The sequence below is a fragment of the Mixophyes fleayi genome, chromosome 1 (genome assembly GCF_038048845.1).
Source record: "Mixophyes fleayi isolate aMixFle1 chromosome 1, aMixFle1.hap1, whole genome shotgun sequence".
NCBI classification, from domain to species: Eukaryota; Metazoa; Chordata; class Amphibia; order Anura; family Limnodynastidae; genus Mixophyes; species Mixophyes fleayi.
This window is the reverse complement of record NC_134402.1, coordinates 417198107-418351539: the sequence shown is the minus strand read 5'-3', so window position 1 is coordinate 418351539 and position 1153433 is coordinate 417198107. Positions and strand designations below refer to the sequence as shown.

The 1153433-nt window shown below is 41.5% G+C and overlaps 2 protein-coding genes and 3 long non-coding RNA genes across 9 annotated transcripts in view; 3 read left to right on the top strand and 2 right to left on the bottom strand.

The window, feature by feature from the left end:
• Window positions 1-386714, bottom strand: part of LOC142099587 (3',5'-cyclic-AMP phosphodiesterase 4D) — a 548136-nt gene extending 161422 nt beyond the window's left edge. Inside the window, exons 1-5 of one of the 4 annotated variants that reach the window (XM_075183172.1) lie at window positions 385966-386714; window positions 31901-32092; window positions 10655-10691; window positions 5861-5934; window positions 2453-2502 (exon numbers count right to left, since the gene is read on the bottom strand). In XM_075183172.1, the coding sequence (XP_075039273.1) occupies window positions 2453-2502; window positions 5861-5934; window positions 10655-10691; window positions 31901-32092; window positions 385966-386249 (637 nt within the window). In that variant the 5' untranslated portion in view covers window positions 386250-386714. Of the gene's footprint in view, window positions 1-2452; window positions 2503-5860; window positions 5935-10654; window positions 10692-31900; window positions 32093-76217; window positions 76863-113518; window positions 113837-273214; window positions 274324-385965 lie in introns of those variants that run through there. The other 3 variants (XM_075183201.1, XM_075183182.1, XM_075183191.1) reach the window with 3 other exon arrangements.
• LOC142109425 (uncharacterized) lies at window positions 281844-284233 on the top strand. Its single transcript, XR_012680370.1, has 2 exons — window positions 281844-282387; window positions 283536-284233. It is a non-coding gene; the product is annotated as an uncharacterized LOC142109425 (long non-coding RNA).
• LOC142109420 (uncharacterized) lies at window positions 289853-291116 on the top strand. Its single transcript, XR_012680369.1, has 2 exons — window positions 289853-290807; window positions 290897-291116. It is a non-coding gene; the product is annotated as an uncharacterized LOC142109420 (long non-coding RNA).
• A 23145-nt stretch (window positions 386715-409859) lies between the features above and the next one.
• On the bottom strand, window positions 409860-1019415 carry LOC142099605 (3',5'-cyclic-AMP phosphodiesterase 4D-like). Of its 2 annotated transcripts, none has more exons than XM_075183223.1 (4): window positions 1019222-1019415; window positions 764092-764192; window positions 647472-647707; window positions 409860-410845 (listed from the first exon to the last, which is right to left on the bottom strand). In XM_075183223.1, exons 2-4 carry the CDS (start codon window positions 764131-764133, stop codon window positions 410755-410757), a joined length of 369 nt encoding a protein of 122 aa, XP_075039324.1. In that variant the 5' UTR covers window positions 764134-764192; window positions 1019222-1019415; the 3' UTR covers window positions 409860-410754. The 2 variants fall into 2 exon arrangements, with proteins under 2 accessions (XP_075039324.1, XP_075039335.1); XM_075183234.1 differs by lacking the exon at window positions 1019222-1019415 and adding an exon at window positions 892676-892821.
• On the top strand, window positions 597119-603035 carry LOC142099581 (uncharacterized). Its single transcript, XR_012678577.1, has 2 exons — window positions 597119-599024; window positions 599735-603035. It is a non-coding gene; the product is annotated as an uncharacterized LOC142099581 (long non-coding RNA).
• Window positions 1019416-1153433: the final 134018 nt, after the last annotated feature.

Genomic DNA, 1153433 nt, shown 5'->3' with positions numbered 1-1153433 from the left:
GGCCGGATGCGAGCGATGTTGCGGAGCTGGAAGCGGCAGGATTTAGCAAGAGAGAGGATGTGGGGGCCAAAGGAGAGAGAGGAGTCGAGGATGACACCAAGGCAGCGAAGTTGGGGGACAGGGGAGATAGAGGTGTTGTCGACAGTGATGGAGAGGTCAGAAGGGGATGGGGTATGAGAGGGAGGAAAAACTATGAGCTCAGTTTTGGCAAGGTTAAGTTTGAGGAATCGAGAGGACATCCAGGAGGAGATGGCAGAGAGGCAGGCGGACACCCTAGAGAGGAGGGAGGGAGAGAGATCAGGAGAGGAGAGGTATAGTTGGGTGTCGTCAGCGTAAAGGTGGTAGCTGAAGCCGAAGGAGCTGATGAGTTCACCCAGGGAGGAGGTGTATAGAGAGAAGAGTAAGGGTCCCAGAACAGAGCCCTGAGGGACCCCGACTGGAAGGGTGGATGGGGGGGAGAGAGACCCAGAGGTGGTGACAGAGAAGGTGATCTTTGGTGAGAGCATGCCTATTAAACAGTGTTATGTTCTGGAGGCCATATCTCCAGAAGGACATAAATAAATTAGAAATTGTGAAAAATAAGGGCATCTAAAATGGGGCACTGGGCACATCACAAATCTGTAAAAGGTAAAGTAGGAATACAATCTACAGAGGTACTGAAGTATTAAAGGAAGAGAGCATGCCCTAACACTGGAGGGTAGCAGTTTTAAGGGAAATATGAGGAAGTATTACTCCCCAAATGGGTAGTAGATAGGTGGAGTAGACTTCCAACAGAGGTTGTAGAGGCTAACACAGGAATTTAATTAAATACTTGACTTTAAAGGTGTCCTTTACCATCCGGTAAGTTAATGTTTATTACATTTGGAACTTCTGACCATGGGTCACACAGCATGGTGAGCAAATCCAGGTCTCCAGGATACTTGTATGGATTACAGAAAGTTATGTACATATTACTTTTATTCTTTATCTTTACTGGTTGGTTTATGTACTGCATCATGACACCATTCTACAATATCAGTCACATCACCAGTGGCGTTGTGGCCCCTGAGCTTGTGGACTTGAAGAAGCATCAGTGTGGTCTGTTTAGTAGAGATTAGAGATTTGCTCGATCTGAATAGTCGCAGGAATGCTGTGTAGTCATGTCTCCCCATACGAAGCCTCCCATCTGATAGACAGTCCACTCTGGTGGGTCTGCAGTCCTGGCCACGTAGCCACTATATGCCACAAATGTGGGAGGAAACTGTTTTTTGATTACAGATTAATAGAAGAGCCAGTTACGCATCACATGTGGATATCTGGTTCGAAGGTGGACTTACAATGTTCCACTCTCATTTCTATGTGTAAAACAGTAAATATCGCAGTGACCAGAATGGAAATAACAGACATTCCGCAGAAGTGGAGAAGAGATCTCCCTTAGCGAAATACAAGAGCAAACGCAACATGGTCCGAAGAGCAATGTCTAACCCAATAACAGTCAGTTTTATATATTAATGAAAAAGCAAAACAAATGATACAATTATAAACTTACTGATATAATGAAATGCTCTATACAATAAGTGATTGTTATTTATCACCAACGGTAATATTATAAGAGGTCAGTAGTTCAAACATGTGAATTATATTTTACTGACCGCTCTTGTGGAAACATGTAGTAAGTAACAAAGACACAACGTGCGTGGTGTAAGGACTTGTATTAATTAGCTGCAAAGCTATATATCAGCACCGACAACAAACATAAAACTCAAATCTTATATCCTATAATATCTAATAAAAGAACTTTGAATTAGAATGTACCTGTCACTATAGACTGAACTGCACATGAACATGCAGCCTATCAGGCCTCAGTGATGTCACTACTTTCTAGAGCATTGATAGGCTGCATGCACATGACTATAGGGTCAGTCCATAACCCTGTGTAGTGACAGATACACGATACCTCACAGGTATTATACCTGTGCACCATCTGTCTGTAGGTACAAGCTGCACTTTAAAGCTTTGTATCAGGTTGTATTGTAAATAAAATACCTATCAAATAACTTAAAAGTAAAATAAAAATATATGCTTTATGCTAGCTTTCTGTATTTGTACAACATAAAGATTCTCCACAAAATGTGCATATCACCCTCTCCAAGGCTCTAACTGCTCAGTCACATGGTTGTGCACACATCAGTAACATGCTATACCGCAGACCTAAACTTATAGTCACAAGAAAATGTCAAAATCTGTTTATAAATCTGTGTTGTACCTTAAAAAAGCCACATTCTAAAATTCTGTATAAGAAATGTACTGTGTAGCATGTCTTAATGTCTTTCTGGCAGAAAATGGGCGGGACTCAAATCACAGTCACTGCTGAGACATCAGAAGTGGTAAATATGGCAGATATCATTATCTATTTTTTTTTTAACTTTTGATTTGTAAAACAGCGAATGCAGCAGAAGAGGCCTTGTCTTACCTGGTATACTTGCTTTGTTGATGGATGGTTGGTTACACATTGTTGATCTTCTGTAAAAAAAAAAAATATAGAAAATAATGTTTTAGGAATGATAAATATCAGCTGTATATAACTAAAGACCAAAGAGGATATTTACTAAACTGCGTGTTTGATAAAGTGGAGATCTTGCCTATTGCAACCAATCAGATTCTAGTTATCATTTATTTAGCACATTCTACGAAATGACAGCTAGAATCTGATTGGTTGCTATAGGCAACATCTCCACTTCTTCAAAACTGCAGTTTAGTAAATATACCCCCAAGAGTTGATAACTAAAATCCATCATAAATGGTAGTGCTGACCTTGTCTAAGTAACTGAGTAACAGCGCCATCTAGTGCCCATATCGCTTGGCTGCTGCCATGGTCTGCACAGGATCATCTATACATTTAGCTTCCCATTCTGTCAGTCAGTCTTTCTCTGTTTAGTCATCTACCTATTGCCACGTACAAAAGGATAGAGGTGCTACACGAAAAACCTTAATAATAATAATAATAATAATAATAATGTTTTGGCACCAAGGCACATGAAACATTTACTGTGTATCCACAGCCAAGACTGTCATCTAATAGAACTACAATATGACTGTTGCACAATTCTATATTCTGGCCCAAATTAACTTGTGGATATTTAATAGAATTTAATAGACGCATAGGGCAGACAGAACTCCCTACCTGGCTCACAGTGTTTGTTAGATTCGCTCTACTAGAGGGTGTATCTAACAGTACCTCATTCTGTTAAATACAAAGAGACTTCTCTCTTCACAGGGTAGACATAGTATAATATTACAATGTATACAGTATGTAACCAATGCTGCAAGATTGGTAGGGAGTTGTATTTGGAAAATACACCCTATGGGTATGTTACATTTAATTACAAAAATGAAATCTCCAGAGGTGGAGACTCTTTCTTTAGTTAAAAATTCATTTAGTGCTGGGCAGACAAAACATGTTCATCCTTTTATTTACATAGCATTAATTTATACCCTGTGTCTAAGTTTTAAAAGGAAGAGCATCAAATAGGAAGAGCTTTTCTGTGATTACTAATACACTATAAAGATGCAGCACAGTGGTTAGCATTGCTGCCTCACAGGGCTGTGGTCATGGGTTTGATTCCAACCAGGGACAGTGGCGCACGCAGGGGGGGTTCCCCTCCCCTCCGTGAAGAACGGGGACTAAACAGTGCCCATACATAGCGGCACTTTAATGTACAGCAGCCGCGGCGCTGTCAAAGAAGCGTCCGCAGACGCTTTTTTGACAGCGCCGCGGCTGCTGTACAATACAGTGGTTGCATGGGCTTCTTCTGGGTGCTCAGGTTTCCTCCCACAGTCCAAAATACTGGCAGGTTAATTGGCTTCTGTCAAATATGGACCCTAGTATGGATGTGTGTGCGGTAGGGAATTAATATTGTAAGCTGCAATGGGGCAGGGACTGATGTGAGTGATTATACATCCTCTGTACTGTGTAATATGATTGGCGCTGTATAAATAAACATTAATAATAATACTATAGGCTCCTGCACACAGATAGAAAATACAACTCCGGTATAACAGAACAATCTAAGCAGTTGTAATAGAGAATAGGGGGCTGTGACATATACATGGAATTGTCATCTGGTGGCAAATTTGACACTGATCCTATTGTTCGGGACTTGTCCCTGAGCGGTAGGATCGTACTGTGTGTGGCAGCCAAAAGGGTTGATAGGTTCTTGCACTAATACATAAATCAACCACAAGGGGGCACTACAGACTATTAGAGGTTATGACATTGGACAATTGAAGAAAAAAAGACAAAGATTATTATTATTATCTATGACTTATAAGGCGCCACAAAGGGTCCGCAGCGCCGTACATTACATATACAGAAAACAGAACCAAAACACAACATGATACACAAATATATGCAAACACAGGTGACAGGGTAAAGCAAATCAGATTATATCTGCCAGATAGTGAAAGGGATGGTAGAAATCAGCAAGAAGAAGGCCGAAGCTTAATAAAACAGGGAAAACAGGGCTAGCGAAGCAGGCCAAGAGGTACAGAGGTACAGAGATGTAAAGGAAACTGTCCTAAAATAAACACAGGTGCCGGCCAACATAATATGGAGCAAATGCCCAAAGGGAAGGTCCCTCTGACTCTATGGAATAAGGCTGAGCTAAAATAAGAAATCTGATTAAGCCTGTACAATGACTAGTTTAAACATAACAGGTACAAGTAGTTTTTTGCAGGACCTGAACACAGGCTACAAGCAGAACGGCATATTTTAGGCTGTAGTTGTTGAAGGACTAGACGCACGGTCAACAGAGGTGAACTATGTATTCCTTCATAGTTTTAATTTTCAATAAAAATCATTTAAGACAATGTTTGGAGACAGTAACTTGGTTCTTCAGCACTAATGACCTTACATTTCATTATTTAACTCGTCAGCCTAGTCATTTGCATAACATTGCACTGTTTCAGCACACCAAATTAAAACACTTAGCAGAACATCTCATACTTAAGACAAAAGCAGTTATAGTCCCAAACCTTATTTTATTGTGAATATTGCTGAAAATCTGATTTCCTTAAAGGGATTGTGAACTTTTGAACAACCCCACATCCAGGGCCGTAACTAGGGCTGTGCGACAGGGGCGACCGCCCAGGGTGCAGCGCTGAAGAGGGGCGCAATTTAGAAATATTTTAGGTTCATTTGGTTAAAAATGAGGGCTAGGGGGGCGGCATTTGTCTTTCTCGCCCCAGGCGCTAGAATTCTAAGTTACGGCTCTGCCACCTCTCATTCTAGTAGGTGCAGGTCTGTGATGTGTCTAACACCAGGGATAATGCCAGGGGGTTCGAGATTTCAATCCTAGAAGATGATGAACCAGGAGATGCAAACCGCTGAGGGCAGATGTGAGTGCACATAACACATGGTGTTGGAGGTACCGCTTGTTCAGATGTGGCAAATCAATTCCCTGTGCACACCTCCTGTCCCCAGGTGTCCTCCGCTGCTAGAATCTGCAGTCCTCCAGCATTCTCCCCAGTGTTAGACTTGGAGCATCCGACAGCTAATGTGAGATAACAGTGGAGAACTTAGTAAATGGACCCCCACCAATATACTACTTGTGGGTGGAGGAGCCCGTAACCATCAAGGATAGTGGGTCTAAAGTGAACAACCCCTTTAGGTGAACTCCAATTCTTCCGGCCAATGATCCTGTCACTTCCTCCTTGACAATTGTGATTTAAATTGGTGTAAAAGATCCAGAAACTAAGTGTGGGGAGACAGACTGACATCTGTTAGATGCAGGAAAGAAAGTGAATAGTTGGATAGTTCATGGAATCATTGTGTCAAGTGACTATTGGTCGGAATTGTAAGTTTGAAAGTATTTTTACTTACTTGCTGGGCGCTCGATCTTGCAAGTTGGTTATTGCAGCAAAATTATTCCTTACAGTACGCAGACTGGCCAGTACCTAAACGTAAACACATGTAAGTGTCAGAGATGCGACTCGGAATTACACAGAAATCGGGTGAATACATCATTTTACTGTTTCTTTATTTTTCAATTAACTCCACTTAAACTTTTACATTTACTATTGGGTGGAGTTCATTGTGTTGAGGTTACAGCCAATGTTCGCATGCAATGGGGAGGGGCATTGACAACACATTTGGTTGTCAGATACAGGTGACCAGTGGGGGAGCAGCACTGGACTCTTGGAGGCTTTGGTGACAATGATGGATCAGGTGAACGGGGCACCCCAGACATGTAAAAAACAGCATTTTATTACAACATACAGAATACCACCTAACACTACAGTTTGGTTGGATTTCATTAAATCATATAATAGGGTGTTTAAGTTCTGGTATTATATTTCTACCATAAGGAACACCAAGGGGCTCACATTACGTTTTTATCTGCCTGAAGTTTGACATGATGATATATGGCTGCATTCACCCTAAGGAATAATATAAATTGTCTATTAGAAGAAATAATAGCTATAAATAAAGTTTGGTTTATTTGTAGGATGAAGTTTTACTTCAAAGAAATCCAGTTCTGTGACCTGCATTAAAGTATCATATATTTTGCAGCAAACATATAGCCTTAGAACATGGAGTTATATTATCTCCACATTACCACTAGGTGGCGCTGAATTACAAAGACAGAAAAATAACTAATATTTACTTTGCATAGTTTGCAACTATGTAGCAGAGAACACATGGGCCTCACTATTTGTGTGATAAATGAAAAGCAGACAGTATGAGCCTGATTGATCAAGGCACGCATTCTCAGCGCAGCCCTCTCCCACTCCACTGTCCCATATACCTCCAACCTCCTCTCCATTCACACTCTCTCCTGATCCCTTTGATTGGACAATGACCATCACCTCTGCTCCACTCTGATCACCTCATCCCACTCCAGAATCCAAGATTTCTCCCAGGCTGTCCCCCTACACTGGAACAACCTCCCTCTCTCCATCCCACTGTCCCCTAATTTGTGCACCTTCAAACGAGCACTTAAAACTCATCTGTTCCTCAAAGCATACCACCCTTACTCCTGATCTCCTCCCCTCTCTTCCCCTGTCCAGCTACTCGCTCCTCATTGTGCCTCCTGTCTGCCCTCCCTTTAGTATGTAAGCTCTTACGAGCAAGCCCCTCTTCCTTCCAGTCTCGGTACCTATTCTTCTGCCCCAACTCCGCTGTACTAGCTATACTTGGAGCTTTTGGAGTACTGGTATTATTCATTTATTGCTCTGTACTGTTTTACCCTGTATGGTCTACGCACAGGAAAAACAAATTATTAAATATAGGCATTAATGATAAAACAGGTAAAAAAAAGTGTTTTCCCCCATGAAATACAATTACTTGTGATCAGGGGCAGGCTGGGCGGGTCCCATATTGGGCTACCGTGGGCTGTGTCACAGGGCCAGCTGCATTTTTTTACCTTTTAAAATGTGCCTAATAGGCTGTTGAGTCTTGTTCCCCGGGCTAAATTTGCCAGCCCTCCCCTGCTTGTGATTGCAAACACATGTTATAGCATGCATACGAGACTGTCATATCACTACTGATGAAGACTAGTCCTGTAGCAGAAGCAAGAGACCTGGCAGAAAAACAAGTAACTGCGAGACACTCAGCAATTGAATGGCTGCGTGTGCTTGGGTTTGGCCCCTGCTGTACACTGACTTCAGCAAAACGCCCCTTCCTCGCCCACTTCACACACCCTGAAATTGTAGGCTGAAGTAAGTGTCCTTTGAGTCTGAAGATGGAGCAGACGTGGCTGAGTTCACAGACCTGTCTCCCAGTTCTGGACATGCACAGAGTGATTTTGCATACGATGCACTCGAAATAGTCAGATATGTGCCTTGATGAATCAGGCCCTATATGTAAGCTGCCCTTTGCACCCTTTGCTGGGATTTGCCCCAACCTCTAAATAAAAACTGTTTTACTATTGGAATGTATGGTAACTTCTTGGCAATGATTCGGGCTTGTGCTTGTGTAACACTCTGTAATCACAAGTAAACGCGTAATCATCTGTTTACTTCTACCAAAGTTACAATTATCTTTATGTCTGGATACTGTTTATCTTCATTGTCTCTTACGTAATAAGGATGTTGCCATTATGCACTCTGACACACAGTAATGGTATATGTTTATGTATTAGTGCTGTGTAGGGAGATCTACATAAACACTGATAACGTATAGATCACTGCTGTTCAGCTATGAACAGGATGACACTGATGTGATAACTATATGTTTGCAGGACAACTACTGCAAAAACATAGAGGCCGTGCAGGATGTTGGGGAAGGTGGGGAGCCACCAAAAAGCTTTGAATGGCCGCACCTGGCCCACAGCCTGCAGCTGGACAGCCTAGATTTACACAACTGTTTTCTATGACTATCTCCATTAAAAGAGCTAGAGGTACACATTATTAGATGTGTCCACAAAGCATAGCTGTCTACTCTCCTGGAATGACCAGGAGACTCTTGAATTAGAGGGAGATATCCGGGACCCCCCTGACAGAGCAAGTAATTCTCCTGCAGAGCACTGTGCTGCAAGATGGGGCGGCGACATGACACCAATCGCATCTTCAAGCTCCACCCACATCAGTAAACACACAGAGGCAGGGGTGTGATGATGTGAATTGAGTCATCCTATACCTGCCACCAAGTGTTGACTGAGGAGGTTGGAGCTTGACCATGCGATTTCCAAGCCCATTTAATGACATGAACTGTGCACTCAAGCCCCGCCCACTTCCTTTTTTTTCTGCCTCACATCCCCAGAAGTGAGGCATGTATGTCACATAGTTGTATAATGCCCCCTAAAGCCCCCCAATATGATATTTACAGTCGGTAGAAATCATTCTTTCTGTGCCTGACAATGTTTAAAGGACCACTAAAACCCAAAATGTAAAATTACAGATATGAGCCATGGAGGCAAATTACACTGTTCAGTATTACCCTGATATTCCACTGCAGCTCTGACAACACAACAGACAACTGCAGCTCCTCCCACAGGGTCTTGATGGGTTCTCATACAGGTCCAAAGGCTGATTCATTAGGCATTTGATTTATTATGACATGACTGTCCCTGTGTATTAATCCACTAATCCATACAGTGCACAGTACAAGTCTGCAAAGCTGTCACTCAAACTCTGCTTACTATGGGGACTGCGATGTTCTGCAATGCATCAAGCTTTGATAAGCTTTGTGTTGCGCAGACAGGTAACGCCATCTCAGGATGCATAGGGGTAATCTTGCAGCATAGGGGTAACATCGCCAGGGCTCCCAGAGTAGCCTCGGCATGGTGCATCTTAGTAGTGCATAAATATGCATCACTAAGATGTGCAGCGATGCATATTTAAGAGCACCACATGTTATTGATGCATAGACCACAGTATGTGAAATAGTGTCATTGCTTGTTCTTGTAACTCAGTGATTAAACATTAGAGAATCTCGGGATGATGGAATAAAATGGAATGAGCTCACCTAGCAATAAGTGTCAGGACAGCAGTTATAAAAAGTATATTGTGCATATATGGTGTAAGCTCTGTTTCCTGCTTTATACATACATTAATAGACTGTATTATATGCTGGGTGGAATTTGTGTGTACAGACAGTGGCAGACACAACACAGCCATAACGTCTTCTCTGGAGAACATTAAGATAATGTCTCCGGACCAGATGCAGACTCTCTGATTCACAGATATAGGAACTGTCGTCTGCACACACACACACACACACACACACACACACACACACACACACACACACACACACACACACACACACACACACGTGTATGTATATATATATATATATATATATATATATATATATATATATATATATATATATATATATATTTATTCTATATTGAAGTCCATGAACTATTAGGGGTAAAACCAGCAAGAATATTTGTATAGTTATGCTAAATGTTGTTTTTATGTACATTTAAGCTCTACATAGTTTTCATCTATTTGCAGCCGTTTCTGTGTGTCACCGTGTCTATCTATGTACTCCTCTGTTTATTTTAATTGAAAGGTCCTGTGTACATGAATGGAGATAAACATTTTGATATTTATTCCAAGGCGAGTGTTTTATTTATTTTACTTTAAAAGAATATTTACAGAAGAAGTAAGGGTTTTTTTGTTTCCATCTCTTCCTTTTCACCTGCTAGGACACTGGCAGGGATGACTGTTGTGACACGTAGGCACCAGAGATCCGAAAGTCCGAGGTATCCCTGGCAAGACCCTAGATTCTCAGCCTGTGCTACATGTATGCCAAGGGGTACTTAAGATAAATACAAAGGCTACTTCAGAATAATTTACAAAGCTAACCAGAAAGTGCATTTTAAAACATTTAGATGCATATTGCATTAGGGGTTCTTAGTAAAAGGCCCATGGCCATGTACTTATCTAATCATCTGGATGGGACCAGGAACTGAAGCTCACAAGGGAGGGGAGCTGTGTTTGGGGGCCCAGGAGTGAGCAATGCGCAGCTCTAAGCCATTTACATTGCTATATCTCAAGTACATTATATTATAAATAAGTCAAATACATAACTACCCCGGTAATATGTCCAAGTGAAATTTTGGGATTAAAGGGCACCATAAGAACGACCCTTTCCATTCAGCTAGTTGAGGAAGGTGACCTTTACAATTTACAGTCATATAATATATATATCGCCACTACATACCTGAGCAAATGGTGTTACAATCAAGTCATCTCCATGTCTGTAAAATACAATATAATAAGAATAATTAGAAGAGCATACAAATACGTAAAAATGCAAAAGATAGAAATATGTAACTAAAATCAGACTATGGGGTCTATTTATTACCACTGCGTCATATTCACAATTTACCATTAAGAGATCGACGGGGGAGTTGAGCGATATCACTGCTATCCAATCAGACTGGGGTCAATACATTGGCTGGAAGCCCGATAAAATTGTTTTGTTCTTAAATATATTTTATAAAGTTTTGACAGAGTTTTGCAACAATACAAAGAGAAACAATAACGTAAAAGAACAATATAGAGGAGGAGAGAGGGCAACAGAGAGGGGGAGGGGCATGTGGGGGTAAAAAGGCAGGGGCGGAGATAACAGTAATCGTTCAAAAACATCTGACGTGCTCCAATCGGAGAACAGTAAATGAGCATCGATAATGTAATCACAGATATTGTGGAAGAGGCGCAAATACGGTTACGAACATGAGGACAGGAGAGAAAGTGAGGAAATGGCTGGTGAAGATGTTAGTAAAGGAAGACGGGGGAAGGAGTGAAAGCATCTCAGAATATATATACACACATATATCTGCATGTTTAGAGGGTGATTACAGGTGCTTGAAGTATTACACAATAAACATTGTCTAAAAGTTTTAATTCTGTACTCCCCTTATTCATGAGACTTTCATCTACATACATGCTCTGGTTTGCTCCTGTTGTCCAAAAACAAAGTGGTGGGTTAGGTTTCTGACTAACTTACGTACACTGGGTTAGGTACCAATATGAATGAATAAACACTTTTTGATTATACAACGCAGTGTACAATACTCAATATAATATCCGCAACAGCCAGCATGGATTTATGACATATCAATCTTGTCTAACAGATCCACTTCAATTTCGACACAATGCCCCAATGTAAGTATGCCTGACATAAACCTGTGCTGCTACTGGTGCAGAGCTGGAGGCATCCTGAGATACTTACATCTTAGTATATCTGAGTGTAAGTATGTCTGACATAAACCTTTGCTGCTACTGGTGCAGAGCTGAAGACATCCTGAGATACCTACAACTTAGTATATCTGAGTGTAAGTATGTCTGACATAAACCTGTGCTGCTACTGGTGCAGAGCTGAAGGCAGACTAAGATACCTACAACTTAGTATATCTGAGTGTAAGTATGTCTGACATAAACCTGTGCTGCTACTGGTGCAGAGCTGAAGGCATCTTGAGATACCTACAACTTAGTATATCTGAGTGTAAGTATGCCTGACATAAACCTGTGCTGCTACTGGTGCAGAGCTGAAGGCATCCTGAGATACTTACATCTTAGTATATCTGAGTGTAAGTATGTCTGACATAAACCTGTGCTGCTACTGGTGCAGAGCTGAAGGCAGACTAAGATACCTACAACTTAGTATATCTGGGTGTAAGTATGTCTGACATAAACCTGTGCTGCTACTGGTGCAGAGCTGGAGGCATCCTGAGATACTTACATCTTAGTATATCTGAGTGTAAGTATGTCTGACATAAACCTGTGCTGCTACTGGTGCAGAGCTGGAGGCATCCTGAGATACCTACAACTTAGTATATCTGGGTGTAAGTATGTCTGACATAAACCTGTGCTGCTACTGGTGCAGAGCTGGAGGCATCCTGAGATACCTACAACTTAGTATATCTGGGTGTAAGTGTGGGGGTGTCTCCGGTGAAGACCCCCGCCAGCGATGTGTCCCTGGAGGGACAGAAGATGCTGGAGCCGGTGCCCGTGAAGAGGGCGAAGATGTCCGCCAGCGCTGTGCCCCTGGAGGGGCTGAAGAGGTCCCCGATGGTGCCCAGCAGGAAGAAAGAAGAGAAGAAGTACTCACCCGTCCAGCGATCCAGCGGTGAGTATCGTGGCTTCTTTCTTGCAGGTCCTGTGCGCGGGGGAAGGATGAGCCAATCAGGGCTCATCTTTCCCCGCTGGCCAATCAGCGGCCGGATGCGCGAGCCAATCGCGGCTCGCGCCCGGCCATTCAAAAGATTGGCGCCAACGCGAGCCAATCAGCGCTCGCGCCGGCTGATGACGTCACGCCGGCGACTATATAAGTCGCCGGGTGGCGCCATTTTGCCAGAAGTCCGTCGGCGGAGAAGAGGAAGGACGTCTCTGCAAGACGTCCAGCAACAGAGTCAGCGGCAGCGGCGGCAGGGGGCCCTTGTGAGGGCCGTGAGCTACCCTGCCGCCCGAAGACTACAATCAAGCCGCCGGAGCAGTGATCGCCGGCGGGGAGCCCTTGTCAGGGCTGAGAGCGCCCCCGCCCCAGCAGCAACAGGAGATCCAGCGCCGAAGAGGAGAAGAGGCGCCGCCGGCTGGAGGGTCTGGAAGACCCGGAGAAAGAAGCAGAAGACGGCGTGGCAAGTTGAGTATCCTGCGCAGAGCAGGTAAGTATACTCAGCGTTAATTCGGGCACTAGGCCCGTGGGCACTGTCGGGCACAAGGCCCGTTGGCACGGTACATTAGGGGCACAAGGCCCAGGGACCTGGGCACTAGGCCCCAACGAAGTTAGTGGGCCAGTAGGCCATAGTACTATGATAAAGGGGACAAGCCCCTATTAGTTAGAGAGGGGGCGTGAGAGCCCAGGTACAAGGGCACAAGGCCCTTAGGTAGTTAGTGGCCTAGAGGCCATAGGAAGGCCGCAGGGCCTGGTTAGGGGCTGGTAGCCCGTAGGCTATTAAGGGCACAAGGCCCTCAGTCAGTTAGGGAGGCCACAGGCCTCAGGCAGGGGCTAGGACCCCTAGGTAGTAGGGCACAAGGCCCTAGTTAGTGGGCTCAGAGCCCTGAGGTAGAGAGGGGGCTGAGGCCCATTAATCAGAGCACAAGGCTCTGTGTGTAGCTGGGCAGAGACCCATGGTGTGTAGGGCATAAGGCCCTGGTGGTGTGTGGTAGAGGCGTGGGAGCCTCGTAAGTGTAGGCGCGGTCCTGTGTGAGGTGAGCACACGTGGTTAGGAGGTACAGTAGAGCGGAGGCTCCTGTGGTGCTGTAGCAACCTGCTGGTTGGCTAACAGCGGTGTGCTCGGGTAAGTAGCGTGCAAAGTACCGTATACTGTATTTATTCTGTCTGTGCGGCGAGTGTAGTTTACATTACGGTATTTTGGGGTGTGCTACATAACTGTGTCCAGGGGCAAGACGTCAGGCCCCCATTAAAGGTAGGCTCTTGTTCCTGTGGTTTTCCTGTGCTAACCCGTGTTGTGGGGACAAGTGTAGTTACCAGCATACACATAGTCAGGGGAGAACACACGTAGTTTCCCTGTCCCTTAGGTCCCCGGGGTCACACTGGTACCCAGAGGGGGTGGCTGAGTGAGTCGGTGGCAGTGCAACACACCTTGAGGCAGTTCCAGGGGCGGCCGTGGTGCTGATCAAGGGTCCTCAAGGCCGGTTCCGTGCAGGTGGACCTGTGGTTCCGGACGTAGGGACACGTGTGAGATACCCGAGTACAGGCAGTCAGGCGGTTCAGTTCGATCGGCTGTTCTGTGCGGCAGTCGGCCCGCGGGTTAGTGTGCTGTTCTACTGAGCCTCAGCCGGGCTTAAAGAACCGGTCCTTAGGGTCCGTGGGTGACCCCATAGCAAGAAGGCAGCTTCTTGGTACAACCTGGGTGAGGGGGTTAGGAACCGCCCTCCGGTTTAGGCTGTGAACACCGGCTGGTGTTCCCCGTAGCGTGTAAGTGAGCAGTTCTGTTAGTGCACCACACCTAGTTAGTCCTAGTGTTTTGACTAGTTGCGTTGCCGACCATTAGAACGTTGTTAGGGTCGGGTCGCTGTTGCAGTCAGTCCAGTTTGGTGGGTGCCATCTTAGTCTCACGGAGAGCATAGAGGGAGGCTGTGTGTTCTTGTCATCCGCAGGAGTCGGGAACGTGCAGGAGAACCGGATCGGAAGTGGGAGTGTCCCGGTGAGTATCACGCTCGATTCCCCCTTTCGGTTAGGCCCTCACCGGCAGGTGTGTGAGGTACTTGAGGCGGGATTAGTCCTCGGACTAGTCTTGGCCTTCAGTGCCTGTAGTCCCCCGCGTCTTGGCAAGAACAAAGTGAGGAGGCGGCAAGGAGCTTGGACTGACTGTGCCCTTGTTCTTTGCCGTAGTCTCGAACAGCCCTTACCTGGTAGGCACGGCCGTAATCTCTGTCTCTATCTTAGAGGGACGTGATTGGAGGTGACTGCGGCTGCGGATCTGCTGGGATTGGATCGCAGCTGGGAAATTGGAAGCGGACTGGAGGTGACCATCGTTTTCAAGGTGAGTTCTTTTGTGTTGCGTCTGTCCCTGTCTTTCCCCGCAGGGGGCGTTACATAAGTACGCCTGTTATAAACCTGTGCTGCTACTGGTGCAGAGCTGGAGGCATCCTGAACCGTGTTCCTTCTGGGTAACTGTTGCTGCTTGTGTACCCCGTTGCTGGTATACCTGGGCTGCTACCCCTGACCTCCTACTATGGATCAGGGTTGCTGTGGATGGATCCCCCTGGCCTATCACGCTGACCAGAGCTGCAGGTAGCGGGCAGAGAGGTGGTACTTTAAAGCTGGGTCCAAACCACAGAACAGCCAGGAACGGATTAGAGTTGGGTCTAATCTGTATGTCACAGGAATTTCAGCATGGAAATGTTGTCAAGCAGGTCTTTGAAGCAACTGAGATTTATTTGCTCAAGTAGTCCTAAGAAGGACCATATACAATATGGGATATACCAAGCGCCGGCTTATTGCAATGCAGCTGGTATCATATACAATATGGGATATACCGAGGACGGGCTTAATGCTACGCAGCTGGTACAATATATAATGTGGTATATACCGAGCGCTGGCATATTATCACGCAACTGGTATCATATACAATATGGTATATACCGAGTGCTGGCTTATTTCCACGCACTTGGCACCATATATAATGTGGGATATACCGAGCGCTGGTTTATTGCCAGGCAGCTGGTATCATATACAATATGGCATATACCGAGCACTGGCTTATTGCCACACACTTGGCACCATATATAATGTGGGATATACCGAGCGCTGGCTTATTGCCACACAGCTGGTACCATATATAATATGGGATATACCGAGCACTGGCTTATTGCCAAGCAGCTGGTATCATATATAATATGGGATATACCAAGCGAGGGCTTATTGCCACACACTTGGCACCATATATAATATGGGATATACCGAGTGCTGGTTTATTGCCACACAGCTGGTACCATATATAATATGGGATATACCGAGCGCTGGCTTATTGCCACACAGCTGGTACCATATATAATATGGGATATACCGAGCGCTGGCTTATTGCCACACAGCTGGTACCATATACAATATGGGATATACCGAGCGCTGGCTTATTGCCACACAGCTGGTACCATATATAATATGGGATATACCGAGCGCTGGCTTATTGCCACACAGCTGGTACCATATATAATATGGGATATACCGAGCGCTGGCTTATTGCCACACAGCTGGTACCATATACAATATGGGATATACCGAGCGCTGGCTTATTGCCACACAGCTGATACCATATATAATATGGGATATACCGAGCGCTGGCTTATTGCCACGCAGTTGGTACCATATACAATATGGGATATACCGAGCGAAGGCTTATTGCCACGCAGTTGGTACCATATATAATATGGGATTTACCAAGCGAAGGCTTATTTCTTCTCTGTTTTTACTCTAATTAAAGACTCAGGCCCAACATGTCATATTACAGGGAACCTATCTTCACAATTGCTCCACATTGTACATGTAACACCACGTGGGAGTTCCCCCAGTGTTTGGCTGCAGCTGGGCTATGTCTGTACAGGTGTACAGAATAAAACCCCTCAGCACTGGATTATTTTCTATCTGTCACTCAATACTCTATATATGGAAAGCAGTAAACTTTTCCTTGTGGGAAACATTCCTTTGTTTTGCTTATACCACAGATACATGAGACATATTGTGCAAGCATCGCTGACTTATACAAACAATAGGATAATTACATAAACTTACTGTATATATGGTGGCAAGGTCAGACCAATCTCCCATGGACAGATCAACATGGGTGAGTAAAGCAATCCTAAAGCTAACATTTGGATTTATTTTCTCCATCCATAATAGGAATTGCAACCATATACTTATTTTATTTATACAGTAGTATGAGAAAATGATGATAGAAAATGCTATTTAAAAAGTGTATGATGGGAATTTACTTGACTCAATTAACTAGAAAACATGCAGAACATGTCAGTGCGAAGGGCCAGGACAAAGTCCTTTTTTGGTGGTGCTGTGCTCCTCAATCTGTCCAGGCAGACTGCATAACGTAACACACATCTAATGTCCCCTCACTCTCATTAGAAAAAGAGAAAACTTGTATTAATGAAAGGGGCACTCTAAAGTGATTAGTTTGGATTTTTAATGCGATTCATTTCTCCACCTCACTGCAAACCTAATTTATGAGCGCCTTGTTGAGCAGACCATCTGGACATAGCGGTGCAAAACCAAAGCTCTGTGCTCTGTCTATTCAGTGCACTTTGTAAATGAGACCGCAGGCTGACATATGCGGCTTTTATTGTAGACAGTAAGAACAGCACTCACCTATGAGACTGTCAACTCATGTTTCTATTTTATTTCCAGGGAGCACTTACTGGGAACCCCCTTGCACAGGGGTACCATTGTTATGTATTGTTTACTTCTCCTCAGTTATTGGTCATACCCTAGTCCTGTCCTTCTTCTACTGTTATTTACTCTAACTAACCCATACTTGCCCACCCTCTCAGAATGTCCAGGAGACTCCCGAATGTCGGGTAGGTCTCCCAGACTCCCGAGAGAGCAGGCAATTCTTCCTTAACCTGCCCGTCAGGAGACTAAATGACGATTTTGTCGCAGGGGCGTGGATAAAATGACACAATTCGCCTCACCCCACCCTTTCCGCCCTCCCGGGTCTCTGGAAAGGTGCCAACTATGAACTAACCTGATGGTTCCCTGAAACCAGTGATTATAGTACTATGGTGAGGTATAGCAGGGTCTAATAACTAGTCTGTTTCCACTACTGACATACAGGGTAACTACAGGTTTATACACTTTGGCACAATACCACCACCATGCAGAGAAAACAGTTATTGTGCAATAAACAGCTCATTTTATTTTGCAGGAAAGTACATATTGTTTCTAGTGACTACAATACTATCCACATCACTGTGACATAGGACTGTAATCACACATTCCCGCAGACGTTATCAAGGATGAGAGGGCATGCTGGGAATTCACCAAAACATGTACATGCTGAATGTATTAATAGCTGCTCACTGGAATTCCACTATCTCTGTGTGTACAAGTTGCTCTCAGTGTTGATAGCGACACAGGTTACTGGATTTTCATACAACCAATACTTTCAGAAGTCCTAACAAAAATGGTCTCAGACAAAAAAGATGGTGCTTAAGGACTGCTAGTGTTTAAGAACAATAACTTCTACTAAGTGTTTGGTCACTTACTGCTGTATTTACTTATAAGTGGTGATGGGACTACCTGCTCTCTCCCGCAGTGTCCCGGTCGTCTCCATGATGACCGGGACGTCACTTCAGAGTATTTGGTCCGACCGTTGCTAGGGCAACGGCCGGACGCCGACATTAAGCTATCGCGCCCCGGCAATTAGTACAGCCGGGCACATGTGCTAAAACTTCACAGCCTGTGGGCTGATTAATTAAGGTACCTGGTGCCTGATGATGATGATTACAGGGCTAAGCCCTGATTGGCTAGTATCAGTATATTAGGCAGGGGGGGTTTAGCCTCCCTGCTGGTTATAGCGTCCAGTTTTCCTGTTAGCTAACCTGCTCCTGTGCTGTGTTTGGTGTTAGCCTTACGTCTGACCATCCGCTGCCATCTACTCTGTCTCTTGGCCTGCCGATACGGTTCTGTATTACAAACTTACACTACGTCTTGAGTTAAGTCCTGGGGGCATCTGAGTACCGGTAAGCATATAAAGCTCTATGGGAAAGGCGGCTGCTAAAGGTGAAGACCTCCGCCAACTAGTTCTGTAAGCTTGTGAACAGACCGTCAGCCTAACACTGCCATCATGATTTACTGAGAAAATAAAGTTTTAGCTACCACTCAGCAACCCAGTAATACTGGTTGGCAGTAGTAATAGAAGCCTAACCTCTGTGCCAGTCTTGGTGCATATGACTTGGCCTTACAGTTCGATGTGTAAAAAAATTAAATTAAAAAGAAAAAAGGTAATAAATATAAAAATATTAAAATAAAAATTATTTTACGAGTGATCCGATAAGAAAGAATACTTTATTTAAATAAATAATTAAAACATGTTTCAATGAATATACTCTGCTATCCTAAATAATGAGAGGTGGATTGTGACATACATGTACTGCCCCAATCCTTGTTAAACAGGCTTCACCATGCACAGGCAGGGCCGGATTAAGGGAATGGAGGCCCCTGGGCTAAGGGGACCTCCATTCCCCCGTGAGGCCCCCCCCCGTGATCCGAGCCGCCCCCCCCCCCCCCCCCCCAGGTGAGCCGAGCCACCCCCCCGGCACTTACCTCCTTCTCCTCCTTCCCTGGCGCGCTGTACGCTCTTTACTGAGGAGATCTCGTGAGAGTAAGACTCACGAGATCTCCTTAGTAAGGAGACTACAGCGCGCCGGGGAAGGACCGCAGTGAAAGTGCTTAGCAGCACTGATCGCGCCGGGGGCGCCCCCGCCCCCGACCGATCAATACTGCTGCTGAGCAGTTTCAAGGGCCCCGCTGGATGCCCGCTGCCCCTGTGCTGTAGCCCAGTTAGCCCTATGGTTAATCCGGCCCTGTGCACAGGCAAGCTTTTGCTGGCGAACCTCTTCCAAGAAGCCCTATTTCCAGCAAAGACATCAGTTTTAGCCAGATATAGGTATTTTCTGAGCTTAAAAAATAGATCAATTGGTCTGTGTTACAGTGAGGGGGACTAAAGTGAGAGTTGGGAAAATCTCAAAACATACACTGACAGCTGCTTTTTTGTTGCTGTACTTATTCATCAAATCAATGTGAGTTTTCCATAGGGCAGGAGAAAAGGCAGAATGCTCTCAGGGGGGAGGGACATGAGCATAAAAGATTTTCAGATCTTCCAAAACAGGTACATCATCCGGCATTCACACACTTGCCTGGAACCCCCCATCTCTCTAATGGTTGAATCTGAACCACATGATTGGGACACTGTTCTACCACTTAGAATTATGTACTGTACCACCTTGTAATGCCTGGATGCTCCTCACTGCTTCATCTGACGTGCTAGGATTAAAGGTCCTATCTGGGAACAAGATGACAGGGGGCTTAGGGAGCATCCTGCTGCTGTTGTTGGCTCTGCCAGGAGACCGGCAGTAAGTGAACAGCCTTCTCATTTCATCCATACATGCAGCAATATAAAGTGCTATACTGTGTGTTACTCAGGTGTGTGTTCCTCTCCATGGAGATGGAGAGTATTATATAGACATGAATAAGCTCCCCTGTATGAATGGAAAGGGTTAAATATTCATGGTTATTAACCTCAGCACTCATAGTTTGAATTGTCTATGGCAACGGAGGGCAACAGGCGGCCCCCCAGCCGGCTGCTCCTGATCTTATCAGAGAGGTCACGCAGAATACCCAGAGGAGGAGGTAGAGCACATGCGGCCCTCCACCTCTTTTACATTGCCCCTGACTTGTCTATGGAACAGGCTCATGTATGGTTGGGAGTGGTTAGCCGCATATGTAAATGTGCCCAGGTATGAGTGGGGAGTATTCATGTGGCATAGATTGAAAGGGTTAATTAGCTTTGTATAAATACCAGAGTATGAATAAAAAGGCTGGTTTGGACAGTTTAAATAGAGGCTTAGAAGCGCGGACGTGGGTGGTCATGTCTTTGTTACTGGTCAGCTGTCATATTCTAATACCAACAGCTTGTTGAAGATACTGTGCATCCTTCCAGTCAATACATGAGCGCAACTTTAGTTTTCCAAACTTTTGCAGTTATTTCATGTACATAATAAAACCCCTCCTGCTATGGATGAAATATTAGCAGAGATTATTGGACTCCATAAGCATAGAATGGAATTGCGCTTTATTATCATTTTGTACTATTGAATAAATGGTTAATACATAGAAGTTTACATATAATGTTTAAAGATAAATGTAAAAATAAACTGTTAGTCTGAATCTTATTAGATAACATCATACACTATGTGAATAAACAACACTTTGTGGCTCATACAATGCCATCCCGTAGAAAGCAATGAACAGGGAAGAGGGATCATAAACTGCACATAGTGATGAAATGGAGGGATTTGGGCAGCGGAGTGGTTAGTATTGCTGCCTCTATGCGTTGGGGTTCAATTCCAACCAGGACCCTAGATGTGTGGTTTGAATTCTTAAATATTCTCTCTCTCTCTCTCTCTGCAGATAAGTATTCCAGCTCTGTCCTTTAATTAGTGGCACATAATTAAATTGTCTTTGTGACTAATTAAAGTCTAGAAAGCTCACAAAAGATAGAGACTGGCTTCAATCAGATTTAGACATACTGGCGAAGCATCGAATAAGTGTATCACATTGTGCGTCTTCCTGCTCTACCCTCCTCTTCCGTGATGGCTAATTGTGGCCCGGGGAGCATGGAATGGGTTAAGTCTCAGCACTAAAGGATTAAAGATGTATTACAGGGTATATTTCATAATTTAAATGTACATATTTAATGTATGGGCATTGAGAGTATAAATGTATTTCTTTTCATATTCATGTATTGATTTCTGATGCAATAGCCATGTGTGTGAAGAAAATCTGTTTTTTGCAACTGTCTGAAGAACGGACCCCATGTTAATCTCATGTTAATTACACCTTTTGATGTGTTAGTTTCCAACACATCCTATAACCTGAAGGCACAGGAGAGTGTAATTAGACTTGCTGTTAGGTTTCCCATGTCTCTAAGACAGGATGCAGGAAATAACAGCAAGTTTTAGAAAGTCACAGATTGACTTTTTTAAGTTAAATTGCATTAAATGCAGGAATACCGGATATATAACATCTTGATGTTAAATTATCTGATGTAATATCAGACATTTCAGTGTCAGGTAGAATCAGAGGGCTGGATTAGCTCCTGCCAGGGTATGTGTGTATATCTGTATAAAAGGAGGACTGTTTGACCATGTAATGTATCATTTTTTATCTGAACTTCTGGACCAGTACCACAAACTGGTGTGTACAAGTCCTTCTCAGGACTCTTGAGCAATAAACCGTCGCTGCTTGAAGATTCTGCCTGTGACTATTACCTGCTGTATCCTGTGACCAACAGATAAAAGCTTACACTCTAATAGTTTCCCTGGCTGATATTGTGTTGAACCCAACGTCTGTGTCAATGCTCTGCCCGCTACCCAGCAGTCCTGATCCATAGTAAGCGGTCAGGAGGTACCAGTCAACCCACAGAAAGGAGGCATTACAGCAGCTATACCAGCTAACCCTGAAGTACGTAGTTGTCACTCACCGGACTGTGAGTGCTTCTTCCCGGACTATTAGGAACCGTGGACGTCCTCTATCCTGAGGGACTGCGCATGCGCAGCCCTTTCCAAACCTTCAGTGTATGTTCCTTTAACTTAATTGGCAGATCAGGCAACCTCCCTATATTAAGCACCTGTGGTCAACACCACGTGGCCTGATCTTGGAGTCTCATTCCCCATGAGTCTCTGAAGGTGTTCCTGTGTTTCCCGTTTTATTCAGCCCTGCTGATTCTGTGGTTTCCAAACCACTTCTACCTCTGTGGTTTCCAAACCACTTCTGCTACTGTGGTTCCCATACCACTTCTACCATCTACTGTATCATCGTGACTGTGAGCTGATTCCTATCCGCTGCCTCCGTGCACTACAGTCTTCTAATCACTTCAACTCTACCATGTATCATTGGGACTGTTAGCTGATGCCTATCCGCTGCCTCCGTGCATTACAGGCTTCAACCACATCCACTCACCTGTTCATGATTGTGACTGCCAGCTGATTCCTATCCGCTGCCTCCGTGCACTACAGTCTTCAACCTGCAACTCGTCTGTGTTTCATCATCGTGACTGCTAGCTGATTCCTACCCGCTGCCTCCGTGCACTACAGTCTTCAACCTGCAACCCGTCTGTGTTTCATCGTGACTGTTTAGCTGATTCCTATCCGCTGCCTCTGTGCGCTTCAGTCTTCAGTCCTTGTCTACTCTACCGTGTTTCCTTGAGTCTGCTGCCACTATTGCTACCCGCTACTCTCCGTGATCATCTGTTCCAGTTCAACTCTGCTCCGGTGTGCCATCGTTACTGCACCTGCTGGTTGCTATTGGTTACCTCCGTGTTCCTGCAGAGACCCGCTGCTGTTACTTCTCAGCGCTACTCATCCATCTACTGCTGATCCGCTCTCCACGCCTTCCTGTGTTCCCTGCTGGTCTACCTACCTGTGCGCTGCACCTGCTAGACCCCTGCTTCACCCATCCAGGGACTTGTATCCTGCTGGCCTCCTGCCCTTCAGGTATCTCTGCACTCCTGTCTGACTGCCTTCTCCTGAACCACGGTATGCATACTTCCCATTGACTGTGCTGTGTATTGCATACCTTGCTGGACTGTGTTGGTTCTCCTCTGGAGTGTACTATCCGCTGAGTCTATTGCCATCATTGACTGTGTTGGTTCTCCTCTGGAGTGTACTATCTGCTGACTCTACTGCCATCATTGACTGTGTTATCTCATGCCGGATTACTTCAAGAGACTTTCTATATTGGCAGTGTTGTTCAGTCATTTATACATTTATATTGTGCATATTACTGTGGATCAAAGTCATGGTGCCCGTGTATATATTGTGTTGCAGTCTCTCCCCGTGCACCTCCTCACATATATATTCAGTAGTACAACTTGCTAGTGGCAGACCACTGACTCCTGTTTACAGTTTCACCTGTTCCAGTATCCTCTCACATAGCAGTGGTACTACTTGCTAACGCAGACCACTGACTCCCCGGATACCTCCACTTGGATTCCATTCCTTCACTCAGACAGCGGTACAACTTGCTATCCGCAGACCGCTGACTCTCATCACCTCCTCGTTTCTGTTGGACATTTCTCCTCACTATAGCAGTGGTACAACTTGCTACCGCAGACCACTGACTACCTTCACGTGTCCTTTGTCCATACAGTTCCTCGTGTATTACTACCTCCATATTACCAGTGCTGCTAGTCATAGACTTTCCTGAGCATCTCATCATCTGCTATTTCCTGTTCCGTGATCACCCTGCTACCAGAGTACCATATTACCACCTATACTGCTCTGGTAAGCCTATCACCTGGTGATCCCTGGGTAAAGACTCCTAGTGCCCGTGACAGTAAGATCAGGCCATGACAGACCCAGATACGGAACCTACTGCTAAAGAGATGCTGCAGCATCTGGTCAGCCGTGTGGAGCAACAGGATGCTCGCCAACAGCTGTTACTTCAATGTTACCAATCGTTAACCTCCCAAGGAACATCTGGACAGACTGTTACAGCTAGTATTGAAGCTCCTGTGCTTTCCTCCGTTTCCCCAGTGCCATCCCAGGTGTCTACAGCTCCTACGCTTCACCTGCCTACTCCGTCAAAATATGACGGGGACCCCAAAACTTGTAGAGGTTTCCTTAACCAATGTTCAGTCCATTTTGAACTCCAACCTCAAAATTTTTCTACCCATCGTTCCAGAGTGGCCTATCTTATCTCATTGTTTTCTGGACAAGCCCTGGCTTGGGCCTCCCCTCTGTGGGAAAGAAACGATCCAATTCTACAAGATAGTGCCAAATTCATTTCCACGTTCCGAAGTGTGTTCGATGAACCAGGTCGTGTGACCTCCGCTGCTTCCAGCATTCTTCGTTTGCGACAAGGCTCCCATACAGTAGGACAGTATGTCATTCAATTTAGGATCTTAGCCTCTGAACTTCAGTGGAACACTGAAGCATTAGTTGCCGCCTTCTGGCAGGGGCTCTCCGATAAAATTAAAGATGCACTGACTACCCAAGAGCTTCCTTCGTCACTAGAAGATTTGATCTCTCTTTGCCATCGTGTAGACATGAGATTTCGTGAAAGAGAATCTGAGAAAACAACTTCTGCTAAAGCACCTCTTCGTTTAAACCCTCAATTTCGTCCAGTTTCACCTTCTGTGATTCCCATGGAGATAGGACGTTCCAAATTATCGTTAGAAGAGAGGAAACGAAGAGTAAAGAATAGACTCTGTATCTATTGTGCTGATTCCACACATATGCTCAGTTCTTGCCCTAAGAAATCGGGAAATGCCAGGCCCTAACTAGTTCTGGAGAGGTGAAGTTAGGGTCCCTGGAGTCCTCTCCATTGTCTATGAAATCTAAAGTCTGCGCTTTCGATGTTACGATTTCCTTTGCTACCAAATCCTTTGAGTCACAGGCATTGATTGATTCCGGAGCAGCAGGAAATTTCATTTCTAAATCACTAGTGAATCAATGGTCCCTACCAGTGATCACTTTAAAAACACCCATTACTGTGACGGCTATAGATGGATCACGTCTCATCAATGGTCTCATCACCCAGAGTACGTCTCCAGTAACCCTTCAGATTGGTGTACTACACCATGAAGAAATTTCGTTTTTAATTCTTCCTGTTACGACAAGTCCGATTGTCTTAGGCCTTCCATGGCTTCAATGTCACTCTCCCCAGATTGACTGGCGCACCCCTCAAGTTACGTCTTGGGGGCCTGAATGTCACCATCGTTGTCTCTCTCAAGTTATTCCTCTTAAAGTACAGCAATCTTCCATCTCATCTTCCTCCCCGGGACTCCCTCCTCAGTATGCTTCATTTGCCGATGTGTTTGATAAAGCTCAGTCTGAACGTCTTCCTCCTCATCGTTCTTGGGATTGTCCGATCGACCTTCTACCTGGCAAGACTCCTCCCAGGGGTCGGGTCTATCCTCTCTCGTTACCTGAAACTCAAGCCACATCTGAGTACATACAGGAGAATCTCCAGCGTGGGTTCATTCGACCTTCCACCTCTCCCGCTGGAGCTGGGTTCTTCTTCGTCAAAAAGAAGGATGGATCATTACGCCCTTGTATAGATTTTCGTGGACTCAACGCCATTACTATCAAGAATCGGTATCCCATTCCGCTGATCACTGAGCTATTTGATCGCATCAAGGGAGCTCGGATATTTACTAAGTTGGATCTTCGTGGTGCCTACAATTTAATTAGAATCCGTTCCGGTGACGAATGGAAGACCGCGTTTAACACCAGAGATGGGCATTACGAATATTTAGTAATGCCCTTCGGGCTGTGTAATGCCCCCGCGGTTTTCCAGGGTTTCATCAATGAGATCTTTCGGGACTTATTATATGTATGTGTCGTTGTCTACCTGGACGACATATTGATCTTCTCACAGGACCTGCCTTCTCATCACCAACATGTGGCAGAGGTCCTCTCCAGACTACGGAAAAACTCATTGTTCTGTAAATTGGAAAAATGTTCATTCGAATTACCCCAGATTCCATTCTTGGGGTATATAGTTTCCGGAGTTGGCCTGAAGATGGATCCAGACAAAGTAAATGCTGTACTACATTGGCCTCAGCCAACTACTCTTCGTGCCATCCAGCGTTTTTTAGGTTTTGCCAATTACTATAGACGCTTCATTCAAGACTTCTCATCCATTGCATCTCCCATTGTGGCCTTAACTCGGAAAGGGGCTAATACTAAGCAATGGTCATCTGAGGCTCTCCAAGCCTTTCAAATCCTCAAAGAGTCCTTCTCGTCTGCTCCCATTCTGCGACAACCTGATGTGACACTCCCCTTCTTCCTAGAAGTAGATGCCTCTAATGTGGGCTTAGGAGCTATTCTCTCCCAACGCTCGGAGCAACAAAAATTACATCCTTGTGCCTTCTACTCTCGGGGTCTTCTGCCCGCAGAGAAAAACTATACTATCGGGGACAAGGAGTTGCTGGCCATCAAAGCTGCATTAGAGGAATGGAGATACTTGTTGGAAGGAGCTCGCCATCCGGTGACGATCTTCACGGATCATAAGAACTTGTCATATTTGCAATCTGCTCAATGCTTGAACCCTCGTCAAGCAAGATGGTCTCTTTTCTTTTCCCGTTTTGAATTAATTATAACCTTCAAACCAGCTGCTAAGAACAAGAAAGCTGACGCTCTATCTCGAGCTTTTGTGACGTCCTCTGATGTAGAAGAGGTTCCCAACCATGCTATTCTAGACCCCAAATGTATTTCTCTGGCTGCTTCATCCACCAAAATGCTACCATTTGGGAAGACCCTCGTGCCTCCTACTCTGAGGAGGAAAATCCTTTCGTGGTTTCATGCCTCTCGTTTTTCTGGACACGCCGGTGAACATAAGACCTTTGAGATTCTCTCTCGTAGTTACTGGTGGCCTTCAATGAGGAGAGACGTCAAAGAGTTTATTGCTTCCTGTGATTTATGTTCTCAGTTCAAATCCTCCCGCAGAACTCCAGCAGGGTTGCTGCGACCACTACCCATTCCGTCCAAGCCTTGGACCCATATTAGTATGGATTTCGTTACTGATTTGCCACCAAGTAAGAATCACAATACTATTTGGGTAGTGGTAGACAGATTTTCGAAGATGGCTCATTTCGTCCCTCTGTCCGGTTTACCTTCCTCGTCTACTCTGGCTGAACATTTCATTAAAGAAATCTTCCGCATCCATGGATGTCCGTCTGAGATTGTGTCAGATAGAGGAGTACAATTCGTTTCCAGATTCTGGCGGGCCCTTTGTAAAACCTTGGGCATACGATTAGCACTCTCATCGCCTTACCATCCGCAATCTAACGGACAAACGGAACGAGTCAATCAAGATCTTGAGACTTTTATTAGGATGTTCTCTTCAGCCAACCAAGACAACTGGGTAGAATTGCTCCCTTGGGCTGAATTCGCCCATAACAACATGTACCATGAGTCATCATCCAAAACTCCATTCTTTGTGGTCTACGGTCACCATCCGTCTTTTCCGGAATTTCCTGCCCTCCCGCCCACCCAAGTTCCTGCTGTGGAGACTGCTTGTCAGACCTTCAAAAATATCTGGTCTCAGGTCAAAACCTGTTTAAAGAAGACATCTAACAAATATAAGTCTTTCGCAGATAAGAAGAGGCGGGCTATTCCACCACTAAAAATTGGAGATCGTGTCTGGTTATCTACCAAAAATATTCGTTTGAAGGTTCCATCTATGAAATTCGCCCCTCGTTTTATTGGTCCATATAGGATCATTCAAGTTATCAATCCAGTATGTGTTAAACTTCTTCTTCCTAAGAATCTTCGGATCTCCAATGCCTTCCATGTGTCCTTGCTCAAACCTCTCATCATCAACCGTTTCTCGACTCCTTCCTCAGCACCGCAGCCAGTTCAAGTTCATCAGGAGGAGGATTTCGAGATTACTGAGGTATTGGATGCAAAAATTTCGCGAGGAGTCCTCCGTTTCCTCGTTCATTGGAAGGGCTTTGGTCCTGAAGAGCGTTCATGGATCAAAGCTGAAGATCTTAATGCTCCTGCCCTTCTGAAGAAGTTTTATTCCAAAAATCCGGACAAGCCGGGTTCCAGGCGTTCTGTGCCCAGCTTTAAAAGGGGGGGTACTGTCACTCACCGGACTGTGAGTGCTTCTTCCCGGACTATTAGGAACCGTGGACGTCCTCTATCCTGAGGGACTGCGCATGCGCAGCCCTTTCCAAACCTTCAGTGTATGTTCCTTTAACTTAATTGGCAGATCAGGCAACCTCCCTATATTAAGCACCTGTGGTCAACACCACGTGGCCTGATCTTGGAGTCTCATTCCCCATGAGTCTCTGAAGGTGTTCCTGTGTTTCCCGTTTTATTCAGCCCTGCTGATTCTGTGGTTTCCAAACCACTTCTACCTCTGTGGTTTCCAAACCACTTCTGCTACTGTGGTTCCCATACCACTTCTACCATCTACTGTATCATCGTGACTGTGAGCTGATTCCTATCCGCTGCCTCCGTGCACTACAGTCTTCTAATCACTTCAACTCTACCATGTATCATTGGGACTGTTAGCTGATGCCTATCCGCTGCCTCCGTGCATTACAGGCTTCAACCACATCCACTCACCTGTTCATGATTGTGACTGCCAGCTGATTCCTATCCGCTGCCTCCGTGCACTACAGTCTTCAACCTGCAACTCGTCTGTGTTTCATCATCGTGACTGCTAGCTGATTCCTACCCGCTGCCTCCGTGCACTACAGTCTTCAACCTGCAACCCGTCTGTGTTTCATCGTGACTGTTTAGCTGATTCCTATCCGCTGCCTCTGTGCGCTTCAGTCTTCAGTCCTTGTCTACTCTACCGTGTTTCCTTGAGTCTGCTGCCACTATTGCTACCCGCTACTCTCCGTGATCATCTGTTCCAGTTCAACTCTGCTCCGGTGTGCCATCGTTACTGCACCTGCTGGTTGCTATTGGTTACCTCCGTGTTCCTGCAGAGACCCGCTGCTGTTACTTCTCAGCGCTACTCATCCATCTACTGCTGATCCGCTCTCCACGCCTTCCTGTGTTCCCTGCTGGTCTACCTACCTGTGCGCTGCACCTGCTAGACCCCTGCTTCACCCATCCAGGGACTTGTATCCTGCTGGCCTCCTGCCCTTCAGGTATCTCTGCACTCCTGTCTGACTGCCTTCTCCTGAACCACGGTATGCATACTTCCCATTGACTGTGCTGTGTATTGCATACCTTGCTGGACTGTGTTGGTTCTCCTCTGGAGTGTACTATCCGCTGAGTCTATTGCCATCATTGACTGTGTTGGTTCTCCTCTGGAGTGTACTATCTGCTGACTCTACTGCCATCATTGACTGTGTTATCTCATGCCGGATTACTTCAAGAGACTTTCTATATTGGCAGTGTTGTTCAGTCATTTATACATTTATATTGTGCATATTACTGTGGATCAAAGTCATGGTGCCCGTGTATATATTGTGTTGCAGTCTCTCCCCGTGCACCTCCTCACATATATATTCAGTAGTACAACTTGCTAGTGGCAGACCACTGACCCCTGTTTACAGTTTCACCTGTTCCAGTATCCTCTCACATAGCAGTGGTACTACTTGCTAACGCAGACCACTGACTCCCCGGATACCTCCACTTGGATTCCATTCCTTCACTCAGACAGCGGTACAACTTGCTATCCGCAGACCGCTGACTCTCATCACCTCCTCGTTTCTGTTGGACATTTCTCCTCACTATAGCAGTGGTACAACTTGCTACCGCAGACCACTGACTACCTTCACGTGTCCTTTGTCCATACAGTTCCTCGTGTATTACTACCTCCATATTACCAGTGCTGCTAGTCATAGACTTTCCTGAGCATCTCATCATCTGCTATTTCCTGTTCCGTGATCACCCTGCTACCAGAGTACCATATTACCACCTATACTGCTCTGGTAAGCCTATCACCTGGTGATCCCTGGGTAAAGACTCCTAGTGCCCGTGACAGTAGTTCTGGGTGCCACAAAGGAGCCCAGTGGTAGCAGACGAACACTATTAATAACTATTATGCAGTTGGCATCCGCAGTCGGCGAGTGTCTGTTGGCAAGATGACACCAGTAGAAGTGGTCCATAACAGTGGGTCACCGACGGAAGAAAAAGAAGAAAACCAAGATAAACTGTGCAGGAAGGACATCCCTACGCTCCTTCTTCCCCCTACAGACTGGGTGGCGAAGTAAGCCCATCCGGTCACACTAATGATCACACAAATATGCTGATGTTTCCACCGAGATAAACAGGTACAGTTGGAGGTACAATAAAGGAGTTGTCCTAAACTTGTAGTAGATTCGTCCTTGATGCAACGTTTTTTCCAAATTTGCAAAAACAGACACAGATTGCATTTATGAGGGTGTTTCAAAAACACTATGAAGAGGACATTCACCTTAAAATGCATGCAAAAAAGCATTGTGGGTCAACAGATTTTGTGTTTTTTAAATGACCCTTATTATGTATGAATCCATTATACTTTCTTTACTGTCACATCACCCGCGTAACATTTTCCAGTGACTATTACATGGTAAACATGAGCTAAATATAACCGTTTACACTGACATGGTAAACGCACATACGGAACTAGAAACTAGCCGATCTCACAGAAATGTCACGTAAGTGTTACTGGAGGGAAAAGCTGAACATTTCTAGTTCTAAACTGATTTCTTTCAATTTATTATGTACAGGTTTTCAGTGGATGATAAAAATAAATAGCATGAAAGCCCACTTTGACTACTGTCTTAATGTCAGCTAATGACTGTCCTGCTCAAGCATCAAGCACAGTATCAGGTGTCATCAGTACCTGATTTTAACAATACTGCAAAATACTACAGTACCTGTCTTGTTGTGAATGCTGTTTCTCGGTATTGGTTTTGTGATGTATATAACATGTATTAAGATTTATTTAAGGCACCTCACTAATTAATTGTAGCATTTCCTATATTCTCCTAAAATGCTGTTTAAAATTTTGATATTGGTCCTATTGGCCGGCACTTACCCCGAACAGGAAGAATGGATTGTGTGGTGCCAGTTAAGGATATTCCTATTGATTGTATATGGGGGAATGATTCAGTCAACTGGACAAATGCGCCTGTTATTACAGATCTATCAGTAAGACCCTACTTGCTGGAGTCAAATATGACATTTAGAATTACAAACCTTGGATACAAGTTCTGAACCTGTAGCTTCCAACAGTGGCCACAGTGTAGCAGATGGCTAGGTATGATGTATAAATTGTTATTCATAAAATATTACAATTAGGGACCTTTGTGAAAGCAGTTCCACGGGTATCTGTAGACAATTGGGTAACACTGGGTAATGTATACTATATCAACGTGGCAGGGCACCTGTACAGGACTTAATCCAATATATGTTTGCTCTTACTGAATAAAACAATGGAAAACCCTTGTCAGAGATGATTTATACGCAACTATTGATTGATGAAATCTAACAACTTCTCTACCTTTCCCCATTAACATTTGCTCACTAAGGATTGGCAGTTCTCAATTATATTAATGTAAGTAAAGCTAAACACACACACTGCAATATTTGCAGAGCTATCAGGAAATTTGCTCAATGTCGCAGAATGTGTGGCCGCAGATAAGCCCGATAATAATCTAAATTAATTGCATTTTTATGGAGCATTTTGGTAAATGGCGCCAGCAAAGACTAATTGCACAGAGACAAGATTATATAAAGAAAGAGAACTACTCACATGTCACTAGCGATGGAGGAGTTCCTAGACATGGACTTTGGAGAGAGGTCATAGTCACTGTCTGACCTATACAGGAACGATTCCCTTCGTTGACTGTGGACAAAGTTGGCCTGTAAAATAAGCCCTGATCCTGGGCTTGTCATGGGATCCAAGGGACTCCGTCCCGATGAGGTGCCATTGTCCACGTCAAAGCTGCAAGAAGACACATAAACACTGATAAACAAAGATTCATTTTAGAAAAACACTGCAGATCTATTTACTTAGACACAGCCTACAGGTTTACAAACTATCCAAACACAGGGCTGATCCCTACATAGACTGCTAGTCCCTTTATCTTTAACTTAGTTTATTGGTAATTTGCAAGGATGGAAATTATAATCCAACAGCAATTGAATGGCTAAGGGCTAAAGTTATACAGCAACATATATAGGGAGAACATTATAATAGTTGTACAGAAAACTAGTAAATTGGTAAAAATATTTCAACATAACAAATTAATATTACTGACAATAGTATGGAGAAGTACTAATGGTCATTTATGGACTGAAAACACAGTACATACTTTAGTGACATTAAGCAGGTGTGTGGAGAAACAAGGTTTTAATATCACCTCAACCCGTCTGCACCTCGTTTCTCACAAACTGTGGACTATAAAACATGTACTTTTTCTAGCCCTCTGGTTCCCCATATTTGTCAGTCATATTGAAGCTTGTATATATTCTATTTGCAAGTAGTTAAAATGTCTGGAAGCATGTTGTCTTATCTTGCAGATTAGTCCATTGTTTCAGCCTAGGCAAAAGGATTATTGTCCACCAGTCCAGTATGAATGTACATCACACCAGGAGGTCTCATGTATTAAGATAGGGAAAAGGTCCACAGGCAGAGCTATATGTTTAATTGCAGAGGACTGCAATGTGTATTTAAATGTAAATTTGTCTAGATTGTGATCTCTCCTGTTTTAACAAACTCTGCTGTATAGCCACAGAACAATACCTGTCCCTAATTAAATCAGGAGTGACTCATCTGCTATCCTTGTCTCTGTATGTTTACCTGTAAAAAGGTAAACACAGAAAAGGACCATTTAGGCAAGTCCTGAAACTGCTAAGGAGGTAATTTTTGCCTTTAAAAACCAGCTCCAAAGAACAGCAAATTTACATTCACCACAGAGTGATAGCTGAAGTCTGGCTGGCGTTGAGATCTAGATATCTGCCCCTGACAGGATAGGGGAGTACTGCCTTTGCCCTGATCTACCTCTCCAGGTCTTGGGGAGCTGTGTGTCCGCCAAAAGCGGAGTGACAGTGACTCAAGGCAGCTACCTTTGCTGGTAGCCTTAAAAGAGAGAGGGGGAGAAGTTGGATGGATAGACAGCAGTCCCTGAGAGTGGCTAGGATACAGGTGAGGTGTTTTCATTATACCCTGTATGTTGTCTGTGCCAGACTGTAGTAGTATTTGTTTGAAGCTATTATTTAAATACTGTATGTTTATTGCTGTTTGGTGCTACTAATTTGTTAAATAAACTTATTTATTTTATTTTGGATATTTGCCTGGGTGATTTTGAACTTTGGATAGGTACCGGGTAGGCCAGCTGTGCGGCACAGAAGGTTACGTTAAACACGGTATCCTCACAAGGTGTATTTGCCAATCTTGAGCAAAGTTTGGGCATGATTGGCGGACAACTGGGGGTGGGGCATTCCTATTCTCTGCAGGATAATTGCATAATGCGCATGTACATCGGTGTACTTAAAAGAAGAGACAAAGAAGAAGATAAAACGGTTAAAATTAGTGCATTACAAATATTCCTTTACTTCATGATTTAAGCATAAATAAGTGTCAGAGAGCAGTATATGAACAGAAAGACAGAAAGGTTTAAATTGATTGACTTTCGGATCTCTCTAACCCACCTGAACAGACTCTCCCTAATCTTCAATCTTTCAACCGCTCTAAATACCTGCCCTTCACTTTAGTCCACCCTACCCCCAGCTGATACTACTCTCTCTGTATGTTCTACCAGGTTCAGTCCCAATCCCACTCCGTGCCTCACTAGCTCCTATTGTCTCAGTATTGTCCTCACCCTGTAGACTGTAAGCTCTCAGGAGCCCTCTCTACCCATTGCTCAAGTCTGCACCTCCTTCATCTACCTCGTCTGTACTGATTCTCTTTTAAGGTGGATGATTTGTAGCTCTGACTGTCCGGCACTGCAGCGTTTTGTGGTGACTTACAAATACACAATGATGATGATGACTGATGGAGGGTTGGGCCACATGTGATTGTAGGCCATGATAAATGTTGACGCTTCCACTTTTGCAAGACATGCGCTTTAGAAGCCAACCTTCAAAATGTCAACGATCAAACACATTGGATGCACACATGAACCATTGTTATTATTTGCTTGGTTTGTATACTGTTGCTATCACAGTAACAAAGTCACTTTTATATACCGGCCAAAATTTCTGAATAAATAAATATAACTAAAATGGCCCTGTCCCTGATTGACCTAGGCCAGATCTACCTTGTCACACCCATAATTCAACTACACCCCCAGGTTTAGAGAGCTGGGGGAAGAACATTTATTTTGCTCACTCCTTATGCCTCTATTGAAGCAGGCTTATCCTTAATTCTATTCTGACACATGGTCTTGCCAAATTGCTACTGTACATGTATCTAAACACTGACTTTTCTCACTTATATAAGGAAACAGAACAGACCACATTCTGCATACTTACAGGCCTCAAACAAGATATCTATTATACGTCTATATAACTCTGTTCTACACACTAGCCAGATACAATGTAATGATGTTTCCCGAGCCCCAGCCAAGTTTTAGATTACTTTCAGAGTATTAGACACGGACAGCTTTCCAAAACATTCATTAGTCATTACCATCATCCAAAAACTGGTAATACCACCCTCGCTTGTGTGACACATCCTGCTCAGACATGCTCCGTCTGAGACTACAGTGTAGACTATTTCAGTGCTAGATGAAGTGTGCATGTACCAGTACATGGGCAGCCATTGTTCTCTGATTTTATTTCTGCAAAGTCCATGTGTATCACAATGTTTTCCATACAACCTAGTTTTACTTTATGTGCCAAATTCAATAATGCTTCATCAGAAGGATGGAGGCAACAGAATTTTCTCCGGTCACTTAGAGCAATCTTCCTGTCTGCTCTGAGTTAAACAATTGATAGAATAAGCTCTGAAATGCAAATGCACAACAAAAACAAACACAAGAGTGAACTTATCCTTTATTCCTAACATTAGTCAAAGCCCTAGTCAAACAAATTAACCTATTATGAACTTTGACCCAAACATTACACCTTAACATTGCAGTCAAAGCAGCCCAAACTTCGGTATATCACTAAAAGGGGACCTATGTAGTCGTCAGGACAGGGGCGGACCCAGACATTTGCCCTACCCGGGGCGATTTTAGGGGGGGGCGATTTAGGCCCCGCCCCCTTTCTGTGTTCTAAGGCTGCCGGCGGCTGCACAGTATGTGCAGGTCCGTTAGGCAGTGATAATGTGCTGTCCCGCTGCTCTGATTGTGTTTAAAACACAATCAGAGCAGCCAGGCAGCACACTGTCCCTGCTGAACGGACCTGCACAGTGTGCAGCTGTCGGCAGCAAGCTCCTGCTAGGGGGGGCGATCCCCCCTGGATCCGCCACTGCGTCAGGACCATGTTTACTTTTAAACCACAAGAGCATCTGACAAATATTTCTCCACCTACTCTCAAACATACGGGGCCTGATTAATCTTTGTATGCATGACCCTTTGTGTGGTTTATCTTGCATGAAATAACTCTGTGTTCTGTCTGTCTACATACAGCAAGATCTTTTTAGACAGAGCGAGCTTATAACCAGATTCAAATGGAAATGTATCTAGAGATCCACTTGGATTTGAATACAAGTGCACATTTGCTCAAATTCCATACTCAACTTACAAAAACGCAACTTGCGTGGAGGCTGCGTTTGAAGATGAATCAGGAACACAATGTTATTATTTTTAATTTATTAATATATTGGCAAAAGAAATGGGATACTACCAAATATGAGATCTAATACAACAGATAAGCAGGTAAATAATTTTTTTTAAAAAAAACCCTTTCAGGATAAAATAACATAAACATATACAGGGGCGCACGGAGGATTTGTCATGGGGGGTTTCCTCCACCCCCGGAAAAAAATAAAATAAATCTAGAGACCTGCCGTGCATGCCGTTTCGGCTGCACTGTAGTATACAGCAGCCGTGGCGCTGTCAAAGAAGCGTCCGCGGCGGTGCTGTATACAATACAGCACTGCCACGGACGCTTCTTAGACAGCGCCGCGGCTGCTGTATACTACAGTAGGGCACTTTTTAGCGGAGGGGGGGGTTTCTGGAGACCCAGAAACCCCCCCTGCGTGCGCCACTGATATAGAAATGCAGGTGTTAATGATAACTTAGGCTCTTCCATGATAATGTTCTATATATAACAACATAATATCTGCTTCAAGACAGATATTTATTTTTAAGAAATTTTAGTTGTTAATGCAGCAGATAGTTTATGCTTAACAGCTGCACTACTCTAAAGATCACTGTTGCTGACACACATAAAGTGAGCAAAATGGCACACAGAGTGCGAGCACAAAAAGGGGGCAAGGTCATATTACACCTTGCCTGTGGACACATCCCACTACAACCCCCTGCACTTAAAACACACATGCAGTACCGCACACCTGCCACTGGTCCGCATGGCACTTGGGTCATACCTCTCAACATTCCCGACAGTCAGGACAAAAGCCCTGGCAGTCAGGATGGCGGGACAGTCCCGTCTAGATCAGGATAGTTAAAATGTATCCTAGTATAGCACATTGTGTTCAGATATAGCTGTCAGAAGTGTGTCAGGTAAATTTTGCCATGTACTACATTAAGTTACTCTGGAAGGGGGTTGAAAAAAGGAAGCTAACAAAATGTATATTTAAACCAGAAGTTCACTCACATATTAAGAGAGACAACAGGTTACATTTGAGAAACATTTTTTATACAGCATTACTCTCTGTAAGTCTATTGATGGTAACGGTAAGCTACCAGGGCCATTTCTACCGTAAGACAATGTCTCATGGGAGGAACAGCCATGGCACCATCATTAGCTCCTAGCCACCCCCCAACTAACCCACTGCTCTGGTCACTGGCTGCTAGGCAATAATTAATAGCAGAAGCAGTGCAGGGTGACACAAACCCTCTGCAATCATTGTACTGAAGTGAATGACAGCATGAGAGGTGTAAGGACTCATAGACAGATGAAATATTCTCCATCACTTCACCCTATTCCAGGGGCGGGCTGGGCCAGGGGCAGGGGGGCATCGGTCCCCCAGGCCGCTCAGTCTCACCGCTGTTAACAGGGATGCGGGATGCCACGGGAAGGGCGGACCTAACAGGGATGCGGGATGCCATGGGATGCAGCCGCGTCAGCGCACAGGTGGCCGCATCGCGTGTCATGTGATGCGGCCGCTTGTGCGCCCCCCGGGCTGAAATCTGCCAGCCCGCGCCTGCCCTACTCCACTCACTTTGTCAGTCCCCGCACTCACTCAACTAACGCTCCAGTGTTCTGAGTAGTGGAAGTGAATGCAGTGTAAAAAAAACAGAAGCTTGAAAAACGATCTTCTATTAAGCAATCAGGCCTTTGGCAATAGAACACATATACAAGGAACCTAGAGTTTACTTTCTTTATTATAATTTATAGAGAGTTAAAAAAATGCATAAATGCATGTTCTTCTCTATAAAGTAGTTACTTTTATATTTCATGTTTTTCAACCACTTGGGCACACTAAGCACCCCTGGATTGCATTACTATTGTAGGAACATCCATCAACAGCTCCAGAAAAGAGATTCATTTGCATGCTGAGCACCACATCCGTGTCTCATTTGCCACTGACTGTTATTGTCTTGCTGATTAAATAAGATGTATTTGCATACTCCCTACCAGCCTTCTAATCCCAACTCATCCAGTCAGAGGGCAGCAACCCAATCATCTATTGTGTAATGTTTACACCGCAATGAACACTTCAGTTAACCCTGGCATTAGGATGATACCAGTGCATGCTGGGATGTTGCTGGTGAGGAAGCCTAACAGTATCCTAGCCAGCCTGGGAGATGGACACCCTGGTATATCACTACAGTATAAATTAGTATAGTACCAGTACAGTATAATCCTTACAAATGTATTCCAAATTGGTCAGATAGCACGATGGCTTAGTGGTTAGCAATTCTGCCTCACAGCACTGGGGTCAATAGTTCGATTCTCAATCATGGCCTTATCTGTGTGGAGTTTGTATGTTCTCCTCGTGTTTGCGTGGGTTTCCTCTGGGTGCTCCTGTTTCCTCCCACACTCCAAAAACAGACTAGTAGGTTAATAGTCTGCTATTAAATTGACTCTAGTCTCTCTCAGTTAGTGTGTGTGTGTGTTAGGGAATTAGACTTTAAGCTCCAATGGGGCAGGGACTGATGTGTGTGAGTGAGTGTTCTACGGAATTAGTGGCGCTATATAAATAGCTGCTGATGATGATAGGTTTAGGGGTCTATTTAGCCCCCCAGAGCGGTAGCCCTCAATATGTACGGCTGCAGATTGCCGTGGAACATAACAAAGTATTGCTGCAATTTATTATGCTGCTCTGGGAGCACCGGTGTAAATCCCCCTCTTCAGCGAGGTAATTAACCTCTTCACCATAGCATAGCACTTTCTCCTGGGAGGGATCCAGCAAAGCCGTCATCCTGAGTTGGTGTCACTTTGCTTTTTGCAGCTTGATGAATTACTTAATGCTGCTGTCCCCATAGAGGTCTATTAGGTTAAAGCCGGAATTCAATGGCATTTTGGCTCTTCACCACTTGTTAAATAAACCCCTTAGTGTTATTACAGTGTCTCAGTGTTTCACAAGCATTATTAGACAGTGACAAAAAGAACTGCTAATAACTTCTACCAACACGCAGGAGGAATATGACATTTCTGTTAGGATGGATGAAAGTAACTTTAACTTTCTTGGGATGAATGTAACTATAACTGAGCATCAAGTTTAGCAAACATCTGAGAAATATAGTCTATGTAAACACGGCTTCAAAGCATTAGTAAATAAACTGGTTCAATGTTATCTCATACTTGTTCCAAACTCTAATCCCCATGACAGCACAGAAGTAATGCATTGCGTACGTGTTATGAAACGGGCGCCTTTGTGCACAGTATTTCATTGTCTCTGTCTTACAAAATATTCATTACTACGTAACTGTGTGGATCATTTCAGCCGACAAATAACCTTCACCAGCAAAACAAGATGCCAAAGGCTGAATTTATTCAGTAATTAATTGTCCGTTTAGATGCTCGATATGAAACAATGAGCTATAACAAATGGACTGTGGTCTGTGAACACTTCCAATGTTTTTACTTTACTAGAGAGATGTTAAAGGGTTTATAATCATGCTGTTTACTTTTAACACCAGGCCCACTGTACTGTTTAAGACAGATACATAAGATGATACCTATTACAAACTGAGAGGGACGTCATCAGTGATGTAGTGACGGAACGACCATGACCAGGAGGGGCTGGATGTTTGTGTCACCTGTCAAAGTAAAGAAATCTGTTTCTATCTTTGAAGGCAGCGTCTCCTACAGGCTACAATGTCATCTAAGTCAGCGACCCTGAGTTTACCGAGTAGGCCTATCAGTGATTAGTGCCCCTTGGGTGTGACTCAAGGGTGCATTTCTCCATGATAACTTCTTAAGTTCAGGTTCTTAGGCAGGCCTGCCCACCTATTATGTTTGTGTATACTAAGGCTTATAGAGACATTGACAAGACCTCAATTCGTGGCTGAGAGATAATAAGTACTCTTTCCACTATTCTCATGATGGAGCCGACCATTCTTTAACCCCCTGGAGTAAAATAGATGCTGCCAAAACCTATTATGATTTGTCAATCCACCTGGGAAATGTAGTCGGTGACAAAATGTAGGTATAATGTACCAGGCACCTGGAGTGATGTAGCTGGTGTATGAGAGTGGAACTTATTTACAGTACCAGGGATCTAAAGTGATGTAGCTGGTGTGTGAGAGTGGAACTTATTTACAGTACCAGGCACCTGGAGTGATGTAGCTGGTATCCAAAGCTGGGAGTGATATACCAAGTCTGAGAGTGATATAGTGGATGCTTAAGGCCAGGAGTAACATGCCAAACCCCTAGAGTAAAATAGCTGGTTAGTGACCATGGGAGTGATGTACCTGAAAATATGTCACTATTGTCAAAATCTAAAGGTTGTATTGATATGTACTTCATGCATGGTACTGTCGGGGTGGATTGTCACAGCCATATCACATTCTGTAATCAAAGTCTATTGGCACCTATGAAATTTGCTGTAAGGATCAAATGGATGCATACTTATAGGTGACCGGATTATGGTTCCTGAGTGTCTATGTCGTGAAATGTTGACTATAATTCATCATGGTCACCTGGAAACTGTGTTGACTAGGAGATGTATCAGTGATGCAGAGATCTGGCCACACACAATGAGGACATTGGGAAGTTTATAGAACATTGTCAAACATGTCAAGCAAATTAAAAAAGAATCACCAAAGAACCATTGATAATAACCAGAACAGGCATGACTAGTTTTAGGCCTATTCATAGGGAATGTGGAGACTTTCCTATTTGTAGTGCTTTCCTACAGCCAATATTTTGAAAATACCAAGCTATGAAAACTTTCAGCAAGCATGCTTGGAAGACATGGTACATTTGATGAGCTGATTACAGACAGTATCCCTAAATATGCATCACAAGTGTTCCATGACTTCACAATATAATGAAAGTCAAACGCACAACCTCAAGTCCATACTTCCCACAATCAAAAAAGGTCTGGAGGAAATATATGTAAGCATTGTCAAGAACATTCTCACAAGTGCAAAGAAATTGGACAAGATCCAGAGCTAAGATTCCTGAACTACAGAAACACACTAGTTGAAGGGAGGTTTTCACCTGCTCTGTGCTAATGGGGAGAAGGCTACAATTGAACTTACTGAAAGAGAGAGAGTACCTTTGCTATATACATAAAGAAATAAAGGCTCAAAGAGACACAGTGAAAGTACTCTAATAAAACTACCAAGTCATTGTCAGCACTAAGGCAAGAAGTAAGGTGTAGAGCAGATGGGAATCATTGGTTACCAGCAACTCTGGAACACAGAGCAGAAACACCACGATCATACTTTCTTATAACAACAACTCATAGAGAAGGAGAACATGAATTCATCTAAAACCCAGACAGGTCAATGCTGCTCAAACTAGTAAAATAAGTGAAGGAAAACAGAAATGGCTACAAGAGAAAACACCTGACTCAAGTGAACTCAACCACGATGAGGACAAGGTCAAAGAGGACAACATCAAAGACAGGTCAGGAGTCTGCAAAGTATTCCCACGCAAGAAGACTTCTTAAACTCTAAAGACAACTAAAGTAGAACACACAATAGAATATAAAAACATGATAATATATAAACAATAATAACAGAATCTTTATTTAAAATGAGGAAGGTATACTATACTATATTATAGTTGAATGTATCTGACTGTCATTAAGTACTGTTGATGACTTGTTTGTGCCTTTATTGTATCTGTACCTGTTAAAGTTTAGTTCTGTATTAGAACCCTTAAAGCTCAAGTATAAAACCTTAGTTTGGTGTCGTACATATATAGAGCTAGTTTATTTAACAGCAGTTGTTGTATTGTGGATGTCTGACTAAGAAGCACTGATTTAATGATGTAAGGCTCCCTTGTGCACAAGTTCAGATCCTTAGAGTAGACAGCTAAGCTTCCTTTTTATCTTCATTTCCTAGATACACCCTGTTAGTAGCAATGTATTGCCAACTACTTTACTTGGCCGTCTCTGCCCACAGCATGGCAATAGGTGTTGACATAAAGGGAGCAGTGCAGTAACATGAACAGATGTAAATAATTGTTGCTTAAAAAAAGACAAATATTCTATTTATCTGTCCTGTGATAATTTATTTCTATTATAGTCTAACCTTGAACACAGATTCTGCAATATTAATGACTGTATATGGAAATCGGTCCCATATTTCAGCATGTGATGCCCAGATATATTCTCATAAATAGCGATAGGACCATGGCTGGCCTTGTTGGTAAATGCAGCTGGAAGACGACCACAGGTGACCACTATCAATCTGTGTGTGTCTCCAGCTTCCACAACATAAGTCAGAAAATAATCTGTCTACTTGGGCCAGAACAGATATGTGAGTGACAGAATTTGGGGCCAAAGCAGATGCATGGGGGTTGGCTTGAGTGAAAGAATTGGCCCATTTGTGCCCATTGTAAGGATTGTTTTTCCAGGTACCTTCGATGGTATCCCTGTGTCTGTAGACAGCAGTATTAGAAGGACGCTTCCCCCACATCATACTCACTCCTCCACATACACCCACCAAAGGGCTTATTATACCTCTGCGTGCCGCTGTGTCTTGTCAGTGTGGATCTCTGTGCACAATATCATGAAGCCGCCCAGCATTCCAAATTCGGAATATTGTGATAACTACAGAGAGATCCACACTAAGAGGATACAACAGTGCACCTGTAATATAATGCATGCTGCATCCGGGTCTCCAACCATATAACATTACTAACATTACATTTTATGTTCAGTAGATATTAAGATCATCCTAATAAATATATTTCAAGGAAAAAATATATGTATATATTTAATTTTATTTTTACCAGTTTTGTCATTAATGCTTATATTATTAACAGGTGACATTAATTGAATAGTTTTTTTATCCTGTGTATTCTTTTGCGAATGTATATTCCACATAGGTATCGGAGGTATCCTGCAGTGTCTTGTGTAGGAGAGCTGAGCAGTCCTACATCCGAACTCATCAGGACACGTATCTTCAGATCTGTTTCTTGTTAATCAAACGCAGGTTGTGTTCAGTATTCGCGCCTTGATGAATCAGGCCCCTTAAGTTCTGTGACGTTTGTTCAAAGTTATGAATTTTGGATACATGGGAATGCACATGGCCCATTTAATACAGGAATACACGTACACAATGAAATATGCATTCATGCACGTAGAAATAGCAACCTAGAGAGTACATGTATTGTGGGAGTCAAACATATTATGCATATTTGGTGACGAAGATACTAATTCTCTTTCCTATGTCAGCGATCATTCATTTGTACATATGATCTCACAAATGCAAGTAACAACACAGCATAAAAGATCACATCTACCACTAAGCCAACAAGTCTGGATAGTGGGAACTGTATTGTGTTGCTGAACTGGAATGTACTACAAATCACACAGCCTAATCTACCATCACAATGTTATACACTGTCAGTAAAAACCTATATTAATTAAATGGACTATGTCTTGTAATGTAAACTCTGTCTGGCTTAATGAGCTTTTTCCCTGCGCAGTTGTCTTAGAAAGTAATCAGTATTGTTAGCACATTACATACCACACACCAGGTCTACGCTCTACAACATGACATAACAAGCATGACATATCGTAATTCTTCCACAATACAAAGGCCAGAGGCATTCAAGTGCTCTCCATCACACCTATATTACTCAATTAAACATATCATCATTAAGCTTCACATTTGCTACGTATTAATTGGGAACCCTGACATATCGCACTGTACCCTGGAGAAAAGCAGCATAAATATCACAATATTTAAATGGCATAGCTCAATACTAATGCATGCATAACATTGTCTCTCTACCATTTATCTATTCAGAAGTGTACTACCTATTTTACTAGTAATTAACAAATAATTAGTTTAATAAAGGGATTATCCACTTTGGGACAACCCCCATCTGTACAATGCGCACTACATCAGCAGGGACCTATCTCCCAGAATTGCCACCAGTGCCTGATACAGAACAGCTTGATAACATGCAGACGCTGTTAGTGACGGGCTGCATTTTAGATCGACCGTGTGCTTAACCTCCCACATAACCTGCTGCTCACATATATACCACAGATAAACATTAGTGAAGGTGACGGTATGTTACAAGTGGTGCTGAGTAGTGTCATCACACCGAGGACAGGGTTATTTGGGTGATTACTTATCTGTGGACATGGAGAACAAGGGTCCTGGATCTATATCCAGCAGCGAGCACAATGTCATAGAATAGCTGAGATAGCCACTCTGAGCAGGTGGATAACCACAACGTGACGATGGAAGAATGTAACAAGTCCATGATGGCCAGCGGCACAATGATGTCCTGCAGCACAATCAGTCACCATATTACACCAATTTCTAATAAGATATAAGAGCAGGGAGGGCTCTTGGCTTTGATGCCATTAACATGGCACCTAAATAGAGTGGCCATGAAAGTACAATAAGAGAAAGACTCCTCCACAACAAAACAAAAATAAGACTGGTGAATATAAATGGAGAAGGCCAGCCTGGTTGCCAGTTTCTACAATGACTGGTCCACCTTTCATACAGCACCTGGTAATATGTCGGCGCCAGTGGCGGAACTACCATTGGTGCAGCAGGTGCCGTGCACTGGGGCCCCTGGAGATAATGGGGCCTACTGCATGGCAGATGCAGAGAGTGGGGGGCTCTGGTTCCCTCCTCCCCACCTCCCTGCACCGGGGCCCACAGCTCACTAGTTCCGCCTCTGGTCTGCACTTTATATAAATGATGATAATAGTATCCACTGATAAGTGCAGAAGGACTGGAGGTGCTGACGCTGTAGAATGGGACAGGTAAAGTTACAAGCTTTGTAGTATTGGGAGATGTTTGTTGAATGTGAAACCTGGACATGAGCTATGATCAATCATCCAGATGTCATTCCCAATACACGCCACCCGTAAGAGCTGCTTGAATGCCCAGGATGTGAGAGGTCTTTCAGAGCTGAAAAGATTCCTCTCCTTCAGCACAGAGTAGATGTTGCTACAAGAGGTCTATGGGAATCCTGGAGGTGGTAATACCCCCTCTGATGTACTTCAGAGGAAGGATGGTTCCTTGGTGTCTAATCATTGACTGTGACTAAAACATTTATCAAACATTTATCAAAAATTTCTCATACTTAGTACTCAGAGAATATCTAAATTATTGTACTGCAAGTCATTTCTAGATGAAAATCACCCCTCTCCCACAACACATATCTTAACTCATCTTTGATCATGACATCTGTGGATCCAGTTAACTTATGGAATTAGTTACCAGATTCCTTTACTCTCTATATTAGTGTTCCACGACCTCTGAACCCATACAGTATATAGTAGTATATACCTAGTCTGAATGGTTTCTCATCCTTCTGGGTATAAGGGAAGGCCTTAGTGAGAGTTGCTGTGTGATATTACATTTTATATCATATACAGCAATTAAAGTAACAGGTTAAAGCAGAACATTCATTATACCTAGTAATGATTCCCTGGTGAAGACATGTATTTGTTGCAAGGGAAAGTCCCGGTTACCACCCCATGAGACAATGCCCAGAGAAACCAAAACGAAAAGTGAAAACCTTCTCCTGGAGAAGAAGAAAGTAAATGAATGGACTATGAACAAGTCCAGGCTACAGGGAACAACTACAAACCTCTCGTAGCGGAAACTATGATACCATGAGGGATATATAGAACAGAGCAGGGAAAGCAGAAGTACAACTGTGAGTACAATGGAATGGAAAACACCCTAAACATATATTAACATATTCCAAAAATACCGCTGTTCTGCAGATATTCCTCTAAACACATATTAAACGCATGTTTCCATTTTTACATAACAATCACATAGTGGTGAATGTATTCAATGATAAGTATAGAAATATCTCACACTCTTTGTTTGGCGTATTTACAGTTTGGTAAAGCAGTAACTTGCATTATAAATATCTACAGTACAATATCTAAGTTTCTGCAGCTTCTGTAACTACTGCATAGGTGAATGATCATGTTGTTCCCTGTGTGGGGCGCCCCCTCTCCAACTCCTGGGGTGTGGTTATTTCCAAAGGGGGTGTGCCTACGCCGAAGACGTTTTCCTGATACTCCATCATTTCTATGCTGCTTGTTCGTCCGGTTAATTAAAATTTATAAGCAGCCAGGTATGTCTGACAGATGGCGTCGCGAGCAGAGAGGTATAGGTCTGTATGGTACAGACCACAGGCTGTGCACACAGAACAGGATGCATAGTGACATGCATACATACCTCCACTGCTCAGTTTATTAAAGAAAACAAAAGGTCATGAGAAGGGCAATAAGTTCAGGGTTCTGTGCGGTGCGTCAATGACTCCCCTCAAAATCCAGCCCTGCGACCCTGTATGTCCAGAATAACATGCTGCATGGCTGCACTGCAGGCAATCCGTATGCATGGTAAGTATGTGAAACTGCAGGCATGCAGAACACATTTGAACTTTTTTTTTTTTCATTGAAAGCCGGGACAGTGCTCTCAAACTCTAAATTGCATCCACAAAATGACAAACACGGAGAAAAATAAATAAGTGCTATGAGATACGGTCCAACCATCAGCTGGGCATATATAAAATGTTCCCGGCCAGCCAAGAGGCCAGGGCAAAGAAGCAGGTGCAGACAAATAAAGTGAGACTAGTCCTAGTGCAAACACTGGTGTGATTTACCGGCATCCCCCAGATCACCACTCTGGGGGCACTTCGTCCGAGGCCTTCTTGCTCTCAGCCTTCTGCCCAGAGGACCAGGTACAGCACTGTCACTACTGCACTTGATATTAGCCAAATGGCCCAGAAGCCACAACCAATCTGAACTTACTACAATGCAGCCATGCACCTTGTGTCATTCACGTGTCCAGAATTATATGGTCAATTGTAACCCTAATGTTATGAAACCCTATTCATATAGTATCAGCTTGTTGCCTGTAAACACCATTAACTCCTCTTCGTCCTCATGTCCCCAATTTTGAAGTGAGCAGGAAAACAATCTGCACGTCATCTAAGGGAGGTATTCAATTGATGGCGTGATCGCCGAAAATCAAGCGCTCGAAAAATATTACCGTTAATGCGGTAATTACTCGCTGAATTTCAGCTCGTAGCTCCCTGAGCTGCGAGCTGAAATCCAGCGAGTAAATTACCGTATTTACGGTTTTTACACACAGATTACCGTATTAATGGTAGTATTTTTAGAGCGTGGGATTTTCGGCAATCCCGCCGTCAATTGAATACTCCCCTAAATGTTCACAGCAGCACAGTGTATTTCAGGTTTTGTTTGTGCTGATCTTGTGAGGTGTAGTGACCTGTCCATCTGACATAAAGTAAGGATATTGGTGGCTGCATATGACAGGGGCAATGCCATGATGTGATGAGGGGAATGGAGGTAAGTGGGAAGCCACAGACTTAGAGTGAGAGTTAGATAGTGGAAAGAACAGGGTCTCTACCAAATTCTGGAGGGGGCATCCTTTGACTCTGCCACTACTCTTGCCAATATTGCAGTTATTCCTAAACCAGGGAAGGACCCTCTCAACTGTGAGGGCTATAGACCCATTTCCCTCTTTAACGTAGATCTCAAGCTTTACGCTAAAATCTTGGCCACCAGGCTTAACCCCCTGCTCCCAAAACTGGTCCATCCGGACCAAGCGGGCTTCATCCCAGGGAGACAGGCCCCCGACAACACTAGAAGATCGATTGATTTGATCCATTCTATCCATAGTGGAAAATTGCACTCCCCCATGATGGCCTTGGATGCGGAAAAGGCTTTTGACCGCATCTCTTGGACATTTTTAATAACCCTGACTTCCCTCCAGGCCTACACCATTCCGCATTCCGTCCGTGGCACTCCCGCAGTACATAATTTCCCCAATTCGCGGACATTCAAGCTAAAATTGACCTACCCACACAGATATTTTATCAATTCCTGCAAATTCGCAATTTTCACTCCATCCCCAAATTGCGTCTCACTTCTCGACCTCTCACAACAATCGAAACATTGTGCCTTCGCCAGGCATCGACGTCAGGTCTTATATCTAATATCTACTCTGAATTAATCGCTCCCTCTACTCCACCTCGAGACCCTCATGAGTTGGCATGGGAACATGACCTGGGCTCTCCTCTTGATTCGGAGGAGTGGTTGGAAATTCGCAACAATGCTGCCTCCAGCTCAATCTATGTCCGAATAAAAGAAAATGTTTACAAACTCCTCTTCCGGTGGTATTATGAACCTACACGTCTTCAAAAGATACTACCTTATTCCTCAGATAGATGTTGGCGTCTATGCTCTGGCGAGGGCTCTTTCTTACATATATGCTGGGACTGTCCGAAATTGATTCCCTTTTAGCGTGAAATTAAAGCTTTAATAGAAATGTTGATCCAAACTCCCATACCCTTTGACCCTAAATTTTTCCTTTTACCCCTCGGGTTTCCCATGGCCACTAGACACCAAAATAAACTTGCCCGTCATATTATCTTAGCTGCCACATGTCAAATTGCCCTGGATTGGAAGCAGGTTGTCCCCCCTCATTTACCGCTGTAACTAATAGGATCTGGCATACGTATAAGATGGAATTCATGACTAGCATTATACGAAACACGGCCAAATCCTTTAACAAGGTCTGGGACCCCTGGATGTCTTACTTCCAATACCGTTCCCCCTTTACTTAATCATACTCCCAACCCATTTGCTACCCCTCCTATCTCACCGCTTCTGATTCAAGACTGATCTCTCCTACTCCTCCCCTTTTCCCCCTTCATTTGTCTTTTTCTTCCTCATCTTCCTTTTTCTCTTTCCTCTCCTTATCTTTCCTTTCTTCTCTTCTAAATATAAAAAAAAACAACAACTGGTCTTTATTTAATAGAATCTGAGCTAGTCTCTTTCCATTTCACGGGGAGCTGTGCATTGTTATCCTGAATACTGATTCTATTTTGTTTAATATTACATGTATTCGTATTGCATTGTTAACTTTTTTTGACCTTTAATAAACACTCGATTTAAAAAAAAAAAAAAAGAACAGGGTCTCCAAACAGCACAGAGCAATAATGTAAGAATCCAGTAATACTCTTATGGGAAGGTTCTGGTGTTCTGTTACCTGAAGCATCCACTAGAGAATGTGATTTGTATATTTTTTTATATTTCAGTAAGTACAAATTCCGTCATCAAATGCAACATTGATACGATATATCAGCAGTAAAAAATCTAAAACATTTAATGTAAGCCATACTTGTCTACTGTCCCAGGATGTCCGGGAGACTCCCTCCCAGATCCCGCTCCACTTTCTTAGTAAGGGGCCTTGATGATGTGATTTGGTACCAAATTATTGTCCATCCCTGATGCAAATGGCTCCATTGTGTAGCACGGGCTATCCACAAGGATTGATGTTAACAAAGGTTACTATACTTTATCAGTTATGTTTTCCTTTGTTGCTTCTGTCTCTACTACTTAATGACTGCAGCAACAATGTAGCAATCACTGGGCTCAATATAATTTGAATATTTTCTCCCTGACACATGAGCAGTAACGTTCTCTGCTGAGTGTCACAACAGACATGTTTAATAATATAAACATTTTTTTGGGACGATTTGTCCTAGGGAATAGAGTGTGTGGGATTGCAAGCACTGCCAACCTCTGCATGTTCTGGTTCATTTGGGACACAATTAACATGCTTAGACGATGACCGAGCATAAGGTCAAATATGGTCATCATTCGATTTAGCAGCCATTCAGACCGATGTCTGTAAATCCCAATCAGCTGTTGATAAAGATGATTTCTTTATAAGGCAATACAGGCTGTGATCTGCAACTGTGGTGCCCCAAAATCTGAGTACCCTGGGGTGTATCTATATGTTTTTAATTTGTTAATTTAATTTGTTAATTGTTAAAAGTGTTTATAAAGATTTTAAAAAAAATATATATTTTCCTGAGGGAGAAGTGACAGTTGGGAGTGGTTGGTGGTTGCCGGGAGTAACAGGAAGGAGGAGTGTGTGGCATAGCAACAAGTCCACTAACATTGGTAATAACTGTGAACTCCCAGAAGGCAGTGGGAAGAGGAAAGTTCTAGACTTCTGAGGGAGAGAGATCCCTGTGTCTGCATAGACTGAGAGAGAAAAATAGGGACAGAATGAAAATCGGACAAAGTGATATATAAGCAGATTAAAAGTGAAGTACTGTATATACTCGAGTATAAGCCTACTTTTTCAGCACATTTTTTATGCTGAAAAATCCCCCCTTGGCTTATACTCGAGTGAGTGCCTGTTCTTCGGTCCCTCAGCTCTTATCTTCCGCAGTGGAAGTTAAGGGCTGAAGAAAATCCCTCCCTCCCTACCAGGCACAGAGGATAGTAAACACAGGGGGACATATCCAGAGCTCCTCGTCAATGAGAAAGAGATGCAAGATGTGTGTACTGTCCTAAAGACAGCCTAGTAGGAGACGGGCGCAGTACCTGGGGTGAGCAGTTTATCTAGTAATTATTAATGACAAACATATCCTCTCCAATATTTTCCAAATTGTGGCATCTGCTATCCCATGTGAACGCTATATACACTATATATACACAATATATACACCTTACTAATATGGTTGCTGATTTTTTGGTACATTTGGAGACATTTTTGGAGCCTGAGTTTATTAAAAGAAGCAATTCATTTCCCACCCTAGGCTTATACTCAAGTCAATAAGTTTTCCCAGTTTTTTGTGGTAAAATTAGGTGCCTCGGCTTATATTCGGGTTGACTTATACTCGAGTATATACGGGTAAGTGTAAGAAGAGAAGAAGATAAGAAGTGAGCCAAAGAGAGGTGTGAGTAAAAAGGAAAGTACTGAAAACAAATAAGCCGTATAGAGATCTGTGACATCACACTAAACAGACTGAGCTATGTACTGAGAACAGTGTGAGAGGAGAGAATATAGAGAGGTCTGTGAATACACACAAAAGAGACTGTGTAATACAAAAGATCATCAGTTTATTTGGCGTGAAAAAGTAATTTATGGGCCCCAACCACGTGCAGAACTTCTACTAAATTCCTGTGCACAGTTCAGCCCAGGACTGAGTGTAAAATATGGTAATGTTACCAGGGATAATATTGGTGCACCAAATGTTTTAGTTAAATGTTAATGTTAAGTGATTTACCTAAAATTGATTTATTAGCATTGAAGATTTTATTGCAATTGTGCTCTATGTTGATCAAATGAATATTTTGTTATTACCATTGAGTTGAAGGGGTCAGTGGCGCGGGGGCTTACCAAAATTATCTTTACCGCATTATTAATAAACCCAAGTTATTTGACCAATCCTTGTCCCTCTCATTGAAGTATTTATCTCCTGACCACCGGATGTCCGAATAAAAAAGAACCTGAATCGTGTCTGGAGGACAAGGTAAGGGAAGGAAGTCCCATCATTACTCGATCACCACATAACTTTGGCGTCAAAACGAACAGGATCCGAGTGCATCAGGACAGTAATACCTTCAGTTAAAAATGGATCAGCAACAAGGCGGGGGAACAGCGCAACCGGCAGGGCCACAAAACCCAGAACAGGCCGCCACAGGAGCAACACCTAATATGCCCATAACCCTACCGTACTATTTCGGGGCCCCATTGCTCCCGAAGTACAGCGGAGACGATGACAAGCTACAGACGACTTCATTCACAGAATTCGAGAACAAACTGGAATCCATGTTCCGGCTATACCCGTTGAATGAACAGCAGAAAGTGGAGATCTTAATAGGGCAACTCACAGGGTCGGCGCTCAGAGAAGTAATCTCATGGCCGATGGACGACAAGAAAGAAGCGGCACAAGTTTTAAAAAAAATTTCCACAACGTTTGAGTCAAGAACTCTTCCGGAGTTGAAGATGAAACTATATGCTCGCAAGCAACAACCGAACGAGACACTGCAGGACTATGCCCTGAGCCTACAAGAGATGCTAAGAGCCATTCAGGCAGTGGACAAAGAGGAAGTACGAAACGCGGACGAAGCCCTAACCGTACAGTTCGTAGAAGGAGTAGCCCAAGAAAGCGTTAAGATTCAGCTACGACTGATGAAAGCACAGATGCCAGGCAAAACCTTCCGAGAGTTTAAAGAGACCGCCATCGCCATTGTCGGTAACCAATGGGGAAGGGAGGAAGAATACCCAGAATTGGTAGGCTTCAGAGAAAGCGCAAGCTCGACAGGAGCCATAGCAAGCAGCACAGAAAAATCAACACGGGCTCAAGAATCGGTAATACAGAGCGGTCAGTGTCCCACCGGAGACCCAATGCAAATGCTCAAAGAGCAAATGGAGGAGCTGGCCATTGGAATGGCAGAAATCCAGCGAGAGATGCGCCAAATGGCGAGGCCACCGGCACCCACCTACGGGGAACCAGAGTGGAGGCCCGAAAGACAAAGACCAGTCCGAGGCAGGTGGGAACCACCTCGCGAGTATGTACGGCGATCGCCCAACCAATTCGATAGTCAAGGGCGCCCAATATGCCATCGGTGCCATGGGATAGGACACATAGAACGAAACTGCGACCAAAATGAACATTTAAACTCCGACACCCCGAGATTTGAGGGCCGAATCTCGGGTCGAGCCCCGGGAATAGATCCGGATCCAGAAAACTGGAGGCCCCAGTTCATCGGACAATGTCCCACGTTACCCGTTACAATTAATGGACTGGAGACCCTGGCTATGCTTGACACGGGGTCGCAGATTACGACCATCCGGCTCCCTACATTCCACAAGTATTGGGGTAAAGAGCAGCTGTTGTCACCACCCCCAACCTGGCTGCAGCTGACCGCCAGTAACGGCCTCGAGATTGCATGTGAAGGGTATTGGGAAGCGGACATCCAGATCGGAGCGACCTTGTTGCCAAGACAAGGCTGTCTTGTCACCGCCCCCTGTAAAGGGAACATAGCCCCCATCATCCTGGGGATGAATGTGCTGCAAAGATGCCAGGATGAGCTAGTGGCGACTTTGAAGGGTAAATTAACCCAAGCGGCTTCCCCCGGTCATCAGGCCTTTCAACATACTGTTCGGCTCCTACAAGGTTACCAAAAGTCCGCTGATTCCCATGTAAAGGTTTCGGGCACTGTCAAGTGGTTTAATGTGCGGAATGGATATGGCTTCATCAACAGAAATGACACCAAAGAAGATGTCTTTGTCCACCAGACAGCAATAAAGCGAAATAACCCACGGAAGTTTCTGCGCAGTGTTGGGAGACGGGGAGACTGTGGAATTTGATGTTGTGGACGGAGAGAAGGGTGCCGAGGCAGCAAACGTGACTGGCCCTGGTGGTGTACCAGTAAAAGGAAGCAGATTTGCACCCTACCGATTAAGGTTCCGCAGACGTTTCTACCGGCCAAGAGGAGAGAATGCTGCAGAATCTGGTGGGGATGTAAGTACAGAGCAAGTGAGCGAGGGAGAGAGAGCAGAAGAAGTGTCCTCTCAGCAGAGACCTGTCCAGCGCAGACGCCCTTCTCCGTTCTTCTACAAATGGCAGCAGAAAGACTATGACTGGGATGCGCAGGCCTATCGGCTGTCAGAAGGAAGCATCGTCCTCAAGAAGAAACATCAAGGGATGACTGGGACAAAGAACCAGATGATAGAAAAGGGACTTTGCCTCAGCTGCCCACCGACCCTTTCGAGCTACTATTGGGCAGTATCAGGATTAGAGATCTTTCTCACTGAAACTGTTGTATATAATGTATATAATGTATATTAAAACTGTTGTCATTGAAAATGTTTGCTATTATAAATGTTGTAGATGTGTGATTTGAGTTGATAAAGAACAACCACCTTTATGTCTTAATGCGTGAGGAGACGCACCTGAAAAAGCGGGGGTGAATGTGGTGCCCCAAAATCTGAGTACCCTGGGGTGTATCTATGTTTTTAATTTGTTAATTTAATTTGTTAATTGTTAAAAGTGTTTATAAAGATTAAAAAAATATATATATTTTCTTTAGGGAGAAGTGACAATTGGGAGTGGTTGGTGGTTGCCGGGAGTAACAGGAAGGAGGAGTGTGTGGCATAGCAACAAGTCCACTAACTTTGGTAATAACTGTGAACTCCCAGAAGGCAGTGGGAAGAGGAAAGTTCTAGTCTTCTGAGGGAGAGAGATCCCTGTGTCTGCATAGACTGAGAGAGAAAAATAGGAACAGAATGAAAATCGGACAAAGTGATCTATAAGCAGATTAAAAGTGAAGTAAGTGTAAGAAGAGAAGAAGATAAGGAGTGAGCCAAAGAGAGGTGTGAGTAAAAAGGAAAGTACTGAAAACAAATAAGCAGTATAGAGATCTGTGACATCACACTAAACAGACTGAGCTATGTACTGAGAACAGTGTGAGAGGAGAAAAAATAGAGAGGTCTGTGAATACACACAAAAGAGACTGTGTAATACAAAAGATCATCAGCTTATTTGGCGTGAAAAAGTAATTTATGGGCCCCAACCACGTGCAGCACTTCTACTAAATTCCTGTGCACAGTTCAGCCCAGGACTGAGTGTAAAATATGGTAACGTTACCAGGGATAATATTGGTGCACCAAATGTTTTAGTTAAATGTTAATGTTAAGTGATTTACCTAAAATTGATTTATTATTATTGAAGATTTTATCGCAATTGTGCTCTATGTTGATCAAATGAATATTTTGCTATTACCATTGAGTTGAAGGGGTCAGTGGCGCGGTTGCTTACCAAAATTATCTTTACCGCATTATTAATAAACCCAAGTTATTTGACCAATCCTTGTCCCTCTCATTGAAGTATTTATCTCCTGACCACCGGATGTCCGAATAAAAAAGAACCTGAATCGTGTCTGGAGGACAAGGTAAGGGAAGGAAGTCCCATCATTACTCGATCACCACACAATCAATTAGGGTTAATCACCGAATTGGCTGGAAATTTCACAGCATGTAGAATATGGGTTTTATAACCACGATGATTGATATGATTGATCCACCAGGTTACTGTATTACAACTTTGCTCCTTGTGAACCTCCTTTCAAAAACCATTGTTGAATTACACTTATTTATATAGCTGCTACTGGTTTACGTTTTGTTGCCTTGAAGATCTGTCAGAGGATGAGATTATAAAAGGCTCCCTGTGACTGATTTGGAGGACTAAAGAGATGTAATTGGAGGGGGAGGCAGTGAAGTCTGGAAGAGTCTGGAAGAGAAGGCTGCCCACATCGTGAGAAAGGAGCAGGGTTCTCATCCGTCAGCAAATTATTGACAGTAAAGAAAAAAAAAAAAAAAGTAAACGTTTCACTTGTCAGTAAGAAAATATTAGTGGCCAGTAAATAAACATTTATTTATGGAGTATTGTTTAAGCAGCAAAAAAAACCTGCCATATATAAGCCTGCCATAAATAATCTTTTATTAGAGTGGGAACGCTGGAAGACACCCAAACGACTGTCCCTGCTGATATCTAACACAATATGGCAGTAATCATCATCATCACCATTTATTTATATAGCGCCACTAATTCCACAGCGCTGTACAGAGAACTCACTCACATCAGTCCCTGCCCCATTGGGGCTTAGAGTCTAAATTCCCTAACACACACACACACACACAGACGCACAGACTACGGTCAATTTGTTAGCCGCCAATTAACCTACCTGTATGTTTTTGGAGTGTGGGAGGAAACCGGAGCCCCCGGAGGAAACCCACGCAAACACAGACAGAACATGCAAACTCCTCACAGATAAGGCCATGGTCGGGACTCGAATTCATGACCCCAGTGCTGTAAGGCAGAAGTGCTAACCACTAAGCCACTGTGCTGCAATTCTAAGGACTGAGCAAGTAGGTTTTCTGAACACATTGGTCATACAGCCACCAGTGATGGTGTTGTACAGCTACCGTGTATTATAATCAGTGATCGACACTTGTGTTATGATGCATGCTGGGAGTAATGCTTCTACTCCAGGTACAAATGTTTAATATCAACGTTTTAACCCACTGCTCCAGCAACCAGAAGCAATAGAGCAGGTTATATTTACTGCCTATTCCGGTATATCACTAAATGTCAATGGAGCTAAAACCACCTGTAGAGCCAATGAATGGCTGCATCTCTCTCCCTCTCTTGATCTGCAGTAATATGTCCCATCATTGATCACATAAAACATGTGCACAAATCTTTTTAGTCTTCTAGAAAATAACATACAACAAAACTTTCTATAAATAACTAAAATACTAAAATGTAGAATACAAATATATATACATTGTGGATGCATTCAAATTAGAAACCAAAAGAACAACAATTTCTGCAACCAAATGAAAAGAAGGAGAATTAGGACAGAAAGGGGTTGCATGGTAATTTGAACACAAAAGGGTGACAGGAAGAAGGGGTGCACTTGTATTTAGCTATCATTGTCCAGTCAGCTTTGCAAAGGTGTCAGGAAAGTCAGAGGGAGAGATTCCAACAGGCTGACAGGGTTAGCCAAATACAGGTACAATGTAAGACAACACACCGACAGGCCCGGCGCTCCCATCAGGCAAGGTAAGGCACTTGCCTAGGGCGCCGGGCTCTGGAGGGCGCCACAGTATTCTAAAATACTTTTAAACTGTGCGGCGACCGCTGACCATACCTGTCACGGCCGCCGCACAGCATCAGATGGACGGGGAGGGGGGGGAAGAGGCTATTTTGTCACCACCGCCACCTCTCTGCTCCGTCTCCTCCCCTCCACTTACTAGTGTCAGTGAGTGGAGGGGAGGAGACGGAGCAGAGAGGCGGCGGTGGTGAGACAAGGTAAGGAGAGGAGGGAGGAGGGCGGAGGGCGGCGAGTTTTGCGGGGTGGGGGTGCCGCTTTTTAAAAAATGCCTAGGGCGCCGTGGACCCTAGCACCGGGCCCAGCACACCGAGAAGATATAAACTCATCCAGAGAGGAAGATCATGAGCCCATGCTAAAGGACAGCTCACAGTCAGCCCCTCTTGCTTTCTTAAACAGAAGAGCGATGTGGGACCACAAGGGATCCAGCGAATGGCACATCCAATGTGAGGAACACTTTGTTTGTTTAAATGAATCCTTTGTACTCCACCCAATTTTCTTTTTAATTTTGGTTGAGTTATTTGAAATATTCTTTATTGCAGATTCTATTTGTAGATACAATGTTTCAAAGGTAGATAGTCCATTATAATGGTTATGCTCTTAGCGTTGCTTTATCACTTTATACCTGGGTCTAGCTATGATTTTCCATCAAGGGGCTTCATTCATTACATTTATTTAACCAGAATTCACAATATCTCAGAATGAGACGTTTGACGGGCACAGTCTGCGATTATTGACCTGCATGTGCTAAACACACATACAAGAGCTGCTCTGTCTCATACATTTCCGATGTCCTCATATGGTTTAAGGCCTTCAGATGCCGGGGTGTTTACACATCCTATGACAGTTTACGTCTGCTTGCCAATGACTGCAGCTCATATTTGTACATTCCGACATAGCTGAAGTTACTAGAAAAGCAACAACGTGTACGCAAAGACGTAGGTCATTGTTTAATTGTCCTGAGAGTATAGTGTAGGATAAGAACAGTTTTATGTGCAGGCATACAGAAGTAATGGTCATTATGTGTATTGTTAATTGCAAGAAAGCTGTATAAATATATTTGCTGGCTGCCTGCTGAAGTGTCACAGACAGCCATTACCAAAAACCCTACGGCGGTGGCAATGAAAGAGTTAACGAGGTTTTGCACCTTCAGGCGATATAAAGATATAAACATCCTTCTGCAACTTTTACTTTTAGTTTTTTTTATTTTAATTCTCCAATTGGGAAGTTGCTATCGAGTATGTTGTCCTACAGGCAATGCTAACGCAAAACATATATACTAAATACATGCATAAAGGAGTGTTAATGCAGAATGTATTCGTACATCTCACTTTAATCATTGGCACAACAAAACATAATGTATTGCCTATTGTGATTTCATGCACCAGACAGCACATGCAGGTGCTCCATTGAAAGTGGCAGCTGCCGGATATTTAACAACCGCAGGTTACTGCGATGCCGGTGGTAGCCAATCAGAACTGTTCTCGGACGCCGACTGCTGTGAAAGGTCGATCCCACTATTCACAAAAACCGCCTTTGCCTTTAGCTCTGCTGATTCTTGTCATAAGCAGAGGGAGACAAGGTGTTACATTGTGTCCCTCACACTGTTGTTGTATAAAAAGTAATAAAACTTTTCCCTTACCAATTAACCTTATGCACACTCCCTCCAGCTTCTCTGTTGGTTTAGGGATTTTTTATAGTGTAGTGTAAGCACTTATGGGTAAATGTATCAAGCTGAGAGTTTTCCGGGAGGTTTGAAAAGCGGAGATGTTGCCTATAGTAACCAATCAGATTCTAGCTGTCATTTTGTAGAATGTGCTAAACAAATGATAGCTAGAATCTGATGGGCTTTTCAAACCCACCAGAAAACTCCCAGCTTGATAGATTTACCCCTTGTGTTAAATGCTAGTTAGATATAGATGTTATATAGTTTTGTGTTAGTGCTTCCTCTTAAATTTAGAATTAAAGATTGCAAATTAAGTTGTATTTTGCTTTTTTACATACACACACACACACACACACACACACATTTTATATATATATATATATATATATATATATATATATATATATATATATATATTATTTTTTTTTTTATTATTTTGTTTATTTTATCAGTTTATTGTTAAAAACTAGATAGTTAGGTATGGTGTAAAAAAATTAAAAAATATGCAATTTTGTGTTAGCAATTACTGTTGTAAATTAGTTGGCTATTGACCTGACTAACACTGATGTGTGCAAAATGTTTATATTGAATACACATAAACAAAAAAAACACTATGACACATAGGGGCCACTATGACACATAGGGGTATATTTACTAAAATGCGGGTTTGAAAAAGTGGCGATGTTACCTATAACAACCAATCAGATTCTAACTGTCATTTTGTAGAATGTACTAAAAAAATGATAACTAAAATCTGATTGGTTGCTATAGGCAACATCTCCACTTAATCAAACCAGTTTAGTAAATATACCCCATAGATCTGAGTCATACGAAAACTTTGTTCAGTGAAACTGCCTCCACCAGCAACAGTACAAAGCCCTTGGTAAAGCTGGGTACACACTAATGCAATTATCCTGCAGATCACACCATTCACCACCGTTGGGTCAGATATTGCAAGAGAGTGTTTACGCTCCCACAATTATGTTTTATTGTACCAAAACACACCACGTCTGCTAATTTGGTTTTCTAAACTTAAAAAAAATCACCATTAATGACGGAACAATGTCGGGCGAATGTGGAAGTGTCTACACACTCACAACCAGCTGGGTAGACAGATATCTGCAGAGTGTATAGTCATTATCTTTTCAGCAGATGGTACAGAGAGATGAAGAGCACAGCTTTGAAGGTACATTGTGTAGGTGTGTATGCATGAATCGGCATGCTCATTGGGATTTTGAATCATTAGAGACAATGCATCTAAAGTACGACTGCACAGCTGTGTACCAAGCTTAAACTAGGCAAGAGGCAGCAAGGTATGGTGCTAAACTCCAACCCCAGGTGATTCCACTCCGCAGATTGCTGCAGTCCTCAGCACAGATACAACAGTGCAGTCTGATAACCTGTTATTTCAGTTATTCTTCTCAAGTGAATTAATTCAGCATATGGTCCTGCAAACTCATGTATTTGTTCAATTGACTGGTGAAAATCCCAGTACATAGTATGTGAGGCGCAGAGAGTGGACACCCACAAGTAATGAGAAGAGTTTCCCACATATGGGACTTATTTGACATTTATGACCACAGACATATAAAATGCTCTCTGAGTTAGCGAGATGACAACTTACTATATTTTTATCCTTCCCAAATGATTTTCTTTACCATTAAAAAAAAAAACAGTGAGTGCGTGAGAAGATCAGACATCTTATTACCCCATTATCAAATGGTTCAAATGGCATGAGAGGCGGAAGGTGCTTGCAATATTCCTAACCCAGACCCCCTCCCTTCAGTGTAAGTCAGCCTTCTCAAAATGAAGTTGTGTTTTAAACGTGAGGCTCCCTTCATTCCCTGGTTGTTATATAGCCCCCTTCCCCCTTCTACTTTTTTCATTCCCTTCCGATTTCCATATTGAAAAAAACCCCAAAACATTGAAAACTACTGATCATAGAGAAGACCAATCATAATAACCTGCAACCGAGATTGCGGCTTGTAGACTGTTCACCCTGCTGACAACCCCCTGCACCCTCTCTGCAGACATTCAAAGATGATTAAACAAAATTAATTTGCTGATTTTCTACTAGCAGAGCTCAGGTTAAAACAGCTGCATGCAGCAGCCCCTGGGATTCCGGAGAGGTGGTAGGTCCAGGGCCGGCGCTCCCATTAGGCAGCTGCCTAGGGCGCCGGCCCTGGATAGGCCCATCTCAGGAAAACTGCGTCCTAGCAAGTCCTGCAGCATTAAACCTTTAGTAGAGTGCGGCAACATTGTTGCAATAAAGTAGCAGTAGTAATAATAGTGGTTGGGTGGTAGACTGTAGTGATTAGGGAAGGGAGGGGTATAAGAGCTCAGACTACTATACTTTGAAACTTAATTGGTGCATCCTATAATGAGCAGCTGATATCTCTAGAACACAGTTATATTATAATAATATTAATTTATGCAAAGAGGACATCATCTACTTTAAAAACCTGAAATTAAATCATTTTTGTTAATTTGATCCATACACTGTAAAAGTATAGACTGTTTTTAATCTCATAGAATACCACTGACACTGTTTCTGTTCACATAGTGACATTATTTAACAAATACATGTTTCCCAGTATATACATTTACGACAATTGCTTCAGGGTAACTGCTAGCTTGTGTTACAGCTAAAATTACAAATTATCCACAGACGTCGATGGAGCAGCGCCATCTGTGCCCAAATTAAAACAAAAAATGGTAGAAGACCTTGTTGTATCTACCAGTGAAGCTGAATGAAGCACATCTAAAGCTAGGGAGTACGTTTGTTTTATTTCATTAAGGCTACATAAAACAAAGGAAATGCTGCACAATGACCCGTTTACTTGCAAACTACCTACACAAAACCCAATACTGAGGTTATCTTATAACACAGTGAGGCTGGGTACACACTACAGAAAATCTCTCCCAATGAGACATCTTTAAAGATTTTACAAACAACTGAAAAAAGAAAAGAAGTCCCAATCAGCATACCAATTCATGTGCACACACTACACAGGTTTCACAAGATTTACCATCAGATCTGTGCTCTTCATCTGTTATAACCCTGTGCTGAAAAAATCGTGACTCTGCACACCCCATAGAGATCTATGGACACTGCCGCTCCTGAGTGCATACACACTGCAGGATTGCAACGACATCATTCCATCGTTGAATGATACGATGTGCTTTCAAATGATAATCGTCCATCATTGGAGCGTACACACTAATGCGGTATCAGGACAAGCGGTTGTTTATCATTTTATCGGCTGAAACTCTTGTAGTGTGTACCCAGCCTAAGAAACCCACAGCAATCATTGTCTGGACCAATCAAAGCTGACTGCTGACTGATTGCAATGTGTAGCGGCATGTTTGCACTGATCGGTATAATACAATATGTACTGTGCTAACATGCCTGGGCACTAAGAGGTGAGGAGGAATATGTGAGTACTTTTAGTTCTGCACCATAACACTGGCAACTCATTCTGGTATCTTCGTGTACTCACAAGTAAATAATGTTGTTCTTTAATACATGTGCTGCGTGTTCAGACATTTACCGGGAGAGATGGTTTCTCTACAATAGGTGTTCTGTGAGCATGTAGCCTATTGTCACATGATTAACTGATGACACTTATCGGACCTTCTGGAGGATCCAAAGCAAAACGGAGCCTCTACTGCACCTTTCATGTAACAAAATAAAAACAAAAGTCTTAACCAAATATTATTGTTGTGTACTCCTGTACGTATGGATTGGGTTTACATACCTCAGCCCAACACTGAACATATAGTGGTGTCTAGGCTCTGCAGTGGCAGCTGCTTAGATGTGATCTTCTCCCTGATACGCACAGACCAGGAATGTGATTGGAGATGTGGGTGATTGTGATTGCAGATGAAGAACATACATAGAACAAAGCCTGTGTGTGCCTATGGCATGTAACTACTCACATGGTCATGGTGGTGTGTTATTCACGTCATCTATCTCGTAGGCTAAGGGCATGATGTTCAGGACTAAAATAGGTGTGAGGATTTTGTTAAATGTCAGGGCTTGTACTTTGGCTTTTGTCTGTGTACTAGTTCTACTAAACAACGCAGGCTTAACATACTGGCTTAATGATTTAGCACTATTGGGAGTGAGGATTTTCTTCTATTTTAGCTATAACGATGGGTACTGTTGGCTGGAGAGTAGTTGTGGAAGGCTATACAGTAAACACACTACAACAGAGGAGTCTTACTGTCTTTACTGATTGTGGGCCAAGGCTACGGTTGCAATCTAGTGTCAGTGGTCCTGGTTATCCTACCATAGCTTGATCTGAGGAAGCCGCTGCTTGTAAATCCTCAGTCTCCGAGTACTTCATTGTTAAGCTTGGTGATTTCCTAAGACCAGTCAATAAACGCTATTCTATTAGATGTAACATGGCCTCTCATGAACAATTCCTGTCCATTACAAAGTTTCAAGTAAAAGCTGTCACATAGGGCTCTATTTATTAAAGGGAGAACAGCCATATTTCGGTGAAAGCTGAGTTTTTAATGGAGATAGGAATCCTTCCTATTTGTGAAGGAGTTAACACTGACAAAGGCTGCTATCTCCGGAGGTAACTCCTGACGGTAACCAGATTCATCCACTTTCTCTGCTGATAGCGTTCCCTATGCAAGCTTCAGGAAAGTCTATTTAAGGTGGCAGTGGTACATGTACCGCCAACATCCTTCCTCTGCATTCGTCGTCTATGGATAGCGATAGCAGGAGATATTCAATGAAAAAATATGCTTTATTATTCAAATAAAACATTTTTTTTCAACTGTGAATAATGTTATATTTTTTAAATATATTTTAAACATTGGTTTTCCAAAAAGTGGAACTGTCAGGGCTTTCAGTTCCGCTGAGCATGTATGAATCGGCTAGCCCGGTCACCCATGCGCATATCCCTGGACACTGGCCCGGCGAAGCGGTAAGTATATATATATATATATATATTTACATACTGTATATACATATTCCCCTCCTATTTCAAAATAGTGAGTGAATACAATTATCGACAACTACAACATTCATTGAACCAAGTAACCATTTGTTGATTTTCCAAGTAATGTCTAACAACCATGTGAACAAACTCTGGAAGTTCTATGGAATTGAGTGTTCTCTTGTTATGAACGGAATTCATTCCTCTTTCTCCCAGTGAAACACGTTGGTGGAAGTAGGGGACCTGATACCCTGAAAGATCAAGTCCTCTGGGGCCCGCAGGACGGAGAGAAGAAGCTGCCGCATTCTTCTATTCCACACTGCAGAGAATGGCTTCACTTACACGCCTGTGTTTCTGCTCAGTGGGGTAAGAATACATCTGTACAGGGAGCGAAGACTGCATGAGAATTCGCTACTGAAATGTTTTTATCCAGTTGTTTTTTTGGTAAAAAAAAAGAAGAACATTTGTATATTTATTTAATAAAGTGTTGGTTTTGCTCTGAAGTCAACCTATGGAATATAGTGTGTATTGTATTTTATCAGCAGTGATTGTATGGTTTACACATGAATCAGTATTTGCATTACACCTGATTAGTAGTGAATGTTTGATTGGGCTTCCCCAGAATTAAAGAGAGGGGGGTAAACTTGTTATCCAAGGCACAGTGAGTATGAAAGATTCTATCAAGTAAAAATTACACAGGTCTGCAAAAAAAAAAATTTGGACAGCTGTTTTGGTTCCATTGAGTGATTTTTACGTTTTTTGGTGCGCTGAATCCAAAAATGACAGCCGTTTTGTCCTGGGACGTCAGGTGTTCGAACAAACGGGTGGTCATCGTTTAAAACAATCTCAACGCAAATTTTTTATTTACATGAAAAATATTAACTCATTTGCATAGGTGACGACAAAATTAACACCACACTCAAGTAGATTGCTTGTGAAATCGTCTTTTTTAAACTCTAAACTTCTTTTTCAGCTTTTCCTCTTGTAGGTGGCTTCCAGAAGATCCCTGTACAACATCCAGCAGTAGTCAGCCATCATCGTAACACTCCATTTCCCTTGATACCTTCTTTCCATTACTTTTATATCTTGATGGAAACGTTCTCCCTGCTCTTCACTCACTGCTCCCAAATTTTCAGGAAAATAGTCAAGGTGTGAATTGAGAAAATGGACTTTTAAGCTCATGGAGCAACCAAGCTTGTGGAACGATTTCAACATTGTTTCCACCATTTCCTTGTAATTTCAGTCCTTTTAAGTTCCCAAAAAGTTTTTTATGACCACAGTAAAGACAACCCGAGCTTCTTTTTGAGTTGGAGTCATTGAACTGATGAAGTCTTTGTCGGATATGAGTTTTCTAATATCCAGGCCAACAAAAACCCCCTCTTTCAGTTTTGCCTCTGTTAAACCTGGAAACTTGGATCCCAAGTACTTGAAGCATTCGCTATCTTTGGGAAGTGCCTTAACAAATTGCTTCATTAATCCTAATTTTATATGGAGTGGTGGTAATAAAACCTTCTCAGGGGGGTACCAATGTATCTCTGAGAACATTCTTTTCACCAACAACTAGACTTCTTGGTGGCCAATTTTTTTGCTTCCAGTGATTTTGTCGGTCTCTACTGTCCCATAAACATAGAAAACAAGGGTATTTGGTGCACCCAGCCTGTTGCCCAGCAGCATACACAATACTTTTAAATCCCCACATACCAACCAGTTTTGGTTTTGATAACCCACTTTTTTGAGTACCAACTCCAAGCTCTCCACATATGAAACAGAAACTGTCAGGCGAATTTACACACTTTCTTGGAGGCATTGCACTAATTTTGAACCACACAGACAATAGCAGGATGACGACTGAAATGAAATACAAGATTGTGGAGGAATCAGAGAACAAGTTAATGCATGAAAGAACATGTCCGGGCAGGCCCTAGCAAGCACAGTCAACAATGCAGTGATCACCATCAGGACCAATAAACATGTATTTTCATGTTTTTGGGACCACTGGCAGTGAAAATAAATTTGTTTTTCCATGTTCAGTTTTTTTTCCCCAAGTATGATGAATTTGAAATTTAGTGATTTCCAGCTACCTGTTTGACCAAGGCACGTTTCGATTGTGAAAAAACCTGACGTTCCAGGAAAAAACGGTGGTCATTTTCGAATTCAGCACACCAAAAAACATAACAATCAGATAAAATTATGAAAACAGCTTTTTGGTTGCAGACCTGTGTTATCTTTTCTTACTGGCACTTTTATAAAACATTGAGTATTATTGTGGATCATTTAAAATATTGAATACAAAAGAAGGTGCGGTCTGCACTATGATGTTTTTCATTGTTTTATTTTACATGTTCCACTGGTAGAAAAAGGAATAAATCCCGTTCATAACAAAATAACACACCATGCCAGAGAACTTCCAGAGTTTGTTCACACGGTTGTTGGACATTACTTTGGAATTCAACAGATCGTCACTTTGCTGAATGAATGTCGTAGTTGTTGAAAATTGTATTGACTCACTATTTTAAAATAGGAGGGGAATATATATATATATATATATATATATATATATATATATATATATATATATATATATATATATGATTTCCTTTTAGAACATAGTTGCCAACCTTTAAAGACTGGCCTCCGGGAGTCTCGGAGTAACATCCCACAAATTGCGTGTGATGTAATGACGCGTTTACGCCACACGCGATTCGCAGAGTCCCGTCATTTTAACAGGGAGGGAGCGGAGGGGCGGGCTAAAATGATGCAATTCCGGGGGAGTCCGGGAGACCAACCCGGAATTTGGGAGTCTCCGGGTATTCCGGGAGAGTTGGCAAGTACGTCTTAGAAGCAGTAAGTCTACTCTTGCTGCTCCCGGTCGTCGTCGCCGAGCTTAGTATCACTCAGCTTCCCCCGCGATATCTTATTAGTAAATCATGCCGATAGGAGGTTTAAGGTCTCCGCAATAAGCGATGACAGAGAATCATCCCTATGGACCCATTTTAATAAGCTGACTTGTCAGCCATAGGTACAGTCACTTGCGGTCATCTCCTGTGTTTTCACTTCTTCTCTACTGAGATTTCTGCCACAAAGACCCTCAGAACCGCCCTGAAGCTCTGACACCTGAGGATCAGTCTCAGTGGAGCTGTAGGACTACAGACACACATTTATTTACTGTAAGTACAATATACTGCATTTCATAAGGTACTTGGGGTATCCAGCAATGCAGTAATATTAAAAGAATAAACATAATCGTAACTTATGTCCAAACTGGCATGAAAGACGTAAGAACTGCTGTAAATCCCATCAGATATTTATAAATGTTGACTACTGCAGACCCCTGACCCTTCTCATGGTCTGTGTCAGAGTCTGTTGTGCTGAGACCAAGAGAAGACCCTGTGCCCATGTTGAGTCGAGCTACAACGAGGTGACCCCTATTCATAAACTTCATTAACAGCGACTCAGCCACTGGCACTACGAAGCAGCAGGAGATAAAAATAGGGACAAAACTTTAGAGTGATGGTTTATAGTGAAATCCTAGGACATACTATAAAAAGCTTTGCAATCAATAACTAGGCTCCAGAAAGTTTTACTGACATTTCTGTGCAGTGGAGACTGTGCCACTAATTCCCCAAAGTCTGCCTCATTCTGAAATAATAGCAGTTTTGTCTTCAGACTCATTGTGAATGTTATCTATTGTCTTATTACTCAAACTATGGATATAAGCTGTATATCCACAAATCTGTTCCACCCATAGATACCACTTGTGCTGTTATATAAAGTGCAATTTTATGTTAATGACCGGTCCATAGGACAACAGGAGACTAAAGCACGTCTTAACATTAACACTTGCTACACTAAGAAGAATGAAATCAATGTGTTCACGTGGCTGAAATGAACACCGATATATTTTCTGCTGAGAGTCCTTTTTTACACAAAGGGAGCTGCAGTTTATTGCAAGACGAGGCACAATCCTCACAGATGGAATCTCATGTTTAAGTCACTTATAAGTAGAGATGGTCACTGACCCCCGTGTTTTGGTTTTGGATTCGGTTTTGGATCTGGATTACCGTCGTGTTTTGGTTTTGGTTTTGGTTTTGCAAAACCGCCATTGCGTGTTTTGGTTTTGGTTTTGGTTTTGTTTGGTTTTGTTTTGCTATTTTTTGGGAAAATCCATGTTTTTGGGCCTAAATTAACCCAATTTAGTGCTCCAACTGTTTTAGAGACAAGTAATCTAATTGTTGAGGTAATAAATCATCCAAAAAAACAGTTTAATTCTTCGTTGGTAGGCCTATTCTACACACAAAACAGATTGTCTTCCTCTCCATCTATGCATATTGGCAATGCAGCCATCGTCTTTGAATGTATATTACACCCTACACTTATAGTTAAATATGTAAAGAAATGGAAAAAGCCAGTTTGCTTTCTGTCTCTCAAGGCCCCCCTCCACTTGTATAAAATAGCAAAAAATTCAGCCATTATAGACTGTACAATATTAATTGACATGGAGAAAGCCAGTTTGGTTTCTGTCTCTCTAGGCCCCCCTCCACTTGTATAAAATACTAAAAAATTCAGCCATTATAGACTGTACAATATTAATTGACATGGAGAAAGACAGTTTGGGGTCACTCTGTCTCTCTAGGCCCCCCTCCACTTGTATAAAATACCAAAAAATTCAGCCATTATAGACTGTACAATATTAATTGACATGGAGAAAGCCAGTTTGGTTTCTGTCTCTCTAGCCCCCCCTCCACTTGTATAAAATACTAAAAAATTCAGCCATTATAGACTGTACAATATTAATTGACATGGAGAAAGACAGTTTGGGGTCACTCTGTCTCTCTAGGCCCCCCTCCACTTGTATAAAATACCAAAAAATTCAGCCATTATAGACTGTACAATATTAATTGACATGGAGAAAGCCAGTTTGGTTTCTGTCTCTCTAGGCCCCCCTCCACTTGTATAAAATACTAAAAAATTCAGCCATTATAGACTGTACAATATTATGAAAAATGGACAAAGCCAGTTTAGGGTCACTCTGTCTATGACACCCTACCCTTAAGGATAAATTGCCCTAACAGCAGCCTTTCAAGATGGTATGTGATATGGAAATGCCACAAGTCCCTTTCCTCTTTGGGGGTAGATTGCACCCTACACTTACATAGAAAGTTTTAAAAAGATGTTATCGGCATCATCTTCAGCTTCATCCTCACCCTCATCAGTGTGTACGTCATCATCACAGACTATCAATTCATCGCCGCTTGAATCCGCCATTAGAGAACAGTCAGTGCTTGGATGTCTTGGATGGTGAAGGCCTTCCTCGTGGAAGATGTAGTTCATTTTTATAAACATCATTTTCTCCACATTTTTGGGAAGTAACCTTCTACGGCGATCACTGACTAAGTTCCCTGCTGTGCTGAACACTCGTTCAGAGTACACACTGGAGGGTGGGCAGCTTAGGTATTGCAAAGCAAGTTTGTACATGGGTTTCCAAATGGCCTGCTTTTCTTCCCAGTAAGGAAAGGGACTGTCTGACATTTCCATATCAACTACCTCTTGAAAGTAATCCTCCACCATCCTTTGCATGTTTATACTCATATTGGATGGACTTATGGGCAAAGTGACACTTTTTTTTGAAAAATCCTTCAAACCAGCCCAGATGTTAAATTGTTCTCGTCTGCCCCCTGTGTCTTCCCTGCTTCTTTTTTGGAAATTTAATTTTTTACGAGCAACAGCTTGAGAAAGTGAAGGAGGACACGTCGTCAAGCCGAGGCCCAGTTCAGCGGCCAACTTGCTGAGCAATAGCTCCTTGCAAAAGTTCACATCTCGCTCATTTACAAGTAAAGACTCAATGTAGGTTTTAAACCTTGGATCAAGCACAGTGGCCAAAACGTACTGATCCGAGTTCAAGATCTTAATAACTCGAGGATCATTGTGAAGCGAATTAAGTACTTGATCGACAAGGCCAACATACTTTGCTGAATTGCTTGCTTTCAGCTCCTCCTTCATTTTCTCAAGCTGCTTTTCCAATAGTCTAATTAAAGGAATGACTTGGCTCAAACTAGCAGAGTCTGCACTGACCTCACATGTCACAACTTCAAATGGTTTCAGCACCTTGCACAGCACTGAAAGGATTCCCCACTGTGCAAGAGTGAAATACATCCCCCCTCCTTTCCCAATGTCATGACTTGTGCAATATGCTTGGATGGCTTTGCGCTGTTCCTCCATCCTCTGAAGCATGTACAGGGTGGAATTCCACCGAGTTACCACCTCTTGCTTAAGTTGGTGGCAGGGCAAGTTAAACTGCTCTTGGAGCTGCTGTAATCTCCTACATGCTGTGGCTGAATGCCTGAAATGGCCTGAAATTTTACGGGCCACCGAAAGCATCTCCTGCACCTCACGGTTATTTCGTAGGAAGCTCTGCACCACCAAGTTGATGGTGTGAGCAAAACAGGGAATATGTTGGAAATCACCCAGCTGTAATGCTCGCACTATATTGTTGGCGTTATCTGAAATGACATACCCTGGGGAGAGTCCGAGTGGTATAAGCCATGCATCAATCACATCTCTCAGTTTGCGTAACAAATTGTCAGCCGTATGCCTGTTAGTGAAGCCGGTGATACAAAGAGTGGCCTGCCTGTGACAAATGTTACGTAGTGGTGTACATGCTGCTGCTGTTCCTGCTGGTGAAGGTGAATGACCAACCCAGTGGGCTGTCACAGTCATATAGTCTTTGGTTTGGCCACTTCCACTTGTCCACATATCTGTGGTTAAGTGAACAGTGGGCAGAATGGCATTTTTCAGCGCAATCTCTACATTTTTACACACTTTTTGGTATAGTTGTGGAATAGCTTTACGGGAGAAATGGTGTCGCGATGGAATTCTGTAACGCGGACACAAAACCTCAATTAACTGTGAAAAACCAGCTGCGTTTATTGTGGAGATTGGACGCAGATCTAACACTAACATTGCAGCCATGGCGTCTGTGATTCGCTTGGCGACTGGGTGACTGCTGTCATATTTGCTTCCCCTCGCAAATGATTGTTTCACAGTTAATTGCTGAAATGTAGGACTGCTCATTTTATTCACCTGCCTCTGGGATGACGATTCACCCCCAGCAGCAGCAACAGCAGCAGCAGGACTAACGCTTTCTTCAGAGGAATCAATAATAGTGCCGGAGTCATCCAGCCTTAAGTGGGATGCCGGGCTAACTCCGAGCGCTACTGAGGATATTGATGAGGATGGTGTGGTGGGTGTATTTTGTAGCCGTCGGTATGTCGGTGAGCGGAGGGTCTTAGCTGATGAGGGAGTGCTTGTATTCTTTTGGGAAGAACTTTCAGCTTTTCCCAACACTTTGCCATGAACTCTCGTTAAATGGCGTAACATAGACGAGGTTCCAAGATGGTTAAGGTCCCTCCCTCGACTGACTGTGGCTTCACATACACTACAAATGGCTATACAATTGTTGTCTGGATTTGGGTAGAAATAATTCCACACATAAGAAGTGGATTTTTTTGTTTTATGCCCAGGCATGACAATGGCCTTTTTCTTGTCACGTGCCAGAACTGCTGCCACTGGTGCAGGACTTACACAAACAACCTCATCCTCATCAACATCCTCATTAGCGCCCTCGTCGCCTACACAAATCTCCCCCTCATCCTCTTCTAATTCCAAAGTGGCATCCTCAATTTGGGTATCACCGGCTACACTCGGGCTATTAAGGCACACATCAGCAGAATGCTCACGATTAGACATCCCACTGTTGGATGGACTCTCCACAGGGATTGTTGTCATTTGTGAATCAGAGCAAATATTCTCCTGTAATGCCTCACTGGTATCTTGCAGCTCAGCTTTGACGCGTAACAGTAGTTGTGCACCAATTGTAGCCTGGGTAACTTTTTGGGATCTGCCACTAATAGCCAAAGGTGAAGGCCTCATTCTCTCTTTGCCACTGCGTGTGTAGAATGGCATGCTTGCAATTTTTTTTTTATCGTCACTTAACTTTTGCTCAGTTACACTTCTTTTTCGCTTCAATACAGTAAATTTTTTTTTGGTTTTTGTTTTTTGCACTAATTTGAAAACACTCTGTTGTTTGACATCGCCTTGGCCAGATGACGTACTGGGAACACTAACATCAGGACTGGTGACAGAACCTGGTTGCTCATTTAGATCATATGTGGACTGCTTTGAATCCATTCTGAGCGCAAACCACTGAGGAGTGCTAAAAATTATTGAGTAGATACTGCTGACAGATATGACTTTTGACAGCCAGAAATATTAATGCACAATTAGGGAGGACACCCCAAAAACACTGAGGAGTGCTACAAATTATTGAGTAGATACTGCTGACAGATATGACTTTTGACAGCCAGAAATATTAATGCACAATTAGGGAGGACACCCCAAAAACACTGAGGAGTGCTACAAATTATTGAGTAGATACTGCTGACAGATATGACTTTTGACAGCCAGAAATATTAATGCACAATTAGGGAGGACACCCCAAAAACACTGAGGAGTGCTACAAATTATTGAGTAGATACTGCTGACAGATATGACTTTTGACAGCCAGAAATATTAATGCACAATTAGGGAGGACACCCCAAAAACACTGAGGAGTGCTAAAAATTATTGAGTAGATACTGCTGACAGATATGACTTTTGACAGCCAGAAATATTAATGCACAATTAGGGAGGACACCCCAAAAACACTGAGGAGTGCTACAAATTATTGAGTAGATACTGCTGACAGATATGACTTTTGACAGCCAGAAATATTAATGCACAATTAGGGAGGACACCCCAAAAACACTGAGGAGTGCTAAAAATTATTGAGTAGATACTGCTGACAGATATGACTTTTGACAGCCAGAAATATTAATGCACAATTAGGGAGGACACCCCAAAAACACTGAGGAGTGCTAAAAATTATTGAGTAGATACTGCTGACAGATATGACTTTTGACAGCCAGAAATATTAATGCACAATTAGGGAGGACACCCCAAAAACACTGAGGAGTGCTACAAATTATTGAGTAGATACTGCTGACAGATATGACTTTTGACAGCCAGAAATATTAATGCACAATTAGGGAGGACACCCCAAAAACACTGAGGAGTGCTAAAAATTATTGAGTAGATACTGCTGACAGATATGACTTTTGACAGCCAGAAATATTAATGCACAATTAGGGAGGACACCCCAAAAACACTGAGGAGTGCTACAAATTATTGAGTAGATACTGCTGACAGATATGACTTTTGACAGCCAGAAATATTAATGCACAATTAGGGAGGACACCCCAAAAACACTGAGGAGTGCTACAAATTATTGAGTAGATACTGCTGACAGATATGACTTTTGACAGCCAGAAATATTAATGCACAATTAGGGAGGACACCCCAAAAACACTGAGGAGTGCTAAAAATTATTGAGTAGATACTGCTGACAGATATGACTTTTGACAGCCAGAAATATTAATGCACAATTAGGGAGGACACCCCAAAAACACTGAGGAGTGCTAAAAATTATTGAGTAGATACTGCTGACAGATATGACTTTTGACAGCCAGAAATATTAATGCACAATTAGGGAGGACACCCCAAAAACACTGAGGAGTGCTACAAATTATTGAGTAGATACTGCTGACAGATATGACTTTTGACAGCCAGAAATATTAATGCACAATTAGGGAGGACACCCCAAAAACACTGAGGAGTGCTAAAAATTATTGAGTAGATACTGCTGACAGATATGACTTTTGACAGCCAGAAATATTAATGCACAATTAGGGAGGACACCCCAAAAACACTGAGGAGTGCTAAAAATTATTGAGTAGATACTGCTGACAGATATGACTTTTGACAGCCAGAAATATTAATGCACAATTAGGGAGGACACCCCAAAAACACTGAGGAGTGCTACAAATTATTGAGTAGATACTGCTGACAGATATGACTTTTGACAGCCAGAAATATTAATGCACAATTAGGGAGGACACCCCAAAAACACTGAGGAGTGCTAAAAATTATTGAGTAGATACTGCTGACAGATATGACTTTTGACAGCCAGAAATATTAATGCACAATTAGGGAGGACACCCCAAAAACACTGAGGTGTGCTACAAATTATTTAGTAGATAATGCTGACAGATATGACTTTTGACAGCCAGAAATATTAATGCACAATTATGGGGGACACCCCAAAAGCGCTGGGGAGTGCCAAATATGAAGAAAAAATAATAAACCTCTATCCTCCTCTCTGCACTAGCGATTTTGGTTAGAGCAATTGCAAGAACAATATGGTATTCTCTGTCCCTGCTCTAATTAGCCTATGACTACACCCTGCTCTCTCCCTCTGTCAAATGGCGATGGATTGCTGTGGAGGCGTGTATTTATAAAGTTGAAGTATCGCGAGAACCGAGTCCCGAGATCCGACGACGTCACAATGACGTTCGGCCTCGATTTGGATTCGGAATGGGCGGGAGAGTACCGAGCTGCTCAGCTCGGTACTCGGATACCCAAAGTTCGGGTGGGTTCGGTTCTCGGAGAACCGGACCCGCCCATCTCTACTTATAAGCTGCATTCAGCCTCTGCAGGACATTTTATTCCACCTCTACTCACTTGCCAAAAAAACAACAACAAAGCTGACCTTTGGCTAGGCTTTAAAACATTTTATTGTCATGCAAAGGAGGGGAAGTATTTTCTGATAAGTGCTGATATCACCTAGGAAGTATTACTATTGTACATAATATTTTAAAAACTAACTTGTTCATCTATTTTTTTTGGTTTGGGATTGGACTATGCAACATTTATTTTTTCTGTGGAACAAACTCTTTATCCTTTTGAATTTCTGGTCTCTTCACTCTTTAATGAACTTGGGGTATATTTACAAAACTGCGGGTTTCAAAAAGTGAAGATGTTGCCTATAGCAACCAATCAGATTCTAGTTATCATTTATTTAGTACATTCTACAAAATGACAGCTAGAATCTGATTGGTTGCTATAGGCAACATCTCCACTTTTTCAAACCCGCAATGAAGTAAATATACCCCCTGGTGTTGCACTAGTTGTGACAGAGTACGGGAAGAGTCATGAAAAGTTCCCATTCTACCTAGACATCCCTACACAATTCCCATAAAAGTAAAAACATATTTACACGACTCTGCCACAAAAAAATAAATCCGTATCAGTCCTCTAAAAACAACATAAAAGTCACCAGAACAACATATAAATCAGATTCTAGCTGTCATTTTGTAGAATGTAGGTTTAATACATCTGCTATGAGCACTATAGGTATCAGAAGGGTGTGTTTTGCACATATGAGGCTGATCATACCTCCCAACGTCTGTCCCTTCGGCAGCAGGATGAGAGCGTGGACACGGCATGCTGGGGGTATGGACGGCCCCCGAGGACGTGCTTAGCTATTTTGAAGCACTAGGCTGCTCCGTTCTGTCTTCCCCTCCCACCCATACCCTTGCATTGCTGTGAGCGCCATGCCAAGCAGCAGTGGACAAAATCTCCCCCAATCTTACCACCGATCGTAATGACAGGACTAAGCGCACAAATCAGGACTGACCTGTCTAAATCAGGACGCATGGGAGGTGTGGGCCAATGCACTCTGGTGTGATCTGTATGCCCTGGGGTTAGCTGCTCAATGCATAGTTGCCTACTCTCCCGGAATGTCCAGGAGACTCCCAAATTTTTAGGAGTTCTCCCGGACTCCCGAGAGAGCAGGCAAAAATCCCGGATCCAGATTTCGGTGTTGTTGAAGATGGTGGGGGCGGGGCTAAATGCGTCATCGTGGTCCTGCCCCCTACTGCGATTGGCTAAAATTGCCAGTTATTGGCAGGGGCGGAGCCTAACGGTGCACCGCACATGGCCACGCCCCCCTCGACGGACTCCCTCCTGGAAAGCTGCCTGCAAAAGTAGGCAAGTATGGCTCAATGGTGTTTGCCAGAATACTGCACCAAGACCAAAACTGACCAAACCGTGTGCTCTGTGCGGATTTCACGAGTGTGATCAATAGGGCTGGTAATCTATCATGATGTGAATTGTGTCCTGAAGCCCATCCACCACAGTAATCACTGAGTGGCAGGGGCGTGATGAGGTGAACTGGATCATTAGGCTCTAGTCGTGATTACTGAGGTGGGTGGTATTGATGATGTCCTAGCCACACTCACTTTATGACACAAGTCGCCCAAAAATCCTAAAGACCAGGCAGTTTATAGAGTATATGGAGAAGGGGAACCGGGGATTGTTCTTTCAAAGAAATGTAATAAAAACAATTCAAGTTGCTGTTTTTTAAATAAGCGTCAACGTCAAATCTTTCCTATAACTCTCCTCAAAGATTTTCTTTGTTTATTTTGCAATTGTTTTAAACAAAGCGAAGACAATAATAAATCAAAGCAAACAATTTAAGAAAGCAAACACAAAACTATTGTATAAAATGTTTATACTAAAGCTACTGACCAAATGTTTTCCACCAGTGCAATAATGCAACAGTGGGAATGAAAACAAGACTAAGATGAATATTTTATTATCCACTGTATTCTAGAAAGTAAGAGTCGCTTCAGACATATTATGGAGAGACACAGTGAATTCTTGATTTGAAACAGAAGTAGAGTGTTACTGTCGGGGATCATGACAATGTGAAAAAAAAATAAGAGGTCTAGAAATGAATTAAATGGTTAAAAATCTGTAGACGTCTGTGGACTCTTACGCATATAAATTACTGCCATGAATATGACCATCTTTCTTTTGGTACACACAGCCAATGTACATATTTGCAATACTATTGTGTTGTTATGGGTTCAGCACGCAGAAAGATAAGGTTGCATTACCGACACGCAGTAATACTGTGCCCACATCCCTATGCAAAATATCTAGAAAATCATATGAAACATTATTCGGAAGTAATACAGTTTATACCAAGTCTGTTCTAAAGAAAAAAGAAAGTAGTGTCTGTTTAAAAAGTTTTCTAAGCAAACAAATATACATTAAATTACAAACATTTCCTCCCCTTGTGCAGAGCTTCTGGCTACAAATGAACGTATCGCTTGGGTTACAAATATCGTATTGTGTTTTCCTGTAACGTACACTACACTGCAGTGCTAAATCTTCTGGTAGCCAAAGGGTTAATGGATCAGTTTACCTAAACCTGACCCCGTGAATGAGACCCATGACAGAAATACCTAGTTAGGGCATCAATACAGAACAGCACAAGGTAGTCACAACAGTAGCAGGTATAGCATATATACCTTACCCGAGCCCATCAGTCGTCCTAAGGGAACTCGTGGAGCGAGATCTTGGCTTGAGCACAATACTCATTTTGATTTGGGAAATAAATCAGTGTGAAGACTAAAATGCACTCCTTGTACTAGGTATCCAGTAATCCATGGTCTGGTGTGAAGTCCTGGGAAGGCTCCTCAGTCCCAGCTGAGAGTGAAGGTTGTAGTGTGAGTTCTGAGTTCCATTCAGCACTGTGTTAGGAAGTGACAGAGCTTCTGTACCCTGTCTTAAATTTCCAGGGGAGGAACTGCAGTTTGAATGTATTCTCCATGTAGGTCACATGAAACCTCAGCTGCTGAGAGAGACTTCTGAGCTGTCTGTGCCTGCCTCGCTGTATCTCATAAGGTTATATGGAATAGTGAACTGCACTGGGGGAAGAATCATACTCAGGCTAAAAATCAACTAGGCATGCCAAGGAAATGTCACTCATTAGTAGAGCTCTGCCCATTCACAGAGTACCAGGAGATACAATGTGTTTCCTTTATCCACCTACAGTCACATGGTATCTACCTGTAAACAATTCTATATCCACCCACACTGTCCTGGGCACTAAACTCACACTGGGAGCCAAACCAGGGACTTATAATAAAAACTAATACACACTTCCATGTCTTGGGAGACAGCTGTGGCTACACAAAATAAAACAATGAAAAATGAAACATTAATATAAAATACATATACGCAATTGCAATTACAACACTAAAAAGGGCACTTAACCCCTTAATGAACAATGTTAATTCATACCTAAATTCAATGTTTAGTAGGTTTTCCATTTTTACCGGGTATCACATTAATAGTTTATATGTTGTTCTGGTGAATTTTATGTTGTTTTTAGAGGACTGATACAGATTTAATTTTTCGTGGCATAGTCGTGTAAATATGTTTTTACTTTTATGGGAATTGTGTAGGGATGTCTAGGTAGAATGGGAACGCACACTTTTTCATGACTCTTCCCGTACTCTGTCACAATAGTGCAACACCAGGGGCTATATTTACTTTGAAAAAGTGATGTTGCCTATAGCAACCAATCAGATTCTAGCTGTCATTTTGTAGAATGTACTAAATAAATGATAACTAGAATCTGATTGGTTGCTATAGGCAACATCTCCACTTTTTAAAGCCACATTTTAGTAAATATACCCCTAGGACATTACCCCGCACATTATTTGGCTATTCTCCCAAATATGCACACCCATCATTGGGAATACAGATCTACTCTGTAGAGGTCATTGAAGATTTAAAATACACTCTGCGCACAGTCAAGGGAGCCATTTTGTCGGCTCGACCAATATTTATGAGAATATAGCCCATAAGTTCACTCTGAATGATTTACTGAATTAAAGAGGTTTTACTGAAGCACAAAAACGCCTCAAATAGGGTCATTAATTCTTGTGACTCAGTAGCCTATTTTCTCATTAATATAAGTTCCACATACAAGATGGCTGCCTGCACTTTGTGTAGGTGATAGGTGCACTTTAAGAAAAAAAATCTAGTTAAAAAGCTATGTCATATGAAAAACATCTGAGCTTTGTTACTAGAAACAAAACCATTTTTATGTTCTATATTTGAGTTGTTATGATTAACATCGCTTTAGAAATGAGGATCACTGAAACAATACACTAAATGTCAACGTTAGGTACATTTTGTGCTAAAATATATTCTTTTATCAATTAAATAAACTTTTTAACATAAAAAGGGATTTTCAACCTTGAAAGGGGAAGATGGGTTTAGTCAACACTCAATCACAGACTACTCCCCCATTCTCTCTATGATATGTTGGCACTGTATAAAGACTAATAATATTGAGAACCTCTGCTGGAGACATGGTGTAACACTGTAGCATTGCTGTAGCGTTGATGAATTAGTGTTCTCCTTCTCATTTGCATACTGGAGCCACAGGCATTAGACAGGGACTTCCAGCCGGACTGACAGAAATGTACAACACGATCACAGAGAAAACAAGGTATTTCCATAGGATATTTTCTAGATGAACAGTGCGTATACACTGCACCAGTTGCCACCATACTGATCATGCTGCATGAGCGTAATCCCGCCCAGCTACATATGAAATAGGATGAAGGAGGCGCGGTTCTAAGGTAAACATGCTCCATCTGTAAGTCCTTTTTTATGTAGCAATATTTAAGAAAGCAAATGGAAATACATTTTGTGGATTACCTATGCAGGCATACGGTAACTAAGTGTTTCACCTGCTTTCCCGTTGTGCGTCCATTACACAATGTGTTTTGCTTGGGGGGGGGGGGGGGGTTTCCAGCCATCTGAAGGCGTCATTATGAAGTGCAGAAGTTTGCACCTCAGACTAAGTGAAGCTGTGCACCTAATTTTGGATAGCACTGAAAAATGGATATTTTATTCTGTTGCACACAACTATTTAAATGAGAAGTGGCACTTTTGTGGAGCTCCTTACCGTGTGGAGGGTTACACAGCCATCTCCACTCCACAAAATGACTACATTTTTGCACAAACATTGAGCTAGCGGAGATTGGACGTTATCCAGGCGCGGGCTGGGAGAGGCGTGGCCGGGGGGCACACAGGCGGCCGCATCACATGAAACGGGATGCGGCCGCGTCATTGATGACGCGGCCGCATCCCCTGTCATGTGATGCGGCCGCCTATGCGCTGTCGCGGCCGCATCTGATGTCATCAGATGCGGCCGCGGGGGAAAGTATTGTATTTTGCATCCGGGGGGCGGCCGACCAGCCTACCCCCGGCCCTAATAGCAACCTGACCGAGCGGCCCGGGGGGCCGCTGCCCCCCTGCCCCCCGGGCCAGCCCGCCCCTGACGTTATCCTATACTTGTAAAGGGATGTATCGCGAGCTTTACAGTTGCAACTCTAGGCGCTCTTTGCCTCATGTAAAACAAAGCTTCAAATACACAAAAGTGCCACGTAATAAGCATGTAATAAAGCTGTCCTCTACCTTTCATGACCACTTTAAGTCATAAATGAGGCTAAACCAAGCAGTATTTTAGGCACACTTGCTCACTCTCCCGAAATGTCCAGGAGACTCCCGAATTCTGGATAGGTCTCCTGTACTCCCGGGTGAGCAGACTATTCTCCTGCATTCTGCCCACTTCTTAGTAAAATGGGGAGGATGGAGTCTCCATGATGCGATTCGCGATTAATCGCGACATTTTGGCCCCAACTCTGCAGCAAAATTACACTTTTGTGTCATTGTGTCACAGAACCAAAATGGAGGAGGCATGCACCTATATGTGCACAGGGAGGAACAGTGTTGGAGCATTGAAAACTATGAAGCTGATGTATAGTTTGTTGCCCTTTGTGTCACACACATATCATTCCAACACAAAACACAGCAGTATTTCTACGGCAGGCATAGAAATACATAATGTGACACCCAAAAAGTCTTTAAGCTAAAAAGCGCTTATTAACACCAAGTGCAAATATTAAACAAAAGTATACTTAAATTTTTCCAATAGGCAGCTCCCCAGTCATTCAACACCTGTCTGCAAGTGTCAAGCCTAATAGATGAGATACAAAAAGACAGTGGGCGCCAAACATAGTGTATTAAAAGTGATATATGACACTCTCCACAGATATGTAGTGCTCGTACCGAATAATCAGTAAATCTGGGCCAAGATTAGCAGTCACTCTGATGGTACCGGATAAGATAGAAATCCTCTCAGCGAGCCCTTTATTCAGATGGTACATCCAGTCTGCAGACTCAAAAAAATGGCCACAATAGTGTAATAACGTAAGATCAAATCAGAGCAATCATTTATTTGGCAGCAAGTTGGCTCTGCAACACAGTAAAACAAATGCCCGTACATAAAAAAAGGTAAAAACACGCTTATCTGTCCTCTAGCACATGCGCAGATGAAAGGAGTACCAGCCGGCACCGTCCCATACACATCCCACAATGGTCACAGGATACAGACAAGAAACAGCTCTGCGACGCGTTTCGTCTTATACAAAGACTTTTTCAAGGAGTAGTGAATACAAGCCATTGTGGACTCTTATATACTTAGTTGTCTTCATATCCAACCAATCAAAATGCGATTCCGGAAGTATGGGTGGAAACCATCTCAATCCCGATACCTCACATCCGGTTTGGTCATTTCCGGTATAGCGATCCTCACAAAAAGCAAAAAACAATCCCAATCGAATAATACCATTACATATAGAGCTATTATATCTCAATCCCGATACCTCACATCCGGTTTAATCATTTCCGGTATAGCGATCCCCACAAAAAACATTCTCAGTCAAATAATATTATTATATGTAGAGCTATTATTACATATAGAACTATTTAAGTACTAGAAGTCCTATGAACATAATATATATCTCTAAATCCTCTTAATATATAACACATTTAACAGTATGGGCAAAAATATCTCAAGCCCAATATGTCATATCCTATTAGATCACTTCCGGTATTGCGAATAAAATACCATACCAATAGTCCAAAATAGGACCTATATACATAGAGAAATACATTAACATAATTAATATTAGAGCCATCATTAAAAATGCCATCTAATACATGAACAATATTCCATACAGTGGTACAGTGATACATACAATATCAAGTACATATAATCAGCCCAAAAAATATGGGTTCCATATGACAGATCTAACTAATACAAATCCAATCTAGCTATATAAATCACTGTTCAATATTAGTAAAAAGTATTAGTATAAAAGACATCACACCAATATAGTACCAGATGACGATAATCCTAAAAGAGAGAAAAGGGTTACCAACTAATACATACTATACAAGATTACACAAGAAAAGAGGCCATTTCAAATGCCTCATTAAGGCCTGTCGGTGCCAAAGTATCTAATTTATATAGCCAATACATCTCTCTACACGTAAGTTTCTTCCCCAAATCTCCACCACGTGTACCCAACACTACATGCTCAATCCCTTTAAATTTAAGACCACTAGGATCAGCATTCTGACAGGTCAAAAAATGTCTGGAAACTGTATGTTGATCTGATTTATTCTTGATTGCCCTCACATGTTCTTGAAGCCGTAGTTTAAGAGCTCTCTTAGTCTTGCCAATGTACATCTTACCACAAGGGCATTCTAATAAATAGATGACAGATGTTGTGAGACAATTAATTCGATCATTGATTTTATATTCTTTTTGATGTGATGAGTCAAAAAAGACCTTATTCAGAGGAGAAAGATACCTACACATATTACAGCTGTTACATTTAAATGCACCTTTCCCTAAATTATTAAGAAATGTAGTCTTAGTATCTTTCACCTCTTTAAGTAGGCTAGGTGCTAACAGGGACTTCAGATTCCTAGTTTTCTTAAAAACAATATCTGGTTTAGATGAAACTACCGAACCCAAAATAGGGTCCATACAAATTAAATTCCAATGTTTCTTCAAAACAGACTTAATTCTCTTCTCATCTTTACTATATTCAGTAATAAAGGGAACAAAAACCTGTCGTCCCTCCTGATTTTTGTTCTTATATACCAACATATCTTTCCTATCCACACCATTTGTTTTAACTAATGCCTCAGAAATAATTGGACCATTTCTTAATAATTTAGGGAAAGGTGCATTTAAATGTAACAGCTGTAATATGTGTAGGTATCTTTCTCCTCTGAATAAGGTCTTTTTTGACTCATCACATCAAAAAGAATATAAAATCAATGATCGAATTAATTGTCTCACAACATCTGTCATCTATTTATTAGAATGCCCTTGTGGTAAGATGTACATTGGCAAGACTAAGAGAGCTCTTAAACTACGGCTTCAAGAACATGTGAGGGCAATCAAGAATAAATCAGATCAACATACAGTTTCCAGACATTTTTTGACCTGTCAGAATGCTGATCCTAGTGGTCTTAAATTTAAAGGGATTGAGCATGTAGTGTTGGGTACACTTGGTGGAGATTTGGGGAAGAAACTTACGTGTAGAGAGATGTATTGGCTATATAAATTAGATACTTTGGCACCGACAGGCCTTAATGAGGCATTTGAAATGGCCTCTTTTCTTGTGTAATCTTGTATAGTATGTATTAGTTGGTAACCCTTTTCTCTCTTTTAGGATTATCGTCATCTGGTACTATATTGGTGTGATGTCTTTTATACTAATACTTTTTACTAATATTGAACAGTGATTTATATAGCTAGATTGGATTTGTATTAGTTAGATCTGTCATATGGAACCTATATTTTTTGGGCTGATTATATGTACTTGATATTGTATGTATCACTGTACCACTGTATGGAATATTGTTCATGTATTAGATGGCATTTTTAATGATGGCTCTAATATTAATTATGTTAATGTATTTCTCTATGTATATAGGTCCTATTTTGGACTATTGGTATGGTATTTTATTCGCAATACCGGAAGTGATCTAATAGGATATGACATATTGGGCGTGAGATATTTTTGCCCATACTGTTAAATGTGTTATATATTAAGAGGATTTAGAGATATATATTATGTTCATAGGACTTCTAGTACTTAAATAGTTCTATATGTAATAATAGCTCTACATATAATAATATTATTTGACTGAGAATGTTTTTTGTGGGGATCGCTATACCGGAAATGATTAAACCGGATGTGAGGTATCGGGATTGAGATATAATAGCTCTATATGTAATGGTATTATTCGATTGGGATTGTTTTTTGCTTTTTGTGAGGATCGCTATACCGGAAATGACCAAACCGGATGTGAGGTATCGGGATTGAGATGGTTTCCACCCATACTTCCGGAATCGCATTTTGATTGGTTGGATATGAAGACAACTAAGTATATAAGAGTCCACAATGGCTTGTATTCACTACTCCTTGAAAAAGTCTTTGTATAAGAAGAAACGCGTCGGAGAGCTGTTTCTTGTCTGTATCCTGTGACCATTGTGGGATGTGTATGGGACGGTGCCGGCTGGTACTCCTTTCATCTGCGCATGTGCTAGAGGACAGATAAGCGTGTTTTTACCTTTTTTTATGTACGGGCATTTGTTTTACTGTGTTGCAGAGCCAACTTGCTGCCAAATAAATGATTGCTCTGATTTGATCTTACGTTATTACACTATTGTGGCCATTTTTTTGAGTCTGCAGACTGGATGTACCATCTGAATAAAGGGCTCGCTGAGAGGATTTCTATCTTATCCGGTACCATCAGAGTGACTGCTAATCTTGGCCCAGATTTACTGATTATTCGGTACGAGCACTACATATCTGTGGAGAGTGTCATATATCACTTTTAATACACTATGTTTGGCGCCCCCTGTCTTTTTGTATCTCATAGAAATACATAATATTAGCATCAATAGCATAGTAACGCGGCCCGACAGTGTAAGTAATAATTGCAAAGATCAGATTAACCTATTTGGAGTCATAAACAAGAGAGAATATTGTCTTGGCAGTGTTATTAAGAAACATGAGAGTCGCATTTTCAGCATAAAATGTAGTTATATAAAAAAACACCCAAAAACACATTGTGCACCTTTGGAAATGTAGTCTGAATGGTAATGACGAATAAGAAATCTAAATAGACAGATGTAAGTTGTCATAATATAGCTGCGATGCTCATGAATGTAGTAATGTCAGTTGGAGAGGTCAATACGAAAACAGCCAGAAGCGGCTATCATCACCATCATCATGTGTCTTTACATCAGGCCTCTAGTACCCAGAAAAGATATGCCTGCTGAGAAGCATTTCCGGGGATACATTCATATCTTAATAGGTCACATCACCAAAGAACGTGATACAAGCACATGAATATGCCCTTACTGTACTCAGTTTATTCCACCCCCCCAGGCATAAGATGCCCTTAATTCTTGGTGCACATGTGCAGTACGGAAATGCGTATATTTACGCCCCTTTAAATGAATGTACATCCAATTCTAAATGAGGCCCTAAGTGAGGGGGCATTGGAAATGTTAGATGTATTTTTATCTTATCCCTTCTGCAAGCTATAAGTGGGGATTTGTGTCTGCCCACTCTTTACCTGTGATGTCGCACTCTGCCCTAATGATGTCACACATATTCCTGGCCTTTAGGCCACACCCTCAATCTATGTTATTTTGAGAGGATTATCACACTTCGATTAGGCTGAAAGAAATGCTCAGCAGGAGATAAAGGGAATCATAGGAAAAAAGCAAACAATGGAACTACAGTGAATGAATAGTTTAGCAAACAGCACCATCAACTACACCATCATAGAAAGTAAAGTCCCACCTAATTGTTCAATTGAACAATACAAAAATAAAATAAAACACCTAGTGTTAGAGTCCACTCACTTTATAATATAAGGCTGAACTGTATATATTCATAAGAACAGTGATAGGAACCAGAAATATAAAACTAATGTATACATGTGGATATAAATAACATAGAAAGAAACCACATGTATGATTAAGTGAATGTTAAATCACAATTCTTAATACTTCAGCTTTAGGTCTGTAATTCATTCTGAGAATTGGATATAAAACACTTTTACTGTGGATTGTTTGGGACTGTATATTCTATAGCTGACAGGTCATGATCTGTTTCTTATACCACTTTCATACTGCCGCCCCGGCAATATCCCGGGTTGTTAACCCGGGATATTGCCGGGGCACAGGGCAGTATAGATAAGAAGATTCCCGGGTCGGGCGGGTTCATACTGCACCTGCCCGACCCGGGTTTTAGAAAAAAAAAAGTGTAAAAAAAATGTTTTAATTAAAAAAAAATACATAACAAATGTTTACTTAACTTATTTTCAGCCAGCGGTGTCTATTTCATTAGAAATGACGTCATTTTAGTACCCAGAGGTCCCCCTGACAGCCGGCAACGCACCGGAGACACCGCTGGCTGAAAATAAGTTAAGTAAACATTTGTTATGTATTTTTTATTAGTTAAAATCATTTTTTTTTACTTTGCAATTTTTTTTTTTTACAGTATGAATGGTGAGACCCGGGAATTACACGGGTTGCACCATTCATACTGCAGGCGAGCGGGGTCCAACCCGGGAATTACCCCTCGCAAAATCCCGGGTCTAAGTCCCGGGATTTTAGACCCGGGATTTTGTGGTTGGACTATTCATACTGCACCAAGACCCGGGTTTTTCAGCGTGCCTCTGCAAAAACCCGGGTTTTTGGTGCAGTATGAATGGGGTTTTAGAGTGCTGTCTTGTTGGCAGTATTGACTGTGCTATTATTTGCAGTAAAATTGGTCTCATGGGTTAAAAATATAGAAATACACCACATTACATACAATACAAAGCTCTACCAACACAGTTTTATGAGAGGAATATATTTGACCCTGAGTTTATTGAGAAGGACGGTTTTGGAGATATCTCCTGCATTAGTCAAAGTACCGCAAAAAACGGCAGACCCCATAATACTCAATGGGGACTGTGGTCTGGGCAATTTTATCCATTGAATCCTATGAGGAGAGCATCTTCGGATCCCTCTTCGGCAGAGTTGCTGTTCTCCCCTGTTTTTCGCAAGTGGTAACTGCACATGCAGTAAATACTCCGGGTCAGAATCGGGAGTCTACAATACAAAAAAGTCTTTGCCGGGACAGCCTTCGTTAGGATGAGCTGTCCTGACATGACGTCATTTGTAAATTGATCTGTCATTGTTGTGATGATACTTTACAGGGCAAAAAGCCGATGATGATTATTAAATAGGCCATTTAGCCTTTAACAAATAAAAAGAAAATCAGGCTGGTGATATAACTTTTAAATAGTGTCTATGCAATCTGCTGCTTTCAGTCCAAAAGCTTGTGGATCCCTGTGTGAATATATACACAAAGAGAAAACAAATGAAAGCTCTGATCTGCAAATATTATTATTAGAATAGCGTACTAGCGCTGTTTAGCGGTTTAGATTCTGTTCTTTTGGATGCACAATCTACTCACACAGCTACAACTGCTTTGGCTGCCATTGAATAGATGTTTATTAAGCTTTCTGGATAATTACTTTGAGTCCTCTATACAGATATTGCTGAAAGGGAGTAGCACTGCGGGTCTCAATAGCGGTATATGCCTGATACAATACAGGTGAATGGCTCCTACAGCTAAGTATATATGACTACTTTTATATAGTTCAAAATTGGGAAGCTCATTGATGTACTATCTTTGGAAGTCTATGGGGTATAATTACTAAGCTGCGGGTTTGAACAAGTGGAGATGTTGCCTATAGCAACCAATCAGATTCTAGCTGTCATTTTGTAGAGTGCACTAAATAAATGATAGCTGGAATCTGATTGGCTGTTATAGGCAACATCTCCACTTTTTCAAACTCGCAGTTTAGTAAATCTAGCCCTATATCTTCTTTGATTGATTTGATTTATGGGGACATGATTTATCCGGAGTAACTTATTGGTGCGCCTGATAAACAATTACTTGAATAATCAATTTGTGAATAATGAATATCGATTTATTCCAGTTTTAAATTCATGGCTATTTTTTTATTTGATGTATATGCTCGTTGTTAATTCATGTTTTCTAGGGTGTCAGTTTAAAATAGGGATTTCATTTGTTTTTCATATATAGTTCGATTGAAATCTAATATTAATATTTGCAGATCGTCGCTTTCATTTCTTTTCCTATTTTTCGCTTAGCCTTTATCACCACCTTGGAAACAACTTTGTAACTACCATAGGTGCTAACATTCCAAAATAAAGTCTAAGGACACTTGTTGTTGCTGAACAGGTGAAGTTATTCTTGTTACACACATGTACTGCATACTTGCCTACTTTTAGGCACTGAAGTCCGGGAGATCCCGGACAGGGGGGCGTGACTAGAGGGCAGGAGGGGGCGGGGCACGGTCAATCGCGTCATTTTGGCCCCATCCCCCGTGTCGAACATGATGTTTTGATACGGGGCCAAAATGACGCGATTCACCACAAATCTCATTATTTTGGCCAGGTATTTGCCGGATGCGGGAGAATTGCCTGCTCTCCCGGGAGTCTGGGAGACCGAACCGGATTTCGGGAGTCTCCTGGACATTCCGGGAGAGTTGGCAAGTATGATGTACCATCTCGGTGGACCATAGATATTTACAATCCACATCATGACGTGCTTAATAAAAACTTATTTATAATGTATTGTTGAGGATTTAGATTTTAGACTCCTTAAGAAATATAACATTATAAAGCCTATAGAATAATAATAGACTGTGAGATTGACATCTTATTTGCAGGATTGGAGAAATAGTACTGTGCGGTTGATCAATATTGAAAAATAGCTTCATTTACAGGAACAATAATTTTTACCAACAAAGCTCTAAAACCTATATAAGTTTGTAAATGAAGTGTATGGCTCTAACTTTGCCCTTTTGTTAATGTAAGCAACATGGATCCACATCAGTCATTTATATTATGGGATGTTCCGGGCGGATATAATGGGCCTGAGTCATTAAGGCAAAAAATGGGTAAATGTTCTCTGGGACAAACCATGTTACAATTCAAGGGGTGCAAAGTAGTTTATTATTTTTTGCATAAGTTAAATAATGACTGTTTTTTCATCTAGCACACCAATACTTAATAGCTTTATTACTACACTGAAATGTAAAGTTGATCTAGGACATGCCCTATCCCAACTATAAATCTGTCCCCACATTTTAAATTTACCTCCCCCTCAAATGCAACATGGTTTTGCCCAGGTGCAAATGTTACTCCTTTTTTATGCTTTGCTCTCCTTAATGACTCAGGCCCAATGTGTCTACCTGTCTAAGTGAACAGACTGCCCCGACTTGGTCACTGTTTGGCTTAATGTTATATGAATTTGCACCACCACAAACTTACTGTACAAAGGCTTTGTGGCTCACGTCTCAGCGTTGTCACTAGTTCCTTATGAAGTACATTGTCACAGATACCGCCTCAGCCCACAAACTGGCTGCTCCATCGTCTGTACTTTAGTATATGTAATGTGACACTGTTAATATATATATGTATACTCTTACTGTAATATAAATTGTAATCTGATGCTGCAAATCTATGTTGTTGCTCGATTTTCCCATTAAATGTGGTAAATTGCTTTACTTGTTAATTATCATGTTCCAGCCCCAAGTCAGTTTCATTATTAGAGGTGCTAAATTACAATGCAACGCCTCCTAATCTTCCATGAAATTAATTTGCACCTGTGTGGTTTCTACATGACGTGTAAAAGGTTTATTGAGCAGTATGGTTGTTAGGTTATCTCATTACTACTCTTAAGGTGTGGAGACTATTTTATTAAATGAAATATAACATGTTTTTATTGTTGATCTGTAAATAATTCATTAAAATATTCCAATTCTAGATAGTAGTGAATAAAGAGTAAGGCAAGGCTAGGGGCTCCACGTAACTAGGCAAATATGGAGGACAGAGAGGCGCAAGTAAGGTGTGGGCGGGGCCAAAGGAGGAGTCAGGCCGCTTGTTGTGTTCCTCCCTCCCTTCCTGCACTGATATCCTCTGTCACCTGAGATGGAGGACGGCAACTCAATATTACAGTCTCGATTTGAACGTCCCATTGGTGGGAATTTATGGAAGTATTGCCTGTTCACTACTGCACTGCATGGCAGGTGCCATGTGCACTGGTGCACATGACAATGAAGGTTTTGGAGAGGAGGAGCGAAGGAGCAGCCTAGCGCTTCAAAAGCACTAGGTACGCCTCCGGGGTGTGGCCATGCCCCCATTGTGCCATAGCCACACCCCCTGTCCCGTGGCCGCCTACCCAAATGTTGGGAGGTATGCACATGGAACCGCTCTGCGGCAAAAACACAACACTGTGGCTGCATCTATATTACTACATAGAACTCTAAGGGGTATATTTACTACACTGCGGGTTTGAAAAAGTGGAGATGTTGCCTATAGCAACCAATCAGATTCTAGCTGTCATTTATTTAGTCCATTCTACAAAATGACAGCTAGAATCTGATTGGTTGCTATAGGCAACATCGACACTTTTTCAAGCCCACAGTTTAGTAAATATACCCCTAAGTCTTCTGTTTCATGTAGCAAGTTGTAAGGAGCAGAAAAATGAAGGGAATCTATTCAGAATAATCACTGGTATCCTTATGCTGGGCACACACAGAGATCCTGCCCCTTTGCCCAGGGGACACCTTGTATACTTGTATTTATTTTTTTTTATCTTGCTTGATTTCTCCCAGAACTACATTTTTAGTTTGGGGTGCACCAATCTGGTCACTAGTCAAGGATCAGGATCTGCGTGTAAATTGGCTACACAGGTGGATGATTATATTGGACAAGATCCAGCTATTTGGTACTTGGGCCAAGCACCGGTCACTTCCACCATCACTGATAGTATCATCAGAACACATGACTGCACAAACAGGATGATAATGAACATCTTCCCCATTTATCAATAAAATCCTATATTACACATCTCTAAGTATGTAGTAATTTATTACAAAGTATTAGAGAATTTCTAGCTGGGACAATTGGGTGATGCAAGAAAATAATATTCTTAATTTATGCTACTGCTCATGTTATGACAAGATGGGGTCAATGGGAATTTTTCAACATAAAAAGTACAAGTCGTTCCACTAGGAAAATGATATAAAGCAGTTACTGAGCTCATTACAAGTTGCATGATCAGTTAGGTTATACCAGTCATAGTAGTTGTGTGGTTCCATCACTGTATGTTTAATGACTATTCTGTTCCAGCATCACTAAAACAATATAAATTGTACAGGTTCAGTGTTATATCTCTCGATTTGCTAGACATATAGGTGCATAGTGCGTATAGAAAGAATTGTGGTCTTCCAGTCAATCAGTGCTGGGGTACTTATTCCCCAAATAAGTGCAGGTGGACCCTTTTCATGAGCAATACCATCTAGTGCCCCATTAACAATTACCCTAGTACGCAAAGTGGAGGATAAGAATGGGAGATATCAAATCATATGGTAAATTAGGATCAGCTAGTTACAATTGCCTCAGTATATGTTCGTAATGCTGGGCAAGTCCCCTGCTTTAAGAAACTTTGTGCAGAAATCCAGAAAATCAGATCAGTTCATGTAATGCTGCTTTAATGTAGCCCCTGATCCAAAACTCGATTAATCTGGACCCCTGAATTTGATCTATATGATGACTGATCCAAACATCCTAATATCAGATTATCCATTCTTCTCTGTCAAATGCATTCTGTTTTAATAGCAAACAACTGATTTAGGCAGACCACTCTATATCTTAAGTACCACTCTATATCTTATGTATTTCACTATACAACTGTATTAACAATGTTTTATAATTACACATGAAAAAACTTATCAAAACAATATAATGATTCCACCAAAATTCCAATTAATTTTGGCATATAGTGCACAGACTAAGTTTTGTTAGTTGTGAGGATACAAATATATTACTATAGAGTTCAATTCTAGTTTAACACACACAAAGCCAGGGTGAGCATAAACAACCCCCTTACAGGAAACACCTTTATAAAGTGCTAATATCCTTTTTACCTCTAAAAATAAAAAAAATTCTCATTATTATCAAACTTTTTCTGTGGAAACAACAGTACTTGGGAATTATACAGGCTAAACACAAACATAAGAGGAAAAAGTCAAAGGAAAGAGGAGATAGCAAGGCCAGAATTATTACCTAGTGGTGGGCAGTCTCCCAGGGGGTAGGTGTCTGGGATATACCAAATGTAGTCCATGAAAGCTCAAACTCAAGGTTTTATTAAACAGTTTATGGCAAATGACTTCCTGGTGGCTGAAAAAGGGCCGATCTATCAGAAAAAGTAGAATGTTTCCAAGGCATGTGGCAATGTTTCTAATTTTTTGACAGCACAAGCTCTGAAAACCAAACCTATTAGAAAAGTGGCTGCTTGGGCAGCCATCAAACAGGACTGTGAAGAGTCTTTACAGGATCACCGTATATCAAAGAGTGCCATCCTCAGGACATACCTAAAACAAGCTGGGTAAGTGGATTGAGGGAACATTATAAACAACTGTGCTGTGATGTATTACCAATGGAATAAGGTTTCAAAGGCATTTTTATTATTTTATTATTGCACAGCTAGAGGTCCTGACCATCTCCGTCTAGTCCCTCCACCAAGTATCATGTATTAACGAGAGTGGTTCATATATTGGAGCCTAAAAGCGGTGTTTGCCTCAGAGAGAACATCTAGAGGAGGGTTGTGACGTAGGATTGTCCGGTTGAGGATCAGCATAAAAATTTAATACACAAACAGATGCTGTTGGCCTGTGAAGTATGAGTGACAGTGTCAAGATATCAGAAATGCTGTTTGTGAGGAAAGGCATAATTAATAGTGAAACAGGAAAAGGGGGTAAAGAACCATTCAGATCACAACCAATTACAGCAATAATACCTGCCCTGATCTGAGGTAATTATGGACTTGCCTCACTTTACTAAAATATTTTAGTATTTAATGGGCAAGTTGGGCTATGAATAATTGAATTATTAGCCTGCCTTCCTTTGGACCAGCTGAGTACTGGGTATACTGGGGATGAAGGGTTCAGTTTGGATGTATGTTTTGTTTTCAACCTAAACAACTATGCTGTATGTCCAAATACATATGAAATCCTAAAAGGAGTGCTGGAAATCACTGACGATTTTTGCAACAGAAACAGAAAGTAAAATAAACTGTGACAAACCCATAGGAGAAGAGCTCAGACTGGTCATTAAATTTGCCCGGGTTCTCTGGTGGCCTCCGTTCTAAGTGCCCCATGTGGACAATATGGAAGTTTAGTTTACTACAAAGAGTCACAGACACCTCCATGTTGTATGAGGGCGTATAACATCTGGGTCAGAAATACAACATAATTTAACAATAATGCAATTAGGATGCACACTATTAACGACAAATACATAATGTGGCTTCAGCTCAATAAATCTTGTTGAATGTTACTCTGTTCTTACAATAGGAAATGATCTTTGTTACTTATTACTTATTATTTACAAGCGATTAATGGTCCCGAACAGCTACAGTTTCCAAAGGGGTCCTTCAAACTCTAGTTCCATAATGCTTATTTTTAAATGTAAAGAAAAGAGGGGTTATCTTTAACTGTTTCACACCCACCAGCCGTAAGAATGTATGGTGGAATGGGCCATACAATGTGGTGCCATTTATAACTGCGCTGCAACAACCTCCAGTAAGCCTGGGGTGGTGGTGGTGGTTGGGGCGGTGGAGGGTTTTGGGATTAGACTTGGCTCAGCAGCCTGTTAGGAACATTTTCAGGGAAAAAAGTTTGCAGGTAGCCCAGCCAGCTCCTGCCCAGAGCCCAGCCCCCCACTGTCAATGACAGTGGTGGGACCAGACTGGTTCAAGGTCCAACGATCATCGATGTAATGCCAGACTTGTACAGCAAGGTAGAAAGATCCTGTTAGATAGATGGGTGTGTGTAATAGATCCATGCAATATTAATCTAATATTAACTGTTGTAAAAGTCACTAGTAGATCCATCCAACTAGCCAATAAAAATGTTGCAATTTTCTGGGTTTGCGCTTAACGCTTAAACGTAAATTTCAGAATAATTCAGGATTTTTCATTATTTAATACCCATAAAATTGTCCAAGATACTACTAAGAGCCTTATCTGAAAAAAAAAGCTAAATTTGCTCACTTTATATATAGAAATAAATTCCTGGTGCACCTAACATACGTAAATTGTTCCTGTGGATGAGGTGCAAACTACCTCCGGTCATGAAGGGATTAATCACTGCTATAACGTGTTCTAGCGTCTGCATTCCAAGTATGTGTAGGAAAAAACATCATTAATATGCCATCGTTGGCAGCGTTTATCATGGTGCTTCACGACCCATACAGCTATGCGATAAGTGGAATAGTCTCAACTTTAATGGCTTGAAACTCACAAATACTGCAATAACTGCTGCCATGTTATTGCTGCTGTAGGGGGGGGGGGGGGGAATGCAGCCGGGTGCAAAGCGAAAATCTGCAGAAAAATATAAAAATCTAAATACACAAAAAAAGTTTTAAAATATTGTTTTGCGACAAACTGAAAAGTTTAAATGAATGAAGGGGGTGGTCCTACAGTGTTAGTCGGTTGGTGACGTTTCACTGTTCTTCTGTTCTTAAAGCTAGATGCAGATTTATTTTCCGTGGCCGGTTCCAAGGGCTGTGAAGTGGGTGATCACCTTGAAATGCGCTAAGTAGACATGTAGGTACACTGGTACACATAAAGAACCAAAATGCGTTGTCTGCAGATGTTGCGGTTCCTAAATGACCCTTTCAGTGTAGAGAAGCGAATGCTTTGTTGAGTTTAGCTATTCTAATTACAAAGAGGTAAAGCATCTCACTGGAAATGGAAATGGCATCATTTTAATTCAAATTAATATAAAAATGTGCACATTATTTTTCTGTTGCCATGTGGCTTAGATCCAACACTTACAGCAGCCCGAAGCATCTCCTCTGCATTATTAAAGTTGAACTAAACAGACATTTATTTTTTGACCTTTGTCACAGAGGAGGGTAAGTTACATTAACACTCCTCTGTCACTTTATTTCACATCGTTAAAATGAAATGGAGACGTCAGCAGCAATAGTTACAAACAACACATGGTGTATTTTACCCTAAAATTGGAATTTTAGAGCCCCAGCCTTAAGTAACAATAGAGACTATATTTGATTTAAGCGATTATTGTCAGGTGAAACGGGTGCTTGAAGTAGCTACAGGTGACGTCAGTGTCCATCTAGAAAATTACAGCTGAAGTACAAATTATAATTAAATGTCTGCACTATTCGTTAAGCCTCCATTGCTACAAGATTACAATGTGTTATGTATGCAAAGCAGATCTGTTAGATTACCCAGTGAGCCTTAATGGCCAGAAAAGAGTGTTTTATTTTATTATATATCTTTATTCCCTATGTGTATGTCTTCTCTACCATATTATGAAGCGCTTTACAGAGAATTCATAGGGGCAAATTCCCGGTTACATGTGGCCGCGCACATAAACTGCAATTGCGGTACCGCAGATTTCCCTTCACAGAAATCTTTATCGGGAAGGAGCCAGCCACGCGTAGCCGCCATTCTGGAAGCTAACTGAATATGCCCCATAGTGTCATTCACTGTTTATACAATTCTAATACTACATATTGCATACAAATACCATAAAATGTGTCAAATGTCTTCAAGCTCATATAAAGCAAATAATATCATTATTATAAAAGCACAGGGGTATATTTTGAGCAATAGTATGTCAAAATCTTTTACATTATATTATGCATATGTTCCAGAATCTTTTATGTTTTATTTTGTTTACTCGTGTTCACAATTGAAATAATTTTGTGTTGTTTATTAATGACACATTGGATTATTAGTTCACTTTAATGAGTGACTGGAATGCACCTGTTGCATACAGACAATGGAAGCAGCCATATTATGTGTTCAACCAAAATTCACGACAAAGCAGCTTAGTAATTATCTTAATTATTTGGTCATGAAATGCCTCATTGATTTCTGTGATTCTTAGTGAATTAACAGCTGATTAGTTGAACAGCTTTAGTAACCTTAGAGGCCTTTTCTGACTAAGCTATTGCAGAACTTTAAACATCACTTGATACCATTAAGACGGGACAGTGGCACAGTGCTAGAGGGTCATGGTTTTGAATCTGTGTGTTTGTGCGAGTTTCCTTTGGGTGCTCTGGTTTTCCTCCCAAAGTCCAACAACATACTGGTAGGTTACTTGTCTGCTGACAAAAATTGATGTTATTGAAGTGTTATTGAGGTGTTACTGTCACCTCCTGACAATTACATAGCGACTCGAGTGGGAATATGCCTTTGATTGGCTGAGTAACTATTGACACTTGTGGTCAACTTATTCTTATCTCATTCTGTAGGGGAGCTCTGAGTGGAGCAGTATTCTTTTAATTTCTTATGTGTTATATTTTTATTTTCAGTAGATTAAAAGAAGATTTTCCTGGGATTAAAAGAAGTTATTTTTCTTTAAAGTTTACAAATATGGAACATTTCCCTTCTGTGGGTTACAAGAACCATATTTTAAACAGAAGATGATTTTTTTCAGTAATAAATTGGAGAAAGAGGGTTTGGGGAGCTTAAGAGTTTATTTTATTATTATTATTATTATTATTATAATTATATAATAATAATAATATAATTATTATTATTATTTTTATTCTGAAGGTCCCCCACCATAGAGACTTGAGCCCCATGCTGACCAGGTAGAGAACACACTGCGAGCTCCCTGTAAATAGTGGGAATCAGCCTGTAGCGCATGCGCTAATTTTTTTTTTTAAATGAACAGGTTATTGAGGCAAATGGGAAAAGCTCCATGCAGCTTGTGTTCTTGACGCATCCTGAAGCACACGCCAACAAGTCCTGCTCATATAAAGGTGGGTAAACCGCATGTGAATGGAATAGTGTTGTTGTGCTTTCATATGGGGTTTGCACTTCTGTGAAGCAAACGCAACACAAGTGGGTAACCAGCATTAAGGTCAGCTCCTCCATTATTTTATCAGGGGAAAATAGTTTTTTTGGTAAAGACTAAATAGCAAAAAATAAATATAAAAAGAAAAAACTAAAATACAATTAACATAAGGCCATTTTTATGCTGCCCTTTAAACAGTGACGTCCTAGACCCATGCCTTGTTTCCGTATATGGTAACTGCAGCCTGGGTTATGGCATAGTGTTCCATCAAACAGATCCAATTATGGAGAACAGGCAAGCATTGCACATGAGTGTTCACTGTGCATGGTGGATGGACCATTGATGCTAGAACGTTGCGCACTTGCAGTGTATTGTATGGCTGCTCAACATAGGGAACAGTGATCCTAAATTCATGTGTTTCCAAGCTGGCACTGTAGGCGAGCACAAAGCTGTCCCCATATTATAGGTATTAGCATAGACAGAGTGTGTGGACTATTGTTGGAATTTGTGATGTATACAGAATACATCCTCTTTCACATCCCAGAAACAGCCTATGATAAATTTCAGAACATGTCACGTTTACCTAACAAATCTCGTAATAAAGTGACGGACTACACTATGATCTATTATCGGTTGTCTATTAGTCACTGTGACGAAGAGCAGGAAGGGAATACCTGTTCTTGTGAGAATTTCCAGAATTTGTACTGTTGCAGCTCATACATTTGGAAATCAGCAGATTGTGACAACACTGGATCTGTTCTTTGGTCAAGCGAGTGTTTTTATCACCTTCTTTGAAGATTTACACTTTACTATATGACATTTTATTTTACTTTAAGTATCTGCACCTATTTCATATGTAGCACAATAGAGACAATGAAAGGGGTGAAAGCAGGGACGTGAAAGGAATGTGAAATATGTAATAACATAAATATAGGGGGCCTGATTCATTAAGGAAAGGCAAAAAAATGAGTAAGTTTTCTCCTGGACAAAACCATGTTACAATGCAAGGGGTGCAAATGAGTTTATAATTTTGCACATAAGTTAAATACTGTCTGTTTTTTCATGTAGCACACAAATACTTGTTAGCTTTATTTGTACAATGACATGCCCTACCCCAACTATAAGTCTGCCCTCACATTGTAAATGTACCTTCCCCTTTCAATGCAACATGGTTTTTCCAAGGTGCAAAGTTACTCCTTTTTTTGCTTTCCTTTACTTAATGAATCAGGATCAGGCTATCTATTAATGGAGAGTGCTGAGGAAAAAAGAAGCAGTTGGTCAAGAGGTTCAGTTGTTGTTCAGATCAAACAGAATGGGGCAGAAATGTGTTCTAAGTGACTTTGACCAAGGAATGGTTATTGGTGCCAGATGAAGTCGTTTTAATATTTCAGATATTGCTGGTCTCCTTGGATTTTCAGGCTATTGATGGTATAAGGGTGTGGGGATTGTTTTTCTGGTACACATGAGGTCCTTTAATACCTAATCATGTGCATCTCTTTATGGCCAGAGTCTACCCATCTTCTAATGGCTACTTCCAGCAAGATAAGGAGTCATGTCACAAAGCACACATCATCTCAAGCTGGTTCTACAAACATGTCAATGAATTCAGTGGACTCCAATGCTCTCCACAGTCACTAGATCTCAATTCAACCCTGGTGGAACTGAAGATTTGCAGCATGAATGTGCAGCTGACAAGTCTGCAGTAAATGTGATATTATCATGTCACTATGGAGCAGGATCTCTAAGGAATGTTTCCAGCACTTTGTTAAATCCATACAGAAGGGTGTACCTAACAAAGTGGCCATGGAGTATATATTGCCAGACCTCATATATATCTTCTATTTTGTACATATGGCTTACAATATGTGTGGCATATGATTAGATCACTAAAAGTATGCCACTTGGAACACCAGCAAGATATTATACATTTTTTAGGGACCTACAATGAGGCAACACAGCAGTTTTGGGTGATTCCTGTGCTGCAAGAAAGTACAAAATAACTGAAGAAAAATTGATGTTTCCAGGGCATATAACTCTCTACCTATCTCAGGAAGTGACTGACACAAATAGACCCACCTGGAGAAGGCATTAGAGTCTTGGTGCCAAACAGGCAGCCCATCGGTACATTGTCTGAGGTCTGGTCATCTAGTCATTTTTTGGTAATTTTTCCCCACCAGCTGCAGCACAAATCACAGGAGTACCAGCTGTTGAACAGCCATTCGGCACTGTATTCTGATTCTTGCATAGTAGCCCCTATCTTCAATAACCTGGCCTATGATGCCAGTTAGATCACCTATTGTCTCTCTGAATGGTACCAGAGCTGGTTGAGGTTATTGAAGAGGAAAAAAACAGTGTTGGAATATGAAATATGTGAGGCAATGAACTTTTATTTTAATAGTCACAAAAATTGATGCTAGTATGAGGAGTGGAAAAGGTGGGCTAAGGGGGTCTATGGAGCACATTGAAGACAGAAGACTGTAGTGGAGGTGGTGGGGTTAATAATAAAGATCTGTGGGTTGAGGAATGGAGTCCAGTTGAATGAGAGAAGAATGGGAGACAAGAGGCATAAAGAGACCTGGTTTATGTGAAGATCGGACAGTGAGACTGAGACTTGGTGGAGTTGTCCAGAAAATCTTTTCAGCACAAGAAGTGTTAAATGTAACACATGGCCCTTTGGAGCCCTCATGGGTCAAATGTGAGGTTCTTGAGACTTTTTGTTGCCCACTGCTGCACTAGAGGGCTGTGTTCTAATTACAATAAGGAGAAGGGTGAAGGCCAGGCCACAGGTAACTATCACAGCCCCATAAGATATATCTCCCTAGGTCCAGGCCTTTGTAATCGTACAATTATGTATGCTTCCTCTTTAGGGGACAATAACACACTCCAAAGAAAATAGTATGTTTTCTATTATTTTTTACTTACTTAGAACAGAATCATTTACAAAGCTAAATGAAAGCACTAAATCTGGCTTATTTCAAATATACTTCAACAGCCAAAACTGTTGACACTGCTCAATAAACAGAGTTAAACAGTGAGAGATTTATCCATTGTACAATAAATAAAAACATATTTTGTGGCATAATTGTATCATGTACATTTTCTCTGCAAAGGATTCTGCTCCTCAGGTCTCTAGTAAGTAAATATTTAATACATTCAAGGGAACTTCCACATTCTTTAGGGGATAACTGCACTCACTACAGGTCCAACATCAGTAATGGGACTAAACTATACGCAGCTAGCTCCCATCTTATACCAGACCCATATTATCCACACAGCAACGACGGTAGGTGACTTAGCGGGAGATTCACATGTAGACTGCAGGACTGCCTTGTGGCTGCTCTTTGTGATGTAGATTGTCACAATCCTCTATGCTGTCTCTCAGCCATAATACAATATGTTATTTGTTATTGCTAACACAGTTAGTACATGAATCTCTGGCAGCCACGTGTTGTCTACTGGTTGTTATGAAAACTCCTGGTGCTCCCCCTTATACATATGAGCATTCACAATGGGCAGGCAGCAGTGCGGACCATAATGGGGGCACCTTTTGTATATTTGCACCATAAATTGTGTACTACCTGAGGATAACTATTGTGTAACGCCTACGAGAATGAGGACACTATTAAGTACTAACCAAAGTCTGGCCACCAGACTTGGGTCATTATGGTCTACAAATCACCAGACTGGAGGCATCATTGTGTACTAGCCACCCGACCAGGGTCATTATGTTGTACTAGAAACCAGACTGGGACCCTTCTGGTATATAAACTATTGTGTACTATCTACCAGAATGTAGTTCACTATTGTATGCTTTCTATCTTATACAAATCAACAAAATGGAGGTGCACATTCTGAACTAACCATCGGAATGGGGGTACCCATTGTGCACCATGATGCGAGAATAAATATGGGGTCTATTGTATACTAGCCACCAGAATAGAGGTTTGCATTGTATACTAGTCACTAGTTTGAGTTATTTTATTATTCTTTATACTGGTATACCATGACCACAACCTTGCAAACCATCTTAAGGAGCGATGTGCTATATGCAAATAGTCCAGATTCACTTTCAGCTCCTCCACCCTAATTCAGTACTGCCCCTCACATTCCCTCTGTCTCAACTGGCTTTTAGCCCATAGGCCAAATGCCACTGATATGGGTCAAACAACTTAGCCAAGTATGTTGATTATTAATCTTCAAATTGGCTGTGACAAGTCTCGTGCCTCTGAGTATAAACCATAGTTACCTATGAGATTTCCAAATTTCTCGGGAGAGCAGGACAACCTCCCGGGTCCTGAACACACTTAATTAATTAAATGTTGGGGGTGGCAGGGTCGCTAGCTAACTAAGTGCCCCACATAGCGACACTGTACTATACAGCAGCCGAGGCGCTGTCAAAGAAGCGTCCGCGGCGGTGCTGTATTGTATACAGCATCACCGCGGACGCTTCTTTGACAGCACCGCGGCTGTTGATTAGTACAGTGCTGCCGATACGAAGCTGCTGCGCATGCGTGGGCACATGCGCAGCAGCTCTCTCGCAGTTTTTTTTTTTTATTGTTTTTTTTTGGGTGTGGGGGGGAAACCCCCACCTAACAATCCTGCGTGCGCCCCTGGGTGGGGCTTATTACACAAATCAGGCATCATCGTGGCCCCACCCCCTACCATAATAGGCTAGCACTGATGATGTGTGTTTAGGGGCGGGGCCAAATGGCACGATTCACTGAGCCCCGCTCCCACACGCCCACCTGCCCCCCGTATCTCCTGGAGGCAAACTTGCCAAAGATGCCAAGTATGGTATGAACCCATCACAGCATTTCTATTATCTACAGGTCAGTCACTCAGAACAAAGGCTTCTGCATTGCCCCACATCCATGGATTTCCAAGAACAATAAGGAATAGAGAAGATCTGCCACTACAAAGACTTGTGTATGCATGTAGACACAAATTCATCGGCCAATGAATAGTTCTGCAGCCTAATTTCTACATTTTGCAAAGTCTTTAAATAAATAATAAGCAGTAGAAACACACATTCTATTAATAAATAAAACAAGTCACCACTTAATCTTGCTAAGATCTGAAAAAAATAAACTTCAGTTTAAACATAATATTTCAAGAAAGACATCTGTAAGCGGTAAGATCAAACACTATTTACTTGCACCAAAGCAATAGTTCTATACAGTGTATCAGTGCACATGATTTGCTACATTAGCCAGATAACTTTTTAAGTGGGCACCAGCAGTTTCAAGTGGTATCATAAAATGTACATCTGGTTGATGAGATATGAATTCACAATATAAAACATGCATGCGTTTTTAGCTCTCTTTTATGAAGGTATTTATAGTGCAGTCGCTGCCTGTACACAGACAGGGCAAACAAAATTTATGAGAATATAGCCTATCAACTTACAAGAAAGCAATATGCCTCAGTAATATCTCTAGGTTTGAGTGATGGGCAGACTTTAATGAGTTGGAGAGCTCCTCACTCTGTGAGGTATTGTTTTACACACCAATAAAAAGAGTTATGATTAAATACAACATAACATCATCACTTGATTAGTATACTGGGTAAAGCTTCATTATCCAGGACACCATGCTGAGCTCCATCATCAGGTGACCAGTGTACTAGGCAGAGCTCCATCAGTTGTTGACTAGTGTACCATGCAAAGCCCTAGAATCTTGTTATCAATATACCATGCAGAGTTCCATCAATTAGTGACCAGTATACTAGGCAAAGCTCCATCAGTTGGTTCCCAGTATTTTAGGCAGAGTTCCATCATCTGGTGACCAGTATACTAGGCAGAGCTCCATCAGTTGGTGACCAATGTACCATGCAAAGCCCTAGAATCTTGTTATTGATATACCATGCAGAGTTCCATCAGCTGGAGACCAGTCTACTAGGTAGCTTCACCATTTGGTTCCCAGTATTTTAGGCAGAGTTCCATAATCTGGTGACCAGTATACTAGGCAGAGCTCCATCAGTTGGTGACCAATGTACCATGCAAAGGCCTAGAATCTTGTTATCGATATACCATGCAGAGTTCCATCAGCTGGAGACCAGTCTTCTAGGTAGCTCCATCATTTGGTTCCCAGTATTTTAGGCAGAGTTCCATCATCTGGTGACCAGTATACCAGGCAGAGCTCCATCTGTTGGTGACCAGTGTACCATGCAAAGCCTTAGAATCTTGTTATTGATATACCATGCAGAGTTCCATCAATTAGTGACCAGTATACTAGGCAGAGTTCCGCCATCCGATGACCAGAACACCATGTAGAATCACACACTCCAATGACCAATGCTGTTCTTGTATTCGGTAAACGTTCACCATCATTGTACCCAGCAAGTCTTGTCCTGTGTTGCTACCATATATAGCATAGACATAAGCTACTGCCAATAATACATTACACTAAGATACCACATTGATAATCATATATTACATAGACATAGCCCCATTAACAGTCATATATTGCACTGATACCCATTGCCAGTGATAACTGCACTGGTACAGTCATGCTGATGGAAAGACAGTAGCACCCAGGTGACATTGCTCCTTGCTCATCTCGCTTGCACGAGACCTACAGTTGGATGCTATCTCACCAGGGTGGAGACTCAAGAACAATGCAGGAATGACAGGGAAAGCAGACGCTGTGACCCTGGGCACAGGGGTACTGTGCCTAACACAAAATCTAGTTTCAAACGAGCAGTATATATTAATGTTATGTTTCATTTAATGATTCATTTTATAGGGGAGGGGGCACAGGATAAATGTGATATCAGGCCATGTTTAATGGTGAGCACTTCCCTTGTGCCTTTGAGTCCCATCTTTAAAACTGCAATCACAGATGGATCATGTTCTCAATAAGATCATGTACCTGTGGGTGTGCCGGCTCATACTATCGCAATGTGTTGTGTAAGGCATGTTCTCCCTAAATGAAAACCCCCAATCTGTGCTAAATGGAATAAATATATTTGTTGGATCCTGTGCTGATGAACCCATACAGAATAAAAATATACAGAGAGATTATGGCAAAGACAAATTTGTGCATGATATATTAAATCACCTAACTATCCCTTGTTTTACAAATGGTAAATCAGTGAGGTTTAGTTTTCAATTACACAGAACTTTTCTTTACTCCTATAACTTAGTTTAGTGGTTTTTCTCAAAATCACTTTGACAGACAATAGAGACATGAGTGTCTCCAGTCTCCAGGATTTGCTTATTTGAATTTCAGATAACTTTGCCAAAATGAAGTCTGTTATCTCCTCTGTTTACAGTTTCCTTCACTAAATTCCTCTCTCTCTAGCGAAGGCTTTCTGCTCTACTTGGGATGTTGGGATAAATGGTAACGATACTTACATGGACTCTCGGTCAGGGGAATGGAGCTAGGTAGGGGAAAGTGGTAAAATCTGGGAGAGATGAACTGATATTAACATGGGTGATGGTAAAGTGCCTAAGCAGGGCGCTGGCGGGCAGGATGATAAGTAAGGTGTTATTGTTGCCCAAGAGGGTGTAGGTAGCAAGACCCTGAACCTCCTGTCAGGGGTGAGTTTGTGTGGCCCTGTCCATTCCCAGGCATCAGAGAGACAAGCACACTGAACTTTAATCTGAGAATACAACAGGGTATCAACACACATGAACAAAAGATGTGACGTGAAATACTGCACTTTAAGGATTGTCCGTGTTCTATTTCAAGTATATACAGAGTATTTCCAGTGCCTGTTATTCCTCTGTAGCTTGCATTAGGTGCCACAACATAATTTTTATAAAGCACAAATTTATGATGAAGGACAGCAGGCGGCGGAGGTCTTAGAGCACGCGCACTACAAAATGTCCTGGATTGGCACCGCTGCATTTCAATGGTACCTTCTGTGCACATGACACGCCCACAATCTATAAGAGCGCCCTAGAGAGGCAGAAAACCCCCCCAGAGGTACTCTGTGCAAACGTGTAAATGTGACATCAAAGTCCAGCAACCTATCACGTTAGAACCACCCTCCTCATTAAATAAACATTTCTAATTTTCTCCTAAAATACTGCTTTATATGACCACATCTATGGCTTAAATGAATCATAATAGAGAGGGGACTTGTTACAGCCTTTATTACATGTCGTAATATTGTGTGAGTGAAGCTTTTTATTACATTGCTCAAAATGCGCCTCAAATGCTCATTTCTCCTGAAGGGCAACGTAGAGGAGCAAAATAGGTCTCATTAACGGTATAAGATGGGATCCGAACAGCACTAAGCTGGGGCAAAATCCAGAGCAGAGTGAAAATGGCTGTGCCCCCCCGTACAGTAACGAATGCCCCTACAAATGCAGTCTCTCCACCCAATTTTATTGCTCAGTGATCTGGCTCCACACAGCTACTTCCCATTGCCAGTGCCAACCTCTGCGCCTGTACAAATGCTGCACAGTGCCATGTGCCTATGTGGAAGCCAGCGGCACTTCTGCAAGATAAATTGCACGGTAGATGGGAAGCTGGTCAATTTCCTACGTTATTTATTATTCCTTCATTTAGACATGGTAATAATAAATCTAGTTTTCTCCACTGCAGTCCTGAAGTAAGTCTGTATCTGGTGCTTCTTCGCCTATATTGCCCACATTCATCCCTCACTCACACTTCAGACCTGCCCATGCTCCCCTCCTCCTTCTACTATCATCTGTTTCACCTCACAGAGCTATTCACCCAATCAGGGCAAAGGCTCTGCTAAAATGCATCTCAGAGCTTCCAATACGGCAATGATTGTACACACAATGCTGCCAATAGTAACCACTCCAGAGGCCCTGAAAACATTACTTCTTGGCACATTTATAGACATATGTCGGCAACATGGTGCATCGAAAAGCATTAGCCAGGAATTTATGGCTACGATACACTAACATGTGCATCCCGGCACAGCACACAGCAGTATGCTGGGTACAGGGATATGTTCCACCCATACTTCATTTTTAAACCTGCTGGTAAAAAACAATGTGCAGTAACATGTGGAAAGTGTAGAAACTTGTTGTTAGCTAGGGCAGAAGAGATGGCATTAATGGGGTATCATTGTTGCATGCAGACCTACCTTGGCATTAGTTTGTTTTTGCACCCCCACATTGTGAATCAGTGAATGCATACTTGTTCAGCCCACAAACATCTACTGTGTGAACCCATCACTGTAGAATGAATGTAAAGATAAAGCTACAACCACAACATATAAGTACAACTCTTCATGCTGCACTAACACCTAGAACAATACTTTACTATCATTCTCTCCCTCTATTTCTCTCACACACTTGTATAAAAACAAGTAGGTGTGACAGTGGGAAGACCAATCACAAGCTGCAACAAAAAAATTGAGGCTTGTGATTGGTGCTCACACTCACACCCGACCCTCATTTAAAGATGTCAGCAAATTACATTGGGCCTGATTCTTGTTCGGACACAATCAAGACCATACTTACCTACTTTCTAGAATTTCTTTCCGGGAGAGGGGCATGACTGGAGGGCGGGAGGGGGCGGGGAACGGTGAATCACGACATTTTGGCCCCGCACCCTGCAACGGAAATGTTGTTTTGTCGCGGGGGGGGCAAAATTACGCGATTCACCGCAAATCGCGTCATTTAGTGGTGGCTGTAGCGGGATGCAGGAGATTTGCCAGCTCTCCCAGGAGTCCGTGAGACTGACCCGAATTTCGGGAGTCTGCCGGACATTCCGGGAGAGTTGCCGAGTATGATCAAGACGCAAGTTGCGTTTTTAAAAAAGAGCACGGAACCTGGGCATAGCTCCAACCGTATTCAAAGCCAAACGTCTCTCAAGATTCTTTTCAAATTGAACCTGGGTGTAAGTACGCTCTGTCCAAATGTTACTTGCTGTATGTAGACAGACAGGACAGACTGTAGTATACATACAAGCATAAGTGCAATAAAAGGTCACATCTGAACAGTTAAAAAAAAATATATATAATAATATAAATGAACAACTCTTAACAGTATAAACATTAATAAAAATATGTATTATAAATAAAAAAAAAATGTTTTTACATTAAATACATAAATCAAGATGCTTTTAAAGCGTACTGCACATACAATGCCCCTCCCTACCTTACTTCACCTTTAAGCCGTAAAGGTCATTTGCATTTGGACATGAATTGCAGAAAATTTGCGCTCACTGGCGCAAGGGCTTACTGACGTACAAACGGACTTACTGACGTACAAACGGACTTACTGACGTACAAACGGACTTAGGCCCATTATTATTATTTATTCAGAGTTCGATATTTCTCTTTCCACAATTATATTTGGTATTTACATATTTATTGTTTGTAAATTCATCACACACTGTATATTTTGAGTTGTGCCTTTTGCAGTGTATTGTTTAGTTAAAAAGGCAGCACTAAGACACAAACAAAACGTGCAGATAGGAAACCATTTCAAGATGGTTAAATGATTACAGAACCAGCAGAACCCCATGAAAATATGCCAGAAGGAGAGGTAGCGCAGCTTTAAGCAATGTGGGCATTTCACTAAAAAAATGGTAAAACATAATCAGAAGAACCAGGCAATCACTGCCAAAGCAGACGGTCCCTGTGGTTGTCTATTAATCACAATACGGAGCTAATATTCTACCATGAATCTTAATGAGTGAATCCCTGCTCTAGGAGTGATCATAAGCAGGAAAGTAGATGGTAGGCAGGACAGTAGGATGGGAAGGTGCAGCCCCATTTACAAGTTCTCCAGATGGAATATATATATATCATACTTGCCAACTCTCCCGCATTGTCCGGGAGACTCCCGCATTTTGCGAGAGTCTCCCGGACGAGTGTGGCAATCTCCCTGATAGGAAGGGGGAAAAATTTAGTTTAAACGCCGCGATTCACCCGGAATCGCGGCGTTTAGCCCCGCCCCCACTGTAAAATGACGCGATTTGCGTCATTCCGTCACGGGGGCGGGGCCAAAATGACGCGATTTCGCAGCCCCGCCCCCTGCACGCCCACGTCCCAGCCGGCATCTCCCGGAAGAAAAAAAAAAAATGTTGGCAAGTATGATATATATATATATATATATATATATATATATATATATATATATATATATATATATATATACATATATATATACATATCTTATATTATATTTACTGCTTTATGACTAACAGCTGTCCTCCTTGCACCCCACTGCTGCCAGGCTATTCTCCTTGCACCCCACTGCTGCCAGGCTATCCTCCTTGCACCCCCCTGCTGCCAGGCTATCCTACTTGCACCCCACTGCTGCCAGGCTATCCTCCTTGCACCCCACTGCTGCCAGGCTATCCTCCTTGCACCCCACTGCTGCCTGGCTGTCCTACTTTCACCCCACTGCTGCCAGGCTTTCCTACTTGCACCCACTGCTGCCAGGCTATCCTACTTACACTCCACTGCTGCCAGGCTATCCTCCTTGCACACCACTGCTGCCAGGCTATCCTCCTTGCAACCCACTGCTGCCTGGCTGTCCTCCTTGCACCCCACTACTGCCAGGCTATCCTCCTTGCACCCCACTGCTAGCAGGCTATACTCCTTGCACCCCAAGAGGGGAGGAAAACTGGCAGGAGATGGGAGGAAGAGGGGCGGAAGACGGGCCTGCCTCCAATATTGTTTTTGCCACAGTGATCACATGGCCGGGGACCATATCATTAGTTCCTGGCTAATGCTCTGTATTACTGCTTATTTATATAGCGCCACCATATTACACAGCGCTGTACTGACAATATTTTGAAGCCATTTGATCACAGCTGCCAGTGAGGTCACAAGTAAGGTAGTACGTACCTGTAATTTGCGGATCACGTTTTTTTACTGTAGGTTACAGACAGGATCGCTTTAACCTGCCATAATACGCTTTGGCAGGTCATGAAATAGTTAATAGGAAAACTATGCACATACTGTCATTTATTATTTATAGAAAGTATCCTTTGTATAAATTAATCCTAAAAATTATTTATTCTATAGAGCCTAATAACTTTTGGGTACACAGTAAATATTTCTTCCTAATTGTACTTTTACATAACCATATCTTCAGAGTTCTTTTTTGTCTTTTTCAGTTAAACAACTTGCTTTTCCCAGGCTTAATACAAGACCTCTGATGTCTACCTCATAGACATAACACACATTCCAAACAATATTTACAAGGCTTGCAAACATTTATCATCTTACTTAAAATAGAAATAAAATAAAAATAAAACAAATATTTGCTGCTACATTAACTACTTCACTCCTGAAAGGCTTCTGAGTGTCAGGGTTGAACTGAGAAATGGGATATAAGTTGGGATGGATGATTTGACAAATGGACTTTGACTGGCTGCTTGCATATATAAAATATATATTCTACACAATATATGTACCACTTACAATTGTATATGCTCAATGTGTGGCCTACCTTCAAAGCTACCACAAAGTAAGTCCTGATTGAGATTTGTTTATTTTTTTCTTCGTATTGTACATAGCAGATATGAGATAGCTAGATAGATAGACAGATAGATATGATATATATACATATATATATATATATATATATATATATATATATATATATATATGTATAGAGAGAGAGAGAGAGTTAGAGAGAGAGAAAGAGATATATATATATATATATATAGATAGATGGACATATATATATCATACTTGCCTACTTTCAGTAGGCGACGTCTGGGAGAGGGGCATGACTAGAGGGCGGGGCGCTGAGAATCCCGTCATTTTGGCCCCGCCCCCATGAGTAAATGACGTTTCGTCGAGGGGGCCAATATGACGCGATTCTCGGTGAATAGCGTCATTTTAGCAAGGGAATTGCGAGCTGCGGGAGAAATGCTAGCTCTCCCGGGAGTCCGGGAGACCGACCCAAATTTCGGGAGTCTCCCGGACTTTCCGGGAGAGTTGGCAAGTATGATATATATGAGATAAATATTTATAGATAGATAGATAGAGAGAGATAGAGACAGAGAGAGAGAGAGAGAGAGAGAGAGAGAGAGAGAGAGAGATAATATATATAGATAGATGGACAGATATATATGAGATAAATATTTATAGACACACAGTATATTACATAATAAGAAAAAACAAGCTTTCTCACCATAAGAAAAACATGGGGGTAATTGTATGAACCTCCGGATTCTTCAACTCCGGCGAGTTCAGCATCTTCAGCGCTTAAATTTAAAGCGGCGCTGCCTTGTAAAGGAAAGTCTCCCTTTACAAGGCAGCGCCGCTTTAAATTTAAGCGCTGAAGACGCTGAACTCGCCGGAGTTGAAGAATCCGGAGGTTCATACATTTACCCCATGGAGTAGCAGGCTTAGCTCGTTAGCCACTGAAGAGGGCTTCCTAGCAGAGTGGACTTAGAACCCAAAAAACAGCATTGTGGGGTCTCATGAGTGAGAACTATTCATTGTTTATCAAATTGGCCTAAAATCTCTTTATAAGGGCCTAAAACAATAAACAATTGGTAGGGATGATCCAGACGATGACTGGGACCAGCAGGGTACTAGTCACTTGATGACAATGTATCGGCAATCATTACTAATAGGCCTCATGACAACGTGTTGCTTGGCTTAGGTGACCTCCAACCTCATTTGTCCAATGTGATCACTCACTTGGTTGTCCACATTGTACACACTTAGGCCAAGCAGCTGGGCAGCATAACTTGCACAGATAACAACTACAATCTGATTAGCTACCAACCTGTTTTAAAATATTATTCTTCTTTATTCATGTAGTTCCAACATATGACGTAGTGTTTTACCATTTAGTCACTCACATCAGTTCCTGCCCAGCGGAGCTTACAGCCTACATGCTTTACCCACAAACTAGGGCCAATAGCCTATTAGTATGTGTGTTAATCTATAGAGGGAACCCCACGCTTCACATGATGAGAACATACCCCCAGCGCTGTGAGCCAATAATACTAACCACTATACCACAGTGCCCCAAGGAGTACACTTCTAGTGCCACACAATGTAACAATAGACACAAAACATCTCACACACTGCACATGGACAATAAATACGTTATCTCACGTACACATGCCAGGGTTCTTATCTGTATCTCCCAAAACAATATTGAATTGATAGTTACTACAGGCCGTTCTGTACTGGGCCGAGTATGATTCATCTGCTATGTTACATCTACATATTTTAGTATTCTATTTATAGGGGTCAGCACAGTTTGTCTTGGGACTCTGAGTAAACGTCATTAATGTCACAACAGCAGGCCTTAAAATAAATTGTAGCTGAACACACCAGGTCACATTGTATAATATAATAGTTAGCCCCCAAAATCATTTTCCATATCAGAATGTTTATTTTGTGCTTGCACAATGGATAGTTAAGAACAAGGGCCTCTTACTAACAGAAGATTGCGCAGTTTCACCTATCCTGTTCATCTGCAACTGCACAGATACTTACAGGCATATTGGACCACCCTCTTTATTAATAACAACATGTCATCAAAGGTGCATATATGTACATACGTTACATATATTTTTTTTATTATGAAATGTACCTAGATCATAGGCCCCCAGGCCTATGCTCCCCTATCTGATTTATTCTCTGCCTTATGACATAATCCACATTAAAGCCAGGTTCCGCGTCACGTGACTTCCGCTGCACAATGCAAAGAGGTCAGGCAGCACATCAGCGGAGGAGGTGGAGGGACGGCAGTATGATACGCAACATGTGCTCTACCTCCTTCTTCCGCATTAGTGTTGCAGCACGCTGACACACATGGACAGTCAAAATATGCTGATATTGTTATGTATTTATTACATTTAGATATGTTGTTATATTTACCCACCCAGTACTGTAGTAATGGTTCTCCGCAGAGCCGTAACTTAGAATTCTAGCGCCTGGGGCGAGAAAGACAAGTGCCGAACCCATAGCCTTCAATTTTAACCAAATGAACCTAAAATATTCCTAAATTGCGCCCCCATCAGTGTTGCGCCCTGGGCGGTCGCCCCTGTCGCACAGCCCTAGTTACAGCTCTGGTTCTCCATTCACTAGGACCCCATTACTCTGTGTATTGGGGACCCACAGGACTGTAAGCAATGTTTATGCTGCCATTAATACAATTAATGTCAATGAATAGTTTAATTATGGCTAATCAGTTAGATACTAGATTAGTAATGGGTGGTCACTGCCACTCCCAGCAGATTTGGGGTATGTTGGGATGTTTGAGTAGTGGGGGTATGTGGAGAGGGTTGAGTGATATGTAGTCTGAAGGGCGTTTTGGAATACATGTGGGATCTGAGTGACATGTGGGGGTGTTGGAGGAAGTGGGGGTCTGAGTGGTATTTGGAAGGATTCAGGGACATTTTGCTATGAGTGATGTGGGGGTGCGGAGGGCAATTTTTTTATTACCGAGATTAATGATGATGTGTGGGACCTTTGAACGTTGGGAAGCCTCATCAATGGCCTTACTCCAATAATCTGGGTGCACTTCTGTAAAACCAGACAAAACGGTTCATAACCAGGGAAGTGACCTCACAAAGCAAGAAACGGCTTCTGCACTGTGCTTATTTTTCTATTTGTAAATAACCGGCAGCATGGTATAGATCTGATAGGTAATACAATACAATGTAAATAAACTATATGTAGTATTCAGCAAGTTTATAGCAATAGGATGATTTGTTTTTTTTTATAAAGCCATCTAACAATTTCCTTCCTCTCACATATTATGTTATATTCTGCTTTTCGGCTGTGTGACCTCTGATCTCTGGCGTGGTGGCTACATGATGCTTTCTAGCACATTACATGCAGGCATTCCTTGGAGGCGTATATTCTGCACCTGCTACATGACAGATGATGATGATGACTTATGGTAAATCATGCGTATATACTGCTAATCCAGAGGCAGCGCATCTCGGGATGGGCAGCAGTCATTTTTCAGAGTAACTTGCCATTTTGCGACAAACTCCACATCAGCCGCTATATGTGCAACAAGAACGACGCTCAGAGGGTTCCGCATCTAAACTGCGCTATCAGATTGTGGTCTTCACATTGCAGACTGACATCTGAGGGATACCAGACATTGGTTGAGATCAGCAATCATTTTGGTCCTACACATTCAACTATTTGCAGCCAATTTGGACTAAAACTACCAAATTAACCGCCAGAACAAACACTTTGTCTATGTAAGTAACGATGAGTAAAATAACTAGTAACAAAAATGCCTATTTGCCCAGACGACAGCTTGGGCATACAAATGAACTAAGGGAACATCAATAAGAAATTAATATTTATTTATAATACAAAGAGTGGTGATACTGTATATATAAAAAATGTAAATTATATCTATATAAACAGCAATCTCTGATGTCATCGCTTCAGCGTTCATCAGGAAAAATTGTGTATTAAAAGGATTAATGCACTCCCTACTGCAACTGATATAGAAGTCGACTTCAGCCTTGTTATATGGCCACAGAATTCTTTGGTAACTTCTAATCTCCATATACTTTACTGTAGGGACCCCTCACACTAGTTTACATTTTGGACCTTCCCTCCGAGACATCCCAGAGCCGAGTTCCAAGGTACAAATGAAGGATACACGATAACACTATTTGCATCACCAATCCCCCGGCTACACAATGCCGAGATTTGTACCATAGTATGGTGGACGGCAGGGCCATGGAGATGCGATTCGCCTTGAATCAGGTCATCAAGGCCCCGTCAACTTTGAAAGGAAGTGGTGCACCATCAAGGAGGATGGCTTACTTTCCCAGGAGGCACGGTGAACGCCCCAAAATTCGGGAGTCATTACGCCAACATCTTCTGCAGAGACGTGCACAGTAATACATACATGGCATTATAGAAATTACATCATTTTTAACATTCACACAAACTGGAGACAACAGGAAAGAGTAACCTACTCAAAGAACTTACAATATAAAGTTACGAGTAAGACATATAGGAAAGTGGGTATCACAAGGAAGTTTATAAGGAACACGTAAAGTCAACTCTGTGTACCACAAACATCTAAGACACTTCTCCAAGAGCCCACTAAATAATCATCACTTGTTAGATCAAAAGGTCCACAGCGATCTACGCAAGTACAGTACAAAAAAAGAAGTTCTTACCAGGTTCCTGAAGAAGGCTTGAGTGAACTGTACACACAATTACAGCTATATAATAAAAACAAAATACAACATACAGTCTTCAAAAGTATATTTTGAGTTTGCAGAGACACTAGAGGTGCTACGTAAAATTACACTATTATACTACCTTAACCAGAATGCTACACAACTAGAATGGGTCATGCATCGTTTAAAGGTACAATATCTCCAAAATATACTTTTTAAAAAATGTTCTGTGCTTGTTACTTCATATCTGCTAGCATCTAAGTAATTATATAATGAAAGACTATCAAGTCACATTAACAAGCTAATATACAACAATAGCATTAGAACAAAATCAGCATAAATAAAACAAAAAAAATTGATCACGTGACCATAGAACATAGCTAGAAATAAATGTACCTTTAAAAATTATGGGTGTTTAATTACTCAAAACTCTATTGCACTCTGTCTCCAAATATAAAGAAGGAAAACCAACATTACATGCAAAACAGGTGCAAGTAAACTCATAAATGTAACTAACGTTAACTAATATGAATATTTATCACATTTTATGACCATAAAAATGGTCAAACTGTGTTAGTCATATCTAATTTAATCTAAACTGCATGTATAAGCCTATCAGTTCACAATATGCTAATCCATGAAGTACACACATAAAATAAACCGATATCACAATGTACATTTAAATATGTTTATGTAAATCCAAATGTTTATACACATTTCAGATGTATATGAGCGTGCAGCAATAATATCCTCACTGTGAGTGGGAATAGTAAATGAAAACATATTTAAATGGTACTAGGCACAAAACACCACACAATACTAACAGCAGAGTCATGGTGTATGCAGAACTAAGCTGTGCAACAAACAGTTAAATAACTACCTGTAGGATTTTAAAAACCTCAACCTCATCTTGGTCCTGGGCGAGAGACGAGGGCCGGGGGCTCCGGCTGGATCATAGAGAAAGGCCATAATGTTAACGCCGCGTGGAAAATATGATCCAGATGGTAATAAATAAGCAGGCAGGCGTGCAGGGGGTGCCGTGCACCCACCATGAAGCCCTCCTGGGGCTTTGGGGGAAGAAGCTGCTGGCAGACCCGTGCCAGGGTCAAGACACGGAGGCTGGTAGATACAGACTAGAAGGGATCACCAGGATTTCCTGCTGAGTGACACCTGCCCTATTACAGAGCTGTCACACACATGGGTTCTCATAGAGCAGACACACTTTATTAGAGAGGGAATCACTTTATCTGTTTACAATAATATCACGTGGTGTGTACAGTATGTGCAGGGCAGGCACAGGTCAAAGAGGTCATAGAGAGCGACAGCACTGAGGCTCTTTACAATTTATTGTGTGAACGTACATAGTCATACGCCAACATAAACCCCTCTGTATCTGACACCAGTCTTATCCATAACTTAATCACAATATAAGTATAGACAAACCAATCAATCATTTGTTCTCTCAGTTATCATGATTTAACTTTCAGATCATATACACAATACAAATCCTTACATACAACCTATGACACTATGATTGGACAGGTAAGATATCATATCCCCAAAAATAAAAATGAATTTTCAGATATTAAACATCAATTTGCCTCACCTTTATTAATATTGATAACCATACATTAAAATTAATATTAATAACTTGTTTATTAAAATATTTTAGGGTTGCTGCAGTTAATTAAGGGTCCTCTAAGCCTTTACGACTGTCTGTGACAATGTGTTTTCCTACTTAGAAGATCCCTGCCATCAATTTTCTCTCTAAACTGGGGAATGAAAGAGGCTAATCCAGTGAGAGCACTAGGACGTGCTGCACTGATAATCTGCTGTTCAGTGTAACTCTAAATGTTGCATCATTTTTTTTACAACCCTGTTGATTAGGTAATAGTATTCTTTCCAGAGTACTCCAGCGTAAAGGAAACAGTAAGGGTCATTTTATGAACGAATAAATATCCAAATGCAATGTGAAAGTTTTTGTGACTTCGTGTGCTTATTCTTGGGCAAATGTACCTATTTCTACGGAAAGCGTGTATATCTGCACGTCAAGATGCAGCTGTCTGCAGAGTGCGCAAAAGTTGACATCTTCTGATGGGTGAATCAGAGCGCTACTAGATAAGTGCGGCCAGGACAAATCTGGCGTCTCATAGTGTACCCACAAGCAGATTCAGGGTAATTAAATGATTCAAGGGGTGCCATTAATATTAATAATATAATTGAGCAGTGTAATAAAAGATTCATTGATGTCACAATCACCTACAGTATCCCAAGCAAGACCTTATTCTCCAGAAGCGTCCAGGCCAGATAGAATGTTCCGTAAAGGGTCAAACTACGATGGCTACAAAGCAACAGCTGTCGGTATGTTACACCATTATCCAGGGGTGTCTAAGCTGAGCAGTACTGTGACGTGGGACTAGATGATGAACAATTCCCAGCAGGATATGTGAATTTGTCACTTTTTATCACCCACCGTCAATAAATATAAACCTTTGAAGACCAGGGAACACTAATAGTGAGAATTGCATATATAATAAGAGGATTTGCACTATGTCGTTGGTCAATACAATAAGGATATTTCAAGGGATGAATACTTTCAGAGACCGTTCTATAGAACGCTGGGCTGTTCCTGGCAGTGACTGGTAACTATGCAGAATGCTGAGTGCCCAGGGAAGCTGCATTTGTCCTTGAACTAGTCTGTCCTATACTGGTTTATATGGTACACACAGTAACACTAGGTACTTCGGATATCACTGCATCCAGCCGCAGGAAGCTATCATTAGTCCCCTGAGACAGAACCATAGTGAGAGCTCTGATCTCTACCACCAGCCTTCTGCTGTGGAGGATTAAGCCTGATTAGCTGTTTCCTGCTAGTGTCATCTGTTTGTCAGTGTATTCTGAATTGTTTTTACATATCTTCTTTCATATAATTAACCTTATTGCAGTAAGAAAGAGTTGCTTGTGTATTTTTCAGCTCTCAAATGTAATTATGTTTGGATCATAAACTAACCATATTACCAATATACTTTCCTGACAAGGTGCTGGAGGACCTGGGTCACCCTGAGGGTTCTGTTCAAAATCTTAAACCTGGGTGCGTGGAAATGATATCTTTCTACTCCTTTAGGTCTCCCCTGAGCTCACCTGAGGCATCCGGCACACATGGAAATGTACAATCATTCAGCGTTGGGCACAGATGCATCTACCAAATGTACATAGGAAAAGACAGGAGCAAAAAAGTGTATTATGTTTATTTGTCAAAAGTCGGATGCATCTTATGACGTGTTTGGCTCAAAAACAGTAACGTTTGATCCAGGTGTATGCCCATTGTAACTTGTGTCTACTAATTCCCCGCGATAACACAGAGACAGCGTACAGCATATTATTATTATTATTATTATTATCATTTATTTGTTAGGCGCCACAAGGTTTTCGCAGCGCCGCACACAGTACAAACAGTAGACTATACAGGGTGAAACATTACGGAACAATAAACACAAAGTACCAATACTTCAGAAACTCCAGGCAGACATATGGAGTAAGTACGGAGCAGAAGAACAGGTGAGGACACAGGAGGGGAGAGGGGCCCTGCTCATACGAGCTTACATCCTAAGGGAGGGTGGACAAAACAGGCACGAAAGGGAGCCGGTGATGCAAGGGGGAGAGAAAAAGGGACCAGGGGAAAGAGGGGAGAACGAGCAGAGTAGATGAGGGGTAAAGTGGATGGTTGGTAGGCTTTGAGGAACAGGTGAGTTTTGAGTGCTCGTTTGGGAGCGAGACGGATGGAGCGAGGGAGGTCATTCCAGTGTAGGGGGACAGCCCGGGAGAAGTCTTGGATTCTGGAGTGGGAAGAGGTGATCAGAGTGGAGGAGAGGCGACGGTCATTTGCCGAGCGCAGGGAGCGGGCAGGAGTGTGAATGGTGAGGAGGTTAGAGATATAGGGGGCAGTAGACTGGGAGAGAGCTTTGTAGGTGGTGGTAAGGAGTTTAAAGAGGATTCTGTAGGGGAAAGGAAGCCAGTGTAAGGCATGGCAGAGAGGGGAGGCAGAGGAGGAGCGGATATGTAGCATAAAGATGCGATTTGACAGTGTCATGCTGTATTCACACTGCCGCCCCGGCAATATCCCGGGTATATGAACCCGGGATACTGCCGGGCGACAGAGCCTCCCACCCCGGCAAATTCCCGGGTAGACCAGGTTCACAATGAACCCGGGTCTGCCCGGATCTCCCTGGTAACATCACAAGAGGAGATTTGATTGGCTCCTCTTGTAGATTTTTTTATTTTTTTTAACTTTCAACAGTGTTCGGTGGGACCCGGGTTGAAAAATCCGGGTCTCACAGTCCAGACTGGCATCTACCCGGGTCGGACCCGGGAATAACCCTGCAAAAGACCCGGGTCTAATTGTCGGGTCAGCTGATCCAGGTAGATGCAGGGGACCTCGGCCTGGGTCGTGGGAGTCCCCCCGGCAATAACCCAGGTTTTTGAAGTGTGAACAGGGTATTAGTAGTATTACCCTATTAGTACACAATATACTAATGTAAGTGTCATACACACTGGAGAAAGGTGTCTGGACAAAAGCAAAAGTCCCATTTTTAATATAAAATGTAACTCATTATAAGTTAAATTCAATACAAATATATGTTGTTTTACCCCTTTAAAAATCAAATGTAAATCTTCTTTCCTGCAGTAGTCCAAAAGGAAATCTCCATTAGAATCATGTATAGGTGAAGAAAAATCTATTTTTTACAGCATGCCCAAGAAATAAAAATATTTACTCATTCAAGGTACCAAAAGGAAACCTATATATTCCCAAAAATTATATAAATTTTACTTATAAAATAAGTAAAGTATAGTATAGTATAGTAAATAAGTTAATCCCAGTGAAACAAACGAGGTTTGAAGAGGCTAAATATTGTTATATAATTGTGGGACGGATCCTGGCAGTAGAAAGGTTAAAATGCTGCCCAGTCGTACATGTAATGATTGTTACATTCTTATTAATGCAGAAAATACAAGATGAAACTACTGAAGATGAAGTAGATGAAGATAAATGGCAGTTTTATAGGACAGGTCCACCTTTGTGGAGAAACAGACAGGGAATTCTATTTAGAAAACTGTCCATTTGTTATGTAATCTAGACAAAGTAAGATGAGGGCACTATATCATAACCGATCGGCACAGTGGTTAGTATTGCTGCCGCAGATCATTGTGGTCATGGGTTTGATTACAACTAAGGGGTAGATTTACTGAACTGAGGGTTTGAAAAAGTGTCGATGTTGCCTATAGCAACCAATCAGATTCTAGTTATCATTTATTTACTACATTCTACAAAATGACAGCTAGAATCTGATTGGTTGCTATAGGCAACATCTCCACGTTTTCAAACTCACATTTTAGTAAATATACCACCAGGACACGAATCATGACATGGAGGCTCCAATCCTGCCAACTTCACTAGAAGGTAGGTAGGATGCGGGAGAACGGCCTGATGTCCTAGGAGTCTGAGAGCCCTACATGGAAATCGGGAGACTCCTGTACAATCCAGGAAATGTGGGCAAGTATGGTTCATATTCTGGGTAGAGAGTCTGTGCTGTTTGGAACGCAAACTGAGAGGTGAAGCTTAGTAAGGATTGGGGAACAGATGATTACCAAAGCCTGTTTTAGTGTCTCCTAGCAGGATGCAAAATGTGACTGTAGCCTAAACATGTCACCCTGAGCTACTTTAGCAGAACATTTGCTGCAGCGTCATATTGTGTGTGCAAGTGACTGCAGTCATCAGACTTCTGTGAATTATTTATTCTAAGTGCTGCATTACAAAACTTGTATTAGACGATCCCACGCTCTGAGAAGAACCTATGATTCTACCAAGAAAGAAGTGCGATTTGACGCGGACATGCACTTACTGCATTAGTCCTTAAATCTACTATTTATAGAGAAATCTATACACATTTCCATGCTCAGAGGCTTCGCTAAAGTTATACATAAAATTATATACACAAGCGTGCATGACATCCTGAGCTAACAATCTCTTACTTGACGAGAAGCAGTGAAACATATTTTTATGAGCTTATACTTCTGGTTAGTTTGTATTCTCTCTTTAAATCATTATGTTTAAACCTGCCAACACAGACGGTCTCAACGAGGTCAGGGAGATAAGCGGCTTACAATTAAGATTACTGTGGAGTAGCCTTAAGCCTTGATTTCAAAACTGACTGTATCTTGTACCTTGCACAGTTTTGAAACTGACAGTGAAATTCACAAATAAAGCAAAGCAGAGGTCTGTATTCACAGCGTCACTGCCAGAGCTGTAGGATGATGAAAGGCCCAGGTTATCTGCTAGAAAGAAGGGCATAGGGTTACCATGGTAAAAATATTAATACAGGTTTTAAATGCAGGGGCAAACGCAGGATTTGTAGAGGGGGGTTTCCATGCTACGCCGCCAGCATGCGTGGGGGCGTGACCAGCATGCATGGGGGCGTGACTATTGTTTTAGACAGTCCTTGGCTGCTCTCCAACTCTTCCAATCTACATCATATACACAGGCAATTCCTATCCCAATCATATACACGGGGCAAGCCACCTCAAGCATACAGTGCCCCATGCTGGGAGGGGGTTTCCAGACACTAGGAAACCCCCCCTCGGTTTGCCTACGAAATGAGGCTCCATTGGCAAATTGTGCACTGGGAATTGACAACTATGATGACACAGAGATATCCATTAAGCATTTTAAGATTTACATTATTCAGGAATTGGTTTTATGCCCAAAAATAAGAGAAAACACCCACGCTCTTTCCCCTCCTGCATCCATGACATACAAGGCCTGTACAGCAGTAGCACACCATGAATAAATGAGATCTATTGTGATCAATGTTATCCAGTGTATTCAGAACATAAGATGCAGGCATTTCTTTAATTATCCAAAAATATGGCAAATATAATCATCATCAGCTATTTATATAGCGCTACTAATTCCACAGCGCTGTACAGAGAACTCACTCACATCAGTCCCTGCTCCATTGGGGCTTACAGTCTATATTCCCTAACATACACACACAAACAGACTAGGGTCAATTTAATAGTCGCCAATTAACCTACTAGTATGTTTTTGGAGTGTGGGAGAAAACCGGAGCACCCAGATGAAACCCACGCAAACACGGGGAGAACATACAAACTCCACACAGATAAGGCCATGGTCCGGAATCAAACTCATGACCCCAGCGCTGTGAGGCAAAAGTGCTAACCACTTAGCCACTGTGCTGCCCCCCCCAAAAAAAACTAATATATATATATATATTATACACCAAGAGGAAAACAGAGAGATTAATAAACTGCTGGGAAGAAAAACAAAAGAAAAATATTTCAATGTGCAGGTTTGTGGAAGGACCTTGTAGGGGTCATGTAATTCTCACCAACGTTTGATGACACCCTTCCAGGAGATCCCGAAAGGGAGGTCCAGGGGTCAAAGCTTCGATGGCGTGATTCACAACAAATCCCATCATCCTGGCCCAGTGCCGCCCACTTCACAAGGCTGGCAAACGGGACTTGTAGGCTCTTGTTGTACTACAACAGTATTTCATTTTCTTTTACTTTTTTTGCTTAATTGCATTTATTTATTAAGCGGTTTCCCAATGTATTGTGTGGCCTTACTGCTCATATTGGAATGAATGGCAAATTTCACAGGCTGAGTGAGATTATTGTTGGAGATTTTTATGACAACTTTACAATTATCCCTTTAATATAAATATCCCTCTGCTCTACCATTTACAATCCTGAAATCAATGATTTATGTGACTGTGATTTTATGAAGGAGATTTACATGGCAGCTAACCTTTACTAAATTCCGTGCATTGCAAATCGTCTTGAAAACCCACTACAAAACAGGACATTTGGTCATAATTATCCATTGATAGATCCCTGCTCATTGTTAGTCAACAAATAGAACTTTCTAAAAGGAAAGCACAGGAACAATCAAATATCTGCAACTGTGCTGTAAAAAAAAATCATTGCTCTTAATTTAAAAGAATCAATGTTATAGATTAAGAATACATAAATATTGTAACATTGTTACAAAAAAAATATTATTTATATTAATTGGCTATTATTGTCATAATTATTACTATAATAATAAAAGGACCATTTGCAAGAATCCTTTTTAGGCAAATACATTTCTAAAAATATACGCACTGTTGATTATTTTAATGATATGTTAATTGAACCACATTAAAAAAAAAATTGCACAAACACATGTCTTGAAAATGGCATCATGGTCTATAGAACAGATGCTATTAAACTATATCACACTTTTTGGGAGACAAAGAAAAGCAGTTACAATCTCTTCTTATAATACGCTTAGCTCTCCAGCAGGTGGAGACAAATCCACATAGATGAACAATTAGATTTCAATATAAGTCCTTCATGTTCTATGTGAGCAGACATAAAAACAATGGTACAAGCTGACTAAATAAACAACGACAGCAAACAATCATCGATACTTAGGGGGGGGGGGGGAATTCAATTGGCCACGTTACTGCCGAAAGTAACGCGACCTGCGCACCATTTCCGGTAATACTGTGTATTATTACCGTTACTGCGGTAATACTGTGTATTATTATCATTTCCGGTAATACTGTGTATTATTACCGTTACTGCGGTAATAGTGCGTATTATTACCGTTACTGCGGTAATAGTGCGTATTATTACCGTTACTGCTGTAATAGTGCGTATTATTACCGTTACTGCTGTAATAGTATGTATTATTACCGTTACTGCGGTAATACTGTGTATTATTACCGTTACTGCGGTAATACTGTGTATTATTACCGTTACTGCGGTAATAGTGCGTATTATTACCGTTACTGCGGTAATACTGCGTATTATTACCGTTACTGCGGTAATAGTGCGTATTATTACCGTTACTGCGGTAATAGTGCGTATTATTACCGTTACTGCGGTAATACTGTGTATTATTACCGTTACTGCGGTAATACTGTGTATTATTACCGTTACTGCGGTAATAGTGTGTATTATTACCGTTACTGCGGTAATATTGTGTATTATTACCGTTACTGCGGTAATACTGTGTGTTATTACCGTTACTGCGGTAATAGTGTGTATTATTACCGTTACTGGGGTAATACTGTGTATTATTACCGTTACTGCGGTAATAGTGTGTATTATTACCGTTACCGCGGTAATAGTATGTATTATTACCGCTAGTACGGTAATCTTTAACCCTGAGCCCTGAGCAGAAATCCGGGTTAAAGATTACTGTAGTAACGGTAATAGCACGCAGGCCACGTTACTTTCGGCAGTAACGCGGCTAATTGAATTCTCCCCCGTTAAAATCAGCAGCAAAATAAAATGTTTCTAATACAAATCAACAACATGCTGATGAAAGGAAAGCACTGTAGGACTACAGCAGACATCGGTGGAAAGCTAAACCCCAGGAAATTCATAATTTGAATTAAAAGGGGAGATTCAAGTAGGTGTCTCAGAAACGCATACAAACACAGGTCCTGGTTATGGGTGGTCAGAAGGGCTGTGGCTTACCAATATGGAGAGCATGGTCCTGCCTAACTGGGGACTTGTCTGGCAGATGGAGGAGAGGAACGGGTAACTTGGGAACTTGGGGTGTTGTTTTGAAGATTAAGGATGAGGCAAATCTGATCCGATTTATATATTTGCAATTGTCAGGGGTGATATTTAGGCTTTCATTTTAATTCCATATTTTAGAGGGCTGCGGAAGATATTGGCTCTTCAGATGTAACTGCAAGGGCTTAGCCATGACATGCCAGGGGCTCTGTCCCAGAGGAAAAAATATGCCTTAAATTACAAGTAGATATGGTGTCACAATTAATTTCTGCAGACAGTTATAAGATTTGGAAAGCAATGAGAATAAAATGACTGTATACATAATTCAAACGAATGTGGCAGAATGCCATTAGTGCTCTGCCGTGTTGGATACTGACTAAAGAAGTAGCAGGCATTGTGGTGGCTATGGCTATGATGGTGCATAGGATGGTTCCCAAATATATATAGCTACATCCCCCACGTTAATGATAGTAATATCTTTATTATCTGCAAATAAAGTTATTCCTATATTGTATGCCAAAAATAGAGGAAGATCACTTGTGTATTATAAAATCACTAGGCATAGTAAATTGAACATTATAATATCTGATAATTCTATAAGGTCATTTTGAGAATGACCTAGCGGAAGCCTAGACCGTAATAGCATCAATATATCACATTTTGCGTCATAATAAAAGCTCACAGCAATAACACAAACCAGTCTCGGGGCAGTATGACCTATGTAGTCACAGAAAACACCTATGCTCAAAAAGATCAGTCTAACTTGTGCTCTGCAGAAATGATGCTGCTTATCTTGTAATAATTATATAAGATCATTGTGCAGGGTTACAATGAACAGCAGATTCTCAATGCAGACCTGCGCGGTGAAGTTCTCATTACATTGAGCATTCAAAGAACAAAAAAAGCTATTTGATGTATATAGCAAACGCTGTGTGTTACTGAACTGAGCATTATACATAAAATAACTGAGTGTTTATACATAACTAAATATATCCACCACACTCTATTTCACCCCTCTGCAGCAAGTTACCACACTAGGTGGCAGGTGATTCTCCAACACAGCAGAGAGGAAAGGGTCATTTATGAACCTCAAAAGTGCAAACCTGCAGCACCAATGCTCCTGTGAGATCATCAGCCTACTGTTGTGAATGGATTGCGGGCAATAAGTTGGCGTTTTTAAAAGTGGCTGTTCGAGGGCATTCCGTGTTATGAGTGGATTAGGCTCACAAGTACAGAAACGTATTTCATTCTGCAGGATGGGATTATTACAATAAGATGTCAGGCGGACAGGACACAGTTACAGCGATGTTCCCCACTTTGCAGGAGGACGCACCGCACCGCTTTTTCCTCCCCACAAATGGACTTGAATCTCGTCCCTATCATTATAATGGGATGCACTTTGCACCTTACATCTGCAGGAAAGAACATTTCTACACCCAAAAACATAAAAAATGTAAATGCAAAAAAGTACATCTGTAATAAAGACAGAACTGTTGTCTCCTCACTATCATGGTTATTTAAGACATAGACACAGCTAAAATGAGCAGTTTAGTTTCAGATTATTTTTTATGTTAAAAGTAGAGATGGGCGGGCTCGGTTCCCCGAGAACCGAACCCACCCGAACTTTGCCTATCCAAAGTACCGAGCCAAGCAGGCTCGGTACTCTCCCGCCCGCTCGGATTCCAAATCGAGGCCGAACGTCATAGTGACGTCGTCGGATCTCGGGGCTCGGTTCTCGCGATATATGAAAATTATAAATACACGCCTCCACAACAATCCATCGCCATTTGACAGAGGGAGAGAGCAGGGTGTAGTCACAGGCTGATTAGAGCAGGGACAGAGAATACAATTCTGATTACAATTCTGATAACAATTGATAAAGAGAGGAGGATAGAGGAGTCTTTATTTTCAATATTTGGCACTGCAAGTGCTTTTGGGGTGTCCCCCATTTTTTTGCATTAATATTTCTGTCTGTCAAAAGTCCTATTTGTCAACAGACTAAAAATATAATATTTAGCACTCCAAGTGCTTTTGGGGTGTCCCCCATTCTTTTGCATTAATATTTCTGGCTGTCAAAGTCCTATTTGTCAGCAGACTAAAAATATAATATCACGAGAACCGAGCCCCGAGATCCGACGAAGTCACGATGACGTTCGGCCTCGATTTGGAATCCGAGCGGGCGGAAGACTACTGAGCCTGCTCGGCTCGGTACTTGGATAGGCAAAGTTCAGGTGGGTTTGGTTCCCGGGGAACCGAGCCCGCCCATCTCTAGTCTAGATTAAAACTAAATAGGCAACTGAAAATGACAGTGCAAACTCTTTATATCTGGAACAAACAGAGAGGGCAAATAGCTTGGTGTGGCACATGAACCAGTCACAAACTTTCTGCTCTTACATACACCAGACTTACAAGGCTAGTATTTGATTGGTTGCTATCGGTTACACAATAAACATTACCTTCCTCATTTACAACTAATCAAGACCTTGCTTAATGTCTGTCCATTATAAGTCAATGAAATGAGATAACATAAATAGTGATTATCCTACCTTGCTTTATGTAAAGCAATAAATAAAAATAACCATTTGGAACACTTACCTGCAAAACAAAACACATTAAGTTGCATTATTAGCATATGATTACACAATACACTGCACCTTCAACACTTAAGCTAGGTGCACCATACCTACTCTCCCAGAATGTCTGGGAGACTCCCGAAATTCGGGTAGGTCTCCTAAACTCTCGGGAGAGCAGGACCAAATGACGCAATTGGCCCGTCTCACCCCCGTCCACCCTGCAGCCACGCCCCCTCCATCGGGATCTCCCGGAGGTAAAAAATGAGTCAGCAAGTATGAGGTACACACTATAGAAAATGTCTCCCGATGCGATATCTGTAATGATCATACCGACTACTGAAAGTCCCAATCAACATAAAGATTCATGTGTACACACCTACATGATTTACATTCAGATCTGTGCTCTTACATAGTAACATAGTTGATAAGGTTGAAAAAAGACACCAGTCCATCAAGTTCAACCTATTTTGGATCTCCTGCGATCCTGCACTTATATTTGAAATTGATCCAGAGTAAGCAACCGCCAATCTGTTTTAATTGTGAAAATCCCCCCCGACTCTTCATCTGTCATAACCATCTGCTGAAAAGATTGTGACTCTATGGAGATCTGCCTACACTGCTGGTTGTGAGTGCATGCACACTTTGCCCAGCATCATTCCATCGTTTACAGAGATTTTTAGTCCAATTATAAAATCAAATGAAACAATACAATGTGCTTAAAACATAATTATGGGAGCGTACACACTAAAGCAATATCAGACCTAACAGTCCTTTATCGTGTGATTGGCATAATAATCAGGTGAAAAACCTGTACCCAGATTTACTCTAACTGGTATAAACACAAACTAGGAATAACAACTCTTGAAAATATTTCTTAAGGCAGTTATAACAATTTACAGACGGTAAGAGATTTCCCTGAACCATCAATATGCTATTTCTAAAACTTGGCCACAACTAAAGTAATAGCAATATCTAAAATAAAATGGAGCGTAAACATTTCAAATAAGAGTTAAAGAACCCTATAGAATCTCAACATCATACTTGCTGCACTTTGCTGAGGCCCAACCTTTTTAGTGAATTCTCACAATTATTGGTTCGGCCCACAACAGGGCTGCTTGAATCGACTATGGGTGGCAGTGATACAGTCTATAGGCGACAGTCATACAGTCTATAGGTGACAGTCATACAGTCTATAGGTGGCAGTCATACGTTCTATAGGTGGCAGTCATACATTCTATAGGCGACAGTCATGGAGTCTATAGGTGACAGTCATATAGTCTATAGGTGGCAGTCATAGTCTATAGGTGACAGTCATACAGTCTATAGGCGACAGTTATACAGTCTATAGGTGGCAGTCACACTGCAGTTTAATGCAACATTCATAAAGATGATTTCAAATGCTCATTCTACTCTACCTATAATTTAGTTTATATCAGCTTTGACCACTAGAGGTCACTGTTAGTTGTTATAAAGCAAACATTATTATCATCAAGAATTGATCATTTCCTTGCAGCTAATTTTAGACTATATTTGCACTTTGCTGCTACAACAAATTATGTAAAAATAGATGCAATCCTGTTTCAATTACCTTCCCCCCTATTCTAGATATGGCTAATAGTAAGGAAAAATCTCTTCACTAAAAGCAAACACTCTTCAATTCATTGACATGGTTAGTGCTTAAAGTGTAGATGCTAATTTATATCATGCAGAGGCACAAACTCTATTTATTTTTTTAAAAAACACACACATTTTATTATTATAGTGTATATCAAATAGTTACGTATATTCATTTGGGTGCTTTGTTTACTTATGTCACGTTAATTATCATTTCTTATCGCAATGATAACAAATGATTTAACACCGGTATTTATTAGAAGTCTTCAGCTGGGACACCGGCTCTGATAGGAACCTGCCCCAGCGAACAGTCTACAGTCACTTAACCTCCAGGTTTAAATGGCCTTTGCTAATTTGCGATGATCCCTCTCCTGCGATTCTCTCCTTATAGGACAGAACTGTCGGGGTCAAGCCCCAGATTCCGGAGAATGATAAATAGGGGATTTTCGCAGTCCCCATAAACACCTATGGCGACTGCAATTGCGACTGGAGAACCTGTGACAGCGGCAGATATGGAAGGCGTGCTTCATAACTGACCGCCCCTATAGGACCACCCCTTTCAATTGAAAAAAAGGTTATTTATTTCCTAAAATAATACTCAATTTAGACTTATCTATGGCTTAAATAAATCATAAGCGGGACGAGACATCAAGGGGTAAATCAAGCTGCCTTGTGGAATTTTCATGAGCAAGCTGCCACTTGTAGTGCTAAAACTATGTACTTTAAATGGTGTCCTCATCTGGAAATATTAAGTGTTGCCACATCATAAAACCATAACTTTTGCCCCACTGGTAATAAAATAGTATGTCACTACAATATAATAAAATAAATAAAAATTTCCCTTACATATAATCATTAATGAAATTTGTTCCACTAATGTATACATAAAATAATTTGGCCCCCCCCTAAGATAACTAATAATCATTTTTGCCCCTCTAAACAATAAATCATGATTACCCTCATATTTAAGACTTGTATTGTGTCTCCTGTTATATTAACATTGTCCAGATAGCTGTAACAATATGCTTATTTTTCTGTTCCATCTCGGTGGCGAGTTTCAGTTTCTGTTGAATCTCGGACGTGTTTGAGGAAACCGGCGGCAGGATAGGTGTCTTAAAATCGACACAAATCGCCGAAGATTGGATTCTGGAATGTCACAATCCCAGGTTAATACATACACGATTTTCAATGATTTGAAATCGCTGAAAAAAATTTCAGCTTGATACAATTATCCCCGGGACTCTTTTATTACATGTTTACTTTTCTGTGTGCGTATAATAAGCTTTTATTACATTGCTTGAATGTGCCCTGTAATCCAGTTCTCTGGCAAAGAATGGCAGAAGTCAGGTCTATATATATAATGGGATCTGTTCAGTAGAGACGTGTAATTGCTCATGGGTTCTGCTATAGTGGAAACCAGTCCAAGCTGACTGGCACTGGGGTCGACGATGATTTTAATAACGTATATTTGTATATTTTTATTGCACACAGTTCATTGTTCATAGAAGCTGCTTTGACTCTTCAAGCTCTTTGGTGGAGTTGGAATTGCTGTGGCCAGTGGAAATGCTACTGAAAACACACTTTCTCCAACCTTTCGGGCCTTTTTAATTAAAAACTGGCAATAGGGATGGTTTCTATGGCCGCGACAGAAAGCTTCCTACCCCTATAGCTTACTAGTACAATATCACCGGGGCAGCTGAGTGATACTCGCCGGGAGCAGAGACTTCCCGGGGAAGTTTCCCTCCAGAGATAGCGGTGCTATAGACAGTGTTAACCCCTTGATGGAAAAGGAGAAGTTCTACCTCCAGCGAACAGATAGGGCGTTTCCCATTTTGATAAATAGAGCCCTTTATTTCATTACAATAATCTTACAAAATGAAATCAGGTTTCTGCACTGTTCCATAAAACAAGACACACAAGACTCCTCCCCTCTGCCTGAGCAAACACCTCCCCTCTGTGCAATCTTCTGTTCCTCTGCCTGAGCAAACACCTCCCCGGTGTGCACCCTTCTGCCCCTCTTCCTCAGGAGACTTCTGTCCCTCTGCCTGAGCATACACCTCCCCTCTGCCTGAGTAAACACCTCCCCTCTGTGCAAACTTTTGCCCCTCTACCAGTGCAAACTCCTCCTCTCTTCCTGTGCAATCTTCTGCCCCTCTGCCTCAGGAGACTTCTGCTCCGCTGCCAGAGCAAACTTCTCACCTCTGCCAGTACAAACTCCTCCCCTCTTTCTGTGCAAAATTCTGCCCATCTGCCTCAGGAGACTTCTGCCCCTCTGCCAGTGCAAACTTCTCTCGTCTGCCAGTGGAAACTTCTGCCCCTCTGCCAGCAGGGCCGCTGAGAGGGGGGGCGCGGGTACTAATTACCCAGGCCACGGCATGTCAGGGGGCCCGGCCCAGGCCCTTGCGACAACGATTTTTTTTTTCCAAAACTATATTTTTCCCTTTTTTTTTTCTTTTTTGCGGCAGGGGGGGGGGGGGTGTCTTGGTCGTTGGAGGGGGGAGCAAGGTAGTTAAAAAAACAAAACAAAACATACTCAGGTGATCGCGGCGCTGGCGTCCCTCCTCTCTGCTGCTCTGTGCTCCATTCACTCGCCCAGCATTCAGTCAGTCTGGAGCGATTGGGCACAGAGCAGCAGACTAAGAGAGAAGAGAGAAGAAAAGGTAAGTGAAGGGAGGAAAATGTGGGGGGGGGGGGCACGGAGGGGTTAAAAAATGGGGGGGGGATGGCACAGAGGGGATGAAAAATGAGGGGGGCGCAGAGGGGCCTAAAAAATGAGGGGGGGCACAGAGGGGTTAAAAAATGGGGGGGCAGCATGACACAGAGGGGTTATAAAATGAGGGGGGGCAGCACAGAGGGGTTAAAAAATGGGGGGGGAATGGCACAGAGGGGTTAAAAAACAGGGGGGGAGGCAGCACAGAGGGGTTAAAAAATGGGGGGGGCAGCATGACACAGAGGGGTTAACAAAACAGGGGGGGCAGAACAGAGGTGTTAAAAAGTTGGGGGGCAGCATGACACAGAGGGGTTAAAAATATGGGGCAACATGAGACAGTGGGGTTAAAAAATGGGGGGAAGCATGGCACAGAGGGGTTAAAAAATGGGGGGGGCATGGCACAGAGGGGTTAAAAAATGAGGGTGGCATGGCACAGAGGGGTAAAAAAACGGGGGAGGGAAGCATGCCACAGAGGGGTTAAAAAACAGGGGGGCAGCATGGCACAGTGGGGTTAAAAACCAGGGGCAGCATGGCACAGTGGGGTTAAAAAGGTGGGGAGGCATGGCACAGTGGGATTGAAAAGGGGGGGGAGCAGCATAGTATAGTGTGATGAAGGGGCAAAAGCAGCATGGAGGGCGCAGTGTGATCATAAGGTATGGCGATGATGAAGGGGCACATTATTGTAATATTGGAGCTGGAGGAAGGCCTAATTATTAATCATGGGTGGTATTGATTTAACGCCAGGGTTGTTTGGAATTATCTAAATGTAGCCATTTTTTTCCAAATAGGGCCCCCAGCATTCCAGGATCCAGACAAGCCGCAACTAAAGAAACCCGCGGCCACATGGGGTGAAAGTGAGAAGAACAGGTAGGAGAGCAGGACAGTATGTGAAATGTTGTGATTCTAGTAGGGACAATGGAAATTTTCGGTGAGTGTTGTGCCCAATGTAAGGTGCAGGTCAAGACTGAACTCTTTGTGTACACACTGCATTCTTTTTATACTACACTGTGGTGCTAGATGTCCTGAAAGTCAGGAGTGCTTTTGACATATGTGACGCTCCGGTGAATTGAGAGCTTAGTGATTTTGATGTATTAGCCACGCCCCAATGTCGCATTTGCCACGCCCCCAAATGCATGACCACACCTCCGAAAAATTTTGCACCGCCTTGATTTATTAGCATACTCGACTATAAGGGGGCCCCATGAATTTGTTGTACCGGTGCCTTGAATTCCACTTGGCAGCCCTGTCTGCCAGTGCAAACTGTTGCCCTTCTCCCTGAGCAAACTTCTGCCCCTCTGCATGAGCAAATTCTGCCCAGAGGGCAACTGTGGCCTAGTTACACTAATGTGTGCTACAAAGCCAAAATCTTGTGCAAATTGAGACTCATGACAGATCCAAACCTGTATTTCCACTGCAGAGTTGCCATACTACACTTAGTACTGTACTCAAACAGAATTTAGCTGTTCGTACATATAAATTCAGGCATCTTCCTGTACAATGAAGGTTTCATAACAACAAATGCTTAAGAATAAACATCTAAAAAAGCCAGATGACAAATGTAAAATAGGGCGAAATACAGTACTTTTATGTATCTGTGAACACAACATATGTGGTACCTGAATTAACAACATCCCCCCAGATTCTCTAAAGTCTGCAAACTGAGGGGGTTTAAGGGCATATTTAATAAAGCATGATAGTGCTTTTAACGGATAATTAAGGTCCCACAGTGTCCTCCGCAAATTTATTAAGGGGGCATCGCAGCAGATATCATAGATATCTGCTGCTTTGCACTCCTGTTCGTTTTTGGGAGCAGTCACCATTCAACAGAATGGTGACTGCTCCTGGCCGCAATCTAACAAGTCCCGAAAAAACATTTTTTTCGGGAACTTGTCATGTTAATGTACGCCAGCTGAAGCATGAGGAAATCTAATGCTGTCAGCTCTGCTCCGGAGAGCAGAGCTGGACAGCGCATGTGTGGAGGGATCACATGATCCCACCCTGTCACTCACAGCTCTCTCTCTGCAACTATCGTTGCAGAGACAGAGAGGGGATCTGTGTGCGCATGTCCAGTTCTTGGAACTGGACATGCGCAATTGAAGAGTAAGGAGAAGACCCGAAGACAGCACTTCTGAAGAGGCAGGTAAGTATGATTTTTTTTTTCACAGAAACAGCAGATTATCGGGACTGCTGTTTCTGTTCTCCGGTTTTCATAAATTTGAGAAATGAATCAATACTTATCCGTCCGATAAGGATTGATAACCATTTCTCTATTTCAACGTTAAATGATAAATGTGCCCCTCTGATACATCAAAAAAATGTATGTACCTATGCTCTATGCAATTGACTACAGTATAACAACTCTTACTTAAACCTTACATAATGTTTGAACGTTGAGTAAGGCTCTGCCTTTACTTAACAAGCTCCATATGTCATATGTGCAAAACTGATTATTTAAGTAAAACTCTTCCAGTCTTTTAATAACTGCTACAGGTGTAGATCTGTTACGGTGCAGCATTGAGCATTCTGTGACCTCCGATATCACACAGTACCCAGCATCAGGACAGGGGCATTGCTACATCACGCAGAGGGCTACTTAGCGCTCTTAGAAATCTCCCTTCTCCTCCAAACACCAGTATCAGGTGCTATGCAGAGCAGCTGTGAATGGAAGATACCTCCCAACGTTCCCACCCGCATGACAAAAATCAGGACAGTTGTGAGGTATGCATCACCTTGCAACCAGCGTTCTGGAGCTTCCCCTCCCTCCTAATGTGCTCTGGACTCCCGCTCTGCAGTAAATACTTTCTGCTCAGATAGGACTGATCGGTCTCCTCTGAACCGGACGTCACACTCTGATGCACTCTGCATATGTGTAGGGTCTGATGCACTTTACATATGTGTGGGGAGGGCTGGAGAGAGGGGGCATTGATTAAAGGGGGAAATATAGAAGGGGACATTAGAAAGGCAGTCATTTACTGAGGATGTGAGAAGGATGTGATGAAAAAGGAGTTTATGATAAAAGAGAGTAAAGATGGGAGGGAGTCATGATAGAAGGGGAATTAATGAAGGGGTACAAATATAGGAGGGGGATGACGAGGAGAATGACATAAGGACGAGAGTGGAGGGTAAAGAGCAGATTCAACCTCAAGGCCCCAACCTTATGAAGCAGCAATGCTGATCACTGTGCCACCATGAAGTTCAGGGATCAGTGTAGGAAGAAGGAATTTAAAAACCTACATTGTGTTGATTGATTTGGCTACTCTTATGTTATTGTCAGTACACTGCCAGATATTTATCATCCCTATATTTTTGTTATGGACAGATTGATATTGCACTGCAGTTTTACAGATGACTTGTCAGTGATCCCTATTTCAGCTGATGTGCACGCTGCAGACCCCAGGAGACTAGATCCAGCTTAGGTTTAATACACCACAGGCAATGCCTCAGTATATGCAGCCACAGTCTTCATGCTACACCGTAATGTCGTACTTGCTAGATTTATAGTAACGTTTCTGAAAGGCCTGCCTGTTGTAAAATCAATATCTATTTCTAACTAACAAAGGATAAACAGGGGATGGTGTATTCCTGTGGATTCCATAGTAACTCTAATCAGCTCGTCATTGGCTTGCAGCATCTGTGACATCTCTAAATCCAGAAAAACAATATAATCACCCGAGAACACCTGGTCGGCTCAACGTTTCTAACAATCTAAATGTCAGTGGTGGAAAAGAGGGGTAAACGAAACTGCTCCCTGAAAGCAGAGCCATTTAAAAGTCATTATTAAAATGATTCAGCTTTATTACGCATCTCGTTCTAAGGCAGTTTGTCATAGATCAATAAACAAGTTCACGATGATTGACAAATTAGCGCCTGATGCACATATGGAACAGACAGCAAATTATATATATAGTGTAGGTTGCTCTTACAAACGCAATGATCTCAGGCCCAAATCCATACTTTTATCTTTCTGTTGGTTTAGCACTTTGTACTATAAAGTCACGCAATTGGAGATATTGGTGGTGGGGTACAGTAGTTTAAGTTTATAGATAGTAGATTATTATTACCTTTTATTTATATGGTGCCACAAAGGGGACGCATCGCCGTACATAGAGCAGAGGTGCATTGCTTAATAATATTTTCAGTAAAGCATAGGCAAACCGAGGGGGGTGGGGGGGTGTCGTTCTAGTGCCTGGAAACCCCCTCCAAGCCTGGGGCACTATTCAATTTAGGTGGCTGGACCCTGCCCCCGCTTCACACAGCTCTGCTTGAAAAGGGAGAGCTGAATGCACCTAACAGTAGTGCACACAGCATTGCCCATGTATATTATGGGGATAGGAACAGTTGGAGAGCAGCCAAGCACTGTCCAAAATTATAGCCACTCCCCCATGCATGCTGGTCACGCCCACTGGTGGCATGGTGTGGAAATCCCCCTCTGCAAATCCTGCATTTGCCCCTGTAAAGGTTATTGTGATGTAGATACAACACTCCGGGGAGTGGCTGTGTTGCCCATAGAAACTAATCAGATTCTAGATAAATGATACCTTAAATCTTATTGGTTGCTATGGGCAACACATCCACTTTTCTGTTTTAGAATTTATTATAAATCTACTGCCTCATATCAAATATTGGGCACGATCGGCAAACGTGTTATTGTAACAAATATGTATGGATTTTTCTGTTCCAAATGTCTTCATCTACATTTGTCTGAAAGTGGACACCCTTTAGTTATGGCTTTAAATATGACAAATGAACAGTATAGCCCAGTTTACAGCTATATACAATTTCAGCCTTTGATGACTAAGAGGCGCAATGATTATTCTTTCCAAGGCCGGGTACTGTGCTGTCTATGCCGATAGAATCTTATTATAAAGTCATTGTCTAAAGAAGCCTGATGTAGGATTCATCGCTGTTAAAGTGACAGAATGACATCAGCAATCCCTGTATTCAAGGCTGATTTATTTATTGTTTGCTCTTCCTTCTGTCAAATACACAAACAGTTAAAAAAAAAGAATATTTTTTTCCCTCTTAGTAAAGTCAGTTAAATCTGATCATAGTTGAATTTAAAAATAAATAAAAATAAAAATAAAAATATGAAATGTTAAAATATATAATACAACATAAAGAGATCTAACTCACCAAGAAGTAATTTGAGCATTTTAATAATAACACAGATACATAATGGCTGACAGTGAGCTACAATCACTGCCCAAGCCTCACTGTGCTTCTGGTACAGGATAATTTGGCACACAAGCGCTCGTTATTAACTTAGCTGGATGATAAATGATAGTGCCATGGGGATACTGTACTGACATCAGGGAATGACATTAACAGAATTAAATTAGCTTTAAGTAATATCCAACTATCAAGTCAATGGATTGAGACAGAGAAAAGTGAATGATTAAATGCTAGACATAAAAATGCTTCAACATTTGAGTAACTTAAGACGCTCATGTGTCACAGAGTTCACAGAAAAGTCCTGTTTATTTTGAATAAAAAGCTTTAAAACGCCTGTCCTGTCGATTATCAGTAGTCAGCAATTACGTGTTCTGAGCCAATATTCATGAGCATGTGGCCTCTCAACTCTGAAGTAGGGACATCACTGACATAACGCTCAACATTTAGGATTCAAAGATAGGGACAATTTAGGGCAACCCTGAAATGCCAGCACTCTACCTTGGTCACACCCCTGATGAGAGGAAAATAAACAACAATATACATGAACCCAACAGGTAGCTTAAGTCTAAGTTTTATGCTGAATTTTGCCATTGTCTGCAAATCTTTAAGCAGCAGCTTGTTTGCCTCTGTCGCACATAGGATGCACACCACTTGTCTAGTCTTCCCACTTCAATTCATAAAATCTTCACATCCTACTTCATCCTTATCTATTTCAGAATTAAGATAGCCATTGGCCTTATCTGTGAGGAGTTTGTGTGTTTCCGTAGGTTTCCTCCAGGTGCTCCGGTTTCCTCCCACACTTCAAAAACGTACTGGTAGGTTAATTGGCTGCTAACAAAATTAACACTAGTCTGTGTGTGTCTGTCTGTGTGTGTGTGTGTGTTAGAGAATTTATACTGTAAGTTCCAAAGGGCAGGGACTGATGTAAATGACAAATACTCTTTGTACTGCGCTGCAGAACTGGTGGTGCTATATAAATAAATGGTGATGAGCCCAAGCAGTGGCAGAACTACCATGTGTGTATGGTGTATGACCACTATGGGGCCTGAAAATGAGGGCAATGTAAACCCCATTCAAGACCCTCCTCGGCTCACTCCCCCACCGTGCTCCCCAATGCTCCATCTGTGCTCTGAAAAGTGCATAGCAGAATCCGAACCATACATGCTGAAGAGGCTACATTGGCACAGTCGGGCCCCTAACCTAAGTTTTATGGGTCAAAACAAAAAGACAGTTGTCAGCGTTTATCCTTTACACTGCATATCTGTGTGTATCTAGCAAATTGAAAACATGAGGTATTAGTTCATATTTTGATCAAAACATTTAAGCCTGCATCCCAGCATCAAGGGCACCTCATTATATGAAGGTACTACACTGACCTATATGCTTTAAACACCACTAAAATGCAGTTAAAATCAGATGCACTCACCTCCCTGGTATAGGGGTTTACATCTAGTAAGGACTGGCTTGTGAGCCACACCCAAATGTGCCTTAAATAGGCTTGATGGACAGCTGCTATGATAGTGAGGCAATATTTTGAAATGCATGATTTGCATCCCTGAGGATGCCCGTCTATGACACAGGCGAAACGCGTTTCTGACGAACAAAATATCTAGGTGCACACCTTCTCAAGGCATGGTCTGCATTGTAATCGAAATGCGTTGGCAGGGGCGGACACCGCGGAGGAACGCACACCAGATGGACCATTTTACCATTTTACTATGTGGGAGATGTTTCTATCTACATGCTGACATCCATCTGATATGGGGTAGGGGGTCCAACCTCACAGGGGGAGTTTTCTTCCTTCCGTTTGGTAGTCTGAGTTTCTTTTATGTTTTTTATCCATGTACGTGTATTTTTACACTGAATGGTCTTGAGATAATACACCATTGGTGACATTTTTCCTTTTGGGTATATACTGCAAGAAGTCTGCATTGGAGAATCCGTGTAGCAGTTTAGAGGAATATGACATGCCATCTATACACCATGCTGATTTGAAATTTACATTTTGTAAGTGTATGACCGAAAGGGGGCGGAGTTAAATCAAGTGGTGTTAACAAATTACAAACATATACACATTGGATTAACTGGGTTATTTGTGACCATATCAAGTTACTTTTAAATGTTACGCTATGATACATTCTTTGTTTTATTTGCATGTTCAGACATTCTGAGAGGAGAGTGTTGGAATTTCTTATTGGAACCCTTTTGGTATTTCAACAGACTCAGTTTGAACACTTTGAAATGTCCTTTGTTGGACTGATATACCTGATTGTGAATAATCCCATATTTAAATTTACATCTTTCATTTGGGAGCACCAATTTTATTTTCCATATTTTTTTATAGGGTTATAATGGACATTAACAAAACATAAATTGTGAGAACCTACAATGCTTATTTATGAGTGCAAGTGCGCATATTTGTCCGTCTACGGCATTTTAATGCTGCACTACAACCTATGTGGCCGAACAGTTCTTAAATTGGCTCCGCTAGTCCGGTGCACCCCCAGAGACCCCGTAATCTGGCCCACACATGACTAGATTCCCCTGTAAGTATGGGTCCATTTGCCTGAAAGTAGACGCCTGATGTCACAAAAGAGCGCTGCAGCTTTTCACTGTTACAGTTTGTAAATGACCCTTTGTGCCTAACTGGGCGGATCAGGCCATTGTTTTCAAACGGGGCGTGACCTAAATGGCAGAGCCGTAACTTAGAATTCTAGCACCTGGGGCGAGAAAGACAAATGCCGCCCCCCAAGCCATCAATTTTAACCAAATGAACCTAAAATATTCCTAAATTGCGCCCCCCTTCAGCGTTGCGCCCTGGGCGGTCGCCCCTGTCGCACAGCCCTAGTTACGGCCCTACTAAATGGTCTCCTATTTTAAATGTTAGGGGGTAGGTATACATGTTCAGTGAACATGTCATAATGCCATTAGTAGTACATCAAGGTTTATCTAGAAACCACACCAAGGGGTATATTTACTAAACTACGGATATGAAAAAGTGGAGGTGTTGCCTATAGCAACCAATCAGATTCTAGTTATCATTTATTTAGAACATTGTACAAAATGACAGCTAGAATCTGATTGGTTGCTATGGGCAACACCTCCACTTTTTCATATCCGCAGTTTAGTAAATATACCAAGTGTGACTGGCTTGGATAATTCTGCCCAGCAACAAATATTGTAAGTGTGTGCATATATACGTGGCCGATTTCTGGCCCTCAAAATGGGCAGGGCATCATGGGAAAGTGGGTGGGTTTTGGCTAAATATATCTGTCTCTGGGAGGAGTTGGGGGCACAACTGGGCGGGATTTATTTTGTCTCACTTTCGGGATTCTGAAAGTCGGAAGGTACACATTCAACATGCAGAGAAAGTGCTGTTTACTGTGCCTTTGGTCAATATTGAAAAATAGGGTAATTTCCAAGGACAAATCTTTAAGACCTATGACTATCCTGGTAAAATAAGGGACAGCTTGGCAATTTAACTAACATACTGTCAGTTTCATTTTATTAATATTTTAAAAATACAGAACACCTGTTTTTAGGAATCCATCTTGCTTTTAATTGTCTTGTTTCTGCCCTACCCTCATGTAATAAAAAAACTACAATCAAAGATAGACAAAATATTATTGCTAACAGGTCATTATTAACGCCAGTTAAGCCCATAGAGATACATTTGTGAAGTGTTATTGGCAATAGTAATAAAATAGATGCATTTTGTGAAAGGAGCTAGACAATAACCTCATTCATTGAGAAGCAAATGAAAAATAAAATAAACACATAATTGAAAGTGATAGATCCCTTTTAATGTCGTGAATGTCAGTAAATTTACAGACAGATGTCAGCGCTGTACAGTACAGTCTGGTGTGTAATACAATAATAGATTGTCTTTGTTTCAGCAATTTATAAAATATACTTAAGGCATTAGAGGTGAGTAGTGTTACCGAGTGAAAGATAACGATCACAGAATGACTAGGATAAATCCCAGTCATCCAGTAGATCTAATGCCTATGCAATATGTAACCAGTTGCTTATCACGTACAGTACAGCAGAACAGCTGTTGTACTATATATATATGGTGCTTTACAAAGATTCTGTCTATCCCTATTTACTGTAATTATCGTGCCTAACAAATGTCCTACAAAGAGCAAATATTAAAACTTGCAATCAAATAAGCATTACTAATAGCTATTTGACTTAACAGTGTTTTCACAATATCTCATTAATTTCTGTGTGGGGTTAGATCTGCATGCTCCGGATTCTGCAGGTTCTTAAGGACAATGAAAATGGAACATTATTTATAATAAACTAGATAGGCAAACACTTTTATTGCTCCATTAAAGAAGGCACGCTTTAATATCACGGCATGAAGAGCTGCCTCTATTGATGCAAGCCAATTCTCCTCCTCTGCCTCCCCTCTCTGCCTTGCCTTACACTGGCTCCCCTTCCCCTACGGAATCCTTTTCAAACTCCTCACCACCACTTACAAGGCTCTCTCCAACTCTACTGCCCCTTATATCTCTAACCTCCTCTCCATTCACACTCCTGCCGGCTCCCTGTGCTCAGCCAACGACCGCCGCCTCTCCTCCACTCTTATCACCTCTTCCCACTCCAGAATCCAAGACTTTTCCCGTGCAGCCCCCCTTCTCTGGAACGACCTCCCTCGTTCCATCCGTCTCTCTCCTACTTTGTGCTCCTTCAAACGTGCACTCAAAACTCCCCTCTTCCTCAAAGCCTACCAACCATCTACTTAACCCCCATCTCCTCCCTTCAGCTCGTCCTCCCTTCTCTCCTCTTGCCTCAACTGGCTCCTCTTGTGCTTGGTCTGTTTACCCTCCTTTAGGATGTAAGCTCGTATGAGCAGGGCCCCCTCCCCTCCTGTCTCCATACCTGTTCTTCCGCTCCGTCTTTACTGCATATGACTGGCCGGAGTTTCTGAAGTATTGGTACTTTTTGTTCATTGTTCTGTATGGTTTCACCCTGTATAGTCTACTGTTAGTACTGTGTGCGGCGCTGCGGATACCTTGTGGCACCTAACAAATGATAATAATGATGATAATAATAATAATAATAATAATAATGCCATGCTTGTACAGGAAATATGTCTATGGTGCAGTTACTGCCAAAAATATTGGCACCCTTTGCACTAAAAAAAAAACAACAAAAGTCATAATTTCCTCTAAACATAAGGTTAAATTAACAACAGTATTCAGTCACCGCAATTCTTTCTCTTTTACTATAAAGAACTATTGTTTTTGATTCTGAATATTGTATATCCCTTGAAATCGGAAAAAGAAAAGAAGTGACAATGACAAAATTCTGGACACCCAAGACTTAGTATTTGGTAGCACAAGCTTTGGTCCTAATAACTGCAATCAGCCCCTCCCTATAGCCGTGGCTGGGCTCCCTGCACCTCTCTGCTGGCAGTCTGCTCCACTCCCTATAGCCGTGGCTGGGCTCCCTGCACCTCTCTGCTGGCAGTCTGCTCCACTCCCTATAGCCGTGGCTGGGCTCCCTGCACCTCTCTGCTGGCATTCTGCTCCACTCCCTATAGCCATGGCTGGGCTCCCTGCACCTCTCTGCTGGCAGTCTGCTCCACTCCCTATAGCCGTGGCTGGGCTCCCTGCACCTCTCTGCTGGCAGTCTGCTCCACTCCCTATAGCCGTGGCTGGGCTCCCTGCACCGCTCTGCTGGCAGTCTGCTCCACTCCCTATAGCCGTGGTTGGGCTCCCTGCACCTCTCTGCTGGCAGTCTGCTCCACTCCCTATAGCCGTGGCTGGGCTCCCTGCACCGCTCTGCTGGCAGTCTGCTCCACTCCCTATAGCCGTGGCTGGGCTCCCTGCACCGCTCTGCTGGCAGTCTGCTCCACTCCCTATAGCCGTGGCTGGGCTCCCTGCACCTCTCTGCTGGCAGTCTGCTCCACTCCCTATAGCCGTGGCTGGGCTCCCTGCACCTCTCTGCTGGCAGTCTGGTCTACTCCCTATAGCCGTGGCTGGGCTCCCTGCACCGCTCTGCTGGCAGTCTGCTCCACTCCCTATGGCCGTGGCTGGGCTCCCTGCACCGCTCTGCTGGCAGTCTGCTCCACTCCCTATAGCCGTGGCTGGGCTCCCTGCACCGCTCTGCTGGCAGTCTGCTCCACTCCCTATAGCCGTGGCTGGGCTCCCTGCACCTCTCTGCTGGCAGTCTGCTCCACTCCCTATAGCCGTGGCTGGGCTCCATGCACCTCTCTGCTGGCAGTCTGCTCCACTCCCTATAGCCGTGGCTGGGCTCCATGCACCGCTCTGCTGGCAGTCTGCTCCACTCTCTATAGCCGTGGCTGGGCTCCCTGCACCTCTCTGCTGGCAGTCTGCTCCACTCTCTATAGTAGTGGCTGGGCTCCCTGCACCTCTCTGCTGGAAGTCTGCTCCACTCCCTATAGCCGTGGCTGGGCTCCCTGCACCGCTCTGCTGGCAGTCTGCTCCACTCCCTATAGCCGTGGCTGGGCTCCCTGCACCTCTCTGCTGGCAGTCTGCTCCACTCCCTATAGCCGTGGCTGGGCTCCCTGCACCTCTCTGCTGGCAGTCTGCTCCACTCCCTATAGCCGTGGCTGGGCTCCCTGCACCTCTCTGCTGGCAGTCTGCTCCACTCCCTATAGCCGTGGCTGGGCTCCCTGCACCTCTCTGCTGGCAGTCTGCTCCACTCCCTATAGCCGTGGCTGGGCTCCCTGCACCTCTCTGCTGGCAGACTGGTCCACTCCCTATAGCCGTGGCTGGGCTCCCTGCACCGCTCTGCTGGCAGACTGGTCCACTCCCTATAGCCGTGGCTGGGCTCCCTGCACCGCTCTGCTGGCAGACTGGTCCACTCCCTATAGCCGTGGCTGGGCTCCCTGCACCGCTCTGCTGGCAGACTGGTCCACTCCCTATAGCCGTGCCTGGGCTCCCTGCACCTCTCTGCTGGCAGTCTGCTCCACTCCCTATAGCCGTGCCTGGGCTCCATGCACCTCTCTGCTGGCAGTCTGCTCCACTCCCTATAGCCGTGGCTGGGCTCCCTGCACCGCTCTGCTGGCAGTCTGCTCCACTGCCTATAGCCGTGGCTGGGCTCCCTGCACCTCTCTGCTGGCAGTCTGCTCCACTCCCTATAGCCGTGGCTGGGCTCCCTGCACCGCTCTGCTGGCAGACTGGTCTACTCCCTATAGCCGTGGCTGGGCTCCCTGCACCTCTCTGCTGGCAGTCTGCTCCACTCCCTATAGCCGTGGCTGGGCTCCCTGCACCTCTCTGCTGGCAGTCTGCTCCACTCCCTATAGCCGTGGCTGGGCTCCCTGCACCGCTCTGCTGGCAGACTGGTCTACTCCCTATAGCCGTGCCTGGGCTCCCTGCACCTCTCTGCTGGCAGTCTGCTCCACTCCCTATAGCCGTGGCTGGGCTCCCTGCACCTCTCTGCTGGCAGTCTGCTCCCCTCTTCTTGTGCAAACTGTGAACAGTTCTCCCAGATTTGAAGGTTCCTTCTCCCAACTGCTGATATCAGATCTCTCCAGATCTCTTCACAGGTGTTCTATGCAGTTTACATCTGGGTTCCTTGCTGAATCACCCCAGTGTGCTTTCTGAAGTGTGTGTGTGGTCATTGTCTTGTTGATAGACCTATGACCTTTAATGGAGATCCAGCTCTCTGACACTGGATTCAACATTGTGCTCCAAAATGTCCTGGTAATCCCCTGATTTCATGATGCTGCGCGGATGTTCAAGACACTTTGTGCCAGATGCAGCCCAGCAACCCCAAAATATCACTGAAGGTCCTCTGTGTTTGACCATAGGGAATGTGCTCTTTTAATTTTCCTTTCTGTAAACATGGATGATGTTCTTTACCAAATAGCTCTAATTTGGTCTCATCTGTCCACAGGACATTCTCCTGGAAGGAATTTGGCTTGTCCAGGTGTCTTTTGTCAAACTACATTCGGGCTTTCTTATGTCTCTCTCTCAGCAGTGCGCCCTTCCCGGGCCTCCTGACTTGTAACCTCCTTTTATTGAGTTGACGACAGAAGGTCGCACCTTGCTTCAGAGGGTCAGCTTGAATCTGTTTGGAAGTTGATTGAAGAGCTTACTCCACCATTCTAAAAAGCTGCAGTCTTTCAACAAGTTCTCTCTTTCCAGGGAGGTTGGCTACAGCGCCATGGGCCTTAAACCTCATAATAACATTACGTACGGTGGATATGGGAACATCAAGGTCTCTGGAGATTGATATGTAGCCTAGAGGTTGTCCATGTTCTGCTACAATCTACTGTCTGATTTCCTCAGACAAATCTCTGGCTTTCTTTTCTTCATGCTCATCGTACACACAGTGACACAAAACAGGAGAGTCCATTTCTCTGTTCAAGCTCGTTTGATGAGTGATTTTTATGTTGCAGGCAACAGTGAAGGAGAATCACCTGCTTGAAATCAAATTATTTCTAACTACTTCTAAAGATCCCAATAATTTTATCGCCCTGCTCAAGGATTTCTGTGTGGACAGAGATATGACAGGATTTATTTCTGCGTTTTGTGTTTATTTCCACCACAAACCTAAGGAATACATATGCGGATACCAAAATACAGTATTTCTTGATTTCAACCATATTCTGGAAGAATGGTGCATTATTAGAAAAAAAAAGACAAAGGTACCAATACTGATGGCCATTACTGTGCATTATAATATTAGCAGGGTTTTACTTAATGGAGGGCTGGGGAGGGGGGGATAAAAGTGCAGATTTAAAATCGTCTTTTTGTGCAGTTTTCAAACTTGCGATTTACTAATGTACAAATGGTGCAATGTATAAAGCAGGAAAGACACGCACAAGATGATGTCTCATTGGTCAAACTGATGACATCACATGCGGTACAATACAAAGGTACCTGATTTACATTTCATTATTAAAATCCGCAAAAGGACAGTTGGAGACAAATCCTAATATGATATGTACAACTTTAAATAGATGCATCCAGATCACCTGCAAGTAAACCTGCCCCAGTCTTATGGAACGCACCAAGAAATGCCTAATAAATGGTACAGTCACAATTGGACACTTTGCACATCAGGAGCTGACAGTTGTTGTATGTTAGGTTTGCTACTGACCGCATGCAGTTTGTGTCTCTTGTAGCTGCCACATTGCAGACTGGCAAATTTAAGCCCGGGGGCAATACTCAACTTAGCAGCTTAATAGGCACATTTTAAAGAAAAAAAAATGCAGGTGGCCCAGTGACCCAGCCCAAGGTAGCCCATCACGGGACCGATACAGGGAAGGGGGGGTGGGGAATGCCCTCATGCCCCTAGCCTAGCATGCCCCTACACACATGGGATGCAATTTTACGTAAACCGCAGATTACTAAATGCTGCAGTTTGTTATCCATATAACATAACCTATTATAGGCATATCTGTGTCTATGGTTGTGCACCATGTACAGGTGTCCTATGTGTCGTACATACATGTAGATGTGCCTCACTTTGTCCATGACTCCTGCTGCCTTGCGTGCACCCACCCAGATACATAAGCCATGGAGGGCAGTAACTGACCATCGAATAGGCCATGTCTGACCAAACTGCGGCCTTTCAGGTGTTGTGACATTACAAATCCAAGCCAGCTATCAGCTCGCTATCTAACTAACAAAGGATGAGTTTCACAAGACCTGGAGCCACGGGTTGCCCAGGCCTGGATAGGTACAGTTGTGCTTGGGTGAGGTGAGATAACTGTGAATCCTTACTAGACATATTGAAAAATATTTAAAAAATATTTAAAAACCATCAGCTTACAAAGAATGTTTTGATTCAATCAGTTGATAACATAGAATTCAAGAGAAACAATTTGTTAAGATGTTTCACTGTTTCCGGTCATTGGTTACACAAACATGAAACACTTCTTTAATCATTCATTGGAATATGGAGAGACTGGGTGACCAAATTGATTGTGTGGCCGGCTTTACACTGGACTTTATGCCTTTTTCCAATCTAATGACTGTGCCTGAACATTAGCTAAGCAGAATTCCACTGTTGTCGTACATTCATTGTAGAATTCCACTGCTGTCATATTTATTGTAGGGTTCTATTGTTGGCAGGCAGTCACTGTGGAGCTTAACTCTTGTCATGCAACATTGTAGAGTTGCAGTGTTGCTAAATCTTCATTGTACATGCATTAATATGTCCATGCATCCTTTGCACAAGTTCACTGTTGCAAAAACTTCAAGCTTAAAAGAGTTTAAAGTCAAAGCAGTCACCTAGTCTCTTTAAAATTTCCTTTTCCAAGTAAAATAAGTGATATGGGGATATAGGAATAATAGTTTTTTTTTCTGTGTCCATTTTTATATTTTTACCATGTTATTAACGGCATGTATAACCAGGGGCGGGCTGGCCCGGGTGGCAGGGGTGCATCGGCCCCCCGGGCCGGTCAGAATTACCGGCCGCCCCCCCAGATCAAAAATCGTTGTTTTTTCCCGGCGGCCGCATCACAATACATGCGATGCAGCTGCGTCATCGCACAGGCGACCGCATCACATGACAAGGGATGCGGTCACGTCATCAATGACGCGGCCGCATCTCTTGTCATGAGATGCGGCCGCCTGTGCGCCTACCTGGCTGGAATTGCCAGCCCGCGCCTGAACATTGTTAGATGAGAGGAGGTGGTGTGAGCAGTTGACAGGAGATGACTACTAGCCTTTTGAATGTTGTTTAATCTTTGTACACTACGGGCCTGATGCAGCGTGTGAAGCTTGTTACGTCTTGAATGTACACGTAACAGTTTGGCTGTAAACTTGCAGTAACGCCTGTATTTGTTGCACATAATGCAAGATATAACCGGCACAAAACAAAACCGTATTTCCAGGTCAGGCATACAAATGTGTACACTATGCTCAAGTGTCCTGTGAGGTGCCCTGAACTCAGTCATTCTAACCAACTCCAGCTTAGAAATACATTGACAGCTATGTCGGGAATCACAATATGTTAGGATAGTCTTCTCTATGGAACCTTTTATTACACCAAGTGACAGATTGCTAATGTGGTACAAACATATGGAATCTATATATTAATATTTCTGACAAAGCTTTGTGGTTGAGCTTTTTTGGCAGAGTAGGGTGACATATATTTATACTACATTTAATGCATACAATATGGAATATACATGTTATAGATACATGTTTCTGTCATATAGGTGGATTCTACAAGGCAGAACAAGCAAAGACTTCCTGCAGAGGGAGCACTCACACAGATTAGAAAAAGGAAGGAGTTAAATATGAGTGTAATTACCCACCACACACACACACGCACGCACGCACGCATACATACATACATACACAACTACATACACACACACACATACATACATACATATACACACATACATACATACATACATACATACACACACATACATACATACATACATACACATACATACATACATACACACACATACATACACACATACATACATACACACATACATACATACATACATACACACACATACATATGCATACATACACACATACACTTACATACATACATACATACACACACACATACATACATACATACATACATACATACACATACATACATACATACACACACACATACATACACACATGCATACATACATACATACACACACAAATACACACATACACTTACTTACATACATACATACATACACACACAATACCGTAATTTAGCAGAACTATATGGGAGGGGCACTTGTGTGCTCAATGGTATCTTAATACAGTTTGAACTATGGATCTTTCCATTTAATAAATACAAAAAGTGTTCTGTAAGAAAGATTGCAAATTGATTTCCAATAAAATAAATTGCTGTTACCATATGCTGCTGAATGGAATGACCTTAATACACCTCATTCAAAGATATGTGGAGATATAGGGGGATGTAAATTCCCTGTAATGTCCGGCTGTACTCATTTGTGGCTACTATACTACCCGAATATCGGGAATTGTCCTGTGCACCTCTATGGGGTGACGGGAGAAATCAGTGAAGACACATGGACGCAGAGTTCCTTCACGACCGTTCCGGAGGATCTCCACAGGAACTGAATGACCCCTCATAGTCTGTGTGAGGCCACAGAACACTGTCAGATGGGCAATGCTATCTATCTATTCTCGGTTTATGGCTCAGATATTTTATTTTCCATCAACGACAGTAATTTCATTCCAAATAGGTTCTTAATCTCCTAGGACAATCTCAAGCAACATGTGGCTCTCCTTTGTTATGCCTGGTTAGAGCATATTTGCCAACTCTCCCTGAATGTCAGGGGGACTCCCTGAAATAGGGATGATCTCCCTCACTCCCTGAAGAGTCTGGCATTCTCCCTGATGCTGAGCAGTACAAGACGTGGATGGCTTCGCCATCTGTGGCATGATGACAGTTCAGAAATTGTGTCCTATGTCCATGTATTGATGCCTGTGGAGGTGGCCATTTTCATGGAGACCAAGATTTAATCAAAGACTGACAGATAAGACAACATGACTTCAGTAATGGAGACAGAAATGTAAAAGACACTTCAGTCTCCAGAGATTTATTAGCTGCTTTTCTTTAACGCATAGTTGCCTACTCTCCCGGAATCCCGCATTTCTGGGATACCTCCTGGGCTCCCAGGAGGGCAGGGCAACCTCTCGGTTCTCGCCCCTACAATAGATAAGTGGTGCAGGGGCTTAATGACGTGTCATCTTAGCCCTCCCCCTGCTGTAATTGGCCAAGATTGCGACAATCGTTTAGGGGCGGGGCCAAAATTATACGATTTGTCCAGTCCCACCCCCCACGCCCACCTCCCCCGGGATCTCCCTGAAGCCAGCGAGGAAAAGTTGGCTAGTATGGGTTAAAGGTCACTGTAGGAAGCACAACCACAGTGCTGTAACCAATGACTACAGATATTGATTCTTATGAAGAGTTTAATCCTGTTGAGGGGACTTCCCGTGTCGGGAGCTTTCTCAACAGGTGACAAATTAGCACAGGTTACCTGTGGGGTGTGCGTGGCTGCACAGAGCAATAGCAGACAGCCCGTAACTCCCTATTGGTCACACGTACAACACTGGATTTTGACGGGGAGGATTTTGCTGCACTAGAGCCCAAACCTGAGCATCATAATAGTGGGACTTCTACTAGACCACATTCACCAGCATTATCAGCCAATTAACAAGTGTTGGACCCGCTAAGTCATAAGGCAACTAGCAGCCTCAGCAAGACATCTGGGACCCAGTTGTGTGTTTGGCAAAACTAATATATTGAAACTTTCTTTGTTGCTGACTTTTAAAAACTTTTTAAGTCTAAATAACAATTATCTATTATACGATTATATACGTATTCATTTGAAATATATAATTGCAGTGAGCGCTAAGTAACTGAATTTACAAGTAGTCCCTGCATATTCCAATCTGACAACCAGTATTAAATCAAAATCAGTGGTCAAAGTGGGCTGGTATACAGTGGTAAGCCAGACCGCCACTTCTCCTACTGCCTTCATTGTTATACTATTCAATTCCATTCACTTACATTTTCCATAGCGCCATTTCTAAATTTCCACTTCAACCACTGATCAAAACGAATTTTAATACTAGAACCACCCCTAATACTATGAAAATCATCAATAAACCCCTTTTCAGTTGCACTTGGGTCAGTTATCGCTTAGTTCAAAATAATAATAATAATAATAATAATAATAATAATAATAATCTAACCGTTAGATAAAAGCTGTAACATAGTGTATCTAACAAGTATTGAGCAGATGTATGATCTTTGAGGGGACCAGGTGTACGGTCCCCACAGCCGTGTCACAGTTAGCGGTGTAGTAAACCACTGTGACTCACCAGTTCCACCTTGTCACTGAATCAGATAAATAAGGTATAAGTTAGATATACCATGAGAGAGTGTATCTAGCTAATGGTTATACTTAAGATGTATGCAAAACGCACCCTTCTTTATATTTATCCACCACAGAAGGATATAAAAGGCCACAAAGCTGGATATATCCTTTAAGTATTTGAGTTCTTTATTACATCCACGCTTGGAGAGGTAACATCGGTGCCGTTCAATATCTCTCTCTTAAATAAACCGATGGAGATGCTATAAACACGTGAATTGATTTTTAGAATCTTATCTGCTGTACCTGATATTAAGCTGTTGCTGCGCTCCTTTCATCTGATATCTTAAGCCCAAAGCATTGTACTATTAGTTCTGATTGAAGCTCTTTTAAAGTACATTTGCATCTTATTGATTCAAAAGACTTGTGGGAAGCAGAGTCTGAAAGCGAATTTATACCGTCTTTATAGATAGAGTTTATGTTTCTATAGATGGTCAGGAATCATACAGGTAGCAGTCACTCTCTACTAAGAACACCAAGGGCTAGATTTACTAAGCTGCGGGTTTGAAAAGTGGGGATGTTGCCTATAGCAACCAATCAGATTCTAGCTGTCATTTTGTAGAAAGTACTAAATAAATGACAGCTAGAATCTGATTGGTTGCTATAGGCAACATCCCCAGTTTTTCAAACCCGCAGCTTAGTAAATCTAGCCCCAATTGTTTGTATATTTGTGTTTCTGATCAAAAGTGATCATAGTCATTCTGAGCTAAGCTAATCTGAGTATATCCCAGAAATAACATGTTTGATGTTATCGAACAATATTCCTTGAACAGAGTATCTATAGGAGATGGGCATAATGTTATTTAAGTCAGCAGAAAGGGCTGTACAAAAACATTTGTAGTTCTCAAAATAGTGTAGTTTCAGAATAATGCCCCTACCAACATGAACAGAGGTGGAACATGTTTTGTTCAGACTAAGGGAACGATCTGGCGGCATGGCAGTGTAATGAGCCCGTGTGATTCATCATCATCATCATCATCATTTATATAGCGCCACTAATTCCGCAGCGCTGTACAGAGAACTCACATCAGTCCCTGCCCCATTGGGGCTTACAGTCTAAATTCCCTAAAACACACACACACACACACACACACACACACACACACAGACAGACACACACACACACAGACTAGGGTCAATTTGTTAGCAGCCAATTGACCTACTAGTATGTTTTTGGAGTGTGGGAGGAAACCGGAGCACCCGGAGGAAACCCACGCAAACACGGAGAGAAGATGCAAACTCCTCACAGATAAGGCCATGGTCGGGAATTGAACTCATGACCCCAGCGCTGTGAGGCAGAAGTGCTAACCACTTAGCTACTGTGCTGCCCACGGCTGCACCACAACCTCCATTAAATTCTAGTGGTAATAGGATGGAGATACACACAAACGGCATCTAAAACAATTGTACTCCATCTGATCACATCTAATAAATAATCATAATCAATAATCAATCAATAATAATCAATAAATAATCATAAAAGAATATATCTGTGACCTTACATACATATATTAGCCACAGGTTTTCCATCTTTGCTCTCTGGACACAAAGTTCTGTAATTACACCCACCAGCCTTCTTTCCCCCAGGTTCCCCACACCGGCCCAGCACCTGGAAATACACATACTGTCAGGAGAGGCCATAGCGGAAATGTAGGCTCTGGACGATATAAGCAGATAGAGTGTATGCAGCGAGTCTGCCTATTGTTAGATGCTCAACTCTTGTGTTTGCTGTTCTCCACCCTTCTCCAAGAGCAGTGAAGAAGATGCAAACATGTATACCACTGGGGGTTATATTGTCAGGGGCTTATATTTGTTAGGGTGCAGGAAAGGGAGGGCGCAGAGGCCATAAAAAAGAAGAAAAAAATAAAACATAATGATAATTATAAAAAGAAATTAAGTAAAATGAAAAAAGGAAACCAAAGTAACTAGAAGACAGCGAAGAGGGAGTAGTGGGAAAAATAAAGTCTATGTCTAATTGCCTTTGTCTGTTGTTATACACTGTACCAGCAGAATTACCGAAATGAATGACCCATTTGAAAATATTATATGATTTAAGCCAAGTCTGGGAGGCAAATTTAATTTAGTTTTTTCTCCCTAATAATATTAAACTGTTGTTAAATGTTTTTCAGAAGTTATGAAATAGATTATATATACTCAGTGGCCACTTTATTAGGTACGTTTCTAGAAATAAGTAGGACCCCCTGATTGTGCCCAGAACAGCTTTAATATTTCATAGCATGGATTCAAAAGGTGCTAGAAACATTCCTTAGAGATCCTGCTCCATGGTGACATGATAATATCACACAGCTACTGCAGAATATTCATGCTGCAGATCTTCAGTTCCACCACGGTTGAATTGAGATCTATTGACTGTGGAGAGCATTGGAGTCCACTGAATTCATTGACATGTTTGTAGAACCAATTTGAGATACGTGTGCTTTGTGACAGGACACGTTATCCTGCTGGTAGTAGCCATTAGAAGATAGGTAGACTCTGGGCATAAAGAGATGCACATGGTCAGCAACAATACTCAGGTAGGCCGTGGAATTTAAACAATGCTCAATTGGTATTAAAGGACCTAATGTGTACCAGAAAAACATCCCCCACACCATTATACCATCACTAGCCTGCACCACTGACACAAGGCAGGATAGATTCATGTTGTTTATGCCAAATTCTGACCCTACCATCTGTATGTTGCAGCAGAAATTGAAAGTCGTCAGACAAGCAACATTTTTCCAATCTTCAGCTGCCCAGTTTAAGTCAGCCTCTGACAGTGTCGGACTTGGGCATGAAGGGCCCAGAGGGGGACTGCAGTGGTAGGGGCCCACCAGAGGGGGTGTGGCCAGCCACCATAGAGGAGAGACCAGACACTAGAGGGGGAGTGGTCAGCCCATGAAGGGCATAGCTAGCAGCGTAGTGTACTATATAAAGAAATGCAGTGTATACAAAGAGTGCATAGTCTAGGCCACATCCCTTAGATTGGGACAAAGTCTTGCCCCACTAGAATCAGAACAGTTGTCAGACTGTCCTGCTCTCTCCTACCTGTTCTTGTAGCGTTCACTACCTGCTACTGCTGATGTCTTAAGCTCAGTTGCTGTCTGGACCCTGGAATGTTGGGGTCCTGTTTTGACAAAGGGATATGTACATTAAATATGGAAAGCCTAGCAATGAGGGCACACTCTAGCCCCCTTCCCCAAACAGTCACAATGATAAATCAATAGCTCTCACGTTTAAAGGGTGAGTATGAGTGTGAAAAGCACTAGGCCACTCCTACAGCAAAAAACTTGCATTGTTGCGTACACCATTGAATTTGGTCATTCTCTTCTGACCACACTCTTTAACAAGGCTTTTTCACCCACAGCACTGGTGCTCACTGGATGTTTTTTGTTTTGTGCACCGTTCTCTGTAATCTCCAGATATTGTTGTGCATGAAAATCCCAGGAGCTCACAGTTTCTGAAATATATTTAAATCCCCCCATATGGCACCAACAATCATTGCTTGGTCAAAGTCATTTAGATCACAATTCTGCCCCATTCTGTTTGATCTGAACAACAACTGAACCTCTTGACCAAGTGCTTCTTTTTTTCCAGCACTTTCCTTAATAGACACCCTGTATTTATGTTATTACATATTTCACATTCTTTTCATGTCTCTACTTTCACCCCTTTCATTGTCTTTATTGTGCTACATATGAAATAGGTGCAGATGCTTGAAGTAAAATAAAATGTCATATAGTAAAGTGTAAATCTTCAAAGAAGGTGACTAAAACACTCGCTTGACCAAAGAACAGATCCAGTGTTGTCACAATCTGCTGATTTCAAATGTATGAGCTGCAACAGTACAAATTCTGGAAATTCTCACATGAGAGCAGGTATTCCCTTCCTGCTGTCCGTCACAGTGACTAATAGACAACCGATAATAGATCAAAGTGTAGCCCGTCACTTTATTATGAGATTTGTTAGGTAAACGTGACATGTTCTGAAATTTATTATAGGATGTCTCTGGGATGGGAAAGAGGATGTATTCTGTATACATCACAATTTTCAACAATGCTATGCTAATACCTATAATATGACATTAATTTCCAGTAATTTCCAGTCAATGTTTGTCAAGTGACAAGAACACTGCTACCCCTCCTGTTTCTGTATGAGCAATTGCACTGGGCAATGGCACTGGAGAGTGACAAGAACACTGCTACTCCTGTTTCTGTGTGAGCAATGGTGCTGGATCTCCTGGGGAGGACGGTACTCATGGAATCCAAATCCCTGAGATCCTACGACGCAACAATTTTTGCCTCGATTCAGATCCGAGAAATTGGCGATGTCCGGGGGGGGGTTTGGAAGACCAAGCCTGAACATCTCCAGCTTTAATGTAGATAGTAATATAGAGGCCACTGAGGGCCTGAGTCATTAGGGAGAGCAAGGCAAAAAAAAGAGTAAATATGATCCTGGACAAACCATGTTACAATAGCAGGGGTGCAAATGAATCTATTATTTTTCACACAAGGAAAACACTGGCTTTTTTGTCATGTAGCACACAAATACTTGATAGCTTTAATTTTACACTGAAATTTAAAGTTGATATAGGACATACCCTACTCCAACTATAAATCTTTCCCCACATTTTAAATTTGCCTCCTCCTCCAATGCAACATGGTTTTGCCAAGGTGCAAAGTTACTCCTTTCTTTGCTTTGCTTAATGACTCAGGCCCTGAGTGTAAATCTCCGCATTGAATTTGACCTTGAGTCAAGACTGAAAGCTTAAAATGTATGTGTGAAACAGGTGAATAAGGTATATAAGTTATAAAGCAAATCACAAATAATCACAAATGTCTTGATAAGTAGACCCCTGTGTCTCAAAGAGGATTTCTAGCTACCTCACCCATTCATACACATCGTTAAAAACCAAGTCCTTTCTGCAAAAAAGCATTTCAAACGAATGACGAAAGAAAAGACAGCAATATCACAGGTCTTACTATTGCAGAAGAATACTGAAACGTTAGAAAACCTTATCTACAAATGAATGAACAAAGAACAATAATATAATTTGTATGACTGTCGGCTACCAACACATCCTCCAAGTCATATACACCAAACCCAACCTCTGCTTTTCCCAATACCTAAACCTGTCCCTGTTCCTGCTGGATCTTTCCCTGATGGCCATAGCTGGACAAACCAAAGCCGTCTAGCAATGGCTCCTAAATATCTTCTGCTGTTGGAATCTCCCATTTGGGGCAATATCTATGTATTTCAATAAACACAGCTCTTCTCTGGCTTATGTAAAGATCTGTTTCCAGAATATGAATGACCAGGGTCTAATCCATCCATTGTTTCACCATCTGGTGGTGCTATATAAATAAACAATATTAATAATAATAATAATAATATTAAGGGGAAATTAAATCTAATAGATGATAAAGTCCTGCCCTTCTCTCTTCATATAGATATTTGTAAGTTAGATGACAAAAAGATTAATAGTTATAGCATAGATGAATGACAGATAGATACAGAGAGCGAGATATGAGACACACAGGTCAATTTAGAATTTGGTTAAAAACCTTGTCTACGTCGAAAGCGGGTGTTGTCGTCAGAGATAGTGCATCACCCTACACATGAATGGGTCACCGCAGACAAAAAGAGTAAAACATGTTTTTATCTATTTTTAATTACTTTTGTTCACTAAGTGGAACTGGGAGCCATAAGGTTTTTAGTTCCCCTGCGCCAAGGCAACAAGTGATAAGCAGCGATAGAAAATCATCCCTTTCGCCAGATCTTAATAAATAGATCCCATAGTTATCAGAGACAGATAGATATGACATTTATAGCTTAGTAACCTTATGCGAGTCAATGGCACTATTCTTCAGTTCAGCTATGGCTTCTACTGATATGTGTTCTGCATTACCATAACACAAACCTGCCTAGGTCAGTAACCTATTAACAATTTAAAATTCAGGTTTCACTGATGACCATTTCAAAGAAAAATGTGTTGTGTTGGTGGGCGCTGTGGTCAATATTTTGCTTATCTGGGGGAGTGGAAGCAAATATAAAACAAAGTATTTGGTGATGAAACAAAACTATCGTCACCATATAGTTTACCCACCACAGGCATCAGTCAGAGTCCTAATTATCTCAATCAGAACTTTGTTGTGGAACACAAGAGGATTATAGAACAATGTTGTGACGTTTAGGAAACCTTATTAGGTATAATACAGCTTGATGCACGTTCAATAATAACCAGTGGCAGCCAAATCATAGTATACATAGCGAATGTTCATGCACCAAGAGCCCCCATATGTTTTCATTTTCTAATATTACTGATGTACTTGGCTGGTAAACAAATTGTGCAATTCTCAGAAAGCAGTTTCTCCAGCATCATCATTTGTCTTGCAATTCCATGAATACATACAAAATGCATTAGCAACACAGCCCACCCGGAATAATATGCCAAATGATGTCAGGTAGAAAAAATATAATTACATTTCTGCATGTGTATATATGCAGAAATGAGCACCCTTATATATATATATATATATATATATATATATATATATATATATATATATATATATATATATATATGTATATACGTATATATATATATATATGTATATATATATATATATATATATATATATATATATATAAAATTATATACGTATATATTTATATATATTATATACAAGTTATGTGCACAGACATACATTTAAATTAATTGGCCATGTATTATAAACATGTATGTATCCTGTTTAATACTTTTGTGTTTTTGGAAAAAATAATTAATTTCAACTATAATTTAAATATTGTTCCGAAATGATAAGGGTTTTAAGGCAAGAATGAAGAAATTTAAGATGTAAATGAAAAACCTAATTCGGGTGTGTTGCACCTTTTCCAAATATTTAAATTCAAAAGTAATAAAACAGGTTGTTGACACATGAAATCGACAAAAGCACACAAAGACTCCACACACTGCAAAAAGAAACAACAACGGAGTTACCGTTTCCTCTGCTGATTAATATCGATGGGCTTGTTGATGGCATAAGGTGAGCCATGGATGTAGGCACTTCGGAACCTCGCCACCTTTTCCAGTGTTAAGTATTCGCAGCTTGATGGTAAGCTCATTTTGTCTAGTTCAGTGATTTAGCAGTAGGTGAGAAACATTTTTGTGAATGTGAGATAGAAATGTGCTTTTCCAGCTCCCCGTGCCTAAGATGCTTCCGAGAGCTCCTTTCATTGAAGAGCATTATTGAGCTGCATGCGCTGCCTGTCTGTGCTCTTCATGGATACAGCAAATTCTGCTCTTGTTTCTATCAATAGTCATGCTCTAACCAATTACTTGTTGCAGAGGCTGGGAATATAGTCCCCGGCTGAACAAAAGCACATGTCTCTTATAGTACTTTTGCTTACATGCAATGATGACAGCTTGATCAATTTTCTGTTTAATCTCTAAAAGCTACTGCCGACACAAATCACAGACAGGAACAAGGGATTGGGAAAGCATTCATTTATGCAACAAGCTGGGGAAAAAACAAATCTCTTCCTTCATTCCTTATGCATTATTACTTCTGTATAAAGCAGTGCATGATTCCATATGGTTATTTTATTAATTTGGTGGCATTATGAATGCACATTATATGTTTTTTAATATAGACACAAATGCTTTTTATGTGGAAGCCAGCAATGTGAACATTGTTATATTTTACATGAATTTCCTTTGAATCAACATAAAATAAAGTGGATAAACTATGAATACTACCAAGTAGTGTTTTAGCTGCTTATATATGTATAATAAAAGTAACCAGGGCCTGAGGCAGAGGTGCCCGCAATTACGCCCTCAATATTGAACGCAAATTCCGTTCACTAAAAAAGCTACAATTGCATGCATATGTAATACTGCAGCTAAGGCTGGATAGGTGCAAATCTGCACCAGTGGAATATGCACCAGATTTACACCAGGAACAGATCCCACACATTTACGTTCCATGTTTAAAAACATTAGTTTTGTTTGCAAAATACATATTAGGCGTCAATAAGGTCAAAAACCTCCCTAATAAAGGAGAAACAACTCCCCGTCTTGGAAAGGCGTATATGCGTCTCTTTGCAATGGCACAAACACACCCTATTTGTACTCTGCCTACTTTATTATGACCCTCTCCATCCCCGACCAACCTCTGCAGGCATAAGTGCGGAACCATGCAAATTTACATAGACGCATATGTTTGCGGACACTTTTACAAAGCGATTTCACGCAAGATTATCTTATGGGCGGTTCTTTAAAGCACATTGAACTAGTATATTATAAACTAGACATTCAAGTGTTGGCTGTGTTGAACAGGGGGACGTGAACCGCCAATCACTACCTATCTAGTCTTTACATTTTATAAAAAAATATTTCTGTATCTGTATTAACATTATTATTATTTAAGAATTGTCATGTGGTACGTCCTCATCTATTTGAGCATCTACAGCAGTTGATGGTGACTGAGATAAAGCAACATGCTCAAGGTCACTAGGGTCAGTCATAGTCTAAATTGGAAAGGCAAAATGGACATGGTCAAGGTTGCCGACTCTTACAAGGAAAGTTTACCGATAAATATACAGAAAAGGTGCCGACAGCAAGTACCTTATATCTATACAACAAAAAGGGACTTGGGGCTTATAAGTAAGAGTTTTACACACCTACACAATCGATTGCAGAATCATTGGTGTTAAACTTCTCTATTATCGTGTTAGGAGAACAAATGTTTACTAAGCTTGACATTTATTTTTACTGACGGTGAAAAATGTTGCTTCTTTTAACTGTCAGTAACTTTACTGACAGCAACATTACAAAAAGGAGTGTGGTCTTGCAAGAAATAGGCATATCCCTGGAGCACCCAGAGAGGAGGTCCAAAGGAGAAGTGTAGGGCTGGGGGAATTGGGCTGCTTGGTGAGATCTGATTACAAGCACTGGGTTATCAATGCCACCCCCTTATTACAAGGGAGAGAGGAGGATTCAGGAGAGTGGGCAAGTACGGGGGTGAGGTCTGAATTTGTGCCAATCTTCCAGTCAGGAATGTGGTGTGGGATTGGTATAACAATTGATATCTCTAATCTTTAAAAAAAATAAAAATAAATAGAAAAAAGATTAATAATAGCTGTGGCTTTGCAATAGTATCATACACACAGACATGACATTGTATTTTAATACACATTGACTATTTATTTGCTGAAGTTATCAGTTTCAATTCATAATAAAACTGTTAATGTGGCATATTCAAAACTTTGGCCACCATTCCAGTTGATTTAAAATACCTTTTACTTTTAAAGGACTCATAACTTAAATGACTTGTTACCTTACTAACCTCTCATGCTGCCACTTTCAACAACCATGTGCTCCTCTAAGCATCTGACTGAGGACTTGAAAATAAAGATAATTGACTATTGAAAAAGATGGATGGTTATATAAATATCTAATTGATCCCAGCTTGGAATTTCCAGTCAGAAGCATCCTTAAAAAAATGGAAGTATGGGGAAACAGATTCTAGAAGCTATTGTCCAAACAAATTAAAATCTGTTGTGAGATCTCAAACAGTGCATTAAAAAAAGATCTAAGGTAAGTAGCTTCTAGATTACACTGCTTGATCAGAGATTTTGCGTAGGGTGGGAAGAAACCTCGCTTCAAGCATGACACTCTATACAGACAGAGACACCTAGGTGGTCTTCAACTCCCCCATTTTAAAACATACTATGATGACATCATGCTCAGCAAAATATTAGAATTGACAAGGACACGGGAGGACAAGCAATGGGTGTCAAGAGAGGAACGGTCTCTTGAAAATCACTTTAATGTGTTGCCAGGGCTTTCCAGTCTGCCAAGAAAACAACATCCGATACTTAGCCCTACATTGGAACGCTGGAACAAACAGCAAGAACAGAAATATATTTCCTCGACATTCTCGCCTTTGACCCTACTGTTCACTAATCCATTCTTCCCCCTGGAACCCAGGAGCTGAGCTTGCAGGCCAGCTGGTGGGCTTGTCTTGTGTGCATGCTTATGAGGATATTCAGCATACTTCAGAATTTTGGTGCTATTTACAGTTAAAACACTTTTTAAAGAAAGAAGAGATCTGCAAAGAGGAAGCTAGGGAACTGACAGTCTGTAACTTCAATTTTCCCTACATAAACAGTATATATTGTGTATATAAAAACTTTGAATAGAGAACCGGTTCAGAACATTACCAAAGTTCACGAGAGGGACAGGGAGAGAGAACTTGGTGACTTAGTTAAGGAAAATAACTGGAACAACATCTTTCGGGTAACTCAGAATAGCTCATTAAGCATATTGGTACTTAAGACCCAAATACAAGGTCCTATCAAGATGGTACTGATGCCCTAGCATTCTTGCCAAAATGTATCATGGGACTCCTAATACCTGCTGGAGATGTAACCTGGCTATCATGACACCACTACCTGTCTGGTGGGGCTGCCCAAGACTCTGCCCATTTGGTATGGGGTTATAACCTAAAAAATCATACAGAGCGATATTCCAGAGAATCCCAGCCTCTGGTTACTAAACCTGACTAGAGTACCGGCCTCCCAACACAAAAATCCCTATTGAAACATTTAAATAGTGCTGCAAAGGCAGTGATTCCAGTTCACTGGGGATTCCCCTCTCCTCCAACACTAAAAGAGTGGTTCGTCCGGCTTGCCCTTTACGGGAATATGAATGATCCAATTCTCTTGTCCTCTGATAGGTTTGAAGATTATTGTTCCATTTGGATTAGGTGTCTAGAGCTCCAAGAACCTGAGAAATATACCGCCTTATCCAAATAGTTGCATTTGATATGAAACTAATATCGAAAACCCCTTTTAATCGAACCCCCACTCGATACAGCCTAACCCACATAGTTATCAGCAACTAATATATATTTTCGTGATTATGTTGAGGCAATTTGTCTTACCCTTTATTTGTGAGGTGTTCTCTATCTCTTTTGGATGTTATCAAACCCTTATGTTTTTTGGGTTTTTTGGGTTTTTTTTGGGGGGGGGGGGGGGTTCTAAGTGTTTAATGTGTGACTAATTTGGTTGACATTGTATGACTGTATTCACTTGCTTCTTATTTCAATTATTTCTGAGCTGCAGGGAAGAGTGGGGGAGAATCCTACAAGAACAGAAAGACTCTTAGCCGTCTACACGAAACATTGGAGGCTGCCAAAGGAGGTGCTCCTAAGTACCGACTAACAAGGTACCCAAACATGTGCACATGCCAAATTCAAGGTTTTATCTTTATTTTATCAATCCATTACATTCAGCAAATAGTAATGTTGCATTAAAATGTGCAGAAATGTCATATTTACGTTTGCACCCTGCAGAGGGTGTGAAGTTGTTTTTACTTGGAGTTTCATATAATGTTCCATACAATGGTATTCAACGTTCCTTCCTGGAACAATATAGTTATTAATCTCATCAGTGGACGATATCCATGCTATGTCATTTATTTGTTAAATTATCTGTTGAAGCTTTGCCAGTTTCCCTTTTCATGTAACAGGTTTTCCACAGAATGATGCCAAGGAGGATCTGTATTAGGGTGTTGTTGGCAGCTGCCATGTTGCCCTACCTCATTATACGGATCTCTACCACAACCCTTGACTAATAAAAGTGAATTACTGATTGGCTGCTATGGATTAGTGAAGATTAATTTTTGTACTTTTGAGAAATATTCGTATGTAACCCTCATGGAGTCTTAAGCTGTCCACATGTGGCACGGGCACATATCTGTCCTCAGGCGGAATGGTTGGATTACATTGGGTATAACCAGGGCCGCCGAGAGGGGGGGGGAAGCGGGTACTAATTACCTGGGCCCGGGCATGCCAGGGGCACTGCACTGATGATTTTTTTTTTTTTTTTTTAAAAATTGTTCAAAACTAAATTATTTTTTTTTGCAGCGGAGGGGGGGCTCGGTCGTTGGTGGGGGGAGCAGGGTAGTTAAAAAAAACCAAACCATACTCACGTGATTGCGGCGCTGGCGCCCCTCCTCTAAGTAAAGGGAGGAAAAGGTAAGTAAAGGGAGGAATACGGGGGGGGGATAAAAAATGAGGGGGGGCATGGCACAGAGGGGTTAAAAAAACAGGGTGTGGAGCATGGCACAGAGGGGTTAAAAAATGGGGGGGCATGGCACAGAGGGGATAAAAAACGGGGGGGAGCATGACACAGAGGGGTTAAAAACTGGGGCGGGGGTCGCACAGAGGGGTTAAGAAACAAGTGGGGGCATGGCACAGAGGGCTTAAAAAATGGGGGGCATGGCACAGTGGGGTTAAAAAACGGGGGCAGCATGGCACAGAGCGGTTAAAAAATGGGGGCAACATGGCACATTGGGGCTAAAAAACAGGGGGCAGCATGGCACAGTGGGGTTAAAAAACGGGGGCAGCATGGCACGGTGGGGTTAAAAAACGGGAGGCAGCATGGCACAGTGGGGTTAAAAAGGGGGGAGGCATGGCACAGTGGGATTAAAAAAGGGGGGGAGCAGCATAGTATAGTGTGATGAAGGGGAGCCAGGTGAAGGGGCAAAAGCAGCATGGAGGGCGCAGTTTGATCATAAGACATGGCGATGATGAAGGGGCACATTATTGTAATGTTGGAGCTGGAGGAAGGCCTAATTATTAATTGTGGGTGGTATTGATTTAACGCCAGGGTTGTTTGGAATTATCTAAATGTAGACATTTTTTTCCAAATAGGGCCCCCAGCATTCCAGGATCCAGACAAGCCGCAACTAAAGAAACCTGCAGCCACAGGTGGTGAAAGTGAGAAGAACAGGTAGGAGAGAGCAGGACAGTATGTGAAATGTTGTGATTCTAGTAGGGACAATGACAATTTTTGGTGAGTGTTGTGCCCAATGTACGGTGCAGGCCAATACTGAACTCTTTGTGTACACACTGGATTCTTTGTATACTACACTGTGGTGCTAGATGTCCTGAAAGTCAGGAGTGCTTGGACATATGTGACGCTCTGGCGAATTGAGAACCTAGTGTTAGGCATGCCCCAATGGCGCATTTGCCACGACCCCAAATGCATGACCACACCTCCAACGCAATTTTTTTTAGCATACTCGACTATAAGGGGTGCCCCATGAATTTGTTGTACCGGGGCCCTGAATTCCTCTTGGCAGCCCTGGGTATAACTGTGGATGAAATATGGCCAATACCAGCCATCTGAGGTAATCAGATTACCAAGAGGCCCAATAATGATCTGATCGATTTCAAGTCCCATAATTATTGGGCACTGTGGTCAGTTTAAGGCCACACAGGCTGCATCTCAGCATTTGTGGGCAGCTTTAAGGCTTATTCATGTTGTTGTCTTTTAATTACACGTTTAATCCGTCTCTTTTATGTAGTCAAGACAAATACAGGCTGCAGACAATGCTGGTTTGTTATTACATAAAATGCACATGGCCGTTGCCTGTTTTTAATTCATTGCCCATTTTTAAAAAGCAGAACTTGCTGCAGCTATTTCCCATCAGCATCTGGTTTCACCATTGTGTAAAAGCGGCAGATGAAAAATGCAGAATATGGCCAACATCTCACAGAACCACATTTGTAAATATACTGCAAAAATGAATAAAAATGACTGAAAACGATATATATAAATACGGAATGAAGATTTTATTTCGTACATATGCTTATTATGTGTTTAAAACTGCAGTAGGAAGACGCAGTGTGCACACAGCCTTAATGATGACCTACACACACACACAATTTTTATTCCAACAATAAACCCCCATACAACCCATCCAGAAGAAGGTTAATTTAACAGTGCATCCAACAATCCTGATTAAAAAAATCAGGACAAAGTCACTCCCACATCTGCCCAAATTACTCCCCAAACCACCCATGTTACGCCTATTTATAGGGAGGCCAAACCTCTTTCTTGTCAGGCCACACCCCTTTAATGGTAAGATTTATTGTCTGTCCTGTGAAAATCAGGACTTGATTGATAACTCAAAGTTGCCATCTCTCCCGGAGTGTCTGGGAGATTTTCAAAATTCTGGGTAGATCTCCCAGACTCCCGGGAGAGCAGGCAAGTCTCCTGCATCCTGCCCATCGGGAGCCAAAATGACAAGATTTGTGGTGAATCGCGTAATTTTGGCCCTGCCCCCTGCAACAAAAATGCAGGGAGGGGACAAAATTAAGTTATTTGCCCCACCCCCTTCCGCCCTCCCACCACAACAACACAAAGTATGTGATACCTATCACAGTGAAACTAAGAGTCCTGACGGCCCTTGTACACGCTGCAGTAAGTAAATACACTTTTTCCCCACCCCTCCCCCAAATCCTGCTCTGTGGCCAGGCTACAGTGAGTTACACACCAGCCTTTACCTGGTGAGTGTAAGCACCAATCCTTGTGAGTGACTGAGTGTAAGACGCCCCTGAATGTCCTCTCTGACAGTCACTGTGTACCATTTACACAGACACATCCTCCTCCCTCACATATGCCTGTGCATCCACCACACAGCTGAGGTCACTGAGTTCCTGATGTTTATCTCCTAGATTCTGATCACTTAATTCCCTTAATAGCTTCTGCAGCTACAGCGAGGTTACACGCTATTTTTCTGGATTTGCCATTATCATCAATGAGAAAAGTTCAGATTTCTCCTGAATGATTTTAGATGTGTTTTTTAAACCAACTGATTATGGAATATTACTATGTCCTTGAAGTGACCTTTTCCTGTAAGCTGGGGAAATATTTTCTCTGTACATCCAACAGGTGACAACCTATACATAAATACATAGATATAGTCTATGGTTTACACCAGTAACCTTACGTCTCTGCAGCGGATGTGGAACTACAAATCCCATCCCGAAGTTTAGAGAGCATGCTGTGCCTTGTAGTTCCTTCTGGTAACTCAACAGATGGAGAGTCACATTTTACCAGCATATAAATGCAGCCGCAGAGGCTGTACACAATACTGAGAAATGCTGGACATTCTGACTGTCAGATATTTTATTTCTTATTTTCATTTACTGTATAGAGGTAAATCCATGGTTATCTGGTGGCTGGGTATAAATTCTTATACCTCTATTTACATCACTGTAGTATTAGTCATTTTAAAGCTTTTTCGAATGTTGGGCTAACCATACCGTTCATTCATAATGTTTTACAACTTCTCCAACTTACAAGGAGCATGGATTCATGTCCCAGGGTAATGGAAATAAACAATAGTGCATGATGATATAAATACTAGGCTGAGAACCTTAAGCCAAAAAGCAATATGTATATATTCCATAAAGCGGCAGTTGGACGTGAATAACCCAATTCAAAATATCTAATCGTACAAAATCTCTCTAATAAGGGGAGCACACATGTTGGTAAATTGTAATCAAACTAAAGAACACATCTGTGTAGAAATCTTACAACTTGTCTACAAACAGGTCTACCTCCCACCAGCACTAATGGTGAAGCTCCACTAGTATTTCACTGTGTTCTAGCCACATCTCACTCCCTTATCCAAGATATCTCCCGTGCTGCCCCCAACCACTAGAACAATTTCCCTCCTTCTATCAGACGATCCCCTAGACTGTATAGCTTCAAACAGTTATGGAAAAACCACCTGTTTATAAAAGTCTACCAGTTCTCCACTTACCATGTCACCATGTAGTATAACTCACCCTCATTCATTCTCCATCTCTCCCACTCTTGCCCTCAGATCCCCCTAGATTAGCTCAACCCCATGTGTCAACCATTTGTCTGCCCCTTTCCCTTTAGATTGTAAGCTCTAGTGAGCAGGGCCCTCATCCCTCCTGTTCTGATTACCAATAACTCCCCCTCCCTCCCCCCGGCTATCAGTAGCTGTGTTAAGAGTTGTAGAATTATTTGTTTACTGTATTGTACTGTTATACCATGTACAGTCTAGATGTTTGCCCTCTGTAGGGCGCTTTGGACCTCATGTGGTGCCCTATAAATAAAGATTATTATTAATAATAATAATAATAATAATAATAATAATCAGGCCAGAGTCAGATACCCGGGTGCTTTTTATCTGGCACGCCGGAGCTCCGCAGCTCCTTCACTAAAGCAGCCGGTGATGGACGAAACTGAGCTCCTGTGCACTGGCAGCAGCTCTGTTTGGGCCATCTTCAGCTGCTTAATGAACGAGCTGCAGAGCTCCAGCGTGCCAGATAAAAGTGATCCGTGTATCATGTCTGGCTCGCATGCCGGGGGTTGCCGACCACTGTTCTAAACAATGACAGTTAACATGCATCCTTCCCACTACCCTCTGACACCCTTTCTTCATTTGACCCCACAAATGAAGAGGAAATTTCTACGCTCTTCTTATCTTCCTACTCTACCTCCTGTCCTCTTGATCCTATTCCCTCGCAAATTGGTAGATCCCTGTCTTCTGTGCTCATTTCACCTCTAACTCAAATCTGTAATCTCTCACTCTCTACTGGCATCTTTCCATCACTATACAAGCATGCAGTGATTACTCCTATTCTAAAAAAACAAAACTCCGACCCAAACTCTCTCTCAAATTACCGTCCCATCTCTCAGCTCCCTTGCCCCTCCAAGCTTCTAGAGAGACTTGCCTACACTCGCCTCACACGCTTTCTTTCCGCAAACAACCTGTTGGATCCTCTTCAGTCTGGCTTTCGTTCTCAACACTCCACAGAGACTGCGCTGACCAAGGTTGTTAATGATCTGATCACTGCTAAGACTGAACGCCATTACTCTCTCCTAATTCTCCTTGATCTCTCGGCTGCATTTGACACCGTTGACCACTCTCTTCTCATACAAACGCTGCAATCCCTAGGTCTTCAAGACACAGTTCTATCCTGGTTCTCATCTTACCTCTCTAATCGCTCTTTCACTGTTAATTTCTCTGGAGCCACATCTGCTCCGCTTCCCCTATCAGTTGGAGTACCACGGGGCTCGGTGCTGGGTCCTCTGCTGTTCTCTATCTATACCGCTTCTCTTGGAAATCTAATAAGTTCCTTTGGCTTTCAGTATCATCTCTATGCGGATGATACCCAAATCTATCTATCCTCTCCTGATATCTCGACATCTGTGTTGTCCCGTGTAACTGACTGTCTTTCTGCCATTTCATCTTGGATGTCCTCTCGTCAACTCAAACTTAATCTTTCTAAAACAGAGTTAATAATATTCCCACCCGCCAACAAGAGCATACCTGACATTTCTATCTCTGTTGATAACATGACCATAAATCCCACCCCACAAGCTCGCTGCCTAGGTGTAATCCTTGATTCACGCCTATCCTTTGTTCCCCACATTGACTCTATATCTAAATCATGTTACATACATCTAAAGAACATTTCCAGAATCCGCACATATCTCACACAAGACACTGCTAAAACCTTAATTCATGCACTAATCATCTCCCGCATTGACTATTGCAATTCCCTCCTTACTGGTCTTCCCAAAAACAGACTCAAACCCCTAAAATCTATTTTGCATGCTTCGGCAAGACTGATTTTCCTTGCAAATAGCTATTCCTCTGTTGAATCACTCTGTATGTCTCTACACTGGCTGCCTGTCTTCTACCGAATCCAATATAAAATACTTTTACTAACCTACAAGGCCATCAACAAAGCTGCACCAACATACATCTCCTCTCTTGTCTCAAAATATCTCCCAACTCGGCAACTCCGTTCTGCAAAAGATCTGCGTCTCTCATCCACCCTCATTACATCCTCCCATTCCCGGTTACAGGACTTTTTTCGGGCTGCACCCACTCTATGGAACTCTCTCCCTCGCACAATAAGACTCTCCTCTGTTCTACAAACTTTCAAGCGTTCTCTGAAAACCTACCTATTCAGACAAGCTTATAATATTCCTCAACCACCATCTTAACCTCACTACCTTTAGCCTGTTACACAATTTCACACAAGACAACTACCCCCGGACCAACATTGTTGTGTGACGGGATCATTTAGCTTATGAGTCACTTTTACCTTTGCAGTCTGGCTGGGCCAAGATGCAAAATGTATACTTAACCTCATGTGTCAATCTCCCATTGTCCCATAGATTGTAAGCTTGCGAGCAGGGCCTTCTCACCTCTTTGTCTGTTTTACCCAGTTTGTTTATTAGTTTATTACGTTTGTCACCAATTGTAAAGCGCTACGGAATATGTTGGCGCTATATAAATAAATGATGATGATGATGATGATGATGATGATGCAATCAGTAATCCTTCTGTCCATGACATGCTTCTGAGTAATAAACCTGCCACCCCAAAACTGATAATTGCCCTTTCTATAGACACCCTAAAAAAGTAGTGTATATTGTTACAACACTTAGGGGTAGCTTTATCAAACCTAAAAAGGAAGATTGGAGGTGTCGCCCATAGCAACCAATCAGATTCTAGCTATCATTTTCTACAATGCTCTAATAAATACTAGCTAGAATGTGATTGGTTGCTATGGGCAACATTTCCAATTTTACTTTTTAGAAGGTTTGATAAATCTACCCCTTAGTACAGTGTATTGATAACCCTGATTGGACAGCGACCGTGCCATGCTGTGTCACTCTGCACTGATAGTTACTTTCAATGAAAGGTGAAGGCCCTGTTATCAGCACTAGAAGACGCGAGTTACCCTGGAACAGCACGAACCACATACATGGGGCACCATTGGTTTTGCCACTTGGCAAATGTATATATAGCTCTTTTTATGTAAGATCATTGGTCCCCTGGGAGTTATTTTGTAACTCTCAATCTTGCACATTTGTTAAAAAAGTAATATGAAGTCCTGGATAATGCACAAATGCTGTGAAAGTAGTCATGTCAAATTCAATATTTCCTCCATATAAACCATAGTCTCTGGTTTAGTTTAAATTAGATGTCTTATTAATTTCTCATTAATCAAAGACCACAAGATTATTTTCAGTCTAGAATTATTACAATGGTGCCACTTGTAGAACACCCATTCCTTAGAGGAATGCCACGTGGGGCACATAAGGACATGCACAATTCAGCGCTGATATACGGAACGAGGGGACTATTCCGCAGGGCAGTTTTGAAAATGTTACTCATCTCTCCTGTGAATGAAAGAGTGGCAGCGGGACAAAGGGAACACATTGATAAATAAGTCTGCTAACATTTGCAGTAAATATCAGTGGTTCCATTACCATTGTTAAACCATTTACTCTGCCACAACTTGTCACTGTCTTCTTCCTCATTACATTGCCAACGCTGCTGCTCGACCTTCATGAGTGAGCACATTATGTGGGAGACCGCAGTGAAAGTTAACCAATCACAATTACAGCACTGTCATCTCTCCTCTTAGCTGTGTACTGAAGTATAAATATATGCATGCAGCAAATGTCGTAAAAAAGAAGAGGGTTATACCTTCATTTGTAGTTTCTGAGCTTGTACATGCCAACATACAGCCTTTACCGAGACTGAATTTCCTTTTACTTTCTTCTATGCTTTTATGCTCCATGCTTATATCTTCAGGTTGTCCTTTGATATGACACAGAACTGCTCTCTGGATATAACTGCATCCAATGCAGAAAGCACAGAGGAGCCATGTTATCAAAGGTCAACAAACATAAAAAAAAATCAGTCTCAGTATATAAAGATTAAAAAGCACAAATAGAATCCAGAAAGATAAAGCAATGACAAGAGGAGCGAAATTGAGGCACAATTATACACAGAATGGGCCAATTAGAAGAGGCGAGAAGTTACAGTGATACAACCTTTGAGTTTCGCGTTAGCTTTGCCGCTCTGCGCTGTACTTGAAATCTGCAATTTGCAGACTTCATAGTCTGTATTAATAAAGCTGGGAAAACGCGAGTCAATTTATTCTGCTCGGTGATGTTGTTAGGATAGAACTAGCACAACAAAGAGTAATAAATACTGAACTGCTCTTGATTTGGTGCACCACATTTAACCCCTTCACTGCTTAGTCCTCCCCCCCCCCCATCCAACACTGTGCAAAGCCTATTTTGGCACTCTTTGGGCTGGTGACATGCCAACATTAATGGTAATCATTTTTCTTCTGAAGACTTTGTAGTTTCTAAAAACTACCATTGGTTTCCTTACAACACCTAACATGGCAAAATAATCTATGTAAAAAGGCCAAAAAGTGTTTTTTATTTAAATCGCAAGAAAGTGAATTGTAAATATAAGTGTGTGTTCACACAGAATAAATGATGGATTTGGAGGCTGTGGGTATATAAAAAAAAATATTTTTAACTCTAAGATGGTGAAAACATAACAAGTCTTGCAGCGGTACATGTAAACACCTGTTTTCGGTGGCAATATGGCTTTTTGCCCTGCAATAAATATGCCCCTAAATGTTCCAGTGAGCCCTGATTGCTGGGACATGTAGTTCCCCCAACAGTATGTAAACTATTTTTGACATATTACTCTGGCAACCACAGTACCAGGGGTGCCAGGAGAAGTCCCAGGTGAGCCAGGAAAAGCCCCAGGTGAGACTGGAGAAGCCCCTGGTGTGACAGGAGAAGCCCCAGTTGAGCCAGTAGAAGCCCCATGTGAGCCTGGAGAAGCCCCTGGTGTGACAGAAGATGCCCCAGGTGAGCCAGGAGAAGTCCCAGGTGTGCCAGGAGAAGTTCCAGGTGTGCAAGGAGAAGCCCCAGGTGAGACAGGAGAAGCCCCAGGTGAGACTGGAGAAGCCCCTGGTGTGACAGGAGAAGCCCCAGTTGAGCCAGTAGAAGCCCCATGTGAGCCTGGAGAAGCCCCTGGTGTGACAGAAGATGCCCCAGGTGAGCCAGGAGAAGTCCCAGTTGAGCCAGGAGAAGCCCCAGGTGTGCCAGGAGAAGCCCCAGGTGAGACAGGAGAAGCCCCAGGTGAGCCAGGAGAAGCCTCAGGTGTGCCAGGAGAAGTCCCAGGTGTGACAGGAGAAGCCCCAGGTGTGACAGGAGTAGCCCCAGGTGTGCCAGGAGAAGTCCCAGTTGAGCCAGGAGAATCCCCAGGTGTGCCAGGAGAAGCCCCAGGTGTGACAGGAGAAGCCCCAGGTGAGCCAGGAGAAGCCCCAGGTGTGACAGGAGAAGCCCCAGGTGTGACAGGAGTAGCCCCAGGTGTGCCAGGAGAAGTCCCAGGTGTGACAGGAGAAGCCCCAGATGAGCCAGGAGAAGCCCCAGGTGAGCCTGGAGAAGTCCCAGGTCTGCCAGGAGAAGCCCCAGGTGTGCCAGGGGAAGCCCCAGGTGAGACAGGAGAAGCCCCAGGTGAGACAGGAGAAGCCCCAGGTGGAGCTGGTTGCCTCTAGAAGAGTGGGAGGTTGTCTTGTTTTTTGCAGGTCTCATCCGCTAAGGTGCTCCAGCCCTGTGCTGAAAGGACTATGACTGGTTCACAGTGTGAAATGGGTATCTTGCTGAGCAGCGTATCTTGAAATGCATCCGTCGAACTGGGATGTATCTCCAGGGGGTGTGCTGCGTTCCCGTACTGATTTTGCATGTGTGTGACCCCCATCCACCTATTCAGGCGTAGGGGTCTGCAAGAGCAATTCAACACTAAATCCAATCACAATGTATTGTTCATAAGCAGAGTGGCAAAGTGTACTTTTCTGCGGCACAGATGCTCTTACGCCCATCTCTAAACAAGCCCTTTGTGGTTACAGATTACGTATCAATCTACCTGTCCGAAATAGCTTTCCTGATAAAACCAGCACTTGAACATGATAAAGCAAATTTTGATTTCTTTTGCTAGCTTGTACTATCTTGTGTAAAATACATGTGTAAGTGTGTAAGAATTATATGGATAGGTCACCTGGACATACCATTAAAGAAAGTGGACATACTACCGCATCATATTAGGCGTCTCTTACTTTTATAGCACAAGACTGGAATGCACAGTGGTGTCCAGAAGGTTGTGTTATAGTGGGAAAAAAATCATGTTTTTCATGTGAATGGTGACACCTTTATCTTGTATGCACATATTATGGATTGCCTGTTTTTTGTTTTGTGTAATGTAGTGAGTATAACATCCATGATCACAAGTGATAACAGGTGATTAAGGTGCCCCATTGTTTGAGGTTACCCCTGCACCTGTAGCCAGTGTGGGGGAGATTTAGATGTCTGGGCTCTTTGTTATTTTATTTAGTTGTTCACAGTAGTTCTTTAGTTGATCACAGACAATATACCTACTAAGGTGACCACTGTTTGAAAGTGGGGACTTCAATCTTAAGAGTACATTAAGGAGCCAGGGTGGGCGAGATTCAGGCTCTTTCCATCACTTGAGCTGTGCGTTCTTCCTGCCTCTGTGACAACATTGTGGACACACGAGGTGACATCACTGCTCTCTCACTGCTGCAAGAAGGAAATAGTCACTGGTCCGATGTGGGGAAACCAGAATTTCCTTTACCCCTGCAAACCTATACCCCGCTATGATGAGTGGAATTCGCCCTTACCAGTCCTGCTGTATATCTGTAGTGCGAGTCCTACCCACTTTTAGCAATATAGGGGTTTAATATTACTAGTACCATTGTTATTCTTATTTTGTCCACTGGGTAGTGGCAAATACACCAACTGATTACTGCGTAAGAATGAATCTGTCCTGTGCAATTCTCTATCACAAATTTATAAAGGGGTGTCTGTGGTCTGACCTTCATGTGCACACATCATACTGCATTTAGTAGTACTGCCAGATCAGAACAGCTGTATAACAGATGAAATTCATACAATTCTTTTTATCTTGATTTTGAATATCACAATGCACATTATATTCATATACTTTGATCTTGAATTGGTGATTAATTGTGGCTAACACCTACTTATCAACTGAGAATTGCTCTGTCCTTGTTCTGTGACATTTCATAATTATCTCAGTTTTATAATGTATTATTTCTGCGATATGAGCAATCATTGTTCACTGTTTGAGCAACCTCTTCTAATATATCCTTTTGTTTGCTCTATTAATAATTAATAATATTAAAAAAACAAGCCTAAAACAGAAAAAGATTGTGCTAAAAATGCAGACCCAGCACAAGGCCGTTAATGTTTCATTACCACCCAATGTGGTGAATACTTTTTTACCCCACTCTAAAACGCCTGCATAAAAGTAATGTGAGCGGGGGGACCAATGAGAAGCTGCAATCCTGAACATTGCAGCTTCTCATTGGTCCCCCGCCTCACCTTCACAAACGTCACACAGCCCTGGTTATCAGCTTGGACTTTGAGACTAACCACGAGGCCCAGGGAAAATGGCTGCAAGAAGAAGACTCTGGCCCTGGGGAGGAGGCAGAGCTATAATTCTCTGTTCCCTCCCTAGGTGGTGGTGTACCATTAAGAGAGGTCATTGACTAAAATGTAAGTGAACTGAAAGCCAGGATGCAGCTGCTGTATTGATACTTCCAGCAGTCGTAGCAGAGATACATTTAGCCTTTATGAGGTAAACGACAAGAAAATGAGCCACACAAGTTGTGTGGAACAAGCTGCCTTATATATAATTGGCTTCAAAAGGTAGAAGAGCACAGGAGCACCTGAACATCAGCAGGAGATAATGCCCTCATGTAGTGTCCCTGTCAATGTTGACACAGACTCAGATGCACCAACAGCCACAGTATTTGCTCAAAAGGCAAACAAGTACTTACAGTTATTGCATTTTTTTAAAAATAAGAATACATTTAACAGCACTGGAATGCCTACAGTTACCCAATTCTCGAGCTTAAACTAAAGGACCTGAATATAATTCTAATAATGAGAGAGAGGCAGATGGATGCTAAAAGCTGGGGTGATGTGTGAGATTCTGCCGGAAACCTACAAGGACTTCTGTGCTTGCATGCCTGCTCCTTATCCTTTATTGGAGCAACTGCTCTAGTATATATCCTCCCATGTTCTCTTGTTGTGTATATTGGCTCTCCATCTTGTGTCTGTCTTCTCCTCCTAACTAACCCATCTCTACTGAGTTCCCAGCAACCTCCAGGAGTGAATAAGGCCTGTTAGGACACTGGAAGTATTTTTCGGTCTGTCCCTGTGTCTATCCCTACTTTGTGTCTGAACTTGATGCATCATAGTCTTGGTCCTAGCCTGTGGCCTTGTGCTGTTTATTGCATTTGTGCGGTTTGTGGTATTTATCTCTGTCTTGTGTATCCTGTTTTCCGTGTCCCAATCGTTTGTATATGTCTGTTTTGTTCTGTCATTGTTGGTGCCTTGGTTCCCCGGTCAGGCACTCTCCGTTTAGCCTGCTCTGTAATCCCCACGTTGCTCATGCTATCCAAGCCCTGGGGGCATCGGAGTTCCCTTAGTGGAGTACCGAGGGGAAAGACAGCGGCTACAGACCCAAAAGCATGCTGAGATCGGGAACTATTTCCCACTTCAAACTCTTAACCCTGGCCTGTCTGACACTTCTCTTCTTTGGTTGCTATATCTGTCTTTACATGTCCATAAATCTCTGCATAATCACCAAACCTACCCATCCAGTCTCTTTATTTATGTTAGATCCCTGCTGATCATTAAATGGTAGTGATAGTGATAACACACTGTTTAATTGTCAATTTTATCCCCAAACATTATCCCCAAGGCTCAAATACTCCCCTGTTTCCCAACTTCACCATCTCCCACCAATACAGTTCTGCTTGGTTTGATGATCATACTAAAGAACTTCTTTTTAGAGGAGAAGAGGATTCTGAAAATAGTTAGAACAAAAGGTTATATGGCGAAATAACAGAAGATGTCACAATGAAGGAATGCTGATAGATGACTGCATACAATCCAACACCAGCGGCATATTTATCAACAGACCCGCTCATTATTTCAAGGGAAACAGGGCAGTAGGAAAGTAGGACAAACATTTCAATGGAGGCAAAATCCTACCCTCACATCATATTCCTCTCTGGCCTTTTATCTCTCCGTTCTTGTGGAGACAGTGACTGCAAGAGAGGAAGAATGGCGTCTCTAGACAAAGGGCCGGGTTCCTCAGAAGGAGACTGACAACTGTGCTAGTGAGACACAAGGTGAGGAAGCAGCTCACCCTCCACCTACTCGCACCCGGAGCAGCTGGAAGCAGCAGTGTCCAGGCTGGATCCTTTATCGCAGCTCAATAGCATGTCAGGATCTGTCACGTGCAAAAGGCTACAAGTCCCTGGATGGCTCCTCGATCTGCTCGGTCACAGTGAGGTATTATAGATCTCAGAGTCAAGCATGAAGGAGATGGTCCCCAGGGATTGACACCCACACTATGCTGCACATATAGTCTCACAAATAGGAGTCAGCATCTCTAATGCCTATGGCTCCTTCACTGCCAAATGTGCAACCCTGCTTGTGACAGTCAGCAAATTTACCATCAGGCTAAAAATTGGCTTTGTCAGTTCCTCATCCTGCAGTTCTTCCTCCAAAACAGCTCTGCCTACAGATGCGGCAACTACTGCAAGCGAGGATGAGAGAGGATAAACCTCTGCCAAAGTGCACACTGTCGCCACCTGCTGCCCATATCAGCCAGAAGTGGCTGCAGGGCTGCTCCAACCAAAAGTTGATACAACTGATGGCCAGGGCTGCAAAGAGGAATTTGGGGCCCCGGTACAGCAACTTCCCCCCACTACACACACACATAGCAGGAGGCGTGACGGCGTCATCAAAAGTTATTGGGGCCTGGCCAACAAGGGCTGTGTCAGTGCCTCTTTACACATGACATTATGGGAAGTCAATTACCCACAAAGTGTCTCCGGAATGTCCGTGAGACACTTCGCAGTGGAGATTTTGACAGAAATCTCTGCTCATATTTCCTCACCCCCCCCCCCCCCATAGAGGAAAATTAAAGTGGAAAAATATTGTAATTTCCGGCAATGTGCGCGGTGTGATGCCCGAGCGCCACATCACCCCCATTATGTATTAAAATAGTGATATTCACATCTACCTGTTATTGCAGCTTTCACAATGCCACGCGCGGGACGAAAAAAAGACTTTTTTTTTTTTTAACTAACTAGCGGGGCCCCCCAGGCAGGCCCCCCCCCCCCCGGCAACCCTGCTGATGGCACTGATGCAGAATCCACAAGTTATATCTCTGCAGAAGTCCCTTCCTGGATGAAAATGTCTGAAGTAACCATTTTAAAAATCTGGAAAATGTTTGTTTTTGAAATCTGTTTCTGATTTTAATCATAAAATCATGTTTTCACAGCTTGTTCTCCCTTCAGGCTATACTCCTACTGACAATTTCTGTTTCTTTCTGATGCGTCGCCCTCTCATTTTAATAATAGATATTTGTTCCTGCTTCTTACACCCTACTTGCTTATTGGACCTCATCTCCAGGAGATTCCAAGTAGGGCGGGGGGTCCAGACCATGTGATTTGTGCCATCGCGGACCCGCTTATCCCTGAGCAATGGCGCAGTTTGCATCATTGCACGGTGGAGGGTGGTGACACCAAAGCTGAAAAAAATAGAACAAAATAAAATCCTATATCCTTATCTGTAACTTAAACCCCATATCCTCATCACCTACCTGTCAGATTTTAATTAGATTGTTATCAATCAATACAAACAAATACACTCACAAACATTTTGGGCCTGAGTCATTAAGGAGAGCAAAGCATAAAAAAGGAGTAACTTTGAATCTGGGCAAAACCATGTTGCATTGGGGGGGGGGTAAATTTAAAATGTATGCACATATTTATAGTTGGGGTAGGGCATATCCTAGTTCAACTTTAATTTTCAGTGTAAAAATAAAGCTATCAAGTATTTGTGTGTTAGATGAAAAAACAGCCAGTATTTATCTTATGGGCAAAATAATAAATTAATTTGCACCCCTTCCATTGTAACATGGTTTGTCCTGGAGAACATTTACTCCTTTTTCTTGCCCTACTTTCCTTAATGACTCAGGCCCTTTGTGTTCATTCACAGTATGGTTTCACTTTTACACCAAACCTCATGTAACACTCCTTGGTGGCATTAGAGTTAGTGATGCCCAGTGAGGAGTGAGTACAGCCAGGTGAAATAAGAGCATAGTGGCCAACTCCTGGAAACTTCTTTCCGGGAGAGGGGGCGAGACTGGAGGGCGGGAGGGGGCGAGACTGGAGGGCGGGAGGGGGCGGGACGAGGCCAATCGCGTCATTTTGACGCAAATTACGTTTTCGCGGGGCGGGGCCAAAATAACGCGATTGGCCTCGTCCCGCCCCTCCCACCCTCCAAAATGGCATGATTCACCGAGAATGGCGTCAAATGACGCGATTCTCTGTGAAATCCGGGATGCGGGAGAAATGCCATCTCCCCCGGGAGCCCGGGAGACTGACTCGAATTTCGGGAGTCTCCCGGACTTTCCGGGAGAGTTGGCAAGTATGAATAAGAGACGATGTTCCCGGGTCACGTCGAGAGTTTGGAGTGACGTTTTGAGATGAAGACCTAATAACATGTGAGATTGCTGAGTGTAACAAAGATGAAGAGAGAGAAGTCCAGTGTTACTGCAGCGCATGTGTCCTCTATGAGATAAGGATAGCTCAGACTGTACCTAAACTAATCCAAGTGAGATTTGGATGCTGACAGCGTGGGAGCACGATAGAAGAGATTCATGTGAGATCTAAAGAATGTAAATACTTATTCAGTAGTTGCAGCTGAATTTCATCTATGAGAGTGTTGGAATTCAAGAGCTCACGCTAATGTGCTTCTTATGTCATGATGAGTATGCAGTGTCTCAGTCTGGGAACCCCAATACGCAGGATGTAGCAAGAGATATAAGTGAATGAAGCAATGAAAGTGAAAAAACTGGAAGCAAAAATCAGCCACTCAAAGCCAAGGAGAGAAAAGGTAAGTGGGAAACTCACGTCTAGTGAGTGTCAGCTCCTTAGACAAGTAACACTACTGTATATTACCTGATAAGCGTAATATTGGAGAGGAATAATAAAGAATTGATTATACTTTGACTGTGTTTAAGAGATGTATCTTACAGCCTTGATACCAGTGAAGACAAGAGGGTATATAAAGAGACAGTGTAATTACCCTGCAAGTAACTGCAAAATATTTATTCACTAAAGAAGATGACCAGGTGCATATTAATGTCCTAAGTTGTGTCTGTGCACCCTGTCACCTCTCTCACCTGTGTTACATCTCCATAACACCTGCATGTGCAAGGAATACACTGACACCCACCGGTGAGAGAGACTGAGCTGCTGCTGGGAGCTGGGAGCTTGACCTAAGGCACAAACAGATGACACTACCACCGGGCATCCATGCAAACAGGGATTAACTCATGGTCACACGGGAAAACTATGGGTTGTGTATAGATAAGCCCTAGACACCTACTGGGTTTTCTGTTCCATTATGCTGCACAATATGTATAATGTAGGAAAAACAAGCTGTGCTGCAAGATTTGCTGTCCCATTAGTAAAGCCTCTGAATTAATAATTAGTCGACTTTCCTCTACATCAAAGATGTCACTTCTTTCAAAGGTTCACAGTCAGGAGACAAACACGCACCACAATGCTCTGCCTATCAGGGAATTAGTTCAATATTTTTCCAATTTAAATTTGAACAACAAATAAGTTGCACATCTTGCAGCAAAAGCATAATATATACTAATTAGCAATGTGAGTAAATTATGTGCTGACAGACAGTTCTGCATTAAAATAAAACATTGTGTCTGCCTACCAGTCACATCTAAATCATCCAGACAGTGCTGAACATTTCAGCACTACTAGGTGGATTCCTGAGGACACTTCAAATGAGGTGATTGCTGGTGGCACATGGTTATCCGTGGCACCATCCAACCACGTACCACCGGCACTCACCGCATCACGCTCCACCTCTAATATCTCCTGAGAACCCCCATAGCTCTGAGGTTATCTGTTCTGGGTGGAAACAAAGATCAATGTTTGCAGAGTTCAAAGTAGGCACATTATTAAACAAGATTACAAGTTCTGCCAGGGGTCTGTGGATGCCAACAAACTAGATGAGCGATGTTACAATAGCAGCATCTCATCTAAGGTCTGGGGTCAAATGAGAAGGTTTTCTGTGCCACACACCCCTGCACTTTTTAAATGACCTCCCCCTATGCTCCTACCCCTATCATTGTTACTTCTGCTTTACCTAAACCCTCTCCCACGTCACTTCCGCCCCTGTCTCTGCACTGCTCCCCTGCCACTAATTCCTCCTCCCACACTATCATCATCATCATCACCATTTATTTATATAGCGCCAACGCACTTTTCAGCATTTTATTGATTAAAGTTCATGTTTCAGGCTACACTTAGCTGTATTAATAAGACGATTCAATGCTATTATTCCAGTTCAGTTGATTACATTAGCTGTCCAACCATTGTCATAAGTAAGACTTTTAAAGGCCGACATTATAGAGTACTAACCAATGACGAGGGAAGATCTCTGAAACTTTACCCGCTTGGACACCAGCAATAAACTGACTTTCCATCACTTTCCTGGTTTAGAAGCCATATGATCATTGCATTGGGAGACAGAGGGTAATAATTCAGGGCGAGAAAACCTAGACCGGCCAATAGGGGTGGAGATGAGAAGGTAGTGGGTGGGGCTATAGATTTAAAAAGTCAGGAGGAGTGATGTTTCCCGAAGATCTCAAATTCGAATCTACAGGTGAAGAGGACAGTCTCCTGGAGTCCTTCATTTCTTCCCATCCGTCCCTCAAACCTAGGGCTCCCATCATGTTAAAATACAAGGTCATCAGTTATAGGAGAACCTTTTCCCTCTTATCCTGTTAACTTTGGACAGTGAATTATGATAACATGAGCATGAGATTTCTAGTGGAGAGAAAGGACTATCCTGGGAAAACTAGGACATACGGAAGTCCTACTCTGCTTGATTGCTCACCGTGCTTCTCTGATATGTTCCATGGTGCTCTGGAGCTTATAACCTAATGTTCCAGTCCGTCTATTGCTGCACTGGTCTGTTCTGAAACCTTCCATAGACCCCTGTACACTTGTCCTTTATGATTGGATGTCTTATTTGCACATATAGCTATATATATATATATATATATATATATATATATATATATATATATATATATATATATATATATATATATATATATTGAGCAGCACGGTGGCTAAATGGCTAGCACTTCTGCCTTACAGCACTGGGGTCATGAGTTCAATTCCCGACCATGGCCTTATCTGTGAGGAGTTTGTATGTTCTCTCCGTGATTGCGTCGGTTTCCTCCGGGTGCTCTGGTTTCCTCCCACACTCCAAAAACATACTGGCAAGTTTATTGGCTGCTATCAAATTAACACTAGTCTGACTGTCTGTGTGTGTGTGTGTGTGTGTGTGTGTTAGGGAATTTAGACTGTAAGCTGTACAGCGCTGCGGAATATAAATAAATGGTGATGACAACGATGATGATTTTATATATATATATATATAGAGAGAGAGAGTACTAAACTGGTGCAGCACACGTGTTTAGGTATTTTGAAATAATGTTTTCCTGTGCGGATAATCCTATTATTATTATTATCGTTTATTTGTAAGGCGCCACAAGGTTTCCACAGCGCCGTACACAGTACGAACATTAGACTATACAGGGTAAAACAGTACAGAACAATAAATGCAAAGTACCAGTTCTCCAGAAACTCCAGGCAGGCAAATACAGTAGAGACGGAGCGCAATAACAGGTATGGAGACAGGAGGAGAGAGGAGCCCTGCTCATACGAGCTTACATCCTAAGGGAGGGCAAACAAATCAGGCACAGAAGGGAGCCAGTGAAGCAAAGGGGGGAGAGAAGGGGCCAGGGGAGAAACAAAAGAGGTGAGAGGTTAAGTGGATGGTTGGTAGGCCTTGAGGAACAGGTAAATTTTAAGTGCCCGCTTGAAGGAGCACAGATTGGGTGAGAGACGGATGGAGCGAGGGAGGTCGTTCCAGTGAAGGGGGGCAGCGCGGGAGAAGTCTTGGATTCTGGAGTGGGAAGAGGTGATCAGAGTGAAGGAGAGGCGGCGATCATTGGCCGAGCGCAGGGAGCGGGGAGGAGTGAGAATGGAGAGGAGGTTAGAGATGTAAGGGGCAGTAGACTGGGAGAGAGCCTTGTAGGTGGTGGTAAGGAGTTTGAAAAGGATCCTGTAGGGGAAGGGGAGCCAGTGTAAGGCAAGACAGAGAGGGGAGGCAGAGGAGGAGTGGCGTGAGAGGAAGATGAGTTTCGCAGTTGCATTGAGTATAGAGCGTAGGGGGGAGAGGTGGGAGCAGGGGAGGCCAGTAAGGAGGAGGTTGCAGTAGTCGAGGCGGGAGATGATGAGAGCATGGATGATAGTTTTGGTGGCATCTTGAGAGAGGAAGGGACGGATGCGGGCAATGTTACGGAGTTGGAAGCGACAGGCTTGGGCAAGGGATTGAATGTGGGGGGCAAAAGAGAGAGAGGAGTCGAGAGTGACTCCCAGGCAGCGGAGTTCGGTGACAGAGGATCCAGAGAATCCAATTCTCTTGAACATTAGGCAAGAGGCAGACGTGGGGCTATATGGGAAGGGCAGATGTGAGACAGAGGGAAAGGGGACTGCCTGGCAAAGAAATCAAGCAGAACAAGTTCTAAATGATTTGTGCTTCTTATCCCAAATTGGTTGATTAATAAAAAGGATTTTAGTTATCTATTACATAACATAACACCCAAAGTGGGGGACATCTGAATTATCATTATTATAAGTGTTATGTATGTTTGAAGCTTTTTATTACGTTGTACAAAGTGTATCGATAAGTTTGTATTCCCACAAAAGTATAATTGGGGGGTTGACATTAAAGTCCCATGAAAAAATGATATCTCGTTTCTGCAATTAAATGCAAAAGAATATTATTCTACAGACACAAAACATAAAGTTTGATGATAATAGACATATTTGTGTAGCACGATTGCCTGACACAAAAATAATGTGTATGGATTTTATGGTTCAAAAGCAATTTTATAGAATAGTAATTGATTCTGGGTTAAAAAACAAATAAAGAAAAAGCTATTTTTCACACATAATCTTTTGCTACAACTAAAACTAAATTTTGTGTGTCTGGAGTAGATTTTGTGCTACAATCCATTAAAAAATTAAGTGAGAGAGAGTTAATTTGTCACACAACAACCAATTATGTGCAGGTTTCTACTTAATTATGCATAGAATGACCGATGGACAAGTGACACCCCATATATGTGAGCTAGCAGTCATGGATGGCTACTTGTATAAAGTGTGACCTGTAAGCAAGGTGTGCACACAATAGGATGATAAATATACAGAAGCCATTTCTGGGAATAGAAAGGAATGAAAATGTTTAATTATTAGGTCTGTTACAAAGATGAAGGATAAATGCAAATAACCTGCTTGCAAAGACACAATTATCTGAATATCAACTTTTGCTTTACCAGACGGTGATTACCATCAGTGTATTGTTGTATTACCTGTAATATTAAAAAAAAACAGAGGTCACATTGCTGAGATGTGAAAAACTGTCCGTGATATTGTATTTATGCAGTTTACTAAATTACCTGTTTCCTAAACAACAGCTTCTGTTGCAGCTATTTTAACTGAATCTGCATGGAACAGTGGATGACTGTAGGCGAGGCCAGGTTTAGGTAACCCATGGTTCTCCAAACTCCAAGCATTATCTACCTCTGTTAGGAAGGAACCCTACTAATTCTCACATTATGGTATCTGCAGAACAGGTATGAGTATGGAATGCAATCTATTCTTATGAGGCTTCTCATTGGGCTGTTCCCCTCAGCTGCTCTCCCCTCCCTCCTGCAGTATGACATCACTATGTATGAGTGGAATTATATTTTGGATAATGTAAGTGTAATTTACTGTTACAGAGGTGCTAAAGTTTGATATTAGCCTCACTACTTTAGTACCGGCTCCATAAAAACATGGTGACATATTTTAATTCCACAATTGGTCTTTATTTCCTCTGTCATAAGGCATTCTTTAAATTAACTGTTGGTGTGGGCAGAAGTTCCTAGGATACTGATGTCATGTGATCATTCACAGCCAATGTACTGAAAGCTGGCCGCTTTATGATGCCAAAGGAGGCTCCTCAAGAGCACAGTGAGCAACAATGTCACTATAGTCTGCTAAACAGAGAGGGAGCAAGATCTACAATAGGGCAATTTTCACATCTTTTTTTAAATTGATAAAAACAGCTAAAAATCATAAAAACAGGGAACTGCCTAAACTCTCTAATTTGTCAAACAGAAATGTAATTAATTTTCTGTAATTTATTTTAAACTATTCTGGTCAATTTAGCATTGATCAGAATAGTGATTGTGAATCACTGGTGAAACATGATTTCACCAGTGATTCATTGCAATGGTCTTTCCAATGTGTGTGCGCCACATATAGAAACCACAGTAAAATGAGCAGCAGCAATGAAATTAATAGACACATTGAAATGAATGAAAAAAGCTGCAGTGTGGAGCCCCGTAGCAGTGTGCATAACCCAACTGCAATAAAGCGAATAAGGAACAATACTCTTCTTTACCCAACCATGGGGTAAATGTATGAATGTACGATTTTTTTCAACTCCCTGGAAATCGGCCACTTTGCAGGTAAAATTTAAAGCGGAGATGGCTTGTAAAGGCAAGTTTGCCTTTACAAGCCATCGCCGCTTTAAATTTTCAATGCAAAGTCGCCGATTTCCGGCAAGTTGAAAAAATCGGACATTCATACATTTACCCCCATATGTCCAAATGCTACAACACCAACGTTTCAGCCGTGTGACGACCGTCTCGTCAACTATAAACAGGCCGTTCTCTCCTGGAGAGTGTCTCATTATCACAAGATAAACTCCAATTAGATTTTATTAAGAATACATTTTACTGCTGGGGCAACCGGACGGGTAAATTACTGGCATACATGGCCAAGAGTGCTACACCTAACAACCATACAATAGGTGTTCAGCATGAAGAACACAATAAACTTCTAAGGAAATTGCAAAGTTATTTCGTGATTACTATTCCTCCCTCTATACTGCGACCTCCAATGATGCCTTCCTCATGGGTGATCTCTGGAATGAAGCTAAATTCCCAAAAGTGACCATGGCCCAGTGGGATTTGCTTTATTCCGATATCACCATTTAGGATCTTATTGTAGCCATTTTCAATCTTCACATGCATAAGTCTCCTGGACCGGAAGGGTTTTCTCCGAATATTGTAAATGCTTCCAGTTAGACATAGCCCTTGGTTTGCTCGAATTGTTTCGTCATAGAAACAAAACTCGCCCCCCTATATCCTAATTCTATTGTGGCCTTTTATTACGTTAATATTGAAACCTGGTAAAGATCCACAATCTGTGGCGTCCTACCACTCTATTACCGTTGTTACGGTTCCCCAGACTGACATAAGCTTTCAGAACAGGCAGATGAGGTCTTCACCTATAGCAGCCGTCTTTCCGTAGAGTTAGATGCACTCACAGATACTTGGATGCCTTCAGGACTTAAGCTCAGAGTTTGTGAAAGCTTATAACCAGAAACTGGTAGCGTGGAGATAGATGGGTGAGAGAGGCAAATCAAAGCATAGAATAAACAGGGCCAGGCCGGAGGTCTAAAGTCAGAGGCAAGCAAGGAGAATAGCTGAACAGGTCAAAATGTCAGGGCCGGCAGTAGGTAAGGATAGTCCAGGAATACAAGTCAGAGGTCAGGGGCAATCAGCAAACAATCGATGTCCAGGAAACAGGCCAATGGGCAAAACAGGTAATCAGAGAGTAGTTCATAGAACCAAGACAAGGTACAACTATTGCATAGCATAACTGGTAGGGAGGCTAAGCCTTTTAAACATAGGTGAGCCAATCAGAGCTGGAGCAAGGACACCCACCCCTAACCCAGTTCATTTGAGTGCGATCGAGTAATCACACTCATGCACCTGGCTCCTGTTAACAGCCGGGACAGAAGTGAGCAAGGTGTCCAAGTCACCTAGGAAACTCAAAAGCTATTGGAACTCTTACTAGGGAGGTAGAGGGCTGGGTCATCTCTGTCTCTTCTTCATGGGGATGGCAAATTTGAAAAAGAGGATATAATTTCCCAGACTTCTCTACCCCCTGCAATCCCATGAAGCATAAGGGTATTTCAGATATAAACAGAGTTTTTTTGAGAGAATTTGTTTGAAGCAAAAAATAAATAAATCTAGAATCAGGCTGTTTTGCCTTCAACAGTCCAGGACCAATGGGTGAAATTAACTTACCCAATATAGACATTTATAGTCAAGCTGCCCTGCTACGCTACCTATGAGACTGAATACAGGATTCTGACACCTATGCCAATACTTCCCTGGAACAGAATTCCCCTCCCTGGCATTAAATTGACTGCTTTTTCCCATCTTTATGACTATGAGGTGCCAGCTGAGGTTACCCATAATCCCCTTCTGATGTCTACTAGAAAAGTATGGCATATATTATGACATAGACAACACCTGAATCCCTATTAGTCTGTCCACCTGCCCTTCCTAGGAAATACTAGCTTCCAGGATGACGCGGCTTCCTACCCTTCCACTTTATGGAATGTTGTTGGGCTTGGGATACAGGGGCATTTCCTGGATTCATCCATTAGAAAACCTTGGGCCTGATTCATTAAGGATCTTAACTTGAGAAACTTCTTATTTCAGTGTCCTGGACAAAACCATGTTACAATGCAAGGGGTGCAAATTAGTATTCTGTTTTGCACATAAGTTAAATACTGACTGTTTTTTCATGTAACACACAAATATCAGCTTTAAATTTCAGTGTACAAATATCAAGTATTTGTGTGCTACATGAAAAAACAGTCAGTATTTAACTTATGTTCAAAACAGAATACTAATTTGCACCCCTTGCATTGTAACATGGTTTTGTCCAGGAGACTGAAATAAGAAGTTTCTCAAGTTAAGATCCTTAATGAATCAGGCCCCTTAACCTTTCAACAAGCAGCAAACCGTCATGATGCTATTGGGCGGTTTAGTTTAGGTTTCTTTCAGACTCAGCATCATGTGAGTGCTATGATCAGACTATTTTCCCGACTTGATTGGGAAAATCCCCTAGACTCTTTGCTTCTTAAAAGAGAGCCCCCCCCCCCCCTCCATACTGTGGGGCTATTTCCCTTGATTATAACTTTTTACATATCACACTCAATTATGGCTCTTTGACTATGGGATTGGGACAATGGAAGGAGCGCATCCCTAAGTTGACTAATGATTTCTTACTTTATTCCCAAGCACTTTCTAGTAGACTGTACTCAGCAACTACTTACAGTTAGGATCAGCAGGTAATTGCTGCTGCAGTGTGGATGACAGCCAGGGTGTGATCACATGAACTCCACTCAAATGCAGATTAATCTGACACCTCCCCTGATTGGCTACTACTGCTTTAAATACTTTTCAGGTTCACGGAACCATTGCTGGTTATAGCGTTCACACGCTTGCTTCTCCGTGCTCCTATTCCTGTGTATATTCTGATTTTTGCCTGATTCTCGGTTTTAAACTCTGGCTACTGTGATACCACTTCCTAGCCGTAGGATCGTGGTGCCCAATATCTGCTCTGTTGGATTTTCCATTCTCAGCTGTGTTTCACTGTCCAGATTTATTGTTCGATCTTGCTTCTGCACATTATCTTGCACTATGTATTGCTCTCCAGCACCATCCCCACACAGGCCACAACTGGCATTACATTCACCAGCTATTCTACACTGCCAAGCTGTTATACTGGTGGAGGTTGGTACTACATCCTACAGCAAATCAGTATATCTGCTTGATCTGTCCCAGGTGCATTCTGCATCCCTGTTGCCATAGAGATCTCTGCTCAGCATTCCACTACCTAGTCCTCTGTGGTGTCCACCTACCTGCGTTAAGTTATCACTATTTGAGAATAAGTCCTTGGGACAAACAAGTACCGTCAAAAAAATCTGGTTCCTTGGGAAGGGGGGTTGCTACGATGAAGCTCTCGTATACAACAGGTTCTGATAACTTAACTGGTAGGGTGCTTTGTGCCACTTATGTAGAAATGTTCCATAATGTTTACAACAGAGCCTACTTGTCTCTGTCCTGTTGTTTTAAAATAGGCTTAACAGATGACTACTCCTCTCCGAAGTGTGGATCCTCGATGGTGGATATCGCCCATTACCTATGGGACTGTCCATCGGTGCGGCGGTTCTGCACCCATATCTGGAGATTCAACTTTATGTTCAATTATGTTCCTTTAACGGCAGAATGGGTTATATTTGGAATATTGCCAAAAGGTTAATCAGTGTCACATAGAAATAGGAAACTACTCGTGGCTGTCTTGGCATCTTCAAGGAAAAGTGTTCTCCAAATGTGGGTTCAGAATGTTCCCCCGTCCGCTTCTTTATTTTGGAAAAAACCTTTCTATGTTTTCCGCACAGACAAAGGAACGGTCTACCCAAGCATTTTTCAAAGCTTGGGAAAGCTTCATTGCCACCCTATCCGTCACAATTAAAGAACGTGTACTGTTTGAGTTCTGATGACCCACCAATCACTCTCTAATTATCTTCATTCCTACTCTTGTTTCTAGAGGTGGCTCCCATGTCTTATGTCTTCTGCATTATGTAGTGTTTAAGCTGTGAATATTTGTTATCTGATTGTTTTGTGTGTGTTTCATTCTTATTGTTTGCAACGTTCTACAAATTGTGCTTAGTGCCTTCTTAGGACTTCTGCCATACGAAATTCCTGTTGACTTGTGATTTAGATTTTTCTTTTTCTTATATATGTTGTAAACTATGTGCAGTCTGAGTTGCAAATTTACGTGCTACTTCTGACATATTTATATACAGTATATATTCAAGGGACACAGTAAGTTGTACAGTGCTGTGTGGTAATGTGGTGGTATAAAAATAAAGTTTATTAATAATAATGATAATAATAATAATAATAATAATATTAAGTAGGGCACTTAGTGCCTTAGCAATAAAGCATATAAAAATAATCTATACTATATTCATCCTCTGTTCTATATAAATCATAAATCCCAGTTATAACCAGGCTTCACATGAAACTTAAGCTAAAATCCAGCTCCAATGTCATCAGTTAAAGCATGTCCTGACCTCAGAAAGCCACCTGTTTAATATAGAAAAGCAAACATGTGGCAGCTCAGTGTTTGCTGTCTTATCAAGACACATATACATGGATCAATTCCATCTATTCATTATATCTGTGTGCATCTAAATTTTGCTGTTGTTTAAATGAATTCATGAAAGTAAAAAAGACATTATCATTATCCAAGATTTCTGGTCTGGAAACTCTTTTGCACAGGGCATACATTATTATTCTGGAATAGTGGAGCAGTATGCAATCCCTCAATCATTCACAAGAGGGAGATACAGAGTCACATATATATATATATATATATATATATATATATAAATATATATATATATAGCCAATTTTTTTCCCATACTTCTCCAAACCATCATTCGGTTCCACTCGGTATACTGCCATTGGATCATATTTTTTTTTTCAGTGCATATTTTCAACTTGCACAAGATGGTCAGAGTTTGATGTTATACGATTTTCCACAATACCAGACGTAGTGGCTTTGCTAATACACAATTCATGTTAAGAATATACATTGTAAATATTTCTATTAATGCTGTGTAATTGCAGGAACAAGTAGAAGTGAACATTAATAACCTAATGCACTGCGTGATAATATGGGAGATATTCATTGTTATTACCGTGGTTGACAGGCTCCCTATTCTGGTTTCAGGACAGAATGTAATAAAGCTGCTCTCAGTTCTGAAACTTAAGGATAGAACCGCAAATATTATGGCTAAGGCAATGGTGGAAACCATAGATGAGTGTGGACAACATCAAAGGGCTGTGTTTTGAAACCACCACATCTAACACTTCAGTGAAAGGTGGAGTATGTGTGCTGCTGGAGTCTGAGATTGGCCGACAACTACTAAATTTGGCTTGTCGACATCACATCTCTGAAATAATGCTGGAAAAGGTCTTCAGTATCTACGATGTTTCTAAATCTCCAAACATGGAACTTTCCGTCCACTTCCGAGACTTTTGGCCTAGAATCGATCAAGCTTCATTCAGCACAACAATTGAAGATGAAAAGACATCAGCTGTGGTTGCTCCCTGGAAAGATGACATCATTAAGCTTGTAGTTGCTCATTTGGAGAAATTCCAACCGAGAGATGATTACCGTGAGCTTTTGTAACTGACCATAATTTTCTTGGGAGGCATTCCTCCACGTGGAGTACATTCCATATTTCTTGGAGCTATCCATCGGGCTTGCTGGATGGCCCGGGCCATTTACTCCATCAAGATGTGGCTGTTCCGCAACCAGTACAATCCACAGCAGCCAGGGTTCAGTGAGTCACGGAAGACTCGCGGGATATCGTACTGTGACAAAGTTTGGCATCATCTGCAGGAAGTTTGTCTGTTCATTACTGCAATTTATGTGAGATACTGGTTCCAGAGCTCATCACCAACTGCAGCTCCAAGGAATGACCTTGCCTTGTTACATGCACTGTCTGTGTATCCAAACAAAGAAGTTGATCAATGGAATCTTTCAGAAATACTGGTCGGTTTCAGTTTCTTTGATGATGAAGTGTTCACAGGAAAAAAAAACAACTTATGGCTGCTGCTATCAAACACTCAGATGGATCTGACAATCCTCTGAAACATATTCCACCAGTTCTTCAGCCAGCAACAAAGGGTTTACATTACTTTGCCACAAGATCAACGCTGAGTTTGTTCACAATTCTTGATCTGTCTGAGGAATTCTTGGAGTATGACCCGACGGAATGGCAAAACCTTGAATCACAGCAAAACAGTCAGAAGATTGCAGACTGAAGGTAGTAAATGATTTTGTTGAGAGAGGTGTGGCGCTAATCCAAGAATTCAATGCTTCAATAACACAAAACGAGGAACAGAAGCAGTTCCTTCTGCAGGTCGTGGAGGAGCAACGCAGTAAGTTCTACACGCCAACAAAAACTGTTGCCATCAAGAGATCATTATCAAAGTGACTAACGTAAACTTGGTGATTGTTTAAAATATTTGATAAAAAACACATTAATATTTAATATATCATGAAACAAATTACCGTTCTCCATTATCGTTATTATTATTGTAATCGTCATATTATAAACTTCGGTTTGTGCAAGTTCTAAATATTATATGACTTCAAAATAAAAATGACTGTCATGTTTTTTCACATAATGGCACATTTTGGTGGGTTGGTGTTTGTCATTTTCAAACAAAGATTTTTTGAAATCACACACATATATATATATATATATATACACACATACACACATATATATGTATATATATATATATACACATGTTAACCCGTGCATGATACTCATGCATTCTAGTCAAATCAAGCTACTTAAGGTGTTAAAAAATGTTCTTGTCATGCATTTGGGCCTAGCCCAGGCCTCCTCAGGGGAAGAGCGTTACTTCCCGACGCAAGCACCCTTTTTTAACGTGGTTTTGTCCACATGTCACCACCTCATCATTTTTCTCCATCACCTCATCCTTCATCTTCATCGCCACATCCTTCATCAAGCTACTTAAGGTGTTAAAAACTCCCCACTGTCACCCCCGGCAACCACCAACCACTCCCAACTGTCACTTCTCCTTCAAGAAATATATAGGTCAGTGTATAACTCTGCCCAGCAGGTGGTGCTGCAGCTTGTTTTTTTTCCCCAAACACGCCATTAGGCATTTATATAGTAGATATATATATATATATATATATATATATATATATATATGTATATATATATATATATATATATATATATATATATTAAAAAGCCACAAAGTCATATAAATCAGCCAGTTTACCAAAAACAATTTTTTTTTGTTATTTTTTAAGTGTCTTCAGTGATCTTATAGAATTGTAAAAATCCTCAGTGTAAACCAAATCTACTAGAATCCGTTTAAATCCCGTACCCTCAGAAATGGATTCAGGCGTACCCCAAAATGAATCTAAATATTAAACACATCGTCTTATATATACACATTCCAGTCATATTTCCCACTAGGGAAACCACATATTTGAGGATTAGTACCCCCTGGAACCCACTTGTTGCAGATAGATATCCTCAACTCATTTTGTTTGACCCTCACGCATTTTACAGTGTGTGGGCAGTCATATAAAATGCGTCACTGTCACTCCCTGTATTATGTTTTGGATGAGTGAGACTGTGCTTAAAATAAACAGCCTCTCAGAGTAACGTATATGCCCAGTGGTGGGTATAAAATGTTTAACCCTTTATGCATTTCACTCATGGGAACCCCTTAAAAGGGCATTTAAAGAAAAAGAGCCAATTTGCCTGTCACAGTAGGCTGGTTACATTGCCAATGGCTTTTGGTGCATAAGACACACCGCAAAATAAAGGTGAAAATAATGAATATGAAACTATTCCACACAGGATCTTTCCAAGTTAAACGTTAACCACTGAATTACTATAAAATGATTTTTAAGTCACATATTTGTTTCTCCCAGTTGTCAGTGCCTGTATTTGCTTTACTCACTTGCAAAACAAATCATACAAGTCATTTCAAATGGATCTGTATGCATCTGACATTGGTGAAAGGTCGTTCCTATTGATTTATTTCTTAAGCAAAGCTATTATACAAATGAATAGAGGACTACAATGCAAGTAAATCATTGACATTTCTAAAATACTGTGCAACTATAAACGATTGCAGCAAATGTATAGACACTGTACCTCGCAGACATTGCAGAATAATGGCCTGAGAGACCTTTAATGTCTATTACATGTTCACAGACTAGCAGGGGACAATCTACTGCAAGCGGAGGCAGCTTTCATGGCTCTCTATGTATCTACACACAAGTTCTTATTACTAATACAGCGCAGACTATGCATTTAGCAAAGTACAGAACTCATAGTCTGCCCCATAGAGCTCACTATCTAATCTATGGCATGGGGCCAAGTGAAGGCTTCACCATCACTGGTTTATTAACTAGAAATGAGTAAACTGATTTAGTCAAAGTTGGAATTAGTGCTAATATAACTGGTTTGCATGATATCTGCTTTTATTTATTTAATTTTTTTATAGTTTTATTTTTTTATTGATACTTCTTACCATATATTGTTCTTTCCAGTCTGGGAGAACTCCTCCCTGGGAGAGAAGGCATCTATGAGTTACAGCTAGTACTGGTACTTTCATATGTCATAGTGTCGGCTAATGCAATAACACAAGGGGTGGGGGGGAGGGGGAGTCAGACTGGCCCACCGGGGTACCGGGAGAAATCCACCAGCTGGGTGCTCCTCCCTTTACCTTATAGGAGTTGGGGTCTACACCCAGGGCCCCCAACCCCACGCCGCTCCCTGCTACTTGGATGCTCTCTGTATTGCATGGTGGTCACTAGTATGCTCTCTGCATTGCATACTGGCCAATAGGATGCTCTCTGTATTGTATGGTGGTCACTAGTATGCTCTCTGCATTGCATACTGGCCAATAGGATGCTCTCTGTATTGTATGGCGGTCACTGGTATACTCTCTGTATTGTATATTAGACACTGGGATGCTCTCTGAATTGTATGGTGGTCACTAGTATGCACTCTGCATTGCATACTGGCTAATAGGATGCTCTCTATATTGTATGGTGGTCACTAGTAAACTCTCTGTGTTGTATGACAATATATGCTATTAATTCTGGGTAAATTATCATGCATAAAAGTATAATACCTGCTTTGTCTGACGTGCAATATATCCTTGTTATTGACCCTTCAGAATGCAATGTACAGTTTCCTATCTATATTGATTCCTGACTAATTTAATAACATTGTTATAAGCAGTCTCCTGTTTATATTGATTGAAACGAATATTTCTGGATTAATAGCAATTATTATTATTATTATTATTATTATTATTATATTAATAATAACCAATGACAGCACAGAGGTTGAACCTTATTAGTTTCAGAACCTCAGGGTGTTTTTCCCAATTAGATAAATAATGTGTGATAAGCTCTCACAAAGTGCCAAACAACAGGCAACCTAATCCTGAATGACATTCAATGGGGCCGCAGTAGTGTCACACATTGTGTCTGTGTGATGCTTTGGTAATGATCTGTCAGTCTTTACATTGGTTGCCTGTTTTTTTACTGAATCCAATATAATATACTTGTAGCAACATACAAGGCCATCAACAAAACTGCACCTACATACCATACATCTTCTCACTTGTCACAAAATATCTCCCAACTCTACAACTCCGTTCTGCAAAATATCTACATCTCTCATCTACACTCATTACATGCTCCCAATTCCGGTTCAACTTTTCTCTGAAAAACCCACCTCTTCAGGCAAGTTTACAATATTCCTCAACCACCCTCTTAACCTCACTAGGTTACCCTATTATCACCCTTTACATAATTCACACAAGACAACAACCCTCTGATCCCATGACCAACATTGCTGTGTGACTGGATCATATAGCAGCACTCTGGCTGGACCAATATGGAATATCTAGCATTGTACTTCATGTATAAAACGTCCATTGTCCCACAGATTGTAAGCTTGTGAGCTGGACCCTCTTACCTCTCTGTCTGTATTACCCAGCATTGTTTTATTATTGTGCTTGTTCACAATTGTACAGCGCTACAGAATTTGCTGGTGCTATATGAATGTATGTTGATGATGAATAAATGCTGATGATAAAATGATCCTGCACTTAGTGAAAAGGCTAAGTAAGGGTGACACAGGACATATACAATTTCAATGGTGAGGAAAGCAAATCTGACCAGTTACTGAATTATCAACTGCTGTTGAATCTGCAGTCTTGAAACATACATATTTTTATTTTTTGAATACATTGAAACCTATGAAAATATCACATTACTGGTTGTAACAGATGCTTGTTTCTTTCCTGAAAGTAGCTTCCAGTTATTAAATTATAGCATACTTCTCAACTTTTCTGATTGCGCTGCAGGAAAGCCTCGCACCAGAATGCGATTTCTGTTACAGAAAAGGATGGGAGCCCCTGCCAGGATCTGGCAGAGTAGGCCCGATTTAGATAATGAATATTGCTTTGGGGACATCTGGGGACAATCTGAGACAAAAAGGAACGCAGTCAGCAAGGCAGGCGGCAGGATTCTGAAAGCATTGCGAAATAGAAGCAGCCGGCGACAAAGGAAACAGAATGTAATCCAGACAATACAGAAAGTAATGGGGTTTTTCCACAATAGGGTGAAATATATCTGTATTCATAGAAAAGGGACAGGAGACTTTTAGGGACGTGCCTAGATCTAAGTTGAAATTTTGTTTTCTAACATCTTCTCGAGTATGCTCCAGGTTTTTGTAAATTAAGCCTTTCAAGGGGCTATTCTAGTTCACATATTGCTTTGCTTTGTATTTTTTCCATCATAGACTAAGGTAACTACTCCATGTGTGCAGCAATCTTGTTGGCCAACTTGGCTGGTTTCGATTAAATTGGCCTCAAAATAACAAGTATCCTTTGCGGAAAATCTGGTTGACTGATGACATGGGTTATACATCGGCATAACTATGTCTTTCAGCCCATTGTAAAATGTGCTACTAGGCCCACCTCATACACTACTGCATACTGTGTATGGTAGGCACAGTATGGAGTAGTAATAATGGGTACAGGACAACCCAATAACAATATAAATAATATATTATGACAATAGACATAACACCCATACATCCCCTGCCAGTTGTTATGTCCTTATGTTTATACTATTTATGCCAGATAAGCAAAAATGATTTCTTAGTTACCATTATATGTAAGCGTTAGTAATTGCAGATGAAGGTAAAGAGGGTGAATGAGGGAAGTGTAGGGGTGTTTTATTTAAATTAAAATTATTTTTACACTGGTGTCTGCATTTTATTTACATTTTTCCTTGTGGTTCCCCATGGCTGCCTGCATGCCCTGGTATGCTGGTGTTGTTTCAAAGGTATTTAGCATGAAGCCAATATATTAGCATGAAATATAGTTCCATTGTTTTATCTTATATTACTTTTATCATTTTATTTGATGTGGTATTATTCATTCATTATATTTGTTTGTTGAAGCTGAGGAGAGGGATGTGAGCAGCAGTGTAAGAGTTAATATAACAACAGATATTCCTAATCAGTATTGGTGGACAAAGACATTCCAAATCAAACCTCTTCACTCTCCCATTGCAAACTTGGAAGCCCAATGGACTATGGAATGCCTATATACTTCAACCAATTGTAACATGACATTTCATTGACGTTCATTGTTTTATTTTGTTAATAAACCTTTATACTTTTTCTTAAGGTTCTTTCGTATAGAAATTAAATTATTGCTTTATCACATGTAGTACTACAAGCCCCAGCATGCCCAAACACTTAATGTCAGCCTGGACATGCTGGGACCTGTTGTAATTTTTTACGTTGAAGTCATTATTATTACCTTACACCCACAGGCCAGGGGTGTGAATATTATTATTATTATTATCGTTTATTTGTTAGGCGCCACAAGGTTTCCGCAGCGCCGAACATGGTACAAACAGTAGACTATACAGGGTAAAACAGTACAGGACAATAAACACAAAGTACCAGTACTTCAGAAACTCCAAGCAGGCAGATACAGTAGAGACGGAGCAGAAGAACAGGTATGGAGACAGGAGGGAAGAGGGCCCTGCTCATTCGAGCTTACATCCTAAGGGAGGGTAAACAAAGTCAGGCACAAAAGGGAGCCAGTGAAGCAACGGGGAGAGAGGAAAGGAGCCAGGGGAGAAACAGAAGGGTGAGTGGTTAAGTGGATGGTTGGTAGGCCTTAAGGAACAGGTGAGTTTTAAGTGCCCGCTTGAAGGAGCACAGATTGGGTGAGAGACGAATGGAGCGAGGGAGGTCGTTCCAGTGAAGGGGTGCAGCACGGGAGAAGTCTTGGATTCTAGAGTGGGAAGAGGTGATCAGAGTGGAGGAGAGGCGGCGATCATTGGCCGAGCGCAGGGAGCGGGCAGGAGTGTGAATGGAGAGGAGGCTAGAGATGTAAGGGGCAGTAGACTGAGAGAGAGCCTTGTAAGTGGTGGTGAGGAGTTTGAAAAGGATTCTGTAGGGGAAGGGGAGCCAGTGTAAGGAAAGACAGAGAGGGGAGGCAGAGGAGGAGCGGCGTGAGAGGAAGATGAGTCTTGCAGCCGCATTGAGTATAGAGCGGAGGGGGGAGAGACGGGAGTGGGGGAGGCCAGTAAGGAGGAGGTTGCAGTAGTCGAGACGGGAGATGATGAGGGCATGGATGATAGTTTTGGTGGCATCTTGAGAGAGGAAGGGACGGATGCGGGCAATGTTACGGAGTTGGAAGCGACAGGCTTGGGCAAGGGATTGAATGTGGGGGGCAAAAGAGAGAGAGGAGTCGAGAGTGACACCTAGGCAGCGGAGTTGGGTGACAGAGGAGATAGTGGAGTTGTTAACAACGATAGAGAGGTCATGGTGAGAAGGGAGCCTGGGTGGGGGAAAGACAATGAGTTCGGTTTTGGAGATGTTAATTTTAAGAAAGCGAGAGGACATCCAGGATGAGATGGCTGAGAGGCAGTCAGTTACACGAGAGAGGAGGGAGGAGGAAAGATCAGGAGAAGAGATGTAGAGTTGAATATCATCAGCATATAGGTGATACTGAAGACCGAAAGAGGAGATGAGAGCCCCAAGGGAGGAAGTATAGAGCGAAAAGAGTAAAGGGCCAAGAACAGAGCCCTAGTGCTATCAGCACGGGCTGGGTACACCTGGGAGAGGCGGGGGGGGGGGGGTGTCTGCATTTTTTTTTGCCAAAGCCTGTGCTGGGAATAATAAAATATGGCGGACCACATGCTTTTTAACCCCCGCGTTTTTACTAGTACTAGTATAGTACTGGCAGCACTAGTTAAGCTGTTTGGGGAGGAGGGAACACAATGGTTTGTTTTTCCCCCATCTCTTGTCATTTTTATTTTATTTTTATCTTCATTTATAGTCATTTTAAATCTAGTGATTTATGTGGACATTTTGACTATCGACTTTACAACCCTGTAGACATTTTACATGTCAACATTTTTATTGTGTTGACCTTATGAACACGTAGACATTATGACTGTCGACATATAACATAGAACTGTGTAGACATTTTGACTGTGGACTTTTCAACTGCATCCCATATACAGAAACACTTTAAAAATGGAGGCGGTGGTGTAGGTTTTCTTGGTGATTAAGGGGCAAAGGAGGAAAAGGTTTGTTTTCACTTTAATGGGGTTATTGCCAGTGACAAGGTATTTATTTTTAGAGTACTTATTTGACAAACTTATTAAACATAGAGGAGGTAATTTATGAAGAGCAAAGTGTTCATAGGAAGTTGAGGCAGTAGGGAGGCATTTCCAGCATCTTAAATATCTTAGAAATTAGCTGTTTAGACTGTGTACTTTAATGTTTTTAATATTTCATATATAAGAATTGTTTTATCTTGTTATGTGCATGTATTAATAACATGCAACACAAATAAAACTGTTGCTGCATAAATAACAATGGTTCTGACAAAAAACAAAGATAAGGAATGGAAATTGTCATTCTTGGTACTGTAACATCACATGACCCTTTTATCGCTACTTCTGCAACTTCTTATGCTAATGTGCAAAAAGTAGGCGTGGTTTCATTAAAGCCACAATAAGTCACTGTTATACATTACATGTTGTAATGTTTCGTGAATTAGTTTCCAAAGGAATCAGCACTTCACTGCTTGGGAAATTGGAAGAAATAGAGAAAAAATGACAATAAAAGAAAAAAAATGTTTTTACTTTTAAACCAGATACGGTGGAAAATTGCATAATCGTTTTATGAGACAATATTAAAAAGATTTTCAGATTCCTCCACTTTTAAAGAATTGCCCCCCATTGTCATAAGCACTGTAGTCTTTATCTTACAGTGCGTAGTCCAGTCTGTAGTCAATAAGATAACATAGCATTCGATCACATCAATTATAATTGACAAACAAGAATCTAACTTTCACATACAGCATCAGGTAAGCACATGATATACTAGAGGTTCCACACATGTAATCAATAGTTTTATAATTGTTATCAGTTTTATAGATAGATATAGAATGAAGTCAGTTTAGTCCTTAACATAACTAAAAATCAAACCTATTGCTTAACCCACAGCTGCTAAATGCTAACATTGCCGCCAGAAGTGGGAGTCTTGCACCATCTAGTGTTAGAACATAGGCATTACAAGTAATTTGTTGCGTTTGACAACAGGTATTTAATAGCACATATGCATAATTGTTTTTACAGACTATGTAGTGAATAACACTTCAGCACCATGGATAAGCTCTGCAAATGTTCTTCCCATTGTGGAATGATCTACATATAGACATTTTAATGCTAGTAATATTTATTCCCTGCCACAGTTTATCAATTATCCATCTCACAGGAAAACTACATTTTTTTGGTTATTTCCACTACTGCAGTAGTACCCCAAACCTCTCATCAGGCCTCAGACACTTATCAGCAGCAAGAGCCAGGCCTCTCCGATATCAAGATCATTCAAGGTGACTGGTGTGTACCATACCATAGCATAGCTGATAGACATATTAATCTCAAAAAACTATCATGATCTTAATACTAATCATTGAACTCATAGAAGTATTTATAAAGATTACACTGGCTCTGAAAAATAAATATATTATTCCTAAATATATCCCTCCTGTCTTCCTCCATTCAAGAGTGAGAATTATATAAAACAATGCCTATCAATGCGCTGGTCAATAATGACATCACCAGGGAATTAATATCACAGCAGGTGTATGTAAATAATAAATGATCTCAAATGTGGATCTCTGTAAGCTCAATGGTAGATTACTAAAGGGGTGTATGGGGGGTAGCCTAACAGGTGTAAGGAGGCTCAGACTTTCCGGATCTTAACTGAACGCTGCAAGTACAACTTAGACACACGAGAAAGTGAGCTTGGACAAAAGACATGATGTATATTACAAGGCACTTAGGGGTGATACTATCGAGGATTACTGCAAAACACTTGGAGCATCAGGCTTGCTACATATAAGATAGTGGGCTGAGAGGACCTCTGTGAGCTCTACAGAAAAATTATACTCATAGGTGTTCTATAGAGAATACTAAGCGAATAATCAATTTATCACCAAAAGTGTAATTTTGGTACACGCCAGCCAATCTTCTTTTTAGTATGTTACAAACACTCTTTGGCAGGTTAGTTCATCTAACCTGTAAGTTTACAATAAATAAGTAAATAATGTTCTTTCTTCTGGTGACGGGCATGTATGCTCCCTGAATCATGGCCTCTTAGAACTATAGCATCATTTCCGCAACGTCAGCGGGGTTGGATCCCACAGCAAGTACAGCTGACATTGTATTGTTGTATACCTGCTTAGAATCCCCATGTTCTAACCTAAATTCCACATTCTACAAATGCACAGCGAGTACCTTTCATAACGTAAATCTAGGTCTTACCCAAATAGACAGATCCTTCATGTTACTTTGTTCTTCGTGACATATATTGTACATTATCCAAAAAGAAGGAACCAAATTTACTTACCTACAACAAAAAGAAAAAAAACCAACATTAATAATTTGGCATCATATACATAATCCGCATTGTATTATTAAATAAAATATCTGCCAGCAAACAAATACTACAGTTTTTATGCTTCCCTATAGAAAGACAAGAACCTGGGAGAGAAAGGAACATTAAATGTCATTGGTAGGGACCATTACATATTTGCAAGAGGCAAATGATGACAATTATACTATCTTTGTGTTTAATATATATTTGTGCAATTCTCTCTGTGGGAATTCACCTGCAAATATATTTTAGCAAGACAATAGTAGATCAATTACGAAACCCCAAAGCTAATGACGCAAGTGATTAAATGAGAAAAAAAACTAAATATTTGTACATCTTTCCCAAAATAAAATGACACATTGATGTTTTGTAGTATATTTGGTAAGTATTATTCTAGATGTCTACGGCTTTCTATGAAAAAGAACATTGTTGTCCAAGAAGAGATTTACTCTGACAAGTCTTCAGCAACAAATTATAAAAGTTTTTCTATGTGAGCAAATTTCTACAAATTTTTGAAAGATGACAGTAACTGATGCACCAGTAATTTAGCTTATGCAGCCAATGTTCCCTGTAAGATAAGCAAAAAATAAGTGGGAAAATAAGAACTAGGGCCTGATTCATTAAGGATCTTAACTTGAGAAACTTCTTATTTCAGTCTCCTGGACAAAACCATGTTACAATGCAAGGGGTGCAAATCAGTATTCTGTTGTGCACATAAGTTAAATATTGACTGTTTTTTCATGTAGCACACAAATACTTGATAGCTTATTTGTACACTGAAATTTAAAGTTGATATTTGTGTGCTACATGAAAAAACAGACAGTATTTAACTTATGTGCAAAACAGAATACTAATTTGCACCCCTTGCATTGTAACATGGTTTTGTCCAGGAGACTAAAATAAGAAGTTTCTCAAGTTAAGATCCTTAATGAATCAGGCCCTTAGTCTAATGAAAACTCCATCATGAACATTTGGAATCTGCTGTTCAGTGCAACCATACACGATGGATTTTTTCCCCCTTAATAAGCTGATTCATAATTTCTTGATAACATCCATGATTTACAAAAAGGTGATAGATTTGTATTTTATAACGAAAAGTTGATCATTATTATGGATATTAGCAGCCATCTTGTTTTTTTCGTCACCCATATCAAGTGTTCAGCCACGTGCATTTTGCCCCGGGCCTTTGTATTGCTACAGAACTCATCACTGTCTTATAATATAGCATTATCTTAAATATAAAGTGATGGTGCATCCAATAATATTTAGAAGATGGATATTATATAGATGTATATTACAATAAAACTGTCCAGCATGCTATAATCAGTGTTTTGACTTTATTTTGTATTAGAAATCATAAAAATAAGAGATACACAGACCACGGTAATCTCCAGCACTGGATCCATAACCAGAACTAAGGAAGCCTACAGAACACCAATTAGTGTGCAGTCAAGCAGTCATTTCTCGTGGACCTTTCCAAGGAACTTAGCACTTGTGATTTCTTTTCAGAAACTTTGTGAAATAGTGTTCACGGGTGAAGTATTTACATTATTTGCAATGTCTATGGCTTGTTTTCAAATACAGGCACTCAGAAATAACATTTGCTTGAAGCTACGTTCCTTTTTGTCCAGCCATAGAGAAGATGTCCATGTATATAGAGTTTAGCTAACGTAGAGTAACTGTACTTATGTAAGTATCATTTATTTACATATTGCCATCATATTACGCAGTGCTGTAGAGAATAGGTAGAGACCAGCCTGCAGATGGGGTATGTTTTATGAGTGGTTGGCATCTACAAACCCCTTTTAAGCAGACTCTCTTGTGCAGGATATTCTGGGTACACAACTTAATAGGGACATAAAAGAGATTAGGAGAAACATCTTAAAAGTAATAATAATAATAATAATAATAATAATAATAATAATAATAATAATAATAATAAAATTCACACAGATGTTTTCTCTAGTCAGTGTACATTATGGTAAAGGTACCAATGAGTTTTATCTCACAACATCCCTGCGTTACCCAATCTCACACTACCTCCTTCTGCCTCCCATGCTATCCTCTGCTCTCAGCTTTGCACATATCTTTTTATGCTGCCTCCTTATCAACACTCACCCACAACGTTTGATCTTCAGCCTCACCTGACACTTGAGATGGGAGAAATTTACAAAACTGGTCCCCAAAATATTGTCTTGATTTGGGTGCAGAATTTCACGGATTTCGCCAGAAGAATTTAGTCTTGAAACCCCCCCCATCTCCATCATTATTGTTCAGCTAGGAATTCACCCTATATAATTTTTGTTCTTCCCAGACTTGACCCTTGTTATACCCCAGCTACACCACAGAGCAGAATGAATTGACACTTTTTTCTTCCCAGCCAAACTTATAAATTCTGCAAAATGCTGTATACAGAATTCACAAATTTAGTGCGGAGTGGACATTCCACAAAATGACAAAGGAAAATTGGAACTCGAATATTGTATTGCCAAAACTGTAAGTGCTGTAAAATGACCTCGAAATTCAATCTGCAGCAACTTTGCTCATTTGACACCTTACAACGCTTTGTCCTCAGTTTACATTTTAAGAGTCAATGCCCAGCTTAGACCTCTTGACATTGTCTGCTTGGTTGACACCTCACAGTGCTCTGATCGGTCTATAACTCCGCACTTTGTCCTCAGTTGACTTTGAAATCAATTTCTGAGCCAAACCAAGAAACTAAGTACTTCAAACAAGGAAAACATGTTCAAAAGTCAACCTATAGGCAGAATTTCACACCGCAATGAAAGACACTTTTTAAATTAGTTTTAGTCTCAACGCGTTATTTCCTTTCAAACGAAAATCAGGTCAAGTTGACATTAACTCCATTTTTAAATTTAGTCCATTTTATATAGGAATGAGTAAATTCTACGTAAATGATCACACATGGAACTTTATTATTGCATAATCTGCAGGGAATGATTTCTGAAACAAAATGCTATTACTTTAGAAATAAAATTAAAATGAACATCAACATCTAATTAAATAGGGAAATGGTCTCACTGCTGTAAGCATTATGCAGTCCCAAATCTAGCAGCTCGTGTTTAATTGGCGATGTGTTTGTGAGCAATGCCTGCATGAAATGTGCATTGCATTGAATAACGCGATGATAGCAACACTCAGCATAATATGACTAACGCCAGCCAAGAAGTGAAATTAATTTGTGCCTTGTTTTGCTAGAAACAGGTTGTTACAACGTGTCTGTTTAAATGGCTAACACATTTGGCAAAGTTGTCTGACAACATTAGGCATATGTTCTAATGTAAACTGGAATAAAGCAAGTCCTCCCATAGAATGAAATACATTAACAAGACAGAGCCACGGTTGAGGCAGCCATCCCATATTCCTGAGACTGCAGCCTATTAATTCAGTAGGAACTAGTGTCATTACCTTTAGTTACCACCCTCCAACAGACTAACCCTTAACTGACAAAACTCCTAGTCCTAACCAATCCTCCGAAATGTACCACTACACCCAGGGTCGTAACTAGGGCTGTGCGACAGGGGCGACCGCCCAGGGCGCAGCGCTGAAGGGGGGCGCAATTTAGGAATATTTTAGGTTCATTTGGTTAAAATTGAGGGCTAGGGGGGCGGCATTTGTCTTTTTCGCCCCAGGCGCTAGAATTCTAAGTTACGGCTCTGACTACACCACTACTTGTCATAGCCTATCCTACAGTTTACCAAATGAAGCCCCCACTGAGCCCCCGAAAGACCCTCTTCTCCTACATCTTACATCTTGTGTACAACAATACACAATGTAGTCCTAGATTACAGCAGCTACAAGGTATAAGATCAGAGCATACAGGGGAACATAATGCTTGTGCAAACTGATTGCACAAACATTGCTCAGTCAAGGAGACAGACTCCAATGGCTATTACTATATATATATATATATATATATATATATATATATATATATATAAATATAATTACAACATTAAAACATATAATATCAAGGATGGTTTCAGGTATGGCGCTGCTGAACCCCTACATGCAGATGGGGTACCTTTTCCTATTGGTTTTATGAGTGGTTGGCATCTACAAACCCCTATTAAACAGACTCTCTTGTGCAGGATGTTCTTGGTACACAACTTCATAGGGTCATAAAAGAGATAGGAGAAAGTTCTTAAACGTAAAAATAATAATAAAATTCACACAGCTGTCTCTATTGAGTGTTTTGAGCACATTATTTTGGGCATCTTAATTGTAGATCAGGTGTAAGTGCTGATTACTAGTGATGGAGGTCACGTATGTAAGCTATACCATGTGTATATAATCAGGAGCAACTGGAAAAATGTGTTTTATGTACAGTAGACATTAATAACATCCTGAAAAATATATTTTATGGAGAGAAAAAAATGTAAGAAAAAAAACCCTTTATGATGTTTTGTTATTAATGAATTATTATCAGGTGACAATCATTAAATAGTTGTTGATTTTTCTGTGCGTTCTTTTGGGACTTTATATTTCACACATGTATTGGACGTAACTTGCAGTGTATTGTTAGAGCAGAGCTGTATTCACCAACAGCAGTAGTCAGAGTTCACAACCAGAGTTGAATACACAGGAGATAAATAAGCAATAGTGGACTCACAGTCGGGATCTGAGATTATAATAACGAGAACTCAGCTGTCAAACAGCCGGTCTCCTGTTCACAAGTGTGGTTAAAAAGTAGTCAAAGAAAACGACAAGGTCTGATACTCAGGAGACACAGCAATAGTTAAACTTTCAGCAAAGTCCGGTGCTTCAAGCAAGGAGTTGGCAACGATTAAACTCACGGTCAATATCCGATTCACACATAGGAATAAGCAGAATGCAATGCCCAGATCGGATACTCAGATGACACTTGAGAAAATAGTTCAAGCTCAAAGTGAGCAATTAGCAGTCAAATTCACAGCCAATGTTTGCTTCACAGATAGCATTAGAGCAGCGGTCACAAATCCAGGGTTTGGAGTACAGAATACAATATACCATAGTCAAGTTCACAGTCAAGGACTGGTACACAATTGCAGATAAACTGGAAACTCTAGACACTGATACAAGTGACTCCAACTAACAACTCATGTGTGACACAATGTCCAACACCTGTGATGACATCATTCCCTATTACTGTCCCAATCTGGAAGCTTCTGTAGCAAAAGTATGTTATTTATACCACTTTGACAGCTTCCTATACAGACTAGTCTTAACAACATAAGCAGCCCTATGCTGTTGTACATGCATAAGAGTACACAGGCTAGCTATGGGAATCAGCTAGGGGACCAGAGCACAGAGGCCAGCTATGAAGATCAGCGAGGAGACCAGCGCACATAGGACAGCTTTGGTGATCAGCGAGGAGACCAAAAGAGACCAGAGCACACAGGCCAGCTATGGGGATCAGTGAGGAGACCAGACACACAGGCCACCTACTGGGACCAGTGAGGAGACAGGACAACTATGGGGATCAACGAGGAGACCAGAGCACACAGACTAGCTATGCGGAGCAACGAGGAGACCAGAGCACACAGGCTAGCTATGGGGATCAACTAGGAGACCAGAGCACACAGGCCAGCTATGAAGATCAGCGAGGAGACCAGCGCACATAGGACAGCTTTGGTGATCAGCGAGGAGATCAAAAGAGACCAGAGCACACAGGCCAGCTATGGGGATCAGTGAGGAGACCAGACACACAGGCCACCTACTGGGACCAGTGAGGAGACCAGAGCACACAGACTAGCTATGTGGAGCAACGAGGAGACCAGAGCACACAGGCTAGCCATGGGGATCAACTAGGAGACCAGAGCACACAGGCCAGCTATGGGGACCAGTGAGTAGACTAGAGCACACAGGCCAGCTATGGAGACCAGTGAGGAGACTAGAGCACACAGGCCAGCTATGGGGACCAGTGAGTAGACTAGAGCACACAGGCCAGCTATGGGGACCAGTGAGTAGACTAGAGTACACAGGCCAGCTATAGGGACCAGTGAGGAGACCAGAGCACACAGGCCAGCTATGGGGACCAGTGAGGCGACAAGAACACACAGGCCAGCTATGGGAACCAGTGAGGAGACCAGAGCACACAGGCCAGCTATGGGGACCAGTGAGGAGACCAGAGCACACAGGCCAGCTATGGGGCCAAGTGAGTAGACTAGAGCACACAGGCCAGCTATGGAGACCAGTGAGGAGACTAGAGCACACAGGCCAGCTATGGGGACCAGTGAGTAGACTAGAGCACACAGGCCAGCTATGGGGACCAGTGAGTAGACTAGAGTACACAGGCCAGCTATAGGGACCAGTGAGGAGACCAGAGCAGACAGGCCAGCTATGGGGACCAGTGAGGAGACCAGAGCACACAGGCCAGCTATGGGGACCAGTGAGGAGACCAGAGCACACAGGCCAGCTATGGGGACCAGTGAGGAGACTAGAGTACACAGGCCAGCTATGGGGAACACTGAGGAGACCAGAGCACACAGGCCAGCTATGGGGACCAGTGAGTAGACTAGAGCACACAGGCCAGCTATGGGGACCAGTGAGGAGACCAGAGCACACAGGCCAGCTATTGGGACCAGTGAGGAGACCAGAGCACACAGGCCAGCTATGGGGACCAGTGAGGAGACCAGAGCACACAGGCCAGCTATGGGGCCAAGTGAGTAGACTAGAGCACACAGGCCAGCTATGGAGACCAGTGAGGAGACTAGAGCACACAGGCCAGCTATGGGGACCAGTGAGTAGACTAGAGCACACAGGCCAGCTATGGGGACCAGTGAGTAGACTAGAGTACACAGGCCAGCTATAGGGACCAGTGAGGAGACCAGAGCAGACAGGCCAGCTATGGGGACCAGTGAGGAGACCAGAGCACACAGGCCAGCTATGGGGACCAGTGAGGAGACCAGAGCACACAGGCCAGCTATGGGGACCAGTGAGGAGACTAGAGTACACAGGCCAGCTATGGGGAACACTGAGGAGACCAGAGCACACAGGCCAGCTATGGGGACCAGTGAGTAGACTAGAGCACACAGGCCAGCTATGGGGACCAGTGAGGAGACCAGAGCACACAGGCCAGCTATTGGGACCAGTGAGGAGACCAGAGCACACAGGCCAGCTATGGGGACCAGTGAGGAGACCAGAGCACACAGGCCAGCTATGGGGACCAGTGAGGAGACTAGAGTACACAGGCCAGCTATGGGGACCAGTGAGGAGACCAGAGCACACAGGCCACCTACTGGGACCAGTGACTAGACTAGAGTGCACAGGCCAGCTATGGGGACCAGTGAGGAGACTAGAGTGCACAGGCCAGCTATGGGGACCAGTGAGGAGACCAGAGCAAACAGGCCAGCTATGTGAAACAGTGAGGAGACCAGAGCACACAGGCCAGCTATGTGAAACAGTGAGGAGACCAGAGCACACAGGCCAGCTATGTGAAACAGTGAAACTGCAAGAGCTGGAGGGAGCATGAAAACGGACACAATAAGTTAATTGGTCTGCTGAGGAATTCAGTTTTTTAAGGAACTGTCGGCATACGGTAAGAGGGTATATTTTGGAGTGTGTACGTTAAATTTCACAAAAATGTTTTACAGAACACTTTAAAAAATATTTTGAGAATAATATTTATTTGATATGGTTTAAAAGCATTTGAAACAAAGACTATTAGATATGTCTAGGAATACACGATGGTTAGGAAAAGAAAGATAGTCATACACAGGCACTTTAATCAGCAATAAGTAGACATATGGGAAAGTGCGTGAAACCAAATTTGAGATAAAACGTTATGAGGCATGGCAAGCAGTAAAGGCAATGGGTTAATGTTAATTCTAAAGGACATGATAATTAAATTGAAAAGAAAATCACTGAGGACTAACAGAGGAAAGTGTTCTGAGGGTAATAAATGATTTACATCAAATGGCTAAACCAGGGAATAGAATATACCCAAAGGAGGACAGCGGCAGCAGAAAATTACCCCCAGGCAAAATGCCACAGCTGTGATCAATTCACAAAGCAATTAGACTGCCTAAACATTACTAGACTTAACCATAAAATACTGCATAAGGACATGAAAAAAGTCAGCTATGAACTCAAATATTAGTAATAATAATATTATGACCTTTAAGTACAATGTAAAATTTTATGGCATTTCACTACATTTCTTATACAGTTTATTAATAGTGAAGTATTTTTTTTCAAAAAATTTACTTTGGTGCTTCAGCAAAATCCACCAGTGTACTTCTGTACATCGTATTAAACTCTATTGGCTTAATTATCTTCCTGACTTTCCCCCAAGTTCACCCAGGGCCAGATTAATAACGGGCCTGATGGGACTGCGGCCCAGGCCTCTATTATCAAACAGTCCGTTGAAAATCAGTGGTGATTTTTTATTTTACATGCTGTTCTTTTACATCTTAGCAAGGGCTAGGAAAGCCTCTCTCGGACAGATCCTTTAGTTATGACTCATAACTTATACACCTCCTGCCTGAGGGGCTAACTTCACTTACAGTGCATCAGCGGTCCGGTGCATTGGTGACATCACTGGCAACTTGCTTGTTGCTCACTTTGTGTGAACGGGAAGAAAAGGAGGATCAGGTCCTCACACAGACTGACTGTTACACAGTCAATATAGGCATATTCAATAATCACTAAGAAGCTGGGTGACCAGATGTGATTGGATATACTATATATTGGATGGACATTCTAGATATACCATGGGTAAAGGGGCATTATATAATACTCTAGGGGTGTGGTAAACGCAGTGTCGCTGTGACTGGGGTAACAGAGAATGGGGGGCACATGTGTCTTGATGTTTTTATTGGAATTCTTTTTAGGTGATTTTTTGATTACCTTCAAAGAGGCCGTTTGTCTCATTAAAAGGTAGGGATATCTACCCTTCAGTGAGAGAGCTTGATATCTATAGGTTTACTACTAATACTTTGCTCAGTGTTGACCCTGCAGCTCAGTTAATAAAGTATTACTTCCTCACTCCATTGCAGACACTATCGCACATCTTTAGGACAGTGTATTAATATGATCTAATACAGGTCAAAAAGTTACAAAAACAGTCATTTCAGTTGCTTAGAGATCACTGTCCCTGTCCACAGTGCCGGATTAAGAGAATGGAGGCCCCTGGGCTAAGGGGGCCTCCATTCCCCCGTGAGGGCCCCCCCCCCGTAATCCGAGATGCCCACCACACTCCCCCCCCCCCCCCCGGCACTTACCTCCTTCTCCGGCGCGCTGTATGCTCTTTACTGAGGAGATCTCGTGAGAGTGAGACTCACGAGATCTCCTCAGTAAGGAGACTACAGCTCGCCGGGGAAGTACCGCAGGGAAAGTGCTCAGTAGCACTGATCGGGCTGGGGGCACCCCCGCCCCCGACCGATCAATACTGTTGCTGAGCACTTTCAAGGGCCCCCTGGATGCCATAGGCCCCTGGGCTGTAGCCCAGTTAGCCCTATGGTTAATCTGGCCCTGACTGTCCCTGTATATTAATCATACTTGCCTACTCTCCTGGAATTTCCAGGAGGTTCCCGAATTTCGGGGGACCTCCCGGAAGAGTAGGCAATCATCCCGGATCCTAAAAAATGCTGAAATTCACGGCATTGAATATCGGGGTCATTAAGCACCCCCTTTACTATTCAATTTTCGGCTTTTTATAGTGGGGGCGTAGCTATGGTGACGCAAAGACCCACTCACCACGTCCCCTCCTACCCCTGTCACATGACCTGTCCTCCCGGAGGACAGAGTCAAAAGGTCGGCAACTATCATATTAATTCACCAATTCACATACGTCATTTCTGCAAAGCATGTCTGCCAAGCTGTCACTGACTCTGTGCCTGCAGTGTTAGAAAAGACACAACAACCTATTGCAGAGGAGTGACAGCGAGCATGGTGGGAATATTTAGTTAAATATATAAAGTAATTTCATGTATATAACTCAATGCAGTAATTCACTTTAATATATGTTACTTTCCAATACTGACTGTACTCACTCTTTAAGTGCATTATAGGTGCCTGGAAGGTCAGCAAGCCAATCTTAAAATAATAACAGATATCAGGTTTCTGGAAAAAAAATATCTCATACCTGTATATGATATACTGTGATAACTGTAAGCTCATTTACTGAACCAAGGCAGTGACTCAGAATATGGTACTGTCTTTGACAGAAATATGGTAGTGTTCAGTGAGCAATTTCTAAATTACTTAGAAAACAAGATCAAAACAGATCTGACAATGAATGAAATGTATAAAAACACGTTTTGTAGTTCCACATTAGGTACTATTGCCGCAATACCTTTTAGTTCTGGGACGTGTTTGACAGATCAGTGTGCGTGTGTTATTGTCAGACACGCGTTTTTATAAATCAGTATAATTTCCTCCTCTTTAATCTTGGAACAGCGCAGAGTACCAACCACACAAGAAGCAGAAATGAATAAAAGCACATTTTTGTAATGACGGATTCATTAGACTATTTAGTTTTTAATTTCCACCTCAGCTCGACTTGCCCTCGCAATGAGTGATTAGTCATTATGAAAAGGATGCATGCAGGAGCCAGCGTGCAACCTGCCCCAGGCTCTCTCCGCGCTCTGACGTCAATTAATATCAAACTCAGATAATTTGCACTGTCAGCTGGCTGATCCCCCTGAGCGCTGCTGGAATCCTCGCTAATGTATTAGTCTCAGACAAAATATCAGAACAGAAACTTTAAAGTACAGTTCTGGGTAAGGGAGTTTTCATAAGGATCTCTGCTCGGCGCCACATAATTTTCTCTTTAACTCCTTTCTATTTATGTGGCCGCAGTTCTACGTTAAAGACCCCCTCCCCTCCGTCATTCTCCTCGCTTCATATTTTATGCTGTATGTCAATTAAACGTTAATGTTTTCTGTCTGGTACCTGCTGAGGAAACATACTGCTGCTTAATAAGTGCGGTTTTGTTCAGTGACAAATATCATAGAAGACGTGTGTTATGTTTTCAAACTCATCTAAGTAGACGAACGAATGAGCAATATATGTCTGTGCTTTTTCCATTTCTCTGTATGATGGTATTTAACGTGGTCTTTCATCAAAAGCAATATCGGTAATCAATGGCTCTCTTCCAAAAAATTATATTATGTTATATGTAGGTACTAATGTAATTTGTTTAGCAGAATTGAATTGAAATCTCAACATAGTTGGCCATTATTTTAATATAATTTCCAGGGACTTTACGTTTCTGGGCAAATGTAAACATATCACAGTCCATGCTCTGTAGGCGCCATGCCCATCATGAAATGCTACCCGCACATGTTATAAATAGTTTTATATCTGTTAAATACTTTAAGACACATATTAAGCTATAGAGCCACAGACATCATCATCATCACCATTTATTTATATAACACCTCTAATTCCGCAGCGCTGTACAGAGAACTCACTCACATCAGTAACTGCCCCATTGGGGTTTACACTCTAAGACAGACACAAAGTCTAGGGTCAATTTGTTAGCAGCCAATTAACCTACCAGTATGGTCAGGAATTGAACTCATGACCCCAGTGCTGTGAGGCACAAATGCTAACTACTTAGCCACCATGCTGCCCACATAGTTAGTGATCCACAGAATACAGAGAACTGAACTGTATAATTTGCCAATACTGAAAATAGGGACATTTTTGGAACCAAAAATTACAGGGAGAAAAGCTTTAAAAGATGGAACTAACTCCGGAAAGTAGGGACAATTGGCAATGACCATATCAAGCAACAACATGAAAGATTCGTACATTAAAAACCCACCCTACCTCTTACAAATCATTTTAGTAAAAGGCAATTGTGGCTTGGTTTGGGCATCAAAATAATGGGACTTGATCGATCAAATGTTTACTGGATTATATATGTTGACTGGATACATAATTTTAAAGAGCAAAATCGGGACACACTAAGCCCCACTCATGAACATCCCAAACCATGCCCAGACCCAGCAAGCCACACGCACTCTCACAAGGTGCGTGTGGCCCCTTGCTCTTGAGGGCACAATCCTTTCTGAGTCTAAGATTAGGGATAGCCCTACCAAAATACATACTGTTGGGAGGTGGATTTTTAGTTGGATTTGGGACTAACAATACTAACAAATTGCTTCTTAGACTTCAGCTACCCTATGCCCACTTTTCAAGAAAGCGAGCAGATAGTTCAGTGTCTTCCATGTTCATAAACAACTGTGTCCTTCAGCTTGATGGCTATGCTAAACCTTTAATTTTTAAGGCTAGAATATTAACCCGTTATCGCTCTACAAACAAAATCTGATGGCAGAAGAGAAATATAACACTGTGACTGGATCTCTACAGATTGGTCCAATAATTACCATTTAAATAGATCTAAGTAGCAGACAGGTATGCCTACAGATGGTTGTGCGACCAAGCCCAGAATTGCCCATTGTACAGCCTATTTGCACATAAGAGCATTTGTGGATTATCTTAAATAACTCCCAGTGTATATGTGCCCCCATAAATACCTTAAGCAACATCCAATGAATGCAATTATAATGAATCTGAATATCAATACATGTGTTTAGTAGACAATATATCCAGAATTAAAAATAATTTCATATAAAATGAAATTACATATAATTCATGCATAGAAATAAAATAGTGATACCTAATGGCCATAATATCATGAATACCGGTAAAATGATGGCATTATATAACAAAAACATTTGAATAAAGGAGCATGACAAATGGGATTCACTCTGTTTTACTGTGGATGATCCAAAATGTTTTTTTTCCCAAATAAGTAATTTTTTTAAAAAAAATAATATCCATTTAAAATAAATGCATACTACCTGAGCTGTTAGTAGATATTAGAAGAAGGAAACGTTTGTTCTACAACCTTAATTCTGGAGGCCAAGTGTTCCGTTGTCCCACCTGTCTTTATATAAAACAAGTTACATCTTATATGGAGAATAAAACATTGTAGAAGGAAAGAGAGGTTTACAAATAGTTTCTCTCATGCGTGCCACTTTGATCAATGCCCGGCATTAGAACGCGCTATTTCCAGCTGCACCTCATGGCACACGATTCATCACCACTAAAAGTATTTTAATGGGTTCTAGAACTAATGAATCTAAGTGACAATGAAGTAAAAAAAATGAATTGGAAATAAACACCTCCGCTCCTCTAAAGACCTGGAGATCTCACCAATGTAAAGAGACTGAAAATAATTTTTTATTAAAATGTATGTACTGTACTGTATGTGTAGGTCAATTTACGTGGAACCACACAAAATACACAGCTGTTGCCAATAGCAACCAATCATATTCTAGCTGCCATTGTGTAAAATGTACCAAAAAAATAATAACTAGGGGCCTGATTCATTAAGGATCTTAATTTGAGGAACTTCTTATTTCAGTCTCCTGGACAAAACCATGTTACAATGCAAGGGGTGCAAATTAGTATTCTGTTTTGCACATAAGTTAAATATTGACTGTTTTTTCATGTAGCCCACAAATATCAACTTTAAATTTCAGTGTACAAATAAGCCATCAAGTATTTGTGTGCTACATGAAAAAACAGTCAGTATTTAACATATGTGCAAAACAGAATACTAATTTGCACCCCTTGCAATGTAACATGGTTTTGTCCAGGAGACTGAAATAAGAAGTTTCTCAAGTTAAGATCTTTAATGAATCAGGCCCTAGAATCTGATTAGTTGCTATAGGCAACATCTCCACCTTTTCAAACCCGCAGTCAAGTAAATATACCCCTGTTCTCTAGCAGAATTGACCAAAATGTCAGTGAAACAGGCAGCAAATCAAATTTGGCACCAAAACAGCTAATTTTGCAGAGGTTCTAGTTTTGTGTTGCCATTCTGAATTACATTGTACCTATTATGAATGGAAAAATGTGGGACAATAATGGCACCTTCACTTCGCTGTATGATTGGGCTAGGAACATTAATGTCAATCTCCACTGGTGAAACGGGCACAATTTTGCAGACAAATAAGGCATACATTTAGTTGAACAGTTGTAAAAATTTTGTTCATATATTTTCACTAGTCATTTAAAATATAAATGAGACGTTAGCAGACAGTACAAAGAGCAATGCCCCAAACAATACACCAGTTCTCCCTGTGTTTGCGTGGGTTTCCTCCGGGTGCTCCTGTATCTTCCCACACTCCAAAAACATACCAGTAGGTTAATTGACTGCTCACAAAATTAACACTAGTCTGTGTGTGCTAGGGAATTTAGACTGTAAGCTCTACTGCTGCAGGGAGTGATGTGAGTGAGTTCTCTGTACACTGCTGCGGAATTGGTGGCACTATATAAATAAATGGTGATGATGATATGCTTAGTCCAAATTCCATTTTTTGGTAATACCCTGTACTACCAGAACTGCGGGGTCCCATGCCCAGAACCGCACAGTGAAATCACCCCTGCCACCTGCCAGCACTGCAGCGGATCCTGTTCCTACATCGATAACAGGGGGAGGGGAAACAGAGCTGTGATATTTCCTAATACAGTCCCGGGTTGACAACACAGAGACATATGCCATGCTGGAGTGGGTGAGTTCTCTCGAAATTTGTCTATCCCTGACATAGGACACCATAGTTCTACAAACTGGGGAGAGAGGGTATCAATAAAATGTTACATCTGGCAGGGACATATTCCTTAATGAAGTATGTGAACACGCTATAATTTCATTGTGTGTGCCACCGTACACAGTCTTCTAGCTTTTGGAGCCTGGAATATTTATTGGCATTTTTAGGTTTGCAATAAAAGAAGGAGATTTTTAGTGCATATATCAGACTTATCAAAGACATATATGTGTTTGGCGTGTAACGCCACTTGACTACAAGCGCACAAAACAGAGCATATGCGCAGAAGACTTGTCACCAGTAAAAATGGACATATGATGCGCACAAGTCACGTGACTCCTGGACACAATCTATCTCTACATACATATCCTTACACAAAGGAACAGAAGTCTGAGCAAGCTAAGTATTTGATTACACTTACACATAGGTACACATATGCTTTATTGAAACCGTGTATTTGTGTAGACATTGCAAGATATATAAAAAGAAATAAATAGACAGAAATGAATACAGAGTATTAAAAAATAAAAATAAAAATTGACAGCTACTAATGTAAGCATAAGAACATTACATTGATTAATATAAGAATGACACACAGAACTAATATACATTGACGTGATTGTATTTATTAATACATTTACAAAGGAGGTGGTGTAGTATTATGGGAAAAAAAACTAAAAGTGTCATAATTGTCACACACATGACAGTGCCTACACTTAAAGAGCCTTTGTTACATGACAATGCACACCTCAGTTACAAAACTGTTTCCAACACATGCACAAACTTACTGTCATGGAGTGGAATTAGCACATTGTACCCAAACAAAATATATGTATATCTGGTGCAAACACACAATACTATTTAGCCCCCAGATTTAAACTACATTCACTTCAATTTAATATCAATGAAATGAACAAAATGACTCAGAATATTTCAGAATCGTATTAAAGTTGGTCTGTATGATTAGATTAGAACTGGTGCTCCATGAAACATTTCCACGCTTTTTCCATCAGCCATGAAATATGTAAGGAGAAAAATATCCCCATAATTCATTTAACAGTATGATAAATTTTTAATGATTAAGTCTTAAATTAATCAAGAGTCCACATGTAGGACGTACACAGCACAAGACCTCTTCCCACAGCCGCATTACTAATCCTGCCACATTTTGGGGGAAATTCTTATTAAATTAGTAAAAGAAAAATAGGAATATAGCCAGTTATTTCAGTCCACTAAAAACGATAAAATACTCCTGACTATTAGAAATATTATGTCTCCTTTCTTTGGACTGTTTGCCTTCAAAATGTCAGTCTGTTTACACATTTGCTACAAGATTAAACTACACATCACACAACTATTGCCAATATTTTAATACTAGTTTATAAGCAGTTTGCCACTGGAAGTATACAGGTAAGCACGACTCCTTAACACGTAGTTCTGTCTCCAGTGAGGGCTTCCCATTATCAAGATTATGGATCTGTCAAAATAATCTCCTCTCGTTTCACATGAATGCATTGTTCCGCTGACGTTACGTTTAAACCTGTGCACAGCTGAAAACAGTGAGACACATTGCTCTCACCAGTGGTAAGACCCTGAGGATGCCTGAAGCTTTGCAGGTGCTAAGGAATGGCCATGAAGCATTTAAATACCATATGTATTGAAATTAATTAGCGTAGCAAACATACCCCACAGTGTCCTGCCATGTCATAACTGCTGCATTATGGGAGCACTACCATACCAGGGCGTGGCGAGGATGACACCAATAACGGCTAATTCCAGTATATTACACTTCAGTGGCCATTTGTGTCCTCTACTAGAATAACAATAACAAATATAACACCTTTCCTATCTATAATCACTTACCCATACAAGTAGAAAATACCTTGAGATACGACAGGTGTTATGTTTGCACAATATATCTGGTTATGATGCGTACAAGGCGCCACTAAGCCCCGCCCCCTATGTTTAATTTTCAGAGACGTCCAGTAGATCGTCCCGAATTTCGCTAGTCTCCCGGACTTTCCGGGAGATTTGGCAAGTATGCACTACAATAGAGAGACCTCCTGTCAGAATGTGAAACCAGCCCCAGCATGGGGCAAAATTCCCTTGGGCCGCAGAAAAAAACAGCCCCAGGTAAACCAGCCCCATGCACTGTTGCCCTTCCTGGTACCAATGGGCCAGTGGGTGCCAGGGTAATATTGTATGCTCAGAAAAAAAGATTACTGTTGCAGGAGTACAAGTCCCTGTAAGCCCTAGCAGCCAGGACCTGCTGGAATATGTAGTTCCACAACAGTACCTAATGGTAAAATAATACATACCCCAATATTAAAAATGGGATGGTAATTCTATGTTATAGTGTGACCAGCCCAGCCTGGCCTAGCCTGGAGCTGGCTGCAGCTTTTACACTGTCTCACCCCTACCTTACTGGTAAACATGCTACAGCATTGGTGCTGGTTAATTATTTTAGCGGCCTGGGGGCACGTTGTCTATTTTTTTTCCTTAAAACAAGAGGTTGATGGGAGCTACCGTATCATCCAGTTGCATCAAATACAATTAGCGCATTTACAATGTATATCTTATAACACGTGCAATTCAAAACACAGCAGGCAAGGATGCAATTTGTAGATTTATTTTATGTTCTGACCGACCGTAAATCAGGATCCCCAGTGTGGAACGCCAGTCTGTGGAACGACGAAGCAAAAACGGAAATTGAAGATTGTATTATGTTCCCACCACTGCATAACAACCTGTTCTGGTTAATTACTAGGTTTGAGTGTCTCTAGGTGACAGGTATGAAACTGTTTCTGTATATTGCAGCCTGATCAGTAATTTATTTCCATCTAATGAGTGTGTGTGTTTTCATGGATGGGATGGTTGTGTCCCTGTACTGTACACCCATTGTTTTACTGTACACCTATTGTTTTATATGCTTCACTATGACCACACGGCTGTGTAAAATTCATACACCTCTGGCCATGCAGCTAGAGCTACCAATACTAGTTTAATATATTAGGTACAAGCATTCTTTTGAAACCACTCTCTCTCTGCATTTGTGAATACATCACTCAGATCTTTAAGCATATTCTCCTTCACTTCCAATCATGATGTGTATGTTGTACTCAAAATAATCATATCTGCTATGTGTTTTATGCTGAAGTTAATTCCTTTTTGACATTTGTAACTCATTATAGTGCATTGTCTATACCGGCAGTATAAACACATAAGCCCGTTTGGTGCCTCTATCTGATTGATTAAGATGTATTAGCAGGACAATGTCAGTGGCTCGAGTAAGCATGTAAGGAAAAATATAACTAGATATTCTTTACGACCAATTACTAATTAAACCAGTTGACTGATTGTTTCATGAGCATGTTTGTAAAAAAAAATTTGGCTATCAATTCTGTATTACCCTGATTAAATTATCACTAAACATAAAATACAGTCTCCTTTTCTTCGTTCTGGATTTTTTTTTAGCTCACAATGTATATTTTCCCATAAGTCAGATTTCTGCTGCAGCCAATTAACAGGATGAATCCTGATACAACTGTTTTACCTTATCTGGGGCCTAAAAGGAAGTATAGTGAGGATTTTATGGCCTCAGCCAGTCAGGACACATCGGTGGCTCAGGTTTTTACTTTAAGATGATGAGGGCCCTAATGGGGTATTTATGAAACTGGGACAAGGAAAAGGGGTGGTGTTACCCACCCCAATCAGATGTTTGCTTTCATTTCTAAACGGCACTAGAAAAATAAATGATTGGTTGCTATTGACAACACCATCTATTCTCATTGCACCAGCTTTCATAAATTACTCCCATTGTAGGAGTCAGTCCACATTCTGACCTGTAACACAAGTCTGATCCTGTTCAAGTTAAAGAGAACTTATTACCCCCATTGTAGGAGTCAGTCCACATTCTGACCTGTAACACAAGTCTGATCCTGTGCAAGTTAAGGAGAACTAATTACCCCCATTGTAGGAGTCAGTCCACATTCTGACCTGTAACACAAGTCTGATCCTGTTCAAGTTAAAGAGAACTTATTACCCCCATTGTAGGAGTCAGTCCACATTCTGACCTGTAACACAAGTCTGATCCTGTGCAAGTTAAGAACTTATTACCCGCTTTGTAGGAGTCAGTCCACATTCTGTCCTGTAACACAAGTCTGATCCTGTGCAAGTTAAGGAGAACTTGGAGTTCTTTAAAATCTGTCTGGCATTTGCATGCTGGAGCATTAGAGAACACATTGTAAAGGAAAGGCCGGATATGTGTGAAAGAAGACAATTACTTTGAAACAAATAGCAAATCTATTATATGGGTCTATACATTTGAATCACAAAATGTTAATTCATAAGTCTAGCTGTAATGTGCTTTTTATATAATAATTGCACCGTAAATACTTTGCCAATAGGGAAATACTTCATTCCAGCATCATTAGCTTGGCTCAGGAGAGGAAATGCTTGGCTTAAGTTAAATGTGTGAAAAATGAAGTTTTGATTACAATTATGGCATTAAAAATGCCAATACCATCTACTCACTAGCCAAGTAGATTCATTTCTGTATTTATTAAATTCTCCTGTAATGTAGAGCGTATCTGAAAGGTATGGTAAATAGTTTATATTTGTCTTGTAATAAGGTGCACAGTCACTTGTTGTTAGGCTAATAGCCTTGAAGCATAGTTGCCAATATTTTCACATAATTTACCAGGAGCGTGTGAGCACGTGACACCTGGTTCTGTGTCGGCCGACCTTGGTGCACTACAATTCTCATAATTAAATGTTTATTTAAGCTTCATAGAAATGCAATTTTTTAACACTTCTATTCAATAAATACCATATACCTACAGAATGTAAGAATAGATAATAGGGAGTGTGTCCAATACACAGGATAAGGTTGGCCAAAGTCATCTTTAAAACCTGGGAAATTAAACTCAATTGGCAATCAGGTACAAGCTGTCAAATCATCATTATCATCATCACCATTTATTTATATAGCGCCACTGATTCCGCAGCGCTGTACAGAGAAATCATTCACATCAGTCCCTGCCCCATTGGAACTTACAGTCCTAATTGCCTAACATACACAGACAGACAGGCAAAGAGAGAGAGAGACTAGGGTCAATTTTTGATAGCAGCCAATAAACCTACTAGTATGTTTTTGGAGTGTGGGAGGAAACTGGAGCACCTGGAGGAAACCCACGCAAACACGGGGAGAACATACAAACCACACACAGATAAGGTCATGGTCAGGAATTGAACTCATGACCCCAGCGCTGTGAGGCAGAAGTGCTAACCACCAAGCCACCGTGCAGGCCCAACATTTATCATCATCAACCTTTATTTATATAGCGCCAGCAAATTCCGTAGCGCTTTATAATTGGGAACAAACATTAAGAAGACAATACTGGGTAATACATACAGACAGAGAGGAAAGAGAACCCAGCTCGCAAGCTTACCATCTATAGGAAATGAACTAACATTTGAAGTAAATAAAATATTTTGACATGGAATTGTTTAATTGTTGTTTAATATTAAAGATGAAGCAAAATATACTGAGCTTTGCAGTGGTATCGGCCTTTTCACAAGGTGCAAAGTTGTGGCCAAACAATCTTCCAGTTCAGCTTTTATTTTGCAATTATGTGATGCGCCATTATTTACTGTATTTGTAAACCTGAACTTCTCTGAGTTTTGTTTCTGGGGCTTGATGGCACAAATTGTGTCAACACTGCGATGGGCAAGAGTTTGATGACGCGTTTCGCATTTCAGCAAGACCCTACCCACTTCACCCACCTTCCAGTAAAATTGCCTGCTCTCTTGGGAGTCGGGAAGGTCCTAATGTGGGAGACTCCTGGACATTCCAGAAGAGTAGACAACTATCTTTACACAACAACTTCCATCTCAGTGGCCATGATGTCTCAGGAAGACAAAAGAGAACCCTTGTTGTCTATGTACCAGTTGTGTAGCGCATGATGCCTATGTCTGCATGTTCTTTCAATGTGCCTTTTATCTCCTGTATAGTGTACTGGGCACTGTCTCCCTATGGTCATTGTCTGTGTCAATGAATGTGTTTAGGTTAGTGTGTGTGTGTGTGTGTGTGTGTTATTGCACCCTTCATTTTACTCTAAAAAAGAATGTACACTGTATAGTAGATTGCTTAGTATATTGCCCGTCACTGTGACTTGTATAAAGGCATTATTTATAAAAACTCCTCTAATATCCCTACAATCAACTGTACATATATTATCATCTATCTTTTGAAAGATACAATTAACCCACTTTAATACATAACTATAGCCTGTACTTTATTAATTCACTGCTAATTACCCCAATGCAATTAATAATACATTAGATCAATGACCAGTGTCAGAACAGCACATCAAACTGGAGACCATGAACCATTTAGTGACATAGTGTATTATTGACTAGTGGGTAATCTGATGAATTAAGCTGGTCCCCTGCACTTTATCGGACATTTCTTTACTCCAGCAACATGAAAGACCTTGCAACGCACATTGTCAGGATCACTTCTGAAAATATGATGCAAGTGAATGTCAAAGTTGTGATTTGGAACAGATGGTCTATTACTTTAACTAGGGCTACAATTAGCCTCTCACATTCCCTGGACGCCTGGCTGAAAAACTGTTGAGAACTGAATTACACTATGCCAGTGTGACTTCCAAGAGGCAATGGCTGTCACACAATCCAAGGTTCAAACAAATGACATGCCGATTTAGCATGACACAGACAATAGACAAACTGCAGACAAAGATATTTTATAAATAGACAAAAATTCATACTATGTCCTAACTCCTGTTTCACAAAGTAAAATTATGACAACATAAGCCTTACCTCTGATCTAACTAAACACCAGGCCAATCTGTCTAACCATGCCCCCCATTCATGTGATACCATGCCACCATCCACACCATACCATGCCCCCATCCTTGTGATACCAGGCTTGCTTCCATGTCATACCATGCCACCATCCACGTGATACCATGCCCTCCATCCATGTCATACCATGCCACCATCCACGTGATACCATGCCCTCCATCCATGTCATACCATGCTCCCAATCCATGTCATACCATGCCACCATCCACGTGATACCATGCCCTCCATCCATGTCATACCATGCCACCATCCACGCGATACCATGCCCCCATCCATGTCATACCATGCCCCCATCCATGTCATACCATGCCTGCATCCATGTCATACCATGACCCCAATCCATGTCATACCATGCCACCATCTATGTGATACCATGCCCCCCATCCATGTCATACCATGCCCCCCATTCATGTCATACCATGCCACCATCCACGTGATACCATGCCCCCCATTCATGTGATAATATGCCCCCCATTTATGTGATAATATGCCCCCATCCATGTCATACCATGCCCCCATCCATGCGATAACATGCCCCCCATTCATGTCATACCATGCCCCCCATCCATGTCATACCATGCCCCCATCCATGTCATACCATGCCCCCATCCATGTCATACCATGCCCCCATCCATGTCATACCATGCCCCCATCCATATCATACCATGCCCCCATCCATGTCATACCATGCCCCCATTCATATCATACCATGCCACCATCCATGTCATACTATGCCTGCATCCATGTTATACCATGCCCCCATTCATGTCATACCATGCCTGCATCCATGTTATACCATGCCCCCATTCATGTCATACCATGCCTGCATCCATGTCATACCATGCCACCATCCATGTCATACCATGCCACCATCCATGTCATACCATGCCTGCATCCATGTCATACCATGCCACCATCCATGTCATACCATGCCTGCATCCATGCGATACCATTCCCCCCATTCATGTGATACCATGCCCCCATCCATATCATACCATACCTCCATCCATGTCATACCATGCCCCCATCCATATCATACCATGCCCCCATCCATGTCATACCATGCCCCCATCCATATCATACCATGCCCCCATCCATGTCATACCATGCCCCCATCCATATCATACCATGCCCCCATCCATGTCATACCATGCCCCCAATGTATGTGATACCATGGACCCCATTTATGTGATATCATGCCACATCCACGCGATACCATTCTCCCCATCTATGTCATACCATGCCCCCATCCATTATTATTATTATTATTATTAATTTTTATTTATAAGGCGCCACTAGTTATCCGTAGCGCCGTACAGGGACATACAGAAACACGATACAGGGTGAGACAGCACGGTACAGTTAACAAAAAGCAAAGTAACTCAGAAGCTCAAAGTACAGCTAGATGAAAGGTGAGAGCCCCCAGCGGTGAAGCTAGAGGGGCAGAAGGGCAGGAGGACCTCACGGAGGAGACAAGGAGCTGGAGAGCAGAGTTAAGGTGGTGGAGAACAGGAGGAGAGGAGGCCCTGCTCAAAGGAGCGTACAATCTAAGGAGCGTACAATCTAAGGAGCGTACAATCTAATCCATGTCATACCATGCTCCAATACATGTGATACCATGCCACCATCCATGCGATACCGTGCCCCCCTTACATGCAATACCATGCCCACTTTCCAAAAGGCCGCACCTCATCTGGGGTAAAAGAATCAGGACTATTGGAAGGTAAGCTATATGTATGATAATGGAGTTTATGTCATGACATATGGGGCTTAAGCTTGACCATACATCATGACCTCACCTACCAAAATTTTCAATAGTAAAATTGGGACACTTTAGGCCAGAACCAAGCAACTATCTATACCAATTTACCAATCACAATTAGTTTAATTACAGAAATTGTGGCTATTTGCAAAAACTGAGACAGTTGGCTCCTCAATTCAATATGTTATTGGTAAAGTGATTTATCGCTTCGGTAGAAAATTAACCTTATCACCGCAGACTGATAAATAGTTCCCTTGGTCATAAAAGTAGATGACTTCTAGATAGCACAGTAAAACAAACAAAATAAACAAACAATTATTGTCACGTCAAAATGACTTTATGGACCTGAGTAATTAATGAGAGTAAAGCATAAAAAAATAGTAACTTTGCAACTGGCAAAACCATGTTGCATTGGAGGGGAGGTAAATTTAGAATGTGGGGACAGATTTATAGTTGGTGTAAGGCATGTCCTTGATCAACTTTATATTTCAGTGTCAAAATAAAACTAGCAAGTATTTGTGTACTAGATGAAAAAACAGCCAGTGAGTATCTTATGTGCAAAATAATAAACTAAATTGCACCACTGCCAGTGTAACATGGTTTGTCCATGAGAAAAGTTACTCCTTTTTTTGCCTTACATTCCTTAATGAATCAGGGTCCTATGATTTTAGTTTTGGACATTTTGCAACAAGAATAATAAAAAAAATGTTAATGAAAATATTCACAAATAAAGCTGTAGTGAAATGATAGTTCTGCCACAGATTCCGCAGCATCTGACAATCATACAGATAAGACAAACATGAGACCAACAAGGGGTATGTGTATGTTTTTATTAATCAGAGATTGGACTTCTCCCCATCTATAAAAGGCTCCCATCGTGCTGCAACCCCTGACGGTGAAGAGATTTGCTGGCTTTCTCTGCTCTGCATGGGTGTAGCCTATTTACCAAAGAGTGTAGCGGTACATACTCCCAGACCTCCCAACTGTCCAGGTTTAGGCGGGACAGTCCCAATTTGAGGGCTCGTTGGGAAGGTTGCGGGTGATTCTGTCTATTGCTGCTCTGCATGGCAGAACAACTGTTTGAGTAACAGGGCTAGATTTACTAAGCTGCGGGTTTGAAAAAGTGGGGATGTTGCCTATAGCAACCAATCAGATTGTAGCTTTCATTTATTTAGTACCTTCTACAAAATGAAAGCTAGAATCTGATTGGTTGCTATAGGCAACATCCCCACTTTTTCAAACCCGCAGCTTAGTAAATCTAGCCCACAGAGTACTTTTCAGGAGAGAAATTCATGACGGAGCACTAAACATATTTTCACTTAGCACCTAGTATTGATGATGGAAGGTATTTTTAAGCATTTGGGCATGTTAAACATCAAGTTTTATTTTAATCGAAATGTAATTTTCTGCACTAATTTCAGACAAATGAGGAACTTACTTAACTACATAAAGACATAAAAAACAACAACAAAAAATATAAAGTAGGGCAACACATTTGAAAACGCAGGTATTGTAAATGAACAATATGTTACCCACATAGATCTGGTATTTAAAACCATTTTTACAGTTTCAAACCCTAACAAAAATGTCACTTGGCATCAAAAAATTAAACGATAAAGCATAGCCTGGGAACTTAGACGTCCTAATGAGAGGGATGTAGCAGTTTTGATTTGCAGATATAGTGATATCTGGTTGAATTTCGGACAACTGCAATCGAAAATCTGGCTCTACATTGGGACAGCAACTGTATTTTGTTTAAGTAGCCACATAGGCAGAGAATCCTGATTCGCATAAGTTGTGAAAAAAGTATAAAAAAAACTTTAAATTCATCTTTAAGCTGAAACAAAAATTCTGGTAGTGACTTCTTAGTTGCAATATTCTTTTTTGCTGTTGAATCTGATGTCAAATCAATCAAGCACTCATATTGCTGCAATGTCAGACAGGCTGCCTCTTCCAACACAGCAGAACATTATTGTGGAGTTGTTCCGGAAAATAATAGTTGAAACTATCAAAGAAAACTTAGCAGGTTAACGTGAAACTCATTTAAGATATCTCCAGGCATTTCTGAATCAAGTTCTTCTCTAAATTCTCTTACCATTGGGAATCTGTCTCGATTTCTATTTTTAATTGATTCGGCCCATAACTTGATTTTCCTTTTTAAAGCTTGCACTTCATTGCTGGTGCCAGAAACAGTTACTGCTTTACCTTGAAGTGAGAACGTAAAGCATAAACTTTTTTTAAAATATCTTCTAAATACGTCACTTTCATGAGCCAACATTCATCCCACTACCTGTCTCCCAAAACAGAGTCGTTGTCAATCAGAAAGGTTCTGACTTCAGCCCTCATTTCGAAAAGTTGAGTCAAAGTTTTCCTAAATCAACTTATATTTGTATGAAGAAGTAAAGACGTATGTAGACTCCCCAAGTCATCAAACAACATTTTGAATAGTCTAATATTCAAAGCTCGTGATTTCATAAAATGAATTATTTTCACACTTTTGTCCAAGACTTCTTTTAGGGATGGTGGCATTCTTTTCACAGCAAGAACATGGCGGTGGAGGACACAGTGGTTACTGCTGCATCCTTTGATTTGTTCTTTTATTCTTAAGATAACACCGGACATCCTCCCAGTCATGGCCTTTGCGTCGTCTGTGCACAGTTATGCCATTCACTGTGAAAACTTTGAATATTAATTTAATTTAATAAAATTTTCGCGCCACTTCTGTTAGTCGGTAATGGGTGGCAGAGAAGCATATCCTCTTGTAAAGGTTCCAGGTACTGGTAGCACATAAATACTATTAAAATTGTCAATCTGGTCACATCTGTTGATTCATCCATTTGGAGTGAAAAATTTGTGCATTTGTGAAAGTAAAGTAGCTTTCACGTCCTCTGCTAAGTCCCCGATGTGTCACGAGATTTTGTTATTTGACAAAGGAACTGTGCTAACCAGTTTCATGGCTTTTCCATTCAGCATACATTCAAGTAAGTCCTTCACGCAAGACTAGGTTTTCATCGATGGTATGGACTTCGCCTTCTTGAGCAACTCGGTAGCTGATTAAGTAGGACGCCATCAAAGCCGTTTCGTTAACTGTTAATGAGTGATATCATAGATTTTTTTGGGTTCACCGTACTGCCTTCTGAACAAATAATTTGGTTTGCCCTTATATTCTAGATGGACACAATCAAAATGACGGCGAATTTTTGCTGGGGACATTGCACTGTTTGGCAACACTTTGCCGCAAATAACGCACTGTGGTTTGTTGTCACTGGTCCCAACTAATAAAATATCCAAATATGAATCATGGTAGATGGCACTGGGCTCCGAAGAACTAGGAGGCAATGGTTCAACACTTCAGGAGGTTCTGTCCCACCCGCTGTTGCTAATTCGTCCAAAAACCCTTCACCCTGTCCAGCAAGTCTACCACTAGCAACTGCTGCATCATCTTCCGCACTACAATCGAAAAATTATATTCGTATCAGCTGGGTAAATAATAATAAAAAGGGAACATAATAAAAACATGTAAATGATGACAACTGGACCCTACGAGTGACAATGGACTTGCTTAACAAAAGTAGTATTAAGCGGTTATGGTTTATACCCGCAGGATTTAGTCCTACTGGTGTTTCTGTGATTCCGATATCGACATTGGCAACATAAATAAACATGGCGGATACACCAAAAATCAACTGAATTTTGTACTTTGGATAAAAAATTTCTATGATATGTTTCTCAAATTTTCTGAAAATGGGCCAAAGTATATTTTATTGATATAGTATGTAATAAAATTGACACTTTTGACTATTTAAAGTTTTCATGCCAACAGCCCTACTATTGCATCTAACATAATACTTGGACATACCTGCTAGCTGTTGATGCTTCCACAGGTGCTGAAGGTACTGTGAAATGGTTTTGACAGTTTTGTTTAAGGATCCAGACTTCAGCCAGCGATCCATTGAAAGAAAATCGATGATATTTTCTATATCACTAGGTAGGTGCTCCAAAAAACCTGCAACGGACAGGCAGAGGCGTAGCGTGGAGCCATGGCACCCTGAGCAGGCTCATGTCATGGCACCTCCACCCACTATATATATATATATATATATATATATATATATATATGTATATGTGATTGAAAGGCTGGGATTCCGAGAGTAGGAAGAAAAGACTTAGGAGAGGTAAGGGGTGGCCAGCACACTGCCTACAGGAGCTAAATTAATTTTTATCCAATAATTACCTATACAAGTTCGTGACAACAAAAAATAACTAAAAATGTACAGGTTCTCTGTAAGGCTTCGTTTTCCTTTAATCTTTAGGTGGTACCATAAGAGAAGGTCTGACATTTTCAGTTTATAGTACGAAGAATATATATTTCCACCAAGGACGGGACTGAACTGTACAGGAGAATTAATTAAAATGCAGATTGTATAGACTTACACTCTGGCAGATGTTTTCTGTTGCTAAAATATAATGCTCTGCCCCTCTAGTGCCAGGTAATTACTTGAGACTTTGTAATTCAATTTATAACCTTGCCATCAACAACTAGTATATTTCACACATTTCCAACTCTGGCTTTTTGTAGTGAAGTTCTGATATAAATTATCAACGTGTGACAATACATTACCTGCTGTAGACTTTATTTGCATTAATTCCAGGTGTTCCTGATATGTTTATATGATGCAAAATTCAATAAGTGTCCATTTTACTGATAGCCTTGATTAATAGTGTAAAAATGTTCATGCACGTTCAGATGTTAACAATAACACTTTAGATGCTATATTTCAGCAACGTTTCACACAGTACACAGTGTACAGTGTATCTCGGCGATGTTCCATACAGTACACAGTGTATCTCGGCGATCTTCCATACAGTACACAGTGCATCTCAGCGATGTTCCATACAGTACACAGTGTATCTCAGCGATGTTCCATACAGTACACAGTGTACAGTGTATCTCGGCGATCTTCCATACAGTACACAGTGTATCTCAGCGATGTTTCATACAGTACACAGTGTATCTCGGCGATGTTTCATACAGTACACAGTGTATCTCAGCGATTTTTCATACAGTACACAGTGTATCTCAGCGATGTTCCATACAGTACACAGTGTACAGTGTATCTCGGCGATCTTCCATACAGTACACAGTGTATCTCAGCGATGTTTCATACAGTATACAGTGTATCTCAGCGATGTTTCATACAGTATATCTCTGCGATCTTCCATACAGTACACAGTGTATCTCAGCGATGTTTCATACAGTACACAGTGTACAGTGTATCTCGGCGATGTTGCATACAGTACACAGTGTATCTCAGCGATGTTTCATACAGTACACAGTGTATCTCGGCGATGTTTCATACAGTACACAGTGTATCTCAGCGATTTTTCATACAGTACACAGTGTATCTCAGCGATGTTCCATACAGTACACAGTGTATCTCAGCGATGTTTCATACAGTATACAGTGTACAGTGTATCTCGGCGATCTTCCATATAGTACACAGTGTATCTCAGCGATGTTTCATACAGTATACAGTGTATCTCAGCGATGTTTCATACAGTATACAGTGTACAGTGTATCTTGGCGATCTTCCATACAGTACACAGTGTATCTCAGCGATGTTTCATACAGTGTACAGTGCATCTCAGCGATGTTTCATACAGTACACAGTGTACAGTGTATCTCAGCGATGTTTCATACAGTACACAGTGTATCTCAGCGATGTTCCATACAGTACACAGTGTACAGTGTATCTCGGCGATCTTCCATACAGTACACAGTGTATCTCAGCGATGTTTCATACAGTATACAGTGTACAGTGCATCTCAGCGATGTTTCATACAGTACACAGTGTACAGTGTATCTCAGCGATGTTTCATACAGTACACAGTGTATCTCAGCGATGTTCCATACAGTACACAGTGTACAGTGCATCTCAGCGATGTTTCATACAGTACACAGTGTATCTCAGCGATGTTTCATACAGTGTACAGTGTATCTCGGCGATGTTCCATACAGTAAACAGTGTATCTCGGCCGATGTTTCATACAGTACACAGTGTATCTCGGCGATCTTCCATACAGTACACAGTGTATCTCGGCGATCTTCCATACAGTACACAGTGTACAGTGTATCTCGGCGATCTTCCATACAGTACACAGTGTATCTCAGAGTTGTCTCATACAGTACACAGTGCATCTCAGCGATGTCTCATACAGTACACAGTGTATCTCGGCGATCTTCCATACAGTACACAGTGTATCTCGGAGTTGTCTCATACAGTACACAGTGTATCTCGGAGATGTTCCATACAGTACACAGTGTATCTCGGAGATGTTCCATACAGTACACAGTGTATCTCGGAGTTGTCTCATACAGTACACAGTGTATCTAGGAGTTGTCTCACACAGTACACAGTGTATCTCGGCGATCTTCCATACAGTACACAGTGTTTCTCGGAGTTGTCTCATACAGTACACAGTGTATCTCGGCGATCTTCCATACAGTACACAGTGTATCTCGGAGTTGTCTCATACAGTACACAGTGTATCTCGGAGTTGTCTCATACAGTACACAGTGTATCTCGGAGATGTTACATACAGTACACAGTGTATCTCGGAGTTGTCTCATACAGTACACAGTGTATCTAGGAGTTGTCTCATACAGTACACAGTGTATCTCGGAGATGTTCCATACAGTACACAGTGTATCTCGGAGTTGTCTCATACAGTACACAGTGTATCTAGGAGTTGTCTCATACAGTACACAGTGTATCTCGGCGATCTTCCATACAGTACACAGTGTATCTCGGCGATCTTCCATACAGTACACAGTGTATCTCGGAGTTGTCTCATACAGTACACAGTGTATCTCGGAGTTGTCTCATACAGTACACAGTGTATCTCGGAGATGTTACATACAGTACACAGTGTATCTCGGAGTTGTCTCATACAGTACACAGTGCATCTCGGAGTTGTCTCATACAGTACACAGTGTATCTAGGAGTTGTCTCATACAGTACACAGTGTATCTCGGCGATCTTCCATACAGTACACAGTGTATCTCGGAGTTGTCTCATACAGTACACAGTATATCTCGGAGATGTTCCATACAGTACACAGTGTATCTCGGAGTTGTCTCATACAGTACACAGTATATCTCGGAGATGTTCCATACAGTACACAGTGTATCTCGGAGTTGTCTCATACAGTACACAGTGTATCTCGGAGATGTTCCATACAGTACACAGTGTATCTCGGAGTTGTCTCATACAGTACACAGTGTATCTCGGAGATGTTCCATACAGTACACAGTGTATCTCGGAGTTGTCTCATACAGTACACAGTGTATCTCGGAGATGTTACATACAGTACACAGTGTATCTCGGAGTTGTCTCATACAGTACACAGTGTATCTCGGAGATGTTACATACAGTACACAGTGTATCTCGGAGTTGTCTCATACAGTACACAGTGTATCTAGGAGTTGTCTTATACAGTACACAGTGTATCTCGGCGATCTTCCATACAGTACACAGTGTGTATCTCGGAGTTGTCTCATACAGTACACAGTGTATCTCGGAGTTGTCTCATACAGTACACAGTGTATCTCGGAGATGTTCCATACAGTACACAGTGTATCTCGGAGTTGTCTCACACAGTACACAGTGTATCTCGGCGATGTTTCATACAGTACACAGTGTCTCTCGGAGATGTTCCATACAGTACACAGTGTATCTCGGAGTTGTCTCACACAGTACACAGTGTATCTCGGCGATGTTTCATACAGTACACAGTGTATGATTAAAAGTATTGATTGAAATATTTATTTACTTTTAAAGTAAATAATGTTTCTATACTTTGTTACAAATGCTTTAGCTAGTGGAACTGAATCTGGGCTTTCAGTTGCACTGTGCATGAGCTATACGGTAAGCTGTCTCACACATGAGTACAACTCTAGAGACTAGTCTGACGTGGCTGTACGTTAACTCTTACCGCTCTGGGCTTGTGTACTCAGGCAATACTCAGCTGCTTCGGACATATTTTTATTTATAAATGCCAGCGATAAGGGATTTATAGCTGCAATAAAAGAACAATCATACATCATGAATCTGCTGATGTCACATGTAGCCCTGTATCACCCGACTGGACAGATCACTGCCTCCCTAATATCAACACACTCATATCCCGACATACACTGTGCTGGTTTTATCATGTCATTCATTGGCTGCAGGTTGTTCTATCCCAAGAGAAGATTAATAAAAGAAAACTGTTGATTTTACCCTTGTTAAACACAATGGAAAAATCTCCAAACATTCCTCAAGTAGGAGACATTACAATGGATGGTGTCCCCATTAATGCAGCATGCAATTTCCGATCAGCAATCTAATTTGAAAGAAATTATTGGTCACTATTATAAATTAACTTTATTCTTTCCATCTTTAGGTGGAAAATTACCAGTGGCCATCATCTACAGCAGGAAACCACATGCTTATTATTAGTAAGAGAGCGCTTATAATACATTCTACAGAAAGCTAATCCCGTATGAGCCTTTCTTACGCAGCTGCCAGCGGTGCATGAACAAAGGGAACACAGGGCTACATCTTAACCCTTGCTTAAACCAACACCATTTTTTGCCAAATAGTTTAAACTATGGAACAAAGGGCATCTTAAAATTGTGAGTATGAGCTGTGTATGGATCCAAGTCTCATTGTGCTCAAGACAAGTGCAAATTATATGTTATGTTGGAAAACAAATAGGGTATTTACAATGTAACTGATAGATGAGCCTTACTCTGTTATTTATAAATGGAGCTACAGAATGGGGCCACAATTACCTGGACACAAGGGGGTAAATGTATCAAGGTGTCAGTTTCTGGCTGGTTTGAAAAGTGGAGATGTTGCCTATAGCAACCAATTAGATTCTAGCTATCATTTTGTAGAATGTACTAGAATCTGACTGGTTGCTATAGGCAACACCTCCAGTTTTCAAACACGCCAGAAACTCGCACCTTGATACATTTACTCCAAACTATCAATTACAGCCAGGCGGTCCAATGGTGGGACTGAAGAAATTGCAGAGTAAGTTCTGGCCCACAATCACTACACACGATGGTCAAAGCCTGCTATGTACATCTGCATTTGTAACACACGCTACCTGTGACATTATAGAGATTTTCATGCAGAGTAGAAAGTATCTGGTAAATGTATAGGAGATCTGAATCAGGCGTCTTATCTGATGTATTGCCAATATATCCACTCACAACATGGCTAACAGTTACTCCTGTACTAGTTACTATTAGAGGCAATTTGCATTGAAGGTATTAGTGCTGAAAATAGAGGAGACCTATAGGAGTCTTCAGACCTTACACATAAGCAGGGGTGCAACATTATATCAGTTAAAAATAGAAAATAAAAATATTATTCCACGTGAACCCAAAACAAAAAAAACACAAAAATATTCCAGTCATTAAGGTGCAAAATGTATCCTTTTTTAGAACTTCAGGAGGAAGAAAGGGCTTATCAATATCAATGGCAGACAATAATGGAACTAAGCCTTGTGCCTGTTCCGTTTTACTTTTCTTTGTGATTATTTGCACAATACTCACCTTATCTTGAATCCAAAAGAGAATTAACTGTGTCCAACTACTATAAAATATATAACACTTCATAGAGGTAAAAAGTATTTAAATGTAACCAATAATTGTATTTGAATACTCTATTAGGCTTCCTGCGCTGTATATTGAGATCCAGGCTCCTCACCGGGTGGCTTCTATTGCCTTCATTATGGAGAACTGGACTCTACATCCCTTAAGTGTAAAGGGGATTCTGGGGCAGGTCACGATACTTCAGAAATGGGAAAACATTGAACAGTAAACACTGACAAACCCAGTGTAGACGATGATACCACCTCCAGGGAGTCACACTAAATCTCCTCAGATCACCAAGAAAAGTAATAAGTAGAAGCAGCATTGTCTAAAATTTTACCTCTATCATGGGATAAGATTTTTCAGAATGCTCTCAACTTAGGTGGTGCTAGAAAGTTTGTGAACTCTTTAAAATTTCCTGAATGTCTGCTTAAATGTGATCTTCATCAAAGTCATAAAAATTAAGTGAAACCAACAAATTAAACAACAAACAAAATGATATACTTTTTTATTCATTTATTAATCAAAATGATTCAACTTTGAATTTCTTTGTTGGAAAAAGTGTGTAAACGTCTAAGATTATTAACGTCAGGACTGTCAATCAATGGGAGAACAATCAGGCGTTAGTTTGGGTGGACCTGCCCTGCTTAAAACACAAACTCAAGGGAATTTAGACTGTAAGCCCCAATGGGGCAGGGACTGATGTGAGTGAGTTCTCTGTACAGCGCTGCGGAATTAGTGACGCTATATAAATTAATGGTAATAATAATAATAATAACTATGACTTCTAGATTGTACCAGTACATTCTACAGGAGAATATCAGGGAACTGAACTGAAGCTCAACAATTACTATAAACATTTGACGGAAGTCATTGCTGCTCAATGCGGTCACACCAGTTACTGAAAGCATAAGGTTCACATACTTTTTCCAACAAAGAAATGTAATGTTGGATGACTTTGATCAATAGATGAATTAAAGAGTATATCTTTTGTGTTTTATTTGATTTTTTGGGGTTCTCTTTATCTATTATGAAGACTTAGTTGAAGATCTAATTACATTTGAGGTCACATTTATGCAGAGATTCAGAAACTTCTACAGGATTCACAAACCTTCTAACACCCCTGTGCATTGGGCTAGCTCATTCTTAGTCATCCAACTAGGCTATACCATCATCTAATAACTTGTCTATATACTGGGGTATAGAAAAGCAAGACACCCTGATCCATGTCCACATCCCATTCCTCATAGTCCTTCAGTTACAGACAGGCCACACAGTTTATATCACGTTCTTCTGTATTAATAAAGATGCTCCACTGAATTTGGAATGCAATCTCCTCTTAGTCCTTGACAGTTCAGAGGCAGCTCTGTTTGATTTGTGGCTATATTTTTGACATTGAAAGGAAGCAGAAAAACTTAAGATTCATTACTCACTATTCCACACCCTGTCTGCTATCTGACAGCTCAAAACTGCCGCTGTTCTCCTCTACTCTACAAAATATTTTAAAGGACGAACTATAGGACAAGTTACTAAATCATAACATTGATTTTCATTCTGTTTTATTTCTTATGCTAAAGATATTCATTTTAGGCACGTACAAGGTTTTGTTTTTAACTCAATTAATTAATTATCATGATCGATCATCCCTTTCCAACTGGTTAATACCACATCCAGGTAAAAAGAATGTCCATTCATGCATTATATATTTAATTTAATTTATAAATACATAAAGGGTTATCTTCGCTTACAGTAAGGTGTGTTTCATCCCAGGTAAGGATTGAATATTCTTATAATGAATGTACTCATCATTTTAACATGTGGTACCCATAGTTCTACCACTCTCACCTGCCAGAAAATCAATGAAGCAAATATGAACTGGGTAAGTTTTATCTCATTGAATTTTGTTTTTCTGAACAGAGATCTACTTAGTAAGTCCAAAATAAGGACAGTAATGAAAACATAGGGAAAATGGGATTTATGTCACAAAAAGTAACTGTTAAAGTGAATAACATTCTGTAAGGTTTGTAAACCTTTATGAAAAGCTTCAATATTCCTACATTAATTTACTGTAATCTATACAATATTTATCTAAGTGTTAGTAAAATAAAAGGGACGTTTGATTAAACACAACGGGCCTGAGTCATTAAGGAGTGTAAGACAAAGAGAGGAGTGAATGTTCTCTGGGACAAACTATGCCACAATGCAAGGGGTGCACATTAGTTTACTATTTTGCACATAAGTTAATTACTGGTTGTTTTTTCATGTAGCACATAAATACTTGATAGCTTTAATTTTACACTGAAATTTAAAGTTGATCCAGGACATGCCCTACCCCAACTATAAATCTGTCGTCATAATATAAATTTACTTTCCCCTCCAATGCAACATGGTTTTGCCCAGGTGCAAAGTTACTCCTTTTTTATGCTTTGCTCTCCTTAATGACTCAGGCCCAACATGTACAATGGAAAAAATAATTTTCATGTATTTACTGACTACAATACACATGTACTTTTGCTTAATATTTTAAGGGAGTAACTAGATTTAGATGTAAAGGCAAGATTTGCCATTCGATGAGTTGCAAAAATCGCTATTTATTGCTGTCACCCCAAGGAGTGATTTCAAGGAGCCCTTCCCCTAAAAAACTCTCAAACGATAGTGAACATCAGTCTTGACACTAGTTTGTGTAAATGCATCTTGCTCCAATTACAAGAGATTTTTGGGAGCTTTCCAAAAAGATTTTTCCAATGGTTATACAGATGGAAAAGGTTACAAGACAGCTATACTTTGGTATCCATGACTCCACAGTCTGGTAGGCAGTGGACGATGGGAGAAAATTCAACGCCATTCTAGGATTGGTCATCAAACAAAAATGTCTCCAGTTATAAATAATATTTCATGTAGAGTCCTGGGGTAATGACAATCTGGAAGTCTCTCTTGGATTGCCTCATGTCAGAGGTCAGGAGTCCACCATAATGGAAAAAGTGGAAAAGAGTGGGTTGAATATCAAGGAAGAAGCCACTACTCTCCAAAAAGACCAATGCTCCACATATCTATGGGGCAGCACGGTGGCTCAGTGGTTAGCATTTCTGCCTCACAGCACTGGGGACATGAGCTAAATTGCCCTTCAGGTCCTTTTGTGTGTGTAGACTGTATGTTCTCCCCATGTTTGCTTAGGTTTCCTATCGGTGCTCCGGTTTCCTCCCACACTCCAAAAAAATCTACTGTCTGCTGACAAAATTAATCCTAGTCTGTGTGTTTGTGTGTGAAGGAAATTAGATTGCAAGCTCCAATGGGGCAGGGACTGATTTGAGTGACTAATATTCTCCGTACAGCGCTGCAGAATTGCTGGCGCTATATAAACAAATGACGACGATGATATCTACTTTACCAAAAGCCACCAGCAAAAGATCATTGTAGATGTCAAATTGATTGCAAGGATTTAAAGTCACCCAAATGAAAAAGATCTGAACTACAGCGTTATGAAACAAGAATATTATCTAGCAAACCTGATACAAACTAGAGACAATTCTGCCTGTTGGCTTGACCTTCATCTCACCTTACAGTGTATATAACAGCAGCTTCTACTGCTCAAGCAACCCTGCCTTCCAAGCTGGTTAATCTTTGTTAGTCTCGAATATACTGAATTGTTCCAGTCTTATTATTGCTTATACAACATCAACATTCTACTGATTTACATATATCCATTGTACGTTTTTATACAGGTCTCTATTTTGGGAATTGTCTGTTAAAATAAACAATATCTGCCTGAAGTGCACATAAATCAAGATATAAGCGATTAGGCTTGTAAGAAAACAGATAACTCTTTCAACATTTAAATACAAATATAGACACATACGGTAGCAGGATTTGACTTCTTTTAAATATTCACCAGAACCCTGAAAAGGGTTATGGCTTCCACTTGAATGCATTCGAACCCACTGGAAGTGTTTTCAAGCTCAAGGGAATATTATATTAATATTTATCATTTTGGTCTAAGAGCATATCATATGTTATTAATATTGACAGCCGACACATGCCTCGCACACAGAGCACTTTCAAAGTATTGGTTTAACTTGTCTTGCTCGGCTTTCTTTGGTGTACCTGTGATGGTTATCTGAGTAATGTTAAATTGCAGTGGGATAGCTATTTGGGTATGAGGGTTGTATTGTATTAAAATAGTGTTAAAAAATGGTAACGCAGGACACCCCTCCCCATAACCACAGATCCAGGGGATACTTCATGCAGATTTTTACAACCCCCGAACCAAACCAGGTGGGGAGTAAAGCGGGAGGGCCAATCACAAGCCGCAATCAAGAGATTGTGGCTTGTGATTGGATCTCCTGCCAGGGCCTGTGCTATCACTAAGCGAGCCTAGGTAGCCAGAGTTTAGGGGGTGCTAAAAACACTGAATAACATAATGAGGAGAGCACGTTCTTTCCTCCTACAGTCCAAAAACATACTAGAGAATTTAGACTGTAAGCCCCAAAGGGGCAGGGACCGATATGAATGATTCACTGTTCTCTGTATAGAGATGCGTAATAGGATGACGCTATATAAAGAACTTATAATGTCATATATTCAGTGTTTTTGATGGAGAAACAGCCGACAGCTTCCTATCTGTGACGACTTTTTCACCCCTGCAGACTCAGTATAATGGACCCTTTTCTCAAAAGAGTAACACCCCATTTTTGATCGGATCAAGACAGCAAAAGGTGACATAATTTTTATTTCCGAAGGTCTGTGCTTACAGTATCACTATTACAGTGGAAACCAGCCCAGGTTATTTAACCCTATGGCTAGTTGAGGACTTCGGGATGGGGCATGGTGCCCCTTTATTTCTGGTGCACCCTCTGTGGTCTGAGAGGAGGTAACTGTCAATCACTTGCAGTTCTCTGCTTTTCAGATGTGTGTGGTTTTTTTTCTGCAAGTGACTGGCAATTACCTCTGCTTTATTTGTTAATTTGATTAGGCTGGTGCAAGGATATAGTCATTTGACTCATGGAGTACGGTACCCATGTGCTGCATAATGTTCATTTACCTGTCTAAGTGCCATCTGGTGACAGAAATGTGTATTGCAGGGAATTTGAATATTACACTTTGGGAAATACACTTGACTCAGGGGCACATTTAACAAATGACGGTATTGCACTATCGTGCACTTACCGTGAAAATAGGTGAAGGAAGTCTGCAATTGATATTTAAGACAGCTCCGTTCGACTGTTCAATCTTCAAAACCACTAATTTTCGCTGCAGTTCGTTTTTTCTAACAGTCACCATTCAACAGAATGGTGACTGCTCCTGGCCGCAATCTAACAAGTCCCGAAAAAACATTTTTTTCGGGAACTTGTCATGTTAATGTACGCCAGCTGCAGCTGGCGTACATGAGAAAATCTAATGCTGTCAGCTCTGCTCCGGAGAGCAGAGCTGGACAGCGCATGTGTGGAGGGATCACATGATCCCTCCCTGTCACTCACAGCTCTCTCTCTGCAACGATAGTTGCAGAGACAGAGAGGGGATCTGTGTACTGGACATGCGCACTTGAAGAGTGAGGAGAAGACCCGGAGACAGCGCTTCCGAAGAGGGGGGTAAGTATGTTTTTTTTTATCACTGAAACAGCAGTTTTTCGGAACTGCTGTTTCATTGCACGGCTGTACATAAATGTGAGAAGTAGTTCAATCCTTATCATTGCGATAAGGATTGAAAACTACTTTTCACTTTATGTGAATAATGATAAATGTGCCCCTAAATCTGATGAGTTTCATTAAAGGGCAAATGCGTGTTGCATGAATAAAGTCAGTGTGGGAAAAATACTACATTAATAAATGTTATTAATTGTAGAAGAAAATTGGTACAAACAATGAAATAATGGTATGGAACTGGCCAATCTTTATCACTTAAAGGTTTTCTCACCCAAGTACTGATTCATGTTTCATTCATGTGCACATTGTATTGTAATAATGTATAGTGAGCACTAAAGAGTCTCTTTTTTTCTGTCCTTCAATAATTTATAGAGAGGGGGAGAGATTTCAAGTACTAGCATCTAATGCATGAGAAGTATAAGGAAATATATTTGCACATTATTTATTACAAAGTGTGTGCTAGATTTTATTCCTTTTTTAATAGTTCTGGAGCACAAAAATATGTGAAAAATAAATAAGAAGTTTATTATCATTCAACCAATTTTTGTCACCTGTCATAGGCGAGTGTCAATATTGCACAATTTCACTAATCACACTAATGGTGCACTTATCAATAAAATAAACACTATGGACCTGAGTCCTTAAGAAGAGTAAAGCATAAAAGAAGTAACTTTGGACCTTGGCAAAACCATGGTGCATCATTGGAGGGGGAGGTAAACTTAAAATGTGGGGACAGATTTATAGTTGGGGTAGGACATGTCCTAGATCGACTTTAAATTTCAGTGTAAAAGTCAAGTTATCAAGTATTTGTGTACTACATGAAAAAACAGACAGTATTTAACTTATGTGCAGAATAATAAACTAATTTGCCCCCTTGCATTGTAACATGGTTTCTCAAGGAGCAAATTTACTCATTTTCTTTTGCTTTGCTCCCTTTGATGACTCAGACCCTGTGAGACTTATTTAGAGTTGGCCCTAAGGCATAAAAGTATCACACAAATTGCGCTTGCAGAACCTGAGCAGGAATGTGTCACTCCAGTACAACAATGGTGTGGACAAGCAAGTGTGTCATGCCCCGAGGAGATTGGACCTATTCCGAGTAGGTCATATATCCAGTTACCCCACCTGTTAGACCTATCTTTTGCTGGTACTTGCCACCAAAGATCCACACTGATGGCCAGTATCTTTCTAGTGTTAGAAAAAGATTAAATAAATTAAACTCTGGCAAAACCATCCCCTTCTCTAAACTAAACACTGGATTACTGGAGGTAGAAAGAAGCAAAGAATAAAGAAGAAGAAAGGGAACGCTTGCTACATCTGTTAATGCAAAAAGGGGGCTAGTATTTTATATTGCTCTTCAACGGCTGCAGAGGAGGTAATCAGATTTTAGTGGGTGGCAGAACCCAAGAAAACAACCTGATAGTCACACAACCTCTGAGATGACATTACTTTATATTGAATAGCTTTTGTGCCAAACTAGGTGCAACTTATACAAGGAAACGCATTAATATGCCCACATAGACCAATATACATAAAACATTAAAATGACATTTGAAGTAAAGGCAGCCCAAATGTGCTTTAATTCTCAAGACTTAAAGAGGAAATCCACCTTCAGAAACATCAGTCTTGCAGATTTGTTTATATTCAATGCCCTGATACATGGCAATACATCTACTGTGTTGACAAACTCATACTTGCCCACTCAACCTATATGTCCGGGAGAACCTCAAATTTTCCAGTGGTCTCTAGGACTCCTTGGAGAGCTGGTCATTCTCCCGCATCCTGCACACTTCCAAACACAATGGGCATGATGGGGGCCTACATAATTCACAGCACGTTGATGCCACTACGCATTAGCCCTTCAGAAAACATTTCAGCAAGTATGGATAAACTGTTTTCAATTACCAGATCGTATTTGTTTTTGTAAATAGTTTGAAGTTATTGTTACATTTCCATCCTTTCAGTGCCTGAGCAATTTGCAAATTTTGGGTTGTGAGCAAGGAAGAATGGATGAATATTTAACTAGTATGAAGGAGCGTATCCTGACAACACAGTGTAAGCTCACTGATGTAGAGTGATTGAATAATGGTTAGGCAGAAGCCATGGGTGCTCTAGTGAGGAATTTGAAAGATTGAACTGATCAACCTCTAGAATTTGCAAAATGTTTTCACTCCACACATGAATGACATGGAACAGCGCAGAATGATTTCAGAGAGAGAAAAATTTCTGTGGACAAATATTTTTAATTTGGGGAGGTGACTTTTGCTCAAACAGATGCCAAGGTGAAGTGGATTAATCACAATTTGATACATACACACAGAAATATTCTCACCAACACACTAACATTCCTGAAAAATCATTAATAAAAGTGTAATATACTTCTGTTTCATAGCCTGAATGTGTCAGATTCCACCTTTCTCTCTATACACACACACACACACACACACACACACCAATCAGCCACAACATTAAAACCTGTCTAACATTCTGTAGGTCTTCCTCGGGCCGCCAAAACCGCTCTGACCCGTAGAGGCATGGACTCCACAAGACCTCTGAAGGTGTCCTGTGGTATCTGGCACCAAGTGGTTAGCAACAGATCCTGTAAGTTTTGAGGTGAGGCCTCTGTGGATCGGACTTGTTTTCCAGCACATTCCCACATGCTCTAATTGATTGAGATCTGGGGAATTTGGAAGTCAAGTCAACAACATGAACTCTTTGGTCCTGATTCCTAAGTTTTCTGGACAAAATCATGTTGCAATGCAAGGGGAACAAATGAGTTTATTATTTTGCACATAAGATAAATACTGGCTGTTTTTTCATGTAGTACATAAATACTTGATAGCTTATTTCTACACTGAAATTTAAAGTTGTGTGTGCTACATGATAAAACAGTCAGTATTTAACTTATGTGCAAAATAATAAACTAATTTGCACCCCTTGCATTGTCCAGAAAACTTAAGTAAGAAAACTTACTCAATTTCTTGCCTAAGTTCCTTAATGAATCAGGCCCTTTGTCACGTTCCTCCAGCCTCGGACTGGCCGGCCTGCCAGCCAGCCAGGCTATACACCGGTAGGCCCGGGCGTGATTAAGCCCCGCCCCTCCTTTGTTGGGGCGGAGCTTACCGGAGGTCAGATGTCGGCGTGGGGGGCATAGGGGGCATGTGCCCTGGGCCCCCCTCTCTCCGAGGCCCCCCCGCCACCCGCATCAGATGATCTCTACTGTCAAAAATGTCCGAATTGGAGCTTCTGCGCATGTGCAGTAGAAGCAGCTTCAGGAAGCAACAAGAAAGTTAGCAGGTGAGTGTCACACATATTTATACAGTTAAAAACAAATAAATCATATATAAATAAATATCAAGAAGGCCCTTCACAGCATAGCGTGTTTGTTGTTTATTGCTTGATTAAATATGTCACCTATAGCAGTGAGAATATATATATTTTCTTGCTGCTTTAGGTGGCTACATTTGACATATTTAATCAAGCAGTCAAGTAATAATCATGCTATGAAGGGTCTTCTTAAATATGTATATACATATGTTTATTTTTTTATCCGCTATATCTCAATAAATATACACTGAACATTGATATTAATGTTTCATTAGTAATCACATAAGCCAGCCACTTATATTAAAGCTTGAATGAGAATTTAGTGTATATATATATATATATATATATATATATATATATTGTGTGTGTGTGTAATCTAATTAAAAGCTTTTATATAAGTGGCGGGCTTCAACAATTGCTTTACTATTGATTAATAAAATAGAGGATCCTCTAACATAGTTGCTGCATTATATAAGGGTATACATACATAGCTACACACATACAGACATATATAGTCAAAATTGGTGTTATGTTATCAATGTTTATTTTTTTTATGTTAGTTTTAGTGTGTGGTATCATTGCTAGTTTTAGTGTGTGGTATCATTGCTAGTTTTAGTGTGTGGTATCATTGCTAGTTTTAGTGTGTGGTATCATTGCTAGTTTTAGTGTGCGGTATCATTGCTAGTTTTAGAGTGCGGTATAATTGCTAGTTTTAGTGTGCGGTATCAGTTGTATTTTTAATGTGCGGTATCATTGTGGTTTTAATGTGTGGTGTCAATGCCCATTTTAATGTGGGGTTTTGATGATTGTTTTAATGTAAAGTATTTTAGTTTGTGGAAGTAATGACTTTTCTTGTGCAGACAAGCTAGGCGAGCCCTCTGGGAGAGCTGTAAATGTCGTACTAGCGGGCTATAGGTGTCGTAATGCAGGATGTGTCAATGTTTACAGCCTTATACCCAATGAAGACACTTTGCTCTTAATTTTTGATTTTAGGGGCCCCTCCCAAAGCCTTAATCCAGCTCTGGGCGGCGGGGCCATTTCCGTCACAAACTCACTACCGCGCAGGTGTAGAGCCGTGTCTGGGCTCTCTGCATCTGCGTGGTAGTGTGTTTTTCACTTCAGCAGGGGAGGAGGAGTGTGCCGTCTTCCTGGTATCACGGCCGCCCAGACTAGCAGGATTCTGGAGCTTTCCACACAGGTAAGTGAGTGCCCTCACAAGCCAGCCAGCCTGTCATTTTTTTTTCATCCGAAAGGAGCAGAGAAGCCCGGAGGGAAATGGGGGAATGGAATCAATACACATACTGCAGACCCCATCTAAATGGCACCTTATAATGTATATATATATATATATATATATATATATATATATATATATATATATATTTGCCAGGTGTCCTTGTTCTTTACGTTGTAAGTTGCCCTCCATGGGCTGACCACACCCCCTTGACTGGCCACACCCACTCTTACAGTTGGCCACACCCCGATGGAGTGGGCCCCTATCACTACATTCCCCCGGTGGGCCCTTCATGCCCCAGTCTGACACTGCGTTCCTCAAACCATTTCTGAACAATTTTTGGAGTGTGGCAAGGCGCATTATCCTGCTGAAAGAGGCCACTGCCATCAGGGAATACCATTGCCATGAAGAGGTGTACTTGGGCTGTGATAATGTTTAGGTAGGTGGTATGTGTCAAAGTAACATCCACATGAATGCCAGGACCCAGGGATTCCCAGCTGAACATTGCCCAGAGCATCACACTGACTCCGTCAGCTTGCCTTCTTCCCATAGTGCATCCTGGTACCATCCCCTTTCCCAGGTAAATGACACACACGCACAAACACGCACATAAATATAAATATATATATATATATATATATATATATATATATATACACACACACACAAACACACACACACACACAATGGACAAAAGTATTTGGCCATACCTGTTAATTACTGAATTGAGGTGTTTCAATCAGACACGTTGCCAGAGCTGTATAAAATCAAGCACCTAGCCATGCAGTCTCCATTTGCAAACATTTGTAATACAAAATGGGTTGTTCTGAATAGCTCAGTGACTTCAAGCGTGGTACTGTGATAGGATGCCACCTTTGCAATAAGACATTTCGTGAAATTTCATCCCTGCTGGATATTCCACGGTCAACTGTTAGGGATGTTATTAGGAACAACAGCAACTCAGTTCCGAAACGGAAGACCACTCTGAAACTGGAATGTGGAGAAGTGGAAATGGGTTCTGTGAAGTAACGACTCACGCTTCTCTGTTTGGCAGTCAGATGGGTGAGTGTGGGTTTGGAGGATGTCGGGAGAACGTCACCTGCCTTATTGCATTATCATCATCATCAACATTTATTTAAATAGCGCCAGCAAATTCCGTAGCGCTTAACAATTGGGAACAAACATTGATAAAACAATACTGGGTAATACATACAGACAGAGAGGTAAGAGAACCCTGCTCGCAAGCTTACAATCTATAGGACAATGGGAGTTAGAAACATGGGCATGTGCTACATCATATTGCACACTGGACCAGCTAGAACGCAAAGGTAAAAGTATTGAGTGGGGGGTGTGTGTTGCAGTGTTGGTCAGAGGGTTGTTGTCTTGCGTTAGCTGTGTAAAGGATGGTAATAGGGTAATCTAGGGAAATTAAGATGGTGGTTGAGGAATATCATAACCTTGCATTATGCCAACTGTGAAGTTTAGTGGAGGAGGGATAATGGTATGGGGCTGTTTTTCAGGGTTTGGGCTAGGACCCTCTCTAGTAAAGGGCAATATTAATGCTTCAGCATACCAAGTCATTTTGGACAATACTATGCTTCAAACTTTGTGGCAGCAGTTTGGTGAAGGCTCTTTTCTATTCCAACATGACTGTACCCCAGTGCACAAACCAAGGACTACAAAGACATTGTTTGATGAGTTCAGTGTGGAAGAACTTCACTGACCTGCACAGAGTTCTGACCTTAACCCCATCGATTACCTTTAGGATGAACTGGAACGGAGATTGCGAGCCAGGCCTACTTGTGCAACATCGGTGCCTGACCTCATAAATGCTCTACAGAATGAATGGGCACAAATTCCCACAGAAACACTCCAACATCTTGTGGAAAGCCTTCCAATAAGAGTGGAAGCTGTTATCACTGCAAAAGGAGGATCAACTCCATAGTAAAGTATATGTACTTGAAAATACAATGCCATTACAGTCCCTGTATATGGACAGATCTGGCCAAATGCTTTCTGTAGAATACATTCACAACAGTGACTTAAACAAACTAAAACTGAAAATGGTATGATCGCAATGAATTCAATTAAAAAAAAGCATTACAGTGTTCAAATGTCTTTCATTAAATACAACATATTTTAAAATAAAAATGTGCTCTGATGATGTAAGAGGAAACCGAGGAAATGAGTGTTCAATACCACGTTCGCAAACTCAAGGCTTTTCTAAAGTCAGTTTATCCTGGAAAGATGCTGTAAATCCCCAGGTGGTTTCTATTCCTCTTCCCACTGATGTGCTGCACACCAACAGGGACGTCCACAAGTGGTGATTTAAAAACCATTTGCGAAATCCTGCTGCACGGAGGATGTGGTTTGCCGATGGGGTGTAAATTAAAGCCACATGTTTTTTGGAAAATTAACACCCAACAATGCTATGTAAACGATACAGAGTATTTAATGATTATGTTTGTTGGAAAAATATAGAGAGATTTATTAAAGTTCTTTATGTGTATCATGGAAGGATGAGCAGCTCATTCCATGGGTGTCAGGGCGTTAACTTGTAATGTAATTAAATGGTTAAATAATCTTTGTAAGCAAAAATGTCCCTATAGGACTCACTATGAGAAGTGTGGAAAGGAGGATTCACTCGATTGAATATGGAGAAATGAGAGCTCATCAACTACACTTAGTAGTGGTAAGAACAATATGTCCCCAAACTGTGTTCGTTGTCTACACCCTACATATATATTTATGTGCGTATATATATATACACATATATATATTCACAGCCATATGATCTATCATCATTACATTGTAACATGTTATCACCATTTAAAATACGGTCAGTTTATTAAATAAGCCATTTAAACACCATAATAATATTTTACTGATGTGACAGCAACCATTCTATAAATAGCTAAACTAAATAAATTGTCTTGCACCCAATACCATTCATCATAGATTAGCAATTACAGGACTCTTTAATATACAAGCACCAGACATTGCCTTTCATATTGTAATAATTTACATCTGTGTGATTAACCATTATTGAATATGTACTTGATAGAATGTAGGGAGCACGTCCTATTCATTTGTTTCGTTTATATATTCAATTTCCTCCGTGTTTCTGGAACGGCATTCTGTTGCGCTGTTTGTACGATGAGTCATTCTGCTCAAAGCATAGTAATGCCAAGCCAGAAAATATATATAATGCTTCAGTATTAATATGTCTGTCAGCCAACACAATGGACCTCTGCAAATAAATCCACTCTATTTCTTATGGCGAAACAGCTACCTCAGCAGGAAAAGCAATCTATGTGATGGCCGGGACAATAGCACAGTGTAAAGCATCCCAGAAAAAATAGCTGGAAAACCTAGCTATATAAAACCAGCTAGATATCACTCCGTGTTGCAATTAAAGCAGAACAAGCAGAAAGAGACATCCTATAGGAAATGGTTTTTCATAATGCAGTTTTTGGGGCACGTTCACACACTGAGGTTTACCCTGCCGCTGTTCCGCACACTGAATGAGTGCAGGCAGCCTTAGGGATAACGGTTCCATCTGCCTACCTTATTAGCACATCACTGCTTGATACTATCTGAATCCACAAAAAAGAAATATATATTCCCTATAGCTGCCAGCAGTGTAAATGTGGTTTTCATGCATTCATCAAGGGGTGGTCCCAGAGCTGCTGAGAGTAGTCTTGGGCTCCTTTTGCTGCCCCGGATAGGCTGAACACTCAGCCTATGAGAGTGCGACCAGTAGTCGCAGTGGATATATATTAGTGGTGGTATGAAAAATGTAATGGGAACGTAAGTGAATGGAATTTTATAGTTTTACAATGTAGGTAGTAGGAGAAGTGGCGGTATGACATATCACTGTATACACCTCCACTTCTACCACTGTATATATATATATAATGTAAGTGACTGGAATGTGATCGTGTTACAATGAAGGCAGTAGGAGAAGTGGCGATATGACATACCACTGTATACACCTCACTTCCACCACTGTATATATATAATGTAAGTGACTGGAATGTGATAGTGTTACAATGAAGGCAGTAGGAGAAGTGGCGGTATGACATACCACCGTATACACCTCCACTTCTACCACTGTATATATATAATGTAAGTGACTGGAATGTGATAGTGTTACAATGAAGGCAGTAGGAGAACTGGCGGTATGACATACCACTGTATACACCTCCACTTCCACCACTGTATATATATAATGTAAGTGACTGGAATGTGATAGTGTTACAATGAAGGCAGTAGGAGAAGTGGCAGTATGACATACCACTGTATACACCTCACTTCCACCACTGTATATATATATATATATATATATATATATATAATGTAAGTGACTGGAATGTGATAGTGTTACAATGAAGGCAGTAAGAGAAGTGGCGGTATGACATACCACCGTATACACCCCCACTTCCACCACTGTATATATATAATGTAAGTGACTGGAATGTGATAGTGTTACAATGAAGGCAGTAGGAGAAGTGGTGGTATGACATACCACTGTATACACCTCCACTTCTACCACTGTATATATATAATGTAAGTGACTGGAATGTGATAGTGTTACAATGAAGGCAGTAGGAGAAGTGGCGGTATGACATACCACTGTATACACCTCCACTTCCACCACTGTATATATATAATGTAAGTGACTGGAATGTGATAGTGTTACAATGAAGGCAGTAGGAGAAGTGGCAGTATGACATACCACTGTATACACCTCACTTCCACCACTGTATATATATATATATATATATATATATATAATGTAAGTGACTGGAATGTGATAGTGTTACAATGAAGGCAGTAAGAGAAGTGGCGGTATGACATACCACCGTATACACCCCCACTTCCACCACTGTATATATATAATGTAAGTGACTGGAATGTGATAGTGTTACAATGAAGGCAGTAGGAGAAGTGGCGATATGACATACCGCTGTATACACCCCCACTTCCACCACTGTATATATATATATAATGTAAGTGACTGGAATGTGATAGTGTTACAATGAAGGCAGTAGGAGAAGTGGCAGTATGACATACCACCGTATACACCCCCACTTCCACCACTGTATATATATAATGTAAGTGACTGGAATGTGATAGTGTTACAATGAAGGCAGTAGGAGAAGTGGCGGTATGACATACCACTGTATACACTACAAAATGAACCAAATAATTTATCTAAAAAGGCATTCTGGTATTCTTTAGGTAAAAGAAAAGCTATGGATTGTATACACACAAATACTACCAAAGAAATGCAACTTACAGAAGATATTGGTCTGTAGTTCAACTTACAGAAGATATTGGTCTGTAGTCTATTGTGTAATATACATTTGTGAATACTAGAAATAAGGAACATTTTCAATACTGTACTGCGTATTATACTCTTCATTCCGTGTTGGGCCACAGAATTCTGCACATTTTGGAGATTGAATTGTGTTAACTGAATTCCTATTATTAGTTTTCTAATATATATTAAAGTGCCAGTGGGCTGTATAGTAAGGATGTACAAATATGATGGTGATTGCATATTATATACTCCTAATTCTATATGCAATGTATTGCCTACTGAAAACTTCCTTAGATACCAAGAGAATCTTAGGGATTTAAATAAGCCATGTACAAATCATGCTTCCAGACTCCTAGTTATCTAGGCCATTGTGCTAATAAATAAAATATGATTTGCATAAATAATTTACCAGACAACAACTGAATCTACTCTTTAACAAGGTCAAAATAAAATAAAATGAAACCATTCCTTACTTTTTGTTCTATCAGATTCATTTTGTAGAATGTACTAAATAAATGTTAACTAGAATCTGATTGGTTGCTATAGGCAACATCTCCACTTTTTCAAACCCGCAGTTTAGTAACTATACCCGCAAGTCTTTTGTGATTTCTATGTACTTTCACTAAAAGTAAGAAGCATCACATACAGATCCAGGGACTGTTATAGTGATAAATTCCAGAATCCCATAGCCTGCAGTGACTGCATTTGAGGGACAGATGACTGACAATAATCATGGTCTGTATGGCACTGGTTGCACAAAGAATACAATATTGCTAGATTCCAGCAGCCATGTAAACCTATTGTAAGAGACAGAGAAAGTCTCCAGTGCCAACTAATGGTAAATACTGACTACGGTGGAATTTAGCTGTTAATAAGGAGATCATTAGAAACACTGGGCGACAACAGAGAAGATCAATTGCTTTCACATGAACTCAGACTTCTACTGCTTGTTAACTTCAGGAAAACAGAAAGTGCGTAAGGCATACCTGTCTAGTCTCATTGAATGTGCGGGATACTCCCAGGAGAGAAGGTTACTGTCCCTTTCTTGTGAAGTTGGTGTGACCTGATAATATAATTCTCATCATCCTCAGGCCCTACATCGAGCAGCAATTGGCGGCGCCTGATTTTAAGAATCACGTCAACATGACCCCACCCCGGCAGCAAGGTGACGCTTAGTACTCCATCCCAATTCCAGAGTGGAGATCCAAACAGCAGGGGCAGGCTGGACTGGACGACCACTGGTGGTATAGTGGGAATATGGTGCAGGCAGCCTATGCAGGCAATGCATAGGCGGCCACATTGCATAATACTAAATGCGGCCACGTCAACCATTCATGAAATATTGTACTACAGCTTGTAGTAATGAGGGGGACAGCTTGTAGTACAATATTCTCTTAATGAATGATGCGGACAAATCGAATAGTATGTGATGTGACCGCTTATGCATAGACTGCATAAGCTGCCTGCATGCTCCAATGAAAATGCTACAGGCTCCTCCTTTAGACTACAGGAGTCCTGTAGCACCAAATTACTCTATTCCTCAATGACTGTCTCTTGTGATGTCAGTGAGGAGCTGTACTGGGAGGAACTGCTGAGAAGAAAAGAAGAAGACAAAAGAAAAGAAGACCATAGGAAGGTAGGTAAATTAGAATTGGGGGACAATGTAATAAGTGCACAGTAATGAGGGGGACAAGTAATAAGGGCACAGTAATGAGAGGGACAATGTACTAAGGGCACAGTAATGAGGGGGACAATGTAATAAGGGCACAGTAATGAGGGGGGCAATGTAATAAGGGCACAATAATGAGAGGGCAATGCAATAAGGGCACAGTAATGAGGGGGACAAGTAATAAGGGCACAGTAATGAGGGGGACAATGTAATAAGGGCACAGTAATGAGAGGGACAATGTAATAAGTGCACAGTAATGAGGGGGACAATGTAATAAGGGCACAGTAATGAGGAGGACAATGTACTAAGGGCACAGTAATGAGAGGGACAATGTAATAAGGGCACAGTAATGAGGGGGACAAGTAATAAGGGCACAGTAATGAGAGGGACAATGTAATAAAGGCACAGTAATGAGGGGGACAATGTAATGAGGGACACAGTAATGAGGGGGACAATGTAATAAGGGCACAGTAATGAGGGGGACAATGTAATGAGGGACACAGTAATGAGGGGGACAATGTAATAAGGGCACAGTAATGAGGAGGACAATGTAATAAGGGCACAGTAATGAGAGGGACAATGTAATAAGGGCACAGTAATGAGAGGGACAATGTAATAAGGGCACAGTAATGAGGGGGACAATGTAATGAGGGGCACAGTAATGAGGGGGACAATGTAATGAGGGACACAGTAATGAGGGGGACAATGTAATAAGGGCACAGTAATGAGGGGGACAATGTAATGAGGGACACAGTAATGAGGGGGACAATGTAATAAGGGCACAGTAATGAGAGGGACAATGTAATAAGGGCACAGTAATGAGGGGGACAATGTAATGAGGGGCACAGTAATGAGGGGGACAATGTAATGAGGGACACAGTAATGAGGGGGACAATGTAATAAGGGCACAGTAATGAGGGGGACAATGTAATGAGGGACACAGTAATGAGGGGGACAATGTAATAAGGGCACAGTAATGAGAGGGACAATGTAATAAGGGCACAGTAATGAGAGGGACAATGTAATAAGGGCACAGTAATGAGGGGGACAATGCAATGAGGGACACAGTAATGAGGGGGACAGTGTAATATGGGGCACAGTGTGATGATGGGCACAGTAATGAGGGGGACAGTGTAATGAGGAGGACAGTGTGATGAGGAGAACAATCTGATAAGAGTGGCAGTAGTGTTATAAAAGGGGGATCAGTGTCATGAAGTGGGAGTGTGATGCAGACGCATAGTGTGATAAAGCAGGCAGTAGTGTGATGAAGAGGGAAGAGTGTGATGAAGGGGACAGTGTGAGGAAGAGGACAGTGTGACGAAGGGGACAGTGTGATGAAGAGGGTACAGTGTGATAAAGCGGGCAGTAGTGTGATGAAGGGGGAACAGTGTGATAATGGGACAGTGTGAGGAAGAGGACAGTGTGATGAAGGGGACAGTGTGAGGAAGAGGACAGTGTGATGAAGGGGACAGTGTGATGAAGAGGGTACAGTGTGATAAAGCGGGCAGTAGTGTGATGAAGGGGGAACAGTGTGATAATGGGACAGACATATTTGTTATTCGCTGCTCTTATTGTTGTGATTTTATAGCTATATAGTATTATCTATATTCCATTATAATCAGCCAGGTATGTAAAAAAATGTGCTGTAGGGAGAAGATATATAAAAAGATGCAATATAAAGTGAGGTTTGTTTTCTGTTGCATCATTTATTTTCATTATTTAAGATTTATTATTTATAATAATATAGTATCGCTGGTATAAGCAACACTAAAATAGCCTCTTTTTTATATTAAAAAATATATATTGTAACGAAAACCACCCTTTAAGGATGGGGGGGTGATGTGGCCATGTCCCATTGCCGGGGACAAGCATGTTGGGCGGTATGCAATAAGCAAAAGGTAAGTTTTACTGGTTGGATAATCTTGTTATGGATTAGGACATTAGGTAAATATAATTGAGGTAAGAATCTTATTAAGGTCATAACCATGTAATGTCAGGCAACCAGATTTGATAACACATAAATGCCTATTAATGCATCAAACACTTCTGGATTGATTGCAGTCCATTCAAATATTTGGCTTCTCTCCAAGTTAAAGCATGACCAGTTGATCACATTACAGCTATATACCTGTTCTAAAGAATAGGAGCAAAGGAAAAAAAAGGGGTAAATTTGCACCTTGGCAAAACCATGTTGCACTGCAGGGGGAGAGGGGGATTTAAAATGTGCGGAAAGATTTGGATTTGGGTAGTGGCATGTCCTAGTCCAACTCTAGATTGCAGTGTAAAAATAAAGCTGTCCAGCTGCATGCAATACCAGCCAGTATTTAACCAGCATGCAAAAATAAAAAATATTACAAATAAATGCACTTTGCACCCCTTGCATTGCACGCCTTGGTTCGTCCAAGATCAAATTTGGCCCTGACTCTAAATGAGACCCAATATAATTACCGCATATAACTTTATTTTCTGCACATATGATACGAGTGTAGAAAAACACATCTGCTAAACTACAGTAATTTAAAAAAGTGATCTCTGAGATACCATATTACATTACCATTGGTTTACTGAACACTTCCAGGTTTCTAACCATATATTGGGGCATATTTAATAAAGCACGATAGTGCTTTTAACGGATAATTAAGGTCCCACAGTGTCCTCCGCAAATTTATTAAGGAGGGCATCGCAGCAGATATCATGGATATCTGCTGCTTTGCACTCCTCTTCGTTTTTGGGAGCACTCACCATTCAACAGAATGGTGACTGCTCCTGGCCGCAATCTAACAAGTCCCGAAAAAACATTTTTTTCGGGAACTTGTCATGTTAATGTACGTCTGCAACTGGCGTACATGAGGAAATCTACTGCTGTCAGCTCTGCTCCGGAGAGCAGAGCTGGACAGCGCATGTGTGGAGGGATCACATGATCCCTCCCTGTCACTCACAGCTCTCTCTCTGCAACTATCGTTGCAGAGACAGAGAGGGGGATCTGTGTGCGCATGCGCAATTGAAGAGTAAGGAGAAGACCCGAAGACAGCGCTTCCGAAGAGGCAGGTAAGTATGATTTTTTTTTTCACAGAAACAGCAGATTATCGGGACTGCTGTTTCTGTACTCCGGTTTTGATAAATTTGAGAACTGAATCAATACTTATCCGTCCGATAAGGATTGATAACCTTTTCTCTATTTCAACGTTAAATGATAAATGTGCCCCATTGTATTTAAAATACTTGCTGTTTCACTGGAATGGCTGCTTAGGTTACTGATCAAAGAACGAAAATAGCACAACCATAATTTCAGGTTTGAGAATGACGTTTCCCTTTAAAATGCAGTAGCTGAAGCGCATTTGGCTGTTCACCCTACACTGTCCTTCACGGATGCCTAGGGATCGTCTTCAACAAGGTTTGTCCTTTCAATTCACACTAAATCTGTCTGCACCTACAGAACATTCATACCAGTACATTCCTTTCTGTAATCCTCACTTATCATGTCTCGCCTCCAATACTGAGTCATCTTTTTCACTGCCTACCCAAGTTACCAGTATAGATTACAGAACAGTGACAATCCCCTTCCTAAACGTCTTGTCATCTCTTTATTAAAACCACAACATCATTAAATCATCATATTAAGATTCATAGTTAAACGTTTGTAAAAAAAAAAAATCCCAAAACAAACGGAAAGAGCATTTTACAATTAATTTCCACTCTAAGGTATTGACCGGTAACGAGCCAAGCTGGAACAGTGCAGCAGATATTGAGGGGGCAGCAAAACATAAACAATTAATGTAATAAAATACAAATGTATTTGTTAGAAAAGGCTAAGTGATTTCTGTCTCCTAGGTAGGTATATTAATAATTATGAAAGTTTTATTTTATTGTGTACACTCTTTGTATACACATATTTATGGGATACTTAAACAAAAAGGCACTGACTCCAAACACCAAAAGTAATAAAGAAAATATAATTTTATAGATTGCACAAAAGAGTATAATGGCAATACTTAAACAATGTGTAATAATGCAGGTTGAAAAACAGAAACAGGTCCATAACCCCTTCTATAATAAATATACATGAAATAATATAAATAGTACAGGAGGTACAAATAGCAGTGACATGTAACAGGATAATTCTGCATACAATGCAGATACACTTAACACAAAGGATTAGTAAAAATGTTGATCTACAACATGAAGTCTACAAGTAGTACATGTGGAAAAAGACTAATAAAATACAAAAAAAGTGTATTTCAGAGAATAAAAAGACCAGGCACATACAGGAACTGTCCACATGCCCTGGGTGCCCCAAACAGCTTCCCACCCTCCTCCAGCATTGCCCCCTTCTTCCCCCCACACTTCTCACCTTGTATGGAGCGAGGGGGTGGAGCAGCATCTTCTGCTCCTCTCAGATTGGGAGTGGGGAGCTGCGGTGTGACATAATAGCCCATTTCCAACATGGAGGAACAGCAGCTGCCAGTGGCTGGCATTTAGTATGGGGCTGAATGTCACTCATTGGGGCATATTCAATTCCGATTCCGATTCCAGTCCATGGGCTGCGAACGAAAATCCACATTATTGCGGTACCGTGGATTAACTTCGCGGCCCGTTCCAGCGCGATCCCGCGGACCGTAATTGTAATTGAATATGCCCCTTTATGTCCCTCATTCACCATTTTAGGTGCCCCCTAAACCCTCTAAGCCGCCTAGCTTCACCTAGTGGTAACTCCGACGCTGGTTAAATACAGATAAAGCCGGCCATGGTCACATACAGATAAAAGCCAGGACACCTCTAGCTCCAACGCATGTTTCAACAACACAAGTGCAGCTGTAAAACCAGGAGAGAGTATCCAGAAACCGCTAGTAACACTTTTATTGGGTATACGGCACATGCACAAAGCCACATTTACCGGTCTGTCCAGTCATAATCCACTCAATCGGGAAAAGTGACTCATGGAGAGATTTCGGGCCTGTTTAGCCAAAAGCAGTTATATGGGTCGATAACATAACTCACTCGTGATCAGCTTAAGGCCAGTGTCACGTGGACAATTTGTCACTGTAACGTCTCAGTGACAAAGTACCATTTTTTCCCCCTGGCACACAGACAATATTAGCAGTGACCATGTATGCAGTTATCTTTTCACTTTGCACAGACATTATCCAAATTCACACTATCCAAATATAATATAAAAAAAAGTGTCCATAAAAAACAATATGGAGAAAATATGTAGGATGAAATGTTCACTAGCGTCACAAGCACGGTTGATAAATGTCAGTAAAATTACCGATAGCCTGCAAAAAAATCAGCCCAGTGTTATCTCGTCAGTATTCGCCACACCAATGGTTTTGGGTCTGAACACAGCTAAGAGCCCCTCAGATTAAATGATCCTCTTGTCCCTTACATACCGGTACTTTCATGTTTGTACATTATAAATACACAAATAATTGTCAGTAGTAAATGTTGCTTGTAAGTCATACTTGCCAAGTTTTTGACATTCGGAGAGGAGGTGCAGGGTGGGAGGAGGTGGTGGGGATTGGTGGATTGCACCGTTTTGGCCCTCCCTCGTGACGTAATGACGCTTACACTTCATTTTACAGCAGGGAGCTGGGACAAAATGATACGATTCCCAGAGAATCACGTCATGGTAGCTCTAATCTTGCCCACTTCACAGGGGCAAGCGCAGGATTTGTAGAGGTGGGTCACGCTACCAGTGGGCGTGACCAGCATGCATGGGGCAAGGCCATAATATTAGACAGTGCTTGGCTGCTCTCCAACTCTTCCTATCCCCATAATATACATGTGCAATGCTGCGTGCACTACTGTTAGGTGCATCCAGCTCTCCCTTTTAAAGCAGAGCTATGTGAAGCGGGGGCTGGGCCACCTCAATTATACAGAGCTCCAGGCTTGGAGGTGAGTTTCCAGGCACTAGGAAACCCCCCTCGGTTGCCTATGCTTCACTAGGAAGTGGGCAGATGTGGGAGGATGCCCTACTCTTACAGTAGTCCAGGAGACCTACCTGGAATTTTGGAAAGAAAATTTAAAGGTATCAGTAAAAACATTTTTGGGAAGTTTCATTACAACATGTCAGATTGCCTGGCACTATTTAGTGTAACTGTACATACGTGTGCTGCAGTGTGAACAATAGTGGTGATCTCCATGTATAAGCTGTTTTCTTATTTCCTTAAAGACTGAACAGATGTTTTAGTCTGGAACCCTGCATGCTGCAAACCTTTCAAGATGTCAAATATAATTAAAGTTTCCTACAATAAACTGCATTTTTATTCCAAATAAACAAGTTTGCTCTTAGTTGTCTGTTTCATCACCGGATTTTTCCATCTTCACACAACAGAATCCCTGGTATCACTTAAAATGCCAAGGTTATGTCTGAACTACAAAAGCAGAATTATTGATGTTCCCAGAAATCAGTGTGCAATCACATTACAAGACGTACGTTTTTAACCTACGTCACTCAGGACCCAGAATAAAAGGGTTACTTACCAAATATACGCAGTGCATATTAGTTACACAACTGCGTTTATGTGACCGCTGTCTGCACGCAGAGAATACACCTGCTGCTTTGCGTGACCATTTGCGGGACTGTGACTCACGGTGGGAATAAATTACTCTTACTGTAAGAGACACACACACTGTAATATGACCAAACATCCATAGTAGATACACTAAGGGCCTGAGTGCTTAAGAACAAAGCATAAAAAGGAACAACTTTACACTTTGGCAAAACCATCTTGCATTGGAGGGGGAGGTAAATTTAAAATGTGGGGACAGATTTATAATTGGGGTAGGGCATGTCCTAGATCAATTTTAAATTTCAGTGTAAAAATAAAGCAATCAAGTATTTGTGTGCTACTTGAAAAAACAGTCAGTGTTTAAGTTAGGTGCAAAATAATAAACTAAATTGCACACCTTACATTGTAACATGGTTTGTCCAAGAGCAAATTTACTCCTTTTTTGTTCTTTGCTTTGCTCTCCTTAATGACGCAGGCCCATGGACTTTAATATCACAGAAAACTGGTTTGGATGACAATCAGTATAATAAAACACCTTTGTGATCAGTACTAAATATTTGGAAGGAGTTTCCAGCTCTGTCCTTATCAGCTCATAGAATTGAATGGCAGTTGGCAGTAAAAGGTCAGGAATTATTTACAATAAACTAAAAAGATGACTAATCAGGCAAAGTTCACTGTGCCGCTAAACTTAGAGATGATGACGGTTGATTACTGAGCAACAAACTCTACTAGTTTATTCCATGAAAGGAAAAATAGCAGCCGTGAAGTGAAGTTGATTTCAATATGTTGCCTAAAAGTAAATAAAATGTTTGTACATTATTTATTTTTTTGCTCTAAATTACTTTTTGTCACTTTATTATTATCCTTTATTTACAAAGAGCAGACATGTTAATCAGCACTGAACATAGAGGGGATCATGACAAAAACATTATACACAATGGACTAGATTTACTAAGCTGCGGGTTTGAAAAAGTGGGGATGTTGCCTATAGCAACCAATCAGATTCTAGCTTTTATTTATTTAGTACTTTCTGCAAAATGACAGCTAGAATCTGATTGGTTGCTATAGGCAACATCCCCACTTTTACAAACCCGCAGCTTAGTAAATCTAGCCCAATGACTTTAAACTGAAGGTAAATATGGCCCAAATCATCTTAGAATCGACGAGGTGCAGGAAACACTTGATGCATAAGGGAAGTGAATAACAATTATAGCTACTGTAAGTTTGCAGCATTATCAGCCCCAATATCAAAGCCGCCAATAGTGACTGGTCTTTCTGGCATATACCAGTGATGTGATATGGTTGGGATAAGGAGAGATGGGTGGTGGAATCACAGAATATGACCTAGTCATGGCAGAAATCAAGGATTCAGTCAGCTGGTGGCAACCTTGAACGTCTGTCACCATTTAGATTTCCTGAACCTCCTTCGGGTTCTGGAGAAAGTTATTTTGCTGCTGCACAGGCACTCTTGTGGTTATTCTCCAGCTCAGAGGAGCGTTATGCCTGGTGTTTATAATTAGCATCATAATGGCTGCTGTACACAGACCCAGGACATTTGTTCCCCATGTTCGGCGGAAGCTGTTGCCACCAGGTAGACAACAGAGGTCATCAAAGAAAAAGCAGGTATGACAACAATGACAGTTGAGCTCAAAGGGTCCAACAGCTGACCTGAGATGATACTGTGTAGATCTTCTAAACAACCCTGTCCGTAGCGTGGTTACCCTCAGTAGAACTTTGTAATGCCCCACAATACTTTCATGTTTTACATATCAGAGAAGATGACTGTGGGAGGATGGTCACAGAGCTGATCTAAAGTGCAACCATCTCTAGCTGCCATCCACATGAGAACTGGGAGTTACAATCAATGTATTTATACTATGTGGACCATCGTTTTTCCTCTGCCCTTGTCCTGATGACTGCCCTCCAGGGTTAATGAAAAAACTCCACATCTCCATGACAATGATACAAGTCTTGCATAGCAGTTTCTGCAAAGTTCCTCGAGATCCAGGTCAATAGATTATCACCCCTGTCACCGGCCTTTGTAGACAGACATTGAAGAGATGAGGACTAAAAGGTATTTTTGTATTTCTGGTTCTCGCCTTTGAAACTTAATCGTTCACTTTGTATTATTTTGTTTTGTAGCCTTTTACTTCCATTTAACATGAGCTTGTCTCTGGTCAGTGGATCACTTTTACTGATGAGCACCACATCCCACGTCAGCTCAGAAAGCTGGAGTGACCATAGAACTACCATGTTCAGTGTATATTTTGTGTTCAGCTGCGATTCAATGAATATACGGTGGCTTAGTGGTTAGCACTTCTGCCTCACAGTGCTGGGTCATGAGTTCAATTCTCAATGATGGCCTTATCTGTGTGGAGTTTGTATGTTCTCCCCGTGTTTGCGTGGGTTTCCTCCGGGTGCTCCCACACTCCCAAAACATACTGGTAGGTTAATTGGCTGTTATCAAAATTGACCCTAGTCTTTGTCTGTGTGTGTGTGTATGTTAGGGAATTTAGACTGTAAGCCCCAATGGGGCAGGAACTGATGCGTGTAACGAACCGCGGCGGTGCCTGAAGCCGCCGCGGCTCGTTACTCCTGGTGCCCTCACGTCCCGGCCGTCGTCATGACGACCGGGACGTCACTTCCGCTTTGTCTAGGCCGTTGCCAAGGCAACGGTCGGGACACTCTCTGCTCACAATGTAAAATTAGTTAAGTGGCAGATGGCTGTCCCTCCCCCTGCTGCACAGGACAAAATTCTATTGGGCCATATCTGTATATAAGACAGGAAGGGGCTAGCCTTCCCTGCCGGTTATAGTCTCTGCTTCCTAGTACACTACCCTGCTTGTCCTGTCTTCTGTATACCTTCTGGATCCTGATTACTGTTGCCGACTTATTGCCTGAATTTTGACTACGATTTATTGCCTGTGACCCTTGACCCCTTGCCTGGATATTGACCACGATTGTTAGCTAGTGACCCTTGATCTTTCGCCTGGATTTTGACGCTGCTGGCTTGCTTGTGACCTGTTCGACCTTTGCCTGGACCTCACTCCGTTTCCCTGGGTTCTCCCCAGTCACTGCACAACTCACGACCCTCTGTTGTCTGCGGCCAAGTCTGTCCCAACCACTAGGGGCTCCAGCGAACACCAGACTTCAGAGCAGACTCCGGGTTTTGTGGTGCTGGCTGTTGGGGTTCCTAACAATGTGAATGAGTTCTCTGTACAGCGCTGCGGAATCAGTGGCGCTATATAAATAAATGGTGATGATGATAATGATATTGCAAATAATTTTGTGATTCTCTTTAACAATCTTTCTAAAAGAATAAAGACGCATACAATAAAATACATTGGGCCTCTTAAACAATGTGCAAAATGACAAGATGCTTATATTTCCCAAAAAAAAGTGCAAAGGTGCTTGTGGCAAAGTGGATGTTTGCAGCAGTAGAGGACAAAGGGGGAAGCACCAGTGATGGTTGTTTACCTATCCCGCTGGACATTCCATTTATTTGCAGTAGTTGTCTGTCGTAGACAATACAAGTCCTTATAGACTGTGCATATATGCCCTGTGCATGTTCTGTCATTTTCACCTATATGTTTGGGATGTGTTTAATTGTATTATAGCAAGGTTGCAACCTATGTCTATATTATCTTTGTACACAAGAGTTTTAAAGTTTGATTCAACAATAAATAAATTTACAAGGGTTTCACCTTCTGAAGTCCTACCTTATATTTTGCTCTGTGCACCAAGGGGACCCACACATTTTTCTATTTATTCGTTTATCAAGGGTTGGGACCTCCCTTATTATTTCTGGTCCCCCTTTTATTTATACCTACAAGGGAGCGCAAACCACCTTTCTGTTTGTCTATTATTCTGGAAGCACCAGTGAGTCCAGTCATTACAGAGCAGTGAAAATATTTCATTTTGTGAAGAAAGATTACTACAATAAGAAAACCGATAGAGCGCTAATTTGTAGGTGCATTTGTTGCTGTGTATGGGGTGCATGGCCATTTCTATTCCACGAAAGGACTTGAATTCTGGTACCAGTTCTGAGTTGGCGAATATGGGGTCTCGCCCAATGATTTTAGTGGGACACGTTAAGCACATTCCAGCTGCACTCCAGAGGAAAAGCACCTTCCTGGGTGCCCTATAAAAAATAAAGCTTCAAAGACATTTTTACACTGCACATCAAGTCTACATCAAGAAAAGAGGTCCCACTATGCCATGTGTTGTTCACAAAATATGTAGCAGTTTGCCTGCTATGTTAGTTTTCACCTATATATAATTTTCTAAAAAGAGAATCACACTCCAAGATTACAAATGTAAAAGGTATTTAATGGAATTTTAAATGTAGCCTAGAGGTGAATGAATTGCGTCATTCTTCCCATGTCTGATTTCTCCAACATTATTGTTGACAGAGAACGAGAGAAGCCTTTTAGTAAAGAATTCTGATGACAGCATACAGCATTGGACGCTAATGGGTTGGCTATGACGCCTACAACACTAAGTTTATTTATAAGCTTAGAATTAAAATACTACAAGCCTTATTTGTGCATAATAATCCATCAATGTGCAGCAGATGGGGTTGTAGACTTACTATCTAGCTGTAAGCATTGTTCATATGTTTATTTATGCAATGTTTTCACCATTAGTCAGGAAGACATGTGATTGTGCTGTCATTGTGAAGATCCATGGTTAGATGTGGCAGCTAGCTCAGCAGTATGTTAATGCACGCTACAATTCACCTTGATATAACCTTAAAACACCTACTAATTATATCTACACTTTCCATAAATCATTTCTCTTACTTTGCTTTTGTATCCTCCCCCTCCCCACCATCACCATCAAAACATGCCTGAAACAGTATACATATTTACTGATACAATTACTGATTAGTAAAGATTTCATGTAGGCTAAAAGCTATTGTATGTCTTCCATAACACACATCATTTGTAACAGTTAATGGAACACGATTAATTAATTGTTGCTATGACGTCCAAGAATATTTAGGCTGATTACCAAATCCTGGCTCTTAATGCTTCATTTGGTGCCTTGTCATGCACAGCAACACTATGAGTTCCATAAGGAATAAGTATTTTGCTGTTGGTCACATTGTTAGTCAATCTGATAAATTACTGTGCATCTGTATTGTCGCGGTTTTCAGGGAAATCTAACTGATCAAGTAGATGCCATTAAATCTTATCCTGATTCAAATGACATCACCCTCACTTTTTTAAAACTCTGGTTGACATTTTGATATATGCACACTTCTAACCTATTTCCAGCTATTGGTTACAGTGCTCTTTTGTAGATCTTCCTCTCTTTTTCTGTTCATCTGCATCGCTGTGGTTAATTAACCCCGTCATAACCAAGCTATTTTAAACGCTTATGACCAAACCACATTGACCAGTTTTGCTATATGTCGGTTAACTCAAGAATGATTTATCTACTTCATATATCTTAGCAAAGGTAAAGCTGGGTACACACTACAGAAATTTCGACCAACTTTTTATGCCGAGCGATTTTACATGCGATCGATGTTCCGATCGCTCGGTCCATGGACTGCATACACACTAGCCTTGTTTAGGATGATAAAGGGAAGAGCGGATGTCCCTTTAGCGACTTTTTACAGCCATGTTGTCGTGAGCAATGACTGTAATTTCGTACACACTGTTGTGGATCGGTCGGCAGTTTATACACACTACACAGCGGAAACGAGATTGGAACGAAAATATTAAACGGTACGATTAACCAAATGAGGCGATAATCGTCCATTTGGGCAGACTTTCGACCATCGTGTCACTACACACACTGACCCGACTTTTGAACGAGCGGTCGTATGTCGGCTGTTTGAGTCGATTATTGGACAAAAACAGTGTAGTGTGTACCTAGCTTAACATAGATTTTTTTTTTTCAAGGACATATAACATTCTCTTGGTAACACAATGAAATAATTATCTTTATACTCTAAGTGGATTATAGAGGGTGATTTTTTTTTTTTATGCCTTTTTACATTTTTTACATTTATTAATTATTATTTTTTTTTACCAGGGAGTCTGTCTCTTATCTCCAGCATCACTGGATCCAGTACAACCTGGACAGGAAGCGGCTCATGTGCAACCAAAGACAGATCCAGGTTACAGCGTTTTTACTTGATCTATCAGTGCTGACAGGTTGGGTAGACCTGAGACATATCTCCACTGCAACTACCACAGCTTCCCTTCTGAAGACTCAAGGAAATCTCTGATCCCATCACAGGATTCTCTCTGCCATTGGGGAAAATCGAATGATAAATCTGATCAATTAAAACTAAGACTGCTACAGACAGTCAAAAATGTCCTTCAGAATGATCTTCACTTATCTGTTCTCATACTATGGATCTCTCTGCCCAGGGGCATATGCAGGATTTGTAAAGGGAGGTTTCCACACCACACCACCAGTGGGCGTGACCAGCATGCATGGGGGCGTGGCTATAATATTAGACAGTGCTTGGCTGCTATCCAACTCTTCCTATCCCTATAATATACATGGGCAATGCTGAATGCATTACTGTTAGGTGCACACATTTCTCCCTTTTCAAGCAGAGACGTGTGAAGCAGGGGCAGGGTCCAGCCACCTCAATTATACAGTGCCCCAGGCTTGGAGGGGGGTTTCCAGGCACTAGGAACCCTTTCCCCCTCGGTTTGCCTATGCTGCCACTTTTGACAATGTTGACCACACTCTGCTCATCTATATCCCTGTGTGGGAACGTCCGAAGTTTTCAACACCGCAAGTGTCAGTGTACCATTGGTCCTGGACCCCAAAAGAGACAGAACTCAATAGTGTTTAGTGCATATGTGACAATTACAGCACTCCAAGACAGATTCTGTTACCCCATCATGTATTGCTGCTCTTTATTTTTACCCAAAATAACTTTGACTATTGTGCAAGAAGACCCAGATTTTCCTATCCTGAAAACAGCATACGGGATTGGGTCATTGCACATCAGTTCAACCAGGTGAGTGTCCACCACCCATCTCAGACATTAACAACATTTTGGAGTTAAGAGAGGATGTCTAAAAATCTATTTCTGAGAAATATCTTGATAGTCTGACCAATACTTTCTGAAATATTGATTGCTCGATGTATTAAACTATTTACTAATCGCAGCTTATTTATTCCAGTTTATTTAAAGTATCACAGGTGTTTATTAAGGAATCACCACGAAATTTGGACCCCTAAGGTAACTTTTCCTCCCGAGTCCCAAAAAATTAATTTAAATTAAAAACACTAGGTTAAATCAACATTTTTTTTAAGTGGAAAAAAAAAATAATGAAGTTGACGTTCGATTACTGTTGTACCGTATACATAATTTACATAAGAAACCATGAAATTTAAAAAACTTAAACATAACTGTAGTTAAGTCAACAACCACATTATTTTCCCCTTGTTTGGAACCTGTTGTATTAATCTGTAATTTTCCCTAAAGTGTCATCATACAGTGTATACGGCCTTCCGGTACTTCCTTGGATAGTGGGCACTTCCGTTACACAGAGGACGTCAACTAAATGAACAAAACACTTATAATCTCTTGAAGGCCAGGACAATACATTAGTTGATTGGTTTCGTTTCATGAAGTGTACCAGCACATCTTGTTCCTCCTCGTTACATTGCATAATATACCCAATGTACCAGATGTTATCATACACTGCTGTATGATCCAGGTTGCAGATCACTTTTGTCTACATTCTTTGTGACTGTGGTCATAGTGAAACACTAACTCTGGTTCCTGCTGTCTTCATGTCGTCTGATGACAAGCGGTATATGTAGCTCATCATTACTAATAGGCCAAAATCTGTGATTAGTACGCACTCCTGCCACAGTCTTTGCTGTTTCTATATGGCTACTCAGCTTGGTTTTGTAGTCTTGTATTTCACTTTGTGACACATAAAAACAAAACCTTATGCCATGTATAATTTCATTTGCCCGGTTATACAAGTCCAAAGGTGTGAAGATGTGATGGGTTTCCATTGCTTGCAGACTCAAGCAGGTGGCTAGACGTATAACTGTCCCGTCAATGCCGTCACACGGACTCTTACCGTGAATGTGGCAAAAACTTCCATTCTGCTTGAAAGTTGAAGTCATCCTTGTAAAAGTTCAAAACGTTTTTGCAGTTCTTGTATTGTGCACTAGCACCATCACTAAAGTAGTGAACTTTAATTTTGACAATAGTTCCGATAGGTGTTTCATAACTACCGTAATGAAGGCAGGCACAGTTATGGCTACGTGATCACGGGTATCACTAATAATGCACAGTTTAGTATCACAATCATCTTGCCTAAAAAATACAGCATATAGGTGGAGTGTTGCTTGTGAAGTGTCCCAGTGGAATCCATGAATTGAATCCTGACACAGGAATGAATAACTTTCTGCAAAATATATTAACACAATAGCTTCTGTTTCTGGTCAAATTGTTTCCTTCAGCTGGCTTAAGTATTCAGCCTGGGACTTAGCTGTGGGCTGTTCCATCGTCAACAGCACTACAAATAAATCCACGGAATTGTTCCACAGTACTAGTGATTGTAACCAATTTACATTTACTTTGGTCAGTGTGCACCCACTGCTTATAAACAATTGTTTCGTCATCATCTAGGTCACTATTAGGAAAAAGTTTTCAAACTATTTCCTGAAGTGCTTCCAGACCTGGGCATTTGTCACATCAATGAATCATACAAGTTTTTTAAACTGAAGAACAAACAAGGATTTCAGTTAGGTCTTTGTAGTCCATCTTTAGTGGTAGAGCAGCAACCAATAATTTTAAGTTTTAGTGAGTTTCACAAACACACACAGAATGCATACCTCTTGCCGAAACACACCACGGAGGGCGTAAGGAGCAAAACTAAGACAATGCAACTCGAAACCGGTCTTGGAAAGCAAGATAAAGCTCTTTCAAGTTTACTAGGAGTAGCCTTTTCTCTTTGTGAATTCTTTTTCCTCCTGGAACTTTTACAAAAACAAACTCTTTCTTTCCAGGGCACATCCGAGAATGTTCATCATCTTCGTAAAACTGCTGTGCCTGAGGGATTGTACAAGAAGGGATTTCCCTCTATATTTTTCAGGTTCTGCCAGTATGCCATGGGTTGCTTCAAGTTTTACCATGTATTCTGTGACATTAAATTCTTCTACGTTCTGCTTAATTGTCCAGCTGCTTGGTGCCAGAGTTAATATTTTTATTACTTCTTGTCGTGGATCCTCTTCATACTTTTGATTTAATTCATATATCAGACTCTGTAAATCATCACAACCTGAACACTTTCTGGGGTGATTCTAGTGATGTGCTAGGAAGAGACAATATTTGGGTAAGCTTCTCTTGAATTGCTGTACTTGTCTGCTCTTTCTTATAGTGGATGTCTCCCGGTGTCTTCTCTTTACCCCATGCAATTCCACTGGTGAACAACCAAGCTTTGTAATACTTTCATTCAGCTCATCTGTTTCTGCAGGTTCAGTCAAACTCTTCACTGGGGATTAAACTTCTTCTATTGGCATATCTATGTCTGTTTGTTCTTTACAGAGTGACAATTGAAATCTGCATTTTGGGCAAAGTTTTTGACCATGTTCTTTGGCCCACTTCAGTGACACAACTCTTAAGCTTTTTCTAGCTCCTTTTGTGTGAGACAAGAAAGCATTACAGCATATTTATGAAATTCTTCATAGTCTAAGAGCAGTACCTTTTCATGATGGTAGCAGACTGAGGTTCCAGAATCACTGGTTGCAATTGAAACTTCAGTTCTCAGAATCAAAAGTAATTTTTCTTCATCTGTAAGGTGGTCCCAGCTATGTAATCCAGTGGTTTTTGAGTAGATAGTAATATGGCAGCCAGTATTTAACAAACTACCCAATGTGCACTTTGGAGGAGCAGCTGCCATGATTGACTATCTTTCTGTTTATCTCCCTCTCTCTTTCTCTGGAAAGTTATAGCTTTGAAAGGGAATTCCTTTCCCATCGGTTACTGTTAAATTTCAATTTCTGTATTGGAGGGTTATCCCATTACCTCAGGTTTGATCACTTTTTGGGTATGGTTTTTAACCTAGCATGGTTTGCTGTGTAAACTATGTATCAACTTCAGTATGTTTTCTCCACTATAAAACGGAGTACCATACTGATGTATTTTGTGGTAGTAATGTATACCTTTCTTAAGCACCTAAAAAAATTAGGATATCTAATGTTGACTTAACCAAATTATAATTTTGTTCCAAACGCTTGCATCTTCGCAGTAACTCAAAACGTAACTCAATAAAGTAATTTAGTTTGGATTCAGGAGGAAAAGTTATCTTAAGGATCCAAACTTCATGATGATTCCTTAATAAACACCCGTGATACTTCAAATAAACTGGAATAAATAAGCCACGATTAGTAAATAGTTTAATACATTGAAAATTCAATATTTTGGAAACTAATGGTCAGACAGTCAAGATATTTGGCAGAAATAGTTTTTTTGACATCCTCTCTTATTAAAAAAAAACTTCAAAATCTGAGATGAGTGGTGTACATTTCATTTTCATTTTCTTGGCGTGATCTGGTGTGGAATGACCCTGTTGCGGTCTGTATCTCGTTTTGGGGGCTCCATAAAATTAATTTAGAAAGCCTATATCCAAAGCATGCTTATCCTATGCTAGGTAATTCTGGTAAAACATTGTAAAATTTACGGATTTTCTGACCATTTGCATGGCCAATAGAATTACAGTCAGACTATGGCAATCCAATGTATGAATACTTTTTAAAATAGAAATAGTACTGAAGCTATGATAGGTTATCAATACAAATACAGCATTATGCAGATCTATTACCAGTGTAATTTTGACCTATATAATCTGGAGACTCTGCCACAGGGGTCAGGGAACTTTTTTACCTTTTACCCCCAAATATATTTAGATACGCCGACGTTACCCCCTTGATTTGAAAGGAAGGAAATCATATATTATTAATTACTGTAATTCAAAATTTTATTGAATCTATTCAAAATTTCTTTGAAAGCTTCAACTTGAAAACTTCAGGTTTTGGAGAAATGACGTTGCTTCATTTTTGATACAAGAGCATCAATATTGGGGCATTTTGATGTCAGAGCATTTTGGATAGTCTTCAGCTTCCAATCGATTTCTCTGCTTTGTTTTTATGTTCATTAGAGTGGAAAATTCTTTTTCGCAAAGGTAGGTTGTTGCAAAAGGCAGCCACTTTTTGACTGCCTCCTCATGTGCACTTTTGAATGTCTTTGCAGCTGTTGACATCCAAAAATATGACAGATCTGCTTTGTTTTCAAATGCAATACGTGCTTCATTATTGCATCGAAGCTCAAGAAGTGCCTCTGCCAACCCTTGAGGCTCTTCTGGTACAACAGCAATTTCACATTTATAGGGGTCTACAATCCAACTGACAGCATGTGAATCGGCAGCATTACCCCCAGGAATTTCGTTTTTACCCCATTTGGGATAAGTTTACCCCTGTTCCCTGACCACTAGCAGAATGTCTAGAATAACCATATGTTCCAGGATCAGACAAGCTAACTTAGCATAGCTCAGTAAATCTCGGTACGCTGCTTTGCTGAAAAAAAATGCAATCTGAAATGAAGAGGGTCATTGTCCCTGGAATTAGGCACAAACTTTGGGATGTAATTATCTTGTCATCTAATTAGCTTTGCAAGAACAAAGCTGCAGAGTTGAAAATGTTATCTAATTTTGTTTTGACCCTGCTGAAATTTGTTCTGTATAATACATCTCATCGTCTGTGTGATGAATCTCACATGCTGCCAACATTTCACAAAATCGTTTTACTCATCCCCAAATCAAAACACTCAATGAATGAATAGCATCAAATTGCCTTTTGCACCCACTACTTAATCAATAATTTGCAGCGTGCCAGCAAACCTGCCACACAATACTGCTGAATAACGGTCAAAATCTTGCCCTTTCAATACACCCACCTCTAGATCTCTGCCTGTGATTAACTGGCTATGGCATTGTGTTACAAAATCATTCTGAACGGCTGGGTCTGGATAGAAATTACATGGAAGAAACTTCAATAGATTTAAGCTATTTTCTGCATTAAAACGACTGTCTAATCTTGTTTTTTTTTAATTGCTTGCATATAGCATCCGTTTTATTTTACAGCATGGATGCACACACTATTAAAACACAATGAAAATCAATCTAAAGGACATTCCACTTTAGGAATCGCCATTGAAAATACATCTCTTCAACCTGCACAATAGATCCCCTTCTTATGTGCTTGCTCCAAAAGAGGAAGCTATGCGTGGAACTCAGACGACCCCATGGTGTTACTCTACCACTTCATAATGTGATTTTAACGTCCCAGAGTAGAAAATATATGCATCATAGCACAAAATCATATTGTTGTGCCAAAAATGAACAGATGCAAAACGGTGTGAGCCCAAAATACATTTAGGCATGGGGTCTCTATTCATTTGTACTTTGCTTTTATTAAAGGAACCTCTGATTAGTCAATGTTCTAAACATTCCTTTTGACTCTATTCAATGGCAATTGTCCTTGTGCATTGTATTCTTTATATGTGAGCATACGTTTCACTGCAGTTCACCTGAAAAGACCAGAACAGAATCGACGGATTAAAAGATTAACATCATTTATTTATATAGCGCCACTAGTTCGGCAGCGCTGTAGAGAACTCATTCACATCAGTCCATGTCCCATTGGGGCTTACTGTCTAAATTTCCTAATCTAGACACACACACACACTCACACACAGACACAGGAAGAGAGTTAGAGAGTCAGACAGAGAGGGAGACAGACAAACAGAGACTAGGGTCAATTTTTGATAGCAGCCAATTAACCTACCAGTATGTGTGAGTGTGGGAGGAAACCGGAGCACCCGGAGGAAACCCACGCAAACACAGGGAGAACATACAAACTCCACACAGATAAGGCCATGGTCGGGAATCGAACTCATGGCCACCTTTTGTACTGCAGCTAATACTGTAGCTCACGATATCTCTCACATTTCTTGTGTCACCAAGTTCTCACTTATTGAAGTATCTACGTTTGATGCCTGAAACAGATTTAAGGGTCAGAAAACTTCAAACCTACTCAAAGTAGAGTAAAAGTGAATTTATCCGGTTTACATCTTACAATCCAAGGTGCACGTCTGACAGTAACTAGACTGTTGTTACAATTCATTGCATTTCAGACAAAGGCCTGTTATAATTGAGTATAGTCTAAATAGATGTGACAATCAAACCTAATCAAATATTTCCTGCTATGCTCAACACAAGTCAAGAGTCAAGCAATAAACAAGGTTTAAATTATCAGAGGAATATGATATGTCCTGGTTTTATTTTGCCCAGTATCAAGTTCTAGTTTTCCTCTACTCATCAAATGTTATCCATCATTTATATTAGTATTTTCATCTCTCCTATTCTTTCCCTATCGCCTTATTGCCCTTTCATCATCTTCTCTTCCTTCCAACTCTGCTTTCCCTTTGATTGTCACGATAAAGCCAAAAATCAGAAATTAATTTCATCAAAATGGTTTTCCACAAAACACTGGCTTCCTTATAAACAACAGGGTTAATGGATATCGCTCAAGGAAAAGGAGAAGCTGTTTACTGTCAACTTAACTTGATTGTCCCTCATTTCAGTAACAGGGCCCAAAACAATCAACTCTTTGTTTTTTATTTCTCAATGAGAGTTCAAAGGATATTAAAATATTTGCTAAAACTCCTTGGGCCAGAAAGAACCACGTGGGTCGAACAAAGGTCAAGTTCATGGATGATGAGAATTATGATCAGCTCAAAGGAACACATCACCAAATACATGCTTGTGAAGAGCCTACAAAATTTTTATTCCATTAAAGTAATGGAATTTATGTGTCAGTCATTCACCAGGGAACCTATAGAAATAATGTATCTCTCTGAGGAATCAATGTAACAGCATCATGTTTTATAACTATATGTGCAGAAGATTATACAAGATTTAGTGGAATTAATGCTGTATCTGTGAGATGCTACAGAAGAAAATGATTAAATATTTTGGGGCAATGGACAGAAATGTTCTGGGACAAAAAAGGGCAATAAATTGTTTGTAAAACAGATTAACATGCCAGCACACCTATTTCAGAGAGTTCACAAAGTTGGCAAGTTTTGACAAAGAAGAGAAAAGAAGTTTTAAAAAACCATGTACATTTATGTTAAAATTGGCAGTTTCTGGGGAAAAGCCTTTCTGCTGAGAGATTGAAACATTCTTTTAGCCTTCACATAGGCTGCAGATACCGCCATAAATTATGAGTCTAATTCTGTATATCCTATTTTACTATGCAAAACTGTTTATAAATTTAATAGCCTTGTATGACAATTTATTTGTTACCAATATGCACTGTGACCAGCTAATGTCATATTAAATCAAAATTAGCAACATTCTGTGTTTGCTGTTCTAGAAGAAGTCACGTCTTCAATAGTCCGTCTTTATAACACTACGTATTTGTAAGGAATGTTTCATTGACCTTAACTTTTGATTAAATTGGGGTTTGATTCCATTTTAGTATAAGAGTAAATTAAGGCTTTTTAAAAGAGAGTTATCTCTTGAACCAAACCATAGTAGTGTTTGTTTTTTTTGGGGGGGTGTTAGTTATTTCTGAATAGACCATAACATTTAATTTTGAGTAACCCTCTCACACCCACATGTCACTAATTGTCATAATGCTACCTAAGCTGATCATATCTAGGTACATAGAAAAACAGACCTCCATAATAAACAAAGCTTTACCTCAATATCTTCAGTTCTAAGAAGCATTTGAAATGTTTACATTTAGATAAACTTGTATGTGAAGTAAAGTAATCTTCTAATGGTTTAATGGCACACATTACTCATGGAACGGATAAAAGCAATTGACAGGTAAAGTAGCACATAGAAGGTTCTACCCAACTCGCCCAACAGTTATATGCAGCGATTTATAATCCTGTGTTAACCCAAAAACATTTCTGCTGTGGTCTGGACTAGAGATTAGAAAATTTGCATCAACATTTCACATGGATCAAGTTAACTGGCTGAACAGGCTGTTTGCAATGTTTCGGCGATAAAATATTAAAGTTCCACTTTTGCACGTCCATTGAATGGGATGCCATTAAACTGCATTTGTAGATTTGTCGTTTGTGGAATATATAGATGAATAGAGCTGGGATGACAATGCTTAATTCATTCTGCAGTGTGGTGTGATTGAGGTGGGACTGGAACACTTAAGCCAATTTCCTCCTGCAACACATGTAAAATTCCATGGCCGAATAAGGAGAGTTCCTCAGTACAGTTTTCTCAAGTTTCACTCATCTCTTTTCTGCACTGCCAGCGCATGTACAGTGAGGCTCCGTTTGGTTTTCCATCTCTAGCATGGAAAGCCCAAACTGGGTCACACTGCGCAAATGCTGCCCCCCCTCAGAAGAGCAGATTACTGGCCTCTGGAGGATGGATCACCATAGTCGCCCTCAAAGGTTTACTATGGGGCTCTGTGATGAAGCAATGTACACTAACCTGCGATTATGAAGTTAGAGGGTTAAAAGATCAGTTCATGGTAAACAAACCATAAAACTTTTCATTTAATTAGGGAAATAGTAGAACACTGACCTTATGTAGCAACTTTCCACCTACATAGGAACTTCAATACACGAGGAATGCCAAAAAACAATACCAGAACACCTGCTCACAATGTAACCTGTTTCCTCACGCCCCACAAGCACATAGGCGCGGGTGATGATAGCCCCAAGCTCAGCGAATCAATGAAGACGTATGGTCAGTGTTCTGATTCAATAATGTACTTTTCTAGACAGAATTTCTTTAAAAAAAAATGTGAAAAGTACAAAACCAATCATTTGTCAGATGTCAAAATACTCTGATAAATAACAGCTGAATTTAAAAGACAGGTTGACAAAGAAACATAGAATTTGACGGCAGATAAGAACCACTTGGTCCATCTAGTATGCCCATTTATTAACATATGGTAACCTCAAACCCTATTTGATTCTTAGTTCCTTGTAAGGATACATGTCTAGGAGCCAGTGAAAAAAAAGCTATATTGTGTTAAGAGTATTTGGGATGAGTGCTCCGTAGTTACTCAATAATTCAAAGTACAAAGTCTACACATCCAGTGGTGTTATCTCTAAAGGGTCAGATTATACACCTCTCATGTGGAGTTATGCATCACCTACAAGTAATTCTGTAAAACCATTAATATTTATGGAGTATTTACATAATTACATCACAGTGTAGACAGCGACTACTGCAAGAAAAGGAAAAATGATTAGATTACTTTATGTTCATTAACCCCTTCAGTGCTAAGGACAAGTCCCACTAGTTCTTAGCACTGAAGGGGTTAGAAGTACCGAAAATACCACTTGCATTACCGGTTGGTGAAGTTTGGGAGAAGAGAGTAGCAATGCCATAAAAAAATCTGTAATGCAGGGATGGGGGAAGGGCACTAAAAGTACCCGATTTCCCCCATCCTGGCACCTACAGACTTAGGGGCACCCTCATTTTAAACGTGTGGCGTCCCCTTAGAAGTTATTGTCTTGGAACCATGTATGATCACCAGACAATAACATCCTACATTACAGAAATCATTAAGAAGTCCATGGATGGGGAGGAACTCTTCCAACCTGGCTTCAATAATCCAGGGGGATTGAAAGAAAGGAGTCCTTTCAAATGATGTGGTTCCTTAGTAGTTACTGCCTGGTGAACACCCTAAACTACAGAAAGTCCAGAGATGGGGGAGGGAGTTATAATGCCAAGATGTCCCCCAGCCTGGCTTTACTAAACTGCAACCTACCCATTTTATGTGGCAGGTTTTTTAGTTTTCAAAGTGGTAGCCATGTTTTTTATTCACACACATTTTATGCCTTTCAAGACTAGCAAAAATGTCATTATCATTGTTAAGTGCAGATTTTATTATGAAAACCTAAGTCTAGAATCCTGTTATTTTATGTTTTGTAAAGGTGGATTGATGCCAAAACAAGAATCATAGAGTATTTATTGGTGGTGTTTAGCAAAAAAATACACACATTTGCTTTTATTTCACTGTATTGCAAATTTTGATATAAAAAATATTTTTTTTGGACTATTTTGAGTAGATTGTTGTTGCCGTATGAGGAGATATAATTGAACTAATGATAGTTTCTCAAAATCCTAAGTTTTCTGAAAAACTAAGGTACAATTTGTGTGGTACTGCATAACCAAACTACTGACACTGATGGTAGGATGCACCCAAAAACTGCCAAAAAGGCTCAGCAGCGGGGGGTGAAAAGCCTGATTCGTGAAGAGGGTAAAATAAACCTGAAATATGAAATAGTTTGGTCTTTGCTTTGATTAACTTAAATGGCCCAGTTTTTCTTAGAGGGAAATATACCACTGGTTTGTTTAGACATTTGATACCACTTCTCGTCTATGGGACATATTCAATTGGCCGCGTTACTTTTGACAGTCGGCGCACCAATACTGTTAACACGATAATTCTAACCCGGATCGCTGCTCACGGCTCCATTAGCCTCGAACAGAAATCAGCGTTAAACATTACCGTACTATCGGTATTGGTGCGCCAGTCGCGTTACTTTTGACAGTAACACGGCCAACTGAATCTGCCCCTTTGGGTCATCTTTGCTTCAAATCATCTCCAAATCATGTCCTTGCCAATGGTCATCCTCTTTACAACTGACCTACTATAGAGTACCACCTCTTATGGTTTGCATGTAATTCTCAGTGAGTGTTCAGATTTCTTGGTTCGATAATGTAAAATTCAATATAATGGCCAACGGCCATATGTTTTTGTGGAATATACTGGTCTATTTATTAAAGGGCAAAAAATCCTGAGCAATCCTGAGCAAAAACAGGTGTATTTTTGTAACAATCAATCATTTTAAATATATATATATATATATATATATATATATATATATATATATATATATTATATTTACTATATATTTACTATAATATTTACTATATTATTATATATTTAATTATGTATATATTTGCTAAGCCAAGTCTGAGCTCTCAGTGCACAGCACATGCATGAATGGGCTAGATGGTTCACGCCTGCGCATATCTCATGAGAATGGCCCAGCTAAGCGGCAGATTAACTCTTACCGCACCTGGCCAGTATCGCCATTACAGCTGACTACCGCTCCATTGTCTCAGTGAGATTTGAATGGTAAATTGCGCCAACAGTTGATTTTCTATCTCCACGATAAGTGGAAATGAAAATCAGTCTGATTACCCCATTTTTAGAAGTAGGCCAAGTAGCACTTTTTCCACCTACAGCGCTCTGTGTCCGAGAAGTATAGATATACTAAATGCTGACACTTATCATTATAGTGCGACCTTTATATTTTTAATTGAGAAATATCCAATTTTTTCCCCACTCTGTGAGATATAAAACTTTATCTCTCCAGAAATTGTGCCTATGTACCCCTTGTTACTGACCCACTGCTTTGATAATTAACCAAAGTTTGTAAAAGTGACTGTAGACTGCAAATCTTAAGATGGCAAAGAGTTTAATGACATTTAATTGCAAATCCAATGTAGCATTTATATTTTTGCATATTGCCACACCATAATATCTACACACTGTAGAAATTTCTACAAACAGTGTATGGCTAGACATTATAGTAAAATAATGAAAAACATTACATACACTACATATAAAACATAAAACATGAATTGCATTGAACTATGTAACCAAATTCATCTAATGCTAACTATGGCTCAGGCATTCAGCTATGTTACCCCCGGATCCCAAATCAGTCAGAATGGCCTGTTTTATCTGATCTGTAAATAACATTGCAGTGAGACATCTCCAATACCTGGCATTATCACACATTAATACCATTACAAGTCAGATTAGTTATAATTTACACTTTTCCATTTTCAGTTTTGCACACATATATTTTTCTCTAATCATGCATTCTTTGGTCTTGTGAAGGTTAAAAGCAGCAGGTCAACATTTGAGGGTTAAAGGCTTCCACTCAATCAGTGTAACACACCAGTAATTCAGGACCTGACATTTTATTTACAAAGCACAGGCATTTTTTTTATGTGACCAGTTGAAGGTTATATTGACTGCTTACCATATCCAAGAATGTCTCCGAAATGGAAAATTATTGACGTGCATCATTTTCACAAGGTCTGCTACATTAACTTCCCAGCTGTTCTTTTTTCCTTCGCAATTTCAATAGATTTAATCCAAAATTTAACAGCAACGCTGCCGGAGTCATAGGTTATTGCCAGTAATATATTCCATGAACACAGCAATGTCCAGGAGGTGAAAAACAAATTATCACAGTGTTTCATAGGCATCTGTCCATCCATTTATGCCACAATGCTTAGTTAAAAGGACATAAAAAGGCAGCCAAAAATAATAATAGTACAAAAAATTAAATTAAAAAAATATGGAAAAAAGTTAGTTAACTGAAGGTCAGGCATTAATGCCTTGTGTGGTAGTAGGCAACCCTGTATTGCACCAAATGGTTAGTCACGTCAAGGTTTTGGGCTAACCAAGCCTCGGAGGAGTTACCAAAAAGATGTACAACTTGAAATTGCTCTGCCATAATGCCGGGCGAATCTTCTCCCCTCTTCTTTGTAATATCCAAGCTCATTTGTGCCCATGTAAACTCTGTTTTTCCTTGAAAGGTGCAATAAGGCAATCATGCCATTAATAGCTGGTGCTGCTTGAACCTTGATCCTAGTAAAATTGTAGCTTCTTCTTAAAGATCCAGGTTCACATAGTGCTAGTCTTGCCTGGTGCTGTCATGTGTCAATTCATGTATGACACTGGACCTTATAAAAGGCTGGCTACTCCCTCTGCAATAAAATGACTAAACTATTGATCTTGTTTGATGCTTACGATCATTTGCATATCTCAGAGCCATATTAACGCCTTCTGATAAAACTGCAAGCTGGAAAAGAAAATCATAGGTGTCAGTCACATGCCAATGTTAAAATCCCATTCATGCTGTCTTGCTGCTTACTGGTAGAAGTCATTGCACTTGAGACTCTGACTCTTCTCAGTGCTCAAGAAATGCAGCTTGTAAATTGTTAGCGGTTAGAAGTTGCTGTTTTCATCCAACACGACAGGCAGAGCGTCTCCTTGTTAGTTGTACTGTATCCTTTCTTCATTGCAGCTCAGGACTCTTGCAGACTCTATGGCACTGTACTCTTGCTCTGCAGCAGAATAGGCTCCAGCCTGCAGTGAAAGCTGCCTGACAGAGGATGAGCTAGCATCAAGGGGGCCCTCTAGGTGGGTTCTCTGCACACAGAATATCCCAGTGTCCACTTCAAGGAGGGACAAACTGTGTCTTAAATAAAACCTCCTAGGTGAGCAGTATGAACATTTCTGCGCATGAAAAAATAGGAGACTATTTGCTTCTATCATTTGTCTACTAATCTGCTTCGAATATGAAAATGCACATCATTATGCATCTTATTTTAATCTGAACTTTTCCTATTTCCCCTCCTGCCCAAACAATCATAGCTTAATTTTACTTATAGAATTCTCAGAGTTTTAAAACTTCCTGCAAATATTGTGCCCAGATAAAAGATACATTATTGACTAGATGCAATTTAGAATGATACATCTACAAATAAATCTAGAATGATGGGCTATTCAATTGCCTTATTATATGTATGAAGGGACATACAGGACACTTCTGGCTCTGGTCTTATGATACCACTATGCCCTTTTGAGGAACATGCCCGCAGAGGTCACGCTCGTTGCATCTATTTTGTGGCCATATGGTCCAAGCAAGACGGGTAAACATATTAATGTTAGGCTGAAGTAAAAGGATGAACATAGTATTAGAAGGGTTACCAAAAATAAAAACCTACAAGTCTATTTACTTGTTTACATAATAGCTCCACCAAGCATTGAAGCCACAAACTAATTGGCACCCTGCCATATGGCACCTCCACCATCTTCATGGTGTGGCAGCACAATCCCTACTATTCCCACTATCTATGCAAGATCCATCTGCAACAAACTTGCATCCACACACAACCTATTCCTCTCACATTCCTTGAGTCACTTTGCCATTACTTAAACTTGTCTCTCAACCTCTTCCACTTTAAGGGGAGTCTCTCTTTCACGCTTGAGCAAACAGGAGGTGGGGCAGATCTTACCTCCCCTAGCTGCACCATCCCAGTCTTCCCCCAAGAACTCTCCCTCTCCTTCTTCTATGTCAGTACCCTCTGTCCCTTCCTTTCACCTCTGCATTGCTGTCTTTAATCACCTCTCCGACCCCAGTTTCTACGTTTCTTGACAACTTTGCTACCTGACTTTCTCACATTCTCTCTCCTGCTCTACCAACATTTATTATAGGCTTAGTTTTAATATCCTGATCAATAATCCTATTGGCATTGCCTCTTTCAACTCAATCACCATAACGTCATTTCCTTCGCCCTCACCATGCCTGCAGCCGCCCCCCCCACTTGCACATAAAATCAACATAGTGACACAAACGCCTTTGACCCTAGCCTCTACTTATCATTTGAACCACTGTCCTTCTTCCATGATGCAAAAGTCTCTTACAACAACCCTATATGAGGCCACAACACATTGTCTCCACATTGTCACATTGCGATCCAAAGCCCAACCCTGACACTCCAAACTAATCAGCCACATGTGAACATGCTCCTGTGCAGCTGAGAGCCAATGGAGAAAATCTTGCTCCACTGTTGACTTTCTCCACTTCTTCCCTGACGGCTCCCACCTCCGTCATCAACTTCAGAGGCAAACCATTCATCAAGAAATCCCATGTTGCCAGATCAAGCATCCCACACCCACTGTATCCTCCCTATTCACTCTCAGTTCTTTCTCTCCTGTTACAGAGGTATTCACACTCATTCTCTTCACACTCTGCTCTTCCTCATCAATCCCATTTGTTCCCAAGTCCTCCACTACCTCCACCACAAATCCATCTCTCAAACATTACCTCGCTCTCCAACTGTCACCCTATTTCTCTATTCCTCTTTGCTTACAAACTACTTGAGCGGCTTGTATACAACCGCCAGCTCTACTTTCTTTCCCCCTGCAACCGGACTTCCGTCATTTATACTTTGCTTTCTACTTCTCTAAATGCTCCTTCAGTGTCTGTATTTCTGGCACATCCTCCACTCCTATGAGTTGGGGTCCATCACGGCTCTGTTATTGGCCCTCTGCATTTCTCTTTTTATAGGTATTCTCTCTGTGAACTAGCATGTTCCTATGGGCGTTACTACCACCTCTATGGAGAGCATACACAAATCTCTCTCTCCTTCCCTGACATCTCTCCTTCTTATTTCATCCCAGCTACGTCTCTGACATCTATACTTGGATTTGTCTCAATGCTACCTAAAGCTCAACATGTTCAAAACAGAGCTCTTCATATTTCCTCCTTCTCAGTGTCTCTAACATCTCCTTCTAGTCTTCCTCATGGGTGACATTAACCTCTCCTCAGTTCCTTTAGGTCGCTGCCTTAGTATTCTTGTCAACTCCACGGTCAGCTTTACTTCACATATCCAGTCCCTTGTGGTGTCATGTCACCTCTTCCTTCAAAACAATGAATATACCCTTTTCTAACTCTGGTCATTACGAAAACCCTTATCCATGCTCTCTTAATCTCACATCATAACTAGTGCAACCTCCTGTTATCTGGTCTTTCTCTTACCTGTCTTTAACATCTAAAATTCACTACAACTGCTAAAACAAGAATAATGTTCATCTCCTGCCTCTCCACATCCACTTCACAACAAACTACAAATCTTAAAATTTGCTCCATATTACCTCTAGAATTCAATTAAAAAGTCCTTACTAACTCCTTCCCTTCATACATCACAAACCTCGTTACAAGATGCTACCCCTCCTGCACTTTTAGTTTTACATCTAATCTGCATGTTGTTTCCCCTCTGATAACTACCTCTCACTCCTGCCTCCAAAAAGGAGTTGCATTACATGGACTGACTGTCACATGTAAGGCTAAGCAGCCCCCACCCCAGCCAGTTGGATGTTTTAAAATTAATTATTTTTTTTTAATAGGGTGGAAGGAGGAAGGTGACAGCTGCCAGCAGCTCTCAATCCCCGTGGAGTGTGTGACATCACAAACAGTCCGAGGAGCTCTAAATATCACAAAATTTGGTAATCTTGCTACATTTAGTGCTTCCTTGCTCGACTGTACCAGCAGCACATCTTAGGTATGTATGCTGGTCTGGAGGTTGTTATGATGTGTCTGAGGAAGTTGTGTGTTTGATGTATCTAGGGGGATGCTATGATGTGTCTGGGGGGGGGCGGTCTGTGATGTGTCTAGGGGGTTGAGATGTAGCTGGGGGGGCAGGGGTTTGAGATGTGGCTGGGGAGGTCATGATGTGTCTGAAGGGAGTCTGTGATGTGCCTGATGGGGTTGTGATGTGTCTGAGAGGATTGTGATGTGGCTGGGGCGGTTGTAATATGGCTGAGGGAGTTGTGATGTGGCTGAGGGAGTTGTAATGTGGCTGAGGGAGTTGTGATGTGGCTCGGGGCTTGTGATGTGGCTTGGCAGTGGTGTGATATGGCTGAACAGTGGCGCAATAAAGGTAATGTTTTATTATAATGTATATATTATATACTGTGTGATCTGTGTTATGTACTGTGTTCACTTTGCTCGATTTTCAAAATTTCATGTACCCATTTTTCCAAACAGGTCCCAACATTCCAAGATACATACAGGAATCCATTACCAGGTAGTGAAAGCTGCAATAACAGGTAGGTGAGAGCAACACTTTTTTAATACATAATATGTCATGTTTAAAGCAACACAGCCATGGCCCATGTTGACCATTTGGCAGAGCCGCCCCTTTAACGTCTCCTCTATGGTGGGGAAGCCTGAAAAAGTTGCTCTACTGAGGCCCCAAATTACTCTTGGCTGCCATGAATGCAGGGACCAACCTAAGTCTCTTTTACTTGGTGGCTGTCCCCTCCCCCAGGACCAGCCACCTTCCGTCATTGCCTGCGGATCCTTCCAATCCGTCCCCCTCCCTCCCTTGCCCTATGTGTGGCCTCCGAGAGACCCAGTGTCACATGGGACGTGCACCACGTCACAGGTGCCATCCCATGTGTGAAGAGTAGCAAGGCCATACATACGCGGTTGGAACAAGGTAAGTGAGGAAGGGGGTATGTTAATGTTGGTAAGTGTGTGTGTGTGCGTGTCTGTGTGTGTGTGTGGGGATATGTTAATATAATATGTGTCTGGTGGGGGAAAATGTGTTAATATAATGTGTGTGTGTGGGGGTATGTTAATATAATGTGTGTGGGGTATGTTAATATAATGTGTGTGTGGTGGGTATGTTAATATAATGTGTGTGGGGGGTATGTTAATATAATGTGTGTGTGTGGGGGTATGTTAATATAATGTGTGTGTGGGGGTATGTTAATATAATGTGTGTGGGGGGTATGGTAATATAATGTGTGTGGGGGGTATGGTAATATAATGTGTGTGTGGGGGGTATGTTAATATAATGTGTGTGTGGTGGGTATGTCAATATAATGTGTGTGGGGGGTATGTTAATACAATGTGTGTGTGTGGGGTAAGTTAATATGGTGTGGGAGGTAGGCTATTTCATGATAGAGTGCAGGTGGGGCCAAATTATTTAATGGTTGCTATTTTATTTGCGGGGTGATGGTGGAGCAAATTAATTTATTGCTGGGTCTATTTAATTTAACAATGGTACCTATCAATTTAAGATAGGGTGATTGGACCTTTTAATTTAATGCTTGAGTGGTTTGGGTTAGTATTTGAATATGGGGTTGAGTTTATGGAGGAGGGCTATTTATTAATTGTGAATATGAATTATTTATTGCTAGGGATGGTTGTGGGAAATGGTTGTATTTATTAAACATAAATGCTATTTAATAGTTACTTGGCATATAGTTTCAGGATTTGTTGAGCAGGGAAATTGGACGATAGCTAGCACAGGTATGGGCATCTTTACCTTTTTTGTGGATCAGGGTTATCCGAGCCTCTAAGGATTCTTTGGGCCAAAAGACACCCTTCAGAATGGAGTTAAAGAGGGTGGAGAGAAGAGGGGTCAAGAGAGCTGCAAACCTTTTATAATAGACTGCCGAAACCCCTTCGGGACCAGGTGCCTTGCTGGCTTTTTGAGCCTTAAAAACTTGCTCCACCTCCTCTAAGGTGATGGGTTCACTAAGACAGTCAGCAGCCTGGGGACTCAGCTTAGGAAGACTGGGGTCCATAAGAAAGTTCTCTATGCATTCCACCTGTTTCTGGTGGGCGAGGGCATTGGGGGGTTGAGGGAGATTGTACAATTTGAAATAATACTTTTGAAATTCAGAGCGGATTAATTTTGGGTCATAGACCAGAACCCCCGAGGAGTCCCTGATAGCCAGGAGATTATGGGCCTAGATTCTGGTCCGCAGCCGAGTGGCATAGAGTTTATTCGCCATGTTGCCATTTTCATAAAAACGCTGCTTCAGCCATTTCAGCTTGTTGGCCACTTGGTGGGAGAGCAGAAGGTTGAGTTCGCACCTTATGCAGATCTGTTTAAAAATGGCAGGGTCTGGGTTGGATTTATGTTGCTCCTCTAGCTGCTGGAGGGAAGTAGTGAGGCGTATAGTTTTAGCAAGTCTCTCCCTCATGGCGCTCGCAGCCAGGGCCAGTAGATGACATCTCATGGCAGCCTTATGAGCATTCCAAAGGGGTCGTGGGTGGAATGTCAGGGGAATAATTTGTTTCAATATATTTGGACAAGAAGGATTTGAGGTGGGCTCCTGTGTTGCGGTCGTGGAGGAGAGATTCATTAAGTCTCCAGGAGAAGAAGGAGGGGCGTAAAGCTAAGGAGGAAAGGCCAGATGAAACCGGGGAATGGTCTGACCACGTGATTGAATGAATATTAGAGTTAATGAGTTTAAGTGTTAGGTCATGGCTGAGCAGGATCATGTTCATTCGAGAATATGTATTTATACGGGAGAAAAAAAAATAATCTCGTTCCAAAGGGTCACAGACCCACCATGTATATTACATGTTGTGCAGCTTCAAGAAATGTTGTAAGGCTCTAGAGTTCCTCCTATCCCTCCTGTTGGGGAGAGCGGATTGAAGTCTCCTCCCACTATCAGCCCCCCTTACGGGCTTGAGACAGTATAGCCTACCTGTTGCTATGTGTATCTAGAAGATGAAAAATGAGGTTGAGAGAAAAAAGGATTGCAACCCCATGTCTCTTCTGGGTAGAGTCACATGCGTGATAGGTGAGAGGGAATCATTTGGATGGTTCCTGGTGGAGGTGTTTGATAAAGTGAGTTTCCTGGAGGAAGACTAGATCACCTTTAAGGGCCTGTAGGGAAGCGTTAAGTTTGACCCTTTTTTGGGGGAGAGTTGAGTCCCTTGACATTAAGGAAATCAGGCAGAGAGTCATGAGAAAGTCAGTGGTGGGGGATCAGGAAAGAGAGATAGGGGCAGCAAAATATGGTTCTGGCTAGTTAAGGGAGTGGAAAAACAGGGTGACCAGGAGAAGGGAGGCATGGCATGGCATTTATTATCATTATTGTGGGGGTGTCAGCACCACCCCTTTACAGCTGCGGGTAGTCCCTCAACCCTTCAGTGTGAGATTCATTTCAGCGCCAAAGGTTTATCTAGTGTGAGGAGTAGAGGGAGTGTTGGGAAGGCAAGGGAGAGAGGTCAGTTGTGGTGCTAGACACCCGTCCACAGTGCTGGTGGGGAGAGAGGAATGATACATGTTTAATCTTTATCAGACGAATGACTAAAGTTGGAACCAAGAACACATTAGTGCTTGCAGTTCACATTAAAAAACATCTTAAGATACTTTATTATATTAAAATAAAATATTTAATTTTAAAGCAAATGACAAACATGCGAAATTTCTTTGGTGACCGTTGTGCTTTGAACCATGAACAGAGCAGTGCTTGCAGTTCTCATTAAAGATCATAGTTGCCAATCTTTAACGATTGGCCTCCGGGAGTCTCGGTGTAGAGGTGGGTGTGAGGGGGCGGGGCTCAGTGAATCGCGTCATTTTGGCCCTGCCCCCTGTGACGTACGCGTCATTTTAACACGGGGCGGGCCAAAATGATGATGATCATGGAGGCTTCAAATCTGCCCACTTCCTAGTGAATGATAATGCAGTGAATGCAGGATAATTGTCAGCTCTCCCGGGAGCCCGGGAGACCTACCCTGAATTCAGGAGTCTCCTAGGCATTCCGGGAGAGTTGGCAAGTATGTTAAAGATAAGTTAATATGCTTTTTATTAGTTAAAATAAAAAATATTTAAAAGCACTCATATTAACCATCAATTATGAATCATTTAAAACATGAATGGTGAATGTACATTGCAAATTTTAAACTGCAAGTTCAAAACGGGTTCTATACACATCATTCAGCAGATATGTACGGGGCCCTCGAAAATTATGATATTCAAATTTGACATTTTCAAGCATCCTTAATCACCGATTGTCTCTTTGAAGAGCTGCCGGGGATTAAGGAAGTTTCCATTGTAATGGGAATATTCATATTTATTTAAGTAAAAATTTAATTATCTACAAATCAGCTATACTATTATATTATATATTTAATTATTATTATTATTATTATTATTATTACAGCATATCATTACAGTTGGAAAGTGGAAAGAACTATTAGAGAAAATATAGGAGCCACAATATAATAAAACATAAAAAAACAAGAAACAAAAAAAACAAAAACTTTAAAGTTTAGCTCTGTGTATTTAGCATCAAGTCAGAAGCAGATTAGTTGTGTTCCCCAAACACAGTCCTCAAGCTCTCTGAATACACAAGCAGACATTGTCTGCGGCTCAGTGGCGGAGATTCATCACAGGACTGTTCAAATTTGTGAGATCACTGGGAGCTGTTTCCTATCATGTGACGCACGCAGTCACACTCAAAATCAAAAAAGAAAAAAAAACATAACAGAATTCAGTAGAAAGAATTAAGCTTTAAGGAGCAAAGAGTAAGTATAACAGTACAGAGCTTGTTGGGGGAACCTCACCAGAAACTATGTGCAAAGAACAGGAAATACTTCAATCGCCTTGTCAGCAGATCTTTCTCAAATGAAATATGGCTAAATAAAAGATGTGACAAGTCATCAGGAATAACAGCAGCAGGATCTGGACTGCCGTCAGTTCAAGACTCTGCTTCTCAATGTATGTTCTTTTCTTTATTCCAGTAGGGAGTTTTCATTAGGATCTTGCCTGGACAAAAACATCCCACTCGGCTGGATGAAAGGAAGAAATACGGAATAGTCCTGGAAAGGTAAATAAATATAAAAATGTCACGAGTTTGCTTAGACTGATGACTACTTGCTGGTATTGACACAGCTAAACTTGGAAGCGCAGAGTCTAACGCGCCTCTGGTCTTCGCCAAGGGAGTTTAGGCTTTGCTGCAAGAGGCACGCAGGTCACGGTTCTCTAAGTTAGCAACCATTGAAGTAGCAGGTGAAAAGGCGTAGCCGTACTGTCCAAAATCAAGCCGTGAGGGATACAAAGTACAAGGGGTTAACACAAAAGAGTAGTCAGGAAGCCAGGGGTCAAACCAGGAGTTATAATGCAGTCCAAGGGAGAATACAAGATCAGGGTCAGGTGAAGCCAAGTCAGGAGTCAGGAGGTCAGCCAGGAAGCAGGAACAGAATCTGCAGCGCTGGAGCATAAGGGGACCTTGATACTCTGGCATCCTAGTGGTGTCAGAGCCTACATTATATATAGTAAGCAGGGCCCTGATTGGTCGGAGGCAGATTCGGTGGTGAGAGAGCAGCTTACCGATGATAAAGGATCTAATAGTGTCCCGTTGCTTAGCAACGTAAACATGGGCAAACTGCGCATGCGCCCGCAGGATGGTGGGAACGGCACCTGACAATAAACAGTATAGAGGTTTCTGGCTGTAAACTAGCATTACTATACTTTCCGTCCTCTAAAGAATTATAGCCACAAAGGTGAATTAGGTGGTGAAACGCGAGGTGTAGCAATTAAAACATCTTTATAAATCATAAGCACTGTTTTCATATTGTATGGATTTACTAATTGGCGTGCAGATTGGCCACGGTATATGGCCTGGGGTTACTGGTTTTTACACGACAATTGTATCTAGGGATGTTTGGGCTGTATCCTTATTCCAGATCCCACTACGTATAATACATCACACGAAAAGAGGTCTGAAAAAAGAAACCATTGTTTCAATGACCCCATACCCACTTGCTGTGTTACAGGAGTGTGGTAGTATTCTGAAAGCTGCCTGCTCAGCTCATTTGGGCTTACCGCAAGTGAAGCATTGGCGAAGCCCAGGCAATCTTCAATGACTCTAAGAATACAAGTATAAAAACGCATATAACAGATGCATGTCAAATGCAATTTTATTGACAAGTACGTTTTACTGTAAGTTGTACATGCATATTTTTTAATGTACAGATGCTCCCTGGAATCCTGGCTGAAAGCAATGACCTACATGAATCATTCATCAACATCATCATCATCATCATCCATCATACTTTATCACCACCAGGACTCCCTGAGAAGTATTGGGGAACCACAAGTGCCAGTGGGTTTAAGAGCATAATGAGAAGTGGTTCCTGTGATAAACTTACTCTGGTCAGTAGGCAAAAGAAGAACTGGGTGTATTTTGGGGGAATGAACCAAAGTCTATCACCAGAATGTAGTATTCTGTTTAATAAATATAGGTCCCCTAATTGAGTCCTGCTATGGGGAGTAGTTTGTCCCAGATTCAATTGCTGTATTTGACACGGCAGATAGCAATAGCTGCATTGGCGTATAGAGTTCAATGCAAAGTCTTGTGATTTGACTACAGGTTGAAAGAACATTGGATCACAAAAGAACACGATTGGAACCTCGACCCTTTTTGGTGGTTTAATATCATTTGTTCATGGGAAAGAAGCTTGATGTGCTTGTTACTGATGACTTAGAAAGGAATGAAATTATGTTATTGATTGGGAGCAACCATGCTGACAAATCTCATACATTTAGTTTAGTTTTGGTTCCCCTTTAACACATCCCCTAGTCTGTTAGGTGTGTATTAGTAAAAGGCTTTGTTTTACAGGCTTAGATGAAAAGGTGACAATAAATAAAAGGATTTATTTGTTGTTTTTTAACTTTCTGTAAGGTTATTCGAGAAAGAAAAAAAAGTATAGTGACAATCCTGGGATAAAATTGAACCATATCATGCGTGAGGAGGGAGGGGAGAGATAACAATCTATAACGACGCCAGGAATTGGTCATTGTAGTACCCTAGCATGTAGATAATGCATCACATGGTTTACTCGTGTAAGAAATCCTGCTCAGAATCTGAATTCAATAAGTAAGGATCTGTGAACTATGACAATGGTTCATCTGTAGAGCATTCAACACTGTACTAGAAGCGGCAAAGGTGATTTCTATAAATCAGAAACAAAACAAAGAGAGAAGAAAACAGTTACTGCTAATTCTATATTGTTGCACTGACCCAGCTCGTCTCAATAAACTACCCAAAGAAACAATACAGCAAAAATAAAGAGTTGGAGGACAGTCAAAAACTGCGACGGAGCACATGAAATCGCGACCTTTGGGACAGTAAACATGTTGTATTTGTGTGCTAGACCGTGGGGATCATGGCCAATTCTGAATTATTTTTATAATGCCACACATTCTCTTTCCAGCTGTCATAACAGAGCGTGCCACTCTGTAATACGATTCACACGATCCGCTGGCTGCCAGAGTTTTTCACGTCTATCACACGAGAGGGTGGCTGAAATCTTTTAACACCGATTACCCCGGCTACGGACGGATCTGGATTAATTAAAATAACATACTAGAAGATACAACTTTTTCTGATTACTGACTATCATTAGTCTAGGCATTGTGAGTGCATATACCCCATATGTTCATGCCTCTCTATCAGTCATCCACGACTCCATTATTTGTGCTAGAAAAATAGCTGATTGGTAAAAGCCAAAGAGCAGAAAATAAGAAATGTCGATAAAAAAACAAAACCAACAGTATCGCCCTAGGCAAATGCCTCATTGGTCTATGTGGCCTACCTATATGGTAATAAGGTCGCACGGTCTGCTAATTGCTATTGCTGGAGTGAGGAATCCATCGCCACTATAGGAACCCAGAGCAAAAAATACAGTCACTCTTCACTACAAACACTTCCAAGTTTGGGAACCACTGCCAATAACCATCCATGAAGTGATGGGAGAACAGTTTCTACAGCAGCCTGCACTGTATTAGGTCTATAACCCTATCATAGTCTGGATTCTAAATGTAAATACTTGACAAATGTTTTATCAATTATGATTCAAATAGCTTTTAATTAAAATTATCTTGGTTCAATAGACTGGCTCTTAACAAAGGAAATAGGAGAGGTCTCAAAATGTAATCATCATCATCATCATTTATTTATATAGCGCCAGCAAATTCCGTAGCCCTTTACAATTGGGAACAAACATTAATAAAACAATACTGGGTAATACATACAGACAGAGAGGTAAGAGAACCTTGCTCGCAAGCTTACAATCTATGGGACAAATGGGGTCCAAAGTTAAATTCTACACCCAGAAAACATTATATTCCATTCTGTGTTACAAACTAGAAAAAAACAACTTTATTTGGGAGGGTAAAAAAAACAAAAAGAAAGAACTAATCTTGAATGTAACTCGACACAAATAAAAGTTACAGATCCTACTGAGAAAGTGACTCTTTAATCACTTTGTATCCCTTGATGAATGACCTACTTCAAAAAAGCACAGTAGACAAAAAAGATGAAAGATGTGAACACAAAAATTAGGGGGAAAAAAAGATACAAGTTTTACATTAGCAATGGAAAGATTGATTTTATATGTGCTTTAAATAGGATACATTTTGCATCATTAAATATTAAAAAGTAGTTTGCTATACATAGAAATTGAAGAGCTGCAAATACGGCTATGCTGACAGATCATAGGAAGCTAGTACTTCTATTCGGTCATCATTTGGCTTCTATATTATTCCAAGGTTCCGTAACACTTATTCTCGGGTGAAACGTGGACTTGTACACTTGATGAACAATAAAGCTCTAGGACCTTGAATATTCTCTTTCCTGGTGCCCACAAAAAGTAAGTAGTATGCAATCACGGCAAAAGGTAATTGCACACTATCCGTCCTTCAGTTCTCTGTTGTTTGAAACAATGATGCTCATCTACTGCATATATTTTTCCCCATGGAGTCTGAGAGAATCTCACAGAACAATCACAACACTCAATTACTTTTCCACCAGCTCTAAATTTGTTGTGCTATTCCTGAGCTGTTAATCTACTACTGAACGCTCCACGAGCTGTTAATCTTTTCCAGGGGAGCCAAGTTTTTTTGTCACCCCACAACAGTCTTGAGACTATTACCATGGATTCAATGTCATGTTTAATGTTTATGTAAAACCGCTTAATGCGACATGATTGATATGCGAGACCCCTGGCGTGTTTTACTACAATACACGTGTAAACCAGAATTACAATAAAGAATGGGGAATGACAAGAAGCCTTTTTTGTTTTATTCTACTCAAAGCCCCTCTTAGCATTTTGAGAGAGCTCCAGTAATCCAGGGTGAGAATCTAAAATAATAAAACACTATGGGGCATATTCAATTGTTAGAATATCCCGCCGCGTAAAAACTACTACCCTTATTACGGTAATAGTAAGCCGGATTTCAGCTCGCGGCTCAGGGAACTACCATAATAAAAAAATTTACGCGCACTATTACCGTAATAACGGTAATACTGCGCGCGCCGCAAGATTTTTGGCGTTTCCACCGACAATTGAATATGCCCCTATGGGTCATTTCAGTATTTGTCATTTTTGAAACCAGACTATGACTGTTGTAACGGTCATGTTAGTCCAGGTTAACATTGCTTGTGTGGCAAAAGACTGCCACGCTTCAGGGGCCCCATGCCAGGCCTCTCATGCCAAAAAAAAATGATGGGAATTTTGCGACATAAAATACTAATACAAACAATGGTTGAACTCCAAGTGAAAATGACCCCGCAATGATACAATAGTCTCTATTGAATCATCGTCATCATTAGCTATTTATACAGTAGCACTAATTCCGCAGCGCTGTACAGAAAACACACTCACATCAGTCCCTGCCCCAATGGAGCTTACAATCTAAATTTCCAAACATATACACAGAGAAATAAGGGTCAATTTAATAGGAGCCAATTAACCTACCAGTATGTTTTTGGAGTGTGGAAGGAAACCGGAGTACCTGGAGGAAACCCACGCAAACACGGGGAGAACATACAAACTCCTCACAGATAAGGCCATGGGTGGGAATTGAACTCATGACCCCAGTGCTGTAAGGCAGAAGTGCCAACCACTAAGCAACCGTGCCGCCCATAGCGAATGCTCTCTTTCTTATAACAACTGAATTAAAAGATGAATTACAGTATTGTGTAAACCAATATTAATTTGTAAAAACGGAGGTCGCTAACTCATAGTTTGCATTGTGGCCCAAGCCACCAGCCCTAGTCAAAGGCGCCAGATTACCAACCCTTTGTGACCTTCCTGATTACCATAAAGATGACAATGGTTGCTAGTGCGCACTCAACCAATCGCAATGCACACTGGATGATGTAATTGGCAGTATTAAAAACAGGAGGGCCAAGCAGATATGCTCAACCTACCAGCAGACAGACCCACTCACACACACGGTAGAACAATCAGAAGGAACAGGGGAGCAATAATGTGGAGTCAGGACCAGATATATTCTGTGCCACCCCCACCCCCCCCCCCCCCCCCTGGCTACTTTGTATGGACCCACCCATAACATACATACAGCTCCCTAGCCCCAACAATGTTCCACAATCATATAAGATTAATTAAAATTATATATATATATATATATATATATATATATAAATCATGCTGAATTACAAACCAATGCCACACTAGTTCCTCCATAGGCCCAGACCTAAGTGGCTTTTTGACACATTTTGCCTAAATCTACTGTAGTTTTGCAAATGGTTTGAGCACATTACATACACTGGAGCTTTGGAAATATTGACAGACAACATTGAACATACAGTATTTAATGTCTTACAGGCAAAGACAAGATGAGAACTTCACATCTTTAAGGACCTGAATATAGTATTGGTTTGTGACATGAGCATTTATCTCTCTAAACCACCACATTTCCTACACTGTCACACACTAATCCTTCCATGAGAGGAAATGACATTCAGATTACCATATTATTACTGTGAGGTAGATTACTTCTCGCTTTGCTGATTCACCACATATGGAAATGTATGCAATTTAAGGCAACAACTTATCTTTCTAATAAAAGGCACAATGTATGGCATGCTACGTCGGGTATACAGAAAAGCAAACGGTTTTATTTCCCCAGCTATTTATTGTTTATTTTTAGTTTGATGATATTGGCTGAAATTCTGGAAAAACCATCAGGCAATAACAGTTTTTACCTTTATAAAAATGAAAATGAAACTGAATTTTGGTCATTCTTATACAGCATGTGTATTAAAATGTCATTTACAGTGTTTGCTTGTATAAAAGTAATGTGAACACAGTACTAATATACATCTTACTGTAAGAACAGCAATAACCCCCATATTCATCCTGAACTCTCATGTCCAGTCATCATGGGTGATTAAGGGTGATGTCAAATCATACTAAATATGAAGTGATAACATCCCCCCCCCCCACATCCTGCTTTGGTTAAGAGATTCTGTACTCACCTTGCCCAACCCGATCCCACCGTTACCCCAGCATCCCTATAACAAAACAGTCTGAAGGCGCGGCTGGCAGGAGAGGTTAGGAATTCACTTCTGCTGACACCTTGTGTTGAGAGCGCAGTGATTGGACAGATGCCCCAACTAACCAGTCAGCTGCTCACAACACAAAAGCGTTGACAGGAGGGAAACAAATCAGTTATTCTGGACAATGCTCAGGTTCACCATTAAATATGTAGTACTGGAGGACAGGTTCTAATAGCTGATATATGAGAAAGTATCAAGGATTTTTCAACTAGATTGTGAGCAAGTTAATGCCTATTTTAGGTGTTTGTACGAAGTTAAAAGGCACCAAAGTCATATTATGAGTGAAATAAATATTAGAGGTAAATAAAAATAGGACTAAGATATTATAAATTAAACAAAATATTTTAAAGGCTCAGCTTAATGGTCATTTTGTATTTTACCAGTTGCTCAAAAAATGGTATTTGACCTTAAGAAATGTTTGAAGTAGATGCACTACTCTATTATATGTAACACTTTTTCTGTTATTCTAAGGTGACATAGCTTTCTACCCACATAAAAGCTACAGTAAAGCTGGGTACACACTACAGGATTTTCGTCCAATAATTGGACAAATCAGCCGACTTCTTAAGCTGGGTACACACTACAGAAATTTCGACCAACTTTTTATGCCGAGCGATTTTACATGCGATCGATGGTCCGATCGCCGGTCCATGGACTGCATACACACTATTATTATTATTATTATCGTTTATTTGTTAGGCGCCACAAGGTTTCCGCAGCGCCGTACATGGTACAAACAGTAGACTATACAGGGTAAAACAGTACAGGACAATAAACACAAAGTACCAGTACTTCAGAAACTCCAAGCAGACAGATACAGTAGAGACGGAGCAGAAGAACAGGTATGGAGACACTAGCCTTGTTTAGGACGAGAAAGGTAAGAGCGGCCGTCCCTTTAGCGACTTTTTACAGCCATGTTGTCGTGAACAATGATTTCAATTACGTACACACTGCAGCGACATTTGCAGGAAATGTACGAGATACCAAAGACATTAGCATAAAGGGGCAGAGCTTTAGCTATAGTTAACTCCCTTCATGTCTATAAAATAGAAGTTTAGAAAAACATTTAACTGCTAAAGTGGAATGCAATGAATATTCCCTAATAATAAAACCCCTTCGTATGTAATGGAATGCTCCATTCTCGGCATGCATCATCGCTGACTGGTCCACAGCAGAAACGAACGCCCATGTCTGAGTGTATAAAATGATAGAGGAACCTGTTTGGCACTGAGGAGCGTCAGAAGATGGCGAGTGAGAAAGTGATAGTGGGGGTTGCGGGTGAGGAGAAGGTGTCAGTGGGGGATGCAGCTATGGAGGAGAGACGGAGACGGAGATAGAGTCAGAGATGGTGCTGGAAGGGCCAAAAAATGTTGGAAAAGTTAAGGTGCGGGATGGAGATACTCGAGAAGAGGAAAGAGCAAATCCAATGAGCCCAAGAGAGGTGGAGATGATGGTCAAAGTACTGGACCAGGACGACAACGACATTAAAAAAGGTCAGTAGCAGATGTAGTGTACCTGTAGTGTAGATGTAGTGTCACATAAAGCAATGTAAAAGGCTAATTTATAACCTAATTTTTTTATGTCAGAACGAAGAATTAACGTTGAGAAGGCCTGTTTAGATACCACTGATACCACTAATGTTACACCTGTTAGCAAACAAGGAAAAATTGAACAAGAGAAACATACTAAAGAAGTTCTACACAAAGGTATTTCAGTGAACATGTGTAGACATGTAAATGCTTTGGGCACATACCGGTGCCGTTATAATAACCAAAATGCCGCCTGTTTTCCAGAATGTACGGAGGTTAAGCGTGCTATTATTGCGATTTCGCCACAGGGACCAAAATATAAATATAAACTGATCTCGAGCAGTGTGAAAGGTGGGAAAATGAGAGTATTTATGTCGTTGAATATAAATTACAGATATATAAATTAAATGGTAAACATTTTTTATTTCCTTGTTTCGTAGATAAAGAAATCAAAGGGAATAGAAACCCAAGCGACATCAAGACCTGTTCTGCCACAAACCAGTATCACCTTTAAAAATACTAAATACTAAAAATAATACTCTGCAGTATACTCTGCTCTCTGATTGGTATGGGCGCGCTCACTTCTCATGCGGATCTTTCTGACAGCTGTGTGTGTTAAAATTTTTGTACCTTTTTCTTTCAATAAAAATGTTGCTTGAACACTGTGTGGTTTATTCTGGGTAATTCACAATTATAAATTAATAAAGGTTAATATAACTTTAATTGGTTACCTATAATATAAATGCTTAGTAGCATGTGTTAGTCTGTCTGTGTGTGGAAAAAATAAAACCAAGCTGCAGCGCCACCTGCTGGGCGGAGTTATACACTAGAAAAAAAAATCAGAAAGGGCTGAAATTTGGTATACTAAGATGTTTTTAATTTGTTAATTTAATTTGTTAATTGTTAAAAGTGTTTATAAAGATTTTTAAAAAATATATATTTCTTGAAGGAGAAGTGACAGTTGGGAGTGGTTGGTGGTTGCCGGGGGTGACAGTGGGGAGTGGTTGGTGGTTGCCGGGGGTGATAGTGGGGAGTGGTTGCCGGGGGTGACAGAGCGAGAGGAGTGTGATACTCAGGACCGCTGAGAGAGATCCCTGTGTCTGGATAGACATCTGGATAGATGTGGCAATGAAAATGAAGGATGAGGTGATGGAGAAGAATGATGAGGTGGTGACATGTGGACAAAACAACGTTAAAAAAGGGCGCTTGCGTCGGGAAGTAACGCTGTTCCCCTGAGGCCTGGCCTAGCCCCAAATGCATGACAAGAACCTTTTTAACACCTTAAGTAGCTTGATTTGACTAGAATGCATGAGTATCATGCACAGGTTAACTTGTAAAGGTATAAGTGTATAAAGGGTAATAACACACGTGCTTTGCACAAGTGTAATGGTCTTCAGCCAGGCAGGTGCAATATACATTGCCACTGGCAATGTGCCACTAATATACATCGATACAAAACTTAGTGATGTGCGGATTCCGCACCACGTGGGACTGGGATTGACATAAAAAATTAACATACACACGCCCCCCCCCCCAGGTCGAGGAAGTATCGGAGGATTGTCGTGGATCGGTCGGAAGTTTATACACACTACACAGCGGAAACAAGATTGGACCGAAAATATTAAACGGTACGACCAACCAAATGAGTCGATAATAGTTCATTTGAGCAGACTTTCGACCATCGTGTCACTGTACACACTGACCCGACTTATGAACGAGTGGTCGTATGTTGGCTGTTTGAGCCGATTATTGGACGAAAACAGTGTAGTGTGTACCTAGCTTTACCGTTTGGTCAGATATCGTGTGAGTGTGTATAGTGACACGATGAACTAAAGTCGTCCCAAAGTGCCGATCATCGTTCCATTTGGTTGGTCGTACTGTTTAATATTTTTCAATCAATCACCTAACGATCATGTAGTATGTATGCACTCATGCTGACGATCTTCATAGAGTTTACAGAGTCGGGCTCTTTTCAGCCGATGTTAGCACTGAATGTCAGAGTGAATAAATGTAGAGAATGCTGTAGAAGGAATAATTCATTTGTTCGTTTTGAGACAGAATGTTTCGTGTCAGAGTCACAGATGCTAACGAAATTTGTTAGGACATGTGGATAGCTATAACAAGGCAGTTTTAATCACTGTGACAGTAGTGAATGAATGAATGAATGAATGAATGAATGAATGAATATTGTGCTGTCATTCTCTGAAGACTAGAGGACCAGATAAAGTACCAGATGAAGAGCACAGATCTGAAGGTAAATCGTGTCAGTGTGTATGCATGAATCCCCAGACTGATCGGACCTTCCGTCGTAGGTTCAATCGTTTCAGATAATAGGTCGGTCAGAAAAATTCTTCAGTGTGTACCTAGCTTAACAAACCAAAGCTATACATTGTATACAGGGTCAAGTTTACATTTTTAGGCCACTTATTGCCCTACACCTCTAACCCTCCTCACAGTCCCCATCTTCACCAGACATAGGAAGAACCCGCCCTGTATAAAGTGTTACCAATGGCAGATTACAAGAACAATGCATGGGACACAGTCTCCCCATCCAAGATGAATCCATTCAATAAATCTGAATTTCACGCTCTTTGGTAGAGGCCACTTGCAGGGGTTGTTGTTTAGATGTCAGAGCTCAGGTTCTACAAGGAAGTTCACCACATTGTGACCTGCTTCTACTATGCATGTCCATACAGTAACAATTAACCACTAACTCTAGAAAAAAGTGGGGGGAATTATGTTCATTACATCTGTGCTGGTCTTGTTGTGAACAGTATCTATCAAATAAATTGCTACATATCAATCGCAAAATAATAAAAAAATAAATGTGTGAAATTGGAATTAAGACGTGGGGCGAGCCAGCAACACCTCTGACCACAAGTAGGATGCTCATGACTGCACTTGGGACCAAAATGTGTCTTTTAACAACAAGCGCGTCCTGCTTTCTGTTGTGTCACAATGCTATACGCAGACATATATAATGAACTCACAACACATGGATGACCCCGGGCTGGACAGATGGTGGTACTGTCTGCTGTGTCTGATTCTATCCTTCACATCTGAGAATTACTTCTGATTTTTTATACGCCTTAATAGAGTGAAAAGTACATGAAAAGCACAACAAATTAATTTCTATAGCCTCATTCACATCTTTGTTCCATACCGAGAACAGCTGGTTGTTTTTAGTTTAGGTTTAAACAGTTTCAATAGCTTTAAGGCCAATGCCTCTTTAAAAATATAGAGTTTAGACCATAAGGGTTAGTTGTACGAAATAACCATTTCCTTGCTATTTATAGTAGGTTAGATGGATTATCTTTTAGCCCCTATCCTATACATTTTGTTTCCATGGGAAAAGCTTTGAACTGTGGAGGAAATCGTAACCGGAACCCGTCAGCAGCCTCATCATTCTCTTGGCCTCTCTGTGCTTCATACACGAAGCACAAACTGGTTTCTGTGCTGGGTGTGTGGATTCCCAGTGATGTAAACTGAAGTGGAAAAGGAGTTTGTAGATGTAATGTAGAGATTATTTAACCAATGATAAATATCAGGTATATCATTTATTCCTATAACTGAGCACTAGGGGCTCTTTCTAAATAAAGTGGACTTAGGCTTTGTCAACTTAATGATCAAATGGTTCTATGAATGACCTGATAAGCTGCACGTTAGGTCGTTGTTAATATGATGCACTTTGTAAGATCTTTCCCACAAGCGCATGTGATAACTCAAACTTGAGGAGGTTACTAGGACGAAGTAGATAACAGATGTAATATGACAGGCGCTGCCCCAGGCACTGTCAGGAAACAGAGAACGTACAGTAACATATTTTTTCTTATGTACTGACATTTCCAAACACTTCAGACACTTCCAAGTACAGCTGTTTCCATAAAATACTTACTTATGAAATAAATTGTGAGATTTAGGAATCTGTTAAACTAACTTTACAACTTTAAAAGAGAAACACAGCAATTTAGTCAAACAACCTAAAGGGACGTTAAAACTGCTGTTTATGTTACCAGTTTTATCAACGTAATAGTGACATTAACACTTTACAATAATAGCTCTCACCTAGAAGACACACTATGCATATTTATTACGCATTTTGTTACAATACAAGAAGTTCTCCTATTCAAGCTAGAATCCCCTCAGTTATGTCTGGATGCCGCGGGACACCCATAGTTACATTAATGTGTATGTCCCGATCTTTGAAAGCGGTTTTAGTGTTTTCAATTATTATCATTACTTTTTAGCTATACAGAATTGTACAACCAAGGAAACAAATTCACCCCCCCCCCCCCCCTAGCTGTTCTGATTTCAGTGGGACAGTTCTGATTTGGGGGGACTGTCCTCCTGTTCCAAGACTGGGCACGTTTGTCCCGATGCATGAGAAATTGGGAGGCATGTTCCCATTCATCATGGTGAGAGGATATATTATGCAACAGAGGCAGGTGCTATTGGTGCCCATGGCAATCCAAGGATGTTTTTAGAGGAGGGGTGGGAAGTTGAGGGCGGTGTAGTCAGGGCCGGTGCTAGGGTCCACGGTGCCCTAGGCATTTTTTTAAAAAAAGCGGCGCCCCCCCCCCCCCCCGCAAAAATCGCCGTCCTCCTCCCTCCTCTCCTTACCTTGTCTCACCACCGCCGCCTCTCTGCTCCGTCTCCTCCCCTGACACTAGTAAGTGGAGGGGAGGAGACAGAGCAGAGAGGCGGCGGTGGTGACAAAATAGCCTCTTCCCCCCTCCCCGTGCATCTGAATGCTGTGTGGCGGCCGTGACAGGTATGGTCAGCGGTCGCCGCACAGTTTTAAAGTCTTTTAGAATTCTGTGGCGCCCTCCAGGCGCCCTCCATAGCCCGGCGCCCTAGGCAAGTGCCTAACCTTGCCTAATGGGAGCGCCGGGCCTGGGTGTAGTGCTTCAGAAGAGCTAGATACATCCCTGGGGGCCCCTTTTTGGCGGAGGCGTGCCAGTGTCTGTATATAGGAAACTTAAATGTTGGGATGTATGCATATTGAACACATGTAGCAATACAAGAACATTAAATTAAACAGAAAGTAAAACAAGCTATACTTCTATACAGATAGAGTAGGAGGTACAGATAGTGAATGTGAGGGCATCTCCCAGAAACTAGTAAGCTAGGGCCTGATTCATTAAGGATATTAACTTAAGAAACTTCTTATTTCAGTCTCCTGGACAAAACCATGTTACAATGCAAGGGCTGCAAACTATTTTTCTTTTTTGCACATAAGTTAAATACTGACTGTTTTATCATGTAGCACACAAATACTTGATAGCTTATTTGTACCCTGAAATTTAAAGTTGATATTTGTGTGCTACATGAAAAAACAGTCAGTATTTACTTATGTGCAAAACAGAAAACTAATTTGCACCCCTTGCATTGTAACATGGCTTTGTCCAGGAGACTGAAATAAGAAGTTTCTTAAGTTAAGATCCTTAATGAATCAGGCCCCTAGTTATCAAGTTTGGTATCATGATGAAACAGGCCTGCTGCTCTCAAACAGACACACACTGCTGCTGCTTTAAGCCTATGTGGTTTTCCACAAGTTGAGGAATACTCTGTAAAGAAAGGGCGTCCACAGTAGTTGGTGACCAATACCTTTGATAATGGAGTTCTGAAATTCTGCTTCTGCATTTGTTGGCGTTTGCTAGCGGTTACACTGGAGCTGAAGCTCATCGTAGACTTCTACAATCCGTATACACACAGTAAACGCATGTGCATAGAATAACATCTGTTCTGAAAATCGGAACACAAACGGAACACAGCACCGCTAGCTCGTTACAGTGCTGGAACCTCCGGCGCCCAGACCAAACTGAAATACCCTTCCAGTAGAATCAGAACTGAAGGACACATTGATTCAGCCAGAAATCTTTTCCCTACGCTACTGTTGAAGAGTCTTCTGTTCTTCTTGTAGCTATGGTACAATACCAGTCCATAAACTTCTTCCACTGGATGACAACATGGGGCATTTTATGTGTACAGTGCATAGATAGCTGGCTCTTATACATTCCAGAAAATATTACATAACATGGCATACGATGAAAATTGAATATTTATCCTGTCACTCAGGACTTGAGTAGATACCAGCGATCGGCCCGTGTGTAACCCGCTTAGGATAGAGAGAAATGTCCGTCAGATCTGTGCATATTAACAGCACAGAAAGTAAGGGGAAAGTATATGTTTCTGCATGGTCCAAGCACACCCAATAGATTGATTTATTACCGTAAAAGAGGCTGAAATCTGCCTTCTATCTTTCTGCAGTGTAGACAATTATGTAGTCCACCCACATTCCTTGTTTTCTTACAATACGCCTGGATATAAAATATTTACATCTATGTAGACAAGGCTTAATAGCTGCCACCTGTAATGTGCGTCTGCTCCTACAGAGAAGACACCTGCTGACGAGAAGAGAGAGTAACACAAAAGAGAGAATCTTCCTGAAAGACTGGGCGGCGTGCCATCGAGTGACAGTAATGTCTAATGGAAATATATGAGCAGCAGAAAGGTGACGATTACTGCCAGGCCATTTTGAAATGGATTCCCTTATTTGAGTAATGTACTCGGAATACAAATTAGATACATCCCTCGTCCTGCAACTCCAGGGCCAGCAGTGATAAAATGTGATCTAATTTAGGAAAATATTGTAAGAAACGTAAGATTGTTCCTCTACCAACCATGCTGCTTTATAGGTGTCCTTGTCAAAAGCAAGAAGTGTCCAGTCCCATATGTACCTAGTCAGCAGGCCACTTCCACATGTGTCACATGACTCATTGTGAACATGATTATGAACTGCATAACAATAAATGAGAGAAAATCAAACCAATATATATATATATATATATATATATATATATATATATATATGGAGCCAACCAATGCAAGCAACATGTTTTTGATTGGCTACAATATCATACACACTGCACTTTATGTTTCTGTTTCTTAGCTGTATTTGAATATAATAAAAATGATAACACCATCACAAGCTTGTTCGTTTTGGTATTTCCCTAATGAAAATGGCATACAATTAAGATATTATACCATAGAATTATAAATAAACTATTGTTTAATCCCATGCTCTTTTTTTCATTGTTGAATAGGGGTTTATTTTCAGATGTACACCGGTGTAGATGTTTGTAAAAAAAAGTCCACTCTTTGATTTGCAAAGATGTTATGCCCTTAATTATATATTACTCTCACCAAAAGCAGAATGGCAAGCTGCCAGACACCAGTCACCCTATCAGCTGCTATCTACACAAAAGGATGTCCACAGCACAGAGATTTGGCATTTTCCTACAGCAGTACACAGGATCGAGCCTATAATGAGGCAGGTGTCTCAGACAGAAATATTTTTGGAGGCAAAGGTCTAAATCAGTGATACATCTAATAAACTGCATAGTGTTGATGTCTCCTTTTCATTGCACGCAAATCACTCTTTACATGTTCAGACTTCTATTACTGCTTGAATGAATAAATGACCACACAGACACAATTTAAATTTGGCAAAAGGTCCGTTTTATTTAAACAAAAATGTGGCGGAGAGAGCAATGTGAGTCAGCTGACAACTAATAGCAAAATCAAACAGAGGAAGATTATTATTATTATTATTATTATTAATCTTTATAGGGCGCCACAAAATTTCCGCAGCACTGTACAGAAAATAGACAGTGGACCATACAGGGTAATACAGTACAGAACAGTGAACAAAAATACCAGTACTCCAATAGCTCCAAACATATGTAGCACAGTGAAGTTGGAGAAGAATAGGTAGAGAGACAGGAGGGAAGAGGGCCCTGCTCGTAAGAGCTTACATCCTAAAGGGAGGGGAAACAGACAGGAGGTACAACAGGGTCAGAGGGGACGGTCATTGGCCGATTACAGGGAAATGGGATGGATTGTGAATGGAGAGGAGGTTGGAGAAGTATGGGGCAGTGCAGTGGAAGAAGGCCTTGTAGGGCAATTTGAAAAGGATTCTGTAGGGGTAGTGTAGCCAGTGTAGGGCAAGAAAGAGAGGGGAGGCAGAAGAGGAGCGGCGGGAGAGGAAGAGTATAGACCTGAGGGGTTGAGGCGGGAGAGGAGGAGACAGGCACACCACTGGTCCCAGGATATAATCCTTTGCGATTGATATAAACCTTTACGATTGGCCGGTGTTAAACCTAGCGTCAGAGTGACTAAACCCCTTGTGGACTCACAATGAAGTGCCCACACAAAGTGGGTCAAGAAATCCTTCACACAAAAGGACAAAGTCAGGTTACTTCGGAAGGGGCTGTGACCTGCGGCCAATCAGCGGCAGCACTGTATGAATTAGTAGCTGACTGCAATGCTCTTCTGACTACTGTGCCTCATCTGTGATAAGGAAAAAGCAAAATTGGCTAACACAGACAGTAATGCAATAAAACAGGTACATTTGCAGGGCGGGAGGGAGGTATTCGGTACAGCAAACAAAAAGACGTAGCATCCACTGGGGGAACATAATTAGAGAGAGAGAGAGATAGAGAATATGGTGGCTAAGTGGCAGTATGGTGGCTAGGTGGTTAGCACTTCTGCCTCACAGCACTGGGGTTATGGGTTCAATTCCCGACCATGGCCTTATCTGTGTCGAGTTTGTATGTTCTCCCCGTGTTTGCGTGAGTTTTCTCCTGGTGCTCTGGATTCCTCCCATACTCCAAAAACAGACTAGTAGGTTAATTGGCTGCTGACAAATTGACTCTAGTTTCTCTCTCTCAGTCTGTGTGTGTGTATGTGTGTGTGTTAGACTGTAAGCTGTAAGACTGTAAGCTCCAATGGGGCAGGGACTGATGTGAGTGAGTTCTCTGTACAGCGCTGCGGAATTAGTGGCGCTATATAAATAAATGGTGATGATGATGATAGATATATATATATATATATATATATATATATATATATATATATACACACACACCACAATCTTCCAGCAAACCTGGGAGCTGCAAGCATATGTACAAACAATTTGTGTGTATGCGGGAGGTATACACACAAATGTTCCATGTGTCCCTCTTGCTTGTACATATGCTTGCAGCTCCTAGGTTTGCTGGTAGATTGTGGTATATAGGTGTCGCAGTTTGGACCCACCAACATATCCACTCAGGAAAGCCAGCTGAATGCTTCTCCTTTCTTCTTCTTCCCCTCCAGAAAGGATTTTCACTCAAGATTATTAGCGGCCAGAATCCTAGATCACTTGCCCCCAGGCCCCAGAGTAACTGCACTGATTTCTATTCTTTTCTGAGAATGTTGCTAATTTTTTATTCTAGTTGTAACTTAAATAGGTATAATTGTTCTCCAATTAAATACTATTGAATTAATATGACAAAACTATACACAGTTCTACGAATGTATACTTCCTCTATAATGGTACCCGTACAAAGTAACAGATTTTTTTTCTTTAAACAGCATGTGTCCTAAATGGACAGTCTCTTCATCTAAACCTCACTCCATATGGCTGATAAGAGCTGCACGGATGATAGATCGCTTCAGGCTAGCTATTGTTACACGGAGCCAATACATCATTATGCAAATGTGAGCTTCAAAGACACAAGCATTGTGCTTGTCCAATGCAATAGTAGAAGTAAAGAGTAGAATATATATATATATATATATATATATATATATATATATATATATATATATATATATGTAAATGTATATATAAATATATAGTCAGCTATTATAAACCCGGTTTCAATTTAAATGTAGCAGGTGCAAGAGGACCTATTTGATATTATTTTATTTTGCTAGATTTGCTTATTATAGACTAATTAAGTTGGTATATTCTGCCAGTTGTTGACAGTCCAGTGCTTGACAGGGGGACTGCAGGACCAACACGTAAATCCAGGTAGGAGGGCCCATTATAGAGTTTAAAACATGTACTAACATTTATTTATATAGAGCCAACATATTCCCAAGCGCTTTGCAAATGGGAGCAAACACAGTAATAGAACAACACTGGGTATTAACAAACAGACAGAGAGGTAAGAGGGCCCTGATCGCAAGTTTATAATCTATAGGAAAATAGCATTTTGATACATGAGATTAGGTTCCACAGACTGCGGATTGGTCCAGCTAGAAAGTGTATAAAGGACGGAATTCCACAGAGTGAGTGCAGTCTGAAAAGATTCCTGTAACCGGGAATGGGAGCAGGGTGATGAGTGTGTAATGAGATGTACGGGTCTTGGCCAGAGAAGAGGGGGTTGAGTTGGGAGATGTTTTGAAACAAATGAATATATGTTGTTTGGTACAATTTAGTTAATGGCTTTGTATGTTAGCAAATGTATTTTATATTAGATTCGGTAAAGTATTGGCAAGCAATACAGCACCAGAGAGAGCAGCAGTAGAAGATCATTTTTTTGGGAATATTAGGCTCGCCGCTGCAAAATAGATTGTAGGGGTGAAAGTCAGGTTAGTGGAATTGCAATAGATAATGCAGGAAAAATTCACACATTCCAGTGTTTGCAGTGTCCTGTGTGAGATATATGTGCATTTTCTAAAGATGTTTCTTAGATGTATGTAACAGAACAAAGGACAGTTCTAAGTCAAGGATGACATGTAGGCAGCAAAGCTGAGAAGTTGGGTTTATTGTCATGTCGTCAACAAAAATAGAGATGTCAGATAAGCAGCTTCTGTCACCTGGCGGAGAGATAATTAGCTCAGCTTTTGAAAGATTGAGTTTGAGGTAGTGAGAGGACATCTAAGATGAAATGACAGGAAAAAATGTATTTAAGTGGGCCAATATAGATGGTAAAGTATTCAGAGAGAATAAATAAATAGATGCGTCATTGGCATAAAGATAATATTGAAATCCAAAGGAGCTTATTAGATTTCCAAGAGAAGTGGTATAGATAGAGAAAAGCAGATAGCTTAGGACTGAGCCTTGTGGCAGCGGCAGCGATGACAAGGTGAATCCAGGGAGGAAATAAAATATGTTTATATTATTATTGCACAATATTATAGAACAGAGCCATATTTGCTTCATTATTTTGTGATATCACAGAGCAATCATTTTTGTATGTTCTCCTACCTCAAACATGCCACAAGGGCCACTTAGGCGTGAGGTCCATTGCAGGATTCTTTGGTGACTTAAATAAAGGAATGAATGAATGAATGAATGAATGAATGAATGAAGCAGCAGTGGGGCAGGAGTAAGAGGGTCCCAGTGTGGGATGGGGTGCACCGTGGCAAGAAGATTCCCCGACCATGGCCTTATCTGTGTGGAGTTTGTATGTTCTCCCCGTGTTTGCGTGGGTTTCCTCCGGGTGCTCCGGTTTCCTCCCACACTCCAAAAACATACTGGTAGGTTAATTGGCTGCTATCAAAATTGACCCTATACTCTCTCTCTCTGTCTGTGTGTGTATGTTAGGGAATTTAGACTGTAAGCCTCAATGGGGAAGGGACTGATGTGAGTGAGTTCTCTGTACAGCGATGCGGATTCAGTGGCGCTATATAAATAAATGATGATGATGATGATAGTGGGATGCTAGTTAATCCTTGGAACGTGAGCATGAACCTCCGGCTTATGTCCATTGTATGCCGACACCTGCACAAGAGAGCGCCAAGTATACTGAGTGTGTGAAACTACTGCACCCAGCAGCACCGGGTATGCAGCTGTGTAATTATATTAAATGGACTAAGTTAAGTGCAGGTGGAGTAAAGGATTCATAATAGAGCTTAACATCTGCTGAAGTTTATGTGCTGGAGGCGTTCGGAGAAGTTGTGCTTATAACCGCTATAATCTGGGCTGGAGGAGTTTGGCGTTTGACCATTGCGCAATCGTTATGAAATGTGCAGGAGCAAAAGGAGTTTTAAGTAAAGTTTATAGGCCTCGCGCATTAAGAAACGCGAAACATCGGGTATACGGACGTCCGTATTCAACAAGGAGCGGATCTGAGGAAACTTCTGTTAATGAATACGGGTCTAGGTCTAACAGACAATACACTGCAGAATACGTTCAATACAAATGTGGAATATAAAAAATAAAAAATAAACTGTTCAATTAACGTTACCTGTTAATAGTATAGGCATTAATGAGAAAACATTAAAAAAACAGTATGGACTCGCACAAGCAGGGTCTTCCCTACCCTCTGTCTGCCCCTTCTCTCCCCGTATGTCCTTGTTCTGTTTCTATGTATGATTTATTTATTTTTTTGCAGGACTATTTCATACACTGACTGTCCAGCGATAATAATGATGATTGCCTCTACTGTACGTAGATGAACTAGAACTCAAAATGCAATAAAGTTGGTATTATATGGTAAGGAAACAGGTCAATTATTGTTTTAAAGATTCCTGTATTTTACCAAATACAATATAAAATACTTCTACTAACATACAAGGTGATCAACAAAACTGCACCAACATTCATTTCCTCACTTGTCTCCAACTATTTCCCCTCCACTGCGTCTCCCATCCACACTCATTGCTTGCTCCCATTCCTGGCTACAGAACTAAATGTGGGCTGCACCCACTCTGTGGGAGTCCCTCCCTCACACAACAAGACTTTCCCATGGCATCCAAACCTTCAAGCCTTCCCTGAAAACCCACCTGTTCAGGTAAGTTTATCAAATTCCTCAACCACCCTCGGATATCCTTCATGATCACTTCCTCTCTATCCAATAACACAGTTCACACAAAACTTACATGTGTTCTCTTTCTATACCCCCTGACCAACATTGCTGTGTGAGTGGATCATATAGCCCACTAAGCAATCTGGCTGGACTAATATCCAGCATATAGCACCTACACCCTCATGTATCAAACTCCTATTGTCCTAAAGACTGTAAGCTTGCAAGCCGGATTCTCTGACCTGTCTGTCTGCAATACTCAGGTTCATCTTATTACTGTGTTCGTTCCCAATTGGAAAGCACTATGGAACATGCTGGTGCAATATAAAGAAAGGTTAATAATAACAATGTCTGGATAAATGGCTACAACAAGCGCTGTCATTGAGGTAAATAGAGGGTTCACGGAATCATGGAAACCCCCTTTGTCTTGCCAGAAAGGAATTTGGACGGCTCATAATCCAGACTAATGACTCGTGACTGATGAAGCACTGGCGGATCACTGAACTAGTCATTTCATGTTACTCCCTCATAGCTGTTTATTATATCAATGGTCAGCCATCTAAATATATGTATATCTAATGCACAAGGCCTCTGAAATCTCTTGGCAAAGATCTGGTCAAGTTGAAAAATGATAGAAGACATGAAGTGGGTGGCTAGTAAAAGATGGAGTTGTTACCATGACCAACTGACTTGCTTTCATACAAATAAATATTTTTGTTTGATATGAATTTGCGACATATTCATTACTTACAATCATCAGTTATTGCTGAACTATAAATAATTTATATATGCTATGACATATATAAATGGTAATATGGTAATGGTACCATGGTAATGGTAATGATATAATGGTAATACATGGGATAGAGAGCGACTTATTAAGACATCATAAGTGATTAATGGGTTCAGCAATTCACTAATTAGAACACACAGTATATGTATATTACAACAATATTAAACATGCATTATACGACTAATAACAGCATTGATCAATAACGTAATGGTGTTCAGATGCTACATGATAAAAACTAGCTGTGTTTATTTGAATGTTTCCTGTGTTATTGTTTTTTGCTACTTTTTTGATTGTTTGTTTATGGGCAGTTCTGACTGATTTATTGGATCTACATTATGCACTGTACTCTGTTGTAACTGCCATGTTTGTTATATATTCTTTTACTAAAAACTTAATAAAAACCTTTTAAGTTAAAAAAAAAAACAAAACTAGCTGTGTTTAAAAACTTCCCACTTGCATTTAGACAGATAAAATTAGAACAATTTAAGGGTGCTTTCCAAATAGTAAGGTAAGGTCTGGGTTTGAGGAAGGATAATGACTAGGACAGTAGTTCTAAACGGCTGCGGTATGAAGGTGACTTAGCAAGGTTTTTAATAGCGTATGTATTTGTACACTGTTGTTGCAGCTATCTTTCTTTGAGGATCGTTGGAGCTTGCGTACGTCTGATTGTGCATTTGAAGATGTGATATCTGACTCAAGAGAGGAGAGATCGTCTTCTAAACATGCTAAGCATGGTCTATTTAATCTGCAGTTATACCTGTACAGTTTTACAATGCTATTTATACCATATCCCAAATTGTCCAGACTGACAAATGGTGCTCACAAGGGAAAGAGGGGATAGACTCCTGGGGTAAGGGGAGGTGGGCATCAATAAATATCTTGCAGAATATATTGTAGTGATATCTTCTTGTGTTGTTTTGATTTGTAAACTACTAATTTGACCTTTATAGGTAAGATCTACTTTTCAACCTCTTGCTTAACCACCACATGCTTAGATTCCCTCTATAAACTGTATTATATATACTATATATTTATCAATAGATCCCTGATCCAAGCAGTGTATGTAAGATTTGATCAGCGCTTATTTTGGGGGGGTTGCAATAAAGAAAACAAAAACACTTTTCACTGCAATAAATATCTCAGCTATACTTGTCCCCACAATGCTGCCCCGGGAACAATTAACTTAACCACTTTGCTAGTCCAGTCTTCGCAGAGCCAGATTGCTTAGTGTGAGGGTAAGAAATTATCAAATAGATGTATTTATTTATTTTATTTTACTTTATTTTTTTAACAAACATTTAAAAAACTTTATTCATTGATAGAATGCTCTATACATAAAATAACAGTATGGGACAGTAGTGAGGTCCATAGCGCTGCATCTTTGTTTTATTTTAGTATTCACAGAATAACGTTTGATGTGTGGGGCAAACAGAGAATAAGCCCCGTCGCTGGCTAAGACTCCTGTCCCCTGATTGTAAGCGTCACTGGGGCATGGACGGATGTGAATGATTGCACATTCTCTGAAAGCGCTGCATAACAGATTGGCGTTATATATAAAGATATACAATAAAAATGATAGGCTAACAAGAATATTTTATTTGGAAAAAGTACAGGCTGTATTCTTGAGAACACTGATGACATCTAGTGATCAGATCACAGACTGCACAACATTTCTTGTGGGATCATATAGGACTTACTGGTCTATTTATTAAAGGGAGAAAACCCCTATCTTTGCTGAAAACTTGTATTTTCTCTGGGACAGGGCTACATCATATACATCACAGGGTCTAGCCACCAAGAGCTTCCCATAGGAAATCCTATGTAACATGATGGCAGGACAAGTACTACCGCAATCCTTCTTCTGCTAAGACCATCTCAGGATGCTTATGCGCTCTTGTGCATGTTGGCACTATATGATGTTGGCACCATATATATGGTGCCCACACATAATAAAATAATGTGTTTCACCTAGAAGAAATAAATTATTATTGTCCATATTAGCAATCAATCCATTATTAAAATGTTAAAATAATATTGTCCTCTTAATAATACATTATTTTCCCACTAATATATTCCTAGAAAATTTTTTACCCCACTAGAGCAATATTATTGTTGCTCCTTAATTAATAAATAATGATTGTCTTCGTAATTAATTAGTGTATTGTGCCTCCTCTTATGCTGTGAATGGCCTGCACGTGGTTTGAGCTCTCTCTACTATCACAACCATCTCTTTTTTCGCAGGGGCTCCATTTTGGCGAGTCTGAATTCTAAGGCAGCCGCGGCGCTGTCAAGCAGCATCCGTGGCAGTGCTGTATTATACTACAATACAGCACTGCTGCGGACGCTTCTTTGACAGCGCCGCAGAAACCCCCCCTGCTTGCGCCACTGTTTCGGGTGGGCTTTCTGGTGGTCTTTCCGCGTTGGCTCAACTGCAAATTGCAGCATCAAAATAAAGCTTCTCAGAATACAGCTGCTACATGCAAGAGCAGGCAGTATTAAAATAAATGGAATAACGCATTGGCACCCTCTGCATAGCAACATGGGTTGCCCTGGTGCTAATTTGTACTCTTAAACTGGATCTGCTACAAGCTGTAAATGAGGCTCTGTATCTGACAGCCGGTGTGGGCAATTTATTCCATGCCGCCATATACCCCCCACACTGTGTGACTCAAATATACTTCTCCCAACATACCCGAACCAATCTCTACAGGTGGATAGGATAAAGTGTCTTATACTCTACATATAGCCAGTTCGTGGTTGGATCAACACTCTGTGCTTTCCCCTCGTCAGTGTGCTGCCTTGTTCATTAATGTCCAGCAATAACGTTTAAGTAATTAGCATATAATACTGTAATAGGATCTATTATCCATTGTTGCAGTGTTATATGGAGGTTAGTATCCATTCTACCAGCCCTCTGCATGCATGCCCCACAACCAGTTGTCTTCTTATTAACATTCACACTATTTTTTATCATTATTTACTTTTTATTTATTCTCCATCAGGAGTGACACTTATTTGTTCCTGTCACATTTTGTGGTCACTGACATCTAAGCTCATGTTACAACATGCTAACACATGGTTGAACATCAGCAGAGTCTTATTAGACCTAGAGGTTCTAATTCCTGCTGGGGGAATTCCCTATAATATCACTGGGATCTTTTCCCGATGTAGTGGTTTGGATTAAGCACATAACAGAGTGAAGCCACTTGAGTGAGCTGCCGACATCTGCACTAGAACCAGAGGCATTTGATGACAGCCTGGATCCACAGAGGGAGTTTGGCAGTAGATTGTCTGCCCCCAAGATGTATAGGGGATGAATAGGGAACAGAGAGTTGTGATAAATGGAACATTTTCTAATTGGTCAAAAGTCTTAAGTGGAGTACCTCAAGGTTCCGTGCTGGGGCCACTCCTTTTTAATATATTTAATAATGATGTTGGTGATGGTTTAGAGAATAAAGTTTCTATTTTTGCAGATAACACTAAACTCTGTAAGGTAATAAAATCAGAGCAAGATGTAGCTTCTCTACAGAGAGACTTAAATAAACTGGAGGATTGGGCGGCCAAATGGAATATGAGGTTTAACACAGATAAATGTAAGGTTATGCATTTAGGGATCAAAAATAAGAACGCAATCTATAAATTAAATAAAGGAAAAGGATTTGGGAGTGCTCGTAGACAGTAGACTTAGCAATAGTGCTCAATGTCAAGCAGCAGCTGCAAGAGCAAATAAAGTATTGGCATGCATAAAAAGGGGCATAGATGCAAGGAAGACAGTGTAATTTTGCCACTATATAAATCGTTGGTAAGACCTCATCTTGAATATGCAGTACAGCTCTGGGCACCACGCTATAAAAAAGATAATTTGGAACTAGAAAGGTTTCAGAGAAGGGCGGCAAAATAAATAAAGGGTATGGAGTCCCTAAGTTATGAGGAAAGGTTAGCCAGTTTAGGCATGTTTACTTTAGAAAAGAAGCGTCTAAGGGGAGATATGATTACTATGTACAAATACATTAAGGGTTAATACAGAAAACTTTCATGGGAACTTTTTACCCCAGGGACTATACACAGGACACGTGGTCACCCCCTAAGGTTAGAAGAGAAGAAATTTCCCAACCAGCAAAGGAAGGGGTTCTTTACAGTAAGGGCATTCAAGATATGGAATTCATTGCAAGGGAAGGTTGTGATGGCAGATTCAATAGATATGTTTAAGAAAGGGTTAGACAAATTTTTAGCGGAAAAGTGTATCCAGGGATACAACCGTTAATTAAAATGAAGGATAGTAGTGGATATAGGGTAAAAATAGGACTGCAATATTGGGTCTGGGAGGATTTCCACAATTGAAACAGATTGGCGGTTGCTTACTCTGGATCAATTTCGAATATAAGTGCAGGATCGCAGGAGATCCAAAATAGGTTGAACTTGATGGACTGGTGTCTTTTTTCAACCTCATCAGCTATGTTACTATGTACAGAACATAGGAGCTACCTTACATAGGTATAAACTAGCTAAAAACTACTGTGCAGACATCCATAGCATATGGGAAACCCATCTTAGAATTACAAACCCCAGGCCTGAGCAGTGCGTGGTCATATTTTGGAGAACGTGAGGGGCATGTGGGGGCATTTTGGGATGAGTTTTGTTTGTGTGCAGAGGTTGTGTCCAGGCTTTTTAATTCTTGAAATTAGGGTAATGTGTGGCCCTTATGAAGGTTACATGTCTGCACGTGCAATCACTGCTCTACCTCCTGCTGTTGTACAATACTGTAAAACATCCTGATACAGCTCTGGGATTCTGCTGTAATATGATTCCTGCTCCTATTTTGGACGTTATTTCTGTTTATATCTGAATTATCTGTGTTTAGCTTTGGGCCTTCTGGTTTAGTTTACTGTAACATTTTGTTTATAAGCAATAAATAAAGAATGCAAAAAATAAATAAATGCAGGTGAGGTTTGTCACTGTCTGTGTTTTATGCCTGTGGCCACAGTACAGGTTTCCATATGTAGTGAAGTCACATACAGCACTGTGCAATACACTGTTCCTTATGTTGCTGTAGCCTGGACGCATTGAATATTTCTGTGCAGTCAATCGGACAAGCTGCAGCAGATCTCCCAGACAATTGTAGTTTACTCTCAGAGTTCTACTAGCAATGAGCCTGGGAGAAAGTTCAAGTCAGTCTAGAGACAAAAAGGGGATATGGCAAAGGCACTGCGGCAATCTTTACTATAGCTTCAGTCTACTGTGTGTTTTTTTTTAATAAAGTATTTTTATTGGTTTTAGAAACACATAACAATACAATTCATACATTTGAATCTAGCTAGCTAAATGTAACATATCTGATTAAGACATATTCAGGCCATGAGAACTTAGCAAGCAGACTATGATTACACCTAGTGATAATAGGAGACGGCTGCTATCTACTTGTAAATGCAGTTATGTTGCACTGTCTGTACCTCCTGGTAGCTGAAACTCAAAAAGTAGGCAAGGTTAGGTGTTTCTGTTAGATAACAATGCCTATAGGGTAGAAATAATTTAGCTGAGCAGGGGCAGGCCGGGCTGAGGGGCAGGCTGGGCTGGGGGGCAGACTGAGCAGGGGCAGGCCGGGCTGAGGGGCAGGCTGGGCTGGGGGGTAGACTGAGCAGGGGCAGGTTGGGTTTGGGGGCAGGCTGGCATTTGTCCCCCGGGCCGGTCTGTCAGGACTGTGAGCTGGTTGGAGCTACCAACTGGTATTAGCTCAACTGTACAAGGAGCTGCAGAGTCTAACGCACCTCCGGTATTCGCCAGGGACCCTCACAAGGAGGTTTGGACTTCGATGCAAGAGGTGCGCAGGTCGCGGTTCTCTAGGACAGTTACCAGTGTAGTAGTGACGAGGGTGGTCAAGACAATCCGGGTCGAGCCAATAGGACAATAGAGTACCGAGGAAGATCCAAAGGAGAGGTCAGAGAAGCCGAGGTTAAACCAGGAGAGCAAACCAATAGAAACAGGATCCAGAAGTGTAGTCACTGAACAAGCCGGGTCAAAACCGGAGTAACAGCTGAGACTTCTTAATAGAAACGCTGGGGGCAGCAATGGACCTGATACTCTGGCACGAGACAGGCTTTAGTAAAGCCCTGGATTAGATAGATCGGCGGTCAGTGATGTCACAGAACGCTGACCGAGAGCCGAAAATAGTGTCCCGTTGCCTAGTAACAGGGAGCGCTACTGCACCTGCACGGGCGGCGCTCAGACGGCCGGGGGGAGACTGCTTCTCTGTTGCCTAGCAACAGAGGTCCCTTGGCCCGGAAGTGACAGGCAGCCCGGAAGTGACAGGCTGCTCAATGGTCTTGATGTGGGGACGGTGCCTTACACGGTCCCATAGTGGGCTAAATTGGGCTGGGTCACTGGGCCGCCTGCATTTTTTTCCCATTTAAATAGATTGCTGAGTTAGGTCATGCCCCTTGGGATAAAATTTGCCAGCCCTCCCCTGTAGCCGAGCCTATTTTATTTAGGGGGGGATTTTAATTTGTAATAGCAACAGTGTGGATGCTGCTCATAATCCAAGTTTCTATCCAAGGTATGGAAATAGCATAGTATAACTCATGACATAAAAAGCATGTGCAGTAGGATGGGATGGCTCGCCAACGTCAGGAGAATATGCAAGTTTATTCTTTAATTGATGCTATGCATTAGACAAACCAAACTTAATTTCAATAAATATTCACTATGGTAACGGAGGAAGGAAGTGTTACATGATCTTACTTTACACTGTAAGAACTCTGAGGTAATAGATTATTACATCTAAGGGGACCGAGGACTGTTTCCAGGGTTCTTGTATGTACAGTAAGTGAATTGCATTAAGATACATGTGTAAAGAAGGAATACTAGTCCCTATTCTTTTAGGCAAGAGTACAAAAAGACATTGCTGTCCTGTGCTAAGTGTAAAGAAATTAAATAAAAAAAGATAATAATAAAGGAATCTTTCCCTATCTCTTGTGCACACAACATAAAACACTAAATAAAAACCTGCCATCCTGGCAAAACTAAAGCATGTTCCTGATAACGTCACACAAATGATTAAAACACCAGGATGCAAAGGATTAATCACTAAGACACTGATAATGTAGTAATGAATGGAGACTGTACATCGCTCAGAAGACCTGGCACTCCCTCTTATGTTATGCCCTTAATGCAGAACAAATAACACGCTGACCTTCAGAGACAAAAGCTACTAACTTGTTTTAGCTTGATGTACATTATTTATCTGCCCTAGGTTTTTAATTATGCATCAATACAAGACTTATTTTTTCACTTGCACTTGAGGGCTTTTCTATTCTCATTGTGAATGCTCCATTCATTACAATGTATCTGTGCTTATTCGTATATGTGACATTATCCCAAACAGCGAAAGCCAGTCCCGTAAAAGGAGAAGGGATTCTGTCCCACTTAAATTCACTTAAAGAATGTTCAGATCATAGAATAAAAGTAATCATATTTATTTTACAATGCATTATCTGCATTCATTTGTACAAAAGCCTTAGGGGGGTATTCAATTGACCGCAAGATTTTTTTTCCCCACGTTATAAAAAAAAATCACCTGCGGATTTTTAACTGCTATAGCGACCGGTTTTAGTTAACGCAGCGTGAAAACTCGCGCAATTCAATTGAAAAAGAGGGAACGCTGCCCCCGCATGTTAATCATTGTGTTTGCGAGTTTTTAGGGAAGTGAAGGGGAGTTTTAACACGGTCATGTATAACACAAAAAAAAAGGATTGGCATACATTAGATTGCATTACACAACCATTCTAGTTGATAATATCTACATTACAGTACTTTCTTTAGCATATTTTTTTATTTCACTATTTTTTACTATAGAATCGTCTATACCATGTCAAAAGACATTAGTACATACATAATTGTACCAAAAACATACATAAATATATTTAATTAGTGATTTTTTGATTTTTTTTATGTTTCTTTTATTTCATTATTTTTTAACAAGAAAATCAACTTTTACATGTTAGGCATTAGTGATAAACATAGTTTATCTTTTTTTTTCTCATTACTACATGATTTCAAATAGTTTTCAGAGGTTTTTTATTTTTATCACACTCCAAAGAGGCGCAAGATAAAACAGCATATTGGCCTGTTTAACGTGCCGCACTAAAAAACAATTGAATTGCTTTTAACGCGGCTGCCGCTTGTACATCATATACTTTCAATAGACCTTCTACTGGAGCGCGAGAGGACCGTTTGTTCAAAAAAAAACGGAGCGGTAAAAATGGAATTGAATCGCGGGTAAAGTTAACCCGCTCGAAAATGATAAAAAAACAGCGTTAAAATGACTTAACACGGTCATAAAAAAAATCTCGTGGTCAATTAAATACCCCCCTTAGAGTAATGACCTTAACACTGCTACAAGACCTTTCTGTTTGTGTACTGATATAATCTACAGCAAAGTTACCAGTGTTTCACTATAAAAGTAATTGTTCTTAACCCAAGTGAAGTCATACAACAACATTAAATATTTAAAGTGTTAACACCTGTAATTACAGTAAATGCTTTCCAATCATTTAGCAGGACCACGCATCTTTAAAATAGATTAAGCGTTGAAAATAGTTGAAATAAATGGATTGTGCCTGTTGATATAAAGTACCTTCACATGATTTATTTTATTAGAAGTAATACTTGGAAAATAATTATTACGTTACCTTCTTTAAAAACACATATTTCCTGCATTTACAAACTATAGACAAATAAGCACAAACATCATCAATTACGACGTAGAATTAGAGAGAAGCAGAGCTTTTAATTAGCCAAGAGTTCTAGCTTCACAAATTGGACATGTAGCTTCATCTGCTGCGGTGGAGAAGGCCTAAACTAATTTGTTTACATAAAGTAATTTATTAAATAATGGCAAAATGGAACCGTACACAATAAAAGGGCTGTGTTTCCTAATGATGAAATTATGTTCTTACATTTAAACACAATTTATTTTTTTTGATGAAAGAATCCTTTCAAAACACTAGACAAGGGCCTGCAATCATTCAAATTGGCGAATTTGCCGGCTGTAGGTGCTAGGTAGAAAGGCATTGTAAGGGATGAGAGAATTAAGTTCGTTAATTGCGAATGCTGCTCACAAGAGCATGACGTGAGGAATTGCTTGAATTTACAACTAATTCACATGTATGTATTATAAATATAAATACACATAAAATAAGTAAACACCAGACAATCAAAATGAGTTACAAAGCAACTGAACAAACAAAAAAATATAAAATGCCTTACGCCTTTAAATACACTGCTCAGATATGATTGTAAGTTATTTTTGAACAATTACAGAAGGCTTTGTTCTCCTAGCATTGATATCCAAACACATATTCAGTACCTCAGAAATATCTGACTCTATTCATCTGCTCTTTGTGATCCCATCATTATTTTAGGATTAGACATGGCGCATATATTAATAACACGGTCATGGACTAGCCCTAGCACCTCATGACTGACTCCCACTGTTCAGACACTTCTGCCATCATCCACCAACGCACATTCCTGGTCTCAGCTTAAATCAACAATTCAATTCTGCATTATACAGGGTTTAGAAAGAGCTAGAATAAAAGCTTTAACCAAGCTTGATATTTTATTTCAGGAAAACCACCGCTTTTTTTTTTCTAAGCTACGGTTCTCCAAAAATGAATTGTGTTTCGTCACTTTAAATATAAATTAGAGCATTGAGGAGTAAAACATTCACATTCACCTGTTAGCACACTGCACAAAACAGATTGACTGCGCGTAGGCTGCTTTGTGACAGATGTCTATTCACTCTACACATTTACATACACTGGAAAAAGGAGATACAATTACCCACATAAAGCACACCCGGCTTGGGACCCCCCCTTTAGAAAATTGTTTAGGAATAGTTTAGATGCGGCAGAGTCTTGTCACATTAGCCAACACATGAAAACAATTTCCACTGACACTTTGCAGTTAGGCAGATGAATGTAAGGGTTGGGAGTGGAACACAATGTAGAAACAGGATGCTAAACCTAGCCAACACTACTGTATCTCTGGTTATCCGAATGCAATACTCTATATAGACATAGAACACACTACACATACATGACACAACCACTGCCTATACAGACATAGGACACTACACCTACTCAACATGACCTGACCATATGACTATAATACAGTTATAGTAAGCTCTATACAGATATAGGACACTACACCTACCCAACATGACCTGATTATGTGACTATAATACAGTTCTATTACACTCTATACAGACATAGGACACTACACTTACCCAACATGACCTGATCCCATGACTATAATACAGTTCTATTACACTATATATAGACATAGAACACACTACACATACTTGACACAACCACTGTCTATACAGACATAGGACACTACATCGACTTAACATTATATGGCTGTTGGATATGATCATAATACACTTTACAGACATAGGGCACTACACAATCCAACATGCCCTGGGCATGATTATAATATAGTTCTATCTAGATTACAATCTATATAGGCATAGGACACTATACCTACCCAACATGAGCTGACCACTGGAAATCAACATAAAACAATGTTATTATTACAGTGTACAACGACACAGTTCTCTACACATTCCCAACATGACTTGACCACTGGACATAATAAAACTACATTTCCATTACAGTCTATAGGGGCACAGGACCTTACACCTACCTAGTATTACATGCCCATTGCATCTGATCATAATACACTTCTAATGGAAAGAACACAACACCTACCTAAAATGACTTGAATACTGGACATGATCATAATACAACTATTTTATCCTCTACTCCTTCATATAACCAGTGGTACAGTGGTATGCCACACCCCCACTTCTCCTAATGCTACGATTGTAAAACTATCACATTCCAGTCACTTACATTTCCATTACATTTTCCATAACGTCACTTTGAAATATCCACTTTGACCACTGCATATAACATTACACCTGCCCAACATGGTCTTAACATCAGCAATTGCCATAATATTTATATTTAATTTTAATACAATCTTTGCACACACAGGACTCTAGACCTACCCAATAAGTCATAGCCACTGGGCATGATAATAATACAGTTGTACTACACTCTATACAGACACAGAACACTCCCTCTACCTAACAAGACCTGACCACAGGACATGGTTGTAGCCCAGTACTACTAGACTCTATAAAGACAGGACACAGCTATACAATGCTTTTCATACTAATACATATTCATTATGTTATGTATATGATTGAGAAAGTAACCAATTCTTCCCCATTTGAAGACATTATAACATGTTTGTTCAAACTGACTTTAGCGTTAAATGCTCTATTACAGGGTTATTCTGAAATATCCACACACATAACAGATAGTGAATTAACAATACAATAATATGTTTTTTCTACAATAACCCATTTCAGTACAATTAACTTGGGGACAACTTGCGAAATCTGAGTGGAATACAGTACACTACATTTACACTGCAAGCAAAAAGTACATACAGCAAGATGAGTAATCCCAGCACATGGCACTTCCTCCGGCAGAAGAAAAAGAGCGTATAAAGGAGTTACTTACCTAGAACAAAAAAGAAAGAACAGATTTAGTCATCATAATTAACTAAACAGCATGAAATCAGCAACAAGAAAAGAAAACACACTCCTCCCACAATGCTGATTAAATAGACAAGTACAATTTGTGTTTGATAACATTTTGGTGGATAGGACTATATCAAACATTAGTAGTGTTTGGTTGCCAATATATCTTGTTTTGCTGTAACTAGAACTCCATTGCATTTTACACATAAGTAAGCTTCGCCCCCAGGATAGAAGTTTAGTGGGGGATCCCTACCTTGGGAACAGATCCTTTACCTTACATCACTGGAAGAGAAAGAAGAGCTGCCACATTCTGATGCCCAGAGGGTGCTGGAGAGGTACAACCACCAAGTAAGACTTCACAGTTGTCAAGGGGGAGTGAAGACTGAAGGAGGTGCAGTGGAGATCTCCTCACGTTCCACTTTCAGCATCAACTCCCTGTTGACAACCGTTTGATTTGTTAACATGTGCCCAGACTTCTCCAGCACCCGTGGGGATCAGAAGATGGAGACCAGGGTGGTCCTGCAGGGATGGAGACCCGCACCAGCTTATAAAAAAATAACAAAGCCATTGTTACAGTCAGTAGTTAGCTGTTTAACCCCTTCTAGTCATTTGTGAGGTCAGAGGGGCTCCAGCTGCTCCCAGTTTCCTGTCTTTAGTGTCTTTACAGGAAGTGACTGTCCCTGATCAAGAACAATAGCCGACCACTCAATCCTATACTTCTGGTTGACTGTTGGGAAATAACGAGCCTGGTTATGTCCATTTCGTCACATGAATAATTTCAAATACCTCAAACAACAGAAGAACATAGGCGCTATACACTCATATATCTCTGGATAAGTTTCTATCTGCAGACCCCTCTTGGCAATCTGCTGAAATTGCCCCAAGAAAAAACAATGTATAGCATTGATTGAGGAAGGCGCTGATAAAAATATCAAATAATTTATTAACTAGTGTTACAAACACATTTTAAAATCCATTATAAACAATACTAATAGATGGAAATAAAAGCAAAAAAGATATATATATATATATTGATTATATTGTTACCAGTATCTCACATAACTAAATCAATCCTGATTGAATGATAAATAGACATACATTTGATCAACATACATCTTAACACATCATGATGTTTAATGTTTGAAATAATAAGTGAGATCACTTAAATTATTTCTCCTAACGTATATGATATGAAAGGGTTGTGTTGAAACGATGATTTCCAAAAAATCCAGATGGATCTATATTTTCATGAGTCCTCAGTCCATGTAACAGATCTGTTATTCATTCATGACTGATATACATCATTATGTGGATGGTATCCCCGGAATGGTATCTCATGTACTATGTAAGGATCACCAAAGACAAGTATATAAGAACGCCAGAACTCATCCAATAACAAAAGTTCAATATTATGATAACTTATCTTGATGGAGAATCTTATAGATTACCGTCCGTTGAAATGGCCAATCAATCTGGAGAAAAAGTTTCAAATACCCGGCTACCATAAGGAGAAAACGTTGCTCCTCCTGGAATCTGAGTGAGCTGTGATGATCCAAAAGTGAGCAAGAACCTTTTTCTTGCAGTCAACTTATTACAATATGTTTATCTGAAATATCGTATACCATTTAAAATATCATTATTTTATTTATAAAACATACCAAATTTAGCTTTCAAACTAACTTTCAAACAGATAGCTCTATCTAAAACCCACCATAAGCTTGCAGCTATTGAAAAAACAAATAGCATTATACAGTTTACGGACATCCTTTACCATGTCAAAGGAGGGAAAGTTGACTTCACCTAAATCAGTGCCTGGTGCTTTTGAAGTGCTAGGAGCACTTCCCCATATACTCTCCTTCCTTCCACATACCTTCATAGCCATGCACATCAGTGAGCAGAGCACCAATTCAATGCAAATGAGACATACTTGTCAAATTTCCCACCCTCAAGACAAAACTGTAGCTGAACACTGCAACTAAAGCAGTGCTTTGTGTGTTTGGATATGTGTATTGAATGCTGTTTTATGTTCACTTGTATCCCAAAACCAGAGAGATGTACTGTGAATGATCACTTCTCTTTACACATTTTACTCTATTCACTAGTCTAAGTTGTGGAAGCTATTTAATAATGAGATTGTTGCTAAGTAGAAAGTACCAGGTGCCCTTACATTAGTCAGGGCCATCCTAGGTCACCAATTCTGTGCCCTTTCACTAAAACCAGGTCTAATTCTCCTATGAATTTTCTCTCCATACTAGAACCACAAAGAACCAGCAGAAGAAGGGCTACATAATGATATCTCCATTCACAACACAACTAAAACATCAAGAAGGTGCTACAGAACCCTAGCAATCCCAATTACAATTCAGGACATTCAGGAGTGCTGGGCAATTCAAGTATATTACTTATATTTTTTACTTTCACAATTATGCACAATTATAAATGCTTTCTTCACTCCATACTCCCACCTCAGAATTTGGCCTAGAAGAGTTCTTAGCACAGATATCTCAATCATCATTAGCAACATGCTATCATTAACCAGTAACGGTAAGGCCTGGACTTTAGAGAAAGCTTGCACAAGCTAAGGAACAGCGTGGTACAGAATGGAGGACACTGGTTGATACTTAACCTCCTAATCAGCCTACAGTCAGCTGCACAGGAAGTATATGCAGCCACAGGAGGCCTCTATTACCTTCAATTATAATCTGCCAGGAGAAAGAACGGTAGCAGTATTCACATTTGCAGTGATTTAATATAAAATTTGCTTTAGGGTAGTGTTATTGTGCTGATTCTTGCATTAGTGTCTTCTACCATACATCTAAAGCTGCAATACACAGTGCTTAATGGTTGGGGCTATAGGCAATTTTGCAAAACAAGCTTGTTTTGTAGAGATCCAGCCACTTAAAGGCTTCGTGACAAGACTACACAGTGCATCTCAGCTTTTGGGGTGCTCTTCACCTCTGGCCTGGCCGATGGCTGTCCATTAGTGCAATTAGAGGTCAATGGCCGAACACATTTTCCTTCCTAACACATAAATTCCATTGGATCAGAATTAAACAGTGCAGCGATCATACAAATTAGTGTGGGGGGTGGGGAATTGTACACACATGTGGGAGCTTCAAACAGAATCAGCATTTATGAGTCACAATCGGGTTCATTTACTTTACACTGCACTACAGCAACCAATCAGCAATAAGCTTTTATCTGTCTAGTGTGAATTAGACAGTGAAAATGAGGGAGTGATTGGTTACTATGGTTTAGTGCCAATTTTGCACCTAAATTCAGTGTGAGTAAATATCCTAACGAATAAACAGCAGAAATGACCTGGAAAATATATTTAAATAGGAAAAACAGCTTTCATTATGAATTGCTTGGACAAAGACATCTAAAAAAGAGCTCTATACGTGTACATATGCATAATGCGCTAAATACTCTTAAACGTGAGTAATTACAATTATAAGAAGTGTGATCTCTGTCTCTAGGGATTATTTCACTCCTCAATGGCTTTTAAGCAGATTGCAGAACTGGATATCGTTTAACAGTAAAACAATAAAAGTACACGGAAATAGCCTAATGAGCACAATTAAAGCTCCCATATGTCCTCTTTTTCTTTGAAAAATACATTTAAATATTTTCAGTCTCCAGCTCATTTCACAAGAGAAACAAAAGACAATCAGGGAAATCTGGAGAACAGCTTGAGGAGCCTTCTTATCAGGAGGCTCATTTAAGAGATCTTTATGTTCATAGGACTTGCGGAGAAAATAAAATATCATTATTAATACTTTAACAACCAATGGTACCAAAATAGACACTGATGCCTACCAGCCAAACTCCGCTTAACCATTAAAAATATTTTAAATTATACAATATTCATTAAGTTATTGATGAATATTGCACATTGGAGTAAAATTCCATTTAATGTATTACATGATGTGACACTTCAGGGATGGGGTTCCAGAACAAACTTCACGTCAAAGGGACCGTCCATCTATTTGCTTAGTGTTCATTTTTAACCAGTGGTCTGGTTGGCATGATTTTTGAAAGATGCATTGTATAGGGCAACAATGATGGTCATCAGACCCAGTTGTACATGGAGCATGTTGATGTTACAGAAGCATAAAGAGGCAAAAGACACCTCCGCTCTACAGAACCCCACTCATACCAGCGATAACTGTACAGGTGATCTCCACAGCCACTCATACCTAGGCTAAATAACTGAGGCAGTTACTGTGATACATGTGTTACATAGTATGGTTGAAAATAGTCCACCAAGTTCAAACCAGTGTGAGAGTTGAAAATTTAGTCTCAAAGGAGAAGGGGTAAAGGGGAGGGCGGGGGGGGATCAATTCCTCACCTGGCCCCAAAATGAGATAATCATATCAATTACCTGGATCAATCACCCCCACAATGTCCTGCACTAATTAAATGATATGTAAGCAGTCAGAAAAAAACATGGATCAAAATCAGAAAATATTTCTCCCCCTAAGCATGATAACCAGCCCCCTCTTTGCAATCAATAGGGTAAAAAGACTACTATAGCCAGAATGTGGCTGGTTGCTTTTAGTATCATTGGTCAAAAAAACAAGAGGGTGAGCCAATCAACAGACAACGCTGATAAACTCTCTGCTTGTGCCCTTGGATGTGGAAGACTGAAAACAAAACTATAAGGTGATTTAGGGGAACAGAAAGAGGGGCAGGACTCATCCTCATCATCATTTATATAGCGCCAGCAAATTCCGTAGCGCTTTGACTCCTTAGATAGATAGTGCCTTAATTATTTACTACCTCATAGCTGTATGTCTGTCAGTCTCTACATTGGCTGCCTGTATTTCAACAAATCCAATATAAAATTCTTCTAACGTATAAGGCCGTCAACAAAATTGCACCGACATACATTTCCTCACTTGTCTCAAAATATCTCCCAACTCGACACCACCGTTCTGCACAAGATCTACGTCTCTCCTCCACTCTTATCACATCCTCCCATTCTCGGTTACAGGACTTTTTCCGGGCTGCACCCACTTTGTGGAATTCCCTCCCACGCACAGTAAGACTTTCCTCTAGTCTTCAAACCTTCAAGCGTTCACTGAAAACCCACCTCTTCAGACAAGCTTATGATATTCCTCAACCACCATCTTAATCTCCTTAGGTTACCCTATTACCATCCTCTACACTGCTAATACAAGACAACAACCCTCTGACCAACATTGCCACACACACAGCCCACTCAGTACTTTTACCTTTGCATTCTAGCTGGTCCATTGTGCAATATGATGTAGCACATGCCCTTGTGTTTCAAACTCCCATTGTCCTATAGATTGTAAGCTTGCGAGCAGGGTTCTCTTACCTCTCTGTCTGTATGTATTACCCAGTATTGTCTTATTAATGTTTGTTCCCAATTGTAAAGCGCTACGGAATTTGCTGTCGCTATATAAATAAATGTTGATGATGATGATACATTAATCTCGTTCTTGTACTGCATACAATATGTGGAAAATGCTCTATACATGTGTTAAAACAGGGAAAATATTATTAACCTCCTCTCCCTGTTTTTGTAAGTATATGTCAGAAAAACAGCTTGAAAGCAAGCAATGTTTTTTTTAATTAGATATAATCATTTTAAATCACTTTGCCAAGTTCTAACACCAGAAAAGAAATGAAACCCCCCAAAAACTGGGAACCCAGTTACACTTTCAATATTAAATTAAAATTCACTTAGTCTGTAAATGACATATCTCCAGCATAGCAGAACAATGATCTATCACCAAACTGAACTGTAATCCAACTATTTGTGACATCTGCGATATATAATGTTCCAAGTGCTCTGTAAGTCACTTTGGGTAATATTACTGTCAAACACTGAGCAGAAATGTAATTCACTGCTTCCACCGCTCACTTTGACTGCAAATTGCTGTCTTGTTCTCTACATAATCCTTTGCTTGAATTCTGTAGAAGCCCCCTAAAAGCCTTAATGCACGAATACATTGTGCACTTGCAATCTTCATCCCGATTCTAAATGGAGAGGTTATTAGCATGTCTCCATAATCATTATGAAGTCCATCCTTAGAATAGGGAACGCATTAAGAGTGAGGAATATGAGAAAACAATCACCATTGAATGATACACTGTTTAAATGCAATGTCTGTTGAAGTGAATTGAAGGGGGAATCATGGATTGTTTTATGCAATACATAATAAATTAGTAACTTAATTATATATTATTTGAAAATGAGCCTTGGGGTGAGATTGTTTCTAGAAGGCAAAGACATTACTTTAATTCCACAGCATAAATGATAAATTTGGACTGTCTTTTGAAATTATTTTGCACATACAGGAAGTAATTTGGGGCAAAGGATGCAAAAACTAAAAAGCAATTTATAGATCAGTAATACATTTCGGGGGACTGCGCGGTGCGGCCATTTAACATTCAAAAGGGCCACAAATTACCATTGATCTCAGTAAAAACAATACATTTACATTTAGAGACACCTATCTGTAATAACATTTAAACAAATGCTACAAGCTATAACAAACAAGAGACAATAAAGCAGGGAGGAGCTAGGGGCCGCAAGTGAAAGCTTGGAGGGCCACATGCAGTCCATCACTCTTATAGACATGGGGCACATTTACTGCGGGTTTGAAAAAGTGGAGATGTTGCCTATAGCAACCAGATTCTAGATGTCATTGTGTAGAATGTACTAAATAAATGATAACTAGGGGCCTGATTCATTAGTGATCTTATCTTGTGCAAAAGTTAAGATGCTTATTTTTAAGAAGAAACGGGGAGATAAGACTGAAGTTAAGATGGATTTTCATCTTAACTTAAGAAATTCTACACTTACGCAGTGGATTTTGCTTCTTATCTCCCTTTTCTGAGCATGCACAGAGTGGATTTGCTTAAGATAAGCAAAAAACAGCAGATAAGATCACTAATGAATCAGGCCCTAGAATCTGATGCTATGGGCAACATCGCCACTTTTTTAAACCCGCAGTTTAGTAAATATGGGCCTGATTCATTAAGGATCTTAAATGAAGAGGTATCTTATTTCAGTCTCCTGGACAAAACCATGTTACAATGCAAGGGGTGCAAACTAGTTTTCTGTTTTGCACATAAGTTAAATACTGACTGTTTTTTCATGTAGCACACATATACTTGATAGCTTATTTGTACACTGAAATTTAAAGTTGATATTTGTGTGCTACATGAAAAAACAGTCAGTATTTACTTATGTGCAAAACAGAAAACTAGTTTGCACCCCTTCCATTGTAACATGGTTTTGTCCAGGAGACTGAAATATAATACCTCTTCATTTAAGATCCTTAATGAATCAGGCCCTATACCTCTAAATCCCATACATTTTCTTTGTCTAAGGAATAGCTACATGGTTAGTACAGTTGAAAATGTCCATCAAGGACAAACCAGTGTTGCAAAGGTCAAACTAAACAAGTTGCCAATTTAGTCTCAAATGGGGGGAAAATTCCCCCCTGACCCCCCAAAATCACATCAATTACTTGGTTCAATCACCCTGAAAATGTCCTCTAATATAAGCTACAAATATCATCAAATATCAAAGGCAAATACATATTTCACAAATTCTGTTTCACAAATTCTATCTCACAAATTGTGTTTAATTCTGTACATTTCCATCACCACATCATGTTGTAAATATTTTCACTGCTTAAATACCTTCGGGCCGCGCATCTATTGGTGTTTGAGATTAGTTTTCTAAAGCTAGTAAAACCTTTTACTAGTGACTCAGATATCACTGTACACTTTCAATTGCATTGAAATATGACAAATGCACAGACAAGGAAGAAACAGACTTCTGAAAACTCTATCATCACGCAACATAAGTAACAACACAAACGGGTATTGACAATTTTACAATTATTTTTATTGCCACATCAATCTCCAAAAAAACTCTTTCCTATTGTTATGCCGAAACCTTCTTTCTTCCACTAACAGCTTTGGTCCCTTGTTCTTTGTATGGTCCATGGCATGAAAAGCTTATTAGACACATCTTTGTATTGACATGGGGATATAATTATACATACTAATTAGGTCACCTCTAAGGTGCCTCTTATCCAAAGTAAACAAACCTTGTTATTCTACTCTGTTTAACTCTTCAAGTCCAGCTATTAATAAAGTTGTCTGCTTTTGAACCACCAGGTAGGTCTTTCTCACAGTTACATAAATGCTGGACATAGATTCAGGCTACAAGTAACCTTAGGGAATTGTGTGGCCAGGAACACCATATATGTCAGATCAGGAAACATTAGGCAAAGAACTGGCAGACACCTGTAACACAATAAAATAAGTATAACGAATAAATTCCCCTTAATGTGTTATTTTTGAGTTGTTTCCAAGATTGATTTAAGAGGTGTGTAAACGTCACATGAATTAAGTAGAGTGATGAGTGGAAAATTACCTTTAATACTAGAGATTGTCAGTGTGAGTATCTGTGTTTGCCTTTTGGTCTATGCAATGCTCCAGCAGTCTTTCCAAACACTATCAATAAGATTTGTACAGTTTATTAGAAAGTTTTTCATAGTCTACTTAGTCAATATCCTCATTATCCCCTTCCTTGGTTGAGCATCACATCCGTGTGAAGATAGTTTTAGGAATATTAAGGGAGAACCAATTATTTCCTAAATTAGAAAAGTGTGAATTGAAGCTTAGTAAAATATATTCTGCGGGTTACATCATTTACAAGTACCAAGGTTTTAGCATGGATTCTGGCAAGGTCCAGGCTATTATTAACCAGGTTCAATCCATCAATCTCAAGGCAGTACAAAGATTATGGGGGTTTGACAATAATTATAGGTGATTTATTAAGGGAGTCCCCGCCCTAGTGGCCAGGATTACAGAGTTAACTAAGGAGAGTGGTAACCTTGACACTCTTTCTGTATTTAGGAGTCTGAAGACAGCGTTCATTTCTGTATCAGTTCTCCAATATCCTAATACTAATCTCCAATGTATCATTGAGGTAGATGCTACAGAGGTTGAGGCTGGAGCCACTAATTCTCAAAGTTATGGTGAATAAAAGAGGTTATATCCTTGTGCTCTCTTTTCAAAAAAATTCTCTTCAGCACTGATAAATTATGCTGTTGGAAATCACGAATTGCTGGCTAACAAGTAGACTCTTGAGGAATGCACACATTATTATTATTATTATTATTATTATTATTATTATTATTATCATTGATTTGTAAGGCACCACAGTGTTCCACTGGGCTCGAAAGGGTGAGAAAAGAACATACATAAAACAGGGATATACAAAATAGCTTTAAAAAAATGAAGATGTAAAAACAATGGTAATGAGAGAGCTTACAATCTATGGAAAATGCCACAGCTGGGACAAGAGGAGTCAATGTGGCTCGGAGTGGAGATTGGGACAATGGTGACTATGAGTAGTATAGATGGAAGTAGTGTTAGGTCTAAAGGCATTTGCTAGACGGTGCCCTTCACCCACTCATGGAACACAGATCATTAGAATTTACAGTACATTTAATCTACCAATATGCTAAACTCTCTGAAAGCTGCTGTAACTCGAGATCTTTCTGTTCAAATCTTGCAAAGTTAGAGACAAGCCTCTATGGATACTCCAGATCTCTTCGTTCTCAAAAATCTTCGCCAAGACGTTCTCTCAACGCATGAGACTAGGTTATCAAGTCACCCTAGAGTCAATAAGACTATTACATTTTAGTCCCAGATGGTGTGCCGTAATTTAAAAAGGATGACAAAGAATATGTTTCAGCTCATGAGATATGTTCCAGAGTAAAGATTTCCCCTTGAGACAGTTGTTTCCCTTACATATCCCCACTACACCCTTGATTTGCCTATGGACTTCATGGTCAAATTACCTTGCTTTAAGGGGTTTAGTATCATTTGGGTGATTGCTGACCATTTTGGCAAAATAAATCTTTTTATACTTTGCGGATTACCTTTTCATACCATTTTGCTCACCACAACTTTATACATCATGGGATTTTTTCCTTAATATTTAAAACAATAGCTGATTGTATTATACATTATTCAATTCTTTGTATGAGTCCCCACCACAAATGCTGAGAGACCATGGATCCATTTCATGGATCTTTCACCTTATCTGTAACAATGTTCTTACTAATGTTATCTTCCAATCTTCCTACCTTCTTGTCCCTCCTTGTCCTAGAAATCATCTCCTCTAAGCTGTACATGTTCAGCTCTTGGGGGCTAAAAATTTCAAAACACACTATTCAATTACTATAATTTATATGTTTTCATGCACATTTATGGCATAAAAACAATACTGGCAACCAAATTTATCTTTACCTGATAAGCTTTATGTTGCTCCTACATCACTTTAGTAGTCCTTCACTGAATTTTGTGTCCCGCATGCATTATTTTACATTTTGACATATTCAATTTAAGATTCTGCACTTTATTCCATTAAATACCTACTGAAGAACAATAAGCCTAGAGGAGTGTTCTATACACAGTTAAAGGTGAAAGATAATTCATTTATGACTTTCCATTTACTAGGTTACCGTGACTGTGCTGCCGAAAGATTTATATGTCATGTAGTCAGCGCTGGACAAATGATGGTCACCATGGCAACTATAAAAAAGTGACCTGGTGACCAGAGAAGGTTCTGTCTATGATCTAGGCCCAAGAAGCAGCACTGCAGAGCGTGCATCACTACGTGCCAATGGTGACTTATGACCTGGATTTTATCGACACATCAGCAACCTTGATATCATTGTAACTCCAGTTCTTTGAGGAAGCAAGGACATCGTGTGCCATACCAATGCTGAAGCACTCTGACACAGTAGTGTCAGGTACATAGCCAATACATTTACGGTGAGCAACCTGTTTAAAGCAACAATCCCATGAATAAATCAGGTATGTAACATAAATCACTGTGGCAGACTGTAAGAAGAATATTTGTATTTCCCATTTTCCCTTGCTTTTTTCTTCATGTTGTGATTAATGATTAATGGCTCTGGGCTACCATGGTTACCACAGTCACGTGGCACATGATGAGCAGAGAGGCTTTGTAACGCTCCTCTGAGCTCTGTCAGCACTGTGACATCCTCCTTCTCCCCTCTCTGTCATCACATGACATGCTGAGAGCTGCGAGCATATGTCTGTTGAGGAGACTGACTATGCCTGGCAGCTATTTTGTTTGCCAACCATTTAAAAAGGAGATAATGATTTGTAAGATTATACCTAAGAAAATTGATGCATGCTTGGAAAGATTACTTAACTTGCTATTTAAAGAAAACAAAATACCTATTCTATATGGGGACACTGCTTTAAATGGATCACACATGACAAAATGATCCTAGATATTGGGAAAGTTTGCAATCCAAGACTTCCAAGTTACCCAATGGCAAGTTAAACTATTCCTTGTTTATACACAAATACTACTCAACCTTAGAAAACGGCAGTAGCAAAGATTCTTTATGGTTACTTTGAATTATAAAGAATATATATATTTAGCAGCAATTTCCTGACTGGCAGGCTCGCCATTGCTTTTTTAATATAATCTTGCAGCTTGTTGCTGTCTTATTTGATGCTGCTCCTCTATAGCTAAATCCGGGAAAGTAAATAACTTGTAAAGCTTTGATAACAGCCTTGATGACAGAACTTAGAAGAAGCAAACAACAGGAGAATTGGAAAGCACAATACATGAACAGCACATCTCCGGTGTCAGACATCATCAATCTTCTGAAAAGCCATTGTGCATTTACCAGTTATTATCATCCTGACACTTTATTTACAAGGTTTAATCTTCGTACAATTGGAAGAATCTGCAAATATACAGATATCGGTAAAGTTTTATAAATATAGATTGTCTGGTAGGAACGACATGCACTGAGGAGAAAATTGCACCTGAATTACCAGTGGAATTTACACACTATAACAAAGGAAAACTATTCAACATAGAGACATAGCTGTTAGACAGTACATGGAGAAGCCACTTAGGCAGATCTTGTCTCAGGGAATTGCTGGTATGTGCGACAACATAAGCCAACCGCACTGAACATGTGGTCAAATCGTTTGGCCCGATGGCTGAACAACTCTTCTCTAATTCAGCCACCCACTATGTATCCTATTTAAAATGAATTACTGGCAATTGCATACGTTTAATATTGTATGCCTATTGCTCCCTAGCTTAAAAGGAAAACTAGTTAATTGCCCGTGTGCATATTCTATCACATTTAAGGGAAGATCCAATTAGCCGCGATGTTCTGGATTTTTACAAGAAATCTCCGCTGATTTTTCCTCGTGCCCATAGAGGAGCGATGAAAAATGTGCGGAGAATTTACCACAGTAACGGTAAAAATGCGCAGTCGCGGTGTTCTGAGGAACATTGCAGCTATCTGAATCTCCCCCTTAAAGTTACATGCTGGCATGTTACAGTGTATATGTATTTAGAATATCTTCAGTGGATATTTGGCAATAATGATAGTTCCCAATAGCAATTAATGTACCAATGTTTTTATGTGTAATCTGTTTCAAATAGATACCAATACATTTTTAACAACTTAAGTAACTGGATTTCAACACATCCTTTTTTAGTTATGTTTATTTAAACTTAAATGTTGAGACTTATTCTCAGCGCTGTACTGCTTTATTGAATTGTTTGCTCTTGGTAACAGTTTAAGAGTACACAGACCCCTTGTACAGCAGCGGGACTGACTTATTCCAACACTTGGGTTATTGTAGTATTTAATCTGTAATAATTGACATTTAGCGTGTGCCATCAGGAGGATTTTTAAATTTCTGTGTCCAATTTAAAGAGCACCTGTCACATGCACATTATGGGGGTTGTTGGGTGGTCTTGCAGCAATAATCATGAGAATACAGCTAATAAATTCACTAACAACCATTTCATACACTGCAGGATTTAATGACTAAATATTCATGAGCCACTGTTTTTAGTCAAGGCTGCATTTTCCTGATGGTTGAACCCAGAAAGTGGTGGCCTCCACTGTGTGTAGGTAACAGGTGTATTTGTTGCTTACTGCGTGGGAGAGAGCAAAGAAAAATACTGCATGACCTGTGCAAATGCTTCCTTAATCCCAGATGCAGTGGTAGAACCACCACCACTAAAGAGGTGAAGGGGGCCTGTTTGGGGCCTCACTACACATGTGCCAGCTCCCGCATATGGCCAGAAGAACAGACTGGGTGCTTCAGGAGGGGGGCCTCCCCTAAAATGTTCCCTCATACTCAGCTTCCATCCTTCAGCTTCCCTGAATCATGAGTATTTGAGAAGTAGAGGGGCTGTGACACAGAGAGGAGGTTGCTGGGACTGAGGAATTGATCATTATGCAATCAACAAATAATGAATTCATCATGACAGGTTATCTTTAAAAATGGATTCTGGATATGAGAATATGATGTAAACACTAACACCAAATGCACTATTTTGCCCATGGTACTGCAAAAAGTGCATTTTATAAAATAATATACCATATTTGCCAATTTTCCTCGTTGGCCAATTACAGCAGGGGGCAGGGCTAAGATGATGCAATATTAAGCCCCCCGCCACTTATCAATTGCTTGGGGCAAGAACCGGGAGGTTGCCCTGCTCTCCTGGTGGGTCTCCCAGAAATGCGGAAGTCTCCCGGACATTCCGGGAGAGTAGGCAACTATGCGTTAAAGAAAAGCAGCTAATGAATCTCTAGAGACTGAAGTGTCTTTTACATTTTTGTCTCCATTACTGAAGTCATGTTGTTTTACCTGTAAGTCTTTGATTAAATCTTGGTCTCCATGAAAATGGCCACCTCCACAGGCATCAATACATGGACATAGGACACAATTTCTGAACAGTGTCATCATGCAACAGATGGCGAAGCCAACCACGTCTTGTACTGGCTCAGCATCAGGGAGAATGCCAGACTCTTCAGGGAGTGAGGGAGATCACCCCTAGTTCAGGGATTCTCCCTGACACTCAGGGAGAGTTGACGAGTATGTAATATACTTTCCAACATACTACTGTAAAAATTGGAATTATATTGGACATACACCAGATGCGTCCAAGGTTCGCCCGTTCTGCCAAACTACACCTTTATATTACCATGCCAGGACAAGATTCAGCAACATTGCAAAATGTGTAACTGTTGGGGAGTTTGGAACAATTCTTCAGGATATTTCAGAGCCGCAGAACACAGGCAATGGCTTGTAAGAATGGATCCTTTCATCGCAGCTCACTGTGACATTTACAAAAGCCATGTTAAACAATGTACATTGCTCTTCCACAAAGGACAACAAACATTCTGAATTCATTTGAGGCTGCCATATGTTTTCTTCAGCTGTGGAGGTTTAAGTTTGCTCAGTCATGTTCAACAGAGTACAGCAAAAGGGTGTGACGGATCTGCAAGGCAGCTCACAGAATTTGTAATAAATTTGGTGAATTGAAAATATCACTTGGGTGACAGACAGAAATATGACTCACCAAGCTAAAGATATATTTTTATAGTAATCAGCACATAAAAATATTTCCTGTACTGACTGTTCCTTTTTTGTTGCATAAAACAGTTTCTAGGTGGCGGCAGTGGTACCGTAGTACCAGAAAACGTACACAGCCGCGTTGTTCCTCCGAACGTCTCAGCTAATTGAATATGCCCCCAAATGTTACACTGCAAGTTTTAATTGGGGTCTACATATGATTGCACAGCAAACATGTATGAGACCTCTGCTCGAATTTCAAACTGGCTTAAAAATTTGGGCGCATCTCTATTTACCTCTTTCTTCAGTGTAGTCAGAGACAGGACTGCACACCGTTGAAATTAACTCACGGCCACGGAGGCAGCCATTTTGTGGGAGGAACTCATGGGAATTCATAACATAAAATCATTAGGTACCAGTCTAGCAGTTTTATTTTGATTTGGTCTATAGGTTATTGACAGACTACACTGTCAACAGTAGTGATTCACTCCACAATGTTACTGGCTTCACTGTGTTTAGGTGAAGGTTACTATTATACCTGACCTGGTTAAGTGGTGCAGCTCTGTCACATTTTAAGGACTTATCATTAAGAAATCTAAAGCAGCGCAAATGGAGCTAAAATTATCAGTTTGCGCAAAATCCATTTGAAATTTTGATTGGCCTTTCTAAAATCCAATCAACCAATGACAACATTCACATATACAAGAGCTCATCAGCTGACTGCACTGGCCCCCTCCATTAATTCCACGCAACTGCTGAACGACCAGACCTGTGTGATATCTAATTGTGCCAGATAAAATCACAGCGCACATAGCTCACTCAGAGATGGAGTACTAAATTCAACATGCATCCTTTACCAATTTATCTGCTATAGCACTGCAAAAGTATAACCTAATCTGCTGTACACCTGTGATGCCTTTGAGAGACTTATCTAAACTTACACTGAATAAAATTAAGAAGGTACTATGACCTCAAAAACTTTCTTTGCACAATAGCTACTGCTACAGGGGAAGTCTATAGCTACTTTACTTTTCTCAAATTATCACTCATTACATGCTGCCATTCCCGGTTACAGGACTTTTTACGGCTGCACCCACTCTTCCCTCCTTCGTACAACAAGACTTTCAAATGAATAAAGCATTTTTTAAAGCATACATTTTTTAATTTTCATTACAGCTAAGTTTTGCTAGACTGCCTCGGTGTGGCAAGGTGGGAAACTGCCACATCTGAGAAAAGGGTTAACCTCCTGGGTGTTAGGAGGAAGTCCGACCCATTCTACAGGGGAGAAGTTTGGGCCTTCTTAATGATTCAAATTCAGTCTAGGTTTGACTGCTGTCTGGAGGGTGGCAGTCTCACACCTCTCCACATATGTTGAACTTTCTGCATTGCTTTGCTGCTCCTGTTTCATCATCATCACCATCATCACCATTTATGTATATAGCGCCACTAATTCCACAGCGCTGTACAGAGAACTCACTCACACCAGTCCCTGCCCTATTGGAGCTTACAGTCTAAATTTCTTACCACACACACAAAGACTAAGGTCAATTTGACAGTAGCCAATTAACCTACTAGTATGTTATTGGAGTGTGGGGGGAAACCGGAGCACCCGGAGGAAACCTATGCAAACACGGGAAGAGCATACAAACTCATCACAGATAAGGCCATGGTTGGGAATTGATCCCAGTGCTGTGAGGCAGAAGTGCTAACCACTAAGCCACCGTGCTGCCCATAGTCTCAAGAAGAAAGATGTTTAATAACAGAGAGAACATAATGTTGAGCCTGGTGTACTGCAAAAACATGAGTATAGGGTAACTCAAATGTATGGGCAGCACAGTGGCTTAGTGGTTAGCACTTCTGCCTCACAGCACTGGGGTCATGAGTTCAATTCCCGACCATGGCCTTATCTGTGTGGAGTTTGTATGGTCTCCCTGTGTTTGCGTGGGTTTCCTCCGGGTGCTCCGGTTTCCTCCCACGCTCCAAAAACATACTGGTAGGTTAATTGGCTGCTATAAAAATTGACCCTAGTGTCTCCCTGTATGTCTGTCTCCCTCTCTGTCTGTGTGTGTCTATACTAGGGAATTTAGACTGTAAGCTCCAATGGGGCAGGGACTGATGTGATTGAGTTCTCTGTACAGCGCTGCGGAATTAGTGGCGCTATATAAATAAATGATGATGATGATGATGATGATGAAGTAATATTCTGGGCTACAGAGAGCGGTTTTCTAGCATGCAGGTCCACCAGTGATCCAACATTGTAAATTTGTATTATTATTATTATTGTTATTGTTATTATTATTATCATAGATTTGTATTTTTTTGGGGACAAATGACGATATTTGATTTTTATCACCACAATATGAAATCAAACATAGCGCCACAATCAGGAGACTAATGAAAAATAGGCTCCTATGGGTGAGCAATAACCATTAACAATACATGGCTCTAATAACGTTGGATATGATGGATATTGTTTGTACTTATGCTTATTGCAATGTTTATTATACTCATTATTAATGCTTTACTACATGAACGGACTGTCGTTGTCCCGACTGTATTCACTTGACTGAAAATTCCGCAGAACAGCGGAACTTAAACATTGTATTATCGGAACTTCACACAGATGCAAAATGGATTAAACCACCACGAAACTCGATATCAGCAATTTCTGCAAATTCTAATGCCAAACTATTCACAGCTCAACTAATCAGAGATAAGCCACAAGAGAACTCAGATTCTCCATTCAATCTTCCACCATCTTTCACCATTCACTGCTCCATCTGTACACAGACAGATATACAAAAACCACAGAGGTGGTGCTGAGCCTAAGACAACCATCAAGTACATTTCAGGATCCGCCATTACACATTATCATTACTGCAGATAAATTAGCATCTTGCTGAATTAGGCTCAGGAAGCTGTCATTTCTCTGTGACCTTGACAGAACCACACTCTCAACAGCCACCTCAACCAAGGGGAGTCTCTAACATAAACAACTATAGACACAAAACATGCACTGGCTTCATATAGAATCATGGCTTCGGCTTTCTCTGCCCTCAGTGAATAGCTCACCCATTGCATTGTATGTACTCACTAAAACCATGCTGTCACATTAAAACAGAAGGGTATAATTTCTCTCTAACTATACAATGAGCTTAGATGTATAACTAATGGGAATGCAATTAGTCATATACTATATACAAACGCAGCCAGAAGCACCCACATACATATATAATTGGTGCAGTTATATAGGTTCATATATAATTTCGGTGGAAAATGTCAAACATATTTGAGTTAATAAAGCAAGAGTGTAATTTGCAGGAACACAGAAAAAATAGTACTTCTCTTAACAAAATAAGCATTTGAATAAATTTTAAATGAATACATTCTATATAAAATAGAAGCATTTAGAATTTTCTTAGCCAATTACAGATCTATTGCCTCAAAAAATCAAATGATACAGTAAAAGTCCTGCTCTATTCACTGATGGTAATTTGCTAACCTGTAGAGATGTAGGAGTGTTTAGTGTTGCACAACATAGCAGCATGCCCAAATACTGGTTGTAGGAACTGGAAAATGGGAATGCAAGATGACTGGAGCTCATGTAAACATGTACAAATAAGTTACAGTAACTACTAGCATTTTAGGACTTCCCCTTCATTAATTACACTTTTCCCATAAAATATTATTTATTTTCTGTTCACTGTCATTTATGTCTTAAATGAAACATGAAGATGTGAATGGATTCTAAACCTGAGCATCTGCTGCCAGAGACCACAGCTCTGCTGATAGGTATTTTGGCTATTGGACAGCTCATTCTACTTGTCTACAGCTCATTATGACTGACATCCAATTATTATTATTATTATTATTATTACTTCCATTTATTTATATAGTGCCACTAATTCCGCAGCGCTGTACAGAGAACTCACTCACATCAGTCCCTGCTCCATTGGGGCTTACAGTCTAAATTCCCTAACACACACACACACACAGACACACAGACAGACACACGTACTACGTATTCCTGCTGCCTTCTGCCAAGCATTGGTTATTTACCTGACTTATTTCTGACGAAGGCGTTAATACTTAAAGGGAGTTTCCAGAAGACTGTCATTAAATGAGATTTGTAAATGCGCGCTGCAACTTTTCCTAACTACAATGTATTACATTATATATTCAAAGCTCAAATCCAGAATGGGTTTGGGATCTAAGGGCATCTAAGTTGCTCCAATGTGTGCAGCACCTCCTATTGACCATTGAATAATACTCACTGTTATACCCCCAGCAGCCACTCCATCTGGACACAGTAATCCATGCTGTTCCCATATAAACAGGAATAGTTGTGCACAAACAGGCACCAACATCAGCTATTTATATAGCGCCACTAATTCCGCAGCGCTGTACAGAGAACTCACTCACATCAGTCCCTGCCCCATTGGAGCTTATAATCTAAATTCCCTAACATACACATGCACACACACAGACAGAGAGAGAGACTAGGGTCAATTTTGATAGCAGCCAATTAACCTACTAGTATGTTTTTGGAGTGTGGGAGGAAACCAAAGCACCCAGAGGAAATCCACGCAAACACCGGGAGACCATACAAACCCCACACCAGATAAAAGAAAATTATTTCTGACTTATTTTCTTGTACAGCTTGGTAAATTAACCATTATGGTCTCCTGATAGCCCTAGTATGAAATTACTGTAGCGTTAAAAAAAAGTTGGTTAAGGGGGGGGGGGGCTCTGCCTGAAAAATTGGTAATATATACACACGTTTGTTAAAGTACACCTCAGCTCATATTTCATGGTGGTGAAGATAATGTTCGTGGAGTAAATAATCACATACTTGGCAGATACTCAAACTAAAACAAATATGTAACGACCTATAAAAAAAAAATCATATGTAAACTTTAATTATGATTTTAAAGGACACGGAGTTCATAGTAGGTTTGTTAAAGGAAATTAAACATTGGATTTTGTTGTAAAATAGTGTGAGACATTGTCGGGATATTAGAAAGTATATTTTTATCTCACCCCTTACTATTATAGCTACTGATATGTTAAAGTGTTACATTTGCACGCGTCCGTTTATTTTACTTATCAATGATTCTCAATCCTCTGCAACACTACCCCCAACCCCCAAGATTCTGGAGTAACGGAAGAGAAAGAGACAGATTCTTCCTTTCAATGATTTGTAAAAAATATCACAAGTTATCAAAACAATGGACCAGACAGCAGAATAGGTAGATTTATTCTAAATACTTCAGAAATTTCATGGAAATCTATTAGCTTGGACATCAACAGAGTTAGATGTCAGAGTTAGAATAAATGTCCAGTATTGAGTTTACTTTTTCTTTAAAGCCTTTATATAGTTGTAATCACTCAGGATTATTAATATTATTATTGTAGATTTGTAAGGCGCCACAGTGCTCCGCAGTGCCGTACAGTAGGGAAAACAGTACATACATAAAACAAGGACATACAAAGTAGTCAAAATAAACGCAGACAAGAAAACAAAGGGTATAGAGGACCCTGCTCATTAGAGAGCTTACATTCTAAGGGGAAGAGGGCACAGCTGAAACAAGAGGAGTGAATGTGGCTTAGAGTGGAGATTGGGATAGTTGTGAGGGTGCATTAGTGTGAACAGTGTTATCGAGGATAAGGTCACCTCTAAAAAAGAGATGGGTTTTCAAAGAGCTTCTAAAGATTTGAAGGTTTTGGGAATGTCTGATTGAGCGTGGTAGGGAATTCAATAATTGGGGAGCAGCACGAGAGAAGTCTTGTAGGCGGGAGTGAGAGGTGGTTACCAGAGACGAGATAAGGCACAGGTCAGAGGTAGATTTCAGAGGGCGAGAGGGAGAGTATTTTGATATGAGATTTGAGATGTATGCAGGGGTAGTGTTGTTGAGGGCTTTGTAGATACAGGTGACAAATTTGAATTTGATTCTGGAAGATCCAGGGAGCCAATGTAGAGATTTGCAAAAGTGGTGCAGCAAATGTGGAGCGGTGAGAGAGGAAGATTCGTCTTGCAGCAGCATTTTGGATGGATTGAAGTGTGGATATATGGGTGTCAGGAGTGCCAGAGAGCATCATCATCATCATCATTTATTTATATAGCGCCACTAATTCCGCAGCGCTGTACAGAGAACTCAATCACATCAGTCCCTGCCCCATTGGAGCTTACAGTCTAAATTCCCTAATATAGACACACACAGACAGATGCAGAGGGAGACAGACAGACAGAGACTGGGGTCAATTTTGATAGCAGCCAATTAACCTACCAGTATGTTTTTGGAGTGTGGGAGGAAACCGGAGCACCCGGAGGAAACCCACGCAAACACAGGGAGAACATACAAACTCCTCACAGATAAGGCCATGGTCGGGAATCGAACTCATGACCCCAGTGCTGAGAGGCAGAAGTGCTAACCAGTAAGCCACTGTGCTGCCCTTGCAGGAGGTTGCAATAGTCAAGACTGGAGCTAAATGGATAAGAGTTTTGGTAGCATGTTGAGTAAGTAAAGGGCGTATTCTGGCAATGTTTTTTAATGTATAGAAGCATCCTGTGCATGTAACACTCTACACATTCCCATCCATGAACTTGCTTTGTGAATGGCAGACTGGGGATCTTTTGATCATGGTTTATGGTGACCAGATTTTCTTAAACCTAACATTCAAATGAACACAGAGGTGTGAAGAACACACAGAATGAATGTGGCCCCAAACACTCCCATTTTTACCACATCTCTCGGATATGCAAACATATTATAATAGCTTCCAGGGGCCAATTACTGCTGAGCCAAAAGTCCAGATTATTAGCATAGCTAATAAGAATTGTATCTACATGCAGAAAATAAGGAATTTTATTGTGCAGTTGGTAAATCCTATAATATCTATACAAGGTATCCAAACTCAGTCCTCAAGAGCTAACAACAGTTCAGGTTTTCAGGTGAGTCAATCTATTTGGCTGGGTCAGCAATTATCCCACCTGTTACTACAGGCAAAAATCCTGAAAACATGACTTGGGGGCGCTACTGTGTCATAATATGAAATGAGGGTACTACTAAGTGCATACTTGCCAACTCTTCCGAAATGTCTGGGAGATTCCCGCATTTTGCGAGAGTCTCCTGGACTCCCGGGCGAGTGTGGCAATATCCTGGATCTGCCCATTTCACTAGGAAGTGCCCACTTCCTAGGGAAGTGGGCAGAATTAGCTCCCAAACGCCGCGATTCCTGGTGAATCGCGGCGTTTAGCCCCACCCCCTGGTCAAGTGACGCGTTCGCGTCATTACGTCACGGGGGACGGGTCCAAAATGACGCACATTTTGGGGCCCCGCCCCCATCACGCCCACCTCTCCCGGAAACCAACTTTGTCAAGTTGATAAGTATGACTAAGTGGCATATTCTGAACCAAGGCACCACTGTGTGGCATAACATGAACATTTACTTGCTGGTCCCATCACTATTAATATTATATTAGCATCCTAATATAAGACATAACTAAATGCCATATTATAAATATATATATATATATACACGCGCACACACACAGACACACCTTGGCAAGACTAGATTTTAGCCGGCACACTGATAGAAAAAGGTTGCCAACCCCTGCCATAGAACAATGTTTGCCAAATCCAGTCCTCAGGGACCCCTGACAGTGCAGGTTTTTCAGGTCATGCGTGAAATAGCTAGAACCACCTGTGGATTTTATAAGATGTGTCAGTCAGTAATGAATACACCTGTGCTCCAGCAAGGAGATATGGAAAACATGCACTGTTAGGGCTTCCTGCGGACCGGGTTTGGTAAACGCTGACCTAGACAACCCATTCCCGTAAGTGACCATGGGTAAAAACAAGTAATTTTTTTGCCTTCATTTAAATTTTCCCTTTATAATGGCCTCCAAATCAAAGCTGTTAATATCTGTGTGCCTTCTGTACACCACCTCCTTAAAACAACAGCCAAACCTGCCATACAAGGAGGGTGACAATGTAAAGCTGGTGATATATATAATATAACTAAAACATTGGAATAAACTTTGTGCAAATAATGTACCAGTGTATAAATCAGGAGAGGCTTTATAAAGAAGTAGCCGTATCTTAATGAAAGTAAGTCCTATCTGTCCCCCTCCTCACCAAAAAATTAATAAATAAACTGAATAGTCTAAAAAACATGTTATTAGTTTTACACTGACTGGGTTCTGTTGTTATTGCTGCTAATTTCTCATGTGACACTTCTAAGCAGCTTAGAAGGGACGATCTTACAAGGTGTTCATACCACATACCACGTAACAGTTAATAATTAGTAAGATGACTAACAACCACCTCAGTCACACCTGTTTGCTGAAACAATGTCCTGCTTGTGTCTTAGACCTATTCATACTGACGGCATATTCCAGCGGATCCTGACCGGTTTCTTACAGTACACACTTCAATTACAGCTGTATAAATGTTGGTGCAGATGGACTCAAGTTACATTATTAATAGCCTTGTAACACTCAAACATGTTTATGACCTGTGAAATGGATTAAACAAGCGACGGCCTCCATAAATCTATAATGTACAGTGTTGACCTATCAATGCTAATATACTGTCAGTACTAAATAGTTCGATTTATTCTCTTTAAATGAAAGAGTTCAGTAAAAATATCACACCTTGCACATCGTATTCACACACATTAACGGTTAGGAGACTAGAATAGGGTCAAAACAATCCCTTTTCCATCTATAACCCCTCTCCCCCTCCTTCCTTGTCATCTAAATCCTACTATGGAAATGTTATTTTCTGATACGTTTTAGATTTACAGATAGTGTCAGTAAAACAGAAACAGAAACTTTCTCCCAATTCAATATCGTTACCAATTTTACCAACAACTGAAAGTCCCGATCAGCATGTCGATTCCTGTGTACACACTGTACACGTTTTACATGATTGACCTTCAGATCTGTGCTCTTCATCTGTCATAACCATCAGATGATAAGATTGTGACTGTGTAAACTCTATAGAGATCTGCCTACACTGCTGGACGTGAGTGTGTACACACTGCAGAACCTGCCGTTTCATTGTTTAAAGAGATTTTTAGTCCGTTTCTAAAACCAAACAATACAATGTGCTTTGGAACGATAAAACATGATTGTTGGCCCGTACACACTAATCCAATATCGGACCTAACAGTCGTTTATTGTGTGAGTGGCAAGATATTCATGTGAAAAACCTGAAAAACTTGTTGTTTGTACCCAGCCTAACAGTGTTTTTTAAAAATCTGTACACATGCGGCCAAATGAAGCAGATCTGTCTGTGAAGCCCTCAGGGGCAGGCGGAGGATCACATGTGGGTCTGTGTGGGTAGTTGGCAGATGACCTCACACAAAATCTCAGTGTTCAGATATTGTTGGGCATGTTAATCATCCTTGGGAGACACTTGGAAACATTGGGCCAATTTGGGGACATTTGTTGTAATGTCAATAAATGTGGCCGCATTTTGGTACCCGTGTGTAGTACAGAGAAGATTTTACGCCTAGAGATGTTCACTGACCCCAGTATTATGGTTTTTGTTCTGTTGTTTTTTTTTTTAAATGCTATATAATGCTAAAATCACATAGTTTGGCTTTTTTTTTGTTCCTGCATTATTATCAACCTCACTGAGTCCACCATCTTCGTTGGTGGGGGGAACAGGGTCCTTTAAAAAAAAAAAAATACTCACCTGTGCGCAGCGTCGGCACTCCTCCTTCCTGCTCCGTCCGCACTGAATGTTGGACGTGACGTCATCACACCTATCACTGAACTAAAGCTTCTAAAAACGGAAAAGCGGAGATGTTGCTAATAGCAACCATTCAGATTCTAGCTATTATTTTCTAAAATGTATTTGACAAATGATAGCTAGAATCTAATCGGTTGCTATGTGCAACACTTCCACTTTAACTTCTTAGAAGTGTTAGTAAATCTACCCCAAGTGTCTTTCATGTACAGTCTGTCATCCTATTTTCATACAGCAAAATATATTTATCTGCAGAACCAATTTATATCCATAACAAAACATTTATGAGCAGTGCATTTGAAGGCTTTTCATTTAAAAATGACAGGTTAGAAAAGTAAAAAAAAAACAACAATATGCTGATTGCATGTAAAGGAATAGAAGACGTACACAGAACTAAAGCTGCCAAAGTCGCTAATAGCAATGAATGGAGAGAACTCAGAATGTGTCTTGACTGCAATTAATGGTCAATTATCAGCAATTACAATCACAACATGGTGCACAATCAGTGCTCCTGTACTTGTTTCCGAATGCAAAGAAAATGTTGTTTAAGTCTATCTGTTACATTTTCCACTATGGAATATTTTAAAATGTGAGATATGGTATTTCACATGGATGGTGTCTGTTTAGCGAGAATAACGGTCAGTAAATGGGTCATAGGTGCTCCTCAAGAACAGTCATTCTGACCAAATCTAAGGCAATGCTTTGACACGTGGTACTGCCACTCAAACATTCGTGTATATCGGCAAAGCTGCCATACAGACTCCTGCCTTCTGTGCACACTGACAATACACACAATAACCCTATATATACTATGAGATTAGAGCTCTAAGGCTGCATGAAAAAATGTGTTTCTAACACAATTCAAGTGCATGTAAAACATACTGGCCTATTCTCCCGGAAGGGTAGTCCTGACAGGTCCTGGAAGGAGGTGGGGCTTTATGACATGATTTGCGTCATCAGGCCACCGTATCACCTCAATTCTGGGATCTCGCAAAGAGGAGGCTCTAATAGTTGTCAAATATGAGATAAACGGATGTGAAAATAAAAATCATTTTATCAAATGAGACAGAATAAACTTTTACAGTTTTACGCACATTTAACTGCCATGGTGCTGCTAGGATCTTTTAACACTATTTAGTAAATACAAAGATATATTAAGTGTTATTTCCTCTGTGTCCCCCATCTATGCCATATCACACACACACTGGGACACACAGACAGATACATACACAGACAGAACAGAGACTGAGAAGATCACCTGGTATACAAAGGTACTAGAGCAGTGGCCCTGTGCAGTTAACAACAATCTATTGATCAAAGGATAAAGAACTGATCTAGCCCAGATTCCACCTGAAATCTGGCTCCATCACTAAAGTGCCAGCTATGTCCTGAAATAGATGTTGAGTAATTAGTCGTAATGAATAGAACTGCTGTTTTGCTCACTGTGCTGTTCCTAAATAAAGTTTTACCAAAACAGCAGTTTCAGCTGACTTAACTTCTATATTACAATGTGTCTTTATTATTGAGCCAGTCAAACAAGTGGCAGCCATTTTTCTGGAGGCCAAAATACACTGAGATCTATGTAAATAGCTCACCCAATGTGGCTGTGGGGAGAAGTTCCAATATTGGCATACTGTCCTATTCCAACAACTGGATATACAGCAAACTACTAAATAGCAACCCAATGGCTCTAGTATAGAAAGGCAAATGGGAGCTTCGGGAATAGAGATATATAGCATAGAAATAGAGGCAGACATTTCTTTCACCAGATCCCTTTCGTTCCCTATGCATTATAACAGAAAAAACGTAATCAAATTTAGATAAAGGCCCCCATTAGTTACTATGTATAACAAGTCAGATATCCAGTCGCTGCAGATAGAGTTATTGGATAGTCGGTAAGTAGAAAGTCTGGATCATATGAGCAATGATTACTAACAGGATCTGAAAGTATGGCATGATCTCAAACGGTTTCGCTGTGTAACATGGTGTTTCACCAGGAGAGGAAATGCGATGCCAGATCATGTTCTATTTTGGGACCACACATGCTGTACGAGATTACGCCAATTTTTCAATATCAGCCACAATATCTCAGCATGTGTAGACACACTGCAGTTTGAGTGATGATAATCTGCTTCCATCAAGATCCTGAACAAATGGCAACCTGATTTCAATCAAATAACGGCATTTCTTTTGCTTGTTTTTTAAACCCACCTTTATGAATTTTACTATATCTTGCATACTAGACATCTTCCACTTAGTCCACTGCAAATTATTTAAATCGACATATAATGCAGAGCATATTTGGGCTGACTGTATACAATTTCAGACAATAACATTCAGTGTATGCTTTCCTAAAATAAATAAGAACCTTTCAGGGGAATCAGCCTTCTGTATTTCGGACTCATGAAGTCTTTCTACATTCCTCTTATTTCAATGATCTGAAACATTCCTAGAGCAAATATTTACTAAACAAAGCTAAACAAATTGTCTGATGACAGAGCTTTGTTTGGACTGATTCACATTGGATATCCTGCTATATTTATTTTGCTCAATTTGCATTTCATATTAGAGAACAATAAACCCCCAATGTGCCATATGCTCTGTATGCTTCTGTTAAGTTTCTTCTAAATAAACTCACAATGTCTCCACAAAAAATCAAAACAAAAAAAAGGGCCTGTCTGTATTACACTTACTGTACAAAACTGTACAACAATCAAAGGGCTACTTAGGTCTATTCAAGTAGCTCACACTGCTAGTGCATCCACAATACCTTCAACCTCTTTACATGCCCATTGGATCTTCCCACATACAATGAGATCTCCCTATATGCCCCTTACATGCACATCAGCCCCTTCACATGCCATCAAATGATCAAATGTATCCAAATCTACCCACATGACCCAGAAATGCTCCTCAGATATTCCCATATACCCATCAGACCTCTTCAAATGCTCATCAGACCTCCCCACATCCCATCACACCTCCCCAAATGTCATCATAATTCCCCACATGTCATCATACCTCTCCACATGTCATCATACCTCTTCACATGCCCCTTACATGACCATCAGAATCTCAACATGCAATCCCACCTACCTATATGCCATTACACTTGCCCACATGCCCCTTACATGCCCACTAGATCTCACCACATACCATCAGATCTACCCAAATTCCCCACACATGCCATCAGATCTTCCCACGTGCTCCTTACATACCAATCAAACCTCCACACACAACAACAGACATATACATATTCCATCAGATCTTCCCAAATGCCATCACATCTCCTTACATGCCCATAAGCCTCATCACATGCCATAAGATCTGCCATTTACTTACCTCTCCCACCTATAGCCCCTAGCTGCTGGAGCTCGCGCAGATGAAGGAGAAAGAGCGCACTACACTCTCTCCTCCTCCTTCCCCGATTTAATGGTCTGTGACACCGTGACCTTACTGCATTGTGCAGTGTAGGTCACAAGACATGGCTGCTCTTGGTCAGTCGAGCAGTTGAATATGTTTCAATCTGCCCCTGCTGGAGCCTGAGGCACTGTACTTCGTTGATGTTCCCGGCCAGGAGCCACATTTCAAAGCTCAAAGAGCCACGGGTTGGCCACCTCTGGCCTACAGCTTTAAGGGAATTGGCATCAACAAACTTCAGGTTCAGTATAGACTAGGGACATGGCCATAGCGGACCTGGGCAATAATAAATGTTGTGTTTTCCACTGCTATTGTTTTCTGTTGTCAGCAATTTCAGACTTATGGTCTTTTGATAAACTAACATGAAGTTTATGTGTCTCTATAATTGTGTATGTTACTAGCATTTTTGGACTAAAGACCTTTTATAAAGAGTTGGCAGATTTAACAGTTAAACGCACATCAGCTATGCTTACAATGTTCAGTTTAGCCACTTATACAATAAAAAGATTGTTACATAAAAAAGGATGTACATCGTGCCAGGGTCAATATTACAAGGTTTCTTCTATTGCATTTACATTCATGCATTTGTCATTCACATAGATGTGATCAGTGTTTCCATATGTCCCTTTTGTTATCCAGGAACTGGTTGTTACAAAGGACTTACGTCAAAGCTTCTTTTGCAATAAGACCTTTTGCTTCATATCTCATTTTATATCTGTTTCTGAACCATTCCAGTGAAGCACATGGCTGTTACCATACTTTCATCCTACAGATTAATTTTTAATAAGCTCCAGGCATCATTAATATATTTAATTAATTATGGAGGAAATGTTTCCTATTTAAATAAGATATATTTTCACTGTTTTCCAAATTAGTGCCCAGTATAACATATGGGTAAAATCTTAGTTTAGACAGTTATATCATGTAACTAATTCTTCCTTGGAAAATTAAATTGTATTATTATTGTTCATTTGTAATCCATCACACTGCTCCCCAAATCTGGGCAATAGGAAAAATAGAGCATATATAAAGCAGAGATATACATGGTACACAAAATAAATGCAGACATGAAAATAAAAAGGTATTGGGGGGGGCTCTGCTAGTGAGAGAGCTAAAAATCTAGTGGTAGAAGGGTAGAGCGAGTACAGTGGGTTTATTTACCAAACTGCGAGTTTGAAAAAGTGGAGATGTTGCCTATAGCAACCAATCAGATTCAAGCTTTCATTTATTTAGTACATTCTACAAAATCACAGCTAGAGTCTGATTAGTTGCTGTAGGCAACATCATCACCACTTTTTCAAATCCGCAGTTTAGTAAATATACCCCTCAGAGTGAAGGTTGGGACATTTGTGATGGTGTAACAGTGTGAGTCATGGCCAAAAGTTTTGAGAATGACACAAATATTATTTTTCACAAAGTGCAGTGTCCCTCTTTGCCATGACAATGAATTTAATCCCAAAAACAATATTTCCACTGTATTTCAGCCCTGCCACAAAAGGACCAGCTGACATCAGGTCATTCTCTCGTTAACACAGGTGAGAGTGTTGACGAGAACAAGGCTGGAGATCACTCTGTAATGCTAATTGAGTTAGAATAACAGACTGGATGCTTTAAAAAGAGGGTGGTGCTTGAAATCATTGTTCTTCCTCTGTTAACCTTGTTTATCTGCAAGGAAACACATGATGTCATAATTGCTTTGCACAACAAGGGCTGCACAGGCGAGTATATTGCTACTAGTAAGATTGCACCTAAATCAATCATTTGTCGGATCATCAAGAACTTCAAGGAGAGAGGTTTAATAGTTGTGAAGAAGGCTTCAGGGCTCCTAAGAACGTCCAGCAAGCACCGGGAAGGTCTCCTAAAGTTGATTCAGCTGTGGGATCGGGGCACCACCAGTGCAGAGCTTGTTCAGGAATGGCAGCAGGCAGGTGTGAGTGCATCTGCACGCACAGTGAGGCGAAGACTTTAGAAGGATAGCCTGGTGTCAAGAAGGCCAGCAAAGAAGCCAATTCTCTCCAGGAAAAACATTAGTGACAGTGCAAAAGGTACAGAGACTGGACTGCTGAGGACTGGTGTCAAGTAATTTTCTCTGATGAATCCTCTTTCAGATTGTTTGGGGCATCTGGAGAAACGCTTGTCCGGAGAAGGAAAGGTGAGCGCTACCATCAGTTCTGTGTCATGCCAACAGTAAAGCATCCTGACATCATTCATGTGTGGGGTTGCTTCTCAGCCAAGGGAGTGGGCTCGCTCACAATTTTGTCTAAGAACACAGCCAAGAATAAAGAATGGTACCAAAACATCATCCAAGAGCAACATCTCCCAACAATCCAAGAACAGTTTGGTGATAAACAATGCCTTTACCAGCATGATGGAGCACCTTGCCATAAGGCAAAAGTGAAAACTAAGTGGCTCGGGGATCAAAATATTGACATTTTGGGTCCATGGACCATGGCGGGTGGACAAACAAAAACCCACAAATTCTGACAAACTCCAAGCATTGATTAGGCAAGAATTGGCGGCCATCAATCAGTATGTGGTCCAGAAGTTGATTGACAGCATGCCAGGGTGAATTGCAGAGGTCTTCAAAAAGAAGGGTCAACACTGCAAATATTGACTCTTTGCATAAACTTAATGTAATTGCCAATAAAAGCCTTTGACACATTAATGAAATGCTTGTAATTATACTTCAGTATACCATAGCACCATCTGACAAAAGGGTCTAAAAACACTGAAGCAGCAAACTTTGTGAAAACCAATATTTGTGTCATTCTCAAAACTTTTGGCCATGACTGTAAAGAGGTGGGTTTCAGAGATCATATAATGATATGAAAGCTGGAGGAGAGTCTGAACAAGCATGGTTGGAAATTATATCGGTGGATAGCGACACAGGAGAAGTCTTGTAGGCAGGACTGAGAGATGGTTATCAGAGAGGAGTTGAGGAGCTGGTCAGAGACAGATCTAAGAAAGTATGACTGAGGTTTGAAATGTATGAAGGAGCAGTGAGGTGGGAAGATGATCAGTTCTGTTTTGAACATGTTGAGCTTTAGGTAGCGTTGGGAGAGCCATGTAGAAACAGTAGTGACAATTGGTTGCACAGGATAGTAAAGAAAGAATAGTAAAGAAGCGGAGAGGACAGGGGAGGAGAGGACAGGGGAGGAGAGACAGAGGTTGGTGTCATCAGTGTAAAGATGGTGCTGGTGGCCAAATGAGCAAATTATTTCTCCAAAAGAAGATGGGGACAGTGAGAAACAAAGGACCTAGAATAGCACTTTGTGGAACCCCAGCAGCGTGAGAAGAGGAAATGTCCCAAAGTTAAAGATGCTGAAAGATTTCGGATTGATAGGAAGTGAACCAAGAAAGAACTGTTCACAAAGGCAAATGGAATGAAGAGTGTACATGAGAAGAGCATGAGCAAGGATGTCAAAAGTGGCCCAGAGGTCTATAAAGATGGGCAAGGAGGAGCGATTCTCAGACTTTGTATCCAAACAGCCCATTACCACCCAGTGATCAAAATAACAGTAGAATAATAAGAAGGGATAACAATGACAGTGTCCTCAATGCCTACACACTACACAATGCCTACACATTATGGGATGGACCAATATTCAGCATATCAATTCACTATGATCTTGTGAGATCTCTGAGGAAAGTGGTCATTATGTGGTTTAGCCCCCAAAATGTCTGCCCCAGCTGTGTGAAGTCACTGGTTATACATTAGCCCTTTGCTAGTTGGCATAGCATTAATAGTCTATGTAGACAAGCGGAGCCCCTTAAACGAGAAGAGAAAAGTGAATTGCGGACAGGGCCGTCCTTCCTCTTTGTAACAATCCTCTTTTAAAATGTTGAAACCGGGCAGCTAACAATCACGTGTGACCTTACAAGGCTACTAGAAACTGGCTTTTAAAGTCATTTCAAAGCAATTTAACTAATGAGCTGTATCCATCCGACGCTCAGCTCCAGGGTAAAACCAACATATACTGATTATATGACATAGGTCTGTATGCTACATAAAGGTTAACTCTTTATTATATGATAATCTGATGTCTCCTCTCAAACACAACAGTCTGTATAACTCCAGAAATCTCCTGTGTATAAGACCGAACCAAATTGTTCAATTATGATCAGGAAAAGAAACTGGAATATCGGTGTACAATATAAGGATAATAAAATAATTCAGTTGTTAAGTTTCTACGGGTAATTATATGTATATAATATATAAGTGCCAGCAGCTTTTAGAAAAGTAACCATATCTGGATTGCCAAATGGAAGGTGGGGAGATTCTAACAAAGGTGATGAACCTATACATCTGGGTCCTGGTTTTGCATTTTAAAATTATTTGACCCGTAAAGAAGGGTAAAGGGATGAGGCTTTACAATATAAACAGAGGGAACCCTTACAGCACAACGATCACATGTAGCCTTATGTACTTATATTGTAGGCTCACATCATGACCTAGATGACCTTCAGGCTGACCTCCAGCTTGAGACCTAATCCATCTGTTATGATTACAGACTAATGCTACAGACCAGTTCCATTCTCACTCTCCACTAACCTATATTTATCCATCCTCAGTCACTGCAAGTCTGATCCAAAATGTGTCCTCACTTTTATCTCCTATTACACCACCCAGATGTCCCTCAGGTCAGCTGTGGCATGCTGCATTTATGGGCCTACACCATCACTTATTCTTACTTACACGCTTCCATTCGTATAATTCTGTGAGCTAAAAAAATATTCAACATATCAACTGACTTGGAATTAGTGTCCCAGAGAGGTCACGAGCATAGCCCCCTACATTTACGTCTTGTAACTCGGGACAGTCTAGGCAAAGCAGCGGTGCGCCCCTGAAATAGGACGTCTTCAGATCAAAATAGGGGTGCGGCCATGTCCATTGGGGCGAGCCTGGTGCATCTGAGTAAATAGGCCTCCCTCAACCTGTCTCACCTCCCCTAAAAGCACCTCTGCACTGCAGCGCGTACCAGAGGCAGGTGTGAGCGGGACACACCTTCTAACAGTGTCGGGACAGCAGAACAGTCTGTAGAATTGGGCCTGTCTCGAATATATCAAGACACTTGAGAGGTATGTACTAGCTCCAAGTGAACAGACCGGATGCAATCTCATGAAAATTTAAAGTCACATGTACAGTTCTGGTCACAACAAACAGTGTGAAAAAGCAGGCAGGCTGAATATAATACAAAATGCATTATAAGCATGGATATATTCAGTCTGTATGTACAGCCTTTTGAAGCTGCCGTCAAAAGCACTGCCTTGTAATTAGATGTTTCTAGTTGAAACATTACAGCAAATAAACTAGGAGCAGCTTTAGGGCTCGTACACATGGGCTTTGAAAAAAAAAACAAAGCATAGAAAACACCCTGTACTTTGTCCTCATTTTTAAGAGAGCGTTTAAGCTTTGCTGCAGCGTGGTGAGCTCTCCCACGTCACTCCAGCACCAGAGCTGGTGAACGCTGTGAAATTATCATATTTCATTCATCTGGGCAGGCATTTAAATCATTTGAAATGGTTTTAAAAATAAGTTTTATGGCCTTAGAAAACTGGTAGTGAAAATTCTAGGTTAGTGATAACACTATAAAGTAACAAGCTGTTTGTCATCCCTTCATTATCCTCACTGTATGTCTCTGCATATTTACAGAGAGCATGACTTAGTGCATCTATGGAGGTGTAACTGTGCATGCACCTCCACTGAGCAAGTTCATGTCTCTCATCAGGTGTCTTGTCCCGTGTGTCCCCACTAAGCATTGTTACCATGCATTAGGCCTATCCCAACCACACTAATTGAAACGTGAACATTTTCTCACATTATTATGGGCAGCACGGTGGTTTAGTGGTTAGCACTTCTGCCTCACAGCGCTGGGGTCATGAGTTCAATTCCTGACCATGGCCTTATATGTGTGGAGTTTGTATGTTCTCCCCATGTTTGCGTGGGTTTGCTCCGGGTTCCACCGGTTTACTTCCACACTCCAAAAACATACTAGTAGGTTAATTGCTGCTATCAAAATTGACCCTAGTCTTTCTCTCTCTCTCTATGTCTGTGTGTGTATATTAGGGAATTTAGACTGTAAGCTCCAATTGGACAGGGACTGATGTGAATGAGTTCTCTACACAGCACTGCAGAATCAGTGGCGCTATATAAATAAATGGTGATGATTATTATGTTTGTTTGAATTTCATTTATGATTAATACAACTTTAGTACACCTCCCAATGATGGTGGTGTGGTCATATCACCTTGGGGCGTGATGTTTCCCCCTTTTGTGGTGCTACTTTTATGGTGCTAGGCTGTCGATAATCCCCTTCCATAAAAACACTTCTGTATTACCACGCACACCAGTGAAAAATGCACAGGACGCACCTCTAAATAATCCCGAGCGCCCAAACATTATCACAGAGCATCACCATACTGATAAACTCTTTACTTAAAAAACAGCTGCAAAAATTGTTAGTGTATCCATCACACAGCAAAGGCAGCCATCTTTGTTCTGAACCAATATTCAGTCAATTTATTCATGCCTGTGATGAGCTCCTAGTGACAGGATGTGGCTGCTTCCACTGTGTGTTTAATGGCCTGACAGATATATTGACTTAAGCACGGAGACAGCCGTGAGCTTGCACATGTTTGGCACTATACGTTGATATTCAAATTCTGCCGTCATTATACTAAATTGAAGCTGTGCATTTCCCACAAGGAAATAATGACATTTACACTTTTCTTTTTCAGGTCCAGGATAAATAACTTGTTGACGTCAGTTTCTAGGCTGTTGCTAGACAGGAGCAGATAAAAGAGGAAGCAGAACATCACATCTATTTTCTCTAGTGCACTTAATAAGTGGAATTTACTCCAATGAAATGCCCCCCTCTAAATGACGAGGTCACACTGCTCACTGTTCCCTAAATTTAAACCAAGGTGTTAAAAGCTTGGTATAATTTTAAAGCAAAAATTTCCAAGACTGTGGCAGAAGGTTGCCATTTTCCCTTGTTTTTTTTTCTTCAGGCTGCTTAATGATGTATGATTCTGGACTACCATGGCAACCACAGTCACATGGCACGTGATGTAGTGAGTGGAGAGGCTTTGGAACCCTGCTCTGACTGTGACGCGGCATCCTCGTTCTCGCCCCTCTGTCATCACATGACATGCTGACAGCCTGTGTGTAGCAGACTGACAGTGTGTATCAGACATTCTGGTTTTGAAAGGGCTTTTTAAAAGGAGATAATGATTTTTAGGTTAGCTAAGAAAAATGACAGATACATTCTTAAAAATGTACAAAGTTTGCTATTTTGCTATAAAAAAATTCTATGTTTAAATAATTTGATTTTATTATTAACTGCTGCTATTATGTATGTCTTGTCGTTATGTAATATTATGTATTGTTGTAGCAGGAAACTTGTACCTGGAGGAAGAAGAATTTCAGAATACTGCAATGTATTTCGTTTCTCTTATACAGGGTCATACACTGTACATGTCCCTAGTGTCAGGGCTCACCTCAGCAGAAATACAAACATTTGTGTACTACAGATTATAGGGGTACTGTAGATTATATAGGGCATAAAGTATATTCTATTGTAGAATACGAAGATATTATGGGACTTTTCATTTCCCCTTTATTGGTGTATGTTAGGACACATTATCAAACAGGGGGAAAAAAAGTAATTTTTAGCTTTATCCCACTCAATTGCGTTTATTTCGTGCCCATACTATTTGCCTATACAAAGTACAGGGTGGGCGGGAAAAGGCAAAGATCGTTTTCACCTCAATTTGCTTGCCATGTCGAGGGTCAGGGGCAAACGCAGGATTTGTAGTCATTAACATCAGGCCCTGCCCCATATGAGCTTACATTCCAACGTTTATACCACTCATTTATATACAGAGCTTTGGGTGTTTTAGGACTACTGGAAGAAGCTGGAGCACCCAGAAGAAACCCATACCAACATACAAAAGCCAAACAGACCATCTGTGCTGCCCTCACTTTATGTTCTTAAATAGAGAAATGCTCAAAATATGACCGGTTGGGGATACATGAGTCTAAAATTTTGCTTTCAAAGTTGTTTCCCTAGTTTCCAGGGACAGTCCCAGGCTATGAACAGTCTCTGCAGATGTCTCTGATTTTCAATATTGACGAATTACAAGGTATGGTAATAGTCTAACTTACAGTGAAAAAGCTAAAAGAAAAACAGCACATCTTTAACATAAAAAACCTGACAAAAGTAACAAAGGAAAGTAAAGTTATAATTGAAAATAAAGGACAGAGTAAGTCATAATAAATAATAGGAAAGAGAACTATGCTGTCAATAAGGAGGCAGATGTGGATCAGTAACAGTCCCTCTACTCAGCTTTCCCCCTGCCGTGGTCCTCATTCCACTTTTTGACTATGAGGATTACATGGCTGTATGATGGATGTTAGCAATGGGTGTGGCGGAAAAATGGCTAAATAAGCTAACTATAAGAGGTGTCTACATACTTTTGTCCATGAAATGTAGGAGCTCTCAATACTGTGGGACAACCTTTATAACAACAGGGTAGGCAGACATGTAAGATCTCTATAGTAAGATCTATAACAATAGGGTAAGTTTTCTATATAACAAAGGAACTCATATAATGTAAAATCTTGAAATAAGTCAAAAAAATTTATTAAGTTATCTTCATTTCATAATACTTCACTGTACCAGGACTGATCGCTATACACTTATTATGCAAATGTGCAATTAAAAGAATTTTGTGAATATATTGTAAATATCTATGTATTAGATCTACTTATCACAACTCTACTGGGTGGAACAAATATGAAAGAGATCGAACTAGGGCAATAATCTCATTAACATAATTACATATTAATGAACCATATACTATTTAAGACTACACATGAACAGAACAATCCCCTGAAGAAGTCCATCTTGACGAAACATGGAGGGATGTGGACATACATCGAAGAACTTGCACCTATAACAACTTTGCAATCTGTTCCGATGTCAATAGGGCCCTGTTCCTAAAATTTTACGGTCAGCAGTGTAATAACAGAGGAAGATTACGATTACAGGAAGATTGACCACACATCCAGAAGGCAAAGCTTGGACAGAAGCAGCACAGGTTATATATAGGATGCTGTAAATACTCTTCTATGATGTAAGTGCATGTTGTTATATAATGATTAGTAAATGCTTACAGTACTTCACTATATATATTTCCACTCATGTTTCTTTAACATGACATCATCTCCTGAACTGAGTATGTGAACGAGTACAGCAGGAGTGAATACAGACTGATTATACTAGGAGTCCGTATGACACTTTATACATCCAACACATGGACATTCAGGTAATAAAACTGGATGGCCTCCCAGGGTGGAGATTGTATGCATATTGACCTTTTATGTGGACTTTGCCAATTAGAGCTATTTTGTTGTTAAAGTAGTATTTGGTGTCTTGATTATTGTAACATGAACACAGTGAACAGTAAGGCTATTATAAGAGACCAAACATAACTTTGATACAGCAACTCTTTGAATAGGACAAGGATACATTGTTTTAAGTTACTTACAACCTGTCTGTAGCTTTAGCTCAGTGCATCTGGGCTTTGTTTGTATGTTTAGGTCTCATGTAAATACAGGATTAAATATTCCCTAATTAAAAAGTCTAGAACCAGCAATAAATGCTATATCTGTCATTTATGCCTTCTACAACACATTGCGCTAATCTTCAGACATAGTGTTATAATGTAGGGGCTGACGGCGAGGGAGGGGGTATAATGTAGTTTAAAGCTCTTTATTTAATGGAAAGACTATTAGTGTTGTGTGGATTAGTAATATATTCTTGTGGCTATGAATGCCATGTGGAATCTCTGTACTAAATGTGGGAGTTAATAATTTAATGTTCGGGGTCATTTTGAGAAATAGGCCAATTTATTCAATTTAAATACTATTAATTTAATATTGGGGTTAGTTTGGCAGAAATAAGACATACATTAAATGTGAATGTTATTAATTTCATGTCATTTGATGTCACATTTAGCATCGATCACAATGCTAAACATTGCTTTATGTGTATGCAAATGTCTGCAAACATTTTGCCCTAAATTTCCAATCAGGAATAAGACACCCCAGTGAGATGCCCAGATCACGCCCAAATCAATCCAAACAAAAAGCACTGCAACCATTTTTGGGCAGCACCACATCTATTTTCAGACATGTCACAAACATAAATCTGGACTATTACACAGTTACATAGTTAGTGAGGTTGGAAAAAGACACAGATCCAACTAGTACAGAAAATTACTGCAGATGTAATTCCTGTAACGATTTTATTAACAGCTGAAAGTCCCGATGAGCATACAGAATTATGTGCACACACCTACACAATGTACCTTCTCATCTGTGTTCTTCTGATATATTCTCTGTATAGAGATTTCCATGTGGCTGTATAGTGCCTGCCCAAACTTTCAATCTGCATATAATCTCTTTTCATGGCATATTGTTAAAAAAAAAAAAAAACATTTCCTTTTTTTGTTTATTTTTTTCCCTAGTGTTGATCAGTACAGCAGAGGTCAGATGGGACAGTAATGAATTGGAAGAGTTAAATAACAAAAGCTGCAGTTTATAATCAGCGGGCAAACCATGGGCTCACAAAGCCTGGCATCACGAAGAAAGAATCATTGGACATTTGTGAAAAGTAGTACAAAGAAAATAAGGTGTTGTTACCCATAGCAATCAATACGATTCTTGCTATACCTTTTGTATTTTAGTTTAGAAAACGGTGTAGAACACATAAGTATTTAACTTATGTGTAAAACAGAATACTAATTTGCACCCCTTGCAATGTAACATGGTTTTGTCCAGGAGACTGAAATAAGAAGTTTCTTAAGTTAAGATCCTTAATGAATCAAGCCCTTACACTGATCCTTATGTCCTGTATGTGAAACAAAACTGAGAATTTCCTTCAGCATACCTAACAATAGAAGTTGTACTGAGCATCTGATGCTGTTCTCATTAAAAAAATAATTAAAGTGACAACATCATTACAAGTGATATAATTTAAACTAATTTTAAACATTACATTTAGAAGCATACCTGATAGTTATTGTTTGTAGATAACAAGTAGTTGTGCAAAACAGGCACCATTAATATAGAACATATGTTTGGGCTAACCAGTAAAAGTAGGTGCAATGGCACACAAAGTAAAAAATAATAAGGAAAGTGTCCCTTTCACACTAAAGAGAAAGGAGATATGAAAGCTGTAACCTATAACCATAGTGTTACCGTGTTGTGCCTCGTCACAGGGAAGAGCTGCAATAGACTAAACATAGGCTTTCCTGACAGATGAACCAGCAGTCAGGCAGTTACCGTACATTAGTCAATAAATAAAATGCTGTAGGCAATGCAGATCCCCCAAAACATGTTACAGTAACAAATAATAACCGTTCTGTATGGATTGTTACCCACATACTACAAATTACTAAATCACACAAACAGAGAAATTAAAGCAGGCCGTGTAAAGAGCAATCTGTGCACAAAGGGTCTGAGTCATTAAGACAAAAAAGAAGCAAATGTTCTCTGGGACGAACCATGCAAGGGGTGCAAAGTAGTTTATTATTTTGCAAATTAGTTTATTAATTTGCATAAAAATTAAATACTGGCTGTGTTTTCATCTAGCACACAAATACTTGATAGCTTTATCATTACACTGAAATTTAAAGTTGATCTAGGTCATACCCTATCCCAAATATAAATCTGTCCCCACATTTTAAATTTACCTCCCCCTCCAATGCAACATGGTTTTCCCACGTGCAAAGTTACACCTTTTTTTAAGCTTTGCTCTACTCAATGACTCAGGCCCAAAGGGGGGTATTCAATTGTCGGCGGGACTGCCTAAAATCCCGCGGTCCGCGCACGATTACCGATATTACGGTAGTCGTGTGCGGAAAAACATGTAATACGGTAATTTACTCTCTGGATTTCAGCTCGCAGCTCCCTGAGCCGCGAGCTGAAATTGAGGCTACAAATTACCGTATTCCATGTATTAGATTTTCCGCGGCGGGATTTTCGGCGATCCCGCCGACAATTGAATATGCCCCAAAGTGTCTGTTTTTCAGTCTACCACCTATTTTACACTAAGGTATGCCATACCTTAGCCAGAGCACTAGAGTCTGTGCAGATGTTTCCCTGGCCACCGCCAGTCCTTGTGCTGCCCTGGCCCATAACCATGGAGGAGGGCTCACCAACAATATGCTGTTCCCCACACATGCTCAGAACAGCCAAGTGTGGTAGACTGGAGGTTGGTTCCCCGCAGTGGTGGTATATCCGCCACTGGTCTTCCCTCTCACACCCTGCCTCTGCCGCCATATAATGCTGGTGAGCTTATTTAATTTGCCGGTTCGGTATTAGAGTTCTCGTTCTGCTCCGTCTCACAAACTTAAATGTAACACACATAGTGGACGCTCATAAGCCATAACATACAAAGTAATAAGCTGTGCCTTAAATGTAGCATTATTGACACAGTTGGCGAAGTCACATGACCCCTAAATGTCCGTCACAATTACCCTGCAATCTTCCTGATTAGTGCTGTAACATCCATTAATAGGACACCCAGTCACATGCTGTAGTGATTGTGTGCGAGTTAGAGCAGAGAGATAAAGCGTTCACCATGAACCTCTACCTTCAAAGCATAGATTGTCAGTAATCGCAGCAATACATGCCTTTGTTAGGGCCATTGGCAATGGTGCTTCATCTGATTGTGGCTCGCCTCTCAGGGGCGAACGGAGGATTGTCGGGGGGGGGGGGGGGGGGGGGGCTTTCCCCCGACCCAAAAAAAAAAACACCCCCCTCGAGAGCTGCTCCATTTCTTCAGCGCTGTCCTATACAGCAGCCGCGGCGCTGTCTAAGAAGCGTCCGCGGCCACTTAGTTAGCGCAGGGGGGGTTTCTGGAGACTCAGAAACCCCCCCCTGCGTGCGCCACTGCCTCTCTATGTGCCTCTCCTGACTATACCTTCTAGCTCTTCTGATGCTTTGTCTATCAAAACCTTTAAAATGTCACTTGAGGTAGGGTAATTACCCTGCATTATGGTAGAAATGGTCCCAGAGGACCAAGCTTTAGATAATGCAGAGAAAATAAAGTATGTAAATACTGGGAGAGAGGATGTTATTTATACTGACATAGAGTATTGTAGCAGAATCACATACGCACATATTTGTAAATGTCACTAAGTAGTCTTTTATATGGCCATAAATAAAATTCTATACAAATTTAAGGGTTATTTCCTGCACATCAAGGAGGTAGCGGGTGAAAATCACTGCTTTTATCTCCCAGGTGTAAGCATTTACATTTGCAAGCATCAGACCTTAATTTGATGTGACTAAGCTTTGAAATATCTTTAATCAGTGAATTCTGAAGGCAGCGCTCATCTGGGCCTGCTAGATAAAAGCCGCAGTTTTATCAGATACCGCAATATGCTTTTGTCTCACAGTGAAACACACTTGTATGTCTTTGTCTTAGCCTATATGATGAACTATGTATGTGCAAAATTGACATTTTCAATGTATTTTAAAGGAATAATACACATTACTATATACACAAATTATCAACACCCAGCAAATGGATGCATTTTAGATTTTGAAGCATTTGCATCAATAGCGCAGACAGAATAAAGCGCATTTACATGTTTATTTTCTGTTCCACGTATGTAATGATACTTGCATTTGAAAATAAACATGAAAATAAGTCCTCATGAAGATTAATTTAAAGCGCATCAACGTGTGCTGGCATATGTGAGACACTGCTCATCATCAGCTACATGATGATGATGAATTGTATCTGTTTAAAAAAAAATAGCTCCCCACCATGTAAAAGCGATACCAGCACTAGTAGCGTGGGCTGCTACCGGCAGTTGTGTAAGCTGTTCAGCAGGGGGGCAGAATTCCCGAGGGGAAATCAGGCCTATAAAAAACAAGCCCCCTCCTGTAGGACACAAACATTGCTGAAAACACTAGGGGCTCATCCCAATACTCGGTGGGTGTTGTGGGGAATAAACAGTTAAAATAGATAACATGTATGAATGTATTCCTATTGGCTAAATCCCAGGTGGCAGCTTCCTCATGCTCTGACCAGGGAGGGTGGGAGTCACTGGTGTCAGGGCTCCTGCAGAGTAGTATGGGTATTCTAGAGGGTTTTTCCCCCAATTGGATTAAAAGCTGGAGGCAGAACAGGATCCCATCCATGGATGTAGCCAGGGCTGGCAAATTTTAGCCGGGGGGCAAGACTTGACAGCCTATTTTAAAGAGAAAAAAATGCAGATGGCCCAGTGACCCAGCTCAAGTTAACACACGATGGGACCAGCCCTGCCCCCCAGCCCAGCCTACCCATGGATGTAGTAGGTGTGTAATATGCCGGCAGTGCCTCCCGCGCTTTAAGCCCGGCGGTGCCTCCCGCGCTTTATGCCGGCAGTGCCTCCCGCGCCTTATGCCGGCGGTGCCTGTAAATCTACAGGTTGCTAAGCCTGATCTAATATAACCTGCAGCATATTTGATTGCTTGCTTTTTATATATCTAATTGTATCCGCAGAACTTGTCAATGTGAATGCTCGTTAACTCACAATGATACATTTAGACCACAGAAGTTAGTGTAAATACAGTACATGCAGCTTTGTGAATCACCAGCATTGATTGAATTTCCTAGAAAGGAAGTTTAACCTCAGACACAGACGACTTTCAATATAAACCAGGACAGCTCCCACAGGAAAGAGGCAGATGGTTATATACTAAAGGGACCTCTGATTCTATTTCATCCAGGACAAGTTACTGAACAAATTGAATTATGTAATACTAATTTGGGATGCTCAGGATGAAATTGGATATAGTAAAAAATAAATCTCGAGTTTTCATTGTAGCGAGGTGGTCTTTAGCATGGCCTGTACAGATAACATGAACACTTATTTATGTATGTAATAGGACAACAAGAGCTAAATCTTTATTATGTATATTTGTGTTCCTAACAACCATTGTACTGTATGTGTAACTCCGCCAACAGTCCCAATTTCAGCTGCGCTCTGTCGAAGTCAAATAATTGGATATGGTCATTTCAAATTAATATCTATCAATCTGATTGTCTATGTCTGAAATTATGCGAATAGCACGCTACGATGTGGAGGAGCGTAATTAACCACAACACGTGTGAACACTTATACACGCATTTACACTAACACATACACTTGTAATTAGTTCATATTAAATATAGTTCCAACACATAGTTATTTGTATTGAAATGTAGCAGAGTTTATAGTTAAATATTATAATGTTATATACACATTAGTGAGATCTAAGGCTCAGGATACAGGAGACATATCATGTCTGGTATCATTCTAATCCCCTATTTAGCCTCAGACGTCCAGTTCAATCGCCTAAGAGATCGCACCTTACGTATGCTAGATATGGATTATAGGGAATAAATGATCAGAATGGTATTTTGTGTGTAATGCAAATAGACCAGTTTGAACCAGCTTTCGGCGGGAAGATTAGTATGCATCTTTCAGAGAGCTGACCCCCACCCTAGGAGGGCATCGTTTAAACTGGCAAATGAACTGCAGTACACTGGACTGCCCTGAAGCCTGAACCTATGGAAACATGCCAAATCATCTGTATTGTTTTTACTGTATCACTAAACTGTATATAAGCAGGAGCTCTGGGTCTAATAGTTCTCTTCTCAACCACAGACTTCAGGACTGAATGACTGTATACTGGATCCAGGCTGCTTTCGTATGTAATCGGCTGTACTTAATATATTGAATTGTTACTCTGCTTTTTATTATTAAATCGCATTGTGCTTTGGAACCACACAACTTGAAGTGAACAATCGTCATTGGATAGCGGCTAGCCGTACATAACAGCTGTCCTTAGTTGTGTAGCTGAAAAGGGGAAGGGCTTAGCTACTTACGGCAGGGCACTGCTAATTAAGGGTGTGGTCTGGACAGATATTTTGTTGGATTTAGTGGATTGGGGGTGGTGCCCATCGGGTTTTGTCTTTAATAGAAATGCTGTTTTAAACAAACGACAGCAAAGTGCCGAGAATTCAGGGTTAAGCATAAGTTTATCATTTTGAAGAAGTATGAATAATATAAACAAGAATGAAAGACAGTTAATTACCAGGGCTTAAATAAATGCAAAACACGAAGGCATTATTACTATGCATGAATTAAATATTAATTTTTAATTAACAATGTGAGCTGGAAAATAAACTTTTGCAAGAGGCAATTTAGTTGGCTTCATTTATATAAGCCATACAAAACCATAGCAAGCATACTAAAACAGGACTAAAATAAAAGCAATATATTATCAAAGGATAACTAACACAACCTTTGACTCCAGCATTTCAAATAACTTAACTACAATTCTTCTAATAGAAACCCCGAGCAGTCTGAGCTCAGTTCAAATTTCAATTTTAAAACGGACACACTTAAGGTTGGGCTGAGGTGCGTCCATGGTCAACTCTAAATCGCAGTGTTAAAATAATGCTGAGCAGTATTTTTATGCTACACGTAAGAGCTGGCAGTATTTTCTTTATAGGCAAACAAAATACATTTGCGTACATGGTTTGGTTTGCCCAGGTGCAGACTTCCACCCTTTATTTGAATTTGTCTCTAACTCTAAATGAAGTTCTCAATGTACCTCTGCAAAATACCTCAGTTCTGCACCAATGTAAGTAAATGTTCCACCCGGCGCACATTAAGGTGCGCGCTCATCCTGCATGCTCAGAAAACGCTTTCATAAGCTAGAAGCATCTAGCGGTTCAGAAAGGTAGAAATATCTGAAAAGGTGCGGAATACTAACGTGTAATGATCACATCAAATGTTCAACCTCACACCACTTTTGAACCACCCCTTTTAGTAAATTAACAATATTTAAACTCAAACAGTGCCCGGCTTATCCTCATTTATAGCTCAAATCATGAGAGTCAGGGGATATTGGGACTCTTTGTTAAATGTGTCACATATGTGTTGGAAGTTCTGCATTTTTTCTCAGCAAATGCAACTAAAAGGCACAAAACGCACCCCACTAAAAGTATAGCACGAGACCAGAAGCCCACCAGAGCAGAGCTAGTGGTGAGGATATGGCTATGTGTCTCTCCATACTGCACAGTAAGCTTATCTCCTTTATATCATCTTCCCTAGCAAGATGAAATCTGACTTCTGCGCTACTACTGCACCTACTCCATACATATGGGGACACCTTCACTACAGTCATCTCCTCCCATCTGCCACTGTAAGCTTCTGCTCCTCCACAAACGCCACGTTCTTGCTCTGCATATCTATGTCTTCTTGGCGGATATCTAAGAGTACTTGCACAAATCCAGGCACACAGCACTAATGAAGAGGATTTTGCGGTGCATCGCGGCCATTTTGCACTTTTGTAAAATAACTCCACTGTGCTCTATAAGCTGATATGTAGAAATACAGCAGACTTGGATCAGAGGAACAGGGCTATCAGGTGCTTCAGTAATTACATTACATGCACCATAAGGACTGACATGTTATATCTTTAAAATTTAAAAAGGACGGTGAGGTGTGGCAATCCAGGAGAAGATCTGCCCAATCTTTGCAATTCCTCACACTATTCATAGGCAAACCGAGGGAGGGCTCCTAGTGCCTGGAAACCCTCCCTCCAAGCCTGGGGCAGTGTATAATTAAGGTGGCTGGACCCTCCTCTTGCTTCACACAGCTCTGCTAAAAAGGGAGAGCTGCGTACACCTAACAGTAGTGCACGCAGCATTGCCCATGTATATTATGGGGATAGGAAGAGTTGGAGAGCAGCCAAGCACTGTCTAATATTATAGCTACGCCCCCATGCATGCTGGTCACGCCCACTGGTGGTGTGGTGTGGAAACCCTCCTCTACAAATCCTGCGTTTGCCCCTGCTATTTAGGTCTTTCCTTATACTCTTCTAGCAGGCATACATTAACCCAAATGACTCATGGAGTTGAACTGAGTAAAATGACTAATGCTTAATTTTAACAACATTGTTACAATAGTTCTTGTTAAAGAAAATAGATAATATCATGAGCGTAAGGCGACTGTCATTCAACATTTTTTGACAGGTTAGAGAGTATTGTTTTCTGAATATTTGCAGCCTGCAGCTTCACTCCCGGCGCTTAACAACTTTCAATCTATCAGCATTACATTAGTGCTTCTGTGTCAGGGAATAAGACATAATGATAGTGAGCTAAATTCATGTGTATATACTATAGTAGAAGAAATGGGGGGTGCCCCAAGAGGGAAATACTTCCGGGTGATTGAGTTGTACTATGTATAAATAGATGCACAGAAGAGACATTAAGAACAAGGAGGGCTTATCTCATGTAGTTGGCGTCACCACTGTTTCCCATTTGTTCTGTCTCGTACTCCTTGTCCTGGGTGCTGACAAAGGTCTGGCAGCTCAGTTTTGGTACTTTCTCTTGGTGACTTTCTCTCTCAGTGCAGTGACTTCTCTCTCTATCACTGAGGTCAGAGTCTAACCTTTGCCCCGTTACCAATCCAGCAAGTGGAAACCTCCATATAATTTTTCTGCCTTTACGTTATATTGCGGGAAGCATGGACTACTAGAGGCTCCGTGTTTGACTCCCCAGTTTTGAGGGCTGTCTGTAATCATCAGCTCATGACGTTTAACTTGTCTATATAACACTGATTTGATATGTGATGTTACTGTGCCTGCTTAGTGCTCCTAGCTTGGCAATTTCAAAATATCTGCCGTAGTAATCTACTACTCTCCGTATTCTCCTTACTCCATGTAAACATGCCTCTCTCAAAATTTAATGAGGTATAAATGGTTCTTTGATGTTTCTCTATTGATTTGCTTGAAGTGAATCAATTAGCTATAAAGGTTCTGGTCAATGCCTTCTCTAGGCTGAGAGCCCTTTTAGGAGTAGTTCTTGCTGCAAACTCTCATGTTTAGCTCCCATTAATATGCCATCTCATACTGAGCCCAGTTAGCCACTCTCCTACTGAGGCACCCGGCTATTGATGCCTTTCTTACTATAATACGCTGCATGAAAGGTTTTGCAGAGATTGTAAGACAAGTCAGATGTGTCGATTTATATGTCTGGTATCTCTGTCTAGTGCTGTCCATTAGCGCTCCATGACCTTCAAATATCATGCCCTTTCTCCCTGTGCATATAAGTATTTATACTGTCTTTTGTCTTGCAGTCCATTTGTCTGCGGGCAGTTGCTTCCATCATCTGAAATGTTTCCTGTGTCTAGGCAGAGCAATGTGGGTACACAATATCTCAGGAATGCACGGCAGCAAATGTTAGACAAACCCATTCACATCACCATATATTGTCCAAATTGCGACAAGCTGTGGGTGCACTTAAGAGGGGAGTGCAATGGTTGCCTACCTAGGGTCAAAAACAGCCATCCACTAACATATACTTCTTTTCACCTCCCCTCCGGGAGATCCCAGAGGGAAACTGAGGTGTGAGGACGGATGGGGGAAGAAGGACAGCAAATCGCGTCTTTGGCCCCACCACGCGATGATTTGCCATGGAGGTCGGGGCCAAAATGATCGGATTCACCACGAATCGCGTCAAGACGGCTCTCATCCTGTCTACTTTACTAGAAAGTGGGCAGGATGGTAGAGAACGGCCTGCCCTCCTGGGAGTCTGGGCCATTCCGGGAGAGTGGGCAAGTATGCACTAACTCCCACCCCCAGAGAACACCATTAAATAAATATCCACACGCCCTAGTGGCAAGGTCCTGCCTGTTATATCTTTCAACTTCCTGCACTCAGGACAACAGAGGGCAGTCCTCTTAAATCACATAAGTTAGGATGTATACGTCTGAGTTTGTTTGTCAGACATTCAAAATACAGCAACTACTGGCAAAAAAACCTCTATATATGTATCATGCAAAACTAAGCGAGCCCTAGGGACTGAAATACCGCACTCTAACACTATACAGGTTACAGGAACCATGGAGGGACAAACTATAGTGGGCTGAAATCAAACATTTTACATACAATAGCTGATCATCAATAAGGAAATTTTCCACCTGCCAAATATAAATGTAAGCATTTTAATACTGGGGTATAATTAATTGAAAATCAAAAATATAGAAAAGGAAATATATGAAAATGTGTTTTCTAAATGTCAGCAGCCAGCTGAAAGGTCAGGTTATGAAAAATATTCTTCCCTTTATGATGCAGGCTAACAAATGAGTTATTCGATAATAAAAGCAGCTCTGCCTGTGCTAATCATAGACCTTCGGCTACATATGCATACATATTGGAGAAATGTCACAGCGCAAAGGAGAGCCACATGGAGAGATTCTCAGGAGAGCCACCAATTAGCATACTGCAGAGAGAAGCTGCTGGGCTCACACTGCTTATCTAATCTTTTATGCCAGAACATCACCATAACAAAATAAACATAAATTAATATATGTAACAAATTAAACAAAAAGACCAAAAAATAATTTCTTTCTGGAGATTAAAAAATTTTTTTTTAGCTGACCATTTAACAGTTTCAATTCTTACTGCAATACTTTCAATAAAGACATTCTTCCTTTAATAATGCTCACAAATGTGCCCTTCAGCTAGAATGCTATTTTTTAGGATTTGATGGGAAAGCATTTTACCAGGTAAAATGTTAACAAGGCAAAGATTTATAGAGCTTATAAAAGCTGAACATATTTAAGAAACTGTGATTAAGAGGCAAGAAGTTTTTCCTATGGACTAGATATCCTAGCGGTAAGACTAGGGGATATATTTACTAAACTGGGGGTTTGAAAAAATGGATCTGTTACCTATAGCAACCAATCAGATTCTAGCTGTCATTTTGTAGAATGCACTAAATAAATGATAACTAGAATCTGATTGGTTGCTATAGGCAACATCTCCACTTTTTCAAACCCACAGTTTAGTAAATATACCCCTAAATCTTATGTATCAACTTTTTAGTTATTTTTAAGTGAATTGGCAGAATTGACACAATTGTTATATGATGTGGGGGCAAAAATGTACATGATTTGTGACAAATCGTGGCGAGAACCCCATCCCACCCACTTCACTATGAAGTGGGCAGGATGCGGGGGAATTGTCTGCTCTCCCGGGAGACCTACCCGGAAATCAGAACCGGACATTCTGGGAGAGTGGGCAAGTGTGGACAAATGAGCAGTACACAAGGCCCGCCCTATCACTAGGCCTAGGATGCCAATGGTTAAGGCCCATCTAAAACACTAAATTAGTGATGTACTGTCATTCAGACAGTTTTCTTTTCATGCCCCTTTGGCGCCCCTCACTCAGAGTGATGGACATTGATGTTAAGGAAAAGCAGCCAGCAGCTTTCCTACATTTGAAGCTCCTCCATGTCAGTATGGCGCACGGCTATGATGTCACAGCCAAGCGCCACATGCCAAGGTAACAAACAGCTGGGGATGGGGGCACGCTTCCGAGTGAGACACCGCCTGGGGCGTTCCCCAAGGCTTGTACAAGAGTACAGAAACAATTTAATTTTTTCCTTTCTGGCTTTCTAGATAATGGGTTTTTGAACAAAAGATCCCATACCTGTATTATATTTCAGGAACTGATATAAAACCAGTTGTTGACTCTCCCTACAAAGCTTGCTGTGAAGCAAGGAGCGACAAGGGCCTACAGCAGTCACCCCAGCAACAAATGATCAAAGAGCAAATAGTCTCATCCTGGTAATTGGCACTTCAGCTGCACAACTACTGGGATTGCCACTGAACCATGATGTGCTCATCTTCAAATAGACAAAGATAAAGTCATAATTATACCATGAGCATATTGTAATGATGTTCATACTTTGAGAAGCATGGCTGGTAACCAAGCACAGACAAAATGCTGCACGATACAGTGGTGATGTCAGTAGTCTCTAACTAATTCACTGGCCGCTTGAAAACATACCCTGCAAAATGTCTGCCTTGGGATTGGCGGTGACTGAAATGTGTTTCCTGTTATAATGCAGGAAAATATGTGACCTCTTACTTGTCCTAGATTTCTCAGGAAAGTCCGGAGTTCTGCGACGTGTGAGCACAATTTCTTGTGGGTTTTTTTTTCACATTTTTGAAATGACTAATTCCTACAATCTATTCTAACTATGTGAAGAGGAGCATTTCAAAAACTATCCACATCAATGAACATGACATGATGGGGATTTTAATCATACTTGCCTACTTTGGGCAAGTTGTTTCCGGGAGAGGGGCATGGCGGGAGGGCGGGAGGGGGCATGGTGCTGCCAATCGCGTCATTTAGGCCCGACCCCGCGACAAAACGACATGTTCATCATGGGGAGGGGGCCTAAATGGCGCGATTCACCGCAAATCGCGTCATTTTGCGACGACAGTAGCGGGAGATTTGCCAGCTCTCCCGGGAGTCCGTGAGAATGGCCCGAATTTCGGGAGTCTCCCCGACATTCCAGGAGAGTTGGCAAGTATGATTTTAATAGTCCAAGGTCTGCAGATATTTATATCATGTCTGATAAGATTAAATTCACAGGCACAGCAGCAAAGTGTCTTAATTGATTTTATTTCAATGCTGGCAACTATATAATATGGATACAGTATGTAAATATTAGGTACACAATGTGACATGTTGTACCGGCAGCTAAATAACCCCCAATACTCTGCAACATGCAATGTTCAAGCTCTGTCAAACTACAACTCCCAGCTCAGCAATATGTGAATTGTATTTTCATAGTAAGCTAGAAAGTTAGTGGTAAGCACAACCTTGGTTTAGGATTATAAGGAGAAAATTCATTAACCGTATCATACCAGTACAGGAAACTGAGTCATAAGGGAATGAAATCCTAAATCCACTAAAAAAAAGAAAAAAGCAGTCAGTCTGAACATGTGTTTACATCCCTCACTCATGCTTCTGTCTAAGGCAAACATCTAGTTTTCTAAATATCGCTGCCCTACTCCATGTTTTTTGCTTAGTACCTTCAGACAAAGCTACACCTGGGATTATATACTGAAAAGTGAACAATAATCATCAACCATACAGATGGCCTTAGGGGTGAATCATTGTCAAAAGCTTTGTGGCCAGTGACGTGCTTTACTTATAATGCAATAGTAAAAAAAAATGTGAACTTAAAGGGCCTGAGTCATTAGGAAGGTAAGGCAAAAAAAGGAGTAAATGTTCTCTGGGACAAACCATGTTCCAATGCAAGGGCTGCAAATTAGTTTATTATTTTGCACATAAGGTAAATATTGGCTGTTTTTTTCATCTAGCACAAAAATACTTGATAACTTTATACTTACACAGAAATGTAAAGTTGATCTAGGACATGCCCTATCCCAACTATAAATCTGTCCCCACATTTTAAATTTACCTCCCCCTCCCATGCAACATGGTTTTGCCCAGGTGTAAAGTTACTTCTTTTTTATGCTTTGTTCTCCTTAATGACTCAGGCCCAAAATGTTTTTAAAAAAAGTTACTATAATGTCTGTAATTAAACAAAATGAGTTTATTTATTTCTGATCTCTTTTCTTATTGATGACGTTGATTTTTTATTATTTTTTTTTAAATGTTTTACTAATAAAGCGCTGTATGATGTGTATTTTTATCCTCTAACAAAATAACCGAAAATCACTATTCTATGCATTCGCCCCTCATTTTACCAGCTGCTTTGACAGCAATAAGCCGTAAACACTTTTGATAGAGGGGTCTTTTTCTAATGTTAGTGCACACCGACTCAAGTACCAATTTACACAAAAGCACTAGTAACACAAAAACATATTGGGGGAAGTGCATGAAAACTGGAGCACAGAGAGAGAAAAGTGAACTAGCCATTCAGATTCTGTAGTTTTTCCCCAGTACAGTTTAGACAATGAAAACAATAATCTAATTGGTTGCTATGGGTTACAGCATCTTTTTTATCAGTTATCTGCGCACCAGTTGTATTCTTTGTACACTATAATGTTTTGAAAATAAGTCATTATTCGATCTACTATGATTAAAGGGCAACGGTACCTGTCATTAAATGCTCAAAATTTCACACTGCTATAATTAATGTAAAAAAAGGACTTTTAAGGTACCCTGACGATAGTAGTTAGGGCCGTAATTAGGGCTGTGCAAAAGGGGTGGTCGCCCAGGGGGCAACACTGAACAGGGACACAGTTTATGAATATTTTAGGTTCATTTGGTTAAAACTGAAGGCTAGAGGAACAGCATTTTTCTTTGTCGTCCCAGGCACTAAAATTTTAACTTACTCACTATGAAAGGCTGCTACATGCAGGGCCGGTGCTAGGGTCCATGGCGCCCTAGGCAAAATCGGCGCCCTCTCCCCCCCCCCCAAAAAATCGGCGCCCTTCTCCCTCCTCACCCCGTCTTTTCTTACCTTGTCTCACCACCGCCGCCTCTCTGCTCCGTCTCCTCCCCTCCACTCACTGACACTAGAGAGTGGAGGGGAGGAGACGGAGCAGAGAGGCGGCGGTGGTGAGCAATAGCCTCTTCCCCCCCTCCCCATGCATCTGAATGCTGTGCGGCGGCCGTGACAGGTATGGTCAGCGGTCGCCGCACAGTTTTAAAATTAATTTCCAGTTCTGTGGCGCCCTCCAGGCGCCCTCCAGAGCCCGGCGCCCTAGGCAAGTGCCTAACCTTGCCTAATGGGAGCACCGGGCCTGGCTACATGCTATAACAGTGAGAACACTTAGGGCAAAGCACACTGGTTGTCTCCAAAGCTCGAAGCAGAGTTTATAAATAATAATGAGAAAAATGCTGAAGGACAGAAAATGGCTATTTTTTTTATCCATTTCTGGAAAAAAAATGCATTGACAAATTCTTGTGACTAGTCTAAAGGTGACCGCATACTTTGAGAGGCAGCCAGGCTTTTAGTCCGAATTGACTGTAAATCACAAGCAGAGTGAAAATGTGGTTGGTTGAGGACCATAATTTGACTGTGGCCATCATTTTAGCAAACTAGTTGTGTTAACTGGTATCTGACCATACGACCTGCGCTCTGAATGGCCAAATCTATCTGATTTGGCCATATCTTTGTATGGTCAAAGTGGACATGGATCCAGCCATTCTGCAATCAAATTGAGTGCCCAAATTTGCCTATGTGTGGGCAGCTTTAGATAGGAGAAATTCTTGAAACTTTAAATATATGTACACTTCATTCTTCGTTGAGACTCTCCCCTAGGCGACATACTGGAGAAGATAAGTGACAAGTGCAGGGGAAGTGGCGCCTCAAATTGCGTAATTTTTGCACGCAATAACATCACTGTACCGCAGGGGCGGGCCAAAATCATGCATTTTCCAACTAATTGTGTCATTGAGACTGATGTCCTGCCCACATCTCTAGGAAGTGGAAAGGATCTGGGAGTCTACCAGACATTCCAGGAGAAGAGGCAAGTATGGTACCCTGGTATGTTTCATCAGAAAACAAGGACATAAATATAATCTGATTAACAAAGTTTTACAGCTCTGCAGATGATAAAACAAAGTATCCTTATTTGCTTAGTGACAGGGACTGATGTGAATTATTAAACGTCTTTTTGTTAATCACTGTGTTATATGAAGACACTATATAAATAAAAGGTCATGAATAATAAAATAATAAATCTGATTGCAGTATGCAAAACTATGACACATATTTTTTTCTCTGCTTATTATATCTAGTTAAAAGTAATAATATATTGTACATGGTATTAGGATACATTCCGTAAGTTAAAATAGTGCCTATGGAAATCTGTACTTAGAGTGAACCTGTCATCTACTGAAAAGTGAACAATACTCAACCACAGAGATGGCTATAGAGGTGAATAACTGTAAAAGGCTTTGTTGCCAGTGACATATGGTAAAGTAACTGACTGGCTCACCACGTATGTTTACCAGAGTGTCTTCCAGTCCCCGAGCTGTGGCTATGATGGAGCCTGGCACACAGGCCAAGCAGAGCACCTGTTCCAATCAGCTTTATCTAAGGGAGGTGGGAGGTGTCAGACTCAGGGGGAGGAAACTCATGGATTTGACACCAGCCAATCAGGCTTGAGATGGGGAGGAGCTTAGGGTTTAAAAGACTGGTCCTCCCCCCAGAAAAACCCACCCAGTGGGTAAGGTGATGAATGCTGGCCCAGGTGGCTGATCTAATAGTGAGTAGAATTATGTTGGATAAGCGCTAGAGATCGCAAAGGGGGAATTGTTTGTTTTGTGTAAATTGTCTGCCATCCTGACAAATAAATCAAATTTCTGTTGTATCAGAATTACATTGTGAACGTCATCATGAAGGTGTCATTGAATTGCTATATTTAAAATGTAATATAAAAAAATGAACTTAAAAAAGTTGACAAAAGTTACTATAACTTCCATATTTAAAGAAGAATGATCAGAGTTGGAGGAAGACATTTTGTTTGATAAACCAGTATTCAGCCAAATAATTCACTAGAAATCAGTGACATCAATAAAGAACACCCCGGAGTTCATAACCACTTGCAAACAAACACTACGATTAAGCATCAAAAGGCAACAGAACATTGCTGCTAGAGCACAGAACTGGAAATCCCCATTAATTCCTTCTCTTTCTATGATTATCACTAAAAATCCAACATAGTTATGAGATGGAAACTATTGGTTTTAAATACTCTACAGCTGTAGCCTCCCTGCTGATCAAATGGTTTTTGTGGTACTTTACGGAACATCGACCCTTACCCGACCCTTAAATCCTGATGCGTGTTCTCTGAGTTGTGTATTTTTGTCAGACCCATAGGTACTCATCTTATAATCTGACTGTCTCTCCGACCTCCCCCTCCTTCCCTCTAGGTGTCTTTGTCATAAGTATTTTGTAATATATGGTCTGTTAATATATCTTTTTACTTTTTTTTATTTTTCTTGATGTTTGTCGGCAGTTTTGATTGTTCATTTTATTTTACATTGAATTGTAACCAGTAATTAATGTTTTATTTGTTTCCTGTTCTTTTAAAAACTCAATAAAAAAAATTTATGTTAAAAAAAAAAGAAAAAAGAACAGTGTTAGATTTCCTTCATCAACCTTGGACCGGCTGTTGCCCCACCTGTAAATCTGCACACCTATGTAGAACATAGGAGAACATAGGATATACCTAGGAGACTGAAAGCCAATAACTCATGTCCAGGCTCCCGAAACTCTCTTCCTCCTTCTACTGTTTGATTATTCACACATTCCACAGAAACCGCCACTCTTCCTCCATCCAATACGCCTAGTGTTGAAGAGGAGGAAGATTCACATTTGGGGACCACAAAACACCATTAATATATATCACCATAATGTACCCCTCTATCTACCTACGCTTCATAGCAATGGTTCATTTTATCACAGAGAAATCCACCGAATACCAATCACTGTTACATTAAGAAAGAAAGTTCAGAGCATCATTTGTAGGTAACTTTATCATAGTAAGTTTCTTTTTAATAAACATTTGTGTATAACACAGAGGCCTTTGGGAAATGACCAAGTGGAGACATACAGTACACTACACATCTTATTGTTTCAACAATAGAAAACATGACTGTAGTTTAAAAAAAATTAAGGCAGAATAGACACTTAATTAGTGCAAATTCTCAAGACAAAACACGTCTGTTATTCATTCATATTACTGTACATGCTTGTACTAACCCGCCATTATTGTATTTAACTTAAACTTTATTTTACCTCTACACTGTAGTTGTACTTTATGTTCTCTCTATGTAGTCTAGTGTACCCATCTCCTACAGCCACTAAAGACAGTAGGGTACCAACTCCCCAGTATTATACCATTCTGGCTGGTAAAAATGGAACTCAGTGTCAATAATATTAATAGCGCTAATATTGATAAAAAAAAATAAAAAAAAGGTGGAAAGCCTAAGAGGTGGTCACATATTAATGAGAATGTCGCCTATCAATTCTCTAGTGACATCACTGAGGTATGAGGTACTTTGTTCATTTCCCTCCAAATATTGCATTTTTAACACAGACTATATTTATTATGAATGCCAACACATTTGTTGATCTCTGCATATTCAAAAGCCTCTAAAATACATTGGATAAGAAACTATCATGGTTGCAGATAAATAAACAGGAAATATACTGTGATAAACCCACTTGGGGTATATTAAGCATTATTACATTCTTACAGCCCAGTGAAAAAAATGTATATGATGTGGGAAAGTTATCGATCTATTTTTCAATTTGTTGCCAAATTAGTGTTGCAAAAAGAAAAGCTATTGAAAGAAATGCTTGTGAAGCCAGTGACACCCTACACAAAAAATCAAAGTAGGTATGGGTATCACAGGGCACGTACCCAGCCACTGCTGTGGGGGCCGACGATGTACTGTTCTGTCCTTGGGTGCCAGACCCCGTCAGTAAAGGTAGAAATTGTAAAACTTACTTAATTAGTAAAATATTGCCCTTAATCTCATTTAACAGGATGAAACGGACGTATTTTTCCAAAGGTAAGAATGATGGAATTCTAAGATATACCTCTGGGGGCCTGGACACGTGCCAGGGAAGTATAATATAAGTCATCCGGCTTGTTCTACCAACCACACAGCCCGTAGTGGAATGTGCCCTTTGCACTTCCATATAAATTTAAAGGAAGAGTCATTTCTAACTGCATGTTAATATGTTTAAGAAGAATATTTTTATGACTATTGTTGTTTTTAAAAGAGGAAATCCCCATCATGCAGAAGTCCAGGGGGTAAATGTATCAAGCTGAGAGTTTTCCGGCGGGTTTGAAAAGTGTAGATGTTGCTTATAGCAGCCAACCAGATTCTATCTGTCATTTTGTAGAATGTACTAAATAAATGATACCTAGAATCTGATTGGCTTTTCAAACCCGCCGGAAATCTCTCAGTTTGATACATTATCAAGGTCCGATTTTGACAGCGTGTTTAAATCGTGGCAAATCGCGGGTGATACTTAAATCGCGGGTGATAACCCGCGATTCAAGTAAAAAAAACCTGAAATGTATCAAGCTGCGATTTTGACCCTGATCTTCAAAATCGCTGGTCATCGCTGGTGATTTGCTGCGATGTAAACACTCCCGAGATTAGCTAACTCTCCTGTGTTGTAGCAGCGAGTTCTAAACACATCACTGTTACACTGCCTATAATACAGCTGCCGGAGGTAAAAAGTGTAAAGAATAGATTCAAGTTAAAAAAAAAAAAAAAAAGCGTGGGGTCCCCCCTCTATTCCTGCTTAACTCTAGTGCTGCCTGACTACTGCTGGTTCCGTGAAAATCGAGGAAAAATTTTGCGTGGGGTCCCCCCGATTTTCACTTAAAAAGGACTAGGCAAACCAGCCGGGTTTGGCGGCACTATAGCAGTGGGACACACGGCAGGGGTCTCCCTGCCATAATGACTAACCAACCCCAGGCTGTTCAGCGCTGGGCTGGATTCCCTAGGGAGTGGGGTCCGCCGAAAAAAAACGAGCGGTTTAAAAATACAGGAGCATTGCGTTCATTGCGTTAGGTCTAGTTACAGTATTAGGTGATTTCCCCACTAGCGTGGGAAAATGACCTAATACTGTAAATAGAGTTTGCGCATGAGCAACGCTCATTGCGTAACGGAGCTCCTAGCTTGCTAGGAGCTGTTTGCGGCGGCTCCTGTATTTTTTATTTTTCTGCAATCAAGATCAAAGATTTCAGGGATGTACAAATATGGGGCCCTCCTGGCCGAAGAAATGAAGACTACTATCAACAATGGGCCCCTCCTGGGCGAAGCAAAGAAGAGATTACAAGCCAGGACTTTGGAAGTATAAATACTTGGGTACTGGGGCAAGCCTGGACATTTGGATCTACAATTTGTTTTTGGACTTTTTTAAGCCTGGACATTTGGAAGGTATAAATACTTGGGGACTGGGGCAAGCCGGACTTTTGGAACTACAAATTTATTTGGGACATTTGTGACAGAAAGAAGACTTCAATGGTGAGTAGTAAGGGATTTATTATTTTTAATAAAAAAATATATGGTGTAAATGAGGGTGCTTACTGTGTTTATTGTGGGTTTTTTATTTTTATTAAATTTTCATGGTTTGTACGAGGGTGTTGTGGTTTTTTAAACATTTTCTTTTGTGGAACTACAGGTCCCAGCCAGCCATGGATGTCATGGCATGTTGGCACTTGTGGTTCTCCAAGTGTCAACATGCCCTGGCTGCCGTGGGTATGCTGGTGCTTGTAGTTAAACAAGCAGCAGCATGGCCACACTATTTTGGGCAACCTGGCTGGCTGGGACTTGTAGTTCCACAAAAGAAAATGGCTTCCGTTTATTTTTTTAACTATTTTTCGCCGGTATTACCCTACTACCCACAGCCCAGGGGTAGTAGGAAGAGCCCTAGTGCTATCAGCACTGGGCTGGGTGTCTCTAGGGGGGGGGGGCTGCTTGTTTTTTTCGGCGGATCCCACTCCCTAGGGAATCCAGCCCAGCGCTGAACAGCTTGGGGTTGGTTAGTCATTATGGCAGGGGGACCCCTGCTGCGTGTCCCACTGCTATAGTGCCGCCAACCCCGGCTGGTTTGCCTAGTGTTGGTTAAGTGAAGATGCTATCTAGCAGCGTGTTGTATCTGGCGTGTTAGAAAGCAAACTCTCCTGAGTTTGCTTACTCACAGCTTCATACATTGGAGACTTGTATAGCTGCAGTGGCAAACAGTCGGGAGTTTGATCTCTGGCGATTTTGCAAATAGCGATTTTGACATGAAATCTCAGCTTCATACATCTTCGAGTTTCAACTCTCACGAGAAAATCGCTGGATTTGCAAAATCGGACCTTGATACATTTACCCCCAGGTGTCCAGTTGTTATACATATTGTGGGTGGGTTTCTTCCGCCGTTTAGTCATTATTATTACAGTACTCGGTGCCTGCTGCAGTGTTTGGAGGGGGAGGGAGCTTTGTAATCGGCAGCCCAGTGCTTTACAGTGCTAGATATTGTGATGTGACCACGCCCCCCACGCGGCAATGTATTTAAAGGCAAGTTTTGTCTAAATTTGGCCGGCAAACTCGTCGAATATCGACGATTTGTAGAATCGCAGGTTAATACATTTACCCCCTGGTGTCAAAATTATGATAAACATCATCAATTCTTGCATTCCTGGGTCAAGGCTGTACCTTAGTTTTAAGTGTACATACAAAAAAATGTCCTGTACCCATCTGCCAGCCAACGAAAGTTATAAAAAGGTACAGATTCATAACAAAAATGAATCAAGAAAATAAATATCTGCATATTATGTCAGATATGATGGATATATAGAGTCTAAAAACAAAGGTCCTTTTTCATGATTCTTGTGTTATTATATGTTACAATTTTTCTCATATTTCTATAGTTTATTTTGTCTTTCACTAAATGAGTCTCTCTGGTCTTCCCTACTGCCAGCACAGACTCAGTGTAAGCTGATATATCAGACCTTTGTTGGATACAGAATACAATGGATGACAGTCAGGAGAGATCTGAGACAGTAAAAAAATATATTCTGACAGAAGCTCTGAGGAAGTAATACAGATACTTGCATCCTGAATTTCTGTCTATGCGCTTTAAAACCCCAGGGAAATTTTGTGTGAAAAAGAATTTCCTAAAGCTTGTTTCAGTTTTAGGAAAAGCTGGTATAAAGATCCCTGGGGTTATAAATGCAGAGAGAAAGGGAGGCTCCATTCATAAGGCCCAGGTCTTCCAACCTGCAAGCCAGTCGATGGCTAATCAGGAGTTGCACCTGTAAGGTTATGATAGAAGAGCTGCTAGTTTCCTCAATCTCTCAATTCCAGGGGAGGAGTTTAGATGGCTCCAGAGACAGATACTGCAATTTGTGCATAGTAAGTTCTGTTATTTTGTATGAAGTTGGAGAACACTAGGTCCTTCACTTCAGAGGGTGGTCCTGTGTATTAGTTAGAGCTGGACAGGTAAGGATTTTGTTCATGTTTTGTTTATTTTGATGCTAGTGAATAAAACTAGCCGAGGCTATTTGAACAAGACAGTGGACTGGTGTGATATATCTGGCTGTTGTGTGTGAAGTGCGGCCATCTAACCCCAGGAGATAGCACCACTAACCCCATCTTGCGACAGTAATGTTAGTACATGGATTGACCACTAATTGACCAAAAATTCTGATTTGGGTGAAATGAAGAAAATAATAAAATGAGAAAATCTTCTTATATGCTCTTCCCCAATCCAGATATAACCTGAACTGCAGGAGATCACCTCTCCTTCATGGAACAGCACTTTCTATGCACACCTTATAGCTGCACTTATAAAAGAAAGCCCATTTGAACAGAACCACTCATAGTGACACATAATAAAAACAGACCCAAAGTCTTGGGATTCATTTCAGTAATGAACGTTTCCAGCCGTATCTACAACCTTGTAAAAGCGGCACAGACAGTTCCCGAACGAAAAACCATAATGTGGGCGTACGCTTATTTATGCAGGAAGTAGAGAACTATGCACATTTCTATGAAATTAAGTATAATTAAATAGTTAAATATATTACATACATTATACATGAGTACTTCAAGTCCCCACAGCCTGAGGATTCTACTCATACCTACAATCACGTTCGGCTGATATTCTACTTCTTAACATAAAAAAAAGAAGTGAAAATTGCATTTTAATGAAAAATGACTAGGAAACTTTCAGATGGCCTCCTGAGAATGTCTGGATCAATTAAACCTACTGAGATTCCGCCACAGGAGGAGGAAAATAGGACAGTTTAATGAGAAACCTCAATGTACTTCCAGCCTCTCTCTGTAATACTTTATTACAAATTTAGTATAGCATGATCCTTATTACTGAAGAAAAGGTGAGCACATCTCACAAGATGTACCTCCCAAATTTAACTCCATATGTACTTGCTTCTAACACACTCTATTTGTCAGGAATACAGGTTCCAGGAAACGGACATTGTTTTATCTTACTTTGGGGTCTATTTATGACCCTTCGTTTTTTTTCACTTGATACTTTTCAATCCTTATCTCCTTGATAAGGATTGAAAAGTAACGGCAATGTATTAAAAAATCAGCAGGTTATCGGCACTGCCGTACCTGAGAAGTGACTCACCTGATCATTCTTTTTGTTTTTGTTTTTGTTAGTGTGCATGCACCGACCGAAAACTTGGTGCATGCGCAGTAACAACCTGGAAGGCAAACAGTACGATAAGTGACAGGGAGGGATCACATGATCCCTCCACACATGCGCTGTCCAGCTCTGCTCTTCAGAGCAGAGCTGGACAGCGCGAAAGTTTTCAGATATGTTAATGTACGCCAGCTTCAGATGGCACCAGCTTCAGATGGCGCCAGCTTCAGATGGCGTACATTAACATGTAGAAAAAGAGAAAAAATTCTCTATTTAGACTTTAATACATAGCGGTTCTGAGCACTTCCCATACACTGTTATGGGGAGTGCTCAGAAAAACGATAAGAAATGCAAAGCAGCAGATATCTGAAATATCTGCTGCGATGCTTCAATAATACATAGTGATTTCACGGTAAACCCCTGAAAACAACAGTATTCGGGGGTTTAACACAGGGGGAATGCTTGATAAATAGACCCCTTACAGTTTAGGGGATGGTATTCAGTATATAAGGGAGCCCGATACACACTCATAGACTCCATGTAGGGGCATAAGATGCAATCACTCGATCCCCTAAGCAAAATGTGTGTGTGTGTGTGTGTGTGTGTGGGTGGGGGGGGGGGTTGTGTGTGTGGGGGTGTTGTATGTATGTGAGGGGGTTGTGTGTGTGTATGTGGAGGGGTGTTGTGTGTGTGTGTGTGTGTTGGGGGGGCTTGTGTGTGGGTTGAGTGTGTGTGTGGGGGTTGTGTGTGTGTGGGGGGGGTTGTGTGTGTATATGTGTGGGGGTTGTGTGTGTGTGTGTGTGGGGGGGGGGGGTGTGTCTATGTGTGTGTGTGGTTTGTGTGTGAGGGGGGAGGTTGTGTGTGTATTTGTGTGAGGGTTGTGTGTGTGGGGGTCGTGTGTGTGTGGGTGGGTGTGTGTGTGTGTGTGTATGTGTGTGTGTGTGTATGGGGGGTTGTTTGTATGCGTGTGGGGTGTGTGTGTGTGTGTGTGCGGGGCGTGTGTGTGTGGGGCGGGGCGTGTGTGGGGGCTGTGTGTGTGTGTGGGGGGGGGTTGTGTGTGTGTATGGGGGGTTGTTTGTATGCGTGTGGGGTGTGTGTGTGTGTGTGGGGGGGTTGTGTGTGTATGTGCGTGTGGGTTGTGTGATGCCAGGACTGGCACAGAGATCTATGCGAGGTGGAGGAGCTGCTGGTTATTGCTACAGAACCAATTATAGGAAACAATCGCACAGCGGTGGTGTTCCATTGATAGCGTTTCTCTAATCACCGATGCTCTTGTAAATACTGATGGGGACTTCAATGGATGTTAAGTATTTGCAGAATTTCTGTCAATTCAAGAGCAACTCATAAATTAATCTGCCAAATTGATTGGCCGATTTCTAAACAGTAATAGAAGGTACATCACAGGCATAGCCAGGGCCTGCCCAAATTCTGACATTGGACGCCAATACTATGTTCCTGGGGAGGGAAGAGACGGCAATAGAGGGCAACATAGAAGAGTACGTATTTTATTACACTGGTTCATTGAGGGTCATTGTTATATTTGCAACTATATTCCACAAAATGGGATTAAAGGGTGTTCAGTGGGTGGTGTTTTAGGATATTTTGAGAAATTGTAATGTGCTAAAATATATTTGGCACATGCGGTAGTTGCAGAAACTGTGGGCAATGTATATAAATTATGTTATAATAGATTAGTAGATATTATAAAGAATATGGTGAACCAACCTCATCTTACATAGTTACTAGGAGACTGTCTACCTGCTTCTCCATTACAACTGCCTTCAAGTAAAACAAGTTGGATATATGAACTTCATTTTATATACAGCAGTGTTTGACAACACGAACTTCCCAACCAATTTACATACTGCTACTACTAAGTAATACAGAGTACATTATTAAGGTAGATTGACTCCATTGTAGGGCTATCCTTCTCACTTCAAACGTTCCTTCTTATGGGCTTGCAGAAACTGTGCTGCTAACATTCTAATTCTCTGATTGAACTTAGGGTCTTTTAGCCCTGCCCAATCTTTCTCCTATACGTCGAAGTGTAACAAGTTTTGGGGATCTAGGGCCTGATTCAATAAGGATCTTAACTTGAGAAACTTCTTATTTCAGTCTCCTGGACAAAACCATGCTACAATGCAAAGGGGTGAAAATTAGTATTCTGTTTTGCACATAAGTTAAGTACTGTCAGTTTTTTCATGTAGCACACAAATACTTGGTAGCTTATTTGTACACTGAAATTTAAAGTTGATATTTGTGTGCTACATGAAAAAACAGTCAGTATTTAACTTACAGTCAAGTCCATAAATATTGGGACATCGACACAATTCTCATATTTTGGGCTCTCTACACCACCACAATGGATTTGAAATGAAACAAACAAGATGTGCTTTAACTGCAGACTTTCAGCTTTAATTTAAGGGTATTTACATCAAAATCAGGTGAACAGTGTAGGAATTACAACAGTTTCTATATGTGCCTCCCACTTTATAAGGGACCAAAAGTAATGGGACAAACTAAACAATCCTACATCAAACTTTCACTTTTTAATACTTTTTAATACTTTGTTGCAAATCCTTTGCAGTCAATTACAGCCTGAAGTCTGGATGGCATAGACATCACCAGACGCTAGGTTTCATCCCTAGTGATGCTCTGCCAGGCCTCTACTGCAAATGTCTTTAGTTCCTGCTTGTTCTTGGGGCATTTTCCCTTCAGTTTTGTCTTCATCAAGTGAAATGCATGCTCGATCGGATTCAGGTCAGGTGAGTGACTTGCCCTTTGCATAACATTCCACTTGTTAGCCTTAAAAAAACTCTTTGGTTGCTTTTGCAGTATGCTTCGGGTCATTGTCCATCTGCACTGTGAAGCGCCGTCCAATGAGTTCTGATGAGGTGGTATGTTTTGGATCATGAGCAGTTCCTTTCCTTCTCCATACTCTTCTCTTCCCATCACTCTGGTACAAGTTGATCTTTGTCTCATCTGTCCATAGGATGTTGTTCCAGAACAGTAATGGCTTTTTTAGATGTTGTTTGCCAAACTGTAATCTGGTCTTCCTGTTTTTGTGGCTCACAAATGGTTTTACATCTTGTGGTGAACCCTCTATATTCACTCTTTTGAAGTCTTCTCTTGATTGTTGACTTTGACACATATACACCTACCTCCTGGAGAGTGTTCTTGATTTGACCAACTGTTGTGAAGGGGTTTTTCTTCACCAGAGAAAGAATTCTTCTGTCATCCACCACAGTTGTTTTCCGTGATCTGCCGGGTCATGTGGTGTTGCTGAGCTCTCCGGTGCGTTCTTTCTTTTTAAGAATGTTCCAAACAGTTGATTTGGCCATACCTAATGTTTTTGCTATCTCTCTGATGGGTTTGTTTTGATTTTTCAGCCCAATGATGGCTTGCTTCACTGATAGTGACAGCTCTTTGGATCTCATATTGAGAGTCGACAGCAACAGATTCCAAATGCAAATGTCACACCTAGAATCAACTCCAGATCTTTTACCTGCTTAATTGATGATGAAATAAGGAGGGAATAGCCCACACATGTCCATGAAATAGGTTTTGAGTCGATTGTCCCATTACTTTTGGTCCCTTAAAAAGTGTGAGGCACATATAGAAACCGTTGTAATTCCTACACCGTTCACCTGATTTGGATGTAAATACCCTCAAATTAAAGCTGAAAGTCTGCAGTTAAAGCACATCTTCTTAGTTTCATTTAAAATCCACTGTGGTGGTGCATAGAGCCCAAAATATGAGAACTGCGTCAATGTCCCAATATTTATGGACTTGACTGTATGTGCAAAGCAGAATACTAATTTGCAGCCCTTGCATTGTAACATGGTTTTGTCCAGGAGACTGAAATAAGAAGTTTCTCAAGTTAAGATCCTTAATGAATCAGGCCCCTAGATTGGAAATTAAGGGATTTAGAGCTGCTGATTTTAATGGTCAATTGGTCAGCCAATGACCACTAACCGCTTGTGACTGCTGGCAGTCTGCACTAACTGGACCGCTGTGTTCCGATTGCTCACCCTAAGCATTGAGGGACTGGATCCATCCAATCTGGTTACCCAAGTGATCTAACTGAAAATAAGCCCATGCTTTCGGCTTCTACGCATTAGTACTTTGTTATTAAATAAACCTCCACTTATTGATATAAAATCAACAAAGCACAATGCAAAATAAAAACATGCTCTTGAAAAAGTTAGTACTTTTACTTGATGTGATAAAACATCAATAAACTATTTGTTTAAAAAAGCACATGTAATTGTATAACAATTGTTATATCTGGTAAGCAATTACTGTTTGCTAACAAACAACAAACATTATCATTTAATGCTAAAATAATCCTAGGTGTTTCTATTTGCTGATACCCCGCTGTGCAATAATATCAGCAAAAAAGAAGGCTGCTACAGATGGCAATCTAACATCAGGGTTTATTAAATAAAATAAACTGTACAATAACACATCAAATGTGGACTGCATGTGAAATGATGTAGGAATTGTATGTTAACATAAGATAACGATGTGCTTTTCCTTCTATTATTCAATAGTAACTGAAATATTACATTATCATCTCTCTCTTATTTTCATTGTGAATTTAAACAACATAATTTAAATCCCATGAAAAGATCTAGGGGTAAATGTATCAAGCTGAGAGTTTTCTTGTGGGTTAGAAAAGCCAATCAGATTCTAGCTATCATTCATTTAGTACATTCTACAAAATGATAGCTAGAATCTGATTGGTTGCTATAGGCAACATCTCCATTTTTCAAACCCGCCAGAAAACTCTCAGCTTGATACATTTACCCCCTAATCTTGGACAAGGTGTAATTATTTGTAAAAAGAGAGTACTGGACGAGATCCTGCTTTCACTAGAAAGCTTTTTAGAAACAAAACTCTAAAGATATACATGTATAAAAATGAAAATGTTAAATAACTGTCAGTGTGTGAATGTATTATAGTAGATTTATAGCATGTGAATGTAAGTTCTAATGTTTACCAACAAAGAGGTTAATATCCCCAACTATCTGTTATCCAGAGCTGATAGGCTAACCAGAGGCGGTGGTGTAGCCATATGTGTTAGAGTCAACTTCACGGTCACGACATCAACCACCAACACCTTTAATGTTTGTCCTTAAAAATGAAAATAGCTGCATCTGTAGCCCTCCATATAATAGGATGTTATAGACCCCCATAGTCAGGGTTATATCTTTTGCCCTACCTGACATCTACTAGGAGTATTAATACAATAGAAACAATGCACTGGGGAACCTTATTACGAATTGTTCTCAAGTCCATCTCTTCCACTTAAATCATCATGCGACTGTAATGGGCTCAGCCTACTTATCAATTAAGCTACTCTATCAATAACAAAAATCATCATTTATAGTGTCAGGAATGACACAGAAACTTAAAATTCAAGATCCAGACCGATTTGACACTACATGGAATGTAGGTGCAGAGTCTAACTAAGGGTATGTATTACCAGGGACTCCAGTAGCTTTCTGGACAAGTATCGGATGTGACTGATAGGTGGACGGAATCAGGCATAGATGCTAAGTTATCTGTAGGATAACGATTAATATGAAAGTCTCTGGAGTGGATCGAGAAACCATAAACACACTGGCATGAATGGAAATGACCAGGAACACACTGACACGGATGCTAAGTTATCTGTAGGATAGCGAATAACATGAAAGTCTCTGGAGTGGATTGAGAAACCATAAACACACTGGCATGGATGGGAAGAACCTGGAACACACTGGCATTGATAGGAAGAACCAGGAACACACTGGCATAGATGGGAAGAACCAGGAACACACTGGCATGGATGGGAAGAACCAGGAACACACTGGCGTGGATGGGAAGAACCAGGAACACACTGGCGTGGATGGGAAGAACCAGGAACACACTGGCGGGGATGGGAAGAACCAGGAACACACTGGCGTGGATGGGAAGAACCAGGAACACACTGGCGTGGATGGGAAAAACCAGGAACACACTGGCGTAAATGGGAAGAACCAGGAACACACTGGTGTGGATGGGAAGAACCAGGAACACACTGGCGTGGATGGGAAGAACCAGGAACACACTGGCAGGGATGGGAAGAACCAGGAACACACTGGCGTAAATGGGAAGAACCAGGAACACACTGGTGTGGATGGGAAGAACCAGGAACACACTGGCGTGGATGGGAAGAACCAGGAACACACTGGCAGGAATGGAAAGAACCAGGAACACACTGGCGTGGATGGGAAGAACCAGGAACACACTGGCGTGGATGGGAAGAACCAGGAACACACTGGCGTAAATTGGAAGAACCAGGAACACACTGGTGTGGATGGGAAGAACCAGGAACACACTGGCAGGGATGGGAAGAACCAGGAACACACTGGCGTGGATGGGAAAAACCAGGAACACACTGGCGTAAATGGAAAGAACCAGGAACACACTGGTGTGGATGGGAAGAACTAGGAACACACTGGCATGGATGGGAAGAACCAGGAACATACTCGCCTGGATGGGAAGAACCAGGAACACACTCGTGTGGATGGAAAGAACCAGGAACACACTGACCTGGATAGAAAATACCAGGAACACACTGGCCTGGATGGGAAGAACCAGGAATACACTGGTATGGATTGGGAAGAACCAGGAACACACTGGCGTGGATGGGAAGAACCAGGAACACACTGGTGTGGATGGAAAGAACCAGGAACACACTGGCCTGGATAGAAAACACCAGGAACACACTGGCCTGGATGGGAAGAACCAGGAATACACTGGTATGGATGGGAAGAACCAGGAACACACTGGCGTGGATGGGAAGAGCCAAAACACACTGGCCTGGATGGAAATGACCAGGAACACACTGGCGTGGATGGAAGTGACCAGGAACACACTGGCATGGATCGAACTAACCAAGAACACACTGGCGTGGATGGGAAGAACCAAAACAGACTGGCCTGGATGGAATTGACCACTAACACACTGCCGTGGATGGAAGTGACCAGGAACACACTGCCCTGGATCAAAATGACCAAGAACACACTGGCGTGGATGATAAGTTATCTGTAGGATAGTGAATAATATGGAAGTCTCTGTAGTGGATCAAGAAACCATAAACACACTTGTGTGGATGGGAAGAACCAGAACACACTGGTGTGGATGGGAAGAACCAGAACACACTGGTGTGGATGGGAAGAACCAGAACACACTGGTGTGGATGGGAAGAACCAGAACACACTGGTGTGGATGAAAGTGACCAGGAACACACTGCCGTGGATGGGAAGAACCAGAACACACTGCCCTGGATGGAAATGAGCAGAAACACACTAATGGAAAAAAGGCAGAACACTGAAAAGGAGCACACCGGACCCCGGTAATTGCATCAGGGGGTTCAGCACATGACATATAGTAAATAAACCTCATTCCTTTTCTCATGCTGGGATCTTTTCTTCTGATGTTAATGGCCATTGCTTTAGTCATAAGAGCTGTCACTAAACCTACAGCATTGGCAAAATTCTTTACCAAAATATCAAAACAGAATTTTGACCAGCTTGGCTATATCACCACCCTGACTCATTGCTTTGTTAGACCTTTTATTTAGTCAAATCAGTAGAATCAGCATTTGCCATTTTTTTCATGAGTGTATATTATTATTATATATTTTATCGCAGGCATTATACTCCCGGGCTATATCTTTCACTGCAGGGGAGGAGTCACTGGCAAGACACAATGAATCAGCTGCACTCTGATTCACTGCCAGACTGTCTCTCACATACAGAACTACGGAGCTCTTAGTTTCATGAGAGAGAAATGATCTGTCTCATCTCATGAGGTTAAGCGTTTATGGAAATTGTTGGTGCCTGTTTTGCCCTGGTTCATAACTCTCAACAACACAACAGAGTACACCTGCATGTGGGAGGAGCTGTGTGTGGCACGTGGTCTAAGTGGTATGTGTTGTAATTTTGGAGCAAATTAGGGACATTTTGGGATGAGTAATGTGGGGGTTCAGAAGAATTGTTTGGGCTATTTTTTCATTCTTGAAATTAAGGGTAATATGCGCCTCTTGAAGTTTATTAGGTTGCCATTACTGTTCTGGTCCGATCTATTTCAAATTGGGACCACACAAATCAAACATGAACAAAAAAGGTTTTCTGACCTTAATCAAATGCACCTTATGTATGTTTGTGATAATTAATCACGGTCATTCTTCTCTTGTTATCTATAAATAATATTTAAATGTAACTTTATAAAGAGCTGTCATTTTGCATTCTTTTGCAAAGTCTGGGTAAATCCAAATACAATGATACCTGAGGACTATAAATGTTTGATCATCTGGCCAACTATTTTGGTGTCTCTATAAAAACTTTAAAAAAAACAAAAACTTGACGACTGTATACTAACCCTTAAAAAAATCTATTTCCACCATCCAAGTGGGTGCATCACTGCACAACAAATTCCATTTGAAATGGAAATTTACTCTGCTAGGTAATTTTTTTTTTCTTGAATTCGGGGGGCTTGATTTTGAAGTAGCTAAAGCAATTTAGTGACACCTTGTTGCAACTCTACAGCTCACATTACAGCAGCCTCTACTGTAGAGGAAGAGCATAGTAAAGTTCTTAGCAAGCCATGGGCACGACATTGGTCAGATTCCATAAATACGCACCTTGGTATAGTGTGTTGTCCTGACAACAGCAATGCACAGACCCACAAATTGCAAGGATGTCTCAGGAGGCGTTACTATAACAACTGATAGAATCTTTCAGATATAAGTAGTAATGGTATGTGCACTGGATTGATTTTTTTTTGTACATAGTCCATGCTACAGTATAATGATCGTACATCCCTTTCTTTCTGTGTTTCGTGACATACCAGTTGTCCAATTATTTTAACGCTCAAAGATTTATTTTTTGTGCGGTTGAATCTGATTTAAACAGCACTATTTTCTCATTTTTAGACTTTAAATTTATCATTAGTTTAACAATCTTTAACAAGTGTCCTTTTAAGCACTGTCCAATTTTTTACATACAGTATATATCTCGCCAAATACAGATCCTAAAGAAACTATAAATGAGCATACAGTCACCATTTAGAACAACTCCTTCCTAATGTATATTTGTACATAAAAAATTACATTGATTTCAACCTCTGTACGTTTCCTCTTTTGCACAGTGCTAAGGAAAATTCTATTTCTATATGAATTTCACTAATGAAGCAAATACTTTGAAGTGTGTGAGGATACAGTACATAGTAGTAATCATTACTAATTAAAAAAAGACACTACTTCATTTACATATTTCCCAGCTAAAAAAAAGCCCCATCAATTAACAATGGCATTAAAAAATCCATATGCTTGGCATATTGTTTTTCTGCAAAAGACATGTCAGACAGGTTTACTATATTATGAACTAAAAAAATCTAATTGGTGAGTATAGGAGTCAAATTTCTATACTTGCACGAGCACGTTATAACCTCATGTATTGTGCATACATGGGTGGGTGTGGGTGTATATGTATGTGTATAAATAAATAAATATATGTACATACATATATATATATATATATATATATATATATATATATATATATATATATCTACACATATATAAATTATTATTTCATTTTCCACATTGGCACTTAAGTCTCCTAGCCATTTACAGCAGCACTACGTAGGATTAGTGGGGATTTAACCCTTTAGGTCTGAGTTTCTCACAATACATGCATACTACACTTACACAATGACAATTATGTGCATTACAACATGTCTCACACTGCAATAATAGCCCTCACGTGTGAAGAACCTGGCAAACACACACAATGACAGCCTTGTGCAGGGTAGGGACAGCTGCACACCTCCCAGGGACACCCTGCCATATTACCAACTTTCCTTACCAGGTATGTGCCACGGTGAATCGCCTCTGCTTGGGTATATTACTATTCAGCAGCATCCTGCGAAGCAGCCTGGGTGAGTTCCTTGGAGATATAATGGGGGACAGCCGGGGGGATACAGTAGACTTCCTGGTGGTTTTGGGCTTCTCATGCTGCAACAGGTTCTCCCTCAGAGTCTTGACAAGGTCCTCGTTCAGCCAGGGGTTGTTTGGGCAATGGGAATTATCCACTTCAGGAACAGCCAGGGTGTCAGAGCTGGGCACTGGCTGCTGAGCCATGTCTTCCATCCAAGTTAGACAAAAGTCTCTCCCATGCAATGTCAAGCAGGATCGGTGGACGACAGACAACCTGCTCAGCCCAGGGAAAGTGCTGCAGTGCAGCCTTCTCAATTAACTCTGGTTTTTTAACATTGTGACGATTTCCTCGGCTTCTCTTGTCTAGATAATGATCTGTAGAAGCAGACTAACTCCTCCACGGAAGCCTATTAAACATTACCACTCCTCTTCCAATATCCTTGGCACAGATCGCTCACCGGCTCTTTTGCAGACGATTGGTCGAACACGACAGAAACTGCATTAGCGCCGCTTGGTGAGAGATCGACAGTGTCTGGCTAAACTATTGGAAGTAATGTACTGCAGCTGCGTGAGCGACTTCTGCCTATGTACATAAAAAGTACAGGGGAGGAGGGATCCAGCGTCTGTTCTGCCACTGGCTCCATAGACAAGACAAGAAGCAGAATATTCTCCCTGCTGCCATCTGCTCTCTACTATGTGCAGGTAGACAGCTTCAGAGTCCACAATCTAATTTATTGATAGTTCAACCATAAATTATTAGTTCTGTGACCTGTAAAATACTGCAGTGCTGCTGACAGTTTGTGGAAATACCTGATCTGCTCATATTTACCAAACAGAATCCGCTTTCCAGTATTACAGCCCTGCACCACTGTAATGACTCATTATTATATTGATATTGTTGGTTGTGGACTAGAAACATACTGGTCTATTTAACAAGTGGTACAAATCTAAAATGCCATGGTAAATGCCAGCAAACTGCGCTCTCACAGCATTTTATTATTTAACAAAGGGTTAATGCTGAAAAAATTAAAAATTTCTCTGCCATTAATCTTATTACCAGTATTTAACGTATAAACAGACCCCATAGAATTTTATGTCAGAAAAGAACATAAAGGTCTAGGCTGCTCTTTTGTTTTTGTTTTTAGGGTGGGGGGTGATATTTTTCAAATATTTTTTTCTTAATTCATGCACTCTTGGATTATTTTGCTACATGAGTTCCCACCACAGCCATTGGAAGACTAATACAGGGATCTATCACCTTCTCTGCAAAATAATAATAATAAAAAAAATTCTTATGTTACATTTCACTCTTCCTCCAGTTTCAAATTGAATTTCCCTGTTCTTGAAATCCTCCAATTTGTCAAAAAATACTGCCTTCCTGAACTCTGTTAATGCTTTTTATATAACTGCATATCCCTTCAGCTCTTGGGGGGTATATTTACTAAACTGCAGGTTTGAAAATGTGGAGATGTTGCCTATAGCAACCAATCAGATTCTAGCTTTCATTTATTTCATACATTGTACAAAATGACAGCTAGAATCTGATTGGTTGCTATAGGTAACATCTCCAGTTTTTCAAAATCACAGTTTAGTAAATATACCCCTTGGAGTCTTTCTTGATAAGTCTTGATATGTAGTCCAGACACCATTTTAGTAACCCTCGTTTTATTTATTCCATGTCTTTTTGGAGATAGGACCTCCAGAACTGCACACAATAAACTTAATCTATTCCTCTATTTTATCTATATTACTTATGGGGTATCAGCCCTGCTGTATTTAAAGTTATCTATAAGCTGACTGAAACTGCCTAAAATGGATGTGATGAGAGAAATGCAGAAAGCATCTAACCTAAACTAGCTGGATTAATCCTTGTTGCATCTCTGCTGATTTTTGTCTGATAAGTATAATCGGTATAATTCCACTAAAAGTATTGTGTTGATTTATGTTTGCATATTGTTGAACCTAAAATGTGATTTATTTTGTGCTATGTTGAATAGCATTGCATGTTGATGATGTTGTGCTATTAGTTCTCTACAATACCGCTACTGGTCTGCAGCCTTATGTCACAAGCACAGAGAATAAACCCACCAGTTTATGCAGTTTTAGCCCTGTGTTTTATTCCAACACTACTGTGGGGACCTTCGCCTCTCTACTATACCACCGGGCCTGTAGAATCCTTCCTTATATACTTTTGGGGTGCCAACCATCTGCCCCCTTACACAAGGATATTCCGTTTCTGAGTTGTATCATTATGGAATACCTACTGTATCAGCTGTCCTGCAAAATCCAAAAGATTTATTTGACAATATCTCCCAGCAGCAAATCAATGCTACCTTGGATTTTGTAATAACAGAAAATGCTTAACAATCATTTTTTTTTGTAATGCAGCCCCTTAATATTCATAAATGTTGATTTGTGATTCACAAGTCTATAGTTATCATAGTCTTCTTCCCTCCTGCTTTTTTGTGTAGTAAAACTACATTTGCCATTCTCTAATCACCTGTAATTATACCTGTCAGCAGTGATTGGTTACGTTAGTTCAGTTATTGGAGGTGCAAGCACCAATCTTAGGTCCTTTAATATTTTTATGTATACTGTGATCCCTTGGTGATCATTAAACAACAAATACAAAACTAGCATGAAAGTGGCCAGTAATCTAGAAAGCTATTTGAATGGGATCAATCAGATACCTATCGGGACTGTCTCAGGATGACAGAAATATATCAGTATCTACGGACATTAACACGTTACATTAACAAAACCCCATGTGATTTGGTAGCTCTGAGCATAAAGCAACCAGATCTGTTCAAATTGGTAACCCATATCAGTGGCAAAATTGGACATAGATTTTGGGGTACATATATCAAGCTGCGGGTTTGAAAAAGTGGAGTTGTTGCCTATAGCAACCAATCAAATTCTAGGTATCATTTATTTAGTACATTCTACAAAATGATAGTTAGAATATGATTGGTTGCTATAGGGAACATCTCCACTTTTTCAAACTCGCAGCTTGATGCATTTACCCCCTGGTTCCCCTGCAATCAGACAGAGCATGCGGATCTGTATGTGTATGAGCAGCTTTAATCAGTAGGATTGTTTGAGCGAGGCGTTGGTAATTCTGCGAGTCGTAGAAAGGCTATATACTATAGTACCATTCTTTTTTCCTTGATTCCTACCCAAAAGGCGTAAAGGGAATGTGCACCTTTGAATGCCACCCCACTTTATGTTCTAACCTTGTCATCTAGCAAATAGTTTGAAGTCCCTTCTCTGGACCCCCATCTGTGACTGATCTGGAAGACGGACCATAGTAGTTTCTAAGTACTGCAGTCTCTGCCTGCCACTATGCGGTTTCAGATATCAGTGAAGGCTGTTGGGGGTCACGGGATGTTGTCCAGAAATGTCCTACAAAGTATTATTATCCAATTAGTATATTTTAGTTTTCAGATATTTTAAGATATCTGCTGGCAATTTACTAATGTCTTTAAAATTAAATAGAGCATGTCACTACAACAGGAAATAATAACACTATATTTTATTATATTATCATTTGCTACCCCAACGCTCCCATTTCCAGCAGGACAATCACGATTTCTAAAAGTAAACTGTGGGTGTGACCATGATGATATAAAGGCCTGGCTTGGAGGATTATGGATCTGCCTGGAAGTTCGGGGCAGTAACAAATTTTGTTTCAAGTTTCGTTTTTAATTGTTGCCAGGTATGCATTTGTAATCCACTAATATCTGGAATGGTTTAAATAGTATGAATACTTTTGCAGGCTGCAATATAGAGAATCAACACAACAACTGTAGGCCAACAGAAAAATAAATATTGTACACGTTTTCTCCGATGCCTCCTCTAAATTCCACGCATACTCAACATAAACGATACACCCCGGCAACAATGCCTCGTCAAGCCTGTCATTTTGCAGAATATTTTGTAGATGGCTAATTAAAGGTTATCAGCAACACATTTTATAATTAATAGCTAAATTAGATCTTTGACAAGTAACTAAAAGTTGCCATTACTGCAGAGGTAGGGATCTAGGGCCTGATTCATTAAGGATCTTAAATTAAGAAGTTTCTTATTTAAGTCTCCTGGACAAACCATGTTACAATGCAAGGGGTGCAAATTAGTTCTCTGTTTTGCACATAAGTTAAATACTGACCGTTTTTTCATGTAGCACACGAATACTTGATAGCTTATTTGTACACTGAAAATTAAAGTTGATATTTGTGTGCTACATGAAAAAACAGTCAGTATTTAACTTATGTGCAAAACAGAAAACTAATTTGCACCCCTTGCATTGTAACATGGTTTTTTCCAGGAGACTTAAATAAGAAACTTCTTCATTTAAGATCCTTAATGAATCAGGCCCCTAGAGTGTACACGCTCAGCGCCGGTGCTAGGGTCCTTGGCGCCCTAGGCATACTGTGAAAATCGGCGCCCCCGCCCGCTCGCAGGCACACTTTAAATATCGCCCCCCCCCCCCGCAGGCACACTTTAAATATCGGCGCCCCCCCGCTGCAGGTACCCTGTCAAAATCGACGCTTCCCTCCCCTCCCCACGTCTTTCCTTATCTTACCCATACCTGCATTAAGCTGCTCCTCTCTGCTCTGTCTTCTCCCCTCCACTCACAGACACTGTTGGGCTGTGATGATGATGTCACGCCGACAGTCAGTGAGCGGAGGGGAGGAGACAGAGCAGAGAGGAGCAGCTTAATGCAGGTAAGATTCATAGCCCCTTCCTCCCTCCCCTCCCCTCCCCTCCCCGTGGATTTCTCGGAAGCTGTGCGGCGGCCGCTACACAGTTTTAAACGACAATAGTCAATGTTTTTTAATTTTGAGGCGCCCTGCAGAGCCCGGCGCCCTAGGCAATTGCCTAACCTTGCCTAATGGGAGCGTCGGGCCTGTACACGCTGACACTTGTAGTTCAGCAGCTGGAGAGGAGCAGGATATCTAGACCTGCACTACGGCATGTTTCAGAAGACTGACACTTATTTTATATTTTTCTATTACAATGATTCTCTCTTGGATATAACATATTTTATTATTTAGCAAATCAAATCCCCAATAGAAAAGCAATTTGCTTAAAATAGGTCTTTTATTTGAGTAGATTCATCTTTTGTTAAAAAAACAAACAAAAATGTAGAACACAATTTCATAAAGTCATGATTTTCTCACTACACGAGTTTCAGCAGATCTTGAAGATACAATTATAGTTAAAGTAATTAGGTCAGAGTTAGTTACAGTGTGAAGAACACAGGACACTATTGCCTATGTTCATTATCTTAATCCGTTTCTCTTAATTCGGTAATGCCGGGGTACTCTCTAGTGCATTTTACACTTGTTCTTTTCTCAGATTGGAGAGTATCTCTGTTAATCAATAGAATGTTATCATCGCCTTTGAATTGCCCTGGAAATAGAAATGTTATCAGCTGCCATTATGTCAAGATGATTTATCAGCTATTGCTTTTATGAATTAATAAACTAAGATTAAGCAAAGCACTTGCCTGTTTTTTATATAAGTGTTCTCTATAGATTATCAGATAATTCTGCTCAGGGAGTTATACATACAAAGGATGTTTTGCTTAAAGGAACTGTCGAAGTCAGCTAATTGGATAAAGTAATTTCAATTAATATCTAAGAACTTGATCGTCTTTGTCTGAAAATTATGCGTATAGCACGCTACGGCGTGGAGAAGCGTATTCAGCCGCAACACGTGGCAACAACAGGTTTTACTCATTTACACGCATTCACACGAACATAGACATTTGTAACTAGTACACACTAATTGTAGTTGCAACACATAGTTATTTATGTAAAAATGTAGCAATGTTTACGGTTAATATTATCAGTTATATACATGTTAGTGAAATCAAAGGTTCAGGTTACAGGAAACATGTCATGTTTAGTATCATTTTAATCCCCTATTAATCCGCAGTTGTACAGTTCATTCGCCGAAGGGATCGCACATTGCATACTCTAGTTACCGATGATAGGTAATAAATGTTTAAAATGATACTGTATGTGTAATGTAAATAGACTAGTTTAAACTGGATTCTTGGCGGGAAAATCGGAGTGCATCTCCTGGAGAGCTGACCCCCACCTTTGGATATTTTCGTTTGAACTGGCCTATGGCCTGCATTATACTAGACCCTCCTGAAGCCTGGACCTATAGAAGCAAGCCACATCATCTGCATTGTTTTACTGTATTCACTGACTGTATATAAGCAGGGACCCTGGACCCATTAGTCAGTCTGCTTGACCACAGCCTTCAGACCTGAATGACTGTACACTGGATCCAGGGCGCCAGCGATAAGTAACGACTGTACTTATTTTATTCTGATTGTTATTCTGCAACCTTTGACTATTAAATCACATTATGCTTTGGAACCACATTACGGCAATCGACAATAGTTATTGGATAGCAACTAGACGTGCATAACAGAACATTGCACAGTTTGATAAAAAAAAATAATAATCTGATTACAAAGCACATTATGCTCTTTACCGCATTTTAAACCTTTTTTATAACGTCAACCTTTGATAAAGACACTAGCGTTATGTAATGATGCCCTACACTGGGCAACACTGGCAAATGTTTCTCCTTAGGGTGAGCGGACATGAAAGATCCATGGTACTGTATCAGCACCTATGTGGCTATATAATAATAATAATAAATAATAATATGGAACATAATGGTTTGACGCTGTATCCCGTTTGTAGTATAGTCACAGTTATGCCAATTTCCTCTCCTAAAATCTTAAGTGAAACCTGTTATATATGTTTATATACATGGTGGAATTCAGTAAACATTAACATAGATGATGTAAACAGTGGTTTCCAAATGATTTGGTGTTGTGACGCACTGTTTGGAACTATGGTCTTTGTATGGCACATATTGATTGGTGGAAGATAGTGGCAGGAACAGTCTTATTAAGAAATGGTATACTGTACCTTTAAATACAAAGGGTGAGTCTGGTGACTCAAGTAAGACCAAGTCCGAAGACTACCCAGAGGTCCATAGCCAGAAGGGTTAGTCGCCTGAGTGCCAAATGTCAGGAGTCAAAGAGGTAGTCATCCAAGATTCAGGGGACAAAAGCCAGAGAGGTAGCAATCTGAAAGTCAAGGGTCAAACATAGGAATTCAGCCAGAAAGATATAGGACACAGAATGCTGGTTCACAGAGGCAAGTTTAGTAAACTGACAATGTGCTGCTCACCAGAAGCTGCTTATATAGGCCTGAAACTGTGGTAACAAGCCTCAGGTGCTGGCAACTCATTGCTAGCTGCACGCCATTAGGCACAGATGAAGTGATAATGAAAAGGTTGCAGTAGGACATTTTTGCAATTTCTGTTAAAATACACCCCATTGTGTCACGAACTTGGGTTAGGAAACGATGGATTCTTAGCGTCAACCAAGATTAGCTCTGACAGAATAGAGATGCTGAATCTAATGGACCCCTTGGTATTCAACAAGGAGCCCCCTCAAGGAATTTTGGGCTTCACTGCAAGGAGTCCACAGGTTGCGGTCCTTCACTTCTGCCTCTTGATGTGACAAACTGGTACTTGCTGGTAGGAAAGTACAGGAAGTGTTGAGCACAATCTCATGCAAGACAAATGGTGAAACAATCCAAGCTCAAAAACACAATGAGGCAAAGGAGACTGGCCAGGATCTGGTGTACTGGGAATCACAGCAGAAGAATGGTCTGATTAACCAGGATTTGGTGTACTGGGAATCAGAGCAGGAGAATGGTCTGACTTACCGAGGTTTAGTGTAATGGGAATCAGAGCAGGAGAGCTGATAAGAACAGATTCTACACTTGATCATAGTCAAAATCGAGTCATGGTCGGTGTGATCAGGTTGGTGGCAGGTATGGTTTGCCTTCATCTATATCATAGAAATTTAGTTTAATTTTAACTTATAGTAATGTATGACATCAAAGTGTCAGTAAACAAAAATAAAGAAAGCAAAACAAAAAAACAAAGTACAACAGAGTAAAATGAAATACATTTTCAGATACTTCCAGATGCATACATAAAAACTGCTTAGCAGACATGGAACCTCTCAGTCAGCCTATAGTTCAGGGAGTAAACTTCTAAAGCTAATTTGAATACAAACATAAATGAAACAATTAAGAAGTACTTGCTTGCCCCCATTGTTATTTGCTATGCAATTTTAATGCAAGTAAATGCACGTAATTGGGTCTGACACTATTAGACATTGATTCTTTGTCACCATTCCCACTGCTGTTATTACTAGCATTTGCTATTATTGCAGTAGTATTCTGGTTTACTGTTTTTTGTGTTAGTTATGGGTATTATGGAAGCCTAGTGTGACTGCATTGGAGATACCTACAGTGACCTTCAGACATTTGTTAAACACATGTCAAAGGTTCCAGCCCTTCCTATCCCCACCCAACGTTCCCCGGGATGAGCAGCTGCTGTCTTGCGGTTCTGTGATTGCAGATACAGTACATATTAAACATGGGCTTTGGTGGGTTAGTGTTATTTTTTAGATAGCATTCACTGCTAAGAAAGACACCCATGTCTGTCACAACTATACGTTGCGTACCTGCTAGTGTTGGCACTACTTGGAGGAAGGAGCAGAATCTAACGTGCCCCTGGTATTCACCAGAGACCCCCACAAGGAGGTATGGATTCCGCCGTAAGAGACACGCAGGTCGCTGTCCTTCCCCAAGTCGGATAGCGAGGCACGAGAGAATGGTCAGACAAGCCGGGTCGGTAACAGTGCTGGCGAACAAGGTACACAGGGAATATCCAGAAGAGTGGTGATACAAGCCGGGTCGGTAACAGTCTGGTAATGTGGTACAAAAAGGAAATCCAAAAGAGTGGTCAGACGGTCCAGGGAGAAAGGGCACAGGAAGGCAGGATAGTCAAGGCAATGCAAAGGTACAGGAATGCTGGAGAAGGCAATGAGACCTGATACTCTGGCACTGGAGGTCTGACTGGCGATGTCTTATAAAGTCTGGGCAGCCAATGGGCAGAGGCTGGCCGCCGGAGGTTCCAAGTAGCGTCCTGTTGCCTAGCAAGGGGACGCGCATGCGCAGAAGGAAGGGCCGGGTGGCTGAAAGTTTCCAGGCAACCAGACGCGCGGGAAGAAGATACAGGCGACCATCCCGGAGAGATAGCGGGATGGCGCCTGACAATGTTATTCAGAATGCTGTTGACTTATATACTGTACCAGCTCTTTAAAAGAATGTATGATGGGGTAGTGGGCTATGCTTGTAAATACAGTAAAAATGGCCAAGGAAAAGGCAAATACTAAAAATAACACGGTAATGTACTCTATATTTTAACTTACTGATAGGTTCTCTTTAACTTATGAATCTATCAAAATAGAAAAACGTGTTTCTGTTTAACAGAATTACATCTCTAGCTTTCCAAAAACTGAGAGCGCAAATCCAGAAAAACAATGAGTGCTGGAGATCTGAGCTTCAATATATATTATTAAGTATTTACCTTTTAATTTTAAGTAACAGAAAACTAATCTAAGTAAGTCCCAAAAGCATAGAGCAACTTTAATCATCGTTTCAGTTCTTACAGTACCGTTGCTTCAGCTCCCTTATACACAGGTGAGTCATACAGACCTCAATCATCTTGGCTGACTCATCTACGCAACGATCTCTCTAGGTCCTGATTACTGACAGAAGTATTGAATCTGGTGATACAATGTAATAAAGATGTGAACAGTTATATGCTTGTACACAGCCATCACAACTGTTCCATACACACTTCAGATGGGTAGATTGCATCCCTGTGGTATCCTATACATGGTGGTTTGCAATTATATTTCTGCAAACGCAGCCTGCACACATCACCCCTTCAGGCAGAGCATTCCCGGTTGCTGCCTTTGTACGTAACGGCTACCCAGCCCTGGGAGCGCTCGCACAGGCCGGATGGATTTTTAGGGGGGTGTTTTTACTCTTTATCATTGTGTGCATTTCCAGCTGAGCCAAAATCCCTCAAAAGTCAGGCAAGGTGACATTAAGGGGGTTATTGGATGGAGGGCATGCTCTGTTATGTATAAGCATAGACGTGTGGGGGGCGGGGCTCCGAAATTGCGTCATTTTACTGCGGGGGGCAGGGCCAAATGCTGCGGTTCCCGGAGAATCGCAGCATTTTGGCCCTAATTCTGCGAGCAGGTGCGTAAGATTGCCACACTCTCCCGGGAGTCCGTGAGACCCACCCGACATTCCAAGTATGATTTCATATATATATATATATATATATATATATATATATATATATATATATAGTTCATAGAGACTTTAAGTCTATGGGCCTGAGTCATTAAGGAGAGCAAAGCATAAAAAAGGAGTAACTTTGAATCTGGGCAAAACCATGTTGCATTGGAGGGGGAGGTAAATTTAAAATGTAGGTATGGGTCTGAGTCATTAAGGAAAGTAAGGCAAGAAAAAGGAGTAAATGTTCTCCGGGACAAACCATGTTACAATGGAAGGGGTGCAAACTAATTTATTATTTTGCACATAAGAATAATACTGGCTGTTTTTTCATGTAGCACACAAATACTTGATAGCTTTATTTTAACACTGAAATTTAAAGTTGAACTAGGACATGCCTTACCCCAACTATAAATCTTTACCTACATTTTAAATTTACCTCCCCGTATGGGTTGCCAGCTGTTTAGCTATTAAAACAAGGCATATATACCATACTTGCCAACTCTCCCGGAATGTCCGGGAGACTCCCGCATTTTGGGTGGGTCTCCCGGACTCCCGGGAGAGTGTGGCAATCTCCCGCATGTGCCCGAATTAGGGCCAAAATGCTGTGATTCTCCGGGAATGACGCGATTTCGGAGCCCCGCCCCCCGCACGCCCACCTGCCACCAAGAGGCTCCCGGACACCAACTGAAAAAAGTTGGTAAGTATGATATATACACTACACTGACTGAAGGCTTGCAAAATATATCTGTACTAATGGTGTGGTTTCATATAACCTAGATTCACCTGGCTGACAGTGGAGTGTGTGGTAGTTTAAGTGTCATGTTCATGTTAGTGTTTAAAACAATCAGCTAGTGTTCAATCTGAACACACCTTGGAACTAATTAACTATGTATTTACAACACGGCCAGCTAGGCCCTTGAAATCTTCAGATCAAAGTTTATCCAAAGTTGTCAGTAAGCTGACAGGTTATAATTTAACTATATTGCATTAATATAGTATCATACTACTTTTAGAAAATGTTTTGCCAGTGTCTGTGTAGAATGGGGTCATTAGGACTGTAAGCAAGTTCCCTTTCTATCCTGTCACTAATCCTGTTCCTAAGAACGTGGAATGAATTAGTAACTGTTTGTGATAGGCTGAACGTTTATAGAGATTTTATGGCTAAAGACCTTGTTAGCAAATGACAGCTAAAATGTGTTTGGGGAAGGAGTAACATGTGAAAGGGATTACGATGGCAGGGACTCGGGGACATCTACGAACAATGAATGCTCTCAGCGAGCTAATATGACCAAAAAAATTATCATGCACCCAAAGACGTCAGTACAATTTCCTACCAGCAGCACTCCACAATGTAAACAAAAAAAGTTTTTTCATTAATTAATTTAGCATGATTATACGCATGTTTGGATTCATACTTCAGATCCTACTTGTTTGCCCAGTAATACCCAGTTTGTTGATTAAGGATCATGATATCTTTAAAGTCTTGATTTATATATTGCTCTTTATTCCTCTATGAAACACACACCCTCCAGAAATTCAGACAGGGAAAAGATGTGTGGCCTATTGTAGTTGTTGTCATGGTGTTTTTATGGTACCTGTGTGAAGGTTGCTTTTACTTAAAAGACAAATATAATTTATTTTACCTGAGGAATTAAAATAGAAGTAGCAAAAACAATGGAAACACAGATATAAAGTCACTTAACAGGGCACTGGGCCACCACATGTAGGTCAGTACTGCCTGTAATCACCAGGTATTGAGTCTACCACTGTCTGGACTTCTGTAGGAGGGATGAAGTGTAATTCTTCCAGATGAAAGTCACTCAACTCATGCCTTATGGTCAGGGTCGAATTAAAGGAACGGAGGCCCCTGGGCTAAGGGGGCCTCCATTCCCCAGTGAGGCGCACCCCCCCCCCCCCCCCACTGTGAGGCGCACCCCCCCCCCAAGTACTTACCTCTTTCTGTCTCCTGTCACTGTAGTCCTTCCGCAGCGCGCTGTAAGCTCCATACGGAGGAGATCTCGTGAGAGTTAGACTCACGAGATCTCCTCAGTAGGGAGACTACTGAGCGCCGCGGAAAGACTATAGTGACAGGCTCAGCAGCATTGATTGGGCCGGGGGTGCCCCCGTCCCGGCACCGATCAATAATGCCGCTGAGCACTGTCAAGGGTCCCCTGGATGCTCGAGGTTAATACAACTCTGCTAATGGTGGAAAATTCCTTCTCAGGCTTGGTTTCAGAATATCCCATAAAGGCTCAACTGGGTTCAGATATGATGACTGAGGTCATGACGTATTGATGGCATCAGTATCATATTCATCAATACATTGGGCAACCACACATGCTCTGTGGGTGGAGGTTTTGTCATCCTGGATGACACACTTCCTGTCCGTAAAGAAATGCTGCTAAAACTTAAATAGGAGGAGGATATGGGGCAATAGATTACTCCCGAGGATTGGGAAAAGTTTCGCCTGAATCTCTCTAACACCTCTATCTGCGTTAAGATAAGCAAAAATTGTCGCAAGATATTTTACCGTTAGTATTTGCTCCCATACCGGCTTCATACAATATATCCAGCCTCCTCACTGCTGTGCTGGCGTCAATGTGGTCAAGTGGGTACCCTGTCTCATATATGGTGGCACTGTCCTAAACTGTTCCCTTTCTGGGAATCGATCCCCCGGTTAATTTCCAACATCACTCAGGTTTCTCTCCTTCCATCTCTTTCTTATTCTCTACTTCCACGCTCAATTCCTAAGATATCGAAACAAACTAAGAAATTTATTACACATATTCTCAGTGCCATTAGATGCCAAATTGCAATTTTCTGTAAAAATCCAAGTCCACCCCCCCTTGCCTTCTGTTATCACCAGAATCTGGCAAGTCTATCATATGGAATATATTACTAGCATTCTTCGCCACACCCCTGTCCAATTTAATAAGGTCTAGAGTCCTTGGACTGAATATCACGGAGCCTCTCCTCCTCTGGCTTTTAAGACCTCTGATCCCTAATTTCCAATCTTTAGTGCTATCTTGGATTTTCATCTTCATTTCACTTTTCCTCTCATCTCACTGGCTAGTGATCTCCCCCTTCCCTCCTACTCCTATACTTCCCTCTCTCCCTTCTTTTCTCATCTCTCCCCGATTTTTCTTTTTTCTTCTCATATCAATAACAATATGCCGTTTACACCCATTTGGAAACTACATTACATTTTTGCTTTTCCTGTTTTACCTGTTTCCTTCTGTTTTCTGTAAAATTTAATAAAACATCTTTTAAAAAAAAAGAAAAAGAAATACTTCAAAATGGGGTAAAGATGACCAATCAGTACCATTAAGTATTGTTTAGCATTGACTTCTAAGAGAATGACTGCACCCAAACCATGCCAGCAAAATACGCCCCACGTTACGGACCCAACAGAGCGATTCACGGTTGGCAACATGTTAAAGGATGATTCATCTGAATAAATCACCCTCCTGCACTGCTTGTGCACCATGCACCACTGAACATGCATAGGTGTTTTAGCAGGTGAGATAAGTGTTAAGTGTTCATCTGTATTGGAACACAGCTCTGTTATCCAGCTCTGTGATGTTCTCATTGAACTGTTGGTAATTAAATGAACGGCATCCTGGTCACAGGGTTAAATTTGTAACCAATACATCTACAGTCACTTCTAATTAATACACGGATATCATGTTCCTGGACTATGGGCTTATACTCAGAGCCGTAACTAGGGAGGTGCGGGCGGTGCCGTCGCCCAGGGGGCAAGCCCGAGGGGGCGCAGTAGCCGCCCGCTACTTGCCTCTGTGCCTGGCTCTGTGACTGCAGGCTGCCGGGGAACCCATGCTCTCTATAAGGCTGAACTTCGGAGACTCCGCACACTAAGTATGTGAGTCTCTGCTATCCTCTACCTGGGACAGTCTCTCTCCCCTCAGACTCACAATATATATCTGTCTGTGACAGCTTCGGCATTCACGGCGTTTGGAGGGGCGGAGCTTTCCGAAAGTGGGCGGAGCTATGTCCAAACGTATATTTTCTGTCTTTTAAACAAATCCCCGAGTGTGACAGCTTCTGTATCCTCCCATTTCCTGCTCTGCTTGTGAGATCGTCTTTCCCCTTTCCCTCTGTGTGTCAGTCAGCCTCTGTACCTCCCCTCCCCTTTGTGTGTGAAAGTTTCTGTCTGCCCTCCCCTCTTCACTCCTATGCAAGTGAAATCTCCTTCTCTCCCCCCTGCATCAGTATGGCTGACATTGGTTCAGTGTGGGGACAGTGCTGTTATTGGTGCAGTGTTGGTAGAGGGGGTGACAATAGTTTAGTGTGAGTAGGGGGGTAACATTGGTGTAGGGGGGGTGGAATTGGTGCAGTGTGGGGCCAGTGCTGGCATTGGTGTAGTATGAGGATAGGGCTGGCATTGGTGTATTGTGGGGACAAGACTGGCATTGGGGCAGGGTGGGGACATGGGTTGTACTGGTACAAGGTGACGTTGGTATAGCCAGTTGCTGTAATGTGGAGAGTTGGCAAGGTTTTGTTGATTTCAGTAGTGTGGAGCAGAGCCATGGCGGTGCTAAGTGGGTGCAGCGGCTGCCTGCTACTTGCCTCTGTGCCCTGGGTCTGTGACCACAGACTATAGGTTATCGATGCTGGGCGCCCAGCGCTTCCAAAATGGTGCCCAGCACCCAGCTCCTGATCTCACAATGTTGCTAGTGGATTTAGAGGAGTCGTGAAGAGCCAGGAGCTACAGCACAGGGGCGGCTGGACCGAGAAGGTAGAAAAGAACTGTCTTCAGACAGCAGTATACAGAAGAAGGATAATGAAGAAGAATACAGCAGTATAGAAAAGAAGATGAAAAGGTAAATATGAAGCAATAAATTGTCCACAGTCACATATGCAAAATCTGGAAAACAAATGAAAGTCACTTTAATAATACAGTCTGTGCTTTTTCCCCCACATTTTATATTCCCGGCAAACCAAATCATTTAATATCCTACACCGTGCTAGCATCTCTCCATAGAAACATAGAATTTGACGGCAGATAAGAACCACCTTTTTTAACCTATGGTAACCTTAAACCTATTTAATTCTTGTTTCTTTTTAAGAATATCCTTATGTCTATCCCAAGCATGTAGAAATTGCTATACTGTATTAGCCTCTACCACCTCTGATGGGAGGCTATTCCATTTATCCACTACCCTTTCTGTGATGTAAATTTTCCTCACATCTCCTCTGAACCTACTTCCCTCCAGTCTCAGTACATGTCCTTGTGTTCTAATACTTCTCTTCCTTTGAAGAATGGTTCCCTCTTGTACCTTGTTCAAACCCTTGATATATTTGAACGTTTCTATCATGTCCCCCCTTTCTCTTCTCTGCTCCAAACTATACATATTAAGATCTTTGAGTCTTCCGGGTAAGTTTTGTGCTGTAGGCCATGCACCATTTTAGTTGCCCATCTATACACAGTCTCTAATGTATTTATATCCTTCTGGAGATATGGCCTCCAGAACTGAACACAGAATTCTAGATGAGGCCGTACCAATGACCTATACAGTGGCATTATTACTTCTTTCTGCTACTGTTTCCTCTCCCTGTACTACCAAGTATCTATCCGCCTCTGCAATTTATAGATTTCAACATTTAAAAATAATACAAGGAGTTATTTTATTTATTTCTGTCGGGACATCTTTAAAATCAGAGAGCACACATCTTCACATGGCCAAGACACCGGAATGAGAACATGGTCACCAGCTTAGGAGGAGTCTGTTACCTATTATTTTAATATGCAGAAAAATCTATAGCTGATATCGCCATCAAATCAGTTGTCTCTCCAAATATACCAACACCTTTCACTCTGCCAAGAGTGTTGTTTGTACATTTTGCTTGGGATTGTGAGAGTAATATATATATATGAAAAGGCTACAATGTCTGGGATTGCTATATTATTTTTATTTATGTTTTAAGCCATTTTTTTTGGAACGCCTCTCTAGAACGGCTTACCCCTGTGCCCCAGACCAGGACCGGGTGCAACGACTAGAGACGGAGAAACACACCACCTGACCACTCTCAGGGCACAGTGGGTGGACCAGTCTTTTCATTTGCAACACATCGCTGAGAGAGGGACCATAAGTTATATCCTCATATATATCACATAATTACACTGGGAGAGGGATTATTAGTTTCTGTGTATGTGTATATATATATATATATATATATATATATATATATATATATATATATATATATATATATATATATATACACAAGTTAACCCGTGCATGATACTCATGCATTCTAGTCAAATCAAGCTACTTAAGGTCTTAAAAAGGTTCTTGTCATGCATTTGGGCCTAGCCCAGGCCTCTTCAGGGGAAGAGCGTTAGTTCCCAACGCAAGCGGCCTTTTTAATGTGTGTTCATGAGGTAAAATTACCTCACGAAAATGAGTTTGACCCTTCAACTCGTAAATTTAGCCTTTACTACCCCTCCCACGGGGGGAAGGGGGGATGATGGAAGTTAACTGACTTGACTATTCTAATTTTTTTGTCAAATAATGTCAGTATACCAAATTTCAGGTCAATTGGATGAGCCCTTTCTGAGAAAATAGTTTTTTCCACACACACACACACACACACACACACTAACACACGCCTCTACACATGTGTGTTCATGAGGTAAAATTACCTCACGAAAATGAGTTTGAGCCCTACCAAATTTCAGCCCTTTTTGAATTTTTTTTCCCACACAAACTAAGAATTTAGTAGGTCAGTGTATAACTCTGCCCAGCAGGTGGCGCTGCAACTTGGTTTTTTTTTTTCACACACAGACGCCACTAAGCATTTATATATTAGATATATATATATATATATATATATATATATATATATATATATATTGTAGTGTGTATTGGTTTTCTTATAGATACAAGTTTTTTCACCATTGTTGGGCTTCTTTACAACTTTCAAGAATATCAGTTACAGACATAGAAGGAAAAATGCTAGACACACCCCTACATTAGGGTGGCCACACCCACTCGACAAACGTCCCTCCTATTAAGATGGGGGGCGCGGATGCCCTGTCTCGCCCAGGGCACTGAAATGTCTAGTTACGGCACTGCTTATACTAGTTATGTTTCTTTCCCTTGGAATTCCATGCTGACATCACCTTACTGTAGATACCATTGTTCATGAAACATTAGCAAGTTGAGCTGTCTTGGTCAATGAAGCTTCTGACAAAGATACCCCAAAGGTGGCATTGGATTTTAAGGTGGCTGAATGGATAAGATCTTGGTTGCAGGATAGAAAACTGAGAGTTGTAGTAAATGGAGTGCATTCACAGGAGGGGAAAGGTTACCAGTTGTAAAAGGGTTATAGGGTGTTTATGGGGTTCTAATCTCCCTAATAGTCTGGCAAATGTATGGATGACCATTTAATAACGTTACTTATGACTATTACCGTCAACCAACTCCTCGCAAAGGTAATTTAGATTCAACCTAAGAAATTGAATTCTTATTTTTTCTTAAATCCCTAGGATCAATATTAATATAATAACTTATGCTCATATCTTCAAGAAAAACTACGTACAAGATATAGTTTCATTCAAAACTTGTTATATTATTAACATTCTAATTGTAAAATGTATACATATATTATAAAACAGTAATCAGTGTATTTATACAAACTCAACAGATTTCGTTTCTTACAATATATGGCAGTCAATTTCCTGTTGTATAAATATACAAGTCATTGTGTCTGTGTTTTGACTAATTATTGTCTAACGGTGTGTGTGTGTGTGTGTGTGTCTAAAACCCACTTTTCAAACATACACTCCACAACCAAATCTTCTCATCTTCTCACACTATAAACTCCATTCATCTTACATATAAATGGTTACTATTTATTCTCCTATTATTTCCTTTCAGCTATCTAAGTCAAAGTCCAAAAGTCAGTATTCACTATCCACATTCCCTTCACATGGAAGCTTCTAGCTGGCTGCCATTTTACAAGCATGGTAACTTCTAGATTCATTTTCTCTATTGTCTGAACTCAGCATCCCCTAAACACATGGAATTTCACCTTGCTGTCATATTCACTATTTCAATCTCTCCAGCAAAAAAACACATTATTTCAGATTTACAAACTACCTTTTAAACCAACAGTCTAACAAAACTTTATATTGAACAATCTGACCACTTCCTGAACAATCCAATCATTTGCCATGCATCTAAGTCCTGATCTCAGCCACACTCTTCAACAGCAGCATAGCAGGCTTTTCAATTCCATCTAAATCAAAATCTCAGTAATACAGCAAACAGTATACCATCTACATGTTTTCTTTACTTTCCTATGAAATACTTTTCCAAAACAACCATTCTATATACCATGCATATCTTCCATGCACTTACTATACCTTACACTTAACTGCATTAAACAAACTATAACCATACACTTTCATTACACAGCATTTGTAATTTCCATTAGCCTTTTACAAGAACTGAAATAGCTCACAATATATAATTGACTACCAATGAATATGGCCCAGTTCTTAAACCTCTAGTAATATACTTGTATGTCCACCACAAATATCTATTTTACACAAAATACATCTATTTAGCGAAAGCCAGCAAGGCACAAAAGACATCTATTCTAAATATATTTTGCAACAGTCACAAATGCTACCATTTAAACCACAATCCATGCCAAATATAACAGGAACTCCAGGAATTGTACAGCATTCCAGGAGTCAACACATTGTGAGCCATCTTAACCACATGTTCTTGTAATGGCCTAATTTACTGCCAATGCAACTTTCATAGCAACAGGGCCCAGGTCTTATTAGACTACATAATCACATACAAATCAGACTAACACCATACCATTACCTATGTTATATCTACATAGCATTGCAACACTATCACAAGACATGCAGTTATGTAACACTATCCATACCGAACCAAATTCTAAATTTTGAAACCAACACAAGCTCCAAATAACTCTTGCACTAACACCATTATATCTGAACTCAGACAATTCCTTTCACATTTCCATCTGTATACAAACTTCTATATCTCAGACCAAAGACAAATGATCTTTCATTCTCACATACTCTACAGTCATGCATCTAGATTCGACCACCTTCCATTCAAAACTCCATTATAACATTTTTCCTGCTAGCCAGGGCCTTCCCAGTCTCCAGGCAACTTATTTTCCAGCATGACCAGCTAGGAGCTGTGTTTGCATGTCTTATCAGGCTTGGAGCAGGGAACCAACAGAGCCTTTGGGCTCTTTGCTACATAACATAATACCTTTATTCTGGGTGGAGTTTACCTTTCCCCAGGAAACAGATCACAGCCTTTCACATGTTAATTCTGATCAGCTACTCAAGACTTACACAAACCTTCTGCTTCTAGTGGTGGGGGAGAGAGTTTGGTGTCTATTCACCTTCTAATTCAATTGTGGCTCAATCTGTTCTTATGTTATAAAATGAGATATAAAATAATTGAATTATTTACTCTTTATCACCAGTGGAGTACCCCAGGGATCTCTACTTGGACCGGTGCAATTTAATATCTTGATTGGTTACATTGCGAAAAGTATTAAAGAAAAAGCTTGCCTTTTTGCAAATGGCACAAAGATATGCAACAGGGAAGGCACCACAAGGGGTAAAACAAATGATTGATTCTCTAGGTAGCCTAGAGGAATTAATGCCAACAAATGCAAAATCATGTACTTGGGTATGAAAAACCCAAAGGCTAAATATAGTATTGATAGCACTATAATGGAAACTATGAGGAGGAAAGGGATCCATTAGTCACTATTTCAGGTGATTTAAAGTCAGGTAGGCAATGTAACAAAGCAATGAGAAAGGCAAGTCAGATGCTTAGTTGCATAGGGAGAGGAATCAATAGCATAAAGAAAGTAATGATGCCACTGTATAGGTTATTGGTACGACCTCATCTAGAATACTGTGTTCAATTCTGGAGGCCATATATTCAGAAGGATATAAATACATTAGAGACTGTACAAAGAAGTGCAATTAAAATGGTCTTAATATGTATAGTTTGGACCAGAGAATAGAAAAGGGGGACATTATCATCAACAAATATTGCTGTAGCACCAGCAAATTCTGTAGCGCTTTACAATTGTAGACAAACACAGTAATAAACAATACTGGGTAAAACAGACAAAGAGGTAAGAGGACCCTGTTCACAAGCTTACAATCTATAGGTCAATAGGAGTCAGATACATGAGAAAATATGTCATGGGTTTTAACAAGGTACAGGAGAGAAACATTCTTCAAAGGAAGAGAAGTATTAGAACACGAGGACATGCACTGACACGGGAGGGAAGTAGATTCAGAGGAAATATGAAGAAAAACTACTTCACAGAAAGGGTAGTGGATAAGTGAAATAGCTCCCATCAGAGGTGGTAGAGGCTAATACAATAGAGCAATTTAAACATGCTTGGGATAGACATAAGGGTATCCTTACAAAGAACTAAGGATCAAATAGGGTTGGAGGTTACCATAGGTTAAAAAATGGGCAGACTAGATGGGCCAAGTGGTTCTTATCTGACGTCAAATTCTATGTTTTTACGAATAACTGATTTTTCAAAGTCATTGAGGTCTCCCCTTGTAGCCATAATTATAGTCAACAAATACAGTCCAGCATTGTAATAATCTTAACCATGCTGGGAAGTTATTTGTCTGAGTGGAATCCCTTGCTTTCAATATGCTTGGTATTACTCATTTGGGATTAGTGGTGCTATATATATATATATATATATATATATATATATATATATATATAAATAAATGATGATGATTTACCCAGGTGATTCCATTTTGTGCCCACTATCTGTAGCTCCAAAATCCTGTTTCTGTGGAACAGCCACAATTTCCTATAATCTGTTTTTATGGAGAGGATGTGTGAAGTGATAATGACAGTTTCTATACCGTGTGATTAAAATATGTTATACAGTGATGTTGGTAGACTAAATGAAACCCTTGGGAACAACTTTTTAAAATTATGGGGGAAGGGGGGCTTTATTTTGCACCCTCTCATGGTGGCTTTACTATACAGACCTCAGATCTCCGATGACGACCCAAATTAATTACTTACCCCTCCCACAATATCTCTCTATACACTAGATAGGAAGTTTGCCAGCTTCTCGCACTTCTTGCGAGCAGGGCCCGCTTACCTCTCCGTCTGTCTGTATTACCCAGTATTGTTTTATTACTGTGTTCCCAACTGTAAACAGTAGTTACAGAATTTGCTGGCGCTATATAAATAAATGATGATGATGATGATGACAGAAGCCATTCATAATCAATGTATAACTGTGCAATGACGGTGGTTTCCAGTGCATTGACTGTCTTTTGGTTTCAGGATCGCACTGGAAGATCCAGGTCTCATCACAAGTGATTACTTTATGAAACAGGTTTGGATCTGTGTCAAGTTGCTGCAGAATGTCAACACAACATTCCTTGTGACGTTCTTTTTGCTCTGGTGTGAGAACCCTTGGGACCATCTTTGCACAAACTTTCGTCATGTTAAGATCCTCACGCAAAATTTTCCATACGGTGTCTTTGTCAATGTTATTGGATTCAGCTATCATTCGAACACTGAGTCGACAGTCTTTTCGAACAATCTGACTGATTTTTTTCTACATTTTCTTCGGTTCTTAAAGTGCAAGGTCGTCCAAGGCGTTCATCATCTTCAACATTCTCACGTCCCTCGCTAAATCTTTTGTGCCACTCAAACACACGCGCACAAGACAGACAGTCATTCCCGTAGGTCGTAGTAAGCATTTCAAAACATTCTGTTGGTGTTTTGTGCAATTTTACTAAAAATTTCAAATTGATACGTTGTTCAACTTTTAAACTTAGCATTTTTTCGGCACTCTACAGAAAACACAACCAAACTAAAAGGCGACTCACAATCAACTGAACGATATAGAGTGTTGCAGCTTGTCATGCAGGTTCAGACCGGTTCAAGGTTACTACGTATGCAGTTATAACCGGTTCTGAGTGCTTTGTTTACTAGGTGGAATCACAGTCTCGTTATTTAATAGACGTACCTCGTATAGCTGTTTGACTCCATCAGCTCTGTAATATAGGTAAGTGACATGGGTTGTGGTCGCGCAATTTATTTAAATGTATGTGAGGTGTCTGATGGACATGGCAGGGGCAAGTAGGGAGGTCTATGGGGCATGAGGGGAAGCCTCTGGGGCATGTGTGGTGGTCTGATGGCATGTGGGGAGACCAGGAGGGCATATGTGGAGGTCTGTGGGGCATGCGGGGAAGCCTGAGGGCCATATGTGGTGGTCTGATGGCATGTGGGGAGGCCAGGAGGGCATGTGTGCAGGTCTGTGGGACATGCGGGGAGGCCTGAGGGGCATATGTGGTGGTCTGATGGCATGTGGGGAGGCCAGGAGGCCATGTGTGGAGGTCTGTGGGACATGCGGGGAGGCCTGAGGGGCATATGTGGTGGTCTGATGACATGTGTGGAGGTCTGGGGGGCTTATTGTTGCTCCTGGCATCATTGCGCCATGCTACATGTCTGCGTCCACTGGACCCATATTGGTTAGGGTGGTCAAGAAGAAGGGAGGGGGGCCTGCCTGTTTCATTTGTACTAGGCCCCACAATTTCTATGGTTAGCCCAGACAATTATTACCATTTGTTAGTAAGAGGACACCTATATTTCCCTGTAAAGCAAACAAAGCATGCATTGTGAATCAAATTAGTAAATCTATTAACATCTATAGCAACATATCATAATTTCAACAAACTCAGCTTATCCGCAAGTAAATAACAAAAACACACACTTATGTGTTGTGTCATGTTTGCTTTGGCACACTTATCACCTAGATCTGTGCCAGTACTGTAACCTTTCACTGTTATAAAGAACCAATTATTCATTTAATTCCTTATGCTATTATGGGTTTTACCTAAAGCAATTCTCAAAACTGTTCTGCATTCCAACATTACAAAATGCAGCATGCTAAGCCTTTAAAGTGGACCCATCACCTACACACAGTGCAAGCTGCCGTATTGTGGACTGAAGAATTATTCATTGTCTGAGAACTTGAGACAAAAGCCTTATGCTTCAGTGCTGTCTCTGAATTGATGAACTAAATATTGACCCAGACAACAGAATGACCGCCTCTCCTGGATGTAAGGTACACCTCCCATGTGTTCTAATTTAGGTGGGATAGTAAATATCTGTGGGGTCTGCCCCACCGTCCTGTCAGTCAGCAACAAGTGACAGTCCATATTAAAAGCGACAATAATTTAATTTAATTTTCCTACACGGAAAAAGAAAAGAAAAACATAAAAGCTATAGTTGTTAAACATTGGCAGTAAAAATGATTGATGAAAATAAGTGAAGAATGTCATATTTTCATTTTATACAAAATATGCGCAATAGTGGTTTATACTTTAGTTTGCAAACAAATAGCCGTCAATAGTCCCAAGTTTTCCAAAAAAAGGAGACCTGATTTCATGGCCATGATTGGTGATGGATGGCCATTGTTTAGGCGTGGTGTGGTCTGGGTGGAACAATGCAGGGTCTTATGTGTCTTTATTTTTATGTCAGAAATGTTGGTAGAGTTGTAAATATGTATAATAAAGACCTTATGCCACATCTGGCATATTTATTTTCTCATTTACAATGTAACATTATAATTTATCATGTTAGACAATAATGGGTTTTACAGGATACCACGTACTGAAAAATATGAAAGTTAGAGTGGGTAATGCATGCAAGAGCTTATACTTTAGAGTACAAAAAAGAAGCAATAGCCAGATAGTAGATAGATAGTAAGATGTTGGGCAATGGATTGGTAGAGTCTACCTTGCATAACAGGTAAATGAGACCAAATAGGAAATGGTGAGAAAATTATATAGGTTACACAGGGGCAGAACAGTATATCACCAGGCCCACAATTTGGGTAGGGACCCGGCAATGTCATTCTCGTCTCCAGTGCCCCCCGTGCCTGTTGAGAGCCTTTTCTGATCATGTGCGGTCCAGTGCATATACGTGGCTCAGAAGAGGCCTCCGTCCTACGCTTTTGAGAGCCGAGTGGGGGCCTCAGGGGATTGGGGGGATCCAGCATTTCTGGACCCTCTTACGTCCAGGTCTCCATAGCCGCTGCACGACCATACACCCCATTGGATTTAAATATCTCTTTGTCAAATAATTTTGACTACGACTTACATATGTGTGAGTTGGTATGAAAATACAGTTTTCTTGAGCTTAATAAGAAATAATAAGAATAAGAAATCAGTTGGTTACTGTGACAGGATGGACCGCCTATGCCACCCTGTCTGTTGTTGCTGGGAACCGGCTGGGCTTACTTTGCCACCGTTCCCTTACGTTATCCCAAATGCGCCCTATTGCCACAGTAGGAGGGGCTTAAAAAAGGCTGCCCCCACTGGACTCCTATACCAGCATCCAGAACCGGGTTTCTTCTGGGTAAATGACGTTGGTGGTGTACCTGGGCTGGTTGCTGTGGATGGATCCCCCCCTGGCTTATCACACTGACCAGGGCTGCTGGGTAGCGGGCAGAGCGGTGGTACTCCAAACCTCAGAACAGCCGGCAAACGGACTAGATTTTGGGTATAATCTGCAGATCACAGGAATACAGCAATATTGAAGATGTTTTCAATCAGGTCTTAAAGCAAGATGTTTATTTGCTCTCACACTGGAAGGTACCAGTGTGATCAGGTTAGATGAAAATCAGAAGAACACACTTCAGTGTAGAAGTCAGTGCATTTATACATTTCAGACACATGCTATTTTTAGCATCAGGATATACTCTATTTACACAAACATGGATTTACATGCATTGCAAAGCTAACAAAATTTGCGCTTATCTATGAAGTTCACTCTGGACAAAAGGCCACACAGTAACGATCCCCTGCTGGGCCTTTGGCCAGAGCAGGCATGACACTTCATCACAAAACTTCGTTAGCACTTCCTGCTATCAGACTCCCTTTAACATATGCCTAATTGGAGGTTTCCACTAGCAACCTTACAAATCCCAAACAATGACACTTCCATACAAAATACATCCCAATATACCCAAGACCTCCATCCACAAAGACCTATTGTATCAGATATATGCATCAGAAATAAGGCATATCATTTAGTAAGGTGAAAACAGGAAAAAACAGTTTCTACCCTGGTCTCAGAAATAACAATTTCCTATCTCAGAATATTATACAATACAAAAAATAAGTGCATATGCATTTATATAAATATGCGCCCTGCGCTATTTCCTTTAAATAAATTCATACCAGAAGTTATTTATCAGTAATCCAGTCACAGTTACATACAGATAATATATACTTGTCTATCAGTGTTTTACACAATGTCTCTTTAGAATAATATCCGTAATAATAGACCATAATTTTTCCTGTGTACCTGTTAAACAGGCACAGTTTCTCTCTCTATCCCATTATTTCTATTCCATGTACAGTCACATCAGAGAAATACAGACTTCTACATCAATATTTGTAAAAAGGACATCATAAAATAATGATCGGAAGTGAAACACACATTAAAAAACAATTAGTGAAACAAGAGTGTTGAGCTGGATACTGCACAAATAAATATTATTCAAAAATAAAATTTGTGCAATGAGAAAAATAACATGAAATATTACATGAGTAGACTTTTAAAATGCCATTATCAAAATCAATATACAACAGAATGCTTAAATAGTTTAAAAGCTGTAAAATGATTCCACGTAAATTCTGACACAATTACACAATAGGTATTATTAGTTGGTAAAAATGCAATTAAAAAAGCATTCCGGAGAAAAAGAAAAACAGTGAAAAAAGGCAACAATTAAATAGAAAATGAATGAAAAGAACGATAATGAAATTTTATAGATCTGATTTTAAATTTAAATTGTACCCATTGCATGTTTTTGGAATGTCTAAGCTGATCCCCTATACTGAATGAGTTAAAAATATCTGAAAGCTCAGGTTTAATTATATAAGATAATTATGTTAAAAGTTCTAGAGAAAAGGTTATAGTAGAGATGGGTGGTGTTCTTTAGCTACAGCTTTCGTCAATGTCCCAGCAATTAGTCACCTGCTCCTGTATGTTACATGATCCCACAGATATTCCCGCTCTCCAGGAGCATTTGTTTTAGGTAAGTGCGTGCCCCCCGATGCCCTTGAAGAGGGCGAAGAATAAAGAAAGGGAAAATTAATACTTACCTGGTGGTTGGATGGCTGCAGGTAAGGTCTTCCTTTCTCTCAGTGCTGGTGACCACACAACGCCTACTATATAGCAGTCCCGTGCAGCATGCTACTATACTCAGCATTGTAATTTTACAGCGTGGAGAGAGAAAGATGTCAAGGCATATAGGGAGGCAGCAGCGGAAGATGGCAAACAGAGGGAGGAAGATCCAGGATGGCGTGGTCAAGCCTGAAGATGCTGGGGTCAAGCCTGAAGACCTCGAGAGAGCACTGCCGTCGACAACAGGGAGACGTCAGGACTAAGAGAGTTCCTGCCTAGAAGAACACTGGAGGACGGCGCAGATCTCCTGGGGCAACTGGAGCAGACAGGAAACCAGCAGCAACATCAGGAAAAGGTAGGACACTTTCTGCTTTTGTCGGCCACAAATCGGGTAGTAGGCCCATTCTGCAGAAGTAGGCACACGCCCCGTGTAATTAGGTGAAGAGGTTAATTTATATTTCCTCTTTGGAAGCATTTAAGTAAATTCAGGAGTAGCTTGTGGCCCCATTTAATTCAGACACTAAGCCTGTGAGTATCGTTTGGCAGCATACTGGTAGCCGTTAGGAGATACTGGCCATTGTGGGACCACACCTGGTCTGTCTCCCAATGTTTTCGATTGTAGTATAATTAGGTGGCCATAGTGTGTGGTCCCTGTCATTGTACTTTATGGCATTGCACTGTACTGTTGTGTGTTTCTGTGTAACTTCCCATCTAGGATTCAGAAGTCAGGCCCCTTTAAAGGTAGGCTTTTGGTATTCGTATGTCCTGTGTCTGCAATTGTAATTGGTATCTGTGTTACTGTGGGGATTGTGCTAGAGTGGTACACCACACCTAGGGGTAAATGTATCAATGTCCGGATTCTTCAACTCCGGCGAGATCGGCATCTTCAGCGCTTAAATTTAAAGCGGCGCTGCCTTGTAAAGGGAAGTTTCCCTTTACAAGGCAGCGCCACTTTAAATTTAAGCGCTGAAGACGCCGATCTCGCCGGAGTTGAAGAATCCGGACATTGATACATTTACCCTCTAGTGGTGTTATAGTTGTCTGATCAAATAGTTGTTCACCAGTACAACAGTGAGTAGGATGTTTGGGCAGGATTCTTTCCTGACCCGAATATCCATAGTCCCGCACCCAGGCCCAAAACAAACAGAGGTGTCAGCAATCTGAGTAGAGTGAAGTGTCTCTGCTTCTGGCTGTCACCTGGGACACCTCTTTCCTGCCATCCTGCATCTCTGCCATTTGTAATTTGTTTGGTATCTCCCCTAGATCACAGTGGTGTGGGGAGCAGTCGGTACTGCCATGAGGTGAGTACCATTTATTCCATAGTCTTCCCTCAGGATTCAGTGATTACCTGGGGTGGGAAGGGTAAAGTTTTCCTTGTGTGTGATCTGTTTTCCTCTTTTACCACCCATTACAAGTGCACAGAACATGATTCCAGACTGTGGTTCATTTTCTGTTTATAATTAAAATTATATAATCATGGGGGGAATTCAATTCCCCCGAATTTGCACAGCGTTAAAACTATTACCGTTATTATGGTAGCTTTAACCCGGCTTTCTGCTCACAGCTCAGTGAGCTGTGAACAAAAAGCCGGCGTTGAAACTACCGTAGTAACCATAAAAAAGCGCATTATTACTGTAATAACGCTAATAAACCGCATTATTACTGTAATAACGCTAATAAAGCGTATTATTACTGTAATAACGGTAATAAAGCGCATTATTACTGTAATAACGGTAATAAAGCGCAGGCCGCGTTACTTTTACCTGTAACGCGGCCAACTGAATTCCCCCCATACAGTCCATACTATGCAATAAAAACTTTGCTCCTTTAGAAATAATGTTCTTAGTGAATTTAGGTCAGTTAAACATTACTTGCGAGTTAACTAATAATTTAACATGATGACCTAAATCATCTTTCAGTCACCTGATTTCAAACACTTGTTGAAGAACATCCAAATAAAAAGATCTCTAGGCAACTTTAGTAACTTGTCTGATAATAGGTGCCAAGAGGGCACCACCCACATAGAAATAAAGTCTTGCTGTATGGTTTGCTGTTTCTGAAAGCAGCTTTGTGGGATCTCTTCTGAGACAAGAAGTCTTAGTGTGGTACCCAAAAGCCCTGTTGAACAGCACAAAGGAGTGTATAAACGCTTTTAAAATGCAGGGCTACAAGGGATTAATTGTGCTTCTGAAAACTTGTGCCCAGGAGTGATTGACAGGAGGAGGATGAAGGCCCTGATTGGCTGGGGGAGTAACAGGAAGAGGTTGTGCAGGAAGGAGGAGAGAGAGAGAGAGCAGCATGGTAGAAGGAACAAGGAGAAGGATGTGCAGCCGAGCAGAGAGAAGATAAGCTGCTGCCAGAACTGTGACATTGCCAGCAAAGCGGACGGAGAACAGCTGGGGACACGCAGCGGGGCGCCAAAGACAGTATTCACTAACTACAGAACTCTTTTCAAGGTAAAACCTCAGCCTGCACACACCCCAGTGTCAGAGGGAAGAGTGATGAGAGAATCTATCCAAAACTGACATTGCATTCTTGTACAAGGAAGGATTGTGAGAGCTTTTCCCCCAGATCATACCTATACACAGGCTGCAGGGAACAATTAAGACGGTCGTTTCAGCTATATCATGTGTGTGTGTGTGTGTGCTGATATCTGGATATTATACCCTGCTGCAGAGAACATGTGCTGATATTCATTGACTGTTGAGAGAACAGCGCCATCTTGTGGCTGAAATGAGCAACAGCCCTGCTTTCTACTATAATACTTAACCCTTGATGGAAACCTCTGCAGGACATTGGAACACTACCAAATTCCTGTGCACAGGTCAGCCCAGGACTGAGTGGAAAATATGGTAACGTTACCGGGGATAATATTGGTGCACCAAATGTTGAGATGGATGTTAATGTTATGTGATTTACCTAAGAATTGATTTATTAATATTGAAGGTGTGACATTCAGTGTTAGTGGTACCGCTGCAATTCAAGTTAACTCAGCAGTAGATGCTAAAAGTGGGGCGCCTGACCCATAGGGAATAGCACGGTACCCCAAACACCTGAATAAGAAGTAGCCCTCTAGTGGGCGCGGTAATGACCGTAAGAGTCTTGATGGGTTATTATTGATGGTTATTGCATCATCACCAGTCAGATATTGTTAACTTGAAAGTAGTAACTGTGATTACCAGTGTGCCTTATTAGACAATGTGTATTGAAGAAGTTATCGTTATTCTGCCTTATACTCACCAGGTGTATGTTATATGTTAAATGTTATTGTGCTCTATGCTGATCAGACGCATTATTTTGTCATTACTATTGAGCTGAAGGGGTCAGTGGCGCGGTGTCTTACCGAAACTATCCTTACCTCATTCTCAATAAAATCAAGTTGTTTGACCAATCTTTGTCCCTTTCATTGAAGTATTTATCTCCTGACCACCGGATATCCAAAAGAGAAAAGAACCTGACTCGTATCTGGGAGACAAGGTAAGGGAAGGATTTCCCATCAGTACTCGACCACCACATTAGCTTTATTATGTAATTTTCCTTAAGTGTGATACTGTTCCTGTTAGACTCCTGTCATTATATTGTGTTCATATAGATTTAATGTTACACTTGGTATTGACTATTGAGGCTCTTGCTGTAATTCTAGGGTGGTATGAAACATATTTCCTTGGATTGTTGATTGCAGGGCCAGAGTGGTACTAGAAAGCAGTCTGGGTGTTTATGGGGAAATTGCAGATTTTTGGCAATATTGGCAGGTACATTTAAAATAACTATTTTATTAAAGGCAAAAATTGTGTCCATGAGCTATGATTAAGGGACCCTAAAGACGTGACTCAAAATAGAATGTAGTGTATAGAATCAGGAATTACAAACAAAACAGATTCTAGAACTCCAGTTTCTTTTTTTCCTGACCTGGGGCCTGATTCATTAAGGATCTTAACTTAAGAAACTTCTTATTTCAGTCTCCTGGACAAAACCATGTTACAATGCAAGGGGTGCAAATTAGTATTCTGTTTTGCACATAAGTTAAATACTGACTGTTTTTTCATGTAGCACACAAATACTTGATAGCTTATTTGTACACTGAAATTTAAAGTTGATATTTGTGTGCTACATGAATAAAAAGTCAGTATTTAACTTATGTGCAAAACAGAATACTAATTTGCACCCCTTGCATTGTAACATGGCTTTGTCCAGGAGACTTAAGTAAAAAGTTTCTTAAGTTAAGATCCTTAATGAATCAGGCCCCTGGAGGCTACCTACCTCTAGAATAACGACGTAACTAGTGACTAATGAAATGACAGGTTGCATTCTCATGAATATTGAAATAATAAACAATATGGCTGCTTCCACTGGATACAAAATGTACTGGATGCACACCGCAAAAAGCCTTGATTATGCACCAGTGCAGTGCTGGGTTAATATAAAGGCTTCATTATGTTTGTCAGAGATACATGGTTCGTACATGGATTTTAACAAAAAGTTATGCTTGCCTTTTAAATGTTCCATATAAATAAAGTTTTTCAAACAGTTTGATAACACAGATGACACCAATCATCAATGTCCTCTTTTATTTCTACTTATCAGTGTCACATTACAGTCTTTTCAGAATTCTCTGTAGTACTTTGCTAATCAATAGAAGAGCACTTTATGTGTTACTACTCTACTCGACAGCATCGCAATTTTACAGCGTGGAAGATGAAGCAAGGGTGAAATTACCATTACAGCTATGGAAGTGAATGAATGACCTAAAACTTGATAAAACAAACACATTACAAAGAAGAAAAAGACAAATGTAAAATCATGCCCTTTGTTATTGTGAATGTGATTGATTAAGATCAATCTCATCTTTCAGAAAAGTCTTTATATAGCACTAACATTCAATGTATTCATTTAGCCACAATCACCCGACTGTTATTCTGAGTTCTGTATAATTAAACAAGCACTTAATGGAAAAATGCAATCAACTGGAATATGTCAAGCTGCAGAAAGAGACACAGAAGAGGCCTGACAGAACAAGGTACGGAATGGTTAGAGATGCTGAAATGGCAGAGCTGAAAATACCAGGATGTGTGCCTGTGTGCATTCACTATGTAGGAAACCTCTAACTCTTTGGTAGGACATAGATTGCATTCTTCTTTTTAGAGAGTGATTTTGTTTTTCACAAAAAATAATATCAGCTCTGAACTGGTGCAGATTAGGAAATCAGTATATTTCTGGATCATTTATGGACAACAGTTGACCCTCCGAGCCTTCAACTGCGGTCTCCAGCTCCCTACTGCTTTATTGTTAGTTTTGCCTGTTACAGCTCGTAACACTTGTTTAAAATGCTTATTGCTATGCTATGTGACACTGATACCCATCAGATGACCGACACAAACAACTTCCTGCTTGGAAAAACTAAGCTTTTTATTGTTCACGTCACAAATAGCACAGCAGACTTTATTCAGGATGACACTAAACGACCCTCGCTCCAACTAGACACAGTTCGGCTGCCTAGACACTGGCTAACTAGCTGGCGTCGGTCGCCTTGCCCACAGACATTGTTTTATCCAGCACCCGAGCACTACAAACCAATCACAAAACAACAAATAAATTACACCCATGTGGTGCACCTGTGTATTTGTGTGCTGCAAGAGAAACTCAGAGGGAATGTAACCCAGTCTGTAGCCTGTTCCTGTAGATTCCGTGGGTTTTTAAGTATCACTCTGTAGAGGAGGTGTGGCTAATAAGCCTGTTTGTCACAGTTATTACAGATAAGTGCCTCTTTATATGATTACATGTATTGTTTTAACTTATTACTGTGATTAAATGTAATGTGCGGCCCTGAAATTTAGAGGGCCGTCCATGCGATCCCTGAAGAGTTTCAGGTTGCCCATCACTGTTCTAGATGCACTTTACCTAATGCAAAAAAAAAAGCTTCAAACCACATAAAGATTCCGCATGTAATAAAGACAGCTCCAATGTCCCATTACTCTCATGATTAATTTGAGCCATGAATCAGGTTTAACCAAGCAGCTTTTTAGGTGGAAATAATAATAATAATAACAATAATAATAATAATAATAATAATAATAATAATGTAATAAAATAAATGATTTTAAAGCAGTAGGGGGTTGGACTTTGATGTGATGTTAACAATTTTTACCAATTTGTGACTCTTAGGAGTTTCTACCTTCCCGCAATCCTAGGTGCACATCTAGTGTGCAGGGGCATCTCCTGCGAGTGTAGAGTAGGCTTAACCCTTGCAGTGCGTGTGCATCTTATTTGCAGTGTGCGTCCTATCAACTTCATATGTGAGCTCCTATATTTAGAGAATGATGCTGTGTATATGAGTAGATTTACAGACCACAAGACATACTAAGTAACAGATGGATATATATCGCATTGACTCTCTATGCTAAATAAAAACAATATGTGTATAACATACCAATGGAACTGACTAGCACTGCCATTTAGTTGGTTATGTCTTTCATGCGTACCTCCCACTTATTCCATTTTTGTGTGACAGTCCGGTTTAGAGTTGATGTAGCGGCACTATGGCCAACACATATTTGTGAGCTTCTCTGACCCGCATCACTCTGGGGAAGTGAAGAAACTGGAGTGTGAGTGACAGGTTTGCATTTCCCTAGCTCAGTGGACCTCAAACCAATGTTCAGGCTTTGCCAACAGTACATGTTCTGTGGATCTCAAGGAAGCCCATGTGGATATATCAGAGTGTTATTACAGCTGGGCTCCTTTGGAGAAGGTCCACAAACCAGGTACTGTTAACAAATCCTGAGGACAGATTTAAGAGCCAGTTTCTTAGTGGATTTACACTAGAGATGGGCGGGCTCGGTTCCTCGAGAACCAAACACGCCCAAATTTTGCCTATCCGAGTACCGATTGGTACTCTCCCGCCCGCTCGGATTCGAAATCGAGGCAAAACATCATTGTGACGTATTCGTTTTTCTGAGCTCGGTTCTCGCGAGATTTGAAAAGCATAAATACCAGCCTCCACAGCAATCCATCGCCATTTGACAGAGGGACAGAGCAGGGTGTAGTCACATGCTGATTAGAGCAGGGACAGAGAATATATCTTATTCTTCATCCAATTCTGATTACAATTCTGATTACAATTCTGATAACAATTCTGATAACGATTCTGATAACGATTCAGATAACAATTCTGATTACAATTCTGATAACAATTGATAGATAAGAGAGGAGGGTAGAGGAGTCTTTTTTTTTTTTCAATATTTGGCACTACAAGTGCTTTGGGGTGTCCCATATCCCCCAGTGTAAAACAACAATTTTTCTGGTGCTGAAAGTCTTATCTAACAGCACTATCTGGCTAATTTTTTGCACTCCAAGTGCTTTTGGAGTGTCCCCCATTCTTTTGCATTAATATTTCTGGCTGTCAAAAGTCCTATTTGTCAGCAGTCTAAAAAAATAATTTTTAGCACTCCCAAGTGCTTTTGGGGTGTCCCCCATTCTTTTGCATTAATATTTCTGGCTGTCAAAAGTCCTGTTTGTCAGCAGTCTAAAAAAATAATATTTAGCACTCCAAGTGCTTTTGGGGAGTCCCCCATTCTTTTGCATTAATATTTCTGGCTGTCAAAGTCCTGTTTGTCAGCAGTCTAAAAAAAATAATATTTAGCACTCCAATTGCTTTTGGGGTGTCCCCCATTCTTTTGCACTAATATTTCTGGCTGTCAAAAGTCCTATTTGTCAGCAGTCTCAAAAAATAATATTTAGCACTCCCAAGTGCTTTTGGGGTGTCCCCCATTCTTTTGCATTAATATTTCTGGCTGTCAAAAGTCCTGTTTGTCAGCAGTCTAAACAAATAATATTTAGCACTCCCAAGTGCTTTTGGGGTGTCCCCCATTCTTTTGCATTAATATTTCTGGCTGTCAAAAGTCATATTTGTCAGCAGCATCTAAAACAATTTGTAGCACTACAAGTGCTTTGAGCTCATAATGGATTCAAAGCAGTCCACATATGAGCAGAATCAGCAACCAGGTTCTGTCACCAGTCCTGATGGTAGTGTTCCCAGTACGTCATCTGGGAAAGGCGATGTCCAACTACACAGTCTTTTGAAATCAGTCAAAAAAACACACACCAAAAAAACATTTACCGTGTTGAAGCGAAAAAGAAGTGTAACTGAGGAAAAGTTAAGTGCCGATAAAAAATTTTTGCCAACATGCCATTCTACACACACAGTGGCAAAGAGAGAATGAGGCCTTCACCTTTGTCTATTAGTGGCAGATAAAAAAATGTTACCGAGCCTACAAGTGGTGCACAACTACTGTTACGCGTCAAAGCCGAGCTGCAAGATAACAGTAAGGCATTAGAGGATAATGTTTGCTCTGAATCACAAATTACACCAATCCCTGTGGAGAGTCCATCCAACAGTGGAATGTCTAATTGTGAGCATTCTGTTAGTGTACCCATAAAGAGGGACCCTTTCAGCAGTTCTGCTGATGTGTGCCTGAACAGCCCGAGTGTAGCCGGTGATACACAAATTGAGGATGCCACTTTGGAAATAGAAGAGGATGAGGGGGAGATTTGTGGAGGCGACGAGGGCGCTAATGAGGATGTTGATGAGGATGAGGTTGTTTGTGTCAGTCCTGCACCAGTGGCAGCAGTTCTGGCACGTGACTGTTAGGAACCCCTCCAGCCGGCACAACACAACCCGGAGTCTACTCTGTCAATCAGGTGTTCACTGGAGCCCCTGATGGTGGCGACAGACTGGGCTGCAGACTGACAGAGGGTCGTGAAGTGTGTACCGGCTGGGGAGAACCCAGACCAGCGGAGTGAGGTCCACGCAGAGGTCAAGGGCCGGCAGCAGGTTGCAGTTCCAGTAAACAATGGTAAACAGGCCAGAGGTCAGGGTCATGGGATACAAGGAAGTTGCCTGCAGCTCCACTGTCAATGAAGGCCGACAAGTTCACAGAACCAGTACTGGACATGAGTTGAGCAGGAATTAATACAGCATTTTTCAGGGAAACAATTTGTAGACCTAGGTGAATTTTCCTCTCATTCCCTAGGCATGCTCTTTTCCCGGCTTATTAAGGCAGGAACGGGAGAAGTGGCCTTTAGTGCCACAGTAGAGACATAGATCTTGTGATCGTCTCCTGTCTCTTTCCTAATTGCATAGGCTCCTCATCATCCGTGGAAACAGGAATCAGGGCAGACTGAGGAGAAGATGCCTCCTTTTCAGATTTCCGCTCTTTAATTCTCCTGTCAATTTTAATGGAGAGGTGCATCAGATCCTCCAGTGAGGTAGGAGACGGATATTGCATTAAGGAGTCTTTAATTTGTTCCGACAGGCCGAGACGGAACTGACTGCGTAAAGCAGGGTCATTCCATCCACTGTCAGGTAACCATCTACGAAATTCAGCGCAGTATTCCTCTGCCGACCGCCAGCCCTGTTTCAAGGCCCATAGATGAGCTTCAGCGGAGGCCATTCGATCCGGGTCATCATATAATAGACCTAATTCCTCAAAGAAAGCGTCAACGGACTGCATGGCAGGACTGATCTGCGGCAAAGAAAAGGCCCAGGACTGGGGGTCACCCTGTAGTAGGAAAATGTTAATCCCGACTCTTTGTTGCTGTGAACCGGAGGAGCGGGGTCTCAACCGGAAATTGAGCTTGCAGCTCTCCCTGAAATTCTGAAACAGGGATCTCTTTCCAGAGAACCGATCAGGCAAATTCATCTTAGGTTCACAGGTGGAACTCGGAGTGGGTTGTGAGGTTTTCGTGGCTTCTTCTTCAACGGACATACGCTCAGACAATCCCTGGATCATTTGGAACAGGGACTCCACATGGCCTGCTAGGGCTTGCGCCGGAGACAGGGAAGTTCCGCTTCCCTCCATCTCAACTTCTTCTCCGGAACGTCTGTTTATGGTCGGTTATAATGTTAGGAACCCCTCCAGCCGGCACAACACAACCCGGAGTCTACTCTGTCAATCAGGTGTTCACTGGAGCCCCTGATGGTGGGGACAGACTGGGCTGCAGACTGACAGAGGGTCGTGAAGTGTGTACCGGCTGGGGAGAACCCAGGCCAGCGGAGTGAGGTCCACGCAGAGGTCAAGAGCCGGCAGCAGGTTGCAGTTCCAGTAAACAACCTGGGGTCAAGGGTCACAGGCAAAACAGGAGAAATGGTAAACAGGCCAGAGGTCAGGGTCACGGAATACACAAGCGAAGTCCTAATCCAAGCCAAGGGTCATACACGGGAGATCAATAGAAGTTCAATAGACAGGAACAGGAACAAGGCAGGTCAGCAGACTGGGTACCGGCAATGAGGCAGCAGACCTCATTGCCTTAAATATCAGTGGCCACCAATCAGAGCCTAGCTCTAAATCAGACACAGCCCCCCGCCTAATTAATGAGCAGATTAATCAGCCTGCAGGCTAGAGGATCCAGTGAGCGCATGCGCCCGGCTTCCTCTCATTGCCGGGACGCAGCGCTGAAGCGTCTAACCGTTGCCCCGGCAACGGTCGGGTCATGGCCGGAAGTGATGTCCCGGTCGCCATAGCGACGACCGGGACGCAGGTGAGTGAGTCGCGGCGGCTGGGCACCGCCGCGGCTCGTAACAGTGACAAGATAAAGGCCATTGTCATGCCAGGCCATAAAACAAAAAAATCCACTTCTTATGTGTGGAATTATTTATACCCCAATCCAGACAACAACTGTATAACCATTTGTAGTCTATGTCAAGCCACAGTCAGTCGAGGGAGGGACCTTAACCATCTTAAAGCAAATATGACAGCAGTCACCCAGTCGCCAAGTGAATCACAGACACCATGGCTGCCATGTTAGTGTTAGATCTGCGTCCAATATCCATAATAAACGCAGCTGTTTTTTCACAGTTAATGGAGGTTTTGTGTCTGCGTTACAGAATTCCATCGCAACACCATTTTTCCCGTAAAGCTATTCCACAACTATACCAAAAAGTGTGTACAAATGTAGAGATTGCGCTGAAAAATGCCATCTTGCCCACTGTCCACTTAACCACAGATATGTGGACAAGTAAAAGTGGTCAAACCAAAGACTATATGACTGTGACAGCCCACTGGGTTGGTCATTCACCTTCACCAGCATGAACAGAAGCAGCATGTACACCACTACGTAACATTTGTCACAGGCAGGCCACTCTTTGTATCACCGGCTTCACTAACAGGCATACAGCTGACAATTTGTTACGCAAACTAAGAAATGTGATTGATACATGGCTTATACCACTTGGACTCTCCCCAGGATATGTCATTTCTGATAACGCCAACAATATAGTGCGAGCATTACAGCTGGGTGATTTCCAACACATTCCCTGTTTGGCTCACACCATCAACTTGGTGGTGCAGAGCTTCCATGAAATAACCGTGAGGTGCAGGAGATGCTTTCGGTGGCCCGTAAGATTTCAGGCCATTTCAGGCATTCGGCCACAGCATGTAGGAGATTACAGCAGCTCCAAGAGCAGTTTAACTTGCCCTGCCACCAACTTGAGCAGGAGGTGGTAACTAAGTACCCTGTACATGCTGCAGAGGATGGAGGAACAGCGCAAAGCCATCCAAGCGTATTGCACAAGCCATGACATTGGGAAAGGAGGGGGGATGTATTTCACTCTTGCACAGTGGGGAATCCTTTCAGTGCTGTGCAAGGTGCTGAAACCATTTGAAGTTGTGACGTGTGAAGTGAGTGCAGATTCTGCTAGTTTGAGCCAAGTCATTCCTTTAATTAGACTATTGGAAAAGCAGCTTGAGAAACTGAAGGAGGTGATGAAATCAAGCAATTCCGCAAAGTTTGCTGGCCTTGTCGATCAAGTATTTCATTCGCTTCACAATGATCCTCGAGTTATTAAGATCTTGAACTCGGATCAGTACGTTTTGGCCACTGTGCTTGATCTAAGGTTTAAGACCTACATTGAGTCTTTGCTTCAAAATGAACGAGATGTGAACTTTTGCAAGGAGCTATTGCTCAGCAAGTTGGCTGCTGAACTGGGCCTCGGCTTGACGACGTGTCCTCCTTCACTTTCTCAAGCTGCTGCTGCTTGTAAAAAATTAAATTTCCCAAAAAGAAGCAGGGAAGACGCAGGGGGCAGACCAGAACAATTTAACATCTGGGCTGGTTTAAAGGATTTTTTTTAAAAATGTGTCACCTTGCCCATAACTCCAGCCAATACGAGTATAAACATGCAATGGATGGTGGAGGATTATTTTCAAGAGGTAATTGAAGAAAAGCAGGCCATTTGGAAACCCACGTACAAACTTGCTTTGCAATACCTAAGCTGCCCACCCTCCAGTGTGTACTCTGAACGAGTGTTCAGCACAGCCGGGAACTTAGTCAGTGATCGCCGTAGATAGCGGGATATATTGAATGAAAAAAATCGTTATTTAAATAAAATGTCTTGTCAAACTGGACCACTAGCAAAAAAAAAAGTTGAACATTTTTCTACACATTTTTTAACATATATATTTGTGTATTTTTTTTTTTTTTACGTGTGGTACGGAAAGCCCCGGTCAAGGCATCTAGTAACGCTGAACATACAGGGTCATACAGATCTACCAACACTGGCTGGTGATTTACTGCTGCCATCCAGTATCACTCAGCTGCACCAGTGATATTTTATTAATAAATTGTGTTGATAACTGATTTTCTATCACTACCGTGTTATAAAATCTGTGTTATCTCTGGGTAGTAATAACAGGGGCCATAGTAGTGTTATCCAATATAAGTTAATGCCAAAGACTGCTGTATAATGTATCAGAATCTTCCTTTCTACACAACAGTTGATCCTACACACACACACAGCAGAGTTAAGCTGGGTACACATGACAGAAAATTTCTCAGAATGCGATATCTTTAACGATTTTACCAACGACTGAATGTCCTGATCAGCCTGCTGATTCATGTGTACACATTATACACGTTTTATAAGACTTACCTTCAGATCTGAGCTCTTCATCTGTCATAACCATCAGCTGACTCTGTAAACTCTATGGGATCTACCTACACTGCTGGTCGTGAGTGTGTACAAGCTGCAGAATCTGCCTGACATCGCTCCATCGTTTATATAGATTTTTAGTCCGGTTATAAAATAAAATGAAACGATACAGTGTGCTTTGCTATGATAACACATGATCATGGGAATGTACAAATTAATGCAATATCAGACCTAACAGTAATTTATTGTGTCATTGGAATAATAATCGGGTGAAAAACCAGTAGGGCCCGAGTCATCAAGGAGAGCAAAGCATAAAACAGGAGTAACTTTGTACCTGGGCAAAACCATGTTACATTGGAGGGGAGGGGTTCATTTAAAATGTGGGGACAGATTCATAGCTGGGATAGGGCATGTCCTAGATCAACTTTAAATTTCAGTGTAAAAATAAAGCTATCAAGTATTTGTGTGCTACATGAAAAAAAACAGCCAGTATTTAACTTATGTGCAAAACAATAAATTAATTTGCACCCTTTGCATTGTTACATGGTTTGTCCAGAAGAAAACTTACTCATTTTTTTGCTTTGCTCTCCTAAATGACTCAAGCCCGTAGTGTGTACTCAGTTTTACTTATAGTATTTTTTAGTAATGTCATTTTAATTGCCTTGAAAACAGTCTTAAGAGTCATCCATTAAGCAATACATTTTTCTTTTTATAAATGAATGAGGCTTGTGATTATACAATAAAAGTCATTTGTCTCCCAGAGAAACGGTCAGCTGCTCTGTTAGATATATAAGCTTCACGTGGGGTGTCATTAAGAACAGTGCAGCTTTAGGAAGGCTGGTGTGAGTAGTACAACTACTGTATATAATATATTTATTTTTAACTACGACTGTATTATTATTATTATTATTATTATCCTTTATTTGTTAGGCGCCACAAGAGTTCTGCAGCGCCGTACAATGCACAAACAGTAGACAGTACAGGGTGTTACATTGCTGAACAGTAAACAAAAAATACTGACACTTCAGGACAGGGCCATCTTTTCCATTGGGCACGATGGGCAGCTGCCCGGGGGCCCCACGGGCAAGGGGGCCCAATAGGCACAGCTCTTAATGAGAATAAATAATCCTGCAAAAGAAAAAAACCTGCAAAAAAACCTTCAAGGGTCACTGAGCAAGTACATCTATCTATCTCTATCTCTATATATCTATGACTGTATCTGTATACAGCTATATATCTATGTCTATGTCTATATCTAGGGGCCCCGGTGCACTGCTTTGCCCGGTGGCCCATAATGTTGTTAAGATGGCCCTGCTTCAGGAGCTCCAAGCAGGCTAATGCGGTAGAGATGGAGCAGAAGAGCTGGTAAGCACACAAGAGGGAGGAGGGCCCTGCTCAATGAGCTTACATCCTAAGGGAGGGTGAACAAAACACAGGTACAGAGGGAGTGAATTGGCGTATAAAGGAGGGGAGGCGGGGTTAGGTGGAAGGTGGGTAGGCTTTGAGGAACAGGTGGGTTTTTAGTGCCCGTTTGAAGGAGCTAAGAGTGGGAGAGAGACGGATGGAGCGAGGCAGGTCATTCCAGTGAAGGGGGGCAGCGCGGGAGAAGTCTTGGATTCTGGAGTGGGAAGAGGTAATCAGAGTGGAGGAGAGGCGACGGTCATTGGCCGAGCGCAGAGAGCGGGCAGGAGGGTGAATGGAGAGGAGGTCAGTGATGTATGCCATATGAACAAACTATGAGAGTTATTTACAAACACAAAGGATCTAAAACCATAGAAATTGATCCTATATACTTTCTAACATACACTAGAAAGATACAAGTCTAACTACTGATTGGATGATATTTTAGTGGAGCTTTACACAGTAGGGTATTTCTATCGGGCCGGGGAATCAAGCGTAGTGGTAGCTGGCAAAAGATTTCTGGCGCTCTCTCTGTGGGGATGTGCCAGTGACTGCTTTGTGTTTCCTGACACCTCCAAAGAGAGTGTCGAAAATATGGCGATCAGGGGTAGGCTGGCAGACTTTAGCCCTAGGGGCTAGCACATAGCACTGGCCCATAAGCAGCGGCCCATCCGTAAAGGGTGGTCTTCGGTACAATATATATTTATCAATATAAAAAGAGGCTATTTTAGTGTTGCTTAACCTAGCGATACTGATAAATGATAAATCTTAAATAATGAAATCAAATAATGCAACAAAAAACAAACCTCTCTTTACATTGCATTTTATTTTGTATGTTACTTCTCTCTACAGCACTTTGTTCTTGTTTTTTTACATACCCCATGGTATAAATCATATTATAGCAATAGATTACATATTGTGCTATTACAGTACTGAACACAGGGGCTGATTTATCAAAATACAAAAACCTGATGTTTTTGCCAGCAGAAGGACTTGTTTTTTGCTTTGGACTATGTATTAATGGGGTTATTATTTGTTTTAGGTTTAACATAAAACAGATAATATGAGGCGTGGTACTGGGAGGAGAAGCAGAGCACTAGGTGTCAATCTGACACCCTGGCCCAGAGCTGGATTAAGGGTCTGGGGGGCCTGGGGTATTTTAGACAGGGAGGACCGCTATAATGTAACATGGTTATCATTTTAGACAAATACACAGGCAATACTGTGTGCAGCTCTGCCTTCACAAGCAGTACAGTGTGAAGCGGGACATACCTCCCAACTGTCCTTGTAGTCAGACCAAATCCTGACTAATTGAGACAGTCACCCAAATTCGGAACTGCTCCAACAGATTCAGGACAGTTGGCAGAGTGTCCTGCTCTCTCCTACCTGTTCTTGTCACTTTCACCACTTGTGGCCTCTGGTGTCTTTAGATCAGTTGCTGCTTGTCTGGATCCTAGAATGTTGGAGGCCCTATTTGGAAAAAAAATGGGTATATGAAATTTAGAAAACTCCAACCAGCCTCGCTGTTAAATCAATAACACTCACATTTATAATAAAGCCTTCCTCCAGCCCAAAATTTAAATAATAGTATTCACATTTGATAAATAGATTTACTTCCCTCCAACTAGCCCTGACATTAAATTAATAGCACACACATTTAATAAATAGACCTTTTTCCACCAACATTAAATAGTATTCCCATTTAATAAATAAACCTATTTCCCTCCCTCCAAACAGCCCCAGCAATAAATTAAATAGCATTTATATTTAATAAATATAACCAGGGCCGCCTACAGAAAAAATCGGGCCCATGAGCGGGCCCCCCCCATGAGCGCCCCTTCCCTCATGAGCAACACATACTTACCTGGGTCCCGCCGCTGGTCTCCGCTATTCTGTCTTCAGCCTGGCTGTCACCGTGACAGCCAGGCACCAGGATCCGATCGCAGGGGTGGAGGATTCATTCCCCCTGCGATCATGTGATCTGCCTGTGACAGAGCACATGATCGCAGGGGGAATGATTCCTCCACCCCTGCGATCGGATCCTGGTGCCTGGCTGTCACGGTGACAGCCAGGCTGAAGACAGAATAGCGGAGACCAGCGGCGGGCCCCAGGTAAGTCTTTGCTGAGCTGTTGCACCGGGCCCCCTGGTGAGCCCGGGCCCGGTACAACAGTACCCCCCGTACCCCCCTGATGGCGGCCCTGAATATAACCATTTCCCACAACCATCCCAGGCATTAAATAATTCATAATCACATTTAATAAATAGACCTAAGTTTCCCCATACAGCCCACATTGAATTAATTGCTCTCAAACCACCCCATCTTAACTTCATAGGCCCCACTATTAAATTAAATTGCTCCACCACCCATAAATAAAATAGTACCCATAATTAGCCCCCAACCTGCACTTCACCATTAAGTTAATAGCCTACCTCCCACATTATATTAAGATCCCCCTTCCCTCACACATTATATTAATATACTGCCCCCCCTTCCCCACACACATTATATTAATGTACTGGACGCCTCATACACACACAATAGATATTGGCCACACACACACATAATAGATACTGACCACATACACACACACACAATACCTCTCACACACAATAGATACTGGCCCCTCTCACACACAATAGATACTGGTCAGCCACATACACACACACACACACAATATACTGACATACACTGACATACCACCTTGCAGCCCACACACACACACACACACACAATATACTGACATACACACACACAATACACTGACATACCACCTCGCAGCCCTCACCGGCACTTACCTTGTTCCAGACGCACCACTCTCTGGACGATCCTCTTCCACGCATTGGAAGAGAGGGAGGGGGGTTGGATCCTAGGGATCCGTGGCCAATAGGAGAAGGTGGCTGGTCCCGGAGGAGGGGTCAGCCACCATGTAATGCTAATAGACTAGGGACCGGTCCAAAATAGATTTTTTTGGTCCGGCCCGGGGGGCATATGCTCACCTGCCCTCTGGCCCACCCCGCCCCTGATGGCGATAATGTCTGCGCAAAAGATACCAAAGGTTCTGGCCTTGTGCCAGAGGTTCTTTGCTATCTTGTGCGCAGGCGCAATATTTAAAGGTAGCCGGGGGGGAGGTGCAAAAAACTTTTTTACAGGCCCACTTATTCTTTAAACGACCTGTACATTTGCACTTCGAGCAGTGTTAGAAAGTAACTCTCTGCGTGTAGATCTACTATGTTAACCAATTCCAGGTTAGGTATTTCCATTTACAATGAAACAAATTTTCATGGTGGAGTGTGTCAGTATCGCTGGGAATAATTTTTTGTAGTTTACCAAAATAAAGTTTAAATATATTAATTTCTGTTATTTTGCAAAAAATAGTTAAATATAGTTAAAGATTTAGCTTTTTTTAAAGTTTTATAAAGCTAGTGCAAGACTATATACCTAAAAATATAATTAGCTAACTCTCCCAATTTAGTCAGCTATCTCTCATAAAAATACTAATTTGACTAAATTTAAAAGTGCAATAGGGTAGTGAATGCAAGATATATATTTTCTTTATTTTTTATTAGATTCAGTGTTTTGCCGGCACTAACGTATTCAGTCTAAACTGGATCTAATGTAGCTGCTTCTATTAGACCCAATTTACATGGATCTAATACTGCTCTTCTAGAGCTAACAGCAGGATACATTTGTGAAGTTGTTCTTCTATTTATTCTAATTATTAAGGAAAAGGAAATCAGTATAATAAACAACATTTTAAAGGGCATGTTAGTTTAATATTTCATAAACATACACAGTATGACGGCTAATTAAATTACTTTATGGGAACTCTCAAAGCTACAATTTAGGTAAGGTAAACTACTCCCTCTTCTGGAGAAATATATATTCTGTACAGGTTAAACGTTGTACTGAAAATGGCAATTAATGCCAATAGTGTATATATTATACCATAGAATTAATATTCTCAGTACTGTCCCCTGAAATGAAGCTCATACAGCTCAATGTTATCAGTCACTCACAAATAAGCTTCTTACAGCGCCAGTGTACATAACACGCTCATCTCATCTGTCAACATAGTTGTAATATTTCCAATACTACAGCTATGAGATGCCTGTAAACTAAATGTAGAGCTTAAACTCCACATTCCAAAGCATGAAGGTCTTTGACTTAGCGTAACAGGCCGGCTGATTGCTGATTGGCTGTACAGACCCTTGGGATGGGTTAGGAGTCTGCTGTGCACAACATGACCCACTTGACAGTATCTCGAATCATGAAATAAGGCAGAGGGCAGTCCAAACAATCCCCATCCAGAGAAGCAGAGGGAATGGGAAATGAAACAATTCAGCTTTTAATATAGAGTGTATTTTTTTCCCATGGGACAAGAATAACAGTTTTATATGCCCAATAACCAGAATCAGCTCTGCTTTAGTAGAACACTTACTAATTGTTAAAGGGGTCGTCTTCTACATTACTGTATTCATTGTTACATGAACTACAGCAATTTTTACTAAATAAATTGATTTTCTTTTTGGCCTTTTTAAGTCTTTTTCATCAAAGACTTAGGGCTAGATTTACTAAGCTGCGGGTTTGAAACAGTGGGGATGTTGCCTATAGCAACCAATCAGCTTCTAGCTATCATTTTGTAGAAGGTACTAAATAAATGAAAGCTAGAATCTGATTGGTTGCTATAGGCAACATCCCCACTTTTTCAAACCCGCAGCTTAGTAAATCTAGCCCTTAGTATTGTCCAGACAATAATTTCTCTATTATACAATCTACTATTGCTCTTAATAAAATAATATAATCTGCCTGGATTATATAAAAGCCTTGGAGTGAAATAAGTCAAAAGCTAAAGCAATCTACAAACCATGAAATGTGAAATTACTGTTAATGTGTGTGTACGGTATGGTACAGAAATGGTTAGGCGCATTCTATTTTGGTTCAGTGTGATACACCAACAGCCTACAAAACATGCACTCATGGATGTACCCTGGCTTCACAAATGGATTTGATGGAATCCTGAATTTAAACCTATTAAAAACGCAAAAATACTTGCAGTAGGAGCTTATCTCTCAGCTGTTCAATACATCCAGACTAGAATACCGTTTCTGAGTAATCTGACGGACCAGGGGAAGCCTCTGAGATACATCTAAGCCTGGACACTAAAGCTGTCCAAACAAGGCCGTTTGGCCCATAATCTTATGGAATAATTGTCCATCTGCATTTTCTGCCACTTATGATCGTCATCTGATCCCACTCAATATCTGTTGTTTTGGGCCTATACACACCGCAGATTACCGTGAGTTAGATCTAAAGAGACATAATTGGTTGATAGAATCACAACATTGGATCATTTCTTTAAGCGTAAGGCATGCACGGGCTGTGGGTCCAGCCATTGCCACTTTAAAACCGCAGTTTGCATTCGGAACATTACAAATGACGTGATTTGGTAGCGTCCAGCGTTGGCAAGGTCGGTTTTTAGAGTGGGAGGGAATTCAAGCTGCCGCAAACACCACTTGTCATTATTATAAGTCGCAATTTGTACATGACCGATGTTGTTGTCATCTGTATATTTTCATCGCTCTCTACGGTGTCGGGTTGGTCTGAGCCGGGATAATAACTACCACCGCCACCAGCACAGGTCCAAGGAATATGGGCGACTATAGCACATGATATCGCAAAAGAAAAATGCACTTTGTTTCCGCAATTGTCCATGTTGATAAATGACCTTTTCTGATTTATTTCAATAGGATTATTCAATAAAAATGACTGAGAGGAAAAAAACAAACAATAATAGGAGGGAGATGATTTAATTGAAAATCCCACTATAAAATTGACACTATTTTAATGATCTGGATTCTAGAATATACTAATGAAATATAATGAACTCAGTCTACATTGATCCTTTCATTTCATCCTCTTTGCCACAGTGCCCCTAGTATTTGGCTATGGGAACCCAAAGCTCGAGCTATGCTCCTGCCTATGCCATTGTGCAGAGTTTCATCATGTTTATCTTACAGGTTATTAATACTTGTCATTCCATTACAACAGGATCAGTGTCCCAAGTTTTATTTACATTTTCATTAATCACTTTATGTTTTAATTTATGATCTACTATTTTATTAAGTCCATTTAGTAGCTGATATTGCATGGGTGATACATTTGGGAATTGGGAGAAATTCCATGCATTTGGTTATTGAGGTGCTTTAAAAGGGCCACATTATTTTCTTACACATCTGGAATCTATGGTCCTTATGAATTTTCATGATATATGTAATGTTTATAGATTGACAAGGACGGTGTCTGTAATGACCTTGAGAGAATGTACATAGAAATCGTATATCTGGAGGTTTGACACTTGCAGGAAACAACAAGCTGCTGTTTGCTGACGTCACAGCTTCACTAAGAAATGTCAACTCTTTCCGAGATGTAAAACACATTTAAGCTGAAGCCGGCACAAACCATTGGCCTTAGTCTGCATGTTGATCACCTAAGGGATTTTGATTCTGTTCTAAGAAGCCAAAAATCTGGACTGTTCCATAAAAATTGGGACTGGAGGGAATATTTCAATAAATTATACTATTTGTGTCATGATCACTTATTTCACACGATCTCACTTAACAATGTATCGCTAATTGCATACTCCTTCCTTTTCCCCTGTCCTACATATGCCCTAGCTTGCATGAATTCTCTTCTTTAACAACACTCCACAGCTTCCTACTTTCTCCTGCTTCTCCTCTACATGAACGTGTTCCACCTCCCGGCTCTCCTCCAGATGTCATCCTCTCTTCTGCCTTTCGTCTCCTCCTGCCTCTCCTCTCCTCTTCTCCTGCCTCTCCTCTCCTCTTCTCCTGCCTCTCCTCTACTCTTCTCCTGCTATCCTCCATGTCACCCTCTCTCCTGCTTCTACTCTACATGACCTTGTCACAGCTATTCCCTGCATGTCATTCTCTCTCCTACCTCTCCTATACATCTCCTCCTTCCTCCTCCCATCTAACCTCCAGATGTCCTCGCCCCTGCCTCTTTTCTTCATGACTTTGTCCCAGCTGTCCCTGCATGTCACCCTCTCTCCTGCCTCTCCTCCACATGTCCTCCTTCTTTTCCCAGCTATCCTCCAGATGTCACCCTATCTCCTGCCTTTACTCTATATGACCTCTTCCCAGTTGTCCCCTACTTGTCATACTCTATCATCTACATTTCCTCCTTCTACCAGGTATTCCTTGTATGTCATCCCTTCTCCTCCCTCTCCTCTACATTACCATATACCTCTTCCTATCTATATTCCAGATGTCATCCTCTCTCCTGCCTCTCCTCTATGTTCCCTCCTTACTCCTCCCTGCTATCCCTTGCATGTCATCCTCTATGTTACCTCCTTACTCCTCCCATCTATCCTCCAGATGTCCTCTTCCCTCCCTCTTTTCTACTTGACCTTGTCCCAGCTGTCCCTTGCATGTCATCCTCTATGTTACCTCTTTCCTCCTCCCAGCTATCACCTACATGTTATAACTCTTCTCCTGCCTCTCATCTACTCTTCTCCTGCCTCACATCTACTCTTCTCCTGCCTCTCCTCTACTCTTCTCCAGCTATCCTCCATGTCACCCTCTCTCCTGCCTCTTCTCCACATGTCCTCCTTCTTTTCCCAGCTATCCTCCAGATGTCACCATGTCTCCTGCCTATCCTCTACATGACCGCCTCCCAGTTGTCCCCTGCTTGTCATGCTCTCTCACCTACATGTCCTCCTTCTCCCAGGTATTCCTTGCATGTCATCCCTTCTCCTGCCTCTCCTATATATCTTCCTATCTATATTCCAGATGTCATACTCTATCCAGCCTCTCCTCTATGATACCTCCTTACTCCTCCCTGCTATCCCCTGCATGTCATCCTCTATGTAACCTCCTTACTCCTCCCTGCTATCACCTGCATGCCATCCTCTATGTTACCTCCTTACTCCTCCCAGGTATCCCCTGTATGTCATCCTCTATGTTACCTCCTTACTCCTCCCTGCTATCACCTGCATGTCATCCTCTATGTTACCTCCTTACTCCTCCCTGCTATCCCGTGCATGTCATCCTGTCACGGTCGTCTGAATTTCTTGATCCGATTCGGGACCCTTGGGACTAGCTGGAGCAGGAGTGAAACAGAACTTAGCAGCCTGGATGAACTTCTTGCTCATGTTCGTGCTGATTGTAGAATATAGCAGGGGAATTAGCAGTCTGGAAATGTAGACAGAAACACTGCACTTGTAATGCAGTCAGGAACACTGCACTTGTAATGCAGTCAGGAACACTGCACTTGTAATGCAGTCAGGAACACTGCACTTGTAATGCAGTCAGGAACACTGCACTTAGGAGTGCAGACAGGATTACTGCACTTGTAATGCAGTCAGGAACACTGGAGCCAAGAACTATCCTCTGGAGAGAAGTGTGTTGTTCTGGCAATGAACAGATCACAGCAGCAGGTTTAAATAGGATGTCCCAAACAACTATTGGCTGATCAGTTCATGTGATCACAGCTTCTGAATCTGGTTGGTTTGGAATGATCACCTGACTGCATCCAAGATGGCCGCGCCCATGCAGCAGGACAGACAGTATGTGTTTGTTTACAAATGAAGGTGTGGAGAACGGGAATGCTGCAGATGACCAGAAGGGACCCAGGTAGCCGTGATATGACAGCGGCGGATGAGGTAAGTGCGGCTAAGATCCCGATTTGTGACAGTACCCCCTCCCTTACGAGTGGCCACTGGACACTTAGATTGGGGCTTAGTTGGAAACTTGCGGTGAAATTTTTTGATGAGAGATGGAGCGTGAACATCAGAAGCTTTGATCCAGGCCCTCTCTTCTGGACCATAGCCTTTCCAGTCGACTAGATATTGTAAGGTTTTATGTCGAAACCGAGAGTCCAAGATCTCTTTAATTTCATATTCGTCACCATGTTCAGTCTGCACTTCAGGAGAAACCAGTTTGGGTGTATAAAACCGATTTAGCACCAGTGGTTTCAAGAGAGAGATATGGAAGGTGTTGGGTACCCTGAGGTAAGATGGTAGATGTAATTTGTAGGACACTGGATTGATGACAAGGGAGATGTTAAACGGTCCAATAAAGCGAGGAGCGAATTTCATAGATGGAACTCTGAGGCGTAGATTGCGAGTAGACAGCCAGACTCTGTCTCCGGGTTTCAAGCTTGGAATGGCTCGTCGCTTTTTGTCGGCCTGAATTTTGTAGCGTTGGGACGCTTTAAGTAGAGATTCCCGTACCTGGCGCCAGTGGCCTGAAAAATTCTTTAGGAAAACTTCAGAGGCAGGTACTGAGGCTGTAGGAAGTGGAGTAAACAAGGGTACCCTGGGGTGTAGGCCATAGACCGTATGAAATGGAGTGGAAGCAGAGGATTCGTGATAATGATTATTATGAGCAAATTCTGCCCAAGGAAGCAGATCTACCCAGTCGTCTTGAGAAGAGGATATGTACAAACGGAGAAATGTTTCTAGGTCTTGATTAACTCTTTCCGTTTGCCCGTTGGATTGGGGATGATAGGCCGAAGAGAAGTTTAGTTTGATCTGTAGTGCTTGGCACAAGGATCTCCAGAATTTCGCCACAAACTGAACTCCTCTATCTGAGACGATTTCTTCAGGACACCCATGCAAACGGAAGATCTCCTTTATAAATTGCTGAGCCAGGATAGGTGCTGATGGGAGTCCACGGAGAGGAACAAAATGCGCCATTTTAGAGAATCGGTCAACGATGACCCAGATGGTATTGAAATTATTAGAATTGGGCAAATCGGAAACAAAGTCCATAGAAATATGGGTCCAGGGTTTGGTGGGAATAGGCAGAGGCAAAAGTTGACCAGCTGAAGATTGTCTTGAACTTTTATGTTGGGCACAGCTGCCACATGCGGAAACAAATTGCTGAACATCCTGATGAAGCGTAGGCCACCAGTAGCTTCTCAATATGAAAGATTGAGTTTTGCGGATGCCAGCATGACCGGCAAATCTGGAACAATGTGCCCATTGGAGCAATTTTTTACGCAGATTCTCAGGAACAAAAGTTTTCCCCTGGGGAGGTGTATTGTCGGGTCTACTGACTGCGATGCTGAGTGGGCTGATAATAGGCCGTGGATCCACAATGATGGAATCTTCTTCTTTTACCATAGAACGTGACAGAGCATCGGCCTTGCGATTTTTGGAACCGGGACGGAAGGTGACATGGATATCAAATCGAGAAAAGAATAGTGCCCATCGGGCCTGACGTGGATTCATGCACTGTGCAGTTTTAAGGTAGAGCAGATTCTTGTGATCCGTGTATATTATGACAGGATAATGAGCTCCCTCAAGTAAATGTCTCCACTCTTCAAGCGCCAATTTGATGGCAAGCAGCTCTTTGTCCCCTATGGCATAATTTCGTTCAGCTGGTAAAAATTTTCGGGAGAAGAACCCGCAGGGATGCCATTGCTCATCAGCTGGTTTTTGGGAGAGAACTGCCCCTACTCCGACAGATGAGGCATCAACTTCCAAGTAGAATGGACAGGTTAGATCTGGTTGCCTCAGTATGGGAGCAGAAATAAATGCTTGTTTCAGAAGTTGAAAAGCAGATTGGGCTTCTTCAGACCACTTGGCAGGATTAGCTCCTTTTTTGGTGAGGGCGGTGAGTGGTGCTACTACAGTAGAGTAGCCACGAATAAATTTTCGATAGTAGTTAGCAAATCCCAGAAATCGCTGTACTGCCTTTAGTGTAGATGGTTGAGGCCAGTTAAGAATAGCTTGCACCTTCTCTGGGTCCATACGGAGACCGGTGCCCGAGATGATATACCCCAAGAATTGAATGGATTCAACTTCGAAGGTGCATTTTTCAAGCTTGCAATACAGTTTATTCCTTCTGAGACGGCTGAGGACCTCTTTAACATGTCTGCGATGGGACTGGATATCAGAGGAGAAAACGAGGATATCGTCCAAATATACCACAATAGTATGGTACAGTAAGTCCCGAAAGATTTCGTTTATGAAATTCTGAAAAACCGCTGGGGCATTGCTCAGACCGAATGGCATGACAAGATATTCGTAGTGCCCATCCCTGGTGTTAAAGGCGGTTTTCCATTCATCGCCACGCCTGATACGGATCAAATTGTAGGCCCCGCGGAGATCCAACTTCGTAAATATTTGCGCACCTTTGACTCTGTCAAATAACTCTGTGATGAGGGGCAGAGGATACCGGTTCTTGATGGTAATGTCGTTGAGACCTCGGTAATCGATGCAGGGACGTAATCCACCATCTTTTATTTTTACAAAAAAGAACCCGGCTCCTGCCGGTGAAGAGGATGGGCGAATAAAGCCCCTTTCCAAGTTCTCTTTTACATATTCAGACATAGATTTTGTCTCAGGGATAGAAAGAGGGTAGACTCTGCCACGCGGTGGGGTTTTACCCGGAACAAGATCAATGGGACAGTCCCAATCCCGATGAGGTGGTAGAGTTTCAGCGGCCTGCTTACTGAAAACGTCTGTGAACTATTGGTAGGCAGAAGGAACTGGCAAAACTTCCTTATCAGAGGTGGAGCAATGTGGAAGAACACGTTGTAAACAGGACCCGAAACAAGCTGGAGCCCACGCCAGGATTTGTGGAGTCGACCAGTCAATATGGGGGTTATGCGTTTGAAGCCATGGAAACCCGAGAACCACAGGGCTAGTGGCTTCTGGGATGACCAAAAGGGTAAGAGACTCGGAATGCAGAACTCCTATTTGGAGCGTCACTGGAGAAGTCTGATGCGTAATGGTACCCCCTGGAATACGGCTACCGTCAACCGCAGAGAGAAAGATGGTCACTGGAATTTTCTCTAGTGGAATGGCTAGTTCAGCAGCTAATCTGGCAGACATGAAATTCCCAGCTGCTCCAGAATCCAGCAGGGCTGAAATGTATTGGGAGCCTTGAGCGTGTTTCAAAGTGACTGGGATAATACAGTCCTTGCCTTGTGGGGAGCGAAGAGCCACTCCTAGGCTCACTTCCTCATCGTCAGCTAGGAGGTTGTGTTTACCCGGCTTACGAGGACAATGATGTAACAGATGTCCGGAACTGGCACAGTATAAGCAAAGTTTCTCTCTAACTCGCCGTTCTCGCTCGGTGGGTAAAAGACGTGCTTTGCCTAATTGCATGGGTCCTTCAGGGAAAGGAGACGGTACACGGACCCGTTGAATAGGGTGGAACTTGGGGTGTTTCAGCTTCCTCTTTTCTAGAGCTCTTTCTCTGAACCGAAGATCAACCCGATTGCAGGTGGTAATCAATTGGTCTAGCGTTGTAGGCAAGTCCCGAGACGCTAATACATCCTTAATGTGGTCAGACAGGCCCTGCCAGAAAACCGCAACAAGAGCATCGTTATTCCAAGATAGTTCAGAGGAAAGTGTTTGAAATTGAACGGCATATTGGCCCACAGACTGCTGCCCTTGCCGAAGGCGCAGAATATCTAAAGCGGCTGACGTTGTTCTTCCAGGCTCGTCGAATATTCTGCGGAAGGTAGACAGGAAGCTATCAATGTCAAATAAAATTGGGTCAGATTTTTCCCAGAGCGGTGATGCCCATGCCAGAGCTTGCCCTGATAGTAGCGAAACAATATAAGCAGTTTTGGTACGTGCAGTGGGGAAATTTCCGGGTTGTAATTCAAAGTGTATACTACACTGGTTGAGAAACCCGCGGCAATTCTTCGGATCGCCATTGTATTTAGCTGGCGTGGGAAGATGGAGTCTGTTTGAAGTAAGTAGTGAAGCAGGTATTACTGGCTCAGGCGGAGTATGGGCTGGTTGACTGCGGAATAACTGCAAGGTATCCATACGTGTAGAAACATCCTGCAGTAATCTCAAAATTTGCCACTGGTTAGTTTCTTGTCTCTCAATGCGTTCAGCTAATATTTGGACAGAGTCCTCCCTCGGGGTATGTTCCCCTAGCGGATCCATTAGGCCAGAACAAACTGTCACGGTCGTCTGAATTTCTTGATCCGATTCGGGACCCTTGGGACTAGCTGGAGCAGGAGTGAAACAGAACTTAGCAGCCTGGATGAACTTCTTGCTCATGTTCGTGCTGATTGTAGAATATAGCAGGGGAATTAGCAGTCTGGAAATGTAGACAGGAACACTGCACTTGTAATGCAGTCAGGAACACTGCACTTGTAATGCAGTCAGGAACACTGCACTTGTAATGCAGTCAGGAACACTGCACTTAGGAGTGCAGACAGGATTACTGCACTTGTAATGCAGTCAGGAACACTGCACTTGTAAGGCAGTCAGGAACACTGCACTTGTAATGCAGTCAGGAACACTGCACTTAGGAGTGCAGACAGGATTACTGCACTTGTAATGCAGTCAGGAACACTGGAGCCAAGAACTATCCTCTGGAGAGAAGTGTGTTGTTCTGGCAATGAACAGATCACAGCAGCAGGTTTAAATAGGATGTCCCAAACAACTATTGGCTGATCAGTTCATGTGATCACAGCTTCTGAATCTGGTTGGTTTGGAATGATCACCTGACTGCATCCAAGATGGCCGCGCCCATGCAGCAGGACAGACAGTATGTGTTTGTTTACAAATGAAGGTGTGGAGAACGGGAATGCTGCAGATGACCAGAAGGGACCCAGGTAGCCGTGATATGACAGCGGCGGATGAGGTAAGTGCGGCTAAGATCCCGATTTGTGACACATCCTCTATGTTACCTCCTTACTCCTCCCTGCTATCCCCTGCATGTCATCCTCTATGTTACCTCCTTACTCCTCCCTGCTATCACCTGCATGCCATCCTCTATGTTACCTCCTTACTCCTCCCAGGTATCCCCTGTATGTCATCCTCTATGTTACCTCCTTACTCCTCCCTGCTATCACCTGCATGTCATCCTCTATGTTACCTCCTTACTCCTCCCTGCTATCCCGTGCATGTCATCCTCTATGTTACCTCCTTACTCCTCCCTGCTATCCCCTGCATGTCATCCTCTATGTTACCTCCTTACGCCTCCCTGCTATCCCCTGCATGTCATCCTCTATGTTACCTCCTTACGCCTCCCTGCTATCACCTGCATATCATCCTCTATGTTACCTCTTTACTCCTCCCTGCTATCCCCTGCATGTCATCCTCTATGTTACCTCCTTACTCCTCCCTGCTATTCCCTGCATGTCATCCTCTATGTTACCTCCTTACTCCTCCCTGCTATCCCTTGTATGTCATCCTCTATGTTACCTCTTTACTCCTCCCTACTATCCCCTGCATGTCATCCTCTATGTTACCTCCTTACTCCTCCCTGCTATCCCTTGTATGTCATCCTCTATGTTACCTCTTTACTCCTCCCTACTATCCCCTGCATGTCATCCTCTATGTTACCTCTTTACTCCTCCCTGCTATCCCCTGCATGTCATCCTCTATGTTACCTCCTTACTCCTCCCTGCTATTCCCTGCATGTCATCCTCTATGTTACCTCCTTACTCCTCCCTGCTATCCCTTGTATGTCATCCTCTATGTTACCTCTTTACTCCTCCCTACTATCCCTTGCATGTCATCCTCTATGTTACCTCCTTACTCCTCCCTGCTATCCCTTGTATGTCATCCTCTATGTTACCTCTTTACTCCTCCCTACTATCCCCTGCATGTCATCCTCTATGTTACCTCCTTACGCCTCCCTGCTATCACCTGCATATCATCCTCTATGTTACCTCTTTACTCCTCCCTGCTATCCCCTGCATGTCATCCTCTATGTTACCTCCTTACTCCTCCCTGCATGTCATCCTCTATGTTACCTCCTTACTCCTCCCTGCTATCCCTTGTATGTCATCCTCTATGTTACCTCTTTACTCCTCCCTACTATCCCCTGCATGTCATCCTCTATGTTACCTCCTTACTCCTCCCTGCAATCTCCTGCATGTCATCCTCTATGTTACCTCCTTACTCCTCCCTGCTATCCCCTGCATGTCATCCTCTATGTTACCTCCTTACTCCTCCCTGCTATCTCCTGCATGTCATCCTCTGTTACCTCCTTACTCCTCCCTGCTATCACCTGCATGTCATCCTCTATGTAACCTCCTTACTCCTCCCTGCTATCCCGTGCATGTCATCCTCTATGTTACCTCCTTACTCCTCCCTGCTATCAGCTGTATGTCATCCTCTATGTTACCTCCTTACTCCTCCCTGCTATCAGCTGTATGTCATCCTCTATGTTACCTCCTTACTCCTCCCAGGTATCCCCTGTATTTCATCCTCTATGTTACCTCCTTACTCTTCCCTGCTATCCCCTGCATGTCATCCTCTATGTTACCGCCTTACGCCTCCCTGCTATCAGCTGTATGTCATCCTCTATGTTACCTCCTTAGTCCTCCCTGCTATTAGCTGTATGTCATCCTCTATGTTACCTCCTTACTCCTCCCTGCTATCCCCTGCATGTCATCCTCTATGTTACCGCCTTACTCCTCCCTGCTATCTCCTGCATGTCATCCTCTATGTTACCTCCTTACTCCTCCCTGCTATCCCCTGCATGTCATCCTCTATGTTACCGGGTTACTCCTCCCTGCTATCAGCTGTATGTCATCCTCTATGTTACCTCCTTACTCCTCCCTGCTATCCCCTGCATGTCATCCTCTATGTTACCGGGTTACTCCTCCCTACTATCCCCTGCATGTCATCCTCTATGTTACCTCCTTACTCCTCCCTGCTATCAGCTGTATGTCATCCTCTATGTTACCGGGTTACTCCTCCCTACTATCCCCTGCATGTCATCCTCTATGTTACCTCCTTAGTCCTCCCTGCTATTAGCTGTATGTCATCCTCTATGTTACCTCCTTACTCCTCCCTGCTATCCCCTGCATGTCATCCTCTATGTTACCGGGTTACTCCTCCCTACTATCCCCTGCATGTCATCCTCTATGTTACCTCCTTACTCCTCCCTGCTATCAGCTGTATGTCATCCTCTATGTTACCTCTCCTATACATGACCTTATTTCTCCTCTCAGCTGCGGCTGGGATATACATCTGCTTACTCTTCCTCATACTTATGTTGATGTGGAGACAATAACATTAATCCAGAAACTGCTAAGAAGTTATAACACTCTATTTTACAATATAATTTCTCCACATTAATGACAATGTAAGTAACCATTACATATTAGCAACTTAGATATTCATCACAACTAATCTATATCACATTGGGTTATTCTTGTTAGTTGTTAATGAATGAAATAAAACAGGCAGCATCCTAAACACTGGACAAATACATGTTGTGCTTTACAAACTCTTGCAAAATCCTCCATCTACCATATCTTGCCTCACATTCTCTAATAGGAATATTCTAACTAGGAAATCAGCTTGTATTCATGTAAACCCAATTGTATTAATTCTCTGCCTCTTTTTCTATGTGATTTTGTATTAGTATATTGAAAAAGTAATAGAATTCACCAGACTTCTCATTTGATGTAAGCTGATGGTTTATCATGTTTAACTTGTTGAAGCTCCATGAGTAATAATCATACTCAGTTACATTTTATCGACTAATATGTATGTATCCTTTTTAGTGTACTATTTATTTAGTAATGATAGATAGACTTTATGACAAGGTCATGTAAAGTTATACCGTATGTTCTCTATCACTACTAACCTGCGTCATAAAGTAGCACTAAATTCTTCAGTCACTAGATGGCGCTCAGTTCTTTTGAAACGATCATGTACTGTACGAGTTCTTAAATTCCTGGATTTGCAAATTAACACAATCTTTAAAAACATAGCAGACTAAAAAAATCTTACATGTGTGTATTGTATTTCTTTATCATTGTTTGACGTACATAGTTGAAGTACTTGTACTCTAGTTGTTCTGCAATACACTTAAGTAAATGAATACATATTATATATTTTGGTCTTTAGCACTACCGCTTTTACCACAAACATTTCCATTCCAAACATTCCAATATATTCATTCATATCTTATGTACCAGATCCTGCGGGATAGTCTTGCTTTTGTGTCCTAACCTGCCATTCTGGATAGCAGCCTATTATGTCATGGTTGACCTTGGGTGTCCTAAGACAGGCCAGGTTAGTTCCTACATGTACAATGCATTGTAGCAGAAGAGTGACAAGCACATCATTGTGTGCACGCTCAGTTGTGTTGGCAGGTATTGCATAAAAGATGGTATTCACCTACATTCACTCTTCCAAACCATTCTCTGAGGGACATTCCTAGCAGTAGCCCTGCCCAGGAGACAACCAGCACTCTTCTGAGCTTCGCTGTTGGTCATTTTGAAATAAAACAACAAATTAAGTCTTTAGTGTAAAAAAAAAAATCAGAGTTTCAGGGTTTGGGATTCGGGTTAGACTAAAGTCTTGGTAATATTGAGATTCTGACTAGGGTGGGGGAATAGGGCAAGCGAAGAGGTTTCCAAACCCTAACTGAGAGACAGATTCTAAACTCAAAAACTTTATTTAAAAATGTTTATTTCTACAAAAGTGTAAAACTGAAAGGCTGCTACGCATGTGAGCATGCTGCCTGTTTCCTGAGCAGTCCCAGTGCTAGGAATACCCTTTTGGCCAGGGGCATACTTGCCAACTCTCCCGGAATGTCCGGGAGACTCCTGGATTCCGGGTGGGTCTCCGGACTCCTGGGAGAGTATGGCAGCCTCACGCTTCTGCCCACTCCCTAGTGAAGTGGGCAGAATTAAATCCAAAATGCCGCAATTCCCTGACAATCGCGACATTTGGCCCCACCCTTCACTGTAAAATGACGCATTGGCGTCATTACGTCACGGGGCAGGGCCAAAATAATGCGATTTTCTGATTTCCGACTGCCATAAGCTGACAAGTATAACCTGGGGCATGCATGCCCTCACTAAGCAGGAGTGCTTCATGTAACACTATCCATCTGCCTGGCCTATTAGTGGCTGGTGACAGTAGCAGACTTCTCCAGCAGTGAAAAGAAACACATCATTTATTATCTCAGGGTTTTATCTTATGAAATTACTACTTCACATTAATTTAAAAAAAAAAAAATTAATCTTGGTTTTGCATTAAAGAGGAAGGTGGGCAGGGGGTTATCAATGTTAAATAGCAAGTTTTTCACCCTTACAGTGGTCTAATAAAATATTGTTAACATAAAATTACACACAAGACAGTAGCTAGAGCCAACTTATATGAGGAACAACATGTCCAAAATTGTTGCCCACACAGACCCACAAATACTTTTACTAAGTAGTTAATCACAAACACCAACATTGTCCTACAGGACCAGAGACCCAGAAGAAGCAACAGCTGTGTGTGAAACCAATACAGTGGTCAGTGCTCTAGCGGCAGCTATGTCTGGTGCGAGATGCTTTTACAGTTTGTTTAATAAATCAGATGTTTAATCCTTGCACTGCCTGTTGGATCATTTGTATTATCCTTTAATGAACCACATCCTCTATCTTTATTATGGCCTGGACTGGCAAGCTGGCACATAAAATAATTCTACTTATTTTTTTCATCCATTATTTTATTCAGACTTCAATGGGAGACACTTTTTCTATAAGGGGTAGGATTTGTAGATAACGAAGCATATTTTTAATGAAACTTATTCATCTTCAGTTTTCATCTGATGCCTTTCATTTATTAGCTTGTTCAAGCTCTTATTTAACTTTTATTAAATACTTTGTATAGCCCTTGTGGCTTTCGTCTGTGCTTTGCAGTCATGTATTTATACAATCCTTTTATTTATTTATTTGTTTGTATATAGGATATGACACAGAACTTCTCTGGGCATTGCATATTATTATTATTATCATTATTATTATCATTATTATCATCATCAACTTTTATTTATATGGTGCCATAAAGTGTCCATAGCGCCATACATAGAGCATAGGACATAACAGAGACAGCATACAGGGCAGTACAAAAACAAAGTGCAATTAAATCAACTCAGCTGAGAAATAACTTTAAATGGATATTGTAAATAAATGTCTGAAAAGCATAGAAAACTAAGACAAAATGATAAAACAGTGCATTTACCAAAAGTTACAGAATAGAGATACAAGGTATCTGGAGGAGAACACTACCTTCAAGAAAAATTCCTAAGTTTGATTAGACTGAAATATTGCCAATGACCATGTGACCAATGGTTGGAATTTAAGGAAATGCCACCTACAGGTCAGTCATGACACATACTTAATTTTGTCTTATTCTCCAGGGCCATTCTGACTGGGCTCAGTAGGCAGGATGACAATACTCCCCAAACCACCATACCCCTCTTCACGATCAGGGAGCATCTAGCTGATCCTAGGAGGTCCTGAGGACTCCTCATGCCCCTTCTTCCCCACCCTCCTTCCTTCTCTTACCACTTTCTCTTCTCTTTCTCTGGCTCCACTATTCTTTTCTTTTCAGTCATATAAGAAAAATTGTGAGGTTGATTGTTAAACATTTTTGCTACTGATGGTCTCAACGTACTGGTTACATTTGCCTGTTATCACCTCTATAAAGACAGATTACAAAAAATAAAAGAAATACTGCCAGTGGAATTTTACCAAAATCATGCACATTATTTAGCAATTTCACCATGGAGGGAAAATAATTGTTATGAGGTAAAAATATATTGAAAACAGTTTCTTGTGATAAACTCTAGCACTTTGAACTGTTGATTTTTACATAGAGTGTAAATATAATAACCCATCTACTAGATATACTTAGATTGTAAGCTCATTTGGTCAGTACCATCTTTACCTTCTGTCTCTTGTTGTATGTTATTTATTTGTTTCATGAACCCATAAATGAGGAGCACTACATAATATGCTGGGGCTTTATAAATAAAGGATAATAACACTAATTCACGAATACAGCCTATATTAACGTGACGAGCTCCAAGGAAAATTAATATTTTCTATATTCCGCAGAAAAATACATTTTTACAAAATGAAGATCATTCATTGTATTCTCACCAACATCAAAAAATATAAATAGAATTACCTGAAATTATCTGTGCATGCAATTTACATTAATAATTTACATATGAATGTTTTCTACACTAATTTCGTTATGATAATATAGAATGCCATAGATTTAATGTATATGCGTATAATGCTGGGAGAGAGCTATGTGCCTTGCATACATATCCGAAAGCAGGAATAAGATGCCCTGGGGATGGCACAATTTAATCTGAGAGCTTGAGTTATGGCAAGATAGAGAACTTGCCTGGGATCCCCAGATGCTGACACCATGATTAACACAGAGTACTCCAAAACTCATTGTGCATGCGTTACCAACAACTTCACAAAGATATATTATTCAAATAACGCATACTGTTCTCTAAGCTGCATTGCTTCTGATTGACTGACTTGTTCTCATATGTTAGTCACATGTTATTTATTATTACTGTTGTATTAATACAGTATAGAGACAAAATGTCAGGATTTTTATGATTGAAACTAAACGTATGTGAAACATTTTGGTAAGATTTACATTTCTACTCGTCTTACTGTCTTAGGAACTTCAAATGAAAGTTGGTTTGAATAGAGTTATATATCAGTTATGTGTTGCGTCAGTGATGTCACATGTTCCTAGTGTATTGATTGAGGCAGCCATCTTGTGAATATTGGTTCAGCCCACAAAATGGCTTCCTCTGCTGTGTGTTGTTGACAGGTGCATGATAAAAATACATGATAACTAGTAGCGATAATAGCTATTGATGGTTCCTAGTGACGATAATGCTGACATATTTTATGTAATAAATCCCTGGTGTTGTATATAATTAATTATTTAGTTCCTAGTGATGTGTGTGTGAGTTTTTAATGGTCCATGTCTATTTGTGATGTTAATAAATGTAACTTATTGATGGGTCCCAGGAGAGAAGACCACCCTCCCGCATTCACTAGGGTAGTGGGCAGAGTGGGGGTGTCATCATGGCACCCCACCCCCACTGTGGAATATTGTGATGGTTGGTGTCTGTGATGACGAGAATTACATTTTCCATTTCTACCTCCTCTCGGCAAGTATGTTTTTATTAGAGATGGTCACTGACCCCCGTGTTTTGGTTTTGGATTCGGTTTTGGATCTGGATTACCATTGTGTTTTGGTTTTGCAAAACCGCCATTGCGTGTTTTAGTTTTGTTTGGTTTTGTTTTGCTATTTTGTTGGAAATTCAATGTTTTTGGGCCTAAAATAACCCAATTTAGTGCTCCAACTGTTTCATAGATAAGTAATCTAATTGTAGAGGTAATAAATCATCCAAAAAACTGTTTAATTCCTGGTAGGTAGGCCTTCATTTATTCTACACACAAAACAGATTGTCTTCCTCTTCATCTATGCATATTGGCAATGCAGCCATCGTCTTTGGATGTATTTTACACCCTAAACTTATAGTTCAATATGTAAAGAAATGCAAAAAGGCAGTTTGCTTTCTGTCTCTATAGGCCCCCCTCCACTTGTTTAAAAATCCAAAAAATTCAGCCGTTATAGACTGTACAAAATTAATTGAAATGGACAAAGCCAGTGTGGTTTCTGGCTCTCTAGGCCCCACTCCACTTGTCGAAAATACAATAAAATTCAGCCATTATAGACTGTACAATATTAAGAGAAATGGACAAAGCCAGTTTGGTTTCTGGCTCTCTAGGCCCCACTCCACTTGTCGAAAATACAATAAAATTCAGCCATTATAGACTGTACAATATTAAGAGAAATGGACAAAGCCAGTTTGGGGTCACTCTGTTTATGACACCCTACCCCTAAGGAGAAATTGCCCAAACAGCAGCCTTTCAAGAAGGTACGTGATATGGAAATGCCACAAGTCCCTTTCCTCTTTGGGGGTAGATTGCACCCTACACTTATATTGAAAGTTTTAAAGAGATGTTATCGTCATCATCTTCAGCTTCATCCTCACCCTCATCAGTGTGTACGTCATCATCACAGACTATCAATTCATCGCCGCTTGAATCCACCATTAGAGAACAGACAGTGCTTGAATGTCTTGGATGGTGAAGGCCTTCCTCGTGGAAGATGTAGTTCATTTTTATAAACATCATTTTCTCCACATTTTTGGGAAGTAACCTTCTACGGCGATCACTGACTAAGTTCCCTGCTGTGCTGAACACTCGTTCAAAGTACACACTGGAGGGTGGGCAGCTTAAGTATTGCAAAGCAAGTTTGTACATGGGTTTCCAAATGGCCTGCTTTTCTTCCCAGTAAGGAAAGGGACTGTCTGACATTTCCATATCAACTACCTCTTGAAAGTAATCCTCCACCATCCTTTGCATGTTTATACTCGTATTGGATAGAGTTATGGGCAAAGTGACACATTTTTTTGAAAAATCCTTCAAACCAGCCCAGATGTTAAATTGTTCTGGTCTGCCCCCTGCGTCTTCCCTGCTTCTTTTTGGGAAATTTAATTTTTTATGAGCAGCAGCAGCTTGAGAAAGTGAAGGAGGACACGTCGTCAAGCCGAGGCCCAGTTCAGCGGCCAACTTGCTGAGCAATAGCTCCTTGCAAAAGTTCACATCTCGCTCATTTACAAGTAAAGACTCAATGTAAGTTTTAAACCTTGGATCAAGCACAGTGGCCAAAACGTACTGATCCGAGTTTAAGATCTTAATAACTCGAGGATCATTGTGAAGCGAATTAAGTACTTGATCGACAAGGCCAACATACTTTGCTGAATCGCTTGCTTTCAGCTCCTCCTTCATTTTCTCAAGCTGCTTTTCCAAAAGTCTAATTAAAGGAATGACTTGGCTCAAACTAGCAGAGTCTGCACTCATCTCACACGTCACAACTTCAAATGGTTTCAGCACCTTGCACAGCACTGAAAGGATTCCCCACTGTGCAAAAGTGAAATACATCCCCCCTCCTTTCCCAATGTCATGGCTTGTGCAATATGCTTGGATGGCTTTGCGCTGTTCCTCCATCCTCTGAAGCATGTACAGGGTGAAAGGGTGAAATTCCACCTAGTTACCACCTCTTGCTTAAATTTGTGGCAGTGCAAGTTAAACTGCTCTTGGAGCTGCTGTAATCTCCTACATGCTGTGGCTGAATGCCTGAAATGGCCTGAAATTTTACGGGCCACCGAAAGCATCTCCTGCACCTCACGGTTATTTCGTAGGAAGCTCTGCACCACCAAGTTGATGGTGTGAGCAAAACAGGGAATGTGTTGGAAATCACCCAGCTGTAATGCTCGCACTATATTGTTGGCGTTATCAGAAATGACATACCCTGGGGAGAGTCCAAGTGGTATAAGCCATGCATCAATCACATGCCTGTTAGTGAAGCCGGTGATACAAAGAGTGGCCTGCCTGTGACAAATGTTACGTAGTGGTGTACATGCTGCTGCTGTTCCTGCTGGTGAAGGTGAATGACCAACCCAGTGGGCTGTCACAGTCATATAGTCTTTGGTTTGGCCACTTCCACATGTCCACATATCTGTGGTTAAGTGGACAGTGGGCAGAATGGCATTTTTCAGCGCAATCTCTACATTTTTACACAGTTTTTGGTATAGTTGTGGAATTGCTTTACGGGAGAAATGGTGTTGCGATGGAATTCTGTAACACAGACACAAAACCTCAATTAACTGTGAAAAACCAGCTGCGTTTATTGTGGAGATTGGACGCAGATCTAACACTAACATTGCAGCCATGGCGTCTGTGATTCGCTTAGCGACTGCTGTCATATTTGCTTCCCCTCGCAAATGATTGTTTCACAGTTAATTGCTGAAATGTAGGACTGCTCATTTTCTTGGATTTTCAACAGTAACGCCCTGGGCGCTTGAAACAGAGGGTACAATGTGTGATAGCAAAAACAGATTAGGGGCAGTAAACGGGTAACAGCCCTACAGTGTATATTACACTGACAAAGTATTATAAAATAAGCACATCAGCAATAAATATGCCATAAACAGGCTAGCAATGTCCGTATTAATTCCAGATAAATTCACATGTTGCCAGTGCGCTGGAGAGCGATGTGACACCCGGAAGTTGCTGAGTTGCACATGCGCACATGCGGATCCGGTCACGCATGCGCATGTGCAACTCTGGCGACCACGAGACTGTCAGCAACTTCCGGATCCGATCACGCATGCGCAACTCTGGCGACCACGAGACTGTCAGCAACTTCTGGGTGTCACATCGCTCTCCAGCGCACCGGCAACACTCTGTGCATCAGCTTCTCCTGGCGTCAAGCAAGGACCTGAGAGGATATCATTGGCCCTAAAATATTAAGGGTAAGTCCTTTATTACAAGGTCCGTTTCAAGCTTTCTCCACTGGAACTCACTGTCGGCTGACAGACCTAAGGAGATTTGTGATTTGCCTTTCGGCACAGGACTGGCTACATTCGTGTCTTTGGGGTTAAAGTGGACTATTGCTAGCCCTACCAGAGAATCGTGTTATTGATGGTCCATGTGGATTTATCTGGAATTAATACGGACATTGCTAGCCTGTTTATGGCATATTTATTGCTGATGTGCTTATTTTATAATACTTTGTCAGTGTAATATACAATGTAGGGCTGTTACCCGTTTACTGCCCCTAATAAATCTGTTTTTGCTATCACACATTGTACCCTCTGTTTCAAGCGCCCAGGGAGTTACTGTCGAAAATCCATTGCTAACTTAGGGTTTGTTAGGTTTCAAGGTTACCTTAGTCAGTATTTACGCCGGCCTTCCTAGGGCGCGGAGTCTAACGGCCCTCCCGGTCTTCTCCAAGAACCGCCGCAAGGCAGGGTGGGTTTTGCTGCCGGAGAACCGCAGGTCGCGGCCCCCAGGTTAGCCTACTGACGTAAGGAGAGAGTTCTATGAGATGGACATGTAGCGGCACGGTCAGATCCACAGACGAATAGATAACTGAAGTCACTAACTGTATACTCAGAAGGTAGTAGTCTGGAGTAGAGACTGGTGGGATGCAGGAGTCAATCCACGGTACAGCCCCAGGAGCAGAAGCGTAGTCCAGAATAGCCGGTTCGGTACACAGAGATCCGTCCGTTAATGCAGTACCAAGGATAAGGCAGAAGAATGGTCTGGAGACTAGCTGGTTCGGTACACAGAGATCCGTCCGTTAATGCAGTACCAAGGATAAGGCAGAAGAATGGTCTGGAGACTAGCTGGTTCGGTACACAGAGATCCGTCCGTTAATGCAGTACCAGGGATAAGGCAGAAGAATGGTCTGGAGAATAGCTGGTTCGGTACACAGAGATCTGTCCGTTATGCAGTACCAGGGGTTAGGCAGGAGAATGGTCTAGAGAATAGCTGGTTCGGTACACAGAGATCAACAGTCACAAAGGAGAACACCAGGGAAGTCCAAGCACAGGAAGTGCAGCCAGATACAGGTAACACGTTGCTCTGACACCTGCAGTGTGTCAGAGCAGTCCTGAAGTAGGAGTTTGAATTCCCCGCCCAGATCAGCTGACCTGCCGCCGGGACCTACCCGGAAGTGCGGCAGTACAGAACGAAGGAGCGGCGCTGACACAGGTCAGCGCCGTGACAGGGTTGAGCTATCCCTATCATCTCCCTACTCCCAGGTGGCTGCTCGTCCACTGATAAGTCACAATAGGGAGCGCTGAACACATATTTCTACTGCTCATTTTCTTGACCTGCCTCTGGGATGACGATTCACCCCCAGCAGCAGCAGTGGGACTAACACTTTCTTCAGAGGAATCAATAATAATCCAGCCTTAAGTGGGATGCCCGGCTAACTCCGAGCGCTACTTAGGATATTGATGAGGATGGTATGGTGGGTGTATTTTGTAGCAGTCGGGATGTCGGTGAGCGGAGGGTCTTAGCTGATGATGGAATGCTTGTATTTTTTGGGGAAGAACTTTCAGCTTTTCCCAACACTTTGCCATGAACGCTCGTTAAATGGCGTAACATAGACGAGGTTCCAAGATGGTTAAGGTCCCTCCCTCGACTGACTGTGGCTTGACATACACTACAAATAGCTATACAATTGTTGTCTGGATTTGGGTAGAAATAATTCCACACATAAGAAGTGGATTTTTTTGTTTTATGGCCAGGCATGACAATGGCCTTTTTCTTGTCACGTGCCAGAACTGCTGCCACTGGTGCAGGACTTACACATACAACCTCATCCTCATCAACATCCTCATTAGCGCCCTCGTCACCTACACAAATCTCCCCCTCATCCTCTTCTAATTCCAAAGTGGCATCCTCAATTTGTGTATCACCGGCTACACTCGGGCTATTAAGACACACATCAGCAGAATGCTCACAATTAGACATCCCACTGTTGGATGGACTCTCTACAGGGATTGGTGTCATTTGTGAATCAGAGCAAACATTATCCTCTAATGCCTCACTGTTATCTTGCAGCTCGGCTTTGACGCGTAACAGTAGTTGTGCACCAATTGTAGGCTCGGTAACTTTTTGGGATCTGCCACTAATAGCCAAAGGTAAAGGCCTCATTCTCTCTTTGCCACTGCGTGTGTAGAATGGCATGTTGGCAATTTTTTTTTTATCGACACTTAACTTTTGCTCAGTAACACTTCTTTTTCACTTCAACACAGTAAAAAATAAAAATTATTTTGTTTTTTGGACTGATTTCGAAACACTCTGTACCCTAGCTGTTGGTTCCGATCCTGGGTCTGTCATGGCCTGATCTTACTGTCACGGGCACTAGGAGTTCTACCCAGGATTCACCAGATGATAATGCTTACCAGAGGGGCGGGGTTTACACAGCGATCCTCTGGGCAGTAGGGTGAATAGTAGGAACGTTATACAACAGCAGGTGGAGAGAGAACGTCAATGGAGTAGATAGAAGTCAGCGACTCGCAGCTATAATGGTAGGAAAGTCAGTGACTAGCAACTATAGTGCAGAGGCAGGAATCAACCAAGAAGAGCAGAGCGGACGTGAAAAGGTGAAGAAAGGTAACGGGAGAGTCAGTGGTCTGCGGATAGCAAGTTGTACCACTGCTGTGATGAGAAGACTTGTCCAGGTGCAGGTAGGTAGCGGAGGAGTCAGTGGTCTGCGGATAGCAAGTTGTACCACTGCTGTGATAGGAAGACTTGTTCAGGTGCAGGTAGGTAGCGGAGAAGTCAGTGGTCTGCGGATAGCAAGTTGTACCTCTGCTGTGATGGGAAGACTTGTCCAGGTGCTGGTAGGTAGCGGGGAAGTCAGTGGTCTGCGGATAACAAGTTGTACCACTGCTGTGATGGGAAGACTTGTCCAGGTGCAGGTAGGTAGCGGAGGAGTCAGTGGTCTGCGGATAGCAAGTTGTACCACTGCTGTGATGGGAAGACTTGTCCAGGTGCTGGTAGGTAGCGGGGAAGTCAGTGGTCTGCGGATAGCAAGTTGTACCACTGCTGTGATGAGAAGACTTGTCCAGGTGCAGGTAGGTAGCGGAGGAGTCAGTGGTCTGCGGATAGCAAATTGTACCACTGCTGTGATGGGAAGACTTGTCCAGGTGCAGGTAGGTAGCGGGGAAGTCAGTGGTCTGCGGATAGCAAGTTGTACCACTGTGAGGAGGTGAGGACTTGTCCAAGTGCGGATAAGTAGAGTAATAGTAATAGTCTATGGATGTATGTATACAGCTGGAGAGCAGAGAAGCTTGTCCAAACAGATATGCAGGGTAACAGCTAATAGTCTATAGCGGGTATGTATACCGCTGCTGAGTAGAGAAACTTGTCCAAAGCAGATATGCAGGATAACAGCTAATAGTCAATAACAAGTATGCATACCGCCACTGAGTAGAGAGGCTTGTCCCGGTGCAGACACAGCAGGAGAGCTGGGAGGCTGTAGCGGGTATGGGAACTGCCAATGAGCAGAGCAGGTAATCCAGCAGGAAACAGAAGACACGAGCAGGAGAGCTAGGAGTCTGTAGCGGATATGGGAACCGCCGGTGAGTAGAGCAGGTAATCCAGCAGGAAACTGAAGACACGAGCAGGACACAGGAAACACCTTCAGAGACTCACAGGGAGTGAGAATCAAGATCAGGCAACGATACAAAGGCCACAGGTGCCTTAAATAGGGAGAGGTGATTGATCCACCAATTAAGTTAAAAGCAAGGTCATAAGAGTTCAGGGATCCTGCACATGCGCAGTCCTATCAAGATGGCGGATGGCCGCGGCTCAGGACAGGCGCCGGCAGGAAGGAGAGAGAACCACGCACAAGAGCAGAGGCACTCACGGTCCGGTAAGTGACAATATGACTTTTGACAGCCAGAAATATTTATGCACAATTATGGGGGACACCCCAAAAGCACTGAGGAGTGCTAAAAATTATTTGGTAGATACTGATGACAGATATGACTTTTGACAGCCAGAAATATTTATGCACAATTATGGGGGACACCCCAAAAGCACTGAGGAGTGCTAAAAATTATTTGGTAGATACTGCTGACAGATATGACTTTTGACAGCCAGAAATATTTATGCACAATTATGGGGACACCCCAAAAGCACTGAGGAGTGCTAAAAATTATTTGGTAGATACTGCTGACAGATATGACTTTTGACAGCCAGAAATATTTATGCACAATTATGGGGGACACCCCAAAAGCACTGGGGAGTGCTAAATATTACAAAAATAAAATAAACCTCTATCCTCCTCTCTTCTCTAGCGATTTTTGTTACAGTAATTGGAATAAGAATATTGTATTCTCTGTCCCTGCTCTAATCAGCCTATGACTACACCCTGCTCTCTCCCTCTGTCAAATGGCGATGCATTGCTGTGGAGGCGTGTATTTATAATGTTGAAGTATCGCGAGAACCAAACCACGAGATCCGACGACGTCACAATGACGTTCGGCCTCGATTTGGATTCGGAGCGGGCGGGAGAGTACCGAGCTACTCAGCAGCTCGGTATTCGGATACCCAAAGTTCGGGTGGGTTCGGTTCTCGGGAACCGGACCCGCCCATCTCTAGTTTTTATGTATTTTTTTCTACAAAAATAGCTTATTATTATTATTATTATTATTATTATTATTATTATTATTCTTAATATTTATTATAATTTTTTTAACAACTTTATGTCTTCAAGGTTCAGCAGATAATAACAGTGTAGTGACATCATAAAAAGGCAGTGTGTGCCCAAACATTCAAAAGTACATGTAGCACAAAAAAAGCTACTGTAAAACGTAGGAGTGAAGGCACACGAAAACAACAGAGGCCGTTCTTCTAGAAGTTTATTTACAACAGGTGTTGAACCAATTTTTCAGAAAGAGAAAGATAGAAAAAGAAGGAGAAAGATTCAGAAGGAGATGCAAGCAAAGAGGCGGTGTGGCGTGCCGCTAGGAGAGAATAAAGAGATTACGGGGAGGGGGACAGAAGATAAAATAAAGGAAAAGGGGGACGGGGATAGGAACCAGGAGGATCCGAACGAAGAGATTAGTTAGTTATATTGAGAAAGGAATCTCTACAGGGAAGTAGGAAGCGCATTGGCCCATACTTTATTAAACTACTTAGATGTCTTGAGAATAATGCTAGTCATGTCTTCCATTTTATGTGTATACCATATTCTGCCTATGATCGCCTGTACCGTAGGAGCAGAGTCTCTTTGACATTGGGCGGCTGAGGCTATGTGTCTGAACGTTTTCATCTGATGGGTTGTAGCAAAGGGGCTCCCAAGTGATAGCAGATAGTGCCTGGGAGAGAGGGGGGTATTGATTTTCAATGACTGGGACGCAAAATCCCAGAGTTCCATTCAGAATGGGGTCGGCTTAGGGCATTGTCCTTAATAATTATTATTTTTATTAAATATTTTATTGTTTTTTTAAGGTGAAAAACAGAGGGAGGGAACGTTTCCAGAGAACATAGATAACATATAGCTAAAAACATTTAGTATCAAGGGGGTTAATAATTATTGTTAATGGTTTCATAGCAGTTTACTTGACTGTATGACTCAAGAGCCAATGTAGATATAACACACAGATCTCTCCTGTTTTATTAGTATCACTGGTACCGTGTGTGCAAGGAAGGAGAATCTAGAAACATGATCATTTTTGCTGTAGGGACAGATTCTGGGTCTTTGGATAATTTAGTAACATCCCTGCTATTTTTACTGGATATCCCAGGGGTGTTTCCAAGTCTAAAAGGTCATTTCATCAAAAGATATTGCTAAGTAAAAAGTAGTAATGAATTTATCATTCTCTGTGATCATTTAGTCACTGGGGGCAAGTTTCTATTGTACTTTAAGAATTCTATTTAAATTCACACTAGTAAGCAATCTGTATAGTGGCAGCATACTTATTAAAGAATCAATATAACTTAAATAAAAATAAGCAATTTACAACATAGATGCGACTTTTGAATGACCCCTTTGGGGAAGGTTGGGTGCAACTGCGGAGAGGACTGGGGCGTGGCAAATGTGGTTATTATGGCTACATTACATGATCACATAATGTCACCACAGGTATGGGGCCAAAATTATGCGACTTGCATGGAATCCCATTATTCCATACTTGCCAACTCTCCCGGAATGTCCGGGAGACTCCCGCATTTTGCGAGAGTCTCCTGGACTCCCAGGGAGTGTGGCAATCTCCCGAATTCTGCCCACTTCACTAGGAAGTGCCCACTTCCTAGTGAAGTGGGCAGAATTAGATCCCAAACGCCGCTGCGTCATGACATCACAGGGGGCGGGGCCAAAATGATGCGAATTTGGTCGCCCCGTCCCCTCCACTGGCTGGCTCCCGGAAGGGAGCTGAAGAAAGTAGGTAAGTATGCATTATTCACCCCCCCCCCCCCCATTCAGCCCACTTCACTAGGAAGTAGGCAGGATGCGGGAGACTGGCCTGCTCTCCTGGGAGTCCGGGAAACCTGACTCTCCCGGATACAGGCAAGTATGGGACATATATTTTTATATTTTATGAGCACACAGGGAAGATATAGGATATGTGTTGTGAGTATGAGGTGAAGTGTTACCTGTGCACAACAGACTTTCTTTATTGAATCTCAAATACCTGATAACAGAGAACAAAAGCTTGCTCTCTAGTACATTGCAAAAGGAGCAGCCGATTACAAACTTTTCATGATCTGGGAACCTTGGCATGTTAATTTCTGGATGTAACTAGTAGCTCTTTCACATAACCTTTATTTTTGATTTAGTGGACATTAAATAAAGGTAAATGTGCAGAAAAATAAGATTATCAGTATATTAACACCCATTAGGATATTATATTTCCTTTTGCATTTGTACAGCTGTGCACAGCATTTCTATAGAACAGCGATGGCTAACCTGTGACACTCCAGGTGTTGTGAAACTACAAGCCCCAGCATGCTTTGCCAGTAGATAACTACTAGCTAATAGCTGGAAAAGCATGCTGGGGCTTGTAGTTTCACAACACCTGGAGTGTCACAGGTTAGCCATCACTGCTATAGAACATGGTCTGAAAAAAAGAAAGTAAAATTGATTTTAAAATATTAGAATCCAACAACCACACATCATATGTTCTGGTAAACGGCTTCCTGAGATAGAGTGTGTGTGACGGGGAGCCGTGTGTCACCGCTAAACCGGTTTATCTCAGACTTACTGAAAGGAGCAGGAGGTTTAATACATGTATTAACTATGTGGTGTCCTCAGTAATATGAGTATTATATGCCAACTTATACAGCTATGCCAACTATGACTTTTCATTCCCTCATCATTCTCATGTGTTTTGTCCCTTTTCTAGAATAGCATGAGGTGAACTCTCAACCATAAATTACTGTCATCTGCCATTACAAACCTCCATCTGACTGAGAGGACCCTATATAATTAAACTTTATGTAAAATCAGCACAATTACTGCTGTATTTTGCTAGCCTACATCATGTGGGTATTTACAAACATAATTTGTATTGAACAGGATTTATATAATAAAAGAATACAGGTCAGTGTAAATACCAACATGCAAAATCATGATATGATGTACACCATTTATTTTAATTTACTGTCTTAGTATCGTTTGGTGATAGCCAAGAAACAAGCCTAGGGTCAGAACCAGAACGAGCAACGTGGTACCAAATGATAAACAAGGGAGAAGTCCAGGAAACAAGCCAAAGGTTAGAAGCCAAATGCAGGTAACTGGACACAGGTAACAGGAATGCTAGAGTTGGTGAACCAATACTCTGGCACTTATTTGGTGTCAGTGGGATCCCTAAATAGAAGGAAGATGGCCCTGATTGGGGAGAGCAGATTCGGCGGTGAGAACACAGCTGACCGGTGACAGAGCTGAAAACGTTGCTACTAGGCAACAGGACACGAGCAGTAAAAGAGACAGGGGGTCTGTCCCGACACTTCGGAGAACTGCAGGGACGGTGCCTGACACGTTCTTTGCTGAGTGAGATTTTGTTTTGTATGACTAGATTTTCAATTGAGATTTAAAGGGAGGATTAGAGCTATTGGTGGTCGCCTATAACTGGTGGGGTTCTAATACTTTTTTGTTCCGCACAAAAGGACTTTTTTTCGTTTTGTACATCCTGGGATGTGGTGGGTACCAGGCCTAAGTTATATATTGAAAAAGACCATTATTGTACCTTCCAGCTGTATTAAACATGGAAAAGTATGTTGTAGGCACTTTATCCAATGTAATAGAAACAGTCAAATATAGGATAGTGATACTTGGAATAAACACTATCTTAATGTCCCTTCACTCTCTTGATTTACTTAAGACATAAACCAGGTTGGAACATGCAGTATTTTGGGAGAATAATAAAGTTGAAATTAATTTGGGGGATGGTTCTAAAGTGGAAGCCGCCTGAACTGCAATGTGACATATTTACTGCACAATGCTCATTTCCGGCTGGACCTGCAGTTCCACAAAGTAAGGACAGAATAGATGCTTTTCTCTGGGATTCTTCTATACTGTTCCTTACCTTTGAAACTCTCTGCCTTTGATTAACCATCTAAAATTCTCCTTCATACCTTCAAGATCTACCCTGTTTCTGAGCGAACAGTCCAATGAGCATCCGGTATGGCCAGCACTCTGTACCCTGATGATGTAGGTAACTACATGCATTAAATGGTCACCTTTTGATACTGTTTGTTTTCTCATCAAACTGTAAGCTCCTTGGGTCGGGGTCCTATCTCTTAGATTTCTTTTCCTGTATGTCAGTTTCCTGTATTGGATCTGCATGCCCAGGTCTTGCTATATAAATACATTTTAATACTACTAAACCAAGCAGTGTTTTCAGCTGAAAAACAAAAGTTTTATGTTTAATGAAATCAGTGGTTCCAGGAGTTTGGACAATGATCTGACATTTACACTTTTGCACAGTGCGCCTCTTCTGATTTTTCCACTTCCTTGCACCATTATCTGCACTGGGCGGACAATCCCAACGCACCAGTACAAAAGCAGGAGTGCATTCATAAATGAGGCTGAAAAGGTGCAAATAAGGGCAGGAACACCTATATCCAAAATAAAAAGCCCCCCTCCCTAATTTCTCTAACACAGAGCGAGTAAGACCGCTGGGTTCTCTGGGTGCACTCATCAACTCCTTCCGCCTCAAGTACCACCTTTATGCTGATGACACTCAACTCTACCTTTCCTCTCCTGATCTCTCTCCCTCCCTTCTTTCCAGGGTATCCGCATGCCTCTCTGCCATCTCCTCCTGGATGTCCTCTAGATTTCTTAAACTCAATCTTGCTAAAACTGAACTCATTGTCTTTCCTCCCTCTCGTACCTCCTTCCCCTCTGACCTCTCCATCACTGTTGACAACTCATCTATCTCCCCTGTTCCCCAACTCCGCTGCCTAGGTGTCATCCTCGACTCCTCTCTCTCCTTTGCCCCTCACATTCACTCTCTCGCCAAATCCTGCCGTTTCCAGCTTCGCAACATTGCCCGCATTCGGCCCTTCCTCTCCCAGGATGCCACCAAATCTCTCGTCCACTCTCTGATTATCTCCCGCTTGGACTACTGCAACCTTCTCCTTATCGGCCTCCCCCTCTCTCATCTCGCTCCCCTTAGATCTGTACTTAACGCCGCTGCTAGGCTTATTTTCCTCTCTCGCCATTCCACCTCTGTATCCCCACTCTACCAAGCCCTTCACTGGCTCCCCTTCCCCTACAGAATCCTTTTCAAGCTCCTCACTCTGACTTACAAGGCCTTTGCCAACTCCACTGCTCCCTACATCTCTAACCATATCTCTATTCACACTCCCTCCCGCTCACTGCGATCATCGCCTCTCTTCCCCTCTGATTACCTCCTCTCACGCACGTATCCAAGACTTCTCCCGCGCCGCTCCCCTCCATTGGAACAAGCTCCCCTGCTCCATCAGAACTTCCCCTAATCTGTCCTCTTTCAAACGAACATTAAAAACCCACCTTTTCCTTAAAGCCTTCCGGTCTCATGCCTAAACTCCCACCGGTCGGCTACCTCTCTTTCTCATCCCTTCTTCCCTTCTCCCCTTTCCTCGACTCCGTCTCCGTTTCTCCCGTCTCTCCGTCTCATCCATGTGTCTGTCTGCCTTCTCCTCCCTTTAGATTGCTCGCTCCTTTGAGCAGGGCTCTCCTACCTTCTGTTTCCATCACTTTTAACTGCGCTCTCCAGCTACTCAGCTCACCTCCTCTCAGTCCCTCTGCCCTCTGTCTCCTCTCGCTTCTCTCCGCTCCCCTCAGTGACTCTCAACCTGTCATCCGTGCCCACCCTCTTGGGCCATAGTTACCTGCCTATACTCACTTTTCCCCTCCCTCCCTCTCTTTCATGCTGTGCCTGAGCCCCCAGAGTTATAGTGCTTACTGTTACTTGTACTGTGCTGTTTCACCTTGTACTGTGCCATTGTTTGTCCTTATACGGCGCTACGGATACTTTGTGGCGCCCTATAAATAAAAATTATTAATAATAATAATAATAAGACCTATTATAAAACTTGCAATTAAGGAAATAAAAGCAGGAGTTTTACTTGCATACATTTGCACATAGATGTATAGTATGTAGAGGCAATCCACCTCTTTCAAGGTGTATTGGCCAATTGTAAGCTCCTAGCTCAAACCAATGAGTGTACTGCTAGTGTGTTACATATAAATTATCCAGCGGTGATCCCAATCCTCCATCATAGGTAATAAGTCCCATAAGAGGCCCAAGGTTATCCTAAAGTCTGGGTGGACGTAAGAAGCTCTGGTCCTGCCAGGACATATATTATTTGTGAGGATCTTGGTAAGTCTTACCCTTAATGTTATAATGCATATGTAACATGTAACTCAATGTTGCTACTCATTAATTAGAGGTACGACAATTTGCAGAGGCACCTTGAAGGTTGTGGATGGCTTAAATGCACGGGCAACATCACCATGGTCTGGTCATGGGTCTCTGGTGTGGCTGCAGCTCAAGCCCCTAAACTTATTTTTCAGCTATGTATCACTCAAAGTGACTTTATTGCACTCCCGTAAAATTATTCCCCAAATGAATCCATATTGGTGATTATTGCGCATACATTTACACATCTACATTGGGCCCGTGTAATTGAATTTACTGATTGGTCCTGAACGCCAGTTACTCCAACACCACATCTCACACAGCTGTCTGCACCCTGAGTTTGACAGGCCCCCGAATATATTAAGCATGCTTCACTGCGGTCAAATAATGATGTCATATACAATAATAAAATTGGGGTCTGAAAATGCAGGGGAAAAAAAAATTAATTTGCTATTTTTACTAATTTAATCATTTGGTTCAGAAGAGAAACAAAATGCGGAATTTGACATTTATTGAAGTAGACAGTGAATAAGTGTTCTTAATGCATAGAAGAAAGACAATAGGACAATGTTGATTCTGTACAATGTTGATTGAGCTCAGCTGGCATAGGTAGTGATTAATTATCACCGTGCGCTCTGTCAGTCAAGTGACGAGCTGAGGTTTAAGTAAATAAAGTAGAATAAATTCCCATGAAAAGAGTGAATTGTGCAGCTCTTTCTTACTCATTAAAAAGTTATTATGATAATAATTAAACATATCATACTGTATAACTTCAGACGGAACAACTACATTCGTACCTTTCTAATTTCTCACTTACACAATGGTTTGCTATTGTTCCCCCCACACATTTTCCAATAGCAGTTATCTGTGATGCTTTCATTCATTGATGTAAAACAAAGAAAATGACAACTTTAGCATCAATTCATGTATTGAATGATTATTACTGCCAGTAGCACATACGTAGGAATGTGGTGAAGGGATTACTGGGAGAAATATATTCTACTAGAAAGTATGTTACGTCTGTGACCTTGAAGCACTACGGTGTTAAGGCACCACAGACATAATGCGTCTCTGTGTCTCCTGACGCAAGCATTTGCTGTGCGCTGCTCAGTGAATGGCCCTTCGAAATCTCTCCTCTACTTAACATGATCCTGGAGAGCGGTCATTAGATGAGCTGCTGTGGGGAAGTAATTCATTGTATACTGCAGTCATAAAGGAGCCATTACTACTAGTGTATATGTATACTGATGGCATGAGGAGTTGATACTGTTAGCATGACAGAGACATTATGTATATTGGGCAATACTCTTCATACCCCCCAACTGTTCCGATTCTGGGGGGACATCCCGATTTGCTGGCTGTAAAAGGGATGGGGGAGGACTGAACAAAAATGGGCGGGCTTTGTTCAAATTTACCCATTTGTGGGTAGAGTTTGGGCAGAACATGGGCAGGGCTTAGTTTGTGACTCAAAATTTTCCGAGGTATGACTTATTCTAGAGTGACTGTATGGGCATACTGTATGATATAGGTAGTGTACCACTGAGTATAGTATAGTATACTGTAGTATGTACTCAGGGGCGGAGCAAGGACATGATACTGCTCTTCTGCCCTTTCAGGTACTAAACCGTGGTGCCACAGGTGGAGAGGGCATCTCCAGTATGCATAGGGGCAGTTTAGATTGGCATGTCTACAGATTAATGTCCATCATAGACAGCCTCTGGGTGGAATATGCAGCAATTCTTCCAAAAACTGATAATTGTACTACATAGGGTGAAGTCTAGGACCTCACATCATTATTTTCACTCACATTATCATTCTGTGGCCTTTCTATATACTTATAGCCAAGCGTAGTTACCGTTATTACCCATTCATTCACAGGGCCATCTTTTCCATTGGGCACGATGGGCAGGTGCCCGGGGGCCCCACGGGCAAGGGGGCCCCATATGCACGGCTCTTAATTAGAATAAATAATCCTGCAAAAGAAAAAACCTGCAAAAAAAACCTTCAAGGGTCACTGAGCAAGTATATCTATCTCTATCTCTATATATCTATATCTATATCTGTATCTCTATACATCTATATCTATATATATATATATATATATATATCTATATATGTAGGGGCCCCAGTGCACTGCTTTGCCGGGGGCCCATAATGTTGTTAAGATGGCCCTGTTCATTCATTGATCCTGACATTAACATCTCTTGCTCCATTTGTCATATTCTGTTTTTCCCGCAGTTAAAATCAGGATGTTTCTGAGACTGTGATGCTGATATGATGCTAATATAATACATAAATAAACATGTCATGGGAGTGACATAGGCGGTGCGAAGGCTTACTAAGTACTATCTACTAAATTACTTCAACTAAATGCAATCTAAATGTGTGTGCAGCAGCCGGCTGCCCCATACATGCTAGCGGGCAGATTTTCTATGAACGCCCTCATCTCTACCCCCGGCCCCCCTCATCATAAATAATAACAATTATAGTTACAATTATATTGTAAGATCATCTTACACACAATACTATAGTAAAACATAATGTCCGTGTGAGTGACTGTAGAGCACATCAAGCACATGTAACACGGACACCACCTACTCCGCCCATACCACTCCCATATATGTAGTATGGAACATGATATGTACTGGCAATGAGCTAAGTTTGCTAGACCACTCATTACAGGCCTATTATTATAAAGTGGTGACAGGACTTGTTTTCTATTGCAGCTTATAGCACCGATAACTAACCTTATACACCATGGTTTACCAAGAAAATATCTCTGTGATACTCACCAATGTGAGATGCCCAGCGGCAGCAGTAAGAGTAAACTCCCTGCTTCACTGAGCATGTGTGACCCGCTACCTGGTTCATGCATCGTTGAACTGAAAATCCTGACTTAGAATCTCAGTTCAGCGAGTAAAAAAAATAAATTCAGATACATATAAAAAAAAAAAAAATGTTGAGAGAGTTTTATATCCCATTTTATCATGTAGTGGTGGTCAACACATTTCCATATTTTATGGAAATGTTTGGACTTTATTTTCTTATTTGGACTATGACAGGTACATTAATATGTGTCTTTTAACATTTAATAAAGTAGGAAATTATGGTTTTGGGGAGTCAATTATTCGATTAAAGTTTATATTAAAATTATGTATGTGTTCTTTTGTTTTTAACTTAAACTATCTTGATATAATGGGCCCCTCCAGGGGCCCACATCATTTTAGTTACCACAAGCCCAATAGGCACAGCCCGGGAATTTTGTGCTGGAGGCTGGAAGCCTCTGGGAGGGAGAGGCTCTTTTTTTGGGTCCCCCCAATTACACAGAGACAGCAGCCTTGTACTGACAAATCTGCTGCTGGTTCTCACTATAGCCGGGGGTCCACACACTTGGGTTTCCCTGTTATAGTACAAGCCAACCCAGGCACTAGTGCAGATATCTGCCTGTTTTATAATTATTTACTTTACACAATACACTGTACATGGGAACTGGTTTATTACAGGTGGTGAGTGATCTGCAAATGTGTTCCCAGCAGAACAGGTCCCATTAAAAGTATAGTCCATTTCAATTTTTTTTTACATTAAACAGTGCCGACCCTGTGAAATCAGAGGGGGGGTCATTTTGATTTTTTACCATTTCCTCCTATCCCCTACAGTTAGGGCAGGGGTCGGCAACCTTTTTCTGTCAGTGTGCCGGCTAAAACCTCGTCAAGCCCAGGTGTGCCATTATATAATATATATATATATATATATCTATAATATAAATGTCTAGTGGCGTGTGTTAGTCTGTCTGTGTGTGTGTGTGGAAAAAATAAAACCAAGCTGCAGCGCCACCTGCTGGGCGGAGTTATACACTGACCTACTAAATTCTTAGTGTGTGTGGAAAAAAAAATTCAGAAAGGACTGAAATTTGGTATACTAAGATGTTTTTAATTTGTTAATTTAATTTGTTAATTGTTAAAAGTGTTTATAAAGATTTAAAAAAAATATATGTATATTTCTTGAAGGAGAAGTGACAGTTGGGAGTGGTTGGTGGTTGCCGGGGGTGACAGTGGGGAGTGGTTGGTGGTTGTCGGGGGTGACAGAGTGAGAGGAGTGTGATACTCAGGACCGCTGAGAGAGATACCTGTGTCTGGATAGACGAAGGATGAGGTGATGGAGAAGAATGATGAGGTGGTGACATGTGGACAAAACCACGTTAAAAAGGGCGCTTACGTCGGGAAGTAACGCTCTTCCCCTGAGGAGGCCTGGGCTATGGCCCAAATGCATGACAAGAACCTTTTTAACACCTTAAGTAGCTTGATTTAACTAGAATGCATGAGCATCATGCACGGGTTAACTTGTATATATATATATATATATATATATATATATATATACACACACACACACACACGCAAAGGACAGATATTTTGTGTTAAATGGGCTTCACTGTGCAAAAGCCTCCTGTACGGGTTACATCCAACAATAACAGTATTATACCCAGAGGTGACCCTCTGAAGAAAAAGGGGAAACAAATGGGATGGGAGGGACAAGGGAGACATGCACACAAAGTTTGAGCACACATGGCAGGGAGGACAGAGGCACATATGGGCTGGGTAGACAGAGGCACATATGGGCAGGGGAGACACAGTGACACATGGTGCAAGGGGACACAGGCACGCATGGGGCAGGGAGGACACAGGCACGCATGGGGCAGGGAGGACACAGGCACGCATGGGGCTGGGAGGACACAGGCACGCATGGGGCAGGGAGGACACAGGCACACATGGGGCAGGGAGGACACAGGCACGCATGGGGCAGGGAGGACACAGCGACACATGGGTCAGGAGGGACAGAGGCACACATGGGGTAGGGGGGGCAGAGGCATGCAGGTGGGGGGCAGAGGCACATATTCGCTGGGGAGAGAGGCAAACATGGGTCAGGAGGGACAGAGGCACACATGGGTCAGGGGGACAGGCACATATTGGTTGGGGAGACAGAGGCACATATGGGCAGGGGGACAGAGGCACACTTGGGTCAGGAGGGACAGAGCACACATGGGGCAGGAGGGACAGAGGCACACATGGGGCAAGGGGGCAGATGCACACAAGGGGCAGGAGGGCAGATGCACACATGGGGCAGGAGGGTAGATGCACACATGGGGCAGGAGGGCAGATGCACACATGGGGCAGGAGGGACAGAGGCACACATGGGGCAGGAGGGCAGATGCACACATGGGGCAGGAGGGCAGATGCACACATGGGACAGGAGGGACAGAGGCACACATGGGGCAGGCACATATGGGCAGGGGGACAGAGGCACATATGGGCAGGGGGATAGAGGCATACTTGGATCAGGAGGGACAGAGGCACTCATGGGGCAGGAGGGCAGGTGCACACATGGAGCAGGAGGGCAGATGCACACATGGGGCAGGAGGGCAGATGCACACATGGGGCAGGAGGGCAGATACACACATGGGTCAGGAGGGACAGAGGCACACATGGGGCAGGAGGGCAGATACACACATGGGGCAGGAGGGCAGATGCACAAATGGGGCAGCAGGGACAGAGGCACATATGGGCAGGGGGACAGAGGCAAACTTGGGTCAGGAGGGACAGAGGCACTCATGGGGCAGAGGCATGCAAGTGGGGAGCAGAGTCACACATTGGGAGGGAAAAATGGAGGCAGGAAAAGGCAGGGTTGTAATGCAGATGGGAGAGCTAACTTACTTTAGGCTCCACTTTTACAGTGCACCGCCGCGAGAGAGGCACTCAATAATAATGAGTCAGAAGGGAGGCGAAGAGGGGAAAAACAGGTAGAAGGAGGCTGTAGGTAGAGGATGTAGCGCTGCGATACCTGTATAATTGACTGCACGTGCGCTACAGTTCAAATGGAAACTACCTGTTCCCCCAGAGACACCAGCGGCAGAAACTCGGAGTTCCCGAAAACAGCGTTCCCCCTTGATGTCGGGACGTGACCTGGGGGCCGGCGTGCCAGTGAAAACGGCTCCGTGTGCCACGGCTGGCACGCGTGCCGGGGGTTGCCGACCCCTGAGTTATGGGATAGGAGGAGGTGGTGGAGTGGGCCTCCTCCTATCCCCTAACTGTACTTTTTGAGTCATTCCCTCTGAGCCTTCCCTCTCTTTCTCCTCCTTCGAAGTCCATTTTATCCGCCTCCTCTCCCCCATTCACCTCTGTGTCTCAGTCATATACAGTCCCCCTGGCCCCAGTTCCCTTTTTCTCGACAACTTCGCAGCCTGGCTTCCCCACTACCTTTCCTCTGATCTCCCCTCCATCATACTTGGAGACTTTAACATCCCTATTGATAACCCCTCTGACCCTGCTTCCATCAAACGTCTGGCCCTTTCTTCCTCTCTTGGCCTCACTCAGTGGACCTCTTCCCGCACCCACTGATTTGGTCACTCCCTCCTATGACCAAAGTAATTGTGACTCATGATGGTAGTGCACAAATACTAGTATTTTAGGTAAAATAAGTATTAAAAAAGATCCTTAGTAGTTAGAGATTTGCAAAAACCAAACTCATTGTTTTCCCTCCGTCTAAGTCCTCATTCCACTTGGATCTCTCCATCACTGTTAACTATACCACCATCTTCTGTCCCACATCTCTGCTGCCTGGGCGTGACCCTTGACATCTCCCTCTCATTTGCCCCCCACATTCAATCCCTTGCCCAATCCTGTCACTTCCAACTATGCAACATGCCCACATCCGGCCCTTACTATCTCAGTATGCAACCAAAACCATTATCCATGTGCTCATCATTTCCTGGCTTGACAACTGTAACCTTCTCCTCACTGGCCTCCCCCACTCCCACCTCACCCCCCTTCATTCTATACTCAATACGGCTGCGAGGCTTAGCTTCTTTCTCGCAGCTCTTCTGCCTCCCCTCTCTGCCTTGCATTACACTGGCTCCCCTTCTCCTACAGAATACTTTTTAAACTTCTTACCCTCACCTACAAGGCTCTCTCCTATTCTACTGCCCCTTATATCTCCAATCTCCTCTCCATTCACACTTCCACCCGGTCCCTGCTATCAGCCAATGACCATCTCCTCTCCTCCACTCTGATCACCTCATCCCACTCCAGAATTCAAGACTTCTCCCGAGCTGTCCCCCTGCACTGGAATGACCTCCCACGCTCCATCCGTTTGTCCCCTAACTTGTGCTCCTTCAAACGGGCTCTCCAAACTCACCTCTCCCTCAAAGCATACCAGCCTTCCACTTATCCCTCTCTCCATGCTCACTCTCATCATCTTGCTCCTCTCTCCATGCTCACTCTCATCACCTCGCTCCTCCTGTGTTTGTTCCCCTTTTCTGACTTCCTTTGTGCTAGCCCTCTGTTTGCCCTCCCTTAGGATGTAAGCTTTTACAGGGTCCTCTTCCCTCCTGTTTCTCAACCTACTCTTCTCCTCCAACTTCTCTATAATTGCTTTGCCTGGAGCCTTTGAAGTCATGGTATTACTCATTTAATATTCTGTACCGTTTTTCCTGTATGGTCTATTGTGTCACATATTGAATGTTGATTTTAGGGAGATTTTATGTCAGGTGAGCTGTAGCTGAACGTTGCATCTGTTCGGTTTTATTTAAGAATTCTAATAACAAGTTAGAAGAGGATACAAAATTAAGAATCCAGCATTAATTCTCAAAAAATATTCAATATCAGGTTTGACATGTAATTATGTAGCAAGAGACTTGGTTTCATTTCCTGAAATTACCCCAGTGTCTAAAGCCTCATAATCACTTGTGTTGAGTTTGTGGATTGGACGAGCATTTTTAACACAAGTACAACTGTCGAAAGCAGGTCTGAAACTGAGCCAACTGGTTCCAATGACCCCATTGCCGCTTGTGATCTTACCCATGTTCAGGAGTGTTCCTGTTCTCCGAAACGCTCCATAGTGTTAATTGCACTGAGCTCAAGACAGCAACCTCAATTGACCTCCCAAAAATGAGTTAAGATGTCAGCTTTCAACCGCATGTCAAATGTTTTTAAATTTGACATGCAAATAATAATAATAATAAGTAATAAGTAAATGGCACATTAGTGAGAAATACAAAATTGACCAAAGTAATTGTGACTCATGATGGTAGTGCACAAATACTAGTATTTTAGGTAAAATAAGGATTAAAAAAGATCCTTAGTAGTTAGAGATTTGCACCTGAAACAGCACAAGGGTGATGAATACCTTCAGTGCTTGGCTCCCATGATATCCATGCTTGGCAGGCCATCAGGAGGGGAAAGTGAACTGTCCCTGCTGTATAATACCTTCACTATATGCAATGTAAAAAAAATCAAATTATAAATAATATTTATGCTCATTACTCTGCATGTGTGCATTATGCTTTCTAATTTATGTAAATGTATGTAAACTTCAAATTTGAAATATAAAAACCTTGATCAAAACTCAAATTGATTTGTTTTTCTATCAAGTCATTAAAGGAAAAATCTTGCTTTTAAGAGCCGCTTTACCAGGGGAAGCATATGGTCTGCATGCTTCAGGAAACATGACTCATGGACCCCGTCAGCTATCTACTAAAAGCTTGCTGTAAAAAGCCAGATTAGAAAACCTATTAAAGATATTTGAAATGTCTAGCCAGCTTGAAATGAAATAGCAAACTATATAAAGCATGTTTTCTTTTTTTTTATTTCTTCTATTATTTAAAAGTATTATTTTTTATTCAGCATACAAGCAGTACCCTAACAATAATCTCATTTAGGTGCATAGTGGAAAATTTAAATTGCTCTGATTGATTTGATATTAAATTAAATTGACAGCCTCGCGGACCCCAAGGGATCCAATCAAGGACATTATGGTCTACAAGTGTCTCTCTATTTGAGGCAGAAGAGTACCAAGCACACAAGCCTTAAGAAATCTAACATGTTTATCACCACAACGTGTATCATTAATTGTAAACTGCTAGCAATCTAAAGGCCAATCCCAGCCAGAACTAAAGTGCTTTCATTGTAGAGAAAGTATCCTCATATAACTTAAGTAAATTACAGTCAATAAGTGTTCTAGAACACCTGGTGCACATCTTGCACGATGAATGCACTTCTGGAACAACAGCTAGAGGGTAAAAAATACTGCTGTGCAAGATATGAGCAAGTTTTTCATCTGGGGCCTGAATCAGTAAGGAAAAGAAAGCAAAAAAAAAAGGAGTAACTTTTCTCCTGGGCAAAACCATGTTGCATTGTAGGGGAAGATAAATTTAACATGTGATGACAGATTTATATTTGTTGTAGGCAGAGCCGGATTTAGACCTCATAGGGCCCTAGGCAGGATACTGTTTTTGGGCCCCCTCCCTGAAACAATCCATAGCACTATATTTTTGCAGCCTACCATATACCCTTATAGTTAAGTAGATATGAAAGCATGTGCCGCCGCATGCCTACCATATGCCCCTATAGTTAAGTAGATATGAAAGCATATGCCGCCAAAGGAGGTTAGGGTGTGGCTTGCATCTTTGGGGGCGTACCTAACATGTGAAAAGAGCAAGGCCACCCTGCTGCAGAAAAAGGCACCCCTAAATAATTACCAAGCAGTCCCGTTTTTTTTAAGTAGTTGGGTCAAAACAACTTAATAAATATTGAAGTCAGGGCAGAAATACTTACTTAAGTTGTTTGCAAAAATAATACGCATAAATCCAAGTATGTGCTCTTGTCACTTTTGTCCCTCTATCATCACACTGTGCCCCTTCATTGTCACTTTTGCCCCTTCACAATATCACATGTGCCCTTTCACCATCACCTCTGAGCCCATCACCATCACCACCTCTGTGCCCATTACCACCTCTGTGCCCTTCACCATCACCACTTCTGTGCCAATAACCATCACCACCTCTGTGCCTCTTCACCATCACCACCTCTGTGCCTCTTCACCATCACCACCTCTGTGCCCTTCACCATCACCTCTTCTGTGCCAATCACCATCACCACCTCTGTGCCTCTTCACCATCACCACCTCTGTGCCCATCACCACCTCTGTGCCTCTTCACCATCACCACCTCTGTGCCCTTCACCATCACCACCTCTGTGCCCCTTCACCATCACCACCTCTGTGCCCTTCACCATCACCACCTCTGTGCCCATCACCACTTCTGTGCCAATCACCATCACCACTTCTGTGCCAATCACCATCTCTGTGCCCTTCACCATCACCACCTCTGTGCCCTTCACCATCACCACCTCTGTGCCCTTCACCATCACCACTTCTGTGCCAATCACCATCTCTGTGCCCTTCACCACCTCTGTGCCCATCACCACTTCTGTGCCCCTTCACCATCACCACTTCTGTGCTACTTCACCATCACTTCTGTCCCTTGTTTTACTTACCTTTCTATTGCGCGCTGCTCCTCCTCCGTCAGTCCAGATTTAAAAAAAAAAAAAAAGAAGAGTCACGTGATCGCTCGTCGGGTCCCGGCAGCCTCTCCTCCTCTCTCTATCACTGAGACACTGAGAGGAGAAGAGGCTGCCGGGACCCGATTCGCAGCACCCGACCCCCCCTCACCCGATTCGCGGGTGCCGCGAGTCGGGGTAGGGGCTGATTTTTTTTTATTTTTTTGATTTTTTTTAAAATTGCTCCTGTCCCCCCCACCCCCCAGCTGTGCCCCCGAGAGCCGCTAGGCCCTAGGCAGGTGCCTAGGTTGCATAGCGGTAAATCCGGCCCTGGTTGTAGGGCATGTCCTAGATCAACTTCAAATGTCAGTGTAAAAATAAAGCTGTCAAGTATTTGTGTGCTAGATGAAAAAACAGCCGGTATAAATTATTGCTATAAATTAATTATATTATTATTGCTATAAATTATTTAGTGCATTCTACAAAATGACAGCTAGAATCTGATTGGTTGCTATAGACAACATCTCTACTCTTGCAAACCCACCGTTTAGTAAACATACCCCTTAGACACTTGCTGGGGACTGGAGGTCCTTCAAATTTCCATCAAATTTCACCAATCCTAAGGCCACGAACATGTTAATGATATAATCGCCAATAGACCCTGATTTCGAATTTACAGTTTGAATTCTGCAGCTCCACTATTCAAAACAACTCCTCTCTCACTTCAAAACATGGCTACGGCTCTGGGTAGAAGCAGTGTGCACTATTGTCTAGACAAAGGGAACGGGGCTCATGTAAGAGTAACCTGTGATTAGGGTAGCGAGGGTTTACAAGACGAATACGGAGGTGCATAATATTCACAAGGACAGTAAAAATATCAAACGAATGTTAACGAATGCACATTTGACAGTCTTACAAGCTAGAAAGGTGAACGATGATTAATGATGTTAGGAGAAAGTCATAAGAAGTTCCAACATCATTAATTTAGTTCAGTTATAGTGGGTGTAAATAAGCCCTAGCTGGATGACAGTCATGACTGGGTAGTGACTTGGGAAGGTTTTTTTTAGCATGTTTATAAAGATAGGAAAGATAAAAAGGTTTGTGTGTATGTAAAAGTCTGTTTAAAAAGCTGCCCAGTGAGAGGACATGTGTGAAGATTGTGACAATGAAGAATCCTTATGGGTGGAAATACATAGAGAAAAATACACCATACAGTAACAAGTGGGGATATCATAATCCATCTAGCATTAACGACTGCACTGACATTCAGTTATTATTACAAATGGTAAAGGCAGCAAAGAAAAACTTAATCCTCCCCATGAGGGATTTTTGCTGTCCATAAATAAATTGGGACAATGAAACTAGTGGTTCTGGCAAACGAAGATGATTTTTTAAAAAAAATTATTTTAAAAGAAAGCTACTCTTGGGATAAAAAATGGGATATGGGTGGGGGATCTAAAAGTAGATATTATATATGTAATATACAGGTAAGGGGGTGTTTGGGTAATAGTGGTCATGGCATGCTAACATTTGATTTGAGGTTCAATAAAATGTTTTATAAGGGAGCTAATGAATTTTAGGGAGGTGAGGTTTAATCCGCTCAGAGAAGCATTTAGGAATGTACATTATTAAATAAATGCATAGAGACAAATAGGAAAATATTTAAAATAAACACTGTTGCAAAAACATTCCATATGGCACCAATAATTATGGAAAAACAATTAAATCAATATGGTTAAATAAAAGAGTATAGTATTGTAGGCAACAAAGTAAAAAAAAATAGAAAACTTAAATTGGTAAAATTAAAAAGGGACTGCAAATATATTATGGAAATACAAGGAAAGAAACAAAATATGTAAAATAGTAATGAGGTTAGAATAGATTGAAACGGATTGCAAAAGATAACTCTAATCCTAAAACATTTTTCATGTATGTAATCAGCAAAAAACAAACAGAAAACAAAACTTATAATATTGGGCCACTAAAGAAAAGAATATTATTATAGAAGCTAACTAAAGGATTCCTTTAAAGATTTATTTTTGTTTATTTATCATCGGTATTGACAAGGTAGAAAGAATATCAAGAAATAGGTTGTGTCGCAAAAGCCTAGCAGCACCATTAAATATTAACCAGACAAAGAAAAAAATATCAGGCGCTAGATATAAACCACTAAAAACTAATAAAAATAGAATACTGACAACCTTCTAAAAATAAAAATACAATGAAATAAAATAAAAACCATATAACAACAAGCTGCTTCACAAGACAAGCTGACTGCGGACCTCAATCAGATAACAGAAAGCATTAGAAGGAGCACCGGGAGCTTATTGGTTTATTATTAACCTCTTCGTCGCTGAGGCTTTTCTCATCCTTTGTGGCTCATCACATATTTATTTAATGCCTGCTGATCAAAAATGATAGGCAGTCAATAAAGAAAGAGTTAGGGAACACCCAACTTTCTAAATGCCAGGGAAGGGGAGACAGACGGTCTAAAAGAGCTGTCACCCTATCCCTGGTATCACCCATAGACATTAACGGACGGTGCGCGCACGTATATGTTTCTAATAGAGGAAAGGTTCCGTTCCTCCAGCAACAATCAGAAAACCCACAGATCATGGTGGGAAGTCATCTGTGGGTTTTCTTAAACCCTTAAATGCAGAGGACGAGTGGGATGTGTCCTTAGCACTTTAGGGGCTCAATTCCCACTTGTCCTTAGCACTCAAGTGGAAATGTTAGCAACCAATCAGATTCTAGCTGTCATTTTGTAGAATGTACTAAATAAATGATAACTAGACTCTGATTGGTTGCTATAGGCAACATCTCCACTTTTACAAACCCGCAGTTTAGTAAATATACCCTAAGGTGTTAATAAAATGTTTATATTTTTGGCAAAAATGAGTATTAGATATAAGTGCAGATTTGAGAATACATAGGAAGGTGCCGTTAAGCCTAAACAAACCGGGACCATATGGCATCCACCCATGTCTGCTAATGAATCAAGCTCAGTAATTGATGGACCACAAGGCAGATGTAAACATAAGTGGCACCAATCTTTAAGAGGGGAACAAAGCCAGAAAATTATATACCTGTGACGTTGACGACTATCATGGGTAAATTATTTGAAAAGATTCTGAGGGATGAGGTTCCGAAATATGTTGTTGAAAATAATTTGACACAGTATGGTTTCATGAAGGACCAGTCATGCCTTACATTTGTCCTTGTGATTATCCAAGTGATTTTCAATTGGATTTTGGTAGTGCAATTTGGATATTTGGGGCCTTTGTCATTAAGGAGAGTAAGCCAAAAAAGCAGTAAATGTTCTCCAAGACAACCCCTGTTACAATGCAAGGGGTGCAAATTAGTTTATTATGTTGCACATAAGTTAAATACCGGCTGTTTTTTCATCTAGCACACAAATACTTGACGTATTTATTTTTACACTAAAATTTAAAGTTGATTTAAGACGTGTCCTACCCCGACTATAAATCTGTCTCCACATTTTAAATTTACCTCCCCCTCCAATGTCCCAAGTGAAAAGTTACTAATTTTTTATGTTTTGCTCTCCTTAATGACTCAGGCTCTTGGTATGTAGGTGGGTAGAGAACTGGTTAAGGGATAGCAGAAAAAGGATAGTTATAAATGGAACATATTCAAATTGGGCCAGTTATAATGGCGTACAATATGTATCGGTGTTGGTCCCTGTACTTTTAAGTCTTCCCAAATACCTTGTAGAAGGCCTAAACACAAGGCGTCTGATTCAATAAGAAAAGTAAATAAAAAAAGGAGTAACTTTGCACCTTGGCAAAACCATGTTGCATTGGAGGGGAAGGTAAATTTAAAATGTGATGGCAGATTTATAGTTGGTGAAGGGCATGTCCTAGATCAACTTTACTTTTCAGTGTACAAATAAAGCTATCAAGTATTTGTGTGCTACATGAAAAAAACATTATTTATATTATGTGCTAAATAATAAACTAATTTTCACCCCTTGCTTTGTAACATGGTTTTGTCCAGGAGAAAACTTTTTTCCTTACTTTCCTTAATGAATCAGGCCCAAGATGCCAATATTTGCTGAGTATTATTAATACAGGGTACAGTTTTGGGCACCTCACTGTAAGAAAGGCATAGGACAACTAGTGAGGATTTAGAACATCACTAAAATAGGAAATGGAATGGTGGAATTATAAAGATAGGCTACAAAAAATAAGTTTTAGAAAAAGAGGCGCCTTATAGTTGACCTAATAAATATGTATACATGTATTTGTATGAAAAGCTTGTTAGAAAATCTCTGCACTGATCTCAAAGGACCATACAGAGCCAAGGATTGCTAAGTTGTGGAATTCCTTCCCATCTGAGATTGTGATGGAATTTTCACTATAGAATTTAAAAATAGATTGGATGTCTTCCAAGAAATGGTATCTAGTATAGGACATTATGGGGGTGATTGATCACAATTCATCCATCATATGATTTATGCACTGCCATGCAATGAGGAAGTGTTACTGTTGACCAGATTGCCCTAAAATCACTATTCTCAATAATTTCAATTAAAATCCATGCAAACAGTCCTTAGGGAAGAGTCATCTACATCTGCTCAGCCTAAATGGTTAGAGTAGAGAGTAGAGCAGCGTGGGATCGTTATTGGCATTGGCTACTCCTTTCCAGTGGCTAGTGTACAAAACACCTTTACAGAACATAAAGTGACATATGTAAAATATAGAATAGTATACATAGCAGAGGTGATTCTGCTGTCTAGTCTGTGACCTTTTATGCTAGCAAATGTACAAATTGAGACTGGTGACATGAAGATCAATACAAACAAGATCCCGATTCTGGAGATTAGTATACAAAGCTGGATCACATAACATATTTTGGTTATGAAACTCCAAACACCAAATTTTTCATTTTCAACTATTTAAACTGTTCTGTGAAACCAGTACCAGCATAGCTATAATAATAATAATCTCCTCTTTTACTGGTATCACTTGGGCATGCTAGAAGAGACTTGTAAACAGGGCCCACTTACCTCAGTGACCAAGGGCGTAATAACAGGAGTGTGGGGGGTTGCTACAGGGCTGGAAGGTAAGGAGGACACTGCAAAGCCGGATCACCCCGTCACCCCATGCAAGGTCCCCACTCCCACTACTATCAGTATTCTTATGAACCAACAATAAATATACAATAATAAAGTGATAGTATAAATATGGGGCAAAATTATCAAAGGGCCCAATATTCTTTATACCTCAGAATTTTTATAAACAGGTCACTTTTTGATATTTGCTGATTGCAAGCAACCATTTGTCATCATTAGCGCTCTAGTGAACTAATGATATATTACAAATATGTAAACAACCATTTGTTATCATTAGCGCTCTGGTGAATTAAAGATACAATTAATATCTAATGGTAGCAATAGTCCATTTGTCCAGGCTATATTAGATAACTGCTATACTGATGTTTGAGGGAGATATTTATAGCAAGTAATATTACTTGCATATACATATTGCACTAGTATATCTAACCATAATTTATTTAGCAGGGTATTTGTTCCATGACCAGTTATTTATCATATCCACTGAGGGATTAACTGGTCTCATATCTATATCATTTTTGAAAGTCTTGTGGTCCGTCAATATCCCCCTTTCATATTCATATTAGGGCAGGGTTTCCCAAACCCAGTCCTCAGGGCTCCCCAACAGTGCAGGTTTTCCATATCTCCTTGCTGGAGCACAGGTGTATTCATTACTGACTGACACATTGTAACAGATCCACAGGTGGTCCTAATTATGTCACATGTGATCCAGAAAACCTGCCCTGTTGGGGAGCCCTGAGGACTGGGTTTGGGAAACCCTGTATTAGGGGTTGACGGTCTTTTGAACCATGATAATTAATAATAGATGAACACATACCCGAGCTAATTTTCTGGCTCCTCCTTCTGTGGTAGTGTTTTTAACATTTTTTGCACTATTTTCACAATGTTTTTCTCTTTTATTTCACATGTTCATTAAGAGGTCTTGTTAAATCTCAATTGAGATATGTTTTTAAGATATTTATTATCAAATCGAATAAAGGCATTTGCCCTGTACACAAAATATTATTACCCCAGTATTACAACTATTGGTTTTCATCTGCGTGTTTCCCAACTATCATCAGCACATGCTAGCGGCTGTAATATGAGACATTTTCAATTTTATTAATTTTGGATTAGGAGTGCTCTAAAACCCCATTTCTGTTCTTTCTCCCTTTTTTTGTTTCAAGGTCCCCACTCCCTCCTGATGCCCTCTTTGGAGAGCAGAGCAGGGATTACCTCTGAGAAGCGCATGTACATTTGGCTCATGCCCTGGACCAGGTATGCTCAGAAGAGTCCCCCGACTCTGCTCTATTGAGAGCGGAGGTCCTGGGTAGCGAGAACAACGTCATCAGACCTCTACCTAAATTTTGCTATGGGGTCCAGCAATTCACTGCTCCACCTGTGTCTTTCACAGTTTGTTAATAACAATACATGTTAATACTGCAAATAACAATACCAATGAATGTAATGAGCTTGGTCTAGAGTCTTCTAAGACTCTAGAAACATCAAACCTCCAAATCATTCAAGATCGCTCACAGACGTTCCTTATCAGTCCTTTCTAGTTCTCACTTGTTTTCTATGTCAATTCCGAACATTTCTATCCTAGATCTTCCGGAGTCTCAGTAAGTGTTTTCCTGATCATTTACAATTTGTGCAGGATGCTGACAAGATAATGCTTTGTGTCTGAAATGAGCCATTACTGAGCGGACGTTTCGATTCTAATGGCTGAGGTTACATTATCTGTAATGAGTACAATATAAACATTGAGAAGAATATCACATATTTTAAGAGGTACAGTAACCAAATATGGCAAATTATACTGCGTTAGAAAGCTTTCCGCATAACCTGAAGAGATCTTTCATTTTCAAGACTTGCACTTAATTCATTTGTGCTCTGCCTGTTATCTGTAGATAATTTTGCAGAATAATAGTTACTGGCACGCAGGCCGTAATCAGCAGATGTTAACGTTGTGCTATTTCACACCTTCGGAAATACATTTATGATTTTCAAGAGAAGTGGCTTTTATTTTGCTCTTCACTTATTATAAAAGAAGCGATCAATTTTGAAAATACTTGGGAAATAGTTTGTGCAATAAACAGCAGATTTGAGAGCAAGTAAAGCAACTCGTTGACAAAGGTATATCCAAGGCTGTATTACTGAGCGAATAATGTACATGAAATAATTGGAGCACTTATACTTGGCTAAATGTCTCCACTATGGTCCCTTTCAGTCCCCTACAGCAGGTGGCCATTATGTTAGGGGGTTTTATTATTATTATAGATTTATAAGGCACCACAGTGCACTGCTGGATAGTAAGGAAAACAGAACATACATTAAACAGGGGCATACAAGGTGGACAAAATAAATGCAGACATGAAAACAAAGGGAGGGTGGGGGTGGCTTACATTGTAATTGGATAAAGGCATCGCTGAGATGAGGGACTAGTATGGCTCAGAGATTGGGACAAATGCAATAGTGTAGGTAGTATAGGTGGGAGTAGGATAATCTCTATTTCAGGGAGCAGACACAGGATGACTGACATCTTGGCAGACAAACAGATGAAGTATCAGTGATGGAACAGAAAATTAAGTGATGACAGTCTAAGTTTTTTGGCCTGATTTAGCTCCTTAGGAGGGTCTTCAGTTGTGTAATGGAGCGGCACAAGAGCTGCAGTGGAATGTCACCTTAATGCTGAACAATGTATTTTAGCTTCATGGTTCATATCTGAAAATAAAAATTTTGGGTTTACCGGTCCTCTAAGTTCAGTACTGCATAGGCAAACCAATGGGGGGTTTCCTAGTGCCTGGAAACCCCCCTCCAAGCCTGGGGCACTGTATAATTGAGGACCCTGCCCCTGCTTCACAAGGCTCTGCTTGAAAAGGGAGAGCTGTGTGCACCTAACAGTAGTGCACGCAGCATGTATATTATGGGGATAGGAAGAGTTGGAGGGCAGCCAAGCACTGTCTAAAATTATAGCCACACCCCATGCATGCTGGTCACGCCCACTGGCGGCGTGGTATGGAAACCCCCTTCTACAAATCCTGCGTTTGCCCCTGTACTGTCAGAGCTGGGCTATCACAGGAAGTTAGAGGCTACAATATTTAAGTTGTTCTAAAATGAGGATATTGCAGAACATATTGTAATCTGTTGAATAACATTTTCTTAATACCAAGCTAAGTTCAATCTCTTTCTGGATCAATAAATGACACATATAGGGGGGAATTCAATTGGCAGCGATGTGGCGCACAGACATCGCGCTGCGCACATTGCCGGCAATTACGGTAGAAATGTTCATTTTTCCTCGCACCTCTAAGTAGCGTGAGACGAAATGAGCTGAGATTTCTGTCAAAAGTTCCACCACAAAGTGTCTCCGGAGCGTCCGTGAGACACTTCGTGGCTGATTGAATCTCCTCCCAGAGTTGTATTCAACAAAAATAGAGTAAACAAAAATTAATGGCACAGTGTCTCTTTATTATTGTGGTAAATAAACTCCTTATATACCACCTACTTTATCTCCAGCTCAATACCACATTTACTATCATTTTAAGGACAATTTACCTCCAATTCTGCTCACTCTCCTTTTATAGAATTGTGGGAAACTCACCTTATGGGTGCTTCCCTGGGGGCTGTCGTCGTTCCTCAGGGCGGCGGCGGTCGTCTCCGTCCGGCTGGGGTGGTGAGCCAATTTGAGCTCACCTCCCGGCCGTTTGAATCCATTGCGCGGCGGCGGGCCAATCCGGGCTCGCCGCGTCATCACGTAGCATCGCGTCAACGCTGTGTGATGACGTCAGCGCGCCGTCACTTTTAGTTTGTCGGCGGAGACGAGAGAAGAGGACATGCAGCAGAGATCGTCACGATCAAGCATAGAAGAAAAGAAGGCAGCAGAGATAACCAGCGGCGGCAGAGAGCCCTTGTCAGGGCTAAGAGCGCCTCTGCCACCTGAACATCGCCGGGATCAAGACAAGAAGACGGCGGCTGAGCGTAGAGGCGGCGGCAGAGGGGAAAGAGCCAGGAGAAGATACCCAAAGACCAGGAAAGCAGGTGCAAGACGTCAGGCCCCCATTAAAGGTAGGCTCTTGTTACTTGCTGTTTTCCTGCATTGACCTGTACTGTGGGGACAAGGTGTAGTTAAAAGCTTACACATAGCCAGGGAAAGAACACACAGTAGTTTTCCCGACCCGTAGGTCCCTGGGGTTATGCTGGTTTCCAGAGGTGGTGATTGAATATCTTCTGGACTGGGACAGGTGTTCCGCTTGAGTGGAGGCAGTCGTTTCAAGTTCCGGCAGTGACGACTGGCGGTTCCGTGCGGCAGTTGACACTCCGATGGTGTGCTGTTCCAGTGAGCCTCTTTCGGGCCCTGTGCAACCGGTCCTTAGGATTCCGTGGGTGACCCCATAGCGAGAAGACAGTCTTCTCAGTATGACCTGGGTGAGGGTGTTAGGAACAGCCCTCCGGAATAGACCCTCCGGCTGGTGTTCCCCGTAAAGTAGAGTGAGTATGTCCCGGCAGTACACCACACCTAGTTATAGTTATATAGTCAAGTTGCGCTCCCAGCCATTAGATAGTTGTTAGGGTCGGGTCACCTGTTGTAGTTAGTGCAGTTCTGTGGGTGTACATCCTAGCCTCACTGATAGAGTAGAGGGAGGCTGTGTGTTGTCTGTTGTCCACAGGTGTCGGGAAGGAGCAGGAGAGCAGGGACCGGAAGTTGGAGTGCCCGGTGAGTAAACAATCTATTCTGTCTTTTGGTTAGGCCCTCACGAGAAGTGAGTGGGGTACTTGAGGCGGGACGGTTCCTAGTCTCAAGTACCCGTAGTCCCCCGCCCTCGGCAAGAGGAAAACGAGGTGGCGGCAAGCGAGCTTGACTAGAGTGTCTCTGCTCATTGCCGCGGTCTCGGACACCCCACTCCTGATAGGCCCGGGTTTAATTCTCCATTTTCTTCCCTAGGGCAATACCAGCGAGTGGACGGAGATTTTCCCTTTTGAGACGGAGGCGAAGGCAGTGGCCATCATCTACGCGAATTGTGGTAAGTTCCTAAGTACTAGGAGTTTGTCGCCTGTGAGGCACTTCTCCTCGCAGGGTCCTTACAGAATACCCTCATAGGGATTTATCTCTGGATTAGAATTAGTAGAAAACCAGATATTTTTTACCCACAACTGAAGCAAAATTATCAGCATTTTTTTAACCAAAAACATTATTGCCATAGATTGCAATTCCATTCCTTTCAACAGCATCTTGCCAAGACCACAGGAAAAACTGGGCACATTTGGAAGCATTCGCTGATGCATTATTTTGCTGTACATTTCTACAATAATAAATTGGGATGATTTGCCTATTAATGCTTTAGTAAGCCTTCACCTTTGCTTATCATTGCTATTGTATACGTGGGCTCTAATCAACTAACCCAGACAGAAACACATGTATTTTTTTTAAATAAATGCACTTGCTAATGAATGTCGATCAAGACTGTAAAACATAATGAGAGAGTGAATTTTAGAGACTCTAGGGGTTATTTACAAACACAAGGTGCAAATCTGCATTTAAACCAAAGCAATAAATCAATTACTTGATTTTATTGAGGGCCTTTTACAAGCTGAGACAGTTTAAAACTGCTGTAAATGTGCCCTTATGTGGCCTCATACGTCTATCATTATACAACTCCACCCAGTTCAATAAAGAAGTGGATGCTTTTGCTGGCAAAGAGGACGTTGTCTACAGGGGTACAACATTTAGCTGATGGGAGGAGTTGGATTGAGAGAGGTCATTCCAAGTGCTGAAACAAGATTTCATTTTGTTTAGCAATACATTTCACGTTTGTATAGCAATAAATTAATATACTTTTTTACTATTTGTGGGTTTTTTTCCGTGTGGGCATTTTTCTGTGTGAGTTTTTTTCCATGTGGTATTTTTCCATGTGAGTATTTATGTCAGTGGGGTTTTATCTGTGATCAATTTTCCTGTGGGTTTTTTTCACGTGATCTTTTTTCAGGTTACCAAATAAGATAAAGGCATGGCAGGTGAATCTACGTTTGTGTTCCAGCTGTGCTCTAGCATTTGCGCAGTGTTACCTATACTATGGTAGTTATTCGTGAACTGGAAAAATGAGGTGTGTGCCTATCTTTCTACATGACACATATATACAGTTGTGTGCCCATAAGATGCATATTCATGATGCATTTCAGCAGATGCTTTACACATTTTCATATTTCTTTTACCCATAATTGAAAAGTGCATAATGGTAAAAGTGAAAATCTCTACAGGGGAGGGGATACCTCCGGCTGAATCACATTGTTTGATGTAATTGACCAGTTACACTTGGCATTAGCAGGGCATCCGTGGCCCACAGGTTGTTCCATTAGTGGTTGTGAGACGCTCATGTGATGCTCACATTCAGTCATGTGACCCCCTCTCACCCAGGGCTTCAATGTTGCTGCCGAACTCCCCAGCTAGTTAGGATAAATAAAGTGTTTTTCCTGAGGGTATCTATTCTCTAACGCGTTTGAGCCTCCACTTTATTCCCAATGTACTGCTCGTTTGACCTTCAATTCTGTATTATATAACTAATGACATTGATGCGTTGGTTTTAATTGGAACTGTGTTACTTCAAATCATGATTTTAAGTTCCAATTACAAGTAATTCTGGGCTGGTGTAAGAATCTGTCCATTTTGTGCTGCTAAAAATGCTCAGTAAACACTCATTAAATTGGTAACACCATGAAATATGCACAATTTCCGCCAATTGAAGTTCCTGTTGTCGGGAAAACTATGGCCAAAATTATGGCCAATTTTCCATGTATGAAATGGAATGCCCCTTACGCCTATGTATGACAAGTTCTTCCCATTATACTAACTCAACATTTCTGCCTCCCATCATATTTCACGGCTTTTACAAATCTTCTTAAAATAGGATTTAGTGATGTGTATTTAAATGTTCCCAGGGTCATAAATGACCCTCAGTGATTCTACAGCCGACTTTATTTAGTCATGAGTCACTTTCTTGAAAAGTATATAGATAAAGGAAGTTAGTCATAGCTAATAATTATTCATGGACTACATTCAGCACAACTATTTTCCACTGTGAGAGATAAGATAATGGTAAGGTGGGAACAAACAGAGAGGGGATTAAAAGAATAATTTCACATTCTTCCCAGCTCACGAAAGCAATGATGGATTTAGCACAACTTTTTCAACCTTTAAATTCCACCATGCTATATTCAAATTTTGTGCCAACAGCAATCTTTTCTTTTCTTGTATTTAGCTAGATTGTAAGCCCTGAATAACATATCTACAGGCATTTGAAACAAGTGTTACAAACTACAACAAACAAATCGAACAATAAAGCAGAAAGGAGCTGGGGGCCACAAGTGATGGTCATGAGGGCCACATGTGGCCCTAAAGCCGCCTGTTTGCCCATCACAGATCTAAATGTTTGTGCCCTTATGTACAAAATGTTGGCACAATGTACAATATGTTGGTTGGCACATTCTAGATAAAATGTAATAGGACTGACAACTTAAGAAAAACAGAAACAGTCTATTACTTGGACTGAAAAGACGAAAGGCAAATAAATGTAGAACACGTAGCAAGAAGAGAGAATGTATAGACGATAATAGGAGCAGAAAATGAGATGCTCAACAAGATGAACCAAAACGAAGATAGCATACTGCAGCGTATCTGTCCACTGGGACCAACTGTCCTACCACATATTATTCTACTACACAAAACAAATGTGTTAGCAAAACATACTGGTAGGTTAATTGGCTGCTAACAAATTTGTCTGTGTGTTTTAGGGAATTAGACTGTGAGCTCTAATGGGACAGAGACTGATGTGAATGACAAATATTCTCTGTACAGCGCTGTGGAATTGGTGGCGATATATATAAAAAATGCTGATGATGTCGATGATGAGCACAAACTATTGGTTAATTCAGAAAAAAAAGCGTTTGAGTGAAGTTGGCAAAAAATTTAAATAGTACATATATATAACAAAACAAAAAGTTTAACACCAACTGCTATAGACCAGCTCTTAAATTAAACTTTTCTGTTTCTCTCCTAAAATCCTGATTAATTTAGTCTTGTTAATGGCTTTAATTAATCATGAGAGTAGGGGACATTTATTACATAAAGTGTGGCCAGAAATGAGTTTCTCTGCCAAAGTGTAAATAAAAGGCACAATCCTATTGTGGACCCCAGTCACATAGCAAGGGTCACCCCTAAAATGTGCTCTCTCCACTCCTTATCTTATTGCAATCATTTTACTCTGCAAATTGAAATCTCATTTCTGTACTGCTCCACAAAACTCTGTACTTTGCAAGGAAAGCTCTCACTCCACCAAGTCCTCCACTGATTGTTGAAAGTTTTGCTTCTCCAAACAGTCCGCCATCTTGCTTCAGATATGTGTGGGCTTTAGCAGAAAGATTGGCACATTTGCGCAAATCCAGGTGCAAGACCACTTCAAAGAGGGTTTTTTCTAACTCTTAAATTTTATACATACATTATTTAAACACTTTCTAACGGTTCAAAATATTAAATAAAAGTTTGATTCATGGAAAATGGAAATATTTGTACAATACAGCAAACTGAACTATAGGATGCTTGCTCACCGCTGCTTAGATTTTCAATTTACAGAGTAGTAACATACAGTATATCCTTTTCTATGATCTGATTTCCCAATTGCCTTGATGCATGGTTTCCATATAGGATACGGTGGTCTTGAGTTGTCCAGAATTTGGAATGCGTAGAAGGCCGAGTACAGTAAGGTCATGTTCACGTAATTGTGACAGTTACACGTGGATGTATTCGCAGATATGCCGTGAAGGGGCGCTTCACTTGCAGGTTCTGGAGAGCTGGTGCGACGTTGATGACTATCATCAGCACTATCTAGCCACTAATTGGCTGATTGCATACTGACCCCTCCAGCTGATTTATTTGATTAGAGTTGTGGTTATAATTTATGAAGTCACAGATGTCTACTCTCATGAGAAAACATCTTGAGTATGCTTTTTCTTGTAGGTGTCTTTTCCTATGTTCGGTGTGGAAATGTGTCTAACTCCAAAAAAACCCCATTTGCCCTTAATTGTAGTTTAATAACAGTGACATTCCAATCCTCTTTAGCCAGCTTGGAAAATATAGAAATACTGTACAAAGTACAACGTAACCATCCTGGCTAAGAAGCTTACTACACTGTGGGCCTCAGGTGGAGTTGAACGTATTAGTCGCATTTGCCTAAAAACACAGGTTTGAAATGTGGTCTCAAAAAAACTTGCAGATACACATAAATGCTGAGTAGCACGGATCTTAAGATCCATGTGAACCAGCATATACACGTAAGTGCGTGGGAATGATTAAAGCAGACTGATACAACAATCATCATCATTATCATCATCATGATGAAGGCTGGATTTAAATGTAATTTTAAAAAACAAAAAAAACAACCACCGCCTACTGCTAGAGGAGAAATTGGGGGTACAAACAGTTCCCTCCCCCCACAAAAGCCACTGCTAATACTAGGCTATAATATGCAGTTAAACCCACAGCATCAGGTCCTGCTGTTCTAATGACATTTTAGGTCCTAGCAAGCCCTGGCATGCCAAAACAGTTTGGGTATGGGGATGCTTGTTAAACTTATAATTCCCCAACACACACTAGTTCTCTACCGTATTGCTCACCTAAATCCTGGAGGATCCTCTTCTTGTTTTCCGCTTGCAATTTATTGTGAAAAAAATAAAAAGCCCTGTGGAACGATGAGAACATGCTCCTTGTTGATCTGCTAGGGGCACTATATTGATTAGCAGCTGACAGCCTACCAGGTGCATCGTGGCTGTACTTGCCCTGCGTTTGCACGCCCCTTCCCTCCACTGCTTCACCAGTCATAAAGAGGCGTAAGTGTCAGATGTTACCAACTCTGCATGCGGACGTATGCATATGGTATTGTGTGGGCTTGTGCAATGCAAATTAGCCTATTTTACACTAATCAAGCTGGCGTACGCCCAACTTAGCATCAGCCCCTGAATCTTGTTAAAAAGTATGTGTGATACCTGAAAACTGCAGGACACCAGTACACTGTGGAGCAGGATGGTGTCACAGGGTAATACAGGAGAGACATTAGGACCCAAGAAAAACCCTGTGCTGAGAGGCTGTAAAAAAGTTCCAGTCTTTGGGAGAAAAAATACTGTTGGGGGAAGGAGCCACAGCGTGTGTGTACTGAGGAGACACTATGGTGGCGAAAATAGCGGAAAACAGAAAAAGACAGCTAACAAACTGAAGTAAGACAGTCAACGAGAAAATTGATAGAGTGGCAGAGGAGCAGCAGTGAACAAAGGTGGTCAGACACAGTGGGAAGGAAACTTGACATTAAACAGTGTGAGAGAGATGGCATAATAAAGAGAAATTGATAAATAGATAGAGAGAGATAACAGAAGAGGATGAGACAGTGAGTGAATGAATCCACAGTGAGATATTTACCTGACAGGAAAGCGCAGCAAATGGCTTCATATAGTTATCAAAATATCCGAAAATTGCTTTTATTATCAGCAAACTATCACCCAAGATATGATTCAAGCAGAAATTGTGCAATAACCTACATATGAATTGTATACAGTGGGCCTGATTCATTAAGGAAATGTAAGCAAAAAATTGAGTAAGTTTTTTTACTCAAGTTTTCTGAACAAAACCATGTTACAATTCGAGGGGTACAAATTAGTTTATTATTATATAAGGAAAATACTGGCTGTTTTTTCATGTATCACAAATACTTGGTAACTTTATGTTTACACTGAAATTTAAAGTTGATCTAGAACATACCCTACCCCAACTATAAATCTGTCATCACATTTTAAATTTACCTCCCCGCCAATGCAACATGGTTTTGACTTACATACTTTTGCTTAACTTTCCTTAATTAATCAGGCCCAGTGTTATTAGAGTCAATTGCCTAACAAAAGTTGCAGGAAAAAACCATCTCAGTGTTATTATTTATTCCTCCCAGTTTATATGAGGAAAAATGCTGAAAATTTTGCTGAAAGTTATGTCCAATCACTAGAGAACTGTGATGTGTGTCCTGGGACAGGGACTCTTATCTAACAGTCACAGTCACACAGAACCTCCATTTTAAACTGTAATCAACTGTCACCTCAACAACATGCTCCATCTTGTGACTGTCACCTCAATGACATTCTCCATCTTGTGGCTGTCACCTCAACAACAATCTCCATATTGTGGCTGTCAACTTAGAGAAATTCTCCATCTTGTGGTTGGCCTCCATATATCCTAGTAACATTCATTTTCACAAGCACAACTGATCTGTTGCGCAGAACTATAAAAACGTGTTTAAATCCGCTGTGCGATTTCCATAAACTGTCAGCAAAGCACCGACAGACAGTGAATATTGAGCTCAAATGTTTATTAAATGTGATTAATTTATTGCAAGAGAGGATGAAATGACTAAACATACACCTGGGAAATACCTGTAAAACTACTACTACAGAGTTATGAAAGAGACATTGCAATCCAAAGCTAAAGAGACCTTGCAACACAAGTCACTTTAATACTACACTGAATGTGATAAATACATCTAATAGTAGATAGCGCTTCTGCAACTACAAAAGGTCAGCTCCGTTCTTCCTGTACCAATATATTTTCTGTTTAAGAAGAGCGCATCATCTATCCAGCTTGCATCAAGTTATATTGAAAGTAAAATGTATGTGAATAGCATTGATTTATAATTAGAAAACTGTATTCATATTGTATTTGTTGCTAATCCTTAAAAGAAGAGCATCCAGAGACCGGGTACGATCCGCATGACTCTCGAGCACCTACCGCTCAGAGTGCCACACTTGCCTCAGAGGGCAAAAGCTTCATCCGTTTGCCGTTCTTTTAAACCAACCCCAAAGATTTTCTGCTTCAAAGCAAGAGCTTGTGGGTGTCTTACAAAAGGTCTATATTTTCTCGCCTTTCAAACAGGCACTGTGTGTGTGATCAATAAGAAGTGGAAGAAAGCAATAAAAATCTGGCAAGAAGGTGCACCAAGAGACTGATTCAGGCCACTTATATTAATACTATTTTCAAAGAAAGCCAATTGCCTGCAGCACAGCAGCTCATTTTGTCAGGATACTTGTGAAGATGAAAAACCTGTATACTAGGTACAAAGTACTATTAGCGGATGAATAGCAGCTGAATGTGTTATATCATGAACAGCTCTAACGCTGAACAAGATAGTCTGTATAGCCATACTACGGAGATAGACTGGACAACTGTTATTTTTCATGCATTTCCAATGACAATAAAACTTCTTATTTTCGCATATATGACCGTTCTCCTATGGTGGTAAAATGCTGCAGTGATGCGAATATCACCTTAGTGCTATCATGTTCCTCTGATATATGCAGCAACTATGATTAACCGTAAGGTGGTGGCATCTGCTTAGTGAAAGGTTGAGACAGCCAGTTTAGCTCTTATAAAACAGTTAATGTTCAGTAGTGGAGATGAGAGAGAACTAGGTACCAGTTCTTTCATTGAAAGTTTTCCATTACAAATAGAAGACAAAACTATACACTAACTAAAATTCACTTACATCCTAAACAAATGAAAAGAGGAAAAACTTGTTATGCAACATAATAACATACGTAATCTGAGAGTCAGGGAAAATATCAGCATGACAAATTGTCCCACACGATCCACAAGGTAGCGATGAAGGAAGGAGACAGCACGCCTATAATTGGACAGCGTATTGTACAGAGTATTTTCCCCCCCTGTTTATAAGCATCTTGTTACTCTACTACACAAGGCTGTTAGTGTTATTTGGTCACCTTTGTTTATATTGGGTATTGTATAGGGGCCTGTCACTATTGAACATCACTGTGACAGGAGGGGTTCAATTAGTAATTCATCATTATTAAACGATACATAACACAACAAAAGTCATATTAAGCTTATATGTAATACAAGACTAATGTACTTGTCGTACGTTTACCTAACAAGTACAGGTTTAATGATAATGAAAGCACATTTATATACACATATACATATCTGCAGAGCCGTAACTTTAGCGCCTGGAGCAAGAAAGAAAAACGCTCCCCCCCAGCCCTCAATGTTGCGCCCTGGGCAGTCGCCCCTATCGCACAGCCCTAGTTACGGCCCTACATATTTGCTCTTATTAAACATTGAAGGCATGATTCATTTTCGGAGCTAAAAAACGAGCACTGAACTTGAGCGTAGTTCTGTCCATATTGGAATTGATGCAGATCTCAAGACGTGTTTCCATCTAGGTGTAAGTACGCTCTTGTAAACGGTACTTGTCTTATGTAGACAGACCAGTTGCAGAACTACCAGGTGCTGCACCAATGGTAGTAGGCCATAGGCCTATGGAGATAATGGGGCCCGCTGCATGGTAGATGCAGAGTGTCGGGGGCCCCGGTTCCCTCTTCCCTGCACCAGGGCCTATGGAGGTAATGGGGCATGCTGCATGTCAGATGCAGAGGGTCAGGCCCCCGGTTCCCTCCTCCCTTCACCGGGGGCCCACAGCTCACTAGTTCCGCCTCTGAGACAAACAGAACAGACTGCAGCAAACACACAAGTGTTTCTTTTTCTACATTCAATACATAAATCAAGATTCTATCAATGTGTACTGTACGGACAATGACAAAAATATATGGAGTAAAGTATAGATATAGGCTCTGACCCTCTTACACATAATCAGTATTTTTCAGACCTCAGATTTCACCCGTGAAGCATGAACATGCTATATCCACATCTATATTCATATTTGAGACTAAAATATACATCATTTCATAAACAATTATTCAAAGCATATACATATGCTCTTATTTTATATGCAGAAATGTCCACAGTCATATGTATTATCAGGTGATATGTTTACTGTCTTCTACTTTATTTGTTCTTGAAGGCGCGATTCCACAGTCTCCAGAGTTTTGAGGTTTAACAGGCAGAAAAATAAGTTCTGCAGATTGTTTTTGTTTACCTCCTCCTTGTGTTTATATGACGAGTGGCTCAAGTGGTAGGTTTCTGATTTATTCTCTCCAGATGATACTCGACGCGTTTCGACCCTGTTAATGCAGTCTTTATCACGGATACTGATAAAGTGGATCCATCACATACACACACAGTGGTGGCAGTGATTTGTGAGCTGTACTTACATTCAGCCTATCTATTCACAAGGAACTACATGTCTCAGTGATGTCAGATGTTCCTAGTGAATCCATAGCATGTAAGTAGTGCTCACAACTTCACTACTTTGTGAGAGTTCTACAGCTTATATTTTATTTAATTAGCCATTTGTAGCATTTTCCTAATTTTCAATAATTTATACTTTCTATGGTTAAAAAACTGTCATTGAGTGTCTGTTCAAATCATCTGTCATATTCAAAAGTACAGTGCAATATACAGCAATAGAAATTACCATTGGCACCAGAAAATGCCAGTGTCACCGCATGTCAAGCACAAAGGCATTTGATGTGGGATATTAATCTTGCAGTTGGGGGGTTCAATTGTTGCCTCTCCCTGTGTTGCCAAATGCAACCAATCATATTCTAGCTATACTTTTCTAGAGATGAGCGCACTCGGATTTCTGAAATCCGAGCCCACCCGAACGTTGCGGATCCGAGCCGGATCCGAGACAGATCCGGGTATTCCCGCCAATTGCAAAACTGAAACCGAGGCTCTGAGTCATAATCCCGCTGTCGGATCTCGCGATACTCGGATCCTATAAATTCCCCGCTAGTCGCCGCCATCTTCACTCGGGCATTGATCAGGGTTGATCAAGCACCTGTTATGGCCTAAAAATTGATTTGAGCAGCTTCCACTTCTGTATTTGTCTGAGAGGCATGTTGGTGTCAGTAGCTGAGAGGGGGTACTGGCACTGAATTGCTATTTGGAGGTCTCTGGGGTACCTCTTTGGTAAGTTGGCTCTCAATTTAAAAACACATATGTATGGCCCAAATATATGGGACTCTCATTGTTTAGAGTAGGACCATCCTATTAGCAAAAGCGCCTTGGCGTGGCGGATGGCTTAAACATACATTTGCAAATGTGTGCAACAAAGACTTTTGCATTTTTATCTACAGTAGAAATGGCAGATCTGTTGCTGGCTATAGCAGTGTGCTGGGGGAAAAATGTTGTGTGTAGTTTCCTTGCAGGATAACCCCACCCTTTCAAGCACCTGTTATGGCCTATAAATTGATTTGAGCAGCTTCCACTTCTGTATTTGTCTGAGAGGCATGTTGGTGTCAGTAGCTGAGAGGGGGTACTGGCACTGAATTGCTGTTTGGAGGCTTCTGGGGTACCTCTTTGGTAAGTTGGCTATCAATTTAAAAACACATATGTATGGCCCAAATATATGGGACTCTCAATGTTTAGAGTAGGACCATCCTATTAGCAAAAGCGCCTTGGCGTGGCGGATGGCTTAAACATACATTTGCAAATGTGTGCAACAAAGACTTTTGCATTTTTATCTACAGTAGAAATGGCAGATCTGTTGCTGGCTATAGCAGTGTGCTGGGGGGAAAAATGTTGTGTGTAGTTTCCTTGCAGGATAACCCCACCCTTTCAAGCACCTGTTATGGCCTATAAATTGATTTGAGCAGCTTCCACTTCTGTATTTGTCTGAGAGGCATGTTGGTGTCAGTAGCTGAGAGGGGGTACTGGCACTGAATTGCTGTTTGGAGGCTTCTGGGGTACCTCTTTGGTAAGTTGGCTATCAATTTAAAAACACATATGTATGGCCCAAATATATGGGACTCTCAATGTTTAGAGTAGGACCATCCTATTAGCAAAAGCGCCTTGGCGTGGCGGATGGCTTAAACATACATTTGCAAATGTGTGCAACAAAGACTTTTGCATTTTTATCTACAGTAGAAATGGCAGATCTGTTGCTGGCTATAGCAGTGTGCTGGGGGGAAAAATGTTGTGTGTAGTTTCCTTGCAGGATAACCCCACCCTTTCAAGCACCTGTTATGGCCTATAAATTGATTTGAGCAGCTTCCACTTCTGTATTTGTCTGAGAGGCATGTTGGTGTCAGTAGCTGAGAGGGGGTACTGGCACTGAATTGCTGTTTGGAGGCTTCTGGGGTACCTCTTTGGTAAGTTGGCTATCAATTTAAAAACACATATGTATGGCCCAAATATATGGGACTCTCATTGTTTAGAGTAGGACCATCCTATTAGCAAAAGCGCCTTGGCGTGGCGGATGGCTTAAACATACATTTGCAAATGTGTGCAACAAAGACTTTTGCTGGCTATAGCAGTGTGCTGGGGGAAAAAATGTTGTGTGTAGTTTCCTAGAGGGAGGTTGTGTTAGGTGGTCCTCTGTCCTGCTATATCTCGTGCTGTTCAGTTCTGTGCTGTGCTGTGCTCTGTGTTCTGCTCAGTCCAGTGGTGCTGTGTCCTGTGCTCTGTCCTTCTGAGTTCAGTGGTGCTGCTGGGTCCTGTGCTGTGTCCTGTTCAGTCCAGTGGTGCTGTGTCCTGTGCTCTGTCCTTCTGAGTTCAGTGGTGCTGCTGGGTCCTGTGCTGTGTTCTGCTCAGTCCAGTGGTGCTGTGTCCTGTGCTCTGTCCTTCTGCGTTCAGTGGTGCTGCTGGGTCCTGTGCTGTGTCCTGTTCAGTCCAGTGGTGCTGTGTCCTGTGCTCTGTCCTTCTAAGGGCATTGTTATTTCCCCATTATTCCCAAATTATAAAAAATTTAAAAAAAAGTTATAAAAAAAATTACAAAAAAAGTAATTATAAAAAAAAATAATAAAAAAAAAAATATCCCAAAACAATCCTGCAGTATAAGTCCATTGGTACTGCTATATTGCAAAGTTCACTGATTCAGCATATAAGTCTAGTGGTACTGCTATATTACAAAGTTCACTGATTTTGCAGTATAAGTCCATTGGTACTGCTATATTACAAATTTCACTGATTCTGCAGTATAAGTCCAGTGGTACTGCAATATTACAAAGTTCACTCATTCTGCAGTATAAGTCCATTGGTACTGCAATATTACAAAGTTCACTCATTCTGCAGTATAAGTCCAGTGGTACTGCTGTATAACTCCAGTCCAGTGGTACTCTCCTGTGCCGCATATAATTTTTAAAGGCTTTGCCGAGTGTGTGTGGCTTCGGGGTACACTCTCTTGTGCTACATATAATGCAGAACAAAAATTTGGAGGATAAAGGAGGGAAAGATCAAGACCCACTTCCTCCTAATGCTGAAGCTGCTGCCACTAGTCATGACATAGACGAGGAAATGCCATCAACGTCATCTGGCAAGCCCGATGCCCAATCTCCTAGTACAGGGCATGTAAAATCCAAAAAGCCCAAGTTCAGTAAAAGTAGCAAAAAGAGAAACTTAAAATCATCTGAGGAGAAACGTAAAGTTGGCAATATGCCATTTACGACACGCAGTGGCAAGGAACGGATTAGGCCCTGGCCCGTGTTCATGACTAGTGGTTCAGCTTCACCCAAGGAACTAAGCCCTCCTCCCCCCCCCTACAAAAAATTTAAGAGAGCTATGCTGTCAGCAACAACACAGCAAACAACTCTGCCTTCTAAAGAGAAATTATCACAAATCCCCAAGGCGAGTCCAAGGGTGTTGGTGGTTGCGAAGCCTGACCTTCCCATCACTGTATGGGAAGAGGTGGCTCCTTCCACCATTTGCAGCACGCCCTCTGCATATGCTGGAAGGATCACCCACAGCCCAGTTACAGATTGTGTGAATGTTGTACACCAGGAGGAGGACATTGATGTAGCTGGCGCTGAGGAGGATGTTGATGATTATGATGCAGACAGATACCAAATTGCCTTTCTCAATTTCTATTTATATTCTAGATTATATAACGGCTGAATAGTTTTCTATTTTACTCCTAGTGGAGAGGGGATCTGATGCAGACAGATACCAAACTGCCTTTGTCCATTTCTTTGTATATTTGAATTTCTAGTTCTACAGTCTATGCAGGCTGCTTTTTTTATATTCAACTACAAGTGTAGGGCGGGGGGGCATAGATAGCCACCAAAGTAACGTGGTCCATTTAATTTCACTTTCTAGCTCCACAGTCTGTGCAGCCTGCTTTTTTTTATCTTCAAAGTATTTACAAGCCTTGCAATCTAAATTAACAAGAGGTAGTGACGTGCTAGAACTCCACCTTCTATATGCTGCAGAGGATGGAGGAGCAGCAAAAGGCCATTCAAGCCTACACAGCCACCTACGACATAGGAAAAGGAGTGGGGATGCGCCTTAGTCAGGCGCACTAGAGAATGATTTCCGTGTTGTGCAAGGTTCTGCAGCCATTTGAACTTACCACACGAGAAGTCAGTTCCGACACTGCCAGCTTGAGTCAGGTGATTCCCCTGATCAGGCTTTTGCAGAAGCAGCTGGAGAAAGTGAGGGAGGAACTGGTACACCATTGCGATTCCACTAAGCATGTAGCTCTTGTGGATGAAGCCCTTCGTACGCTTTGTCAGGATCCGAGGGTGGTCAGTCTTTTAAAGTCAGAGGAATACATTCTGCCCACCGTTCTCGATCCTCGGTTTAAAGCGTATGTTGTGTCTCTGTTTCCGGCGGACACAAGTCTACAGCGGTGCAAAGACCTGCTGGTCAGGAGATTGTCCTCTGAAGAGGACCGTGACATGCCACCAGCTCCACCTTCATTTTCATCACTGTTTGTGCAGTTCCAAAAAAGAGGAACTGCCATTTCTATTGCTACCTTCTTTCTTTCTGTATTTCCTGTGTCCTGTGGTCTGTTCTGCTAAGGGCATTGTTATTTCCAAGTTATCCAAAAGTTCTAAAAAAACAAATTTAAAAAAAATTATAAAAATTAATTTAAAAAAAAAAAAATATTACACAATTTTAAAAAATCTAGCTTGTACTGCTATTTAAAAGTCTAACTACGATTATTCACTGTTGCTGTAACCAAAAATAATAGGTACTGCTATTAAAGTACAGTCCAGTGGTACTCTCCTGTGCCGCAGATAATTTGTAAAAGCTTTGCCGAGTGTGTGTAGTTATGTATCACAGGTTTTAAGAAGAGGCACAACACTGACAACCTGTTAGAGAAACTGAGGGAAATAATCTCTCTGTGGCTCACCCCACTTAGACTCTCCTGGGGATTCGAATAACTGCCATTTCTAGTACTACCTTCTTTCTTTCTATATTTTAAATAAAAAACCTGTCATTTCTATTACTACGTTTATTGTTTGCGCAGTCACAAAAAAGAGGAACTGCGCCCTTAACTGCTATGTTGGTTTTAGACGTCCATCCGGTGTCCGCCATCTGTGCACTGGAATTCAGACCAGTTGAGGGTTTTATTATTATATTGTGGCCCCAGTACCAAATTGGGTACCGGGGCCACTCCACTACGCAGTCCAGATACTTTTTTGGTGGAATTCTGACCAGTTGAGGTTTTTTTTATTATATTGTGGGGACCACTCCACTACGCAGTCCAGATACTTTTTTGGTGGAATTCAGACCAGTTGAGGGATTTTTTATTATATTGTGGGGACCACTCCACTACGCAGTCCAGATACTTGTTTGGTGGAATTCAGAACAATTGAGTTTCTTTTTATTATATTGTGGCCCCGGTATCAAATTGGGTACCGGGGCCACTGTACTACGCAGTCCAGATACTTGTCTGGTGGCATTCAGAACAATTGTTTTTTTTTTATTGTATTGTGGGGACCACTCCACTACACAGTCCAGATACTTTTTTGGTAAAATTCAGACCAGTTGAGGGTTTTTTTATTATATTGTGGGGACCACTCCACTACGCAGTCCAGATACTTTTTTGGTGGAATTCAGACCAGTTGGGGGATTTTTTATTATATTGTGGAGACCACTCCACTACGCAGTCCAGATACTTGTTTGGTGGAATTCAGAACAATTGGGGGTTTTTTGATTATATTGTGGGGACCACTCCACTACGCAGTCCAGATACTTTTTTGGTGGAATTCAGACCAGTTGAGGGATTCTTTATTATATTTTGGGGACCACTCCACTACGCAGTCCAGATACTTGTTTGGTGGAATTCAGAACAATTGAGGTTTTTTTTATTATATTGTGGCCCCGGTATCAAATTGGGTACCGGGGCCACTCCACTATGCAGTCCAGATACTTGTTTGGTGGAATTCAGAACAATTGGGGGTTTTTTGATTATATTGTGGGGACCACTCCACTACGCAGTCCAGATACTTTTTTGGTGGAATTCAGACCAGTTGAGGGATTTTTTATTATATTGTGGGGACCACTCCACTACGCAGTCCAGATACTTGTTTGGTGGAATTCAGAACAATTGTTTTTTTTTTATTATATTGTGGGGACCACTCCACTACGCAGTCCAGATACTTTTTTGGTGGAATTCAGACCAGTTGAGGGATTTTTTATTATATTGTGGGGACCACTCCACTACGCAGTCAAGATACTTGTTTGGTGGAATTTAGAACAATTGAGGTTATTTTTATTATATTGTGGCCCCGGTATCAAATTGGGTACCGGGGCCACTCCACTACGCAGTCCAGATACTTTTTGGGTGGAATTGAGACCAGTTGATGGTGATATATTGTGGCCCCGGTACCAAATTGGGTACCGGGACCACTCCACTATGCAGTCCAGAAAGCTACTTCGGTGAAACGTTTTGGACTAAAAACAATATTGTGAGGTGTGAGGGTGTTCAGAATAGACTGGAAATTAGTGGAAATGATTGTTATTGAATGTTATTGAGGTTAATAATAGCGTAGGAGTGAAAATAAGCCCAAAAACTTTATTTTGGAACTTTTTATGCTTTTTTCAAAATAAATCCGAATCCAAAACCTTAAATCCGAACCAAAACCTTTCGACAGGTGTTTTGCGAAACAGATCCGAACCCAAAACATCAAGCAAATCCGAACCCAAAACACAAAACACGAGACACCAAAAGTGGCCTGTGCACATCCCTATACTTTTCTAGAATGTACTAGCCACATGATAACTAGAATCTGATTGGTTGCTATGAGCAACACCTCCACTTTCCTCTTTAGAATGTTTGATAAATCTACCCCTAAGCCTTTAAGAGCAGCCAATGAGACTTCAATAAGAAAATGACAGGAACATCCATCCATTGGGTTATACGGCCTATATTTCTTAGGGATGAGCGCACTCGGATTTATGAAATCCGAGCCCACCCGAACGTTGCGGATCCGAGTCGGATCCGAGACAGATCCGGGTATTGGCGCCAAATTCAAAAGTGAAACTGAGGCTCTGACTCATAATCCCGTTGTCGGATCTCGCGATACTCGGATCCTATAAATTCCCCGCTAGTCGCCGCCATCTTCACTCGGGCATTGATCAGGGTAGAGGGAGGGTGTGTTAGGTGGTCCTCTGTGCTGTTTAGTTCTGTGCTGTTTAGTTCTGTGCTGTTTAGTTCTGTGCTGTTTAGTGCTGTGCTGTTTAGTGCTGTGCTGTTTAGTGCTGTGCTGTGCTGTGCTGTGCTGTGTTCTGCAGTATCAGTCCAGTGGTGCTGTGTGCTGTGCTCTGTCCTTCTGAGGTCAGTGGTGCTGCTGGGTCCTGTGCTGTGTCCTGTTCAGTCCAGTGGTGCTGTGTCCTGTGCTCTGTGCTTCTAAGGGCATAGTTATTTCCCCAATATTCCCCTGTGTTTAAAAAAATAAAAAAAAGTTTTTTTAAAAAATACCAAAAACTACTTTAATTTTTTTTAATTACCACAAAATTTGCACAACCAATAGTGCAGTATAAGCCCATTGGTACTGCAATATTACCAAGTTCACACATTCAGCAGTAAAAGTCCAGTGGTACTGCAATATTACAAAGTTTACACATTCTGCAGTATCAGTCCAGTGGTGCTGTGTCCTGTGCTCTGTCCTGCTGAGTTCCGTAGTGCTGCTGGGTCCTGTGCCGTGTCCTGTTCAGTCCAGTGGTGCTGTGTCCTGTGCTCTGTGCTTCTAAGGGCATAGTTATTTCCCCATTATTCCCAAGTTTTTAAAAAATAAAAAAAAAGTAAAAAAAAATAAAAAATTTAAAAAAAAAAAAAATATATAATAATTATAACCAAATTTGCAAAACCAATCCAGCAGTATAAGTCCATTGGTACTGCAATATTACCAAGTTCACACATTCTGCAGTATCAGTCCAGTGGTGCTGTGTCCTGTGCTCTGTCCTGCTGAGTTCCGTAGTGCTGCTGGGTCCTGTACCGTGTCCTGTTCAGTCCAGTGGTGCTGTGTCCTGTGCTCTGTGCTTCTAAGGGCATAGTTATTTCCCCACTATTCCCAAGTTTTTTAAAAATAAAAAAAAAGTAAAAAAAAATAAAAAATTAAAAAAAAAAAAAATATATAATAATTATAACCAAATTTGCAAAACCAATCCAGCAGTATAAGTCCATTGGTACTGCAATATTACCAAGTTCACACATTCTGCAGTATCTTGTGCTACATATAATGGAGACCAAAAATTTGGAGGATAAAGTAGGGAAAGATCAAGACCCACTTCCTCCTAATGCTGAAGCTGCTGCCACTAGTCATGACATAGACGATGAAATGCCATCAACGTCGTCTTCCAAGCCCGATGCCCAATCTCGTAGTACCGGGCATGTAAAATCCAAAAAGCCCAAGTTAAGAAAAAGTAGCAAAAAGAGAAACTTTAAATCATCTGAGGAGAAACGTAAAGTTGCCAATATGCCATTTACGACACGGAGTGGCAAGGAACGGCTTAGGCCCTGGCCCGTGTTCATGACTAGTGGTTCAGCTTCACCCACGGATCTTAGCCCTCCTCCTCCTCCCCCCCCCTACAAAAAATTGAAGAGAGTTATGCTGTCAGCAACAAAACAGCAAACAACTCTGCCTTCTAAAGAAAAATTATCACAAATCCCCAAGGCGAGTCCAAGGGTGTTGGTGGTTGTCAAGCCTGACCTTCCCATCACTGTACGGGAAGAGGTGGCTCGGGAGGAGGCTATTGATGATGTAGCTGGCGCTGTGGAGGAACTTGATGATGAGGATGGTGATGTGGTTATTGTAAATGAGGCACCAGGGGGGGAAACAGCTGATGTCCATGGGATGAAAAAGCCCATCGTCATGCCTGGTCAGAAGACCAAAAAATGCACCTCTTCGGTCTGGAGTTATTTTTATCCAAATCCAGACAACCAATGTATGGCCATATGTAGCTTATGTAAAGCTCAAATAAGCAGGGGTAAGGATCTTGCCCACCTAGGAACATCCTCCCTTATACGTCACCTGAATAACCTTCATAGTTCAGTGGTTAGTTCAGGAACTGGGGCTAGGACCCTCATCGGTACAGGGACACCTAAATCCCGTGGTCCAGTTGGATACACACCAGCAACACCCTCCTCGTCAACTTCCTCCACAATCTCCATCAGATTCAGTCCTGCAGCCCAAGTCAGCAGCCAGACTGAGTCCTCCTCAATACGGGATTCATCCGAGGAATCCTGCAGCGGTACGCCTACTACTGCCACTGCTGCTGTTGCTGCTGTTAGTCGGTCATCTTCCCAGAGGGGAAGTCGTAAGACCGCTAAGTCTTTCACAAAACAATTGACCGTCCAACAGTCGTTTGCCATGACCACAAAATACGATAGTAGTCACCCTATTGCAAAGCGTATAACTGCGGCTGTAACTGCAATGTTGGTGTTAGACGTGCGCCCGGTGTCCGCCATCAGTGGAGTGGGATTTAGAGGGTTGATGGAGGTATTGTGTCCCCGGTACCAAATCCCCTCGAGATTCCACTTCACTAGGCAGGCGATACCAAAAATGTACAGAGAAGTACGATCAAGTGTCCTCAGTGCTCTTAAAAATGCGGTTGTACCCACTGTCCACTTAACCACGGACATGTGGACAAGTGGTTCTGGGCAAACGAAGGACTATATGACTGTGACAGCCCACTGGGTAGATGCATCCCCTTCCGCAGCAACAGCAACAGCTGCATCAGTAGCAGCATCTACAAAATGGCTGCTCATGCAAAGGCAGGCAACATTGTGCATTACAGGCTTTAATAAGAGGCACAACGCTGACAACATATTAGAGAAAATGAGGGAAATTATCTCCCAGTGGCTTACCCCACTTAGACTCTCATGGGGATTTGTGGTGTCAGACAATGCCAGTAACATTGTGCAGGCATTAAATATGGGCAATTTCCAGCACGTCCCATGTTTTGCCCACACCATTAATTTGGTGGTGCAGCATTACCTCAAGAGTGACAGGGGTGTGCAGGAGATGCTTGCGGTGGCGCGCAAAATTGCTGGACACTTTCGGCATTCAGCCAGTGCCTACCGCAGACTAGAGGCACATCAAAAAAGCATGAACCTGCCCTGCCATCACCTCAAACAAGAGGTTGTGACGCGCTGGAACTCCACCCTCTATATGCTGCAGAGGATGGAGGAGCAGCAAAAGGCCATTCAGGCCTACACAGCCACCTACGACATAGGCAAAGGAGTGGGGATGCGCCTCAGTCAAGCGCAGTGGAGACTGATTTCCGTGTTGTGCAAGGTTCTGCAGCCATTTGAACTTGCCACACGAGAAGTCAGTTCCGACACTGCCAGCTTGAGTCAGGTCATTCCCCTGATCAGGCTGTTGCAGAAGCAGCTGGAGAAAGTGAGGGAGGAGCTGGTAAGCCATTGCGATTACACCAAGCATGTAGCTCTTGTGGATGTAGCCCTTCGTACGCTTTGCCAGGATCCGAGGGTGGTCACTCTTTTAAAGTCAGAGGAATACATTCTGGCCACCGTGCTCGATCCTCGGTTTAAAGCGTATGTTGTGTCTCTGTTTCCGGCGGACACAAGTCTACAGCGGTGCAAAGACCTGCTGGTCAGGAGATTGTCCTCTGAAGAGGACCGTGACATGCCAACAGCTCCACCCTCATTTTCTTCCACATCTATGGCTGCGAGGAAAAAGCTCAGTTTTCCCAAAAGAGGCACTGGCGGGGATGCTGATAACATCTGGTCCGGACTGAAGGACCTGCCAACCATTGCAGACATGTCTACTCTCGCTGCATTGGATGCTGTCACAATAGAAAAAATTGTGGATGATTACTTTGCTGACACCATCCAAGTAGACATGTCAGACAGTCCATATTGTTACTGGCAGGAAAAAAAGGCAGTTTGGAAGCCCCTGTACAAACTGGCTCTATTTTACCTGAGTTGTCCCCCCTCCAGTGTGTACTCGGAAAGAGTTTTTAGTGCAGCGGGGAACCTGGTCAGTGAGCGGCGAAGGAGGTTGCTTCCTCACAACGTTGAAAAAATGATGTTTATAAAAATGAATAATCAATTCCTCAATGAAGTACAGCACTGCCCTCCAGATACTACAGAGGGACCTGTGGTTGTGGAGTCCAGCGGGGACGAATTGATAATGTGTGATGAGGAGGAAGTACACACTGTAGGGGGAGAGGAATCAGAGGTTGAGGATGAGGACGACATCTTGCCTCAGTAGAGCCTGTTTAGTCTGTACAGGGAGAGATGAATAGCTTTTTTGGTGTGGGGGCCCAAACAAACCAATCATTTCAGCCAAAGTTGTTTGGTAGGCCCTGTCGCTGAAATGATTGGTTTGTTAAAGTGTGCATGTCCTATTTCAACAACATAAGGGTGGGTGTGAGGGCCCAAGGACAATTCCATCTTGGAACTTTTTTTTTTGCATTATATGACCAAGCAACAGTCGTTTGCCATGTTCAAAAAGTAAAACCAAATGTAAAAAAATTCAAGAAATTAAACCAAAAGTAAAATGCCGTGTCATAATTTAAAACAAGAGGTATTGACGTGCTCTAAAACTACTGTATTGTTGTTTATATTTTATAAACACTACACTTGAAAGCTTGAGTCTTTCAATAGAAAAGTAACTGTCCATTGCACGAATATTTGCAACAGGGACAATTTTAGGGTTAAGAAAGTCAACTAATAACACTTCGACGCTGTCTGTCTTTATAAACACTACACTTGGAAGTTGGAGGAGGTATTGTGGCCCAGGCACCAAATTTACTACCGGGGCCACTCCACTGTGCAGTCCATATTTAGGTGTATCAGATATTAAACAACGGTGACAGTTGATGCCCAATTTTTTAATTATATTGTGGCCTCGGTACCAAATTGTGTACCGGGGCCACCACACTACGCAGTCCAGATACTTGTTTGGTGGAATTCAGACCAGTTGAGGGTTTTATTATTATATTGTGTGGACCACTCTATCTATACCACACTACAACTCTATACCACTCTATTTCATACTTTAATTCTATTTCATACTTTAATTCTATTTCATACTTTAATTCTATTTCATACTTTAATTCTATTTCATACTTTAATTCTATTACTAATTAATTACCATAAAGAGGAACAAAATAAACCAATTTTACCAAAAGTATAATATGACTTAGACTTACAAACACTACACTTGAAAGATCATGCCTTTAAATGAAAAAGTCAGTCTTCATTGCACGACTATGTGCAACAGGGACAGTTTTTTGGGTTTACAAAGTCAAACAATAACACTTTGACCCTGTCTGTCTGGGATCTCAATGACGAATTGTCTGTACCATGTTTGGAGGAGGTATTGTGGCCCCGGTATCAAATTGGGTACCGGGGCCACCCCACTATGCAGTCCAGATACTTGTTTGGTGGAATTCAGACACGTGGAGGGTTTTTTAATTATATTGTGGCCTCGGTACCAAATTGTGTACCGGGGCCACCACACTACGCAGTCAAGATAGATAGATGCGTATTGCGTATCATAGATAAAGTACATTCAGTGGTGTGGGGCAAATTGAAAAATATTCAAAATGCACTGACATTATCAAAAACAAGAGGTTGTCACACGCTAAAACTCCAACATGTATATGATGGAGAGGATGGAGGAGCAGCCGTATGTGTAGTGTAATGCAGATCTGTTGAAGGTTTTTTATATATTTTATTGTGGTGCCCAGTGCCCACTCCTCTACGCAGTCCAGGTACAATTATTGGTGCGAATCATAAAAGTTCAGGGTTTTTAAGATATTGTGGTGACCCACTCCTCTACGCAGTCCAGGTACAATTATTGGTGCGAATCATAAAAGTTCAGGGTTTTTAATATATTGTGGTGACCCACTCCTCTACGCAGTCCAGGTACAATTATTGGTGCGAATCATAAAAGTTCAGGGTTTTTAATATATTGTGGTGACCCACTCCTCTACGCAGTCCAGGTACAATTATTGGTGCGAATCATAAAAGTTCAGGGTTTTTAAGATATTGTGGTGACCCACTCCTCTACGCAGTCCAGGTACAATTATTGGTGCGAATCATAAAAGTTCAGGGTTTTTAAGATATTGTGGTGACCCACTCCTCTACGCAGTCCAGGTACAATTATTGGTGCGAATCATAAAAGTTCAGGGTTTTTAATATATTGTGGTGACCCACTCCTCTACGCAGTCCAGGTACAATTATTGGTGCGAATCATAAAAGTTCAGGGTTTTTAATATATTGTGGTGACCCACTCCTCTACGCAGTCCAGGTACAATTATTGGTGCGAATCATAAAAGTTCAGGGTTTTTAAGATATTGTGGTGACCCACTCCTCTACGCAGTCCAGGTACAATTATTGGTGCGAATCATAAAAGTTCAGGGTTTTTAAGATATTGTGGTGACCCACTCCTCTACGCAGTCCAGGTACAATTATTGGTGCGAATCATAAAAGTTCAGGGTTTTTAATATATTGTGGTGACCCACTCCTCTACGCAGTCCAGGTACAATTATTGGTGCGAATCATAAAAGTTCAGGGTTTTTAAGATATTGTGGTGACCCACTCCTCTACGCAGTCCAGGTACAATTATTGGTGCGAATCATAAAAGTTCAGGGTTTTTAATATATTGTGGTGACCCACTCCTCTACGCAGTCCAGGTACAATTATTGGTGCGAACCATAAAAGTTCAGGGTTTTTAATATATTGTGGTGACCCACTCCTCTACGCAGTCCAGGTACAATTATTGGTGCGAATCATAAAAGTTCAGGGTTTTTAATATATTGTGGTGACCCACTCCTCTACGCAGTCCAGGTACAATTATTGGTGCGAATCATAAAAGTTCAGGGTTTTTAAGATATTGTGGTGACCCACTCCTCTACGCAGTCCAGGTACAATTATTGGTGCGAATCATAAAAGTTCAGGGTTTTTAAGATATTGTGGTGACCCACTCCTCTACGCAGTCCAGGTACAATTATTGGTGCGAATCATAAAAGTTCAGGGTTTTTAATATATTGTGGTGACCCACTCCTCTACGCAGTCCAGGTACAATTATTGGTGCGAATCATAAAAGTTCAGGGTTTTTAAGATATTGTGGTGACCCACTCCTCTACGCAGTCCAGGTACAATTATTGCTGCGAATCATAAAAGTTCAGGGTTTTTAAGATATTGTGGTGACCCACTCCTCTACGCAGTCCAGGTACAATTATTGGTGCGAATCATAAAAGTTCAGGGTTTTTAATATATATTGTGGTGACCCACTCCTCTACGCAGTCCAGAAAGATACCTTGTTGCAACGTTTTGGACTAATAACTATATTGTGAGGTGTTCAGAATACACTGTAAATTAGTGGAAATGCTTGTTATTGAATGTTATTGAGGTTAATAATAGCCTAGGAGTGAAAATAAGCCCAAAAACTTGATTTTTAAACTTTTTATGTTTTTTTCAAAAAAAATCCGAATCCAATACCTTAAATCCGAACCGAGACCTTTCGTCAAGTGTTTTGCGAGACAAATCCGAACCTCAAAAATAACGAAAATCCGGATCCAAAACACAAAACACGAGACCTCAAAAGTCGCCGGTGCACATCCCTAATATTATTTCTTAGCGAGTACATTTTATACAGTTGTCAGTGCTTTGTGTCTTTAATCGTTTCCAATTGCTTTATTTTGCAAGATGCTAATTTCCAGCTGTATTGCGGATGTCCAAGAATAATGTACAATGAAAGAAATTTCAAAATGCTTTAAAAAAAGAAATAAAACAAATAAAGGAAAGCAAAAAGATTTCTCCCAACGAATTTCAGGACATTTCTCTGCCGTGAATTAGAAATGTAATGGTTAGCTGGCTGATTTATTGTACTATGCTTTCAGTTTGGTTACTAATTACAGTAATCCTTTTTAGCTCAGTCAGGGAATGGTTCATGCTTTACACAGCAAGTACATGCTTCTCATTCCTGTCCATTATAGGAGGCATGGATCTCTCTTCCCTCTGGAGATAAAGTAGTTATTATTTTGCTTGCGTGTGTGTCAGCACCATTAACATACAATCACAAAACAAAGAAGTCTCCTGACGTCAAATCTCTAATTTATCATTAGTGGAAAAAGGTGGATTTTTTTTCCCTGAACACAGCTTTTCAGTGATTCCCAAAGCGTTATTCATTTCTTTTTTATATTGCCAATAAGAAATAGTCTAAATTAAAGAAAACTGGCACATAAAACAGTCAGGGCCTGAATCATTAAGGCACTCGTACTGAGCGCATTGTGCGATTATTATCAACCGCACGTAAATCGGCTCTGCATACTCCCGGAGTCAGCAAAGAACCTATCTAAAGATGCGTGTGGTGATAACTACGGGTGTAGTTTAACTCTGCTCTTGTAGACCAGACACTGCAGGATACGTACAATACCTATGAGGAATATAAAATCTCACAGAAGAAGAACAAAATTAAGCAATAAAAGTCACCTGTCAATAATATAATCATTTATGATTATAAATGGAAATTAAAAAAAATAATTATACATATATTTTTTCCATGAAAGAAAACATTTATTAGGCTGTCCTTAATGTCTATTGTACATAACAGACATTTTGACAGTTGCTCCTGATTGCACATGTTTTAGCATGTATACGGTACTGACATCACTAGTACTTAGGACATAGACTGGCCCTGCAGCCAGTGCAAGAGATGTGGCAGTAAAACAAGTAACTTTGAGACGCCCAGAGCTTCATCCAGACATGGCTGCATGCACTCGAGCTTAGCGTGCCTTTACTGTAAACTGACTATGGCCCATCGCCCTTTACTTTCTGGTCTCATCAACCCAGATTTATAAAGTGTGCACCTTATTGTTGGCACATGCACATTTACTCCCATCTCTGTCATGTAAGACAGTAGCTTCTTTAGAGTTGCCATTGTTCTCTGTTGGTCTCCCTCTCTACAGCTCTTGTGGCCCAGACACTCAGTTTTGTAGGATGACCTATTCTAGGCAGATTCACCGTTGTTCCATATCTTCTCCATTTTTCTATGATGGACTTAGCTGTGCTTCAGGGTATATTCAATGCCTTGGAAATATTCTTGTACCATTTTCCTGATTGGTACTTCTCAATGTCCTTGTCCCAGAACTGCTTGGAATGTTTTGTCTTCATTTTGTAGTATTTGCAAACTACTTGTGGGAGGTCACAGACACAGGTATTTGTGCTGTAATCATACAACAAACCTTAACTGCACACAGGTCGACTCCAATAAACTATTACTGTGACTTGGGAAGAAAGTTGGTTACTGCAGAGGAAATCTAGTATGGCTATAGCAAGTGGGTAGATACTAATACAATCACTTTTTTGTCCATAATTAATGGTTTGATTAAATGTATTTTTGCCACATTATCAACTACTTTGTGTTGATTACTGGGAATAAATGTAACACAGCATAATGTTAAAAAGTCCAAAGTGAGTGATGACCTTTTATAGCCACTGTATCAGTAATAACCCATCAGTAGGCATTTTACACAAGATGTAAGAAATAAATCTGACAATTTGAAATCCTCATTGACTTGACCATCCTACTCTAATTATACCTTGAAATTTTGAATTTTCTATTACATAAATCTATCTACAACTATCTGGGATATCCTGACATATGACCTTTGGATGACACTGGCTACTTTCCTAAATAAATTAATAGTATATGTGCAATCAATTTGATCTATAAAAAATACACACAAATATCCTGCTTTATACAGCTTTATAGTTAGTATAAATGTTTCTGCATAAAAAGGATTAATGACTTAACACTTCCAATGTGTCACACAACAGCAGGTAAAATGGGGTCATTTCTTTTATGTGGGTGGTTCTATAATCACTCCTGACCACAATTAGTAAACTGATGGGTTTGTTATCATTAATGTTTCCTGTATAATGAGCAATCCGGGAAGGAAAGAACTAAGAGGTCAATCTAATGAGGACTCCATCCTGAACGATCCTGCTGGATTTTTCCTAGAAAGTAATTATTTAACACTATTATTTCCATATCCCTTAGCTTAGAGCAATGATAACCTGATACACTTCAGAGGTGGCATGGGTGGCCCTCTGAAATGTAAAAGGGCCACACATTACCCTTAATCTCAGTAAGAAAATAAAACAATACATTTCTTTTATTGCTGTACTTGAAAGTAAGAGACACCTATCTGTAATGATACATCAGCATTTTAAACACGTGTTAGAAGCTATAACAAATCCGACAATGAAGTAGGCAGGAGCTGGGGGCTGCAAGTGAAGGCTCGGAGGGCCAGATGTGCCCCTATTGCCCATCAATGGCTCAGAGGGGGCAGTGGAAGGCTTACTAGCTTTGATAGCCTCTGGGCCTCACATATGATTTACACCCTTGATGGTTTTGATCTGCTGTGTCTGGATGGTGCGCTCAGTGCACACCTCTCTCTATCTCCACTCTCAGAAGAAGCCTCCACAAACTAGAAGTGCATCTTGGTATGCACAGAAATCTCTGTACGCTAGAAGTGCAACTATGTATGCAGAGAAACCTCTGTACGCTAGAAGTGCACCTAGGTATGCGGAGAAACCTCTGCACGCTAGAAGTGCACCTAGGTATACAGAGAAACCTCTGCACACTAGAAGTGCACCTTCTGTATTCGGAGAAACATATACACACTAGAAGAGTGTAGGTATGCACAGAAACCTCTGCACACTAGAAGTGCACCTAGGTATGAAGAGAAACCTCTGCACACTAGAAGAGTGTAGGTATGCACAGAAACCTCTGCACACTAGAAGAGTGTAGGTATGCACAGAAACCTCTGCACACTAGAAGAGTGTAGGTATGCACAGAAACCTCTGCACACTAGAAGTGCGCTTTCTGTATTCGGAGAAACATATACACACTAGAAGAGTGTAGGTATGCACAGAAACCTCTGCACACTAAAAGTGCGCCTAGGTATGAAGAGAAACCTCCGCACACAAGAAGTGCGCCTAGGTATGCAGAGAAACATCTGCACGCTAGAAGTGCACCTAGGAATGCACAGAAATCTCTGTACACTAGAAGTGCACCTAGGTATGCAGAGAAACCTCTGCATGCTAGAAATACGCCTAGTTATGCACAGAAACCTCTGCACACTAGAAGTGCATAGTATGGTGTGAGGAGAAGGCTGTAAATATCTCAACAGGCGTATTGTGCAAAAGTGTAAACGTCACATCATACCACTTTAGTACTACCCCAGTAATTAAATTAAACTTGCGCAACCTATCCCTCCCTCCTGCCTGTGCAGAGGCTGCCATATTGTTCTGCAAATCTATGGACTTTGATCGAAATTTAGGTGCACTTACATAAATCAAGGCACAAAGTGGGGCCAAAGCTAATGCTGCACTGCGTACAAGACATTTTGAGCCTCGCAAATGAATTCCTCTAGGCACCTGATTGGATGGGTGGCATAGCTTGTCCAATCAGGTGTCAGTTTTTAGTTATACAGTTAAACAGCCCATATATTTTCTTTTTTTAAAAAAAAACCAAAAAACTTGAATCAAATGAATCAATAAAACGTTCCTAGATCTTACAGAAAATGAATCAATTCATCATTATTAGATGGGGTAATGAGTTTTCCCAAAGCTAAAAATCAATTTGGCATTCTATTAAAATACCAGTTTCCTATTATTTCAGATGGAACGGTATACAATTACAAAAAATAATAATACAAAAGTCCTTAGTCCTTGATTTACTGGCTTAAAAAGTGCAACTGACAAAAGGAGTGGAATCGCAGAATGCTGAATTAGCAAGTTGGCAATATTGTAAAATGTCATCTGTATGTTCTAGAAACAGTGTGGCTAGGTCACAAAACAAAAATCAAAAGAAAAATATCATATGGGGGAAAGAGTAAGAAAAAGACTTGTGTATTTTTATGTTTATACAAAACCCAGAAATCCTGGAAACCTGCTTGGGCGTAAACAAAGGGTTAATTGTTCTTAATGTGTTCCGAGAATGTTCTTACAGGGGCCTCTCCTTAGTGCTTGTCAATGATCACAGTCTCTTTAGTATATGCATTGTGCAATGATAATTACTAGTTCAGCCTTCCACCATTTACATCTACAATGGACGTAAGTGTATCTCCCTCAGAGATTGTTATTTCCTTGTCCGACTGAGAAAATATAATGCTTAGGCGCTGCTTCTAACTAGCAGAGATAGAGCTGTTTCACAGTGCAGTAAAAGGATTTACACAGCCAAGATTTCATTACAAATGAAAGGTAATGGTCAATATCACGCTTCCCTCTAGGCTGAACAATGAGGAAATGTATACTTACCGACGTAAATACAGTTTCCAGGGCAGGTGCATCTATACACATTGCACATGTTGCTGGCTGGATGGACATAAAATGAATGAGACACTACAAGTCCACTGAACATGATTAGAACTGAATTTTACAATATCTGAAATAGTCATACGCAATAAAATATATGTATATGCACACACACATTTAGAGTACATACTGATAAATGCACGCAGAAAAGAGCAGGACATAGGAATCACTGTGCAGTTGGTCAGTTCGGTACATAAACATGGATGTACCCTGCAGTGGACGCAGTTGAAGTGGACTATACCACAGGTACATGTAAAGAGCCTTAAAATATTTATAAATGGATGTTCCGGCAGAGTTATTGTATCTAGAAGAACAGTCCCTTAGGTAACCATATGGATAACATTTATAACATCTGTTCAATACCCTCTAATTAAATACACATAACCAGAAACTACACATTGGCAATCATTTATCTGTATATTGCCAACAAGTGAAAAGAACCTTATGATTTAATTTATTTAGAACTTCAGCAATATAGGATCATATAAATGGGTTTATAAGAGGTTTTTGTTGTTCAATTTATAGATAAAGTTGGTTGTGGAGGTCTTGTCTAATCATCACCATTTATTTATATAACGCCACTAATCCCGCATCGCTGTACAGAGAACTCACTCACATCATTCCCTGTCCCATTGGGACTTACAGTCTAAATTCCCTAACACACACACACACAGACACAGACAGAGAGAGAGAGAGACAGACTAGGGTCATTTTTTTTTTTGATAGCAGCCAATTAACCTACTAGTATGTTTTTGGAGTGTGGGAGGAAACCGAAGCACCCGGAGGAAACCCACGCAAACACGGGCAGAACATACAAACTCCACACAGATAAGGCCATGGTCGGGAATTGAACTCATGACCCCAGTGCTGTGAGGCAGAAGTGCTAACCATTTAGCCACTGTGCTGCCCAAATGTCTAATGTTTATTTACATTCACCGTATGGCAATGTTTAGGCAATATTTGAAAGAAGACCTTTTCTGGGATAGGTCACTGTTACATAAATTATGAAATGTACAGGGGGTGTTGGGAAGTCTAATTTGTAGTACAAAGAAACAAAAGGTTGATTTAATCAAAATATAATACAGTCTTGTAATGTTGAAAAAGAGAAGAACAATTAATGAGATGAGTTTGCTTATTTCTAGAATGTACCAAAAGTAGAAGTAGAAGTTAGTTTATTGGGTAGCATTAGTACACTTGTCTACTGTTCCAGCCACTGTGTATATATGATTAGGGCCTTTGGAACATGGCAAGCCTGGTAAGAGCGGCAAAAGGGCGCCACGCTACTGGGGTGCCCACCAGTCCAGAAACAATTTTTTTTTCTCTTATGCGGGCAGGTGTTTTCCCACCTTCAGAGTCCCCACGGGGGCATCGGAGACAGTCCGTGGGTGTGGGGAAGTGACGCATGTGCAATGGCACCTCTTCCCCAGCTCCGGCCCTGTATATGATTCACCTGAATTACAATTAACTTTTAACTCAAGCAGTGTATGTAGAAAGGTCATGTGGCGGAGTGTAATTTCCAATGTGTGTTCTGAATAATTCATGCTTTAACTTTACTGATTTGAGGCATGCTACGAAATACATTATACATTACATCCAGAAAAATATGAGCATCTGGCACATACTAAAAAAAAGGAAATTTATAACATTAAAATATCATACAGAGATCCGGAGGATCACCCCACAGCTGCCCTGTGCTGGCTAGTTCACAATATATATTCTTGGCAATCTGTAGTACAATAATCATTTTCCGGTCACCATTAAGAAGAGACAGCCAGCTGGTTTAAAACTTCATTAGTGGAAATTTAAAAAGGCACATAAATCTCAATCTATTTTCACAGTGTAAAAACTCCTATAATGGAGCATCTTCATTTTATAAAGCCATTCTTATTTATATTTGTTATCATATTATTATTATTATTATTATTATTATTATTATTATTATTATTAATAATAATAAATAATTTATAAAATCAGACTATATTTAAAGCACATCCAAAGAGTATTTGTGTCATACATAAAGCAAGAAATACCATAATTAACCGATTCAAACATAATTCAGAGAAACAGTAATATTCAGGTCAGCCAGTGCCAGTCTGTTGGCAGTGTGACTGGTAACAATTTTTGCACCTGGGACTACAAGATGCTGAAGAGGTGGCAGATCTAAGGTGGTCTATCGCTAGATTCACAGAGGTGTTTGTGAAAGGTTAGTGGCAAAAAAATCAGTTATTTTGAACTATGTGTGGAACCCTTCCCATCACAAAGTTGGTAAATAAATCATTATAAAAATGTGGAAACACAATTAATTATGATTTATATGGTGGCCGTCATTTCACCCATGACTATGGGCCTGTAAAGCAGACAAGGAGGTAGGATTGGACTACTTCTTCACCTTGCTACACATTTACAGTTCTACGAACTGTTCCCATCACTTGTGTTCCTATCTTTTAAAGTACATTATATCTGGATTTTCTACCCCTTCTCTCTGCGTTTTGCTGTGATCTATGGTTCCCCTGGATCACATCAGCAATTTCTTCAACAGTTCTATTCCTGGCTCCCTAATTTCTTATCCTGTGACATTCCCCACTACCATCATCATGGGTGATTTCAACATTGATTGTCCACATCCTTCCTGTTTCTCCAAATGACTCTCTCTAACCTCCTTTCTTGGCCTCTCTCAGTAGACCAAACCTTCTACTCATCACCACAAGCTAATTTTTTACTTAGACATTCTTGCAGATTACCATTCCCTTTCTCAACTCCCATGCCCTTTCAAGATTATTTAGAGGCTCACCTATACTCTCATCATACGCTTTCTTACCTCACATAACCTCTTCAGTCAGGCTTTCATTCCCAACACTCCACAGATACTGCACTGATTAAGGTGACCAACTAATTTATCACTGCTAAATCCATAGGCCATTACTCACTTCTAGTTCTTATGGACCACTCTGCTGTATTTGACACTGTTGATCCTTCTTTACATTCGATAGGTCTTCAAGACACTATCCTACACTGGTTCTCGTCCTTCTTATTAAAGTGTTTCTTTAGCGTTCGTTTCTCTAGATCTTCCTCCTCTACGCATCCTCTATCAGTTGTAATAACAAAAGGCTCAGGGCTAGGAGCCCTAATATACTATCTATGACACTTCTGTTGGAAAACTAATAAGTTCCTTTGGATTTCAGTATAATGATAACCACATCTAGCATCTCCGGATCTCTTACTATCTGTGTTGGCCTGCATTATGGAAGGTTGTCTGTACTTTATTGAATCAAAGTGTCTCTACTAACCTAGAAAGCCATTAACAAAACTCCACCAACATATATCTCTTTCCTTGTCTCAAAATATCTCACAATTTGACCATTCAGCTCTGCTCAAAATTTGCAATTACAACAAGACTTTCCCTCGCTTGCCCTCAAACCTTCAAGCGCTCACTGAAAACTCTTTTGGCAAGCTTAACAAATTCTTAAGCCACCTTCATAACGTTCCTCGTCTCTAACTGATTACCACCACACTACGCAGTTCACACAAGCTTACATTTATTCTCTTTCTATATACAAAAACCATCTGACCCCTGACTGGATCACATAGCTCCTCTAAGAACTTCTTCCCATTGCATCTGGTGGCACCAATATTCAATAAGTGCCACTTAAACTCATCAACTCCAATTTCCCTGTAGATTGTAAGCTTGGGATTAGGGCCCTCCTACTGTTTTGTCTGTTTATTAATATCCAGTCTGTATTATTACTGCGTTTGTCCCCAATTGTAAAGTGCTACTCAGTATACTGGCATTATAAAAATGATAGGGCAGCACGGTGGCTTAGTGGTTAACACTTCTGCCCCACAGCACAGGGTCATGAGTGTTTAGTATTATTGAATTACCAAGTATATGGGAAAGCAAGGGATTGCTTAAGTCATTAATTACTGTTCTACCATGGTCAAAATACTTTATTTCACTAATAACTGAAAAGGTATATTTCTTAATTTCCTTGAGTTTTTACCCCATAATTGCTACACATTATTCTTTTTCAGATAACGGACAGCTTTAATTACTGCAAATAACTATCTAGCAGTGCAGTTGTTCTTGGAAACATTACCACGCTGCTTGGAGTGACATAGAGCAGCAATTAAATGTACTTTCCAGACAAGTGTATCAAGACTAGAGATGTACTGTAGTTGTCGCTGAATCATTCCTCTTCAGCAGCTAGTCATTTGTGGCACAGTTCTTATTTCCAAAGTGTAGAGTGTACAAATGTTCTAGCACCACCTCTCAGCATAGCATGATAACTGTTATATACTTTATTAAAGGAGATAAGTGATAAGTGCCTTTGGAACTCTGGCTTTTGTGTAAAAGGACAGCGGGGATCTAGTGGATTGATACAAAAAAAATAAATTGTTCTTATCAATTTTGTATACACTCAAATTATCTTGATACTATTGAAATACTTTCATAACTTTATGTAAAACAGAAACACAAGCGCAAGCAAAATTAGTATAGCAAAAATACTTTATGTATAACAAAGTGTAATAACAGACATACTATAAAGATAAAAAAAAAACAATTTGTTGAAAAGGCAAGTAAATGAAATTGCAGAATAGTCAGTAAATAGGCGGCCTGAATTATCTGGACAATGTGTAGTACCAGAATCTGCAACCGTGGAGTGATCTTGAGCAGTTCCATGGCAATCTGGTGCTTTACAAGGGGGAGGATTGTGGGAATTGTAGTATGAACTAATTCATACTAACCAACTTTACAGTGTTGGTATCCGGGAGCCTGCGGGGGAGGTGGGCATCATGGGGGGGCGGGCCTCCAAAATCCGCGTCATTTTCGACCCGCCCCCCCGTGACGTCATGATGCAACCACGTCATTTGCCAGCGGGGGACGGTGCCAAACACCGCGATTCACCAGGAATCGCGGCGTTTGTGACCTAATGGGCAGATCCGGGATTTTGCCACACTCGCCTGGGAGTCCGGGAGACTCTCGCAAAATGCGGGAGTCTCCCGGACATTCCGGGAGAGTTGGCAAGTATGAACTAATTATAAACAACTACTGACTAATCATACCTGAGCAGAGAAACATAATCTGGGTAACCACCTCCAGATGATACAGATCCCCGAGGGAATGAGGAAACAACATTATGTAATGTAACTTATATGTTTAGGGCATCTGGGAACCAAGACAGTGGAAATCATTGTTACGCTGCAAGACACATTAGCACTCTGCAGCACTGAAAAGTTGGGATAACGAAGCATAAAAACATGGACACACAAGGTAGACAAAATAAGTGCAGATATGAAAATAAAGGGTATGGACAGGGCCGGATTTACCACTAAGCAACCTAGGCAACTGCCTAGGGCCGAGCGGTCCCCAGAGGGCCCAATCAGGACTGGTGGTGAGTGGGGTAGGCAAGGCGGAGGAGCGCTCCCCTCCGCCTGCCATCCATCTCTTTACGCCGACATACTAAACCTTACTGTGGCCGAAAACAGACTTAAAAAAAAACAGTCACGTGATCGCGTGACAAGTCCCGGCAGTCTCTCCTCCTCATTCAGGGAAAGCAGAGAGGAGGAGAGACTGCCGGGACCTGTCACGCGATCACGTGACTGTTTTTTGTTTAAGTCTGTCTCCGGCCACAGTGAGGACTAACCGAGGAGCTGCGCGCTGGAGAAAAAAGAAGACAGGAAGACAAGAAGACCAGAAGACAGAAAAGAGGAATACAAAAGAGAAAAAGACAGGTAAGTAAAACGGAGGCACATAGGGTGAGGTGATAATGAAGGGGCACAGAGGTGACACAGTGAGGGGGCACAGAGGTAATACAGTGAAGGGGCACAGAGGTGACACAGTTAGGGGGCACAGAGGTGACACAGTGAAGGGGCACAGAGGTGACACAGTGAGGGGGCACAGAGGTGACACAGTGAAGGGGCACAGAGGTGACACAGTGAAGGGTCACAGAGGTGACACAGTGAGGGGGCACAGAGGTGACACAGTGAAGGAGCACAGAGGTGACACAGTGAAGGGTCACAGAGGTGACACAGTGAGGGGGCACAGAGGTGACACAGTGAAGGGGCACAGAGGTGACACAGTGAGGGGGCACAGAGGTAATACAGTGAAGGGGCACAGAGGTGACACAGTGAGGGGGCACAGAGGTGACACAGTGAGGGGGCACAGAGGTGACACAGTGAAGGGGCACAGAGGTGACACAGTGAAGGGTCACAGAGGTGACACAGTGAGGGGGCACAGAGGTGACACAGTGAAGGGGCACAGAGGTGACACAGTGAGGGGGCACAGAGGTGACACAGTGAGGGGGCACAGAGGTAATACAGTGAAGGGGCACAGAGGTGACACAGTGAGGGGGCACAGAGGTGACACAGTGAGGGGGCACAGAGGTGACACAGTGAAGGGGCACAGAGGTGACACAGTGAAGGGTCACAGAGGTGACACAGTGAGGGGGCACAGAGGTGAATAAGTGAAGGGGCACAGAGGTGACACAGTGAAGGGGCACAGAGGTGACACAGTGAGGGGGCACAGAGGTGACACAGTGAGGGGGCACAGAGGTGACACAGTGAGGGGGCACAGAGGTGACACAGTGAAGGGGCACAGAGGTGACACAGTGAGGGGGCACAGAGGTAATACAGTGAAGGGGCACAGAGGTGACACAGTGAGGGGGCACAGAGGTGACACAGTGAAGGGGCACAGAGGTGACACAGTGAGGGGGCACAGAGGTGACACAGTGAGGGGGCACAGAGGTGACACAGTGAAGGGGCACAGAGGTGACACAGTGAAGGGGCACAGAGGTGACACAGTGAAGGGTCACAGAGGTGACACAGTGAGGGGGCACAGAGGTGATACAGTGAGAGGGCATAGAGGTGATATAATGAAGGGGCACAGAGGTGACACAGTGAGGGGGCACAGAGGTGACACAGTGAAGGGGCACAGAGGTGACACAGTGAGGGGGCACAGAGGTGACACAGTGAAGGGGCACAGAGGTGACACAGTGAGGGGGCACAGAGGTGACACAGTGAAGGGTCACAGAGGTGACACAGTGAAGGGGCACAGAGGTGACACAGTGAGGGGGCACAGAGGTGATACAGTGAGAGGGCATAGAGGTGATATAATGAAGGGGCACAGAGGTGATATTGTGAAGGGGAAAAAAGTGGCAATAAATGGGCATAGTGTGATGATTGAGGGACAAAAGTGACAAGGGCACATCCTTGGATTTATGCGTATTATTTTTGCAAACAACTTAATAAGTATTTCTGTCCTGACTTAAATACTTATTAGGTTGTTTTGACCCAACTACTGAAAAAACGGGACTGCTCTGTAATTATTTAGGGGTTTTTCACATGTTAGGTACGCCCCCAAAGATGCAAGCCACGCCCCCACCTCCTTTGCGCGTCGGCACATGCTTTCACTTCTACTTAACTATAGGGGTATATGGTAGGCATGCGGCGGCACATGCTTTCACTTCTACTTAACTATAGGGGTATATGGTAGGCTGCAAAAATATAGTGCTATGGATTGTTTCAGGGAGGGGGCCCAAAACCAGTATCCTGCCTAGGGCCCTATGAGGTCTAAATCCGGCTCTGGGTATGGAAGGCCGTGCTTGTGATCTAGTGGCAAATGGTCAGATAGACTGGAAAATACTGAATCATCAAATAGAAGTTGACTTGCTGGATGAATATAAAAACAACACAATTTTAAGAAACATCAAATAAAAAATAAGTAACAAAATTGCTGGATAAACATCAAGGTATAATAAATATAGATGTTCTCTATTACAATAATAGCTGCCAGCTCAGTGTTATGCACAAACATCAAAACCAGATAAAGTTGATACTGTTCAATGTTTCACCAACCCATTAATGAGAAACATTAATATAGTCCAATGAGATACTACAAAAGGCTCTTACATGATATTAAGCAAAGAGGCTATGTCCAATTGATATTGCAGCCCAACTGCCTCTTATGTCCATGTTTTGAGCGTTTAAATACAGACTTAAGCAACATCGCTCTTAGTCTCCTTTTATGAACATGCATTGTCCCAGAATTCATTAGGAAGTTAAGAGAAACACTCTAATGACATTCAATGGACACAATCAAAAGTTCTGTCCGGGATTCAGCAAAGAGTATTAAATTCACCTGAAGTGTCCAACTCAATGTGAGATTTCATCAGAATAATACATATCCTTTTGTTGATTCACAGGTCTTTAAACCTAATTTAGGCAATCATACTATAGCACTGCTTGTCCAATAAAAAAAAATAATTAATAGATGTTCCAAAATAAAAATCAAGCCAATTTCTATATAAAAAGCCTTCATTAGATATCTATATCTATCTAATGATTTCATCACATATATTGGTATCTACCACTCCTATAGAAATGCTCTGGACACTGCAAAACAAACATACTCTTATCTATGCTCCAAACGCCTTTTTATCACATTTCAATCTCTTCTGAATCCTACTGCTGCATATCCTCCAACTACCATCAGTGCACAGGATCTGGCTTCCTATTTCAAGGACAAAATAGATAAGATCAGACTTGAAATGTTATCAACTCCCTTGACAAGCAATCAGCTCAATTCCTTTGTAGCACCCTCTGACACTCTCTCTTCATTTGATCCCACAAATGAAGAGGAAGTTTCTACTCTCTTCTCATCTTCCTACTCTACCTCCTGTCCTCTTAATCCCATTCCCTCATTAGTAGGTCCCTGTCTCCTGTGCTCATTCCCCCTCTAACTAAAATCTGTAATCTATCACTTTCTACTGGTATTTTTCCATCACTATTCAAGCATGCAGTGATTACTCCCATTTTAAAAAAACTAAATTCTGACCCAAACTCTCTTGCAAATTACTTCCCCATGTCTCAGCTCCCATGCCCCTACAAGCTTCTCGAGAGAATTGCCTACACTCGCCTCACACACTTTCTTATAGCAAACAACCTATTGAATCCTCTTCAGTCAGACATTCGTTCTCAACACTCCAGAGACTGCGCTGACCAAGGTTGTCAATGATTTGATTACAGCAAAAAGTAGAAACCATTACGCTCTTCTAATTCTCCTGGATCTCTCTACTGCATTTGACACTGTTGACCACTCTCTCCTCATACAAATGCTACAATCCCTAGGTCTTGAAGGCACTGTCCTATCCTGGTTCTCATCCTACCTATCTAATCGCTCTTTCAGTGTTCATTTCTCTGGATCCACCTCTGCTCCGCTTCCTTTATCAGTTGGAGTACCATAAGGGTAAGTCCTAGGTCCTTTGCTATTTTCTATCTACACCCCTTCTCTCTGATCTTTCACCATCTGTTTTCTCTCACATTACTGTCTTTCTGCCATTTCATCTTGGATGTCCTCTCGCCAACTCAAACTCAATCTTTCAAAAACTGAATTAATAATATTCCCACCCAAAAACAGAAGCTTCCTGCTTGACATTTATATTTCTGTTGATAACATGACCATAAATCCCACCCCGCAAGCTTGCTGCCTAGGTGTAATTCTTGACTCACAACTATCATTTATTCCCCATATCGACTCTATATCTAAATCATGTTACATACATCTAAAGAACGTTTCCAGAATACGCACATATCTAACACAAGACACCGCAAAAACCTTAATTCATGCACTCATCATCTCCTGCATCGACTATTGCAATTCCCTCCTCACTGGTCTTCCCAAAGTCAGACCTGAACCCCTACAATCTATTTTTCACGCAGCGGCTATATTGATTTTCCTTGCAAACCACTCTTCCTCTGCTGAGCCACTCTGTCAGTCTCTACATTGGTTGCCTGTATTACAACGAATCCAATATAAAATTCTTCTACTAACATACAAGGCCGCCAACAAAATTGCACCGACATACATTTCCTCACTTGTCTTAAAATATCTCCCAACTCGACACCTCCATTCTGCATAAGATATGCGTCTCTCTTCCACTCTCATCACATCTTCCCATTCTCGGTTACAATATTTTTTTAGGGCTGCACCCATTTTGTGCAATACCCTCCCTCGCACAGTAAGACTTTCCTCTAGTCTTCAAACCTTCAAGCGTTCTCTGAAAACCCACTTCTTCAGACACGTTTATGATATTCCTCAACCAGCATCTTAATCTCCCTAGATTACCCTATTACCACCCTCTACACGACTAACACAAGACAACAACCCTCTGATCAACATTACTACACACACAGTTTACTCAATAATTTTACCTTTGCATTCTAGCTGGTTCAGTGTGCAATAGGATGTAGCACATACCCTTGTGTTTCAAACTCCCATTGACCCATAGATTGTAAGCTTGCGAGCAGGGATCTCTTACCTCTCTGTCTGTATGTATTACCCAGTATTGTTTTATTAATGTTTGTTCCCAATTGTAAAGCACTACAGAATTTGCTGGCGCTATATAAATAAATGTTGATGATGATGATGTATCTATATCTGGTTCTAAACTTTTGTGTTGGTTGGAGCTTTGTCCATCACATGAGCGATCTTTTGATTTCCCTAGGTTGCTGATTGTCTCGGCCGCCGAATACGCAGTGTAGCTTGAGTAACCGATGCAACTCCGGAGCCGCGGCCTGTGATCAAGGGGAGAGGGTGCACCGGACCGCATTGGAACAACCAGGACTGACAGATACGAAGTTCACAGTTGATTTGATACAGATAAGCAATTTTATGACTTTTTTCTGGTACGGTTCCATATTGTTATGTGTAGAATATATATTGGTGTCATAGCCATACTACACTATTCTTTGGTCTTTTCTTTTGTTCATATGTTCACATATGGTTGGAGATGATGGAAGATACAAGTGGTGTCGCTATACCCAGCGTATTGTGATTGATAAGCCCTTACACATCCTATATCTGGTACGCATATATATCACCTATGGGTTTTTGGGGTTTATTTCCCAACATACTACACTATTAGGCACCTTGTGTTCCTTCTGCTTACTTTTCCAGATTCAATATTCGTGGTACCATCCGAAATTTTTTAAGGAGGGCTGCCACCTCGTATGGAGGAATTTTTTATGGTGTTTATGGACATATGCTAAGTGACTTTCACTTTTGCACGGAGTGCCCTTGTTGATATCAGAATTTTTGAATCTTTACTATCTAACTATCTATCTATCTTTCTATATGTATATATATATATATATATATATATATATATATATATATATATATATATATATATATGTGTATATATATATATATATATATATATATATATAAATATATGTGTATATATATATATATATATATATATATATATATATATATATATATATATATAAAAATGGAGTATCTTTGCACCTTGGCAAAACCAAGTTGCATTAAAGGGGAGTTGAATTTAAAATGTGGGGACAGATTTGTAGTTGGGGTAGGGCATGTCCTAGATCAACGTTACATTTCAGTGTAAAACTAAAGTTATCAAGTATTTATGTGCTATAAAACAAGAAAGCCAGTATTTTCCTTATGTGCAAAATAATAAACTAATTTGCAAGCCTTGCATTGTAACATGGTTTCTCCAAGATCAAATTTACTCCTTTTTTTCCCCTGCTCTACTTAGTGACTCAGGCCCAAGGTGTCTACAACATATGATTTAGCTCAATATAATATAACTGATATATGGTCTCTAAAATGAGAGAACGCAATCGGAAGCCTCATGTTTTATGGAGGAAAATCATGGATCCCAATCTATTGGCATTCTGATTGGTCAAATGATCAGAACTCTCAGCATAGCTCAATCATTGTCATATGTAAACAATAAACCTAGTTTGTATTAATTTAACGTTAAGTTAGTCAACTATTTCAGTGCAGATAACATGACTTGAACATTAAGTTTATTGTAGAGATAAGAATTATACACACTTACACTAAAAAAACAAAGCGTACTTCTAAAGTCTGTTAATTATTCGATTTCAACTTTTATTTGAAATAGCTTATACCCTATCAAATAAGGTATACCTAAAGTGTATTAATACTATCATTTTAGGGCATAATGCTGATTTGGACAAATGTTGGGGCGTAATTTACCATAAAAAAGCCACCTGTAAAAATAGCGTAGAGCAGGGTTTCCCAAACCCAGTCCTCAGGGCTCCCTAACGGTGCAGGTTTTCCATATCTCCTTCCTGGAGCACAGGTGTACTCATTACTGACTGACACATTGTAACAGATCCACAGGTGGTCCTAATTATGTCACATGTGATCCAGAAAATCTGCACTGTTGGGGAGCCCTGAGGACTGGGTTTGGGAAACCCTGGCGTAGAGCGTTCAGATGCGAATCTGTAGCATATGCTCAAGCTTTACGTCAGGCATACCTACGCTTACACTAAATCAAGTCTTAAGCACAAGAAAAGTTTGCTAACATTTGTTTTGATAGCGAAAGACATTTTCGCTGTTCGGCTAGTTATATTACGGCAGATACAATATTCCTTCCCGCGAAAGAATGAAAATAGCATAAGCATTATTTTTTAAATATGCCCAAAAAATCCTATGATATGTGCACGATCCAAAAAGCACGATGAAGAAGGCACGCATCAGCTTTGGTAGTGGATTCGCAATCAGCCAATCAGATGCAGCTAGACAGTGCTGGTGACGGTCATTACATCGGTGTGGATTGCACCAGCCCTCAGGCACCTGCAATTGATATTGAACAGGCGAATCCGCGTCACCGCTCTGGTCTGCATCTGTTATCTGTTGGCAATTAGGCAAACAGGCTCTCCCTGTACTTGGTCTACATGAGACAATCCCTTTTTGTGCCCCATCTCCAGTCACAAACAGGCACAAGTGTAGACTTGTGCAACTCTGCATACGTACATACGTGTGCGGCTTGTTTTGTGGGCAACCGCAGTAAAAATTTGTGGAGTTTATGCTACATAAATGGGAGTAAATTACAACTCAACAACAGGCCCTTAGTGTTCATTAACACAAGAGAATGGTCTTTCTTTAGAATTCAGATCCACAGGGTTGCTCTGATGCTATATCTCTAAATATTTCTGAACAGTAAATATTTGCAATTTATTTAAGATATTTAATCTGTGGTCAAAAAAAATCTAATTTTAAAGGGTCCTGGGGCCTGATTCATTATCTGCTGTTTTTTGCTTATCTTAAGCAAATCCACTCTGTGCATGCTCAGAAAAGGGAGATAAAAAGCAAAATCCACTGCGTAAGTGAAGAATTTCTTAAGTTAAGATGAAAATCCATCTTAACTTCATTCTTATCTCCCTGTTTCTTCTTAAAATAAGCATCTTAACTTTTGCACAAGATAAGATCACTAATGAATCAGGCCCCTGTAGTTCTTCCAACATATTATTTTCACTTGCATTCAAGAAGATAAATAACATAACACATTTCACAATTAATTATATTTTGATATTATATTTTATCTTTGTTCTACTCAAACTGATCTCATCTCTTCTATTTGTGATATGCTTGTAAGTAAAACGGGGTGATTTATTACTTTGAAAACAAATGGTGGGTTTAGGTAACAACCAATTCAATGGTGTCATATTGTTCATACTCTTTATATACTGTTTATATTCTTGTGATTTTTACTATTAACTCTCAGAAAACTAGGATCTAGTATATTCTTAAGATGATTACTTTACTTAAATATAATTGTGGGATGCAGGACTGAAAATACTTTCCTATAGCCTTTTTAATCATTTTGGACAGCCAATTGTATTTACATACAACGGCAGCTGTCCTATCAATTGACTAATTGTTTATTATATGGGAAGCAAAGTCTGTTTTTTATTGATAAGGATTATAACTCAAAACCATTTCCCTATCTAATTTTCCGAACTCTAGATAAACTGATTGCAGTAAATTCTATTTAGTAGCCAATATTTTTAAAGGCTTCTCTCCTTTATCCTTCCTGGTCCCAGAATGCCTTATCAGAAGAGCAAGTTCTTCTTAACCTTTATAAGTTAATTTAGGTTTTAAAGTTATTAGGTAGGTGACAAAATATTAAACAGACATTGCTTCCCCATCCCATATAAAACAGAATTAGCCAATTTAATGCGAGTGTGTATATAAAAACTAATATAATGGGGTAGTAAAAGGACTGAAGTAAAAAATGGAGTTAGAGTTGTAATTAGAAGGGCTTTCAAACTTCTCCAAAGACTGTTCTCTGATGCAGTTTTCTTAACTATGAAAGTGCATGTGAATTGCTTTGCGTTTGACAAAAATGTGTATCAAAGTCATGTTCTCAAATAATTAATAATAAATATTAATGTGCAAAAATCAAGGTGTTTCCTGGTGCGCATCGACTATGCTTCATAGCAAGCTGTTAAAATTCTAATTTGGATGGAACTACTACTCCAAAACTCATCACAAACGGAAATGCAGAAGAGGAGGAATGAATAGTATAGGTAATCTGACCCTCTCAAACAAATCTATTAATGCCACTTCTTTCTTCTCTCCTAACATCATATCTCATATTTAATTCCTAGCTTTGTCATCTCAAGTCCCTGTGTTAGCCAATCGTGGGAACATGGACAGATGGGTATCTGCTAAGTGTCAGTTAAACTGAGAAGGTGAATGTGCAAGCTAGTCATAGCAACCCAACAGCATTCGTAAAGCCAGGCAGCCGGGAAAGCCGTGACCATAGCCCACAAGACAGAAATGCATTTAAGTACACTTTTTGCCCAGGTCCTCCATGCATATTAGTCACATAGATGTGCTGATGTAAAACAATCTGATAATATTTTACTATACTGTAATATCTTCAGGGATGGAACCAGAGCACAAGACAGAAACAGCCAAACCTATTCTCACATCATCAGCCATACAGTGTGAGATTAAACATCTAAAGGAAAACAAATATATAGTCATGATAGGTTAAATATATGTAGAGAAGTGACGTTTACAGCACAAAGAATCTGACGTTACCACGTCTAGTTATATAGCTGTCAAGTAAGCTCCCCTGTACTTAATTGCTCCACACTGTCATTCTTTTCTTAGTTGATCTAGAGGTTTACATTGAAATAATTCATGCAGAATGAGTGCAAGCTTGTGCTACGATGTAAATGAGGGCATTCGATCCTTCTGTGGCTCCTCAATTATTTTTTTTTACAATTCTGAAAACATCCTAGAATTTCCATATTATATGTCTTTATTGCCATGTCTGAATAGTAGAAGTGGATTTATGTAGCCCTGTTTGCTAAAAAGAACTGCAGTTAAGTGTGAATTTGTACTAAACTATAGCAACCAATCAGCCATGTTATCAGTCTAAAGGAAAGTAGGCAATGGGCAGAAAGGTGTACTTGATTGCTCTGGATCAGTGAAAATTTGCACCAAAATGTAATGTAAGCTTCCCTCTAAAATACTGTGTAATACATAATTAGCTCAATTGCAATAAGATTATACCAAAAACAACAGCGCTGCGGTATTGGTACTGTGTAAATGTAATTGTATGTTTATATAATTCTATAATCCCTTAGGGTCAATCATGGCGGAATATATCAATGCACAAAGTCAAACGGAATTGGCTTAGTATAAAAACAGTCAAATTTATTCAAATTCCATTTAAAATAGACTAAAAATAGAAATAAACTTAAAATCAGAAATTGCTTATGTTGGCATGATATCAGAGGAGATTATGCCAGGATTTGCAATTTGAGGGAGTATGGAATTATAATTAAACGTACAATTACATTTACATAGTGTCGATACCACAGCGCTGTTTTTGGGAAGAACTTTTTGTGTTTGTTGTGAGGCAGATTTACACCCTTTATTTAACAACTGCTGCGGTTGGTATTAATTTAAAACTATTAAAAAAAAATTGTGATAAGAGCTGTGGAAATTGTAAATAGCTTAAAAATTGCAATGAGGAACTGGGGCCTGATTCATTAAGGATCTTAACTTGAGAAACTTCTTATTTCAGTTTCCTGCACAAAACCATGTTACAATGCAAGTGGTGCAAATTAGTATTCTGTTTTGCACATAAGTTAAATACTGACTGTTTTTTCATGTAGCACACAAATACTTGATAGCTTATTTGTACACTGAAATTTAAAGTTGATATTTGTGTGTTACATGAAAAAACAGTCAATATTTAACTTATGTGTAAAACAGAAAACTAGTTTGCACCCCTTGCATTGTAACATGGTTTTGTCCAGGAGACTGAAATAAGAAGTTTCTCAAGTTAAGATCCTTAATGAATCAGACCCCTGATTCTTATTTGTTAATATCTGCTGCTGCTCCAAGACTATCCAAGACCAGAATTTCAGAACTAAAGAATACATGATTAACAACCGGTACCTGCATAAGGTGAGTAAATACATGCGGCCTGCTTCACAAAGGGGCGCATACTGAGTGCAATGTGTATTTGTTTTAAAACACACTTAGATCAGGTATACGTACGCCCAGATTGAACAAGGATCTGATGTGAAGTATGTGTGGTGATGAATACGAGTGTAGTGCTCTACTCTACTAGACAAGACACTGCAGGATACGTCCTATATATATGTGGAAAATAAACTCATATAAGAACACACAGAAAATTAAAAGAAAACCCTATTCAAGCAATGTTCTATATAATAGTCATTAATGACAAAAGATTAAAAATAAACATTTTTTTACATGAAAAACATTTTCTTGATATTTTGTTAACGTCTACTGTACATAAAATACAAATTTTTTTACAGTTGCTCCTTATTACAAACACATGTTCTAGCATGAATACAAAACAAAACATTACCGAGAGTTGTTTCATTATTGATTTCTTAATTCATTTCTTTAGCACAAGATACAACATTATTATTGTGTATGTACCCTTATTAGCATAGTGTTCTATGCATTTTTGCACCTGATACATGCTTGGTTGTACACTTGGCTTTATGTCTCAGTACATGAAGTTGCTCATTGAGAGGGAACATTCCTTGTGCAAAAGTATCTGGCAGCGATTAGGCACCTTCTTGTGCACCTGCATAGCTAAAATAAGATTTTGCTCAATATGGATACAAGATGAGTTACAAGGAGTGAAGATGGAACCAAATTTGGGCTCTGTGCAATCTTGAGTTGATTTCTAAAGTGCCGGAAGAAAATAGGATAGCAGCTTCCCCTCCTGATTACACATGATAAAAATTAAAGAGAGACTATCACAACCTTCTACTGATGAAAGGAATATAGGAAGGAGCTGGATTAGGGGTTGGGAACGCACAGGGGGCATGTGCCCTGGGGGATCCCCTCTCTCATCTGCCCAAACAATTTCTTTGCAATTAATAAAGAATGGCTGAACTCATCAGGACAGCCTTTATCTCTAGTGGCCAGCCCCAACATATGTATGTCTTCTGGAGCAGGTCCCTCCTCAGACCAGCCACCACATTGCAGGTGCTGAGCAGATCAGCTTTAAGCTGATTTGTCACTACCTTCCTGTTGCTCACATCCCTCTTTCTTGCTGAGAAGCCGCAGTCACTGTGGAGAGAGCGCTTTCCTGGGTCCCCTGTAAGTCCTAACCCTGACAGAAGACAATGTCAGTCAGTTCATTTCAAAAGAAGATACTGACCAGTTTATCAGGATCCGGTATAAGATTTCTCTTTGCTGGACGGCTTTCCAGGTTGTACTTGATATCCAAATCTTTACATCGCAAGGAGTAGGCCCTCCTCAAATTGTAAGGTGCCATATCAGCTACTAATAACTGCTGATAACTGACTGTTCTATAGCAAGCAGTGACTTATACCAAAGCTGAGTGGCATCACAAAGGCTCTTATGATGTAATGCAGTCACATGACCAGCTGCCTGTTCCATATGGTGTGATCTAGGTTCCATTTAAACTGTTTCTAATTTTTCCTGTTAGTTGTGATTTAAAAGATACCAGGGTTAACCATGTCATCAAGCCCTGCCCTCGATATTCAATGGCGTGAATGTCGACATTTTATAGTGGGCGGAGCTATGGTGACACAAAGACGTCACATGACCTGTCCTCCAGGATCTCCCGTAGGACAGAGTCACAAAGTCGGCACGCATGGTGTTAGTATTGGACGGGGGTTTCCAGAATCTCCCCCTGATATATTTCAAGAACACCCCCCAGAAGAAAAAGCGGTGATTCAGGTGGAGACACTGAAAACCAAATACAGAGGTAAGAAGCATCTACATCACTCAATATGTACACACCCTCACAACGCATAATACAGAAGGGGGGTGTTACATATATATTTGATTCCAGTCAGTCATGATGTTACTATAGGTATAGATAAAGCAGAGTAGCAATGTAATTCAAATTATTTTCAAATTATTTTTTAAATTGATCCTCAGCTGCTGAGCACACATAACTTTTCACAGTGAACAAACCTAATTTTACCAAAAGCTCACCTTCATCTGATGTTTCCACTACATGGAGATCATTGTCAGGGTGAGGGTCTGACTCCAAGCTTTTGTATCTTGCATTAATGGAACTGACCTGTGGTCACTTTGATGACGAGTCACTACTTCATCTAGCAAAAAAAATCTTTAATGCTTTTCTGTGCCAAGACTGAGTCATGGATGGCTGCTACTAACAGACTGGGACTCTGAGGAGCAGGGTAGGAGGAGAGGACCCGAGATGGGAGGGGTGGCCACTATTCTGCCTGCATGTTCCATGTCATCGACAGTGGCTGCAGTGCAGTGAGGTATTGGGAGAGAGGGGAGGTTTGGAGGCTTATCAGAAGGACCTTCCTGGCTGCCAGTTATATACCATCAGTGACATGGAACATGCAGGCAGTGTATTGGACACCACTGCTTCTCCTCAGATCCTCACCTCGTTATCCCAGGCTGTCAATCACAGAAGCTCCGCCCTCCCCCCCCCCCCCCCCCAGACTAAACAATCATGTGTGTGTTACTGTACATGTATTATATAGCTGCAAGTGTGTGTTTCTGTGTGTGTGTGTGTGTGTGTATATATATATATATATATATATATATATATATATGTATTATGTGTGTCTGTGTATGTATACAGTATGTGTGTGTGTGGGGGGGTGAGCATTGACAAGGTGAGTGAATGTGATAATGGTTGCTGGGAGGGTGAAATTAATGGGTTAATCAGTGCAGGGTGGGGGGGAGTTATTATGTGCTGAGTGGGGGTATTACTATTTTAATAGGTTGGTGGGTGCTATGTGGGAAGGTCTTCAATTATGGGAGCTGATAGAGTGGATGTTATTTGGTACTGGGAGGGTGACATGATGATAAAGTGGAGAGGAATAGGTTAATGGGGGATTTGATGGATTTTGAGGGAATGGTTTCATAGGGTGTTAAACAATTTGTGATCATGTATGTCAGTGTGTGTATGGGGGGAGGGCGCCCTACGATCTGGCAGTGAGACAGCTGCTAACGTTTTAAACATCCGCAATCATTTGCTCCCTCTGTTCCATTGTTGTACAACTTACAAGAACAGTCAACGGAAAGTGAAGCTTCCCAGTCTCGTGTGTCTGCTAATGTTTACTGCAAATTGCGATAGCAAAACGAGTGGGGCTTCTAGGAAAGAAGAAAAAGAAAGGCGTTTTCAAGAAGAAAATGTATGCAGAACAAATGTGAAGATAACTTCATTTTTGGTAATCATTCATCCCCATATTCATTCTATTCATTTTTCTGTAGATATGAGAGAAAAATATTCACTGGTAGTCAAATAACTATAAAAGAACTGTGAATGTGGATATAATACACAATTTATTACAATAAAAAATAGATAAAAAATCACATATATAATAATTGTAAAAAAATCACAAATATAATGGCCAAAATAAAACATATAAACGTATCACCTGTGAAACAACCACTCTGTATGATCTGTGTACAACATGCAGCAGATAAAAAGCATGAAAAATAAATCTCTCCCTTCTATCCAGAGTATTTTAAGTGGCTCTATAAATTAGTAGCCGTAATGGAGCAGAATTGATGAAGCTAATAAAGTAGGACATCCACTGAGTATATAGAAAACACACGATAAAGTGAGTAAGAAAGCAATGCTATCAACTGACTTTTATATTGCAAAGCTACTCACGTTGAAGACACAAATCACATGTTACAATCTGAGCAAATTGACAAATATATTGTTCATTGGGGCAGCAATTGTGTTTAGCACTGTCCTGTTATCCTGTTATAAATGACGACCATTGTCTATGTTACAGAAATGAGAGTTGAAAACTTCAATCCATTCAATTACAACTGTCAAACAATTAAATATCCAAAACTGAAAGGTTATCCCGATTCTGCAAGATCAAAAAGTGTATAGAGCTCCAGATATTAGGACAAATTGGGAAGACTGAGTCTCCTTGACAACAGAAAAGTGTCAATCATTTTGCAATGTGGTCATTTAACATCGGCTTCCCACAGTCACTGTCGGCTCATTGAATGCTCATCAGGCTGAAAGCATCATATATTGAATGAGGCAGTTGCAGAAGCTTGACCTGTGCCTGTAGACAACATCATATTTGAAATCATTTTAACACATCCTCTCATACTAATCACTTAATCCAGTTCTAGTTCCAGTAGATTACAACATTTACAATGAAAATAGATACAGAAGACTTCAAAGATATGTCCACCAAAACTAAAACTAAATAATTATTTCTAAAACCCTGTTCCCCAACTAGAAAAACGGTGGGATTGAATGTCCAGCACTATTGCTGTTCCATTGATATTCCGTACCCTCCCCTCCTTCACTGATGGATCAGAATATTGAACTGCAAAGCAGGCGACACATTTTGGGCCTGATGCTGAATTGGGTGCAAAATGATCTTAGTTTACTCTTAAAAATGGAGCCCGTAAAAACAATGTATGCCCAAGAAATTTGTCATGATTGGGAAAAATATGTTAACTATTAGGCCTGATAAAATACAGCAGATACTTTTCGCATAGGAATGAAAGTAGCAAAATATTTTTAAAATACGCCCACATAATCCTATGATATATGCACAATCAATGCAGAAAGCACCTATCAGCTTCAGAGGTAAATTCACAATCAGCCAATCAGAAGTAGCTAGGTACATGGTCTATGTTAATCCAGCTCTTCCCTTCCTTGTCCGGCTTCTCCAGTCATAAGGAGGCATAAGTGTCGGAGGTGCACAACTCTGCATGCACATACGTGTGCTCTCTTTCTGGACATGTGCACTGCAAATATTCATAATTTACACTACTCAAGCAGAAGTACTTCTAACTCAACATCAGGCCCTTTGTGTCCAGAACACTGTTTGGATGGCGGCCGCATTGCGCCCCTGCCTTTCTGTTATTGGGAGAGCCAATGGGCTTATAAGTTTCTCCCCTTTTCACCATAAAAAATATGGTCAATGTTAATAATGTTATAGAATGTTCTCAATTCCTTTCCATATCATTGATTTATTACTTACTAATAGCCAACATTATCGTTTTCTAGAGCACCAGGGAGCTATTAGCAGCCCAGGGTCCATACTCAGCCTGCAAGACTTCTACTATTTGGACAAGTTTCTTTTATAGACTACATTTCTAGAAATTCTGACGATTATGATTGGATAGCGATATCTCCACACCCATTGACCGGAATGCTCAACTAATCATGAATTAATTTACTGCTTGAGTAATTTGAACTCTGATTCATGAGCGGCAAGAGGGGGGGGGGGGGCTAACGGTATAAAGTTCTGGGGCCTGGGCCTGCCTGTGTAGTGGGGCCATACGTCCTTTTGTCAACTATAAGGGGGCCCCAAGAAGTTGCTGTATTGGGGCCCGTAATTCCTATTGGAAGCCCTACACATGTAAAAAAATAGTGTAATGAATTATACCAAATCATAATGCTCACAGCTCCAGGAATATTGACCAAAAAAATAAATTGCCACACCACTTATAACATCCATGGCCTATATTTCTCTTCTTCAGTGTAGTCTGTACAGTACAATTCATTTTTTTTGGCACTTTAAGCTATATACTTATTTTTATGTATACTAAGGAATGTAATGAGGGATTTCACACTAAAGAAAGGATCACTGACCATGAAAATCCAAGTTAACCCTCTGAAAGTTCCTATTTAATGTAAATATGATATTGTAGCACAGTCACGAAAATCTGCCTCACTGGGCCCCAAATAAAGTATAGGTAGGGCCCTGGGGATGGCGCTGTATGCTGAAGAGAGCAGAAAGAGGGCCTCCTATGTGCATGTGTGGCCAGGCTGAGAAGAGGACTTCAGTCCGTTCTGCAACATCAGAATGTGGGGACCCCTTGGCTGCAAGGTGGCTCCTGCGTGGTCCTCAGAGGTGGACAGGACAGCAGCACTGCCGGGCACCCCCTCACCTCCGGGCTCTATAATGACTGCACCCACTGTAGTTCCACCAGTGGTAGATCTTGACTTCCACTCCCCCTAACAAATACTGCACTAGCCCATTGTTCTTGTGCACTGTAATGTATAGAGTACTGCGAGTGTCATTGCTTTGTAAATATAATGTGTCAGCCTCTTGATTTAACAAGTCCTGTTATACACCTATATTAGTAAGTAGGGTTTCTCAGTTCCAGACCTTATAGTACCGCCAGAGAGTCACACATTGATGACTCCCCTCTGTAGGAGCATATGTGATAATTACTGTTCCTTTCAAATAGAATTCACCATAATTGAAAAGATGCCCAAATACATATTATACTTACCTGAATGGGGGAAGAGGTGGAATCCACAAAAGACTAAAGATTAGTAGATCTAAGGGATTGTCTTGCATGATCCTAGGAAATAAAAATGTCCTTTTCAAATTGAAACACAAGAGCAAGACCAGTGATAAGGGAATAAATGTTATTCTTTGTCTATGTGGCCAATGAAGTGTTCATAGTGTGTTTTGCAATGAACAAGGAATTAGGCTGCATTGGAGAATCAGGGTGACATTGAAAATACCACAATATTGAAAGATCATAAAGCCATTTAACATACAGAACATCAATGCATTTGCTTAAGGTAAATGCATTTATTTATCATTACTAGGCATATTGCTGATGCCTACATCTGTCATAAAAAAGTGCATGGAAGTCGTAGAAAAAAGACTTATACAGCGTATTAGTATAATTGACTTTCTTGGAAACATCCAATCAGCCTTACAGTAATTCTGACACTTAATGTATCTTGTAGACTGAAAGCGTCATTGCATCAGAAACTGGGAATTCAAGCATATCAGCAATTTACTTCTGATAGTTTGACTAATGTTCAAGCACAATGCTTGTGCTGAGACATAAATATGCTGGATTTAATTGACAGAATTGGAAGATATTATATGACAGAACATAAATAAATATTTCTAGGATAAAGAATCGTTCATTTAAACAGCAACGTACAGTTTACCACAACCTGTCTATTGCTTAACAAAATATTATACTGGTAACCAGTAAACTGCTTTTCAATGTTTATACACAACTAGTTCTGCATTCTATCTGTCTATCTCTTGACTGACAGCTGTGTCCTCAGAGGGCTACTTAATTTAGGAGAGTGTCTCTATCTTTTACCATTGGGGAGGGGAGGGCAGAGAAAAAACCTGAGTGTGTGACTGGCATCCTGTTACTGTCTATATTACTCTATATATTCCCCTATGTTACTATATAAGTTACTGTATATATTTCTGTCTATGTTACTCTATATATTCCTGCATATGTTACTGTCTATGTTACTCTATATAGTCCTGTATATGTTACTGTCTATGTAACTCTATATAGTCCTGTATATGTTACTGTCTATTTTACTCTATATATTCCTGTATATGTTACTGTCTATGTTACTCTATATATTCCTGTATATGTTACTGTCTATGTTACTTTATATATTTCTGTATATATTCCTGTATAAGTTACTATATATATATCAAAGCCGTAACTAAGGATTCTAGCGCCCAGGGCGAGAAAGACAAATGCGGCCCCCTAGCCCTCAATTTTAACCAAATTAACCTAAAATATACCTAAATTGCGCCCCCTTCAGCGTTGCGCCCTGGGCGGTCGCCCCTGTTGCACAGCCCTAGTTACGGCCCTGATATATATTTCTCTATATATTTCTGTATATGTTACTGAATATATTCCTGTAAATGCTACTGTATATATTTCTGTATATATAACTGTACATGTTACTTTATATGTTACTGTATTTATTTCTGCATATGTAACTATATATTTCTGTATATGTTACTGAATATATTCCTGTCAATGCTACTATATATATTTCTGTATAAGTTACTATATATATTTCTGTATATTACTGTATATGTTACTCTGTACATTTCTGTATATATTTCTGTATATGTTAGTTATGTTACTGTATATATTTCTGTATATGTTACTGTATATATTTCTGTATATGTTACTGTATATATTTCTGTATATGTTAGTGTATATATTTCTGAAAATTTCTATATTTTCCATCGGACAGTTCAGTTTTCCTACACAAATACCAGGGCTGTGGTCTACTAATTAGGAATGTGGTCTAGCAATTTGGGATGTGTTTGGTTGCTTCATGGGTATGGAATGGGTAGCTAGGAGGTTTGTCCTAACGCATCCTGATTTATCACCTGCCTGAGCTCTTAATTAATCAATGTGAGAGTACACGGTAAATTATAGTGGAGGACAGTGAAATAACACTAATCGTGATAGGTAGAGTACAATGTTACCCTCACACTGGTTAGAGTACTTGGATACCTAGAAGGTTGTGCCCTGGCTGAATAATGAGGGTGACCCTTCTGCTTCACTTTGTATCTTGGGCATGATAAGTGTCTGGGAGTCCTGGAGGAAAATCAGGATTAATTGCACTAATGACAATAGACCCCTGACATTCCAGGGGTACGTAGTGACTCAAATAAACAACACGAATCCCTTGATTGCTCAAAACATTTATTTTGAAAACTAATGTGTTTACTGCATTTTCTACACACACTTTTAATTCAGAATATCCATCCTAAATCCCCAGGCATTTACCACCACAAAATGCAATTTTTCAAAATGCATCCAGGTGACAGACAGTGCCACACATCAATAAAATTAACTAAGAACCATATTGACATAAGGATTTTAAAATGTCATTTTCCATGCTAAGTTATCAATCACTCTGTTGCCAGCAACTTTGGTAGTACTCTTCCTCCCATGACTTTGTGTATTGATCTTCTGTGATCTGTGGATTCATAAGAGCTGCCCTGCACATCTATATTTTATTTATTTTATTGCTTGACCCACTGTAATGAGTGGAAAAGAATGGACGCTAGTCAAATTGTTTGTATATATATTGTGACAGATGCTAGGAGCTGGGGAGGAGGTTGGATGCCTCCTAAGAGTCTCTGCAAATGGTGACCATGTAGTTCTACAATTTGTATGTGTGTGGGACACAAGGTCCTTTACGGGAGTGAGGGTGATCCTGTGTGTTTAGTTAGGCACCTAAAACTCATGTGACTTCTCTGCTGCTGTATACTCCCACACTCCCCCTGGAGATGGCTTCTGTTCCCCTAACCCGGTTAATATATATATATATATATATATATATATATATATATAGACGTATAGAGATAGATAGATGTTCTTGCTCAGCGAACCTTGAAGGGTTTTTTTGCAGTTTTTTTCTTTTGCAGGATTATTTATTCTAATTAAGAGCCCTGCCTATGGGGCCCCCTTGCCCGTGGGGCCCCGGGCACCTGCCCATCGTGCCCAATGGAAAAGATGGCCCTGGCAGACATTCATAAAAAACAGGAACAGTGCCTAAAGAGTAATGTTAGTCAGAAGAGCCTACATATTTTGCACCTAGGCAGGTGCCTCTTCCAGGCATGACTTCTGACCACAATGATCCCATAATTATATAGTTTTCTTAAAGGCATATAAACTATGCCCAGGGTGTACAAAAATAAAATATATACATGATGTTTGATATATGAAATAAAAAAGTGAAAGTGTCGACAAGGAGTATGAAAATGTAGGTAATAAAAACCATGTCTCTGAACCCTTACTGGGTTCCTTTCATACAGGGTTCATTGGGTTTTCTGTTTCTTCCCCCTTCTCTCTTTTCTCTTTTGACTCTCTCCTTCTTCCCTTTGTGTTTCTCTTTCTTTCTTCTCAAGAATGGACTAATAGCTCACCTCTTTTTATTTCACCACTAGTCATGCTGCTGAGATTCTATAATTTTCCCACACCCTCCTTTTCTGGAGTCCCCCTAGTACCTACACTGGAGAAGTACCTTGCATCAACACCTCTTCCCACAATTACTGCGTTGCACCGATCCTCATTAAACTCGGACATCACCCTGCCCGTGGTCCTGGCAGGCATTAAATCCTCTAAAGTCTCCTCAGCACCAGGCCCTGATGGTTTCACTTCACAATACTACAAGAAATTTGCAAGGGACCTAGGCCGTTGTCTAACACAATTTTTTAGAAAATTTTGGAAGGGGCTTCCTTGGACTCCACCACTACCAGAGCTAAAATTATTGCTATTCCGAAGCCGGGAATGGAACCCTGTTAATGTACCAGTTATAGGCCCATATCACTACGTGGATCTTAAAATCTCCGCAAAATTTTTGGCCTCTAGATTAAACCCCCTCCTCCCTTCCCTCGTTCATCCTGACCAGGTGGGTTTTATACCAGGGCATCAAGCCCCTGATAATACTAAGAAAGTAATAGATTTGATTCACACGATCCATGGTAGCAAGCTTCCCTCCCTACTTATGTCGCTTGATGCTGAGAAAGCGTTCGACCGCATTTCCTGGTCTTTTATGGTAGGGGTGTTGGGAGCGATGGGGTTCCCTAGTAAATTTATGACTGGCAGCTCAGCCCTATACCATTCCCCGTTGGCTACAATATCGGTGAATGGACTGTCCTCAACCCCCTTTATTATCTCCAACGGTGCACGTCAGGGCTGTCCCCTATCCCCCCTCATCTTTGCCCTTATAATAGAGCCCTTGGCCGCCAAGATTTGGGCTAATCAACAGAGAGAGGGCATACCAGTGGGCTACTCTACTCATAAAATAGCATTCAATGCAGACAATGACGATTGCTAACCAAACTACTTCTGTCCCTTCCCTCTTGGCTGAGTTGGATCTCTACGACTACTTTTCAGGTTATAAAATCAACTCAGACAAGACAGAAGTTCTAGACTTTTATGTCCTCCCTAGCGACAAGGTGTTGCTCTAGAGCTCCTTCCCATTCAACTGCTGCCTCTAAAAACTCAAATACCTTGGAGTTTATCTCTCCAAACAGCACCACCAGCTCTTCCAACCTAACTTCCCTCGCATTTTGGTTCAAATCAAAACAGACCTCAACACCTGGTCACAACTCTCTATTTCTTGAAGTGGCCGCATTAATGCTGTTAAAATGAATAATCCCCAGACTTCTCTATCTCTTTCAGACTCTCCCCATTCGTGTTCCCCCTTATGTGTTCAAGGTCCTTCATTTCCATGTCTCTAGATTTATTTGGTCAGGCAAGCACCCACAGGTCTGTTTCAAGCTCCTACAGAAACCCTCACAGAGAGGGGGACTGGGAATTCTCGATTTTAGATGCTATTACATCTCCGTCCAATTTGCACAATGTGTTCTCTGGTGCAGTTTGACTTCCTCCAGAGTCTGGGTAGATATTGAGGCGGAAGGTCTGGAAATGCTCTTTACGTCGACTCTTCTCTGGCTCCCAAGGGATCATGCCCGAAATGCTGCCGTCTTCATCCAGTCATTTCACATTCCCTCACAATTTGGGACTCGTCCTCCCAAAAATACGGCCTTTCTCCTAACCCCTCTCCAATGATACCACTATTTAATTCTCCAGAGTTCTCCCCAAGCGTCTCCCTCAAAACCTTCTTGAACGAAGAGTGGTTAGAGATACACGAGAATACTGTCTCCAGTTCCATTTGTGTTAGAATAAAGGGGAACGCCTACAAGGAATTATACCGGTGGTACTATGTGCCCTCTCGGCTCCACAGAATACTCCCCAACTCTTCTGACCGTTGTTGGCGGGCATGCTCCCTAGAAGGTACCTTCCTCCACATATGGTGGACCTGTCCCAAGCTAACATGCTTCTGGGTTGATGTCAAACAATTGATTCAATTGGTACTCCAAGTTGATGTGCCACTTGAGCCTAAATTTTTTCTCGGCTCTTTGGGAGCACCTTAAGCGACTCGGCACCAGAACAAGCTGGCTAGACATATTCTCTCAGCAGCTACCTGCCTAAATTACAGCGGACTGGCGACAGCAGTCTCCCCCATCCCTTCAGGCTATTATTAACAGAGTATGGCAGATACATCGAATGGAATACGTGACTAGTATTCTTAATAAACCTTCTAAATCGTTCACCAAGGTTTGGGACCCATGCCTTTCGTTCTTCCAGGCTAGATCTCCTTTCTACTGAGATTTAGCTATTAGTCCTTCTCCTCCCTATCTCCTTTTCTCCCTCCCTCCTCAGCTCCGGACTTATCCTGATGTGGATTTTGCCTCCTTATCCCTCTCTCATTCCCTCTTCTTTCCTCTTCCTCCTTTTTCTTGCTATTAAAAATAAACAACTACTCTCAATGCGATACCTTTATATACAATTGTTAAGAAGATATGCTGGTCGTATCATTTGGCTTCTAACTCTGTAGTTTTTTGTTAACTCTTCATACTGGTTGTATATTTGTTTGACCTTGTATAAATAAACCTTTTAAAAACAAAAAAAGAGAAGAAAATAAATCTATGTTGAAAAAAACAAAAAAAAAACAACAAAAAAAACATGCACGATAAAATAAAGATTATGACAATATTAAAAATGTAATTAATATTGAAAAATAAATTAATCCAAAATCAAAATGAATGAAGATCTCGGATGGCACCTCTGGGTATTATGGAGGGTATTACCAGCATTCAGATTACTATACAATTTACATTGCATCACACTGACTGCTAAACCATTCAAGGTCATATCAAGAAATTCCATTTGAAAACATGACAGCTTATCTGTGCCATGCCAGATAAACAATAAATCAGTAAAATGAAAATAGGAGTATGAGGGTGATAGGGGTTGTCACTCCCAAATCATCAATAAAATAATCTCTAATGATATTACCAAGGCCCAGTTTACTAAGAATATAATTAACCGTAAATGGGGCATTGAGATAGTTATAACTTGCACAATTTGCTTCAGAGATTAAGATTAGTGTTTGGGTCAATGAGGAGTTGATATTTACCCTATCGACATTCCAAATAAAATAAAAAAAAACCTTAGCTGTTGCTCGGTGTGGTCATACTACTTAGCATCCTCCCTCTTCTGGTTATTCCGATTGGAGTCCCGTCTAAAACATGACTATCTATTTTATTAAAAACCCTGGCAAAGCCTCTTGAAATAAACTGAGCTTCAAAATGACATACATTTTAGGTTAACACCCAATTACAATCCAGAAAAGACTTTAATTTACTGGTGACTACTTCATGGCAGCCTAAGACATGAGAAAACTAACCTAGTAAAATTTCCAACAATAACTTCCGAAAACTAATACTGAAATGGCTTGCAATCATTTGACACATTGGCCAAATTATTATTTTTTCATGACACACCAACATTAAAGTACGGCAACAAATAAAGCAATACATAACGGGAAAATCTTTACAACCTAAAAACAAAATGACTGATCGAGAGAAAATACAAAGCAATGGATTAGTGAGTATAGATTAGAGAGGATTTAAATTGTGGCAAAATTGCAGTTCATGGAAGTTCTAAGTTCCGGTGGTACAATCATTGAGGTCTGCTTTTGCTCCACTATTCCACTTAACACCTCACTGTTTTTGTAAATTAATTTTGGGTAGTTTATATAGTCTATGAATAAATATGGAACAGCCAATTAATTCTGCTGTAGTGTGGTTGGGGAAGGACTCGGATCACATAAGGCTAAATCCCTCTGGTGTACTCATGCAAATGTTAAATGAGATGAATATTTTGCGGAACAGTTTGGAAAATTTTGCTGATCCTAAGTATAAACCCTGTCTGTAGACATGTGATCCCCTTTGATAAATTATGCTTGAAGATGACAAGTATCACACATCACTCGTTACTTATTAACATATAACATTCTGACCTCCTGCAAATCACATCTCTCAGCTATGATAATTGATACATGGGAGACATAATTGATTTGGACCTTCACCCCTGCAAAATTAAATTAATATTATCCTCTATTTATAAATATACCTACACATTGCACTATGCAAAATATGAACTTTAATTACGCACAAGTTCTCAATAAATCTTAAAAGAGATGAAACATGTTGTAATCCTTTATTGCTGTTGTACAAATCTGCTGAAAGCTTACACTAAAGTCCTGTGAAACGCTAGATATATGCTTTAGTATTATTAATTTATTTATAAGGTGCTACAGATTCTGTAGCACCCCCTACAGCAGGGGTAGGCAACCTGCGGCTCTCCAGGTGTTGTGAAACTACAAATCCCAGCATGCCTTGACACTTATCTGCTGATTATCTATTGGCAAAGCATGCTAGGACTTGTAGTTTCACAACACCTGGAGAGCCGCAGGTTGCCTACCCCTGCCCTACAGGAACCTACATTTATCTAGAGGATCCATTTCTTTCATAACCACCTATCGGTGTTCTGTTTATTATCCCCACCTGAATAAAGAAAGCCCTCTGCTAATCATCCAATAGTAGTGGGCAGCATGGTGGCTCAGTGGTTAGCACTTCTGCCTCACAGCACTGGGGTCATGAGTTCAATTCCTGACCATGGCCTTATCTGTGTGGAATTTGTGTTTGTGTGGGTTTCCTCCAGGTGCTTTGGTTTCATCACAGATTCCAAACACATACTAGTAGGTTAATTGGCTGCTATCAAATTGACCCTAGTCTGTCTGTGTGTGTGCGTTAGAGAATTAGACTGTAAGCTCCAATGGGGCAGGGACTGATGTGAGAGAGTTCTCTGTACAGCGCTGCGGAATTAGTGGCGCTATATAAATAGCTGATGATGATGAAGTAGTTTATATGTCCAGGCTTTTGGACAGTCGTGGAATTTATATTGACTCTGTGTGCTGGGCCAACCATGCTCTTCTCTCTACGCACAGACCACATCTGCTTTACCTTCTTTATGCTGCATTAATCTACGTGTATTTTGACATTTTGTGGACTAAACATTTTTCCTAGTTACCCTGTCCTCAGCTCGTTCTCCAGGCTACATTTGTTCTCTACTGACCCTGAGCTTGGCATATCCTCTTGACTACATTTGATTGCTAGAGTCCTGACTTCTCAGACCTCAAACCTGTGCAGCCTGCCTCAACCTCCGTCCTGCTCCGGATTACATCCCATGCCCTGTTCCATTACAGCTTCTGCTTAGTATGACAAACCCTTTGGGTATTCCACGGCTGACACACATTTCAGAGGTCCCTAGCAACGTTGGGATATCCATTAGACTCTGCACCCCAGGGTGCCAGAACAACCACTAGAAGCAACGCTGGGCCAATTTCAGTGCACGTTACATGAGCTCTGTTAGTCCGACACCAAACCTCTATAATGCAACATGCAAATAAAAATGGCATACACTTTTAATTAATGCAGGTAAATTAACAAAACAAAAAACAAAGAAATGGACTGACTTTTATAAATATTACAGTGCTTCCTTAAAGTACACAAGAGCACAGGACTTTTCTGAGCATGAGCTGAGTGAAGCTGAGCTTCATTGGGTGTAGGTAGGTATCTGATGAAAACTGGGTTATCCATTAAACTCCATATTCCAGATGAACCTTGGTTGGGCCAGTGCCTGTTAGAGAATCCCAATCAGTCCAACACCAGACACCGTAATGCAGCTAAAACAATCTGCATATGCTTTTTATCAATGCGGATAACAAAAACAATGCCCTTCCTTTAGTAAATATTACAATGCCTAGAACAGTTGCTTAGACACAATGGAGGCAGTCATTTTAAAAAGAACACAGCCTGCCGTTTTATTACGGAGTCTCAATGATATTACTGGCTCCTATATAATTCATGCCACGGATTCCTAGTGAACTGTATTCTTTTAATATTGGCTCAGCTCACAAAGTGATTTCCTGTGCTACATATAGGTGGCAGGTACACTCCAAGGAGGTATTACAAGATTTATTTTACAGAGCTCTTATACATATGTATCATTTCTTAGTATTCTATGTGTGTCATCGCACAATGGTTTGTCTCTTGGTGAGTGACAGAGTTACTTGCATATTTAATACATTTTACAATTTCATGTTAGGAAATTCCTTAGAAGGTATGGAAGGGTCATTACAAAGTAACCTGGTGGCCCTGTACAGATTGGCTTTATGCATATAAACCTCTCTCTGTGCACACAGTCTTCCTGTGGACTAATTGAAAACTTGTGCAATCCACCCCTTGCTTGGCTCACATGAACACTCAGTCAAGCTCACATGCACAGGCTCAGGCAAGCAGAAGACCTGTGTGCTGTGTTTTTATAACAGTTAAGTGCAAGGAAAGAAGACTAGGAAGATGAGAGTGACAGCCATGGGGTACTTAGTGCACCTTTGTATCTAGTGCCCAATACTTTTGCACCGACAACACTGAACTTCAGTGACACTCGTGATGGTTTTAATGCACAAATGAATGAACTACAGATACAAAAACATGCAAACACCAAAATGAGAGATACTAAGCATGTTAAAAGCTAGGGCTCCCACATAGGTGTGACTTGTGTCTTAATTAAGCAAATAACATCCCAGCAGGGACAGGGTATGTATTAAAATACTGGACTGCTCTGGTTGCCTATAATAATGGTGACTCTTGCTGCAAGAGGAGACCTCATTGACAATGAAAAAGGGGTGAGAGTTGGGGCATGTTTGGCAGGAGTTTCAGTGACCAAGTCAGCTCAACTTCCTTATATTTCATGAGCAACTGTGTCTGAGCTGATGTCATCATGCAACACCGAGGTAAAACCAACATAATCAAAGGGCAGCAGAAGGTGATCATGAAATTATTCTATTAATTCACAGTGCAATACACAACAGGTGAGCAAATGCAGCTCAACTGACTACAAATCCCAGCCTATCCTGCAAGCAGACAGCTTGCTAAAAACAGTGCAATGAGAACACCATAGAGAAAGATCATAGTTGGGTTGTATTGTATAAACTGTTCATAACTCCTGGCAATGCATGTTTGCAAGTTCAGTAGTGCCAAAGGCACAGACAATGGACCGAGTAGTGAAGGAAAGTTATATAGTCAGATGACTCATGCTTGCCCTTGTTCTTGATAAACAGACATGTGGTGCTGAGCACTGACTTTTCAACAGTGAAGAGTCCTGGAGGCTAAGCTCTACTACAGCCAGTGGCTGAGGACCATGGGTAGCTTTTTTGCCATTTATGTAAAACTAAGTAGTGTCCAGTATCTCACCTGCACTTCCCAATGCTATATCCCTTTTAAAGTAAAAGTTAACAACATATGATTGTTCGACTGTTTGTTGTATGGCGATTCTTTGATAAACAACTAGGTGGGTGATCCGTTACTGATTTCCTTGTGTGCATGTCTGTGTAGAACACACCCTGAAACTGAACTCATGGCAGAACTTAATGCCTGCACGCAATTGTTTATGTCAACCTAGCCACACCTGGTAAAGGCCCCAGAACTCCCATCCAGTATTTTACATCTTAAATGACAACTATAACACAAACTGGGGAAAAAAAAGAGCAAAGAATATTTTTTACTTAACTGCCTGCACCAAGATGCTGTGCTGGAGAAACACTGTTTTCCCAGGTGTTCATTGGAAAGGCAATAATATGATGGATACAAGGTATAGTTTTCATCACTGCAAATAAAAAAGGACTGTCCTGCATAATGTAGGGCCCTACAAACCCACAGACTTTGTCACATAGATAAGATCCTATTTTCTCACAATGTCTCCTACTGTTCCTAAAGTATGTATTGGCTAGTTCATATATGCAACTGTATATGTTTCTGTCTATGTGACTGTATGTGTTTCTGTCTATGTGACTGTATATGTTTCTGTCCATGTTACTGTATGTATGTATGTCTATGTGACTGTATATATTTCTATGTTACAGTATGTATTTATGTCTATGTGACTGTATATGTTTCTGTGTTACTGTATGTGTTTCTGTCTATGTGACTGTATATGTTTCTGTATTACTGTATGTGTTTCTGCCTATGTTACTGTATGTGTTTCTGTCTATGTGACTGTATATGTTTCTGTATTACTGTATGTGTTTCTGACTATGTGACTGTATATGTTTCTGTATTACTGTATGTGTTTCTGTCGATGTGACTGTATATGATTCTATGTTACTGTATGTGTTTCTATCTATGTGACTGTACATGTTTCTGTATTACTGTATGTGTTTCTGTCTATGTGACTGTATATGTTTCTGTATTACTGTATGTGTTTCTGTCTATGTGACTGTATATGTTTCTGTATTACTGTATGTGTTTCTGTCGATGTGACTGTATATGATTCTATGTTACTGTATGTGTTTCTATCTATGTGACTGTACATGTTTCTGTATTACTGTATGTGTTTCTGTCTATGTGACTGTATATGTTTCTGTATTACTGTATGTGTTTCTGTCAATGTGACTGTATATGATTCTATGTTACTGTATGTGTTTCTATCTATGTGACTGTACATGTTTCTGTGTTACTGTATGTGTTTCTGTCTATGTGACTGTATATATTTCTATGTTTCTATGTTACTGTATGTGTTTCTGTCTATGTGACTGTATGTGATTCTATGTTACTGTATATGTTTCTGTCAATGTTATTGTATGTTTCTGTCCATGTTATTGTATGTTTCTGTCTATGTTACTGTATGTGTTTCTGTCTATGTGACTGTATATGTTTCTATGTTACTTTATATGTTTCTATGTTACTGTGTATGTTTCTGTCCATGTTATTGTATATTTCTGTCTATGTTACTGTATATGTTTCTATGCTACTGTATATGTTTCTCTCCATGTTATTGTATGTTTCTGTCTATGTTACTGTATATGTTTCTATGTTATTCTATATGTTTCTGTCCATGTTATTGTATGTTTTTGTCTATGTTACTGTATATGTTTCTATGTTACTGTATATGTTTCTGTCCATATTTTTGTATGTTTCTGTCTATGTTACTGTATATGTTTCTATGTTATTGTATATGTTTATGTCCATGTTATTGTTTGTTTTTGTCTATGTTACTGTATATGTTTCTATGTTACTGTATATGTTTCTCTCCATGTTATTGTATGTTTCTGTCTATGTTACTGTATATATTTCTATGTGACTGTATATGTTTCTATGTTACTGTATTTGTTTCTATGTTACTGTATGTGTTTCTGACTATGTGACTGTATGTGTTTCTATGTTACTGTATGTTTCTGTCCATGTTATTGTTTGTTTCTGTTTATGTTACTGTATATGTTTCTGTCCTTGTTTTTGTATGTTTCTGTCTATGTTACTGTATGTGTTTCTGTATATGTGACTATATGTTTCTATGTTACTGTATATGTTTCTGTCTATGTTACTGTATATGTTTCTATGTTACTGTATATGTTTCTGGCCATGTTATTGTATGTTTCTGTCTATGTAACTGTATGTGTTTCTGTATATGTGACTGTATATGTTTCTATGTTACTGTAGATGTTTCTGGCCATGTTATTGTATGTTTCTGTCTATGTTACTGTATATGTTTCTATGTTACTGTATATGTTTATGTCCATGTTATTGTATGTTTCTGTCTATGTTACTGTATATGTTTCTATGTCACTGTATATGTTGCTATGTTACTGTATGTGTTTCTGTCCATATTGTATGTTTCTGTCGATGTTACTGTATATGTTTCTATGTTACTGTATATGTTTCTGTCCATGTTATTGTATGTTTCTGCCTATGTTACTGTATATGTTTCTATGTTACTATATGTGTTTCTGTCCATATTATTGTATGTTTCTGTCTATGTTACTGTATGTGTTTCTGTCTATGCTACTGTATGTGTTTCTGTCTATGTTACTGTATATGTTTCTGTCCATTTTATTGTATGTTTCTATGTATGTTTCTGTCTATGTCACTGTATATGTTCTGTCATTGCTTTTGTATGTTTCTGTCTATGTTGCTGTATGTGTCTCTGTCTATTTTACTGTATATATTTTTATATTTTAAGTAAGGAACCATCAGACTAGATTCCATGGAATAGTTTAGTTTTCCTACACAAATAACAGGGCTGTGGTCTCCCAATTAGGAATGTGGTCTAGAAATTTGGGATGTGCTTAGTTGCTTCATGGGTATGGAATGGGTAGCTAGGAGGTTTGTCCTAAGGCATCCTGATTTATCTCCTGCCTGAGCTCATAATTAATCAACGTGAGAGTACAAGATACAAATATAGTGGAGGATAGTTATTTAACACTAACCGTGATAGGTAGAGTACAATGTTACCCTCACACTGGTAAGAGTACTTGGATACCTAGAAGGTTGTGCCCTGGCTCAATAATGAGGGTGACCCTTCTGCTTCACTGCTTAAATTGGTCATGATAAGTATCTAGGGGTCCTGAAGGAAAATCAGAATTAAATGCACAAGTGATTGTAGACCCCTGACCCTGACATTCCAAGGGTACGTAGTGCTTCAAATATAAAACATGAAGACAGGAAGATGCTGTAGAGCTGTCTGAAATATTCTCCCGATGACGCAAATAATTTATTTAGAAAACAAATGTATTTACTGCATTTTTCTACACATACTTTTATTCCAGGATATCCATCCTAATTCCCTGGGCATTTACAACCACAATATACAATTTTTTTTAAAAATGCATGCATGTGATCTAGCAGTGGAGGATGGTGATATTGTCCTTGATCGTTGTCTCAATAAATTGATGTCAGCACATTTGGCACCAAATTAAAGAACTCTACACTGCTGAGTACTTGTTTCCATAAGCGAAGAGTTCTGGTGGTTCTGTAATGCTATGGGGTGAAGTTTCCTGGCATAGTCAATGCTAATCCTTACTTAATATAACCATGCCACAACCTACCCACAATTCTGGATGGTCACATGATTTCATTGGGGACCACAAAAAAGGCAGCCAGAGGGCAGGGACCATCACAATTCAGCTAAGGGTTGTAGAATAGCGTTTATGCTTTAATGGTATGCTTTCGATAAACACAAAATCCCACCAAAATTGAAAAGAAAACAGCCTCCTTAAAAATAACTATATCATATTTTGCCCTGAAATGCAATGTGATTTGATAATGAGTTAAATAGCTAAGAAACAATATTCAAATGGTGCTGTTTATCATGTTCTAAGTGTGAAAAATGCCAATGTGATCTTGAAATAACATATTGTCTGACTTTTTTCCCCCCATTGAAATTGCAGATTAAAAGAATGACAGACGTATCTAGTTGACTGCTCTGCTCCCCATACATAAGCTACATCTGTATGTTGCATCATTGCTGTCAATTACAGCTAAAAATAGAAACCACATCCATTTGAACAACAGATTTGTCGCTCTGTAGAGCGACAGCAACGCGGAACCCTTCATTTTTTACTCTGCCGGGAGCCGGGATCTATTCATGAAGAATGAAAGTCACATTACTCAGATGGAACCTTGGATAGCTGCCATAAAAGATATCTTGATGAATGAAAGGTATTACCCAACCTGTACACTTCTTAGGCAGACTACACATCACCAATGGAGTACATCAGATGCTGGTTTTAAATTTTATTGCAAATTTCAATGAAATTTGAATAGAGATCAATTTAAAGGAATGCTGACTGGTTTTGACTATGTAGAGTGGAGACACTAGACAAGATTGGTCTCCTCTTTACATGGTATCTAAGGAGAGGATGGTGTACAAGGAATGCTTACTGTTGTCTTATTGTAATAACCAATTCTGCACTGAAGCACACTGGGGATAGAGAAAATAATATATAATTGTAATAACCAATATACCAATATACACCAAATAATTAAATACATTTCTATTTAACAATCCTACTTGGCTTAAATATAAGGATCAGAGCACAAAAAGCAATAGAAGGTAATTTTTGTAATGCCCACTTTATTGCTAGCTCAGCATAAAAATAATAGAATTTAAATCCCCTGAAATCTCAAGGATTGTTCTAGATATCAAGGATGTGGTCACTTGTCTGTACAACTAGGTTAAGAGGAAACAAAAAAAATATCTATTAGCAGCCAGATCCCAATGCTACTGCTGGCACTTTGTAATAAATTGAACCAGAATGTGCAGCTATTGCAGACAGGGTGGCTAGGACACAAGAGCATCACTGTTACTTTTTACACCTGCTAATGTTCATTCCATTAAAAATGATTGTTTAATTGTCACTGTTGGTTTGGTAAATAATATACTGGTCACCGTCACTGTTATTATCATCTCATCTTCATTTTGGCAAAAACAATAACAAGACTCCCTACAGTAATATATGTATATATTATCACAGTAATCTACAGACACAATTGGTCTCAGGACACACACATTACCTTTGCAATAAAAACATTGTTAAAAGATTCACTCATTCACTGAAATAAAGTCATGCAAAATATATCTAAATCAATATTATCCTGATTTTTTAGGGTTACTTTACTGTAAAATTGGTGTAGAAGCAACAGTTGGATTTATCATAACTTGGTTCAGTGTAATATGATTTGGGTGAATTGGCATCTGGGTAACACTATTTCAATGCAAGGTATTTACAATTTATCCATTTAAAAAGTCTATGAAAATTACTTTAAAGAGGTGTGAAGAGATGTTTATGTGTTGTAGTATTTAGCTGAGACCATCAGAATTAGACTATACATTACTGCAAGTGAAGGACATTCAGACTAAAACAGTCCATCTCATTCATGAAACATTGTATTTAGGTACAAAATGTGCACTGAACCACAGCAAACAATAAGCTGTTATCTGTCTAGTGCAAGTTAAACAACCAAAGCCCATTTTATTGGTTGTAAGGTCATGCAAGTGTTGCACCTAAATGCAATGTAGTAATGAGCCCCTATCTTTATCATCTGAGCACTGTCCAGTGGGAACAATAACCTGATATCTCACACATTACACTTTTGTAGACTATTCTGTAGAACTCATCAATAACAACCTATGAATACTGCAGATAACAGAGTGTACAGGGTATTTTGGTAGGGCTCCCAGCAAGAGTGTGGGGAGCATGTCTCTTTAAGTGTGGTCCAAATAGATAGCAGCTGCTGTCCTATGTTGTAGTCATGGCCATGCAAGATAAAGTGGAATATAAACCCTACCGTCTAAATCCCTGGAAGGATGACGGCCAAGACATGCGGGATTTCTTCAGTCCAGGTCTGTGTCCAGTATCCACAGCATAACAGGAGCGGTCCATGGCTTGGCAGTGCAGGTATCTCTCCGTGTCTGAGAAACCACGATGCCTCACCCTGTTATTTGAGTATCTAGTACGGGAGGAGACAGGGGGGCAGTGGGGCGCCGGCTGAGACTGTAGGGAGGGCACCGGCTGACAGAGCAACTGGGACTGCAGCCCAGGCTGGGACTGGAGTTGAAACTGGAGCAATGGGTGAGCCTGGGCTGGACACTGAGGGTGGATTTGGGGTGGGGATTGGGTCTGTAGTGAAGGGTATATCTGGGACTGAGGCAGAGGTGGGGAGTGTGGCTGGAGAACGGAGTATATCTGGGGCTGCAGCTGGGGTGTAAGCTGGTTTAATAGAAGGGGGTGAGGTGTGGCAGGGAGAGTGTTAAGGGATGGGAGCAGGGACTGGGGCTGCGGCTGGAGAGATGACTGCCTCTGCTCCTGGAATTGATGCTGGAGAAAGCTCTGGTGCTGGAGGAAGCTCTGCTGATGCAGAGACTGGTATTGGCGATGCTGTTGGTCTGGTCTCCACAGATGTTTTGGTGCCGTTAGGTTCCCTGGGCTGCTCCCGTTGCTGCAGCTGCTGCTGTTTACCAGAGCAGACACTTGGCTGCCCTCTGTATCCATCGTTCACCCTGCAGACTGTCGGCCAAACAAAGACACCCAGCGATCTGCCGTCAGCGAATTAGCAGAAGTTTAGAGAGGGGACATATGACCACTCTACACATCCCAGCTCGATCCCTCCAACAAACTGTTTCAATGCAAAATCACCATAAGGAGCAGTCAGACGGTGCTGAAAAGTTGGACAGCTCCCTGCGCAGCCCCCGCTCCACACAGCCAGGGATTAAACAAACCTCTTCAATTCATTCAAAAATCCTTATTCACAGCATGCTAGCAGGTCAGCCGGCTCTCTATGTTCACTGCTGAGCTCGCTTGACAGGTGCACAGAGCAATAATCTAAAAGCCTCAATTCCAAATGGACGTCTCCAAGTAGAAGTGAATGGATAATTCCCTGCGCCAAGCTCCAGATAAAGTATTGCTTTCCTGCCTGCTCCCCGCTGCATGCTATCCTCTGTGCCTCTCACATCACATCAAACATGATTAAACACTCTGCTGCTCATGTTGGTTAAAAATCACTACCAGCACAGCTCCGGCTCTATATGTTATGCAGGGCTACTGGCCAAGAGTTCATCCTGTCCTCTTGTCTGAGCTGCCTTTCCCCCCTTTCTTCCCATCGCTGAGCTCTCATCATCCGCTTTCCAAAAATTTGAAACTTTCCAGAATAAGACTGATAGAGGGAAGGGGAGGTGCGAGGACCAGGAACTGCCTCCTCCATGCACAAGACAAGGAAGAGCAGAGACCTCAGGCAGCTCCGTATTCAGCACTGCTAGAGACACCTCGTACTTACCTCTACCGCCCCTAATGAATACTTAATAGCCTAGTCAGCTAGAGTGAGATTTCATTACTGTAATACAATTGAAGGGAAAGTAAATATAATTCTTGCTGTTAACATTCTGCTTTTACAGACAAGTATCTGTCACACCACACAGATTCCAGCTACAAGGATTGCACGTGTTTCTTTGTTTCAATGACAGTTTTGTCTGACAGATATTGCTATGTGTGTGTATTCTTCACTCCCAGTGTGTCTGGGCTGCAAGGTTTAAGAGATTGCATGTATAAACCCTCAGGTTACTTATAAATTAGACCTCGAGGGATAACAAAACATTGCATCAGTTGTTCGCACTTAAGTAGATTGAATTCCGCGTTTTCTTCTTGCAAATGATACATTTCCATAAGGGATACAGGCATTTCGTTCAGAGCAAAATACGTTCAGTTTTCCAAATATAAAGTATGTCCCAGGTGCACATGTTGCATTATGTTAATATAAATGATCAACATTATTTTATACTGTATGGATAAATGACATATTTCATTTTGATATATACAATTAGGATCAATGAGACCATGTAAAATCAGTGTATGTTTTTTGTATAAATGTAAAAAAGTCAATATGCTTTATTGTGTATAGCATAAATGTGTGACCTAATACTATATCGGCACACTTGTATCTGAATCTGTTACAGTACATTTAAAAACATTGTGCTTGAATGTTTTGAACATTTAAAATGATTGTGTGTGCTTGTTACAGTAGCTGTCTAATCAGTGTGATTGACTGTTAGCAGGGCCGTAACTAGGGCTGTGCGATAGGGGCTACTGCCCAGGGCGCAAGAAAAAGGGGGGCACAGTTTATTAATATACTAGGTGCATTTGGTTAAAACTGAGGGCTAGGGGGGCGGCATAATTCTTTCTTGCCCTAGGAGCTAAAAGTTTAAGTTACGGCTCTGAATGTTGCTGTATAATTGTGCATCAGTATGATTGCTTTCCTTGAAGTGGCATAACTACTCTCGTGGCAGCCATTGTGACTGTCATGGGGCCTGGCAGTGAGGGGGCCCTTCGATGTATGAGCATTCACAGGGAGCCAGGGCATACACAGAGGAGGCCATTGATTGGTACGGATAGCCCAAACAGGGCTCCACTGCATTTGCCTTGGCCCCTGCAAATGTTCAGAAAAGCAGAGTAGGGGTCCTAGGAGTGATACGTAGATAGGCATCACAACCCCCCCACCACCACCACAATAAAACAATTTTGCTATACCCATGCTCTGCTATGTCTGCTTGTGTTAGATCAATATGTCTGCATGTTTTTATATGAATGCTTGTTACATACAGTATATATCAGAGCTGTGAAATGGTATACTAATGTGTACATCAAATAAGTTAATTGATACACCAATAGGTGTATCAGTATGTGTTGATAATGTCAAATGGGCAGCACGGTGGCTTAGTGTTTAGCACTACTGCCTCACAGCACAGGGGTCATAAGTTCGATTCCCGACCATGGCCTTATCCATGGCCTCATCTGTGTTGGGTTTGTATGTTCTCCCTGTGTTTGCATGGGTGTCCTCTGGGTGCTCCGGTTTCCTCTTGGCTGCTATTAAAAATTGACTTTAGCGTGTGTGTGTGTGAGATAGGGAATTTAGATTGTAACCTTCAATGGGGCAGATGTGAGTGAGTTTTCTGTACAGCGCTGCGGAATTAGTGGCCCTATATAAATATATGCTGCTGATGTGGACAATATCAATCTACATATGTGATCAATACACAAGAGTGTGCGCATCAAGCATATGAAACTTCCTGGTCAAATACAGCATTGGTTGAGTTTGGATTACACAGCACAACTACACTATACAATTCCAGATCGACCCAACTTTAGCTCTTAGTGGTATTGTATCAAGGAAGTGAAAATGATCAACACAGAGTAATCAAGCCATCTCTTCCTAATACTACAATGTAAGCACTGACTTCATACACTACTATGGACGAAGCGATCTCTATATAAGAATACATGTTATAATAAAAACAAAGTAAATGTAGTCACCCAGAATACAGTGGTCCACATTTTGGTGCTATCATAGAGTGAGAAATCCACAACATTCCCCGGAGAACCAACGCAAGGAGCAGTGTATGTGGATACCTAGTAATTACCTTTCAATTATGTTATTCCTTGCTACTTCCTGGATGCTGAACGGTTGTTACTGCTAGAGGAGATAATGACAAGCTTTGAACATTTTATTCAGCTGAGAGGACTCTGTGTGAAATTGTCATCTGCATCAGTGGATTGCTGCCAAATTTTGGCCTGGGGTATTGTTCCCATATTTTTTATACAGAAACCCATGTGAGATTAAGTTGGCTCAGCCCATTAATGTGACTCTTTGATTTCCTTTTGGCACTTAGCACATGAAAGCAGATGTAGGACTCAATTTCTACCGTTTCTGTTGGTATATGTATATCAGGATTCTGGCCTCCTGAAATGTCATTTCAGAGTTACATATATCCAGTGGCCATTAGAGTATATACTATATTATGGTAAGTATACCTCAGGGTACATGACATAACATTTGTATTTCAATTAAAAACAATGATGCACCCCTTTGAAACCTTCTACTTTTAGTAGGCTGTAATATATATTGTTTAAGATTTAATTTATGATATGAGAATGATTGAAATAAGTAATAGAACTTAGAATATAGGGACTTATCGCAGATCATCCACCGGCTGTGTACTGTGAGCGGCCTGGGCCTTAATCTGTAGCATGCAATAGCTGTCACACATTGTTGTGACCCTGACTGCCAATGACAGTGACAGCCAGGAGGTCCGGTGTTGGGACTAGGAACCATGCAAAGGAGTTTCTGGCCCTACAATCATTACACACGGTGTTCAAAGTGAGCGCTTTGTGCTAAATGCCACTATGTACATCATATTTATAATAGGAAATCTCTGTGATGTCATTATGTGACATGGGCAGCACAGTGGCTAAGTGCAGCGGCGCACGGAGGATTGTCGGAAGGGGGTTTCCCCCCGCCGACCCAAAAAACCCCAAACAAACAAAAAACCAAGACAGAGCTGCTGCGCATGCGCAGCAGCTCCGTTTCGCCAGCGCTGTCCTATACAGCAGCCGCGGCGCTGTCTAAGAAGCGTCTGCAGCGGTGCTGTATACAATACAGCACCGCCGCGGACGCTTCTTTGACAGCGCCGCGGCTGCTGTATAGGACAGTGGCCACTTAGTTAGTGCAGGGGGGGGGGGTTTCCAGAGACTCAGAAACCCCCCCTGCGTGCGCCACTGAAGTGGTTAGCATTTTTCTGCCTCACAGCACTGGGGTCATGGGTTTGATTCCTGACCCTGGCCTTATCTGTGTGGAGTTTGTATGTTCTTCCCGTGTTTGCATGAGTTTTCTCTGGGTGCTTCGGTTTTCTCCCACACTCCAAAAACATACTGGTAGGTTAAATGACTGCTACTAAATTGTCTCTCTCGGTGTGTGTGTACATTAGAGAATTTAGACTATATGCTACAATGGGGCAGAGACTGATGTGAGTGAGTTCTCTGTACAGCTCTGTGGAATTAGTGGTGCTATATAAATAGATGATGATAATGATAGTCACAGGGAGTTTCATAAATCAGAGACCTGAATCAGACCTGAAATGCAGAGCATTGCTTATTAATCCAAAATTGGGTCTAATAGTAATTGCTTAACTAGTCACTATTAGATCCAACTTGCATTGATCTAATAGAACTGAAAATATGGGAGGCCTACTGGACTCTCAGGTGACTCACACCTCGGCTGATTAAAGTAAAACAATAAAACAAAAAAACACATGGTAAAAAAATTGAAAGAAAAAGTAGTAATTTAAAAAAACAAATTACATAATTTCTCATATAACTACCTCAAACCTAAAGAAAAGTACATATATCAGGCATAATAATCCTCTGTAGAGCTAGAGAAAACATTTTTGGGCTAATTTTCGGAGGCTCAGCTGGGTGAATAAAAGACTACAGAAAGTATATTTTTCGGTGATTTTAAAAGTTATAAAACATTTTAAAGCTAAGAAGTGTTACTTATTCAACTTCTTTATTCACAGAGCCCTAGCCTTCAGCCAAATTATTTTTAACCCTACTTAATTCACATAAAATAGAGACATATTTAATCCAATATGCAACCAAATAACAGCCCTATCTCCTCTGAAAAAATAAATATAAAATCAAAATTTTTTTGATTATTTATTTTTAGATGCTGGTCTTTAAGGTACTACCTCTGATCATGAAAGGATTAAACACTACAAACAAAAAAACTATTTTATTTTCTTGTAAGTTTAAAGTTTTGACTATTCAGGAGAGGCAAACTTATATGTAAAACAAAACCCACCGGATGAATCATTATCTAGCAATGGAAGTGCATTAAACAAAAAAAAATAAAAATAAATCACCGAAACAAAAATGTAAATCAGTAACTGCATTTATAATTTAGCTTTAATAATTGCTTCACTTTGGATACACCCTCATTATAGCATTACAATTACCCTGGGATTATTCACTTATGATCTGGAAAAACAATATAGAAACATGGCCGATGAGAGTGGCTAATTAATGAGCCACTGGATAAACAGCACTATCCTTTATGATCCGCTTATAAATCACAGATCTAATTGCAAAACCCGTTTGTAAACATAAACCCCATTTACCTTGCCACAGGGCAGGGAAAGCGGCAGAGGATCTAATCATTTGTAAGTATAAATATAGCAGCAATTATCCTGCTAGAAAAGGTCGGTGATGTGCTGAAACAAAAAGCTGAAAACTGTTGTATAAAACGACACAAAATGAAAAAATAAAAAAAAGTAAAAAAAAAATATTAATTCAAGTTTACATTAAATAAATCCACTGTATTGATTTAAATTAAATGAGAGTTACATAGATTTTAAAATCTATCTTAACAGAACATTAGAACAAAGTAGGAATGGCTCAGCACATTCACTGAAGCTGTGCAGCCCAACATATTATTCTATTGAAAATCAGTAGAATATGTCACTGAGCCTTATGTTATGACAAACAAAATGACATATGTTATTGACTGAATTGCATATCCTCTTGGGTGCAGCACACAGCACCCTTTGATTCATACTATTCAGAAACTGTATGCGTCCCTGGGATATGTGCTCTCGTCACTTGATTCTTCTATTTCATGCTTGAGAACCGAAGAGAAGAAAAAATGCAAAAAGGGGGCCAAGGGTGCTGATGAGTATCTGGCATATTAACTCGCCTTGTGGAAGATAGTAAGCCAGGAAACATCACATGCGGGAAATAAAGCCATTATAGAATGGAACCATTAGGGTTCTCTGGATCTCTGGATCGGTATACTTGTCTAAGCTTGATTTGAATGGCATCCAGGAGTGTAAGTTTTTATAAAAGCTTTTTGTTGCGGAGGGGGAGGGGTGAGCTACGATCCACAGAAAACCACCACAACCTTCTCCCATAATTATGGTCAATCAGGTGGTCAGATTTGGTCAGGGCTGGTTGGCGGTAGGGAGGCATAGAATGTTCTCTCATCGCTTGGGTTTCTAGGAGGTGAATAGCACCTATGACATTTCAAGCAGAGCACCAACATTCCAGGATCTGGCCAAGCGGCTATGATTCTTTAGACATCATCATCAGCAGATACCCAAAGTTGCAAGAACAGGTAAGAGAGAGCACCATAGAGTTCTTTCCCAATCCTGGCAGGACAGCTCAGATTTTGGGGATTGTACCATGTCGTCAGAACACTCTGGAAGTATGTCTCACTTCACACCATCGGGTGACCAGTTTGTGCGGAGTTTCTTCCCACATGGAGCAACAAGGGAAGGTGCTGCTGGGAAGAAGACCAGAGCCATCACCCAACGGACACCACAACAGGTAAGAACTGGTGTTAGGGGAGTCTTGGGACACAATTGACAATGGAGGGAATTTTTAAAAAGGGAGAATGAGGAGTGCATAGATTAGATATGCCCTCCCCCATTCTAACATAATGCTATCACCTGATATAATGCAAGTATGTAATACAAAGAAATGTCTTATTGTGCACTGCATACATTGATATAAATGGATGATGGCTGTATTATTGTTCTTTAGCTGCCACTGGAGCACAAGCCCCTAATTTACATTTATGGTTATATTAGGTTATGCATAGCTTAGCATGGGATACCCTGGGTCCAGAATCAGCATGATGAGCTCCTGCTTTTATTGTGAGAATTTCCAGATTTTGAGGCCACGGCTGAACTTAGTATAATGCACTTCACCTTTGTACTTGGTGATGGCAGAAGTTGACGCTTTTTGCACACAGTGGCAGAACTTCCATTGGTGCAGCAGGTGCAGTGCACCGGGGCCCATGGAGATAATGGGGCCCTCTGCACAGCAGATGCAGAGGGTCGTATCTAGTGAGCTGTGGGCCCCCAGTTCCCTCCACCCCGCTTCCCTGCATCAGGGCCCACAGCTCACTAGTTCCGTCTCTGCTTGCACAGCATATATTTATTTAGCAATGAAAGGAAAATAATACAATAAGACAAAGCAACTGTTGTGATTTTAACTTAGGCAAGAAAATAAGTAACTTGGGATGGGAGGGTGTTAATGGGAGGGTGTTAGAACAGAAACATGATGTAACTTAGGGGTGGATGAATTGTTAAACTATGTGACAGGGCAGGAGCTGATGAAGAATGTTCTTTGTTAAAGAGGTTTGGCAATTGGACAGGGTGTGGGACTAGGGAGCTAAAGATTGCTGCCTATAGGCTTCCATGATAAATCCTCGTAACCGACATACAAGGGGAAAATAATCCAACATTAAAGGTCAAGCAGAAGTCATAACAGTATTAATCTGTTTGCTGAAGGCTACCCATTATGCATATAAGCACTCTAGCTAACCGGTTCAGTTCTGAATACAATGACTGGATACTAATCCAGAAGGTGAAATTGCAGCCTGACATATCAGACTACATAACCCCCAATATAGTTGAAAATAGCCCAGACAATTGACCCATATAGGTTGAGTCTTTTACATTGGATGAAAGACCAGACACGCCAATATATTCGACAAGGCATGGTCCATGCCTCCCCTTATGGGAACTTCCTGGTATGGGGTACCTAACCTTACAATGGAATGTGGAACTGTAAGCTATGACCTCGGGTCACATGAAGACTCTGTTAAATGTTGGGTTAACTGCGTTGTATGGGCATTCATCAATCAACCTTGCAGATCTATACAGTGAGATACTAATGTAGGACAATAACACCCACTGCAGTCAATGGGGCTCAAACTAGATTTGAAGGGTAAATGGGGGATGTAGAGCATATACCAATGGGTAGGACCCAAACCTCAAATGTCGTTCCTCATGACTTGCTTTTTAAAACAAATATATTTGAGATGCTTAGTTCATACGTTATTCCTTCAGACAAGCAACCCAAGGAGTTGAGCTAGTACTTCACAAGCATCACTCGCAAGGTGAAATCTGCACCCTAAGTGTAATGGTTAACGTGGCTAATGCAAAGTTATACTCTGCATATGATCTGGGAATCAAGGCCTATATCCACTGTTCTTTAGGCAATGGAGTTTGTGAGATGTGAGTGCTGCAATGTAAAGCCTACATCTAGAGGGATCTAGGGCCAGGTAAGTGCTAAAAGACCTAAAGTTTGTCAATTTAACTTGGTATTTGAACCTCAATATGATGATATCATTTTTATGAGTGATATTTAATGTTGATCTTGCAAAACAAGTCCTCTGTTCTGAATAGTTTATTTACATATGTTTACTAAGCATTTCTAGCATTATACCCTGAAAATAAACATTTTCAATAATATTGTTTAAAATTAATTTGATACATTGGGGTGTATTTACTAACATAGGGCAAAATATCATAGATGTAGCAACTTATAACCACCAATCATTGGTCAATGTGAATGAAAGAACCATTTAAAAAAGATCTGCATGCTGTCCATTAGTTTTTTGCAATCTGCAAACTGTACTTTGATGTGTTTTAAAATGCCAGTGAAAATGCATGAAAAAGCAAGTGTGATGAAATAGTACAACAGTGATCTGGTTTGGTGCAGTAGGAAAACAAGAAAGTGCTATCAATGTCCCTTATTACACATAAACAAAGATAGGTCTTTCAGAAAAGTGATTTGCATAGATGTAATATACATTGCTATAACTGCACATAAATCAATGCTATTTCTTTTCATTGATGACAAACAGAAAGCGGCAAAGGGAATGGATCACGACTACTGTTAATATAATGGAAGATAAAAATATACTTAATTGGATAACAGTAAATGAAAATATGCCTGCTAAATTCTTTTGGTTTGGGAACTGAAGGAGTACTAATATTTTCTTAATCTGTGTGAAACATAGACTGGCTTTACCGATGTTTATTGTGTTTACTTATCGGCTCTTCAGATATTTGTTGCCTATATTCAACCTATTTCGCAAGCATTAATATGATGCTAATATTGCCTTATTTCCAATACATTATAAATGTAACCCATCATTTTGTGTGTGTTTTCAATGGACTTATTAATTTCAATGGGCCAATTACTATCACAGGACCATATATATTCAACAAGGAATTGCTATTATTTTTATGTAGAAGTCATAAAAAATTTGATGTATTTTTTTACAAAAAAAATGAAATACAGTATATTAAAATGTTTTACACAATATACTGTCTAGTTCTACTCATACAGCAAGGCTTATTGAGCAATCTGTGTTTTATTTTGACTGGGCTTCCTCTTCCTCTGTATTTGTATACTGCTTATTATTATTATTAATATTATTATTATTGTTATTTTGTGACATGGACTGTCTTAATTCTTCTTTTAAGCATTGAAAAAAACAAAAAGAATGACTGAAAACAAAATATGTAACAGTTTGGAGGCAAAATATATAAGACCAGGGGGTAAATGTATGAAACTCCAGTTTTGTCAGATCACAGATTTTCTGCGATTTTGCCGTCCGTATTTACAATGGTAATTCGGCAGTTTTACAAAACCTGTTTCATACATTTACCCCCAAGAGTGTAACAAAAGTCCCATAGCGAGAAACACACAACGCTTCTAGCCAAGACCCAGCTATCCTCTATTTCTAAAATCCTCTCCACCCCAAGTCAGTACTCCAACTCACTAACTACACACACAAACATCGACGCTTGTAAAATCAGGACAAATTAGGACAATATACACAAATCTGCAAGTGAAACAGTGCCCTTTTTGCATGTAAACCACACCCCTTGAGGGTGCAAAAAAACCCGAAGATTATATTATTAACAAACTTTTCAAAACTGTTCTGCAGAGTATTAGTTCTCTTCCGGATTTGGCTGCAGAATTTTATGTTTCTCCGGTGTAATTTAGCCTTAAGAGTTCAACATGGACTTCCCCCATCATTTTTGTTCCACCAGCCTTCTCCTTCATTATATACCAAACATGCCACAGAGTAGAATGAATAGTCACCATCGGCATGCCAAGCCTGTGGACTATTCTGTGAACTGTGGAATTTACAGTTTTAGGGCCTGAGTCATCAAGGCACGCAAATTGGCTCTGCATAGTCCCGGAGTCAGCAAAGAACGGATCTCAAGATACGTTTGTGTTGACTATGGGTGTAGGTTCACTCTGCTGTACTAGACCAGACACTGCAGAATGCGTACAATACGTATGTGGAATATGAAAACTCAAAAGAAACACAGAAAAAAAATAATTAATCAACTAATGTTACCTGTCAATAATATATAGAGATGCTCATGCTGTCACGACTCCGAGTGGTTTTGTAGATCCCTTGCCTCTATCTATAGGACTTGCCCAGGAGGTATTCACCAGGGATACCCGCAATGGGATATGGACTCCGCTGCTCCTATTCCGCAGCGCGTGGCCTCCTAGGCAAGGACTGACAGAGGATAGTGGAGGCAACACACAATGACACCAGTGGCGCACGTAGGGGGGGGTTTCTGGTTCCCCACAAACCCCTCCCCTCCGGGAACCAACGATACTCCACAGCAGCCGCGGCGCTGTCAAAGAAGCGTCCGCGGCAGTGCTGTATTGTAGTATAATACAGCACTGCCGCGGATGCTTCTTGACAGTGCCGCGGCTGCTGTAGAATTCAGACTCGCAGCAGCTCTTTCTCTCGCTCTATTTTTTTTTTTTCCGGGGGGGGGGGGCGGAAACCCCCCCTTCTAAATCCTGCGTTCGCCTCTGGACACGGTGGATGAGATGACACAGAGTAAAGAGTTCAGGATACACAGGCTTCAGCAATAACAGTAATAATACACTGGAGATGGTAGCAATGCTGTAACATAGTATATTGATTGATGGTACAATGGAAATGGAAGAATATATATAAAACGGCAGGTATAGAATACACGGCAATCAGGACACAGGTAGGATGCAGATCACATTATGCCACTTCATAATTGGTAACTCTTGACAACTGCATGGGATGAGTAAACAATAGTTCAAACATAACATGACAAATGGAGAATGCGTGGATCCGATAATGTAACACACGGCAGATAGATGTGAATCACTGGTCAACAACAGTTCCGAGAGAATGAGAATGTAGAACTGTTGATCCGAAGATAAAGATGATTCTACGTAGCAGGTGGGTTACAGGTATCATGATAATTCTCAGAATAGAACAGCAATAATCGTTGAACTAATGTTCTACTAATAACAGTCCCAAAGATATAGTTGAACAGAAGAAACTTCAAACAGTTCATTACCTAGAAGTAGCAAGAATGAGCAGTATCCTAGCCGAGTATAGGACTGCAGATGACTGATGTCTTCCAATAAACATATGAATGAAGAAAGCAGCACTGTTAGGTCAGCAGGGTAAAAGCAGAAACTTGAACCATAAAACTAGCTGCAGGCCGTAGTAATTCAGCGGGTAGATTAATCACAAGGAAAGTCTCAATAGAACCCAGCATTGGAAATACAACAGCAGGTGTGCAGGTTTTACCACAAGTGCAGCAATCAACTCACAGTGAATGTTCAACATGAAGCTTGATAGCAACCGAGGAGTTCAGCAGACCAGCGTGGAACTACAGGTACCAGGTACAGTGATGGTAGATTGCAGAAGTCCAGCGAGCAGGTAACAGTAACGAAGGGTTCAGCGGGACAGCGTGGAACTACAGGTACCAGGTACAGTGATGGTAGATTGCAGAAGTCCAGCGAGCAGGTAACAGCAGCAAGAGGTTCAGTGGGACAGCGTGGAACTACAGGTACCAGGTACAATAGTTGTAGATGCAGAAGTCCAGCAAGCAGGTAACAGCAGTGAGAAGTTCAGCGGGACAGCGTGGAACTACAAGTACCAGGTACAATGGTTGTAGATGCAGAAGTCCAGCAAGCAGTTAACACCAGTGAGAAGTTCAGCGGGACAGCGTGGAACTACAAGTACCAGGTACAATAGTTGTAGATGCAGAAGTCCAGCAGACAGGTAACAGCAGTGAGAAGTTCAGCGGGACAGCGTGGAACTACAAGTACCAGGCACAATGGTTGCAGAAGTCCAGCAGACAGGTAACAGCAACGAGAGGTTCAGTAGTAACAGCCAGGACCAAGGCAGACTGAGTAACACAAAGAACAGGCAATGATCCAAGGACCATGGGTAGTTTAAGTAATACTCTAGAACCAATGAGAATCGAAGGGAGGTCCAAACAAAGTAGTCAAGAACACCTGTGCAAAGGTAGTATCTTAGAAACAGGAATAAGCTCAATCACAGTTCCCAGAGGCAAGTCACAGTGCCGGCACCTAACTATGGGACCGGCGTGTGACACATGCTCGGTTCCCCAAGAACCGAACCCACCGTAACTTAGCAGATCCGAGTGGCTCGGTCCTTTCGCGTGCCCTCGGAATTGAAAACGAGGCAAAACTTCATTGTTACGTCATCGGATCTTGCAAGTTTTGGATTCTATAAGTACCGCCCTCCACGCCAATCCAGCGCCATTTCACAGAGGGACACAGAAGGAGTTGCGCGGTGATTGGCAGTCTCTAGTGCAGTTGGACAGCGTCACAGTTAGAAAAGAAAGAGGAGGGGTAGCAGTGTTCTTCAAAGTCTCCAGTGACATTCTGCTGAGTTATAGCTCACACAGAAACAGGAGCTCCATTGCTCCATTGCTAATTGTCATTGCTGAAATAGAAATAATAGGGCTGGCAGTCTTGCTCTAAATCTGCAGTCACATTGTACTGTGTTATATAGCTAACACACAAACAGGACAGCTCCATTGATAATTGTCATTGCTGAAATAGAAATAATAGGGTTGGCAGTGTTCTTCAAAATCTGCAGTCACAATTTACTGTGCCATAGCTCACTCAGAAATAGGAGAGGTGGCATGGTTAAGTGCTCAAACAGAAATTGTAATAATAGGGCTGTCAGTGTTCTTAAAAGTCTCCAGTGACATTCTACTGTGCCATAGCTCATATAGAAACAGGAGGGGTGGCAGTGTCCTTGTCAATCTCCAGTCACATTGTTCTTGTCACACTCCAGTCTCAGTCATGATGATACTAATTCCTCTACCTCATGTGCTAAAGCCTATGTTCAAGTGCATAGTGGTTTTAAGTCAGGGAAACAAAAATGTAAATAAAAAGCTTGTACCTTTTTAAAGATATAAACACTTGTCTAATAAAGCTGAAAGTTTACTGTAGAAAAATATTAAATTTCCAACATGCCATTCTTCCTAAAATATTACCAAGCATTCCAGCATCAGCTAGCTCCCTTCTCTCAGCTAGATCTCAGCAACTGCAATCTACACTGTCATCGTATTCACCCTTATCAGTGGGTACATCATCCTCATACAATACTAATTCATCCCCGCTGGATTCCGCCATCACAGAAGTCTGTGTACTTTGATGTAATTGCCGGTAATGGCCTTCCTCATGGAATTTGTAGTTCATTTTACGGTAAAGCTGTCATGATTTTTGGGCAATTCTTTTACACCAGACCAATGTCAAAATGTTGTGCAGATTCATCTGCATCACCACTGGGTGTCTTGGGAAAGTTAAGTTTTTTCCTAGCAGCATTTTCCAGAGAAACTGAAGGACGACACATCATTGTGTCATGTATCACTTGAGCTTTCAGCTTGCTGACCAGGAGCTCATTGCATCTCTTGAGATCTGGGTCAGTTGGAAGGAAAGAGAAAACAAAGCTCTTAAACCTAGGATCAAGCACAGTTGCCAAAATGTAATGATCCGATTTCAAGATGTTGATAACTCTTGGATCCTGGTGAAGCGAATAAAGTACTTAATCTACAAGTCCAACATAATTAGCGGAATTGCTTTGTTTAATTTCCTCCTTCAATTTCTCTAGCTGCTTTTCAAAAAGTCTAATTGGGAGAATCACTTGACTCAAGCAAACAGTGTCTGCACTCTCTTTACAGATGGTTTCAGTCCCTTGCACAACACGGAAAGAATTCTCCACTGTGCTGGACTAAAGTACATTCCCCCTAAATTCTATTCTGCTTGCAGCTGCTACATTTTTCTAATTGCTGTTGCAGAATTGCCGAAAATGACCCTAAATATTTAGGGACATAGACAGCATCTCCTGCATGTCATTGTCATTTTTTTAAAAGTTCTGTACCACCAAGTTGATTGTGTGAGCAAAACAGGGAACCTGATGGAATTCCCCCCGCTGTAATGCTCTAACAATATTGGTGGCATTATCAGAAATCACATATCCTCAGGAGAGTCCAAGCAGGATAAGTCATATTGCAATGACATCCATTAGTTTTTCAAACAGGTTGTCAGCGGTATTACCTCTGACCTGCGCCTTGTCTCGTGTCTGATAACCACCTCTCACTCCTGCCTACAAGACTTCTTCCGTGCTGCTCCCCACTTATGGAATTCCTTACCACGCTCAATCAGACTTTCCCACAGCCTTCAAATTTTTAGATGCTCTTTGAAAATCCATCTCATTTGTAGAGGTAAACTTATCCTCGATAACACTATTCACACTAATGCACCCTCACAACTATCCCAATCTCCCTTTAGAATGTAAGCTCTCTAATGAGCAGGGTCCTCCATACCCTTTGTTTTCATGTCACCATTCAATTTATCTCCCTTGTCTGTTCTTGTTTTATGTATGTCCTGTTTTATGTATGGCCTTGTCTTCCCTATTGTACAGTGCTGTGAAGCACTGTGGTGCCTTACAAATCTACAATAATAATAATATGCCTCTTAGTGAAGCAGAAGATACACAGAGTAGCCTGCCTATGAAAGATCTGGTGTTGTTTGTTAGATGCTGCTGCTGTTCCGGCTGCTGAAGGCGATTTGCCAACCCAGTGGGCTGTCACATTCATATAATCTTTAGTTTTCCCAGTTCTGTTTGTTCCCATATCTGTGGTTAAGTGTACAGTGGGTAGAATGCCATTTTGTAGCCCAATAAGTTTCTTTTTTGTAACCTCCTGGTAGAGGTGAGGAATTGCTTGTCTAGTAAAATGGTGTTGAGATGGAATTTGGTAACGTGGGCCCAGGACCTTAATTAATTGTCTTATTCCTGCTGCATTAATGATGGATATTGGATGCAGATCTAATACTAATATAGTCATCATGGCGCCTGTGATCCGCTGTGCGACTGGTTGACAGTTGCCATACTTGCCTTCTCTTGCAAAGGATTGTTTAACAGTCAATTGTTGTAAACTACTAGTAGTCTTGGTCTGCTTCTGGGTTGAAGATCCACCCCCAGCAGCAGGAGCAGCAGCAGTGGGCCTAACACTCAAGGATTCTTCAGTGGAGTCCTGGATAGGGGAGGAGTCATCTCGCCTTAGCAACTTGGATGCAGGACTAACTCCGTTCACTTGTGAGGATATTGATGATGAAGGTGTTGGGGGTGTAGATTGCAGGTGCTGGGATCTAGCTGAGAGAAGGGAGGTAGGTGATGCTGGACTGCTTGTTGTTATTTTTTAGCATAAGTTTCTGATTTTCACAAAAGCTTTCCATGAATTAACTTCAAATGGCTTAACATAGATGAGGTTCCTAGATGGTTAAGGTTCCTCCCTCTACTGACTGTGGCTTTACAATGCTACAAATGGCTAGACAACTGTTGTCAGGATTTGTGCAAAAATAATTTTATACATAAGAGGTGAATTTTTTAGTCTTATGCCCAGGCATGACAATGGCCTTCTTCTTATCTGGCAAGAACTGCTAACACTGGTGCATGACTTGTCACAGTAGAGTTCATTAACTGCACTGTTTGCTTAGTTGCCTTAAGTCCATTGTTAGCTTGTCTTGTGGGGGCCCAAACAAACCAAGCACTTCAGCCATAAAAGTAGCACTCCTTGTCGCTGGAGTGCTTGCTTTGTTAAACTGTACATGTCCTTTTCCATATCTTACATAAGGGTGGGTGGAAGTGCCCAAGGACAATTCCATTTTGCACCACTTTTCTTTTCTGCCCCTGCTGTGTGGCAATGTTCTGTGGCTGCAGTATTTGTCCGAAAGTGTATGAAAATAATATTGTAACCTGTGAGGTGGTCAAAATTGAATGGAAATGACTGGAAATCAGTGCTATTGAGGTTAATAATAATGTAGGAACAAAAAAAAGAGCAAAATTATGTGATTTAGCATATTTTAGCTATTTTTTCTAAAAAATACAGATCCAAAACCAAAACACACAAGGGCGGTTTTGCCAAAACCAAAACACAAAGTTAATCCAGATCCAAAAGCAAAACACGGGGGTCAGTGAAAATCTCTAATAATATAGTCATGTATAATTAGAAATGTAAATTGTATAAAAAAATATTTTTATATAATTTTTTTTTACGTTGAAAAACATTAATATTTATGCTGTCCTTAATGTCTTCTGTACATAAAATACATTTTTACAGTTGCTCCTGACTGCAGACACATGTTATAGCATGCATACGATACTGACCCAGGACTTAGACTAGAACCTTAGCTGGAGCAAGAGATACGGCAGAAAAACAAGAAACTTTCACACACACGCAGACCTTCATTCCGACGTGGCTGCATTTGTTTGAGTCTGGCACGCCCACATTGTGCATCGAGTACAGGTGCACGCCCCTTCTCAGCCCCGTTCACTCCCCGAAATTGTAGACCGTTGTAACTGTCATTTGCGATGGCATACGCAGCGGACTTGCTTTCGTTGACGGCCGAGTGTCCTCGCTCAGGGCATGCGCAGAAGGGAATTGAGTACGATACGCACAAAAAACAGAGATACGTCCCTTAATGACTCAGGCCTATAGCGTGAAATGCATGGCAAAGCAAAAGTGGAACTGTATAGCTGGAACATCGCATCTTTGTGAAACGGTCTGTTACACCACAAAATTGCGCAAAGTTTTGATGCATTGCACTCATCTCTAATTAGGACTTTCCAGTGAAGAACATAAAGACTAACGGCTATGATTACATCTTTACCATTGTTTCATTGTCCTGAAATCTGAATGCATTACATTTGTACTCCGTGTCTGCTAAATATATCTATAAGACCCAGACTGTGAGAGACACAAAGATAGGTCCTACAGCATTTGAAAGCTACTATAACTATACTTCTGCATTATTCTCATCTCTTTAATATACACAATAGTTTTCATCTCTGGAAATTCTATAAGTTCTTATATACTTTAAAGCTTATGGTACTGTGGATAACAACAAAAGACTGAGATACTTATTATAGATTCCACTTCTGTTATGAAGAGAAAAAAAAAATCTTCATCTCTTTAATATTCTTTAAACATTCATATTTCACTTCTGTTTTATGCAAAATACAATCTAATTTAAGTGGCTCTGCAGATTTCATTACCCATTAAAAATGACATGTGCCATTTGGTCGCTTCTGTCATGTGATGCATAAATTGCTGCCCTTTTATTAGTAGGAGATGTTATAATTTTCAAATTTAATCAGCCAGAAAACAGACAGAAAATCTGCTTATTTTTAATGAAATATTTTAAACATAGGAGACATCATTTAGAGTTAGGAGCAAAGGAACAAAAAAAGGAGCAAACTTGCTCCTGGACAAACGATGTTGCACTGCAAGGAGCACAAATGCACCATTTGTTTTCACACAGGGAGAAGTATAAAAAAAGCAGACAAAAAATATTCTTTCTGGGTGGTATAGAGATTTTTTTAAGTAGTCGAAAACAGAAAAACATTGTAAATTTCAGTGGTATAAGACAACACTGAACCACAAACAATCGAAGTTTCCTTTAGTTCTCCGTAACGTAACGTAACGCATGCATCAGTTTTTGCGCAATTGTGTCCCTTTACTTAGAAACAGTATCGATCTGTGGATCTAGATGGCAGCGTTTGTGCAGGCTATGGACACTTAGGGCTAGATTTACTAAACTGCGGGTTTGAAAAGGTGGTTATGTTGCCTATAGCAACCAATCAGATTGTAGCTGTCATTTTGTAGAATGCACTAAATAAATGACAGCTAGAATCTGATTGGTTGCTATAGGCAACATCTCCATTTTTCCAAACCCGCAGTTTAGTAAATATACCCCTTAATCTGGTGTCTCCAACCCTCTTCCAGAAACCCCTGCAAGAGGTTTTTTAAAATGTGCTCACAAGGTGGTGGCAAGTGGGTGTTATCCTATACTTTCGTTGAGATAGCATCTTGACCAGCCAAATAGACGTGAAACTGTCTGCACTCACTTAACCACCATAGGCGGACTGACTCCAGTGTAAAGCTATCACCAGATTGACTGCTAAAGTCAACAAGAACACTTTGTATTGTATTGTAGCTACTGTACTTAACAGTACTATAGCTATTTCTAAAAAACAAATAACCCCTGCTCCCAAAACATACAGACAAAATATTTATATGTTTCAAAAGTGACTTTTGTCCCACTCGTTTTATACCCTTTAATGAGATTTACATTTAAAGGCAGTATACAGTAAAACATTTCTCTATCACACCATGGAAGTTTATGTTAATATTTTCCATGATTACAGAATGATATATATTTGATTGCATCTGAACAAAATATGCAGAACAGATTTAAAATATTTGTTTAAAAAGAAGACATGATATGTTGTCTGATAGTTGGCTGATTTAACTTGAACATGGTCATATCCTATTCGGAGTTGTCAGTTACGCATAATATAAACATTAAAGTGCTACACAACATAATGTGTAATAAAATGTGCAGACTATGTATGGTACATTAGCAAGTAGATGGAGGACCTTGGACCATGCTGTGTTCATGGTCTGTTAGCGATTTCCTATAATAAACAGACCATTTACGCTTGGCAGGATTCTGAAGTTATATATCAGTAATAAACATTACAGTGAAAGGCAACTTAATACTATTTCCTCCATGGTAGTCTTTTCCTTTGGATAAGAAGGTCTCCTGAAAGGGGATTGCACAGTAAGTTATCGATATTGATTTTTTTTTTCCCATTGGTGACCGTGATGGTACCAATACACTATGTCACAAGCAGAGTTTTTGCCGAGGTGGAAAAATGCAACTCCTCATCCCCAAGTACCCATCGCTCTTCATAACAACTGAATGTACATGTCAGAGGCTACTGGGCTTTTACGGTATTCTTCTGCATTTGTCTAGGTTTCAGAGCATCTACCGTATGAAACAAAGGTGGCACATGGGTATGTAGAAGTCCACTGAGGCTCCAGTCAAACTGGTACAGGACCATGGCAATGTCTAATGCCCCTATATATGTCCAACTCGTTTCACCCTAACCAACAGCTACATTGTTATTATCGGTTATCCTCCTGCAGTGCCAGCTACAGGGAGGTGCGGAATGGTGCACAGTGTTGGGCAGATGGGCAGGGATGTGGTCCATTGCTCTCCTGGTTATTTATCATGCAGGTTGAATAAGACAAAGCTCGGTAGGAATCTAATATTTTCTGAAATCCCCATGGTTTTTACTTATTAAAAATGTATTGGTCAGAGAACTTAGCGGAGCAGATCCAGCAACGAAGAGCTGATGGATAATAGATGTAATTCATTGATTTTCAATATATTTACTAAACCACCGTAAGACTACTAAACATCAAAGTACAGCTAAGAAATGCATGAATGTACCAGGTTGTTAAAGGATTCTTCTGCAAGTTTTACCGACCCTTGTGAATTAAGAAAAAACTTATCACAAAGCTTCTGTGCAGAGGTTTTACATTCTTCAGTTTTTAAAACATGGTCATTTCTGAATGGAAAGCGAAAGCTACTGCTCTTTCTGGTGTGAATTACCTGCTGCCTTGGAGAGGTTTGGATGGATGATTAAATGAAATCCTTGGATAATGGGCATGGATTAGGGTCTCTAAATGCAGAATAACAGTGAAGCACTTGCAATCATGGTGCATTAGAAAAACACAAATAAAATTATATTGTTTTTGCATACAAGATCATTTATATAATGTAAAAACCTTGTTATAATGTCAGGTTAAGGAAGGTGATAACCTCTATTTCAAAAAGAGTGACACGTTAAACAAATACACCCCTGTTGCCACTTAAGCATTTTTCACTTTTTAATTTCTTACATCATGGAAACACAATGCCTTTATTTGGGACATCTTACCACTGATTAGCACAATATACTCCGTCATGTCAAAAAACAAAAAATTACAACTCTAAATTGTGCTGTCACCCAATGAAAACATTTGTTTTAAGGAGAGACGTTTGATAATACAATACAATTCTATTTGATATATTACAATATTTGCTTGTATTCATCTGCTATGTTGTATCTACACAGTAGTCATATTAATATGTGATATAATTATTATACAGTGGCTTAGTTATACCTGCGGGAGATACATTTATAGAACAATAAATATATTGGTATTCTAGCCAGCCCATCTAGTCATTTCTTTAACTTTGATTTATAAACACCTTTCTGTTGGGTGCTAGAAATATCTTAGTCCAGTTGATAACTTTGTTTACTGTTATTAGAACTTATTACAGATTCCTAATATTTTATAAATGATCATCATCCCAGTGTAGACCAGTTTGGCCTTGAAGCGTTGCTTTACTTTGAAGATGCATAGAACAGACTGGCCCATGGGACAGTGTTTGAACTGACCTCTATAGCACCAAATACGTCTATGTGGATAGATTACCCATTGTCCTTAAAACAACATCTATATTAATTATCTATCCTTTCTCCATAGAGTAGTAATGTGATCCTTTTTAAACTACTAGAACTCAGCTGCTTATGTTTCCTTTCATATGATTTACATAAAAATGAAAAGGGCGGATCGTGGAATAGAACAAATAACAAACATGTTAAATAATTTGAATATTGAGTCAGAACATATTAATGATTGGTTACAGAGTGATAAACTACACAAGTGAAATAAAGGGGCTTATTTATAGAGATGGGCGGGCTCGGTTCCCAGAGATCCGAGCCCACCCAAACTTTGCCTATCCGAGTCGAAATCGAGGAAAAACATCATTGTGACGTATTCGGATTTCAGAGCTCGGTTCTCGCGAGATTTGAAAAGCATAAATACCCGCCTACACAGCAATCCATCGCCATTTGACAGAGGGAGAGAGCAGGGTTAGGTCACAGACTGTATTAGAGCAGGGACAGAGCAATAATTGTACACCTTATTCTTTGTATTATTATTTCAATTCTAATCTATTCAATTCTATTATTATTACCAATTCTATTAGCAATTGTTAGAGCAAGAAGAGAGGAGGATAGAGGAGGCTTTTTTTTTTCCAATATTTTGCACTACAAGTGCTTTGGGGTGTCCCATATTCTCCAATGTGAAACACTAATTTTTCTCGCTGTCAAAAGTGATATTTATCAGCAGTATCTATACAATTTTTTTGCACTACGAGTGCTTTGGGGTGTTCCATATTCCCCAGTGTGAAACAGTAATTTTTCTGGCTGTCAAAAGTGATATTTATCAGCAGTATCTATACATCTTTTTGCACTACAAGTGCTTTGGGGTGTCCCATATTCCCCAGTGTGAAACAATAATTTTTCTGGCTGTCAAAAGTCATATTTAGCAGCAGTATCTATCTAAACAATATTTTGCACTACAAGTGGTTTGGGCTCATTACAATGGATTTAAAGCAGTCCACATATGAGCAGAATCAGCAAGCAGGTGCTGGCACCAGTCCTGATGGTAGTGTTCCCAGTACGTCATCTGGGAAAGCCTATGTAAAAGTACATAGTCTTTTTAAATCAGGGAAAAAAACACACCCAAAAAAAATAAGTATACTTATAAGTATAAGTATAAGTGTAGGGTGCAATCTACCCCCAAATAGAAAAGGGACTTGGGGCATTTCTATATCACGTACCATCTTGAAAGGATGCTGTTTTGGCAATTTCTCAATAAGGGTAGGGTGTCATACATAGACTGACCCCAAACTGGCTTTGTCCATTTCAATTTATATTGTACAGTCTATAACGGCTGAATTTTTTAGTATTTTCTACAAGTGGAGGGGGATCTATAGAGACAGAAACCAAACTGGCTTTGTCCATTTCAATTTATATTGTACAGTCTAGAACGGCTGAATTTTTTAGAATTTTCTACAAGTGGAGGGGGGCCTATAGAGACAGAAACCAAACTGGCTTTGTCCATTTCAATTTATATTGTACAGTCTATAACGGCTACATTTTTGACTATTTTCTACAAGTGGAGGGAGGCCTATAGAGACAGAAACCAAACTGGCTTTGTCCATTTCAATTTAGATTGTACAGTCTATAATGGCTGAATTTTTTTAGTATTTTCAACAAGTGGAGGGGGGCCTATAGAGACAGAAACCAAACTGCCTTTGTCCATTTCAATTTATATTGTACAGTCTATAACGGCTGAATTTTTTTAGTATTTTCTACAAGTGGATAGGGGCCTAGAGAGACAGAAACCAAACTGGCTTTGTACATTTCAATTTATATTGTACAGTCTATAACGGCTGAATTTTTTAGTATTTTCTACAAGTGGAGGGGGGCCTATAGAGACAGAAACCAAGCTGCCTTTGTCCATTTCTTTACATATTTAACTATATAAGTGTAGGGTGTAATATACACCCAAAGACGATGGCTGCATTGCCAATATACATAGATGGAGAGGAAGACAATATGGTTTGTGTGTAGAATTAATGACGGCCTCCCAGGAATTAAACTGTTTTTTTCATAATTATATAGCTTTACAATTACATTACTTATCCAAGAAACAGGTGGAGCACTAAATTCGGTTATTTTATGCCCAAAAACATTGATTTTTAAACAAAATTGCAAAACAAAACCAAACAAAACCAAAACCAAAAGCAAAACACGCAAGGGCGGTTTGGCAAAACCAAAACACGACGGTAATCCAGATCCAAAACCAAAACAGGAGGGTCAGTGAGCATCTCTACTTATTTATGAGCCCAGCACAGTAGCCATCAATATGTACCTTGCACATCGAAGAGATAGATTAAGCAGCACTGCTGCAATTTAATATGCCAGGACTGCTCTGGGAGCCCCGGAGCTGAACCTCCTCCTCAACAAAGACTTATTTCTAAATAATGGATAGAAAGCGCAACAAAACAAAAGACTTTATACTGTTCACGGACAGCCTAACGCTGCTGGCGAATGGGGAATCCTCCCTGGAGGGATCCAGGGAAGTCAAAGAGACTTCGGCTGCTTCTCACTGAAATAGTCCTGAGATGACGCCCCTGTGCTGCGAAAATCTGTGCTTTTCGCAGTCTTAATAAATTACCAAACACTGGTGTCCTCCTATAGGTCTATGGAGGCAGGGGTAAGTGCCAGTAATCAGGTTAGAAATCTGTGACTTTTATAGTACTAACCCTTTGATAAATAATAAAAAGGGACTTTTTATTAGAGCATTTTGACTCTTTCACACTTGTGAAATAGACCCCAAAAGGGAATTAGTGGAATTTGACACATTTTTATTATTAGTCTAACATTTGATCAGAATATATAGTGTTTGCACACCTGCACTACTCATTTCCAATGTCTGCACTTACATGCACAGACTGAACTGCGTTGGGAGAAGTGTGGTGTAATTTTTCTTTGGAGATTGGAAAGGAACAATAGCAATGAATTAGTAATGGGTCTCAGCTGCTTAATGCATAGTGACCATATGGTCAGAAGTAGAGGGAACATTACAATAGTTTAATTGCTCAATGTGTGAAGTAGATAACTGAAATCCAAAAACTTTTGAATGCTAATGGACATTTTAGGATACCATCATCCTAAGATCATTGATCTCTCTCTGTATACTGTACAATATTGTGTTCCCTCACATGCTCAGTACTATAGAAATATATAGAGTTTCATCTTATAAACAACTGAGAACAAACACTATAAAAAGCAATGCTTTTGTATATTCACCCAATTTTATATAGCGATGCACCAAATCGATAAGATTTTTTTTCTTTTGCTGAAAATTCATTGTGTTTAGATGCAAAAACATTAAAATGCTTAACAGCTGATATCCCTCACTGCACTTAAACCTCTTAATATCTTATTTAACTTCTTTGAATAATTAACACGAGACATAATTGTGGCAATAATAAAAGGGGTTTATTTTGCAATATGGTAGTGGAGAAAAGAGCAGTCAGTACAACATATTCCAGGTAACCAGGATATCCTAGCATTTAAACCATGGGACATCCGCAAACGGGGGTGGTAAACCAAACAGCACGCTGAGCGCACATATCTAGCTTACTGGGACACTCAATACAGGGACTCCATGAACCTGCAACCCTTCTGGGCTGAAAGGAGCGCAACCACAAGCCGACCCACAGGGGTGGTACAAGCAGTTATATATATATAACTATATATTATATATAGGTATAGCAGTTTCAGCATGCCCATTACCGTATTGTGCGTCCAAACCACTGCCCGTTGACTGCACTGCGTTTTCCTGCAATACACCATCCAGGACCTCCAAGTCTATGTGAGACACACCAGGAGTTATCAGCAGGCAACCAGAGAACAGCCCGACAAGCCATAGCAGGCACGGAGGTCCATCAAAACCAGGGAAGGTGGACGGGTCTTTAAACTTCCAGAGAATTATTTACTCTCTGCCCATAACTTTAAAGACTACTTCTTAGCCCTCCCTTATGACATCAGATGGGCATTAACATCCCCAGTTAAATGTTTGACTTTAGAGGGATATATTTAGTTACATGACACAGCCTCAGCTTTTAATTTCCGTCCTGCTTATTTCAGCCCTCAGTTCTTAAAGCTTTGAAGTCTAAGACCATCTAAACTCTATGGTTGCCTGTGGCCCTCAGAACCTCCACTTGCGGCCCTCGACTCCTTCTTTCTTTAATGTCAGATTTGTTTGTTTGTCTTTTTCTTTCATTAAATGCATTGTTTTAACTTCTTACTGAGATTAAGGATAATGTCTGGCCCCTTTTGAAGGTAAGTGGACCACACCATGAGGCCCATCACAGAATTAGACAGAAACTTCATCATGTATTGTATGGGATCCAAATGTGTTCTTTTTCACTTGCATATACAATTGATTCTTAAGCTTTCAAATGAATATTGCCTAAGTATGTATAACATTGCTGTCTTGAAGGACGTTCATTAATCAAAGCAACCCAGATAATGACCTTTACTTAAATAGTTTTAGCCGCAGGCCACAGCCTGATGAATATCAATAAGGCAAAGGTGTTGCCATAAAAACTAAAAGACATGTATTTAATTATTATGTTATTGGTTATTCTTTGAATGAAAATAAAATCATATTAACTGAACGGCTTTTACTTACTGTATGTTTCCCGAGAGCTGAATCATCTGATAAATAATTTATTCCTAACTGTAAAGCACAAAGCAGCGATACATGCTGGAAGGGATGCCTGGTAAGCAGCAGGCAGTATGTGAAGGAAAGCAGTGTGTAGACACCAGTGTATAGAACTATAAAACATAAAAAATAATTGATTCAACCTGAAAAGGATATTTTAATATTCAAAAGATATATCTAAATGATAACAAATAAATGATATGTAATACCGGAGTAAGACGTTGTCTAAAACAGTTATTAAACACGGGTCCCAACACATGCCTCATAGCACGTACTACCTGAAGTTGAAAAACTCACAGACATATGGGCAGTGGCAAAACTACCATTGTTGCGGCTGGTGCCGTGCACTGGGGCCCATTTAGATAATGGGGGCGGGGTTCGGGGGGCTCCAGTTCCATCCTCCCAGACTTCCTACAATGGGGCCCACAGCTCGGTAGTTCCGCCTCTGCATATGGGGGCCCCATAGCAGCTGAAACTGTGGTAATTACGGCCTTGACTCCGCTGCCATCACAATGGTACTACAGTGTCCAGTGATATGGCATACGTACTGGTATAGATTTTATTCATTCACCAAATTTTAATAGTATATACCAGTGGTTCCCAAACTTTTTCAGTTTGCGGCACCCTTACAGTCTCCATAATTATTTCAAGGCACCCCTCCAAAATAATTACCGAGCAGTCCCGTTTTTTAAGTATTTGAGTCAAAATAACGTAATAAGTATTTAGGTCAGGACAGAAATACTTAGTAAGTTGTTTTTAAAAAAAAAATATACATAAATCCAAGGGAAAAGATTATTTTTATATATTTTTTTCAATTATATTTCTGTCAAAGAATAATTTACAATATTAAGAGGAATAAGAAAAGAAAACATCAACATGTGCAAAAATCATCACACTGTGCCCCTTCACCTTTACACTGTGCCCCTTCATCCACACACACTGTCTGCCCCTCTTCATTCACACACAGTGTCTGCCCCTCTTCATTCATACACAGTGTCTACCCATCTTCATCCACATACAATTTCTGCCCCTCTTCATCCACACACACTTTCTGCCCCTCTTCATCCACACACACTGTCTGCCCCTCTTCTTTCACACACACTGTCTGCCCCTCTTCATCCACACACACTTTCTTCCCCTCTTCATCCACACACACTTTCTGCCCCTCTTCATCCACACACACTGTCTGCCCCTCTTCATCCACACACACTGTCTGCGCCTCTTCATCCACACACACTTTCTGCCCCTCTTCATCCACACACACTGTCTGCCCCTCTTCATCCACACACACTGTCTGCCCCTCTTCATCCACACACACTGTCTGCCCCTCTTCATCCACACACACTGTCTGCGCCTCTTCATCCACACACATTTTCTGCGCCTCTTCATCCACACACACTTTCTGCCCCTCTTCATCCACACACACTGTCTGCCCCTCTTCATCCACACACACAGTCTGCCCCTCTTCATTCACCGATTCCCCTCTTCATCCACACACATTGTTTGCCCCTTCCTTCATTCTTTTGCCACTCCATTGCTGTTTCCTATCACCATTTCCCGTCCGTTTCTTTACCTACCATACTTGGCCTTCTTTCTTCTATTTCTTCTGTCCTCTCTTCTACCTTCTTACCAATGAGGCAGCGCCCGGGACCCAGCATCCTCCTCTCTCCTGCCGCTTCTCACTGAAAATGCCGGGCGTGATGATGTCACGCGAGAAGCAAGGAGGATGCTGGGTTCCGTGCGTCGCCGGATTGTTAAGTTGTTTTTCGGGTTTTTTTGTCCGCTGGCCGCGGCACCCTTGTGACAGCGCCGCGGCACCCCTGGGAGCCGTGGCGCACACTTTGGAGAACCACTGGTATATACACATAAATATTCATAACAATTCCATGATCAGGAGTCCAATATTTAAAAAGGTAATTATCAACATGATTGTAAAGTGTCCAGCAAAAATGAAAATAAACAGAGTAGCCATTAAAAAAAAATGTTAATGATTTTTAAAAAAAAATTAAATAAAGTTAATGATGTGCATGTGCATACATTCATAATTGTTTTGCCTCATTAGTGCTATCCACTTATTGGAGTGTAATAAACAAACTGGGTGTTTACAGATTACATTTAAACACTGGAGATTGAGATTATAATATCAGTTTCACAGTCTTAATTAAAAAGGTAAGGTAGTAAATAATTATAAACATAATTCTGATAAAACTTCCCATAGATGGAATTAACGGTGCCTGGTGAAAGTACGGTATATAAGCCAGAAAAATATTGTCACATACCTTAATAAAACAATACTCATTCATGTGTATGGATCTTTATACTAGAGATGCTCACTGACCCCCGTGTTTTGGTTTTGGTTTTGGTTTTGGATCTGGATTACCGCCGTGTTTTGGTTTTGGTTTTGGTTTTGCAAAACCGCCATTGCGTGTTTTGGTTTTGGTTTTGTTTGGCTTTGTTTTGCTATTTTGTTGGAAAATCAATGTTTTTGGGCATAAAATAACCAAATTTAGTGCTCCACCTGTTTCTTGGATAAGTAATGTAATTGTAAAGCTAATAAATTATGAAAAAAATTGTTTAATTCCTGGTAGGTAGGCCTTCATTAATTCTACACACAAACCAGATTGTCTTCCTCTCCATCTATGCATATTGGCAATGCAGCCACTGTCTTTGGGTGTATATTACACCCTACACTTATAGTTAAATATGTAAATGTAAAGAAATGGACAAAGGCAGTTTAGTTTCTGTCTCTATAGCCCCCCCCCCCCCCGCCCTCCACTTGTAGTTGAATAGACAAAAAGCAGCCTGGATAGACTGAACAATATAAAAAATAAATGGACCAATGTAGTTTGGTGGCTGTCTGTGACCCCCCCGCCCTCCACTTGTAGTTGAATAGAAAAAAAGCAGCCTGGATAGAGTGAACAATATAAAAAATAAATGGACCAAGGTAGTTTGTTGAGATGAACAAGAGGGTGGGTTGCGCTATCTTAATATGTATAAAGCAGCCAAAGATTAGAACCTGCAAATGGACAGGAGGGAATCCCTACCCTCCCAAAAAGGGTTGATACGTAGTATATCAGGTTCTGGGCGCTAGAGGTAAAGCATGTGTGGCAAAAAAGAGAGGTTATGTTATTTATTTATTTAACATAATGTAAAAAATGGATGCTCCGGCCGGAGCCAATGATGATATAACAAAGACAATATGTTGACAATATAAAAATCAAACAAGTATATACATATATGGACAGATGGTGAAATAAGATCAGTCCGTGCACATAAATGTCCACTGGGTTTGTAAAGCCCGTGTTATAGAATGTCCAATTTGTCGATAGACAGATGCCCTTTCAGCCCTGTTGAAAGAGATGATGTATCAAATGTCCCAAAAAAGGTACTGTCATTTAAATCAGTGCACTAAGCGAACCTAGAGGTCATGTCCATGGAGGTTTACATGAAAAGAAAAAGAAAATGTCCCAAAACAATCTGTGTGGAAATCCAGGGTAACTTACTTGCTGTCGCTCGATGGTAGATGTACGCTGAGCGGGGGTCCCTCCTATAGACTCACAGTGTCTCCTGCCTTCAGTTTAGACAGTAGTGCAAGGTGCAGACACAGAGCCTGTGTTTTACCGGAGGTAGCGTATGCACGCTAGGTGAATCCCTCGCAGACAGCGGTTCAGTGAGTTGAAGTTGATGTTGCAATCCCTGAGGAAGCTCACTGCCTTTTTTTGCCACGAGCGAAACGCATTGGATGATCACACCTACACCTATCCATACAGCACTGTCAAGTGCCCTACTTATTCATTCTCTTCACTCTAGCATGCTAGATTGCTCATCTCATCTCACCGAACCGCTGTCTGCGAGGGATACTTAGAGCGTGCATACGCCACCTCCGTTACACACAGGCTGTGTGTCTGCGCCCTGCATCATTACATAAATTGAAGGCAGGAGACGCTATCAGTCTGTAGGAGGGACCCCCGCCCAGCGTACATCCACTATCAAGCAACATCAACATAACAAATAACATTACCTCTCTTTTTTGCCACACATGCTTTACCTCTAGCGCCCAGAACCTGATATACTACGTATCAAGGTAGTTTGTTGGCTGTCTGTGACCCTCCCGCCCTCCACTTGTAGTTGAATAGAAAAAAAGCAGTCTGGATAGACTGAACAATATAAAAAATAAATGGACCAAGGTAGTTTGGTGGCTGTCTGTGACCCCCACGCCCTCCACTTGTAGTTGAATAGAAAAAAAGCAGCCTGGATAGGCTGAACAATATAAACAATAAATGGACCAAGGTAGTTTGGTGGCTGTCTGTGACACTCCCCCCTCCACTTGTAGTTGAATAGAAAAAAAGCAGCCTGGATAGACTGAACAATATAAAAAATAAATGGACCAAGGTAGTTTGGTGGCTGTCTGTGACCCCCACGGCCTCCACTTGTAGTTGAATAGAAAAAAGCAGCCTGGATAGACTGAACAATATAAACAATAAATGGACCAAGGTAGTTTGGTGGCTGTCTGTGACACTCCCCCCTCCACTTGTAGTTGAATAGAAAAAAAGCAGCCTGGATAGACTGAACAATATAAAAAATAAATGGACCAAGGTAGTTTGGTGGCTGTCTATGACCCCCACGCCCTCCACTTGTAGTTGAATAGAAAAAAGCAGCCTGGATAGACTGAACAATATAAAAAATAAATGGACCAAGGTAGTTTGGTATCTGTCTGCATCATAATCATCAACATCATCATTAGTGCCCTCGTCGCCTACACAAATCTCCCCCTCATCCTCTTCTAATTCAAAAGTGGCATCCTCAATTTGTGTATCACCGGCTACACTCGGACTGTTCAGGCACACATCAGCAGAACTGCTGAAAGGGCCCTTCTTTATGGGTATATTATCAGAATGCTCATGATTAGACATACCACTGGTGGATGGACTCTCCACAGGGATTGGCCTTACTGTTTTCTTGCAGCTCGGCTTTCACACGTAACAGTAGTTGTGCACCGCTTTTGGAATTCAAATTACTTGGTCTTGCAAATTCTATAGACAAGCCTGCTTGTCTTCCTCTTCATCAATGACTCTTAGCAATTGAGCACTCGTGTATATTACATCCAAACCCTATTACTGCAAATTAGGAAAAATACAGTTTAATCACTGAAAGGCCCTCCACCATCCTTTGCATGTTAATAGTAGGGTTGGTTGGAGTTATGGTCAAGGTCACACATTTTTTTGTCAAAGCCTTCAAACCAGCCCAGATGTCAAACTGTTGTGGTCTGCCACCTGCGTCATCCCTGCTTGTGTTTGGAAAGTGCAAATTGGTGCCAGAACCTCACGTGCCAGAACTACTGCCACTGGTGCCACAATGCTGCCTCTGGTGCAGGACTCACACAATCAACCGCATCACCATCAGCGCCCTCGTCGGCTACCCAAATCTCTCCTTCATCCTCTTCTAATTCCAAAGTGTCATCCTCACTTGGTGTATCACTTGGGCTGTTCAGGCACACATCAGCAGAACTGCTAAAAGGGCCCTTCTTTATGGGTACATTATCAGAATGCTCACGATTAGACATACCACTGGTGGATGGACTCTCCACAGGGATTGGTGTCATTTCTGATTCAGAGCAAACATTATCCTCTAATGCCTTACTGTTATCTTGCAGCTCGGCTTTGACGCGTAACAGTAGTTGTGCACCACTTGTAGGCTCGGTAACATTTTTGGATCTGCCACTAATAGAGAAAGGCGAAGGCCTCATTCTCTCTTTGCCACTGCGTGTGTAGAATGGCATGTTGGCAAAAAATTTTTATCGGCAGTTAACTTTTCCTCAGTTACACTTCTTTTTCGCTTCAACACAGTAATTTTTTTTGGGGTGTGTGTTTTTTTGCCTGATTTCAAAAGACTGTGTAGTTTGACATCGCCTTTCCCAGATGACGTACTGGGAACACTACCATCAGGACTGGTGACAGAACCTGGCTGCTGATTCTGCTCATATGTGGACTGCTTTGAATCCATTATAATGAGGCCAAAGCACTTGTAGTGCTACAAATTGTTTTTTATACTGCTGACAAATCTGACTTTTGACAGCCAGAAAAATTACAGTAAAACACTGGGGAACACCCCAAAAGCACTTGGAGTGCTAAATATATTTTTTTTAGACTGCTGACAAATAGGACTTTTGACAGCCAGAAAAATTAATGCAAAATAATGGGGAACACCCCAAAAGCACTTGGAGTGTCAGAAATTGAACAAAAACCCTCCTCTATCCTCCTCTTACTGCTGTAACAACTGGTATTAAGATTAGAATGGTATTGAATAGAAACAATAATGTGTCCAATTACTGCTCTGTCCCTGCGCTGATATAGCCTGTGTGACCTAACCCTGCTTTCTCCCTCTGTCAAATGGCGATGGATTGCTGTGGAGACTGGTATTTATGCTTTTTAAATCCCGCGAGAACCGAGCTCAGAAATACGAATACGTCACAATGACGTTTTGCCTCGATTTCGATTCCGAACGGGCGGGAGAGTACCGAGCCGAGGAGGCTCGGTACTCGGATAGGCTAAATTTGGTAGGATTCGGATCTCGGGGAACCGAGCCCGCCCATCTCTACTTTATACCAGCATATAAAACATGCATGAAAAAATGTACTAATTCCGCCATCCAGTTTCTGCGCTTGGCTCTGCACCATCTACACACACAGACACACACAGACACACACACACACAGACTCACACACACACACGGACACACACAGGCACACACACACAGACACCCACAGACACACACACAGACACACACACAAATAGACACACACGGACACACAGACACACAGACACACACACACACACACACACACACACACACACACACACAGACACACAGACACACACAGACACACACACACACACAGACACACAGACACACACAGACACACACACAGAAACACACACAGACACACACACATAGACACACACGGACACACACACACACAGACACACACACACACAGACACACACAGACAGACACACACAAAGACACACACAGGCACACACAGACACACACACAGACACACAGACACACACACACACACACACAGACACACACACAGACACACACACAGACACACACACATAGACACCCACACATAGACACACACGGACACACACACACACACACACAGACACACACACAGACACACACACGGACACACACACAGACACACACACAGACACACACACATAGACACACATGGACACACACACAGACACACACACACACAGACACACACACAGACACACACACACAGACACACACACAGACACACACAGACACACACACGGACACACATACCTGATTACTAAGGTGCCTCATAAGAAAGTATAATAAATTTCTATGATGAATTCCACTCCCGAATAGATCTTATTATAATTGTTATGGTGAACGTCCCTGCTCACTATTTCACAGGAAGTTTGATGAGCATATGAAACTATTTAAGCAGATGACAATAAAGCTGTATACAATATCAGTTCTGACAAACAACATAAATAACTATACATTATGTAGACTAGCGAGTGTGTGAACGAGTACATATTGTCCTCCTGTATGTACACAGGACATAAGTTTGAATGATAATATTACTAATAAACTACCGCGCTGAGGTTTCTCTCATTTCAATTCTATTATTCATAAATACAGTTATGTACCCGTATAATAAAATACAACTTTAGTCATTTAAAATAGTATACTCAAATTAGCATAGTATCAATTGAAACAACAACAAACAGCAATATGTAATATATCCAATTTTATTTATATAATACTCCTATCAGTGCACTAATTTCAAAAAATATAAATTAAAATTATATTTTCAAAACAGATGTATATGTCTTCCTTTAAGCAATTGATAGGTGTTATTTTCTTTTGCGTGCACTCAAGACATACACTAATAATGGATATTGTATGGACTCTTCTGTAATTGTATGGATGATGAAATAAAATTGAGCCACCATTCATAACGATGTGGATCCTCGTATCACAAAGCCAATAACAGTCTGTTCTGAGCCGGATTATTAATATATGTTCTTAATCATACTGCATTCTGCATTCTCTGTAAGTTTGAATGACCAGCTTTAGTCAAGGATGTTGTTATAGCTTACAAAGGACATAGCACTTTAGTCACCAATATCGCAAGCAATATCAGCAAATTGATCTGATTTCACTAAGTGCGTAACTCCAATAAAGCAAGATCTTTGGGTCATTGTGACAGACCTATCAAAATGGCCACTGAGCTCCATTTTGTTGTTTTCATACTTTTCTGTGTGTATTGTAAAATGCTTATCTGATCTAAGGCAAGGCAGAGACTTCTCTACATATTTAGCTAGGGTGGTGTCTCTGATGCTTTGTGCACATGTGCGAGAATATATTCTTTCTTATCAGCAGTGCACCAATAGGGAGTCTGAAATAAGGTTCATAGCCTTAAATGTATGTTGATTCCAGGACCCTTTGTTCTCTGAGTATTAAAGCTGGAATGTAGTCAGAGAGGCCGTTGCCTCAGACTGGACCTGTATGCAGAACGGTTCCAGAGTTTATCCTGATGTTTTTCAGCTTTCATTGAAAGACGGGGTCCGGGAAATTAGGGGTGTGCACCGGCCACTTTTCAGGTTTTGGGTTTTGGGTTCTGATTAGCTTCAGGTTTTGGGTTCTGATTGGTTTTGCCAAAACACCCCACTCAAGGTTTTGGTTCTGATTTAGGGTTTTGGGTTCTGATTTTTTTTTTTAAAAAGCATAAAAAGTGCTAAAATCCATATTTTTGTTTTTTTTTCACTCCTACACTATTATTAACCTCAATAACATTCATTTCCACTCATTTCCAGTCTATTCTGAACACCTCACACCTCACAATATTGTTTTTAGGCCAAAATGTTGCACCGTTTTTCTTTGACTGCAGGAACAGTGAACGTAGTTAAATATTGCAGTACTAATTTTTCTGGACTGCAGGAAGAGTGAACGTAGTTAAATATTGCAGTACTAATTTTTTTTGGACTGCAGGAACAGTGAACGTAGTTTAATATTGCAGTACTAATATTTCTGGACTGAAGGAACAGTGAACGTAGTTAAATATTGCAGTACTAATATTTTTGGACTGCAGGAACAGTGAACGTAGTGAAATACTGCAGTAGAATTTTTTTTATACTTTTTTTTTAAAAAAATTGTAATTTTTTTTTATTATTTTTGTATAATTTTTGTATAATTTTTTTATAATTTTTTTTATAATTTTTTTATAACAATGGACTTAGCAGGACAGAGCACAGGACACAGCACCACTGGACTCAGCAGGACAGAGCACAGGAAACACAGCACCACTGGACTCAGCAGGACAGAGCACTGGACAAAGCACCACTGGACTCAGCAGGACAGAGCACATTATAAAGCACCACTGGACTTAGCAGCACCACTAAAATCCCAACCTCACGCTACCCTGATCAATGCTCGACTGAAGATAGCGGCGGAAAGCGGGGAATTTATAGAATCCAAGTATCGCGAGATCCGACGGCGGGATTTGGAGTCAGAGCCTTGTTTTCATTGTTTCTCTCCGCCGGAAATACCCGAACAGTGCTCGGATCACCCTTGGATCCGCACTGTTCGGGCGAGCTCGGATTGCGATAATCCGAGCCCGCTCATCGTTACGGGAAATTGACTGTTACATGAACATATTGTGAGATTCATTATTGGAGGCTAAGTATTAATTTACATTCACTTTTTTACTATGTTCATTGTAAAAATAAAGATAAACGTTTCAATAAATCTTGAACTCATGAGTCATTGACTCTTTGAAACCAAAAGAACCTTGTTCAACCTGGAACATTCATTATCATGTACGTTTATAAATCCAGTTGGCTGATGACTCCTATCTCACTGTGTGCGCAATCTTCTGTCACATACACCAACAGGGCCCATTGTGATCCCATATCTGTCTGACTTATCCACCCATGTGTGTTGTCAAATTGTAAAGTGATCTGTTGCTCGGTGCTTGGTTGAAGTAGCGGAATCGTTCTGTGCATGACCAACATGAGGCGAAGCTGATCACACAATGTCAAGAGCACAACTCTGAAGAGCCCGTGTCCCAACTCCATTCAGACCACTAGATCGCTGACCACAGGAAATTACATGTCAATGAATCTAACAAGCACTGAGGACTTAGGTTTTTATTCTGACATAGGGTCCGATCTGTAATTTGTATGTTCTTACCATGTTCACAACCACTGCGTTCTCTGGTTTCCTCTCACAGTTCAGAAGCATGCTGGTCCGTTAATGAGCTTCTGACTACATTGGCCCAGGTGTGTGTGTTCATGCGTGTCTGCGCCACTGAAGCAGGGACTGATGAGTCTTAAAAATGTTCTCTGATTGTGCAATGCTGTGGCTTCATATAAATCAAAAGGATACTAATAAATAAAGGCTCAAAAATACTGGGTGCTGATATAAAGTAAAAAGGCTCTTGTAAAATATCATATTTTATAATATACAGGAGAGGTGTGAATACTTGTATAAACAACTGCAAAATAATATTTGTCACTCTCTGATATCACTGGTCACCAAAGATAAGACCTTTCTCTAAGGTGTCCATTCTCTCCTCCATGAAAACGTAACATGCCAGAGGCTGAATGAAGTTTCTAATATTGTTTAAAAATAAAATAAAAATGAAACAAGAAGCGATATCTACCAAATTATATAATAAAATGGCACTAAAATACCCATATGTTTAATTTCTGTCCAAAATGACTACCTCTGTATTATAGGGAACAACACATCCCCAACAGTGAAATATAAGTGTCATGTATATGGTCATGGTGACTTTAATTATATTTATATTTCACACCATTTTTCCATATACTGTTTCCATGTCATGACAGTCTGTAAAATGCTGGATACAGTGTTATCCTTATGATGTAAGTTATAGTAATCTCTTCTTTTACCTTTCAGGCTCCAAGTGGGTCACTGTAGTGCTCTTCACATGATTTGAAAGGAAGAAAAGATGCTTTACTATTTACCACCCTGAAGCCTCCAGTGTGACCTTATCTCAGATGGAAACTACCAAAATAGTGTGAGAGATAAAAACATACTAAGTAGCAGAGACCAAAATAATAAAACTTGTAATTTTAACTCCTGAAACCAATAGCTCTGTATTGTGCAGTAATATTACATGGAACACTGCATTTTATTCAGCTGAACAAGTTGTTAGCTTTTGACTAAACCTGAATCCTAATCTATAATGGGAATAATGTACCCACTCCTGTAAAATGTGATGATAGAAGAAGCCACTGATTAATTCTGTGCAATATAAAATCATGAGTCCACAGGCTGGCTGCATATATACAGCCGTGGAACTCCAAGGTAACTGCTATTATGTTTTTTAATTTAGACTAAGGGGGTAGATTATTCCTTATAATATGTAATGGTCTATTTGAAGCAAAACAAGTTATGCAGTAATCCTCGTATCTATGTCTGGTTTTGCTTCACTGACAGTCATTATTCTATGGGGGTGTCCTGCAAGTTAGGACTTTTGTTGGGTGCATTTAGGTGAGGGGTGTTGGGGCTGAATGCTAGGGAATGTGTTACGCCAGAGGCGCATGCAGGGGGGTTTTCTGGTTCTCCAGAAACCCCTCCCCAACGCAAACGAACGGGCATTAAACATTGCCCTGTACTGAACAGCAGCCGCGGCGCTGTCACAGAAGAGTCCGCGGCTGTGACAGCGCCGCAGCTGCTGTACAGTACAGCATCATCAAAATGGAGCTGCTGCGCATGCGCGGCCGCATGTGCAGCAGCTCTCTCCTTCGCTATATTTTTTTTTGGGGGGGAGGAAACCCCCCCTTAAAAATCCTGCGTTTGCCTCTGCACGCCCACATCCTGACTTAACCACGCCCACAGTGTGATTCATAGCAGGCTTGGTTATGTCCTAATTACCAGTCACAGCGGCATATTCAATTAGATTTCCAGTTCGCAGTAACGCGCGTTACCACTCAAAGTGCACAGTATTAATGGTAATACGGCACCGCAATAAAGCGGATTTTCCTACGCAACCCTATGGGGTGCGCGCGAAAATCCACGGTATTATGTTCCGTGGACTGACTTTGTGGCCCGTTCTGGCGCGTTACCGCGGACCGGAAACCTAATTGAATATGCCCCACAGAATGTTGCCAGTTATGACTTAGGAATTTCATTAAAGAATACTTTTACTTAGTTTAACTATCACTAATTTACAGTGTACTTTTGTCTGCCTCTTCGATGCATGTGTTCTTACTTTCTAGGAGTTATAAATGGACATTTTTGAAGCGGAGTATTTAAAAGGTAAAAGATAAACCTCTTATAATCAAACTGATTAAACATAACATGATGGAGATTGTAGTGCTGGTGTATGCACATGTGTGATTATGTGTGCGCTTCAGTTTGATGTTTGGCAGTCTTTAATTATAAAATAAAACCTTTGCATTTAATGAGAATCTTTTCTCATTAGAGAAAATAAATGGTGAACATTAACAGCTTTTCACCTGTGGAATTTACATTTTAAAAGCAATGTCTTCCCTCTTATAATGCCTCCCCTCTTATAATTGCATTGCTTTGGTTTTCTCACTTAATGTACAGTATGTTATTATTTTTCAATAGATTCACAAATGTTGCATAGCATCCTTCAGATGCTTGTTATATAAACGTCAGAAAGACCTTGGGAAAAATGAAAACTCGTGAATAAGGCAAATGTACTTTGAGCTTCAGTGTACAGCTATAAATTAGATAATAGAGAGCAGGGATTTTCAGTGTCTCATGGGAGTAATGTATGTCTATTTAAGCATCTAATGCTTGATCTTTTAATTCACTGTGAGACTTATTGCATATGTCCACGTTTACAAAATATATTCATATATATGGATTGTAGTTGTACCTTATATTTGGAAAGAAGTGAGATTATTTTTTTAATGGATAACATTATATTTCTAACTTGTGTCACATGGCTCATTTTGAGAGTGATCCGTGATTTCCAAATGTTGGGAGGTATACCATACTCGCCAACTTTTGCTTGTTGGCTTCAGGGAGATCCCAGGGGAGGTGGGTGTGAAGGGGCAGGGCTTGAAGAATCACATAATTTTGGCCCCACCCCTAAACAATTGTCACAATTTTGGCCAATTACAGCAGGGAGGGCTTAGATGACACAATATTTAAGTCATTAAACTCCGCCCCTGCCACTTCTCTATTGCGGGGGCGAGAACCGGGGGGTTGCCCTGCTCTCCGGAGAGCCCGGGAGGTCTCCCAGAAATGTGGGAGTCTCCCAGACATTCCGGGAGAGCAGGCAACTATGCGTTAAAGAAAAGCAGCTAATGAATCTCTACAGACTGAAGTGTCTTTTACATTTCTGTCTCCATTACTGCAGTCATGTTGTCTTACCTGTCAGTCTTTGATTAAACCTTGATCTCCATGAAAATGGCCACCTCCATAGGCATCAATACATGGACATAGGACACAATTTCTGAACAGTGTCATCATGCCACAGATGGTGAAGCCAACCACGGGGTAAATGTATCAAGCTGCGAGTTTGCAACTCCAGCGATTTTCTCAGGAGAGTTGAAACTAGCCGATGTATGAAGCTGAGTTTTCATACAAAATCGCCAGAGTTCTGCTTCTGTCAAAATCGCTACTTGCAAAATCGCCAGAGATCAAACTCACCACTGTTTGCCACTGCAGCTATACAAGTCTACAATGTGTGAAGCTGCGAGTTAGCAAACTCAGGAGAGTTTGCTTCTAAACACGCCAGATACAACACGCTGGCAAACTCGCAGTTTGATACATTTACCCCCACGTCTTGCACTTGCTCAGCATCAGGGAGAATGCCAGACTCTTCAGGGAGTGAGGGAGATTACCCCTATTTCAGGGAGTCTCCCTGACATTCAGGGAGAGTTGGCAAGTATGAGGTATACGTACCCATGGTACCATTCACCAGAGACCTGGGAAGAGCAGTTCCCAGGCCTGTGACACCCTGTGGAGGGGGTGTGAGCGGGCAGACCAAGGAGAAGCTACAATCACAGAGGTGGCCAAATGGTGATTATGAAAGGTTTGCCGGATTAGGTGGTAATGCATTTTAAGTTTATGTAGTTAATACAGGGGGGGGAGGTTCTGCGCCAGGGACCCCAACATTGACTTAATGCAGAAGATGGACTGCACAGCTTACAAGAAGGTCGCTGTAGTTATCAGCAGAGAAGGACTCGATCAGTCAAATCCAATTCAATAGATCAGGATCAAAGCGTTCTGTTCTGATCTATTGATTTGGACTGAACGGACTAAGACCTCCAGCTATACAAACTGCAGCGGCTGCCTTGAGGTAAGCAGTGCATCCTATGCCATTGGGCAATAGCAGAGTTAAGAATAGGGGCTATTTGCTACATGTATCAGAAAATAAAAGGGAGTGTTGTTCAAAAGGTAAAACATCCACATTTAATAATGTTACAATGGAAGGGGTGCAAATTAGTATTCTGTTTTGCACATAACTTAAATACTGCCTGTTTTTTCATTGTAACATGGTTTTGTCCAGGAGACTGAAGTAAGAAGTTTCTCAAGTTAAGATCCTTAATGAATCAGGCCCATAATGCTTTAGTAGACAATAACTATATTTTCTGCGTAGCTGAATCAGAAGAACATTTCTTATCTGCAGTCTATGAAGTTATGCGCTACAACTTCAGCAGGCAGCACGGGCTGACCAAATGCAAGAGAGGCAATCAGTAGTCACTACAGTTGAGTTGTCTTATTGGCTTATCAGTTAAAATGTAATTTTATTTGCACATTTATTACTGCTGTTTAGCAAACTTCAATTCGTGTCTCTCACAACAGTAAAGATTAAATACATTTTCTCAGTTAGAATGTGTGTTTCGTTGCTTAAATTTCTATTTATAGAGCAGAACATGAATTGCTCTTTAAAATGTTTGAAATACCAAATAACCACTATGATTGAAAACCAAAATGCCAAGATTTGGGGACAGCTTGTTGTATATCAAACAAATGACAACATTCTACACGGCTCCTTTATTAAATCCATGTAATGACTATAAAATGTCTGTATGACTAGTGGCTGTGTTACATTGCTATCTGATTTAAGATAGTTTAATAAATTCACATGGAGCAAACCAGTTTAATTTATACATAGGAAAGGGTAGAATGTTCAGTGTATTACTTGTTGTATACCTTTACATGCATATGAATTGTTATAATCCACATAAGTGATTGATTTTACCTTGTTCTACTTTGCAATTGAACTTGTGTGTTCTGTGCTCTAAGCTTCATCTGGCAATAATTGTCTTTGGACACATCACAAGCTGCAATGTGTTAGAACAGACTAGTTTCAGATTTCTCACAATCAGTCATTACACAGCCACTGGCTGAACACGTCCTGAAAGACATCACACCCTTATCATGCTGACATGTGGGAGAGTGGGGTTTCTAGTAAAGTACCTCTATGGGTGAACATCTTTCAACTACTCATGTAAAATCTACTAATCTAAATGTCAACTGTGACAATAATTAAAGAGGAACTAAACAAAAATGGTTACACTTTTTATAGTAATACATAACTATATTGTCCTTACTTGTCTGATAACAGATTTGGAGCAAAACTATCAAAATTGTTCAGTGGAATATTCCCCTTAATTCTCTTTTTGCAGTGGAGTTTGCCCTTAAGTTTTTGTGTGCGTGGAATTCGCCCTTGGCTCACTATTACAAGAGAGTCCTTATAGATGAACGCCCTTAAATAGTGACAGTGTTTGCAAACGAGCTTACGCTTACCTTGAAGGGGTTAACTGTGGTTTCAGGCCCAACCAATGAATGTCTCATTGGAGGGTCTTGGGTTTCTTTATGGGTCCGTCCATTTCCTGGTTGCCTCATTCTGCTTTGCAAGATCCCACCCACCCACGCCTGGTGCCGGTTTGATAGTTAGTGCCTGTTTTAATCTTATTTTCCCCTCGCCACAGAGCAGGCTGCAATCAGCAGCTGATGCACACGGCACTATCGGGATTGGCTGCAGGTCTCTGTTCCCTTCGAGGCAACGGTAGCTCTTGGCCCTTCAGTGAGGATGGTCCTTGTCCGGCTCAGTGAGGGAGGGCATTGTGAGTTTCAGGTCAGCACCGGCCAGGCATTTAAAGGCTAGTTCCGGTTTAAGAGGATGTACGGCAGTGCACCTTTTCCACGCTTGGTTTTGGGTATCAGTCTGGTAGCTGTCCCGTAGAGCTTTTTCTCCGACACCAAATTTAATAACTAAAACTGTGACCTTCTTTAGCCACTTTATATATGTCTCCATGTCTTTATTTTAGATAATATAGTTAAGTAATGTAAAAGGTCTTGTGAGGGGGAAGAAGGGCATACACAGTGAACCATTTATAAAAGGCTTGGTCACATTAACTGCTTCTGCAAGGGCGTTTTTAGTAAGCCACAGTGCAATTCAAATCTGGTCGACTTGGCGGTAGAAAACAAATACAATTTTCAAACAGAAAGAACAGGGAATTGCGCTCTTCTCCCAATGTTTGCAAGAGCAGCATTAACATTAGGGATCCCTCCCTATAGATTGAAAATATTTGGAAACGTATGCACTCATTGACTTTTGCCGTTATTAATTAAATGAAGTGATATGTTTAGGTATGCATTGTGAAGCAGCATGTAACCCTATGTATTTTGGAGAAATCACTCTCTATGTCTATCTCCTCACCTCTCTCTTCCCCTGTCCCCTTATTAGCTCCACTTGCATTTAATCCCCTACACTGACTACCCTTTGTCCCTGTTGTCTGCCTGCCCTCCCTTTAGGATGTAAGCTCTTACCCTCCTGTCTATACACCTTTTCTTCTGCTCCATCTTCTCTGTACTAGCTCTGCTTGGAGCTTTTGGAGTCTTGGTATTATTCGTTTATTGTTCTGTACTGTTCCACCCTATATGGTCTACTGTTTGTACTGTACGGCGCTGCGGAATTCTTCTGGCACCTTATAAATAAAGGATAATAATAATAATAATAATAATAATAATAATAACAGGCGGCCCTAGGGTCGATGCAATAAAGAAAAGCGCAAATCTCCTATATCAAGTAAATCAAACCATCACAAATTAATCAGTTCACATAAATTAATTTAATTGTTATTGGATACATAAAAAAATATATAAACACATTTAAAAAATAATAAAAGTAAAAAAAATAAAAAAATAAAAATATTCCAATTGATTCCAATTAAGAACCCAGTCCTGGTAGTAATTGTTGAACTGTCAGGATTTCATATCAAGGGGCTCTGCCAATACTAAGATGCAGCTGGTATTAAGAGTGCATTTGGCACATACAGGTTATTTTTCATTTTGGACTGTGATATGATGTAGCTTAGTCTTGGAGATTATCACTTGGGAGAAAATTGCAAACTAACTTGACCTATTATCATCACCGTACACCAATTGAGGAAAAGGTTCAAAGTTTTTTATTGACCTCATTAAAATTAGACGGTGATAATAATTCCCAAATGAATCCAATTTAATTCCATGATTTACCAACTAAATGTGAAAAATTCCAAAATGGATGAATATTATTTGTATTTACTTGAGAGGGCTTATTAAGTGGTAAGCATTAAATTGTACAAATACTTTTTGTAATAAAGGTAGAATAGCAATACAGAGTTCTATAGTAGTTTAACCTTAGTTCTACAGTGAACAGATGTGTTATCTATACCAAATGGTTTGTCTGCATTAGATAAGCAGACAAAGCAAAGTCCTTTGTTCTCTATATAACTGTTCTGTTTACTAATACTTCTTTGTATTTGCGGTGTTACTTTCTAAAGAGCGCTAGGGATCAATTCCCAAAGCACGTGTATTGTAAATGTATGTCAATAACAAATTAAGGCAGACAATGCCATTGATACTTCTAGACACAAACTGTCCACTGCACCCACAGAAGGTGACTCACTTCTTAGCATGTGCTGTTAAGCGCATGAATTTGCTATTGATATGGAAGTACTTGCCTTAATGTACTACAACACAAGTGTGCTTTTGCTTTCTTTCTTTAAAGATAGCCTAGGTACAGGATGTTTCAAAAACATTTTTTGCACAACATCATTTTTTTTCTGTTGATCTAACCCCATCTTCCCCATCAATCAAAAGGTCATCAACCATCACTTTTTTTTATCACTATTATGTGAATTGATTGAGTCTAGCTTATCGCCACCAGAATTACAATGACAAATTTTCTGGCTAGCTGATTCGTCATTGTATTCATCATTAGTGGCACTGGAAGACAATGCAAGAGAAGTAATAATATCATCACCCACATCATTGCACCAAGGAAAGCTGTATTGGAGGGGGCGGTGCCAACACTCTGTAAACTAGTGATATCAAGGGGTAATTTCTAGGAAGAAAACTGTAAACTATCTAAACCATTATCATGACAACCATTCACAATTTCAACATCTGTTTTCTTATCTTGATCCAAATGTAAGATAACTCTCTTCCCCCTCTTGATTTGCCTCCTTCTCAACATCATCAGTATAATTTTCTTCAGAATCAAAAACTTGCCTAAGTTCTCTAAAACTGAACAATTGTATGTCCTTGGTTGCCAATGCTGTTAACCTTTTAAAAGTATGACAGGTGTGGTTTGAACTGGGGGGCAGATGCCCTCCTGCCCCTAGCCCAGCCTGCCCCCAAGGGGGAAAAAATAATTATAAGTGCTAGTAATATTATGTCTGATACAGGACCAGAATGTGTGAATTTCAGCTGCCCTACTACAGCTGTGCTGCAGCTGTACCTGTGCTATTCTGAACTGGAAGTACTGATATATTACAGCATGCTGTACACACAGTCTGATTGTACCAGTGACTGATGATGAACCCAATCAGCAACTAATTTGTGAAACAGAATTTCTAAATGCAACAAGACAGAACAATCCTCACACAGTGATCAATAGGTGTGTTATACAACTACTAGCCAGTGTGATAAGCAGCAAATTAAACTGTGACACATGATCAAGATGAAAAAAGTGTGAATTTCAGCTGCCATAGCTGTTCTACAGCTGTATAATTGTGCTACCCTGAACTAGGAGTACTATATTATAATATACTGAGCATACGGTCTAAGACGAGTGCCTGAACATCAGCAATTTGTAAAAGCGACTGATCACAGGCAACCCTATGTGAACGACAATTATTTAATCAAACAGGAAAGAGTAATTTTCACAGTGAGCAAAATGTGTTAGCCACCCGCCATTGCGCAAGCAATAAAATAACCACTATCTTATATGTAAAAGTCATTGCTCTGTTTGTCTGTCCTGTTATGCATTCAGACACACCTGTACCTATTGAGATGAAACCGACGCAAGGTGGTCCAGTTGGATCCTGGACAAGTTTTAGGGGGGTTAGGGTCCCGGACGGACCTCCCATTGGTGTACGCTGGGCAGAACTTTGACCCGGGAGCCTGTTCTGAGCCTGTATTCGGACACCCCTTCACCGATTGGGATGAAACCAACAAGAGGTGGTCCAGTTGGATCCTGACCAGGTTTTACAGGTGTTAAATATGATTTTTTGTTAAGGCCTCATAAGGCCTTTGTTCAGCCATTTTATTGTAACTTGTATAGAAATATTATTTGCTAGAAGAGATTATTCATTTTTCTGTTAACTTGCAGTTTTGCAATATGTGAGCCTATGGCCTTGAAGTTGAACTAATAGGGAACACCTGAAGAATGTAACCAGTTATGAAAACAATAATGAGCTTCATATCCAGCTGGTAGTATGGGAACTGTATCCATGGTGTTGCACATAGCATATCTCCAACTCCCCTTGAGATAAGAAATAATAGGCTCATCTGTCCTTAGAAGGGGGAGAAAAGTAAACACCTCAAGAATACGTGAGAAAGTTAATCAGTAGCGCTTCTCATAAACTAGTGGTATAAACTATTGTGTGCATATGACGTAGGATTCATTTATTCAGTAGCCTATAAAAACCTGTATCTTTGTATCAATAAACTAGAGAATATTCCTTGCATACAGAACTTGGTCTGTGTCAATTCTCTCCAGCTGATTGAAGCGCTTCCAGATATACTTGACACCACAGGCTGACTTGGGTCAGAATTTTAGATTTAACAACTTGGAGGTCGCCACAGAGATTCGCTGTCCAGCAGGCTACAAGACAGACAACGGAGGTTTCCCAGCACATTGAACCCCAACATCCGCGGTCAGTAGATTTCTACTCGTTGGTCTTCCTAGTCTGGGTCACCTCATGTCTGTCTGAGGCACCTGACACGCGAATTTGTGAGTCTCAAGTATCATCTGATTAATATAATACAGTATTAACCCAATTTGTTTACTGTAATTGTATTGTTGATTAGATTTTTGAAAGATGATTGAATTTTGAGTGCATGTGTTTGTACCTATGTATGATGTATAAAGCATAAAAGTCACATAAGACATTGATCAAAGAAGCATGTAATGGAATAGAGGGATTTAGAGAGTTATTGTTTTGAACATTGAGTGAACATTTTAGACACCATCCCCAGAGGTATATCAAAGAAGGGAGATTCTGTAATCTGCCCAAATTGTGTAAGAGAGATTTCCAAAAGACCTTCGTCCCAGATACTGTCAAAGAAGCTATTTAGCACGGACATCCAGTACAAGGAGTCCACAGAACGGGACGTCCAGTGCAAGGACAACCCACAGAAACTAGATAAGAGTCCCGATTTGGACTCAACAGAATACTGTCAATACGAGTAATATAGATAGTAAACAAATGACAGCAGCTCCCTCATAGATATGATGCACAAAGACTTAAGGAAATGGGGGAGTAGAAGGTCTGCAGGGAATTTTTCAAGAAAGCGGGGATAGCCAAAGATATGTGTGGATGGAGAAACAAAGGTGTTGCAAGTGGTAATGTGACAAGAACAAAGGGGTATTGAGATCAAACCCCAAGAGATTGTTTGAGGTGGCACAGGAAAGTTAAGAGATCTGAAAAGTCGAAATATATGTGGATATGCTAAATGCATCGGAAGCTGAATAATGAATCAAGTAGGTTGTATATTATAAATGTATGTTTGATCCTGTGCAGCTGAATAAGTGAAATGTGCCCCTCCCTTATTCTGTGTAAATGATTTCAGTGTGTTGAGATAAGAAGCACACTGTTTTTTGTTTTTTGACAATGTATGTAAAATTAAAAAAATGTGTCCGGAGTGCTGATTGATGATAACATGTTGAAGCTAACTTGTATTTAGTGTAATGCTGGGACTTGTAGTTCCACAGCAGTAGGCTGGAAGATGTCAGTTAAGTTTTCTTTCTCTGTATGTGAGTTTTGTCTCCGTCTTACTGCGTGTGAGAGAGATCCGTGATAATTCACATTGTTTGTTCTCTGTCTTAGTGCTCTATAAGGGAGATGTTTGATTTACTTTAAATCACAATGTTTGTCTGTCTTGTCCGTTTTTTACAAGAGACATGTTTCAAGGTTGAAAAAGTTGTACATTCATTGCTTAATGATAAGCTTTTAAAAAAATACAAAAGAAGTTTTAAAATGTTTGGTCCGATTGCACGGACAAGATTGTAAATAATGTACATTATCACTATAACTAGTGTCAGAACAAAGCTGGCTGGGATCCAACAAGCCGTTTCTGTATTTGAACAAAATAATTTTGTTTCTGAAGTTCAGAAATATAGCTTTCTCTTTAATGAAGTTGAGAATTGTGGGAGTGAGCTTACATGCTGTTTTTATCTGTGTTAAAATGGCGCTGATGAATGTTCTCAGAAATCAGGAGGGTTTGTTATGCCTTTAAAGAAATGTTACGAGATAAAATGTCGTCTGTGAGCGAGACTTAAGTGAATATATTTTTACTTTGAACACGAAAATCACAGAATCTAGAAATATGTGTGAATATTTGGTCACGGGAGAGAGATTTTGTTGAGAAAATGTTGAATGATTTACAGACACAATGTATTGTGTCTAACGAGAGTACTCTGATTTATGAGACAGTGCTGCTTTTAAAATGGTTGAATACTTGGAACCAAGATTCCAGATTGAATGTTTCTAAACCCGGAAATTTAATTAGTGTCATTTAAAAGGGCTGTACTAAGAGATGATAAGAAAGGAGTGGCTTTGAACACTCGCCCAGGTCTCGTCACTTTGACATTCTCTATTTGTGAAATTAGGGACTGCCCCTTTGAGGAAATCAAGGCATGGAACGCATAGCGTCACAGTTAAGCTTTTAGCAGCTGTTCACTGGTTACCTGATAACAGTATACACGCATGTTACAGTTACAGTAATTCCTAGTAAATAAATGTTAATCTCTATGCAAAAGTTTTTTTTATTCACAGGTCTCCAGCTGCAAAGACCCATTAGGCAATCCAGATTGCATTGATTTAACTTCCAATGCACCATCTTTGCACCACAACAAACATAAGTATAAACTAATGAAGGATTTAAATAACGTAAACTCTTCTGAGTAATGATTACCTTGTTTTGGAAGAGATATTAGAGTTTATGTGCTATTCACATAGCAAATGCATGAACTAGGTGGTTTTTCTGTATGTGCAGAAAGCAAAAGGTTTTTATTTGTATCCTCATTACAGTTTTGAGTAAATCAGTGTTTGTAAAGACATTTACTGCCCTTATTTACTGTGCTATAATTGTCATATACTGTAAATAATTCTTTTTATTGTGGGTATGGTAATGCATTGATGGGAATTCTATATTTTTACAGAAATGAAAAAGATTTAAGACTTTAAGAGCAATTGTATGTGCTCCTGCATTAGCACTTCTGGATCATAGCAAGCCATTTATACTCTCCTCTGAGCAGAACCAAATGTTTAACCAATTTTAAGCTGAAATAACTTCAGCGCCAGCACTGGCTTTGCCAGATTATGACAAGCCTTTCACATTATTTTGTTATGAAGTCAGTGCACATGTACAAGGAGTACTGACACAAATACATGGTCGCAAGCTAAGGTCACTTGCATACTACTCTGCTTTAGTGCTTGAAAAGAGTATAGATATTGTGCTAGGACACCCAGTTACCTTAACGGTATCGTACGTTGTGACAGAAACCAAGCACAAGCAAAACATTTGTTACCGGCCAGATTTACTAAGTATGAAGATATACAGCACAAAGGACATTCCCTCCTATTGTGAAATGAGTGACATATAACACTTGCCGAGCGCACTGTGTATTTTCTTCCTCCCTTTCCTTTTTTATTAGAAGACAAAAAAAAAAAGGAAGCACAAGAGGCCCCAGAGCCTCTCATGTTCACAGATATATGTTAAGACCTTCAGACAAGGGGAATCTGAGTAAACTGTATTTTAAGTTTTTTAAAGGTCCAAGGGAGACCAGAGAGGGGAGTTCATTGATATTAGCAGGAGGAATATAGATTGCACGTTATTTTCCTTTGCTGTGCGCTGTAGATGTGTACTAGACTAGAAAGGAAAGCCAAGTTTGGAAGAACCAGACTCAGGCCCATAGTAATGTATAGATCATTATACATAATTAGAAAATTCTAATATGAAAGTTTAACCCAACCAAATAAAGAAAAGAGCAACCCATGACTACAGGGGTTTACACCCAATGCAGGAATGTGTTTGTGAGTATTATGGCCCAACACATTATTATATACACTAATAGAACTGATGATGTGGCTTATTAACAGGTTATTTAAGCTAAGTGTTTCTCTTCCAGAAGAATTAAAGTTACCACATCTGTCTTAACCGTTGTACTGTACACTCCATCTAATGAGTGTAAACTTTGTGGAACTCAGAAACCAAGAACCTTGTCCTTGGATTCCACATGCTCCTTACTGAAGCCTATCCTAATGAAGTAGCACTGCTTACTCCCAGTAACGTTACACTTAAGCAGTGCACAATGTTGAATCCTGCTGCCTTATTGCAGCAAGTTTCAAAAGATGGGAGAAGTACCTGTATATATTGGGGTTACCCTAGGGATTTGGGGGAATTCCATTCCAGCTTGAACAGAAAGAAAGGAAAAAAAAAAAAAAATGCAAACAAAATTTTTCTGAACATGATTGCATAGAACTAATGAAACTAGAATCTCTGGTTTTATCTCACATTAAAGATAAACCATTACCAGATGCAGACATCACTCTTTTTGTAGATGGTTCACACTATCACATAGATCCTGTCCCGTATACAGGGTGTGCTGTAACCACACACACAGAAATAGTGATACAACAGACTCTACCGAGTCACATGTCAGCACAAGAAGCTGAACTAAAGGCCCTGACACTTGCATGCATATATGCAAAAGGACAAAGAGTAAATATTTACACTGATTCAAGTTATGCATTTGTAATTGCGCATGATTATGGCCCTGTATGGAAAAGTAGGGACCTTATGGGTTCAGCAAGCAAACCAGTCAATATGATGAACATACCAGGGCACTGTTCACTGCATTCCAGCTGTCCTCCAAACAGTGATGAAGGTGAAGACACACACAGAGATACTACCCCCGAAGCTAAGTGAAATAGACCAGGCCGCACGAGAAGCCGCCATAGCCCCAGTACCCCAAGGGGAGTCTATTTACATGGTGACCCCCTGACCCCTGTTTGACCAGAGCACACTCCAACTTATGGAAAGACAAGCAACAGAAAATAAGAAAAAGACTTGGGCAATACATGGAGCACTAGAAGTGCAAGGAGTGGTGTAAAGGTCAGCGTTTGTGTCTGCCAAAAGTAGTTTATCCCATTATGGCCAATATAGCACACGAGAAAGTGCATCTGGGAAAAGATGCTATGGTTGTACTCACTAGCAGCTTATGGATAGTACCAGGGTTCGCCCAAGCAGCACAGTCATTAGTGGCAGAATGCCTAGTCTGTGCACAAAGTAACCCGAGTAAGTCTGTCCTATGGAAAAGCACACCCCAGACATAATATCCCTATAAGAGGATACAGATAGACTTTATAACTTCCCAAATGCTCGGGCTTTGAGAATGTGCTTGTCTGTGTCAACTTCTTTAGTCACTGGCTGGAGACATGGCTGTATAGAAAAGCAAATGCTAAAGCATTAGCCAAGAAAATTGCGAATGAGGTAATCTGATGATATGGTGTACCAGAGGTCATTGTAAGTGACAGAGGGATACACTTTACGGGGCAAGGATTCCAGAAACTATCACACCCCCTACAGATCCCAAAGTTCAGGATGTATGGAGCGCCTTAATGGTACACTGAAATTGAAAATGCAGAAAATAATGGCTGAAACAGGTCTGCCATGGATCTCATGTTTACCTGCACTCAGTAAAAAATACTGCTAGGAAAGACACAGGTTTAACACCATATGAGATATTGTTTGGCACAGCAAACAGAACAGGCTGTTATTTTCCATAGCAACTACACCATGTATATAGTGATTTGTTGAATTATGTTGCCTTATTATAGAAACAACTAACTGAAATACATGGTCAAATATTCTCCTCCATTGCAAACCCTAATTTTGATACAGGTACCCATAAACTGCACCCTGGGGGGCTGGGTGGTCGTGAGAAAGCACATCAGGAGAAGTCTTGAACCCAGATACAAGGGTCCTTATCAAGTCCTGTTGACGACTCCCATGGCAGTGAAAGTACAGTAAAGAGACACCTGGATTCACGCATAACACTGCAAAGTCTTCAAATCAGGGGAGTCTTGTTCTGATAAATAGAAATGACTGTCTCATTGTATTGATATGTCTTGCCAGAATAATTGTGACTGAAGTAGGGATTAAGGCCTCCCTAACCCAGTATGAAACAGACAGTTAAGTGACATATTGCCTATGCCACTGTGAGAAACATATGGGAAGGAGTGCTCAACAATTTGCACTCATAGTAGAGTAAACTCTGAAAATGTCTTTGTGCAGATGCATAACCTCATTGGTAAAGTTGTCAGTAATGATTCATGTTGGATATTGGAAATATTGGCATTAGTAGCAAATGGTTTTGCAATCCTGTTGATCGTATAGGTGATAATGAAACTAAATATATGGCTGATTAAGAAGTTACTGACACTTGATTGTTGTCTCTCCAAAAAGGGAACCACTGAAAATCCCGAACCTCTGATGATCACAGAAATTACTTCTGAAACCTGACCAGACTATGAGTGTCATGAATTATTTGGACTAGCAAAGCCAAAGAACTGCAGAGTTTGCAACAAGAAACTACTAAAGATTGAACAAAGGACATGCAAGGCCTGCAGAACTACTATAGACTCATTAACTATCTTTTAAGAAACCATCTTTTAAGAAACCATCTTCTAAGAAACCATCTTTTCTAGACATGGACATTTGCCAAAATGCATCTCCTCATAAATCAAGTTAGGACAGGGAGGATCACAGGCTTATTAGTGGGGGATGAGTTGACAGATTCCTAAGGGGACCAACTCTATGCATGTGGCCTCCTACATGTGTATAAGTACCTGCTTATTAAGAATGTGGTTCTATAGATAGGATTAGGTAGGTAGGAGGAGAAAGGGTCGAAAATTGAATAAAAGATGGGAAATGTTAAATATGATTTTTTGTTAAGGCCTCATAAGGCCTTTGTTCAGCCATTTTATTGTAACTTGTATAGAAATATTATTTGCTAGAAGAGATTATTCATTTTTCTGTTAACTTGCAGTTTTGCAATATGTGAGCCTATGGCCTTGAAGTTGAACTAATAGGGAACACCTGAAGAATGTAACCAGTTATGAAAACAATAATGAGCTTCATATCCAGCTGGTAGTATGGGAACTGTATCCATGGTGTTGCACATAGCATATCTCCAACTCCCCTTGAGATAAGAAATAATAGGCTCATCTGTCCTTAGAAGGGGGAGAAAAGTAAACACCTCAAGAATACGTGAGAAAGTTAATCAATAGCGCTTCTCATAAACTAGTGGTATAAACTATTGTGTGCATATGACGTAGGATTCATTTATTCAGTAGCCTATAAAAACCTGTATCTTTGTATCAATAAACTAGAGAATATTCCTTGCATACAGAACTTGGTCTGTGTCAATTCTCTCCAGCTGATTGAAGCGCTTCCAGATATACTTGACACCACAGGCTGACTTGGGTCAGAATTTTAGATTTAACAACTGCGTTAGGGTGCCAGTCGAATCTCCTGTTGGTGTATGCTGGGCAGAACTTTGAACTGTTCTGAGCCTTCCACGGGATGGATTTGGGCGAAAACTTCACAGACTGGTAACATTAGATCCCAGAAGACATACTAGGTGGTTGAGGTCCCGGTCGGACCTCCCGTTGCTGTTCATTGGGCAGAACTTTGATCCTGGGAGAGTGTTAGGGGCCTTCCACTGGATGGATTTGGATGACATTTAATATAAAAACAAAACAACACTGGGCAGCCACCTCATGGGTGTGTTAGAAGAGCTGCTTAAGGTTGACACTTACATTCAACTAATTGATAATTTAATAACTTGAAGATTTAAACCCGCAACGCTGGGTACTTCAGCTAATTAGTAATATTAACTGTTCTACACCAAATCACGATCACTTCTATGATTTTAAGTTGCTTTATTTATTTTTCTTACAATCATTTGCTATGCTTTTATTACCTCTACTCCTACCCCAATTACACCAAAGAGCAGAATTATTTTACTGCCATCAACTCAGCTCTGTTTATAAACTATCATTTCTGCAAAATACAAAGTTTTTATTGTTATATTATGAATGTTTTGGTGTTTTCTTTTGGTAATACTCATTAATAATATAAACTCTATCTACATTTGATACAGTCCATTACTTAAGCCTCCCATTGTATCCCAATCTTCAGCTTGGGAGCTACAGCCTGCCATATTTCTGAGTTTAGTCCCAAGTCCCTGACATGGATAAGTAAATGAACAGCTTCTCTTTCTTATTTTTTCATTCCCAGTCTTGATGACATGTTTTATTGGTGCTCTAACCTCAAACATTTTCTCTATTCCAACCGGACCAAGGAGAGGGCCATACCCAGGCCGATGTCTATTAATTTTTACTGCCCACAACTATACCCAGGTTTATATTAACCCAGCCCCACAATTCTTAACCTGTCAATTTGTTCAATCTTGTTGCCAATTTTTATAGAAACTGGTCAACATTGAAATCACAGGTCAGTGATAGAACGGTGATATGTGATAGAACGGTGATATGTGATAGAACGGTGATATGTGATAGAACGGTGATATGTGATAGAACGCTCCTTCACAGAGTTTCCATAGCAACTGCTGATTCTCAACTTTGCTTTATTCTGCTGAACCCTATAGAGATTAAAGCTGCCACTGACTGCTCCTCATTGCCGCTTATTGCTGGGCTGTCCGTCGTAAACTAACTTGCGTCAAACAAAGATCAGTAGTGAAGCAACAAGTAAGGTTTAATATCTAGATGCGGCTTGTATTCATTGAAATAAATTCCTTACAACTCAATATGATGAGATTAATATGCAGCACTCTGCAACTGCAGAGGACATTTACAGGGCAACAACAATGTAATCTGATAATTTACAACATACCAGGCACAACTGCCAGCAGTCTGTTACATGTCTTGCGATCAGTTTAATCCAATTCATCACGCAAGATTATGAAACTAAACGTTACCAGATTGGTTGGTGCTCGATGGGCTAGATTTACTAAAAGGTGGTGTGGTAAAACCGTCAATTTTCTGCAATTTTAAAACCACTGGATTTACTAAAAGCCCAAACTGCCATTAAAACAGCCAGCATTGACTTTTCAAAAACCACACTCCCTTGTGTGTGCCCATCTATACTACTCTGTTATACACTCAATGCATCCTGTAAATATTGTAATTTGTATTTGTGTTTCTATGCAGTTGGTCTAGATCAGTGTTTCATAAACCCAGTCCTCATAGCCCCCTAACAGTGCAGGTTTTCCATATCTCCTTGCTGGAGCACAGGTGTATTCATTACTGACTGACACATTGTAACAGATCCACAGGTGGTCCTAATTATAATGTGTCAGTCAGTAATGAGGACACCTGTGCTCCAGCAAGGAGATATGGAAAACCTGCACTGTTAGGGGGCTATGAGGACTGAGTTTGGGAAACACTGGTTTAGATGCATGGCATTTTAGCCAGTGTTTAATATATCTACAGTGAAAAACAAACTGTGAATTTCTAGAACAAAAATGCTAAAAACAGTAAAGTGTTGTTAAAATATAAAAAAATGCATCATTCTAGACTGTAGCTCATTTCAATAATTAGCTCTCATAGATAAAGGTATTGGTGTATTATCTTGTGTATATGATATTATAGATTGATGAGTAATGTTATCAGTGTTACATTACATTAAAGGAAGTGCTCTGTCTGTGTAGCAGCACCAGTCATGGTCCTTACTAAATTGTATCCTTGTTAAAATGAAATGTCCTTGATGGTCTTTGCAGTTGAAATAAAGTTATATTTTCTGTCTGGAATTAAAGGGTACCTGTTACCTACACACATCAGAGCTGAACCAATAGTCAGAAGAACACAGGCTATCAATTCTCTAGGAACCAGTACCTGGTGAATATTGGTCATGAAGAGCCTCAGTGAGGTCCTACATCTTAGTAAATTTTATTTTAAATTAAAAAGAAAAAAATAACAAAACAGTAGTTGTGTTACCAGAGCCAGATAAAGACCATGGGGTATATTTAGTTAACTGTGGGTTTGAAAAAGTGGAGATGTTGCCTATAGCAACCAATCAGATTCTAGCTATCATTTATTTAGTACATTCTACAAAATGACAGCTAGAATCTGATTGGTTGTTATAGGCAACATCTCCACTTTTTCTAAATACACATTTTAGTAAATATACCCCCCTTTGTGGCACTATGCAACATACTGTTCCCCCTTCCAATTCTCCAAAAAAATCCAAAACATAAAAACAAGTTATGGTGATCTGGGCCCGACAGTGCCCACCAGGCCCTATGTTGAAGCCTAGGTTGGCTAATGGATGATCCATCCAGCTTTGTGTGTTACACCATTTACACAGTCTGCTGGTCCATCTTTTTACTATGGAGCTCTGTGTATCAAAGATGAATCCAGCATTTCTTTTAGCACTGCATAAAGCTTAGCTAAATCTAGAGGCTTTATGTAACAGCTTGGATCAATAATAGCTGTTCCATTGGTTAAATGGCAATATTGGACTAATTGTCCAGCACATATATTTTCACATCATCCATGAAATTTGCATATCAATATACAGCAGCAACAATACAAATAATCAATATTACACAGTAGCCCTTCTCTTCACTTCAACAGACACATATACAGACGAAGCAACGTTTCCAAGTGGACACCAGGATGCGAGCCAGGTTCTCTGACAAATCTCTCAGCATGATTTGCATTGATTACCTTTAACCACTAAGCTTTTATTTGCTTAATTTTCAATTTATTGTTACATTTATATATAAGATTCATGATTTATTGTTATTGTGGCAGACTCTTTACTTATGCCAAAAAACCCTGAAATGGTAATAAAGATATTTGAAATTGAAAAGGAATGTTACTCATTTATATTTAGCACTTACTGTGTCGTCTGCATTGTAATTTGTAACCACATTGACATGCAGCAATGAATGTGTCTATCTTACTGAACGTTACTTAACACATTTCTCCCATTAAGTCCTTAGATGAAACCAATCAAAATAAAAAGCACACATCAAACTGCATTTGCGTAGCATGAAACAATTCAATCAAGAAAGCAGTGTGGAGACAATTCATGTTGGAACCCTACAGAATCTTCCGCTCAGCATTACAGCAATATGGCATATATTTCCTGAGAGAGCACCAGCCTGGGCACGGGAGACTGCTCGAGAGGAAGGAGATGCAATCAAACAAGCCGGTTCTGTTCTAATGCCATAAATTACCGAAAACATCTTGGTGACATGTGTGGTTCATAGTAGACTTCTAGGAAGCAAAAATACAAAAAAAATTCTGCAAACGCATAAAACATTCTGTTGACCGTCTCCATAGTTTATGATGATAAAGAACATATATCACAGACCCTTTCTCATAAACAGCATACTGTTGAAAGGATCATTACAAATAGATAAATATAATCAAAATTGAATTTGTTTTATTAAATAAATCACAGATTTTAACAATGGATCCTAGAAAAAAAAGAGTATTTCTTAGAGATGAGCGGGCTCGGATATCTGAAATCCGAGCCCACCCGAACGTTGCCGATCCGAGCAGGATCCGAGACAGATCCGGGTATTCCCGCCAATTGCAAAACTGAAACCGAGGCTCTGAGTCATAATCCTGCTGTCGGATCTCGCGATACTCGGATCCTATAAATTCCCCGCTAGTCGCCGCCATCTTCACTCGGGGCATTGATCAGGGTAGAGGGAGGTTGTGTTAGGTGGTCCTCTGTCCTGCTATATCTCGTGCTGTGCTGTGCTGTGCTGTTCTGTGCTGTGTTGTGCTGTTCAGTTCTGTGCTGTGCTGTGCTGTGTTCTGCTCAGTCCAGTGGTGCTGTGTCCTGTGCTCTGTCCTTCTGAGTTCAGTGGTGCTGCTGGGTCCTGTGCTGTGTCCTGTTCAGTCCAGTGGTGCTGTGTCCTGTGCTCTGTCCTTCTGAGTTCAGTGGTGCTGCTGGGTCCTGTGCTGTGTCCTGTTCAGTCCAGTGGTGCTGTGTCCTGTGCTCTGTCCTTCTAAGGGCATTGTTATTTCCCCATTATTCCCAAATTATAAAAAATTTAAAAAAAAGTTATAAAAAAAATTACAAAAAAAGTAATTATAACAAAAAAAAGAAAAAATATCCCAAAACAATCCTGCAGTATAAGTCCATTGGTACTGCTATATTACAAAGTTCACTGATTCTGCAGTATAAGTCCAGTGGTACTGCTATATTACAAAGCTCACTGATTCAGCAGTATAAGTCCAGTGGTACTGATATATTACAAAGTTCACTGATTCAGCAGTATAAGTCCAGTGGTACTGCTATTACAAAGTTCACTGATTCAGCAGTATAAATCCAGTGGTACTGATATATTACAAAGTTCACTGATTCAGCAGTATAAGTCCAGTGTTACTGATATATTACAAAGTTCACTGATTCAGCAGTATAAGTCCAGTGGTACTGCTATTACAAAGTTCACTGATTCAGCAGTATAAGTCCAGTGCTACTGATATATTACAAAGTTCACTGATTCAGCGGTATAAGTCCAGTGGTACTGCTATATTACAAAGTTCACTGATTCAGCAGTATAAGTCCAGTGGTACTGCTATATTACAAAGTTCACTGATTCAGCAGTATAAGTCCAGTGGTACTGATATATTACAAAGTTCACTGATTCAGCAGTATAAGTCCAGTGGTACTGCTATATTACAAAGTTCACTGATTCAGCAGTATAAGTCCAGTGGTACTGATATATTACAAAGTTCACTGATTCAGCAGTATAAGTCCAGTGTTACTGATGTATTACAAAGTTCACTGATTCAGCAGTATAAGTCCAGTGGTACTGCTATTACAAAGTTCACTGATTCAGCAGTATAAGTCCAGTGGTACTGATATATTACAAAGTTCACTGATTCAGCAGTATAAGTCCAGTGGTACTGCTATATTACAAAGTTCACTGATTCAGCAGTATAAATCCAGTGGTACTGATATATTGCAAAGTTCACTGATTCAGCAGTATAAGTCCAGTGGTACTGCTATTACAAAGTTCACTGATTCAGCAGTATAAGTCCAGTGGTACTGATATATTACAAAGTTCACTGATTCAGCAGTATAAGTCCAGTGGTACTGATATATTACAAAGTTCACTGATTCAGCAGTATAAGTCCAGTGGTACTGATATATTACAAAGTTCACTGATTCAGCAGTATAAGTCCAGTGGTACTGCTATATTACAAAGTTCACTGATTCAGCAGTATAAGTCCAGTGGTACTGATATATTACAAAGTTCACTGATTCAGCAGTATAAGTCCAGTGGTACTGCTATATTACAAAGTTCACTGATTCAGCAGTATAAGTCCAGTGGTACTGCTATATTACAAAGTTCACTGATTCAGCAGTATAAGTCCAGTGTTACTGATATATTACAAAGTTCACTGATTCAGCAGTATAAGTCCAGTGGTACTGCTATTACAAAGTTCACTGATTCAGCAGTATAAGTCCAGTGGTACTGATATATTACAAAGTTCACTGATTCAGCAGTATAAGTCCAGTGGTACTGATATATTACAAAGTTCACTGATTCAGCAGTATAAGTCCAGTGGTACTGCTATATTACAAAGTTCACTGATTCAGCAGTATAAGTCCAGTGGTACTGATATATTACAAAGTTCACTGATTCAGCAGTATAAGTCCAGTGGTACTGATATATTACAAAGTTCACTGATTCAGCAGTATAAGTCCAGTGGTACTGATATATTACAAAGTTCACTGATTCAGCAGTATAAGTCCAGTGGTACTGATATATTACAAAGTTCACTGATTCAGCAGTATAAGTCCAGTGGTACTGCTATATTACAAAGTTCACTGATTCAGCAGTATAAGTCCAGTGGTACTGATATATTACAAAGTTCACTGATTCAGCAGTATAAGTCCAGTGGTACTGCTATATTACAAAGTTCACTGATTCAGCAGTATAAGTCCAGTGGTACTGATATATTACAAAGTTCACTGATTCAGCAGTATAAGTCCAGTGGTACTGCTATTACAAAGTTCACTGATTCAGCAGTATAAATCCAGTGGTACTGATATATTACAAAGTTCACTGATTCAGCAGTATAAGTCCAGTGTTACTGATATATTACAAAGTTCACTGATTCAGCAGTATAAGTCCAGTGGTACTGCTATTACAAAGTTCACTGATTCAGCAGTATAAGTCCAGTGGTACTGATATATTACAAAGTTCACTGATTCAGCAGTATAAGTCCAGTGGTACTGATATATTACAAAGTTCACTGATTCAGCGGTATAAGTCCAGTGGTACTGCTATATTACAAAGTTCACTGATTCAGCAGTATAAGTCCAGTGGTACTGCTATATTACAAAGTTCACTGATTCAGCAGTATAAGTCCAGTGGTACTGATATATTACAAAGTTCACTGATTCAGCAGTATAAGTCCAGTGGTACTGCTATATTACAAAGTTCACTGATTCAGCAGTATAAGTCCAGTGGTACTGATATATTACAAAGTTCACTGATTCAGCAGTATAAGTCCAGTGTTACTGATGTATTACAAAGTTCACTGATTCAGCAGTATAAGTCCAGTGGTAGTGCTATTACAAAGTTCACTGATTCAGCAGTATAAGTCCAGTGGTACTGATATATTACAAAGTTCACTGATTCAGCAGTATAAGTCCAGTGGTACTGCTATATTACAAAGTTCACTGATTCAGCAGTATAAATCCAGTGGTACTGATATATTGCAAAGTTCACTGATTCAGCAGTATAAGTCCAGTGGTACTGCTATTACAAAGTTCACTGATTCAGCAGTATAAGTCCAGTGGTACTGATATATTACAAAGTTCACTGATTCAGCAGTATAAGTCCAGTGGTACTGATATATTACAAAGTTCACTGATTCAGCAGTATAAGTCCAGTGGTACTGATATATTACAAAGTTCACTGATTCAGCAGTATAAGTCCAGTGGTACTGATATATTACAAAGTTCACTGATTCAGCAGTATAAGTCCAGTGGTACTGATATATTACAAAGTTCACTGATTCAGCAGTATAAGTCCAGTGGTACTGATATATTACAAAGTTCACTGATTCAGCAGTATAAGTCCAGTGGTACTGCTATATTACAAAGTTCACTGATTCAGCAGTATAAGTCCAGTGGTACTGCTATATTACAAAGTTCACTGATTCAGCAGTATAAGTCCAGTGGTACTGATATATTACAAAGTTCACTGATTCAGCAGTATAAGTCCAGTGGTACTGCTATTACAAAGTTCACTGATTCAGCAGTATAAGTCCAGTGGTACTGATATATTACAAAGTTCACTGATTCAGCAGTATAAGTCCAGTGGTACTGATATATTACAAAGTTCACTGATTCAGCAGTATAAGTCCAGTGGTACTGATATATTACAAAGTTCACTGATTCAGCAGTATAAGTCCAGTGGTACTGATATATTACAAAGTTCACTGATTCAGCAGTATAAGTCCAGTGGTACTGCTATATTACAAAGTTCACTGATTCAGCAGTATAAGTCCAGTGGTACTGATATATTACAAAGTTCACTGATTCAGCAGTATAAGTCCAGTGGTACTGATATATTACAAAGTTCACTGATTCAGCAGTATAAGTCCAGTGGTACTGATATATTACAAAGTTCACTGATTCAGCAGTATAAGTCCAGTGGTACTGATATATTACAAAGTTCACTGATTCAGCAGTATAAGTCCAGTGGTACTGCTATATTACAAAGTTCACTGATTCAGCAGTATAAGTCCAGTGGTACTGATATATTACAAAGTTCACTGATTCAGCAGTATAAGTCCAGTGGTACTGCTATATTACAAAGTTCACTGATTCAGCAGTATAAGTCCAGTGGTACTGATATATTACAAAGTTCACTGATTCAGCAGTATAAGTCCAGTGGTACTGCTATTACAAAGTTCACTGATTCAGCAGTATAAATCCAGTGGTACTGATATATTACAAAGTTCACTGATTCAGCAGTATAAGTCCAGTGTTACTGATATATTACAAAGTTCACTGATTCAGCAGTATAAGTCCAGTGGTACTGCTATTACAAAGTTCACTGATTCAGCAGTATAAGTCCAGTGGTACTGATATATTACAAAGTTCACTGATTCAGCAGTATAAGTCCAGTGGTACTGATATATTACAAAGTTCACTGATTCAGCGGTATAAGTCCAGTGGTACTGCTATATTACAAAGTTCACTGATTCAGCAGTATAAGTCCAGTGGTACTGCTATATTACAAAGTTCACTGATTCAGCAGTATAAGTCCAGTGGTACTGATATATTACAAAGTTCACTGATTCAGCAGTATAAGTCCAGTGGTACTGCTATATTACAAAGTTCACTGATTCAGCAGTATAAGTCCAGTGGTACTGATATATTACAAAGTTCACTGATTCAGCAGTATAAGTCCAGTGTTACTGATGTATTACAAAGTTCACTGATTCAGCAGTATAAGTCCAGTGGTAGTGCTATTACAAAGTTCACTGATTCAGCAGTATAAGTCCAGTGGTACTGATATATTACAAAGTTCACTGATTCAGCAGTATAAGTCCAGTGGTACTGCTATATTACAAAGTTCACTGATTCAGCAGTATAAATCCAGTGGTACTGATATATTGCAAAGTTCACTGATTCAGCAGTATAAGTCCAGTGGTACTGCTATTACAAAGTTCACTGATTCAGCAGTATAAGTCCAGTGGTACTGATATATTACAAAGTTCACTGATTCAGCAGTATAAGTCCAGTGGTACTGATATATTACAAAGTTCACTGATTCAGCAGTATAAGTCCAGTGGTACTGATATATTACAAAGTTCACTGATTCAGCAGTATAAGTCCAGTGGTACTGCTATATTACAAAGTTCACTGATTCAGCAGTATAAGTCCAGTGGTACTGATATATTACAAAGTTCACTGATTCAGCAGTATAAGTCCAGTGGTACTTCTATATTACAAAGTTCACTGATTCAGCAGTATAAGTCCAGTGGTACTGCTATATTACAAAGTTCACTGATTCAGCAGTATAAGTCCAGTGTTACTGATATATTACAAAGTTCACTGATTCAGCAGTATAAGTCCAGTGGTACTGCTATTACAAAGTTCACTGATTCAGCAGTATAAGTCCAGTGGTACTGATATATTACAAAGTTCACTGATTCAGCAGTATAAGTCCAGTGGTACTGATATATTACAAAGTTCACTGATTCAGCAGTATAAGTCCAGTGGTACTGCTATATTACAAAGTTCACTGATTCAGCAGTATAAGTCCAGTGGTACTGATATATTACAAAGTTCACTGATTCAGCAGTATAAGTCCAGTGGTACTGATATATTACAAAGTTCACTGATTCAGCAGTATAAGTCCAGTGGTACTGATATATTACAAAGTTCACTGATTCAGCAGTATAAGTCCAGTGGTACTGATATATTACAAAGTTCACTGATTCAGCAGTATAAGTCCAGTGGTACTGCTATATTACAAAGTTCACTGATTCAGCAGTATAAGTCCAGTGGTACTGATATATTACAAAGTTCACTGATTCAGCAGTATAAGTCCAGTGGTACTGCTATATTACAAAGTTCACTGATTCAGCAGTATAAGTCCAGTGGTACTCTCCTGTGCCGCATATAATTTTTAAAGGCTTTGCCGAGTGTGTGTGGCTTAGCGGTACGCTCTCTTGTGCTACATATAATGGAAAACAAAAATTTGGAGGATAAAGTAGGGAAAGATCAAGACCCACTTCCTCCTAATGCTGAAGCTGCTGCCACTAGTCATGACATAGACGATGAAATGCCATCAACGTCGTCTGGCAAGCCCGATGCCCAATCTCCTAGTACAGGGCATGTAAAATCCAAAAAGCCCAAGTTCTCAAAAAGTAGCAAAAAGAGAAACTTAAAATCATCTGAGGAGAAACGTAAAGTTGGCAATATGCCATTTACGACACGTAGTGGCAAGGAACGGCTTAGGCCCTGGCCCGTGTTCATGACTAGTGGTCCAGCTTCACCCAAGGATCTAAGCCCTCCTCCTCCCCCCCCTACAAAAAAATTAAGAGAGTTATGCTGTCAGCAACAACAACAAAACAGCAAAGAACTCTGCCTTCTAAACAGATGACATCACAAATCCCCAAGGCGAGTCCAAGGGTGTTGGTGGTTGTGAAGCCTGACCTTCCCATCACTGTATGGGAAGAGGTGACTCCGTCCAGCATTTGCAGCACGCCCTCTGCATATGCTGGAAGGATCACCCACAGTCCAGTTACAGATTTGGCTAATGAAGGTGTGAATGTTGTACACCGGGAGGAGGATATTGATGTAGCTGGCGCTGAGGAGGATGTTGATGATTATGATGCAGACAGATACCAAATTGCCTTTCTCAATTTCTATTTATATTCTAGATTATATAATGGCTGAATAGTTTTCTATTTTACTCCTAGTGGAGAGGGGATCTGATGCAGACAGATACCAAACTGCCTTTGTCCATTTCTTTGTATATTTGAATTTCTAGTTCTATAGTCTATGCAGGCTGCTTTATTTATATTCAACTACAAGTGTAGGGCGGGGGGGGGCATAGATAGCCACCAAAGTAACGTGGTCCATTTAATTTCACTTTCTAGCTCCACAGTCTGTGCAGCCTGCTTTTTTTATCTTCAAAGTATTTACAAGCCTTGCAATCTAAATTAACTAGAGGTAGTGACGTGCTAGAACTCCACCCTATAGAGGAGGAAGTGGGTCTTGATCTTTCCCACCCATATAGATGCTGCAGAGGATGGAGGAGCATCAAAAGGCCATTCAAGCCTACACAGCCACCTACGACATAGGAAAAGGAGTGGGGATGCGCCTGAATCAAGCGCACTGGAGAATGTGTCCTGTGGTCTATTCTGCTAAGGGCATTGTTATTTCCAAGTTATCCAAAAGTTAAAAAAAAATAAAATTATTTTTATAAAAAAAATTATAAAAAATTCATTTAAAAAAAATTAAATAAAATTTTTTCCAAAATTAATTGGAAAAAAATATTAAATTTTTTTTAAAAATATATCAGGTCCTGAAAGACTGCCCCGGCAGTCTTTCAGGACCTGATCAACGATGTATTACGAGAGTTCTTGGGTAAAATAGTTGTTGTTTATTTGGATGACATTTTAATCTACTCCGAATCCTTATCTCAGCATCGTCAGCATGTCCGCCAGGTTTTATTGAAATTGCGGGAACATCACCTGTACGCAAAACAGGAGAAATGCGAATTCAAGGTGTCTACAGTGGCATTCCTGGGGTACATCATCTCCTCATCAGGATTCGCAATGGATCCTGCCAAAGTTCAGGCCATCCAAGATTGGGTCCTCCCTACTAACCTGAAGGCGATCCAAAGATTCCTTGGGTTCGCCAATTACTACCGAAGGTTTATTGGTTCCTTCTCCCCGTTAGTGGCTCCTATCACTGCCCTCACCCGAAAAGGAGCTAACCCAGCGGACTCGTCTTCGGAAGCATTGGCAAGTTTCTCAGCTCTCAAAGCTGCCTTCATTTCTGCTCCAGTACTTAGACACCCTGACCCAGAACTTCCGTTCATTGTGGAGGTGTACGCTTCGGATGTCGGTGCTGGTGCCATCCTCTCACAGAAAGACCCACGGAGTAAAAAGTTATATCCTTGTGCTTTTTTCTCTAGAAAGTTTCTGCCTGCTAAATGTAATTATGATGTCGGAAACCTTGAATTATTGGCCATTAAGTTGGCATTGGAGGAATGGCGACATTGGTTAGAGGGAGCTGCACATACCATTACAATCTTCATGGACCATAAAAACCTCCAATATATTCAGACCGCAAAAACTCTGAATCCCAGGCAGGCCCGCTGGGCCCTATTCTTCACCAGGTTTAGGTTCATCATTAAATTCCGTCCAGGTTCCAAAAATACTAAAGCCGATTCTTTGTCCCGAAGTTTTTTGGCCCATCAAAAAGCTGGCTTTGGTGGCCCGCCATATCAGATGATGTGGAGACTTACGTCCGTGCCTGCCCTGAATGTGCCAGAAATAAATCCGCTAGAAACCGTCCTTCTGGTCTACTGTTACCTATGCCTGCTCCAAGCAGGCCTTGGACCCATCTTTCGATGGATTTTATTGTTGACCTGCCAGTATCCGCAGGTCATAACACCATTTGGGTAGTCGTGGACCGATTCAGTAAGATGGCACATTTTATATCATTATTATTATTATTATTATTATTATTATTAATAATATTTATTTATAAGGCGCCACAAGGCATCCGCAGCGCCGTACAGAGACAAACAAAATTACAATACAATGGGAGACAGCACAGTACAGTAAACACAGCAACTCAGTAAGCTCAATGCACAGCTAGAGAGGGCGGGGAAGGGGGAGGGAGGATCCGCAAACGACGGGGCCCAGGAAGGAGGGGGCGGAAGACAGGGAGACCCCCAGGGGGGAGGAGGGAGCGAGAGTGGACGTGGGGTGGAGGGCTAAGTAGCTGGAGAGCAGAGTTAGAAGTGGTGGAAACAGGAGGAGAGATGGCCCTGCTCAGAGGAGCGTACAATCTAAGGGGAGGGGTGGCAGACAGAGAGACACAGGGGAGAGAGGGAGAGTAGGGGGACAGAGGCAGAAGATAAGGTAGGAAGTTAAGTGGGAGACAGAAAGGCTTTAAGAAAAAGGTGGGTTTTTAGGGCCCGTTTGAAACTGGACAGATTTGGGGAAGTTCTGATGGAGGGAGGGAGCTTGTTCCAGTGGAGGGGGGCAGCGCGGGCGAAGTCTTGGATACGCGCCTGGGAGGAGGTTATAAGGGGGGAAGAGAGGCGACGGTCAGAGGCAGAATGGAGAGGGCGGGATGGAGCATGAATAGAGAGGAGGGTGGAGATGTAGGGCGCAGTGGAGTTGGCGAGGGCCTTGTAGGTGAGTGTGAGGAGCTTAAAGAGGATTCTGAAGGGGAATGGGAGCCAGTGAAGGGCTAGGTAGAGGGGGGAGACAAAAGAGGAGCGTCGAGAGAGGAAAATAAGCCTAGCTGCAGCGTTAAGGACAGATCGAAGGGGATCGAGATGAGAGTGGGGGAGGCCAGTGAGGAGGAGGTTGCAGTAGTCCAGGCGGGAGATGATCAGAGAGTGGATAAGGCATTTGGTGGCATCTTGGGAGAGGAAGGGCCGGATGCGAGCGATGTTGCGGAGCTGGAAGCGGCAGGATTTAGCAAGAGAGAGGATGTGGGGGCCAAAGGAGAGAGAGGAGTCGAGGATGACACCAAGGCAGCGAAGTTGGGGGACAGGGGAGATAGAGGTGTTGTCGACAGTGATGGAGAGGTCAGAAGGGGATGGGGTATGAGAGGGAGCAAAAACTATGAGCTCAGTTTTGGCAAGGTTAAGTTTGAGGAATCGAGAGGACATCCAGGAGGAGATGGCAGAGAGGCAGGCGGACACCCTAGAGAGGAGGGAGGGAGAGAGATCAGGAGAGGAGAGGTATAGTTGAGTGTCGTCAGCGTAAAGGTGGTAGCTGAAGCCGAAGGAGCTGATGAGTTCACCCAGGGAGGAGGTGTATAGAGAGAAGAGTAAGGGTCCCAGAACAGAGCCCTGAGGGACCCCGACTGGAAGGGTGGATGGGGGGGAGAGAGACCCAGAGGTGGTGACAGAGAAGGAACGGTGAGTAAGGTAAGAGGTGAACCAGGACAGGACTGGGCCGGAGAGGCCGAAAGACTGGAGGGTGTGAAGGAGGAGGGGGTGGTCAACGGTGTCAAAGGCTGCAGAGAGGTCAAGGAGGATGAGAAGGGAGAAGTGGCCCTTGGCTTTTGCAGAGAGGAGGTCATTGGTGACTTTAACCAGGGCAGTTTCAGTGGAGTGGAGGGGGCGGAAACCAGACTGGAGAGGATCAAGGAGGGAGTATTCAGAAAGGTAGGAGGTGAGACGGCTGCAGACGAGCCTCTCGAGAATTTTGGAGGCAAAAGGGAGAAGAGATATGGGGCGATAGTTCGAGAGAGAAGTGGGGTCGAGATTAGGTTTCTTAAGAATGGGGGATACGAGAGCATATTTGAAGGAGGAGGGGAAGATGCCAGTGGAGAGGGAGGGATTAAAGAGGTGAGCGAGGTGGGAGCAGGTGGTGGGGGAAAGGGAGCGAAGAAGGTGGGAGGGGATGGGATCCAGGGGACAGGTAGTGGGGGGGGGGATGAAATGAGAGAGTGGACTTCCTCGCCGGTGGTGGGACGGAAGGAGTGGAGGGGAAGGTGGTTGGGGGGGAGGACAGAAGAGTGGGAGGGGTGGAAGAGAGAGTGGAGGAGGAGATTTCAAGTCGGATGGCCTTGATTTTAGAGGAGAAGAAGGAGGCGAAATCAGAGGCAGTCAGGGAGGAGGGAGGGGGGGAGGGGGCCAGGAGAGTGCTGAAGGTGGCAAAGAGGCGGCGGGGGTTAGAGGACTGGGAAGAGATGAGGGTTTTAAAGAAAGATTGTTTAGCGAGTGAGAGGGCAGAGCTGTAGGATGAAAGGATGAATTTAAAGTGGAGGAAGTCAGCCAGGGAGCGGGATTTTCTCCAGTGACGTTCGGCGGAATGGGAGCATTTTTGGAGGAAGCGGGTAAATTTGGAGTGCCAGGGTTGGGGTTTGGAGCAGCGGGGGTGGACGGAGTGGGCAGGGGCGACCGTGTCCAGAGCGGAGGTGAGGGTGTGATTGTAGAGGGAGACCGCCTGGTTGGGGCAGGCCTGGGAGGAAAGGGGAGAAAGGAGGGTATCGAGAGAGGAGGACAGAGAGGCAGGGACAAGAGCGTCGAGGTTGCGTATGGACAGAGTAGGTTTGGGCAGGGGGAGGGGAGCAGGAGAAGAGGAGAGAGAGAAGGAGAGGAGATGGTGGTCAGATAGAGGAAAGGGAGAGATGGAGAAGTCGGAGAGATTACATAGGTAGGAGAAGACAAGATCAAGGGAGTGACCAAGGCAGTGGGTAGAGGAGGAGATCCATTGGGTGAGACCAAGGGAGGAAGAGAGGGTGAGCAGTTTGCTGGAAGCAGGGTAGGTGGGGTTGTCGATGGGGATGTTAAAGTCACCGAGAATGATCGAGGGGAGATCGGAGGAGAGGTAGTGAGGAAGCCAGCTAGCAAAGTTGTCAAGGAAGAGGGAGGTTGGGCCAGGGGGGCGGTAGATGACAGTGACGCAGAGATGGATGGGGTAGAAGAGGCGGATGGAGTGAGCTTCAAAAGAGGAGAAGGAGAGGGAGGGTTCAGGTGGAATGACACGAAAAGTACAGATGGAGGAGAGGAGAAGGCCAACTCCACGCCTGGGCGGGCACCAGGCCTGGCGGAGTGGGTGAAGGAGAGGCCACCATAGGAGAGGGCAGCGGGGGAAGTAGTATCAGAATCGGAGAGCCAGGTTTCAGTAACGGCAAGAAGGTTAAAGGAGTTGGATAGAAAGAGGTCGTAGATAGCAGTCAGCTTGTTACGGACGGATCTGGCATTCCAGAGGGCACAGAAGAAAGGGGGAGAGGAGAGGGGGGAAATGGGGATGAGATTAGCAAGATGAGCAGCGCGCGGAGGATGGCGGGGAGGAACGGGAGAGGTAGGGCGGGGGGAGAGTATGGGTATGGAGTGAGAGCGGGGAGGCATAGTAGGTAGAGAGAGTAACAGAACAGTGAGATAGTGGGGACAGCGAAAAACAGGTAAGAACAATGGTAGGAAGACAATGAAAAGGTAGAAGATAATAACGAATTAGGGCGTGGAGGGCATGGAACAACAGTACAGTGAGATAATAAGGACAATGAAGACAGGTAAGAATGATAGCAGAACAGTAATCATTACCCAAATTACCTGATGCCAGGACCTTGGCCACCTTGTTTCTGACACATATCTTTCGTCTCCATGGACTTCCCGAAGACATCGTCTCGGACCGAGGATCCCAGTTTATTGCACGATTTTGGAGATCTTTTTGTAAATCCATTGGGATCACTATCAGTCTGTCCTCGGCGTATCACCCTCAGTCGAATGGACAGACAGAAAGAACCAACCAGGCCTTGGAACAGTTCTTACGCATCTATGTATCTAAATTTCACGATAACTGGTCCTCTCTCTTGCCCTGGGTGGAATTCGCGTACAACAATTCTTGCCATTCCACTATACACACATCTCCGTTCTTCTGTAACCTCGGGTTCCACCCGAAATCCAACTCTTTCTCTACTGTTGTTCCCAGTGGGGATTCCAGAACACCTGCCTTTACTGCCAGGTTGAGGTCTGTCTGGAAAAAGGTGCACTCTGCACTAGGTCAGGCCTCCCAGAAATTCAAGGTCTTCGCTGACCGCCATCGTGCGCCATGTTCATTGAAAGTGGGGATCAGGTTTGGCTGTCCACACGGAACATCAAGTTACGGCAACCCTGCAGGAAGCTGGGGCCCCGATACGTTGGACCGTTTTCAATTGAGAAAAAGATAAATCCAGTGGCGTTCAGGCTGAAACTACCACCTTCCTTGAAAATTCCCTCAACATTCCATTGTTCTCTTCTAAAGAAAGCCACTGCTCCCAGTAAATTCAGTCAGCCTTCCTCTAATAGGCCTCGGCCTTTGATTGTGAATGGAGACCAGGAATATGTCATCGAAAGAATCCTTGACTCAAGGAAGGTTCAAGGCCAAGTTCAATTCCTTGTACATTGAAAGGGTTATGGCCCTGAGGAGCGATGTTGGATACGACAGAGACGTCTTCACGCCGGGAGACTTATTAAAGAATTTTTTAGGAAGTTTCCCACAAAGCCTGGATGTCTGGGTTCCTTGACCCCTCCTCAAGGGGGGGGTACTGTCACGAGCCGTCGGCGGTCGCGGGCACCGCCGCGACTCAGTTCCTGTGTCTTCTGACGTCCCGACCGTCGCTATGGCGACAGGGACGTCACTTCCGGAAATCCGGAAGTCCCGAAGCCAGGGCAACGGCCGGACGATGAGAATTTTGCCTAGGCGCTCTGGGCGCACTAAACAGCGGGGCACCCCCTAGGAATTAATCAGGCAGGGGCTGTGACTTGTTTCAGAGCTAGGCTCTGATTGGCTAGCAGTGGTATTTAGGGCAGTGAGGACTGAGCCTCACTGCCGGTTATAACGTCCTATCCTCAGTTCTGCTGCCTGCTTGTTCTCTCTCTGTTTGGTGATTGTTACCTTTTGATTGACTTCCCGTGTATAACCTTTGCTTGTTCCTGGACCACTGTACCTTCGCTTCTGACCCTGACCTTTTGCCTGAATACCGGATTTTGCTCCTTTGCTAGTGCACCTGACCTTTCGCTTGTCCCTGGAGTTTCGAACCTGTGCTTGTGTGGTGCCCCAAAATCTGAGTACCCTGGGGTGTATCTATATGTTTTTAATTTGTTAATTTAATTTGTTAATTGTTAAAAGTGTTTATAAAGAATTAAAAAAATATATATATATATTTTCTTTAGGGAGAAGTGACAGTTGGGAGTGGTTGGTGGTTGCCGGGAGTAACAGGAAGGAGGAGTGTGTGGCATAGCAACAAGTCCACTGACTTTGGTAATAACTGTGAACTCCCAGAAGGCAGTGGGAAGAGGAAAGTTCTAGACTCCAGAGGGAGAGAGATCCCTGTGTCTGTATAGACTGAGAGAGAAAAATAGGGACAGAATGAAAATCGGACAAAGTGATCTATAAGCAGACTAAAAGTGAAGTAAGTGTAAGAAGAGAAGAAGATAAGAAGTGAGCCAAAGAGAGGTGTGAGTAAAAAGGAAAGTACTGAAAACAAATAAGCAGTATAGAGATCTGTGAACACACTAAACAGACTGAGCTATGTACTGAGAACAGTGTGAGAGGAGAGAGAATAGAGAGGTCTGTGAATACACACAAAAGAGACTGTGTAATACAAAAGATCATCAGCTTATTTGGCGTGAAAAAGTAATTTATGGGCCCCAACCACGTGCAGCACTTCTACTAAATTCCTGTGCACAGTTCAATCCAGGACTGAGTGTAAAATATGGTAATGTTACCAGGGATAATATTAGTGCACCAAATGTTTTTGTTGAATATTAATGTTAAGTGATTTACCTGAAAATTGATTTATTGTTATTATATGTTAAATGCTATTGTGCTCTATGTTGATCAAATTAATATTTTGTCATTACCATTGAGTTGAAGGGGTCAGTGGCGCGGTGGCTTACCAAAATTATCTTTACCGCGTTATTAATAAACCCAAGTTATTTGTCCAATCCTTGTCCCTTTCATTGAAGAATTTATCTCCTGACCACCGGATATCCGACCAAAAAAGAACCTGACTCGTGTCTGGAGGACAAGGTAGGGGAAGGAACTCCCATCAAGTACTCGGCCACCACACTTGTGACCTCTGACCTTGGTTTTCCTGCCCGCTACTGTGTGCCAATCACTCCTCTCCTGGGTTCTCCTTAAGTCACTATACGTTATTCGACCCTCTGTCGGCCCGCGGCCAAGCCCGTCCCCACCACTAGGGGCTCCAGCGAACACCGGGCCTTCAGAGTAGACCCCGAGTTTCATTGTACTGGCTTGGGAGTTCCTAACACAAGGGAAGTAGGACACAGGAATGACTGAAATCTCAGATCATGGAACAAATCTCTGTATCCTGATTGGTTCATTATTATATAGTTGTTTTTTTTTAAAGAATCAGCTCACAATTTGCTTAATTATTTAGATACTGTAGAACACTGACATTTGTAGAATCTCAAAATTTGGGGGTACCTTACTGAAAGGGTTATGGACATCATCCCTAAATAGTGACTCTCCAGGGTGACTATAATGTGAGACCTCTTTCAACTAAGACAACCAACGGCTTGTAGGTCTAGAAGTGAGATGTATTTCAGTCATTAATATTAAGGCAATGAGATGGAAGGGGGTAATGTAGTTGCTGTGTGAGAATATAGGCATTGTATTAACACATAAAATATTGCATCAGAGCTTGTGTGTGTGTGTGTGTGTGTGTGGCCAAACTGGGTTCATATCTCTCTACACTGCAGCCTACTGACTTCCTGATCTGACATCTGTTATTATGAACAAGGAGAATTTGGAGATTTAATTGCTTTTAACAGTGCTATTGGAGATAATTTATTATTGAATAAATGGCTTTTTTTGCACAGACTCCAGATCCATATTTGTGAATCTACACTTACAACTATTTCAATGTGGAACAATTACAAATATCTCCAGTGGAACCTTTGAGTGTGATCTTTTTGGACTAGTACCATACACACATAGAATCTTTGCTACATATAAGCGAATCAATGAATAGTAAATGGACTGTACAAGCAATTTTTTTAACATTTGTTTACCACACAATTTTTGATATATTTTAAGCTAGATAAAAAAACAATCATATAGACAGATTCGATCTGTGTGTATATGATTCACCCACAACTGCAGCATAAAGAATACTATTTTATTTGCAGTTCCTGTTGTGAGAGGTCACCACTCAGTGCATGGGTTGTATCACACTTTATTGTATTATACAACTCAGCACTGTTTTCATGCAGTGATGTCATTTAATAGGTAACATCTAGGAACCTGGGGCCTGATTCATTAAGGATCTTCAATCATACTTGCCAACCCTCCCGGAATGTCCGGGAGACTCCCGAAATTTGGGTAGATCTCCTGGACTCCCGGGAGAGCAGGCAAATATCCCGCAAATGGCCTCTTGCTGTCAAAATGACGTGATTCGCGTCATTTTGGACCCGCCCCCCGTGACAAAAACGGCATTTTGTCACGGGGGGCGGGGCCAAAATGATGCGATTCACTGCGCCCTGCCCCTCCCGTCCTCTAACCAAGCCCCCCTGCCTGGGATCTCACGGAAAGAACTTTAAAAAGGTTGGTAAGTATGTCTTAAATGAAGAGGAATCTTATTTCAGTCTCCTGGACAAAACCATGTTACAATGCAAGGGGTGCAAACTAGTTTTCTGTTTTGCACATAAGTTAAATACTGACTGTTTTTTTATGTAGCACACATATACTTGATAGCTTATTTGTACACTGAAATTTAAAGTTGATATTTATGTGCTACATGAAAAAACAGCCAGTATTTAACTTATGTGCAAAACAGAAAACTAGTTTGCACCCCTTGCATTGTACCATGGTTTTGTCCAGGAGACTGAAATAAGATACCTCTTCAGTTAAGTTCCTTAATGAATCAGGCCCCTGATCTTTATATATGAGGGAGATCCTTCAGTTCACTCACACTGTCTTGTATGATGTAGTGATTACCATGCTTGGATGGACTTTTGAATCTGTGCTTAATGACCTCTGCTGGGACCTCACAAGCAGATGTTTATTCCTATCCCTTGTGCCGTTGCCCGTATTCTTACCGTATCATATTAAATCTCAGTTATTTTTAGCAGCAGGGTCAGGGAGAACAGTGCGAGGAGTCTGTCCTACATTCAATCGTTATCCTATTAGCATAACAGGTAGCATAAACTTCACTGCTCTGCATTATATGTATGGGGATGTGTTGGTGGGGGATGAAATCACTAGTCCATACATTGTGCATTGTGATCACAACCACTCAAACATGACTGTGTTCTCCTGATAAAGGTCAAATATCATTTACATAAATGGTGCCATATCACTAGCTTAGCCAAGTCCCCATCACCAATGTCACATGGTCCATACTGGATTTATTAAACAATAACTTTTGAAGGATGCATCTACCAGACATTGAGTGAATATTCAGCACTACTAACAATTTTAGCAGAAAAATGTAAAATAATAATACAACACAATGTATACTAATGTAAAGGTAATAGTGAATTGCAATTCACCCTAACGGAGAACAGATTTACTGAACCAGTATATAGTCTCTCTAATTTATCGCAAAGATGAACATATTCTAAAAACGCCCAGCTGGAAAAAATAGATCCGAATGTGATAAAAGTTATTTAGACACATTAGATATGGTCTATTATTCATTATTTTTATACTTATTTTTTTTATCAGTCACTAATATTTGTCATATACAATAAGTTTCTCCATGCACATTTACTGGGTATGCCTTAATATTAGTCACAGAGTTCCTTAGGGATGTCACAATAATCTTCATAATGAAGGACAGTAGGAAAACAATTCTAACTGTAGGCTTAATAGCAGAGGGTCAGCGCCAGATCCGTTCACACATCGCAGTAGGGGCCTGATTCATTAAGGATCTTAACTTAAGAAACTTCTTATTTCAGTCTCCTGGACAAAACCATGTTACAATGCAGGGGGTGCAAATTAGTATTCTGTTTTGCACATAAGTTAAATACTGACTGTTTTTTCATGTAACACACAAATACTTGATAGCTTATTTGTACACTGACATTTAAAGTTGATATTTGTGTGCTACATGAAAAAACAGTCAGTATTTAACTTATGTGCAAAACAGAATACTAATTTGCACCCCTTGCATTGTAACATGGCTTTGTCCAGGAGACTGAAATAAGATGTTTCTCAAGTTAAGATCCTTAATGAATCAGGTCCCTAGGTGTGCAAATTCAATGTATGGCAGCACATTTGTCTAGCCGGTGTACATTCATCTTCCGAGCAGACCTGACGTTGGCATTCCTGTGACACATGCACACATCAACTAAACCGATTAATCCGTGACGGACTGGTTAAATTCACTCATCATGCTAATTGGAATAACCTGCTGGGTCAAACTGATGCTTGTGCCAACCAATGCACTAAGGCACCAGAAAGAGCCGCCTACAGCCTGAGCGCTGAACCTGCCTCCACCTCCCAGCTCTTTCTTGCTGCCTTTGCAATTATACCCAAAACTGCCGCCTGAGGCAAGGTACTAACGTCCTCACTGTAGGCATGGCCATGCTTAAACCTCTGCTTGTCTTACCCAGCAACCCCTTGGGTCCCACTACTGATATGCATAGTAACATAATTGTAGTCCGCAGACATCTGAAAGAGTGATTGTGATAGCGGATTTTAAAACTACAAATATATAGTGTACAAAACACCTGTACAAATGGTTATTTCATCTATGGGATTAAGTGGCCATCTTCTATAAATAATGTTTCATTACAACAATAGGGTAAAAACGTGTAAAAAATGCACTTTCAACAATTTAACATGATTGTTCCCTTGTATGCTATAATACTTTGAAAATAATATGAAATAAATTAAAATAATAAGATAACCGAACGTGTCTGAGCAATGGACTCCGTCGGGCTTCCATGACGTTTTCATTTTCATGCTGACTTTTGGTGAAGTAGCAGACAGACTACATGACGGTCGGGTCAAGTCAATCATAAATGTGTTACGGAGTAATAAGTACTTTCACATTTTGAGCATCTGCTGAAATGGATTTTGTTCCTTCATCATTATGTCAAATGCAAATAAATATTCATATCTTATATTTAATTATCCCCATGCCTACTTAATACAATAGGGACACTACCTATTTAGCCCCAGTTATGTTAATTATTTTCATGCAACTAATGAGTACTTATACTGTACTGTATATTTTTTACCAGAGATTAATGAAGGTCTACAAAAGGGTTTAGTTATGCAGGACTCTGTTGTGTTGTTTAACAGAAATAGGAAATATGTGGATAATACTTCTCAACATTTTGATGCTCCCCTCTGTGAGATCCTGGGGGGTGGGGGGCATGGCAACGCAAATTGCGTCATTAAGCTCTGCCTTAGTGCCGCGATTCTCTGCACTCTGCATAATACAGCAGGGTTCCGGCCATGGTGACGCAAGTTGTTGAGATTCACCTCTGCCCATTTTACCAGGGATGTGGGCTGGCTGCAGTAGTTTGTATTGTACTCCATGGAGTCTGGGAGCACTCCTAGAAATTCGTAAGTCTCCCTAACATTCCGGGAGAGAAGGCAACGGTGAAGTAGATGCATTAAGTCAGTAAACTGCACAATTACACATAGAATTATGCTTATATATACGCTGCCATAACTCCCTATGGCATACTGTACTTACAACTCCTTCCCGCTACTAACTGAACACTCCTGATCCCTGGGAGCTCCTCTCCACATTGCATTCTTGTAGCATCATCTATCTCTTCTGCCAAGTTCTTCTAGTTGAAAGCAAAGTACAAACATAGTGTACGCCTTTATTGTACATGTTTTGTTAGTTGTTTTTTGTTTAATGTGTCCCTTACATGTGTAGTTTGATATTAAAGACCTATATACAGACAACCAATTACGGCACCCCAAGTAAATACAGACTAAAGGTTAGATGTATCAAACCTTCTAAAAAGGAAATATGGGGATGTTACCTATAGCAACCAATCAGATTCTAAGTATCATTTTTCTAGAATGCTAGATATATGATAGCTAGGATCTGATTGGTTGCTATGGGCAACACCTCCACTTTTCCTTTTTAGAAAGTTTGATACATCTAACCCTTGTAGTTGATTAGGAGCCAGTGAAAGTACTCAGATGACCAATGTGACTCACATGTTCCGAGTAATAGGTTTCATTCGCATGAATACTGCTTAAACTCAGAAAAGGGCTATCTCTACCATATTGTGGATATTGTTACAGATCAAAACACATTGAATTTATTATCAACTGTCCTTTTGAACACCTGTATAAAATATGAAAAAATGTATATTTAACGGCTGCATATGAACCACTTGTATGAACCTGAGAACATGTTTATCATCCAGCGGATGAGTCATCCTGTCTGATCCACCGATGCTGATTAGAAAACCACCTGCAAGTAGCAATCACTCTCTTAGGATAGGCTGAATCTTTGATCAGATTTTCTCTTGGGTTTGTGCTTCTCGATGAAACACATATTACATTAAAAAGAAAGGAAAACTATTTTATTACAGAAAAGTTGCACTGAGGACTGTACCTGTGCAGAGAACCAAATTCAACAGCTGCTCATTAAATCTCCTTTCCCAGTCAATAAGCTATATGCCAACAGCTGTTTCCATTTAGACATAAAAGTAATGAATGTGGTTAAAAAGCAACAACATTAGGTAAAATGTTAGAATTTGCCGGAGTTACTATAAACGGCTGGGATTTTGTTCCCAAAACTTAGGGACATGTGTAAATCAGCTTTCCAGATGCACATAATGTTTTTGAATTGGTGCTTTGATGTATGAAGGGGGATGAGGGTTAACTAAAGGTCGATTTGCAAAAATAGTAAGTAAACTGCTATATTTAGAGACTTGATGGTTGATTTGCTAATCACCACATTGATTAAAGGCCAATTGACCTATAAATCACAAGTTTTCTACTTCCCTCCCTCAGTGAGTTTATCTATCACCCTGAGTGCTAGTCAGTCTGGGCTGGATTTCACTTATTATTATATATTATTTATTATATTTTTGATCTATTATTGGGAAACCACAAGTATGAGGTTTTCCTCCCATGGTGAAAACCAACCCAGGCCTGGTTAGTGCAGGGCTGGTGCCTCTACAGCCACCAAACTGCCTTGGTTCATTTATTTTTTAGATTGATCAGTCTATGCAGGCTGCTTTTTTTCTATTTAACTACAAGCGGAGGGGGGGGGCTATAGAGACAGAAACCAAACTGCCATTGTCCATTTCTTTATATATTTAACTATAAGTGTAGGGTGTAATATAGACCCAAAGATGATGGCTGAATTGCCAATATGCATAGATGGAGAGGAAGACAATCTGGTTTGTGTGTAGAATTAATGAAGGCCTACCAGGAATTAAACTGTTTTTTTGATAATTTATTAGCTTTATAATTACATTACTTATCCAAGAAACAGGTGGAGCACTAACTTTGGTTATTTTATGCCCAAAAACATTGATTTTTAAACAAAATAGCAAAACAAAGCCAAACAAAACCAAAACCAAAACACGCAATGGCGGTTTGGCAAAACCAAAACCAAAACACAACGGTAATCCAGATCCAAAACCAAAACCAAAACACGGGGGTCAGTGAGCATCTCTAGTCCATAGCAATTGCGAGTTAACAGTTTAATTTTGCATAGCCCCTCACTCTGACATTTGTCTGTGTCTCAGCCTGTTTGAGGCAATAGGACAGCCTTGCATTGCCTTAAAGTTTTGGGAGTACCCTTATCCTTTACATGTAATAGGGCCTATTTCCAAGGAACTATTCTGCCTCTTTTCCATTGGACTTATTTACACCTGTTCAAGAGACAGTATTTTTTTGGTGCCAATGAATCTCCGGTTACCCTAGGACTGGGTGTATCACCAGTCACACAATTGCATTCTTAATTATAGTATTGGGATTACTACTCCCATTATTATTGCTCTTTTTTTGCCTTTCAAATTATTCTCAAATAAGCTGACTTTCTTCAGAGATACTTCTGTTTTATATTATTGACATTAAAGTTTTAACACAGTTTATTCTTACCCCATCTTCTTTAGATTTAAGTGCACTTTTGGTCGACCATTTACACTTTCATTAGTGTTAGCTTTTCCATTTTGTCCATGTCTCCTGTACTCAATTTCTTGCATCATGGTGTGTGCCTGTAGGTAATTTAAGAGCGTAACCTCTCTTCATTACCACGCTAGGCCACGTGCAAAGAGTACTTAAGTGATGTGGTATATACTTACTGCCTCATTCTTCTTATTCAGAGCCGAGTATATTACCCTGCGTAAGAGTCATTTGAAGTCTGAACAACATTGCTATTGTTTGTAGTTTATTATACTAAAACTGCTTATGTCACTTGTATTCAGATATTATCTTTTTGTCTTACAGTGTTCAAGTATTATTACTCTGTTATGTTGTTCAGGTAATCTTACTCTTCAAATATTGTGTATCGCGTTATTATCCATTTCTCATCATGTGGTTACATTACTCTGCACATATTACATCACATCAAAGACTAAACTTATTGCATACCGCCCACTATTTACTAGGTTTGAGCACTGGCGGATGCAGAGGGGAGGGCGATCGGGGAAACCCACCCCAGCAGCAATCTTCATCCCATGAAATTGCGGTGGAGATGTCCAATCATTAGGTGGAAAGGACCCAATCGGGGCCAACCAATCAGAGTGAAGGAGGGGCGTGGCTATGCAGAATCGCCCTCCCCTTAAAACAAAGTCTAGGTCTGCCCCTGGGTGGCTTATCTCCTTTACCTGTGAGTGCGAATTTCCACAAGTTACGATTAGGGAGCCAGGTGGAGGCTTCCCAAGTCAGCCTCTGGTAGACACTGGCAGAAGCTACAGCCTAGAGAGAGAATGACTCTGGTGGAGGCAATGCACTGATAAGTCAAGAAAGGGTAAGACAACCCTAACTGTGAGGTTTACCACCAGTCTCTCCACCAGGCGCATTGAGGCACCCAGTGGCTACACACTGTAATGCAGCCGACTCTGTTACCCATCCACTCCCACTTCAAACTTCATTCTGTGTTACATTCTCTGCAACTGTTGTCTCTACACTCACAGGATGCAAACACCACCTGGTGCTACCAAGCTACATGAAGCATAGTGACGGTATACAGGAAAGACAGAATCTCTTTACTGCGACTGTTACATACCTCCTAATAGTCTTAATTCTGGCTGGACTGTTCAGATTCTTGAATCAGAATGTAGATGTGGCTTCAAAAGTACGTGAATGTGTTTGATGGATCTGGGCGGAGTTTGCGCAGAATTGGGGCATAGTGTGGGTAGATTTGGTACATGGCTTAATATGTCCTGATTTTTTTTTCCTTCTTTTTTTTTAATGTATGCTCACAATGCACCATATAGATGCAGTTTATTGTCCGAATCATAGGACACAAAGCTATGATGTCACTTCAGGGTGCTCTCCCCCATAGATCCCTTTTTGAAAACACACAAAGCAAGAACACTGTTGCCGAAACAGAATATTTAAAATCCCAATAATAAAAAAAAACCAGGGACATGTTTCTTGAGCTAATTATAGCTTTTTTTGCAGGTATAACTTTAAGATATAATTACCCTTTAACACTGAAATTGACAAGGCACAAGATCACATCGGTAATTGTGCTGCTCTAAAACCTTTAAGCTTATATTTACCAAGTCATTCTTGTAGAAAAGATGTGAAACAATTGCAGATGTTTGACTCTGCGTGTTATGAGGTTCAATTTTAACATCATTAAAATGTCTACCTATCAGTTTCTGTTCAATTTGATCAAAACTAATTAACATAGCAAGTATACTAATTTCCTTATCCGAAGAATAATAATTTAGAAATATTCAAAGATTCGCTTTATGCGTCAGCTGAAGTTTGACACTGCTCCTCCAGTCGGATTTAATAGTAAAGGGTCTGTATACAAAACAGCAATTTAATAAGTGTAACCATATCACAGTGACAGTCTACCCTTTTGCAGGTGTATCAAACTGTAAAGGTCACCTAACTGATTGGTGTAATTACATAAGCACTAGAGGCAATGCAAAGGGCAGCAATATAATGATATGTGAGAAAAAAAATGTGTTAATTCTCCAGAATTCAGTGCACACCTCCATAGCAGTCTTACATTACCAGCCCCATACACTGACACCCCTGTCTTCTGCACAAACTTACAAACAGAGCAATGGGGGCACTAATGATTAATGGTGAGTGATCACCTAACAATTACCAACTAGAGGTTTATACCAAAACGGACAATCACTTTACTATTAGAAAAACAAACTATGCAGAAAGACAAGCAAAATGTTCATTTGAAAACAAGTATGTTGTACCTATAACCACTTTATTCTAAGCCAGGCCTGGCCAACCTGTGGGTCTCCAAGTGTTGTGAAACTACAGGCCCCAGCATGCTTTGCCAGTAGATAGCTAGCAAGTTATGCTGGGACTTGTAGTTTCACCACACCTGGAAAGCCACAGGTTAGCACTTTGTATTCAATTTAAAATGCTACCCATCTCTCACCCACTTAACCTCCAGTTCCGGGCTTGCTAGCGGACTACACTCTTCTTTGTCAGGCCTATATTATATGAACAAGGCATTTTCCTAGAGAGCTCCATATCTCTGGAGCTCCAACATCCTCCAATCATTAATGCCTTCAAAAGCTTTCTCGAGCATTACTTATTGAGAGACACAATCAATTCCAAAGACGTCTGTTACACATTAAACCCCTCTAGTGCACATTAATATAAGTGCTAAATTATTACCAATCCTAGCTACTAAAGCTGTAAGCTCCTTGGAGGAGGGGGCACCTTCTTGTGTTTGTAATGTACTTGTATGTATCTCCCAGTATTTTAGGTTCCTCCTACTGTACTTTGTAACATGTGTACTGAACTTATACATGCATGCATACACCTATACTCTTATGTTGTGTGATGCGCTGTATTGTGGCCTGAAAAAGATGACTGGAATAATCGTAATAAATAATTGTTTTAGTAAAAACCCAGTAGATGGGTGAGGGACATTACACTCTTGTTTATCTTCTCAGGTATATCACTGTTTATTAACAAAATGTATAAATATCCCAGGTACTCCTGCAGCTGTGTGTAGAGACTGTCACAATAAAGTGAATTCCTGAAAATATGCATCATATGTTATTGCACAGATCTCCCTAACTAGTATTGCATTGTCTGTACCTTTTTTTTTTACTTATAAGGCACAGTACACTAAGAATTATCACTCAATCTGATTGGAGTGCATTAATCATTACACTGCTGTTTTGGCCTTGACGTGATGTTACAAACTATTACCTTTTAAGGCAATATTATATGGCTTCCATTCCTGAATGTGTCCTCTATACGGCATTTCACACCGCTGAACAGTTGACAGCTATTTCTTATACCAAAGCTGCATTCCCTAGGAGATAAGGACACTTTCCTAACCTGATTCTCATCCTACTTATTAAACTGCTCATTCTGCCTTTGTTTATTGGATCCACCTCTTCTCCAATTCCTCTATTAGTTATAGAACCACAGGTCTCAGCCCTAAGCCATTCTCACTATACAAAATTCTTAGGAAACAGCTACTTTGGGTTTCAGTATCACCTCAACGCAGATAACACTCAAATTTATCATCATCATCATCAATGTTGGACCATGTTACTGAATGTTTCTCTGTCATTTCATATTGTATGTCTTCTCATCAATAATTAAACTTTCCATCAGTCAACAGAAGCTATCTATTGAACATCTCTATTTATGTTGCCAATACACAAAAAACCCTACCCTCAAGCGCATACCCTCACCTTTTAAGAGTCAGCGTCTTCGGCGATTAAATTTAAAGTGGCGCTGCATTGTAAAGGGAAACAATGCAGCGCCGCTTTAAATTTAATCGCCGAAGATGCTGAACTCGCGGGTGTTGAAGAACCCGCATGTTAATACATTTACTCCCTTGACTGTACATTGTTCCACTCATCCAATCTGTCTCCAAATCCGTTACATACATCTAAGAAACATTCCAGAATACGCATCTCACACTGTAAAATCTTTAATTCACGCACTGGTGCATTTACTACTGCAAATCCCTTTTTACTGGTCTTCCCTTATCCAGACATTCAACTCTACAATCCATTTTAACTACATTGGTTAGGCTAATTTTTCTTGCCAAACATTTTTTTTTTAATGCCAGTTCCTACATTGGAAGTCTGTAATTTTCCCGAATCCAATATTATCCTTCTACTAACATACATTAACAAACCTACAGCTACATACTTCTCTTCATTTGTCTCAAAATATCTCACAACTCAATCCTTCTAGCTTTGCCTAAGATCTCCGCATCTCATGCTTATTCATTACTTGCTCCCATTGACTGTTAAAGGACATTTTCCAGATTGCAACCACTCTGTGGAATTTCCTCTAGACCTTCCTCTAGCCTCCACACCTTCACGTGTTCTCTGAAAACACAACTCTTACGCTACATAGGCTATTATAGCACATTATCACCTCTCTACACAGTACAATACAATTCTACACTCAAGCTACTGACCCCCAACTTATCCTCATGTATCAAACTCTTATTTTCGTATAGATGCCTGTTTGCAAGCAGAGCCCTCTTACCTCTTTGTATGTTTGGTAGTACTCCATCTTGTTTTATTACTATTCAATTGTTCCCAATTGCAAAGCGCCAACACAATATAAGCAATTGGTGATAAATAAATATATGGTCCTTACCTTGTCCTGTGATCTGTTGTTTGTTCATCCCAGACGTACATTCCTGACTTTCTAATTCAACAATCACAACAGTAATTCCCATTGTGCGCAGGATCGGTTATATTGACATATGTTGCACCTCCTTTTATCTATTGTTTATTTAACATACAAAATGTGGAAATATGGTAAGACTTCCTGAGAATTGGAAAAGTAGGTTGATAATTTAGACACTGACATCTTGCATTTCCCAAAATAGAGGCCAGAAATATCATGTGAAACAGAGCTGCAAATATTTGGCTTGATGCATCTATTTCAAGAGGAATAAATTAAGATAGAAATGTACAAGTTCCTGTTTATGTATTTATATTGGGCTATGAGAGATATACTGCCTGAAGTGACATTTGTCCATGCAGAGTTGACCATCCATGCATAGTGTGATAAAATATCTTTGTGATACAAAATAGCTTTAAAAGCTGTTGTATTTTTCATTTTTGCCCTACATGAATCTAGAAATGTTATATGTAATGCCCCCTTGAATGCATCTGTGTGAGTGACCAGTTACTGAGTGGGCTGTGATTGGGTAGTAGTGGTGGGGAAGGAGTATTTAAATACCCACTCCGGTCGCTGGCACAAAACTCCTTCCTTACATATCCAGGGCCAAAGCCATACTGAGAAGGAGGCTCCGGAATACTTATTTTTTCACTCCAGGACATTGTATTGTACAACTTAGTACATGTTACAGCTGCCATTCCTGCATGTGCTGGGTCACCTATTCACACAGATTAATCACTGTATCCCATGCGGAAGAGAATTGAGTCTCTAGAAGCAGGTACTCAGGTACATACACCTACACCACCCTACAGGCAAACAGTAATTACATTTAATACACATAGAATCCAAAACACAAACATTTCCCACACTAGAAGGCAACTCTTTATGTGCAAAATGCAATATAGTTCTATTTGCACCAATTCACCTATGTACCTGCCTCACACATTGTGGGACATGCATATTAGAAAGAATATAAATGTTCCATCATAAACAAAGTCCAGCGTAAATATATCCCATCAAAGTCCAGCGTAAATATATCACGTCAAAGTCCAGCGTAAATATATCACGTCAAAGTCCAGCGTAAATATATCACATCAAAGTCCTGTGTAAATATGCAAACATTAGCAGTAGAATGAGTCATAATATGACACCTTTCCAACAAGTCATTTGTAAAAATGTTTGCCCTGCTATAGCTGCCCTGATAAACTCTGAGTACTGTTATTGTAAAGTGGAAATGTCTAGGCTACAGCCTAGCTGTGAAGCAGTAAGCCGCACAAGCTCACAGAATGGGACAAATGAGTGCCGAATAGCATACCGTGCAAAATTCTTCTTTCCTCGGCTGCAGCACTCATTTCTGGGTTCCAAACTGCCGTCAGCACAAGTTCTTTTCGACCCTGAGCATCAAGGATTGGGATTCTGAGTCAGGGAAGTGGCACATAAGCCTCAAATCACAATGTGCAGTGCCAAACCTTGACTCTGGAAGAGTAAAAATGCGTTCTCTAGAAAAGCTAATCACGCTTCAGCATCCGCCAGTTTGAACTTTTCCTACTTGAATGCACACTGCCAACTGTAAAGCTTGAGGGAAGAGAAATAAAGGTCTGGGGATGTTTATCATTAATGTTACGGCATAAAATGACATTCCAGAGAATTGTGTGCTTTCCATTTTATAGTAACAGTTTGGGGAAGGCCCTCTCCTGTTTCAGAATGTTAATGTCCCTGTGCACAAAAAAAGGTCCATCAAAAAATGGTTTCCCCAGTTTGGTGTGGAAGAACTTTAATGACCTGCACAGAACCCAGACCTCAACCCCATCGAGTACCTTTGAGATGAATTGGAGCGCCACCTGCAAACCAAGCCTTATCACCCAATATCAGTGCATGACCTCACTAATACTCTTGTGGCTGAATGGATGCAAATCCTAGCAGCTATGTTCAAAATCTAGTGGAAAGAATTCTCAGAAGAGTGGAGGTTGTTTTAGCAATAAATGGGAAACAAACTCAATGATATGAATGAGATGTTCAACAAGTACCTTTTTGTGATGTTTGGGTGTTCACATACTTTTGGCCATGTGATGTAGGGCTTGGACCACCTAATCAGTTCAATTTCTTCCATCAGATGCAATACATTCCTACAACAAGGATACATCCAAAAATTATAGTTGAACTGATCCACAGAGCCACAAGAATCCCAAGGAGTAGCCTTCTGGATTACAAACAGAAGGAGGATAACAGCAGGGTGCCCCTAGTGGTCACTTACAATCCCCACATGAATATCTTGGGGAAAATTGCTGCTGATTTTCAGCCCATATTTCAGAAAGACAACAGACTAAAGGAAATATTCCTAGATTTACCTCTCCTTTCATACAAACAACCTCCGAACGTAAGAAATCTCCTCGTTAGAAGTGCCCTCTCATCACCATTATAGATTGGCACCTTCCCTTGCAAAACAAAAAATGCAAAACCTGCACCCATGTCCTACCAACAAACACAGTCCACATACCCAACACACAATGGGACTATAAAATCACTGACACCTTCTCATGTACATCCTCCAATGTGGTCTACATGATACAGTGTACAAGGTGCCCTGAGGGAATCTACATTGGAGAGACCAAGCAGAAACTGCAATCCAGGATGAATCTACACAGACACACAATAAAGCAGACTCTGGACACCACCGTGGGTAAACACTTCTCTGGACCAGGACACAGTATGACAGATTTAAAAGTCTTAATACTGAAAGTTTTTTTTAAAAATGACAGGGAGAGAAAAATCTGGGAATTCAAGCTGATAAGAACATTCCAGTCATTGACTCAAGGACTCAACCTAACACCTGGATTTATGACCCACTACATGGAAAAACTTCACACCCCACAGCAGAGTGACTCCAGATCTCTGTACTCCTAGGACTTTCACTATTCCATCCGTAAGGAAAACCTCAGTTTTATAACTTTAGCTTATCTTAATGATGTATTCCTCTCCCCCCTGTACAAATTTTGCTTGATGTAGCATCTCTTACATGCTGTGCCATTTTCTCAGTCATTCATTTGTAAACTTGCCTGATGAAGGGCCTCTGTGCTCTGAAAGCTAGCAAATATAACAATTTATTTTGATTAGCCAATAAAGGTATCACTCCCATAATATTTTTTGCTGTTTTGACATGAAAAGTATTCAACACCACATAGTTCCATCTGATGCAAAATGTTTCTCCTCCACAGACACAACCATCTCGATGTACAGATTCAAGCAAATTTGCACAAAAATCGCTGCATGATGTGTAGGACATATTCCTGCATGTATGTTAATGACCATTATTGACTCTTTGCATTACAGTACACATAGTTGTCAATTGTCGACTTTTCTCCCTGGAAATGTCCCTGTTTTTCAACATTTTAACCAAGTGCACAATAAATGTTTTGCTTTTTGTTCACTGTCGCTGTATGGCAATAGAAATTAAATGTACTTTCAAGGTCGAGCTGCAAATGTTTTATTTAAACTACAATGACTATACATGCATAATGTCATATGAATCATAATATAAATATAGCATTCCAGTAAAGTTAATAAAAAGAAAGTAAAGAACTGGGAAACATTTTCCATTTAAAGTAATAGAGGGTGTCCACTTTCTTTTTTTTTAAAACTAGATTTACAAGGAAATAACCTGCATTCCAAACTTCTAAGACGGGGCGATCTGGACCCACATGTCGGTCCCTTAATGGTCTGAGTTAATGGTCCACCTGCAATTTTTTTCTCCAAATGTATTTAGTGATGGCGCACAGTGCTGAAATGGCGCAGACTGGGTGCTCCCCATGGTTTGGGTACGAAACCCAACAGTGAAAAATGTCAACAGGACAAATGCCGACACATCCATAATGTCTACATGCTGAAAATGTAGACATTGTGATTGTCGACAGTAGAAATGTTGACAGTCACAATGTCGATATTAAACAAGGAATGTCAGTGGGTCTGGGCCAAAATAGTCATAAAGGTTAAAACCACCGACCCTCCCAAAACACCTAAAGGTTTGTTCCACAAACCGCCTGTTCACAAAGTTGTTTTAAAAATAATTATAAATGGCTCCCCAGTCAGATTAACCCTAGCGCTGCCACCTAGTGCTGGTAGTAGCAAAATCGGGGGCAGGGGGGGGGGCAAAAAGTGCGGGGTCCTCCCGATTTCACTACAAACAGCACTAGGCTTAGTCAGTAGGAGCTGGTGGCACTATAACAGGGTAATCTGCAGCATGGGTCAGTGTGATATCCGATTCGCTAGGGAGTTGGGGTCCCAAAAATAAAAAAAGTGCTCCCCATCTACCATGGTTACTGAGCCCTATGCTAAAAGGTGGGCTCTTCCCACATACCTGGGCAGTAGGAGTGGGGTAATAAATGATTAATGATAGTTAGTGCTGCTAGCCTAGTGCTGGTTGGAGAAAAATTTTGGGATGTGTGTGTCTGTCTCCCCATGTGTGCCTCTGCCCCCTTCTCTGTGTGTCTCTGCCCCATTCTGTGTGTCTGTCTCCCCATGTGTGCCTCTCCCCCCTTCTCTGTGTGTCTGTCTCTGTCTTCCATGTGTGCCTCTACCCCCTTCTCTGTGTGACTGTCTCTGCCCCCCCATGTGCGCCTTTACCCCTCTTCTCTGTCTCCCCATGTGTGTGTCTCTACCCATGTCTTTCAAATGTTTGTGTGTCTCTATCTTTACATTATGGGTTCCAGTCCCTTTCTTTCACCTTTGTGTGTATGTCTCTCTTTGTCCCCCATCCCATCTGCTCCCCCTCCTTTTTCTTTCATCTGCCCCATTACCCGGGTCCTCTTGTGCCACAGCTAATCCCCTCTCATCATACCTTCCCTTCCTGCTAATAAATATATATGGTTCTTTTTTGCTTCAAAGGGTTAACACTGTGGACACTGAAGCTATTGCCGAATGTAACTCCCGCCACCGGAAAGATTACCTTTGCATGGGGAAGCCTATATATCATGTCAGTACTTGTACCACTGCAATACCCGTTCTGTTATCGCCATCTCAGACATTGACCCCTCTTACCACCTTTTGGCTAGGACTAACGGTGTGCTCCGCCTACAGTTGTCTTGGCCCCGCCTACATGAGGCCACAGAGTTTTTTCCAGGGCCACTTTAATTTCCCATTTTGCCTTAAACACATCTCCTATAAGACTCATTTACTTATTTACATCTCATGCTTTAAAAAGAAAAAAAAAATACAAAAGTCACAGCAGAACATTTTAATGATCACTGAGTTTCCTGGTGGTATGATGGGGGTACATGACGGTATGGGGCTATATCTGAAACAAATTAAAATTGTGTAAGCATTTTAAGCATGTTCAGCATAACTGAAATAAGAATCTACAGATTTCTCAGCAGTGTTTATCTTTGTGTTTTACTTCATACTTGCCAACTCTCCCGGAATATCCGGGAGACTCCCGCATTTTGCGAGATTCTCCCGGACTCCCGGGCGAGTGTGGCAATCTCCAGAATTCTGCCCACTTCACTAGGAAGTGCCCCACTTCCTAGTGAAGTGGGCAGAATTAGATCCCAAACGCAGCGATTCCCGGTGAATCGCGGCATTTGGCCCCACCCCCCGCTGTCAAATGACGTGGTTGCATCATGACGTCACAGGGGGCGGGGCCGAAATGCCACGATTTTGGCCGCCCCGCCTTCCTCACGCCCCCCTCCACTGGCTGGCTCCCGGAAGAGAGCTGAAGAAAGTAGGTAAGTATGTTTTACTTATTTGGCAGCACGGGCCTAAAGTTGTTTTTTGTTTGAATATTTTAAAGCACTTTTTTATGCTTTCAATTTTTATTGTTTATTTTTGTTTTAAAATCAGCCTTTTCATAGTTATTATTCCTTCCTTCTTACAAATGACCTCCTATTATATGAAAAAAGCTGACTTAGCATATTAGTTTTGTTATCCTGCATAAATAACATTGCAACATTAAATTTTACTCAGATGAGCTATAAAATGGCAATTATTCTTCACACATTTTCCCCATTTAAAATGCATTTGTACAGACTGTATGCAATGTCCTCTAATTGAGAAGCAGCTGAGCATTTAAATCAGCCGGTTGACTGGATGTCAATTGAATGGAATGTAAATACATTGAAGCATTCAAAGCATAATAAAGCAAAATACAGCACCAGTGTCAGAATAGTAATAATAATTTGTTATCAGCTCTATAAATGTTGCTACAGTTCTGTTTTTAAAAAAAAAGAAAAAAAAAAGGTCGGTTTAGGGCCCACTAAATACACTTATTGTGCAAAATAGTCTATTGTTTTAATTTAAATTCAAATTGGTTATTTGTTTTCTAACTTTTATATTTTGTATGTAACCAACACAGCTCCAACTGACCAGCATTCTAATGACAAATATACAATACAGAGAACATTCAAGTGACATTTAGGGGCATATTCAATTGACGGCGGGATCGCCGAAAATCCCGCACTCCAAAAATATTACCCTTATTACAGTAATATCTCACTGAATTTCAGCTCGCAGCTCCCTGAGCCGCGAGCTGAAATTCAGCGAGTAAATTACCGTATTAACGGTTTTCTCGCACAGGATTACCGCAATAACGGTAATATTTTTTGAGCGCGGGATTTTCGGCGATCCCGCTGTCAATTGAATATAGACCTTAGAGAGATATCAGGGGGTAAATGTATCAAGCTGCTGATTTGCCTTTCTCAGCGATTTTCTCGGTGAGTTTGAACTCGCCGATGTATGAAAGTGCGAGATGATAGTAAATCGCCAGTAAAGTGATGTAGCCAAAATCGACACACTACAAACCGCTGTCCCTACTTTTGGCCGTTCTAATAATACAAGCCGCCATATGTATGTAGCTGCGATTTTGCAAACTCTCCCGAGATCACATTGAAAATCGCCATAATCAACACACTGCTTTGGATAGGTGGGATTAGCAAACACTTCAGTTTACCATTGCTGCCCATTCTTAACATAATAAAAGGCACAAAACAGTTCAATAATACACAATGAGTGACCAGTACTACAAGCACCAGCATGTCCACACTGTTAATGGCAGCCTGGGCTTGCTGGGACCTGTAGTGTACCAACACAAAATGGTGTCTTTACAAACAAAATATATTTTATTACCCCACGTTTTGGGGCCTGCATGTTTTTTGGCAGACCCCAACTCCCTAGGGACTCCAGCCCCATGCTGACCAGCCCGGGCTGGCTGTCATTATGGCAGGGGTACCAAATGTTGTGGGTTCCATTGCTATAGTAAAATCGTGGGTTCCACATGCTGAAACCCCTCTGATTTTGCTAGTACCAGCATAGACTGGCAGCACCAAGATTAATCTGGTTGGGTGGGTACAATTTTTTTTTTAAAAAAAATATTCTTGTAAATTTTTCCAACAAATATAGGGTATGTGTATGTGTTGTCTCTCTATAGGTCTTAAACTCCTACCAACTCAAGTAAGGTATTAGACTGCTTTTTCTAGTGTTGGTGAGGTTAAAATTGCATGAATTTTCCATTTAAAACTTCCAGCCAATCAGAAATGAGTATTGGTTTGAAAATCGCCATTTGAACACTAAACACTTTTCTTTTGTTGGGAAAACCGCTGAAACTCGCTCAAGATCGACAGCGATTTCTCATTTGAGAATAAAAATCGGTAGTTAATACATACGGTGGCTTGGTGCCTAAAATCTCTGTCGATCTCGAGGGATTTGCTGCGATTTTAAGTAGAGGGATGAGTGTGGAAATGACTCAAGGAAAATTAGGCAAATTTATTTTTTCCACGTTAATCCCACCAGTACAGTGTCCCTGGGCATACGATGTACATTGCTAATTTAGAGAGCATTTACTTAGAAGGAGTGCAGCTGTATAATATGAATTTATCTTCTGTAAAGTAAGCAAGAAAGCTGCAATTACTATGGGAATAGAGAAGAGAATGCAAACCAAATATCTGCTTGTTTCTGTCATGTCAGTGTTATAGCTGAACCTTCTGTCTCCCAAGCTGGTCTGCTGCCAGATCTGTCACATTTGTATCACAGTCTGCGCAAGTCCTCTGCAGCGATATCTCTCAATCCTTCTCAGTACTGTCAGGTTACCCTGTAAACTCAACCAGCATCGTGTAAGGTGGATGTTGGAGCCGTGGCGTGTTGTTTTGCCACAGACTTAATTGTTTCTAACTTTGATTAAACTCATCACACATATCAGGTAACATAAGTGATTTTTAGAATGAACTGAAAAGTCATCGAGATGCAGTGTCCACAATGTTCCCAAGGTAACAGTAGGAAAAGAGAATAATGAGTTATTGGATTTCCGTAATTATCCATGCACCGATTTAATGGCTTGGGGAAAACTGTGACATGCGACACTTTTGTACAACTAATAATGGGATCTGTTTGAATTGTTAGCCATCCAGTCATCTGCAAACAACAGCTGTTATCAAAACAAGCCAGTTAGCATAATATTAAGGTGGGCTGCATTGTGGTTTGTGTTTAAATACCCAATGTTTAGAGTTAGTCTGAAGCACGAGCAATTTGAGTGCTTCCACCAAGGCTAATGATATATGAGTGCTTTTAATTTGGCACTTAGACATCGCATTTGAAATGTCCCTCCAAATAATTTTAGAATGTTGGTGCATATTGAAAGCATAAGTTTCATATACCTCTGTTATGGTAATGGGTTTTTAGTTTCTTAGACCACCCTCATATTTGTATATATAAAATTAGTAGCAGCATCTCACATAATGACAACATAATGCATTCAATAAAGTATAATGACCCTAGAGAGATTTTAATCCAAGGGATACACAGCTCCATCATTTTGATGGATTTTAAAGTTGACACCTCACTTCAAAGCTCACCTTAGTAGTACAATTGAACTTATGTGACAATAGCCAGGTGGAACCTGATCAATCAATGTCACTTCCTCAGACTAATAAATCAGTAAGATACAACCAATGCATTTTGAATCTAAGATACTCCATCAGGTCTGGGGCTGCCTGATACAATGTAGAAGCTTATACACACAAACAGTACATACATACACATATGTGCAATATATAGACTACAATTGTTCTCCTAATAAGTAGGATACTCCAGCAATTAATTCCACCATGATAAAAAGTAATATTACAACCAATAATATGCATGCATATATATATACTGATGTACATAATTACAATACTCTTTTAATATCCATAGATGATCATATCACGGATTATAACATACATTTTTTAAAAAAATCATTCTTATTATTAATACACATATGCCTATAAAAAAGAGAAAGATTAACCTAAAATATCAGTTATCCAAAACATAAAATATCCTCACTTAAACCATAAGGTATAATTGAGTAGATGAATTCAAATCTTTGATTCCGATAGTATTCGATCACAATTGCTTTCAAGGGGGGACACAATTCTACATATTCAATAGCTTTGAAGCAAAATATTTGTTATTATGTATCTGACAAAATGTGTCAATAAACTATTACTATGAAACCCATTTTTAATATTCCTCACATCTTCCAAAATTTGGGGAAGTCAGATATGCTAGGTGGGAGACCCACCAATCTGTGTGTGTTAAAGGTCAACATTACAATAATGTAATCAATCATAGAAACAACCTAACATGAGGAATTTAATTACGTAGAATAAATATGGCCAATGTTCTAGTTGGCAAACGTACTCTAATCACATCACTGCTGTATAAACATATTACAACGTAATAACTTCAAGAGGCAATGAATATATGCAACAAATTAATCACAGTATGGTAACAATGTAAATGTTTCACTATTCGACGACTGTGAGAATCCACCGCCCCAACTTTTTCCCTGTGCACACCAATTCCTAAAATGTATCAGCGGTGAGAAATCTGCATGCAGTGAACCCCAAAACTTGCAGAATCAGTGTGTTCATCCCTAATGTAATCTTAGATGCAACATTAAATTTTGTTTTTAAATCGAAAGTTAGAAAAAAATATAATTAAAACATGAAACAATCCATCCTAAATGCTGCTGCAAGACTTATCTTCTTCTCTCATTGCTCCACATCTGCTGCATTACTTTTCAAATCCCTACACTGGCTCCCTGTGTCCTCCAGAATCAAATTCAAATTACTCACCGTTACCTACAAAGCCCTCAACAACACCACTCCTTCATACATCTCAAATCTCATATCAAGATACTCTCCCTCCCGCCCTCTTAGATCTACTTCTGACCTACGTCTTGTCTCTCTCTGATAACCACCTCTCACTCCCACCTACAAGACTTCTCCCGTGCTGCCTAGCAACAGGACGTTTCTTCCGGCTATTGGCTTCCTTCCAGTGCGCACATGCGCACTTCAGCCGCATGCTGTTGCTGGGCAGCAGGACGCTCTCTCCGTGGCTCCGTCGGTAATCAGATGTGCTCTGACCGCCGAAATCCCTCTCCTCCAACCAGGGTCCATTCCCTGATATATAAGGATCCCACTACCATTGGCACATTGCCAGAATATTGGCTCACCAGTCTCCAGCGTTCCAGAGTCCTTCTCTCAGTTCCTGTTTATTGCTATTGTTCCTGACCTTCGGCTTGTTCCTTGACTACCCCTTTGTCTTTGTGATTTGGTACCGTTTGTCTGCTAGTTCCTGACCTCGGCTTTTCTGACCATTCTTCTGGATTCCCCTTTGTACTTTGCCTCCTGTGTACACTCCAGTGCACTGGGGACTACCTGGGAGAACCGTGACCTGTGCACCTCAAGCAGTCAAGCTCATACCTCCTTGCGGGGGTCCCTGGTGAATACCGGGGGGTGCGTTAAACTCCACGCCTCTCAGTCTATTTCCGTCAATACCAGTCAGTGGCTACCTTTGTACTTCAAACGTGAGAAGGTGACCTTATCCGGGATAACACTATTCACAATAATGCACCCTCACAATTATTCCAATCTCTACTTTGAGCTACACTTGCTCCTATTGTTTCAGCTGTCGCCTCCTCCACTTAGAATGTAAGCTCTCTAATGAGCAGGGTCCTTCATACCCTTTGTTTTTATGTCTGCATTTATTTTGCCTACCTTGTTTATCCCTGTTTTATGTATGTCCCTGTTTTCCCTACTGTACGGCGCTGCGGAGCAATGTGGCACTTTACAAATCTACAATATTAATAATAATAATAATAATAATAATGTAAGAGGGATTCAAGTTACTGTGCAGCAATGTCTTAGAGCAGATACAAGAATCAAATGGTAACAATGCACATTACTGCATGCACTACTGACTATTAAGAAAACCAATATCCAGCTAACTAATGTATCCATGCTGTTTAATTATGTTGTTTGTCTCTTTTTTTTTATAACTGACTGTAAAGGTTCAACCAACCCTGAACCCAGGCTTAGGAGTACAACAAGCTGCAAATGTGCACAAATATTATACACAATAAATAGTAGCACAACCCATTTTAGCCCTAGAAATAATTTAACATCTATCTGTCACTTACTATTCCGTGCCACATTAATACATGTGAAATAATACAACACTTAAAAGCATATCCACCTCTTACATGACATTTTGTTTTTTTGATTGCCTAATTAATTGCTGCAGGGAAGGTTCACCTTGGCTGCCAATAAATGAAGAACCTACTCTTCCCTTGGGAACATGAGTTTCACAGATGAATGTACAAATGGACCACATTTAACAAAGTGGTTGTCAACTTCTTGACAACCTGCCCTCTATATATTCTTAACTACAACCCTCCTTTCTACCCAAACAGGGAAGTTAGGGGGGGGGGGGTTCACTACATTCCTACACCTGTTATTGGCCAATGGAGCAAGACGTTCATGTACAGTCAGGTCCATAAATATTGGGACATCAACACAATTCTCATATTATGGGCTCTATACACCACCACAATGGATTTGAAATGAAACAAACAAGATGTGCCTTAACTGCAGACTTTCAGCTTTAATTTGAGGGTATTTACATCCAAATCAGGTGAACGGTGTAGGAATTACAACGGTTTCTATATGTGCATCCCACTTTTTAAGGGACCAAAAGTAATGGGACAATCAACTAAAAATCTATTTCATGGTCATGTGTGGGCTATTACCTCATTATTTCATTATCAATTAAGCAGGTAAAAGGTCTGGAGTTGATTCTAGGTGTGACATTTGCATTTGGAATCTGTTGCTGTCGACTCTCAATATGAGATCCAAAGAGCTGTCACTATCAGTGAAGCAAGCCATCATAAGGCTGAAAAATCAAAACAAACCCATCAGAGAGATAGCAAAAACATTAGGTGTGGCCAAATCAACTGTTTGGAACATTCTTAAAAAGAAAGAATGCACCGGAGAGCTCAGCAACACCAAAAGACCCAGAAGACCACGGAAAACAACTGTGGTGGATGACAGAAGAATATTTTCCCTGGCAAAGAAAAACCCCTTCACAACAGTTGGCGAAATCAAGAACACTCTCCAGGAGGTAGGTGTATATGTGTCAAAGTCAACAATCAAGAGAACACTTCACAAGAGTGAATATAGAGGGTTCACCACAAGATGTAAACCATTGGTGAGCCACAAAAACAGGAAGTCCAGATTAGAGTTTGGCAAACAACATTTAAAAAAGCCATTACAGTTCTGGAACAAGATCCTATGGACAGATGAGACAAAGATCAACTTGTGCCAGAGTCATGGGAAGAGAAGAGTATGGAGAAGGAATGGAACTGCTCATGATCCAACACATACCACCTCATCAGTGAAGCATAGTGGTGGTAGTGTCATGGTGTGGGCATGTATGGCTGCCAATGGAACTGGTTCCCTTGTATTTTTTGATGATGTGACTGCTGACAAAAGCAGCAGGATGAATTCTGAAGTATTTCGGGCAATATTATCTGCTCATATTCAGTCAAATGCTTCAGAACGCATTGGACAGCGCTTCACAGTGCAGATGGACAATGACCTGAAGCATACTGCAAAAGCAACCAAAGAGTTTTTTAAGGCTAACAAGTGGAATGTTATGTAATGGTGAAGTCAATCACCTGACCTGAATCCGATTCAGCATGCATTTCACTTGATGAAGACAAAACTGAAAGGAAAATGCCCCAAGAACAAGCAGGAACTGAAGACATTTGCAGTAGAGGCCTGGCAGAGCATCACCAGGGATGAAACCCAGCGTCTGGTGATGTCTATGCGTTCCAGACTTCAGGCTGTAATTGACTGCAAAGGATTTGCAACAAAGTACTAAAAAGTGAAAGTTTGATGTAGGATTGTTTAGTTTGTCCCATTACTTTTGGTCCCTTAAAAAGTGGGAGGCACATAGAGAAACCGTTGTAATTCCTACACTGTTCACCTGATTTGGATGTAAATACCCTCAAATTAAAGCTGAAAGTCTGCAGTTAAAGCACATCTTGTTTGTTTCATTTCAAATCCATTGTGGTGATGTATAGAGCCCAAAATATGAGAATTGTGTCAATGTCCCAATATTTATGGACCTGAATGTATATCTGAAGGCAGCTACTATACAGGAGGTCTAAGTCAGTGCAAAAATTAAAGAGATGTCATGCTTCCAAGGATCCTTCTATTTTCTATATAGAGGGCCGGACATATAGCGATTAGGGGGCTGTTGAAAATTGGCAAATTGGTAAATGGGCACTGGATTTTGCCAATTGTATTGAGAAGAAACTATTAGCTAATAATAGCCTATTAGTAACATTAAAATCTCAAATAAAGTGACTCAGTCTAAAGCCACATGTAAACAGGATGTTTTTCAAAGTACAGAGCTGCTTTAAAATTTGGTTCAACAATATTCAAGCTGAGTTTTAGATATCTCATTTCAATGAATATAATCAGACACTTATGATTATTTCACATCCTACCTGGTAGTGTCGGCTGCTGTGATTGCAATCAGCGGAGGGATCCTCAGTGCTAGAGAAGTTGGCCGTTGCGGGCTCTCAGAATCTGCCTTTTTATCCCATTCTGCTTGCTCTGCAAGTCTAAACGCCAAAGGAGGTAGATGTATAGTTCTACAAGAAAGCCTCCGTACCAAATATGGCTCCATGTCCTCAAGATTCCCATCTTCTTCTGTTTTAGAATGAAGAGCCTCATCTGACACCTAAATAAAGTGTAAAGAGTAAGTACTTATAAGCTGCAACTGCCCACCCACCCAAAAAATATTGTTATATATTAACTGTAGTCATAAAGTAATAGTCCATTATCTGACCCAAGTCAGGGACTTGAAGTACGGCTTTCTCAAGAAAATATGGGACTTGGGAAAACCAAAGTTCCAGTACACCAGAACTATAAACTATATTGTGAATAACTTATATTCACAAAGCACTAACTTGGAAAACATAAATGATTTCTGAAAGGAGTATAGAGGAAGAAAAATAAGGAGAACTTGAGATGGAAAGGAAGCTAATTGCAGTAAATAAAATTACTAAATGAAATTAATTTTTGAGAAACTGAGTTAACAATCTGCTTGGAGACAAGTTTAAAATGTTCTGTGTGGTACAGGAGGACTCGGTAGCCACCTGGAGTGGAGGACACAGACAGGTGAGGAAACACTGTAGACTTTTATTTTGTGCATTATTATATACACAGTGTAACATGGACTTTCCTTTCCTCTAATTACACATACAAGGCTGTGATGGTCTTGTATTGGACACAAGAGATTTCCCAATCTCCGCAAGGCCTTCCACAGCCTGGGATCTAAGGTAATAGCTTCATTGCCCTTCTAAGGTAAAAGCCTCATTGCCCTTCTAAGGTAATAGCCTCATCGCCCTTTCCTCTCAGTCGGCTCTGCCACCAGACTTTTTCTTTTTTTATCTCCATTAACATATCAAACTCAAAAATAGACAATCAGAGGAAAATATTTTGGATTTTAGAGAATTTGCTATAGGAACTGTATGCACAGTACAGTACTCATCCACTGTATAATATTATCATAGCAGCAATTGATAAAACATACGGAATTCAGTATAAAATAATCATATCATTTTCACATGTAGGACTAGACACATCTTTAGTTTTATTTTTATGATAACATTGTAGCACATTTTGTTGGATTCTATGGTGACCAGGATGGTGTTTGTGGGGAACATTAATGGCCTAGTGGGTCTCTTGTATTCTGCCTCATTTTTACTGTAATAAAAATATTAAAACACACAAATGTTACACATGTAGTAAGGACAGTCGGTATCTGAGTTGAGGGGCTTCCTAGCAGCCCCCCATGGCCCTTGAACTCTCCGTCCAAATGCCACATCCCCGGCACATTACAAACATGGAAGCGCCGTAGCAGACAGCTCCACAGGTAGAAGCTGCGGCCCTTCTACGCCAGGAACCGTGCTAAGTGCGGAGGTGCCATTGTGACACTGAATAAGTGACATTATGTCAGTCAGTCAGTGCTCTACAGGCTCCCTACACCCTGACATCCTAATCAGCCATCTAAGCTTGAGTAGTAGTAGCTCTGGCCCGGAGGATAGTACTGTTGACCCTTCACTTCATTATTAATGTAATCCATAAATACAGCTAAACCAAGGAGTATTTTAGGAGAGAAGTTCAAGATGTTACTGTATATCAGGGCTGTAGTGGTTGTGGACTTTCAAAAGCACCAGAGGTGGATCTAGACTTTTTTGTTTTGGGAGGGGCACAGATATATACATGTACAAACATATATCTTATACACATACACAAGTACAGTAAATGTTCCCTTCCTCCACACCTACATTGAAAGCTCCCTCCCACCACACTTCTCTTTTTCCATTTGGTGCAGTACGAGTAGCACAGATGTGTTGTCTGTGATATACGGACAGCGGGGGAGAGCGTGTCGGACACACACACAGGGGAGAGGGGAGGAACAGATCTTAACGATTCATGATCGCATGCTCTAAGGTGGCTGGTCCTGGGGTAGGGTCCAGCCACCAGTAAACATTCTGTGCCCTGTCCTGGGTCCTAGACCACACCATTGTAAGGATGTGTGTCCTGGGCAACTGGAATCCCCCATAAGTGGACACTAAATATATATGTAAGAGTCACGAGATGCAGCGGCTCCTTGCAGCCTGCTTGCATCCCGGCCATCACTACGACAACCGGGACGTCATTTCTGCCAAGGCACCGGGAGGGATGCTTCTGTAATCAGAGCCGCGTCCTGGCAACTGACAGCTGAACGCGTGCCCAGTCTGGGGGCCATTAATCAGTAGCCTCCTGTTAAGGCAAATAGGCAACTGGGCTGCTACGTTTCCATTGGTCCATGTGTATATTTAAGGCAGGGAGGGCTTAGCCTCCCTACTGGTTATAGCGTCTAGTTACACGTCTGCTAACCTGCTCCACACCTCTGTTGATTCACTGATTGATTCCTGTTATGACTTTGGCTTGTTTTTGGACCTTGATTCTCGATTGTACTCAGATTGCCCTGACCTCTGGCTTGTGATCTGGATATTCCTGCTCGCTGTCAGCCCTGAACCTAGCCTGTATTCTGACCACGTTATCTGCTACGGACCCCTGACCTTGGCTTCCTTCTAACTACCCACTATCATCCTGGTTTCTGCCTCCTATTTCCAGCTCGCTACGGCCGTGAACAATAACATTTTACTACGCTAGAGCTTAAGACCTGGGGGCATTTGAGTACCTGCGAGCGCATAAAGCTCTACGGGAAAGGCGACTGCTAAAGGTGAAGACCTCTATTCCACTAAGTTCTAACAGTTTATCCTGGTATCCGTGAGCCCTAACGGTAAGCCGGACGGTCACCAGGATGGATTTCAGTTTGACCAAAATCAGAGTTCTGAAAATATGAGTGACAATTCAAACATAACTGCTTACATTTGTTAACAACCTGCAGAGAGAGAGAACATACAGACAACTATATCCTGGGGAGGGCTGGAATATTAGCCCGGGGGGGCAAGACTCGACTCAGCAGCCTGTTAGGAATATTTTTAAAGGGAATAAAATGCAGGTGGTCCAGTGACCCAGCCCAAGGTAGCCCACTATGGGACCAGCCCAACCTGCCCCTGACTTTATCTAACACATTATTTCCCTTATACTAGACATGATAAAGTTCCCATACGGGATACAACACAGAGGTATTTGTATAATATATATTTTATAACTTTTAAACACTGAAAATATATTGTATAGTAAAAACATAAAATGAATGAAGCAGTAATGCTAATACAATGGGCCTGAGTCATTAAAGAAAGTTAGGCTATAAAAGGAGTAAATGTTTTCTGGGTCAAACCATGTTACAATGCAAGGGGTGCAAATTAGTTTATTATTTTGCACATAAGATTGGATGTTTTTTCATGTAGCACACAAATACTTGATAGCTTTATTTTTACACTGAAATTTAAAGCTTATCTAGGACATGCCTTACCCCAACTATAAATCTGTCCCCACATTTTAAATTGATCTCCCCCTCCAATGCAACATGGTTTTGCCCAGGTGAAAAGTTACTTCATTTTTATGCTTTGCTCTCCTTAATGAAGGCCCTATAAGTGTGGGTTAAAATAAAACATATCTTATTAAAATGATCGGACATTTTAGCAAAACAGAACAGTTGCTAGCATACAGTAAAACTTATAACAGTATATACAATTTAATATGAATCTAACCATACCTTGTCATATAATAAATTTGGTCTTGAACACTTTCTATATGCAGTACATAAAGGATGTGCCATATAACACTGCTGACAGCCAACTAGCACTCACCCACTTTCCCTTCTACAGGATGCTGTTCAAACACTCACATGTTCAGATGCACTTAGGGCTCTGAAGCAGACACGATTGATAAGAATGACACATAAAAGGCCTCTAAAAGAGGTCACACAAACTAATATACTTTTTATGATTCATCCTAATTTGCTTTACTCGCAGTCATGTCTACTTCTGCTCCTTTGTATCATTACATTAATTAACTAGATTATTTAGTAAAAGAATGGATGACGAATGCTGACTCATCAGCGTTTAAGCGGCATCTCTACGCCAACACTCTTTTTACTATTGTCGCAGTACTTGTGGGAGCTCTTCAATCCTAGTTATCAATAGTGTGCAGGATAACTATTATTTTGCATGTACTGTATATTCTCTATCCGCGTAGTCTTGTAATAAAGGTTGTGTATATAAATAGTATCCCCCATCACGCACCTAATTTGCAGTTTGCTCAAGGATGATTGCCAGTGAATGCTTTCCTAATATAGCATTATACTGTATATATGGACACTATGGAAGTAAACATGTATGCACTGGTTCATTTCAACTTCCATTTAGTACATTATATTGTGCTTATTCCTCATGTCTCATTGACTTTCCTGCAGGTGCTCCAATTTCCTCCCACAGTCCAGAAACATAATAGTAGGTTAATTGGTATCCAGCTAAATTGATCTGTGTGTGTGTGTGTGTGTGTGTGTGTGTGTGTGTGTGTCTCTGTGTGTGTGTGTGTGTGTGTATATATATATATATATATATATATATATATATGTGTGTGTCTGTGTGTGTATGTATGTGTGTGTGTGTGTGTGTGTCTGTGTGTGTGTGTGTCTGTGTGTGTGTGTGTGCATCTGTGTGCGTCTGTATGTGTGTGTCTGTGTGTGTGTGTGTGTGTGTGTCTGTGTGTGTGTGTGTCTGTGTCTGTGTGTGTGTATTAGGAGATTTAGACTGTAAGCTCTATTGTGGGCAGGGACTGATGTTACTGATTCAATATTCTCTGTAAAGTGCTGCTCTATGTGGTTTCATAATACAAATACATGATAATAAAATCACAATAATAGAAAATTAAATGAGGAAAAAATAAGATAGAATTCCAGGGGTACAGTGTCCATGCTAGGACATCATCAAATATCATAGTCAAACATCAGAGTAACATTAGGCTAATGTTTGACACTAACAGTTGATGCTGATGAACAGTTGACCTGGCTTAGTCAACCATCATTATTTGTCAGCATCAACAAAATATTAAAATTCAAATGACACAGACACCTGACAACAGACACTAGTGGGAATCAATTACAGATACTTCAGTGGGCAAGACAAAAGTTGGGAGACAATCACATATTATTTCTAGGAATATAGACATAAACTACGTATCATATCACAGAGTATATACAGAGGGCAGTACAACAGCTATGTTATCTTCATTTGAGGCTGAGATATCCATACCAGGTTATAGTATATTGTTAGTGATTCATAAAAAGTCAGTTTTTCTAATAAACAAAAATAATTAAAAGATGTTTTTTTTGCTGGGACTTGTATTATCACAGCATTGGGAGAACCCTCGTCGTGCTTAATCCTAATGTAGGAACTGATTGTAGATGTTTCATGAAAAGTCGCTAAATACTAATAATGCAAAATAATAAATGTAAACTTGAATACACACCCTGAACCAAGCCATTTACTGTACCTCCATAGCATAAGACAGAGAAAAAGGAGATTCAGTGTTCAAATCCCAAATGAATGTTTAATTTGGGAAAGAAAGACAGGATTAAAAGTAGGTTTGCAAATGTAAAACATGCAAAGGTTTAATACACAACCTCCATAACAGACAAGTCTGGTATGAGAAGAACTATGTATGATGAGTGCTAGGGAAAGGACAGGAACACTGTGTCAGAACTGTATTTACTGGCAATAAATATTGTTTTACTTCATTAGACAGATTCATGGTTCCCTACTGCATAGTTAGTTCTGTGTGCAATTATAAGTAGTATGTCAGTATCTGCCTGCAAGCCCCTTGCAGTGCATACTGCTTTGCCTGGCAGCTCCTGCCTTTTTAGACTTTATTACTGTTATTATTGTGGCAGTACCTCCATTCACCAGAGGTGCTGCTATTGTGCCTTATTGTTTGCATTAGGGGTTAACCTGCTCACCAATTATCCCTTGCACCTGGGTGTGTTCTCATTTATACCTGCCACTCCCAGCATACATTGCTGGTTATTGTTGTCACATCCCATTGTTCCTGTCTGCTGCTATGCTTCTGGATACCTGCTGCTTGGGATCTCTCCATACCTCCTGCTTCCCTGCATCAGCTGTGTACCTGCTGTTTTCTGCAAGTTCTTATTGCTTCCTGCATCAGCTTGCACCCGGTATTTACTACAAACTCATAATTACCTGCTATTTGTACACTTCTGCAAATAAACATAGACAGTTTTTCACCATATTCATGGCTCCTAGCTGTATTCCTGTATTTAACAGTGACATAGTACAGTTTAACCAATACATTATACAGATTGATAAACAAAGTAAATATTAGCAATGTAAAGAACAAAATTATGAGTTAATAAAATTATGATAGCGTCCAGTAATCATCGTGTGTGAGTGTGGGGGGGACGTCTATCTAGAAATGACTGGGAGTAATATGCAGAAGATAGATGTTTTTATTAACGGCAAAGTCTATATTTGCACAGCCACAATAAAGTAAGATAGAACCTTATAGATCACATGAAAGTTACAGCTGACGAGTTAAAGCTCTGCTCACATGTATGTGTCTATGCACCGCAACAAAGCAAAATATCAAGAACTATTTCCAGTGTTTTGTGTTACAAAGTAAAGAGACGCTTCAGATCTACACTTATTCAGTTATTTTTTTTTACATCAAGTTATTCAATTTTGTTTATATAAATTAGTACCAGAATATATATTTTATACAACAGGCAGCAACTGTCTTTCTGTTTTCTAGCAAGTTACAACCTGTTTCATCTGTTCCAAAGAACCCCTGCTTAGATCTAAATCAGAATACACAGTAGTCTTTATGCAAACCTATCGTTCTGAATCACTATAGCAAGATATATTTTATTAACGGCTTCCGGGGACAATTTTGTTTATATATTTATAAATAGCAATAATAAGTGATTGCAATCCGGAACCTAGTTTACTGTTGAATTAAGAGACTAATTAAAATGCAAAGCAGGAAGTGCTTAAAAACAATTCCACTAAAACTCTGTTTTTTGTTATGAAATAGATTGGAAAGTAAGATTGCATTTAATATCTTAAAGATAGTCATATATATATATATATATATATATATATATATATATATATATATATATATATCTATATCCATAGATAGATATATATACATTTTTTAATTGTAGTGGATCAATAAAAGAAGCTTTATTGTGTTATAGCAATAAAGAGTGTTATTAATACAGATTATCACAGTTTGAGCTATTTGCTGATAAGCTGTATTGTATATGAATGAGGCTTTACTGCTTTGGACCGATGTTATCTGTGCACTTTAGATAATTTGGTTTGTACATGTGACTGGCTTGTTTACCTGTCATGGTATTAGCTTTGTGTTAAGCTGTACCTGTGTGATGAATTGCATTCATTAGCCAGGATAATAGTTCTTCAGTTACATATAAGAAAGGTGCATTTTATTGTAGATTGCTTGAATAATGTCATTGAAGAAGACACTTAAAGGTCACTTGGCTCTGCAGTGAGGAAGGTGTTTTTTAACTAAGCCAGTGGTTTGATTAACTCTAACTGCCTCCAATTGTTTGTTTGAAGCCATTAAAAATGACAAGTGCAGTACATTTCCTCATTGCCTTGATACTTGTGTATTAAATAAACACAGGCTTTGATAAACACTCTTGATAACCTAAGCACTTTGCTTAACCAGCAAATATACTGGTGAGTTGTTTCAGTGATTAGCTCATGCAACTGTACACAGATGGGGTAATAAATGACTTGGTAATTCATAGTAAGCTCTATAGCTGCAGTGATATTACATTTGGAAAATTGCCTTTTTATAAAAGTGCAATCTAGCATAATTACTAAATAGCAAAAAAATGGACGCATCTTTATCACGGTCTTGCTAGGGACTACATAACATGGATTAGCAGATGTTGTGTCATTAAACATTACATCCAATCACTAAAACACATCACTCAATGCGACTCATTTAGCGTTGGATGGACGTCAGTTTTTTTTATTTTGCATCAGATACGCATTTTCATAGTGCACATGTGCATCAAAAAGGTATATGCAAATGTTTGTATCATGACCTCTAGGTATGTGCAACTTGCCTTCTGGAGAGGCGGAATGTGGAAGGAAAGAGGTGGCCAAGTGTAAGCCGAGCACAGTCAGGGTCTGTTTATGTACTTGTGACTCAGACATGGTCACAGACACAAATACAGCATTCAGGAGGCATCATCATCATCATCACCATTTATTTATATAGCGCCACTGATTCCACAGCGCTGTACAGAGAACTCATTCACATCAGTCCCTGCCCCATTGGAGCTTACAATCTAAATTCCCTAACATACACACACACACACACACACACACACAGACAGACTAGGGTCAATTTTGATAGCAGCCAATTAACCTACCAGTCTGTTTTTGGAGTGTGGGAGGAAACCGGAGCACCCGGAGGAAACTCACGCAAACACGGGGAGAATATACAAACTCCGCACAGATAAGGCCATGGTTGGGAATTGAACTCATAACCCCAGCTCTGTGAGGCAGAAGTGCTAACCACTTAGCCACCGTGATGTCTTATGTGTCCTGAAGGCTGGTACAAATATATGCAATGATAATGATCAGCAGTACTGTGTAGCCGCATCTGAGGGACTGATTGCCAATCAGTAAGCAATAAAAACATTAATTTTAGGCTATTTTAAATCATGACGTGCCCATGTATTTGCATTAGGCTGGGTGCACACTACAGAATATTTCTCCCGATGTGATATTGTTAAGGATTATACCAATGACTGCTGATCAGCAGCCGATTCATGTGTACACACTATATACATTTTACACAATTTAATTTCAGAACTGTGCTGTTCATCTGTTATAACCATCGGCTGAAAAGAACGTGACTCTGCAGACTCTATAGAGATCTGCCTACACTGCTGGTCGTAAGTGCTTACACACTGCAGAATTGGAACAACGCTGTTCCATCTTTGAACAAGATTTTTAGTCTGTTTATATAATCAAATGCTTTGGAACGATAATCATTGATCGTGGGAGCGTACACACTAATGTAATATCGGGCCGAATGGTGATTTATTGTGTGATTAGCCCGATCATCAGGTGAAAAACCTGTAGTGTGTACCAGCCTTACTTGTTATTTCCATACAGACTGTGGCACTAATGATAATTCCCATTTAATTTTTAAAAGTATAAACAATGAATATTCAGGTGTTGTATTTAACTTTATATGACCACATTACCCTATTTGTGTTAAACCTTCTTTTTATTACATTATTAGGTTGTGTCCTGATAGGGTAATGATGATTCTACATTGAGCACTATGTCATATGTCTAACGCTTAATATTCTAACATCCATCAGGAATACATAGAGACAATGCGTGTATTATTCTTTCTGAGTTGTGTGCATTGACTCCACATACAGACACAATGCTCCTTTTCCTGTGCTATGTACACCAAAGGCACATACATGTTTACCTTTAAATGCGCCATAATGTGAGCACTATATTTCCCAATATAGAATCCCTGTCTCTGTCATAGGGCTGCTGTTGAAACTCGGAGACGGCACAATGATGTCATGATGTCATAATGATGTCTCCTGCCTTTCAGTTTCAATAGATCAGTCAGTAGTGAGTAATCGGTGGCTTTCAAGACACATTGAATAAAATTACTATTAGACAGGATCGAATATATATTTAAACACATAAATTAAAAAAAAATAAAGCATATAAAATATCCCCACTGCCCACATAACTCCTTACGCAGTCAATATAAATCTTGTCAACTTGTTCTGTGTGATATAAGGATGAATTTTGCATGCAGTACTGCGAAAAATCGATGTATCCCAAAACCTTCAGATCTGTGCTCTTCCTCTCTCATACCCATTTGCTGAAAAGATCGTGACTCTGTACACTCTACAGGTATCTGAATACACTGCTAGTCATGAGAGCATACACACATACACGCTTACACATTTGCCGGACATCTTTCATCGTTGATAGTGATTTTTAGGTAGATTTTAAAACCAAATCAAAGGATACGATGTGCTTTAGTGTGATAAAACATGATCATTGGAAGACACACACTAATGCGATATCTGACCAAACAGGTGTTTATTGTGTGATTGGTGCGACAATTGGGTGAAAAACCTCTAGTGTGTACCCAGCTTTACACTCAGATTCAAATTGAAACGTATCTTGAGATACACTTGCATTTGAATACAGTTGGAACTTCTCCCAAGTTCGGTGCTCTATCTAAACTGCATCTTGCGCACAAGTTGCGCTGACTTGAGAAATGTGATTTTGCTAAGCTGACACCATCTTGTTGCCTTATAGCCATTTTGTTCTCTTATAGCTTAAAGACAGATTAGATACTGCTAGCTTGTAGGAGTAATTCATTGTTTGCACGAAACTATGCCCATGACCTTGGATATAGCAGATGGAGATAAACCAACTCCCCCCTGGGGAGTATTCCCATGTGAAAATGTAGCAAGATCTGTTTAAAGGAAGCATGAGTGGTCAAAACCCTTTGGGGCGTAGTTTTTTGTAAAGTGATTTTGTGCTATATAGATATGGACTTGTAACTAATAAAGCAGAGCTAATTGTACACGCAAACCATGCCGTGTATTTCATTCTTTCCAGCTGATGAGCTCATAACAGATAAACTGACACTTACAGGTGAACAATCTGATTTAGATTCGACAGACTTAAAGCAGGACCAGTCTAAAGTGTAAAGCAAATAGATGTTCATAATGGCGAAAGGACCAAACCACCAAAAGTAATTACACTGTATACTTGTACACAAAATAATGGTGGCAATTCATATAATTACTGATATAGTATAATATTACATGATCAAATCGCTAAAAGGAATAATGCTCCTGAATAATAAATATTTTTTTTAATTATATGCATTTAAGCACATTTATGTTTAATTGACATATAATAGCACATCAAATTGTATACATTATAAGCTTATAAAAATGTGATTGAATGATAAAAGTAAGCATATATGAAATAACAACCTGTACTCAGATGAAGTAGCTTAATGGATACAAATAGACAATTGGGCATTTAACTGTAACTAAAAGATAAATCACATAGCTGGCTAATGTTATGCACAATGTGGCTTAAGTGGACATCCTAAAATCCACATCAATATTTACTACCCGGGGTGAAACAGTTTTAAATTGGTACATCGAATAAATGTCCCGTTTCAATAAACTTTCCCACTTGGGATCCAGTATAACACGTTCAATGCCCATAAATTATAGTCTGTCTGGATCACAAAGAAGGAATAACCGTGTGCCTCAAACCCCTTCTTGGGTTCCTGATAGGCAGCTTAATTTGAGTACTTAGGCCCCGTTTCGTCCGACCAATATACTGCAGTCCGCAAGGACATTCATTTTAATAGATGACAAATGATGTGTCACAATTAATAAAGGACTTGATATTTTATGATTTATTCATGTCTCCTTGAGCTTTAAAGCTATCACCACATTTCATAAGAGGGCGAGCTGCAGATCCGCCACACTTTAAATCACCACGTTGTCCAATTTGCAGTTAAGTGAGTGTATTGTAACATTGTAAGGTTAAGATACTGTTACAGTAATTCTTTGTGTACAAGATTTTTAGGTCACCTTTTTAGGTCATTTATTCATATGTCAGTATATTGTGATGTATTTTAAAAATAAACATTTATTGAAATAAAGAAAAAGAAAATAGCTTTAAGTTGAATGCACTCTAGTTATGCATAGGTTAAATAACTTAAACAAGGACCCACGGCTCAAAAATAGGATGTATGAAAGATAAAACAAGCTAATCCAATACTTTCCAAACCAAATTTCTAAAAAATATATTTTATTGTAGATAGGCTGGCTGAGAGAAAAAGGTAAATGTGAAACCAAAAATGTATAAAAGCAATAATATTTGGACATAAGGTCTAATATGGGCAGAATAAAAATGCTAGCAAAGGATGGTTGAAAAATAGTCCACAAAATAGCTCTGGAAGTGAAAGATCCAAAAAGGTTCCAGGATTAGTATTAGTCCTATTTTTGGGAAATTTTTGGAATTCATCCCTTACAGACCCACATTGGCAGCTTTAAACATTACACATTTCAGAGCAGTGCTGTTGTCCCTAATCTCTCTCTTATGCATGGGTTAAGTTGGTGCATATAGTGATGTCATGCCCAGATGACATTTAGCACTGTCCTGTGATTGGCTACACTTTATATGATGTCATCAGCTGTGAGGCTTTGCACATTTGTGTCTGATGAGTATTGTCTTACTCGTGTTGTTTTTAAACGCCAAACTTTTATTATGTGATCACTGCACCTGAATTAAATTGCATAATGCGTGACAGAGCTGTGTCCTGCATTGGGTAACTATATTCTGTTTGTGTACTAGTCTTATCCGTAGTGCCATATTTGATATGGGACAGCATAATAAATAGCTACAATATATGTTATAGATGAACAGATTAGATTTGGTTAAATTCGGCAGATTCGATATTTGGGGCTCCGAGCAGATACAAAATACGACCTGCTTCTTTGAGACAAAATCGGATCTGAAAACAAGGAAAAACATAATTTACAGGAAAATATGGAACCAAAATGCTTGTTATACAGGAAGTGCGTTAGTGCACTTCCACTTAATGCGTTACAAGCTGGAACCAGGGGCGGATCCAGAAGTTAATTGTACCGGGGGCGATTTAGGGGGGGGCAATTTACCCCGCCCCCTTTTTGACACCTAAGGCTGCTGACGGCTGCACACTATGTGCAGATCCGTTCAGCAGAGAGAGTTAGGGAGAGAGTCCTGCCCAACTGCTCTGATTGACACAATCAGAGCAGCCGGGCAGGACTCTCTCCCTAACTCTCTCTGCTGAACGGATCTGCACATAGTGTGCAGCCGCCGGCAGCAAGCCCCTGCTAGGGGGGGCGATCGCCCCGATCGCCCCCCTCCTGGATCCGCCACTGGCTGGAACACATACAGCCAGAGTGTGCATTTGATAGTGGAGGTGCCTATTGCACCTCCTTGGTACATGTGTCAGGTACTCATGAGATACACACCTGCTAGGCAGGTGTCTCAGTGACTCACTTAGGAATCGATGTGTTTGATTGCTATAGTGATAACCTGTTTGTGTACTTACAGTTTCAGCACTTCCGGTTTATGCGTTCCAGGGCGGAATGCATATTGTTTGGCGTGTCTTATAGAGCATACAGGGGAGCTATTGCCTCATATATTTTGCAAAGATATGCAGATTATTGCCTTTTGATGAATCATGAGCTGCAACTGAAGACGATCAGGGATTGCGTTAGAAGTCAGGTAACTACACATTTTTTTAAAAAAAATATGTCTTTTATGTTGTTCTATGTGGTTGTCTTGATAAAGGTCCAAATGTAGGACCGAAATGTCGATTTATAATGGGATATATGGAATTGAATGGGGTTGGGTATGGTTTGTCGATCGTGAAAATTCCGACTGCAAGCAGACCTACAAATAAAATTTGAAATTAGGAAAAATTAGGATTAGTCTATTTCAATACTGAAAACTGACGCTGCACATCTCCGATGGCACCAACATGCTGACCGCAAATTATTCCGAATGAAGAACTCTCCGGCACTACACTTTGACGTCATCACGACTTCTATTAATGTTAATATAAAGCGGAAATGTCGGGACCCCGCAGGTTAAGCGTTTAAACGCTTAACCTGCGTTTAATCGTTTTAACGATTACCACCGCCTACTTTCTGCCATTTACCCAAGATGAAGTTTGATATTTTAGACGTGAAAAATATTAAAGGGAGGATTTGTGGAGGGAATATTAGCAGGGAGTGTAATTTATCTGGAAGCATTTCTGGATGAGGGAAGTCACACCCCGCATGAACCTTGGTGCAAACTCAGGGTAGGACTAGCTATATAGAATTTGCTCTCAGAGACTATAGTTACAAACATCTTGCCATAAAGTATAGGTCACTCACATTTGGTGATTTTCTTACAGGTTGGGGATGCCGGTTTCTGGGGTCTGCCGCGCGGCAGCATGATCTGATCTGACTGCTATGTGCAAACAGCGCTTAGATAGTAGGAACGTTCTCTTATACTCTATATAAAACCGGGGTAGCCAGATTATTGTGTGCCTGTCACCGTATCTAGCATTTCTTTTGCTTCTGATATTATATCATGTAACAGACTCTTGGGGGTAAATGTATCAAGCTGAGAGTTTTCCAGCGGGTTTGAAAAACCAATCAGATTCTAGCTATCATTTATTTAGTACATTCTACAAAATGAAAGCTAGAATCTGATTGGTTGCTAAAGGCTATATCTCCACTATTCAAACACGCCGGAAAACTCTCAGCTTGATACATTTACCCCTTCAACTGTTCCTTAATGCGATTCTGAGTTCTCCTATTCTTCACTATTATTTGACCTATGTCATTAACTCTGTGTATCCTGGATCTAGAGACATCTCTGCCATCATTTACAAACACTGTGTCCAGATCTGCTATTAGGGTTGTTGTCTATGTCCTGACGACGTAGATACCCAGACCCTTGGCTTGTGAGTTGACTAAGAGTACAGTTTACTTATAGATGACACCTCTCCATGGATGACACCTCTTCATGGGCAACATCTCCACTTTTTCAAAGGCGCAGTTTAGTAAATATACCCCCAGGAGTACTTTACTCTTTTACTCTATCCCTTTCTACATTGGATAAGAGGTAAAGCATCAGGGAAGAGATGAAGGCTTTGGACTGCATCTCTGCATCACTAAATAGAGACAGGGACAGGATAAAGGGGGCTTCAGTCTTTAACCAGAGCAGAGATTAATAAGGGGAGGAACTGAAAACAAAAGTTTGCCCAAAGAGATAAGCCGATAATACATATATCTAATATACTATGTTGGCAAATTTAGTATTTTGGGTGCAGTTATCCTTTTGAACTTTTTTTAAATCAGATTTAAGCAATAGAAAAAAGTAATAGGAACAATGTCCCTTATAATGTTATAATCATTACAGATGGAATGCTCAAATCAATCATTTTAATTCAAAACAATGTGCAGTTCCAGTGAGCCAGCATTCCCCTAGGTGTCACTTTACTGACCGTGAAATTGGCTCAGAGAATAAGAGGCGATGGAAAGGGACCATGCAGTGAAATGTTTCAGGCCATGGATGGTCCCTGCAGAGAGATTACTCACTAGTCTAGAGGGGAAAAGAAAGTTCGATTGTGATCAATAAGATAACACTTCAAAACAGCATAAATCAAACAGAACTAAGGCAAAATATCTGATTTTCTTTTTATTACACTGTGTGTGATGTGTCCGGAAAAGATTTCAAATAAACTGGTTTGATTTTGATTCTGAATTATTTTAAGTTCAGACATTTGTTACACTGACATGTTGATGGTGACCACTTCTGTTGGCCAAACCCTGTGACTGAGATTGAGCTCAGTTGATCTCCAGTCATCTAGTTCTTGATTTCAATAGGCTCATAGGGTTAATATAGGGTCTACTCATAGATGTAAATACTTCAAGCCAAAGAGAGTACCAAAGATTTAGCCGTCTTGCATGTACCATTGTGGTGTCACACAACTGTATATGTGGCTTGTGTACAGGGGCTGGCTGGCAACCTTTAGCCCAGGGCAAGAGATGTATTTGCAGCCTATTAGGAACATTTTAAAGGAAAAAAATATGTTGGTAGCCCAGTGACTCAGCTCAAGGTAACCAACTTGGAGACCAGTTCGGTAGGCAGATGTCCCCCTGTCCCCCAGCCCAGCCAGCCCCTTCCTGTGTACTTATGAAGAGGCACAAAGATGTGGACGGCTAGATATTGAGCAGGAATATTTTGCACAACATGGGTGGACCTGAGTGTACTCAGGAGGTGCTCATCACTGCTGTGGGACAGGACAGTACCAGTGAGTGTACTCAGGAGGTGCTCATCACTGCTGTGGGACAGGACAGTACCAGTGAGTGTACTCAGGAGGTGCTCATCACTGCTGTGGAACAGGACAGTACCAGTGTGAAAGATAAAAAAATAATAATTTTATTTTGCATATAGGACAAGATACTTCATCATCAGGAAAGGGTGGAGATTCTGTATACATATGGGTATTCCTAATTTTACAGGGCACCATATTGCTTTAAAGCTGCATCAGTTCCAGAAACTTACATCACTCACTCAGTTTTCAATACATTTTAACACTTTAGGAGGAGATAATCTACCACAAAATAATAGGTAAGTCTGCACAATATGGACAAGAAACAATTATTGTCTCTTTTCGTTTTCTTTACTTTTGAAGTCAGTGTAGAGTGTGAACTAGGTCACTTGTGGATGAGACTACCGGCATATATTGCGCCAAGCTAAGAGATGTGCAGGCTTATTATTTCATGCACTGGTGCAAGACACCAACAAATAAGGCACCATGCGCTTGTATATGGGCACTTAAAACCTTTCACTAAAGCGTTTTACACATGAACTAGAAGCAGCCCTGATAACGCCTGTGCCAGGAGCAAGAACAAATGTTTTAGCATTCTTAGCTCTGATGTTTTCAGATATTCAACACATGCTACTGCGACTTTCCGTTAAAACTGAAATGAGCACACACGTAGTGGGTATTATTTAGAGTTTGGTGTATAGGTGTTTTTTGTGCCATCAATATACACATTTCTGTACTGTGTACCTAAATGTGTCCATATATAGATTTTTACATACCTTAGAGTTGCATCCCTTTAAGACTTTAGGGGGTAAATTTATCAAGCTGCAGGTTTGAAAAAGTGGAGATGTTGCCTATAGCAACCAATCAGATTCTAGTTATCGTTTATTTAGTGCATTCTACAAAATGACAGCTAGAATCTGGGCTTGACTCCTGGGAGGTACTGGAGGGCTGGTATAAACATACACATTAAGGCTAATGAACATCAGCAACACTATCTAGCCACTTCTGAATGGCTAAATCTTCATTGAACCTTCCATCTGAAGAATTAGCATTGTGGGTATATTATATCTAGTCCTGGTCATCTACTCAGATTATTTGTCATTTCCATTTGTACAACTACAGGAAAGAAGATTCCCATTTGATTTTTAGAGGAATAAACAACAAATGTGGGGGTATTTAATTACACTTTATATGGAAAATATGGCATTTATTAATAACATTGTGAAGACACTGTCCTAGCTTGAGTATTTGACACTTCATTACATTATTATATTGTGTACCAATAGGATACAGTGACTTTTGTATTTACTACTAAAACTGTTAAGCCACATTCCTGTGCTATTGTGTTAGGCATAACTCTGCCTGACGCAGACATACTGTGGCCTAGGAGATGGAAGTATCTGGAGATATGTATGACTCGATATACACACAAGTACAACTTTTTTTGCTACAGAATCTTTATGTGTAACTTTGTAGCGCAAAATGCATCAAATCTAATTACTATGTACAAATACATTAGGGGTAAATATGGAGAGCTTTCATGGGAACTTTTTACCCCAAGGACCATACACAGGACACGTGGTCATCCCCTAAGGTTAGAGGAGAGGAAATTTCACAACTAGCAAAGGAAGGGGTTCTTCACAGTAAGGGCAGTCAAGATATGGAATTCATTGCCAGGGAAGGTTGTGATGGCAGATTCAATAGATATGTTTAAGAAAGGGTTAGACAAATTTTTAGCGGAAAGGTGTATCCAGGGATACGACCGTTAATTTAAAATAAAGGATAGTAGTGGATATAGGGTAAAAATTGGATTGCAATATTGAGTCTGGGGGGATTTCCACAATTGAAACAGATTGGCGGTTGCTTACTCTGGATTAATTTCAAATATAAGTGCAGGATCGCAGGAGATCCAAAATAGGTTGAACTTGGTGGACTGGTGTCTTTTTTCAACCTTATCAACTATGTTACTATGTTACTATGTTACTATGTAATTGAGGCTTAATATGTGCACATACTGTATATGACCCTGAACCCAATTAATGAAACCATGTTGTGTACATAAGGTACAGAATCCAAGATATAAACTACATGCTAAAGTGATGGCGTGTCCAGGATGTAATGGTAAATCCGTAGTGAGATAACATAATACTCTGCAGATTGGGTCTGCCTTTGTGGAGGTCTGTCTACATCTCCGAGCTCCCAGCAATCATTTACTTGGGGATGGGCAAGTCCTATTGGGGACTTAATAGTGGAATAGTATTGTAAAGCAATAACAAATACTGTATATGTGCATATAATAAATCAGTCAGGTTCTCAGTCGTCTAGGAAGTATTTAACTTGTTCAGAATTTTTATTATTTCCGTCTATTCTAGTCTCCTGCAAATAATCGGTGGCATGTCAAGAAAATAACCCCTCTGTTGTAATAGCAAGTGAGGGAATGGGGAGATCAAATCAAAAGACACATTTACGGGTAACGAGCACCTACTGCCTACATACAGTGGATGTACCAATATTCAATAGAATGAAACCTATCAAATGACTAAGAACTAGTGAGATCACTGAGGCTGCATACTCATGTATGTTGGTGACATCCCTATTGCGGTTTAAGTGCAATCCTCCACTGGCATAATAATATAAGAACGAGAGACGCAGCTTTCTATGTTCGGGGACACAGTCATGCTGTTGTTCAAGGTGGAGAATCCACTAAGGAGTTCATTATTTTCCTCATTATCAAATTTATAGGATCCAAAGGCACTAAGAAGTTCAGATATGTATATGATTTCTCCATTTTATAAGTTACATGCTATATTAGTTCTTCAAAATCTGTAGCGCTATATATCTTATTTGGCATAGTGCATTATTTATATATTTGAAGATACAGTGTATTTTACTAAGGATGTGTCTGTACTTACCACTTCTATTCTGATACGAACTGTACTATATGTTTATTTTAGTATATGCGTGTTTTTACAGTGTACACTGTGGGAATATTTTATCATATTTATTTGTTACATCTTTGTTGTTCATATTGATTTAGATAAAAAATCAAAATAAAAATAAGATCTTTTGGCTGGAAGGTGGCTTAGTGGTTAGCGCTTCTGCCTCACAGCACTGGGGTCATGAGTTCGATTCCTGACCATGGCCTTATCTGCATGGATTTTGTATGTTCTCCCCGTGTTTGCGTGGGTTTCCTCCGGGTGCTCCGGATTCGTCTCACACTCCAAAAACATACTGGTAGGTTAATTGGCTGGTATTAAATTGGCCCGTGTGTGTGTGTGTGTGTGTATACTTTAAGGAATTCAGATTGTAAGCGCCAATGGAGCAGGGACTGATGTGAGTGAGTTCTCTGTACAGCATTGCGGAATTAGTGGCACTATATAAATAGATGGATGTACTATGGGCTTGGCGCTTGTGTATTCTTCCTTTCTGCATGGTATTAGAGGTTGGCAAACTCTAATACCATGCAGAATACTGCATACTAATTTCTAAGATGTATGTAACAGCATATGGATACAGATTGTATATGGGTAACAAAGGACAGTTCTGAGTCAAGGATGACACCTAGGCAACGAGCTTCAGGGGAAGGGTTTATGTTTTGTTGTCAACAAAAATAGAAATGTTGGGCAGGTAGCTTCTGAAGTCTAGAGAAAACAAGGATCAAGGTAGTGACCATCCCGAAGACTAGAAGAGCCAGTCGACTAGGAGAAGCTGAGAGGAGAGGTTAAAGAGAATAGTTTGGAGGCATGTGAATCAATTAAGATGTTGAAATCACCAAAGATGGTGTATGGAATGTTGGAAGATAAGAAATAAGGCAGAAAATGTATATAGTGTAGTATACATATAAAATGTATATAGTGATATTACTTTTGTGCAGTGTTCCTATATTGTCCCCTAACCCTCAAAGATCCTTCTCCATTTCCTTCTACCCTCCACTGCCATCTTGAATCTCTCTCGGTGCAGCAGGTATGTCCACAGCAAGTGACCGCTTGGAACAGTGCTTATAGAAGGTACCCTCTAAAGTTTTCACTCTTTTTTATTCATTATACAAACCTGGTTTTTCTTTTGCAAGACGGGAACAAAGGCTACCACGTTTGGAGATAGACAAAAGTACTGGTTCATATAGTCACATACGTGCATGATCGTTTTCTACTTTTCGACAGAACATGAACTATATACATGTGTATATGTTTGTTGTATGTATATTTTTTAAGATGGCTTATTGATTTTAAAGATATTTCTTGGTTAGTCCAGAAATCTATAAAGTATAAAAAAATCTAAAGTCTATAAAATCACTAAAATGACACCAAATGAAATAAACAAAGCTTAACTATAACTGAAAACAGACAAAACTATTTTAAATAATAACTGTTAAGCCTCTAGTTTGTGTTTTATGTTCTGCTGTTTGTTACTGGAATACAGATTGTAGATGGCTGATAGCAACTGGATGCTTTGGATTAATGCTGGGATCTGGAAAACTGGTGCAAAAATTCACTAGTAGAATTTAAAAGATCCAAACTTTGCAGCAGTTTGCATAATTCTGGCGTTTTATAGTCATGATATATCCACAGATAAAATCTCTTTGCTATAAAGATATAAATAAAATGCAGCAGTATAGTTTTTATAGTTAGTGAGTCATGCAGGTAGTCGCTGGATTAATGACACTGAGCCTGTAACCAGCCTGGAGTCTGTTTTATTCCATGGTGTGTCCCTATTGACCCTGAGTGAGTCATTTTATCATCTACTTCAGACACCAAAACTCAGGTTGTAAATCTTTCTGTGCGCACCGGACGTGCTATAGCAGAATTTCATTTACATTCATGTCATGGGCAAGTATTTTGTCACAATTTATTAATAGGGCTTGGAAATTTATATTCTTCATTTAAAAGAATCCTTTAATGTCTATTTCAATACCGTGTCTTGTAAAATGTTTTAATAAACTGTCTGAAACATGTTTTATTATTAGTTACCATTGTGAAGCGCTGTCACTGTGGATGACTGGTTGTATTTCAAGCCCACATGCACACAGGGTGGTATTTACACAATCCTAGGGCAGCACTGTTTACAAATGCTATTATGCTAATTGTATATTACTTTTTGACTTACTTTAATTTTCTTGGTTTCTTACTTGGAGGTCAATTTATCAAGTGGAGAAGAGCAGTGAAAACTAGTGTTTTCCCCGGAGATAGGTTTCTACCTAATTTACCATGCCCGAAGCCGACACTTGCTATTGCTGGGCATCACCCAAACCAGGCTTCCAGTGCAGTGCACATGTGTGACCTGGCAAAGCCGCGTTACACATAGAGAGAGGAGACCCCAACTGGCCAGTGAAGAGATAAGCGTCTCCTTACCACTGCCAGCCAGTGTCACGGGGTCGCTGAGCATCCCTTAGTTGCTCTGGCCACCTTCAATGATAAATATCAGTGATAGAAGATTTTCTATTGATGCATCTCTACTATCAATTTTATTGTTACATAGACCCCTTGGACTTTACAAATCATCTACTTTTCCCAGCAAAAGTAATGGGCGAGGAGCTGCTGAATAGAGCGTTATAAGCACAATTTCTAATATAAGGTGCATTTACCCACAATTCCAAGTGCACCTTGGAAAATATAACCTTGATTTACACCTCTCCAATTCTCACACATGGAGACTAAAATAGCCCTTGACAATTATTGACGTTGGACTCCTAGACATGACAATTTCTAAAAAAAAAAAATGCTACCCGAGTCCCAGACCATAATGTTGCTGTCAAGATGGATATATAAGATGGAATTCACATATAGCTCTCAAACAGCTCCACCCAGAAGGAATAGGATGAACATATAGCCTAAATAGTACTCAATATATAGTTCAAATGGTTAACATATATCCGGGAAAATTCCCATAAAGCTATCAAACAGCTCAACGAAGATAGAATAGAGGCAATATATAGAAACAATTTTCACAATCAAGAAGGTGCCGTTCATAAAGAACAAATAGTCCCAATAGCAATCCTCCTTTAGTGATGTTATAAAGTCAGACCTCCGTCCGGGATGTAAATTAAGCTTAGAGAATTGCTTCCACAAGTTCACCTTCCAGCACATAGTGTAAATCCATAAAAAGCAATCTGATCAAACTAAACAAAAGTTGCTTATAAATTGTTTCTATATATTGCCTCTATTCTATCTTCGTTCAGCTGTTTGATAGCTTCATGGGAATTTTCCTGGATATATGTTAAGAACCATTTGAGCTATATATTGAGTACTATTTAGGCTATATGTTCGTCCTATTCCTTCTGGGTGGAGCTGTTTGATAGCTCCATGTGAATTCCACCTTATATATCCATTAGCTACTAGAGCTTTATATTTGAAGGGACTGACTTTTATCATTATCCACCTACTCCTGTGTGATTGGCGTCTGTCAGCATATCTCTTTTGTAGTTATATGTCTTTTTGGGTTTTGGTGTGACCTTTTTTGATTATGCTATAGGCTGCCTTTCTGATTGTACAGTAGTTGCGCTCGTTTGATTTTAGCGAATTGTATTTTATATCTGATAATCTGCTCCACCAGGAACATTCATTTTGAAATGCCTTCGCTGAAAAGAAGATCGTTATGCAGTCCTCAAACTCACCAGAGAGCAAGATCCACTAAAATTCAACAATCACACTGTCATTATTTCCACACTTTGCAATCAATGTACAAAAGAGTCGTTCGCAATTTGTCACAGTCAAAAGAAGAATTACAACTCGAATATCTTATGGTGTTTCCGGCCAGGCAACGAGTAGTTGCAGATGACATAATACATAATGGCTACAAACGGTCAGAACTTTTCTGACAAGACCCACTGAAAGGGAAACTGCTTCAGAGACATCCTCTAATTGGTGACAAACCATTTATTACATACACCTGAACCCTTATCATATTGCTAGACATTAGTTAGTGTTGATTCAACTGACAAGTGGAATTCACTTAAGAAGTATTGGTATAAAAGCGCTGCAGCATTTGTCTATTCATACAGAATGAGAACGGGACAATCTATTCTATTTCCATATATAAGGGCCCCAATGTGCACATTAAAGTTTAGAATGACCCGGATTATACTCCTTGATATAATTTTGTGTGTAACACTAACAGAAATCCTTGCTTGAAATTGAGTGTTTTAAGACACTGTTACAGCGAGTAGTGCAGGTTAAATCCTCAGCTTACTATTTGATGTATTGCTGATTTACTAATACATTTGCATTATCCATATATAAGTATTGTTCTGAACCAAACTAATATTCCGTTTTATGCTCATTCCATTGCATATTTATATTGTCATAGTTGAAGTTTATTGTCCCACTGGTTATTAAGACTTTAGTGAATCTAATCTTTACAGTTGTGAGTGGAGTTTCAGCCACGTGCAGAGTGCCAGAAGCCATGCTATAATAAGGTACCATCCTACCTGTGTTTATCCATTATACTCCGACACCTTACTTATACTGGGGTACCACAAGTATAGAGCGCAGATTAGGGATAGAAATTATAACAGATACAAATATCAATTTCTATAATGAGATTGGCTATGCATAGCTCTGGAGAATCTGAAATTGCCTACAGGTTTGTTTATTATGCCATGATTTTATCTTCCAGTTTATCCAGATCTGGGCACCCTGACAGATCTCAAAATAAGAACTTGTGACATTTATTTCCCTCATGTATACATTATTTGGTTTATGTGCCTCATGTATACATTATTTTGTTTATTTGACTTACTGCCTGCTCTTATCCACATCCCCACCATCTCCATGACGACCGGGATGTGACTTCCTCTTTCGTCCTGGCCGCTGTCAAGACAACCATTGAGGCGCTTTGTGCCCGAAACGCCACGTCCCGGCATGTGAGGTAGCCGGGTGCGTGCGCAGCTATCCTAAGTTAATTAAACAGCCCTGAGGCTGATTCTTCCTGTTGTGCTCTCTGCATGATGATAGGCTCCCCTATGTATATAAGGCAGGGAGGGCTCAGCCTCTCTGTCGGTTATAGTGCTCACTTCTGTGTTTGCTGACCTGCTGCTATTTAAGTTTCTGATACCTGATTGCTTTTTCGTTGTTGACCCTTTGGTTTGATCTGGACTCCAATTGTTTGCTGATTGCCCTGACCTCTGGCTTGTTACTTGGAAATACTTCTCGCTACAGGCCCTGACCCCTTGCCTGTTTTCTGATCACGCTATTCGCTACTGACCACTGACCTCGGCTTACTCCTGACTACTGGCTTTCATTCAGTCTGTGCCTCCAATTTTCCTTGCTGCGGTATTACTCATAAACTTACACTACGCTAGAGTTAAGTCCTGGGGGCATCTGAGTACCTGTCAGTGCGACTAGCTCTATGGGAAAGGCGGCTGCTAAAGGCGAAGACCTCTATCCCTAGTTCTGCCAGTTTATGATAACAACTGCTATCCGTAACAGTTTAAATCATTATGGCTCAAGATAAGTCTGCAATGGGAGGGGATCCATTCGCTCACCTGGAGTGTAACAGGTTTGAACAACAAAATCCAAAGAACACTTGTACTGGGACAAATAATAGAATGTAATCTGGACATAGCACACCTGGAAATATATATAGCAGGTAATAAAGTTTTGCTCCTTGAGAGGCCCTGGGTAGGATTGTCTGATCATACATCACATTCACCAAGCACAAGAATTGTATTAGGTGTAATTAAAAAACAGTTTATCTCTTAAACAGGTCTAAATAGACCCATATGGACATTATGTTTATTTATACGTGCAATAAGAGAATCCTTTCTTATACTCCCAGCAATTTATATACCTTAACTGTACAATAACAAGATCATTAAAAAAATGTCTGTTTTATTTAGTTATCTCTAGAGACCACAGTAATCTGTATGGGAGATTTTAACAATGTTACGGACAGAGAAATGGATAGGTGGAAAAAACTAGTAACAGACATCTACATCTGACAGATTAATATCCGTGATGTGGCTGGTAGATATATGGAGATTAACAACACAACTTTAACACCTGACACTTTATGGCACATTCCATATTATCCAGGTCACAGAAGTGTAATCCAGAGGTATTTAAGACCACTCTTCTTTGAAATGAATTGTTAATCTAACCTCATATACTGGAACACACTTCTGGAAACGTTATCCCTTCTGGCAACCTTAAAGGGTGAGGGATTAGATCCCATAGATATATTGGAAGGGCAATTTGAAACTAATGCACAAACTTTATGACCACCAATTTTGTGGGATGGTTTTAAAGCATTCATTAGATGAATGAGTATTATAAGAGTAGAAGAAATGAACTTAAACAAACTTGCCACATTATATTACAACCCACATGGAAGAGACTAGGATTCGTTGGCTGACAATGCAGATACAGTGGTTTGATTACCTCCTAGACAAATGCTTTTCACCAAGCATACTCATTACATTCAGAGTGTTAGCTTCATGGCTTGCTTATCCAGGGCAGAAACATCAAATAGGACTATCCCAACTATAATGAATGAACAGGGCAATAAACAAACAATAATATTGTTCTCAAGCTACCTCTTGTACCCAATACAGACAAGTTTAACTGTATATCCTACATAGATGATACTACTCTCCACGCAGGTTGCTTCGGATGGGTGCCAAATGCGGAAATACTGATTCTACCTTCTGGCACTTATTATGGAGTTGCCCCATCGTTGGGAAATTTTGGTTGCGAGTAGTAAAGGGTATACAAAATACAGGTATCAAGATCCCATTGCTGTTCCCCAAGACATGTGTCTTTGGTCTAGGAATAAATATTTTGCTTGGTAGAAGCGCTACCAAATATGTATTTAATCTTCTTGCCCTGGCCAAAGTAATTATTGCTAGAATGTGGATGGCCCAAGAGAACCTCAATTTACTAGCTGGGTGGCCGTGGTCAATGAGGCTGTAGGAAATGAGAGATTCATGTATCAGTCACAAAATACAATGCCGAAATATTTTGAAGTGTGGTCCAGATGGGAAAATTCTAAATATTCAGTGCAATCCCTGTCCGCCAACTTTGATCCGGGTTAAGTGCTCCCAACACCCCCTCCCTCATCCTCCCCCTCTCCCTATTACTAAATCCAAAGTCATATACATGTTCTATAAGACTAAGCTATAGTAAGACACTTGACTCATTGTCATTCTTGTTTTTTGATATCTTCCCTCCATGGCTGAAGATACCCAGGATAGATATCCATGTATCTCTTAACACATCACATTTCAAATCTACTTTGGTATTAATTCAAGTAGATTTACTTGTTATATTCATTAAGTGTAGAATACGATATACAATGGAACTATATTTGCTATTTTGTTATTTTTTTTCTGCTTTGTTTGAAAAAAAATACAATAAAATATTTGATAATAAAGAAAAATAAAATAAATAAATACAAACAATATAATAATTATTAAAAACTCTAAAAATTATATTTATAGTAATCTCAAGTGAATTATACTAAACAACAGGTATGAAATAGAGTCAAATAAAACTTCCCACATTGTCCTTAGAATCCAGGGATTATCTTTACAACCCTATCACAGAAGAAGAATTAGATGCAGCTATTATTGCATTTCTCAATATCAAATCGCCTGGGTTAGAAGGAATCCAATCAAACTAAACAAGAAGTTCATACAATTTTAAATCCCTAAGATCCTTCATAATTTTGACCAACTAGTGTCCAGGGGCACCCTACCAACTTCTACGTCAGGAGTGATAATAATTGTAACTCAAAAATCAGGCAAGGGCCCACTCTATCCGGAATCTTAGCATCTTGTCTCCTTTTGACAGCCATTGACATTAAAATATTGGGAAAAATCCTGGCCATTGAATTAAATAAAGTCATAATTCAGATAATCCACCCAGTCCAGACAAACGTTAGGCTTGGTAAACCGCCAACCATTAATGTGAAACGTCTATACAGTTACTTGCAGATGTTGTATTATTATTATTGTTTATTTATTTATGTAGGACCAATCATATTATGCAGTGCTGAACAGAGAATATATAGTCACTCACATCAGTCCCGTCTGCATTGGATCTCACAGTCTAAATACCCTACCACACACACATTTTATATTTCTTAAAGGCTTAAATTTAGGTCTGCAAGAAGAAAGGTTATCTCATGGGGGGGGGGTCGTCCTTTTGTTTGTAAAGGCTAGATTTACTAAGCTGCGGGTTTGAAAAAGTGGGGATGTTGCCTATAGCAACCAATCAGATTCTAGCTTTCATTTATTTGGTACCTTCTACAAAATGACAGCTAGTATCTGATTGGTTGCTATAGGCAACATCCCCACTTTTTCAAACCCGCAGCTTAGTAAATCTAGCTCTAAGTGTAGTACGTTTACAAAGTGTATTAATAAAAATTTGTGAATAAAAAAGAAGGATATATCATACTATTTGTAACTTTTCTCTTACAGTATATTATAATTTCCCCTTTGAGACTGACATTTATTAGTCATGGTCAAGGAATCTTGTGAAGACTACAGATTAGTCACGAAGAAATCTTATTGCTGAAATCTAACCTTGCGCAGATCCATTAAACGTCACAGCTTAATAAAAACACTAGCAGAATAAGCAACACTACGGAACATTAGCTTGGAGAAGCTAGGCCATTTCACCAACATGGAGTGAGCCCCTGGCATAGGCACGCACAGGGCACAACATATGGGAGAGAAAACAAAGTGATGAATAGGAAGTGTTAACTGCTGTATTGTTATTATGAAAGAAAACAAATGACATTAATTTCCTGTGCAGCTAATACCGTAAGACAAGTAAATGAATACACCCGTAAAATGTCAGATTGATGTCAATACAAAGGTATGGTGAGCAAACAAATAGCAGATCTTGGAACAAAGGATTTCTCTCAGCAAATGAAAGCAATGTTCTTGCAAATAGACCTGATTTCCTCAATAATGGGCAAAGAAAATTCCAACGAGACGCTACAGCAAGAAAATAATAGACTGCTAAGAGGGAAAAGATCTTTCATGTTCTCCAAAAACACATAATGTGAATAACAATATTTTTTTATCATAAGCTAAATAACAGATAAATCTCATAAACTTTATATACATACACAAATGAATAGTAAAAAGCTTCTTGAAATTACCTTTATCTTTTGCACAAAGTAATCATAAACCAATCAGTGCTAATAAAGCATTAGTGATGTATTTGGGCAGCACGGTGGCTTAGTGGTTAGCACTTCTGCCTCACAGCACTGGGGTCATGAGTTTGATTCCTGACCATGGCCTTATCTGCGTGGAGTTTGTATGTTCTCCACATGTTTGCATGGGTTTCCTCCGGGTGCTCCGGTTTCCTCCCACACTGATATGAGTTCTCTGTACAGTGATGCGGAATTAGTGGCACAATATAAATAACTGATGATGATGAATATTAAAATGTATTAAATGAAAATAACCTTTATTGTACAAAGGTATCAATTCCACCAGTCTCCACCTATACCTCCATAGTTGAACATTAACTCTAATCCCCCCACTACAACCAGCCCTAATCCCAAATAGCCCATGCCACAGACTAAAGCTAACCTGAACTCCTCTCCCCTGTGTTCAGCTGCACAGGGGCCCATTATGCATTTGTTATTGTTGAAGGCCACCTACGACTCCTTTCCCCGACACTCTCTACCATATTTATTCCCTGCACTCTTCAGCTGCTAGTTACAGTTTCAGAGCAGTTACTGCATGTAGAGAGAAGGCTTGGGAGACCCAATCAGGAAGCAGTAAACTTCTGTCCATTTACAAATCCCCTGGACAATCATGTAACCACCCAGGTGCCTTCTTAATGGTACAGAACTTGCCAACTCCTCACTGGTCCTGCTGTAGATATAAGTCATCATCTAACTGTCCATTCACTAACAACGGTGACACATACTAAGAGGCGAGGAGACCCTTAACTGGTGCAAATGCAAGCAGATTGATGCACAAGTATTGCATATACATACTCTATTTGTATTTATTGCTCTGCATCCAACTGAACAACCATAACTGCAGTCAGGGCCATCTTAACAACATTATGGGCCCCCGGGCAAAGCAGTGCACCGGGGCCCCTATATATATATATATATATATATATATATATATATATATATGTATAGAGATAGAGATAGATGTACTTGCTCAGTGACCCTTGAGGGTTTTTTTGCAGGTTTTTTCTTTTGCAGGATTATTTATTCTAATTAAGAGCCCTGCCTGTGGGGCCCCCGGGCACCTGCCCATCGTGCCCAATGGAAAAGATGGCCCTGACTGCAGTGTGTTCTTATAAGAATTACTTTATATGGTGAGGCCCCCTCAACGAATGTCATATTATTATTACACAGTTCATTTTGAGAGGGTGGGATTGTGTCCTGTTAATAATTCCTTTAGTTCTAAATAATGATAGTTAAAATTTGTTAAAGGATAATCTCACCCAAAATTGAAAATTCATAGTAATGGGAATGGAAATGTGGTCATGTATTAAATCACCAAAAACCCAGTGACAAAAAACCTTAGAGATGACCCTGGTTCCTCATGAATTAATAGGTTGCATGCTCATGTATACTGGTTTATTCCATTGCAAAGATGGCAGAATGTACCCTTTCCCCAACACCTCCATTTATAATGCGCTGCATTATGACCAACACTTATATCCAGCTGCCTTCCCACTTGTTAAACCAACACCATGATTTAATACAACATAGCACCACCATGAACCAACACAATATACCAACACGGGGATCCTGGCAGAGCAGATTCTGGTGACCAACATACCAAACAGAGCCTCATTATTAAAAGTTTACTATTCATTGCCCATTATGATGATGGCTATTCCAAGAAGAGTCCCATTTTGTCAACCGGTGCGCCATGCAGAGCCCATTGTTTTGATCCATATACATCTTCTATGTGGCTAGTGTACAAAACACATCACTTTGCTGGTGGCTAGTATAAAATTCAGACCCCTATCCTGATGGCTAGTATAGAAAGAAGACACCTTCCTGGTGGTTAATGTAGAAAGCAGAGCTCTTCCTGATGGCTAGTCTATAATATATATAAAACACCTGTTGCATTAGCAGCAGGTGTTAGCTTTGAATATCGTTTATTAAAATTTATTGTGCTGTTATACTTTGCAGGGAGCCAGAAGTGCACGGATTTGACATTTAGCTTCCATAAGAGTAATATATTTATTCATTAGACAAATTTGTAGAATACTTAGTCTATGATCTTTGGTACTCCATCTGTGTTAATATATCTAATTCTCTTAACCTTCAACATGATTAGCATTTTTGATCAGTAGATTACTTAGAAATCCAGCGGCAAATGTAGTATGGATGTGATGTTTTTTAAGATGCAATTCAAAGAGTTTATTTTTCAAAGTGTCGAAAAACCTGAAAATAATATTTTCTCGACCATTAAACCTATTCACATTTATATAGTTATTATTTCTACAGATGAAGCAGTTTCCCCCCTCTTATTTTATGGTGGTGTAGTGTCACAATGACTAGCATGACCACCTGAATTCTGACCCAGGGTGCTGTATGCATGGAATTTATATGTTCTCCCCTCATTTCTGTAGATTTTCTCCAGCTTCTGTTGTTTTCCTCAACAGTACAAAGACATGCTTGTAGGTTAATTGACTTCTGATTAAATTGTTGTTTGCACGCATGAGCTTGTAGTACAGAAATTAGATTGTAAGCTTCACTGAGGCAAGAAATGCTGTTACCCAATTATAAGCGTTGCATGATATGTTGCTGTTGCATAACTTAGTGCATATATATATAGGCAGTCTATCATACAACAATCAAATATAGAAATCAGCTAAGACAGTTGTTAATCCATAACATTCCTGCAGACATAATGGTAACTATTTTTTCTTGCTTTACTTTCCTTAATGAATCAGGCCCAATTAATCTATTTAAGTGTGAACTTTCTCATTTATCTTTCCCATGGATTATGTGTATATGTGTGATATCTACTAGCAAAATCAAAATTTGATGATCAGTTCTATAACATGCCCATGTTTCAGTGTAGCATATTGATAAAAATCTGATAATTACATTGAAACACTAGACAAAACAGTAGCGTAGACCATAACACTGGCTATTTTGGTTAAAATGTCCTGTAATAAATATCCCTACACCACAACATACATTAGTTATCAATAGATGCACTTATATGCTATTAGAATAGGTATGGAAGTCTATCTTGTATGTTACTGGAATAAGTAAAAATATGTAACAACACCATGGAAAATTTAATAAATAGATACAAATGAATGGTAACATTTGTTGCACTACTCATTAATTACGGCATTTATGTGTAACCTAGCCTTGCTATCAGTGGCATACAATGGAGGGGGCAGGGTTACTGCAGCACTGTCTGGCGTGTCCTCCTTGCTTTTAGGCTGCCAAATGTCTTAAAATAAAAGTGTACATTAGTAGGGCTGTGATGGGCTATTGTTTTCAGAGGACAGTCTCATTTTTTGCAACTAAAATAGTTATTAGTCATTAAATGCCTCTTGCTAGGATTCAAACTGATTTTATAAAGTCACTTAGTGAAGTGAGATAAGATAATCCGAACGTTCTTTTCTAAACTTGGAACCCATGGGAGGAGGGGAGGTGTCTGCATTGTTTTATAATGAGGAGGACTCTGCCCTTCTGTGACATTATGTGAGCCTCCGTATGAGCTTACTTGTTCATCTGTCTGAAACCTGACTCATGATGCACATTGTGGCCTCATTACTGGGTAAGAGTAAATCCAGTTAGAAGGTGCAATTTTGGCAAAACTGTGGAGATGATGGAGTGGAGCAAATGTATTGCATTACAACATGATTTGTCCTTTCCATAAAAGGCCCACATACTATTCTCCAGTCATGGCATAGGCCATAGATATCCTGTACAATCATCATCATCAGCTATTTATATAGCGCCACTAATTCCGCAGCCCTGTACAGAGAACTCACATCAGTACCTGCCTGAAAACCCAGATCATACTGTCTTCTTTGTAAAACTAGGTAGGTGTGTGAATATCCTTCATCGGCATCATTTATTTATTTAGCGCTAGCAGATTCCGTAGCGCTTTACAATAGGGAACAAACAGTATTAAAACAACACTGGATAATACATACAGACAGAGAGGTAAGAGAACCCTGCTCGCAAGCTTACAATCTATGGGATAAAATATCCTTCACTTTGGCAGGAGGTCCTAATACTGCTCATACACGTGGAGATAGAGTTGGTCAACCAAAGCACCAAGAGGATGGATGTATGTCTAATAAGACAACAAACATGTATGTTGCCAATTCAGAAAGATCATATGGGGCATGGTTATTGTGGTCAGATGATAACTGAACACATGGTCAGATGTCAGCCATCTTCTGACAAGACCCGATAGCTGATCCTGATCCCATGATTAGTGGGATCAGTCATTATTTTGGACCTATACACATTGCAATCACAGGGCGTATGGGCACATTTAGTTTCATATAGTCACTGCTCTTTATCAATCAGGGATTTTATTTACAATCTCATATATACATTTCTTTAATATAACTATTGGGCGCTCACAGGGCTTTTTACGATCATCGGGGTCGCACCTGGTCTAAAGGGGGGCAGCCCTTACAGTTACTATCATGGACAGGCAGCCTGACAGAAAATCCTAATGCTGTTAGCTGCCTGTCAGTGCGGCTGCAGTTCCTAGTGTGGTCTCACTAGATTACTTCATCTCACAAGATTGAATTAAGAAGTGTCCGCACTGACAGGCAGCTAACAGCAGTCGGATCTGCTGCCAGGGCTGCCTGTCCCAGAAGAAGAAGATTCGTGCAGTGCTGGAGCCCAGTGGAGAAGACAGAGGAGCAGGGTCTGAAAATTGCTGCTAGAGAGGAAGGTAAGTGACATATTCTCTTAGTGGGGAAGGTGATAAAATGGCCAGGGCCGGGCTAGAAGGTGATAGCTGGGGAGGGGGTGTCATGAATCGACCACTGGGGCTTAAGAGACATTTTTGCATACATTCTTTTAATGGGCAAGTGGATGATATTTAGGGGGAGCCGAGTTGGATAATGAATTGTCTGGGGGGTAGGTGATGAAATGGCTGCAGGGATGAGTGATGAACTGTCTGGGGAGTAAGTGATGAAATGACGTAAATATTAGCCCCCTCCCTGCTGTAATTGGCCAAAATTGTGACAATCGTTTAGGTGGCGGTGCCAAAATTATGCGATTTGTCAAGCCCTGTCCCTACACGCCCACCTACCCCGGGATCTCTCTGAAGCCAACAAGGGAAAGTTGGCAAGTATGGCAAATGGTGCTGGGTAAACGACTGAATCTGTAAGCATGTGATGCTTTTTTGCATCTTCATTGGTTCCTTTAAGACAAACTTGATATTTCAGAAATTCACAAATGGATTTATGGGGCGAAAATCAGCCAAAATTTGACTAATAGAAACCAGTGCAGTCTATTCTGTTATCTCTAATTATACTCGTGGATGATCGATTGCTTTCCTATCAAAGAACAGCGAGCATTACATGATCCTGGCAAAGTATTAACAAGGGTTGCAGAGCATGGCAGATTTGTTCTCCAGAAGCATTAGATGGGTTCACATTAGAAGACATTGAAGGAATATTTATTGATTTGTTTACAAAGACTTTACTTTCTATATATGCCGACTGTCAAGTAAGACAAACACAAAACCAGTTGAATAGAGTTTGTAAATTGCCCTGTTCTAAACAGCTAGCTGAGCTGGGGACACTGACAGAATGCTGACAGGAAATGCGAGTGAAGAGTGTATTTACATTGTTACTATAAAACTGTAATCATCAAGTCAAGAAATAAAATTGTATGTTAATGCTGTGTTTAATCGAGTATGATTGAACTAGAATTTTTTACTGTAGTTTATTTTTCAAATGTAATAAATAAAAAAATATTTCTGATATTTGTTTGAATTGGGTATTCTCAATTTACCCTTTATTTTATTTCCACATTAACTTATAAATTGGGGGAAACAACTGGTTCTGGCAAAGGAAGCCAATTTCTTTAAATTAAAAATGCAACTAGTTTTCACAAGTGGTAGAAGAGCTTAGAAGAGTAGGAATCTGCTGGACTTTACTATATAATAGAAGGCATGTATCATTTGTCGCAATGGGTGAGAGCATAGTATGGCAAAGTATAGCCTATATACATAGATTAGCCACAACATTAAAACCACCTGCCTAATTGTGTGCAATTCCCCCTCATACCGCCAAAATACCTTTGAGGCATGGACAGCACAAGACCTCTGAAGGTGTCCTGTGGTATCTGGCACCAAGACGTTAGCAGCAGATCTTTAAGTCCTGTAAGTTGCAAGGTAGGGCCTCCATGGCTCTGACTTGTTCTTCCAGCACATACCACAGATGCTTCATCGGATTGAGATCTGGAAAATTTGGAGGCCAAGTCAACACCTTGAACTCTTTGTTATGCTACTCAAGCCATTCCTGAACAATTTTTGCAGTGTGGCAGGGCGTATTATCCTGCTGAAAGAGGCCACTGGCATCAGTGAATACCATTGCCATGAAGGGGTGTACTTGGTTTGTAACAATGTTTAGTGGTGCATGTGAAAGTAACATCCACATGAATGCCAAGACCCAAGATTTCCCAGCAGAACATTGCCCCGAGCATCACATTTCCTCCGCCGGCTTGCCTTCTTCCCATAGAGCATCCTGATGCCATCTCTTCCCCCAGGTAAATGATGCACACACACTCGGCTTTCCACATGATGTAAAAGAAAACGTTACTCATCAGACCAGGTCATCTTCTTCCATTGCTCCATGGTCCAGTTCTGGTGCTCACATACCCATTGCAGGTGCTTTCAACAGTGGACAGGGGCCATCGTGGGCACTATGACTGGTCTGCAGCTACACAGCCCCATACGTAGCAAGTTGCTATGTATTGTGTATTCTGACAGCTTTTTATCATGGCCAGCATTATCTTTTCAGCAATTTGTACTACATTAGCTCTTCTGTGGAATTGGACCAGACGACTAGCCTTCGCTCCCCTCGTACATCAATGAGTCTTGAATGCCCATAACCCTGCCGCTGGTTCATCGGTTGCGCTTCCTTGGACCACTTTTTGTAGGTACTAGCCACTTCATACCGGGAAAACCCAACAAGACCTGCCGTTTTGGAGATGCTCTGACCCAGTCGTCTAGCTGTCACAATTTGGCCCTAATCAAAGTCATTCAGATCCTTACACTTGCCCATTTTTCCTGCTTCCAACACATCAACTTCAATAACTGACTGTTCACTTGCTGCCTAATATATCCAACACATTGACAGGTGACATTGGAATGAGATAATCAATGTTATTCACTTCACTTGTCAGTGGTTTTTGAGCATTAACTGCAAAAAATGTCACACACTGAATGAACAAAATGTCACACACTGAATATTTCTGTAATTCAAAGTCAAACATTTCCAAAGGGAATGACTTGAACGGTAAGGACGGACTTCTCTTCACACACTGCCTGGGCTATGATTTATACTCAGACTTGACATTTATTGGCCCCCTTCCCATTTGGTGTTTCTCTATCGCCCAGCATGATCACTCTTTCTATGACTGGCAATGCCTTCTTAGATATCAATGGTATTTGTAGTCTTCTGCAGGTTGTCCTGTACTGGTTGAGATAGCCTACCATATCTGGAACCATTAGGAAAGGCTTTTGAAGACATCTATAAGATGGTTTGCTAGGTTTTACATTTATAGGCACTTATATATTGCTTGAAAATGAGTGTTAAAATAATTACAGATGCAACAGAAATAATCCCTTCAGACATTTCTCTAACTCTGTGGACAGATATCACATGAGGGATTTCATAGGGTGTGGTTACAATATTAATAATTAACTTCCCTAGATTCAAGACTTTCCAAATACCACTTACTGTTCATAATTTTTTAATGTATTTCCAAAATCTCATTAGCAAAAGAAGAAAATGAATGAATAATAGGTTAATATTGTTAGGAACCCCTCCAGCCGGTACAGCACAACCCGGAGTCTGCTACGCCAGTCAGGTGGTCACTGGAGCCCCTAGTGGTGGGGACAAACTTGGCCGCAGACTGACAGAGGGTCGTGAAGTGTGTACCGGCTGGGGAGAACCCAGGTAAGCAGAGTGAAGTCCAGGCAAGGGTCAAGGGCCGGCAGCAGACAGGGAATCCAATTCACAAGCCAGGGTCAAGGGTCACAGGCACGGTAGCTAGGTCCAGATACAGGCAAGAAGGTCAGGGTCACGAGAAACACGAGCAAGGTCCAAATCCAGGCAAGGGGTCATGCACGAGCAATTCAACACGATATCCAAAGGACAGAACAAGGCAGGGAACAGGTACACACTGGCAACAGAAGCTATAACCGGCAGTGAGGCTGCAGAACTCACTGCCTTAAATACAGGGATAGACCAATCAGGGCTTGCCCCTGGGGTATGCACATCTGCAGGCTAATTGCCTGCCATACAGACAGACCAATAAGAACCTGTCTCTAATACTGAACAGGTGCAGGCTACAGAACACTAAATCAGCCCAGAGCTGAGAAACATAACTGCACATGTGCCCGTTACGAGGCTGCCAGAGCGCATAAGATTACTTTCGGTGTCCGACCGTTGCCCCGAATCCCGGAAGTGACGTCCCGGTGGTCATAGCGATGGCCGGGACGCCGGGCGGAGCCACAGTGAGTCGCGGCGGCCGACTGTCTAACAAATAGAATTCATCTGCTAGCTATATATGCTTTTACAACACTGAGAACAATCATGACACTATAATAGCAATATGGACAACCAACAAACCCAAGACTTATTATAAAATGCTTAACATTCTTATTTATTATAAGAAATGGAATTACAGTTACCCGCGATATGCTCTTACCCTATAGAACAAAATGTAATTGTGATTGTTGTTCTATGACTGTTTCTACAAATAGATGCTCATTCATGTTCATGTATTGCCTTGTACCGGCTTTTTTTCTACAATGTAACTCTTCAACTAAAAACTGGACCATATTAGGGCAAGTATGGGGACTACTTACTGGCTCTGGGAAATATTAATCAAGGGGTTCTCTGGACTAGGTTTAGGTCTGAGGAAGATGAAGATAGGAAACATGTAGTCTATCATATACCTGAGAGGGAAAAATATAGAAAAAAAGCCTCACAAATACTCTCCAGTAGACTCTCCTAATGTTTATCTCAGCCAACAAACTTTAAACTGTATCATCTCTTTTTCAAAACCACATCTACAGCTTAACTGCAATAAAAATGACTTCTGGCAAGAATATTCACCAGCCAGGGAAAGGCTTCTGATCAAGGATGACTCCAAAACAATAGCAGCAGAACTGGTAATGGAAAAGTTCCTTATTCTAGAGAGATCTCTACACAAAGCTCAAGTTCAAATAAAAATTCTCCATTAAAGGAATTGTAATTCCAAAGTACAGCTTGAATAGTCCAAAAAAAAATTGTAATTCAAAATGTCCAGCTTGAAAAGTCCCAAATAATTTGTAATTCCAAAGTCCCTGCTTGTAAATATCTTCTGTTATTCTTGACTAAAAAGGCCCCTTTGTTGCTCGCAGTTTTCTTTTCTTCAACCCAGGAGGGGCCCCATATTTGTAATCCAAATCCGGAACATGCTTGAGAAAAATAATAAACCCAGTTTACAGACGACGCAACTTCTGCTTGTACAGTGTACAAGCAGACTGACGCTACTGAATAGAATCCAGCCACGAGGTCTATTTATAGTCTGTGGGGAATCCCCATGGCAGCGTGGGAAATCAATGATGTGTTTACTAATCACACAGGAAACACAGGAGAGTTAGCTAAAGACGGGATAGTTTAACATCGCAGCAAATCGCCAAAGATGACCAGCGATTTTTAAGATCAGAGTAAAAATCGCAGTTTAATACATCTGGCGACTTTGGGACTAAAATTGTGGGTTATCACTCGCGATTTGCCGCAATTTTAAAACGCTGAAAAAATCAGCCCTTGATATATTTATCCCCAGGTGCCTGATTATTAAGGAAAGTAAGGCAAAATAGGAGTAATTTTTCTCCTGGACAAAACCATTACAATGCAAGGGGTGCAAATTAGTTTATTATTTTGCACATAAGGAAAATACTGGTTGTTTTTTCTAGCACATCAAATATTTGATAGCTTCATACACTGAAATTTAAAATTGAGCTAGGACATGCTCTACCCCAACTATAAATCTGCCATCACATTTTAAATTTACATCCCCCTCCAATGCAACATGGTTTTGCCAAGGTGCAAAGTTACTCATTTGTTTTTGCTTTCCTTTCCTTAATGAATCAGGCCCCTGGTGTCTCTATCTAAGAAGAAACTTATATGGCCCTAAACCAAAATCAACAGCTGCTTCATGTCTAGAGAACCAAATCTAACTACACAGTACCTGTGCTATACAAAGCTAATTGATACAAAAATGTGGTGCTGGTGTTTTATATTATTGTCAGTTGTTACATTTATGTACTATTCTTATTTTTTTTTCTAGAAAGTTTCTCTGCTCAGAAAAAAAAAATGTCCATTTTTTTGTAGCACTTAGCATATATAGTTATAGTTTGTTATTTTGGTTATGTGAACATTGGTGGCGCTAAAGGGTTTTCATTCTCTTCTGCCACCCCCCTTTATTTACTTGTCTCAGCTCTGACTGTAAGCAAAGTGAAGACACCCACCACAGTGCTGTCCTCTTGACTGAGATCTACGTCCAAGATTCTATATTCGTTTCTGATGTATGCCAACACCAAACACATATACCTAGCTATAATATCCTTCTTTATAAGTAGAATGTTGCATTTTAAAGGTCAGGCATCAGCTCGACATCTGCAGAGATGCCTTTACAACTCGTACCACTTGGTGTATATAAGAATAGGATCTAGATGCAAACGACAGTGAGATGTAGGCTCCTTGTCACATATGTCTGAGCTGCTTATAGTCACACTCTGGCATTTCCCTTCGTCTTTAACTTTTTTTGTATAAACATGCAATGTTATAAATGTGAAATACTCTTATTTCAGCAACTCTGACAATATCAAGACAATAATAATAAAAAAAAAACATGATGAAAAAATGCAGAGAGCAGAGGTTGAGACATTTCAGTTAATCTAAAAAAAGAAATAACATATCCACCAAAATTTTAAAAATCCAAAGTGGGATGTTTGCAACTATACTGTAAGCATAGGATAAGCATAGCAAGAATATGGATTCTATTCATCATTAAGTTTTAATGAACATGTTTTTATAGACAATGGCAGTTGACAGATAAATATATTTCCCTAACCAGCTTTTGTTAAAATCTCTGTAACATCTCTAGATCGGTTGTCTTGAGTCTCTGATATAAACGTTGATTCTCTCCTGCCAACTAGATCTCATTAATGTCTCCCTTGTATGTCTTCAATCAACAATGGTGCCCTGGTGCACATGACGAATAAAAAAATGCTTTGCTAAAGGACAGTACGGGGCTCCCAAATATTTACTTAAATTATTTAGCATGTTAGTTGGACCCTTTGGTGAAATGGCAAGTTAACTTGTCACTCTCTAATTGGGTCATTTTAAGAAGTGTTTGTTTTAAATAATCTTACTTTGTGCTTTATTGAAAAATCAGAATAAATTAAGGATTAATGTTGTCTTTGACAACCCTATTATTCTACACAGTAACAGAACTGGGATTAGTGCAATCTTTATACTTCTATCTTACTCTCCTTCTTTGGATGTACTCTCAATCATCAGCAATGGATATTCCTGATAGCCTGCATGCTAAAATGTATCTTGGTTCAAAGAAAATGATTTGTACACTGTAAACAAATTGTTCAGGGATAATAAAAGTAATTTATGTGCAATTGTTAGAGCCAATAAAACTTCATCTACGGAAGCAAGACATGCTACAGGCTGCATTAGGAATCTGAGTTGGGTTGGGAATTGTTAATGCTGCCATTAAATAAACCTCACTAAAAATCTTATTTTATATATATATTGGATTATACCTGAAACTACCTATTTCCATTCATGATGGATTCCTGCTTCAGAAAGTGTGGGGCTAAAGGCACGATGACCCTATTGCCCACATTTGTCCCATTGTGTCTGTCCTTTGGTAGAAAATATGTAGACTCTTTCCAGTTGTTCTTTTCACATCATACACATTTAGGGCCTGATTTAGAATTGAATGCATATTAAATACATTCAGTAAATAGATTATAAAAGTGTCTTGGCACTTGCGTTTCTGCGTCTGTATTTAGAGTTGCACGAATCTTAAGATACGTACAACTTAAAGATGTGGCTTATAGATTTGGCTGGAGCATAGAGATGCAGTTGGAGCAAAGAAAGACTAGTCATCATCATCAACATCTTGAAGAAGTTGGGAATGATGACTGTCATGTCTCCAGAGGTAAAAATTAAGATTTATTTTTTTTAAAAAAAGTACAACCTACCATTCCCCCTAATAAATAACCAGCCCCAGTGTTAGACAGCCTTGAGGGTAGAGCAAGCATAATTAGTAATCATCCCCAAACTAGGACAGGCTGAACTTGTCCCACTATAAGAGAGAAAACAGCAGCATGGAGTCCTTGTCATAGTGCCTCTAGAGGGCCCCCAATGAAAATTTGAACACCCCCGCATCCCCTCAAATCAAACACCAGGCATGTTCCACAGTACTTGAAAGAGAAAAGAAGTAAACAGAAAAAGGGTGAAATAAACGTATTTAAATAAAGGCTCCTGCAAACCCCTCTTTTAAAAGAAAAAAAATCTTCCACAATCTAATCCATTTGGAAATACAATAAAAATAAAATCTAGAATGACAAAACTACCTGCAAGGAGCAGTTGCATCATTTACTATGATTACAGGAAACATGTCATATTTAGTATCATTTTAATCCCCTATGTGTCCTCATTTGTCCGGTTCATTCGCTGAAGGGATCGCACATTGCATACTCTAGTTAGCGATGTTATAGAATAAATGTTTAAAATGTTACTGACTGTGTATTGTGAATAGACTAGCTTAAACTGGTTTCTGGGCGGCAGAATCATCTGGAATGTTGACCCCCACCCTTGGAGGGGGTTGTTTGACCTGGCCTATGACCTGTTTACACTGGACCCTCCTGAAGCCTGGACCTATAGAAGAAAGCCACATCATCTGTATTGTTTTCTCTGTAGCACTGGGTCTATATATACAAGCTCCCTGGGACCAGCTACCCCAGTCATCTCTGACCACAGTCTTCTGGGTTGAAGTACTGTAGCTGGTACCAGCGGAGCGCAGCGGGCGCAGTGGTATGTATGTATCTTTGGTATCGGATGTACTTTATTATAATTATGTATTGAACTGCTAAATCTTTTGCATCTGCTAAATATATTGTTTGTGCTTGGAAACACAAGAAATTGCTTAGACAATGCTTATTGGAAAACGATAAAATTATTTTAATAGATCTTACAACATACAGTAGGTTTGTTTTCATCAACAGAGAAACTTTCACCAACGTTTAGGGCACACAATAGAGGTGTATCTAAAGAGACTTTACTTGATCTACCACTACTGCACTCTACTTGCATGTGAACACCTCCGATCCATCTCTCCAAGGCAAGGGGCTACAAGTACAAGGTACATGTAATTCTAAATTAGAGTTCGAGTTACATTTTTGTCCCATTGTAAAAAAGGCCCTTAAGGTGGGTGAAGTACTACAGAACTTTCCTCCTCAATGCAACAATCCAACTAGGAAACTAATTTCACATCCTCTTTTCTCAGTGAGTGATTGCCACCTATCAAATATCCATGTGTCTTCAATCTCGCTTGTCCACAATGCTTTAAACAAGATTTTGGTTAAGGAAAGACTGACTGCAACCCTCCAAGATTCTGTGGTACAGCTTTACCTAGTCTGGGACAGCTTGCTGGATATAAGTCTAACCAGGATACATTGGGTATTATCTCAGGTTTATACTAGGCATGTATTTGTGCTTATTGGTGCGGGATGACTAATGTAATGACTGATATCTTTTGTAAAGTTTTCACTTACGCTTCTCTTTCTATTATGAACACAGTAAGGGTCTTTTATAAGCCACAAAAAATGCTGACCTGCTATGTCTATTTGCTAAAGTGTGTGTTTCAAGGTACAACTGAAAAGCTTTGTAGATACCCCTGAAAAAGATGTGCATGGTTAAAAGAGTCAATTTCACTTAAAACTCCAACTTACACTTTAGGTTTGATGTTATTTAATTGAACATTTCCAGTTTTGTCCTAAATACTGCTTTGTTTGTAATTATTTATGTCTTAAATGAATTGTGAGAGTGAGGAGGCCCTGGGACTGTCTTTATTAAATTGGTTGAGTGAGCTTATAAATGTTGTTTCCCACAGAAGTACAACGGTAAGTTGCAAAATGTGTACCACTAAATATATAACAAGATTGTTCTCCAGTACTCCAAAGATGGTGGAAAATTCAAGCTCATTTGTGGGAAGGAAAATAATTATTACTTTGTATTTATAAGGCACACCACAAATGTTCCGCAGCACTGTACAGAGAGCACACACTACAACATACAAGGCTTTGCAGTACATAACAAAACCCCCCAAAAATGCAATACAATATAGCTAAAACAGTATATTACACAGCAAATGATTAGCTGGACCAGCAGTAGAAGGGTGCTCAGCAGGTAATAGCCTCTCCCTAAGGTGAAAGAGGCATAAGGGGTGAGTATGGATGCAGCAAACAGGATCAGGGCCACTGGTTGAGAAGAGGAGGGAAGACAAACGGGTGTGTTGGTGGCATACCTAAAGAAAAGTGGAGATCACAAGGGAACAGGGTCCTGCTCATGGGAGCTTACAATGTAGAGGGAAGGGAGACATAAATGGAGGTGACAAAGAGGGAGTGAGAGAGTGCAATAGGGGGAGTAGATGTAGGTTAGTATTAGCAGGTAGGTTTTGATGAAGAGATAGGTTTTAAGATCCCAGGGAAACAGTACCAGAGGAGGGGAGCAGCAAGGGAGAAGTTTTTGAGGCAGGAGTGAGGAAAGGTTATAAGAGAGGAGGAGATGTTGGCCAGCAATGACTCCAAATCTAAATCACATAGAATACCAGTGGAGAGATCTGAAAACAGCAGTTTGAAGATGGAACCTTCAAATCTGGGAGAACTGGAATAGTTTGCATATAAAGAGTGGACTAAATTGCCAGTAGGGGGTAAATGTATCAAGCTGCGAGTTTCCGGTGGGTTTCAAAAGTGGAGATGCTGCCTATAGCAGCCAATCCGATTCTAGCTATCATTTAATTACTACTGTCTACAAAATTATAGCTAGAATCTGATTGGTTGCTAAAGGCAACATCTCCACTTTTCAAACCCGCTGGAAACTTGCAACTTGTTACATTCACTCCTAGAGGTGCAGAAAGCTCATCCATGGCTATACTAAGGGGTTAATTCTGTTTATTTATCCCAAAAACTGAGCTACCAAATACTAAGTCTAGGGTGTCAATAATTTTGTCATGCCACTTCTTTTAATTAATTTATTTATTTAAAAGGATATAATATTAAATTCAGAATAAAAATCAAAGATTCTGTATATTAGCAGAGAAAGAATTGCGGAGACCAAATACTGTTGTTAATTTCACCTCATGTTTAGAGAAACTGGAAAGTTATTTGAAAAAAGTGCAGGGGAGTCTATATATTTTACATGACTGTATAAGCTTTCTATAGCCTTCACCTATTTCTAAGTCAGCATGCTAACCTGGTTAATCTTGGAGAAAAAAACCGACTTAAATTACAATCTTGTAGACCAGGAGTCGCAACTCCCGGCATGCGTGTCAGACATGGCACACTGACCACTTCTGTCTGGCACGCAGGCGCTGCGGCTGCTTCAGTAAACCAGTCGATGACGGCCAAAACGAGACTTCTGCTCAGAAGCTTTGTTTGGCTGTCATCGGCTACTTTACTCAAGCAGCAGCTCCTGGGTTTCTGGAACGGAAAACCTGTCTCCAAAAGTAAGTAAGAGCAGCACTAAAAATTGAGGAGTACATCTAACCGGCATACTATGAATAGGGAGGACAACTGTGTGTCATACTATAAATAGGGGGGGGCAACTCACACACTTTCTTGCAGCAAACAACCTATTGGATCCTCTTCAATCAGGCTTTCGCTCTCAACACTCCACAGAGACTGCGCTGAGCAAAGTTGTCAATGATTTGATCACAGCAAAAAATAATAACCATTACTCTCTTCTAATTCTCCTGGATCTCTCTGCTGCATTTGACACTGTTGACCACTCTCTCCTCATACAAACGCTACAATCCCTAGGTCTTTAAGGCACTGTCCTATCCTGGTTCTCATCCTACCTATCTAATCGCTCTTTCAGTGTTAATTTCTCTGGATCCACCTCTGCTCCGCTTCCTTTATCAGTTGGAGTTCCACAAGGCTCAGTCTTAGGTCCTCTGCTATTCTCTATCTACACCACTTCTCTTGGAAAACTAATAAGCTCCTTTGGATTTCAGTATCATCTCTATGCGGATGATACCCAATTTTATCTGTCCTCTCCTGATCTTTCACCATCTGTGTTGTCTCGCGTTACTGAGTGTCTTTCTGCCATTTCATCTCGGATGTCTTCTCGCCAACTCAAATTCAATCTTTCAAAAACTGAATTAATAATATTCCCACCCAAAAACAGAAGCTTCCTGCCTGACATTTCTATTTCTGTCGATAACATGACCATAAATCCCACCCCGCAAGCTCATTGCCTAGGTGTAATCCTTGATTCACAACTGTTGTTTATTCCCCACATCAACTCTATATCTAAATCATGTTACATACACCTAAAGAACATTTCCAGAATATGCACATATCTGACACAAGACACCGCAAAAACATTAATTCATGCACTCATCATCTCCCGCATCGACTATTGCAATTCCCTCCTTACTGGTCTTCCCAAAGTCAGACTTGAACCCCTACAATCTATTTTGCACGCAGCGGCTAGACTAATTTTCCTTACAAACTGTTATTCCTCTGCTGAGCCACTCTGTCAGTCTCTACATTGGCTGCCTGTATTTCAACGAATCCAATATAAAATTCTTCTACTAACATACAAGGCCATCAACAAAATTGCACCGACATACATTTTCTCACTTGTCTCGAAATATCTCCCTACTCGACACCTCCGTTCTGCAAAAGATCTACGTCTCTCCTCCACTCTCATCACATCCTCCCATTCTCGGTTACAGGATTTTTTCCGGGCTGCACCTACTTTGTGGAATTCCCTCCCACGCACAGTAAAACTTTCCTCTAGTCTTCAAACCTTCAAGCGTTCACTGAAAACCCACCTCTTCAGACAAGGTTATGATATTCCTCAACCATCATCTTAATTTCCCTAGATTACCCTATTACCATCCTCTACACTGCTAACGCAAGACAACAACCTTCTGACCAACATTGCAACACACATAGCCCACTCAGTACTTTTACCTTTGCAGTCTGACTGGTCCATTGTGCAATATGATGTAGCACATGCCCTTGTGTTTCTAACTCCCATTGTCCTATAGATTGTAAGCTTTCGAGCAGGGTTCTCTTACCTCTCTGTCTGTATGTATTACCCAGTATTGTCTTATTAATGTTTGTTCCCAATTGTAAAGCACTACGGAATTTGCTGGCACTATATAAATAAATGTTGATGATGATGATGAACTATGTGGCATAATATAATTAGGGGGGACAACTGTGGCATATTATGAATACGGGGGACAACTGTGGCATACTATGAATAGGGGGGGCAACTGTAGGATACTATGAAGTGGGGGGGACAACTGTGGCACACTAGGACTTGAGGGCACAACTACGAGGCATAATATGAATTGAGGGCACAATTATGAGGAATAATATGAATTTGGGGCTCAACTATGTGGCATAATACAAAGTGGGGGCACTACTGTGTGGCATAATTTGAACCGGGCACTACTGTGTGGCAGAATGTTTATTTGCTGATCCCATTACTATTAATATGACATTAGCATCACAAAATAAGACATAATTAAATATATATATATATATATATATATATATATATATATATATATATATATCTATATCTATATGTGTACACGCCCGAATAGCACACCTGGCCGTGACTAGATTTTAACCGGCACGCTGATAGAAAAAGGTCGCCAATCCCTGTTGTAGGCAAACTTAAAATACAAGTCAAAGCTGCCAGTGTGTAGTCATGTCAAACAGGGTGACACTGACTGTATGCACGAGGTCGAGGAGTGTACTGTAATGACTAATAATATTTTTAATAATTCAAATCTGTATATGAGTATAAGATGACGTTCCACTTTCACCTACAGCTATGAACAGTTAGAATCAATATAAAGCTCTGTTTATCTCCCATATACATGTGAACCCATGAAAAAAGTGATATAATAAATGGTACATTTGACATGGATGATTAAATATTCCTCAAAAAAATCAAGCAAAATGGAGAAATGGAATATTAAATACTAAAAAAAATAATAGCGTGATATTGTTAATATATATTTAAATGAAATATGATGGTGTATCATGTAATTCTTCCAGACTCTCTTATAAATGAAAACGTCCGAGCGTGGTCCTTATGTGAATACACTTACAGTATGTATTCTTGTGTTATGGCAAAACATCAAAACTCACACAGGTTTCTTGACTTCTCAGCAGACCCCTTAGGATTTGCGCCTACATAAATAATTCTTTACATCAGGCTTTGATTATGGTCTGTTATGGAAATATGAATCAGAATTCCCCTTTGGGATGTAATGTCAGCCAAGGGGTGATGTTTACTACATAAGGGGAGGACCACACTAGGACATTTTCATTTATAAGATAGTCTGGAAGAATTACATGAAACACCATCATATTTCATTTGAATATTGTATTTTAACAATATCATGCTATTATTATTTTTCTGCTTTTTTATCTATAATAATATTTTTACCTATTGTATTTGTAGTAGTTGTAAGGGTATTGCTTTTTTTTTGTTTTGTTTACTTGTTTTTGTCTGAAATGTTTTTGAATAAATGACCTGAATTGATAATTTAGTTAAAAGCAAATGCATGTGCACATAACGGAGCTTGCTGTAGAACAGATCTTGAGCCAGAGGCAAAAGCTAGATATTATCTTGTGTAAAACTAATAAACAGGTCTTACAGGTCAGTTTTGTTGTCTTCCTTTCTCAGCTAAAAATATCACATTAATAAGAATAAGATGCCTTCCAGTAAAGGTAAGCCATGGAGGGCAGTTTTTCTGTTTCAGTGATTTAGAAACTGGGATCACACATTACTTCATTGAAGACAAAAAATAAAACTTCTTAAACCGCTCCGAATATATGTAACTGCAGCTCTAACACAAGACAGCGGTGCCATCACACCAGATATATATATTCACTATACAAACTAGTGAGAAACGGCGCTGTTTCAAACCAAAAAGGAAAAACGACAATCAATCTGTTTAAAAATGATATAGCACTGGCCACCTTCACACAAGATTATGAGAGAGGCCATTAGCCGAAGGAGTTTAAAATCATGTGTTGTGAGCTGATAATGTTACTCACCACTGGGGGGTTTTAAGGCTGTAGTGTAATCAGCCAATTAGGAAGGAAGTGGGAGTGTCGTGGAAAGAATATATCAAGCAGTGTGAGAAGGAGAGAGCTTCCTGTTTCCTGGATCCGGAGACCCACCCACCCGCCCTGGTTTCAGGTTATTGGTTATATTCCCTCGTCACGAGGAGCGAGGTTTTTGAATGGCAGGAGAGCATGGCAGTCATAAGGTTGTTAAACATACGGTACTTAATGTGTTGGCAATATAGCCTTGGTTCCCTCAATGTTATTAGACTCGTTGGTACTCTTGTAAGGAGTATCAGGTTTTTGCCTAGAAAGGGCTTGACCAGTTTGAGTTCAGAGGGTATTGAGTTAATTTATAGTGTATAGTACCGGCCAATAGTTAAGGTGTTAACCTGGGTTGGTGGAAAGGAGGCGATCTTCCACCGTATTGGTTCATGTTGGTTTTAGCTGGCTGCCCTTGCTCTTCGCCACCTCTATAAAGAAAAAGGTCCAAATTGCTTATAGCTTTTGATAGTATTGATAGTAAAATAAAATAAAGATAAATAAAATAAACATTTAATTTAAATAATAATAATGTAATAAAAGGACCTTTTTTATTCCAAACTTAAGTCGGTGTCCGTGTCTTTATTTTATGGTTGTATATGTGGAGATGTTTTAAACAAAGAGGGGAATGCATTTGAAGGGTAATCAACACTATGCATTTTAATGTAATATAATTCGTTAAAGCAGCAATTATTAGTTATAAAAGGGATTATCCTTATATCTTCATTTGCATTATTTTTATCTTCCAATATCATTTATCGTTGGATTCTGTAATAATATGTAACACAATCCAAAACATGGATGTGGTGCTCTTGTGATTTTCTTTGATGATCTCATAAATAAGGAAAATTCTATCAAATTGTTTAATTTTGTGATTGAATATCTTTTAAATGCTACACTATATTATCTTATTCTCCATTTTCCTTATTTTGCGGAATCTGGCGATATATGACATTGGTCCATTGATGACAATGCTGTAACTAAATATATAATAATACGATTGAGATGAGTTTGTGTTCACACCATAATCTGTTGTATTAAACATGATTCATCCAGGACTGTGGGGCCAATTTACTATTACACCCTGTATCACTGCAATAATTATGGTGTCACACACCAGGCTCTTAGGTTCTGTCACTTACCTCATTGCTGCCTTTCCAAGTTGTCCCTGTGATCCTCCGGCTCTGTTGGTTTTAGACCTCTCTGTAAGATGCTGTCCAGTCTGTCTCCACTCCAGAGATCCCTCCAGAATCAGAGTATTGGTGCGGTAATATTGGATTCGGTCACATGATTCCTCTCAGCCCAACAGGTGATAACAGCCCTCATTTCAGATTCCCTCCAAAACCAGTTCATGGGAGCTGCCATCTTGGATATAGTCAACTGATCCATCTCAGCAATTCAGAGTGCTGCTTCTGCCCAGCTGATTGTGGTCTCCAATCAGCAATCACCAACAACTATAAAAGGACGTCTTGGCGCCCTTACCTGTTGCCAGTGCAACGTTGTATTCCAGGCGCCAACCTGGTTTCCAGCAGTTTGCAGTCTCACTATCTTGCTACAGTCTTCCTACTATCCCAGCTCTGACAATGCAGTCTGCATTCTGGCTCCAGTCCGATTCCAGCACTCTGGTTTTATCCACTCTGGTTCCTTCCAGCATTCCGGTTCCAGCATTCCTGTTCCACTCCGGTTACAGCAATCCTCTTCCAGCATTCCGGTTACAGCATTCCAGTCACATCATTATGGTTTCATTCCGGTTACAGCAATCCTCTTTCAGAATTCTGGTTCCAATTCGGTCTAGCAATTCAGTTCCTGTTTGCTCCCCACCTGCTAGTGTAACCGCCATCTACATATATGCAGCGGGACATTATCAGGCCACCCAGCTTTGCCTCTGTAGTCACCAGTCCAGCTCCAGAGACACAACCCAGTCTGGGTACAGACAGATCCTTAGGCGTGACATAGTGTTAGTTATTGACTCTTATTGCCAGAATTTATAATAAAAGCTATTGCTGTTGCAGCTGAATATTGGTCATCCAGCCCGGTGATACTGGCCCGGAGCAGTAAGAGTTAACTTAACACACTGCCCGGCCCATACTTTGTAGTTGAGCACTTGTGCATGTGCATGAAATTGAAATTTCAGTTCCATTTGTTAAAAAAAATAATATATATATATATATATATATATATATATATATATTTTGTTTTTTAAATTGGCTGACAGCAGCTACACTACACGTGAGATAATTCATTGATACATTTTAACAATCTTTGAATTATCAATGACCCTTTTTACGCTTTTGGGTATTATCTGATTTATTTTAAGTTTTACTGTACTGTATACATATTGTGTAATAAATCAGTTTTTAATGTTTCGTTTTGATTGCGGCTTTTCTTTTGCTTGTGTTTTTAAAGTTTATTAATTAACTTAAATAGGTATATGAGCGCTGTCTTTTGTTTTTCTTTTTGGTAGTTTTCATTAAGGAGATGTTTTTGGCAGTCTCCTAGATAGCAGCCTTTACCCCTAACAAAGACTAATGTTTTTTTACTCTTAATATTTTAAATTTCTCAGCGCCTGAGTTTGTGTAACTGTTTATCAATCAGAGCCACGCTGTACAAGCTGGGGTTATGCCACATTACGACCTGGGAACCCATGGTGAGGTTTTCTCTGTTACAGTGACACCAGCACAGCCTCTCATAACCTGGTGCTAGTTGTGGTTTTTGCTGTTCATCCCACCGCACGTGCAGCGACCAGCTCAGGCTATGATCACTTAGATCACTGTTTTTGGGTGGGACACAATTTTTTTAATTTTTATTTAATTATATAATAAAACACCAGTCATTGACGCTGGCAGGTGAGCTTAACCACAATATAGCTATTTTGTGCACAGAATTCTCCGTTATGCTTATGCTGACACAGTGATTTTTAAATTTTGTTTGTTTCTGAGCGCCGGACAACATTTTTCTTTTATTTGCACTTGCACATTGGTCTTATTTGTCCTTGGCTGCCATCTCAAATGATTTTATACACTTGTACACATTTCATTAATTTAAAGAAGCGCCCTTTTTTTCTTTCACTATTTTCTATGAGCACTTAGATCACTGTTTTTGGGTGGGACAAAATGTTTTAAATTTTTATTTAATTATACAATAAAACACCAGTCATTATCGAGTTTGTGATTATGACTGTCATCTTAATAGCATATTAAAGCATAATTACCAGGTTGATGATCAAGGCACGTATCTGCCAATTTTGAGGGTATCGTACACAAAATTACGGGTCATACGCCAGTGAACGCAGCCCTGTCCGAGCTGTCTTCAAATGCAAAGGTCACTTTCTACAGCCTACAATTTCGGGGAGTGAACGGGGCAGGGAAGGGTCATTTTGTCACTCAATGTACAGTGAGGACCTGCCAAACTCAAGCGCACGCAGCCAATCAGGCTCTGAGCCTGATCAGCAGAAATAACAATCTCGTATGCATGCTATAACATGTGTTTGCAATCAGGATCAACTGTAAAAATGTATTTTATGTTCAGTAGACATTAATATCATCATAATAAATGTATTTCATGGTAAAACAATTATAGAAAAAAACAATTTCTTCATTGTTAATGTTTTATCACTAATGCCTATACTATTACCAGGTAACATACATTAAATATTTATTTTTTTCTGTGCGTTCTTTTGCAAATTTATGATCCACATAGATATTGGATGTATCCTGTAGTGTCTTGTGTAGCAGAGCAGAGCAGACCTACACCCGACTTCATCAGCGCACGTATCTGTAGATCCATTCCTTGTTGAATTGGAGAGCAGGCAGAGCTGATACACAAGCATTTTTGCACACTGCGCTCAGAATCCATGCCCACACTGGAGAATTTTCCAACCAGTCTATTATCACCAATGATTGTACCGATGACTGAAAGTCTGAGCGGTCGGGCGATTCATGCATTCACACTGAAATGATTTACCATCAGATCTGTGCTCATCATCTGGTCCTCTAGTTCTTTAGAGAATGACAGCACAACATACATTCATTCATTCCTGTCACACTGATTAACCGCCTGGTTATAGCTATCCACATGTTATAACGAATTTCGTTAGCTTCAGTGACTCTGAAATTAAATATTCAGTCTCAGAACAAACTATTCCATCTATAGCACTTTCTACATTTAGTCACCAGGACATGTTCAATGCTGGCATCAGCTGAAAAGACCATAGGGGTATATTTACTAACCTGCGGGTTTGAAAAAGTTGAGATGTTGCCTATAGCAACCAATCAGATTCTAGTTATTTATTTAGTATATTCTACAAAACGATATAGCAACCAATACAGCTAGAATCTGATTGGTTGCTATAGGCAACATCTCCACTTTTTCAAACCCACAGTTCAGTAAATGTACCCCCATGACGCCAATCGGCACTTTGGAACGACTGTTGTTCATCGTGTAAGTATACACACTAATGCGATATGTGGCCAAGCTGTTGTTTATTGGGTGATTGATCCAATAATCAGCTGAAAACCTCCAGTGTGTACCTGGCCTTACTCTAGATTTCTCTGATCACTATATAGGAAATGAAAGGAAAGAAACCATCAATAAATAACAATGCCGCTCAGTCTCAGACTCAATGGCTGTGTCTGCCTGGTGATCGTTTTTTATTCTTTACCTTATATCCATTTTTTTATATTTGACTCTACCTTTCATTCTTGTGAATATAAGCTTTCAATCATATATATTTTTCATAACATGCTTCCTGCTGTTTAAATAGCTTTCTTCAACTTTCCTAATCTATAGTTAATGAAGTCATAGCATCTCAAGAAATAGGGAGGGCAAGGAATACCTTTAATAAAAATACATAATTCCTTATGGCCAAGGTCATTGGATTTTAATATACACTGCAATGTAATATACAGAATATGATATAGGGGGGAATGCAATTGGCCGCGTTACTTGAAAAAATAACGCGTCCTGCGCACTATTACCGTTATTACAGTAATAGTGTGCGTAAATACCGTCATTATGGTAGTTTTAACGCTGGCTTTTTGCTCCCCCCCTGCTAGTGTGACCACCAACTGCTTGGGAGCTGCAAGCAGAAAACCGGGTTACACTGGCTATAACGCGGTGGTACTTCGGGGGCAATTGAATTGCCCCAATAGAGTCTACTGAAACTAACATTTGTACGCATATTTACAAGTTTCTTTTTTCAAACAATGTATTAAATTGGCCTACTTGTATCATTTTATTCGGTATTTCTTTTAATTTATTCAGGTCAAAATAAATGTCAGTATAACAATGCTTAAGAGCTTAAGGTCTGTTTAATGCATGCATATGTGGATCCAGGGCCGGATTAACCCGAGGTCTAACTGGGCTACAGCCCAGGGGCCTCGGGCATCCAGGGGGCCCTTGACAGAGCTCAGCAGAATTATTGATCGGGACAGGGGCGGGGGCGCCCCCAGCCCGATCAATGCTGAGCTCTGTCACTGCAGTCCTCCTTCTCCGGCGCTCAGTAATCTCCTTAGTGAGGAGATCTCGCGAGAGTGTCACGAGATCTCCTCAGTAAGCAGCTTACAGCGCGCCGCGGAAGGAGGACTGCAGTGTCAGGAGAAGGTAAGCGCTTGGAGGGGGGGGGGGGGGGGGCGGTCGGCTAACAGGGGGGCCTGTCTGCTAACAGGGGGGGCCTCATGGGGGAATGGGGAGCCTCCATTCCGTTAATCCGGCCCTGTGTGAATGTAATGTGTGTTGCTGTGTTAACCAGAATATCAGATGCATTAGTTATAGCCTAAATGCAGAAATTGTACATAAACCCCCATAGAGGGAGCCTTATGCTTACCAGACCACATTTAAAAAAAAAAAAGATATAATGAGATTAAAAGGAAAAACAAAATATTATAATGTACACGTAATTGTTATATTGTACACATCTTACAATAGCCCCTATATTATGAGGCCGCGATAGCCCACATAATAAGTCACAGGATCAGAGTCATTAAAAAGAGCAAAGCATAAAAAAGTACTGAATTTGCACCTTGGCAAAACCATGTTTTATTGGAAGGGGAATTAAATTTAAAATGTGGGGACAGATTTATAGTTGGGGTAAGGCATGTCCAAGATCAACTTTAAATTTCAGTGTAAAAATAAAGCTATAGCGTATTTGTGTGCTACATGACAAAACAGCCAGTATTTTACTTGAGTGCAAAATAATGAACTAATTTGCACCCCTTGTACTGCACCATGGTTTGTCCAGTATCAAATTTTCTCATGTTTTTTGCTTTGATCTCCTTAATGACTCGGGCCCACAAATGTCAAGTGTAAAATCAAAGCAGTAGAAATGTTCCCTGAAAATGGCCAAAATCTCAAAAAATATATCTCAAACTAACTATTAAACACAAAGAGGCTGATGCGGTGTTAGATGCATATACGTTTCAGGAACACAAATGGTTTATATCAAATGCATGTAAAAATAGCATATCTTTGGCCATATGCTGAGTTGGAGATGGATCCAGTTCTGCACCAGTAGCGTGTTCTGGGATTCTGTCAGGCATACATCAAATACACCCAACCACTCCTAAGCATAATACATGTTCCTGGACATTTTCTTTATAGAAAGAAAACATACATTTGCTATTATTTTTGATTGAAATTAAAATAACACTCTATAATAGAACTAGGGATGTGCACCGGCGACTTTTGAGGTCTCGTGTTTTGTGTTTTGGATCCGGATTTTCGTTATTTTTGGGGTTCGGATTTGTCTCGCAAAACACTTGACGAAAGGTCTCGGTTCGGATTTAAGGTTTTGGATTCGGATTTTTTTTGAAAAAAACATAAAAAGTTTAAAAATCAAGTTTTTGGGCTTATTTTCACTCCTAGGCTATTATTAACCTCAATAACATTCAATAACAAGCATTTCCACTAATTTACAGTGTATTCTGAACACCTCACAATATAGTTATTAGTCCAAAACGTTGCAACAAGGTATCTTTCTGGACTGCGTAGAGGAGTGGGTCACCACAATATATATTAAAAACCCTGAACTTTTATGATTCGCACCAATAAATGTACCTGGACTGCGTAGAGGAGTGGGTCACCACAATATATATTAAAAACCCTGAACTTTTATGAATCGCACCAATAAATGTACCTGGACTGCGTAGAGGAGTGGGTCACCACAATATATATTAAAAACCCTGAACTTTTATGATTCGCACCAATAAATGTACCTGGACTGCGTAGAGGAGTGGGTCACCACAATATATATAATAAGAAAACCATCAACTTGTTTGATTCGCACCAATAAATGTACCTGGACTGCGTAGAGGAGTGGGTCACCACAATATATTAAAAACCCTGAACTTTTATGAATCGCACCAATAAATGTACCTGGACTGCGTAGAGGAGTGGGTCACCACAATATATATAATAAGAAAACCATCAACTTGTTTGATTCGCACCAATAAATGTACCTGGACTGCGTAGAGGAGTGGGTCACCACAATATATTAAAAACCCTGAACTTTTATGAATCGCACCAATAAATGTACCTGGACTGCGTAGAGGAGTGGGTCACCACAATATATATTAAAAACCCTGAACTTTTATGATTCGCACCAATAAATGTACCTGGACTGCCTAGAGGAGTGGGTCACCACAATATATATTAAAAACCCTGAACTTTTATGAATCGCACCAATAAATGTACCTGGACTGCGTAGAGGAGTGGGTCACCACAATATATATAATAAGAAAACCATCAACTTTTATGATTCGCACCAATAAATGTACCTGGACTGCGTAGAGGAGTGGGTCACCACAATATATTAAAAACCCTGAACTTTTATGAATCGCACCAATAAATGTACCTGGACTGCGTAGAGGAGTGGGTCACCACAATATATATAATAAGAAAACCATCAACTTTTATGAATCGCACCAATAAATGTACCTGGACTGCGTAGAGGAGTGGGTCACCACAATATATATAATAAGAAAACCATCAACTTTTATGAATCGCACCAATAAATGTACCTGGACTGCGTAGAGGAGTGGGTCACCACAATATATATAATAAGAAAACCATCAACTTGTTTGATTCGCACCAATAAATGTACCTGGACTGCGTAGAGGAGTGGGTCACCACAATATATTAAAAACCCTGAACTTTTATGAATCGCACCAATAAATGTACCTGGACTGCCTAGAGGAGTGGGCACTGGGCACCACAATAAAATATATAAAAAACCTTCAACAGGTCTGCATTACACTACACATACGGCTGCTCCTCCATCCTCTCCATCATATACATGTTGGAGTTTTAGCGTGTGACAACCTCTTGTTTTTGATAATGTCAGTGCATTTTGAATATTTTTCAATTTGCCCCACACCACTGAATGTACTTTATCTATGATACGCATCTATCTATCTTGACTGCGTAGTGTGGTGGCCCCGGTACACAATTTGGTACCGAGGCCACAATATAATTAAAAAACCCTCCACGTGTCAGAATTCCACCAAACAAGTATCTGGACTGCGTAGTGGGGTGGCCCCGGTACCCAATTTGATACCGGGGCCACAATACCTCCATCAACCCTCTAAATCCCACTCCACTGATGGCGGACACCGGGCGCACGTCTAACACCAACATTGCAGTTACAGCCGCAGTTATACGCTTTGCAATAGGGTGACTACTATCGTATTTTGTGGTCATGGCAAACGACTGTTGGACGGTCAATTGTTTTGTGAAAGACTTAGCGGTCTTACGACTTCCCCTCTGGGAAGATGACCGACTAACAGCAGCAACAGCAGCAGTGGCAGTAGTAGGCGTACCGCTGCAGGATTCCTCGGATGAATCCCGTATTGAGGAGGACTCAGTCTGGCTGCTGACTTGGGCTGCAGGACTGAATCTGATGGAGATTGTGGAGGAAGTTGACGAGGAGGGTGTTGCTGGTGTGTATCCAACTGGACCACGGAATTTAGGTGTCCCTGTACCGATGAGGGTCCTAGCCCCAGTTCCTGAACTAACCACTGAACTATGAAGGTTATTCAGGTGACGTATAAGGGAGGATGTTCCTAGGTGGGCAAGATCCTTACCCCTGCTTATTTGAGCTTTACATAAGCTACATATGGCCATACATTGGTTGTCTGGATTTGGATAAAAATAACTCCAGACCGAAGAGGTGCATTTTTTGGTCTTCTGACCAGGCATGACGATGGGCTTTTTCATCCCATGGACATCAGCTGTTTCCCCCCCTGGTGCCTCATTTACAATAACCACATCACCATCCTCATCATCAAGTTCCTCCACAGCGCCAGCTACATCATCAATAGCCTCCTCCCGAGCCACCTCTTCCCGTACAGTGATGGGAAGGTCAGGCTTGACAACCACCAACATCCTTGGACTCGCCTTGTGGATTTGTGATAATTTCTCTTTAGAAGGCAGAGTTGTTTGCTGTTTTGTTGCTGACAGCATAACTCTCTTCAATTTTTTGTAGGGGGGGGAGGAGGAGGAGGGCTAAGATCCGTGGGTGAAGCTGAACCACTAGTCATGAACACGGGCCAGGGCCAAAGCCGTGTCGTAAATGGCATATTGGCAACTTTACGTTTCTCCTCAGATGATTTTAAGTTTCTCTTTTTGCTACTTTTTCTTAACTTGGGCTTTTTGGATTTTACATGCCCGGTACTACGAGATTGGGCATCGGGCTTGGAAGACGACGTTGATGGCATTTCATCGTCTATGTCATGACTAGTGGCAGCAGCTTCAGCATTAGGAGGAAGTGGGTCTTGATCTTTCCCTACTTTATCCTCCAAATTTTTGGTCTGCATTATATGTAGCACAAGATACTGCAGAATGTGTGAACTTGGTAATATTGCAGTACCAATGGACTTATACTGCTGTATTGGTTTTGCAAATTTGGTTATAATTATTATATATTTATTTTTTTTTAAATTTTTTTTTTTTTAACTTTTTTTTTATTTTTAAAAAACTTGGGAATAGTGGGGAAATAACTATGCCCTTAGAAGCACAGAGCACAGGACACAGCACCACTGGACTGAACAGGACACGGCACAGGACCCAGCAGCACTACGGAACTCAGCAGGACAGAGCACAGGACACAGCACCACTGGACTGATACTGCAGAATGTGTGAACTTTGTAATATTGCAGTACCAATGGACTTATACTGCTGGATTGGTTTTGCAAATTTGGTTATAATTATTATATTTTTTTTTTTTTTTTTTTTTTAATTTTTTATTTTTTTTTACTTTTTTTTATTTTTTAAAAACTTGGGAATAATGGGGAAATAACTATGCCCTTAGAAGCACAGAGCACAGGACACAGCACCACTGGACTGAACAGGACACGGCACAGGACCCAGCAGCACTACGGAACTCAGCAGGACAGAGCACAGGACACAGCACCACTGGACTGATACTGCAGAATGTGTAAACTTTGTAATATTGCAGTACCACTGGACTTTTACTGCTGAATGTGTGAACTTGGTAATATTGCAGTACCAATGGTCTTATACTGCAGGATTGGTTGTGCAAATTTTGTGGTAATTAAAAAAAATTAAAGTAGTTTTTGGTATTTTTTCAAAAAAACTTTTTTTTATTTTTTTAAACACAGGGGAATATTGGGGAAATAACTATGCCCTTAGAAGCACAGAGCACAGGACACAGCACCACTGGACTGAACAGGACACAGCACAGGACCCAGCAGCACCACTGACCTCAGAAGGACAGAGCACAGCACAGAGCACCACTGGACTGATACTGCAGAACACAGCACAGCACAGCATAGCATAGCACAGCACAGCACAGCACAGCACAGAACTAAACAACACAGCACAGAACTAAACAGCACAGCACGAGATCTACCAGGACAGAGGACCACCTAACACACCCTCCCTCTACCCTGATCAATGCCCGAGTGAAGATGGCGGCGACTAGCGGGGAATTTATAGGATCCGAGTATCGCGAGATCCGACAACGGGATTATGAGTCAGAGCCTCAGTTTCACATTTGAATTTGGCGCCAATACCCGGATCTGTCTCGGATCCGACTCGGATCCGCAACGTTCGGGTGGGCTCGGATTTCATAAATCCGAGTGCGCTCATCCCTAAATAGAACTGGCATAATCTTCCTTCTCGTGTATGAATTAAAGTAGAAAAAGCTCAATTCAAAAATATGCAAATTCATATAATATAGGCATGACCAATGAAGAAAACACTCTAAGCCTCAGATGTGAATCTAAAATGATCCAATCAGATGTAGCTAGCTAGTTCTGGCAACCGACATCCCCATTGGTGTATTTGTACCCATCCTGAGGCACCTGCAGCTAATGACAGACGTATCTTTGTCTCTATGTGGGTCAGTTTCATTTTGCAATTATGTGAACCTATCCTTACAGTACATTTCCATGTCTCCTCCCTCTCCTCGGGCCGCCTCTCCAATCATAAGGAGCCGCAAGTGTCAGATCTGCATACAGATGCAATCTTATGCCTTTTTTGGGGACATGTGCAGTACAAATTTGCATTTAAACAGGGGTATGCCCAACTCACTGTGAGCCAACAAGTCCTACCACCACTAAGATTTAGTTCAAGAGCTGGCACTCTTAGGAAGTCTTTAGTTAATTCATGACTGGTCCCAATTTGGAAACACAGCTTAATGTAGAGTTACTGTAAATAAAAGAAATCCCTGCATAAATGCAGCATTATAAAAAACAAAGAGTTGTCAATAACTCTAGTGCCAGCGTCAATCGCGGCCTCTACGGTTACGTGGGTGAGCAGGTTCAACTCTAAGGGAAATGGGTCTTCCTAGGCTGATCCTGTCCAGTCTGATTCTAGAGTTCCGTTCTGGGAATTCGGCATCTAATGTCACAAATGGTAGTAGTATTCTCACTCTTTTGCATAATTTGGTGCTGGAATGGTAATTTGTTTTGCAACTATTTTATTGCCTTTTGTTCAAGAACAATTCTAGTAATGGTTTCATAAAATATATTATAAGCCTATTTTAGATCATAAATGAGGCATGATATTAATAGGGATGTGCAGCGGCGACTTTTGAGGTCTCGTGTTTTGTGTTTTGGATCCGGATTTTCAATATTTTTGGGGTTCGGATTTGTCTCGCAAAACACTTGACGAAAGGTCTCGGTTCGGATTTAAGGTTTTGGATTCGGATTTTTTTTGGAAAAAACATAAAAAGTTTAAAAATCAAGTTTTTGGGCTTATTTTCACTCCTATGCTATTAGTAACCTCAATAACATTCAATAACAAGCATTTCCACTAATTTACAGTGTATTCTGAACACCTCACAATATAGTTATTAGTCCAAAACGTTGCAACGAGGTATCTTTCTGGACTGCGTAGAGGAGTGGGTCACCACAATATATATTAAAAACCCTGAACTTGTATGATTCGCACCAATAAATGTACCTGGACTGCGTAGAGGAGTGGGTCACCACAATATATATTAAAAACCCTGAACTTTTATGATTCGCACCAATAAATGTATCTGGACTGCGTAGAGGAGTGGGTCACCACAATATATATAATAAGAAAACCATCAACTTGTATGATTCGCACCAATAAATGTACCTGGACTGCGTAGAGGAGTGGGTCACCACAATATATATTAAAAACCCTGAACTTTTATGATTCGCACCAATAAATGTACCTGGACTGCGTAGAGGAGTGGGTCACCACAATATATATTAAAAACCCTGAACTTTTATGATTCGCACCAATAAATGTACCTGGACTGCGTAGAGGAGTGGGTCACCACAATATATATTAAAAACCCTGAACTTTTATGATTCGCACCAATAAATGTACCTGGACTGCGTAGAGGAGTGGGTCACCACAATATATATTAAAAACCCTGAACTTTTATGATTCGCACCAATAAATGTACCTGGACTGCGTAGAGGAGTGGGTCACCACAATATATATTAAAAACCCTGAACTTTTATGAATCGCACCAATAAATGTACCTGGACTGCGTAGAGGAGTGGGTCACCACAATATATATTAAAAACCCTGAACTTTTATGAATCGCACCAATAAATGTACCTGGACTGCGTAGAGGAGTGGGCACTGGGCACCACAATAAAATATATAAAAAACCTTCAACAGGTCTGCATTACACTACACATACTGCTGCTCCTCCATCCTCTCCATCATATACATGTTGGAGTTTTAGCGTGTGACAACCTCTTGTTTTTGATAATGTCAGTGCATTTTGAATATTTTTCAATTTGCCCCACACCACTGAATGTACTTTATCTATGATACGCATCTATCTATCTTGACTGCGTAGTGTGGTGGCCCCGGTACACAATTTGGTACCGAGGCCACAATATAATTAAAAAACCCTCCACGTGTCAGAATTCCACCAAAAAAGGGTATGGACTGCGTAGTGTGGTGGCCCCGGTACACAATTTGGTACCAAGGCCACAATATAATTAAAAAATTGGGCATCAACTGTCACCGTTGTTTAATATCTGATACACCTAAATATGGACTGCACAGTGGAGTGGCCCCGGTAGTAAATTTGGTGCCGGGGCCACAATACCTCCTCCAACTTCCAAGTGTAGTGTTTATAAAGACAGACAGCGTCGAAGTGTTATTAGTTGACTTTCTTAACCCTAAAATTGTCCCTGTTGCAAATATTCGTGCAATGGACAGTTACTTTTTTATTGAAAGACTCAAGCTTTCAAGTGTAGTGTTTATAAAATATAAACAACAATACAGTAGTTTTAGAGCACGTCAATACCTCTTGTTTTAAATTATGACAGGGCATTTTACTTTTGGTTTAATTTCTTGAATTTTTTTAAATTTGGTTTTACTTTTTGAACATGGCAAACGACTGTTGATTGGTCATATAATGCAAAAAAAAAAGTTCCAAGATGGAATTGTCCTTGGGCCCTCACACCCACCCTTATGTTGTTGAAATAGGACATGCACACTTTAACAAACCAATCATTTCAGCGACAGGGCCTACCAAACAACTTTGGCTGAAATGATTGGTTTGTTTGGGCCCCCACACCAAAAAAGCTATTCATCTCTCCCTGTACAGACTAAACAGGCTCTACTGAGGCAAGATGTCGTCCTCATCCTCAACCTCTGATTCCTCTCCCCCTACAGTGTGTACTTCCTCCTCATCACACATTATCAATTCGTCCCCGCTGGACTCCACAACCACAGGTCCCTCTGTAGTATCTGGAGGGCAGTGCTGTACTTCATTGAGGAATTGATTATTCATTTTTATAAACATCATTTTTTCAACGTTGTGAGGAAGCAACCTCCTTCGCCGCTCACTGACCAGGTTCCCCGCTGCACTAAAAACTCTTTCCGAGTACACACTGGAGGGGGGACAACTCAGGTAAAATAGAGCCAGTTTGTACAGGGGCTTCCAAACTGCCTTTTTTTCCTGCCAGTAACAATATGGACTGTCTGACATGTCTACTTGGATGGTGTCAGCAAAGTAATCATCCACAATTTTTTCTATTGTGACAGCATCCAATGCAGCGAGAGTAGACATGTCTGCAATGGTTGGCAGGTCCTTCAGTCCGGACCAGATGTTATCAGCATCCCCGCCAGTGCCTCATTTGGGAAAACTGAGCTTTTTCCTCTCAGCCATAGATGTGGAAGAAAATGAGGGTGGAGCTGTTGGCATGTCACGGTCCTCTTCAGAGGACAATCTCCTGACCAGCAGGTCTTTGCACCACTGTAGACTTGTGTCCGCTGGAAACAGAGACACAACATACGCTTTAAACCGAGGATCGAGCACGGTGGCCAGAATGTATTCCTCTGACTTTAAAAGAGTGACCACCCTCGGATCCTGGCAAAGCGTACGAAGGGCTACATCCACAAGAGCTACATGCTTGGTGTAATCGCAATGGCTTACCAGCTCCTCCCTCACTTTCTCCAGCTGCTTCTGCAACAGCCTGATCAGGGGAATGACCTGACTCAAGCTGGCAGTGTCGGAACTGACTTCTCGTGTGGCAAGTTCAAATGGCTGCAGAACCTTGCACAACACGGAAATCAGTCTCCACTGCGCTTGACTGAGGCGCATCCCCACTCCTTTGCCTATGTCGTAGGTGGCTGTGTAGGCCTGAATGGCCTTTTGCTGCTCCTCCATCCTCTGCAGCATATAAAGGGTGGAGTTCCAGCGCGTCACAACCTCTTGTTTGAGGTGATGGCAGGGCAGGTTCATGCTTTTTTGATGTGCCTCTAGTCTGCGGTAGGCACTGGCTGAATGCCGAAAGTGTCCAGCAATTTTGTGCGCCACCACAAGCATCTCCTGCACACCCCTGTCACTCTTGAGGTAATGCTGCACCACCAAATTAATGGTGTGGGCAAAACATGGGACGTGCTGGAAATTGCCCATATTTAATGCCCGCACAATGTTACTGGCATTGTCTGACACCACAAATCCCCATGAGAGTCTAAGTGGGGTAAGCCACTGGGAGATAATTTCCCTCATTTTCTCTAATATGTTGTCAGCGTTGTGCCTCTTATTAAAGCCTGTAATACACAATGTTGCCTGCCTTTGCACGAGCAGCCATTTTGTAGTTGCTGCTACTGATGCAGCTGTTGCTGTTGCTGTGGAAGGGGATGCATCTACCCAGTGGGCTGTGACAGTCATATAGTCCTTCGTTTGCCCAGAACCACTTGTCCACATGTCTGTGGTTAAGTGGACAGTGGGTACAACCGCATTTTTTAGAGCACTGAGGACACTTGATCGTACTTCTCTGTACATTTTTGGTATCGCCTGCCTAGTGAAGTGGAATCTCGACAGGATTTGGTACCGGGGACACAATACCTCCATCAACCCTCTAAATCCCACTCCACTGATGGCGGACACCGGGCGCACGTCTAACACCAACATTGCAGTTACAGCCGCAGTTATACGCTTTGCAATAGGGTGACTACTATCGTATTTTGTGGTCATGGCAAACGACTGTTGGACGGTCAGTTGTTTTGTGAAAGACTTAGCGGTCTTACGACTTCCCCTCTGGGAAGATGACCGACTAACAGCAGCAACAGCAGCAGTGGCAGTAGTAGGCGTACCGCTGCAGGATTCCTCGGATGAATCCCGTATTGAGGAGGACTCAGTCTGGCTGCTGACTTGGGCTGCAGGACTGAATCTGATGGAGATTGTGGAGGAAGTTGACGAGGAGGGTGTTGCTGGTGTGTATCCAACTGGCCCACGGGATTTAGGTGTCCCTGTACCGATGAGGGTCCTAGCCCCAGTTCCTGAACTAACCACTGAACTATGAAGGTTATTCAGGTGACGTATAAGGGAGGATGTTCCTAGGTGGGCAAGATCCTTACCCCTGCTTATTTGAGCTTTACATAAGCTACATATGGCCATACATTGGTTGTCTGGATTTGGATAAAAATAACTCCAGACCGAAGAGGTGCATTTTTTGGTCTTCTGACCAGGCATGACGATGGGCTTTTTCATCCCATGGACATCAGCTGTTTCCCCCCCTGGTGCCTCATTTACAATAACCACATCACCATCCTCATCATCAAGTTCCTCCACAGCGCCAGCTACATCATCAATAGCCTCCTCTCGAGCCACCTCTTCCCGTACAGTGATGGGAAGGTCAGGCTTGACAACCACCAACATCCTTGGACTCGCCTTGTGCATTTGTGATAATTTCTCTTTAGAAGGCAGAGTTGTTTGCTGTTTTGTTGCTGACAGCATAACTCTCTTCAATTTTTTGTAGGGGGGGGGAGGAGGAGGGCTAAGATCCGTGGGTGTAGCTGAACCACTAGTCATGAACACGGGCCAGGGCCTAGGCCGTTCCTTGCCACTCCGTGTCGTAAATGGCATATTGGCAACTTTACGTTTCTCCTCAGATGATTTTAAGTTTCTCTTTTTGCTACTTTTTCTTAACTTGGGCTTTTTGGATTTTACATGCCCGGTACTACGAGATTGGGCATCGGGCTTGGAAGACGACGTTGATGGCATTTCATCGTCTATGTCATGACTAGTGGCAGCAGCTTCAGCATTAGAAGGAAGTGGGTCTTGATCTTTCCCTACTTTAGCCTCCAAATTTTTGGTCTCCATTATATGTAGCACAAGATACTGCAGAATGTGTGAACTTGGTAATATTGCAGTACCAATGGACTTATACTGCTGGATTGGTTTTGCAAATTTGGTTATAATTATATATTTTTATTTTTTTTTTAATTTTTAATTTTTTTTTACTTTTTTTTTATTTTTTAAAAACTTGGGAATAATGGGGAAATAACTATGCCCTTAGAAGCACAGAGCACAGGACACAGCACCACTGGACTGAACAGGACACGGCACAGGACCCAGCAGCACTACGGAACTCAGCAGGACAGAGCACAGGACACAGCACCACTGGACTGATACTGCAGAATGTGTGAACTTTGTAATATTGCAGTACCAATGGACTTATACTGCTGGATTGGTTTTGCAAATTTGGTTATAATTATATATTTTTTTTTTAATTTTTAATTTTTAATTTTTTTTTTCTTTTTTTTTATTTTTTAAAAACTTGGGATTAATGGGGAAATAACTATGCCCTTAGAAGCACAGAGCACAGGACACAGCACCACTGGACTGAACAGGACACGGCACAGGACCCAGCAGCACTACGGAACTCAGCAGGACAGAGCACAGGACACAGCACCACTGGACTGATACTGCAAAATGTGTGAACTTTGTAATATATATTGCAGTACCACTGGACTTTTACTGCTGAATGTGTGAACTTGGTAATATTGCAGTACCAATGGGCTTATACTGCAGGATTGGTTGTGCAAATTTTGTGGTAATTGAAAAAAATTAAATTAGTTTGTGGTATTTTTTGAAATAACTTTTTTTTATTTTTTTAAACACAGGGGAATATTGGGGAAATAACTATGCCCTTAGAAGCACAGAGCACAGGACACAGCACCACTGGACTGAACAGGACACAGCACAGGACCCAGCAGCACCACTGACCTCAGAAGGACAGAGCACAGCACACAGCACCACTGGACTGATACTGCAGAACACAGCACAGCACAGCACAGCACAGCACAGCACAGAACTAAACAGCACAGCACGAGATCTACCAGGACAGAGGACCACCTAACACACCCTCCCTCTACCCTGATCAATGCCCGAGTGAAGATGGCGGCGACTAGCGGGGAATTTATAGGATCCGAGTATCGCGAGATCCGACAACGGGATTATGAGTCAGAGCCTCAGTTTCAGATTTGAATTTGGCGCCAATACCCGGATCTGTCTCGGATCCGACTCGGATCGGCAACGTTCGGGTGGGCTCGGATTTCATAAATCCGAGTGCGCTCATCCCTAGATATTAATTCCACTAAACATGGTATGATTTTCTGCACCTATGCATATAACCCATGATTACTGTCATGTCTCCTTCTAACACAGTGCTTTTCTCAGAAGATCTTACTTGTCCATCCAATAGTCTCCTTTGACATTAGCCTTTCTCTACTTACACTGGGTATGCAGTGTAGGATTGCGGCTATATTCTGAAATATCACAATCATTTCAATGGCGAATACACAAATATTCTGATGTCCATAAAGCCTCAATGTCACTGGTGCAGGATTTTTATGCTACCTAACATGCTGGATTCCAACTACTGAGCTCTGTGTTGAACAGTGAGGCCTCTGTACCCTATACTATGGGATCAGTTAGCAAGTTGCTACTTTCCTTTGCATTTACATCAGTGTAAACTGCATTAGGGAATGTCTTAGTGACCTACTGCTGGCAATGAATTATTAGTACCTGCAGCCTACTATCACATGGTCAACTCTATATAAAAAACACCTTCTGGAAGCCAGCAACTGCCAGGTTATTTGACTGGCTTACATTACTCTTGAGCTCCTGAATCCTTACTGCTGCTCTGTGTATAACCTCAGCTTCAATCAGAACGTTCCTGGCTCCAGAGTCCTTAAATCTAGATTATGATTCTATGAACTTTACTAGCCTTTGGTTATCTGTGGGCTTATTTATCTCTCTTACATCACTACAAGTCGTTTGTGCTCTTATATATTGTTTATGTTGTGGACGTTATTTTAAAAATTATCAGTAAAGAATTTAAAAAACCTAAAATAGCAACATATTCTTTCCTACCATGGCAATGCACTCCTAAACACCACAAGGAACTTGCAATCATGCTATATTTATTCCTTGGAGAGATACATTATCCATATAGGAGGGTCCTTATGGAGCCAGCATATGTCGTTGACATTTATATCTGGCTCGTTCTATACAGTGGTCTTCCCAAATATGGATGGAAAGCTTTGCTTTGATCTATTATTTCCCATTGATATTATATATTGTACTTGCAGTGAATCCAAATATTATACTTTCTAGCCTAAGAAATGTCAAGTTTTAAGATCTGTGGACTGGGCAATAAACAAGAGGGTTGATGTCCATCTGTGACACCAGGCATCTCAGAATTAACAATTATTATTAATATCTTTCATTGATAAGGAGCCACAAACGGTACACAGCACCGCACATAGAGTTTAGCGAAACAGTACAGGGTGATAATACATGGCACACAAAACATGGCATACAAGATAGTACAAAACAAAGTGCTGTAAGCAAAGTTAGGAGACTTGAAGCAGGTCTCTGAAGTATACATCGAAATACAGTAGACCCCTGTTTGCTTACAAACAGCAATATGCTGGAAACCTTGTTATCTAAAGCACCTTCAGATTTGAGGATTGATCATGACTACATTATTATATTATTTTCCTAATTATCCTGTGTTATGTTCATTATATCGCTACCAATAGACACTGTCCAATGCAATTATTGTGGTTCCAACGCACAAAGAGATTTAAGTGCAAAATATAGCAGCATTTACAGCAAGCCATAAACTGAATACATTACATAAAGCCAGCACTTCCCCTGGGCCCAGGTTCAGATACAGTCATGTTGTCTGTTGTCAGGAAGAGAGGAAAAATTAACTGGCCCAGGGAGCTTTTATGCAGTTTCAGTTAACAAAAAACCCACTGATGATGTCACAATGTACACACATAACACTCAGAGAGGTCTTCATTGGGCCAGGGTTAATGATGATGATTAATCCGTGCGATTGAGTCACTACACATGGTATACTAATTGCAATAGCACAGTAAAACAATATTAATCAATTTAGTTTACTTCATCCAATTATTTGACTTCCACACCTGATTAGGCTATAATCATTAGAAGTGATAACATGGCACAAAAATGTGCTCCATTATTAAATAGCTATGGACATACCCATCACCAGGCATGCCAATAATTAGTAATATGACACTTACTGCTTTCTAAATGGTTACTGTAATGTGCAATTAGGAGCTGGGTGAACTCATGCTTATGCCATATAACATAATACGCCACAAGGGAACTGTCACCACCAGCACTCTCAGCAGTCGCATCCTTGATCAGATAAATAATAAACTAATTTGCACCCCTTGCATTGTAACATGATTTGTTCCAGCAAAAACTTACTTACTTACTCCTTCCTTGCTTCCTCTCCTTAATAAATCAGACCCATTGTTGACAGCCATTTTGTGGGTTGAAGCAAAATTCATGAGAATGCAGCCTATGGGGCATATTCAATTGTTCACAGAGTGCCATTGGAATGTGCGCGAAGGCCCTCCACCATACCGCAACATTGTGGATTTCCGTTTGCCCCATCCCATAGGGTTGCAAAGGAAAATCTGCAATGTTGCGGTACCGTATTACCTCAAAAAATGAGCAGCCACGATGTTAATCCATACATCACGGCTAATTGATTATGCTTCCATGAATTCTCTAGGAACCAGTGACATCACTGAAGCATAAAACTCTCAGATTTCATGTATGCCTTAGTGATGTCATAAATGCCTAGTGAATTTCATAGGTTGCTTTGCAATATGTACATAAAAGGGTCAAGTGAAATAGAGTTTCAAACAGAATTTTCAGTGCAATGAAATAAAGACACCAGCAATATGCATATAAACAGTGCTTTATACTATAGAGAGTGCCTCTCCTTTTCCTGCCTTCTAGGCCTTATTAAACTAAGAAGTATCTCAGACCCACTTATCAGTGTGTTCCCCAGTTAAACAATGTTGCTCAGGACCGTATTACCATGCTCTAATCAACATAAGCTGCTGACACTCTTAACCTTGCTCAAACAATGCAATGCAAAAATCATGCAATAAGATGGTAATGCAGTAATAAAAGTCCTTATCTTTGATACCCAGTAGTATCAATAGAGCAGATGCTTGTTACTTGATCAAAGTCTTTAGGGACATATATGCAATTCAGATGAATTGATAAATGAAGACCTGCATAGCATAGTTGCTGACTTTTGCAGCAAGCTGTCCGGAGAGGGATCCTTCATGGAGGCGTGGCCACGCACATTGTGTTGTTAGGCCCCGCCCTTGCCAATCTTTGACAATTTCATCCTATCGCAACATGGGACGGGGCCAGGATGACAAATTTAGCCCCTACCCCACCCACTTCATGAAGAGAGCTGGATGCTGGAGGTTGCCCTGCTCTCCCGGTAGTCCAGGAGTACTCCCAAAAATAATTTTCCTGTAAGAATTCTGCTCAAGAGTGCTCATACCTCAACAAGAGCTATGCATCATCTTGTGATGATTCTGCAGTGCTCGGGATTTTTGCCAGTATCACCAGTCCTGTAGCTGGGGCTGGTTCTGAGTCTCTAGGCCTCAGTTCCAGTTCTGTGTATTCTGTGTGGGTTCCAAGTCTGTGGCTGTCTCACAGTCCTGAGTCCTCCATTCCTAGGCACAGTTCTGAGCTCTGAGGTCTTGTCTCCAGTTCCAGGTTCATTCTGTTCAGAGTCTCCGTATGTGCGCATTCTGAGTTCATAGTAGTGCGTTCCAGTTCCGTATGCCTGGCTATAGATGCCGGGGCTGAGTTCCCACAAACCGTTCCAGACTGAAGGGTCCTGAGTTAGATCAAGAAAAACAGACTGTGACAGTACTGTTTGTGTGAATGTGTCCTTTGAGGCCAGAAGGGGTGTAGTCTCTGTGACCATAAGTTAGCGCCTGGGAATCTGGACCATTGGCCATTCCTATGTTTGTTTGTATAGTATTAGCTGGTTAGCTGAACCTGCAACTGCTTTCAATGCTACCACTATAATTTATACAATTATAACTGTGACCTTAGTGTGCCAAAATCTAATCCTCTGTCTGTGTCTTATTTCAGGTATTAAGTAGTTATATATTATATATTTAATTTAAGGGTTAGACAGTGAATGTGGAGAATATCAGCTGTTTGGCGGTTAAAAGAAATAACACGACTCAATTGAATCACTGGGCTTGGCAGAGCATAAATTCCAGCAGTAATATCACACAACTTGGAGAATCTTTACTCCAGAAAGATCTATATTTCTCACAAATATAACATCCAACATGTTTCCCTCACTTTATACGTCTAAAACTGGATGTAGAAACAAGTGCAAAGAAAATGGCGGCTGCTCCCTCCTATTAGCTATAATAGGAGGGAGCCAGAATATGTCACACTTTAAATCTGCATTTCGCTCACTGAAATGCCTTTTCTTTGCATTTAACAAACTATTTATTCTAAATATTTCAGACCCAGAATCCTTAGTTGTCTCTCCATGCTCTATTACCCTAATCTAAACCCAGCCCTGCAAAAGGGGTTTAAATCAATGTATTCAGGTCTCCCCACCAATTCCCTGTCTAAAAATAAACTGTAGCCACAAATTTCAGTCCAGTAATAAATAATTCAATAAACACAGTTCTCCAACTGTCACTTTCGGCACGGCTCCTCTCAGCAGTGGTGTTAACATGACCCACCCTTCTCCAAACGACCGTCTCCAAATGACCGTCTCCTCATACTCCTAAAATTCTCCTCTAGTTCCTTCTTCTCCTTGACTGGGACTCTGAGTAATGAACCCGACTCCTGGTTCCACAGTATATCTCTATCCAATCCTCACCTCTTTCAATGGATCTGTCTCCTCTCAGCTCTCTAGTACATCCTCTTTCTGCTTTCCCAGCTGGACTCACAGATTTCCTGCCCGTGTCAGCCTCTGCATGTCTCTCTGAACCCTATCACTCCAATGCAGTCTATGGGATATAGATTACAAGCAGTATCCCTGTATTCTGCCTGCCTGTCACAGGCGCTACATATACAACTTAGTTATGTTCAACATAATTTAGTAATAGTTTTCATTGCAGAGGAAATCAGTCAGAATTTATGTGGTACCTTAGGTACTGCCCTAGCATGGAAGATATGGTCAAGGCATTGCTACAAGCTGCTGCTGCTCAACAGGCAGCCACCAGCTTGCAGCATTTGGATAAGACAAAAGAAGTTGAATATTGAGGAGGCCCGGAGGCAACAGCACCAAGTTCATGAAGCCCTAGGTAAAATGGTGAGCTCTGTTCAAACGGGAGCTCTCAAAGTCTCTTTCAGCGGGGAAGGAAAGTTTCAGGAGCAAGTCATAGAAATGCCCAGATTTGTGAGTCGAGATAAACAAGTTGCTGAAACAATATTTGAAGTTACACAAGTGGAACGTTTAAGATACCAGCAGCATAGAGAGTAGTTTCAATACAGAGCATGAAAAAGTTCAGGTAACTGCAAAGACAATGGCCTAAAATAAAGAGAAACTGGATCATGAACTACAGCAACTTCAAGCTAAGATATGGAAACTTGAAGCAAATACATTACCATTACAAGAATCTAACTCTGAACTCAGGGAGAAATGTGGGATGCTCCAGGTGGAAAAAAAGTTGTTTGAGGAAGATGCAAGATGCTGGAGAGCCTGAACACAGCAGCTCACTGAAGGGATTGGAAAGTTGAAAACTGATATTACAAGGGTAAATGCAGCCCAGAATACAAGTCAAAGTCAATGTCAGAGTGCAAAGAAAAAGCAGCAAACTGAAAAATGAAAATCTCCAGAAAGAACTTGATTCCAAAGTTGCAGATATATAAGAGAAAATTAAAACCATAACTCAGGTTAAAAATGAAGGAAGGCGATACAAGCATTAGTATGATGAGTTAAAGATCCAGCATGATAAACTGGGTGCTGAGAACTCACCCCATTCAGAGGAGTGAGTTAAGAGATACTCGTGATCAGCCTGAAACATAGAATGATGGAAAGTCAACAAAAGTCTACAGATGAAAAAGAAAACAACGTTAAATCTCAACAGCAACAAATCTCAAAAATTCCGTCAGAGTTTAAAATGACCTTCAGTATAAGATTAAATCTATTCAAAACACTGCCAAGCAAGTTAAAGAGGTCCAGGCCAGGATTTAGGGGGTTAGGGTCCCGGTTGGAGCTCCCGTTGGTGTACGCTTGGCAGAACTTTGACTCAGGGAGCCGGTTCAGAGGCTTCAACTGGAAGGATTTGGATGAAAACTTCAGAGACTGGTAACATTGAATCCCAGAAGATATAATAGGCGGTTGAGGTCCCGGTCAGATGATGGGCAGAATTTTGACTCGGGAGATTGTTCCGGGCCTTCCACTAGATGCATTTGGCTGACATTTAATATAAAAACAAAAACCTCATGGGTCTGTTGGAAAAGCTGCTAAGCTGCTAATTAATTTTAAAAAGTTGACAGTTACATCAAACTCAGTGATAGCTTAATAACGTCAGCCAGTAAGTGATATATGAGATATATAAATACATGAAAAATCAAGTTTTAAAAAAAAATAAAACATTCATAATTTTAATACTTTCTATATTGAATAGACCACAACAATCATGAGATAATGCGATTAAATAGGTTTAATTAGCTTAAAAATAATGCATAATATAGTCTTGTCACCATTTGACTTCATAGCATTTACATATTTATTAGCTCACTCGTTGAACAAATTTGACTGCTTAATTTCAGACCCCATTCAAGGTGCATTGATAAAATGTAATTTGTTCTTTACATAGATGAATCAATGATATAATTAATTTCATTGTCAGCAGATAAACACAAAGGAACGGTTGCAGTTAATAGATTTTATGAAGTGAACAGTAAATCTTTTAAGATGTATAAAACCGGAAATTCTGTTTGCACCAGTTTGTCCATATTCGCATGCAAATTCGCAAATTGCGCAGAAGCTTGGGAATAACAGTTTCTATCACACAAAGTCACCTCTTCAAAATGCTAAATTGCAATTCACCACACCCCATTTTCAAAATTCAAGAGTTTTTATGTTCATAAAAATGCCCACTTTCCACCCTTTTATCTCATTTTAATAATCACTCTCAAATATGAATGTTGTTTTTGTATGGGTCCACAAGATTAGTCGCAGTCCACACTTAGCAAGAAGCAGCAAAACTCCACCCAACTTTACCCATTGGTCGGCACGAACGCTGCCATCTAGCTTCAGCTGTCGCCTCTCCTCCTTACTCATTACCTCTTAATACTCTCGCCTCCAAGGCTTCTCCCGTGCTGCCCCCTCCTCTGGATCTCACTCCCTTTCCCTTTCAGGCTCTCTACCGTAAAACCCACTACTTCATCAAAGCCTATCAGCTCACCTCCTAATTCACCTCTACTCTACTTATCTCACCCTCTCAGTTTCTCCTCCTTGTGTCTTCCCCTCCCTTTAGATTGTAAGCTCCATGAGCAAGGTCTTCTTCCCTCGTGCCCTCCTTCCACGACCTTCGTTACCACCAGTATATCTTCCCCCTTTTTCTCAATCATGCATTATGATCCTGTTTGCTGTGCTCACTATACAGGATACAGGCTTAGGTAGGGCTGTTTTTACCTTTCATTTCCCCCTCTTCCCATGTCTCATGTTCTATGGAGAGGTTATCCCCGTCTCACCTCCTCAATGCTAGTTATATTGTCCTATATTGAAGTGCTTTGCCTACATAGTCATTGTACTGTTTTGCCTTTTGTGTTTTACCCTGTTTTCTATGTTATGTCTTATTGTATTCTCCCTGTATGATGCTGCTGACCCCTTGTGGTGCCTTATAAATAAATAATAATAATAGTACGCCCATGCACTTTAGTGGAAATCTAGGCACACCTGCAACAGTCGAGACATGCAACGTCACAAACGAGGACTCTGCTCGGCATCTCTGCAGTTTTGCACATTTTAAATGACCGCCTATGTGTTCAAATATATCTTTAGGGAGTCTGCTGAAAAATTAAACAATTATGACATAAAAAATATTTGCCGTTTAATATCTTATGGAATTTAATTGTTACTTGTAGTGCAATATTCCTTTGCACATGTTTCACATGGCACATCTGTTGTTATGAGTCTTGTAGGGGTGACAGTCAATTTAGGTGTTAGCTATTGTTCATCGATTTCAAGCAAAAAAAGGAGTACATTTGATCCTGGACGAACTATGTTAAGATGCAAGGGGTGCAAATTAGTTTATTAGTTTGCATGTAATGAAAATAATGGCTGCTTTTGCATGTAGCATACAAATACTTGATAGCTTTATTTTTACACTTAATTTTAAAGATGAGATAGGACATGCCCTACCCCAACTATAAGTCTGTCCCCACATTTTAGATATACCTTCCACTCCAATGCAACATGGTTTTGCCAAGGTGCAAAGTTACTCCTTTTTTTGCTTTGCTCTCCTTAATGACTGTAGCACAGTGTGTCCATTTTCCACCAGCTGAAACAAATACACAGGTTGATATCAAAATGAATTGTATTTCTACATCTAGTTAGGTAAAAGTGCCAATGAGAAGTACAGAAAAATGCCTTTTTTTCGCCAGTCAATTCATTTAAACAAATACACTGTTTAATATGTCTGTATATTATCTGGTTATTGTCACCTATAGTGACGTTTTGCATCATTCAGTGCATTTTAACAAATACACCGGTTGAGATCACAATTAATTTTCTGTGTATTTCTACAAATAGGTAGTTAATGTATCAAAACAAGTGTGTTTCACAGTAGACAGAGGGCCATTAGAGAGAGATTAGAGAGAGAGTCATGAAAATGCAATGTACAGAATGGAGTAAACTTGCTACTGGACACAGATTCGCCGAGAATGGGTTGGGAGAGATTACGCATTACCGGGCCTGGACATGTCTAGGGGGCCCCGGGCCCCCAGCCAGGTAACTTTTTTTTTTTAAAATTACTTTTTTTTGTCCGTTTTTCCCCACAGTAGCCTGCAGAGCAAGAGGGAGGAGTATTTGCATTGCCTGCAGCAATGACACGAGGAGTGCCAGCACAGCTTAGGTAGGAATGCTGGACTGGGGAGGATGGGATCTGATGGGTCTGGGGAGGACTATGATGTGTCTGAGGGGGGGGTTATGGTGTGACTGGGGGGGTTATCATACGTCTGCAGGTGGCATAATGTGGCTGTGGGGGTGGCGTGATGTGGCTGGGGGGTGGCGTGTTATAAATATATATACTTATTTTATTGGGCGTGATCCCTGCCTCACTGTATGGATGTTCTTCCTGTCTGACTCTGTGGGTCAGAGAAGAATGACCAGCATTCAACAGAGGAGGAACTAAACGCAGAAAAAGGTCAGAAGAACAAAAACAACAATCAACTTCATACGAAATAAGTTCTCAAGCTGCGCATGTGCGGCTCACACCAAGGAAGAGAGTACTACTGAGTCTCTAACAGGCGGCACAACCGAGACCATACAGGAAGATCACACGCATCAACACACAGACTGCAGTGGGACATTATACACGAGTAGTCTAATCATCTAATAGACAAGCACAACGAATACACCAGCAAGGTAATTGCACATTCCGCATAGAAGGCGGAAACATCAGAGGCATCAGCCACTACTTATTTCCATGTGCATGAGCATTATTTTTTAGCACATACAGTACCGTCATTGCAGACTGACATCTAGGCGTCTGCACTAGTCTCACAGACTTTTTGCCGGGATTCTATATAAGGATTGATATTGTTTTTTTCAGCATTGTTTTTCTGTATTGTTCCCATCCTCCTATCATACTTGCTTCATCCTCCAGCTCATCTTGCATTTCTCCCTTACACCATCAGGCACCACCAAGTTATACTTCCTATGCTAACATTATTTGTACTATATATATATATATATATATATATATATATATATATATCATACTTGCCAACTCTCCCAGAATGTCCGGGAGACTCCCGCATTTCGAGTGAGTCTCACGGACTTCCGGGAGAGTGTGGCAATCTCCCGCATCTGCCCCCTTCCTAGTGATGTGGGCAGAATTAGGTCCAAAATGCCGCGATTCACCGGGAATCGCAGCATTTGGCCCCGCCCCCTGCTGTAAAATGTCGCAAACGTCACGGGGCGGGACCAAAATGACGCAAATGTTGGAGCCCCGCCCCCAACACGCCCACCTCCTCCGGCAGGCTCACGGAAGCCAACTTTAGAAAGTTGGCAAGTATTCCTACTGTACTTTCCAGCAATGTGCACAGCGCAGTGTTTGCGTGCCACATCGCCGGCAATTGCATTTCATCCATATTGTTACTTTATATTATCTTGCTGGCTCTAGTAATTCCTATAGCACAGTGATAATTCACCTTTCAACCAGCTATAGTTTATTTATCCAGCGGGACATGCATATTTACTCATCTAGAAATCTCAATCACTTCATGCTATAATGTGCAGGCACGCAAATAATGCAATATTTGACTAAAGAAAAACCTCTCTATGGGCAATAAGCAACACTAAAACGCACCGTACATACACAACAAGTTGCATAGTTTTTTCACTTACATTTAAGCATTTGGTGCCTCAAAGACCTAATATGCATGATTTGAGAGAGAAGTGTTACACAAATTAAATTAGCATTGGACAGATGTAACTAATTTTTAACAGCAGCTAGGCAGTAATTGAAACTGGCAGGGTTAATTATGTTTCTAAAGGAAGACATGAGAAAAAAGAAATAGCTGTGAAAAGTCTGAGATAGACTGAGATAGTTTTATAGAAAAACAAGTGTCTAAATATAACAAATGAATAAACATAAAATAAGAGTACTAAAGGTGGCATATTTTTATTCACCATTATCAGCATTCATTTATATACATTAATTTCTTTATCTCTCACCGCTCCACAGCTGCTGGACCACTTTGCACTTTGCAAATCCCAACACTGGCTCCCTGTGTCCTCCACAATCCAATTTAAATTACTCACCCTTACCTACAAAGCCCTCAACAATACTACCCCTGCATATATCTCAAATCTCATATCAAAATACTCTCTCTTCTGCCCTCTTAGAATCTACCTGCGCCTTGTTTCGTCTGATAACCACCTCCCACTCCCGCCTACAAGACTTCTCATGTGCTGCTCCTCACTTATGGAATTCCCTACCACGCTCAATCAGGCTTTCCCACAGCATTCAAATCTTTAGACATTCTCTAGAAACCCATCTTTTTTTTAAAGCTTACCTTATCCCTGATGATACTATTCAAAGTAATACACTCTCACAGCTGTCTCAATCTCCACTCTAAGCCTCACTCTCCTTTTGTTTCAGCTGTGCCCTCTTCCACTTAAAATGTAAGCTCTCTAATTAGCAGGGTTCTCTTTTCCCTTTGTTTTCATATCTGCATTTATTTTGTCCGTCTTTTACGTCCTTGTTTTATGTTATGTTCTGTTTTTCCTACTGTACTGCGCTTCGGAAAACTGGCACCGTACAAATTTATGATGATAATAATAATAATAATAATAATAATATAGCGCAGACAAATTCCGTAGAGCTTTAAAATTGGGAACAAACACAGTAATAAAACAATACTATGTAATACAGATAGATGGAGAGGTAAGAGGGCCCTGCTCGCAAGGTTATATTCTATGGGACAATGGAAGTTTGATGCATGACGTTAAGTGATGCATACTGATCCAGTCATATTGCAAAGATAAAAAGTGCTTAGTGGGCTATATGATCCAGGCAATGTTGGTCAAAGTGTTGTTGTCTTGGGTGAACTGTATAAAGGGTGGTAATAGGGTAAACTAGGGAGGTTAAGAGGATGGTTGAGAAATATTATAACTTTGCCTGAAGAGGTGGGTTTTCAGAGAATGCTTGAAGGTTTTGTAGACCGGAGGAGAGTATTATTGTACAATGGAGGAAATTCCACAAAGTGGGTGCAGCCCGAAAAAAGTCCTGTAACTGGGAATAGGAGCTGGAAATAAGTGTGGAAGAGAGACGCAGATCATGTGTAGAACAGAGGTGTTGAGTTGGGAGATATTTTGAGACAAGTGATATATATGTTTGTGCAGTTTTGTTGATGGCCTCTAGGTTAGTAGAAGTATTTTATATTGGATTCTGTGAAAAACAATGACAGCCAATTTAGAGACCATTTATTTATCAAGTACAATCAATCTAGTCACTGCATTATAGATTGTATGGGTGAGAGTCTGATTTGGAGAAGACCAGTAAGGAGGAAACTGCAATAGTCAAAGCATGAGATAATGGGTGCATGAATTAAAATTTTTGTTGTCTTGTGTGAGATATGTGCATATTCTGGACATATTTTTTAGATGTATGTAATATGATTTAAATATAGAATTGATGTGAGGAACAAAGGATAGTTCTCAGTAAAGGATCACACCATGTCGTGTTGTCAACAGAAATCAAAATGTCAGGTAGGTAACTTCTGTTTGTGGGTGGGAATATTATTACCTCTGTTTTTGAAAGATTGAATTTGAGTAGGAGAGAGGACTTCCAAGATGAAATGGTGGAAAGACAGTAACGCAGGACAACACAGATGGTGAGAGATCAGGAGAGGATAGACAAATTTGGTTATCATCTGTATAGAGATGATACTGAAATCTGAAGGAGCTTATTGGTTTTCCAAGAGAAGTGGTGTAGATAGAGAACAGCAGAAAACCAGGACTGAGGCTTGCAATACTCCAACTGATAAGTGGAGCAGAGATGGATCCAGAGAATCTAACACTGAAAGAGCGATTAGATAGGTAGGATGAGAGCCCGGAAAAGATAGTGTCATGAAGTCCTCCGGATTGTAGCATTTGTATAAGAAGAGAGTGGTCTACATTATCAAATGCAGCAGAGAAATCCTGAAGCATTAGAAGCAAAAAATGGCCTTTTGATCTAGCTGTGATCAAATCATTAACAATCTTAGGGGGGAATTGAATTCCCCCCGAAGTACCGCCGCGTTAAAACTATTACCGTTATTACGGTAGTTTTAACCCGGCTTTCTGTTTGCAGCTCAGGGAGCTGCGAGCAAAAATCTGGTGTTGAAACTACCGTAATAAGGGTAATAAAGCGCATTATTACCGTAATAACGGTAATAATGCGCAGGCCGCGTTATTTTTACACGTAACGCGGCCAATTGAATTCTCCCCCTAGTCAACATAGTCTCTTGAGAGCGCTGAGAATGAAAGCCTGACTGACGAGGATCTAATAGGGTGTGTTGGGAAAGAAAACGTGTGAGGTGAGCGTAGACAATTTTCTCAAGAAGCTTGGAGGGTCACGGGAGCAGAGAGATGGGGCGGTAATTTGAGAGAGAGTTTGGGTCAGAATTTTGTTTTTTCAGAATAGGAGTAATCACTGCGGGCTTGAATAGGGATGAAAACATACCAGAAAAGAGCGTGAAAAATTACAGATTTTATTTAGAGGTAGGGTAAGCACAGGAGACAGGGATCTACCCATTTGTGAGTATATAGGATTAAGAGGACAGGAGATAGAGTAGAAAGATAAGAAGAGAGTAGATACTTCATCTTCATTTGTGAGATTAAATGAAGAGAGGGTGTCAGAGGGTGCTGGGAAGGAATTGAGCTGGTTCTTTGTTGGGGAATATGATATAATTTCAAGTCTGATTTTATCAATCTTGTCCTTGATGTAGGAAGCAAGTTCTTGGGCACTGATAGAGGTCAGAGGGTATGGAGTGGGAGGGTTTAGAAGACATTTAAATGTGTTAAAAAGGAGTTTGGGTTTAGAAGCCTGAGCAGAGATGAGACATTGGAAGTCTTAGTTTAAGTGTCTGGGGCAATTTTGATTAATGTGATACTAGAAAGTATTGCTGTGTTTTGAATGTTATGCTAGCAAGTTAACTATTAAATCATTTACAGATGAAATTTGAATTGATGAATGTTTTGGAGAAAGATGTAAAACATTGTAATTAATTTAATTGATACCTAATGGTAGACTCTGGAGACAGTTTGTTGATTGAAAAAAAAATGCAGAGGCAAATGGTTTGTTTCTTAACAGGACATGACCTGTTTTGAGTTTTGGTCAGGCTACCTGTCTTTGTGTGAATTTTGTATATTCATCCTGTTGGAAAGGGTTTCCTCCAAGTGCTCGAGTTGCGTCCTAGAGTCATAAAACATAATGTAGGGTTAATTGGCTGCCGACAAAAACTGAACCTGTGTGTTTATCTGGTAGAGAATTTAGACCTATTTAGTGTACGAAGGAACAGCTGTGATTATTTTATTTGTGGTGAACAGGGGAATGATATAACTTGTACTTTTATTGATATACTCTAAAACAATTTACTATGAGAACATTCCATTTAAAATGCTGCCTATAAAATAATAGAAAATCATGAATAAAATACAGTGCACCTGTTTCTGCTTTAATCAACAACATTTCAGTATATATATATTCAATTTATAAGCTCTATTATTCAAATGTAATATTCCAACCATCATATCACTACAATGTAGATAGCAATCTTTAATGATATTCCCTTGAGTATCTCTATCAGTAATGTTTATAGTGAATCAGTATGTGAGTTGTAGTGTTATTAATAGTTACACTTGATATTTAGAATCAATATAATAAGATAGTCTTGTCTGTAATTGCCGCATGAAACGATCAGTGGATTTTAGTACGGAGATCATTCTCAAAATTATGTTTTAGTTAGTTTTGTTTATGCACTGAGTGCGCAAATATAATTTCTGGATACTGGATACAATGTCCACATTAGATTATCATAGGTAGGGTCGGATTGGCCAAAGGCCTTTTCCGGAGCTTTTCCTGGTAGACCAGTGGCTACATGGGGCCGTCTGTCTGCTAACTGATGCTTTTCCATAATACCTCTTGCCAGCCGGGTACAACTTGAAGTGACTTATGTGCGTGTCTGTGGACACGTCATTTATTGACACAGCATTATGTCCTATGGGAGTCTCATAGGAGCAATATTGTGATATGAGCTTGCACTTTTGTGGAGCCAATAACAGAGAGGCTTTTTTTGGGGGAGTTTGCTGAAGGAAGAGGATTGAGGCAGGAAAAGTGTGATCGATAGAGCGGATGTCAGATGATGCAATATTTAAGGGAAAAAAAAGAAAGAAAAATAGACAGCTGAAACTAAAGGAGGGTAAGTGAGAAGAATGGAGTATGCAGTGAATATAAACAAAATAAATTAACAAATCATGAAATTCAGGCAAGTAATAAAACTGTAAGAGAAGGTACTAAAGGACGGAGAACAGAGCAGATATCTAAAGTGACAATCCTTCAAAAGGATAGAACAAAGTGTCATCTATAAGCTGAGAGCTGTGCATATTGAAACTAAAATATAGGGTTTTCTTAAACAGGATAGGAACCATTGAAATAATGCTACAACGTACAGAAAACACCTGAAGCTATTGTTAACAATTAGACAGCTAACCAAGCAGTACATGATTTACAAGCCTATTTGGATTGCAAGCTTCTAAGAACAAAATAAGACATCTGTTAGTAAGCATTTAGTCATTTTTAATTTCAAATAAACAGATGTGGTTATAAAGAGGGTGTTGAGTTTTATTTTGTGAATTTTATTATAATTATTAAAATAATTAGTATTAAAGAGGGGGTTGTGGTTTATTTAACATTTTTCTTTGTGGTACTACAGGTTGCAGTAAGCCATGGGTGTCAGGGCATGCTGGCACTTGTGGTTCTCCAAGTGCCAGCATGCCCTGGCTGCCATGGGTATGATAGTGCTTGTAGATCTACAAGCACCATCATGCTCAGACTGTTAATGGCAGCCCGGGCTGGCTGGATCTTACAGTTCCACAAGCAAAAATGGTGTTTTCTTTATTTTAAATACTTTCTTGAGCCGTTATTACCCTACACCCATTGCCCCAGGGGTGTAGGAAGAGCCCTAGTGCTTTCAGCTCTGGGCTAGGTATTCCTAGAGGGGGGGAACTAAACTTATTTTTTTGGGTACCCCACTCCCTAGGGAATCCAGCCCAGTGCTGAACCGTCTGGGGTGAGTTGTCATTATGACAGTGTGGCCCCCCTGCCGCATGTCCACCTGCTATAGCGCCACCCACTCCGGCTGGTTTGCTAAGTGCTGATTGTGTAGAAATTTGGGAGAAGCCACCCATTCCCCCCCCCCCCCCCCCGATTTTGGCGCAACCAGGAGTAGGCTTGCAGCGATAGGGTTAATAGTCTTTAAAGGGGGTAATAGTCTTTAAAGGGGGGACCCCACACTTTTTAAAAAACATTCATATAATGTTAGTGAGGCCAAAATCGCGCGAGTTTTGCATGTAAAACTTGCAACTAATCAGAAAGGAGTATTGAAAATGGTGATTTTCAGCTAAACACGGGCAAGTTTACATCGTCGTAGATCGTGAGAGATGAACAGCGATTTGTTTTTTCAGACTAAAAATACTTAATACATATGGCAACTTGAAGTCTCAAATTGCCGGTTATCTTTCATGATTTGCGGTGATTTTAAATCGCTGAAAAAAATTGCAGCTTGATACATTTATCCCCAGGACTGTAATATTGCTATTGAGAGGTTATGGTTTTCTCTGAGGAAGAGTTTATTCCAGCCAAATCTGCTGTATTTAAAATTTATCTGCAAGCTGATACAGTGTGCAAGGTACATAAAGAAAAATCATTTGTCACAAGAGCCTGTCTATAGTGCATCAGAAGTTTGATCCTATTGTGAACCTGCTTAAAATGGTTACTGAGGAGAGAATTGCAATTGATGGGAGATATCTGCTTATTCTATTAGATGGATTACTGTTATAAGTGAAAGTGTGCTCTTACACTGGAAATTGTTAATTGTACAGAATGACTGTTGCTTACACTAAGCTCAGAAGTCACGTATGCATCAAGTTGATTACTGATTTCATCCTGTACAAGTATATAAGATGTCCAGCTGAAACTTCACTTTAACCTGTGTATTAAAATTTATCCCTGTGGGTTCTGTCTATCGTTAAGTGATCCTAGTCTACAGTAATTTCTTCTAAGGCATTTAACCTGAGCTGGATTATCGCTAATGATTCTTTATGATAAGGTTGTATAATTGCCCTAAAAGTCTATCGTGATTGATTTGTCTAGATAATCTGCTGCAGCAACATTTAGTGTAATTGTCTTATTAACCTATTAGCATTCAGTTGTCTCTCAAAAGTATTTATCCATTTCACTGAAGCACAGTGCCTAATTTCAAAGTGTGATATATTTATTCAGTGACCTATGTTTTGTAGAGATTAATGTTTGCATATGGCTGATATTGTTAAAAGCAAGATTTCTAAAATGTTATTTATTCTGTGACATGTTGAATAACTGTAAGGAATCACTTTGACATTTGCACCTCCGACCACTAGAGGTCTCTGTATTGGAAAACTTGCCCTTAGATTTTTTGCCCTTATCCAAGATGGCCAGTTTGGAATTAGAGAGAAACCATCTTGGATTCTGTTTCCTTTGGGCCTATAAATGGCACTTCCTGGTTGACAGATGCTTGAGTATTCTGCTTGCTCAGCGCCTGCTACCTGCTACTCTACCTTGCCTCTGTGACTACTTGCTTTTGTACCGACCCGGCAAACGTCTGACTACCCTCTTGTGTACCAACCCGGAAAACGTCTGACTACCCGCTTTTGTACCAACCCGGCAATAGTCTAAATACCCGCTTGTGTACCAACCTGGCAAACGTCTGACTACTCTCTGGATATTTACTCGGCTATTGGGCTTCAGATAATACCACCAGTATCGTTACAATAACATTGCATATTGAAGGTCTTGTGTTACTACTTCCCTACACTACCACTAATTATCTGTCGCTGTGGTAAAACCTTATGCCACAAACAAAGAAAATATACCCACAAGTGTATGCAGTTTTAGCTCAGTGTCCTTTTGTTTCTTATCAACACTCTTGAGTAGACCTTTGCCTCTCTACCTTACCACCGGGCCTGTGGAATCCTATTACACTACTTCTGGGGTATCACCCATCCGCCCTGCTACACTATCATGCTGTATCTGAATCAGATGATGGTTGAAAAAGCAGTAAAGAAAGAGCTATAATTAAGAATGTGATCCAAACATGAACATGAGCCAATATAAGCTTGTAGTGGGTATAGGCACATTTCTCATGGAGTTGCATTTTTTTTATTCCAGAAATAAAACACAATAATTTATACTAAATCTCCTGTCATTTTTTCCCCTAAACTAATATTTAATCTGTATTGTTGTTTCGATTTTTTTTTTTTTTTTGCATCGTTTTTATTTTCTGGAATACCATCCAGTTTCTTCAAGGTCTTAACATACATATCTGAAGCACTGGCCTGGAGAAGTATACAACAAATAAAATAGGGGGAAAAAAACAACCCTGAAATTGGTTGCAGTGTTTAGTCTACAAAACACTAAATCTCAGTGACGTGATGAAAAATAAGCTATCCAGTTATTGCTTGAAAATGCCTTTTGGTGTCATCTCATATTGCCCAGGCTGATCTAGTTTGTTAAGATTAAATTTTTATATTTAAATCCAATATTAGCCTTTGTATACAAGAGAATATTTCAAATGACTGACCCAGAGCTGCAAGCCTCAAGGAACAATTTATGTGCAATGACATTTTCAAGAGACCGAGACATCATGAAAAGAACTTCAAAATGAGGCTGAAATTGCACAGACTTTAAATCTTTTTGAAGGATTACTATCTGACAGGAGTTTTTCTTCTCTGTTCACCACTCAACTCCCTGACAGGAAACGTTCTATCCTTCCGTCCTTCTGCTGCCAGGTTTCAAATGACATGATATATAATATATATTTTATACATGTTTAGTATATGAAATGCTTGGTACTTAGCAGTTTCTGAATAAGGGTTTTTTCCATAATGTGGAGCACCGTGTATAAAATATATTTAATTACATTTTTAAAATACCCATCACTCCGATCCAGTCTGCACCTATAGCTGTCACAATTTCCTACAGAGCACTATGTGCTCACCAGTTCTCAGTTGCCCTCAGATATTTTGGGCAATAGTATAGGTTTATGTAATAGATTAATTGTGATAAAAAAAAATTCAGCTAATTTGAGTAACATGAGGTTTGACCATGTTCAGTGCAGTTCAAACATGTTTACATTCGTCACCATTTATTTATATAGCACCACTGATTCCACAGCGCTGTACAGAGAACTCATTCACATCAGTCCCTGCCCCATTGGAGCTTACAGTCTAAATTCCCTAACATACACACACACACACACACACACACACACACACACACACACACACACACACACAACGAGAGAGGGAGAGAGAGACTAGGGTCAATTTTGATAGCAGCCAATTAACCTACTAGTATGTCTTTGAAGTGTGGGAGGAAACCGGAGCACCTGGAGGAAACCCATGCAAACACGGGGAGAACATACAGACTCCACACAGATAAGGCCATGGTCGGGAATTGAATTCATGATCCCAGCGCTGTGAGGCAGAAGTGCTAACCACTAAGCCACTGTGCTGCCCACAGTGGCGAAGTTTTCTTAACAGTTTTCTATGCAAATGGTGAACTTATACTTCAAACTCGAACACTTTAATGTTCATTGTTCAAATTTAAAATAAAAGAAGTAAAAAATATTTTGTAATAATACCATAAAATGTAGCAATTTAAGCTGGAACAGACAACCGTTTATTGTTTAATGTATTTTCCAAGCTGCTAACTTGAATCATGAATTTGAACTGCGGACTGCAAATACAAATACAGGTGGCCCAAAAATTACTACCATACCGTGGAAAAATTTAAGGCCCTCGTACAGGCCAAATCTGATTGAACATTTTGATCCTGTCTGAAATTCATTCTTCTATATTGTTTTCCTTAATTAGACCTACATTTTTAAAAATAAATACACTACCTTCTAAGATTTCCTCATAATAACATAGAATCTGGCACTGGTTGGAGTTAACACTACTTCTTGACTTACAATACTTTGATCCTCTGATCTCTTGATTTATTGGATCCCCGGGATTACACAAGTGAGGGGCATGGACAAAATCAATGGGAATTTGTATCAGGACAGTGGTAGCGGTTGGTTCGGGAGAAGAGTACATTACAGGTAATTGAAAAGCAGGATTGAAAAAAATATCACTCAGAAAATACTATCTCGGCTATGCTATGCAAAAAAACAACCTAACTTATATGACACTGTAGCTTGGTTGTAAAGCTGGAACATCACACCTCTGTAAAAATACACATGATGATGTGTTAGTGCATTCAATCACTGTTGGGAAGTTTAGGTTATAAATGGAGGGTCTGTATGTACACATGTTAATAGCACTGACTTTACAAAAAGCCATGTGTTTGGCTGAAACCATTGACTTTGATGGCAATCCTGCACCACTAATTAAAAGCTAAATACACATATTCATACTGGTTTCAGCTACGAGTGAGGATACTTTTCTTCTATGTTCTACCTATTTTTTTTGCCTTATTTGCTTGTTGTTTGATGTTCAGTTTTTATTCTGTGGATACTAGACCCATGCATGTTGATTATAATGTTCCATATAATAAAGATTATGTTATTTTTCTAATACAGACAAAAAAATAAATTCTGCTGCTGAAGTTAACCTACAGAAAGCATGGCTGTTATTGGGACAAAATGGACTTCTATCAATCAATGAATGCTGCACAAGTATATTATTTGTCAATTACTCTCTTAAAAGTTCTCATTTGTGTGTTTTGAATTGTATTGGAAAAACTGTTCACATGTACGTTTATGTACATACGTGTGTGTTTGCTGGAGACAGATGACACCAGATGTGCTCAAATTTTGTTGGTGATTGGGTAGATTCTTACAAATATTACACATCGTCTAATGTAAAAAAAAAATATCAGTAGATTAGCAGAATGTCGCACTAAGCTTATTGGATCCCTGACCAAATAAATTATTTTATCCAGACTACCCCAATGGATATCTGTGAAGATGTTAACGATGTTCTGATTGGTTTTTTTTATTTAGAGTATGTGACGTATCTGCCCATTTGTACAATATCTACAAAGAAAAAATATTGACAAGAATTTTCGATTTCATGTGTACCCCATGACTATGAACTTAGATTACACATCTGGGTTGCTTAACAAAACAAACAGCTTTAATCATTATCAAAACCACAACTAATCATTTATACATATCCTCACAACAAGAAAGCAGGAACTTCATTGCTGACAAGTTATTATTCATACAAGCAAAAATTTGGTGCCATGGACATATTGCCCACATACAGAAAGATGTTCGGATAAAACTAACAGATCTGGAACCCTTGGCTAGACTGTCACCGTACAGCAGGATTGAGAAATACTTATCCTCTCATGCAGAATGAATATGTCATGACAGTTATATGTTGCTCAAACAATTTCTAACCTTTATTATACTGGATGTGATTTTTTTTTACCTTATACACTTACATGTACTTATTTTATATTTCTGAAAATTAAAAATAAAGTATTAAAAAGTGCATTTGTGATTTCCATGGACAGTTTCTGTCTTTCACTATAACTATACTTTTTAAAACGAATCAGCTGCATTTGCCTTGTTTTGGATGGAGCTGTGCAATATTATTATTATTATAATTATATTTTTACCAGCCATGTAAATTTACATGGTTGGTGAGGCTTTAAATTTACGATTAAAATGTTTTAAATTTTAGCACTATTTAATAGTAAGTACAGCATTAAACTTAGTGAATCATGCTCTCCTTCGGAGTGTCCTTGAATCTTAACTTACTAATGAGCTGGAGAAGAAACGTGGATGTGAATTTTTACATTCTAAGGTAACATATAATAAGCCAGATTTAATTTAACAGACTGTGAAAAACTCTCAACTTTGAATAGGAAATGCAATTTTATTGTACATTTACATATATCTGTAATTGTTTTTCTTTCCATGATTATCCATGACAACTGGTTTTCACACATTTTAAATATAACAAAACTAATCAAATTTTATAGTAAAAGCCTACTGGGCATGTTTCTAGAAAATAGCTTTCCCCCTTCATTATAAATAGACTGACTATAAATAGCAATGCTAGATAAACCTTTTACAACTAAATCCTCTTTACCATGTTTTTATTATTCATATTTCCATAACTAATATTTAGTTTAATACAACTAGCCTCCCTAAGCGATCTGAAATATTTTTGCTGGTTGTCAAGAACAGGGGCGTGATGACGTAAATAGTGGCATCACACACTTTGTCTTGTCCACTTGATGCAAATTGCATTATCAATTAACATTTACAGTTTCAGAACAGTCCACAAACCACTGTAACATGTAAGTCAAAAACCCCTGACGGGGCGGGGGGGGGTTGGGGGGTGGTGTGGTGGGTGGCCTGGCAGCAATACTAGGCAGATGTGTGGTTGTATAGCTCCGGGAGTTTGAGGAGCATTCTCAGAAAAGTTTGGGGCTCCCCCGCTGCCATAGGAGTTTGACCTGCAAGTTTCTGGCACCGGAACTCAAGTGGTACATGACTCTACCTTCCGGGCCTCACAACTCTGAACTCTAACCACTTAGCCACCGTGCTGCCCAAGGCATTCTCTTCGGACTGTAGCACTGGCAGCCCTGCATCACCAAGACTTTCCTGATCGCTGGTCTTGCAGCTGTTCATCAGCCTGCACCTGCTCTGTGACACAGCTCGACACAATCTCATCGTGCAGACCTGGACACGCTGACTGAGTGTTAGGTCTGTCTGATCACGTGACCTGAGAGGCGGGGAATTCAAACTTCTCCACTATTTGTTAGGTCTGTCTGATCATGTGAGCTGAGAGGCGGAAAATTCAAACTTTCCCACTATTTAGTCTTCACTCTGACACTCTCCTGTGTCAGAGCAACAAGTGTAATTAGTGTCTGGCTGCTCCTGATCCCTGTGCTTTTCCTGTGCACTTCTCCCTGTGAATACTGCCTGACTTTCTGTGTACTGACCCGGCTTATCTGATTAACCCTGCATCTGCTGAATCTCTGGCAACACGCACTGGCTGAATTTCTGTGTACCGACCCGGCTTGTCTGATTAACCCTGCATCTGCTGAATCCCTGGCAACACGCACTGGCTGAATTTCTGTGTACCGACCCGGCTTGTCTGATTAACCCTGCATCTGCTGAATCTCTGGCAACACGCACTGGCTGAATTTCTGTGTACCGACCCGGCTTGTCTGATTAACCCTGCATCTGCTGAATCTCTGGCAACCCGCACTGGCTGACTTTCTGTGTACCGACCCGGCTTATTTGATTAACCCTGCATCTGCTGAATCTCTGGCAACCCGCACTGGCTGACTTTCTGTGTACTGACCCGGCTTGTCTGATTAACCCTGCATCTGTTGAATCCCTGGCAACACGCATTGGCTAACCTTCTGTGTACCGAACCGGCTACAGTTCCTGACTCCTCCCGTGTTTGTCTCCTCGTGCCTCTCTACTAGACAGCAAGGTGCGTCTGGCTTCCTACTACTTACAGTTAAACTGTTTAATATCCAGCTAGACGAGGCCTTTTCCTGTGTTCCCAGAACTGTTCACCTTACTACTATCTCTCTACCACGCCGGTGGGCTAACCCAGGGGCCGCAACCTGCGGGCCTCCGGCAGCTACAACCATCCCGCCTTGCGGCTGTTCTTGGAGAAGACTGGGGGGTCAGTTAGACTTCGTGCCCTGGGAAGGCCAGTGCCAATACCAGTTGGTAGTTGTCTCCAGTGAGAAGTAACACTGAGACTTTGCTGTCCTCCAGTGGCGGATTCCAGGTACTACAGCCTCAACCACCACAGGTATTACTATTATTCTACTACTATTCTACAAATACCTGCACCCCACTTGTTTTAGTGACTCTGATCACCCTGCTTTGGGTATTGGGCGCAGAGACTACCATATGGTTTCCCCCTAACTGTACTGCAAAGCGGGTGTAAAAAAGAATACAACTTACATTCCCCCTCAACTGTCCAGAAGCCCTGGGTCTGCATCCTCCCTCATACTTCTACGTAAGCAGACTCTTCGCTAATCTGCCCTCCTGGGAGAGGTGTGCCCTTCTCCCTAGCAGATTGTACATGATTTAATTGTTCCCCACATGCTGACAGGGGGAGGAGCCTCTTCTACACCAATGTTCTAATCTATGCACTTATAAGACCTCCCATCACTGGGGGCCAGGTTTCTGTATTGGGCTATTATACTATGTCTGGATTTGCTGTCCCTCCCTTACCCCAGATCTACTATCTCCCTCCATGATGCCTAAAGTCAGAAAACAGCACTCCAAAGGCCTTCCTTAGTATTTTGCGAAACAGACTACTCTCACCTCTCGTTCTGGTAGAACAGACTCTCCACGATCCTCTGCTGATTCGGACTCTGAAAAAGATGACACGGTTCCTATCACTAGATGAGTCTTTATGACCCTATTCATAGAAATAAAAGAACTTAAGTCTTCTGTTCATTCTGAGGTACAAACCGCTCTCCACTCACTGCGTGCAGACATGACTTCAATAGGAGATTGTATTGATCAAGTGGAGAGGAGACTGGAGACAGTCATGACCTCCCAAACGGGGATGAAGGAAAACATCACACGCATGCGCAATGATCTGGCATCTGTTCAAGACCGCCAAGAAGACATGGACAATCATGCCAGACGGAACAATCTGTGCATCAAAGGTATCCCCGAAACGGTGGAGCCCCTTCATCTGGACCAATACCTAAAAAAGCTTTTCTCCCAGTTGGCCCCTGTGGTCCCAGAGAAACACCTGCTCTTGGACAGAGCTCACAGGGCCCTAAAACCTAGGTCACTAGACCAAAACCAACCCAGGGATGTTATTCTGCACCTTAACTTCTTTACAGCTAAGGAAATGATCCTACAAGGTGCAATAAAGCTGTCCACGCTTAAATATGAAGGTCACACTCTGCAAATCTTTAAGGACCTTTCTCCAGCCACTCTGGCCAGGCGCCGGGAGCTTGCCCCTGTGACTCAGATTTTGCGAGACCATGGTATATGCTATAGGTGGGGCTTCCCCTTCCGCCTCTTCCTCTGGCATCAAGATTGCCAGGTTTCTTCAAGATCATTACCAGAAGCCCAAGCCCTTCTCCAACAACTAGGCCTTGCATCTGGGTCTGCCCCGTCCGTCTCCCAAGCACCTGATGCAGAAGGATCGAATGCCACCCTCGCTCCCCCAAAGGGCACCTAGAGACGAATGGTCCACAGCCACGAGACCCTCCACCCCTCAAAGGCCTTCCTTTTAAAGTCTCATTTCTTAGACACTTGCCTTAATCCAATGAGGCCCTTGCCAGAGCTGTCAAATATTATTTGGGTATGCTTCAGCAGACTGCTGTTGATCACTAGCTACCCCTATTGGGACTTTGATCAAGATACACAACTGTCCTCCTCCATCTTTTTTTTGTGACTTGCCAACATCCCGTTGTCCTGATATGTTTTCATGTTCTGGTTTGAATGTCTCTCTCTTTTCCTCTATAGTTCAGGTTGATCTTCGGAATTACCGTCCCTCAAGCATACCATTTCCCGCCTGCACTGGTTACTTTCTTCCTGTTTCCCCTCCGCCACATAAAAGCAGGCCTGTTTGACTAAACTTTTATTTATTTATTTACCTGTGGTTATGTTTTATTTTCTGTTCTCATACCTGACACTTTAAGGGTTTCCACATTTCTACTGTATAGATGATTTACTGATGTGATTGTGTTTTCAATGTTTGTTACAACCGCGTTACAGTATACCTACCCTTATCCCCCACCCATGCTCTTTCACAATAGCTCTTAACCCATTGCTCTCCTTTAGCCCCCTGGAGGGATGCTCCTCATCTCCTCCCCACCTGTCAGCGACCCTTACAATGTCCCCTGGTGCATGTGTGCCAGCCATGTCCCTTATAGAGCTCACTGCTCTCAGCTCGTTCCCAGGTACCTAGAGTATCGCTTCTCTTTCCCCACCAGCATTGTATGCGGGTGTAGCGCACCACACCCGACTTCTCCTTTTTCCTTCACCACACCCTCTACCCCCACTACTTCCTTCTTACCCTTGTCGTCAATCTGTCCTGCTCCCACAGACTACTGATTCCGTGTTTCTCAGCCCCTGTCTTTCTTACTTGACTTACCACCACAAACTTTCTCATGACTCTCTGCCTTCTCTCCTACAATGTAAAAGGACTCAACTCTCCCCAAAAACAAGGCAAGCTATATACATCCTTATAGGCCCTTAAAGGTGATCTTGGATTCCTCCAGGAAACACATTTTGTTAAACACCGCCACCCAGAATTTAATCCAAACAATTCCCTCTCACCTACCATGCATGCGATTATACCCAGAAGAGACACAGGGTGGCTATCCTATTTGCTCGCCACCTCACTTTTGACCTAATAGATACACATACTGAAAAGGAGGGCAGATTCCTCATTCTGATAGGTAAATTGAACAATCTTCCCTGTACCCTCGTCAATATTTATGCCCCGAACTATGATGATGAACTGATAGTTGGAGGTGATTTCAACGCTGTCCTTACTCCTTCCCTAGATAGATCCACTAACCCAGTCGTCCTCACCGACAGGAGAGATAGGACGAACTCTAAGGCCAAACAAGATTTTTTAAAACTTCATAACCTGTATAGCACGTCGCGTATTTCTGACCCTCTTGCCCGAGATTATTCCTTCTACTCCCCCCACATAACACACTCCAGAAACGACATGATCTTGCTCAGCCATGACCTCACCCTTAAACTCCTTAACTCTCACATTCACCCAATCACATGGTCGGACCAAGCTCTGATCTTCTCCGACCTTTTCTTGCTAGCACTGCGTCCATCATCCTTTCCTGGAGAATAAACGAATCCTTACTTCATAGCAATAACACGGTGGCCCACCTCAACTCCCTATTATTGAATATTTCAAAGCTAATGATTTGCCAAAGGGTCCACAACCCTTTGGAACGCCCATAAGGCTGTCATCAGGGGACACCTCATGGCCCTAGCTTCCAACGCCAAAGAGGAGAGAATCGCTATAACACTACAGCTTACTACATCCCTACAACAGCTGGAAGCACAACTTAAGTCTAACCCAGACCCTAATACCCTCCAACGGATAGTTGACATATAGGGCAAGCTTGACCTCTTGCTTTCCCAACGTGTGGACAATAACCTGAAATGGCTGAACCAGCGGTATTACGAAAAGGGGATCAAGGCCGACAAACTCCTGGCCACCTGGCTCCACACTAGCATCTCGGCCCGCAATCTCCTGGCTATTAGGGACACTGCTGGGGTGCAAGTCTATGGCCCCAAAGTGAAATGTTCTGAATTCCAACAGTATTACCTAAAGCTATACAATCTTCCCCAACCTCTTGACACTCCTGCCCGCAAAAAAACAGAAGGATTGCAAAAAGGACTTTTTGTCAAACGCCAATCTCCCTAAATTGACCTGCTTGGACGCGGCCCAACTCAGTGAATGCATTACCTCAGATGAGGTAGAACAAGTTATAAAAGCTCAAAAGGCTGGCAAGGCACCTGGGTCTGATGGGTTCTCGGCTGCTTATTAGAAGACGTTTGTAGCCCTACTGGTCCCCCGTCTCTTTAACTCTCTTCTTAAGTGAACTCCTTGGCCCCGAGAATCTTTAAAAGCTAGGATTACCCTTATCTATAAGGAATGCAAAGATCCCTAATAGCTGTGGTAATTATCGCCAGATATTCCTCCTCAATAACGATATAAAGCTCTACCAAGATCCTCGCTAATCGGCTAAACTTCGTACTCCCTTCCCTAGTCCACTATGACTTGGTATGTTTTACTCCCGGTAGGCAGGCCAGGGACAACACGAGGAGAGTCGTTGACCTTATTCATATTCTTAATACCAGGAAGACTCCTTCAATTATCTTGGCTTTGGATGCCGAAAAAGCCTTTGATAGGATCTCCTGGCAGTTTATGACAAATACACTGAAGCACTTTGGACTGTCCGGAGATTTCCTATCTGGCATCCAAGCCTTATACTCCTCCTTCTGCCAAGATTATGGTCAAAGGCTCTCCTTCAGACCCTGTCATCACCACCACATACTAGTCCCTATACCAGGAGAAACATCTGACACTCCTCCTCAAACTCAAATTCAATATCTTCTCCTGGTGCTCACTAATTATCTCCTGGCTGAGCAGAATCACTGCCGTTAAAATGTCTGTTCTTACTCAGCTACTCTTTTTCAGACACTCCCAATCAGGGTCCCCCTCTCTGAATTGAATACTATGCAGCAACACTTAGTTAAGTTTGTCTGGCGGGGTAGACCCCCTATGATTCGTCTAGCTTTGCTCAAGAAAAACACAAACCGGGGGGTAGGGGATTCCCTGACCTCAGGGCTTACTACTGGGCAACCAACCTTAGTGCTGTTGTAATCTCCTTTGCTCCTCCTGCGTCCCATGTATGGGCTGATATAGAAGCCGCTTACCTCTCTCTACCAGACCTGTCTAGCATCTGGGGTTTACCTAAAACCTCTCTGGCTGCCCTGATTAAGCGCTTCCCTACCTTAGTATTTGCTGCTAAAACCTGGGAGACCTGCAAGACTGATCTCTCTGTCCCCCCAACTCATCTGTCTATTATGCCCCTGTGGCATAATCCTGCCTTCCCCCCAGTATGCTCCGATCTTTCTCGTTGACATTGACCGATTCAGGGGTCTGTTTCGCTGCGGACCTTTTGGACCTGGGGAGGCTCATGACTTATGATGCCCTCCACTTCAAATACCCAGACTTGGGCCCGCCTTTTTATCAATACCTACAGATTAGGCATTTTCTCCACTTTCTCCTTTCGGGTGACCCACTGCTCCTGATCTCCCCATTTGAGACCCTCTGTCTCTCCTCCCCATTACGGAGAGGCATGATCTCTTCACTGTATAACTTACTTCTAAACGAGATGCTGGCCCCCGGGACCAATCATGAGTGGGAGAGGGACTTAGACCCCCCCTGAGGAGGTCTACTGGGAGACCATCAGATTGAGCGTAGCCTCCAGCTCCATATCTACAGTAATTAAGGAGAATGCGTACAAGATATACTACAGATAGTATCTTACGCCTGATAGACTTTCAAGGATGTATCTGACTGCCTCCCCTATGTGTTGGCGAGAATGCGGTCATAGAGGCACCCTCTTACATATATGGTGGTCGTGCCCTGTCATTTTCTCCTTCTGGGATAAGGTAACTAGCCTCCTGTCCTCCCTCCTCCAGTGCCCTATCAGAAAAGAACCTTGGTCCTTCCTCGTCTGCTATCATATACAAGACCTCAATACCCATTCTGCAAAATTGGCCTCCCATACCTTGGCAGTGGCTAAGTGCCTGGTGGCCAATTTTTGGAAACACACAAGGTCCCTCTGCGTCTCTTCTCTAAAATCATATATCTGGTTCATTGGAGAAATTCACCTTCCAGCTACGAGACAATGAAGACAGGTTTCATCAAATCTGGCCCCCCTGGCTATATCAGTAATGCTCCCGACTGATCACTCCCATAGGCTGTCTCCTACATTCCCCCTACCCCTGTTCATAGTTTGTATTTGTTTTTTGGTTTTTTTTGTTGTTGTATTTCCTTTTCACCTTGAGTCTTTTCCTATTCTTTTCTTCAGCTCTGAGAATCCTCCTCTCCAAGGTCCTCTGCAACAGGCGACCCCCCCAACCTACACTCCACCCCTTCCCACTCACCCCTTAATTATACTGATATTGCTTGACGCAGTTCAAATATTTTTTCTTTTTGTCATTATCATATCTTGTTATGCAAAGCAATTATGATATGTATCGTGGCAGTGTTTGGAGTTTCTCCCCCTGTTTTCTGTTAATTGATTGCTGTCATCCATCCTGATTTATTTAAAATTTTGATTAAAGAAAAAAAAAAAAGGTCTAGAAAGAAAACCAGAACTACAGAGAGGAAGTAAATGTAGTTATAGCACTCCTTCCAGTGGCAAATGCCAAATGAAAAGCCATAGGCAACAACTGAGGATGAAGTGCTAAAGACACTGAGGCAGATGCATGAAGGGTGGCTTCTAAAGGAAAATAAACAGCTCTCAATAATCAAGGACTAATATTGATATCTGCAGAATGTGTTATCAGAGGCACATTGGTGCATACTTATGTGGAGTGTTAATAAGGGAGTAGAGGGAAATTGCTCTCTATGTGGGGCATTCAACATTACTGGAGGGAGAGACAATGGGAAGCGATTGTGGAACAGATGAGGGGCAGCATATTTCCTTTTCTGTCCTTAACATATTTTTTTGGGGAAAAGAAGCCAACATTTGGTAGTCAAGACATTGAATCGATAAGAGGGCAGGAATGAGGCAAAGAAGCATGAAACACAGGAGGAGACCTGAAGTAAGGGGACTGGGGAACCAAAATGTTGAAAGAGAAACAAAGAGAGAGACAGTGGGTAAAACTTAAATTCCAAGGTGACAAGTGTATTATCCTTAATGGAATAAGGTCGATAACCAAAGCCAGTGCCGATGAGCTCCTCTGCCATCTCAACACTGCAAAGGAACATGTGAAACTGGGCGCACACAGAGTAATGACATTCACATGTAGCACAGATGTCTGGGGCACATACTCCCGGAAAGCATACTGGAACTGTAAAAGCGAGACCTGACAAAGTGCGATTGTTGCATAAAACCTAAAGCCAGAAGTCACTCAGAGCAGAACCCAAAGACCACTCAATCTCATATACGTGCGTGTATGAGACTGAGTGGTTACATGTGCGTGTATGAGATTGAGTAACATTACCCACACCAGGAGGGGACAGATACAAAGTGATTTTTACAGATGACTATTTAATAAATAAGGTCACTCATCTATTGAAGAGCAAGATGAAGCACTGGACAAATTACAGAACTAACAATAACAAATAGCAACTTTCATCGAAATCCACTCATATTTCAAAGTGACAAAGAAGGTCAATTGACAGAACACAAAATAAAGAAATCCTTAAGACAATGTGGAATAGAGCAGCAAAAGAGAATGTCATATACACCAGACCAAAATGGGGTAGCTGAAAGTAAGAACAAAACTGGGACTGAAATGGGCAGTTGCATGCTAACAGGTGAGGGATTATCTGAAAAATACTGGGGTGAAGCAGCATTCACAGCTACTTACATACTAAACAGATTGTTCTAGAGGTCAAGAAATGTTTGTACTGAGAAAAAGCATCATTACATTAGGATGTACAAAGGAAATTTTGTGTTAAAATTGAACTTTAAATTTATGTGTCTTTAAAAAGATTTTTTTTGTTCCATCGCTTAGTAAGTGTTTTAGCGAAATATTAAAATGAATAGAAAAGAATATGTTATTAGAAAAGAATATTATATAGTGTTTTAAAATTGGTCATAGTCTGTGAAACTCATCAATTTCCTTACATCTGGGGGTAAATGTATCAAGCTGAGAGTTTTTCGCGGGTTTGAAAAATCAATCAGATTCTAGCTATCATTTATTTAGTACATTCTACAAAATTACAGCGAGAATCTGATTGGTTGCTATAGGCAACATCGCCACTTTTCGAACCCGCCAGAAAACTCTCAGCTTGATACATTTACCCCCTGATGTTTATCTGCAAAAGTATATACTCAACTGCTAAGTAGGGAGAAAAACCATGGACTGCAAATGGATAGATATAACCAGGGGTGTAGGAATCGGGGGCAGTTGTACCCCCATGATTTCTGTTGAGTGGACAAAGACTGTTCCCCCCCCATGAACTTCTACACAAAAGCCTTCATGCTACTCATGGTATCTGTTATAAACTTGTGAAAGTTTTTTAAATGATAGATTGTTTTAGGATAACTACCAAATGTTATTTACTATAGACTGCCGTAGTATAGACATAATACAGATTGTTGGATTTGTTTATTTAAAAAACTCTGAGTGTTGCATTCAACAACATTTAATAAATAACCTGTATTGATGATAAACAACTTTTCACTTTACTTTTACCCTGAATGTCGTGCGGTGCGTCCAGTATCAAACATAAGATAGAGCAATTTAAATTTATAGCACAGACCATAACCAGTGAGGCAGTGACTATAGATTTAAAAATACTCCCAATCAAATGAGATTAGACTGTCAAATAAATCTGAATAAAAACTAGGCTAATGAATATGAAAAATGAAAATTTTTAAGATGAACAACTGAATTTATCTATCCACCTAACAGCAATTGTACTAATTGTTAATTAATATTAATTACAATATTTATTTAATAATGTATAAATAAATTTTTGGCCAAGCACCGAAACACTGACAAAAATTAACACAGGATTGGGAGGCTTTGTATATCTACAGTCACTTGTACAACTGTTGTAAAATGAAATACCAAACTCAAGAAAAAGGAGCTCCAAGCCCTATTTTAGTCCTAGGCCTTTTGCCCCATACCAAGTCTTATTGCCTCATCTCCTATCTGATTGTCATCCTCAATGCCCTCTCTCCTGTTTTATGTCATTATCCTTGTTCCCATTAAATGCTTTTCAATGCCCCCACCCTCCACTTGCCAGGTCACACCATGGACCAGTCCTGATCTGAATGTTCTGTGCCTGCTGCTGTTCTACACCATGAACCTCACCCTATACCAAGAAACTGTTATTATTTGCACTCCTTTCTGATCATCATTACAGTTGGCTCTCCAGAATGCCGGACCACGTGCACTGTTTTCTGTGGCATCAATTTGATTGAAGTATCGGTACCACAGTTACACAGTCTCCTCGCAGCATGCAGAAAGCACTCGGAGGAGAGAATGCCGCAGTGCTGCTGTCGGATGCATAGCAGGCATAGTGGGATTTGAGCGCGCGGAGGGGGTTTCTGGGTAACAGGAAATCCTCTATGTAGACGCCTGATCCTCTAGATTAAGGTAAACAATAAAGTGGTGAACAAGGGTGCCTGAGGGAGGTTTTTATTTTTAGTAAGGAACTTTTTTCCCAGTATGTGTGTATTTGTGTTTATTCTACGGAATAATTTTTGCAAGTGTACTACAGATCCCAGCAGGCCTGCCAGGGCAACTGGTGCTTGTATTTCTACAAGTGCTAGCATGCTCTGGCAGCCATTGGTATGTTGACCCTGCTGGGAAGGGGGCATCATTTTTTGCAGGCCTGATTCCCCTAGGGAATACAGCACAGTGCATACAGGCTAGGAGATGATGACAGGGGGAGCCAATGCTATAGTATTACCAGACCAGCCTCTGTTGGTAGCCACATTTGCTTCACACATTGTTCATCCCATTCGCATTTACCTCTACCAGTGTAGGCTGTTGCCGCTGGTGCTGGTTACACCATATTAGGAAAAGGAGGGGGGGGGGGGGGGTGTAACACAATTTTAATGTGTTTTTTTTTCTTTGTTTGTTGTTTTTAACCTATAGATACATTTCAGAAAAGCATACAAACACCAGTCATCATTCAGTCAACGTTATCAAGATGATGATGATAACTGCAGGGCCAGAGCTATCATTAGGTGATTTCTAGTGATCTCTTGTCCCTACACTAAGCTATATCAAACTATTCCACTGTAGAAGGATTATCACACCACAAAAAGTCTGAGAGAAGTGCTCAGGGAAGAGATACAGATATTATGTGTAATAGACGGCAGACAATGGAACTGTACTAAATTGTGAGCCTTGCAAGCATGCTTACTAGCCCCAACATAGAAACTGTGTAACAAAAACAATTTATACAATCATCCTTTGCTATTTACATTAGAAAAATACAAAGAAAAAAATAAAATAAGGTTAGTGTCTCTTTAATTTTGCAACATATTGTTCATCTGCATTTCCTGAAATACTTTGTATTACTTAATACTTGTGTATGATGTTCTTTTTTTCAACAAGAATTCTCCATTGTTAGGTGCAGAGAAAAATAAAAAGTTCACCATCACTGATATCAAAGAGCTGCCACCAGAAACACAATTGCTTTTGGGTGGCTGAGCATAGCCCTGCCAGTATTAGTGAGTGTCAATTGGGTAAACTGCTTTTCCACTGCATTAATCCTCTAACTAAAAGCATTTCCAGAGTGTAACTGTAAAAATAGCAAGGACAGCAAGTCAGAGATGCAGGTGTAGCGATAAACTGAGAAATAAAACAGGTTTTTGAAAGAAAATTAATGATACATTTAAGCCTTTAAACTGTAGAACATAAAATTTGTTCCAGTACTTTGCCTTCTCTTTCAGCCACACTTGCTCGATGTGTGATCATTGAGGATAAAATGAACACAGCTGTCAGTGTATAATCTGTGTGTGTCTCACTGCAAATGGACAAGTAAATTTCACAGTACTGTAAAAAAAAACTTTAATTTGGTATTACAGTACCAAGCCGGAATTAGGAAGGGAGACATCCCTACATGAAACATGACCTTTCCAACTTCCCACTGTGAATTTCCTCTCCCACTTCTCACCTATTGGAACTTAAAAGCAAGAATCGAAAGCAAACTGGGGTACAGATTGGTTCACAGCATGCTACACTTTATTCATCAATGTACGTGTAAAAGCTATTACAGACAGACAGTGAGATACATTTACATGACTGGAAGGAGCTGAATACTGGAGGACAGCTTAAGATTTCCAAAAGTAGCAAAATTATTTTCCTACAATCACAATTATATTCAACAACATTAATTTACTGGAAAATAATTTTTGTAAATTAAATAGGATATTTTTTTTAAAGGTTTGCCTGCTGAGTCAAACAAGGGAACTTATTATACAATGGAGCAAACTTTGTAAAATGCCATTGCTTTGTATTATCAGGCTAACATTCTATCCTTTTCTTGATGATTTTGCCACAGGTTGATAGTGTTTTATTACAATTTAGCAACTGTTATGTCCGTTTGTCTAACATGCAATAAAGATTCTCTAATGAGATCACTGTGGTTCCAAAGCACAAAGGTTTTATTCACAAAATAGATTACAGGGCAAAGTATCGCATCCATACGCAAAGTATCGCATCCATACACTTGCACGGTTGGCACCAACAATAAGCTTCTATCAGAGCGCTCTAGATTCCAAGGCCAGAAGTGAGCAATTTATACACTGTACAGTTGAAAAAAACGGTGACATCCCAAAGATACACAGTCATAGGCCGATGGGTCATGACCTCCCAAGAACTCAAAGTCCCATTGGTTGATTCCTCTGGTTATTGTTCTTTGAGATGGCCAGATGTCTTTCATCAGGCTCCGGCCCCTAGACCTGCATAAACTGGTTCTTTTATGACATCTCTGGACTTGCTATTTGGTGTATGAAAAGTGTTATGATTTATAATCATAACACTACATTAACAATAATGCAAACGTTCTCATGCAATTGCGAACAGAATGATATCAATGTAATTTATCTGTTGGAAACATTAATTAGCCTCTTCACCACTTTATATTTTATATTAAAATATAGAAATTTGTTAAACTCATTTAAATGTTGCTACGATAATAATTACATTGCATACTGATTGCATTGCAACTGATACCACCTTTGTCCAATTATTAAACTTCCACACAAAGAACTAAGACAAAACATTAACATGCACTTGTGACGATTATGTAATATTGATATTTTCCCCTAATATTCAGGTATGACAATGTATATTGTATGTAACCTTGTAATGTAATCTCAATGTGTGCTTTGCTAAATGAAACAAGTGTGAACCTATGCAGGTGTCCATAATCTTTTGAAACTAGCCAGGCCCGGTGAGATAAGCATCTCGGAGGAGTTTGAAGCCCCAAAGTTATAAACCATCTCTCCACTCAAACGAGCATAGGTGAGAACTCAGGCCCTGTGAACATTCCAGATTCAGGACATCCATAACTCACTTTGGAATGCTCGGTGTCAGTTTGGGAATCAATCTGACCTAATTGAAAATGTAATTCCTAAGGTGGGGGTGGGGTGAAGAGCCTGTAAGAAGGGTTTAAAATCTTCTGCTTTAGACATTACATTATGCGTTTCATGAGGGGATCTATCAAGAGTGAAATGTCCCATATTTTGCAATTGTGTTCCCTCCCAAGTCTTAACTAGTAAGTAGTGACTCTGGTTTTATTTCCTATTTTATTTGTGCAATTTATTATATGTCTTGTTATTAACTTTTTGTAACTAAGCCTTAGAAACATTTTTCGGATTAAAATACATTTAATCTAGAATATTCTCCTTGATTCTTTGCGAATTTTTGAAGTTTTAGGGAGGCTCATGCTACAGGTGTATGTGATTTAAGTTTGAAACATTAATAAGTGGTTTTGGTGAACATAAGGAAACCATAGTAAATCCTTTGCGGTGGCAGAAAAGGTGTATTCATTGCTAAGTGACTACGGTGATGGCAGTAACGGCCAGCTGTTCAGATTGCTGCATCTGAGACAGGCTGGGCCTTCATGACAAACTGGTTGGCAGCTTGGTGGGATTGATAATATTTTTCTTTTTATGATAAGAACTTAAGTGAATTAGTGGTGTGTTATCTAGAGAAAACCAGCATCCTAAATGACGGGAGATTACGCTCAAGCCTTACAAAATTTTAAAGGACATACTGCACATATAGACCCCCCATTCTTGTTTTCGTTTCTATTTTTTATTTGGTGGAATTGTGAAGTCCAGCATGGCCACTGACTATAAGCAGATGAAAAAGGATGAGCTTTTGGCTTTGTGTATCGAGGAATTGTTGTCGTTCCCGGCAGGAACCGAGAGCAACTGATTCAAGCGCCTGTGGAGGCTGATCAGAAGCTAAGTGTCGGAGGAGGCAGTGGAGAAAACCCCTCTGCTTCAGGAGAGTAGTCAGCACTGGACATTATCACAAATACCTCTGTTGAATCAAGTGGGGAGTTTACCCTGGACAAGTTACCTTCACAATGTTCTCAAACAGCTGAAGGATGCGGATTCTGCAACATCACTACGGCTGATCCAGCAACTCCAAGAGGTTGCAGAAAGCCGATCAGGCAGGGAGGCTGCCGAACGCCTTGAAACTGGGAAGCTACAGAGAGACAAGCTGAACGCAAACACTAGCTGGAGCTCACCAGGCTCAGCAATCAGTCAGACCCGGGTAGGAAAAAACCCAGGCACGACCAATACCCTGTGTTGGAAAACGACGGCAACCTTGATACGTTCCTGAGGATATTTGAAAAGACTTGCTGACAGTTTGAGCTGGACCCCAATGAGTGGGCCAGCTATTTAATCCCTGGACTGAGAGGGAAAGCTTTGGAAGCATTTGCAGACCTTCCTTAGGAACTGGACGGCGATTACGTTGCAATTAAGAAAGCCATGTTGCATCGTTTAAATATAACTCCTGAGGCTTATCGACGGAAGTTCAGAGACTCAAGATGCAGTCCCTCTGATACCTATACTGGACAGTTAATACAATTATCAACCATGATGCATCAATGGATTGAGGAATTGCAGGTACTGGACTATGGTAAACTAAAGGATTTTATTCTCCAGGAGCAGTTCCTCACACTGTGCCCAGCTGAGGTGAGGGAATGGGTTGTGGATCGTGACCCTAAGACAGCGCAACTGGCTGCTAGCCTGGCCGACAAGTACACAGTTACCAGAACTCCTGTAATGAAGAAAAGTTGGGGAGCGCCAGGGTAAACTACGTAGAAAGAGAGGCAACCTGGAGGATCACCCCTGAGTTCCCCGTCAACCAAACCAGCTGTTGTTGCACCTTTTGGTGGTGGCAGGGGGAAAACCTGTTTGGCAACTGGCCACAGGTGTTTTACATGTGATGAAGTGGGGCACATCAGTGTCAATTGCCCCCCAAAAAAGAAAGCAATTCCTTCTCCTGTGGGGGCCCCAGAAGGAAAGCCAGTGCCGGCTGTCCTGTGTGCAGGAGGAGCCCAAAAACGTCCAGAGACAATCTGCAAGTGGTTAAGGTAGGACACCAAGTTGCACTTGGGTTGTTAGAATCTGGCGCAGACCTGACTCTTATACATTCATCTCTAGTGAGCCCAGAGAACATTATTCCCGGGAAGACAATTGCTGTGCGAGGAGTGGAGGGCCTACATTCTGCAGTACCCCTAGCCAGAGTGTATCTAGATTGGGGATCTGGCAGAGGAATACGTGACGTTGGGGTACTAGACAATCTGACTGCCACGGTACTGTTGGGAACTGATTTGGGAAGGATGCATGCTGCTTATATAAATGAAAGTGATGTCATTTTTGAGGCATTGGTGCAAACTAACCCTATTCTTTCTCAGGTGGATTTTGCTGACCAGCATAACATGAGTGCAAAAATATGTAATGAAATTTAATGTGCTGTTGAGAATACTCATGCAGATTTGCAGGTACCTGTGATGCAGAGGGAGGGATTATGCGCTAATGTGTGATGACAATGCTCTTGTTGGAGAGACACTTTAAATCCCCTAGGTTATAAATTTGATCAGGGCAAAATGTGTGCAATTGTGCCCAAATGTGATACCATAACTGCTAATGTTTTAGGTACAGACATGTGCCCAATTCTGAAGGTAACTCAAAGTGTGAAAATGTATCAAATGTATTAGCAGTAGTGACCCAGAGAGCAGCACAGAGGAACTGTGCATTAACCCCTGCAAGTGTGAAGGGAAGTTCGCTAGAAACCAGGGCCGTAACTAGGGCTGTGCGGGCAGGGGCGATCACCCAGGGCACATCGTTGAAGGGGGGAGCAATTTAGGAATATTTTAGGTTAAAATTGAGGGCTAGAGGGACAGCATTTCTCTTTCTCGCACCAGGCGCTAGAATTCTAAGTTACGGCTCTGCTAGAAACTAATCCCCCTCCACCCCCCTCCCTCACTGTAGAAGCTGCAGATTCAGGCAATGATTTGAATGAGCGACCTCATGTTGTGTTCAACACTGAAAAGCTCAGAAGTGACACTTTCAAATCAGAACAAAACACTGATCCCAGTTTATCAACAGTGAGGGAGAGGGTCAGTCAGACCAGTATTGAAGGTGAAGAAGATAGAATTTTCTGGGAAAATGTCCTTTTGTACAGAGAGATAAATGTCACATGTATGCATCCAGATGTGATTGCTGACAGGCAGCTAGTTGTACCTCAAACCTATAGTGAAGGGTTGGTGACTATCAAGCCAGAAAAGTACCAGCTTAACATGCGTGAAGTGCAGTACTTGGAGCACCGTGTGGGGAGAGGTACCCTCCGCCCAGAGCCAGGCAAGATAGAACCTATCACTGCGTGGCCAACCCCTACAACAAAAAAGCAGGTCATGTCTTTCTTAGGTACGGCTGGGTATTATCAAAAATTTGTACCCCATTATAGCACACTAGCCAAACTGTGACTGACTTAACAAAAAAGAAATTAGCACAGGTGGTTAATTGGACAGAGGATTGTGAAAATGCACTTACAGCTCTGAAATCTGCTCTGGCCCAGTCCCCTGCGCTACAGGCCCCAGATTTCAAACAGAGTTTTATAGTACAGACCGATGCGTCTAACTATGGACTAGGAGCTGTCCTTAGCCAGGTGACAGCGCAGGGGGAGCAACATCCTATCATTAAGTAGAAAACTACTCCCCCGGGAGGTGGCGTATGCTACTATTGAACGAAAGTACCTAGCCACCAGTTTTTCACGAATGCCCAGCCTGTCTCAGATACAGCAATCTGAACAGCTGGCTGTGACTGGCATTACTTTAGTCACCTAGCAATGAATACACCTTTTCTGCCACCACAAAGGATTTACTCTAGAGTACCAAAACCACTTATTAATGTTTCACACTTAAATCACATACACCTGTAGTATGAGCTTCCCTGGGTTCGTAAATTCACAAAGAATCATGGAGATTACACTAGATTAAATGTATTTTAATCTGAAAAATGTTTCTAAGCCTTAGTTACAAAACGGTAATAACAAGACATACAATAAGTTGCAAAAATAAGTTTCATAATATAAAATAAGTAGGAAATAAAACCAGAGTCACTACTTACTAGTTAAGACTTGGCATTTGTGAGGGAACACAATTGCGAAATATGGGACATTTCACTCTTGATAGCTCCCCTCATGAAAATGCATAATGTAATGTCTAAAGCAGAAGATTTTAAACCCTTCTTACAGGCTCTTCACCCCGCCCCCACCTTAGGAATTACATTTTCAATTAGGCCAGATTGATTCCCAAAATGACACCGAGCATTCCAAAGTGAGTTATGGATGTCCTGAGATCTGGAATGTTCACAGGGCCTGATTTCTCACCTCTGCTCGTTCGAGTGGTGAGATGGTTTACAACTTTGGGGCTTCAAACTCCTCTGAGATGCTTATCTCCCTAAGCCTGGCTTGTTTCAAAAGACTATTGACACTTGCATAGGTTCAGACTCATGTCATTTAGCAAACCACATGTTGAGATCACATTACAAGGTTAAATACAATATACATTGTCAATATGTTAATCCTTATTGAGAATTCTTTGTGATTAATTTTGTTTGCCCACCCTTAAAATAATGCGTCAGTTGTAAATCCATCCCATAAATCCCCACTGTATGGCGCTGTAGAGCACTGTGGCGCCTTATAAATATACGATAATAATAATGATAATTCCGCTCGCATATTCACTGAGCTGAATGGATTTTATGGAATTATTTCATGGCATCTCATTTATTATACAAAGTATATGTCGTGACAGCGGCCTCACAGCACAGCATAATAATCAGTACGTGAACGGTGCAATGGGTGATTTTAACAGTAGAACACTGGTAATAGATAATTATTGAACATATAGGTTGTCTGTGAACATTATGCTTGCTCATTTGGTAATTTGTCTGTTTTGTAGCTTGAATCTGTTGCTTGTTTTTGCTAAATTGCAATTAATTAAATATGTCCTTTTTTTGTTTAATTAAGCACATGAAGGCTTTTGCTGACTAATTACAGTGAATAATTTGTGAAACTTCACAGGGCAGTAAGTTATTACCCAGATGACTCGCTGTCTCATTAGGCGCAAACACCTGATGAATGGATCTTTCTCCAATCTTGCCACATACGACTACTTTATAGAAGAATATTTTATGGATTATTTGTTAAGATTTACAAAGGCTTCTCAGTGCAGTCATTAAAGTCAGTATACTAATAAACTACACACACAATACAAGAGTGACATCTATATGTAATTTGATCATATTTATATATTTTTAAGATTGTTATAACAATCTTCTTTGACTTTGGTCGCATGTCTTTCCAATTCTGCAAATTTTGCCTCCCCTAATTTAATTTCCAGTTTAGCCTGCCCTTGTCTACATAATTAAAGAATATGAGCTTTACCTAAGGCTAAATCGAAGGCAATTTCCCCCGGTGAGCCTGTTTGAATTCTTGCCTCCAGCCCTCTTCCAAGGATTTACTTAAAACATTAATAATCTCAGGGTAAACATCCTATTAGCAAACATGTTCAGAAAGCATGAAGGTGAACGTGTAACTGTTTCTATAAGGTAAAGTGTAAAACATTTTCTATAGAGAGCAGTATAAGACGAAAAGGATAATTACATACCGTACATATCCAGAGGTACATATAGGATATGGGAAGGCAGGATTAGAGCTCTGCTAAAACTATCTTTAGAGTTACAGCTAAGTTATTGATTATATAAGATTCAGGGGCTTGGATTAGGGTTTAGGCTAAGGTTAGGTTTAGAAAATTTTAAAATATGTAATAATGTAAGGTTTAGGGTTACATTTTGGGGTATGTTCAGATTTAGGACTTAATGTCAAGGTTGGGATTAAGACAATGTCATGATTGAAATTAGTATAATTTTTTTTTGAGTTAGAAATACAAACACACCAGATTATATCAAATTATTTCACTTCAATATGTATTATATCAAATGTTTAAATCCAATATGTAAATATATGCCAATTATTATTATTATTATTATTATTATTATTATTATTATTATATATATTATTTTATTTGTATTATTATTATGGCAGATTTGTAAGACACCACAGTCCTTCACCATACAGTAGGGCAAACAGTACATACATTAAACAGGGACATACATGGTAGACTAAATAAATACAGACATCAAAACAAAGATTATGAAGGACCCTGATCATTAGAGATCTTACATTCTAAGTGGCAGAGGGTACAGCTGAAACAAGAAGCGCAAATGTGGTTCAGAATTGAGATTTGAACGGTTATGAGAGTCCCTACATCTCCAATCTCATCTCTACTTACACTCCTACCCACCCCCTCTGCTCTGCCTGTGACCGCCGCCTCACTGCTTCACTGATCACCTACTCTCACTCTCGTCTTCAGGACTTTGCCCGGGCTGCTCCCCTGCTGTGGAACGATCTTCCACGTTCCATCAGATTAGCATCTACTCTCAAAGGCTTCAAGCGTGCCCTTAAGACTCATTTCTTTATTCAAGTCTATCAGTCCTCCTCATAACTTCCTTGTCCTGGCTCTCTCCCCCAGTTAGTACCACCCTATTTGTGTCTCCCCTTCCCTTTAGGATGTAAGCTCTCATGAGCAGGGCCCTCTTTCCTTGTGTGCTCCTTCTACTTTTCCATCACCCTCTGTACCTCTTGGCCTGCTTCGCTAGCCATGTTTTCCCTGTTTTCTTAAGCTTCGGCCTTCTTCTCGCTAATTTCTATCTTCCCTTTCACTATCTGTCCCAGAAATAATCTGATTTGCTTTACTCTGTCATCTGTGTTTTTATATATATTTTTGTATCATGTTATGTCTTGGTTCTCTATTTTCTGTATATGTAATGTACGGCGCTGCGGACCCTTTGTGGCGCCTTATAAGTCAAAGATAATAATAATAATAATAATAATAGTGTTATCGGGGCTAAGGTCACCTCTAAAAAAGAGATGGGTTTTCAAAGAGCGTCTAAAGATTTGAAGGTTGTGGGAAAGTCTTACTGAGAATGGTAGGGAATTTCATAGGTAGTGAGCAGCATGAGAGGAGTCTCGTAGCCAGGAGTGAGAGGTGGTTACCCGAGACTAGACAAGGTGCAGGTCAGAGGTAGATCTAAGAGGGCGGAAGAGAGAGAATTTTGATATGAGATTTGAGATGTATGCAGGAGTAATGTTGTTGAGGACTTTGTAGGTAAGAGTGAGTAATTTGAATTTGATTATGGAGGACACAGGGAGCCAGTGTAGGGATTTGCAAAGTGATGCAGCAAATGTGGTGTGGTGCGAGAGGAAGATCAGCCTTGCAGCAGTATTTAGGATGGCTTTAAGTGTGGTTATATGGGTGTCAGGAATGCCAGATAGTAGGGGGTTGCAATAGTCAAGAAGGGAGATGATGAGAGAATGGATAAGAGTTTTGTGAGTTTGAATGTGAGGAATAAAGCAAAGGGTGGAGTCAAGTGTGACACCAAGGCAGTGGGCTGGGAAACTGTGGAAATTGTGGTGTTATTGACAGTGAGGGAAATTTGAGGGCAGGTGGTGACTCTGGCCGGAGACAAAATGATAAGCTATGTTTTGGACATGTTGAGCTTTAGGTAGCATTCGGACAACCATGTAGAGATAGCAGTAAGACAGTTAGTTACACGAGATAGTACTGAAGGAGAGAGGTCAGGGGAAGAAATATAGATTTGGGTGTCATCATCATAGAGGTGGTATTGGAAGCCGAATGAGCAACTTAGTGCCTTGAGAGAAGAAGTATATAATGAAAAAGTAAAGGGCCAAGAACAGAGCCTTGTGGGACCCCAACAGATAATGGAAGGGGAGGGGAGGATGTTCCAGAGGTAGAAACACTAAAGGAGTGGTTCGATAGGTAGGAATTGAACCAAGAAAAAAACTGTTTCATGAAGGCCAATGGAATGAAGGGTGTGTAGGAGAAGAGAGTGATCAACAGTGTCAAAAGAAGCAGAGAGGTCCAGGAGAATGATCATAGAGAAATGATCCTTAGACTTTGCAGTAACTAGATCATTGATCACTTTTTTTTGGATTGAGAGAAGAGAAAGTGAGACAGGCGTTAATAATAGCTCAAGTAGTTTGGAGGCAAAGCCAAGGAAAGAAATAGGGTGGTAGTTAGAGAGAGAGGCTGGATAGAGATATGTTTTTTTTAGAATTGTTGAGATGAGTACATGTTTAAAGGAGGATGGAAATGTGTGAGTGGACAGAGACAGGTTGAAGAGGTGGGCATGCAGTGGAGGAGAGGGAGCAGAGAAGTTGGGAGAGAATATGGTCGAGGGGACAGGTTGCAGGGTGCATTGATGGGATGAGTGCAGAGTGCAGAGACATTGTCCTCAGTTACTGGAGAGAATGAATTAAGCGTGGATTTGGGAGTGTAGTTAAAGGGGTGGAAGTGAGTAGAATTTGGCATGAGGAAATATGTTGTCGAATGGTGTCTATTTTGTCTTTGAAATAGGACGCAAAATCATGGGCTGTGAAGGAGGAAGGGGAAGAAGGTGCAGGTGGGCAGAGAAGTGAGTAGAAGGTGGGTGGGTTAGAAAACTGGGTGGATATTAGAGATTTGAAGAATGTTTGTTTGGCAAATGAAAGGGCAGTGCTGTACGATGAAATGATGAATTTATAGTGGAGTAAATCAGGATAGGAATGAGATTTGCTCCAGTAGCGCACCGCAGTGCAGGAGCAGCTACTGGGTCTGTTTGGTGTGCCATCGTTGGGGTTTGGATCATTGGAGACTATATGTAGTAGCTGGAGCTGCATTTTCTAGGGCTGAAGTGAGTGTTTTGTTATAGAAAGAGGCAGCCTGATTAGGACAGGACAATGCAGTCATTGGAGAAAATAGTTGTTTTAGTGAAAATGAGAAGTGAATTGGGTTAAGAGTACTTAGGTTTGTTGTGCACATGTGGATTTGGGTGCAGGGGAAAGGGCATAAGGTAAGGTGAGACTGAAAGAAAGGAGGTTGTGGTCAGATAAAGTGGGAAGGCTAAATTGGAGAAACTAGAGATGGAGCAGTAGAAGATAAGGTCAAGGGAGTGCCCATCACAGTGGGTGGGAGATGAGGTCCATTGGGAGAGACCAAAGGAGGAAGTAAGTGAAAGAAGTTTAGTGACAGTGGGATTATTAATGGGATTATCAATGGAAATGTTGAATCGCCTAGTATGAGAGTAGGCAGGCCAAAGGATAGGAAATACGTGAGCCATGTTGCAAAGTTGTCATGGAATTGGGAAACTGGATCTGGAGGGTGATAAATTACAGCAACATGAAGGTGGAGAGGATAAAATAGATGTATAATGTGGACTTCAAAGGAAGAAAACGAGAGGGAGAGTTCAGAGACTATGACTTGGAAGGTGCAGTTTTGAGAAAGTAGAATGCCTAATCCACCACCTTGTCTGTTTTCGGGTCTGGGGGCATGGCTGAGGGAGAGTCCCCCATAGGAGAGAGCTGTAGGAATGTAGTGTCAGAGGAGGTGAGCCAAGTTTCTGTAATGGCAAGAAGGTTGAGGGATTTAGACATTAATAGATCATGGATGGATGTGTTTATTACAAACAGTCCTGGCATTCCATAGTTCACAGGAGAAAGGAACAGAGTGCACTAGAGATATGTGGATAAGGTTGGCCAAATTTGAAATACGGGATGGATGGAAAGGTTTGTGGTGCAGCAAGGAGCGTGAGCAGATAATGGGGATTGTACGGGGACCAGAGTTAGGTGAGATATCACCAGCATCCATAAGAAGGAGCTGCGTGAGAAAGAGCACATGCAAGGAAGATTTGTGGGTGTGAGGTTTATTTCTGTTTATGTAGGCTGATTTGCCCATTGCAAAGGATGCACAACTGCTGGTTAAAGGCTGTGCCTAAAGAATAATGAGTAGGGTAAAATGAGCTATCATTAGCACACCATGTATTGTAATTGAAGTAATAAATTAAAGAGGAATTCAGAAAAACACCATTTTATTACCAAAAATAAGATAAAACATATGCAAGCAAATAAATAGGGGTTCATTATTGAGTGTCATGTTATTAAGAATAATATTTGCATCCTGCACTCTTGAGAAAGCCTAGAGTACCAGTTTTTAGCTTATACTTGCCTTTTACTTTGTTACTTTTTCTTAATGTGATCAGGATAACTATGGTCAATGAATTTACTCCACTATTAGGATTATTAATCATATCACCTCTCTACTGGTGGGCCCACTTTCCCAGCTTGCTTGTAGGACATCTGAAAAAGCAGTAAAAGTCCTACAAAATCTATAGAGAACATTTTTTGACTGACCTTTTGACCATTTATTGACTGTTCTCTTGGATAATGGTTTGCACTAGTTTTGTTCTGACGGGAAAACCATTAATCAGTAAAAGCTATTTTTTAAAAGTAATCTCATGTTACAAATCACTCACTTCTCAACCTGCTCGGTCAAAGACTACCTCAGACATTTGCAGGGGAAACAGTGTTTCCTAGCATGGCCCCTCACTTTAGCCCTGCACAGAGGGGGCAGTAGCGAAACTACAAAGGGTGTAGGGGGATGCAAATGCTATGAGGCCCTGAATTGAGTGAGGGTGCGGCACTGCCAGGTTGCCCCTCCTCCCTCTGAGGCCCTTACTTTAAAATCGAATTTTTGGTTTTTAGCTTTTACTGGTTCTTTAAGAAGCAAGTATTGATGAAGGTTTGAAATGGTAAATTTTATAACAAATACGTTTGTAAAATGTCTTTCCCAATTGTCCATGTCTGCAACATTATTGCCTTTGCCTACAGCAACTATAAATAAAGTCCCATTTTAATGGATAACAAAGAAACAGTCCTGGAGGCTTATCTAATTTGTTTCCTCTGTCACACATAGAAGACTGATAAACACATTGAGTTGCCTGGGATCTTTATACTAAAGTAATTAAACAGATAAGATATTGATCGTGGTGTAGTCTGCTGAAATAGTAACTGGAGAGCTTCCAGAGGAGAAACACATTGCCAGTACTATAGGTCAGGTGGAAGGTACAGACACTTTTAAGCAGCGTTTTCATAAGAAGTTGGCGTCTGATAGTGTAGTAATTATAACTTGCTTCAAAATTTGTGCTTAATAAAACAGCATACCAAATATTATAAAATATTCTAAAGGTGAGTAGCTCATCTGTGTATTCCTGTGTAGCTTTCTTGTTATCACAATCCAAGATTCATGTAACAGCAAAATAACCTCTAATGGTGAATTATTATTATAGACCACACATGTAGTCATCACCGGTGGCACAGCACCGTCAAACGTGATTGTGATAACCAGCGCATGCACTTGTGATCTGGAAGGGGAAGGGGGGAATTAATGGACCATCCATTGACCCCATTGTATTCACTGGCAGAATCATAGTAAATAACAATGTGCCTCCGCTGCTCACGACTACAGAAGAATGTGGTAGTTATTATGGGGTTGTTGGAACCAATAGGTTTCATCTAAACACTCATCTAAACACTCTTTTGCAAGCTCATACTAATGTTGAAAGAGTATGGTTTTCGAACGCTAGTTAAAAAGAGGTCTACTATCTTAAAAATTAAATAAAAAAGAATGTACAATTCCCATAAATTGACAGCTCTCTTGGACCCTTGGCAGCAGAAGCCCTGTTTTCTCTGGCTGCAAAAGTAATCTAAATGCCTTCTGTATTCATCCCTACAGGGGTGGAAATGCTTGACTTCATTGTAAAATTTGGGGGATGGTTGGAGAGGTCATATCACCCACCCTATATACTCCCTGGAGGCATCAGAAGGTGGATACTGCCATGCATGTGCCATACAACTAAGACAGTTATGGGAGGCACTGACAAATAGGCTTTGGAATGCATTATACATTTTTGTTTCAATTAGACAAAGTTAGTTGAGAAAAAAGGCAACAATACGAAAACTACTGATAATACAGTCAGTTTATCTCATCCTATACTCAATGTAACATAGAGTCCTCTTGTCGGGAAAAAAATATTACTTATTGGACAATACATATCTTGTGGGTTTCAGTTTCTTAACAAAAAAAACGAACATTCCTATAACCAGTGGTAAAAAAGTATTATATTTGTAACATTTTGTGTCTATACCTATACGACAATACCATCATAGCAGTTTATCAATAAAAAACTATTTAATAAATATACAATAGAGATATATATTAGAGATGGTCACTGACCCCCGTGTTTTGGTTTTGGATTCGGTTTTGGATCTGGATTACCGTAGTGTTTTGGTTTTGGTTTTGCAAAACCGCCATTGCGTGTTTTGGTTTTGGTTTTGGTTTTGTTTGGTTTTGTTTTGCTATTTTGTTGGAAAATCCATGTTTTTGTGCCTAAAATAACCCAATTTAGTGCTCCAACTGCTTTAGAGACAAGTAATCTAATTGTTGAGGTAATAAATCATCCAAAAAAACTGTTTAATTCTTCGTTGGTAGGCCTTCATTTATTCTACACACAAAACAGATTGTCTTCCTCTCCATCTTTGCATATTGGCAATGTAGCCATCGTCTTTGGATGTATATTACACCCTACACTTATAGTTAAATATGTAAAGAAATGGAAAAAGACAGTTTGCTTTCTGTCTCTATAGGCCCCCCTCCACTTTTTTTAAAAAACAAAAAATTCAGCCATTATAGACTGTACAATATTAATTGACATGGAGAAAGCCAGTTTGGTTTCTGTCTCTCTAGGCCCCCCTCCACTTGTATAAAATACTAATAAATTCAGCCGTTATATACTGTACAATATAAATTGAAATAGACAAAGGCAGTTTGGTATCTGTCTGCATCAGATCCTCTCTCCACTAGGAGTAAAATAGAAAACTATTCAGCCGTTATATAATCTAGAATATAAATAGAAATTGAGAAAGGCAATTTGGTATCTGTCTGCATTATAATCATCAACATCATCATTAGCGCCCTCGTCGCCTACACAAATCTCCCCCTCATCCTCTTCTAATTCCAAAGTGGCATCCTCAATTTGGGTATCACTGGCTACACTCGGGCTATTAAGGCACACATCAGCAGAATGCTCACGATTAGACATCCCACTGTTGGATGGACTCTCCACAGGGATTGTTGTCATTTGTGAATCAGAGCAAATATTCTCCTGTAATGCCTCACTGTTATCTTGCAGCTCGGCTTTGACGCGTAACAGTAGTTGTGCACCAATTGTAGGCTGGGTAACTTTTTGGGATCTGCCACTAATAGCCAAAGGTGAAGGCCTCATTCTCTCTTTGCCACTGCGTGTGTAGAATGGCATGCTTGCAATTTTTTTTTTATCGTCACTTAACTTTTGCTCAGTTACACTTCTTTTTCGCTTCAATACAGTAAATTTTTTGGGGGGTTTTGTTTTTTGCACTAATTTGGAAACACTCTGTTGTTTGACATCGCCTTGGCCAGATGACGTACTGGGAACACTAACATCAGGACTGGTGACAGAACCTGGTTGCTCATTCAGATCATATGTGGACTGCTTTAAATCCATTCTGAGCGCAAACCACTGGGGAGTGCTAAAAATTATTTGGTAGATACTGCTGACAGATATGACTTTTGACAGCCAGAAATATTAATGCACAATTAGGGAGGACACCCCAAAAACACTGAGGAGTGCTAAAAATTATTTAGTAGATACTGCTGACAGATATGACTTTTGACAGCCAGAAATATTAATGCACAATTAGGGAGGACACCCCAAAAGCACTGAGGAGTGCTACAAATTATTTAGTAGATACTGCTGACAGATATGACTTTTGACAGCCAGAAATATTAATGCACAATTAGGGAGGACACCCCAAAAGCACTGAGGAGTGCTAAAAATTATTTAGTAGATACTGCTGACAGATATGACTTTTGACAGCCAGAAATATTAATGCACAATTAGGGAGGACACCCCAAAAGCACTGAGGAGTGCTAAAAATTATTTAGTAGATACTGCTGACAGATATGACTTTTGACAGCCAGAAATATTAATGCACAATTAGGGAGGACACCCCAAAAGCGCTGGGGAGTGCCAAATATGAAGAAAAAATAATAAACCTCTATCCTCCTCTCTGCACTAGCGATTTTGGTTAGAGCAATTGCAAGAACAATATTGTATTCTCTGTCCCTGCTCTAATTATCCTATGACTACACCCTGCTCTCTCCCTCTGTCGAATGGCGATGGATTGCTGTGGAGGCGTGTATTTATAAAGTTGAAGTATCGCGAGAACCGAGCCCCGAGATCCGACGACGTCACAATGACGTTCGGCCTCGATTTGGATTCGGAACGGGCGGGAGAGTACCGAGCTGCTCAGCTCGGTACTCGGATACCCAAAGTTCGGGTGGGTTCGGTTCTCGGAGAACCGGACCCGCCCATCTCTAATATATATGCACCTTTTCTATTAAAATAAAAATTATAAATTGCAAAGTTCCATTATTATACCATATTCGAAGTTATGACTATAATTAAGTTATTTCTACAAGAATGAGCACTTTACTACAATGGTAAATCTGTATATATATATATGTTCATGCTTTCCAGAATATCCTACACAAATATGGCAATTCTTCGCCATTATTCACTCACCCATATTGATGAAGGAAGCTAGGCCAATAGACAATTATGCCTTAATAGATAATCCAATACTTTACATTTTGCTATTTTTGTGGCACATATAAGTTTTTCTTTTTTTCCCCAACCCAATCCCACTAATAATATGTATAAACTCCTGTAAATAATATCTGTACAGTGATTTCTGATGTAATTGCTTATAATCAGCGAATTTTGATGTCATCACTATAGTGTTTTAAGAAAACTTGTATATTACAAGGAATAACACAACAATAAAATTGTGGCACTTCTTTGTGATTTCTAATATCTGTATAATATACAGCAAGGGAGAGATCTCGTAAATATTCTACTTTCAGGCCCCTGGAATACTAGAAGTCAACGGGACTTACATTGAAGGTCACACAAAGGTTACAGAGGGATTCTTATCGAGATGACAGCGCGTTTCGCAGGGTTATTGTTATATAGTCTGTTAACTTAATCACTGGTCTTATTGGAATCCAAAAACACAATAAAACTATTATAGAAAAAAAATGATCAACTATTATAAAGTATAATATCACAGAATATTTTTCAGTCTAACACTGTTCACCAAGGCAATAAAAGCCCACTTCCTGCATAAAATTTTATGACATAAGACAGCAAATACAAAATATGGCTTGTAATCTTCAACCATAGGAGAATGATTTGAGAGTGGAGAAATTTCTACTTACACTTTTACCTCTTGCATATAAAGGACTGTTGTTTCTATTCATGATGGTTGCGTTTCAGAAATATTCTTCCAGAGACCCTCACAGAACAGCCATCTAAACACCTGGGAACAAACAATTAAACATCATTACACTTACTGTTACTTAACACAAGGAGAGGTAATAACACAGCTCTTCTAATTAGAGATGGGCGGGTCCGGTTCTCCGAGAACCGAACCCACCCGAACTTTGGGTATCCGAGTACCGAGCTGAGCAGCTCGGTACTCTCCCGCCCATTCCGAATCCAAATCGAGGCCGAACGTCATTGTGACGTCGTCGGATCTCGGGACTCGGTTCTCGCGATACTTCAACTTTATAAATACACGCCTCCACAGCAATCCATCGCCATTTGACAGAGGGAGAGAGCAGGGTGTAGTCATAGGCTAATTAGAGCAGGGACAGAGAATACCATATTGTTCTTGCAATTGCTCTAACCAAAATCGCTAGTGCAGAGAGGAGGATAGAGGTTTATTATTTTTTCTTCATATTTGGCACTCCCCAGCGCTTTTGGGGTGTCCCCCATAATTGTGCATTAATATTTCTGGCTGTCAAAAGTCATATCTGTCAGCATTATCTACTAAATAATTTGTAGCACACCTCAGTGTTTTTGGGGTGTCCTCCCTAATTGTGCATTAATATTTCTGGCTGTCAAAAGTCATATCTGTCAGCAGTATCTACTCAATAATTTTTAGCACTCCTCAGTGTTTTTGGGGTGTCCTCCCTAATTGTGCATTAATATTTCTGGCTGTCAAAAGTCATATCTGTCAGCAGTATCTACTCAATAATTTGTAGCACTCCTCAGTGTTTTTGGGGTGTCCTCCCTAATTGTGCATTAATATTTCTGGCTGTCAAAAGTCATATCTGTCAGCAGTATCTACTCAATAATTTTTAGCACTCCTCAGTGTTTTTGGGGTGTCCTCCCTAATTGTGCATTAATATTTCTGGCTGTCAAAAGTCATATCTGTCAGCAGTATCTACTCAATAATTTGTAGCACTCCTCAGTGTTTTTGGGGTGTCCTCCCTAATTGTGCATTAATATTTCTGGCTGTCAAAAGTCATATCTGTCAGCAGTATCTACTCAATAATTTTTAGCACTCCTCAGTGTTTTTGGGGTGTCCTCCCTAATTGTGCATTAATATTTCTGGCTGTCAAAAGTCATATCTGTCAGCAGTATCTACTCAATAATTTGTAGCACTCCTCAGTGTTTTTGGGGTGTCCTCCCTAATTGTGCATTAATATTTCTGGCTGTCAAAAGTCATATCTGTCAGCAGTATCTACTCAATAATTTTTAGCACTCCTCAGTGTTTTTGGGGTGTCCTCCCTAATTGTGCATTAATATTTCTGGCTGTCAAAAGTCATATCTGTCAGCAGTATCTACTCAATAATTTGTAGCACTCCTCAGTGTTTTTGGGGTGTCCTCCCTAATTGTGCATTAATATTTCTGGCTGTCAAAAGTCATATCTGTCAGCAGTATCTACTCAATAATTTTTAGCACTCCTCAGTGGTTTGCGCTCAGAATGGATTCAAAGCAGTCCACATATGATCTAAATGAGCAACCAGGTTCTGTCACCAGTCCTGATGTTAGTGTTCCCAGTACGTCATCTGGCCAAGGCGATGTCAAACAACAGAGTGTTTTCAAATTAGTGCAAAAAACAAAAACCAAAAAAAAATTTACTGTATTGAAGCGAAAAAGAAGTGTAACTGAGCAAAAGTTAAGTGACGATAAAAAAAAAATTGCAAGCATGCCATTCTACACACGCAGTGGCAAAGAGAGAATGAGGCCTTCACCTTTGGCTATTAGTGGCAGATCCCAAAAAGTTACCCAGGCTACAATTGGTGCACAACTACTGTTACGCGTCAAAGCTGAGCTGCAAGATACCAGTGAGGCATTACAGGAGAATATTTGCTCTGATTGACAAATGACAACAATCCCTGTGGAGAGTCCATCCAACAGTGGGATGTCTAATCGTGAGCATTCTGCTGATGTGTGCCTTAATAGCCCGAGTGTAGCCGGTGATACCCAAATTGAGGATGCCACTTTGGAATTAGAAGAGGATGAGGGGGAGATTTGTGTAGGCGACGAGGGCGCTAATGAGGATGTTGATGAGGATGAGGTTGTTTGTGTAAGTCCTGCACCAGTGGCAGCAGTTCTGGCACGTGACAAGAAAAAGGCCATTGTCATGCCTGGGCATAAAACAAAAAAATCCACTTCTTATGTGTGGAATTATTTCTACCCAAATCCAGACAACAATTGTATAGCCATTTGTAGTGTATGTGAAGCCACAGTCAGTCGAGGGAGGGACCTTAACCATCTTGGAACCTCGTCTATGTTACGCCATTTAACGAGAGTTCATGGCAAAGTGTTGGGAAAAGCTGAAAGTTCTTCCCAAAAGAATACAAGCACTCCCTCATCAGCTAAGACCCTCCGCTCACCGACATACCGACGGCTACAAAATACACCCACCACACCATCCTCATCAATATCCTCAGTAGCGCTCGGAGTTAGCCCGGCATCCCACTTAAGGCTGGATGACTCCGGCACTATTATTGATTCCTCTGAAGAAAGCGTTAGTCCTGCTGCTGCTGTTGCTGCTGCTGGGGGTGAATCGTCATCCCAGAGGCAGGTGAATAAAATGAGCAGTCCTACATTTCAGCAATTAACTGTGAAACAATCATTTGCGAGGGGAAGCAAATATGACAGCAGTCACCCAGTCGCCAAGCGAATCACAGACGCCATGGCTGCAATGTTAGTGTTAGATCTGCGTCCAATCTCCACAATAAACGCAGCTGGTTTTTCACAGTTAATTGAGGTTTTGTGTCCGCGTTACAGAATTCCATCGCGACACCATTTCTCCCGTAAAGCTATTCCACAACTATACCAAAAAGTGTGTAAAAATGTAGAGATTGCGCTGAAAAATGCCATTCTGCCCACTGTTCACTTAACCACAGATATGTGGACAAGTGGAAGTGGCCAAACCAAAGACTATATGACTGTGACAGCCCACTGGGTTGGTCATTCACCTTCACCAGCAGGAACAGCAGCAGCATGTACACCACTACGTAACATTTGTCACAGGCAGGCCACTCTTTGTATCACCGGCTTCACTAACAGGCATACGGCTGACAATTTGTTACGCAAACTGAGAGATGTGATTGATGCATGGCTTATACCACTCGGACTCTCCCCAGGGTATGTCATTTCAGATAACGCCAACAATATAGTGCGAGCATTACAGCTGGGTGATTTCCAACATATTCCCTGTTTTGCTCACACCATCAACTTGGTGGTGCAGAGCTTCCTACGAAATAACCGTGAGGTGCAGGAGATGCTTTCGGTGGCCCGTAAAATTTCAGGCCATTTCAGGCATTCAGCCACAGCATGTAGGAGATTACAGCAGCTCCAAGAGCAGTTTAACTTGCCCTGCCACCAACTTAAGCAAGAGGTGGTAACTCGGTGGAATTCCACCCTGTACATGCTTCAGAGGATGGAGGAACAGCGCAAAGCCATCCAAGCATATTGCACAAGTCATGACATTGGGAAAGGAGGGGGGATGTATTTCACTCTTGCACAGTGGGGAATCCTTTCAGTGCTGTGCAAGGTGCTGAAACCATTTGAAGTTGTGACATGTGAGGTCAGTGCAGACTCTGCTAGTTTGAGCCAAGTCATTCCTTTAATTAGACTATTGGAAAAGCAGCTTGAGAAAATGAAGGAGGAGCTGAAAGCAAGCAATTCAGCAAAGTATGTTGGCCTTGTCGATCAAGTACTTAATTCGCTTCACAATGATCCTCGAGTTATTAAGATCTTGAACTCGGATCAGTACGTTTTGGCCACTGTGCTTGATCCAAGGTTTAAAACCTACATTGAGTCTTTACTTGTAAATGAGCGAGATGTGAACTTTTGCAAGGAGCTATTGCTCAGCAAGTTGGCCGCTGAACTGGGCCTCGGCTTGACGACGTGTCCTCCTTCACTTTCTCAAGCTGTTGCTCGTAAAAAATTAAATTTCCAAAAAAGAAGCAGGGAAGACACAGGGGGCAGACGAGAACAATTTAACATCTGGGCTGGTTTGAAGGATTTTTCAAAAAAAAGTGTCACTTTGCCCATAAGTCCATCCAATATGAGTATAAACATGCAAAGGATGGTGGAGGATTACTTTCAAGAGGTAGTTGATATGGAAATGTCAGACAGTCCCTTTCCTTACTGGGAAGAAAAGCAAGCCATTTGGAAACCCATGTACAAACTTGCTTTGCAATACCTAAGCTGCCCACCCTCCAGTGTGTACTCTGAACGAGTGTTCAGCACAGCAGGGAACTTAGTCAGTGATCGCCGTAGAAGGTTACTTCCCAAAAATGTGGAGAAAATGATGTTTATAAAAATGAACTACATCTTCCACGAGGAAGGCCTTCACCATCCAAGACATCCAAGCACTGACTGTTCTCTAATGGCGGATTCAAGCGGCGATGAATTGATAGTCTGTGATGATGACGTACACACTGATGAGGGTGAGGATGAAGCTGAAGATGATGCCAATAACATCTTTTTAAAACTTTCTATGTAAGTGTAGGGTGCAATCTACCCCCAAAGAGGAAAGGGACTTGTGGCATTTCCATATCACATACCATCTTGAAAGGCTGCTGTTAGGGCAATTTATCCTTAAGGGTAGGGTGTCATAGACAGAGTGACCCTAAACTGGCTTTGTCCATTTTTCATAATATTGTACAGTCTATAATGGCTGAATTTTTTAGTATTTTATACAAGTGGAGGGGGGCCTAGAGAGACAGAAACCAAACTGGCTTTCTCCATGTCAATTAATATTGTACAGTCTATAATGGCTGAATTTTTTGGTATTTTATACAAGTGGAGGGGGGCCTAGAGAGACAGAGTGACCCCAAACTGTCTTTCTCCATGTCAATTAATATTGTACAGTCTATAATGGCTGAATTTTTTAGTATTTTATACAAGTGGAGGGGGGGCTAGAGAGACAGAAACCAAACTGGCTTTCTCCATGTCAATTAATATTGTACAGTCTATAATGGCTGAATTTTTTGGTATTTTATACAAGTGGAGGGGGGCCTAGAGAGACAGAGTGACCCCAAACTGTCTTTCTCCATGTCAATTAATATTGTACAGTCTATAATGGCTGAATTTTTTAGTATTTTATACAAGTGGAGGGGGGCCTAGAGAGACAGAAACCAAACTGGCTTTCTCCATGTCAATTAATATTGTACAGTCTATAATGGCTGAATTTTTTGCTATTTTATACAAGTGGAGGGGGGCCTTGAGAGACAGAAAGCAAACTGGCTTTTTCCATTTCTTTACATATTTAACTATAAGTGTAGGGTGTAATATACATTCAAAGACGATGGCTGCATTGCCAATATGCATAGATGGAGAGGAAGACAATCTGTTTTGTGTGTAGAATAGGCCTACCAACGAAGAATTAAACTGTTTTTTTGGATGATTTATTACCTCAACAATTAGATTACTTGTCTCTAAAACAGTTGGAGCACTAAATTGGGTTAATTTAGGCCCAAAAACATGGATTTTCCCAAAAAATAGCAAAACAAAACCAAACAAAACCAAAACCAAAACCAAAACACGCAATGGCGGTTTTGCAAAACCAAAACCAAAACCAAAACACGACGGTAATCCAGATCCAAAACCGAATCCAAAACCAAAACACGGGGGTCAGTGACCATCTCTACTTCTAATAAGCAACTGAAGCAGAGGTGCAAGAAGACAAGAATTGAGTGCTTTTAAAAACATCACTTTGGACAAGGTTAAACGCACATTTTAATCTTGTAGCCGTTATTTAACATGTGTTAACATGTCTTGTAATAAAAATAATTCAATTTAGATTTTGTTTAAGTCTCATACTCACTGGCATCAACTTCGTGGTTTGCACTAGTGTTTTTAACATTAGCACAAACCATGTAAAAGGTCTGAATAGGGAAGCTATTATTTCCAATGAGCTGATATTCACTTGGGTTATTAGTTGCTTTCGAGAGCGTTGCATGTGCCATTTACTTATGCTTAATGTAAGTGAAAGTAGAGAAAGTCTAGGCAACCTCCTGAACGCAAGTAAAAATACTATCACAACTGAAGGCAAAATATTGTTTGTGTAAAGGCGGATCACTGCATAGCAAGGCCCCATAGAAAAACTTGGGTAGGGGTTTTGGGTCAAAATGCAACTGTAAAACGAATACAACCATGACGCAGTGCAAATAATTTTGTGAACTAAATTGCAAGTTTTCCCAGCAGTAATATGGTTAGCAGGTAATATTTCTTAGTTTTGTGAGCTACAAAAAAAGAGTGTGCATGGTAATATGCCTTATTGTCAATGAGAGACGTTCAACATGACCTGATATGGGTTTGCAGCTTCACTAAATGGGTCAGTGCTTCCTATAAATACATCTGTGTTTGTGGCTCACAAAAACCTGAAATACGATCACTTAACAACCTTCTGCAATGTCAGAAAAGGGAGAAAGAAAAGAATGAACTCCAATTATTGCAATCAGTGATCCATGTAAGAAACACATGAGAATCTTAACTTTTGGCATAGAGCAACCAATAAACTGTATCAAAATATATTTTTAAAAGAAATATGTTATGTGGACTTGTCTATACTCTTTTGCTGGGAAAGTTTCCGAACCTTTCTTAATGTTTTCTACATGTCTGCTAATACCAGTTCTTTAATTAATGCATTCCACGGTTTCATGGCTCTTAATCCTCACCTAGGCCTTGTGTTCTTCGTGGGGACCTCAAACTGAACCGGTTTGACAGATGTTTGAAATTGGCCATTAATATATTTATACACGGTGGTCAATCTTCCCTTCCTTAGTGTGAAAAAATTTAACTCAGACAGTCTTTGCTCATAACGGAGATCTTCCATACATATTATTAATTTAGTTGTCCTTCTCTGAACTCTTTTTCTTTTTCTGAACTTTTCTTTTGAATGTATACTCTTTTTAATACATGATAACAATTAACACATTTCCAGCATATACGGGCATATCCTTAAACCGCAAGTGGAGGACGTTGTCTCAGTTATATGGGCTGACAATATATGCCCTTACATTATACTAGAACCGCAGGCGGGTTGACACACTCCAATATCGGACAAAGAACCCAAAGTGGAGAGTGCCTAATACAGCGCACAAGCTTGAAATACAAGCTCACCTTTATTATTCAGCGCTATATGTTTTTACACTTAATCAGTGCCGCAGGGGGGGCTGTCAAACTCCAACACTGAATGAGAGAGCCTATACGGGGAGCGCAAGATACCGAGCACAGCACACATGCTGACAATACAAGCTCATTTACAACTTTATAGCGCTATATGCCGCCTAGGTCCCGTATATATTGGCATAGGAGACATTAAGGAGGACGTCATCTTCCACACACACGGATGTGTGGCTTTATTCTACAAGTCTCTTTTGAATACAGTGACATTTCATCTACATTACATTTGGTGTCCTGGAACCCAGGTGAACTCTATTCCATGATTTAACTTCCTGCATTAGGTGCTGCATTGGCATTTATTAAGCTGCACCAACAACTCCATATATGTACTTCATACTAATGATTGTCTATTAGCAACTCCAGTGTGTATTGTAATATCTCGTAGGCATATTTATGCCTATGGTGATATACACTTTTATTGGTTTTATATATGTGATTAATAAATACCTGTGCCGATTCGAGAATTGCGCTATCTTATCCATTTTTTTTTTAGTTAATATCATATTGGCTCTGGTTGCAATAGATTGGCAGTGCATGCTATTGCTAAGTCTATAATCTACAATTATCCCTACATCCTTCTACATCATTCACCCAATAGCATTAAACCTAGGGTGCACAGGCCATATTTTCTGGAGTGAATGTATGCATTTCCATATTGCAGATATGCACCAAAATGCATTTATATCTAGATTTGTGGATATTGTAGACTTGTGTCCCTTTATACCTGGATAGTTTGTATGTTGAGTACAGAAAGGCAATGTTCATACATTCCCTGGAGATGCAACATCATTAGACATGGATAAATCCAGGGCCGGTGCTAGGGTCCACGGCGCCCTAGGCATTTTTAAAAAATCGCCGCCCTCCTCCCTCCTCCCCTTACCTTGTCTCACCACCGCCGCCTCTCTGCTCCGTCTCCTCCCCTTCACTCACTGACACTAGTAAGTGGAGGGGAGGAGACGGAGCAGAGAGGCGGCGGTGGTGACAAAATAGCCTCTTCCCCCCCTCCCCGTCCATCTGAATGCTGTGCGGCGGCCGTGACAGGTATGGTCAGCGGTCACCGCACAGTTTTAAAGTATTTTAGAATACTTTGGCGCCCTCCAGGTGCCCTCCAGAGCCCGGCGCCCTAGGCAAGTGCCTAACCTTGCCTAATGGGAGCGCCGGGCCTGAATAAATCCCCAGATATACCTCTTAGGTCTATTGGTACCCACTATCAGCAGCAGTATCTAGCAACTTCTCTAACTGATACTACTTCATTCATGTAGCTATATTGTATCAAGTAGCGGCCTCTATTCATATTACTTCATCATCATCATCATCATCATCATCATCATCTATTTATATAGCGCCACTAATTCCACAGCACTTTACAGAGAACTCATTCATATCAGTCCCTGCCCCACTGGAGCTTACAGTCTAAATTTCCTAACACACACACACACACAGACAGAGAGTGAGTGACTAGGGCCAATATAATAGCAGACAATTAACCTACCAGTATGTTTTTGGAGTGTAGAAGGAAACCGGAGCACCCGGAGGAAACCCACGCAAAAGACAGGGAGAACATATAAACTCCACACAGATAAGGCCATGGTCAGGAATTGACCTCATGAGCCCAGTGCTGTGAGGCAGAAGTGCTAACCACTAAGCCGCCATGTTGCTCTTATTTGTCATTTCCATTTGGGCTACTGTGTGAAAGAAGATTCCTATTTCATTTTAAACAGGAAAACAAGGGATGGGAGCTGTTTTTACTCTATTCCATTTTATTTGGAAGATGCAACTTTACATTTATTTTTAACACTGTCAAAACACTATTCTTTCTTGTTTATTGGACGTTTCATTACATAATTGTGTTGTGTACAAATAAGGTAATGTGACTATCACATTTACTACTAAACATTGTCAAGTCACATCTGTTGCACTTGTATGCCTTACGCACACCTGGTGCAATTACTATTATTTATAAGTTGGACGTCTCTTGAGATGCATGCAACTCAACAGACATAAGTACACTTTTTGGCTGCAAAACATTTACACCTATGCTCTGAGCCAGTGGTTGAATTGAAAATTTAGAAATTGTAGTATGGAAAATATAAGCTAATAGAATTTGATAGTATTACAATGACAGCAGTAGGAGTCTTTGACCACTGCTTGGAGAGCAAATGCGTCCATCTCTAAGTGAGACACAATGTCTGCTTCTTGATAGATAACCTAGGCCAGGCCTGTCCAACCTGCGGCCCTCCAGGTGTTGTGAAACTACAAGTCCCAGCATGCTTTGCCAGGAGACAACCTGTTGATAGCTGGAAGGGCATGCTGGGACTTGTAGTTTCACAACATCTGGAGGGCCGCAGGTTGGACAGGCCTGACCTAGGCATTACACCAAATACCTGGATTCTATGGTTTTCCTGTGACATACTGTATTCTATCGATTCTAAGATACCATTGATTGTAAGACACACACTAATTTCAGTACCACCAACAGAAAACAAAGCTTTGATTATATGGAATTGCAATAATTTCTCCAACAATGAACATTTATGTCAAAATGTCGTCTCGCAGCTCTATTTTTATCTTCTTCTCCATACACAGTAACTTTTGTTTTAATGTGGCTTCGTAGTGCAATCTTTTTGACAATATTTTGATTGCAATAAGGGATCAAGTCGAATGTAATACAGCTCCACTGTAATTAAATAAAGGTGGCTCCACACTTGCAACGAGCAACACTTTAATCAACAATGGAATACCGAGAGCGGGGTGGAGCGACAATGGTCAAACTTGGAGACGGAGTTTCCCCCTGCTATTCTAAGACGCACCTGTGATTCTAAGACGCACCCCGGTTTAAGAGATGTTTATATGGAGATAAAAGTACACCTTAGAATCGAAGAAAGATAGTATATAATTCCTTAAAAGTGTCAGAACATGCAAATGTTCTTAAATGGTCTTTAATAAAACGAAACAATTTTACACCAAATTAAAATATATTTTTAGTTTATAAAAAGTTCAGTGTTTGGACCTTTTTAGGTAGTAGCATTTGTGCTTGTCTAAGTAAATAGAACATTATCCTGTTATCCAATTACTCTAAAAGTGTAACTTTTTTAATATAAAGCGCTGGTCCAATTGGAAAAATGCATGAAAAAGGACTACATAATATATTCTATAAAAGTGACATTTTATTATTGTGTGAACTAAATTACACCCACTTTTTACTTATCAGCATCAGAAGCGGTGGGAAAATGTTGATATAACACCAAATAAGAAGAACAAAGAATGATAATCCTATAGTGAAATTAAAACACAATTTCCATTTCTCCTCTTTTATAGGTTACTACAGCTCCTCATATTCACTGACTTGTCCTCAGCTTCTTACAGTGCATAGAGAGGAGGTGGGGGACATCCTCTCCTTTTCGGAGTGATTTCGTAGCCCAGCCCTCACTAGAAAGCCTTTTGCCAACATTGAATGGCAGCACCCGGCAGCCAGGGCCGTAACTAGGGCTGTGCAACAGGGGCGACCGCCCAGGGCGCAACTATGAGGGGGGGCGCAATTTAGGAATATGTTAGGTTAATTTGGTTAAAATTGAGGGCTAGGGGAGTGGCATTTGTCTTTATCGCCCCAGGCGCTAGAATTCTAAGTTACGGCTCTGCCGACAGCTTCACAGGTAAGAAGCTACGGCTCCACCATGTCAGCCGCCGGCGCCTAGTGAGCGGACACTAGGGTGAAATGAAAGACACTGAGTGAGTAAAATTATGTCACTCATTTAGTGTTTAAGGCGACCCCCCAAATTCTGTTGACCACCTCGGTCCACCTAGTGTTAGCGCCGTGCCTGTTTATAGACTATCCACATATATAATATTTGTCTGTAAGGAACATTTAGAAAAAAAACAAAACAATGTGTTGAATTGCCACGTTTCTGACTGCACTTGGTTTTGTAGCATGAGAGGCCTTTCACCACAGCGGGCACATTACCTGTGCTGAGAGCCGTCAGAGCAAAAGGTTGTGTAGAGATTAATTACATTTCCACACTTGTGTAAAGTTTCAGAAATACAACCGTTCAGTTTTGATATTCCACAGAATGGCATTTCACTATATATATGTAAATTTAGCATGCTGCGGAGTTCATAATTTACGTATAGAGCTAAAGTGTCAAGTCATTTTGCCCTATGATTTGGTTGGGGTATAATAAGGGAGGTGTCAAGGAGGAACAAAAGTTTTAGGGGTGTTCCATTCAGAACAATAATGAAAGGGGAGAATTACATGGGGAACACTTAAGTACCACTGGTGAAATTTGCTTCATTCCAAAGCCAAGTGCGGAATGAGATAAATAGCCTATAGTTTTGACAATTTCACTAATTTATATTGAACTGGTGGAAACCAGTTCAGGCTGTCTACCCCTGTGGCTAGTTAAGGATTTGCTGAGGGGAGCATGCTGCCTGATTTTTTACATTATTTATCACTTTGAACAGTTCTGGCCTTTTGAAGCCAAAAATGGCACTGATATCTCTGAGGGGAGGAGGGTCTGCTACCATTATTGCTGCTGTATTAGCGCCCCATAGGGAATAACATTAATGGTACTCCTGTGATATACTGCTCACCAATGCATTGTAAATGCATTGGTGAGCAGTATGGACCCATTTGCAAATAGTCAGTGCCAAACCAATTCGCCCATCCCTAATAACATTACAAGATATCAGCATGAAGAGCTCACATAGCCCTTATCGCTGGTTAATCTATAGCACCTCTGGGAACCACATTACATCCATAAAACACATTATAACAAACACACACTGTCACTTTCTTTATTTCTTCTTCAGTGACAGTGTGTTTTTGTTATAATATGTTTTATGGATATAATGTGATTCCCAGAGGTGCCATTAGAGCTTGCATTTTCTATTTCACTTCATTTGATATACGATAGGGATTTCCAGGTGCCAGTTTGAACGCTGCAGACTCTTGTCTCTTTTCTAGTAAAAATATCTTACTTTTTATTGAAATTTGTGTTTTGATACACCTATTTAGCCTATAGCACTTTAGAGACATTTAGCTTTTTTTGCTAGTGGTTAACCTATAACTATATAGTCCAGCTGTGGAGTACACATGTGATCAGGAGCTAAGCCTTCTACATAGGCTGTGTGATGGCTTCGCTTTTTCTGTGAAATCTGAATCAATACAGAGAAATAAATAGGGAATATTTCGACACTTGTGAATGCTGTATCGACAACATCTCTCATCTTCATCCTGTCCAACAACCCTTGATGGCTCTTTCCTACTGTCAGTTCTCTACTGCATGTATTCTCGCCTATCAGCGCTCTTGACTTTGGTATCTACTTTAAAGTCAAAATTGACCTAACCACAAATAATTCTCTTCCGACTCTCCTGCCCCCCTCCCAGCCTCTCTAACACTCTCTTTGCCACCCTCTGCTCCTACCCTTCTGTAACTGTGTCTGAAATCCTCACTCTTCTCTCTTCCACTTCTTCTACAACCTACCCCCTTGACCTTGTTCCCAACAAACTTCTCCGCTTCCTCTCACCCAACGCCTGTTGTCCCCATTGCTTTTAAAATTCATGAGCTACTTGTCCTCAATCATCTGTCCCACCTTCTCTCGCCTCGTCCCATGCTCTTCTTGTCCCTCTGCAGTTCGGCTTACACCCCCTTCACTCAACTGGATCCACCCTCACTAAAGTGACAAATGGCTTACTCACAGCTAATTCAATATAGACAGAAGTCGGCGCAAGGGGAAGGGTTTGGAGACAGAGGGAGACAAACAGTAGACAAATGATGTATTTCCAAACTAAATAAGTCCTACCCCACTTCTTATGGGGAATGTTTCTGACGTTACCAGTTCAAAATCACAGTTCTATCAGGGTGTATGATGGTGCCCTTGATCACTTCTTAAGAAATGTTGTAGTTCCTCCTCAACCCGATTACCATATATGCGGGGAAAGAAAAGAAAAAAATCCGCTCATAGCGTAAAATCGTATTCTACATTTATTAAAATAACATTAAAAACACTCACATTGAGCAGCGATATCTGTTCCCATAAAGGTATCTTTGTATATCAACCCTCAGAGTCCCACAGGAGAACGCGATTGAACAGTTCCTCGTGTCTTGAGTAACTCCAGCCGTCCTCAGTCTCAGAGTGCCGGAAAGGACCCTGTGACGTCCGGAGGGCGTGGTTACTCCGTGGATGTTTCCAATTGGCCCAACGCGTTTCGTCACAGATTGTGACTTCATCAGGGGTGTGTCTAGGGTCAGACTTTCCTCCTTTAAATACTGCTAGTCTTCCAATGGGGATGCCGTTCAATAATGCAGAACGGTTACCATGATATCCGCTATGCCGGTTTCTGATGTTGTAATCAATCGAAAGGCAGACTTAACAGGACTATCAGCATATTTTACAAAGCGGGCAGTTCCACGGTTTGCATACTCTAAATGCATGATGTACGATATTCAGACACTGTTCTTGGATATAATGAAATGCACATAAACATTTGAAGCCCATTTTGCCCTTATTAAAGCTGAGTATGTCACAATTGTTTTCAGTCCCCCACAACCTGAGTCTAAATGTATACAGTGTGAGTGAATGAACTTAAACTTAACCTTTTCTTCCTTACTAGAGGAAAGAGGCAAGCTCAAAATCAATATTTAATCCTGAAGGTGTCAATGTCTTCAATCTGTATATCCACTTCGCTTCCTCACAATTAATTCTCTTGATAAAATCCCCTCCCCTCCAGTCCTCCTTTACCTCACAAATAGCAACAAATGTGATGCCTGATGGATTTTGTCCATGTTTTTCTTTGAAGTGTTTTGATAGGCTGTGTGTTTCTATACCCAACTTGATGTTACGAATGTGTTCTGTAATCCTGACCTTGAGTTGTCTCACCGTCCGCCCCACGTACTGTAACCCACACGGGCAGGTAATCAAATACACTATTCCCTTTGAGTCGCAGGTAAGTTTACTTTTAATATGGAACATTTCATGAGTGGTATTAGATTTAAATGTTTGTATACCTTTAGTGGTCTTGATTTTTGCAGTTCTACATGGGAGACATCTAGTACAGTAATAGAAATTGTTTTTTGTAGTTTCTTTCGTAAGCCAGTTTGCCTTCCTTTCTAATTTTTGAGGTAAATAACTATGTACTAGCTTGTTTTTGAGATTTGGTGCTCTCCTAAACGTAATTTGTGGATTTTTTGGTAGTAATTTACCTAGGATCTCATCCTGCAGGAGCAAGTGCCAATGTTTCCTCAGTAATCTCCTGACTTGCGGAGCAGAGTCCGAGTATTGAGTGATAAATGAGAAGTTTCTCACTTTGGATTCATCCTGTAGTTTATTTTTATATACAAGGAGTTCTCCTCTATTTTTACTACTGGTGTTTTCTATGATCTTGTCTATTCCACTTAGATCGTATCCCCTTTCTATGAACCTAGTTTTCAAGATTTCGCTTTGATCTTTAAAAGTCTCTAAATTAGCCCATTCAGTGTTCAATAAGATTTCAAGTACACAAGTACTGGGTATGGATGAGATGTCTTTTTGTGAGAACTTTTTACAATTAGAGAAAATTTTATATAAAGAAGCAAAAACATGGTGGGACGCAAACACATTACAGGTATATAGGAATAGAAACATCATCCCAAGAGGTCTGAGGATTTTAAAAAATCAAGACCACTAAAGGTATACAAACATTTAAATCTAATACCACTCATGAAATGTTCCATATTAAAAGTAAACTTACCTGCGACTCAAAGGGAATAGTGTATTTGATTACCTGCCCGTGTGGGTTACAGTACGTGGGGCGGACGGTGAGACAACTCAAGGTCAGGATTACAGAACACATTCGTAACATCAAGTTGGGTATAGAAACACACAGCCTATCAAAACACTTCAAAGAAAAACATGGACAAAATCCATCAGGCATCACATTTGTTACTATTTGTGAGGTAAAGGAGGACTGGAGGGGAGGGGATTTTATCAAGAGAATTAATTGTGAGGAAGCGAAGTGGATATACAGATTGAAGACATTGACACCTTCAGGATTAAATATTGATTTTGAGCTTGCCTCTTTCCTCTAGTAAGGAAGAAAAGGTTAAGTTTAAGTTCATTCACTCACACTGTATACATTTAGACTCAGGTTGTGGGGGACTGAAAACAATTGTGACATACTCAGCTTTAATAAGGGCAAAATGGGCTTCAAATGTTTATGTGCATTTCATTATATCCAAGAACAGTGTCTGAATATCGTACATCATGCATTTAGAGTATGCAAACCGTGGAACTGCCCGCTTTGTAAAATATGCTGATAGTCCTGTTAAGTCTGCCTTTCGATTGATTACAACATCAGAAACCGGCATAGCGGTGTTAGGAACTTACCTTGTCCCCGTTCCGCTGCGCTGTCAGCGGGAGCTGACAGCGGTGTCCATATCTTCAGCGCTGCTTCTGTTAGCGCTGCCGCACTTCCTGCTTCTCTCTGCTGCTGATCATGTGACTCCTGGGCGGGGAATTCAAACTACAATATCTTCCCTGCTCTGACACGCTGCCTGTGTCAGAGCAATGTGTTTCCTGTTCCTGGCTACAGTTCCTGTGTCCTGACTCCTGTGATCCTGCTCCCTGTTTACCCCTCTATTCCTCCTACTCCTGTGTACCTACCTGGCTGTGACCGACTATTCTCTGGATCTCCCTCTGGCACCGTATACCTGATACCTTCTGTGTACCGACCCGGCTGTGTTATCGACTATTCTCTGGATCTCCCTCTGGCACCGTATACCTGATACCTTCTGTGTACCGACCCGGCGGTGTTACCGACTATTCTCTGGATCTCCCTCTGGCACCGTATACCTGATACCTTCTGTGTACCGACCCGGCTGTGTTACCGACTATTCTCTGGATCCTGCCACGCACCCATTGCCTCCGTGCATCTACCGGTTACTGTTCCAGACCTACTACGCCTGGAATTCACGGTTAGTGCCTGTACTTGCACCGCATTGTCTATTTTCTTGTCTGCCTGCCATCACTTAGAACTTTCTCCCTTACGTCAGTAGGCTAATCTGGGGGCCGCGACCTGCGGTTCTTCGACAGTTAAGCCCACACTACCTTGCGGTGGTTCTTGGTGAAGACCGGAAGGCCGTTAGACTCCGCGCCCTAGGTAAGCCTGTGCTAATACTGACTAAGGCATCAAGATCGTAACAGTTTTTGGAGGGCCTTTTCTCGTCTTTGTGGAATTAAGTTAAATTTCTCTTCTGCATATCATCCGCAAAGTAATGGTCTCACGGAAAGGACGAATCAAGAATTGGAGAAATTCCTCAGATGTTTCATTTCAGCTAAACATGATGATTGGGTTGATTTATTACCTTGGGCAGAATTCGCCCACAATAATAATTCACATGACTCTACCTCCATTTCTCCCTTTTTTGCTCTTCAGGGATTTCATCCTAAAGTTCCACCCTTCAAAGAGTTAACCGCTTCTGGGGTTCCTGCAGTGGATTCCCTTCTATCGGACTTCTCGTCTAGGTGGGATCTTATCAAACGCAAACTACTTCACACCTCTGCCATCAGTAAAAAAGCATTTGACAAAAGAAGAAGACCGTCTCCACTACTCACTCCTGGTGACAAAGTGTGGTTGTCTACAAAGAATCTTCGCCTGTTGGTTCCTTCTAGGAAATTCGCTCCCCGATTTATCGGTCCCTTCAAGATCATTGAGGTCATTAATCCGGTGGCCTTTAGATTAAAATTACCCCCTACCTTGAGGGTTCCCAATGTCTTCCACATTTCCCTTCTCAAACCACTTGTTGTTAACAAATTCTTCTCTTCAAGAAGACCTCCTGCTGCTATTTCTGCACCAGATCAGGAATTTGAGGTGAAGGAGATTCTAGATTCTCGGATTTCCAGAGGTTCCTTGCAGTTCCTGGTTGACTGGAAAGGTTACGGTCCTGAAGAGCGTTCTTGGATTCCTGCACGAGACCTTCATGCTCCGAGTTTGTTGAAGAAATTCCATACCAAGTTCCCTCTAAAGCCTTATAGGTTGTCCGGAGGCCACCCCTGAAGGGGGGGGTACTGTTAGGAACTTACCTTGTCCCCGTTCCGCTGCGCTGTCAGCGGGAGCTGACAGCGGTGTCCATATCTTCAGCGCTGCTTCTGTTAGCGCTGCCGCACTTCCTGCTTCTCTCTGCTGCTGATCATGTGACTCCTAGGCGGGGAATTCAAACTACTATATCTTCCCTGCTCTGACACGCTGCCTGTGTCAGAGCAATGTGTTTCCTGTTCCTGGCTACAGTTCCTGTGTCCTGACTCCTGTGATCCTGCTCCCTGTTTACCCCTCTATTCCTCCTACTCCTGTGTACCTACCTGGCTGTGACCGACTATTCTCTGGATCTCCCTCTGGCACCGTATACCTGATACCTTCTGTGTACCGACCCGGCTGTGTTATCGACTATTCTCTGGATCTCCCTCTGGCACCGTATACCTGATACCTTCTGTGTACCGACCCGGCGGTGTTACCGACTATTCTCTGGATCTCCCTCTGGCACTGTATACCTGATACCTTCTGTGTACCGACCCGGCTGTGTTACCGACTATTCTCTGGATCCTGCCACGCACCCATTGCCTCCGTGCATCTACCGGTTACTGTTCCAGACCTACTACGCCTGGAATTCACGGTTAGTGCCTGTACTTGCACCGCATTGTCTATTTTCTTGTCTGCTTGCCATCACTTAGAACTTTCTCCCTTACGTCAGTAGGCTAATCTGGGGGTCGCGACCTGCGGTTCTTCGACAGTTAAGCCCACACTACCTTGTGGTGGTTCTTGGTGAAGACCGGAAGGCCGTTAGACTCCGCGCCCTAGGTAAGCCTGTGCTAATACTGACTAAGGCATCAAGATCGTAACAAGCGGATATCATGGTAACCGTTCTGCATTATTGAGCGGCATCCCCATTGGAAGACTAGCAGTATTTAAAGGAGGAAAGTCTGACCCTAGACACACCCCTGATGAAGTCACAATCTGTGACAAAACGCGTTGGACCAATTGGAAACATCCACGGAGTAACCACGCCCTCCGGACGTCACAGGGTCCTTTCCGGCACTCTGAGACTGAGGACGGCTGGAGTTACTCAAGACACGAGGAACTGTTCAATCGCGTTCTCCTGTGGGACTCTGAGGGTTGATATACAAAGATACCTTTATGGGAACAGATATCGCTGCTCAATGTGAGTGTTTTTAATGTTATTTTAATAAATGTAGAATACGATTTTACGCTATGAGCGGATTTTTTTCTTTTCTTTCCCCGCATATATGCTAATCGGGTTGAGGAGGAACTACAACATTTCTTAAGAAGTGATCAAGGGCACCATCATACACCCTGATAGAACTGTGATTTTGAACTGGTAACGTCAGAAACATTCCCCATAAGAAGTGGGGTAGGACTTATTTAGTTTGGAAATACATCATTTGTCTACTGTTTGTCTCCCTCTGTCTCCAAACCCTTCCCCTTGCGCCGACTTCTGTCTATATTGAAATTGCAATGTATTGTGAAGTAGAGGCTATTCTTCACTTGGAGTAGTGGCAGCATCCCTTTCCCCTTTCCCCCAATCTTTGGAGTGCGCAGATCATAACGTATGTGTTTGGTTTTACTCACAGCTAAGTCTAAAGGGCACTTCTCCCTTCTCATACTCACCTTACTCGCACTCACCTGTGCTACCTATGCATAACTGCCTCATGTATTTGTGATTTTACTTACTGTATTATTTATGTCCCATCTGTATTTGTATGATTATCAATCAATAATAATAACAGACGCAAAGGTAACGTGAGTGTGATAAATTTATAGAATCAGTGCAATAATGTTATAATAAGTTGCAAGCGATATTTTGTAGAATTTGCACTAAATAAAAAAAAAAGTCTGTATTTATAGCCACTTTTTTATTTATAACAGAACCCTCTCTGCTTACTTTTCAAAACAATGTTACACTTCATTTCTTACAACAGAAATATACAATTACAGCATTCTATGAGGCATCAAGGTCTGTTTCAGAAGATAAAACGGATTGTAGTTTCATTCTGTTTGTGTCTTCAATATATAAGAGAGATATAAAGCTGGCGCACAGCACCCCGGGCAGCCCTTGTTTTATAGCCTAATATGAAGCAGAACAAGAAAAACACTGGCTTTGTGCCTTTGCTGACTTATAAACCAGAGGATTCAAAGCCCGTATGTGTCTTTGAAATATGATTTATTAAGGCTTTATGGCACTTGAGACGCACGTAAAGCACCCTGATCAACTCAATATTGGTTTTAGTAGAGAGGAAAAAAAAAAACAACAAAAGTACAAAGAAATGAAAAGAGAGAAACAGGGGAGGGGAGGTTACAGCAGATGCGCATGTTAACGCCGAGATAGACAGTTTACTATAACTACACATTCACTTATGATTTTATAACCAATTCTTAATTTAAGATGGCATCTACCCATGGTATTTATAAGCACACAGAATTAGTTAAATTATCTATGATTTGTGATACAACAAAATAATCACTCATAGACAGTAACTCCCTACATTACCATACCTTCCAATTTGGAAATCTGAACCCCTTAGGCCATGCGGTCGAGCCGCCCAGACCATTTCCTTAAGACCTCATTAGACCTTGGCCGTACACCGCTAAGTCAATCCAGTAGAATTGGTGGTGTCCTCCCTAAATCGGGGCGGATGAGAGGGATGGGTATGCATTGTTCTGTATTTATAATATATATATTTTTTTTTAATATAAGAGATATATAAAGGATTTGTGCCACATAAAATATATTATTTTCAACTCTACTCTGTGTGCTCTGTTGCACTAGACTTTTGGTGGGGACTGTACGCCCAAGTTTTACACTGATATTTAACCACTTGTTGTCTGTATACAAAATGGCGCAGCAGAGTCTGGTTATCCCTATTCTGGTATTTTGAAATAAAATGTGAAAAACTACAAATATAAAAATAAAAATGTGCAGCTGTTGCCTACATCATCATCATTTATTTATATAGCTCTACTAATTCCGCAGCGCTGTACAGAGAACTCACTCACATTGGTCCTTGCTGTTATGGCTAGTGGCTATTATTATAAGCTTACAGAACCAGGAATAGAGGTCTTTCCCTATAGTAGCCACTTTTCCTGTAGAGCTTGACACGCTCACAGGTACTCAGATGTCCCCAGGTCTTAACTCTAGCATAGTATAAGCTTATGAGTAATCCCGCAGCGAGGAAATAGGAGGCAGTAGACAGGATGGATACGGGTTGTCAGAAACAAGATTAGGTGAGGGGGTCAGTAGCAAATAAGTGGTCAGAAACAGGCAAAGGGTCAGGGCTGGCAGCAAGCAAGAGAATCCAGGTAACTAGCCAAAGATCAGGGCAATCAGAAAACTAAGAGGGTCCAGATCAAGCCAAGGGTCAGCAATGGTAATACATTCAGGAGTCAGGAGACAGAAATTAGCAGGTCAGCTAAACAGAAAACTGGGCACTATAACTGGCACAGAGGCTAAGCTCTCCTTGCCTTATATACAGAACAAGACCAAATCAGAAGTGGCAACCTAATACTGACATCAGACTCGAATTAATTAGTTACAATAGTACATGCGCGCCTGGCAGTTTGACAGCTTGCCTGGCGCAGCTTCAGGGCAGAGGGACCGTCCCGACTGTTGCCTACGTGACCGGGCCACTCTGACCGGAAGTGACGTCCTAGCTGTCAGACAGCCAGGACCCGATCAGGGAAGCAAGCAGAGCCGTCGCGAGTAGTGTGGCGGCTCGTGACACTTGCCCCATTGGAGCTCACAGTCTAAATTCCCTAACATACACACACACACAGACCGAGAGAGACTAAGATCAATTTAATAGCAGCCAATTAACCTACCAGTATGTTTTTGGAGTGTGGGAGGAAACCGGAGCAAACACGGGGAGAACACACAAATCTCCATCAAACCTGCAGATTTATGTTAATAAAATCTACAAACCCAAATTTAAAAAAAACAAACTGTCTTGGTCTTGAAGGGGGTAAAATAAACTAAATGAAAATCAGAGAAAGGAAACGAGGAGCCTCTGTCACAAACAAGCTGATTGTTTACTTAACACCCAGAGGTGTCTTTTAGCTTGATTTCTACTGGTGAGTTATTTTAAACCCAAAGTGCAGCATTATATAAATATTTGAAAATACACAGAACTGATCATGGAAAATATTTTAAATAGCTCAAGCAAGTAAGGAGATTAAATTGAAGGGCAATAAAAAAACCCAAAATCAAATACTAAGGCCAAGGTGATTTAGTGAAAGAAGTGGACCAAAGGTCTACAGTTTAGCACTAGTTTAACATCAAACCTAGTACATAGTATAGGTATGGCTCCAGAGGAGGAACTAGCGAGCTGTGGGGCCCGGTGCAGGCAGGTGAGGAGGAGGGAACCTGGGCCCCTGACCCTTTGTATCTGCCATGCAGCGGGCCCCATTATCTCCATGGGCCCCCAGCACTGCACCTGCCGCACTAATGATATGGCTCCCATGTGTTTCAGTTTATCTGGTTGTTTCTACTGGATAGTGAACATTTAAGAGATCATTAATCCTGAATATTAAATATGCTACATTATTTACAGTAATATAAAATATAGGCATTTTGCATTGAATCACCTTCTAGGGGAACAGTGTGGTGATGTCATCTTACATGGCTCCCTGACTTAATTGACTGTGGATGCCACTATGCCGCAACTATGATCCTAGCAGCACAGCTAAGTTGTAAAGGGACACACAAGGAGATGAAAATATAGACATTCAGCAAGCTTAGAGAAATGTTGAAAAGGGTGCAGCACAGTGGCCAAATGGTTAGCACTTCTGCCTCACAGCACTGGGGTCATGAGTTCAATTCCCAACCATGGCCTTATCTGTGTGGAGTTTGTATGTTCTCCCTGTGTTTGCGTGGGTTTCCTCCAGGTGCTCCGGTTTCCTCCCACACTCCAAAAACATACTGGTAGGTTAATTGGCTGCTATCAAAATTGACCCTTGTCTCTCCCTCTCTGTCTGTGTGAGTGTGTGTTTATATTAGGGAATTTAGACTGTAAGCTCCAATGGGGCAGGGACTGATGTGAATGAGTTCTCTGTACAGCGCTGCAGAATTAGTGGCGCTATATAAATAAATGATGATGATGATGATGAGGATGAAGAAATAGAGGACAGAAGCTCCAACTGGCTGCAAAACAGAGAGCACAATCATTCTAGAAAACTCAGACATTGTGGAATAAATGGCTAGGAACAAGATACGTGTTGTGAGTGTATTTTCTTTACGTATATTTTATGTGTATGCTGTTTTGTGTTTGGTGGGCGCTATTAGAGTGAGGTTTCCGGTGTTGAGCCAAGAAGACGGCTTATTTCAGAGAGCAGTGTTGGCTGTAGATACAATGGCTTTTCTATAAACACCTGCAGCGTTTCCCATTCTCACTCTGAACTACAGAGACTGTCATTTGTCAAGCAGATGTTGGCAGCCTGCACTCTCCCAAACTCAATCCCCAGTGGGCTGAACCAGGCCCAAGTTAGAGTACATGTTAAAGACATTGTGAATGAACAGGACCTAAATTAGTAATTGTGTACCCCACATGCTCATCCAGCCATCATCTACATAATTATTACTAGGTAAATAGGTGTCTGGTAATTGAAGAAAATAAAAAAGTAAAAAGACAATACAAATAAACTAAAACTATTTCTATACTGTTCGCCAAACAGTATCGTCCTCGTTAGCATATATGGTAGAGATTAGCATAATTGTGGAAAAATATTACACAAGTCGAAATGGAGAGAGAAAAGTACAACTATTGCCAGAGGCACTCTTATGCTTTATATTATAAGCACTTACTATAGGTATTTACTATAAGTGCTTACTGTTATAAGTGCTTATAATATAAACCCTTAATGCCTCTAGCAATAGTAGTACTTCTCTCTTTCCTTTTCAACATCATCATGATCATCATCAGCTATTTATATAGTGGCGCTAATTCCACGAAACTGTACAGAGAACTCACTCACATCAGTCCCTGTGCCATTAGAGCTTACAGTCTAAATTCCCTAACACACACACACACACACACACACCGAGGTGAATTTTAATATCAGCCAATTAATCTACTAATATGTTTTTGGAGTGTGAATGAAAACTGGAGCACCCGGAGGAAACCCATGCAAACACGGGGAGAACATACAAACTCCCCACAGATAAGGCCATGGTCGGGAATCAAACTCATGACCCAAGTGCTGTGAGGCAGAAGTGCTAACCACTAAGCCACCATATGTATACATTACTACTTAGAGAGCACCCAATACATATAAATCAACATATTAAAATAATTTAAGTACTGTATTTTTAAGAGTAGAATTTAGACCAACATTATTCTAGTGTGGAGGGTTTCAATTTTAGTTTAACAAAATATTACACAAAGTTTCACAGGTGTGAAGTTCCTGTGATACAATTCTTGAGTTAAGTTGTTGCTACAGTATTTCCCCTATATTTGAAAATTTGCACTTCTCTCAATGTATACTCTATGAATAAACTGTGCTATTCTTGAAAAAAATATAAAAATCTGGAATAAGACACTGGTAGGATGGTGGAATCTTGCAAAACTATATAGACAACAGCATAATCCCTAGATGCCTTGGGGTTTTTACGACTTTATTTGAAGACCCCCAACTACTTCTGAAGGACTGGAATCAGGTATAAGATGCCATTCTTTGTCACTTTTGAGAGAGACCAACGTCAAGGACAAAAATACAAATGGAGAAAAAAAGTCAGAATTAGAACCATTTAAAGATTGACATATGCTGAAAGAAAATGACATGCTTATAAACCCTTGGGTAGATGAATTTGAAAAACACCTAATTTCTTCTAAAAATTTTAATTCCAATAGGATGTTGAAGAAAAACTTTTTGCAAGAAATCTCGGGTGAAATAAAAAGTAAAGGGATTTTCACATTGTCTGATATTTGTCTGCTCAAATTTCTTTGTTATTATTATTTATCTATTTATTTATAAGGCACCACAGATTCCGTAGTGCCGGATACAGAAGCAAGTAACAAATAGATGAGGTAATACACATATGTAGCACAGATGAGTGTGAGTAATGCTATGGGGACTCACACAGAGTGCAGCAAAAGACGCAATGGGACGTATGTGGGAGTAAGCCAGAGGACCCTGTCCACTAGAGCTTACATTCTAGAGGGAGGGGTGATGAGAGACAGTAGGACCAACTGGGAGAAAATGGAGAGGGCAGGCGAGGAAGAGGAGGTGATGGATAGAGTGGTTAGGATGTGGTAGGATAGGTGAGTTTGAAAAGTGAGTTTTGAGTGAGTGTTGAAGGACTGAAGGTTGGGTGAGAGTCGAGTGAGACGGGGTAGGGAGTTCCAAAGAATAGGGTCTTGAAGGTCTTAAATATCAGGACCTCACATGTTTCAACTATTTGTGGGATTGAACAGGTTAATTGGTTCCCTTTGTTGGAAAACGAATTACTGTGCAAGTAAATGTATGAAAAAAAGAAATAACAAAAATATTTTTCCAATTATTTAGATAAGAAGAATGGATTTCGTCTAATTAGATGGGATGGGAATCATGTCTCACTAAGATTGATAGAGAAATATTAATGCTTGAAGGATATAGGCTTTATCAGAAAAACATATAAATGTATATCAGAATTCTTTCCCATGTGTGCTAAACAGTCTAGTATAGATTTCAACATTTCTTATAGAAACAATGATTAATCAAAAAGTGCTGTACATCACATTAATATCCCACTAATCTTTCTAAACAAAAGAGACAAGCTTTAGTGGATTATTACTTACAAACTTTAAGTTCCTATCTGAGGTCTTTCCTATGCGACTCCAGTCAACTCTTGAATTTGATGCACAATATCAAATGGAAGGAAAATTATGCATTTCTCACCTTGGACGTACAGTTTTATACACTAATATTTAACACAATCTAGACCCACAGGCTATTTTAAGATTCTGTGGGTGGCATGGGGAATTATTCTGAGAAACGAGGAAGGCTTCTTCTCACTTATATTAATTTTATTCTTTCACACAATTAGTTTTTCATGGCACTTTGCAGTATACAAGTACAGTCATGGGGACCAGGTTTGCCCCCAGCTATGTCAATCTTTATTGGACGAGCTTGAATAGATTGAGTAGCTGTAGGGCAAAATTGGTCCTCTCTGGCTAATATATTGATGATTTATTTATTATTTGGGATAGGAATAAAGTTTGATACATAGTTTTGTTACTTTTTCGATCACTAATAATTTCAGTCTCACTTTCTCACATTGCTATAGTCAAATTTATATAGGTTTTCTTGATCTGACTATGTTAGCACAGGGATCAGTAATAGCTACTTTCACTTTCTGCAAGAAGGTCATTCAAATGATTTGCTCTTTAAAAGCACCAATTACAAAACTTAGAAGAAGAATATTCCAAAGGGGCAACTAATGCATTTAAAACTGAACTGTACTCTAATAGAGTCCTTTGATTCAAAAGCAAGTATCATGATGGACATTTTTTTGAAAGGGGATATACAGCAGAAAACATATGAAGCAGTAAGCCTCATGGAAAGAGAGTTACTTTTTATAAGTGGAATTGCCCCCTTTTAAACAAAGATCCCTCTCTAAATATATTGCTTCCCCGGGAATAAATACTTGTTGCAAAAAATGACTTAATTTGAAGAATCTGTTGGCCTGTGGGTTTTTAAACTCTGGTAAATCTAAGCCGATCAATGCAAACTCTATTAGTTGGATAGAGTGCAACGACAGGCTGTTACAAATGGGGCAAAGTTGCCTGTATGACCTTTAGACATATTGAAAACAGAGAAATTGAGGATTTGTCAACTTATAACAAGAGAAAGCACAAGATTAGGAATTATCAATAGTAACAATGTAGCTATAGTCTACAAAATATAGGTAAAATTTCCAGACCTTTTAAGACAGGTTTCAGTGGAAATAGAAGAATTATTTTAAGTTCATACTCATGGGGGGGGGGGGTAATTCAGTTACTAGTAAAATCCTGTTGGAGCCTTGCATGATGTGTGTTTGCACATCTATCCAGGTATTACGGGAAGTGAATTTTTGCTGATTGTTGCTTTTTGACAATCCTCAATATATCTATGTTAAGATACAGTGAGGATTATCTTTTTGGATTTATAACCAGCCGCTTTTGCTTTTTCACTAAAAGTTATGATCTATACTATTGAGATATGGTTTTATATACTATTTAATTTTTAGACATATCTCTTAATATATCATAGATTATATTATTTGAACATGTTAATTAAGGAGATAGAATTTTGTTGCACTTTATATCTAGAAAATACTGTATATAGTTATGATTTTACATATTTTATGAAAGGTTTTTTTAAAAAAATCTGTTGAGAGTTTAGCTTAATGCTTATTTTTTGGAGAGTGGTGTAGAGAGTCTGATAATACCTCATCACAAGTAAATATTGGTGTTTGTACAATGGTGCTATGTCATATACTTTTGATTGATTGCTATTTTAATAAGTTATAGTTAGTGTACTCACTATACCTAGAGATATATATTCTGATATATAAGTAGTAGGCTGCATTTTTTTTTAGGTGTCTAATTATTCATATGCATTTTTACTCTATATTAGTTGCAATACTTTAACTTTTGTCTTTGTCTGAAACATTTCATCAAAAACCAATTTGAAATGTTGAAAATTGAAATGACTGTTTCATGAATGAGTTATCATCTGATCGGTGTAGGATGCATTGTGATTGGCTCATTTTCTATGTTATTACTATTGCATCACAAAGTTATGTACCATTTCTTACTACAAATTTCAGGAATGCTATTGTCACGATTGATTGATTACTAGACATCAATACAATGAAACAAATGCGTGATTGGAATGCTATTATTGTTTAATAATAGATTACACAATATTATGAAAGTATATTCTATTCAAATAAGCGTAATCATATATTTTTTTTGCTATTGGCGTGTAGGTCACACTAGGTAGAATGAGATATTCTATTCGGTGGTCCACTAATTTATATGTACATTATATATATATATATATATATATATATATGTATATATAATATTTTTACATTATTTTATATATAGATCATGACTATGTCGTCTTCTTTGACATTTGAGATTTGAATTGCATTTATTGCTTTACAGTTTTAAAAGTTTTTCAACCCTTTCCGTGGATCTTAATAGTGCGCTCAGCTACATGCTGTTGACAGTTATGTGTGTATATATAAGATAATTAAATTGTGTCTGCTTTACTTTTTTCCTACTGAAGACATTCATAATGATGAAAAGCGATATGATTAAGAACTATAGTCATCCTGCATATGACCCATATACTAATGATGTAACTATTTCCCTGAGATCTTATAAGCGTATGTTGTCAACTACATTGATTCTAAGAAAAGACACATCAAGACTGAAGGCTGTAAAGTTGGCACACAATTACTCGGCTGCTACAGGCCCTCTAGTTTTCTGTATATAAAAAATACTGTTATTATTGTGCACTGGAACTGGAGGTCCCCAATTAAGAATGACTGATTTGTTGGATGCATCGGGAATGGAGGTTCCTAATTGAGAAGTACTGATCTGCAGAATGCAGTCTGAAAATATGTACGCAGATGAACAGGAGATAATTATCTTTATTATCTTTATTTCATTCAGTAATCACTAGTTCTGCTGATTATACATTTGCTTCAATGTGGTGTTTTTATTACATATTGTTTATGGTCTTTTTATGATGGAGCATTGAGATCGGAGGTCTCAAATTTGCAAACTCGAATCCACTTTATTCAGTCTGATGATCTCTATGCAACAATCTTAGATGCTGGATATTTTGTAATAGGACATAAGCATCGGCAGGCTGGGCTGGAGGGTGGGGGGCATCTGTCCCCCAGGCTGGTCCCATAGTGTGCTTCCTTGGGCTGGGTCACTGAGCTACCTGCATTTTTTTTCCTTTAAATTGTTCCTAATATGCTGCTGAGTCGAGTCTTGCTAAAATTTAGAACAATCCAAATCTAGAACAAATGATTTTTATTGTGTCTGTGTTAATAATCTTTTGAATTAGATACATGGACACAGCTTTTTTTGTTTTGATCATTTTATTTTATGCTAGTATATCCTGTTATCTAGCATGTATTTTTTTCTGCTCTGCAGTTGGGATAGAACTGTAAACACTTAACACCAAATACCGTTGTCAAAATGCTTAACAAGGCGAATATTTCACAGAACAGTTATAATATTTTCGCTCATCTCTAGTATAGGGTAAATAAAGCCCCAGGTATGAGGGTTTAATTCTAATTAATGCATTGATGATTACGTGATTATTCCTGGTTGCATTAGCTAATTGCTTTAATTTATTTAAATATCAAAAATACACTTCTGCTCTACTGATTGTGTGAGACTGTGTAACAACATCCATAAAGATATGTTATTCAAAGCTTCAAATAGCCTATCACACATCATAGCCCTTGCATATCCTACATACATTCACAAATACACAAGGGATACAGTACATAAATTAACCCCAATATCTGTTAGTGATTCCTCAATAAGATAAAATTAGAAATACACTAATCAATTACTTTAAAGATAATCTTTTTGTGGAGTAAATTAATTTGCAATAGTTATTTTCTTTAATTTGCTTGGTGCTACTTATCATCATCAGCTATTTATATAGCGCCACTAATTCCGTAGCGTTGTACAGCAAAACTCACATCAGTCCCTGCCCCATTGGAGCTTACAGTCTAAATTCCCTAACATGCACACACACAAGCTGAGAGAGACCAAGGAAAATTATTATAGCAGCTAATTAACCTACTGCAGTATACACAGTAATATGTCTATCAGCATGCCTTGATGTTTGTAAGTATTGCTATTACTGTCCCAGTGCAGAACTCTGGCAATTAATTTGCCTCATTGTGGGTTTTCTTCCTAAATTTTAATATCTTAAAAATCTCTTAATTTTACCCCTTTTGTCATGTGATTCTACAGCATCACTCCATCTGGATCCTTTCTTCCCTTCCCTGTTCCTTCTCTCCCATCTCTTCTTTTTCTTTTTCTTCTCCCATATTCCACCACACTCTTTCCTCCATCTTACTCTTAGGCGGCCCGCCACGCCGCCACTCCCCCCCACCCCTTTACTCTTCTCAGTCTTATTTCTCTTTCTAAAATAGTTGCTTTCTTGAAAAAATTGGGTCAACATTCTCATTAATACTCTTTTCTAACAAGACGCTGTATGTTTTATTGCATATGTATTTTTCAGATGTTTTTTTTTTTTTTTTTTTAACACAGTGCTGTATAGAATGTTACTTTTGGTTGACCCTTGCAAAAATAAAATCTTTAAAAAAAAAAAAAATCTCTTAATTTTATTTGAGTTTGTAGAAAAATAATAAGTGGTATTTTTAATATAGTGGGCACTGTTACACTCACACATAAAATAAATTAAAGCTTGTGTTGAAAATTGCCAGTTAGCAACCTGTTTTATATCCACTACTAATGAGCTAAATTACCTGATAATTAACAAATGTATATAATTATTTTGCAAACAAAACAATAGTTCAATACAATTTGAGTTGTCAGATAACAGGGGTCATAATTATAGGTTAACCAAAGCTGCATTTATGATAAATTAAATCATATATATTTAGATTAAATATAAAGGAAGATGGTCTTTAAATATGTTGCCATGGTGATATATATAATGTGTATATGTAACATTGATAACATGGAGTCAGAGTCATAGCCTTGTATTGTCGCCTACGCTGAGAGAACTATGGATGCACTGCACCATCTATGAGGGGAAAATCTTCCCAATGTGTTAATCAGGGGGTGTCTGACCATGTATTGAGAGGTGTTGAAGTCGAATTATTGGATGAAGTCATTCTAAATGAATAAATATTGATTGCAATAGTTTTCCTTGTGATTGTGATTAGTACGCCATGTCATACCAGGGTAAATATGCAATTGCACAGGTAAACAGAGCAAATAAACTTACATTCGCACCTAGAAATGTAAATAGTTCACTTTTAATAATATTCCAGCTGACGTCATTTTCTTAGTAAGACTTAAAGGTTATTTATACAAAGATAAATTTACATTAAATGTATTTATAGTTCAGGTCCTAGGAAATGTATAGTGTTTGTTCTTATATTATTCCACAGTTTAACAGAAGGAATCCAATATCATCAGAGAAGCAATCACACATAGCGCTCATTAGTTATGAGCAGCACAGTGGCCTAGTGGTTAGCACCTCTGCCTCACAGCACTGGGGTCATGAGTTCGATTCCCGACCATGGCCTTATCTGTGTGGAGTTTGTAGGTTCTACCTGTGTTTGCGTGGGTTTCCTCCGGGTGCTCCGGTTTCCTCCCACATTCCAAAAAAACATACATGTAGGTTAATTGGCTGTTATCAAAATTGACACTATTCTCTCCCTCTGTGTGTGTGTGTATGTCTATATTAGGGAATTTAGACTGTAAGTTCCTGTGGGGAAGGGACTGATGTGAATGGGTTCTCTGTACAGCGCTGCGGAATTAGTGGCGCTATATAAATAAATGATGATGATGATGATGAAGATTAATTCTCAAAAGTACTCTATTATTAATGGGTTGTTTTAAACCAGTTTTAGTCGATTCCCGTAGGCAAGTACAGCTGTTGGAGTGACTTGTCCCCACCTCTGGAGAGGAGTCCTTTGAACTGACTGACCTATGACCTGCATTGTACTAGACTTTCTTAAACACTAAACCAATGAAGAACTTTCCTAGTATTATCCTTGTGTACATTGTGACATCACCACTGTTTTTTTCAAACTGAACTGCATAAAACCAAACCACTGGGGCCGCGAAAGTCTCTTACCAAGCAGACTTAAGGAATGATGGGCTCTTACTGGATTCCAGTGCGCTGTGTAAGGTATCGGTTATACTATATTCTTGTATTTTGTTACACTTTCTTATACTTGCTGCAATTCTGCTATATTTTGCTATTAAATATCTTTGTCCATTGGAACCACACTGATCGCATTAGACAATAGACAATTAGACAATATTTATATAATAATATTATATATTCAACCAGCATCAGTGCAATTAAAAAACAATGTTTGAAAATGAAAGCCATATGGCATTTCACAATCACCATTCTCATACTGGTCAGTATGAATTTAAGATCTTTACAGAAATGTTATGAAGCTTTGCAAAATACTTATGCTTGGCTTTTGTAGTAGCTCATCACATAGATTTGCATTCTACAGAAAAAAAGTGTTAAATATTATGTTGTACTTTAGCATTATTATGTCACCAAGTCTTTTTTAGAGGCTTAGGTAATAATAGTAATGCTTGGATAATGGATCATTTATTGCTATTTCTTCAACAATAACTTCAGAACAGTGCGCTAATGATCCATTAACATGCATGATCAACATCATTGTCTCTATTAAAACCCTACAGGGCGTCATGACATTGTCTGAGTGTTTTAGCAGCCTTATATTACAAGTAGTTTTCATGTTTTCTAGTCCTGAATTAGAAAAATATTTTTAACACTGTTATTAAGGATGATGAACAGCTCCCTAGATCAGCTAAGAGCTCTTGTGGTAGTTTCACCAACGCTGATCAGCTGAGTTTCTGGCATAAGTCATTCCTGAAAGCTTGCTAAATGCAAAGAATGGTGTGGGTCCCAGAAGATGGACCCCTCCAGATACCTATTACAGGAAAGGGGGTTTTGGGAAGAAACTTAGCTACAGTGGAAAACTGCTTCAATATATTGGTCTTGAGATGATTGCCTTACACGCGTTGCTATTGATATTGCTCTTATAAACATCGCCTCACAAGTAGGCCAAGATGTTATTTTGCATTGACTGTTGTTTGCTTCTCATCACGGCGCCAGCCTGCTATATGTTGAGTCTGACATTTCATAGCAATTTTTCTTTCATATATTTATACATTTTTATTCTCCCCAGATTTCTAACAAATTGGTTCAAGAGTATAATGCTTCAATGATCCGGGACATTAAAGAAACATGAACATATATTAAAATGAATGAATGCAGAATGAATCCCCAGGCCAAGACTACTGCATTACATTAAGCAAAGAGCATTTATTTTGCTGTGTGTAATGTATTCTCATTTAAATGATGCACTTGGAAACATACACCGATATGTTTAGAATAATCAGAGGCTTGTTTTTCTGATCAATAGTTTTCTCCTGAGAAATAGTGACAAACGTCATCTCTGTATTTGTGCCCCTTCTGTCAACCTTTCAGCTAATGAGAGTAGTATTGTTATATATTAATATTTAATAATAGGTATTGTGTGGTCAGTACAAGGGTTTATAGTGTGTGGCTTCAAAAACCTGCATTGTTGAAAATTAGAAGATTTAATAACAAAAACATATTTTGATAGATTCTAAAAGAATGACTATTATATTGTTGTGAGGAAATATATCCAAAATCAGGTTTTATGATGACAGCACAACATCATAAGATGTACACAGGGTACAGGGTAATCAGTAGTGTGTAACCCATACTTACCAACTTTTTTCAGTTGGTGTCCGGGAGCCTCTCTGTGGCAGGTGGGCATGCGGTGGACGGGGCTCCGGAATCGCAGCATTTTGGCCCGCCCCGTGACGTAATTACGCAAAACGCATCATTTGACAGCAGGGGCGGGGCCAAATGCAGCGATTCCCGGAGAATCGCGGCATTTTTACCCTAATTCGGGCAGATGCAGGAGATTGCCACACTCTCCTGGGAGTCCGGGAGACCCACCCAAAATGTGGGAGAGTTGGCAAGTATGGTGTAACCTCCAGCAGTCTCTTGCAGTCAGTACCCCAAAGTAACAATCTCAGTATCCTTCAGAGTCTTATCCTCCCACAATATTACCACTACTGTTTGTTAGACAGCCCTGTGTCCCTCAGCCTGGGATACCTTGTCCTGATAGGGTTTCCTCCGGCAGCATTGTGATGCCTGACCCAGAGTCCTTTGTGCTCGTGTTACATACACCAGGATCCTCTAAGAAAGAATGGCCCCATTGACAGACTGTTCTCCTTATATTCCTGGCTGTTTACACAGGGAGTAAGGTCAAGATGTCCCAATCCTCCCCCTTTGAGCAGGAGTCTTTCAGGGGACACTTAAATTATTTTTAGACATGCCGTCTCTGTTACCTTGATTATACAATGGAATGGCTTGACTGAATTAGCTAGTTGGCTGGATACACTAAACAAAGGGTTACAATATTACATCAGAGAGCTCATATACCTGTGTGATTATGTAGTCACACAACGGACACTGTAAAGTGACACAAAATGGCTCAGGTGGATATTTGGTAACAGTGGTTTTATTCATAAAACCTACAGGTAGACTCCTTAGATAGGTCCAAGCTGTGAAACTATTGGAAGTTATTGTAGGCTATAACTTGAGGTTTGCCTACCAATTCTTCTGCCTAAGAAAGCAAATTAAAATGAGACCCTCTCATTCCTTACACAAATCAATATTAACATTTTTATTATCATGTAGATTATATCATGCAAAGACTGCCACTTAATCCGTATTAGATGTACAACAAGAAAAAAAAACAACAATATTTTGCAGAAACAACAATGTTCCCTTACTTTGCCTCATTAAATGTCATTTCCGAACATCAAAACCTGCAGTGCAAATGCTTATTGTGACACTACTACTTTTTTGCAAGCATGCCTAGTTTTGTGGGGAAAAGTACTGTGCAAAATGGCAGCATCTGTGTCGAAAAGAATGAGTTAGGCTGAGCAAGGGTGTTTCTTGCAATGTGCGGGTTAGGAGTGCACCTACTTTTGCACTGAATTGCAGGAATAAAATTTTCAAGGACAGGTTAATTTAAATGTGATAAAGGCATGGAGAGGGTTAATTTTTCAGGGGAACATAGCCTTTTCCTTCTGCAAAACGACTTAAATTCTCTGCCACCTCTAAAGTCCCGGAGATAGGGTCCAGTGGCGGAATTAGAGGAACTGCTGTTGCAATGGAGGCCTGAGGGGATGGGGATCCGGCTATACCAGGACACCCCCCTCCGAGGCATCCACCATCTCAAAGACGTCTTCTGTATCATCAGTGTGTGCACATTTTTCAAAGTAATAAAAAAAAATAAAAGATTAAAATGTAAACCTGTGACACATCAAATAAGGGTCTAAAAGCAGTAGAGAAAAATAAACGTAATTAGAGGTGGCCCACGTGTGTTGTAAAAAGAGGTATTACTGCATACACAAGAGTGCTGTGCCTAAACATTTTCTGTGGTTCACAAATGTTCTTCTCTTGTACAATGTATATATATATATATATTAGAGATGAGCGCACTCGGATTTTGTGAATCTGAGCCCACCCGAACCTTTCCGATCCGAGTCGGATCCGAGACAGATCCGGGTATTGGCGCCAAATGAAAACTTGAAACCGAGGCTCTGAGTCATAATCCCGCTGTCGGATCTCGCGATACTCGGATCCTATAAATTCCCCGCTAGTCGCCGCCATCTTCACTCGGGCATTGATCAGGGTAGAGGGAGGGTGTGTTAGGTGGTCCTCTGTCCTGGTAGATCTCGTGCTGTGCTGTTTAGTTCTGTGCTGTGCTGTTTAGTTCTGTGCTGTGCTGTGCTGTGCTGTGCTGTGTTCTGCAGTATCAGTCCAGTGGTGCTGTGTGCTGTGCTCTGTCAATTTTGAGTTCAGTGGTGCTGCTGGGTCCTGTGCTGTGTCCTGTTCAGTCCAGTGGTGCTGTGTCCTGTGCTCTGTGCTTCTAAGGGCATAGTTATTTCCCCATTATTCCCAAGTGTTTTAAAAAATAAAAAAAAAGTTATAACAAAAAATACAAAAAATTTTTTTAAAAAAAATTAATTACAACAAAATTTGCAAAACCAATCCTGCAGTATAAGCCCATTGGTACTGCAATATTACCAAGTTCACACATTCAACAGTAAAAGTCCAGTGGTGCTGTGTGCTGTGCTCTGTCAATTTTGAGTTCAGTGGTGCTGCTGGGTCCTGTGCTGTGCCCTGTTCAGTCCAGTGGTCCAGTGGTCCTGTGTCCTGTGCTCTGTGCTTCTAAGGGCATAGTTATTTCCCCATTATTCCCAAGTGTTTAAAAAAGAAAAAAAAAGTTATAATAAAAAATACAAAAAACATTTTTAAAAAAAATTAATTACAACAAAATTTGCAAAACCAATCCTGCAGTATATAAGCCCATTGGTAATGCAATATTATATTACCAAGTTCACTGATTCAGCAGTATAAGTCCAGTGGTACTGCTATTACAAAGTTCACTGATTCAGCAGTATAAGTCCAGTGGTACTGATATATTACAAAGTTCACTGATTCAGCAGTATAAGTCCAGTGGTACTGCTATTACAAAGTTCACTGATTCAGAAGTGTATAAGTCCAGTGGTACTGCTATTACAAAGTCCAGTGATTCAGCAGTATAAGTCCAGTGGTACTGCTATTACAAAGTTCACTGATTCAGCAGTGTATAAGTCCAGTGGTACTGCTATTACAAAGTTCACTGATTCAGCAGTGTATAAGTCCAGTGGTACTGCTATTACAAAGTTCACTGATTCAGCAGTATAAGTCCAGTGGTACTGATATTACAAAGTTCACTGATTCAACAGTGTATAAGTCCAGTGGTACTGCTATTACAAAGTTCACTGATTCAGCAGTATAAATCCAGTGCTACTCTCCTGTGCCGTATATAATTTTTAAAGGCTTTGCCGAGTGTGTGTGGCTTAGGGGTACGCTCTCTTGTGCTACATATAATGGAAAACCAAAATTTGGAGGATAAAGTAGGGAAAGATCAAGACCCACTTCCTCCTAATGCTGAAGCTGCTGCCACTAGTCATGACATAGACAATGAAATGCCATCAACGTCGTCTGGCAAGCCCGATGCCCAATCTCCTAGTACAGGGCATGTAAAATCCAAAAAGCCCAAGTTCTCAAAAAATAGCAAAAAGAGAAACTTAAAATCATCTGAGGAGAAACGTAAAGTTGGCAATATGCCATTTACGACACGTAGTGTCAAGGAACGGCTTAGGCCCTGGCCCGTGTTCATGACTAGTGGTCCAGCTTCACCCAAGGATCTAAGCCCTCCTCCTCCCCCCACCTCAAAAAATTTAAGAGAGTTATGCTGTCAGCAACAACAACAAAACAGCAAAGAACTCTGCCTTCTAAACAGATGACATCACAAATCCCCAAGGCGAGTCCAAGGGTGTTGTTGGTTGTGAACCCTGACCTTCCCATCACTGTACGGGAAGAGGTGACTCCATCCAGCATTTGCAGCATGCCCTCTGCATATGCTGGAAGGATCACCCACAGTCCAGTTACAGATTTGGCTAATGAAGGTGTGAATGTTGTACACTGGGAGGAGGATATTGATGTAGCTGGCGCTGAGGAGGATGTTGATGATTATGATGCAGACAGATACCAAATTGCCTTTCTCAATTTCTATTTATATTCTAGATTATATAACGGCTGAATAGTTTTTTATTTTACTCCTAGTGGAGAGGGGATCTGATGCAGATACCAAACTGCCTTTGTCCATTTCTTTGTATATTTGAATTTCTAGTTCTACAGTCTATGCAGGCTGCTTTATTTATATTCAACTACAAGTGTAGGGCGGGGGGGGGGGGGCATAGATAGCCACCAAAGTAACGTGGTCCATTTAATTTCACTTTCTAGCTCCATAGTCTGTGCAGCCTGCTTTTTTTATCTTCAAAGTATTTATATTTACAAGCCTTGCAATCTAAATTAACTAGAGGTAGTGACGTGGTAGAACTCCAAAAGGCAGTTTGGAAGCCCCTGTACAAACTGGCTCTATTTTTTAACTGAGTTGTCCCCCCTCCAGTGTGTACTCGGAAAGAGTTTTTAGTGCAGCGGGGAACCTGGTCAGTGAGCGGCGAAGGAGGTTGCTTCCTCACAACGTTGAAAAAATTATGTTTATAAAAATGAATAATCAATTCCTCAATGAAGTACAGCACTGCCCTCCAGATAGTACAGAGGGACCTGTGGTTGTGGAATCCAGCGGGGACGGATTGATAATGTGTGAGGAGGAGGAAGTACACACTGTAGGGGGAGAGGAATCAGAGGTTGAGGATGAGGACGACATCTTTCCTCAGTAGAGCCTGTTTAGTTTGTACAGGGAGAGATTAATTGTTTTTTTGGTGTGGGGGCCCAAACAAACCAATCATTTCAGCCACAGTTGTTTGGTAGGCCCTGTCGCTGAAATGATTGGTTTGTTAAAGTGTGCATGTCCTATTTCAACAACATAAGGGTTGTTGGGAGGGCCCAAGGACAATTCCATCTTGCAACTATTTTTTTGGCATTATGTGACCATTCAACAGTCGTTTGCCATGTTCAAAAAGTAAAAGAAAATGCCAACAAATTCAATAAATTAAATCAAAAGTTAAATGCCCTGTCATTATTTAAAACAAGAGGTTTTGACGTGCTAGAATTAGTGTAGTGTTAAGATGTTATAAACACTACACTTGGAACTTGGAGGAGGTATTGTGGCCCCGGTATCAAATTGGGTCCCGGGGCCACCCCACTACGCAGTCCAGATACTTGTTTGGTGAAATTCTGACCAGTTGAGGGTTTTATTATTATATTGTGGGGACCACTCTATACCACACTACCACTCTATACCACTCTATTTAATACTTTAATTCTATTTAATACTTTAATTCTATTACTAATTCCCATAAAGAGGAACTGCAGCTTCTATTTAATACTTTAATTCTATTAGTAGTTACCATAAAGAGTGTCACTCACCGGACCGTGAGTGCCTCTTCCCGGACATTTAGGAACCGTGGCCGTCCGCCATCCTGAGGGTCTGCGCATGCGCAGCCCTTTTCTATACTTCAGTGTATACTCCTTTAACTTAATTGGCAGATCAGGCAACCTCCCTATATTAAGCACCTGTGGTCACCACCACGTTGCCTGATCTTGGAGTCTCATTCCTCATGAGTCTCTGAAGGTGTTCCTGTATTACTCGTGTATTCAGCGCTGCTGATTCCTGTGGTTTCCAAACCACTTCTACTACTGTGGTTCCTTACCACTTCTACCATCAACTGTATCATCATGACTGTTTGCTGATTCCTATCCGCTGCCTCCGTGCACTACAGTCTTCTACACCACTTCAACGTTATTTTATATCTATGTGACTGTTTGCTCATTGCTATCCGCTGCCTCCGTGCACTCCAGCTTTTACCTCACTCACCTGCTTCTCATCAAGTCTGTTTGCTGATTTCTATCCGCTGCCGCCGTGCACTACAGTCTCCTGCTTGCAACTCGCCTGTGTTCAACATCGTGACTGCCAGCTGACTACTATCCGCTGCCTCTGTGCACTACAGTCTCCTGCTTGCAACTCGCCTGTGTTCAACATCGTGACTGCCAGCTGACTACTATCCGCTGCCTCTGTGCACTACAGTCTCCTGCTTGCAACTCGCCTGTGTTCATCATCGTGACTGCCAGCTGATTACTATCCGCTGCCTCCGTGCACTACACTCTCATCTCATCTTTGCTGTGACTTCCTCGAGACTGCCGCTTTTCATTACCATCTGCTACACTTCGTGATCTACAGCTCCTGCCCTGCGCTGCACTCCTGTTTCCCATCGCTGTTGGTTCCTGTGGTTGCTACTGGTTACCTCCGTGTGCCGCTGAGTCCTGCCGCTGTGGTCAGCGCTATCGTCCATCTCCTGCTGATCCACTCTCCACGCCTTCTCGTGTTCCACTGGTCTCTACCCTCCTGTCAGCATTGGATTTGTATCTCTTCTACTACCCTCTGCTGGATCATCTCCATTCTCCTGGGTTTCCTATGAGTCCAGTTCCACGTGTTGCTGACTCCTGTGGATTCGTGTCCCTGTCGGTCTACTCACCTGTGCGCTGCACCTGCTAGACCGCTGCTTCACCTATCCAGGGACTTCCTATCCAGTCGGTCTCCAGCCGCTCAGGTACCGCTGCAATCCCATCTGACTGCTACTGCTGAACCACGGTATGCATACTTCTCATTGACTGTGCTGTGTATTGCATATCTTGCTGGACTGTGTTTGGTTCTCTCTGGAGTCTGCTATCCGCTGAGTCTATTGCCATCATTGACTGTGTTATCATTGTGCTGGACTACTTCAAGAGACTTTCTAGATTGCAGACCTGATCAGTCATTTACATATATATATATCTATATTGTGCATATTACTGTGGATCGTGTATAAGGTGCCTGTGTATATCCTGTGTTGCAGTCTTCCCCCGTGCACCTCCTCACATATATATTCAGTGGTACAACTTGCTGATGTCAGACCACTGATCCCTGTTTCCGGTATCACCTGTTCCATTATCCTCTCACATAGCAGTGGTACAACTTGCTACCGCAGACCACTGTCTACCTGGATACCTCCACTTGGATTCCATTCCTTCACTCAGACAGCGGTACAACTTGCTACCCGCAGACCGCTGACTCTCATCACCTCCTTGTTGCTGTTGGACATTCCTCCTCACTATAGCAGTGGTACAACTTGCTATCGCAGACCACTGACTACCTTCACGTGTCCTTGTCCATACAGTTCCTTGTGTATCATTACCTCATTATTACCAGTGTTGCTAGTCATAGACTTTCCTGAGCATCTCATCGGCCATCATTTCATGTTCCGTGATCACCCAGCTACCAGAGTACCCTATTACCATCTACATTGCTCTGGTAAGACTACCATCTGGTGATCCCTGGGTAAAGACTCCTAGTGCCCGTGACAGTAAGATCAGGCCATGACAGACCCAGATGTGGAACCTACCGCCAAAGAGATGCTGCAACATCTGGTTAGCCGTGTGGAGCAACAGGATGCCCGCCAACAGCTATTACTTCAGTGTTATCAGTCATTAACCTCCCAAGGAACATCTGGACAGACTGTGACAGCTACTACTGAAGCTCCTGTGCTTTCCTCCGTTTCCCCATTGCCATCCCAGGTGTCTATAGCTTCCACGCTTCACCTGCCTACTCCGTCAAAGTACGATGGAGACCCCAAAACTTGTAGGGGTTTCCTTAACCAATGTTCAGTCCATTTTGAGCTCCAACCTCAAAATTTTTCTACCCATCGTTCCAGAGTGGCCTATCTTATCTCTTTGTTTTCAGGACAAGCCCTGGCTTGGGCCTCCCCTCTGTGGGAGAGGAACGATCCAATATTACAAGATAGTGCCAAATTCATTTCTACATTCCGAAGTGTGTTCGATGAACCAGGTCGTGTGACCTCCGCTGCTTCCAGCATCCTCCGTCTGCGACAAGGATCTCATACTGTAGGCCAGTACGTCATTCAATTTAGGATCTTAGCCTCTGAACTTCAGTGGAACGCTGAAGCCCTAGTTGCCGCCTTCTGGCAGGGGCTTTCCGATAAAATTAAAGATGCACTGACTACCCAAGAGCTTCCTTCGTCACTTGAAGATTTGATCTCTCTATGCCATCGTGTTGATATGAGATTTCGTGAAAGAGAGGCTGAGAAAACGACTTCTGCTAAAGCACCTTTTCGCTCTAACCCTCAATTTCGTCCAGTGTCACCCGCTGTGATTCCCATGGAGATTGGACGTTCCAAGTTATCTTCTGAGGAGAGGAAACGAAGAGTCAAGAATAGACTCTGTATCTATTGTGCTGATTCCACTCATGTCCTCAGCTCCTGCCCTAAGAGATCGGGAAATGCCAGGCCCTAACTAGTTCTGGAGAGGTGAAGTTAGGGTCCCTGGAGTCCTCTCCATCGTCTAAGAAATCTAAAGTCTGCGCTTTTGATGTGACTATTTCCTTTGCTACCAAGACCTTTGAGTCACAGGCATTGATTGATTCCGGAGCAGCAGGAAATTTTATTTCCAAATCGTTAGTTAATCAATGGTCTCTACCAATGATTACCTTAAAAACTCCCATTACTGTGACGGCTATCGATGGATCACGTCTCATCAACGGTCTCATCACCCAGAGTACGTCTCCAGTAACCCTTCAGATTGGTGCTCTGCATCATGAAGAGATATCGTTTTTAATTCTTCCTGTTACGACAAGTCCGATTGTCCTAGGCCTTCCATGGCTTCAGTGTCACTCTCCCCAGATTGACTGGCGCACCCCTCAAGTCACGTCTTGGGGGCCTGAATGTCACCATCATTGCCTTTCCCAAGTCATCCCTCTCAAGGTACAGCAAGCTTCCATCTCAGCTATTTCACCGGGACTCCCTCCTCAATATGCTTCATTTACCGATGTTTTTGATAAAGCTCAGTCTGAACGTCTTCCTCCTCATCGTTCTTGGGATTGTCCGATTGATCTTCTTCCTGGCAAGACTCCTCCCAGGGGCCGGGTCTATCCACTCTCGTTACCTGAAACTCAAGCTACATCTGAATATATACGGGAGAACCTCCAGCGTGGGTTCATTCGACCTTCCACCTCGCCCGCTGGAGCTGGGTTCTTCTTTGTCAAAAAGAAGGATGGATCATTACGCCCTTGTATAGATTTTCGTGGACTCAATGCCATTACTATCAAGAATCGGTATCCCATTCCGTTGATCACTGAGCTATTTGACCGCATCAAGGGAGCCCGTATTTTTACTAAGTTGGATCTTCGTGGTGCCTACAATTTAATCAGAATCCGTTCCGGTGACGAATGGAAGACGGCGTTTAACACCAGAGACGGGCATTACGAATATCTGGTAATGCCTTTCGGGCTATGTAATGCCCCCGCTGTTTTTCAGGGCTTCATCAATGAGATTTTTCGGGACTTATTATATGTATGTGTCGTCGTCTACCTGGACGACATATTGATTTTTTCACAGGACCTGCCTTCTCACCACCAACATGTGGCAGAAGTCCTCTACAGGCTACGGAAAAATTCATTGTTCTGTAAATTAGAAAAATGTTCATTCGAATTACCCCAGATTCCATTCTTGGGGTATATTGTTTCCGGAGTTGGTCTGAAGATGGATCCTGACAAAGTAAATGCTGTACTACATTGGCCCCAGCCAACTACTCTTCGTGCCATCCAGCGTTTTTTAGGTTTTGCCAACTACTATAGACGCTTCATTCAAGACTTTTCTTCCATTGCATCTCCTATTGTGGCCCTGACTCGAAAAGGGGCTAATCCTAAGCAATGGTCTACTGAGGCTATTCAAGCCTTTCAAACATTAAAAGAGTCCTTTTCTTCGGCTCCAATCCTTCGTCAGCCTGATGTGACACTCCCCTTTTTTCTAGAAGTAGATGCCTCTAATGTGGGCTTAGGAGCTATTCTCTCCCAACGCTCGGAACAGCAAAAATTCCACCCTTGTGCCTTCTATTCTCGGGGTCTCCTACCCGCAGAGAAGAATTATACCATCGGAGACAAGGAATTACTGGCTATCAAAGCCGCATTAGAGGAATGGAGATACTTGTTGGAGGGAGCTCGCCATCCGGTGACGATCTTCACGGATCATAAGAACTTGTCATATCTCCAGTCTGCCCAATGCTTGAACCCTCGTCAAGCAAGATGGTCTCTTTTCTTTTCCCGTTTTGAATTAATAATTACCTTCAAACCAGCTGCCAAGAACAAAAAAGCTGATGCCTTATCTAGAGCCTTTGTTACGTCCTCTGATATAGAAGAGGTTTCCAACCATACCATTCTAGACCCCAAATGTATCTCACTGGCTGCTTCATCCACCAAAACGCTACCATTTGGGAAGACCCTCGTGCCTCCTACTCTAAGGAGGAAAATCCTTTCGTGGTTCCATGCCTCTCGTTTTTCTGGACACGCCGGTGAACACAAGACTTTTGAGATCCTCTCTCGAAGTTACTGGTGGCCTTCAATGAGGAGAGACGTCAAAGAGTTCATTGCTTCCTGTGAATTATGTTCGCAATTCAAATCCTCCCGCAGAACCCCAGCAGGGTTGCTGCGACCACTACCCATTCCGTCCAAACCATGGACCCATATTAGTATGGATTTCGTTACTGACTTACCACCTAGTAAGAACCATAACACTATTTGGGTGGTAGTGGACAGATTTTCGAAGATGGCTCATTTCATCCCTCTGTCTGGTTTGCCTTCCTCGTCTATCCTGGCTGAACATTTCATTAAAGAGATCTTCCGTATCCATGGATGTCCATCTGAGATTGTGTCTGATAGAGGAGTACAATTCGTGTCCAGATTCTGGCGAGCCCTTTGTAAAACCTTGGGCATACGATTAGCACTCTCATCTTCTTACCATCCACAATCCAATGGACAAACCGAACGTGTCAATCAAGATCTTGAGACTTTTATAAGGATATTTTCATCAGCCAATCAAGACAACTGGGTAGAGTTACTCCCTTGGGCTGAGTTCGCCCATAACAACATGTATCATGAGTCATCATCCAAAACTCCATTCTTTGTGGTCTACGGTCACCATCCGTCTTTTCCGGAATTTCCTGCCCTCCCGCCCACCCAAGTTCCTGCGGTGGAAACGGTTTGTCAGACCTTTAAAAATATCTGGTCTCAGGTCAGAACCTGTTTAAAGAAGACATCTGTCAAATATAAATCTTTCGCTGATAAGAAGAGGCGGGCTATTCCACCACTAAAAATTGGAGATCGTGTCTGGTTATCCACAAAAAATATTCGTTTGAAGGTTCCATCCATGAAATTCGCCCCTCGTTTTATTGGTCCATATAGGATCATTCAAGTTATCAATCCAGTATGTGTGAAACTCCTTCTTCCTAAGAGTCTTCGGATTTCTAATGCCTTCCATGTATCTTTGCTCAAACCTCTTATTATCAACCGTTTTTCAACTCCTCCCTCAGCTCCGCAGCCAGTTCAAGTTCATCAGGAGGAGGATTTTGAGATTACCGAGGTACTAGATGCAAAAATTTCGCGAGGAGTCCTCCACTTCCTCGTTCATTGGAAGGGCTTTGGTCCTGAGGAGCGCTCTTGGATCAAAGCTGAAGATCTTAATGCTCCTGCCCTTTTGAAGAAGTTTTACTCCAAAAATCCGGACAAGCCCGGTTCCAGGCGTTCTGTGCCCACCTTTAAAAGGGGGGGTACTGTCACTCACCGGACCGTGAGTGCCTCTTCCCGGACATTTAGGAACCGTGGCCGTCCGCCATCCTGAGGGTCTGCGCATGCGCAGCCCTTTTCTATACTTCAGTGTATACTCCTTTAACTTAATTGGCAGATCAGGCAACCTCCCTATATTAAGCACCTGTGGTCACCACCACGTTGCCTGATCTTGGAGTCTCATTCCTCATGAGTCTCTGAAGGTGTTCCTGTATTACTCGTGTATTCAGCGCTGCTGATTCCTGTGGTTTCCAAACCACTTCTACTACTGTGGTTCCTTACCACTTCTACCATCAACTGTATCATCATGACTGTTTGCTGATTCCTATCCGCTGCCTCCGTGCACTACAGTCTTCTACACCACTTCAACGTTATTTTATATCTATGTGACTGTTTGCTCATTGCTATCCGCTGCCTCCGTGCACTCCAGCTTTTACCTCACTCACCTGCTTCTCATCAAGTCTGTTTGCTGATTTCTATCCGCTGCCGCCGTGCACTACAGTCTCCTGCTTGCAACTCGCCTGTGTTCAACATCGTGACTGCCAGCTGACTACTATCCCCTGCCTCTGTGCACTACAGTCTCCTGCTTGCAACTCGCCTGTGTTCAACATCGTGACTGCCAGCTGACTACTATCCGCTGCCTCTGTGCACTACAGTCTCCTGCTTGCAACTCGCCTGTGTTCATCATCGTGACTGCCAGCTGATTACTATCCGCTGCCTCCGTGCACTACACTCTCATCTCATCTTTGCTGTGACTTCCTCGAGACTGCCGCTTTTCATTACCATCTGCTACACTTCGTGATCTACAGCTCCTGCCCTGCGCTGCACTCCTGTTTCCCATCGCTGTTGGTTCCTGTGGTTGCTACTGGTTACCTCCGTGTGCCGCTGAGTCCTGCCGCTGTGGTCAGCGCTATCGTCCATCTCCTGCTGATCCACTCTCCACGCCTTCTCGTGTTCCACTGGTCTCTACCCTCCTGTCAGCATTGGATTTGTATCTCTTCTACTACCCTCTGCTGGATCATCTCCATTCTCCTGGGTTTCCTATGAGTCCAGTTCCACGTGTTGCTGACTCCTGTGGATTCGTGTCCCTGTCGGTCTACTCACCTGTGCGCTGCACCTGCTAGACCGCTGCTTCACCTATCCAGGGACTTCCTATCCAGTCGGTCTCCAGCCGCTCAGGTACCGCTGCAATCCCATCTGACTGCTACTGCTGAACCACGGTATGCATACTTCTCATTGACTGTGCTGTGTATTGCATATCTTGCTGGACTGTGTTTGGTTCTCTCTGGAGTCTGCTATCCGCTGAGTCTATTGCCATCATTGACTGTGTTATCATTGTGCTGGACTACTTCAAGAGACTTTCTAGATTGCAGACCTGATCAGTCATTTACATATATATATATCTATATTGTGCATATTACTGTGGATCGTGTATAAGGTGCCTGTGTATATCCTGTGTTGCAGTCTTCCCCCGTGCACCTCCTCACATATATATTCAGTGGTACAACTTGCTGATGTCAGACCACTGATCCCTGTTTCCGGTATCACCTGTTCCATTATCCTCTCACATAGCAGTGGTACAACTTGCTACCGCAGACCACTGTCTACCTGGATACCTCCACTTGGATTCCATTCCTTCACTCAGACAGCGGTACAACTTGCTACCCGCAGACCGCTGACTCTCATCACCTCCTTGTTGCTGTTGGACATTCCTCCTCACTATAGCAGTGGTACAACTTGCTATCGCAGACCACTGACTACCTTCACGTGTCCTTGTCCATACAGTTCCTTGTGTATCATTACCTCATTATTACCAGTGTTGCTAGTCATAGACTTTCCTGAGCATCTCATCGGCCATCATTTCATGTTCCGTGATCACCCAGCTACCAGAGTACCCTATTACCATCTACATTGCTCTGGTAAGACTACCATCTGGTGATCCCTGGGTAAAGACTCCTAGTGCCCGTGACAAAGAGGAACAAATTAAACAAATTTTACCAAAAGTATAATATGACTTACAAACACTACACTTGAAAGATGGTGCCTTTAAATGAAAAAGTCAGTCTTCATTGCACGACTATGTGCAACAGGAACAGTTTTTTGGTTTACAAAGTCAACCAATAACACTTCGACCCTGTCCGTCTTTAACATACTTGATGGGATCTCAATGATGAATGCTCTGTACCATGGTTGGAGGAGGTATTGTGGCCCCGTTACCAAATTGGGTACCGGGGCCACTCCACTATGCAGTCCAGATAGAGGTGTATCAGATATTAAACAACGTTGACTGTTGCTGCAAAATTTTTAAATAATATTGTGGGGAACACTACACTACGCAGTCCATAAACTTTTTGGGTGGAATTCAGACCCGTGGAGGGTTTTTTAATTATATTGTGGTGACCACTCCTCTACACAGTCCAGATACATTCATTGGTGTGAATCATACAAGTTCAGGGTTTTTAATTTATATTGTGGTGACCCACTCCTCTACGCAGTCCAGGTACATTATTGGTGCGAATCATACAAGTTCAGGGTTTTTAATTTATATTGTGGTGACCCACTCCTCTACGCAGTCCAGGTACATTATTCGGTGCGATTCATACCAGTTGATGGTTTTCTTATTATATATATTGTGGTGACCCACTCCTCTACGCAGTCCAGGTACATTATTGGTGCGAATCATACAAGTTCAGGGTTTTTAATTTATATTGTGGTGACCACTCCTCTACGCAGTCCAGGTACATTTTTAGGTGCGATTAAGACCAGTTGATGGTTTTCTTATTATTTTGTGGGGACCACTCCACTACACAGTCCAGAAAGATACCTCGTTGCAACGTTTTGGACTAATAACTATATTGTGAGGTGTTCAGAATACACGGTAAATTAGTGGAAATGATTGTTATTGAATGTTATTGAGGTTAATAATAGCGTAGGAGTGAAAATAAGCCCAAAAACTTGATTTTTGAACTTTTTATGCTTTTTTAAAAAAAAATCCGAATCCAAAACCTTAAATCCGAACCAAAACTTTTCGGCAGGTGTTTTGCGAAACAAATCCGAACCCAAAACATCACGGAAATCCGAATCCAAAACACAAAACACGAGACACCAAAAGTCGCCGGTGCACATCTCTAATATATATTTATATATGTATACACACACACACACACACACAGTATATCAGTATATATATTATAATGTAATATCATGGAAATGCTCCCATACAATTAGTAACAAACCAGTTTCCACAATGCATGCATAGTAAGATTAAAAAAAGCGATTTTAAAAGGCTTTTTCCATCTTTGGGTGGTGGGTGGTTGATACATGCCCAATCTCTTAGAATAGAACGATTGTACAATTATGGCATAGTGATTAAGAAGCTTGGCTTGTCCCTATTTTATGTTTTAAAATGCTGTAGATATACTTGTATCCCCAATTCAGGGCCAGCGCTACCATTAGGAGAAACGAGGTGGTTGCCTTGGGAGTCTATGGTTAGAGGGCACCTAAAACACTGGATGGGTGACATAGTGTTTTAATGCCCCCACAGGGAGCACTGGCCACTGACATAAAGGAGAAGCAGCCAGCAGTCTCTTATATGCGAGGCTGCTGCTCCTCCATATTAGTGTTTTTAGCTATGACGACACAGCCAAGCTCCACACTCCCAATCTGAGGATCAGAGGGTACCACCCCCACATTCTGCCTGCTAAGGTAAGAAGCAGCGGGGGCGGGTCACGACACCCAGGGAGGAGGTTATCTCCGATGACATGCGCCAACTCTGCCCCAATTGTAATAAGGAATAATTCCAAATAGATTATGAACATAAACAGTAAAAATAAAAATCCAGTGCAGATCATTAAATGGGTGACAGAAAAGAGACTGACATATAATTTATCATATGAAGAAAGGTGCCAGTGTTTTATATAATAGTTATTGACTATAATGTATTGAAACATCACAGGGAACGTTAAGATCACGCTGGCAATTATTTCCCACGCGGTTTCTAAATAAAGACAGCCTGCATAGACTGTGACCTGAAAAAGGTTCTTTTTCATTCTATTCTGCCCTTAAAGTGAATTCATCACTGAACATTAGCAAAATAATATTAACCTTTAAAGCAACCCTAGGCGATGTGGATGAGGTGGATATATTTAGAAAGGCGAACAAAATGCAACTCATCTCCAATCAATGAATGCAGCAGAACAATTCACATGGTAATATGCACTATACTTGTTGTGTTGTTTAAGCATTCCATATGGTAATCCATTGTTGTAAGTGTTTTTAAGCATTCCTCTGACATATATTGAAATGTATTCTTCACATTGAACTGTGAGTTGCACTACCCAGAGGTTTACTCTTTTCACACTTTTATTCATGGTCGACAAACATGGTTAAGAGTTTTAATCAGCCAAGAGAAACTCAGCTCATATATAGGAAGCAATTGTGTGTCCTTCTGGACAGCCAATTAATAACTGAATATACAGACATGCAGTGTTTGTAGAGGCACTTCTGGGGTTGAATTAAATCTACATCATAACCATGACATCATTAATGTAGTTTTATTGCTTATGGGAATGACCCTGGGTTTTATAAGTTACAGAGTCGCTCTCCTACGTTGCCCCTAGTGTTAGAACACGAGTCTTCTTGATCTAATATAACCTTGGAGGGCAATGACACTATGCTATTATTATCTAAAACTTTGTCATAGAATTAACATTGTGATAAAATTAAATAAATTGTCCTTTTAATAATGAGAAATGGCAGAAAGACTGTTTCAACATCATCAAAAGAAAGGATTCTTTACTGTAAGGGTGGTTAAGCTATGGAATTTCTTACCGCATGATTGGTGATGGCAAACTAATGAACAGAATGTAAAAATGGATTGCATTCCTTTCTTACAAATAATGTTATCAGTTTCCTTTATTACGAATAATGTTATCAGTAGTTATAATTAGTAGGCGATTGATCCAGGAAATTTATCCGGCTGCCATTTATGGGGTCAGTAAGGATTTTTTTTTACCTCTGAGGTTAAATTGGGAACTGTCCCACTGATGGTTCTGCTTTGTCTTCCTCTGGATCAAAGCAAATAGAATTGATGACGGTTTGAACTTGATAGGCCTCTGTCATTTTCAACCTTACTATGTAGTCTATTTATACATACTAGTAAACGAGCACCACCTGCCCTGAAACAGACAATATCAATTCTACTTGGCGAGAGAATAGAATAAAAAAAGTTATTCCAGGTTAACCCAACGCGAGATGCAAATTAGGCCCAAACCTCTCGTAGCCAAAGGGTTGAGAATGTTTCCCTGAACAGAACCTGCAACCTCTGACCCCCCCATAAAAACAAACTGTATTTTGTGCTCTTAAAAAAAGAAAAACTCCAATATCATAGTAATAAGGTCTATTGTCAAATGGTGTAAGTATTATGATTACTTAATATAATTATCATCATCGCCATTAATTTATATAGCACCACTAATTCAGCAGCGCTGTACAGAGAACTCACTCACATCAGTCCCTGCCCCATTGGGGCTTACAGTCTAGATTCGCTAAGATACACATACATAGACTAGGGTCAATTTGTTAGCAGCCAATGAACCTACCAGTATGTTTTTGGAGTGTGGGAGGAAACCAGAGCACCTGGAGGAAACCCACACAAACACGGGGAGAACTCCTCACAGATAAGGCCATGGTCAGGAATTGAACTCATGACCCCAATGCTGTAAGGCAGAAGTGCTAACCACTTAGCCACCGTGCTGCCCATATAAGAGGTATATAATAACAAAGTAGATGAGGTAGAGCTTAAAACAGACCCAAACTCACCTGGACTAGCTGAGACAGCACATTCTGGCAGTGTGGCATCCCATGCCCCTCCATGGAACAACCCCCTATATAATCTACTACTGTATGTCAATCAAACATACTATTTTTCACAATAATTTGGTCACCTACTGTCAGTCATGATTATTTTACGAACAACTAATATACCGTTACTGGAGACATAGTTATACCCAATATAAATCCAAAATTAACCCTACACATATACACTATGTTAAACTATGCGAAAACTAAAAACAAGTTAGCACAAAAAAATGTCACACCTATTTTTTAAAAAAAATGTTTGCCAAACCTAGTGTTTACTTAGCAGGCGTGACTTTACATTTCTGCATTTGCTATAAATATGATAGTTACATTCAGCTGTCATTCTTACATTGATTGCTTCTTATTGAAAATAAGGTCACCGTGATCCTGGATTTTTATATCGGCGTGATCTGGGGTTCATAAATCACGGAGTCTCATTATTTTTCAATAAGAATTGTCTCAGGGCTCGCGGTTCATAAAAACTCATCGACTTTTTTTCATAGGGGCTGCAGATCTTTCATGTGAACAAGGAATTGGTAGCTTTGGAGTAAACACATTTTTCTGATTATTAAAGATTTTGTTGCATCTACAAAATTTCAAAAATGAGATTAAAAAAAAGAAAGCAAACATTATTAGTTTCTAGTATCACAGACAACATTACAGACAGTTGTAAATATTATTTTTTCAAAAACCAGCTTTTATATAAAACCATTGTGCACTTTAGAAATGATTTGGGTTTGTAGGTTTTAAGGGGCTTTTAACCTTCCTGTTTCCTCTCTTAACGGCATTCTTTTCACTATGCTAGTACTTTGTTTGTTGGGTTTGTAGCTGCAATATAATCTAGTTTGTTTACTGGATAACCTGAAAGAGAAACTGTAAAATAAGTTCAAAGCACCATTGTCCAAGTATTTTACACTACATAGAATTATGCATGAATACCTATATACCAGCATTAGCCAGAACCTGCAGGGCTGTTACGGACCACAAGCTGACCAGAATAATGTACTAGGAGGCATCAGGTACCTGTGCTATATAGCAAGGACTATAATGATGACTCAAATTTCACACCATATCGAATTTCATCAGTTTGAGGGCAACAGGCATGTCAGCAGAACAGTCATCTGTAGAGCTCGATTAAAATCTGGGGGTAAATGTATTAACCTCCAGATTGTTGAACTCCAGCGAGTTCAACAATCTTCAGCGCTTTTAATTTAAAGCGGCGCTGCCTTGTAAAGAGAAACTTCCCTTTACAAGGCAGCGCCGCTTTAAATTTAAGCGCTGAAAACGGCTAACTCGCGGGAGTTCAACAATCCGGAGGTTAATACATTTACCCCCTGATGTTCAAAATTTGCAGCTCGCGTTCACTGCTTGCAGTATGAGGTTCATCATTTGCGTTAAAAATGAAGTTTTTCATTTTTTTAAAAACACTAAATAATATTTTAATGTATAAAAAAAATTTTTTTTAACGTTTTTAAAAATCTAGAGCAATTTTGCAAATGTGTTAACCATCTGGAACATGCTCGTAAATTATAATGTGCTTAAAACAGTATTGTATTAAGAGGTGAAAATATAAAAAAGCTGTTTAACTGCAAGTAAAACAAATCACACTTTCTAACAATTTACTGTCATATTTATTCAGTGTCAAAAGAGATAGACACTGGTCCTAATTGACGTATGGGGCCTATGAATTTGAGGGGATTGTGCAGAGAAGGGTTTTTGCAAAAAGTGGTCTGAGGAATGACGGGGACTCTGCAAGGAAGTATCTGTGCAAGGTGGCTGACAATGGGATCTGTGCAAGGAGGCAATTAATAGAATAACCATGTAGGGGAGCCCTGCAGGGCCATCTTTTCCATTGGGCACGATGGGCAGGTGCCCGGGGACCCCACGGGCAAGGGGGCCCCATAGGCACAGCTCTTAATTAGAATAAATAATCCTGCAAAAGAAAAAAACCTACAAAAAAACCTTCAAGGGTCACTGAGAAAGTACATCTATCTATCTCTATATATCTATATCTATATCTCTATACATCTATATCTATATATATATATACGTAGGGGACCCGGTGCACTGCTTTGCCCGGGGGCCCATAATGTTGTTAAGATGGCCCTGGAGCCCTGTGGGGTTATTATCATGTGGGAAACTTTTACCCTACCTAGGGCCCCAATTAGTTTTATCCCGGCCCTGGATTCTGAGGTCTGAGGAGCTGGGTGAAGCGGGGTGGATAGCACATAGAAAAGCCATCAAAGGGCAGAAATATGAGATTTAGGACAGGACAGAATATTTATGAAATACAAATTGTTCTTCACCAATCAATTAATTTAATGCAACCCAAAGTCACCAGTAAATGTTATTTTCCCCTTGTAAATATCAATATATAAATACAAGTTGGGTTCTTTTTTTCCACATTTGAATACTTTTCCATAATTAAGTGATGCCGTTCCTGCACATTGAGGACATCATTTAGAGTTAGGGGTAAATCATCCAGGGCTGTTCCCCACCAGTGGAAAGATCTCCCCACCAGTGGAGAGATCACCCACACCCTATCAGGTAAGCCTCTACTCTCTAACGTGACCTTAACTACTTTATTCAAGCCTATCAGCCTCCTCCTTTACCTTGGCTATCACCTCCACTGATCCACTCAGTGTCACCACCTTCCCTTTTAGTTTCACCGGGTCCTCTTTCCTTGTGTCTTCTCTCTATAATCCCATCGCCCTCTGTACCTCTTGGGCTGCTTCACTAGCTGTTTTCTTGAGCCCAGGCCTACTACACATTGGAGACTCTCACCCACTGTCCAGTAAATAACCTGATCTGCACTATCAAGTTATCTATATCTTATATATTATATAGTAGATGTATTATTTTGGTTTTCATGTATTATGTATTGTGTCATGGATCATTACTACCTGTTTATTGTATCCTACTCAGGGCCGGATTAAGGGAATGGTGGACCCCGGGCTAAGAGTACTGTGAGGCCTCCCTGATATATATAATAGAGCATAATGTAAAGCTGTGAGGGCCCCCACCCGCATAACATTTGCTGTTAGCTGCCTGCCATTCCCCTTGACCAGCTGAGCCAGGGGGGCGGGGGCACCCCCGACCCGATGAATGCCCGCGGCCCCCCCAGGCACCTGGGGACCCCGTGGGCTCTATCCCAGTTAGACCTCAGGGTAATCCGGCCCTGATCCTACTGTAAATGTGATGGACGATGCTGCTGACTTTTTGTGGCGCATTATAGAGATAATGATATTAATCCAGCTAGGACAGGTACACTTTTGCACCTTGGAAAAAACTTGTTGCGCTGCTGAGAAGCTGGTGGCACTAAACTGAATACTTCATAATAGAGGACTGTTGCACTCATTAGTTAAGTTAGTCAGTGTATATCCATTAAGAATTACACATCCTTAAAGGAAAATTTCATTTTTTAAAAAAAATAAAATAAACTGTAAATATTTACCCAAGAAATCCAGTTCACCAGTCCACCAATCAATAGATACTCACTAGCACTGGTATGAACTGTATGCCTCTTTTTCTGGGCAGGAGCTACTATCAAATCAGTATTTAGAGGGGTATCTACTAACAAAGGGGGGTGGGGTTGTCCCAGAGTGCACAACCTCATGTAAACCTTATTTACTATTCATGGAAATCATTCATTCTCACTGTAAGAAGCTTTTATACAATTATTTCAAACTACAAACTACGCCTCTAATTCTATTCTGCAATTTGTTATCCATCCACTATTTTCACATAGAGAAGCTACAAACAAGAGAAACAACATTAAAAGGCTACATCCTGGGGGAGGTTTTACTTCTGTTCTGATTTTACAGGTATAATTTATAAATAACCACTGGTATCTAGCGTGTTTAATAGCTATAGGAATACCAAATATGTGGACTTAGCAGTTAGTTATACGTGTGGGTCAAAAAAATATGTAATTTTATAATAAAAGTTGATATTAAATATGTTTTACATAATAAAGTATTTTTTTACACGTACAGTAATTATAATAAATTGCATTATGTATGCACACAGGCGTCTAAGATGAGAATTATACCCCATTCAGTTGACAGGATACAGACATTACACACTTATACAGCAGTGTACCTAGTTCAAAGATAAACAGTTGGAGGACATAGGTGTGACAAAATAATAGTAGTGTGATTTAACTTGCATGTTTTTAAGTGTTTTAAAATCATCTTTTTTTCACTGCTAACAGCAGACTGACAGGTTGTGTCTGCAGTGAAGAGTTATTAAACAAAATACCTGCAGAGAATTTCTTTTTAAAGGTAAGGTGGGAGTGTCACCTGTCAATCAAGCTAGGACTGTGGGAGGAGTGGAAAGTACAAAAACCTGCCTACCTAGACAGAAGGACTGTGCCTATTTTGTGTTAGGTTGTCTGGTGTCATCCTGATGGAAAGTGTGCTCTATTTAGCTGTGACGTGAACAATAGAATCACCATTTATTCAGCAAGAAGTTGTTTGTGTATGCATCACCAGAATTGTGTCCGTGACACAACAATTAAGTTATGGGTTTTTTTTTGCTTTTTTTATAAAATACATTTTTAAATGTAAACAATAAACATTTTCTGTCTCACATTTGTACACCAACTCTATAAAAATGTTTTTACTTACTAATCTATGCCCATATTGCCTCATTAGCGCACATGCAACGTGCACAATTTAATATTTTTACATGGTGTAATTTTTTATAGAATATATCAGTGTACACCTCTAAGTGACTTGTATTACTTTTTGGTCAAACTCATTGTTATAATAGCCAGTGTATCATACAAAATTTAACTTTTCAGTGGAATTCACTCCTCCATTAGAGTAAATAAGTAGGATTTACACAATGTACCCCATGCTTTCATTGAATTCCTTTGCTCAATGACTCATTTAAACTAATAATAACAGTGATTCTAAAGTATCGTCATTCTGTGCTTCATTAATTACAAAAGTTATCTACTTTTAGTTTTTGATCCAGAAAGTCATAAACAACTAAATCTCAGACTTATCTGTTAAGTTCCTATGTGTTGGATCTATAAGAATTCATTACAGCTATGGCTAAGTCTTCTGCGGAGGAATTCTACCCCTAAGCTCTTGAAATGACGTGATTGAATGTAAATGTGTACACAAGCATTACATGTGACTCATCCGGGGACCACTGGCCTGCAGAGTGACAGAGTATTCTATACTCTTCCCAAGTGAACTAAACCATAGCATCAAGAAGTCAGCTTGATCCGTAAACATACAGAAGATATTTGTGTGGTCTTAAATAAACACAGCAAGCTTTAGACCCCTCTCCAATATCATACTTGTACAAAGACAATATTTACTTCATTGTACGAGTAGGAACAGAGCTCTCGTAGAAAGGATTAGCAAGATGTGCCTTTCCTTATGACTCACAGGGGGTTCAGGAACTAAGGGGTAAATAGTTATATTTGTGGGTTACTTTTGCTTTATAAGTATTAAATGATAGGTCAGGAAGCAAAACACGCATCACCTTGCCACTTAAAGTAAAAATATATAAACCTCTGTTTGAAAATCACTTACTTGTCACAAAAAAATAAACTAGTGCAAATAAACTAGTAATTTATCATATTATGATATAGTTATCGACAAGTCACCAATGCTCTTTTTAATATTAACAACAATAAACTAATATGCCCATAACCCTACCGTACTATTTCGGGGCCCCATGGCTCCCAAAGTACAGCGGAGACGACGGCAAGCTACAGGAGACTTCATTCACAGAATTCGAGATCAAACTGGAATCCATGTTCCGGCTATACCCGTTGAATGAACAGCAGAAAGTGGAGATCGTAATAGGGCAACTCATCACAGGGTCGGCACTCAGAGAAGTAATCTCATGGCCGAGGGACGACAAGAAAGAAGCGGCACAAGTTTTAAAAAAAAAATCCACAACGTTTGAGACAAGAACTCTTCCGGAGCTGAAGATGAAACTATATGCTCGCAAGCAACAACCGAACGAGACACCGCGGGACTATGCCCTGAGCCTACAAGAGATGCTAAGAGCCATTCAGGCAGTGGACAAAGAGGAAGTACGAAACGCGGACGAGATTCAGCTATGACTGATGAAGGCACAGATGCCAGGCAAAACCTTTCGAGAGTTTAAAGAGACCGCCATCACCATTGTCGGTAACCAACGGAGAAGGGAGGAAGAATACCCAGAATTGGTGGGCTTCAGAGAAAGCGCAAGCTCGAGGGGAGCCATGGCAAGCAGCACAGAAAAATCAACACAGGCCCAAGAATAGGTAATACAGAGCGGTCAGTATCCCACCGGAGACCCAATGCAAACGCTCAAAAAAGCAAATGGAGGAGCTGGCCATCGGAATGGCAGAAATTCAGCGAGAGATGCGCCAAATGGCGAGGCCACCGGCACCCACCTACGGGGAACCAGAGTGGAGGCCCGAAAGACAAAGACCAGCCCGAGGCAGGTGGGAACCACCTCGCGAGTATGTACGGCGATCGCCCAAGCAATTCGATAGTCAAGGGCGCCCGATATGCCGCCGGTGCCATGGGATAGGACACATAGAACGAAACTGCGACCAAAACGAACATTTAAACTCCAACACCCCAAGATTGAGGGCCGAATCTCATGGCGAGCCCCGGGAATAGATCCGGATCCAGAAAACTGGACAATGTCCAACGTTACCCGTTACAATTAATGGAGTGGAGACCCTGGCTATGCTTGACACGGGGTCGCAGATTAGACCATCCGGCTACCTACTTTCCACAAGTATTGGGGCAAAGAGCAGCTGTTATCACCATCCCTAACCTGGCTGCGGCTGACCGCCAGTAACGGCCTCGAGATTGCGTGTGAAGGGTATTGGGGAAGCGGACATCCAGATCGGAGCGACCTTGTTGCCAAGACAAGGCTGTCTCGTCACCACCCCCTGTGAAGGGAACATAGCCCCCATCATCATAGCCCCCATCATCCTGGGGATGAATGTGCTGCAAAGATGCCCGGATGAGCTAGTGGCGACTTTGAAGGGTAAATTAACCCAAGCAGCGTCCCCCGGTCATCAGGCCTTTCAACATACTGTTCGGATCCTACAAGGTCATCAAAAGTCCGCTGGTCCCCATGTAAAGGTTTTAGGCACTGTCAAGTGGTTTAATGTGCGGAATGGATATGGCTTCATCAACAGAAATGACACCAAAGAAGATGTCTTTGTTCACCAGACAGCAATAAAGCGAAATAACCCACAGAAGTTTCTGCGCAGTGTTGGAGACGGGGAGACTGTGGAATTTGATGTTGTGGAGGGAGAGAAGGGTGCCGAGGCAACAAACGTGACTGGCCCTGGTGGTGTACCAGTAAAAGGAAGCAGATTTGCACCCTACCAACAAAGGTTCCGCAGACGTTTTTACCGGCCAAGAGGAGAGAATGCTGCAGAATCTGGTGGAGAAGTAAGTGCAGAGCAAGTGAGCGAGGGAGTGAGAGCAGAGGAAGTGTCCCCTCAGCAGAGACCTGTTCAGCGCAGGCGCCCTCCTCCGTTCTTCTACAAACGGCAGAAGAAAGGCTACGACTGGGATGCGCAGGCCTGTCGGCTGCCAGAAAGGAGCATTGTCCTCAAGAAGAATAATCGACCCCGGAGTAAGCTGGATCCCAAGTGGAAGTTGAACCCGTATGTGATTACAGCCGAACCCATATCAAGCTCCGCCCCAGGCCAGACCAAGGGCCAGAAGAAACATCAAGGGATGACTGGGACGCAGAGCCAAACCCTTTCGAGCTACTATTGGCGGTATCAGGATTAGAGATCTACTGAAACTGTTGTATATAATGGATATTAAAACTGCTGTCATTGAAAATGTTTGCCATTATAACTGTTGTAGATGTGTGATTTGAGTTGATAAAGAACAACCACCTTTATGTCTTAATGCGTGAAGTCACGCACCTGAAAAAGCGGGGGTGAATGTGGTACCCCAAAGCCCTTGTCACTCACCGGACTGTGAGTGCTTCTTCCCGGACTATTAGGAACCGTGGACGTCCTCTATCCTGAGGGACTGCGCATGCGCAGCCCTTTCCAAACCTTCAGTGTATGTTCCTTTAACTTTATTGGCAGATCAGGCAACCTCCCTATATTAAGCACCTGTGGTCATCACCACATTGCCTGATCTTGGAGTCTCATTCCCCATGAGTCTCTGAAGGTGTTCCTGTGTTTCCTTGTTTATTCAGCCCTGCTGATTCCTGTGGTTTCCAAACCACTTCTACCTCTGTGGTTTCCAAACCACTTCTGCTACTGTGGTTCCCATACCACTTCTACCATCTACTGTATCATCGTGACTGTGAGCTGATTCCTATCCGCTGCCTCCGTGCACTACAGTCTTCTAACCACTTCAACTCTACCATGTATCATTGGGACTGTTAGCTGATGCCTATCCGCTGCCTCCGTGCACTACAGTCTTTCATTCACATCCACTCACCTGTTCATGATTGTGACTGCCAGCTGATTCCTATCCGCTGCCTCCGTGCACTACAGTCTTCAACCTGCAACCCGTCTGTGTTTCATCGTGACTGTTTGGCTGATTCCTATCCGCTGCCTCTGTGCGCTTCAGTCTTCAGTCCTTGTCAACGCTCCCGTGTTTTCCTTGAGTCTGCCTCCACTATTGCTACCCGCTATTCTCCGTGATCAACAGTGCCTGTTCAACTCTGCTCTCCCGTGTCCCATCGTTACTGCACCTGCTGGTTGCTATTGGCTACCTCCGTGTTCCCGCAGAGACCCGCTGCTGCTACTCCTCAGCACTACTCATCCATCTACTGCTGATCCGCTCTCCACGCTTTCCTGTGTTCCCTGCTGGTCTACCTACCCGTGCGCTGCACCTACTAGACCACCGCTTCACCCATCCAGGGACTTCGCATCCTGCCGGCCTCCTGCCGTTCAGGTATCTCTGCACTCCTGTCTGACTGCCTCCTGAACCACGGTATGCATACTTCTCATTGACTGTGCTGTGTATTGCATACCTTGCTGGACTGTGTTGGTTCTCCTCTGGAGTGTGCTATCCGCTGAGTCTATTGCCATCATTGACTGTGTTATCTTATGCTGGACTACTTCAAGAGACTTTCTATATTGGCAGTATTGTTCAGTCATCTATACATTTATATTGTGCATATCACTGTGGTTCAAAGTCAAGGTGCCCGTGTATATATTGTGTTGCAGTCTCTCCCCGTGCACCTCCTCACATATATATTCAGTGGTACAACTTGCTAGTGGCAGACCACTGACCCCTGTTTACAGTTTCACCTGTTCCAGTATCCTCTCACATAGCAGTGGTACAACTTGCTAACGCAGACCACTGACTTCCCGGATACCTCCACTTGGATTCCATTCCTTCACTCAGACAGCGGTACAACTTGCTATCCGCAGACCGCTGACTCTCATCACCTCCTCGTTTCTGTTGGACATTCCTCCTCACTATAGCAGTGGTACAACTTGCTACCGCAGACCACTGACTACCTTCACGTGTCCTTTGTCCATACAGTTCCTCGTGTATTACTACCTCCATATTGCCAGTGCTGCTAGTCATAGACTTTCCTGAGCATCTCATCATCTGCTATTTCCTGTTCCGTGATCACCCTGCTACCAGAGTACCATATTACCACCTATACTGCTCTGGTAAGCCTATCACCTGGTGATCCCTGGGTAAAGACTCCTAGTGCCCGTGACAGTAAGATCAGGCCATGACAGACCCAGATACGGAACCTACTGCTAAAGAGATGCTGCAGCATCTGGTCAGTCGTGTGGAGCAACAGGATGCTCGCCAACAGCTGTTACTTCAATGTTACCAATCGTTAACCTCCCAAGGAACATCTGGACAGACTGTTACAGCTAGTATTGAAGCTCCTGTGCTTTCCTCCGTTTCCCCAGTGCCATCCCAGGTGTCTACAGCTCCTACGCTTCACCTGCCTACTCCGTCAAAATATGACGGGGACCCCAAAACTTGTAGAGGTTTCCTTAACCAATGTTCAGTCCATTTTGAACTCCAACCTCAAAATTTTTCTACCCATCGTTCCAGAGTGGCCTATCTTATCTCATTGTTTTCTGGACAAGCCCTGGCTTGGGCCTCCCCTCTGGGGGAAAGAAACGATCCAATTCTACAAGATAGTGCCAAATTCATTTCCACGTTCCGAAGTGTGTTCGATGAACCAGGTCGTGTGACCTCCGCTGCTTCCAGCATTCTTCGTTTGCGACAAGGCTCCCATACAGTAGGACAGTATGTCATTCAATTTAGGATCTTAGCCTCTGAACTTCAGTGGAACACTGAAGCATTAGTTGCCGCCTTCTGGCAGGGGCTCTCCGATAAAATTAAAGATGCACTGACTACCCAAGAGCTTCCTTCGTCACTAGAAGATTTGATCTCTCTTTGCCATCGTGTAGACATGAGATTTCGTGAAAGAGAATCTGAGAAAACAACTTCTGCTAAAGCACCTCTTCGTTTAAACCCTCAATTTCGTCCAGTTTCACCTTCTGTGATTCCCATGGAGATAGGACGTTCCAAATTATCTTTAGAAGAGAGGAAACGAAGAGTAAAGAATAGACTCTGTATCTATTGTGCTGATTCCACACATATGCTCAGTTCTTGCCCTAAGAAATCGGGAAATGCCAGGCCCTAACTAGTTCTGGAGAGGTGAAGTTAGGGTCCCTGGAGTCCTCTCCATTGTCTATGAAATCTAAAGTCTGCGCTTTCGATGTTACGATTTCCTTTGCTACTAAATCCTTTGAGTCACAGGCATTGATTGATTCCGGAGCAGCAGGAAATTTCATTTCTAAATCACTAGTGAATCAATGGTCCCTACCAGTGATCACTTTAAAAACACCCATTACTGTGACGGCTATAGATGGATCACGTCTCATCAATGGTCTCATCACCCAGAGTACGTCTCCAGTAACCCTTCAGATTGGTGTACTACACCATGAAGAAATTTCGTTTTTAATTCTTCCTGTTACGACAAGTCCGATTGTCTTAGGCCTTCCATGGCTTCAATGTCACTCTCCCCAGATTGACTGGCGCACCCCTCAAGTTACGTCTTGGGGGCCTGAATGTCACCATCGTTGTCTCTCTCAAGTTATTCCTCTTAAAGTACAGCAATCTTCCATCTCATCTTCCTCCCCGGGACTCCCTCCTCAGTATGCTTCATTTGCCGATGTGTTTGATAAAGCTCAGTCTGAACGTCTTCCTCCTCATCGTTCTTGGGATTGTCCGATCGACCTTCTACCTGGCAAGACTCCTCCCAGGGGTCGGGTCTATCCTCTCTCGTTACCTGAAACTCAAGCCACATCTGAGTACATACGGGAGAATCTCCAGCGTGGGTTCATTCGACCTTCCACCTCTCCCGCTGGAGCTGGGTTCTTCTTCGTCAAAAAGAAGGATGGATCATTACGCCCTTGTATAGATTTTCGTGGACTCAACGCCATTACTATCAAGAATCGGTATCCCATTCCGCTGATCACTGAGCTATTTGATCGCATCAAGGGAGCTCGGATATTTACTAAGTTGGATCTTCGTGGTGCCTACAATTTAATTAGAATCCGTTCCGGTGACGAATGGAAGACCGCGTTTAACACCAGAGATGGGCATTACGAATATTTAGTAATGCCCTTCGGGCTGTGTAATGCCCCCGCGGTTTTCCAGGGTTTCATCAATGAGATCTTTCGGGACTTATTATATGTATGTGTCGTTGTCTACCTGGACGACATATTGATCTTCTCACAGGACCTGCCTTCTCATCACCAACATGTGGCAGAGGTCCTCTCCAGACTACGGAAAAACTCATTGTTCTGTAAATTGGAAAAATGTTCATTCGAGTTACCCCAGATTCCATTCTTGGGGTATATAGTTTCCGGAGTTGGCCTGAAGATGGATCCAGACAAAGTAAATGCTGTACTACATTGGCCTCAGCCAACTACTCTTCGTGCCATCCAGCGTCTTTTAGGTTTTGCCAATTACTATAGACGCTTCATTCAAGACTTCTCATCCATTGCATCTCCCATTGTGGCCTTAACTCGGAAAGGGGCTAATACTAAGCAATGGTCATCTGAGGCTCTCCAAGCCTTTCAAATCCTCAAAGAGTCCTTCTCGTCTGCTCCCATTCTGCGACAACCTGATGTGACACTCCCCTTCTTCCTAGAAGTAGATGCCTCTAATGTGGGCTTAGGAGCTATTCTCTCCCAACGCTCGGAGCAACAAAAATTACATCCTTGTGCCTTCTACTCTCGGGGTCTTCTGCCCGCAGAGAAAAACTATACTATCGGGGACAAGGAGTTGCTGGCCATCAAAGCTGCATTAGAGGAATGGAGATACTTGTTGGAAGGAGCTCGCCATCCGGTGACGATCTTCACGGATCATAAGAACTTGTCATATTTGCAATCTGCTCAATGCTTGAACCCTCGTCAAGCAAGATGGTCTCTTTTCTTTTCCCGTTTTGAATTAATTATAACCTTCAAACCAGCTGCTAAGAACAAGAAAGCTGACGCTCTATCTCGAGCTTTTGTGACGTCCTCTGATGTAGAAGAGGTTCCCAACCATGCTATTCTAGACCCCAAATGTATTTCTCTGGCTGCTTCATCCACCAAAATGCTACCATTTGGGAAGACCCTCGTGCCTCCTACTCTGAGGAGGAAAATCCTTTCGTGGTTCCATGCCTCTCGTTTTTCTGGACACGCCGGTGAACATAAGACCTTTGAGATTCTCTCTCGTAGTTACTGGTGGCCTTCAATGAGGAGAGACGTCAAAGAGTTTATTGCTTCCTGTGATTTATGTTCTCAGTTCAAATCCTCCCGCAGAACTCCAGCAGGGTTGCTGCGACCACTACCCATTCCGTCCAAGCCTTGGACCCATATTAGTATGGATTTCGTTACTGATTTGCCACCAAGTAAGAATCACAATACTATTTGGGTAGTGGTAGACAGATTTTCGAAGATGGCTCATTTCGTCCCTCTGTCCGGTTTACCTTCCTCGTCTACTCTGGCTGAACATTTCATTAAAGAAATCTTCCGCATCCATGGATGTCCGTCTGAGATTGTGTCAGATAGAGGAGTACAATTCGTTTCCAGATTCTGGCGGGCCCTTTGTAAAACCTTGGGCATACGATTAGCACTCTCATCGTCTTACCATCCGCAATCTAACGGACAAACGGAACGAGTCAATCAAGATCTTGAGACTTTTATTAGGATGTTCTCTTCAGCCAACCAAGACAACTGGGTAGAATTGCTCCCTTGGGCTGAATTCGCCCATAACAACATGTACCATGAGTCATCATCCAAAACTCCATTCTTTGTGGTCTACGGTCACCATCCGTCTTTTCCGGAATTTCCTGCCCTCCCGCCCACCCAAGTTCCTGCTGTGGAGACTGCTTGTCAGACCTTCAAAAATATCTGGTCTCAGGTCAAAACCTGTTTAAAGAAGACATCTAACAAATATAAGTCTTTCGCAGATAAGAAGAGGCGGGCTATTCCACCACTAAAAATTGGAGATCGTGTCTGGTTATCTACCAAAAATATTCGTTTGAAGGTTCCATCTATGAAATTCGCCCCTCGTTTTATTGGTCCATATAGGATCATTCAAGTTATCAATCCAGTATGTGTTAAACTTCTTCTTCCTAAGAATCTTCGGATCTCCAATGCCTTCCATGTGTCCTTGCTCAAACCTCTCATCATCAACCGTTTCTCGACTCCTTCCTCAGCACCGCAGCCAGTTCAAGTTCATCAGGAGGAGGATTTCGAGATTACTGAGGTATTGGATGCAAAAATTTCGCGAGGAGTCCTCCGTTTCCTCGTTCATTGGAAGGGCTTTGGTCCTGAGGAGCGTTCATGGATCAAAGCTGAAGATCTTAATGCTCCTGCCCTTCTGAAGAAGTTTTATTCCAAAAATCCGGACAAGCCCGGTTCCAGGCGTTCTGTGCCCACCTTTAAAAGGGGGGGTACTGTCACTCACCGGACTGTGAGTGCTTCTTCCCGGACTATTAGGAACCGTGGACGTCCTCTATCCTGAGGGACTGCGCATGCGCAGCCCTTTCCAAACCTTCAGTGTATGTTCCTTTAACTTTATTGGCAGATCAGGCAACCTCCCTATATTAAGCACCTGTGGTCATCACCACATTGCCTGATCTTGGAGTCTCATTCCCCATGAGTCTCTGAAGGTGTTCCTGTGTTTCCTTGTTTATTCAGCCCTGCTGATTCCTGTGGTTTCCAAACCACTTCTACCTCTGTGGTTTCCAAACCACTTCTGCTACTGTGGTTCCCATACCACTTCTACCATCTACTGTATCATCGTGACTGTGAGCTGATTCCTATCCGCTGCCTCCGTGCACTACAGTCTTCTAACCACTTCAACTCTACCATGTATCATTGGGACTGTTAGCTGATGCCTATCCGCTGCCTCCGTGCACTACAGTCTTTCATTCACATCCACTCACCTGTTCATGATTGTGACTGCCAGCTGATTCCTATCCGCTGCCTCCGTGCACTACAGTCTTCAACCTGCAACCCGTCTGTGTTTCATCGTGACTGTTTGGCTGATTCCTATCCGCTGCCTCTGTGCGCTTCAGTCTTCAGTCCTTGTCAACGCTCCCGTGTTTTCCTTGAGTCTGCCTCCACTATTGCTACCCGCTATTCTCCGTGATCAACGGTGCCTGTTCAACTCTGCTCTCCCGTGTCCCATCGTTACTGCACCTGCTGGTTGCTATTGGCTACCTCCGTGTTCCCGCAGAGACCCGCTGCTGCTACTCCTCAGCACTACTCATCCATCTACTGCTGATCCGCTCTCCACGCTTTCCTGTGTTCCCTGCTGGTCTACCTACCCGTGCGCTGCACCTACTAGACCACCGCTTCACCCATCCAGGGACTTCGCATCCTGCCGGCCTCCTGCCGTTCAGGTATCTCTGCACTCCTGTCTGACTGCCTCCTGAACCACGGTATGCATACTTCTCATTGACTGTGCTGTGTATTGCATACCTTGCTGGACTGTGTTGGTTCTCCTCTGGAGTGTGCTATCCGCTGAGTCTATTGCCATCATTGACTGTGTTATCTTATGCTGGACTACTTCAAGAGACTTTCTATATTGGCAGTATTGTTCAGTCATCTATACATTTATATTGTGCATATCACTGTGGTTCAAAGTCAAGGTGCCCGTGTATATATTGTGTTGCAGTCTCTCCCCGTGCACCTCCTCACATATATATTCAGTGGTACAACTTGCTAGTGGCAGACCACTGACCCCTGTTTACAGTTTCACCTGTTCCAGTATCCTCTCACATAGCAGTGGTACAACTTGCTAACGCAGACCACTGACTTCCCGGATACCTCCACTTGGATTCCATTCCTTCACTCAGACAGCGGTACAACTTGCTATCCGCAGACCGCTGACTCTCATCACCTCCTCGTTTCTGTTGGACATTCCTCCTCACTATAGCAGTGGTACAACTTGCTACCGCAGACCACTGACTACCTTCACGTGTCCTTTGTCCATACAGTTCCTCGTGTATTACTACCTCCATATTGCCAGTGCTGCTAGTCATAGACTTTCCTGAGCATCTCATCATCTGCTATTTCCTGTTCCGTGATCACCCTGCTACCAGAGTACCATATTACCACCTATACTGCTCTGGTAAGCCTATCACCTGGTGATCCCTGGGTAAAGACTCCTAGTGCCCGTGACAGCCCTGTTGAACAGCACAGAGGAAGTGCATAAACGGTTTTAAAATGCAGGGCTACAAGGGGTTAATTGTGCTCCTGAAAACTTGTGCCCAGGAGTGATTGACAGGAGGAGGATGAAGGCCCTGATTGGCTGGGGGAGTAACAGGAAGAGGTTGTGCAGGAAGGAGGAGAGAGAGAGAGCAGCATGGTAGAAGGAACAAGGAGGAGGATGTGCAGCCGAGCAGAGAGAAGATAAGCTGCTGCCAGAACTGTGGCAAAGCGGACGGAGAACAGCTGGGGACACGCAGCGGGGCGCCAAAGACAATCTCCACTAACTGCAGAACCGTCTCCAGGTAAAACCCTAGCCTGTAGTGTATTGCACACACCCCAGTGTCAGAGGGAAGAGTGTTGAGAGAATCTATTCAAAACTGACATTGCATTCTTGTACAAGGAAGGATTGTGAGAGCTTTTCCCCCAGATCATACCTATACACAGGCTGCAGGGAACAATTAAGACGGTCGTTTCAGCTATATCCTGTTTTTGTGCTGATATCTGGACATTATACCCTGCTGCAGAGTACATGTGCTGATAGAGATTCATTGACTGTTGAGAGAACAGCGTCATCTTGTGGCTGAAATGAGCAACAGCTCTGCTTTCTACTATAATACTTAACCCTTGATGGAAACCTCTGCAGGACATTGGAACACTACCAAATTCCTGTGCACAGGTCAGCCCAGGACTGAGTGGAAAATATGGTAACGTTACCGGGGATAATATTGGTGCACCAAATGTTTTAGATTATGTTAATGTTATGTGAGTTACCTAAGAATTGATTTATTATTATTTAAGGTGTGACATTCAGTGTTAGTGGTACCGCTGCAATTCAAGTTAACTCAGCAGTAGATGCTAAAAGTGGGGCGCCTGACCCATAGGGAATAGCACGGTACCCCAAACACCTGAATAAGAAGGAGCCTTCTAGTGGGTGCGGTAGTGACCGTAAGAGTCTTGATGGGTTATTATTGATGGTTATTGCATCATCACCAGTCAGATATTGTTACCTGTGATTACCAGTGTGCCTTATTAGACAATGTGTATTGAAGAAGTTATCGTTATTCTGCCTTATACTCACCAGGTGTATGTTATATGTTAAATGCTATTGTGCTCTATGCTGATCAGACACATTATTTTGTCATTACTAGTGAGCTGAAGGGGTCAGTGGCGCGGTGTCTTACCAAAACTATCCTTACCGCATTCTCAATAAAATCAAGTTGTTTGACCAATCCTTGTCCCTTTCATTGAAGTATTTATCTCCTGACCACCAGATATCCAAAAGAGAAAAGAACCTGACTCGTATCTGGGGGACAAGGTAAGGGAAGGATTCCCATCAGTACTCGACCACCACACTCTGATCCTGCATTGGCTGTGTCCAGTTCAACTTGCTGCTATCCAGCAATATACTTATAACTGTACTATGCTATGTTCCTGAATCTAATGTGTCCGGTAATCACACCTGCTAAACTTTTGGGATGGATGATGTTAAGGAGACCCGGGTGCCTGACCTGTCTTCCCTCCGTGGTTGTGGCTGTTCATCCTACTACAATGTCAGCTGTGTGCTGCATTATAACTCATTAGCTTCACCTTTTATGTTTCTGGCTCCTTCAGTCAAGCTCACTATAGGTGTGTCACACATCAAAGTCCAGCAGTTACTTTTCAAACTTGCCGTTCGTCATGCTCCCTCTTTTAGTCCCTCTGCTCCAGGTGCAGAACCTTGTGCCATAATAATAATACATTGTACAACAGAGGGCGCATGGCCCTTTAAGAGGTCTGAACCTGTAATCATGTGTTCTGTCCTGAGACCCGCCCTGCACATCAGCTCAGCTACTTAAACCTGCTCAATGCACAGGCCTGTGCCAGAGTAGTAGGCTCCAAACCGTTACTCCAGCGTTCCTGTGCATATTCTGGCTGATTCCTCTCTATCCTGACCCGAAATGTTTCTGACCTTTCTTCTACCTGCCGTTTGGTACTATTTATGCTCCTGATTGTTGCTGACCTGGCTTGTTGGGACAATGCTACAGTTCCCTGATTTGGCATTCTGCAGTCTGTTTATGTAGCAGTCCTGACTACATTGACCAGTTCTCTTTGCTCTTGATACCAGCTCGTCTCCCCTGTGACATATAATATTGCAAGTAATGGTGCTATACCTTTGTTATGATTACCATTCAAGGTCTGAGTGCACTCAATATCATTCAGTACTTAAATGAACTTATCTGTTGACCAGCATTGTCAACTTGTGTTTCTTACATGTTGCATGTTATATGAAATCCAAATACTGATGTTCTTTGAATTATTTGCAGCATCTATCTATCTCTATATCACTGAACTTTTATAATATTAGACCTGTGTCATCTTGATATGGTGCCAATTGGTGTCAGTGATAGATTTTATCAGCAACTGGGGTCTAACCGTAGTTCAAAATGCTTCCTGACCAGGGGCGCATGGAGGATTTTTCAGGGGGGGTTTCCTCCACCCCCGAAAAAAAACAAAAAACCCTAGAGAGCTGCGGCTCCGTTTCGACTGCACTGTACTATACAGCAGCCGCGGCGGTGCTGTATACAATACAACACCGCCGCGGACGCTTCTTAGACAGCGCCGCGGCTGCTGTATAGTACAGTGCCGTTATGTAGGGCACTTTTTTAGCGGAGGGGGGTTTCTGAGGACTCAGAAACCCCCTCTGCGTGCGCCACTGCTGACACTCTTACGACCTCTCATGCCATTATCAGTCAACACTCTACAGTAATTGCAGGAAGAAGCACAGGGTCTCTCATGTTCCTCTGCACTCCTTCCTAAAATCAATGAATGCAGAGATGAGAATGCTTGGTGAGTTGGTGAGAGTCAAGGGTCCAAGAGGGAAGTTCATAATCCACCTCACCTGGCATCAAAGAAGGGCTGTTAGGTCCTGAGCCCTAGGCTGGGGAACAATACTTTGTCATGTTGCCTCACTAGGCACCAGGGGGTATAATTATTAAACTGCGGGATTGAAAAAGGGGAGATGTTGCCTTTAGCAACCAATCAGATTCTAGCTGTCATTCATTCAGTACATTCTACAAAATGACAGCTAGAATCTGATTGGTTGCTATAGGCAACATCTTTACTTCTCAAACCTGCTGTTTAGTAAATATACCCCCGGGTGAGGCTTTAGATTGCCTCCAGGTGAAAATACCTTATTCCTCACTGCTCCTGTCCCCACACAATGTAATAATGTTTTGGTTATTAGTTTAATTGCTATTTATTATGTTTTAAGCATTTTTATGTTGCTGTAATAAATCTATTGTCTGCCTGCTTTAATACAAACAGCTGCAGTAGGATTAGTGGATTACAGTGTTGATATAGTTAAATAGAATATATTGATTTTAAACAAAACAAGTAGTCAGCTTTTTGTTTTACACACATTCTCTGTATAATCTCCTGATCCTGATGTATATATTCATGCCCAATATGCTCTTGAAACAGATTACTCCAGAGAGTTTCCGTATAGAACACTTTGTTTTCCTGTCACATGCCAATGACTGTCAAGGTCAATTTGCTCAATCTTTACTTTCAGTAAGAGTAAGTGTATAAATATGCATTCCAAGATATAATATTTTGTTAAATAGAAATACAAGTACTGTTCTCTCTAAAGGGTGATCATCGACAGTAGAAAAGAAATTATAAAGGGCAAATCTGCACTTATTTGCATTTTTCTGTATATAAGCATGAAAGTATGTGGGGATAATTTATTGCGTTTAAGGAATCTCATTGCCTGTAGGCTCAACCATCTGCACAGAGGGTTAGGTCATTTTTTTCACAGTCCAGACCAGTTTAATTCCCCTCTGACTCGGAGTTTGATGTTCTTGGATAAAACTCTAAATGTGTCTGATCGGCAGAATTTGTTGAAAAGGAATACGGTGAAAAAAAGTGCGTTTACAGGGAAAACTATGGATAGATTCACAACATTGCAGATTAGAAAATTGTGACATTTTATGTCAAACCTCTGGGGGTAAATGTATGAACATGCGGGTTCTTCAACACCCGCGTGTTCAGCATGTTCGGAGATTAAATTTCAAGGGAAGTCCCTTTACAATGCAGCGCCGTTTGAAATTTAATCGCCGAACACGCTGAACACGCGGGTGTTGAAGAACCCGCATGTTCATACATTTACCCCCTGATCTGCTCATGTCATGGCTGAATTTGCACAACGTTTGCCCTCAAATAAAGAAGCCTTAGCCCTTTAGCAGTACTATTTGGAGTGGTCGTGAGATATTTAGGGCTGTTGGGGGTACTAAATGGTGAACATGTTACATTTTTGGAGATATTTTGTTTTTCCCACGAATATAAAATATTTCACACATTCCTGAATTTTACTGTGCTCTAGTTCTTCTTTTAACATTTTTTTTCCTGAAAATACTAATAGAAAGTTTGCTTCTTTTTATTCCTCAGTTCCTCTCCCTGAATATAATATATGCTCTTTCCAGTCTTGAAATATATGTGCAGTCACACTCGAGACTGAATTTCAATTTTGTTCTTTTAATCCAAGGAAAGTACAGCATGTGTTACAGATAAAGTGAACATTTTGTCTGGGGTTCATTCAAGTTTGAGAAGTTAAATAAAAATACTATCACTTGTATAGATCAAAAGAAAATTTGATTAAATTAAAAATGAAATGCCCCAAAAAACAACAAGTGCTAGAATTGAGAAAAAAGATCCGACTTATTAGTATGGAATAGGACAGTGGTGCTCAACCATTTTTTAAATCAGACGACAAGTGCCAGTGTGCCATTGTTCTGGGAGCCCAAGTGCCGATTAACCAAATGTTGGTACTCTAAGAGATGCAGTTCCCAGTAGAATGTATTCTACATTGACAGCCCCAAAAACAATTCTGGGATTCCCCTTTTTGCTTCAAACGGTTGTGCATCTCCAATGTAGTGGAAGGGATCACATTTAATTTTATGGTTACCTCTGGTGCTTAAGGGTTTTAAGCCTTTAATGTGGAGTGATGTCCTGCCAAAACTATAATGGTGTGTAGGTGATCAGTTATAGACAGATAAACAGTACTGTACATTATACATATTTATATCTATAAAGAGAAAGTTGAGGCTTTCCTTTCATCTTGATGACAGTCACAATACTGAAATGCTATTGGTCAATTTCCCATGTATAAACAATTTGAATCTGAATTGCGGGTTTAAACTTTTGAGAAAACCATTAGTGAAACCGCTAGGGCTGTGTACATGAAAGATGTACCTGTCTCAGGTAGTTTAGGTAGGTCTACTTTAGCACAGATAGAATACTTTTTATTAGTTTGGAACTGTTTATGTTAGGTTTTCATCTGCTAGCATTTCTCCTGCTACTCGGATCAGATATGTCCTCCTCTGACTGCTAATTGGAAGGCCTCACTTTATAAGCTCTCACTTGTCCTGCACTCATTGCCAGTGATAGCGTTACACACTAACATCCTGGTCCCTGTATCTATGCACTGTGTGTTTCTGACCTGGCATCAAACAGTTCCTGGCTCTGCAGTCAGCAGTCTCCTGGATTGCGATATCTGACTTTGCAATTAATTGTCTTCGGATTCCTGACATCTGGGTTCTCAACTCACAGTCTGCTGGTTCCAGATATCTAGCTTTGCATCTGCATGCTATTCTTATGTGCTATAGCTCTACACAGTATCTTCCGGTATGGACTGTGGTAAATATCCTTGCTCTTTCTACTGAGCATTTTCAGTGAAGACTGTAATATCCCTGCATTGTAACAGAATTATATTCCTGCATTGCCACAGAGACAGTGTTATATTCCTGCAATGCCAGTGTTATGTTCATGTATTTTCTTTTCATCATCATCATCATTTATTTATATAGAGCCAACATATTCCGTAGCGCTTTACAATTGGGAACAAACATAATAAACTAATAAACAAACTGGGTAAAACAGACAAAGAGGTGAGAAGGCCCTGCTCGCAAGCTTACAACCGATGGGAGATTGACACATGAGGTTAAGTATATATTTTGCATCTTGGCCCAGCCAGACTGCAAAGGTAAAAGTGACTCATAAGATAAATGATCTTGTCACACAACAATGTTGGTCAGGGGGTAGTTGTCTTATGTGAAATTGTGTAACAGGCAGTAACAGGCTAAAGGTAGTGAGGTTAAGATGGTGGTTGAGGAATATTATAAGCTTGTCTGAATAGGTAGGTTTCAGAGAACGCTTGAAAGTTTGTAGACCAGAGGAGAGTCTTAGTGTGCGAGGGAGAGAGTTCCATAGAGTGGGTGCAGCCCGAAAAAAGTCCTGTAACCAGGAATGGGAGGATGTAATGAGGGTGGATGAGAGACGCAGATCTTTTGCAGAACGGAGTTGCCGAGTTGGGAGATATTTTGAGACAAGAGAGGAGATGTATGTTGGTACAGCTTTGTTGATGGCCTTGTAGGTTAGTAAAAGTATTTTATATTAGATTCGGTAGAAGACAGGCAGCCAGTGTAGAGACATACAGAGTGATTCAACAGAGGAATAGCGATTTGCAAGGAAAATCAGTCTTGCCGCAGCATGCAAAATAGATTGTAGGGGTTTGAGTCTGTTTTTGGGAAGACCAGTAAGGAGGGAATTGCAATAGTCAATGCGGGAGATGATAAGTGCATGAATAAAGGTTTTAGCAGTGTCTTGCATGAGATATGTGCGGATTCTGGAAATGTTCTTTAGATGTATGTAACATGATTTAGATATAGAGTCAATGTGGGGAACAAAGGATAGGTGTGAATCAAGGATTACACCTAGGCAGCGAGCTTGTGGGGGTGGGATTTATGGTCATGTTATCAACAGAGATAGAAATGTCAGGTATGCTCTTGTTGGCGGGTGGGAATATTATTAACTCTGTTTTAGAAAGATTGAGTTTGAGTTGGCGAGAGGACATCCAAGATGATATGGCAGAAAGACAGTTAGTTACACGGGACAACACAGATGTCGAGAGATCAGGAGAGGATAGATAGATTTGGGTATCATCCGCATAGAGATGATACTGAAAGCCAAAGGAACTTATTAGATTTCCAAGAGAAGCGGTATAGATAGAGAACAGCAGAGGACTGTGACTCATCCCTGCACTACCTCAGAGTGAGTGTCCTCACCTGGCATCTTTTGACGCTGGGGCAGGGGAAATGACAGGCAACAAGGTAGTGTGGGACAAGGGACTATTATCCAGGGTAGTCATTCCCACCCTTGACCAGGACCCAGGGACTGAAAAGAAGCAGCTGGTGGTACCACATACTTACCAGTCCCAATTGGCTGCTCTGGCCCAAGCCACTGCAATATCCAGTGTGCTTGTAGTCAGACCATCATGTGCCCTGAACCGCAATAAACTCCATAATGTTTTTAATACATCACCTTGTATTTTTAGGAATTCCTAACAGTTTAGTTATCCATAAGGGATGTCTATAAGAAATTCAGAATAACCAAATTCAAACCCCTGTATCAGAATGTAATATTAGAGAATAACATGGGAGGACATACTGATTAGTATTGGATACATGATATTACTCTTTTTGTCAAGAAGAGGCTAGTCAAATGGGTAGAAGTACTTTAACCTTCATTGCAGATTATAACACAATACATTTTGTGGATTAAGAACAGTGCTTACACAATATATGGGGTCTTTCCCTTAATATTACAGTGTAGCTATTATGTAACAATTTGTTTCACTTTATTGCACGAGTAATTAACACGCTATGGAGACCTCTAATTAGTGATACTATAAAACAGAGAGATACAGACTTTGCTCTTATATATCCTGCTGGCAAGCGATACGGTTTGAATTAATCAATCTTGTTCACTGTAATGTTATTATCTAAGAGACTTTAAAAATAAGATTGATGATTGTGATGAAACGAGGTATTGATCTCAACTCAACCAGTCTGCATCTCCTTTCTCACAGATTGTGAACTATAAAAACATATACTTTTTCTAGCCCTTTGGTTCCCCATATGTCGCAGTCATATTCTTTAAAAAATTTATTTTTTGAAACTTGTATATACTGTATTTTTAAGTTGTAACGTGTCTGCTAGCATGACTTGTTAACTTGTGAATACAAACAGATTAGTCCATTGTCTCAGCCTAGTCAGAAGGATTATTGTCCTCCATTCCTGTATGCATATACATCTTACCAGGGGGTGTCATGTCCTTTGTTTAGCTGTGCGTCTGTGTGAGTTAAGATAGGGAAACAGTCCACAGATAGAGAGCCCTTTGTTTACTTATAGATGACTACATTATATTTAAATGTGATGACTCTGGATTGTGACATCTCTTGTTTAGACTAATTCTGCTGCATAGTCGCAGAACATTACATGTCCCTAGATAAGAGTGGCTCATCTGCTCTCCCTTTGCCTGCATGTTTACCTGTCAAAAGGTAAAGACAGAAAAGGACCAATCAGGCAGGTCCTAGAACACCTCAGAAGGTAATTTCTGCTTCTAAAAGAGATCCTCAACAACAAATTGGGATTCACTACCCAGTGATCGCTGAAGTAGGGCTGGCGATCAGATTTCCGTCTCTGCCAGGTGACAGGGAAGAGACAATTGGTTCCTGGAGTTCCTAAGGCGAGCTCACGGAGGACAGAAACCTCCCGTGGAGCAGAAGGGAATGCGAGCGCCCAGTGGGCCACTTTTGGTAAGCAGAACTGGCGCAGTGGGATGAGCCCTTCTGCTCCATGGGAGGTTTCTGTCCTCCCTGAGCTCGCCTCTGCCGGTCTTGGAGAGCTGTATGTCCACTGAAAGCGAAGTGTCAGTGACCCAGGACCGATGCCTTGGTGGTAGCCTCAAAGGAGAGAGCGTCTGCTTCCCAGGAGAAGTTTAAATAGACGGCACCCCTTTATAGTGGCTAGGATACTGGTGAGGAGTTTTCATCATACCCTGTATGTTGTATGTGCCAGACTGTAGTGTTATTTGCTGCGGGTTATTTTTTACATGTAATTATTGCTGTGTAGTGCTACCATTTTTTTTTTTTTAAAGAAACCCATTTATTTTTATTTTGGATATTTGCCTGGGTGATTTTGAACCTTGGATGGGCACCGCGTATGCCAGCTGTACAGTACAGAGCAATACACTAAGGCTGGCATCATCACAATGATACGGAGCAGCAGTATTGTTAATAATTCCTCTAGTTCGAGACATTGCCAGTACCACAAGGGAATTATGAAAAAAAACTTTTGTACCATCTATGGAAATGGAATCTGACCTTATTCATATGACTAAACTATGGTATGAACTTAAAAACAATGATTAACATGAAGAAATACAATGTACGTCATATGTTAGAAATGGCACATTGGGCTTGATTCATGGTCGGATATACGTCCATTTGCATAGTGTATCTCGCGTGAAATAACTGCACATGTTTAGAAATGGACCGTACACATCTGAACATGATTGTATGACGTTCCGATGCAGATGCGGGCGATTCAAGTCCTGGGTCTCCCACGAGTACGCTTGATTTCAGCTGCATCACTTGCACTTACTACAGGGCAGGTGTAAATCCAGACTGATATTGATGACTGGCATGGATAAGTCTTTGATTTGAATTGAAGCGCATCTTGAGATCCGCTACCATTTGAATACGGTCGAAACTACGCTCAAGTTCCAATGTGTTTTTTTTTTTTAAACGAATTTAAGTACATGTTGCGTCCAAACACCAATCAGTCCGATTGGGGGGAATTCAATTGGCCTACTATTACCGTTACCGTTATTACGGTAATAGTGCACTTAAATACCGTTATTACGGTAATAGCGCGCTTAAATACCGTTATTACAGTCATTTCAACACCGGCTTTTTGCTCACAGCTCCCTGAGCTACAAGCAGAAAGCCGGGTTAAATTTACCGTAATAATGGTAGTAGGATTAACGCTGCCTTAATCTGGGGGGGGGGGGAATTGAATTCCCTCCCTTCAGTTTAAACTTCTGTACAAGTGATACGGTTTAATACAACTTGTTTCTGACATTGTAGGTGATCAGTTTCTATCAATGAGGAATGTATTTACATGAGCTTATTGTGTTTACCTCTTTTAAAAATAACAATATATAATACAATTTGCAAAATTTAGTGAAAGGGTACTGATTTTTCAGACCAAGGTAGTAGATGGTATATTTAATTAATCAGATTATCTACATTGGACAATTTGAGACTGAAGAAATTGCATGGACATTTAGCTAATGTTTGCATTTGATTTTTTTGCATTTGATTTTTTTGCACTTGATTTTGAGTGTAATGTTTTTGCTGTTGATTTAGACTTGTGGAGTTATGTACATAGCTATAACTGTTAGCGAATTACCTGTACAACAAAATATTCTGTCCTTTTCAAGCATATTTACAACTATTATGCTAACTATAACCAGACCAAGTTTAGATAATTATTTTAGGAGCAATTAGCTGGTGTCAGACCACCTATTGTATTTGTTCTTCAAAACTTACAGACGTGTAGGAATTGAGTGGGTGGAGCACATTAGAAAGTTGTGGTTAAGAATGTTAAGGATCTCTCCTGGTTGATCTATCAGGTGTGCAATTACTGTTACTACTATATGTAGGATCATTCCTGCAGTTCACTGATTCAGCTGGTTGCTAGGTAAATAATTACAAGCTTCATTAAGCTCTCAGTCTGAAAGCCTCGGGTATGCAGTCACCTACCATCATGCAGCTAATCATCCTGCAGTTCTGATTGGTGCTGCTGCCTTTATAAATCTCTTCTTGGCAGCATACCAATGCTGGTGATAATTCTTGCTAGACCTAGTGTGCCTTGTATCCTGACCTGTTCTGCTGGATTGTTTTAAGGATTTTGCTATCTTCTCCACTCCAGACTCTTGGCTTGTTAAACGGATCTGCATATATATCTCTACTCCTAACTGTAGCCTGTCTGTTATTTGCTTTAATCCCTGCCTCCCTGTTTGTCAGTTTGCAACACTAAACCATCTGGTTGCTCACTATCTGCTACTGTGTGTTGTCCACTTCACCAGGCAAGTGCCAGATCAATCTGTGTTAACCCTTGACTGTCAGATTGTCAGTTTGCAACACTACACCATCTGATGTGCCAGTATGATTTTCAGTTTACTTTATGTAAACATCAATGATGCTCACTGCCTTCTACCGTGTTCTGTCCGAGCTTAAGTCCTGGGGCAACTGAGTACTGTGGAAAGTATCTAGTTTCTTGGAAAGGGGACTGCTAAAGGCGAACATCTCGAGAAGCAGATTTAGTAGTTGAGGATTACATACACCTTGCCCTTAACAGTTAATAACACTGGTAACAACAGTAGACAGCTAGCCCTGGTGCATGTAGACATTCATGGATGGAAGTTTGAGGGTGGAGAAGAGTTTGTGAAAGTGCTAGGTATAACCGTGGGGGGCATGGCCCAATGAGGCCTGACCACACACATTTTTTGTGCGCACACAGCCTGTTCCAATTTGCAGCAGGCCAATTGTAGCATATAGGATATATCATTTGCATATTTCTACTGCTGTTAAAAAGTGGTAATAAAAGCATTGTTGTTATTATTATCCTTTATTTATAGGGCATCACAAATGGTCCGCAGCCCCTACAGAGGGGGCAAACAACAAAACTGTACAAGGTATTACAGGACAATACATTAAACAAAAAGCAATCCAATGCTCAACACTGCTAATAAAAGCCTAAATGGGTAATGGAGTGCAAGGGGTATATTCAGTGTTGAAACCTGTGCCCAGGAGCGTGGGACAAACTACCAGGATCAGAGCCCCTGATAGCGGTGTGAAGACAATGCAGGAATGACGTCAAGGGGCAGAGAGTCCAAGGAGCAGGTGCAAAGTGTAGCTGGTGAGCAGAAGTCCTAGGTAATGAAAAGCATACCTTCTAACTCATAATATAGCAATGTTTACAAATATGTATTTAAAGCAGTGTTGCCAATCTTTGCAATATTCTTATTACAGACAATCTATAATCTATTTTAATTACTGACACATCTAGTAGACACATGGGTTGGCAGGATGGTAAACCATAGCTATATGCAGCCTCAATTCATTTCTGTGATCTACAAAAGATGTTTACTTCACAAAGGTACCAAAAGAGCCACATCCACTCCAAACAAAATAATATATACATTTTGCTTGAGGTTATTCCCCACAAAAAGCTACACAGCACAAAAATGTGAAACATAGCAGAATGGAAAGATCCATCTGGCAGCAAAAGGGCTAAACTGCTTTAAATACCTGTTTAATCTGTCTATTCCCTTTCCTTTCCATTAAATGGCAGCGGTAAAATTAATTGGATAACAGATAACATATAGTACAAGATGTTTGCACTATATTACAGATACATAAGGGTGGGTATCTGCTTCTAGGGGGAAGACGTGATGGGGAACATACACAGGTTATCATAAACTGTAGAGGCAGCTCTGATTAAATGTAAACATTACAGACGTTATAACAATTGCACAGATAAGTCCCACATCAATCTGGGGAAAAACACAAGAACATCTGCCTTTTGTAGTCACATATGCTACAAAGCACATTATAAACACAAAGCTTTCCAGAGGTGATTGCATTGTGAATAGTAATGCTTAGTCATCTCTGGATGCTAAAATATTACATTTTAAACAGTACTTTTTTTCCGCTTTTCATTTCATCTGTTATATTTTGCATTTAGTATAGTGTACTATTGTTGGCCTCCAATTAGTTCTTTAAGTAGTTTTACTCCTTTTATCTGTCTCTTCTCCTTCCCCTTCATCCCCTTCTCAATACCACTAGCATTGTTTGCAAATAACAATAGGTAGACAGATTTGGCAAGCACTTTAAAAAAATAATTTGCTCTGTGCTTCTGTAGATCTAGAATTAAAAATGTAAGTAGAAGGATGATGTTATGTTTTAAAAGGACACAATCCCCTTCTGACCTATGTGAGGTTTATAAAGGCCATTCTGTAGATGCCATGGGGCAGATTCAATTAGCAATGATGTTCCTGGGAACATCGCTGCTGCGCATTTTTACTGTTTATACGGTAAAAGGTAACGCTCACTCTTGCTCGTGTCTCTATGGAGCGTGAGCAAAATGGAGAGGATATTTCACTAAGAAAAATCTCCGTGTAGTGTCTTGTGCCCATTCCGGCAATTGCTTTTACAATTAAATCTGTCCCCATACGTCTGAAAGGATATTGTAAGGATGGAGGCTGTGTTCTCCAGAGCATGCTGCCATCGCCGGTTTTCATTCACTGTCAATGACTCATAAAGGGCTCAGTCATATGAAACACTTTCAGGCCCCATATAGAAACATAGAATTTAACGGCAGATAAGAACCACTTGGCCCATCTAGTCCCATTTTTTGTATTAACCTATGGTTAAACCCTATTTGGTCCTTTAATCTTTGTAAGAATATCCTTATGTCTATCCCAAGCATGTTTAATTTGCTCTACTGTATTAGCCTCTACCACCTCTGATGGGTGGCTATTCCACTTATTCACTACCCTTTCTGTGAAGCAGTTTTTCCTCATATTTCCTCTGAACCTACTTCCCCCAGTGTCAATGCATGCCCTCGTGTTCTAATACTTCTGTTCCTTTGAAGAATGATTGTTGCTCGCAGTGTTCCAACTAAGCACTGTAGGGGGCTGAGCCAACTGCAGTGTTGAAAAGCAGTGTAATTGCACAACTTTACAGTGCTCATCAAAAGATCAGGATTTCACCTACTGTCAGACCTGATCACCACTGCTACTTACATTACTATGAGAGTGAGAGAAGACTTCCATGCAACATGTGCTCCCAGAAACGTAAGTTGGTGGTGCCATTGGGAAAACAAAGTGGGATGCATCATTTGCATTAACTTTCAATGTTCCTAGCAACAAAAAAAAAAAAATAGCTACACCAAGGTGGAAGATGAGCACCAGGGGTCGAAAGTATGTAACAACAAGCCCAAGGTGGCCTGGGATCCACTGATAACCATGCAATACAAGCGTTTATTATTTCCCACCAAATTCAAGAAGGATCTGGGTGCACTTTGCTTTGATGTCATTCACCCGGCACCTAAATAGACTGCCCATGCAACTTGAAAGCAGAAGCCTTCTCGAAAACCAGAACAAGAAGAAGGTTAGGCTAATATAAATGGTGATTAACAGTCATTGATACCCAAGATTTCAATAATAACTAGTTCATTTTCCATGTCTCCACTTTCCATTTTCTCACTGCAATTCCAACCATACCACACCATTGGTAGCTGCACAAAAATACCTTTCTCAAGTGGATGCTTTAATATTCTTATTCCATTAAACTTATATATTCATTATTCACCACATTTCTTAGATTGTACACTCCTTTGGGTAGAGCCATCATTACCTTTGGTTTCATGTCATTGAATGAAAATTATTTATATCCTGATCCCTTCAATGTATAATGCTGCCTAATATATTAGCGGTTTATAAATAAAGGACAACGATAATTATAAAATATTCTAATGAAAAATCTCTCTATAATGTCTCTGATGAGCCTTTGGAGGCCAATTACTACAGAGCCTGTTACTGTCATTCTGAGGTGACATAAAATAAATAGAATGAAGTATAGACCACTAAAAAACAAAGTTTACTGAATTTGGGTCTTCCCACAATGAGTACTTTAAAGCCCAATCAAGATTGCTGACATGGAGGATCGAGTACTATAACGGTCCATGCCTTTCCCGAATCCATCAAGAAGTGGTCAATTTTTGCTACCTCCTATCCTTAGAGTACAGTTTAAGGCTAGAGTACACAGATTATCCAAAGTTAAACTACCTTCAGCAAAAGCTCCAAGGATATCATCCTGAAACTATTCTTCTACAAAACCAATGAGAAGACTTCAATTATTCGCAGGTCTCTCAAGAGCAACAATAAAATTTCTGCAAATAGAATCTGATCACAAGGTTTCTCCTGCTGCAACACATCCCCTACTGATGGGAATATCTGACCAAGCTGCTCATTATAAGGAATAGTTGGATAATCTTCTCTCCTGAACAGGGTTGTCAATTATGAAAGTGTCACGGCGCTTACCTGTGTCAGCGCCGCTCCTTCGTTCTGTACTGCCGCACTTCCGGGTAGGTCCCGGCGGGAGGTCAGCTGATCTGGGCGGGGAATTCAAACTCCTACTTCAGGACTGCTCTGACACACTGTAGGTGTCAGAGCAACGTGTTACCTGTATCTGGCTGCACTTCCTGTGCTTTGGCTTCCCTGGTGTTCTCCTTTGTGACTGTTGATCTCTGTGTACCGAACCAGCGCTCCTTCAGACCATTCTACTGCCTAACCCCTGGTACTGCATAACGGACAGACCTCTGTGTACCGAACCAGCTATCCTCCAGACCATTCTACTGCCTAACCCCTGGTACTGCATAACGGACAGATCTCTGTGTACCGAACCAGCTATCCTCCAGACCATTCTACTGCCTAACCCCTGGTACTGCATAACGGACAGATCTCTGTGTACCGAACCAGCTATCCTCCAGACTATTCTTCTGCCTTATCCCTGGCACTGCATTAACGGACAGATCTCTGTGTACCGAACCAGCTATTCTCCAGACCATTCTTCTGCCTTATCCCTGGTACTGCATTAACGGACGGATCTCTGTGTACCGAACCGGCTATTCTGGACTACGCTTCTGCTCCTGGGGCTGTACCGTGGATTGACTCCTGCATTCCACCAGTCTCTACTCCAGACTACTACCTTCTGAATATACGGTTAGTGACTTCAGTTATCTATTCTTCTGTGGATCTGACCGTGCCGCTACATGTCCATCTCATAGAACTCTCTCCTTACGTCAGTAGGCTAACCTGGGGGCCGCGACCTGCGGTTCTCCGGCAGCAAAACCCACCCTGCCTTGCGGCGGTTCTTGGAGAAGACGGGGAGGGCCGTTAGACTCCGCGCCCTAGGAAGGCCGGCGTAAATACTGACTAAGGTAACCTTGAAACCTAACAGTTTGCTCTGACCCCATATATCTATCTGATGGACGGATCCGGGAACCCCTCAACCAGGGAGTTATTGGAACATTTAGCTACCCGGGTAGAGGAACAGGACAAGAACCAGGCACAGTTACTTCAGTTTCTTCAGAGCATGTCTGCTCGCCTGGACACACTGCAGGGGGCGGTGTCAGCTCAGGCAGTCCAGGCAGCGGTACCTGATCCACCACCAATTCCCCCTCAACCTGCTCCTGCCCAGGGGGGTGGTGCCGCTCCTCTCCCGGTGAATTCCCAACTTCGCATCCCTAATCCTCCGAAATTCTATGGGGACCCCAAGGCCTGCCGTGGATTTTTAAATCAGTGTGATATCCAGTTCGAACTCCAGCCAGGGAACTTCCCTACTGAAAAAGCTAAAGTAGCGTATATTATCTCGTTACTTACCGGTCAAGCTCTTGCCTGGGCATCTCCCCTATGGGAACACAATGATTCTTCACTACATAACTGTTCCACCTTCCTGGAGGCTTTCAGACATGTCTTTGATGAACCAGGAAGAGTTTCCAGCGCTGCCTCTGGCATCCTTCGTCTGCGTCAAGGCTCTATGACCATAGGCCAGTATGCTCTTCAATTTCGCACTATGGCGGCTGAGTTACGTTGGAATAATGAGGCCCTGGTAGCTCTCAGGAGAAAGAGAGTTCTCGTCGTTCTCCTTTTCGTCTGGTCCCACGTTTTCAGAGTCCGGTGATGTCTGAGGAAGAGCCCATGCAGTTGGGAAGAGCTCGCCTTTCTCAAGAAGAGAGGGAAAGACGGTTCAAAAATCGCTTATGTCTCTACTGCGGAGAACCTGGTCATTTGCTAAACAATTGTTTTAAGCGTCCGGGAAACGACCGAACCTAACTAACGATGGAGAGGCCAAGTTAGGTGTACGTATTTCCTCTCCTGTTGATTCTAGTTTTTCTATTCAGGTTCTGTTACAATCCTTTGACAAACAGCTTTCTCTTCCAGCACTCATTGACTCCGGAGCAGCAGGGAATTTCATAAGAGCTGACATAGTGGAGAAGTTGTCCTTACCTACCCTTCCCCTGGATCCCCCGATTGCCATCACAGCCATTGATGGAAAACGTATTAGTGGAGGATCACTCAAGAAACGTACTATCAAGCTCTCTCTTCGTATAGGAGCCCTGCATACTGAATCTATTTCCTTGTTGGTCATTCCAGAGGCTATTAATCCCCTCATTCTTGGTCTTCCGTGGCTCCAACTTCATTCCCCTACATTAGATTGGCATAAGCCAGAAGTTCTTGCCTGGGGTCCGGCCTGTCATTCTCGTTGCCTTCCCAGAATCAATAAGTTCACCAAGAATGAAGCTGCATCATCATTTAAGTCCACTGGTATTCCTCTCCAATACCGTTCATTCTCGGATGTGTTTTGCGAAAAGGAGGCCTCCAAATTACCTCCCCATAGACCGTGGGATTGTTCTATTGAGCTTTTACCCGACAAAATACCACCCAGAGGACGCGTTTTTTCGCTATCACTACCAGAGTCCAACTCCATGTCTAAATACATAGAAGAGAACCTAGAAAGAGGCTTTATTCGGAAATCATCCTCCCCTGCAGGGGCCGGCTTTTTCTTCGTTAAAAAGAAAGACGGGGGTCTACGTCCATGTATAGATTATCGTGGGCTGAATGCCATTACTGTGAAGAACAAGTACCCGTTACCATTGATTTCAGAGCTATTTGATAGAATAAAAGGCGCAGTTATTTTTTCCAAATTAGACTTGAAGGGTGCCTACAATTTGATCCGTATTAAACAAGGGGATGAATGGAAGACTGCGTTCAATACCCATGATGGACACTTTGAATATTTAGTTATGCCCTTCGGGTTATGTAATGCCCCCGCAGTGTTTCAAAACTTCATCAACGAAATTTTTCAAGATTTTCTCTACCAGTTCGTGGTGATTTACCTGGATGATATCCTGATATTCTCTCCGGACATCGTGTTGCATCGCCATCATGTTTCCTTGGTGCTTGAACGCCTTCGGGTACATCAACTATTTTGTAATTTGGATAAATGCATCTTTGAAAAAAGTCATATTCCCTTTCTTGGACACGTGATCTCTGGATCTGGGCTATGCATGGATTCCGAGAAAGTAAAGGCAGTTTCTGAATGGCCTCAGCCGATAGGCCTGAAAGCAATCCAACGTTTCATAGGCTTTGCCAATTACTATTGGCATTTTATTAAAGGCTTTTCTTCAGTGATCGCACCCATTACTGCACTGACTAAGAAAGCTATCAATACTAAACTTTGGCCTCCTGAGGCAGAAAAGGCCTTCTCTTCCCTAAAAAAAGCATTCACGACAGCTCCTATCCTCCATCAACCAGATCCTACCTTTCCTTTCTTTCTGGAGGTCGATGCCTCCTCTGTGGGAGTGGGGGCTATCTTGTCACAGAAGGACTCTGGTGGAAGATTATCTCCTTGTGGTTTCTTTTCCCGTAAACTTTCTGTTGCCGAGAAGAATTATGGCATCGGAGATAGGGAACTCCTGGCCATCAAATTAGCCTTAGAAGCGTGGAGACATCATTTGGAAGGAGCTAGGTTTCCTATCACGATTTTTACAGATCACAAGAACCTTCTATATTTACAAACAGCTTCTTGTTTAAACCCTCGGCAAGCCAGATGGTCCCTGTTTTTCTCCCGGTTTGATATGATCATCACCTTTAGACCAGGATCTAAGAACAAGAAAGCGGATGCTCTTTCCCGATCCTTTGATGCCACTGATACTATAGAGGATACTCCTAGACCCATCCTGGGTTCCAAATGTATACTGGCCACCACCCCTGCTCATCTAGTGATTCCTCCCGGGAAGACCTTTGTTTCTTCTCATCTTCGATCAAGACTCCTCAAGTGGGCTCACGCCTCTCGGTTCTCTGGTCATGCTGGGATCAAGAAGACTCTGGATTTTGTCTCCCGTAATTACTGGTGGCCATCGATTCACTCTGATGTTCGGGAGTTCGTTACGGCTTGTTCCATCTGCGCTCAGAACAAAGTACCTCGGCAAGCCTCCTATGGATTGTTACAGCCTTTACCCATTCCGGATCGTCCATGGAGTCATCTATCCATGGACTTTATCACTGATTTACCCTCTTCAAGAGGCTTTTCCGTGGTTTGGGTAGTCACAGACCGTTTCTCACGGGCTGCTCATTTCGTACCTCTAAAAGGCCTTCCATCTGCTCCGGTGCTGGCACAACTTTTTATAAAGGAAATATTCCGTCTCCATGGTTGCCCAGAGGTCATCGTTTCAGACCGTGGAACACAGTTTGTTGCAAGATTTTGGAGAGCCTTTTCTCGTGTTTGTGGAATCAAACTGAATTTTTCCTCTGCATACCACCCCCAAAGCAATGGTCTAACGGAGAGGACTAATCAAGAGCTCGAAAAATTCCTCAGGTGCTTCATTTCAGCTAAACATGACGACTGGGTTGATTTGTTACCTTGGGCAGAATTTGCTCACAATAATAATTCTCATGACTCTACATTGGTTTCCCCTTTTTTTGCTCTCCAAGGCTTTCATCCTAGAGTTCCTCCTTTTAATGATTTGCCTACATCCGGAATTCCTGCTGTAGATTCCATGTGGTCAGACTTCTCGTCCAGGTGGGGTATAATCAAACGTAACCTACTTCACGCCACTGCCACCAGCAAAAAGGCGTTTGATAAGAAAAGAAGACCTTCCCCATTACTTTCTCCTGGCGATAAGGTATGGCTATCTACGCGGAACCTTCGCCTGTTGGTTCCTTCTAGGAAATTCGCTCCCCGTTTCATTGGACCCTTCAAGATCTTGGAAGTTATTAATCCAGTAGCTTTCAGATTAAAGTTGCCTCCTACTTTAAGGATTCCCAACGTTTTTCACATTTCCCTCCTCAAGCCACTGGTCATTAATAAATTTTCCTCTTCCAAGAGACCTCCTGCCGCTGTCTCTACGCAAGATCATGAATTCGAGGTCAAGGAAATTCTAAATTCTCGCATTTCCAGAGGTTCTCTACAATTCTTGGTTGATTGGAAAGGCTACGGACCAGAGGAGCGTTCATGGATTCCGGCACGTGATCTACATGCTCCAGTACTGTTAAGAAAATTCCATGACAAATTCCCTCAGAAACCTTATAGGCTGTCCGGTGGCCATCCCTAATGGGGGGGGGGGTACTGTCACGGCGCTTACCTGTGTCAGCGCCGCTCCTTCGTTCTGTACTGCCGCACTTCCGGGTAGGTCCCGGCGGCAGGTCAGCTGATCTGGGCGGGGAATTCAAACTCCTACTTCAGGACTGCTCTGACACACTGTAGGTGTCAGAGCAACGTGTTACCTGTATCTGGCTGCACTTCCTGTGCTTTGGCTTCCCTGGTGTTCTCCTTTGTGACTGTTGATCTCTGTGTACCGAACCAGCGCTCCTTCAGACCATTCTACTGCCTAACCCCTGGTACTGCATAACGGACAGACCTCTGTGTACCGAACCAGCTATCCTCCAGACCATTCTACTGCCTAACCCCTGGTACTGCATAACGGACAGATCTCTGTGTACCGAACCAGCTATCCTCCAGACCATTCTACTGCCTAACCCCTGGTACTGCATAACGGACAGATCTCTGTGTACCGAACCAGCTATCCTCCAGTCTATTCTTCTGCCTTATCCCTGGCACTGCATTAACGGACAGATCTCTGTGTACCGAACCAGCTATTCTCCAGACCATTCTTCTGCCTTATCCCTGGTACTGCATTAACGGACGGATCTCTGTGTACCGAACCGGCTATTCTGGACTACGCTTCTGCTCCTGGGGCTGTACCGTGGATTGACTCCTGCATTCCACCAGTCTCTACTCCAGACTACTACCTTCTGAATATACGGTTAGTGACTTCAGTTATCTATTCTTCTGTGGATCTGACCGTGCCGCTACATGTCCATCTCATAGAACTCTCTCCTTACGTCAGTAGGCTAACCTGGGGGCCGCGACCTGCGGTTCTCCGGCAGCAAAACCCACCCTGCCTTGCGGCGGTTCTTGGAGAAGACCGGGAGGGCCGTTAGACTCTGCGCCCTAGGAAGGCCGGCGTAAATACTGACTAAGGTAACCTTGAAACCCAACAGAAAGCTTCCTAATACCCTGGCTAATCTACTCCTGCCCCATGGATCTCACCTGAAGGGCAAAGGGATGCTCAGGACTCGCAAGGCAAGATATTTTTGTTCAATTGCCATCCACACACTTCAGTAATGCTCCATTTGTACCCTAGGACTGGTCTCCTCGAGGAAGTTATTTTTCTGTACCTGCTCCCCTTGGAATACCAACAAGTCCTGACTTTAATAAACTCACCCTTGGATCCTGCAGAGTGTATTGTGACCAAAAGATGGTTTGTTTATGTATTACCCTGCAGATCGCAGGTGTATTACTGCATGCATTCATTCAGAAAATTACACCTCCCACCCTCTGGAACGTTTATTGCAAATTGTGTCAGCCTTTTTGGGGTGGAGAATGCAAATTACAATCTCAGACTGTTTACTGCTCATGCAGAGATAGCTAGACAGTGCAACATGTTACAAAAAGCCCACAAAAAACAGGATTTTGGCGCCAGAATGTACTAGAATTCTTGAGGGGGGAGGGGAGGAGCCAAAAACGGATTGGTGAAGGGTAGAGGCTAGTTGCTGTGGGGTGTGCTGTGTCAATGCTGCCTAGGATAATGGAGAATCTACCCATAAAGAACCATTGAGTGTTGTTGCTGGACTTTTGCCCTGAGGGAGGATTGCAGCTAAAGTTTCCGTGTTAAAAGTCAGCCCAGAAGGAAGCATCTCTGGAGTAAAATCAGATGTCAGCAGGACTCATAGGAAGACAGATAAGTTTACAGTTTATTTTGCCTTGCTATGTTCAAGTTACTAAAGCGAAACAAATGAGACATCAAGCTGTGTTATTAAAACCTCTGACTGGGACTGTAACATGCTATTGAGATGTTATGGTGCTGTCTGAAGGAAGAATTTATTCCGGGCTAATCTACTGTATGTAAATTTTATCTGCAAGCTAACACAAAGAGCTAGGGACATAGAGAGAATTCATTTATCACAAGAGTTTGTCTATATTGCATCTAAAGTTTGATCCTATTGTAAAACTGCTTAAAATGGTTATGGGATGCTCTACCTAACCTAGCTCATCAAATTCCCTTATTATAGTGATCTTAAATTGACCAAGCAAGGGCACATCCAGCCACTTGGTAAAAGCAACTGGATCTTTGTCCAATTTGACCTCACAAATGTGTGGTTAAACTGGATAAATCTGTCCATATGTCACATGGGATAGACCCAGTAGTGCAGTGGTTGGCAACAGACAGCCCACTGAGCCTTCACCTGTGGCCCGCAGCTGGCTGCTCCCCATTATCTGCTTAATAAAAAGATGAGGCAGAATGGGTGCAGAAAACTTCCTTGTCACGTAACCTCCTCTGTACTGTACAGGTAGGTCACACTGCACACCCAGAGGAGGAGGAGGGAGTGCACTGTGCTTGCCCTCCTTCCTCTTTGGGACCTATTTAAAGGTTGGTTGGCCTGCACTATTTCAAGTCCCCCGTTGCATTGGAGGGCTATATTATGTCCCCTAGCACTACTATAGAGTCTAATTGGTGTAGGTAGCAGAGGACTACACACAGGGCCGGATTAAGGGAATGGAGGCCCCTGGGCCCCTCGTAGGCCCCCAATGTAAGCCGCCCGCCATCCCCCATTAGGCCCCTTCCCCCCCAAGTGATTAACTGTCAGTGCAGTCCTCCATCCCTGGCGCGCTGTAAGCTCCTTACTGAGGAGATCTCGCGAGAGTTCAAGAACTCTTGCGAGATCTCCTCAGTAAGCAGGCTACAGCGCGCCGGGGATGGAGGACTGCACTGACAGTGCTCAGCAGCATTGATCGGGCCGGGGGAACCCCCGCCCCAGACCGATCAATAATGCTGCTGAGGACTTTGAAGGGCCCCCTGAATGCCCGAGGCCCCTGAGCTATAGCCCAGTTAGACCTCGGGTTAATCCGGCCCTGACTACACACAATTTTTACAAATTTTTCCCCTCAATCTCAATTGATAATTAATGTTAATCAGGGCCATATTGGATTTACACACACAGCAATTCGACTTGTAACTGTGTGTATTTCTGGTCACCGGCCGCCAACGAAGTCCGACAATGACTATAATCTTTAATATTGTCCAATTCATAAACAAGTGTGCCCAAAAATGCAAATGACTGCAATTGTTCTTGGTCATCAGCTAGGCGCACATACGGGACCACATGACATCTGGGGGTAAATGTATCAATCTGCGGGTTCTTCAACACCCGCGTGTTCAGCCTCTTCCGCGATTAAATTTCAAGCGGCGCTGCATTGTAAAGGGAAGTTAACCCTTTACAATGCGGCGCCGCTTGAAATTTAATCGCGGAGAGGCTGAACACGCGGGTGTTGAAGAACCCGCAGATTGATACATTTACCCCCTGGTCTTTGTCATGAATAAATATGTGCAAGCTGGATACAGAGTCAGGCAGACCGCCCCCTAACTTTATATATTTGAATGATAGGTCCATTTTCACATCTTTTGTAAAAAAACTGACAGGAGCCAACCCATGTCCTTAAAACTTTGCTATATTTAATTGAGGATTGTCTGAGTCATTTGTTTTATATTAAAGGTTATGGTTCTTTTAGCAGAACTCATCCTGGCTTCAAACAAAGAAAATATACTGTGAACCAAGAGTGTAAAAGACTTTGGACTAAATTGCCGTAAATAAACAAAACAGTTTCCTTTCGGCTATACGATTTAAATGCGCCTCATTTAGTGGTGACATAAAACTGCTTTAAGATTATGTTTTCCAAAAGAGACACAATAATACATGTCTAAATACCATTAACCAATAAGTTGAAGAGCATTTGTGTAGCTATTTTTACACTTGATTTCCACTGGGGACTTTTTTTATTGCAAACCACGTACTTGCATGTAATAAAAGAGTAATCATAAGCTGTCAGTTTTCTGAGCTGGTGAACTCCACAGCAGCCAAGCCTCAAAGTCTTCAGTCTCTACAGGGATGAACGCTGCACAGTGATGGGGCCAGAGGGATATTAGTCACAGCCTATTTTTGAAGCTCCCCCCTACCCGGCAGACTACTATTCAAACCATTACAGAATGAGATGCATGCACTCATTTCCATTCTCAAGGTTTATGGGCCATTTAACTGCAACTCGGAAATCATTTAAAAAGGTAATTGAGTTTACAGCTGAAAACAAGAATACTCCCCAATTGTTTCAAGGCAGAACAGCTTGAGATGAAATTGAAGAAGTAAAATTAAGATGAATGATTGATATTTCTAGACAGTAGTAATATTGACCGCTTCTGATAAAATGGTCTTTAAGGTGGGACTGACTGTACAAAAATAGCCTGCAGGACATTTAAAGAGCTTATCAGAAATAAAACTACAGATAAGGGGCCTGATTCATTAAGGATCTTAACTTGAGAAACTTCTTATTTCAGTTTCCTGGACAAAACCATGTTACAATGCAAGGGGTGCAAATTAGTATTCTGTTTTGCACATAAGTTAAATACTGACTGTTTTTTTCATGTAGCACACAAATACTTGATAGCTTATTTGTACACTGAAATTTAAAGTTGATATTTGTGTGCTACATGAAAAAACAGTCAGTATTTAAACAAAATACTATTATGCACCCCTTGCATTGTAACATGGTTTTGTCCAGGAGACTGAAATAAGAAGTTAAGTTAAGATCCTTAATGAATCAGGCCCAAGGTTTGGTTATGTATATCAGACTTCCTGGGTTAGGCTATGAACATATTGGAGAATTTTGCAACCAATCTACAGCAATTGTACCTACGACTGAAGGTCCGACCGGTCAGGCGATTCATGCATATGTGGAGATGGTGCCCGAGAAGCGGGCGAAGGAACCCGCCATCGCTGTGTCCCTGGAGGGACAGAAGACGTTCCTGGTGCCCCTGGAGGGGCTGAAGAGGTCCCCGATGGTGCCCAGCAGGAAGAAGGAAGAGAAGAAGTACTTACCCGTCCATCGATCCAGCGGCGGTGAGTATAACTTTCTTTCTGCAGGTCCCGTCCGCGGAGGAAGGATGAGCCAATCAGGGCTCATCTTTCCCCGCTGGCCAATCAGCGGCCGGATGCGCGAGCCAATCGCGGCTCGCGCCCGGCCATTCAAAAGATTGGCGCCGACGCGAGCCAATCAGCGCTCGCGCCGGCTGATGACGTCACGCCGGCGACTATATAGGTCGCCGGGTGGCGCCATTTTGGCAGAAGTCCGTCGGCGGAGAAGAGAGAGGACGTCTCTTCAAGACGTCCAGCAACAGGACCAGCGGCAGCGGCGGCAGGGGGCCCTTGTAAGGGCCGTGAGCTACCCTGCCGCCCGAAGACTCCAAGCAAGCGGTGATCGCCGGCGGGGAGCCCTTGTCAGGGCTGAGAGCGCCCCCGCCCCAGCGGCAACAGGAGACCCAGCGCCGAAGCGGAGAAGAGGCGCCGCCGGCTGGAGGGTCTGGAAGACCCGGAGAAAGAAACAGAAGACGGCGTGGCAAGTTGAGTATCCTGCGCAGAGCAGGTAAGTATACTCAACGATAAAGTCGGGCACTAGGCCCGTGGGCACAGTCGGGCACAAGGCCCGTGGCACACTAAAGTAGGGGCACAAGGCCCAGGGACCTGGGCACTAGGCCCCAACGAGTTAGTGGGCCAGTAGGCCATATATATATGATAAAGGGGACAAGCCCCTGTTAGTTAGTGAGGGGGACACTGAGCCCCAGGTATACAAGGGCACAAGGCCCTTAGGTAGTGAGTGGCCTAGAGGCCATAGGAAGGCCAGAGGGCCTGGTTAGAGGCTGGTAGCCTGTAGGCTATTAAGGGCACAAGGCCCTCAGTTAGTTAGGGAGGCCTCAGGCAGGGGCTAGGACCCCCTAGGTAGTAGGGCATAAGGCCCTAGTGAGTGGGCTCAGAGCCCTGAGGTAGAGAGGGGGCTGAGGCCCGTTAATCAGAGCACAAGGCTCTGTGTGTAGCTGGGCAGAGACCCATGGTGTGTAGGGCATAAGGCCCTGGTGGTGTGTGGTAGAGGCGTGGGAGCCTCGTGAGTGTAGGCGCGGTCCTGTGTGAGGTGAGCACACGTGGTTAGGAGGTACGGTCGAGCGTAGGCTCCTGTGGTGCTGTAGCAACCTGCTGGTTGGCTAATAGCGGTGTGTTCGGGTAAGTAGCGGGCAAGGTACTGTATACTGTATTTATTTATTCTGTCTGTGTGGCGAGTGTAGTTTACATTACAGTATTTTGGTGTGCTATATAACTGTGTCCAGGGGCAAGACGTCAGGCCCCCATTAAAGGTAGGCTCTTGTTCCTGTGGTTTTCCTGTGCTAACCCGTGCTGTGGGGGACAAGTGTAAGTACCAGCATACACATAGTCAGGGGAGAACACACGTAGTTTTCCTGTCCCTTAGGTCCCCGGGGTCACACTGGTACCCAGAGGGGGGTGGCTGAGTGAGTTGGTGGCAGTGCAGCACACCTTGAGGCAGTTCCAGGGGCGGCCGTGGTTCTGATCAAGGGTCCTCAAGGCCGGTTCCGTGCAGGTGGACCTGTGGTTCCGGACGTAGGGACACGTGTGAGATACCCGAGTACAGGCAGTCGGGCGGTTCAGTTCGATCGGCTGTTCCGTGCGGCAGTCGGCCCGCGGGTTAGTGTGCTGTTCTACTGAGCCTCAGCCGGGCTTAAAGAACCCGTACTTAGGGCCTGTGTGTGACTCCATAGCAAGAAGGCAGCTTCTTGGTACGACCTGGGTGAGGGGGTTAGGAACCGCCCTCCGGTTTAGGCTGTGAACACCGGCTGGTGTTCCCCGTAGCGTGTAAGTGAGCAGTTCCGTTAGTGCACCACACCTAGTTAGTCATAGTGTTTGACTTAGTTGCGTTGCCGACCATTAGAACGTTGTTAGGGTCGGGTCGCTGTTGTAGTCAGTCCAGTTTTGTGGGTGCCATCTTAGTCTCACGGAGAGCGTAGAGGGAGGCTGTGTGTTCTTGTCATCCGCAGGAGTCGGGAAGGTGCAGGAGAACCGGATCGGAAGTGGGAGTGTCCCGAGGGACGTGATTGGAGGTGACTGCGGCTGCGGATCTGCTGGGATTGGATCGCAGCTGGGAAATCGGAAGCGGACTGGAGGTGACCATCGTTTACAAGGTGAGTTCTTTTCTGTTGCGTCTGTCCCTGTCTTTCCCCGCAGGGGGCGTTACACATACACGCTACACACGATTTACCTTAAGATCTGTGCTCTTCATCTGGTCTTATAGTCGTTTAGAGAATGTAAGCACAATATGCATTCATTCATTCATTCCTGTCACAATGATTAACTGCCTTGTTATAACTATCCACATGTCATAACGAATTCTGCTAGCTTCTGTGACTCTGAAGCAAAATATTCACTCTCGGAACGAACAAACAAATTTTTCCATCTACAGCACTCTCTACATTTAGTCACCGGGACGTGTTCATTGCCGGCATCCGCTGAAACGACCATGGGGTATATTTACTAAACTGCAGTGGAGATGTTGCCTATAGCATCCAATCAGATTCTAACTGTCATTTTGTAGAATGTACTAAAAAAAGGTAACTAGAATCTAATTGGTTGCTGTAGGCAACATCTCCACTTTTTCAAACTCCCAGTTTAGCAAATATACCACCATATGTAACATTCTTGTATTAATTTAGTTCATTACATTTGATATATCTTCAAGCAATAGACATAAAAATATCCTAAAACATTTTGTGCACTCACTGTATGTGGTATAGATTGGTATAGAGTTTGACTGCTTATTACAGCTAAGAGCTTAGCTAAACACAAGAGATTTAAGTAGAAAATGAAATAAAACAGGTAGTTTCATTTAATACAGTTTTGTGAGCGAAGACGACATTTTTATCTTTAATGTGTTTGGTTACATTGTTTTGCGAAAGCTTTTATAAGGAAAAGGTGCAAAATAAAAACACATATGTGTACAAGCTCTTGTAACTTTATTGCAGTCATTTGTCATCACTGCATTTATGCACCAGAAATAGTATCGAATTCTGATATTATGTTTTTGTCATTGGACTATGACATCTCTTCCTGGCTAAGAGTGCAGCTCAGTGTAATGCTTTCATTAGACCAGTGGATCCCAAACTTTTTCAGTTTAAGGCACCCTTAGCGTCTCCCAAATTTTTTCAAGGCACCCCTAAGCCAAAATAATTACCAAGCAGTCCCCCGCCTTGCTTACCACTGGCCCTGGCCAAGGCGCCTCTGTGAGATCGCCGAGGCACCCCAAGGAGCCTAGGCACACAGTTTGGGAACTACTGCATTAGACTGATTACAGTGTTGCTACAGTAAAAGCTGGTATCAGTTTAGTGGCTGGAAGTTACAGCCCATCATTGATATTCGCACTATGTTAAATAAGTCCCAATCCACTTTCCTTTGATTATCCAGCTGTTTGCATTTGATAACTTTCATTCATGTCTCCTACAGACAAGTACTTTTCAGAAGCTACTCATGTTACATCCCAAACATTTAATGATGTAGGTGACCATGATAATCAATAGATAGTCAATAGATACCATTTCAGTAATACCTGCAGCTATCGCAATAGAACATTCTAGCTGAACATATTTATGCTGGATACACACTACAGAATCAGGTCTGTATGCCAGTTCCTGTGTACACACTATACACGTTTACACAATTACCTTCAGATCTGTGCTCTGTAATAACCATCGGCTGACAAGATCGTGGCTCAGCAAACTCTATGGAGATCCTGATCGTCAGTGCATACACACTGCAGAATTGGAAAGACATTGTTCCATCAGTGAACGAGATTTTTAGTCCAGTTTAAAAATCCAACGACACAATGTGCTTTGGAATGAATCATTCATCGTTGGAGAGTACACCTAATGCCATATCGGGCCGAAAGTTCATTTATTGTGTGACTGGCCCAATAATCGGCTGAAATACCTGTAGTGTGTACCCAGCCTTATGTAGAAACTTTCTTCACTTTAAACACAGATATTAAGAATTGTATGGTCTCTTTGTCTTTGTTGATAATACGTGAAAGAAAAAGGGTCGCCCTAACATAGGGCATATTCTATGTCCTAACACTTATTTTCCTCTGTCTCTCCTAATTAATGTACATTTCTTATCTTCATGCTGTTAGCCTGCCCAAACGCCGGTACTTGTGTACTTTACAGACTCATTACCTTATTATATAGAACTTTCGGTGGTGACGTCCGCTGCTACTTCCGATTCTTCGGTTGTTGATTCTTCAGGGTTTTTTTTTCGGCTAAAAACTGGAAATATTTTCTAAAAGCACTTTGCAAGGATCACGGTTATTTAGGCTAGTCCTCCACATAAACTCGCCCATGTATGACTCAAGGAAATTCTTGTTCATCCCTCTTCTATTTTTGTTTCCCCACTTAGCAGCAGATCCCCACATGCTTTCAATCTTCTGTGTACTTGCTAGCGTTTCGGGATCCACAAAGTTGAAGGTGTGATTCACGCTTAGTTGCTGAAAACCACTGTTACCGATATCCGCATAAGTTTGCCAACAATCCGATATGATTGTAGTGCAGGTCTGATCAAGTACCCAAACGCCAGTATATATGTGTTTTACCCAGCCCTCAATTATATTAAAATTTGATTAAAATAAGTGAATTGGATGAAAAACTATTTTTGGAATTACAAGTCCCATGCTGAATTGGACTTCATAATACCACTTGTGTAAATACAAAGTGTTCTCTGTGCAGTGCAACATTAGCTTTGGACTTTGGCTACATTTTCGTCATAGAGCAAAGGTTTGCAGAACATTTGTGGAGTAGCAGAAATGTGCACAGGCTGACAGGAAGAGGTGTGTGTGGGGGATGGGGGCGGAACTGAAGGCATCCCATCAAAGTACAGGGTACTGGTTCATATAACAATGAGATTTCCTTTTGTGGGGTAAAATTACTGAGATTAGATAAACGGATAGAGAGGGTGCAGTTTTGTTATGCAAAGGGCATATTAATTATGCACTTGATTTTTGCACCAACTCAGAGGTGAGATCGGATCAAGTTGTTTACTTTTAAAGAGATGCGTTGTGCACCTCCCATTTGCATTTTGCTGTAAGTTTGCATTTGTAGGCGAACTCGAGACAAGTAATAAAAAGTTTCACACATATAAATTTGCAACATATTTAAAAGGCCATCACAATGTTCCGCTCACTCTCATGATGAATTTAAGCCACAGATTAAGCTTAAGTGAGCAGGAGAAAAACTGAAGTTTAACAGGTTTATTTTATTGAAAGACATTGTACTAAAGTGGAAGTTTGTCCATTAACGTGACATTTACCCCTTTTGCACAGTGAGACTCTGGAAAAAATGTTGCCTCTCTACATACATAGGAACACTTGTAGGTTGCTGAGGCATCTTCTGGAGGATCAGTGTGTACGTTGATGGGCCATCCAGGCGCACTTATGCAAAACCAAGGCATTGTTTACTCTGGTAAAAGCTGAACACACTATTGTTGTATTAATTTCATATAATGGCACCAAACAGGTAGCCAGATGCTGTGCAACTTTGCAAGTGATAGTATTAGGCCAGCAAGTTAACCTGACGAAAATACTACACTTGTCCTGGGAAGAAAAGCATGTGTACTGTCAGTACCAACAGTCTTCATCACTGGCCTGCCTCTAACTCTCCACAGGCCACTGATTGTTGGACTTCCCAATTAGAATCATGAACAGGACCCAGCTGGGCTCAGCCTCAGACTAGAGATGACATAGCAGGTCTCTCAGGTATTACCACTAACTTCTAGTACTGATGACACATGCAGGGAATCACCAATCCACCAGCCACTATAAGTACTCTGCTGCTTTCACGGAGGGAACCAGGGGCGTGGCTAGGCAGCCATTTCAGGTGGTCGCTCTCCACATCAGCTCCTGCAATTAAATCAGGTATTTGGGGAATTACCTGTAAACTCGTGGTTCATTTTCCCTGAATCTGGCACCAGAGGATTGGGGCACTACCCTGGATACCCCAGCTGCAGCTGGTCACTCACCTCCCCCACCCGACGGCACCGCAACTGGTCCCCGCCGCGCTGGGCCTCTCAGCTCTCAGCTCCTGACCGCCCATACAACTCCCTGGGGCTTCTTTAAGCGGAGCTCCGCTTCCTATAGAGCCCCCACGGCGCTCGGAGCCACAGACGCCGCCATCTGACAGGATTAGGTGAGCGGGACCCGGAGGCCTACTTCCGGAGAAGGCCTGGGGCTCAATTTCATACCTACCCGGCGGACATCTCCACTTCCGGTTCTACCGCGGGGACTTCCGGTCGGGCGATTCGTCCCAGGGCTTCCTGCGCTGGGCCTTCAGCTCAGCTTAGAGCTTATGACTGGGCTCGGAGGTTCCCACCATCAGGGGTCTGCCAGCAGCTAACCACCAGGCGCACTTCCGGCCTGACAATTAGAGGCGCAGATATACCCACCAGCAGCGCTGGACCAGAGGACACGGGCCAAGCTTGCAGCTGAAAAAGCACCCGGACTGGCGAGGAGACTGGAGAAACCACCCACTGCCAGCGCCCAACCACAGGAGCCAGGTTAGTGTGAAAAAAACCTGCTACACACGGGGCAACTACACTACCTCTGCCCATTCTGCCTGCCTCCTTCAAGTATTCTGAGATTCTTCTAAGACTCCAGGCTTCACACCTCCTGAATCACTATAGTTCTAACCCATATTGTATTTTACCTATTATTGGAGCCGATCCCAGAGCTCCAGGGGTGCGCAATGACCCTGTAACCCCCTAAAGTGCTGACAGGGGCGGGAAGTCTTTTCCATGCTATTTACACTCAGACCCATGTGAATTCTCTTCCCTATGTGGGCCCTCCCATTGTAATTTACTCTACTATCCGGTTTGCTCACACAGCCCCTCTTACTGCCTGACAGCCCTGCCTTTGAGGATCCTCCACAATGCCTAAGGGCAGTAAGAAATCCCACCCCAAAAGCCTCCCTCAATATTTCTCGAAGCAATCAACCTCAACCCCGCATCGGTCGAGGACGGGTTCCCCTCACACTTCTGCTGAATCTGACTCAGAGGAAGATGATACGTCCCCGATAACCAGACGGGACTTCCTAACGTTAATTAAAGAAATGAAAGAACTGAAATCTTCCGTGCACTCAGAAGTACAAGCTGCCCTCCACTCACTGCGGACAGAGGTGACTTCAATAGGAACCCGCACTGACCAAGTTGAACAAAGATTAGAGACGGTGGTGTCCTCTCAGACAGGCATGGAGGAAGACATTGTACGCCTACGAAGTGACTTGACATCTGTCCAGGAACATCAAGAGGATATGGACAATCGGGCGAGGCGGAACAACCTGCGCCTAAAAGGCATTCCAGAAACGGTCGAACCTGCGCATCTGGACCAATACTTGAAGAAGCTTTTCTCCCAATTGGCCCCTGAGGTCCCAGAGGACCACTTATTACTGGACAGAGCCCATAGGGCCCTAAAGCCCAGATCTACCGACCAGAACCAGCCTAGAGATGTCATCTTACGACTTCACTTCTATACTACCAAAGAGATGGTCTTGCGCGGAGCCAGAAAATTTCATACCTTAACATTCGAGGGTCACAACATACAGATCTTCCAGGACTTGTCACCAACCACCCTGGCCAGACGTCGGGAGCTTGCCCCGGTAACGCAAGTTCTACGAGATCATAATGTCCGTTATCGCTGGGGCTTCCCCTTCCGCCTGTTCCTCTGGCACCAGGAGAGACAGATTTCCGCCCGCACACTACCGGAGGCTCAGGCCCTCCTACACCGCTTAGGCCTTGCTCCTGAGCCCCCCACGGGCGCCTCTCATTCATCTACCTCGAGCAACCAGGATTTAAACCCGCGGCCCCAAAGAGCTCCGCGAGGCGAATGGTCTACAGTACAAAAGTCCTCCACTCCTCGCAAGACCTAGTAATTTATATCCCTGACTGTCTTTTAGGGATCAGAAACTCCCCACCCAGGGAAGGTCAATCTGATCCGATCCAGGGCTATTGTAAGCCGTTCCTGACCGCCTAATGGCCATTTCTACCGAAGGACATTTGAGGAACTATACTTACCCGGAGACGTGCCCTCCGAAATGTCCATATGTTACCTAATTTCTCAATATATTGTTCACACGGAGGGAACCAACTGCACTGGGCTGTGACCTGTGTCCTCAGTGAGTGAAGTCCATATTCTCTTGCGGGGATCCCTGGTGAAGTACGGTGAGGGTCTTATGCTCCATGCTAGTGTATTTGGTTGTGCCAAGCCTGCCTGCTAGCTATTGTAATCTGTGTGTTTGTGTGTGTACTCCGCTACACTTGCTGTCTATCTCTTTTCTACAGAGTCACTGTGATATACTTCGTTGTATCCATTTGTTTATTGCATGCTGCACGCTGTACAAACAGTGCCAACACATTTGTGTACTTTATTGCACACTATGCGCTGTTCAAACAATGCCAACACATCCATATACCTTATTGCATGCCACGCACTGTTCACCCAGTGCCAACAAACTCTGTGTACTACATTGCACGTTACCAAACCCACACACTTTGTGTACTAGCAAATCATAGTTCTATTTATCTCACAATCATCCCATTTATAGGTGGTTGTACTGAAGTTCCCTATTCCACCAGTTTATGTTTAAGCAAACATGGTGTTACTGCACCTTAATCAGTATAAATACGATAAACCCAAGAGGCTGTCTGTGTCCAAGAGGTTTTTATAAAGCTATAAAACTGCAGCTTTTCTCTGTGTAAGAAATCTATTTTTTCACCCTCTTGGATGAGAAGGACGGCTTCTGGCAAGTCAGTCTAGACACATAATCATCACTTCTGTATACCTTTAACACACCTTGGGGCCAGCAAATGCAGTCACCATTGAACTCAAGTTTGCTAGTGAAGAGTTTTAGCAGAAAAATGCAGAACCATTTGGAGATATTGAAAACCAGTCTGACACAAACATCAGTTCCAAGTCATTGTGATCCATCCACGCATCTGGAAATACCAGCTGATGTGTCTACAAAAGATGTCCTCGGGAGCATTATGAAATGCAGAACAAAACTATGCACAGATTGAGAAAAAGCTGCAAGCAACGGTATTTGTAACCAAGACATTCCATCATTACAACGATGTGAGAGTACAGTCAGATCGTAAAACCTCTGCAAGTCATTCTCTCAAGGCCAATGGAAGACTACCAAGAATGTAACTACAGTTGCCAAAATATGAATTGTATGTATCATACACTCTGAGGAAATAGATGGTTATTGCTGACACAATATCCAGAGCAGTTTATACCAGGGGCTGATGCAGATTTGGACGCAAAATGGATGTAAATGACTCTTTTTTTTTTTGTTTAAAAAAATGAAGAAGAACACGGAGAACCAGTATTTGTCCACCCATATGCAGAGTCATATGCATCTCGAGAAGCGTCTGTCTCATTAACATATGCGCCTGGTTTACAATAAGTCGTCATCAGTGCGTATTTGCACTTACCCTATAGCAGATTTACACCAGTATATTTGCTATAGAAGGGCTGTGAAAAGACTTTTTCAGTCTCAGGAGTATGTTCCATTTTAACCATCCTTAACACAGTTTCTTGTAACACAGGCAAGTCTCTTCTGGGGAAATTTAGTTAATACAGGTAGATGCACTATAAAGAGCTGTCACTTTAAATATGAGACACACACAGTGGCTCAGTGGTTAGCACTTCTGCCTCACAGCACTGGGGTCATGAGTTCAATTCCCGACCATGGCCTTATCTGTGTGGAGTTTGTATGTTCTCCCCGTGTTTGTGTGGGTTTCCTCCGGGTGCTCCGGTTTCCTCCCACACTCCAAAAACATACTGGTAGGTTAATTGGCTGCTATCAAAATTGACTTTAGTCTCTCTCCCTGTCTGTCTGTGTATGTTAGGGAATTTAGACTGTAAGCTCCAATGGGGCAGGGACTGATGTGAATGAGTTCTCTTTACAGCACTGCGGAATCAGTGGCGCTTCATAAATAAATGGTGATGATGATGATGAGACTGTACCTGATCACATGGTTTCTGTATTGTAGTAGACAGCAAAGGGGTAGGACGTGTTTTTGTTGTGTGCACAGTTCTGTTGCCAGTTTAAGCTTTATGTTAAAGAGTTTCCTATGAACGACTATGGGACATAATGCAATCTTAACAGCGAGGCCAATTACCCAATATAGCATAATATAATGGGACTTTTAGAGATGCCCAGATAAATACTTTAGTGTGCCTCGTCATGCCCCTGATCACTGCTTGTTCGCTTGAGTCTAAAATGCACAATTGAGTTTAATCTGAAGAGGACATAAAAAAATGCACAAACACTTCTGTTACTATATTCAAAGAGCAGTGCTCTAATAGGAGGCAAATAGCTATTCTGATCTCCAGATTGTTCCCTATAGATTCGTCTTTATCTGATATGCAAGAGGCAATGAATTTTGCACAGTACATTCACAGACTGGCCTCGGAGGGCTATGTTCTTTAAAGTATTATTCAAACAACGGCTCCAATGGATTATTTTGCCTTTGGAGGTCATGAAATGCAAATAGAAGATTACTTCATTCATACTACATAAAAAGCAGAAATGTGACCAGGTTACTAAGAGATGAATTAATTTAATAAAGAAGGAATCAGTATCTATATTTATATACAATGCATTTTTAGGCATTCCTGCATATGTAATGTATGAAATACTGTATTGGCAACATGGTGGCATAGTGTCTAGCATTGCGGTCTCACAGTGCTGGGAGTCATGGGTTTGAATACAACCAGGGCTCAGGCGCGGGCTGGTAAGTGGAAACCCGGGGGGCACACAGGCGGTCGCATCATGTGACACACGATGCGGCCGCGTCCACCTGTCTTGTGATGCGGCCGCTTGCAATATTTATTAAATACTATATTCAACGGGGGGGCGGCGGCCCGAATAGCTGTAAAACTTAGCCCCCCCCTGCTCCCCGGCCCAGCCCGCCTCTGCCAGGGCCCTATCTGTGTGGAGTTTGTATGTTCTCCCAGTGTTTGCATGGGTTTCCTCCCACACTCTAAAGACATAGAGATAGGTTAATTGTGTTGGGTGAGGTTTAATGTTTTTAAGTAAACAAAGACCAGTGACTGTGTATAAATTTAATGTGGTGACAACTAAGTTATGTGAGGCAAGAATTAAAGGTTTTATTCACCCTCTTGGTGTAAAATATGATTGAGCCATGGGAGATTTGAGATATTTGAATGGGGATAGAGGAACTTGATTGGCTAACAGTCCAGTCTGAATGCCAAAAAATTGTGTCCCGTTTAAATCAAAATTATATTTTTAAATTTTTCTTTTCATTACATATAGTTTGGCTGAACTGATGAAGAATATCCATCACGGATACATAACATATTATATTTGTATATACTATACCGAGACACCAGCCTGAAAAAACTCAATTGGCCTCAGAGGAATAAGTACCAACAGATTAGAGCAAGACGGAATATTTCTATTTTTCTTTGCATGAAAATACAATCTTCATTTGAAGAGCAGAAGATGAAAAGGTTTATTGTCTTCTAGAGAAAGACTGATCATGGATGGTGTCTGAGACATGGTACTCATGGTAGTCATTTTCGTGATTAACGTAATGCTGTATACATAAAAATCCCCATGCTTACATGTCCCATAAGAAATAAATATAGACTGACCTTAAAACAGACACACAACATAGTCGACAGTCTTCACCTAAATTCCGAAGAGTGGAAATTACTTAAAATGCCGACCGTGAATTCTGTTTTTTTGTTTTAAAACGGCAAAGCGGGGTCCCGCCCGCGGCCTGTATAATCTAATCTAAGTCTTAGGGTTAGAGTTAGGCTTAGAGTTAGGGTTAAGCGGCGGGAACCGGGATTGCCGCATTAAAAGCGCCAACATCATGGTCGCCATTTTAGGTCGGGATTTCCACTCTTCAGAATTTAGGTGAAGGCTGTTGGCTATGATGTCCATCTGTTTTAAGGTTAGTCTATATTTATTTCTTATCAGACATATAAGCATCGGAATTTTTATGCAGGTATAGTCACTGTCTGCATTATATTAATCGGGCAAATGTACCCAACCCGTCTGAGAATGTTGGGAGTACTGTGGTACAATAAAATACTACAAGATACCCGAGTCCAACATAGGGTCATACTATGAACTTAAGTAAAAATCCAAAAGGTATAGACATAAAATATACATGACAATGAGCAGACTAGATGGACGATTTGTTTTAACCAGTTATCAAATCCAATTTAAAATCATCAGTATAATTTTTAAAGTAAGCAAATCAGTGGAACGCCTATAATATACCTGATTATTAAAAAAAAGCATTTCAGATAAAAGTATCACCTAATACAGTATATTAAGTTACCAGAGAGGATATCACTTTATATGCCAGACGTTTTAGATCCAGTAAGATACAGAGTACGGACTCTTTGGAGGGAATATGCACAAGATAAGGCTAGTAAAGCTGTCAGTGTGAAGTTGTGTGCTGAACCATGAATTATTCAGGTTCTGTTTAATGAGAATTATGAAACTATTGAAAAATTTACAAAATGAGGTCTATAAACCACACACTTATCTTGAGATACTCAGCACATTCAACATCAGAACATCAGAAACATATTTGTCTCTAAACATTTTGTTTTTTATTCCAAATGTGAAATGCGTGGGTCTTAACCATTTCAGTGCCAGCCATCTGTGCTAATCTTGCTCACCAAAGGGAAATGCCCCTGATTAGAGTTTTATTCTGTGCTGCATGTTTTCTGGAGGAAATCATTTATTTTTCTCTACCCAAGAAAATGACTAACGTTACTGGTGAAGGTTTTTGGGGATGGGAGGAGGGCGTCTAGGTCATATACAGTATATTTTAATTCATAAGTATTATGTAATAAAAAACAGGTTAATAAAATAATTTTCCATAACTTCTTCCTTTAGCTATATTCATATAATACAACCCACAAGATATATACCTGATGTCATTCCACAACTTCTAACATTAAGGGGCGTATTCAATTGTTCCTCCGGCCGCCGGAAAAACGAGCGCGTTAAAACTATTACCGTTTATACGGTAATATTGCGTGTAAAAACCGTTAATACGGTAGTTTACTCGCTGAATTTCATCTCGCAGCTCAGGGAACTGCGAGATGAAATTCAGCAAGTAATTGCCGTATTAACGGTAATAGTTTTAGAGCGCTCGTTTTTCCGGCGGCCGGAGGAACAATTGAATACGCCCCTAAGAGAGATGCCAAATATGTTTATCTTATTGGTGGTTTGATCTACATATATGGGCTTCAATAAAGCCTATATGTAAGACCGTCGAACACTACGGGCCCTCTGGTGGGGTTGGGTACGCTTTACCTATTACCAGTATTCCGACATGAAGAACCCATCAAAGAAAATCCGAAATTATGAAAAACCGATTTGAAAATAAACAGACTTACCTTCAACCTGACGCTGGACATCTCCGATGAAAGCACCATGCTGACAGCAAGTGATTCCGATTGAACAAGTGTTCGGCACTACAGGCTGACGTCATCACGACATACGTGAATAGAAATTTAAAGCGCAATGTCGGGTTAAGTGTTTAAACACTTAACCTTAGGGGTCCCCAAATTGCCGATTTAAATTTCTATTGACAGACGTCGCGATGACGTCAGCTTGCAGTGCCGAACACTTGTTCAATCGGAATTACTTGCTGTCAGCATGGTGCTTTCATCGGAGATGTCCAGCGTCGGGTTGAAGGCAAGTCTGTTTATTTTCAAATCGGTTTTTCATAATTTTGGGTTTGATTTTGGTTTTGCCAAAACCGCCCTTGCGTGTATTGGTTTTGGTTTTGTTTAGCTATTTTTACAAAATTCCATTTTTTGGGCTAAAATCACATAATTTAGGTATTATTTTGTACCTACATTATTATTAACCTCACTAACACTAAGTTACAGTGATTTCCATTCAATTTTTACCATCTCACTGGTCACAATATGTTTTTCATACACTTTCAGCCAAATACTGGATGGTAAGCGACAGAGCAATGACTCAAACACACGGCAGTTCCTACCACATCTAGGACACATTGGCACACAGCAGTGGCAGAAAAGAAAAGTGGGGCAAGATGGAATTGTCCCCCCCCCCCCCCCCCCCGGGATGCGTGCTTTTATCAGACACACACCAATCCAGGGTGCCAGACAATGCACTAAAAAGAGCCATTGAAATTCCCAGCAAAAAGCCAGTTCATTAGTGAGCTTCGAATCAGCACCAATTCCCACAAAATTATAATCTAGTTAGGTACCTTTCATATAAAGTGCAGATTACAAACACAACAAAACATGTGTGGGAGAATGTAACCTCTAAGAGACTAGACACAAAGACATTGCATGGATGGCTATCCAGGGGTGTCTGCCTCTCAGGACATTCATGCACTCCTGAAACCTATGCCGGTATGTCCACTGCCCCTTCTGCATCACCAGAAAGTAAACAGCACAGCGTATTTTTTGGGACTGCCCCACTGCACAGGCACTGTTGGATGCCTTGGAACATGAACATAAGGACAGTGTGCCCAGAACTTGCCTTTATTTGGCTTGCCAGGAATCGCCTCATCTTGAAAAGGGAGAAGATGACCATCCAGGACTGTCGCAGGCTGATCCACAGCCTACTAAGAGACTATAACACCATTGACAGTCCTGAGGAAGAGGAAGATGATTAATTTTTTTGTCTCCCTCTTCTCCTTCTCCCCCAATGTGTCTGTTTTTTCAATATAACACTTTTGAATTTCCCTGAAAATTCAGAAGACAAGCCTGCTTGTCTTCCTATTCATCAATGACTGTTAGCAATGGAGCACTCGTCTTTGGGTGTATATTAGACCCTTCACTTTGTAGTGCAAATTCAGAAAAATACAGTGCAATGACAGCTATATTAGGATTTCAGCACTCAGAAAATTCAGCTCTTTTATAAGGGTGTATATGGGACCCCAAACACTCTGTAGTGCAAATTCAGAAAAAATACAGTACTATATTAGGATTTCCGCACTCAGAAAATTCAGCTCTTTTATAAGGGTGTATAGGAAACCCCCAAACACTTTGTAGTGCAAATTCAAAAAAATGACTACCCTCCTCTTTCTACTCTATCACTTTGTCTGCTCTATACTGTGACCTAACCCTTCTCTGTCCCTCTCTCAAATGGCGCTAGATTGCCGTGGAGGCGGGTATTTATTGATTCCAAAACTCGCAAGATCCGACGACGTTTGCCTCGTTTTGCAATCCGAATAGGCGCGAGAGTACTGAGCCGACTCGGCTCGGTACTCGGAACCCCAAACTTCGGGTGGGTTCGGTTTCAAGGAAACCGAGCCCGCCCATCTCTAGTTAATAGTATCACCACAATTTTACAGAATAGGCCTATTTATTGGATGCTACTAATTTAATGTCTAATTAATAAACGTAGGTTCTATTGATACTTCGCATCTGGATTGGAGAAAGGAGGCCAAGACTGTGTACTGATTGCTCAACTTTCCACTATGTGAATAGTACCTATTGAATAGTACCTATTCACATAGTGGGCAGCACGGTGGCTAAGTGGTTAGCACTTCTGCCTCACAGCGCTGGGGTCATGAGTTCAATTCTCGACCATGTCCTTATCTGTGTGGAGTTTGTATGTTCTCCCCGTGTTTGCGTGGGTTTCCTCCGGGTGCTCCGGTTTCCTCCCACACTCCAAAAACATACTAGTAGGTTAATTGGCTGCTATCAAAATTGACCCTAGTCTCTCTCTCTGTCTGTCTGTCTGTGTGTGTGTGTTAGGAAATTTAGATTGTAAGCTCCAATGGGGCAGGGACTGATGTGAATGAGTTCTCTGTACAGCACTGCGGAATCAGTGGCGCTATATAAATAAATGGTGATGATGATGATGATGATAGTACCTATGAGAAACCCAGTAAGCAGAACCCCAACATTCCAGCATCAAGACCATGCAGCAACTGAGCTTAATATACCAGCAACAGTAGGAACAATTAGCAGAGAGCAGCACTGTCTGACAAGCTGATTGTGGTGGAACGTCACAATTTTGGAGATCACTTGCGAGCTGTCAGGACTTTGTTTCAACAGCAGGGACAGTCAGAAGGTATAACACACTTCATTACGTCAGAAGGTATAACACGCTCATGAAGGAGAATCAGCGTGTACTCGATACTGGCTATTCAATGGAGTAAGTAACATGCTCATCTTGAGTAGCAATATAAAATTATTTCCTTCAGCACACAACTAGTATCAGTGTGGTCATTGACCTGATCCCAGGAATGCCAAAAAAAGAACACATCCAAATATCATCTATTGACAGCTTGTTACTAACAGGAGTAGGGAGGATTATTTCAGAAAGCACAAAATTGCAGTGATGCCGAGTATATTATGTTTTGCGGTTTCGTGAGCCAAGTCGGGCACTGATACCTAAATGTGGGCTGGACATTTATGTGCCTCATGATACATCCACATGCAAAATAGATATTTTGTTTTGTGGGAAGAGATATTTAAATTATATTTAATAGTTGGAGATATTTATGGTGGGTATTGCCAGATTTGTGGGTGGACGCAGAGCATTGTGTCTGGTGATCTAGAGGCTAGAGGTTGGTCTAGTTCTAGAAAGGCCTCCTCCATAGCTTGGTCCTTCACCCATGGTAGCACACACTGGGGGCTAGATTTACTAAGCTGCGGGTTTGAAAAAGTGGGGATGTTGCCTATAGCAACTAATCAGATTCTAGCTTTCATTTATTTAGTACATTCTACAAAATGAAAGCTAGAATCTGATTGGTTGCTATAGGCAACATCCCCACTTTTTCAAACCCGCAGCTTAGTAAATCTAGCCCTGGGTCACTTAGACTCTCACCCCTGGGTTAAAAGTTGCCACCCTGTGACCGACTATTATGCTGTGTTGTTGTAGAAGCTTGGATGATTTAAATGTTGGCCTTTCACATGCAATTCAAAGGTCTGACCGCAGTCAAAAGTACTTAAAATTAAAAATATTGGTCATTTTCATGGTCATAGTATAAAATCTATCATAATGTCTATGGGGCTGAGAGGACCATTAAAGAGGAACTCTGCATTATTTTCTTTTAAAAAAATAATATCCCTTGATAACATAATTTGCAAATTATTCACATTTTTTAAGTCATCTTCTGGTGTATTGAAGTTCTTCATAACCGATCTACTTGTAAATTGGAAATTTCATTGAACATACTGTACTTCAAGCTAAAAAAAACTGAATCTGAACTCCAGTCTTTTACATTTACTATAAGAGATTTACAGGCAGCCATTTCTATGGTAAATATTGTTGAAACAATGTTACTACACTTTATGCGGCAGAGACGATTGTACTTTTAAATGTTATTCTACAAACATAAAGTAGCAGAAATGTGAGCAACAATGTTTGCAAATCTTTTTATCAGTTAGGAAATGTAAAATGAATAAGTGTTCATTTCTTTTAACGTGTTTTACGGATAAAAATTGCTGTCATGGAGCGCAATCACATTTATACCATGCATAAAAAAGGTTATACCAAGGTCCCCTAAAGAGGTCTAGGGTTTATTTCTAACACTGATTTTTAAAATACTGCAAACTTGTTCTAATTCTGCTGACATAGTGAGTCATAATTATGGTATTGGGAGTGTACAGGAGACAAGAATGACATGTTCAGTTTCCACAACAACCAGTCCCAGTAGTCCCAGAAGAACATTGTTACTCGAGATCATTGGAACAGCTATTTGTGGTGAAGAATGCCCTGGGTATGAGGTCCCAGCTGCAGTCTTGACCTCTTTGCTCTTATGGAGTCTCCTGGTTTGTTTGCAAACTTGACGTCTACAAGATACTCAGCACTTAACATCGATTTCTGTAATGAGGAGTTTCATCTCGGGAATGTATTACTGATATTCCCTTTCTGCATATAATCTACAAACATAAAATATAAGAATACATTTATAACAGTCTGTCTCAACTTCTCTTTAGTTGTGACTCAACTAACACTTGGTTAATTATTCTGTAACAGATGATGTACACCTTTATATAACTACTATTAGTTACGCCCACCTCCCCCTGTGTACCCGGGCGGGAAGCCTACCATTGCAGCCTCTGATTGACAGTGCAGATAGCTGGGGTAGGAGGGTGACATGAGTTAGGACTGATGGGGTGATTCAAACTCCCACTCCGTATGCAAACTGTGAACCAGAATATACAAGAGCTACAGCTGATACATTAAAAATATCTGTTCATCAAAAACCCCCGAAATAGCTGTATAAACAGCAGTACTCCAAGCTCTCTTGTCTACTGCCTGTTACAGCTATAGGATCTGTGGCTTCATTTCAGCAACAACAGGGAACTGGAAGAAGGGAGACCATCATCTAAAAGGTAGATGGAGAATGTGTCATAGCTTGCTCCATTATCACCTGAGTCTGTTCATTGTTGTTGGGTAGCTAATGAACAACATTTAACATAGCTCACATGTATCAAGCTTCAAGCTTGCTTCCTGAAACGTTAATACCCCTTAAAACGGAATGTCACTGTTCCAGCAAGTAGTACAAATATGCTTCAAATCACAACAGGTCATTTCACAGTGGTGCTACTTCAAATTTATAGTATATAAATATAGCTGGGATGATGACAATTAAATCAAGGTGTGGTTTGGATAGGACAGAGAGTACTTGTTAGTAATAAAAGGATATGGACTCTTGTCCGTGCAACATTTTGGTGAAATTCTGCCTCAGAAATGCGGCAGCTTGAAGGATTTGAAAACGAGCTGAGTGTGGTAATAGTATCTGAAGGGGGAAAAAATTTAGGAGCCCCCACAAAATGTTTTGGCTCATAAAATCTTTTCAGAGTATATTTGTATTTATTTTTTATTGTGATTGCCATGAATATAGATTTTGAAGGTGATTGGTGTTCAGAGGATTTCTTTTTCTTCTGGGAGACAGTTCTTGCCCATTGCCAGATGGTTATTGTGAACGGTCACACTTTTATTCCTCTGGCCTGGTACCTTCCCTCATTTTTTAGTTTTATAATAGCTCCATGGTGTGATTAAATAATCATATCTTTCCTTGACAATATCAGCATACTGTGAGCCATGGATGCCAATTCTTCACCACCTACAACGTCCATCATCAATACGATCTGAAAACCAGCATCTTCATCATGTCCACCAGTTCACCATGACTTGATCATTGGTTTGAAGAATACAGCTGCTCATTGCTGTCAGCACCCTCGTAATCCTGCTTCATGCAACTTAACTGTTCCGGTAAAAAGAAATAAAATGTTGCTAATGCCACAATCATTCCGACTAACAACCTTATTTGCCTCATCAACGGGGGGCAGAAATATTCAAATTTCCTCTATCAGCTGCCATTGCCTTGGACAAAAAAAGTCATTATCCACAAATTTTGGATGTGACAATGATCACTAATGGTCGTTGTTCATGCAGCCTCAAGTATAGTCATGGTAGCAGTTCTTATAGTTCGAAATTCACATTTGAGCTACTGTACTGTCATGTCCAGTCTTTGTAACATGGTAATAGAATTTCTTGAGCATTAGAATATGTTAAAATGGGCACAGATCTTTTTGAGATTGCTAATATACATTCAATGCTTGCTGAATGTGGGAGAATCTCAGTGTGGTTAAGCTTAAGCCTATGAGTAAAATAGGAGATGTCTAGTGTGAAGATATCAGGTTTATTTGACCCAGCTATACCTATTTTGCATTGGTTGACCACTCGGGGATGTCTTACTTTACCCATTACCTTCTAGGGGTTCACTAAGTACTGAGGCAAAGCAGTTATCAAGTATAACAATATTTTTATTATTATACAATACACTGTAATAAAAATACATTTAAATGCTGGGTGGGTTTAACACACAATCATGAGCCTTACCCCTCTCTATCCCCAGAGGACCACAGTCGCCTTGTCTCCTGGTTCCTGGACTCCCTGCCGCTCAGGCCAATTTTCTTCCCCTCTAATAGTGTGGTAGGAATCTGATACAAAGTCCCCCTGTCTCCAGCAGGCCCACCAAGCTATCAGACCCATAGGGTGATTAGGTAGTGTGAGCAAGCACTAGTTCAGCAGCACTCCAACACATGGGCTGTCCGACACTGCAGTGCTTCACTTATAAAAAGAACTGAAGCCAGTGGTGCAGAGGACAATAACAAATATGATAATAGAAGAATCTGGGTGAAGAATCTGTGGCTTGACATGTTTAGGACACTCTAGAGTCACTATTTGAACATTAACAATGTACATTATCATCACCACCATCAGCAAGGATAGCACAGCTAGTTGCGTAGTTAACCTATATACATATATTTGTGTCACAAGCCGCGGTGATCCGTGGCTCGCTTCTTCCTCCAGCGTCCCGGCTGTTATGACAACAGCTGGGATGGCTGTATTTAAGGCAGGGATGCCTTAGCCTCCCTGCCGGTTATAGCGTTCCAGTCCTGTGCTGTGCTGACCTGCTCTTGGATATCTATTGCCTGATCTGTTGTTGTGACCCCTGCCTATACCTTGGACCTTGCCTGTTTGCCTGTGAACCTGAACTTTTGGCTTGTATTCTGGACTTCGCTGTATTGCTATGGACCACTGACCTCGGCCTGCCTCTGACCACCCGCTCCAGTCTGGGCTGGCGCCCCCGGTTCCATCTGCGCTGAATCCATCTTGGATGAGCTTTTACTACTCTGAGCATAAGACCTGGGGGCATCTGAGTACCTGTGAGCACATAAAGCTCTACAGGAAAGGCGGCTGCTAAAGGTGAAGATCTCTACACTCTGTTCTAAAAGCTCATCCTGGTAGTCGTGGGCCCTAACAATTAACAATTTGTAATTGGATTATTGGTTTTTCCCAAAAGAGACCATGATGCCTTTCCATAAGTTAAGTCTGCTCCTAGCTTTGTTCACTGGCTACAGTACCTCATCTGGCCCTTTGTGTGCATGTAACACACTGCCATGTTATCTCTGCCCTGTCTCTAAAACATAGCAGGGACTGGGCCCTCTGTAATGTTATCAGTACCTAGCCCATGATAAAGAAAGTGTAAGGAAAATATAAGTTAACAGTATTTTTTCTATTTGTGGGGGGGGTTTCAGGATGGAGGTAATTGTGCTTATCAAATAAAGTTATTGGTAGGTAGCTGCATCTACTTGAATGACTTTGTAAGCAGTTTATGAGAAATAGGTTGTGCTGGGTCAGCAGCATTGTATTGCACACACCTGATGGATGTTTGCTATTCATTATTTTTTTATATTCTAAATAAGTTGGATGATGCATCAGTACTTTGCGATTTGCTTCATTACCACTGGCACTGGCATTGCTTCTTCATTGTACATACTGATGTGGACTTGTGTGGTCACGTTTTTTGCAATTTTCTTTGTGGTAAATTTTCATGCTCATCCAAACTACCTTTGAGCATGGGATGAAAGAAAATTGTTATCCTCATCGTCACCTCTTCCCTCCCCTAAATATACCATGTTATTGCCACTCACCATGGTGAGCAGGATATGTCTCCCAACAGTCAAGACAAAAGTCCTGACTATTGGCACTGTGGGATTGTCTCCTAGAATCGCGGCTGTCCTGTCTAAATCTTGACCGTAGGAAAGAAGGCTTCAGCACGTTAGCGATTCTGAGGCTTACTGGAGGTTCTGATGACTTTTGTTTACATCATAGTGTTGAGGAAATTACAATACAAAGTGGTATAATCACTATGCGTATCCAGGGAGTAGCATTCTGTGGTTAGATTACACTGATAAAGGTTAAAATATGTTGTGTGTTCTTTAAATTATCCTCTCTGTTACAGTAAAATGTGTTCAGAAATGTCAGGGTGACATGTCTCACTTCTTTGTGACAGAACAAAATATAGTTCAATATAGACTTGTGTGAAAATTTAGCACAATGGGCATTTTTTTTTATCTGCAGACACAGATGGTCTCTCCACAATGTAGTCTGTAACACTTCACATTTCTGTTGACATACAAGTGTCAAAGTATATTCTCTCTTCAGACACACTGGATTCTTATTAATGAACCCAATGAAATTCAGATATTTAAAAAAAAAGCAAAATAGAAAGATCATTGTTATTATTTCATAAAGCTCTGACATTCTGCAATTCGAAGGACAAGGGGTGCATGCAGTAGACCACAGCAACTAATCAGGCCTTTGCTTTCTAACTTACACTAGACTCATTAAAGCCATTTATTGCCGTGTGTTTCAATAATTGGGCACCTATGTCATATGCCCAAATATAATGGTTTAGCACACTTGTGTTTATTTAATAGTATGGTGTAACCAAGTGGTTCCCAAACTGTGTGCCGTGACTCCGTGGGGTGCCGCGGCGATCTCACAGGGGTTCCTCGGCCAGGGTTGTTTGTAAGCAAGGCGGGGGACTTCTTGGTAAATATTTTGGCTTAGGGGTTCCTTGAAAAAATTATGGAGACTCTAAGGGTGCCTCAAACTGGGAAAGTTTGGAATCCACTGGTGTAACCTATAGCAGTGATGGCATACCTGACATACGGTCACATGTGCGGCCCTCCAACCTTCAAAAGGGCCACACATTGCCCCCAATTCCACTCAGACCTCCTTACTTGCTCCAAACATCCCACTTAGACCTGCTCACATGGTTCTCAAATCTCCCGAAAAAGCTCCTCAGACCTTGCTACCTGCTTCTCAGACCTCCACACATCTACCAAATCTCACCACATGCCCCTTGCATGCTCACTAAGCTTCCCAACATGGCCCTTACATGTCTATCGGTCCTCTCCACATGCTTCTTTCATGTCCATCAGACCTTCCCACATATCCATTACATACCAGTCATACCTCTCCATTTCAAGCCTATCAAACCTCTCCCACATGCCTCTTACACTTCCTCCACATGACTCCTCCCACTTACTTGTAGAGGAAGGAGGGAGAGCACATGCACTCCTGCTGCACAATGCAGCATACTGGAGGAGGAGGAGGAGGTCACATGACGCAGAAGTCTCTGCTCCAATCCAGTCTTACTCTCTGCAACAAAGCTAAGAATAAGCTGCCGGCTGGGGGTTGCAGGTGAAGGCTCGCAGAGCTGCCTGTTGTCCACAATTGACTAATAGAATCCAGATATCAGCTTTCAGCAGCCCTGTGTAGTTCTACTAATAAAAATGTTTCATTCATTGGTTGATATGGGTTACTGCACTATATTTGCAATTCATTTCCAGGGTCTCTTTATAGCCATGCAAGCGTATTTAAGATCCTATGCCATGGTGTAGGTCAATTTTTGCAAAATACGGTTCATATGATGGTTACTGAACTTGTTTATAATGATTTTTTTTATATTTTCATATAAAGCCGAGCGAAAATATAAAAAATATAAAACAAAATAAAAGACATATTGGAACTTGGCTTTAAAACAGTCAGGAAAGATAATGATCTTTGAACAAGAACAAGGTATGTTTTCAGTATTGAAAAATAAGGACAAAGATTTCCAAAAAATAATCTCTAAAGCTAGGGACTGACCTTGCAATAGAACAGCTGGAAACTGTCCAAAATGGCTTTTATTTGCTCTGTTAATTAAGCCCTATGCTAAATTTACCATTGGTGCCTTTAGCTTTGAGTCATGTGCCTGCGGTAATAATTATCCAAATTAGGCTATTATCAGACACCTCTCCCTTTTAAAAGGAATGCAAGGGAACAGTCATTTCCAGGGCAGATTCCATATTCAGCTGGCAATACAGTGTCACTTTGATGCAATAACCCACTGACCCTTCTTGTGTTATACAGTAAAATATTTTTTTTTTATACTTAACCTAAGTAATTTTTTTACATTCCCTATTCAAGTACGGGGTTTGGGATTAATCATCCATGAAAAACGTAACCCATAGCAATAGTGCTGCACCTTGTACAGGGCCCACACTGATCTTGTGTCCTAACAATCTAACCTTGATGCAGCAGCTTTCTGCTCAGGTGGACAACTGGATGCTTCTGGCTACAGATATCTTCAATCAACTGAGATTCTCTGCATCTCTTCCGAAAAATGTAACCCATGAAATGACACCACTCAGCAGGGGCAGAAGAGTCCATCAACGGGCCCCATAGCAAAATATGATTAGCCTCCCAGGTCCTGAAAAGAGCAGAGCAGGGGCCACTTCTGAGCATGCGTCGCTCAGAAAGGGTCACCTCTCTGCTTTGTACGGCTGGGACACCAGCTGTGCTGCGACCTGGCACTGCTAGACCCCTCACCCCCGGGACCTGTAGGGGCCACACACCCGGCACCCACTGTAGTTCTGCCACTGCCACTCAGGGCATCTTCACTGTCACTCACCAGACTGTGAGTGCTTCTTCCCGTATGTTTAGGAACCGTGGCCGTCCACCATCCTGAGGGTCTGCGCATGTGCAGCCCTTTCAAACCTTCAGTATCTGTTCCTTTTAGTTAATTGGCTGATCAGGCAACACTCCCTATTTAAAGCACCTGCTGTCTATACCTCGTAGCCTGATCTTGGAGTCTCATTCCCCATGAGCCTCTGAAGGTGTTCCTGTGTTTCCTCGTGTATTCAGCCCAGCTGATTCCTGTGGTTTCCAGACCACTTCAACTCCCCTGTGGTTTCCAGACCACTTCAACACTCCTGTGGTTTCCAGACCACTTCAACTCTCCTGTGTTTCATCGTGACTACTCCAGCTGATTCCTATCCGCTGCCTCCGTGCACTACAGTTTTCAGCTCACTTCAAACTCTCCTGTGTTTCATCGAGACTGCACCAGCTGATTCCTATCCACTGCCTCCGTGCACTACAGTTATCAGCTCACTTCAACTCTCCCGTGTTTCATCGTGATTGCTCTAGCTGATTCCTATCCGCTGCCTCCGTGCACTACAGTTACCAGCTCACTTCAACTCTCCCGTGTTTCATCGAGACTGCACCAGCTGATTCCTATCCGCTGTCTCCGTGTTCAACAGTTCCAGCTTACCTCAACTCTCTCGTGTTTCATCGTGACTGCACTTGCTGATTCCTATCCGCTACCTCCGTGTATCTGCAGTGTCCTGCTTATCGCTACTCTCCAGTACTCCTCGTGTCTGCAGCCAGCTGATCCGCTCTCCGTGCTTCTACAGTGTTCCTGCCTGTGTCAACTCGCCTGTCTGCATTGGATCAACGCTCCGCTGCTGTCTTCTCTGCCAGACCACTTCTACTCTTCAGTGATCTCCAGGCGACCAGTCCTATATACTACTGCTTCCTGAGTATTGTTTCCATCGTTGCTGGTCTACCTACTTGTGCGCTGCACCTACTTGGATTCCGCTTCCATTTCCCTGGGACTTCACATCCTGCCGGCCTCCTGCCGCTCAGGTATCCCTGCACTCCTTTCTGACAGCCTGCTCTTCTGAACCACGGTATGCATACTTATCATTGACTGTGCTCGTGTATTGCATACCTTGCTGGACTGAGTTATTCTTCCCTGGAGTTGCCTATCCACTGAGACTATTGCCATCATTTGACTGTGTTACCTTGTAGTCTGGATAATTCCCGTGACTTTGTATATTTGTGCAGTGCTGCTCAGTTATTAATACTTTGTGCATATCATCGTGGGATCAAGTTCAGTGTGCCTGTGTATACTCTGTATTACATTTATCTCCCCGTGCTCCTCCTCACATATACTTCAGTGGTACAACTTGCTAGTGGCAGACCACTGATTCCTGTTCCCTGTGTCACCTGTTTCCAGTATCCTTCCACATAGCAGTGGTACAACTTGCTAACGCAGACCACTGACTCTCCGGATACCTCCACCTAGGATTCCATTCCTTCACCTAGACAGCGGTACAACTTGCTGAACGCAGACCGCTGACTCTCATCACCTCCTCGTTATGTCTGGACATTCCCCCTCACTATAGCAGTGGTACAACTTGCTATCCGCAGACCACTGACTACCCTCACGTTTCCTTGACCATTCAGTTCCTTGTGTACTATTACCTATATATTACCAGTGCTGCTAGTCATAGACTTTCCTCGAGCATTCTCTACCATCTGCTGTCTCCTGTTCCGTGATCACCCCGCTACCAGAGTACCATATTACCACCTATATTGCTCTGGTAAGTCCATCACCTGGTGATCCCTGGGTAAAGACTCCTAGTGCCCGTGACATTCACCTTTGTGTGCTCAAATCAAGAGAGCCATGGTCAGGTTTCAGTGTGTCCCAGAACTACGAGGTTTGGTAAGTAACCCAATTCTAGTAATTACCAGTACCAGGCTGTCCTAAAAGGGGCAAGTTTGTATGTTCTCTATGCCCATTACTGCAGCTGCTCTCACTGCAGGACATCTCAGCTTCTGTAAACTAGTGTCTGTTTCATGTGGCTGACAATTGCAGAGTGTCGGTAGCATGTTCTGTGGACTTGTGCAGTGATGTGTGCACCCCCCCCCCCCGTAGTATTATCTCTGGGAAAATACTCCAGATTCCCAAGAAAAGTTAACCCTGGCTGAGATGTACATTCCCAACCCTACTCTATGGGTGCAGTTGAGTCACGCGGAGGCATCCCATGTCCCCCCAGTGTGTGCCCTCTGGGCTCTGGGCCGCCATCAGCCCCGTTTCCCCATGATAAAAACACCCTTTCAGTGCTGCAGCAACTTTACCTGGCATTGAAGTGACACCTGGGATAAAAGTTTCGATCTACAGGGGATAGCCTCCTTAAATCAGGACTGTACTGCCTAAATGAGGACAGTTGGGAGGTATGCAATACTATTAATACTTTCCTCAGTTCTGCTTCCTTTGCTTTGGTAAGGAGGTGACCATATGAATTGAAGTGGTATCTCTCCATAGAAGGGGTTCTTAACTTGTTTGTGCCATGGCCCCTTTGGCAAACTGGTGAAGCCGTGTGCCTATCAGTGCCAGATATGATATGAGAATATCTGATTTCTATTGGTGATAAAGTCACAGGTACTACTATACAGTTAGATGTTGGTGGAAATAAAGGTGTCTTTTTTCCAATCAAAATACACAGATCCTCTGAATTCGCCCCACGGACCCCAGATTAAGAACCCCTACCCTATAGAGATGAATGGCTTCTAGTAAGTATCCATCTCCCTTCTGCTCATCTAGCAAAAAAATGGAATGGAAGAGAGATGGATTAAATGTGCACGTTGCCTTACTCTTATTTCATGGTCTAGCTGATGCGGTTTCTTGCAACTTGATATTTATTTATAATGTTGTTTAATCCTATTTAAAATATACCAGCATGCCTCTCTAGTTCTTTTTTTCAATTCTAGCTATCCATATACTTCTTACTATAAGATGATGAATTGTGCATTCCAGTTGCTGACTTTGTAACAATGTTTATACGATAATTTTGATGATTCTGCATTCTCATCCAGCTAAGACGACTAAAGAAATGTATTTGTTTGGGATTGTCATGTAAAGGGTCAAACTATGCACTAGTCAAACATGAACCACTGCTGCATTTTAATATAATGTTAAAATAGTCAAGTATGGGCAGGACATTTAAAATGGAACTGCCTCTAAAGTACTATAACATCTGAAGCGTTTACTAGATTAAATTATAAAAAAAAGTGTATTTAGAAAATAGTAAATCATTTTATGTCAAATAAAATAAAAATACCACCATGCAATGCTGGTGGGTTTGGGGAAAACTGCATTGGAGCACTACAACGCTGGGCACCATAGCAAAATTTGGGGCAGGGCCTGGTGATAAGGTCCATCTTCCTGTGTCATCTTCTCTTATGAGCATGTATGGGGACAGGTGCATAAGCAGAGAAGCTGTCGCTTTATGCAACAATGTTTTACTGTATTTTACGTGGACCGTCACAGTTATTTAATGCTTTAGGTGTAATATCTCCAAAAACCAGGGGCCTGATTCATTAAGGAACTTAAATTAAGAAGTTTCTTATTTAAGTCTCCTGGACAAAACCATGTTACACTGCAAGGGGTGCAAATGAGTGTTCTGTTTTGCACATAAGTTAAATACTGACTGTATTTTCATGTAGCACACAAATATCAACTTTAAATTTCAGTGTACAAATAAGCTATCAAGTATTTGTGTGCTACATGACAAAACAGTCAGTATTTAACTTATGTGCAAAACAAAAAACTAATTTGCACCCCTTGCATTGTAACATGGTTTTGTCCAGGAGACTGAAATAAGATACCTCTTCATTTAAGATCCTTAATGATTCAGGCCCCAGATTATTATCCCATAGGGGAGGTAAAAAGGCAAGTGCTGGGAGAATGGCACAGCAAATGGCATAATTTTGGTAGCACCCCTATGGGTGCCATTCTGCTACGACAGTGCCATAATAACTGTGCAAAAATGACGCAATTTTGCGGCTAATTAGCCCCCGCCGCGCCCACTTTACTAGGATGTGGGTGTGATCCGGGAGCAAGATCTGCTCTCCCGTGGTTCTGGGGGAACTTTCCAAAATTGGGAGGCTCCCAGACATTCCAACATTTGTGGTAATGCACTGTTATTTCACTATAACTCCTAATGTTGGCTAGCACACCCCCTACAGGTATTGAAGCCAACAAAATCTTTAGAGACATGCTGCTTAATTCCAGAATAAACCTTCTATTGCAGGCTATTAATCACTTTCCTGTGCTAACAAATCACAGTGAATCTAAATAAACTTTGAGGCTGAACCATTGATCTGTTTGGACTGCTGTACTTACTTAATCAATAGAGTTTAATTCAAACAAGTGGCAAGACAAGCTCCCATTCATGACCAGAATGAGAAAATCTAGCTTCCTGTTCAGCCTAAAGATACACTAGCTAAATGAGAGGAACAAATGAAATAGTTTTATGCAGCATAACTCTACTAAGTGGCTTATGAGCAACATAATGATCCCTGTTATAGTTGGTCTTCCGTGAGCAAATATACATTTATACGTTTTTTTTTGCTCTGTTCAAAACAATTTCAGAATGACAATACATTTAATTAAAACAATCAATCCATGCTCTAAATGGACAATAGGACAGAGTTTTTCTCCATTATACATTTATTTATTCTCTGCAGATGCGTGGAAGAAAAAAATCACAGACAATGCAAAGACCCCATTTTTTTTATTTATCATACCTGGGATATTAGAATTGTTCTGCTTTTAGAAGATTATCCACTCACCTAATTTTTACATTCAAGAATATTAATATTTCTCCGCAAGATAGCACAGAATCCACATTGGAAAAAAATCACAATAGTTTTCCTATTAGCAGACAGGTGGAGTGAGGTTATATGAAACAAACCGTGCGATGTGGCATTAGTTGTATGGCACAACTAGATCACCCAGCAGCATCTTACACACTGCACTCAGTGAGTCAATAGACCTCTATTAGGAATATTATATAAGAGCAATAATAAATAACAACAATAATAATTATTTATAGAACATTTCTCCCAATAGGACTTAAAGCACTTTACATTGAAGAAATTAGCTCAGGATGCAACAGATTCAAGTGAACCATAAGTTAAGCACCTTTTTTAATCAGTTAATGTGTGTCTGGTTTTAGAAGTTGTAGTTTCTACAAAACTAGCCAATCATTGCCATGTGTGTTTGTGTGTGTGTGTGTGTGTGTGTGTGTGTGGTATCACTAGAGGTGCTGGCTGCATTTAAATTATTGAACCAGTTCTAAAATTCGGATGGAATTTGCCAAATTATTTGATCCACTTTCTTTTTTAAAAAAAATAAGGCACCTCACACACCTTTGAGCTGATTCGTGTACTGAGAAATTAAAATATTTAGACTTTTTTTTATGCAAATCTCAAACATGAACCTTGAACATACAAAACAATTGGCTTCATAGTTCAATTAGAAAAAAAAAGTTTAAATATTTTTTTTTTAATTAAATGTTCGAAAACTAATTTGAAGGTGAGCAACAGAAGGTGAACCACAAACTGAAAATTTCAATCTCACAGTTTTAATTGGGGTGTGTAGATGATTTTAGCGCTAGCATCTTTCAAGCCAGTTTACATTTTTTTAACATTTCTAGGTACCACAAAAGTGTATCACTGGAATTGGAAAAATCAATTTAGACTTTATCCATCAAAATGATAAACATGGGCAGTTCATCACCCCCAATAAGGTTATCTGCTTGCCCAGGAATATGTAGGTAAAAGGAAGGTAATTTCAAACATATTAGTCCTACAACATAGCAGGGAGAGCCATATTGTTCAATGAAAAATTGTTGTAAATTAATAGACATGTGAATGTACAACTTTTAATCATTGCTTAATAATTAATTAGTGCCTGTAGTGCTGTACCTGCAATTACCAACTGCCCAAAGCCAGAATCTAGTACTGTACCTGCAATTACTAACTGCATAAAGCCAGGATCTAGTACTGTACTAGCAATTACCAACTGTCTAGAGCTAGAGACTAGCACAGTGCCTGTTGTCACCAACTTCCCGAAGCCAGGATCTAGTACTGTACCTGCAATTACCAACTGCATAAAGCCAGGATCTAGTACTGTACTAGCAATTACCAACTGTCTAGAGCTAGAGACTAGCACAGTGCCTGTTGTCACCAACTTCCCGAAGCCAGGATCTAGTACTGTACCTGCAATTACCAAATGCCTGAAGCCAGGATCTGGTACTGTACCTGCAATTACCAACTGCCTGGAGCCAGGATCTAGTACTGTACCTGCAATTATAAACTGCATGAAGACAGGATCTAGTACTGTACCTGCAATTACCAACTGTCTGGAGCCAGAGACTAGCACAGTGCCTGTTGTCACCAACTTCCCGAAGCCAGGATCTAGTACTGTACCTGCAATTACCAACTGTCTGGAGCTAGAGACTAGCACAGTGCCTGTTGTCACCAACTGCCCGAAGCCAGGATCTAGTACTGTACCTGAAATTACCAACTGCTTGGAGCCAGGATCTAGTACTGTACCTGCAATTACCAACTGCCTGGAGCCAGGATCTAGTACTGTACCTGCAATTACCAACTGCCTTGAGCCAGGATCTAGTACTGTACCTGCAATTACCAACTGCATGAAACCAGGATCTAGTACTGTACATGCAATTACCAACTGTCTGGCGCCAGAGACTAACACAGTGCCTGTTGTCACCAACTGCCCAAAGCCAGTATCTAGTACTGTACCTGAAATTACCAACTGTCTGGAGCCAGAGACTAGCACAGTGCCTATTGTTACCAACTGCCTGGAGCCAGGAACTAGCACATTATTTGTATCCACCACCTGCCTGTAGCCACTGAAGCGCAGTATCTCTGTCCATCTTCAAGTAAATCCATTAACAGCTCCAATTGTTATTCTGCTTATGTATCAAATGTTTCCCTCGCCTCTTAGATTGTAAGCTTGTTTCTGTAACATGTCATGGTTTTTATTAAATTTATATCACTCAATTTGCAGATTACTATGGTGCTTTATAAATAAAAGATAATAAGATAATAAATAATTATTTATCGGCAGCTTTGAGCGTGTGCTTACTTTCTGTTTTGAAAGAAAGGGGAAGAGGAACATTAATGATTTTCCATTGTCACTGGACATGAAAAATGAGATGCAATCAATTTAATAAGCTAATATACTGTGGTTTCTCATGAATAGAGTTGCAGTGCACAAGTGCCTAATTGGGCTACAGGTCACATACAGACTTGGGTAAATAATCCCTACATTGGTATATTGTATTCCATTCAATCACAAACCGAGACTACCAATTTTTACCACCATTTTTTCTGTATCTTTGTGGATGGCTGATGGAACATAGGGAACCCTACAGGGATCAGCTAGGGTGACTTGTCAGCAAGACCTATCCCTCTACTATATAATATTCACGTCTCAAATTATAATATTTAATTTTACTGAAAAAACATTTTTGTTATCCATGTTAATTACATCAGTTAATAAATGGTGGACTTTTCAGTTTCAATCATGAAACTTAATTTGTTCTACTTGATGTCATAAATAATAATTACATTTCATGTAAATTAACCTGCAGAAATGATCATATGTACTTGACACGCAAAATTGTAAAGCACATCTAATTATGTGTATGAGATCTAGCAACCAGGCAAATGCCATCAATTCAGACTTTTGCATGAAGAAAATTATCTTTTAAAAAATTAACTCCCTTCATTTTGCAGCTACAAAAACTTGCTGCCTAAAACAACTGCCTCGGATTCTCTCATTATGTACATGCCTCCGATGAAAACCAGCTTCGAGAGAGCAGAGGTTTCAAAAAGACCCACATTCCATCTTAGAACTCCTGCTACATACTAGGAGCATGTTCAGTTTTCAGTGTGACAATGATGTCATGGGTACCTAATATACAGTACAATACCTCTTAACATTTTTTTAAAAAAAGCAAAATAAGGCAGAAATATGCCTCTCCCATGATAGGCCTGTCCAAATCACACTCAGATTATTGTTATTTTGGGGTTTGAAAATCATGACAGTCCCACCAAAATAGGAACTATTGGCAGGTATGCAGTAATTTACATACCTTTGTAATCTGTCTAATGTTATCATGTGTTCCAAGGATGTTTAGATTACTAGAATTCAGACTTCTGATGAATCTGAATTAATACAATGATTGAGAATAGGTTCATATACCCAGGATTCAATGCAGGGCTTAGAAAAAACTAATGGATTTTAGCAACGGTGACCATTTTAGCACACAGGAGACTAAAATTACAGATATCATTTCATAATTTAAGGCCCTTCTCCTAAACTTTTATATTAAAATTTGGTTTGATATTTATCAGAAACTTTTGCAAAATGATTCAATATCCTAAAATATGGATTCAGTGCTCTTCGTTTTAATTGACATGTACAAGAAAGGATTTTCTATGTAGAAAAATATAAAAAAAGGAGGCCTACAAGGGAGACAAAGGGAAAGAAGACCTGATCATAATTTTGGTGTATCTGTTTTTAGGTTCATTTGACTGAGGGGAACTATTGATAACCCCATCAGAACCAAGTAACACCGGCTATCACATAAGCATGAGGATAGTGGTTTATCAAGTATCACTCACCCTCCGTCGATTAGAAGGAGCATAAAGTCAATCCCAGTTAGACACTGAGTGATTCACTATAACTGGTTCACCCTCTGCTTATATAGCAGGACCCCAGTCATGTAGCCAGGAGGCAAAACCAGGGCATGTCCATCTGTGATTGTAGCCGTTGTCTGGAAAATGGCTTGGATCTGTACCGCAGGGAGAGGCAGCTCAAGTGTGAATCATTTACTTCACACCTGGGAAAAGGTTGCCTGGTGGGAATTTTTGGATTTGTCCACTTCCCACACCAACTCTGTTGCCATGTATCTCTCCTCTACCTGCCACCCCCCTTTCCCCCCCCCCATTTCATTCTTCAGGGCCATTACATTCCTTAGTCCATTTTTAAAAGTGTCCCCATATGCCTTCACAATTTTCATTGCCAAATACAAGGACCAACTAGGAAAAAGATATAAACATTGGAGTAATTTTATCAGACATGATGAAATAGAGGTAACAAATTAAGGGCCTGAGTCGTTAAGGAGAGCAAGTAAAAAAAAAGTAGCAAATGTTCTCCGGGACAATACATGCAACGATACAAGGGATGCAAATTAGTTTATTCTTTTGCACATAAGTTAAATACTGGCTGTTTCATGTAGCACACAAATACTTGATAGCTTTATTTTTACACTGAAATTTAAAGCTGATCTAAGACATGCCCTACCTCAACTATAAATCTATCCCCAAATTTAAAATTTACCTCCCCCTCCAATGCAACATGGTTTTGCCAAGATGCAAAGTTACCCCTTTTTTATGCTTTGATCTCCTTAAGGACTCAGGCCCTAAATTATTAAATAAGTTATTTAATCACAGCACTAAATATAAAGCAGTCACTGACTTTCAATCCATCTACTAGGACAAACTTCCTTGTCCAGGTACTAGAATGAAAAAAATGGTCTGAAAATCCTATTAACAAATTATAGCTCTGTCAGAATTCCAAGTAACACAAAACTATTTGGACTTTTATTCTGTATCTCTACCAGAATGCCTAATGGTTCACATGACTCCCACATCATAGACCATACTGTGCCGTTTCCTGAAATCTCTAGATGATAAAGATTAGTGTGGAATTGAAGAAGCTGTTCAATTTAACTTTTTAATTTGTAGAGATTTTGTATCATGTTTGGTTTAAAATTGATAGTGCATTTCTTTCTAGAGCTAGAAAATTGAATTAAGAAATATTTAAAACGAATGTTTAATGGTGCAGCAATGTTTTCTTCCAAATTAAATACATAACAGAAGAAAGGGAGTGGTCATGTTAATAAGGGACAAGACATAAATTGATTTCCCATGATGTTTTTAGTGTAATTCATCCAAAGTATGTTTCTCCGATGGTTTTCCAATGTCTGCCAAGTGCTACCATAGCAAAAATCCACCAAGGGAGTAAATACACCTGTGCGTGCATGAAAGCAGTTCCACTGCCTTTTTCTGCTCTTTGTCTTTGCATTAGCTGTCTATTCATCCCCAGGCCTCCATCGCAGTCACATCAGAGCCACCATAGTGGGCAGTGAGAGTGATCGCTTTCACCAAGCCCTGCTCTGAAAAGTCCATCTTCAAGTACCTAAATCAATGTCAGGCCAACAACCTTGGCCCCAATTGAGTTGAACTGTCTCAAATACATGGTCATTTCTAGGAAGATAAAAGAGCATGTCCAGTCAGGGATCAAGAGATTTTGGGTAAGCCACAGCTGGGAATCAAGGCTTCTGGGTGGCTGATTCAGATTAGAAGAATTGTGGACCACAAGAGACAGTTAGTGATTGCACTGTCAATTCTATTGGATCCAGGTAGCCAGCATAGGCATGCCAAAACCAGAGAGATTCTAGGGTCCGATGCTGCCTGATATTTGGAGGAGTACAAAGCTGTAGAAGCATTAGACCACTAGATTGCCATTTTGCATCTTTTGCAAGTTTGAGTTCCAGGAAGGGACTAAAAGCAAGTTTTATCACGTGCCTGTTGTTTGTTAAACTTATATGTATCTTGTCAGGATCCTTGCTAATATAATCCCTGATCAATGCTTCATCGAAGGCCTTACCTGCATGTTGCATGCATCTTGGTTTGCACGCTTGGGTCAAGTCCTCCATTCTCTGTTGCTCTTAATGGAGGTTGTGGTTGTTACAAGACCATAGGTGAGACTGGAACTTTGAACCTTTTTGGGTAATGTCTTCCAAGGCAAAGCAATAATGCCTTTTCTCAATCGCTATATTTCCCACACATCATCAACAAGCAACCAACTCTCCTTGGCAAGGCCACATGTTAGCTGTCAGTTTATCGAGCTTTGTTTCCTTAAATCATCTAGATATTCTCTATTGGATGGGTTACTCATGTTTAGGACTAGCATTTGCTGCCAATTCTTCTGAATCGTATCATATGGCATTGGCAAACAATTCTTCTGGCTCTTATATCATGGCTATATTCTGGTTTACTTTTCTGTCTCATATTACAAAATGATTGGCCCTATAAAAAAAATCCATCTATACAAGTACTGTGAATGCGATTTTGTTCAAGACTTCATTATATATGATGCTATTCTAAACTGACCCTTGGGTTAACTTACTTGTAGCATCACATTTATGTATTAAACAGTTTAGTTACAATGATTTGTTTTGGTGGACCCTTAAATGGTTTGTTCTAACTCCCCTCATTAAAGTCAATTATTTTATTTATCAACAATATATTGTATAATATTGTACTTCCATTGTTTTTGCTTGTAAAAGGTAAAACATAAATAAATTAAAATCTATGTAAATAGTAAAAAAAAAATAGAGAGAGAGAAAGGCATAACTGAGCTGTGATTTCGTATACTTTGCAGGGTAGTATTATACCATTATGGACCATCAATTTGGATTAAGAATAAAAAATGTTCCTGGAGGTGGCGGTGGGAAGTTGTGCTCATGAGCAAAACAAACACAATTTTATGTTGCGCTGCTCACAGTAAATTACTGTAATATTATTTTGACTTTCAAGCATACTTTGCATAATTGTGCAACAGTGACAGTGGTGGCAGACAGAAGATTATATTTTCTAGGTGTGATTATGTCAACATATGCCTTGAGTCCAAGAGCCCGTTCCCCAGACATATTAAAGAAATAATTATAAGACTGCAAATAGCGGAAAAAAAATATCTCTGTTATAAAAGGGATATAGGAAAATAAACAGTCATTGATTCTTGCTTGTATTAAGATATTCCACCAAATGAAACAGGAAGTTCGCTCAGTGGGGATTATTTTTTAGTTGGGACTAATAAAAATGTTCTTAAGTTGCTCTTTATTTGAACATAGAACAAATTTGTAGGGTTTATTATTTTATAAACGCTTCACTAGACCACTATTGTGAGCTGTGGATGAGTCTGTAAGCATCAATAACAGGTCGGTTGATAAATCTTACCATTAATTATAGTGTTAATTTACCCAAACACATATTAACCCAGACTTTGTTTCTTTAAGCCACACTTTCACAGATACTTTGTGCAGTTCTTCCACATACATAGAAACATTCATAGAAGGTTAGTTTCTATTTAAAATCTCTGGGGCTAATGAGGAATTGGATGTATCTGCATTTAAAAAAAAAAAAAAGTTCAAATCAAATGCATGTCAAAATAGTGTATTTACGCCCATATGAAGAAATGGAGATTGAGCTCTGCAGCGGTAACATATGCACCAGTTTTCAGGCGTTTTGATCAGCCAATCAGAAAAGGCGAACTGGTGGTGGCGACCGCCATCATCATCATCAGTGTGTATTTGCACCTGCCCTCAGGCACCCAGAAGTGTTACGGCTACTGGCCGGTGGTAGTCATTTACCGACTACCACCAGCCCGATACTTCTTACCGCAACATGGATTACCCGACCGGCACCTTTCCTACATCATTGTGAAGCCGAATGTTTATTATACTGATTTAGAAGAATTGCGATCACATAACAAAGCGGCAGCTGTAAATGATGTAAGTTTTAAAACTGACAGCATTATTTGTGGGCTTAAAGGGATTACTTAAGGAGGCGTGGGGTCCACAATGTATTTTAGTAATGGTTTTCAATTATAGAGGCAGCGCCTCCTTAAATGATCCCTGTAAGCCCACTAATAATGCTGTCGGTTTTAAAACTTACGTCATTTACAGCTTCCGCTTTGTTATGTGATCGCAATTCTTCCAAATCAGTATAATAAACATTCGTATCACAGTGATGTAGGAAAGGTGCGTTTATCAGCCTCGCTTTAACGTACCACACCCCTACTGGCAGGTATATCTGCGTCTCTGCGCGGGACTGCCTCAGTTTGCAATTACGCGAATGCGCCCTTACTGTACTCTATGTTTGCACGCTCAATCCCACTCCGTTCCGTTACAACAATTGTACGGAGATGCAAATACCAACTCTGCATATAGACATAGGCATAAACAGTACAAATTTGCATATTTTAAGCTAAATAAGTGGGTGTGCACCCAAATCAGCATAAGCCCCTATATGCTCAACATGTAACTCTGACCAAATAAACACACAGCATTTATAATGAATCTCAATTAAACATAGTTTAAATTCAGCTCTTCATCCCTTGCATCTAGAGATCATAATTTGTTTATGCAGAGTATATCCCGAGTGCAGTATTTGCTTTCTATTTGGTCCAGTAAACATTAAAGTGGGAATATATATACAAATAAGAAAAAGAAGTCTGTCTAAATAGAATCCTGAATTTTTAAAAAGATCAGTGATGAGAGCATTGAAGTACAAATAATTCATATTCCACTTAGAATTTTAAACACGTAAAACCAAGTCAAACACACAAAGTACAGCTCACTGTCACAATCAGACGTTACTGTACATGTACCTTTTGAGGGGTCAGCTTTTCAGAAATGCTCTCCCCGGATCCAGGATAGAAGAGCCCATGGAGTCGTCGTGCAAGACTCTGAAGCTTGTAACACTAACAGACAAGTGTTTCTGCGATTAAATTGTTTAGTGTGCTGGGAATCTAAACTGCAGTTATGCCCGCTGAGTTCATTTCCTCTCCAATAAAGGTTATTATGCGGAGGAGAATAAGTGAAACTAAATTGGTTTAGTTGACCTCCCCTGTAACTGAAATGGTTCTTTATTGTCACATAGGATCCTGCCAGAAGTTATCCTTGCCAATAGCATTGGTGCCTGTGTATTGTCACTGTTTGCAAATGACTGATTTTCTGGTTCATGCACACCATTAACCCCGACATAGAAATATAATCACTTTAAAATCAGCAAGCTAAAAACTTTCAAGATAATTCCTAAAAAGGCCTGTATGAAACTAACAAAATATAAAAGCAAATGAGCTCTGTCCGCCTTTATCTTTTGTTGCGTACGTATTTAATGGGGGTCCAGGCCGCTTTACGGATGCTGTTTCTGACTACACACCCAGTGCTTTAAAACAAACTTTTGTCAGTATGAAGTGAAGTAGCGTTGGTATATATATATATGTATATATATATATATATATATATATATATATATATATGTACAGTATGTGTATATATACACAATGCTGCGGGAGGTGGCAAGCGTGTCGTCGTTCCTCCTCAGACTATGACTAAAATGTCCGCAGCCAGGTTATACCTGTGTCTTTTCCAGTCATTGGAATCTGGAGGAATACAAACCTTTGTCACAGCTGAATTGTTGGTCATATATCGGCTAAATCCTTGATGGCTGAAGATTGACTACATCCTCACGGTATACAGGATATCCCTCCAGAGAAGCCATAACACTATTTGTGTCTGGTACGCATATCTCTGCACTAGTGTGACCTGTTTATATATTTTTTGCACTTTGTTTAATGGGACTATCTTGACTGCCACGTGGCTCTGTGTCATTTCCTATCATTTCTGCTATTTTATCCACTTCAGATACTGGGGATACCCACATGGTGGAGAGCTTTGGCTCATTTCACTCTGGTGAATAGGTTCCTTTCCTGGATTCATTTATTGGCTCCATTTATATACTGTATTACACTATTGTGCGCCTCCTCTTCCATCTTTTTTAGATATATATATATATATATATATACATATGTATGTGTGTATATAATATATATATATATATATACATATATACACACACACACGTACACACATACATATATATATACATATATATATATATATGTACATACATACATACATACACACACAGATATATATTTATATATGTATTATAGTCGAAAAGGAAGCGTCGGCCATTAAGTGGGCATTAAGCACCCTAAGATATTGCCTCTTGGGCAGACAGTTTAAACTAGTGAAGGATAATACCCCGTTAAAATGGACGTGTGCAAATAAAAGCCTGAATACCCGGGTTACAAGATGGGTTTTAGCGTTGCAAAATTTTAAGCTCATGGTTGAACATAGGTCCGGTACACAATTAGTCAACGCAGATGCGTTGTCCCGGGTCTTTTGCTTAAGAGCTACAAGTGTTCCTCCAGAGGTCGAAACAGGGGAGAGGGGGTGACAAAAACACTGGAATAGTATTTATGGACAGGCAGGGTCGCACGGAGGATTGTCGAGAAGGGTGTTTCTCCCCGTTGACCCCCAAAAAAACCCAAAAAACCGAGAGAGAGCTGCTGCGCATGCGCTCCGTTTCGCCAGCACTGTCCTATACAGCAGCCGCGGCGCTGTCTAAGAAGCGTCTGCGGCGGTGCTATATACTATACAGCACCGCCGCAGACGCTTCTCTTACAGCGCCGCTGCTGCTGTATAGGACAGTGGCCACTTAGTTAGCGCAGGGAGGGGTTTCTAGAGACTCAGAAACCCCCCCTGCGTGCGCCACTGACAGGTATGTTTGTCCCAGATTTCTGACCTACATGTTTTAAAAAGCCCAGGGAAGGAGCTTCCCAAACGAGTGTTTTCAACTTTAGGGTATAGATGGTAAAGGTCCCTGGGGTGTAAAAGGAGAGAAGGGTGGGCTCCATTTACAAGGCAAAGTCCGGGTCTTCTGTTCTGCCAGACTGGTTAAGGGTTGCACCTGTAAGGTGTGTTTTAAAAGGATGTAGGTTTGTAAATCTGTGTCTCTCTGTTCTGCCTGGGGAAAGAGACTGCAGGGTCTCTATAGGAGATAGCCTGTTATCTATTGGGAGTAAAACTATATGTGCTGGAACTTCTTATGTTTTGTCTAGATAGTCTGGAACAACATGTGTTTAGTTAGCCCAAGACAGGCAAGATATTTATTTTGAAGTTTTCTTTACATGTTTCTGCTTAATAAAACTGGCCAATTGTACCAAAACCTTGGACTCATGTGACATCTCTGCTGCTGTACACACCATCTACCCCAGAAGATTGCACCTGTTCCCCTAACCTGGTTACAATATATACATATACACACTCACATGCATGCATACATATAAATAATGTTCCGGATAACACTGTTGCTGTTTTGACATGGATGGCATTTGCTACGGGGGCCCAACAGCTGCGGCACCCTTCTGAGCCCTACCTAGCTGCCAGGTCCCAAATAAGTGTCAGCCGTTCTGCTCTGGAGCCCTTCCCTCTGCTGCGTCAGCAGAGAGCTTAATGATCTCCTTGCTGTATAATCGCTGACACCGTATGGAATTTGAAGCCCTAAAATACCATGCATGTAACCTGCCATTCTCAGGCTCTGAAATTATATTTCTCCCTGAGCAGGACATGAAGTGCGCAGTGGCACATGGGGAAGAGGCATCTGGTAGCTCAGTAAGGCGGCGGGTCTTTGACTACTTAATAACCTTAGAAAAGTTTTAGATTGAGCCCCCAAAGTTCTAGTTACACCACTGTGTGTGTATATATATATATATATATATATATATATATATATATATATATTAAAGAGTAAATGGTAGGTCAGATATTCATTATTTACTATAGGTTAATTTAATGTGTATGTAAAAACTTACACTGAAAATTAGTTAGAACTGTATGTTGCTTATTTAGCTTACAAATGACATTTTATGCAGTCTAGTAAAACTTGTGCCCCTAGTGGTCAAATAATCATGAAAAAACAGTAAGTTCCTCATTTGGCTCTGGCAAAATAACAAAGAATCTTTCACTTCGCTAGGGGAGTATTCCAAACAAAAACAAGGACAAAAACAACAGTTTAAAGTGCTGAATCACACAGTGGGTGTAGCCAACATCTGTTAATTAGGAACTGCTAACATCTTGAATATATAATAGTATATAATAGCAAATAGTAAGAAAAAAAAGAGATGGAATAACATCACTAATAGCAATTACTCTCAGTGAGTGCTCTGTAGATCAAGACGTATGTGCAGACACTATATAGAGAATATAAAATGATAAATAATCAATCCAACAGTGTTACTAAAATAGAGACGAACTGTTAAAAATATCTGGAAAGTGATCATGTATAAATATCAAGCAAACAACCAAATCACCATTAAACATTAACCACATGTCATAATATCTAATGGACAAATAGCTAAACATGTCAATGTGTTTTACCATTGTTATGGAAATTTCCAACATTTAACCCTTAAAAAAATAGCCAGATACAACTTATGCACCTTTAGTTTAGCTAAACAGTTAGCATATATGATGTGCTCGATACCACTCTACCTCTCCTAATATGGAACGTCCTTATAGAATGTATGGATGTTAATTGTAGTGAACCAAAGTAGAATTGAGCTGTCTGAAGCACAGAATAGTGCTAGACAGTGAATTACATATTCCAAAGTCTCACCATTCAACTGGTTGTTGGAAATGTTTTTCTCTCACTTAATGGATGAGTGGAGAGGGTAAAGATAGTCTGACCATGTCCAAATTTATTAGAAATAAATTAACCCGACGCGTTTCTTCACTGGGTTTATTTTATCAGAGACATAGCAAACTTATACAGCAATCATTTAAAAAGAAACATTACCTTCCTTTATGATATTTTATTTTTTATTTGCACATGTCCCCAGAGTACTTTTATTATTATGGGCTGTGACACAGCTGTAGAATGTAAAAGATGTAGAAGGTGCTTTGTATTCTGAAAACACATATCTAGTTACACCAGGGCCACTTTTATGCAAGGGCCTGAATTACAAGCTAAAAGTGCGTGTTGTGTATTTTGCATAAATGGACTTTAGTTACTCGCAGACAAGCCCCTGGTCCTGTCATTCACAGTGTGACTCTTCTAGGAGCAAGTTATTCGTCATCTTTGAGGGTTTTTTATTTTTTAGCTATTGGATTGTCATAGAAGAAAGGAGAAGATTCAAAGGAAGATGTAAGAAGAAGAAAGAAGTACAACCCTAAGGAATACAATAAAGTGAAGAATGAGGGATTGGATATTATTTCTTCAAGTTAAGGGACTTTTAGTATGGATTGTGGTTTGTTTGTTTTAGTACTTTACTATGTGGCACTATAACACTCATTGGGCCCTGGATACCACGGCATTCTGGCATTTGTACCAGCCCCAGTATGCTCTTGCAGCCATGGGTATGCTGGCACTTGAGGTTCTATAAGCACCAGCAGCATGTCCAAGCAGCTTCTGGCTGCCCGGGCTTGGTGGGACCAGTAATGCCACATATTAAAATACTATTTGTTTACATTTTATAATAATTACTACAACACCCACTGCCCAAGGGTGTTGGTATATGCCCCACTGCTATCAGCAGAGTGCTGTTTTATATATTGGTGGGAGCCACAGTATTTGAGTCTGGGTCCAACTACGACAGTGTATGCAGAAGCTTCTACTGACAGTATAAACATAGAAAGCAATTTATGCCAAACACTCCCTTTTTTATTTTAAATGTTATTTTTTTGTGCTACACTGTGAGTATTAACGTGTGTCATACAGAACTTCATATTTAATGTGTATACGCTTAATGCCTAGGGCAGCATTTCAATACACATCTCAGCACAGAGTGTTTTTTCTGATTTTTAAAACTACTTTCATGAATACATACGTTTACAGAGGTAACAAAAATAGCTAAATACATTTAGCTTATGATAAATGAGATTGCATAAAACAATGAAAACCTTTCATTCAGGCATAACATGTATCGAGGAAGGTTCGTTTAACATACATTTATATATTAGTGGTGTTGAAGAGTTAAAAAAAAGGGTCTGTTTTCTGCAAGCTAAAATATGTTGTAGAATGAAGACGAACAAACAAGGAAATTGTATTAATGCAGATATACTACACACAGATATAAATATACAGTTCCCTCAGCACCCATTTATGACCCTAACCGATTGTGACAAAGCACTGAGGCAAAAAGCATACAAATACTGACTTAATATCGCTAAAAATGGAAAATGTATCATGTTAGCGAGTCCTACACACGAAAAATAGTAACACGAGCTTTAGAGGAGAAAAACAAGTCATTTTCACCCTCTTCCTTTATTTGATATACAATGGTTGATTTGTTGAACAGCTCAGGAAATAACTGTAGCAACGTCTGCTATTACAGATAGTGGTGTGCTACCGACAGATGTAACGACTTACAAACCAGCCCAAGGACAAACCTTTGCTAAAGAGGATGTGATATCAGACTGGAACATAATTTTCCTTTCTTTAAAAGTAAATTCCCAAATATTGTGAACTTTTCAAGCATAAATGACACATTAAGAAGCTATTTAAGCTGCAGGGTGAGTGATTGATCTATCGGATACTGAGACAGGAGTCTCCGGCAGTGGGTTTTGGAGGGCAGCAAAAATAGGGAATTGCAAATAGTCTTGTTTCCTACTCTAAACTAATGATATCTACCTTGTAGGTAGTTGAAACTATGATTATCTTTGTTTTGTATTGTATACTACACTAGTGTTAGGGATTAGATGATGATAGGTCAGTTTTACATCAGAGTGGCAGAGTGACCTGTCACAATAGAGAGTCAGGCGCATAATCTAGTTGTGAACAGACATCAGACTTCTAGAGAGAGAAAGAACGATGCATCACCTGTCAGTAACAATATCTCTCCATCGTATTGTATCTGTTCTGTTTTTTTCGCTTCTTAACTGAAATGTCACTCATCTTCCATCGTCAGCCCATCTATCAGTATATCTACAAACAACTCTCACCGTGTCTGATTAATCTTTTACAGATGGCTTTCTGTCACATTTATGGCTTACAATTTATCTCACCATTTCTTCACCTAATATATTTATATCATTTCTGCTGCTACACTCCCAGACCAGAAACACAATAACATCAGACAGGGTCCAAGATCTAACATCTTTCTGAGCATTAATAACTTTTAGGTTTGCTATGTTTTATAAGATACTTACTTGAAGGGATTTATTGAATGTTGGATCAATTGCATGCAAGATGCAGTAGAGCTGTGCAGCAATAAAACTGCCCTGATTGGTACTCAAGTTATGTAGTAGACCGTGAGGAGTGTACATCCCAGTGGCTGCTTTGCCAATCACCTAGGCAGATGGTTGCAACCAATTCTCAATTTATTCACTCAATGGCAATACAGGTGGGTAGATAAACAGTCACCAGGCAGATGAATCCTTACAAGCACAACGTACACATGTGACGGAATTTCCCAATCATTAATCCACACCAATACAGTCCCAAGGCCACAGTGGCAGATCCAGGGGGGGACGATCGGGGCAATCGCCCCCCCCTAGCAGGGACTTGCTGCCGGCAGCTGCACACTATGTGCAGGTCCGCTCAGCAGTGACAGTGTGCTGCCCGGCTGCTCTGATTGTGTTACTGTGCAGCCGACGGCAGCCTTAAAAGGCAGAAAGGGGGCGGGGCCTAAATCGCCCGTGGTAGAAAATCTTTCTAGATCCGCCCCTGCAAGGCCAAGATTATATGCCCTTTATTATTCCTATGGTGATGGAGCTAAAGTGAGGGGGGATTAGGGTGGTAGCTCGATTGTAATAGGTGCCAAGATGATAGTGCTAATCCTGGAGGGTCCTCCCACTGGTGGATGGGGATCGTTGGTTCCCTGTGGAGAAGATGCCTAGGAGTCTGGAAAACTTCCGCGCCCCCATTGTCTTCAATTTTAACCAAATTAACCTAAAATATTCATAAACTGAATCCCCTTCAACAGTGCACCTTGGGTGGACGCCCCTCCCACATAGCCCTAGTTGGAGTCCGGCCCAGGGTATTATTATACAACGACCTTGTTGGCCAGATGACATGTTTGATCATATTGTGTTTGTATACGTTCATTGTTTAGCCCAGACATCTTGTTCTGTCTTATCCATGATTAACTGCTCCACCTGGCGACATTTAAGGATATATCTGTCTAACATTTAACAAGTAGCATACATACGCATGGAATATAATAACGGGTAAGGAAAACAATAAATAAAAACATTTAAAAACACTCAAATTCACACACGTATTAAGCTCAGCCCCGGTGCGCTCTCATCAAGTTAAGCTGAGCCGTATTTTAAGATAAAATATAGAAGAAGTCAGCTGGACATTGGAGTGACATTTTTACCGTTTTCACCATGCACATCTTTAGGAGTGTTATTATTTGCCTTGTTACTCTGTGTGCATATTACCCTGCAGTACCTGTGATTCTCCAGAGGAGCTGCTGTTCGGCTGTTCCTACTATCAGGGGTTAACTAGCACTGCTAGTTACTTATCCACACCTGTCTGTGGCTTGCCATTACCAGAATCCTTTGCTGGTCATTGAAGTTCCATGTGTCTCTGTTTCTGGTTTCAGTTGTTATTTGCTGCATTTCATTATTATTTACCTGTTTGCCAAGATCTGGAAATCCGTTGTTTCATTCAGCTTGAACTCTTTACTGTTTATTTGGACTTCCCTGGACTATACCTTTACTGCAATAAACAGTTTAAACGTTTATATCATGTGTCTGGCTCCATGGCTGTAATCAAGGAATTGGTTTTGAACAGAACCATAACAAGGCGGAGCTGTAAATCCACATAAGATATAACATCTGCTATTAAGGAGTAGTTACAAGGGCTGAGAATTAGGGACACACGTTGAAATGAGTGTTGCTGACATAATTTTACCAACAAAAAGTAAGGAGGGTATTCAATTGACGGCGGGATCGCCGAAAATCCCGCGCTCTAAAAATATTTTTCGAGCGCGGGCTTTGCGGCGATCCCGCCGTCAATTGAGTATGCCCCTAAGGGTCCAATTTTTTTGTGGTTAAAATTTCATACGGATTTCAACCTCATGTAAATCTGCAGAATGTTCTTACATTTCTCTGCAAGGCTTTTATTAACCACAGTTTGTTAATAAGGTCTACAGTGGACCTGTTACCTAAACACAATAGAGGAAGCCATTGTGTGCGCTTAACTAATATCCATTCACTTCTTGCTTCAATGATTTTATTAGTAAACGGATTGAACAGGATGAATATTGGTTCATCCCACTGCGGCAGTATCCACTGTCAGGTCACCTTTACGGAGGTTACACTCCTACTTTCAGTTCTCAGCTAATCAACAGTTTTTAATCCCATGAACCTCTATCCAGCACGGTGGCTAAGTGGTTAGTACTTCTGCCTCACAGCGCTGGGGTCATGAGTTCAATTCCCGACCCGACCAGATAAGGCATCTGTGTGGAGTTTGTATGTTCTCCCCGTGTTTGTGTGGGTTTCCTCTGGGTGTCTCTGTGTGTGTGTGTGTGTATGTTAGGGAATTTAGACTGTAAGCTCCAATGGGGCAGGGACTGATGTGTATGAGTTCTCTGTACAGCGCTGCGGAATCAGTGGCGCTATATAAATAAATGATGATGATGATGATCCAAGCTATGCTACAGTATTAATTATGTGCCAGAAATTCGCAGGATTCACAATTATTACCCACATCTACCCTCTCACAGGCACACACAAGTGTGTGACCATAATGTGCTTCATTTACTTGAATATAACAGGACAAACTTCACTGTGAAAATGAGAGTGGTTTTGTCAATATGTGGGGAATTGTAGTATCTTGCCTTGATATTACTCACATATAAACAGGATTATTTGATTTTATTGCAATTTACCTAATTTTGCCTTTTAGTAGGTTTGTTATGGTTTTCCAAACATCTAATTTTTCTCAATATTTGCCTCACATAGAATATAGACAATAAAAAATAAAAAAAATAAAAAAAAATATAAACATTTAGGGCCTGATTCATTAGTGATCTTATCTTGTGCAAAAGTTAAGATGCTTATTTTAAGAAGAAACAGGGAGATAAGAGTAAAGTTAAGATGGATTTTCATCTTAACTTCAGAAATTCTTCACTTACGCAGTGGATTTTGCTTCTTATCTCCCTTCTCTGAGCATGCACAGAGTGGATTTGCTTAAGATAAGCAAAAAACGGCAGATAAGATCACTAATGAATCAGGCCCTTAATTTTTATACTCACTCTCAGGGTGGGGCAACCTTACATCTCATCATATTTTGGCAAAATAGTAACAGTGCAAATGTATCTGTCTGCACCCACCCAGTTCCTATTATTGTAATTCAAAGCACTTCCTTGACAACCAGGTAATACACCAAATGTTTTTATTTTTACAATGATGCTTTTTACTGTCTGAGCTGTGTTACATGGGAAAGCCCTGGAGGTTATCTGTGAAATATGCAGGGGCCTTCACAGCATGAGCTCACTGGGAATCTGCAACAGTAATAAAATTGTCATTGTCTGAACAATGAATACAAATAGCAGCAGCGATGGAACAAGTGATACTTTTGCTTTGAAAGAAATGGTTCATTTACGCTTTCTATAATTTTTATATATTTTAATCCTCCAATAAATTAACATATTACTCTAATAAAAGCCTGAATATAATGACTTTTCTTATAACGTTACAGGTAGCAGTCCGATCTATTTTATAATAAGAAAAGGCAACTCTCCTCACCCTACAACATTATCCCTGAAGTCAGGGGATTGAGAATGACAGTTTTGTCCCACCAGTTTTCACTACGATATTCATCTGATGTCAGGCAATTCGAAATGCCAGGGTAGAGTATAGAGCCTGGCTATTATGACATCAGGGATGATGGATGTAGCAGTAGGGAATTTGTGTGTTGCTGGCTGGCTGTCAACTGACCAGTGAATGCAACAATAAATGTCATACCAAACTGCTATTATAGTTACAGTTAATGTACAATACACATATTGACAATTAGGTACATATAACAAAGTTTGTACACACATAGAACCCTTTCACACATTCATCAAAATGCGTAAATTCCAGTGTTATAAAAAAAGTCATGAATAGGGTAACGTGCATATTTAAAAGTGGTATATGCAATTTGTTAATCCAGCATAGCAAGTGGCAAAATGCTAATTAAAACATGTTTTGCAATAAGTGCTATTTTATTGAAGAAGCACCTGTTGCCAAACGCGTTCGTAGTTAGAACATAAGTTAATGGCACAGAATAACTCTCGTTTCTGGGTTGACGTCATTGGACTCACCAGTAGTGTGCATCACTTGTGTTTTCTGCTTACTTCAAGCTTTGTAAAGCTTTCTCAATTACAAGTCGGGTGTTGCCATTTGTTAAAATAAGTAGCATTTGATTTTAATTCCTGATTTCCTCCTTCTCTTGTCTGCAATTGACCTCACAGTCCCAAAACTTGGATTTTATGGAAAATCTAAGGGGACATCTCAGGTATATGAGATGTCCCCTTAGCGCGTGCAAGAAGACCTAATATTTCAGAGCTAGAAGAGTTCCGCAAGGAAGAATGGAAAACATTCCTAAAGCAATAAAATAAGCACTTTGAGCTGCCAACAAGTGACATTTATGCATCTGGGATTTCTGACAAAGGAGGTGTTACTAAGTACTACTAAGCCTTCCAAATTACTGACCACGCACAGCAATTTACAAGGAACCAGAAAATTTTTATTCATTTCTAGACTATCAGTCTATATATGTGAATAGGATATTGAAGATATCACATATCTGGCTTCCTAGCGGTCCATGGTTACATCAAAAGACATTACACATTTATACCACCCCACAAATGCTCGGATATTCTATGCCCGACAGTAGATGTTGACATATAATATTATATACTGCCAGCTACAACTAAATATTTTCCGGACTAATGCTCAGAATTGCAGAGCTCTAACTCAGGGCTTTGCAACAAAATTCTAACTATATATTTATAGTTAGTCCCAAATCTCCATGTTGCTGCCTAATAACCAAGTTCAGCACTAGCTAGCCTAAGGGTGGATTACATATGTTAAATTTACAGACAAATGATCAAGATGTCAGATGTCATCTAATGTTGTCTTTACAGTTCTCAAGTGTGGTGTCCACATAACAGCATTTGAGGTCTTCAAAAACACCCCTTAAGCTGGACATCACAATAGGAAATTCTAATATCTCGAAAAAATATTTAGATGCAAGTGTATAGCCAAATTAAACTTAAGATGTATATGTATACAGACCAAATCTATGCTACTATATTAAAATGAATAGTATTGTAGCCTCTTAACATCCTTCAGTAACTTATCATTGGGCCACCATAGCCGTGACGTATCTGTGCTGTCTGCCAGACAGACACAAAATATATTACACCACAATGTTGTGTTCCTTTGTAAAGCTGGGTACACACTACAGAAATTTCGACCAACTTTTTATGCCGAGCAATTTTACATGCGACCGATGGTCCGATCGCTCGGTCCATGGACTGCATACACACTAGCCTTGTTTAGGACGATAAAGGGAAGAGCGGATGTCCCTTCAGCAACTTTTTACAGCCATGTTGTCATGAGCAATGACTGTAATTTCGTACTCACTGTTGTGGATCGGTCGGAAGTTTATACACACTACACAGCGGAAACGAGATTGGAACAAAAATATTAAACGGTATGACCAACCAAATGAGGCGATAATCGTCCATTTGGGCAGACTTTCGACCATCGTGTCACTGTACACACTGACCCGACTTTTGAACGAGCGGTCGTATGTCGGCTGTTTGAGCCGATTATTGGACGAAAACAGTGTAGTGTGTACCCAGCTTAATGGGTCTGATTCATTAGGAAAGTAAGACAAATAAATGAGTACGTTTTCTCCTGGACAAAACCATGTTACAATGTAAGGGGTGCAAATTAGTTTATTATTTTGCACATAAGATAAATACCACACAAATACTTGATAGCTTTATTTTTACACTGAAATTTAAAGTTGATGTAGAAGATGTCTTATCTCAACTATAAATCTACCATCACATTTTAAATTTGCCTCTCCCTCCAATGCAACATGGTTTTGCCAAGGTGCAAAGTTACTCATTTTCTTGGCTTTACTTTCCTTAATGAATATAGCTAAATAACAGAGCTGCAGAAAATGTAACAAAATAGAGTTCTAAAGCATCAGTCCAAACATAAAACATTATTGTGTCTTAACTTAAAAGCTGCTGCTTTTTATAGAGACTTTATTTTTTACTTCTCTCCTAATGTTTCATTGCATGTATGGTTTTGGGACTAAAACATGACCAACTTTGGTCAATAGACAGGTTTTTTTCACCCTGTGTATTGGTTCTATGAAACCACTGGTGATTTTGCTCTTCTGCTTATTAGGCATTCCAGAACTGGTCTTCCAAACTGGCAGCTTGCCCGGGCAAATGAATTGAGAATGATATACACGATGGTGCTGTGCTTGCTGCAGTTTAGCCTTCAGGGTCTTTCCTTGATACAGCAACAAAGAGAAGGGGGAAAGACTCTTTTCAAAGAGAAAATGCTGTAATAAATTCTCTCTAGCATACAGCCAAGCATAAGATCCTATCTCTTCTCTGCATAATATTTATAACCTTACTGATAAAGTGCTTGGATGTTTGACAGTGTAATGTATCACTATATTACTTGCCAACATCTTACAATATACAATGTTATACAAAGGCCCCCCAAACAAAGCAACGAATGGAGAGCAGAACATTTTCTATGTATGTTTTGTATACTATGTCTGTATACTAAAATATTATTAATATTGTTTACCTTATCCCTTCTTTTGCAGCTTTGCAAAAAAAAGGATGTTCATTTGCAATGCTTAACATTTACAGAAAATATGCTAAATATTGCAATTTGTTACTAGAATCTTAAAATAAAATATTTATAAATATTTATAACATTTTTCATAAATAATACATTTGTTTATGTTCTATTATAATCTGCAAATGTAACTATTTTCTTTGTTGTACAGCGACATATTAAAGGGCATCAGATATTGTTGCTTCATCTAGGTCACTTTGTTAAAGAGAGGTTCAGGAACTGATAATATGGGCCATATTTTGTTTCTGGTCAACATGTTTCCAGACAACAGTTCACCTCTCCTCTTATGCCCAAAACAAGTGGAGACTGCCATTGGCTTTATATGCAAAAATGCTATTATATGCATGTTTGTATATACAGTGGTGTGCAAATTAATTGGAGGCCAAATAGGAGAATGTTGCAATAATCGAACAGAAGGGGTCAAATAGTGGTGATGTTTTGGAGATGGAAGCAACATGAGTGGAAGTGGCATTGAATATGGGGAATGAGTAAGAGGAGTAGAGGGCAGCAGCAGGCTTGAGGAACTGAAATGATTGTGGTATTGTCAAAAAGTGAGGAAGAGGTTGGGAAGGGTGGTGACTAACAAATGCGGGAAGACAATGAGCTTGGTTTTGATCCTATTTAGCTTGAGATATTGTTGGGACATCCAGGAGGTGATAGGAGAAATAGGGGAGAGGTCAGGTTAGGACAGGTAGAGCTGAGAATCATCAGCACAGAGGTTATACTGTGGACCAGTAAATTCCAAACTTTCTCAGTTCGGAGCACCCTTAGGATCCCCATAATTTTTTCAAGGCACCTCTAAGCAAAAATATTTACCAAGAAGTCCCCTGCCATGCTTACAAAATGGCCCTGGCCGAGGCACCCCTTTGAGATCGCCGTGGCACCCCAGGGAGCTACGGCACACAGTTTGGGAACCACTGCTGTAGACCAAAGGAACCTATTAGCTCACTCAGGGAGAAAGTATAGAGAGAGAACTGCAGGGAGCCAAGGACGGACCCTTAAGAGACCTCTATGGGAATTGGGAGACGGGTGGAGGTAGAGATGGAGAGAGATCAGTTCAAGAGATCATAGGTAAAGAAAGAGAGTACAGTGTAGCACCGGCCAAGAGATTGATGGGTGCACAGTAGAAGAGGGTGGTCCATTGTGTCAAAAGCTGCAGAGAGGTCCAGAAATATAAGTGCAGAGAGAACACCCATGAATTTAGTGGCAAGAAAATCACTGGTTACTTTAGTCAGGGTGGTTTCTGTGGAGTGGAGAGGCAGAAGCCAGATTGGAAAGGGTCAAGGAGCGAGATGACAGAGAGGAATGTGATCAAACTGAGTTTAGACAACCTAGATACCTTTGGCTTAATGCAGCCATCTACCCTACAAAAGAAGACTGCTGCTCATCTTTGATGTACAGTTCCATTTTTTCACTAAGAACCTGTCCCTATTGTTTTTTAATAGATATGTATATGTACACGCCTTGTGAAACATCCAAGTTTGGAAGAGATCTGGAAGAGCCAAGAATGAATAATCATTCATTGACAGAAACTACAATACTTTATATTTTCAAATAAACAAAGGCTCTTGGAATTAGCTCACAAACATAAGTTCTGGCATAATGTACTAATACCTCATTTTTATATAAATACAGAATTACACTGGACATTGCTTCCATCCCCAAACTACAAAGTTCATTAAAACTTTATAAACATTTATCCTTGTGGTTCCATGAAAGTGTATCAGTGTAGTGACAACGCAATGTGAAATCTTTACATATGTAGGTCTGCCCATCAGCCCAGGTCACTGCATTCAACCAAAGACTCTCCCCACAACCCAGCAGGAATTCTTCATGTAAATTGCAGGAATGTTTTTCTCTAACAATTTGTGTAGGTGCACCACATGGTGTTTAAATCATTATGGAGAAGGGAAATGTACACTCAAATGATTGACAACCTCAGAGTACTTAAAATAACATTTTGCACAATATGTATTCACTAAAGTGTATATATGTAACTTCCTCCCCATTCATTCTACTCCCAGATGTGGTTTACATGGAATACAGATACTAGTTCTTCATCAAGATCTATGTCAATTATTTCTTTCATTTTAATCGTTTTAGGTTTGTGGTTCTTTTTGCATGATTACTGGCAGTCTGCTACAGGTTAATTTATGAGAGATATGTCATCACCTTAAGGGCCTAATTTACAGTTAGGAGTAAACCCAGTAGGAAGGTGCAACTTTGCACCTTGGCTACGCCATGTTGCACTGCTGTTATGAACCCCACAACCAGCAAATAATAACCCCTATACAGAACCTATGGTGCAGGATGTTTTTCACCATTAGTAGCCACCTTTTCCTTAACCACACTGTTCACTGGTACTCGGATGCCCCCTGAACTTGATCCCACTAGTGTATAGTTGTTATTAGTTGTGAGTGAGGTAGAGTAAGGGATACTTAAAACTATGGAGCAACACACAGACAAAACAAGTCAAACAGGACACAAAAGAGAATGGTCAATAGGCAAGCCGGGTCAGAGGACAGGAGAGGTACATGCAGTCCATAAACAGGTCAGGAATTTAAAGGTACACAGATATTCAACAGCAACGCCAAACACAGAAATCTAGGAGCAGAAGCTAATCAAATCTCAGGATAAAGCTGCAGGAACTGGTCTAGGTAAACCAATCACCACCAACGCAATAATGGCAATGAAAGTATTTATGTAGGTCCTGGCCAATCAGCAGCAAGGTAGAAATCATGTGAGCAGCAAATATGACTGATCAACTGCTAGGTAGAAATCATGTGAGCAGAGAGTGGTGACTGCTCAGCTGTTAAGTAATAAGCAGTGATGAGTCTAGCAGGAGCTGGTTATCAGCTGCAAGGTTGGATCCTCGTTAGCAGCTCAGGAAGCACGGTGAGTAAGGTTGCTCATCAACAGACACACAATAACTGATATTCAGCTAAATCTGGAATGCATTTCTGAAACAGAGGAAAAAAACAAAACACAGAGCAGAATAAACCTAACAGCTACAAATTTAAAATGTACAAATAGATTTAGAGTTGGGAGTAAGATACGTCTTAGATTAACTTTAAGTTGCAGTGTAACAATAAATCTTCACAGTGTTTGTGTGCTCTATGCAAGAACACAGTATTGTCCCATCATACAAAACATGCATTTGCACCACTTGCATTGCAACATGGTCTGTCAAGGTGCAAATTCGCACAATTAACTGTCACCTCTAAATTAGGTCCTAGAGTACAACTCTAACATGTTTCCAGTAAAATTAATTATTGCGCTATTACTACATACCATAAAATGTTATACTTTCTTGGCTATGTAAAGACATAAGCAAAATAAATAAATAAATAAATAAATCTATATATATATATATATATATATATATATATATATATATATATATATATATTGTGACGGTTGCAGTGTAGGTGTTACTAGTTTGCAACCTATTCATGTCTAAGAATAGGGGATCTGCCCCAACAGGATTTAAAACATGTGTGACCACATCCTTCTGAGGCTCAGTAGAGAGCTCAGACAGTTGAGAGAGGAGCTGAGGAGATGGCTCATTGTGGAGTTCAGTAGAAGGCCCTGTGCAATGTGTCTTGCAGGAGGCTTGAGGCCAAGAACCAGTTGGGGACAGGAAGGCACCTTGTCCCTGAAGATTGAAAGCACAGTGACTGGCTGAAACGGGGACATTGTTATTTTGTTGCTGATAATTTAAAGCCATATTCAACCTCTGTGTTTGCAAGGTGGAGACTTTTACTTGCACCGAAACACTAGCCACTGACCAAAAGGCTTCTATTTTTAAGTTTATTGCTGTCCCAATGTGTATATTATATTAGTCATAGTTGCAGGTTAGGTGGTGCTAGTTTGACACATGTTCAGTTTATGAAGTTTGGAATCCTCAGGATTGAAACAGTTTATGTGACCTCACTCAGTAGCAGCTCAGTATAGGCCTCAGTCAGCTCTGAGAGGAGCTGTGTGTCTTGCAAAAAGCAGCAAAGCTGACAGAACAAATTGGAGACAGACAAGAGGTCTGTGCTATGAGACTGGAATCTGCCAGCCAGAGGCTCAGTGAGGAGCCTAGGAGACAGTTCAGAGAGGAACTGAGTAGAGTTGTGTGTCCTGCTTTAGGTGTGAGGAGGCAGCTCAGAAGAGAACTTACAAGACAGCCAAGTCAGGGACCATGGTGTGATCTGCAAGAGGCAGGCAAGAGAAGATGACAGCCAAGACAACTTAGACACAGACAGGCGGTCTGTTCGATAAGAGTGGTTTGAACAAAACAGGAGCTCAAAGGAAGAGTGTGACCTCAGTGACACACGTAGGAGGAAAAGTCCAGCTATACAAGGACTTTGTATTTATGTGTGCAGCCACTGAACAAAAATGGCTACCCACTGATTAGAGGGACCAAGAAGCGCGGCAGTGCCCTAAATGGTACTTTATTAATGACAATTAAAGCACGTTTATGTTCAACTTTTAAGTTTGCCAGGTGGGGATGCTTATTTAACATCTAAATGCTGAATACTACCATTGAGCTAATTCCTGTTACTATTATATAATATACACACACATGAAACATCAGCTGTAATGATTGTTGACTAGAGAATACCACTAAAATATTCAATATTATTATTATTATTATTAATATTTATTTATAAGGCGCTACAAGGCATCCGCAGCGCCGTACAGAGACAAACAAAATCACAATACAATGGGAGACAGCACAGTACAGTAAACACAGCAACTCAGTACGCTCAATGCACAGCTAGAGAGGGCGGGGAAGGGGGAGGGAGGATCCGAAAATGACGGGGCCCAAGAAGGGGGGCGTGGAAGACAGGGAGACCCCCAGGGGGGAGGAGGGAGCGAAAGTGGATGTGGGGTGGAGGACCTTTGAGGAGGAGGGCTAAGTAGCTGGAGAGCAGAGTTAGAAGTGGTGGAAACAGGAGGAGAGATGGCCCTGCTCAGAGGAGCGTACAATCTAAGGGGAGGGGTGGACAGACAGAGAGACGCAGGGGAGAGAGGGAGAGTAGGGGGACAGAGGCAGAAGATAAGGTAGGAAGTTAAGTGGGAGACAGAAAGGCTTTAAGAAAAAGGTGGGTTTTTAGGGCCCGTTTGAAGCTGGATAGATTAGGGGAAGTTCTGATGGAGGGAGGGAGCTTGTTCCAGTGGAGGGGGGCAGCGCGGGCGAAGTCTTGGATACGCGCGTGGGAGGAGGTTATAAGGGGGGAAGAGAGGCGACGGTCAGAGGCAGAACGGAGAGGGCGGGATGGAGCATGAATAGAGAGGAGGGTGGAGATGTAGGGCGCAGTGGAGTTGGCGAGGGCCTTGTAGGTGAGTGTGAGGAGCTTAAAGAGGATTCTGAAGGGGAATGGGAGCCAGTGAAGGGCTAGGTAGAGGGGGGAGACAAAAGAGGAGCGGCGAGAGAGGAAAATAAGCCTAGCTGCAGCGTTAAGGACGGATCGAAGGGGATCGAGATGAGAGTGGGGGAGGCCAGTGAGGAGGAGGTTGCAGTAGTCCAGGCGGGAGATGATCAGAGAGTGGATAAGGCATTTGGTGGCATCTTGGGAGAGGAAGGGCCGGATGCGAGCGATGTTGCGCAGCTGGAAGCGGCAGGATTTAGCAAGAGAGAGGATGTGGGGGCCAAAGGAGAGAGAGGAGTCGAGGATGACACCAAGGCAGCGAAGTTGGGGGACAGGGGAGATAGAGGTGTTGTCGACAGTGATGGAGAGGTCAGAAGGGGATGGGGTATGAGAGGGAGGAAAAACTATGAGCTCAGTTTTGGCAAGGTTAAGTTTGAGGAATCGAGAGGACATCCAGGAGGAGATGGCAGAGAGGCAGGCGGACACCCTAGAGAGGAGGGAGGGAGAGAGATTAGGAGAGGAGAGGTATAGTTGAGTGTCGTCAGCGTAAAGGTGGTAGCTGAAGCCGAAGGAGCTGATGAGTTCACCCAGGGAGGAGGTGTATAGAGAGAAGAGTAAGGGTCCCAGAACAGAGCCCTGAGGGACCCCGACTGGAAGGGTGGATGGGGGGGAGAGAGACCCAGAGGTGGTGACAGAGAAGGAACGGTGAGTAAGGTAAGAGGTGAACCAGGACAGGACTGGGCCGGAGAGGCCGAAAGACTGGAGGGTGTGAAGGAGGAGGGGGTGGTCAACGGTGTCAAAGGCTGCAGAGAGGTCAAGAAGGATGAGAAGGGAGAAGTGGCCCCTGGCTTTTGCAGAGAGGAGGTCATTGGTGACTTTAGCCAGGGCAGTTTCAGTGGAGTGGAGGGGGCGGAAACCAGACTGGAGAGGATCAAGGAGGGAGTATTCAGAAAGGTAGGAGGTGAGACGGCTGCAGACGAGCCTCTCAAGAATTTTGGAGGCAAATGGGAGAAGAGATATGGGGCGATAGTTCGAGAGAGAAGTGGAGTCGAGATTAGGTTTCTTAAGAATGGGGGATACGAGAGCATGTTTGAAGGAGGAGGGGAAGATGCCAGTGGAGAGGGAGAGATTAAAGAGGTGAGCGAGGTGGGAGCAGGTGGTGGGGGAAAGGGAGCGAAGAAGGTGGGAGGGGATGGGATCCAGGGGGCAGGTAGTGGGGGGGGATGATAAAATGAGAGAGTGGACTTCCTCGCCGGTGGTGGGACGGAAGGAGTGGAGGGGAAGGTGGTTGGGGGGGGAGGACAGAAGAGTGGGAGGGGTGGAAGAGAGAGTGGAGGAGGAGATTTCAAGTCGGATGGCCTCGATTTTAGAGGAGAAGAAGGAGGCGAAATCAGAGGCAGTCAGGGAGGAGGGGGTGGGGGGAGGGGAGGGGGCCAGGAGAGTGCTAAAGGTGGCAAAGAGGCGGCGGGGGTTAGAGGACTGGGAAGAGATGAGGGATTTAAAGAAAGATTGTTTAGCGAGTGAGAGGGCAGAGCTGTAGGATGAAAGGATGAATTTAAAGTGGAGGAAGTCAGCCAGGGAGCGGGATTTTCTCCAGTGACGTTCGGCAGAACGGGAGCATTTTTGGAGGAAGCGGGTAAATTTGGAGTGCCAGGGTTGGGGTTTGGAGCAGCGGGGGTGGACGGAGTGGGCAGGGGCAACCGCGTCCAGAGCGGAGGTGAGGGTGTGATTGTAGAGGGAGACCGCCTGGTTGGGGCAGGCCTGGGAGGAAAGGGGAGAAAGGAGGGTATCGAGAGAGGAGGACAGAGAGGCAGGGTCAAGAGCATCGAGGTTGCGTATGGACAGAGTAGGTTTGGGCAGGGGGAGGGGAGCAGGAGAAGAGGAGAGAGAGAAGGAGAGGAGATGGTGGTCGGATAGAGGAAAGGGAGAAATGGAGAAGTCGGAGAGATTACATAGGTAGGAGAAGACAAGATCAAGGGAGTGACCAAGGCAGTGGGTAGAGGAGGAGGTCCATTGGGTGAGACCAAGGGAGGAAGAGAGGGTGAGCAGTTTGCTGGAAGCAGGGTAGGTGGGGTTGTCGATGGGGATATTAAAGTCACCGAGAATGATCGACGGGAGATCGGAGGAGAGGTAGTGAGGAAGCCAGCTAGCAAAGTTGTCAAGGAAGAGGGAGGTGGGGCCAGGGGGGCGGTAGATGACAGTGACGCGGAGATGGATGGGGTAGAAGAGGCGGATGGAGTGAGCTTCAAAAGAGGAGAAGGAGAGGGAGGGTTCAGGGGGAATGACACGAAAAGTACAGGTGGAGGAGAGGAGGAGGCCAACTCCACCGCCAGGGCGGGCACCAGGCCTGGCGGAGTGGGTGAAGGAGAGGCCACCATAGGAGAGGGCAGCGGGGGAAGTAGTATCAGAATCGGAGAGCCAGGTTTCAGTAACGGCAAGAAGGTTAAAGGAGTTGGATAGAAAGAGGTCGTGGATAGCAGTCAGCTTGTTGCGGACGGATCTGGCATTCCAGAGGGCACAGAAGAAAGGGGGAGAGGAGAGGGGGGAAATGGGGATGAGGTTAGCAAGATGAGCAGCGCGCGGGGGATGGCGGGGAGGAACGGGAGAGGTAGGGCGGGGGGAGAGTATGGGTATGGAGTGAGAGCGGGGAGGCATAGTAGGGAGAGAGAGTAACAGAACAGTGAGATAGTGGGGACAGTGAAAAACAGGTAAGAACAAAGGCAGGAAGACAATGAAAAGGTGGAAGATAATAACGAATTAGGGCGTGGAGGGCATGGAACAACAGTACAGTGAGATAATAAGGACAATAAACAATTCAATAGAAAAGTAAATATAATCTTTTTGTCAATATGTGTGAAACACTATAATTTGTGTTGTTTTATTTTTATTAGGAATGTTGTGAGGTTTGGAGATTTGAAAATAGGATTTTTTTATCTTTTATTTTTTTTGCTCAGCTGTTATATGACCTGCAGGACATCATGAAACCAGATGCCATACCTTATGGAGCAGGTTTCCCTTAAAATGTTGAGGTGGTTAATATAACAGTTCAACAAAATATGATCTCTAATATACACCTCTATTTACATTTGATTTATAACACTGTTCATAACAAAAAGCAACCTTAACTGTGGTACAGACTTTTAAGCAAACCTCACTATATAGCTGGCTCAGCTAAACGGTGACATTTCTTTATACCTGCCTGGAACAGCTGCCATATATCTGCTCAACATGACCTGGTGAGAGGTTGATTGATGCAAAAATAAACAATGCTTTACATGGGAGCACAATGGAGTTGTTTTTTCTCCTGATCCTATATCAATATATTTAAACAAATCCAAACAGAAATTCAAATATGTTGCTGCAAGATGGAGCATCTAAACATTATATGAATGATTTTGATGACAATATCTGTAGTGAAAAGGGAGGAATAACAGTTATAAGGATTAACCCATAACATAACTGTGGGGAACAAAGCATCATATACGTAACTAGGGCTGTGCGAGAGGGGCAGCCGCCCAGGGCTCAAAGCAGAAAGGGGGAGCAGGATAAGGAATATTTTAGGATGGTTTCATTATAAGTTACGGTTAGGGGACGTAATTGTTCCTTTCTTGCCCCAGGTGCTAAAATTTTTAACTTATGTGCAAAATAGAAAACTAATTTGCACTCCTTGCATTGTAACATGGTAGGAGACTACTCACTCAATTTTTTTTACTTAACTTCCCTTAATGCATCAGGCCCTTAGAGTCTTTTCATTTGGCATTGCAGATTAATGACTGTGCCTCAATTTGTAAGCAAATCTAAAATAATCTTTTATGGAGTAAGATGATTAAAATGAAAAAGTGGTGGAGAGAGTGTGCATTATAGGGACATTCCTTTGCAGATGAACGTACAGTAATTTTCACTCCAAACATTATTGAAAACTCAGAAGAAATCACAATCTGAAAAAAGTTTAACAAACTCAGGTGAATTGGTGCAAAAGAAGATGCTGTGGTTTTATACATCTAGTGATATTGGGTCAGTTGTCCAATAATGCTGCCGATATCACATCTATGAGTATTCTTGAGAGTTTGTGCTTTATATGTACTGACTCATAATGTTTCTCAGAAGTTTTTGCGACACCATAAAACCGTTAGACCACATGCTGATTGGTAGTTATAAATCCAGTTGTGTTACACTGTCCTGCTCCACGTTGACAGGGAACATTTTGAGGACTACCTCCTTGTGAATGGTGCACAGGGCAACACATGCACAGGTAGCCACTATTGACTACATACCCTAACACCTGCTCAGGGCCAGCGCTGGCATCTCTAGCACTCCCCTGCCCAAAGTGTGCAGTTAAGCCCCTTTGCGCAGCTCCCCTATACCCCTATTCCAATCCCTGTTATTTTCAGAATGTGCATTTGGATAGTAAGGCGGCAAGTGGGCTGGCAGTTTGCCCCGATAAGCCCGGTGCCTTCTTGCGTTCCACCAGCCCTACAATGTAAACTGCTATTTTAAAACACTAAGGGCTAGATTTACTAAGCTGCGGGTTTGAGAAAGTGGGGATGTTGCCTATGGCAACCAATCAGATTCTAGCTGTCATTTTGTAGAAGGTACTAAATAAATGAAAGCTAGAATCTGATTGGTTGCTATAGGCAACATCCCCACTTTTTCAAACCCGCAGCTTAGTAAATCTAGCCCTAAGGATTATATTTACTAAGCTGCGGGTTTGAAAAAGTGGGGATGTTGTCTAAAGCAACCAATTAGATTCTAGTTATCATTTATTTCGTACATTCTACAAAATGACAGCTAGAATCTGATTGGTTGATATAGGCAACATCTCCACAGTGGTTATAAAAAGCATTCACTATTTTCACACTTTCACATTTGTTTTTTTATATCATAGATTCAAAGTGAATTTAATCAGGAATTCTTACCACTGAACCAAAAAAAACCTTGTAAAGCATTTTATTAAATAATTAGACAATAATTGTATTCACACTGCTATTTTTTATTTCTAAGATGCACCTAAATAAGTCCAGAACCAGTTGTCTGCACAAGTCACATAACGATTTCTGAGCTTGCATAAAAAAAATGCCAGACATACATCAGATACACTTACACCCAGATTGTTAAACTTTTTATAGAGAAAAATGCATTCACTATTAGATTAGAATAAAAAACTTCTTGAATACGATTAGAGGTATAACTCTCCTTCTCGCTCACGTAACACCAATTCCCAATTTAATACACCTCTCTATGAAAGATCATGCATTTTCAAACAAGAGTTTCATAATAAAGATTAAAAAAATATTTGAGAAAAGGTTATTCAAAGGCACTAATTAATGAAAGGATACAAGATCATTGCTACTTACACAACCACACACAGGAATAAAAATGTAAATTAACGTAAATGTAAAATTAAGCTTATATTTATTGGTACGTTCAACAAAATCAGCGTTTCAACATTAAAAAACATACTATACAGCAGATATTAATCAACACAAACGTCGAAAAACAAGAAATTCAACATGAAAATGGTACTCAATTGGTAAATCATACAGACGGAGATGACACAGTACGAAATTGCTATGAATTATTTATTATCAATCAAGTGTTCAACACAAACATTTGCAAAATTTCTTTGCCGAGAATTGCTTCAAAAAATTGCTTAAACAATGATGTGTGTTGATTCTGTCTTACTTATGTACAATGAGTACGTGTACATTGTTTTCGTCAATGTTGAGATATGTATTCGCAACAGCAAGATCGCATGTACAGATAAGAGCTGATACTGAGGTGATTAGTCCACCTAAGCATTTTAATTAAGAGAGTTTGAAGGTCCTGAATTAATCTGCCGGAATAATACAGAAGTTGGCAAGCTTATGGGGTCCCTATGCTTGTGTGGCCCCCGAGCAACTGCCCAGCGTGCCCATGCGTTAAGACAGCTCTGCCAGACAACAAGTTTTTAACCCAGATACTAAGTATTTTGAAGCCTAGAGTGATCATTTTGGCCTGAACATCAGGTACTATGGTTGCACAAGTCCAACCATGTGCATTACCCAAAGAATACTATACCTAAAGTAAAACATAATGCTATAGGATGCTTTCTATAGAAATTAGAAAAATTTTCAAAACTGTTCAGCAGAATATTCTCATTATTCTGGTTTTGGTCATTGAATTTCGCTGGCAGAATTTAGCCCTAAGTGTTTACTGTCCTAATCCAATCACACCCCAAAGCTGAACGACTTGACCACGGTCATCAATGCCCTACTTATATACTTGAAATTCATGAAATGAGAATTTACAAATACCGTGAGCAAATGGTATTCTGTTGAAGTAAAGGCAGAACCCGAAGACTGTATGGCTGGAACTTTGCACCACCTTAAAATGACTTGTTCTTCTGCAAAACTTTATTATTTGGAAATTATATTAACACTTCACTCAGCTCTCCTTCATAGCTTATAGAGGAAGATACACAAGCTTATATATTAAACATAGATAAGCCCCATCTCTGGAAAAAAATGGGTGTTCTTAAATCTTAAATTTGCACTCCCATCACTCTGCAGTTGTATTATTGTATGTTACAATTATTACATAAGAGATCAGCTGTCAGGAACGCCACTAAAAGAGGCGATGTGGTCAAACGGTCTTTAGAGCCATCGGCCCATAGAAAATTTACAGCGGCCGGTTGATGTGGTTAAAATAAGGCACTCCATGTTTGTGGTAATAAGGTGTTGGGGTATATTATAAATCTTGTAACATACTAGTATTGTGCAAACATCTTATAAAATGCTTCACGTTCTAGCGTGGAAATTAATTAAAACTCCAACCAGCTGCAAATACTGTACATGTTTACAGTTTTATATGTGTGTGTCCCCACCCCAATTTCTCATATTAGCAGTTTGTGTTTATTTCTTAGTTAAACATTAATTCATATCCAATTACATGCATCAGTGATCTCTACAAAACATTTCAAGAAACATCTATAAACAATTGAAATCTGGGTCTATTTGTAAATACAGAATATTAGAGACTTCTTTTTTACGTGGATAGATAATTATCTATTCATGACTTCTTATGAGAAAGAACAAAACAGTGCATCAGGAAAACTGACTTAATAAAGTATGTAAATTGTATAATTATGATAACAACTTCACACGTATGGTGTTCATATTGCATAGCTAAATAGATAGTCACACAAACACCTGATATGTTCTCACGGGTGTGGGGTTGGAAAGGTTTGTGCAAACATTTACTATTGAAGTTTATTTATACATTAAACCAGTGGTGGAAGTGGGGGTGTATTAGGTGGTACGTCATACTGCCACTTCTCCTACTGCCTTCATTGTAACACTATCACATTCCAGTCACTTACATTATATATATACAGTGGTAGAAGTGGAGGTGTATACAGTGGTATGTCATACTGCCACTTCTCCTACTGCCTTCATTGTAACACTATCACATTCCAGTCACTTACATTATATATATACAGTGGTGGAAGTGAGGTGTATACAGTGGTATGTCATACTGCCACTTCTCCTACTGCCTTCATTGTAACACTATCACATTCCAGTCACTTACATTATATATATATACAGTGGTAGAAGTGAGGTGTATATGGTGGTATGTCATACTGCCACTTCTCCTACTGCCTTCATTGTAACACTATCACATTCCAGTCACTTACATTATACATATATACAGTGGTGGAAGTGAAGGTGTATACGGTGGTATGTCATACTGCCACTTCTCCTACTGCCTTCATTGTAACACTATCACATTCCAGTCACTTACATTATATATATATACAGTGGTGGAAGTGAAGGTGTATACAGTGGTATGTCATACCGCCACTTCTCTTACTGCCTTCATTGTAACACTATCACATTCCAGTCACTTACATTATATATATACAGTGGTAGAAGTGAGGTGTATACAGTGGTATGTCATACTGCCACTTCTCCTACTGCCTTCATTGTAACACTATCACATTCCAGTCACTTACATTATATATATACAGTGGTAGAAGTGGAGGTGTATACAGTGGTATGTCATACCGCCAGTTCTCCTACTGCCTTCATTGTAACACTATCACATTCCATTCACTTACATTATATATATACAGTGGTGGAAGTGGAGGTGTATACAGTGGTATGTCATACCGCTACTTCTCCTACTGCATACATTGTAACACTATCACATTCCAGTCACTTACATTATATATATATATACAGTGGTGGAAGTGAGGTGTATACAGTGGTATGTCATACCGCCACTTCTACTACTGCCTTCATTGTAACACTATCACATTCCAGTCACTTACATTATATATATATAGTGGTGGAAGTGAGGTGTATACAGTGGTATGTCATACCGCCACTTCTACTACTGCCTTCATTGTAACACTATCACATTCCAGTCACTTACATTATATATATACAGTGGTAGAAGTGGAGGTGTATACAGTGGTATGTCATACTGCCACTTCTCCTACTGCCTTCATTGTAAAACTATCAAATTCCATTCACTTGCATTCCCGTTACATTTTCCAAACCGCCACTTCTAAATTTCCACTTCAACCACTGCATTAAACAAGACAATGTTTTGTTGTGCCTCAGCAGTTGCATGGATGATTATTGTGTGGATTCCTATATTTTTGTGTTGTATACAAGGACAGCAATGTTCTTGCCCATTGGAGTTAAGTTTGGTTTAAAATTTGCCTCAAACTTTAAATCAGCCTCAGTGTGTACACAGGTTAGTAAACCAAAGATCTCTATGTACATTATTAAAAAAACATAGTTAAGGGGTGTCCTGAAAACCAGTGCTAGGACATTCAGGATTGTAAATTTTTATACTATATTTAGCATAATGTAGCCCTTACTAAAATGTAAAAGGTTAGTCGAACAAACAAAGGAGTTGTATTACCACATAAATTCATCTGCAGACATAATTCTAATATCTGTATAATATTTGAACAGTATAAATAATATTGCATACTAGTGTGAAAAACAACATTTTGTTGCTATCTGCCTTATTTTTATTACATATCCAGTAAAAGCCATTACAAACATTTTTTTAAAAAATTTAAATAGTAAAATTAGTTGGAAACATTAGTAAATATTTTTAGAAAATGACAATAACGTTTACTTACCTATTATTTACAGAAATGTGTATTATAGTTGATCATACATTGATAATTCACAAGTAAAACATCTTGCTTTGTCTGTAACAATATATGTTTTTTACCTTGAATTAATATCAACTTACATTAAACGTTATATACAAAAGATGTGCCACATGGTCTGTAGAGATTTATTAAGGCCGGGCAATATAATGGAAACATGCAATCCAGCACAACCACAATCTAATGCTCAGTGAACTGAAGATAAATAATGTCACAAATCAAAAGAACAAAGAAAAAGTCTGAAATATGCAGGAAATTCCTATTTTGTAAGGCATAGCATGTGTGCCGTAGTAATAAATATCATATCAATATAAGTGAACAGCTAGACTGGGGGATTGTAAAGAAATATGGTGATCACTGCAACACGCCAGAACAGTTACCTAGCAACAGTAGCTCTGTCAGGCAACAGCGGATGGCACCCTGAGGTAACAAGTGTATGGTGATCACTACCGCATGCCAGATCCGTTACCAGAGTCCTTTCCCTGTCAGGTGACAGTGGATTGTACTCCCTTGTGTTTAGGAATTTGATGATCACTGCTACATGTTAGATCTATAACCAACATCCTTTCCCTATCAGCCAGCGGTAGATTGTGCCCTGATTTGTTTTGTTATATGGTGGTCCCCGCTGCATGTCTGTTACCAGCATTTCTCCTTATTAAGTGGCAGTGTATTGCACTAACTTGTTGTACGTGCAGGATGTCTAGCTATGCTCTGAAATAGTTCCCTTACAACAAGATTAGCGTCCTTTTCTCCCAGGCAACAAGCGGCATCTGTGCAATTACTTGTTGCACTCATGCAGCTAATCATCCTGCAATATTTCATTGGTTCTGCTGGCTTTAAAAAACCTTTCCTGTTACCATACCAATGCTGGTGATAGTTCCTGTTTGACCTAGTGAGCTTTGTATACTGATCTGTTCTGTTCTCAGTGTTCGACTGGATTGCTTGACCTTGGCTTGTTAAATGGATGTGCATATATTTCTCTATCTGCACTGACCCCTGGCTTGTTAAAGGAACTGCTGTCCTCTTCTTCTGCTGAACTTGGCTTGTCCATTACTCTGCATTAACCCTTGCCAGTCTGATTCTCAGTTTACTCTGCTGTTACCATCTAATTTGCTCACTACATCCTATCGTGTTCTGTCCACTCCACTGGTCAATAGTGATATTAACAACAACAAGCTTAAGTCCTTTGGGTAACTGAGTACTGTGGAACATATATAGTCCCACAGATAGAGTGCTGCTAAAGGTGAACATCTCGCAAAGCGGTTCTAGTAGTTGAGGATCACATGTCTTATTGCCCTTAACAGGGATTTCATTTGAATGCAGGACAGTGTAACACTGATAATAGGATCTGATTCTAATCTAGGTTGGCGCTGGCCAACCAGAAGTGCGGAGTCTAATGAGCTTCCCGATGTTCACCAAGAACTGTCGCAAGGCGGGATTGACTTAGCTGCCGAGAGCTTGCAGGTCGCGGTCCACTGGCCTGCCTCAACGCGTAACACTAGCGGAGAGAATAGACGTAGTAGTAATAGTAGTAGGAAGGGGAATTGAAATGTTGTAGTCAGACAAACCGGATCTGGTACACAATCGGTCGGCACGGTACAGAATCAGCAGGCGGTCTCAGAGTGAATGAGATTCGGGTTCGGTACACATTTGGATGGCAAAAGGCAAAATCAGAAGGCGGAATACATGGTCAAAACAGCCCGGTCTGGTATACAAGGAGTCAGCAGCGGATAGCCAACAAGCACAAACGGAGGGGAATAAGAATGATCAGACAGTGTAACGGAATTGATGGGATACTTGCCAAACTCTAGATAGCGCTGGCTGGCCTATGGTGTGGAGTCTAACGAACCCCCTGATGTTCACCAAGAATCGCCGCAAGGCGGGATGGGCTTAGCTGCGGAGGCTCGCAGGTCGCGGTCCGCAGGTCCACAGGTCAGCCCCTAGAGGTAGGGCTGAGGGAGATATTTGAGGTCAAGTAACCGGAGTCTGGTACGCAGGTATAACAGACACTCTTGGTCAGGTAAGCCGGGTCTGGTACACAGGTGAAACAGCGGATACTTGTAGTCAGGTAATCCGGGGTCTAGAACACAGGTAAGACAGCAGATAATCGTGGTCAGGTAAGCCAGGTCTGGTACACAGGGACTGGAGAGCAGAGAATGGTCAGTAAAACAGGACTGGTACACAGGAGGACTAGAGAGGCACAGTACACAGGAACAGAGTCAGGAGCGCTGAAGATGCTTTGATGCTGCCCAAGCGTCAGAGCGAGGTTTAAATAGACAGAGGATATGAATTCCCCGCCCTGGCGCGTGATCATGTGACTTCACCTGATACCTGGAAGTGAGAGCTGGGACTTCATCGACTACGGCACTGGAACAAGAGTCAGGCAAGGAACCGAGTAGCACAAGGAATCCACAAAGAAAATGAGTCGGAAAGCATACATGTTGCTCTGACACTAACCGAGTGACAGAGTGAAGTTTAATTACCCTAGCAACCCTAGCAAGTTTGACCCTAGCAAGTTTGAGCCCTGAGTTGCGATCATGTGACCGACAATACCCGGAAGCGCGTCTCCTAGAGCAGAGAGAACTGGCACTGGAACATGAAGCGGTAAGTCTGTAACAGGCAGGAGCACTCCTACAGCAGGAAGTATCACTGCAAATAAATTATAACCGTTGCCTTCTGACAGTGGAGGCAGCCATTTTGTAAGCTGATCAAATATTCATAAAAATGCAGCCCATCAATTCACTATAAACTAGTGACATCACTGCCCCATCCCAGTCCCTAATGAATTGATTGGCTAAAAATTAGTTCAGCCTTCAAGATGGCTACCTGGATCTGGAGCGTTTATTACTGAATGTAGACGAGATGCATGAACACGACTATAAATGCACCAATAACCAAACTTGGTAAGTTTTGATGGCTCTCTAGCTCTGATGGTCAGGAGCTGGGGAGAGGACATGATGATCCAAACACTTCATAATGGCCCCGTCCTGCAATGCTGCATTGTGAAGGGGCGGAGTAAGATTATGTGATTCACGACAAATCATGTCATCTAGTTCACATTATTGAAGTGGGTGGGATCCGGTAAAACTACCAGAAATATGGAAGTCTCCCATACATTCTGGGAGAGTAGACAAGTATACTTGTAAGCAGAAATTAGATGTAGATTTGCTGGATGAGACTTGAATGAGATCCAAGATGTAGACAAGGAGCATTTAGGAAGGGGCGTTCCATAAGATAGAGCATCTTCCTCTGAACAAGCAAAATATTTCAATGTTACTGTACTCAGGTGCCTGTAATTGGTACATGTCCTATACTTTTAATGTCTTCCACCTTCTCCGTGCACATTATATGGGGAGAGTGCATTTTGACCACTGTAATAAAAACATGTAAACACACAAAAAGTGGCATAATAAGGACAGTCCCAAAATCTTCTTAATCTCATGATCAATTTAAAAGGGACTAAAAAACACAAAATTACAATTTTCAGATATGGATTCTGTGGATAAAATGCATTGCTCACTGGTACACTTATATTCCACTGCAGCTCAGTTAAAAAGTAAATAGATAAAAATGACAGGCACACTTGAGCCCTTTGCAGTAGCCCTGGAATGTAGATATAATGCTGCTTCCAGCGTGTGGTATTACCGTTCCACGCCAAGTAATCAAAATATGAAAAAGATAACTAAATAAGGAAGCGCAGAATATATAGGACTAAACCAAAATATGTTCCTGAACCAGAATAAATTTAACTGTGTTCCCAATGGTTGTCAACAAAAGAGATTTACTAAAGCATTAAAATACATTAAGACATAATCAGTAATATGGCATCATATATGATATATTTTTCTTTGCATCAAAAATTTATTGACACTAATCCTCCTTTTCTGATTTCACTCAGCAGTGTTCATCTGAGTTAATAAGATATTGCATAATGAGTGGCCGGTCTTAGTAGTCAGAATATTGAAAATTCCGATAAGGGACTTATATTTTGATGTCATATTAAGACAGAGTTATTCTGGGCACTGTTAAGCAAGAAGACGGATCCTCGCTCAGTATACCATTTATATGAGTGTGCCAATGTGACCTTCAGTTAAGCTTTTGGCGATAACAATTACCATCCCTCAACCTGAATGGCGATCTTCTATCTCAGCTTTAGTATGTCTCCGCTAAAGCTTCTGCACTCATTTGATTGTATTCTCTGCCAATTTGAATAACCAAGTCCCATAGAAATAGTAAAAACAGCATAAACTCCAAAATAATTGTCTAGCGTGCTGCTAGCTTCATCAGACGACATGCAGCCCTGTTAAAAAGTATATTACCTCTTCTATTACAGAGAGCTGACGCTCCTACCACATCTTCATTAAGGTGTTGTGATATAATCTGATGCAACTCAAAAAGCTCATTCTGCTGCCATCTTAGTTACTGTGACATTGGCCCTGCATCTATGAATCAGCTAATCCACTCAGTGCATTTTTGCAACTCTGCAAAGCTGTCACTCTAACTCTGTCTGCTTAGTTAGAGAATGCATTGATCCCAACATGGCAACCTGCAGCAGAGTGAACTGGAGCATAGTGGTCTTATTTACCCAAGCAGAGCACCATTATTTCATGGATCATGGCTTTAAGACCTAAACGAGGCTAAACGGAGCAGCATTTTAGAATTAATTAAATGAATGAAGAAAGAGATCCTAAAGTGGTAGTAGGCAGGATAAAGAGGGACATTTCAGTCTACTCACCAGGTCAGATCTGCAATTTCACAAAAGTAGGCTCAAAAACCATGATGGGGCACCTATGAATGCGCTACTTGTATAATTACACTTGTTTTTGTCAAATGACAGCATGTGGCATTAGTATGGGATTATTTATTAACATTTTTACTAAAAGTGTTAAACAAAAAACCCATCTGTATACAGTGGTGCAGGTAAATGGAAGAGTTCCAGAGCAGCGTTCATAAAATAAATTATTTTTTGAAATGGAGTTTTTTTTTTAAAAGGGTTGAACCTCCCTCTGAAGGGAAAACACAGAGATCTGGCCAGGAGATATTTCAGCATTTAAAAACAGCTGGGTGTTCCAGGCCAGAAAGAACAATAGGCGATTGGACTGGACAGTACAACCCCTGTAATAAATAGAAAGTTTTTCATTGGAAGTCATCAAAAATATTACTATTTATCAATCAGTAACCTCTACAGCAGGCTTGGCCAATTGGTGGATCTCCAGGTGTTGTGAAACTACAAGCCCCAACATGCTTTGCCAGTAGATAGCCAGCCGCTAGCTCTATAGAGTGTATTATGCAAATGTATTCATGGAGTGTTGTGTTACAATGGACCTGGCTGGGGCAGAGGTCCTGGTTAAGTAGCTAGAGCCTAGGCACTATCACAGAATGAAATTTAATATGCAATTTACTGTAGTTCTCCTGAGTGGCAGTCAGTCAGGATGTCAGTGTGATGACATCATCACGGTAGAATGGAATGCACTTGTATGATAATAAGTAGCAACTTTTGAACAAAGCATCTGTTCAGTATATGAGGAAGTTAGTTTCTCAACTACATCATCAAGTGTTTGCACCTGGCCATGTTTAGAAGACTTCCCTTTGTGGCAACAGGTGATATAATAGCTAATAGTGTTAAAAAGAGAAATACAAAGGGCATATAAAAAAAATTGCATATTCTGATAACATTTTATTCAAATTTAATATATAGCTTTTCTATTTTAGTATGCCAGAAGAAAGTGGTTTCTTAGAACTGTTCCATTTTCTATTATTAGCTAAAAATACTAAAAAGCAACTAAAGCTTAAAGTGACATAAAAGCAACATTTGAAGTACATAATAATAATAATCACATCAGTCCTTCGGCTGTTTTATAAAGGGAAAAGAAATAAAGCGCTAATTAAAATCTCGGTTAGCCTGTTGACTGTATCTCAAAGTCAGCTCCGCCATCTGCTCAGGGTGATATGAGTGGGTCAGTATAGAATCGCTGACTCACAGCTCATCTGCCTGTTAGAGTAATTATAGATTCCATGTGCTGGCATACGAACAGATGGCAATCATGTCATCAGTCAGGCAAAAATCTCCAGCTTGGCATAAAAAGGGTTAAGGGACCTGTCCACTAAAACAGTCCCTGAACAGCCAAGACTTCATTTTGTTAGTTAAGGTCAATGAACAGGTCACAATTTCTGCTACATCGCCTAAAATCAACATGCGGTGTGTTATCTTATACCACAGTATGGTGATAGGCTGCCAATCATAACCAAAATATAATAGATGGATTTTGTTTTGTTAAAATGAATGATTAAAATCCATTTAATCATCAACTTGTTTTTATAAATAAACCTAGCCAACAAATGTGGAGTACGCCACTTGGACAGTCAGCAGAGAAACCTTTGCACCGATCAGCCAGACTACCATGAATGTGTTTTCTAGCCATATGTTTCAACAAGCGTTCCGCAGAAGCATGACATAGTACATACTTACAGCTAGAAGGATGGGTTGGAAAAGCTAAAATTTTGTGTAGAAAGCAGGCATTGGTTATGGAAAAAAAGAGATCGAGCATTGAAGACAAGATGTAATGTGGCTGCCATTCACCACTCAACCACTCTTACATGATGCAATGAAGAAAGCTGCCATGGCTGGTCAATCAGCTACCTTCATATTTTCATGGATAAGATCAGTCCTATACTGCTTTCTATGTATTGCCTGGTGAGAAGGCTGGTCTTACTCAACAAATTGAATATGGAAGAAGTATGGCATAGACTTTCTAGATGTCAGGTACTAAGAGCAGGGCCACGTAGAGGGGTGTGGGACAATTACAAAGTACTAGGGGCCAGCTATCTCTTAGGAGCCTTGTCATGACAGATTATGGTGGAGGCAGATGGGGTCAGACACAGTTGGGGACGGGGCCAGGAAGCATTGTACATCAGTTCCAGGAACAGTGGACTACAAAGAAACCTAGATTCAGCATCAAGAAGCTGTCACGGGCACTAGGAGTTTTGACCCAGAATTCACCAGATGTAGCCTTACCCACCAGAGGCGCGGAGTCTAACACAGTGGCTGGTCTTCTCCAGGAACTCCTGCAAGGAAGTATGGGCTTTAGCGGTTTCCACTGTGCAGGTCGCGGCCCTCTGGGGAGTATGGTGAATATGCGGATACAGCTATACATAATGAGTACACGGATCTGCTCAAGCTGAATAGAAGAGGGAATGCCAGAAGATATCTATAGAGTAGTAGAAACAATGATGACCCGGCAATTATGATGGCCAGTAATAATGGGAAGAGAGAGTTCCAAGGTGCCTAGCACGCAGGTAACTTAAAACAGGCAGATACTTGACAAGTGAAGGAAAGTCTATATGGACAACCAATAACACAGTGTAGTGGAAGAGTCAGCGACTCGCAGCTATCACTACAGGTGCACAGTAAAACTTAGTCCCGATAATAAGTAACATACAATGTAGCTTTAGAGTAGGCTGCGGCTGACAGGTGTTACCACTGGCGTAAAGACTTGTTCAAGTGCAGGTAAGATACAAAGTAACATGGAGCGGTCTGCGGCTGGCAGGTATTACCACTGGCGTGGAGTGAAGACTTGTCCAGGTGCAGGTAAGATACGAAGTAGTGTGAAGGGGTCTGCGGCTGGCAGGTATTACCACTGACGTGGAGTGAAGACTTGTCCAGGAGCAGGTAAAATACAAGGTAGCGTGGAGCGGTCTGCGGCTGGCAGGTATTACCACTGACATGGAGTGAAGACTTCTCCTGGAGCAGGTAAAATACAAGGTAGCGTGGAGCGGTCTGCAGCTGGCAGGTATTACCACTGACGTGGTGTGAAGACTTGTCTAGGAGCAGGTAGAATACAAAGTAGCGTGGAGCGGTCTGCGGCTGGCAGGTATTACCACTGATGTGGAATGGAGACTTGTCCAGGAGCAGGTAGAATACAAGGTAGCGTGGAGCGGTCTGCGGCTGGCAGGTATTACCATTGACGTGTAATGAAGACTTGTCCAGGAGCAGGTAGAATACAAGGTAGCGTGGAGCGGTCTGCGGCTGGCAGGTATTACCACTGATGTGGAATGGAGACTTGTCCAGGTGCAGATGAGATACGAGGTAGCATGGAGCGGTCTGCGGCTGGCAGGTATTACCACTGATGTGGAATGGAGACTTGTTCAGGAGCAGGTAGAATACAAGGTAGCGTGGAGCGGTCTGCGGCTGGCAGGTATTACCACTGATGTGGAATGGAGACTTGTCCAGGTGCAGATGAGATACGAGGTAACATGGAGCGGTCTGCGGCTGGCAGGTATTACCACTGATGTGGAATGGAGACTTGTCCAGGTGCAGATGAGATACGAGGTAGCATGGAGCGGTCTGCGGCTGGCAGGTATTACCACTGATGTGGAATGGAGACTTGTCCAGGAGCAGGTAGAATACAAGGTAGCGTGGAGCGGTCTGCGGCTGGCAGGTATTACCATTGACGTGGAATGAAGACTTGTCCAGGAGCAGGTAGAATACAAGGTAGCGTGGAGCGGTCTGCGGCTGGCAGGTATTACCACTGATGTGGATTGGAGACTTGTCCAGGTGCAGATGAGATACGAGGTAACATGGAGCGGTCTGCGGCTGGCAGGTATTACCACTGATGTGGAATGGAGACTTGTTCAGGAGCAGGTAGAATACAAGGTAGCGTGGAGCGGTCTGCGGCTGGCAGGTATTACCACTGATGTGGAATGGAGACTTGTCCAGGTGCAAATGAGATACGAGGTAGCATGGAGCGGTCTGCGGCTGGCAGGTATTACCACTGATGTGGAATGGAGACTTGTCCAGGAGCAGGTAGAATACAAGGTAGCGTGGAGCGGTCTGCGGCTGGCAGGTATTACCATTGACGTGGAATGAAGACTTGTCCAGGAGCAGGTAGAATACAAGGTAGCGTGGAGCGGTCTGCGGCTGGCAGGTATTACCACTGATGTGGAATGGAGACTTGTCCAGGTGCAGATGAGATACGAGGTAGCATGGATCGGTCTGCGGCTGGCAGGTATTACCACTGATGTGGAATGGAGACTTGTTCAGGAGCAGGTAGAATACAAGGTAGCATGGAGCGGTCTGCGGCTGGCAGGTATTACCACTGATGTGGAATGGAGACTTGTCCAGGTGCAGATGAGATACGAGGTAACATGGAGCGGTCTGCGGCTGGCAGGTATTACCACTGATGTGGAATGGAGACTTGTCCAGGTGCAGATGAGATACGAGGTAGCATGGAGCGGTCTGCGGCTGGCAGGTATTACCACTGATGTGGAATGGAGACTTGTCCAGGAGCAGGTAGAATACAAGGTAGCATGGAGCGGTCTGCGGCTGGCAGGTATTACCATTGACGTGGAATGAAGACTTGTCCAGGAGCAGGTAGAATACAAGGTAGCGTGGAGCGGTCTGCGGCTGGCAGGTATTACCACTGATGTGGATTGGAGACTTGTCCAGGTGCAGATGAGATACGAGGTAACATGGAGCGGTCTGCGGCTGGCAGGTATTACCACTGATGTGGAATGGAGACTTGTTCAGGAGCAGGTAAAATACAAGGTAGCGTGGAGCGGTCTGCGGCTGGCAGGTATTACCACTGATGTGGAATGGAGACTTGTCCAGGTGCAAATGAGATACGAGGTAGCATGGAGCGGTCTGCGGCTGGCAGGTATTACCACTGATGTGGAATGGAGACTTGTCCAGGAGCAGGTAGAATACAAGGTAGCGTGGAGCGGTCTGCGGCTGGCAGGTATTACCATTGACGTGGAATAAAGACTTGTCCAGGAGCAGGTAGAATACAAGGTAGCGTGGAGCGGTCTGCGGCTGGCAGGTATTACCATTGACGTGGAATGAAGACTTGTCCAGGAGCAGGTAGAATACAAGGTAGCGTGGAGCGGTCTGCGGCTGGCAGGTATTACCATTGACGTGGAATGGAGACTTGTCCAGGAGCAGGTAGAATACAAGGTAGCGTGGAGCGGTCTGCGGCTGGCAGGTATTACCACTGATGTGGAATGGAGACTTGTCCAGGTGCAGATGAGATACGAGGTAGCATGGAGCGGTCTGCGGCTGGCAGGTATTACCACCGATGTGGAATGGAGACTGGCGGGCGGCCACGGCGCAAGACAGGCGCCAGCAAGACAGAGGGAGACCTAGGTCTTGAGCCAGAGGAACTAACAGTCCGGTGAGTGACAGAAGCTCAAATGAAGCAAATTTTTAAAGGATTGGGTTGAGAGGATGCCAAAAAGCAGCTGCTCTACGGGAGCCTGGCATACATGGAGCAACTGGGGATCTCCCGAACCCTAAATGTTACAGTTCAGCAGCCCAGCTTTGATCTCTGCAGTGACCACAGCACAATGATCTTTTCTTGCATTATTTCCACTAGGCAATGGATTACAATTTCTTAAATAGTGAGACCCTTATAACAGATAACACTGTTGTTTCCGGAGTTTTAAGCGGAAGTTAAAAATTATTTGCAAACCTGAAGATTTACTTTTTCCCCTTAAAATGTTATGCTCGGCACCAAATATGATTTATATATATATGATTTATATTTCCCCCAACCCACTACAACAGTGGGGTGGGGGACATATAATTGAGAGCCACTGATATCCAGTAGAAGGATAAAAAAGAACTAACTGTTCTGAGGATACCGAATATAAATTATATCATAAAATTATAACTATGGAAAGGTCAAACACAGGATATTCATGGGGAACCTTTATCATATATATAGTATAACAATACACGTTTGGTATAATATATACTGCACTTACATATGTATACCTGAGTATGGACAACAAACTAAAGTAGTTTATGAAATAAATATAGGGGGGTAAATGTATCATACTCCGATTTGTACAAGTCGCCGGAAATCGGCGAGTTGACAGCTAAAATTTAAAGCGGCACTGCCTTGTAAAGGGAAGTTTCCCTTTACAAGACAGCGCCGCTTTAAGTTTTAGCTGTCAACTCGCCGATTTCCAGCGACTTGTACAAATCGGAGTATGATACATTTACCCCATGGTTTAAATAAATGCTGTGGCTCTGCCCGCTGATCGAAAATGGCACAGTGATTTTCTCTTTCCTTTTTAATATTCTAAGCATATTTTGGACAATGAGTACTGACCCCAGTTAGCTGTAAATCTCCTAAACAAGTCACTGTTACACATGAGTGTTTGATTGATATATGTTGGTAACAAGGGGCCCCAACCCCCCCTCCCTAGTCCAGTTAAATTCTAACTGGCTGGTGGAGGCTGCACACTAGTCTATTGCCAAAAATCTCTTGTCTCTCCTTGTAGAGCAAAAAAGCAGCCTCGATTAGTTACATCAAATCTGAAAATATAGGAGCTACTTAAAGAGGAATATTTACCCCTGTTAGAAGCAATGTATTTTACAACATGCTCTATTCTTTTTATACATTCATTTAACTAAATAAAAGTAATTAGACACCTAATCAAAATATGCACTTATGTTTAAATGCAGGCATATGGATTCTTACAATGAAAACTTTTCATTTAAACTTGACTGACATTACTTAAATTTAATGGTCGCCAGTACTAATAAATGTAAATGCAACACTAAATATTCTTCACATGCACACACGTAAAATTCTGACACATTTATTGCACTCTTATAGGGGAAATCAATTGATAGCGCTACTGTTAAAAGTAATTCGTCCTGCGCATTATTACCGTTATTACGGTAGTTCTAACACCGGCTTTTTGCTCGCAGCTCCCTGTAATAACGGTAATATCTTTAGCGCGGCAGTACTTCGCGGGGAATTGAATTCCCCAATTTAAGTAAAAAGAAAAAAATAATAATAATACATTTTAAAAAATAAACAAAAGCTCCATAGACACCTAAAAGATACAGCACCATCTAGTAGCCAAGTTACAATAGCAGAATTTACTGGTATACAACTAAAACAATTTTAACTATAGATATTCATATACATATGGTACCCATCCCCATTTAACATCACTCGTCTGTGCGTCTAGGTGAAAAAAAAAAAAACACAGCAACAAAAGACACTAGAGTTTATTCTGTATTAGATTTCTTCTCATAATATAGTTACCGTATATACTCGAGTATAAGTCGACCCGAATATAAGCCGAGGCACCTAATTTTACTACATAAAACTGGGAAAACTTATTGACTCGAGTATAAGCCTAGGGGGGAAAAGAGCGCTAATTTAAAAACCTAAATAAAAATGATAGGTTCAATCTATGAAATCATTTTTAGCTAAACCATAAATAACAGTAGATGACAAGGAACATTCATAAATGATTATAAAATCATTGGCATTGGGTACAACCTAACCTAAATAAAGGGGTATATAAGGGGTAGGGATATAAATGTATGAACATGGTGGCTGTATTGTTTGTTCATTATGTAATTGCACTGTAAATTAAAAAACAAAAAAAAGAGAGAGAGAGAGAGAGAGTTTAGTGGACAACTTCTTTGATGTTTTGGTACTTAACAAAAAACAAAAAAACAAAATATGTATAAATTTTACACACAAACAGTTCTACAGCAAATGCAACTAATGCTACTGGAGAAACTATGGCTCCCGTCTTAAATGGTCCTGTATAGATGAGCGCCTTTTAGTATGTATAAATGGGAGATTATGCACACCCAAATTCCTGCCAGTCATTGCATTGGCTCCGTTTCTTGTAACTTAAAAATCTGATTGATTTGAGATATATAGATCAGTTACTTGTGCCTTTCCTCTTGCGTAGATACGTATGGATGCACTGGGTCTCCTCTGTGAAAGTCACTGGAGCACTGAAGTGGTGTCGCTGGATGAAATGAGTTTGGTTAATTTCTTTCTCAAGTACTCTTTCTCAATTGCACTGTAAATTAAAAAACAAAAAAAGAGAGAGAGAGAGAGAGATAGAGAGAGAAGAGAGAGAGAGAAGAGAGAGAGAGAAGAGAGAGAGAGAGAGAGAAGAGAGAGAGAGAGAAGAGAGAGAGAGAAGAGAGAGAGAGAGAAGAGAGAGAGGAGAGAGAGAAGAGAGAAGAGAGAGAGAAGAGAGAGAGAGAAGAGAGAGAAGAGAGAGAAGAGAGAGAAGAGAGAGAGGAGAGAGGAGAGAGGAGAGAGGAGAGAGGAGAGAGGAGAGAGAGAGAGATTTTTTCACTTACCCGGCAGTGGAACGCATATGCATCCCAAAAACAGGAAGTTCGGCATTTGGAACGCAAGTTTGCGTTCCAAATGCCGAACTTCCTGTTGTTGGAACGCATATGCAGAAGTTGACAGCCGAGGGACCGGACACCAGGTAAGTTCACCCGTGTATAAGCCGAGTGCCCTTTTTCAGCATACAAAAGTATGCTGAAAAACTCGGCTTATACACGAGTATATACGGTATTACTATTAATAAAACACAACTTTTTATATGAATATTTCAGCTTTACCACTTTTGCTAAATGTTTAGATTCAAGACAACTGGAGTCTACGTACAACACGGCCTGGCAGAACTGCTCAGATCATATTATTTACTTTTACAGAATGACGCAGATATAAAGACAAAAAAAAAAAGTTAAACACTTTGTAATTAAAGGACATTCAGCTAACAGTCTCTTTCAATAAGGGAATGTGCCGCTTTTAGTAAACAGTCTGAACGTCATCCCGCCCAAGCTTTACGCTCCCTCCTGTTTGCTAAAGGAGTTCCTGATAGCTGTGCATGTCACAACCGACAGAATTCCGTTTAGCAAAGTATACGGATGGCATGAGCAGAGCCAAGAAACACATTGCTGAAAAATAGTATATGCAAATGAAGAGAACATAAAAGGATCAAGTAAGAAGACAGCAAACGAACAGAATAAACCCATGATGTGTCTTTTTTTTTTTGCAAAGTTGTACTTTGTGGTGTTCATTAAAACAATCATAGGCATGCATGGGGGAAGGGAGATTAAAATGTTTAGATAAACTGTTGTACTGCACCCCCACTACGCCCCCCCCCCTTCACACACACACACAGCAAAAACCCTGCGTTTGCCTCTGACGATAGAACACAAACATGTACAAGCTTTAATTTACAGAGTGTAGTAAACAGGAATATGCCAAATTATTATGCAACCTGAAGCAGCAACTGAAATTGTGCTTTACTTATCCGCCAAAAGGATATATAACAAAGTACTGCATGTCATGTAAAGACAAATATTGACACTTCTTACTTGATCTGCTAACCAGTAGAGAGCATTCATTTAGACTTTCAAGAAAATAAAAATGTATCTGAAATTAATTTCTCATGTTTAGCTGTATTACACAGCTGCCTGTTTGCCTAATTCTAAGCATACAATAGCTTGGGTAAAAAGAGGCACATGAATATTTTTAGAACTGTTGCACTAGAGACTACCTTGGCTGCCCTAAACGGCTCATTGCGTGAGAAGAAAAACCTTTTCATCTCAGATATAGTCGGGAAATATATTTTTGGTGTTAATGGCAGTTTCAGAAAGGTGCATGACTGGTTTCTAACAATAGATTTATTGGTGCAAAATAATAATTTTTGGGTCATCATATTATTTTTTCAGTATTTAAATCACAAATGGCAAAAACATTTATAAAAAAAACTTTGTTATAAATTCAGCACACAAAACATACCTGTCTTTAGAATTCTGACTAGGCAGTCACTGGTGTCAGACACCAGCAACCGCTAAGTCACATTTCCAAAGTCAGGCATACCGCCAGTATAGGAGCTAATGAAAACTTGTATTTTCTTTCCATTTTAGATATAACCAAAGAGAAAATAGCATTTGTATTTATTTTAATCAATGCACTAGGAGTTTTTTTTTATTGCGATACAGAAGCTTACACTTTAAACATCTGTTCATGTATAAATTCTCCTGTAGAAGGTGCTGGTACAATCCACAATTTATTACTACCTTGATGATTGCAAGGCACTCAGGTCACAATGCTAAGAAGAAGCCCTAAGCCAAGATAACCCCACTAGCATGCATTACATTTGGGATGAAAGTTCTTTAGTTTAAAGCAGTGGTCAGGGAACAGGGGTAAATTACCCCAAATGGGGTAAAAATGAAATTCCTGGGGGTAATGCTGCCGATTCACATGCTGTCAGTTGGATTGTAGACCCCTTTAAATGTGAAATTGCTGTTGTACCAGAAGAGCCTCAAGGGTTGGCAGAGGCACTTCTTGAGCTTTGATGTAATAATGAAGCACGTATTGCATTTGAAAACAAAGCAGATCTGTCATATCAAAATTATACGAGGAGGCAGTCAAAAAGTTGTTGCCTTTTGCAACAACCTACCTTTGCGAACAAGGATTTTCCACTCTAACGAACATAAAAACAAAGCAGAGAAATCGATTGGACGCTGAAGACTGTATTCAAATTGCTCTGACATCAAAATACCCCAATATTGATGCTCTCATCAAAAATTAAGTAACATCATTTCTACAAAACCTGAAGTTTTGAAGTTTTCAAAGAAATTTTGAATAGATTCAATAAAATTTTGAATTCCAATAATAATATATGATTTCCTTCCTTTCAAATCAAGGGGGTAACGTCGGTGTATCTAATTATATTTGGGGGTAAAAGGTAACAAAGTTCCCTGACCCCTGGTTTAAAGGAAGCATTTTCTTTCTTCCCACTTTGTTTCTGACCGCAGATAGTATATTTATGAGTCAGGGGTCCTTGTTTCTAAGTGACGTTCATAAATGAAACATCTCTGGCAGAGGCACATTGCAGAGAATGACCCCATACGTGAAACCCAACAAACTATGAACGTCTCTGGTTCCAATAAATTTGGCAGGGACCTTGACATATGGTTCATGGCCATGTAATCGCTGTACATAGTGCTCAAAGTGTACACTTTTTATAGCTTAATGAGGAAGCCTAGATTTTCCCGCTGAGCACAAGATATTATGAATTTCCTCCAGGGCACGGCCCTTCATTATACTTCAAGGGAGTTCTGCCTTAGATCTCCCCTGACTATCAGTACTGATAGATACAATGTAACCTGCATTTAACAGTGGCTGACAAGTCCGGGGCTTTTAGAACTAGGTCACACTGAATCAATCAAGGATAGCAACAGGGGGAGTAAAAATAAGCAAATTACATAACATTTTACATTCTTAAAAATATATATATACACATACATACAAACATACATACATACATACATACATACATACATACATACATACATACCCTATATGGATAAAAGTATTCGGACGCTTAACCATTACACCAACAGGGACTGCAATGACATTGTATTCAAATATATGTACTTTAATATGGAGTTGGTCCCCCTTTTGCAGTGATAAAAGCACCTGTCATTAAGGTTGCAGGAAGGATCCAGAATCCTTTGCAAGATTTTCTGTCCTTGATATCCTTAAGCTGAATAGAACCTACTGATGTAAAACATGGGCATGGCTTAACAAGCTCTGTACTGCTCTTTATTTACATTATAACTGTTACGCTCGCATTCTAGCCCAGAAAATTCTGGCAAAATGACCTTCTGCTCCCCTGGTAATGTAGAAGTTGTGTCTAGGTGTTACCTGAGAGTAGTGCTTCAGTCTCTACATTCCTGTTTTTTACAGAATCCAATATAAAATACTTCTACTAACCTACAAGGCCATCAACAAAACTGGACCAACATACATCTCCTCTCTTGTCTCAGAATATCTCCCAACACCTCAGTTCTGCACACGATCTGCGTCTCTCAACCAATCTCATTACATGCTCCCATTCCCGGGATACAGGACTTATTGGGCTGCACCCACTTTGTTCAATTCCCTATCTCACACCAATATTACTTTTAATCTGAGCATTCTAGAAGTGAAGGAGTTAAAAGATGAATCCAATGAGAAGTCATCTTGAAGGGCTGCATTGAGAATCTGCTGATTAGTGCAACCCTGCAAAATGTATTTTGCAGTACAAGTTCAGTATGCAATTTTAGCATCCATAGGGCAAAGCTCAGAACTTAGAGGGAACATTGATTATATGTTATGATTCGATGAGGCTTTTATATAGCAAATTGTATTTTTGTCATGTATTTAAAAATCTGCAGGTTAGAACAAATGAAAGCTTACAACAGTGCAAAAAGACAAACAAAGGGCCCAATAAGTATCAAGAATGTTGGACATTATATAAAATATAATAAAACATGTTTAGTATAGGATACATCAGTTCCAATAGAGAGTATAGGAATGCGTTCTTATTTGTTAATGTGACTGTCTTGGGCTCTGTGTGCTGGAAGGGATAGGACCATCAAAAGTGTATTCATATTTATTTCAAAATCAAAACATATTGGGCACATTGATTAACCAATGGTATGTATGTTTATAATGGGTCGTTAAGTTTTGGACCAGCCCGCAACCACTTACATTACCCGAAACTGGGAACCACGTGTGCTGAAACACAAAGCACAGAAAAACTTGGGGGTATATTTACTGAACTTGAAAAAGTGGAGATGTTGCCTATAGCAACCAATCAGATTCTAGTTATCATTTATTTAGTACATTCTACAAAATAATAACTAGAATCTGATTGGTTGCTATAGGCAACATCTCCACTTCAAACCCGCAGTTTAGTAAATATCCCCCTTGGTTTGTCCAGCCCAGATTCTATTTAGCAGTTTTGAAAAGGATACAGTGGGTTAGGTACTCCTCTGATGTGAGATGCAATTCAATATGGCGTCCAGCTTAAAGATGACATTACCAGGGATGAAACCCCTCTAAATGTACCATATTACCACAAAAATGCAAAGATTTGCAAGGACCAAAACCCTTCACTAAACTTTAGTTTTTTTCATATAGACATAATAATTAACAGCATACATTCAAAATATACTATTAACAATATCAAATAAGTGGTCTGAAATCTGAATGCTTTTAAGGCATCAATAGGTCAATATGGATAATGATTACAAACTTATTTAAACAGCCTAAAATAACACACACCATCGCCAGAATTCTCACACAATGAAAAAAATAGATTTACCTAGGGCTTTACTGTGATATTTGCATCTCCTGCTCTTGAATATATCTTCAAGATCTCACTTCTGATCTGCTGCTTATTTAGTTAAGCATTACTCACTATCTTATCGTACTAGCCCATTTAGCCCTTTTTAATGAGGTGAGAAAGGTCTCCCCAATCATCGCACTGTACTGACTGCCAACTGAGAGCTAATCAGAAAACCGGAACAAAAGTGGCTTCACTGACATTTGCGCTATGGAGACAGGTTACAAGGTAAAAGTGTTGCTAGAAGTCAAAGAAATCTGCATCATCTTGTGCACACACGTGTCGACAAACAGTAGCGTAGATACAACCTAGTAAGCAGGGGTTCTCAAATCTTCCCAGCAGTGTATTAGGGGCTTTATGAGCGTGGTCATAAAACTATATTATATAGAGCTTTAACATGTAAATAATGCAAGTAATTTCAAAATTGACACTGAACAAAGCAAATGCATAACAGAAAGAGTATGTGTGCTCAAGGCCACCATCAGGGGGGTGGGAGTATTACCAGTGTATGCGACTCAGACTGACCAGGGTGCCCATCGTCCAAGGTCAGTGGTTTGAAGGGCCCAAAGTTTGAAGGCATAGCGCTCTGGGTGGTCCAGCACCTGGGACCTGCCACTAAGGAGTTGCCTATCTGTCTAATCATATCCCTCCCCGTCTCCTGTCCTCTACCTCTCTATTCCATCCCTGTCCTCCCTCAACTCCTACTTCCCCTTCTAGCCTGTCTGCTACACTCCTCCCCTCCTCTTCATGTGGCTGCCTCCATCAGCCTTGGAAGACAGGCAAGTGACATGGAATCAATAATGTTATGTGGGTGGTGTTTTTTTAAGAATATGTTGGGTGGGTATTATAGTTAAGTGTGGGAATTATTTATGATATGTGCGGTAGATGTTAATGTTATATGGGGTCTGGTGGTACCATTTATTTAAATGTATGTGTTTAGTCTGATGAGCATGTAAACGGCATGTGTAGATGTCTGATGGCATATGGGGAGGTGTGATGGGCATGTAAAGGACATGTGGAGAGGTCTGGTGGCATGTGGTGAGATGAGATGGGCTTGTAAAGGACATGTGGAGAGGCCTGATGGCATGTGGTAAGTTGTGATGGGCATGTAAATGACATGTGAAGAGGCCTGTGGCATGTGGTGAGGTGTGATGGGCATGTAAAGGACATGTGAAAAGGCTTGATAGCATGTGGTAAGGTGTGATAGGCATGTACAGGACATGTGAAGAGGCCTGATGGCATGTGGTGAGGTGTAATGGGCATGTAAAGGACATGTGGAGAGGACTGATGGCATGTGGTGAGGTGTGATGGGAATGTAAAGGACATGTGGAGAAGCCTGATGGCATGTGGCGAGCTGTGATGGGCATGGAAAGGACATGTGAAGAGGCCTGATGGCATGTGGTGAGGTGTGATGGCATGTGGTGATGTGTGATGGGCATGTAAACAACATGTGGAATGGTCTGATGGCATGTGGTGAGGTGTGATGGGAATGTAAAGGACATGTGAAGAGGCCTGATGGCATGTGGTGAGGTGTGATGGCATGTGGTGATGTGTGATGGGCATGTAAAGAACATGTGGAGTGGTCTGATGGCATGTGGTGAGGTGTGATGGGCATGTAAAGGACATGTGGAGAGGCATGATGGCATGTGGTGATGTGTGATGGGAATGTAAAGGATTTGTGGAGAGGCCTGATGGCATGTGGAGAGGTCTGATGGGCATGTAAAGGGCATGTGGTGAGGTGTCATGGGCATGTAAAGAACATGTGGAGAGGCATGATGGCATGTGATGATGTGTGATGGGCATGTAAAGAACATGTGGAGAGGTCTGATGGCATGTGGAGAGGTCTGATGGGCATGTAAAGGACATGTGGAGAGGCCTGATGGCATGTGGTGAGGTGTGATGGGAATGTAAAGGACATGTGGAGAGGCCTGATGGCATGTGGTGAGGTGTGATGGACATGTAAAGAACATGTGGAGAGGCATGATGGCATGTGGTAATGTGTGATGGGCATGTAAAGAACATGTGGAGTGGTCTGATGGCATGTGGAGAGGTCTGATGGGCATGTAAAGGGCATGTGGTGAGGTGTTATGGCATGTGGTGATGTGTGATGGGAATGTAAAGGACATGTGGAGAGGCCTGATGGCATGTGGTGAGGTGTGATGGACATGTAAAGAACATGTGGAGTAGTCTGATGGCATGTGGTGAGGTGTGATGGGAATGTAAAGGACATGTGGAGAGGCCTGATGGCATGTGGAGAGGTCTGATAGGCATGTAAAGGGCATGTGGTGAGGTGTTATGGCATGTGGTGATGTGTGATGGGAATGTAAAGGACATGTGGAGAGGCCTGATGGCATGTGGTGAGGTGTGATGGACATGTAAAGGACATGTGGAGAAGCATGATGGCATGTGGCGAGCTGTGATGGGCATGTAAAGGACATGTGAAGAGGCCTGATGGCATGTGGTGATGTGTGATGGGCATGTAAAGAACATGTGGAGAGGCCTGATGGCATGTGGAGAGGTCTGATGGGCATGTAAAGGGCATGTGGTGAGGTGTTATGGCATGTGGTGATGTGTGATGGGAATGTAAAGGACATGTGGAGAGGCCTAATGGCATGTGGTGAGGTGTGATGGACATGTAAAGGGCATGTGGAGTGGTCTGACGGCATGTGGTGAGGTGTGATGGGAATGTAAAGGACATGTGGAGAGGCCTGATGGCATGTGGAGAGGTCTGATGGTCATGTAAAGGGCATGTGGTGAGGTGTTATGGGCATGTAAAGAACATGTGGAGAGGCATGATGGCATGTGGTGATGTGTGATGGGAATGTAAAGGACATGTGCAGAGACCTGATGGCATGTGGTGAGGTGTGATGGACATGTAAAGGACATGTGGAGAGGCCTGATGGCATGTGGTGAGGTGTGATGGGAATGTAAAGGACATGTGGAGAGGCCTGATGGCATGTGGTGAGGTGTGATTGACATGTAAAGGACATGTGGAGAAGCCTGATGGCATGTGGTGAGGTGTGATGGGAATGTAAAGGACATGTGGAGAGGCCTGATGGCATGTGGAGAGGTCTGATGGGCATGTAAAGGGCATGTGGTGAGGTGTGATGGCATGTGGTGAGGTGTGATGGACATGTAAAGAACATGTGGAGTGGTCTGATGGCATGTGGTGAGGTGTGATGGGAATGTGAAGGACATGTGGAGAGGCATGATGGCATGTGGTAAGGTGTGATGGGCATGTAAAGGACATGTGGAGAGGTCTGATGGCATGTGGTGAGGTGTGATGAGCATCTAAAGGACATGTGGAGTGGTGTGATGGCATGTGGTGAGGTGTGATGGACATGTAAAGGACATGTGGAGTGGTCTGATGGCATGTGGTGAGGTGTGATGGGAATGTAAAGGACATGTGGAGAGGCCTGATGGCATGTGGTGAGGTGTGATGGGCATGTAAAGAACATGTGGAGAGGTCTGATGGCATGTGGAGTGGTCTGATGGCATGTGGTGAGGTGTGATGGGCATGTAAAGAACATGTGGAGAGGTCTGATGGCATGTGGAGTGGTCTGATGGCATGTGGTGAGGTGTGATGGGCATGTAAAGAACATGTGGAGAGGTCTGATGGCATGTGGAGTGGTCTGATGGCATGTGGTGAGGTGTTATGGGCATGTAAAGAACATGTGGAGAGGCATGATGGCATGTGGTGATGTGTGATGGGAATGTAAAGGACATGTGGAGAGGCCTGATGGCATGTGGTGAGGTGTGATGGACATGTAAAGGACATGTGGAGAGGCCTGATGGCATGTGGTGAGGTGTGATGGGAATGTAAAGGACATGTGGAGAGGCCTGATGGCATGTGGTGAGGTGTGATTGACATGTAAAGGACATGTGGAGAAGCCTGATAACATGTGGTGAGGTGTGATGGGAATGTAAAGGACATGTGGAGAGGCCTGATGGCATGTGGAGAGGTCTGATGGGCATGTAAAGGGCATGTGGTGAGGTGTGATGGCATGTGGTGAGGTGTGATGGGCATGTAAAGGACATTTGGAGAGGTCTGATGGCATGTGGTGAGGTGTGATGAGCATCTAAAGGACATGTGGAGTGGTCTGATGGCATGTGGTGAGGTGTGATGGACATGTAAAGGACATGTGGAGTGGTCTGATGGCATGTGGTGAGGTGTGATGGACATGTAAAGGACATGTGGAGAAGCCTGATGGCATGTGGTGAGGTGTGATGGGAATGTAAAGGACATGTGGAGAGGCCTGATGGCATGTGGTGAGGTGTGATGGACATGTAAAGAACATGTGGAGAGGTCTGATGGCATGTGGAGAGGTCTGATGGGCATGTAAAGGGCATGTGGAGTGGTCTGATGGCATGTGGTGAGGTGTGATGGGAATGTAAAGGACATGTGGAGAGGCCTGATGGCATGTGGTGAGGTGTGATGGCATGTGGTGAGGTGTGATGGACATGTAAAGAACATGTGGAGTGGTCTGATGGCATGTGGTGAGGTGTGATGGGAATGTAAAGGACATGTGGAGAGGCATGATGGCATGTGGTGAGGTGTGATGGGCATGTAAAGGACATGTGGAGAGGTCTGATGGCATGTGGTGAGGTGTGATGAGCATCTAAAGGACATGTGGAGTGGTCTGATGGCATGTGGTGAGGTGTGATGGACATGTAAAGGACATGTGGAGTGGTCTGATGGCATGTGGTGAGGTGTGATGCACATGTAAAGGACATGTGGAGAAGCCTGATGGCATGTGGTGAGGTGTGATGGGAATGGAAAGGACATGTGGAGAGGCCTGATGGCATGTGGTGAGGTGTGATGGGCATGTAAAGAACATGTGGAGAGGTCTGATGGCATGTGGAGAGGTCTGATGGGCATGTAAAGGGCATGTGGAGTGGTCTGATGGCATGTGGTGAGGTGTGATGTGAATGTAAAGGACATGTGGAGAGGCCTGATGGCATGTGGTGATGTGTGATGGGAATGTAAAGGACATGTGGAGAGGCCTGATGGCATGTGGTGAGGTGTGATGGACATGTAAAGGACATGTGGAGTGGTCTGATGGCATGTGGTGAGGTGTGATGGGAATGTAAAGGACATGTGGAGAGGCCTGATGGCATGTGGAGAGGTCTGATGGCATGTGGTGAGGTCTGATGGGAATGTAAAGGACATGTGGAGAGGCCTGATGGCATGTGGAGAGGTCTGATGGGCATGTAAAGGGCATGTGGTGAGGTGTGATGGCATGTGGTGAGGTGTGATGGCATGTGTTGATGTGTAATGGGCATGTAAAGAACATGTGGAGTGGTCTGATGGCATGTGGTGAGGTGTGATGGGCATGTAAAGGACATGTGGAAAGGCCTGATGGCAAGTGGTTAGGTGTGATGAGCATCTAAAGGACATGTGTAGAGGGCTGATGGCATGTGGTGATGTGTGATGGGCATGTAAAGAACATGTGGAGTGGTCTGATGGCATGTGGTGAGGTGTGATGGGCATGTAAAGGACATGTGGAGAGGCATGATGGCATGTGGTGATGTGTGATGGGAATGTAAAGGATTTGTGGAGAGGCCTGATGGCATGTGGAGAGGTCTGATGGGCATGTAAAGGGCATGTGGTGAGGTGTCATGGGCATGTAAAGAACATGTGGAGAGGCATGATGGCATGTGATGATGTGTGATGGGCATGTAAAGAACATGTGGAGAGGTCTGATGGCATGTGGAGAGGTCTGATGGGCATGTAAAGGACATGTGGAGAGGCCTGATGGCATGTGGTGATGTGTGATGGGAATGTAAAGGACATGTGGAGAGGCCTGATGGCATGTGGTGAGGTGTGATGGACATGTAAAGAACATGTGGAGTAGTCTGATGGCATGTGGTGAGGTGTGATGGGAATGTAAAGGACATGTGGAGAGGCCTGATGGCATGTGGAGAGGTCTGATAGGCATGTAAAGGGCATGTGGTGAGGTGTTATGGCATGTGGTGATGTGTGATGGGAATGTAAAGGACATGTGGAGAGGCCTGATGGCATGTGGTGAGGTGTGATGGACATGTAAAGGACATGTGGAGAAGCATGATGGCATGTGGCGAGCTGTGATGGGCATGTAAAGGACATGTGAAGAGGCCTGATGGCATGTGGTGATGTGTGATGGGCATGTAAAGAACATGTGGAGAGGCCTGATGGCATGTGGAGAGGTCTGATGGGCATGTAAAGGGCATGTGGTGAGGTGTTATGGCATGTGGTGATGTGTGATGGGAATGTAAAGGACATGTGGAGAGGCCTAATGGCATGTGGTGAGGTGTGATGGACATGTAAAGGGCATGTGGAGTGGTCTGACGGCATGTGGTGAGGTGTGATGGGAATGTAAAGGACATGTGGAGAGGCCTGATGGCATGTGGAGAGGTCTGATGGTCATGTAAAGGGCATGTGGTGAGGTGTTATGGGCATGTAAAGAACATGTGGAGAGGCATGATGGCATGTGGTGATGTGTGATGGGAATGTAAAGGACATGTGCAGAAGCCTGATGGCATGTGGTGAGGTGTGATGGACATGTAAAGGACATGTGGAGAGGCCTGATGGCATGTGGTGAGGTGTGATGGGAATGTAAAGGACATGTGGAGAGGCCTGATGGCATGTGGTGAGGTGTGATTGACATGTAAAGGACATGTGGAGAAGCCTGATGGCATGTGGTGAGGTGTGATGGGAATGTAAAGGACATGTGGAGAGGCCTGATGGCATGTGGAGAGGTCTGATGGGCATGTAAAGGGCATGTGGTGAGGTGTGATGGCATGTGGTGAGGTGTGATGGACATGTAAAGAACATGTGGAGTGGTCTGATGGCATGTGGTGAGGTGTGATGGGAATGTGAAGGACATGTGGAGAGGCATGATGGCATGTGGTAAGGTGTGATGGGCATGTAAAGGACATGTGGAGAGGTCTGATGGCATGTGGTGAGGTGTGATGAGCATCTAAAGGACATGTGGAGTGGTGTGATGGCATGTGGTGAGGTGTGATGGACATGTAAAGGACATGTGGAGTGGTCTGATGGCATGTGGTGAGGTGTGATGGGAATGTAAAGGACATGTGGAGAGGCCTGATGGCATGTGGTGAGGTGTGATGGGCATGTAAAGAACATGTGGAGAGGTCTGATGGCATGTGGAGTGGTCTGATGGCATGTGGTGAGGTGTGATGGGCATGTAAAGAACATGTGGAGAGTTCTGATGGCATGTGGAGTGGTCTGATGGCATGTGGTGAGGTGTGATGGGCATGTAAAGAACATGTGGAGAGGTCTGATGGCATGTGGAGTGGTCTGATGGCATGTGGTGAGGTGTTATGGGCATGTAAAGAACATGTGGAGAGGCATGATGGCATGTGGTGATGTGTGATGGGAATGTAAAGGACATGTGGAGAGGCCTGATGGCATGTGGTGAGGTGTGATGGACATGTAAAGGACATGTGGAGAGGCCTGATGGCATGTGGTGAGGTGTGATGGGAATGTAAAGGACATGTGGAGAGGCCTGATGGCATGTGGTGAGGTGTGATTGACATGTAAAGGACATGTGGAGAAGCCTGATAACATGTGGTGAGGTGTGATGGGAATGTAAAGGACATGTGGAGAGGCCTGATGGCATGTGGAGAGGTCTGATGGGCATGTAAAGGGCATGTGGTGAGGTGTGATGGCATGTGGTGAGGTGTGATGGGCATGTAAAGGACATGTGGAGAGGTCTGATGGCATGTGGTGAGGTGTGATGAGCATCTAAAGGACATGTGGAGTGGTCTGATGGCATGTGGTGAGGTGTGATGGACATGTAAAGGACATGTGGAGTGGTCTGATGGCATGTGGTGAGGTGTGATGGACATGTAAAGGACATGTGGAGAAGCCTGATGGCATGTGGTGAGGTGTGATGGGAATGTAAAGGACATGTGGAGAGGCCTGATGGCATGTGGTGAGGTGTGATGGACATGTAAAGAACATGTGGAGAGGTCTGATGGCATGTGGAGAGGTCTGATGGGCATGTAAAGGGCATGTGGAGTGGTCTGATGGCATGTGGTGAGGTGTGATGGGAATGTAAAGGACATGTGGAGAGGCCTGATGGCATGTGGTGAGGTGTGATGGCATGTGGTGAGGTGTGATGGACATGTAAAGAACATGTGGAGTGGTCTGATGGCATGTGGTGAGGTGTGATGGGAATGTAAAGGACATGTGGAGAGGCATGATGGCATGTGGTGAGGTGTGATGGGCATGTAAAGGACATGTGGAGAGGTCTGATGGCATGTGGTGAGGTGTGATGAGCATCTAAAGGACATGTGGAGTGGTCTGATGGCATGTGGTGAGGTGTGATGGACATGTAAAGGACATGTGGAGTGGTCTGATGGCATGTGGTGAGGTGTGATGCACATGTAAAGGACATGTGGAGAAGCCTGATGGCATGTGGTGAGGTGTGATGGGAATGTAAAGGACATGTGGAGAGGCCTGATGGCATGTGGTGAGGTGTGATGGGCATGTAAAGAACATGTGGAGAGGTCTGATGGCATGTGGAGAGGTCTGATGGGCATGTAAAGGGCATGTGGAGTGGTCTGATGGCATGTGGTGAGGTGTGATGTGAATGTAAAGGACATGTGGAGAGGCCTGATGGCATGTGGTGATGTGTGATGGGAATGTAAAGGACATGTGGAGAGGCCTGATGGCATGTGGTGAGGTGTGATGGACATGTAAAGGACATGTGGAGTGGTCTGATGGCATGTGGTGAGGTGTGATGGGAATGTAAAGGACATGTGGAGAGGCCTGATGGCATGTGGAGAGGTCTGATGGCATGTGGTGAGGTCTGATGGGAATGTAAAGGACATGTGGAGAGGCCTGATGGCATGTGGAGAGGTCTGATGGGCATGTAAAGGGCATGTGGTGAGGTGTGATGGCATGTGGTGAGGTGTGATGGCATGTGTTGATGTGTAATGGGCATGTAAAGAACATGTGGAGTGGTCTGATGGCATGTGGTGAGGTGTGATGGGCATGTAAAGGACATGTGGAAAGGCCTGATGGCAAGTGGTTAGGTGTGATGAGCATCTAAAGGACATGTGTAGAGGGCTGATGGCATGTGGTGATGTGTGATGGGCATGTAAAGAACATGTGGAGTGGTCTGATGGCATGTGGTGAGGTGTGATGGGCATGTAAAGGACACGTGGAGAGGCCTGATGGCATGTGGTGAGGTGTGATGGGCATGTAAAGAACATGTGGAGAGGCCTGATGGCATGTGGTGATGTGTGATGGGAATGTAAAGGACATGTGAAGAGGCCTGATGGCATGTGGTGAGGTGTGATGGACATGTAAAGGACATGTGGAGAAGCATGATGGCATGTGGCGAGCTGTGATGGGCATGTAAAGGACATGTGAAGAGGCCTGATGGCATGTGGTGATGTGTGATGGGCATGTAAAGAACATGCGGAGAGGCCTGATGGCATGTGGAGAGGTCTAATGGGCATGTAAAGGGCATGTGGTGAGGTGTTATGGCATGTGGTGATGTGTGATGGGAATGTAAAGGACATGTGGAGAGGCCTGATGGCATGTGGTGAGGTGTGATGGACATGTAAAGGGCATGTGGAGTGGTCTGATGGCATGTGGTGAGGTGTGATGGGAATGTAAAGGACATGTGGAGAGGCCTGATGGCATGTGGAGAGGTCTCATGGTCATGTAAAGGGCATGTGGTGAGGTGTTATGGGCATGTAAAGAACATGTGGAGAGGCATGATGGCATGTGGTGATGTGTGATGGGAATGTAAAGGACATGTGCAGAGGCCTGATGGCATGTGGTGAGGTGTGATGGACATGTAAAGGACATGTGGAGAGGCCTGATGGCATGTGGTGAGGTGTGATGGGAATGTAAAGGACATGTGGAGAGGCCTGATGGCATGTGGTGAGGTGTGATTGACATGTAAAGGACATGTGGAGAAGCCTGATGGCATGTGGTGAGGTGTGATGGGAATGTAAAGGACATGTGGAGAGGCCTGATGGCATGTGGAGAGGTCTGATGGGCATGTAAAGGGCATGTGGTGAGGTGTGATGGCATGTGGTGAGGTGTGATGGACATGTAAAGAACATGTGGAGAGGTCTGATGGCATGTGGTGAGGTGTGATGGGAATGTAAAGGACATGTGGAGAGGCATGATGGCATGTGGTGAGGTGTGATGGGCATGTAAAGGACATGTGGAGAGGTCTGATGGCATGTGGTGAGGTGTGATGAGCATCTAAAGGACATGTGGAGTGGTGTGATGGCATGTGGTGAGGTGTGATGGACATGTAAAGGACATGTGGAGTGGTCTGATGGCATGTGGTGAGGTGTGATGGGAATGTAAAGGACATGTGGAGAGGCCTGATGGCATGTGGTGAGGTGTGATGGTCATGTAAAGAACATGTGGAGAGATATGATGGCATGTGGAGTGGTCTGATGGCATGTGGTGAGGTGTGATGGGCATGTAAAGAACATGTGGAGAGGTCTGATGGCATGTGGAGTGGTCTGATGGCATGTGGTGAGGTGTGATGGGCATGTAAAGAACATGTGGAGAGGTCTGATGGCATGTGGAGTGGTCTGATGGCATGTGGTGAGGTGTTATGGGCATGTAAAGAACATGTGGAGAGGCATGATGGCATGTGGTGATGTGTGATGGGAATGTAAAGGACATGTGGAGAGGCCTGATGGCATGTGGTGAGGTGCGATGGACATGTAAAGGACATGTGGAGAGGCCTGATGGCATGTGGTGAGGTGTGATGGGAATGTAAAGGACATGTGGAGAGGCCTGATGGCATGTGGTGAGGTGTGATTGACATGTAAAGGACATGTGGAGAAGCCTGATAACATGTGGTGAGGTGTGATGGGAATGTAAAGGACATGTGGAGAGGCCTGATGGCATGTGGAGAGGTCTGATGGGCATGTAAAGGGCATGTGGTGAGGTGTGATGGCATGTGGTGAGGTGTGATGGGCATGTAAAGGACATGTGGAGAGGTCTGATGGCATGTGGTGAGGTGTGATGAGCATCTAAAGGACATGTGGAGTGGTCTGATGGCATGTGGTGAGGTGTGATGGACATGTAAAGGACATGTGGAGTGGTCTGATGGCATGTGGTGAGGTGTGATGGACATGTAAAGGACATGTGGAGAAGCCTGATTGCATGTGGTGAGGTGTGATGGGAATGTAAAGGACATGTGGAGAGGCCTGATGGCATGTGGTGAGGTGTGATGGACATGTAAAGAACATGTGGAGAGGTCTGATGGCATGTGGAAAGGTCTGATGGGCATGTAAAGGGCATGTGGAGTGGTCTGATGGCATGTGGTGAGGTGTGATGGGAATGTAAAGGACATGTGGAGAGGCCTGATGGCATGTGGTGAGGTGTGATGGCATGTGGTGAGGTGTGATGGACATGTAAAGAACATGTGGAGAAGCCTGATGGCATGTGGTGAGGTGTGATGGGAATGTAAAGGACATGTGGAGAGGCATGATGGCATGTGGTGAGGTGTGATGGGCATGTAAAGGACATGTGGAGAGGTCTGATGGCATGTGGTGAGGTGTGATGAGCATCTAAAGGACATGTGGAGTGGTCTGATGGCATGTGGTGAGGTGTGATGGACATGTAAAGGACATGTGGAGTGGTCTGATGGCATGTGGTGAGGTGTGATGCACATGTAAAGGACATGTGGAGAAGCCTGATGGCATGTGGTGAGGTGTGATGGGAATGTAAAGGACATGTGGAGAGGCCTGATGGCATGTGGTGAGGTGTGATGGGCATGTAAAGAACATGTGGAGAGGTCTGATGGCATGTGGAGAGGTCTGATGGGCATGTAAAGGGCATGTGGAGTGGTCTGATGGCATGTGGTGAGGTGTGATGGGAATGTAAAGGACATGTGGAGAGGCCTGATGGCATGTGGTGATGTGTGATGGGAATGTAAAGGACATGTGGAGAGGCCTGATGGCATGTGGTGAGGTGTGATGGACATGTAAAGGACATGTGCAGTGGTCTGATGGCATGTGGTGAGGTGTGATGGGAATGTAAAGGACATGTGGAGAGGCCTGATGGCATGTGGTGAGGTGTGATGGGCATGTAAAGAACATGTGGAGAGGTCTGATGGCATGTGGAGAGGTCTGATGGGCATGTAAAGGGCATGTGGAGTGGTCTGATGGCATGTGGTGAGGTGTGATGGGAATGTAAAGGACATGTGGAGAGGCCTGATGGCATGTGGTGAGGTGTGATGGGAATGTAAAGGACATGTGGAGAGGCCTGATGGCATGTGGAGAGGTCTGATGGGCATGTAAAGGGCATGTGGTGAGGTGTGATGGCATGTGGTGAGGTGTGATGGCATGTGTTGATGTGTAATGGGCATGTAAAGAACATGTGGAGTGGTCTGATGGCATGTGGTGAGGTGTGATGGGCATGTAAAGGACATGTGGAAAGGCCTGATGGCATGTGGTGAGGTGTGATGGGCATGTAAAGGACACGTGGAGAGGCCTGATGGCATGTGGTGAGGTGTGATGGGCATGTAAAGGACATGTGGAGAGGCCTGATGACATGTGGTGAGATGTGATGGGCATTTAAAGAACATGTGGAGAGGTCTGATGGGCAAGTAAACGGCAGGTGGGGAGGTCTGGGGGCATATAATTGCTCCAGGCGTCATTGCTCCACACTACACCTCTACCTCCATCAGACCAAGGGGGTCAAAGAGAAGAGGGGGGGGGCTGCCTCTCTCATTTGTACTGGGACACACATTTTGATGGCAGCCCTGTGTGTACTGATGCATTCTCTTACAATATTTTCTGGAAGTCTGGCATCAGAGAGCTTACTAGACTAGTCTAACGTGCATTTAGTGCTTAAATTTAATGCCCATCTGTATGAGGCCTTAAAAACAAAACAAGCTTTCCACTACTGCTCAACTATTACATAGTCTAATTAGAAAAGTCTATTTAGAATAGTATGTAGGCTTTTATTAGGGTCAGAACTTCTTTTAATATGCATCTTATCTGGGTTTTTAAGTGAAATGGAAATACTACAACCGGTAGAACGATTCCAAAAGCACAGAGTGAGTGGGATGATCTGGTGGGAGGAGGATTGTGGTGTCAAATGTTCATAAATGTGAACTTGCTGCGGATAAATGATTAATTATCACTGCTGTGTCTATTCATCATACGTCCCCTATTGGAAAAGTGGGACATTTTTAGGTCCTGCACCTTCTCCACCGTCCTGCATGTAAATTGTGAAAACACTTCAGTTTTTATTATGGAAATCCTAAATGAAGGAGTTTTGTGGAGTTCTTTGATGCTGTGTGGGTGCCTAGAGGGGCCCAAAACACTTTCTAGTTAGGCATTCACCTTTTATCTAAATTGCATTTATTAACAACAAACAATACATACAGCAGTGCCAAGACTGGTGTGTTAGTGCAGGTGTCTCACATATTTGATTGCAATGGTGGAGAAACCCAGAATGATATTGGTCTGAAATTGACTCTTAAGTGTATACTATTGTGTTTGTCTAATATATTATTTTGTGTGTACCTGTCTATGTAAATATTCATTCATATATCAAGATAAAGAGGAAACAGTAGCACTATTTCAAGTGGCTCTCCTTTTGTTTATATTATAGGCACCTGAATAGGTGAATTCACGCATAGGCCAAACACTTGAATAAATAAAACATAACTTTTGCTATGTATCAATAAAATATATAAAGGTAAAACACGGGGCGAAATATTGAATAAAATAAAAAATGAGCATGTAGGGGATAATCAGGTCGTAGTGTATAATAACGACATTTAACTCAATGAATAGTACATCTCCTTTCTGAGTTGTCTTTGTTCTTCAAAATATTTTTATACCATAATATTGTATTAATGTAGTATTAAACAGCAGTGATAATTTCTATAAAACTATTCATGTATTGCTACTGTGCTAACACTTTTAGGGCTAAATTGACTAAGAATTGAGTTTGGTGGCGGTTTGAAACCGCCACCCATCGTTGGCGGTTTAGTGGTCCAAACCACAGCATTTACTATAGGGCGGCCTGAGGCTTCAATTTAAAATGACTGGTGAAGTATGGCGGATTGAAAAAGCTAAACCACCAGCTGTTTGGATGAAACCGCCATCAAAACCGCCATCCAAAAGACAGGACAGGACAGTTTTAATACCTGCTTCAGAATGGCGTGATAGCTCACACATGCTGTTTGAACGATTTTGCCATTCAGAACATAAGAGAATCACCACTGACATTTAAATTAGTTTGGCAATCATTATTTATTGATTAAGGGGCAAATTTTATTAAATAATAACTTATGAGGGGAAAAAAAATTTCATTATATTAAGGGGATAAAATTATTTAATTATTATATTATTCGGACAATATATAATGACAAATTGTGCAATATAAATAATTATATCCACAATTGACAATCAGTTAATAATATTATATATTCACATTTCCCACATAATATAATGCTATAATAGTGTCCCTTTAAAAAAAAAAAAAATCCCCCCATAAATTAATATTAAATTCATTTTGTCCCTTTATCAATAAATAATGGTTTTCCTAATATTTTAAATGTCACTGATGCTTTCTCTTATGTTCTGAATGGCAAAATAGATCAAACAGCAGCAGTTTGATCAATCTCACCACTTACAACCACCTCTTTCATTTTGGCTGTTTGGATGGCTGTTTTGCGGTGGTTTTGAAAATCCCAGTTTAGTAAATCCGGCTGTTTGTATGTTTATCATTGTTAAAATCAGGATGGTGGTTTGTAAAGTGGTGGTTTTAAAAAATGTAATTTCTGCCCATTTTGACAGCTGTCTGGGCTTTAGTAAATCCGGACGGTTTCAAAACCACCGGAAAAATATCCGAAAAGTGGTGGTTTGAGCAAACCTCCCATTAGTAAATCTAGCCCTTAATGTTGATGAAGTTGTATATCTATAATGAATTGTGGTAGATTAATATGTATGCCTTTTATACTGTATATCACAGTTCCTTAGGTTAAAATTTCCAGCTAATCGTAAAGTCACATTATTAATTTAAATTTCCGCCAACATATATTGACATGTACTACACTATCTTATCCTGGTTTAATTGCTATATGTGTAGCCCTCAAAATTATAGATTTGCAGATTACTAATCTGCATTGTATGAGCCCATTTAATATTATGTCTTGTTTATGGTACCTGTTTCTTTGGAGTAAGTGTCTTATCATATATTAAGACTGAATCTATTCATATAGTAAGTTTTTTTCCCCCCAAAACACAGTCAGTAGCTACAAGGGGGTATATTTCATAAAACTGCGGATTTGAAAAAGTGGAGATGTTGCCTATAGCAACCAGATTCTAGCTATCATTTATTTAGTGCATTCTACAAAATGACAGCTAGAATCGAATTGGTTGTTATAGGCAGTATCACCCCTTTTTCAAACCCGCAGTTTAGTAAATATACCCCAAGATTGCAATAAATCTTTGTGAGCAGTATCCAGTATGGGAATCATTCTGCTTCTTGGATATTATAGGATTCTGATTGCTTTATAATGACCAATGAGTCTATGTAATTTGTTGGTTCATGCATATTCTCCAATAGATGAACTTATTTTACTCCATCATATCATATGGTATAATATTGTATCATAGATATCTCAATAAATGGTCTGACTGCAAACAGTAGGCATATATGTTAGCTAGTTTATTCACTTTATGCCTTCAGCAGTTATGTATTTACATATGTATGTATTCTGTGTAAACTCCACCTAGTGGACAGCCTGGTATTAACTTAAATTGAACTCTCAGAGCCTCTGTAGTTTAGTTTCCAATGCACCATGGGTAACTACAGGTCTCCATTTTAGATATTACATGCTAAGAAGCAAGAGGTGCAGTATATCTCTCCCCTTAGCACAGTGGTAAGATTGCTCCCTAGTTATGCACTTTTGCCATGTGTTTTCATGTTTGCATTACAATACATTTGTTCATGTTGTAAATGTATTTCCTCATTTCTCTATTACAGTTTTACCACTTGAATTATAACATTCTTAACTACTTGAATAAACAACATTGAAGTAGGAGTGGTTATGCTGTCTGTCTGATTATATGCAGGCTAAAGAGAAGATTATAGTGAAGACAGAACAATTCACGTTTGACAGTCTGGAGCTAATAACTCCTCCTGAATGTTTATTTAAACCCGCTGAATTGTTTATTTAATAAAGTCAGATTATTAGATAGAAGGTTGATCATACTTCAGTCTTATGGATACAATGCTGTACTGCATTATATCGATAGCTATGAAACACGAATTGTCAGAGGTTTACCATTCCATTCTCAATTCTCTCCAAAGTGTTAGCTAGTCCTATAAGACACATATTCATCACAGATACAGTGCTGTTTAGTACAGTGATAACCGATGCATTTTTTTTTCTGACAAAATTGGTCGTGCTTTGTGTTATTAAACCCTGTAACCTCTGCAATTAGATTATTTAACTGTAAGTGTATGCACTATTTTTACACTATTAACTATTAATTGATAGTATTTTGGTTGCTATTTAGCATATAATGCGCTAGCAAAACCTTTAAAGAAGGTCACTGCAAATGTCTGCGGAATTCCACATAAATATCTATACTTTCATTGTTCTGTTATGATTGATAGCATTCTGCTACCCTCACAGTGCAGTACACTAGTAAACCCACTTGTAGAGTGATTGTGGAGTTCTTACAACTTCAGTAGATACCTGTATCAACCCTGATTAGCACTGGCAGACCAGAGGCACGGAGTCTAACTGATTCCCCGATGTTCACCAAGAACCGCCGCAAGGCGGGATGGGCTTAGCTGCCGGCTATACGCAGGTTGCAGCCCTCAGGACTGTCTCAGGATGCAACACTAGGTCCTGGCCGAAGGAGAAGGTCTCGAGTAGAAGGGAGGAATCGCTACAGGACTGAGAGTAGGGAAGTGGCTGCTGGCATAGCGGCAGTACCAACATGGTGCAGGTACCCGGGTAGCAGGTAGAGAATAGTCATGTGATCAGGAACTGGTACAAGGAATATCAGGCAGATAGGTACACTAGGAGATTCACAGACTTGGTCAGACTGGCAAAAACTGCTACACAGATCCAATAATATTGCAGCAATGGAGAGCGACAGGGGTGTCAGAGGCACAGCAAACTAGTTGCACTGACACCGAGCAAGTGTCAGTGCAGGGTTTAAATATGGTAGGATTTGAAACTCCCACCCTGGTGAATGGGTCATGTGACCTGCATCAGGAAATGTCGAGCGCAGCACTCAGGACCCAACGCTGGAGCGAGTGACAGGTGAGTATCCAATCAGCGCGGTCTGAGCCCCGCCACCCGGAAGTGCCGCGCACGGCACAGAGAAGTCAGTGCTGAAGCCTGGAAAAGGTAAGTTTCGTTACAGGAGTACAGTCATGGCCAAAAGTTTTGAAAATTACACAAATATTATTTTTTACAAAGTCTGCTACCTCAGTTTTTATGATGGCAATTTATATATACTCCAGAATGTCATGAACAGTGAGCAAATGAATTGCAATTAATTTTAAAGTCCTTCTTTGCCATGACAATGAACTTTATCCCAAAAACAACATTTCCACTGCATTTCAGCCCTTCCACAAAAGGACCAGCTGACATCAGGTCAGTGATTCTCTCATTAGCACAGGTGAGAGTGTTGACTAGGACAATGCTGGAGATCACTCTGTAATGCTGATTGAGTTAGAATAACAGACTGGAAGCTTTAAAATGAGGGTGGTGCTTGACATCATTGTTCTACCTCTGTTAACCATGGTTATCTGCAAGGAAACACGTGCAGTCATCATTGCGTTGCTTCACAGGCAAGGATATTGCTGCTAGTAAGACTGCACCTAAATCATTTATCAGATCATCAAGAACTTCAAGGAGAGAGGTTCAATAGTTGTGAAGAAGACTTCAGGGCGGCCAAGAACGTCCAGCAAGTGCCAGGACCATTTTCTAAAGTTGATTCAGCTGCGGGATGTAGAGCAGCAGTCAGGGTGAGTGCATCTGCACGCACAGTGAGGTGAAGACTTTTGGAGGATGGCCTGGTGTCAAGAAGGCAAGCAAAAAAATCACTTCTCTCCAGGAAAAACATCAGGGACAGACTGATCTTCTGCAAAAGGTACAGGGATTGGACTGCCGAGGACCGGGGTAAAGTCATTTTCTCTGATGAATCTCTTTTCAGATTGTTTTGGGGCATCTGGAAAAACGTTTGTCCGGAAAAGGAAAGGTGAGCGCTACCATCAGTCCTGTTTCATGCCAACAGTAAAGCATCCTGAGATCATTCATGTGTGGGGTTGCTTCTCAGCCAAGGGAGTGGGTTCACTCACAATTTTGCCTAAGAACACAGCCATGAATAAAGAATGGTACCAAAACATCCTCTAAGAGCAACTTCTCCCAACCATCCAAGAACAGTTTGGTAACGAACAATGCCTTTTCCAGCATGATGGAGCACATTGCCATAAGGCAAAAGTGATAACTAAGTGGCTTGGGGATCAAAACAACGAAATTTTGATTCCATGGCCAGGAAACACCCCAGACCTTAATCCCATTGAGAATTTGTGGTCAATCCCCAAGAGGCGGGTGGACAAACAAAAACCCACACATTCTGACAAATTCCAAGCATTGATTAGGCAAGAATGGGTGGTTATTAGTTAGTATTTGGCCCAGAAGTTGATTGACAGCATGCCAGGGCGAATTGCAGAGGTCTTCAAAAAGAAAGGTCAACACTGCAAATATTGACTCTTCGCATAAACTCAATGTAATTGTCAATAAAAGCCTTTGACACTTATGAAATGCTTGTAATTTTACTTCAGTATACCATAGCAACATCCGACAAATATGTCTAAAAACACTGAATCAGCAAACTTTGTGAAAACCAATACAAAAACTAATTGCCATGACTGTAATGTTAGGTTAGGTACACACTACAGAATTTTCTCACCAATGTGTTATCTACAAGGAATTTACCTACAAGTGAATTTCCAATCAGTCTGCTGATTCATGTGTACACACTATGCCCAATTTACTTTCTGATCTGTGCTCTTCATCTGGTCCAAGAGCGGTGTAGTCGGTCATTCCTATCACACGGATTACACCACACAAAATAAACTTTGACTTTTCCACAATGTCATGATACATTTTGTTAACTTCTCTGACTCTGAAACACACTCACAACGAATGGGCGAATTAATCCACCCACAGTACTCTCTACATTTAACAGCACAGACATTGTGACAGGTTCCTACTCTCTCTCTGGGCAGACAGTCATGTGAGTGCACACACACTGCAGGATCGGAAGGCAGTTGGTGCGATATTTTTAAACAGAACTTGCAATCAAATGAAACGATGATTGGTACTTTGGAACAACTGTCGATCTTTGTGCAAGTATATACACTAATGCAACATCGGTCCAAACGGTCATTTATCGGGTTTTATGGGCCCGATAATTGGATTAAAAACCTGTAGTGTGCACCTAGCCTCAATCAGATGTATGTACGTGGTTCTACATACTGGTGAAACACCTCTGGATTCGTATATATGCCTAATAAAGATCACATAAACTAGTCGTGGATACAAGATTATTTTGCATTGTAGTAAGTAATTTATAAGCACACTTAATATATCATTTGTTAATTGTTTCTGCTTAGCATTGTCAAACCCTGCAATCCGAATGATTTCACAGTGATCAGTAGGTGTATATTCTTTTACATGGTTTCATTTTTGTTAGTGGTATTTTGCTGCTCTTGCAATGTAATACACCAGCAGACTTCTAAGCAAAATAACTGCGGGATACACTTTTTTTAAATATATACACAGAGTTCCACATGATATTAATGCATCCGCAAGGTCACATATGTCTAGTATTCACCTACCTCTTTCTGGTCTCTCTTAGGCTAGCTCAGTTTTATTTTCTTCTCTCTTGGGCTCTGTGGGGTTGAAAGTACAAAAGGGCCCCTGCACATGCATATGTTCAGTCATTGGGATGACATAGGTGTGCAGTGCAAACACAGATGTTAGAGAAATGGTAGTCAGATCATCTCTCGATAAACTCACACTCCTTTATTTACTCCTCCAGCACTTCTCTTAGTTGCAAGTAATAAATAAAGCTGACAGTGATTCACAGAGCTTACACTCACCTTGGGAATTGTCACTGGTGGGTAAAACCATCCACAGGTAGCTGAGCTCTTGTCACGCGGCTTTGGCAACCAGTTTCTGCGCACTCTCGGTTAAACCATCAATGTTAGGATTGGCGTACTATCAGTAGCAGCATGCTTGCTACTACTCTCAGCCTGTTCCCAACTTGGTGCTCACTAAGACCCAGAACCCCTCTTGGATCTTGGACTAACTATTCTCTTGTTTAGAGCTCATTACCACTACAGTCACGAAATAGGCTAGTATGCTCTCTCTTTCTCTCTCCTCAACCACTGGCAAGGTAAAGGCTATATTAAATGAATAGAACTTGATCCAGGTTCCAGACGGGATCTCCCCCTATGATAAATCTCTCTATTCCAGGAATCCGAGCAGGTATTTAAATCCTCTGATGCCACAAAAGATCACTGAACGCTCCACAGAATGACATTTAAGCCAACAATGGGGCCAGTGACTACCAAGTTCTAGTTTTGTTGTAGCGGCACAAAAGCAAAACTGCAATTTAGAGTATATTGGACACCAAAGAAACAACCTTGCGGGACAAAGATGAAACAGGAATTATTTAGCTTATGTCAGCTCTGACGACAAAGCTACAAAGGTTAAAATGCTGTCGTATTTAAAACCCTAAGGTAATGGGCAATATTCCAAGGCAGATGAAAATGACAAAGTGTTATGTGTTTCACCTTCCAGGATCTCAAAATAAGAATGAATATGTATTGCAAAGAAAAAGGATCATCAAGCATTTTCGATGTCGGATTGTGTGGAGACAAGGCTTAAATCTTGTTTGTTTACAGTTTTACTAGGTCATTACCAAGCTTCAACCAAACGCATATAACAAGAAGTGACCAGTCCATGCACAAGGTAGATCAATATGTTGGGCCTGATTCATTAAGGATCTTAACTTAAGAAACTTCTTATTTCAGTCTCCTGGACAAAACCATGTTACAATGCAAGGGGTGCAAATTAGTATTCTGTTTTGCACATAAGTAAAATACTGGCTATTTTTTCATGTAGCACACAAATATCAACTTTAAATTTCAGTGTACAAATAAGCTATCAAGTATTTGTGTGCTATATGAAAAAACAGTCAGTATTTAACTTATGTGCAAAACAGAATATTAACTTGCACCCCTTGCATTGTAACATGGTTTTGTCCAGGAGACTTAAATTTCTTAAGTTAAGATCCTTAATGAATCAGGCCCGTTGATCTGAAAAGTCAAGTGTTATTGTTTAGCATTAAAACAGCGCTAAACTCCTAAATTGAGGTATTTAGATATGAACCATGACAGTAAAAAACATTTTTCAATATGAACCTGACATGTACCCACTTCATCACAGACAGCTGAAGATCTTCCCATATCTTTAGTACAGAACTCTAAATGGATCAGGCACAGGTTTAAAAACTGAGAATGCAGTCATTTAAGCTGCACTGACATCACTAACCCTGTTTTTGTATATGAATTGACCATGCACATAGTACATATCTCAATAGCACGTTACCAAGCTGTCAGTCATTCTGTGTCTGCTCTGATAGAGAAGCAGGTCCTTCTGCCAGTATTAAATAAATAATCACTCCATTAATTGCATGTAAATTATTATGCTCTGTACCACATAGCCTTGGATACAGATTTATTTAGGTAGACACATTCCAGTTATTAAACCGTAATAAAAACACACTAAGTCCTAATGGTGCAAGGTAGGTCTCAATATACAAAACTAAATATAAATATGTAATACTCAAATCGGAAGTGATCGTATGGGCAACCCCCACTGCTATACAAAGAATATGTTAATGTCCCAATACCAACCAGTAAAAAATAAATAACAGTACAGAGCTGGGAGTTGTCAGCAAACCTATATCATAAAAGTACCACTAACACAGATTGCCAGAAATATACAAATTTAATAATAACTCAAAATAATACAAACATATATTGCATCAATGAATGCTGTGATCGCCAGATATTTACTCTTGTAAATCATCATAGCGACATCGCAACATGTACAAATGTAAATGATGGCCCTGAGCCAATCAATGATCCTCTAAGTCTCTGTTTGCAGTAAGAGAAATTGCTGCAAAATGTACCATCCATATTTAATGCTGTCAATTGTTGAATCAATGAATCGGACGGATGAGGATAAAAGATAACATAACATTGATGAGGAACATCTATTGAAGAATCATGTAGAAGAATCAATATACCGCAACACTTTAATTAGCTACACAGCCTTTTGAATATTGGTGCCAATTTCAAATAAACAGAAGGATGTCTGTACTAAGAGGTAGTAGCCACGAGCAGTGGTAACGATGTCATGCCAGTCGGGGAGGACTAATATCCACTGCAATCAATAGAGAGTGCTGATGTCCCTACTGGTGATGGTGGGGAAAGATATTTGTTCAATCACTGTCATTGTCTCTTTGGAAAGATATTTGTAGCCTCCAATTAGACAATACTAATGTGCCATGACCCTGTCCTCAGTTCTACAGGAGTTACCTTTAACCTATCAATGTCCTAATTGATTGAAAAGTGGTTCTCTGCAAATTTCAATTCCATTGTATTTTTTCTTAGCCAGTAACAACTCTGGAATTTGAGTGGCTAAGTCTTAAGATCCTTAATAAAACAAAATAAAATCTCACATATGCTAATCAAGAGGCAATGAGAGGTTTAATGACCTACAGAAATTGCTGAGAGACTTTGGAGGGGAAAGAGGCCCCGTTTCAAACATGACATTTTATATCGACGTAAACACATAGGGGGACTCCAACTTCCACACTTCCCCTCATACCATAATGCGGTGATGCTGGGAAGGATCCTGGAGTGGTCAAATGCTAATAGTGAGAAGCAGTGGATCATTATTGAAGGATCATACCTTCCTTCCTCACCTCTATTTACTCCATGGTTAAGCAAACTACCTATCATCAGACACCCCATAATTGGTCCTACCATTTTAGTATGGTCCAGACTTCGGATCCTTCCACACCTCTCCTCTATTATTTCACCACTGACCCCCTTATTTGATAATCCTCTTTTCCCCCCAGGCGTACAAACTGGCCCCTTTAAGACATGGGTGCGTGCTGGGATTACACGTGTCGGCCAGCTGATAAATTCCACCTGTGTGTCCTCCTTTCTTGAGATCCAGTCCAAGTGGGAACTTCCAGGATTGGAGATTTGGAGATACCTCCAGATCAAGCACTTCCTGACCTCGGGATTACCTCGTAATGATATAACTAGAGCCCTCACAGTGTTTGAAACATGGTGTCTAGCAGATGGCTGTCTTACCCACCTGCTCTCCAAAATCTACAAACTACTTATAGAAAACCTTTTTAGCTCCTTACCCAAATTCACCACTGCTTGGCAGCAAGATCTGGGAGAGCAGGTCCGTGAAGCAGACTGGTTAGCCATTTTTGAGACCACACATGCTTGTTCTGCTAGTGTCTCTATAATAGAAACTAATTACAAGGTTCTAACAAGATGGTATAGGTGCCCAGCCCAACTAGCAAACTTTTGCCAGGGTGCTTCTGACTCCTGTTGGAGATGCCAGAATGCCCGGGGCACTACTATGCATATCTGGTGGGATTGTGAGATACTCAGACCTTTCTGGTCCAAGGTCATGGAGGTCTCTGCTGAAATATTAGGAAATAATGTTCCTGATAGTCCCGCCTTCTGGCTTCTCAACAAGATCGACGTTCCAATTTCCAGGTTTAAAAAAAACATTTTACGTTATCTGATTTCAGCTGCGAAAGCAGTGATTCCAACCCATTGGAGATCTCCTAACCCCCCAACCATCCGGGAGTGGTTCCAGAGATTGGAGTTTTATAGAGTTATGGATGAGCTTTTACTTTCATCTGCTGATAAAGTTACTGAATATTACTCCATTTGGAGCCCATGGCTCGAATTCCAGGACTCCGATAAATTTAATCATTTAAACAAACCAGTTCTCTCACCTACTCTCCTTGCTAGGACTTGAATTGTTTATTTACATAATCTGTACTAGGAAACATTGCCCCCCCCCCCACCCTTACCTATCCCCGTCTCTGTCTTTTCCTTTTTCTCTCTTTCTTCTTCTTCTATTATAACATTTATTTGAATGTGTTATTATGACATTTTGTATTAATGAGGTGGTTTTGTTACCCACTTATCTGTTCTTGTGAATCTCTGTTGAAACTGCCTTAAAAACTTCAATAAAGATAAATATTATAAAAAAAAAGAGGCAATGAGAACCTGCAAATGTATAGATACTTCATCAGTCAGGAAAAGTCACCCCTTCACTTTATATGTATTATCAAGTTTACTGCTAGAGACCACTTAGATATACGGAAATGACTGAAAAATGTTAATACATTATGCAGATTTGAAGTACCCATTGAGAGACCGGCAATTAAACGTAAGACATTATTAAAGTGGATATTATTCAGCTTGTTAAGTCACAGGTCCAAGTAGTGGGTGATGGTAAAATGAAGCTCATTGGCTCTTGTTTTTCCTGCCACCACTGTGAGCAGGTTCATTATGTGAAACTTCATGTTGTTCAGACCTAAATGGGAGGTCATCAGGCATCAACAGGAGAATGCAAGGTGAACATTAATAAACCTTAGTAAAGACAGCCTACCGAGTTTTAGTATAAAATGAGGCATTTGGTTAGAGTACAGAGGATAGTTAGCCTAATAAGTTTTTCTTTTATGGCCATATGTATCTCATTACAGATGATCTTAATAGATATTAGTACTTCTAAGTTTACAACCTATTGATATCATATACAAGGTTTCCTCTAGAAATATATACAATTTATATATATATATATTAGTGGTGGAAGTAGTGTATATATATATATATATATATATATATATATATATATATATATATATTTATTAGTGGTGGTGATATGGCATACAGTGATATGCCATATCACCACTTCTCCTACTACCTTCGTTGTAACACTATCAAATTCCATTCACTTACATGTTCCATACAACCACTTCTAAATTTCCACTTTGACCACTGTGGGCCTGAGTCATTAAGGAGAGCAAAGCATTAAAAAGGAGTAACCATGCACTTGGGCAAGACCATGTTGCATTGGAGGGTGAAGTAAATTTAAAATATAATGGCAGATTTATAGTTAGGATAGGGCATGTCCTAGATCAATTTTAAACTTAAGTATACAAATAAAGCTATCAGGTATTTGTGTGCTAGATGAAAAAACGCCCAGTATTTTTTTATGTGCAAAATAATAAACTAATTTGCACCCCTTGCATTGTAACATGGTTTGCCCCAGAGAACATTTACTCCTTAAAATGCATAGTGTTGATTCCCCTCTTATGTGAATCCCCTTTTGGGTTAACCATGCACAATACTTACAAACCATAAAATAAAGACACGGACACCGACTTAAGTTTGGAAATAAAAAGGTCCTTTTATTTTGTTATTATTATTTTTATTTTATTTATTTTTTAAATAATTTTATTTATTTTTATTTTTATTTTTTTTTTAAATTATTTTCTTTATTTTTATTTTCTTTATTTTATTTTATTTCTATCAAAATCTATCAAAAGTTTCTATCAACAATTTGGACCTTTTTTATATAGGTGGCGAAGAGCAGGGCAGCCAGCTAAAAACCAACATAAACCAATAAGGTGAAAGATCGTCTCCTTTCCACCAACCCAGGTTAAAACCTTATCTATTGGCCGGTACTATCGACTATAAATTAACTCAATACCCTCTGGACTCAAACTGGTTAAACCCTTACAAGGCAAAACCTGATACTCCTTACTAGAGCATCAACGAGTCTGATAACGACGAGGGAACCAAGGCTACATTGCCAACACTTAAGTACCGTATGTTTAACAACCATCTGACTGCCATGCTCTCCCACTACTCACACCTCGTTCCTCGTGACAAGGAAGTATTGCAACTGAATATACCTAAAACAGGGCGGGTGGGTGGGTATCCGGATCCAGGAAACAGGAAGCTCTCTCCTCCTCCACTGCTGGATATATTCTTTCCACGACCACTCCCACCTCATCCCAATTGGCTGATTCCATCACAGACTTAACCCCTTAATGGTAAGTAACATTGTCAGCTCACAACACATGCTTTTGGGTTATCCCCTTTTGGGTTAACCTTGCACAACACTTACAAACCATAAAATAAAGACACGGACACCGACTTAAGTTTGGAAATAAAAAGGTCCTTTTATTTTGTCATTATTATTTTTATTTTTATTTATTTTTTAAATTATTTTCTTTATTTTTATTTTCTTTATTTTATTTTATTTCTATCAAAATCTATCAAGAGTTTCTATCAACAATTTGGACCTTTTTTATATAGGTGGCGAAGAGCAGGGCAGCCAGCTAAAAACCAACATAAACCAATAAGGTGAAAGATCGTCTCCTTTCCACCAACCCAGGTTAAAACCTTATCTATTGGCCGGTACTATTGACTATAAATTAACTCAATACCCTCTGGACTTAAACTGGTTAAACCCTCACAAGGCAAAACCTGATACTCCTTACTAGAGCATCAACGAGTCTGATAACGACGAGGGAACCAAGGCTACATCGCCAACACTTAAGTACCGTATGTTTAACAACCATCCGACTGCCATGCTCTCCCACCACAGCCGTGTGTTCTATGGACAGCGCGGCCCGCCACCTAAAGAAAAAACTAACCCCTTCAACTCCGAAAAAATACTCTCTATAAACAAAACCGTTCCTTCTGCCGACAAATGAACCCCATCCGCTCTGAAAAGATGTCTCTTGTTCACCATTAACCCGGGATGACTAATAACTACCCCTTGCATGCTTTTAACGTTCTGTCTCGCATATCCGTTTATCTTTTTAACCACCCTTATCAATGTGGCCGGGGGAATAGATGACCTCCAGGACAACCGAGGTATTATATTAGACCAACAAACCTTCATTGAAGACCATCAGGCATGTATTTGCGCAAGACCCTCACGAATGTCTATGATTAGATCCAGGGATTTACCCCTACCCACGTCATTACCTCCCAAATGAATCACCACTATATCGGGGGTACCGTGATCTTCTATTTCCTTACCTAAAGTGGGAATCAACTCCGCCCATACCATGCCCCTTTTACCCAACCACCGGATGTCAACTGGGTGCCTGAAACCGGACCACCAATCCACTAATCTGTGTTTTGCTGCCCAAAAGATAAACGAATGTCCCACGACCCATATTCGCGTCGTCTTCACCGCAGAACCTAGAACAAAATAAATAATCTCATCAAAATATACCCATATCGGAGAAACGTAATGACCACCAACAAAAAGAACGTATTCTAAACTGTTAGCATCCTGCTGAAATAGCCCCTCCATACTAGAGGGGCCACCCCAGCGCAATTGGAGTACTCCCAATGGAAAAACCTCTTTCATTAGCTTCTCATTTATACCCTCTATGAGGGCCATCTGTTCAAAATTCTTATTCATTTTATTTTTATTTTATTTTATTTTATTTCTCAAAAAACTATTTTATTTTAATTCTTAAACAACCTGGAAAAGGAAACTTGGTAACCCACATGATGGTAAAAACCCCTTATAACCCTGGGAGGCACACACACTAATCAGGCCTTGCCAAGGAAACAAGAGGAGAAAATCCCTTCACGCCCCCGTTTAACACAGCGAGCAGCATAGCCCTGAGTCACCAAGTGATAGAGGAGAAAAGATAAGATGAAAGCGATAGAGAATACTGAAAGACATGAGGAGATGCAAGACTGTGTATAGGAGCCCCTTTTAAAGGCTCATTTGTCAGGCCGGATGTATTTCTTATAGGTCTGCGACTTCCATCTCCCTAACTCTTGAATCTCAGTGACAAATGCACCTCTAACTGCAGCGGCAGTGGCAGCTCCTATCCTGAAGGAATGTGTACCATAGTCTACAGGGTTCAGACCTATTTCCCCTAGAGCCCTTTTTAACAAGGCGTTAAACTGGAATTTAGTTAGCGGGGTATTATCCATATGAATTAACCACACACCCTCCCCTGGGGGCCGGAGACTAGCAAATTTATTGGCCAGCATGACCAGGCATATAGTTGTTTCTTGCTGCTCCGAAATTGCTACCCAATGGCCTCTGCCTAACTGATCTGTTTTTGACTTAACTATCTTACAGCGAATCCCATTAGGTTGTAAAATCACATTTCTAAACAGCAAAGCTCCACCTATGTCATTTTTAGATCCGGCTACTAGCTCACTAACCCTAAAAGCACCGTGGAACGCTACCGAGAAAGCCAAACCAAAAAGCAAAGCCTCGTAATCATCCATGGCTACGTTACGCAAGACCTCCAGCAACCTAGCTAAAATTTGGCCGTCAATAGGCCAGCGAGTGTCATTCTTTATCGGCTGCATTCTGGACCAACCCTTCAAAGCCTTAGCTATAATAAATGACTTTGTGGGATCCTGTATACCATTTAGCCTAGCCATGAATGAAATACCGGCTAACAGGGACCCCATCCTAGCTTTAGAAACCCCCTCGTTATAATGATTCCACATAAAGCCCAAAAATAGAGGGAATCTGACCTGAAGTGCCGCTGTTGAAAGACGCCTGGTAACACAACCAACGTTCCCATGCTCCTTGATAACACTTCCTAGCTGCCGGAGCCAAGGACGCCTCCGCTAGCCACCTTATCCCTATTGGATCATCTGCCAAACACAAGGGGACACTGTAAGCCGGTTACACGGGCATGTGGGGCCAGAGACCTAAAGCGTTGCCAGTCAAAACGAGAAAGAGCGTCCACTATTTTGTTATCTACGCCGGGAACGTGTCGCGCACGAAAACTAATATCAAACTCTAGACATCTCAACACCAAGACTCGCAACAAGTTGATTGCCGGGCGTGATGAGGCGCTCTGCTTGTTGATAGCCTGTACCACACCTAAGTTGTCACACCAAAAAACCACGCTCCTACCGCGCAACCGGTCAGACCACAACTCTGAAGCCACCACTATGGGGAACAACTCTAACGCTAACAACTTCCGAACCAACCCCTCAGACTTCCATGACTGTGGCCAAGGCGCGGCGCACCACTCCACCTGAAAAAACGCACCAAAACCTTTCGAGCCTGATGCGTCTGTATGCAAGTCCAAAGATTTACTAGAAACTGGGGGAGCTGGCCATACTCGTATACCGTTGAAAACCGTTAGAAACCGTCTCCATATACACAAATCCTCCCTAATTTCTGCAGACAGACAAACCTGAGAATGGGGACTACGAAAACCTGCCGTCGCTAGTTGTAATTTCCTGCAAAATACCCGACCCATAGGTATCACTTGGCAAGCAAAATTAAACGATCCTAACAGAGATTGAATTTTCCGCAGGTAGCAAGACGGTGACGCCATAATTTCTTCAATCAGGGACTGTAACTTAACAATTTTATCAGCGGGTAAACGACAACAACCTTCCATTGTGTCAATTTCTATGCCTAAAAACGCCAAGCATGTGGCCGGGCCCTCTGTTTTATCTGCAGCTACCGGTACACCCATCACCCGAAATAGCGCTTGCGCTGCATACAGTGTGTCCTTACAACAAGGGGAATCAGCTGGGCCTATGAACAGGAAGTCATCCAGATAATGCACTATGCCATGGTGCCCCGTCAACCTAAATTTCCCTGGGGTCTTTTTGGGTACTATTCCAACCGGGGAAATAACTAAATCTGGAATGGGTGGGGAAGAAAAGGGGCCTACCATGTACCCCAGGCCTATTTCCTCACCAACTTTTTCCACCAGAATGTCAGGGTGCACGTAAGCGGAACTAAGGTTCCTGGCGGCGGTCCCCGCCACCCCACTTGCAATGGGAAGGCGAAAACCCTCCCTAAGAAACGAGGCCTGCGACGCATCCGGGTAAAGGGCTAACCACTTACAGAGGACTGGGAAAATGATGGGGGAATGTGCCTTAGACAGCACCCCCAGCCCCTCCCCGTCCCCTACCAAGGCCAACGGTGCCCCTAGGAAAGTCTTTGAGGGGATGACTTCCTCTACAATTGGAGCAGGCGTGTCTGTATAGGCATGCCTCCCCCCTCCCGCATGAGGAGTTATTAAAGGCAAAGCACGGGTTCCTTGAAGACTGGGGAGCACCTCGTCTCCCCCCGAACTGAAACCTAGCTAACTGCGGAGGGCCATAACCCATGTGCACCCCCCCATTTGGGCTCTATTCAATCTCATCCAGATTTCGACATCTTTATAGGCCAGGGGCATATAACGTTGGCCATGCACATTCTCACGGAACAGCTTATCATACAACCTCCAGGTCCCAGGACGCTCAAAACTATGCATCTCATTAATCAAATGGATATACTTCCAGACATCTATAATCGCGTCCGGTCTAGTTTCCAAATAACAGGCCAAAAAAACACAATACCCCATTAACCAGTTGGGAAAATTTCTATACACGTCCTCATCAACTCCCCCCCCCTGTGCGCATGCCGCCGCCAACTCTCTCTCTGTGTCCTTTGTTAGTTCAAATATATCCACATAGTAGCTCCGCTTGATCTTATCCCTTATGCTGCACCTAATCCCTATTATCAGTGCCGTGTTCTCACACTTGACCAGCGGGCCACCTGACAGTGCGGGGGAAGAAGCTCCTAACCGATCCCTGTGTTTCCTCTTACTACCGCCAAAATGATCGTTAAGTATCTTTATTAGCTTGCGCTGCCCCTGTCTAGGGGAAGATGAAGTAGACTCATCACTCGTAGTAGCAATGGTTGGACTAGACAAAGGAGAATTACATACAGTGGAAACCTCATACTCAACAGCAGCTCCCTGCGCCTCCAGTCGAACCGCTCCTGTTCCTCCCTCATCATCCGCTCCGATCTGTTGGGCACCCTGCTGCGTCACTGCATGCTCCGACTCTTCCCCACGCTACTCTAAATGCGCTGGCCCTCCTTCGTCTGATGCCGCTGCCGTCGAAGACAACTGTGCCTGCGGAACTGGATGAGAAAACACGTTAGCGTTTGCGGGGGGCAGATCGTCCAGGGTCTGAGGCAGGACCCCCGCTGGGGCAACCACCGAGGGTGCCCCCCCGAGATGACACCTGAAACCCGCGGGCGGAGGGACACCTTGGCTCCTATCACCCTGCCGCTCCAACACGGGGGGAAGGGGGGGGGGCTGGGAATCCTTACCAGAAACAACAGCCGTATTATAAAAGGAAGTTCTAGGATAGGAGTGCATGTACTGGCCTGATAAAGAAGGGTAGCGGGCCAACCAACTCCTACCTCCCTCTGGCATGGTGCTGAACTCTCTTGAGGGGTATGGCAGGGACCCATAGCTGCTGGTTGAGCAGTGGCGGAGGGAAAGGCCAGCTGCCCACCAAGTCTGACCCCCCCGTGAGCCCGGCTAAACTGGGAACCCGAGGCAGGGGCCTGTTTCTGACACATCCCCCTGATACCAGGGGAAAAACTAGCCAGGGCTGGGCCCAATAAACCAGGGGCCTGATTGGATGATTGGATGGCCTGAGCAACGGACTCTAGGGAGAAGAGAAGCGGGGAGGCCCCAGAGGGGGGAATATGCCTGGCCAGAGGCAACGGAAGGGGGGGGGAGGGAATTGGGGGACATGACTTGCAGGGCAGGTAAGGGGGGTAATAAACCAAGGTGGGACAACCCCTGTGTACCAGAACAAGAGAGGTCCAGAGGAAGATTGGAGTGAGGGCAGGGGGGAGCTGCTACCTAAGACCACCCCACCAATGTGATGAAGCCCCGGGGGAAGGGGATCTAAAATGACAGGGCCCAAGCCCCTGTATGGGGAACCCTGGCCCAGCGACCTGCCCACAGAAGGGGGGTCACCAGCCGCCACAACAATGGGGACAGAGGACCTCTGCCCACCCCGGACAGATGTCCCAGGGGAGGGGGATGTAAAAACGGGGCGCCGGAGCAGCCCTGCCGCAGCGGGAACAGGGGAAGGAGATCACCTTCCCCATGCTGGGACTGCCCTCCTGTGCCGGCTAACAGCTCCGGACACGAGCGGCCTAGCCACCCGCTCCGGAGCCCTGGCTTTTCTCACGTGACCCGGCCCAGCCCCGCGAGATCCACTTGCGGCGGCCGAGTCACGTGCTCGTCGGCCAGTATGACGCTCCGCCCCACTTCATGGACCCGCCGGACGGACCCGGGGCTGGAACTGGAACATGAGGGGGAAGAGGGGAGGAGGCCACGGATAAACCAAGAGGGGGATCAGCGGTGACAGCCGAGCGGAGGGGGGGAGGTGAAAACCTGGCAGGGATAGACCTAGAGCGGCGGGGACGAGAGGAGGCCATGGCAGGGGAAGAGAACAAGGAAGGAACAGAAAGAGAAAAGCAGGAGCAGGAGAAGCAGGAAACAAAGGAGAGAAGGAAAAAGAAAATAACACAGATAAATACAACAAAGGAGAGAGATACTGCGCCTGATGCTGCTCTCTATCCGGATCCAGGAAACAGGAAGCTCTCTCCTCCTCCACTGCTGGATATATTCTTTCCACGACCACTCCCACCTCATCCCAATTGGCTGATTCCATCACAGACTTAACCCCTTAATGGTAAGTAACATTGTCAGCTCACAACACATGCTTTTAAACTCCTTCGGCTTAATGGCCTCTCTCACACTTTTTGCCTTACATTCCTTAATGACTCAGGCACTGTGTGTATATGTGTATGTACACCGAGGGATGCTAAGGACTCACCTACAAGAGATGCCTTGACGTTGGCAGGTGAGCTTATACCAATATAGCTATATTGTGCACAAAATGCTCCAATTTGTGTATCTGCTGACACATAGTGATTTATATATTGCTTGTTTTAGAGCGCCAGACTATATTTTCTTACATATAAGATAAGAAAACATATCTGGTCTCCTTATGAACAGGTGAAGCGGCTGAATACATTTTGTAGCATATATCTTCAGATGCAATACTATATATTGGTTGAAAAAAATAAATATATATATATATATATATATATATATATATATATATATATATATATTATATTTGTTGGAAATGGCAATTCGCATCTGGAGTTATATGCTACAAAATGTATTCAGCCACTTCTCCTGTTCATGAAGACACCAGGAGGTATATTTACTAAACTGCGGATTTGAAAAAGTGGAGATGTTGCCTATAGCAACCAATCAGATTCTAGCATTTATTTAGTACATTCTACAAAATGACAGCTAGAATCCAATTGGTTGCTATAGGCAACATCTCCACTTTTTCAAACCCGCAGTTTAGTAAATCTAGCCCCAGGTATGCTTACTTTTTCATCATATAAGTTTTATGCTCCTGAAGCTAGGCAATTCTTTCACATTTTCATGTAATAATTTTTTTTACCTTGCTATGTATCAAACTAGACCGCCTAACACGTGGAATGAGAGGGATCATGATTCCTTCCCTACAATTCACTACTTTTTTCACAAATATGTCACTTCAGCAGTGTCATTTATCACACATGACGGGCAACTGGAGAACCGCCAGGAAGCACATATTGGCTTAGAGTGGATATTTTTTTTACAAATTATTTCTCTGGCTCCACACTCATTGCAAAGGTCCTGAACATTAGAAAACTCCCCCCAAAATTCTAATAAAAAATAGAAAATTGCATTTTTCCCCCTCTATTGCTTATATTTAGCAGCACACTTTTAACACATCTTTACAACGGGAGAAACACACATCAAATTTGTCAAGTTCTCTACTTTATGGGATAAGTCTACTTCATTGACATACTGAACATATAATAGGCTATAAATGTCTCACTGAGCTAGGTAGAACTATCTATTCATCATCATAACTCACTGAACTTTTCTTTAAAAACTTAAATCATGCTAAACACTCTGGTTTAAATACCAGTTAATTTCTTGTGACCACGGACAAGTCTCAAATTTAACAATTTACTACTTAGAGAAATTGTGCCTGAAAATGTTTTGGGAATTCTCCAGCACGGTGAAACTAAACAATTTACCAACATGTATGAAAATGGAGATAAACAGCTGTCAGTGGAACGTCACATCTTAGCACGAATCAGACCAGTGATGGGCACATGGGTATATTTCAGAGGCTACATGGTGGGGCGCTCAAACCTTCAAAAGGGCAGCACATTATCCTTCATCTCAGTAATAACTTAAAACAATACATTTAATCACAGAAAGACACCCATCTGTTACAACATAATCAGCAGGCGTTTTTATGGAAGATAAACAGATTTGTTTGGCATAGCTTGTAAGGAGCTGGGGCTCATGGGTATAATCTCAGAAGTCCGCATGTGGAAGTGGGCAGGCAGGATGGTGGCCTGCTCTCCAGAGAATACAGGATAAATATCCAAAATTCGGGAGTTTCCCAGACTGTCTGGGAGAGTATAGCTGAGTAGTTCTGAAATGCAGCTACTGCACTGCAAGAATTCTCTTAAACCTCTCTCTGCAAAATAAATCTGTTTTCAAAGTAACTGGTTTACCCAAGGTGGTGAATAACTACATAGGTTAAGTGGTAAGCACTTCTGTCTTACAGCATTGGGGTCATGAGTTCAATTCCTGACCATGGCCTTATCTGTGAGGAGTTTGTATGTTCTCCCTGTGTTTGCGTGGGTTACCTCCGGGTGCTCCGATTTCCTCCCACACTCCAAAATCATACTGGTAGTTAATTGGCTGGTAACAAATTGACCCTAGTCTGTGTGTCTATCTGTGTGTGTGTCAAGGAATTTAGACTGTAAGCTCCAATGGGGCAGGGACTGATGTGAGTGAGTTCTCTGTACAACGCTGTGGAATTAGTGGCGCTATATAAATAAATGGTGATGATGATGATAGGTTCAAGGCTAAAGTCACTACTTCCTGGGTAAATAACAAAACAAAAAAGCAGGGGCACTTCTGAACGACTGGGGGTCCTCTATGGAAACAACCATCCTGAGGTTATTTCTAAGTGGAGTTTCTTTATTTCCACCATAAATATTAAACTATTCACATAGGCATTTACAATTATGTTTGAGAAATGTATTTAAAATAAGAAATGTTTACAGAGATCAGATAAAGGTCATACTACGTGGACAAGGCAATTAATATTTTCTAACAATAATAACTATGTAATGTGGAGATAACTAATGGAAATTTTGTTGTGAGAGGAGATAAAAGAAGCTCTATACAATATTGCACAAGAGATGTGATCTTCCCAAACAAAATATTTTGAGACACAGCTGAAAAACAGAAGGTTCTATTATGTTATTATCAGTGATAGAGATCTGTGTTCTGAATTACGTTTCACATTGTTCCTTAGGAACAATGATTATAATAAAAACACATTTGTATCTTTATTCTGTGACTTTTTTTTTTTTTTTTAAAAACAAAATATTTAATTAATTTTTGCAAGTCAATATATAAAATACATAACATACAATATGTTATTGACAGAGTGAATCGACAATAAAGAAGTGAATAAACAATGACGGGAGCTCTGATTTGTTACAAGAAAGTATGTATGTTACTACAGCAGGGACATGTATTTTAAGGGAGACAAACAGGGGTAGAAAAGGGTAGGGGAGGAATGACAGGAGATGTGGGAGATTTTGTATATTTGGAATGATAAAGTAATGCTGAGAGATGAATGCAGTGATATTCAGGGATGCAGAAGGGTATGTAGGTAATGTGTGTATACCTGGAGGGGTGAGGTATACGCCACCACCACCAAATCTGATGTTATTTGGGAGTTACAGCAACAAGAGGGTGTCAAACGATTGTTAGTGGAGGTTTGGCTTCATAATGACTCATCCAGAGAGGCCATGTGTTTTGGAAATTTACTGGTGTATCATTAAGAAAAGCTGATATGCTTTCCATTTTATAAACTAACTGTCACGAGCCGCGGCGGTACTCACAGCCGCCGCGGCTCGCTTCCTGCTCCTTACGACAACCCGGCCGTCACCATGATGACCGGGACGTCACTTCCTGGATTCGGGCCGACCGTTACCAGGGCAACGGACGGACGCCAAAAGTGACCTCTATGCGCTCCGGCAGGCTGTGTAGCCGGGCACATGAGCTGAACCTCCCCGTAGCCTATGGGCTGATTACCAGGACATATCATTGCATTAACCTACACCTGAGTGTAGGTCCTGGGGCAAGCTCTGATTCATTTGGCAGCATGGCAGGCAATTAGCCTGCAAGTGTGTACTCTAGCCCTGATTAGTCTGCCTGGGTATTTAGGGCAATGAGGTCTGCAGCCTCACTGCCAGTTATAGCTTCAGTTGCCAGTCTGCTGACCTGCTCTGTGCCTTGTTCCTGTCTGTTGAACATTCTGCTGATTACCTGTGTATGACTCTTTGCCTGGATTTGGACCTTGCCTGTGTATTTCGTGACCCTGACCTCTGGCCTGTTTACCGACCCTCAAGTCTGCTCGTGACCCTTGACCTCGGCCTGTTTATTGGAATTGCTAATCTGCTGCCGGCCCTTGACCTTTGCTTGGACTTCACCTCGTTTACCTGGGTTCTCCCCAGCAGGTACACACTTCACGACCCTCTGTCAGTCTGCAGCCCAGTCTGTCCCCACCACTAGGGGCTCCAGTGAACACCTGACTGGCAGAGTAGATTCCGAGTTGTGTTGTACCGACTGTAGGGGTTCCTAACACTAACCAAATTTTGTATATAGTGGCAGGGAGTATGGGGGGAGGTATTTTTCCGAGACGCAGCTATTAAACATTTAGCTGCGTTTAAGATATGCTTGATAAGTTTGTATATGTTGAGTGGTGTCCGGAGGAGACCTAGGAAGAAGAAAATATAGCGGAGAGTCGGGCATTTTAATCTGAGTAATAGATTCAATAATGGTATGAATTTGACGCCAATAGGGTTGTATTTTTGGACAACTCCACCAAACGTGCAGCAGGGTACCACGTAATCCACATCCTCTCCAACATCGATCTGTGGAATTAGGAAACATAGTATGTAGATGTGAGGGGACTAAATACCATCTATAGTAAAGTTTGAAGAAATTTTCCTTTATTTTATCTGAAATTGATGACTTAGCTAAATTAGATCTAATTTTTGACCATTCTTTAGGAGTCAGAGTCTTCCCTGCGTCCCGCTCCCAGGCTATTTCATGGGGATCTTTGTCTGGTAGATTGTAGTTGGTAATCAGTTGGTACAGAGTAGATATTAGGCCCCTTGTAGTGGGAGAATTGCAACACAGAGATTCTAGAGCCGAGCATTGGTCCGATGCGAGAGATGTCTGTAAAGAACGATAAAAATGTCTGATTTGGAGGTTTTGATAGAATACTTTGTGTGGCTCCTAATCGTGCTTGGAGATCTGAGAAAGTAGGGAAAAATCTCATTGGGGCTAGATCCCATATTAAAAGTAAATTATGTGAAGTCCAATCCTGAAGCATTTTATGGTCCAGATCTGGCGCAGAGTTTTTATTATTCCATAGTGGGACTAACAGCGAGTATTTGGATTGGAGTTTATAGGTCCGGGTTACCCAAATACTGCAATAGGGGGGTGAGTGCCAAAGAACACATTGGGAATTGTGCGTTGCTTGTATTTTAAATTGTTCGAGAGGCCTAGACCTCCGTCAGTTTGATGTTTAGAAACAATTCACATTCTTACCCTACGTCTAAGTCCCGCCCAAATAAATCTGGTAAGCATATGTTGTAGGTGTCTAAGTATATGTATGGGTGGGACCTTGGATTGGAAGCTTTTGCTACAAGAAAAGTAGTCTGGGCAAAATATTCATTTTAACAGAGGCCATGCGGCCAATCCAGGAGATAAGAAGTTTATTCCATTGTGCTAAATCCAATTTTATTGTATTAATGAGTCCGGGAAAGTTGGCCGTATACAGTTGGGAATAATTCTTTGTTAGGTATATCCCGAGATACTTGATCTTTTTATGTTGCCAACGAAAATTATAATTAGCTTTGAGAGATTGAATAGTCTGTTGAGGAATATTGAGGTCTAGTATTTCAGATTTATCTGGATTTCTTTTATAGTTTGATAGAGAACTATAGTCAGATATTTCTTTAAAGAGGTAAAGTAGAGAGGTGTGAGGTTTAGATATTGTTGATATAACATCATCAGCATATAGAGCGATCTTATGATCTCTTGAGCTTGTAGGGATGCCTGTCATGTCAGGTTTATTTCTAATTTTAGCTGCTAGGGGTTCCATAATGAGAGCGAAAAGTAAAGGGGATAAGGGGCATCCCTGGCGTGTTCCGTTGTTTATGTTAAAGGGGGGGATGTGTGTCCATTAGCTAATACTGAGGCTGTAGGATTATAATAGAGGGCTGATATCCCTCTACTTAAAGCCCCCTGGATCCCCATGCTCATCAGGGTATGCTGCATGAAAGGTCAGCAACTCTATCACAGGCCTTTTCGGCATCTAATGCAACCACTAGAGCAGGAAGAGATGTACTGTTAGCTACATGGATTAAGTTGATTATCCTTCTGGTATTGTCGGAAGTCTGCCTACCCAGTACCAAACCAACCCGATCAGGATGAACTAATGAGGGGAAGATAGTACCCATTCTATTTGCTAGTATTTTTGCAAAAAGCTTTAAATGTACATTAAGAAGAGATATGGGTCTATAACTACTCGCCTCAGTTGGATCTCAAGCTGGTTTGGGTATAACCACAATTGCTTCAGTGGTGGCTTTGTCAAATTTTCCTCCCTTTAAAATCGAGTTGAACAACCCTGTGAGCATGGGGATCAGTTGATCAGGAAATTTTTTATAAAATATAGCAGTGAACCCGTCAGTGCCAGGAGCGGACTAGCGTTTTAATGCTTTGATAGCATCAGAGACTTCCTCTGATGTGACTTCTATGTTGAGGGATGCTAATTGCGTTCTAGTGAGTTTGGGTAAACGACATGAGCGGAGATATCTCTTAATATTTTCCTTAAGCAAGGTTGGGTCATCTATTGTCGGACATAAATTGTAGAAGGAAGCATAGTAGTCGCGAAATCTCTGTGTAATTTTTTTGGGGTGATAAAGAAGGCAACCCACGGAGGTTTTCAGTGACATTATTCTATTTCGAGTGTGGCGGGCACAAAGCTTACGTGCAATAATGGTATTTGCTTTATTGCCTTTCTCATGATATTTTTGTTGGACCCATAGTAGTGTTTTTGCAGCCAATTTGATTTAATTGCCCTTTAAGTGAGAGAATTTTTGTATACAAACACTTTTTGGGAGGTGTTTGGTGGAGTGAAGTTGCCTGTTGTATTTGGTGCTCAAGGACCCGAATACGCTCTCTCTCTCTTTACGTCTCTGTGTCGTTGTCATGTTAATAAGAGAACCTCGGATAGTAGCCTTGTGGGCTTCACATACGATAGATTGTAAAACCTCTGCGGAGGTATTATGAGCTATGCAGTCAGTGATATCTTATGAAAATGATCTTGTTTGAGGAGTAATGATTCATTGAGACTCCATGTGGGGCGGACTTGTGGATGCTGTGGTAAAAGTAGTGATAATTCAATAGCTTCATGGTCAGACCAGGACACAGGGAAGACCCGGAACACCTTTAGTTTCCGGGTTGATAAGTGGTCTACAAAAAAATAATATATTCTCAAGTATAAGTCATGGGGGGTTGAATAATGTGTGTAAGCTCAGGCTGAGGGGTACAATACTTGCAAGGCATCATATAGATTGAATGATTTCAACAAGGTATTTAGTTTACAAGATTCTTTAGTATGATCTGCATAGATGTGCGTTTGGGTGGATCTATCTAATGTTGGATCTAGAACAGTATTAAAGTCCCCTCCTATGGTGGTCATGTGTTTTGCAGATTGAGATAATTGCTGAAAGACGTTGGTACAAAAGGCTCCCTGATGCACGTTTGGAGCATATATTGAAGCTAAAGTTATTGGGGTCTGATTTATAGAACCTCTGAGGATAATATATCTGCCTAAGACGTCAGAAGCCTGTGAGTCAATAGTGAGTGGAACTCTACGATGTATTAGTATTGCTGTGCCTCTACGTTTCACATTTGATGAGTAGTAAGCATGAGGATGAGATTTAGAGACTAAGGTGGGATGAGGGTCTTTAAGAGATGTTTCTCGCCATTGTGCGCTTATTTGTCGAGTTACAACCGCTGACATTAAGAGACAATATTTTGAGAGTCATGGTGGTTTAAAGTAGATGGCAGAATCATTGTTAGTGGTGAGAAAGGTGACTTTGTGCAATGGAAGTAATGGGTTGTTGTGGGTAGGGAAAGACACATGAGGAGGAGGGAGAGGGAGGGAGAGGGTGGACCCGAACTCAGTGTGAGTATCAGGGTCTATAACAAAGAGATACGGTGAACTGTGTGACACCATCTCTTTGGTAGTGGAGGTAATGGGGATGGAGGGTATTTGTTGGGGATGTAGTGAATTATGAGCAAAATCTGCAGATGAGAAAATTTCTGTGCACTTAGGTGTAAGTATGAGAAGTGTGGTTGCGGGAGATTAACCCATAAATAGCAAGTATCAGAGTCATAAAACACAACAGGAACAATTGGTAAATTGAAACTAAAACATTTCAACAGGAAACTGGTCTGGGCGCATAAGCTAGTTTCCCATAGGTTTTAAGTATAGTAGCGTACGCAATGAGCCTGTAAAAAACTTTGAATATCAGAAAAACATCACATTTGTATCTTTAAAGGGGAAATGTTCCACAGAAAATAAGTACTTTTATTATGTAAAAAAATGATCACTATAATTACATGTACTTGGGGGAACTACTAGCAACATTCACACATATATTCAAATGTGTTTGTAAGTTCAAACAAGGTAAATTTTAGTTTTGGCTGAAATGTTGGGAGCAAGCATTTTTATCTATGCACAAATTGAAAATGAATACAACCATCTACTAAATAGTACAGGCAAATAGGCAATCAAAATGACTAGGGCAAATACAATGAAACCCTGCCAAGCATACATATATGTTGGCAGCAGGACAATTAAACTATATATATATATATATATATATATATATATATCTAATATATATATAAGCCTAGTGGCGTGTGTTAGTGTGTGTGTGTGTGTGTGTGTGTGTGGAAAAAACTATTTTCTCAGAAAGTGCTCATCCAATTGACCTGAAATTTGGTATACTGACATTATTTGACAAAAAAATTATAATAGTGAAGTCAGTTAACTTCCATCATCCCCCCTTCTCCCCGTGGGAGGGGTAGTAAAGGCTAAATTTACGAGTTGAGGGCTCAAACTCTTGACTCCTTCCGGAATGCCAAGGCACATATTAAGATTGAAAGTTGGAAGCATTATTATGCTATTGAGAAATCTGAATGTTAAGAGAGGACTGTGCAATGGCACTCGATTAGTAGTGACAGCACTGAAAACGAATGTGATACAAGCAGAAGTTTTGACTGGCTCTGCTGAAGGAGAGAAGGTGATGATACCTCGGATTGACTTATGTCCATCCGAAACAGGACTGCCGTTTAAGCTAAGACGGCGGCAGTTCCCTTTGAAGGCGCCATTTGCTATGACCATTAACAAGTCACAGGGTCAAACACTTGACCGTGTGGGTATTTATTTTCCAGAGCCTGTCTTTGGTCATGGACAATTGTATGTCGCATTTTCACGAGTACGGAGAAGCAGTGATGTAAAAGTGCAGGTTATGAATACTGCCCTTCAAGGAAGACTGATTGAGCACAGTGATAAGGTGTTTAGCAGAAACATTGTGTATCGAGAGGTTTTAGAACAGTAAGACGATGGAGATTAAGGATGTGGCGATGAAGATGAATGATGAGGTAGTGACATGTGGACAAAACCACATTTAAAAAGGTCGCTTACGTCGGGAAGTAACGCTCTTCCCCTGAGGAGGCCTGGCCTAGCCCCAAATGCATGACAAGAACCTTTTTTAACACCTTAAGTAGCTTGATTTGACTAGAATGCATGAGTATCATGCATGGGTTAACTTATATATATATATATATATATATATACAATAGTTTAATAGAGCTGAAGTAAAATCTGCTGCTCACTGACTTTCCTGTTTTGTTGGCATAGGACAGTATGCACTCTTAGGGACCTATTTATCAATGGCTTTTAATCCTAAACTCACGTTGGAGAAATCACAGATGTCTCTAGTGTTAACCCAGTTATTCCAAAAATCAGACAATTTATCAAACGTAACTTTTCTACGCTTGTCCTGAAACACTAATGCCGACTGCAGATGGCATTAAGCACTTTTTACCTTCATTTTCAGCCCTGTCAGGGCACTTTGAATTCAAATTCATGGACTTTTTGAAGAGCATGCACAGTACATGCAGGCAGGGGAGGGCCCAGAAGACAAATCTTTCCCTGCTGCGTTAGACTAAAAGCGGGGATACGTTTTCGCCAGGACAGCCATTTTTTGGTAGAGATGTACCGGTTAGACCAAATTGAAAAAATTGCTCAGTAAACCCATTTGCTATCCCTGCAATAAGCAGCATTAACAAATGATTATTAACACCTAATTTAGCAATTAATGATAAACAGACCCCTTAGAAGGTACTCGAGAGGACCAAACGTTTAACAAATGTTCTGTGCTTCACTGGCGGAATTTGGCCTATAATTTGGATGTTCTACTCGGAATTCCACGTATAATTTTTGTTCCATTCTACCTTGCCCTAGCACAGAACAGAATTAACTACCACTGTCTCAGCTCTACCAAGACAATTCTATTTATTGGTAAAGCAATAGCAAAACTCGTGAATGTATCAACATAACGCTGCACATAACGCTGTTGAGCCTCTTACTAAGATTCATATGAAATTCTGTGCAGGAACTGGACCTGGCGCATCCTCAGAAGAGGCGAGCAGGAGCCTCGGGAGGTGGATCAGAATCACTGGACTGCCCTACAAATTTTGCTTGAGGGCGTGGCTATAATATGCTCCTCCCTGCATACTGCTCCTCTTCCGCCACCTAGATTGGCTCCAGGCATGGGTATCAGGTAATATAGCAGCCAACAATAACAATATAGTCCTGCAACTTTGGTAACAGGTACAGGAATGAAATTGGGTAGATCATATGGCACCCAAAACTGCATGGGGTCTCGGTATCCAAATGGAGGAGCGAAAACTTCTGATTGCTTTCCCTGGTACAAGCCAATTTCCTCATAGGAGGAGAATATCCTTAGTGGAGATGACCAGTAACCATTCAGTACAGTTCTAGAACCAAAAGTCCCATCTGCAGTGTGTTCAATATAATGCTGAGTAAGAAATGCAGCATGAGGGACTCCGCATCTGCACAAGCCATGGTGGCGAGTTAATATCTTATTTCCAGTAAAACACACAAAGGTATAAATGAATAGAAATACGGTGCTGCTACAGCAACTTTTGGAAATACACCAATAAAAGGGAATTTTTAACCTATAAATTAATTTACTATGTTGGTCTTCTAAATCTTAACACCAAGCATTAGAAATATGCCACACCAGTTTTAATATCAGCATTTTCCTTGTTTTTATATTTAACTTAATTTTTTTAATCAGAATGGGCTCATAACGTATGTCATATACTCTGCTAAATTAAGTTGGAGTTGAAGTTGGATTTTTTACTTCACATAATAGAACAATGAAATTAGACAATCCTATTATAGTTTTATACTAGATGTCATTACTACACTGCCAAGTCTTGTACTAACATATCATCCTATTGCTACTATCCCTCCATGTTTTAGTGTGATGGAAGATCTGGAGGCTTGTGGGGGGCCCTAGCACTACTCACTGCACATGGCAACAGAAAGCCCAAGACATGCACAGGCTAGCTGTGGTCTTCTCTCCTTAGCAGCCCCCTTTCCATTAGAGCTGGACAAACTCACATTTAAAATTTGCCCCCAGGCCTTGCACATACAGGGTTATTCTTAGAAAGGTGCTGGCGCAGGAAACTTCAGGGACATTACGGCAGTACCTGGTGGAATGCTGGCTCAGATGTAGGTAGGACAAAAAGATACACTGAGGTCTATACTAACTGAGCCATAATGCCTGTACAAAGGCTAAATATTCTGGTGGAAGTCAAGGCAGGGGACAAACAGTAAAATAGACAAAGTTCAAGGAGGGGTCATAGTGACTGGCTATAGAATCAAGCTCAGAATGCAGACTGAACCCTTAATAATCTAATCAAGTCAAAATATGCAGCAAAGAATCATATAAACAAAGTATCAGGGGCAGAACAATGCATCACCGGAAACCATAGAAAAATTTGGGTACTGACCCGGTGAAGCCGTTCTCACCTCCTGGCCCCCTGCTCTGCTCCTAATAAAGAAGAAAAAGGGGGGACCTTTCTGAGCAGGTGAGGTCCAGTGCTTCCCTCCCCTCCAGGCTCCATAGGTGATGCACCTCCTCTTGTTACACCCCTGAAAAGTACATTACAATGATTCCAGACAGTGACAGCACTGCAGTAGGTGCAGGCACCCAATCAAAATGCTCCATGAGGACCATAGCTCCCGCAGCTGTAAGCAATCACAACATCAAACTAACCGTTTGGCCGCTCACAAGCATCGCTGCTTACAAAGAGTCTGGCGAGGAGGAAGAAAGTGTGTCGTGTGCGTCTGTGCCCATTGTTCCTAACAGGGAGAAAAGGCTGTGAGCAAGAGAGAGACTGAGAAGGAAATAAAGAACATTGTAAATGACAATGGCACATAGAGATTCATTGGTACTACATTTACTTTCCAATATTATTTTTCAAACAAATGTTTTAATTCAATATATTCGGTTAACTGCCCCCCAACCCCACCCGCAAACAAAATGTCTAGGGCCGCTAATTGTTTGCGACTATTGAAATCCATAAAATAACATTTTATATTTCAGATGTGATACCCATATAGGTGGAAGTACTAGTTCACTCTTAAATAAGATTTTTTTTGAATATATTGCATTTCTACAGATAATCTACACACTAATCGTTCAGAAATGTATTGGGGTTTTTGTGTTCAGTCAGTCATAATAAAAGTACAAGGGTATTGTACATACAGCGCTACACCACTCAAAAATAAAACTTACAGATTATTCAGAAGAGAAGAAATGGAAAAAAATGATCTGAATTACCTCGTACTTACTGGCCGGGCGAATACCAAACATTCAATTATTTTATTTCAATTTGGTCGATATCAGACATTTAAATTGCAGTGTATGCAACCAGCTTTATTCTGTTCAGCTGAATACAATTTAAAAGGCCATCTACACTATATTTTCTGCCAAATGTGTGGTAAACATTTATCATCATTAAGTGCAAATACAGATCTGGCATAAAATCATTGCAGTTCTTAGATTTAATTATTAAAGCGCATAGAAAGCATACAGGGGCAGTGGATAATTAAAAGAACACGGGCAGCAGAAGATCCTCAGAATACATACATGCAGCAAGACTGCTTAAGGTGGAATTAAACCGCTATGCAATAAACAAAAATAAATAGTACTAGTCTGTTATGTGCTTAAAATCCCCCCACAGCAGACAGGAGAGAAAATAAAGCAATATGACAACAAGTTTTCTGTAGCATAAATTCCTGCTAGCCTGACCATTATTTCTTATTCAAACTCACTTGGGCTGTGGGATAGACTTCTGTGTAAATATGAGAATACTCAGTCAGTAAATAGCATCCAATGGTAAATGGAGAGAAGTGACAATCTCTCTACTATAGACTAGAGATGAGCGCACTCGGATTTCTGAAATCCGAGCCCACCCGAACGTTGCCGATCCGAGCCGGATCCGAGACAGATCCGGGTATTCCAGCCAATTGCAAAACTGAAACCGAGGCTCTAAGTAATAATCCCGCTGTCGGATCTCGCGATACTCGGATCCTATAAATTCCCCGCTAGTCGCCGCCATCTTCACTCGGGCATTGATCAGGGTAGAGGGAGGGTGTGTTAGGTGGTTCTCTGTCCTGCTATATCTCGTGCTGTTCAGTTCTGTGCTGTGCTCTGTGTTCTGCTCAGTCCAGTGGTGCTGTGTTCTGTGCTCTGTCCTTCTGAGTACAGTGGTGCTGCTGGGTCCTGTGCTGTGTCCTGTTCAGTCCAGTGGTGCTGTGTCCTGTGCTCTGTCCTTCTGAGTTCAGTGGTGCTGCTGGGACCTGTGCTGTGTCCTGTTCAGTCCAGTGGTGCTGTGTCCTGTGCTCTGTCCTTCTAAGGGCATTGTTATTTCCCCATTATTCCCAAATGTTAAAAAATTTCAAAAAAAGTTATACAATTTTTTTCCAAAAAAGTAATTATAAAAAAAAAATAAAAATATCCCAAAACAATCCTGCAGTATAAGTCCATTGGTACTGCTATATTACAAGGTTCACTGATTCAGCAGTATAAGTCTAGTGGTACTGCTATATTACAAAGTTCACTGATTTTGCAGTATAAGTCCAGTGGTACTGCAATATTACAAAGTTCACTCATTCTGCAGTATAAGTCCTTCGGTACTGCAATATTACAAAGTTCACTCATTATGCAGTATAAGTCCATTGTTGTTACTGCCATATTACAAATTTCACTGATTCTGCAGTATAAGTCCAGTGGTACTGCTGTATAACTCCAGTCCAGTGGTACTCTCCTGTGCCGCATATAATTTTTAAAGGCTTTTCCGAGTGTGTGTGGCTTCGGGGTACACTCTCTTGTGCTACATATAATGCAGAACAAAATTTTGGAGGATAAAGTAGGGAAAGATCAAGACCCACTTCCTCCTAATGCTGAAGCTGCTGCCACTAGTCATGACATAGACGATGAAATGCCATCAACGTCATCTGGCAAGCCCGATGCCCAATCTCCTAGTACAGGGCATGTAAAATCCAAAAAGCCCAAATTCAGTAAAAGTAGCAAAAAGAGAAACTTAAAATCATCTGAGGAGAAACGTAAAGTTGCCAATATGCCATTTACGACACGCAGTGGCAAGGAACGGATTAGACCCTGGCCCGTGTTCATGACTAGTAGTTCAGCTTCACCCAAGGAACTAAGCCCTCTCCCCCCCCCTACAATAAATTTAAGAGAGTTATGCTGTCAGCAGCAACACAGCAAACAACTCTGCCTTCTAAAGAGAAATTATCACAAATCCCCAAGGCGAGTCCAAGGGTGTTGGTGGTTGCGAATTCAGACCAGTTGAGGGATTTTTTTATTATATTGTGGGGACCACTCCACTACGCAGTCCAGATACTTTTTTGGTGGAATTCAGAACAATTGAGGTTTTTTTTATTATATTGTGGCCCGGGTATCAAATTGGGTACCGGGGCCACTCCACTACGCAGTCCAGATACTTGTTTGGTGGAATTCAGAACAATTGTTTTTTTTTTTATTATATTGTGGGGACCACTACACTACGCAGTCCAGATACTTTTTTGGTGGAATTCAGACCAGTTGAGGGTTTTTTTATTATATTGTGGGGACCACTTCACTACGCAGTCCAGATACTTTTTTGGTGGAATTCAGACCAGTTGAGGGATTTTTTATTATATTGTGGGGACCACTCCTCTACGCAGTCCAGATACTTGTTTGGTGGAATTCAGAACAATTGAGGTTTTTTTTATTATATTGTGGCCTCGGTATCAAATTGGGTACCGGGGCCACTCCACTACGCAGTCCGGATACTTGTTTGGTGGAATTCAGAACAATTGTTTTTTTTTTATTATATTGTGGGGACCACTCCACTATGCAGTCCAGATACTTTTTTGGTGGAATTCAGACCAGTTGAGGGGTTTTTTATTATATTGTGGGGACCACTCCACTACGCAGTCCAGATACTTTTTTGGTGGAATTCAGACCAGTTGAGGGATTTTTTATTATATTGTGGGGACCACTCCACTACGCAGTCCAGATACTTGTTTGGTGGAATTCAGAACAATTGAGGTTTTTTTTATTATATTGTGGCCTCGGTATCAAATTGGGTACCGGGGCCACTCCACTACGCAGTCCGGATACTAGTTTGGTGGAATTCAGAACAATTGTTTTTTTTTTATTATATTGTGGGGACCACTCCACTATGCAGTCCAGATACTTTTTTGGTGGAATTCAGACCAGTTGAGGGGTTTTTTATTATATTGTGGGGACCACTCCACTACGCAGTCCAGAAACTTGTTTGGTGGAATTCAGACCAATTGAGGGTTTTTTTATTATATTGTGGGGACCACTCCACTACGCAGTCCAGATACTTGTTTGGTGGAATTCAGACCAGTTGAGGGATTTTTTATTATATTGTGGGGACCACTCCACTACGCAGTCCAGAAACTTTTTTGGTGGAATTCAGACCAGTTGAGTGTTTTTTTATATTGTGGGGACCACTCCACTACGCAGTCCAGATACTTTTTTGGTGGAATTGAGACCAGTTGAGGGTGATATATTGTGGCCCCGGTACCAAATTGGGTACCGGGACCACTCCACTATGCAGTCCAGAAAGCTACCTCGGTGAAACGTTTTGGACTAAAAACAATATTGTGAGGTGTGAGGGTGTTCAGAATAGACTAGAAATTAGTGGAAATGATTGTTATTGAATGTTATTGAGGTTAATAATAGCGTAGGAGTGAAAATAAGCCCAAAAACTTGATTTTGGAACTTTTTATGCTTTTATCAAAATAAATCCGAATCCAAAACCTTAAATCCGAACCAAAACCTTTCGACAGGTGTTTTGCGAAACAAATCCGAACCCAAAACATCAAGCAAATCCGAACCCAAAACACAAAACACGAGACACCAAAAGTGGCCGGTGCACATCCCTACTATAGACTATAGTAAGCTGCTTTTTGTATTATTTTTTATTCAAAAGCAGACATGCCATATACACATTGTGGGCCTCATTCAGAGTTAGGAGCGAATCTAGCTGAAGGGTGCTAATTTGCACCTGGACAATCCATTTTGTGATGCAAGGGAAACTAATTAATTGTACAATCATATCAATATTCAAGTGAGGCACAATTTATTACAATCCTCTTACGATCATTTGTAATCAGATCAGTCAAGTCAGTACATGAACAAAGACATTTTCATTTTATGCACAGTATTGGACAGTTGTAGGATTAGTAACATGCACACTCTTCAACCATCTTCAAAATGATACACGTGGATGAGAAATTTCCACTTAACTTGGCCATTTAATCAATTGAAGATGGCTGGCCGAAAATAGAGGATCGGTGTCACTCACCGGACTGTGAGTGCTTCTTCCCGGACATTTAGGAACCGTGGCCGTCCTCCATCCTGAGGGACTGCGCATGCGCAGCCCTTTCCAAACCTTCAGTGTATGTTCCTTTAACTTAATTGGCAGATCAGGCAACCTCCCTATATTAAGCACCTGTGGTCAACACCACGTTGCCTGATCTTGGAGTCTCATTCCCCATGAGTCTCTGAAGGTGTTCCTGTGTTTCCTTGTTTATTCAGCCCTGCTGATTCCTGTGGTTTCCAAACCACTTCTACCTCTGTGGTTTCCAAACCACTTCTGCTACTGTGGTTCCCATACCACTTCTACCATCTACTGTATCATCGTGACTGTGAGCTGATTCCTATCCGCTGCCTCCGTGCACTACAGTCTTCTAATCACTTCAACTCTACCATGTATCATTGGGACTGTTAGCTGATGCCTATCCGCTGCCTCCGTGCATTACAGGCTTCAACCACATCCACTCACCTGTTCATGTTTGTGACTGCCAGCTGATTCCTATCCGCTGCCTCCGTGCACTACAGGCTTCAACCTGCAACTCGTCTGTGTTTCATCATCGTGACTGTTTGGCTGATTCCTATCCGCTGCCTCCGTGCACTACAGTCTTCAACCTGCAACTCGTCTGTGTTTCATCATCGTGACTGTTTAGCTGATTCCTATCCGCTGCCTCTGTGCGCTTCAGTCTTCAGTCCTTGTCTACTCTACCGTGTTTCCTTGAGTCTGCTGCCACTATTGCTACCCGCTACTCTCCGTGATCACCTGTTCCAGTTCAACTCTGCTCCGGTGTCCCATCGTTACTGCACCTGCTGGTTGCTATTGGTTACCTCCGTGTTCCCGCAGAGACCCGCTGCTGTTACTTCTCAGCGCTACTCATCCATCTACTGCTGATCCGCTCTCCACGCCTTCCTGTGTTCCCTGCTGGTCTACCTACCTGTGCGCTGCACCTGCTAGACCCCTGCTTCACCCATCCAGGGACTTGTATCCTGCTGGCCTCCTGCCCTTCAGGTATCTCTGCACTCCTGTCTGACTGCCTTCTCCTGAACCACGGTATGCATACTTCCCATTGACTGTGCTGTGTATTGCATACCTTGCTGGACTGTGTTGGTTCTCCTCTGGAGTGTACTATCCGCTGAGTCTATTGCCATCATTGACTGTGTTATCTTATGCCGGATTACTTCAAGAGACTTTCTATATTGGCAGTGTTGTTCAGTCATTTATACATTTATATTGTGCATATTACTGTGGATCAAAGTCAAGGTGCCCGTGTATATATTGTGTTGCAGTCTCTCCCCGTGCACCTCCTCACATATATATTCAGTAGTACAACTTGCTAGTGGCAGACCACTGACTCCTGTTTACAGTTTCACCTGTTCCAGTATCCTCTCACATAGCAGTGGTACAACTTGCTAACGCAGACCACTGACTCCCCGGATACCTCCACTTGGATTCCATTCCTTCACTCTGACAGCGGTACAACTTGCTATCCGCAGACCGCTGACTCTCATCACCTCCTCGTTTCTGTTGGACATTCCTCCTCACTATAGCAGTGGTACAACTTGCTACCGCAGACCACTGACTACCTTCACATGTCCTTTGTCCATACAGTTCCTCGTGTATTACTACCTCCATATTGCCAGTGCTGTTAGTCATAGACTTTCCTGAGCATCTCATCATCTGCTATTTCCTGTTCCGTGATCACCCTGCTACCAGAGTACCATATTACCACCTATACTGCTCTGGTAAGCCTATCACCTGGTGATCCCTGGGTAAAGACTCCTAGTGCCCGTGACAGTAAGATCAGGCCATGACAGACCCAGATACGGAACCTACCGCTAAAGAGATGCTGCAGCATCTGGTCAGCCGTGTGGAGCAACAGGATGCTCGCCAACAGCTGTTACTTCAATGTTACCAATCATTAACCTCCCAAGGAACATCTGGACAGACTGTTACAGCTAATATTGAAGCTCCTGTGCTTTCCTCCGTTTCCCCAGTGCCATCCCAGGTGTCTACAGCTCCTACGCTTCACCTGCCTACTCCGTCAAAATATGACGGGGACCCCAAAACTTGTAGAGGTTTCCTTAACCAATGTTCAGTCCATTTTGAACTCCAACCTCAAAATTTTTCTACCCATCGTTCCAGAGTGGCCTATCTTATCTCATTGTTTTCTGGACAAGCCCTGGCTTGGGCCTCCCCTCTGTGGGAAAGAAACGATCCAATTCTACAAGATAGTGCCAAATTCATTTCCACGTTCCGAAGTGTGTTCGATGAACCAGGTCGTGTGACCTCCGCTGCTTCCAGCATTCTTCGTTTGCGACAAGGCTCCCATACAGTAGGACAGTATGTCATTCAATTTAGGATCTTAGCCTCTGAACTTCAGTGGAACACTGAAGCATTAGTTGCCGCCTTCTGGCAGGGGCTCTCCGATAAAATTAAAGATGCACTGACTACTCAAGAGCTTCCTTCGTCACTAGAAGATTTGATCTCTCTTTGCCATCGTGTAGATATGAGATTTCGTGAAAGAGAGTCTGAGAAAACAACGGCTGTCAAAGCACCTCTTCGTTCAAACCCTCAATTTCGTCCAGCTCCATCCTCTGCGATTCCCATGGAGATAGGACGTTCCAAATTATCTTCAGAGGAGAGGAAACGAAGAGTAAAGAATAGACTCTGTATCTATTGTGCTGATTCCACGCATATGCTCAGCTCTTGCCCTAAGAGATCGGGAAATGCCAGGCCCTAACTAGTTCTGGAGAGGTGAAGTTAGGGTCCCTGGAGTCCTCTCCATTGTCTATGAAATCTAAAGTCTGCGCTTTTGATGTTACGATTTCCTTTGCTACCAAATCCTTTGAGTCACAGGCATTGATTGATTCCGGAGCAGCAGGAAATTTCATTTCTAAATCACTAGTGAATCAATGGTCCCTACCAGTGATCACTTTAAAAACACCCATTACTGTGACGGCTATAGATGGATCACGCCTCATCAATGGTCTCATCACCCAGAGTACGTCTCCAGTAACCCTTCAGATTGGTGTACTACACCATGAAGAAATTTCGTTTTTAATTCTTCCAGTTACGACAAGTCCGATTGTCTTAGGCCTTCCATGGCTTCAGTGTCACTCTCCCCAGATTGACTGGCGCACCCCTCAAGTTACGTCTTGGGGGTCTGAATGTCACCATCGTTGTCTCTCTCAAGTTATTCCTCTTAAAGTACAGCGATCTTCCATCTCATCTTCCTCCCCGGGACTCCCTCCTCAGTATGCTTCATTTGCCGATGTGTTTGATAAAGCTCAGTCTGAACGTCTTCCTCCTCATCGTTCTTGGGATTGTCCGATCGACCTTCTACCTGGCAAGACTCCTCCCAGGGGTCGGGTCTATCCTCTCTCGTTACCTGAAACTCAAGCCACATCTGAGTACATACAGGAGAATCTCCAGCGTGGGTTCATTCGACCTTCCACCTCTCCCGCTGGAGCTGGGTTCTTCTTCGTCAAAAAGAAGGATGGATCATTACGCCCTTGTATAGATTTTCGTGGACTCAACGCCATTACTATCAAGAATCGGTATCCCATTCCGCTGATCACTGAGCTATTTGATCGCATCAAGGGAGCTCGGATATTTACTAAGTTGGATCTTCGTGGTGCTTACAATTTAATTAGAATCCGTTCCGGTGACGAATGGAAGACCGCGTTTAACACCAGAGATGGGCATTACGAATATTTAGTAATGCCCTTCGGGCTGTGTAATGCCCCCGCTGTTTTCCAGGGTTTCATCAATGAGATCTTTCGGGACTTATTATATGTATGTGTCGTTGTCTACCTAGACGACATATTGATCTTCTCACAGGACCTGCCTTCTCATCACCAACATGTGGCAGAGGTCCTCTCCAGACTACGGAAAAACTCGTTGTTCTGTAAATTGGAAAAATGTTCATTCGAGTTACCCCAGATTCCATTCTTGGGGTATATAGTTTCCGGAGTTGGCCTGAAGATGGATCCAGACAAAGTAAATGCTGTACTACATTGGCCTCAGCCAACTACTCTTCGTGCCATCCAGCGTTTCTTAGGTTTTGCCAATTACTATAGACGCTTCATTCAAGACTTTTCATCCATTGCATCTCCCATTGTGGCCCTAACTCGGAAAGGGGCTAATACTAAGCAATGGTCATCTGAGGCTCTCCAAGCCTTTCAAATCCTCAAAGAGGCCTTCTCATCTGCTCCCATTCTGCGACAGCCTGATGTGACACTCCCCTTCTTCCTAGAAGTAGATGCCTCTAATGTGGGCTTAGGAGCTATTCTCTCCCAACGCTCGGAGCAACAAAAATTACATCCTTGTGCCTTCTACTCTCGGGGTCTTCTGCCCGCAGAGAAAAATTATACTATCGGGGACAAGGAGTTGCTGGCCATCAAAGCTGCATTAGAGGAATGGAGATACTTGTTGGAAGGAGCTCGCCATCCGGTGACGATCTTCACGGATCATAAGAACTTGTCATATTTGCAATCTGCTCAATGCTTGAACCCTCGTCAAGCAAGATGGTCTCTTTTCTTTTCCCGTTTTGAATTAATTATAACCTTCAAACCAGCCGCTAAGAACAAGAAAGCTGACGCTTTATCTCGAGCTTTTGTGACGTCCTCTGATGTAGAAGAGGTTCCCAACCATGCTATTCTAGACCCCAAATGTATTTCTCTGGCTGCTTCATCCACCAAAATGCTACCATTTGGGAAGACCCTCGTGCCTCCTACTCTGAGGAGGAAAATCCTTTCGTGGTTCCATGCCTCTCGTTTTTCTGGACACGCCGGTGAACACAAGACCTTTGAGATTCTCTCTCGAAGTTACTGGTGGCCTTCAATGAGGAGAGACGTCAAAGAGTTTATTGCTTCCTGTGATTTATGTTCTCAGTTCAAATCCTCCCGCAGAACTCCAGCAGGGTTGCTGCGACCACTACCCATTCCGTCCAAGCCTTGGACCCATATTAGTATGGATTTCGTTACTGATTTGCCACCAAGTAAGAATCACAATACTATTTGGGTAGTGGTAGACAGATTTTCGAAGATGGCTCATTTCGTCCCTCTGTCCGGTTTACCTTCCTCGTCTACTCTGGCTGAACATTTCATTAAAGAAATCTTCCGCATCCATGGATGTCCGTCTGAGATTGTGTCAGATAGAGGAGTACAATTCGTTTCCAGATTCTGGCGGGCCCTTTGTAAAACCTTGGGCATACGATTAGCACTCTCATCGTCTTACCATCCGCAATCTAACGGACAAACGGAACGAGTCAATCAAGATCTTGAGACTTTTATTAGGATGTTCTCTTCAGCCAACCAAGACAACTGGGTAGAATTGCTCCCTTGGGCTGAATTCGCCCATAACAACATGTACCATGAGTCATCATCCAAAACTCCATTCTTTGTGGTCTACGGTCACCATCCGTCTTTTCCGGAATTTCCTGCCCTCCCGCCCACCCAAGTTCCTGCTGTGGAGACTGCTTGTCAGACCTTCAAAAATATCTGGTCTCAGGTCAAAACCTGTTTAAAGAAGACATCTAACAAATATAAGTCTTTCGCAGATAAGAAGAGGCGGGCTATTCCACCACTAAAAATTGGAGATCGTGTCTGGTTATCTACCAAAAATATTCGTTTGAAGGTTCCATCTATGAAATTCGCCCCTCGTTTTATTGGTCCATATAGGATCATTCAAGTTATCAATCCAGTATGTGTTAAACTTCTTCTTCCTAAGAATCTTCGGATTTCCAATGCCTTCCATGTGTCCTTGCTCAAACCTCTCATCATCAACCGTTTCTCGACTCCTCCCTCAGCACCGCAGCCAGTTCAAGTTCATCAGGAGGAGGATTTCGAGATTACTGAGGTATTGGATGCAAAAATTTCGCGAGGAGTCCTCCGTTTCCTCGTTCATTGGAAGGGCTTTGGTCCTGAAGAGCGTTCATGGATCAAAGCTGAAGATCTTAATGCTCCTGCCCTTCTGAAGAAGTTTTATTCCAAAAATCCGGACAAGCCCGGTTCCAGGCGTTCTGTGCCCACCTTTAAAAGGGGGGGTACTGTCACTCACCGGACTGTGAGTGCTTCTTCCCGGACATTTAGGAACCGTGGCCGTCCTCCATCCTGAGGGACTGCGCATGCGCAGCCCTTTCCAAACCTTCAGTGTATGTTCCTTTAACTTAATTGGCAGATCAGGCAACCTCCCTATATTAAGCACCTGTGGTCAACACCACGTTGCCTGATCTTGGAGTCTCATTCCCCATGAGTCTCTGAAGGTGTTCCTGTGTTTCCTTGTTTATTCAGCCCTGCTGATTCCTGTGGTTTCCAAACCACTTCTACCTCTGTGGTTTCCAAACCACTTCTGCTACTGTGGTTCCCATACCACTTCTACCATCTACTGTATCATCGTGACTGTGAGCTGATTCCTATCCGCTGCCTCCGTGCACTACAGTCTTCTAATCACTTCAACTCTACCATGTATCATTGGGACTGTTAGCTGATGCCTATCCGCTGCCTCCGTGCATTACAGGCTTCAACCACATCCACTCACCTGTTCATGTTTGTGACTGCCAGCTGATTCCTATCCGCTGCCTCCGTGCACTACAGGCTTCAACCTGCAACTCGTCTGTGTTTCATCATCGTGACTGTTTGGCTGATTCCTATCCGCTGCCTCCGTGCACTACAGTCTTCAACCTGCAACTCGTCTGTGTTTCATCATCGTGACTGTTTAGCTGATTCCTATCCGCTGCCTCTGTGCGCTTCAGTCTTCAGTCCTTGTCTACTCTACCGTGTTTCCTTGAGTCTGCTGCCACTATTGCTACCCGCTACTCTCCGTGATCACCTGTTCCAGTTCAACTCTGCTCCGGTGTCCCATCGTTACTGCACCTGCTGGTTGCTATTGGTTACCTCCGTGTTCCCGCAGAGACCCGCTGCTGTTACTTCTCAGCGCTACTCATCCATCTACTGCTGATCCGCTCTCCACGCCTTCCTGTGTTCCCTGCTGGTCTACCTACCTGTGCGCTGCACCTGCTAGACCCCTGCTTCACCCATCCAGGGACTTGTATCCTGCTGGCCTCCTGCCCTTCAGGTATCTCTGCACTCCTGTCTGACTGCCTTCTCCTGAACCACGGTATGCATACTTCCCATTGACTGTGCTGTGTATTGCATACCTTGCTGGACTGTGTTGGTTCTCCTCTGGAGTGTACTATCCGCTGAGTCTATTGCCATCATTGACTGTGTTATCTTATGCCGGATTACTTCAAGAGACTTTCTATATTGGCAGTGTTGTTCAGTCATTTATACATTTATATTGTGCATATTACTGTGGATCAAAGTCAAGGTGCCCGTGTATATATTGTGTTGCAGTCTCTCCCCGTGCACCTCCTCACATATATATTCAGTAGTACAACTTGCTAGTGGCAGACCACTGACTCCTGTTTACAGTTTCACCTGTTCCAGTATCCTCTCACATAGCAGTGGTACAACTTGCTAACGCAGACCACTGACTCCCCGGATACCTCCACTTGGATTCCATTCCTTCACTCTGACAGCGGTACAACTTGCTATCCGCAGACCGCTGACTCTCATCACCTCCTCGTTTCTGTTGGACATTCCTCCTCACTATAGCAGTGGTACAACTTGCTACCGCAGACCACTGACTACCTTCACATGTCCTTTGTCCATACAGTTCCTCGTGTATTACTACCTCCATATTGCCAGTGCTGTTAGTCATAGACTTTCCTGAGCATCTCATCATCTGCTATTTCCTGTTCCGTGATCACCCTGCTACCAGAGTACCATATTACCACCTATACTGCTCTGGTAAGCCTATCACCTGGTGATCCCTGGGTAAAGACTCCTAGTGCCCGTGACAATCGGGCTGGTTGGGAAATCCGGCAACTGCAAACCTGGTCCCTAACTGAGAGAATCTGCAGACTAGTCCTTCTTTTAGCAGTAAGACCAGGATAACCAGTAATCTGAAATCTTAAACCTGATCACCCTTTCAATTATGAGGAGATCCAAGCAACCTACCCTCACTGGGTGAGGTCAAGTCATCATTCTATTGTGGGATAATCTAGTAGTGGGTCCAGTAGGCCATGTGGGTCTCTCGACAAAAGACAATACAACTGGGCTCTCATCATTTAGATTAAACAGGCAAGGGGAATAACTTTAACTTTAACTCGACTCAACATGGAACTGAAGGAGCTAGTAGAATTGAAAGTTTACGTCCAGCCCTTTAACATAATTTACAAATTTTAGCCCTTTATATGTACTTTGATACAATATATGACTTGGACTGAGATTATAAGATTCTGAAACATATCTAGGACTAGAGATAATATAAATATATGCACACTTCACACTTCCTTGTAAAATATCCAGATTTGTTCCTGAATCTTGGTCCAAGATCTTAGTAAATAGCGGCAATCCCAAACAGGGAGCACCACTGTGCACGTCTCATGCAACCTGTTCCAATACTCAGGTGGCAGAATGTGGGGAGGACAAGTAGAACAGAAGGACTAGTGGATCAGCAAAGGGCCACCTCCCTATCATCATCATCATCATCTATTTATTTATATAGCGCCACCTATAGAGAGAACTCACTCACATCACCCTGTCCCACTGGAGCTTACAGTCTAAATTCCCTAACATACATACACACAGACACAGACCAATCTTCCTACATTGTAGTGTGTTTTTAAAAAAAATCAAAAAACACTGTTACATTTTATTTCTATATGCTCATTTGTTTGTAAGTATTTGGGTGTATGTGTCAGCATGTCTCAAGATGCAAGAGAAAAAAATTACCATCTTTCGAATAACATATTTTAGATACTCCTTTTTGTTTTTTTAATATGTCAAATGTTCAGTAATATGCCTTCTCAGCAACTCACCATACTGAGCCAAACCAGTTCCTCATTTGGACAGTTTTGCACCCTATGGTGTCCCACACTTAACTTGACTAATGTCTTCAATCTCAGGCTAGGGAAAATGGTGACACGAAATAAGTGCAAGTAGCACTTTCACCTTATGGAAGACATGGATATACCATGCTCCCCAAGTGGTGTTTTTGTATACAGTAGAGTATAGAATAGACAATCTTTGTATATGCTAATGGCCATCTAATTTCCAGGTGTTAACTATCACATATTTAACACATGATGTAAAAGAAAACGTGATTCATCAGACCAGGCCACCATCTTCCATTCCTCCATTGTCCAGTTCTGGTGCTCCTAAGCCCATTGTAGGCTCTTTTGGTGGTGAACAGGGGTCAGCATAAGCACTCTGATCAGTCTTCGGATGTGCAGCAAGCTGAAATGCACTGTGTGTGCTCTGACACCTTTCTATCATAACCAGCATTAACGTTTTCAGCAATTTGTGCTACAGAAGATCTTCTGTGAGATTGGGCCAGACAGGCTAGCCTTCACTCCCCACGCACAGCAATGAGCCTTGTACGCCCGTGTCCCTGTTGTTGGTTCACCTGTTGTCCTTCATTGGACGACATTTGGTGGTACTAACCACTGCATACTGGGAACACCCAAAACCTGTCGTTTTGGAGATAATGTAACCCAGTCGTCTTGTCATCACAAATTGGCCCCTGTACAAGTCGCTCAGATTCCTAAGCTTGCCCATGTTTCCTGCTTCCAACACATCAACTTCAAGAACTGACTGTTTACTTGCTACCTAATATATTTCACTTCTTGACAGATGCGATTGTAATGAGATAATCAATGTTATTCACTTTAATGGTGAGTGGTTTAAATGTTGTGGCTGATCTGTGTTACTGTTTCAGCAATACAGTCAAAATCCCAATGTCAATACCAGCATTTTACCAACAAGTGAATGTCACATGAACACGAAGGCAGTAAAGGATAATACTTCTTATCTTGTGGGCAAACTGCCCACTCACCTAACATATAATGTTATTACAACTTGTTAAGCTCTACCTCTTTTCTCCAGAGATCCTTATTCTGTTCCTCCTTTTGATGCTGCTTTAGTTACTGAGGCTTAGGGATGTCTTCTGTAAGTCTAATAGAAGTCTTTAATGTACGTTATATATTACGTTTTGAGAAATAAAAGTCTCCTGAAAAGGAACCAATTAGTAGAGCGATTAAATGCAACCTGTGGATTAAGGAGGTGGAGATTAACATGTCGAGTGAATGTTTCACCTGCACTGAACCATCCCAAAGGCAGCTCTCAACATCTGTTCTACAAATGCTTTAATAACTACAGGTAAAGGTATTGTAGTAAAATAGATGATAGAAACTTTATTTTTAAAAGGACAGAATTTATAGATTTTATATAGTTTTAATTTTGAGATAGACGCTCTATTTATCAGCATAATGGTTATCGCAGTGAAAGGTGTCATTTCCTTGAACATGTACAGACTATAAACTTCCAGTGTTAAAAAAATATATATATAAAAAATAAAAACGATCACTTCTCTCACAGCCATAGCTGCCAGCTCTGTGGCTGCAGATGTCATTAACGTTAAACTGACTGACTACTTTTAAAGTGACCTTCCCTGTGCCCTCACTTCCAATCATGTCGGTAAGTCGGTACCGCAGAGGGCAGGCAGTCCCAATATTAAACGTAGAGAACACGCCATTGCCGGGTGCCATGTACCATGATGCGAAAGGTGCTGCCAATGCTGTGCCCCTCTTCCACTGCTTCCCCTGCACATTCTCCATCAAGTTAATGGCAGCGAGACCTGACAATAAGAGTTACTATGGAGATGACGTTCAGTTTGAGGAGGCAACACTTGGGGACCGAGGTAACAGGCAGCAAAGATATAAGTTAAACTAAGGCCCATAGGTGTAGTGGAGAACATGTGGATATATAGTGGGCAGAGAGCTAGGGGAGCCATGAGGGATGTAAGAAGAGCAGACATGAGGCAAGTGGGTGTGTGGGAAGAGCCTGAAGAGGAAAGATTGTGGAGATAAAGGAGCGGACAGGTAAGAGGACAGGGAAGATGAGCATAGGAAGCAGTCGGGAGAGAGACATAATCCATATAGACAAGTAAGACATGTGCAAGTGATATAAGGTAAAGGTAGTAGACATGAGACAAGGAGGGAAATAAGAAAAAACAGAATATGCATGTCATAGAGACCATTGTGCTGAGAAGGAATCACCATTGTGTTGCAAGTGCAAAGGAGCCTGCCCCTCAAATGTTAGAAAAGGCAGGTATTGCGGGGAAATTGTCTAGGTACAAGGTAGGCCAAGCTTTATGTATTCTATGCATCTTGTCATGTTTGCCATGAGTGTTATTACAGTTTAGGGCCAAGGGAAGAGCTGGGAGTTTAATGTTATGTTGGGGCTGGAGGTTAATGTTATGTTGGGGCTGGGTGTTAATGTTATGATGGGGCTGGTGTGGAGACTAGAAGGTTAATGTTATGTGGGACTGGTGTGGAGACTAGAGGGTTAATGTTATGTGGGACTGGTGTGGAGACTAGAGGGTTAATGATATGTGGGACTGGTGTGGAGACTAGAGGATTAATGATATGTGGGGACTGGTGTGGAGACTAGAGGGTTAATGTTATGTGGGACTGGTGTGGAGACTAGAAGGTTAATGTTATGTGGGACTGGTGTGGAGACTAGATTGTTAATGATATGTAGGGACTGGTGCGGAGACTATAAGGTTAATGTTATGTGGGACTGGTGTGGAGACTAGAGGGTTAATGATATGTGGGGACTGGTGTGGAGACTAGAAGGTTAATGTTATGTGGGACTGGTGTGGAGACTAGAGGGTTAATGATATGTGGGGACTGTTGTGGAGACTAGAGGGTTAATGTTATGTGGGACTGGTGTGGAGACTAGAGGGTAATGTTATGTGGGACTTGTGTGGAGACTAGAAGGTTAATGTTATGTGGGACTGGTGTGGAGACTAGAGGATTAATGATATGTGGGACTGGTGTGGAGACTAGAGGGTTAATGATATGTGGGACTGGTGTGGAGACTAGAGGATTAATGATATGTGGGACTGGTGTGGAGACTAGAAGGTTAATGTTATGTGGGACTGGTGTGGAGACTAGAGGGTTAATGATATGTGGGGACTGGTGTGGAGACTATAAGGTTAATGTTATGTGGGACTGGTGTGGAGACTAGAGGGTTAATGATATGTGGGGACTGGTGTGGAGACTAGAGGGTTAATGTTATGTGGGACTGGTGTGGAGACTAGAGAATTAATGATATGTGGGGACTGGTGTGGAGACTAGAAGGTTAATGTTATGTGGGACTGGTATGGAGACTAGAGGGTAATGATATGTGGGGAATTGGGGTGGAGGTTCTAAAGCTAATTTCAAACTATCGATTCCATTCACATTTTCTATAGTAAATTTTAGAAGACATTATTGTAGCAATAAATATTTTTTGAAATTCTCAATTACCACCAGAGGGGTTATGGCTGTCAGTAACAATGTTATCATTGGCTGTAGACCTTATAATGTATAGGGCAAGGTGACAAAAAAACAGGAAAGACTGCTGGTTATGCTGAAATAAGAGGTTTTCACCATTTAATATATAGAGCCCTAAGTTACCTTATGGGGATTACCGCTCTATAAAAATTTACCAAAGCATTTAACTTTCCAGAAAAACCCTTTTTCTAAATATAATGCTATTGAAAATTTACAAGATCTCACTGCTTTACCAAATGTAGCTTTACATCCAGTAGACTTCTTTATTTATTTCTTTATTTGAACCCACCATTTTCAAGCAATCGCCTCCATGTTACCAGGGGCTGGGATGTAGGAGACATAGGCCCACTGGGCTGGTCCCTTAGTGGGCTTCCATGGGCTGGTGTTTCTAATAGGCTGCTGAGCCGAGATTCGTTACCCGTGCTAAAATATGCCAGCCAGCCCCTGTATGTTATAAATATAGTCTGTCCCCATTCCTTGGCATTCCAAGCAATAACCAAAACAGTGAAAGCTGAGGTGCTGCAGAATCCAGAGACTGCTTAAAGCTCCAGGCTACAATTGGTAAGTGTTTTATAAGCACCTCTACATTTAAAAGCTTCTTGTTTGAGGTGGTAAACGCCAAAGTAGTATGATTATATTTTATTGACATTGGACGTTCCTTTTAAAAAGTGTTACTATCCCTACAGTATATGCAAATTAATTATAGAAAACAAATGCTAGAATATGGAGACTTTTAATGTACTCTATGATGATTCATGTGTTTACTGTCAGCTTCACTTTATTGCAATAGGAAAAAATTAATAGCACTAATTCAAAAACCCTGTGAAATATAACACTGTGGAGCTCTGCCAGATTTCTGCTTACACAGGAGAGGAAAAATCTATGCACCCCTTCTTGATAGATATAATGTTATATGGGCACATGTGGTGCAGAACTGGAGATCACATGATCGGGCACTGGATTCTATGCGGATTCTCTGAATTGGATGACACTTATGTATAAGCCTGTATATTGGTAACAGGAGACTGCTTTATGCTCCTAAATTAAATTTCTTAAATCAGTCAATTGTGTATTGTGTAAATACTTCTTTAACTCTTTCATGATTGAAGGCAATGGTGGGATTCAGCCGGTTCTCAGCCGTTCGCCAGAACAGATACCTAATTTTAGGCTCGGTTTGGTGCACCGGTGACTACAGAGTCCACCCTCTTCGTTGGTGGGGGGAGCAGCGTCCTTTGAAAAAAAAAATACTCAATTGATCACGGCATCGGCACTCCTCATCCCTGCTCAGTCTGCTCTGTCGGTCCGTGACGTCATTACGCCAGACTTTCAGTGAGGAGCGCCGCAGAGAGGAGTCGGCAAGTAATAGGCAAGAAGAGAAGAGAAGAAAGAAGCCGATAGCAAAGGTAAGTGAAGTAACAGAAGCAACGGGGAGAAAAGGCAGCATGGCAGAGTGTGAAGGGGGGGCAAAGGCAGCATGGCAGAGTGTGATGGGGGAGCAAAGGCAGCATGGCAGAGTGTGAAGAGGGGGCAAAAGCAGCAGGGCAGAGTGTGAAGAGGGGCAAAAGCAGCGTGGCACAGTGTGATGAAGAGGGGCAGTACTGTGGCATAATTTGAAATGGGGGCACTACTGTGTGGCATAACATGACTCATTACTATTATTATCTTGAGATAAGCAGCATAAAATAAGAAATATTTTATACACACACGCACACCTGGGATTTACTAGATAACTGCCTCTTGATATTAATATTAATAATTTATCATTATGCAGCTTTTATAATTTTTGTTGTTTATTACTTTGCTATTGTCTGTGTAATGTTTTAATAATTTATACTCTTTTATTGCCTATATTTAAATGTAATTCCTATTGTGGTTCAATGTTAAATAATAACTACCTTTTCGGTATATCTTTTTGTACACTTAAAATGGTCATTATTGCAGAGAACCGGTTGCTAATTTATTTGAATCCCACCACTGATTGAAGGTACTTTATACCTATAGCAACATACCATTTCAATCTGATGTACTGGTTAAATATCTATATTACTGGATTCTCTGCAGTCTGCAGATCTTACTCTGAGGACCTGGCTCAGGGTTCACTCTCTGGGGCTGCGTATTGTGATCAATGTTCTCTCTAAACTGAGCAATCCAGAAAGGAAAGAGTCAATTTAACGAGGGCTCTTCCCTGAAGCACTTCATTCACAATCTGCAGGATTTTTTCCAAGTAAGTTACATTTCTATAACTAGAATTTCCAGGTTGTTCAAATGCTTTACCAGGGAATTCTGTAAAGCATTTCTGGGTGTCCCCTCCATCCATTCATGGAGATCCGCCAACTGGAATTCATAAAAGAGGGAACAGTGAGGGTGATGTCACAGACACTGAAGGGGTGAATGTACATTTCGACCATATATCAGAAAGTTTCAGAATTTACTTAATTAGAGTAATATTGATGTACTCAGTCAGTATGTGTTTCACAAAACTGGAGAACAAAGACAGAAGATTGGATGGTATTGGAAGACTTTATTTGTAACAGGTTCTGTACTGCAAAAGGTCACAAGTACAGACATCATTGTACATTATGTTCAGAGGATGGATCTCATCTGCTGGAAGCCAGAAAAGGACAGGATGACGCTGCACATGTAATACAGTCTGATCAGATAGCAGGACTGGAGTCATAGATTGTCTGTTTTACCCAGTTTGTTCATTACTGTGTTTGTCCTCAAATGTAAAGTGCTGCGGAATTTGCTGGCTCTATATAAATAAATGTTGATGATGATGATGATGATGATAACTGGCATATCACCGATTGCTGGTGCAGGTAACAGAACTGAAACAACAGGATATACACATAGCGCCGGTACTGCAGATGCACTGGTAACAGGATTGGAGAGGTAGGAAACAGGACTGGCATGGGACTGCTATAATGAGGCTGCACAGGTACAAGACTGAAGAAGCTGGCTTGCACACCAATAGTAGATGTGGTCAGTGGGTCAGAAGCACAATAATTACCAGCTAATGGCTAGGAGTCAGGGCCAGACCAGGAACTTGGTGTGGCCAGGGAATCACAGAGAGAGCAAAATCCAAAAACAAGCAGATCTCAGGGGTTCCTGACATCTTCAAAAGGGTCAAGATCAGGAAATTCAGCAGCAGCTCAAGCAACAGCAGTGCTCTGATACAATAGACCACATCTAGGCAGTGGGACATACCACATATGATCCAGTTCAAATCATCAATGAGTTCAAGAAATATTATCAATCCTTATATAAGTTTACCCAGGCCTCCTTGTCCCTCCAACACTCAAGCAAAATAAATTGATCCCTATTTAATCCCTGACCTTCTTCCACGGATTTCCCTACAGCTGCGTTCACAGCTGAATGTGGACATGTTAGAAGAAAGCCTAGCAGCCTCAATAATAACTAGCCTAGGATTTCACTTATCCTTCTCCCCAGGAGAGCCTGAAGGGGTGTGTGGACGGACCCGGCCTGGTCAACCAGGGGATTCTGTAAGGCATTTGTGGGCGTTCTCTCCATCCATTCATGGAGATCCGCCAACTGGAATTCATAAATGGTATCTTAATTCAGGAAGACCCAAACTTCCAGGGGTCTGGATCTGTAAAAGTGGGTTTAACTTGACCCTTGGTCTTTTCTTTACCCAGACCAGAAAGGAAATGACCTATTTTATAGAAAACATGACTGGGTATATAAATCTGGCCTTTGTTGACCCTCGAGCAACTTTAACTAAATACATTTCATTATCTTTCTGGACAGAAGAAAAGCAAAAATGGAAAGCAATGTATTAGGTAACAGTTGCAGGAGATTATGTATAAGCCAATAAATGAAATTAATCTAAAGAGCCCTTAAATTTACCACTTTTCGACCACATGCCAGTAAATCACAGAAATTATTTAATGTTCCTTCAGCCACTTATGCAGCAGACTCCAACAATGAGGTCTATTAGTAGCAGTGACGAAAACATTTATCTACAGTGCTTTGTAAATGAAAAATAAAACATTGAGCTGTAGTCATTGGAGTTTAATGTTCTTAGTCACATTGTTTCATGCTGTCATCAGATCCCTTATTCCAAAAACAATACAGCGGATGAAGTCTTCTGTGCACAGTAGTGAATGAAACAACATAATGAACACATGACAGCAGAGCAAATAACAGCTAACCCATGTATTATATTTGTGAATTAGCCATAATGATACAGACAATTCAAACGTTTATATTTGTTGGCAAACAACCCCCAGTGACTTCAAACATGCACATGTGCTTGGTGACACAGATCTATCCATGTAATTCTTTTACCATTCTAAGATCAATGTACAAATGTGCAGTAATCCATAGCAACCCGTGAAACATTTACTTTCATTATCTAACTTACAATACATAAGTAGTGGATTCCTGATTGGTTGCTAAAGCAATCATAAGACTTAGGAGCAACTTCAGCTAACGTGTGCAAACTTGCACCTGGATAAATCATGCTGTAATTCAAGGGGTTCAAAATTCAACTTTGTTTGACATGAAGGGAAAATTCCTGTTTTTTCAAGCAGCACGCAAATACAGGGTAGCTGAATTTTTACATTTTAAGTTAAAGTTCAGCTTGTGTGTGCCCCCTCCCAACTATGTTTATTACGGTAGATTGTTTGGATTTAAAAGGATTCACCACCTTACAATGACTTTAATTTATTGGTTAATGCAGTGGTTCCCAAACTTTTTCAGTTCGCGGCACCCTTAGAGTCTCCAAATTTTTTCAAGGCACCCCTCCAAAATAATTACTGAGCAGTCCTGTTTTAGAAGTAGTTGGGTCAAAAAAATGTAATAAGTATTTAGGTCAGGACAGAAATACTTATTTAGTTGTATGCAAAAATGCCCCCTCTACATCCAGACACACTGCCCCCTGTCATACTGTCCCCCTTCTCTGTCACACTTTCCCCCTCCTCTGCTCTCTGTCACACTTCCCCCTCTGCATCCAGTCACTCTGCCCCCTCTCACGCTGCCCCCTCTGCCCTCTGTCACCTCTCACTGCCCTCTGTCATGCTGTCCCCCTCCTCTGTCACGCTGTCCCCCTCCTCTGCCCTCTGTCCCCCTCCTCTGCCCTCTGTCACACTGCCCCCTCTGCATCCAGGCACTCTGCCCCCAGGCACTCTGCCCCCTCTGCAGCCCTCTGTCACGCTGCCCCCCTCTGCAGCCCTCTGTCACTCTGCTGCCTGCTGCCCCCCTCTGCTGCATGCTGCCCCCCTCTGCTTCCCTGCTGTCCTCCTCTGCTGCCCCGCTGTCCTCCTCTGCTGCCCTGCTGTCCTCCTCTGCTGCCCGCTGTCCTCCTCTGCTGCCCGCTGTCCTCCTCTGCTTCCCGCTGTCCTCCTCTGCTGCCCTCTGTCCTCCTCTGCTGCCCTCTGTCCTCCTCTGCTGCCGCTGTCCTCCTCTGCTGCCCACTATCCTCCTCTGCTCCCCTATGTCCTCCTCTGCTGCCCGCTGTCCTCCTCTGCTGCCCGCTGTCCTCCTCTGCTGTCCTCCTCTGCTGCCTTCTGTCCTCCTCTGCTGCCCGTTGTCCTCCTCTGCTGCCCGTTGTCCTCCTCTGCTGCCCTCTGTCCTCCTCTGCTGCCTGCTGTCCTCCTCTGCTGCCCTCCTCTGCTGCCCTCTGTCCTCCTCTGCTGCCCGCTGTCCTCTGCTGCCCGCTGTCCTCCTCTGCTGCCCGCTGTCCTCCTCTGCTGCCCTATGTCCTCCTCCGCTGCCCTATGTCCTCCTCTCCTGCCCGCTGTCCTCCTCTCCTGCCCGCTGTCCTCCTCTGCTCCCCTATGTCCTCCTCTGCTGCCCGCTGTCCTCCTCCGCTTCCCGCTGTCCTCCTCCGCTTCTCCCAGCCATAAAAAAAAGAAAGAGCACATAAACTTACCAATCCGCCGGGCGCCGGAACCCAGCAGCCTCCTCTCCCGCAGCTGTCACTGACGTCGAAATTCAGTGACAGCTGCGGGAGAGAGGAGGCTGCTGGGTCCCGGCGCCCGGCGGATTGGTAAGTTTATGTGCTCTTTCTTTTTTTTATGACTGGCCCGCGGCACCCCAGTGACAGCGCCGCGGCACCCCTGGGAGCCGCGGCGCACAGTTTGGGAACCGCCGGGTTAATATGAAGTTGTTCTTTCGGGGACCTTTGCTGCATGTAAGAGCTCTCCTCTAATACCGCTTTCATACTGCTGCCCCGGCAATATCCCGGGTTTTTCAAGCCGGGTTTTTGCCAGGGCTCGGAGCGTCCCAGCTCAGAAACACCATTCATACTGCACCTCGGACCCGGGAATTTCCCGGGTTGACCCCATTCATACTGCCCAAGTCTGTGCCCTGGCAATTTGTGGGAGTCATCACCAGAGCAGTTTTCATTGGATGAAAAATGGTGATACCCAATATAATAATACAATAATACAATAATGAATAAAGGATACCTCCAATTGGCTTATATATTTAGTCGTACTAGTCTAGGAGGGCTTTCTGAAAGGCATAAAGAGACTGGAAAACATATATTTAAGGGAAGGTTGTAGGAGCTTTTAAAGCTAGGCATTGCATATTTCAATGATTACCCCAAAAGACTAGACTTCTAGATGGAAAATTAATGGCCTCTTTTTGGCAAGCATAAAATGAATGAGAAATGCCTAATTCCAAATCCTCCTGAGACAGGCAGACAGCCAATCAGCTTGTTTTCTGTGCAACCCGGGTTGAAAAACCCGGGTTGCACCATTCATAGTGCAGGCAACCCGGGTCCGAACGGGGAATTACCCCTCGATAAATCCCGGGTTGAAGACCCGGGTTTTTAGACCCGGGATTTTTGACTTGTACCATTCATACTGCACCAAGACCCGGGTCATTTGAGCTCGCCCCGGCAAAAACCCGGGATTTTGGTGCAGTATGAATGGGGTATTACAGACATACTTGGCACAAACCTATTCCTTAGAATTCTGAGATGCTATTTGCCCCCATATATTTCAGTTGCACACACATTTAACTTTATAACTAAATGTGCGAGTGTAGAATATTCTTATGCTTATACATGGTTTTAAATGCTTTCTTTTCCACACATGGAAAATGTAGAAAAATAAATCCAAAGAATGCAAATACTACAGATTTATATTACTTTTATGCTGTGCGTGACAAATCCCCAGTGTAATACCACATTCGGCGTGGAATTAGACCCACTGAGATTTACTTGGATCTTGATGAAAAAAATCTAAATCTTACAACATATTAACATAAGCCCTGTTTTCTGAGTTCCAACATTGAAATATGAATGACAAGTGTATGTCAATGGTTCCTATAAATACATCATTTTCTTTCTCTTGTATATGCAAAACAGGGGAATAATAATAATACAATAAAAGGTTGCATAAAGCACTGTTTATTAAATTCTCTCCAATGTTGGAGCAGAGAATGGTATATAAATCAATGTCGATAATATATACTTTTATATAGTAATTGTAATCAGCCATATGCTAGATTTGTCTCAAACTAATTCATCTAGTAAACAATAGTTTTAAGAAAAAGTCTAAAATGATACACGGGTAGAATACGTAGCAACGATGTTAGCAAAATGAGCATACTTTAATGACTACAGACATTAAACAGACCACGTCCACGTCCAAAAGAGACCTTTCAGTTCGTACTTTTAACAGGAAGCAACTGCTGCATGTGAGAACAGTATAATGATGGCCTCAGCTACAGTTTGTTTAATGGCAGCAACAGGAACATGTAGGATACAGCAGGACCCAGACACAAGGGTGAATTTTACATGGCAGCGTAGGGCTGTAAGGTGGCGAGAGACTCTAGGTGGCATGACACTGTAAATTAGTATGGATGGGACTATATGATGCTGACAATGCGCTTTATACTATAGCATGGGACTGTTATGCTGGAATGGAAGTACACTATATGGCATACTTGCCAACTCTCCCGGAATGTCCGGGAGACTCCCGCATTTTGCGAGAGTCTCCCGGACTCCCGGTCGAGTGTGGCAATCTCCCGAATTCTGCCCACTTCACTAGGAAGTTTCTCACTTCCTAGTGAAGTGGGCAGAATTAGATCCCAAATGCCGCGATTCCCGGTGAATCGCGGCATTTGGCCCCGCCCCCCGCTGTCAAATGACGCGTTTGCGTCATGACATCATGCCCACCTCCACTGCAAGGCTCCCGGAAGAGAGCTGAAAAAAGTCGGTAAGTATGCTATATGGACAAAAGTATTTGGCCAGACCTATTAATTATTGAATTGAGGTGTTTCAATCAGATCTGTTGCCAGAGGTGTATAAAATCAAGCACCTAGCCATGCAGTCTCCATGGGAAAACATTTGTGATAGCAAATGGGTCGTTCTGAAGAGTTCAGTGACTTCAAGCGTTGTACTGTAATAGGATGCCACCGGTGCAATAAGACAGTTCGTGAAATTTCATCCCTGCTGGATATTCCACGGTCAACTGTAAGTGGTATTGTTAGAAAGTGGAAGTGTTTAGGAACATCAGCAACTCGATGCGGAAGACCATGTAAGATCACAGAGCGGTGTCAAACGAATGCGAAGGTGCATGGTGCGCAAAAGTTGTGAATAATCTGCTGATTCCATAGCTGACGAGTCCCGAAGTTCCACTGGCATTAATGTAAGCACAAAAACTGAGCAGTGGGAGCTTCATAGAATGGATTTCCATGGCCGAGCAGCTGCATGCAAGCCTCACATAACCAATGCCAAGCATCAGATGGAGTGATATAAAGCACAATGACACTGGACTGTGGAGCAGTGGAAACGTGTTCTGTGGAGTGACGGATCACGATTCTCTGTTTGGCAGTCAGGGCAGTCAGATGATCAAGTCTGGGTTTGGCAGATGCTGGGAGAACATTACCTGCCTGACTGCATTATGCCAACTGTGAAGTTTGGTGGAGGATAATGGTAATGGGGCTGTTTTTCAGAATTTGGGCTATGCCCCTGATCTCCAGTTAAGGGAAAACTTAATGCTTCAGAATACCAAGTCATTTTGGACAATGCTATGCTTCCAACTTTGTGCCAACAGTTTGGGGAAGGCCCTTTTCTATTCCAACATGACTGGACCCCAGTGCACAAAGCAAGGACTACAAAGACATGGTTTGATGAGTTCGGTGTGAAAGAACTGGACTGGCCCACACAGAGCCCTGACCTCAACCCCATCAAACACCTTTGAATGGGCACAAATTCCCACAGAAACACTCCAACATCTTGCAGAAAGCCTTCCAAAAATTTGTGAAAAAACAGTCAGTATTTAACTTATGTGCAAAACAGAAAACAAATTTTCACCTCTTGCATTGTAACATGGTTTTGTCCAGGAGACTTAAATAAGAAGTTTCTTAAGTTAAGTTCATTAATGAATCAGGCCCTAAAATCTGATTGGTTGGTATAGGCAACATCTCCACTTTTTCAAAGCCGCAGCTTGAGAAATTTACCCCCACATGTCCTCATTTTTCCTTCATTATGATGCACAGCAAAACGTAAACTTCAACTCTGTTACAAAGCCAGGTAAAGGTTATTGTCTTCAGGAGAGAAAAGTGCAGCCTATGTTCTGTATGTGCCATGTGTTTGCCCAGTCTCTGACAAAAATCCAATTTATGGGTATAGTGAGCGAGCAGAAGCAAAGCTTTCAAAGTGGTTTAATCAAATCCAGTCCTAACAAGAATCACATGCCTTTTGTGTTCTATATCTTTAATCTCCTAACAGCATTAGCAGTGTTTGCAGATGATAGGGAGGTGGAGTAAGCTGCAATGCTGCATTTGTCATGGCTGGCTGTGAAGAATAAGCTTATCTTTTCTGATATCTATTTGTTTACTTTATAATAAAAAAAAAACAACAGCAAGTAATATCCTAATATTAACTACACAAAGGAAAATGTAGGTTGTAAAATTATGGAGTGCAGTTTACAAAAGGGGGGAGGTGTTCTAATGTAGTTTTAAAACATTTTTCCCTTATCATAGAACTTACAAAAAAATACCAAATGCATTTCCAACATAAAAGCTTAGAAATGTATTCTGTAAAAAATGGACGTATAGCCACTAAGGCATGGGACTCTTAATAAAGTTTACAAATCTTTAAATATAGTGATTTTTTTCATTCAGGCTAACAATTGAACACTGGGATATCTAGCAGGTAATGGTAATGTTTAATTCACCAAACAATATACTGTAAATAACAGATCATGTTAAAGATATAAAGAAAACAAAAACATCTAATTGTTATAAAGAGAGGTTAGTGAATTTCAGTCAATGTACTTGCCAATTAACCTCTGTAGCTGTGTGTGAGATGTGGCTGTTGACAAATTGCCTGTCTAATTAATGTGCTCATACAAACTATGATATCGCCATTGAGATAAGACTATTGGCCCACAATTGAACTCAGATTACTGTCACTCATGTTGGAAAGTAAGCTTGACAGTTCATTTCTATCGGCTCATGTGCGCCAGGCAGCACAAAACACTCTTGGGCCCTGGCATTGCCCCAAAGCAGCCTTGGCATAAGCTGATGCGGTGTGCAGCCTAGGAGAGGTGTGAGGGAGCAGACTGATAGAAAGCTAATGGTCCGAGCGATCAATTTCCCCTACCCACAATCTGGCTCAGGTTGGTACAGAGCCACTTTTGGCTTCACCATAGTTGCCCCAAATGTTGGTTGGGCACTTTATACACCGCTTCCCCTCACGGTGCTTCTCCATATGGGTATTTATCTTCCAGCCACACTAATAAGTCACAGGGAAGATGGGAATAATACGACAATTCAGCTCATATGTGTGACCAATTTGCATACTGATCCTGTTGGAGGTTCTGCCCCGGTGTGGCCACCTTAAGGCTTTTTTTACTACTGCTAAGGCTGCTGAAGCACAGGAAGAAAAAAGCGATGGAACCTAAAGTAACTAAATGTGTTTAATTTACTAATCACTAATGGAAGAACATGAGAATTTCCATGGAACAACAAGGTCTGCACTTTTGAAATGGAAGATGAGTTAAATATTGTTTGGGATGTAATGTCATTGTAAATTGCAGATTCATTCATTCATTTTTGTCATAATATCTATGAGTCTGACGATTTTGAGCGTATCGTAAGCAAAATCAGTCTGCGTATGCCCAGAACTGGGCCATCTGCCACTACATGCAGCAGGGCTGGATTAAGGGAATGGAGGCCCCTGGGCTAAGGGAGCCCCCCCCTATGAAGCCCCCCTGTGGCCCGCCCCCTCAAGTGCTTACCTCCTTCTCCTGTCACTGTAGTCCTTCTAAGACTCATAGTCTCACTCTCACGAGATCTTCTCAGTAAGGAGATTACTGAGCGCCGGGGAAGGACTAAAGTGACAGACACAGCAGCATTAATCAGGCCGGGGACGACCCCGCCCCTGCACCAATCAATACTGCTGCTGAGCACTTTCAAGTGCCCCCTGGATGCCCGAGGCCCCTGGGCTGTAGCCCAGTTAGACCTCGGGTTAATCCGGCCCTGAAATGCAGCAATGTTCACTGCACCTGTGTACGCCAAAAACACTTACTACAACCTACAATTTCTGGGCATGAACGTTTGTCCATGGTCAATTTACAGTAAGGGCGTGCCAAACTCAAGCGCACACAGCCACGTCTGAATCAAAAGATCTGAGCATCTCAGTTATTTGTTTTTCTGCCGTATCTCTTGCACCAGCTATAGGGCTAGTCTAAGTCCTGAATCCTAGATAGTATCATAAAAAAAACATTTTTTTACATTTCCATATATAATGATAAATGACTGTATTATTGACAGGTATCATTAATTGCTGATTTTTTTTTTTTATCTGTGCATACTGTTGAGATTTTATATTCTACATAGGTATTGTACGTATCCTGCAGTGTCTGGTCTAGTAGAGCAGATTAAACACCACACGTATCTTTAGATCCGTTCCTTGCTGAATTTGGGAGTACGCAGAGCTGCTTTACGTGCAGTTTAAAGCAACCGTAAGATGCGTGCCTTAATGACTCAGGCCCTAAGTTCATAACAGTTACAAAGGTTAGATATACATCACCTTCTGATCTAAGTCTCTTTAAACAGCCATGAAATGTCCGCACATGAAATGTTGTCATGGTCCAAAATTAAAATTCTTATCCATGTAGTGTACTGTAGTTGTTCAACAATAAATTGTCTTTGATCTAGAATTGTTTAGACCTAAATGCCATGCTTCATAAGCATGAGGGTACAAATTATATATATTTTTCTATATCATACTTAACAGTCAGGTGATGTGTGAGGATAGAAGAGGGTGAGGCGTGGCGAATCGCATCATTGCGTCCCACACCCACGACGCATTGATGCAAGGTCGTTTCATCAGGGAAACTTGTGTGTTATAAAGAATAACACATCTCCTACTGTGACTTATTAAAAGTCACCTTGTAGATCTATAACCTGTAGAAAAAACACACTGCCTATAGCCTCATGCTTTTATATGACACATAAATCCTTTGTGACTATTATACACTTATAGATTATAGTGGGGGATTTTTCCATATATAAAGGCAGGCTCTATATTAGGAATGTTAATAAATTAGCAGCATTATCTGCATCAGTGTTTTTCCCAAACAGTCTTCAATAAAACAGAAAAATTTAATCAAATATAGCTGCTCATCAAAACTAGAAAGGACAATTTTGTTCCAGTTAGAGACATTTTCAAAACCATTCCATGAAACATTCACCACATTCCAAAGATAGTATTACTGGAATTTTCACACAAAATTTATTTCACTATGCAATATCGCTCATTTTTATTTCCAATACATTAAATAACTTCAACAGTAGCTGAATTTTTATTTTATTTTTAGTAAACACAGTAAAACACACTCTACTAACCAACACCAAACAAGCTTGCAGACATAGTCCATGCATGGTTCAGCTGAGCTGGACACATCTCAAGAAACACTGCAGTTTACATAAAACGATTATCATGCTGTTAGATTACAAAAGCATAACATAATAATAAAATAAACCCAAAATACAAGCTGGCTTGTTTAAAAGAGCTAGCAATATCATTCACGAATATATATGTAAAACTTGCCTACTCTCCAGGAACTTCTTGAACATTCCCGAATTTCGGGGGGAGTCCTGCTGGACTCCCGGAAGAGTAGACATCCTATAGTGTGCTGGTGGAGGCGGGCTTACTGACGTTATTCTCGTTACCAAACCCTGCCTCCCGCTATGCAATGCTGTGAATTTTGGCATCTCATAGCAGGGTACGGGGCCATGGGGATGCGATTGGGCCCTCCTCCTCCTGCACTGGTCACCTGACCTCCTCTCCAGGTTTTAAAAGTGGGTAAAATGTCATGAAATGGTCAGCGTTGAAAATATCTGTGATATAATGCTGTGATCATGTACAGGAGAATTACTTTCTGCAAGCCTGTTGAAGGACATTGCAGCCACCCTATCAAAGTCTGTAATGGCAGATACAGTGTAAATACTTAGTTACATATATTTGGTCTGATTTTTAAAGAAAAGCCATAAAAATAAATTCCATCCCCTGTCCTATATTATAGCTAGGCCTTAGAGATGGGCGGGCTCGGTTTCCAGCACTATATATTTCTGAATTTGCACTACAAGTGTTTTGGGTCACATTAAAATGGATTCACAGCAGTCCACATATGAGCAGGATCAGCAAGCAGCTACTGGCACCAGTCCTGATGGTAGTCTTCCCTGTACGTCATTTGGTAAAGCCTATGTAAAAGTACATAGTCTTTTGAAGTCAGGGAAAAAAACACACACAAAAAAAACCTTTTACCGTGTTGAAGAGAAAAAGAGCTATAACTGATGAAAAGTTAGCTGCCGAGAAAAAAAAAATTGCCAACATGCCATTCTACACACGCAGTGGCAAAGAAAGAATGAGGCCTTTGCCTTTCTCTAATAGTGCGAGATTTCCGGCGACTTGAAAAAATCGGAGTATAACACATTTACCCCCAAAACCAAAACACGCAAGGACGGTTTTGCCAAAACCAAAACCAAAACCAATACACGAAGGTAATCCAGATCCAAAACCAAAACACGGGGGCCAGTGAGCATCTCTACTAGGCCTGCACTCGCTTTCCCCTGGTACACAGGGTTTCAGTGTGGAACTCTACTGTATGGTAGGAAATGCACACCCCTCGTCCAGCTTTTAATGCAGGGCTCCATCAGCAGTGTGCAGGGCCGGACTGGCCATCTGGCACTTCTGGCAAATGCCAGAAGGGCCGATGGTCAGATGGGCCGGTCCCGGACAGTCTGTCAGTGACAGGCTTCCTGGTGGCTGGCTCCTCCCCAGGAACCAGCCACCAGATCACGTGCCGCGCGCAGCGCTGCGCTGTCAAATCAGATGGGTCAGAGGAGCGGACAAGAGAAGAGGAAAGCAGAAGAGAGAAAGAAGAAGAGAACAGAAGATGAGAAGGTAAGTACACTAAAATGGGGGGGAGAGAGAGAGGATGCTACATAGAAAACTGGGAAGGGGGGAAGGATGCCATACAGAAAATGGTTGGGGGAAAAGAGGGAGTATGCCACATGGGAGGGGGGGGTAGAAGAGAAAGGATGACACACAGGGGAGCGGGATGTTGTATGGTCCATAATTATTACTATTGGATATTTATATAAACTCACAGTTATGCACTACTGTATAGCATAATATGATTTGGGGCACTACTGTATGGCATAATATTATTTGGGGGCACTATTGTGGCATAATATTATTTGGGGCACTATTGTGGCATAATATTATTTGGGTGCAGTATTGTGGCATAATATCAACTGGGGGCACTATTGTGGTATAATATGATTTGGGGGCACTATTGTATGAACTGGGGCACTATTGTGGCATAATATGATTTGGGGGCTATTAATTGAAAGTGGGGCTGTTTGGGAAAAAAATAACGTCTATTAAATGTGAATAGGAATTACTTAATGGCAGTGATGGTTGCTGGGAATAGGTATATTTCTTAAACGTAAATGCTATTTAATTTATTGCTGGGGTTGTTCGGAGGGAGGGAAATAGGTTTATTTATTAAACGTGAATACTAGTATTTTAATGTTGAGGCTGGAGAAAGGCCTAATTATAAAACATGGGTTGCATTGATTAAACACCAGTGGTGGTTGGAGTTCTCTAAATAACATGTACCTGTTTTTTCTCCAAATAGGGCCTCCAACATTCCAGTATCCAGACAAGCAGCAACTGATCTAAAGACACCAGCAGCCACAGGTGGTGAAAGTGACAAGAACAGGTAGGAGAGAGCAGGACAGTCTGCCAACTGTCCTGAATCTGGTGGGGAAGTCCTGAATTTTGGTGACTGTCTCGTTTAGTGAGATTTGGTCCGACTACAAGGATAGTTGGGAGGTATGTCCCACCTCACACTGTACTGCTTGTGAAGGCAGAGCTGTGTGCATCTAACGGTAGTGCACACAGTATTGCCTGTGTATTTGTCTAACATTTGTCTAAAATGATAACCATGTTACATAATAGGGGAGGGCGTGATAAATGTAATGTTTTATTATAATTTATGTATCAATGCCCCATGTTGTCCACACCCACAACACAATGTAGTCACGCCCTTTTTGGCGGCACACGGTTTCTTTCCTGCTGGAACTGAGGTGGGCCTATGTGCTTTAAATGCCAGGGCTTATTTTTAGGCCCAGTCCGGCCCTGGCAGTGTGTAATAACAGCCACAAACTATCCACTACAAGAAATCCAACCCGGTCCAAATGGTTAGTATGGAGCAGTGGGTTGAGTATGAAAAGTCGACAGTGAAAATGTATATACCATAATGTTGACAGTCATAATACTACATGTTCATAATACCGTTTTTTGCTTGTTTTTTTTACATGTATTGACGTTAAATCTAGAGATTTATGTCATAGAAACATAGAATTTGACAGCATATAAGAACCACTTGGCCCATCTAGTCTGCCCATTTTTTAACCTATGGTAACCTCAAACCCTATTTGATCCTTAGTTGTTTCTAAGGAAATCCTTAAGTTTATCCCAAGCATGTTTAATTGCTCTACTGTATTAGCCTCTACCACCTCTGATATGAGGTTATTCCACTTATCCACTACCCTTTCTGTGAAGATTTTTTCCTCAAACTTCCTCTGAACCTCCTTCTCCCCAGTGTCAGTGCATGCCCTCGTGTTCTAGTACTTCTCTTTCTTTGAAAAATGTTTCCCTTTTGTACCTTGTTCAAACCCTTGATATATTTGAAAGTTTCGATCATGTCCCCCCTTTCCCTTTTTTGCTCTAAACTATACATATTAAGATTTTTTAGTGTTTCTGGGTAAGTTTTGTGTTGTAGGCCATGCACCATTTTAGTTGCCCTTCTTTGTACAGTCTCTAGTATATTTTTATACTTCTGGAGATATAGCCTCCAGAATTGAACACAATATTCTAGATGAGGATGTACCAATGGCCTATACAGTGACATTATTACTTCTTTCTTTTTGCTACTGATTCCTCTCCCTTTGCAACCAAGCATCTGACTCGCCTTCCTCATTGCTTTGTTACTCTGCTTACCGGCCTTTCCACCACATTAGTTTCCATTATAGTGAGGTTAATACTCTATTTAGCCTTTGGATTTTTGAGACCCAAGTGCATGATTTTGCATTTGTTGCCATTAAATTGTATTTGCCACCCTCCTGACCATTCTTCTAGTCTACCGAGATCATCAATCATTTGTTTTGCCCCTCCTGTTGCAAACTTTGTGTCATCTGTAAAAGTCAAACTTTCCCCTCAATACCATTTGTAATGTCACCAATAAAGATATTGGTGACATTGCAAATGTAGACATTATAGCTGTTGACCTTAACGTGTCGAAATTATATCAACATATCAACATTTTAACTGTGTCGACATTTTGAACCTGTAGACATTATTGATGTTGACCTTAACATGTCAAAATTATATCAACATATCAACATTTTAACTGTGTCGACATTTTGAACCTGTAGACATTATAGTTGTTGACCTTAACGTGTCGAAATTATATCAACATTTTAACTTTGTCGACATTTTTAACCTGTAGACATTATTGATGTTGACCTTAACGTGTTGAAATTATTACTGTCAACATTATGGTGCACACATTTTGACTGTCGACTTTCCAACTACATCCTGGAGCAACAATGGTGCAACAGCAAGGCTTCTCATAGAATCCTGCACTGCTGGGGGTAAAGAGGCAGGGGTAGATAAATTATTACATGGGGGTAGAAACAAAGTTAGATTAATGTTTACTGGTCCTTTCAGACAACTTACATTCCACTTTCCTTTAATTAAAAAAAATAAATCATAATTTTTAGATTGCAGACAGCGCACAAAATAACATTTATCCCTAACCTACTAAATTATATTTTATTTTCAGTGGTGCTTTAATAATGGAACACTAGGTGGCCTTTTATTGTTATATTGACTGTGATCTTCAGAGGATTGAACTTCAAGAGTAATCAACAGACAAGACTTTGTGGTTATATATCACCAGCATTTCTTATTACTTTTCTGTATGTGGTTATAAATGTAGCCCGGAGGATTTTTAATAAAGAGACAAGAGACAGACAGCCACGGAACCGGTGAGGATGACGCTGCTTGTTAGTGAATAAACTTTAAAGAACCTGAGAACATTTTTAAAGTTTCCTGGATAATATCATCCAAAATGGGCGATTTTGCTTGGTACACACACCAGGGCCATCTTAACAACATTATGGGCCCCCGGGCAAAGCAGTGCACCGGGGCCCCTAGATATAGATATAGATATAGATATATAGATGTATACAGATATAGATATAGATATATAGAGATAGAGATAGATAGATAGATGTATACAGATATAGATATAGATATATAGAGATAGAGATAGATAGATAGATGTACTTGCTCAGCGACCCTTGAAGGTTTTTTTTGCAGGTTTTTTTCTTTTGCAGGATTATTTATTCTCATTAAGAGCCGTGCCTATGGGGCCCCCTTGCCCGTGGGGCCCCCGGGCAGCTGCCCATCGTGCCCAATGGAAAAGATGGCCCTGACACACACGCTGGGGGGAACTTAGTAAACAGACATTCATTGTAACTGGGAGAGCAAGGCATTTTCATTCTGCACCTCTGAGCAAAAGTCTGGTTGCACTGAGCCAACAATTTTACAAGAATGTCAAATCATTCATCTAATAAACAGTTTGCATATTTCAATGAAAAACAAATGTATAAGGGCTCATAATTAGGCCTTGTTACATGGGCATTAAATCCAAACACACAATGAATGTCAGTAAATGTCAGTAAAGCCTAGTAGAATCTGCAATTTGCAGGTCAGCAAAAAATAATGTGTAATAATTGAATGCAGGCGTACATGCATTTTCAGACAAGTGTTCCTTTTGTGCCAATTTCAATGTTACCTGCAAAGTTCTTGATTGGTAACGCTAGGTATAATATGATGGGATTGTGTGGGAGTGCTCATTAAATACATAGCACACTACGGTGCATTGAAGATTTGAGCACACACTAGATACTCTGTACACAGCACAGTTTTGCGCAAGCTGATCACAAGTAGTTCTGCGTGCTTGAAGACCTCACTAGGAGTCACTTATTTAAATGCAACTCTGCAACCTGCATTATGCATTTAATAACATAATAATACCACGTTACAACTAAATGAACCAACTCATTAATATTACATACCGCACACTGACATGCTTTTGTTAAAGTTTCACTTTTCATAAATCAGTCTCCCACTGTCCTTAAGTGTAGCAGAGAGGAATGTCTGCAAAGCAGGGACTGACTGAATAAATGAGCATATTAAATATTCCCTTGAAAGTACTTGTACATTTGTACTTGAACTTATAAAAGTTACTTTCATAGTATGTCTTAGATATACTTACTATTAAAAAATTTCACATATGGTATAGAAATATAGACAGTACCACAGCAATAGTAACTACCAACAAACACTTTATAATAGATGTATTGATTAGCACAGTAACAAATAATAGCAAAGTAGTAAATAATGGTAATCATCCATCACTACTATTAGTATGTCTTAGTTTGCTTAAAGCAAGTTACAAACAGATACAGATGGTAAAACTAACTTGCAATAATAATTCAAAATATATATTTTTGTCATTACAACAAACACGGGGGAGGGGGTTTTAAGAGTTACCCTTTAGTAAACTAAGACAACGCAATCTTGTAGGCTTGTTGTACTTTGAAACATATGCACACCTTGTTTCTCAAACCAGTGACACAAAATGAAAAAGACTGAAGGCATGTCACAAATTCTCAGAATTAACATACATGCATGAATAGACACCCAGCAATTCACTTTCCTCTATTACATATATAATTGTCATTAAAATAAGACATAATAAGCTAATATCACATCATCACACAAGTGCCTCACAGTCATGTAGAGCAAGTAGGTATAATTGTTAGAAATACTCACAGACTCTAAGATGAAGTGGCAGCTGAACAAGAGGGGGGATCCAGGGATGGATTATTACAAATTCATGCAGAGAGGCAATGACTGGCCCAGGGGACTGCTTGTTGTAATGATAATATTCATGTTCATACAAGCTGAGTTACAATTTATGAAACACAGCTGAAGGTTCCGCCAATCAGACAGCCTCCTGCAACTAGTCGAACAGGCTGCAAGGGACGAAAAAGGGCAGCACTAGAACAACAGAGATATCCTACACGTCCTTAATCTGCTTATCTGAGGCTGTAACCTCTTACTGCCAGGTAGCAAGCTCCCAGCTTCATTGTTTAGTAGTTGGAGGAAGAACAGGTGATTTATTTATAAAGAGGTGGCTGCTTACCTCAAGGCAGGCATTCACTCTACTGGAAATAACATGAGCAGTTTAACTCTCTCAGCAATGAATGTACCTTCACCAAGTCTACAATGATATAAATAGATAGAGTTTTCATTTATTTTATTTTTTATTTTATTTCATTAACTGTTTTAGTTTTTATTTAATTAACTGGTTTAGCTAAGATGTTGTTTTCATTTTGAAAGTTTTTATTTCCTAACTCTATATGTATGGTGATTTTAACTATCTATCTATCGATCAATCTATCTATCTATTTATCTGTCTATATCAGTGGTCAGGGAACAAGGGTAAATTACCCCAAATGGGGTAAAAATGAAATTCCTGAGGGTAATGCTGCCGATTCACATGCTGTCAGTTGGATTGTAGACCCCTTTAAATGTGAACCAGAAGAGCCTCAAGGGTTGGCAGAGGCACTTCTTGAGCTTCGATATAATAATGAAGCACGTATTGCATTTGAAAACAAAGCAGATCTGTCATATTTTTGGATGTCAACAGCTGCAAAGGCATTCAAAATTGCACATGAGGAGGCAGTCAAAAAGTTGCTGCCTTTTGCAACAACCTACCTTTGCAAACAAGGATTTTCCACTCTAACGAGCATAAAAACAAAGCAGAGAAATCAATTGGACGCTGAAGACTGTATCCAAATTGCTCTGACATCAAAATGCCCCAATATTGATGCTCTAGTAACAAAAATGAAGCAACGTCATTTCTCCAAAACCTGAAGTTTTGAAGTTGAAGCTTTCAAAGAAATTTTTAATAGATTCAATAAAATTTTGAATTCCAATAATTATTAATAATGATTTCCTTCCTTTCAAATCAAGGGGGTAACATAGGCATATCTAAATATATTTTGGGGTAGAAGGTAAAAAAGTTCCCTGACCCCTGGTCTATATCATATCTATCTATCTATCTATGTATCTTTATTTATTTTCCACTTGATAGGTGTAAGATTTGAAAAATCAAACATACGCCCCTTCATCTCGCTTACCTACACTGTGAGGGACCTTGCTCAAAGGGCCCCCGTGTTCTGCTCCTGCCTGTAGTCATGTGATCATAGGGGCAGGAGGAGGGGCTGGTACAGTCATCTGCTATGGCCCTGTCCATATCAGGACTTCTTTTCTAGGGGAATGGGGAGGGCAGTGCTGACTTCTTCAGGAACCTCAACAGTACAAAGGGGACAGGGATTACTTTTTTAATATTTTCACTCAAAAGGTAGAATTACCCTATATTCACATTGTTCTAGGGATTTGGCTGCATGCACACATACTGTACTTTCTGGGACATAGTTTATGTGTCTTCCTAATCCAGACTTTTCCCATGTCCTCATTTAGTTACATAGAATACACACACAAAAAAACCCTCTCAAATATATGAGCATTTCTCTTTTTAAAATAACATGTTCAAGCTTGAAACGTTATGTGTGCATCATTTATCATTACCTTTTATGCAGCTAATGGATTCACATTGCTCCAAAACACTAATGAAGCTACTGACCCTCCCCCCCCCCCCCCCCATATGAATTTACAGTACAGACTAAGAGCTGAATACAGGAGGTGGAAGATATTCTTTTTGTTTGTGTTTGATCTGTAGTAGAACCTTCCTAGTCTCCCTATTTCAGGATGCCAGTGAGCGAGCACATAGCCAGCCCCTGAGAAGCCTGTCTATCTCTACTCTGTTCCATTAACTTGGCTTTGAGCAGAGCAGCATATATCAGAAACCCCTCAGATCAGTCTTGTAATACTGAGGAGCACACGGGAAATAAACATGGACATTATCCGAAATGTACTATAACAAATAAGTGCCCCCCCCCCCGTACCCATTAGTAAAGCACAAATACATGACATGTGTATTTAACCAACGTTGGAAAGTGAAGTTAACCATCTTCAAAATAAAGGTCTCACATCATAGGACACCAGGGTGCTGAGCTAGAAGCTATTTTAAGGCTTCTACTACTTCTTTTTCATTAAAACAACCCTGAATGTGTAGAGAATGTAATATGGAACATGGATGGATTGTGTATTATCTCTTGATAGTGAAAGAGCTCCAGTATCTGTGTACGCCACTCCCCAATGACATAGAAGAGCAGAAGGATTCCCATAATGGATGCTTGTACTGCCGGATGGTGCATGCACAGGGCATGGTATGAGCTGGCCGGAGGTCAGCTCATACCTAGAGGGACAAGTCGGCACCAGTCAGGAATGATGATCACCGCCCTCACCTAGGTACAGGTGCAGGCTTGGAGAATAAGGCCTGGACCATATAAGCCAAGGTCCCATCTCTAGTCAGCCTCTCTGCACTATAGAAATGCTTACCTGACTACAGGACACTTCACCTATGTGCACTCTGTATACTCCAAGTACTTTTATGCCATATTCATTTCTACAATGCTGCCATGTTATACTGTGTTTAACCCTAAGTCTTCAATCAATGAATTCTAATTCTGCAGTCTCTATATTCTGTATTATTCTAACTACTGTATACTGATTAACCCTAACTCTGCAATACTGATGTTAATCTTGCAATAAATGTTTACATTAACCTTACCTTTATTACCTACCATTCTGTATTGGAGTCTGTCCTGGTATCGCTCTCTCTCTCTCTTTCCCGCTCTTCCTTTATCTTTCTTTCCTTCTCTCTCTCTATCTTTCTTTTCCCGCTCATTCTCTCTCTTTTCCCCGCTTTTTCTCTCTCTTTCTTTCCTGCTCTCTCTCTTTTCTCTCTCTCTCTCTTTCTTTTCATGCTCTTTCTTTCTTGCTCTCTCTTTTTCTCTCTCGTTCTATCCCTCTCTCTTTTCTCTCTCTCTATCCCTCTCTCTCTCAACATATACATGTAGACACGCGTACAAAGAGAGAAAAGACTGATATCACATATATGCAAACACACATTATTTCTGTCACTATACACACACACCTATACACACACATATACCTATACATAGGTACACACAATACATTTTCCCTGTTGTTACATGTATACACAAATGAAGGATTGCTAAAATATGGAGGCAACATAATGGGGTAACACGTTACTGGGATTTAAACTGTACTCACTTCTGAGAGTGGTCAGGTATCACCTTATAATATCTTGCCTGGTAAATAACATATATAGTGTAATGTTTGATTATATGTACTGTATATGTGATCTCTCAGTTCTCCCTGGGAAGTAAAAGATTGTGTCCCTTTTGTTTGTGTGTGTCTGTGATAACTGAGAGAATAAATGGATGGTTTGTCTAATACGTTAGAGTGGGTTAGATAACAACTGCGGGGATTTAGCGGCTATTTAGCGGCTATCATTGATTGATGTGCTATTGTATGTGGAGGACAATAGCTGTGTGATACTTGGGTTTTATAGACCCCAGTCAAACAAGGGAATCGCGTAAATAGCTCTCACAGATTCTTAGCTGGGTCTCCCGGTCCTGTGTTGGCGAACGTTTAAAAAGACTGACTATAAAAATGCCTCCTTAGAACATCTGACACGTCACAGGTTTTGTAGGTTGTTCCAATAATTAATGAGATTAGTTATTTCTAAAAATGATGGCATTTGTCTTATTATTATGAGGAGTAAAACACATTTCCTACTACACCTGTCTATGTTCCAGCTTGTGAATTCACCCCTAGCCCTGTCATTCTTCTGATGTCAAACACAAGAGTGTTCCATGCTAGGTGTCTCAGCCTCTAATACTGTCTGGAGAATGACGCAGATGAGGGCGGGTGGTTTAATTTATTTACAGAAAGAAAGAATGCATAGATATCAGCATCCTGGTTTGTGCACTCCTAACTGCTCTTTCTCTGCCCGCTACTAGTATGTCAGTTAGTCTGTTTTGGCCACTGCTTTTACAAGCAAAAATGTCTAATAAAATCAAACAAAAAATTAGACGCTATGGATCACTAGTAAATAGTAAGAACTGTTGGACCGCAGCTCCCTAAGATGGGTATCTGAATCCACCAAAACCAAACAGGTAAAATAAATGTTAAAGGGGCGCAGTGTCCAGCAGAAAATAAAAAATAAAATTACAAGTTTTTCACCTGAATATTAATAAATTTATTGATATTGTTGTATCACATTAAAAACAATAAGCATATGTGAGTCACAGGTGACTAGACAACCACCTATTATGTAAAATCACCTTAGCCTCTAGCATATAAACATAACGATCAACATTAATCGTACAAACAGTGATCCGGACCACATAAAAAGATGTAAAATATAATCTGTGATGTTGTGAATCACGAGGCTTGTGTTTGTGGGTAAATTATAGTATAGACTCCCGGACTAGAATGGTACAGCTCCTTAGGATTGTGAGAGCTCCTCACTCTTATAAGTACATATACCGGTTTATAGACCTTTTAATTAAAATATTGACAAGCACATTAGTTTGTCTGGATGAAGTCCTGTATCAATAGACACACTCAGGTGTATAGTATAGCGTCCAGTTTGTATTATAATTAGACAAACGGATTTAAACACCTTAATGTTCTGTTGTCTTCATAGGGAATGTGTATTATGTCTAATAAAAGTAATATAATAAAACGTAATTTACTTTTCATGTTCAAGTAAACTAGTACTCTATGCCAACTCAGAAGTAAACAGTTTTCTTTCTTCCGTTTACTTTGTGAGTTCCATTTCTTATGTCAATATTGTATGGCACTTTACAAGATACTGTAGCAATAATACGGAAAATGTACGGTAACTCAATAGCAAAAATAAGCACACACACAGATACTAATAAGTAGCATTTGTTTCCATGCTGTATACAGAAGGGACACTCACATGCTCTATTCAGTCTTCATCCTTCCATAAAATTGAAAGTGTAGGTTTGAAAGATCTGTTATTAAGAGTAAAGACTGAGTACAATCTAATTAAACTGTATAGTTATTAAGAAACACTGACCATTTAAGAGGAAAAATGTTGCAAAACTGTGCCCATCTCTTTCCACATTGTGTTTTACGCTGTTTTTTCCTTAATGCAAAATACTTTTTGGTGGGGCTGTCATGTGGACTGAAAAACCAGTGAATATACACAGCCAATCAGTAAAATCCCATCTGATCATTCGAACCAAATAAGACTATGGACTTGATTCATCAAGGCACGTATCTGCCGATTTTGAGCGTATCGTACGCAAAAATCACTCTGCGCATGCCCAGAACTGGGACATCCATCCTTGAAGGAAGCCTTGTCTGTTGCATCTTCATAAACAAAGGACACTTACTATAGCTTAGGAGCCCGAGGAGTAAATGGGGCAGGGAAGGAGCATTTTGCCGTAGCCGATGTACAGTGTGGGCGTGGCAAATTCAAGTGTACACAACCACGTCCGATTCAAGCCCTGCTCACCTCAAACTTACTTGCTTTTATGCTGTATATTTTGCAACAGCTACAAGACTAGTCTAAGTCCTGAGTCTTATTGATGTCAGTATCGTATGCATGTGTCTGCAATTGCGTGCACCTTTTTATTTTGTATTGTGCTGTTTTATCACTAATGCCTATACTATAAAGAACATGTGCTTTTCTCCTAATATTACTGTAAGTAAATTTTGAAACTGTGTATAAATGTAAAGTTTTAGCTGTAAAGTTTTAATTGTAAAGTGTATTAAGAAAGCCACACAAAGCAAACTAAATATAACAAATGAATGTGTTTTTTTCCAGGTGCTTCTTGCCCTCCCCCCTTGTTTTAAATTGGGCTAGATGCTGAACTTGGCTTCTGGCTACCCGTGATGTGGTAGGCAACAGTGTAGAAGAAACAGAGGTCATTGGGGTAGCGGAGGTGACGGTGTGTCAGACAATGTATGGGCAGAAGGGGCTGGAGGGTGTGCAGAAGGGGATTTGGAGAAATAGGTGGCTGGGGCGTAGATAGACATGGTTTGAAAATAAGAGGCTGGTAGAGGCAAATTATATTATTGCAAAAATGGGTTTGGGTCAAAAGAATCATTTAGGTTGGAGAGGCTACAGGGTTAGGATTGCAAAAGTGGGAATTCTAACCATGGGAAAATGTGCTTGATGAGGCTGCGGAGGGTCTTGTGTGGGTAAGTTAGGACGCTGGACAGGAGTGAGGTATTATGCTGGCTGGAGTCATGGCATTGAACTGCTTTGTTTTGTCATCCCAAGCTTGAGATTTTTCAGGGGCAAAAAGCTGCCGGCTGGTGAAGTGCAGCCTATCCACCACCAGCTGGACCAATACCTCCACCTCCTGTGATGTAAAAATGCAAATAATATCTAAACAGCCATCGTCAGATTGTCATGTAAAAAAACTATACAAAAAACTGATAAAATGAATGCAAATGTCAAAACTTCTTTCAAACTACTAGTTTCTTTAAAATGATAAGGATGTAAATTAATGCAATAAGCAAAGGTATTTTTATATGTAACTATTATATGTAAAAAAAAAAGCAATCTTAGTAATGGCAGAATACAAAGCATTTTACAAACCCTTTTACCTTTCATTGTGTGTATTTTGTTTTTTTTACTATTGTACTGAATATAGAATACCCTATTGTATATTTATCTTGATGGTACTACTTACATCACTGCATTGACAGTATAATATATTGCACTACCATTTTACAAAGCTGTGTGTTGTATTTTTATCCATTAATGTATTTTTTTCAGACATTCATTTGACTAGAGTTCAAATCAATGCATAAAAATATCAAAAACGTATCAAAGACCATGTGCAGTTTTTAAGAGATTTTCATGCACCAGGCAAGTGAGAATGTCCCTTTCAGTGATGGCTGTGTGCAGCATCGGACTGGCCTGCCGGGGAGCCTGGCTATCCACCGGCAGGCCCCGATGCTGGTAAGCCATGCCACCACCTGGTCTGTTGTTCCGAGTGCGAGGCCAGCTGATTGAAATTGCAGAGAGCCCAGACGCGACTGCGGCTCTCTGCACATGCGCCGTCATGTCATCGGTAGACGAGTCATGCGAGAAGAAGAACCACCCACATAGGAGGTGCTGGAGATGTCGCCCAGAGGAGCTACAAGAAGAATGCAGGAGCCAGTGCTGAGAAGGTTAGTACATCGCGAAGCGCCGCAGCAGCCTGTCATTCTGCATTGTACAATTTTATTTTGGGAAGGGTTTTTTAATTGCTCTTTTTTATAATACAAACAATTTTTGTTACTAATGTTTGTACTTTTTTTGCATGTATTCGTTTTACAACCTGTTGAGCCACAGTTTTTCAGATATTCTAATCTAATGTCTCAGCAGTCTTCATTGCAGAAAATTACTGTGAAGTGATGCTGTTTTAGAAAGTCTCACATTTTGTTACCAGTGGAAAAAATTAAATATTATGCCAATAAGCCTCATTTTACAAATGCAGTGACTCCCTGGTGTAATGCAATAGACACTTTACAGTGCCTCCGGGTAGGAGCTTGTTAAGTGAATGCTTTTTGCCATAGTTATTTGAGAGTCAATACATGTTAAAACATGTTTTAAAAATATATTTCAAGAATGGGATATGGATAAATAAGGACAGGGGAGAGGGGAGAGAAAGAAATGTGGTATGAGAGATGAGGAAATAAGGGGAGGTGAGATGAGGCACAGTGTTAAGAGGGGCCAAAGCAGCATGGCACAGGGTGAAGAGGGGCAGAAGCAGCATGGCACAGGGTGATGAAGGGGGGCAAGGAGAAGGGGGGAGCAAAAGCAGCATGGAGGGCGCAGTGTGATCAAACGAGGGCACAGCATGGTGATGAAGGGGAACAGTAATGTGTGTGTGATGGCACAGCGGGCTTGTGGCAATGTAATGTGTCTGTGGTAGGTGGTGGCTAACTAATGGGTGCTATTTTGTTTGTGGGGTGATGGGACAATTGAATTTTATAGTGGGGACTATTAATTTAAGATGGTGTGGTTTGGGGGGGCTATTAATTGAATGTGGTGCTGAGTTTGAGGAGCATGAGGTCTATTTATTAAATGTGAATATGAATTATTTAATGGCAGTGACGGTTGCGGGAAATAGGTATATTTATTATACGTAAATGCCATTAATTTATTGCTGAGGCTTTTTGTAGGGAGGGAAATAGGTTTATTTATTAAATGGGAATACTATTACTTTAATGTTGGTGGTGGAGGAAGGCCTAAGTATTAATCGTGGGTCCTACTGATTTAACGCCGGGGCTGTTTGCAATTTTCTAAATGAACCCATTTGTTTTCCAAATAGGGCCGCCAACATTCCAGCATCCAGACAAGCCACAACTAAAGAAGCCAGCAGCCACAGGTGGTGAAAGTGACAAGAACAGGTAGGAGAGAGCAGGACAGTGTGTCCACAACTTAGTTACAACAAGCCATTCACATTGAGACCTTAGGGGTAGATTTATCAAACCTTCTAAAAAGGAAAAAGTGGAGGTGTTTCCCAGATCAACCAATCATTTTCTAAAAAGTTCAAGATAAATGACAGCAGGAATCTTATTGGTTGCTGTGGTCAACATCTTTATTTTTCCTTTGGAGAAGGTTTGATATATTTACCCCTTAATTACATGTAGCGCCAGAGACCTGAGCGGTCTGCACATGTGCTTTAGATACCTCTCTGCCGGCAGAGAACTACATCTCCTAGCATGCAGTGGGGAGAGGGAGTGTGTGAAGGAGTCATTACAAATGCCAGTTGGAGATTCTGAGAGGCATCTGTCAGAGACAGAGTATCTGAGAGGACTGAGAGACAGATGGATTAAGGAGAGAGAGAGAGACACCCTGAGAGAGAGAAGAAGACTTTACAGTGGAGAGTCGGAGAGCTTACCAAATACCTGAGCAGAGAGGAGTCATCTTGGACGCAGATACTTGAGACCAGTGTGGATAAGTAACCCATGTTACTTATCCCCACTTATATTTTGTTATTGATCTACTTGGGCTGAGTATTTTTGTTACTAGTCAGGTAGAGAAATCTGAAGAATATTTTATAATATCCTTTTGCGGGACTGTGACATACAGTCATGGCCTAAAGTTTTGAGAATGACACAAATATTATTTTTCACAAAGTCTGCTGCCTCATTTTTTATGATGGCAATTTGCATATACTCCAGAATGTCATGAAGAGTTATCAGATGAATTACAAATAATTTTAAAGTCCCTCTTTGCCATGACAATGAACTTTATCCCGAAAACAACATTTCCTCTGCATTTCAGCCCTGCCACAAAAGGACGAGCTGACATCAGGTCAGTGATTCTCTCATTAACACAGGTGAGAGCATTGATGAGGACAAGGCTAGAGATCACTCTGTCATGCTGATTGAGTTAGAATAATAGACTGGAAGCTTTAAAAGGAGGGTGGAGCTTGAAATGATTGTTCTACCTCTGTTAACCATTGTTATCTGCAAGGAAACATGAGCAGTCATCATTGCGTTGCACAAAAAGGGCTTCACTGGCAAGGATATTGCATCTAAATCAACCACTTATCAGATCATCAGGAACTTCAATAGTTGTGAAGAAGACTTCAGGGCGCCCAAGAACGTCCAGCAAGTGCCAGGACCGTTTTCTAAAGTCGATTAAGCTGCGGGATCGAGGCACCACCAGTACAGAGCTTGCTTAGGAATGGCAGCAGGCAGGTGTTAGTGCATCTGCATGCAAAGTAAAGCAAAGACTTTTGGAGGATGGCCTGGTGTCAAGAAGGCAAGCAAAGAAGCCACTTTTCTCCAGGAAAAACATCAGAGAAAGACTGATATTCTGAAAAAGGTACAGGGATTGGAATGCTGTGGACTGGGATAAAGTTATTTTCTCTTAAGAATCCCCTTTCAGATTGTTTGCGGCATCTGGAAAAACTCCTGTCTGGAGAAGGAAAGGTGAGCGCTACCATCAGTCCTGTGTCAATGCAACAGTAAAGCATCCTGAGACCATTCATGTGTAGGATTGCTTCTCAGTCAAGGGAGTGGGCTCACTAACAATTTTACCTAAGAATAAAGCCATGAATAAAGAATGGTACCAAAACATCCTCTAAGAGCAACTTCTCCCAACCATCTAAGAACAGTTTGGTGACGAACAATGCCTTCCCAGCATGATGGAGCACCTTGTCATAAGGCAAATGTAACGCTCCGGTTCCAGAAATAAGTACCTGTCTCGTTACCTGCATTCCATTTGATCTGGAAACTGCCATGTTTCAGCATCAGACACTATTCATTCATTCAGCTATTGTCAGATCTGGCAAGGTGCAAGTCTATTGCACTTCAGGGCCTCCTCCCTCTTTTCATTGGCTTAGCATTTCTGGAGTACTATTTAAACCTCCTGGATTCACCTGTCTGATGCCTGTTCTTCAAGCTCACTTCCTGCAACCTGTGGTTCTGGTTCCTGTTCTCCTTGTGGTTTGCATGTGTTCCAGCCTGCTCTCAGTTTGTGGCCTGTATTGAATCATCGCTGCTCCAGTACCTCTATTACCATCTCCAGTGTACTTCATCGTGACAGCTCCAGTTCTCTCATCGCTGCCATTCAAACCCGCTACTACATCTGTGACTCATCAGCTGTTACTACGAGTTACCTCCGCTACTCCAGTCTGCTCTCAGTCTGTAGCTCTGTTGAACTATTGCTGCTCTAGTACCTCTATTACCATCTCCAGTGTCCTTCATCGTGACAGCTCCAGTTTTCTCATCGCTTCCACTCAGAGCCGCTACTACATCTGGGACTTATCAGCTGTTACTATGAGTTACCTCCGCTACTCCAGTCTGCTCTCTGTCCCTGGCCGTGTTGAACTATTGCTGTTCCAGTACTTGCATTACCATCTCCAGAGTACTTCATCATCGTGACAGCCTCTATTCTCACTGTTTCCACCCAGAGCCGCTACTACATCTATGACTCATTAGCTTTTGTCCTGAGTTACCTCCGCTCTTTCAGTGTGCTCTCAGCCTATGTCTAGTGTTGAACGTCCGCTGTTCCAGTACCTCTACTATCTACTCCTGAGTACACCATTGTGACAGCTCCCGTTCTCCCATTGTTACTCTTTAGAGCACCTAATCTCCTAGTGACTCATTGGCTGATGACCATCAGCATATATTATTGTTGTTCCTGTATCTATACCACTTACCTGTGGGTTCCAGCTTTCCTTCTGCTTCACCTGGCTCCTCCACATCGTTCTGCTGTTTACTCACTCGCGGGGCTGCCACCTGCAGGTTTGGTGCTGCTAAAACCATACCTCCTTGCGGGGGTTCCTGGTGAAAACCACCTGCCTGTTAGACTTCGCGCCCGTGGTTGGGCCTAGCCATGTTCAGCAGAGTCTAGGTATCTATTTCCAGTAAGTCAACTGTGACAGCAAAAGTGATAACTAAGTGGCTCATGGATCAAAATATATTTTGGGTCAATGGCCAGAAATCTCACCAGATCTTAATCCTATTGAGAACTTGTGGTCAATCCTCAAGAGGTGGGTGGACAAAAAAAACCCCACAAGTTCTGACAAACTCCAAGCATTGATTAGGCAAGAATGAGCAGCCATCAGTCAGTATGTGGCCCAGAAGTTGATTGACAGCATGCCAGGGCAAATTGCAGAGGTCTTCAAAAAGAAGGACCAACACTGCAAATATTGACTCTTTGCATAAACTTAATGTAATTGTCAATAAAAGCCTTTGACACTTATGAAATGCTTGTAATTTTTCTTCAGTATACCATAGTAACATCTTACAAAAAGGTCTAAGGCAGCAAACTTCGTGAAAATCAATACTTGTGTCACTCTGAAAAACTTTGACCATGACTGTAGTAACAAGGGTGAAGTGTAGGGAAAAATAGGGGTTAGAGACTGAGTCTAAAACTGAGGAAAATTGCACCAAACTCATTGGTATTATTTGCTATCTGTGGGAAAGTTCTAAAAATAAGTGTTGAGAAGTCAGCTTTTACTAAAGTGACTGTATGCTTACACCTAAGAGGAAGAGAGGGAGCAGCGGGGTTGAAATTGTATTCTGCATTTGTGTCGAATTGAAGGAAAGACAGACAAGGGAGCGTGTTTAATCAAATTGCCTGGAGAAAGTAAGGCTGGGTACACACTACAGGTTATTCACCCAATTATCGGGCCAATCATACGATAAACAACCTTTCGGCCCAATATTGCATTAGTGTGTACGCTCCAATGATGAACGATTATCATTCCAAAGCACATCATATGTTTTGATTTGATTTCATAAACGGACAAAAAATCTCGTTAATGGAACAATGTCATTCCAATCATGCAGTGTGTACATACTCACGACCATCTGCCCGACAATCTGGCCATAGGTCCTCAAACAGTGATGCCTTTCTGGGCATGAATATTCAAATTGATGATGTTGTCTCTTACGTCTCCCACATGTCAAATTCATTGTCAAAACGTGAAGCACATGGAAAGATTGATCTTTCAGTGGCGAATCAATAATGAACCTTTTGTACATGCTCAATATGTCATCTATGTGTTCCTGTATGCAAGTGTATACAATATGAATTGTTAACACATGCAAATACGAATTTTCTTAATAATAAAGTCAGATTTATTTACTGATGTGACGTGTTCATTTATATATATATTTATATGTCTAACTTTATTATTGCACCTATTATGGTCAATATTAAACATATGGACAAGTCCATAGGTTCAGCACACCTGTGTCCACGCTGTGTCTAGAGAAGCTCCTGAAATGTGGGATCAGTCATCCGCGCGGAGGGGGGAAGGAGGTAAGCGATCAAAATCATTAGTTGTCAGTGGACAGCAACAGACAATCGCTTTCCTACCTGTTGCTGTATGGGGTCCCGCAAAACTGTGCAGCAGGCAGGAAGCCTTCACTTCTGTCTGATCTGAGGAGTGAGAAGCGACGCTGGCCAGCACAACTAAAGGTAGGTGAGGGGGCTGTCATACAAAACTATAGGGAGGGAGAGGGGGCTGTTATACAAAACTATAGGGAGGGAGAGGGGGCTGTCATACAAAACTATAGGGAGGGAGAGGGGGGCTGTCATACAAAACTATAGGGAGGGAGAGGTAGCTGCCATAAAAAACTGTGGGGATGGAGAGGGAGGCTGCCATAAAAAACTATAGGGAGGGGGGGAGGGGGCTCTCAAACAAAACCCTAGGGAGGGAGAGAAGGGCTGTCATACAAATGTATAGGGAGGGAGAGGGGGGCTGACATACCAAACTATAGAGAGGAGGCCTGCTATAATGTGTGAGGGAAGAGGAGTGTTTGTTGCTATAATGTGTGAGGGGGGGTATTAATATATTGCGTGATATGATGGAAGGGAGGTGTTAGGAACCCCTCTAGCCGATACAGCACAACCCGGAATCTACTCTGCCAGTCAGGTGTTCACTGGTGCCCCTAGTGGTGAGGACAGACTGGGCCGCAGACTGACAGAGGGTCATGAAGTGCGTATCGGCTGGGGAGAACCCAGGAAAGCGGGGCGAAGTCCAGGCAAGGGTCGAGGGCCGGCAGCAGACAATGAATCCAATAGACAAGCCAAGGTCAAATGTCACGAGCAAACAGGAAGGTCGGTAAACACGCCAGAGGTCTGGGTCCCAAGAAACACAGGCAGGGTCCAAATCCAGGCAAGGGATCATACACGGGCAATCCAACAGAATATTCAAAGGGCAGGAGCAAGGAGCAGAGCAGGTTAGCAGACTGGAAACAGAAGCTATAACCGGCAGTGAGGCTCTGATCTCACTGCCTTAATTAGTACTAAGAGCCAATCAGGACAGAGGAGGATAGGGCTGACAATCAGCCTCAGGAGGCAGCTAATTAATTACTAGCTAGAACTAGCATAGGTAATAACATAACCAAGAAGCATGTTGTCACGGGCACTAGGAGTCTTTACCCAGGGATCACCAGATGGTAGGCTTACCAGAGCAATGTAGATGGTAATAGGGTACTCTGGTAGCTGGGTGATCACGGAACATGAAATGATGGCCGATGAGATGCTCAGGAAAGTCTATGACTAGCAACACTGGTAATAATGAGGTAATGATACACAAGGAACTGTATGGACAAGGACACGTGAAGGTAGTCAGTGGTCTGCGATAGCAAGTTGTACCACTGCTATAGTGAGGTGGAATGTCCAACAGAAACAAGGAGGTGATGAGAGTCAGCGGTCTGCGGGTAGCAAGTTGTACCGCTGTCTGAGTGAAGGAATGGAATCCAAGTGGAGGTATCCAGGTAGTCAGTGGTCTGCGGTAGCAAGTTGTACCACTGCTCTGTGAGAGGATAATGGAACAGGTGATACCGGAAACAGGGATCAGTGGTCTGACATCAGCAAGTTGTACCACTGCATATATATGTGAGGAGGTGCACGGGGGAAGACTGCAACACAGGATATACACAGGCACCTTATACACGATCCACAGTAATATGCACAATATAGGTATATATATATGTAAATGACTGATCAGGTCTGCAATCTAGAAAGTCTCTTGAAGTAGTCCAGCACAATGATAAACACAGTCAATGATGGCAATAGACTCAGCGGATAGCAGACTCCAGAGAGAACCAAACACAGTCCAGCAAGATATGCAATACACAGCACAGTCAATGAGAAGTATGCATACCGTGGTTCAGCAGTAGCAGTCAGATGGGATTGCAGCGGTACCTGAGCGGCTGGAGGCCGACTGGATAGGAAGTCCCTGGATAGGAGAAGCAGCGGTCTAGCAGGTGCAGCGCACAGGTGAGTAGACCGACAGGGACACGAATCCACAGGAGTCAGCAACACGTGGAACTGGACTCATAGGAAACCCAGGAGAATGGAGATGATCCAGCAGAGGGTAGTAGAAGAGATACAAATCCAATGCTGACAGGAGGGTAGAGGCCAGTGGAACACGTGAAGGCGTGGAGAGTGGATCAGCAGGAGATGGACGATAGCGCTGACCACAGCGGCAGGACTCAGCGGCACACGGAGGTAACCAGTAGCAACCACAGGAACCAACAGCGATGGGAAACAGGAGTGCAGCGCAGGGCCGGAGCTGTAGATCACGAAGTGTAGCAGATGGTAATGAAAAGCGGCAGTCTCGAGGAAGTCACAGCAAAGATGAGATGAGAGTGTAGTGCACGGAGGCAGCGGATAGTAATCAGCTGGCAGTCACGATGTTGAACACAGGCGAGTTGCAAGCAGGAGACTGTAGTACACAGAGGCAGCGGATAGTAGTCAGCTGGCAGTCACGATGTTAAACACAGGCGAGTTGCAAGCAGGAGACTGTAGTGCACAGAGGCAGCGGATAGTAGTCAGCTGGCAGTCACGATGTTGAACACAGGCGAGTTGCAAGCAGGAGACTGTAGTGCACAGAGGCAGCGGATAGAAATCAGCAAACAGACTTGATGAGAAGCAGGTGAGTGAGGTAAAAGCTGGAGTGCACGGAGGCAGCGGATAGCAATGAGCAAACAGTCACATTGATATAAAATAACGTTGAAGTGGTGTAGAAGACTGTAGTGCACGGAGGCAGCGGATAGGAATCAGCAAACAGTCATGATGATAAAGTTGATGGTAGAAGTGGTATGGAACCACAGTAGTAGAAGTGGTTTGGAAACCACAGGAATCAGCAGCACTGAATACACAAGTAATACAGGAACACCTTCAGAGACTCATGAGGAATGAGACTCCAAGATCAGGCAACGTGGTAGTGACCACAGGTGCTTAATATAGGGAGGTTGCCTGATCTGCCAATTAAGTTAAAGGGGTATACACTGAAGTATAGAAAAGGGCTGCGCATGCGCAGACCCTCAGGATGGTGGACGGCCATGGTTCCTAAATGTCCGGGAAGAGGCACTCACGGTCCGGTGAGTGACAGTACCCCCCCTTTTAAAGGTGGGCACAGAACGCCTGGAACCGGGCTTGTCCGGATTTTTGGAGTAAAACTTCTTCAAAAGGGCAGGAGCATTAAGATCTTCAGCTTTGATCCAAGAGCGCTCCTCAGGACCAAAGCCCTTCCAATGAACGAGGAAGTGGAGGACTCCTCGCGAAATTTTTGCATCTAGTACCTCGGTAATCTCAAAATCCTCCTCCTGATGGACTTGAACTGGCTGCGGAGCTGAGGGAGGAGTTGAAAAACGGTTGATAATAAGAGGTTTGAGCAAAGATACATGGAAGGCATTAGAAATCCGAAGACTCTTAGGAAGAAGGAGTTTCACACATACTGGATTGATAACTTGAATGATCCTATATGGACCAATAAAACGAGGGGCGAATTTCATGGATGGAACCTTCAAACGAATATTTTTTGTGGATAACCAGACACGATCTCCAATTTTTAGTGGTGGAATAGCCCGCCTCTTCTTATCAGCGAAAGATTTATATTTGACAGATGTCTTCTTCAAACAGGTTCTAACCTGAGACCAGATATTTTTAAAGGTCTGACAAACAGTCTCCACCGCAGGAACTTGGGTGGGCGGGAGGGCAGGAAATTCCGGAAAAGACGGATGGTGACCGTAGACCACAAAGAATGGAGTTTTGGATGATGACTCATGGTACATGTTGTTATGGGCGAACTCAGCCCAAGGGAGTAACTCTACCCAGTTGTCTTGATTGGCTGATGAAAATATCCTTATAAAAGTCTCAAGATCTTGATTGACACGTTCGGTTTGTCCATTGGATTGTGGATGGTAAGAAGATGAGAGTGCTAATCGTATGCCCAAGGTTTTACAAAGGGCTCGCCAGAATCTGGACACGAATTGTACTCCTCTATCAGACACAATCTCAGATGGACATCCATGGATACGGAAGATCTCTTTAATGAAATGTTCAGCCAGGATAGACGAGGAAGGCAAACCAGACAGAGGGATGAAATGAGCCATCTTCGAAAATCTGTCCACTACGACCCAAATAGTGTTATGGTTCTTACTAGGTGGTAAGTCAGTAACGAAATCCATACTAATATGGGTCCATGGTTTGGACGGAATGGGTAGTGGTCGCAGCAACCCTGCTGGGGTTCTGCGGGAGGATTTGAATTGCGAACATAATTCACAGGAAGCAATGAACTCTTTGACGTCTCTCCTCATTGAAGGCCACCAGTAACTTCGAGAGAGGATCTCAAAAGTCTTGTGTTCACCGGCGTGTCCAGAAAAACGAGAGGCATGGAACCACGAAAGGATTTTCCTCCTTAGAGTAGGAGGCACGAGGGTCTTCCCAAATGGTAGCGTTTTGGTGGATGAAGCAGCCAGTGAGATACATTTGGGGTCTAGAATGGTATGGTTGGAAACCTCTTCTATATCAGAGGACGTAGCAAAGGCTCTAGATAAGGCATCAGCTTTTTTGTTCTTGGCAGCTGGTTTGAAGGTAATTATTAATTCAAAACGGGAAAAGAAAAGAGACCATCTTGCTTGACGAGGGTTCAAGCATTGGGCAGACTGGAGATATGACAAGTTCTTATGATCCGTGAAGATCGTCACCGGATGGCGAGCTCCCTCCAACAAGTATCTCCATTCCTCTAATGCGGCTTTGATAGCCAGTAATTCCTTGTCTCCGATGGTATAATTCTTCTCTGCGGGTAGGAGACCCCGAGAATAGAAGGCACAAGGGTGGAATTTTTGCTGTTCCGAGCGTTGGGAGAGAATAGCTCCTAAGCCCACATTAGAGGCATCTACTTCTAGGAAAAAAGGGAGTGTCACATCAGGCTGACGAAGGATTGGAGCCGAAGAGAAGGACTCTTTTAATGTTTGAAAGGCTTGAATAGCCTCAGTAGACCATTGCTTAGGATTAGCCCCTTTACGAGTCAGGGCCACAATAGGAGATGCAATGGAAGAAAAGTCTTGAATGAAGCGTCTATAGTAATTGGCAAAACCTAAAAAACGCTGGATGGCACGAAGAGTAGTTGGCTGGGGCCAATGTAGTACAGCATTTACTTTGTCAGGATCCATCTTCAGACCAACTCCGGAAACAATATACCCCAAGAATGGAATCTGGGGTAATTCGAATGAACATTTTTCTAATTTACAGAACAATGAATTTTTCCGTAGCCTGGAGAGGACTTCTGCCACATGTTGGTGGTGAGAAGGCAGGTCCTGTGAAAAAATCAATATGTCGTCCAGGTAGACGACGACACATACATATAATAAGTCCCGAAAAATCTCATTGATGAAGCCCTGAAAAACAGCGGGGGCATTACATAGCCCGAAAGGCATTACCAGATATTCGTAATGCCCGTCTCTGGTGTTAAACGCCGTCTTCCATTCGTCACCGGAACGGATTCTGATTAAATTGTAAGCACCACGAAGATCCAACTTAGTAAAAATACGGGCTCCCTTAATGCGGTCAAATAGCTCAGTGATCAACGGAATGGGATACCGGTTCTTGATAGTAATGGCATTGAGTCCACGAAAATCTATACAAGGGCGTAATGATCCATCCTTCTTTTTGACAAAGAAGAACCCAGCTCCAGCGGGCGAGGTGGAAGGTCGAATGAACCCACGCTGGAGGTTCTCCCGTATATATTCAGATGTAGCTTGAGTTTCAGGTAACGAGAGTGGATAGACCCGGCCTCTGGGAGGAGTCTTGCCAGGAAGAAGATCAATCGGACAATCCCAAGAACGATGAGGAGGAAGACGTTCAGACTGAGCTTTATCAAAAACATCGGTAAATGAAGCATATTGAGGAGGGAGTCCCGGTGAAATAGCTGAAATGGAAGCTTGCTGTACCTTGAGAGGAATGACTTGGGAAAGGCAATGATGGTGACATTCAGGCCCCCAAGACGTGACTTGAGGGGTGCGCCAGTCAATCTGGGGAGAATGACACTGAAGCCATGGAAGGCCTAGGACAATCGGACTTGTCGTAACAGGAAGAATTAAAAACGATATCTCTTCATGATGCAGAGCACCAATCTGAAGGGTTACTGGAGACGTACTCTGGGTGATGAGACCGTTGATGAGACGTGATCCATCGATAGCCGTCACAGTAATGGGAGTTTTTAAGGTAATCATTGGTAGAGACCATTGATTAACTAACGATTTGGAAATAAAATTTCCTGCTGCTCCGGAATCAATCAATGCCTGTGACTCAAAGGTCTTGGTAGCAAAGGAAATAGTCACATCAAAAGCGCAGACTTTAGATTTCATAGACGATGGAGAGGACTCCAGGGACCCTAACTTCACCTCTCCAGAACTAGTTAGGGCCTGGCATTTCCCGATCTCTTAGGGCAGGAGCTGAGGACATGAGTGGAATCAGCACAATAGATACAGAGTCTATTCTTGACTCTTCGTTTCCTCTCCTCAGAAGATAACTTGGAACGTCCAATCTCCATGGGAATCACAGCGGGTGACACTGGACGAAATTGAGGGTTAGAGCGAAAAGGTGCTTTAGCAGAAGTCGTTTTCTCAGCCTCTCTTTCACGAAATCTCATATCAACACGATGGCATAGAGAGATCAAATCTTCAAGTGACGAAGGAAGCTCTTGGGTAGTCAGTGCATCTTTAATTTTATCGGAAAGCCCCTGCCAGAAGGCGGCAACTAGGGCTTCAGTGTTCCACTGAAGTTCAGAGGCTAAGATCCTAAATTGAATGACGTACTGGCCTACAGTATGAGATCCTTGTCGCAGACGGAGGATGCTGGAAGCAGCGGAGGTCACACGACCTGGTTCATCGAACACACTTCGGAATGTAGAAATGAATTTGGCACTATCTTGTAATATTGGATCGTTCCTCTCCCACAGAGGGGAGGCCCAAGCCAGGGCTTGTCCTGAAAACAAAGAGATAAGATAGGCCACTCTGGAACGATGGGTAGAAAAATTTTGAGGTTGGAGCTCAAAATGGACTGAACATTGGTTAAGGAAACCCCTACAAGTTTTGGGGTCTCCATCGTACTTTGACGGAGTAGGCAGGTGAAGCGTGGAAGCTATAGACACCTGGGATGGCAATGGGGAAACGGAGGAAAGCACAGGAGCTTCAGTAGTAGCTGTCACAGTCTGTCCAGATGTACCTTGGGAGGTTAATGACTGATAACACTGAAGTAACAGCTGTTGGCGGGCATCCTGTTGCTCCACACGGCTAACCAGATGTTGCAGCATCTCTTTGGCGGTAGGTTCCACATCTGGGTCTGTCATGGCCTGATCTTACTGTCACGGGCACTAGGAGTCTTTACCCAGGGATCACCAGATGGTAGGCTTACCAGAGCAATGTAGATGGTAATAGGGTACTCTGGTAGCTGGGTGATCACGGAACATGAAATGATGGCCGATGAGATGCTCAGGAAAGTCTATGACTAGCAACACTGGTAATAATGAGGTAATGATACACAAGGAACTGTATGGACAAGGACACGTGAAGGTAGTCAGTGGTCTGCGATAGCAAGTTGTACCACTGCTATAGTGAGGTGGAATGTCCAACAGAAACAAGGAGGTGATGAGAGTCAGCGGTCTGCGGGTAGCAAGTTGTACCGCTGTCTGAGTGAAGGAATGGAATCCAAGTGGAGGTATCCAGGTAGTCAGTGGTCTGCGGTAGCAAGTTGTACCACTGCTCTGTGAGAGGATAATGGAACAGGTGATACCGGAAACAGGGATCAGTGGTCTGACATCAGCAAGTTGTACCACTGCATATATATGTGAGGAGGTGCACGGGGGAAGACTGCAACACAGGATATACACAGGCACCTTATACACGATCCACAGTAATATGCACAATATAGGTATATATATATGTAAATGACTGATCAGGTCTGCAATCTAGAAAGTCTCTTGAAGTAGTCCAGCACAATGATAAACACAGTCAATGATGGCAATAGACTCAGCGGATAGCAGACTCCAGAGAGAACCAAACACAGTCCAGCAAGATATGCAATACACAGCACAGTCAATGAGAAGTATGCATACCGTGGTTCAGCAGTAGCAGTCAGATGGGATTGCAGCGGTACCTGAGCGGCTGGAGGCCGACTGGATAGGAAGTCCCTGGATAGGAGAAGCAGCGGTCTAGCAGGTGCAGCGCACAGGTGAGTAGACCGACAGGGACACGAATCCACAGGAGTCAGCAACACGTGGAACTGGACTCATAGGAAACCCAGGAGAATGGAGATGATCCAGCAGAGGGTAGTAGAAGAGATACAAATCCAATGCTGACAGGAGGGTAGAGGCCAGTGGAACACGTGAAGGCGTGGAGAGTGGATCAGCAGGAGATGGACGATAGCGCTGACCACAGCGGCAGGACTCAGCGGCACACGGAGGTAACCAGTAGCAACCACAGGAACCAACAGCGATGGGAAACAGGAGTGCAGCGCAGGGCCGGAGCTGTAGATCACGAAGTGTAGCAGATGGTAATGAAAAGCGGCAGTCTCGAGGAAGTCACAGCAAAGATGAGATGAGAGTGTAGTGCACGGAGGCAGCGGATAGTAATCAGCTGGCAGTCACGATGTTGAACACAGGCGAGTTGCAAGCAGGAGACTGTAGTACACAGAGGCAGCGGATAGTAGTCAGCTGGCAGTCACGATGTTAAACACAGGCGAGTTGCAAGCAGGAGACTGTAGTGCACAGAGGCAGCGGATAGTAGTCAGCTGGCAGTCACGATGTTGAACACAGGCGAGTTGCAAGCAGGAGACTGTAGTGCACAGAGGCAGCGGATAGAAATCAGCAAACAGACTTGATGAGAAGCAGGTGAGTGAGGTAAAAGCTGGAGTGCACGGAGGCAGCGGATAGCAATGAGCAAACAGTCACATTGATATAAAATAACGTTGAAGTGGTGTAGAAGACTGTAGTGCACGGAGGCAGCGGATAGGAATCAGCAAACAGTCATGATGATAAAGTTGATGGTAGAAGTGGTATGGAACCACAGTAGTAGAAGTGGTTTGGAAACCACAGGAATCAGCAGCACTGAATACACAAGTAATACAGGAACACCTTCAGAGACTCATGAGGAATGAGACTCCAAGATCAGGCAACGTGGTAGTGACCACAGGTGCTTAATATAGGGAGGTTGCCTGATCTGCCAATTAAGTTAAAGGGGTATACACTGAAGTATAGAAAAGGGCTGCGCATGCGCAGACCCTCAGGATGGTGGACGGCCATGGTTCCTAAATGTCCGGGAAGAGGCACTCACGGTCCGGTGAGTGACACATGTATAAAAATATAAGTGAACCAGTTTAAATCATATGAGAGCTCCCCCTAGGGTTGGAGGCTGTCCCTACACCCTCCTACATCTATGCCACAAGGATCAAGGATAATAACAGAGCACAGAAACTAAAACACATGCCCGGCTGCTAGTTCATGCCAGGATGCGGCGCACCGCCGCAGCTCGTGACAGTACCCCCCCTTTGAGGAGGGGTCAAGGAACCCTGACATCCAGGCTTCGTGGGAAATCTCTTAAAGAATTCCTTCTTGAGACTCTCAGCATGGAGACGCTTCTGTGGTATCCAAGTTCTCTCTTCTGGGCCGTAACCCTTCCAGTGCACTAAGAACTGGACCTGACCCTGCACTTTTCTTGAGTCCAGGATTCTCTCCACAATGAACTCATGGTTACCTTTCACATGCAGAGGCCGAGGTCTATTTGCAGAGTGAGGATGGAACTTGCTGGGAGGAACCGCCTTTTTTAGGAGCGAACAGTGAAAGGTACTAGGAATCTTTAAGGATGGTGGAAGTTGGAGTCTGAACGCCACCGGATTGATTTTTTCCATGATAGAGAACGGTCCGATAAACCGAGGTCCTAGTTTCTTACAGGGTTGCTTCAACCTGATGTTTCGAGTGGAGAGCCAGACTCGATCACTCACTTTTAATAGACAGGGACCACGGTGATGATCAGCAAGGACTTTGGACCTGCAAGAGGATTGATGTAGAGCAGAGTGTACCTTTTTCCAGATGGACTTTAGCCGAGATGTAAAGGCAAAAGTTCCGGTAACATGGTCAGAGGAGAGGGAATTCGCCTTTGGATGAAACCTGTAGTTACATAAGAAAGGGGATGTACCAGTTGCAGAATGGCAAGAGTTGTTATATGGAAATTCCGCCCTATGCAAAAGAGAAGACCAGTTGTCATGAAACTTCGATACATAAATGCGTAAAAATTGCTCAAGAGTTTGGTTAGTTCTCTCCGTCTGACCATTCGACTGACCATTCGACTGATAAGCAGATGACAGGCTGACTTTGATTCCAAGTGAATTGCAAAATACCCTCCAAAACTGCGTAATGAACTGGGACTCTCGATCTGAAACAATGTCATCCGGGAGGCCGTGGAGACGGAAGATATGTGAAATGAACAATGTGGCCAAGAGTTTTGCATCCGGCAATTTGGGTAATGGAACAAAGTGGGCCATTTTGCTGAAACGGTCAACAACTATAAATGGTGTTATGACCGTGGGAGATCGACTATGAAATCCATCGAAAGATGGGTCCACGGTTTACCTGGGGTAGGTAGAGGCATCAATAGACCAGAAGGACGAATCCTAGAAGATTTGTTTCCAGCACATTCTGGGCAAGCACGGACATAGTTCTCTATATCCGAAGATAAAGTAGGCCACCAAACCCAGCAAGACAAAACTTCAATGGTCCTTTGGGTGACCTGCAGAGCGGTTATCATGGCCTTCCATGAGAACAGACTTTCGGAGATGAACAGGTACGAATAATTTATTAGCGGGTGTCTGAGCAAGAGCAATTCTTTAGAACCGGCGAAGAGTAGCTCCAAGGTCCTGCGTTAAGGCGATATGAACGTAAGTTGAGGGAACAATGGACTGTGGATCAGGAGACCGAGGATGACACACCATGAAACTGCGGAATAATGAATCAGCTTTGGTGTTTCTTGAACCAGGAGGAAAGGTAATGACGAAATTAAACCGGGTAAAAAACAAAGCCCAGCGGGCCTGGCTGGGATTTAAGGTTTTCGCAGTCTGGATATACTGGAGATTTTTATGATCAGTGAAGATCGTAATTACATGTGTGGCTCCTTCTAACCAGTGCCGCCATTCTTCTAAGGCCCACTTGATAGCCAATAATTCACGGTTTCCAACGTCGTAATTATTTTCTGAGGGTGAAAACTTTCTAGACAGGTAAGCACAGGGATGCAATTTTTTAGTCTGAGGGTCTCTCTGAGAGAGGACGGCCCCTCCACCAACATCTGATGCGTCTACCTCTACAATGAATGGGAGTTCCGGATATGGGTGTCTAAGAACTGGTGCTGACATAAATGCGGCCTTGAGGGCTGAAAAACTCACCAACACTTCTGGAGACCATTCAGCTGGGTTGGCTCCTTTTTGGGTGAGAGCAGTGATAGGAGCCACCAAGGAGGAAAATGAAGCTATGAATCTTCGATAATAATTAGCGAAGCCAAGGAATCTTTGGACCGCCTTCAGGTTAGTAGGGAGGACCCAATCTTGTATTGCCTGAACTTTAGCGGGATCCATTGCGAATCCTGATGAAGAGATGATATACCCCAGAAAGGCCACAGTGGACACCTCAAACTCACATTTCTCTCTTTAAACGTAGAGATGATGTTCACGTAACTTCAGTAGGACCTCACGAACATGCTGACGGTGCTGAGACAAGGATTGTGAGTAAATTAGGATGTCATCCAGATAGACGACCACTGATTTTCCAAGGAATTCCCACAACACATTGTTGATTAAGTCTTGGAAGACTGCCCTAGCGTTGCATAAACTGAATGGCATAACAAGATATTCGTAGTGTCCTGACTGTGTGTTGAAGGCTGTTTTTCACTCATCCCCTTTTCTGATTCGGATGAGATTGTAAGAACCTCTGAGGTCAATCTTTGAGAAGATGGTGGCTGCCTTAAGCTGATCGAACAAGACGGAGATCAAAGGCAGAGGGTACGTGTTCTTAACAGGTATGTTATTCAGACCACGAAAATCAATACAAGGCCTAAGGCTACCATCTTTCTTAGATACGAAGAAGCAATCAGCTCCTAAGGGGGACCTAGGAGGATGAATAAATCCTTTTTACAGGTTTTCCTCCACATACTACTCCATGACCTGGGTCTCAGGGATAGATAGAGAATAGAGGCGCCCCTTGGCCAACTTGGATCCTGGTACCAGATCTATTGCACAATCATAATCCCGATGTGGCAGAAGTGAGTCAGCTTTCTTCTTGCAGAATACATCACTGAACTCCTGATAGGGTGCAGGTAGTAACTCAGGACTAGGCTGGAGTACTCTAAGAGGTAGAGACAGGCAAGCAGCGGAACATTGTGGGCTCCAACGGATGATCTCCCCTCTTTTCCAATCAATAAGGGGATTATGGCTGCGAAGCCAAGGATACCCCACAATCAATGGAGCAGAGGGACAGGTAATTAGGTAGAAGGAGAGTTCCTCCGCATGGAGGGCTCCTACACACAACCGAACCATTGGAGTCTTCGCGAAAATTCTACACCCAGGCAACGGGCTACCATCCAAACCACAGGTGGTAATGCTTGAACCTAACTTGATATCCGGAATGTCAAGTGTCCGAGCCAAGTGAATATCCAGAAAATTACCTGCTGCACCACTATCGAGGAAAGCTGTCACATCTGCGGATTTGTCACGAAAGGCTAGACGTCCAGGAACCAACAAAGAGTTTTCTGAAGAGGTAATTTGTAGGCCTAAGCGCACCTCTTCGCCAGCGCTTAGGCTTTGGCGTTTCCCGTTTTCCTGGGACAGAAGCGTACGAGGTGGCCAGGTTGGCCACAATATAAACAAAGACCTAGTGAGCGTCTTCTGGAGCGTTCCTCCGGAGGCAGACGGTAAGCACCCAGCTGCATGGGTTTAGGGGAATCCGGCAACGTAGCACTAAAACTGGGTGGTGAGCCAACAGTTGTGGATGACTCCCGTTCAGCTTTCCTCTCTCTAACTCGACGGTCAATTTTAATGACGAGCTGCATCAAATCTTCCAGAGAGACGGGTACCGGATACTGAACCATGGAGTCCATAATTTGCTCAGTGAGACCCAGCCGGAATTGACTCCACAGTGCCGAATCATTCCAGGCACTATCGGTGGACCATCGCCGGAATTCCGCACAATATTCCTCAGCGGTACGTCGTTCTTGCCTTAATGCCCGGAGATGAGACTCAGCTGAGGCCACCCTGTCTGGGTCATCATATAGCAACCCCAGGGCCTGGAAGAAGGCATCCACGGTCTGTAAGGCTGGACTGGTTGGTGGAAGGGAGAAGGCCCAAGACTGAGGGTCGCCCTGGTGTAGAGAGATAACAATCCCTACTCTTTGCTGTTCGGAACCGGAGGAGCGTGGTCTCAGGTGGAAGTATAACCTGCAACACTCCTTAAAGTTGCAGAAAGCAGACCTGCTTCCCGAGAACCAGTCAGGCAAGTTCATTTTTGGCTCTGGTATGATGCCAGCGGAGGCTTGCTGAGGCTGCAGGTTTCTGGAAGCCTCTTCTTGAGCTGCCAGGCGCTGGGATAGGCACTGTACTACTTGCGAAATTGCCTGGATCTGGTTAGCCAGGACCTGGGCTGGAGAAAGATTCGAGTCGCTGTTGTCCATGGCAATATAACACCAATCTTCACGGCCGGTTATAATGTTAGGAACCCCTCTAGCCGATACAGCACAACCCGGAATCTACTCTGCCAGTCAGGTGTTCACTGGAGCCCCTAGTGGTGGGGACAGACTGGGCCGCAGACTGACAGAGGGTCGTGAAGTGCGTACTGGCTGGGGAGAACCCAGGAAAGCGGGGCGAAGTCCAGGCAAGGGTCGAGGGCCGGCAGCAGACAACGAATCCAATAGACAAGCCAAGGTCAAGGGTCACGAGCAAACAGGAAGGTCGGTAAACACGCCAGAGGTCGGGGTCACAAGAAACACAGGCAGGGTCCAAATTCAGGCAAGGGGTCATACATGGGCAATCCAACAGAATATTCAAAGGGCAGGAGCAAGGAGCAGAGCAGGTCAGCAGACTGGAAACAGAAGCTATAACCGGCAGTGAGGCTCTGATCTCACTGCCTTAAATAGTACTAAGAGCCAATCAGGACAGAGGAGGATAGGGGTGACAATCATCCTCAGGAGGCAGCTAATTAATTACTAGCTAGAACTAGCATAGGTAATAACATAACCAAGAAGCATGTATAAAAATATAAGTGAACCAGTTTAAATCATATGAGAGCTCCCCCTGGTGTTAGAGGCTGTCCCTACACCCTCCTACATCTATGCCACAAGAATAATAACAGAACACAGAAACTAAAACACACGCCCGGCTGCTAGTTCATGCCAGGATGCGGCGCACCGCCGTGGCTCGTGACAGAGGGGGGGGGGGGCTGTCTTAATAGAACTTCAGTGGGAGGTAGGCTATTAATATATTGGTGGAGTTTAGGTGGGGGCTAATTATTTCATGGATGCTATTTTATTTGTGGGAGGATGGTGGGACAATTTCATATATTGGTGGGACCTATTAAATTAAGATGGAGTGACAGGACCTTTAATTTAATGCTGGGGTGGTTTGAGGCTATTAATTGAATTCGGTGCTGAGTTTGGGGAGGAGGGCTATTTATTATATGTGGACATTAATTATTTAATGCTGAGATGGTTGTGGGAAATGGTTATATTAAAGGTAAATGCTATTATTTATTACTGGGGCTGTTTGGAGGGAGGGAAATAGGTTTGTTTATTACATGGAAATACTATTACTTTAATGGTATGGCTGGTTGTAGGGAAATACATCTATTTATCAATGGTGAGCGCTATTATTTTAATGTTGGGACTGGAGGGAGGCCTAATTATTAAATTTGGGTGCTATTGATTTATTGCCATGAGAAATTTTCTGTAGTGTGTACCCAGCCTAACTGATTATTGGAGGTGCAAAGTGCCACTGTGTGGGATTAACTTTGTTAAGTCAATATTGAGGAATACAGTAAACTGTGACATTGCTTTGTGCTACTTGCAACCGTAATGCCAGTTTGACCTGTGAAGGAGAAGAAGTGATCTGTATTTGTACTGACTTTTAATAAGGACTGTACAACTGTATACATGTGTCTAACTTTCAAATGCATTTGTATGATATATGTTAGCCAAGTTAAAGCAACTGTGATAGAGCTTAATATATCTTCCTTGACAGTTATTAGAAGGGATAGAGGTACCTCTTAGCAGTATAGATCTAGTGAGGCCGGTATAAATAGCGCATTAGATATTAGTCAGTCTAGTTCTCTAGATATTATTTAAATGTTTACATTTAAATTGCTGTGCACTTACAGTGTTTACTGCATGCAAAGTTCCCTGTGACCATTGTTTAAACCAAAGAGATATATTTTGAAATATAAAAGTTACAAAAATCCTTTAGAAGCTCACGACCCACCAATAAAAGTGCCGGTGTGGCTTCTAAAGACCAGCCAGGTGTATTACTATCTCATTTGTGTGTGTCTGTGGTAATAAGTAGAGGGGGCGGAAGGTTCCTCTGATGTTGCTCATTCCAAGGGACCAATTCAATCCGCGTTATTCTAGAAATAACGGGTCCTGCACACTATTACTGTAAAAGCGCGCAGTATTACTGTATATATGGTAATTTTATCTTGCACCTCTCCCGGAATACAATTACCATATTAAAGCTAATAGTACTAACGCTTTATTAATCCTAGACTAACGTGGCCCAATTGAATTACCCCAGGAAGACCCTACGGGACTCAGACTAAGGTGGAGGCACTGTGCAACACAGGAAACGAGGTAAAGAGTTTATTTACAGACAGAATTTACCCATACACACACCTGAGCGGGAAAAAGGGGTGTTACATACAAAAAGACCAGGGTAACATTTTGGCTTTCTTTTGGCAGCCAGGGCACAACCCCACATTCTTCATCCCTTTCCCATGAGCCTGATGTAAACAAAGTGCCTGCCAGATGGAGAAGCTTCTATCAGCCTACATTACCACTGTACAGTAGTGCTCTGGTTGCTTATATTTCCGGGAAATTCAGCAACCAGTCAGAGTTAACATGAGGACCCAGTGAGTTATACCTGAAATTAACACAGTTACTTTTGTTATAGCGATATGGATATCAAATGCCACAAATGGTGGAAAACATTTTGAAAGCAAATAAGTATGTAATGTACATAATGCTGCAATATCATTTACAGGGCTGCCAACACATGAACATATCTTTTTTATAAAGAGGTTTGTAAGGCTGGGTATGCACTAAAGGGTTTTCAGCCGATTATTGGGCCAATCACATGATAAACGACTGGCCCACTTCAACGATGAACTATTATCATTCCAAAGCACATCATATAATTTCATTTGATTTTTAAACCGGACTAAAAATGACGTTCAACAGTGGAACGATGTTGGTCCAATTCTGCAGTGTGTATGTACTCACGACCGGCAGTGTAGGCAGATCTCCATAGAGTTTACAGTGTCATGATGTTTACAGCAGATGGTTATGACAGATCTGAAGGTAAATCTTGTAAAACATATATAGTGTGTACACATGAATCGGCATGCTGATTTGGGATTCATTTTTTTTAATCGTTAGTAAAATCGTTAAACGTATTGCATCAGACGAAATTCTTTGCAGTGTGTACCCAGCCTGAATCACATCAGAAAGTCAAAGAAACTGTTTATAGAGGACAAAAGGTTGTTGAGAACTGAAAATATGGTGCTCCCTACTCCCTGGCACAAACACATTCCTTTGTTACTGCTGTGTGTCAATTAGTAGTGTAAGTTTTTATCGCTGGTCAAAAATAATTAGTGTTTAGTGAATTTACTGACAACAATGGTCACTTGTGAACAGCAACTTCAAATATTATAATTTTAAGACACTGGTTTGAAGAGCAACAGTTGTAATTCATATTGTATGGTTGCTCTGTGTGTTTGATACTTGTATGTTTGTCTGTTCATTATAAATATGCTGTGAGTCTCATCTCAGCACGCATGGGGGTTGGTACATTCGCAGTGAAGCCCATTTGGGCTTTCAGTTCCAGAGCGGAGAAACCAACAGGAATTTTATGGCACATATTTTGGCACCTGCACATGCTCAGAAGAGCCAATAGACTCATCTTCAGGTCTTATAGGTGCCCCTACAATGATGGTAGTTCTGCCAATGCCTTGGGCACTAGGCCCATTTACTCTATCCTTTCCTGGACATAGAATAAATAATATTCATATCTGTGTGTCATTAACCTACACACCGGAGTGCACATTTGCTCACAGAGCAGAGCAGTGTTGTGTGGGGAGGTGAAGACAGAATGAAGCCTCTTCAGAATGTTGCTGTGGGTCCTTTTTTTCATAGCTACACCCCTGCCCATACCCCCATCAAAATTTTATATGAACAGTAATGCTTTGTGAGAAAACTACTACAGTTCACACTCTGTACCAATAACAAGGAATTACAGTATTTTCCTTCCCATGCACCTCAAGGAACAAAAAAACAGAAATAAAACATCTTCCTGGTGTGGCAGTGTAAACATATAAAATATTTTAACAGACAGGTTTATGACGGAAAGCTCCCAATAAGATGAGGCTACCAGGCTCTAAGGGGAACAGCATGTGCAACAATAAAATGGCAGTAATACTGTGAAATCTTATTATCTCAACCTTTATGTGGTATGTTACAATCCAGATACAGTTAATATAGTTGTTGTTATTTTTGAAATGTTAGGAAACTGTCCCAGAATAGCCCAAAGGCTTTCTTGGCTTTTAAAGGGGACAATTTAATTTGGCATGATAAGTGGAACCTTTTTGTGATGGCAAAATAAGACACCCTGTCTTGCCCATATTTCCACTTATTGCAGCCAAATTATCCCCCGATTCTGTAGAAGTGCCTACTCACTGGACCTGTGGGGTTTTGTGAGCAGAAGAATTGGATGTGAAACTCAAAGTTTTGTGTGTATCTTACAAAATCAGAAGAATTTCCCATTATATTATGAAAGAAAACAGATGATTTTTATATTTTATGATAAAGTACTTTTTATTTTAATTAAACTTTATTTTAAAAATTTGTCTTGTGTTTTATTTACCTTTTTCTACTATTTTGGTACAATGGGCAAGGGTCATAAGGTCCTCTTACCATTACACTGGAACCATTGAAACTCCTACTGCCCAGTGTCTATTTCTGAAATAAAGAGTCTGTAAAGTGCTTTGGCAGTCAGCCACTTTAGTGTTCGTTTATCACTATTGTTTCCTATGTTTGCTGGAGTTGCAGGATAATTTCAAAGTAATTGGGAAATGATTTCGACATCCCTGGCATGCCTCCAATCCCAGTGAACTCCACAAACAGCATTGATCACTTTCTTGACCCTGCTGACTGCCAGGCACAATATTGATGCTTTTAGAAATGAAACAGAAGAGGACAGTATTAGACTTCAGAGATGGAAATTTAAGTGCAGTGACCAGAGGTATGGAATAGAGAGGATTCTCTCCAGGCACACTAGGGCCCCTAATGGGCAGTTGAAGCTACCATTAAGGCTTCCCATATGTGACACTGTGCCCACCTCATCCTATAATAGAGGGCTATAGTAAAAAATAAATACTAAATAAGTATTTAGTAAGAGAATATATAGAAGTTATATATATATATATATATATATATATATATATATATATATATATTATGATTATTATTCATTTTTATGTATAGTCCGTAGCACCGAACAAGGACAAATGGTACAGTACAAGGGGAAGAGAGAAGAGAGAGAAAGGGTGAGGGTGAGGGATAATCAGCACAAGCTGGACACCTGAGCCCAAAAGGGTGGGCGCGGATGACAGGTTAAGAGCCACTGGGAGGAACAGAGAGAGGTGAGAGGAGTCGGAGGGCAGAAGGTTCAAGAGGAGGTGGGCTGAGTAGCTGGAGAGCAAAGCTAAAAGTGGTGGAAACAGGCAGGGCCGGATTTACCGCTAGGCAACCTAGGCAACTGCCTAGGGCCCAGTGGTCCCCAGAGAGCCCTCCCAGGGCCGGCGGTGAGCGCCCACTCTGCCTGCCATCCCCCCTCTATCCGCGGGTATAATAAAACAAATTTCGGACGGAAACAGATTAAGAAAAAAAAAACAGTCACGTGATCGCGCGGCGGCTCCCGGCAGTCTCTTCTCCTCTCTCTACCACTGAGAGGAGGAGAGACTGCTGGGAGCCGCCACGCGATCACATTACTTTTTTTAAAATCTGTTTCCGGCCACAGTGAGGAATAACCGAGGAGCAGCGCACCGGAGAAGAAAGAAGACAGGAAAACAAGAAGACCAGAAAAGAGGAATACAAAAGAGAAAAAGGCAATAGAAAGGCAAGTAAAACAATGGAGGCACAGAGGTGGTGATGGTGAAGGAGCACAGAGATGGTGATGGTGAAGGGGCACAGAGATGGTGATGGTGAAGGGGCACAGAGATGGTGATGGTGAAGGGGCACAGAGATAGTGATGGTGAAGAGGCACAGAGGTGGTGATGGTGAAGGGGCACAGAGGTGGTGATGGTGAAGGGGCACAGAGGTGATGGTGAAGGGGCAGAAGTGATATTGTGAAGGGGCAAAAGTGGCAATGAAGGGGCACAGTGTGATGATAGAGGGACAAAAGTGACAAGAGAACATCCTTGGATTTATGCGTATTATTTTTGCAAACAACTTAGTAAGTATTTCTGCCCTGACATAAATACTTATTAAGTTGTTTTGACCCAACTACTTAAAAAACGGGACTGCTCGGCAATTATTTAGGGGTGCCTTTTTCTTTTCACATGTTAGGTATGCCCCCAATGATGCAAGCCACTCCCCAATGGTATGGCCACACCTCCTTTGGCAGCTGAGCGGCGGCACATGCTTCAACTTCTGCTTAACTATAAGGGTATATGGTATGCTGTGAAAATATAGTGCTATGGATTGTTTCAGGGAGGGGACTCCAAAACCAGTTACCTGCCTAGGGCCTTGTGAGGTCTAAATCCGGCTCTGGAAACAGGAGGAGAGAAAGCCCTGCTCAAAATGAGCGTACAATCTAAAGGGAGGGGTAGACAGAGACACAACGGTGAAATGGAGAAACAGGTGAAACTGGAGTCGAGGAGGGGTGAAGAAGGGAAGAGAGGGAGAGGTAGTCGACAGGTGGGTGGTTAAGCAGGTGACTGGAAGGCTTTTTAGAAAAGGTCAGTTTTTAATGTCCGTTTGAAACTGGACAGATTAGGGGATGTTCTGGTGCAGCGAGGGAGCTTGCTCCAATGAAGGGGGGGCGGCGCAGGAGAAGTTTTGGATACGTGCGTGAGAAGAGGTAAGGCAGGCAAAGTCAGTGGCAGGTGGGGTGGGGGGGGCAGGAGAGTGTTAAAGGTGGCGAAGAGGCGGCAGGGGTTGGAAGACTGGGAGGAGATGAGGGATTTAAAGAAGGATTGTTTAGCGCGTGAGAGGGCAGAACTGTAAGATGAGAGGGTAAACTTGAAGTGGGGGAAATCAGCCAGGAAGCGAGATTTCCTCCAGTGGCGTTCAGCGGTACGGGTGCATTTTTGGAGGAAGCGGGTAAATTTGGAGTGCCAGGGTTGGGGATTGGAGCAGCAAAGGTGGACGGACTGGGCAGGGGCGACCGCATCAAGAGCGGAGGAGAGGGTGTGGTTATAGAGGAAGGCCATCTGATTGGGGCAGGCCTGGGTGGAAAGGGGAGAGAGGAGAGTTTTGAGAGAAGAGGACAGAATAGCAGGAAAAGGGCGTCAAGGTCGCGTCTGGAATGGGTAAATTTGAGCGAGGGGAGGGGTGGAGGAGAAGAATAGAGTGAGAATGAGAGGAGATGGTGATTAAATAGAGGAAAGGGGGAGATGGAGAAGTCAGACAGACTGCATAGGTGGGAGAAGACAAGGTCAAGGGAGTGACCAAGACAGTGGGTAGAGGAGGAGGTCCATTGAGAGAGTCCAAGGGAAGAAGAAAGGGCAAGCAGCTTAATGGAAGCAGGGTCGGTGCGGTTGTCTGTAGGGAAGTTGAAGTCAGAGGAGAGGTGTTGGGGCGCCAGGCAGCAAAATTGTCAAGGAAAAGGGAGGTGGGACAAAGGGGAGGTATGTGACAGAAACACGGAGCTGGATGGGGTAGAAGAGATGGATAGATTAGACTTCAAAAGAGGAGAAGGAGAGGGAGGGTTCAGGAGGAATGAAAGTACAAGTGGAGGATAGGAGAATGCCCACTCCATCGCCTGGACGGTATCCAGGTCTGGCGGAGTGGGTGAAGGAGAGGCCACCATAGGAGAGAGCGGCAGGGAAGGCAGTGTCAGAATAGGAGAGCCAGGTTTCAGTAATGGTGAGAAGGATAAGAGAGTTAGATAAGAAGAGGTCATGGATAGAGGGCAGTTTATTGCAGACGGATCTAGCATTCCAGAGGGCACAGGAGAATAGGAGGGAGGGAAGTGGGGAGATGGGAATAAGGTTGGCAAGGTTAGTGGTGCGCGGGGGAGTGCGGGGACAAGAGCGTGAATTTGAGCAAGGGGAGAGTATGGCACATGAACAGGGAGGCATGGTGAGGGGAGAGAGAGGCAGGGGAGGAGCAGACGAAACAGAGGGGACAGATAAGAAGTAAAGAATAAAGGGAGGCAGAGTGGAGAGGAGGAGGGAGAGTGTCAGGGGGGGGAAGAGGAAGCAGATTAGAGAGTAGCGGCAGGAGGTGTGGTAAGCAAGGAAGGACAGAGGAAATATGAGAATCGTCTGCAAGCAAAGAGATGGCAGCAGAGAACAGGGGGAGTCAGAGAGATAGACAAGAGGATAATGAAATAAAGTGAGTTAAAGTGGGTTATAAGTAGCCTAACATGAAAGTGAGGAGAGATGTGTTATAAATGCATGGCAAGCAGTGCAATATGAGACAGAGTGGTATGAATGGAAAGCAAAATGACAGAGAGCAAAGGAATGCAATTAATGAAATAAACTAGAGTAGAATAAAAATGCAAATAGAGTAGAAATATATATATATATGGACAAAAGTATTCGTACGCTTAAACATTACACCAACATAGATTGTAATGACATTGTATTCAAGTACATACACTTTAATATGGAGTTGGCCCCATTTTTGCAGCGATGGGAGCTTTTACTCTTCTTGGAAGACATTCCACAAGATGTTGGAGTGTTTCTGTGGAAATTTGTGCCCATTCATTCTGTAGAGCATTTATAAGGTCAGATACTGATGTTGGATGAGAAGGCCTGGCTCACAATTTCCATTCCATATCACCCCAAAGGTGTTTGATGGGGTTGAGGTCAGGGCTCTGTGTGGGCCAGTCAAGTTATTCCACACCAAACTCATCAAACCATGTCTTTTTAGTCATTGCTTTGTGCACTGGGGCACAGTCATGTTGGAAAAGAAAAGGGCCATTCCCAAACTGTTCCTACAAAGTTGGAAGCATAGTATTGTCCAAAATGACTTGGTATGCTGAAGCATTAAGATTGCCCTTAACTGAAGATAAGAGGCCTAGCCCAAACTCTGAAACACAGCCCCAAACCATTATCCCTCCTCCACCAAACTTCACAATTAGCATAATGCAGTTTGGCAGGTAACATTCTCCTGGCATCCGCCAAACCGATACTCACTCGTCTGACTGCCAAATAGAGAAGCGTAATTCGTCACTCCACAGAACACATTTCCACTGCTCCACAGTTCAGTGTCTGTGCTTTACACCACTCCATCTGACGCTTGGCATTGGCCTTGGTGATATGAGGTTTGCATGGCCATGGAAACCAATTCCATTAAGATCCTGTTGCACTGTTTTTGTGCTTACATTAATGCCACTGGAAGTTCGGAATGTTGGCGACCTTTATGCACCATGCCCCTTAGCAGTCGTTGACCACGCTCTGTGATTTTACATTATCTTCTTGCTGTTGTTCCTAAACGTTTCCAGTTTCTAACAATATAACTTACACAAATGTTTGCAAATAGAGACTGCATAGCTAGGTGCGTGATTTTATACACCTCTGGCAATGGGTCTGATTGAAACACCTCAGTTCAATAATTAACAGGTGTGCCCAAATACTTTTGTCCATATAGATATAGATATATATATATATATATATCTATATATATATATATATATATATATATATATATATATATATATATATATATTGGTATATTTTGTAACAAAGGGAGGCATTTAGTTGGCAATATGCAGAGAAAGCATGGAAGTAGAGTAAAACATTTGTGCAGTAATGCACCTAGATTGATGACTTATGTGTAACAAACAATAGTTTAAGTTTGGTTAACTTACCTGATAGAGAAATCCTTCCTCTCAGCAAACAGACAGGGTGTGTCTTTTAGTACAAACAGAGCCAGTGATGGGGTGTTTCCTTTTAAAGAGAAGGTGGGTGTGTCACCTGTCCATCGAGCTAAGGCTGGGAGAGGAGTATCAGGTATAAAAGCTTGTTTGTATCATTTGTGCAATGAGACCAACGCTGGGTAAGCTGGCTGGTCCTGAGAGAGAGCTGGTCTATGTATAGCTAGCGTTTAGGGTCTCCATAACTGCTGTGAAAGTATGCGGTGTCAAAACATTTACCATCCTGACAATAAAGCTACATAAAAAAGAAGAAGTTGTTCATGTGTGCTTCTGCAGTAGCGGGCTCTTGCCACAATTTATATATATAGCCCCACGGAGTCTGCCTTACTGATCATATATAACATATATAGCTGAAGGAAACAGTAAGCGAGAACTATATCATTATGGCACATGATGCGCAACGTTATCCTTTAAATCCATTTGCTACACCATTCACTACACGCACACATGTCATTATGCATGTTCACATCACACATAGTTGAGGCATGGCTTAACTGTAGACCTTAATGAACAAGCCTACCATTACTTGCCATAGCTTTGCCACATTCAATGAATGGATATTTTTTGCTAACACAGATATAAAGGTTTCCATGTTCAACAGTGAGGATTGTTTGAAATAACACTCATCTTTAAAGTATAACTTTGTGATCCATTTGATATGAAGGGTTTTGTTCTTATGGCATTGTGTGCCACTGGAAAAGGCATGTACAAACTAAGTTGATAAATAATTAAAATCGGTTGGAGGCTACATATGGGCTATCAGAGTTACAGAAAAATGCATTTATAAATGCAACAGGGAGTTTATTTATGTACATTCAGACATGTGTAGCCCCCAGAGCCATCGCTCCCAGGTGAGGAGGAGCAACAAGCAGCCTAACTACATCTCCAAGCATACCTGAGGAGCGAGGACAGAGAAAGTGACATCAGAGCTCAACAAACACAGAGAGCTTCATGCCAAACAGAAAGGAGATGTGCAAGCATGTGGCCATAGAGGAGGCTGGTGTCAGCATTCCCAATATGAAGATCATAGAAAAAATGTAAATGAAACAAAGTGGTTTATTTTAAACACAGGTCACACAGGTAAAAATGAGATTCAGTAAATAATAAGGCAACTAGCACAATCCATAGTAACAGTGAAACAGGATCCCAGGATACCCAGGCATCTACGGGAAGAAGTACTGGATACCTGGTGCAACAGATTAACTGCAGGTACAGTTTAGTCAGAATAAGCAGGTTTGCCTAGGAAGCTGGAAACCAGGCACAACATGATGACAGTGGGTGCAGATTGTAAAGATAACCAGGTCAGCTGGGAAGCTGGACACCCAGGTTTTTCAAGTATGACAGATAAATGCAGCTGCAGTGTGTCTGGTTTGGGTGGTTAAGCTGGGAAGCTGGTGACTCTGGTTTTCCAAGGTAGACAGATGAGTGCAGGTATAGGATTGGTGGATTGTCAGATAAAGCTGAGAAGTTGGTGACTCTGGTTTCCCAAGTTAACCAATAGACTGCAGATATTGGATGTCTGGATAGTCAGGTGGTTGAATAATTTTTAGACTGTTTTCAGTGCTTACTACATACTCTTTTTTAGATTGCCAGATAAGACTGAGGAGCCTGTTTCTACCCTGTATGGTCTTATGTCTGTCTCTGGACGGCACTGCGGAAATTTTGTGGTGCCCTATAAATAAAGGATAATAATAATAATAATAATAATGATAATAATAATAATAATAATTAGTCACTGTGAGAGTTAGTACAGTGTGTACAAGTGCTGTAAAGCAAATCAAAGACATAGAGGGCAATTACAGCTTAAAGAGTCTATGGAGATAAGAAGGGCTACCAGACCCTTAGAGAGAGCCACATGTCTCAAAGAAAGAGCAGCGTGTTTGACAAACGTACCAAGAAAGCTTTTTATCTTGTTGAAAGAGCTGCCAATCTATCATTGAATGCTGCCAGGTTACAAAAGAAAGCTGCCAGGCTGGAGATCTAGGTCAACAGAGAGTTCAGCTCCAGTAAAGAGGTTCAGTAAGATGCCAGGTCCAGTCCTGAGGTGCAGAGGAAGTCCAGTATTGTTCTAGTTGTTTTCAGAATGTTATTTTCCATTTTTATTGTTCCAGGTGCCTGCTACCATTGTTAATACTACTACTACATTACCGCGTATAGAGGAGAGTCACTGGAGAACCATCCAAACCTTTGATCCATGTTTGAGGACCCCTCCAAGTCTCCAGAACTGGCACTTATGTTATCCCGAATTCCCAAATTCTGATCACATAAAGTCAGCAAAAGTCTAAGCACAACTGAGACAAGCCCAGAGCCCCTCAATGCAGTATCAGCAGACAGAGTGATATTGAAAGATTTATTTTCTAGCCAGCAGACAATTGTTTTATATAAGCAGTTCTATGTTAAAGCTGCAGTGTTCCGGGAACGATTCAAAGAAAGCTAAATGCCAAAAGCTTGGAGTAGTAGTGCTGATTGCCAAGATACAGAGTCAGAGATGAAGCAGAAACCGGTAACTGAAGAATCTCGGAGAGCAGGCTGTTCTGGAGTCCAGAGTAACTTCTATAGCTTACAAAGAATGCATATAACAGGAGGGAGTTTTACACTCCAAAGGTCCAATCTAGTCAGGAGTGAAACACACCCTAAATTAATGAGACAGGTATGAAATTACTCATGCTCACCACAGCTGAAGAGGTAATAAAAACATACACAGCTAGTCATTCATGCTCACTAGAGTAAAAGAGCAAGTCCCAATATCTTAACAGAAACATTTAATAACAATCAATTATGAGCTAGGTGTTGCAGGTGTACATAGGCATACAACAGGTGTGGCAATTAGTGCCATAGGAAAACTGCTTAGTTGCGTTGCTGAAAAGCAGTTAAAGAGAGCTGCAGCAATCCTAGTAAATGGGAGAAAACTGCACTAGAATACCAGACTTCAGGTCCTCAATCCTAACAGATAGCTACAATCTGATTGGTCGCTATAGACCACACCTCCACATTGCTTTTTTTGAACATTTGATAAATCTACCAATGAGAGTTAAATTTTTCATTGTCTTAAATAGCAAAATATTCTTTATTACTCTTCATTATTTTTGTCTTCTTCATCATAATTGTTGCAAAGACAACAATGATGCTGCAACCTCATCTTTTACAACCCAGAGAGCGAGTTTATATTTAGAGTTCTTAGTCATCAGGTGCTGGTTTTTCCATTTCATTCATGTCACCTGTATGGGACCTTATGCACTTCAGGGTATGTGCCCATATGTTTATTTAAGAGTATCACCATCTTCACCATACAGTAGAGCTCAACCACTACATCCTTATCAGTGTTTGAATCCTTTTCACTTTACCCATGGTTTATCAAGTTATAGGCCATTAAGTTACACTGCTTTTATATAATCCTACGAAGTTGCCTGAATAGTAAAAATACTTTGTAGGGAGTTGGGCAGGGGCTTCCAGAGTCAACCCCTGGTAGACGTCGCCAAGCTCTGCCACCCTGAAGAGTGAACACAACTCTGTAAGAGCACGTGAGAAACTGAGAAAGATGTGAGATTACCTTAACCATGAGATTTATCACGGCTCTCCACTCCAGGTTCACTGAGATACCTGGCAGCACAAAGGCTACACATGTATAATGTATAGTAAACATTTGAACGGTTCTATAATCAAACAATGACATAATCAGTAAAACTGGCTTTAAAATGTATTTATTTATGCTTAAAGACTTGTACACACAGGCATTGAAAAACAAATGTTAAACTAGGTTCTTTAAACAGAGGGTTAGAGCATGTTTTCAAATCCTCCCTAAAATATATTGTTGGGAGATAACCTGACATTCCGCTGCAGCTCTGTAAGAAAGCAAACTATTACATCCCGTGAAACTCTTCTCATACATTTAGAACAGTGAATGATGAAATTTCCTACAGGTCAAAAAGCTGTTAATGCAATCATCTGTGTTACAGTAACATCACTTGCCCCAGTGTATTAATCCACCAATTCGAACAATGCATTTCTGCACAGCAAGTCTGCAAAGGTACCAGTTGAGCCTTGTCTGCTTCATTAGAGGTGCACCTCCCTCCTAACATGACCGCTTGCAGAGAGAAAGAAAGAATGGTGAACATATCTATTGAACTATAAATACTTCGTTTTTTTTAATGTGTAGCTCCTTGTATACCTAGTGGTTGATGTAGGTGCGTTTCTCCTAAGCACCTAGGTTTAGACTACTCTTGGGTCTGCCATCCAAGTTCTATCTCTGTCGCTGTTGTGTCAGTTCCTTTTGGGCTGCATGGCAAAGTGTGCCCCTTGGCTCGCTGGTTCTACTTGCGTCCCAGCTGTCATGGCAACAGTCGGGGCATCACTTCCTGTTTACTCATTCCGGCCATCACCATGGCAACATCTGGGATGCTCTGAATTCACTGCCTTGTCCAGGCCACCTGGGCAGCCAGACATGTGCGTTTAATACATTAAATTAATTACAAACTGCAGAGGCTGATTTGGGCCACGAGTTGCACCAATCTGATTCTTCGTCAATTCTGTTCGCTACTGACCCACGGCCTTCAGCCTGTCCTTGGTTTCCTATACCCTCTGCTATGGTTATACTGATAAGCTTTTACTACCTTAGAGTTTAAGTCCTGTGGGCATCTGAGTACCTCCGAACAATAAGAGTTCTACGGAAAAGGCGGCTGCTAAAGGTGAAGACCTCTATTAGCTTGTTTCTCAAAGCTTATCTAATTAACCGTAGTCCCAACATTATAACCGGCCTTAACAAGGATTTACTGAAAGACTCTGTTTACATGGACCCCAATCAGACAACTCCCAGTCCTGTCCAGGTCTAGGCAAGTCAAATTCAAACCTTGTCCCAGGTTGTCCAGGAACTGTCCCATCCGCTTTCTCTTGAAATGGAGGTAGCTAAGTCCTTAGAGGCCACTCTGGCCTCGTATGTGGAACCCAAATTAAGTCTTCTGGATCGCTTCTCTGGGGATCAAACCTTATTCCGGAATGTAAAGAAAAGCTATCAATTGTACTTTTGCATGCAGCCCCGGGAATAGTAATTTCACTGCTCCAGGGAGACCTTCAGACCCGGGCCTTCAGCTTGCCTCCTGAAAGTCCCACTCTACGATCACTGGATGCGTTCTTCAATGCGTCGGGCCTTCTATATGATTATGCAGATCAGGTGGCCTCTGCTGAGTCACACTTGAGAGGCAAGGTTAATGTTCCGCTGAGGAATATTCTGTCGAATTCCATGGGTGGTTCACTGGCAGTGAATGGAATGACCCAGCATTACATAGTCAGTTCCGTCTAGGGTTATTAGATCAAATCAAGGATGCTCTGGTACAATATCCCTCACCCACTTATCTAGAAGGGCTTATGAAACTTGCTATGAAAATTGATAGATGCATCAAAGAGAGGAAAGCTGAGAAAAAAGCACCTTTTTTTCCTACACCTTCAGCCTTGTTTCCTCCCCCTGTGAAAGCTGTGGAGTCCATGCAGCTAGGGGGTTATTGTCTCTCTCCTTAAGAAAGAACAAGGAGATGTACCTTGGGCCTTTGTCTATACTGTGGCAACAAGGGCTATCTTCTCCGTTCCTGTCCTAACAAGCTGGGAAACTAGCAGGCCTAGAGAACAAGGAAGAAGTTTGCCTAGGTCTGCAGATCATATATTCCAAAGATGCCCTTCTAGTTACAGCCTTGATTTCTGTGGGTGCACATACTACTCCTGTATTTGCCGTCCTGGACAGTGGTGCTTCTGGGAACTTTCTGCATATCGCATTTGTCAGCTCACTAGGAATCTCTCCCATTAAGATTCATCCAGCCACCACTCTTTGTGGTCTTGATGGCAGTCCATTAACTTGTACCAAGTTTTCCTTCCGTTCCACTAATCTTGGGTCATCCTTGGGACTCCATAATCCGGAGATCGAGTGGAACAAGGGAGAAATTGTTCGCTGGTGTTCGTCCTGCTCCTTTTCCTGTTTGACCCTGCCTATCTGGTTGCTTCAGTCCCTGTCTGATCAGTTACCTTTACTATATCATGATTTTCGAGATGTATTCTGCAAAAAGCCAGCAGACGCGTTTCCCCCGCATCGCGATTATGATTGCGTGCTAGTTTTAGTTCCAGGCTCCGAATTGCCCAAGGGAAGAAGATTGTGCTCTTTCTCTGTACCTGAAACTCAGGCTATGGAAGACTATGTAAAGGAGAATCTCCTTATTTATTAGAATTTCTAAGTCTCCTGTAGAAGCCAAATTCTTCTTTGTGTCCAAGAAGGACGGAACTCTATGACCCTGCATATTTAACCCTTCGTGGGTTAAATATGATCACCATTAAAAACACTTACTCGCTTCTGCTCATATCAGTTTTGTTTGATCAACTCAGGGGTGCCACAGTGCTCAATAAGATTGACCTACGCAGAGCATACAACTTTTACGCATCAGAGAGAGTGACAAATGGAAAACCACCTTTAACACCCAATTAGGCTATTACTAGTACCTAGTTATGCCATTTGGCCTATGTAATGCTCCCGCGGTTTTCCAGTACTTAATCAATGATTCCTGATTTTGTTGTGGTATACCTGGATGATATTCTGATTTATTCACAGTCCTTGGCTCAGCACCGCCTTCATGTTAGACAATTCCTCTTAAAGCTCCGAGAACACCTACTTTTTGCTAAGATGGAAAAATGTGGGTTTGAAGTCAACAAGGTCTCTTTTTTAGGATATGTAGGATCTCTATGGACTCTAGTAAGGTTCAGGCTATCTTCGATTGGGTGCAACCAACCAATTGGAAGGCTATCCAAAGATTATTGGACTTTACAAACTATTACCGAAGATTCATTCATACCTTCTCGGATCTGGTGGCACCAGTAACTGTCTTAACCCGCAATGGAGCTGATATCGTTAACTGGACCTCTGATGCTATCACTTCCTTTGAGGCCATGAATGCTGCATTCATCTCTGCTCCCATCCTGAGACACCCGAATCCAGACTTACCTTTTGTGGTGGAAGTAGATGCCTCCAATATTGGTGAAAGACCCCCGTGACCACAAGTAACATCCATGTGCCTATTTCTCGCAGAAATTCTCTTCAGCTGAGGCTAACTATGGCGTTAGCAATCGTGAACTTCTGGACATAAAATGGGCTTTTGAAAAATGGCGTCACTGGTTAGAAGGGGCAGTGCATACCATCTCTGTCATTACGTATTAAAATAATTTTTTATTCATTGAATCTGCTAAATGCCTGAATTCTAGACAGAGAGACCTGGTTCTAAGAACATCAAAGTCGATGAATTCTCCATAAGTGTTGTTTCTTGCTATTCTCCTCTGACTAAACCTCTTCCCATCATTCGATCTTCTTTAATTCATGTCGGTTTAACCCAAGATCTTGAGGAAACTCTTTCACGATTCCAAATCTGGCACCCTCAGAGACCCATAAAGGAAGGTTGTTCAATACCAGTCCATCTCAGGAAGTATTGTCTGAAGCCCATGAAAATAAAATAGCTTGACATCCAAGCATTTCCAAGACCACTGAGATCTTTTCCCCTACCATCTGGTGGCCCTCCTTATCTTCCGATGTCAAAGATTTTGTTCTGACCTGTGCGAATTGTGCCAGAAACAAATCCCTTGTCTATTCTAACTAAACCTTAGTCACATTTTTATAGTAGATTTACCCTGGTCATCTGGTTACAACACCATCTAAGTGGTAGTGGATCAATTTAGCAAAATGGCCCACTTTGTTCCTCAGGCAAGCTATCGAATGCCCAAACCTTGACCTCACTGGTCTTCCGGCATTTTTGTCTCCACGGTCTGCTTAAAGATAATGTCTCTGACCGTGGCTCTTAATTCATCACTCAGTTTTGGAGATCTTTCTGCACACTGCTTGACATTAACATCAGCCTATCATCTGCATATTATCCACGGTCAAATGGACAGATAGAAAAGGTTAATCAATCCTTTGAACAAATTCTTTGGTTTCACATCTCCAAATTTCATGACAATTGGTCTTCCTTGCTCCCGTGGGCTGAATTCACCTATAATAATTCCTTGCATTCCTTCACCGGCATGTTCGGCTTTCATCCCAGGGCTAATTCTTTCTCTGCCTCTTCTCCTTTTGGTCTTCCTGCATCCTACAGCCTCTCGCCTCAGAGTTATTTGGAAGAAGGTCCACTCCGCTTTGCTTCAGGCCTCCTTCCAGTCTGAATTATTTTCGGATCGTCATTGCAGTAATTGGTCCCTCAAAGTTGGTGACAAAGTCTGGCTTTCCACCCAGAATATTTGGCTCAGACAACCAGTAAGAAACTTGGGCTCATTGGATCCTTTTCCATTATCAAAAAGTTCAAACCTGTTTCCTTCAGACTAAAACTTCCTCCTTCTTTGAAAAGAAGGAGGAAGTCTCTTCTAACAAGTCCAAGTCTCACAGATCACGAAGACCTCGGCCAGTTCCTTAACCCCTCCTCACGGGCCATGCTATCACGCAACAGCTAGGACATTTCTTCCTGTTTCCTTGTCCTAGTGTTGTACAGTAACTATACATAACAACTATCCAACAGTCCCGACAGTCAGTACATTTGTCCCAAATGCCAGGAAATTAGGAGGTATCTCTCTGCTCACCAAGGCATGGCAATGCAAAGGTGTTTCAGGGTAGGAAAGTTGTGATGTGTCCAGATGCTTCTGAAGTGTAGGAGCTCAATTAGTTGGGGGTTTTCAGTTGCCCATAAACCCTCCTTGTATTCAGATCAACACTGCGTAGCAGCAACTGCGTAGGTCACCAGTAGGTGGATGGTCCCTTTAGTCCTTCCTCCTTTCAGTGGTCTGAACGCAGGGGCCATGCAGCCTGTAACTGCAGCATGCAGCCCCGTCTTCTAATGAGCAGAAGTGGGACCAACCCTTCCTGTCCACATGCTGCCGTTGCAATAGAGATGGCAGTGCGCAGCCATTTATTTTCCAACTCCCACCTCTGGTCTTGTCAGTGATAACTAACCATTTCTCCTCCGTCCCTGCTTCCTATAAACTGCATAACCTTGATTCTCTTCATCCTTGCACAAAACCTCTTTTACTGTTTATTTTTAAGCTCTAATACCTTTAGTAAATAAAGACACCGACAACTTCTGACTTTGGCAAAATAGGTCACAGTTTATAGAATCAATTATAAGATGGTGGCAGTGACAGCAAGTTGGGAGTCAGCTAACAACTAATAGCAAAACCAAGCAGTGTACGGCCACCGACACTATCACTGTTACCAGGACTTAGTCCTTAACGAAGGGCTGGTTCTAAATCTGACATCATGTGACTACTCCCCCTCTGGGCTCACAATGACATGCCCATGCAAAGCAAGTTAAGGGGTCCCTCATACAAAGGGACCAAGAGCTAGTGTGCTTTAAAAGGGGCAGTGACATGCAGCAATCAGTGATAGCACCATATGAAAAAGTCGCTGACTGCAAAAGCTTGCCTGCCAAACTGTGCCTCCTCTGGAACCAGGAAAAAAGAATATGGTTAGCATAGTATACATGAATAAGGGAGGGGATTTGTGCAGCAAAAGAGACCCAGCAACCCCTAGGAGAAGAATATATGGACATGAGCCAGCGCCACCCTCAGGTTTACTATTGACTGGAGAGATCAGCAGACTTAACCCCTAATAGGTAAGTGCATGACTCATGAATAAACATATGCGTTTAAGCTCCTTTGGCTTAGAGGTCCCACAAGTCATATATCTCTTTCCCTGACTCCTCCCCCGAGGCTTGGGTCCTGTGAATCATGCTTGTTTTTTTTATTTATTATTTAAAGATAGAGAGCAAGGAGCACTTCATAGAAATCTAACAATTGTTTGCATTAACAAAGTGTACTTATTAAGAATAAAATGTTTTTTAGTGACGATTTACTGACAATAATTGATTCAAACAATTACATTACACATAATGAAATAGACTGACGTTAAAATGCAGCACCTCATATTCATAGGCAGATAAGTGCAGAACTAATTATTATATAGAACTCTACATCAGTCTTGTCTATTAGTGAGGCATGATCCTTTTTTCTTGGAATATTCAAATATTCCTCTCAAAAATGTTTACGTTCCTTAAATGTCTCCACTTCAAATCATGCATTAATCATGCTAATATTTGTTTAATGTTAATTATTTGATTGACTATCTATTGTTGTTTATCTTCTTATAAGATGCGTGGCACAACATCACATATTGCCACTTTTGCTATGGTAAGGAATAACTTAATGCATATGTTCATTGAAAATAAAATAAGCATTGAAAGCCTACCCCTGATTCCTTCCACCCCCCATGTTTGTGTCTCTCTTGTCCCCCTAACCCTGTTTCTGCATCTGTCACTTCCCCCTATCTTTATTATCATTATTATTATTATTATTATTATTATTATTATTTGGAAACCCTTGTGAGGCCACACCATGCGGTTGTGGTGCGTTTGTGGTATGATCAACTCTCTCAATCTATCTCACTATGTGCCTATTGCAAACTTTTGTCTTCTCGCTGCCTTACAGATTTTATTATTATTTGTTACTCTTGTGCGTTTGGTTAACACATGCTATTGTGTGCCTTGTGTATTTATGTTAATAGTGAAATTGTTAATTGAATCAGACAGGTTATTTTTAAATGTTCCTAGGTGGTAAGTTAGTTAGAGATATGGGAGGAAGAGATATCTGGGTTAAATGGTCAGCATACGCATGTATAATGTTATCGAGCTTGCCATGTTTAGCCAACAATGTCATTGTTGCAACAGTAACAAGAATTAGTCTTATGGGCACCCTCCACAGGGAATCACCATGGCAGAGGATATCTAGGGAATAGGTCTTATCATCTGTCCACGTTTAGCAGCCTGACTACCACCCCCAGTTTGCCCTCCTTTAGGCCGACCACTGTGGGAATATTCACGGAAATATAACTTGTGCTTTGGTATTTAAAAGTGTGTGTGAATTAGTGGCTAGAAACTTCGCTTCCATCCAAGGTATAGACTCTGACTATGATTAGATAGGACTCCATGACTTTGTGACTTTACTTATCTGCCAAAAGCAGAAGGGCATTGTACCGTCCTTACCAAGCGGTAGAGGGTTAACTGTCAGGCTGAGCAGGATCCTTGGAAGAGTCATCATGCGAATATCTGCTTAACTCTGTGTGAGTTTTAGCGTGAACTGGACAAATCACAGACATGATCGATCCACCGATCCACGACCAGTCCAACAGGAGCCATAAACCCTAGTCAGATTTCTTCAAGCATAAGACATCTGTCAGTTGGGTGTATCTCTCTTTTATTCCTGGTCTCGTTCTCACTGCGGTTTGGCTTCAGCTGTGCAGGTGTTAGAAAGTGAAGTGTACAGTATGTTCTCCCTGTACTTGCATGGGTTTCTTCCGGGTACTGTGGTTTCCACTCACACTCCAAAAGCATATTACTAGTTAGGGAATTCAGACTGTAAGCTCCAATGGGACAGGGACTTATGTGACTGAGCAGGGACATCTTAACAACATTATGGGCCCCCGGGCAAAGCAGTGCACCGGGGCCCATATATATCTATACATATATCTATATATACATGTGTGTATATATATATATATATATATATATACATAAATATATATATATATATATATATATATATATATATATATATGTATATATATATATATATATATATATATATATATATATATACCGTATATACTCGAGTATAAGTCGACCCGAATATAAGCCGAGGCACCTAATTTTACCACAAAAAAATGGGAAAACTTATTGACTCGAGTATAAGCCTAAGGTGGGAAATGCAGCAGCTACTGGTAAATTTCAAAAATAAAAATAGATACCAATAAAATTACATTAATTGATGCATCAGTAGGTTGATTAATGAATGAGTATAGATGTATTGGATTCGTACAGTATAAAGCAAATATAAACAGTAGACAGTATAAATATGGCACAGTGTTAAACAGAGGTAAATGTTACAGTGTTCAACATGCAGAGCAGTATTTCTAATGGATGCTGTAGGTATTGCACTGATAAGTGTCCGTGCCGCTGGTAGATGGATGTAAATAGTGCTTCTGCCTGTATTAACTTTGGCAGCCTGGAATACACAGTAGGGGCTGTAATGGGGAATGTGTATCCCGTTCAGATGTGACAAAAGTATGCAATTACCTTCTGATGGTAGTCAAACTACCATTATGGTGGATGCCAGGGGTCTTGTGCGCGGTCCCGGGTAGGTTGGGTAGACGCTGACCGGTCTGAGCAGGAGCGATGTTGATATGGCTGTGAGGTCAGGCGGGCAGCGGTGTCCTGTCCGGGCGGTGTGAGAGCTGGCACTGAGTGCTGGGTAGTTTCCCCGCTGGTGGCTCCGATCTGTGTTTTTGCCGGGCAGCATCTGTTCCTGACGTGGCTCTGCGCAGTGTGACGTGATGTCAGAGGTCACGCTCTGCTGCATCCTGCATTGCTCTCAGTACGGCACCTTCTCTCCCCACTAGGAATGCCGCTCACTTAGATCACCCAGAGCATCACTCGAGTATAAGCCGAGGGGAGGCTTTTTCAGCACAAAAAATGTGCTGAAAAACTCGGCTTATACTCGAGTATATACGGTGTATATATATATATATATATATATATATATATATATATGTATATATATATATATATATATACATATATATAAATATATATATATATATATATATATATATATATATATACACACGTGTATGTATATATATATATATATATATATATATATATGTAATCAATCTTTTTTTACATGTGCAAAAGGTAATTTTTTGTGTTGTCTTTTTTTACTGGATTTTTTATTTTCATTGAGAGTCCTGCTTGGGGCCCTCTTGCCCGCTGGGCCCCCGGGCAGCTGCCCATCGTGCCCAGTCGGTAAGACGGCCCTGTGAGTTCTCTGTACAACGCTGCGGAATTAGTGGTGCTATATAAATAGTTGATGATGATAATGATTTGCATGATATTCTGCTTCAGACAACAAGTACTGTTGAGAGGGGATATCAAGAAGGTTTATTCTTTATTTTAAAGTAGCCTGGCATCCTACTTTTGCCTCAATGTTTCATCATGTCTATCTGTTTTGTATTCTTAGTAGAATGCTAGACATTGAATTGAAAAATGGCTGCACGGAGTACTTATTGTCATACGGAAAGAATGTCATTACAAAACATTGCAGTACAAGGCCAAACTCACAGAGTTTTGAATCTGTCTGTTTTTTATGTTGTTTTCTACAAACATTCTACACTTGTTTACCTTTCTTTATAAGAATATGCAAAGAAATGCTGAAACATTTTGACATGAATTGTGAAGATTAAGCTGCATAGTACACAATAGCTAAACTGGGTCACAATGTAACATCCACAGTCCTCTATGTACCTTCAGCATCAGGTATGATCAGCCCACAGCACTACCAGGGAGTGAGTACCTTTGATCCATGGATCTCCTTTCAGATCCATTTACTGTCAAAAAACTGAGTGTTACTATGTAACTTAGCAAAGACTGTGATAAACCAGAAGCGGTATCTCAATAACTATGGAACAAAACCCTCCTTTCAATTCTGATACATTGTGATTTGAAAATAGGTAATCCGTGTAAATGTTTTATTGTTTTGACTTTGTCTAGAACTTTTAGCTTTTACTATGATTTATTTTAATTGCAGCATGAAGAAACCTTTAGAATTTAATTTTATATTCAATTTTCAACAGCTTTTAATATTTAATTATAAGCCATATAATACTAGTTCATTTTTAAAGTCTCCTATTTAAACACACTGCTATTGCATGATGTTACCCATCCTGACAAAGCCCTACTGACTAAACACATTGGATACGTGGCTTGGGACTAGTTTTGATTATTGCTTTTGGATGCTACTTTTGTTCGTGTACCTGGGCAATGCTGAGATTTTTGCATTATGCAGCTCATGCTGTGGAGAAATGTGCTACATTTATACATTGTGATCTGGAATTTTTGGTGATCTGTTTTAGCCTAAAAAAGGGAAATTTCTACCAATCATTTAAGTTTTATTTTAGTACTATATTTTTATGTATAAGAGCTTGTTTTTAAAAAAAACAAAACAATTAAAAAACATCATTTTATGGCTCTGGATAGCTTTTGTTATGGCAACTGAGTAGCTGAGTATCTCTTAGCTGCCATGGCAATAAAATATTGTTAAATCACAACAACAAGTATTTCAATGCTACAAGTGCCTATAAAAATACATTTTACCACCACAGTAAATGTAATTTTAATAAACAGGCCACTATTTTCCACGTCACTTGGTTTAATTTTTTGCACATATACATATGAAACATGATTTGGTTATGTTTATTGCTAAAAAAATATATATACTTATGGGGAATATACATATTATTGATATGATATTTCATTACTTTCAGGGAGTACAAATATATATGTTTCTCATAAGGAATATATGCTAAACTTTGACCCAAAGACTTACATACTAAGCAATTATTTTACCAAAACTTCATCCTGCAAAATAGGACACATACACTGTGCTTAAAAGATCCTACATCTGATAACAGGGGTTCAAAGCGATATTGAAAAAAATTGTTTTACAAGAGGATGCCTGACTCCATTTACTGTAAGTAAATAGTATATTGAGCTCTAATAAATGAATGTAATGCTTGGTTGCTTAGCTGAGCATCTACCTCAATGACCTGGAAAAATATCCATTTATTCAAACAACTTTGGCATCCAGAACGCTTATTAAGAGATACTACTATTCAGCAGGAGCCAGGAGGGGTAATGGGCTGCTCTGAACACAATCACATTTGTGCTGGACAGAATCCTCCCTAAATAGAAGTCTGAGAGGAACGAGGGTGCACCATGGAGATGGTGAGTTCCAGAACTAATCTGTTTGCCCCAGCTACATTTTATATTGAGAAGTTCCTCTTTAGCATGCTGCTTAAGTCTATGTAAATAGAATTAATAAAGTTATTCATGCCCTTTAAATGGATAATATAAATTGTCATCATTGTATAAAAGTACCTTTTACATAGTGCCCTATGAATATGAGAACATGACATATTAAAAACCAGCCCAGGAATCGGAATAACAGCATGTGGTCTGACGCAGAAAGCTTTCTATAGCTCATTAACACCTTCTCTGAAAGGGAAGCAGCTGATTTCAGAATATGGCTGGGAATCATATTACAGGTTAAAGGGGTGTTCTACATTTGGAGTCAGGTTTTAGAACCACATACCCCTTTACCCAGAATAGCATTGTAACCCTCATGTACCCATACTTTGCAGTGTGCAAGGTGTAAAGGGTGTGATGATAGTGGGGTACCAAGCATTGTTAATAAAGGTTATGCCCACCTGGGATCCCTTATTGTTGGGAAGAGCTGCCGATGGCACTTCCCACCGGTATTATTAAATGTTACCATATGGTCATAGTATATGCGATGAAAAAACTTTGCTTATGTGATGTATTTCTCCCTAAAAGAGCCTAATTGTCCCTGGTAAGACTGTAGCAAGCAAGCTTCTTCAACAAGGTGTACTATGTACCAGCTCATCTCTCAGTCATCACAGAACACCCACTCCTGGCTACAGGAGTATGTATTTGTGATGTTATGTGCCCTTCAATGTTGTATTACAGGTATATAGTGTGATTACATCCTTTTCCTGAAAAGAGGTGTAGCTCTGCCGGTGAATGTTTAAATAAACTTTATATATATATATATATATATATATATATATAAAATGTATTCAGATATTTTCCTGGACCTGTAATTACATACCGATATATTGGGGAAGGCATAAGGCTGAAACATAAGCTTAATATTGCTGATTTTGTACAGGAGTTAATTGTAGGACACTTTCTGCAGGTAAGTACAGATGGATGGCCTGTAGGTGACTAGGGATGATGCTATCTATGTGGTATCAAAGAGTCCTGAGCCTCTGCTAAATAGGAGAGAGGGTTTAAAGCTAATTTGGCATGTGTCCACCCACATCAAGGAACTTGGACACCTTCCCCTAGTGGGATAAGAAGATGTGTACATAGAACTGAAGCAGACATATAATGTCATAACAGATTTATGAAACAGGTTTTTAACAGGTTCAATAATACTAAATGATAGTAAATAATAATAAATAAAGCTTAGGCAGAGTCTACAGTCTCAGGCTGTTAGTGCAGGGATGTGTGGACATAAAGCAGAGCACAAATACAAATACATTAGAATATATCTCTATACTCACTACAGGGCACTTTTCCTGAGCTGTATACAGGGCTGGCTAAACTGGTTGCTTCCTAGTATTGAAGCATCCCTTATCCCTTAGCTGCAGCAACTTTGACTCACTGGGACTCATGTAGAGTTTTACGCAAGTGCCTATTTTTGTATAAAATATGCATTTCGGTACTGCGCAGGTGCTAACAAAATACGTAAGTGTAAGTCCCGCTGCTGACTCAAGAACCTCTTACACTTACTACTCAATGTTAGTACAATGTTCACATACTTGCTGCCCATGTACAGGTCGAGTCATAGCTGTGACTGTCAGGAGGGTTCTTGTTGCAGGTGCTTGGTTGCTCATGCAAGATCATTAGTTCCCCCGCTCCCCCGCTCCATCAGAACTTCCCCTAATCTGTCCTCTTTCAAACGAACATTAAAAAACCCACCTTTTCCTTAAAGCCTTCCAGTCTCATGCCTAAACTCCCACCGGTCGGCTACCTCTCTTTCTCATCCCTTCTTCCCTTCTCCCCCTTCCTCCCGTCTCTCCGTCTCATCCATGTGTCTGTCTGTCTTCCCCTCCCTTTAGATTGTACGCTCCTTTGAGCAGGGCTCTCCTACCTTCTGTTTCCATCACTTTTAACTGCGCTCTCCAGCTACTCAGCTCACCTCCTCTCAGTCCCTCTGCCCTCTGTCTCCTCTCGCTTCTCTCCGCTCCCCTCAGTGACTCTCAACCTGTCATCCGTGCCCACCCTCTTGGGCCATAGTTACCTGCCTGTACTCACTTTTCCCCTCCCTCCCTCTCTTTCATGCTGTGCCTGAGCCCCCAGAGTTATAGTGCTTACTGTTACTTGTACTGTGCTGTTTCACCTTGTACTGTGCCATTGTTTGTCCTTGTACGGCGCTACGGATACTTTGTGGCGCCCTATAAATAAAAATTAATAATAAAAATAAATAAATTAATAATAATAATTAGTTAAATAGTCACACACTGTGAAAAAGTTCTCTGTTAATAAAACTGACTCCCCTACACATATCCTCTTATACCCATTTGTTGTTCACTTAATTACATTGGGGTCTCCTCTTCTGTCTTCCAGTTTTAAATCCTTTGGGATTATAAAAAAAAAACCCACACGATGAAGAACTGCTCCTTGCGGAGCCGCAACATGAATGATTCTTAGGCTCTGAGCCAGTCACACTAATCAGTACAGAGCAGCTTCTCTCTGATTGGTCAGAGCGTGGGAATGCCACTCTGTATGGGTTAGTAGTGGTAAGACCAGGGGTGGGGAACTTTTTCGAGTTGGACTGCCGCATTAATTTTGCTGTAATCAAATAAGGCCGCATTCAAGAAACTTCAATTAGATATACTTAAAGATGTACATTATTTTGTAAAAACCTTACTACTATGCACTTACTAACTTCAAAATATGAGAACAATTAGTTAATTCTAAAGTTAAGTAATCTTTTAATGACTTTGTTGTGTCTGCTTTTTGTTGGAAAGCATTTGGGCGCAGCATGGAGGTCCACAGTGTCAGCTGATCCTCTAGATGGGTATCCGACATTTGTTACCTTAAGTGCGCCTTGATTTGGGTTAGATAGGAGAATGTAGATTCGCAGCAATAAGTGGTTGAAAAGCAAGAAAGTATTATTCGGACAAGTTGCCAAAGGCGTGGGTATTCTACTGCATTTTTCCATATTTCAATTGGATCTTTCTTAGCATCAAATAATGACTTCTAATTGGAGCTTAATCAATTCCATCTTCCACCCATTCTTTGGTTGCCTTGGTGACATCAACTAGGTGAGGCTGAAATGCTAATTTGAGTGTGATATCCTGATTCTCAAAGTCTCAAAGTGAACCTTTCATTGTATTCTCTAATTAATAGGTCTATAACAGCTGCGTATTCTTCAGATGATTCACATATATCATCCTGCTCATCAATGACCTTTGCTAACTGGGGAAAGATTCATCCAAAATTTCCTTTTGAAGAAGTATTTTGAAAAAAGATAGATTTTTCAAAATACTTGGATTTTTTGCCACATATCACATATAAGGGTAAATGTATCAAGCTGAGAGTTTTTCGGCGGGTTTGAAAAATCAATCAGATTCTAGTAGTACATTCTACAAAATGTGCTATAGGCAATATCTCTACTTTTTAAACCTGCCGGAAAACTCTCAGCTTGATACATTTACCCCATAGACTTAGTTTTAACTTACAAAGAAATATTCAAGTCGTTTAGATTTGACATGATATCACACAGAAATGCAGCATTCCTCTAGAAATCTTCTTTCAATCATTCACATTGCTAATTCTGTTCTTCATAAAATGTAACTATCTGTTCTTGCAGAGATAAAATTTTGGCTAACTCTAGTCCCTGCGACAGCCAACACAATTTAGCATGATACGGCAAATCCACACTGAATTCTTCATCGTCCAACTTTAGAATGTTATGAAACTGACCATGCCGTGATGCATTTTCACGAATAGAGTTAACAATACTTATAACTTGTTGCAAAGTGTTACTTAAAATAATAGCTTTAGCACAGAGATTTTGCTGATGCAAGATATAACGATAATAAATTAGAGCATCTGGATATGTTAATACTTTTTTTCATATGTGCAATAAACCCTTCATGTTTCCCTGCCTTGCAAGGTGCACCATCTGTACATACACTCACTACATTTACCAAATTCAGTCCCACTTCACAACAGTTGTCTTGAAAGTTGTTAATGATATCTATTCCCCGTGTTCTGTTCGCAAGAGTGCCCAAAGCGAGTAACTCTACATAGCAAAGCAAATCTTCTGTTATGGCCTGAATGAAGTATAAAACCTGCCAGTAGTATCATCAAAAGAGATTGAATAATATATATTTTCCTTTTTGAGAATTGCATGAAGTTGTTCTGTTAAGTGGACGGCTAATTCATGCTGCCGATCAGTTATGGTTGTCCTTGAAATAGGCAGTTGTTTGTACTTTGAAATGTTATCGGGGTCTAGGCATCCTATAACTTCGACAATGCATTCTTTCACGATTTCTACATCACTGAATGACTTACCTTTTTTCCCCGAGCATATAAGCTACTTTATAAGGTGCTTCAGTGGCATTATTTCCAAGTCTTATTGCTGCTTGAAAGAATTGTCTTCACTTTTGCTGTTCATCTTTTAATTTCTGCAATACGTCCTTGCTCACCTCTCTTTCAATTTGAAACATTTGTGGTCCTTATGAGTTATATTAATATAGTATAATGCTGATGAACATTAAATTTCTTCAATGTTGATATTGCAGCATCATAAAGCAAGCAAATCATCTTATCTTTAGCAGAAACAAAATAATATTGCAATTCCCAATCCTCATTAAAAAATCTGTTTTCTTCCTTCGGTGTTCTCTTGGTCTTCTTTGACATGATGGGCTGGTAAGCAGATGGTATAAAAAAATACCGTCAGGCTCTGCAAATATTCACAAAATCCACTTCAAACAGAAACACACTGCTTTTCCGGTTTAAAGTTGTCACCGTGTACCTTGAGGATCCCGGCCACTCAGGCAACTCGCCACCAGCTAGGTGGGACCCTGGATAATAGTCTCCCTACCGATGCAGGCTCACTAATTACGCAGAATCTACGAGTGACTCCCGATGGAGTGGTGCCAAAATCAGCCCTACAGGTGCACTCTGCTCTGTCTGAAGAAGCTCCTTCTATAGCAATAATTTCTGGCCCTGAGAGAATACGGTTACTCTCAATCAGTACAAGCCCTTGCTCTCCCAAGATTCTCCAACAACCCCTCTCTCTCCCTGGTATCTCTTTTGTCCATTCCCCTTGTTAATGGTGGTGTGAAGAGTTTGGGTCGTAACAGGAGTGAAGGTAGAGCATGACATCAGTGGTCTCCCACTTGCTGTGACCGTGCCATTCAGTCTGAGTTGAAGAGTTACTGGAACAATAGTTAGCAAACAGGCAGAGTCCAGCTCCTGATTTTAGATAAAGTCCTGACCCTCCTGTTTTTAACCCCTTCCACTCCTTTTTGATGTCACATGGTCCACAACTGTCTCACACTTCCTGTGAACCGCATCCCCCCTCCCTCGCTGGACACCACAGTAATAAAAGAGGCAACAGAGCAGCATTTAAAAACTTTGCTTTGCACATAAGTTAAATACTGACTGTTTTGTCATGTAGCACACAAATACTTGATAGCTTATTTGTACACTGAAATTTAAAGTTGACATTTGTGTGCTACATGAAAAAACAGTCAGTATTTAACTTATGTGCAAAACAGAAAACTAGTTTGCACCCCTTGCATTGTAACATGGTTTTGTCCAGGAGACTGAAATAAGATACCTCTTCATTTAAGATCCTTAATGAATCAGGCCCATAATTGGTCGCGGTTGTTCAATTGGCCCACTGATGACAGACTGGGTTGACACAATATTTCCAATGTAAGGCCCAGGTCTGACACAGTTACTGACAGTGTCCAGTGTGAGTGACACATTTTATATTGACATGTGTCAGTAAACCTATTGGTGAGTCCTGTGGGGAGTTGCTATTGCTGGAATACAAAGCTTGTCAGGCATGTCTCTTAGTAGGAAAGTATTGGCAAATTGCATTCTAACCGTGATTGAGGGTTGTATTGAAGATTACATTTTTTATAATTAGTAGCCTGTTGCAACTGTATCTCTTGTTAAATTCAAGTCGATTTTTCAATCACCTCTTCCTTTAAATAAATGTGCCAAGGTGGGTTTTACATATATTCTGTGTTGTGCTATCGATGAGAGATCTGTGTGGATTCAAGGGGGTATCCCAAGTTGTCCTCTGGTAAGACAAGCTACCTACATCCCCACGGAGTGCTGCACAGAAGACTTGGGTGGAGATACTGCTCCATCAAGAGTGGAAGTGAGTAACGTGAGCACAGCACAGCACATCTGCAACACCCCATATAGGAGTGGAGAGAGGGGTGTTTCATAATGATAATATATTGTAAAACAGGTCTAGTGGTTAATAAGAATACAAGTGGAGCTCATAGATAGTTCAGCATGCAAAATATTTATATTATCTACAGTACTTCAGGTTACCTAGTGCCATGGTGAGTAGGACAATTATATTCATTCATTACTGACAACACACGAGCAAGATAAAAGTAATGCTGCAATGATAAGAAAAAAACAATGCCATCCATTTATTTTCATAGCAGGTTTTATTGAGGCATAATAATTTGGAAGTAATGACTTTTCGGATACAAATATTGCTGTAACAGAAGATGTCTTTATTTATTGTTTCTAGATCAACAAAACATCAGATATGGCAACCAACTTCAGCACTACACTTGCTGCTGCCTTTACTCTCACATGATGTTTAGCTATTGTTTTTTTTTTAATATTATTCACCATTTTCCAGAGAGAGATATTTATCATATTTATCATATATGGCAGTGTTACAAATATACTGAAGATTAACCACAGACTTATGCTGCAGGGCCTCAAAAAGAGCGAGATGCCCAATTATAAGAGATTATCTACACAACATCGTTTTCATGCAAGTTGAATATGGTTGAAAAATGGCCCCTTTTGGCCTCTGTAAGGGAGATGTCATCCAATTTGATTGGATGTGTGTAGCCAAACTGTACAGTGTTCCTGATGTTGACCCCCTGATGAAGTCACTGGATGTGATGAAACGCGTTGGGTCCAATTGAAACAGCACACGTAGCAGACCACGCCCCTTTAATGTGTAGGGCTGATCGCAGCTGGGACACTAATGTGCGGCACTGCCGTGGCTCGCATGGGAAGGAGTGGACGTTGAGATAGAAAAAAAAACCTTTAGATGAGCAATTTCACAGTTTAAAATGTGAGTGTTTTTAATATTTTATTGGAATCAATAGTGATAATGATATTACACTACGAGTTCCTTTTTCTCTTTATCGCTCTTCTCTCATATGCAATACCCTTGGTGAGGAGAAAACAAGGCAATAACACAGAGGAAGTATGGACATTTTACCATAGTGGTGATTTTAATGGATTGGACATATATCATGGACAGTTAATTCACAAAACATATGTTTGTGAAGTGAATTAGACATTTATGTATGCAACTGGTATCAGACATGATGCACTTTACTATTGTGGTATAATCAAGGAAACCTACATCAGATATTGTTTAAGATTTTTCTAAAAATCCTTGTGTGTGTAACAGTCCCTCCCCTTTTGTGCCCAGCCTCTCATTCTCCCCCTTGAATCCTGTCGCTCAGCCTTTGCGTCTTCCAGGCTATGTGTGGTCGACTTCACAATCCAGAAGGAAGAATAGAAACTACTTTAGTGGCAGGTTTCTGCTTTAGTTTCCGAAGGTGACAGTTGTCAGTGCACGGTCTACACTGATAACTGTAACATCATCACCTTACACAACAAATACGTACTGGCAGGACTTGAATTCCCAGGGGGAAATTTACTAAATGTTTGGCAGTACCGCATGTTTTTGGGTGGTTTTATATGCGCTTTGTAAAATGTGAGAGGTACTAAAGGCAAAAACACATTAGACCACATAATTTAAAGCTTAATAATAATTTTAGCTCAGACAAAGGTTTATTACAAATAAAGAATTTCTCTTGCAAGCTCCAGGAGGTTCCCAGCTGCTACTAACACAACAATCCTACTTAGTAGTAAAAGTGCACATAAGGGAAACACACAAACAGCAGCAGAGTAATATTACCCCCTGTCACGGTTTGGTATTCTGGACTCATGGATCCACCCAACAGATGTTACCCCTAGCAAGGCACGGAGTCTAACGGGCGAATGGTTTTCACCAGCGGTCACCGCAAGGTGACGGGTTTAGCGGCATTTGTCTGCAGGTCGCGGTCCCTACCAGGGTGTTGGGCAGAGTCAGTTCTATACCCAGACAGCAAATAGACAACAGATGCATGATAAACGTACAATCAGCGATTTAATGATGATTGTATGATCACAGAACAGTCTTGGTATATTGGCACAAGGAACATAGGAACAGGGTGAGCAGTGTCACCTGCAATGTAGTATGAGTGAATACAATATAGCGGTATAATCAGTGTATTCAAATATAGCAATAGCATAAACAGTCCAGCAACAAAGTGGAGATGGTAATGCAGCAGGTATATGAGACCACAATGAGGCAGCACGATACAGGAGGTACAAGTAACAGTCCAGCCAGCAAGGTAATCACAGTCGATGCAGCCAGAGTGGAATACCCCATTTATGCTATTATATGCATAGATGAGATAGGAACAGTTCAGCCAGCAAGATGAGATAAGAACCAGCAGCTTCGATGATACGATCTGTAACCACTGAGCCACCGAGACAAATGTGGAGTAGATGATCTTGAGTGGTGCAGTCCGAGGAGGGTTAACACAGTAGAATTAGATGTGACTTGAGCAGCACGGCCCGTGTAGTAGCAGCACAACGAAGATAAGTGTAGCTTAAGCACTCCAGCCCATGGAACAGCAACACAGCAGAGACAGGTGCAGCTTGAGCAGTATAGCCCTTGAACAGCAACACAGCAGAGGCACTGCAGCTTGAGCAGTATAGCCCTTGAACAGCAACACAGCAGAGGTACTGCAGCTTGAGCAGTAAAGCCCTTGAACAGCTACACAGCAGAGGCACTGACTATCCAGGTGAGAGAACACAGAAAAGGTAGGAACCTAATCAGACAGGTAACTTGATCAACAGGCCCAGAGGAATGGGAGGAGGTGCCTTTTCAAGTTTAGAGCCAGAACCAGGAACCAATAGGAATCTTGCCAGCAACAGACAGGTACTCAGTCTGCACATGTGGTTTGAGGGCTGCTAATGAGGCACAGGTGAGTGTCTTAGTCTTTGCTTCTGGAAGCCGAATAAGCACCATGTGACACCACCACAGACAGACTGCTACTAAAATTAGGGTGTGCCAGGGTCTAGAGTCCGTGATAGAAACAGCATGGTTGTGACCGACCGCAGCTGTCCACAATTCTTCTCACTGGAATCAGCCACATAGGAACCTCGGTTCACAGCCTCGACTTGTCTGAAGAAAACAAAACTCCAACTGTCCCCAGACATAGTACACTATGTGGACATAACTATTTGGACGCTTGACCATTATACCAACAGGGACTGTAATGACAAAATATATGCATAATGTTAGGAACTCCTCCAGCCGGCACAACACAACCCGGAGTCTACTCTGTCAGTCAGGTGTTCACTGGAGCCCCTGATGGTGGGGACAGACTGGGCTGCAGACTGGCAGAGGGTCGTGAAGTGTGTACCGGCTGGGGAGAACCCAGGCAAGAAGAGTCAGGTCCACGCAGAGGTCAAAAGGCCGGCAGCAGGTATCAGTATCGATGAACAAGCTGAGGTCAAAGGTCACAGGCAGAGAAGCGGAACGGGTAAACGAGCCAAGGATCAGGGTCACAGGAAACACAAGCGAAGTCCAATACAAAGCCAAGGGTCAAACACGGGTAGTCCAAACGTAGGTAACAGGATACAGGAACTGGAACAAGCAGGTCAGCAGACTGGAGCACAGAAGCTATAACCGGCAATGAGGCAGCAGACCTCATTGCCTTAAATACAGACACAGACCAATCAGCAGTTGAACACACTCCTGCAGGCTAATTTACTAGTATCCAGCAGGGCCAATCAGGGCTTGCCCCTGACCTACACCATTGCAGGCTAATGCCTGTTACTAAGCCTAATCAGCCCACAGGCTGCCTGCTATGCGCATGCGCCCGGCTACCAGCACCGCCGGGACGCAGCGCTAGTGTACTAGCGTCTGGCCGTTGCCCTGGTAACGGCCGGACAGGAAGAGGAAATGACGTCCCGGTCGTCAAGGTGACGGCCGGGACGCTGGGGCGCATGAGAAGCGAGCCGCGGCGGCTGTGAGTACCGCCGCGGCTCGTGACACATATACTTTAATATGGTGTTGGTCCCCGTTTTGCACTGGGGCACAGTCTTGTTGTAATAGAAAAGGGCCTTCCCCAAACTGTTACCACAAAGTTGGAAGCATATCATTGTCCAAAATGACTTGGTATGCTGAAGCTTTAAGATTGACCTTCACTAGAGATAAGATAAACCCTGAAAATCAGCCCAAAACCATTTTCCCTCTGTAACGCCCCCTGCGGGGAAGACAGGGACAGACGCAACACAAAAGAACTTACCTTGAAAACGATGGTCACCTCCAGTCCGCTTCCGATATCCCAGCTGCGATCCAATCCCAGCAGATGCGCAGCCGCAACCCCAGTCACCTCCTACCACGTCCCTCTAAGAAAGAGACAGAGATTACGGCCGTGCCTACCAGGTAAGGGCTGTCAGAGAATACGGCAACGAACAAGGACACTCTCAGTCCAAGCCCACTTGCCGCCTCCTCGCTTTGCTCTTGCCAAGACGTGGGGGACTACAGGCACTTAAGACCAAGACTAGTCCGAGGACTAATCCCGCCTCAAGTACCTCGCACACCTGCCGGTGAGGGCCTAACCGAAAGGTGGAATCGAGCGTGATACTCACCGGGACACTCCCACTTCCGATCCGGTTCTCCTGCACCTTCCCGACACCTGCGGATGACAAGAACACACAGCCTCCCTCTACGCTCTCCGTGAGACTAAGATGGCACCCACAAACACTAAACTGACTACAACAGCGACCCGACCCTAACAACGTTCTAATGGTCGGCAACGCAACTAAGTCAAACCACTATGACTAACTAGGTGTGGTGCACTAACGGAACTGCTCACTTACACACTACGGGGAACACCAGCCGGTGTTCACGGACTAAACCGGAGGGCGGTTCCTAACCCCCTCACCCAGGTCTAACCAAGGAGACTGTCTCCTTACGATGGGGTCACCCACGGACCCTAAGGACCGGCTGCTTCAAGCCCGGCTGAGGCTCAGAGGAACAGCACACTAACCCGCGGGCCGACTGCCGCACGGAACAGCTGATCGAACTGAACCGCCCGACTGCCTGTACTCGGGTATCTCACACGTGTCCCTACGTCCGGAACCACAGGTCCACCTGCACGGAACCGGCCTTGGGGACCCTCAATCAGAACCACGGCCGCCCCTGGAACTGCCTCAAGGTGTGCTGCACTGCCACCAACTCACTCAGCCACCCCCTCTGGGAACCAGTGTGACCCCGGGGACCTAAGGGACAGGAAAACTACGTGTGTTCTCCCCTGACTATGTGTATGCTGGTAACTACACTTGTCCCCACAGACGGGTTAGCACAGAACAACACAGGAACAAGAGCCTACCTTTAATGGGGGCCTGACGTCTTGCCCCTGGACACAAATATGTAGCACACCCAAAATACTGTAATTCAACAACACCCGCCGCACAGACAGAATACAATATACAGTACTTTGTAAACTACTTACCAGAGCACACCGCTGCTAGCCAACCAGCCGTTTGCTACAGCACCACAGGAGCCTCCGCTCTACTGTACCTCCTAACTACGTGTGCTCACCTCACACAGGACCGCGCCTACACTCACGAGGCTCCCACGCCTCTATCACACCACCTCCAGGGCCTTCTGCCCTTCACACCATGGGCCTCTTGCCCAGTTGCACACAGAGCCTTGTGCTCTGATTAATGGGCCTCAGCCCCCTCTCTACCTCAGGGCTCTGAGCCCACTAACTAGGGCCTTGTGCCCTGCTACCTAGGGGTCCTAGCCCCTGCCTACTGAGGCCTGTGGCCTCCCTGACTAACTGAGGGCCTTGTGCCCTTTATAGCCTATGGGCTACCAGCCCCTAACCAGGCCCTCTGGCCTTCCTATGGCCTCTAGGCCACTAACTACCTAAGGGCCTTGTGCCCTTTTATACTTGGGGCTCAGAGTCCCCCTCACTGGCTAACAGGGCCTTGTGCCTTTCAACAATGTGGCCTACTGGCCCACTATCTTTATCAGGGCCTAGTGCCCAAGTCCCTGGGCCTTGTGCCCGACCGTGGCCACGGGCCTAGTGCCCGAATTTAAAGTTGAGGCTACTAACCTGCTCTGCGCAGGAATCTCAACTTGCCACGCCGTCTTCTGCCTTCTTTCTCCGGGTCTTCCAGACCCTCCAGCCGGCGGCGCCTCTTCTCCTGTTCGGCGCTGTTGAGGGCTGCTTGGCGGGGGCGCTCTCAGCCCTTACAAGGGCTCCCCGCCAGCGATCACTGCTCCGGCGGCTTGATTGTAAACTTCGGGCGGCAGGGTAGCTCACGGCCCTCACAAGGGCCCCCTGCCGCTGCTGCCGCTGATCCTGTTGCTGGACGTCTTGAAGAGACGTCCTCCCTCTTCTTCGCCGACGGACTTCTGAGGAAATGGCGCCGCCCGGCGACTTATATAGTCACCGGCGCGACGTCATCAGCCGGCGCGAGCGCTGATTGGCTCGCGTCGGCGCCAATCTTTTGAATGGCCGGGCGTGAGCCGCGATTGGCTCGCGCATCCGGCCGCTGATTGGCCAGCGGGGAAAGATGAGCCCTGATTGGCTCAGCCTTCCTCCGCGCACAAGACCTGCAGGAAGAAAGCCACGATACTCACCGCTGGATCGATGGACGGGTGAGTAACCTTCTTTCTTCACCCGCTTGCAGGGCTCAGCTACCAGGGGACTCTTCAGCCCCTTCAGGGGCGCAGCACAGCCTGACATCTTCGCCCTCTTCACGGGCACCAGGCACATCTTCAGCCCCTCCAGGGGCATAGCGATGGCGGGCATCTTCACCCGCTTCTCGGGCACAGGATCTGGAGGCATCTCGGCGGGCACCATCTCCACACCTCCTCCACCAACTTCATAGTTGGCATAATGCAGCCAGGCAGGTAATGTTCTCCCGGCATCCGCCAAACCCAGACTCACCCATCTGACTGTCAAACAGAGAAGCGTGATTCGTCACTCCACAGAACACGTTTCCACTGCTCCACAGTCCAGTGTCGGTGTGCTTTACTTCACTCAATCCGATGCTTGGCATTGGTCTTGGTGATGTGAGGCTTGCAGCTTTCTAATAATGTCACTTACAGTAGGGATGAAATTTCATAAACCGTCTTATTGCAAAGGTGACATCCCATCAAATGGAAACTGCATGACTAGGTGCTTGATTTTATACAAATCTGGCAACAGGTCTGATTTAAAAAAACACCTCAATTCAATAATTAACAGGTGTGGCCAAATACTTTTGTCCATATAGTGTATATAGATCAGTATATCAGTGTTAAAAATATAACTTTCTTTGCATACAAAGGAAATCACACTGACAAAAAATAGAAAATCATTGTCTCTCTTTAATACACAACCACCAAAAATTAGCAATTACCCATAACATCAGTCTTAATACCAACATACAAGAGAAAGCTGATGTGGCCTTATAACATGACTCACTATAGAATATTCCTTTATCAGAGATTTATTTTTAGGCAGGCGGATGCTTTGCTTGCATTCTCTTGCTGTCTTTCGACAATACTGTTAAAATTGGTTACAAGATAAACTCAAATGATTTTTTAAACATAAAATATGCAAGGCTTATTGATTTAGTTCCTCGGAGAAGTGCAGTTTTCAAATTTTTAGAGTTTAATGTGACAAGGGACATTTTGCTGCAAGACATTTTATTAACTGCTGGCCTTGTGGTGGAGTTTATTTAATTGAAAGCTTTAGCAAATTATAAAAACAGAGGAACAGCAGAACACTGGCAGCAGACTGTAGAACAGTAAGAATAAAAATAAAACATTGACAGTAGTCAGAATACAAAGGGCTTGGTTTAGAGTTGATGCTGTGTTTGCATATTAGCAAATATACGTCTACACACTTGTGTTTCCACATCTGTATTTTGAGTCATATCTTAAGATATGTGCAACCTTAAATCTAGTGTATAGATGTGTCTGGAGCAAAGATGGGACAATCATCATCCATACTTCCCAACTGTCTACATTTAGCCGGGACAGTCCCAATTCTACTGGTAGAGGGGTTGGGTGAGACCTGCTCCACGTTATCACACATTTACTGTTCCGGCTGCCGAAGGACAAATGTTATGATGTGTGATCATAATCTCCAATATTTGCACCAGGTTTATGTAGGTGCAAAATGTACTTTTCGAAGTTAATGTATTTCAAGATCTATGAAACTCAAAGTAAGATGTACCTCAAGAGGCGCGCTTAACTTTAGTCTGCACGCCACTCACTGTACTGCATTGTTATTTTATTGTTACACCCCTGAACTGTCCAAACCATGCTCAGATCCATCCATGTTATGTCAATGTCCCTGCAAGACCATCCCACATTCCAAAGAGACCTCTTTTGACTTATGAAAATCGGACATTTGGGATGTACGTGCTATGTTGCTGTAAGGGTTGAGAGGGATATAAAGTTAAACAGTGAAGTGCGTCAAACCACTGAAGATCGGTTTCTGCACAAATTTTAGCAACCTTGTTTTTCAAGATACCATTCTCTCTACTTGCCCTGAAGTCTGTGGATAGTAATGACTATGTACTTTCTGTTTTATCCCTAATCCATTATACATTTCTCATTAACTGCCCAGTAACTCGTGTACCTTGATCTGAGTTGATCACCAGGGCTATCGCAGACCTTGCAATAAAATCCAGCAACTTTTTGCTGTGACTTTGCTGCAATGACTTTTTCTGCTTTTACAAAAGAGGAAGCTTCAACCCAACCATAGTGCATGCAAATAACTAAAAGTACATATTCAAAATTGTAACACTTCTTTGAATAAAGTCAACTTGAATATTTACAAAAGGTCCCCAGGGTGGAGGTTCTTCTGCTTTCTGTGTCTCCTCTACGAATGCTCACATGACATGCCTGACAAATAGTATACTGTTGAGTGACAGATTTAAAACTTCAGGCTAACCCATCCTGGTTCACCAAAAAGAAATATCCCTCCTTTGCTTATATGTGTTGCCCTGTGGTGCATGTGAGCAGGATGTGACAGTAGCACCATATGGGCCACTAAACAGCCATCGGAATTGTACCACAAGTGGCCAGACTGCAATATACAACCATAAGAACTCCATGTAGCCTTTTCAGACTTAGGGGCTTCACTTGGAGGCCAGCAACATCCTCTAATGTAGTAAAAGGTGGGAATGAGTTGTGCCAGTAAAGTCAGCTATGGATTTCCTGGTGTGGTATGAGAGAGAGCTGCAGTTTTGGCAGTGGAGTTGTCCAAGGCATTTCCCATAATGATATCAATAGTAGAAGACAGTAGTAATGAATCTAGAAGTTGAGGAGCAAAAACATAATCTTTGATTTGTAATGAGGAATTCACATTCAGGCGTAAATGTATAAATTGTCATTTCTCTGCAGTTTGCCGTCATTATTTAAAACAGCAATTGTACTAAAGGCAAAGCCCATCTGCGGTTTTAAATAACCGCCGATTTATACATTTGCCCCTCTGTGTAAATGTTTTTGGTTTGATTTTTCCATTTTTTTTATTTGAGTTAACAAATAAAAAGAAACATAATATAGAAACGCAATGTGAACACAAATAGCGTTTAAAACAAAATAAACGTTACTTGTACGCACGTGCGCCCGTATTCAAATACAAGCGGATCTCAAGATATGTTTCCATTAGAATCTTGGAATAAGTAAGCTCTGGCTATAAGTTACTTTCCATATACAGACAGAACAAAGTGCAGGATACACACATGTGCAACATATAGTCTGATCAGAAGGTATGCAAAAAATATATTTTAAAAAACTAATTTACAACTCTTAGTACTATATAGTCATTATTAAAAATGTTTTTTTAATTGCATTTTTTTTTAGATTGAAGACATAAATAAGAATGTTCTTAATTCGTACTGTACATGAAATGCATTTTTATAATCTCTCTTACTTGCAAACACATGTTCTAGCACACATATGTGTAGTCATCACTATCAGTCGGCACTTACGCCTGCCCTGTAGCTGATGCAAATGATACGGCTGAAAAACACGTAATTAAGAGAGTCACTGAACTTGAATAGGCCGCATCTGCATAGGCTCACCTATAAATTGTCAATTTCTTGCAATTGCGGTCATTTTTCAAAAGTCCCATTCTGGCACATGTGCAGAGCTTTTCACGCAAGATACAGCATGTAAATGGAACTTGCATCATATGCTTTATGCAATAAAGTGGCAATTTTTGGATATTTGAGTTTTAAAAGCAGTCCCTATCTTATTAATAGAAAACAAAACCAAAAAAGAAACATAAAAAAGTCCATTAATGTCCATATAAAAGAACTGAAAAATATGGTTACTTTTCACCAAAAGAAATAACATAGGAAGGCCAACTTGGCAATTTAAAAGCATAATTACAACTTGACAATGTAATTATTTCTGCAATAATAGACCTAAAATAGATGAACCGACACTTTAGCTGTTTGCAGTCTTTTTTCACAAAGAAAAACTTTTAACAAAATCTATGGGGAGTGGAAAGGATAGGAAGCCATAGAAGGAGAATGCATGGGTTTCAACATACCCCAACTTACTACACTAACTAAATAAAAGGTGCTCAACTCAAAGTCCCCAAACCTCTTGAATGCCCTGTATGCCTATTCAGGGTAACTGAGCCCCAACAGACAAAGGATTCCTAGGGCGTGTGAAACTCTCTAACAAACCCTTATGCTGAAGTGACATTTTAGCAAGAAATGGTCCATCGTCTCCACCTCCACTAGACACTCCTTCCGTGGGCAGCCGCGATCATCTGCCCTTTTCGTGCTTTTCTTTCATGGGAGGCTTCATAGAAAGCCTCCCATGAAAGGAAAGCCAGGCAATGTCTTTGTACTTCAGGGGTATCCTCTCGGAATTCCCCAGAGCTATACCTGCCCTACAGACACTAACCGGCCAGTCTCTCAATGACAGAGCCTCATCAAAGTGGTAGTGTACCCAACTCCGTCTATCCTTAATCTAACTAAGCCTCTTATCCGCTCTGGTCCATTTCTGTCTCCCTTTGCTGCCCTCACCTCTGTGTTAATTACCCTTGCCCCTTCTATTATTCCCTGTCCATGCCTGTCCCTCACCATGCCACCCCGCTCCTTTCCTATACCCATCCTCTCCCCCAGCCCCCTTCTCTCGCCCATCTCTCGCTGCCCTACCCCTCACCCTCCCCCTAAGTCTATCAACCCTGACAATCTCATCCGCATCTCCCCTCCTCCCTCCCTCCCCTTCTAATGTGCCCTCTGGAACTCCAGGTCCATCCGTAACAAACTGGCCTCCATCCATGACCTCTTCCTCTCCAACTCTCTAAATCTTCTTGCCATCACTGAAACCTGGCTTACTTCTTCTGACACTGCCTCACCTGCCGCCCTCTCCTATGGGGGCCTCTCCTTCACCCACTCCACCAGACCGGATGAGCGTCCAGGAGGTGGAGTGGGTCTCCTCCTTTCCCCCAACTGCACTTTTCGGGTCATTCCCACTTTACCTTCCCTCTCCTTCTCTTCCTTTGAAGTACACTCCATCCGGCTCTTCTTCCCCATCCACCTCCATGTCTCAGTCATTTACCGTCCCCCAGGCCCCTCCTCCCTTTTCCTTGACAACTTCGCTTCATGGCTCCCCCACTACCTTTCCTCTGACCTTCCCTCCATCATACTTGGTGACTTTAATATTCCTATTGACAACTGTTCTGACCCCGCCACCATCAAACTTCTCGCCCTCTCCTCCTCCCTAGGCCTCACTCAGTGGACCTCTTCCCCCACCCACTGTCTTGGTCACTCCCTTGACCTTGTCTTCTCTCACCTCTGTGATCTCTCTGACTTCTCCAACTCTCCCTTCCCACTCTCTGACCACAAATCTCCTCTCCTTCACTCTGTCCTCCTCCCCTGCTCCTGCCTCGCCCAAGGCCACCCACACCAGGCGCAACCTTGACGCTATTGACCATACCTCCTTTTCCTCCTCTCTTGAAACTCTCCTATCACCCCTTCCCTCGCTGGTCTGTGCTGACCAGGCGTCCTCCCTCTACAATCTCTCCCTCTCTACTGCCCTGGACGCTGTCGCCCCGGCCTCTACTGTCAGCAGACGCCGCATTATTCCCCAGCCCTGGCACTCGAAACTCACCCGCTTCCTCCAAAAGTGCTCTCGCACTGCTGAACGCCTCTGGAGGAAATCTCGTTCCCTGGCCGACTTCCTTCACTTTAAATTCATCCTCTCTTCTTTCTGCTCCGCCCTCTCCCTCGCCAAACAATCCTTCTTTAAGTCCCTCATTTCTTCTCAGTCCTCCAATCCCCGCCGCCTCTTTGCCACCTTCAACTTCCTACTCTCCCCCCCACCCCCTTCTGTCCTGTCTTCCCTGTCCGCTTCTGACTTTGCCACCTTTTTCTCTTCCAAAATTGAGGCCATCAGACTGAACATCTCCTCCTCCCCTTCTCCCGCCTCCCTCTTCGCTTCACCTCCCACCAACACCCAACTCTGGTGCTCTTTCGGCCCTACAACAGGTGAAGAAGTTCGCTCTCTCATTCTTTCCTCTCCACCCTCTACCTGCCCTCTCGATCCCATCCCCTCTCACCTCCTTCGCTCTCTTTCTCCCACTGCCTGCTCTTACCTCGCACACCTTTTCAACCTATCACTCTCCTCTGGTGTAGTACCCCTCTCATTTAAACATGCTCTCATCTCTCCTATCCTCAAGAAACCCAATCTCGACCCCACATCTCTTGCCAACTATCGCCCTATCTCTCTTCTCCCCTATGCCTCTAAATTACTTGAGCGAATTGTCTGCAGCCGCCTAACCAGGCACCTCTCGGACAATTCCCTCCTTGACCCTCTCCAATCCGGCTACCGCCTCCTCCACTCTACCGAAACTTCCCTGGCCAAGGTTACTAATGATCTCCTATCGGCCAAATTCAAGGGTCATTTCTCCCTACTCATCCTCCTTGACCTTTCCGCAGCCTTTGACACCGTGGATCACCCCCTCCTGCTGCAAACTCTTCTCTCTCTCAGCCTCTCTGGTTCTGTCCATGCCTGGTTCACCTCATACCTCGCTAACCGCTCCTTCTCTGTATCCATGTCTGGTTCTTCCTCCTCCCCCTACCCTCTCGCTGTAGGAGTCCCACAGGGCTCTGTTCTCGGCCCTCTACTCTTTTCTCTCTATACTTCCTCCCTTGGTGCTCTCATCTCCACCTTTGGCCTTCAGTATCACCTTTATGCTGATGACATTCAACTTTACATCTCTTCACCTGATCTTTCCTCCACCCTCCTCGCTCAGGTATCTGACTGCCTCTCCGCCATCTCCTCCTGGATGTCGGAGCGCTTTCTCAAAATCAACATTTCCAAAACTGAACTCATTGTCTTTCCTCCTCCCAGCCTCCCATCCCACCATGACCTCTCCATTGTCGTTAACAACACCACCATCTCCTCTGTCACCCAACTCCGCTGCTTGGGTGTTACCCTTGACTCCTCTCTCTCTCTTTTGCCCCCCACATTCATTCTCTTGCCAAAGCCTGTCGCTTCCAACTACGCAACATCGCCCGCATCCGTCCCTTTCTCTCTCAGGAGGCCACCAAAACCATCATACACGCACTCATCATCTCCCGCCTGGATTACTGCAACCTCCTCCTCACCGGCCTCCCCCACTCCCGTCTCTCCCCCCTCCGCTCTATACTCAATGCGGCCGCAAGACTCATCTACCTCTCATGCCGCTACTCCTCTGCCTCCCCTCTCTGCCTTGCCCTACACTGGCTCCCCTTCCCCTACAGAATTCTTTTCAAACTCCTCACCACCACTTACAAGGCTCTCTCCCACTCTACTGCCCCTTATATCTCTAACCTCCTCTCCATTCACACTCTCACCCGCTCCCTGCGCTCGGCCAATGACCGCCGCCTCTCCTCCACTCTGATCACCTCTTCCCATTCCAGAATCCAGGACTTTTCCCGTGCAGCCCCCTTCCCTGGAATGACCTCCCTCGCTCTATCCGCCTCTCTCCTACTCTGTGCTCCTTCAAACGTGCACTCAAAACTCACCTCTTTCTCAAAGCCTACCAACCATCCACTTAACCCCCATCTCCTCCACTCATTCTCCCCCCTCTCCCATTCCCTCAACTGGCTCCTCTTGTGCCTGGTCTGTTTAACCCTCCCTTAGGATTTAAGCTCGCTTGAAAGGGCCCTCTTCCCTCCTGTCTCCTTACCCGTTCTTCTGCTCCGTGTCTATTGCATCTGCCTGCCTGGAGTTTCTGAAGTATTGGTATTTTTGTTTATTGTTCTGACCTGTTATACCCTGTATAGTCTACTGTTTGTACTATGTGCGGCACTGCGGAAACCTTGTGGTGCCTTACAAATAAATGATAATAATAATAATAATAATAGTGTAAGATTGTCCTCTCCTACTCCCTTCTAGAAGAGCTCTTGACCACCTGCACTTCAATTCACCATTGCATTGCTACCCTCAAACCAAGAGACACATAAGTGGGAAGATACCCATGGGGAACTTGGAAACTCTTCACTGCACCTCCCCCTAACCATGCACTGAAAAAAGGAGACACCCAGACCCTGAAACTATCTATCCACCGGGGGAGGAGTCTCCAAAAAGAGACTTCCGAAGTTCAGTTTAATAAAGATAGTCAAATAGAAGAGCACTGTGTTTACCATACTCAAGTTCCCTCCCTCCTCAGTTTACAGGTAACATTCCACTTGATGATTACATTAACTCTAGCAAATAAATTTTCTGGCAAAATGCACAAATTTTAACATACAAAAGGATCAGGATCATGTCATTTTTGAGCATATCAGCTCTTTCTCTCAGAGACATTTTCCATCTCTTCAAAAACTCCACTTTGTCGGAACCTTCTCACAGTCTATGCTCCCAATTTCGCTTGGCATAATCGCTGGGCCAAATTTAATGCCAAGAATATTCACCTCTTAATTAGCCTTGGGGAGACAGTCCAGAAGGTCATATTGTTGACCATGCTCACCCAACCAAAGAACTTTGATCTTATCTTGGTTGATTCTAGACCCTGAGTCCTCATAGCACTGTTGTATTACAGATGTCACTACACCAGCCTAGCCATATCAGACAGAACAATGGTGACATCATCTGCATAAGCCAGCACCTTCACAGATGCTTCCAGGCTCCGCTGCAACCCTCTCACCATGCCCCCTTCCACCCATCTGATAAGCACCCATGTTTCACTCCCAAATACACTCTAAAGGCTGGGCCCACCCAACCGTTAACAAGAGGAAAGCTCTCAGCTAGACTATAAAGAGTATACCACCCTTGCTGGAAGACCATACCATCCAAACAGAGCCCAGAGGTACTCATGATTTATCTAATCAAAGATTGATTCAATGCTCGCAGGTACTTTCCCCATTTCTCAGGACTATACTGTTCCAGAGCCTCCCAGATGCCAAGGACCGCACTAAAAATACTGTGCCATTTCACAGTGTAGTGCTGGGAAAGACAAAGTAGCAGACTAGAATATTTCATTAGTCTGTTGAAGAGAACCTTTGCCAGAATATTATGATCCACATTGAGAAGAGCGATGGGGTGCTAATTCTCAATTCTGTATGGATCCTGTCTCTTGGATAGCAGAATAAGGGCAGAAACCCTCATGGAAGGAGAGAGTAATCTGTCAATCAAGCTCTTATTAAAAACCTCCTTGAGGAGAGCGGCAAAGAGATCTCTAAAGGCCTTTAGATGTTAGACAAGTTGTCTATGACTCTTTGACTATGACTATCGTTATATCTGACTCTAGGGGGTAAATGTATGAACATGCGGGTTCTTCAACACCCGCGTGTACAGCGTGTTCGGCGATTAAATTTCAAGCGGCGCTGCATTGTTAAGGGAAGTTTCCCTTTACAATGCAGCACAGCTTGAAATTTAATCGCCGAACACGCTGAACACGCGGGTGTTGAAGAACCCGCATGTTCATACATTTACCCCTACGTCATCCAAGCCAACATGACTACCCCTCAGAAATTGCTCAATCTCTTCTCTGCTATGTGCCTTTTTGCCAAGGAGATCAAAATGAAAGGACTTGACACCACCCAAGAAGCCCCCCCCCCCATTTGTTGTGGAAGATGTCCTGCCCATCATACAAGCCTCTCACTCTCTTGTTGTCAACCGAGTTCCTGCAACTCTGGTAAGGATCCGGTGAGTGGTAAGAATCACAATCCCTGTCCAGAGCCAAGGAAGCATACCGGTCATACTGAAACTTCTTAAGCAAAAGGTTTCACTTGGGAGATTTTACCATCATCTTCACCCTCAGAGATCAGGAAACCAAGTTTCCGACTAAGTGCAGAGTAGGCATGAGATTTTAACAATTGTCTTTACGAGACTGTGGAACAATTTCCGAGTTCACTTTTTCAGCATCTCTCACCACTCTGACCTACTTATACTTTTTATTTCACAGTGTCTTTTGTGTTTGAAGGAAGTCACCAACGGACTGGCTAACCTCATCCTCTTTTAGGAGTTCAGAGCTCAGGCCCCTCTCTCGCCCAGGAGAATTCGAAACATTCAACATCATATATAGGAAAAGGTGATCTGAGAACTCCACCGCCTACAATTCATGAGTCAAGGTCACAGAGTCCTCTTTAGCAAAAAACCTATATATCCTAGACCTACATCTGCCTTTATAATAAGTGAAACCTGTGAGGACTGAAGAATGCTTAAAATGCACATCTACCAGACTGCCTCTCTAATAATCCTATTTAAAAAAAAGAGATTCATAGCCCAAGGTGGTCCTTGAGCCTCCCATGTCTTTGGGCCTAGTGATGATGTTGAAATCACCTCCAAACACCACATGACGGGCCATAAAATGGAAAGGCTTTATCTCACTGAAAATACATTTTCTATCCCACTTTGTTGGGGGCCCATAAATATTAATATGCCACAGATCTTGTCCTTTCAGTTTGATGTCCAAAATCATACATTTACACTCTTGCACTGCTATAACCGGCTGAATGGTTACCATTCCAGTAAAAAGCACTGCCAATTCACTGTATGGCTCGGCCACAAGAGACCAATAGGAGGGACCTCTTCTCCACTCATGTTTTGTTTTGTGAAAATCAGCTAAGCGCCCTACCCTAGTCTGCTGTAAAAATAAAAAATCAGCCTCAATTATGCTGAAAAAAATTGAGGCCATGTAGCGAGCTCGTTCGGAAAGAACAGATGCTACATTAATGGTGGTGAATTTATTGGGTTAGGGATCCATCATTTAGAGTGACAGAAGTGGAACCAGTTTATTTCTTTTCTGTCTGTCACTGTGATTCCTCAAGTGAGGAGCCTTGCAATCTTCTTCTCCCACACTTAACCTTCTGTCTTTGTTTTTGATGCCTTTAACAAGGCAAACCACCCTTCCTTTCCTAGGACCTTTCCCCTTCACTATACTTTTAAGGGCTCTCGCAACTACTCCCCCTTTCTTCTCTCCTGGATTGTCAATGGTCGAATTAACAACCGCCCAATTAGCGGGGATTACTGGATCTTGTTTTAATGTGGCAGTAATTTGTGCACCCAGATCTGCCCGCCCGCCCCCCTACCCCCAATTTGGACCCCAACCTTACCTACCACTTCCCTCCACTTCTTGACAACTACCTCCATATTCTGCACATCCACTACCTACTTCCCTCTCTCTTCCCTAACTCTCACTAATTTTTGTGTTTTACCCTTACTCTTACCCCTACTATTACCTTCACCCCCTACTGCACCAGATGCTACTTTCACTGGTGACCTTTTACACCTTGGTTTAGAGTTAATCTTTACTTTTTGTTTTAACCTGACCTCTCCATTCTCCAATATAATCTCCTCTTCACCTTCCTCCTCATCTTCTGAATCAGCAGATAAAGAGAACCTATTACTTAGGTCTATGTAAATTTTATTTTTGTTTTATCTTTATCTTTTTTCCCTCCCTGCACTAATACCCAATTTTTCATGACTGCTGCCTAAACTGAGATTGCAATCTTTTTGTGGACAGATTTGGCCTCTAATGCTGGAGGCTTTAATGTGGAACCTGCACCAAGGGCAATGGAAGAACTACCTCTTGCTGTGGGTTAGAAGTACCCTGTGCTGCCGAATCACCCCATTGCAATATAGAATACTCCACTGATATACTCACTTCGACTAACTCCTCATCTAATTAAGTTCAGCGGATGGACACGTGAGTGTGACCCTTTTGACCATAAAAGTTGTATGTAATCTGGCTACATTCATTTGCTGTATGCCCTAGCTGCTGACACATCGACCACTCTCTGTGCATGTAATGCTGAGGTGTGTAAATGAACCACATTTGTGACACTGGCGAGGCTGTCATGCATAAAAACATTGGAATCCGTCCAGCCCAATATAAGTCGCAGAGGGAATGTGGACAGGTCCGATGTCAAAATGGCAAAACCTTAACCAGGTTGACGTTGCTCCAGCCCATACCCTTTTCTCCTCATCCGGCACTAGTTAGAAGGGTGGATATATCTGCAGATCTATTTAACCCATAAGTAATATCAACTGGGGACAATGATCCATTCCTAGCCAGCACTGTGACATTTACTAATTCTTGTCTAGTAATAGGGTTTGACTGGAACTCCACCCACCTGTCTTTCCCTACACCTCCCCGAATCTATGTCAAAAAGTTCATAACCCATTGTAAGGGGGGTGGGTCCATCAACATGGAATCCAAAGAATTTGTATGCATTAGAAAAGTGTTATACGCTTTGTGATTCTTGTAGAAATGCCAATATCTGAGATGTCAACCAATTATCTTTTTCTAATGTTTGCCTGTATGTGAGTGGTTTATTTAAGGTATGTTTCATAGAGATACTATTGATTGATGCCTCTTATCTCATAAGTTCATTCACTGCTTTGTCTTTTTCTTATGAGATGATTTTAGGTTTTTTAGTTTGACTGCCCCTGTCTTTTAATTCTTTCATGTTGCCAATCAAAATAAGTTTTCCGTTGAGATATTCTGAATCTCTTTTTTTCACTGCCTCCAATCACAAAATTTAAACTACCAAAATGAAAAATACATTTCAGAGAGAACTGTACTGTTGATTTCCCTTTTTTGTGAATTTGTTCCTTTCGAAATACTTGCAAATCTTTCAGCCATACTGTCTGCAGGTGTGAGGCTGGTGTAACTGATGGTCCCCATTTTCAAATTCTCAATTTATGGCTTTAATCACACAAAGAATTGAAATTACTGCAGTTATTACTGACATAAAGGATACATCCAGATGTAATCAATTCATCTTTTACTGAAACAAATAGGAAGGTAGTAGAAAAAAAAATGGCACCTCAGACACGTGTCCTAGGTATGCCAAGACTCATGGGGCTAGATTTACTAAGCTGCGGGTTTGAAAAAGTGGGGATGTTGCCTATAGCAACCAATCAGATTCTAGCTGTCATTTTGTAGAAGGTACTAAATAAAAGAAAGCTAGAATCTGATTGGTTGCTATAGGCAACATCCCCACTTTTTCAAACCTGCAGCTTAGTAAATCTAGCCCATGGTCTTTGATCCTGAGGACTATACCAAGTACAACCTGGTGATCAAGTTTGCTCCCAGAATTCTCAGGGAAGCAACAATTCCAGTGTCATTATTTCATTCACACAGATATCTCATAAAGATACATGTCAGGTTAACTCACGAATAATTGAGTGAGATCCTGCTGTTTCCATGAGTATTACCTAAAGGCGCGGAGTCTAACAAAATGGAAGGTGTTCACCAGGGATTCCCGCAAGGGAATATGGGCTTCTGCGGCTTCAATCTTGCAGGTCGCGGCCAACAGGAAAGCTCCCAATGTGACAGCTAGAGAACAAGTTAGATAGCAGAATAATGATCCAATTCGGACATCAAATGGTGGTAACGAAGATTACCATTTTATTATAAAACATTAATACAAGAGTTCAATGAAGACTTGAGTAATTTGCAAATGATGATCACGAAGAGTAGTAACTGTCAGCAACATCCATTAATACAAGCTGCACATGCAATAACCAAAGTCTCTACTAGTTATACAATTGAGGCACAGGAATCAGCAAAGTCCAAACATACTCAGCCACGATAAAACACAGCTTGTCACGAATTGTGGAACCAGTTAACAATAGTCAGTAGTGCAGACAGACAAAATAGGTGCAGGAGTTGATCATGGCATTTACCACCGGCAGTGGAATAGGTAGACAGAGATCAATAAAGTCCAGCCATACAACAACGATGAACACCCAGCAGCGATGAATAGCAGCTTACTACAGATTGTGTAACAGGTAACAGTAGTCAGCAATGCAGGCCGAGTAGGTAACAGGTGTAGATCATACCGTTTACACCTGTTACCTACAAACAGTGGAACAGGTATGCAGTGGAACAGGTATGCAGAGATCAAGGAAATCCAACATACAGCAGTGATGAACACACATCAGTGATGAATAGAAGCTTACCACGGATTGTGGAACAGGTAACTGTAGTCAGCAATGCAGGCCGAGTAGGTAACAGATGTAGATCATAGCGTTTACCTCAAGCAGTGGAACAGGTATGCAGAAATCAAGGAAGTCCAACATACAGCAGAGATGAACACACAGCAGCGATGAATATCATCTTACCACAGATTGTGGAACAGGTAACAGTAATCAGCAATGCAGGCCAAGTTGGTAACAGGTGTAGATCATTGCGTTTACCACGAGCAGTGGAACAGGTATGCAGAAATCAAGGAAGTCCAACATACAGCAGCGATGAACACACAGCAGCGATGAATAGCAGCTTACCACAGATTGTGGAAAAGGTAACATTAATCAGCAATGCAGGCCGAGTAGGTAACAGATGTAGTGCATAGCATTACCACGTGCAGTGGAACATATAACAGTAGTCAGCAATGCAGGCCGAGTAGGTAACAGGTTCCACCGGTATGCATCCCAGCAGTGGCATCAGAATTAACAGGTATGACTTGAAGAACCAACAATGCAAGAATGAAAGGAGGGACCTTATAAAGGGAGACTGACCAATGGCAAAACCTGACCAGCACACAGGTGTAGCAATCAAAGGTACAGACCATGACTAATAGTCTGCACTATGCACAGAAATTAAAGTGGCAGGCAGTGTTTAGAGGCTCAGGTAGAGATACCTGGAGAGTGGAGTGTGACAGTACACCATCACCTATCATCCCTTTATATAAAAAGACATGTTCAAGAAGGTAAACATACAACTCACTGGGTTACTGGGTTTTAAGTCCCAGACATGTTCAGCCACTGCTTGTTACCAACTCTTCTATTTTTATGTAGTGTTACACTATTCTGTATAACAATATTCAATGTAGACTACCAACAACAGACCTTACCTGAAGTACAACTTAAGAATAAAGCAACTCATACTGTGACAGGATGGACCTCCTATGCCACCCTGTCTGTGTGTTGCTGGGGACCAGCTGGGCTTGCCTTGCCACCACCTCCTGTCTTTGTCCCAAATGCGCCCTCTAACCACAGTGGGCTTTTGCTGCTGCCACCACTAGACTCCTTTGGGGCACCTAGAACTGCATCCTTCTGTGTTGCTCTCGCTGCTAGTGTACCCCCTTGTGGTACACCTGGGCTGGTACACCTGACCTCTTGCCTATAGATCAGTGGTTCTGTGGATGGTTTCCCCTTGCCTATTACACTGGCCAGAGATGCAGGGTAGCAGGCAGAGCGTTGGTACTAGACACTGGGTTACAACCTATAAAGAGCCGGATAGCGGATTAGATTTGGTCTAATCTGCAGGTCACAGGATTTGCAGCAGGTAAGTAGTCATCAAAGCAGGATCTTGAAGCTATGATGTTTTATTAGCTCAAGTAGTCCTAATAAGGATGTCACACACTAGTTTGAGGTACTAGTGATATCCAGAAAGTACAGATGGTATAATAATAATACATGGTCAAACAGTGTGCTTTTTATACAGAATTACACAAATACCCTGGCAGGGGGTAATCCAGCCTCCTGTCCCTCTAACCAATCCGGGTGCGTCATGCAGCCTTACATTGCTGCTAGCGGCACCACTACAACTGAAGTTTTCTATTAAATATTTACCATCAGAATATAACATTTTTATAATCTTGCTTTGAATCTAATTTAATTTGCAAAATTCACATTCATCTGTGATCACTTGTATAGGGATCTACCAACAAGTATAATTACCTCCTCCTTTCTTTCAGGCTCAACAGACGTTCTAGTCACTCAGCAATGAAAAGGTCTAATTAACATGAGATTACCTGTCTCCAGACAGTTGTAAAACTCAAACATGACATACTGTCTCAGAGGTCAATACATTTTCACACATACAAATATAAAAAGATAAGTACATTTGCAATGATATACAGAGGTGCACTGCACTCCTAATTAAAATAAATATCTGCAATAAGTTATTTCTACATGATGCAATCATAAATAAGTTATTTATAAGTGATCCAGCCACAAATACATTCATACCACAGCGTGAATATGGACAGTCAGGACAAAGAAGCATCAGTTATAGCTCTGGCAGTAAAAGGGAATCACAGGTCAGTCCCTAATTCTAAAACCCTAATAGAGGGTCCAAAATGCCCATTACCTCTTTTGTGGCATCAGGGCTACACCCAGGTATTATTTAGCTCTTTATCACTCCTTCTCCAAGTGTCCTACATTCCAATTCTGGCAACATAAAATTATGGTAGAAATAAAAATTATATATATTTCAATGTCTGAATAGATGCACCATGCAAGGTCATATTTGAAAGTTTGCAAAAGTGCCGTCTGCTGGCGGATTACTTATTTATAGCTTGAAACAATGACCAGAGATAAAAATCTAACATATGGTACATGCACCACACACAATAAGATTTTGCTGAGAAACCTCTTATCAGTACACGTTCAATTTCTTCTTGAGAATTATACCAGTTTCAAATGAACAAATGCAACTTAATCATTTTGAATACTTAATCATCTTGTTCTTTGTTTTCTACATGTAAGACCACATGTATAAACAAGTACAATTCCTTAGACAACTACATAAAGGGTTGTAGAAACAAGTACTAATGTTATGATCACACACACATTACTGTTCTTCTCTATTTATTTTTTTTCCTTTCAGGACGCTTTGTAAGTAACATACATAAATCCCCTTCATTCTGGACACTGCCCGGCTATTATTATTACCTCTTGTGTTTCTATGCTGGTACTGGTTGTAATTAGCAGAGGTAGTCCACCAGCTCCTGCTTGGACCTCGCTACTAATAGTAAGCCGTCAGATAATGAAATGTCCAGGGGCTAGCCACTTTGATTGAGGTGGCCCCCTTTTTTGGGTTCCAATATTGGCATGTGCCATTGAGTAATTGGCATGGGTTATTGTGGAACTTTTGCCCATACATCTGGGACCCAGGCTAGATAGAGTGGTTGTTGGGAGGTCCCACTTGTTTTTCTAAACTCTGGCGGCACTGTGGTGATACCATGGTGACTCAGAAGTGTACTTTCTGTCATCAAACATCCTAGGTTCCAGTTTGCCGCTAGCAATTGCTGCTTGCTAAGGAAGGGCACAAAGTCTAATTTTTTACCAGAACCAGGTGTCTGGCACAACACTCCATGTTCCATGTAGCAAACATTTCTGGAAGTCACGCAGCTAGCCCAGGTCCTATGTATAACTGTCACTTTCAATTTAATGTGCTAGCCAAAATGAACTCTGAGGTGGCAATGTGGTTATGATGATCCCTAGGTGTCTAAATGTTTTTTTGTGTTAGGGCATGTTGAATTTAGGAAGGGTAATGATTTTTGGGTACCCCTCTACTAAAAGTAACTAGACCCTTACAGGCTAACAATGGGTTTAGCTGCAGGGGCGCACGCAGGGGGGGGGGGGGGGTTTCTGGGTCTCCAGAAACCCCTCTCCTCCGCTAACTAAGTGCCACACATAGCGGCATTGTACTATATAGCAGCCGCGGCGCTGTCAAAGAAGCGTCCACGATGGTGCTGTATATATACAGCACCGCCGTGGACGCTTCTTTCACAGTGCCGCGGCTGCTGTATAGTACAGTGCTGCTGAAACGGAGCAGCTCTCTCGCTTTTTTTTTTTTTGGGGTGGGGGGGAAACCACAGAAGCCAGAGCACCTACAATTTTATATACTTTGGTTGCTTTAGTATAAAAGGAAACCATACTTCTTTTCTTTCTCCACTCCCCCTATTTACTAAAAGCACCACTTACCCTGTTTACAATGGCATCTGTTATCCTGGATTTGTTCATCATGAATAACGATGATTCCTTGATGGCTAGAATGAAGTCATGTTAGCCAGCTCAGATTTGGTACCTTTAGTTTAAAATAAGAGAGGGAGACGGGCAAACCCCTTCCATGTCATATACTAGGTACGAGTCTTTCTGACTCCTTTCACCTTTATACTAGCATGTGAGAAGGGATGGACTTTGCTCAGCATTATAGTCCAGATAATTATATATTTGTGTATGGTGGTCTAAATGTGTAAAATGTTGGATTTCAAATAATGTTAATGATCTGTTCATTTTTTTTCTATGCTTCTAATCTATGAAACAGGTGAAAATGTATTGAAAAGAAAACTTTGTTGATTTTGGCTTAAGTTGTGTGATGTCAACAACTAGCATTATATTAAGGTCTGCAATGTTCTATAGAAGGTAATCAGTGATATCATTAATTATGTCCTTTATCGTGTGATGTTTATGAATGATGACATCTGAAGGGTGAGGTCACATTAAAATATGCACTCAACTTTAACATTACAATTCTTATGTTTTTGTTGGGTTTAATTGTGTGCTTTTTAATGGCTTGTTCCCATTATAATTATTTATTTTATGTGCTGTATTTATAAGAACAATATTTCTAGGATTGGCTGCCTTGATATTTCTATGAACAGATTTATTGAAAAGTGCCACTGTGAGCTTAAAGCAAGATATTATATCAAAGTTTATTAGTCAGGTTAGGACAGCTTCATCAAGAGACATCAATAGAATCCTTTTAATGCCTCAGCTTCAATTTTTAATAGGTGAGGACCTGCCCATTGCCTTTAGATGACTTCCAGTATAATAGATTGAATGCGCTTGTGAAATTCACATTTGTGTGGTTCTGAAAACTTGCATTGTCCTCTCTCCTTGCTGACGCAACAGTCTAGATTGTTTGTAAGATGTCACGTCTGATTGATGATATGGGCACTGTCCATATTATTTCTGTCGATTCCATGGATCCTGAGCTTGCTGAGAACAGCATACATGTCTATATAAATGATCAGGAAGGGACTCGGCTCCTATCTCAGAAAAGGCTGCACAAAATGGTCAGTGTTGTAAGTGCAGGGGATATTAATTATCCTGAAATTGATTGGCGTAATTAATTTTCTAGCACAGAAAAAGGATGAACATTTGAAAAGTACTGCTGGAGAATTTAATGGGTCAGTATGAAGAAGGCCAAAATTACAAAAAAATGCTCCTTTAAGTCTAGTATTCTCAAAAAAGGTGACGTTCAAAGGAAGGCAAATATGGTGGACATAAAGTATATTGGCATGACATAAACATTTAAACTATAAGAAGAAAATTTCCCCATGCTAAAGTCTTCAAAATAACATATAGGCCCCCTATTTATTAAAATGTGTAAATAATCAACATTTTTTAATTGACGATTATCATCATAATCATCATCATCATCATTTATTTATATAGTGCCAACATATTCCGTATCGCTTTACAATTGGGGACAAACACCGTACCCTTTGTTATATTTGCAAAGTTAGAAAAAGAGGTGGAGAACTTTTTAAACTTCTCTGCAAACGAGAAGCTTATAAGATTTTCATGATCAGGTCACTTGCTCCACAAGCGCTCAATGATACAATCCAGTGAAATAATTTATCAACACTACTGAATGAATTGGAGAATTTTGTTTGTATTACTGCTGACACTTCAGGCGTGATTCATCATGGTACATAAACTGAGCGCTACCTGTGCTGGGTTTAAAACACAAATATTTTGGCTTTGTGCACACCCGAATTCATCAGGGCACGAATCTCAAGATATGTGTGCTGTTGAATTCGGGTGTAGGCCTGCTGTCCTTTATTACACAAGACACTGCATGAAACATCCAAAGCCTATGTGGATTATAAATTCGCAAAAGAATGCACAGAAATATATATTTATATATATATATATATATATATATATATATATATATATATAGTACTGTGCTGAAGTTTTAGACAGTTTAGACAGGTGTGGAAAAAATGATGCAAAGTATCAATGATTTCAGAAATAGTGTTGAAAGTTTATTTTTGGCAATTAACAAAATGCTGATTATATGGTCCCTGCAGAGCCCTGATCTCAACATCATCGAGTCTGGCTGGGGTTACATGAAGAGACAGAAGAATTTTGGCAAGCCTACATCCACAGAAGATCTGTGGTTAGTTCTCCAAGATGTTTGGAACAACCTCTCTGCCGAGATCCTTCAAAAACTGTGTGGAAAAAAAATGCAAATTTGCCAGAAATAAGGATCCCCCCAAAAAATCCGTAACTTGGATATACATCAGCTTTATATTTTTTCAGATTAGAATTTTCCATCTGCTTGGTCTCCACTTATCAGCTATATCAATTCAAATGTCCATAAACCCTGAAAAGATAAATAGGGGAATGATACTAAAATCACATATTTATTGCCAACCCATGCATCTTAATGAGGATTGGGGCAGCATGGTGGCTTAGTGGTTAGCACTTCTGCCTCATAGCACTGGGGTCATGAGTTCAATTCCTGATCATGGCCTTATCTGTGTGAGGAGTTTGTATGTTCTCCCCGTGTTTGCGTGGGTTTCCTCTGGGTGCTCCGGTTTCCTCCCACACGCCAAAAACATACTGATAGGTTAACTGGCTGCTAACAAATTGACCCTAGTATGTATGTGTGTGTTAGGGAGTTTAGACTGTAAGCCCCAATGGGGCAGGGACTGATGTGAGTGAGTTCTCTGACAAGCTCTGCAGAATTAGTGGCGCTATATAAATAAATGGTGATGATGATTGATCACAAATGTGGACATCAAAATGCGTGAAAATATGTGTCAGGGTGTTATTTTCTTTTTTTCTCTTTTGAATATTCTTAATATTTTTAATATGTTCTAGTAATCTTATCTTTGGTTTTCAAAAATGTTTCAGCAATATATTGTTGACCACAGGGACAGATCAATATGTTGATGACATAATATGTTTGACAGGTAATAAGATAATTTATTCTAAACTCTTCTATTGTAGTATAGGAGGTGAACATCTCAGTTTTTAATAATAGGTACACAAGCCTCACCATTAATACATTTATAACACCCTACACTGTTATAGCTATTAAATATATTTTGATATTGTTTATTCTGTCTAAAATACATCTTCATTTTATTATTAAAAAGAGTGATTCTATCGACCTACTATGGTATATGAATTGCTTCTAGAATTACATTTACTGAATATCCTTTTTACAAAAATGGAAACGTTAGAAAGTGGACCTGTTGGAGAGAGAAAATCAAACTATTACAATTTCTCTTCAAATATAGAAATTGACTACGGGATATTTCTTAAGAATCTTGTACAACATCAAATTGTTGAATCAAATATGAATTAATATGTCAGGCGCCGGCCCGCACTCTTACCTGGTGCCGGGACGGACGCCTTCTCAATCCCAGATCGTCCTGTTGCTAGGCAACGGGACGTCACTTCCGGCCCCACAGGAAGACAGGCGCCCGAAACATTGCGTCCCGTTGCTAGGCAACGGAGACGCTTAGCAGCAGTTCCTGTCGGCGGTCAGATCAGCTGACCGCCGACCTCCACTCCATCAATGGCAAGACTGGCGCTTCTATTTAAACTAGACTCTGGCATCACTTGGGTGCCAGAGTATCTAGTCTCATACCTTGTCTCTAGGCTCCCACAGATCTGAAGATAAAAGGTCCCCAGAAAAAGAAAATAATTATTGTGATTATAAATGGAATAGAATGTATTAAATATTTGATATTCTGTGGATAATGAACTGTTGGTTAAAACATGTGATACTACTCTTGTATCTTGTGTGGGAAAAATTGTGTATTCTAACTGTACATCTAGAGTAGTCATAAATTAATGAGGTGACCAAGTAAATGTGGAAAGTATTATCAAATAAGAAGTTAATGTGATTCTAAAGGTTTTAAAAAGACATGTACATAGTGTGAAAATTATGAAGTATCCATAAGACTATAGGACAGTAAATGGGGGCTCATTCAATCTTTATGTATCTTTGGTAGTTGATACCACATTGGAACTTGGATCAGAATATATTCATACTGGATGTCACTGAAATGTTATTTATTTTCAAATGATCAAGAGGGCTTTTTAATTGATTCCAACATAGATCTGATGTATTTGAATCTGTATTTAATGAAACTCACTGTCAACCAGGAATCATTGGGCTTTCTTGCAATATTTTTACCTCTACAATGTCAGCACTACAATCCCTTTACTTCCTTATTTTGCTACTACAATACAGTTGGCTTTTAATTATTTCTGTGCCATTTTATACCTCTGCAAAAAATTCTCAAATGTTATTTTCTTAGTTTTTAATTTAATATTAAGATCAAATTTTCCAAATAACTATTTCTAAATTCTATTTCTATTCTAAAAAAAATCTCTATAAAGCAGCTATAGAAAATTTTAAATTATTATGTGTATTTCAAGGGGAAAAGGTAAATCCTTTTGCTAGTAATTTAATTTTAACCTCCGTTAATTCAACAGTTGACAAATTAAAAATTCCATTTTGTGTATATAGATTATCCATTTGACTCAATTAATCAATTATTTTATATTTCATTTGGTTTCAATCTATACCACCCTCTCCTTGATAAAATGCCCTTTTTATGAGAATTGACAGTTCAATAGTATTAGAGGAGATGAGAGATCTTAATATTCTGTTGACATTTTGCCTGGATCTCAGTAACAATCTTTTTGGAAAAAAATATTTGGGGGAGAGTTATCTATTAAATTCTGGCCAGTATTCTTACTTAATACTTAAACCCTGTTATAGAAAGTGATAGATTTTTGTAAGGGTTTAGAAAAAAATGTTTGACTCTTGTTTTCGCTTTCTGATTGGTATTTGTTGCCATTCTAAAATATGTTTATCCTGTTTTCATTTTTTAATTTGCTGACTATATTGTTGCATTGTTGATCAGTTGATCAAGTCCCAGCACTTCACTGATTGCAAGAAAAATCCAATTTAGCAGAAAAGGATTTTGTCTAATTCTAGCTGTATACTTATTCTCATTAACTTTATTGTTGAGCATAACTGTTTTAGTCACATACATTCTTTTTCTTTTAATGCCCATAATCTTATTTTCAAATTACTCTAATGATTTTCTGTTCCAGCTGTTGCATCACCAAACATATCCACACTATCTATATTTCTTTAAGGTCCAACATTTCCAACTATTTTAATTGCTTCTCCCGTTCTTGGACAACTCATCAACCTAAATGAACAGTTTTCTAATATAGAATTACATTCATTATATATTTTGTATTGGTTATACTATGTTTCCAAGGGCAGGCTGGAACAGACCCCTATTGATCGTTGCATCCTGACAGCCTAGTAGTGCTTGATGTGGATGCTGGACCCCAATGCTTGGCCTATGCAGCCACATCATTGGCGCAGGTTTTCCGTAGACTGCTAAAGTCCAGTAGGACCAATATCATCATCATCTTCATCATCAACATTTATTTATATAGTGCCAGCAGATTCCGCAGCGCTTTACAATTGGGAACAAACAGTAATAAAACGATACTGGGTAATACATACATACGTAGAGGTAAGAAGGCCCTGCTCGCAAGCTTACCATATATGGGACAATGGTTTGATACACAAGGGTAAGTGCTGCATCATATTGAATATTTGTCCAGCTAGAATGCAAAGGTTACAAAGTATTTAGTGGGCTGTATGTTCAGTCACACAACTATGCTGATCAGGGGGTTGTTGTCTTGTGTTAGCTGTGTAGAGGGTGGTAATAGGGTAACCTAGGGAGATTAAGAGGGTGGTAGAGGAAAACTATAAGCTTGTCTGAGGAGGTGGGTTTTCAGAGAACACTTGAAGGTTTGAAGACTAGAGGAAAGTCTTGTGGTTCGAAGGAGTGAATTCCATAAAGTGGGTGCAGCCCGAAAAAAGTCCTGTAACCGAGAATGGGAGGAAGTGATGAGAGTAGAAGAGAGACGCAGAGATATCGGGAGATATTTTGAGACAAGTGAGGAGATGTATGTCGGTGCAATTTTGTTGATGGCCTTGTTAGTAGAAGAATTTTATATTGGATTTGTTGAAAAACAGGCAACCAAATGTAGAGACTGACAGAGTGACTCAACAAATGTAAAACGATTTGCAAGGAAAATCAATCTAGCCACTGCGTGCAAAATAGATTGTAAGGGCTCGAGTCTGATTTTGGGAAAACCAGTAAGGAGGGAATTACAATAGTCAATGAGGGAGATAATGAGTGCATGAATTAGAGTTTTTGCAGTGTCTTGTGTGAGATATGTACGTATTCTGGAAATGTTTTTTAGATGCATGCAGCATGATGTAAATATAGAGTTGATGTGGGGAACAAAGAATAGTTGCGAGTCAAGGATCACACCTAGGCAGTGAGCTTGCGGGGTGAGATTTATTGTCATGTTGTCAACAGAAATAGAAATGTCAGGCAGTAAGCTTCTATTGTTGGGTGACAATATTGTAATTGTGACTAACGCGAATGCATAGGCCACGTCAGTCACAAACACATCTTGCTGGAAAGCCAGCATAATGCCAGCTCCCAGTGCCCTTTGTCAGTAGAATGTCACACCTTCCGCATATCTTGAATGGAAGAAAGGGAAAAGCATAGAAACAGAGAATGAGAAAAGGAGGGAAATAATAATGTGCATTCCATTGTATCTAGGTAAGTGCATGTACAGTATTTTAGTATATTATTCATTTACTTTTATTTTTTACTGTTAAAAATTTCCTTTCAGCTGCAGAATATTTAAAATATAAAATATGACTTACAATGTTTTTATTTTTAATTTAAATTAAACTTATTTAAATAAATGAAGTTTATTTTCTTCTTTTGGTACTTGTTAATTATATGGACACCACTGTAGCCAACCAGCACTGCGCTGCTTCTTCTTTTTAGTTTAATGTATTATTCCAATTTAATTATATTCCACCACACTTTGTCTATTGTCCATTGACATTATTAGATACTGTTAAAAGTAATAAATATGAATTTGCAGAAAATAAGGCTCTCTGAACATAATAACTTATGTCAACACATTTTACAGGACATATACTGCAGCTAAAGGGCCACAAAGCCTTCACCTGCAGCCGTCTTGCTTTTATTTGCAGTAGGCCCTTTTCACAACTTTATACCCTCTTGGCCTCAGATCTTATTCTATGCTTCGAGCCCTGCCTCATTGAACAGGAGATGAAAGCTTGCTGGATAGACCAGAGAATAAGATGGAACTTGGTCAACATCATCATCATCATCAGCTATTTATATAGCGCCACTAATTCCGCAGCGCTGTACAGAGAACTCACTCACATCTGTCCCTGCCCCATTGGAGCTTACAGTCTAAATTCCCTAACACTTACACACACACACACATAGAGAGACTAGGGTCAATTTTGACCTCTAGTATGTTTTTGGAGTGTGGGAGGAAACCGTAACACTCAGAGGACACCCACGCAAACATACAAACTCAGCACAGATAAGACCATGGTCGGGAATCGAACTCATGACCCTAGTGAGGTAGAAGTGCTAACCACTAAGCCACCATGATGCCCACCATTCTAACCCAGAACAGCATGTGACCTTCCCCGCACAATGCAGGGAACTCATGCAAGATCAACAGTATGACCTCTGAGAGGACATACAGTCTGCATCACATGGTCTCCCACCTTCCTCCACAAAAAAGCTGCATAATGTCTGCTTACTTCATAAAGAAGGGTAAGGAATTTTTAGGCAGGACCTGCTATTCAGGGTACAGCAAATGTGTTGCCTGTTTTTTTTTGTTCCACATATACATGTGAACAGACATTTTCTATTATGAAGCACAACAGCTTGATGGATACAGAATTGTATTGTACCTGCTCTAGCCTTTCACCAAACTTTCAGAAGCTGGTGGATAATCTGGTCACCCAGAAGCTGCATTGAATTTTCAGATTAGTTTGTTAAAGCCTGTAACACTTGTCTGCTCATATGTTATTATAAATGTGTTTCCATTTTTTTGATTAAATGTAGTTTTAACATATTATTGAGATTAAGGGTACTGTGCAGTACTTCAAAATATTAGAGGGACACAAACGCGACCCTTCAGGTTATCCATCACTGATTTTCAATACAATAAAGTGGATAGAGTAGATAGCTTTGTCCCACATTGTTCTATAGAAGAATTATACCATTGTTTCTCAGGAACAAGTTTTATGCCCTTCTTAGCTTGCTATGACTCATTTGCAAATAAATGTAACTACAAGCCACAAACATATGGCACTCATGAAAATTGTAATGACTGGTTTAGTAATCGGAACGAAGTCTTGTCTGGAGCATTTGTTGTCCTGATGTAAATTTCATTACGTGCTAGTTGTCAACAACACAGAATTTTAATTTTTTTTAACTAGTTCCAAGCAAAAAACATGCTTCTACAATATATTATTATTATACCAGTTTTTACAACAGAGGTATGATTAAAAGGCTGAGGTTTGGAATCAAGTCTTGTACAGGCTCCTATACATGAAAGGGTTAAGTAAAAGGGGCATGGAAGGATTACTTGGATACGCCCATGTTGTGTCACAATGGGAGTTGCTTAGCTGGCTTGGTTATAAATATCCTGTGAACTTATGAACTTCCTCTTTCATCCTGTGCACATTTGAATAAGTAGCACTCACCTTATTTAGCTGTCTGCATCTTTTCCCTTCCAGCACTGTGGTTGACTGTTGTTTCTGCACCATTCTTTCCCTGAGTGCCTTCCTTTCTCTGTCCCTGTTTTGCTCTGTCTTCCTAGAGCTTCTGCTTTTATGCTTTCTCTATTTCTCCCCTTTTTATTCCTTGCTTGTTTATCCCCTGTCCCTTACTCCTTCCAATCTGTTCCCTGCCTTTTCTTTTATTCCACTGCTCGTTTATTACCCCTTGCTTTGCTGCGATTCAATATGTCCGCCCACTCTGGCGCCAGATCTCCCCATGCGGCAGTTGCGCCCACTGGATCCCCTGGGGCTCCGGCACCGGTGATCGCAGGCCCTTACGTGCAAGGCCGTCAGTGCGCTTCAGATGGACGACTCCCCCTACGTCCTGCGCACGCACCTTACTGCAATCAGCCCAGGATGCACTGGCCACAGGGGGCAGTTTGTGAGGTCTCCCACGGCCACGGTGAATGAGGGGGGGAGCACGTCCTGCTGCTAACCAGCCCTGCAAGGGTCACTGGAAGTGATGGCTTTAAAGGCAAGTTTTGCCTTTAAAACCATTGCTGCTTTAAAATATGCCCTGCATAGTCGCCAATATTCAGGGACTTGCAAAATGCACACTTTCATACATTTATCCCCAGGACTGTCGTTTGAAAAGGTACAATGCCAACAAAATGGGGTTCACAGAAATGCTGTCAAAAGATATCCATGCGGTCACAATAATACAAACAATTATATAAGTCTTGGGCAAATATTAGCTTTAATATAGACACAATGTAAAGATGGTATTACTCTTTAAATGATGAAATGATATAGGAATGCATTATTTATCACTTATGCCTTGTTCACAGCTGTGCTCGGGCATCAGAGGTACAAGAGTTTATATAAATCAATTTTCAAATAAAACAAATCAATGTGGTCATCTTGAACAAATGAGGTTTATTCAGACATGATTAAGTTATATAATAATAATGCACATGTTCTCATTATATTATTTTTCCAATAAAATAGTGATTTATCTTTTCAATCCCTATTCATAACAGCAGTTTGCAACACAACGGGCCTGATTCATAAAAGAACGTAAAGCAAAAAAAATGAGTAACTTTGCACCTTGGCAAAACCATGTTGCATTGGAGGAGGAGGCAAATTTAAAATGTGATGGCAAATTTATAGTTGGGGTTGGGTAACTTTAAATTTCAGTGTACAAATAAATCTATCAAGTATTTGTGTGCTACATGAAAAAACAGCCGGTATTTATCTTATGTGTAAAATAATAAGCTAATTTGCACCCCTTGTATTGTAACATGGTTTTGTCCAGGAGAAAACTTACTAATTTTTTTGTCTTACTTTCCTTAATTACTTAGGCCCAACATGTATGCTTGGAAAGTACCAAATGTAAAATGCTCCCAGAAAGCTATATCCCATGTAAGCACTGCCAGAGTGTATGTGGAGGCCTCCAGACCCTGTGACTCCATTCTAACCTCTGGTATCAGCTAACACATTCCAGAGGCATATTAGGCTTGTAACCATCATCATGTGAGCAGTGGCTATTATTTTACCCAAGTAGAGTGGATAATGGAAGTCCACACTAGTCTCTCTGCTTCAGAACTGCTAAATCAAACATATGTAAGTTCTACACTGCTTAGATAGGAGGTAATAGGGTCATTTAAAAAAAATAAAAATCAAATAAGTCGTAACCCATAGCAACAGACATTTGTATTTATGTTCTAACTTTTAGCATATCAACCAAAGCCCATGCTGATCAGATTCTGTGTTGGCAAATAACCACGGTTCTGATTCATTAAGGATTTTAAATGAAGAGGTATCTTATTTCAGTCTCCTGGACAAAACCATGTTACATTGCAAACTAGTTTTCTGTTTTGTACCTAAGTTAAATACTGACTGTTTTTTCATGTCAACTCATGTCAACTATATAGTATACACACATTAAACATCAGCTGTAACGATTGTTGACTAGAGACTACCACTAAATTATTCAATAGAAAGTGTCAATATGTGTGAAACACTATCATTTGTTTTGGTTTTTTTTTATTAGGAATGTTGTGGAGATTTGAAAATAGGATTTATTTTATCTTTTTTTTTTTTTTTTTGCTCAGCTGTCATATGACCTGCTGGACATCATGAAACCAGATGCCACACTTTATGGAGCAGGTTTCCCTTAAAATGTTGAGGTGGTTAATATAACAGTTCCACAAAATATGATCTGTAACATACACCTTTATTTACATTTAATTTGTATTGCTGTTTATAACAAATAGCAACTTTAACTGTGATACAGACTTTTAAGCAAACCTCACTATATAGCTGGCTTAGCTAAAAGGCGACATTTCTTTATACCTGCCTGGAATAGCTGCCATATATCTGCTCAACATGACCTGGTGAGAGGTTGACTGATGCAAATATAAACAATGCTTTACATGGGAGCACAATGGAGTTGTTTTTTCTCCTGATCCTATATCAATATATTTAAACAAATCCAAACAGAAATTCAAATATGTTGCTGCAAGATGGAGCATCTAAACATTATATGAATGATATTGATGACAATATCTGTAGTGAAAAGGGAGGAATTACAGTTATAAGGATTAACCCATAACATAACTGTGAAGAACAAAGCATCAGGGGCCTGATTCATTAAGGATCTTAACATAAGAAACTTCTTATTTCAGTCTCCTGGACAAAACCATGTTACAATGCAAGGGGTGCAAATTAGTTTTCTGTTTTGCACATAAGTTAAATGCTGACTGTTTTTTCATGTAGCACACAAATATCAACTTTAAATTTCAGTGTACAAACAAGCTATCAAGTATTTGTGTGCTAGAGGAAAAAACAGTCAGTATTTAACTTATGTACAAAACAGAAAACTAGTTTGCACCCCTTGCATTGTAACATGTATTAAAGTAATTCTATCGTTTTGAAATAAGCATTGCATAGGCGATTGTATTGTGCTTCCAACGCACAAAGTAATTTATTTCAGCAGATGCAAAGTTTAACAGTTCAATACATGATTATAATATAATACAGTACAGCACAGCCAATACCAAAAGATACATACATACCGCTGCGTTCGCGTGCACTTCGCTGCGCTCCCACGGGTACCAGTGGACAGTAGTTCACTCTAGAATACTGTGGTCAGAGAATGACTGAAACTAGTGGGAGCGCAGCTATGATTATATACATTCAGTGTTACAGAAAGAACAATGTAGATGACGTGGCTTGCTTCTACAGGTCCAGACTTCAAGTGGGTCCAGGGTAATCAGGTCATAGGCTAGTTCAAACAACCCCCTCAAAGGCTGAGGGTCAACATTCCAGATGATTCTCCCGCCCAGAAACCAGTTACAACTAGTCCATTAGCATTTTACAGTTTGGTATCACTCTGACTATTTATTCCCTAACATCAAAACTAGAGTATGCAATATACGATCTCTTCGACGAATGAACCGGACAGCTGCTGATGAATAGGGGATTAAAATGATATCAGACATGACACATCTCCTATGACCTGAACCTTAAATAACACTGAAGTGTACATATAATCATAATATATAAACTAATAATAAACTAAATACTATCTGCTCATAAATCACTGTATAACGGAACCAATATGAATATGAATTATATCAATAACTAAATGTTGTAATGCGAGTGTGTGCGTGCGTATTTTACCATGCGATCTCAGTATGCCACGTGTAGCGTGTCATACTGAATGCAATCGCACAATAAAACAATATTAACCAATATACTTTCGTTCATCCAATTAAACGACTTCGACACATGGTTTTGTCTAGGAGACTTAAATAAGATACTTCTTCATTTAAGATCCTTAATGAATCAGGCCCCACTACTATATTTAACTTCCTAAAACATTTCACAGAGTTTATAAAGTCTGACACCAAGGCACCTCTCCAATTTGGGGGTATATTTACTAAACTGTGGCTTTGGAAAAGTGGAGATGTTGCCTATAGCAACCAATCAGATTCTAGCTCTCATTTTGTATAATGTACTAAATAAATTATAACTAGAATCTGATTGGTTGCTATAGGCAACATCTCCACTTTTTCAAACCAGCAGTTTAGTAAATAAGCTCCTTGGGCTACAGCAAGTTCCTTTTTGTAGACCAAGAAGTTCAATCAAAGTTCCATATAAGCCAGTGATGGGCATCCTGATACACTTCAAGGGCCTATTGAAAAAGCGGAGTAATGTTCGCACTAGGGAGGAAACCTTCCTCATAGGGAGTGATATATATACATATTTCTTTGTTTTATTATCACAAAATAAGAATTTTAGAGATCCACATATCTAGAGGGGTGCGCCAACAACTCAAATAATGGATCAGAACTAGAGAAAAAATGACAAGGAGAATTGTGGCTCAGAGAGCAAGGGCACTCCGGTTTCCAAAAAATAATAATAATGAGTATATCACATGTGACAGGGCCGTAGCCTTTATTGAATCATATGATAATACTAGGCGATATATAGAGTTAAAAACAGATAGAAAAGATGAGAAAAAAGAATTAAAAATTGAATGAGCCCTTCAGTGATCACCACTAAAATTAGAGATGCTCACTGCCCCCCGTGTTTTGATTTTGGTTTTGGTTTTGGGTCTGGATTACCGCCGTGTTTTGGTTTTGGTTTTGGTTTTGCCAAACCGCCCTTGCGTGTTTTGGTTTTGGTTTTGTTTGGTTTTGTTTTGCTATTTTTGAAAAAAATACAATTTTTTTGGTCTAAAATACCCTAATTTAGTGCTCCACCAGTTTCTTGGATAAGTGAGGTAATTCTAAAGCTAGTAAACTATGAAAAAAACAGTTTAATCTTTGGTAGGCCGTCCTTAATTCTAACACTTGCCTGCAAATTATACAGACAAACCTGGTTGTCTTCCTCCTCCATCTTTGACTATTGGCAATGTAGCCATCGTCTTTGGGTGTATATTACACCCTCCACTTGTAGTTAAATAGGAAACAATCAGCCTGCATTGACTGTACGTTAAATAGAAATGGCCAAAGGCAGTTTGGTGTCAGTCTCTATAGCCCCCCCCCCTCCACTTGTAGTTAAATAGAAAAAAAGCAGCATGCATAGACTGAACAATATTAAAAATAAATGGACCAAGGTAGTTTGGTGGCTGTCTATTACCCCCCGCCCCCCCCCCCTCCACTTGTAGTTAAATAGAAAAAAAACTGCCTGCATAGACTGAAAAATATAACAAATAAATAGACCAAGGTAGTTTGGTGGCTTTCTATGACACCCCCCCCCCCTCCACTTGTAGTTAAATAGAAAAAAAGCAGCCTGCATAGACGAAATAATATAACAAATAAATGGACCAAGGTAGTTTGGTGGCTGTCTATGACCCCCCGCCCCTCTCCACTTGTAGTTAAATAGAAAAAAAGCAGCCTGCATAGACTGTAGAATTAGAATATTAAAAGAAATGGACAAAGGCAGTTTGGTATCTGTCTGCATCAGACCGCCTCTACACTACGAGTAAAATAGAAAACTATTCAGCCGTTGTAGACTGTAGAATATAAATAGAAATTGAGAAAGGCAATTTGGTATCTGTCTGCATCATCATCATCACCATTTATTTATATAGCGCCACTAATTCCGCAGCGCTGTACAGAGAACTCATTCACATCAGTCCCTGCCCCATTGGAGCTTACAATCTAAATTCCCTAACATACACATGCACACACACAGACACAGACTAGGGTCAATTTTTGATAGCAGCCAATTAACCTACTAGTATGTTTTTGGAGTGTGGGAGGAAACAGGAGCACCCGGAGGAAACCCACACAAACACGGGGAGAACATACAAACTCCTCACAGATAAGGCCATGGTCGGGAATTGAACTCATGACCCCAGCGCTGTAAGGCAGAAGTGCTAACCACTACGCCACCGTGCTCATCCTCATCAACAGCCTCATTAGCGCCCTCGTCGCCTACACAAATCTCCCCCTCATCCTCTTCTAATTCCAAAGTGGCATCCTCAATTGGTGTATACACTCCATATAAGCCAGTGATGGGCATCCTGATACACTTCAAGGGCCGCATGGGCACAACTATAATCTTCAAAAGGGCCGTTAATCTCAGTAAGAAGTTAAAACAATATGTTTAATCAAAGAGACACCTATCTGTAATAACATTCAGCAGACATTTTAAACAAGTGTTTCCATCTATAAAAAAAACATCTGACAAAGCAAGAAGGAGCTAGGCCCGCAGGTGAAAGCTTGGAGAACAACCTATTGCCCACCACTGATCTAAGCTGACCACTCTGGAAGTGAAAAGTTAGAAGCTCAATCTTATGAAAACTTCTTCCTAAATGATTAAGAACATGCAAAGCTGTGCACAGCCCTAACCGCAGTATAATAATGAAAAATTACCACGTTGTTTAAAGAAAAATGACATAGAACATCTGCATCCTCTGACTGCAGAGGATTGATGGGAAAAATTTACTAAACAGCGTTTTTTTTTTGTTTTGTTTTGTTTTTCGGGTTTGCAAACTGCCGCACGTCAGATGCAGTTTTCAGTTTCAAACCAGATGATTTACTATCCTGTGGTTTGAAGGCTGAAACCATATCCGATGTGTGGTGGTTTGCAAACCCCTGAACGGCATACTTGCGGTAGAGCACAATACTTATAATAGTATTTTTTTCTTAAATATGGGATTTGTCACCAAACCCTTATTGTAGCCCGCTTCCCTTTCAAACCTAAATGAGAACTTGTAATAACCATTTTACTGAATACAGTCATCACTTTAATAAATGCAGACAACTGTATCATCACATTACTTTTCCAACAGCAGCTATTGATTGTTGTAATGGCTGCATAGTTGAAAATAGTGTCATCAAGATGATACCACCAATTTTCAAAATCCCCAGTCTTAGTATAGCTGTATCCACCGCCTGGTTATAAATGGCTTCCCCTGGTTTCTATTGTGCTGGAACTTTAAATATCAGAGAATGACCTAGAACCAACCAATTCCACCTAATAGAATTTGTGGGAGATGAGTACATTTAAGTTTAATCATTTAGTAGCACAATGAAGTTGTCCTGATTACTACACTTATCTAGAATTTTACAACTGTGACAATGGACGAGAAATGATTCATTCATTTTCTGCTTTACATAGACAACGTAATAGAAAAATGCACACACATCGGTAACGTCCTTCCTAGACTATTAGATTATTTACAGTACAGAGATGGCTGCTTTGTTCTAAAGTCATACTGTTGTGAAGCCACATATATCTTTATTGATGAGATTTGGAAACAGGAGTATACCAGATAAAGCAAGTGGGTCTTAAGCTTAATACAAAAAAGATGAAAGAATCCTTATGTTTGTTTGTCAACACAAGGACACCAACCCCAGCAGAAACACTGGATAATTTGTACTTAATCAGCGATCTCCTTCCTACAACACACACACACTGGTCTCCCTGATGAAATACCTTGTGTGGCCTAACACCCTGAGTTATTAGAGACAGTGCAATATGAATCATGTCTGTCTGGTTAATCGTTTTATCTACAATAGTCGGTGGTTCTCCTTTCTGGGAATAAAAGAAGATCAGCAATTTTGCTATCTCTACACATTAGCAGAAAGCCACAATCTGCAAATCTCTTATGTTAACAATGAGACTATATTTTACAGATCTATAGCACTACTTTGTCTGATTACTGATGTGTCTTCCCAAATCAAAAATAAAAATGATAGGATTGACCAGGAAAAAAAAAAAAAAGGATTGTCCACTTTCAGATTATTTTCATTTATTGGTTTTATAAATGTGTTCCAACAACTTTTACAAAATGCATTGCTACTTTTTTTTTTGCCTGGTGGGCGAAGGAGTGAGTCAGTTGGTTGTGGAGTAGTTTTTAAAGCAGGCCTGGTCAACCTGTGGCTCTTCATGTGTTGTGAAACTACAAGCCCCAGTATGCATTGCCAGGTGAAATCCAGACAGTAGCTGACAGGGCATGCTGGGATTTGTAGTTTCACAACACCTGGAGAGCCTAAGGTTGGCCAGGCCTGCTTTATAGAATAGATGCATATTCAGAGAGCATTTAAAGCATGGGTGCACAACCTTGATTGGTCCAAAGGCTTCATTTGGTTATTGTATTTATATGAAGGGGCCGCAATAAAACCATACTTGCCAACTCTCCCAGAAAGTCCGGGAGACTCCCGAAATTCAGGTCAGTCTCCCGGGTGAGCTGGCATTTCTCCCGCATCCCAATCTCACCGAGAATCGCATCATTTGATGCGATTCTCGGTGAATCACGCCATTTTGGAGGGCGGGACGAGGCCAATCGCGTCATTTTGCATCCCCCCCCCCCCCCGCGACGTGAATTACGTTTTCGCGGAGGGGGCGGGGCAAAAATGACGCAATTGCCCTCGTCCGGCCCCCTCCCGCCCTCCAGTCACGCAAGTTTACGGGAATTGGTAAGTATGAATAAAACTTGCTTAAAATTTAACATACATAAAATTACTACAGTAAAGAGAAATCTCTATTCAGTTACACTATGTATTTGAAAGAAGAATGAGTAGACCCTCCGTACTATATACTTTGTATTATTGTGGTGACCCCAAAATAATAGTAGTATTTAATTGAAAATAGAAGTTTCACATTCATATACTTGGATGCTACCATACAAGCACAATCAGACTATCGTAACACTCACCAATTTTATTGACCAACCTGAACAAAAAATTTTATAACTATAACCTTTATTTTTTGTTTGGGTTCGTCACTCTAGTTGATAAATATACTAGATATATGCAGGGCCGGATTAAAGGAATGGAGGCCCCTGGGCTAAGGGGGCCTCCATTCCCCCGTGAGGGCCCCCCGGTGAGCCCCCCCCACCCCCGTGAGCCACCCGCCGCCCCCCACCCCAAGCGCTTACCTCTTTCTGCTGTCCTGTCACTGTAGTCTTTCCGCGGTGCGCTGTAAGCTCCTTACTGAGGAGATCTTGTGAGAGTGAGACTCACGAGATCTCCTCAGTAAGGAGATTACTGAGCACCGGGGAAGGATTACAGTGACAGACTCAGCAGCTTTCATCAGGCCGGGGGCTCCCTCACCCCCGCAACGATCAATAACGCCGCTGAACACTGCCAAAGGGCCCCTGGATGCCCGAGGCCCCTGGGCTGTAGCCCAGTTTGACATAGGGTTAATCCGGCCCTGGATATATGATCCTGAATACTGTACCTCAAGACATTAGAACCCCTTACATTTACTATAACAAAGCTATTGCCTGTTGTGTAGAAGGACACTTGTATATCTATGTATGAGCTGCATGTCTATCATGTTTGACTTGTATATAATAAAAAGACTTCAACACGTCTGATTCCCCCATTACCACCCAAAATATCTGCTACTTTTCTGTTCTGTATGTGCTGCATATGTGAAAATCTTAATAAAAACAGTAGAAAAAAGTCCCTATAGTAGAGAGGGGGCTTAGTAATAACACATGTGATGTGGGCTAATTAAATCAAATAGGCAATAGTGGGTGAAAGACACTCTTTTCATTATAGAAATGAAATGCATAGTACAATAAATAATAAATAAAATTCAACAAATACCAGGGGGTTCACCAGACTGAAAACACACTCTACTATATCTCACCAGTGCTGTTTCCAAGTCACTATGACTTGCAGTCCTCCTGGCTGTTTAGTCACACTCTTCACTGCTTTACCTATGTGGCTAGAATTAAGGTCAATGTGTTCCCGCTTTATGTGGGTGCCCAATGTAGCAAAGTCAACGGAGTATTAAAGATCTACTTGTGGCCGAACATTTCCCATGCTGCGACCAACCCAACTGGAGCTGTAACCTGCATCAGCACTGTCCAGGATAAAGAGACAGCTCAGCAACATAAGCTCTTCATGTAGAGCCACAGTCTGTCCCACCCCTACCATAAATTCAAATAAGTACTTGAAATTTCCACCAACCCTGTTGGGTGTTTTTCCAGGTGTAGCTAATCAGTGGAGGGTGTTAGTGTACCAGAGCTAACCAATCAGGATCCGATATGACTGGGCCAATGAACACATTGCTGGTGAGTATGTGAAGCTCATTACTTCCCTAGAGTTCAGAGGGGACATAAATATTTTATTCAAGACACGTAAGAGTGTATAAAAATGTAATTATATACTTAATAGTTAACAGCAGGAGGTAGCTCTAACTTAACCTAATATATTATCTATATATAACACAAAAATGCAATATAATAGCTATTTTAACACAGTATCCTTTAACACTTGCGAATTTCATTGGCAGTTTTGACTGCACACCAAGACCCCACCTTTGGAATGTGATGTTCCAGATAACATCCTTGCCCCATGTTTTGCTGAGACAAAAGGCAAATTACCATGTCATTCTCCGTCTCTGGCTCTCTGACAGATACCAATATAATTTTTGCAGTTATGATGCTAAACCATCTGTTTGTTAGTAATAATATGGGTAGCTATAAGTCTATGACCAACCCTCCCCCCACCTTATCACACAGGTAATACAATCTAAGCAATACATGCAAACTAAAATACAGACAATGGCAAGCACAATTTTGACTGAAAAGGGGTGTCCAGCAGGAAAAATAGTTTCAATGTTCTGCCACCCCTATCTTGTCGTACTTACCCTCATCTCTCCTGTGTAGAACATAACCCCAGCATGTTGTGGGAGAGTAAGAACAGACTTGCAGCAGCATTTAGGATGGATTGATGTGAGGACAGAAAGGTGTGGTGGATACCAACTAAAAGGAGGTTGCAGTAGTCAAGACAGGGATAATGAGGGACTTTAATAGAGTTTTAGTTACATATTCAGTGATGAGTATATTCTGTTGATGTTTCATAAGAGGAAGTGGCAGGATTTGGAGAAAGAATGGATGGAGGAGAGAAGAGAGGACAAAGGTGACACATATGTAGTGGGCTTGGTAACTTGAGGAAATTGTGGGATCATTGATAGTAAGAGAAAATTGGGGAGTGATTGTGGGAAGAGGGAAGAAGAGTTTTGTTAGATAGGAGCAAGGTGGTTAGGTCATTGGAGTTGTAGCGGGCACTGTTGAATCAATATTGAGGAGACAGGGAAATTCCAAGAGGTTCCTTTGGTGTTCAGAGGTACAGGATTGACACAGCAACAGGTGCAAAGCAATCAAGAATACATCAAGAAAGAAATCAAATAATTACAGCAATCTGGATGTTCAGGCCTTGTTAACACAGACACTTTTTCTTTGTAGTAAATCCATTTACACTGACCTTATAAAGGAGATAACCCAGTTAGAGGAGGAAGGAGTGATACAATCTTACTCCACAATGAAAATGAAAAGAAGTGATACTGGAAGCTTAATGACTGGGTTAGTTCAACGATAGAGGTGTTGTTTGGCAAGATTATCAGTGGGCCATTAAAAGAGCTCTGTGGGATCCCAATAGATAGTGGTGTCATCGAGTCACACCCACCACCAGGGCCTGATTATCCAATAGGCTGACTAGGATGCAGCCTAGGGCGCAAGACTTTTGAGGGGTGAAAAATTGTGACACTACCGCTTATTAGCCTTGTGTGGAAGGCCTGAACCCTTAATCAGACCCTGACCACCACTTCTTTTTATACTTACCTCAGTATCTCCTCTAAGACAAGTCTGGAGAGTATGAATGTTTATGGCCCAGAAATAACACTATACCCCTATAGAACATCCAGATCTGGGGTTAAGTCATTTTTCCTTTGAAGAAAAATTAATGACATCCATGGTGATATAGACTATTTTGGGTCATGGGTATGCGTTTATGTTACCATGTTTTGTTGTTGCTCTGATGATTATCCATATCTTCTCACCTTCGGTGAGTACATGCATCTCTGTCACTAATGCCTGCAGGCATGTTCCCTTCTGCAGACCAAGTAGGCTCAGGAGCAACTATTATTATTATTGTTTATTTCAAAAGTCAAAACATATTACACAGTGCTGTTCATTATTAACACATTACCTACAATGACATGTAACTGATGGTAAAGATGGCCCTGCTCAGATGAGCTTACAATCTAATGTCATTTCACTTATTTCTAGCACATTTGTAAGGACATCGTCATCTGTTACCTGCATACAGCAGCACAGAGGGTATTTCCAAAACAGCACAGCCACAAACGTCATAGATACCTTGACACTTTATTAATAGTATATTGGGGAAAATATTTATTTCAATCAATAGACCACCTGGAGGCTGCCTGGACTAGTATTATTGCTAAAGTAAGGAGACGCCTTGGATGTTTTTCAACAATTCCTTCTTGTTTACCTTAAGATGAATGCAGTGTTCTTTGTCTTTCTTCCTTTAAATTTTAATTAAAAACCAAAAGAATCCAATACCACAAACAGACAGCCAGGTATTATTAATGAGATGTACTAATCCGTTTAGAATTAAGTTTTTGTGCTGTTTGTCCACTGTGCCAAGGCTCATCTGACATAAAAAATATTTGTGTCATCATCTCATCCAAAAGGTGATAATGACTCCTGTTTCATTTCATAATATTATTATATTTCTGTGTGTATTGGGGGCTGATGGTCCCAAATCTGACAATGGTAATAGTCAGTGTTGTAAAAATATACTGAGTGTTTTTTTAATGGTTTGTTCATCTATAACTCATGTATAGCTATTATAGATTCATAGATGAACCCGGTGTCAATCTAGTACAAAGTTCAAAGGTGAATCAAGTGTACTCACTTCAATATAGACTAGTGCCTTGGAGCCGTGTGTGTGTGTGTATGTGCGTGTGCGTGTGTGTGTGTGTGTTTGTGTGTGTGTGTGTGTGTGTGTGTCCATGATGCCCATTCTTCACAAATGATCTTTAGGAACAATAACTGGTATTTATATTGCCAACTAGACTGACAATCCTAACCTCCCATGAACCCTTGTAGCAATAGAGTTAGAGAGCAAGATATAAAAAGCGAATGTGCAAGTGAAATAAGATAATTACAGAAACAGAAAGATTATTATTTTTATTTTTAATACTATGCAGCACTGTACACTGAGTGGATCATGACCTAAAAAAAATTATATACATTGACATGAAACAAAAAGTAAAGATTGCTCTGTCCAAATGAGCTTACAATCTAAGAGGTTTGGCGAACACCTGATACATAAGGTGAATAATAATTGTAGCAGCTGGACAGGAAAGTGTGCATTTATTACAAGGCAGCAGCATTATCAGTCAACAATAATAAAGCCGCCCTTGGTGGGTGGCATTTCTGCCCAGTTACTGGTGGGTGAAATAAGGAGAGACAGCGGGAGGTGGATACAGGAAACAAGAATCAGTCACTGTAGAAACCTTAAAATAGTCATCTCTTGGCGAGTAAAACTGTCCTTTACCAGTTATAATAACTCAACCTCCATCAATGGAGGAGCAGAGATGACAATAGAAAATACAGCTGAACTAACTGGGTCCAGCAGCTGAATTGAGATGGTATTGGAGCTATTAAACAATGACTCCTCAGCACCACTTTGCTGTCACAAACATAGACTGGTTTTATATTTGTGAATAGATGAGAATGTGGGAGACAAAGAGCTGATCTAAACTGCAGCCATTGCTAACTGACCTCCACAGGCCACACAAAGAGTCTAAATACCAGCAAAAAGACTGTTATCGGTGTTACAAGAAATGTAGTTCCCTGTTTCCTCTAAAATATGAGCATGATCCAGATTTTGGCCTTATTAATTAAAGAATGAAAAGCAAACGTAATGTGCGCTTTTAAAAAAACGTATGTAAATCCGGTATACGCACGTCAGAATTCAAAAATCTCTTGTTAAATACGGTACTTACGTGATGTAAAAACTGGCGCATGTAGCACTGCGTTTTTCTTTGCCACTCTGCCTAATTCACTGACAGACGTACATTTGCATACGTGATGCTTTGTCCTGCCGGTTGATAGTGACACGCACAGGTGTGCAATTCCTTCCTTACACTCATGTTTTATTATCATAGTTATTTTAATTTCATACTAACTCTGCTTATTAATCCTTTGTAAGATACTGTATGTATGATGAGAGATTGAGAGAGAGCTAGAGAGAAAGAGAGAGAGTGAGAGAGAGCTTGAGATCTTTTTCCTATGATGCGTGCAATGTCTGAGGAGGGGTCCGAGTGGTCACAGAAGCTGTAGCACCAGGTCTTGACATTAGGGCTCTCCACTGTCTTAGTCACCTGTCAGCAGTAAACCAGCGAGCCTGCCGGTGGGAGAGCAAATGATTCTCATAGCTGATGACTGGAGGGAGGGGAGCACTGCCAGAGCTGGGTGCCACCGTTTGGGATGGAGTGCTGTGAAATATATGGGGTGAAGGTTTTGGAGAGACTGTATGATATATATATAGTGTGATACAGTGTTGGAGTGGCTTCTGTGTAATATATGAGGTGACACAGTTCTGGAGGGACGGCTGTATAATATTGGATTGCAGATATTGTATTGTGCAATGCATGGGTTAAAACATGTTTTGAAAGAGCTACCGTGTAATATATAAGGTGACAGTTTTGGAGGAGCTCCTGGGTAATATGAGGCGGCTGACACATTTCTGGAGGTGCGACGCAGGATTTTTTACATAAGGACCCCTACAGAAGGGTCAAAAGCTTATACTTCCAATCCATGATAAGTTGATTGTAGCGAGATGGACAGAATACTAGTACCAAAAACATTGTATAAAGAAATACAGAATTGAAAAATTAGTGCATGTAAAAATCGAGAAGAGCGCGCTGAGGGTATAGTTCAATAACAGCGTAGTTTCCGTTTCTCTGGTACAAAGATGTATTTTATTACTATAAGGATAATAAGCACCTGTAGCGGAAGCCCTTTACTTTCGCAGTGGAACGCGTGTGCGTTCCACTAGCAGGAAGTTTGGCATGTGGAACAAGTTCCAAATCATTCATTTGAACACAGGCAATCGCAAGAGAACGTAGCTGCATAACCAATATAACAGCTGTGGAGGCAATCATTCAGCCATGCCTTTTGTGATCTAGAGTGTTGTGACATCTGAGTTGAGTGCTTCTAAATAACGGTTTATGATTTTTCAGACATTTCTTGGTGTCTGCCCTACATTGTTTTATATTGGTGAGTACAAAGCCATATGTGAGACAGTTTATAAACCCTTAAATGTTTTTTTTTACTAATGACTGTCTTTTTCCTCTGGTTTAACATTCTACAGTCATGGTCAAAAGTTTTGAGAATGACACAAGTATTAGTTTTCACAAAGTTTGTTGCTTTAGTGTTTTTATACCTTTTTGTCATATATTGCTATGTTATACTGAAGTAAAATTACAGATATTTCATAAGTGTCAAAGGCTTTTATTGACAATTACATTAAGTTTATGCAGAGAATCAATATTTGCAGTGTTGACCCTTCATTTTGAAGACCTCCGCAATTCGCCCTGGCATGCTGTCAATCAACTTCTGGGCCACATACTGACTGATGGCCACCCATTGTTGTCTAATCAATGCTTGGAGTTTGTCAGAATTTGTGGGTTTTTGTTTGTCCACCCACCTCTTGAGGATTGACCAGAAATTCTCAATGGGATTAAGGTCTGGGGAGTTTCCTGGCCATGGACCCAAAATTTTGTTGTTTTGATCCCCGAGCCACTTAGTTATCAATTGCCTTATGGCAAGGTGCTCCATCATGCTGGAAAAGGCATTGTTCATTACCAAACTGTTCTTCGATGGTTGGGAAAAGTTGTTCTTGGAGGATGTTTTGGTATCATTCTTTATTCATGGCTGTGTTCATAGGCAAAATTGTGAGTGAGCCCACTCCCTTGGCTCAGAAACAAACCCACACATGAATGGTTTCAGGATGCTTTACTGTTAGCTTGACACAGGACTGATGGTAGCGATCACAACAAAAACAACAAAAAAACAATTGTTCCCGGCTGTTTCTGAGGTTTGGACCCAGCTTTTCCAGTACCACCACTCTGCCTGCTAACCTGCAGCTCTGGTCAGTGTGATAGGCCAGGGGGGATCCATCCACAGCAAACCTGATCCATAGCAAGAGGTCAGGAGTACCAGCCCAGGTACACCAGTAACGGGGTACACTTGCAGCATCATTTACCCATAAGAAACCCGGTACTGGATGCTGGTAAGGAGTCCAATGGTGGCAGCATTTGTTAGCCCCTCCTACTGTGGCAAGAGGGCGCAATTGGGATTACGAAAGGGAACGGTGACAAAGTAAGCCCAGCGGCTTCCCAGCAACAGCAGTCAGGGTGGCATAGTCGGTCCATCCTGTCACAGATTTCTGATGGCAGCGGTGGGATAACTGCAGGTGGCTTTTTGTGCACCAGTCAGGAGAGCCAAGTTATTCAGGAGAGGAATAACTGCAGCCAGGAGAACGCAAAATGTTCAAGGAGGACCTTGAGATACTGTGCCAAACAAAGAAGCTAGAAATTCCTTACACAGCGACAAGGAGTGAAATGAAAAGGGCGCTGAGAGCAGGGCCATCTTAACAACAATATGGGCCCCCAGGCAAAGCAGGGGCACCGGGGCCCCTAGATATAGATATATACAGATACAGATATAGATATAGATATATAGAAATAGAGATAGATAGATGTACTTGCTCAGTGACCCTTGTAGGTTTTTTTTGCAGGTTTTTTTTCTTTTGCAGGATTATTTATTCTCATTAAGAGCCGTGCCAATGGGGCCCCCGGGCAGCTGCCCATCATGCCCAATGGAAAAGATGGCCCTGGCTGAGAGCCAGGGATGCGCAGTACGGGTCAGCAGAGGAGGAAGCTGACAGTGACCTGTAGTAGACGTTAACTTCACACCTAGAGGTACCTGCAGTAACATTCCAGAACCCAGCACCTGTTTCCAACAGTCCCCTCCCACAGAGTGAACCAGTAAGTTCAACAGCCTGATGAGGGTAACTTTTCTGTACTAATGCAGCAGCTGGGGTCCCTGGGAGACAAAACAACTAAGGTGGAGCGGTTGCTTATCATCAAGTTGTGGGGCAATTGGTGGGCACCACCTCCTGCAGCAGCCCGTGAACTGTCATCTGCTGCGTCCAGATTGGGATCTCCTCACTTTACCAAATTTGATGACACCATTGGAGATATTGATGGACATTTGCAGGTGTTTGAAATGTCTTGTAGCCTCTGTCGAAGTCAGCAAATTGGATAAAGTAATTTCAATTAATATCGAGCAAACTTGGTTGTCTTTGTCTGAAAAGATGCATAGAGCACGCTACGGCATGGAAGGGCGTATCCAGCTGCAACACGTGGCAATAACAGTTTTTACACTTTTACACACATTCACACAAACACACACATTTGTAATTAGTACACATTAATTGTACTTGCAACACATAGTTATTTATGTTGAAAGATAGTAGTATTTATGTTTAATATTATAAGTTATATGGTTCAGGTTATAGGAAATGTATCATGTCTGGTATCATCATGATATTTTAATCCCCTATTTATTAGCAGTTGTCCGGTTCCTTCACGTAAGAGATCTGGATTCTTGGTGGGAAATTCAGAGCACATCCCCTGGAAAGATGACCCCCACCTTTGGATATTTTGGTTTGAACTGACTTATGATCTGCAACATCCTGGACCTTCCTGAAACCTGGACCAATAGAAGCAAGCCACATTATCTGCATTGTTTTACTGTATTTCTTACTGCATATAAGCAGGAGCCCTTCATCTAGTGAGCAGTCTTCTTTGACCACAGACTTCAGACCTGAATGACTGTTCACTGGATCCAAGGTGCCTGCGATAAGTAACGGCTGTACTTATTACTATTTCGCTTGAATTATTCTGCTACTTTTTGAGAATAAATATTTGTGCGTTGGAAACACAAATCGAGATTCGACAATCGCTATTGGATGGCGACAAAACGTGCATAACAGTGCATAACACCTCCATGACTTGCATAAAAAGGAGTGGGTAAAGTATCTGGTTCCCACGCTACAAGGATATAAAGTGGAAGCTTATAGCAGAGTGGCCCCAGAGTACTGTGCAGACTATGATGTGGTAAAACTGGCCCTCCTTAAGCATTGTGCTATTACCCTGGAGACCTACCAGCAGAAGTTTTGGGACTTGGCTAAAAGCACCCATATCAGCAATGAGGAATTTGCCAACCAGTTGCGGCAGTTGGCAATAAGGTGGATTCAAGGATCTGACGCCAAGTCCTGGGAAGGATTAGTGGACTTTGCAGAGAGCAGTTTCACTGCCGATGCGCACCGAAGGTGAAGGAGTGGGTGTTGGACCGTACCCCAGCAACCCTGGAAAAAGCGACCCAATTGGCGGATCAGTATGTGGCAGTGAGGCCACTGGCAGAAGCACCAGTTTAACAGCCAACCCCAAAGGACTGTACAAACAGGGGGACACCCCTCTTCTACTCATTCCCAAAAGCAAGTACCTAACCCTTCGGGTACCACTTGCTAGCCACCACACCGTCCTGTTCCTGGAAATTATCAGAGACCATTGGAACCCAGGATGGAAAGTAAGTGCTACAGCTGCGGGAAAACCGTCCATTTAAGGATGGACTGTCTCACAGCCCAAGCTCCCCAGACTCGTGCCCCTAATCCGAGTCCTGGGGCCAGGCTGACTTGCTTAACTGGCGAAAGTGAGTCAACAGACTGTTTCCACCCCTGCCAGCCCAATGGAGTGTGGCGTGTCTGAAGGTGACTCAGCGGAGAGAGTCACCTGTGTGTCCAAAAGACCCCAAAAAAACATGTGAAGGAACCTGCAGCCAGTCCAAAATTCGTTTTTCTGTTTTAACCTTGCTAAAGGAAATGCCTTATTTCAGGTGTATTCATTACTGACTGACACATTTTGAAATATCCACAGGTGGTCCTAATTATTTCACTTGTGACCTGGAAAACCTGCAGTGTTAACGGTACTTGAGGACTACAGTTGGGAAACACTGCTCTACGGGTTCCTTTCATTTAGGGTTGTTGTCCAATTGAGCTAACTGTTTCTCTTCCTCTCTTCTTTCTTCTCTGTGGATTTTTTTTGCTACCACTGTCCTGTACTTATACTCTTTAACTCAGGGACGGACTAATTATTTGTACTTTTCTCCTCAACAATTAGTTTACCTTGTGAGATTCGACGCCCCTCCAAAGCCATGTCTTTAAAAATCTTTTCTATCAACATTAATGGCCTCAATTAACCACACAGGCTCTTGGAAGCCTGTAGGAGTGAGCAAGCTGACATATTTTTACCACAAGAAATGCATCTCCCTGGAGCCCACTCCCAGCTTCAAGGTAAGCAATCTTCGCAGACCTTCTTTGCCTCTGCAGACTGCAAATAACGGGGCAAAGCTATCTTGATTCATAGCAAAGTCCCCTTTCTGCACTCTGACACATTTGCAGATCTGAAGGGACACCTCTTGATTGTCAGGGGCACTCTACACTCTGCTACTGTCACCCAGGTCTCGGTGTATGCCCCGAAACCATAAACAAAAACCCTTTATCACCAGACTCTCCAAGCACATTGAGCAACTGTCGCTGGGTAATGTGATTGTCAGTGGAGACTTCAATGTAGTTCTTGACCCTCTCCTGGATAAGTCCTCTCATCTCTCCTCCCGGCGGGCTACCCCTTCCTCCCCTGAATCCACCTCACTCGTTACCTTGTTCACCCACCACCGTTTGTATGATTCCTGGCAGCTATGTATCTCTAATGCCAGAGATTATACACACTTCTCAGCCCCACACCAATTATACTCACTCATAGATATGCTCTACGTTTCCCATTCTCTTACTCCTCACATGACTCAAGCAGGCATAACTCCGCTCTCTTGGACATACCACTCAGGGATTTTTCTTCTTCTGGACCTTCTCAAACAACCGCGACCTCATGGCAGGCGGCGCTTAGACGACTCCCTCCTGCTTACTCAAACAACCCTCACAGATGTTAAAACCTCCATCTCTAACTATTCCCTAGTGATCTCTACCCCTGACATAGACCAGGGTGTCCTATTGGAGGCCCATAAGGCCACTATTTGAGGGCACCTAATTAGTTTGACTGGGTCTTCCAGAAAAAAGGCAGCAGCGGAGGTGTCATCATTAGAACATAGAATTGCTGCACTCCTCCCCCTACATCAGACCCAGCATGACCCGGTCTTTCTTACCCAACTGGACTCATTAAAGGGACAACTCAATAGCATCCTCTTCCACAGAGCAACTATTACCATGCAGAAACCTCAACAGTGGTATTACGATAAAGCTGATAAGGCTGACTTAGTCCTTGCTAGAAAACTTCGCAAAAATTGGTCAGTAACCATATTGATAAAATACGTCAGGCCCATATGAGTGATATTACCTACAACCCCTCTGCAATAATACATGAGTTCTCAGGCTCCTTTACCTCTTCTAGACCTTGCCTATACCTGTTCTCCTTTATGTCTTTAAGATTCTACAGCTTCAGGTATCTGACTTCATTTGGTCAGGAAAACGTCCTATAGTCTGCCTCCAGGTTCTTCAGAGGTCTACACGGGGAGGGGGTTGGGGTATCCCTGATTTCCATCCTGCGCCACCCAGCTCGCTCAGTGTGTCCTATGGTGTAGTTTTGATGATACCAGAGTTTGGACTCTTATTAAGGCTGAGGGTCTGGGAATGCTTTCACCCTCTTCTCTCCTCTGGCTCCCAAGGCTCAGCGACAAAAACGCTCCCTTCTTCACCTGGTCATCTCGCATTCCCTGTCAATCTTGGGACTTCTTCTCTCAAAATTTGTCCTTTCTCCTCACGCCACCCCACTGTTGCCGTTATTTAAGTCCACTGACTTTTCTCCTGGACTCACTCCTAAAATGTTTCAAACATGGCTCCCATGGGGTGTTAGATACCTCAATGACCTCTCCTCTACTATAACATTCCCTCAATTTTCTGATATTCACACTCGCCTCCACATCCTCTCAAAATATTTCTATCAATTGTTATGTGCGTATTGTATGGTAAAAGACCAATTACTGTTGCTGCCACGTGTAGTGGATGCGTACGCCCTTTCACGCCGTAGCGTGCCTTTGTACGTCGTAGCATACCGTACGCATCTTTTCAGACAAAGACAACCAAGTTTGCTCGACTTTAATTTGCTGACTTTGACAGCTCCACCCTTTGATAGTGTAATAAACTATCACCCAATCACCGTTTCAAGTTCAGGATTATACAATACTTCTTCACAGACCATGATCTCGGTATCTGGTACCACCCTTTCAGTCTCTTTCTCAGTGTTACTCCTATGAGACCGCTTTCCACACTTCAACACAGTAGGAACACATTTGACAACTAAACCAATTGCTAAGATGACACCCAGTATAAGGAGAAGGAGCTTACCTACACTAGCAACCAGTTCCTGTACCCACTCCTCCAGACCGGAGATCCATTTCACAGGGTTCAACCACGAGAACCAACCCGCCACCTTTTCCCCGACCTCATATAACGAAGAATTGTGGCTCTTTCGAAATTCCCATTTCAGCTGCAAAATTTCGACAATCTTCCGGTCTATAACCTCTTTAGGGTCATCCGTATTATTAGTAATGTACGTGCAACATTTGACACCGAACTGGGTGGCCAGTGTCACACAGTACCCACCAGTAATAGAGGTGAGATAATTTAGTACTAGTCTATGTTGCACCAACTCCTTCTTGTACGCTTGTAGCTCCCTTCCAGTATACCTGAAAGTGTCATCATACATCTCGGTGATATTATCTATTAATTTAGCTAGGTCTTGGATATATTTAAAGTTTAATGTTCCCCGAGCGGTCCTGGTGAGGTCTAGAGCAACCATAACTTGAAAACCAGCAGTTTCACTAATCAATTTTGTAGCTATGGGTTCCTCACCAGGAATCATATTTCTCTTGACCTTGTGAGTCTCCCTCTAAAATGAGTGTGGCGAGCCATTGTCTGATCTGATAGGTCAGCCTCCCAATTCTCCAGGCGCTTTGCATGAGTTATATTTAGGCACAGCAAAGATCTGCCTATGGAGTACTGTCAAAGCGTCAGACTAGGGGACCTAGTGTTATTGTACCTCCCGTCTATGGGCCTCCCACCCCTCAATTCGAGTACTTCAGATATGTTTAGAGGGAATGGCACTAGTCCTATATTATGCTGCCCTTGCGGAACGTGAGAGCACACCCAACACTCGGTTTGGTTTAGCACCTTACCCACCAGGGAGTGATAATCCTCCAAAGGATGCCCGCCTATATTCAGAGTACTGGGGGACTGGCATCGTTGGATGCACCTCTCTTCAACTAGGGAGTCGCAAAACTTGCAGATACAATACTCATCAGACAATAGCCCCTCACACTGCCTCCGAGTTCCTGAGCTAGCAGACCTTTTCATAACCCCCGGACCAAGTTTGATAATGGGCTGCTCTGAGTATCCTAATAACTTTTCTTCTGCCTCCATTTCATCCGTATCACTCCCAGAACTCTCCTCCGTCCTCCAACCTCCTTCATAAAAATAGAATGTCCTAGAAAGAGTAAAAACAAGGAAAATCCTGGAACAAAAGAAAAACAAAAACCGCCACTCCATCGCTGGAAAGATAATTCTGAGGCAACATCTCTGGTTCAGGTGTCTTGACTGCAGGCTTTAGGTCTCCCGGAACAGGCTCACAAGTGACAGCTCTATGTCGTCGGTCTTAGTTTTATCTTGCACTTTCTCCGGATTATGGACTCTCCTGCAGTGGGTGGAATGGACCCAAGTGTCTCTCTCTGCAACCTTCAGTGATGTAGTACTGGTCAGCAGCACTTGGTACGGGCCTTCCCAACGGTCTGTTAAACAACCTGAAGTAAGAAATTGCGGATCATAACATAGTCTCCAGGTTCAACATCATGACAGTTCGTTTCTGGCATACCAGGTGACAGCATTTTTAGTTTTTGTTGTTGTTGTTTTAGCTGTCTACTCATTCTTATAAGATATTGTACAGTCACTTCATTATTACACTTCAAGTCGTCTTGTGGACTCACGATCAAATGAGGTTGTCGTCCGAACAGTATCTCAAAGGGGGACAGATTAAGAGGAGGTCTAGGAGTGGTTCGAATGCTATGGAGGACCAATGGCAAAGCCTCAGGCCATGCCAACCCAGTTTCAGACATTATCTTACCAAGCTTACCATTATCTTCCCCCGCTGCCCTCTCCTATGGTGGCCTCTCCTTCACCCACTCCGCCAGGCCTGGTGCCCGCCCTGGCGGTGGAGTTGGCCTCCTCCTCTCCTCCACCTGTACTTTTCGTGTCATTCCCCCTGAACCCTCCCTCTCCTTCTCCTCTTTTGAAGCTCACTCCATCCGCCTCTTCTACCCCATCCATCTCCGCGTCACTGTCATCTACCGCCCCCCTGGCCCCACCTCCCTCTTCCTTGACAACTTTGCTAGCTGGCTTCCTCACTACCTCTCCTCCGATCTCCCCTCGATCATTCTCGGTGACTTTAATATCCCCATCGACAACCCCACCTACCCTGCTTCCAGCAAACTGCTCACCCTCTCTTCCTCCCTTGGTCTCACCCAATGGACCTCCTCCTCTACCCACTGCCTTGGTCACTCCCTTGATCTTGTCTTCTCCTACCTATGTAATCTCTCCGACTTCTCCATCTCTCCCTTTCCTCTATCCGACCACCATCTCCTCTCCTTCTCTCTCTCCTCTTCTCCTGCTCCCCTCCCCCTGCCCAAACCTACTCTGTCCATACGCAACCTCGATGCTCTTGACCCTGCCTCTCTGTCCTCCTCTCTCGATACCCTCCTTTCTCCCCTTTCCTCCCAGGCCTGCCCCAACCAGGCGGTCTCCCTCTACAATCACACCCTCACCTCCGCTCTGGACGCGGTTGCCCCTGCCCACTCCGTCCACCCCCGCTGCTCCAAACCCCAACCCTGGCACTCCAAATTTACCCGCTTCCTCCAAAAATGCTCCCGTTCTGCCGAACGTCACTGGAGAAAATCCCGCTCCCTGGCTGACTTCCTCCACTTTAAATTCATCCTTTCATCCTACAGCTCTGCCCTCTCACTCGCTAAACAATCTTTCTTTAAATCCCTCATCTCTTCCCAGTCCTCTAACCCCCGCCGCCTCTTTGCCACCTTTAGCACTCTCCTGGCCCCCTCCCCTCCCCCCACCCCCTCCTCCCTGACTGCCTCTGATTTCGCCTCCTTCTTCTCCTCTAAAATCGAGGCCATCCGACTTGAAATCTCCTCCTCCACTCTCTCTTCCACCCCTCCCACTCTTCTGTCCTCCCCCCCCAACCACCTTCCCCTCCACTCCTTCCGTCCCACCACCGGCGAGGAAGTCCACTCTCTCATTTTATCATCCCCCCCCACTACCTGCCCCCTGGATCCCATCCCCTCCCACCTTCTTCGCTCCCTTTCCCCCACCACCTGCTCCCACCTCGCTCACCTCTTTAATCTCTCCCTCTCCACTGGCATCTTCCCCTCCTCCTTCAAACATGCTCTCGTATCCCCCATTCTTAAGAAACCTAATCTCGACTCCACTTCTCTCTCGAACTATCGCCCCATATCTCTTCTCCCATTTGCCTCCAAAATTCTTGAGAGGCTCGTCTGCAGCCGTCTCACCTCCTACCTTTCTGAATACTCCCTCCTTGATCCTCTCCAGTCTGGTTTCCGCCCCCTCCACTCCACTGAAACTGCCCTGGCTAAAGTCACCAATGACCTCCTCTCTGCAAAAGCCAGGGGCCACTTCTCCCTTCTCATCCTCCTTGACCTCTCTGCAGCCTTTGACACCGTTGACCACCCCCTCCTCCTTCACACCCTCCAGTCTTTCGGCCTCTCCGGCCCAGTCCTGTCCTGGTTCACCTCTTACCTTACTCACCGTTCCTTCTCTGTCACCACCTCTGGGTCTCTCTCCCCCCCATCCACCCTTCCAGTCGGGGTCCCTCAGGGCTCTGTTCTGGGACCCTTACTCTTCTCTCTATACACCTCCTCCCTGGGTGAACTCATCAGCTCCTTCGGCTTCAGCTACCACCTTTACGCTGACGACACTCAACTATACCTCTCCTCTCCTGATCTCTCTCCCTCCCTCCTCTCTAGGGTGTCCGCCTGCCTCTCTGCCATCTCCTCCTGGATGTCCTCTCGATTCCTCAAACTTAACCTTGCCAAAACTGAGCTCATAGTTTTTCCTCCCTCTCATACCCCATCCCCTTCTGACCTCTCCATCACTGTCGACAACACCTCTATCTCCCCTGTCCCCCAACTTCGCTGCCTTGGTGTCATCCTCGACTCCTCTCTCTCCTTTGGCCCCCACATCCTCTCTCTTGCTAAATCCTGCCGCTTCCAGCTGCGCAACATCGCTCGCATCCGGCCCTTCCTCTCCCAAGATGCCACCAAATGCCTTATCCACTCTCTGATCATCTCCCGCCTGGACTACTGCAACCTCCTCCTCACTGGCCTCCCCCACTCTCATCTCGATCCCCTTCGATCCGTCCTTAACGCTGCAGCTAGGCTTATTTTCCTCTCTCGCCGCTCCTCTTTTGTCTCCCCCCTCTACCTAGCCCTTCACTGGCTCCCATTCCCCTTCAGAATCCTCTTTAAGCTCCTCACACTCACCTACAAGGCCCTCGCCAACTCCACTGCACCCTACATCTCCACCCTCCTCTCTATTCATGCTCCATCCCGCCCTCTCCGTTCTGCCTCTGACCGTCGCCTCTCTTCCCCCCTTATAACCTCCTCCCACGCGCGTATCCAAGACTTCGCCCGCGCTGCCCCCCTCCACTGGAACAAGCTCCCTCCCTCCATCAGAACTTCCCCTAATCTATCCAGCTTCAAACGGGCCCTAAAAACCCACCTTTTTCTTAAAGCCTTTCTGTCTCCCACTTAACTTCCTACCTTATCTTCTGCCTCTGTCCCCCCTACTCTCCCTCTCTCCCCTGCGTCTCTCTGTCTGTCCACCCCTCCCCTTAGATTGTACGCTCCTCTGAGCAGGGCCATCTCTCCTCCTGTTTCCACCACTTCTAACTCTGCTCTCCAGCTACTTAGCCCTCCTCCTCAAAGGTCCTCCACCCCACATCCACTTTCGCTCCCTCCTCCCCCCTGGGGGTCTCCCTGTCTTCCACGCCCCCCTTCTTGGGCCCCGTCATTTTCGGATCCTCCCTCCCCCTTCCCCGCCCTCTCTAGCTGTGCATTGAGCGTACTGAGTTGCTGTGTTTACTGTACTGTGCTGTCTCCCATTGTATTGTGATTTTGTTTGTCTCTGTACGGCGCTGCGGATGCCTTGTAGCGCCTTATAAATAAATATTAATAAAAAAATAATAATAAGCTTGTTCTTTATAGTACCGTTTACTCTCTCCACCTTACCACTGGCTTGTGGTCGGTAAGGGGTGTGAAGTCTGCTACTGATTCCCATGAGTTTACACATATTTTGGAAGATATCACCAGTAAAATGGGTACCCCTATCACTTTCAATGATTCTAGGGATACCGAACCTACACACAAAGGGCTAGATTTACTAACAGGCGTGTTTGTAAACCCGCCGACTTTCGGCGGGTTTGGCGGCGGTTTAGCCATCGCCGGATTTACTAAGGCTAAACCCGCCGCCCAAACGGCCAAAAATGATGTTTCCAAACCCGCCTCTGTATAAAGCGCCATGACGGTTTCAACAATGTTCTACATACAAACAGCCGGATTTACTATTAGGGGGTTTATAAAGCCGCCGGAAAACCGCCATTCAATAGACCAAAATGAAAGCGCTGCTTGTGAGCAGCGAGATTGTTCAAACAGTGTGCTGTTTGAACTATTTAGCCATTTCTAACATAAGAGAAAGAGCCATTTTGTGCAAAGTTTCCTCCTTTAGGATTGTATATGGGAAATGGGCAAACTGGCATGTAATTTGAGGATTTTTTTTTTTTTCCCATTCTGTATTATTGAATCCTATTTACTGATGTAAAGGTTTACCGGCCACTCCACGTGCATTTAAAGTGCGTATGAATCTGGAATCTTTGCCTGATGTGGACGTAGTACCAATGTTTGTACTCATGTAAACCAGGTTCCTAGATATATTTGGTGGGGTGCTTATGTATGCACCTGTTAAGGTGTCTGATATTATCCTGGCTTGCTGTCTGATACATAATCTAGCTTTACATCAACTTACCCCACCGATTATTGCAGTACACAGTGAACAAGTAGGGGCCCGTGTCCCATTTGGTGATGTGCAGAGCACACAGGGGGAGGCAGATTTGAGACCGTCTCATTACAAACAACTTTAAATGTAAGTGCATACAATAAAAAACATATATTGGTTTTTGATTTTATGTCAGTGCAATGGTTTTATTTATGGAATATTTTAATAAAATTGGACCCTTTAAACAGAGGATAGTGTGTACTGTGAATGTTGTAATTGTTAAAATCCCTGGAAAGTGACAGTTAGAGGTCAATGTGTATGTGAAATTAGTGCATCGTTTTCAAGAAAACAGTATACTCTTGTTTAATGGGAAGAAAAGAAAGAATGATAAGAATTAAATATAACTGCATTTATTGCATTACAACATAATAAAAGAAAAAGTATAACGCTTACACAACACATTCCCCAAGAATACATTTTTTGCCCTAGCGCCGTCTTTTCGCTGCCATATCACTGTGCTTAGCCCCACTCTCTACCCTCCCTCGCCCACCCCTGGTGCGAGCACCTCTCCTTGGAGGAGTGCTATGTGTGGATCTGCTTGGCGTCCTAGCAGTACTGGTGGAGGCCGATGAAAAAGGGGCCGGCAAGCGGGCAATCAGTTCCTGCTGGAGTTGGCCTGCCAGCCGGATAACATTGGCATTCCCCTCGCGAATGGAGGTTGCATGGCGTCCACAGACCCAGACATTTGGGCCAGCTGCACATTCGTCTGCTCCAAAGCGCTTGCCAGCCGGTTTATTGCAGCAGGGATTTGGCTAGTGGAGCGGTGTATTCGCCTCAACTGGGCCGCAATTTGTGACATGTGCCCAGTTTGCCTGTCCATGAACAATGTCTGTTGCTGCTGGAATGCGCCAATAGACAGCGCCATTTCTCTGGCTGGGTCCATAGTTTCAGGTGCAGGTTGGTGGTGTGATGGTTCAGCAGGGCCAGGTGAAACTTCCTGGAGGCCAGACACAGGGGCATCCACTGTTACCAGGGTGATGGTTGTTAGATCCTCTGGCTCAGGGGACATTTCCAGGGACTCCGCCTGAGGTGGCTGGTATGAAGAGGGCCCTGTGTATGAAAAATGACGGTAAGTATATAGTATATAATATGTTTGTATATTGCATTCTGAACACTGGATAGGAAAGAATATTTTTTAGCAACTACAGATTCTTGCACAATGTTTGCATTCCTGATTTCTAGTCCTGTGCTACCTGCTTACGGATGCACTTATTATTCTTTTAATACCCATTATCCTTTGGACTGTGTAGTACATGCTGGGTTATTTTGACTAAACTGCATGCTATAAAAAGTGGAGATGTTGCTGATAGCAACCAATCAGATTTTAGCTGTCATTTAGTTAAATGCAATAAATAAAGTAAAGGTATATTCTGATGGGTTTCTATAGGCAACATATCAGTTTAGTAAAATGTAGCCCTAACTTCTCATTGCAAACAATAAAAAGGAAAAAAAAAATACATTGACAGCAACATTTGCACAGAAAATCAAGTAACTCCATTATTTCTCTCCTAAACAGAAATCACGCACCTGCTTGCTCGTCTGTGCCCGAATCTCTCGCTGAAGGTGGAGGTGTAGGTCTGGCACTGGGACTGAACTGCGGTCCTGGCGATTCTGGATGTATTAGAAAAAGCATACAATGTATTTCCAGAAAAAAACAATTCCCAAATATACTGTTTATTGCACAAATGTGTTTGCAAATTTTGTATTTTTTTTTCTATGAGAAAAAAAAACCTTTACAAACTATTAGAGGCAAAAATACACTTTGCAAAACCAAAAAAAAATAAAAAAAAAATAAGAAAAAACGTTTGCAAGGAGAAAAGCAGTTTTAAAAAGAGAAAAGCAGTTTTAAAAAGAGAAAAGCAGTTAAAATACTGTCAGGGTAAAAAAAACAAATAACTCACCAACTACTTGGCCAAAAGAGGGCGAGTCGGTGTCCTGGACATTTATGCCCTCTACAATTTCAGCCGGCATTATCTGGCGCAGCTCCTCCTCGTACGTGGTGTACTCCATACGAAGTGGGGGGCCAAGCCGCCATGCATCACGCCTGATAGTAAATCTAGCCCAAAGTCTTGTACAATTTTCTTTGCAGTGAACACAGCAGTATTAGTGGCTGCCGGATATGCTTCTACCCAACCGGAAAACACATCAATACACACTAACACATACTTTAAATTCCTGCACGGTGGTAATGGGATATAGTCAATTTGTATTACCTGAAAAGGTCCGTCTGTAGGAGGGATGTGGGATGGCTCAGTTGGAATAGTTTTCCCAACATTTTTCCTCAAACAAGTAAGACATGACATTGCTTTCTTACCAGCCTGAGAGGAAAATCCGGGAGCACACCAGTATGCTCTCACCAGTTTGCACATACCTTCTTTACCCAGGTGAGTCAGGCCATGTGCTGCTTCAGCCAGGCTTGGATAGTATGTTCGGGGAGCTACAGGCTTACCTTGTCCATCCCTCCAGAGTCCTGAGGACTCTTGACCACATCCCTTCGCCTTCCAGACCGCCTTTTCCTGCAGGGAACACAAATCTTGCATTTCAATTAATTTCTGCATGTCTAATGTCTGAAAAACCATCATAGTCTCGGTCGATACAGTCATAGGTTGCCCTGCTGCCCATTTAGCAGCTTCGTCTGCCCTGTTGTTGCTCAATGACACTGGGTCTTCTTCAAAGGTATGGGCTTTGCACTTTATGACGGCTACTGTTCTGGGTAACTGTATCGCTGTCAGAAGTCCTTTTATGTGTTGTGAGTGTGCCACTGGTGTACCTGCTGCTGTCGTAAAGTTTCTAAGACGCCAAAGGGCCCCAAAATCGTGCACTACCCCGAAGGCGTACCTAGAGTCAGTATATATATTGGCTGATTTACCCTCTGCCAATTCACACGCTCTCCTTAGTGCTACTAGTTCCGCCACCTGGGCTGAGTGAGATGGGCCAAGGGGTTCAGCTTCTACCACATCCTGGTCATCTACAACAGCGTAACCAGTACATAGCTCTCCTGTCTCTGTCTGTCTATGGCAACTTCCGTCTGTATAAAACGTAAAATCTACATTTTCTAAGGGGGTGTTACGTATGTCGGGCCTTGCAGTAAAGGTCTGATTCAGGTGTTCCATACAGTCATGCGTGTCAGTATTCTTGCCTAACTCATCATCAACCAGGGTCTCCTCACCTCCCACCCTTTGTGTCTCTAGAGACACATACGGAAGGTATGTAGCTGGATTTAAGGTGCTACATCGTTTGATGGTGATGTTTGAGGGTGCCATCAGGGCTAGTTCCCACTTTGTGAATCTAGCTGAAGAGACATGTCTGGTTTGGGCTGAATTTAACAGAGTTGATACAGCATGGGGTGTATAGATAGTTGAATTATGTCCTAATACTACGTCCTCGCTCTTACTTACCAGAAGAGCCGTTGCTGCTACACTTCTGAGACATGTTGGGAGTGATCTTGCCACATTGTCTAATTGTGCACTGTAGTATGCTACTGGTCTGCTAGCGTCACCATGTTTCTGTGCGAGGACACCTGCTGCACAACCATCAGCTTCTGTACAAAATAACTCAAAAGGCTTTTCATAATCAGGTATTCCCAATGCAAGTGCTCTAGTCAGACTATCTTTAAGATTAAAGAACGCTTGCTCTGACTCTTCTGTGTGTACAACACGTTCTGGTTTTGAGGAAGAGACTAGCTCCTGCAATGGTAATGCCAGAATAGAAAAACCTGGGATCCAGGATCTACAGTATCCACACATCCCTTGGAAAGTACGAATCTGCTTCTGGCTCTGCGGCAGAGTCATGTGTTGTATGGCCTCAATTCTGTCGGTTGTCAGGTGTCTTAGCCCCTTAGTGAGGCAGTGTCCTAAGTATTTGACCTTAGTCTGACATGGCTGTAATTTATCCTTTGCCACCTTGTGCCCAGTTTGTGAAAGATGAAGCAACAACAATTTAGTATCATGTAAACATGACATAAAAGAATCAGAGCACAGCAACAAATCGTCCACATATTGAATTAGAACAGACCCATTGTGGGGTTGAAAGGATTGCAAACAGTCATGTAAGGCTTGGGAGAAAATACTGGGGCTGTCAATGAACCCCTGGGGTAGTCTGGTCCATGTGTATTGCACTCCCCTGTAGGAGAGTGCAAAAAGGTATTGGCAGTCAGGGTGAAGAGGGACTGAGAAGAAAGCAGAACATAGATCAATGACAGTAAAATGACTGGCAGACGGTGGAATCTGCATGAGGATGACAGCTGGATTCGGCACTACGGGGAATTGGCTCTCAACAACTTTATTAATTCCCCTTAAGTCCTGGACTAATCTATAGCCCCTCCCCCCATTCTTCTTTACAGGGAAAATGGGACTATTTGCTGTACTGGCTGTACGAATTAAAATCCCTTGTTGTAACAGCCTCTCAATAACAGAATATACCCCTAGTTCCACCTCCGGTTTTAATGGATACTGTGGGATTTTTGGAGCTATCCTACCACTTTTTAGATTGACCATGACAGGGGCTACGTTTGCCATCAGTCCAGTGTCCTGTCCATCTCTGGTCCACAGGGAACCTGGTATTTCCAGCAACATCCCCTTTACTTGAGATGGACTGTGTTCTATAACAGTACAGTGTAACATTAACCTTTGAGGGGTGTCCAATATATCCTGTACCTCATGTGCGACCTTCTCGGGTATATCTAGGAACACACCATCTGAAGTACAGTATATGACACATCCCATTTTACATAGCAAGTCTCTCCCTAGCAAGTTAGTAGGAGCCGCTGCAGCTAAGAGAAACGAATGCTTAGTATGCAGAGGTCCGATAGTAACTTCCGCGGGTTTAGTTAGAGGATAATGTAACACTTTTCCCGTTACCCCCATAGCTGGAATAGTCTTACTGGTCACCTGTAGATTGAAAGGAGAGGTTATCACAGATCGGGCCGCCCCTGTATCTACAAGAAAAGTTTGTTTCCTACCAGCTATGTCAACTATCATTTTTGGTTCTTCACTCTGACTCTCAGTTAACCTCACTGGCTGTAGACTACAGGTATGACCTGACCCCTAGCGCTGACTATTGATTTCCCACGCAGCATTTGCTGCTGTAATAAGCGTGGGTAAATGTGAGTCTTCTAGTCTATGTGAATCTCTCCTTGGGGGATATCTATGTGACCCTTCATTAGGATTATACCTTTCCTTTGTACAATCTCTTCTCATATGTCCTTCTTCTTTGCAATTGTAACATCTCAACATTCTGCGTTTCCCGTTATGTGGGTTGTATGCTGGTGGTCGTGTATGCATTCCCCCTAATGCCTGTATACTCACCGTCATCAACTTGTCACTTTTTTCTTCCCTTTTCCTAAAGATATTTTTGTCATGTTCCACAGCAACTTCTCTAAGAGAATCTACCGTGCTGCCTCTCCAACCAGGGGTTGAGGTTTGTACTCTTGTTTTTAGATTTTCCTTTAAACCATCCATCAGTACTGTTACCGCTACTTCCCTATGATGTGGGTTCTCCCTTATATCTGATACCCCCGTAAACTGTGTCATTGATGCAAGAGCTCTACCAAAATAATCCGCTGCAGTTTCACTGTCTTTTTGTTTTATGGTGAAAATCTTACTCCAATTTACCACTACTGGAAAATATATGGCTAAGTGTTTGACAATTCTTTCTATATTCTTTTGGTTAATCCCATCAGTCAAGGTGTCATCTTCCTCCAACAAACAATCTTCAATGAATTTTTGTATGTTAGTATTGGGAGGAAGACACGCCCTCAACACTACACGCCAATCCTTATTGGTTGGTTCGTGGGCATTTCCTAAGTCTTTAACAAATTTCTGACATTTAGCTAACTCCTTTCTAGGATCTGGGAATTCAGTCATAATGGAACGTAATTCTGATCTAGTCCAGGGACAATGCATTGTAACATTTCTTAAAGGAACTACACCATCCTTGTCCGGTTTCCCATTGGGAACTGATATTGTGCGGACTGGGTACATACCCTCTGGTTCACTGACTTTAGGGGACACTACAGGATTTGCTGGTTCAAGATTTAGAACGCTTTCACTCCTAGTGATCATGCTACTCTCACCTATCTCAGCCATTTTCTCATACTTGCGCTGAGCCTCTAGTACACTAACAGCATGGGCAATGGCCGAAATCACAGTGGGTTCATCTTCATCTTCAGATACACTTGATTTAAACTGGCTTAAAACAGGATACAACTTAGCAATTTTCCTTTTCTCAGTTTTAATACCGGCTTTACTTACCGCTCCCGCCACATAAGGTGGCGGGGGCGCGCTTGCGCTGAGTTCGCCACGCTTCTCAGCGTTTACTTCCGTTGTGCGCGCTCTTTTAGCCATGCCTACTTCCGCTTTGCATTCGCTGCTCTTCCACGTGTTACCTTCCATTTGCCACAATTTTAAACAATCATTATGTTTATTCCTCACTTTCGTTGAGGTAATCAACCATACTTTATCTTTTACAATATTTAGTACCTCTACATTAAAACTCCCTATTGTTGGGAAAGGCCTAACACAACCTTTGGTCATCTTGACCCACGTGTCGCAATATGCAGTTGCGTATGCACCATATTTCTTACACATGAGAAATCTCGCTGAACCAATAGGACCTTCCTTAGGCAGTACCTTGGCCTTCTCTAGCGTTTGCTTAGCACCCATATTGAACAATAGGGTCCCAGAAATATCACAATATTCAGCCACTAATTTTCAACACTACCGCTAGAGATATTTTACCGGCCTGTGGACGTATTTGCTACAAGCCGCGTCCACTCGCTTCCTCTTGTATTAAACAAGGACCCCTAATACAGAAATATCAATGCGGACTAAAGGGTTATCAGCTTCCTGATCAGCCCTGACTCTCCAACAAAATCTGTTGAGTTTATTACGTTTTGCAGCATCCGGTAAAGTCAATTACCAGCCTTACTAACATAATTCCTCCCCGTCACCCCCAAGTCGCAATCACGGCTTTCCTTGCCGTGCGGTGCAATCGCAACGCTTAAAGCTAGTCTGTAAGCGATACGATTACCCTTGGGTGCACGTCGCGAAAACTTATTCAGTTTCCGCCCCCCGGTATACCTGCCTTGTATACCGTACACCAGTTGGGCACCTGCCTCGTCAAACAGCAACTGACACTCTATTTTACAATAGATAAAACCTTAGTGTATTTAAAGTCAACAAATCACACTACATACACCTTTTCTGCACAGAAAATAAAAGAATTCCCAACAATAGTAATAATGTCCCAGAGGTTTTCACAAGTAATTATATTATGCACATATAATAACTATCAAGACGATTGTTTAACCACGTGGCAAATCTACCGGAAGTTCGCGTATGCACAGCAGGAAATACACATACGCTAAGCAATGCAATACAGTTAAAACGCACAATGACAGAAAAAAGAAACAGTTTTCTCTTTTGTCCCTAGGTTCTAGTTAGCGTGCCCTAGATAATGCAAAACGGACATTCGGTTTCACAACACAGAGTAAAATTCAGGTTTTGAACACAATACGTTCTTACCCGTATATGACGCGTCTCCACCCTTTGTTGCGGAACCGAAATCCGTTGGTCTTGCGTATCATCGGCAACGAAACCTCCAAAGCTCACGGGCCCCCAAATTGTTATGTGCGTATTGTATGGTAAAAGACCAATTACTGTTGCTGCCACGTGTAGTAGATGCGTACCCCCTTTCACGCCGTAGCGTGCCCTTGTACGTCGTAGCGTACCGTACGCATCTTTTCAGACAAAGACAACCAAGTTTGCTCGACTTTAATTGAAATGACTTTATCCAATTTGCTGACTTCGACACAATATTTACAGATACGCCACTACCATAATAATGACAAAGCACGCCTCTCCTCCCAGTCTCTCACCACCTTTGAGAACCCTTGACTGCAGCGTACCTCTACAAAAGGTCTAATTTCTACAATATATCACAAACTTGCCATGTCCACTTTAGGCCTTAGGAAATCCCACAAACTTGCTTCGGAGGGAGACCTTGGTGAAACTTTACTAGACAAAGAATTGTCTGAAATTTATGAACAAGCTGCCTCCAGTTATATTTGTGTCAACATAAAAGAAAATGTTTCACAAGGTGATGTACCGGTGGTACTATTTGTCCTTGTGTCTCCATAAGATTCTCCCGGACTCTTCTGATCGGTGTTGGTGGGGTTGCTCCCAGGAGGGCACCTTCGTCCACATCTGGTGGGGGTGCCCAAAGCTTACTCGCCTTTGGACTGAGGTTAAGCAATTGATTGAATCAATCCTTCAGATTGATATCCCTCTGGAGCCCAAATGTTTTCTTCTAACCCCGGGAGCACCATCAGCGACCCATCATCAGAACAAGTTAGCTAGGCATATCATCTCGGCAGCTACCTGCCAAAATCCAGCAGACTTATTAATAGAGTATGGAAGACCCAACACATGGAATATATGACCAGCGCTATTCGCAATTCTTCAAGATCCATCACCAAGGTGTGGAAGCCATGGCTCTCTCTTTTCCAAGCTGATTTCCTTACTTGTGACCTCACCTGATTCTACTCTCTCCCTATTGCTGCCCCATCCTCCAGTTTACCCTGATCGCTATCATGGACATTAGTCACTCTTCTTCTCTCTCTCTTCTTTTTTTTCCCCCTGTTTATGCGTTTACCTCCTCTCTTCTCTATCTTAATATAAAATCCTTGGTTGACCTTTTTCTTAAATATTGATGTCACCTCTTCATTGAGTGATCTTGTTACTACGCTGGTTGTAGTTACTGTATGATTATTATCCCTATATAATCATGCTCTCAATGTTGTTTGACCATTTCAAAATAAAACTTTAAAAAAGAAAGAAATGAGGTGGTCGTGGATAGCGATGGACCACCCCAGTATCAGACATTCCACAAGGGCTAACACGCGACCTGAAGAAACACTCCCTGGGCCAGCGACTGTATACCAGTGGCTAGTTTCGGAGTGGATGACGCCTGTTCTTCTACAGATTCTGAGCCACCACCATGCCCATGTCTGGCTATATATGGATGGAAAAAAAACAAAATCAATTACCTAATGCATTGCAGATTTTGTAGTCTCCTTGTACATTAAACATTATAGACATACAACTCGTAAGGATCTATTAAGGCTCATCCTCACATTTCTGTAAAATAGTACAAAAATATACAAAAGTAAGCATGACATAATATTTAAGAAACATGACAATTTCATTAAATTATATTAAAAAAAACCTTACAAATGTATGGTACTACAAAGGCATACCTAGTAGACGATATAGGAAAGATTTTTAAAAGACTAACACACGCAATGCAAATGTATGCAAGCGTGTAGGAACTATACAACCAACACATACATAACATTTTAAAACAGACAAGCATTGGTAATGTTTGACATCACTATGTTAAACATGTATGAAAATGATTTGAAAATCAGAGACAATTTCAAACATTCCCACAAGTATGCATTGCTTGTAAAATATAAAATAATGAACCTACCTCTTTGGTATAAAATAATTGCTGTTTGACGAAATGGCACCATATTAGTCGTCCTCTAGGGTTTTTATTCAATGTTGTATAAAGAGATGAGTGGGTGCAGGTGTATGCAGGTGAAGAATCATTTCTCCCATTAGATGGCGCAGTTGTGAATGCCGTGTCTGGTCAACACTATCATCCGTGAGTTAGACATGACCGCGAACATGTGCAAACCTTATGTCTGGAAAACAGAGCATTTCTGTGTGCGCCATAGTTTCAATCGACCATTTCTGCAGGGGAACGCCTTTACCGTTCATTGCCAAAGTAAATCCACCCCTTCCTCACCCCGTCCCCTCCCATAAATGTCTTTTGCACTCAAAGATGAGTTGGATGCTGCTGCGTTCTGTAGTGTATGGCCTGGTTCTGGGCATGCGCAGAGTAATTGTGCGCATTATACACAACATATCGCCATTTATGCAATTTAATGAATCTGGCCTATTGTCCCTTAAATGCTCCAGGTTCTATCCTCAATACTATTCAAGTGGACAAAGTTACTTGGGGGTCAGCCAGCATAGAAAATGGTGAAAAGGATCAGTGTGGGGCATATTGTTTAGTGTACTGTTGTGTGAATCACTTTTGTTTTGTGTCATGATCCAGCAGTCACCTGAGCCTGAGTGACATGTGTGAGACAAAGGGTTAATCAACAACGATCACCTGGGGGTAAATGTATCAAGCTGAGAGATTTCTGGTGAGTTTGAAAAACCAATCAGATTCTACTTATCATTTATTTAGTACATTCTACAAAATGACATCTAGAATCTGATTGGTTGCTATAGGCAACATCTCCACTTTTCAAACCCGCCGGAAAACTCTCAGCTTGATACATTTACCCCCTGGTCTGTTTAGGAATGATTAAAACCCTCCTTGCCAATCCCACGCACTAACTTTTGCCTCACAAATTATGCCACCACCAAGGTTTGGTTTGAAAAACTGACACTTTTACTGAGGAAGTCTTCAGTTCTCCCTTTATCCAAACCAATCTCTCACCACTTACTTTAATCAGAGTTTTCATAAACCAAATTTTCCCCTCTGTTTCAGCTATGTAGCATTCTAATACCAAGCTAAGTCGGACATGTGAATTCATAAGAACACAGACAATTAGCAAAAATTACATACACAGGTAGCTATTTGTGGTTTTATGAGACTTGTAAGTAGCTTGCATATGACATTTTATATCAGATTGTTACCACTGTATGTATTCTGTGTGTGTATATTGCTGGGACTTATCTGTCACCTTAGAGTGGGCGCAATGAATATTTGATCAGCCGGTATGTGATAGTGAGTTAAAATGAAATTATAGATTGTGTGCAATTATGTTAGTTCATGGTTGATTCTTTGAATTTGTCATATGTCATACTTTGTGCCATTTATGGATTATGTAAATGGTTTATGGAATTAATTTCAATATGTCAGATGGAGCAATTAATAAATTCAATGATTCAGTTTCATAGGTCATGGATAAACCCAAGTCTTCAATTTTGTACAGCTGTTAATTACTAAGAGCATCATCACTTTGTAAGCAAGGATACAATTTGCACTTATGGGCCACTTTAAACTTTTGAACGTTATCAAGGAGCAGTATAGAGTGATACAAGACATTACAGAAAACAATACAGAAACATAGGAAGGGCTGTTTTAATAAAGGGTAAAAAAAAGTCATTAACCAACGGGCCACCTGACATAGTGCCCACTTTGGACTCCCTAGTAATGGTGCCTGTATAGGAGATGCCCACAAGAGCTTTTATCACCTGTGACCTGATATCCAAAAAACACAGATCCCTTTGTTTCAAAAGTACTAGTTTCTCTTTCAAGTGAGCTCACCATATAAATAAAATTCAAATCTCAACCTTAATATAATAGTCTAGTTCCTAATTCTTACATGATTCTGCCCCAAGGTTTAGTTTTTGATTAAAAAAAACAAGATCAAACTCTGAAACTATCCCAATATCCTAATATAGCTTTTATTTAATCACCGATATTTGAAAAACTTAAAAACATTAACAATCCTTGCACAGCATACATTATAACAGTTATGATGTAGTGGGCATTCTTTTTTATTGTTAACAATGGTTCAAATGGCGCGACTCTAGAAGAAGTCTACAATGCTGCTCAGAGTGGCAGGGGATGCCCCACCCCTACAATTCACAATATACACAAAAGACACTGGCGCAAAGTGAGACTTGAATGTAAAAGGTAGTAAGATGGAGATGGATTCAAATAAACAATGATAGAGACAGATACAAAGTTATAAAAACTGTATTAAAAACAGCAAAAAGTAACATACATACAATAACCAGTGCACTGGTACATATCATGGTATATCAAAAATGACCAATCATGAATCAAAACATATGAATGTGGGTTGACTGATTAAACAGTTACAACCGTGCTGTAGCATGCAATCCTGTTGATTAGGAGTGCATGCAAATCGGTAACAATACCTTATAGTTGTATAAATCAAATAAGATGAGTTGTGAGAAATAAGTCTCTATGGACATACAGGTAGTCACTCCATAAATTGATATAGAAACGTTCTAAGGAATAACTTGTATAGACCAGGAAAAAATGGAACATAAACACTTGTTTACGATGAATAGCGCAACAGCGCAGTTGTATCTTGATCGGTAATGCCCTGGCTAGCATAAAACAAATGTGATCCAGAAAGATATGAATGTAGGACAAAAGTCACTCGCCCACACGATCTGTTGGTGGTATGTTTAAGCGGGGACAATACCAATAATATGCCGGCGTTCAGTGGTGGTATTCCGCCTATTGGCTGATTGTCCAGTACAGTGGCGGTGGCGGTATTCCGCCTATTGGCTGACTGTCCAATACAGTATATCCCCTCTGTCAATAATATGTTAGAAGAAGATCTTACCAGTGGTATGCTGGTGTTTGATGTTGATATTCCGCTTTGCTCATACTGTCCAGTATGCTGTACACTGTAGCCTGTCTTTGGGCTTCCCAGTGGGCGGATACACGTCACAGTCTTCTGTATGGTCGCACATGCGCAGATGGTACTTATTAGAATGAATGTAAAAAACGAGCTCGTTAATACCAAGTGTATATCAATAAAAACAAGGTTGATGTAGAGTAAAAAGTATAGCTTGTAGCCAACGCGTTTCACCCGTCATGCGGGTTTCCTCAGGGCAATGTAATTGGTGCATCTGCAGAATATTCTGTATTTGGACATTCATATTTTGCGCTATTAAAACAGATGAACATCCAACTCTATATGACACCATAAGACTCCATTGTATGTCTCTGATCTCTTTCCTGGTGACTCTTTTTACTTAAATCAATTGCACAACTCTGCCCTTTAAAATGCTGAAATCCACATTGAGCATAGTCATATGATTTGTGTGAGTACAAAACAGAACATTCATGTTTAAGGAGAGGAATTGTGTTTGAACATAATTAAAGGTGTTGAACAATAAAATGGTAGGTGGCACTGTACTCAAGCACTGTTAACTGAGTGTCAAATGTCCATATAGTTGTATTAAATCTGAACAAACACTCCCTTGTAACAAACGGTGGCTGACATCTTGTGTCACACGTTACTATGTCCTGTGTAATAAATCAAAAACAAAAAGTAGAAAGGAATAGGCCTCTATTTGTGTAATAAGTATAGTGTATTTAGTACATATATGTGTGCAAAGTGCATGCGTACCAATAAATAAAATATATATACTATATATCTTATCTGGAAATACTAGCACCAACACTGAGCCATTGTATCCCTTGAATAAGTCATTTTTCTGCCAGGATAAACCGAATAGGAACCATTTTTGCAATACAGACACTGACATTCACCTCTATATTAAGTGAGTACTTTATGGACCAGTCTGTTCCAGAGTTGCTAAGAACTAGATCTTACAATGATGGCACAGCCCACTGGGACCTTATAAGAAATCCAGATAAGCTTTGTTAAATGTATGTGTATTTTATTGTGTGTCTATTTAAAGTTTGTTGAATGCTACATTACGTTGCATTAGCTCCTGTCAGTTTTCTCTGTCTTGTCTCTTTTGAGCATTCCAATGACATACGATTCATCTGGATTGAAGGACACCGGGGACCATTACTATCTATAAAGACCAGATAAACCGTTTTTCATTTCCTTTCGATACGCATTCACTTTATATTTTTAAGAGCCCTCATCTATCAGACCACTTTAATTACTACACTATCAGCCTGTGTGTTTCCTCTGCTCTTTTTTTCAAATATCAAAAAAGACTATTGTCACCTAATAAAGGTGTTCACAGAGGACTTTAAGATAAGTCATATGTATTTTTTAGCACGTATGTACTTGTATGTATTTATTGGTACGTCTGTCTGTCTCTGTGTTAGGGAATTTAGACTGTAAGCTCCGCTGGGACAGGGACTGATGTGAGTTCGCTGTACAGCGCTGCGGAATTAGTGGCGCTATATAAATAACTGATGATGATGATGATGTACTTATATGCACTTTACTTATCTAACTACACTAGTAGGTGCCTGTTTCTTTATACTGTTTCTTAGATTATTATAAAGGCATTGTTTTGCTATACAATGAAAATTTTATATTACCAGGTTCTAATTTATGGTCTGTATTTATTATATTCAGTATGTTTTGTTTCTGCTTAATACTGAGTATGCCAAATACAAACAGCAAGTTTTTAATAACCATGGGGAGAAGCCTTTATCTACTTTCTGTGTATTATAAAGGATTGACTCTGCTGGTTTCTCAGTTAGAACTATTGATAAACGTACACAACGATTTTCAAAGTGAGCAGTGAAACTCAATATATTAAAGCTGTGGTGTGAATGATTAGTCACAGACTGCCCGCCTTCAGAAACTGGATGGATTTCCTTCCCCTAGATGGGTAGTGTTGTTTCTGATAAGCTATCTCTGTGTAGACTTGTACAAATGCATGATCTTTTCTCACTGTAGTTTTCTTTGATCAGTAGCAAATAAATTAATTCTTGCAATGTTTACAAAACTTTTACATCATTTCAGCTTGTCAAAGCACAAATCCCTCTGGAGACGTGTATTGAGGGGTAAGCTAAGTAGGAGCTGAAATTTAAGTAAAATAATAAATCTCAATTTATTAACATAGTTAAAATTATTTTTCACCCTTTCTCTGTAGAGACGAGAATGATTATGACTACAAGAAGAATGAATCACAGCCCCTTGGGGATAAATGAAAAATAAAAAAGTTTGTCTCAAGTGTTCAAATCGGTGGTAGTCACTTTAAAAATCCTTTTCTACCACAGTCAAAATGGAAATATCGACTGGTAGTCGGTGGTGCTGATAACACCGACAGTGACTACCACGATAAAATCGAAAATGACTTAGCCGACATACAACAAAGGAGGACTGACCTTAAGAATGACAGATCAGGTGGGCGGCACTCTCATAAGAAATCACGATCACCAGTAACAACGGCTGGTTGTTACTACGTCATTTTCAATAGCGACTTGTGTCTCATTATTTTTAAAGTGACAATGCCGCTTCTCATCCCACCTAATACACTTAAGCCCAGGGGCGGATCTAGGAAATTGCTATACCCGAGGCGATGTAGGGGGGGCGATTTAGGCCCCGCCCCCTTTCCGACTTCTAAGGCTGCCGGCGGCTGCACAGTATGTGCAGGTCCGCTCGGCAGTGACAGTGTGCTGCCCCGCTGCTCTGATTGTGTTTAAAACACAATCAGAGCAGCCGGGCAGCACACTGTCACTGCTGAACGGACCTGCACAGTGTGCAGCTGTCGGCAGCAAGCCCCTGGTAGGGGGGGCGATTGCCCCGATCGCCCCCCCCCCCCCCCCCCCCTGGATCCGCCACTGCTTAAGCCATAGTGTAATAGTTAGGTGGGATGAGAAGCCGCATTGCCACTTTAAAAATAGTGAGACCTGCCATTGTTACTGCGGATCGGGATTTCTTATCAGACTGACGCCCACTTGATCTGTCATTCTTAAGGTCGGTCCTCCTTTGTTGTAAGTCGGCTAAGTCATTTTTGTTTTACTACCATCCTGGTAGTCACTGTCGGTGACACCACCACCTATATACCGTACCCCACCCGTTCAAGCAGCTGCTGTGAAGTCTTGTGTGAAGACTGGTGTCCCATGTTTTCAAATAAAAATAAATAGTAAAATAGTCAAAAATATGTTTTTTAATAAAAGACATATATAATTAGCTAAATGTTTAAGTGTTTGTACTCTATTTGAGCAGAACGCAATGTAAGCTAACCATCAACTATAAGCTTTGTTCTAGTGTGATCTGCATGGAAACCATTCGTAGGTTGCCTTGATATATACATATTACCACCATAAATAAGCTTTACTACTTCTTTCCACTTGAATGTGGTTGAAACTGATTAAAATTAGGGATGTGCACCGGCGACTTTTGAGGTCTCGTGTTTTGTGTTTTGGATCCGGATTTTCGTTATTTTTGAGGTTCGGATTTGTCTCGCAAAACACTTGACGAAAGGTCTCGGTTCGGATTTAAGGTATTGGATTCGGATTTTTTTTGAAAAAAACATAAAAAGTTTAAAAATCAAGTTTTTGGGCTTATTTTCACTCCTAGGCTATTATTAACCTCAATAACATTCAATAACAAGCATTTCCACTAATTTACAGTGTATTGTGAACACCTCACAATATAGTTATTAGTCCAAAACGTTGCAACAAGGTATCTTTCTGGACTGCGTAGAGGAGTGGGTCACCACAATATATATTAAAAACCCTGAACTTTTATGATTCGCACCAATAATTGTACCTGGACTGCGTAGAGGAGTGGGTCACCACAATATCTTAAAAACCCTGAACTTTTATGATTCGCACCAATAATTGTACCTGGACTGCGTAGAGGAGTGGGTCACCACAATATCTTAAAAACCCTGAACTTTTATGATTCGCACCAATAATTGTACCTGGACTGCGTAGAGGAGTGGGTCACCACAATATATTAAAAACCCTGAACTTTTATGATTCGCACCAATAATTGTACCTGGACTGCGTAGAGGAGTGGGTCACCACAATATCTTAAAAACCCTGAACTTTTATGATTCGCACCAATAATTGTACCTGGACTGCGTAGAGGAGTGGGTCACCACAATATCTATTAAAAACCCTGAACTTTTATGATTCGCACCAATAAATGTACCTGGACTGCGTAGAGGAGTGGGTCACCACAATATATATTAAAAACCCTGAACTTTTATGATTCGCACCAATAAATGTACCTGGACTGCGTAGAGGAGTGGGTCACCACAATATATATTAAAAACCCTGAACTTTTATGATTCGCACCAATAAATGTATCTGGACTGCGTAGAGGAGTGGGCACTGGGCACCACAATAAAATATATAAAAAACCTTCAACAGATCTGCATTATACTACAC

Bases quoted from the DNA above. Each gene is read 5' to 3' on its own strand.
- LOC142099605 (XM_075183223.1), bottom strand. From the start codon at position 764,133: ATGAATAGAAACAACAGTCCTTTATATGCAAGAGGTAAAAGT. The intron at 647,708-764,091 runs GTAAGTAGAAAT...CACTTTATTTAG, and splicing joins TATATGCAAGAGGTAAAAGT to GTGTCAGATGAGGCTCTTCA. The intron at 410,846-647,471 runs GTAGGATGTGAA...TGTGATCTGCAG, and splicing joins ACAGCAGCCGACACTACCAG to ATTATACCCAAAATCTAGTC.